The sequence below is a fragment of the Nipponia nippon genome, unplaced genomic scaffold (genome assembly GCF_047370975.1).
Source record: "Nipponia nippon isolate SJK-2023a ecotype South Korea unplaced genomic scaffold, ASM4737097v1 scaffold_4, whole genome shotgun sequence".
NCBI lineage: Eukaryota > Metazoa > Chordata > Aves > Pelecaniformes > Threskiornithidae > Nipponia > Nipponia nippon.
In genome coordinates this window covers 42435221-43475926 of record NW_028262358.1, presented here as the reverse complement: position 1 = coordinate 43475926, position 1040706 = coordinate 42435221, and the positions used below count along the sequence as shown (strand labels likewise).

Genomic DNA, 1040706 nt, shown 5'->3' with positions numbered 1-1040706 from the left:
CGGGGCACCGGCTCGGGGGGAACCTTCCCCCGTTAATCTTTCTGCGTGCAACGCGACGACGATCTGCTGAATGCCCCTTCTAAAAAGTCATCGTAGAGTAACAAAATAGCTTTCCAGAACAATCCTTTACTAATCCAATAAAGAGGAGAGAGCGCTTCGCTTTGGCAAAGAACTGCCACGGCATTACAGACTGTTCTGGAGTATTTTATGCCAGCAAGGAACATGTTATTGGACTGAAATTCCAGGGGGGGATTTTAGACAATCGGAGCGCCCTTAACTGCAACTGGATCGTGGCCAAGAATTGCCGGTAGCATTCTTGCTCTTGCAAAAGTATTTTATGGGATGTTAACAGTCCAAGCTCAGCTTCGCACCTTACCTGCAACCGCCACCGCGAGATGTGCCGAGAGGGCAACCGGCTGCAGAACAGCACACTGGCTGGGGAGCCTTACCGAGGGCTGGGCGGAGGAGAGCGTAGATTGTCAGCGCCTGGAGAAGTTACTTGTCTCTGGGCCCTCTGAACATGGATAACAAAGAGAAATGTTTCCTGGACCCCTGTAGGGTCAATCTACCTGAAAAAAAAAAAAAAAAAAAAAAAAGGATGTGGATAAATAAGCAGAGGCTTCTCAGAAGTTTATGTGGCAACTAGAAGTTTATGTGTAATAGCCCTAAGGCTTAAATGAACGCTTGCTGATGCTATTCTATCAGAAACACATAATTTAGTAAAAGAATATGTATGAAGTATAATTGAAAGAAAGCATTGAGTTTTTAGGAAAAGAAGATTAAAATCTGCTTTTGAAAACACCCAAGCCATGAAAAGTGTTTGGAAAATGCTTAAAGTCCTTTCAAACAGCTTAATTAAGATTCATTTTTCATCAAGTGGAGTGAGATACTAGAAGGAAAACAGATTACTTTAACCTTTATATATTGGGTTTAAACAGCAAAAGGAAAATGTTTTGGAAATACATGGACTTTAGTTTGTTTGCATACTTACACATATTTAATAGGCAATTGAGTGTGTACTCGTCAGCAAATAATAGTGCCAGGGAAAGTGCTATTGTTATTAATCACTCTTTACATTTGACTTGCCTTTCAGCAGGTTCAGCTGCAAAAATAAAAACTGGTCCAACTGCTAATATTATTCTATATTTGCCTATATTCCTTGTAGTCAATACGTTAGGTTCTCTCCCCAAGCCTTACCCCAGGCCAGGTGAACTGGTGGGCATCTTACAAACACGTCTGGGAGCGATTACTTCCTCGCAGACAAAACAGAGGACCCAGTTCCTTAATATCGTGCTTTCTATACAGCAGTATACTTACCATGCTCAAGAATAAAGGAATATATAACGTAAGAAACAGGAGAAATCTGTTCCTACTTTTATCTTCCACATTACAGAAACAGGGTATCCTGGTCAAAAGGATAACATATATGCATTCTTTGTTAGTCATGTAGAAAATGATTAAAAATACAGTTTAGTTGTAGAGGACTGGACTTTCTTACTCTGTTTTCTGTCAGATTCTCTGCAAGATTTTTAACGCCGAAGATGTAACCTAAGCCTCCCAACTTCATCATCTGTAGAAGATGCAAGCAGTGGTATTTCTCATGTTGTGTATTACATTGAAAGTGTGCACCTGTGTATAAAGCGTGAGATGATCAGACGCAACCATTAACCTGGTTTTCAGAAGTTCCCATTAGCAAAGCAGGTTCAGTTTGCATTCTTGAAGGATTTTATGAGGACCAGTATTTTGGGGAAGCAAGCTGATATCGGAGTGTCTAAACACGGATTCGAGGAACCGAGTTTTAGGCATACTTTTTGAAAAGTCTTGGCCCATATAAAAATGAGAATTTTCCTGAGATTTTAGAATCATGAATATATACATACTATGAAAAGACAAATGGATCTGGAATATAACTTACAGATAATGTCAAATTATTTTCCTGGAAGACAGCGAATTTTAGTTTGGGTTATGCCAATTCTTGGTACCATTTACCAAAATACACCGTTTTCATTCTGCACTTCCTGAGCAGATTTACTCTTCCGACATGACAGGCTCGGGCTGCACCTCTGGCACACAAAGTACAAGCACAACACGGTGGGCACAAGAGGTGGAGGTAGAAGAGACAGAAATGTTAGTCCCCAGGCTGCTTGCAAACTTAGGGTGCTTCTGTTAAATTTGCATAATGTCTCTGGATAAGCATCTCCTGTCTTGCGCCTTGATGGATACCAGAGCCGTAGCTATGTACCACAGCTAGCCAGTCGCTAGCATTCAAGTTTTTTAATGTTTCTTCACCTAATTATTGCCCCGAGTGGGTGACTGGGAGGTTTTTAGGAGACTAGCAGCAGACGAGAGGAGCGAGAAGCAGGGTAGAGCTGCCTGTGTTTTAGCAGAGTTTGTCCCCAGGGAGCTGTGCGTTTTATTGCTCTGTGTGCTCCATCTGCAAGCAGAGGAAGGGCTGGTGAGCGATTCTGTTTTGGGGATTTGGAGCCTAACTTTCTCCACACCTTGCAGTAATAGTGGTATATTACATTCCACAAAATCATTGTGCCTTCAGTTATTTAAAGAAAAAATACTAAAAGAGATTACAGATCGGGGTACGAAGGATTTTATTAGAGTTTAAAGGGTTGTAAAATTCCATCCCAAGAGTGTGTCTTTCTTACTTTTTTTCTAGTGCTCATAACCTAAACAGATTCACTGTCTGTATTGAGGAATTATCAATCCTTTCCTTACCTTCCTTAGGATCTTTAGAAGACATAGATTTTGTGTATTTTCCCAAACAGAAGAGATGTCTCCCTGCCTCCCCTTTCGGCTTTCCGATCCAGATGAAGTGCAGATGCAGAGGAGTTCCCAGACTCCTCAGCTTGGGCTATTAATGCCGTCAGTGTCGCTGGGGTCTCCTGAGGACAGACAAATGAATCCTGCGAAAACTGATCTCTGGCAAATAGGCACTCTTGCTGACGGGCCTGCCAGCTCATGTCATTAGCAGCAGCAAAGAAAAGACAATGGTATGTGACCAGCCAGCTCTAAGGGCCGTGATGGACAGGCATGAAGAGAGACGCTATTGGAAAGCTTTGGGCGGCACGCAGCGTGCAGCCGGTGTGGCACGAGGCCTGCGCTCATTTGTACACCGAATGGCGGCAAGAATCTAACAAGATTTTGCCCGTGGCTATCTTCCTCAATGGTCTCTTAAGGGAGACTTACTCGTCACTTGAAGAAAATCCAGATACAGTATGACTACCAATTCTACTCTACATTCTCCTTTATTAAGAGATTGAAGGCACTAAAAAGGTCAAGGAGGCAGTATTTCCTTTAGATAAGCCACATTGATTTGACTCTTTCCATCATAGTGGTTAAATGCTTCGGGGCATGCTTGCAACGGAACTTAATCTTGCAACCCTTTCATACCAGTTGATCATAAAATAGGCTGTAGCTGGGATCTGTAAGCAGCTCTGAACCTAGAGAACTATGGGGTGTCATAAATTGCACTGAATTTTTTTTTGTTAAGGCTGCCCAGTGCCTCCCAGTTGAAGAATGGACTCTTTTCAAGCTATTCCACACTTTAGTTCTTTGGCCTGAGGGCTGCAGTGACAACAATGTGTTTCACACTGCAACATTTGGTAAGTTCCAGCTAAAATAATTTAATAATTTCTGAAAAGTTAGAATACAATAGAACAGAACAGAACAGGCTATTTCAGTTGGAAGGGACCTACAACGATCACCTAGTCCAACTGCCTGGCCAATTCACGGCTGACCAATAGTTAAAGCATGTTACTAAGGGCATTGTCCAAATCCCTCTTAAACACTGACAGGCTTGGGGCATCGACCACCTCTCCAGGAAGCCTGTGGCAGTGTTTGACCACCCTCTCGGTAAAAAAAAATGCTTCCTCATGTGCAGTCTAAATCACCCCTGGTGCAGCTTTGAACAGTTCCCATGCATCCCATCACTGGGTACCAGGGAGAAGAGCTCAGCACCTCCCTCTCCACCTCCCCTCCTCAGGAAGCCGTAGAGAGCAATGAGGTGGCCCCTCAGCCTCCTCCTCTCCAAACTGGACAAGCCCAGAGTCCTCAGCCGCTCCTCACAGGCCAGGCCTTCCAGCCCTTTCACCAGCTTTGTTGCCCTCCTCGGGATGCATTCCAGGACCTTCACATCCCTCTTAACTTGTGGGGCCCAGACCTGCACACAGGACTTACTCCAGGTGAGGCCGCACCAACGCTGAATACAGCGGGACCATCACCTCTCCTGACCGGCTGGTTTTGCTGTGTTTGATGCACCCCAGGATGCGGTTTGCCCTCTTGGCTGCCAGGGCGCGCTGCTGACTCCTGTTGAGCCTGCTGTCGACCAGCACCCCCAGATCCCTTCCTGCAGGGCTGTTCTCCAGCCACTCCTCTCCCAATTTATACTTGTGCCTGGCGCTACTCTGTCCCAAGTGCAGAATCCGGCATTTGGACTTGTTAAATTTCATCCCATTAATCATAGCCCAATGCTCCAATCTATCTGGATCCCTCTGCAAGGCCTCCTGTCCCTGAAGAGAGTCAACAGCACCTCCCGGTTTGGTATCATCAGCAGACTGGCTAATGGTGCGTTCAATTCCTGCATCCAGATCATTGATAAACACATTGAACAGAACTGGCCCTAGAATTGGACCTTGAGGATCACCGCTGGTGACGGGTCGCCAGCCAGATGTAGCCCCACTCACTACCACCCTTTGAGCTCTGCCTTTCAGCCATTTCTTCACCCAGCGCACCGTGAACCCACTTATCCCACAGTCGAACACCTTGTCCAGAAGGATGCTGTGAGGGGCAGTATCAAAAGCCTTACTAAAATCCAGAAAAACTACATCCACCGCCTTCCCTTCATCCACTAGGTGGGTGACCTTATCATAGAAGGATATCAAATGAGTTAAACGGGACTTTCCTTTTGTGAACCCATGTTGATTTTGCGCAATAATTGCATTATTCTTTAAATGCTTTTCAGTAGTACCCACTATAATCTTCTCCATAATTTTTCCAGTTAATTTTTCCAAATTAACTTCCAGTTAAGGAAGTTAACAAGAATATTAAGAAAAAAATGTTCTTGTTTGGTCTAAAATTATTTGTCTATTATTTTGCTGACCCTTTTTTTTTAAATGAAGTTTTTGCCTCCTCATGTCCATTTGGAGCAGTGGCTTTAAGTTTTGCTGAATTAGGTCAGCAAAACAGTGTTGTAACTTGCTTTTCTTCCCTCATGTTTTCTGTGCAGAAGTTTTAACAGTTTTGGCACATGGCTCTGATTTGTGGCAGAAGCCACAGTTTAGACTGACTTCTCTGAGGTCCAGGAACATTCTGTAGGGTCTTCCTTTCACTGGCATTGCAAGAACCTAGCAACCAAAACAGCTCTGACATCGTATTCAGACAAAGGTAACCCAACTTTCCTCAGCTCCCTTTCCTTTACAGAAAGGTGGAGCTTCAAGTTTCATGTCCTCTCACAAAGTGGTCACTTGAGCATCTTGGTGGATGACCAAGTCACCATCCCTTATTCCAGAGAGGGGTAAATTAGAATATTCTTGTCATCTTCTGGGAAGAAGGTGTTGTTCAGTTGGATTTTTTTTTTTGATCAGACCCAGCCTAACCAGAACTAGAGGTGGTAAGTACCATACAAAATTGGCTTGTGGGACATCATAGTTATCCAAACATACCAATACAGCCATAATAAATGTCACAGTCTTAGTTGACTCCTTGTCATGTTCATGACAATCAAAAATAGAAATGGACTCAAAACTGCCTATATGGAGGCAGCTAAATCTTGACAGGCACATCTCAGAGAGTAAACAGGGATGTGGAACAATCCATGGGATGTGGATGCAGAAATGTGGAACACCACCAAATATCCAATAATCAGGCAACAGCCAGCTGGTCGGGTTAGCTACTTCATGTGCAGCTAATATACAGCTATTTTTAACACGTGGCACAAAGAGTTCAGGATGTGGGTACAGAAGAGAATAAGGTTTATAGGAAGTCCTGCTGAGACCTGCGACAGCAAATACGATTTTTAATCACACGCCTGGTAGAGAGTTAAACTGTTGGGGGGATTACAAAGCAGATTGGCCACATATTATTTATCATTTCATTATAATCTATCATTGGATAGATAATACTCAGGCTATGTTCATTTAAAAAAAATTACATGACTTGGCGCTGTTTTCCCCTCATGGTGCTTACCCTGCTTTAGGATGGATGTGCTCTGCTGGAGAATGCACCAGGTGGCTGCTTCATTTGTTGCAGAAGATGCGAGGTGAATGAGGTGGGACCACGAAATAGTGTTACAAGGCTAAGGGTCATTGCTGCCCAGGAGAACTGGGTTCTGTCATTGCCTCTGTATGATACCAGGAAAATCATGCAACTAAACATTTCACGTTGCTTTTTTCCCTTAGATTCTGGGTGTTTGACGTGCAAAGGTCACTCCAGATTGTAGAGCTGAGGATTCATAGCTGAAGCTTGAGCAAATGGGAACATTGTTTGAGATGTTGAAAGAGCTAAGTACTCTGGAGAGGCAGGTACTGACAATCCCACCCGTTCTGTTCAGGCTCTGCCTCAGCTTCCCACTGTAAGATGGGAATAGTTCCACCCTTGCGTTCCTCCAGGATACTGTGGAGATACTTTGTGAAGCGATCCGTGATGAGCACCACAGAGAAGCTCACCAGGGAATATTTCTACATTGAAAGCAGAAATTTGTGAGTAAATCAGGCCCGGGGCTACACAATGAATAAAGACACCAAAACAGTATTGGGTAACTGCTCATTAACTGAGCATTGCCTACACTGTGCCTTGTGGGAATTCCTGCAATGGCAATCTGGAATAGTAGTGCATACAAATGAGAGAGGCAAATGGACGATGCATAAGCAAATTCAACTCTGACATTTCTTAAATGAGTGCTTAACTTAGCTTCTTTAATGATCTTTTAATGTATTTTTTGCATTTATTCAGATTCTGTTTAAATATTCTCAAATGCGTTCCCATCCTTGTTGCAAGTATTCGCTTAGCTGGTATGGGCAGAACTGTGAAGAAATATAATCACTTTTACGGCCTTTTCATTTCTTATGAATAGATACTTCATAGTTGCCCTCTGTAGTTATTTTCCAGAGTCTGAAGCAAACTCCCAGAATAAAACACGCATGTGCTGTCTGAGACAGAAGAAAAAGCCTAAGAGAGGTTATTATTTACGACATTCCTTATATTCTCAAAGTTTCTGTTACGTATTTTTTCATGAGAATCTTAGCATCTCAAGTTTTTTCACTTCATCTTTTAAGGATATGACTAACATATTCGTATATCAGCACTGCAGATATATATATTGGAAATCTCTGTGTTGTGTTCTGATGAGTAGGATAAAAGCTGGTGTGCTCTCCAGGGGGAAACCTCTCAGGCAAGAAACAGTACAAGAGCCATGGTAGTGAACACTCTTTGCAACAAGAAAGCTAAGGATAATTTTACAGCCAAAAGTCATGTGAGCCACCCTTGCCAGAGAGGGGCTGTTACACTGTAAAGATCTTTTAAGTCACCGCTACCTGAGAGGTTTTTAAAAAGTCACAACGGTTCTTTTCTATAAAGTTTGGCTCATTCCTTCCTTTCACTGAAAAAAACTGCACATCTCTTTAGAGCAGGCTATGCAAAGAATACAGGACTCAAGTATGCAGCCTAAAGTTCAAAGGCATAGCGGGATATGGTACAGTGAGAGGCTACACAACAAATAGATTTTGTGGAACCGGTGGTCTTTCGAAACACGTCCTTATGCCATGCCTAGTGCATTTTCCGTAAAATGCTATTCTAAGCGTAAGCAGTGGCCTAAGCTCTGTTCTGGCCGTATACTTATGCTGTGGCATACAAGGAAGTATTTGGCCTAGACTCCAATAATTGGGGAAAAAAACCCACCCTGAAATAAAAAACCCAGCAGCCAGGAGCAAAGTTTGAGTGTGAAGGAATAGTGCAGCAGTCAGTCACATGGAAGCTGTTGCACAGTTCTGCAAAGAGGAAGGCAAACAGGAGAGATGATTTATTAGTGGCTCGCTGTGCCGGGGGCCCGCTCGGCCCTAAAGCCAGGCCTTGCTGCTGCTTGCGGTCACATCACCTGCTCGAGGGAGCAAAAGGCACAAGTGTAAGTGGTGGCACAACCGGTGGCACGGTAGCAATGAGGAACAGGTATCTGAGTTACACGTGAAACTGGAAAATGAAATTCAAGAAGGGAGCATACAACAACTCCAACTGATACACCCAAAGACTTCCACAACTTTTAAAGTGTTTTTTAGCTAGACACCTGACCTATTTAACCAAATCACATATCTGACTTTCATCTTTTCCTAAACTGAGAAGTCTGGAACTGAAGCGTGAGGTCGAATCGCACCCCAGCAGGACCACAGTGACAGGCCATACCTCACACAATGCAGCCCATGGAAACAGAAGTGCTGGCTCCCTGTTTCGGAGAGTACGCGTATTAATTTAAAATCCCCCTTTGAGGTCATTTCTAGTTGACGCTGATCTTTTTTCCTGTTTCAATCCGCTGTTTATCACTTTATCAGTAGGTGGCAGTAATAGACGATCCTGTGCAATTTGTAATAGTGCTTTGGGAAAGAAAAGACCCTATTTTAAGGTAAAGCTGCTTGTTTTGTTTGTTCACAAGTGTGAGTGGTGTAAATGTACTTGACAAACTCAGACATACATCTTCCTCTAACAGACAGAAAAGTTGTTCCCATACCAGTTCTGGTATTTATGGCTGTACTTAATTTAACAGTGCTATAAAGCTGAATTCAATTAGATGCAAATGTACAATATTTATTCCAAATATCATCCTCCCTAAAGATTAAATATGCAGGTGCCTGTAACATTTTATATAGCACTTATTCTGGTAATTTTGCCCACTATTTTTCACACATTTCAGTACTATCTAAGTCAGTCTAATGACTTTAAGTACTATTAGTTTTCAGTACAAGAAACCTCTATTCCTTAGGAACCACTCCTCCCCCAAGTTTTCTTTAGTCTCCCTGAAGAAACAAATCCAGATTCTGATGCAGACCCAAAGGAGAGCCATAACTATGGCATTCTCTAGGACAATTATGTATACAGATTTTTACCCCTATACAATGAAGACATAGGAAAAACTATATAATCAGCTCCTCCTAAAGTATATCTTTTGTTACTCCTTTGATATCAGAAATCCAACTGGATAAACGACTGCCATATTAAAGTTCCAGGCTTTAATAAGCACCTTTACAGACCGTTGTTCTTAAAGTGTTCTTTCCTTCTGCTGGAACTGATCCTAATGTAAGTCACTGCAAAAACGCTTTGTTATGATGCCCTTCCGAATCAGCTGGCAACACCTCCCGTATTTAATTTTTTGTGCCACTGACAGCAAACTTTGTTTTTATTTTAATCTATGGTGTGACCTAGAATAGCCTAATTTAAACTTTCTTCCATTTTTTCCCCTCCTTTGACCATAATTTTGTAGAGGCTAGCTTAAAAATCTTGCCTATTAGCACCAGCCAAGCACCCTGCTACTAATTTAATACATGGTATAGGAAGCAAAGAACGAGAATTTGGAACATAATAGAGAGGAGGGAAATAGTTTTCAGTATTGAAATGATAACATTTTAAATTCAAGGTAAACCAAGGAGATTAATCTGAGGAATGCAAAACAGCCGGCCGCACAAGTGCTACTGATACGTTATAATTTACCATTAATCCACCGTTGCGAAGTCTCATTTCATCAGAGCAGCAAGCACTAGGACATGAAGAAAGAATTGCTAATAACATGTCAAAAACGCCTTGAATCCAGCTTCTGTTCCAAAGTTCTCATTCCGTGAGATGACAGCACAAACTCACACTGCTAGCAGTGAGCATGCATTATTTGCTGGGCCTGAAATAAAAAGCGACAAGCTTAATGGCATATGAAATAAAACTGAGGGAGAGAAGAGTACGGTGCTAGGAGGGTAACAGGCCTGGTCTTGTTCTCATTGAATTTAGTGGGAATCAAATCAGGCAGTTTGATGAAAATCAAAACTCATTGCGTCAGCCTACAGGATACCTTACTGAGAGACAAAGCCACATTTTGGAGGGCATTTTTTTTTTTTTAATCATGCAATACTTCATGATATAAGGCACATTTATTTTTAGAAAAACGTCTAAGAATTTTCAGATCTTTTTGTGTAGAGTTTGAGGCAAGATGTTTGAGCATGAAACTCAACTACCAATAGCGGATTATCTAAACCACCTCAAAGGTCAAAGCAGCAAAAAATATAATAATGACAAAGACATTTTATGGTTTGGAGGGATTGGAGGAAAAGACTTTCTTTTAAATGTTGATTTGTGGATCAAGCTGGCATAAAAAACCCAGATGAGTCAGTATTTTGATGTGTTCTTGAATAAAGTCATATATTCTTATGTGATCCAAAGCTGTTCAATGATTTTTGAACTGCTGATCTTCCAGGTGTGCCCCCCTACCTTTTTTTCCCCCCCTTCAAATTAGTAATTGGCCAGTAGTATATATTCATTCAAGGAACTGGTAAATAAGGCCCAATGATATTAGAGAAAGCTGTCCTGTTTTCCACTAAGGAGTTATGCTTATACAGTTTAACCTCTTCAGATACATTATAGACATCTGCTAAAATCAATAGACAATTTACAGTACTCCATGTGTTTTCTTTTTTAAAACTAGAAGCGTGAAACCATCTTAATAGACACACATTTTATTTACCCGATTAAGTTATGAACTGATGAAAGAAACAAATATGGGAGCCAGCTATTAAAAACATAAGAGGTCCAACACCTTCACTACTTCACTACTTCAGGAAAAATTTTGGAGAAAATCCTTAAGTCCAAAGCGACGACATTCACCTCTTCCGAAAAATAATACTGGATTTTTGTAAATGCAGCTCTTCTAGCTAGCAATGCTCAAAACTACAGTGAAATGTTTCAATCGCAGGACCTCAGATGCTGAGGCTAATTGGAAACAGAAAGCAAGCTGTTTGCAGCACTGTAATAGGCTGTGGCAATTTTATTATTTTAGATGGGAATGCTAATGACGAGCCACAAATGCAAGTTGTTACAAAGCCTTTGAGAAGCAAGCTGTATGCCCTATATTCCCCTCCCTTGCTGTTCCAGTTAAAACCATACATGCAGAAGGACAAATGAAAATGTTGCCATGGTGATCAGAGCCGTTACCAAATCACGTACAGGGTAGGAAGGATTCCCTACAGAACCTTATTAAGCGTTTCGTTGCTCCTTTTTAACAAATATTTTCAGAAAGCGATTTTTACTTCACTGCCAATAGAATAGCTACTCAGTTAGCTAAAGCCTGTTTCTCTACTCCCCGAAATAAAGCTGAGCACACCGTGCATTAAGAAATATTCTTGTTAAAAGTTAGGAATGGGAATCTTAAGCTGAAAACTTTGAAATAGGAACCAAGGATGAACCCAGCCAAGACAAGACCTGGTCAAGATATTTGAATGTTTTTCAGAATAGGTACTGTGAAGCAGCTCTGTGCCTACTAGACTACAGATGTCTTCGGCTGCCAAATTAAAAACCAAACCTTTAATTGAAAGACATCCCAAAAGCCTATCGGTTAGAAGGAAGATCGGTTTTTCACAATAACATTACAGGCAGTAAATTAACCCGGAGGTTCCGTGTTAGGCAGGTGCGGTGAACGAGCTGGCCGGCAGCAGAACCGCAGTCCGAAGCTGCCTGCCTCCTGTGACGGGGCTGGCAGCTGACGGCGGCACGTTACCCAAGCTGGCTGGCCAAGAAAACAAAACTTGTGCAACGCCGACATCCTGCATTTCCGCGGCACAACGCAGTACAACGAACATGGATGGGAACTGCTAAAAATAAGCTGGAGCAAGTATACGTGCGCTTTGGGCTAAACGCAAACGGCTTTATTCACCAAACCGCCCTTTTTTAGCATCTCAGTTTAGCATTTAAGTATATCCCAAGGCCCTCAGCTCCTCAGCTAGTCTTTGCCTTGCAGGTAATTTAAGATGCTCATGGAACATAAGTTTGTGCGGAGGAAGCGTGCTCCGTTACGGGTGGCTCTTCAGAGCCTCGGCTCAGTCAGACCAGTGAAGCGCAGGTCTCCAACCAGGGCAGCGCCTCCCGCCTTACGTGTGGGGCTGACTCCACAGGCATCTCCAAGGGGTGACACTGCCAGTATATTGACACGCCGCACACAGGAAGTACTGCAGCGAGGGAACTCTCCCAATATATCAGACCAGAGAGGAGCTTTCACTTTTTTTTGAAGGAGAAGAATTTAAAAAAAAAAAAAAAAGTCAATAATGTAACAGTTGTTTCCATCAGATGCTTTGATTGAGCTTAATTTTACTTAATGAAGATGACAGATCAGTCATATTCCATACCTCATTCTTTTCCTCTCGCTGCACTTTAAACAAAGTCAAAACAAAAACCCGCCCAGAACCTCCACAAATGACTTGCTGATAACTTATCTCATGACTAATCTGTGGCTTCAAAATATACAAATTTAGTGGCCATCGGTGGCACGGTGGTCTCACTGCATATTCTAGAACAACACTCATTTACCATTCCTCTCCATCCCCATAAAGTCTTGCTCTCACGGGCAAAAGCATGTAGAGAGCTGCTCAGAAAATGTAATCCCCCTCCCTGTACTGATCAGGGCAGATTTACACCCTTCACTGAGACCCTCAGGAACAGCTGATATATGACAGTTCAGTTTACTTTCTAAAATAATCTAAATCACTATCATTCAAAATAAGATACAAGCAGCCACGTTTTTCTGCAGTTTTATTGATGCAGTCCTGGTGTGTAACTATACATCTTCATTTCGCTTGTAGTTACAATGTTGCTTTACTAAGATTGCTTTTGTAGTCAAGTTTATTACAGTCTTCACAAAACATATTTATACACACCACTCACTGTATAAGACTGATCCTTCCAAACATCATAAATCACTGCCATTTTTTCCTATAGTGATACTTGAGGAAAGGTCACACTACTCTTTCTAGATACAAATTTGTAAAGGCAAATGAATTAAATTCACCTTCCAAAGAAAATAAGAATGTTAAAAATAGCTTCAGAATTGGTATGACTCATTTAGGTCTCAGAAAAATCTATGACTGGCAAAGGTATCTACAATTTGATACTGTACTCAATACTTTCACTAAGACCAAAAGAATCTTTATGAAGAACTGAAATGAAACTTGTACATTGGTCTGAAAGATAAGGGTTACCTTGAATTTTTTTAGGATTTTTTTTTTAATTTTTATTTTTTACCAGAAAATGCACTACCTTCTAAAAATATTGTAGTTATAGGCTAAATATTGATACCTGAAGAAAAAAATGCTAAAACTGAACGCATGCAACACTGATACCAAATCATAGCAGAAGACATTTTTAATTGAAAACTGACTCAAAGGATAGTACAAAAGAGTTTCTTCTCCCTGAAGGGATTTTCAGATGCAGGCACTGGAATAATAAGGGGATCTTCTCCAATATGAGCATCACAATATGCCAATAAATCTGCTGCAGCCTTGGACACCTAGTAGAAGAGAAGAGAGAACTACTGTAACACTTAATTCTGAACCAATCAGCATTGCATAAATATTCTTCAGATGACATATGATAATGGAGGCTGTCATAAAACAGGAGTAGATTGGTTTATCGTTTAAATTACTAGAGACCACAACTCTGAACTTGCTCTTGCTAGGCCTAGTAATCCTTATATACATTCTATTTAACATAGTGACATGAGATGGTATCAATTGCTATGATTCGTGTTCAGCTGTTCCTCTCCATCAGACGGAAGGTCAGGAGCATATACTCATTAAAACATGTATATGCTAATGGCCCATAAGCAATAGGGATTCTCCTTGAAGCATACGTTTCTGTACAGGCTGCCTGCTTCAGCTCTTATTCCCAGTCATTAGAGCAGCGAGGTTGTAAGGTCTTCCTTACACTCCAAACACTCTCTCTACCCTTTGCTCCTCTGGAGGCAAAACAAACAAGTTCTTTAGGCACATGGTCATGTGCCTAAAAAGAAAGAATAAATCAGGAGCAAAACTTGATCATAGCTCTCATTTAAGCTAAATATTGCTCTTGTCAATGAAGTCAGACTAATATCTGCTGCTTAGTGAGTTCTTATAAGTAGTACTTTATTCATAGCATTAAACTTGAGCATTACCTTAATATTTTTTATCTTAATATTTTTATACTTCTAAAACGAACAATTCTAAAGTCTCCAAATTCAGAATGTTGGTTTATGCTTACTGAAAAGTCCTACAGAAACATAAGAGTGTGTTGGCATACAAGATATTTCGCATGACATGAAAAATGAAATATTAAACCATTTCAGCCGTAGCTGAAACCAGCTTTGTGCCATAAGAAATTAATAAGAATAGTGGTGACATTAGGCCACTGTGACTCATTCATTTTTTCCAGAATTTAGAATGTCTTTACGAAGTATTTTCGTTCTGCTCAGTTAGCGAGATATTTACAACTATCTTTATCTCTTTGCTTAATTACTGTGTTTTCAATATTATGATGGAGTTGAGAAAATGAGATAGGAAGTCTTTACAAAAAAGCCTTTTCTCTGAGCACCACGACAGCTTCTCCCAAGTCAAACACTGAGGTCAGTGTGTTTGCACAACTATAGTGAAGAGGAAAAACAAATCGGATTTCTGGTATTTTTCTAGCAGGCCTGTCATCACTGTTAGCTTTAGCTTCCTCACACCCTGCTTGCTTTGGCATGAGTCCAGCCTGTAGTAGGCTTCAGATTAGACCTACAAGTCAATGGGTGTTGGATCAGAATTTGCCTGAAATTTAAATTATCTTCTGGAAGAAAATGACTGACTTTTTATATTTTAAATATCCACTAAAACATGCCTTTGTAGAATGCTTAAACCCATAAAGTACTTATGGTTGGCATCCCAGTATTGACTATCCTCCTAGCAGAGGAAGCAAGGATGTTTAGGTTTCTTAAAATTAGCTTGCCTTCTAATTGGCCTGTAAGACAAAAGGGTGGGCAGAGACACTACACATGAACAACAGATTCCTGGGCCAATGCAAAGCAGAAGACTGAGCACTAAACTGAGCAAATCAGCAGTGATATTCAGAAGGACCAGTGCTTCTCAAAAGAGAAGCAAGTCAAACAAAAAATGTGTGGAAAACGACAGACTTCCAAGTAAAAAGAAAGGATTGTAATTCTTTTCAGACATACCTCAATTAGGTACTTGCTAAGCAATGACAAAAGAATGAGGCTTAGGATGTGAGGGCACTGTCTAGAATAGAGAGGTAGAACTGTAATGAACAAACAGAAAACTAGGAATCCTAGCCTATTCCCAATTTTCATTTAAATTTACTTGCAAATTTTTAAAAATGGCACAATGTAGACAGACTGTGAAATTCCTATGAAACCCAGGATTCCTATCAAGAAGGATCAAAAGACAGCAAACATATTTTCTTTGCTAATGACCTATGCTGTACCTCAGCAAAGAATAAACCAGCATAGAATGCATCCACTGAAGACGCAGATTTCCAGTAATGTTAGGAGCATTTTGGAGAAGTATTTTCAAGTAATGACAATCACCAGTACATTCATAATTACTTAACATACACATTTTCACTTTTCTATTGTCCTTCAAGCTCAGCTGCGTGTCTCAAATTAAGGCAGTTCTATGCTCGAATTAATTTATTAGCTGGTCCTGAACTCCTGCATTCAAACAGAGCAAGTCAAACTCAGTGAGCCACAGGTGCCCACAAAAAGCTCAATGACATTTTCAGTACTATGTCATAATAAACGTTACTGCCATAAAACCTAATGGAGAGCTAGTCTAATTGTCCGGGTCCCAGAGACAGGGTTTATTAAAGATGCCCAGCACATTTCCTCTTCAACTATTAAGCTACTGAATAAGTGATTTTATTCATGAAACCAACAATCTTTTAAAGTAGACTGATCCTACAGGAGCAGGGAATCAAGGCTGGACTTCAACAGACCGACCTTCCCGTAACTATCTTGTTTGTTGCAGGTATGGGTAAGCAGCATCAGCCCAAGTATATTGCTTTTCGTTCAGTGGAGGAGATATACAATTTCAATCATCATTCTTAGAAGCGATAAACCCAGTAATATAATTTTCTAACTGTTTCTCTACCTATTACTGTGCTTTGATATCATATATCAATAAAAAGGATTTTCACTAGCAAAAGCACAACATAATTTTTTCTATCTAACTTGTCCTCTAATGTGCTGGGAAGAATGCCAAACATCATGAAGCAGAGCAAGCACTTTATTCAACGTCACAGTGTTTAATTAAAAAATTAGTTTGCTTTTAGACAAACCATAATACATAGTATCATTTGGTAGAAAACAAACCTGCAACAAGGAACTGAAGAAAACGATCACATTACAGCACATTGTCACTAACTAAACTTCCCAGCCTGTACTAGGCCATGTATTTTCATCCTTTAAAAAAATAAAAGGTCTGGGGAGGAGAAAGCCTCCCATTGGGATTACAGTGGTTATAAAACTGAATTATGGCCCTTTCTTCACTTAAACTGGAGTAGTTCAGGCTTGTGCAGAGGAATGATGACCATTTACTAAGGGGAGTAAAGTTAATTGATCACGTTCCAGGAGCAATGAAAACATTGGCTCCTGTGGCTGGGAGCAGTCCTGGCAAAGTCAGAACTGTGGCCAAAAAAAGAGCAAAATACAATGTTGCCTCCAGCAAGTTTCCTGCTCAGTGTTGTTATTCAGAACAACAGTGGCGGAAGACCTCTGCATTGAGCATCGCATTAGGGCTACAGCAGAAACGGCTGCTTTAGCGTATGTCAGCATGCAGAGGCTGCCTAACGGCCAATACTGTGGTTTGTTACTATACAAAATAACATGCTGATCACCCTGTTTGTGTCACGGAGGAAGTGAAATGAAGGCCACTCTATCATAGCTTCTATTCACCTTTAGGTTTATTTATAGCTGAATGCTGCCAGACGGTTTCAGAATAGCTTTTATCAAGAATTAAAATAAACGCATGTAATTTGAATATTCAAATGAAGTTAACACGTTTACCATTTCAGCTCTCCTACGCAATACAGCTTGGTCTGCAGATTCAAAGTAATTTATACATATTGCAGAAGTGGCTAAAGAAAAAAAAAATCAGACTCTAGTTTGATTGATGAATTCTAACAGAAAGTTAACATTCCATGTTTTTTAATCTTTTAAAGTGCATAGATAGAGGGGATGGAGTATATATGTATCAGGCTGATCTCACATTTTATACAATTATTTTCATTTTGGGTAGTAAAAAAATACACCTGGTTGTCAAATTATCAAAACGAAAAAAAAAACACAACGAAACACTCAACCCTGATGCTTTAAAGAATTAGTCTCAGGAGGACTGTGGAATTTTACCATTATATTTCAGAATAACAGAGGTGATAAAAACAGCCACAGTTAGAACATAATCCTGTTAGCTGCACTAATAATTATAAGCTTCAATGACAGGGCAAAATGCTGCAATTACTATGTCATCTGTCTTGTCATGGATTGTGACTAATTACCATCCTTGCTATGACACCCACTCTGCTTATCCTTTACATCTAAAACAAAGAGATTCACACACAATTATTGGCAATCCCACTGCTTATCTCCCAACACTATTCAGAACCAGTTAGGAGTATTTTCTACCTTCTTAAGAAAAAAGAAAATGGAATAATAACTGATACACCACGATTCTTAAATGTCAGAGCACTCCTTGCTCTTCTGCTTGCAAAGCGAAGATTAAATAGTGCTTTATTCTGGGGACAACTGTGATAAAGCACCAATATTATCTTTGCTTTCTCAACTTCACTGCTAGTATCTTTGGAAGACGCATTATTCTACTCGTCATGAGGCCACTGTTCGTCTGATTTCATTTGATGCTTCCTAGCTTGAAATCTGCACCTCCTGCTTTCTACTGACTTCTCCATTGTAATTCTAGCCATTCCTTCTGCGGGGAAGTAAGACAGGTTCAATTTACAATCCTTCTGGGATTCTTACGGTTTACAAAAAACCCACCACAGTAATACTCCTTCCAGCTACCAAGCAATAACCAATAACTTCATACTCCCCTTTTAAGTTGTCCTGTTTCTTTCACACCTCAACAGCGAGTTGTCTTTGTGGAACCTCCAAACACCGCATTGCTTGCTGCCTCTGACTGGTTATAGGACTTGATTTTTAAATCAGTTGAAAAATCCAGAACACAGCAGGGAATGGGCAACTATCAGCATACTTCTAACTACAAGATTTTAATTGAGCAGATCAAACTCTTGCTGGTTACAGCAGCTACTATGCATGGAAAACAAAAACGCCTTTGTAGCAGAAAAATCAGCTGGAACTTCTGATTTCCCTAGTCAATAATGTGGGCACCTTGAAAATTCCCTTTTTAATGTTAACAGTGTGGTCTTTTCTACTATGGGAATAACCACTTGGTTACAGCTGCTTGCAAAACAGTGTTTAATTAAATTATTTGGACAGCACTGATCTTTTGTTAAATGTCTAACTAGCTTAAGCAGATGCAAAACACCAGAAAAAAGGAAGTAAGTTAATTTCTCTACCTTTACAGTTATGATCTGGGAACTCAAAATCTCCTGTTGAAACCACTGGAAAGTCTCTCGGTAAAATCTGGCTACACTGAAACATACACTTAACTGTTTCCAAGATTAAAAGGCAAAGCAGATCTTGAGGGAATAAAAAGCCAACCAATCTCTTCTGACAAGCCCCCATATAACTGTTCAAAGAAAATCTAGAAATTAAGACACCAACCTCTTGCAAATCATATTTGGTTTATGTTAATATTAGAACCCTCAGAATACTGAAACACATTAGATTCTCTTTGGTGCCCTTTTGATCTCAAGCTGTTTTGAAAGGTGAAATAATCGCACTTTCAAGCTATCTGGTCTTTAGGTCTACCACAGTTGCTAATAACTGTGTTCTTTTTAATTAAACTAACTGTAAAAATAACCTATGTCTTTCTTACATATGTAATTAAGAACTTCATACATCTAACTAATGAAGCTATCTGTATAACTGAGCTAACGATGTGGTATGTGACAGTTATCACTGATTATATACAAGCAAATTTAAGACAATCTAATAAGTATCAACAATTTCAAATTTCAATAAACTGGGCCATATTTTTCCAACCCTTTCCTCTGCTGCTCGTGCACACCCGCTCGTTGTCAGCTCTGTTGTTCATGCAGCTGCAATATGACCTGAATCAGGGGGCGAACCCCATTCAACACTGAAAAGGGCAGACATTCCCTTACTGAAGGAAACAGAAATACCTGTCCCTGTGAACAGGCATCTATTATGTGATGAATTTGTCAAGACAAGATAAGCCACTCACCATGATACTTGAAAAGTCATGGCAGTCAGGCAAAGTCCCTGAGGACTGGAAAAAGGGAAATATTGCAGCAATTTTTAAAAAGGGTAGAAAGGAGGACCCTGGCAACTACCGACCTGTCAGCCTCACCTCTGTGCCTGGGAAGATCGTGTAACAGACCCTCCTGGAATCTATGCTAAGGCACATGGAGGACAGGGAGGTGATTCAGGACAGCCAGCACGGCTCCACCAAGGGCAAGTCCTGCCTGACCAGCCTGGCCTTCTATGATGGAGTGACTACATCAGTGGACAAGGGAAGAGCTACAGATGTCATCTATCTGGACTTCTGTAAGGCCTTTGACACGGTCCCCCACAACATCCTCCTCTCTAAACTGGGAAGATATGGATTTGATGGGTGGACTGTTCGGTGGATAAGGAATTGGCTGGATGGTCACATCCAGAAGGTAGCGGTCAATGGCTCGATGTCCAGATGGAGAACAGTGACGAGTGGTGTCCCTCAGGGGTCCGTACTGGGGCCTGTGCTGTTCAATATCTTCATCAATGACACAGACAGCGGGATCGAGTGCACCCTCAGCAAGTTTGCAGATGACACCAAGCTGAGCAGTGCAGTCAACACACCTGAGGGACAGGATGCCATCCAGAGGGACCTGGACAAAGCTTGAGAAGTGGGCCTGTGTGAACCTCATGAGGTTCAACAAGGACAAGTGCAAGGTCCTGCACTTGGGTTGGGGTAATCCCCGGTATCAGTACAGGCTGGGGGATGAAGGGATTGAGAGCAGCCCTGAGGAGAAGGACTTGGGGGTACTGATAGCTGAAAAGCTGGACATGAGCTGGCAATGTGCACTCACAGCCCAGAAAGCCAACCGTATCCTGGGCTGCAACAAAAGAGGCGTAGCCAGCAGGTCGAGGGAGCTGATTCTGCCCCTCTACTCTGCTCTGGTGAGACCCCACCTGCAGCACTGCATCCAGCTCTGGGGTCCTCAGCACAGGAAAGACACGGACCTGTTGGAGAGGGTCCAGAGGAGGGCCACAAAAATGATCAGAGAGGTGGAACACCTCTCCTATGGAGAAGGGCTGAGAGAGTTGGGGTTGTTCAGCCTGGAGAAGAGAAGGCTGTGGGGAGAACTTACTGCTGCCTTTCAATACTTAAAGGGAGCCTATAAGAAAGATGAGGACAAACTTTTTAGCAGGGCCTGTTGTGACAGGTCAAGGGGTAATGGTTTTAAACTAAAAGAGGGTAGATTTAGACTGGATATAAGGAAGACATTTTTTATGATGAGGGTGGTGAAACACTGGAACTGGAACGGGTTGCCCAGAGAGGTGGTAGATGCCCCATCCCTGGAAACATTCAAGGACAGGCTGGACGGGACTCTGAGCAACCTGATGTAGTTGTTGATGTCCCTGCCAATTGCAGGGGGGATGGACTAGATGACCTCTCCATCCCAAAGCATTCTATGATTCTAAGACAGAAACTACAGTTTTGCAAATTCAATGGTCTTACAAGATATAAACTGCAACAAAATGGAGCAACTGGAATTTATATTTTCATATAAGCAAGATTGGCTAATCATGTGAATTGCACTAATATTTCTGAATCATAAATACTATCTTTCTAGTTAGTGAGTTTATGATCTGACACTATTTTAAAGTCGTAATTGTATACTATTGCCCCCATGCTGACTACATGCAGGATTTCAGCACGCAGGACGGATGGACAAACAAGAGTTAAGACTACATGAAGAATTTAACGTACAACATTTCTAAACTGTCTTACTGAGTTCGTAACCTCAGTTACAAACAGTTACAGTTTGTAACAACTCAGTTACAGTTGTTTGCAGAAAAACTGATTATTTAAATGCTTTTTCTAGTCTTTCCATCTCTAAACTCTTCTTACTTGTAGAGGCTGGATTTTTCATCCAAATCATTATTCCCTATTTTCAGAGGCAGAGAGAGAGAGCGCGTGCAAAAGAGGTGAGCATTGCTTTCTTAAAACTTTCTACGACATTATTAATTTTGAGGTGCTTGATTTACTCACAAAATTTTAGCCTAGTGAAAGGCAGAATGACAGGGAAGAATAATCCCACAGGCTTTTCTGGTTAAAAATGTTGAGAACCTCTGTTTAGTCGTGCCTTTAGCTAAAATATTTAATCCACATACATTTAGAGGCATGATAAAACCAAATCTTCACATACAACAGGCTATCAAGTGTGAAGAATCATAACTGAACATTGCAATCACACATATTTTTTGTGCAAGGATGTCTGTGCTAAAACAAAACAAATCAAAGCAATTCAGCTTGTCTCATCATTATTCTTAGTGCAATATCTTAAAGACTTATTCCAGTTCTTAAAGGACAGCTTACCCTACCACTGAGAAGCCTGAGCTGCACTTACATTCAGCTACAGGTGACAAAGAAGAGTACCTGTGCATCTGCCGGCTGATTTTAAATATTTCACAAAATACCACTTTTGACAGATGTAAAAGGCAGACTAGAAGCCAGTCTTTGAAAATTGCTTCGCTAGAGCCAAGCAGTTAGTACGTAAGTAATTCACAGTACTGAATACTGCTTCATAGCTGTCGTGATTTAACCCCAGCCAGCAACTATGCACCACACAGCCACTCACTCACTCACTCCCCCAGGGTGGGATGGGGGAGAGAATCGGAAGAGTAAAAGTGAGAAAACTCATGGGTTGAGATAAAGACAGTTTAACAGGTAAAGCAAAAGCCGCGTGCACAAGCAAAGCAAAGCAAGGAATTCATTCACTACTTCCCATAGGCAGGCAGGTGTTCAGCCATCCCTAGAAAAGCAGGGCTCCATCACGTGTAACGGTTACTTGGGAAGACAAACACCATCGCTCTGAATGTCCCCCCCTTCTTTCTTCTTCCCCCAGCTTATATACTGAGCATGACGTCATATGGTATGGAATAGCCCTTTGGCCAGTCTGGGTCAGCTGCCCTAGCTATGCCCCCTCCCAGCTTCTTATGCACCTGGCAGAGCACAAGAAGCTGAAAAGTCCTCGACTAGTGTAAACTCTGCTCAGCAAGAACCAAAACATCAGTGTGTTATCAACATTATTCTCATCCTAAATCCAAAACACAGCACTATACCAGCTACTAAGAAGAAAACTAACTCTATCCCAGCTGAAACCAGGACAATAGCTCAACACAGAATTTTGATTTCAGCTGATAGAATCTTTCTGCAATATTAAAGGGAGGCTGTACCACAAACTAGTGAGTGAATTAAAAATATCAACAATAAGTCTACGTTTACCTTCATCCTATCCATGTATGCTTCCATTTTTAATTGCTCCACAGCTTTCCTGGCTTGAGATATATTGGTTGTACTGTTTGACACTAGTTCCTTCATTTTGTTTTTCCTAGAAGAGACAAAGTTGAGACAATTTAAAAGTACAAGTAGCAAATACAGCAATTAGTGAGAAGACAGTTATCTGAAATCTAACCAGTCCTCGCCCACCACATTGACACTGCCAGGCTGTAGGTCACAAATATAAACCAGACACCATTTACTTCTCTTCTTCCGTAGTACCTTATTGCATTAGATATTTGCACCCTCAACTGCCAGCATTCAGTCTGAATTCTGCAAACAACATACAAATGCAGAGTACATGGCCATTATTCCAGTGTAGAAATGGTTCAAATTGCCAATGCAGAACAGCTGTTCACAAACAGAACTTGCAGCCATTACACAGTTTGGCTCCATACCCATTACACCTAGTAACACGAAAACAAGTTCAGAAACGTGCACAATGGAAACGAATGCCGCGCTGCTCCCACCAAGCATCAGAAAGACAGAAATTTTAAGACAGAGAATGAGTCAAAATTCTGACTATAGATTTAAGGAGTTTAGAAATGAAGTAAGAGATTAAGAAGAAATAATGCAGTGGTTTCCAACTTTTTGCTTACACAACCCCAGTGAAGTCTAAAGATGACTACAAACCAGTACAGTATACTATACAGTACAGGAATGCATTATTTTTTAAGAGATCTGCAACTCTTGGGAAGGGACATCTAATTAAGGTATGTCAGTGTTTGGTTTTCTTGCATTGCTACTCCCTGAAGGCTTGAGGGTAAGTCAACTTGTTATCATGCAGTCCTCAGCATTGTAACCCAATCAGTCAAGATGACTACATTTGAACCTTGACTAAACTTACAACATATATCCCCTAGGTGGTCTGCATGTTAGGAGACCTCGTGCTGACACCATTATGCAGCACTGGTCCTGCACAAGTCACAGTTACTGCTTTGAAGTCATTGGAAGTTGGGATAAGCCCGCATGGAAAAAAGATAAGATAGGATACAGACAACCTAGACAGGTCCTGAACTAGTTATACCACCTAGTAAGACTAGGTGCTGAGGTTTCGATTAGCCAAAACACTCGCCTATGGTCCTGTATATATTCTATGCCACAAGTGCCACCTGAAACAAGATTAATCTAGCACCGAGTGTTAGAAACCAATACAAAGTTAGGCAATGGAAAGGCCAGAGGGTGTGAGAAGCAGATGGGACGCAGGAGAAAACACACAGAAGGAGGCATTTTGTATTGCTGCCATAAGTTTTAGGCTCACGTCTTTCAAAATGAATACTTCCAGCTTATCTCTGGACAAGTGAACACCTAGAATTACACAAATGTCCCTTCTTGAACCTCAATAGCTTACCTGATCCAGTCACTGGGGTCTGAGATGCAAACAGGAAATTAAGTAGGACACAGGAAACGCTCTTGTAAAAAAAAAAATTTATATACAATGTCTTAAGCATGTTAGAGTCAATAAAAGTACACAATCCAGAGCACAAAAAGAATGGAGGAATAACTTTTTAACTGCTTTGATTTCGCAAAACACAGATGTTCAAAGACAAGGCAAAGATAGCTGTTTCTTCTCCTTTCTAAAATCAGTAACCTGTGCTGTAAAATTGGATGGTGGAATAGACACACAATGGTGAACCACGCTCAACGCTAATTTGAAGAAGCAAAACGATCTTTTTCAGCACTTGTATGAGTCTAGGCAGGGGAAATGCTACCTTAAAATACATCAATTGTGCCAAATAAAACAAGAGCTTTAATATATGCCAAGACAAAGAACAGGTTTTCTGTACATATGTGTGTCATTTGAATGGAACACAAGTTTCCTCCTTGCACGCACTCTGGCGAACTAAAATCGTGTTAGAACACAGTAGCTTTTTTCTTGTCTTGGTCTTTGTTTACAATCGCTAACTCATATTCCTCACAAGACACAGGATTAAACACATGTGGAGGAACTGGCTTTGCATAAAATGCCATGTACGGTACAAAACCCCACAACCAACCAACCAACAGCCTCCAAACTATTTTCAGATGTGTTTTGACTTGCAGTGGACAAGCGGAAAGGACACAAGACATTCACAAGAGCGAGAGGTTCTGAACTACAGCTCATCTCTGGACTTTGTGTTCGACTCAACCCCCTAGTTTTTAAGTCTTGACCTATCCATAAAGATAAGAATAAACACATTTATCTTTGTTTACAAAATGATACCCCCACAAGTATGAATTATTTAAATTTTGTTATCGTCTCCAGAGCTAGACTAATGATCACAGAGCCAAAAAAGTCAAAGCTAAATGAAGTCACAGAGTCATTTCTACATTTACCACAGCCCAAGTCCACAGGCAAATTAGAAATTTAATTTTCAATAACACATTTAAATTAAACTGACTTAACCAACTGAAACTCCATGAACAGTCCAGAGAATTCCAGATCTCCCAAGCTTTTCTGGCAATTCATTCACTCAAACTGTGAAAGTTATAAACATTAGAGCTAGACAATTTGAACACTCACTGGCTTCATCGAAGTTGGCAAGAACACTGTTTCTAGTATTTCCAGCTAGTTTTTAAGTATCTACTGAATAAGAGATTGAGTTAAGACCACAATGGAATTTTGAAAAGGCTATTAAGCACAAAAATGCTTTAAAAAATCCAAAACATGTTTCCAAAACAATGCCACAAACACAGTATGCCCTTACGTATATTCTGAAACAGCAAATGGTGAAAAATTTAAAAAAGAAAATATGTGTCTTCTCTGGCAAACTATTTAATGATATCAGAAAACAATCAGAATAAGAGGCTTCATAAAAATAACTTTAAAAAAGAAAAAAGTCTGGCACCAGGTTGTTCAGCCACTGGAGAAAATTTCCACTTATCCCAAGTAAAGAGGTTTGTTTATACTCTGAAGCACAAACATTTGTTCTGTTCTAAATCCTGCTCCTACCCTGGCCTTCACATGCACTTAAATATTTAATTACCATATTTCTGGAAGTGCTTAGCATCTATTTAAGTATCTAATCTCTTTTTTTCACACAGTTCTGGTTCCAGAACTTTGTAAGACAAATTTCTCCTGTTTCACATTTCACTTACCAAGCTCCATATACCTCTGCCTTCTCTCCATCTCTGCAAATACAGTACATATTTGTGCATCAATTAAAGCCCTATTACATATGAAGTGATGTTTACAATTAGAATTGTACTCACTTTCAAACGAGGCTGCAATGAACTGGTTCTCTTTGCAGACAAAGCTTTGCTGAGACCTCGTTCTGCTCTCCTTAGGACCTGTGATATTCTTTAATAACCTTAAGCTTAATATTCTTTAATGAAATAATATTGTTACTTAGAAATAAAGCTCCGGAGAAAAAAGAAATTTTAATAACAGGAGAGTCTATTACACATCCTCGTCCTGAATAACCATCCCCTGGAATGTGAGGAAGCCTCCTCCTTCAAACACCCTCTCATGGGATCTTCGAGGCTGCAGCGTGACAAATGGCTCCGACCCTCTCTCCTAAGGTAGCTTCTTTTTAACAGTCAAGTATTCTCGAGGCCTTTAGACCCCCATGATGGCACAATAAGCTTTGTATTGTACCTGGGAGGCAGCCTACAGGATCATAGGATAGTTTTGGTTGGAAGAGGCCTTTAACGGTCATCTAGTCCATCACCCCTGCAATTGGCAGGGACACCAACAACTACATCAGGTTGCTCAGAGTCCCGTCCAGCCTGTCCTTGAATGTTTCCAGGGATGGGGCATCTACCACCTCTCTGGGCAACCCGTTCCAGTTCCAGTGTTTCACCACCCTCATCATAAAAAATGTCTTCCTTATATCCAGTCTAAATCTACCCTCTTTTAGTTTAAAACCATTACCCCTTGACCTGTCACAACAGGCCCTGCTAAAAAGTTTGTCCTCATCTTTCTTATAGGCTCCCTTTAAGTATTGAAAGGCAGCAGTAAGTTCTCCCCACAGCCTTCTCTTCTCCAGGCTGAACAACCCCAACTCTCTCAGCCCTTCTCCATAGGAGAGGTGTTCCACCTCTCTGATCATTTTTGTGGCCCTCCTCTGGACCCTCTCCAACAGGTCCGTGTCTTTCCTGTGCTGAGGACCCCAGAGCTGGATGCAGTGCTGCAGGTGGGGTCTCACCAGAGCAGAGTAGAGGGGCAGAATCAGCTCCCTCGACCTGCTGGCCACGCTTCTTTTGACGCTCAAAAGGAATAACTTCTCTTCATCTTTTAAATTACCTAAAAAGCCTTGAACCAGAAATTACTCAGCTGGGTTCACTAATTTTCATTCCTGGTTGTTCTTCCAGCAGCCCCCTATTAAGTTAGATTGATACACACGTACACAGGTCCTGATAATCACTGTAGTTACAGTAACTATGTTAGTGATCAGACTACATGCAGTCTACATGTTACTGATGCATGCCAGCAGACCTAGATTATATACATGCTCATTTATCCACTATATTTTTATGCAGTGCACTGAGCTCATTAATCTAGTCCCTGTGACTCTCGTCTTTACAGGGAACGCTGATCATGTTAACAAAGAATAGTGACAGCAGCTACGCAGCCTTTTTCAGCCTTTTTCAGCCAAGTAGTTTCTGCTGACTGGCACACCACGCTAGCCAGCCGTTTCCTTGCCTCTGAAAGCTGCGTAGTGACAGCCTCCCAGCCAGCTGAATTTTCTGGGGTTTGAGGGTTTTTTCACCTCACATGAACTTCATCCTTTTTCTGGGTGCAGTTACCTCATTTGTGCCAAAGATCTTAATCTCCAGGGCTTATAAAAATGCTCTTGAAGAGCAACTTTTCTCTATTTGTTTTTAGAATAGACTAGATTGTACCCAACAGCACTTCAAAGCCAACTTATCTTATGATAACCCAGGAACTTGCATAAATATTTGCAGGTACAGCTTGACCTTGCATAGGGGTAAGGAGTACAACCTACATTTACCAAACTTTATAAACACTTGTTAGTAAAATGCAGAAAGAGTCTGAAAATTTGAGTAACATAGAAGCAAAATATAATTTTCAAGCCCTTCTGTACAGATTTCTAGAAGCAAGAGGGATGAAAAGCTGCACTGCAAATTTTCCCCCCTCCACTTCCACATACAACCTTAAAATGTCGTATTAAAAGAGTGATCTGTAGAATTCAATCTAAAAAGCCCTAAACCCAGTTGTTGCCTTCTATTTTCTTTCAGCAATCTAAAGTGAAATTACTAAACTAGAGCATTACAGAGTCGTGAACCCCAGGTTCTCTAGAAGAACACCTTCCACACAAGCTCTGTACCTCTTGGACCAAGCAGCGCAATAGAAAAGTTAACCCAACCACGCAACTAAGTCCCAGTGACATTAGCGGGAATCATCCCTGAATAAATAACGACCTGCAAATCACATTCTAAATTGCAGAAAGATCCCCACATTTCATTATCCACTTGCAAACACACCAGGAATATAAACAGCCAAATTTACTGCCTGACAGCTGTTTTATGTCAAACTGGCAAATCAAAGGAATTGGGGGGGGGGGGGAAGAGAGGGGAAAAAAAAAAGTAAAAAAAAAAAAAAGGAGTCCTACAGTTGCTATTTAGGTAAGAAAAACTTAAGAAATACCTCTACGCTAAGACCACTAGCTATCTGAGCTAGCATCACTGTCCACAGGACATAGGTAATTTCCCCTTCACCTGCAGGGCATAAAGGCAATAGGAATAACTGACCCTGCTATCTCAGTTCTTACTCCAAGGTTTCCTGCACCTGACGTAGCTCTGTAAAGAGAGAGAGAGGCTAAGGAATTCTTTTACTTTCTCTATTCCACAGCCGCACGAAGAAATAATAGAAAATTACTACAATTCCATACTCCATCCACTAAGGAGCAGCTTAGTAGTACTAGCAAAAATTATTAGATTAAAGGAAAGACCACTGTTCATGATAAGGAGAGAATATAATTTGCATTCCATAAATATGGTGACTTCAAAAATAACTGCTGATCATGTAACTGCAAAACAGCCAAACTTCAACAGCTCAGTTTTCATCTAACATAGGTACTATACCCAGTCCCACTGTCAAGTTCCAAAAATTCTTGCCACCATGGCCAAATCAAAAAATCATCTTGCTTCTCAACATGTCAAAATCTAAGGAAACAATGGCTGAACCAACGTGACATTTCATAAGGGCAACCCTTTTATGCAATATATTTATCATCAGCATACAGGTTATGTGCACATACAGTCCAGCAAACCATCAGAGAGTCAGAAAATCTGAGACAGAGGGATAAGACCTACCTACTATTTTACCTCTTCGTCTAACTTTAAAAGATAGTTGTGATATTTTAAAGAAACATATGGGGAAGTTTGATTATTCCACTCAAATCCTGTTTAAAATGTATTTGAACTGAATTGTAACATATAAGCAGAGAAAACACCTCCGAGAAGCTTGGCACTTTATTACCTGCAGGACAGAAACGTTTTTCGAGTTGCTATTCCGACTTTTCTGTCTCACTGCGCTACCTTAATCGTTTTGCTGTGCAGCAGTTTACAGCACCGCACATTAATAATCGCCGCCAGCAGCAGACGGGCACTAAGATTTATTCCTCCATCAGCGCGAACCAGTCAGCAGGGAAAGCAGCCGCTTTCTTGCGTCTTCACACCCGCCAGCTGAAGGAAGACGAATGAGCAGGCTGGGCGAGGACCCCAGATCACCGCCCGCGGGCGGGGGTACCTGGGGTCAGAGCGGGTTTTTCGGAGAAGGACGATCCCCCCCCTCCCCGAAGAGAACAACGGCAGAACCCAAAGCCCGGAGCTGACTTTTGCAGATAACCGTGTAACTCCACAACGCGCGGCCACCGGCGGCTGAGCGGGGCGTTGTTTACCAACAGCCGGCGGGACCAAGCGGGCTGCCGGGCGGCGCAGCGCGGCGCAGCCGGCGGCGGAGGCAGCCCTGGGCTTCCCAGGGCACCAGAGCCCTCGCAGCGACGGAGAAACCCCCGCGCGGAACTGCCGCTACCCGGCCGCTCGCCCGCCCGCCTGCGGGGCTAGCGCCCCGGCCAGGGCCGCCCCGACCCGCCCTGCCCTGCGGTGTGCGCCCCCCGCTTCAGCCGCCCTCATCCCGCCTCGCCCCTCCTGGCACCTTCTCCCGCCTCCCGCGCAGCGGCGGGGTCTGGCCCGGCGCCGCCGGGACACTCACCGTGCGGGGGCGGCGGCAGGCAGGGAGGGAGGCTGCTGGCAGCCCGGCTCGGCGCCCGGCGGCGGCACATGGCGCGGCCGGCGCTGACGGGCGGGGCGAGGCAGCCGCGGCCAACGGCTGCCAACGGCTGCCGCCGCCCTCGCGCCTCCCGCCTCCCGCGGCGCGGCCCCCGCCCCTCGGCGGCCGCCGGCAGGGCAGAGGGCGGGAAGCTGCCCCCGGCCCTCAGCGGGACCTGAGGCGCGGGCAGGGCCCGGGCCCCGCGGTCCCACCTCCGCAGCTTCACCTGCCTCCGCCCCGGGCGGCGGCAGCCCTCCTTTTACTGCTGCAGCCACCTACTGCTGCGGTTCCAGCAGGCGCTCGGGGTCAAACAGTCGTCCAGGTATTTCTAAAACATCGAATGGGCACAGCCCGTACGACACAGGCACTGTGGGCTCTTACCCAAAACACCCGTCCCTTCCTCAGGGCGAAGGGAAGGAAGGAGGAAAAAAAAAAAAAAAAAAATGAGCCCACCGTGAAAAAAGGAACCCCTGTGGAAAAGGGACCACCAGGACTCACTTTGTCAAAGCTAGTATGTTAGAATAAAACAATTCAGCTTTATAGATCGATTTTTATATACTTCTCCATTGCAGATTTGAGAGTCGACCATAAAGGTCAGTGGCAGTTAAACTGCCAATTAACATTTTTCACTGAAAAAACCCCTGCCCCAATAGTTAACACATTGGCAGGAGTACCTCACCGCGATCTCATTTATTTTGCTCCTCAGTAAGGTGGCTGCTCCCTCTGGAGAGACATACATCTGTCACCCTTTTCTCTTACCCCACTATCAGCACTTTTTCTCATTCCATCTTAACAGAGCAGAAGCACTTCCAAGTGTCATTTATCGTCTATACAAAAGCGAACAGGGAAGAGTCCCATATTTAAAGGTGCTTTGGAGCAAGGGCAGCCTCTCAAAGACTGAGTCAATGGCTTTTAGGGTGGTGGCTTAGGAGAAGGAAATAAGGAAATGCAGCAGGAAGGAGGTAAATATTCGTGAATATAAAAGGTAAGTTCTTAAGCTTACCTTAACTAGAGTTCCAGGAACTGACTGGAGACTTAACTGGCCCATGCTGCTGCTATTTCATCTACATTTAATTGCATCATTGTTATACAAAAGGCTCTATTTACCAAAGGATTTACATGCGATCAGACAAAAGAGTACTTGCTAGATGGTTCAAATAATCAGGCAGTGGTCACTAATTTACACAATATTTTTACCACTGGATTCTAAGATTATTATTTCAGCTAAAATACAAGGGGTGGAATGGCTGTTTTAAAATGTATTTTCATCATATATTATAGAGACGTGTTTTCTCTTTAATCTACAAACTCATGTGTTCCACCACAACCAGGAGTCTTCTACGAGAGTTGGCCTACAGGTTTTAAATGCAATACCTGTAAAAGCTAGCATGAATTTCTGTTCCTTGAATCTACATGAAATAGCACCGATGAGGCTTGTATCAATTGTGTTAGAGAATTTGGATTTTTAAATTTTTCTAGGAATGCTAGCTCAAAGCTGGAAACAGTGAGCAAGCTCATGTTTTTACTCAACTGCTTTCTGCTGGGTAGCCCAGGATAGTGCAAGAGTCTGATCAGACTAGTCACGTACAGTTCTTAATCCTCTTTCAAAAGTGACATGTCCAAATTGTGAAATACACAGCACAGCCTAGTACAGATGCAAAATCAGTGGCTTTATGACCCCACTCCAGAACAGTAATGGCAAGTAAATCTCTACCCCATCTTCGTATGGAGGTCATTTGTCAGTAGTTTGTAACTTACTACAGTAGCAAAGAAAACAGTGCTGTCTGTACCTCTAGAAGCTTAACTAATGATTCAATGGATATTTATCAAGGCAAGCAGAGCATTTAAATAGTATTTTATATTTTTTGTGGTAAAGTAGCAGCATATGGAAGTGTGACTTCTATTTGCACATGCAAAAAGAAAAAAAAAGCCAATACAGCTTTAAACAAAGCATGAAGAAAACTAAAAAGTAAACTGAAAGTTTGTTAGTAGCCAACCAGGTGATATTTTTCCCTACTGCTCTCTGGAGTTCTGTCCACAAAATGCATAGTAAATCCTGCAATCATAGCAAAATCAATAAATCGCTGGGGGCAGGGGACAGGACGACAGGACTCTTGCTCAGTATGATGTGGTTTAAATGCAAAGAAGATCCTTAAAGCTGATGTTTCAGAGTCAAAGTTGAGAGGTGTTCTTATTTTGTCACAGAAACCATTTTTCCTGCAGAAAATTTTATCATGTTTAATTCAGTTCACAGATACAGTTCTCTGATTTTTGTTTCTCCTATCCATTGTAATGGATTTGTCTAAACAGTGGATCTCAAACCTGAGATCACGGGTCCCTTTTTCAGTAATGGCTTGGAGACTCCCTTTCCTCTCCCCACCACAAGTGAATATCTGGCTATCGCCTCCCCTTCCCTTTCTTACCACCTGTCTCCACAATCGGAACATAATGACCTGAGTTTACCACAGAATCCCGCAAGCAGTATCAGACAGATAGGCCTTGGCACATGAACCTCTCCCTCCCCAAACCCTGGCTTCCAACAGGGAGAACCTTGCATCCTCTGTCAGAAGCCTCCCAGAGATCCCAGTCTTCGGTTTCCACCCAGCACCTTTTTCTTCCTTCCCTCAGAGAATACAGAGAAGAGCTGCTTTTCTGCCTTTCCTTAGCTCTGTCAAGGTTTTCAGGGAGGAGGCAGTTGGGAGGAAGGGAAATGTCTTCTGCTTTGAGAGCCATCACTTCATCCGAATTGTAGCCACACATCCTATGGGAAGGAAGGACACATGCACACATGTGCAAAGTGACAGGCCTAGGGTTTCCCACTTCCAGTCTTATACCCCGCCCCCAACCCCATTCAGTTTGGCAGCCACGTAATGTAGTTCATAAACGGAACTTCCCCACTTCACGATTTTTAAAATATGAAAGACATGAGAACCAGCAGAAATTGATCTGGAGCAAGGTGTGCAAAAGATCCCTAAAAAGACAGGTGAAACTAAGCCAAAAACATGTTTCTAATAATCTCAAACAATTTGGTACAAAGATCTGTTTATTACCCAACAATGTGACAGTGTATACAAAGACAGTGTGGAATGTGACATTTACAGGAAATTTCAGTACATCATGCACAGATACTATTGCAATGTTATTTTAATAGTTCCAGAATGTTAAGCTGAATAAATATTCCTTGCTTCAAAAAAATCATTTTTACTTTTACATAAAAATATATAATATTGCACTCTTTACAAGGCCAGCAATTTTGCATATCGATTTGTAACAAGTGGAATTCTACTTTATAAAAATAAGCCTTTGTGAGCAACACCCCAAACCAGGGAGCACAAAAGCACCCCAAAACCACAATATTTGTATTTTGTGTCTTAAATAAAGCACATCACTTCAACATGAGCCAGGAAGCTTTTCAGCCTGTATTTGGACCTTACATTAACATTTAGACAGTGAAAAACACGACTAAAGCCATCCCATACAATGCTGCTACAATATATGTGCTTCAAAATTCAATTCATACAGCACGTAGCCACTTGCTTAATTGAACCACAGATCAGCCTTTGTGTCATGGACTATGAGAATATTTTTCTTAAGTTTTTCTAGTTTGAAGAGTTCTTCAATCGGGAAGTTGCAAGAATTTCTGAAGACTGGAATTTTCAAAAGAAGTGTAAAGATTTCTTGTGTGTATGTCATCTTCATCACAACTTGACAATTTCATGTACAGTGTTTTGAAGGCAGATGAACCTTAAACATGAGAAGATATAGCAGTTCATCTGTATGGCAACAGCAGAACATGTTGATGAAAAAGCAAAGCAATTTAAAAGAAAAATGTAACTACATCAAACTTGCGTAGCATTCTTGTTTTACCATTTGCATGACTAGCAGGCACTCATTCATGGTGTCAGGTTTAGAGGTCTTCAAATCCATCAACTGAAATGTTAATTTTTGATCTGGCCTAAGAATTCAAATTTAAGCCTTTCAGAATGGAGGCTTAGTTTTTTTCCTCAAAAAATAGCACCTAGGAATAAATAACATATTTGCACAGTGTATCTGTGTAAACTCTTCCAAATCATCTGATGCTTATGAACATTGATTATTCAAGCAGTTAGATTCAAACATTTTACAGTGTATTGAACTTCAATGACACTAGAACAGGAGCACATCTGTGCCTTGCCTTCTTTAATACCTTTTTTTTTTAGAGCTCTGGAAGATAAGCTGTCTGTGTATATAATATTCTGCCACAGAATCGCAATAGCTAGGTCTTACAAAGTCAGGGAGTTAACACGACATTAAAAACCAAAACCAAAACGTGATCTAACTATTGCTTCATGATGCCATGAGGTATCCACCCATCACTAAGACAAATATTTTAGTTTTGTCCGTTGCAAAGACTATTATACTAACAGAGAAGATGGCAAAAATTACAAATATAAAGATAACAGAAGTTCAATTTTTAGCATTACAATACCATAAAATGGTGCAAAAAGCACCTACTAAGTTCTTTGCTTCTTAAAAAAAGCAATTTTAAGTGACCTTGGATTTTTAAGTTTTGGGTTGCTTATCCCAGAGCTAACTATACCACGCTCAACTAATCAGATATACATATGTTGACATTTTAATAGATATTTACAGAACTTTACGCTGCCAATATTTTACAACTTAAGAGGGGGAATAAGCACTATCGATCAATTTTTTAAATACTTCTGTCCAAGAAGTGATTTAGAAAGAATACCATTATGTTTTATATTGCAGCATTTTGACTTGTATGTTAGAGCATTTATGAGTCACTTTGCTGGTATTGGAGTACATGACCAGAGCTTCCTGGTGACCTGGATATGCTTCAAGTTTGTGCATGCACATATGCAATTTTACACCACCTTAGACAGCTCTTTTTTAAAATCTATTCAGTCATTCTGGAGACATTCAAACTACTTCAAAATCCAGTTAAATAAGAGATTCTATAATCTACTTCGGATTTAAAGTGCATCAGAGACATAAGTTAGCAGCAAATACAGTCATCACCCAGCCGCATAGCTGCTAAGGAATGAATAGAACATGGGTAACTTCAAGCGCTGCTGGTCCTTGCGACACCAAGCTATAACATTTCCATCACTATTAGCTGTGAACAAGTGATGACCATCACAGGAAAACGTAAGGCTGAAAAACAAGAAGACAATCTATTTTTATATCAGATTTGGCTATTTAAAATGCTAGAAGACATTAAAAAGCCTTAAGAGTATAGCCAACAAAGATTAGCTCTCGGGGAGACCCAGTGTGTGCATTAACATAGTAATAGGTCTGCATATACCTGCTTACTCATTTTTGTAACCAGACTGAACTCCAGCTTTGTCCAGCACTTCAACATGCCATGCAGTTTAGTACTCGTTTCTTTGCAGCATCAAAGAAAAGGGTAGCATCAGTAGCAGTACCCTACTCTTTCCCTGGGCTGCCCCTTCTACCTCTGAAAGCAAGGCTTTTCAGCAACAGAACTCATTGCCCTCTGAACTTGCTTGCTGACAAAGGCAGAAACTAAATCCATCAGATTTCATGGCACAGCACAGGACTTTTGTTCAGCCGGGCATTTCTTGAGCTATAACAGTAGGAAAGCCCTTCAGTCATGCCATGGGTAATGTTAGAGAGCATGAAGGTCAGCATCCATCTTCTGTCTCATTTAAGCAGGAAACTTTAAATTATTAAATAGCTAGTAAGTAATTATCAACAACCTTTGTGAAATATGCTTCTTAAAGGAGGTAACAGAAAGACAGTAACTGCTATCAGACAATGTTTCTCATTTCTAAAAAAAATGGTGATTAGTGGTTTGGGTTTTAAATGATATTTCAGCAATGGTCAAAACAAAATTTTTCAGAGTAATTTGTTACTATGCTAACATTAAGATGATAAAATTTTGGCATAACTCTAAGACCTCTGTGCAGGGTACTGTACCACCGGGGATATCAAAGACTCGATCCTTTGACTATGTTCTGAAAACACTTTGGCATGAGAATAATTCTGCTTATATAAATCATCAAGGGAACTCGAGAAAAAATTACACAAGCACTCTAAAATGGCAGCTTCCAGGCTCCTCTGAGTTTCCTTTACTCCCTTCTTCACCCTTTCCCTCCAACATCAGAAAAAAAATAGTCAGGGAAAATGCAGTGTTTTCATTTATTTCTGAGGGAGAAAAACCTCTGTCTATTTGAGTCTGACAAAGATTATCTCATGATTTTTACACAGTTTCTGGGGAAAAATAATAAACTTAAGAATAAGAAGAGTAGCTATTGTTCAGTTCTCAAGGGAATCCTGCTAATTTCTATCTGCCAGCAGCAGAACCTAGTTATTACTGTCATTACAAATACAGTACACTTGTGCTCATTTTGCTTTCATGAATAATTAGTAGGATTGCATTGCTCTTTTTAGACATGGGTGTTTACTTCCTGTCCTCACATCAAATCCACATTCAATACTCAAAGCTATTTTGTTGTGGTCTGTCACCATCCCCGCCCCGCCCCAAGAGAAAAATCCATTTATTGTATACTTAAGCTCTTTTTACCTTACAATAGGTTTGGCTGACTTCGAAAATGTTATTTCTCGTACTGGCTTCAAGTCCCATGTACTCCACAGTCTGAAAGAAAGAGTAATTTTTCTTCACATTTAATTTTACAAATATTTCAGTGATAAACATAACCTATTTAGCAAGTACTAGGATTGGAAACTGAACAACAGCTTGTCCACCTCCTTTAAAGCCAAATATCAGCGTGATGTTTGGCTACATGCTCTCAAACTGTGAGCCGAAGTTATAAAGCATTTTAATAAATAGAAGTTTCAAATGCTTACCTTACAACACCATTTTCAAGCCCCCCTGCAATCACGTTGACAGACACTCCTTCAGGCTGGTTAGAGAAAGCAACAGAGCAAATACTTTCCCTGCAGTGTACATGTCCCACGAGATCACCATTAACTGTCCAAAGTCTCAAATCACTGCCCCCTCCAACTGCAACAGAACATAGCATGGCAGTATTAAAAAAATAAATCTAGACTACAGCTAGGTCTATGCAACAGAATCTAAGTGTTAAAGAATTCAATTTCTTGAAAGATCAGGAGGTTTAAATGACTGAGTGATCCGTGCTGCAGTAAACAATTACCTCTTCCCTCCTTTTGTGACAGGGAACATGCAAACCACCAAGCCACTGCAGTGATTTAGGAGACGTCACTTCATATTTATGGAACATTGTACTTACAAAATGCTATATTAATTTACTTTTAATGACCAATTTTCATGCACTAAGAGGGAAGCACTAAGAGTGAATTCATACTATCTACTTTAAACAGCTAGTTCTTGTACCCTGGCTTGCATTTTAAGCAAAATACTTAAGTAGCATGCACAATTATCTTACCTGGTTATCTAGGATTATTTGATTCTACCAAAGAACTAAATAACCCAGCTACTGCTTTGTCTTAAAAGGGATTGAAACTCATGTCCCTTACCAATTAAAGAATACAATCTTTTCCAGAAAAAAAAGATTGGTTTGTGAGCTACAGAAATGGAGTTGAAAGCCTCCATGTCAGTTCAAAACCTAAATATTACGTTTCTGAAACTCCCAGAATCATTTCCCCTTGTCCTTTAATACTATAGACTGTGCTGTTTTGCCCCCCCCCCCCCCGATTTGGAGCAGTATTAGTTTCAGTTCAGCCTATGGAGGACTACAGTAAGAGAAGGTGGTTAAAAGATAGTTGATTATGTAAAACCTATCTTACTCAAGGCACGAGAGAAAGAAAATGGGCACAAACAAAGCTAGAATTGAGTCAATAACTGTCTTCTAACAATATGGATAGACAAAGTTAAGCTCTCTTCCTTCTTATTCTGTACCTCCTTGGACCAATGGAACAATATTCTGTCGTTTAGATGGAGCCTATTTCCCCCACAGTCTCAAGGTAACACAATACACACAGGTACCCTTATAGACAGCAAAATGGTGTAGAGGACACTGACTTGGGCCTGCTTTACCAATACACAGTCTTGTAGCACACAATCTTCAAGTCAATGAGCATCGCGATTTATGAAATACTCAAAACCCCACTGCTCAAATAGGTCTTGATGCTCTTGTCCAGAAACAGTACTATGTGGAAAACAAGACAGTACAAAAACCTGCTTTAAAATAAGATGGGTGATAATTATTTCCCTCTGTAGGAGCCCTAATACAAATATCTTATTTCTGCTTTAGTATAGCTGTTACTCCTCTTTGCTTTATACTAGTGAACAGCTAAGCAAATCTATGTTTGCTTCTGGGGATATGGAAGCATTTAAAGTGATAGAGCGAATAACAAAAATTCTGTTGCTCTGTAATATACCGTACTCCCCTGAAGAACTGTACCTTTGACAACAAATCTCTGTTAAAAATGAAAGCAGCCAACTCCACAGAATTTAGGTCTCCCAGGCATCTGGTGAAATTTCAAGTCTTTTTATAAAGAGATCAAGCTGCTAGCTTCTATATCTCTACATTTTACTGAAACACCTGCCTAGTAATTTCTGGAGAAATTTATATATTACTATATAAAAAAAAGAGCACTCCTATTTGACCAAATACATCCTCAGATGATTAAACACACACTCTGTAACTAATGTAATAGCAAGTCTCATGATTTATTTGGTCTGCAAGTCAAACCAGCTTTCTCAGCTGCCAAATATACCTGAATCACAAACCGTTGCAATATCACCAGTTGTTTCGCTAGCTGAAACTGCAGTCACAGGACTCTTGTGTCCAGCCAGACTCTGGACATAGCACAGCCTGAAGAAAATAAAGAGAACAAGCCTAAAGTTCAGCCTCAAACACAGAAAAAGTACTTAGAGGAAAATACTTAAGAGTTATATTAATGTCAATCAACATTTTGCACAATGATAGTATTTTTCATATTCATGCTACAATTCCAACACCTTTCATGGGGAAAAAAACCAGTAAGGGTTTGACTTCACATTAAGATATACATGGAACAAATTCAGTTAACTTTAAAAGGGTAAAGATACCCAAAAGCTGGAAAACAGGTATTTAAAAGAAAGCCATTGGAAAAAATTACATATGTACTTGTACCTGTTCAAATCCCATATGATGCAGGTTCCGTCTTTGCTGACACTTATCATTATACTGTATGGCTTGCACACAAACAAGCTTGTTATTTCTGCTGTGTGACCATACAGATGGACTTGTGACTCCATTTCTATCTCTGAAGACTGAAAAACAGCAAGATCAAACATGAACTCATGAAAAAAAAAATTCATCTCTTTTCTGAGAAGGATAAGCCTAGGGACAAGTTTAATTCTTCGATTTCAAAAAATGGCTCCCATTGCTTTTAATGTCATCAGTTTAGCAACACTGTTAATGCTTTATTACGTTTAATGCTTTATAATGTGATAAGCCACACATATTAATGTTCAACTTTTTGCCTCCAGTGCTTTAGTCTAAGCAAACATTTTGATGTAGTCCAATGAACTGAAATGAAGAACTATTGAACTTCTGTCTCAGTTACACACCTTGAAATCAGCTGATTTGTTTCCTGCAAGACTGCTGTTTCCACAGGACAGCAAAATGACTGTCCTCAATATTTTCGCATCTAGAGGAAGCACTTGGAAACAGAAGGAAAACCCAGCTCAGCAGTTATCATGCTGTGTACAGTAAATTACTGGGAATTCCTCAAGTTGGTGCCAAGTCCTTCAGTGATACCAAGTTGGAAAAACATGCAGGAAGTAAAGTGTAAATATAGAAACTGCTAGATAAAAAAAATAAAGCAGCAAATTTAACACCAAATAACACTTCTTATTCAAGTTATACCATTTGAAATGATCCAGACTTTCTGAAAACTGGCTTAAGTCGAAGGAGCTGCTTAATCAGAATACTAATGCTTTAATTAAGACAGCTTGCTGTACAGAGATTAGCATAATCTTTGTAAAACAAAGGAACATTTTTCTGCTTGTTTCCTCACGTGTCAGAGCACATTGTCTGCATTTTTGTGTGAGGGTACAGGATGCATATAGCAGGTCTACAAAAAGCTTGACAGTAGAAACATGTAAGATAAATATATATATATGGTTAGCTCCATTTGTAGAAAACATACGCTTTTCTGCACTGAAAGGGACAATATAATCTATGTAATATTGCAAAAAGTCAATACACTTTTTGACAACAGGAAGACCTGCTATTTTGCTCTTGCTGCTGAGCATCTCATCCAAGTTAGACACACTTATGAAAGTATCCAGTTGTCATTCTCAGAACAGTGTGGTATCTCACATATGCAGATCCTTCTTTAATCCTTGCTCAGTTTTGAGAAAACAATTATACCAATTTTTTCCATAACAGCAACAATCAAGACCTCTGATTTTCTGAAGAACAACCGATTTTGATAACCCTTTTATGGCGCTCCTCCCATCTCCTTTAAGTGTTTGCTGTTGATCTTCATTTCAACACCTGAAGTGAAAGCAGGATTCACCTTTAGCAGCTTCTCTCTATAGCACTGATATCAATGGCTTATTGATTCTTCACTGAGTTATCATAATAATATTGTAATGAGACAAGTTAGAATTTTAGCACCAACTGTATTAAGGTCTAATAAGTTATGAAATAATTACCTCATGCCTAAAATGCCATCCCCTTTTTACTTCCCACTTGCTTTTAGGATGACAACCAGTATCTAGATGTGGAAAAACAAGCAGATATGTATCTACCTTTAAATAGCAGTTCTTTCTGTTGGTTACCCCAAATGATCGCCTACAGCATTTGAGTGGAGAATTTAAATGACCACTGCCCAGTTTTACTCAGATTATTAAGGTGCTCTCTTTCTGTTTGCAAGACAACTCTAATAGTCAGCAAGTGAAGGCTGGACTATTTTGTAAAACCAGAAAACCTTGGCTGAGGTTTTCATGAAGGCATGACTTATTGTCAAGGTAGATCACAGTTTCAAAGCAGTACTTCATTAGTTTTTGACCATCTCAAACAAAGGCTAGGAAAAGCAGAGTATCTGAAGTACAACACTGAGGTATTTTTGAATTCTGACAGCATGCCTTTGAATTCCCATATCCAATTAACACGTATCTGTTTTATGCCTATACGTTGAATTTATATAAGTATGAAACAGGGCAAAATATTCATGTTTCAAGTACTGCATTATAACAGGCTGTTCACTTTAATCACCGGACAGCTGACAAGATGCATACAGAACAGATGCTAGGAAGCACATTTGCATTCCCTGCAGCCCTGACTTGGCTAACTGATTCAACAGCAGGAGCTACAAAATTGGCACAAGGTCAGTCTGCCTGGGGCATGTAAAACTGTCAGTGCTGAGAAATTCAGCAAAGATGGTCTCAAAGACAATATCTGTGCAGCTGAAGAAAAATCACTTGTTTCTAGGAAATGCAGGGAACTTAAGAATCATAACCCTACTATTAGAGTTTCTTTTTAGCATTGCAGAAGGCAAGTATATTGAATTTCTATTTTAGTATCTCAAACAACTTTAACTGGAGTCCATGTCTCAGCACAGGTTATTTACAAGCTCACTATTCTGGTGAGCAGTTAAGGTGCCTGACTTAAGATCCAACTGACTGAAGCTTGCAGGCTTCAAGCTCTACTTCGTTTTTTTAAAAACTAATTTCATTTTTTTTTTTTAAAGTGCTGCTGAGCTCAGGAAGTCTGAGTGGCAGATAACCAGAAACTGGAAGAAAGCCAAGGAAGAAATCACTGTATGTTTGTGCTCTTCCCAGTCTAAGCATCTGCTGTTTGCCACTGCTGAAAACAGGAAACTGGATAGGCATAGCAGATCAGACCAAGGTTCCCTCTAGCCCATGCTAATGTAGTAATTCAAGAGCATCAAGAGTGCAATACTACAAATGTGTTTGCCAATACCTGTATCTGTATCAAGCTAAATTTGAGAAATCAGCTTAGTTTAGTTGTTGCTATGGGTAATCCTGTAGACACACCTGAAATGACCTGTCAAGAAAGTTGCAAACTCTTTGTTAAAACAAAAGAAAGAGTAGAAATTACTGCTGGAGAGTCAGACAGAAGCTCAGAAACTCAGTCTGAACCAGAAGATGAATTTTGAGTTCTATTTGTGTTTTCATACTATGCTTATTACCACATAGTATCAGGGCGATTTCTACTAGCATCTCCGTATCTTCCACCAATGCATTAAGTAATGCAAGTTACTTTTCTCCCTTCCCTCCTCACAGCTTTTCCCCTTGGGGAATATGATATGAAGAGTCTTAGTGGTTAATATATACACTGTCAGAGATTTCATCCCGGCTCTCTGTAGTGTAAGTGCCTTCTGCATTTGAAATGTTGTTTACTTTGGGGAAATGCATTCCACAGTTTCAGTTAAGGCTTTGAAAGGCTCCGTCTCTTTCACAAAAGTTACTCCTTAACATAGGGAGCTTCACCGTGCCAGAGAGCTTCAGTTCCAAGCCCTAGCCTGAATACAGTCAGAGCCGTATGTGTAATCAGTTACACACCCAGACGATGAGGGCTGACTAAAGGCTAGCAGTACGTGAACTGCTATGCAGTGAAGTATATATACTTATTATACTTATGTACTTTATATATGTGAAGTACTTGTGGGTTTTTCTTAAGCTCACATAAACATGCTGAGATAAATCCATTTAACAATGTCAAAGAGGATCCTTCAAAAATAAATACTGAACAAGCACTTGATCTTTTTAGCAATTGTCTTGAATATTACATAATCCCCTTTTCTCACTTTTCCTGTTTAAAAAAAAGACTGTAACAATGAATACAGCTAAACCCTTAAATACAAATCCTGTCAAATGGAACTTACCGTATTGCTAGTGAATCTGTTCATATATGCTGTGATGACACCAGATTTACTACCTGTGAACAGCTGACAACTGTCTGGCACCCAAGCACAGCTTGTTACCTTGGAAAGACAAAACAAAGCCAGAAAAAATTAGAACAGAAGCTATTCTCACTGCAGTTTTCATTACACCATAGCATTTGGTCAAACTGATTCTTTATTGGTTAGCCTAAGAAAAGCTAGAGAAATCCAAGAGTTAAAATATACCTGCTCTAGGTCATATTTGCTATTACTTCAGAAACAAAGTAAAGAGGGAAATTCTGTGTAGCCCAGAATTCACAAAGAGCAGTGAACTACTGCAGACTCGTAGATCTACAGCCACATCATCAGCCAAAATCTTTTTGGTAGAATCTCACCAACCATTGGCGCATAAATGGAGATTATGCAGTGTTCCCTAACAATCTTTTAGACAATCTTTTTCAGAGGAATCCTAAACTATAGTGGAGTTCTGCTTCTAATGTGGAGCATCTATGATTCTTTCCTGTATTCATTTTTCTTGGCCCAGAACGTAAGCTTTTATAAATCCACATCAATATTCCATAGGAGGGAAAAAGCTACAAAAATCAGACGCATTCAGAAGGGATCTTTACCTAGTACAGGAACACATCCAGGAGCAAGATGCACTGGAGCAATGAGGGACACGTTCCAAAGGAGAATGAAACAGGTATTAAAAACAATTGTGTTTGGATGCTCATCTCCAAGAAAAATGAAAGCTAGAGTACCTACTGCCAAGTCAGGCCACCACTTAAACTAGCAATATTGAATTGAAGACCAAGCAACTGATTTTTTTACCTGATGGAACTGTGAACTCTGTATAAAATTTACTGGAGGTTCACTTTGCTTGCTTTTCAGTCGTAAAATGTTATCGGCATACCCCCAGCTCAGGATAGCTGACCACTGAATATCAGTGCTGTGCATGCTTCTCACACCTGATGGAATGCATATAATATTGTGTCACATATGCAACCAAAGAGCTGATCACTTTATCAACAATAAAGATCTCAGGCCCATGTTTTACCAGAAGCTAGAATATAAAAAAATTCCAAAGTTTCAAAATAAGATATTTTCTGTTAGGCTATGGCTTAATTTGTAATGTACTATAAACATACATAGTTTTCAGAGATTATGTAAACATTCAGTGTTCTCCAAAGACAGTTTGCAACCTGGACAAAACTTTTTTGCAGAAGTGTTGCATCTATGGGAGTGGAGAAGAGGGGAAGAGGCTGGCAATACTTCCCAGCTAGAGAAATGATTGTTCATAACTTCAAGGAGAATGCTACTTATTTTTGTGAAGCCATTTATTTTTAAAAACCCTTCACTAGTACATGTTACGAAGAAAACAAAAGAGTATGAGAACCTGTTTGTATCAATAAGATACAAATTATCAATAAGAATCCTGCCGAGAAGTTTATCCGAAAGCAGAAGATCCTTCACTTCTGCTTTTTACTGATAACTTTCCTCATTCTCTGCCTCTAAAAACCATTCCTTTAGTTCTCCTTTCTGTTGCCCCATGTTCTTTTCACCTGTTCTTCAGTTGTTCTTGGACTGAATCTGCTGGCAAGTTCTAAAGTTAAATCCTCATGCTTCAGTCTCTTTAATAAAAAAAATCAACTTAATTACAGGATGCCTCTATGTAGTTTTGAAAATTACAAGTAAAATCCACCCTGCAGGAAAGACAGCACAGATGTGGAAGCTGTTACTGGATTTATAAATCAATCTTTGGCAAAAGAGACTAAATTTGGGAAGTTTGCTGAAGAATAATAGTAGCATTAGATTTAAATTTTTTGTGGCTCATTTTCACATGTATTGTGCATGTAGAGAATAAGCACAAATTCATACCTTGCTCCTTGCTGTATATCATCAAAAGGCAAAACTTGCAGCACAAACCACAGATAGCTTTAGTTGGTAAAGCCTGGAGAGAGCCAAACCTTTCTCCATGTGGTTGGCTAAAGCAGACAACAGGATCTGGAGCACTTGGGGAACCAACATATTCTCCCCACTTCAAGCCTTTTATCCATGGTAATGGACTCTAAAACAAGCACAAATAAGATTCAAATTAAAAGGTGGTAAAAAGTTTTCAGAAAAGTATTATTCCTTTAGTAAGGGAGAATCACTCATATCACATTCCCGTAAGCAATCACATGGCAGGGACTGCTGAGGTATTCTAAAAATACTAGAAAGACAAGTGTGAAGCACTGTAGTATCATCAGCTCCATTAGCTTTAAGGGAGTTCTACCACTTCTTTAAGGGCTGAGATAGCAAGCTTGTAGCTCAGGTAGTTCACTGGAAAATACTGATTTCTTTAAATGCAAGGATTCAGTTTCTCACTGGACTTTAGGGAAAACAAGTGCTTGAAGTGAAGAAAGTTGAACTGTCCTACAGACAGTGAAAAAGCTGAGGATGGAGAAAAGCACAGTATGTGTTTACCTACTATAGGTTTGCACACAGATCCCAGAATTCATCACTGAAAGTATTAAACTGGTTAAGTGAAATGTTTTCCAACACCTATTTGCTATAACTAAGATAAATTCAGATCTTAGTTTGACACAAAATACATCACAAATGCATGAATATAATTTTCACTATCACTTTACTGATTTTGTGTATTTTCTTTACAGTACAATATGGGCAGTAAGTTGCAGTTTTAGGAAGAAAGCTGTAAACATATGGGTACAATAATTACAGCATATGAATGTTAATTAAACCATCTCGCAAATCAAAATGACGTACTGGATATACGATTTCTTTAGCGTGTTCTCTGGTTTCTCTGAAAGCAAACTGCACTAGCAATCCCATGGCAGCAGGAAGTTCTCCTTCCATGATAAGCCTGGATCCAGGTCTGCTAACATGTGCTGCGTGGAACAGCTGGCGAGGTGTTTGCCCATACGTTTTTATCATTGTTTCAAGGGCTCTTCTCTGAACAGGATCCTCAACAGCAGAAACATCCATCCCAAAATAGGTCTAGAGAGAAAAAAAAAGGAGGGGGAAGAATAAGCTTATCCAGTTTGTTTTTGGGAAAGACTTCAACACACACACACAAATTTAGAGGCAGACTCTGCAGTTCTTTGGTCAAGACTTGGACCAGAAGCAATCCCACAATGGCTGTGCTGACTAAAGAGCCAATGAGAACATTAACCTTGTCACCACTACTTTACTGGAGATAACTGCCACTTTCAGGTTTATCGTGTGAGCTGCTCCTACATATATTCCATGACTAACTTCTGTCAAAGAGGTTTTCTTAGTAGACCTTTACTAATCTGTGCAAAAACAGAAGGGTTGCTGACAATAAACAAAAAAAATTGAAAACGTTTCTTTTTAATTAACATATTAAAGTTCTGGTTTGGGGTGGGGAGGGAGGAAGAACCTTCATATTTCAGGAGAGTGGAAATTCTTTCCTTTCTCTATTTGTCTTTTTCATGTCTGCCTACTTGTATACCACATACCTCAGTCACACTGACAAAGGCCCTGACTTTTCACTTTAAAAAACAATGAACACACTCACACAAACTTAATATTTGAAAATTATGGTAATAATTAAATCAATACTTCAGCTCAGAAAAAAAAAAAAAAGGAAAAGGAATGAAAGCATTTGGGTGGCTACTTGAAAAGAAAAAGCTACCACTGCCAAACACTACTGTTCTATTAGCTCTCCCAGCTATAGAATAAACACTAAACACACAGAACACATTTGAATGCATTTGAAACCAGGACTGCCTGGCAGAGCAAACCTTGTGGTAGTAAGGATTGAAGCTAAGGAATGCAATCTGAGATACCCATGTTACAATTAAGCAGTGAAACTCGAAGTCTACATTAAATGAAGACTTATTTGAAATTAAATTTACTGGAGGGGAAAGCGCTCATTAGAGGAACAAAACACAAGATGTATATGAAGGGAAGAACACAAACCAGGAGCTCAGGACAAGCTGTACTATTTTAACGGTATCAAACGCTGTAGCACGATCTGCCTAAATGAAAGGCTTCTTTTGAATGAGATGGAAGCAGGTACACACAGGCACAATACCTCTATACCACTGCAAACAACTATCCAGAAAGTCTAAACCCCATACCTGATCATCCCCCATGCCCATCTCAAGGCAAGAAAGACAAACACAAATTCACAAAGTCTCACAACAGTCCCTGGGATCTTATCAGTTCCACACTGAAACAGTTAAGTCTTTTTCTTATTCTTCAACAGTTCAAGAGCAAGGGATCCTGCTTCATGCTGGATGCTTTCCAAGCAAGTCAGACCAAACCTTCCCCCGTTAAGTTATAAGTACTGTGAACAAACACACTGCTTAACAAATACTTACTGCAGGATGAAAGACATTAATAGCCTGAACAGAGGCCTTGCCTTTTTGCTTATAACCAAACACCAAGTCAATCCAGTGACAGATTGTCTGGGAAACATGGTCAGACTCCAAAGCCTGACGATGAATCAAGATGAATAGACGAGGATCGTTACGAGCCCAAGGTGGAAGATTGACATGGTTAACTCTGTCACCATTTTGACGTACTCCAAAATCAAACCCTAGAAACAGGGGAGTGAATGTTCCATTTTAGTTGACAGTAACTTCAAAAAGGTCTTTATAGGGTTCTATGAAAGCTAGCCATTAAGCATGCTGATTGCTGATCAACAAGGCAGCACCATTAACCAGTCCCCCCCAGCCACATTCAAGCTGCACGTACTCATTCAAACGGAAGAATCAGACAATAGAAAACTCCTTCGCACCTCTGACATAATTATGCAAAAACTTCCCGTAAGTCCTACATAACAGCTTTCGTAGCATAGCCCGCAAATCTGTGCCAGATTTCTCCCATGCATCTACTGCTTAGCATATTCAGTCAAGGGATACAAATGCCCTCAGTTTCAACCCACAGGCTCAACTGTACAGCTGGTTTGGGTATATAGTTTTGGTATCCTCTTAGTATACCTTCTCTGTTAACCAGGAAGTCAGGAAGGTAGAAGAATTCTGGGATGAGCTCCTTTACGTCCGTCATCGATTCATATGAAGAGAGTCGCCAGGTGGTATTGGTAGAGTGAAAAGTTCTGTCTGGGATGTCAAAACTTTGATCTGTAAAGAAATCCAAACCAAATTTGTTGCATCAATGATGGACACGATAACAGTTGCACATCTGCAACTTCAAGTAGTTAACTGCTCCCCGGTTAGCTTGAGAACATTTAGAATTCTTCTATCTCAATTACTATGTGTTACACATGGACTGCAAGTCAAATATAGGTCACCTTTTCATTCTTCATACAGTAAGGTGTAAATATAAGATGTACAGTTTTATGGTCTAGCTTGATCATTTCAGAATGGATCTATTGTGAAAGTATACCAGATTTAGTTTTACTGAACTCAGCTATTTGGAATTGATAAGCTACGCTAAACAGAGTAACATATAGCATTCTTGGGTCCCTGGGGCAAGGCCCAGATGTGAAAGGCAAGTGCAGGCAAAAGTAACCTTACCTTGATAAGCTAAAAACATTTTAGTGAAAGGCGGCAGCCGAACTAGGAAATGAAGCACAGTTCCACTGTTGGAATAATGAGATCCATAGTGATATGGTTGTACAGGGGGCATTGGATCATCTTCTCGTGCTCCTTTACGGTACTCTTCTTCCAGATACTAGAAAAGTAGTAGGAATAAGTCACAAGCCTCCTGCTTAGTCTGCATCCCAATATCAAAAATAAGAGCTTGCCTAAGTTGTTTAGGAATAAAACTTAAACTTTTACAGGAACATACATTTGAAAGTGATTTGGAATCAAATACATTTTCAGTGTCTAAAGATGTGATCACTTTTACAGTCCAGTTAGGTAAAGTCTTAAGCCCATTTAAATGACCTGTTTTCCATTATTTATTATTTTTGCCTTTTTTCCCCTCTCGTTGTTTTCTAACACTGCAGAGTCATTGTACATGCTTTTCAATGCTAAATGGAAAAAACAATATTTGCAAATAATACACTAGACCATGATGATATAGACATAAGTTTGAAGGTCCAGCTGCAGATGCCTTCCATCCCCAGCACATTGTTATTTCCCACAGTCTTTAAAACATTCTAAAGAGCAAAAATCCATGAGCACTGTAATCATAGTAGGGCATGTTAAAATAACAGAGTACTTGAGGGAAAACAGCTTTTCTGTTATCAAACAGAAAGAATAGCCACAAGTTCCACTAAAGTAATTTCAAATAAACAGCAATAAGTTAGCTTCCTGATCTTTAGGAATCCTTTAGGAATCTTTAAATATATGTATGCTCATCTGTAAGAAGCTATCAATTTAACCTCCTCAGCAGTATCACATGGGAAGACTAAATTGATTTATGATTTCAGGTACAGGAACAAACATGGGTTCCAAGCATGTTATAAAATAATTCCCAGGAAACACAGCATACTGAAATGAGAATTCTACAGACATAAAATACTGGATTTGTGGTTTCTTTTCCCCAATCAATACATGTTAAAAAAAAAATTAAAGCCTCTATATCATTTATACACAGGAAAAAGGCAAGAAGGAAAAGTTATCCAAATTACCTTATAAGTATCCACATAACGATCCTCTTTTTCTTTAGATTGCACAGCTATTGGTTTGACCAGATTTCTGTAACACAAGTAGTACTGATATCTTGTCATTTTTATAAAGATGTTGATTCACACCACTTAATAATGCATTATTAAGAATAACAAACACCTTTAGTATCATGGAAAGTACAAGCAAAACTTAATAGCACTTTACAAGAGAGTTCAGAAAATAAAAAGGCCACTTTCAGTTAGTGCTAAAGGCAAACTCAGATCCACAGGCTACCCCATAGCACAGTAACAGGCAAGCAAATGGTAAGTGCCTCTGTCAAATCAGAGGCATCATGTAAAGGCAAAGACTTTGTGAACACAGATGTTAAATCGGCTTAACAGAAATTTATTAGGGTGGGACAATTCACTTGGATCTATTCACAATTAAGACAATACGATTTTGTAACTGCCCAAATAATTTACAGCATTATTTCCTTTTCTATTTAATTTTTGCTCATGGACCTGGAAGTCTTTAGTCACATGAATTTAAACATATGGCTTTTATTTAAATCTGTGGACTATCCGTATCATATTAAGACAGTATACAAGTCCAATTCATGGCATCCTTTGAATATACACGCTTGTAATGCTATGCATTTTATTTAAATGTCTGAGGTGAAGCTGCCACTTATTGGAAAAAGCCCATGTTATTACAGATGAGGCTTGTCCCTGAATAGTTCCATGCATGTACGTGTGCAGTTTAGTACAATGAAGTTAAAAAGCTATACTGGACAATCAGTTCAAGTATTTGGAAATAACCAGTTCCAAAGATGTCATATTACCTATATACCGATGGATCATTTAGGTCCAGCGTTTCACTGGTGTAGTCAGAAAGTATAAAAGGAAATACTGGATATTGCATGAGATCATTGAAGGAACGGCCCGCATGTTTGTTTAAATGAGTCAGATATTCAAAGTTAGTAATCTGTCCTGTGCACCACAGGTGGGTCAAAGCAGTAATGTTTCCATATTCCAAAAGGTTAGGCAAATTGTTAGTTAAGATGTTGTGGTACACATCATCACGGACCTAGAAGAAAATACCATAGATTTAATCATATAATTTAAAAAGCTTCAAAGTACCAAGAGTTAGTAAGTTTCATTTTACAACATGATTGTGTTTGTCTAGAAGTTTAACTGAGCTAAATTTTTCCAAAAGGTACTAAGCAGGATTTAACTAGTCCGTGCAACAGTCTCCTTAAAAACTAATGCATGAATGTATATGTTCTGAAGACACAGCAAAATGCTTTGATATATTATTATCCATCAGTGCCACATTACCTTTGTATTATCAAAAGCCAAGAGTAAAGTTCTGCCATTTGTTAGAAATATTTCCACAGCATTGTCTCTTAACTGCCACCAGCGCTTATGAACTTCCTTGATTTCCTCATAGGTCCAAGAAAATGATGCTGGTTCAGTTTCTCCATGAAAACTCTGCAGAATTTGCAATTGAAAAAGTTATTTTAAATAGTAGATTTTTCCAAACAAGAAACCCTTCAATGGGGCCAGTTTATAACCATACATATATCATAAGGTAAACTTTAATTTTGCTGTGATGCTTTAAGGCATTGTTTTCTTCATTTATGTTTCCCATCCTCCACTCTCCTCAAGGCAGTGGGCAGAACATCATGCATGCTCCTCAGCTGCTCCACCTCCCTATCCAACACTAGCACACAACGCCATAGTTTCACTGGCTCTTAAGCTAAAATACTGAACAGCCAACTAGAGCAAGCAAAGCTTTGCCATGAATCTCAATTCTGACAGTTCTATGAAGGACAAAGCAACTGGCAACGTCTTAAACCACAGGAGCTGTGTGCTTAGTGGATGCAAGGAAGAGCTCCCTGAAAACAGTTCACGACTTTCAGGAGTATAACCCATATCTTGATTATTTTTTTAAATGTCTGTTGGATGTATAAACTTTAATACATCAGAGCCTTTGTATATCAGAAGGATTAGGTCAGTTCCAGTCTCCTCCATGAAAGAGTCCTCTCTTGTATAGGATAAGGGGGGAGCTAGAACATCCTATATAATGGAAAATTGTAGAGTACAGCACAAATCATACACTTGTGAGTTTCTGTACTTCCTAGTGCTCCAGCTTCCAGTAAGGCAAGTTATCTCAGGTGCAGACCAAAGCAAGCTCTGTGCACTTATGCTGATGAACTCAGAGCAATGGGCAGCATGGTGCAGAAGCCGCCCCACATCACCCCTCCTCATCCCCTCCCAGCCTCAGGCTCACATCTTTCCTGTTTTCTGCTATCGCCACCGGTTCCACAGCCGGGGCAACAGAAGCAACACTGAACCCAAACTAATCAGTTCGGCTGGCCTTGTCCGGAGACCTCTAACTCTAGCACTCCAGCAACCTCAGTGACAGCAGGCAAAAGCTACTCATGGTGATAGTTTAGAAAAATTAAAGCTGAACAATGTTCTAATACTTACTGAATTTTCAATTGTGTCTGAAGCATTGTCTTCAACAAAATACATGCCACATTTTCCTGCAGGAAAAAACAGTTGCAAAAAAGTGCATGATATTACTATTTGTATAATGCATCTTAATGTTACATAAACAGTGTCCAGGTGTTAAGAATACTAAGAATAGTACCTGGGCAAGACAGTACTTGACAGAAGTAGAATTTAGCATTCCACATCTTTGAGCAAGTGGTCTGCAACTTTAAAACTTAACTACAGTCCAAACAGCACTCATGCAAACAGTAGGGAAGAAAGGCAAAACTGATCTATAAAGTATATAAACCATAAGAAGTCAGGCAACAGCTCAATTACTTAAAAAAGTTAGCCAAGTTTATATATATATATATATATGTATATATCAGAATATATCAGATAGATAGATAGATATATCAGAATCTTAGACAAAAAGGATATTTATGAGGACTGAAAATTCTACTTACCTAGCAGCAGTTCACCAGCAGTCTCTCTAGAAGGTGCTACACTTATACATCTTCGATTAACTCTGAAATATTTAAAGTGTATCGTTGCTTACGGATTTATGTACCTTTCAGCACATACCTAAAACTAACAGCCTCAAAGGCTACAGTTGAAGAAAGACTTTAACGCTATGACTCTAATGGTTCAAATCCCAAGGAGGGAAAGAAAACAGAGCCTCAACTTTATAGACTTGCACATTAGTGTATTTGTGTTTATTTCTTTGTGTGTTCTCTGCAGTTATTTTAGGCAGTATTAGTGCCTGTAATAGGTGGTACATTGACACAACTGCAGAGTTCAGTAACACAATGGTAAAAGCAGAGAGGATGAAAACGCAATTTGCTTTTGAACACTGATGGAAAGACCTACCAGATCTAGTAGCACTGCCTGTCTTAGATATCTAAGTGACAAATAAGTAAAGAAATCCCATCAGGTTATCCCACAGAAATCCCATCCCCATATCACACCAGATGGTATTTGCTTTTACCAATTTTTGAAGTCATGGAGATAGACTGTTTTAAGCCTCAGAAAACGTACATGTTGGTAGCGCTAATCTTTTGCTTATGAGTATAGCAAAAAACCTATCATTTTTGACATTTGTCTCTTACCTCACTTGATGGTGGTTTTTTTTTAATGTTTAGACAAAAAACTTGAGGAGGACTGTTTCTTTGGAATGAGAGAAGGTGGGAAAGGGACATGTTACCCAAATCTTACCTTATGTGTTCACTTGCAGCTTTGTCCTTTACAGTAGAAGAGTGAGAAGAATGTGTTTTGTCTTCAAATAGATAAGATAACGGAGTTTTTATCACACCTATAAAAAAAACAAAAATAAGGCACTAGTAGTCATTACAATTCACATGTACTCCTAGAAGATGTTACAATTACCTTCCTGTTTCTGCCTGTCTGGGAGAAGGTACTTGTTTGGAATAGTTAGGTAGCACCTCTGCAAGCGGCGCCTCTCTCTGTTTGGGCCCTCCGTTGGATCCAGTTGCCAAGAAGTTGGGTAATAGACTGGGTCATACCAGAGTGCTCTAAAAAACCGAAACATGTTAGATTTTGGCAGCAGAGGGAGTATATATGCTTATTCGTTCTGTTTTTGTTTAAACTGTAGAAAGGCAGAAGTTTCACAGTAGCACACTGAGCAATTATTTCTGAAAAAGTATCAAAAGATTGAATTCTGTAGTTTATTTTCATGAGCTGTCCCACTGACTGGCTACTTATGAGCTACTACTGTAAAACTGCTCTTGAAGTTACCAATTCTGATGAAAACAGCAATACAATGTGTCCAATACTATATTTTGAAAACTCAGCTGCTGCAAACGTGATATAATACTAGTTCTGCAGTGGCAAAAATACCATTGTTTGGTTTCTTGTCAAGACTTAACATCTTTCGCTCTATGCAGATTAGCGAACGCAGTATCTGCATGCTAATGTGAATAACATTACCCTGTTTTGTTACTTCATCAATGTAATGCAAGATATTAAAACTTTACGACATTCTTCATTCTATTAGGCACAGCAAAATGTATCTGACAAAAAACCTGTCTAAATGGCATAGAAATACTACTTGGCTACTCACCCTAAAACAACAGGAGAAGAAATCAAGTATTTTGCAAGTCTTTAACCATCAGATGATTAGCAAAAGTAAGTAATCCTAATTTTAGTATCATCTACATTTCACACATCTCTAAGTAGAATGAAAAGCGCACGTCAGGCATCGAGTCTCTCTTGCTTTTTCCCCGAGATGAGAGAAAAACTTACCGATCATGGGTAAGCTGCTGAACAAGTTCCTGCCAATGTCTGCTGGCACTTAACTCTGCCTTATACATCCCTCTGATGTGCTGGATTACTTTCTTCCTTTCCATTCCTTGTGACAGAGACACAGCCTGTGTGATGTCTCCAGCTATTTTAGAAATGTCTTTAGATTTTGTATCCAGACGTTGAAAGAGACTGAGGAAAGAGTTGTGTTTTAACATGTCAAATAAACACACTGAAAAGGGAAGGCAAGACACCAAAAACCCTTATAAAGTACAGTTGGCAGTAGATATACATAGTTCTTGTTACAGCAGATGCAGACCAACTTAGCCTACATAATTTTCACGAGACTCATGAATACCTTCTGCTTCTTAGCCGTCAAAAAAGCCATTACTTGCAGCCAAAGACAAGACAAGCCAATCAGAGGATCAATGGCTATATACTAGCATGCTTCACTAATTAATGTATACTCATTACAATAAAAATGTGAAGCAAGAACAGTAACTTATCACCGCTCAAATCTCTGAAGTTATTCAACATAGTAAAGTCTTACGGCTTATCTGGACAGACTTGACTAAGCTGACCTTTACAGCTACTACAGTTGCCTGCACTGAAGTATGTTCTGTGTGCATCCCAGATCTGATTTTTATGGCAGAGCCTGAAATGTAAATTAATGGAAAGAACCTCAATCTACCACTAGATACCTAAATTTACATTATGCCAAGTAGCAGCAGTCTACAAAGCTCAGAAATGTGTTCAAATACTATGCTGAATATAATGATATTTTATTCATTGAAGATCAGGGTTAGTTGCAGGGCCTTACATTTAATTGCACAGATCACAGCAACAGGAGAGGTGACTGGACAGATACAACAGCTGTAAAACTAAGGGTGAAATGCCAAATATGCAAAAACAATTCAGTATTCTGAAGTTCACACAATGCCGTTTATTATACAACCTATCAAAATGCATATACCTACAATCAAGCTGGTTTTATAATGGTAAAATAAAAACCTGAAAGCCACAAGTGCTGTTAATTTGAAAAAACATCCATAATAATCATATAGGCAACTTTGCAATGGGGTGTGCTGAACAGAGAACATTCTTACAGAGTTCTTGCAGCCCCTTTTAGAAGACACTTACTTTTGCCGATTATTAGCCATTGTCTTCTCCCAAGCAGCTTTGTTTACACCTTCTTCCATCTCATATTTCTTCTGATCCTGAATGGAAGTTTTATACATTACTTTTTTTTTTTTTTCAGATGGACAAAATAAGGAAGCAGAGACTAAAGGACATGTCAATTTAAAAAAGGAAGACTGACAAAACTGTTCAACTGATATCTTCAGAGCATTTAAAACCATGAAGACTTCATGTAAGTTACTGCAGTTTTATTATATTTAGATATAATTTTATTTTTTTTGCAAGGAAACAGAAATTATTTTTTCCTGACAGTAAGAGATACTAGTAGTTTATTATGAACTCTCACTTTTGCCTGGGTTAAGTAACATGCTTAACCAAGACGCATTAACATGTGAGTGTGCTGTGAAGCACTGAGTATATGTGACAGAAATATGCAGAACCCAAAGAGAATTCCCAAAAGCATAAGCCATGCACCAAGCAAACAAAACAGCTGTCTGCAGTAAGACTCTGACCCCATATAACAATCGTCTCAAATATACCCAGTTTTTGAAGTAAAGTCTTTAATCACAAACCTCTTTCAAAGCTTTTATTAGATCTGGTTTTGGTCGTGGACTCAGGGGAATGCATTTATAGCCACAACATTTTAATGTATTCATAAAGTCTCCTGCTGCTCTTTTTTCTTCTTTGGTCATTTCATCGCTGTGATTGTGCATTAACTCATATAAATAGAGCACTAATTTAGGTCCATGCTAAAAGATGAAAAGAAGGGAAGAGCAGAAAAAAAGATGCATGGTCATTCTCATTTCCACGATACAACACTGAGCAGTTTTCTCCTCCAACTTTATTCCCTTCTCTAGTCAGCCTGGACAGGTTTCTTCTACTAATTTTTCTGTCATTTAACGAAAATGGCTGCTTTAATGTTTGAAGACAAAGTTTTATAAAAGTAGAAAAACATGCTGAATTTAATCTTCCACGTGATAAAACTTCTCCCAGCATCTTGTGACTTTTCAAATAGCTTACAGGAAAGCTAAGTTTCTTTTCCAAATACTCAGCTCCTGCAGCATTGTTTATACGTCAGGGAATATGTGCTAGAAACTCCTAATTTTTCATGCCAAGATTGCTACACCTTGTTTGATTAACCAAATCAGAGCTGACAGATAATGAAGTTAAGCAGACACAGGCCATAAATGCACTCAACATGACACTCCCCCAAAGAAGCCACTGCTAATGTATCAGCTCTTTTCTTTCTGGTGAAAGCGTTAACTTAATTGAATCATGTATATGTGATCAGAAATGCATAAGTGTGCATAGGGTCATCTAATAAGTACTTTCTCTCCTTAGTATACAGTGCTCAAACTGTGGCACGTCTACATCACTTATTTCATTCTTGCCATTCTTGAAGATCTCAAACAGCAATGTTCCTACCCAATTCCTGATCATGGTTCTAAGATATGCTTTCTCTCAAGCTTGCACTAACAGAGTAAAATCAAAAAAGCTTTTTTCTGACAAACCCAGAAAAGCAAGGAGCAAATCTTGCCTCTTATCTACCCTCAGGATAATACAGCAATTGCAGAGGTACACACAGGCATTTTATATAACATGACTTTGTCATTACACTAAACATCGCTAAAAAAAAGCACTGAACAACTTTAGCCACATACAGTTCTAAATGATGGTAAAATTTAAACAAAAAAATTGAACACAGGTTTTACAAACTTCTCTCAAACACTCTTGAGCTTACTTGCAAAGTTGGGCTAAGACAGTCACGCATAATCTCTTGATGGTTTACTTCATGTAACATCTCCAAAGTCTGCTTTCTCTCTTGCAGCGGCCTTGCCGGAGACAAGTTGTGCACAAGAAGCCTGCCAAGCTGCGTACGGAACGTGTCTTTACATGACAAGAGGATTCTCTTCCACTGCTGCTTTGGTGTGTTCATTCTGCTGGTGCCCTAAGTAAGAGAATTTTTTAATATTACAGGGTTAGGGCTTCCTTTTACCAAGTTTTTCACATTACAAAACAAACACAGTTAATATGATCAGTATGTAAGACAATAGATTTCTCTACCAAAATAGTGCTTAATTTTAGTTTACTGATTATTATTACGGGTTAAAAGGCATTCTACTAAAAGTGAAAGAAGTGTTTGTTCATTCTAATAAAATAAGCATTTTTCTCTCAGTCTGCCAATATTAGGAATGCAACTCCTAGCTAAACTGGATATTCTGTCAGAGGGGCTACACAACAATCCAAAAAGTGAGAAAACTGTGATGCAGAGGGTTTAAAAAAAAAATCAAAGGGGTTTTTTGTTTGCTTATTTTAACAAATAGCCCTTCTACGTTGATCACTAGTTTCTGAATGGATTACCTCAAAAGATGAGAAACCAGGCATTGGATTGAGGTGCTTGTGCTGCTTGCAAAGAAACCTGCCATCTTTGACAAGTACTACAAGTATGGCATGATGGAAACAGACCTAACAAACTTAATTTTCCAGAGCTAGAAAGCAAATTAGGTTGAGCTGCTTTTTATAAAGATGACCGAAGGGAAATAAAGAGGCAAGAAGCAGTAAGTTAAGTTTTCCAATAACACTATTTCAAATCACCCAAGCAAAATTTGATCACCTTGGAAAGGCTAACGAGTTAACACCTGTATGCTAGAAAAGAAAACTCAGCCCTTTGGCAACAACTGAAAAAAGAAAGTTCCCCTTCCTCCCCAGTTACATCACCAACTCGAAAATGTATTATAGACACAAATTGCTCAAACTCTACATCATCTGTGGATGCAGAGCAGATCTTGTTTTGTAGGCTCCAGCAAATGTAAACCTTGAGGTTTAAGAGACAAAGCAAAATTGTGGAGTACACAGACATCTATTTAACCTTCATGTGCTTGTTCAAGAAGCAGAATTTTGCTAAATGTTAAGGCAAAGATCAGAACAGATGCATTTATTATTTTACAATTGCAGAACAACTGGGAAGATGAACTGAGTTTTTAATGCCGCAGCTGAATTGAGAGAGGCAGTAAGAAAAGCATTTATAGACAGAAGACTGTGCATAAAAAGTTCCTAATAAAGGAACCTTATGAAATATGCTTTAATGTGGACAACATCTAATTACTTACAATGGATACTTTGATTCCTTCCACCAACATTTTGAACATTTCTTTAAGAAAAGGATTTGTTCTGTTAGGCAGTTCTTGCTGGCTTTCCTCCTCAGGAACTTCCAGCTGGGATGCTGGAAGTCTGCTTTGACTTGTGGTTTCCGTTATACCCAGTACATCAAGGCACTCTTCAGTAGATGCTTAAAATTCAAGAGGCACATATTGATCAGTACCATCTCAAGCAAGACAATCGTATGATCCTTTATTTGGCCTTAAATCAAACATTGCCTTTACCACTATACTTACTTATTTTAAATATCAAAAAGTATTCCTTATTTCAATTCCCTTATGCACCAGTTAATCAGAGCCATTCAATTATTTGTTCCACATGCTAAACCCTTTCTCTTGCTTCTGTGGAACTTGAACTAGCCCTCGAAGTCATCAAGTCTTGCTAATAAATGTGGCCATTTCATAGAAACATGCAAACTGCTGCATTTTAAGAGAGCAGATGCTCCCCTTTGGCAGAGTTAAATCTTCAGGTAATAATTCAGGCAGTTAACACATGAATGGACTAACACAGAATTAAAATAACTTGTTCAGTTCATTCAGATAAAAAACTGTATCCAGATTGTCAGTTACATAATACTGTGAGACAAATCACAGAGAATGATGTTTATGGTTAAATCCATTAATCTAGCATCAATGGTATTACTTTCCTCTCAAACACTTCAACACTCCAAAAGCAAGAATTCCTTTTTCATATAGCACTACATTGGCTCTGTCAAAACAGAAATGAACAAAAAGAAATCCTACCTAAATAAATGAGTCTGTTAACAGCTAGAACAGTTAGCCTCTGTAACCGTTGTACAAACTCAGTCTCAGTGGCTTGGATAGGGTTTTCTTGGCTCATTCTCCGCTGCATCATCATGTTGAATTCCTCGCTTGCTAGTGAACGCATTTTCATCAGCAGAGCATCAGACTGAGCAAGTGAAAACTTTCTGGAGCCTTTAAGTAGAGAAACATTAATAGTATCCTACTAAAATGCACAAAGAAGTTAATCACTCAGCAGCTGCTTTCATGCAAAGAGTTCACATCATTTAAGGAAACAAAACATTTGAAATACATGAAGATTGAAGGGAACGTAAATGTCATTTGGGTGTTTGTCTCTTTCTTTTAATAGCTTTCTATTTGAAAATAAATACATAAAATTCAAGAAGTGATACCATGAAATGAGTTAGTCTCAAGATCAGATTTATTGTACAACTTGCATATTTCTGTGTAAAGCAGATTCTAAAAAAGTTACTTTTATTCCTGTTTTTACTGTATAATTAGGATAAAGGATTAAAAATTAACAATACCAAAAAATTATTGCATATAGGAAACTAGCTTTATTAGCACAAATGAGGAGTCAGTTATATTAACAGCTTATAAACAAACACATTTTGTACCATACCCATTGCCACTAATTTTGATAGAAGAGCTTATAAGAATATTCCTTAAAATTTTCTTGAAATGAACTGGTGGGCCTTGATTGTACTTGCTTCTTTCAGAAATAACTACATTTTTAAAGTTATCTTTAGTGCCTTACCAGATTCACTAATATAAAAATATTTTCACTCTATTTACTAGGCTGATGAAGAGGGCCCTCGAAATCTGACCATATCAAGAGAAACATTCCCATAGTGAACATGGAATAATAGTGTTTTGTTGGTTTGTTTTTTGTTTGTTTGTTTTTTTTTTAAATCAAATACATATCAGGTTTTTAAATTATGTCTTCTACAAAGTCTTAAATGAAGCTTCATTTGTATGAGATATACAAAATCAATTTCCAGTCAGAAGACTCCAAAACCTTTACAGAATGATTCACAAGCTATCAAATACAGAGAAAGTATTACTGCTAGAGCTAGAACTGCACAAATGTTTTACAAGCACAACCACAGTGGAATCTAGGAATCTCACATTCCCAACTATTAATTTGGAATGCCAGGTATTTACTTCAGGATGATCACTAATTAAAAGTTGTGCAACAATGCAATCCCCACATCATAGCTGTGTTAAAGTTACAGGCACTAACTTTATTTTGGTATTTCCTTACTGTGAAGTTGGCTATTAGAACCACTATGAATTACTTTAAAAACATCTTTACTAAGCACCTTGTGAATTGAAGCAAATCCCAAAAGGCAATATCTGGCTTTAGACACTGCAGGGAGAACAAGGTGACTTGAGATTTCATTGTTGTACCCCACTCCCTCCTCCTAATACAAAAACGCCACAGGTTCAAAATGGGTACAGGCTACACTGTTCTAAAATATATATATATATATTGATTTATAAAGCCAATCCATAGAAAAAGCAAAGAAACAGGACTCATTTGTTGTATCACTGAAATTACAGTTTGAAAGTAATACATACAGAAGTACAAGAATACTTCGCTTTTGCTACTCACCAGCAATGCCTTTACGCTTTTGAAACATTGCGCAATGTGGTGCAGATGGTGATGGGACTGAACTGGCCTGCTCCTGAGCATCTCGGTTTGCTGTAGTTTTTATTAATTCAATAGCTGCTTGAAGAACTCTTAATTGCAGAACAACTGCCATATCTACAGAGAGGCATACAAAGGACACATGACATTCTTTACACATCTTCAAGAATTTTTACTAAGTGTTTGTAAAAAGTAAAAGCACAGCTCATGACACATTTTGCTGTGTAAAACCCCCAGTTCCATGGAAGTCACATAGAAAGTCACCTCACTATTCCACAAATACAGACAGTACACAAGTGAGTTCTCATGGAAAAGCCATTGAATTTGATTACCCTGAAATAAGCTAAATGAAACTGTATAGAACATTTCCATTTAAATAACTCATAATGAACTTTTACAGTCACTGTTCAGATTAGTGGTACACAATTCTTTACCATAAGGCAGGCTCTTGAGGAAAACTACTGCTTTGAGAACCACTTAGAAGAGAAAGAAGATCCACCACCAGAAAACTCCCCCTTCTCCCTTGGCAGGAATATTAATTTAAACAAAAATCAATGGGGAAGGGATTTCTCCAATCCAGTGACCCCAAAAATAAGCAGGTAACTTACTTTGCATCCTTGCATTTTTACTATTTTGAAGATGACCCAGCAGGACAATGAGGTCTTCAACAACACGAAAATACTGAGAACCTGAGGAGCTGCAGGCATGAATTGCAACTGCTACCAGCAGCTGTTGTATATCGCATGCAAGTAACTTGTAGTCATTCAAGGGAATGCTGCAAACAAAGTTGTAGTTACCAGAAACATGACAATTCCAGTAGATTGTAACCCATAACAAGATCCATTACTATTCCCCTTGCTACTTCTGCCAACGGTACCTAATATTACATTGTACTTCATATAAAAACGTTACTAGAAATTGTAACATGAAGGCTAGAAATTGTGAAATCAAAGACACCTCTTTAGTGTTAACTTTGACAGATTGGATGCCTGCAAATCTGAGACATTCTAACATTAAGATTGCAACAAAGTTTTATTGGAAAAGCGATGATGTATTATTATCAGATTTCTAAGTTAAAGAACAGGTCTGAAATCCTGTATTTCTCAAAAAAAATATTCAGGATAATATCTCATTTTGTATCCATGATGAACTAAAACTATGCTGGGGTAAAAAGGAATTTTTCTATTGCCTATTTCTTCAGGATACCAACTAATGAAATAAATTAACAAAACCCCACCTCTCCCTCCCTCACTGTATAACCTTTCTTAAAGTACAGGATGTTTGTAATTAATGAAGTCATTTAAGTTACTCAAAATCTCAAATATTAAATCACAGGCAGCACAGGAGAGACTGCAAAAAACTGCTCTTCCTGCAGTTTTGACATTGGCTATAGATACAGTAGAGTGCTACTGTCTCCTGGGCCTTTATCTTACTGTTCAGGTGAGTTTTCTTAGGAAAAGCATCCGAAGTGCCCACAGTGTGACAAACTTGCATTTTAAAAAGTCATTTCACTTGAAAGTTTAAGGTATGGAAAGAACATTTTATATTGCATTGTTTGAACTGAATATTAAACATTAACTTTCACTTACAGGTATAATTAAAGCTGAAAACCTCAAAAACAGTGTTATTTTGTACATGGTCTCTGATCATTTTAGAAAGTAGAACAAATACAAGACAGTAATTTTTGCTAGACTTAAGGTTGTGCCTGGACTATTTTATAGCAACTGATACAATACTCACTTTGTTTCCAGCCCATTGAGAGCAGCCAGCGTATTACACAACACGTACAGCAAACCATTATCAAGCAGTAGGTCTGCAACTTTTGAGCAGGAATTTATGATTTGCAGCAGGAGACAGAAGCAGTTATGCAGCAGAACATTATCATACAGAGAGTTCTCTATAAGACCCAGAACAGGAATGACACACCATTTTTGAAAGAGTCCAACATTCTTGACATCTTCCGGATCAAATCTATTAACATAAAGATAAGTGAGTGACACCCTTAAAGCTGCAATCCTTAAAGTATGCAACTAGTATATGCAACTGGAATACCAGTCTATGCCAGTATTTCGGCAAAGATGTAGATGGCAATTTCCTACATTTCATTGCAGTAACAATGCCTGTCTATTAAAGGAAATAAGAGCAAAACAAACACTTCAAAGAGCCACAAGGAGATGAAGTGCCTAAAAGGTATATCCGAAGCTTCAGCTAACTATCAGCTGTCTACAATATAGATTTCATGAAGACAGAGCGGGTTTTTTTAATCAATGTAGAAAAATATGACTCAGCATCTTTCCAGTAATAAGTATGACACTATCAAGAAAACAGATACAGCTTGGCATCAATATAATATACTGACTGACAGCAGGTTTGATATCCTATATCCATTACTGCTGAAGTTTAATTAGGTTTGGCAACTTCTGGCTTCTTGTGATTGTAGAACTCGGAACAGTGCTTCAGACCTTGTATTACTTGTGCGTTAATAAATTGGATTACTTTTCTAAGGTTATCAGCCCATCACATGACTATTATACACAATCCTAAAAGAATCTGAGCCATAAGAATGGCCCCATGATCAGCCCTGAGGAAATAACAGTTCTCCGCTTTGGGGCTAGTTAAGCAGCCAGGTTTAAGTCTTGCAGTTAAACAGGAAATTTTTTGGGGGGATGGGGGGTCGTGAATATCAGGCCAACAGGCAGAAGTAGTTTGGCTACAAATCCTGCAGAGGCAGCAACTGAGAAGGAGCTTTTTGCAAGATTTTTGCACTGCTGACTATACTTAGATGCATGTTCTGCCTGTAAAATCATTAAGCAGTCAGACTAATTCTAAAAAATATCATTTACTTAGATATTTTTCTACTTAAAGGTAATCTCCTTTCCTGTCAATATAAGGTGGCTCTTTGGTTCAAGGAAATGGTAGATCTATGGGATTTTCCCTAAAGGAAATAAGGGTTCAAACTCAGGGCCAAGCCAAGGAAGCAGCTGTGATATCAAGCTTTTATCTTAATCACCTACCAAAAATCCAGTAGCAGAAGTCTAGTGACTACTACTTAAAACTTCTAAGGATATAAATAAGAGTTTCATGTAGGATCATAAAGAACAGGGAGAGTTAAACTGATTACAGGACATTTGAAGTGCAAAGGCCTCTGAGGCCCTTAGAAGGGCTGAGAGTTTAGAAGATCCCAGCTGACAGCACCCATCAGATGAAGCTGCTTACAAAGAGCTTAAGGGCCATACGATAGTCATAAGAAGTTTAATACATTTAAATGTTAAAGCTACAAGCAAAACATTTCTGAACAGTTTTGACAGAACTTTTAATAGTCGTTGACTACTAGGAAGAGAATAGGAATTAGAAAGCTATCACATCCTTGCCTCCACAGCAAAGTGCGCTGCTTGTAGTTCAAATATTAAGTTACAGGACACAAAAGCAAAGCATTACTTACTCTTCATCCAAGCCAACCGAGCGGCCAAAGAGCATTTCCATAAAGCACTCTACAACTTCCTGAGTCCCCTGGTGAAGGTAGAGCTGGTTGGCTAGCAAGGAGAAGCCACGATTCTTTAAGAATTTCTCCTTCTGCTCCCTCCTTGCTCTGTTGAAATATGCATCCAACAACTAAAAATAAATGCATAATTATGATGTAAGAATTAAACGCTCAATATAACTCCCTTGAAAGTTAATTTGTTGTCTATGATTTGAACAGTTTGAAATGAAAATTTTGAAAAATTCCAGATTAAAAACCATCAACTACACTATTGCAACTGCAATCTACACTGCCCTTGTTACAACTGACAGCTGACTTTATCCTTTCCATCTGAAGACCCCTAGGTTTTTAGTCAAGTTTGAAGGAGATGAAATAAACACATGTACCAGTTACAGAATGCATACATAAATACATTCAAACTTCTTATACTTGTTAAATCCCACACTTCGGTGTGTATGCAAGTGCATGCACCATTTTCTTTACCATTTTGTTAATAAAGCCATATAATCTCATTCTTCTTCAAATCAAAATACAAATCTACTCGAAGTTTTTAATCTACATAATGTTATCATCCAGGAACATTGTCCTTGTTAATACTACAAAAATCTCTGAAAACATTTTGAGGCCACAAATGTGTGGCCCCAGAATAACTGAAAGTCAGCCATGTTAGAAGTCAAAACTTTGCTTGCACCTTAATTTAACATAGTGCATCGTGCATTTAATTTTGAAGAGATGGTCACCAACTTCTGCATTGTTGCTTCCATTTAAATCACTAATGCTGTCGTATGCTCCAAAGCCCTCTGGCTTAGATGACAGACTGTATTTATCTATTGAAAGATTCTATATTTGTGGTTTGCTTTGTTTTTTTAAATCTGTGGGGGTGGAACCATATCATAAAATTCAGAAGTAAACCTCGACAACTGAAGAAAGCAAAATAAAAAAAAATATTATCAAAACTTCATGTTTCCAACATGTTAACTACACTAGTTCACAACTTTTTAGCTGAAAACGTTTTATATAGGCCTACTTTAATGACGCCTTGTTGTATGAGAGGAGATGGGTGGTTCACAAGAACTATAAGATAATCAGGTTGGATAAGTTTGTCCATCACATCTTCTAGCATGATATCTGGTAGGATTAGGAGAACTCCACGCAAGAGGTCATATAATCCACAACAGATAAGCACAAGACAGTCTTCTGTACATCTGAAAGCAGAGCAATATGTTTTACCACAGTTTATTGTCTACAACAGGAAACATTAAAAAAATGCGTAATTGTTAGCTACTCTTGTGGGGGGAGGAGGAGGAAATCTGGCAAACATTTCTCCAATACTCCTATTACTACTCTTCATTACTCATTTTTGGATGGCAGATAGCAAAAAAATCTGACCAGAACTACTTGCTTAAGATCTTTTGTGAGCTAGCATAAAAAGTTCCCGCTCATACCATAGATAGCAAAATTCCTGATTTTTAAAGTTTGCTATGTAAATAACAAAAATTGAAACAACGCAGTTTTATAGACTAAAATCTTAATGAATTGGTTTCTGACAGCCATTGAAAACACTCAATTTTCAGGCTTCCCATTTTTGTAGAATAGTAATCAAGACCAAGAACTGTGAAATTAAAGCTCATATATTAAGCTACTGCTAATTTATTATTTTATTTATCTGCTTACCTGTCATCAGGGCTTTCAGACAGTTTTTGGGCATTCTCATTAGCTGAAGAAAAAGCAAGACTCTCCCAGTCTTCAGGAAGTACATTCTTGTCAGCAAAGCTTGGCCAGCGTCCAATAGCTGATGATCCTCCATGAACAGAAAATGCTAGGCCCAACCCTACAAAATTACCCTGACTCTTCTGAAATGAAGGAAGCCCTTTCAGATTGTCTGGACGACGTAACGATGGCTCAGCTGTAGCATCACCACCTTCATTACATTTCAGGTCTGCATCTGCTTCTTTACTCTCAAATGTATTTTCAGATAACTCCTCTTCTTTTGTGGTATCTTCAAACGTTTCGGCAGATGTTAACTCTGAGTCACAAACTGTTTTTGCAGACTCACAACTGCTAAGAAAGAGTTCTTCTTGTACTCTCTTTATGGTTTCAGAACTTCCTACAAAACCAGTTCTACCCTGGAGATCAATGTAGCCACGCTTGCCAATAACCTGCAGGTCATCAACGCTCCTTCCCATTCTTTCAGTTAGTCTTTTTCGATGAACTTGAGGTGAGGAAGTAGGAGATGCTGGTAAGCTTTTGCAAAGCCTTTTAGGTGCCTGAGAGCTTATCTTCTGCTGTACACTAGCGTTGGAAGTGTTCCCTGGAGAAATAAGGATATCTTTAGCATTCCTTTTACACTAGAAACAAGTTTTTCCCTCACTGCTACGCTCCACGTACATTTAACACAGCGATGACCCAAGCTAACTTTATGTGGCAAAACTGATTCAACATCTGGCATAGCTCAGATATGGCTGATCAAGTAGAGATAGTAAACTACTATGCAGCCATGTATTTAGCAAGTCACAAATCTGAAAGACACATAAAATGCAAAATAATTTTTGCATATATACTGGAGTTTCTGAATTTACATTATGATCCTTTCAACTAACCCTCAGCAGGAATTTGTACAGAATCACAGCATCATTGAGGGTGGAAGGTACCTCTGGAGATTGTCTCGCCCAACCTCCTTGCTCAAAGCAGCATCAAATAGAGCAGGTTACTCTATTTGGAGCTCTTGTGTAAGAGGTCCAGTTGACCAACATGTTTCAGTAGACACTGAAATACTATTCATCAACCCTTTTGTACTAAGGCTTTACGTGTACTTCAGATTTATACCAAATCACTGCCTATTTAACAGGGCTTCCTTTTAAGCACACATTTTGACCTGAACCACTCGCACATTCAGAACACGTTACAGATGTCTTTCATAAAATATATTTTTAAGAGGGAAAGAAGTCTGTATACCAGACTGGTAGAGGAAGCTTTCTGTTCATCTAGGAAAAGGAGATTTTGTTCATTCAGAAGTATTTTGAAAACTATGCACCCATTAGTATTAATGCAACGATGATGCATGAGGAATTTTTTTTTTTTAAACGAGTAAGATATTGTCCTGGTTTCAGCTGGGATAGAGTTAATTTTTTTCTTGGTAGCCAGTATGGGGCTGTGTTTTGGGTTTAGGACGAGAACAATGTCGATGATACGCTGATGTTTTGGTTCTTGCTAAGTAGTGCTAAGTAGTTGCTAAGTGGCGCTCACACTAGTCAAGGACTTTTCAGCTTCCCATGCTCTGCTGGGTGCACAAGAAGCTGGGAGGGGGCACAGCCAGGACAGCTGACCCAGACTGGCCAAAGGGCTGTTCCATACCACATGACATCATGCTCAGTATATGAGCCGGGGGAGTTGGCCGGGGGAGGGGCAACGATCGCTGCTTGGCGGATGGGCTGGCATCAGTCGGCAGGTGGTGAGCAATTGTACAGTGTATCGCTTGCTTTGTATTACTATTGTACTATTATTACTTGGTTTTATTATTATTGGTATTATTACTATTACTAGTGTTCTATTTTTATTTAGTTTAGTTAAACTGTTCTTATCTCAACCCATGAGTTTTCCCCTTTTGCCCTTCCGATTCTCTCCCCCATCCCACCAGTGGGGGAGTGAGCAAGCAGCTGCGTAGGTGCTTAGTTGCTAGCTGGGGTTAAACCACAACAGATATATATAAACAACTACATAAATATATTATACACACGTGCAAACATAGCCAGATCAAGCTGGCCTTCAGACAACAGGAAGGATCTACATAGCTGCAACAGTCTTACAGCCAAGCTTGCACACACATTAGCAAGTAGTGCAACAAACTGCAAACCCACATGCAGGTAGCAAGTTATCTAACGAACATACCATTTCAAGTATTTTACCTAAATTTAGAAATTCAAATTCAGAACCACAAACACTCAAACACCTATTTTCACAAAAATTTACGTTGAGTGTTCTTCTAGCACACATGAATAATCTTTCTTCAAGAACAACAGTTTGGTACTGTTGATGTAAAAAAGTACTCTGTTTACAAGAATAAGATTTCATATATAATCCATATGGGAGAATGACTAATTCCATACACAATTTAGTACTGTGGTCTGCTCTTCATATCACTGCTTTTAGTAAAAGACACTTGAACTAACACTGTTTCAACTGAAGTAGTGCTTGAAGACTCAATTTGCTTTTTCTAAGCAAAGTAGCAACAAGACACCAATTGTAAAAGGTATTACATCAGTGATGCACAGCATACAGCTAAGTCACACATGATCTGAAACATAGAGCAGCTAAGTTAGGAGTGGAAACAAGTTACTCTGATCTCTATTTTGTATATATTGGTAAACTTGCTTAGATTATGCATTTTTATTTAGAATTTATTTCTCATTGTCAATGAGCTTAAATAAAGGTTTAGGTATAAGTTAATATGTTTTAGCCTTTGTTTTACAGGTGATACTTGTTGATTGCCTACGCAAATCTGTAAGAAGTATGATTAAAGATCTAGTCCAATAATGAGGTAAAAAAAGGTCACACTGACAGCATGCAAACTGAAAAAAGCTACGAGCTTGAACTAATAACTTCACACTATTTCAGCATCTATAGCAGAGGAATTCAAAACTGACTGAAGCAGTTATCTTTATAGACCTCAACTTGTTTAGCATGCTATATAATGAGACTGTTTCTAGAAAACTATTCAATTTTAGTTTATATAATCAAGGTATCTAAGTTGTTCTTTATAAGATATACTTTCCCACCCTCTATCATGTAGAAACAGTGTATATACCTGCAGTATAACTAAATGCAAACACTTTAATACTGTATTTAGATCAATGTTAACAATCATGCACAAATAAAGAAAAGTATCAGCTTAACACTTTTTGCACAGATAGGATAGCTGCTTATGGCTCACTATTTCAACTATTGCCTGCTTAAGGCATTCTCATACATCTCTAGTAGGTTTGTTTAACAGAAGAAATTATTCAGCTATCTGGTCCACTTCACTGCCTGAGCCATCAATGTGGCAATTTGTCTCAACTTGAGAATGAAGAGCAGTTTAGGTAGCATGTTCAATTCCATCCTTCTTACTCTGCTGTTCAGTCATCAAGCTCCAAGGGGCAGGGGGAGCTTTGTAAAAAATATCTGTTGGACAGTAACACTTTAAGGCACTCTAGTCATCTGCCAAAGGACTGCGTCTTAATGCCCTTGTTTTTCCAGCATTATTTTACCTCCCAGTGGTAAAGCTGTAAATCCAGTTGGAGTTGTAATCACAAACGCAGAACTGTCTATTGACTTCCCACCACTGCTGGAATTTCTCAGGTACATAAGCGATTCAACTTTCTCCTGAAAAATTTTGCCATCTAGAAAGAAAAGATAAGGAGAAAAGTTACATAAAAGCTTTTTAAGTTTGCATTCTCGATATATTTAGGCTCATCATACCCAGGTTACATTTCAAGCTGATCACTGGAGGCTAATGAGAAATGCTCAACTGAGTGCATCTGAGAAAAAGCACTTGAGAACAATTTCTTGTTTTAGTGATACATCTTTAAAATTTACTTCAGAATACTGAAAATATTATGCTGTTCTAAAGTACTTGTATTTAAAGATGGTCCTTGCAGCCATATGAGAAGTAATAACTTTGCCTTTTTGCCATGTCAAAAAACAGGCGACTGTTCTCAAACAGGTTCACCTAATAAGGCTCAAAGTACCAAAAAGTGCATTCTACTCTTACTCAGAATTTTACATCTACTAGTATTAGAGGATAGATACAGATTAAAACAACTGTACTGCCTTTGAAACTGATTACTAAAAGTGGAGGTACACAGGTATCTGCAAAAGGAGAAAACATTTCAAACTTGGATGATGCTTTCCATGTTTACAGAAGTTATGGCTAAAGTTGTGCAATGCTAATATTAAAAGCATGAACTATACATCTACCAGTTTCTCATTTTTTTTTTAAAAGAACAAGAAAGAATTTTTAAAGCCCATATCACTCATTTTGCCAAAGTGATCATCTAATACAGATACATTACAGACAGCTTTTGTACTCTATCTGCACCCCGAAAAGCACATAGGTACTTTCAGTAACTTGTATGCAATGCACGGATGGTGCCTGCCAATGACGTCTTGCAACGCAACTGATCATTTGCTAAAAATGCTCCCCAGGCCTTTTCTTTTTCTAGGAATTCAGTAACAGGAAACAAGAAAGTAGAGATGGACACAGGACCATATACACATATTTCTGAAAAAGCTTCATTCACAGGTAAGTTAGATGTTTTTCTCTAAGATTCGCCCACAGGCAAACGTGTCTATACAGGCAGCTAATGTTCTGCATTCCATTTAGCAGCAAACTTTAAAGAAAGTTAAAGACATCACCAGAGGGATTATCTATGGCTGTAAACAGAAGACACCTCTGCAAGTAAGCCAAGCAAACAAAGTCTAACTATAATGTCTCTCAATACTGTAAACTACTTTTATTTTACTAAGACCCAATAGTTCGATAATCTTTTATATAATTATTACAATATAGCAATCAAAGAATATATTCATAGAATAGTAATTTATAAGAGTGAGAGAGGGGTTTTTAGATATTCATTTATGACTAGATTTTTATCTTATTGTTTATTTCTAGTTAAATGTGACATATCTACCTATGTGCAGGGAAAAGTAGAAGTTGGTAGGATTGTGACAAACATATGTATTAGTGGGAGGGTGAACTGCTAAGAGGAAATTGAAGACCAGTGTCAGCAACTCCAGGTCTGGGGGAGATCCAAGTACTTCTTCAATTATTTTCACAAATGACCTACAAACCTCCCGAGGCAGGGATGCAAGGTGTCCTTCTTTATGCTCCTAGAAAGGAAGAGCAGCACAACTATAAGTTCCTTATATTTTTAATTGGAAAGTTTTGTTGCCTTTTTTTTAAATTGTCATATTGTAGCAGAAGAACAGACAAGAAAAAAAGCTTAAGTAATAAAGCCTGTATTCTTTAATTTGAGAGGAACTACTGTACCTACTCAATGTTACCCAAGTGCAGCACACTCAAAACCTAGGCACAAACAAAATATTGCAGATGTTATGCAAGTTTATTTTTAGAAAATTATCATCTGCATGCTACACTACTCTGACTTGAAATGCTGGGGCCTTAGGACATGAATCACCATGGAAAGTGTAGTTTACTGTCCTTGTACTACATATTTATTTCATTGTATTACATATTTTACATAAAGCTGAAGATGGACTTTTTACAAGGGAGCATAGTGACAGGACAAGGGGTAATGGCTTTAAACTGAAAGAGGGTAGATTTAGATGAGATCTAAGGAAGAAGCCCTTCACTATGGGGGTGGTGAAGCACTGGAACAGGTTGCCCAGAGAAGTTGTAGATGACTCCTCCTTGGAAGTGTTCGAGGCCAGGCTGGCTGGGGCTTTGAGCAACCTGGGCTAGTGGAAGGTGTCTCTGCCCATGGCAGGGGGGGTTGGAACCAGGTGATCTTTAAGGTCCCTTCCAACCCAGCCCATTCTATGTTTCTATGATATTTGTATAGAAGTTAAAATAGTTGCTGATACTAACATTTCAAACATATTAAGAACTTTCTGAACAGTGCCACACTGGGTCTTCTGTACTTCCACTTCAATGGAATTTTTATAAACATACACATTTGAGATTTCATTGATAATTATATTTATAATTTCTGCTTGATCAAGCATTCTATATAGTTTGACAATGGCTATTTGAACAGGTCTGATAACTGAACAATGATTTTTAGAACAGGACTTCAAGAAACTTGTGGGAAGCCTCACTGTAACATGAGCATGGTGATTAACTTGTTTCTAACTTCTCTAAATTTCACTTCTTTTTTGGTACCCAAGCACCTTCACTGAGACTTAACTGAGGTTTTAGAAGAGAATGGTTTATATAGTTTTATCTTCCATTCCATCATTCCCAAAAGATTGCCAAATCATTGCTGACTGATTTGAGTAGTTTTTTTTAACTAAGAAATTTTTTTTTTCCCCAATAGGTATGTATATTAGTGTTTGTATTCACGTGTAAAAGCCAGGGAAAATACCATGCAACATTCTGTATCCATGCATTTGCATTAATATACAATTTTAAAAGTTAACTATACCACTAAAGTTCCAAAAGTAGGAAATACCACAAAAAAAAAAATTAAAATTCACAGCAATGAAAATAATTAAAAGACAAATTGAAATCATTAAAAGAGGGAAAAACCGTAAATGCATTTCATGTGGTAGAAACTCAGAATAAAAAGGAATGTATGATAGAAAATACAGTGTAAAAAAAGGGATTAGGATTACAATATGTATTTTCACAAACAGATATGTACGATAAGCAGGAAACCATTTCAAAAACATGTTTCTAAGAAGTGGCTATCAAATGGCTGAAGCACTTCCCCAAAGTCCTTTTCAGAACAGCTATCTCCATGCCATGGAGGAAGCTACTACTGGATCAAGATTTTGAGAGAAGTGCTCAGACTGAGCGCTACAGGCCAGTTGCCCTGTTAGCTCTGGTGAGATACAGGATGGACAGTTTCTGCAACTTGCACAGTATCTGCGTTTTTCAGTAATGAAGACCTGAACTAGTAACAGACATCTCGGGAACTAGTAAGAGACATTTCAGGTCTTTATAAAAGGGTCACAGTTTGTTTCAGCTCCTACTGGTATGGATTGTGCAAGTAACCTAGTGTCTAGGTTTTCAAATAGTACCAGATGGTTAAAATCTCTTGCCCTTTCTGTCCAGCAGTAAGTAGAGCACTCAGCAGGGAACTGTATCAGTTTACAGCAACAATGCCTGTTGAAGACGACGAAAGGGGTCTGGAAGCACATAGGACAGTCTACTGAAGTGGGTTTTTTTCTATAGCATTTAGTCTCTTTACTTGGCGGGGAGCAGGCAGGGAAAACTGAGTATTTGCCAAGCACAAAACAATTTCAGAGTGAAAGTACCTGCAGAACCTGACAAGTTAACAGGAAGTGATGTACCACTTGAGCTTTCAATAGCTGTTTAATGTTAAACATCTGTTGGTGATGGTTAGCTCTGATAAGGATTTCTAGAGCTGCTAACAGAGTTCCCCAAACACCTTGCTGAAAAACAAAACAGAACAGGAACATGGCTTCAAAAATATATTTCTGAGTCTATACACTGAGAATAAAAAAAACCCAAACAGTTTAGGAACATAACCGAGTCAACTTAGTTTTGCACCTAAGAAGAAAACTAAATGACTGCAAATGGTCAAGTCAGAACTAGAAACTATCAGAAAAGTTATGCTCATAGAAAATTAAGCATATTTTAATGATTAAGCTAGAAAAAAATTACTTCTTGTCCAAAACTAGTTTCGTATACTCTGCTATATTAACACTGGATGGTTATTTTCAACAACTTAACTCCAGAGAGAAGCAGGTCTTCCTCAGTCTTAACAAGTTTCCCTAAAAAATTAATCCATTCAACTAACAAGTCATTTACATATGACATTCACAGAATTTAATACACTAAGGCTACCTGCATCATTGATAATGGGAGCTTGATGCTACTACCAGCTATTCAAAGAAAAATAAGGGCCATTAATTTTAGAAAATGTTAGTAATTACTGACATCTAACTGGAGAAATTGATTTCAGACCTCGTAATACTTTATCACTTTTTTTTTTTTAAATATTGACTTTTAGACTTAAAATCTTTCCAAAATGAAAGTAATTACCTTTGCTTTAGACCATATCTTCCAGTCGAGCAGCAGCTTTTCTAACAATTGAACATCTTGGATAACTGCAGTAGAATCTGTGTCAAGCATGAATTGCCCATTTTCATTTACATAGAGAATCTCATCACTGCAGCATCCTTCAAGGAGCGTCTTGAAGAGAGGGAAATATTTGAATGTCATAAGCACAAAGAAGTACAGTTGTTCTACCCAATTTATAAAAAAAAAAATCTTTAAAGAGACATTAAACTCTTGATAGGGAAGGCATATATCTACCTGGTCAACTTTGAAAACAGTTAGTGAGTTCAGAAACTCCACTGGAGGCATTTAAGAGGCTTCATTCTTATAATACCAGTAAAAAAATTTAAAAGATTTTCAAGTGCACTCAAATATTTTTATTAATTGCTTATGAGTTTAAGCTTACTTGAAGATCTCTGCTCTCAGAGAAACAAAGTTGCTTTCTTCATCCCCCATCTCCTCTGAAGTCAGGGTCTTTCAGCACTTCCTTTTTCTCCCCTTACCTATCCGGAGTTTCTAGTTCAAGACAAAACACTCCTAGACCAAACTTGCTCCAAATCACTGCTCTGCCTTTGTGAAGACAGCTTCAAATGTGGAATTAAAATCAAAGTAGTTTCTAAATTGGTGCTAACATTGAACAAAACATCAGGTTTAAAGAGCACTCTACCTTCAGCATGCAAAATCCAACAATGCATTTTGGTTTGATCAATACTCGATGAATCATAGAATAACCATTACAATTGTCCATCTCCTGTATTCTCTGTTGATTGTATTTTGTTAAAGATAGTATAAGTTGTAGTGCTAAAGCTTGAGTGTCTTCACAGCTGCTAATCTCTACAACCTGAAGAAAAGGCAAATTTAATAAAACAGTTTAAATGAGAAACATTTAGAAAAAAAGCTTTAAAAATGCTTCGCTGCTGTCTTGAATCATAACTTCCGGATTAAATCTGTTTTAAAGATTTTGAGGTTATGTACATAACCTTCATTTTTGTCCACGTGTGTACATTCAGATATCATACCTGAAGTGATAATTCCTACTGTGGTAAATGATGATCTGCTAAGATCATGGAAGTCTCATTAAAAGAATCCCTTTTTAAGAAAAAAAATCTGTTCTAAATAAAATTTAAGTAGAAGGCACCAATTTATTCTTGCTATACTACAAAGTCACAAGGTCATGAAATATATAAGCCACTAATAAGAATAAACTCTGTTGTTTGCCCTGGAAAAGTATGTTTCAGAAATATTTAAGGAAAGCTTTAAATTAAGGTTCCTGAAGGTCTAGACTATCTCCACCTGGAAATGTCAAACATTAAATTTTATTTTGTCCATAAAGAAACAAGCAATTTGATAGATGAAAGACCATGGACCATTCTTCACTCTTTGCTTCCTACAATTCTTGAATCCCAAGAAAGAGCAAATAGTGTTTTTACCAAAAATGCCCAAGAAGGAAATCCCACATGAATGGAATTTCAGTTCCTATAGGTTCCCTGCTGTGTACCTGTTAATTCTGCTGCATTTACCGTTATACACATGTATACCTGGATTGTCTGACAGCTGACCTATTGTTTGCTTGCTTTACTGATGCAAATAAAGCCTACAGCAGGATTTGTAGCATGTACTTAGCATAAATTTACGTACATAACACAATAACATGAATAAGGATTTTCTTCTCACATTTCACTATCAATGTTAAAATTACAGCAGGCAATGTCTTCATAACCAGAAGCCTGAGCACCTGACTGTCGCTAGTCTAACGCACACTGGTAACTCTCCACATACCTTTCAGAACACTACCACTGCCAGAGGCATACAAACCAAACAAGTGTTAGGCCTACATTAGTATTTTGAATTAACTGTGGTACTCAGAGACTCTTAGCACAAATATTAGCCTCTCCATGCAAAGGTCACAGCTGAGTAGTAACTAAGTTAAGGCTCATAACCATAATACCTTTGAAATGACAATTCTCCTTAGACAGGATAAGCCTTTGAACATGGCTGAACAGTTCTCTCAAAAAAGCTCTCACTATTTATTAGATAAAATTAAAGCTCTGCGCACTATGTAATTTTACATTTATTTACATTTATTCATACTTGCATTGTAAATATCCTGTGTTTAAAGCGTTAAAGATATGCAATGAATTTAAGTGCCTTTACAAATCAGAGACCAAAAATATGATCAGTTTTACGACACTCCTAAAAAACAATCTTTTGACATTTAGAAGCCCCATCTCTAAATCAGAACGTAACACATCTTACATCCTAGAAATATTATAAAAAAATTACATAATAGAATTACAATTGTTTCCAAATTAAGACAACCTGTATGATGCAGTCTGTGTTATGCCACAGGTATTTTCCACAGATTTTCTTTAAGAAAAAAGAAGACACATACGTACTACAGCAAGGCAGCTACGATATGTGATTTGCTACCCAAGATACAAAGAAAAATATATATGGGAGAACACATACATGCAACCCCTCCTCCAGCCCCCTTACCCTAGCAAAGAGGAAAACAAATGCACCAGTCCCTCCAATTTCATGTAGTATACCCTGAAGAGTTTTATATTCAACAGGCTGAAGTGTTTTCAGGTGATGAGAGTCCAATACATTGCTCTGAACTTCTTTTGAACTGAAAGGTCTCTGAGAAGGTACAGTTTTCACTTGACCTTTTAGTCTAATAACAGGCTCATATATGGTATACTGACCAGGGCAGCACGTGGTATAAACAACAGCAAGACTCTCCTGAAACAAGAGAAATTTATAAATTTTTTCAAGAAAATTTAGTACAAAAACCCCAACCCTCAAAACACAAAAAGCCACACACACAAAAGCCACCTAACACCACATAGCAGCAACTTCGGCAGTTCATTTCTACTTTACCATTAGCATGCTCTTAAGTTTCGTGTGGATGCATGCGCACATAAATGCAACAGGATTCCTAAATTTTAGCAAGTGTATGCAACAGCTACAGCACAAAAAGTTAAGAAAGCACTAAAAAAATACCACCAAGGATACCCCTCTTATCACCTGAAGAGGTATTACAACTATTTGGCATAAAAATAAAGTTACTGACAAAGTTAAATGAAAATGAGCATACAGAGGTACTGGGCAAATTGATTCCCTTTTTAAAGTGGAGAGTTCAAAACAAAGTTAACTATTTTTTCCAAAATCTCTCCAATTTTTCATTTGAAGTCTATCCTTTAATCAGCTTTGCCATACAAAAAAGGATCTCAATAGAAGAAGTTTCCTTACTGATGAAGAGACTTAGAGCAAAACCAAAGCTCGTATGGAAAGTAACCAACTCATTTTCACAGAAAGTGAAAAATGATCATATCTGGGAAGTTATTTATTTAAAACAAAGAAATAATTACATTTAAGGCACCTGCATTCTATGCAAAAGCGCAGAGATTAATTCATCACTTGAGCACATAGTTCTTCTCTCTGGTTACTTGGTGTTTTGTAAGGCAAAATAAGCTTAAAAGTTGCATGACTGATTTGTTAGGCCTTTTACTTATTCCATTCATGCCTCCTTAACCTATTCAGAATTTAGTACCGTGGTTTACAAGGATCACATCCAGACAGAATGACCCTTTGCCTGCAGCTGCAGAGCTGCTGTAGAACAAGATCAGAAAAATCCCTCTAGCGGAAACAATTCATACAGCAGGAATTACCAGTACATGAAGACAATTCTCCAAATATGGCAGGCTCCACTGATAAGGAAGTTTTATTTTATTCTTTTTCTAGTGTAACTATACTTACACCTGCATCTGGCTGTTTCAGTCAGGGAACATGTGCAAAGCTAAGTTCTGCCAGCTGGAAAATGACTTTTCAGCCAAACTTGATGCAAACTTACTTCTTCTCAAAACCCTCAAAGAATTGGGATGAAGTCTTTTGCTTTCTGTTAAAGCCAGATAAATCCTCCTTTCTCTTCCCTCAGTTTTAATGTTAAAAGATTAACTAAGCTGTCCTTGGCTACCTTTACACTAATAGAGAGAAGAGCTACTATTCATCCTAGGGCAGGTGCTTAATACACCTTGGGAGATGGCTGCTTCTCTGATAGATGAAATAGGCAATATTATAGATGCTGGAACATCTAGAAGTTGTCAGAATCCAAACTACAGCAAGATGAAACAGTCACCCTATGTGGAGTTCAACTCCCATTGTAATAGATGGACAGAACCAGTACTTTTAATGAAAATTGGATTTGTTCCTGCCTGCTTTGAGAAAATGAAGCATTTTGGGAGACAGCAGGAAATGTGTTCCCAGTTTCTCAATCAGTTCTAAGAGATTAAGAACCACTTTTAAGTAGAAACTTACAATTAAAGGCCCAACATCCACTTCCTTTTTTGCCATGAAGAGCTCCTTAATTTGTTCACACTGCAGAATCTCTTTACTTATGTACTTCGAGCAATCAGTCCATGTTTTGCCATATTTACAAGGCATTACAGATGTGAAGTCCGGCCCACATGTGTATAAGTAAAATGCTTCCTCTGGTCCAATCTTTGCACCTAAAACCCAGAAGAGAAGCTGTTAGCTCTTTAGTGTACAATAAAGTAAAATTCATACAGTGGCTAGTAGACTGCATCAGAGACTTTACAAGGAAGATCGCTGGCTGGCTTTTGTAGGGCCTGCTGATGAGAAACAGCACAGTCCAATGCCTCCTATTAGCTACTGTAGATCAGTGACTTCTGACACATCACATGGGCCGGATCAATTCAGTGGCAAAGACAACTGAAACCAAATGTGGAAAATTATCTGCATGAACTGAAGACCAACAGCTCTGAATCATCAATTACACTTTTTAAAACTGAAAAGTCATCTATCCAAGCTTTCTCAAAGTTTTCAAAGCATAGCAAGATTACAGATAGCAACAATGTGCTACAACATCATGGAGAGTTGAGTAGAGTGACCAAGAAGGATGCAACAGCAATAAAAGATCACTACAACTAATAGGGAGGGAAAAAAATATGTAGGAAGTAGAAGGCCAAATGAACCTCCCTCCCCTTTCCCGACAGCACATCTCAGATCATCTGCTTGTGAGAAAGCAAATTCAAAAGAAGCATCCAGAAGGACCCAAGTCTGTGATGTATGGGTGGATGACAGCTGCATAGCAGTAAATCTAGTGCCCTCTGGATACATCAATTATGCTGGCTGTAGGCACGCAGCAATCGGACCACGTAGATTCACCAAGTGGAGCTTACATTTATGACGTGCAGGCCATAGGCGAGATGCTTAAAATATACTACACACACACACACGCACCACCCGCACACACCACACACCCCAGCAAACTGATTTCATTTGCGTAGTAGTCCTGACCGGGCCACCGTACATGACGAAATGCCAGATGATGACCAGCAGGGTTCCAGCCTTCAGCACTAAGCAAACACCCAGAAGCCCTGGACAAAACTTTCCAAGGAGGGAGGAGAATTATACATCTAAGAACACCCCAAAGTAACTTCAGCAGTTTCAGAAATAAGCATGCTTTACTCAGTATTTGGTGGTTCAGATTTTGTTTACTTTTTAATGTGCTTTAAGTAATCTGAAACTAGTAGTTTAGAAGCAGGTAAGTGAAATCAACTTCCCAGCTGGGAGAGACTGAGTCCTTTGAGAAAAAAAACCACAGCAAGTACCACCATCTCTCCACCCCCTACCCCCAAGGTATTATTTAAAGAAATTTAAAGAAACACTGAAGTAACTGGAATTGCCAATCATGCACTAAAAAGAAAGGGAGAGAATAGTGGCAGAACAACACATTAGGAAGTACCCAATACTGAAACATTTGCCTGCTTTCTCCCTGATGCTGATAATGCTGGTAAAGAATGTATTACTGCTTTTACTATAAAAGCTTGGCATGTTAAAAAAAAAAATCAAATTAAGCCTTGCATCTTGGAGGGGGAAGAGGAAATTAAGAGATATTCAAGAAAAAAGCATACAAAAGTACCATTAAATAGAAGCAGATTTCCAAGATCCCATCTACCCGACAATCGAAGCAATTCTTCTTGAGACGATGTACAATGGCCAATCATACAAAATGTTTTATTACTGTCAGATGATAAGCTTGATTTCCTTGGTAGTGCATAATCTAAATTAATCTCACATTTCCTAAAAATGCATATAAAGAAACAAGTTTAAATATTAAGTAGTGATCAAAATTGCTACCTAAGGTTTTCAGCTCAGGCTTAAAATTGATTTTAATATTTAGTAGATGAGAAGCTCTGCTGTTATCAACATTAAATTACTAAAGCCATCTTCAACTTCCAGGCACCTTAAAACTCAGTTACATAATGTATGTATTCAAATACTGCACAGAAGAGGAACAGAGTCCCAACTAGGGCTGCCATCCAGTCAAGATTTCCTAGATCTGAAATTCCTTCCTCCTTCCCTCTGACCTCAAAGAAGAAACTGTATATAACACTATACACACGTCTAAAATATCACCATTTTTCAAGAGTATCTACTATTCCTAAAAGTCAAAGGCCTTTGAATATGCTAATGCACATCACGAAAACTGTGGTTCACATATGCTGGAAAATATCATGTTGAGGATTTACTTATACCAGGGAATGTTGTCAGAGCTACTCTGCTGTACAGCCAGATGCTTTCAGAAAGCATCCAATTAACCGTATGTGCATTTACATAAGCAGACCAATTGGACTGTAAAGGTCATCTGAAGCTTCCTGGAAGAGCCTAACTATTAGAAAACTGACAACTAACTCTCTGTATAGAGGGGCCTCATTAACTGCACATGTGCAGAACATTGTAGTATTTTTAGTTTCCCCTGTATCTCCATATTTGCACTTTATTGCATATCACCATGCACTGACTGAACAATGGGGGGAGGAAATCAAGTTGCTTAAAAATTAACTCCATGTAGTTTCAAGAACAAAGTGAAACAAGTATTATACTTTACAATTCCAGGTTTAACTGCAGGAAGAAAAACTGTGCAACGGCTTTTTTCCTAGATAGAGTTTTAGGAATGTCTTTAACATTGCTTGTTTACTGACCAAGTTCTAGAGGAATAGTAAAGAGTTTTTGTGACCCATATAATTGTTTTAAAACATAGTATTTTGACCACCTGCTTCGTATTTGGGACACAAAGGAAGTCTTCATAGTCTGGACTTTAGGAAAAAAGGATTAAAAACTGTGGTATTTAATAAATTCTTTTTTCTCTAACCAGTGGATAGTTCATGCAGGGACAGGCCCACCCAACCTAGCATCAGGCACCTCATTTAGGAACACGGACCTTAAGTTTTCAGTGGAAGAAGCAGTACTTCCCACTGCTGGGTCAGATCTTGTCTGAAATATTTTTTTGGCTTCTCCTCTCTTCATTTCTGTCAGTGAAGCAAAATGACTGGCTTCTCTCCATCTCTTCATTCCTACTTTCAACAATATTGCCAGTACCTGAACTATACCTCCTTAATTCAGATTCTTAACTTAACCAGAGACATTATGCCTACTACTAACTTCATGCCATACCCTTTTTTCAGATCTTACTCAAAATCTTGTAGTACTTACCTTTTTCACTTATTTGTGATGAAGAAAAACATTGATGTCTGCATTGGTCCATGGTATGAACTGAAGATTCTCAAAGCAATCAAGACCATTCTGGACATTTCTGGGGAACTTCTAGCAGTGTAAGACACCCCTCTTCTACCCCCAGAAGACTACTCAACCATAACTTCAGCTTGCACCAAAATAGTGCAGATGTTTTCCTACCAAAGAACATCTTTTTAATAAGATAAATATCTAGGCGCAACTGATGTATACTTTACCTCTGACCAGAAACCCACAGCAACAGCTTTCCATGGATATTTTTCTTGCCTTCCGGCTGCTGCAGATATGTTATTGCTAAATGCTGCCACCTGCCCAGAAGGAAAGCATTCTGTGGAGACTCAGCCTGTGCCAGCAGACCAGCTTTCATCTCATCGTTTGGATCCATGCACATACTACGAAAACCACAGAAAAGGAAAAACAAGTGTGTCTGTGTGTGTTTTCAAATTTGTATTTTAAGCCCCAAATCCATAGTTTTTTGGCCTCAGTTACTTTGAGATTGCATTCCTTAACTTTCACAGGTAATTTTTTTGATCACGATGCTATATTTGGAGTGTGTAACATAAGCTAGGGAAATCCTCACATTATGGTTTCAACTTAGTTAAATAACTTGTTTGCATGAATCTGCTTACGTTTAAGGTAAGGATATTATCTCTGTTTTACAGAGAAGTTAAGTTCAGTTTATTGAAAAAATGCAGGTGCTTTGAACACTGAAAAAAAGTGTTCTAACATTGCAGCTTTAGACCCATTTTAAGGATACATTACTTATGAGAACTAACTTAGGGCTAGAATGTGTTCAGAAGATTAAAACCAAGATTGTCGTGGTAAGTATTAAATAACAGCAATTTTCATGCCTGAGGTGTGAAAACCTACAGCTACAAAAGCTTTTGCTTATCTTCACACATTTATTGTGTCATTTCATTAATACTTGAGTTGCTACCTTACATTACATTATGTTTATGACTGATCTTGCATCTTACTTTGGGCAAGTATTTATATATAACTATATGAAACATGAAAGACTAGAGACTAACATTTTAAGCAAGTAATCCTGTAGATCTGTATGCAATAAACTTCCTTGATGTTGCCATCAGTGTGCAACATGACTCTACAATGAAATTAGTTCTCTACTCTCCACCAGTATTCTCTGGAAGCTGCTACTGGAAGTAATAATACGTACGTTCACAAGACTGCTTTTGGACTATACACCATACCGAAATATGAATGCTCCAGTGTTCAAGTCTGCCCAGACTTGTATCATCAATGCTTTGGAACCCAGTGAAATTATATGAATACAGCCATCTTCAACAAGTTTATCTCCCAGGCTTAGGTATTCCATTCCTATAGACTTCATTTCTTCTAGAAATATAAATGTTTATACACAATTACAATACAATACAACAGCAATGCCTGTCCTACCAGCTGTCAAGTGTGAAAAGAAATAGTTGTGGTACTGCAGAGAATTGTTTTTTGTTTAGTTGGGTTTTTTTTGGTTGTGGTTTTGGTGGGGTTTTTTGGTGTCCACCCCCCCACCCCCCACCCCCAGTGAGCTAGTATGTGCAATTGTCTTCAGACATCTAGGTCTCATATACTGAAACAGAGGAGCTTGACATTAACTCAGCACTTCACATGTTTTTGTTTGTAATCATGTAAACCCACTAAGCTTGAATACACTCTAATTCAATGATGCTTTCAACAGGCCACATCGTATTACATTCCTATGCTGAACTGGCAGTCTTAGTGTGCACCAAGCGATCTTTAGATTTTTCTTCACAAATCATACTACCCTTTAAGCATGATCTTGCATTCAATATTTTTACTTTACTTTACCAAGCAAAAGCACAGGCCTAACAAAAGCAGCTCTAGTGAGTTCCAATATTCAGGGGTGGGGTTTCCCCTCTTTTATTCAAATACAGTCAAAAAAAGTACAGTGAAAGGCATTCCAAGTGTTGTGATTGGGTGGCATTTTAAATAAATTAAGGATTTTTTCCTCCTGCAAATTATAATTCAAAAGACTTTGAGAGCAGGTAGGTCTCTACAAAAGTAGAAACAGAGAAATGTACAGCTATTGACATTGACAACGGCACACACACAAGGAAAGTTAGAGGATTTATATTGAGTCAGCCTCAGGCTCTGACTTGATAAATTCAGAGCATCTTTTAGCTAAGAGTTCCAATATTTAAATCCTAAATCAAAGATCTGCTACCTCTCTATTAAAGAGAAAGAACACAAAAGCCACTTGCTTCACCAATACATGAGACCAAATAAACTTGAGAGCAGTCTTTTCCCATGACTTTTCAGCTGCAGCATTTAATATTTTCTTCAGCATAACATGAAATAAAGACATTTTACTGAAGTTACAAATTCAATGCGAATACTAAATTTCTAAGGAAGCAGGCATTAATCTAACTTAAGAACTAAGGCTGGAAATGTTTCATCTTTAAGTATATCACACAGTACTCAAAGAAAAGTCAACAAAGCCACCAGTCCTGTTTAATATCCACCATAAGAAAAAAATTCAACCTTTTTTATATGGCACATCGATTAGTAATACTTGTAACCAGAATCCTTCGGTGCTACCTAAATCGAAGCAGAAAGTACTATATCCTCACCTGCGCTGTCAAGGCTGTTCTCTCTTACAGCTGCCAGTCTGCTTCTTCTCTTCATTTTTTTCGCCCTTTCTGTTGAATTTTCTGCTTCATGAGCACACTCCAGATGAAACCACAGTGAGACACTGAAGCCATCAGACATGTGTGGCCAACAGTTTTGTCCAACTAAAGGCAAGTGAATTGGGGCTACATGCCAAGAAGAAAGCAGCTGGTGACTCAAATTTTCACCATCTGCCTCTTTCTTACTCTGTGAAAATTTTGCTTTTTTTAATAGTCCAGCAGTTTTGCTGTTGGAAGTGCTAGCAGACTTTTGTGAAGAACTACTACTCAAATTTGTGCCGTGTAGCAAAGGGAAGGCAAGGTACTGTAATGGGTTCATGTAAATATTAGTTTCTATAATCTTCAATACACCCTTGAGTAGTATCTCCTAGAAGAAATAAACCAAACAAATGAGGAGGGAAAAAAAAAAAAAATCAAACTGTTTACACCATGTAGTCAAGTGTCATCTAACTAAACAGAACCCCACTCTTCATTTAAATTTTGATTCATGTTTTCCCAGAGGTGGGCTTCCATATCGAAACTGACACATTTACGCAGCACCAAGTAGCAACTTCAACAAATTATGGCCCAATAGTTTCAGGGACTTAGTCAGGGAAGATCAGTCTTCAAGTTATCATGCTTAGGAATCAGCTGAACCACAGCAGGTGGTCACTGCACAACCTTATCTCGCATTTGTCATGTGCTAACAGATTAACTTATATCTCAACAAAAGACCACACCTTCTACCCCATGTTTGAGGCTGCTTAAGCATACACACATAGGCCATCACTTTGTCATTGCATAATCTGTAGCAAAACTAGCTGAGCCCTTAAGCCAAAAAGTTTCTCTAGTTACTTAGCCAATTACTGCAAGCTACCTTTGAAAAATTGATTTGTGTCTCCTTGTTTAGTTTGGTACTATTTCAGACTCCACAGTACTTTTTAATTCCTTCCACTTGTTTTTTTTCCCTAGACTCCCACACAAACCAACAGATAGGTATTTCGGCGGTATATCCCACACAAACAGTAGATTCCAGTGTTACACAAACCAACTTAAAGACAGTTTTGAAAGTAATTCCTGCTGCTAAAGCATTCCTGAAATAGTGAGATGCTTTATAACACTAAAGGAATGACTTCAAATTTTACAGTATTACAATGCCCTGTCATCCATAACCACAATGTCAGTCTCCTCAAGAGGAATCTTGTTTTCTTGTACTAAAGAGAGTTCCCAGAACTCTAATGCACACTTCAAAACCCTCTCTTTTCTTATCTCGTATTTCCTTTTCATGTTTTGAGAATGAATTATTTCAAATACCGAATTTTATTTGTTCTGATCAGTTAGAACATTGCCGTTACAGTCTCCTTATTTCCCAAAATAGTTGGGCACAAAAGGATTTTCTTTTTGCTTTATTTTTCTCATTAAGCCTCTGAATTTTGCTTATGTGTTACTCCATACATACCGTACAAGGTGTCTTCTCCAAAAATATCCTCAAAAGAAGAGTTAGCTCTTCTGAACATGTCTGTGAACTCATCAAGGAAACTAACAGGTCTACCAGCACCATCTGACATGCTAAAAATAAGACAACAAAATAATATTCTTGAAAAGAATTTTTTAAAAGCTTTAAAAATTCAAATTCCATACTATTACAAGAAAAGATTAACTTGGAATTCAGAGTGTTTTGCAAAAACATTTCAAATTCAGGAAGCAGTAAGGATTATAAGATGAAGTCTAGAGAGATCCAACAGTACTTCCTGACACTGTCATTCAAAATTTCATTGAACTAATCTAGACGGCTACAGCAAGTCTGGTTCCTAGGTTTGCAAAGTGGAGTCTGAAAGTCTGGGAACCTAGCATCTACTTTGCAAAGGCTCTCCCCACAAAGCCAGGGATCAAAGTCCTGGGATGGGTTTACATCATCTCCTGCTGTGGAGCAACCTCATTATGTGAAGCTACTTTAAGGAAAGCATTTAATTTGCTTCCACATTCTTGGATTAGCTAGCTGTTTTCTGATTAGAAATAAAACTCAAGACATCACTAAGACCCGTGTTACAAAGAAATTTGAAATTAAAACGTACATTGCGATGGAGTCAGATTCAATCGGTAAGACAACCGCTATTTTTCCAAGCAATGTTTGTTAACACTGGCACCTTAGGTTTATAATTTCAACCATCATTTTCAGATCTGCCAGCATATGTTTAAACAACAGATTTCCACTAGCTCAGAAATAATCCTGTATTTACACATAAATTAGATACTTGTCACATGTTAAAGCAGCTGCATCAATTCACACATGCCAATGAATTTGCTTTGTCAATTTTGCATTTGCATTGTGAACTAAAAATTTGAGTGTGTATACATTAAGTTATAAAAAGTAATATTTAAGTTACTTAGACCTTGAACTCACCATGAAAACTAGACTCCGTTTGTGTCAATATGTTCAGAAATCCTCCCAGAAGATGTTTAACAGCTCCCTGTTAAAAAAAATAGATATCTGGAGAATATACACCAGCTCAGAGAACTAAGAAATAAGTTCTTTCAATCAATTCTTGTCTACTATTGATTTTAAAGACAATTCCAGTTACTTTAAATTATGGAAATATCTTTTATATTTGCTAATGAACATTCTTTAATGTTCTGTACAGTTCAGTTGCAGAGGAGAGACTTTGAAATACAAATGATTCGAGAAAGAAACCTTTGAGTCATTATTAATTCAGTAGTGAGATGTCCCTTGTCTTCTCCTCTGTAACAGAATTACAGGATTTGACAGGTTCTGACAAAATATAGCATGTTGGTATTTAGTGATGCAATACTGAAAGCAAATTCAACCCTTCCTCAGCCTTTTTATGCAAGATTACTTTAAAGGAGTAATAAAAAAAATCAAAGCCGTTTACTTACGAGCATCCTTCACAAATGCATCTTAGATAAAGGTAATTTGAAAAATCTCTAATTAAAGATACTCAAAATCTCTAAATTGATTAGTTTGATAGAGTGCTCTTTCTAAACAATATTGAAGAGTAAAATGATATTTTGAATTATAAGTAATTTCATGTATTCAAGTTCAGAAAAATACATGTGCTAGTGATTTAAAGCTAATAATTCACACAAACAATTGGAGTATGAAATAAAACAATGTTTTCCTTTCCTTTTGGTTCACACTGTAAAGCACTAACTCAGCTTCTTAGTCAAATGATTATACAAACAAGCACTTTAAGCTTAGATTACTTAACCATATTTTCCTCCTGCAGAAGAGGCATACTCAGTTTATTTATTAAAAAGCAAAACAAAAAAAAACCCCACAAGCTAACCATCAGAAATTCCAAAGGATCATGAGGACATCAACATGTGCATAACTAGTTCCTAATATAAACTTAAGAATAAAAGCATGAAATATTTTTGAGGTACATCATTGAAAGTTTCTAAAAGTACATATTGAACACATATATTTGCTATGTTTACATATATACATATACAAGATGATATTTGCTGGTTTGGTTTTTTTTTTTTTCAATGGCCTGACAGTCATTAAAACTGTATCTATAGCTCTAGTGATTGAACAGTCTTGATAAAATAAGGCAATTGTGAAACTCAAAAGCTTTGTAGGTCAAATATCTTTCAATACATTAGTTCACTATAATTTCTATAGCTTCTGGTAACTTAAATGCAACGCAGCTGGCAATATCAGTCATTTACATTGTTTCAGGTCTTATCAAATGCTGTAACAAGTGAGAATACTTCTGAAATCACTCTGTTAGGTATACCGATACTATAAAACTGAAGAAAATAAGATACACAACTGCTAAGCTGTTGCCTTTGTTTAATAACATTTTTACCTGTTCTATAAGTACAGTGGCATTTCTCTCCTTCTGGCTGATGATTTTCAGGCAGCTTTGGAATACATGAGCAAGCACATCCAAACTGGCATTACCAGCTGAGAGCAAGTTTAATTCTAACATGCAGATTTCAGGATACATTAATTCTCCTTGACTGATGTTTTCAGCTAGGTCATCAAAATAACCTGAAGGACCAGTACATCCTGGTTCTGCCTTTGTGGCTGCTCCTGAAAGAAAACACTTGTCTTACTGAAACTTACTCAGCTGAATACAGTTTGCATGATTTAAACAGAACATCCAAGGACATACTTTCTCCAACCTTCTCATAGCTACAAAACAAAAATAGTCACTGCTTATAAGCAGTTTTCAGAAGTTAGTATAATCTTCTATTCTGCTTCAGATTTTCATATTTTCCCATCAATACAGAAGGGCAAGGATTAGTTTCTCCCATTGCATGCTCTTAAACTATGTGCCTTTATTTCCTGGGAACTGGACCCACATAATAATGATGAAATATGCAATTCATTAAACATGACAGTAAAATCATTGTAATAGAGCCTCAAGGTTCTATACAGAACTCTAAGCCTGCCAAGAAAGGAGATAAATTTAAATTATTTTATTTCAGGTTAAAAGGTTGGGGGAAGCAGTTGTTTATATTTAACTCAGAAAATGCACATGACAATATCTCCATGACAATCAAAAAAGCAGAAAACCCCCCACATTTAAGCTTCTCCTCTTACATCTTGAAGAGACTTTAAAACACGTTACTTAAAAAAATACTTAGTACAGACATATGTTTCATGCAAATGTTTCATGGAAATATTTCAGGTTAAATTGTTAATTCAAAAATGCTTTTAAAATGTTGTATAACTGTTGATAAAACCTAGTCACACAGGTAGACAGCAACAGTTGAATGCAGTTCTGTTAAAGGCTGTTACTGCTCGTGCTGACCTCATACAAGAATGGAACCATCCAGCTGTTCAGCACAAAGGAAAACATTAAAGCAAATTCATGTTCAAAATTAATTCCACAAACAGAATGCAGCAAGAGATGTGCACATCAGTCATTGAATGACTATAAAGAGATATAATTAGACTATCTAATTTTGACCAGATTGTTACAATACTAAATAAAAAATTGAGCACTGATTTTCAGACAAACTACTGATAAGCATCTCTGGAGAAAACTGCTTCTAGACCACAATAATATGTTTGAGCAACACGAATTTAGAGCAAGAGTCACATAAACCAAGAAAATCAAGACAGAACGGTTCCTGTAACACTCAGTAAGAATACTGATCACCTGCCCATCTGTAATGGCATCCTACTGGAAGTAAAAAAGTTAAACTATTTCTATCTCTTAAAGGTCTCTGATGCTCACCCTATTTTTGTACATCTCAAGAGACAAGCAAGCTTTGCTATGTCATAAAGACTGCTTTGTACAGTCAGAAAGTTCACACTTACCTTCATTCTTGGTTTCACTATCATCGGGGTTACTTTCACTATCTGCTTCATATCCTTCCTCTTCAGCAAAAAGTTTAAGACTACAGCACTGTGATTCTTCAGTTTCTTCAGAAATATCTCCAGGCTGTGGCGCAGGCTCCTTTTCAGTGTAATGGGCCTGTATACACAAACAAATTTACCACCTTCGGTCAGGAAAGCAAGTAATTTAGAACCTTCCAGATGCCTATTTTCTCCAAGCCCATTGGCAAAAGAAACAAACTAATCATACGCTATCAAGAAACATGAGATACTTTTTATGGATACTTCATTCTTACATAGAAAATGGATTCTGCAAAGACAGATTTTTCTTACTAATTACCTGACCAAAGCTTTAATAAGCAGGTGGCCAATGCATTAAGAATAACCATGTTTCCAAAATGACTACCACCATAAACGTGCACCTTGACATTCACTCTAAGGTGAAGATATGTCTGCAGCCACTAAGGTCAGTCAACATCCCTGTTTGAAGCTCTCCCTTTGAGAATTTGTCACACACTGTTGTGGGATGAAAGAGCGAAGAGAACATCATGTTTCAGGTATGTCCATAAAGCATAACACAACTTGCTCCTTTTTGGGGCATGACTTATTCCTGAGCAGTAAGTGTGGGGAGCATATCCATAACCAGCATTCAACTTACACACTTACATACAAGAATCAGAGACCTGATCTTCAACAGCCACAATAACCAAACACATTTAAACATATCCTACAGAGTTTAAAAATAGACTCAAACAACAAACCTAACTGAGCAAACCTTGCGGTATTTAGAATTAGACTACATAGTTGGTGTTTCATACCTTTTCAATTTTTTCTTCAGAATGATCCAGATCAGCGGAAAAAGTGCCCAACGCAACGCGAAGCAGTGAATCAAACAGAGGCTTTGCCAAGTCAGTTTCTATCACTTTTGATTGAGCAAGCTGCTCTCTTATTTGAAGTAAGATATCATCCACACACGTACTCTGTGTTTTGGGGGAGACAAACATTTTGATTCATGTTACTCTGTTTTGGCTAACAGAAATGGTCTAGTACTTTAAGAACATCCCCTTCCACCTACACTAATCTGACTTCTTGGCTAAAACCATCAGACTTCATCCAGTCTCTTGCAATAAGAAAGATTCATCCTGTTTGTCATGACAGAGATTTAGTTGGTTAAACAATCTGCACACCAAAAAAAATCTGGCAACATGCTGTTTCCCAAACATCACATGAAAGCACCGTTTCAAAAATAAACATCTCAAACAGTTTCAAGTACACAGTGCATTCAGATCATACCACAATATTACCAGAGGGGTTAACAAGACAGAGGGTGACATGTCCAAGTTCACAAAACCAGCACATGGCTCAGACAGAATTCCAGTTTCCAGTTCTCTCCTGTACCTAACGCCTCCTGCTTTTGTACCAAACTGCCAAGTAAAATTCAAGATAGCAATAAACCTTTAAAGCATGGTGAAGGCATCTTCTGTGAATTAACAACTTTGTGGAACACTGAATTAGTCCACCTCTAAGGCTTAAGTAATAGTTTTTTTCAGGTGTCCTTTCAGCACCTGTGCCCTCTAATATTCCTTTTTCTCAAGCGCCATGCCCTGCTCAAAACCATCATAAAAAACACCACATGCGAGTCATTATAACACCCACATCTTGCCTACGCAGCTCTCCTTCAATCCCACCTCCGTCACACACATTCTCCACTGAATACCCTTTCAAAAAAACCAAGTCTCTCCCACCATCCAAATCCCATCAGCTCAGAGCCTCCAGAGAATGTGAGGCTGGACGAAAGGACTACACAGGAAAAAAACAGAAAAAGCAGGCCATAACTGACTAGAAAAAAATACAGGCATAGTCAGCCAGTAATTAATAGTTGTTGGTATCTGCTACTGCCTTTGCAGTCAGAAGAAACCATCCCTTTCCTCTAGTCAGGACCATTTTATGTAGAAAAACAAAATTTTCATCTGCCAGGATCACAGTCTTCCCTGGGACTCAAGGTACATTAACTCAGACAACAGCATTTGATGTCAAGTTCAGCCCTTAGCCATATTGACCATGCTGGCCCAAACTATAAGAGATAGGTGAAAAATAAACCAGAAATACAGTTCAAAACAGTGAGCAAGGTAAAAATCTCATCCATCCTGGATCAACCTGCGATTCTGGAAGGTTCTCTCCCAGCCCCCAAGCAGCAGGCAATTAGCATGAACAGGGATCCAACCCAAAAGAGTGGAGGACAAAGACCATGCTGGAGAACAAGCAAAGGGGTGCAGGGTCCTTACCAGCATCTTACTGAATACAGAAAGAGACAAGCTGACATGTGGAAAGATGCCTCCTCAGAAACAGCAACTGCCAGTTGCTCATCCGCCCACTCCCATTCTTTCATGCCTGCTGACCACCACCCCTGACTACTAAGCACATCATTTAGCTGTATACTTTCAGTACTACATAAAAAATATGGTACCATAATAAGAGCATAAGCTTTTTTCATCTCTAAAAGAACTTTTGACTAAATTACTGGTAAAATAATATTGTATGTAACAAATATGAGTAAAGTAAGAAAGGGAAGTTGCACAGTACCTGGTGAAGCATCTCCACTTCCATCTTCTGCTGCATGGTGCTTGCACTGTGTAGACAGATTGTCAGCAGAGCTTCTAGAAGTCTGATACCTTGAAGTGCCCACTCAGTCTCTTCTCTTACAGAAGTCTTTATCCCTTCAAGATTGGCAACTGAAGTGTGCTCCCTACCCAAAGAGCTGTCACAGGAGATACATTCAGGCACCAGCTGTTGTGCACCAGCAAGACTGTCAGAACTATCAAGCTCCAGTTGCGTCATCTCTCTGCTTCTAGCCAACTGAAGAGAGTCATCCTTGTTGAGCAGCTCACCACGAGGACTCCCATGTGAACTTCTGCTGCTTTCACTCAATACTCTCTCCCTCTTTTCTTGCTCCTTTTCCCTATTTTTTGCAAGTTTCTGAATTATCAGGATTAATAACCTATGGCATGCTTCAAAGCCTCCAAGTCTATGGAACTGTCTCTGGAAAACCGAACTACACAAATATATGCAACGACACATGGACCAAATATCTGCAGCCCTGTGAATATGTTCCAGAGAGGGCAAAGTAAGGCTTTCCAGTGACAGATATGGTAATTTGTGGCCTAATGGCTCACTAGCTGTACTATCATACCCTGACGTATCTTCAGAGTCATTAGCTGAATCCAGATCCCCATCTGCTTCTTTACTTACACATAAAAAAGCAACACAGAGGAATAGGTTTATTGTGTTGACATAAATGTCTTGGCTCTCAAACTTCTTCTTTTTTGGGTAAGCCTCTTTCAAGCCAGCATAAAACTTGCTCAGGCTTTGAGGAACTTCTGAAACAGCATGCTGGCTACAAAGAGAAGCAGACAAGTCAGACGTAGACTCCTTTTGTTCACTGTTCAGGCCTTCCAGTTCTGGCATTGCTTGGTCTTTCTGCTGATCACCAAGGCAGAGTATCAAAGTCTCTAACACTTTCAAAGAATGGCTTCTTAAAGTATCTAAGTAATTTAACTCAGTCATTTGATTCACTCCGTTACAACTCAGAAACAAGTCTCTAATTACCCTACAAGAGAAAGCATAAGAGTTACTTTATAAATCAGCCACAAGTGCATGTAGTTCAGATGACACATCTTACCCAGAAATAACCCTCTGTTCTACACACCTGAGTAACACCAAGGACTGATCATGTTTACAGTAATTGCTATAAATTACCGTAAACTGTAAATTAAAGAGAGAAGAAACTTATTTGCAGTACTCTAGAAGCCCAAGTAAGCATCATCCATCTAGTAGTAGAAAATTCCATTTTTTTTGTATGATATAATGTAAGAAATATTGATTAACCTCTAAAATGTGGACCACAAAGATGTATGACGGTCAAAACATTAAAGGTGTTTATTTATGACATCTGCTTTTTGGTGGTACTTCCTCCCCCTAACTTTTTATTAGCAACCCGAGCTAGTAAATATCTTTCTCTCAGTTGTGTGACTTCACCAGAAAGCAGAGATTCCTTCTCAAACAAACCTGAAGTTTTAAGACATTTTACTAGCTATGTCTATTAGTTGCATGGACAATGTATTTCACATAGAATTCAGGAATACCTTTTCAAGCACAACTTTTTGTGCAATTGTTACGCCAGTATGTCCAATGTTAAAAAAACCTTTCAGTATATTTGTTTCCAAGTATAGTTTTCCCTTCTTTCTACTCCAAGTATTACCTTGAGTTCATACAGAACTTGGGGCACAGATCTGTAAGCTTCTTAGTGTACTATGTTTGCTTGTAGACATCTACCTTCCTTACTGTCCCATGTCATTCCCCCAGGGTCAGCTTTTACTGTAACAGAGCTACATGCTCTAAAATCAAATGAATCATGTACTTACTTGTACATTCCCATCTTTAAGCCAGTAGGAAATAGGATATACTAAACTTTTGTTAATCTAAACTTTACTTCCCTTGCCTCGTTGCCACTAAGTGCACTTTCAAAAATGAATAGCTTCTGATACACAGTTTAGGCTAGGATAAAAGCTAAAACTGTATTAAGACAATCCTTTACATAAACTGGAATACTAGTCTATTCTTTGTAATTGTCTCCGATAACCCTACTAAGTTCACTTCAGGCTATCAGGACTCCAACAGAAAAGATCAGAATCTTTCCTGGACAAAAAGACACATTCATATTCTGAATAAACTTCATATTGTATTAAACAACTATTTCATCAATTCAACGATAAATAGGGTAGTTTCTATTTCACACCTTGGAAGAATGTGCGGTGGGGTTTTTTTGGTTTTTTGGTTTTGTTTTTTCAAAACTATGTTTAAATGAACAGGATTTTGTAAATTAGGAAACAGTTATTTCAGGACAAGTAAACCCCTCAAGCCTTATTTCTGAAAGGTGGTTTCTATGAAGTCCATTCTAGAAGGAAAAGGGAAACAGATCAGAAGACCAAGCAGTCTCATCGCCACAGAAAAAGTGACATGTCAATCTGTTCAACATTCCTGACTCACTTTAGCATGAGGAATGAAGAGGCAAAGAGCATATCATACTGACAAAGGTTTTATTTGTTTCTACACACTTCAGCTTGTTGAAGACCATAACTCAGAGAGCCCTCACTTTCTATGGTTTATGAATCTAGGGTTAAATCTTATGTTATTCAAGCACTTATCTTGTTGCCACCCCTACAATATCCAAGTGCAGCCTACAGTCCAGATAAAGCTTACATTCTGATCAGTAACAAATATACAAAGCTCTGTATTAATAAGCATGCTTTCCATTAAGAAACAGAAAATCAACCAACCTGGATTTAAGCAACACAGGGAGTGTCTGCAAATAAATCTGAAGCACTTCAGAAGGCAAACACTGGCTACGGTAACTGCACGTGTGTTTATCAGCTGTAGTTAGTCCAAGTTGTTGAGCACGGGAAGCTAGCTCAACCCCTCTCTGAAGCACGGGATTACAAATACAATTATATAGTTTCCATTGCACCACTGCATTTCCCTTTTGAATTAAGTGGCAAATATGGCTTGCAATCTGCATGCCACGTAGTTGGTCTTCTTCAAAAACAACGTCCTGATAAGCCTCCAATGCATCCCATCTCAACAACATATCTTCAGATCCACTGCTAGGCAGAATTCCCTGAACTCTGCAAGAGGAACTAGATGCAAGACCAGCATCGCTAGAGTTGCCCTGCAAGGCATCTTCCAGCTGAGCAAGTTGATCACAGTCAACACTACATATATTGCATGATGCTTGTACAATTTTTGGAGAAACTTCTGCTCCACCCAGTTGATCCAATATAAACTTGTTAAGGATGTTCAATATGTGCTGTTGAAAGTTTTTTAATATTGGTAACTTGGAAGCATGAAGCAATGGGATGATCACAGACTTTGGATCCATACAACAACATATTCCTACATTATGTACACCCGAGAGAATCTGAACACAAGTACTGCTCAAAGAAACTTGTTGCAACAAGCGTAAGCACTGGTGTGCACAAACAGCAATGCAACAGCATCTGTCAGGATAATGAACTTCTCCATCAGCAGTTTCAAAGGGGTTTTTGGAAGCTTGGTTTTTAAAAGCAGCTACAGAGAGCCCAGAGAGATCTCTGTGGTGATGCATGAAGTGGGAGTACTCACATCGCCTGTGCCGCTTTCTTGTACACATTGATTGATGGAGCTGCTCTGATTTCACTTTTTTGACAGTGCTGATTATTTTCATGATGCTGTTGATCAGGGCTTTCAGATGCTCTGAGGCTTCCCCAGTTACTCCTTCGTTCTTCATACACAGCCATTCCATTTGAAGCACTGTTACTTCAAACAGCTTAAATCCCTGATGCTGTATGAACTCATGAACCAGATCGACAGCTTGGCTAAAGTAGAATGGATTGGACGCTGCACTTTGTAGGCAGCAGATCAAAATCTGCAAGACCCCTTCTATAACCTCAGGTAGAAGCAAGGCTCTGTGATGATATCTAGAAAACATGAAGTCATCCTGAACCGGTTGCTGTAGTGTTTTCTTGTATCCTGGATCAAAAGGATCAGGTTGCTTTTCCAAGCAACTTCTGATTTTTAATGCTGCTTTAAGTAAGTCTGTTACATTTCTTCGTAAATTGTCAGGCATTGTTTCCGTATTGCTAATGTCTAAAGACATAAGATACAGCACTGTTCGAAAGAGCATCCTTTGGATCAGAGCCACAGGTTCTTCTGTCCACCCTGCAGAAACTACTTCGTTTTCTGTGTTACTACTTACATTGCAACAGTCTCCAAATCCTGATAAGAACTCAGTCAATGTGGGCACCACACTAGCTGACAGAGCAGAACTGTGATTCAAAGTAATATCAAATCTGCACACTTTCTCTAGGAGTGACAGTAAGACACGGCATAAATCAAAAGGAGAGTTATCCATGTTACTCTCAGCAATTCCTGCAGCTGGCTCATTCAAAATCTCTGTGTTTAGCTCATGTGCTGGAATAATTTGGCTGGAATCTTCCAGATTAGGGGCATCAGGATTAGAATTTGGTACCGTGTCCGCAGGTAGGCAATCACTTCTACCTACAAGGTAGCTATCCCTAACTGGATATGTTAAAAAAGGCTGCAGTAACTGGGAGCGTCTGTGTTTCATTATCACAGTAGTCTTGTCATCAGAATTGCCTTCTGAATCTGAAGTGGACAGCTGAGATCTTCTTGCATCTCGCACAGAATAACGATGGGTTGTTTTGCGCAGACGGCCACTTTTTCGAGATCGAGGATTTAATTTTACTGAAGTCTGAAGAGACAAATGAGTGCTTCCAGCTAAGCCTAGTTTTTCCTGAGTAGATTTCACAGAACTTGAATTGTCTTTGGTCAGGCATATGTCTACTGTAAAGGGTATATTGAAATCTGTTGAAACAAAGATAACGAAGGAACATTAAAGGAACACTGTAATATGTAAAGCATTTTCTCCAATTTTATAGTTTAATACTTTCAGCTTAAAAATATGAAATAAACTTGTATCTTAATAGCTCATGGTCTTGCATATACCCATGTCTGACATTTTCAGTACAAAAAGTCAGCAACAATTCATGTTTAGGAACTACACTGGCTATTTTCAAAGCCTAGACAAATTAGTTCATTTTCTACGTAGGGTTAGACAAAAATGTGCTTGAGGGTTTCCTAAAACTTTTTTGTAGGCATCACTCTTCCATTCTCTTAAGAAAAGATGTTATGAAGGTAGATGAAAGGACTTTTTTGTAGACAAAAGGAAGAAAGCTTAGTCTGAAAATCTTTTGGCCTATTACAGACAGGATATAAAGGAACAATATAGCCACAAGCCTCTAGTTATAGTCAATTTAAATTTGGATAAGTTTTAGACATACTAATACAGTAGAAGTAAAATACTAATCAGCAAGATACCAACTCTGAGATCTCCTAGCTATGGAAGCAGTTTTACCCAGTTACTCAAGCAATATTTACTCTGTGTATACCATTTGATATATTCAAAGTCTCACTGTAAGTATTGCCAGGCAGCCCTATCCCACAACAAGTGAAGAAAAACTCTAAAGGGGAGGAAAAAAGTCTTTTTCAACTTGATGAATTATTGTCACTTTTTGCAACTGAGCTGCTACAGGAACTGGGTGCGTTAACTCTCAGTCCTCTTAGAATGCATGAAGAAGAAATTGTTAGCATACTAGTGGTAACACAAAAAAATTTCTCTACTCGGAAACACTGCAGATCTTCAAGTATACAGACCTAAGTGTTTACTTCAGCATTAATTGTTCCAACCACAAAAAGCAGAAATAAAAGTAGCGGCTTTTGAAATAGTTAGGGACAAGAAGGAGATAGAAAAGGATAATGGTTAGCATGCTGAATATTCCCACAAAAGCCAAGCCCCCCCCCCCCCAAACTTTCAAGTACCCAGTATAAAATACCAAATAAAAAATTTAAATCCGATTCAATGGGCAACAAGATTTTGAAGAATAAAATGCAAGTACCATGCGTTAATTTGTATTGGTAAACTCAGATCATAAACTGTCAAAAAAGCAGGCAGAGAAAAAAAGTCTGGATGTTCTCAGATAAAATCCATCATCATTAAGTAGTGACAGAACCGCATCTGGTTGCTTTGGCTAGTAAAATACCTAGCATAAAACAATTGCAAGTATCCACTATCCAAGTAAGTTTAGTATTTAGAAAAATGTGATAGTTAACAACAGCCCCCCCAAAACCCCACACAACATACACAATCATTAATCAAACTGAAAGAAGAGATGCTTCCATGTGCAAGCATGACTGTGCCTTGCTGTTTCATAAAGTCATAGCTGTGATGTGTAAGGAAGAAACATCATCTGCTTTGGAGGCAGGAAATTAACCAGGAGTACTTTATCAAACAAATTATACTTCCTGCACAGAAATAAAAAAGCTGCCTAATAGAGGTGGATATATTTCAGTCCAAGAAAGAGAGTTCTTAGTGCACAACTGGATACACATCATGTTTACTGCATCAGTATTATGAGAAGGAAATTTGTAGAAGCAAAACCTGTACATTATGCAGAGTACAAAACTAGAACATCTTAAAACATATTTATACAACAGCATTTTAAACTAACCCTGGAAAAGTCACTAAGCTCTCATAAGATAACCAAAATGGTTTTTTAATTCAATCGTGCTTACAGGAGCATGAAAGAATGATGCAACTGAGCAAGCAGGAAAGTTTATTATATCAAGTACCATGGAACTGGCACTTTAAATACTCCAAGTCTACAAACATTAACAAAAGCCTTCAATTTGCAGGAGTTTAAAATAGCAAAAAACATTAGGAGAGCTTCAGGTGAGAATCCTTAGGAACTCTCTCAAACAGACAGGTAACTTCATTTGTTTCATCCTCTTTGTTTTATCCTCTAATAGGGAAAAGAACGCATCAGACATATGCAAAAGCCCAAAACAAACAAATTGCTGCCATTTCCCAGTTCAGTTTTTGCACAGAATTTGTTTTTTTATCATCCCTTTCATTTCTTTAATTCACTTTAAACTGACTCTTTGTCAGTTGAACCCTTGTGATTTGATTCCTCAACTACCACGTCAGTTTGACACAGAACATCATATTTTCTAAGGAACGCAACCTGGTTCTGTTCATAATCATTCCAGTATTATCCTGTCTTTCAGGGCCTGTCTCCCTGATAACATTGCACTTTTCATACTCTGTTGTCCAGTGTTTGGCTTTAAGTTTATTCTCTACTTCCCATTTCTTCAATTTCAGAAGAAAAAGTCTGTCTCATTGTATCTCTAGTGTCAGCATGTATCACTTGTTCTTTGTTTTTAAAAAGAATCAGTATGTTTTCCCCTTCTACTCATCAGGAAACACTTCACATTAGCAAAAATGTCATATACTCTTTCAAATCTCTTTTCCCTCCAAATCACCTGAAAACAAGAAAAAAAAAATCTCACCACCATCAAGTTCAGCTACACAATAATGTGAGCATTGCCTTTCACACTGATCAAGAGCCTTCACCTTCTCTGTACAATTTCATTCCTCCTTGTATGCTGACAGAACACTGGTATTTTTGAGTTTAAATTCTCTGCAGAATCCACATCTTCATTCTATGTTAAGAGGATATGTATTACAATGAACTACTACTCTTTAGTCGGGAGTCCTAGGCTCTGTAGTAACACACAAACCGCTTCTTTTAGGTCCTTAATACTCTAAGTAATAAAACATACCTATTGCTTTTTCTTCTTGGACAGGGATTTTCCACACCAATGGCAGCAGTGAGAGGAGGAGGGTCAGAAGCTCTTCCCGACATGTCAGCTCCTATGTTGGAAACAAAAGTTTTTGTACTTTTAAAAAATAGATTAACCTTCTTTCTTTTACAAAGCTATCCAACATTCAGTTCCCTATGCCTTTCTGCTGTTTTATGCACTGAAAAAATGACCTATCTGCAAAGAGCACTAGAATCATTAACTAGAGCCCATCAGAAAGCATCCCAGATATTTATTACACCACTGCAACTGTTTCTATACAAAGCTCTCCTAATCCCTCTTGTTGAAGGAATTCCTCACTCAAAGAACAAAACCAGAAAAGCCCAAAGCAAATAACCTGTTGATTTAAACAAGGCCAACATGAAGCCCAAGACAAGTCTGAAGCTTCTATAGTTCCAAAAATGTAACTTCGAAGAACCTTATGCTTTCTACTTTCTCCAAAACGACACCTTTAAGCAAATGAAAAAAAGCTTACATTTATCAAGTGATGTTATTGACTCACAATAGAAAGGTGAAGTTTTATGGGAGGAAAGAGGGAAGGTTACTCTTAATTAAAAAAAACACCAAAAACAGAATAACCACTAAAAAAACCTCACTCCTACTGGGATTCTTAGACTTATACACTAAGAATTTCAATGCAGAGAGGAACAGGAGAAGGCACAGAATTCAAACACAATTCCTTTAGTGAGTGTCATGCAGCACTATCAGAATGGTTTCAGTCCTAAAGATCAAAAATTTCCAAACACAAAAAAGCTGACTTGAGCATTTTGGCAGTTAACATCATTCAGGTATATGCAGCTGAAGCAACATCCTTCTCCAAAAATTCAAGGTAGCAATGAAATTAACATGTATGGAGATAAGCAACTTAAACAGTTATTGTTATATATATATATATATATAACAAATATATACAGTTATATATGTGGTTATAGAGCTATTTGTCTGATGAGACTATCAATTTAAATGAAAATTAAAAAAACCCTGAAACTATTGATGCAATACAATTAGACCTGAAAACTAAGCTTTTTCAAAGTCATTCTCCCAACTCTCTTCTGCTACTAAAGGTATTCGCAGCAAGACAAGATAAATGAATTCGGAATGGGAATGAGCAATACAGCATTCAAAGCACAATAAGACTGGAAAAAGCAAAATATTAACTTTTCAAGTTTCAGTGGTACACTTCCAGAATTTGACGTTCCTCGTTAATCAAGTTCCTCTTCCCCCCCATCTTCTTAAAAAAGAGATTTCCTCAGGAAATAATTCCTGAATTACTGATGTTGCATGAAGAATGCCACAAACTTTTTTCCCCTTCTACTTCAGAAGTGGGTTTTTATTGGACGATAAGCACACGGAATTCTTACATGAAAGCCAGCTGTTTTTCCAGCAGCTCTAGTCTTGAAGCCTCTATTAGCAGTGACTACGCAGAACTCGACTGACATCTAAAAAAACCCATGGCTCTAGAAGAGGTAAGGATTCCTCCTAGTAATTACACATAATTGCAGTCTTGAGGATTTACTGTTTAGCCAGTGCACCTACTGGAATCCAGAATCAAACCAGCAGACCTGACTGGAGTCTTAGCACAAGTCACCTCATGAAGGAAAGGTAAATCTCCAAGATGAATTTGGCCAGCATTAACAGCTGACCTCACTTAAGACAAGGGCTGAATAAACTCAACCAGGATTCACTTGGTTCATTACTTTTAAACACAGGGATCTGCAGTTTCAAAGCACAAAGACTTAATGCACATCTCATCCTACCCATTGCTTAGTACATATCCAACAGCATTGAAGAGGAAGAAGAGAAGGAAATGGACACCTGCAAGCTACAGGGATGTGTGCTAGACTTTTATATAAAAAATAGTATAAACTGATCACCTCTTCTAAAATGCTTTCTCTTTTGAGCTGAAGTTACAAAATACTATTATGTTCAGGAGCAAGTTACTTTAAGAGCAAAAACTTATCTCATGGTTAATAAACAAAAACAATAAATTAAAAAATATTTTAATTTTACTGCCTTAAACCAGGAGGACCTTCTCAAATTAAAAACTGTCATTTTGTACTGCAGATTCAGTGAACACTCAGTTCTCTTGAGAATTCTAACCTATTGCCTCTTTCCACCCAGCTACTGCACTTGAGCTTCACACATGCCTTAACTAGTCAGAAGTTTAGCAACCATCACTACCAGCTGGCAAACAAACAGGTCTATGAGTGGCTATTTTTTTCTTTTTCCATTCTTGCTGAAGGACAGAATGCAACTGCAACATATCCTTTTGAACTTCTAGTCTTCACAATTAACTCATATACTCTACCATAAAAAGGCAAGAAAACCAGCACTAAGAAGAACACGAGCCAGACAAATCCACACAGTCAAAGCTCAATACAAAAATTATAACCAGGTAAGAAAAACTATTACCTGATCAATAGTCGAGTTCAGTGTGTTAAGCAAAATAAACCCACGGCCTTGAACCAAGTATTGTCCCAGTGCTGCCATATGAGTTTCTTCTTCTTCATCTTCCTTGGCCTCTGCCCTCTGTACCACTGCATTGCACAGTCTGTTGACATCCGTCAAGAATTCCCGTGCCAGTGAGTTACTGGCACTGCTCATGTCTGAGCTGCAAGTAGAGGAAAGTACAGAAGTTAACCCCATCAGAAAATACATTCCTTATGGAAAAGACTGGGGGAAGAAAGGACCGTTTCTTCCCTGTATCCAAACCCCCAAAGGATGGAGCACCTGTAGAACTGAGGAATCAATACAGCAATGTAGGGTGGAAGGGAATGGGAAGGATGAACTTCGAGAATTTAATTTATTTCAATGAAACTTTAGCTAACAGCCAACGACCCCTAACACTCATTTTATAAATCTATCAGGTAAAAGCCCAGGACACACAGCATTCCCTCCCATTGCATAAATGAAAGCTTGTTTCAGCTTTTCTTTGTAACCTAGATGTGAGCCTCAGCCTTCATCTGCTTCTGAAAGGTATTTGACCTGAAGCATAAGGGGAAAACAGGCAGCTCTTACACAGCATTGTACAGAAAACATACAATGATAGAATTGTTTAGGTTGGAAAAGACCTTCAAGATCACCAAGTCCAACTGTTAACCTAACACTACCAAGTCCACCACTAAACCATGTCCCTAAGCATCACATCTACACATCTTCTAAATACCTCCAGGGACGGAGACTCAACCACGTCCCTGGGCAGCCTGTTCCAGTGCCTGACCACCCTTTTGGTGAAGAAATTTCTCCTCGTATCCAACCTAAACATCCCCTGGCACAACTTGAGGCCATTTCCTCTTGTCCTATTGCTTGTTACTTGGGGGAAGAGACCAACCCCCACCTCGCTACAACCTCCTTTCCGGTGGTTGTACAGAGCAATAAGGTCTCCCCTCAGCCTCCTCTTCTCCAAACTAAACAACCCCAGCTCCCTCAGCCGCTCCTCGGAAGACTTGTGCTCTAAACCCTTCACCAGCCTTGTTGCCCTTCTTTGGACACACTCCAGCGCCTCGATGTCCTTCTTGTAGTGAGGGGCCCAAAACCAAACACAGTATTTGAGGTGCGACCTCACCAGTGCCAAGTACATGGGGACGATCACTTCCCTAGTCCTGCTGGCCACACTGTTTCTGATATAAGCCAGAATGCTACTGGCCTTCTTGGCCACCTGGGCACATTGCAGGTTCATATTCAGCCAGCTGTCGACCAAAGCCCCCAGGTCCTTTTCTGCCAGGCAGCTCTCCAGCCGCTCTTCCCCCAGCCTGTAGCATTGCGTGGGGTTGTTGTGACCAAGGTGCAGGACCCAGCACTGAGCCTTGTTGAACCTCATGCAGTTGGCCTCAGCCCATCGATCCAGCCTGTCCAGATCCCTCTGTAGGGCCTTCCTACCCTCCAGCAGATCAACACTCCCAACCAACTTGGTGTCATCTGCAAACTTACTGAGGGTGCACTCGGTCCCCTAGTCCAGATCATTGATAAAGTTATTGAACAGAACTGGCCCCAATACTGAGCCCTGGGGGATTTAACATGTTCTTTAATAGTTGATTTGACCACATTATCTCCTACCATGCTATGTATTCCAACAGTATGCAGATTGTTTCAAGGGGAAAAAAAGAAAAAATAATGAGTTAAGATAAATATGGGAGTTTCAGAAATATAGTGCTTTAGATTTACCAGCTCTCATGGTGTTTTCCTTCAAGCAAGACTGAGTGGGTGGCGGTTATTACTATAGTGTACTTAATTCAAGATACAATTCTACTGCACGTGTTCAGGAGAAAGTAACAAAAGCATTGGTACTGATTCCCAAACTGATTGATTTTACTTTAGATAATGCATACAAGGCACTCATACACTTCATCTATTCACTTTATCTTATAAAACCACTTTCTTTGTTTTCTCTTACGCCACAGCATTCTTTAGTTGGTCAGCACTAGTACATGTTGAAACATTTAAAACAAACATTCAATCCAACAAGACAAGAAATGCAAGACTCAGCTGTAGAAAACTCTCAAGAGGATCACCAAGGAAGGCAAAATAAAAACAAGAATCAGTGATGGCAGCTATAGAAATAAGAACATTTAATCCACATAAAACCCACTTAATGAGTAGTACGGCATATTTAACTCCTTTTATTTCTGCATAAACAGTTGAAGTAAAATCTTCAAAGTCAAATATTTTCATCACATCCAAGCACAGAACATGCAAAAAGAGAGCCAAATAACTTTTAATATAACATTTAAATGTAACAGGTGGATTAATACTGCTTGATCATGAAACATCTACATGCAATTATTAGGTAAAAAATAAGACCTTGTAAGAAAGAGCAAGTTTTTTAAGCATTAATGGTACAGAAAGCTCCTTTTAATGCCAAAACTGTGAATACTTATACATATAATGAAATTCACTGTAGAAGAAACAGGAAAATTCTTACCAGAATTACTTTGCCAGCTTAACACATTTATCTTCTGTCTGGAAGAAAAAGCAAATATATTCTAAAAATATCACCCCTGGTTCACCTGTTTTTAAAGACAGAAAAATACATCATGGTTAATATGCAATTTGTTTTTAGAACTCATTTTATGATAGCTATTTGAAGTTTATTGAGAGTCCTTGAGGGTTTTTTTGAGCTTTAAAGCTCGCTCTAGTTTTCACTTTGAGCTTATGACTCTGCACAACCAAAATCCTATTACAGAGAAAATAATTGGTGCATAAGGCAAGTTAACATAATAAAGTTTATTAGTTTTCAAAATGTAAAATGAGCTAGGTATGCAAGTTTAAACATTTCTCTCTAGAAACAGTATGAATTTTTAGCAAAGACTGCCTGCATACATAATATTTGAAGCACTTGCAGCTCTAGGCACAAGTGATGGATAGTACGAGAAACTGAATTGTGCAGTCAGGTGCTGACGTAAATGTATTTTAAACCTGTCCTATTTTGTCCTGACAGATAACCGATCTTTATTACATTTAGCACTGGGGAAAATGTAGTTAATAAAATTGGAAAGGGATGGTATTGTATCTGCTCTGTACAGTCCACGAAAGCAGTTTAAGAGTTACTTTTTCTCTCCTACTCCTTTAACCCCCTCCAGTCCTAACAGAGGATGAAAACAGGCAATGATTTTTTTTTCCCCCTAAGAGTACTTCAAACTACTCCTGTTTTAGCTGTAATTAGTCATGAAGAACAGACTAAGATAACAATAGGGAGAAGCAATCTCCCAATTGGCTCCAGAATGGCCAGAAATAGCAAGACAGTTACACCTAGTACATCCTTTAGCAAAAAAGTCAAAACAAAACAACACATACAACAGCTCCGCCTTTGTGAGCTCTGAACAAAGGGCAAAAAGATTCTGTAACAACTCAAGGAAAATGATGGCTATAGGCAGTATGCATTCATAAAGCCCCAACATCCCATATTCCTTGCTGTAAGCTAAACTGTCAAAGGGTTTATTAATTTTTCATTATAAGACTTCAAGTTTCTAGTTATCACACATCCCCTCACATCCTTAGAGTGTAATCAATCTAAGAAGAGGAAAAAAACTGTTTTAATCCTCCTGAAATACTCTTATTTAAACACAATTGAAAAGCTCCTTAAATATGCTTTAAATACTAATGTACGGTTTCATCTGACTGGCTGAATACTTTCTCTGCCATTTCCTAGAAGAGAGACCAATAATTGTAGTGGCAATGTTTATTTCTGCAACTTCTCAGCATTTTTTTGCTACCATTTTCAAATCTTGAACAAGCCGTAATTACTTAGCCAATAGTAACAGGACTCCTTACCAGTCTTGCTTATAGTTAACTCCATTTTTTTAAACTAGTGTTAGAATATTTGTGTTTGGTGCCATTGAGTACATTTTAACTGAGTCCAGTTTCTAACAAAGCCCTAAAATTCTCAGAAGTTGTATCCACTGGCACATCAGGTATATACAGAGATGAACTGTCCAAACCCTCGTTTACTGAAGTGTCCACAAACTGGGGTGCTCCAGTTGCAAGCTAGTCTAAATGTTAAAACTTCATACTCTAGACATGGTAACGAGCCAAAAATGCATTTGCTATCAACGGGAATGCAAAGCGTAGTAACCCAGAAAGGCCTCAAAAGCATTCAACTACAAAGGTCTCTAGGTGAGCGCTCAGAAGACATTTATTATATCCACAATTAACTGGGGGGGGGAAGAGATGGGGATAGAAAAAAAAGAAAGACTAAATTCATTATTTTGGTGTTCTCAGGTGGCAAGTAAATAAAAACTTCAACTTTAAACTTAAAATTGTGATGAGCATGAACATTACATGAAAGATCTCAAGGAAGAAGAGAAACACTGCAGGTTCCCCAGGCAAGCTCCTCATAATTGGCCCCTCTTTGAGTGCTTGGCAACTACATGTTTCATCCACAGCCTCACAGAAAACCAACTTATCCACACAGCTGACATTCACAATTCATTGCAACTGAATTCATATTGCAACAATTCATATTGCAACTGAATAGCTTAAGCAGCTAGTGGTTTTGCAGTTGTACCAGACTATTAGAAGACATAAAACTACGCTGTCTATCATGTTTTAATGTCCTTCTACCGGAAACTTCAATCTCCAGGTTTCCTGCATTGCTTGCACTGTTACATGGTTTTAACATATATTGCCATATTCTAGCAAAAGGGTGAATTCTCAGTGCCACTGGTAAGATAAAGTACTATTTTGTTGATGCTAATGCAACAAGACACCAAGCATGTCTTCTTAATGGAAGAATTTAATATATAATTGGTAAGGAATTAAGATGCTCTCATTCCACAGTGCAGAAAAAATTGTAAAGAGATATCATGCTGGATAATGAAGAACTACTTCTAGAAGGACTCGATCCAACAAGTGCTAGCTACTTCTCAGTTGTACCCATTTCTTTTTCCACAATGAAGCTCTGAAATGGACTGACAGCACAAACATGTCTTTGGAAACAGTTTCAGATATAACGTCATTATTCATCCATCTTGAAACTAGAGACAAAGAACAATACAAGGAGAACTAAGAAATAATTAAGAAGCTTCCAAAAAAAGCTGTATATGCACAGACAACCTTCTTCCCTTTCATATTTGTTTCCTAACAAGTGATTTGAGCACTTAAAGCACATTGTTCTTCAAAGAAGTCAGTGAACAACTTGCTCTGCTGATGCTTTAACAGAGCAAACACCCGCAGAGGTGGTTTTTGGGGGCTTGTTTTGTTTTTAAAAACAAAAAATCCATCCCCACTCTAAGGCTTCAGCTTGCTTGTCACCTTCTCTTTCTGCTGCAGATTGTGGTATGCTGATACTACACCCTACACAGCACAGCATTTCATCTTACTCCAAGAAAGTATGCCAGCCAATCTGCTTTAAGTAGGAACTACTCTACTGCGGAATTTTTCTTTTGTTTCAAGTGACACATCTTTAACTGCTGTGGTGCCTGGTAATATGGAAGCAGATGCTAGACAAAACACCAGTACTGAGGTAGAGTGCCTTCACTTCTCCTTAGACTTCAGAGATGTCACCTCAACTAGGGAAAAAAACCCAAAACCAAAAACATCACACATGAACTAAGCCGTAAGAGAGCAGAAAGAAACCTAACCAGAATCTCAGTTCACCACTGCTGTGTACAGTCCCAATAGGACACTCACAGTTTTGGAATACACCATGCGTCAGGGCTTCACATAGCTAGCCCCGAAAAAAAATAATCGCATTCTTAAAATTCCATTTCACCCCCTAGAATATGATTATCATATTTCATTAAAACTACCTCTACTAGATAGTATTTCTTTCTAAAAGGACAGAAATCCACAAGCTTTAAAAAAATAAATCACTTAACCATGAATGATCTGACATTCACATATAATCTGCCTTCTTCGTGCCCATCTTTGATCATCCTCATAACTCAACCCGTATCACATCTGCCCTCTGGCCCCTGTCTGCACCAGCTCTCGAGGGACTTATTTTCTATTTGCTGTTGTGGTATAAATTTATTTCCTGCACTTGAAACTTGTATTTTCTCTGAACTTTTTTCTATTTTTGTGAAGTTGCTCATCAGCTGAGCATCCTAAAGTATAGGAATGCCTTGTACTTACTTCAGTGGACTTTAAGCCTTTAAAAGAAAATACCAAAATCCTTCTTTAAATAATTTAAAGGATGGAATTAAAAATAAGACCAATTTAGCAGTCTTGAATACTGAATCATGAATATACTACCTTTATATAGTGCTAATGATTAGATGGTATTATCTCTAACATCAGTGCAACTTGGGGATCAAAGAAAATGCAACAAAAGCTTAGGGTCAGAGCTAGTACTCTGTACATGAGAGTGAACTGGGCCTTCTACTTGGTTATGTTTTCAGCAATGCATTGCCCAGAAAGGCCTGGAATGTCCAGTAATACAATAAAAAGTAGTGATCACTAAATTACTACAGCAGTATTGTAATGCAATACAGTACTAAGCCAAATGAAGTCAAAATCCCATAATACTAATTTAAATTAGTACTTTCTGTAACTGTTATCCAACAGCTACAGCAAGAGTAAAGGAGAGGCAGCAAGTCTGGTGGTGGTCTCCAGTTCATACCACAGCCCAAATTAGCACTCCAATAAACCTACCTCACCACAGCCTCTTTTTTCTTTTTAAAAAAGGGCTTTTTTAAAATGTTAATTTTCTAGTACTAGCAAAAAAGGAACTACTTAAATCACCTCTATTTGTTGTGAAGTAGATGCCAATATATTTCTTCAAATTGCTCATTAGTAAGTAGTTTTATCAGTCTAAAATGAACATGCTACTACTGAGTGCTGTTCATACAGCTGCGTAGTCAGGCTTGACCACCTGAGTAAAACAGTGATACTGTACCTAAGAAGGTATGCATGGTACATACGAGCCACCTGCAAGCTTTAATTTCCTGTAGCTCACTACGTTATCTTCAAGAAAAGCCATCTTGTCTGCCAAGTTATGAGTATCTTACTGCACTAAAGGAGCGACATCCAGTCTCACAAGAAAAATAAACTTACGAGACGCTATTTCACAGATCACGCAAAGAGGATACACACAGTAGTTATACGTTCCCTATTCTTCTGTTTTACGTAAGAGACAAACATTGACCAGGCATAGCATGGCTGCAAGTCCTTCTGAGTACAGAGTACAATGTAGTCGCATTTTTAGTAGGTATTAACACTTTGAAAAAAATGTACTTTCTATAAGCCATTGTACAGTCCAGTTATTTCTGGCCTCCCGTTCAAAACTTGTAGCCCTTTTATCGGTTCTCTAGAATAAAGTATATGGGGAAACATGAGTCACCACTGGCCAATAAACGCTACATTTACTTTATACAGTATTCATTCCATTTAGCAAATACTTGTCCCAGCCTCATTGCTTGTACTTAACATTTATGCTCTGGAAAACATGCCTGTGACCTCTTCAATGATTTTAACATTAGTATGATTATATCAACAGTGATTTTAATCAGATTTACTTTGGGGTTAAACTTTCAATTTAAACTCAAGCTTCTGTTAGCAGAGGACAACAAGCATAATGAAGAGCACTGGCATGTAATTAACACCAAGACACTCCATAACAGGCTTTTGCAATTGTAGCACAGATTGCCAGGTTTATTACAGAAACTAAGTTTATCTTGTTAGTAGCAGACACCAAATTTGACTGCCTTCTGCTTAAAGAAATGTGTTAACAATAAAACTAAGGGAATACTATGATTAATTCCTCTGTGCAAACTGGAAAAGGAAAAGAAAGAGCGTGAGAGAGTGCAATAGAGAAATACCTACGTAGCATGGCCTGGAACAAAACTGGAACACAGCCTACAGTGCTGCCTTGAGGTCTGTACTTAGTGATGAAATGCAAGTAAAGCTTCAAAGTAAGATCTCAAACTAACTTCGCTGAAATGAGCGTTCTTCCTTTTCTGTCCTTTTGATATCATTCAAAACTTTAAACAGGCTAGAAACAAATCCCCAGGTGACACTGCCAAAATAGGTTACAGAGCAGGAGCAACACACAACCCTTTAAGAAAACAAGAACCTGCAATTCAGGCAGAGCATCAATAGAAAGCCTGAGTTGCTTTGATGCTGTGTTTTACCAATGCAAGGCAATCAGCCAAAAGCTAGCTTACAAAAGGCAGTGAACATTTGCTAACCATCCAACAACTCTGATATTCAAAAACATGAGCAAACAAGAGCAAAAACAAGACACTTCAAGTTTGGTTCATTCTCAAAACAGACATACCAGAAAACACTCCAGCTCCGCAGAAGACCTCTTTCTTACTCTTCATTTCTAACCACTTTCTGCTCTGTCCTTTGCTATTATTTATTAACTAGTTGGGCTTACAGAAGCAGACAACCTATTAAAACACGTTAAGGCAGCATTGCTCCAGCCATTAGGCTGGAGCAAAAGCAACCTCTTAACATACAGAATTTATCACAAGACTGAAGGTAGATGCTAATTTTCTTGGCACAGTTCTACTTCTGACAGAGTCCTTAATGTCATCAAGGAGTTCAGTAACTAGCTTTTAGTCTTCTGTGTAATCCACTAGATCAATATTATTTCCAAACAAGTTATTCAGAGTCTCTCTCTCTCTCCAGAATAAAGAAAAAAGTGAAAAATAAAAATGCTTAGTACTTTTGGATAAAGTAACACATGCACTGTCCTTTTAACTAACCAGGGGAAAGTGTGTCAAGTTCACAAGGTGGTAAACGAGTATTATTTTAATGAACACTGAAAAGTATGTTGAGACCTTCAGAGCAATGTTGTTGCTGTATATACAAGTGTGTTTATGTATGTATAATCTTACTAATGCCACTTTTATGTAAAATCAAAATTACATTTAACTCCCACCTCACCGATGTGGGATGCTTGTCTTGCAACACCTGACGCCTGAGAGTCCTGCTTCTACAAGTACATTAAGCCTCCTATAAGGATGTACTCTACTTATGTTCTGCTGCCTAGGTATTAAAAACAAAATTTAATCCATGCAGCTCAGTGTTTATACAACCTGAGAATTAGAAAATTTCTACTTCTAAGTGGATGTGAAAGCATTATATCTTACACTGAAAAAAGACAGAATTTCAAATTATATTATCTGTGCTTTCTGAAAAAAAAAAAGTCCTTAAAAAAATAAAAATACTCATTTTTACATTGTGTATGGTCATGAAACACTGACACGGATGGCTGAACTAGCCATTCCTGTTGTAGAACAGGAACGCCAAGGCAAAAAGCAAACAAGATGAGACAAATGCTATGCTAGATTTGGCCAAATTAAAGAAACAGGCACTTTCCAAGGTACCTATCAGATACATATAAACAAGTCAAACCTATAATTAGCAAACATACCCAAGGCTACAGGCACCTAAAGATACACAAAGTGGCAGTACATGTACAGGCAGGTCAACTGCTCAGTTTCAGAGATGTCATTTTTCTCATAAAGACCTGTACCTGTGGTACACCACACTGAATGCCAGGTAAGTGAAGAAAAACCCAAATACTTCCTTAAACCTAACTGGTATACTTTGACAGGAGAGTAATTTTTAAGAATGTTTCATTAGGGTCAATTCAGTGACTTTTGATGCAGCTTTTGGTGCATCATAAGCTACTGAAACATTCACAGCAGTGAAACCCAAACAGCATTTAATCAACATTTAACTTAATCAAGTAGGATGAGAAGTTGTAGTTTGTGAAGTATTCACATGATGGTTTTTTTCTTCATCATTTTAAAGTCTACTTGCAAAAAACTAATTTGTATTACCTGTTTTAACTCATGACAGGGCTTCTACAAGTAGAGTTTATTATGTTGCTGTAATTTCAGGATGCTTAAAAAGTGAATTTGTTAACACATAGCACCAGCAAACCCTATTTGTGCTTAATATTTACTTCTTGGAAAGTGCTATTACCTTGGGGACTAGAATTAAATGCCAACTGTCTACTCGTACAACACACTATCAAAAACTTTGACTACATGTACAGTCATGTGGGGAAGGGAAAATCTGTTGGCAGAAAAATAGCACATTTTAATATTTTAGTTCTATGTCATTCTAGTTTTTCCACATATAAATACCTATTTGACATATCTGACCCTTATTTGGAAAAAATATTGGATTAGATTAAGATTTTTAGGAGTCTTTAGTGCAAAGTTTTAAGAAGTGTTAACTGTAATAATGACCAATGTAAGCTGTCGTAAAGGAACAGAGCAGTGCAATACCAACTGTGTACTAAGAAGGCACCAGAGATTAAGTGATCAACGGTAGGAAAGTTCTTCTTTCAAAAATTCAGCAGATTACCAGGTTCTGCCTTGAGCTATGAAGATCTGTATCCCCTTTATTATCAACAATTTCCTCCTTTTGAGTCTGGATGAAATATATTTGAGGTAGAGTTAATGGCAAAGAATCCCACGAGCTGCTGCACATTACACGAGTGCTTTAGGACAGCTTCTCAACTTAACATGGAATTTTATTTAGTCATCAAACAACATGAAACACCTGTGAATGCATTCTTGTTGAACCTGAAATCAAGTTAAAAGATGAGAGATGATTCATCTACAACAGTACAGCACTAATGAAAGACAGGCTCTCAAACAACCACCTCCACTCAAGTAATACATTATCCCTGTACATATGCTATACTCAAGTTTATGCTTAGCTTGTGGTCTTATACTATCCAAAGTCAGTACCTACAAAATAGGTGTTAGCCACATTAAATCCATTCCAGTTCATTTAAAATTCGCATATTCAGACCAGTGCATGCAGGCACAGAAAATAAACATTCCTTAGAATAGGCATGGGGAAAGCTGAGGGCCTTCAAAGATAATCATTGCCACATTAACTACGTTAGAAACAACTATGCTTGCTATCATGGAAACTGGCTAAAATGCACTGAAGAATACCAAGCTGTTACCAATACCACGAAAATGCTAGAGACAAGCTTCATTAGCAGAGTTGAAGACAAGGATCTGTTCCAGATCTTATCTGAAGTGCCAGAGGACAACACCTGTAAGAAACACGTGTCACAGAAAGGAACTGACAAATATTCCACAAGACAGAATCTATGTAGAAAATAAGCTACGAAAGATCAGTAAGTTCTTCCAAAAGAAAGCTGAAGGATGAAGATCTGTAAAACATGCAGCAGTGAAAAGGCGGAAACAGCATAGCTCCCAAGTGAGCCTTGTTCTGAACACCACTCAGAGTGCTAACAAGTTCGTCCCTAAATTAAAATATATACAGGTAATACCCCTAAATATCTTCTTCCAAGCTTTAGGTTTGATACTTACCCCAAAACAGACTACAAAGCAAGCCTTGACAGCCATGGTTGCGCAGTAATGACTAAATCTAAAGATCAAGACTAACCTCCACAGACTCTGCAGAGGGAAAGGAAAGAAGCAGTCTACCACAGAAAGCAAGTCAGAAGCTCAGGGCCTCTCCAGTCGTGAGCCTACAGAGACCAGCCCTGCAAGACCAGGCAGACTCTGTGAATACCCTCTCGCATTAATCTGCAGTAAGGCAGGCAGACAGTGTGGTCTTCGGTACAACTGGGAAAAACACTGTAGTTGTGACCACACTACAAGTATGCAGACCACACTGCATCCACCTGGAGATGATTTTAAACAACAAATGTACCACTCACATTGTGATCTGGAGGACCATACAAAAATCTTTTTGTAATTTATAAGATTATACATGTTGATTGCACCAATACTCAGAGAGATGGAAGAAGCCAAAAAAGTTGAGCAGTATCTTGAGGCACTCCTGCTGAAGGGAGATGAATGAGTAAAGGCTATTCCTGAAACTGAAAGCTTACTAGTCAGAGGATTAAAACTAGAAAGTAAAGTGCTTAAGATAAATTTTGGCATTGTGTCTAAAGTACCCACTAAAAGCAACCAAATAAGAGGGGAAGGTCAATGATCAGAGTTTAAAAAAAAAGGTCATTAATGGGCAGAAGACTAATTCTGGTTCTGGGGCTTTAAAACTGGTCAGTGACATCCATATTTTCTATTTGTAATTAGATGCAGACAAAACACCAGGTAGCAATTCTGAGGGTGGCATTAAAAATAATTTACCTAAATATCTGAGAGTTTCATACATTTATTCCTGTTAAGCTCAGTCTGACAGCTTCTCTACAAAGTGCAACCAGCTTTGGTTGCTTTAGGGAAGCAGACCCTGTCCTTCTCCCAGGCTTTACAGCAAAGAGGTGTTAGCACAGCTGGAGCAGACCCCTCTTGCACTGAACTGGCCCCAGAAGACCCAGTCAACAACCAAGAGAACTACAGGCAAAATGACTCGCATAACATCTCGCTTCAGGTAGCTTTTCTCCAGCAAGTAAGGAACAGCTAGGATTTTTATTTTATTCTTGAAGTTTAAACAGCACTCAAAATTAGTCCAGCAGTATAGACTCCAACAGACAAACTATAATCAATAACTATACTAAATTTCACATAATAATGACTATGAGTATGAAGTTCCCCAGTATACCTATTACTAGATATACCAATATTTAAGAAAATCCTGAACCACTGAAGAAAACCCTAAATCCATCCACGATGCAAAAAATAGCCAAACTTTATGTTTAAGAAGTCCCCAAACTATAGATGTCTATAACGCATGCACACCCAAACAAGATTTTACACTGCTGAGAGAGAGTTGGGGAGACGAATGAAGTGTGCCAGATGAAGGCTACATACACAGCCAAGTAGTATTTTCAGTAACCAAACATCATATGATAATTTTTTCTGCAAATGCTAAGGATTTAGCAGGACTCCAATTATCAAACTGACTTCGTAACTGAAGTCATTGAGGCTTCTAAAAATAGTTCTAGATTAATTAGGAGTACCTTCTGGAGTTGAAAAGTCCTCACACACAGCATTTCATCTCTATATCCAGACACATAAAGGAAATTCTGCTTTCATCTTTTGTTATTTGAAACATACAAATCAAGAATGAAACTATACTCTCTTCAGTGACTCAAATCTCCCCTTATTGAAAGATGCAAGTAATGCAAAGATAACCTCAGGTAGCACAGAAAGTTTTACAGTTTGGGGCTTTTGTTTTGTTTTCTCTACATCAAGTCATAAGAATGTTTGCTCTCGATTCTTTGAAATTAGCTTTGTTAAACTCTCTTGCCTTCCGATAGAAAGAGAACAGGAAGGTGAAAGACTTGCACTTTTTGGTTAACTTCAAGACTATTTCAGTGTCTGTTTGAATTACTGAATCGAAACTGGACAAACTTCAACTCCTGAAATATTATAGTGAAAGTATATTGCTGGACTTTTATCAGTTCCTGCAATACAATTATGAACTATCAGGAATATTTCCTTAAGTCTTACATATTTTCCTTACTAATCCACTCTTTTCCAGAATTAAGACATGGAGAACTATTCATCCCTTCAGATTGCTGTTTCTGTTACTCATTCCTCATCTTCTAGTTAATACACTAAAGCCTAACCAAATCCGCTGCTTACAGAGGTTAACAGATCTAGTTAGATGCTTTTTGCCACTTATCCCCCTCAAGAACACAAATCTTCAGTAAATGCCTCCACATTACTAAAGAGGAATAGCTGAAGTCAGGCATTTGCTGAAATAAAACTGAAGTTAACATCAGTTTTAATGCTTCCAATGAAGCCTCACATTTGGCACTACCTGACAGTATTCAGATATTTCATTTTCCCAATTTTCTCTTGGGAAAGCAAAAAGGTTTTTCTCTACTGTCAGAAGTTTGAAGAACCAGGAACTCTCTCCTCCCACCTCACATTTAGTACTTCATGGTCCCATACTTTTCCATGGAGCATGGTGATGCTTTTAACTGAAGTCAAGGAGCTCAACTTTCTGGGTGCAGGAAAAGAGGGCAAAGAATGCATAAACATGAGGATTAGCCGAGACTGTCAGATGCTTGCTCAACTACTCTAACACAGACACAGTCTAACGGGCACTAGCCTTCCACCATCTTTCGCAAACCACCATTCATCACTTTTGCCCTCCACTTCCCACCTTACAAATTAGCCAGGAAGCGCAGAAAAGCTCTTTCACAATGTAAGTAAGAGTAATTCTCGCAGTGCCTCAGCTCCACATGGCTCAAAACCCCATACAAACACAAGTGTCACAGGGCAAGCCCCAGATGCCTGCAGTGAACTACCCAAGCTCAGAAGTGCAGAAGACAACCCTTTCAGTGCTTATCCGCTGTGTGGCCACTGCAATATCCCATCCACAGCAACGGCAGGCAATAATGAGTTCCTACAGGGGAGAAGAGGGCTAGGAAAAAGTCAGAGAAGCAGAAGAGTGGAAGCTCTGCTCTTCTGTAAGACACCAAAACCACAAAATACCTGAGCTACAGAATATGAAAGATGAAATATGCAGCAGTGACTAAAAAAGCTAGTGGAACTTAAGAGAAATATCCAGAACAAAGATACAACAGAAGTTTTAGCACTTAGTGGTACCAAGATATAGCACTACTCCAGGACTCCACTACATTGATGACAGCATTACATACCTATCCCTTCTTCAATACACATAAGCTAATGAATTTTGCGTTTAATTTTGTTCTGTCTCGTGTCACACTCAGCATCAGATTTAAGCTGTATCTTCACACAGACCACAGCACTGTTACCTAAAAAAATCACACTAGCAAGACTCATACTTCTACTCTAATAGCTAGTACCAAAAAAACTGACTTCCCAGAAAAATGCGATTTTAATCAGACCCCAGGCTGCAAACATAAACCATAAAGAGCTAATAGCTTATAGCAAGAAAAACCTCAAGACTGCACATAGCATCTTTTTCTCCTTTCCTTTCCCCTTCACACGTTCCAGTATCACTTCTGTACAGAGTGCTTTATCTGGAGGCAAGACATTCTCATGCAGTAATTTTAACAAGTCTCTGAAAAAACATGTTCAAATGCAAGACCTGAATCTGAACAGAGGATCTAGTGCATACCATGCTGCTTTATTAGTTCTTCTCAAATGACCACAACAGCTGAAGCAGACACCCTGTTGAGTCTTAGCAGAAGCCCCCATCTCCTGAGGAGCAGCTGGGGTACAGTTAAACAAGACAGCTCAGCCCACCTGACAACTCATGACTAGCAAGAAGGTGTTTCTGTTCCTCCCCAGCAACTCTTCCCTTCCTCTTCCTCCAGCACTGCGCTCATCCAATTCCTTCCCGACGTGACGCATCTCCACAGGTTTGCGGAACACTAGGTTTTTTCAGCTGGATTTTTTTTGTTGAATTGCCATGTTGAGCGATCAGGCAGTTGTCACTGCCAGCAAAGGGAAGGCGGCAGGAGGGAAGGGAGATCTCCCCCTTCAGCAGTAACAAGCTGCTCAATCAGCTTAGCCAGCTCAGACAAATCAGTCCAGGTGACAGAACAGAAGCAACCACACATCTCTTCTACCTGATCTTGTACCAGTCTAAAACCAGGTGTATCATCTCCAGATCAGTGCCATCGCAGGAGCTGATAGCTCTGATGACACCAGCTCAATTACTTGATACTATCTAAAGGCCTATGAATCTTCGTCAAGCAATAATTTGCCAGAGTAACCAACATTCTCACAACCATCTCTGAACTGCAAAAGCAAGCAAGGGTCCAAGTAACCCCAAATATATATATATATATATATATATATATATATATATATATATATATATATATATATATATATATATATATACACACACACAGAGACGTCTCTCCACTGCATGTTACAATCCTTTTCCAACATTATAATACATATTTCCAACAAACACAAAAAAAGATGACCTTAAAGAACCAGCAAAATGAAGTAGTAACATCTCAGGCAACAGCTACTACAGTTCTTCACGAAGGAAGCCCACAGAGCCTGACATCTCCTCAAAAAGGAATAAAATAGGTATTAGTGAGGTCTTGACAACAGCTGTTCACCCCAGAGAACTTAAATTCGCCCACAGAGGACAAGCAAGCGTGTTCTGGACAGCAAGCGCTTCCTGGTGCGCCAGAATCCTCTTACAAAATAATCATTTCACCCTACGTTCCCTCTGCTCCCTCCTGCCCGCAGAACACAAGTATCAAAAACAGTGCAACGTTATCTTATTTGGAAAGAGACCACCATGACAATGGCAAAATTCTTCAAATACGAAGGAAATTATATCCCTGTACAAGCGGCAGAGGTATACAATTGTATATTAATAAGGATGCATGCGGCCTATTAAAGAAATCATTGACAATAAAAATACAGAACTGAGAGCCTCCTGAAGTGTTTGTTCATATTACATAGTATTTGCTTATGCTCTTTGAGTTTAACTGTAAAGAGGACTATATAAAAGCAGCAACTTTTAGTAAGTATTAAGAACGTAGTTTCTCTTTTCTAATGTTTACACATTGTCTTACTTTCCAACAGATCTTATGCTATTGTTCAAGGTGCTTACAGACTCTTTTACTTATTGTCTTAAACTGCAGTAAAAACTGATGTGGACACCCAAGAAAAACCTACCAGAGACTAAGAGAAAGGAGGAAGCAAAAGCAGCATTTAAGAAGAATCTTAATTAAATGGCTACTAACCTAACAAAGGAACTTCTTACAATTAATTAAACACTTTTAGTGGAAAGCTGTCTTTAAGTACAGTAAAAAAAGCTAATGGGGGAAGGAGAGAGGGAAAGCGGGAAGGGAGTGACATTAAAAAAAGCTCCTCTTAAGAAATCTGTATACAGTCCTACAAACCAAGTGACAACTGACTTCCTGAGATCTCATTTACTATTAACTTTGGGTTTAGAACTAAGGCATTGAAAGCTACTTGCTCTTAGCTTGCAAGATTCTCTGTGCAAAGCACAATGAGGAACAAAGAAGAGCAAAATTAAAATACCCTAGGAAAAGCTGATTTTTTTTTTCTTATCTATGACAACACGTGACAGCATTCTCATTCTTCATTCACTCTGTCTTTAATGTCCACCAGAAACTCTCAGAGGCACTAAACCACAGATTTTCTAAGGTACCTAAGAGGATACTTTCTTCTTTGCACTATTGGTCTGTGAGGCTACAGCTAAAGGCAAAAAGAAGACTCAAGAGTATTTTCCTAACTCCTTACCACACTGTAGACCTTTTATGATAAAAGCTCCATGCAGACATCGTCTCTTGTCCCAGCAAGCAAATTCAGATCCTTCCTTCAGGAACAGCTAAGCGTTCCAGACATCTCTTTTCTGCTACCTAGCATAAGATTATGATACAGATGACTAAAACAGATCTCTTTGCTGGTTTTTCTGCCAAAGGTTGTCCCACCACCTCATAAGCAACAGTACGATTCTGTTAGTGACACAAGCTTGTGTGACACAAACTCCGAGTTTCTCTAGATCCTTATACTGAAGTCTTGCTGATTCGTGTGGCACTACAACTAAAAGGGAAAAAAGTACCTCCCATCCAGATGTTCTTCTCTAGCCAGTTCCCATTTTTAACCACATTAGATGCTTTCCCAGCTCCTAGGCCACCACATTCAGTCATCTGATGCTCTTTCCAAATTTCTTCAATTGCTCTGCTTTCTCTTATACAAGAAATTTTATTCTCATTCCCAGTGATGCACTTGCTTTCCCTGCCTTCTCTCTCACTGTATAGGTAAGTAAAAGGCAGCTCCTTATTTCATTTGGGGATACCAGGTAACGTACAACTCTTACGATTTTTTTTTTTTTCCCCTCAGAAGAGTATCTTCACACGTTCTCCCCACGCTCAGAGAATACCTAGGAGAGTTCTCCTTGCTCCTCTGTCCACTCTTTTTAGTAGACAAAACAGAAAGGCGTAGTTCTGGTGCTGAAGTGCTGCGGCTGTTGTATTCCACGTCCATCACCGTTATCGCGTTTCCGCGAACGGCCCACATTTGCTTTCCTTCAGCTGCTATCGCCTGCCTCCAACAAACGCCTCGTTGGCAGCGAGGCTTTGCGCTCCCGCGTCGCACAAACGCCCCGCAAAGGCCCGCCGGCCGAGAGGCAGGGCCGGCGGCTCCCCGGTGCCACGGGAAGGGGCGGAAAACAGCCCGGTAGGCACCATCTGGAGGCGCACACCGGGCAGCAAACGTCGCCTTTCGGTAAAAGCGGAGGCCGCAAGTTCGGCAGGAGCGCCGCGGGCCGCGAGCCGCCTCACACAAAGCCGCCAAATGCACGCAGCCGGCCCCGGCTCCCGCCCCTCAGAAACAGGAGGGCGCTCAGCGCGCACTCACCCCTCCCGCCGCCGCCGCCGGCGGCCACCGCGGCCCGGCCCGGCCCCTGCCCCGGGGAGCCGCGGGGCGGGCAGGGCCCCGCCTGCGCCACCGGCGGCTGCTTCTTCCGCCTCGGACAGCGGCGGCCGCCAGGCTGCCCGGAGCCGCCAACGGCAGCCAGCGGGCATCTTCACGCCACCGAGGCGGCAGGCGCCGGGTGACAGCCCGCCCGGGCCCACGCACCGCGGCTCCCGGCGCCGGCCTCGGCCCGCGGCGGGGCGCCCCCTCGCCGGAGCCCGCAGCAGGGCCTGTGCCCGCCAAGCTAGCTAGCTGGCTGGCTGGCTGGCTGGCTGGCTGGCTGGCTGGCTGCCACCTGGCGCCGCGCCGCCAGGCGGGCCCCCCGCAACCGGAGGCGGCGGTGCCCTGCCCGCCCCGCCCTTACCCGCTCCTCGCCCCGCCGGAGCCGGCGCCCCCGGCCGCCCGCTCCGCTCTTATCCCGCTGACAGCGTCCCGGCAGCCCATGGCGGGAGGGCCCGGCCCGGCCCGGCCCCGCCGCGCCGCCCGCCCCCGTCGCCCGGGCAACGCAGCGCCCGCCCCGCCCCGCCCCGCCCCTCGCCCCACCTGGCTCCCCCGCTCCCGCCGCCGCCGCCGCTCCGCCAGCACCGGCGCGCGGGTGGGCGGCGGGCGGTATCACGCGCCCTCCCGCAGCCAATCGGCGCCGCCGCCCGGCCGCGCGGGGGGCGGGGGGATCCCTCCGGGCGGGGGCGTCCTTTCCCCCGGCGGCCTCTCACCCGCCCCTCCGCGCGCCGGCCCCGCCCACTCCCGCCCTGCTCCGCCCCCAGCGGCCCGGGCGGCGGCGGCGGCGGCGGCGGCGGCGGGGGCGGGCGGGCAGGCGGCGGGGCTGCTGCGGTGGGGCGGGAAGGGCGCTCCTGGAAGCGCCGCGGCGTGCCTGGGGCTGGCGGCTGCGCTCGCTCCCGGGGTCGGGTCGTGAGAGCGCGTGCGCCCGGCGGGTGCCACATGGGCAGGCAGCCTGCCTGCCTGCCTGCCTGCCTGCCTGCAGCTCCTGCTGCGGAGCCCCCGGGGAGGTGCTCCCCACCTACGGCTCGGCCGGTTCAGGGCACCGCCGCCCCCTCCCACCTTTAACGTCAGCATTTGAAATCGCTCTGGACATACGCGTCACGCACTCGCACCCCGCAGGCACGTCGGCATCGGCGCCAGCGCCGCCGGAGCACCGCTCTGGTGCTGCCCGGTTGCTGCAACCGGCTCGCCGAGCTCCGCTGTTGTGCGCTACCCGTTTCGCGCTGGGGGGCTCTGGGTACGCAGGGCTTTGCGGGCAGCGGCAGGGGTTGCACTCGGCTTTGGCGTTTGCTCTGAGTAAATTCTCGGAGCAGATTTAGGGCTGCGGAGCTGGGCTTTCGCGCTCGGCTGAGATGCCTGGAAGAAGGGATTGCACGGAGTGCTGCTCAGTCAACTCCCTGGTTCACATGGGCAAATAAGTCGATAATGTGCCCTGTCCCCCTGTCGCTGCTCTCGCCCTCTCCGGGAATTCACCTCACGCGGGCAGGGCACTTACTAATTTTTTGAAAGTGGCAGCAATACCTTACAGGCAACGTTAACAAGCACGCGCTGCGTGTATTCACACAGGCCTCGGTTTGGCGTAGCCTTCCTGATCTTGAAATCAGAAAAAGACATACAGGGCGCGCAAGTGTCCTTACCTCAGCGCATCCCTCTCGCATCCTTACGCCTCTCCCTGGCGCGTTGGCCTCCCACTCCCGGACCTCTGCTGCCTTTCCTGGAGAGGACTTGCGTCAGCTCTGTGATTGCATTTCAGGTACCGTCCCAGGGCCTGCTGGCCACCTCAGTGGCATATTGGGTTTGTAAAACTTAAGACAGGCTGCCTGCAAGGATTACACGGATGGGCAGAGCCAGATCCTGGGAACGCTTCAGACAGCAGGATCGCAGGACCCACCTGCCAAAGTAAGTTTATTTACAGACGAGGTAACTGCAGTTAAGTCTTTTGCAAATATGAACTTCAATCTGCCTGTACACCCTGCTTCTCCTGCTCTTTCCCATGGCATCTATTTATGGCCGTGTTTCTTACTTTTTTTCCTCAGCACCTGCTTTTGGCTGTTGTTCATGCGGGTCCTCATCTTACCAACAGGAAGCACCCTGTCCCCGTCAGATGGGTGCTGAGCTAAATGGACCTCTGGGCTGAGCCAAGAGAGCAACTTCCCTGCAAGGGCCAGCTGTGCAGACTCCAAGACAGCGCCTTTCTCTGGAAGTTAGGCACCTAGACGACACTTCTGCACTTGAAAATGTCTGAAATCCCTGAAAAAAAAAAGTCCTAGGCAAGTGACACCGGTATTTCACTAAAACCAGGAAGGGCAAGGAGCCTGACATGCCGCTCTGCTGCCGAGCGAGGTTACGCAGCACAGCCCCAGTGGCACCCCATGCCCCCAGTTAGGTGCCCACCCTTGGGAAGGTCAGATCTCAGCTCAGAGAGACAAGTGGCCTTCAAGGGCAGCCAGCTCTCTTCGGTGGCCACAGAGAACTTAGGGACTTTGGGAAAGCCGTTTCACTTGATGCCCTGGAGCTTAGATGCCAGTTGCCAATTCAGACAGACAGACTAAATCCTACTTTTAAGCTAGATTATTTTAAACTCCTGGAGAACGTGGTAGGATTTGGTCCAGCCTACCCCAGCTGGCACTTCAGCTACTGGAGGGGAAACTGAGCCAAGATTCCCAGCCCTGGGCTAGGGGAGACCTTGCCCCAAAGCAAACTCCCTAATGCTCACATGAAGCCACTCCGCTTCCTGCAGCGGAGAAGAACGAGAAGTCTCTTTTACCTCTGACCCAGGGCTTCCTGTTTACCAAAAAGAAGAGATAGTGCTATTTTATCTTTCTTTCAGATCTTCCAGCTGCCGAAGGAGGACTACACGTATATGTCCCTCCTCAGTGCTGACAGAGGCCGGAGGTTTCTACTGGCCTCTCCGCTGAAACTCCTGCCTGCCAATAACTCCAAGGCTCTTTGCTGGTACCTCTGCTGCTGCCCAGTTTTCCTCAGCAGCAGATGTAGGGCAGAGCCAACACGGTGCTTGACATTTACCCTTTGTCTATGGTTTTCTCAAGGACACCAGTGAAACTAAGCAGCCCATACATTTCCTTGCGTTGTTGTATGGCAGAACTGAAACAGCAGCAATGAAAATGAGGTCAACAGCCAACAGTATATCAGCTCACCCTTGGAATATTAGCTTTTAAAGTACAAAGAATAGGAGCATTTCAGATTGATAACATAATTTTTACTGAAGCTAAGAGTTTTCAGATGAGAATTGCCTACCACATACATACAAACATCTCAGTGAATTTTTGGAAAGTATCTATTAAAATCTTTGGAAGGGAAGTTAACCATAGCCTAAATTGAAATGCACTGAAGCAGTTGTCATGTGCGTGCTAAAAAAAGATTATAAACTGTTTGGATTAAAAAAATTGTTGAGAAAGGTAAGTAGATGCAATTAAAGATTTTATCAGAATGGTAATGTTCTTCTCACTTGAATGCTTCAAAGTGCAACCTATCTTTCAGCTCACGCAGATTTTCTTTAATTACAGTAATTAGCTCCTGCTACAGATATGACAGCATGCCTGTTGTTCAGTTTGAAATCTGAGTTTTTCAGTAGAGTACTATGCATTCTGAATTCATGTAAGTCAATATAAATTTGCAGCAGCTCCATGAAAGTGAGTAGAATGACACGGGTTCATCATGCCAGAATAACTTCAAACCAAATCTGGTTCTTCATAACAGCGTTGGTTCACTGATAACTCCCTCTGTCCTACAAACAGTATCTGAATCTCACTTGAAATCGATAAAGTTTTTCAGCAGAATTCTCCTTGAATTTCTACTATAATTCTATTTCTTCTGCATACATGCAGAAGGTAATAAGATGGAAAACAAGCAAGAAACGAATATGAATGGCATTTCCCTACTATTCTCCTGGACAGTAGAACAAACCCACAGCACTGAGACTCACACAGGTCACATTAGTATTCAAATTTTTCAGTATGTGGTATTAACGTTCACAGACAGTGGATTTAGATCAATGGTTCCAAAATTTTAGGGGTCAATGAGCCACTGTCCATTCCCAGAACTTCTTGAGTACCCACTACTCATTTTTCATAAGGCTCCATCTACTCTTATCAAAGTTTCATCTGGAAGCATTACAAAGATAATGTAAGGTCTAGATTTTGTGGGACATTTCTACAGTCTCATTCTCTCTCTTTCCTTTCCCATGAGTATTTACCTGTCTAGGAAAATTTACCTATGTTTTAATGGTATAATAAAGTCAATAATAAAAACTGTGGAATAATACATACAGTAAGTGAGCTGTCTTGAACCCACAATCTTAAATCAGAGAGGTTTGTGGAAAGGGCATCTTTTCTCAGCTGAGATGAGCAGTCTTTCAGCAGGGAATGAATAACGGTCTGTTTTCCCAAGGAAGCACATTACTCCGTTTTTTTCCTATGCTACTGTAAAAAAATCTGAAAGAGTGAATAAAATAGTGAAATAGTTTTGCACTTAGGGAATCGATGAATGGTCTGAGGGATTCATTAAAAAAACATACTAGTTTAGATGTGGGTCTGTATAGATCATGAGGAGAAACAGTCTGTGAGTAGATACACTTCCAGATCGATGTTGGAGGAGATAGCTGTTGCATAAATTCAAGGACAAACAAATCCATGCTGGTCACATTTCATCTCTACGTTCTTCATGTTTGACTAGTTGACTAGAGTGGCATAGAAAGACCAGAGAGAAAAGGAAAATGTCATTCAGTGGGTAGAAAGCAAAGGTGGAATTAAATGCTTCCAAAAGGAGCTTAAAGCACAGGAGTTGTGGGAAGCCTCCCTAGTTGTTTGTAATCCTTGTTTAGGCTTGCCTACTGCAAGCAGGGCTTGATTCCCGGTGACACTTGATTTTTCATTGCAGTAATTCTTGGTCAGCACACACTGGCGTAAGGATGTGTTTACTGATGGTTCTAGTTCCCATTTCCAGAATAGAAGAGCAGGTAACCAGATAGCTTCTCTGTGACACATTGTATGACCCCTAAATTTGTCCAATCTCTAATCTAGGTGAAAGAATTAAAAAAGACTTGCGTTATCAGTTTTGAATGAGTGAGTTTACTTTGACCAGCTTTGGCTTTCCCATTTAGGAGGACTTAATCCAGTTTAAAGTTTGCTCAAAAACAGTTGAGGTAAAGCACTAGTTGCAATGTATGCTGAACTAGAATTAAATTGCCTTTAGTGCAGTGAATTTGGATGATGTAACAAAACTTGACTGAAATCAACTTCTATAGAAATGATTGAAGCTAGAATAATTCCCACTACAAAGAATGAGAGAAGCCTAATGAGAAAGGCAAATGGTATAAAAACCTATATACAGGGCTTTGAGCTTTAATTTACACCTTCTCACGGCTCTCAAATGTATGCATTACACCCGATCATAGTCTCTTAAGTTACGCATTGTCATGTGTCTGTAACAATGTCTAAAGACTCGTCCCTGTTCTACAGTAAATAATCAGGCAAAGGAGGTGTTCTTGAACTGACTCAGTTCAAGAGGTGAAACTGAGGTGAAATCTCAATAAAGGCATGTCAGGCTGCAGTTTTCACATGTCCTTATTAGGTCCATCATTGTCTTTAGCTGGATCTACAACCCATGCGAAAATACTAGACCTCCTTATCTTCCTTATCCACTGCAAAAAGCATATCTGCAGTTCACAATAACAAATACTTTGTCTTTTCCTGATAAACACTATGAAATTAGCTAACTCATAGAAAGAATTATTATTTTTTTTTTATTTCTTGTTAGTACTGTTTCATAGGAAAAGTCCTAGTAGATTTTCATTTTCACCACTTATACACCATTTTTTAATTTTTGCCCTGCGCTTCTTAAAATGTTAAGTAAGATTGGACTGAAAAGTTTAGGGTGGGTGGATATTTTTGTTCCACTCTGAAGAGTTCTGGACTATTTAATCATTTGCTGTGTACCATTTGCTTCAGCTTTCTTGCCCCTCTTTGAACCTTTTCTTGTTCTTTTTAGCGTAAGAGAACTGGAGCTGCAGACGATATTCAAGATGTGAGTTCACCATAACTTTCCTGCATACTAAGCTTATGTTTTCCTCTCTATTCTTTCCTTAATAATTCCTAATGTTATCTTCCCTTTTCTCCTCCACCACTGAGCACTGGGCTGGCAACTTCATAAAACTGTGTGTCGTAACTCAGGGATCTCTTCTACCCAAGTACTAGGAGTTCTGTCTTCAGCACTTCTCCCTCTGCATGCAAAGTTAGGATTGTTTTGACTGCGGTGCATTCTTTTGCTCTTATCAGCGTTGATTTTTTTCTGCCATTTTAACTCAATAACTTATAGCTTGAAATCCTTTTCCCAGCTGACTTTCATTTTTGCTACCTTGAGTAACTTACCATCAGGAAACTCTCTCACCTCAAACTATGCTTCTTTTTCCAGGTAACTTCTATGTCAAACAACACAAGCCCAGGGGCAGATTTGTTGTTAGACTTCACTGGTGACTCCTGTCTCCTCCCTCCTCCCAAAAAACTCCAGTAGAGCTGTGAGATATTTTTTTCTACAAAAGCTATACTGATTTTTCCTCTTTATATCACATATGTTCGTGTACCTGCTAATTATGTTATGTATTATAGTTTCTACCAATTCGTTCAATATTTCTGAAACTTTTTATGGTCACTTCAGGTCAGATATCAAAATATAAACATAAAGCATCTGTTGTGATAATCTGTTTTTCTTTTTTTTTTTTTTTAAAGCTGGGCCTTTCTAAATTTCATGAGTTTCATTATAGTCAATGTAGCATTAGAAAGATTCTTCAGCAAAACTTTGTCTTTCACCAAAAAAAATTATGTCATTCTATATTGATTAGGTTTTTTTGGGTTTTTTTTAAAGGAAAACAGACAAGCCAGATCAACAACACAAAGTTGTTAATCACAAGACTCTGAATAAATTATGAGATAAACATAATAATTTTCTGGCAAACTGACCACGATTTTTACAAATATATTAACTCCACATAACAACAAACAAACCAACCTATTTAAAACATTTCTGCTCCTGCATGAGACTCATTGCATTTCTCCCTGTGATTTCTGATTAGCAATCTAATAGTTTTGTTTCCAGTCCAGCCATGACTTTCTTAGTGAATTATCTTTGCTGGAAAAGGAAAGGTAATTCCGCAAAGGTAAATGTTCAGTGTTTGCAAACACTTTTTTTCTGATTAGAGCATTGGATGTCTCCATCTTCAGAAGCAACAACCCACCTCCATGCATGGAATGCTAAGGAGCATTCAGGGTGCTCCTTTGCTGCCGGTAAAGCAGACACAGAGCAATCACGGGGCTGCTCTCAAATACTCCTCCGGCGCTGGGGGGCTCGTGGCTGCCTGTCCCCCCGTGCAGGAGGTACTGGCCTGGCATCAGGAGCAGATGAGGGGCTGGTTCAGTGCCTGTTCCCCACCTGTCACCGTGTTCGTGGGTGTTTCCTTAGGGCTGCTCTAATGGGGACAAACTGCTCCACCCAGCCTGGCAGCTCAGGAGGATGGACATTTAGAGGCATTTGGGTCCCTCTTGGGACGTATACCAGCTTCAGCTCTGGCACAGCGCGCGATCTGACAAGAAGAATGATGATGCTGAGCAAGCGAAAGGGTGCAAGAGAGCCAGCGTGGATGGTACGCAGGGTTTGCATTGCCTGCTTTGGAATAAGCCCAGGACGTGGAGTGGTCACTGTAACAACACTCAGCCTTTGTGCTTTTCTGCTTTTCTTTAGGAGGTGCTGTCTCCAGATTAGCATTTTTGGACAGGCACTAACCCTGAAGACACAACCAGGCACAAAGCATGCTCTATTTCAAACTCTCGCGTTTCCCCACGACCAGCAGCAGTCTGTGCTTCGGTCTGAACCTTTCTGACAGCGTTATGTCAGTTCCCCTCCATGCTCTTCCTACTATGTTTTCTGTTTTTTCTCCAAGTGTCGAGCATTGCTCCAAGCCACCCATTTGATGCTATAATGTAGCATTCAGAAAGAGAAAATAGCATTGATTCAAGGCAAGGGAGGGAGCCCATTTTGCAGTTTTACATAACTCGGTGGAGCTCTGTACTTATTTAGTTGCATTGAATAATTCAGTGGGGAGGCTCTCTGAAATGCAACAGCCTCTTTGTTTTCTGTGAAAGGTGATGCATGCTCGTAGGGCTTCAGACATCTATCCAGCAACCAGCACAGACTTTTTTAGAAGCACATGTGTTTATACATTCAGAGACCAGCTCCCAGCACCCCTCCAGGCCCTCTGCCAAATCTTCTCATTTTTGCATTATAAGGCCAAATCCCGTTCACAGTTTTTTCAGCATTACTCTACTGGTTTCAGCAGAGTCACCCCAGAGTCACACTGGTGCAAATGGGTTTGCCGTAATCTTCAGTGTTTCCCCAGCCCAGCACACGCCGTCCTAAACCTTCTCCCCTACCTGGCCAGTAGCGCTCCCCTGCCTACTGACCTGATACACAAGCTGACGCAGATACCAAAGCACAAATATCAGTCCCCAGTTCCAATCAGTCCCCAGACAAGCACCAAAAGGTGTGTGACAGCTGCTACTCACCCCTGAGCCCTCATGCCAGACCTCACCAGAAACCTCCCTGCCAACCTGCACCCCAGGCGAATGCCCCAGCGAATGCCCCAGCCACCTCTGCTCACACTCATTTTCCTGCACCTCCTCCTACAACAAACCTGACTGCCACCACTCCACGGTGAGGGGAATGACCTTCCTTGGGGACCTTTCGTTCTCTCATCCATCTTCCCCATTTCCATGCAGCTTACCCTTCCCTTGGAAACTAGGCATCATCCTAAGGAATAAAAAACTGTTTAAAAACCTGTAGAGCATACCTGGTTTCCTCAGAGAGTTGCAACTAAAAACCAAGGGGGCAGTGACACAGAATCACATGGGCATCCTCCTTCTGGGGACTCCTCTGCTGTCCATTTGACATGGACCCGGTCGGAGGGATGCTGCTGCATCTGCACAGGCTGCTGCAGTGAAGCCTCGGAGTTTCTGTCAGGCTGCTGGATGAAATCACAGCTTCCTTGCTGGTATGCTCTGGCTCCTTTTCAGCTTCACATAAGCAGCCTGTCCTGCAGAGGTTTGGAATTTGGAGGTTGCTTTGGTTTGTTTTCCTTTCAGTTGGTTGTGCTACTGTGTCTGCAGTGCTGCTGGAGGGAAAAAAAAAAAAAGGAAGGGAAAGAAAGAGACAAAAAGAAACTCGTGCAGGCTTTTACTCTCAGTGGTGCAGGAGGATGAGTAAACAATGCAGACAGCTAAAAAGATTGTGCTAAGCGGTGCAAGAGACTAAAAGCTTTCCAATACGCCATCCCATTGTGTTTGCTTGAGTATTGTATAAAGGCATATAAAAAGGGAACAGTTCAGCCTTAAGGGCACATTCATGAACTGAGACAACCGTGTGAAGAACTCAAAACTCTGTCCTGTTCTGCCAAAAAAACTTTCAATGGGCAAATCTGAGATGGTTTTCAAAAAAAAGTTTCTTGTCTTCAATTGATGTTATTTCTCTAAGCACAACATTAAAAAAAGAAAAGGGCGATCAAACCATGCAATTCCAAATCTGCACATACATCTCTGAGCCTGCAGTTTTAGATGTCTCCTATTGAATTTCCACCTGCAAGGACAGCAAAGCCAGGATCCCCTTATTCTAGTCACAATAAAGAAATTATATTTGTTCTAAAATACCAAATTACTTGATCTAAATGTGAGCGATCCCAACTGCATAGGCACCAACCCTCTTATGGCTAATGCTGATGTGCTGGTTTCAGCTAAATGGGAAGAGATCCAGAGCCACAAACCCTTTAAGACGGTGATCTGCCTTTGCACGGTGCACGGACTGGCAGCAGCCAGGTGCCGAAAGCACAGCTAGAACTGAGAGGTGACTAACTCTCGATGCAACTCCCTGAGCACTGAGCTGAGCTGTCAATGTAATATTTGTGTTTCTCATGAAGAACTGATGGTTTAGACTGCTTCTTTGAGCTTCCCTGCCATGTATCACCATGCCAATTTATGCATTAGTCTTAATATACCGCATTACCTTTACGGCTTCTCCTGTCAGTACAATATGGTCTTGGGATTTGCCTCAAATATTTGCTGGGCACATTCATTTTTTACTTTCTGCATAGTCACAGCTACATCTCAGGGCACAGTTTCACTAAGCCCAGGCGCTGGAAAGGGAATGCTCGTGCTTGTCTGATCTTGCAGCCAGCTGGATCAGCCCACTGACCCAGCTGAAAACCAATCTGCTATTTTTCTAGGACAAGTTTTCAACCAGATCAGCTTGCTGACCTGTTTGATGGAGTAGTCACGAGTACTGTGCTAACCCAAGGGAGGAGGGGGACATGCATCTGCAAGATGAAGGGCAGCGCCATCCATTTTCATTTCAGTCTGCATGTCAGTCTCTTAAGCCTCACCGCGAAGGCAAAGTTTACCACACATTCGCTGAACAACGCAGGTGCTGGTTAAGCACAGTTGTATTGTGCTTGAGTCTGCATTTATAGTCACCAGACCTACACCACCTTAACTTCAAAGCGTTTACTCCAAATTTATAGTTGTCTGGGTGGTAACTCAGGCAATCTCTGTGCAAGGAGAAGAAGATACAGATTGCCAATGCAATATTGCTGAAAATATGTCATCACTATTTAATTTGACTTCTCAATTTTGGCAAGCTCGTGGAAATTTTCCAGACGTGAAAGTCCTTCCTATTCTTACACCAAGAGAAAGCTACTTCTCAATTTCAAGGAGACAAAATCTGGCACAGGAGGCTATGAAATACTATAGTGGAATTTTCTGTCTGACACAGAAACCTAAAACAATTCCTGCATTGGTGCTGTAGTATCTCCGTGTCATCAGACGACAGGGAAATCTGTTTGTACATCTGCGTGCACATTTACAAAAATTTTGATGGCTCTTTAGAGTTTTGGTTGGAAGTTGGACATCTGCAATAGGCAGATGAGGCCGGAGGTTTGTCTCATCTAACTTTTCCCCTCAATAAATTAGACGTGCAGTCCGAAACAAAATTCTTATATGGTCAGTGGGGAGAGGTAGGAACCTCCAGAAGACAAATCAGTCCATCCTAACACAGGTATTCTGCATAAGTGGGGTGAACTGGCCCCTGAAAATGTCCCTCTCCCTCTTTCTCCACTGACGACAGAAGAAGCCAAGGCAACGGCCTTAAACTGAAGAAGGAAAGGAACTCCCCATGGCTCACTAAAGGACTGATATGAACCAAAGAAAACCCAGATTCATGAGGACGAAGTAGGCTGTGAGGGTAATCTAGAGCTGTGTGAGTCAGGTGCTGTCTAAGCTATGCACAGGTCTGTCAGAAACCTGGGCAAGCCTATTTTCTTCTAACTTCTTGAGCTATCATTTGCCTATGGAATGGGAAACCAGAGCGTCCGTAGGGTTGGAGGTCTAGTACAGGGTATACTTAGACCACCAGGAAATCCCAGGGCCCACGCAGTTGTACCGGGGTGGGAAGGGAGGTCTCCTCTCTCAGGTAGGTGAGTATTGTGGGCAGAGGAACGACACGCTGAGCAGGAGTGCAGAGGTCCAAAGCCAGGGTAGAGTTTAGATCCTGCTCACCCCGAGGGTGTGCCCAACATACTGGGAGACAAGCACGACCACCTGATGAAGGTCCAGAAGTCTGCAGCACCTTAAAGTCTGGAAATGCTCTTCTGGCAGAGAGTCAGAGCATCAGACTTTCAAGTTGATATGCATGTCGTACAAAGTCAATTTGTCACTTGCTGGCTCCAGTCCAGGTAGGACATAAATCTTACCATGAGCACAATTTTAAACAGACACTTCTGCTCAGACTAGATTGCAGGTGTGTGTAATCTGGGAACAGAAAAGCCTAAATGCTGCATGCGCTCAGCACTGAAACAGCACCATTTCCACGGCCTGCATGTGTCACAGTTGACGGCAATGGAGCCTGAGTGATGGAAATGGCTTCCTCCAGGCAGAGCAGGTTTGTTGCTGTGCTATTTCTGAGCCCTCTGCTTACTTCTGTTACTGGAAATGACTTAGGTTTGTTTCTAAATCTGTCTCTATTGATTAGCACTTAGTAAGTGGCTGCGTGGCTTAATACAATGATCATAGCTCTCACTCCTCTTGTTATTCCTGATGCGCAGAAGACGACTGTTCTTTCTTTTTTTAGTTGCAGGATGTTCTCATTAGCTCCGCTTAGCACTGTGCACATTTCACAGCCCAGGGTATTCGGGATTTTCTTTTGAAATATTTTACATTGGCAACAAATAGAAAACAAAGTGCATGTTATTCATTTGGAATTAATCTATGATTATCTACCAAAACATTAATGAGGTATAAAATATCACATAACTCATCAGCTTTTATTGCACTAGGTATTTTGTTGGCTCTCTTTATTACAGCAAATGCTTGGTTTTCCCACAAGTATATTAATTACACTTACAAATAGTTTTGGTTTACACTGCTTGTAAGTCTATGCTTTGACTGAAAAACAAAGTTGATCTTTTATCAGAGGAGTCCATTAATATTTGCCTTTAAATGCATTCATTGCAAATATCACATTATACAATTACCATTACCTGACAAGCTGCTGGATTCTCTCTGTACTGATTTCCTGACTGTGGTATTACACTTTTTGTGATTATATCTCTAAATACTTTTACTTAGCTCCTGCAGTCCAGCTCCTTTCCTGAGGAAAACTTGGTATCGGATGTCAATTATTGGTTACAGAAATTTATTCACCCATTTTCTTCAGCACTTTCTACTAATTTTCATCCTGGTAAGAGAGTTAATTAAAAACACAAGTAAAATTATACGCGGTTACACAAGCGATCAAAAGTCATTCTCATCAATGTTTGTTGTATATGTTCAGTCAGATGCTCAGCAAGACGGTAACAATAGCCCCAGTGTGGTTCAGTGGAAAGAGAGTACATGGACTATTATTGTATGCAGTGTGTCCAGTCATGTGATATTCACGTCCTAGCCCTTTCCACAACAGCCCTCTAACGTCTGCATCGCCACGGATTGGTGTAGGTTATGGTTCTCCAGGGTTTGTTGGGGAAGAGGATCAAACAGATGCTTTAAGTCCCTGTTGAGGTTTCTTGGGGAGCTCATCTACCTGCATTTCGCAGGAGCACTACTGTACCATTCGCCTCTGTCTCCAAACACTGCAGTGGTATCCACTGCAGGTCTCCCAGCCACAAGCCACTGTCTGAGCGATACTGCCAAGGGGAAGACAGACGTTTCCAGGTGGCCACCACTCTGCTCCTTTTCAAACCGGCAGAGCTGTGGTGCAGTAGTGCCAAGCTCCTCCTGGGGACACAGGTACACTCATTTCCCCATCTAGCAGTTCTGCAGTTGCTATTCCTCATTTTGGGACCCAGGCACATCAGTTTATGGTCAGAGTCTGGATTTTAGGTGCAGCATGGAGCCATCCTGTCAGGCTGCCACTCAAAGGTGTCTGACGACAACATCATGAATTTTGGGAGCCATCTTTTAGCCTCTGGCTCTCCCTACACAGTTCTGGCTTGTCCTGAAATCAACTCAGCTGTCTCTCAGCCATTCATGACCAGCAGGAAATGAAAGCTGACCATTCACCTTCATCTCTCTTCCGAGAAAAGGACTTTAAACTGGTGTTGGCACTGGGAGACTGAGAGGAGCAGCCCAGTGATTATAATAGTACTCCACCCTCTCCCATTGTACAACAGGGCTCCCGTTTGAAAACTTACAAGAAGCTACTGTTTCTGGTGTCTGTTTGAAAACTTACAAGAAGCTAGCTGGTCCTGGTGTCCAAGTCACTGTGACTATGGACAGAATTTATATGAACACCGTGGAGACCCAAGGAAGACCCTTGCACCTGGAATAATGTCTTTACAGTGCATAAGCGAGGTCAGTTTTGCTTACGCTGGTGCTGACTTACCAGGTCAGTTCTTGAACACGTATTTTTCACAAGGCAATACTGGGGACCAGAGCCTCTCTCCTGTGGCATGCACTCTGCGTACCAGCTGCTTTAACACATCCTACTCATACTGAACGCGCTCAGGAAATGATGCTCTAACACTTTGGATGTCACAAGAATGCACTAAGGATGTCACTCAGTAGCACTAATGCTGTCCCAGCCAGTGGCAGCAATGCTAGGCTCGTTAAGAAAGCTAGATGTCTGTTTCTGTTAACACAAAATCTCTAAGAGATGGAAGAGGAAGATTTCAAAAATTAGAAGATAATACTAACGTAGACAGCTGATGCTGATTTAGCTGCAACATGCGACAATTTTTAGTCATCCTTCAAAGGATGCTAATCTTTATCTTGGCAGGCTGATAAACAAAACCACAATCACAGGATACACAAATGACTCATCCCGGAGGGCTCTGCTTCTTCAGCGCCAGGGTGATATTCCACCTAAAACACATAATGCAAAACGTCATTTAAGAGTCAAGAAAGGCTGGGGGTGGTATCCTCGGCTGTGTGCTCCACTGCTCTCGCAACAGCCTCCCTCCCGACCCTGTGTGCAGTGGAACGGCTCCTATATTCTGCGCGTAGGACTGTGAGAGAAACGCAATGCAACTCAGCCACAGATGGAAGCTGTCGTTTTGATAAAATGGCCAGAATCAAAAATTGTGCACATACATTCAGGGAGATATCCATTTTGAAAGGAGATGCTAAGAAGGTTCCCTTCCTTAACTTTACCCTGACCTAAAATAAAAACAAGCAGCAACCCACATCCCTAATCTTAATATTTAAGCACTTTCTAATGAAAGAGAGATATTTTTTGTCTCATTTAATTCTGGTTTTGGCTGCTGCTTTTTATTATTAAAATGGGAGGAAAGATGGTCTTGTGATTATGGTCGCAGGCTACAAGTCAGGAGATCAGCATTCAGCTTTTCAAGATTTTCCTCAGTAGCTTTGGTCTCTGTTCAGCCTAGGAAAGAGTGACGTGTTTCCTTAGCTTACATGATTGTAAAGAACTTTTAAGATGCAAAAAAATGCTTTCAGGGTTTCTGTCCACGATGTCAAGTCTTTAATGTGGCAAGGCCCTTGATTTCACAAGGAAAGTTTTCAGAAACAAACCACTTTGGTCTGAAAAGGCAGGCCTATAACACAGAAATGAAAGGCAGAAACGTCTATGTTAGTGATCCAAGGGAAAGGGAAAGCTTGTTGTTCTTTGACTACAGCACCGATGTTCCAGGAGAGCTGGAAACGTCATCAGTGATTCTACCATCAAAATCGGTGTCAGAGGTGATGAAGACAGGCCATATTGCGATCAACGCTAGGGAAACGTAGTTTGTATACAGGACCTATCCAGAAGCCCCTTGGAGTCAGCATGCTGTAATGCCATTGCCTGTTATTAATCTGATCAGCCTGCCATGTGTTTGGAGACACGCATTTCCCATGGGAACATGGCATCGTGTCCTCTTCCCTGTCCTTCGTGCCTAAAAGAAGGCTGAATTGGGGTTAGTGCTCTGACTTCACTACATGCCCTTGCCCTCCAAGGTCTGGCTCACAGACTTAAAAAGAAATGTATACCATCACGCAGGATCCCCTCTTGTCCATCCCTGCCTGGCCACCACTGCATGTGCAGCAAGTCTGCCCTGTTATCAAACAGCAATTTCACATAAAAGGTGGGTCTGGTGCATAAACCTTAACTACAGCTGATGTGAAATAAGAAGTCACTGCACACTGTCCTACACAAAGCAAACATTTAAAATTAGGGACCCAACAACCTGTTTTTTTCCTGCTTTATGTAATATTCCTCCATTGTTGCCCAAATTGTTTTTGAACAGATCTTTGAATCGTTCTTTCAATAGAGCTGCAGAAGAGCAGGAGCACCTTTGATATAAAAAATGCTGGATTTAAAGTCTCATGATTGGATCAAATTTTGGGTAACTAGGTCTAGTTACATTTCCAGTAGAAAAGTTGACTAAATGAATGCTCTGTGTGCATCTAAATCACTGTGGCTGCTCATCTTGCAAGCGAGCTTGGGGTAAGCCTTCAGTGGCACATTGATTGACACAAGGCCATTTTCACGTCATGGCCATGTGAATACAAAAATGCCAGTTCCCAAATACATTACAGGCTGAGCTTTTCCGTAGGAATGTGATGTGGAAACACCAAGTAGTTTTACTCACGCGATCTTGTCAATGTATTAACATTTACACTGCGGTGCTGCCTAGAGGCGAGCCCGTTCGGGGTCCCGTTGTGCCAGGTGTGTGGTACAAACAGATGCCCTCCTTCCTTAAAGCAGGCCGCAATGTTTGGAGGCAGGGGAGATCTTGCTGCATTTATTGCGGAATTACATGCTCCGTCTGACAATGTTCACCGCTTTGTGGGAAGTTTGCAAGGAGAGAAACAAACACAGCAAGCTGAAGCAGAAAGGTCTGCTCCTTATAAAAGCATTGCCAGTCAGAAAGGAGACAGCCCCGAGAGTGAATTCCGGCTGCCTTGAGCGGTTGGAAACTTCTGAGAGGGCAGGTCGTGGCAGGAAATAAAAAAGCACATTGAATAAATCACTTGATGCTCTGATTAAGAGGCATGGGACTGTGTATCATGTGATAGTTAAAGCCGTAAGCTCCAGCCTTGAAGATATTATTTGGTGCGTGAGCAGTCTGAATGGGCAGATGGTATTCATGAGCAGGATTACTATTTCTAGCAAAACGGGTCAAACCAAGTCACTTAGAAACAGAATTAAAATTTAAAGATCGTAATCTCTGAAGGTGTATGACTTTTTAAAGAGAGCTAATGAATCGGGCTCATTATAATTGCGTTATTTTAAACATTTTAAACAATTTTGAGAAAAGCTTTGCCTTTGCTTCCTCTCTGTCGGCTAACTACACGCGCATTTTTCAGCATGAAATTTGCCTCCGAATAGGAATGCATCAGCTGGCTGGTACTGACCAAAAGTATTCATTTTCCTAAACCACCCAATAAGGCCACAGGCTGAGTGACATCGTGTCGTCAGTAAAAGCAAACGCTACAAATAAAGCGTGGCTCACTTGCAGCAACACCTGCCTTTCTGAACAGTACCCAGCCTCACTTTCCTGTGGCATTTCTGTAAGCAGGCTCCTTGATGGGTGGCTGACTGCTCTGAGCCAGGGGTTAAAGCAGGTTGCACAGGCAGCTCAGGGTCGAGACTCTCTGCCCCCCAAAGGTATGGAATTGTTAAAATCAACCATGCGGCATAGGTGCATGACTGGCATAGGGCTCACATTACTTCTTATGGCAACAGGGGGACAACTTTGGTGCCTCAGCTTGTTGGCTGTCTGGAGTGGGGGGTAGGAGGAGGCACTTTTGCAAACACAGGTTCCAGCAGCCCCTCAAAAACCCCTGATCTCCCCACATTGAGGGAGGGGAAGTGATGGACATCCCAGGGTAACAGCAAGAGCTGGGCAGCTGCTTACAGGGGCGGGATGACAAGCCGGTGCAAAGTCCCTGCAAAGGACTGGAAGGTGCTTTGGAAAGGGCCTCAGGGAGAGGCATAGAAGAGGCAGAAGGATGTGAGCATCAGCCCTCTGGGACCACTTCTCACAGACCCATCCCCAGCATTTTTCTTTGCCATACGACCCCCCAGCTGCAGCACGTTAGCAGAGTATTAGCAGGAAACCAGTATCTTGGTTGGTTTTAATGGACACCAGGCACCTGGGAATTTCAAGTGCTCTGCTTTGTCTTCCTGAGCCTGGGTGAATGAGACCCTGCTCTGCTCCCCACCGTACCTCTTCAGCCCTGGGGCAGCTTCCAAATCTCCTCGGCACCGGCTGACATCGGGCTCCCGAGGCAAGCCTGGGAAGCCTCACCAGAGCCCACGTCTTGCCCTAGAAGCCTGCAAACAGGTGATGAGCAGCAGCCAACGCCAGCACACAGTGCTGGGTGGTGAGAGGCAGAGCTGGCCCCGCAGCTCGCAGGTGCTGGGGACGGCGCTGCTGGCCATGTCTCCCAGCGCTGCTCCGGCAGGCTGGGCCAGCCGGGGCTGTTGAAGGAGGCAGGCAGCTCCCTCGCCTCGGGCAGGGGAGGAGGCAGCAGGCAACAGCCTCACAAGCCGGAGCAGAAAGATGCCACCAGCCTGGGACAGGTCTGCTCGCTTGTGAGAAATGGGGTGGCTCTTCCCTGCTCCTCCTGTGCCGCTTCTGCATCAGCAGTCCTAGGAGCGTGAGGAAATTACACCTGGGGCTGCCACTGAGCCCATAAAAGCTTGGGCAAGAAAACAGAGAGCGCCTTGCTCCACTGGCTGTTGGAGGCATGGCATGGAAAAGCCATGGAGCTGCAGGAAAGTAGAAGCAGGGTAAGAGAGAGAGGTGAAGACTTAAGGGAGTTGTCACAATTAATTACCGCTTGAAGAAGATGCTCATCATCAGGCAGCTCTTGTATGAGCTGTGATTTCAGCTGGGCCTTCAGAGACAGCGTCTGCAGCAGGGGCCAGAATCACCTTGTTGCATCCATGGGGCAGGGAGGGCAGTGCTGTCCCTACACAGGGGATGGGCTGGTCAAGCAACACCAAGGGGGCTCAGATTGCATTGGGACCTTTGTGTGGTGGGCGCTGCACAAACACACAGAAAGGCAGGCTTTGCTCCGAGGGGCTTGAGCTGCAGATAGGTCCACTGGTAAAAGTAGAAGGAGAGAGGAGACAACAGACCACTGCAGTTTTATCTGGGGAAGGAAAGGAAGTCCAGTGGGAAACAAAGGCTGAAGGTGGTAAACCATGGACAAAGGACAAATGGAAGAAAAGGCAGTGAAGCTGCCTGGAAGTGAAGGGACTGGGAGGAAGGGGTGACAAAGACTTTGGCTTGGTAGGATAGCCGATTTGCAGAGGAGGTAACCAGGGACACCGTACAGTCCAAGCACAATGTCAGCCTGTTTTATCTCCCTGCTTTTGCTTAAATGAACTCCCTGCATCAGCCAGCTCTGCCTCTGGTGCCAGAGAGACAGAGGCTGGTATGTGCAGAGCAGATGTTGAGCAGCATGACCCTGAAGAGAAAGATTGTGTTAGATCAATATCACACTGATTTCTGTGCCAGAAGGTGCAAAGCAAACAACTACGTATTTTGGCTGATTGCTATATATAAAAGATACAATCTTGGTCGCGAAGTGGGGGTATAACACATTCTGTGGTGATACTTTTATTCCAAGCCTCAAACTCTTCTGCAACTAATCAAAACGTGCTTTGTGTTTCTTCTATCCATGCCCACATATGAATTTAATATGTGTGATCATAACACTTGTAAGAAATACCAAACCAGGGCTTTTGGAAAGTAAAGCCGTGCATTTAACCACAAGACAGATACAGCATAAGCAGGGCCTTTAGTGCGCCTCATTCAGCTACGGGGGCCGCGGAGCATGGGGGCGGAGGCGCTGCAGCAGCGTGCCTCTCGCAGGCACGGGTTTCTGCTCTTTGCTGAGTCTTTTAGCAAACGTGGCAATTCCTGGCAGCTCTGGTGGCGCCTCTGCAGCGTGCATTGGCCAAAGGCTGCTCTTTTTAAAGTTTCAGCTAAAGGACATTTATTGATTCTTTGTCTCTTATGTCTTCCTACTTTTCTTTTTTTTCCTTTTTTTTAATAGGATGGAGAGCAAGAACTAGCAAAGGGAAATCAGTGACATTCCTTTCTGGCTCTTGGAAACCCGAAAGGTTGCCAATTTGTGGGCAAATATGCAAAGAACTAAATCTAAGTGACCTCATTTGAAGTTGTAAACAGGATTTAAATGCTGCATTGGCCTTGTGACTTCTGTTTTGATTTCTGCTATCCATAATTCATTATTTGTTGCATGTGACTCGTTGGTTAAATCATATGCATTATTTCTGCTATGCACTTGCCTGCCAGTGAGTTTATCTAAAATTGGTCTATGAAAAAAAGCTCCCTGAAATGTGAGTAAAAAGAAACCCCTTTTGCAAATGTTGGCAGAAAATAAAAGGAAAACAGAAGTAGGGTAAGTTTGAGCAAAGATGGCTCTTGGATGGGTAAAAGATTTGGAAATAGTTTATTTCCTTTTCCATTCATGTCCTGTCAAGCTATGCCAATTCATCCAGAGAGAGACTAGGCACAAAAGATGCAAAGGTTGTGTCTGACACAGATAAACTTCTCTTTTATCGCATTATGTGGTCAGTTTCTGAGCTGTAATTTGAACCGTGGATCAAGTAAATGTAACAAAGACACAAAGCATTAGTCAGACTTCAGTAGGCACAGGTCCCAAGATTCAGTTTCCAAACTTTCCAGTTTGTGGCGAGCATCAGATGTCATAAGCCTTACATCTATTCTTTGAACAAGGATTCAGTTGTCTGAAGGGAACACAAGAATGCCAGTGACCAATTACAATACGCAGGTAATTAGGTTTGCTTGCTCTTTTTTGCCTCCTTCCTCCATTTATCAGATTTTATTGTAAATTCCAGCTTGTGACTTCACGAGCACCTTTGTTTGACAGCCCCCAGCAAAGGCCCCAGCCTTTCAGGACAATAAAGAGTGATTTGGGTTTTGCAGACCATATGCCCCCTACACAAGTGCACCTTCATTTAGACTGAGGTGTCATCGCCACATGCTAATGCTGGAGTGATTCAGAGAGGCCTTAGTATAAGTAAGCACCAGGCTCCATTCAGCAAGATGGCCAACATGCAAATGAAAGATAAATAAATGACAAACTGCTACAGCTTCAGCTTGCAGAGTGTCAGGTAACTCTTGGAAAGTGTGTAGCACTTTCCACTTCAGTTAATTTCCATGGAAGCTGAGAGATTTCAGCATGGCCAGAGTTGCTCCGTCACTTTGTGATACCGAGCCTTAGAGAACAAGAGGAGCGAGGAGCTGCAGAGCCCCGGGACTGCAGGACCTTTGCCTGTGTGACAGCTACATGCTCAGCAAACGTGGCTCTGGCCGTGACTCCTGCAGCCCGTTGCTTTTCTATGGCAGATAAGCGGAGGTCCCAGGCGCCTCAGCCTCTGAAGAGTTACTGAATAAATCCAAGGCCATCGCTGTCTTGTTTAAGTCTTAAATTCTCATTTTTAAGTTTAACTGTCCTGAGGAAAACCCTCCTTTCCTCCATCTCCACAGTGCAGGCAGTGTGTTAGCCTAGAGACCGCTTATGGTATAGATATCACTAGCATGGCAAAGGTGACAAGTTTAAGGGCATCTACTGTACACACAAAAGGAGAAATTTCTACTTATTACCTCTGCTTTTAATATCTGTACTAATTTATGCTAGCTGGTCAGATTCTTTGAGAAGAGGTGCATTTATCAAAGCTGGTATATTTATTTTAGTGAATATTTACATATGTACTCCCATAGCAGCCGTGTACATGACAGACTAACTAGAATCAGCCTAACAAACAGCCTAAACAGAGCATGAGAGGCAGCAAAAATAATTCTCCAGGCTGTGCTGCCTTGCCCCAGCAGAACCCACATCAACTCCTTTAGTCACTCTAATACTCAGTAACTTTCTAACTGTGTTATGCAAATAATTTACAAAGAAGTTGGTGCTTTTGTGTTGCTTCTCTTCAAAAGGTTTATGCCAGTGTGTCTCTCAGGCTGGGGCTCACCCACGCACTGCCGTGCCCGCAGATCCCCTAGGGGTGTGCAAAGCCTCCAGTGGCCGGGATGGCTGTTTACCTGCATAGGAGCCACGGTGGGATCTGGACTCACGTATGAAAGTAGTGGGCTGTGGGGTCAACCTCTGACTAGGACATTCCTTTTCCCGGCACTATTGCATGTTGTAACACCGACTGTGTGCTACACTTCAGGCTGAGATGCTTGGGATTTCACCAAGTGGAATTGCACAGACAGGAGAAACTAGTCACGAAGCATGAGGAGCGCTGCTCAGGAGAGGCAGATGTAACAGCACCCAGTGGAGATGCCTCATTAAACTGATACAAACCTAATAAACAGTAGAGCTGCTAATTGTCAAAAGGAGTTAAGCAATGAAGAGTGGCAGAAAGCCAAGTAGCAATACTGAGTCTTCTTAATGCAAAGGGAAACTACCCAGCAGTTTGTAATACAAGAGGCAGGAAGAGACAGATACCTTTTAAGATGATGATTTGCACTGTATGAGTAATCCTTCGTGTATTTTTTTTACTGAAGCTATTTATATAAATCCAGTGGATGAAGGATAGTCACAGAAGACATGCTGTTTTAAAAATATACTTTGGAAGCCAAGTAATTCTCCTTTGGAAATAAAAAAGAGGCTCTAAAAGTATTTTAAAAATGACAAGGGGAACTACTTTCCATAAGTCTGCTGTACTCGATGGCTGTAGTATGAGGAAAACGTGCAGGTATTTTCAGGAAAGGGAGAAGATGCCACAGAAGAGAAACATTACACATGCACTTGCATTTCTAGCTGCTGGAAACCCGAAACACTGGGACCAAGCTGGTCACTATGGTTACAGACAGATGTGACAGCTCCCTTTGAACAGACCCTCAGCGGCCATGGCCAAGTGAGGCCCACAGACAGGAGGAGAAAGATGGGAGAGAGCAGCAGCCCTTCCTTCCCCAGCCTGCAGAAGAGGATGCCCATGGTGGTTCAGAGGTCTCCCAAAACCGGGCCCTGCTAAGATGGGGCTAGAATTAGCAGAAATACTGCTGTTGTGCACAGAGTGTGGCGGGGCTAGCACAAACGCGGCACAGAGAGTGGGATTGTCTCTGAGAAGTAGATCTGCCTCTCTGATGTAAAGGCAGGGAGCAAAGTGGGCATTAATATACAGCCACCGGCACTTAGGCAGTGGCCATAAGCAAAGCAGCCGTCTTCTTCAGAGGTGGGGCTGAAACGGAGATAACAACTGAACGCCACAGGGCCACATCCCAATGCAAACCAGTTCTCTTCTTTGCCTGTACTCCATATGATTTAGTGTTTGCATAACAAAAGTTTCCAGTCAACACAACAACATGCAGTGACCTGGATATTCCGGAGTCAAAGACTCTCTGGCACAAGTTATTGCTCTCACCCGAGGTGTGGACAGGCAAAGATGAAATCAAACCTACCAGGAATGGAGTGAACTTTGTCCTTACATAACACTGTTTTTTGGAAGCAATCATTCCAAGTGTTACTTCCCTGACTGTGTTATTTGTGCAGTGAGTCAGGAAGCCTTGCATGCTGCGGGGGATACTCTGCCCGCTTCTCCTTGGGATATGTCTGTGTATGCACGTGGATATCACGCATCGTTTTACAAATTGCTCTATCTGAACTCTTAGGGAAAGATATCATTAACAGTTTTCCCAGTCTTGTTATTGACTTGGTTAACCATTAACAGAATCACCCTTTTTACAAAGTCTTCGCAAAGTCCATAAAGCACGCGTAAGCACAAGGGGCAACGTTCTTCCCCTCAGCACACCAGGGTCTGGTCTTCAAGGATGCAGGTGATCAGTTGCAGACTACTGAAATGTTGTTGCATTTGCACATGTGAACTAGAAATATTTAACTCATTGCTTTATGCAAAACTTCAAGAGCCTTTGGGCAACTCATTTGTACCCCTACATAAATTCTCAGTGAAGAATGAGGGGCTTTGGGTACTATTTTTATGAACTACGTTTGTGCTTCTCCAGCTTCCCATGTGCTGCTGGGCAGGGGAGAGGTGGGAAAACAGTTAATCACTAGCCCTGACTGTAGAAAGCAAAATGTGGGCAAACAGTACCCAGGGCAGGCTGGTACAAAATGATCTGTCAGGAGCTGAATGAGCTGTTTTCCTGAGGGAAAAGCACCATGGTGGAGATAACAGAAGGTTCGATAACTGGAGTAATTTCAGTAATTAAAGTTTTAAAAGGACATAGCATAGTAGGCAAAGATGCATAAGAAGAGGCACATAAAGGGAGAGAAAGCAGCAAGATGTTTCCTGGGAAAAGCAAAGCCTGTTGCGTGGCTACTCCTGCATCTGTAGGCATAAGCTGAATTTTGACTCAGCCTTCTAATCAAAGGACACTGCCACCTATGTCCAGTGACCTAACAAATGCTGTCTTGTTTTGAAGAGAGAGCTGCATCACTACAATTATTTCTGATAGCACTACTTGCCTGGAAGGTAAAAACTTGCCTTAAAAAACAGACTCCTTTGGATGTCGGTGGAAATGAGTAAGAGCTTGACTCACAGACATTGTCTTGAGGGATCTGTTGGACTCACCCCATGAAGAAGCTACACTGTCTCTTGCTTTAGGGTATATTTGGGGACACTGTAAAAAAGGCTGGGATCTTGAGAAGAAACTGTGACAACTTCTTCCCTGAGGAGAAACCTATCATGTGCCTTCAAATCTCATTATCATCCAGTTGCATTTCCCACGTCTTCAAAAAATGTTTTTCTGTATTGTGTGGCAATGTGAAAGGCTCATCAATTAGCCACCCATGGGATGGGAAAAGTGAAACTTTGGGTGAAGCTACATGACTTTGGCATGAGCTGATCTCAGAACCATCAAAAGGAGATGGCATCTTCTCCCCTGCCCCAGCTTCTCCTTCCTTCCTCCTGTTCTGACCCTGTGCTGTCAAACCACCGGCTGGCCTTGGCTCTCTAACTGGTCCCATAAGTAGCAGGGCCAGAAGGGAACCAGGCAGTGGGAAGGACACAGAGAGGAAGGAAGACCTTCTGCTGGCAGGGAGGTGTTGTAACAGCTTAGTCACAACATGCAGCTTTGGGTGGGTGCTGAGAAATGTACAACCGCATTGGTAAATGTACGAAATAAATAGCAGGGGTCACGGGGAAATCACTTCTTCCTCTAGCTGCCTTCAGTTGCCACACTCCAAAGTAGCATACAAGTTGTTGTGAGAGAAGGTTGCCTTTTAAACTGCAAGCTGCATTACAAGCCCAATGTGATAAACCTCCATAAAATGACTTATCATTTGGAAACTGAAATTATGCCTTTGAGAGAGGAGGACATTCTGCCACCGAGAGACCATACCACATATGCTTCCTGGCCCCACTTCTGCTCTGACATGCTGCCAGCAGCAGCCGGATCCCCCCCCCGCCCCGACTCCAGGGGTGCTCTCCTGGCCTTGCAAGGTGCGAGCCACTCTGAGACCTGGTGAAAAATGCCAAGACAGACTCTCCTTGCGTTAAACATAATGTATATCGAAGCCATATTTACAACGTGCTCGGGAAAAAAAAAAGGGTGGGGTTTCACAGGTAGTGATGAGCAAATACAATTAAAAATGCAGACTAAACCCAGAGAGAAAGCAGATGCCTTTTTCATACAGTGTGTCTGCCTAGCCATAAAACAGACGAGGCATCTGTCATTCAGAACAGAATAAATAAGGTTGGAGGCAAAAAAAAAGAAGCCACAAAGATCCATTTTACATCTAGAAGATGCAGGCAATAAAGTCATGACTCACCCTTAACAAGTTCATCTGCTGTTTTGTGACTAATGCATTAAATTATATAATTCATGAATATCCTACTCTTTAGGATTTTACTAAAAGCTATTCGCTGAATTAGAGTTAGAGTTAGAGACAGCAAAATGAAGCAAAAAAGCAGGGCCTTTTAGAGAAAGGGAAGCAATCAGCACTAATGGATTTATTGTGCAAAAGCCCACGTGGTTGAAAAACCACGCACGTACACACACATCTGGCTCCTTCAGCTGTTGTTAGTCATGAATATAGCTTGCTGATGCCAAACAAAAATCCGTTATCAATACAATAATTTATTTGTTCATTTTTATAATGTAGATCTCAAGATATTAGCCACAATTGTAGCAACAACAGAAAACAAACAGCTAGGTTTTCCAAGAGAAAGTTAAATTTGAACGAAAGCTAATCAAAGTCCATGCTAAACAACTTAACTAGCAGACTGGCAGGGCTTACCTACTGACTTGCAGAGGCACCGCTCCAACATTTGCAATGACAACAGCTGGGGTATTACTTCCAAAATAAAGGAAAAGCTCTTTCACTTTCTGATCCATGACTAACCTTGCATATAGATCAGAAGCACGTGTTACTGCATATACTCAGCATATTGTCACACCACCAGCATATTTAAAGAAAATATCACCTTAAATTTAGAGACACGTAAGTACCAAATCTTCATCTAAAAGCTGATAAAAAGAAAAGTTTTGAGAAGGGTGCAGTTGGTAAGTGGCTAGAAATTTTCAGATAGACTCACCTTAGGTAAATAAGCTGAATCTCTGCCCAGCAATATAGACAAGCCAATCATGTTTAAAAGGGTGCACGCAGGAAAACACTTGCTTGGTGCCTGCAAGGAAAAGGAACAATTAAGCTGAACTCTGGATGCAGGTACTTGGCTGTCAAGATGCAATGCCAGAGCTCAGAATTATTTATCCTCCCTTCACTCGGTTCATTAGCACCTGGTACTTCTCATGCTCTAAAGCCGTCCTCTCAGCCACACCAATTCTGATGGGTTCATCACTAGTTTCATAATATTGGATTATCTTTCATAAAAGCCCAGCTCTTGCATTTATGTGGTCAACGAAGAAACTCCACTTCCCCTTTAAATGTTACTCATATCCTCAGAGTTGCAGATCAAAGCATGGAAAATGAAAGTGGTGAAGTCTCAGAAAACAGAAGGCAAAAAAAAAATTCCATATTTAGTATTTTCAGAAACATTATGAATTCTAAAGCTAATGTCATTATTTTCTATAGGGAGACTGATTCATGGCTTGTGGGGCCCTGGTATTATACTCAGAAGCTTAAGCAGCCTTCCTCCTCCAGCAGTAAACAGGAGCTAAATCGTTCTCTGTGTTCTGAGGCCGGTTAACATCACACAAAATCCAGCAGGACTTTTCCACCAGAAAGAGAGCTGATGACGCATGTCCGTTTGCTAAAAAATGAGAATTTACCATAAATATATATTTCCTTAGAACTTCCACGTTACTGAAGAAATTAGGTTCATTTACACTTCAAATTTAGTTGTGCTTTAAGAATCTGTAAGGTTTCCTTTTCTTGTTTGGACATTTCCCGCCCCCCCCAGCTTGCCTGCACTGCTTGGCAGAGGTGATCAGAGGAAGGCTTTCAGAAGAGTTCAGCCTCTGGTTAGTGCTTCTTAAATGTAACACTCTATCTTTCAAAGTCTCATTCTTAAAAATACCCCACAATTTTGGGGGAAAACCCTTGAAAAAATCAGTATGCTTCCAAAAGTAATGTTGAAAAGTGATCCTGAGTAATGATTTCCAACTAATTGTAAAAATTCCTGACAGATTGCACAGTTATTCCCTGGTTAACTGTGACCAGGAATAAACCAGGAAACCTTAAGGACAGAATAAGTAACAGATTGTCAACTTTAATGGGAAAATTGTGTTTTCAGTGGTTTCTTTGCAAGGAAATGGATTCGAAACCTGTTTTGAAAGGACAAGTAAGACCATTTTACACATTTCTTTTTCTTCAAACTAGAGGAGCTGCGTGGAGGCATGTCTTGCAAGCATGCAGCGTCTGGCTCTGATAACAACTCTGGGCACCCACAGAATTTGCCACTTTTAGATCAGCATGGTACATTTAACACAACAGGGCACATCAAATGAAAAGCAGGATATATTCATTTCAGCGCAGAGTGGGTAGGTTGAGATGAGTTAAATGAAGCTATGATTCTATCCATGGTACATTTTAATTGTGTGCTATGCTTTGAGTATAAAAGAAGACCTAGTTTACCCAACATTTATATAACATTCTTCCTCATTAAGAATTTATTAACAGTGTCATTGACTCTGAGATCACAAGAAGGGGGGGAAGGGGGGGGAGAAACGAAGTCCATTTAGAACCACTAATTAGCTGGGCAATCTAATTATACATTCACAACAGCTGTTGCCTTCTTGGGGCTTCAGTAATCAGCTGTGGAAACAAATGCACACTGGAATATATTAAAAGAAGGAAGAAGCTTTTTTGTGATTAAAAAAAGCCTCAAAGGTGGAAAAATTCTATGAGGACATGGAGTACATAAACCTGCACTGTCAAAATTGTATTTAGTTTTCCTGAGGAGCATTTAAAACACTGAAAATGTCTCCTGCTGCTACGTGATTTACTTCCCTGACAAAGAACGCTGAGTGCTTTTCTGAATCACAGCCATGCGGGGTTTTACTGCATACTGCAACTCTTTGTTTCATTTATAATTATCCAATAGGATTTGCAGCTTTGGCCTCTGTTCCCCCTGAAGACAGTGGGAGCCGTGTTATTGATTTCAAGCTGCAAGTGTCAGCAGCTTTTCCATCCATAGCAAATACATACATGCAGACACATGCCATCTTAGGCTCCAGTTACTTATTTAAAAGTTAAATGTACAGGAAAACAGTACATCTTTAACTACTCCTTAGTTCCTGCTCCCAGTGAAAGGACAGCTACTAATAACACTGATCGCAATTTCCCTCGTTGTCTGAAGATGTCGGCTCTTATGCCGCTACTACCTCTGCAGAGAGCCAGGTACTGTTACAGGTCCTGTGCTACTGCCTAGATCGGGAGGACTTTTTAACCAAGAAGGTTTCAAACCTGAGGTCCTCTGAAGGACAACGAACTCCATTCATTTTCCCTTGAATAGAGGGTGACTGATTCAATTCCTTTGTACACTGCGGTTGAGGAAAAGTCGTAACTTCAGCCAAAAAAAAAAATAGCCAGCTAGTATAAATCACCCAATGCCGATATCATAAGCTGCTTTTAATGTCATTTTAAAAGTGGTCTGCTCATGCTACACTAGTGTTCGTGTCTTAGCTGGTGCAGGAGGTAGTGCCTCATAGATTGTTTCATGTCTGTTCCAGAGGGAACATGAGTCACTATAATAAGATCCCAGTCTACCTTCCGTCCCTTCAGATGATCACAAGTTTCCAGGAAATCTTTCTCATGTCATCCCTTAGTAGTAACTGGAGATCAATCACTGAAAAGTTCTGAAATCCCATCTCTTCAGGCAAGACCATACAGCTGGTGAGTCACATTTAGTCCAAGCATCTCTAATTAATGAGCAGGGTTGGAATACAGTAAACATATTAGAAAGTAAACTAAGTTCCAAAATCACAACCCTAACCACTGACCTAACTTCTGTGACAACTTCCACTGGGAAGACGTGTCCACTCATTCCTCAGTCATCACAGAGAAAACAAAGAAAGAACTATGTTTTGGCATTCAAAAGAGCAATATTTTGTCCCCAAAGTTAGGAAATCCAGCTTTTAAAAGCAAGCTTGTGAAAGAGTTTGATGTTTACTGATATCATCTAATTTGTTATATACTAACATCAGAGGCTCAGAGAGCTTGTCAATCTGTGAGGTTTTTTTAAACTCTTAGTTGTAAATTACTCATTCTACAGGCCGAAAAATAGCTAAGTAGTAGTTTTTAATACAAAATTTTTCCTAATTATTTTTTGAAAGAAAGTATAAGAGCTGAGTATACCATTTGGTTTCCTTTCAAACAGAGAATAGAAATATCTGTGAGCACTGTTATACATTCTGTTCCTGACAGATTGAGCATCCCAGTCTAATAATGCAAATAAAGATTTGGCTTTGATCTCTTTTACCTTCTGTTGCTCTATAGGTAACAATGTTGGGTGTCTTCACTGATACTGTATGAAATCTGCAAGTCTGTTTTTGCAAAACAGAAAGTATCTAATTAGGATTTTGCTGCCTTTCATATTTGCTTGGAGTTTTCAATCCTGAATTTTCAATTTACTTGAAACCAAACACCCTGTGACATGTCTATTCTGTATGGGGAAAAGCCACAGACCGGCTGCCTGTAGATGACTGTCCTGATCCTGAGGCTTTCTAGAACAACTGCCGAACCTCCAGTCCCATTCTTTTTTGTTATTAGTGGAGAGGAAGGAGACTTACATTTTATTCAAAAGGGAAATAAACTAATCTAAAATGCTTCATAAACTGTTGCTACTTTTTCTCATGAAGAGCTCAAGGTTATTACAGTTGTTTCACATGCTCTGATAGAACTGCTTATGTTGGTACCATACTTCTGTTACAAACTCAGCAGATTTTAGGGTATGTTTTACAAACAAACACATTTGCTTCCAATTGCCAGCCTGGTCTGTGAAACAGGATATTCTGCAAGTACAACTTAAAAAAAAAAAAAAAAAAAAAAGAAAAAAGAAAAAGAAAGCAAAGAAAGATAGCATTTTGCAGTCCAAACCAGAAAACCAGTATGCGTTAACTGGTGTGAGAAATTTTGTCGTTTACAAATCAATTAGTGGTTTACAGTAAAAAAGAACAACATCTATTCACAGGAGGCATTAAAATTCTTTGAGACATTGAAGAGAAGAAATGAGACATCTTTTGTCAAGAAGACTGCCTCCTGGTTGTGCCCAGTAACTTCTTGCCAGTGGAGATGCCTTAGGACTGCTAAATGTGAATGCACAGGCAGGTGCACTAATAAGTCATTCTGTACTTCAACATGTTAGACTGAACTTTCAGCGCTTATCAATAATATGTGAACCCTGCCTGGGTCATCTGAGACCACCTTGGACCAATGAGACCACAGAAATTGCTCAGGCAGGCAGTTAATCTTGCCATCTAAGTCAAAATCCCCAAAGGTTTGAATCCAGGGCTGGCAGCTCTGAATCCAGCAGTGCTGAATCCAGCAGCTTGGAGTGAACTCCTAACTGAGGTCCCTAGGAGGAAGAATAAAGCAGCACTGAAGACAAAGAACCTGCTAAGATACTGAGAGGAAATCTAGGCAGTAGGAAAGCCATTCTGAAGTGCAAAGTTTTCTGTTCATTAAACCTTCTCTACAGTGAACATTTTGATATATCCCCTTGAACAATTTAATATATCCCCTAACAAGGAGAAATAAAAATCATAGTATTTTAGTAAAAAAAAAGACAATCACAGAGCAGTTTTCAATGAACGAAGCAATAAATAAACACCTGCTCCAGAGCTGCAAGCCTGTAATGGTGCAATCTCTATGTTACGCTGTATAAAGGAAAAAAAGAAAACAAGCAGGAAAGAGTGAGCACAAGATTTTATCAACTAGAGTTTCTAGAAGATTGTTGATGAGATATGAAGACCTTTGACTGTAAATTGTTCCTTTAAGCCCAGCGTGAATAATGGGCACAATTCTGCTTTTCTGTGTACCAGCTAAACAGGAAATCACTCACTTCATTTCACTTGACTGATTTAGACCATCTCTGCAGAGAGCAGGGGTTGATCAAATGTGAGTCACGGTGTTTGCCTGCTGCTGTCAGCCCCAGAAGGAAAGTCTCATAGATGCTGAACTACCTGGAGCTTCTGAAGAGCCATGGTGGGTAAAAAATGTTGAACCTTAGAGACACAAGATGGTTGATCCTGGGATTTCACACAAGACAGGGGAAGAGAGGGAGTACACTCCAGAAGGGCCTTTGAGAAGCAAAGATACAGATGTGCTGGTAATGGTTTTCCCACCAGGGTGGGGGCAGACTGACAGCATAGAGCATAGAAGCTCATTTTGCAATTATCTGTGAGCTCCCAGGCTTGTCCTCACTGACCCACCAGGCAGCGGTTCCATGGTACTACTCCATCACCAGAAGATCCAGCTGAAGAGGTTCCTACACCCAGACAGTCATCCCTTCCTCTTCTGTAGAAGGTGAAGCCGTGTCACCAGTACACGTTCTCTCAGACACAGTTCAGAGTCCAATCACACAAACAGTTGAATCACCTGCAGCAGGGAGAGAGAGAGGAATAATTTAAACCAGATTTGTCATCACGTTTGTAACTTGAGGGTACAATCTTAGCTACTCTGCAGTGTAACTCTGTGCAGCTCTAGAGTCTTATTGGGTTGACGCTCACACCTGACAAGCTATCTCAAGATGAGTTCGCTTGGATAGCAGTTTATTTGAATTAGTACTGCAATGAAAGCAAGCACTCCAGTGCTATCAACGAGCTTTCATTCTCCAGCACGAAGAGTACACTGTGAAGAGTACACATATTTTACTAAAGCTTAAGACTCCTTTCTCTTCCTGTATTCCATGGAAAGTATTTGCTTTATCCACAGGCTTTGGACTCCATTTTTATTTACTGTGGGCTACTAACTCTTCAGGTTATACTCATTGCACAACAGATGATACTATTAAATGTACTATGCCTAACAGCCTGAGCACTGTTAAATCAAATTACAAAGCTCTCAGAAAAAAACCACGGTTAAGTATTCATGGTAGCTAATGCTATTAAACTATTGGACAAATGGAGTTACGTAGTTACAACATTTAAGGAAGAAGAATAATAACGCTATTCTGCTAATCACTCAATTTCTGTTATGTATGAAGTGGCAGCAGTTTTGTACTCCTAGTCTATAAAAGAATCTCTTTGCAAGATGTACTGGAACTAAAAATATTATACATATTGTTGCAAAAGAGGAAAGTATCATGATATATGACCTATGGCACCATATATAACTTGTCATGCATTAGGAGAACACGACCTGCATCTAAAATGAATAGCTTCTACGCATGACTCGTGTGAACAGCACTTGAAATCATCATGCAGACTGCCTCAACACACATGAAATCCACCACCAGGTCCTAAGAGTTGCCTTCTGTCTCTTTTCAACCAGACAAATGTCAGGCCATTAGAAATCAGTGTTTCTCTATTCTGGTGAAAGCACACAAGGACCATGGCTCAAGCAAAGAACAGAAGAAAGCTTCTTCAAGCTCTCTGCCATACGTTACAACGTAGACAGAAAAAAAATATCAAAAATGCTGAAAAAATATGAACAAAGCCTTGAAATGTTCAGAAGACGCTGCTTCAACATGTGTGATGTGTTATACCTGTAAACATAACCCCAGAGTACTACTTAGCTGGACTTCTGTGAGAAGGTGTAGTGAAGCTGGAGAAGAAGTCTGAAGGGTCTGAACAGGTCACAAGGGCTAAAGAGGCCATTATTTGTCTGGTCTTAGATAGGGGTACCCAAACTGAGAAGCACAGCCAGAGGACAGTGCTCTGTCCCTGTCTGGATTCAATAAGTCTTTTAACCCATACAATGGAGACAGTGGATCTGTGAGCATGGCATGCAAGGGCACCTTCCAGGACACTTCAGGTTTCTGCATGCCAAAAGTCTTGCTGTGTTGCTCAGCAGTTGGGCCAGCTGACAGTCAGCCCGCTTCCAGCTACCTGTGAGACAGCCATGTGTGCAGAAACAGGTGGGGTGCAAAGGTCTCGGCTGCATTCGTGAGTCCCCTGCAAGAGCCACGGGACTTAATGATTTGGCAGGTGGAGCTTCACATGCCTTAATTACCGCTTAGATGTTGAATAAAATAAATACTTTTCAGCAAGGAAAAAAATATCACTTTTGTGTTTTTTCATACAGAGCTTGGCCCAGCTATCCTTGCTGAAGTTGGATACTGAAGTCCTTCTACAAATGCAGTCATAAGACAGCAAGAGAAAGGATGAGCAGTGTAGTGTCTCCTGCAGAGAGGAACGCTGCAGCAGAGCTCCCCTCGAGGGCTGCCAAGGGTTTGCTCTGCTGGCAAGTGACAAGCCTCCAACAGCTCAGTAGAGTTTATTACGTCATTCACTTCTGGCCATAATGTTTCTGTGGTGTGCACATTTGCACATTAACCACTAACTCGTTTTGTGTCATTGAACAGCAAGAAGTGGATAACAACCCTCCTCTTTCTCACTCTTTATCTCTACTAATGGGAATGCAGAGTTGGAGTATCTGTGAGCCAGCTTGTTCTCAGCCACAGGAGGAAGCAGAAGAAACTGCCTTACACTCCAAAGTAGGAACAGGGAACATATATATAGCCAACCTCCACCACCCGCTATAAGCAAACTGTGCCTTGAGATAAGAGTGTATTTGTGAAAAAAAAAAAAAATAAATTCTGAAATCCCCCAAGACCGTTTCTGAAATGAAGAGGTGTGAGTTCACAAAGTGTAACTCTTTTCTTCCTCTCTCCATTTGCCCTGTAACTGTGTATACCACCACTGACATTTCCTGACTGTATCTGCAAGTAGATTTGCATGCAGAGCACTTTTTAAATTGAGGTTTCAGATGAATATCACAGGAAATGTAATTTTTTGGATCAGAAGCAATAAATCAGATTTGAAGCAATGTATGAGAAATCCTAAAACTTCAGTAACTGGCAAAACACAATACTACTCAAGAAAGAAGGAAGTTTCCCCATAAGGCACTGAGCCAAATTTGTAATGACATACATAGATGAAGGGAAGAACCTGATGGAATTCAGTACATCATTGTCACATATATAATATATCCAACAGCATATATGCAGACAGACATGTTCTATGTATTGTTCAAAACCAATATTTTCTGTTCAATTTCTTTGCTTTTGCTAAGAAAAATAAACTTAAAAATATGTGACACTTGTTGCAAACTCCAATTCTAAATAATTCTAGTTAGTAATAATCATCCAAAGCCAATAAAAACCATTAAAGCTTTCCTCCCTAAAAATCATAAGCAATCTATTAATATTTGGGAGACTACAAGGTAAAAGTTATCTGATTTCTTTTAAATATTAGAAGTACATCAGAATCTCTGAAGACTTCTCTTTCTAAAGCTGGTGGCGACTTAAATCCTGAACTTTTTCATCACATCTCACAGTTTATTAAAGACTTACAAATAGTTTTCCCTCTTCTTTCATCATCAGCATGACAGTGGGCTGCAATATGAACAGTCCACACTCCCAGCTGCAGTGGAGGAGGCTGTAAACAGAGGAGAGGAAGCTGTTGACAGTGGCTGACCTGACCAGAGGAGAAAGCTCGTGAGTCATGGAGTCTTTGTTGATTTGGAGATCACGTTTGAACTCTCGACAAGAAGGATTCTCCCCCATTCTTTGCCCAAGGAGTAAAACTAAAACATGAACCTGGTGGAGCGTGAGCAGTAACAGAGTTCCTTGTGCGAGTCGTTTTAAGAAGAAAAGAAACTATGTGCAAGTGGTTGATCACAATGAACATTTCGTTAAACTAGAACTTACTTTTTCGTGCTCAGTACCATGGCCAGTTTTAGTTTGATACCTCTATTCGCTTTTAGAAACTTAAATATAGATATTTACGATTTCACTCTTGCATTCTACATCTTGACCAACATCTGCTTGTATTTTTTGGACTGAAAGCTCCCCAGTTTCACTATCACTGAAAATTACAAGCTCAATAAATTATTTACAACACCACAGTTTAGAAGGCAGAACAGAAGAGCTTTCCGATCCTTGCCGGATGGTAGGAATAAAGGTGTTCTGAGTTTTTCTTCCTGGGACTTTGCTATCATGTTGGCCTGGGGGTCAGTAGCTCCAGCAGACAAAGCAGACAAAGCCAGAACAAGAGGAACCCTCAACTATCCAGACTAAGAAGTGCTGGAATTTATCACCCTTTCCAGAATTTTACTGGAAAAGAAGCAATTAGAATAAGACAGGAAAAAAAGAAGTGATCATGGTAAGCCTCTTGAAAGACAATCAGCAACTGTATCTGTGGACTGCCTAGAGATATAGGTCTTTACAGGATGTACCCTTCCCTTCATGCTTCAGAGGTACAAAAGAGATGGCTGTGTGATTTACTTTCTGTCAGCTCTTAGGATGAGACCTTAATACCAGGAATCGTTTTACTTCTACACAGACAGGAAATATCTGGTGATATTTCCACAACTGTTAAAGGTTTTGCAGTACCCCAAAGCAAACATTTTAGGCTGCTGCCCTCTACCACAGGACAACTTCAGAAAGGCTGTGTTGTGGGTTAACAGACTTTTACTGTACTACCTTTGAAGCCAATGTTAGCATTTCCATTTCTCTCTGTAGAAATGACATATAGCCAATTTCTAGTAAAGCACTTCACCCCTCCAAGTTGGATTTTTTAAAAATAAATGCTAAAATGTGAAAAGGTCAAAAAGCTCCATGCTTTAGGGACTAAACCAAACCCAGTTCCCAATGCTTAAGAGAGAAAATTGTAGTAGAAATGGGTTACCTCACATCTATCTATTGCTTCTTCCCCACTCAAAGCCCCCACTGTCAGGGAGGGAACAACAGAATAAAGGGGCGACAGGACTGGACTTGGTATGGCAACTCTCAGGAAAGGCTTTTCAGGCATGTGAAGTATTGTTTCACGAACAACTGGCGTAAATCAGTGGCAATGACATCGTACAGCCGTAAACGATGTCCATCAGGCTGCCTGCTTTCCTGCAGACACACCATCTGTTTCAGCCAAGGGTGCTGGAGGCTTGAGTCAAAGCCCATTGAAGTTACTGGAAAGATTTCCATGAATCTTTGACTCCGTGACTCATCCATAGCTTATACAATGCATGAAATGTCAGGCTCACAAACTGCACTGTGCAAGCGTGACAGCTAAGGCTTAAACAAAACCCAAAGCAGCAGTCAGTTCTTTCTCACCAGCATATGCCAGGATTTGATCTGCTGAAACTATCGCAGCTGCAGTAATGTATAGCAGGGGTAGGCAAGAGGGGGAGAAAACTCTGAACTCTTTTATATTTCAAACCTTTTGCAGGGATAACTTTAGGAGATAAGAGGACTCTCTCAGAGCCAGAGTCAGAGCCAGTTCTGTTTTCATATCTCTGGGGTGATACTACCATCAGTGAGGATGATGTGCCTAAAAGGAAAAACATGGGCCACGATGCCTGGGGAAATCAAGCACCACAGGAGAGGTGGGAGGAAAGAATCTCTAGAAGAACATTAAGAGTAGGCAGAGTTCAATGGCAGTGAGTAAAATGGGAGGAAGACATAAAAATAGCCAGCTATATCTACAGATTCAGATTGCCTTCCTTAAGTAAATATGATGGCGCTTTTCTTTCCCGTGATTGTATAAAGGGACCCAGTTCCCTGCATGGAGCTCCCACTGAAGTCAGCGTGAGTCACTTGTGCAGGCTGCTGGGAAGTACATCCTCAGGAGAGCTCTTTATTACATATATCGTAACGAGCTTCCAGAAGACGTTTTATAAACACCTGCCACTGTTTCATTATCTCCAGTTCAGGAAACAGAACAATTCTCAGCCTAAATGACACGGTTTGGTATTTTCGGCTAATTCTGAAAATAAAGAAGTGAAGAACAAATACTGACAACACCTTCAGTTTCAAAGTTATTTTCAGGTAAAACGTGTATTTTTAAAAGTATGCTAATTTAATCTCCAGTCCCTCATAGGAAGATGCAGTAGTTAGGACCTCTTCCCTCACTTTATGAACAAGAAGAGAGAACCAAAAGGCCCGCAAGTGCCTAATTTCACTCCTGGACTTGCACAAAACAAAACACTCTGCCGGTGTTAATTGTTCAGCAGAACTCAGTCGGGTGAGAAATATAAAATTTGATTGTATAAAGCCAGCAGAACAGAAAGGAGGTTTTACTAAGGATAATGCTTATATGTTGCACTCCGTAGATTAAAAAGTCTATTGGCCTAAAACTGAACACAGCTGGAAAACAGGTTTATAACTACAACCTGTCCTGTCTGCAAAGACTTATTGATATTTTTATTTATATTTATGGACCTTTAAAGCACGAGTCTGCTTGTGATTTAATCAAGATCTTTGAGTGATCAAATCCTTTTATTGATCAAGTACTGAATGTGAGCCTCATATATGGCAACTGAGATCTCTGTCCCAGCATTAGCAACGGCAGAGGCTCTCTGACAATTAAGAGCATTTAGCTCTTTCCTCAATAAACTGCAGTGAAGGGCACCAACTCTTCTCTTGTTTTCCACTTTCTCCTCCTGAGAAGTAGAGACATAGAGTAGACATAAAAAGTTTGTTCTTACTTTCTTCTTCCAGGAGAAAGATTGAGAGGCTAGAGGCAGGCAAAAGGAAAAGGACTTCAGAAATCAGGGAGATGGAAAATGAGGGGGAAATCTCAAGCAGAACACCTAATCCCAAAACAAAACTGTGGGATTGGCAGCAGAATTTTTCAGGATTAGCGGTTATTTATGTGCCTCGTACTCGAGAAATCCCTTCTCTTGAGGGACTTTCCTTAGGTGGGGAAGTGAGAAGGTGTCACGTGAAACTGCTTATCTCCACATGGTCTGCCACATACTGAGGTAATCACATCTCCTACGAGGTACAGCCCACTGAAAAACATCTTTGTGATAAATACTTGCACTCATCTTCATTATCTTGTATCAGACAATGGGGGATAAAGAATAATAATAACTAATAGAAATATTAGACATAAAAAAGGGAATAGGGATCATGTGATTTTTCCCAGGCTAACAATGTTTCTCTGAGTCTGTCGCTTGTTCTGCGCAGACCCTCCTTTTATATACTTTCCTCAAAATGTGTCAGAGGAAGATGCAGCTATGTACCTGTCCCCTGTACAGCTTGCCTTTTAGGCAGCATAGCCTCACACATGCAAAGCGGTGCTCATTCAGCAGAGTAAGGCAACAGAACGATTGACTAGCTCAACACCTATTTAAAAAAAAAAAAAAAAGTCAAGCTCGTTTATTAAGTTGTCATGAGCTTCAACATCTGGACAGTTTTATCTTTTTAACACTTCACTGACTTTTATACAGTAGCAAAAAAATTCAGGAAAGAAATGCAGCAAAACTGGAACTTGGTACATAAATGGAACAGAAAATACAGTCAAGGACTAGGGTGGCTCTGGCTCCACCTTTTGCTGATCGTCGCTTTAGACTGAGCCACGTTAGCTTGAAAAAAAACACCGAACTGAACAAAATACACTATTTGCTTTTTGTTTTGTCCAAATGCTCTTTGGAGTCTTTCCTATATCGCTATATTCTGACCGTGTACTAGTGTAAATGAGAAATTACTCCAAAGAAATCAATGGATATTAACTGGAATAGGCAAAATGAGAATTAAGTTAAAAAAAGCAGTAGCTGTATATACCCTTAGAGCATCTGTAACACGGAAACCTATGGTGTCCTTCCAAACACCATTCATGGGCAAGTGTTCCACTCTACTTGCATTTTGTCACAGACTCAAAATAAAGCAAATACAGAAAAGCATTTTCCCAGTTCCAGGAAACGCACTGGTTAGAGCAGGTTTGGTTACAATTCACATCTGGCTTTCTCCTTTAAATAACATTAGTAGGCCTAAAATGTCCTAATTTAAAAAGATTCCAGAACAAGAGTTTCATTTTGCACTGGGTGGCAGGGATCTCAGACCCTTTGTTACATTTGTTACTGCTTACCCAATCCACCTGCCTCAAAATTACCTGGGAAAGCATTGGCATCAGACATTATCTGGCCAAACTGGAAGAACTCCAAGTCCTATCAAACATATAGCACTGGCCGCACCTAGTATTTTGTGACTGTATTTATAGAATAGGGATATGGAAACATTTAATAAAGGAAAACACACCCTCTTATTATGGCTTGACCAATTCGGAAATTATAGAGTCTATACTCACACTGCTCGAAGGATTGTCTGACGTGGCCTGTCTAAGGGAAGATGCCCGAGGCTGAATTTCCCCCTTAGTCCCAGTTCTTTTAAATTTTTTTTTTTTTTTTTTTTTTTCCCTCCAGCTTGCTTCCTCAGCGGAAGGGATGTAATGACATAGGCCACTCAGCTGAGCTGGGCTGGGCATGCCTGGGATGATGGATGATGGGACTCCTTGCCAAAAGCTCGCATGCACTGCAGCAATCTTGCAGAAAAGCCCTGTGCCTTAATGCCATGGTACGAGGCGTTGCCGGGATGAGGCTTTTCCAGAACAAAGCACTGTATCCTGGCCCTCCATGTTCAGGAAAAATGAATTCGTGTTGGAAGGGATGCAGAGAAAGATGCCGGGAATCTAAAACTATCTTATAAGAGGAGACTGAAACAGCTAAGCTTGTTTCTAACAAAGTGAATGTGATTGCTTTTTGTAAAAACGCTGGAAAGAAACACAAGGAAGGGGAAAGATCAGTTTAAGCAACAGGATAACGTTGGCACAAGAACACATGGCTGTGAACCAGCCACATAAAAATTTAGACTGGAATTAGATGATTATTTCTACCCATCAATAACGTAATGCTCTGGAACAGACTTCCAGGCAGGGACAGTGGCTGCAAGAGGCCTAATCAGTTTTAAGATGAAGCTTGATAAATCTAATAAAGGGATAATAGGACAAGGCTGCCTGCAACAGCAGACCACTGGACTCCCTGTTTTAGAAGATCCCTCCAAGCGCTAAGCTCCCAGACAAATGTGGCAGTAGTTTCTCATGCTACAAATACTTGCTAAAGAGTATACTAAGTCCAGTAAACTCTGTGCAGTATTTGGCCTAGAAATGTATACTTAATTCAGGTCTTGGCTTAAAAATATTGCTATTTCAAAGGGCCATATATAAAAGGCCTTTCGCACAGAGAAGAAAATTGAATGGCACATTACTGTTGAGACAGAACGATCTCAAGATTTTCTCCATTTGTATCATCCCTTATTTTCAGATATTTAGATGATCCTATTATTGTAGTTTATCCTTCCATTATGAATTTGCAAGGTGCTAGTAACCACCCTCCTGAGTTTGTGGCTTTAATACAAAACGTTTAAAAGCTTTTCTAGAAAGGGGTCAATTTATTCACTAATTAATAACGCACGCTGTAATGCCCAGAACTACTCCATACGAAAGATCTTTTAAATCAGGGGTAGAGTACTACACTCAGAATTTGGAACCTCTCCCTGAAACGCTGGAGTGGAAAAACAGCTAGGCCACCTATCTCAGCGTTGTTCAACCCCTGGTTCAAGGACCAGTGGTGATCCTCTAGAAGAAGGAGACATTTTTGAATTTTTATTTTTTTTAACTACATTCCCATTTAGTTGGCTTAGCTACTTCAGTAGCCTTACAATCCCTGCCTGATAGCGGAAGGCAACTGAAAATCTTGGGAGACTTGAAAAGCCAAGGTGATCTAAGGTGGGACAGTATTCATTACAACGGCTTCCTGATAAGCACGCTGGTCAGTCCTGAACGGGCACCACAATTCCTCTCCTAAGGAGGATTTTGGATATTTTTTATTTTTTTTTCCAGAACTGGAACAAACAATTGGAGATGGGAGGTTTAGCATGTGAAAAATATCTTCTGCGAAGATTCAATGTCAGATGAGTCGCAGATCTGGACCTTCTTGCGCAGTCTGTTCCAGTGGCTCCACTGGGCTCTGGGGTGGCCAGTGGCCAGGTACCCCCTGCTTGACCAAGGTTGTGGGGCATGTTGGTAAGCCGGGACACTGACTGCCTGGCATGGCAGCTGGTCCCAGCGGGCTGGCAGGCAGATGGTCTGACTGACAGGCAGGAGAGCGTGCTAGAAGAAAAAGCAACCTGTTTGGCTTTGTTGCGTGTTTTACTGGAATTAACATTTTTGCAACAGGTTGCTTTTTTGGAACTTTGTTTCCATCGGGAACTATTTAATGAGAAGATCACTGACTAGCCCCAACATAACTGCTGGCTGTTGCCAGTACAGAGCAGAACGAAGGTTATTTCACAGGGCTGAGCTTCTCTCTGCTGGCACTGTTTGAGTCTCTCAAACTGAACCTTAACATTGGCATTCATAATGCCTTTGTTCAAGAAAAATTATCAGTAATATACACCTCAGCAATTGCTGTAGAAATGAACTTAACTCTCTTTCAGTGCAGCTTTTTGGGAGATTTGCTGTGAAGCATAGTACTGTTCATAAACTAAAGATTGTGTAGGGCCTAGATGCCTTAAAGCAGAGTCATCTCAGTAGCATGATAGCAGCTAAGAGTTCTAAGATAATCTAATAAAATGATAGCAGCTTCCTTAGAATAGCTGTTTTCTAGTAACCCTGAAATCATGTTTGGCACAGTGCCATCCCAAGGGGTATGTCTCACCACGTTTGGCCAGAATTCAGCTCGTCTCTGTTTGTTCTGCTTTTATTTTTAATGGGTGGAAAAGGGTTCCACTCCCAGAGCTGGCCACTCGTCTTTTTTTTTTTTTTTTTTTTTTTTTTTTTACCATTTTCTACTAACATTTTACTTCTGAACCTTCTGTACTTCCAGGTGCTACTGTTCAAATCCCCAATCACCACAGGTTTTGCGGGGAACTTGCAAAGTTACATTCCTTTGTAGTGTAGGCACCACAGCAGAAGTCCTGCAGGTCTAAACCCTGCCCAACCTCTCCCTGCCCCAAGCCCATCCTGGCTGCCCTGCTTGAGGTTTTGGCAAGCTCACAGCTGGGGGAAAACCAAAAAGACATGCTGTGTTGATACACTCCCACCTAGTGGTAAGTATTGCTCCCACCCAGACTTCCATGGCACAATTCCCTACAGCATGCTCGGTTCTCAGACTCCTGAAATTTATCTTATGGTTTCAGGGTGAAGTCCTGAGAAACATCATTGCTCATGCAGCGCCCAGGCATTGCTCATGCAGCACCTTCGGGCTGCTGCTTTCTTGCTGATGCTGCTCCTTCACTAGGCCACCATGAACAACCGCATCGATTCTCACCATCGCTTTTTTGCAAATTGACGGTCCTCCCCAGAGAGCGCTCTGCCCAAACCATCAGTCCTTCCAGTACAGACCTGCAGCAGACAGGGCTAAACCTGTGTTTGAGCAGAGGTGTTTAAGTACAGCCTCAGTGGGAAGTGTTGCTGTCTGGAACTCAGTTCTCCCTTCCCAGGGTTAAGTGGGCAGCTGGGCTCTTGGTCTGCGAGATGGATCCAACCTTCCAAAGGGACTCTGGTTCTTTCGGGCAAACTCCAGCTGTGGCCACCGGCTTCCCAGGCAGACACCCTGTGCCTGCCCTCAGGAACAGGACCCTTCAGCCACTGGCTGAAAAACCACCACCACTCAGCTTCAGAAGCCAAAAGCAGACACTAGGAAACCCCTTCGGCTGAAGCAGGTCTCCTTACCTAACACAGTACTCTCAAAAGCAGTTCTATCTCTACTCTTCTTTTCAGGCCTTGCTCCAGAAGGTGTGGGAAACATATCAAGCTAAAAACGCTGTAACATTTTATCCATTACAGATTTTTGAGGATTTGAGAATGCTATGCCTTACTCTGATGCTATGCAGGCCCTTAGAAACCAGAGAACAGGGGGTGTGTGAAAATGCCCCCCCCCCAAATACAGAATTTAAGAACATCCCACAAAAAACAAGTGTCACAGGAGGACAAAACATGAGATCAGGTTCTGCTCCCCTGACTTATCAGCATGAACACACAGTTGCAGAGCACTCACATTTGCTACCGAGATGAGGCATGCAAGTACTGGCCTTAAATATTTCCTTTCTGACTAAAATTCACCCTCTTCGCTTTTTGTTTGCTAGTTAGCAGATTTTAAAACTGAAAGTGCAAAAGAAGTGTTAACTCTCCCACCAGCTAAAATATGTGGTGAAAACATGCAATAGCGCAGAGCTCTAACCTCAGCATTCCTTGGAAGGGAAGTAGAGAATTTTTTGCAAAAGCTCTTAGCATTTTGTTTCAGCTGATTTTGCAACTTGGCAATTTTTCTTCATCCTTCATCCAAGGATCACAGCCCAGTACTTGGGGATTGTAGTGAAGTATGGGACAATTATTGTTTAGCAGTTCTTCATGTAAAATATTTCTAAAACTGATGGACTGCCTTTTGCATACACCACATAGGAAGGTTTCCACTTGTGGAACCCTCTACAAAGGGAAATTTGAAAATGCTGTACTGACCTTAATTACAATGCATTCTAAACACATTAACAGATAGCTTTCTCTGTCACTTATACTGGATTGTGTCAAACAAATTATTTAAAATTCTACATTGAACCTATTATTTATGTCTTTGTCCCATGGCCACCACGTATGTTATGTTTTAAGCCTTTTGTTCCTCCTCTTGGAGGACTCTTCCTTTCACTTCCTTTAGTGATGCTTATGTGATTTCTACTGTTGCATTTAGGTAACCTCACAATGCTTAGCCTTGCCTGCTACAAAAACCATGTCCGCAGACCTTCACACAAAAAGCAAAACATCAGTTATGGAGATGTGTTGTTAAGCCCTTTCACTGTGACCCTACAGGCTCAGAACACAACACTCAACCTCTTTTCTGAAACCTCCCCTTTTTTCTGTCCAAACACTCCCTCCAGCCAGCAATATCACCATTCAAGTCCATAATTGGCATCCAAACTGCTTAACCCCATGCTTTGGCAACTCATCTACTCCTTGCTGATCCAGATGACTCTTCCTCTGGGTCTCCAAACTGTCATGGGTAGTGGTCTTGATTCTTCCTCTTATCATCCTCAACTTTAACCCTTTCCTGTTGTCTTTGGTACTGATTTCTTGTCCTTTCCTCAAAAGCTTTCACAGTCTAGTTCTGCCCTAGCAAAAGGCTGATTTTCTGCTTCTCTTCCTGCACTTTCACACTCCCATGTTACCCCAGAAAAACCTTCCTCTTGCAAGTCACTAAACCCACCACCAGTACACTACTGAGTTCCTCTTCAAAAAGCATGCCCTTCCCTAACGTATCCTGGTAACTCCAACCCAATAACAAAAGATAATCAGAGACGCCTATGGACACAATTTTTACCTGGCTGTTTCTGTTCATATGCCCCAGATCCAGCTTGCTCTTTGGGTTCACCTACCTATCACACATCTTGTTTCAGCCTGTAACCCTCCATAGATGGGGCTACCATTTTTCTGACATATTTGTTTTCTCTCACATGCATATACACACGAGGTGGAATTTACATCAAACCAAATCAGAAAAAGCTCCTCATCATTGCCTTAAGTTTGATACCATTTTAAAGGTAGCAAAGATATGCTGACAAAGAATTTTCCCAATCTTTACTTTAGAGAAGGGTTGTGAAGAGTTCTCCTTGTTTAAAAATGCAAAAGGGACCAAAATTTCCGTCATCTGCCCCTCCTTCACCTCCATGAATCTGCCCCTACCCCCACCAAAGACAACTTAGTGAACAGCTCACGCGCAGGAGTAAAGGTCTTGCACGGTGGTGTAAGTGAGGAACAGACAGACTTACTGAGCAGGCAGCGGAGCTGTGGCCCACTACTGTCACTGTCAGTGGAGCAGCAAACGTAGTCAGACCTACGCAGCCTTCCTCCTCATCCACCTCCCCACATTAGCCCACGGCTGCAGTTGCCCTGGTTCTGTCAAATGGCAATTCTGTAAAACTTCTCATACTCATGGTCTAAAGTTGATCCTGACAGCAAAACCATGAGGTGAGAAGCTATTATCAGCCCAATTTTAAAGCAAAAGAACTGAGCAAGTCATATCTTTCTGTCACAAAACTGCCAACAGAAAAGGTTTGAACACAAAGCCTCGTGTTCAAGCTTTGAACCTGGGATGCTCAGTGCTCTCTTCCACACTTGACTTACACAGGAACTAAGACACATAATATTTCTGAAATTGCCAATTATTTCTTCTCAGGCCTGTAAAAGTTCTACCACGCACAGCTTGCAATTCCGCACCCTGTTCAAGCAGAACATGCACCCACAGAAGACCACAGAGCAAAGCAGACAAATCAGACAGGCCCTTATGCCAACTGCCAGCAAATGCTACAAAACTTTAACCAACTCGATGACCCCCTGGCCTCTCACTCTAACAGGCACTAACCACTAAACCCCTCACCTTTCTCCTCTCCAAGAACCTCTGCTCAGTAGGTGCCAAATACTCTTTTAAATTCAGAGCGGTTGCTTGTAATCACTAAGTTGAAGTATGTTACCTCTATTTCACACCTGTGCCTTAAAACTATTTCCCCCCAGCTGTTTGCTCTAATAAATCACAGCTTCCCACTAATCTGACTTCTTTCAAACAACAGGGACGTCAGCGATTTAATTTCTGTATCAGATCACTCTGTTCATCAAGCTCCTCAGCTGAAAGCAGCATCAAAGACAACTTGCTGGAGCTGTGCAAAACCAGGCAGCTGCCAGGGAGATTATGAGGGGACGAGGGGTCTGGGGCAAGCTTCTCGACGTCGAGCAAGGGAGAGAGAGCTGATGGCTGCTGCGTGGGTGAAAACCTGCAGCCCTTGGCACTGTGTAAGGCTGACGGTGTACCGGTGCTCATTTCCTAAGGAGGTAGAAAAGGTGATTCAAAGTGCTGGCAGCAAGTCTGGGTGCAGTGTCGAAGTGGCTGCTGGGTGGTCCCACAAGGACTGGCTGAGGGTGGGCTTTCATGGGTGCCTCTTAAGAAAAAGTAAGGGAGTATGGTATCAGCATTGGGCACTTTGCTACTTGATGCTTCAGATATTTTTTTCTAGTGGTAATTGGACTGATTAATAACAGGATTTAAGCTAACTCATTTGTGTTTCCCATATCAAGGAATGTGGAAGCTATATTTTAAGAGCTTTTTAGTAAAGATGTGCTTGAGCTATACTAAATAAAGGTTTTAAATTTACTCCACTAGTTACATGGATCTCAACTTTTCATGTGGTTCATTAGAGACACTGGAAGAAGCAGGGCTACATCTACTGGGTTTTCTCATATATGACTGTTGATGCAAGATCACTTGTTTCTTCTGCTGTTATGTGTATGACCTGCCTAACACATTTACTTCAAGACAGAGGTTCATGTCTCAAGCTTTCTGTGCATAGCCTAAAGCTCTGGTAAAGTATAAGGGTCTTTTCATAAAAGAGAACAAGACCCAGCTGTGAAGTTTCAAATTTCAGTCCCTCTCCAAACTTGGAGTTTGGACTGGAGTTCACAGTTCCTAAACTCCACTCTCCTATTTGGATGCTGTAAATTAACAGCTGGTCTGTTCTGTGGGACAGCTTTTTTTTGTTGTCAGCAGCTAGCAGCTCTGATATTAGATGCCACTTGAAGACCATTGGGCTTCAAAACAGTGACCTTGTCTTTCACTTAGCTGTTGAAGAGTGAATGATTGTCATAAGACAAAAAAAAAAAAAAAAAAAAAGTTGTTCTTAAGCACTGCACTCAAATAGTTCGTGATTTTAAATCAGAACAGACAAAAAAACCCCAACCCACAACCCAAACAAAAAACCCATGCACGCCTAGGAACCAACGGGTTTCAAATACATTATGGAATTCTACACATCAGACTACTCCTAAACAAGATACTGATTCATCATACTCGTTGCAAAATCATTTCAAATGATAAATATGCTGGTGATGGTTGCAAACTATTAATAGATGATTTGACAAGAAGCTGACTTTTAATTTCCTGAGTTTGTGAAACATTACGACACATACATTTTTGGTCTGTGATCACAGAAAGATCTTCAGCAAGAAGATTCAACATATTGCCCACCGTAAGCATTTGAATAAACCCCAGCGAATGGATCAACACGTGACTGTAATCAGATTATTTTTGACCTTCTGCCCACTAGATGGTGTCCAGTTACATGAGCTGTAACCACACCTGCATTAATCAAAAAAACAACATTCAGAATTGCTGAATGCTCGCTTTTACAGCTTTTGCTGATATTTTGGGTAAGCTGTTTTCCAGGGAGATTTGGCTTTTCAAGTCTTACTTTTGATCTCTGTATGATCTTTTAAACAGGGAACGATAAAGTCTTTGATGTGGATTCTTGCATAAACAGAAGCAATGAACTACAGAGCACCTAACTGCAACCAAGGAAATGTGAGCCAGGGTTGAAATAATGCAAAAAACACTTTCTAAAAGTAGTGGGGAAACGGAAAGGAGCAATGCAAAGGGGAGTCCAGAGAGCAACCACCACCACCACTGTCCAACTGAGCAAGTAACAAAGATTATAAAAGCCAGTCTGAAAAAAATGAAACCCTTCCTGCGTGTTGTGGAGCTTGGTATGTGGTCTTTTACCTCTCGTTTGAGAGCTACTGTAGAGCCATGCTGTTGTGAGGAAAAATGCAAGAAAAAGAAAGGGTAGGAGAGCACTGAAGAAACGTGGGACCCAGAGGCAAATGTGTACTGGAAAACAGCATTTTCTCCTTCGCCTTCACTCCTCTTTTGCCCGTACAATTAAACACAAGGACAAACGGAAAACTCAGTTACTGCAACGCTTCATCCTGTTCCCCGGCTCCGCTAATAAATAAGGCACCAGGGGGCCTCAGTCATTCACTAGCAAGAAAACCAGGGCACGTTAACTCTTTACTTGCTGAATTAATACACTTCAAAGTCTTCATTTAGCAAGAGTAAAAACAATGTCTGCAAGTAAAAAGAGGAAGGAGCGATGGAAAAGGAGCATTAAAGCTCATCTATGCAGATATTAGCAGTATAGTGACTAGAAAATGTGACTCGAACTCAGTTTTACTGTTTGCATGACAAGTCTCCGAAAGCATGGTTGCATGGTGGGAAAATGACAAAACCCCCTTATTTGCCAGTGCCACAAGGGGAAAAGGAGTGATTTAAAACTGAATAAAAAAAGAATTCGTTTGACACCTTTTGATCAGCTCTAGCAAAAACAAGAGGTGTTTAGAGCTACCTACGCTGTTTGTGAAGGAAGCCCAAGTCAGAGATGAAACTCATGACTTTGGCGTTGTTTAGCTGTAATTTAAGAGAGTTCTCTCTTTCAGGTTTTCCTCAGAGTGATACCTGCACATACAAGCACAAATTAGACTCTTATTCTGTAAGAGTATTACAAATCAGTGTGCCCACCACAAGTAGACTTTGCTGATGTCTGTCAGGTTACATGTAGTCTTTCTCCTGCAGACCTTGGGCTTGTAACTGCCAGCATACTCTAAACCATTCAACAGCTGCCTGACAGATTAATTCAGAGTAACTCACATTTTCTACCGAATTACCTTGATTTTACTTCCCCCCCCCACTATACAACACTAGAATTACAGCCATATGAGTTGCTGTAAGGGGACTGCACAGCAAAAGTAACAGGGCTGTGGGATCCAGACAATTACGAGGAACCTAAAAAAACTTCCTCTGATGCCTAATCTGTTTTCCATTTCAGGCAGCTGCAGCTGGATGCATCTTGGAGCTCCAGGCAGCACACTGATCCAAAATACAAAGAACAAAAGATTGTTCTCTTGCACAACTCTGGGAAGCCTCTCAAACAATGAAAATGGACAAGCGCCTAAGGAAACTGTACTTGAAGCCTCTCCCTTTAGAATTAGTAATTTACCTAGCCACCTGAAACACTGAATCAGAAATTACTGTAACTTAAGTGATATCAGGCAATTTTGCATTAAGAAAATGATCCATATACAACACTATGGCTAACTTGAGGATGATAAACTGTGTAGTTAGGTGGCTATTTAATTTAATGACACTAATACAGTACTTAAAGTTTAAGACACTGTTTGTGCTATACAACTTGATGATATACCTTAACATCAAGCATTAAATTCTGTGACTTGCCTGAGGGCATATTGCACTCAGCTGTATTTTGCAGCTGAATGTTTTGATATCCTGTGACTGGACTGATCGTGTTTTAAACATCTCATGAGACCAATGGCAACTCAGTGGAACAAATGCAGAATCTGAAATACAGACAGATACAGAAAATAAGAGATCTCATTTCCAACATAGCCTTCTGCAACACATGACTATTTCCACATTCTCCAAGCCCGTTATTATATTTCAGATTGCTATATTAGAATAATTATTTTGTTTGTATTATGCCTTGTTAGTATTTGAAGTGACAGAATCTTTAATTTAAATGTGTTTCACAAGGCTCCCTTTCCTGTGACAGCACCAATCCTGACTTCACTTTAACATAATGTAAACCAGTTAGATGAAGGTCCTTCTTGGCCACTGATCTTTCGAGAAAATGCGTAGCCCACTCCCCTGCCATTTGCAGCATGCATATCTATGCAGAAAAGTCTGAGGGTTGTGCTCCTAACTTCACAGTTTAATACTACCTGACAGGTAGCAGAGCTGCTGACCTGATTCCTATGTTAATAATCTTATTTTTAACCACTTAATGTTTCAAAATTTTCACATCCCACTAGAGAGCTTGAAGCTGCTGCTATCACTTGACACCAAATATTTATAAGCAGACGGTAATTTGGCACAGAACATCCCTTGACACTGAACAACACCAGTAGCCATCATTGCTCAGTGAATCACATGAAAGGAATGAGGAGCAGACCCAGAAGGGGTCTTACTCATCATAGATATGGTGTTGAGACCCTCACATCCCCTTCTACACACTCAGTCACTGCAAGGTCTAAATTTCAGCTGGTGCATACCCAGCTCTATAGCTTGACCCTGCCCAATGCCTAGGCCCCAGCAGAACTTTAGATGAGAGATTTGCCTGTCTCACACCACCCTTCCCAGTGAAGCTCCTTCCAAGCACTGTGCTCCTTCCATACCGGAAAGAGTTTCAGCTGCATTTTGAAGGTAAGAAGCCTCCCGTGTTCACAACAGTCCTTCTAAAGTTGCAGTATGGTGGATTAATTCACCTCACATCACACGTGGAGAACGAATACAGCTCTCATATTTTCCAGGACTTAGGCCCACAGCTTTCAGTGGAGAGGGGTAGTGGTGCAGCCCCTACATGTTAGCTCTAAGAACTGAAAACAGGACCAACAAATGGCTAAATACCTATTTTGTGTGCTGGAATAGGGCTCCTATAAAACAGAAATGCAAAGACCCATGAAGAATAACGTGCTTTCGGAATGACCAGGAGAAAAAACACCACCACCCCCGCCTCAAAGGTAAGCTTAGTGTAAGAAACCAAACAGTCTCTATATAGACAGTTCTTCTTAAGAACTGTGAATAAACTCTTACTGTGTGTTCCTTAACTGTTGTACATTTGTTGCTCATTAAAACAATGTCTTAAGGAGTTTTTTATATAAGAACATGCTCATCCTCCCTTTGTGATTCTTCATTCAAGTAAAAGTCAAGCTGAAAATGAGAAAAAATAAAATTGCCTAATTGCAGGAACATAAGTTTGTCACAACACTAGAGAACAAAAATGAAGCTAAATTTCCTTGGTCTACTAGTAATAAAATACTGTATCAGAACAAATGTATAATTTACAGAGGTTTTCAGACCCTAATGTCATTTGTCACAGGGAGCCAATCTAGCAGACAAACTAGGAAATGATCAGATGAATATAAGTACTGCCAACTTGTACTTGAAAAGTTTGGATTCCAGGGAACACCCAGTGAGGACTGAGCTTTCACAGGGAGCACATAAATCTGTGGCAGCACCTCCCCTGAGAGAAACAATTTCCTCCTCTCTGTCTTAATCAATGGCTAACATTAAAAACATCTTTACTGGCGAAGTCCAGACTCTCAAGTTCATAAAATTAATCAGGAAAATCTACCAGATAAAGGAGTGTGTGTAAGTCACAGAGAGCTAGGGTAAAGCACATGAAGATCACAGCCATCTGTCATTGCTGAAAGTTGCTCCTGCCATGATAGAGCATGGACACGTCTATCTGGAGAAAATACATCATGCCAAATTTTTTTTTGGCCCAGGATCAAATACATTTTATTTAATTGGTACAGAGGCCGTATCAGACTTCATACTCTGCCTTATTAGTTGGGTGTAACACAGTACAGGATCTAGTAGGCATGCCAGGATTTAGGCTGAAACAACTGTAAAGCAAAACCCATTGGTCCTGCAGGTTAAGGTCAGCTAAAAAGGTCAGTGTGGCATGTCAGCATGACAGTTGAGTTACAAGGCATATAAGCACAGAAACTGATTGCAGCGCATCAGTCTTTTACTGTTTTGAAGAAACCAGTGTCATGGTTGCACTGCCACTTGGGAGCCAAGAGCCGAGAAGGATATTCTGCCTGGAAGAGAATGAAATTAGCCGTGTGGTTTGCCATTTCCCCATATGTGTATGTTTGAAAGGACAACAGGCCGCTAAGATAAATGATCAATTACAGTGTGATCACTTAAAAATACATGAGATACATCTGCTCAAAGGTTAATAACCAATAAGACAGCCTGTAATACAGTGCAATGGAAAAAAATCTCATGCATACAAATGCATCACCAGGGACCTTTGGATTCAAGCTCTTGGATAGGTTTAGCAGCTTGTTAGCAGACTAGTGGTTTGTCGCTGTTTATTATTAAAGAGACCCCTGTGACACACTTGGTGTGCAGTTAATGTGCACAGCAAGTCATAGCTAGAGCATCTAGTCCTGGAAGAGGTGGTACAGGTGGGGATTAGAAACCGTTTTGGAAGTACTAACTTGGGAGAGCAGCTGCGCCATGAAACGCCAGCAGTGGCTCACCAGGGTATCTGGGGCCGTCTCAGGAACGAGGGAAGTCATGCTTGGCAGCATGCCCTCCCTCTGTTAGGAAGCTGGATGGACTCTACTATTACCCTCTTCTTATCTGCTTAGGTTTCTTATCTGCAGGGAATAGAGGTGGGAAGAACAAAACCTTGTGCTCTTGGGTTTTGTCCTCAAACAGAATAGGATCTGGGATCCCAGAATTTATCCCACAGTGCCTTAAGAGAGTGCTGTGGTCAGTGGGATATTCTGGTTCTAGTGGGAAAGGAGGAGTCTGAAAAGTGTCCAAAATCCACTGTAACAACTCAGCAACTTTGCATCTTAGTCTCCCTCACCCTATCCCCAGCAGCATACTGCTGAACCCACTGAAGACCACAAAAGCACAGTACAACTACCATCATGCTAATTGCTCCCCCCACCTCCCAGACTTCACACACACCTGCATTCACTCCCATAAAATCTTGCTCTTCAGTCCCCCTCTGCCACATTTCCCCTTTCTCCATAACCCTACACTCAGCTCCTGGAAAGATTTCCACTGTCATCCCCAATGCTGCTGTACAAGTTACTGGGTCAGGTCCAGAGCTGTCACTTGGCATGCCCCACCATCACCTGTGCAGCAGGCCATTTTCCTCATGTGGAAGGCCCTGCATTACGCAGCTCCTCTGTGTGCTTCCTGTGTGTTCTAGACACCCCATCGGGTAGGAAACACTGCTTGCCCAGAGCGAGCAACACCACCACAAACTGAATGGACTTGGGTGAATACTTAAGACAAAGAAGCCAAAGGCTCAAATACACCATCCTGGCTACTTGTGGGAATGGCAGTCTGTCCCCATTCATCAGCTCCAGAACCCTTCCGGAAAAATGAGAAGAGCATTAAGTTACTGCAGCTCCATCCCCTTTGCCACAAAGCAGCAGGGAAGCCCACTCACTGCATTCCACTGGCCTAAGCCTTTTGTTAGTCAAGCAAAGCTCCAGAGTCATCAATATGTACATTTGCAGGAAGCAACATACTGACCTTTCACCTATTTTACTGACATGCTGTCCTAAACTTATTTATAAGATAAAGGACAAATTTCAAGTGGAGTAGAATTTAAACAAAGGAGGTGATTCAATCATTTAATGAACAAACTCCTGCCAGATCCCCAGCTGGGGACTCAGGTTCTGGAGGTAGTATTTCGTTCTTACGGACAGGCCAAGCAGGGGCTTCTCACAACTGCATTCTCTATAGCCATACATGTTTCACATCCTGCTTTTTTTGTTTTCTTTTCAGCAAGATCTCCAAGCAATACACTATGAAATACTACACAAAAAACAGCTTGCATTTAACCATAGGTTAAACTGATGCATTGTGACACTGCCATTGAGGGGCCATTAGCCGCCAGTAATCATCTGTCATTCTTAATTATATGCCTGCAAGTTAAAAATCTAGTATGTTGTAACAACAATGTGCAACTGGAGAACTGCAGAGTAAGCAGTTTGCCAACTTGGAACAACATTGGACAGGATGCTGGGTTTCAGAAAGCCACACTGGATTTTCACTATGAGGAGAGAGTTCTTTACAGGTTAAAAAGTGAGTAAAGTTGGGATTTTCAAACACCCTTCAGATGGAAAGGTGGCTGAACCACCCCAGTAAGTCATCAGGAAGCCAGTACTACTTTCAGTAGATTTCACTTTTTTGCAGCTTATTACATCATTGATAAACACCACTCATGGTCTTACCATTAAATATTTTCGTGTGTGCTGGAAGATCTGAATGGAAGCATTTAAGAAAACATTTAACTTACCTCTGGAATAAATCTAAGAAGTATTTTGTCTTTTGTTTAACCATTGAAGCAATTGTTGTCCTTTCCTGGAAAACATGGGAATCTACTATTTTTTGCTGCAAAAAAGGTGAACTGTAACACTGAATCTTTTCTTCAACCAGAGACTGACATGATTACCAGTCCTAGCCTATTATAATAATAAAAAATTAATGTTAATAATGAAATAAAACACATCAGATTTTCCATTACCTTTTTAACCCAAAACACAATGTAAAAATATATCTGAAATTTACTTGCTCCTGAGCAAGACTACAACAGTCAGACACTAATAAGCAACAGTCGGGAAAAGGACAGGGTAGATGAATTAGACCCAGGCCAGCATGAGAAAACCCTGTGTTATAAAAAAAGTGCCATCGACTCTCTAGGGTTAGAAGAAGGAGACAGAAAATTCACACTTTTATCATTCAAAATACTCATGAACATTTAACTGAAAAAATATGACAGGCACAGGACAGATAACCTGGAATGGCTAATGCCAAATCTCATCAAAGAATGAGATTCCTCCTCAGACTGTGATTAAAATAAGGAACTCCACACCACAGATCATTTTAGAGGCCACAGATTTAGCAAGATCCAATGAGAAAGCAAACAGGTATAGGAATAAAGAACTCCAGAGTGTCAGGTCCCAGAGCACACTCCAACCGCTAGTAGCTTAGCTGGCTGTTCAAGGCCAGCCAGTTGACAAAAGGTATGAAGAAAACCTGAAGGAACTTCAGCAGAGGCTCATCCTCAAACAGCTCTGTTGGGAGGCCTCAGTGAGGGCAACCCTCTTTCCCTTCAAGGCTGCTTTAAAGCTGAGGCTCTCACCCTGGTCCTTACCTGACATGTGCCACAGCCACACACCCCATTGATCCAGGTCCTGGGCAACTTCCCAGCTTGACTGCAGGCCTGCCTTACCACTATGGACTGGGCTGGCAATCACTGATCCTGGTCACTATGTCCAGACCTCATTGTGATCCTGACTTGATTTCCCAACTTGACTTTGGACTTACCCTGTCAACTACAGATTTGCTTGGTGGTGTGGCCCCTGGGCTGAACCCCACTACCCTCTTTGGCACTGTCTGCCTCACTTGGGGTACGGTGGGACTGGTCCCTTGCTGGTGAAGCCACTGCTTCTGCTGGCCTCCTTTCCCTGAGGGAACAGCTTTGCCCTTGCTGCACGCTGACATAGAGCTACAACAGCTGAAGCTCGCAACAAGTATTTGCTGAGAACCAAAACCTGATGTTTGAGCTCATTTTTAGAGACTCGAAGCAGCCTTCAGCATTCGAAGTTGTGCAAACTGCCATGTCTACACTGCTGGCATAGATCTGCTGAAGCTTCCCCTGATCTAGTGCTAGCTACTGTCAGGTGTGATACCAGAGTTAACAGAGAGTCACTCAGTCTAAAAACTCAGTCCACAGCAGTATTGTTTCTCTCTTTATCCTACAGACTACACAGGAGCTCACGCATTAACACCAGAAGTTCTGCTGAGGTGTATTTTCCTTGACATCTTTGTCATCGCTCATTGCTTAGCACAGAATTAGCTGACTGGGGTCTAGTAAATTAGTAATTGTCACAATGCATAAACAGGAATGTTGTGTTGGTCCAAATACAAAACAGGCAATCATCAATTTTAAAGGATCAGAATAAAAAAAATCAAAGCATACAGTAAAGAACAAACTAAAGACCCCGTTCCTTCCAATTCCGTGTATAGTCCCCAGCATGGATCAACACCAATCTCTTCCTGTGAACTCCACGCACCACCCTTTAGATCCCAGTAGGTCTCCTGGCTGCTTCACTGTCCACCTTTCCAATGGCTCACCTGACAGGCACACTGTCCTACAGCTGTCCATCTACACGGTACTACAGAGCCTTTTGCCACCCTCCCTGAGGCACTGACAGGCTGTAACCATAAAAGTTGAGTTTAAATCTCAGCATCACCACCTTCAACAGGCCATGTTTCACTTAGCTTGCAACTTGCCCTGCAGCCACAGTACACCTGCAGCCATGCAGAGAGTCTGTATGCCGTGGCACCAGGCAGCAAAGAATCCTGTCACCTAGAAACTTGGCACCAGGTCATCTGCAAGCAGAGGGATAAATTCTGTCCTCCATTTAATCTAGTCCTTGCCCTATATTTTCACTAACGTAGAAGTCTGAAGTATGGTATAACTGAATTATGCTTACTTGACAAAGTTAAACAAGTGTTAACAACCAGCAAAAAGCCGATGTCAAAGCAGAGGAAGCTGTATGTTCTTTCAGCGCTCTCCCATATTTGTTTTCAATAAAAGTATCCTACTGGTTTCAAAATACAAAAGCCCCAACAGCAGTTTTCCCCCCCCAGTGTTGCATCTTAGAAGAGAAGTACCATCACTAGACATAAGAGTTAGCGAAAACCCAGAACTCAACAGGAAAAGAGATTTGAGACACCACATATCACTTCCTTCTGCAGGCATGACTTTTTTTTTATAGAAAATAAAACCCCCAAAATTTTATTGACTGTACTGTAGACACCTGTACACAGTGTAAACTTTAATATTTCACCAGATACGTGAATAATTCTGGAGAAAGAGTTATCAAGCACCTTCATTTCACCACATTTTTGATATTTACAGTAAAACATACCTGATTAAGTGTATGAATAAAATGAATTAAAATTTATAAAAAGTTATAAAAAAATCTTTAAAATGTTTATATGGTTTGTTATTTTATGATAAATATACAATTAAAGAGGAAGATGTCACACAGTTAAGACTCAGAACTGGCTCTGTTTAAAACTGTTACTGTAGAATCTGAAGACAGAGTGAGGAAATGGGGATGTTAGCTTACTGCTCTGATCATGACATTGTGAAATGTGTTCTGGCAGAAGGCTCACTAGCCCTCTTTTTTCTGCTGCTGCAGGCTGGCTTGTGGGTAAGCTTCTTTCCCAACACGGTGTGGAAGCCAAACTTCACTCCCAGATTTGTACTGCTAACTCAACTTCAGAATATGCATTTTGATTTTGCCTCCCAACTCCAAACCTACTGCTTTGATTTTCAGCACACCTTTTTGCTGTTACTGAACATTGGCACACAAATGGGTCATCACCATCTTTTTTCTTTTAAGCACCAAGACACAGGTGACCTTTCTGGCAATCAGATTTTTAACTGCCATGGTTTCTCATGGTCTAAGAAAAGGCATGGCATGGTTCACTAAAGAAGAAAGATAGCTAGGACAGGATTCAAAGACCACTTTTGGGCTTTACAGAATCAAACACAGAGATATTATTTTAAAAGCTTTCAGGAAACAAATGTGACTGTGTGTCTCTTTAAAACCAAACACCTCCAAATGAATCGACATCCGTTCTTTGATGAACTATCAGCAATTGAGATCTATATCTAAAGTTTGTTTAGTGGATTTTAGGAAACTACTCAGGAATCCACCTCAGACAGCACAAAAATAAATCTCTTAAAATCCAACAAAAACTTAAATACATCCACTAAACAGTGCTGATTATCTATAAAGAATCACGTGCTGTGGGAAAGGATCACATGAGCCAGGGTGAGAACTACCCCCACAGCACATGGATAAAGTATTTCTGTAATACAAGAGTCAAAAGTTGAGATTCAAGTTTTGGAAGTAGAAGGACTGGTAGTGGGAAGGAATGCAGTTAGGCATTAAATCTGTGGTATCACTGGGTGTTCCCGCCCACATCTATTCATCCTTGGGACCCCCTGGTTGCTTCTCAGCTAGAGATATGGCTCAGCCACATACAAGATGGGCTAAGCATGCCACTATGCAGATAACTGCTGCATGCTCCGAGGTACAACCCAGTCTCAGGATTTGAGTCATGCCATCCTCTTTACTCTGTTCGGTATTTGTTACTTCAGTTTTGCCAAGAGACACTTCCTCCTAGCCCAGCGCAGGTGCAACTAAGGCCTCCACGTTTACCTTTAAAACTAAAGAGATAATATTGCAAGGAACAAGATGCAGTTGGACCCAACCTGGACAGCTCTGTCTTGCCTAACTGCTACAAAACAGTCATTGCCTCTGTGTGTGTGTATGTGTCTGCATATGCGCATTGTGGCTTGCTGTCAGCAGCATGGAGCACTTATCTTTAGGGCCCGATTGTGTTGATAGGAGTGAATTGTTTACAGCACATTTCCAACAGGTGTGTGCTGCTCTAAAGCTTATTTTAATGCTCAGTTTCTTTCTATACAATCCACTCCAACTGTGTTGTCAGGGCAGCGGCAAGAACGGCCTCCTGGGGTAGCCAAGCAGAGGTGAGTACAACCACCATTATTCACCGTACAGTAGTTATGCCCTGGAAAAGAACAGAGATGTAAAATGTTAAAGAAAAAAAAAAAAGCAAACCCACAATAAAATCCAAAACACATACATACAAAAAAAGTGCAGATTTCATGACCACACTAGAGAAACAAGCCCTAACAAGATTGAGAGTGAAACAAAACTATGCTTTGGGGAGATGAGAGTCATCATCTCCCTTGTGCCAGCTTCTGATATTCACCTCAAAGGAAGATCAAGATATCAGGACAGAGCAGGAGAGGCAACATGAAAAAACTGGTCTGTTCCTGAAATACCCTTCATAAATTGGCCAAGTGGTCACAGACATTAGGAATAAAGAGACAGTGAGTGAGGAAATACAGATAGTGCAACATGTGGGGACAAAGTCCAAAATACTACAGGATGTCATCCCTGCATAAGACCTGCTACAAATCACGGAGGAATGATCCATGAAAACAAAAAAATCAGGTAGGTGGGGAGGAGCACGTTAATGTTGAAGGGTAAAATGAAAGACAATACAGCGCCAGAAGCAGTGGATCTGAGGGGAAAGGCACCCGTCCAAGAAAAACACTTGAAACAGACATATGATGAGAAAGAAATGATACCAAGGTTCTGAATATTATAAACATAGGCATTTACTCAGAGCACACAATGTTGTTTTGTTTTACACTGCCTGCCACAATGGAACTGTGAATTAACTAGCAATAACAACATAACTGGATTCTTAATTATGACATTTATATGCATTTTTTAAGCTCTGAACCAAGCTTTCAATTAAATTAAATTATGTTTTTTACTATATACATTGAGTAATTTGAAGAGAAATTATCTTACGGGTTTTTTAGGCCTAAAGTAAAATGACTACAACTCCTATAGTTCCAGCCACATTGTAATAATAAAAAGCGAACTCTTCTCCTAACTGTGATTTGCTAAGAACAACATAACTGAACAGTGATATTGCTTCTCAAAGAACAAAGTGTTATTTCAAGGGTATCAACTTCCTCTCTTCTAAGCTTCACAAGGGGCTTTTCAATAATGTGTCTGAGAAACTTAACATTCAGCGGAGCAGAAAGACTAGCCCACCCACTCTACCACCTGCTGTTTTCTGAACATTCCTTTTTTAAAAACACTGGATCTCATTAAGGACATCTGGAAGACCATGATATTTCTGTAGTTTAAACTTAAGAATAAATAAGGGCCTAGCCATGAACATAGCATTCAATTTAGACGATGACAATATAGCAGCTTTTGCCATGTCAGATCCTCATCTTGATCATACACTTGTCCTTTCATAAAGGATAGAACAGGCCCCTTCTTCCCTCCCTACTCTGGTTTCATGCGGCAACCACAACAACTGCTTTCATGAAGAAGGAAAAAAAAAAAAAAAAAAAAAAAAGGTGGCCTTTAATTTCACAGTAAATGGAAATCTAAGCAATAACCAGTTCTTCACTAACTACCTAGATCAGTTGGCAGCCTGTCAATGGGAGCTGCTGATAAGTTCATTTATACGCTACAGTGTTGCACAGCTGTAAAGACTTGAGGATCATCTGGATTACCTCCTGGGCACTGAGCAAAGGCTGTAGTGATTCCATAGAGACGGGAGCGCTTGTGAGGCTGGAAGTTATCCTTTTCTGTTGAAATCGTGCGATCCACTGCTACAACAGCATCCCTGTTGTATGCAGAAGAGAATACACAGAAGTGAGATGAAGGTGCAAGTACATGGGAAAGCAAAACAAAACAAACAAACAAACAAAAAAAAAAAGGGAAGAAATCTGAAGTTGCTTCTTTTTTACAATTGGAAAGCAATGCCAGAAGCAAAATCCTCCAAGACCTCATCTTTCCTGGGCAACCCAAATATGTCATAACCCTCATTCTAGGCAGCTAAGAAATTTAGCAGGGAGCCACCTTACTAATTTTGAAGGTACTTCCAACACAGGACAATGTCCCTCTACAGGAACACATCCGTTAGTAGTTTTGACACATTCTCCATATTCTGCCCCTTTGACATTTTCTGTGGTATAGCTGACATCGCAGCTATTATGCATAATGATTATGGACAATGTTGTATTTCAGGTAGATCCTGGTATCTGGAAGGAATACAGCTAGTCATAAGCAACCTTTTCTTCCCTAAAAATAAAAGGGCAGTCAATTGACAGACCTGTAACACAGTTTCCCACTTACAGAAGCCTATTCTAGAATAGCATTTCCCAGCTGTTAGGTTCTAGCTTGGAAATCCTTACACACATTAATAGCCCTTCCTGCTTCAATTGATGCAGTCATTTGTGTAAGAGTTTGCAGATCCAGCCCACACAACCATTTGCCTCAAGTAAAAATAAATATTTAAAAATGCATAGAGTGGATTTTTTTCGGAAAATATAGTAAACTCTAAGGTCTTGATCATACGTCAATGTTTTAGGTCATCTGCAACAAAGAAAGTATCATCAAGACAGTAAAAATGTTTTTGTCTTATTTCTGGTTGAACATTCAGATAATATAGGGCAGAGAAAGCCGCAAATTACTAATTTCTGCCCTCTAAAATGCAGCAAGTACAGCCGTAAGGGAAACATGTTAGCTCCCACTCCTTTCCCAAAAATGTTCAGTGTTAAAAGCATTTTCTTAGAGGACAAATCACTATGCTGAAAATGAAAGCTCAGTTAACTGGCAACATCAATAGGTCAACTCTACAGCTCCACTCCACCCTGCATCAGCTATTGCCAGGAAAGCAAAATAACAGGAATGTGTGAGATGTCAGACATGAGAAACGCAGCATATACTTCAGTTCCTACCAGGGAGAAGAAGAGATTAAAGCACTCCGTAGTTTCTTTAGCAGGTAACATACCTTCTCCAGTCTGTGTAGTATAAATTCTTCCCATAGCTTGTAACACTAAAAGGATACTGAATTCCTTCAACGATCTTTCGTCGACCAAGCTGATTAGGGTTCATGCATTCCAGCCTCTTGGTACCTGGGTGTAGTGAAACAATTAAGCCTTTGAACCAGCTCAAGAGAGCTCTCATGAGGGATGAAAGACAAGCATAAAGCATGCAAGCGTGAACAGAGTAAAAACTTCCTGGAAGTCTTTCACTATGCTGCTTAGCCAAAGCTCTCCCCATTCCACATCTCTGCATGTGCCAAAGATTGGATGGGAAAGTACTTTGGTGCTTATGCTAATCAGCGCACCACCTAACTTACAGGAACGCAGATGTCCAGTGCAGCCATGGCCACTGCTCACAAGCTGAGACTCCTGGTACAGATATCAGCATCCTCAGGCTGGGGTGGAAGCCGACAGAAGGTCTCCTCCATTCTGGAGGGATGCTTCAACCACTAACCAGTTCCACCTCCTCTGGAAGGCATTTTTGCAAGGCTAGTTTCGTGACCACATTCCCAAAATGCTTGCTGGGTTGGGCCACGAAGGCAAGACTACAGGAAGAACATCTAACTCGTAGATGCAAATAGGGTGTAAAAAGGTCTAGCTGTAAAGCTACTACACACATTGGGAATGCTGCTAGTGAATGTAAACACCTGTAGGTTTCTCTTAAGTAGTGGGTTCCAAAATTAGGGAAAAAGGAAAAGAGACAAATGCAAGAACAAGAGAGGAAAAGAGAAAAAGAAAAGAAAGATAGCACAAGGAGATATATTTGAAGGCTGCAAAAAGTGCCTTACAGTGAAAAAGAGAGGTCAATCTTTTTAGTTTATCAAAAACTTGAAACTTGACTTGAAGTGTAAAAGCACCTCCACAGGAGGCGGAGATCTCTGGCAGAGTCTACAGTGAGACAGAGAGCAAGATGGGAATAAAAAAAAGTTCAAACAAGAATTAAAAGCTCACTTTTTTTTTTTTACTGGTAAGACACTGGCATAAAACTAACAATGGATCGGTGGCATAACCTTCATCTCTTGATCTTTAGATCTAGTGTGAATTGCTTTTTCAAGACTTGCTTCTGTCAAATATAAGCCAGGCTTTGCCTAGAGAGAGGTTACAGGTCTTGGAACAAGAGCGAAAGGATGATATCCTGTAGGGCCAGATTAGATGAATCAGTGTCTTTTCCTGGCCTTAAACTCACAACTTCTTCTACAAAGGCCTAAGCACCACCTAAAGAGATAGCCACATATAAGACACACAGATATAAACCTGTTGCATTCCAAGACAGTTTTCTGATCAGAATTAAAATCTTTCAGTTTGTGCCACAGTCTCATGTGAATGCTACAGTGGTAGTAACAACAAATAAAGTGAGAGATTATTAAAGCCCAAAAGAAAGGTATGAAGCCTAAGAAGCAGCCCAAAGAGCTGTAAACATTAGTCAGCTGTGCATCATTTCAGGATTGGACATACTTATTCTACTACTATTATGAAGGTAGATTTTAGCACCTCTTTACCTGCATCTACCCAGCACAGCATTGAGGAATAAGGATCAAACGTCAGCCCATTTGGTAACCCAAGATCATCTTTTACAAGGATTCTTCTGTTTGTGCCATCCATGTATGAGGTTTCAATTTTAGGAGCTTCTCTGTTCCAGTCAGTCCAGTACAAGTTTCTTAAGAGGAAGAAAAAGGCAAGAATTAAGACAGTGACTCATCTCAAAAGACCGTTGTAATTAAGGAAAATGCTAAGGACACAAAATTAACATGCACACCCCCCAAATCATTTAAATAAAAAAGAAAGACCACATTGCACTTGGATATAGCAGTAACAAAAGTATAGAAAAGATGTAGCAAATGTTATATTTCCATTAAAAACCAAAAAGAGTAAGCACACACTTGGGAAGAAATGCTTTCCCTACATTGTTTAGGTTATGTGCAAGATGCCACGGAAAAAGACCTCTATTTCAGTGGTTCTGAGGACCATTCAAAATGTACATCTACAGTCCTCCTCCCCATCACCCATCGTGTCTGCTCAGGCTAAGCAGCAGGAGCATTTGGCACACATTCATGGGACTCGTTCAAAATTACATTTTTCTTTTCAGTGCACCAAGTAACCAACATACAATGGAATCAACCAGAGTAGTTTATAGTCAGGGGAGAACCCCAAAGACGGCCATTAATTCACCGATGCTTTATTATTAGTGGCAGTTTCTTTCCTTGGATGCACTTTCTGCGGCTGAGAATTTACATGGCCCCCAACGCAAGCACCTTTGTTGTTTATTCCTTAACCCACACACACAAAATCTACTCGGAGACAGAAGTCTGTGCTGCTTGACCTGAACCCAGAGCCCCACTCTGTCAGCGGGGTTCTGCACAGAACAGAGGTCTCTCCTCAGTCTGATTACACTTGTGCCTCTCCCCTTCTCTCACACCATGAAATGCATTAATTTTTCCTTATTATGCTGTCACATGATGTACATCCACAGATGTTTTCACCCTGCTATTATGTGACTATTGTGTAAAAGTTTATTTTATGTTAAAGGAATGAGAGAAGTTTTATTACTTTTTCATTTCATTTTTTATCACTCAAACTTTCAGGGATCCCATGCATTCTTTTCTCGCTACAAACCTTGTTAGCAAACGTCTGGAATGAGGATACATCTTCCAAAAAACTCTCCCTGAGCCTACAGTACTTTTGTTCATATCAATTAAGCAATCATTTAGTAGAGCTTCCCAGTAATTCAAGACTGAAAAGAAAGACTCTCTGCTTCTGAGTATTTTGACTGAAATGTCTCTTCTCAGCAGCAGCCACGCTACAGAAAGTTGCAACAGGACAAAAGCAGTCAAGTTCAGACATTAATGAACAGACATGGAGTACTATCATGGGCTCTGTAGTAGTTTTAATTTTCCCTGTATTTCTTCCAATATTTAGGGGGAAAAAATGTCAACAGATCAAAGACACATAAGGTATGTATATAATTCTGTTTTTGCAGGCTGGAACCACAACTTGAAAACATTTACACTTTCCTACTGACACTCTGCTTGGCTATTTCTGTGACTGCAGCTTACAGGCTCAATTTTTAAAGTATGTAGTTATCTGCATCTTCAAATAGAAGCCTAATAGGACCTTCTCGGGCATCTGAATGACAGAAGTGAAAATGGTGACAGAAGAGACACCACAGGACTCTTCAAAGAGGGAACACTGTACAGGAAGAAGGGCTGTCATGATAGAAATGAAAATATCAAATTGCTTAATCTAGTATTTTGGTCCAGTAATCTTGCAAAAAAAATTTTTTTTTAGGTAAGTGCAACACTTGCCATCCTGCAAACAATGTACTGAAAGCAAGGTACAAACAAGTATTTGACAAATCTCTCAACAAAGTATCATGGCATTACCTAGCAGGCATTTTAGAAGAACTTTTATTTCCAGTGTACCACTCAGACACAGGATACATGTAGGTTGTTCCATTTTTGTCTGTTAGTTGTTTTAGGAAAAGATATTCCTATTATTGTCTATAGACAGCCTAAAAACATGGACACAGAGTATATGCTCCTGTTAAATAAATAAATAAAAATCAAGCTTTGTACACATATCTTGACAACATATCCATACCCTCTCATGGGATCTGCAACAATCGCTCTGGGGTTCACCAAGCCAGTGTCAAAAAGGATGCGACGCTGGCGCCCATCCAGCCTAGCCACTTCTATTCTATCCAGTTGAGAGTCAGTCCAGAAAATGTTGCGACCTAGATGATCTACAGCTATCCCTTCAGGGCTTCCCAAGTCTGCAAGAAAACAGGAAAAGACATGCCTAGACATAATATTTATTCCCAATACACAATGTCAGCCTCATAAGCATTCTCAACTCTTAACTAAGTTTTCTTTCAGCTTTCTGGCTATGGTCCAACAAAAGCTACTTCATGTCAGTTGGAAGAGAAATATGCATTTTGCCTTATGAAGTTTAAATACACAGAACTTTCACAAACACATAGAATGATAAATTTAGGAACCGACTCATCATGCATCCCAAATCTGCATGTAAACTTGCCTTGCAGGGTGGACACGGAAAAAGAGTTGATAGCAGAGAAATAAACAGTAGAGATTATCAGAATCTTATTCTACCCTCCTTAGCAGGTTGGGATCTAGAACAGATTTTATTATCCCTAATATCCCTCCTTTTCTGGTACTGGCATACCTGACATCCCTCTGAAAACTGGATTTATGCTAAATTTAGCCAATGCAATACTTAAAGATAATCAAGCTCCAAAGCACTAGAGAGAATTATATTAGCTAACTGATGGAATTTAGATCCAGTTCTTTGTTTTTGCAGACCAATCTTTTTTGGAACATGTTTTAGTACTGTATGTGCAGTTTTTCTTGGACAGTTAGTTGTTCCAAAAGCAACAGGAAATAGCAGATAATGACCTTATTGCTTTAGCATTAGTAATTTCTAACTCAGATGAAGAATGCAGAATACATATATAGCACTCCAAGGTTTAATTCAGCCACTGTGAAAAACTGCGCTATACTTTTCAAGGTTCATACATCCATTGAAAAAGAGCAGGCAGGCTGTGTGGCATGAAATGAAGCCAAAAGATGGGTACAAATCAATTTTAGTCCAATTTCAGTTCCAAAAGAAATAGAAAGATTCATACGTGGTCACTCCCAAAAAGAAGTGAAGTGAACCTTCATACCAACCAGTTGTTGAAAAAAACCCCATCTTTCAAATGCAGATCCACACATAATGTGAATGTCCAAAAATGACAGAATATGGCCCGTTAAGCCTGCTATTAATTCTCAAGTTTATTTACTGACAGCCATTAAACAAACAGTATGTGACACAAACAACCTTTCTGGAGAAAAGGCATTTGGTCCAAAGCACTGGATAGAGCTGTCTAAAATTCACTACTGTGACTTTGCTATGAATAATAGTTGCACAGTAGCCTAAACAGCCTCTGCTCTCTCACATGGGTGGATTAGAGTTACTGCACTTAACCTGGACACAGGACATTTTGGATGTATGTTCATTTCTGAAGAGGCAGAAGAGAAAAAATAAGATGTATCTCCCTGGTTTTGACTTGTAGCTCATATACAGGGGGGGACCAAGAAAGTAAATGTAAATCAGTTATCTCTTCACTCCTCCCAATGGCACTCAGGCATACTTTAACTTAGTTACACTAACTTCACATTACTACTTGTATTTCTCCAAGTGCCTCTGCGGAGCTAAACCTGTCATCTGCAAGAAACCACCTCACATATACTTCAGACCCTCAAATGTTCCTACTTCTTTTCTTGCTAATGGCAGAGGCTGCTGAGGGTGTCCTCATTTTGAGGCGATAGGGGCAACAATCCCCAGACAGTCTCTGGGATCAGAAGATGACTGACTAAATGGTGATGGAGGAGCTCCCAGCCTCTTTTACGAAAGAGAGGAAGGTAGCAGGCAAAAGATTTGCTGCCACTGATTCCCAGGAGCCGCTATTCCCTGACCAGTTTCCTTGCTTCAGCTATATGCCAGGAGCTTTAAAGAAGTCTAAAGTAAATGTCTTTCCTGTCTGGTTGACAGTGAGCCAGAAGAAACTATCCCCCATGGAGGGGTAAGGGAATACGTAGGCTTCATGTATCACCAGTCTTTCCAGAGGCACAAATGCGTTCCTGCTCTATTGTCATCAGGCCTGATACAGTCACAGACTCTGTCCCTGGGGACAGGCTTGTACAGACGTATAAGGCTGATATGACTTAAGCATCTACAACAAAGATTAAAAGCTCTCCTTCCCGACCTGCCTCCACAGCTGCAGAGCTCAGAAAGCCTCCACAGGCTATACAGCTGCAGGGACAGATGAGAACTGGATGGGCCTCCACTATAAAACATGTTTCTGCAAAGCAACCCAACTTGGATCACAAAAGCTTTAAAAAACAAAAAAAGGAACTGCATTCCACAAAAATACACGGGAACTGAAGAAACCAGCTGCAGTTCACAGGAGGAAAAAGGCAAAGATCAAAACAAAGAATTCTCATTAGTCTTCTGAGAGGAAGGCATTTTCCTATTTCCTGAAATTTTAAAGTTTCAGTTTTGGCCAGCATAGAAGACATCCGTTCAAACACTGAATATTCAACCTTATTTTGTTCCTTACTGAAGAGCCAGTTAACATACAGAAAGTAGAGTGCAACATCACTCAACATCTCTTCAGGAATGGCATTCACTTCCTATGCAAACAACAGGACAACAGAAATCATGAGATGTCTTTACAGATATAATGGTTTTTTGTAGCAGATGAAAACCATGAGGCTTCCATGTGGCATTGAAGCATCTTGAATTACCTAAAATAATAAAATGTAGTTGAAAGCCTTCACAAATATTTTATACACTGCAAGATTTTTAATGCGTGCACATGCACTCTCATTAGACAGACTAATTCATATCCATACAAAATTTTTAGCAGTAGTAATTTCCCTCACTTTTTAAAGTGTAGAATTTGAGAAAATACTTTAATAGGGGAAGTCTGAAATCCTTTCCCCACAGAATTAGTGGTTGTACAGGCACATGCTTGCACTACAGATTAGAGTCCCTTTCATATTAAATATGTTGGGAGGAAAAAGAAGTCTTACAAATATCTCAGCCATCAAGTTGTATAGAAATATGAAGCTCTGTAATTTCTGGAATGGTTAAGGTTGGCCTTAAGCTCTCCCTTTTCCCTTCCCAGGACAATGGTAGGATCCAAGCTGCCCCCATCTCTCCGCTGCCCTTAAGAAGCTGAATGGAGTCCCAGCAAACTGGCTATTCTGAAGTACAAACTCCACGTAGAGATACTCAATGCATCCAAAGAAAACTAAAGCAAGTTTATTGTAGAGTTTTAAAACTGGTTGATCATTTTGCTAAAATAATTTCCTAAATTTTTGTGACAATAGCTGCAAAGGATCCAAAGCAAGAGTGACCTCCTCCAGTATCTTGACTTCATAGGTATTCTAGGATCCTGAGGACACTAGTATTCAAAAAGTGTCTTCAGCTATTTTTGTTGCTGTTTTTTTAATGCCCTCACATTCACTTCGTTCTCTAAACCTGTCCTTCCCCTTAACCCTTTCCATTTAAAAAAGGTTTTCATATTTAAGATGCACGGGCTTACACTTACCCTTCTAATGAAAAATGAACATGGAGTGCAGTGAGCAGCAGAGTCTTGGGGGAAAGAGTATAAGAACAGGACATAAACTGTAAAAGCACTAACCCCACAACACCCTCTAGTCCAATTCTCGAATCCTTGAGCAACTCCAAGGGCAAAAACCGAACAAGGCTGCTTCGCTCACTTTTATTTTACAACTTGAGTGGGAGGCATAGAAAGTCACAGCCGAAGTTTCTAACGACCTTTCAGCTATTTGATCCCCAAGCCCAGGAAAAGAGAGCAGGGGTTTTCTTCTTCAACCTCCCTGCTCACCAGTCCTTTCTCAGCAGAGTGGGCAGCTAACAGGCAGAGAACAGGACTACACATAACCAAATCTCAGCTAGCCAGTGGATTACCTCCCTTGCTTGCCAGAACAAAAATCAAAGAGTGACACCCACAGATGATATTCCATGTGAACATATAAATGCAACTCAGCTTTAGTTTTGATTGTATTCAATACCCATTCAACAGCAAACTGACAATCCATCATCCCCTTTTCAGATCACAGATACATTGAACAACGATGGGTCTACCCCAGCACATAACCTAGGTTTTAATGATAAACTTCTTTCTTCACAGATTTACATCTTGTAGCCATTGCATCGTTGTAAGCATGATTAACATCTATCTACAGTAGTCTGAGCTTAGCTTACCTACGTGTTCCATTCCTCATGGCCAGGGACATGGGACCTTTTCAGGAAGGATGCTGGACCACCCTTTCTGATCAGCATAGTTGACAAGACATGACTATAAAAGAGGTGGGCTACACAAAGGCTTCCAGGCTGGGCACAACATAGCACAGCCAGTCCTCAACACAGGAAAGGGAGGTCTTGAGGGACCTTTAAAAATCTGGGATGTCATGACCTGGGGATTTACCCTGACAGTACCAGCTGTGCTGCCCCACTATAGTGGCAGCCCTAAGGATGCCACCACAGGTAGAGAGCAGTAAAGGCCTCAAGCCTACCTCAAGATTCCTCCCCAGAAGTGACAAAGCATCCAAAAGAGGGGGTTTTTTTGCTTTGTTAAACACAGCAAGAATATAAGCACAGCCTAGGACTGTAATTAGGCACAGAAATCCTCTAAACATTTCTGTGAGAAGCTGAGACACTGTCCAAAGCCCAGACTGTGACACTCTGAACGCTGCACCCATTAGTGCCTTGAGATACACTTTAAAAACCCACAGCAGCTGGATTCATCTTTCAAATTGCTCAGCCTTCAATTAAAACGTCCCCAGCGATGTTCACAAGACACTCGCTGGTTAGACAGATATGCTATCCTGCGACTGCAAGTAAGGACAGAAACATCTCGCTGACATGCTGCTTCTACTTCTGGCCTTAAAGCTAGTTTATGTAAAGAGAACTGACTTCTTGCCTATATTAGCAGTGGAAAGGCAGTGAAGGGCTATTCCATAGGGAACAGATCTTTTTTCATTTTATGTTGTCTGGACTTTTTGGTTATTGTTTACCCAAATAACACCAACTTGTAATGCTATGGCTCAGGCAACACCTGTGAAGTATACATTAATTCAAGTCTCTAATGCCATTCCTAGGGACTAGCAAGAGGAAGAATTTTGTGCTGTTACCTGTTTTGATGATGGTTGTTGGTTCCCCACCATGAAGGCTAGCCCTGCTGATCGAAGGGCCACTGATGTCTGTCCAATAAACCATCTTGTCCATGCAATCGTAAGCAACTCCAATAACAACTTTGTCCTGTTGGTTAACAAGCAAATTACATCAACTTATGCTAAACAACAATTATGTGCCAGCAGCACTAGCTTATGGATCTAAGTCTCAAGCCTGAAGAAACAAAATTCTTGAGGAAAGGTGGGAGATGGGGAGGGTAGGCAGAGCAAACGATTGGGTGGCAGTCATTGTAGAATAGAAAATAGAAAAATACTTTCAATTATAAGTCCCTTTTAACCAGCAGACAACATTTACAATTATCTTATTTCAAAGAAGCATTGTAGATATTAGTACTGAACAGTTGGTCTCACTTCTATATCTACCTCCTGCATATCCATTTAAAGAAAGTTCATGCTGTTATTTTACTGTGTTATTCCTCATGTGCGTTTTTCTCTCATTCTTTCCCTTCAAGGAGGAAAAGTGAATTCTATCAAATCTGACTTGTATTCTGCCAATTCATCAACCCCTGCATGATGGCTGCACTTCAGCAGTGCTACCTACATAGCACCATTTGACTCAAAAAAGTTCTAGCAAATTAAGTTTTTAAAATAAAAAATAGCCTAAACAAATACTCCATAAATCATTCTGCTGGAAAGAACACGCTCAGGGACAAGGAACATATATATGCAATTTTCCAGGCAGAAGATAGGACTAGAGTTTGAGTTTAGATTTGAAACTCTTTCCTCCAGGCAAATGAAAGAGACTTTCACAGTAAAACAATAATTTCACATGGATTCCCAAGTCTATCGCCTTTACTGCTTCTGTAACTTGCAACTTCTTAGAAAGATGGTCCAAAACCATGCATTGAAACAGATGCACTTATTCATCAGCGTACATTAATGCTGTAGGTTAACAAAACAATCTGAACACCTCTGTGCTGATAAACACTGTCACTTTGCAAATATACAACACTGAGACAACACAAACAGAGACAACACTGTTAGCAGAGACTGCAAGTTTCATTTTAATTGAAAGTTTTAGTGAAGAGTTCAATCTTATCTCTTGGAAGCTCCTTCCTGAAGATACTTCTAATTAATTCATTTAAGCAAGATCAGGTAAATAATGAGATTAGCTGACAAGGATTCAGAATCATGTCTCTATACCAGCCTAACTATCTCATTTTGCACACAGTGTTTTACTTTATTTTTACATTATTGCAGCAGCAGTTTAGACAAGAGACAAAAGCTTGATTTTGCCCTTACAGCACAGTTTGTGGTACTATTTACTGAACTGAATCTGTGTAATTTAGTCAGTATTTGGCCTACTAAATATTCACAGTAATGTAAAAAAAGAGGCCAGCACGCTACCTGGTATTGCTATAAATACTGTAACACTAGAATGAAAACAGAAATCTCAGGCTTTGGGCAAACCAAATGAATGTGATGAAACTGGAAGTGAGAAGAGCTGGCATGCGTCACAGGTGTTGGAAAAGATAGGTTCTCAGCATCAGGGATTAATTTTCAAGGAAAAAAGATTCTCAAGACAGTAGTAAGAAGTGTGGGAGAAAGATTTACCACCCACTGGGCCTGAACATGGAAAAGAAAGCAAAAAAGAAGAAGAAGAAAAAAGAATTGACTGAAAAACAGGAAGAGATTAAGACTTCAGAAAAAAACTTTGAGGGAGTAAGAGAGGGGAAAAAAAGGGCCTCTCCACATACTGCTCTCTTAAGTCTTTTACACCAAAGTCAGAAAGCCAATGGAAGTGTGAGTGTTGGAATGTTTATATGATGAGCTGTTGGAGGCATGTGAGATCACAAATATTAGATTTTTTTCCTATAAGCTGTATCTTTATAGCCAAATCATTTCTTTCTGTAGCTCAGTTTTAGGCTTTTTGACTAGTCAGGTCAGGAATTTTCAGTGACAAAGTGATGGGGGATACTGAAATGTTAATCAAGAGTAAAAATTGAGTTTGGAACTTAAATTACCAAATTACATAGACAAACACTCTCACTTTCATCTTTGTTGCAAGTCTTCTAAAACACATGTACTTAGTATAGTAGGTCACTTACCGGAATATGCAAGAGTGCTTTTGCACCGTTTTTCTTCATGTTGTTTCCCTCTAGTGGAACATGCTCAATTTTACCACTCTGGGCAAACAGCAAGTGCGTTCCTGGTGGCAGAGGTACTGTATCTGGTCGAACAGAGGGCCCAATAACAACAGGAGGAGCAGCTGTGCTCAGACCTTGTTAATAAAGAAGGAAACAGATGGGGAAAAAAATAGCTTGTACAGCATAACAAGGCTCCTTGTTCTTTACAGAGACACAATTACAGTCAGACTTCTTAGAAGGAAATAGCCCTATACACAGACACTAATAACTATAATGAGATGCAGAAAGCTTCTGAATTTTTCCCCTTGGCTGGCAGAGAAGGAGCAATTGACATAATAGGGCTTTTCATGTTCAGCTCTGTAATTGCTCTTTCCTTCAAATGTTTAGAAAAGCCTATCTTATTTTGCAGCTGAAGTGAGGAAGATGTAGGAAGGAACATCCTTCATTTCCTGAGGCAACAGTTACCACACATTCAGATTTGCCACAGCTCCCAGAGGGCAGAAACTATAGGGGCCCCTCACAGTTTTAAGGCAGGGAAGAAGTCAGAAAACCATCTTGTTATTCAGAGGCTCACCACAGTTGTCCAGATGCCCTGGCTGAAGGAAAAGCATATGCTGGAGTTACTGAAGGGCTGCAGCACGAGGCATATCATCACTGGGACAGCAAAGATCTGCATTGCTCCAAGTCAGTGCTGTATCTCAGGGGCATGACTAAGCCCCACATTTGGGAGACAGTGCACTTGGGTGGAGAGACACCCACAAGAAACAAGTGCTTCAGCCACTTACATGGTGGTCGAACTCCTGGGCCGCTTCTGGTGCCATCAATCTCATTTCCATCCCTATCCACACACCAACAATATCCAGTGCTAGAATGGCACTGAGTGGGTAGGTAATTCCCTTGCTCATCACACTGAGGAACGAAGTGACCAACTCTTATCTCCCTTGTGAAGAAAGGGCCTCCACTTCCAAGAGCTACTTCTCGTTCACGCTGGCATTTGGTCTTTTCAATTTCTGTGGAAAAAAAAAAAAAAAAAAAAAAAAACAGACCAGTGAATATTTCTGTTCTAACTAATAACTATGTTCCACTAACAGTTAATGTATGCTGAACACTTATAATGTGAGTATTCTTACTGCTGGAGGAACACAGCACTGTTACACACCTTGAAGGCATATGCCTTCAGTGCACCTTCAGGAACAGTCTGCCCTATGTAAATGTGACACGTTTGCCTTAAACTTATGTAATTTTATCTTTCACTGTCTAGTTTAAAACAGAACAAACAGCCCCCCTGCAGCTTCCTACATTGAAAGATCATAAACAGAAGCTGGAAAACACTGTCTTTCTCCTTGAGGCACATTAGCAAGAACATTTTGTCCAACTTGAGAACCCGAGCCCGATGTCTACTCATTTGGCATTTATCCATGGGCCTTAGAATGTGACTAATTAGCCAGACCATACAGTGGATAAAGGCTTTTTGTAATGCTTAAAGTCGAGTTCCCCTTCACAGCCAGGAGAGAAAACCACAACATGAGGCAGATACTGAGCTCTCTACAGAACCTAGGAATTGAAACAACTCATTGCTTTGATGTAGATTAGGTTTTTAGAGTTTGGTTATAAAGTTTGAGCACTCATTTGATTACTTTTGGACCTAAGAAAGGAATTGCGGGGACAGATTGTCCAGTCCCTGGTAAAGCGCATGAGTGAGGCTATACAGAAAACAGGAATACTACTACGTATGTAGAGAAACATATGATGCACAATGGCTACACCACATGGATATGTGTTACTGTACAGATTACAGAGGAAAGACTAACTTTCCAGATTATCAAGAGATTCAGGGATTTCATTCTTTTGGTTTCAATTTCACAAAACAGTCTAGACTAAAATATACATCTTATGGTATTACCTGTCATGCAATAGGGAATGTCATCTGCATCAATATATCCTTCTAGATGACAAACAACATAATGAAATTAAAAGAATACAATAAAAATAATATTCTTCCTTCTCTAGACAAAGAAATCTGGCTTAGTTTTACCTCACACTTGAGACTCCTGAATGGTTCTGTGCATTGGGAGAGAAAGAGCTCTAATTATGGGGGAGTATCGTTTCCTGTCAATGATTTCTACAGACAGTTACAACTACTTACCACAAACTGCCTGCTGAAGAGGCTTGAACATTACACTTCCATTTATTCCTTCCTTGTTTTTACACTGCTTGGTGGACAGCATTAGCTATGTGTGGCTAAGACTAGACCCAGCCCAACCCAGCTGAGCAAAAAGCTAATCCCATGGACTACTGTGGTGTAAATCACACAAATACAAAAAAGAAGGGTAGTTTTTTATTATTATTATTTAAACTAGTTTTGCAAGCAAAAGCTTTGGACATGTTTCATGCACCTGGACACAATTAGAGAAATATAAATGTCTGGAAAACAGCTCACTCTAAACAACTGAAATATTTGGCATCAGCTTTAATGTGGGTGGTGGAGAGCCTTGAATCAACCTACAAAACTAGACCCTGAAGGAAAGCCTCCATTATCTATCTCAAACTTTGTTTGCATGTATTCAATGCACTATGCAGTATGCAGGTAAAAGAAATGTTGATTCCAGTAACTGGATAGTTTTGCTACACTTTTTTTTTTTTTTTTAAGCTGTAATTATATGCACCGCTCATGAGAGAAAGCAGAGGGAATACAGAGTATTGGTAAACTGACCCACCCTGCTATTGTTCATTGAAGAACAAAATCTTCATTGCGTTCATGTCATCTTTGAGAGAGACTATTAGCTCCTGCTCAATGGGATATAAAAATGAATGTAGAAGCTGGTAGTTTCTCCTTCTTATCTGAAACTCCCAGAATTAGAGAATATCCAACAGCTTACAATTTTTTAAATCAAGAGACTAGATCAACTTTTATGAAAATGAGTTAGCAAATACGAATTATACAAAGGAGTGTGTATACACTCCCAGATTGGACCCAGCTGTTACACAAAAAATATACTAGTCTTACTGGTAACTTAAAATACCAACGTCCGTTCTAATTCAAGACAATGTTCACATTTGTATCTGCAGATTTTATACAGGAATACCGATGGAATTTTTGAAGAGTACTTATATTGCAATGATCAAGACCAATCTCACAAATGGCCTGCTTATGCAATCAGCCCAACTAAAGTCAAGAGACCGGTCAAGCAAATTAGTTTTCAAAATTAGTACTCAGTTTCTACAAGGCAGAGAATACAATTTGTTCTTTCTAAAAAAATCCCATCAACACTGATTTTTCAGCTGCATAAAAAGATGTCAAATACCCTACTGCCACTCACTTTGAGGAATAACTATGTATTTTACCACTTCTGTGCTCCTGAAAGTCTCTTATATTTGTGCTAAACTTTTTCCACAGTATCAAGTGCAATAAGTAATCTATGTTAAAGAAACATTCTGAAAAGAAATAAAACCAGTGTTACCATGTTACTGACTCAATCATTTTAACTTGTCTTTCAACATTAAACTCATTTCAACTCACTAACATGAATTTAGCCAATATTAAAATTCATAAACCAAGCCCCTAAACTAGTTATGACAGTCCAAACCAGGCACTTGGAATCCATACTGTATTTTTTCTCTCCTTATCTCTGAATCATGAGCAGGATTACTATGCTTACAGTTCAGAGACACCTAAAGAAAAGTGAGCTGAATCCCAGTCCACTGTTGTAGCCTATGCAGCAATGAAGGCACAATAATTTTAGATAGAGATGACAGCTGGTTGGGATAAATAGTCTGCTTATACTGTTTATACAGTCATACATTTACTCAGTGTGCTTAAGAAAAGATGCTCTGATTTTGCAAGCTTTCAATTGCATTAATTAACTGTCTGAAATGAGGCTAGCTATGACAGAGTTTGAAAGATGAGATTGACACAGTAAATAAAGCACATTCCCTGCCTTGATGAGCTAACAGCACAAGTTAGACAAAACATATAACAAGAATCAGCACATATTTAGGTAGTACAAGGGCTACTTTGTAAGTCAGCTTCCAGACACAAACCTTATGGCTAGAAACTTTCCTTCAGTACAGCAACCTAAACGAGGTTTCTTAGTGCTCTTCCTTTAATATAAATGCAGCAATATTTCATGCAGTCAAGACTCTTCAAAAATATAGCACAATTATCATTAGGAGAGTTCTCTGATCTCTTGACTGGCATGAATGTACTTCCATTAAGTACAACAGGTAGAGCTAAGAGCTAATGCCTACCTGGTGTAACGGTGCTGTTACATCTACTACTATACCTGATCATGGCACATGGAAAACAAGTCATGCCTATTTCAAGGCTCCATATCCACGGGTTACCAGCCTTGCTTTTCAGCGATTCTTACCGTTCTTGAAACCCACATTTGAAAGCCAAGCCAAATGATTGTGTCAATGATGAGAAAAATGGTACACGCTAGGGTGAGTTCATACTGCCAGAGATGAAACAAACAGTAAGAGCAAGACCTGGGTAATCTTCAGCGATGCAGGAAAGTGGGGCTGGCAACAGCCTTTTATTAACAGCCCGACCAAGTTTCAGTATTTTTTAGTAACTATGTTTAAACAGCACTGATTAGCCTTTGTTATAAAATTGAGTAAAAATCCATTCTCACTGCTTTTTGATGCAGTTGATGCTTGACTGATGAAGGTACACACTGACCCAATAGCTTTGTGTTTCCCTATGGCGCTCTCCTTATGCCCACAGGACTGTATCATTTTTTAAAAACAAAGCACGATACTGTGGGTTACCTTAATTTGATAAATGATTAAAAACTGAAAAATCACCTGAGTCAGTGGACAAATTCATGAAGTAGTGGTATTTCTAGTAAGTTCCCACATTACTTTAGTCTTGGTTTTAAATAACCATATTAAGAAATTTAATTTCTTCATTAGGAAGGAGGAAAATATACAACCATAAGTTGCATCATTTGTGGAAGAGAAATAGGCCACAAAACATGCAAAGGACAGGACCTCATCACTAGGTAAACTGAGCTCATTAAAATCAACAAGTAGATTCCCACAGTCAAATGGAAAGTTACACTTCTTGGAATACACTGTGTAGACCAGCCTCTAAAGATAGACTTATCTTGGAAACCACAGCCAAAAAAAGCTATCAGCAGATCACAGCTATCAGCAGATAACTGCAAGGAGATAAGCTGCCAGCACCCAGCTCAGTGCTGTAGGGATTGTGATAGGGTATAAATAAGAATTCAGCGTATACACGAGGAACACCGCACAAGTATAGAGAAGCAATGCGGGATAAGGGAGATGATTCAAGGAATATTGGGTCCAGCTTTGGTAACCACAGCTCAAAAGGACAGTGAAAAATTGAACAAGTGTACAGAAAAGAGCTCCTAAGAGAAAAGCCGTAGTGCAGAACAGAGATAAAGGCCTAATAAAGAATTTATGTTCCATGGACCACAGTACATACAAGTCAGACTAGATACGTAGAACGGTGCATCCTGAACTCAGGCTAAATGTATACCCTTTTTCAGAAAAATAAATCTGTATTTAATGTTTTAAACTTATTTTCTTCAGTTTTTTTATAAACTACCAACAGCAATCTGGAATTTAAAAGTCACTGAAATATACCACGGAACTTGAAAAAATGAAATGGAAATAGCATGGATATGGGAAGTGGGCTAGATTAAAAACATACATGTACACATTTCCCACATAGGTGAATAAACAAACAGAATGGCAGCGGGGGGGTGGGGGTGGGGGGAACCTAAAGCCATATACAAACATTCAAAGTCTTTTTTGGTCATAAAGCAAAGCTCTTGCAGCAGCACTGCAGAAAACGATTTATGGACTTTTCCAAAAAACGATGGAGGCTGAGAAAACAGGATGAGAAAGACTGATGTATGGGACTTCTTCCCTTCCATTTTGCAGGGGGGGATTACAGTTTGATACACTAAACAAAATTCAATTAGTTCTGCAACAGCATTCTAAAATTTTTAAAGATCCGATGTAACTACTCAAACAGGTTTTCATTCACAAGCTAAAGACCAAAGTGATTTAAAACTGTGTCCAGAATCAGTATGTAATCAAAGAGCACTTTTTAGTTCCCTATGTAGATCACTTTATTCCCCGCATATCACAAGGAGTTATACTGACATTTTTAATTGCTGTTCTCAGATGTTGCCAAAAAAAGAAGAGGAAAAAACCCAAAACAAAATAACACATTTCCCTTTGTCCTTTCATTTTCCTTTGTAATCCTTCACTTACAGTGTTGCCCTGTTAAGTGCATTTCCCATGTGAGACAGATTGTATACAGCAGACCAGGAATGGCTCTTAACAGTCAGACCCTTAGTTCCAAGAATCGAGATTTGTTTCTGTTTAGTAAACAGTGTCTAGGGTCTGCAGGGGTAGAAACACTTAGACATCTGGTTTTTTGAAATGGAAAAATGAAGCGTGAGGAAATAATGAAGTACAGACTTTCTTAATAGCTGTGAGCAGCAGGACATTCCAGCATCATTAACTCTTTCATTAACCTGCTGGTTCACTCCTACAGACATTCTCTTATGTGTGACTCAAATCCATTTTACTTGTTAGTCTACTTGTTTCAAAAGTTGCCGTTCAGCACTAGGTTTCATATAATAATAAAGACACCAGACAAGCAAGCAATTGTACACACAGATTGGAAAAGGGTACAGCAAAAAGAACTGAGTATTCGAATGAATGAAACTTTCCATGCTATTAACAACCAGTGAAGACTTCGGTGACTTGACTGAGGCTGATTAGATCAAAACCTTAGTGGGTAAAAAGGGGAAGAAATGGTCTCTAATTACAGCTGAATACAATACAGCCTCATCTGGAATCTCCACTCTGAAGCCACTTACTTTACAAATTGGGTGCTAAAGTAAACTAAGCTGCTTTTTGCTAGGCTTCAGAAAGTATATTTTGATTGTGTCTCCTGGCAGTGATTAACTGTTGGATATATCCATTTTAAAAGTACTAAAGGTTTAGCAACAGATGACATCCCAAGGGCAGCTATTGTTCTATTAACTCTCTACGAAGGGAGGAGTAGCTAAGTTTGTTGTAAACACTGCCATTGCTGCAGACTAGCAGAGCAATACAGATACTCTGTATTTCAGTCAGGATTCAGCAAAAGTGAGACTTCTTATCTACACAGATTTTTTTCTGCTCAGAGCATTTCATGAGCAGAGCCAATTAATACAAGTGTTTCTAAAGCATGTCTTCTACTGGTAGTACAAAACAGCATTAAAAAAACCCACAAATCAGAGAGGCATATATGAAGACTAACAAAACCTGGCAGATCCCCACCCACTAAAACAGTAGATACAACAAAACTCTCCAAAATATTTTGTTACTACCATTAAAGCTGTGACATGGAAAGATCCTCATTCAAGAGACAATTGTGTCGTCTATGGAAAGCCAAGAAGTGTACAGGATAAGCAGCATAAAAACCCATAAAGCTACTACAAAATAGTACACTGTGCTTAGCAGTTTAGTAGACACACTAACCACTGCATGTGAAAAGGTGCTGTTCTAAACAAGAAAAAAAAACCCCAAAGCACTCAAATATGCTATTGCATATACTCAGAAGAAATTAATTGTGTCCTGGTAACAAAGTTAATTGGTTGAATTCAAGTATTAGTCTACCAAACCACCTGTTTCAGCTACAAAGGAGGTGTGCCAGACATGAAAGCAATATTTCTGCCTCTACAATTCTGCCTGAAGCACTGGAAGCTTTAAGGTTTGATTTTGCTCCAAGTTATTCACATCAAGTTTCTCCTCTAGGAGGAATAATCCTGGTTTTATCAGCTGGTTGGTTAGCTAAATATTTTGACACAGGTCAGAAACACTAGGTAGTTCTTCATTCATCTGGCATTAAAATGAAAATACACATAGGCATTCATGCATGAAAAGTTAGTTAAAAGTAATATTGAAAGACTCACAAAGTGGCAAAAGCAAGAGCTTCAGAATTAAACAGTGCAAAACCTCCTACAACTTACCTATGACAGAAAAGTCTACAACCACTCGGTGATTTGATGTAACACATGTTGTTGAGCGTATGATGAAGAGTCATGTAAACATGATCTAAAACCAGAAACAACCTTGCGATTTTTTTAATGCCTTTCCTATAAATGATCCTTTGCCTTTTTGTTTTAAGACATGAGTATCCAATTGTGCAAAAAAAAAAAAAAGTCAGAACTTCAGAATTAGGGAATACAGTAGCAAAAGAAAAATATTAAGTTTCAGCAAGGTATCAGGTAGTAATATTATGCCATGCAGACAATCACTTTTAAGCCAGCACATCCACTATTAAAAGAAAAAAAACAGCTCAATTTTGAACCATCAAATACTTTGGACATCATTAAGACCACAGTGCAGAAGCCGAATTATAAAGACAGGCTCCTGCCTCAGTCACACTGCTTCTTGCTTTCTTTTCCTTTGGCCCTACACTTTTCTTACTCTTGGCTGCACAGTTTGAGTTTCAGTCTGTTGAGAGGTGCAGGGTCTTTTGCCCAACAGCAAGAATCTTATAAGCAGGAGAACTGGGATTGAATATACTCAGAAGTCAGGCTGTATTTCCTGGATGAAAGCATTCACCATTCTGCAAGACCTGAGTGCTGCCCTGTAGGTTTGCCGGACTTTTGAATTAAAGTAACCGTAACAACACTCCTTTGTGCTTCAGTGTTCCTTACTTTCTTTTTCTAAGCATACCTCCTAGATCAGGAATTTTATACTTCAAGGCCCAAACTATAATGCAAGAACAGAAGTATGGCAGGGTAAAGAACTTTTTGCTAAATAGAGAATAAGCTGGATAAATACAGAAACAACTAAGTGCTAGTTAGAAACTGGAGTTAGTCTTTCTGGACTCTTGCTGGCTATACGTGGCATGTAGGCATCTAGATCCCACTAAATCCAACAGTGCAGGTACTTTGGTCTCATCCTTCACTTTTCTCCTGTAATTGTTACATTTCATTTACATTGCCAACAGTTCCAGATGTTTTATGATAAGTGACTACTGTGTATGCAAAACAAATCAACCTGTGGTCAAACCTTTACATAAGGCAACTTCAAAAGATAGTATCAGCTTGGGGCTGAGAACTACTGAGGACAGAACAAACAAAACATAAAATGGGACACTGAACAGGATATCGTGGAGAAGTGATAATAGTCAAGGTACAGATTTTGACACAAGCTTGGTGAAGTTCAAAACTTGAAAGAATTGAGAAAGGATAAAGACCCCAACAAGACAATAAACAATTTGTTCCAGAAAGCAACCAAATTAACATATGTCCTCCAATTCCCAAATTATATTTCTGGTCCAACTTTCAAGAACTATAAAATTTTACCTCCTAACACACACCGGAAACCATCCCCACGATAACCTGCCTTACACTGGCAGCTGAAGGACCCAGGAGTGTTGTAGCAGAAAGCATCTGGATGACAGCGGCCCTGTTGACATTCATCTACATCTATAAAAGAAAAGATCAATATCAGATAACTGTTCCTCCTGATGGACAAATCAGCATGATGAATTAAAGTGCAAACCTGCCGCATTACTTTCAGGCTCCTATTTTAGGATATCTGGTTAGAATTATAGACCTTTGGAAGAACATCTATACAGAAATACAAAGGAGGGGAAAGAAAAAAAAAAAGCATGCATGTATTTTAGGTTCTGGCTCTCAGCAAATCCCTTCACTCTGCTATTCTGATGGGTAACTAGCACTGTTAACTCACACAGTATTTTAAAAATATATGCCCTTGTTTCTCAAGGAGAAGACTTAACACAGCAAGTGAAGTAAGATTTGGCCAGCAAGTTTTCCAACATGTAGTTAGGTAAAGCTGCTCCTCCACTGCACTCCAATTGCCGTGAAACAGAATATAACTTTTTTGCATAGTCTGAGCATCACGTGTCACTAGCTTAGTAATATAAACCAATACAGTGCAAACAGTTCCAGCAGATGAAGATCCGGTCTGCCAACTGCAACTACTGCAATTTTTGCACTTACCTCATCTTGGACCTTCTGTAGCTCAAATACTGAAGAGCGAATTCAAAAAGTGAGGGGAGGAAAGGATAAAAGCTTAATGCAATGTCTGCCTGAGGGACTTAAACTATGACATTTCCTACTTTAAATCACAAGTAACTACAGGGCATTGATACGACTAGCTAAGTTGTGCAATAAAAAGTATAAAAACACCACAACAAGTGATGTTACCCACCCTCACAGGCACGCCCGTCTCCAGAGAAGCCAGGGAGGCATGTGCAGATGTAGGCGGACCCGCCGGTGTACACACACTGGGCGCGCTGAGGAATGTCACAATTGTGTGTGCCTGTCTGGCAATGGTTCACGACGTATTCAACAGCTGCAGGTTAGATGTACAGGAGAGGAGATGAAAATTTGAATTTTCCTCTGCAAAGTCTGAAGTTCACAATAAGTTTATAGGGAGAGAAGAACAGCTGTGAAAGCATACAGAAGAGAAAGGAAACAAGGAAACCGAGGTTTTTTTGTTTTGGGGGTTGGGATTTTTTTTGCCAAGATCTCCCCTTTCACTAGTGCTAAATCTCATTAATGTTTTACAAGGAACTGATTGTCCTCAGCGCTTCACAGATATTTGTTAATATAGAACAGAGCAGAAAGGCTACCACAGTGACAGATCCTAATATCTGTGACAGTTTTGTTTATAAAAAGGAGCCCTGGATGAAAAAATGTAAGGCATCTCACAGAGATACCTCACATGTTAGCTAAGTGGCCAGTTCACTGCACTGGGAATTATTAGATATCCCGCTACACTAACCTAGCACTGACCCAGGGCTGTCGTCACTTGGCAACAGATAGGAGTTGTGACTCACTAGATAGGAGATAAACACATTTGTCAACTATTGGAGAGATTTTTGACCAACAGTGGAAGCTGGGGCCAGTCCTGCAGCTTTCCATAACTTTCTCATCGTTGACAGCAGTGACTCTGAAGGCATTACACTGCTTTACACACAAATTATTTCAGGAAGTCACTGGAGCCCTGCCTATGCTTACCTGCTAGGTCAGAGAAGAGGAGAGGAAACCATGGTATTTAAAATAGGAAAAGGCAAAATACTACAAAAATTTTGGGCCCAGAAATACATGAGTTTGTAGCGTGTACATCTAGAAACAGACTTCCAGCTGCTGTAGCAGAGAGTCCACTGAGGCTTTCTTTCCACAGTTCTTACGAGGAGTTGACAGGGGACCAAGATGAGACTCTACAATGCTCCTTTCATCACAGTACACAGATGGAAACTACCACGGTATCGGCAGGGAAATAACAAAAATCTGCCATCAGAGCCAGATCTGAAAACAATCGGTTTTTTTAAATTTCTCTGGAGGAGATGACATCATTGTTAGAATCATTTATATCTGTTCTGTTTGATGAAGTAAGTTTTAGATTACAAAAGAATCTATTCAGAACTGCATTATAAATGCGTAAGATTTGGAGCTGGAGCTCAAAGGGAGTCCCCAAGTCCTCCTATTCCTCAGCCTACAAATAGGAGAACAGCATTTATTTACAACTCTCTTCTAAAGCTATCCAGTGGGTCACAGAGCTGGTATGAAAAAGCTGCAGTTCCAGAAAAGCTGAGTCAGAGCTGGTATCCCAGAGCAAGCTGCAAAAGCACAAAGAGGGTAGCTATTGCTCCTTCTGGGGTTCAAGTTGTCTGTGGAAACAGGAACAAGATTACCATGACATTTATTTTCAATCTGTTGGGAAACTAGAGTTCATCTTCCTTCTCTTGAGTCTTACGGATGCAAAGTTTGTTTTTGAATGAAGGAAGGGATCAAACTGAAGTCCTTCACGCTGGACAAGGAATTACTTAGCACTTTTTTCAAAGTGTGACACATCAACTTCATGGGAAAGTGTTAGAGTGAAGCCAGTGAGTCATGGCTGGAGGGAAGAATGCTCCCTTTCAGATCCAAGTGACAAAAGAGCAGTGGTGGACATAATGGAAAGAACATAAAGCCACTCTTCCACATCTTGCCCTATCCCTTCCAGTGTCCTGGTAGAAGAAGTAGCTTTTTCTAACTGTTCTGCAACAAAGGGGAGACTTAGGGTGCACTGTGAGCAGACATGAATGATAATTCTTACTGGAGCAGAGAAATGGGGCTTGTGGTGGAATGTAATCCATGGCATGCAAAATCACACACTTAAGGGAAGTAATGCAACTTTCTGCTGTAAGATGAAGGCTTTTCAGTGTTAGCTGAAGAAGAGTCTCAGCTATAATGAGGAAAGACCTGAACGCATTAGCTGATCAAAGGGTAACTAAGCTTCCACCACAAAGCAGTCATGACAGAAGCATATGTAATCCTCAGCTGTCATCAGTTATTTCCAAAAGAAACAGGAACTGGTCCGACCATACTGGAAGAGCGTATACAGGTTTTGTCAGTATGGAATTACTGTCAGGTTGCAAACAAAGACAAAAATTCTAACCAAAAAAAAAATCTAATCTATATCCTATCCTGACAGTTGCAGCTTTACTGGTAGAGTCATTACCCCTCTTCTATCTGCCATTTGTAGTTTTTTTTATTTAGCTTTTGATATTTGCAATATAAATAACACCCAAAAGAATCAGCTTAATGTTCGCAAGGGTAAAGCTCATGGTTTTTCTTTCTATATGGAAAATTCAGTTTCAATACACATCCCATACAAATGGAATTTCTACAACTTTACTGAAAAACAGAGAAAACAGGAAAAAATATCCCTTGTTAGGACAACCTTAGTCCAGCAAATACAGATTAACTCAGGTTTCCTCCAGAAAAAAGTTTTAAAGCTAAATAAAAATAACTAATTCAGTGACAACTACTGAATTTGAAGTTTTAATCGTCCATTAACAAACCAGCTAGATTTCTTCCAAATCTCAAAGATTTTAACAGTGAAATGATCTGTAGTTATAATACCTTTCCAGCATGATTAACCACCACTTCAGAATAAGCCTGCAATAGCTGAGACACCCTGGTTTAGACCTATGCACTGCCTTGTTCAAGGGATGAATCTGTAACTAAAATCTAATCTGTTAAATCTAATTCTGGATTAGATATGAAGAAACAAAACCCAAAACTCCAAAAAGCCAAAGCGCAGGACTACAGAAAATGCAGGAAAAGCCCTACCTCATCTTGAAAGTGAGATGCCGTGAAATACCAGCAAATAAATAACGGCTCATTTTAATTTTTCTTCTTTTACAATTTGAATTTTACTTCCATGTGAAATCTACAGCTAAATAATGGTACAGAAAGGACAGAAGCATTCAATAATCATTTCCACTTTCTATTTGGAAACATTCTGAATGGGGAATTTTTATGAGATGAAAACAAAGTACTTCAGGCACCTTCTTTGGTTACCTAATGGATTGTAATCACTAACTGCAGCATGAACTCCTAAATTCAACTCACGTTAGAAGTCAGTGCAGATCCTAGAAGCTCTGTTTTCTGTCTCTGTGAGATGAATCACAGCCTGAAAGCCGGTGGGCGGTGCTTTTAAGAAATGTGAAACTCACCAACACAAGTCCGCCCATCTGCTGCAAACTGGTATCCTTCAACACACTCACAGCGGTAGGTTCCCGGCTGGTTATTGCAGACTGCATTGGTGCCACATAGAGCTGGTTGCTCTGAACATTCATCAACATCTAGAATATTATAAGGATTCCAGTTATTACAAAGATGCGTTTAATACTGATGCCAGAAAAGCAGAAAATATGCAACTGCCGAATAATAGCAGGCTTGCGTACTTAAACCACATCCTGGATAGATCATACCTCTTAAGAGATATTAGTAGCCTGAAAGTAAGTTTTCAGGTAACTCCGTCCTCAGCTAATCTGCACCAAAAAATCCCAGAGGAGGTTCTATAATGGAGTAACATGGGGAAGGGACAGGAAATCAGAGAGGAAGGAGGAGACACTAAGAAAGAAAATGCAGCCTACACAGTGATCAGAAACAGTGACGACTACTAGGGGAGCATGAACTTTAGGAAAGACTTCCCCTTTCATTATCCATATACATCTCTAATCCACTGCTGCTCAACTCACAGCACCAGAGGACTGGGAGGGATAGTGTGATGTTGTTTTCATTTCCAAGTTGATTTAAGGGTTGGAGTGTGGGGGAGGGTTGTGTTTTGGTTTTTTTTTATTAAAAAACAACTCCGTTAACTAATAGGGACAATGCGTATTTCATTAATACACACTTTCACCTCTTGAAAACAAGCATTTGTGCTATGATTTGATTATAAAACAAAACCCAAATACATTAAGAATGCAGAGCTCTACAGAGCTGGGAAATAAAAAGTCTCCTTGAACAGAAGTGATTTTCAAAGCAGATCTTGAAAAAGATTATTTCAATGGGTTCCACATATCTGTGCTCTGTACGCATGTGCATATGCCATTCCTCATCTCCTTCAAGAACTTTTAACCTAGCTGACTCATTTTAGCCAGAACTTGCATTACAGTAAATTTCTCACAGCTAAGTTCCCACAGGTTTTATGGAAAGATGAACTGGGTAGGAAAGATGCTTTGCAAGCTAACAAAACATACTCTTCAAAACAGTCAAACTTGCTTACGTTGATTATTGAGATACATCAGCTAACCCAGCATCCCTCTAACCCATCTTTCCTAAAACCAGCCTCTCGGGACAGTTCATTTTGCTGCAGTGGCTAGTCCTGAGGGTCAATGCATTCCAAGCAAAACAAATTCCACATTAGCTGCCATTTTGTAATGGAAGTTTTCTGATACCATAACAAACGTTTCCATCTCCACGGAAGCCAATCGAACATTCACAGAAGAAACGATTTCCAGTTCCTGGGCGACACATCGCATTGGTGTCGCAGTTATGGGTACCGGTGTAGCAAGGATTACGGTTAATATCAGCAGAACCATCTGAAAAGAGAGACCATATTTAGCCATGACGACTCATGGCTACACAAAAACCTCTCTAAAGAGCAAGACTGACAAAGCCATCTTCCAGCCACTGACATTAGACCCAAAATGCAATTCATAACAGCTTGGTTTGTTCATTTTAAGTAGAACTTTATCTTTCTTAGAAACAAGAGTGAGCACAGTCATTTCTTGTATTCATCAACAACTTGGCATGCATTTTCAAGTTCTCCCTTGCTTTTTTTCTGATTTTAGGGCAAACAGACAAACTTGCACAGCTCATCCAAAAAAATACACTTCATAGGCTGCCTACCTTCCAAAGGTAAAATGTCATGTTTCATGATAAATTATAGAAACTAGCTGTTTCAGTGGCAAATCTTATTCCCCCCTTTTGCCCTTTGCTCTGTCAATACAAAAAAATTCATTAATAGAAGAACTATAAATTAGGTAAAGATAAACAATACACTCCATGTATCTGAGCAGCAACAGATTCAATGTGGTATGCTGAAAGCACTTGAAGGAATTGGACACAAACTCCACTGAATTTCAAGAGGAGATAATCACTTAAATACTGTTCCCCAAGTGAAAATACAAACTTCCAGCAGTCCCATTTCTCTTCTTAGTTGATGGACCCGGACTTCTACTGACTAATGCAACAAATTAATATAACTCATTAATTTAACCTAGCTAAGGCAGGCTAAAAAATATAGAAGCCTGCTCTTAATTACTCACAAAAGAGAAAAAGAAAGATTTCCAATTCATACATACCACTGATGGGGCCGATGGAATTACTCATAGCATATCGCAGAATCTGCTCATCTCGGTTGTACAGGACAAACACACTGTCCACTGAGAGCTGCTGAGTAGCAGAAGCAGCATGGTGAGAGTCATCATGAATACATTCATCAAAGGAGATGGTCTGGCGCCACTGGTAGGCGCCTGTGTACGTGGAAGCAACCCCATCCCTTTCTGGCTCTGTCACTGTGTACTCCCTGGTGGACGACGAAGTGATCACTGCAACATGGCAACAAACAAGCTGATCAGAACAGAGAGCAAAAATACTCTGCCCAATGCTATCTGTAGACTTGGGATACAGACTGAATAGTGTAGGTACAAATTTCAAAGGCAAGAAGCTATGAAAGTGGATATATTTCCATGCAAAAGAATAGGCATATTGCTGTGTTCAAACACCCATAATTTTATCCAGGAAGAGGAAAGCAAAAGAAGGGAGATTCCCCTGTAAATAGTGAAATGAAGAATGGCTCTCTTACCAAATCTCAGAGTGTAAGACAAGGAAGAGAGAGAGAGAGGAGAGAAGTACTGAAGAGCCAATGGAGGAAACTGATACGGGAATTAGAAGCCTCTTAATTTTCTGGGCAGCTGTTCAAATTCAGCTCAAATAATACGGACAAATGTTTGTTACTAACACAAGGCATAGTCATTGCAATGAAGTTTACATGACACAAACTGGTAAATAACTGGTTTGCATAGTCTCATCGGGCAAGACCAAAGCCCACTTAATGACATTACCACAAAAAGGTTTACACCAGTACAGCTCCTACTGAAGAGCTGTGGACCCTACAAAAAGCTTTGCAACTTGTACGACTGCCATTAGCAGGGTAAAAATAAGGCCAATGAAAAGGGAAATCAAGAGTGTTTTGCAAACATCAGTTCAGAGAAAGTTAAACTCACTTTTCTTTCAATAAAAAGATAAGAAATATTTGCATTGTCCCATTCAAAATCCACCTTCTTTTGGGACCTGTTCCTAAGAGGCAAAAAGCAACTTTCTATAAATCGAAGGGTCCTAAGTATGCTCGCTAAGAAGGGAATAAAATAACGTTTTTCAGATTGTCTTACTCTGTGCTCTGAGAAATGCGCACTTTCTTATCATTTCATTCTCGGGCAACCTTACCAGAACTAGAAGTGTGATAGAGTTCAGTGTATGGTTCTATATGGACTGATGCGCCAGATGGGATCTCAGGTATCCTGCCCTCCATTTCTGTACTGATGGTAAGGTGTCCATGCTCATCAATTCCACTGAATTTCTGCTTTATAACCAGCTTCTCATTGTTGCCAAGAAAAGTTACTTCAGTTTGCCGTGTAAACTCGCCACCTAAAGAAACAGTATTAGTTAAACCACTTAACAGCGGTCTCGGAATCCTAATTGAAGTGTTGCTTCTAGCAGATGAAATATAAATTACCATTTTCTGCAAGCTTTGATGCAGCATAATTGCTAATGTTTTGGGTTTCTACAGAAATAACTTCCAGAGGTACACTGATAACAGCATTGGTTACTGCAAGGAAACTATCTTTTCTTAAGCACTGAACACACTAAATTGCAAGTAAGCCTGAAGAAGCAGGGGGTTTTTAATTAAAAAAAAGTTCCAACAAAGCTAATAATAGTAGGCTGTATCCTACCAGTTAAAATGGCAAAGGAGTTGTACATTTTAGAGAAAACGTCCATTAGGAATACAGTGAGTTAAAAAAAAAAAAATAAAAATCCAGTACTTCTGTTTCCAAATCAAAACCAAGTGAAATGTATGTTGTAAATTCCAGAACAAACACATCAAATCCAAGAAAACCCCAAAACAAAAAGTTATGTTCAACTAAATTCATAGTGCAGGGCTGTAAAGGATAAAATTTTAAAAAGAAACACATGTTCTCCTAGAACAGATTGGATCTACAGCTGGAATTCATGCGCACAACCGACCAGATTTGGCCTCAGACTCTCATGAAAAGCTGTAATTGTGAACTGGGGTTTCCCTCAAATAAGTTAACATAACCATTTGCATCTCATGCAAGAATTGCTTCTGTTAAGAATTTCAGACCTTCATGAGGTCAGATTTTCACTTCTCTTTTGCTCTTTTGGTACAATCAGGCAATTAACATGTTAGACCTCTTGTAGATGCAGGGGCAGCTTTTTTCAGTAGCTCTGTACACTCTAGTACCAAAAATCAGATCCTTTTTGATAATCTCTTTCTTGTTCAGGAACTGGCCAAGCCATTCTTCTTTCTAACAGACTTATGTGCTTCTGCACCGATGGTAAATTAAAAAGCCCAATATCTATACATTGTAAACAAGAAGAATGGTGAGAAGTTTGATTACAAAGCAATCCATTTGCAGCTCAGAATAAACATGTTTTCATCCTATATTGCTTCTAAATACATATCTTTTCTCCTAAGACAGAGGAAAGCACAGCACAGTTTTTGAACATTATTTTAATTTAGAAGTTACCAGTAATACTGAATCCATTTTTATATCCTTGCTGTTCCACAGCAAACATCCATCCTATGATACCTCCAATAGAGGCAAGAGGCAGTAATGAATACCCCAAAGTCTCTGGGATTGTGCTGATAGCAGTGTAGGCACGCCCTTGGTTCATCACAACATAGGAGTGGAGATCAGTGTTCTCGAATATAACTGGAACAGGGTTATTTCCTACAAAGATTCTTCCTTTGACCTTCCCATTGACTCTCTGAGGAGAACCTGGCAAATCAATACAATGCATCAGAACAAAATGACAGTTCTCACATACTCTCCAAGGAATGTGTTCAGAGCATTCACTATGCTCAAAGATATTAGTGTTGAAATAAATGGCAAACAAATGCTCACAGAATTCAACACACAGGAAACTGCCTATAAACAGTGTGTTAATTTGCTTACATAGGTACGTGCATGCATGTGTGTGTGTTGCCATTATACAGATGACTAAGTGGCCAAAACTGCCTGAAGAGATGCCCTTTATCCTAATTAACAATTTTGTCTGCAAGGATAACTCCATAAACAGGCTAAGCTGTTACAGTCTCTCTGACAGTAAGTGGCATACAGAAACTTCTTGAAGATCACACTTCACATCAATACCTACTGAATGCAAATTTGTTCATTCCCTATTAGAAGGCTCACACCACTAGGTGTTAGAATAATTGACCTATTATTCCAGCCTATTCTATGTCTTGACTCAAAACTATTGACCGTTTTAAGACTGTCCACGTTTTACAGAAGTAGCTACTTTGGATTCCTAGTTTTGTTCTGTATATAATTTCCTACGTGCAAATTCAAATTCCATTATCATCAGATCCTTCTTTTCTTTCTCTGGAAAATTCAATTTTATGAACTGAAAGCCAAGTAGTAGGTTTTGCGTTCCTGCCTCATAAAACGCAAAGTCTGCAGTCAGCTATTTTAGTTGTTGAAATGCATCTATACTTTTGAGTCAATCACTATGAGGATTACAAGTGTATACATAAGAAATTCCTTTATGGATTTTACACAGGAACAAAGTTTAAACGGGTATCTAACAAAAATCTGGCAGATTAGCCCTTTAGTAAAGAAGTTTAAGAGCCAGACAAAGAGGAGCCATGCTCTTTACTTTGATGATCAAAGTTAATTTGTTCGTCCCCTTTGAACTGTCTGTTTCTAGAGTGGTGACCAAATCAGATTATAACACGTTGGAACTTCACGACTAATTCTAGTAATAAACTCTGGATGTTACACTATCTATTAAATTATATCAGTTATATAAGTGTTCATTTTTCCTAAAAGTCATGTTAAAAATGCATAATGCATGTAATCGACCACCTAAAATAATTTGCTTCATTCAAAAAACCACACCATTTTAGAAAGCATAGCTCACTTCTTAAAATACCTTTCAATACATCTCAGTGATAAGTCTTTCAAGAAGTATTTAACCACGTCTTTTTTAGTATTGAAAACAGGTCGCCTCATTCAAGAATGCCGTGTGGAATTGCTGCATATGTACGTAATTTTCAAAAAAGTTACCTTCTGCTACACATTGTCTTCCATTTCCTTTGTAACCAGCAATACAACTGCAACAAAATCCATTGGGATAATCTTTGCAAATAGCATGAACAGAGCACTGGTGGCGGTTGTTAGCACAGGTCTGTTGTACATCTGTGTGGTAGCGAAACACTATAGAAAATAAGACCAGACACTTCATGTAATTACCATAGTATTCACATAGCCTTGCTTTAGTTTAAAAACATCTCTAGACTAACTTGATTAGGTTTTTTTTTTTTCATTTTCTTTTTAAGGAAAACAAACAATTGCAATTGATTTTTGCAAACCTTGCAATATACAAGTAACAGTCTACTATTTTGCGGAAAACATCAGGGCTTCAGATGTTAGAAAACCGTTTTAATTCTATTGAGTTCATATATTAATACAGATTACATATTAATACAGATCTGTTAAACTGTCTTGGCAAAACTAAATACACAGTAATTTTAACCTGTTCTTCTTTCCAAACCAAAGCAAAAAGGAGCCTTTCCAAGCTCAGAACAAAACACATCAGTATGGTACCCGGGACCACACACCAACTGATGCACCCTGTAATCCTAATTATTTTACCCTATTATGTCATGGAGATAGCAATTCTCACATCTGTTTCAGGAAACAATTAACATCTGGGCAGTCAGTCATGCTGTGTTGCATTCTCTACAAACAAGTCCTCAGAAGTTAGAATTGCTAATCCCACCCTTGTAAAACTTAAGGCGATGAAACCCTAGCCAACAATTCTTACAGCAGTTACTATTCCCAACATTTGTTAAATTACCTGTATTCAGTAACACATCTATGAAAGGAAATAAGCTAGGTTTCAGTAGAACTGATCATAAAATCCTTACCAGGAACAGCCATTTAATGCAGCTATTAAACTTAAGATCATACCTTTAACAACACTTCTGGGCTACAGAGAAGGGGAAATCAGTTGCCGCCAAGAATGCATCAGCTTTAGGAATACAATTATCCCTATAGGAAGCTTTCCTTAGGAGAGATTCATGTTCCACAGACACACTGCGAATGTGCTCTCCTGTGAGCTTGACTGGAGCACTAGTTTACTAGACTGGCGAGATCTGAATCTGAGGTGACATCCAAGTTAACTACCTCGATGAATAACACAAACTTACTAAATGTCTCTGGATTTTCAGATATGAAGGTAGTGAGAAGGAAACAGATTATTCCTTTAGTAGTTCAATTTCTTGCACACCTCTGTTTTTTGCAGCCTATCCATCTTAGAAGTACCCAAGCTGTACAAAAGACCTTACCTATACCAGTTTCATCAAATTCTTCCACATCTATGACTTGGGGTTGCTGTGGGGGGAACTGCTGGACCTGGAACTGGCGAGGTGGAGCTTTTGCTGTGGGGAAATCTTGATGACTGTAAAAAGACTCAGTCGAAGGTGTTCCTGTTACATCTTGGTATGAAGTCAGAAAGTCTTCTACAGCTAGCTGAGGAACGCTATACGTAACATGGTGCTGATCCTCTTCTGCGCTGTCTGTACTACTGGTGACATACTGCTGTCTTATTTCAGTGGAGCCATAGTCTGACATAAATGGTTTTGAAGTCATCTCCTGGTCTTGTTCACTGGACTCTAGGCTCTCCAAAACATTGCTGATCTTGGCAGGCACAATACTGTCAGATGAGCTACCAATCTCAAACACCCAGACACCTTGTTTCCCAGCATTGCTGCTTCTATCAAAGAGAAACATATGCCAAATCAAAATGATCAAGCACAAGTTGTGTGGTATTTCTAGCCTACACAAAATGTTATCCTGCACTGAGACATATCAGGACAACACTGTTGAATTATCTTATCTACATACTTCTCTATAGGTACAGTTTATTCAGCTATAAAACACCCCTGACAGTTTGGATAACATTTTTTCTCCACACCCAGAGCTCTCTTCTTGAGAATTTCTAGCCTTCTTGTCTCCAAAGTGATAGAACAGAAGGGGATATTTGGGCCATAAAGACCTTGCTAACACTTACTAGAACCTTCTAACTCATTCCCTTTCCTTCTTCCTCACTTCTTCTTTCAAAAAAAGACTGCCCAAGATAGACCATAAAGAGTTAAAGTCTTAAGTGGTCCTATTTTTACAAGGGCTAAGTACACAGCAGCTCTTACCAGTGACAATGAAGTATGGACTTTTGACAAATTAGACCAAAGTCCTTATATTCCTCAAGAGGGCAGATATTTGTAAGTGTCAGACTTTGCAGTTTCTCATATGCAATGGCTAATGAGATCTTATTATTTCTCACTGACTCATGCTACAATTAAGAAAAACACGGAAGTCCTTGATGTTTTTTTGAGGAGTTTAAACAAACAAAATAGCTTACTTGTGCAGGTTTCTAATGCTGTCTTCCTCATTAGCAATGACATTGTAGGATCCTGGCTTTTCCCAAAAGTAGTAGTTTGTAGAGGCTTGACTAAAGCCAACCATAGCAGGAACCTTTCCATCATCGTTCTTGGAGTATGTACTATAGAACTGCAAACTATCTTCTGGATAAAGGAAAATAGCATAGGAACTGGATTCAGAAGAGGCTAAAACAGCCTGGAATGTGTTTCTCTGTGGAAAAAATTTAACATCCATTTACTCATGGAAAAATAATCAAGATAGACAACAGAATAATGTTTTTTTAAACACAAAGTCAAAATCAGAATTTCCATCACACATAATGCATCATGTACTTCCTAGGAAAAATCAATATTATGCAAGCTTATGTTTTGCTAAGGCAGTTTTAGCATGCATAAACACTAAAAAGAAAGCATTATCAAAGGCAAGTCAATCTGTTAGGAACTAGCCAGAGAGGCTGCCTAAAACATTACAATTCTAAGTTCTGTAACATGCATAGGATGCTATATCAGCTCCTTAAAATAAAGAGGGTGATGTGCTAGAGTAAATAGAAAAATTCTGTAAACAGAATATTTAAAGAGTTCAAGTTTCATGTTGCTGCAAGTGTCTTTTCCTGCAGGAACACTCCTACATAATGTAGGAACCATCAAGACAGTACCTCAGACATCTGCTATTCGTTGCTACCAAAGTGCAGAACCGTTACTGTGAACACAATGGTCGTGTCAAGTTAGGCACAAAAAATTAATCTTTGATAAAATAAGACTTGATAAGTTGTGGTAATGTTCTTAACTTTATACATTGTGAGCAGGCTCATCAGCTGGGATAATTATGGTGCATAAAGTGACGTATTTTGCAGGATAGTACCTAACACAGTTTAAAAAGGGAAAATGGTTTGCAAGTACTACAAAAAATAACCTCTAACTGCTTCTTCATTCAATACTAGCTACAAAACATGACCTTTTTGTGAATGCAATGTCATCTGTCTGAAAGGGATTCACAGCCTGAAGTTCCTATTAGTCCATACACCTATCAGATTTTAGATAGCTTGATGTCAAAATGAGTCTGTTGAAAAACGCAAGCCAACTGGATTATATTGCACAGATGGAGGGCAGGATGTCCTATCATTTCAGTTGTTACCACATCACACTTAACATTCAAAGTAAAAGTTGTCAAGGAATACAAAGAAATCAGCTATGTAGATTCAAGCATTTTCTTTTGAATGAATAAAATAGTGTAAAATAAAAATCAAGTGAAAATCTGGAAACCCCTATTTTGCTACAGCCTTTTCAACAACAAAATACATTCTTAACTGTACAGGATTCATTTAAACACAAAGGAATTCAAGCCTTCAAAACAACTGGTTACAGTGTTACACTTCAGCTGAACATGTGTCCAACATGTCTTAAAGCTCTGATTAACATTCACCTTTTCTTCCAAAGCATGATCTTCTCCCAGCGCCTGGTAAGGAGCCACAAGCTTCCAGGTAACAATGACAACGCTGCTGGGATCAAAAGCAGTCTCAGGAAAACCTCTTTTGATATAATCTGATGCAAGTTGCAAGACATCTGAAGATGAATCTTCTCTGTAATACACATTTCCACGTCCATCTGTTGTGTCCAGGTCAGCCATAAAAGGAGCAATAGCCCCAAAACTGACTGGGAATTGGCCGAGATATTTTTCTTCACTTGAAGGTTCATTCACTGCAATAATCCCATTAGTGGTAACCTAATAAAGAGGTGGAAATTATAAGATAGATACTGTTCACATGGCTGTCTCCCACACCTATGTGTTCTAGATCACGATATTTTCACTGCATTTCCAAAAGAAATTGAGTCAAAAGTCAGTCTTGTACTTGTAAGATAACTGTTTTTTTCCAAGTTTTTGTTTTGTAGCCCATGTCAGGAGTCCTGGGATTTCAGTTGCCCGAAACCAGAGGTCTACTTTGCGGATAGACCAACCTTTTTTCCCTAAATAAAGATTTTAGCTATTCAAATTTCAGACACTTAGTACCTCTTCTAACAAAGATATACATAACCACCACACTTCACAAGTTTCCAAGTCTTTCTCAGACCAAGACCCAGTGCAATCCCTTCATGAGTCTCAAGAATTGTGTACAGACCCTCCCAGATGACCAAAAGCTCTTCTCAGTTTTAGCTGTTACTCTCCTGAAGAGCAGTTTTACAATAGCAAGACTGGGGATAGTAGGGATGAAGCAAGTACTCGCAACAGTTACTTTTTCGGTTAACCAGAGAGCTAGATTCTTACCTGACGTAAAGCAGAGTGGACTACGGAGAAGCTGTACCAAAGTCATAGCGTGCCCCTTGGGAATCTGGGCTTCTACCGTAAAGGCAGAGGAGAATGCTTAACCTGGACAGTTTAGAAAGCTGCCCATTCCTAAGAAAGTCTGCTGTCGACGAAAAAAAAAAGGGGGGAGGAAAGGAGAAACTGAACACCTCTGTCTTGTCCCACACACACGTGTAAGTCATGACACAACAGGCTCTGTCATTCCCATGAAAACCTGGTTAGGGAGTCAGGACGCAAGTGAGTCAGTTGAGCTTTCCTTGCTACTACAGCACCGCCTCAGAAGCTGACAGAACTTCTGAGCAAAGAACCAATCTACACACAGACGCCCACCCAAAAAACTGCTCCATGGCTAAATATTGTAACAGCTTGGGTGAAAGTCTTCTGGGAAAATGTACAGATTTCTCTTTGCCTGGCTAGGACTGCTCTAGTTTTCACTTCACGACAACCATCCTCCTAGGAGATTCTCTGCTACTGTGCAAGGTTGACTGCAACAAGCTGCTGCTCACTCTTAAGATACACTGTGAGCACACCTCCTATACCAGAGGCTATAGAGGCTTGGAGAGAGAATTTCTACAGCAGATACAGGCCACCCTGTAAATTCCCTTACAGCTGAGTGCCCCGACACAGTCTTATAGAAAACTGGCTCTATTACTTGGGGGGGGGGGGGGGAAGCATTAACACATATAACTGACACTCTTGGTCTGAAAATGCATACATACTGGCTCAGCGAGATTTAACTGGTCAGTGAGATGATGACTCCCGGTGAACCACCTCTGACTAAAGAGGAAATAAATACATACATACAGGCAGATGTTAGGGCATGACCAAGTGTGACAGCCAAACGCCCTTGGCAAACCAGGGCTGACTCACACACACACAGAAGCAGCAAGCAAGACTACAGGCGTCATGCCTTCAGGCAGTGCACAAACTGCTCAGACTCAGCTTTTTTTCCTGTGCCCTTCTTCCAGATGTGTATGGCACTGTATGCGTGAGACACATACAAATATATTTCCAAGTGTCTGACTACCTGATAACAGGACACGTCTGGCTACCTGCAGGCACTTACTTGCCACTCTAGAGCTGCTACCACAAACGCAGATGACTCAAAAAGGGACAGAGGTCTCAAAATTGGCACCACAAGCTGTGAAACTAAAACTACAATCTCTCACAGATTTATCTCACTCACAGGGATTCTTGTGAGTCCAAGAAGAACCAACTGCTGCCGGATCTTTTTACACAGTCAAGATGTTTACGTTACGCAATGTTTATGAATGCTTGGAAGAGGGTCAGAATGGCCACCGTGACTCAGATCGCAAGGCCATCTAGCCCAGTTGCCTGTCCCCAACCACACCTGGTAGCTTACGGATTCAGCAGAACAAGAGAAGGATGTGCACGTACTCCTCCAACCAGCCTCTGACCACATTCAGCTCAAGGGATTCCCTGTGGTTTGACCGTTTATTCATCCTCAGTGGATCTCCTTCATGTATTTGTTAAGTCTTCTCTTCAACACATACAAACTTTATGCATCCACAAAATCCCTTAAAAAGGATATCCACAGATCTGTGACTCATACCCTGAGGTCTCTCCTACTTTTGTTTGTTTTCAGCCTGGGTCCCAGCTTCATTTGATGGCCCCTAGTTTTTGTATTGGGACATACAGGCAAACCCTCCCCAGTCTCTCTCCCTATGTAATTCTTCTCCAGAATGAAGACCGCCAGCCTATTCTCTCACTCCCTATATAAGAGCTGTTCCCTGTCTCTGATCATTCTCATTGTCTCCAAATTTTTCTTCCCCTTTTCTACTATAGACATTTGGAAACAAGGAGACCAGCATGACATACATGTAGCCAACATCCCTGACAGGCTTGCACAGCCCACAATTTCTCTGTCTTGAAGAATATGTCTTGGCAACATCCTTTAAAATCTGGACCACCATTACTACTGCTACATATAGCAAATCAGAAAAAGTGTAGTATGGGAACTCGTGCTACAAATCACCCCTTCGTTTATAGCACACACACATATACCTTGAACCCTCCTTAGGCTACCCAGGGGGTCAGAGCATGCCCCTTGCCATAGGCTAGCGGTCAATCAGCTTAGTATATAACTGGATAATGGTTAGCACGAACCATTAGCTAAACTTAGCAAATAGTTCACATGGTATATCAGAATTTACTTTACAAATGGCTTGACATATGCCGACTGTATTGTCTGCAGATGTATAATTTCATTAGCTGCTACAGTGAAGAATACTAAAAAAGTTAAAATCCTGTAAAAAATGGGAAGTTGGTTTCATGCATGAACAGTATATCTAAGATACATAAGCAGTAAATAATCTGCACAAGCATGATGGGAATGCAGGTTGTGTTAGAAAGGGGGAGGAAAAGCTGAATATTGTGATCGTTTTTCCTCTAATCATTTGTGACTTAACAGTGGCCACAGATCCTAAGGTGAACTACAAATTTTAGGAATACGAAACGAAAAAGACAGCATGGGTTACCCTAGTCTAGACCGTGCAATTGCAGGCAGGCATGCAACAGAGATCTAGTCCGGAATGGTTCCCAGAACTTCTATAACATTTGTACACTAGAAAATGCCTCACATCCCTGTAAAGAAAAGCTAAAGCTTACCCTAAAAATTAAAAGCCACCAATTATACTGTACCTCTGGATTACAGTAGGGAAGATGGTGGGCATTAAGACATTTTAGCAAGGAGATGCACTCCACCTTTAAAGCACTAAATTTCAAGTAAATTAAAAGTTTTTCCCTTCCTTCTCCTTGCTTACGCTTTTTGTACACAAGCACCCCTAGTCCCACTCTAAATCCTCTTGTGAGAGATGACTGGTGTTTGAAGTATTTTAAACAAATTCCATGCTCTTCGTCAGATTTGGTGTGTGCAGACTTTGTGGCTGCACAGTCCCCCATTTATGGCAGAGACTAAAATAACATTAAGAGAAAATACAATCAGGACTAGTTAATACTACAGAACAAAGTAGAGACCAGAAGAAATGACCTGACATTTGGCCTTCCTCTTTTCACCTATTAGGGGCATGCTTCTGACTATTCATTTCCTATCTTGCTAAAAACTTAAATGCAACAAGTAATTTTATTAAGGAGATGCACAAATACCAACCCCATTGTCATTTGTTTGTAGTTTATAAATGAGACAGTTCAGTTTTAAATGTTAAGAGAATGTTTGGTTGCAAGTATCACCCAGAAAACATTTGCAAGCCATTAAATGAAAATAAATACACAAACTGCTCGCTTTGCAAAGAGAATTTTAGCGTAGAGAAAGAACATTCATCGTTACTGAAAAAATATTTTTAGTTTTCAGATTTAACAATACATTTATATTGACAATGATGGTGAATAGTATGATTTAACTTTACCCTGTTCCTTTAAGGTCACACAGATAGGTTAAAGTGTGAACCCCAAAATAAAGAGAAGTAATTCAGGGTAAGTACTGGGTTTCATTAAAGTATCATTGCTGTCAAAAGGAAAAGGGAAAACAAAAAAGGCCTCAGGTGGGCGTTGTCTAAAGACCAGCGGTACTGTACATCTTTCCTTTTAGGGTATAATACTATTTAACTTGACAGGAACTGACACAGATGTATTTTTAGCATGTTAAACTTCTGGATTACACACATAGTTAACATACATTCGTGGTTCGTAGCAGAACAAATCACACACGCTCTATTATAGGTCCACCCTGAAAAACCAAGTGAGGAGAAGGAAGTAGAAAGTAACAAAGTACTTCTATTGAAAGAAAAAGTGTATCTGTGTGCATATAACAAAAACTAAAGTTTCAAACAAAGGAAGTATTTTTCCCTGTTCAGTTACTAGGCATTTTGAGGACTTGAATACTTTTGAGTAAGAGAGTTTAGAAAAAATGAATTTATTTGTATAATGAAGCGCCAGTTGACTTAAAGCAGCAAAATTTTCTAATATAAACATGACCAACTATTAATTTAGGAAGTTAATAAAAGTACCGATTAACAAATTGATCCAAGCTTGCCTTAAAGGACTCTGATTCTTCCCTAAAAGGAAGTAATCCCTAATCCTTTAGCTTTTCCACATCAGTAAGCCCCAGCGTAAACTTTTTTACTTTAGGCTTTTTTAGCCTTAATAAGAGTGTGTTATTAAAACAAATAGATCAGTATGGGTTGGTGATAGGATTCAATGCTATAAACCTTGCATAGGAAAACACCATATTGAAGATTACAATACGTGAAAGTCTGTTTCCACTTGTAGTAAATAAAAGTTCTCTCTTCTGTCTATGAAAAGAAAAAAAGTTTTGTTGCCAGGGATTTTATGACAAGTTGATACTAAACAATCGTTCCTCAAAACTCCTTGCCATTTTATTTATGTAGAGCTAACTCAAACAACTCAGCTTCTCAAATGTTGGATAAAAATAGAGAACCCACGTAAATTTTCAACTGATGGAAGGCAAAACTTGCAAAAATCAAGCACTCAAAAATTAAGATAAGTTTATCACATTATCCTGATGAACCATACAGAAAGACATATTTCATCACAACTCAAAATCTGATCCAGGAATCCCTTTAAGTATTATAATGTATTTCTACTGATCCCACATGTTAATTGTATCAGCTTGATAATATTTACTATCAACTAGCAATACTTTGGTAAATTCTGCTTACTGAATAACATCATAGAGTTTAGTAAGTACTCACTGACAATATGCAATCATACTGTGGATTGTGAAGGTGCATTTAACAAGTATACTTCTCCTTTCCCGCTCCCATGCAGTTTGTTCTGTGCTTCTGTTTTGTAATACTTGTGATAGATTAAATGCAAGTTAAAAGCCTCTGCATATTATGTAGACTGATACTGAAATGGCATTCACTATCAGACTTTGCCTATATTAAAATCGCCCATCCTTAGTACTGAGTAATCATTCTGCAAGAGCTCTAAAAGTGATTCTGGAGTAGCCTCTACACAGGTACTCTTCCGGACAAAAACTAACTAGAACAATTCCTGTTTTATGGCATGGGCAAGTAACGAGATCATTAAACTAAAGAAACCTGGTGTTGTTAACAAATTTACTGCTCTTTGAAAACTCTGTCCCTTTTCTGTCACTTATCTGAGACGTTACTTGTTATCTTTGATTCTCAGTGATTGGATACACAGCCTGCTATCTTTAAAGAGTATGTCCGTGCTTCAAAAAGTGTATTTTTTACTTGGGTTGGCTAATCAGTGACTACACTTAGAGTATGGAAGACAAGACAATGAACTAAGGGTCAAACTGAAGTCTGAACTCCACTTCATACTTGTGAATTACTTCATCTTTACTGCGAGCTTCCATTAACAACACTCATTTTCCACACAGGCATAACTTGAACCCCTCAAAATTCTGGATTTCAGATGTGATTTCAGGATTTATCTAGATAGGGGCAACGCGGACAATGAAAACTTACGTGGCAGCACTAATATAATTTGCTGTAATGCAAGCATGTCACATCTTCAGTGAATACCCATAAAATGGACTCAAGTACATGGGAACTACATCAAATTTTGAAAGACTGCGGCCACAGGGAGGTCTAGTTTCCCAAGTGTCTCCATATAGATTACTCCCCAAAGTTGCATCTTTGACCCACGGTGCTAAAGCACGTTCGTTTATCTGGACAGGGAGGTGGGTTCTAACTTATCAGATTAATGCACTAAAGACACTGGGCCTTCCCTACTAAGACCTTTCTAAATATGCTAGTTAGCATCTTCAACTGCCAGCTTAGATGAGGCTTCAGGGGAAAAGAGGCAATGGTAAAACAGCCAGTACTCTTGCAGCGTCCTGAAGACATTTTTAACGTTCTTTTCTGGCTACTTTCGAGCAGCTCTGCTCCAGACAATCTGTTTTCAATCTCACCTTCATATACCAAATGTCCTCCACTAGCTATAAACATGCACACACAACTCTGGGATGCAGATTCTGCTATGAGGCAGGCACACATGGATGAGGTCTGCCTGCAGCCCAAAGCCTGCAATCGCTCTGGATGCATATTTCCCCCACCCAAGAGACCCTTGAGCACTGAACATCTGAGAACATCCAAGACATTAAGGAGCAGAACAGCACTCTCAGGGCTAAGAAGTGGAAGTCTTGGCCATGTCAGGCTGCTGGCTAGACAGTCATAGTTTCAGTTTTGTGCCTTTAGCATGCTGAAGCACACAAAACATAGACCACGACAAGGGTTGTTTCTTAACTGGACATACACCCTATGCGGGAGCACAGAAAACGCCTGGAGATGGTGCTCACTCTGGATAACCGATTACGTTCTCTTTACCCTCCTACTGCCTGTTGCATCGCCTCCCCAGACTCCGTGCCTCGCACAGAATCAGCATCAGCCACAGCGTGAGAAGGGAATTTACGCGGCCCGGTACCTGACTGAACACAACTGGAAGAGTCGAGCTCTTCGCACCGACCTCCGACCACGGCGCTCACACAACGACGCGAAACCCAACCTCACACAACTCGACCCGACCCTTCCACGCACCACCCAAAGCCAGGCGGCACCGCGGCGAGAGGCGACAAGCCCCCCGGGGAGCCTCCAACGGCCCTTCCGACCCTCGGGCAGCCGGAGCGGGGCCCCGCGCCCCCCCGGCCCCACACTCACGTAGAGGGAGCGGACGGCGGCGCCGTAGAAGCGCAGCGCCGTGCTCAGCTCCAGCGCCGCCGAGCGCGCATCGTCCCCGGGCTCCAGCGCGGCGTCGCCGCGCTCCTCGCCGTGCGGCAGCAGCGCCAGGCGCTCGGCGGGCAGCGCCAGCGGCAGCGCCAGGGCCAGCAGCGCCCAACGCGGGCAGCTCCGCGCCGCCCGCATCCCGCCGGCTCCCGGCACCCCGCCGCCCTCCCGCCGCTATAAGCGCGGGCGGCCGGGCCGGGCCGGGCCGGGCCGGGCCGGGCCGGGCCGGGCGGGGTCGCGGCGGCCAATGGCTGCGCGGGGGGCGAGGGGGCGGGCGGGACTCGCCGCCCCCCGGGGCGCTCCCGCCACGGCTCCGCCCGCCGGCGGGACCCCCTGGGGCCGCTCCCACAGCCCGGAGCCAGGGGTCAGAGCGAGGGGGGGTCGCTCCCGGCTCGGGGCTTCGCCCGCCGCCTCCCAGCCTGCGAGCGCAAAGCGGCCCTCGCTGCGGCGCGGCACGGCGGGGCGCGGGGGTCCCTCGGGAGCGCTGGGGACCGCTGTCGGGGTCAGACCGTGGCGCTTGCGGGGCGAGGAACTCGAGAAGGGAAATGGGTGCGGGGCTGTAGGCACCCGACAGAGGCTTTCACAGCGACGGCTCTCCCCCGGGACCGGTGGGGTTCCTGCGTTAGCTGGGGAAACGCGGACCCAAAGTCCCGGCAGCGGCTGCGGTGCCTCCACCAGCGCGCCAGCGGCTAACGACGCCCTGAGCCAGGCACCGAGCTCAGCGGGAGCCGAGAACCCGGCTCCCTGTGCCGCCTGCCGAAACCACTTTACACCAGGTGCTTATTATCGGGGGAAATGAAGAAATACACTGGAATGTGTTTCATAAATTACCACCACCAATGTCAAAGCTGGATTGGATCGTAAAATAAAACTAAAAAAAGAAAAAAATCTGTGAATGAAAACTCACTGATGGTATGAGAAAGACAGAAAAGAAATATGGGATATCTAAATACATTCTTTCTGACTATGTCTTCTTGTTTTATAGCCTAGTCCTGCTCCCAAAAAACACTCAGAAGCAACTGAAGAATGGATACATTTCACATATTTTTCCTAAAGCTTCCAAGTGAAGACAGCAGTGTTTAAGGATTAGATCTTGTCCAGTAAAGTGTATGCCGTGATATTTCCACAGAATGTTTACAGCAGAAAATCACCCGAGGAAAGGCAGCTGAAACACTAGCCACATGCTTTTTACATGGCTTGTTACTTTTCTTTAAACATCTCATTTTTTTTTGCTAAGAAAACATAATTTTGCGTTTGGCGAATTGCAAGAGCACAAGACGTTCCAGGGTAGAGCTATAACCATGCCTACCTAAAAGAGAGAAACACATCTGTGTATCTAATCACCGTTACTATCACTAGCAACTATTTACAATTGGCTTCTGTATTTCAGTGAAAACAGCCACCCAGAGAAGCGGCGTGGCGGTCCGGGAGGAAGACAAGTCTTCTCGCCACACAATTCAGCTCTTGCTGTACTTTCACCTGCCACTTCCCTCCACGTTTTCAGGCAGTAACTGGTGGGTTCAGGGATATCTGGCTAACCACTGCTACAAAAGTAGTCTCTTGGCTGGATCACCACCGTATCTCAGCATAGCCACATCCACAAAGATACCTGAGGTATCTTTCTCCTCATTTGACAAATGGGTACCTAGACTACAAGCAGTTAAGCAAACTGTAACTTCTTACCTACATTAAATGTGTACACTGGAAAATGACCAATTGCCTTCACCACAAAATCATCCTCCCATTACAACCTCCTCTCTCCAGCATAAGCCTACTTCCAAACCTGCAGAACCTAAAGGCAAGATGTGCTTGTGCAATGCAGATCCATAGCCAAGAGAAGCCTAAATTAAACCCCGTAACACCTCCAGAACCCCATATACCCATTTACAACATAAAATTGTCATTTCCGTTAGGCCTGAAGTTTTCCATAGCCACATTTTCTCTCAATACAAGAGTCAACGTCAACAAGAGGAAGATAGAAGCACAACAAGAAGAAAATTCTGAGAGGGTAACGTCTTCCTGTCAGATCCACATGATTTCATAGAATTACAGAATCATAGAATCGTCAAGGTTGGAAAAGACCCTTAAGATCATCGAGTCCAACCGTCAACATATCACTGCCAAGTCCATCTATACCATGTCTTCAAGCACCGTATCTATCCGTTCTTTAAATACCTCCAGGGATGGAGACTAAGCGGGTCACCTTGTCATAGAAGGAGACCAGGTTAGTGAAGCAGGACCTCCCTTTCCTAAACCCATGCTGGCTGGGCCTGATCCCCCCGGTTGTCCCACATGTGCTGTGTAATAGCACTCAAGATCACCTGCTCCATGACCTTCCCTGGCACTGAGGTCAGACTGACAGGCCTGTAGTTCCCGGGATCCTCCTTCCGACCCTTCTTGTAGAGGGGTGTCACATTTGCTAACTTCTGGTCATCCGGGACCTCCCCGGTTGAACAGGACTGCTGATAAATGATGGAGAGTGGCTTGGCAAGCTCCTCTGCCAGCTCCCTCAGTATCCTCGGGTGGATCCCGTCCAGCCCCATAGACTCGTGAGCATCCAGGTGGAGGAGCAGGTTGGTGACTGCCACCTCTTCGACAACTCGGGCTTCATTCTGCATCCTATCTCCATCTCCCACCTCAGGGGCCTGAAAACCCCGAGGATGACCAGTCTGACTATTAAAGACTGAGGCAAAGAAGGCATTAAGTACCTCAGCCTTCTCCTCATCCTTCGTGGCGATGTTTCCCTCCACATCCAACAAAGGATGGAGATTCTCCCTGGCCCTCTTTTTGTCGCTGATATATTTGTAAAAACATTTTTTGTTATCTTTAATGGCGGTGGCCAGTTTAAGTTCCAGCTGCGCCTTTGCCTTTCTAATCTTCTCCCTGCATAACCTCACAACATCCTTGTAGTCCCCCTGAGCCGCCTGCCCCTTTTTCCAAAGGTGGTAGGCTCTCCTTTTTTTCCTGAGTTCTAGCCAAAGCTCTCTGTTCAGCCAGGCCGGTCTTCTCCCCCGCCTGCTCGACTTGCGGCACATGGGGACGGCCTGCTCCTGTGCCTTTGAGACTTCCTCCTTGAATAATGTCCAGCCTTCCTGGACTCCTTTGCCCTTCAGGACTGCCTCCCAAGGGACTCTGTTAACCAGACTCCTAAACGATCCAGTCTGCCCTTCTGAAGTCCAGGGTAGCGGTCTTGCTGACCCCCTTCCTTAATCCTCCAAGAATTGAAAACTCTTATCATTTCATGGTCACTGAGCCCAAGGCAGCCTCCGACCACCACATCGCCCACCAGGCCCTCTCTGTTTGTGAACAGCAGGTCCAGCGGGGCACCTCCCCTGGTTGGCTCGCTTACCAGGTGTGTCAGGAAGTTATCTCCCACACACTCCAGGAGCCTCCGAGACTGCTTCCTCTCTGCTGTGTTGTATTTCCAGCAGATATCTGGTAAGTTGAAGTCTCCCACGAGAACAACGGGTAGGGATTGTGAGACTTCAGCCAACTGCTTGTAGAATACTTCTGTTTCCTCGTCCTGGTTGGGTGGTGTAGAACAGACTCCCACCAGGATATCTGCCTTGTTAGCCTTCCCTCTGATCTTTACCCATAAGCACTCAACCTTATCATTACCTTCGTTGAGCTCTAGACAATCAAAACACTCTCTAATGTACAAGGCTACCCCTCCCCCTCTCCTTCCTTGCCTATCCCTTCTAAAGAGCTTGTAGCCATCCATTGCAGCACTCCAGTTGCGTGAGTCATCCCACCACGTTTCCGTGACGGTGACCACATCATAGTTTTCCTGCCGCGCAACGGCTTCCAGCTCCTCCTGCTTGTTGCTCATGCTGCGTGCATTGGGGTAAATGCACTTCAGCTGGGCTATTGATCTCTTCTCTAACACAGGCACGCTACCCCTAGGCTCATCCCAAGCAAGCCTGGTTTTATCCCCTTCCCCCTTCGCATCCAGTTTAAAGCTCTCTCACCGAGGCCTGCTAACTCCTGAGCCAGAATCCTTTTCCCCCTTTGCAACAGGTGAACCCCATCTGTCTCCAGCAGGCCTGGTGCCATGTAAACTGTCCCATGACTGAAAAACCCAAAATTCCGTTGCTGGCACCAGCCTCTGAGCCATGTATTAATGAGATGGGTCTTCCTGTTCCTTTCCGTATGCCTCCCAGCTACTGACAGGATGGAGGAAAACACTACCTGCGCTCCTGATCCTTCAAGTAATCGCCCCAGTTCTCTAAAGTCCCTTTTGATCATCTCTGTGCCTCTATCAGCTACCTCATCACTGCCAACCTGAACAACCAATAGTGGATAATAATCGGACGATTTTACCAGCCTTCCTAGTAATGTCTCTTATCCTTGCCCCAGGGAGGCAGCAGACTTCCCTATGGGATGGGTCAGGTCGGCATATCGGGCCCTCTGTTCCCCTCAGAAGGGAGTCGCCTATGACAATTACCCTTCTTGTTTTCTTACCAGTGGCCATTGTAATGCGTGGGGATGACTGGTTCCCCCTAGTCAACCCCTTGGATGGATCCCTGTCTGTATCTTCATACTCCTGGCCCTCAAGCTCCAGAGCCTTGTACCTATTGTGTAAGGGCACCTAGGAGGGCGAGGTATGCCAGGAGAGGATTCGCCTCGAGGCACATAGTAACTAGGATTTCCTAGTATTATGTCCAGAATTTGGAGGATGAGGACCACTGGGAAGCCAGAAACTTACTGTAGTAAATTTGAAATTGATTTGAAGGCTGAAGAGTTAAATATCTACGTCTGCATGTTGAAAACACAGAGTAATAGCCATGTTATGGTAAATCCTTTGCCCTTTAGTAAGTACATTGTGATTGTTTAGTCTGTTTTTACCTTAAGAGGATTGCAGTGTTTCTGTTGTGGTTGAATAAGTTTACCCTGCATGCAGCTCCCACTGCAAGGAGGAATGAGAATTGTTAGTTCTAAGACTGAAAAAATATTTTCAGTTGTCCTTTCTAGCATCTTGAATAATGACCTGAAAAAGGGATGGAAAGGCATGCTTACATACAATGTAATTAATTGGGAGATATTAATTGCTAACATTACCCAGAATGGAGAACACAAAAGACTTTAGTGAGATTTAAGAAGGAAGAAATGTATTCAGATACAAACTGGAATATCACCGGCTAGCACACCATCGAGAAAAATCTTCCAGAACATAGCTAGTAAATGCCAAGAAGAACATCACATTTTCAATGGATCATAAATCAGATATGACAGCGGTTTACAAAGCAAGAGCACCCCCAGAGCAGCCACTGAGATCTTGTACAACAAATGAGCAGGCTTTATTGTGTTACGAGGAGGTAAGTGACATTTTCTAAAGGCATATAATGACACTGCTTTTCCAGAGATTACTTGTGAGATCAGAAATCTCACAGAAAATTCACCACTGGAGAGAATTCCAAGTGAAACAATAAAAAAGATCAGAGGACCAGCAGGAGTGACGTACAAGGAATTGTTAAAGAACCAAACGTGTACTTAGCTAAATGATAATGGGGAGGAGATTTGATTAACATCTTCCATCAAAGATATGGAGTGTCTTCAATTCAAATATCTGAAGAGTACTACCAAACAGATGGAGGAATTATATGGGTGAGTTTGAGGAGTACAGATAACTAGGAGATCAAAATAACTAAAAGAAGCCATGAAGCCAAGTGTCAGAAAATGCTTCCTTACCATGGCGTCTATTTTCAGAAAAATCACAGATTAGACATAATGGAAGCAGAATGACCAAAATCTTTGAGTAGTCCAACACTAGGCTGGTCGGATTACTAAACAACAGACCATAAGGAATAATTCCGCATTTGATCACGGGACGAGACAGCCCAACAGATTTTGGCCTGAGTTTCTCTGTTCATACGGGACCAAAATAGCTCACAGGTACACACACACATATCTTTGAAAACTTCCACTGCCTGCATGTGAGGAGATTTGGAAAAGGGGACTGCAGATATTGTGACTCTCCTGACCTTCTCAAGCTCCTCCCCAGGTTCTATTAACAGGGAGTTAATGTCCCTTTTGCTGCCATGACTGGAGGAAGGAAAAGTAATGCCCTGGGCCCCTCATGATGATCTTTTGCTGTCCAAAGATGACAAAGCATTCTAGTGAATGGATCATCAGAGGACAGAGTAACCATGTGGTAATAAACTGGAGAGAACTGAGCATTTGGGATAATGACAGGAAAGAATAGGACTGAGGTCTGCTGAGAAGGAGCATTTTTCAGAGAGACAAGGTCATGGGAATCAGAGGGTCACAAGCAAAGGCAAGGCTTGCAGGAAGATCATGGAGTGAGCATCATAAATTTAAATCACTCTGTCTTGGAACTTAATGTTCATTGTTCATTAGAGTGGAACATGATGAGATTCCTTCTGTAACTCTACATGAGCCTGTATCACTATGGAGGTCACAAGACTCATGAAAAACTTAAAAAAAAAAAGTGTATTTTGCAGCAGAACTCTCTACAGAAAGAGACTAATTTTGAAGCGCTGTTAGATGCTCTTGAGAAGAGATGCACATGAAGGGCAATACTGTATCTCACCCTCTGCACTAGTTCAGAGTACAGAAGATTGCAGAATCCCTTCTTTTCCTCTCATGCAGAGATCTTACAGGGCAACAAAAGGACAAGGTCCTTGGGAATTCATATCCTGTTCGGGAGAACAGCTGGGCAAGAATGGGGATGTGTTAACACTTGGCCAATGACCTGGTCAGTACAGAAGAGATATACTGCTGTGATATAATGGTACATAGCAGTAACAGATAAGTAACTGCCTGGAGCAGGGCAAGAAGCATGGGAGAAACAGTATCTCTCAGGCCCTTCCCAGATCCAGTGCTAACAGAGACTGTTTACATTTCTAGGGTTACCTTCATCTATTTCCTACATCTCGTTATTAGAACTGATAACTATATTAATAAGGGACAGAAAAAAATTATCACGGAGGAAGTTATGCAGTGAAGTTATGCTTATACAGAAGCATGAACACTTCTCTTCATCCCAGTTTATAACTTCGGGAAAATGAGATGGAAAATGGAACAGAAAAATATCAGCATCACAGAAACTGGCTAGATAGAAAAAGCAGCCTTACAATCCTCTCATCTGTCATGTAGCCACATGAAAAATATGATGCTTTTTATCTTTTTTTATATTTTATCAAAATATCCTTCTTACATCTTAATGCTTGTTGTCTTTCAAGAATGGAGTCTCTAGTCCAGTAAGACTACTAGGACTTCTCTGTAGTAAGAGAGAGTTGTAACAGGGCAAGAAGGTATATAATTAGTCTTCTACTTAAATATTCAGCATAGCACTAACTACTACACCTACTCCAAGTCTTACTGGTTTTTTATTATCTAAAAGCTTTGTGCAACAGAAGACTCCAAAGAGACAATACCTGACTTCAGACTTTCAAAAACCACACAGGAGACAGGAAGACAAAACGTATGACCAGTTTCTCAGATGTGCAAAAAACAATTACAATATGAAGGAACATTGTTTTTTTAAACAATGGGAATGGCATGTGGAAAAGCAATTTGAACGGGACAGGAAGACAGATATGGAAAACGTATCCTTTACCTCCTATGTACTCTGAGACTAAAGAACTACTCTGACCCACTGATATCTTACTGTGTCAGATTTCAGAACAGAGATAATACACACAGGGAAAATAAATCTCCTTGTAGTCTGGTGATGAGATGGTATGTCTCAAGTTAAACCATCGCTTCAGATTGAATATGCACCCAAATCAAAAGCATTGCTAAATTTTGTATTCTGTTTCACTTGAGATCCAGACTTTGACTGCAATGACTGTGAATTTCAGTTGTACACAGATCACACAAAAAAGATGTTGCATTGAGTCCCAGCAGCAAAGCTTCTAGATGACAATCAATAGGAAAAGAGAGGCCAAACACTGGTCTGATGCTAGTGGTGGCTAGAAATTCAGTAACAAATGATTACAAGAGAAGCTGAGCCTCAACTTTTCTACAAACATTCAAAAGGGCTAACAAAGTCTGAAACATCGGCACAACCTCTCTGTGACAGCCAAGGTACTACCTCACATCTGCTCCTTGTGTGCCTATAGAGCACCCAGCTTCATGGAGCCTGGCCCTGCCTAGATTCTCTGCCTGCTAGAATAATACACCTCGCAACAGTTGTCATTTAGAAAAAGCATAGATGGTTTCTCAAATGAGCCTAAATATCATGACAATTTAGAGAAGACACTTAACTCATTTGCCCTCATCATGATTGGATGACTTCTTTTACAAGGAAAAAGACTTATTTCTGAAACTGATTTTCTGAAGTGGAATCCATTGCCTAAGCTAGTGAAACTCACCCAGGAGAATACATCATTACCTTGAGCAGCTGAAAGTAAAACAGAGAAACTGATTTTCATTCAGGGTAGATGATGCTGTGGTGCAGCAAAGGCCAACAATTTTAATTACTGTTTTTTACAACAGGACTGGATAAGGGAAGAAATATTTAATAAAGATAACACGTATTCTTATTAACTGTATGGTCACAAAATTAGATTGTGGTTCATCTTTACATGTAGAGATAGTTGCAAAAGCCCTGCATAGAGGGAGAATAAAGTTCCCTATATAAGTCCATGCCTGGCCAGATTGAACACTAGGTATTAATATCTCCTTTAATGAGGTTGCTTGTAAATGTTTTCTTTGTTGGACAAGGTCTACTAAGAAAGAAAATTTCTCCATCCAAAAAAATATGATGTGTTTCCTGACCTCTCCTGGTTCAAAGTTAGCTACACCAAAGGCTTTCTGCCTTCAGGAACCCACTCAGCACACACCAAGGTTCCCTAAAAGTTACTGAAATCCATTTGATAATTTGCTGAGTGCGGTGGACGTGTGTGCTCAAAGTCTAAAATGTTTCTTCTCAAAAGCTTGCCTGAGGATGGCTGAATCATTATCTTAGACTCCAAGAACACTGCCAACAGGCAAAATTTTGGACTGACAATTCTACTGATCATTCCACACAAAATGCTAGTAAAAACTGGTGCGTAACAATTCAGTATTTTCACCATTTTTTAAATTTCTTTTTGTTTTTTTTCTTCATAAGATTTCGAGTACCTTGAGTTGAAATTGTAGCTATGAGGTGCTATAAATATAATCATTTATTCTTAGATTAGACATGTATAAGTTCAATGTACAGTACATTTTTAATCTGAAGGCCTAATTTGTGTGTTTTGAGATAAATTAGGTTTCAAATTAGTTTGACGTAATGCATATAGTTGGCTGTACCACACCATGCACCATATAATGTTGAAAGAAGATTTTTCTCTCCTCTTTTCTAAAAAAACGTGTAAAGACTGTGAACTTTCCCCTGGCTTGAAACAGTCCAGACCCAAAAATCCAGGAGTAATTCCATGAATTACAGCTATTTATTCTTCCTGACCCAAGGGCTTATATTGTTGTCCACTTCACTTGGAATCTGCAGACTAATATAAACAGTGGCCCACTCATTCCTTCCCAAACACAGTTTAGTGTTTTAGCCTAGGATGTAACACTGCAGTTTTGTTACAGAGCAACAATAAAACATGAGGACCTGCACTAAAGCAACTCTGCACAGAAACAATCGTGTTGCTCCTGGGAAAAAGATGAATTATTTGCAAACACTAGGATTGATGCAATGACTTATTCATTGGAGAAGTGACAGGGTAGGAGCAAGAAAAGCAGGAACTCTCTTTTTTTCTACAAGAGGCTGCTGAGAACAAACTCTGTGTGTAGTCTACACTCCCAATTAAAAGAGGGACAGGGTGTGAGCCCTGAGGCCAAGCAGCAAGGATGGGACTGTATCCAAACTGCTAAGCCCTAGATCTCACTGGCTGTGTCCACACCACACAGCATTTAGCCCATGATCTCCGCTGGGTTACTGTAGCCCTAGGACACTTCTTCCCCCCGCCCCCCGCAGTTCACAGTCTCTGAAATGAAGTGAACCCTTATGCAGTCCAGCAGCGGTTTAGTTACAGCACAAGACTCAGGGTACGTGTCACAAGCCACGGCCTGTGACACGAGGGTATGTGCAGGTATTCGAAGTCGCAAAGCCTTTGAGCTAGCTTTGGAAGATTAGATGGGGCCAAGAACAAGTCTGGTCCTGGCTTGTGACTGCCTTTTGAGCACGGTCCTTGGAGCAAACTCTCCCCAGACTGCTCCTGTGCTTTGTCTTGGGAATAGCTGTTTGGAGCAGGCAGGAAATCAGCAAACACTTAAGGAGTTTGGATATTCAGGGGTCCAGTGCATGACAGATCCCTGGCCCTCTCTCATTTACCAATACAGATGTACCTGTATATCTGCAGTCAGAGGCATATTTGTAAGTTTTTCAAGGGGGAGAGACAGCAAGACTGTTACAATTGAAAAAGTTACACTTGCAAATGAAAGGTTACCAAAACCCTTTTCAAGTAATTATTTGTTCTTGCTCTGCAGTCGCTATTGGACTTCTACCTGAATGATCTTTCTTGTCATGTCTTCTCTCCCTTGAGCTCTCTGAACCCACCATTAACATCCTCCTCCTTTATCTTTTCCCTGCAAGGGCCTTTAACTTTGTACCGGTTATGTTCTTCCTAGTTTCCTTCCTTGTCTTTCTCCAGAAGAGGTTTTTATTAACCTTTTGGGATCTTAGGGCTGACCCACTTTATGGCTCATTGAGCAGTTCTCATTCCTCAAGTTCTTTCTCAGAGAAACTCATGTCTGTTTTCCTTTAATTGCAAACCTTTTATGATTCTCTCAAACTTCCTGCATGAAAAACATTTGAATGTTTTCCAGCAGCACAGATCTTCCAAAGCACAGTTCTGCCAGCATGGGTTATTCTTATTTACAAGTAAGGCCACTAAACTTAAGGAAATGACTTAAGAAAGAAAAAGTATTAACCAAAATAAGACCATCTAAATCTGTTCCTTCTCTTTTTTTTCCCCTTGAAATATAGTAATTCTTATTTATGCAATTTATGTATTTAATATATTTGTCCCTTAAAACAATGATCCGATCCAGCAATCCCACCCACCTTTAGAGCGATTAACTACAATACGAAATTGCCATTTAGAGACCCCTATTCACCATGTGTACACAGCTTATATTGCCTGAAAATATTTGGAGATGCCATTATTGAAAACAAACAATGGGGAAAAATGTGTATTACATTGGATCTAAGTTTTAACAAAATGATTGCTTTTTGTGGATGTACTGATATTCACATTTTTATCATCTGAGGAGGGAATCTAACTTCTGAAGAATGAGCCACAGTGTTTGGACGAATGAGAGCATTGTGTTCTTCCTGAGGGAAATCTACTGCCCTCTGCTTCTTCCATATTAGTAAGTACAATTCAGTTATTTAAGTACTCAGCACAGGACTGTGCCTCATCCAAAATGTAATTATTTTCTGCAGCTTACTCCCTGCAGCAGTGCTAAAGCATAAAGCAGATTTTCATACAGCAATCACAGTATAATAGTCTCAACAGCACTTTCCATTACTACTCTGTCAAATCTCAAAACCTCTCCCAGTGATTTAGGAAACACTTAGTATTATTCCACTTTGCAAACAGAAAAATTAAGGCACCAAAGAAATGCAGCTTGTCCACCTGGCAAAACAGAAGACACACAGGAAACTCACTGGAGATTTCCTGACAATCAGAATTACCTTTCTGAAGTGGAGCAGATCATGTTTATTCCCAAGACAAATGCCAGTTTCAATTAATAACTGCCTATGTGGGTACCCAGAGTGTAAAGCTGTGTAGTTGTTCTTAATGCTCACAAGCCTCAGGAAAGCTCACCAACTTCAGATACTCAGTGGGCTACCACATGGCAGAAATGAATAAAAAAAATCACAAGGAAAAATCAAGAGTCAGTTTCTTAAGGTGAATATGTAACAAAGAATTCTGTTGCTGGCTGCCAAATTCAGCCTTATTGGGGGGGCATATGACTGACAAATTACAATTCAGTAAGCAGAGAAAGAAACAAAACTTTTGCAACAATTTCCATTCTGTGTGGTGGAGGAATTAAAAGGTTGGTCTTAAATATCTGCAAGCTGTTTCTGATCTCCATAAATTGTGCCATCACTTTGAAAACAGGGTGTATGCTTCAGAGTAAAGTAAACCAAACAGACTGATTTAACACAACAGCAGCAGCAAATCACCCCTGGCAGCGCAGTATTTTTCAAATAACGCTCTATCCAAAGACAGCAAAGTACAAAGACAGGAGAATGAGAGAGGAACTGCTTGCAATGATTCTTGCCTGAATAACACCTTACCTTTAACATTGGCACAGCATCATGTTCATATTACATGGCAAACTATGACCAAGAGTAACTTAATTCTCGTGTTTGCCGATACTCATTTCCACATATTCATCACCATGCCATGCCCTGCATGTTTCATGCATCTAAGTGTTCTCCAAAACTTGGGAACATTTCTGCCTGAGCATTTGCAACCTTGGGGCTTATATTTAGTATCATATATATTATATGTACAGAAGACCTTATAAGTACATTACCCTTATTATTTCACAGCCACTAACTCTGATAACTTTTTCTAGTTTCTACGATTTCTGAACATTCCCTACATTGTACTACAGTTTTCTCAGGCTTTTCAGGGTGACTTAAACAGAAATCCCCCCCAAATTGCTCAGCCTTGCCTAAGGACAAGACTTTTGTCACCTCCAAAGAGCCCATCTTCACTGAATGTGCTTTATCCCTCTTGGTGCTAGATACAAATATTTGTTGCACGTGCTGCTTCAGCAGAGTAACAACTCAGTTACTGTCCCAGCATCTGAAGCAGCTGCCTTCAACTGCTCCTGGCTGTGGCGGAGCCAGACCCAGAACCGAGAAGCAGCAGCCTGCTGGAATTCCACTGGCCTCAGTAACCTCACTCCTTCCTTTCAGGATGTATTTTTTCAGTTGAGAAGGAATAAACCAGGGAGGGGAAAAACTGTATTTCAAAAAGGAGTCAGATGAGAGAAGGATGATGGCAAAGAGAAAGAGAACCTGAGTCTTTTAAGCCAGAGCATACAAATATAAGCCCTGTCATTGCCAGCATTTCTGCAGGCGAATTGTCCCATTCACTTTAACAGGGGCTGATCACATCCTAACGGCAACCAGAAGAGAACAACTTGGGCTATCCAATCCTGCAGGCAAAAAAGCAAGAGGTGGACTGCTGCCTAACCATGCGTACACTCCCAGCCCTACCAAATGAAACCCAAGGTCTGCTGATCCTGCTGGTCTTGGCACTCTGCATGAAAAAAATGGATCTCTTCTTCGACTGAAGATCTCTCTTATCTTCTGTAAGCTCAGCTAAGATGAGTGAATTCCCTAAATGAGTGCCTGCTGTGTTTGAATAAAGGAGAAATGCTGCCACTCAATAATAAGGAAGGACGCTCAGAGAAAGGAAAGGAATAGGCACGCCTGACTCGCTAGGCACAAGAAAGGTATTGGCACTGCTCCAAAGAGCAAAAACTGGGTGAAGTTAGTGCCAACCAAAAAGGCAGAGAAGCACACAGGAGGCACTAAGAGGCTTAAACTGTGGATTTAGAAGTTATTTCTTGTTGAGATTGACTCCCGCTTCCTATGTCTAATAGTTTATTTCTGTCTTCAGATTCTATTCAGCGAGTGTTAAAGACTTCTTAGCATTTCAGGCTTTCTCTTCAGGATATCTAGCAAACTGCAGATGTAACGAAGCAGAAGCTGAAGGCTCCAGCAGGTTTTCCCCTGTCAGAGGTCCCATACCTGTGAAGTCAACCAGCAAAGATCCAAATGTATGCTATTTAACATGCATGGCCTACAATATGTGATACTTTTATTACTGCATACCTTGCAACCTCTAAAAGGTGACTTTTCAAAGTTGGCATCAGCATTGCTTGAAAGCAGCCAAGAAGTTACGATATCACAGAGGAAGCAAAAGCTTACCACAAAGGATGTATCGATGCAGCCAAAGCTTATGCTAAAGGAGGTAAACCCCTGTTGTGCAGCTCCACAGAGATATTTCAAAATAGAGCTCTGACAAACTCAAACACCTAGTATGACAGATTGAGTCCAGTGACTGACGAGAACCTCTTGCCTGCCAATGTGTCAAGCCTTACACATTGAAAGCGAGACAAACAACAGACTCCTACAACACAGCTTTTTGCAGCACTCTGCTGCAGACTCTTTCTCAAAGAAAGCTGTTCCCTTCCTGCTCCCCCACCTCTCCCCGTCACGCCGTAGCCAGCACACCCTGTCTTTCAGACTGGAGGTGGTGCTCGCTGTCAACCATTACTAACTCCTTCGTAGATTTTCGAGGCTGTGGTGGGTGGGGGTTTGCACAGGCCATGCTGGGAGGGGAACCGCAGGACCCCACGCTGGCACACTGTACTTCTCCCAGTACAACGTTACGCTCCCCTTTTTTTCCACCATGCTCTGGTACAGAGAAGTAGCAACAGCACCCTCCGCTGGCCCCTGCCATGAAGACACCTGCTGTAAAGGGGCTGATGGGGGCTGCTGCTAGATCTGTTCTGTTAAATCTACAGAAATACACCTTTTTACTAAACATGCTAATAGGTCAGGCTCTCTGTAAGTGGCCTCCAGCTGCCTCCAGTCACTGTACACATCCATATCTTAAAAGCAGGGGCAGTGACTTTAAAGCTTGTGCACAGAAAGAGCACTTAATTTTAGTGTTAATGACAAGATTCATAAATTATGTTGCCATACATGAGAAGATATATTTCCCAAACAGACTAATCTCAGTTAGCACTTTAGTTATAGTACCAACCTTATTTGGGAGCTTGTAATGAAAAGTTAAATTGGGTATTATCATCATCACCTTTCTTCCTCCAAGATTTCTGGCCATTGGATATGTGCAAAATTCAAACAAAAAAGGACAATGTAAGCCACTGTGTATGAGGAAGACAGGGTGTCTGTTTGCATGAGAGCTTGCAAAAAAAAAGGCTTTCATTTGATCCAGAAATAAATAGTGACTCTCTGTGATTAAGCACATTCAGCACATTTTAACTTGTTTTTTTTTTTCTTTAAGATCACCTGTAAATTATTGATCTAAAAATCTTTATTTTGTGTAGTTATAGAAAATCTTTAGCTGTATCGAGGTACCCAATAATAAAAACACATGCAGATAGGGAAAAAAACGATCAGGAAAGCTTTGTTGCTCTGTGTATGCTTGGAAGAGCTGTGCAATAGTAAATACCTACCCAAGCCTGCGTGTGTTCCCAAGTTAGGAAAAAGGATGCCAGTAAGGATGTGAAAAGATATAACTAGGTTCTTCTTTGACACATCTCACTCCACAGTCTGAGCATCTTTTAGAAATAAAGGCATTTGTCTTTCCCAGAGGATGCTTGCCAGAAGGGGACAAAGGTCCATACTAAAAGTAATGGTCTACCTAAACCAGTTCATGATCTGATGACATATTTATTGGGGGGGGGGGGGGGGGGGAATATTTTTCTTTCTTTTTAGTGTATGTGCATTCATGCAGGTTAATACAGTTTATTTTTATTTCAGTGGCTGCTCCTGAAGAGTAGCAGTGATTCCAAGAGCTGGCTGATATGTATATTTGATTCTGATTACTCTTACCAATTACATAACCAAAAATATCTACACTGAAACTGGGAAAGGTGATTTATAGCCATTACATTTGTTTACTGTAACTACATGGAGTTTGGATATTAATGTGGAATTTAAATGGATAGACTGCATTTGAAATATGCTCTCCAAGATCATGTGAGTGGAGAGACACAGAATACATATGCAGTGACTAGATTAATTCTTACCACAAATTCCTGGACACCCTGACCACGTGTAAGAATTCACATTGGATTAGATCTTCAGCCAGCGTATTACACAAACTTGAGTGAAATCCATATATACAGTGACCTCAACTAAGAAAGCAGTCATAGTTTCCAAGACAGAAATATGGCCCTGAGCTGGGGGATACAAATCCACATTATCTGTTCCTGCCCAAAAAGACAAGCGGTAGCCCTGTTAGTAAATTTACCTATTCCAATTCTGGTGATGCTCAAGCTTCTTTCTAACAATCTGGCAGCGCGTAGGTTCTTACGGAATTTAGAAACACTCAGATTTTGTGTTATCAAAGTGAATAAAAAAAAAATTCCTCATAAAATTGCTTAAATGTAAAAAACTATGAAAAATGAGGTTGAAGCTAATAAAAGCAAAAAGTACATAATGAATGCTAACACACTCAGTCAGACTGTTAAGTCTGTATCAGTGGAATCCCCCTGAAAGGATGCAATTTGTTACTGCTGAGTTTTCAGGATTTTTAACTGCTTTGCATACACAGGTATCTATCACAAAATGTGACAGAGACATTCGTATCTTCTCCTCACTAATCTCTGTATTTTACAGTGAATTAAAAAAGGTTGAGAATTTTCCAGGATTTCTGTCAGTCACTGTGTTTTCAATAGAAAGCAAAGAAGGAGAGGTAGTTGCTTTACTTTTTAATGAAAGGATTTCTTTTTCCAAAATATACCTCATGTCTTCTAACATTAAATTCACTTTTGATATACCACTGTAAGGCTTTTATAAAGAGGATATACTGTGCAAATAACTAGCTTTCATGTTTTCACTTTTCTTAAATAAAAATCACTTTCTTTTTACAAAGTCCTGCAAACTGAACAAATTAAAATAATTTACATTTAGCATGTCTCAATGAAAACATTTGGAAGACTGAATTTTTCTTGTGCAACTCATTTTTACAGAGCTCTATGGGGGAAACTGACCCTCCCACCTCCCAACTGACTTCTGACTACGAGATCACACTGGCTTTTTTATTGCAAGCTTTCTCTGACATGACTATTTTGCTTCTCTTAATTAAAAATTATTGATAGACATAAACACAATAGGCAGGCCATTAGAATAGATTTGGTAAGATCCTAACTAAATTATAACCAAAGCTGTCTGAAGGTACACACATATGCTTGCATATCCTACCTTTGAAGGTACAGTCCTGGAAATTGTTTCTTCTGCATACCTTTATACTCTTTTGCCATGTCGTTGAACAGAGGACACATGTTTAGCAAGATGCAATAAATGGCCTAGTGCCGTAGGCCTCGTAAGAGTACCAGTTTATACTTGTGGCTCTCTACAATTTGTATTCTCAAAAAATCCAATACTTAGCATGACATATGTAATGGACACCTGATGTCACCAACCTGAGAAACAATTGGGACAAGCAGTCCCAACATATGACAATCCCAAGAAGCATTGTCAATTAGTTAAAATCACTTCTGATTTTAGCTTTGTCATTGATGCCACTGACTGAGGTCTCTTTAGTACATCTCTCACATTTAAACCAACAAATCAGGTTACACGTATCTCAAAACATTTCATACTGATTAATCAGACTCAAATTCAGCTGGTCATTTTCTTTCATTAAGGTAGTTTGAAATTCTGTATATTTTTTCTATTCATTAATCAAGTGGCTGTACCAACTTTGCCTAGTTGAGATTTAGACATGCATTACTTTTTTAAAAAATCTGGGCCAACAAAATGTGAAAAATAAAACAGAAGACAGCAGCTTCTGATGAAACGTTCCCTGCAATGGCATAGTTAAGACGAAGCAAATACAGCTGCACACAGGAACACACCTCTTTTAAAATGTTTTAATAGCAAAAATGATTGAAGTCCTTTTACTGCAATGTTGTCTGTTCTGTAAGAGGACTGGAAATCTGCCATTGTATTGTACTGGATTTTGCTCCAAAATAAACTACAGACAGCACAGCTGGAGGTGTTAGAAGTATGTCCAGGATAAATACCTACTCCTGGCCCTCCATCCCAGCTGTTAAATCATTCTATCCTTTTTCCTTTCACAGCATGTAGCACTGGACAGTTTCTACCCTCTCCTCTCTGCAAAGCTCCTCAGCTCTCCTAATCCTGTAGTTATAAAGACCTGGTATGCCCTTACGCAAACCCTTATTCTACCAAACACCAAATTCACATATATCTTACACACTACAAACAACCGTATCACTGCCTTACAACTCTGGTTCCTCCTAGAACACCTGTTGCACTACCACTCTGTCCTCTGAATGAAGCAAGGATCCTGGGGAAAAAACAATCACTAAAGATAACGCCAAAAAGCACTTGCAAAGGGCTTCAAACAAAACTTGTACTGACAAGCTTAATTCCACCATTTCCTAATATTTAAATAGTTAATATCTTATTACTTAATAATTATACATTAGAATTTACTATCTAGTTACAATTTAAATTATATTCATATTTAATAACATATTAACTACTATTAATACAGCCACACAATATGCTTCTGTTTATTTTTATAATTATGATTTATTACAAAAGTATTATCAAATATGATTATTAAGGAATTATAATTGTAACGAAGATGCTTATTTAATATAATAAACTTACATAGACACAGGTTTATGAAAAGGAATGAGAAAGACAAAGTTTTTGCTATCCACATGATGACATCATCAAACAACTTGCTTGTGAGAATTTTACAAAAATCCCCCAAAGGTTAAGAGATCTGCACAGTACTTACTTTCTGCAAGCAGTTTCTCTTTCATGTAGTTCCTGTAACAACATCTGCAGCTCTGTTTCTTCAAACCCTCTCCTTTCCTCTTTTTTCACTATTTCCTTTTTTCACACTTTTACAGTTCTCTGCTCTGCTCCACCCACTAGGGCAATTTATTCAGCTGGGCCATTTGAAGCCTAATGCATTTAATGTTCTGTCATGGTATAAACAAACATAAATAGTTGGCATGATTATTAAATTCATGAAATGATCATCTTTTATTTTACTGTGTTAGAAGCAAAAGCAGTTCCATTTACAAACATACAATATATTTTTGGCACTTTTCCCCCGAATAAAACCAGTATTTTGTTAAGCCAGCTACTATTAACTTTGTTTTTCACACAAATATGTTTTAATAATGTTAAGAAGGAGGAGATAAAGCTCAATTGATTTCTGCCACTGAGACACAGCTCACGAACAAATAAAATCTTGCAGGAGCAATCAGAACAAGCGGGACGGTGCTTGTTCCTGCTTTGCAACAGGGGTTAATCGAAAAAGCTGCTGGTCGGGACAGGAAACCGCCTGGCCAAATGCAGCTGGCTGAAGGACGTGAACCTATGCAACAGCTTCTCTTGCTCTTCCAGGAGAGTTTTATGCAGAAAACAGGCATCTTCACAAGCAGGCATTACAGAAGAGCAAATGCCCTCAGGCCGCGCAGCGCTGGAGGGGAAAGCAAGGTGCTGCAATCCCTTCTCAGTGTGCCCTTGTCAGGCCGTCACCAGAAAGGAGCCAATGGCCTGCCGAGCCCCCGGCCTCCTATAGGATAGAACTCTGGATGCTGTACATACACGCCCGGCAGCCTTAACCAGTAACAGAAGAAACGACCCGCAGCACACGGGTTACAGCCCTCGCACCCTCCGGGGGGGGGGGGGGGGGGGGGCCAGAGGCGGCAGCCGCAGCGCGGCCTGAGGTAACGGCGCGGCACCGGCCCTCGCACCCCGGGCACCCGCCGGGCCGCCTCCTCCTGCACCCGGCCCGGCTCCGCCTCTGCCCTGAAGTGCGTAAGTGGAAGTTGCTGCGCTCGCCCTGCGAGCCCTAAAAATAATAATAACTTAAAAAAACCCAAAGACGGAATTTAAACCCATCAACAAGCAGCTGGTACAACGCTTCCCATTTCTCATCTTTTTTCCTCACGGAGCCGTGCCCAGCCGTCAGCACGCGAAGCGGGTACGCGTACGGAGCGGCAGGCCGGCAGTCAAGCCCCGCTACCCCGGCGGGCCCGCGTCGCCGCCACAGCCCGCCCGCCGCCGGCGGCCGGTTCCAGCCGGTCCCGGCCGGAGCTGCGGCCACGGCGCCGCGCCACTAGGGGGCGCGGTGGTGCCGAAGAGACGGCGCCGGGCCGGGGAGAGGGGAGGGGGCCGGGGCGGCGCTGCCCCCTGCCCGCGTTGTTTGAGGGGAAGGGCCGCGCAGAGCCCGCCTCTCTCCAGCTCACCGCTCCCTCTCACCCCTCTCGTCCTCCTCAGAGCCCGGGGCTGCTTTCGTGGCCCCGCCGCCGCCACCACCGTGGCCTTGCGCCTCGGGGCGAGAGGGGTGTCGGGTCGTGGCCGCTTCCAGAGCGGGGCGGCTGGGGGAGGCCATGATGAGCCCTACCTGGCCCTTGCTGTAGGTGGACAGGGATGGAGGGCCGGTGGCTCGAGGCGAGGGGTCCCAGACTGTCTTTGCCTCCTTTCTGCTGACGGAGAGGGACCGCGGAGGGGATGAGGACACAGCTCAGTCCGGGGGCTGTAGGTGATGCCCATCTGCCCCGCCAAGTAACGTGCCAGCTCTTTCCCGTTCCTCTGCTTGAACCTGGAGGAGCTACCAGAGTCCCTCACCCACAGGTGTGGGCTAACAGCTCCTAGAAGTCACGTGGCAGCAGGAAAGTAACAGCACAAATACACACGTAAAAACATAGGATACAACATACAAATGATACACACATCTAGGGCAAGGAAGGGTGCTGTTGGCTGAATCTTGTGTGTTAAATGTGGAACGCAAATTTGCTGTAAAGGTGTGTTTACTATTTGGTTTTGGCCCAGGAGTTATATTTGTCTCTCAAGTCTTTGCAGATGTCTTTAGTGGAGATTCACTAATGATCAAAGAAACCTCATCCTGTGGGAATTCATCCCTGAGCTGAAGGTTTGACGCGTAGCTCAGGTATTCGTTGTTCCTCTGCACAGCTACGTCACCTCACAGTCCCAGACTCAATCCTTTGCTTCCAGCCACACTGGCCACCCCTTTCCACCCTGCTTTTATATCCCAGTTCTGTGGGCCCCTCACCAACAAAAATGTCTTCATCACTACTCCAAGGACAGCCCTACAGCTGAAAAGTTTCTGCAGCGACCATTCAGAGGGCAGCCTTGCCAAATGCAGTTTAGGAAAGTGAGGAAATATCAAGCTGCTCAGACCATCTGTGAGCCCACTTCCTAACATGGCACAGTCCTCTGAGTCCTATGGATGTCAGCACTAACTGGAGTAGATTTAGGCTACTGGAGTTAAAAACCCTCCCCAGGCATTAACCTGAGAAGGATTCAGCAAGATTCAGGACTTTTTGCTTCCACAGCTGAATTCTCAGCTGCTTGAACAAGCAGATAATCAGGGCTGAAGCAGATGATTTCTAACATGTGGGGCTTTATTAGCTGTGAGCCAGATGCTTCATATTGTCTAAGTATCAGAAGCCAAGCGAAGAAAATGAATTAACTCCCTTTACTGGATGTGGCTAAACTCATACCTATGTAAATGGGCTTTTATTCTTTGCTCATCAAGGTTCTTGTGAAGGGAAGACACGTTGCCTGCCACCATGTGTCATAGATGATATGAAACCCCAGATGCTGGGCCAAGTGATCTTTAGCACTCAAATTCACCCCCCTCTGTTGTCAGTCCACATCTAGCCCACCTCCCTTTTCTGGTCAGCTCACACCCAGCTGACTGATATATCTAAGGGAATCCCCACTGAAGGGAAATACCTAACTGCTTTAGTTCCTCTTTTATGGGTTTTTCCAGAGGGGGGTGGGGAGGGGTGCAAAGAAGGGGATAAACCCTAAGTCAAAGAAAGCAGAGAAGGCTAGCAAAGGAGAGAATATATTCTACTTGAGCTAACATGGATTTAAAGTATTCTTCTGGATTATGGAGGCATCCAGGAAACTGAAGGCTGCAAAACATGATTTGAACAGTGAAAAGCAACAAATCCTTTTCAGTGCATTTTAATCTTAGATCTACAGATTGCTGAGTCTTGTTTTAAGCCCCAAGGAACGTGCAGCATGGACAGAAATTTCAGGGTGTTCAAGACTTTCTTACCAGGCTGGAATGCAGACTGCATCTCCAAGCTTGAGTCTGCTCCTATTGCATGTTGTGCAATGGGGAAGTCTGCAGAGGAGCCTGAGATCTATGTATAACCGTCCTAATAGAGACAAAACTCCAAAATGAAACAAAGGCACTGATGCTCTGATGCTTCTGTTTCACAGAATCTCTTTCCATCTTCTATTCACTGAGTAACATATTTAATTCTCCTAGAAAATATTCTTCTGGTTAAGTATTGGCTGAAATTATGAAACCACAGTTTTCTTGCTGTAAAGCTACTTGCATTACTCTGATTAGTTTGTGCGAGTGAGTTCCTGCCCTTGATGCATAGGCATTAATTTATTTGAAGCCAATGAAAGCTTTGGCTGCCTTAAGGATTATCAGTTAAGGCCGTACATTTGTACTGTTGTACGCCACTGTATGACCTAAATGAGATTAGAATAATAAATACTGATTTATTATGAGGGCTTTATTTAGACATGTTTTGAGTATGAGGTCTGTGTCAGGATTAATAGTGAAATCTAACATGCCCAGGCACAGAGAAAGCCCAACAATGAAAGGACATTTTTTCCCTTGAGAAAACTGGTTCCCAGCGCTCTGTTTGGCTTTTGCCAGAGTTGCTAAATGTTGAATGGCACAGAGACGCTGGATCCCAAAGATGGTGACGTAGTCCACGACTTGGAGATGAGCCCACACCGAGTGGAGGACGGAAGTATCCCATCAGCAGTATTTTCCAAGGCTAAGTACTCATGCTCTGCAATGCATTAGCATTCAAAAAGCTTCAAATACAAGTTTTTCAGAATCCAAAGACAAATGAGAAATTACAGTTTCAGGATTTACTGGTTAATTCATCCATGACATTGAGCAGGCACTAGTTTAGGTGCCTGCCCTGTAGTTAAATCAGATTCCTGAACCTGTTCCAAGGGAATGTCCATTCTTTTCAGCATCCCAGCCACTATCTCTCATCAGGAAACCTGACATCTTGTCATGTAATGTGCCAAATCGCAACGGCCTGAGTATTAGACGTAGAAGGTGTGTGCTTACACCACAGAGTTAAATTCCTGTATTCTAATAGCCACGTTACTGAAGGCTTCAGAGGAATTTGCCTTTCCAAAAAATTATTTAAATTTAAATGAGTGGACTGCAAGGATGTGAGCTGGTATTTCTGCAGGACACAAAATGAAGAAAGAGGAGGTCTAAGTGTTGTGACAAATTCATGTGAATTAAATAATCATGAATTCCACAGTATCTCTACCTTTTGTCTAATTCAAAGAGTCTTAATACTCCTGCTCTCCACTAGCTAGTTGACGGATCTTGTTCAACAGCAGATTTCTGTCCCACTTGTTTTTTGAGTAGAAATAGCAAGAATTATTTCCTTCAAAATGTTATTGTCGAGTTTTGTAATTGTAGGCCTCATAGAGTGCGGAGCAAAAGAAAATGTTGAACCAGAATACCATTTTCTTTTTCTTTGGTTTGGCAAGAGGCCTGCCTATCTGGCCACCTCTCCTGGTATGTCTCAGTTGGGGTGGAACTGGGTGGACTGGCCTCTCACAATTTTTCAGATAACTGTAGGGAAAAGCAACTTTTGAAGAAGGACAGACTTTAAGGTCCAGCTATGATACTTTACTCAGTACTTGAGGTTTAAACCATGAGAGCCAGGTATTTGTAAGAAACACAATCCAAGAATTCATGAAACCTCAAAAGAATGAACAACCTGCCAGTGTAACTGAGGACAAAGTCTCTGGACTGCCACAGTATAAAATCAAAGATGAAGATGGTCCAGTATCTAACAAAATCTTAAATTACTTTATCTTCTTCACTTCCTAGAAGTGCTCCTTTCTGCAAAACCCTTTCTAAAAAACTTTTTGAAGTGACTCTCTTCCCTAGTGAAAGCCATTAGGTGCAGAGTGCTTTAGCACACAGCGAGTCGCTAACAGCCTTGCCAGCAAATTCATTAACTGCAAGTGACATCAAAGATGAGAACTCTAAACCTCTCTGCTCAGGAGCAGAGCAGCAGTTCAACTTGCAGAATCCAGATACTTTATGCTATCTCCTTTTGTTCACTTCAAGTCAAATAGCAGTGGGACAGCCTAGCTAAGAAAATTTTTGAACTCTCAAGCTCCACTCAAGTTTATTCCTTTGGACAATGACCTTTAGAAAGAAAACAGTAACACAAACAAATGGCCTGGAATTGCCCAACATCCCCAGACAGCAACAGGAGTGTGCTGAAGACCAAGCAATGGCTGAACTTCTTAAGCACTGGAGAGCTGCGTGGGAAGTTTGGTCTGTTAAGAAGTTTCTTGTAATGCTGCAATGCAGAGTTTCCCAACCAACCTTTGCTCACCTACTGGCAAGGACACACGTCTGAGACGCAGTCTGTGTGACCACTGTTCTTTGCTGTCCCTTGGCAACACCTGACCGAGGGAGCAGCAGCTTTCTTTGGCTGTTTACAACACGCTGCCTACAAAATGTGAATTGGCAATCATCGTTTCCACAGGGGCACTAAGGGAAACCAGCAGTTTGTCGAGTGGAAATGGATTCCTGCTTCTCTGTGCATGTTATAGTGTACTTCAGGCATGTGGCAGTCTTAAAATCCTGGTGTTTTTGCTGGTGACATGCCATGGAAGCCTTTACCCTCATTTAGCAGGTTAAAGTCTTATAGCACAAGCCGTGAAGAGTTGTTATAGGTCACTGATAAAAAGCAATAGAGTGCTTATGGCCACCGTGGGTTAATGTTAGCCACAAGCATAATCAGAAAGTTTGTGCAGAGAGCAGAGAGGTGGTGTGTAACCCACTGAATTTATTATCACTGTACTCTGGCCTCTAGATAGTGCCTGTGTGCACTGGGGTTGTGGAGACCGAGGGATGTATAAGGCAGGCCTATTAGTGGAACTGGGAAAGGCTAGGTTTTCCTTGTACGCTAGAAGGAAGTGTGTATCAATCTAGGGGAGATGTTTTCCTCATCTGGAAGACGGAGCCTTCTGTAGTATGTATTGAAATATATTTTGTTGTATCTATTCTATTTGTTATACATATTGTCTAAACTCTTGTCCAGGCCCTTTATCTTCCCCATCTTTGCCTAATGAACAGGATGGTCTGAGTACAGAGAGCTTCTCTGACAAACTTGCTTCAGAAACTGCTCAGTTTTCCATGCTCTGCCCTGGTATCGAATCAATTTTACTTTTTTCCAAGAAATACACAGGGTCTAGGAGCAGGTGCTAATTTAAAACTAAGTCCAAGTTTATTTATGTTGAAGTCATAACATTCTCTTTTTGTGCAAGCTATAACATACCTCTGTACATGTACATGATTTTTAGTGCTTGGACATTTCTTATCCTCTCTCCTCTTTCCCATCATCCATTGTATGTTCTGTGTGTTTCTACATGTAGTCAAATTGACACAGCTACTCGGTGCTGTGTATCACCCTGCTTCTGTGAGCTGTTTATCCAGGATTTCCAAAGCTGACTGCTCCTGGTAAGGGTCTTAAAATCATATCTAGACACCTTAATAGAAGTGACGTGATTTACACGGAGAAGCCACAGATCCCTTTTCACAGATCCCTTTCCACAGATCCCTTTCCAGTCAATGGGAGCTGAGTTTGCTTAGCACCTTTAAAATCAAACAGCTTATGTTTCAGTACCTAAACATGGATTTTGGAACATAGCTTTAAGTGTTCAGTGTGGGTATTTTTCAGGCAGGATGGGCTTCACTTAGAGATCTTTTTAAAGAACTATCCAAACTTATATATGCTGCGTTTATATTAATAAGCACAATCATCATAATTGTCTTTTTCAACAAAATAGTAGTTCTGAACTCCTCTTGGGGTGAGGCATTAGTAATGGAAATCATTATTTTAGTTAGTGTCAGTATCTGCATACCCTGAACACTCTGTTAGTTCACTACATGGACTCTTTCACTAAAGGAATCTTTTTTCACTGCTCACCAGACATGTGGGGTCCTCCCTGGGGATTATTCCAGGTAACAAGCACGGCTCATAATCAGCTTGCTAAAAACCATAGAAAAAACCATGGCAGTGCTCCAGCCATAACAACGTATCTTCTAAAAAACTTGTTATTTGATTGTATATGACGCTATACATGACCTAGAGAGATATGAAGCATTTCCACCATGCTACAAGTGTCTAAACCACTCAGTTTCAGTTCTCGCTTCTCACCCCCGTGAGTCAAACCCAGCAGCCTGCCATAGCGCCTATTAATTTATAGATTTAATCCCAAGGGCACATATGCACGCTTGTGAGAAGGCGTGTCTGGTCAGCTGTTGCCCCAGCAATGGCACAAATAGACAACAACCAAGAAGAACAGAACCTGTAGCTGCATGTACGCTTTGGTGAATTTGGGTATTTGGCGGGGGGGGGGGGTGTCTTCCTGTATACACCAGGTTTGGAAGCCTTGATGTGCCTTTTCTCCCATTCTAATGAAACGTCTTATGTTAGAAGAAAAAGAAGATACGAAATGCATTAGATTTGCTGTGCAAATTGTGTATTTCCTTATAAACACAAAGGTTTCTGCAATGCAGAGCTGAACTGTTACAGCTTATTACCGTGGTTTGAATTTCATGAGTACTTTAAGGTGCTTAAAATTATTCCTAATGAAATGCAGCTAAATAAAGTACTTGCTAAATGGGAAACAAGACAAGAAAATCCTACAAAGATATGATGTGCCTGCCACTGGGAAAATGTCAGGTACCTGCTTCTTGTAGAAAATAGAGCATTACTTAGCTAATCTAAAATCCAGACAGTTTTCCTTAGGAAAAAAAATCAGCAGTAAACCATTCAGGCGCTGGTGGATTTCTTTGTTTGTTAAGGATGGTAAAGATTTGTGCACAAACATCAGCGAAGGGCAGCTTTCTGAGCTGTTCCCTGCCAATTGCTGACAAAGGCAGTCCTAATGAATCATTCTGAATTGTGATCATGTGCTACCAGCCCACAGTGAGCTGCCAAAGAGGAAGTGCAGCTTGTTTTCTTTCATTTTCTTGATTCCTATGCTGTAGGAAGATGAAAGGAGAAGGAGGAGGAGGCAACAGCGGCAGCCAAACTTAATAAATAATTCTGACGATTCCTGATATCAAATGGAGGCCCCTGAGTGGGACCCACTGAAAAATGACACCCTTCCACCGACCCTGACGCCAGCTGTCCCTCCGTATGTGAAGCTGGGCCTGACCATTGCATATACTGTTTTTTATTCACTGCTTTTTGTGTTCATCTACGTCCAGCTCTGGCTGGTCCTTCACTACAGGCACAAGAGGTTCAGTTACCAAACTGTCTTTCTGTTTCTGTGCCTGTTTTGGGCCTCTCTTAGGACTGTGCTCTTTTCATTTTACTTCAAAGACTTTGTCACAGCAAATTCGTTCAGCCCCTTCATCTTCTGGCTTCTCTATTGCTTCCCAGTCTGCCTCCAGTTTTTCACCCTGACCCTGATGAATCTTTACTTCACACAGGTAAGCAACAGATATTTGGTTGATTAAATCTGACAGAATAGGAAAGCATTACTTTGTAAGAATCGTGAGAAAAATGTAACTTCCTAATGTACCTTGGCAATGCAAAAAGCAAATTTCAGTTATTTGGTTGGGAATTTTAACTTTTGATCTATATGCAAGTGTTACAATGAAACTGGAGCCTGAAGTGATCATTTCAGGAATGGCAAATAATATATCTACTGTCTAGTAAATGGGTGTCGTTTAATTTAAAGGTTGGGGGAAAAAATGTATAGGAGAACTTGCAAGCTGGACATCCAAAATGGTGTTCTATTATTATTCTTTATTGTTGTTGCTAGTAGACTTCATAAACCTCCTGGCTTAGCAGACCTGATCCCTGTGTGCAGTCAGAACTGTAATTTCTAATTTTGCTGGCAACCCTCCACCCCAGTTTTTCATAAGTTGGCTAACATTTTCCTGAGTGTGATTTCTATTCTGTGTATCACAATCAAAACTGTTGATCGAGTCCTACTGCGGAACCAAATTGCTATAATGATCTGTATTACAAATAGCAGTGACTCTGGACCCCAGTAAGTGCTAAGTGCTGTACAGAGATACACCCTCTATTTCAAGGATGCTGTGATGTAAAGGTAAATTAGCTGTATGGTGGGGTAAAGAAAATAATATTTCCATTTCCAAAAGAGGTCTTGGGAGTGTATCTGTGCTACGGACAGCTAAGAAGCCAGGTGAGTTAGGCTGCACAGTGCTCCAGGTTGCTGCAGTTAGACTTGCTTGGAAGTATTTAGGGTGAGCTTGGGTATCTTGGCACTGGGCTGCAGGACGGGATATTGGCGTGCTGAGGCAAAGAAAGGCTGTCGGGCTTGCCTAAGATCTCACAGGAAGCTTGCGGGAGGGCAGGGACTGGATTCTCTATCTCCTCAATCCCACGACGGTGCCTGGAGCAGGAAGCCAAGCCTGCACTCAGATGACCCTTGTCAAAGTCCGCTTTCCCAGTGCAGGGGTAGCTGCCCAGGAGGGTACCAGCCAGTGCTGGAGCACCCCTGGCTGTGCTCAGGATGCTTTGGGTGTTGCTGTGTGCCCCACTTAGAACCAGCTGGGTGCCTGGGTCTGGGTGCTTCTGTAGTGCCCACTGTGTTTAACAGTGCTCTGTAGTGATTACAGGCCTGTCAATTCTGAACAGCCTGGCTGGAGAGATCAGGCTGCTTGTGAGAGCTGCCATCCCAGAGCTGAAAAAGCAGCGATGGTAAGCATGACAACTCTAAGAGGATCACTTGAGTTGTAGAGGGTATTAAAGACTTAGAACCACATACACAGTTTTGTGCCTAGGTTTATTTTTCTGGATTCAGTGTCTGAAACACCAGCTAACTCACCCCACTCTGCTCCCTGGGACTTGAGATATATTAAGGGATTACAGGAACCTTTCATCTACATGCTACTCAAATCCAGCTCAGGCATGTGGTGGCCTATGCTTTATCCCATAGCTATTGTGAGAGTCATTTGATAATGGTGCGGTTCCCCAGGGGCAAACGTCCATCATCACACAGTCCATCCCCATCACAGTGGCTGGGACTAAGTCATAGCCCTAGGTCAGATTCTTCCCTCAGACACACACAGAGGGCTGCTGTGGAAGTCTGGAGGCAGAATGCGGCATCCTCGCTCTTTGCCAAGAGAAGCCGAGGCTGGCATGAGCACAGAGGAGGCACGGCAGTCTGCAGTCTGTGCAGCAGAGTGCCAGCACTCAGGGGCTTAGCGTTGCAGGTAACCGATTCCCTTCGTCTAAGGAAGATCTAAAAAGAGAGCATACAGAATGCACACATATGTCCTTTTAACTTATTTTTGGCATTGCTGTCTGATATCATTCAGGAAGTACAAGTCAGCGGTTGGAAACAAAAAATGCTAAGGCTATTGGTTCTGCCTTTGAGACAATTTCTGCTTTGTCACCGTGAGTCCTCACGATCTTCCTCTGTAAAAGAGTGTAATAGTTACCTGTCTTGAAGAGCTCTTGTGAGGCTTTTGAAACAATATTTGCAAGAGACTTTCCGAGTTTGTGATGTGCATCATAATCTTTAAAGATCGTGGGCCACTGTAGACAGGCATATTATTTGTATTGTTGTTTGCTTTAGAGCCTGTTGCTCCCAGTGAAATCTCATCTCAAATATTTCCCCAGCCAAAACAAAGCCTTAAGAAATACAAGCACAGCCATTGTAGGAATATAATGTAAGACACAGAATAAGTGCACATATTTTTAATTCACTGTTATTAATTCTTTACTTCTAACCATTAAAAGGTGGTTTGGCTTGAAATTCAGCATCTTCTGGAGACAGTATATTTAAAGTGCATCTAGCTTTCCACAGTAGGCAAGCAAGAACTAGTGTGAAAGGGGTGGGGAGAGAGAATTTTGTTTTCAGTAATGGCTTATAACTTCACAGACAGAAAAAACTTTTACCTTTTTTTCTGTAGAAGGCAGGCAAGAAGGGTCTGCAGCTGTGTCTCGTTGCATGAAAACCATGCTATCTAACTGGTGCTTCACTAAAGAAGTGATCTATGTATAGTATAGAGACAGAGGACTGGAAGAGACCTCATCGGTCTCTGGAATTTTCAGGTGTTTATTATCTGCTGTACAGCACACAGACATGTGGCACTGCTAGGAAAACTTTTAGACATAGATGTGAGAAGAAAAAATGATTCCGAAAATATTGCAAATCCTCCCGGCCAAACAAAAAAACTCATTTGGCAAGTGCCTGAGGGCATTTTTCAGAATAATAAGCACCTTTGAACTTGACAGAAAGTTAGCCACAACTATTCTCTTTTCAATAGGTATCCCAAAGCAATGGGGATGCAAATTTAGACTGTATTTTATGTGTAGCAAGACAAGTAAGCCATGATGGCGTCAGCACAGCAGGGGTTGTTCCTGGACTTGAGCGTCACCACCAGCAGGTACAGCAGAAAGAGTTGTAATGCATTGGGGCAGCTTGCTAAAGCGGGGGACCAGTGGACGAAAGAGAAGTTACAATCAAACTAGTTTTGACTCAGAACAACTCCTGAGTGATCTTTGGATTAAGAGCCAAATTCAGGGTCCTTTGCTATGGTCTTGATGCCCTACTTATGGCAGAATAGAAGACAAGGCTGCTGCAGATAAGGCTTATATAATATTAGCTCCTCTCAGAAATCACATACTGCAGAAAATACATATGATTTCTAATAAGAGTGCTGAATTTATTAGAATTTATTAATCCTGTGTCTGTTTTCATTCTTTTCTAAAGAAAAAAAAATAAGATGACCTACCCTCTCAGGATAAGCCTCTGTCTACTTAGAAATCATTAAAATAAATCTCAGGTGAAGATGAGATCCAGTGGCACTTTCATAAAACTAGCCCAACATCAGCAAATAACTGCATTGTACCAAGCCAGAGCAGCTCCCTGATCCTGATCCATCAGCTAGGGAGCTGAAGCTTGTGTTTCCACCTACAGAGACCGAAAAGCCCATATATATGTTTGCTTCACACCTGCAGCTCCCACCGGTTTATTTTGCTGCTTGATAAAGCTAAGACTGTAAATCGGCAAATAACGTGTTTTCTACTTCAAGTGACTCCAGACAGTGAGGATCCCAGGATGCAGGCACTTTTATTTATGTCCTGCCTAGCCAAACCTTCCCTGCCCCTGACAAGGGGAGACTGAGATGAGTCTTCAGGCTTTACAGTCTTCAGGCTTTACAGTCTTCAGGCTTTACGGTCAGTGCTGTGGGCAAAAGTGTAAAGAGGCTCTGGGAAATAAAATAAGAAATTGCCTTTTTTGGTGTGTGTGAGGGGTGGGCAGAGAAGGGCTTGCTTTACTTTGTCCTGTTTGCTTCAGACTTCACATTTCCCCGAGGAACAGGATACAAATGAAGCTGGAGGGAGGCTAGGATGGAGGGTTACAGACTCAAAAAACAAGGCCAGGGCCAAAGACCGTGAGCCGCGGGGGATGCTGGAAATCCCAGGCCTCCCCTGTGGCCAGGCACAGCAAACCATTTGGTGGGCCGTAGGTTTAATCATCAGGTTGGGAACTTCTCTGGGACCCAAGGAACGTGGTGCTGAGCTAAAAAGAACTGTGGGGCTGTATGGGTGGAGAAGGGCTGGTAGGCAGATTTACCTCTCTTTCCTTCTCTCTAACCATCTTCCCTTTTCTCTGGCATCCAGATTGAGAAGCTTACCCTGCCTTCCAGGCAGGGCTGATAAAATCAGGGACTTTCAAATGAAGAGAAATTGTGCAGAGTAAGACAGCTTAGAGGGAAGCTGGCCATGCTGGAAGTGCCTGGCTGGGCGGGGTAAAACCCGCACAAGGCTTTCGGAGAGGTTATGTGTATCTCAGTGCAACTGAGGTACGTGTTAGCTCTGGGAAGAAAATTAAGAGAACTTCTCATCCTCTAATTACTGGGGATAGCATTTCAAAAGTAATACCACCAGTGAGAGAACAGAGAGGGCTTTTTATTTAGGAGAAATATTTATTTTTTAGTAGAAGTGAGTACACCATACTTTATAAAGCTTGTTATTAATTTAAAGCATGCTTTAGATGTACATAGAACTACACAGGAGTCTAACTACGGCTGGTAAAGCATCAGCAAATATGTTTGGCGTAAAATGTTGCCCTCAGTATTGGATCTATAGGAGACAAATTGCAACTGCAGACTGGCTGGCTGTCAGCATCTGACATGACGAATAAGGTCATTTGACTTACTTAGAAAATAATTTGATAGGAAAGCTACACATGCAAGTTTACTGTGGCTGCCAGCCCCACAATGGTCCCTGTCCTTTCGGGACTATTTTTACCAATTTACACAAGGCTGAGCATGGTAGTGAGTCACGTTGCCCATGTCTGTAGGCCCTACAAACTGTGTGGAGTTTCGAGAGTAGAGGGAACGCTTGCATATTTTGGGGAATCTGATCCAAATAAAAGAATGAACATGGAAGAAAGAGAGAAAGGGGAAGGTGGGCCTGGGACTGGAAGATACACAGCAGAGGAAAGGTGTATGTGCCGACGGTGAGGGACTCCGGGCCTACATGAGGCTGTGGCATATTTTCAGGGTGGAAAGAGACATTTGCATGGAGTGTGACAGAGGAAGAGAGGGGCTGTGGTGAAAGGAACTGGGAAGGAAAAGTACGCGCTATGCTCCTCATAGAGTTTTTGAAATGAGAACTGGTAAATAAAGCTGAACTTCATTCCTGCGCAGAGGGCCAGCTTGAGACATATGCAAGCACTTAACACATACCTGAGGCTTTTTGGTAACATGAGCTGCGGCTCCTGTAAAAGTGAATTAATCAGCTAGCACTAGAGGTACAGTGCAGATTTGTGCCAGCCATCATGTCAGTTCAGCTAAATCAGAGCATGGACTGAAAATTGCTCCAGTGAGATTTTCTTTTTCTTTTGCTCTGGGAATATGTGACTTGGCTTTGACACCTGTTTCATTGGTACTTACAGGGCCAGAGCAGCTCCTGATTTAACTTTCATAACCGTAGCTGGAAGCCCCTTAAGCTGCAGCAGCCTGGCCCTCTCTGCCTTCTCTGCTGCAGCAGCTCTGCAGAGCTCTCTGCGGCCGAGCTGCTGATGGACTCCCATGCCATCCCCACTGCTCCTCTGCTGCGGCCTGGTAAAATGTCTTTAAGGGCAGCTGTTTACATCAGTTCCTGCAACAGAAATTTTCCCTGGCTGTGTGAAGGGCTTTTTGGAGTCCTTTTGTACCGCTGCAGTTTTATAAGCCAGATGTATACCTCAGGGGAGTGGAGGAGGGAGTGTGAGAATCTCATTTGAGGTTTCCAGTCCTTCGGCAAAAACAAGGAGTCAAACCGGGATATTTCTCCTTTAGAGAACAAGTGAAAGGGGAAACACTTTTAAGAATAAAAAGAAACTCTTTAGACAGAAAATTAGCAAGGAATTTCACTGAGTTTGCCATGTTGCTGTTCATCTTGGGTCTCTCTGAAAGGTCTTTTTTAAAAAATCTGCCTTCTGCTTGCTGTTTAGTCTATTCTTAGGAATAGCCTGGTTTGCTCTGGTTTGCTGGAAGCCTTGCTTAGATGACTCAGATATTGACTGGAAGCTTTCTCAACACTGTTGCGGGGAGGGGCCATTGAGCAACACGTCTCTTGAGCTAAATGACTGTTAAAGGCAAAAAGCTGCACCCACGCATGTAAGGTATATGGAGATCAGCTTCTGACATCCGTACTCCCACTGAACAGCCCTTTATTCTGTGACAATCACATTGCTTCCAGCAAGGCTACTCATGAAATAAGGCCCCATCAGTGTTTAAGCAAAGGCGGCAGAACTTGGCCACCTGTGTTTCCGTCTAGCAGTGAATTCATAAGAGTGTCCGTGCCTTATACCGTATCTTTCATTCTATGTAGCATCCATTTTCTATGCAGTGTTCATTTTCTTTCTTAACGGTCATTTTGCTCTGATAAAATTCAGAAGCATTTATCGGCTGGGACAGGTCCGCCAAATGTAGAATCACAGTAACAGCTGTTTTGGTGATCTCGCATCTGGAGATCCTGCTGGATCTGCAGCAGGCATGTCATGTTTGGTTTTAGCTAAGTTATCCACAGAGTTTTTGCTGGGCAGGGCAGCCTTGAACTGGTTTATGTGACGGGACTACTCTGTGAAATTATAGGAACGAATGGATCATTTTTGGGGAACTACAGGAGATGGTGTTCAGGAACTTGTGAATTTTCTACATTTTGTGGACCCAGCACAACTGCTTGCCCACTGCAAATTGCTTGTCTTATGCAGTTCTTTGCACAGGCTCTAAACACTTCTGTTCAGTGCTACTCCTGAAAGCTGTCAAAATTAACGGTACGGTATCTGTAAGTGTTACTCAGAAGAGGTGAGGATTGTGGCATGGCCCTACAGACAAGTTTTACTTGCTTAGTTTCATTGAGGTCAGGAATCCCGCTGCCCACAGTGTCTTCCAGAATAAGCAGGGTAGGCAACAAGTCTTGTACAAAAAGAGTACGGGAAGTATTTTGAACCACATCTCTTCTCTAAAACCTGACAGCCCCTCTTTGTGCACCACAGAAATGCAGAACATTCACAAGCCTCTTGTACCTCTCCTTTCAGTAGCAAGTAAGTAAAACAACATAAAACTTCTTCCTGAACTCCTGTGAGAATTCACGATCCAGGAGTTTGGAGAATGAATCCCAAAAATCTTCTGTAAGGGATACTGCCAGAGATGTTAACTATTTGAAAACAGTATCAATGGTTGCAGAATATTTTTAGAGGTTTTTTTCCTCCAACTTTTCAATTCTATTCTCAGCTATTATTTTCCTAGGGCCTGCTGAAAAGCCATGTGTTCTCTGCTGGTTCAGCTAGTGCTAAGCAGGCTGATGCATCACAAAAATAATTTCCATGTCAAGGCAGCTGTTTATGGTGAATAGGAGTTAAATGACAAGTTGTTCCAGGAGCGCTGGAACAAGTGAAGCCTGATTTTCTCCAGATCTATGTCTCATGCTTGACTTTGAGCTATTTCCATAACTGGGGCACTTCTTACGATACTTTGCTATGCAGACTCTCTCATACTGGGTGATGTGTAGGATCATTATGCAGGGTTCTCCTCACAGAGGTCATATATCAGATGCATTTATAGGGTTCCTTACTAATTTTTTTTTTGAGTCATTGATTTTTAGGAGGGTGATAAAGAATCATGTCTTTGATGCTTCAAATATTTTTCTACCAGTTTTCTGACCAGAGTATTTTAAGATTAGTGGGGGGACAGATAAACAGATTGACAGGCAGACACATGCCTACACATACACAGCGATCGTGTAAGTCCTGTTTCCTTGGGAAAGCATGATAATCATAGCAAATATTATGCAAGCTATACTAACGGGCATGCAAAACCCAGTGAAATGGATAAGGCAGGATAACTTGAGGAGAAAACAATTAGGAAACAACCCAGAATAAGTCATACAGCATGGTTTTTTGTAATACTAGCCATCAGTGTGCTTCAGTGATGGTTTAAATGAACATTGGTAAACTGAGTGTGTTTGGAAACCATGTTAGCTTATGAAAAAGCTGTGATGCTTCCCTGTAATTTTTTTTAATATATAAGATATAAAATATGCTCATATGTTTTTGTATAATTTCTGATGGTGGTTAAACACCCGTGACTGATATTACCTAGCTACGTTGCAGAAAATATGTCAGTATTTTGTCTTTTCTGTTACAGCAAGGTAACTACCGGGCACGAGCTGTCTCTCTGTAAAAATACATGTTGTATAGTGAACAGACAGTCAGCAGAAGCCAAATATACCTCAGAGTAAAACAATGAGTTTAGTTCTCGATGGCATCCTTTTGGCAATGTAACACGGATATAAATGTATATATCCAATTTCAGGCCAGGCTACTATGACAGGCTCTTCATGTGAATAGAGCATCTGACCCAATATGCCGGTATGAGCTGGTCTACGTGAGAGACATGTACTGTTAGGTCATGTGAGAGCCCAATAATTACTTGCCTCTATGATTATGCTGGCACTGGTCCTCTTGTGAATACTGGTATAAAGGATCTTATTCACAAGCCAGAGTAAGTGAAAATAATGGTGTAGACAATTTGTATACAAGTACATCGTGATTGCCTGCTGAGTGGTTTTAATACTTTGCTTAGAGCGTGCCTGCCATGGATAAGCAATGAATGCAAATTTGTTATGTAGTGAAACCTATCATTACATTTCTTGTGACCTGTGAGACAGGATTTCTGTGGATCACAGTGTCTTTCTTTACTTACATGTATCCTATGTTTGATGCAATATTTTTCTGTTTTGCAGGTGATTTTCAAAGCTAAGTCAAAATATTCCCCAGAGCTACTGAAATACAGGTAAGAACTATGCAAACATTCAATGTGGTAAAGAAGAGTAGCCATGGTCTTTGAGAAACACTATGTCTTTGATAATGTGGTGCTCATATCTCAGCTATTCATATTTATATACCAGTGTTTTATGATGATGGTTCTGAGGCCAGCTTCTTCCTATGACATTTAGAAGTCTGTGTCATTTCCTGACACAAGCACCATTTTTAGACATTCAGATATTGCAAAGGCAAATATTTCAAATGGAAGCAGAAAGCACTCACCCTGGTGATTTATTTACAAGTTCTTAACAGTTGTATTGCCAGGTGAATTCAGATCCAGTACTTTGGTAAATGTAACAGAGTGGTATATTTATTGTGACAGGAATGAGTGGGACTGGGTGTGTATTAATCCATGACGTCCGTGGTAATAAAAGACTCAAAAGTTTTGGGAAGATAAGAGTTGTGAAGAGAAAGAGGTAGAGAGAATGGATTCAACTTGATGATGTGTTTGGGAGCTCACAGATGACCTCCCCCAACTCCATAAAGTTGAGGTTACGGTAGCTTTGCATTTAGGCGGAGAGATTTGTTTGGGATGTTGTTGAGCCGGAGGGATTGTCAGGAATTACTTGAAAGCTCCCCAAAGGGCAGTAATATCCAGAAAGCTGAGGAAGAGCTCAATAAATTAATGTTTATTGTGGCAATGCCTAAAAGCCTCAGTCAGGGACAATGTTGTTTAGACAGAGGAAGACAGAGAGGTTGTCTCCATTCTAAAGAAAAAATTTACAATCTGAAATGAGGATAGGAAAGCAGAGTAATTTGAAACTGAAATCTGTTATTTGCTGACTGTTCAGGAGAACACGGTACTGCATCAACGGGTCAAATATTAACATTGTCCTTGCTCTGGAAATTTTGTTATCAAATTGGATTTTGATACAGCTGGAGAGGCGATCATATGGAGCAAGTGCTTCAGAAATGGTGTCTGGTAGAATGGCAGCACAATGAGAGCAGGCTTGGAGCGGGCTGTGCTTGGGCTGGTGAGGGTAGGGGACACGTGGAGTGTGATGGCTGACTGAGGGATGCGGGCTCCATGCTGAATCGCAGCTGATGCAGAAATAGTCAGGATGGGAACAGAGAGGCTGCATCTATTTTGGTGGCCTCAGGAATGCTTTCAAGTTAGTGGGTCTGTGTGCATAATTGGCCACAGCCCAAACCACAAGGGGCAAGAGCTGGATGCTCCCTGGTAAACACCGTGGCATACAAATACGTTCACCCGCTTTGCACTCTGGTTTCTGTGGGAAGGAAATCCAGGAGTACGGGCTGGCAGACAAGCACAGCACACACCAGCCAGGTCCCCAGCCAGCCCCCAGTGCAAGCGTGCCTGCCCCTGATGGTACTCGTAGGCAAGAGGAACAAAGAGGACGGCTTTGCACAAAGCTTGAGCTGCAGGTCAGGGTGGTCTAGGGCAGGTCTGTGAACATGTTCCTGGCTGGCTTTAGAGGTGAGAGGTAGAAGCTTTGAACTTCATCTGTTACTGATGTTTGTGGCAAGGCTTTATTCCTGGAAACTGCTTGAAAATGTCTTTCTTCAAGCAAAGGGAGCTTGTGGTATTTAGTCAATGCCTATGAAGTGACTACATTAGCATCCTGCATGTAGCTCTTAGAGCGTTTCTGTGACGTGTATGTATTGTGATTGGAATTACTCATGCAGAGACTACGCTCCCCACAACAGCTCCACGTCCACCCTGACTCTTGCTTACTGCATTTCTAACACAGATCACTCTTGGATCTGGTCTAGCCTTTTCTCTCTTACTCAGCTCTGTTGGTAAAGGACTTCAGTAGTATTTTATTTTAATATCTAGATCTTTTAGCATGAATGTGGTTAGCCTGTGTGAAAGAGCCATATAAATAAAGCTGACCTTGTTTCCTATCTTATAGAGGGCAACTGTGATGGTGTCATACGTGCACACCCACAGTTGAGGTCCTGAGTCTTAATTGTAACAGGCTAGTGAAAAATCATAGAATCACAGAGTGGTTTGGGTTGGAAAGGACCTTTAAAGATCATCCAGTCCAACCCCTGTCCAATGGGCAGGGATATCTTTCATTAGATTAGGTTGCTCAAACCTGATGGAGAGATGGTTGATGGATGATAGAAAGATGGATGGCCTACAGAGAGGGGCTGGAGTCTGCACTTACTGAATTTGATTTTTCTTCATTGCTGAATGTTCACGTTTTGATTTTTTTTCCTCATTTTCTTTAATAAGTGTCAGTCCTTATTGCCTGCTATTGGCATTTCTGCAACAGATAATGGCAACATAAACAGGGCAACAGAGAAGTAGGACTGCGGTCTATGTATTAGCACAGGTCTCAGAAATCAGAATCATTTCAAATACGGAAAAAATTGATAAAATCCTATTAGAGATTCAGAATCTTAAGCAAACTTTACTCTGCACAGCCTTCATGATGTTAGTCACTGTGGCAAAAGAGCTCAAGGCGAAGCCTGTGCCAGCCTAACTTCATATTTAAACAGTCCTTCTGCACGTCTCCCTGGGCTTGGGGATTTCTTACAGTCACTGGGTTTGGATGAGGCTTGCTATGCTGTGTGTGCATGCCTTGTTACACACAAGCCTCAGACACTGTATGGTTTCTGAGGAAACCACATACAAAATGCAGTAGTTTCAAACAGATTTTCCGGTTAAACAAAGCAAAACTCACTGCATTCGTCTGAAGTCTGATTTTAAGCGCAAAGAAAAACTGAGGGGTGCATCCAGCAGAACAGAACACCCTGGCACGTGCCTTCCCCGACCAAGCCAGATTACACACAGCTCCTTTTAAGGGACTAGCCCCAAAATGGGGATTAGGCACAATAGGCTTTTGAACAGTCACTGGTGCGATATGGAAGCACCTCTCCTGCCCTGCTTTCTATTTTCTAAAAACATCCATATGCTTATTAATGCCTTGTAGGTGCCCTTGTAGTTGAGCTGTAAGGTTACATTCTGCCTTTAAGTGAGTTAGGAATGCTTTCTGCAGCTGCAGAGACCCTAAAACTGCCCTGAGAGACACAGACTGCATATCCATCAGTGCTTATTCAGAAGTTCAGCAACAATGCTTCTATTGTCAAAACAGGCGGCCGTTTCCCCAGCCCCATCATGTTAATAAGGGGGATGGAAGATCATTATGTGAAGAGCTGCACAACTGACTGGCCATGACAGCTCACCCTGGCACTTATGGGAGTGTGTAGGCATGAGAGCGTGACAGTGTTTTGTTTTTTTGCTGAACTTCATCAAGGAGGAGCCTGGCCTGGAAGCCTCTAAGCCTTGCTGGTTGCAAACCAGCAAGGACATGCAGACTGCGCTGAAGCAGCAGGTCCCTCTGACTAAGCTGAGCAAAAAGAGAGCATGTACTTACTGTCCTGCAAGCAGGCAGCATGTAAGAACATACCTTTCCTCGTAAGCCCAAACCCCACTGCAATATTTTACCTGCACGACAATGGGGGAGCAGAGATGAGACTATTAAATAGGCTTTGGGAGGGGAAGGAAAGGAAGACATATGACCCTCCATCACTTAAAGACTTTTGAGATATTAATAAAAGCTGTAAATGTCCCACCACCACAACTAGGAACTGCATTCTCCAGAGGAAGCTATGTGAGAGAGGAGGTTCAGGACTGCAGTGCTTCCAATATTAGACTGTGAGGTTTACAGAAACTACCTCTAGCTGCTTATCCTAAAAAGAGAGCCCTGCCCTGGAAGGTTAAAAATGAGCACAATCTTCCCCCTGAGAGGGAATCTCCATGACTGGCAAGGAAAAGACAGCATCCTTGCTCACTGCCAGATATAGCTGGAAAGAAGGCTCTGATTCACAGGCAGGGACTTTTAGACTTTCAGTTCTCCCTGTTACACGTTTTAAAAGTCTCAAAGGTATACCCCTTCCTTTCTTGTCCTCTGAAAAGAAGCCAGCTATGCTTCAGCTTTGTAGCTGGGCTGATGCTATCCCAAAAGGATTTGAATGTGTGAAAGAAAAAGATCACCATTGGGTAAAGTATTTTTAAACAATCAGAATTTGATTCCTCAGGGACAGTCTGGATGTTTGTTGTCAGCCAAATTCAAAGTTCCCAGCAGGCGTGAAAAGCTGTGGCCAAAACCTCTTGTTCAGTGACTGCAAATTATGACCCTTATCAGTAACTGCCTTGGTCAGCAATGATAATGAAGTAAGCAAACACCTGAAATGGAAACATGTCTTTTTTTTTTTTTTTTCAAGTGAAAAGCTCCACAGCTGTGTGTAGGAGTAAAGAGGAATTAGAAGCAGCTTTCCTTGAGTATGTGGTATACTTAAATTGCAGGTGTTGGTGCTGGGTAGGTGGGAAAAAACAGATGGAGAAAACCAGTCCAGCTTCTGGGCTTCTGTCTCTCACATTTCTGTTCCAGCTCTGCTCCTGTGCTTGTGCAAGTGAACCTTTTGCCTGGCATAGATGGCAAAATGCCAACCCAGAATCAATATGCATATTTAAATTTCTTGATGTTTCTTTCAAGAGGTTGCCCGTGACCAAGTTATTTAGGAAAAGAGACAGAGAAAGATGCTGGGGAACCTGTAGCTCAGAGATTTTTCCTACTGTTAGACACTTCCCTAATTTAATATGAAATCTGATGGCAAACATCAGCAGTCAGTGATGCTTCTCATGGCAGTGGTGGTGTAGTAAAACCAAAATCAAACCCAGTCCATTCCAGGCAAGTCAACCTTTTGCACGGTTTCTCCTGTCAGTGAGTAGTCAGAGGGTTTGTGCTGTATATGAAGTGCACGCTCTTAAGAAAGTAAGTAGTTTTTAAGAACTGTGCTGTTATATTTCTGCTGCAAACACTCCCCCATGTTTTGCTGCTTGACATTAGTTTCTTTACTTACAGCTTATTGTGTAACTGTAAAAACAGATTTGAAATAAGCTAAATTAATCTCTCCAGCAATCTGGAGCACTTTGATTTGGGCTTGGGTGGCCGGTCACTCTGTCAGCTGTGGCAGCCCAACACGTGCAGCTTCCATTGCTCAGAGTGTAACTTCCATCTCATGACTGACACTTGCTGAACAATGTCGCTAAAACTGTTTTCTCCTCACTCTCCCAGGTTGCCCCTCTACCTGGCTTCTCTTTTCATAAGTCTCCTCTTCCTCTTGGTGAATTTAACATGTGCAGTATTGGTGAGGACACAGAATTCAGAGAGAAAAGTCATTGTCTCTGTCCGGGTGGCAATTAATGACACGTTGTTTGTGCTGTGCGCTGTTTCACTCTCCATCTGCCTGTATAAGATTTCCAAGATGTCTTTAGCCAACATTTACTTGGAGTCCAAGGTAAGGTACATTTTCAGTTCTTTTCAAGTACCTTCTGAGAGACAAGGGCAGTGCGAGGCAAAGCCACACAGTCCTTTGGATCCCCTGAGAGCTGGAGGCCTTAAACTTCACAGCTTGTGCTTGGCTGGCCATCCTGCGCAATATATTAATTAAATACTAAGCGCTACCCAGGGTGCTTCTGGCTAACACCAATGACCCCAAAATACGTATTTTTGAGGCAGAGTTTATACAACGTAGTGGCTCACATCTGTTTTTCAAGTGGGTACTGCTTTCTCCAGATCACCGTCTGAAGACCACTTCATTTCAGTACTGCTGCATAGAAGTGATCTATACTTTGGGATCCTTCAGCTTGTCAAATTATTAACTGATTAAGTTAAATGTTTAAGGGAGCAGCATGCTGAAGATAAGCTAGACAGAGGAACAGGAATCTCCCTTTATACATTTGCATACTGTCCTATGAGAATGTGTTTTAAAAGACTTAATGCATTATAAATTCATCCAAGTGGGGAGAAGGGGAAAAAAGTCTCTCATATTACTCTACAAAATGTTCTTTAAAGAAATATTGTTAGGTTTACAGCTTTGGACACATGCAGTGGTCAAGGCGCTGGGTGGCATCACGTAAGCCTGCAGTGTTCATTATAAAATCAGTGAAGGTAGTTTGTACTTATAAATAATGAAACAGCGCTTTCAAAGCTCCTTGTGTTTGCATTAGATAGATAGTTAAATCTTAAAATAAATTATTAGTTTAGCCAATAGCACATTACCTTTACCACAACAAACCTTTCAAAAATGGAAGCTTCAGCCACTATTTAGAAGATCTTATAATAAAATTCCTCTCTCCATTTACTTAATCAGATGAAAGGAGTACTTTTCCTGTTTAATCAAATCTGGCCGTACTGCACAACAGCTGAAAGTTCAGGGCTGAATAGAAGATTTAAAAACACAGCTTTGTTTGTTGTGTTTCTTTCAAGTCTTGTCACTTGCTGACCAAAGGGCATGGGCAATGGATTATTTTTACTAGTAAGAAAAGTTTTTCTACTGCTGCAAATCACAGAAGTGTAAATCTCTGTAACAAAGCAGTGTTAACCTAAGGGAGGCTTTGGTAGATTACTTTGTTCCGTTTCCTCCTCCTGCAGGAAACTTGATCTTCTTTACTTCAAGCTATTTCACAAAACCCAAACAAATTCTAACATAATTGCAGACAGGAAAGGACAGAACGCTCAGCTGATGAAAGTTGGAATGTGGAAATGGGAATTAAAGAGCGCTTTGCTCCTTTCTGCCGACCTGAAATGGGAGTTCCTCTGGGGACTTCCAGTAGGATTTGACCACACATGCTTAGGGATACAGATGGCTGGAGCTGGCAGTTAAAAAAACATCCCGGTTTAATCTGCTACTGTTGTGCTGAAAAAACTAGCTAAAGAAGAAAAATCCATTCTCTGCAGTGATATGATAGAAGCAGCGTTGGAGATAACGCGTGCTGTGGGGTGCATGTAGATAGGCATCGGTGCTGGCAGCCTTTTATTTGCATCTCCCACCTGCTGGCCCGTATCTTCTGACCACATGTGAAAATGCCTTCACCTCCGTGACCTGGCGTGGGGGACCAGCCTGGTTCTCCGCACCGAGGCTACGACAGGACAAGGAGGTGCACGGCCCTGCCCTTAGGTGCCGACTTGGGCCAGTTCCGTGCTGGCCAGAAGCATCACCTAGTGGGACATGCTACAAACTCGGGGCTCCCCCTCTTTTCTGTAGGGGCCTGTGGCTGAAAAACGATTTCTCCGGCTTTACTTCTACTGCTGCGCTCTCCCTTCCCCAAGCCACTAAGTATATTTGACTGGCAGCAAAACCAGGACACTTTTACCCCCTTTTTTGTATTTGGTGGGATTGAAGTTTGTTAAATCTCTAGCATATTTAACTATTAACTATTAAAGAATGACAGCTATGTAGGGAAACCTATATAGGGAAATAACCAACCCCATCACTTCTGCTGTCCCCAGTCTGTAAATGCCACTGAGCTGGGACATGGTATGTGCCAGTCGGCAGCTTCTCTCCGCGCTCTCGCCCTCGGTTTCCATGACAGCGTCACTGACTCGCTGGTGCCGAAGGAGAACAGAGAAGTGCCTAGCGAACGCTTCCTCTTTGTGGCATTTCCTGCTTGCTGGTCTTGCCACAGCTTTCACCACAGCCTACGACGTACCTGGCTTCGGTTCCCATGGAGCAGCAGGCTCTTGGCTCGCTGCTGAGACGGCGGCAGGTTAAGGCCCGGTGGGCAGCGGTGGTTTCAGCGTGTTCCAAGCAGGCAGGCAGTCAGAGAGGCTGACTGCACGGGGGATTTTGTAGCTCTCCCGAGCCTGACTGTTCCCAGAGTCAATACTATTTTGCTGGGAAAACAGGCAAGCTAGTTTCCTGCAAGCTTTTCTGTCTACTCCCTGAGCTCCTCTTTCCGGACACCCACCAGGCAACACCAGCCTGAGGCGCTTGGCTGTCAGAGCCACAGGGACAATAGCCACCCGCGTGGGTGAGCAGCAGAGGGGCCCTGGTAGCCTCCTGAAGGCCAAGGATTCGGGACATGGTGACTTTCCCTGATATTGCAGTAGCCATTCTGTTATGTCTGTGCTCTGCCTGCCACAGCGCTTTGGACCCCTGCTCCTCGGCTGCCAGCCTGGCAGCAGAGCGTGTGAGCGCAGGGAAGGGGGTGCAGGCCTTCCTCTCTCCTGCGCTGGTATAAACGTTTGGCCCTGTGAGGGGAGGAGCAGCTTCCCTCTTGGCCTCTCTCTCTCACACGATGAGAGGAGCCCATCCTCCTGCTGTGGGTCTCTGCCAGGAGAGAGAGGGCAGGGCTCATGAAACAAATGACTGCAAGGTATTTTGCTCCCCTAAAACCGCACAGCGCTTTAACCCATCTTTCCTCCTTTGGCTGTGCAAAGCGCTGTTCCAGATGCAACTGCACAGAATTTACTTGGAGCTTCTTCCTTCCAAGCCAGTCCCAGTTTTGTACATCTGCCCGCCTCCGTGATCAGACTCACGCCGGCTCCTGGATTCCTTCCTTCCTTCCTTGCTGCCGCAACAACTCCTGTGCTGGAGTCCCAGCCCCCCGCAGTGACCTTCCCCACCTGACACGGTGGTCAGGTGTCTCACTTACTCCTCACACAGGATTAAGCTCTTTCCCCTGCTCTGTCCGTTTTTCTCTCCAGGGCTCAGGAACCGTTCTGATTTCACACTTTTTGCAGTCTCATTCCTCCCCTTGTGCCCAAGCTCCCGCTCACAGCCTGCCCTGCCACGGTCACTCTGCCCGTAGGCCGTGCTTCCACTTTGTCTCCTCGTTGTTGACATTAGGCAAGGCAGGATGTTCTGTTCCTGTCCAGGCTGTGTTTAACTGCTGACTGTTAACGATCTGCTCCGCACTTAGGAAATAGGTGCACAGCGAGCAGTTGTAAAAAGATGCAAGGTTGCATCATGCTAGCTAGCCAGCGTCTGATACAGGATGCTCTACAGCTAATGCACAGCCGAAGGCTGAATTCTTTTGCTCCGCCTGATACCAAGTGTAGTTCTTATGTGTTTTCATTGCTCTGAAAATAGTGCTTCTACAATAAGTTGTAGGAATTAGTGGCAGCCCATCTTGCTAAAGACTGGAACTGCTACCATTGCCTGGAAACAACTGTGCTGATAAAATACAGAAATACTGATCAAAGAAGTAAAGAGAAAGTCAGTCACATTAGGCAGAGTAGCATGACAGCCCTTGAAGTCCATGCAAAGCAATTTTCTTGTCGGCTGCCCTTATGAATAATAACCTGTGTTTAAATCTCTTCCAGGGCTCATCTGTCTGTCAGGTGACAAGTATAGGAGTGACTGTTATACTACTTTATACCTCACGAGCCTGTTACAACTTGTTCATCTTATCGTTTTCCCAAACCAAGAAAGTCAATTCCTTTGATTATGATTGGTACAACGTATCAGATCAGGTAAGTATGAAAATATTTGCTACTGGGAAAAATACATTCTGTATGTGATGGCTGATTTCCTAAATGCTACGACAAGAGGAATTAATATATTAAAATCCTATTATTTTTTTCTTTTATTCAATGCACTAGGATTGTTTTGCTCCAGGAATACAAATGTCTGGTAGTTTCAGCATAAGGAGGAAAAAAAAAAAATCCAGTGCTAAACAAAAGAAGTAACCACTAACCAAATAATTTAAAAAAAAAAAAATCTTTTATTTACCTTGATTTTATTGTTCAAAAAAATCCTTTTATTAAAAAAGACGGGTCTTCCGTTCATTAGAAAGAATGTACTGTAGTTGGAGAAGCAGAAAACCAGTACTTGGTTCTACTGAAATGCTGAGTTCTGAAGTCATAATCAAGTCTCCCATTGCCATCCAATCCATTGCTGTGGAGTTATTGACCTGAATTCTGTCATTAGCGTGGTACCTTCTGTAGTTTGAGGATAAGACTATGATTCTTCCCAACCTTTCATTGCAAGTGACAATTCTGATTGATTGATTGAAAACCAACAGTGATAAAAATACTAAAGGAAATAGCAGGGGATTCTTTGTTGAATGTTATGAAATTTGGGCACCCAGCTCCTTTCTCTGCTTTGAAGCACGTAGTTCGATCCCAGTAATTTTCCAGCTCTGTCAAGGCTGGGCAAAATGTCAGGCCTGGGTCTGGACCATGAGTACATTTTGTTTGGCCTCAGAATCCCAGGCACGTGACATCTCCCCACCCTCTCAGCAAGCACCTGCAGTCCAAAAGCAGTGTTCCCAGCCACGCAAGGGCCTTGTATTGCCAGGGTGGCCAAGCAAACCTGGAGCATTAACAATTTTCGGTTGAGCAGTAGATAAAACTGTAAATAAGAAGTAGGTAAACAGTAGGGTAGGCTTGCCCAGAGGACCTCATTACGAGTTAGTTGAGTAGGGTCTGTCAAGGGACCACTAATCAACCCTGCTGCGGTGCGGAGAAGAGGAGTGCAGCTAGGTGGTGCCACTCCGTGTAATTAGAAGACAGAGGTTTTAGGCAGAAGGGCACTAGGTTGTGATTCATCTCCCGAATCAAACATTTTCCCTCCTGTTGTTGGGGCCTGGAGTGTTGCTACTGCTGCTGACCCCTTGCAGGGGGCGCTTCTTGTGCTGACTCCTACAGCCTGGAGTAACAGGGGCTGGAAGTTTATGGCCAGAATATTTGGTCCTGTTTCCTCTGTGGAGCAGAGGCTGTTCATAGGGAGCTCAGTGGAATGCTTTAGGCCTTCGATCACTACGACTGATTTTTGAACATCTGATCTGACTTGTGACATTAGGGTTGCCTGGATTTTGGCGTAAATGATTTGAGCCATATGTAAAGGGCCTGGAACTAAGGAGGAGGTACTCAATTCGGTACCAGAATCAAGAGTCACTTTTAAAAGTACAGCCCAATGTTTGGACTGTGGTAGTGCCTCAGGTCACCTGTCAGAAACATTACCCTTTTCTCTTCTCTACGCAACGCATGAAAGGACAGAATTTGCCCTCTGCCACTATGGTGAATGGTGGAGGGGAACTCTAAAGAGGAGTTCAAAGCTAATGCTAGAGTAGCAGCATGGTTATTCAAGCTAACAATGTGCACCAATTTGAAGGGGTCCGAGCCTTAATTTTTAAAAGCCAGATTGCCAGCAATGCCCTCGAAGACCTGGGCATTGATTGTTCCTTCACATTTTATTCCCAGCTGGAAAAGGACTGAAAAACTAGTTTCTCATTACCTTGATTTGATCACTTGATCAAATGGTTGCTTGCCAGGCTCTTAGACTGGGAAGATCCTTGCATTAAACTTTGATTTTGCTGAAAGAAAGAGAGGAGGAGGAGAAGGAGGGAGGAAGAAGGGTAAAAGGGAGGTCATGTACCTAACAAGATAGACTATTGATTTTTTTTTTTTTAGTATGCCTTTAATCATTAGCCATGTTAATTTGGCTTTACTGGATGGAAATTCTGGCCATGTTGTCAAGCATTTCAGCCACTTAAATATAGGTCTTCATAAGAAGACATGTTGCCTCCTGCACCTTTTCAATGAGCTGCCATCTTTATTCTTAAAAACTTTTCTCTTTGACTTTTCAACAGGCAGATCTGAAATGCCAGTTGGGAGACGCAGGTTACATAGTGTTCGGTGTGATCCTCTTCGTCTGGGAGCTCTTGCCTACTTCCTTGGTTGTGTATTTCTTCCGTGTCCGAAACCCTACAAAAGATCTAGTAAGTGGACTTCGTTAGTGTATTTGGTAGTGTAGTGTCCAGGCAGGTCTGGAGGGCTCAGCTTCTGAGGGAGGTTTGCTTCTGTACATTTTGGCTTCTCTTTTTCAATGTGTCCTTGGCAGAAGAAAAGCAATGCATGTATGAAATAATAGATTGAATTCTTTCAGCCCTGTATCCACTGAATTGTTTCCGTGTCAAAGACCGATAGCCATAATAAACACTTGCTGATATTTTTGTTTGCAATTTCAGCAGAGCAGAGATTTAGATATGAGTCGTAAGGATAATTCCCTGTAAGTATCCTTAATGTCTAGGTAGTTAATAGATGGACAAGCATCTTTTTATAGCTGTAGGCTACGTCTGCGGGTTAGCATAGGGTATGCTGGTTGACAGGCACGTGGGGCATATCAGCCCTGCGCTGGGATTACTGAGGTAATGTCTCTGTTTCTGTAGGCCAAATCAAACCAAAGCGAATATTCCCCAAGAAGGATGTGAACAGTAAATTCACAAGTGAGAGAAGCAATTAATTAATAGAATAACTTTTTAGAGAAGGTGATAGTTTTTATTCTCACATGCAGATTTCAGAGACAATTATAAAGCCAAGCTGAACAAGGAAGTAACAAATCCCCACTTGTATAAAGCCCTTCTTCGTGTTCACCTGTGGTACCTGACATCACGCTAAGAAACCCCATGGACCCCAGTGCCCATCACAAAAAAAAAATCTCAGGCTTAGGAGTTAGCCAGGACAACCGCAAAGAGAAGAAATGTTTTAAAGTACAGTCCAGTGGTGCTGCTCATCTAAAAAGTGACCCCAGAGAGATCTCATTTTATGTAAAGTGAGTTTAGTAAGGCTAGGCCCGGTGGTCAAGTTTGGATAGTGCGGGAGACATTCACAAGAGAATGAAAATAAAGGTTGCGGTCTTTCAAAAAGCTGATCACATAAAGACTTGGACTCCTACTCAAACGAGAGCTCAAATGGAGTCAGACAGGCAGCATTCTCTCACAAGTCCAAGAGCACTGCAGTAACACATATAACAGTATGGTTTTGCAGTATGATTTGCAGACAGCCTTAAATCTCCAGTGTCTAAAGATACATTTCAGAAGAGCCAATCAGTGATACCACTTCTTTTATGGGTACCTTTTTTAGGACAGACATTATCTGTCATCGTGGCTAGGTCATATATGGATTTTTTCTACACGAGACAAATATTTATGCTAAACAATATCACGGTAAGAGGAAAATTGGAAACAACAGTGTTAGAAAGAAACAAAAATGAAGAGAGACTGTAGCAAGGCAAAACTGAACTTCAATGCAAGTATGCCACAAGAGGGAGACCAAGGGCCACAGGACTTCAGTCTAATGTAGGCTGACTGTTAACAGCGGTTAAGTATCCAGTTAAGTTAAGGTCCCAGTTAAGTATCCAGTTAAGTTAAGGTCCAGTGGCTGAAAATACTTGGCCAGAAAAGCATGGGGTTAGAATTAAAACACAGCCTCTCTTAGTTACAAAAGCTTAACAACAAGACCGATTTAGTAAAAATCCAAAACGTTCTTTATTTTTCATAAGGAGCAATCCCAAGAAATTGTTGTTCTTTGGTTTTATGTTTCATTCCGGACTTCAGAAACAAAAAGTCTGAGTCGAGGCAGCCTGCGTTCAGCACTGTCCAAACGTAAAGCTCTACTCCCCAGACGATGCTAGTCTGGAACGAGCTGGCTGTCTGCTCTGGTAGCTGCAGCCCGTGGTCCTTTGCCTTGCCGTACCTTCAGCCAGACAAATGTTGGAAATGAGGAGACAAGAGAGATGGACCTATTTTTAGTTCATCTTTGTCAAAGTTATTTAACATCTAAAAAATAGGGGGAGATTAAACTGCTCTCCTGCTTGAGGCCAAGGAGATGTCATCCTGGCTTATCCACAGGTGCAGGGAACCCCATTCCCTGGGGATGGAAGCAGTGCATCAGTGGCAGAGGCTCAGCTGTGCCCTAGGTGTCCCTCTGCGCTGTTTCCAGAATCAAACTGACCTTTTGAATCTTGTGTGTTTCTGTTTTGATTCATAGGGAAATAAAAGCAAAATGCTCTGTAAATGAAGGAGTTACACGTACACCCCTTTCCCTGTTTCATCAGAGGACCTTTCGTCGGGATTTGGCCCTCACAGCACTGTAGGGTAGATACTGAAATTGCTCAGAGAGGCCCTAAGGGGCTTTTCAGCTGCGGTTTCATTAAGCAGGGTGCCAAGGTTCAGCATGATCAGTTCCTGAGGCAAGGGAGGTAGCGCACCAGGAGGGAGGGTTACAAATGTGCGAGGTAAAACCAAATCTCTTTAGGTCATTCACATCCTTCAGCTCCTCAGCTGCTTCCCTACTGCTCACTTCAAGTCAGCTGGCTAAAAGCGCAAAGTGTCCAGGATGGACGGGAATTCAGCAGACAGGTTAAATGCGTGCTGAAAGGTGGTTTCAGAAATGGGTCATATCTGTTAGCTAGAAGGAAGGAAAAGGAAAAGCCGATAAGATCAGTGGACTCTCACTACGCTGGTGGAGAAAAACAGAAAATGCAAAAAGATTTTTGCTGTCTACAGCAAATGTAATATTGCCCGTTTTATTTTGGAAGCCAGGAGGTAAGTCTGCAGTGACTTCTTTTAGATAAACTACTTGGCGCCTGACTTCTACCTGTTGCAAGTACTGACTGAGGTTTCCCTTCCCTCAGGCCAACGCAGGAATGGTCCCAAGCCATGGCTTCAGTCCCAGATCGTATTTCTTTGACAACCCTCGCAGATACGACAGTGACGACGATCTAGCGTGGAACATTGCACCGCAGGGGGCACAGGGCAGGTGAGATCCAAGAGCGAACCGCTTGCTTCCCGTAACAGAAACTGGAGGAGGAAGAACTCTCACACACTGCCAAAGACTAATGTAAACTGTTTAGCTCCAGTCATTGCATAAATTCTAGGGGGTGAGGAGAAGCAAAGGGGGACGCAGGAGTGGAAAGGCAGCACCGAGTGACGGTAGGGATCCGAGGGCCCCACAGAGACTGCAAGGACACAAGAATCAAAACAGTTGCATAATTTCAGAATTGTAAGAGCATGTCACTCTTTGAACAACTCAGGTCAGATCTTTGGGTTGCATATTTCACCCTCTGTTTCTTCCAAGAGTGGCCTAAGAAGTGCCACTTACTAGTTTAAGTGTGTGAGCAAGGCAACCTAGAAAAACAGCTGTCTCCCTGTCTTCAGGGAGAGCAGGGAAAAGCTCGGCAGCGCAGGCAGCAGCTTACGACGTGGCAGTGAGAATCCTCTCAACTTAGGTTGCCCTGTAACGTGGCTAAATGTCTTGGGGTTTACCTGAAACACAGGCCACATTTGCTTTCCCACTTGCTGAAAGCTTATGGGAATCCACCTAACTGCCCAAATCCCACACAACCCGGAACTGGCAGGAAAAGCCTGTTTTCTCTGCGTGACTGTGAGCTTTAGGTAAGGATTCCCTTCCAGGAAGGAGCAGTTCACAGCAAGAACACTGGCACCCAGCGCGGAGAAGGAAAGGCGCTGCCAGGACACTATCCCGCCCGGAAAGGAGGCTCAGTCACGTGCAACTCATTCGCTTCGTCCTGTACCTGCAGTACGCTAGTAGTGGATGAGCGTCATCAGTCATCTTCAAATGCAGGCGCCCTCCCTGCCGCGCAGAGGCAGGAGGGAACCAGCCCCGCTGGCAACGCGGGCGCAAACCGGCCACGTGCGCTGACTCACACTGCTGGCGGGAGAAAAGCCAGCGCGCCGGAGCGGCCAACCGAGCACCGGGCCCTCGCGTACAAGGACGCGGGAGGTGCAGGGCTGTCACCGACAGGCCCTCGCAGTGCTCAGACTTGGCGTGGATTAGCAGCACCACCTCTAGGGTTTTCAGACACTTTCTAGATTAGGGAAGCAGAAAGGGGAGAGCCCTTAGTGACCTAGGAGAATCAGCAAACAGTGAGGCGAGAACACTTGGGCCAAAATAATTGACAGATCAGAAAAATAAACGGCTGCCTGAACCCCTGGTTGAGTTTTTAGTTTTGCACTTCAGTGTGAGAACTACATCTACGTGATTACATTTTGCCTGCATTCACTAACCAGGTATCCACAGAACCAACCGGCCAGTCACTAACTCTTCTGTTTTCTTTTTAAGTTTCTCTCCGGACTACTACGACTGGGGCCAGTCGAACAACAGCTTCATGGCTTACATAGGATCCCTCCAACAAGACCCAGCACTGGACACAGACCGGCCCAGCCCCATGTAACTTCGATCTACTACAGCCTTCTAGGACATTCCAATATTAAAACAAATGTACTCAAAAACAACGCTTAGCGATTTTTCTTCACCTTTTGGTTTTTAGAAGTGTTCCTGTGCACAGATAAATGAAGAACTTGTCTTTGCCATGAGCTTTTCGTAGTTCAAGGAGAAGTATAAGCTAATGATTTAAACTTTGAAGACTGTTCTAATTAATACCTTGCTCTAAGCCATGGAATTTTGGCTTTGAATAGAGTTGTTAGAGGGTATAATTTAATCATTTTATGCTCATTTTAAAAGAGCAAATCTCATGAAGTGAAACGGCATAATTATTTTCTAAGTATTTTTTATTTTTACACTGTGTATTTGGTTAGAAATACATGATTATGATGAATATACTGTAAACAGATGAATGGGTTGTTCAAACGCATGACAGTAGCGATCCTTACATGCACGTAAAAGCCCGTCAGGGAAAAATATCAACCCGATTAAATACTGTCTTTTCAAGTTATTGCTGCAGTCTTGGAGCACAATTTACTCTTTGGATCATTGCTGCTTACTCAACGTGGAGAGATGGTTGGAGGCTAAAAGTCATCTATACTCTATTTATGATCTCAAAACACACAACGTTCTTCTAAGGAAGTAAGGAAATTGTACCTTCTCAGCAGCTCTAGGGAGAGTCGCAGAACGGTAGAGATGGGCACCTGCTCTGGCTGGAGCATCGTGAACTCCAAAACAGGCCGAAAACTTCTAAGTTTGAAAAATTGAAGTTATGTGATCATCTTTGTCAATCAGTTTTACGTGTATTACACAGAAGAGTAAGTCAAATACCTAGCCAGGGAGATGGATACGTCTAACAGTACTTAGTTAGTTAATGAAAACCTAGGAAGTGCAGTCTGGGGACAGAACAAGAGCCAGAAATACATAAAGCACAAAAACCTCAAGCGGACCTAGAGGACAGATTCTGCGTAACTAGCAGAAGGTCAGCAAAAGCCGTGCCTTGTATGGTCAGGGATAAATCTGGTGGTTTGCGGTGAATAAATGTCGTTCTAGTATGTGCCATTTACACATTGAAAGCCTAAAAACAATTAATACTCGCCTACAGTCAGCAGGAACCCTAACTCTACTTCAGGTCTTTTTACTGTGCCCAGTACTGACTGGTGCGCTCTGCTGTGAAGAACTCTGCACCCCCAGCGTCTCCATCTCCTTCTCCTTCCCCACGTGAAACAAATACTGCAATTTAAGCCACATTTCCCTAAGAGAAAAACCTATTTCTCAGAGTAATCTTTACTCCTATAAAAGTAGTTCATTTTGAGGTATACTACAGCATCCCCAAATGGTGGGCAGGCTTGATGTTTTCCTCATATTCAGTTTCAGGAAGTACAAGAAGTATTCTTGTTTACATTTCCCAGAGGATGCACCGGAAAAAAAGAAGGGATGGGGAGTAGGTCTGATCAGGTCTGCTTGGAAGCCGAAAGCGTAGTATAGTAGTGCCACACTCATACGCCAAGTCTTCCACAGGGTCTTTGATTTTTGGGGCCTTTGCGGTAAAAATGAAAGCACGAGCCTCGCCCCTGGCAGAAGCACCCTGCCAATTGTTTGCCCTCCAGAGCTTCCGTTAGTTTCTTTGCTTCTTCCAATGTTCACTGAAGAAAAAAGCCAATTAAACTATCAGCCAGAGATTAAAAAAAGGTGCCACAGGGTTGGGAGAAGAACAGAAATTTTATTAAACCCTTCGGAGTTCTACAATCACGTTTGTACAAAACTGCCTGAAGACCCAGCGCAAGAAAAGTCTGCAGGAATTACATTTTCTTTATAGTATAGCTGCACAGCAAAACTTTAATTATGAGGATTCTGCGTTTAAAACAAGCTTAATCCCTGTGCCACGTTATGCATGCAAAAAAGTGGAATTACAAGTGACTATAACCAATCATAGGAATGAATTAAATACTCTCAAACACAGGAGATTTAAACAACAACATGAAAGGCAAGATCTTAAATTTAAATTAAGTCACTATAATTATAACCACCTGTGTAACAGGTACTTACCCACCTAAACAGAGGATGAAATTGGTGTATCAAATTTTTAGTAAGAGAATTCGTTAAAAATACATACATGGAATGAAACGGAAAGCTGCAGAAACCCTTTAGGGGGAATAATTTCACATGAAGAGCCCCACTGGGTCATCCGACCAGAAAAAAAAGAGATTTACAAAATCGATTTTATAAGCTATTCTGAGAAAGGGACACAGCGCAACAAACTTCATTTCAAAATAAGCCTTTCTGTCCAAAACAACTGGACTTAAGCAGTGGCTAAACTTGGCCATATTTATGCAGAAACATACTGTAATTCTGCCGCATGAATTTCTGCTGTGCTGACACACTACAACGGCCTGTGAACAGCAACAGGTACACCGGTTACATTCATCTTTTGAATGCAATTAAAGTGAGAAGGAAAGCCTGCTCATCATCTTGAGCTTAAATGACTGACTTGCGAATAAGTTAAGTTATGTAATTTCTACCAAGGGTAGTTGAAGGTAAAGGAAAAGTAAAAAAAGTTTCAAACGAAAACCCAAAAATTACATTCACAAAAAGACGTTGTAGCAGAAAATACTTTAATTCGCATTTTATAGATTCAAACATAGCAAAGATTCAGAAGTGTTTAGACCTCAGTAAGCAGTTCCAACGCCGACTTTGATTTTAATAAATATTACATTTTAATAGGCTAGCTACATGGAGGAATTGTAAAGTGATGACTTGCTGATTGCTACTTTATAAACGTAAGCATCTAGATTATTTACAACATATTACAGGTCATTTCCCAGAAGAGCACAAAGCAAGGTCAGATAAAGGCAACCCAACCATCAAAACACAACTCAAAGTGTGGCACGGTGTATGTATTTCATGCACATACAGTGACATGCAGCACAAATCACCAGCTGAAGTAGGAAAACAACACTTTTGTTATTCCAGCTTACGCAAGTCTCTACATTTCACTGTTTTAAATCTGTATTCTCACCTTCCTCCTCAGGGACTGAAGAGCAAGTTGTTCAGCAACAGTGCCCCCCATTTTACCTATCCAGTTTGCACCAAGTCTTTTTTACCATTTCACGTACGTCTTCATGACTTGGGAAAAAGGAAACATTCTTGTCTTTGTCTTCTCACTACCTCTGGGATTACAATCATTGTGTCATTTGTACACGGAAATGTACTTTTACTCTGAAATGAATGGCAGACAATGTTGACAAGCTGATCTCCAACAGGGAGCTGGAATTTAAAATAGTTCACAGGTCACGGACAGTGTCACTGACCTTATTCTTTAGTATAAAAATGGATCTGTAAATCTCTAAAATTTAATTTAACATATAAAGAACCAAGTCGTCTCACATGGTAAAACTTCATAGGCAGCATAGTCACAGAATGTACATCAAATACAGTAAAAAAGATGGTGACAGGAACATTGTTTCAACTAGATTTGTAACAGGAGAAATCTTGTGTCCCATTTCTACAATGACAGTGAAGTGAGATGCCTTCCATAGTTGATCACCAAGCGAGATGCACCTTCAAATGCAACAGAACTTCCCCGTACACAGAATTTGCTGTTCATTTGCATTCCTGTGTTTTCATGACACAAAGGAAAAGAAGAAAAGCTTCCCATCTCTTTATGTCCTTACCCAACGGTATTAACCTTGCCTGCATCGTGCCAATGAGGGTTGCAAGGAGCAGGTGTCCAAGATCTGCGCGCCTGAACCTCTCACCTGTCCCACGAGCAAGTGCGTGATGCCAGTATGTGATGCTGCTTCAGTGTCCGTAGATTTTAGCCAGGCACAGGCGGAAAAGAGAAAAATAGCAAGTTGCATCCCCAGAAGAAGGTTGGAAGCAATTCACTTTCCCCATAAAGCAAGAGGAAAAAGGGAAGAAACAATTCTGAGACTCTGATCCTTCCTGGGGCAGCACAGACACCACAATTTATTTTCAGCTAGAAAATCCTGCCTAAAGCTTTAGGCACTATAATATAGAATAATACAGATAAATCCCAGCTGTACAGCATTCTTCACGCAAGCGAGCCTACAAGTTCTAGCCCTTGCAGGTCAATCCAAAAGGCAAGGAATTAACGGCCAACTGAAAAACACACACTTCCAATATATACAATTACTCAGAAGAGTTAGATACTCCGGGTGTAACTCATTTACCAAACACAGCTGTTCACATCTGAGCTAGTTACCTAGATTCCCACCTTCAAGTTAATGGAGAAAAATGAACTCTAGGGTGCAAATCACTGCATCCTAGAGCCTGTCACACAGAGCTTGGAATAGGCCAGACGAATCCACCTAGAAATCATCTGCCCTTTTCCATTAACTAGAAAAAAAGAAGGCTGTGGTGACTTGCTCAGACACGGGTGCCCACAGGCAAGAGAGGCCGCTGGGTAAGAACGCAGCATCTCCAGACCGGCATCAGCTTTCTCTAACACCACGTTAAATTACCTACTGCCTTAAACAGGAACTTCCGACTGGATACCAGTTCATTGCCAATTTGTGCAACTACCACCAAAGCTTTGTGGGGGTGGTTTGGTTGGGGTTTTTTGTTGCTGTTTGGGTTTTTTTTCCCTTTCGTTTAGCTTATCCCTGTTTGACTCAAGAGAGTTGACTTTCTTGAGAAACAGTATTTTTTTATACTAGCAAGTGTCAGCAGGATAGTCTGTCTCATTTCCAGTCAGGTAGAAATTTGAGGCTAGTCTAGAAACAAAGGACATAGAGCGTATTCCAGCTTTCCAAAAATCTCAGCTGTAAAGGACCATATTGTGGAAGCCAATACAGTTACAATCAATTATATAAACAGGTCACTAAATATCTGGTAGGGTGAAAAATGTTTAAGAGCACTTTATTTTGTGAAGACTTATTTTTAAAAACAAGAGATATATCTACACTGTACCAGCACTTCCTACATTCATAACTCCTAACTTCACTTTGAAACATGCTGGTTTAAAAAAAATTATTACTTCATTTTAAATTTAAACCAATATTTGGTTGCTACCAATCAGTAGTGCTGTTTCTGAATTCTGTTTTGGACAATGGTAAGTTATCATTGACATTTGTGGACAATGATACATGAGTAATTTCTTATTTTATGAAGTTTTGTTATTAACATACCCGTTTTTTTTTTACGCTGAATATCCTTTTAAAGAAGATACAGTTAGGGATTGCATAGATAGAGTATGTGGTATTAAATGTCAGTGTGATTATGAATTTTAAAAAGCGTCTTTTTTTAAAAGTGACTACAAAAACAAGTTCTTACTTTTTGCACTGACCTTTTAACATAGCACTAAAACATAACCCATAAAGAGCAAATCTGCTTCCACGGCTCAAAGACTGAAGTGAGCTATTTTAACATATTAGACATTAAAAAGACAATTTCTGGAAACTGAACTTGTGATTACAATCTAGAAAATAAAATGGGGTAGATGTGGATTTGATTGACTGAGGCTTTTCAGCTAGCAGCACTCCACTAACCATCTCCCCCTGCCCTGGCCCCCACCCTCAAGCAAATGCAGGTAGCCAAGGGGCTGCAGAAAAGTCACTTCCAACTGTGCTGCATCAGAGCAAGGTAGTTATTTTAGAGAAAAAAAGGAAATTCTGAAAAGCAGCACATAAGGAAAAAATGTTGATATCGCCATGATGCAAAGGAGCTTGGTATGAAATAAAATTTTCTGATCAGTAAATTTCCTATTTTTAAGTAAGTTGCATTATTACAGTAAGAAGTCAGAACTCAACAAGAGCCCTATTTCCTTTTTTTTTTTTTTTTTCTTTTTTTTTTACCCTTCCTTCTTTTAGACAGCCAGAATTTGCATACCCAATCCTCAGAATATACTGAAGCTCAGTACTGGGGAGAGGCGAGAGGTGAACCACCTCTCTCAGGACAGGCCAAGTGAGGGTGGAGGTATTTATGTTTTCATATAAAACAACTGTCTCAGAAAGACAGGGAAATAAAGAAAATTTATGAAGTTTCAGAACAACAGAACTGTGAGCAGAGAACTTAAAAAATAAACAGATCAGCATAATTTACACATTTAAAAACTATATATTTCATCATAAATATCTTTTCTAATTAAGAACCATTCCTAGTTTAAACATAAATATTCAAGTTGGTATTTGATTTTACTTTTTATCAGTTCATGTGAGTCCTGTAAGGATCAGTTCCTTCTGCTCAATGCAGTCATGTAAATGGTCTTCGCTAATGGGTTGTGCAAAAGCCTTCATTACCTGGTTTGTTGTAATAAAACTTTAAAATTCTGCAACTCTCTTATACTTGTGGAAAGCCTGTAAAACAAAAAACCCTTAAGTGTTAGTAAGTCAACTGCAAAAGAGAAGTGCAAATCATCATCTTCCATGGGGGCTTTTTGTTTGGTTGGTTTTTTTGGTTTGTTTTGTTGTTGTTTTGGTTTTTTTTAAACACAACTCCTTTCCAAAGATGAACACGCTTAAGATACTACTTTCTCTCAAAAGATCTACTATCTGATTCTCCATTACATTTATATTATATATTACAGGGATTAAAGTTTATATGTATATGTTTAATTGTCCCACCTTCATTAAACATCTAAAAAAAACCTCTAACCAGAGGTAATAATGTTTAAAAGAATGTAATAACAGGAACAGATTGTTATATTCAAGATCTGAAGAACTAGCATGATGAACAAAGCAAGTTCTACACATCTTTTAAAGCTGTTAAAATGTTTTATTTCCTCATTTGAAAGGGGCAAATTTTCAAAAAATTAATCAAAACTAAAGTTTTAACAAAAATAATCACATCACACACAAAAATCCAAAAGCCTAAGGGCTGTCATGTTAGCGCTAAAAAAAAAGTCCAAGTATTTTTCTTCCTTTTCACTACTTTTTACATACACACATTTAAAACAGAAATGCAAAATGTAGAACAGCTGTCGTCAGTGTTCAAAAAGGAGGAGATCTACTCAAAGTCTAATGCTTACGACTGTATAAAAGACTTAAATCCAGCTTTCACAAGATGGAATTTATGAGATTTGAGATGAAGAGATGAATTAGATCCAAACACAGAATGATGACCAAGGCTAATAATCAACACTCCACATACTCAGTTCGATGGCATTAAGTTTATCAATATCACTAATAGTAATTTAGCCTTTAGAAAGCTACAGCTACATGTACAATACCATCTTTCCACAGAGCTCGAGTGTTGACACTGAAGTTTTATGGGTTTTTTTACTATACAAATGATAAAAACTTACCTTCCAAAGGCATTTACAAGAGCAACTATTTCTTGACGTGTGAGTTGAAAACCTTTTGATGGGCTATTCTCAGGAAGGCTCTGTATTTCTTTCTCAGAAAACAAGATCTTCAGAGCAGTTCCTAAGCCTTGAGTCTATAAAACAAGTCCAATGTTTTAACATCAATAAGATCACTCCTTTGAACGCTCAGAAAACAGTAAGAAAGTTAAAAAATTACTAATCCAGGCAAACTGTAGTAGCAATTCTTATACATTGACACTCCCTCAACCCAAATAACTGCACACAAACCAGGACACTAATGCAAACGCATGCCATCAATTGTGTACCGGGTTCAGTCGCTTATTTAAGAACATTTGTTTCCTCAGCAATACTTGCTTTTCATCCTCCTGTTTTCAATCTCTTCCTTTCCATCTCTTTTCTTCTCAACCACAGCAGGTGCATATGAAAATATGCCTGCCACCACACTTTCAGCTCCCTCCTGCCCCTTACCTTCAGATGCCCCACTGCTGCAGCAGCTATTGGATCTGATCTCCCCTTTTCCTCGCCCCTCCCCCTTCAAAGTCAAACTAGGTTTTATTACGAGATATCACAACACTTCTCCTTTTTCCACCTCGAGTCCCAGTGGCAGACATTGCGGTTTCAGTTTCATTCCCTATTTTGTACACAGAAATAGAACAGAAGAAGCTATTCTTATTTCCCCTTTTAATCAGGCTACAGAAACAACCACTGGATTTTGACAGAAAGTGGTTGAGGCTGGCTGCAAGATAATTTTATAGGTCAGGAAATCTGGCCCTATTTCATTTTGTGTGAGAAGGAAAAAACAATAATAGATCAGAAGCATTAACTAGGACAGGGTAGGCAGAACTCTGGAAATCCAGCAGGGACCTCAAAATTTTTGATGTTATAAATTTCTTTGAAAAATGAACTCTAATAAGCTTAATGCTATACAGCAGTATAGTACAGTAGGCAGCCCAAAGTAACAACTATTCTCAGTCTGGACTTAACATTAGTCTTGAGGTTTACAATCTTGTTCTCAATAAAATAAAAATAGTAATTGTCCAGAAACGGAAATTGTTTTTCAACTTCCAGCTTTACTGTGCACCTTTGCATTCATTTGCTGCCTTCTGCATAAACTGTGAAAATCCGAATTACTGTTTTCTTATGCCTCGATTTGTAGAGTTAAATCTCATGCTGGATTTTCTAACAATTAAGCAAATGCTGTATTTCCAGGAAGGCTTCCCACAGATGATTCTACAAGGCTCATCTGATCAGTGAATACAGATAAGATATTGACTGCCAGTAAGACTTTGCCACAAAGCATCTGCTTTAAATACATTTTTTTTGGAGAATACAAACTATACCTTTTAGTGAACTAAACAGCTATTGACTAAACAAAATAAAACATTAATACATAGGTAAGGATATCAAAGACCAAACACGTGCAGGAAGTCTGAATGCTAAGGTAAGAGGCATCCTGCCAAACTGAAATAGATGCTTATCTTCTAACCTCCCCCTCCGCCACGCACACACATAAAAAACTGTACCTGCAGTTTGCCCCACAGCCTGCATTTGTCACATCCAACACAATCCATTATGCGGGATATGTTCTTGAAATGCAACCTGAATTCTTCCTATCAGTTAAAAACAAAATAAAAAAGGTTAAGTTAAAGCACCCCTTAGCTTTAGAAAAACAGAAGGTTAACTAATCTAGTATCACTAGAATATCAATTCTCTATTACTAAAACAGAACAAAACCACTACCTTATGCAGTCAAGCCATAACAAAGGTCCATGTAAGCCCAGAATCTTGTTTCCAAGCCACTGCTAACAGTCAATTCCTCGAAACCCGCCCCCCCCCCCCCCCAATACAGGACATGCAGGGTAATGCTTGGATTCTGTACACTGACTTTCTACCAACTTCCTCAAAATTTTCGGTGTCCCTGCCCAATTTTTCTTCCATTATTTAAATCCCTTTTGAACCAACGTACCTTTTCAACAAACAGGCAAGCAAGTTACAATTCACAAAAGACATTTCCTGTACAAAGCTATGGGTAGATTGTTGCTTTGCAGCTTCAGTCAGAGTGAGAGCAAGCACAGCACAGAACTAATTAAGATGATCTCAATTAAATATTTAAGGTCAGAAAAACACTAGCTGGGCTGATAAACTACTGGCACTCTTTCTAATGCTGATGAAATTCCATACTACTACTGAAAGAAGTATTAAAAGTGTTAATAAGTATTAAAACAGACCTTTATCACTGAGCCACACTCCAACTGTGGAATTGTAGTGCATACCAATCCGAACACCAGCATGTCAACACTGGAAGTTGTTAGGTAGTAACAGCATTCTTGTTAGGTTCCCATGTCTAGGAACTATGCTTTTCTAAGATTAAGTATAATATTATATTACGTTGTATTATACTATATCAAATTCTACTATATAAGGCATCTGTTTTTTAAGCTTTTCTACTCTTAGCAGTATGCTTCCGGTAGGCAGAGAGGTTTTCTAAAATAATGCAACTGAATTCCAAAATGGATATTTTGGATGTCATTCAGAAAAGTAGCTTTACCTTTAATGACTTGGCTCCTTTTTTATCTCCGGCGAACATGGACTTTTCATCAAAGTGCATATGGAAGGACCTAATAAAGACAAAATGAAAACAGAAAAAAAAAAAACCAAAACACAAACTCAAAAACGCTGGCATACACTACAGCGTTCCATCAAGCTGGGTGAGCAGCTGATGCCATCAGTGTAAAACACTTTTCAGAGTTTCTAGTCTTTGCAGAATAGCTCTTAAAAAATTTACTGAATGGTATCAGTTTTACTATTCAATCACTGTAACTTGAAATCTGTTATTTACAGTTTTGTGGAGAATTTTCTTCACTCCATTTCCATTGATCAAGATTTCTTTCTAATATACACTGAAATTGTCTTAACGTTTGCCTTTCAGTTGACAGTTGTCTAACCACATCTCAAATACCCAGCAAGCTTATGATTAGGGACAGCAATGAAGCCACACAGCACATTACCGATCACAAAAATTAGCGAGAAGGTGAGCAAAGGAACTGGACTAAAGAACCTCACAGAGTAAACAGAAGGAAGAAGGGATGGCTAAAACCCCAGAAGTTAAGTCTATGATAAAAGCTGGATTACTCACTGAACCATTAAGTGACTACATGTACTATTTTCCTTTTCAAAATAAATAATGTGCATCTTACACTGAAGAATCAGAAAAAGCAACAAACAGGGAGTAGCCCAGGGTGTTGTGTGGGGTTTTTTCTTTGTTTGTGGTTTTTTGGTTTTTAAAGATTGGTATATTCAAACCTCAAAAATATTAATCTCTTCCTGTCAAATGTACAAACTCCTCTTGTTCTCTCACATTACTTAATTTTATTTCTTCATTCCACTCTCCTCCTTGTCCTATCCTATCAAGAAGTCATCTGTTCTCACTTGTGAATATAACTGAGAATTTCAAACTATTGATAAAAAAAATCCTATGCCTTACTTTGTATCCCTGAAGATATCTAGTAAGAGAGCTTTAGATTCAGCATCCTCATGGCCATTTCCAGTGTAAAGGTCAACAACTGAACGCTCAAAGTACGGGGCAACCTTTGACAAAGCACGCAGCTCTATCAAATATAAGAAATACAAATTTTTGAGCCTCCTTGGTCCTTCTCCTTTTGTTTCAACAGGGTCAAAGCGGCGAGTGAACTCTTTCACATTCGGTCCCCAGCGAGGCTTCCCCCAGGTTTCTACACAGAGAAAAAAAGAAAAGGGCAGGGGGAGTAAAACACACACATTTAGAAAAAGAAAGCAACTAGTATACATCAAAAATTTTCAGAAAAAACAAATACATGTTACAGATATTGTAGAATTCCATTCAGCAATTTTACTTAAATTACCTTCAAGAAGATAATTTGCACACAGATGCAAGTTGATGCTAGCATGAAGTCCAGAAATGAGCTTATAAAACACTCTTTTCTCAAGGCAAAGACCTGTCCAGGAAAAAAGACAAACAGATCCCAAACTAGATACTAGAAATAATGTATTAAAATGAATATACCTTGACATTTAAACGATGCAGACTTGCATCACTGAACTTTCAAGAGTTACAATTACAGTACTTCAGCGTTGTTAATAAGCCCTTATATCCATCATAGGAAAAGTTTACCTCTTATGTTTTATATAAAGAAGTACTAAGAATGACGTTTGACATTTCTTACTTGGTATTTTAGCGTTCTAATAAATACAGTCAAATAAGTATCTGGTCAATTAGTACAGATAAATTGCCACACAAAAATAAGATGCTTACTTTGTTTGAGCAATAAATTTGAAATAGCCTTGAATTTTGACAGTCTGGAAACCAGAACTATACTGTGACCCATCCTAACTAGAATTAAAGCTACCACTGAATTAGAGTGGTGACCTTACAGAAAAACATTAAAAATCCCAGAAAACCTTATGGCATTGGAAAACAGCAAAAATATTTCTTCCCAGCTCTACTGTAAATTCACTGAAGATTTAAATGCACAGAACAAAACCTTGAAAAATACTACTTTGATAGATACAGACTTCTACAGCGTAAACAAACGTAAAGGCATTGGGTGGCCAAAATATAATTTAAATGCAAAAATTACTTATAATACAACTTAGACCGAGAGATAGAGACTACACTTGGAATTCAGGAGTTTGTTCCTTTCTGAAAGATACGTTTGGGTGACTTCCCTGCCACTCCAATCTCCACAAGCGGCAGCAGGAAGAGCCGATGGTGAAGCCTATCTGTGAGGCTGAGACACGGCCTCGTTTACAGACATCACATTTTAAAAAGCATATAAATTTGTATGCTCTCCTACAATAGCACCAGAGATTTCCAACTAGACAAGCAAAGGCTTATGAAAGGCAGAATGAACTAAGTTTAAAATTAAGTACATTTAACTCATTTACTTTTCTGCACACCTCCAAAATGCGATTTTGATTGCTACCGCTGTGATGATAATTTCCATTTAAATATGAATGAAAAGCAAATTGCTTTGCCTTCTGAACACACATTATCCTTATGTTAGTTTATATACTGGGAACAGAACCATCAAAAACTTTAATGTTTTTTTAAAGCTGTTTTCAAATAAAAACACTTAGCAGTGTTACTAATAATAATGTCCCTGCCTAAATGCCTACAATGAGCAGAAGATTCAAAGTAACTGGTATTGAAGTGAACTCCCCCTTTCTAAAAGATGAAACACTGAAGGGTTTAAGGAGTACACCATCTAAGTGAATGAGAAGATTTTCAAAGACCCTCAAGAAAAAAAAAATTCTTTGAATGACACTCAAGTTCTGCACAATTTATTAAAAAGCCTACACTATGAAAAATATTTGGGGAGATGAAAAAAAATACTACAGTGTTTCTTCTAGTGAATTTAACATTATATTAACCCATCCAAGAGCCTTTACCTTCTAGCCATGTGTAGAAAGATTCTCCTGTAAATACAAAGTATATAGTTAAGTGAAGGGTATTCATTTTTAACATTACAGCATCTTTATATTACTATGCATACTAACGTTAGCTGCCATCTGGACGTAAAGCTATTAAAGTGAGAACACTGAAGCGAGGCACTGAAGTGGTTGAACTTTGAGGTTAGTTTAAATCTGTTGGGGTCAGAATAGGAGAAATAGAAGAATGAGCACGACTAAGCTACTGGTCAGGGCATTCAGAAGTGTATGGAAGCGCAAGTCTCATTATGTGCACTAGTGGTGAAAGACATGACGGAAGAGTGTAATCTGATAGCCTTTACCTCGACTGCTAACTGTCTGAAGGTTTCCTGTAGGCTTAGATCCTTTGCCTGAGAGCTTTCAGTTGACTGAAAAATCTTAAAGTCTGTCTCGGTGTAGACAGACCAAATGCTTTTTCTCCCCACTCTCTCCCCACCTTCCCAAAATCAAGGACATTCAAGAAAGTACACAAAAAACTGCCCCTCTTCTTTTAAGGGATCTGACATCAGTATCAATGGGGCTCTGGAGAAGATCCAAGAATCCTTTAATTTATGCATCTCCAGTTATCTCGTTAATGACATTATCACAACACATATTCTGTTACAAGGATAAGAACCAACAAAAGAACTGTATTTTGCTCTTACCCACTCCTTCCCCCTACTCCAAATGAAACAATTATCCCAACAAAAACATTTTCTGATCAGTCATCTGCACAAAAACATAACTTTCCTGCCCTCTAATGCAATAGCAATAAAATGAATAAATCAGATGTGCAAAACTCTTTAATGCTTACTTCATTTCTGCAAGTCAAGCAAAATAAGATGACTTACCATCATCTCCTCCTTAGGGGGGAAAAAAACAAAACAAAACAAAATAAAAAAATCCATAAGCATTAAAAAGATAATTTCCACAGCAAAGTAGTAACGAAACACAGGCTTTACTACAAACACTGAAAAAGTGCAAGAAACCTTATTTAATCTACAAAAAAATAGGCTACTTTCCATCCTCTTCCTCCTCCTCAAGACCACCTGAGACTAAACACATAATAATGAAAGTCACTAAGAATTTGAAATCTTAGTAGCAGCTGATTTACATATTCTTGAAAGCTATGTTTTAGCTTCAGAAAGATGGTTAGGAAGTCATCTTCTTCAGTCCACATTATTCAACAATCTGACCAGTGTTCCTTTCTGAAATTTTGATCCCTGAGTTAAACTGCTCTTACAATTCTTTTTATTTGTGTATATTAACAATATATTATCTCAATATTTATAATTATTAAAAGCTATCTTGATTTTCTAATGTGTTGTGGTGTTTCCTAACTCAATCTATTGGCTAATAGTTAATTTTTAAGGGAAATGAGACACACTGACAGGGGAAAGCTGATTCATTTGGAACACTGGGTTATAGTTTTCAATTTAAATTTGAAAACTTAGAACACAAGTCATTGGCATACTTTTTTAACATTCTTGCAGATAACTGAGCCTTCCTAAGTACGCAGTTTTTCTTCAAATAATGCAATTTTTTCTTCAAATAATGCAATTATCTGTACATTTGTAATACACTAAACATTATGGATGGAAAATGTACAGCTACATTACACTAGGATGACTATGAGCTAAAGTGATTAAATTAAATGCTCTAAGGAAAAAAACAAAACAAAACACAAACAAGGGAAGAATACAAGCGTGCTGAAATTTTTGTTGAACTTTAACTCCTCCCCATCCACATGGGAAAGTTACTGTGACACTTACTAAACAGTTTGAGACTTACTTTAGTTTTCACGTTGGCTTCCCTGACATTAATAAGCCTATTCATATGCATAAGATTAAGCACATATGTAACCAAGTATCACAAACCTTAGTCTAAATATTGAAAATGGACAGCTACTTCTACAGAGGAAATTAAAAAAGCAGAAAGCACACCTACAGACTGAAGATTACTATTTGTATCACTTGTGCTGCAATAGTGACTATGTTAAAAGAACTGCATTAGAAAATAAAACAGGGAAGACCCACCCCTACTAGGCGCCAGTGGATTTAAAGGACGATAGACAGATCGAGGCCTAGAAAGTAAGTTAGAAAACACAAAAATCAGTTTTAAGCTAAACTGAAGTGCAAGTATAAGAAATAGTCTTCCTCTCCCTCCCAATTACTTGAAGCAGTTTTCTTCATAGATGCTGTTCCACACTCTCCAAGCAGAAGGCCCCTTGTATCCAGTGTAACGTTCTGGATTCAGCAGCAAATCCACGTACTGTGCATCTGGAGATCTCTCATCTAAATAGGAAACCTTTTGTTACATATTCTAACTGATCAGTTAAAAAAGATTTAATTTTTAAAAAGTCACACAGAATTAAATACAAATAAGAAGTCTCATATAGTACTATTTTGTCTTCCAGTTGTATTATAAATGCCTTGTACATAAAAATACAGCAATATACACACTAAATAGGAAGCTCAAAAGTATACAATTTATTCCAAAGTCTCGTGTGTGGCCATAATTTCTACAACGTCTGAACACCTTCTATGTGACTTCTTCAACTCCACCATAAACGCTTGTCATGTAATGTGTTCTCTCACCCTATGCTAAGACATAAACAGTGTTTTGTTTTAAATGGCTTCAAATTCAGGGTTTATTTGTCTGGCAGTATTACGTTGGGGGGTTTGCTTTTTTGAAACGGGTATACTGCTACAGGGGCTTCTTAATAAAGACAAGGTCAAAGAAATGCATCTTGTAGTTGGTACATAGTGTATATTTATTAGCTAAATCCCCTTTTTCCCAGATACCCTTGTACGCTGGCAGAAAGTCTGGATCACATTGCTTAATTGAACAAACTTTCAGCATATTGCAGAACGCTCTGTTGGTTATGGCAAGAAACATGTTATTTAAGCAGCATTTCAACAAGTTATACCCTCATCTCTCAAGTTCACTACAAATTCAGGCAATGTATCCAACAATTGTCAAACAGTACTCTCTCTGCTTAAAAACCCCATATGAATAGAAACTTAAGTTTCAAGCTACAACCAGTAAAAAGCAGGAGGAATTCCCTCCTCTTTGAAATTCTAGGTCAAGAGCAACTCATACTTAAAAAAACCCCGCATACAATACAAGACAGTAGTCCAGAGACCTATTCATAGGAATAGGCCAAGCAGTGCCACTGAGTATTTCCTCAGGTGTTGAAAAAAGCCACAGAAACAGAGACTGAAAACTGCTCTAAAAAGAAGAGATGATTCTGCATGAGCAGCTAAGCATCACTTCAGTAGTAGCAGCAAAAACAAAGAAAAGAGACAGACACAAGACACACAACAACACAGTGAGTGCCAGATGAGACAAAGTCGAATTAGAGCTTTATTTATTTCTTTGACAGCATGGCTAACCTAAGCAGTTCCTACACTTCCTGGTCACTTCAGGTCTCCACTTTTTCTTCTTGTTATCCACATACACCTGAGTCTGTGGGGCAGTGCAACAGAAAGATGGAAAGCTGACCTGGGTTATGAAGTTTTTTTCAGCTAGATCAATTCCCTTATCTAGTTTATCATTAAGCCGAACAAAAAGCTAGTAAAAAGTAAAACTGATGATATGGGTTTGTGCTACAGTTGAGTGAATTAAGAGCTCTCTCACCACCAGGAAGAGAGGAGAGGAAGAAAACAAGATTTTCTACCTCCTCCCAGTCACTCCTAGTAGTTATTCTCTCTCACCTCTCCCTGTTCCAGCTCACAAACTCACCTGATAAGCCAGTTCATCACAACAATTTGGGAGATGGGAGGGCGATGTTCACTTACTTTCCTGCTATTCAAGTAAGCTGAAACAGCTTACCATGCAGAAAGATGCACACCAGAGCCAGTGCAAAAAAAGCACTGGAAGAACACAGCTGAGGGCAGTACATCCTCCTTCAGCAGGGCACGATGTAAGGAGAGATGGAGGTAGAATCAGGAACTACTTAAGTAGTTACTTCTAAAAGAAATGCTCCTAAACTATACCTTTCCCAACTGAGTCCTCTTAACGTAGGCAGCTTGAAGATAGGAGAGACAACAGCAGCTTATTGCATATAACAGTTCAGATCTACAGTAATGCTCACTGACTATTTATTAGAGAAACAGCTTGTATAGAAAATTTTCACAGATAAGATGCAGCAGAAGTGCTGAAAGAGAACCACAGCTGGTAAGTCCACTACAGCTGCTGCTTTCTCAGGTGACACCAAACATTAGCCTAAAGGTAGATTAAAACACCTTGCATTATGCCCTAAGACTTCCTAGCATAGAAAGCTTTCTAAGGTATTTATTAAAAAGGCCTTTAGCAGTCATTCCTGAATTTGGCAGTTCTCGTGTTTATCTGAAAAACATTCCTTTGAGCTTTGAACGTTACAAGCAAAAAGACTCACATATGTGGAGCAGAGGGAAGACACAATCTAGTATCCTAGTGTTTTAACAATAAGAAAGTCCTTACAAATAAGGGTGAATTTAGTGCAGAGATCATTTGGAAACATAGCAAGGCTGGAAGAGGAACAAACTCAGTCCAAGCATAGACAGTAGAATAGCAACAAAAATAACGTAGTAGAAAACTGAATCAGCTGCAAGAATTTGTCTTATATTTGTGCTAGATGCAACTCATTTGTGAGAAGCTTTTTAAAAAAATATATGCTAACCCCCTCCCCATTTACCTTTTTATTTCCATAAAAGTCTCCTGTTCACTATACTAACAGGAGGTAACAGTGAATGTGCACTGTGTAGACTACCAAACGCTCCTTGTAAAAAATTGCATTCTTTGCATGTAAGATGATATGAACTGTCACATCTCCATTTAGCACAAAATTAATACTTTTTAAAAATGGTTATTTGCAGAGAAACTATAATCTTTTGTGTTTTTAAGAGACAGAAAATAAAACAAACACTCTGAAAAAGCTTAAACATTTTACCATCAAGTTCACAAAAATGATCCTGTGAATCATCGTATCTTGCCCAGTCAATGAAAGCCTCCTTACTTTGGTTACTGAGGGGAAAAAAATACATTTGATTTTAAACTTTTAAATAAACAACATCAATAAGACCTACCGAAAGAAACACAATCCACATATAGTAGTTAACTTGGAACTGAATTCTGAATTACTATATCTGAAACTCGAGAATATATGGAGTTACCACTTGTTAGCTGCACAGAGATTCAAGCAGGCATCAATTGCGATACTTTAAAAAGTCATCTTAATGTTAGACAGCAAGAAAGATTTCACCATCCTTATTTGAACAAACTGTGCAGCAGCAGTGACTTCTCTTTCTTCAGTAAGAGCTTGGTAAAATACTGTCATGGCATACATTTTTTAACGCTTTTCAAAGTACTACTTTAGCAGCTGTCACTTCGAGGGTGAGGATCATCATAGTTTCGTAACCTGTACTTTCAATGAGATCTACAATAGTTAGCCTTGCTTTTTAGTGGGAGACTGGATGTCTAAACGCCCCTTCCAAGCTAAATTACTCTATGAATATGATTTGTCTTAAGTCTTCTAAATAATAATGGTATTCCTCTCACCCTAGCATTTTCAAAGGTGTACTGTACCAGAGAGACAAGTACTTTGAAGTTCCCACAGTATGAAACACAAACAGTGCCAAAAGCTAAATGCTTTCCTCTATGCATATGTGCGGCACAGAACTACTGATGCCACACTACTGACAGCAAAAAGTAAGCAAAATTAAGCTTGGGAACTCTGCTCCAGAGTGCAGTGAAGCACCTTGAAATAATGAAAACAACCTATTCCTTTTGATCGAATTAGTCCTAGCTCAATTCTACAAACAGAGGCAATTCTAGAACAAGACACATTTCTAACCTTCTGCCAAATCACAATAGGAGAATTTATACTTGGCATTAGGCGAGAAACTTCTCCAGTAATTACTAGCAGGCAAGATTTGATAATCACAAGACATACAGTTGATCAAGGACAATAACCCAAAACCATGAGCATGATGCACTGCCAGATAGAGAACGTGGAGGTTTGCCTACAAAGCACAAGCTCTTCCTGCACTTGCAGGATTCATTACCTGCCCTCTCCCAACTTTGATCATCTATCCTACTCTCACAAAAGGCATTCTCTTTAGCTCTCCATATGTGTACTCAATCTCATATTCTTTGCCCTTAAGAGAGGTAATAGTTTCTTATTTTCCCTAAAAAACCTTGGATAAGGGCTCTACCCAGTTCGGTTTAAAACACCACAAACCAGGCAGAAGCAGTCGCTTTTTCATGGCAGCCCCATTTTGTCAGATGACAGGAAAGAGTTTCAACATCTCTATCAGGTAGAACTGCTGAAATCTGTGGCCGAAGACACCACACCTCCCCATCAACAGTGAAGAACTGATTCTTCTATTTCAACTTTTTAAAGGCGGGGAATCTAGTAGAATGCAAGTTTTTTCTAAGTGCTGTTCCACAAACTTTCCTACTCAGGGGCAACACCATCCCGCGGAATTCCTCCCACCCAACCTTGACTATGCCATGCAATAAGCAAGATCAGGGAATTGATCCAAGCTAAAAATAACTTTGCCAACAACAAAAGTAACTCACAAGCTCCCTGATCTGGTTCACTGAATGATCACAAACAGGCACATCAGTGTAACAGAGGGACAGAGCAAGACAGAATCCCCTAATCCAGCACAGTCATCAAGAACAAAGACTGATACTGGTAAAAAGTAGGAAAAAGGTGGGTTTATTTGCAAGTTTCCTCTGACTCTTGATGCTGTAAGATACCTCTTTCAAATAATATCAAAGTGTACTTTTTTTTTAAAAAAAAAAAAAGTCTACTTATCACTTAATACCTTTACCTTCAGATGTTCTTGCATCATTTCACATTTACTTTCTAATGAGCTACGGAAAGTATGAAGAACAAAAAACAGCACATTGCAAAAACAAGACAGACGAAATGAAATGCTCCTTTGTTACTATTTTTGTACTATTGTTGTAAATCATAGCATACCTTAAGGTACTGTTAACTGCTCCCAGTTTGTTAGCTTGCTCACAGTCTTCCAATTCTTTGGAATTATTTGCTGCTTTTGAATACTGTAAGAAAGTTCATATTTAATACACAAATGAATTACCTAAAATTCTCTGAGAACAGGTGCTGTGACAGGTATTTCTATGTTTAGCAGTGAACTGGCTACTATCAGGGAAAATCCTCAGATTCTAGCAGCACTAATTCTGAAACATTTCTTATTTCTGTTTTTCTTCACTTAATTTCGTCAGGACAATTTTGCTCTGGGGATTCAACTACCACAGAAAATTCAGCTAAATATGTAAAAATTTTGTTTTGCCCCCCCCCTTTTTTAATTAAATGGAGTTCTGAAGCATTTCAGATACTTATTTACATTCTTGTAAAAGGACCTTGGAAGACAAGCAGTGTCATACCTATAAATATACCTTGTATTTTGCAAGCATAAGCATACCCCAAGTTTCATTGGTCATTTCAGTAGGAAAATGTATCAGTTTTGGCCGTTTTCCCCTCATGTTTCATTTAATCCTATTCATTGGCATGTTTTAGACGTGCACCTCAAATTTTGATTATTTTAAAGCCAGAATTGAAGTATTTAAGCTGAACTCTGATTCTATAGTATTTTTTAAAAAGTAATCCACTAAAACAGACTTACTATTAGAATACTTCTAAGGAAAACATTTGAAGAATTAAAGATTAAATTCCACTATTCTACAATAATATGGTTCTGTCAGCAGGGCACTGTTTGTGTGTCAGCTTAAAGCTAAAAAAATCCTTCTAACAGTTTTGGTACAGAATAGATAATATCAGTGCTCTCTTAAAAGATAAACAAACCCAATTTCCTCTTTTTTGGGGTTTTCGGGTTGGGGTTTTTTGTGTGTGTGTGTGTTTTCTTTTGCAGTCTGAGCCTGATGTTTACACAGATTTCTACCTTATCACAGTCCTTAAGAAATACAGAAAATGATTTAATGTTAAGTAACTGATAGCTTATATAAAGCTGAACTGCTGGCTTCCCTTCACTTCAGGGCACATACATATTGACATGAAGGATTACTATCCAACACCAGCTCAAAATAAAACCATAAGCTAAAGGCTTTGGTCAACCCTTCAGAAATAGCAAACAAAAATAATAATTTGATAAATTTTAAAAGAAAGCGAATAGTTCATTTCTGAGGACAACCTTGTGGTCAAGATGCCAGAGGCAAAGTACCAACACGACACATATCACAATACTTCTCAAAAAAGAAAGGATTTAATTAAAACTGTTCAGATGAGTAAGCAAGATGACTTGCTTTAAAAATGCATTTGCCAGAACCAATACAAGAAAAAACAGCAGAACCTACTGAAGACCAAGGAAGTGAAGGAGATTAAAAACACCAAATAATTTAAACCTTGTTAGAGGCCTTGCCCATAACAAATATTTACTCTAGAAGGAAATTCTCATTCAATTTCCTTGGATTTGCCATGTGTGGGGGCTCATTCTTTAGCATCATATTGTTGTTAAATGGAAAAATGTGAACATGGAATGGACCTGACCTAGAACGAAACAGATACTGCTGATGAAATAACATACTGAGATGCTGAAGTAAACATTCTGCATGTCTAGAGTTGCAAACCAATCCTTACCCTGAAGTGAAAAAAATTACTGCCAAGAATATAATCCTAAATTTAAGGTTTCAAACAGAATGAACATTCAAGTCTCAAAACATGGTTCCGGGCTTCACTATTCTCCAGTGTTCAACAGCAACTGCTATCAGATCAGTGCTCTGTGACCACTGACTAGATCAGGACAAAGTATCTGTTCCTGCCAAAGCAGGATCTCCTAAGAGCAGTTTCTGGAAGAAAACGGAAAAGTTAAATGTTGTAACCTTGAGTTGCTGCACCCTGTCCCTTGCTTCAAAGATTAATACAGCATCTGTCATGACAGTTCTCTAATGGCTAGCCCCCTGAAATGTGTTCACCCCTCAAATGAAAACAGGACTATATTTCTATATTTCCCTTTCGGGAAGCTACTTTGTGCCTCTCCAGCACCATTTCAAAAAGCTTATGTTGGTGCCAAGAATTAAAAAGAGATCCTCTATTGCTAACTGCACTTCTGTGGAGAAGCTGTGCAAGTGTAACCCTGTGGCTAGATGAGCTTTCAAAAGAACTGTTCTCTCTACGGTTCAGCAAACAAACAAAAAAATCCCCCATGAAAGCCTAAATAAAGCTAGAAGTTTACAAGGTCATCTACATTAGGAGAGAAGGGCAATAGGAAAGTGCACAGAAGCCAAGCACTTAGACCACAGAAAACTTCTCCACAGGATTCTACCCTGAGTATATATACTCAAGAGATTATAGCTCTCATTATTAAAAAGATGCCTTTGGTTGTTTTCACCTTTCCAAGGCAGAGACTATCAGGATGAAAGAGAGAAACTGGACATGTATATCCCCAGAGGAAACCCCCCCTTTTTTTTTTTTTTTTTTAAAACCAATACTTTAAGGATAATCCACAAGATGCAGGACTTTCCCAAATGGACCAAGCACAGGCTAATAGCACAGTACTCGCATAGTCCTTGAAACAAAACATTCATACTAAGATGAGTTTGATGTTTCCTTAAAAGGGTTATTAAATGAGATTGTTAATTTTTAATTGTTTCCAAGAAAGATCTTTAACTGAATCATAAGACGTAAGAAAATGGTGTAGGTAAGATTTATGTCAGTCCTAATGACATTTTTCCTGCAGAAATACTTCATTTTCTGACAGAGAAGCAGCAGATATTAGTATCTTTGTTCCACTACAGATTAAAGGTGCAGAATTGCCCAACTTTCAGCACTATAGCTGGTTGCAACAACCTACAAGGCAATTTAAAGGAAACAACTGTAGCAAATAAACCAGCAGATGACAGCTTCCCAAAGAAGCTATCCCAGTTTCTTTATTGCAGTGAAAGCAAAAAGTGGCTGATTTTTCACTTCCGAAGTCCAATTCAATATGCTCATGTGAAGTACCTTAAGAACAGCATACTCTTTGACTACTAATTAACATCTTACTTATGGCTCTCGAGATCAATCAATCAGGAAGCTCAAATGCCTACTAGAAGAATCCTTTCTAAAACAGTCTTTAAAGTCTTAAAATGTCTCTTTAGGAGGCATTACGGCATTTCAGGAGTCAGTTTCTCTACAGTCAAGCTTGGAAGAGAATAGAGTCAATGAAAAAGAGAACTAGCAACACATTATCCAGCTAAAACTCAAGATCTTCTGCACAGAGACAGTGCCAAAGTTTTCCCAGAATAAGTACTGCTGCTTGTGCTGAAATGGTGAATGACTGACATTTAAGCCATGTCAGTAACAAAGATGTTTCTTCTCTGATCACCAGAAACCTTTAAATGAAGAGGCACACTTTACTTCAGAGTGAGCTTAACAATGTATGTATAAACAGGAGATGAGACTTCCTCTTGAGCTGAAGCTTGGGCAGACTTGCCTGCACTGTTCATGACAGCAGGACACAGAAGTCATCCATTCACAATGAAGTATTCCTCTCAGCTATCTTTGGTAATCTTTCTTGGTATAAAGTCTAAACCTAATGCCAATGGTCATTTATGATATGGTGAACTACACTCAGGTGAGGCAAGCAGCAACTATGGTTGCCCAGTGAGGTGGAAAGTACTGGGGAGGATGGAGACACGATAGTTACGCAAGAGTAAGTATGAGTCTACAACACAGCCAAGGCACTCAACAGGAAGATCTCTCATTTGGGTACCATTATCCCATCAACTGCTAAAGTCCTTATTCTTGGGCACTGTGCTTGGGATTTGGGGGTGAGGGAGCGTTGTTTATCTTTCTGCTCTGACATCTTTTCTAGGCGTATATACCCTCTTTATATTTTTGGCTTTGCTAAGATCACTTGGTGATCTAGGAAGGATGGCTTGGAGAGAAGCAAGCAAAAGCCAATAGCATGGACTGACTACTTAAGCTTGCACTGACCGCTTTAGCCTCAATTGTCTTTAGATTAACGACCAAATCATCTTTCAACTAATGACCTGCTCAAGATTAGACATGGCAAAACTACATGTAATCATTCAGGTTCTTTTAATATTAGAGGTTGTGGTTATATATGATTCTTACAAAAGACTGCACTGCTACTGCATCTGTGCATCTTAGCCTATGGCTTTACGGAAGCTGGCCTGTACTCAGAAATGAACAAAAAATTTTACATCCGGCATCCTGTGGCCATCTACTGCTGTCCCTGGTCATTCATTGATGCAGTCTGCACCAGCTCTCAAGCTATGACAGACCCAGAATGACATGGCAGTACCAGCTATGTCAGAAACACTATTATACATAAAAGTAAAAATGTGAAGCTGAAGGTTTGTAATGAAAAGTCACTCAGATACTGTAACGTTAAGATTTAAACAAAAAAAATCAGAAATAACTTAGAAAATAAATGACTACTTACTTTATTAGAGCTCCCAGCCTTAATTCCAACAGGTATTTTGCTCTAAAAACAAAAAATAAATCACAGTTTTTACACTGTTCATAGAAACAATTATGCTTGATTAAAATCTACAAATTAAACATCATTCCTACAGAGGCCAAAGCAAACTTGTTTTTAAATAATTAACTTGCTCCTTTACCTTCTCAACACGTTATATCGAAAGCAGTGCTAGAGCTTAAAAGAGACTTATTCTTAAAGTTATTTGTTTTATTGGTAAAATGACTAAGACCTTAAAATACTTTGGCTGTAATTCTGCTTTTGAAATGGAAAATAATTTTATTGTCACTCTTTTATTTAAATTTAAGTTCTGATTAGTACATGTTGCTAGTATAGTATTAGTCACTGCAAACTAGCAAACTTTTTAACCAAATAACCTTTTTCTATTTTATATTATTTGATCCATACCTCAGGACAAGGCTCTACATGACAATCTTTGATAGAACAATGGCCATCATCAGCCCAAAATGGACATGGTCTCTTCAGGTTGACCTAAATATACAAAAACCAAGTTTACAATCGACACTTACATAAGGCAACTTTAAATGAAAGAGCTCTCAGTATCAGGAAATCCTTCCAAATTAAAGAAGAGGATACAAGGAAAAAGGGTTAAATTTAGTACTTTAAGTTTTGTGGGGGTTTGGTCCGTCAGTTGGTTTCTTTTAACTACTCTCCCTCTGAGTATATAAGCTGAAGCTTGCTGCAGTGGAATTGTTAGTGATAATGGTCTCCAGTGGACACAAAGACATAGCATATTAAAGCACAAACTAAATCTCCCACCACTAACATAACTTTAAAGCAGTACATGAACTACTAAAAAGAAGGCAAATCAGACATATGCAGCTCTAAAATGAGTGCACTTACAATCAATTGTACTTGTACTATAGTGATCAAGAAAATACATTTGATGGAGGACAGACAAGTGCACAAGTTTACTAATTCAAATAAGTGCTTGGATGATTTCAGATTTCAAGGCATAAAAAGAGGCAATCATTACTACACATTGTAGCTAGTCAAGGAAGAATGAGTATCATAATGGCCTCAAATTAGAGAGCTGATATACTACAAATATAAATAATGAAGAGAAACCACTTCAGAAACATTACCAGCCAATCCTGTGATGATTAGTGCTCCTATTTGTCATCAAATGGCACAATAAAGGCAGGGAGTACCACGTATATTAGTATATGCTACATGGCAAGAGATTCAAACACTTTACTACACTTGGATTAGCAATGTGGAAGTCAGTGAAGAAAAAAAAAAATCCCAGCTTTCCTTTACATTAGCCATATACATACTAACAAACATTAGTGATAAAAACCACTTTGACCTCATCACTCCTAAACTAGAGACTACAGACTAAAGGCTCTCCTGCATGATCAACCAGAAACACTGCAAAAGTACACCATCTTTGAAATCTAACATTACAAATAAAATACAAAGCATTATCCTCAGTAGCAACCACTATTTTCCAGATAAAAGGTCAGTTTTAAAACTTTCAAAGTAAAAAAAACCCACACAAAACAAAAATTACTTCTATTCCTTTACTTTATTTTCCTTTAGTGCAGCTTGTACTAGTTTTCTTCAGTTGATAAATACTATTCATGAAGATATTCAACTGAAGTCACTACTTATATCCAACAAACTACATCTTGAATGACTTGATGTATCACTTCTTATTTGAAACTGTTGAAGACATTGAATTTGATTCTGTAGTTGGACACAGCAAGAGTTCTATAAAACGCATTATAAAATTAAGCCGAATACTCCAAGGATGGCATCAGGCCCTAGAGCAGTTTCAACACAAATATTTAAGAAATATAAATGTGCTTATAAAAATTACTTACATCTATAAATCTTAAGTCAGAAAACTAATCCTTATGCTAGCTTATGGAAAAAAATACATACAAGCTGTACAGTAAATTAATAGTCACACACTATAAATAACAGTATTCTTGCTATACCTACTAGGTTAAAAGATTGAGACAAAACACTTCATCAATTTAGTCTTCAGAAAAATGTGTTTTCCCTTTACCTGTAGGAACATTTTTCTAATTAATGTAATGTATATCCTATACTTTCACTTTACATAAGGAGAAACATACACAGGAAACAAAGGTTAAACATCCAGTACAGCAATGCCAGAGCAGCCCCTTAGGCAAAGAATTGGCAACTGAATGTTGGTACCTGAAGGGTTCCTGCTACGATAAAACAAACACACTACGCAATCTTTTAATTTGGAGAAAAACTGAAATCACTGAGCTGTCTTGAACAATTATTCAATTAAAAAAAACCTTTATGCTCTGAACACCTTTCACTGGCAGGGTGCATTTATACTGGATCAGTGATTTGCTTTAAGTGGCTTGGTTTTGGGGGGAATACAGTAATAGAAGCCCAATGGCTATGTTCACTGAATTGTCAAACCAGAGCCTCAGCAATAAAAACAATTAATCAAATTCAGGGTTTTTTTCCCAGCATTATACATAATATACTAAGCATAGATCAATATGCCTCTGATACAAAGCAGGCACAATATGAAGAATCCAAGATGAATTATAGCCAGATTTTACCCTCCCTCCAGTCTATTCTCTTAATTTTGACAGCTAAGAAAAATCAAAACTATGTACCAGAAATAAACAACTTTTAATGCTTGAAAGATAAATTGTTCTGTGGCACTACATACTTAAAGCAAATCAATCAAAATTCCCTCTTCAAATGTTGTCAATACCACAAAAGATCCCCAAAGAAGAAAAAATGTTTGACTTGCTCAACTGCCCTTTATTATACTAAATTCCTCTACCAAACCTTTCAGCAAGTAAGTCCTTCCTATATTTTCAAAACACGCATACAAAGTTAACGCTATATAACATCTGAAGGAAAGACTGTTTTCCATGTTTCCATTTTGATGTACTTATTCAGCATGACTGGGAATTATAAATTCAGCTTTAAAATGTTAAAGAGATTCCTCAGTCAAAAAAACCTAACAAGACATTAAGCAGATGGTATGACTTCTTAAGAGTGATGACAACTATCTTCTAGTTACAGTTCAAGCCATGCTAGCACAGATACATTAAAAGCAGAGATTTTAGATTGCTCCCCCCCCATTTCCTCTATTCAATCCACAAACACCATCCCTAGAAACAAAATATGTAAAATTTTAGAATTTTATGTACTTGTTCCCCCATCTTTTTTTAAATAAAGCACAAAAAAGTGTTACATTTTACATCACCTTCACAATAAGACCTATTATATAAAAAAAATGCCCTTCCCACCAATTTCTACCAAAAAAAAGACCAGCTAACATAGTTAGTCTACAACCTTCTTCAAAGTAAACTCTAACAATAAAAAATGCTAACACACTTTGGAAGATACAAGTAACTAGGCAGCTGTTGTTCTTACACAGAGAAACACTGTAAATAAAAGAATACTGCTGTCTAAACTGCAGATTGATTCAGAAAGAACATCTGCAAATCAAGATATATTAGTCCTGAATGATTCAAGAGCACTAAAAACCAGCACACACACTTCTGAGACAAACTGAGGTTGTACAGCACTTGTACTTCAATCAACACTAATCATGCACTGACTACATAGAACATCCTTCTACTTTCTTCAGGGTCTGAAGTATTAGATTTCATTACTATCGTTTAGAGTATTATTCAATACTTGTCACAGATTAAAAGATTCCTTATCATGAGGCTCCCATAGTTTGTGTGTTTTGATGTATAAACTATAAAAATTTTTTATTCCTTTATTTCTTTCATTGAGAAGCGTTCCACTATCTATCTAGAAACCACCTAGCATAATTTCAGCAAGACTTTAAAAACAATGTTTTCTTCAGCCTTGAAATAAAAACTAGCTAGTCCACTCAGTATTATACATTAAAGTTTGAGTTCTTTTATGGCTGTTGAACCAGTAACACAATGGGAATACTGTGACTGTAGTTACAAAAGTTGATGATCCAAATTCCTATTACAAATTAAATTATGTCCGAGTAGGAGTGTTTTCACTCCCAGAACAAGTATACTCCCCCTATGCTTATTCAGTATTTAGCTACACTGTAGTTGACCTAGATGATCATTGCCTACCCTTCAAATCACAATTTCCACATCCATCTATGTGCTTAATAGCACTTCCGTGATTCTGTGCAGGGACATCAAAAAACTCTGTTGCTTATTCAGAGAAGAAAGGGTGAAAAACATTCTGACTTACTTATTCGGTTTGCTTGTTCAACACAAATTCTTCCCTGTCACAGCTGGAAGCACTAAATAATGTGTGGTGATGGGTGGACTGCACACTGGCCCTTATAATTGCCCATCTATTAGGAAGATCAGTATGAAAGATGAGGTAGGATTGCAATACATCATTAAAGTATGACCTGCAGAAGTGCTCTTGAAATGAAGATTAGTTCTAAATTTGCAGGATGAAATTACTGTTGTATACAACCTTGTATACCTGTTGCTCCTCTTCTTCAATTACTTTGTTTTGTATCTTTCTGTTGCCTCTGGAGAACCTAATTACCACTACTATGTGATGTATTATCACTGAAGTTGCACAGATCGTGTTTCTCCTGAAAAGTGAAGTTAGAACTGTATCACGTAGCAGGAGGAGATTCAGGGTGAAGTTACGCATTACTGCTTGCTCAGACTAGAAAGGGAAGATTCTAGCACTTTTTTCTCCTTCCTCACATTCATAACTCCATCTTGCATGAGTTTAATAATTGTCTGATTCCAGATCAGCCAGATAACTTGCTACATCCTGGGGGGGGGAGGGGGGGCAACCAAACCCAAACATCCAAACTAAAAATCTTCCAGGTTAAAGAGATGCACTGGCCTAATGCACAGTTAGATAAGCCCAAGAGCTAAAAGTAGGGAAGGGGCAGGGCGGTCTGCCCTCAAGGAGCGTAACCTCCTTTTTCCAGTGGCAGGTAACCATCTGATTAGCTCAGTCAAAATGCAACCTTATTTTCAAGTTAAGCATATCTGAAAACAGGAGTATTAGGCTTCAAAGTCTTATTTTGCTCATCAGATTCTAATACAGAGAAAAAAAAATGTTTAAAGTCATAAAAAAGTGATATTACACACTACTTGAAAATTGAATAGTTTTACCTGTTTTTCAAAGGAATAATGGTTCTCTAGGTAGCAAACACTAAAATCAGAACTAAGACAGCAACTTATAAAAAAAGGAAATCATGGCAATATTTCCATTTCAAAATACGCACATTTCTTAGAAGACAAGTACTGCATGCTGTCAGAGAGTTGCTAATATACAATCCTTTTCTAGATGCAGCAGATACGACCTTTAAAATTACCACTTATCAGTTGAATGAAAGCAGTCATGATTTACTGTCACTGACTCCAGGATTAACACAGAAAACATGACTTATTACCAACATAACTGTCAGGGACTGAAAACCTGCTACAACCAAATTAAAGAGCTGTGGGCTTCTAAAAGACAACTTAATATAGACAAGTTGATTTGATACGTAATCCTCCTTATATTTTCTGGATTTTATTTAAATTATTCAGGAAAATACCATTCTCATTGTACCTTGTAATATCTGAAGTAATCACGTTCTTGTAGTTTCTGTATTTTGGGGAAGATCTTGAAAGTATTGAAGTCATCGATGCTTTCTATGTCACATAAACAATCATCTAGGACTCCTGTGAGCTATTAAAAAACACATAAAAATTTATTTTTAATCAAGAAATGCAATAATAACTACAGAAAAATCCTCTAAAGAGAAAAGGATGGCAGTCAAAAGAAATACTAGTGAAATGCAGTTCCACAGCAAATAATATAGTTCTCATCATTAAAATACTCTACAACATACCTTACACACTCAGATTTAGAAAATAACAGATCTTAGCACTTTTTTTGAGCTTAAGTCCACCTCCAAATGCAATGCTGAATCAATGTTAGCCGGATCAACACTTTCAGCCCTGAAATTTGTTGACAGATTCAGCATATATAACTTTCTGCAGAATGAGCAGCAAGATTTTTCCAAACTACAAACACATAGTATACTAGCATATCAGAGTTGCATACCAAGTATTCTCCTACCAAATGCTCATTAGTTGAATTGCCTACAAAAAAACCACAATCATGCATTGTCATCTCATTTCTATAATTCTTCTCAAAGCATAAGAACACTCCAGCTAGTTTCTTTAGAGGCATGGGAGAAAGGTGAATACGTACTTTTGTGTCCAAGAAGTCAGTAACTTCACAGTTAAATTCTACAAATAAATACTAGGAAAACCAGGTGCAGGCACCCATGTTGTAAGGCTGTAAATCTATTGTGAAACTAAGTCTGAACTTTCCAGGTCCTATCCTTCTTGTGCCAGGACAGCGAGCTGGTTGAAGGTACTGCACTAGCTTAAGACCACCTCTACGAAAAGGAGCGCACACAAGTGCAGAAGCGCTACTGCCAGCAGAGGAGAGGAAGGCAGGACTGTGCAAGTAGTAGAGAGGACAGGCCCAACTAACTTAGTCGACTCAGCTACAGCAACACTTCTGCTGAGACCCTGACAGTGTCTTAGTGAAAGGCACAAACACTGAAAGCGTGGTTCTAAACTTTTGTATGATAAATATCATTAAATCTAAACTAACTACTACAAACATGTCTGAAAGGCCTTTCAAATATAAGTTTGAAGGCTTTAGACCATATCTAAGGGAATGGAACCAAACATTGCTGTTAACTAGTACTAATCTTCAGCTAGACAGGAAATTGATCAACATACATGACGGCCTACAAAGCATATAAAATAGGAAAGCCCACACATCTTATATCTTGCATGGGCTTAGCAGAACTTCTGACTATTAAAAGGTTATGTGCAAAAAGAGACAAAAAACATTTTGTGGCTTTTTTTTCCCCTCCACAGATTTCACATAGATGAGATTATGAAATCATCTAATCTGTTTTATGCACGATAAATCACTCCACTACTTTACAGAACAGATACCCTTATATAACCAAGCTTGATGTAAAAGAGTCACTAGAAACCAAACTGTAGGCTTCTGCTCTTTTATGAAGCATAAAGGAGGCCTGGAAAATGGATTTCCCCCAACCCCCTGTGAGAATAAAGAGGTGAGGGTACGGCAATAAAGCATTTAAGTAGAAAATTCACCTTGTGTAGATCCTACTTTTCCTGAGGCACTAAATACGCAGTCACAATTCTGCAGAGTAGATACGGTAATGAAGTAAAACTCATTTAAGGGAAGGGAAGTTGCTTTATCTAAGGTCTTCCATGCTGTTATGCTTGCCTTGTTAATGTTATCTAACTTCAAACCTGGGCAAAGAGCTATGAAAGAACGTATGTGCAATTACAGGTATTTCACAAAGCCGAGAAAGCTCACAGCCCACATGACTGCCAACTTCAAAGTCAGAAGACAAAACTTGTTATTATTATACTATTATACTTACAGAAGTAAAATCCCCATGCATTTTAATCTATAGTGATTTCATGAAAAATTTCAAATTTTCTTATTGGTCACACATAGGCAGAAATTATTTTTGCTGTCTTTACAAGTAATACCATAGCAGAAAATAAAGAGCAGTACATTTCATTATAGTATAAAAAGGCAAAAAGATAACTCTGAGCATTTTGCTCAAATATTATTGAACTGTATAAACAGGATAAACCTTACATGAAGAGCAATAATTTATTAAGCTGAAAGCAGTAGGAAAGATCCAAGAAATTTTCTTTGGACTCAGAAGATAAAGGATAGGAAACTATTTTGATGACCACCTCATGAAGCTATCCACTGCTTACAAAAATATTTTTACCATCTATGCAAAACTGAAAATGCTTTTTTAGGGGAAACTGTTCCAAACAAACATGCAGTAATTGCACTCAGTATCAAATCCCTATGGAAAAATAAAAAGCTGCAGTCTTTTTATTCAACTAAGATGGCAAACTAATGGAGGTCACACCTTTGCCAGATGCCTCTGATAAAAATCTCGATTCTAAGAACATCTTTCAAAACGCAGTACAGTTTACTTAGAACATTAGGAAGTTTCAGAAATAAACCCTCCCCCAAAACCAGAACTGGTCTAAGAAATTATTAAGAGAAAAATTAATTTCGAGTAACAAGAACAAGCAAACAAAAAAATTCTCCATTACTTTCTCACAACTTTTTCAAAACTGGAACAGTTAGCTCCCTGTATACATAAAATAGCAAAATCAATGTTTCCTTGGAAGGCATGCTCTAAAATTAAACTACGCTATATCTGTACCAAACCACAATTTATGAAATGGTTTGACAGCACATATGAAACACCAACACTGCATATCAGCGGAGTCAGTTCATAGCACACTAATACAACAGCAACACAGGCTTCAAGTACCCCAGTTAGGTTTTTTTTTTTATTAGTCCAGGTGTAGTCTTCAGTGCTCTCACTTGCATAATGATGGAACACTCTAAGAACATGCAGAAAATTGTTTCATTTTTGTTGACACCTGGATCTTCCAGTGAATTCTTTTTCAAACTGGAGACATCAAAACAAGAACAGTGTATTACACGGTTAAAATTACGTATTGTAAGACCTGCTTTGCTATTCGCACAATTGGTATTTTGCCTTTTTTTAATTGAACTGTACTAGTTAACTTAATCCACAAATATAGAGCCAAACTGTACTGTAAGTTATGACAATTTTTATTACAATGGCCAAGTATCAAGCTTTCTTTTAATCTGTTAATTACTTTGAACTCTACGATAAACTCTAAAAGCATTAGCCTACTATAATTTGTGATCAAGAAGTCATCTGACATTGAACAGTTGCTATTTCTTCTGTATTTCCAACATGCTTATCAAAGTATTTCCATGTATTGCCAAACCTAGTTTAGTTCTTGTACAGATATCAGAGCTGTACTGGAGATGTTAAAACTTCTAACTTATCTTCTCCAAGAGAAAACAACCTTTCAGAAGAAAAGGTCAACATCCAACCTGCATCAATTTCTCCTTATGAAATCTGGAAAGAGAAATGTATTCAGCACTTCAACATTAAGAAAAACCTGAATAAATGCACATACTAACAAGCAATCTATTCATACAAACAACCTTATTAGTGTTATCAGGTTGCTGTACTTTAATTGCTTCAACAATTAGAAGACCACCTGGGATGCCTTGTTTTGTTCCTTAATGTTTTACTTTGCCATAGCTGCAGAATGAGAGAAAAGCTACAGCTAACGTAACTCAAAGAACTAATGGCTCGCTTATCTTTTCCCTGTGCAAGTCAAACTCTAGGTATTTAAACTCTGAATAGAATATGGTAACAATTTTATGAAATAGCAACAACCAAGCTCTCTGCCAAGCATCATAAGAAAACCATGCCAGTTTGTTAACGGCTTCTTTTAAGAATCCCAATTCAATTAGCATTTAGTTACACTAAAATAAGGGATTTTTAAACCTGAGAAAACCTCAACTTACAACAACAAAAAAACTGCAATAAAAACTGTCTATGCCAGACGACTCTAGTCACTGCCTTGGATAGTCACTTACAATATAGTACGCTATACAGAGCGGAAATTTAGAAAAGGTAAGAAAAATAATAATTAGATGCAGAAGACAAAATTTTGCTCCACGTGGGCATCGTATTTCCATATAATCTCGCTCTAATGTCTTTGGTCCAGCTGAAATCCTTCCCTACTTGACACCAACTATTATTTCAGTCACAGTCATGCTGCTGATGAATAGCAAAATCCCAACTACAGGCACTTGTCCTTCTGAAGCTGTGAAGGCAGTTTACAGAAAGAAGAAGCATTCTCATCCTTCTCTGTAATGTGGGCAAACAGACGTGACCTAAAAACAAGCCAAGCCCGGGCACTGATATTACCATTTGAACACGTGGCTCCTCCTTGACTTCATAAGGACACCAAAGTTTCTGCCTAAAGCCAAGGATATGATCCAACCCAGAGCTCCTCAGCACAACACCCCACAGGCAGCAAGCAGCGTTACGTGGATTGAACAACTCCTCTGTGCAGCTGGACCGTTATATCAGGGTACTACCAGTGGTTCCCAGGCCAACCAACTTCTCCCCTCACGGTAGCAGCGGGGCTCCACAGCCCGGAGGCACCCAACCGCCCGGCCCCGGGCTGGATCCCAGCAAGCAGCAACCGCAGGGTCTCGAATAGGAAGGACGCGGGCTACAGACTTCAGCGAGGGAAGCCCAGACTCCGCCGCCGGGGAGGCTGCCCAAGACACGGCCCAAAGCTGCCCTCTGCCCCACGCCCCTGCGAAGCGCCCTCACCGCCGCCTCCAGCCCGCGACAGGAAGGACCGCTGCTCTCCTTCCCCTCCGGCAGGGGATCCGCAGCCCTGCCCACGGCCGGTGGGGCATCCCTGCCCGGCCGGGCTCTCCACCCTCCTTCCCGCCCCCGCCGTGAGGGCACCCTGCCGCATCGTCCCGTCCGCCCCTGGCTCCTACCTGGGCCTCCGCTGTCAGGACGCAGCTGAGCACCGCCAGCAGCCGCGCTGCCAGCCGTGCCCTCGCCGCTGTGCTCCGGACGGCACCGCCGCCGCTCATGCTGCTGCCGCCGCCGCTCCGCCCGCCGCGGCTGACGGGGGAGGGCGGCCCTCGCCCCGTCGCGCAGCAGCCGCCGCCACCACAGGAAGGAGACGGACGAACCGAGGGTCGGTGACGGTGGCAGCGTCTCCTCCCGGCGCGGCCGCTCCTGCCTGCGGCGGGAGCCGTCGGGCGGGGGCGCCGCGCTCACCTCAACCTGCCCGCGCGCTGCTGCCGCCGCCGCCGCCACAGCACCGACGCGCGCGCACGCTTCTCTCGCGCAGCCGCCGCCGCCCGCAAGGCCGCCCGCAAGGCCGCCCAACCGCTCCCTCCTCCGGCGGCCGCGCGGCGTCCCGGGAGCTGTAGTCCAGGCGCACGCGCAACCCCCGCCGCGGCAGGGCTGGGGCGGGGCGGGGCACGGCGCGGCGACCAATCGGAGAGGACCACGCGCGCCTCCAAAACAAGCGGCGAGGAACGGGGCTGCCGGGCGCGTGCGCGCGGCGGGGGGGCCGTGCCCGCGTACCGACGCGTGAGGGGAGGCACGAGCGGGGCGCCGTCCCGTGAGGCGGAGGCGGCGTCACCCGGGCGGCCGCTGCCGGTAACGTGCGGCGACGGGGCCAGGGGCCGCGCTAGTCCTAGCTACGTGGTGGCGTTAGGCAGGGGCGCACCCCGCCTGGGGGCGGGAGGTTGAAATGTCCGGTGCCTGCCGGCGCCCGCCTCCAGCCCTCGGCCGGGTGCCCACAGAGACAACAAAGCGCTTCGAGAGGCGTCTCGTCCTCCTGCCGGTGCGAAGCGCTGGGGAGCGCCCTGGAGGTGAATTGCGTTGAGTGTTTAGAAGCGGCTGTTTTCTTTCAGGTTAAACTGCCCTTTTCTCTCAGCACACCTTCTTTTAGGAGAAACTATTTACGTAAAGATGGGCGCGCAGAACTTTTTTTAACAGCAAGAAATACAGGGAGATAGGAAATACAGCTTTGCCTTGGCTGATTCTCTTACCTGTTCGCTTTGAGAGCAAAGCTGAAAGTTAATGGAAAAGCAATAGACTCTCCATCCACTGGCTTTTTTTTTTTTTTCTTTTTATTAGTTTTTTCAGTTGTAACCCCCCCCCCCCCCCCATGCTTTTTTCAGTGGAGGCACAGGCTACTGTGTAGCAAATTGAAGCCTACAAGACGGGAAGAAGGTGCTTTCAGGTGTGGTTTCACGTTACAGCTAAGATAATGAAATACTGAGTTGCGTGGAAAGAGGCAGCCCTATTTCAGGTTCCCTATCCCATACGTCTGAGCTCGCAGTCTGAAAGTTGCATGTTAAATCAATTCAGCTACTTGAGCATTTTTTTTTTTTTCCTAGGGATAATTTTCTGTCAGAGCAGCCAGCTGACCTGACTCACTGTATGTCTGCTTCATCACTCGACATGATCCAGGGGAAGAGGCAAAGGTACATATTCTGGTAGGAAGAAGAGAGGGTAGGACCATCTCTTCCAGTGGCTGCTTGCTGTTAGATCAGTTTAGCTACACCTAATTTTATTTTATTATTTATTAATTTTTTACTGCCCCCTTAGGGAGAGTGGTTGGCACTTCACAGGTTGAAAGTTACGGTATGACATCAGTTGAATTTGTCTAGCTGTGCTTTGCCAATAGCTATTGCAACTGGTCTAAGACTGTTACTGCTGCTTCTTTTCAGTTCCTTTCAAAATAAAAATAATAATAAAAAAAAACCAAACCACACAACAGCTCAGAAACAATCTTTTTGCTCCCAACAGTTAAAGGTATATATGTAATTCACTTCTGGAATTGCAAAAATTTGTATTCCTGTGGGAAAATATGAATGTTGTGCTGATTTCATGTGCAGGATTGCTGGAATTAGGATTTTATTTTATTTTCAATCTATCTGCTAGCCCAGGTTCTTCTTACACCCTTTCAGTTAGAGGAGAAGACTCCTTTACTGGAGTATGGAAACAAGCTTTAAGGTTGAGGAAACTATTTTGGAGAGCTTAAATGTTTTTAGATTGGCCATTGTTATTTACTTGAAAATTAATTCAAATTAGTTTTCCATCATATTTGTCCTTAAGTGCCAGTATGTCACAGATTTTGCATTGCTGAAAATGGCTTGAAAAGGTGAAGGATTGATAGCTACGAATTACAGAGACCATGAAATGGAGTAGGCAGTAGTTTTATAGTTTGGTCCCAGAGAGGTGATGTAATTGCTCCTATATCATTTGGGAAGGATTAAATGAGGATCTGTTCCTATTTTCAGCATCAGTGGCCCAATAAATTTGCTAGATATTTGAGAAGAAATGGCAGAACAGCTAATGTTTACATTGCCATGGTTTGCTTTCACTGTCAGTACTCCATACTTCATCACGAGTGGTTTGTACTTCTCACAAAGGAACTGCTTCTGTTTAACAGGTTCAGGTGAATTCATTGTATTCGTTTGCATTTTATAGCTTTGATTCTGGAGCAAATTTTCTGCCATGAGTATTTAAAAAAGCCCCAAAACCTTGGAAGAATCAAGCGCTTGCACTGCATAAAGGGCTATGCAAATTAGATGTAAACTATCATATTTTCGAAGTTGTCACTTTAGAACATTTTATGTTAGTTACAGAAAGTACTTTATTTCTTCACCTCTGACGGAGTCTTATCCTGCTTGCATCAAAAGTCTGTAGCAGTTTAGACTGCCATGTTAGAAGCATAAGGAATTGGCTGTAGAAAAGTATAATGAATAATGTTAAGAGGCAAAAAAAAGAAATTACTTCCTTGTATACATAGGTATTATTTGCTATACCAGAGCTGAATTTAGCTTAATGCGGTTTTCTAATCTCTAGGGTATTTTCAATCTTATTTTATGTTTTAGTGTTGATTTCAACCTATGAATGCTACTTTGATAGTGGTATGAAAATGTTTAAAAAATAAAGTAAAAATCCTAATATAGGATTTCTTTGTGAAATGAATTTCAGGAAATAGCGGCAGAAGAAACAGTCTTACAACTGCAAACGAAACCTAACAGCACGTTACAAAGCTGGGAGTACCTACTAAGCCTGTTTCTTTTAATGAAATTTGCCATGATGTTATATCTCAGCAAGGGCTGAGGACAAGCCTTTACTGGAGAGAGGGATAATCATAGTTTACAGCTTCCTGGGCTCATGAAAAGAGTCTGGCATATATATTTAGTTTTTCAGTGTACATGTACAATGTATGTGCTTGGCATAAGAACAAATATCTTCTGTGATTTCATAATATGCTTTGCTGTTAAAAATGTTGACAGTTTTATTTGCAAGCTCTAACGTTTTCTTTCTACGTGCAAGCAAAGAAAGCCTTGAACACAGGAACTAAGAACATTATTCTGTATTAGTAAATAAGAGTTAAATAATGCACATCACAGTCACCTCTTTCCCATCATAACGTTGTTCTCTAGAGTGGACGGAGATCTGGGTGCACCAGAGAGTGACAGTCTTTAGTGCACCAGAGAGACAGGTCTTTTAGTGGATACAAGAAGTCTGCAATTACCAAACTTGCCTCTGGCCTGCAGAGAGGGCACAGTGGGAACTGAAACTGATGAAGTCCTGCTACTTTTCTTGTATTAGCTCCATCGGTGCCTTTTAGTTAGCTCTTATTTGCCAGAATTGACCTTATGCACTCTGGTTGTACACAGAAATCATGATCTGTGGTCATCAACCATGTAAAAGTGTATCTCAGAAATTATCATGGACAAATTTAAGTGAACGAACAGGCGAAACAGGGTGGCTTCATTTTTCACGTTAGGAGAAGCTTGGTAAAGCCTAGCGGCTTTGCCAAGTTCATGAACTAGATTCCACTAATCTGAAACATGGACTTTGGGAAATTTTTTGCCCTTGAAACTTTTTTCCTTTATTTATTTTTCCAAATTAACATTTGAATGAGTCCTTTCTAAACTTAGGCGAGTAAACGAGAGGAATCAATACACCACAGAGTTCTGTTTAAGTCTGGCAAACAGCAGCAGTGGGAGTGCAGTGCCTGTTGAGCAATGGAACATCTTGTGGTAGCCTAGTTATGAAGCTTTGACGATACAGCAAGGCAAAGCTGTGGGTAAGAACTTTTAGTAAACCACCTGATGGAAGTACAAAAAGCAGACAAGTAGTGGAACACAGGAGTTCTGTGGTCTATCAGGCTTGCTACAACTGAAGAACTTGTGTGCCCAAAACCCGGTTTAATCCAGCTGTCGTTAGGCCTGATGCAAGTTATTATGTTTCCTTGCAAGTCATGCTTCACTGACATCCTGTTCTCACCTACTGATATCTGCCTTGAAACCACAATATATGCTCAAGTCTGAGGCAACTGTTGCAAATAACTTTTGAAAAGTACCCATGGACGTCTAGACAAATGAGAAATGTCAGGACTATGGCCTGTCCAGGGCAAAACAATAGGTCAAATTCAGTATAGTGAAAAAAAGCAAAATTTTTAATATAAAGATTTCATACAGCAATAGCTTCACAATGAGGAAAAAGAGGTGAAAGAAAGATTGAATGCAATAAAAATAAAGAATAGCAAAGTACAAAGAGGGAGTACATTTTTTTAAAAGATTTTGTAGGTGGTAAAAATTAACTACAAATCTTAGCGATACACCTGTATCCTTGTCCCTATGTTTCTTGTGTGTGTTATAGTTGAATGTTAACAAACTGCACCATGTAGTGTATGACTGCATCGTCTGAATCAAGAGTACAGAAGGAAAGTAATCTCTGGAGTCTTACTGTCATTTCTGTAGTAACTATCATTTTTGATGAAGGAATGCTAACAAAGAAATGAGCCTACTAACTCTGTCAAACTTCTGAATATAGCAGGTGCAGATGAACATAAGTAATCTTGTTTAAAAAAACATGCAAGATTAATGCACTTGCACTTTCTATGCGTGTGCTTATCTGTCAACAAATCAGACCATGAGGTAGAGATCTCAACTAAATTATTATACAATTTATGCAAACAAGCAGCCAGACAGGGTGACCCTGCTAATAATGCCCCTGCAGAGGGATAAGCTGCAGCCTGAAACCAATTGTATTAGGCTCAGTTTCAATATGTTAATCTAGAGAAAGCAAGGTTTCACTGTTTCTGTGCTGCATGTTTGACTTGGACACAGCACAGCTCCCAGAGTGGTGGGAACATTCCCATATCATGCAGCCCTGTAAGGCAAACAAATTATCCACAGGCTTACGTAAGATGGTCTAGGTATGTGTCATTTCTTATATTTTCTCCACATAATGTTGTTTCTGTCAAATGAATGTCAAAATTGTGTCATTCCTGTACAACTGTAAAAGAACAAACCGATATAATTACTGGCAAAGAAAATAGTTTTAACTTCTTAGCTGCTGGTTAATTATTCCTACTCCTAAACAGTCTCAGAATTTTAAAGAACTGGCCTAGCAACACGTTGTCAGCTGCCAACAGTTGAAAGCTATCTATAGGATATCTGGGAAAGAAAATGCAGGAAGGTATTTCCTAACTCTACTGAAATACATTAGAGGTGAAGAGCTTATGTTGAAACAGAAGTATTTTACTCAATATGAACTTCCTTAAGGAAGGATGTTTGAGATGTATACAGCAAATGAATAGGGAAGAATAAAGGTTGCCCTGCATACTGGCAGGCCCACAGTTACTGCGACTATTAGCAACCCCTGTCAGGGAGGGGAAGATTACTGTTCCACTGTGTTAATGGCATTTGTGATCCAGAATAGAAGTTCTTTATTCCATGGGGGAAAGCTGTAGAGGATCAGTCAGAAAAAGGTTTTATATCTTTTTGTGGGGAGATAGCAATAATATTTTGTTGGACAGGAATATATCGTCCATGGCAGGAAAAAGGTTTCATCTGCAGCCTTGTGCTTAGAAGGCGGGAAACCCCTTGACACTGGGGGTTAATTGCAATTTTAAACAATAAACTAACTGGCTATGTCTTAGCAGATAATTTCTAGATCTTTGGGAAAAGTCTCCGTCCTCATCAAAGATTGCTGGTTTTTTGATGGGGCCAGGAAAAGGGTGAGAAGAGGCATGTGTAGACTTGATTTGTAAAAACTATTTGAAAATATTAATTCTGTATTTGAGTGGAAATTTACAAAATCCTGAACTCTTCACATTATCATTAGCTACAGTGAATTTAGCAGCTTGCAGGGTTACAGCAAGATAAGATACAGATTGCACTTAAGTATAGAAATTTGATTAGAAAGTTAATCCACTGTTTTAGAGAATGCCGTTGCTTAAAGTTACCTTATTCTGGATTTAGTTTTTATGATACAGTTACATTTAGTTTTGCCAAAATAATTGCTGGCTTTCTGGACTGGTCAGTTAGTTAAGTGACAAACAAAGATTTCTATACCACTCATTAAAGAATGATACAAGAACAGGCATGCAACAACCAGATTAATCTGTGCTGCTGACAGTGCTCTAGAGATATTTATATGTAATTGCAGGCTTCTTCTTCAGTACCAGGAAAAAAATTGTTAAATTATGATGACTAAACTAAGTTTTGAGGCAGTAATGTTATCTAGACTATTGGCTTCTATTACTAAATTCCATTATTTTAAAGAGTATTTTATGAATAATTTGTTAAAAAAAACTATTTCAAATTGAAAAGCCAATGCAATTTACAGATACGCTTTTAAAAATACATGATTTTTAACAACATTAACCAGTTTTGGCTGTTCACACAAGTGTTGTTCCACTAAAATTATTTTGTTATTGTTGACTAAAATAATTTTTTAATCCTAATGTAGGAAGATTTCAGGTTGTAAATTATCAGAAGAGTAAATACCACATTGACAGTAAAACCTGGCTTAGCTCCCAACACCAATGCTTTGTATGTTTCTGCAGTTTACAGCCACCTGTGTAACAATAGTACCCTAATGATATTTTGAAGGATGTTAATGGATACATTTTTATATAGATTATACATATATTTATCCAAAGCTTTTGTAGTTGCTGACTATGTCTACTTCTGGGGTTAAAACCAGTAGTCTTCAAACAGCACGCAGAGGCAATACATACATGCAGGTCCTCAGGGCAGATACGGCATTCATTTTATTGAAGCATAAATTTGGCAGGTTTAAAATCCAGAAAATTCTTAGCTCCACTGTGGCTTTGTCATTCCTTACAGTTATTGGAGAGGATACAGTTATTGCTCTAGCATTTGTGCAGATCTGTGTTGGTAAGAATACACTTTCTCTGCCCTATAACTCTCAGCCTGATTATCCATCACCAAAAACATTGTGCCTCTAAGGAACTCTAAGGAAACATACAGAATCAGCAATTTTATTTCTAATTAGACTTGGTGTTACCCTTTTAAACTAAGAAATGCCTCTGTTCTTGAGAATGAGTTTCAATATTAACGTGGAAGCAATCAGAGTCAACCCATACCATCAATAGCTGGACTCCAATGATATGCCGAAAAAACCACTTCTTTGGTTTTTACACATCATGAATTACAGAAATGTTAGTGGTCTGTTAGCTCTACCTTGGAGATTTAGATATATAGAGATGTGTGTGTGTGTGTGTATAACCCAATGGCAAAACCTCCATTTATCCAGGTGAAATAAGGGTGATGCTCTGAATCTTCTAAATACCATGTCAGTACTCTCACTGGTAGGATGATTTAGGTGTACACCATAAGAGCTCTTCTCACAAAGACTTACTCTTTTACAAAAATTCACAAATTCAGTACCAGAACCATTGAAAAACATTAATATTATTGACTAGGATGAGAGGAAACGGCCTCAAGCTGCACCAGGGGAGGTTTAGGTTGGATATTAGAAAAAACTTCTTCACCGAGAGGGTGGTCAGGCACTGGAACAGGCTGCCCAGGGAAGTGGTTGAGTCTCCATCCCTGGAGGTATTTAAAGAACAGATAGATGTGGTGCTTGAAGACATGGTATAGATGGACTTGGCAGTGCTAGGCTGACGGTTGGACTCGATGATCTTAAGGGTCTTTTCCAACCTTGACGATTCTATGATTCTATGATATTAGGAAAAACTTCTTCACCGAAAGGGCAGTCAGGCACTGGAGCAGGCTGCCCAGGGACGTGGTTGAGTCTCCATCCCTGGAGGTATTTAAAAGACATGTAGACGTGGTGCTCGAGGACATGGTTTAGTGGTGGACTTGACAGTGATAGGTTAACAGTTGGACTCGATGATCTTAAGGGTCTTTTCCAGCCTTAAGGATTCTAGGATTCTATATTAATGAAAAGCCCAATAGCAGGATGAGCTACTGGATTCAGTCTAAGTTCTGAAAATAAGAGCAATTTAATCTTTATCACTTTTTTTTTTTTTTTTTAAGATTTGTAACATGCATGACAGATGGAAAATAATCTGTGGAAAAGCACTCAATTTTTAATGCTTTATGGAGCAAAGGCTACTTTTAGTTCCTCCAGTGTAAGCCAGCTGACTGACTTGGAGCGCTCTCGGTGCAAGGGTAGAACGCGGCTGTAAAGTTACCTTGTTAATAAACACGTAAGGTGGCTAACACACAAACGTAGTCTTTATAATGGCAAATTCAATTACGCTGGTTTCTTTTGTTTGTCTTGGACAATAAATAGCAATACAGGATATTTCTTATTTAGAAAGTGATCTCATGCACAGACCCCATTTAAGAAATCTGTATTACTTTAAGTATATTGAAACCTTAAGCGAGAGAATTTGCTGGAGATGACAATGGGGACCCAAAGCAATGACATACAAAGATCTGACATCACCACGGTATTGGAAGCGCCTGTAGCACAAGAGGATGAATTTTAAGCATTTGTGAAGAAGCAGCGCCGCTTGCGGTTGTTGCTCTGCAATACTCGGGTTCTTCAGCTCTGCCCTGCGCTGCCAGCCATCTGCAGGTGCAGCTCAGATCCCAGCGGCGACCACCCCTCCCTGCCTGAAGGCAGTCATTTAAGCGCCTAAGAGCTTAAATAACCCGTAGGGGCAGGACAGCGAGCGCTTGATTCTATAGCGCCGGAGTAACTTCGTTTAGGTCGGAACTAGCGCTACGTCACGAGCCGCAAGGCGCAGCCCGCGCCCGCGGCGTTGATGAAGCAGGGACTGCTGACACAGTGGAGCGCCGCCCGCCCGGGGGCGTCAGCCCTTACCTGCCGGCGGGAGCGCGGCGTCTCCCGGCGGCCGCCGCCCTCGTCGCCGGCGGACAGGCCTCGCGTCCTCGCCCGGCGGGAGCCGCGCCGCGGAGCGCCGCCCTGCCCGCGGAGGGCGAGGCCCTACCTGGGGCGGTGGCAGGAAGGGGGCGGGGCGGCGGGCGGCGGTTCCGGGCACGTCGGCGGGCGCCGCTCGTTCCTCGCGCTGGGACCCCGCCGCCGCCCGCCCCCCCATGGCCGCTCCGCAGGACCCGCTGCCCCCAGGTGAGGCCGCCGCGGGGAGCCGGGCGGGCGGGGTGCCCCGAGGGGCGGTGGGAGGGGCGGCGGCTCCGAGGCCCCCCCGCGGGTCCGGGGCAGGCGGGGCGCGGCCTCCGGCGCCCTGCCGCCCCGCGTCCCGTCCCCCCCCGGGCGGGGGTGACCCGCGGCCGTCGCTCACGGGAGCCAGGTGAGGAGCCTGGCCCCGGCCGAGGTTAAAAGGGTTTGTTAGTTGCTCCCTTCCCCCTCCGCACACGCTAATTAAGCATGGTAATACTTTATCATGTGCTCCGCTGCTGCGCTTCAGTGCAACTTGTCTTGTCAAGCCTGTGCCAGTGCTCAGCGTCTAAGTTAGCTTGTGCTTTCTAACAGCACATTTCAAAGCCATGTTGTTAAAATCGCAGACTCCGGGTGGTTAGGAAGCCCACACTCTAACTTACATGGCTAATGGCGCAAATGACTTTTGAGTACCTCATCTCAGGTGTGCCAGCATCACAGTTTTTCCCTACCTATCTGCTCAGACAGTGACAAAGTTTTGAGCAGTTAACAGTAAACAAAAATGCACAAGTGCTGATGTAAGTCCACCAGATTTTTCAGAGAACTGAATATTCTAATATAGTTTGCCGTATTCCCTTCTCTTATTCAAATCTGAAATTCATGTGTCTCTGGTCAAAGCACCATTGTTGATTTGGGTTTAATCAAAAGATTCATCTCTATGAACAACATTAGTATTAGGGTGATGCCTTTATTCAAGTTGTACTAAGTTGTCCTATTAATGTGTATGCCCTGCCTTGGCGTGAGAGAGGTTTTATATATGTGTGGTTGAACTACGTAACTACAGTGGACCCCTTACATGCTTCGCTCGCTACTGGTGGTGTCAAGGCTATGCTGCAGGGAAAAAACTGCAACAGAGGGGAATACCGACTCTGCTACATGGTGCTTTGTGAACCCCCTCCTGCTTAAAGGTCAAAATGCTGCAGTCTCCAAAACCCACCTTCAGACTTCCTTCCAATGCAAGGACAAAGAGCGGATGTAGGATTAGAAATTTGAATATGTACGTGTATACACATATGTACGCCTGCGTATGCATAAAATTGGCAAACTGTTCACACTGTTAAGTGCACAGCATTGCATCCCGTTAGAGTAGCAGTATTGAACAGAGAGAAATGGTGGTGATGGGTACAAGTCTGCTGCTCCCGTTGCAGACTGGTTATACTGGACAGGCTCAGGCAGGAGAGCCATGGCAGCTGCTGAGCAGTCAGTGTGCAGGTGCTGGGCGGCAGAAAGGAACCTTGGGAGCAACCATCGAACCTGACTTACGCCTGTCCGAGTCAATTTGCACGTGCTGATTTATGTCCGTCTGGCAGAAGTGTGGGGAAGTAAATGTAGGCCAGTGGCTGTATGCTGTCGGTGGGGAGTATGGGGATAGTGATTTTTTTGAGGGATCCCAGATAATGTTGTCATCAAGCTGTCTGTCAAAGTAACTATGAAATCAGATGGTCTGCACTGAATAGTCAGTCAGATGATACCTGTATTTCCTGTTGGCTTTTCAACATGCAAATGCTGAACATGTGGATGTTTTACATTTGAGATAAACAGAGAACTTTCCTCCCTGCTGTTTTGTGCACCTGCATCCAGCTGTATGAGATAAGCTGCAGAATGCTGTGGGAGGTACATGTGGGAAAGAGAGAGGGGACATGGCATTTTAATTGCCTTATTCACAATTAAATATTAAGTCTGTGGTTTTCAAATTATCTGCCAAGTATCAGTGATCAACAAGACCACGGTGAATCATTTGCAGCCAGTATGTGGAGCGTATATTCTTAGGTACAAATATTTATACACATGCATGCCACTTATAGAATGCCCGTATTCTTGGAACTTCTCGCATTTTTTCAGTGCTTCCCTCTGGATTGTGGAAAGTAAATAATTACTAGTGTTGCATTGTACCTTGGCCATATCTTGGAGATGTGACAGAAGATAGAGGATGAAGCCCTTACCATAGCTACAGTAGCCACCAAGGTACACCAGGGCATGGACATTTTGTGGGGTCTGCTTTCATCTACCTTAAGGCTCCTCTTATATTACAAGGGCAAACGAAAGATTTTTCTCTCTCTCTCTTTTTTTTTTTTTTTTTTTTTTTTTTTAACTCGGGCAAGAATCCATAAGGAGGAGCTGTAAGGCCTCCAGAATAAACTGACGATAAGTTGCATGCTTTGCCACTGGGTTTGCTGGGTCTTTGCTGGCAGTGGAGAAACAGTGAGCCCAGGGATGCCTGGGCTGGCCTTCTTCACTGCAGTCTTTCTTTGGCTCCCAGTACCAAGCCTGGTAGATCTGACCCCTCTGATCGTGTGCCACCTGCCTGGAGAATGCCTGTGGTCTTCCTGTGGGCACGAGCACGGAGAAAGGCTCCTCCTGGCATTGCAGAGAGGGGCTGGGCACCACACCGCACACCCAGGAACTGCTGCTGATGGGGCTGCCCCGCAGGAGGGAGAATAGCTCTGTCCTGGAGCCCCGGGGCTGCTCCTGTCCCACTGCTGCCGCTTTTTTTATTTTCAGGCCTGTTTATTGTACTGTCTTGTGTTGTCTTATGCTTTAGCTTGTTGTTCTATTGCATTGAGTAGATTTGTAGGAGCAGGCCCCGAAATAAACAATTATGCTAAATTTGAGTTGGTTAGAATAGTGTCTATGCAACTTCTGTGTTATTTTGGGGATCAGTGTTTATACTGGGTGTTTTGTAATTCATTTCTGGGACTAAGTTGTGTTCTAAACCGCACTGATTTCTATATTTGGGAGAAGGTAATCACCAAATATTGATTCCAACCACCTCTTTCTGGTTGCGGTTGAAAACACTTAACGTGGTCTTCTAGTAAGTATAAGGACTTTTAGAATAAGAGTGACAAGAATGGAGTGAGAATCCTACTACATAATTTAAAATGTTTTTCAGTTTTTGAAAACATGATATGTATCAACAGAAGAGATTCCTTGAGGAAATGGCATGACAACATTAAATTACAGGAGTGGTGTTGTGAATCCTGACTTCTATATGAAATTTTTTTCAGATTCTCTGTGCACTTTTGGTCAGTACCCCACTATTGTTTATCAATTTAGCCATCGGTGCAGAGGGGTTGACATTTAATGGTTCACCTGCAAATGCTTTGAAGATTTATTTTTGTATCCTTTTGATGCTAATATAATTGAAATTTCTTATTTTATTGTATACAAATAATTAATGCTTACGTCAAGCATATTTTTTATTAGGTTTTTTATTACAGTCTGCCGTTTATTATAGTATTTATTTTTGTTGTAGTGGGTATGTTTACTGTTTGAATTATTGCTCGAAGAAAAAAACAGAGTGCTGCCACTCAGAGAACAAAACTTAGCTTTTAGCAGATTTACTGGATTTTATTCTTTATTGCTGAATTGTTTTGTGATTTTTTTTTTTTACTAAAAATAATTTAGAATTTTTATTTAAGTCTATCTTATGTTAGCTTAGAGTTGGGTTTCCTTGTTGCATGTAGTTTCTCATCTATGTGCTAGTAGCTCTGACATTTTCTAGTTTGTCATGTTTTCTTGTGGAAATGTAATTTGACATAATGCATGTAATGGCTGCATAGTTGTGCTTTATCTCGGTCAGACAAAAAAGCAAAATATGAATTGCCAGACAGAAATATTTTGAAGATTATGCAGTGATGAAGCTTTCTTATCTCCAGCAGATCATGCAGCAAAAGAGCCGGTGGAAGATACGGATCCAAGCACTCTTTCCTTAACAATGGTATGTGTTTCTGGTCTAATACAGTTCAAATCATTACAGCTCTCTACAGTTACGTAATGCAGAAGTGAGGTAAAACATTCAAGGATGTTGACTCAAACTGTGAGTATATATAGGGTTTTGCTTATCTGTATGATTGTATAAACAGATTTTAATTTACTAACCTTGTACAATTAAAGTGTAAATAAAAATACCAATAGGTACATAAGCTGAATTGGATGGTATCAGCTGAGCTGTCCATGGGATAGCCTGTAGAGGCTATGACAGTACCATTTTTTTAATTTTAAAAACCCCAAAAACTGAGAAAGATTGGTGCTGACATTCTTCTGTCTATATGGCTTGGAGAGATAAGAAAGCCCACCTAGGGCCTAAAATTTCAATTGTACCGAGATATTAATCCTTCCTGTACCTATTTTGTTTGATGAGTTAAAGTCATGGAGAGGTAAGACCGAACAGCAGTGCCTTACAGCAGGCATGGGTGAACCTAGGGAGAGACGAACAGCGCTATCTAGTGCTTGCTGGTAGAGTAACACCGTTTATGACAAGTTTTTGTGTCTTAGGATATTAAACATGCCAGTCTTGTGCTGAGACAGGAGTATATCGGGTAAAAGCAATATGAAATTCTGTGAAGTCTTTTAAGAGTTTTTATTTCTAATGTTGCTATGGATTGTTTACTCTGGGGAAAAGTTACAGTGCCATGTAACCCAGAGAAGACTGTTGCCTAATGTACAAATGTAAACAGATTGAAATGCATTGGTTTATTTTATGGATGGCAAGTGAGCAAGCTATTGCTTTGTCTTGGTGTTTTCTTCCCATGTTGAAGCTTTGCAACAGGGAATCAGCAGGAAACTCTGCAAATTTCTTTAGTAGTTTAAATGCTGATCCTTCACTGGGATCCATTATTGCAGTCTGTGTACGTGCATTTGTGTTAGCAGGTTTTAATAAAAGATATAGACTTTGTGATTGTTTTTGTGGACTGACTAAATTAGATGCTGTTTTGCTAAGGGGAGTTTTTAAAAGGCGGGGAAAAGTTGCTATGTCTGAGACGAATGAAAGTTTGTTTATCCCCCCACTCCTTAAATTAAGATGTCTTTAATCTGTTTGCTTGGTTATGAGCTTCTATAAAAGCCACGCCTACTTTTACATAAGGGTAGGGGTCATAGGGAAGGAGGTGGATTTCAGGTATAATAGTAAGTTATAACATGCCTGGAAATGAGCAGCTATCCCCTTAAACTCAATAATAATAGTTTTCTATTGCATCTTAACCAGCTTTTTCATTTTAGAGCAGAAGGAAAAATATTTTTTTCTTTCAGTACAGTAACATTTTAGTAAAGCTTACATCTGCTAAAAGCACTTTTGAAGTCATCTCTATTCCTCCTGATATGCATTACCTTTTCTAGACTATCTTGCTCCTTAAATGCAAAATTTCTTTCCCGATCTCTGCTTTTTCACTAAAATGTACTACCTTTAAAATACTGCAGCAAAGCAGCAAGCTCTGTTACTTTTGCATGTGCTAATCAGTAGTGTTAGTAGCATCTCGATTCCCGCATAAGAGTGTTACTATGTCTGATTGTCCAGATAAACTAGTAACAATTTAAGAGATGCAACTATAGTTATGCAGTTTTATGTACTCTTTCTCCAGCACAATTACACTCAAAATAACAAACATCTGTGTCTCTTGCCTTTTTGTTACAGACTGAAAAATATCCTGTCCAAGACACAGGAGTACCTAAAGGTAAGTACTGTGAATTCTGTCTATTCAGGTGTCATAGATCTGTGTTGTTACGTGCAATAAAACCATTGGTGTTATCCAACAGATTGAAATACTCTTACTTTTTCCTAGATGCTTACGTTTTAAATGTAGTGTCGTCTTCCGTATTTTTAAGGTCAGTTTGGTGTGTATATATATAGCTTTCAAAATTTCCTTCCAAAGTTTAGTTTTGATCTAAAAGTCAGTCTCAAACTGCAGATCTTGGTTCTCAATCTGGAAAGAAAATACAGTGGTGCCATCAAAAACCAGTGTTCAGAGAACAGATGGTAGAGATGTGATAATGTTAGAAGGTGGCTTTGAAGAGATAACCAGTGCCTTGAGGTTATCAGAAATATAATCCAGAAATACCTTCCAGGTCTTTTGCCTCTGATTGCATTCTCAGCCCTATAACCAACTCACTCTTCATGCCATCTTTTACCTTCAGCAGGTATTAATACCATCTACTTGGGAACCTAATATAGGTCCACTCTGCACAAGTTCCTGCCTCTCCTCACTGAAAATAGAGCGAGGGAGTGCAGGTTCTGTATTGCGTGAAGTCGAATACTTGGATTACACAGTGTGAATATCCCCTTCTATGGTTTCCTTGGCATGTGGAGTGGGATTTTCTGTCGTTCCAGGCTTCACCACTGGCTTTTGTCCAGGGAATGCACTGGCAGGGGTTCAGCTGAGAAGTGCCCTGCAGGTAGTGTATTCTGCATCCTGTGTTGCACAGCAGTGGGGACAGACACAGGAAACTATGCAGAAGTTAGTCACAATGGAAACTTTTGCTAAGGACTGTGAACAATATACCACTGGGGTTAAAGAAAGGTTAGAGACTGTTTTGGGGGCTCAAGGGTGCCAGCCAGAGGAAATGAGCATCTTCTCAGAAGTGCTGCTCAGTAGGAAAGGACAACATGGGATGAAAACTACTTTGAAATCATAAACTACTTTCTATTTATTCGCAGTCAGATGGTTTGTTCCTTCAAAATTGATTATTAACACTAAAGCAATTTCTCTGTAACATTCTTTTCCATGTCCTGTTTTTTATTTCACCTGTGACATCAGGTGCCCCTCAAAATTAATTAGATAAATTCCTAAATTTCAAATTTGTTAAAGTTGTTTGAAATCTGAGATTGCATGTTTTAAAATGCATTTAATTTAAAAATGAAAGCTGAGAGGAAGTAGAAATTTCAGCAGTTTCTGTAGAAAGGAAATGAACTTAGTTTATTTTTAATTTTAGTTTCTGCTTCGTCTTGCTAAGTGTAAAAAGATATAAGTACTAATATAGCTTGACATCTCCCCTTTGGAGCTGAAAGTGGTACGAATACCTCTTAATATTATGTTCATTTCTGTGATTTACATTTTTTTCTAAGAATGACTTTTCATAACTATTTCTATAAAAATACAGACTTAGAAATATGAATCTGTGAGCTAAAAAGTGTTACAGATGTGCAGGTCTGATTCTGTGTAACACAAAACTATGTTTGCTTCAGACATAATGTTTGAATAGACAGTACATTGGCTGGGGGTGGGGTGGGAGCTCTTTTGTTGCTTTTATAGGTCAATTAATTAATGGACCATTTCAGGGCCATAATTTATTAAAGTTCTTAGCACCCTCTACCAATTATGAATTAAAGGTGAGTTAAGGGAACTTCTCATCTTGCAGGACTAGGCTTAATATTTACATCATGTTGTGATTATAATTCTACCTCCACTCAGACACAGAACAAATTTCACACATAATGTTTCCACACAAATGAAGTGGAATTTTGATGCCCATACTCTGCATTTTCAGCCAGACTTTTTTGGATTTTTGTTGTTGTTGTTGTTGTCTCTGAACCTACAGTCATAAAGAATAAAGATGATCTGTATTAAGCATTTGCCGTGCTGGGGGTGGAATATGATTTGGCTTTAAGTTTCAACAGTCTTATAAAAGCAGAAAAAGAGGAAAATCACAATTTTGTTTTTTTTTTTTTTTCTTGCAAGTGTAAGGATGAATTATTCGATTCAGATCAGTTTCTTGAGTGAGATAAAGAAATATATCTTCTTTCTGTTATCTGTCGATTCATAAAGATAATAGCTGTTCTTTAATGAGATCTTACCACTAAACAAACAGCAAATGGAAATGTATCAGTGCTACAAACATAGTCACCACCATGGAGAGTTCTTGTGTGTAAAAACGTGTAGAATATAACCTCTTTTAAGCTCGTGTTAATGGTTAGTCAGTACTTGGCCCAGGGAATTATGCAAATGGTTTGATGATGAGGACCTTATTAATCACGCAGAGTGAAATTTGTCTGTTTGCACAAGGTTCACAAAGGACTTGTGCATCCGTTGTACCCCATTTTGAGGGCTGAAGCGAAGCTTGAAAGGTAAATAGAGTTTGTGCTGTACTGGAGAATGTTGGGCTTTTCAGTATACTCCCAGGGCAGTTGATAAACACAGTTTGAAATGGATTATTTCAGTGCTGCAGAAAACTCCTGTGTAGTAGAGATAAGTAGGATAAGCCTAATTTGCAAACGGGCAGAATAAAAGGTAAATATTTGCGTAGCACATATTTCAGCAGCTATCATTGTGTGATGAGAAAAGCAAAGAAAAAAGGGGATCATATGGACTTGCGACAGTCATCTTCAGCCTACTTTGATGTATTAGTTTGATTAATATCCTCTGGTCAGCTTTCTGAAAATAGAACATGACTCTTGCTTCAAAAATAGTGTGGTGTTTGTTTAAAAAACAATTGCTACACTAATATCTGATCTCTGCAAGGATTATTTTTCTTTGCACAGTCATGCTCTGTATGATTGTTGTAGTCTCTGCCAATTTAACATTTTGGGCTTTTAATCCAGCATTTCCAAGTGAGTGATCATGATATAGAGTTAAATTTTGTATGCTAGACACCTATAATTTCTATTTGATAGTCTTACTATTTGAATTTGTATTTGAGTGGAAGACCAGTGTTTCACAGTCTTTGTCTTAGATGAGGAATACCTAACAGATCAAGTTACATTGGAAATTGCATCTGTGAACATCAAGACCCTTACGTCAGATTCTGGCCTAATCCAACAGGTAAGAAAAATGGTACCTGAATGTGAACTAAGTTATTGCTATTGATTAAATAAGTATGTTAACAAAGAAATATATTTTCAGACTATAACTGGAGAGCATGGAATTACTCAGTAAAACAGACCAGAAATAGGCTCTGTTTTCAAGAGTTCAATGAAGTGAGCTTTTGTGGAGAAGAGCAAAAGAAAGGTTATTTAATCATTAACATGTACTTTGTATCTTAAATAGGTTTTGATTAGTGTGTAGATGCTCTGAGGAAGCACTGACAAAGAGTTAAGGCTTTGTCATGCATGCTCTCCCTCTTCCCTGCTGAAAATAGAGCCAGGGCAGAGAATAAATGAAGAAGTAAGGAATCCTACATTTTGGACTCTTTGTGTTTTGCCCTCAGGGAGGCATTTGACTGTTCTGCTTTAACTTTGGGACACTGCTCTTCCCATAGTGGAAACACTCTCCACTGTTTGTGAAATCTTACATTGCCATAGGCTGGGCAATGCTGAGTGACCCCCATGCTCCATGGTTACCATCTTTCAAGAATGTTGTTTGCTGAATTTCAAATTGATTCTCTTTGGGTTGAGCAGAAAACTTGGAGAAGAGAAATGAATGAGCATTTTCCAGCAAGACGAAGAATTAGGAGTTCCTTATGCCAGTGTCCCAGCTGAATTTCATCAAAAACAAACATGAGTTTGGTATGCATTTCGCAGATGGTGGAGGTAACAGTCTCATTCCCATCATCAAGAAGAGAGCATTTATTGCCAGCTTAGAATCACTATAAAGATATTTCCGTGTACTAGGGTGTGAATGGTTCTGTAGAGCTGAAAAACTTTCTGCTTATCTTCAGACTGTGCCTAGGTTTATGGCTTTGATTAGACCTGTAGAGGTTGATTGGATTTTAGTTGTGGGCAAAAAATATTCTTGCTTAATACCTTAATTTCATGGGCAGCAGCACTACATTGTCTTATTGCAATTATATTACAAGAAAATGATCTTGAATAAACCTGAGTGCATCTGACTTGATAAAAGTAGATAATAACTGATCAGTAAAAATATGAATTTTGAAAACAGATGTATAGCACCGGTAAGTATCCCTGTTTTTCTCTGTACTTTTTGCAGTACTAGCCACTCGTTATTTTTTATCACAAGACATGAGTATAATGACATCTCTTAAAGGCATTTAGGTATTAGCTTGCACAATACGGTTTGAACTTCCATGAATTCATAAAGTCTGGGAAACGTTACTAAAGCTCAGGACAGCAACTTAGCTATTGCAAACTAAGTGAACAGTATCCACTTTTTTTTTTTCCTTTGGTTTTTATTTGCTTGCTTGTTTCTTTTGAAACAGATCTCTGGGGAGGCTGAGCTGTCATGGGCAGCTCCTCATTCTCCCAATGAGTTACCCTTCTGGGGTTTGCTCTTCAGGGCTCAGTAATAATGTTCTGCCTTAAATTTTTAAGGAATTTGTAGGAATGGAGACAATGACTATAATCAGGATCTCCAGATTTAATTTTTCTTAAACTTTGAGTGCTCACATGTTGCCATGAAGGCCAAGTTCATGTTTAAAAAGCTCTGTCCAGAGAAAGTTTATGTGGTGCCAGTGGAAAAGTAAACTACTAGAAGATAATGGCAAGAATTATTCTGTTGCAAGTGGCATGTGCAGTGTTAGATCTCTCTTGAGTGGAGAGCAGACATTCTGTGGTGTGAACTGATGTTGCATGTGTGATCTTGCAGTTTTCAGGGAATAAAGAAGTGCTGAATATAGCATGCAAATTTTTCCTTTTTAAATATTTTGGAGATTGTTTACCTTCTTTATAATTGGACTGTGAATGTATGTATGTTCACCACATCAACTGAAACTGCCTATATTCTATTTTTAGTTGATTTCTTAGTAAAGAAGGTGTAGCAGGTAGGAATAGAGTATCTTATTACACTATATTGTTACCCAGTTGACTTGAGTTTGCATGCACAGCCTGCAAAATGTGAAGAAGCCTGCCGTGACAGTTTCGGAAGAATGACACAATACAAAAAATCAACAATACTTTATTGCAGCTATGTAAGGGGAAAATCCCCTTCTGCTTTTATCTTTAAATCCTCAACAGAAGAAAGCTATTTCACCTGGCTCCACACCCGCGTAGTTAAAGTAAGGGCAGCCGCAGTTTCCCGCAGTTCTAGGATCAAGGTGCTGTCCTTCCAGTTTTTAGGTGTTGCTCTCTAAATAGAACTGAAATGTTACAATGTGTGTTGCAGTCTCAGGCTGCTAAGTAATTTCATTATGTTTAATTAGCAGGCAAAAAGCCACTGAGGGAATGCTTACTTCAAACAGGAGGAGGGTTAGACATGAAACAGCAGAAATGTTCAAGTCCACCTGTTGTCTAGAAAAGCTTCATATGTATGTAAAGAAATTTGTAAAAAAAGCTCCTCCACTTTTCCTAAATCAATGAAACCGTCCCTTACTCCTGCATGTTACAGGCAAAATTCACGTTTTTTTCATTACAAAGCATTTAAAAAATCTTTTTAATCAAGCAATATGAATTGTTGAACAGCTGTTGGGGGATTAAGAACAAATTATTCAAAAGATGTAACCCCATAGCATATCACTAATAAAGATGACATTGTTCAGTGGATACAACCAGGGCAGTTTTGTGAGCCAAAGCATGAAAATGCTGCCTGAAAAGACTGCAGATTGTCAGTAATTCCTCAAAAACAGATGTATTCCCTGTTTGACTTTACAAGCAGTTCGGGATTCTACTAAGTAATCTCCTGCCACTTGTAAATTAGCCAAATAGTTACTCTGGTGCTCAAATACATTGTTTTGATTTATATTTGTTTTCTGCTTTGTAGCCAGAAGACAAAGACACGCAAAACCATAGCGATGAATCACTTTCAGGTAATATGTCAGCTTTACTGTTCTACGTATTTTATTCCTAGAATTTCTTTGAAAGTACTTTTATTAAAAACTGCTATTTGTCATAACCAAGAACTGCCTGGGTAGTCAATGCTTGTGGAGCTCATTTCGTTACCAGTGTCATTTACAGCTTCCTCTTAGTTCTAAAGGGGGTGGTGATCAATAATGCGGACCATATGAAGTGGTTAAGTTGGGCTTTCCAAATACATCTAGTACATCCACCTTTGAAAGAAATTTGCAAACAGCTACCTGGAGAGAGCAGAAGCTGGCAGTGGGCTCTGGGGGCTTATCCCATAACTTTATGAGTTCAGCTGAGGGTGGGGGGATGTGCAGATGATACACAGTGTTAATCTAACAGTGAACAGAGTTCACTGTTAGTCTGTTAATCTAACAGTGAACAGAAAATTTCCTATTAGTAAAGAAGCTTGTCCTATCATGTAGCATCAGGATCATGCCATTAGGTGGATAGGTCATAATTTGCTCATCAGTATCTAACACAGGGCATCTTAGAAAAGCAGGATTCTTTATAATGCTTTTGATAGTCTGCACATGGTATCGCACAAGAAGCAGGTTGGTTTAGTTTTGTTTACCTATAACTATGCCCTGTGTTTTCTTTACCCCTTCTTCCTTGCTTCTATTGGAGGATAAAACTTACTCTGGCATCCTTGCAAAGCAAAATAAGATGAAATTCAGATAGGGTGTTCTCCTGCCCTTTGAGCTCAGCCAGAACTTTGATTGGATTACATTCATTTCGCCTTGTTTGTATAACTAAATCTTAGTATGAATGAAGCAAGCAAATTTTGTCTCACTTCAGCAAGAGTTTAGGGTGCACGAGAAGAACAGAATAGTTCATATTCGTATTTCTGTAGAGAGCAGCTGCAAGGCCTGTGGAATACCTGTGAGCAAAGATGTCGCCAGAATGTGTTTCCCCTTAACAGGGAATCTAAGCATTTGTATGAAGTTATGTGTCTGCAGCAGTGTTGTTGCTGCATGTCCTGACTTGTTGAAAACTTCAGAAGCTGTCTTTGGCCTGCTAAAAAGGCAAGCCAATGAGCAACGTTACAAAAATAACAATAGCCTGCTCTTCCCTTAAAACCAAAAAGCAAAGTGCATGCAGAAACTACATTCAACTGAGTTGCTTTTATCAGCACTAATATTCAGAATAAAAAAATCACAATTTGACAGTCTTTCTGGAATTTTCACACAATCTGACAGTAATTACTGCAAATGAAAAAACAAACAAACCAGCCTTAACAGATGCTGTTGTCTGTATGAGTAGGTGGCGCTGAGTACCAGATTTGCCCTTTGCCAGAGATACGGTTCAGGTCTCTTAGACCAGCACTGATCCAGCACTTGTAAATTGTGTGTCACTGTTTTCTGTTGTTGTTTTTAATCATTGTTTTGATTAATATCAGTTTTCTTATTGTAGTGTCCCTTTTTCAAAGAGGTTTATCCCAAATAGGACCAGTTACTTCCCTATTTCAAGCTGTACAATGAGGCTGGAGGGCAGAAGCTTTAGAAAGTGCTTCTAGGCTGTGTCCATTATCTACTACTCTTCGAACATACCAAATTCTCCCTGCCTTCAAAAAGGAGCAGGGAGAGTTAAGGTCATATCTGCAGCCAAAATGCTCAAGCAATGCCCTACACTACTGCAATGTTAAAGGTCTTAGTATTAGTATTTAACTAGAAGTATGACTAGAACTGGTTTCTACATGCTTTTATGGGTTATTAATATATAATATAGTCTGATAGCACCACTGTGATGGATGCTGGGGAGATATTGACTGTTGTGTGTGGGAGACCTCTAAATGGCAATTTTTAGTATTTGATACAGATTTTAGAATACATCGCCACCTACTTCCAGCAACTTGGTATTTTTATTTTTCTCACACATGGAGGAGTATGCACTTTATTCCTTCCCATAATGTACATTTAAAATAGGCTTGCTTGCTAGAACAGGGACAAATTTTATTGTAAGAGCCCTTACAAAGCAAAGGAACATTTCCACTTTTTCATTGTGTTAAAGTACTGGATGTTAGTTGTGTTTGCAGCTGTCAGCAGAGATTCTCCTGGTGCAAATATTTCATGTTGCTATGAAGGCAGTAGCTCAGAAGTGCAAAAGCTTTTCCTTCATCCTACAACACATGTATACAAGATGCACATAATCCTGTTGGTGATGTACGCAGGGGTTATGGCAGATTCAAGGAAGCGACGTAGTTCCCAAAACCAAAAAAGGCGATTATGCCAGCTCACACACTGGATCTAATTGCATGCCTTTTCTATAAATGTATAAATATGGTACTTTCAAAATTACTGCCCTTTTGATTATAGCCACTGAGCGTAGTGAAGAGAGAAGTCTGACAAAGTTAATTTCATGGGTACTTCCTAAGGAAAGGCATTACATGTCACTATTCTGACTTTTTCAGAAACGATTCACAGGAACATAATACTCTTCATCCCTTTGTGCTTTTAACTTTTTGTTCCCCGTGAAACCGTAGCAATAGATCCTAACTTCTCCCCATGTAATGGTTTTCACTGCAGATCTCAAGAAAACCTGCAAGGAAAATGGCACCTGCTCCTTGTGCTTATTCCGTGCACCGACCATCAGTGACATGCTCAATGATGAGGACTTGTTGTACACAGTGAGGCTAAAGCTGGATCCCTGCCACCCAACAGTGAAAAACTGGAGAAATTTAGCAAGCAAGTGGGGGATGACTTATGATGAATTGTGTTTCCTTGAACAGAAGCCCCAAAGTCCCACCTTGGAGTTCTTGCTACGGAATAGTGACAGGACTGTGGAGCAGCTGATTGATCTCTGTAAATTTTATAAGAGAATGGATGTTGTGAAAGTGCTGCTGAAATGGGTGGAAGAGGAATGGCCCAAGAGAGGGAACAGAACTTACCAGAATGACTTCTAGGCCAAAGAAACTTGTTAGTCCGTATGTGTTAAATGCTGGGACTAGCTGCCACTAGTACATGGGAGGTTTCCCTTGCAAGAGAGAGCAAGCCTGTACTGACGGTTTGTATACTGTGTAAGCTTTATGTACTGTATACACGTATATATGTTCTGTGCCCTCAGGGTTGCAAAGATAACCTTCCAAAAATGGATGGAATAATGCAGGTTGTGTTCTTGAGTCTACAAATGCCTTCAGTTTCTTTGCTGCTGTTCGTAGGCTTCCTAAGCAGAAGAGGAATGAAAAAGCCAGACCACTGGTTTTACTGCAGCAGTTGTGAACCATGTCAGTTGTGTGCTGTTGCTATTGGGAAAGCCACAATTAGAAGGCAAGTCTCTTGGCCTTTCTGGCAGCCCTTCCACAATTTTATGTGTTCTACTTAGTAGAAGATGAGGGGTTATTTTTTTTCTTCCTTTTTTAATATTTTTTAACCTTTATGACACTGGTTTTGGCACAGGAACACCTCAGTGTTCCAAGCAGCAGTTTGGATTTGCATGTTACAATTAATTCAATGCTTCAACGTCACATTCAGGCAAATTAAGCTTTAAATCTCTCTTGTAAACAAGAATAGATGTTAAACAAAATAATTATTTGCATACTTCTACATCATAGGGCATATATTTGCTGTAGAAGAAATCGTGCAATTCAGAGAGACTTTCCAGCCCATAACCACTAGGGACCAAAAAAACCCATTAAAATGCTTTACACTTAAAATTACTTTCCCAAGTTTTGAAGACAACGTGCACTCTGACTGTACTGATCTGTTTCTCTCAAATGCCTCTTGCATTGCAGTGTGAGGTGACAGCTAATGCCTCCACCCACCGTATATCCTTAGTATTGAGTATAACTTCCCTTTTCACAGGCTGTGGTTTTGTTTACAGTCCTGTGGGTTGACCTGCTTTCTGTCCCATGCCAAAGTAGTTGCACACTTGTGTGAAACTAGCACAAGTTTATGTATTGATTAAAGCCACTCTAATGGGAAATTAACAGCTGAATTCATCTACAGTCCAGGTAGATGGTTATTAAAGCACTTATGGTGGTTTAGACTGATGTTTCTCAAAGAATTTTGATACTCTGAATTACACTGTTTACATTTAAAATATTTTAGAAATTGGTCTTTTTCCTACCATTCTTCTGTGTTCTAATGTTTTAAAAAAACTCCTGAAAAATCAGTTATACAATACAATGTATAAAGTACTTATAGCTATAATGCCACACACAAAAATGTTGTGACTTAAAAATACTTCTAGTTGTTACACTTACTAAAGGCATCTCAGATAATACTAATATGTACATAGGTGTATATACCAAAGCACTGGTGAACAGTATGTCAAGATGTGGGGCAAAACTAGAATGGGGTAGAGGTTGATGCACTGTTTACTTTTCTCGAGTAGAAATGACTAAGAGTTAGTAGTAAAGCTGAGGGAAGTCTAATGCTGTATACTGAGTTTCTTACTGTAAGAGAATGAAAAGGGACCTCTGGTAATACTATACTATAGATAATAAGCGATATGGTTACAGAGGAGGTAGAAGTAAAGACTAACATTTTCAATGTCAGGCACTAGTTCTGGGGTGACATAAATTATCTTTATTTTAGTGACTTCAAGAAGCTGAAGGTCTAGTTTCAAGGTGAAAAGACTGACCTAAATTTGAGGTTTGAATTTTTTCTTTTTTTAAAAGCTTGTGGAAGACTGGCATTTTTAATAACTTTTTTTAACCATTCCTCAAAAAAGCTACTACTCTTTAGAACAGTAAGTTTTCTAGCCATACTTTAAAGAGGAAATTGTACTGCTGTATCTTGTTGGGGCTGCAGTTCAAATGTTTCATGTTCCTTCTCTAGGAGCAGGGGTTTCCAATAGATGTCTGTCAACTCGAACTTGTGCAAATAATCTTCTGTCTTTAGTTAGGAGCTCTAGAATCAGCTTTGAAGACTACTGCAGTGGCTGGGCTGCCTGCTACTTTCAGTTCCTACAGAGGCATCCACTGCTTACGTGTAAACAGCTCATGATGCAGCTTGTCCAACATAATCCCCATACCTTGGACCTACTATATGCATGATTTAGGATCATGTGTCTGTGTATTAGGTTGTTCTGAATGATGAGTGCTGGCACGTCTGCCAACAGCTTTTCTCTCCCAGAATATATTACAGCTATATGTGTGGTATTATAGTATGCTCTGCTTTGGTAGATCCAGTCCAGCAAAGAGCTGGACCCCTCACCTAAGACTCATAATGGGAACATGAAATGATGCAGCAGCATTTCTAAATCAAGATGTTCAACTGAAATCTACCCTTTTTCCTGTTTTCTGGCTAAAACTTGTAAAATTTTGAAGAAACACTGCTGTCTTGTGGAAATGAGTTCTGATCCCTTGAAGCTCTTGAAAAGTCACCATCAGCTGCAAGGATTCATGTCTGATGGAAATAAAACTGCTTCTGAGAGTTCATGTGTGAATTCTGTATAAATTCAACACTGAAGGTTGAAAATGTTAGCCTTAAACTTCATCACACACTGGATTACTCATTCGTATACTTGAAATATTTTTTTCCTCTTTGTATGGCATGAATTGAGATGTACACACTTTTTTAGTTTTATATCTGTTTACAAAATATTGGGTCTGAGTGTTCAGTTTATTCTTATATCTTCTGTTATAATGTATACTATTTTTAGAAGAAATATAGATTGTCAATGTTTGACTTTATCGTATTTGTTTTTATTACAGCTAGGAAAGCAGCTGTTTTCCTTCTCACCAGTCACCTTGGAACCACTGAACTATCAACTAGTTGTGCTGTGTAAAAAAAAAAAAACATCTTATATACAAGATTTGTGGCATCTTAAAGCACCTATGTTTGCAACAGATACTGCTGTTCAAGAAAGGAAGATGCACTTTTATCTTTTCCATATGAAAAATGAGTTAATTTTGATAAGGTGATGAACAAAGCTGTTTACCTAGAAACTTGCAGCGGAGTTACTAACTATAGAGAGGTATGAAACCTACACTGGGTGAACTTTTCCCAAATTAATAACCAATCTGATAATGAAGGTTAGAGAATCACATGGACACTGAAAAGGCTCTACTAGATTATCAGTTTTGTCCCGTTATATCTTTCTCCTGTTGCCGTACAAGACCTGCTCTCCCTTCAGGGATTTCCAGTTCTTTGGCTGCCATCTCTCTGCCTGCAGGATAATCAGTGGCACTTCCCACCCCCTTTAGCTTCTATGAAGATGTCCAAACCACTATATGCTTTCATTCCTGCAGCTTTATCTAAGACATGGTGAGCCTAAGAACTGTTCTTCAACAGTAAAGGATGAGTCCTGTGCTCCAGGAGCCCCTAGTTTTGCTGTGAGGTCCACTGTGGGGCATCCCCAACAAAACGGTGACAGTATCCAGTTGCCTTACTTGCTGCATGCACTTCTCTCTGATCTGTGGAGAGGAGTGCAAGATGAGCCCATGGGGCTGTCCTGTGGAAGCCTACCATAAAAGATACGGTAGTCAGCATGGCCCCAGGAGCTTGCTTGGAAGTAAGTTGTACAGAAACCGTAAACCATACTTCTTTCTGAATCACTACTGAATAATGGAGAGCTGCAGCTCAGTCTGGGCAACGCTTCATGCAAGAGACTGCATATTTTTCACTGTCTCAAACTGACTGCCTCCCACAGTTCCAAGTCAAGCTGTTAGCAAGTGGAAAAAAATGTAAATTCTGCCTTATGGTGGTTTAAGTTAGGGTAACACTGTTGCCTTGTAGCCAGAGGTATTTTTTTGTCAGACAGCAGAATTGTTTAAACAAGGTCAAAGAAAGTGCATGGCATAATAATTTAAGGAGCAGCCTACTCCTGCAATTTTTGCAGCATATTGTGTTCTCTGTCCATGAAGGAAAAGCAATTAGTTATTCATAACTAATTTCAATACATCTTGTAAGTCTTAAGTTTTGGGTCAGTTTTGGACAGTAGGGCAGAGCGCCATTAAATGAGGACTTGGGCTTGTTGCCTGTTTTGACAGAAAAGTGTTTTTCCTTGCCCCTGAGCTCGGCTAGTCCTGATTGCTTGGCTATGGTCAGCTGTTAGCCTTAGCTGGGTAGGGAAGGTACGGATCTACCGGTCACACAGGCAGAATACGAGCAGCACTAAGAAGAATTTATTTGGAAAGATGGATTCTGTAGTATTTGTAAGCCTGTACCTTGGCCAAGGACTGGAACTGACTCCATCTTACAAGAAACTGATTGCAAAGAGGAGTTGACTGACTTGGAAAAGGCCTGCCTGTACCCTCGGGGAGGGGCAGGGGCAATTAAACAGCCGGGCAGACTTACTAGTTGATTTGATCTCTGTACTTTACCTTTGTAAAACAGTGTTCTTGATTTCAAAGGCAGGTCATTGGGGTAAATGTATATTTGTTGCTGTGGTAATGAGAATCTTGAATGTGAGAAAGATAAAGCAGTGCAAGTCTTGTTAGGATGGGATCAGCAAGGTTGGCTTTGGCCTTTTTGAACTCCGACATGAAAGAGTATTGGTGTGTTGTGTTTGTTCAGGCTTTGTTTACTGGCCTTCACAGTGCTATGAAGATGAGGATTAAAATTGGAGAAGAGATGAGAAAGAAGTAGCTTCTGTCAGCAATAATTAGTGAGAAGTAATGTCTATGGTGTTAACTTCCTCTTTCCTCTGATATATGTACAGAAATCCTTTTCTTGACTGAAAATCTTAGTTATTTACAGGAGCATCTTTCAACTTTTTTTTTTGAAAACTCCAGGAACAAGACCAAATGCATTAGTAACTTGGAGAATAAATGTGTTCTGTGTATCTGTGTAGAGCATGAGATAGATACGCAATTTATGTGTCTGCATAAAGGTGCTTTTTTTTTTATTATGAATTTGCTTCAAAATTACCCAATATTTAGTTTGGGAATGCTTTTTGTCTCAAAAAATAACCGAAGTTTCATGTTGTTGATGACATAAAGCAAATTTACACAACTAAAAGTTTCTTAATAGGAAGAGCCAGGATAAGAACAAGAAAGGGGCACCCATATCCCTACACTAGAATAATATCTTGAGTCTAAGCTGTTTTTTTTTTTTTTTCATGTTTGTGCCCAATATATATGAGCTTCCCCCACTCCTCTCAAGCTCCAGTTCATTCATGATCCCGTAAATAGTTTATTAGATTTTTTTGTCCTAATTTACTTTTGTCTCTACTTTCTCTGAAGCTGAGGCGTTCACCAACTCAAATAGGTCTATTAAAAGCCTATTCCCCCCCTAACCACCAGAAAACACCTACCATCTCGTGGTGAGAAGTTATACTACAGCCCTCTCATTTCTCCTTTGAAAATGCACCAACGCTGAGGGCAAGTGAACCCATCTGTAACTGCAGAGACCCAACAGGGAGATCCAAAGGCAACTGCAGTGAGGATGATGGTATAGCTAAGGCGTGAAGGTGTAGTCCTAAGGATCTTGGGTTTGGTCACAGCCTCTAGTTTGGAGAACATTACAGCTTTTTGTTTTGCACAAATGCTTGGTGGTTCTTGTTTTTCATCTCCCCCGGTAGGTAGGGACTGAGGCGCTATGTTTGTGTAGACTGTAGCATGATCGTCTCTTGCAGAGGACAGGTAGGGCAGGCATAAGCACAGGTTTGCTCTGGCATCTGTCACAATGCAGACAAAGAAGTGATCCTGGCTACTAGAATCCTAGACCGTTGTGTCACTGATTTAAAGAAGAAGGGGCGGGTACGTTTTAAGGGTTATATGGCCTACAATTGGTTTTCAAAAGGACCAGTGACTTCTAACTCGCTTGTCCTTTGGCCCTCATACCTAATCTGTATCTTGTTTGCTCTTATGCTTCTCTTCAACCTTTTGCTTTAGAAAGCAGGTATTGGAACAAAAAATAGACTACTTACTAGTTTCTGAAGTAGCAGTAGCATTTTAAGCTTTTGAATGGGTAAGCCCATTAAAAAAAAAAAAAAGACTTTTTATTTTGTTCCCTGCGATTTGTAAGATTTGTGCATTTAGGCTTTAAACTGAAAACTGGAAGATCTGAATGATCACCGAAGCTAAATATTGACATATCAAGGAAGAGTTACTGAAGGCCACTGATTAACTTGTAACTAAACAACAGTTGAACCAGCTGGGCTGTCAACTGAAATTTTAATGTTGGTGCACCAATAAGTGGTAACTCATGTCCACTTTGACTCTAAAGCCTTTCAAAGAAGCTAGGGGAGTAATTTCCATCAGAAAATGCTATAATGCACAAACAGCTCCACTAAAGCTGTGGAAGACACAACAATGTCAGGCTTTTGAGATCATATGAAGTCCTTACACTTTCTGCTGAACAATACAGTGTGCTAGAGGCTTTACCCCTGTGGCCACACTGTAGTACTGTATTAACTAGGGGAAGAAATTACAGTTATTCTGGTACCACACAATATAAAAAAGATCAGCTGGGAGTGACTTCCACTGGGCAGGTTTCTTAATGGGGACTAGCAGCCTACTTTGATTGCCTCAGTGCAAAGGTAGATAACGTGTGTATCCATTAGCTTTGGGTGCGGACAAACAAACTTGTCATAACCCATATTTTTGATCTGTGACCAGCCTGTTAAGGACTCTTGATGAGATCTGCAGAGAGCCATTGAGGTTATTAATATTGAATGGTCATAGTGGTGCATTACCATATAAGCGATACGTTCAGTGCGGAGAAGCTTCTGGTTCTGGACAGGATTTTTCTTGCAGGATATTCAGACAGTGATTCATTAAATACACTACATGGTGCCATGGATCGTGTTGTGGAGACCCAAAAGTGGTGTCACTGACCTAAAAATTTGGCAAATTCATGGTCTGCTTATTCAGTAAGATGGTGCAATTGTAACCTCTGGCTCAGAAAGTCCTAAATGGCTGATGGCCAGAAGCTGAGTGTATTGTACTGTGTGCTTGCCTCTGTTCTCAGGCTGCTCCTCTAGGCAGCTCGTGATGACCCCTGTCTGTAATGGTCATGGGTACATGCCCCTTTGACTTGATGTGGTACAGCCAGTTTTGTCTCTACCAGACCACAGATGTCTTGTACCAACCTCAAGAGAACAGCGGTACTTAGGAAGCTGTTATGGTACTGTATGCATCAGAAAAAGGACAAATGTAGCCAGTGGGGCAGCCAACCTTACCCCTGGACTAAAGCCAGCATAACGTTGGGCTTTGGTGCATACGCTAGGAAGAAAAGTAAATCAGCATATCTTAACATTGAGAAACTGCAAATAACCTATTACAGAAAGTGCTGGATAGGCCTAAAAAGGAAAAGCAGCCTCTTACATAAAGGGAAGAACGGTGTTTTGAATTGTGGAGAGGAGGAGAGTTGAACAAAAAGGGCCCCGTGAGAGGTTTTGAAATGTGTTTGTTTGTGTCAAGTCTAGGGACTTCTCTTTTTTAATTACCTCACCGTTAATTGGTGGAAATTTTATAATTGGAACTGTGTATACAATATTGGGCCAAGTAAGTATGACTACCTATGTTGTTACCCTAACTTTGGGCAATGACTTGCTGCCCTGAGAGGTACAGGTTATAGGCTGGGAAGCAGGGGCAGGGGGTCTGCTTAAGAAGTCTCCTTTGAGGAAGCAGGATAGCGTGTAATCATGTACTTTGTGGCACTGCTGAGAAGTGGGAGGAACTGGAGAGCAGGAGCAGATAGCTGGATCCCAGCAGGTAGCTAGGGCAGCTGGCAGCGCCAGAGCACTGCTGGAGCGACTCACCAAGGACAGAGCAGCTTGTAATGCTGCTGGGTCTGGGGCGGTTTGGGTGCAGCTCTGCTGCCCAGCAGGGAAGGCACCAGCCTCTGCTTTGGAGAAGTGCGGGTGTCAGATGAGGTGTTTACTGCAGGAGGAAAGGAGCAAATGTAGCAGCTCCCTTACTAAGAGATTACAGGAGGGCTCAAAATAGTCTGTGGTTGCACTCTTCTTTTTCTATCCAATAAAGTGGTGTTTGTTAAGCCAGCTGACTGAATATGTGAGAAGTGGTTAAAAAAAGTGCCTGCTCATCAGTTTAGTTCAATTTTCGCAGATTTCTGAGCGGGCTTTAACTGTTACTAGCATGGCCTGTGTTGCTGTCAGAAGCTTACACTGAGGCATGCTACAATTATACAGGTGATTGTAACAAACTGTAACAAATCCAGTTTTGCTGACAACAGACTCGGCAAGCACAATATTTATCTAAACTAAAAATTTGTTGTCACTATTAGACTCAGTCACATAGATCCAGAAGCTCTGTACAAAATGGTGCTAGACACCATCAGTCTGTCCTAATTAGTGGCTTGTGGTCTGACACTGCTGCTCAGGTGTTACGCCCGTCTCTTCTCCAAAGTGAAAAGGGAAAACAGAATGGAAAGCTAAATCTGTAAAAGATAACGTTTCAGTTTTTAATGAGATGAATCAAAGCAGTTCTTGGTACCCAGAAGGGAATATGCAAGATTTGGAGATCACCTAATTATCACTGAAAATAAGCAGGAGGTTCCTCAAGGCTGTACTCAGTAGTGCTGGTTGGGCACGGTAGCAGCTGACGTGCAGCAGCAGCTCCTGCACTGCTGATGTCTTGTGATTATGTTCCTCTCCCAGTTCTTGTAGTTGGGGCAGGAAAGGCAGCTAAAATTTCTCAGGGGGAACAGGGTCCTCCCTCAAATGCTACCTTTTGGCCAAGAATAGCTGCTAAATTTCCTTCAGCTTAAATTGTCTGCCTCTGTCTTGACAAAGCACTTCTGTTTCTCCAGCAAGCAAAATTCTGCTGGAACATGGGAAGTCAGACTATGCTGACAGGATAACACACAGCCCCAGCAATGGTTGTGTGCACGCTGAGTTGTAGCTTTAAAAGCAAAAGCCTGAATTAGGACTTGGACCGTGGAAATAGGGGAAGATGTATTTATTTGCTGTCATGACTGCCAAATGGTGCTAAAATAGCAGTTACAAGAAATCACCAGGAAAATGACAGGCTGTGAACAAAACAACTGCAGCGTAGTGCAAGGCTGCTCAATCTGTAACCCAACTGACTCATTTACAGGCTGGATCGTTGGGCCGGGGCCAACTGTATGAGGTTCAACAAGGCTCAGTGCTGGGTCCTGCACTTCGGCCACAACAACCCCATGCAATGCTGCAGGCTTGGGGAGGAGTGGCTGGAGAGCTGCCTGGCAGAAAAGGACCTGGGGGTGTTGGTTGACAGCCGCCTGAACGTGAGCCAGCAGTGTGCCCAGGTGGCCAAGAGGGCCAATGGCATCCTGGCCTGTATCAAGAATAGTGTGGCCAGCAGGACCAGGGAGGTGATAGTGCCCCTGTACTCGGCACTGGTGAGGCCGCACCTCGAGTACTGGGTTCAGTTTTGGGTCCTTCACTACAAGAAGGACATCGAGGTGCTGGAGCGTGTCCAGAGGAGGGCAACGAAGCTGGTGAAGGGTCTGGAGCACAAGTCTTATGAGGAGCGGCTGAGGGAACTGGGGTTGTTTAGCCTGGAGAAGAGGAGGCTGAGGGGAGACCTTATCACTCTCTGCAACTACCTGAAAGGAGCCTGTAGCGAGGTGGGGGTCGGTCTCTTCTCCCTAGTAACGAGTGATAGGACAAGAGGAAATGGCCTCAAGCTGCGCCAGGGGAGGTTTAGGTTGGATATTAGGAAAAACTTCTTCACCGAGAGGGTGGTCAGGCACTGGAACAGCCTGCCCAGGGAAGTGGTTGAGTCTCCATCCCTGGAGGTATTTAAAGAACGGATAGATACGGTGCTTGAAGACATGGTATAGATGGACTTGGCAGTGCTAGGCTGACGGTTGGACTCAATGATCTTAAGGGTCTTTTCCAACCTTGATGATTCTATGATTCTATGATTGTCAGTGGTGCATTACGTTTGGGAGCTGAAATAGGGATTTTCCTGCAAATTTCATAAACTGCCTGTGACTCAGCCTCCAAAGAGGAGATCAGCATGTTAATCAAACGGTCGTTCTGCTTCAGTAAAGAACTGGTGCATACTTTAAATCACTGTATTTCCTTTGGATTGTTTCTTCCCAAAAGTAGAAGAGCTCTGAGCCAGAAGTAGTAGTAAAGCAGTAAAACTTTATTTTCTGTGGTTCCTCTAGAAACACTTCTACTTATGGCTCCTCCTTTCAGCATCGCTACTTTTTTATTCCAGCCCCTCAGCATCTTTTCTGTCCCTGTTGTTTGACCTGAACTTTCAAACCTGCTTTGAGGTCAAGGCGTTTCACATACTTCTGTCACTCTGGTTTTATCAAAACTTTGTACTCTTTAAACTAGAATGCCTGGAACAATAGCTTCGAAAGAAAACAAAGTGGTAGTTTGGGCTCTAGGACCTTTTCTTTATTCTCTTTTTAAAAAGTGCCGCGGAATTTTGTAGAACAATTGAATAGCAGGCTTTTTGCTACCACCCAACTACAGACAAGAGTTCTCGGTCCTCTCTCAAAACCGTGCATGATTCTAAGGTATCTTTCCCCAAGCGATCTGCTTTGCTGCTCTTTAATCTGAATAGCTCATTTCTGCAGTTCTCCTCCAAAGAAATGTTACCGTGCCTTTCTGTGAATGAATCCTTCAAATCTGATAGAGCTAAGCTGCTGTACCCTTTAAAGCAGCCATCCTACAACCATTAGCACAACTCTAGCAAGTAGATATGATTTGGTATGGGGTTTTTGTGCTGGTTAATTGTAGAAGACTTGATGTTATCTAGGTAAGATATTGAAATGGTCTTTGTGACAAGAGTGGCTGAATTCCATTCTAACTTTGCTGTATAGCCGTGTGCACTGCTTCCTGCAAAGAAGTACTGAATGCCTGTAACTGACTAGGATATGGTGACTGATTGAATTTTGTGGGCCTTTTCTATTGCTACCTTTATATTTGTGCCCATCCTTCCCCCATCCAGCGTATGAACAGGCAGAGCTTTAAGTAGTGCTTCTCCGAGCAGCTTGTTGCTAAGCAGGTGTAGAACTACTCGGGACTTCATTGCCCAATCTGCTTACTGGACCAAAATAGCCCAAACCACACTTAGTGAAGCCTCCGAGGGGACGGGAGGATAAAAGCACCGCCTGGGGGCTGTGGGTGTAAGATTGGGGGTGGGTGTAAGATTTCCAGGTTTCAGAAGCTCCACAGTCCCGGAGCAACAGATGACCCAGTGGGCTTTAACCGCACCCGGGTCCGGTCGCAGGAGGCGATGCGTCCTGCTCGGGGGCGATGGGGCCAGGCTGTAACGAGGCACCCACGGAGGAAACACAGAGGAAGCGAAGGGTTTGCAGGGGAAGCTTGCGGTAGCCTTGGGGAGCTGAATTAACTCCGCAACCGCGTGGTTACTGTGGCGCTGGCAAATCTCAGCCCGGAGGGCGCGCGCCGCAGCCGCGGGTCGGGGGCGCGTGGCGCGGCTTGCCCCGGGGCCAGCAGCGCTCTCCGAGCCCTGGGCGCGGTCCGGGAGCTGACGCAGGCCGAGAAACGGCGCGGTCGCCGCGCAGCCGGCCACGCCAACCGCGCCCGCGGCGCCAGGCGCCCTCCCGGGGTAGCGGAGCTCCCCCGGCCGAAGGCCTCTCTCCTCGGCCGGGGCCGCCCCCGCAATCGGGCCCCGGGGAGGCGCGCGGGGCCCGCCGTGCCCGGTGACGTTGGAGGCGGCCGGAAGCCGTTGGGAGGGGCCAGGACGGGCGCGGAGCGGGGACGGCTGGCGGCGGCGGCGGCGAGGGGTCTCCGGGCGCTGCTAGTCACGGAGGTGCGTTGCGCGGGTGAAGGAGGAGCTCCCGCTATGGGGGAGCCGGTGGGTAGCGGTAGCAGTAGCCCCCCCCGGCCCGCCTGTGGCTGCCTGCGGGGAGAAGGGGCCGCGGCGGGCCCGGCTGACGGAGCCGCTCTGTGGAGCCGGGGCTTCCTCGGAGCGCGTGAAGGCTGAAGCGGCCGAGGTTTCGTGGTGAAACGAGTCCTGTGCCCTTGTAGCGTACTGTAGCGTTGGGTTTGCGGCCCGGGGCGGGGGGACGCCACTGGTGTTCTGTGCTGTAATTGCGTGCAAATGTCCAGAAAGTATCTCGCTTATTCTCTTTGCAGAAGTCTTGCTTGCCTTGGTGTAAAATCTAGCTTTGATTGTAAAGTCTAACCTGAGTTACCCTCATGGAAGGTGTTTTCTGCGTGTCATAGAGAGACAGCGTAATAGTTGGTTGTTGGCCTTTCTGTTTTCCTGTTTTGTTATTGAAGAGGTTTTCAGCTGCTGCGCAATGTGTGAGATAACAGGAAAGCATGTGTATCTTTTTCAGTTCTGAAAGTATAGTCAGGAAACCTTGACTTACAGTGTTGCAGACTTAAGATTTGGTGTAACGTGTGCTGACAGTGGTTCCTCTGATAGAAGGTTACAGGAGAACCTTGCCGTTGCATGCCTATCTCCTGTTTTGTCAAACAGAGCCTGAATTGCCGATTTCCCTCATTATTGTGACCTTTTCAATAGAAAGACTAATAAACAAACAAAAAACCCCTCAACCCGTCTCTTTGCCGTAGTGCGGCCTGGTCTGCCAAGACTGACAGTCAGTTCTGCTCCAGGATCCTCTTTCAGCAGGATCTAGAGATTGCTCTTGCACACCCGGGGAAGTTCTGGTAGCAGGCTGCTGGACACTGAGTCGTAGGTGCGGGTTTCAGTTTTTTGGGTCTGCTATTGGACTTTCTAATGCTAACGGCAGAACTATTGTTTGCTTTGGTCTTGATTTCCTCCTTTTTAAAGTGAAAATAATGAGCTTTTCCTGCCTTTGTACAGTCCTGTTGTGAATTGGTGGTGGTATCCCATGAGAAGATCAAAGGGGCAAAACAGTTACGCAGCACAGGCACCTTACATTCTCTGAATTGCATTCTAGACACTGGTCTTAAGTAGGAGAATTAATACCTTTCTGGCCCAAATCTGCCACAAGATAAGCCAGATGTTGCAATGGACCACTCTGTTGTTAAATCATTGCGGAAGATTAACCCCAGGACACTGTGAAACAGATCGCAGAGGTTGGAGTTTTGATTTGATGGTGGTGCTTTCTTTTTTGTGTTCTTTTTTTTCTTTTAATGTTGTTAGCAGCTGTCACACAGTAACAATGCTAGAACCCTCATCTTTGACTTTTTCCCCATCTGTCTGTCATCACCACACAGTTTGCTTGCTACCTTGAGTTATTTCTCCAGAATGTGGAAGAAATAATTACCTAGTAGTTTCAGTTGGGCTCTGAATTTTTGTCACTTCATTAGAAGATTTGCTAAAGAAATTGCAGTGTAGCTGGGTATACTCACAAGCTGCTGTTTCACTTCTTATTAATGCTGTGCATTTAATGCAAGTTTTACAAACTCCTGTAGTTATTTGTGGAGTTCAGGGATTGTATGTGTCGGAGGAAGAAACGTAAAATATCCTTTGCTTCCCTGCTATGTCTTTGCCTAGTATCGTGTAACTTTATGTAAGATAAAAGTGGAAGAAGCAAGTTCAGCCCCTAGGGCTTGTCTGCCTTGGGAAGTCTGGGGTTGGCACAGAAAGTGTTAAAGGAAACAGAAATGGTTGTTTGTTTGTCTTCGAAAAACTGCTTTTGTACTGTGTATCTTCTCCCTGTCTGCAGGCAGGGGTCAGCTGCAAATGGAGAGCTATTAGGGCCCAGCTGAGGGGCACTGAGTTATCAGTGTTCCCCTGTACAATGAGGATTTTTATGTGGGATTCTGTCTCGGTATACATAATCTCAGGAAGCTGATGATGACATGGTCTACCTGTGTGCACTGTCCCTTGTTAGGGTGGCACCTTATTTCTTTAAGCAAGGCTTTAACTTTCATATTTCAAAACTCCAGCAAATTTATTGGAAAGGAAAGATGTTTGCATAATTTCTTGTGCTGTTTAAAGTATTACCTTGGAGGGTTTCACTTCATGTAGTGTCACTTTGTTTCCTTCTAATTAAAAGTTTTGGTTTTTCGAAGGGTTCCCTCTTGGTGCTGCCCAACCAGTGAGTCCTTTAAATACGTTCCAGCAGTGGTCACACAGAACCGACAAACTTGAACTGGAGGAGGGAAGATGACGTCCTTGGATGGAGGGCAGGAGACAGTCAGTAATCCGAAGAAGACAATCAGTAATCCGGTAACTCCCCTGTCATGTAAACAACTTCTTCCTTGGGAAATGGGACTTTGGTGTTTTATGTTAATAGTTAGTACTACAGTACTATACTTGTACTGTTCTGTACAGTGAGGGGTGTTGCTGCGAACTCTTTGCATTGCTCAGGTATTTGAGGAAGAATGTCACAGGCGACACTGGGAACAGATGGTGTTTAGAAATTGTGCTGTAGGCAAATGGACACTTAATGCACAGGACTTCCAAAACAGGAAGGAAGTTCTGTTGGCCTTGGAGGGTAATCCTTTTTCATACACAGCTTATTGGATATCTGGCATTTTTGCAGAATGTGCTGGATCGAAAGTGAAACTATGATAAACAGTGGTTTCACCCCTAATTTTCTGTAAACATGAGTGGTGCCTGGCAGCCCTGGTGAAAATTTTTTTTTTTGTGGTGCTTGTAACTTCAGTCTGAACAATTAAACTTGGCATCTTTTTTGATCCTGTTTTGTAAGGAAGACTTGAGCTAACACGATTCAGCCATTGCAGAGAGTGGATTTGACAGAATGTTGTTTGCCTAACTAAGAGTCTGGAGACTTTCTCTGAAAAGCTCTAGTATTCTCGTGATCTGGGACAGGGGCCTGGCACTGGCATGTGGCTAAAGGGGTGGGCTGGAGCTGTACTTTTCACTGTATCTTTAAAAAGGTCATTCCTTTGAGCCTGCAGGAAATCATAGAATCATAGAATCCTTAAGGTTGGAAAAGACCCTTAAGATCATCGAGTCCAACCGTCAGCCTAGCACTGCCAAGTCCATCTATACCATGTCTTCAAGCACCGTATCTATCCGTTCTCCAGGGATGGAGACTCAACCACTTCCCTGGGCAGCCTGTTCCAGTGCCTGACCACCCTCTCGGTGAAGAAGTTTTTCCTAATATCCAACCTAAACCTCCCCTGGCGCAGCTTGAGGCCGTTTCCTCTTGTCCTATCACTCGTTACTAGGGAGAAGAGACCGACCCCCACCTCGCTACAGGCTCCTTTCAGGTAGTTGCAGAGAGCGATAAGGTCTCCCCTCAGCCTCCTCTTCTGCAGGCTAAACAACCCCAGTTCCCTCAGCCGCTCCTCATAAGACTTGTGCTCTAGACCCTTCACCAACTTCGTTGCCCTCCTCTGGACACGCTCCAGCACCTCGATGTCCTTGTAGTGAGGGGCCCAAAACTGAACCCAGTACTCGAGGTGCGGCCTCACCAGTGCCGAGTACAGGGGCACTATCACCTCCCTGGTCCTGCTGGCCACACTATTCTTGATACAGGCCAGGATGCCATTGGCCCTCTTGGCCACCTGGGCACACTGCTGGCTCATGTTCAGGCGGCTGTCAACCAACACCCCCAGGTCCTTTTCTGCCAGGCAGCTCTCCAGCCACTCCTCCCCAAGCCTGCAGCGTTGCATGGGGTTGTTGTGGCCGAAGTGCAGGACCCAGCACTGAGCCTTGTTGAACCTCATACAGTTGGCCCCGGCCCAACGATCCAGCCTGTCCAGGTCCCTCTGCAGGGCCTTCCTACCCTCCAGCAGATCAACACTTCCACCCAACTTGGTGTCATCTGCGAACTTACTGAGGGTGTACTCAATCCCCTCATCCAGATCATCAATAAAGATATTGAACAGGACTGGCCCCAGTACTGAGCCCTGGGGAACACCACTCGTGACTGGCCGCCAACTGGATTTGACTCCATTCACCACCACTCTCTGGGCTCGGCCGCCCAGCCAGTTTTTAACCCAGTGTAGAGTGCACCCATCCAAGCCGTGAGCAGCCAGCTTCTCCAGGAGAATGCTGTGGGAGACTGTATCAAAGGCCTTACTAAAGTCCAAGTAGACAACATCCACAGCCTTCCCCTCATTCACTAAGCGGGTCACCTTGTCATAGAAGGAGACCAGGTTAGTGAAACAGGATCTCCCTTTCATAAACCCATTCTGGCTGAGCCTGATCCCTCGGTTGTCCCACACTTGCTGCATAATGGCACTCAAGATCACCTGCTCCATGACCTTCCCTGGCACCGAGGTCAGGCTGACAGGCCTGTAGTTCCCGGGATCCTCCTTCCGAGCCTTCATGTAGAGGGGCGTCATGTTTGCTAGCTTCCAGTCATCTGGGACCTCCCCGGTTGACCAGGACTGCTGATAAATAATGGAGAGTGGCTTGGCAAGCTCCTCTGCCAGCTCCCTCAGTATCCTCGGGTGGATCCCATCTGGGCCCATGGACTTGTGCGCATCCAGGTGGAGGAGCAGGTCAGTGGCTACCACCTCTTTGACAACTGGGACTTCACTCTGTGTCCTGTCTCTGTCTCCCAGCTCAGGGGCCTGAAAAACCTCAGGATGACTAGCTTGACTATTAAAGACTGAGGCAAAGAAGGTGTTAAGTACCATCCTTTGTGGCAAGGTTACCTTCTGTATCCAACAAAGGAGGGAGATTCTCCCTGGCCCTCATTTTGTCACTAACATATTTATAAAAACTTTTTTTGTTGTCTTTAATGGCGGTGGCCAGTTTAAGTTCCAGCTGCGCCTTTGCCTTTCTGATCTTCTCCCTGCATAACCTCACAACATCCTTGTAGTCCCCCTGAGCCGCCTGCCCCTTTTTCCAAAGGTGGTAGGCTCTCCTTTTTTTCCTGAGTTCTAGCCAAAGCTCTCTGTTCAGCCAGGCCGGTCTTCTCCCCCGCCTGCTCGACTTGCGGCACATGGGGACGGCCTGCTCCTGTGCCTTTGAGACTTCCTCCTTGAATAATGTCCAGCCTTCCTGGACTCCTTTGCCCTTCAGGACTGCCTCCCAAGGGACTCTGTTAACCAGACTCCTAAACGATCCAGTCTGCCCTTCTGAAGTCCAGGGTAGCGGTCTTGCTGACCCCCTTCCTTAATCCTCCAAGAATTGAAAACTCTTATCATTTCATGGTCACTGAGCCCAAGGCAGCCTCCGACCACCACATCGCCCACCAGGCCCTCTCTGTTTGTGAACAGCAGGTCCAGCGGGGCACCTCCCCTGGTTGGCTCGCTTACCAGGTGTGTCAGGAAGTTATCTCCCACACACTCCAGGAGCCTCCGAGACTGCTGCTTCTCTGCTGTGTTGTATTTCCAGCAGATATCTGGTAAGTTGAAGTCTCCCACGAGAACAACGGGTAGGGATTGTGAGACTTCAGCCAACCGTTTGTAGAATACTTCTTCTGTTTCCTCGTCCTGGTTGGGTGGTCTAGAACAGGCTCCCACCAGGATATCTGCCTTGTTAGCCTTCCCCCTGATCTTTACCCATAAGCACTCAACCTTATCATTACTGTCGTTAAGCTCTAGACAATCAAAACACTCCCTAACATACAGGGCTACCCCTCCCCCTCTCTTTCCTAGCCTGTCCCTTCTAAAGAGCTTGTAGCCATCCATTGCAGCACTCCAGTTGCGTGAGTCATCCCACCACGTTTCCGTGACGGTGACCACATCATAGTTTTCCTGCCGCGCAACGGCTTCCACCTCCTCCTGTTTATTGCCCATGCTGCGTGCATTGGGGTAAATGCACTTCAGCTGGGCTATAGATCTCTTCTCCAACACAGGCATGCTACCCCTAGGCTCATCCCAAGCAAGACTGGTTTTATCCCCTTCCCCCTTCGCATCTAGTTTAAAGCTCTCTCACCGAGGCCTGCTAACTCCTGAGCCAGAATCCTTTTCCCCCTTTGCAACAGGTGAACCCCATCTGTCTCCAGCAGGCCTGGTGCCATGTAAACTGTCCCATGGTTGAAAAACCCAAAATTCCGTTGCTGGCACCAGCCCCCGAGCCACGTGTTGATGAGGTGGGTCTTCCTTTTCCTTTCCATATGCGTCCCGGCTACTGATGGGATGGAGGAAAACACCACCTGTGCTCCTGATCCTTCAAGCAATCGCCCTAGCTCTCTAAAGTCCATTTTGATTGTCTTGATGCCCCTATCAGCTACCTCATCACTGCCGACTTGAACAACCACTAGTGGATAATAATCGGAAGCTTTCACCAGTCGGGGGAGGTTCCTGGTAACGTTTCTTATCCTTGCCCCAGGGAGGCAGCAGACTTCCCTATGGGATGGGTCCGGTCTGCAGATCAGGCCCTCTGTTCCCCTCAGAAGGGAGTCACCTACAACAATTACCCTTCTTTTTTTCTTGCCGATGGCCGTTGTAATGCGCGGGGCTGACTGCTTCCCCCCAGTAAACCCTTTGGATGGATCCCTGTCTGTATCTTCATCCTCCTGGCCCTCAGGTTCCAGAGCCTTGTACCTGTTGTGTAAGGGCACCTGGAGGGGTGAGGTGGGCCGGGAGAGGGTTCGCCTGCTGCGCCGAGCTGGGATCCGCATCCATCCTTCTCATTCTCTTGGGTCGCCTCCCTCTGCCTGACTGTACAAGGGCAGGGGAGCCTCTCCCTCACTTGATGCTTCCGTCTGGCATGCTCGTCTCAGGGATTGTAGGGACTGGCTCCACCAAAACAGTATTTTTAACATTCTGGCTAGTATTCTAGTATTCTAGTATTTTGGCTCCACCAAAATAGTATTTTTAACATTCTGTGCCAGAACTCTTAAAAAATATTAAAGACTGTAGAGTATCTGTGTGGGGTGTACAGTAGCACGAATCTACACAGGACTTCTTATCTATTGCAGCTTTGCACTGATACGCACCTGTGCCCTCAGTGAATCTGATTGTTCAGTCCCTCTATATGTTCACTACTTGCAAAGTGGATAGAGTTAGGGATGATGGGGAAGTAGCTTCAACCTTCTTCAAAGAACCGAGCTGGGAGAGGAAGGAAAGCTGTGTGGAGATTAACTAGAAGGTGGAAGGACTGAACTGCAAAAGGAAAGGGAGGATGAAAGTTGATAGATGGGGATTTTGGTGGGAGAGGAGGTGTGAAGGGGAGGATTAGGAGGTGTTTAGGACAAATAATCTGTGTAAGGGAGAGAGTAAGAGTTCAGCAAAACTGGATGCCTGCAAGGGGAGTGGTGAGTATGGTGGGTGACAAGACCAGGCTGGTGAATATAAAGGGGTAAACTAGGGTTTGTGGGCCAAGAGTCTAAGGTGGGAATAAGAGTATTTGGGATTGGTATATGGAGGTAGAGTTGGGAAAGATTGTGCCGATGATCTCAGGACAGCCTCCAGACAAGACCATGTGCAACCTGCTCTCTCTGACCTTGCTTTGAGCAAGGCGTTGACTCTGGAGGTGTCTTCCAACCTCAGCCCTTCTGTGATTCTATCACCTGTGTGATACCACAAGATGAACTTAGTAGGGATGGAGGAGCATAGGCTATGAAGATTTCACTGTTTCAGTGAATTGTTCCATGGGCAGCAAAACTTAAGAGCTTTATTGCAGGTTTGAGTCTGAATCTGATGGGGCAGCTCGCTGCTACCCAGCAAGCTGGATGAAAGCTGTGTTATCACAGTCCTTTCCTCTGTAAGACCATCATCTGTCCTCTTGTTTTATGAAAACTGGCAGATATGAGAAAGAACTTGATCTTCGAGACCTCTCAAACTCAGTTGACATTGACCAATTGGCTTCAGAGGTAATTTTTGGAGGTCTGGAAGAGAGCTGGGATGCTGGTAGATTATGTGATGTCATAAGCATTACTCTTAATAAATGAGGAAAAATTAGTAGAAGAACGTCTTGAGACGTGAGGAAATTACAGGCACATTCTGTGATGACAGAACCTCATTAAGTCTGTAGTATTGCACCCAGGAAATGCTCTGTTATGGCCTTGCAGGTTCCATGTTTGAGCTTCTGAAAAGTTGATGGGCCAACCTTCTTTTCTCTTAAATAAATGCATCCTTTTGAATGTAAGGAAGCTTTTTTTTTGCCACAGCTTCTCTTCTGGGGTAAATAACTTTGATCCACTAAAGTGGTTTAGTCCCAGCATCCCTGGCCTGTGTCTGTATGTTTCTCTGGTTCATCTTAGAGGCTGAACAAGTAATTTATTACTCTACTGCATTACTCAGAGCTGCTACCCCTCAGGAGCAGTGTGTTAAACCTAAAATAATCAAGATATGTTTTTTTCTTATTTGTTATTATTGTTCTTGTTCTTTGAATAAAAATGAGCCTCTTGTGTACAGCTTGTATATTAAGGAACCAAGCTACTACCATTAAGCAAAGGGATTTCAGCCTATTTATTTCACTTTTAACACTTTCACATTTTGGTTGTCCTCTACTACACCTGCTTAAGCCAATAAAAATACACGAGACTTAAGACAACTTGACTATTTGTGAGCTTATGCTTGAGAAGCAAGTTCTTGAAGTCTGTTCTGCCTGATGTAGAAGACGACTGCAAATTAGGTTTTGTGCAACGTGTGGGTAGCTGAGAAGGGAAGTGGAGAGAGGGCAGAAGAGGATATGTATCTACTGGCAGAAATGATCCATCACTCTGGATTTAGACAATTTTTGCTGTCATTCCCCCTTCCCTCCTCACAAATTGACAGGAACAGGTGTCAGCAATCGCATCCCCTTTTCATATCTTCCTGTTTTGCATGATGATAGATATGTATTTGAAAAATAAAAATCTCACCTTGTCCTTTTATGGTCCAATATTCCATTCAAGAGTAGTATTTCCAGTCTGTTCATTTTTTGTTGTTAATTACTGGAATTGTTTGCAATTGATGATTCATTTCAAAGATGTTCTAAAATCTTATACACTGTTCCATAGATGAGGGATTTTGGGAAAAAAAAAACCAACAACCGAAAAACAACCTTCGCAGAAATTTTTGTCTCTTAACCAGAGCAAATGCAACATTTGCTACCATTTACTTCCTTTTTCAAACAAAAGCACATGTGATAAGATGCAGACTTATAGTTTTGCTTTCAGATCAGTCTCCTGTGACCTTGCACAGTTTTCTGTTAAGGTGCTCCCCTTCCCTCCCTGAAATTCTGGGTGCACCAGCTGATGGTCAGGGTAGGGCTTCTGTCAACATGTCTGAGCCGTTGCCAGAGAGCTGTCCTGGGGTGTTTGGGGCTTGTATTTTAACTGACGTGTCCCCTCGTATGGCTTAACACCTCCTATCATGTTGCCATTCCGGTTTTGCATAACGTGTATGTGTTACCTTCTCCAGCTATTGATGTGGAAGAAAAAATAGTCAGGCTTTGAGCCAGACTGCATACCGTGGATACCATAAAGACTGAGACCCCTGAACAGGGCTATTTCAGTGCACCCTGCAGTTCTTAGCTCATTAGGGTGAGATATTTTGTTGTGTTTGTCGTGTAGTCTTTACTGAGAAGACACTCTGTGACATAGTCTCTTCTTTTCCCATCATCGTTTTCCAAAATGGAGCAAGAACAAGCAAAAAGGCAGCTGCTGTAGTCTGGGGTCAGAAGGGTTGTGAAAGTGAATCCTCTTTATGCTCTAATAAAAGTGAGGCAATAAAATATTACTGCTCTTCATTTGAGAGCTAGAAATGGAGGCTAGGAAATTTTAGTTTTAATTTTATCTGAGAAGCTTGGTTTTCATGGGTGAAAATCTGCTGGATTTTTCCTTCCCATTTTGGTGGGTATTTACTGATTTCCTACTGTTTCTTTTAAATGAAATGCTAGTTGTATTTCTTTTAATGTGCTAGAGCACCACATAAGTAAGTATTAGAATATTACTTTTAAAACTTATTGTGGGTTTTTTTTACCTCCCTCACAAAATGTTATTTGAATCTTTTTTTTTTTTTTTCTCCTTTCTTCCCTTCTTCTTCTAGATCATTCCATATGTTGGGACAATAGTTGGTGGCCTTGTTCCTGGACAGCTGATCGTGATACATGGGACTGTTCCTGATGATGCAGACAGGTAGTGGCTACGGTGTCACTTTTTGCAGTGGCATCATGTGAACAAGAATGTAATGGATAAAATGTCCCAGGGGTCCTACTTATGATGGCACACAAAGGCTTGATCTAAATCCTTGTGATAGCATCAGAGTGAATACAGGCTTAAGTGGTTAATGAAAGCTTTGTGATGAGAAGTGGAGGATGAACTGATATTTTGCTTTCTGCTGATCTTCTCTCTTTTGGCTTTGCCTGCTTTGGCAATTTTTTTCCCCTGTCGTAGCATACGTCTGCTTGTCTAAAGAGGTTATCCGAGACTAACAAAATTGATAACTGAATGTGTTGCGTGAAGGAATTAACTTTAAACTGGGATAAGGAGGTATGAACTAGTGCATGTGCCCAGTACGGGGGTTCTGTTCCCTGACTTTGCCCAAGGTTCATTTGGTTATTCTACTGAAGATGATGGGGGGGAAGGTGGTGAACACAGTAAGTGAGGAGCTTACGTGATATGAATGATGACCATTAAATAAATACTTAAATATTTTAATTCATTGCAATAAATCATGGGAGAACCTCTCACAAATGTGTGGGAGTTGGACAAATACGTGTTTGGGTTTTTTTCCTTATCCAGCAACACTATTTGTGTCTGCCTGTTCTGAGGCTCCACAGTAAAACACAAGCGTGTCGAACTTTTAGCTGATTTCTTGACAGACTGAGCTGAATGTGGTTTGTCTTGTTTTTATGGTTAGGTTCCAGGTGGATTTACAGTGTGGCAGCAGCATAAAGCCTCGAGCTGATGTGGCGTTTCATTTCAACCCCCGCTTCAGAAGATCTGGCTGCATTGTTTGCAACACACTGGAGAGGGAAAAATGGGGCTGGGAGGAGATCACTTACAAGACGCCCTTTCAAAAAGGGAAGTCATTTGAGATCGTCATTGTGATTTTAAAGGATAAATTTCAAGTGAGTCTGGGTCAATTCTTTATCTGTAGCCAGTTGTCAGGCCAATAAAAGAGAGGTATTTTGTATACTTCCAATAAATAGTTGGAAGTCTTGGTTTCTCTGTTACCTAGGTATAGTCTAACTACAGAAAAGTTTAGAAGCTTTTCTTTTATAAAGGGCGCTAAGGAAATCAGACCTTTAATTTTGTATTGCTTGCCTCTAAGTTGGATGAGTAGGCAAGTAACTTTCTGCCGTGGCTAATGGCTACTCCACACTTCCCTTCTTATGTGCAAAGGGCTGACCTTAGGATAAACCAGTTTTGTGACTGGTGTGGGACCGTCCTCTTGGAGGAAACACGTGAGGTGTGTTTGTCTTGCTCTATTAGACTACAATAATAGATTCTATTAGATTGGTAATAGCAACATTGGTAAATGATCAGGTGATAGAAACAAAAGGTGTGAAATGCGAATTTTAGTGTAGGCAAATAAATCTCCCTCATAGCGATGGAAAGAGAGACTGGATCATGGATGAGCTGAAATTTCTAGGACACTCTGAAATTTCTGAAATTTCTAGGACCTTGCCTGCTTCTGTACCAAACCAATGTAAAAAAGAGATACACGCATACAATTTGATACACAGCTGGTGTAATGTATGTTTAATACAAATTTCCTATTTTGTTTCCTGTCTCTTTAGGTGGCTGTAAACAAGAAGCACTTGCTGCTCTACAACCACAGAATTGGCCTTGAAAGAATAGATACTCTTGGAATATATGGCAAAGTGCAGATCAAAACTATAGCTTTTGTTTCTAATGTAAGTTTTGTAGACAGCTGACTTGTTCGATTCCTTTTCTCTGTCTTGCTAAACTACAGAGTAGGATTTATGGTAAAAAGGAAGTAAAGAAAAGCAGCTACACAGTCTAACATCAGTAACAAGATTTTTTTCCCCTGCATTTCAACACGCGAGTCTCATGTGAGGATCTCTGTCTTCCTGTTTTAGTCTTGAGGTTGAGGGCCAAAGGGTGTCAAAGTTTACAGCTTACAAAGTTAACAGGACAGATGATATAAGAACTGATTGGATACTGGATCTAGGAATGGATTAGACTTCTCAAATATTGCAGGAGCTGCAAAATGAACTCTCAGTATTCAGTGCTTCTAAGTGACAAGTTCAGCCATGGCTGTAACTTGTTGCTTGGCTTCCAAAATGCCAAGTTCAGCCACAGCTGGAACTGCTTGTGCACATAACTCTGTTTTTCCTGCTAAAATGACTGAATTGTTGAATGAAGTGGTGAGTAGGAGCGTACGTCTATTTCTGGTGGGTGAGATGTCCTTTCTCAAAGAGTTTGTGGCTTGACTTGCACTTCGACCAAACTGCAGAGAATTTAAAGTGAAGGCAGTACTGTGCTTCCTCTCAGCTGCCAGCCCTGCTAGAGAAAGTAAACCAACAGGGAAGAGTTGAACAATGTTTTTCCCTGTGCAGAAGGAGAGATCCTTCTGCTCTGGAAGGGTGAGACTTTTAGAGCAGAAATGGAAGTTGATAAATTCCAGGGAGATACAGAAGGTGAATGCCTTTTCCTTTTCTTCCTGCCACTCACTAAGGCAGCCTACCTACTTCTGTGTAATATTCTGGGTCTCTTCTGCCCCATCCTTACTACATGGTGGGCAAAGCTTGGGTCTTTTGCTGCCAAACATCAGGTCTAACTCAGGTCAGCAGACTAATAACTGTGTTGACAGAAGGTAGAGATTTGGGCCTGAACAAAATGGGGTCTAAGCTCTAAAGGTATGTTTATTCACTGATCATTTGCAAAGCCTATGTACAGACTTTTAAGGGGCCCATCACTTGGCCTTGGGCACGATGCCAGAATAATGTTACTTCAAAGCTGTCTGAGTCCTGGTCTTGGAGGACTGACACCGAAAAGAGCTTGGGGGCAAGCAGGTGCTGTAGGTTGGTTTCTGTCCCAAGCACAAAACAAAACAGTCGCTTTAGTCTGTGGCTGCTAATGCAGTATCCTTTGGGGAAGAAAGGAGTGGAGAAGGGCGATTGTTTCCTTTTTGTCTTTGCTTCTGATATACTCTTCTGAGGAGGAAGAGGGAGACTTGTATTGAAATAAATAAGCTGAAGGCACAGTCTGCCAGGGCTGGGCTGGAACTCTATCTCTGCATGGCCATGTTGTTCATCTGTCCTTCCCATGAGAAGGAATAGGGATGCAGGGGACTGCTTAGAATCCCAATGCTCCCTGCATGGACCTGCCTTGCTGGTGTTCCTACCCCAGTGAGGAAAGCTTAGTGGGTCCCCTCAGATGCTAAGGGGTTAACAGTGCCCTGACTATTAAATAAAGATTGAAACTGTACTGAGATGGTCTTTAGAAATCTTGACTTGGCTTCAGCAATTAATCTTCAGCACTTTTGCTTCGTTTGTAGGGGTTTAGCTGTCTTTTTCTTTACCATAGCCCTAGATTTCCATGTTAACAGTTCACCCCAAGCAGCACAGATTCTTACATGGTTCTAAACCAACTTTAAGTTAAAATTCTGTGATGTTAGCAGTGACATCTAAATATCTCTCTCTCTGCAGTCTTTACAAGGCTCTCAGCCATCATCTCTAGGAGTAACAAAGATAAACACAGAAAATGTATGTATGTTTGTAAAAGATTGTATGACTCTCCCTGTTGTCTGATAAGCCAGTTAATGTTGTTTGTTTTCTCTTGCAGGGGAAAATGCCAGAGGGTTCACAATTTGTAAGTGTCTTGTGTAGACTTGTGGCAAATGTGAAGAGTAAAAAAAAAACGAAATAAAAACATCTTGGTTATTCATGAAAAAACATGCACAGGACAAGGGAGTCGGGAATCTGCTGGGAGATAATCATCAGTGAGATTTTGTAGTGAGCAATCCTCTTTGCTGCTGCTAGTAAAAGTGAGGCTGTTTGTTAACTCATTTAGAAAACCCAAAAGATAAACACAGCGTCCACAGCCATAAACAGAGAAATAAAAAGTGAGGTACCTGAAGTTTTACAGGACCAAATCCCATTAAAAGCTTTTTTCAAATAAGCATACTTAGTTTTCTCCGCCTTAGGGAATACCTGCAAAACAAAAGTATTCTGCAGTCATATTACAGCAAACAGCCTTACGTTAATGTGCCTATCTCAGAACCTGTCTGGCTACATCTTTCCCTTGCTGACAGGTCCCTGCTTACCCTGCATACACTTCAGGCGGCTGGATGCCTTAGGGTTGGAACTTGCACCCAGCTAGCGTGGAGCACAGACAGAGTGAGTGCTCATCTTTTTGCAAAAAGCTGTACAGGTGGACAGTATGCAGACTGGAGTAAGGACCACACTCAAGCTGAAAAGAGGTTGGAAGCCAGGAATTTAGACAAATAGAATTTGTGGAGAAAGTGAAGTTGCAGTGAGTGCCATGATTTTAGTTGCCTTGTCACTTGACAGTCTGCTTTCTTCAGTCTTCTTTTCAAAACCAAATAACATGCAATATTGTCATTTGCAAGTGGTGGACTTCAACAAAAAAATAAAGGCGAAGTACTTCTCCCATTCACTCCTTTTCCCTGATCAAAATAACTTCTACCACCACGAAAAAGAAAGGCAAATAAAATACTTGCACTGTCTATCATTATGAACTGGTGCCAGGAGGACAGAATACTCAGTGACCATACTTCCAGTACTCAGGCAGGCTGAACACACCTAGCATGAGTCTTATTCTTTAAAGCGCAGCTGAAGCTTTCAGAGGGGAGAGGTCGGGATGTCTGTATCTGTATTATGTGATACAAATTTAAATTAGCGCAGGGAGTTTTGTGCTTACTTTTTTTTTTTTTCCTTTTCCCCCTCCTTCCATCATTAGTGGTGGCAGAAGTAGTTGTAAATAATGTTTATTTTGAACCCAAGGTGGCAATCCAAAGAAAACCCCAACACATTGATACAGTCATCTCAGTGTAACTTTGCCACTATCGTAGTAGTATCCCAGAACATGTTGGTAGGAATAACTTTAGCTATAAGTGCAGATTCACAATTGTAGGCCAAATTTCTTCCTGCCATAGTAAAGCTCAGCTTGTATAGTGAAAAAAGTAAGTCACAATCAAAATTTTTACTGGTGGTGTACTTCCAGGGAGTTCCTTACGTTGCGAAACTTGATACTGCACTTAGTCCAGGACGCACAGTTGCCATTAAAGGAGAAGTGAATAAAAACCCAAAAAGGTAAGTGTTACTGAATTTTTCTGCTATTTAACTGAGCTACTCTTGAGAATGAGTAGGCTTTTCCGTTGCCTCAGTATATCCTTACTCACTTGCAACTTTGTATCTGGAATCATCTGAGACTATAGTGCAGTTTTCTCAGGAACCTGCAGGATACTGCTTTAGGGAGGACTTAAAAGAGCAGCGCCATTGTGAAAAGTGAAAAGTGAAGGTAAAACCTACTAGATCTGCATCATTCACAAGATTGTGTGTCTGTTCGGGGTGTCCATTGTGCGAGGCATGTGAGCACACGTATCGTACAAAGGCGGCTTTTATTCTAAAGAGATCCAAGAGGAAGGGAACTGGCAGACGTAGATGGAAACTGAGTGAGTTAGATGAGTTGTTGGTGTGCTCACATGCTGCATGTTACAGTGTTTCTCTGAGTACTTCTCAGATGGCCTCCTCGAGGACTGTGTAAGCATGAAGGTGCCTAACTGACAACAACTGAGTGATGAAGGCTGGTAGGGGAGTATGAGCTATACTTCTGATAGCAAATTGGGAACAATGGGTTGCAAAGAAGACATTTTCCCAACATGACTTAAAGGGGTGGGGGGGGGAAGGGGAGTGCAACATGGTCAAAATGGAGCTGAGGAAATGTCTGTGCTTCAGCATGCCCTTTGCTTGAAGGGTGGTTTTGGCTCTGCCGAAACATGCCTAAAAATGAAGCAATTAGTGCAAATGATGAGAAGCGTGCTTTTTACACTGTGTGTACTCCTGCTTCCTCAGAGCTCATACGTTCCCTGCAGCTGAACAGCACTCAGAGTTCATATTAGTACTGGAACCCAAGGTCTAGAAATCGCATCAACAAAGTTTGAATGGACTGTAAACTGGAGAGCATAATTAATACTTAGTACCATTTCTTTTGCTTCTTTTGGCTTAAAAAGCTTATTACCACATTTTAAGTGCTGAATGTACTGCTTAGAAGTGTGAAGAGGCTTTTGGGTGTTAGTTAAAGCATTGCAGCTTGTCTGCTCTTTGTGCTTTTAAATGTATAGATTTTTATAGAGTTTGTAAGTAAGTTATTTAATGTCTTTCTCTCAGTCCACACAGTTGTAGATGTTCCTTCTCGGTGAAAAAGAGGACTTCATGGCTTAGAAGTGTGGCTGTTGCTATGTTTTGTATCTGCGCTAAGCAATTCTGGGCTTCTCAAAGGAGAGAAATAACCTGGCAGCTGGAGCTAATTTGAGGGGAGGAATATTTCTTCTTCAAATGCAGTGAGGTCTTTGCCACAGGTTGAAGCATTCATTTGAATTTGGATGACTCTTCCCTCTTCTCCAGAGCTCCTGTTTAGGAACCCTGTGTTGTGGACAGGTCTGAGATTGCAGAGTATTCATTCAGCCTCGGCAGAGCTACGCTGCCTACAAAGTAACACTTTGTATGCATGGTATCCCACCAATCTTAAATGTATGGAGAGAATCTCAAACTTTTCCTTAGAGTCTAACCAGTTTGTTGGCAGAAAGAATATAATGTTTTCGGGTAAAAGAAAGCCTCCTACTCTCCACTGCCTGGGTTAAGAGAAAGAGATGGTGGAGCAAGTAGCACTGCATGTTTCTGTGAGAACACTGTCTCCTAGTGCTGTAGGGGAGCAGCGCTTGGCCCAATACCTCCTTGTTGAGACATGAACAGAAAGCCGTGAGTGATGAATCAGATCTGGTAGGGTCATGTGCTACGTTTGCTGCCTCCAGCAAAGGTTTCTGTGCGAAGGAGACAAATGCATGTTAACTGCCTGCTTGGTTCTTCAGGTGAATCACAACCCTGGCTCCAGAACAGTTTGGAGTATTGGCTAAGGGCTTGGAAAGTAGCATAGACTACTGCATCATGTTTGTAAACCCTTTTGTATAGTAAACTTATAAAAAATATCTTCCAGCTTCGTCATAAATCTGAAACCAAATGACTCAAAGGACATTGCATTACATCTGCATCCCCGAGTGAAAAATAAAGTTTTTGTAAGAAACTCATACCTTCATGACAGCTGGGGAGAAGAAGAAAAGGAAGTTGACAACTTCCCTTTCAGTCCAGGGATGTACTTTGAGGTAAGATTAACTGAAACATTGCATCAGACTGGTAATACTGCCAACAGGACTAGCAGTGGTGCTTAAATGTCATGTGACTAATACAGATTTAAATAAAACTGCCATTCCTGCATTTCAATGTCTTGAGAATATTTAGGATTAAATGGGAGCATAGGGAGCAGAGATTTGACTTGGTTGTAATGACAGTTTTCTTTTTAAATAGTTGCAAGAATTCAGCCTGTGCTCAGAATGAATTTTAATTGAATTGAGTTGGACTCGATGATCCTTATGGGTCCCTTCCAACTTGAGTTACTCTGTGATTCTATGAATTTTATTGAAATTCCACTTTTTTGAATGTTTCTTTTGCATGAAACATTCTGTGTAACAGGAGCAGGGTTTGCCCAAGTCTAGGCTAGATCATCAGGTTGTTTTTCATGTCTTACCTGAGCTTAAAACTTAACTGTTTCTCTTCTTCGTTTTCAGCTGATCATTTTCTGTGAAGCCCACCAGTTCAAAGTTGCTGTTAATGGTGTTCACATGCTGGATTACAAGCATCGTTTTAAACAACTTGAAAAGATCAATGTAGTGGAAGTCACGGGAGATATTAAATTGTTAGATGTGAGGAGTGGGTAGTTCTTTTCAATCAGTACTAAAAGAATTAAACCTCTTCTAATGACAGTGCCTCCTTGTCAAGTACAAACAGGTGCTGACTCGTGCTGAGCCTGCCTTTATCTATCTAGGCTTCTGTGTCTGCCTCTCTGACTTAGGTGAGTACCAGAATTGCTAACTGTGAGATTAAATCCTCCTCTAGTTTACAGTATCCTGGCAAGCTAAATAAGTGTTTGCTCAAATGAATCTCCTGTATTACTTAACCTAGCAATATGAAAGTGCTGCATCATTCTCTGTGTAACAATTGCACTCGGTATGTTTAAGTTAAACTACTACTCAGCATTCCTTGATAGCACACTTCAATATTGTGAAGTAGAAACAAGACTGAAATAGGATCTGAAGATACCGTTATCCACCCCAAAAAGGGACATTGACAAGTCATTTAAAACAGAATTATGAAATACACACTTCTGCTTCTTAGTTTATATTGGCAACTGTAACCTTTATAGTGAGGCTGGATTAAGCAAACAGTTGACCCATCAGTTCGAGCAAAAGGCAAAGAGGAATTCGATCTTACTTCTTAGCCTGCTGCTGCAGCAGTACCTTTTCTGACGCTCATGGTTATGTCACCTCCTGCTTATAAGTGGCTTAAATCAAACATACAGCAGCATTTCTATCTTCTAGTTTTCTGAAGTGAAACAAATGAAAATGATTTAGCTGGTTCCAGTTTTGTGAACTTTTGAAAGTTTGTTTGATCTGAAATTGCTCCTGAGTTGATTGCTCAGGGACTGAAGTAGATGTTTGTGTTTTTAATTTCTTAAAGATCTGTGAACCCAGGTGCTCCAGCAAGGGCTTCAGCTGAGACTCGGATACCCATCAGTGGAATAGAGAATGAATCCTTTTTCAGTCTTGTATTACAGTATTATCTATCTGAAACAAACTCTCCCTATTCAGTCAGTTTTCTGCACAAATGTCAGTCTTAATTTTTATCCTTTTTTTAAAAATAAGTTGCTACTGGCTATCAATACAGGCCTGAGGGATGTTCCTATTTATCTTAACAGCTGCAAAAAGAGTGAAGCAATTTCAAGAGTAAGATGTACCCTAAAAGATTGTTTAAGATAAATTACCAGATTTAATGTAGAAAAAGCATAAATAAAAACATTTATGAACTCTGCTTTTCTTCAAGGTAGCTAAGTAGCTATGATCCCTTTTTGGTGTATATTTTGTCTTGCTTCGCTTGTTATCTTACCAGTATCTCCAAGGTGGCATGGTGTTCCTGACTGGAGGACCATTTCCACATCAAAGAGTTACGTGATCCACAGACCAGTCATCCTGAGTAGGCCTCGGCTGTGCTGGTGTGGCCTTCAGGACAGTGTTGTGCTGTACGTGCCCCTTGGCTGCAGGATAAACTGAGCTGGCTGATTGTAATGGAGGAGCTGGTAGGCAGCTCCCACTCAGTAACAGCAATTACACCACTTGTGTGTCCTTGCCTTTAAGAGTTCAGCAGGAAGTTCTCATGCGAACATTCTTTTTGGTTGACAACAGATATGATTAATAGTTGTTTTAAGAACATGCTGTAAGAGCACGATGGGGTAACCTTTCTGCAGACAGGATCTGCATGGCATGCTGCACCCTGAACAGACGCCCATTCCCAGCACCCGATGGGATGTAAGATTATCCTCTTTATAGTGTTAGTTCTAACCAGTTGCATTTTAAACCCTACTTTACACTGCTAGTAAGAAAGGCACTCAAACTCTGTAATGAACCAGCACCTCCTGGTGCAAAACAGGTGGTGAGTTTTTTGGTAAATTCATTAACATAGCAAGCAATTTATTCTCGCTCTTCAGATGAATAAGAAGCTAATCAGTGGCAGTCTTTAAAGACAAAAAATCAGCTTGTGCTCCTATATGAATCCTAGTGTCTTGTAACTTCCTTTTCAGTATCTTCAGTGGGTTCACTTTTTACTTCCCTAAAAATGACAGAAAAGCAGATTCTCAGGATTGCAATGCATGGATCCAGTGAGCGCCATGCTTACCTTGTAACATGACAGCCCCTCCACAGGGACAGTAACTGCATACCCTAAGCACAGTGGAATTCAGTGGGTCACACTGTCTGTGCCCAGCTATCAGCATTTGTCTAGAGCTTGCCTTAGTTTCCCACTGCTAAGAAAAGAGCAGTTAAGGAAAATTCATACGATCCATCCAGAAACGATAAAGCCAGATTCTTACAAATATTTTATTAAAAAGTTAAGATCTTAGCTCTGATAAAAATTAGTATGCAGTTTGCCTGTAACACTTGCATATGGGAAGCTAACACATATGCACATATGCTTGTTTGAAAACAAAGGGAATAAACTTAGAAGTAGCTTTGGAGTGGTTCTCCCAAAATGACTTCCAGTTGTTGAATTGTCTTCTGACACTGCTGTTCAACTTCTTCACATTCATCTAGAAAAAGAAATAAAGTAAGAATTAAGTAGAATAGTGATTACAAAGCTACCCTAGGAAGGCTTCATCGCTTGTCAAGAACTGTCTTCAAACACCGGGTATGAAATAAATATTCAAAAATATTTTGGCACTGACTCAACTTAGGCAAATTATTTCTACTGTAACACTGATCTAAAACATGCAACTGGTGAGATGTGCACAGGCTATAATACTGAATAAACTACCGTAATTTAACTGAACTTTAGGAGTGTGTTGGATATAACCCTTTTCAGTTTGCATCCTGCACAGTTTAAGCTATGGTATACCAATTCATAAGATTTATAGCCATTATAGCAATCATCCTGTCTGAATCTTTGAAATAAGTGGCCCTTATTCTTTTTTGGTCATAGGCCAGTTGTCTGCCTTCACTAAGGACACTTTAGAACATTACCTTCCATGAGCTCGGCTAAGAACGGAATAGATTCTGGTAGCAGGACCAGGTAGTTCTCCTTCAGTTTTTGTGCAACTTCCAGCAAAGCAAGCAGAGCAGCAAATCGGACCTAAAAGAAAACAATAATCTTTGTAAGGCAACAAACATTACAGTATAGTTCCCTGTTTTCTCCCCCCCTCCTTCTTTCTGTATAAGTTTGTAAACTAGCTTTCCCTACTGAAGGGAACTAGTTTTAAGCTAATATAAATCTCAACATCTGGGTTAAGATAATGTCAAAGGAAAAACAGGTTGCAAGAAGCAGGTATGTTGCTGAAAGTTATTTGATATAATGGTCCTTAACTTCCCGTTACAATGCCACTCTGTTCCACTGTATCAGAAGGACTTAGCTCAGTACAATGAAAACGCAAGTACTCCCCCTGAATACGTATAACCTGTCAAATAGGAGAGTCTTGACAAAACTCTGTAGGTCTGAAGGTTGATGAATAACTGTCTTCCAGTTCCCCCTCTAAAGTGCCCCTTTCATCATACACAAACAGGTTAGTGCTTATTCCAACAGCTTCCAATCTTTAAAAAATCCCAAATCACATCGTACGGAAGACATCCACATGTGGAATACTGACTGCTTACAGTAAGAGCAGAAGTAGTAGCACAGTACAATACCAGTATTTTAATTTAAGCTAGTATTTCAGCAATGATTTGGCTAATCCATTTCTGGTTTTTGGGCACTGTTCCCATTTTCTAAGGCAACAAAGAAAACCAGTTCAAATTCTGATAGCTCCCAACCTTAGGAGAGGTGTGCCTCATTTTCAGCAGGATGTGGTAGTTCAGTGGTTTCCAAAGAGAATCATCTGCCATTGCTACTGAAAACTGAGCTATGCAGGGTATCAGGTGCGCTGTCACTCTTTCCTGGAACTTCTCATCTCCACCAAGCATATTTTCTAGCTGTGGAAGTAAAAAGCTTGTCAAACAAATCAAGACTCAGATAAACCCAGCCAAAATCACTTCTTCTAGCTTTGGTTTTCAGGTACTCAGGAGTTACGTCAAAGAGCATCAGTGGGAGCGCACTGGTCTGCAAGAGCTCAACAACATGCATGAACCTTACAGAATGAAGATGTTTAGAAAGAGGATAAAAAAATTAGTAATTCAGAGCCTTAGGCAAAGCAGTTAATACTGTCTGTAGCTCAAAGACAATGAATTAATTCCTTCCTTTTTGTTAAGGGAAAGCCAGACAGTTAAAAAAAATAAATCTTTCAGTCAGGGGAAAAAAAAACAGCTATGAATTATTCTTCTGTGTCTGTCAATACCTGATCGACCAGGGGCATCATCAAGGTTTCCGCTCTTTCCTTAGTCAGGAACTTCTGGGTGTCAAACAGGAAGAGCTTGTGCAGACAGTCCATGGTGAACTGCAACAGTAGACAGCTCTTTTCCGTGCTATTCTCAGAGTCAAAGAAAGCTTCATCTACATATATTAGTCAAGGAGAAGAAAAAAAAAAAATCACCAAAAAAATAGAAAATACAAAACTTCCCCAGAAGACAGAAGCATTGTTAGTTTGTGAATATAGCTAAATGATGTACCACATAGCAATTACGTACTTATCACTCAGAACAATAAAGTGGATGCAATATGTTATCTAGCTTTTAGCTAATGCTCTAGCAGGTCTGCCACTGCTGTTCACAGTCAGCTGGGGATAAAAGAGAATAGCCACAGGCTATAGGAAAAGTGCTTGACCATACCTGTAGATATAGAGAATTTCTTCAGATCACTAAAAATGGGATGGGCAAATAGTTTCCCATACAAAAAAGTAATACCTATTTTTGCCAAGAAAGCAGAGGAGCCTGAATACACTAGGTAGCATATAAGAAAAGTCAATGAATGGGGAAAAAAAAAAAAAAAAAAAAAAAGGAAAAAATACCCAAACAGAAACAAGTCACCATCTTTCCACACAATTTCATTCTCATGGAACTCACTGGGACTGACATCATTGAAAATTTTCATGTGGTCTCAACTTTGTACTGGCAGCCCAGAGCCCATGGATGAAAAATGTTCTTTGGTTCCATCAGAATAAGAAAGATGCCTTATTTATGAGAGAAAGAAGAGAGAAATGAGAAGGACGTGCTGTGAAGTAAATCCTAGAAGATTAAACTTTCAGCAATTATAATTAACCTCTTTCAGCAATTAGAGTTAGCCCACCAATGCTTCTCTGTAGTTATTAACTGAAAACTTACCAGTTTTAGAAATGTTGACCTGGTTCAGTGTCTCAGCAAATGACTTCACTAAATGACCAGCAAACAGGGTGAAGAGACCCTTCAGCTTGTCTGCAATGCAGTCTGCTATTCGGTAGAATGTCAGCAGTCTGTCTTTTAGGGTAGACTCTGTTTTGGACCAATCAAAGAGCTGAAAGTGAAAGGCAGATTAGCTCTGTCCTATGTCTGTGCACTGGAAAATACAAATATGCTGATGTAGATGAACTCTATTTAAGCTTCCTACCTTGAAGAAGAGGGGTCTGAAAGAAGCCTCCGAAAGTTTCATAACCATACTTATTAGACAATCAATAACGTAAGCCTCTGTCTTACCAACTTCCTCCAAATCATCCTAGAAAAATTAAAAAACATAATTCCAAGTTTGAAATGTAAGAATTTCAGTTTTCAAAGCACATTTTGTCTGTTTCAGACTAAATACCTAACCATAATGTTTTCTACCCCAAGAACAATCCCACAACAGAACATTTGATACCCAGAATTTCAGAGCACATATGCAATGGAAACTACTAATATTTTTTAAAACCAACAGAATCAGCAGGTAGAGGTTGAGCTGCCTCTGTTCATCCCCCTGAACAAGGCACCTGGGCATGCTCCGTTCGGAAGTCCAGGGCTTTAATGAAAAATGCCGTCAGCTCAGCCTGGTGGGAGATCAGGTGCTCCTTCTCCATACCAACAATGTGCTCCTTCAAAATGTTCATAAGGGGAGCCAGGCAGTTCTGCCAAAACAAAAGCAAAGCAATGCAAAGGCAACTGTGATACTGACAGTAACTGAGAAACATAACAAGGAAATTGGATTTTTTCTCTTCATGCATTTACTCATTAAAATACTGTTGATAAAATAAACTTTTTCCTGTTCTTTTGGGGGGCTTAAGTTAGTAGGACTCCTGAAAGGAGTTTGTCCCCCCTCCTCCTCCAATCCTGGAGATACCAGTTAAGTCTGAAAGGTTTGCACCTATGAGACAGGAGCAAAGCCTCGAAGAAAATTATGACTCAAGTTCCTAGCAGATAAATTAAGGCCTTCATGACTGTGATGATCTCTCAAGCATTCATCACCTAACAGGCTAAGGATATTAAACTGGTGCATTTCTGCCAGGTCTAACTTTCCTGAATCACCATTGCGGTACAAAAGAAAACAGATGTGTAAGGACTGTGCTGAGTTTAGCTGGGATGGAGTTGTTAGTTTTCTTCGTAGCAGCTCATATGGTACTGTGTTTTAGATTTGTGACCAAAACAATGCTGGTAACACCCTGGTGTTTCAGCTATTGCTGAACAGTGCTTCCACAGTGTTAAGACTTTGTTTCTCACTCTGCTGCCCCAGTGAGTAGACTGGTGGTGGGCAAGAGGCTGGGAAGGGATACAGCTCAGACAGCTGAACTGAATTTTGCACAGCTTATTTCTTTTTCTTTCTTTTTAATCACAGTTCAAAAGAATGAAAAAGTCCTTACCTTCCGGGTATTTGCCACTTCACTGTAACACTTTGTAACTGCAGGCAAGAGTATTCGGGGGGCAAGCCTCGTAGCTAGGATAGTTTTCAATGATGTTACGCGTAAGCTTATCTGGGAAGAAGGACCAAACTCGACCACAATCTTTTCCAAGCGGACAATCTATCAGGAAATCCAACAAAAGTTAGGCATACTTAAAACAACTCAAGAACTTATTTTACAGTAGTTGGCTGTTGCAAGTGTCAGATGGGAATTTTGCTGTTTGCACCACTTGGAGCACCTTACATTAGGATGTCTGTGTACAGAGCTTCGCTGCCTGCAGAAGACAAACACTGAAAAACTGCGCATGTCGGCAGCAGGGGGTCAGAATTACCCTACTCGAGATGTTAGATACACACATTTGATGAGATCATGGATAATACAGAATGATCCTTCAGGATTCATCTCCCTTTCCAAAGAGGCAAACTACAACCTATCAGAGGGAGGAGGAGGAGATGCTGTTATATTCAGTATCTCAGTTATCTGCATAGGAAGATGAGTAGAAGAGTAATATGTTACAAGCTTCCACATAGTTGGCACACACTCCTACTTCAGTTTCAGAAAGAAAAAAGTCATCTCTCTAGCTTCTTCTAGGAACTGGGCAGAACCAGTCCCCTTTACACATCTGTAGGAGTGAGATGGCTCACCTGCAGCAAGCAATCCAAAAGATAAGGGCTAAGGAAGTGCGGTAATGTTTCTGCAACCTTCAACAGAGCAGTGACAGCACTCAGCAAGTAAATCTCATTGGAGACCAGCTCCTTCTTATTTTTTAAAGTCTTCAACAGTGCTGGCATCAGCCTGTGAATAACCAAGCATAAATACAGAAAGGTGAAACCACTGACAATCTGGAGGCACATTTCCAATCACACAAATCCATCTGTTAAGCCCGCAGGGACAATTTTCACATGAATTTTTACATCTGTATTTGAGAAAACTCAGTATTCTGCGTTCTTCTACCGTATTTCATTTTTTTGAAGCTAATGAAGGATATTACGTTTAGAATCACAAAATCATAGAACAGTTTGGTTCAGAAGGGATCTTTATAGATCATCTAGTCCAACCCTCCTGCCAGAGGCAGGGACCAAAGCCCCACCTTTAGTTTAAAGATCTAATGACAATAAGAAACTTACATTTGTAATGAGATAAAACAGCCTTAAAAGCAACAAGTCAGATGTTTGAATTCTTCTTGAATAGGGAGAATAAAATAATGTAACATGCAGGGTTTCCAACTGTACTGGTTCTCATGTTTTTAAATGCAATCTGTTCTACAGTAAAAATACAGAATATGGTCTGACTTTTCTAAAGCCATAAAGACTGCCTCTCCATAAGGAAGTCCACTAATTATAAAACTTACAATTTCCGCACTAGCTTCTTAGTTCTATGACCAGGAAGCACCTTCGTGCACTACAAATACCTTTATTCTTATCTACACAAAACACAGACTGCCACTTGGCCTTCATCACCATTTCTTCCGTAATGCATTTTAGCATAGCTAATTCCTGCTGCGGTTGGTTCTCTTAAAAAGAACCCAACAGTACCTTGGAAGCTGAGGTATCGCTTGGGCTTTCAGTGTACAGGTGACCTCAGCTATACAGAGCAAAGCACTTCCCATCACATTCTTTTCCTCCTTCTCCGAAGAAATTAGGTCAATGGCAGTTTTCAGAACAGGTACAAATGGCAGTGGATTTTCTGTGCCAAAACCTTTGCAGAGCAGCTTGAGGCTGAACAAAGCAGTCTGCCTGTTGATGGCTTGCTCCTCCTCTTCCTCTTTTCTTTTACACTGCACAATAGCAATGAGCTCAGGAACTAGCTCTAAGAGCTGCAGGATCTAAGAGGACAAGAGAACATATGCGTTAGACTTACAATTAGAAGCCCAGAACCTGCAAAGTAACTGTGGGCAGGTAGCCTACATCTCACTACTCAAGAGCTGCCTGCCAGACTTGGCACTGGTACTCAACATCTTTGCATAGAGCAAGCCACTTCTACATCAATCTCTCTCCGGGTACTTCTGCTAAAGGAACCGAGTTTAACCACTTCGCCTCACCTGGCTCTTCTGCCACCTTGTGCGCTGCTGCACCTTGTTGTTCAAAAGGTCCATGGCCTTACGTCTCACGGATGGGAGCTGATTTGTCATTAGTCCCCTAATTACAGGGATGAAGGTTTCTGTTGGCAATAAGGCATTGACCTACAAGAAAACATAAACAAAACAATACCATAAATGCTCTTCCACGCACTGTGACATAGTAGCCTCCAAATAAGACAGGCAAACTCTCTTCAGCTTCCCACATGGGCTTCAGGATCAAAGAAGAGAGGACAGGCTAGCAATGCTGTATCAGAGGCATGCAAAAGAACAAAGCAGGTTCCGGCTACAGTACTTCATGTATGTTCACTGGCTGCTAACCAGCCATTATCCACCAGCTCCGAGATTTCCTCAGCAATTCCTTTTGTCTACACTGGTGAGCTATCCCTCCTTACTCTAAAATATTTCTGGTAGTGCCCTGTGCATGTACATCATGAAAACTGGATTATGCTTCACAGGCAAAAAAAAAAATCCAAGCTGTGAAAAGACATATGCACAGCATGCAGCAAGACAGCTAGTCCAATTCTACTAATATACTTCTGATCAGAAAAAGATTAGAAAGAAAAGCATAAGGATTTTTTTCTCCATTTAAATTCCATGTGGAAATACACAACAGTTCCATTAGCATTAGCTAAAATCATTTTATGAGTTAGCAGTCAGAAATGCTGCCATTCTTCTCCACCAGAGAGACAGTGAAATGACTGCTTCCAGCCAGTGGAATACTAAGTAGAGGAAATAAGCATTCCTGACTTTTTTTTCTGGTTGTTCCATCTAAGCTGTTAGGTGTAGTTATTAAAGTTGTTAGATGAGTTTAAACAATGATGCACCAGGTTGCAGACCATCCAATAAAGATGGGTACTATTCCAACAAGAAATCCTACAAAGGCTATAATCATATTAATAAGCAAAAGCAGAAGTGTCCCACTGCTAACATGAGGGCTAATGAGACATACTTTATCCAGCATATCATAGGACTTGTTAAGCAGAACCCTCCAAAATTTGGCTGTTGGCTTGTCCACGTTTCCTTCCACTGAAGACGCCACAGTGTTTATATAGTGAAGAACTTCTTCTAATAGCCTAGATGGAAAGGAAGCATCTTTTAGTAAGTAACAAGGACACTAAAGTAGTCAATTTTATTACTGGAAAGCATAAAATTTTACGAAACAGCAACAATAAAAGAAAATGAAACACCGAATGGAGAGACTAGCAGATCACATCTACATATTAACAAAAAGCTATGGCAATAAGGACAATCATGTGCACATTAAAGAAGTCTACCTGGTACCCCCAAATTAGCATCTACATACAATAGTAGTTCTACTTAAGAGCTCTAAAACAAAAACAATCTGGGAGGATGTAGATGTTAAAAAATGAGCATTTAAGGAACACAGCATTTAAAATAACTCCTACGCCCTTTTTCACTTAGAACAAACATAAAAGTTAAGCCTCCGCAAAAGAAACCCTCAATTTTGCATCACTGGCTGTTATAGCCCAATGACTACAACTGTGATCTGTGATTACTGGTAATTTTCTGACACCAATATTGGGGCACCTGTGAACAACGATTTTTTTCCCTACGAATGAAGTAATATGTTTTGCTAAAAATCTGGAATTCTTTTAGAGACTCCATCATCAACAGCATAATAGGTATGGCCAAGTCTGTAAATAAGCACTATGGGAAATACAGAAAGAGTGGATATTGGGTGGAGCAATCTTTCAGAAATAAAAAACTCCATATCATATTAAAAAAAAAACCACAACAAACCAGACCAAAACAAAACCCAAATAACTTGCATATAATAAATACTGCTTGTTGCCAAGGACAACATTAAAAGTATCCCTGGGGAAAAAAATACTCTAATGGGACTACACTTAAAAAATATTCCCAGGTTGCAGTAAAAGCTAGAAATAGAAGGAGCGGAGCAGATTTAAAGCATACCTCTGTTCCAACTTCTGCAGCTCTTCCGTTTCTTCACATTCAACTATCTGGTTTAAAAAGGAAAAATGAAAACGCTAAGTGTGAAACTTACATCCCCTCATTAAGTTAACATCCCAGTATATACAAATTTGTTTCTTCTGAATGAAATGTCCACTGACATGGTAATTATGAGTTCCCCACATTTGCACTTAAGCCATCATTCTAGAAGCGAATCTGAGAATCTTAGGCAATGCAGTCACAGTAGCAAATACATTACTCCATAAAGCCAGCAGGAATCCACTGGGACCAGAATTTCACTTTGTTACCTATTCATCAATCACACAAATGGAGTCTATTTGGAAAAGCCTTATTAAAAAAATAATCAACGTTACTGAGAGGTTTCAAAACTGTGTCAATAAAGGTGTCGGCAAGATACACTGGACAGTGTATTCTTTCATCCCCTTTGAATATAAAGCCATATTAAAAAGCAAATTAATGGCATAATTACTTCACGTGATCAGTTTAAAAAGCAATCTGCTTATTACCTTTTTCACAAAACTCTGAGAGGATAAAAGCTGTGACATGAACGAGACTGACAAGAACTTGAAATGCCGAAGTTGTTTGTCTGAGTGAGACTCCACATTAAAGAGCTGCCCATCCTGACTTTTTAGCTTTGTCTTGCACGTTCTTGATTTTTTTGGCCCAGGATCGTCTGTTGAAAACATTCGCAAAACAAATTTGCAGGCAAGAGAAAAAGACATTTGATTTCTGATTACAGAAACAAAGTAAAATTACAGTCAGATGTCTATCAAGGATAGTCATTCTGCAGTATCCAAAATCATGTCAAAGTTCCAAAAAAGATGGTCTGAAATAGCACAGGAGATAAATTTTTCATTTCAACAGCCTCAAAAGAAGTAGTGCCATTTCACTGCCATTCCATCTGATCATTTTTACATGAAGAATCTTCTTTTTTTCTTGGTGCTAAAGCTATGGTACACTGGCTACAAACATGAGAGACTTTTGAGGCAGGACCACATACACTGTGCATCACGTATTTGGGAAAACTGCTTTCAGTGTCATCACCTGGTCCTTCTTGGCTGAGAAAATGTATTCAAACAAATACAGCAAGTCCTAACTTAACAAGAAACAAACAACCCTCACCCACCTTCCCCAATGCTCTTTGAAATAACAGACTGGAAAAGTATTAAAACAGATTTTTTAATTATTGCTCCACTATATTGTTGTAGAAAGAAATGAAACCCTACAAAAACCCAGAAATGACTGGTAGTCCCTGTGATTTTGTCTGCTATGAACAACAGCTTTTTATTTCCACTAAATGATTTACTGTATCTTCTAAGTGAGGACTACTGTTTGATTCTAAGCACTCAAATTAATCTATAGTTAAAAGGACTAAAAAAAAAAAAAGTAATCCCATATCTTAGCCATTTTATTAAAAGAAAAAAAGTCATTAGAGTAATTCTGTATCCCTTAGTCTTTTTTCTAGAGGAGTAATAGAATCATAGAATAGTTTTGGTTGGAAGGGGCCTTTAAAGGCCATCTAGTCCAACCCTGGTGCAATGAGCAGGGACATCTTCAACTGGATCAGATTGCTCAGAGCCCCGTCCAACCTGACCTTGAATGTTTCCAGGGATGGGGCATCTACCACCTCTCTGGGCACCACATTCCAGTGTTTGACCACCCTCATTGCAAAAAAAAGTCTTCCTTACATCTAGTCTAAATCTACCCCCTTTTGGTTTAAAACCATTACCCCTTGTAATAGGAAGGTTTATATGCATTTGCTGGCTCTGTTTTGTGGTTACCTTCTTTGTTCTCTGGCAGCTCTGTCAAGTACTGGATTATTTTCATCATGCTCTGGAACTGAGAACGTACATTAAATTCACAACAGATGGAAATCCAAAATTCAGTGTCTGCTTCCAGAACAGCATCCTGTTTATGGTTTAGAAAGAAAAAAAATTTCAAGAATTAAAAAAAATATTACTAATAATGATAAAAAGACACAAAAACTTCTCGATGAGTTTGTGAAAATGCCATGGTGAGCTGGATACTGCCAGGATTAACACCAAGGGTTATAGCAGCAAGCTCTTGGAGAGAACATAGTTCCAGAGGGTATAGAAAGAGATTAAATTGCTACAGCAAAGGCTGTATCTTCTCACCAATGTTTCTTTAATAATTCTTTTAGTTTTCCCCACAAACTATGCTTTCACCTAATCTGAGGGCATGCCTACACAAAAACACAATAGGGTTTTTATCTTGGTCTGTACAGGAAGACCAGTATCATGTTTCACAAACACAGTTAAAGGAAAAAAAAAACAAAACCAACTTTAAAAATATTGAAGCACTTCATAATTAGATTTTCAGCTCTTCAGGTCAAGGATTGCTGTACAATATGATCCGATTTATTGTTCAGGCTCCAAAACAATATTGTATCTGCAATATAAATCCTAGTCAACATCACCATCGGGTTCTGCTGTAGCACAAGCTTAGAGCTTACTACTTATTTTAGCATAACCTAGGGGCTTATCTTGTACCTTCTTAAAGGCAAGGCCATGAACAGAAAGGGGGAGATCAGTTTCTTGAGGAAAAAGTTGACTCTACTCATCTTCTAACCTTGTCCGTGCTTGATGTCGCAGCCACAGTTTTGGTCACGTACTGCTCGAACAGCAGCACCAGGAGAACCCAGAGGAACTTGTCTCCTCCCACTGTAGTGATCAGCTGGGCCAGGATCGGCAGGCGCCGGTGCTCCGGCACGTGGGGCAAGGCATCCACAAACACACGAATGATCTTTGTCACCACCTCTTCCACACTTCCCGAGGACTCTGACAAATCACTGTCTTCAGCCTATGGGCAAACAGGTACAGCAGTTCAAAAAGATTATTGCAGGTGGGTACGAGTTCTTTCTTGTAAATTCAGAAAATCAGCGAAAGCACTATGTGCCTGATAACAGCATTACCAAGAGCATAATCTCAAGAAAAAAGTAAATGCTCCAAAATAAATGGTTTTCAATCACACACAGTTCCTTTTCAGTGTTCAAGGAAGATGCCTCAAATAAAATTTAAGAGGAAAAAAAAATAACAAAAAAGGGAAAAAAAGAAGAAAGGAGGAAAGAAGATGGAAAGAAGACAGAAAGAAGACAAGAAAAAGATAAAAGGAAAATAAAAATAAAAAAGAAAAAGAAAGGAGAAAAAAGAAAAATTAAAAAAGGGGGAGGGAAAAGAAAAATTAAAAAAGGGGGAGGGAAAAGAAAAATTAAAAAAGGGGGAGGGAAAAGAAAAATTAAAAAAGGGGGAGGGAAAAGAAAAATTAAAAAAGGGGGAGGGAAAAGAAAAATTAAAAAAGGGGGAGGGAAAAGAAAAATTAAAAAAGGGGGAGGGAAAAGAAAAATTAAAAAAGGGGAGGGAAAAAGAGGGGGGGGGGCAGAACGTTGCTTGGCATCAGCTGAAACAAGCAGGATGTTTTCAAGGGAAAGCAATGCCACATCCTTTTGAAAACTTTGCCCGTAAACCTGATAGTTAGGGTCTTGGATTCAAGGGCCTAGTAAAAATAATACAAGTAGGTTACATGATCTCAGGTAAGTAACATTAGGCTCTCCTCACATGTAATAATTGTGTGTGCCATAAATAATTTGTCACAGAAACTTGTCATTCATGGCTGCTATGAAAGATTTTAAATAAAAAAATAAATAATAATAATAAAAAAAAAGAGATAGCAACTTGATTTCTCTAACAGAGATCTGCAAAAGGATGCTAAATGTGTATACATGTCATTAAAAAACACACCGAAAAAACCCCACCCTATTATTAGAAGATTTTTTTTTTCCAATTCATTTTTACATAAGAATGTAATATAGCATTTTTCATGTTTAAATCTATCAATGACTCTAGAATTAAGATTTATTAGGTGCAAGTGAAATCTGACTGAAGAAAAAAATGTCCTCTTTGAAAAACAATAATGTACTTTTGTTTTGGTTTATAACCATTTATCTAAGATGTCCAGACAAAACCAAGAAAACCCACAGAAACACCAGCTGGAAGAATAAAAGCATTTGTCAAGTATTTTACCTTTCCACTTCCTTCAGGTCACGTCTACTATTGATATGACCATGACATATTAGTACAGGACTAATAACCACCTTCTTATTTCCAATGGTTCCTCTACTGAACTTGCCTGCTATTTTTATGATGAAAAACTTGAACTTAAAGTATGTTTCAGGTCCTCTTTAGGTACAGTTGTGATACCGTTTTGGCTAAACCATTTACAAAGTGCAGGAGCTCATAAGGGTAAAAAGAAGCAGTAGTCTGATGAACTCAGAGTTGGTCAGACGAGGCATAGTCTGTTAATACAGTTATATATAATTTAATATCTATCTAAAAGTAATCCTAAAATAGGCTACAACTTATTCTACCACTGATATTCTAAACCATTTACTCTGCTTAATTAATGTTATTGTTCACTTTTTTCTACTCCTTTCCATTAAGTAGACAAATTTACCTGTATAAGAGCAGGAATAACCATCTGCACCGTCTTATTAATTACTTGGAACGTGTAAGTATCATCCAGACGCAAGACATTTGCTCCCATGAATGTAAAAATGGGCATAATGTTATGGAGAACTTTATCCTGGAAAAGACGACAGATGAGATTAGTTTATTTTTTGAACTGTGCTGCTCTGCCTATTATACCTTAAAGCATTTCTCCTTCACAAATGCCACTAGAATCCTATAAAAGAAAATGAGAATCATTGGTATCTTCCAGAATCTCCACTAAAATAATTTTAAATATATAGTGTCCCTTAAAACTACTTACTATGTGATTGTTAAGACTTCTAAATATTATTTAGAAACCAAGATACACTTCTAAGCAAGTAATTAAAGAGTGGAAATGGAGAGTTTAGTCTGATGAAGTACCTTGTACTTTTCAACTCAGTGCCATGGTAGTATGACAAGCAAAATCAGCTACGGGGAGATTTGCAGAAGCACAAATGTGAGTGTGGCACAGATTCCAGTGATTTTCATACCTTTCCCACCCACTCTTTATATATCTGCAATATCTACAATCATACAATGGAAACCAACTATGCTCATTTTAATTTTTGGCTTTTTGGGGCGCTAGACTGTAATCACAGTTATTAATTTTAAAAGGGTTGGATTAGAGGTGTCACCTAGCTCAAGAGTTAAGTTTCCTAGATTTTGCCAGAATTTAGAGCAAGAAGTTATGGGCACATTTTTCATTCAGCTTTAGTGAACTGAAGGAGTGTTTTAGATTTAAAGAGAGATGAGACTCATACAAAATATTTCCTTGTATTCTGACCTTGAAAATCTTGTAAGAACCAATATTAATGTAGAATACAAGCTCAGTTCTATAGCAGGTGATGGCAGTAAGATGGCGATAAAGAAAACCAGCTCCAGCAATAAAAAAGCCAAATCCTCCACTGATTTGTCAAAAACATTCCAGTTTTGCCTTTTGGGAAAAATGCCGTCTTTCCAAATGTGTGGTGAAAGTACGGAGGCAGAGATAAAGATGCAAACTGAGTTTGATACATTTGGATACATTTTGCTGCTTTTATAGTTTCAAAGCAAAAGAATCTTACTTAGAAGAGTGAGCGTACGGTTAAATTTCAATCCGTAGAAGAACAGGCCTGTTTCTCGGTCGATTAAAATCAGACCAACCTGGTTTTCTCATCAACTAGAACTACATTTCTCAGTGTTGTACAAGATAGGAACTTGTAAGAATACCTGTGCTATTGGGCTAGATGTTTTCTCTCTTGTTTATTAAAAAACAGGGGAAAGAAGAAACAGTCCGCGAGAACTTTGACCACAGTGGGAAGGTGAGGCAGGGGGTGTTGTCAAGAAGCTTCTTCCCTTTCTAATGCGCTTCATTGCAAGTCATAAGTAAGTGCCCAAAGCATCAAGACAGAGGTTTGTTTTCAAGTAAAATGGAATAGAAAGCCCTAAAAGAGCAGGGAATCTGTAAATTTTGCCTCTTGCTCCTTTCAGAAAGCTTCTCCCCATAGAACAGCTCTACGTGTTCTTCAGTCTTCCCAATGTTTGGAACCTGAAGAGAAGAGCTGACACATAGATTTCAGGTACTACTTACAGGAAACATGCCAGCAACAGCACCAAGGAGAAGCAGTGCATGGTGGTGCGTCTGGGGCATTTTAGAAATCCTGATGCACTGAACTATAACTTCCACGTTGAATTTTTCTTTGTCAAGGACATCTGCAAGTAAAAAATACTCACTGATTAACACTTTAATGGTCAACCATATAGGAATGAACAGTACCCTCAAGAGTGGTTTTAATTTGCAAACCATACCTAAGGGATCTACAAAAAATGATTATGAATGCAAACTTGTATACCCCATAGAGGAATCTTATCTCTCCTCAGCAATACAGTGTAGAGAAGAAAAAAGTTAGAGACCGTTGTTTTAGTGCTGTACTGGTGAGAGAAGTATCAAGAAATGAATCTGGCAATTTTTACCTGCTGGGATCTTGCTACCATCTGAAGACAATTTCTGACAGATGTTTAGCAGGCAGCTGAGGATTAGCTGCTTTGTATATTCCATATTTTCTTCTTCTGATGCCATAGGTTCCAGACACCTATATATTCAGGAAAAAAAGTAGAGATTGAAAAAGCAGACAGAAAAATAAGTGACCAAGCTGCATATTAAGATACAAATAAGCAACTGCAATCTTCATTCTACAGAAGTTCTAAAACTGAGGCTTCTAAAAAGCGTTTGCCAAAAAGTGTCTCTTCTTTTTTGTTTTCAAATACATCAATTGGTTTAACAAAAGACATTTATCAAAGCACTGTCAAGAGCATAAGATGATGACCTGAAATATGATTGCCCATCTATGTAAAGGCAAGTCATAAGGAAAAAAAGATAAATACCCAATCTATATGTAAACTTTCCTAAGTGCCTGGCGATAGGGCTGGCAGGAAAAGCGATAGTTTTCTTAGGTTGCACTGGATGAAGGCTGTTCCACAATGTTTTGGGAGGAATTTTAAAGCTTAGAGGAGCATAATAGCTCTGCAAAACACACAAGTCCTGTCAATTGTGCCAGTTTTAGCACAGGTATCACCCTTCTTAGCAATCCCAAGCCCTCCACCTGAAAAACAAAGTCTTCGCATAAGCAGCTGTGCATCAGGTAAAAATCTTAAAAAGCCCATCACATTGTTTAAAGGGCAAAAAAGTCGTAACAACTTCCCATTCCCCTCATCTGATTTACCTAAAAGAAGCTCAAGTAAAAAAGGCAAGCTAAGCTACAAAACATGGCAACAAAGCAAAGAGAAAGCAGCCCATATTTTAATGCTTTACAGCGTCTGCTGCAGAAGAGAAAGCTCACAGACTCGTGTTACGGAGGCACGATTACCGGCTCAGCAGGTTAAAAAGCGCAGGTACCAATGCCTGCGGACGTCTAAGTTTCTTCTTATGCTGCAGTAATTCCAGAATAAGCATAACCCTCTGCCAGCTGAATTGGCTTGTTTCTGGTGCCAGTTCTGCGTCTTGAGGCTTTCTAAAAAGATAAGACAAACAATCAGGATATACATTTGCAAAGAAAATAGTACAGTGTTTCAGGGAAAACACAAGCGTAAGTAAAAAAGACAAATTTTCTTTCACACAGTAATATCATTTACTGTTTCTCCTGGGAGAGGTGGCAATGTGTGGGCTTTTGACTGAATTAGCAACACATTTTAAACAATCAACAGAAAATCCAGACCAAACTTGAAAAAAAATGAACAAGTATAGCATGCCTTCTGTGTATACAAAAGTTCTATGCAATGAAGCAGACTTCTGTGGAAAAAAAAATAAAATCTATTACCAAATAACTGTCCAAATGCCGATCTGCTTGCCATCCAGGAACTTGCATCTTTGGAACTACTAGCTGTCTAACCACTGACTGTGCAGGCAATGGGTGTGTGTGCGCAAGCGGGCGTGTTCATAAACTCTGACAGACACGGTTTACAGGTAGATCAATCTAATGGGTGATGATTATTAAAAAAGGTCAAGTGAAGGAAAATAACAACAGCTATTCTAGGTCAAACCAAGAAAACCAACTCAACATCCTGTTTCAACAATGGCTGACAGCCAATGCTTAAAGAAGAGAATAAGTACAGTGGACAGAACAGCTCCTTCCTTATGGGAATGGAGAGAAGAAACAAGACGAAGAGATCTAAAAATTATTGATTATATTAATGTTTTAACTGAAAGAAAATACTGTTTTTTCAGTCAACTAACAGGAACATTTTGATGAGCATCTGTAGGCTTCAGCCATGTGTATGTAATTTGTCCATACATCTTAATTACTAACCAAGTTTAATACCTACAAAAATGAATCTTGTTCAATTGTGTCAAGCCAGATTCTACAACAGCAAGTGTCAACATTAAAACTACTGGATTGTTTTGGGGGTTTTTTTGGTTTTTTTTTTGTTTGGTTGGTTTTTTGTATTTTTTTGTTTGTTTGTTTGTTTTGTTTTTTTTTAATTTTGACGGCAGTTCCGTCAGTTCTCAAACAGCAACACGATTTAGTTTTCTCCTGCCAAAAGCAGGTGAGAGTTATTTTACTGTGCAGGGGAAAAGAAGAAATATATGCTTATGCTTTCAAAACAAACTGCCATGTTGTAAAACAAGTGGCGTTTTCAAGCTGTACAGATAATATTTTTGAGTTTCTAGTTATATTACCTCTGTTGCTGCATTTTCTGCCTTCTAGTTTGCTGAACAGTGGCCAGACTTTTGGTTTTCTCAGGAGGCTCCAGTTCTCTGACAATCTGCTCAGCACACACTGAAATCTGAAACAAAGAAAAATAATGCAAGTACCAATGAACAACGTGTCATATCACACATCTATGCCCCCTCCTTTTTTTTTAAAGTACATCCCTTTCATGCACATATGGGTATATAATCCACATATTCAAGTTGTATCCCAGAAAATGAAAATCAGTGCAGCAGAAAGACGTGACTTCTGCCGAACTCATTTGCATAGTATAGTAAATGACTGATGCATGGCTTTTAAAGAAATACCTTCTAAGTGCAGTCCTTTAACAAACTTTTCATGCCATTAACACAATTGTATTACGTGACAAACAGTTTCAGATTCCTTTCATGCTATGATTGATACAAACGACGAGTGTAGCAACACAGAACCACCGCAACAGGTTTGGTAATATTTCTATGTTCTGGAGTTTGCCACTTACCCCTTTAAACACACTGCTAATAGTCTGGGCACAAAGAGGGTTCTTGCAGTTTAACAGTAAGTCAAACAGTACTTTTAATAGCTTCTGTTGCACCATCCCATCTGACACAGCTGCAAAGAATGGTTTAGTAATCTGCAAAACGGAAAAAAGAAAGGATGCAGAGAGGTTTACTGTAAGAGGGTAACAAAATCACAAGCTATAGAACTTGGGCATGTTAGATTATGTACAACACACCCAATCCCACCCATGTATGATGTATGAACATATACTGTAAAAATTTGCATATTAACATATGCATTTGTTATATATCCAGGAATCCTTAGATGCAAAGCACGTACTTCTGAAATATCCATCAGACATACCAATTCCTGAAATTTTTCACACAGCTTGCCTCGTGGGGGGAACAGACTTGCTGTTGCCAGCCTTTGGTAAGTATACACTAATACCTGGCTACTAGAAGGCCTGAATTTGTAGCCTCCTTCAAGTGAGACTATTTCTCACCTACTGTATTTTCTTGACAATTTTTCCTCAGAAGAAAAACGTGAAGTAAAGCTCCTGCCTGACTGACAAAAACTAAGGAGAGTGGAACAGTAGTATCTGTAGGCAATGATAAAGGTATTCGTCTGCATGCAAAGACAATGATATTTCTATTCCGTACTTGCCAAAATGCAAAAATCAAGCAAGCAGCAATTTCTCCTTCTGGTAAGTTTAAGAGAGAAAGTTTTGCAGCCTGTTTAGATGTTTCAAAGACACTATGGAGACTTTGAAAACTTGTACTAAAAGAAAGACAGGTCAAAAGCTATGGACTCCTTAACGCATGGAGTCCTTGTAAATCCAATCCTAAACACTGCTATTTGCTTTAAGCATAAAAATAAATTAAAGATCTTTCATAAAGTCATACCTGCCCAAGTGCTGTGATCTGAAATGGTGGAATTTCTTCATAGATTTTCTTGGCAGCATGCAGACTTTTGATAAATAAATCCAGACTCTGCTGATTCTTGCACAAGAGGGCTGCTGAATATTCATTAAACTTTCCAAGGATGAGATGCAGGAGAACAACTTCATCTTTCAACATTGCCTCAGGTTTCTTAAAGACCTTCTCTAGCAACCGGTCTAGTGCAGGCAAGAGGTGAGAAAGAACCATCTGCAAACAGAGGAAATTCATAACCAAAGTTTTTATCCATTCTCATTTTAACAAACTTCCAATAGCACAGCTTCATTTTACTGCAACATCTCCCCTCTGCTAACACACTGCATATACTATTTTATGCAACAGCTATTCAAGACAAAGAATACAAGACTTATTGTGAGATTACCACGAGTACATGCTCATCTGCTACTTTGCTATTCTCCTTTGCGGAGTAGTATTTCATATTTTTTAAAATATAGAAACAAGGCAATTTTTTTCACCAACTTATGACTGCTGGCTCCTACAAAATCCAAATGTGAGGCAAGAATACTCATCCTCTCTGCAGTTCACAATCCTTTCAAGACACATACAACTGAACAGAGCACAAAAATTCATAATTTCATTCTTTTTTTTTGAACATTGAACTCATGTATTTTCCAGCACTTAGAAAATTCTGAATATACTAGATAAGAGGAGGTTAATACATACAAATGAAACTGATAGCACTACCTAATAGGTTACAATTCTGTACAGAAAACTCTATATTCACTGATAACTAACCAAGGTAATAAATTTCTTCTGGAAGATTCTTCTTCTGAAACAGTCTTTTTGCAAAATCAAGGGAGTTTCCTTAAGAACTCCAGTGTAAAATTCTGCAGCTGTTACATTCCTGAATGGAGCATGCAAATACTTTATGCTTCATTAAATCATACTTTGCAGCACTATTGCATATTGTTAGAGGCATCAACTTAATGCCTAATAGTCTAATACATTATGAAGTTATTTAACAGCATTATTACTAAATGGAATCTGATTTCAGCATTTCAATCAAGTGCAGAACCCATAAAACACTAGAAAGGTGCCACTTACCTCACCATGGACTTCATGAAGAATTTTCATTACGTTTCTGGCAATATATGATGGGAAAATAGGGTTCTGTACACAATCGAGTATGCTTTCCAAAGCTTCCAACAATTTTTTCTTCTGGGATTTCTGTTTTGGTTGTGCCTCAAGCTCCTCAAATAGAGCTTCCATAATCTAGTTCATTAACAAAGTAAAAATTAAGTTCTTTCCCTTCAATAAAAATGGCTTAGAACAATATTTATTCAATGCTTTCATAATGCAATCTAGATACAAACAGAATTCTTCATCTGTAAATAAACCACAAGTTAACACCTCTTATTTGACTGATATCCTCAATTCTCTGTATGTAATAAATCACTTGAATGTTTTTATAGTCCTCTAAAAAAAATCTGTATACTGTAATATACAAAGACAATGAACTTTCCCAGTTAACTTGATTTCTTTTAGAAAAGATGGGAGCTCAGAGCAGCAGACAAAACTTGTATTAATGTACACCTTAATAACAAAAATACCTGTGTTATGTATGTAGGGTCAGATATGATCTCTTCTGTCTTTTGCTCCAAATGCTGAAGAACAGGATGAAATAGAGACTCCTTTATCCCTCTCAAGGAATGGAGGCAGTTGAGAGCAGCCCTTCGAACTTCACTCACAGGACTACCCAAGTTAATTAGCAAAGATATCACCACTGCAACAGAGTAAGGGAAGGAAGGAGGAAAAGACAACAGAATAAAGTGAGAGGTCAGACTTTTACTGTATCTGTCCCTGAACAGGCATCAACATTACTTTGGAATTAAACAGTCATCTCTTTTCACTATAAACCTCTAGACTACACAAAACCTACAGGAATCTCACAGATCCATGGCTCTGAACTTCTTCATCACAGTCCTTATATTTGTGTTTAAGCTCAGGGAGTTCATATATTGCTACTGACTGCCACATCCTTGTACTGCACAGAAAGTAAGGTGCTGTAACTGACTTCTTCAGCACAGGAGCGTGTTTCTTCAACACTTTTAAGATTAAAAAAAAAGTGGTTTCACCTACTCCCAAGCTTGGGCTAGTATCTGCAGCAGTGAATCAGCAAGAAAGAGCTGTCTCAGCCTAGTGCAGCTGAACATAAATAACTATAGATACCCTTGATGGTATAAAATACAGTAAACTTGCACAAAATTAAAAAAAATACTGTGATTAAGTCTTCAGATGAGAGACAGATACTGTTTTACCTTACCTGGAGACGATGGCAACAGCAGCTGTTTCTTTATTTGGTATGTCTGCGATTCAAGCAGTGCATAGCCAATATATAGAGCCTGAGTCTGTAGCATTGCGTTGACTTCATAGTTCAGATGATTTGAAAGGTTATAATTGTAAGTCCATAAAATTGAAAGGAATTGAAAGAGAACCTCTGAATCTTTTAGATGTACCTTAAATTTAAAAAAAAAAAAAAAGGGAAAAAAGAAAAAAAGAGAAAAGCACTTGTTTAATAATTTTAACTTACTTGGCAAACTACTACTTACAACATCTGATAAATGACCCAAATCAAAGGGGTATACAGAAAGAGAACTAAAGAGTCAGAAACAGTGTCTTTTGGGAAGAAAAAGTTATTGAGTAGACACTTTTGGGTAAACACTACTTGCATGTGTATGCAAGTCCACATGTTGCTTAATGGCTGGCTTATTTAGTTTAACAGATAACCTGTAGTCTATAGGTATGTAAATACAAGGGATTTTTTCTTTTATCATAACAGACTGAAAACACACCCATATGAACATTTGTACAGTATGTCAACTGCGCAAAAAAAATTGTTATATGCAAAATAAGGTGAAATAAAGAATTTCTATTTCCTGTTTCATGCAGCAGTGATCTTTTAATATTAAAAGTGCTCTAAGTAATCCCTGACTTTTTCATCAGTCATACAAAATGATTTTCAGAAGTCTATAAACTAGCATCTCAGAAGCATACAATTTCCTTGTACAACACAGCTTCCTGTGCTGAATATTCACACTAAACTTAATTCTAAGAATCTGTCCTGGATTGGCTGTATAGGCTTTATAATAATGGAGCATGGACCAAAATTAACAAACTCTGAATCATAAATGTATCACTGACCATCACAGACACAGGTCAGAGTGCCTCCCCGCCCCCCCCCCCCAATAGTAATAGCTGCTCCAAGAAGATTCAATTCAGTTCTTTACACATCTACATCCCATTACCTTAACTTTGCTTTAGGACCTTTCTGTCAAAATTTAATGAGGATAGCTTCTGATTTTGAAGCCGTTACCTTGTCTCCTAATAGCATCCCAAATCAAGTTAAAGTTCTAGCTTACTACATGGTCTGGCAATAGCTAGCATGCTTTCTGTCTGCAAGATGCTCTCTGGAATTCTAAGAGCTCTTCATCCATCAGGAGTGGCCACTCAACATCCCGCAAACTGAACACGGCTTGCTAGAACAACTGAAACAGCTTCTGACATACTCTTGCCCATTCTCTTTTCCACAAGTCCACGAAGACCTATATTCTAGTTATATTAACTGTTCTAGAGTGGGCAAAAATATCTTTCTTGTCCCTTTCAAATTGAACACCCTGAAAATCAGCAGTACTCCACAAATGAAAGAAGCCAATTATTACTGCAGCTGTTGCCTTCACTAGCTCCTAGGACATTACTAACCCCATTCCACAAACCTTCTGTGGTCCCTTCTTCCTCCTTCTTCTCTTCTTCTGTGCAATATTACCCAGCTTGCTCAGCCAAAAATCCAACCAAAATAACGTCCTTGCTTCCCTGCTGACAGCCTTTAACTAGACAGGCACTGAATCAATCTCTCTAACAGCTCAGTGTCAGTACAATTTCACTAGATCTTGGAGTGACTGATAATTAGACAGTTACATACAAGAATTAACACCAGAAACAAGTTTTGTTACGAAATCGTTGCTATTCTTTCATTCCTCTGTTTGTGTTTGTCATGTGCTGTTCTTGATGAAACAGCATCAAATTCCAGTAACAGCAGCTTTGTGTCAATGACTTGCTTCTCTTTTTCCTCAGAATGTACAGTCATTACTCTCTGTCATCTAAAATCCAGACTACCATATCCCTTATTCTCTTCACAAAAATGTGTATCACTCAATGCAGGTGAGAAAGCATGAGATGTTGTTATAAGGAAACATGCAATGTCTTCTAAAACTTTTCCCTTCAATTTTTGTATTTAAAAACTAACAAATTTTACAAAGCAACTGTTTGCTTTGCTCCCAGATAGGGCCAAAACTTTTAGCTCAAACTTCAATTTCTTCACCTTGTCCTGCAAATCAGTGTTATGTTTTCACCTTTGCCTCAACTGGTCCCTTTACTGTTTTTTTACTTTACTTTTCTATTATTACATTTAATTAGGGTTAACTAACGAGCTGAAGCTTAGACTTTCACCTGCTCACAGTCCTAGCATGCCACAAGCAGTGGCATCAGTTCTCCGTTTTTCTCAGTTTTCCATAAAATCATGTAACGGCATAATAGTTGGAGACTAATAATTCAGAGCAACAAATGCAAAGTAATACCTTGAGTAAGAGATTCATCAATGCTCTGTACTGAACAGCATCACTTCCCTCACTAGCTCCACAGACAAGTAGATCAAATAGCCCCAACAGGAGGTGCAGGTAGTCTTGGCTATCTTGATTCACAGATTCAGGATTCCACCAAGCTTCCTCTAAAAAATACAGGTTATAAATAAGACACAGTGGACGCATATGAACACCTTCAGAAACCAAGAGAAAACAGACACCTCTAGTTAAAAGACGACAATACATTTGGCTGATTTCATGTTTACAAGTAAGTAATCTTTACAGATATCAGTAACAACAAATGGAGAAGGTTAGGGAAGCAAGGCTTGCTTGTTTCCAACAACTTCTGAAGACAAAAAAATTAACCTTCCTTCCTTCACTTTGTTGATATAAAAGACAGTCAAAACCTTAACACCTACCTTTTGAAAAGAAGGACAGAGGAGGTTTTAGGCCATTAATGAAGTTTTTCAATAAAAACAGGAACATAGCCGACTCCTCTGCATGAGCAGTCTGATCACTATTGAGCTTTTCTATATATGCAGTTAACAAGTCCTTAGGCACCAAAGTTTCCTCTGTTGTTTCAACAGGCCAATTTAGGGGAGTTTCCTGTGAATGAACATTCCTTTTAGTGTATACTGTCACAATTTCATCCAAAAGAAGACAGAAATTTAGCACTAAAATTCAGCAATATTTAATTTCCAACCTCAAAAGAGGTACCCTTATGAAGCAAATTACATTTCTGATTTTACATTTAAACTTGCCTCTGCAGTTTTAAAACCTATGCCAGCTCTTACTACCACAATTAACAGCATACGTAAGTGAGGTAACAAGAGTAAAATACCAGTCTCTCTAAAATATCTCCTCAAAGGCATTAGGAGTTACTCACAGCATTTTGTGGACATCAGTTTCATCCTTTCATCTATCTCTGTTCTAGCAAAATAATCCATATCCTTCAGATATTTGTATATACAAAAACTCTTTAATGGAATAATCTGAGGTCGGAATAACTAATTACCATGTATTGCTATGTGTGTGTGTGAGGGGGTGCACACACAGAAACGCAGCCCTGCTCACGTGGGTTTCTTACACACGAAAAAAGAACAAACTGTTTCAACAACAAAATAAATCAAGAAAACCCCAATGGGAAAGATGTGTAAAAATAAGGCAAAGAAAGGTAGCAGAAAGAAGCAGAAATACTCTTTCTGAACATTGTTCCTGCCCTTCTGATGGCTCCTCCTTTTGCCTCCAGGTTACCTCCCAACAAGTGTCAATGCAACTGCTTATGGAGCTGCACAATAAACCAAAACCCAACAAATTCAGGAACAACACTTTCAATATTGTTGCAAGGACTTGCTTGAGGTTGCAATTCACGGAATCACAGAATGGTTTGGGTTGGAAGGGATCTTCAAAGATAATTTAGTCCAACCCCCCCTCCCATGGGCAGGGACATCAGGTTGCTCAAAGCCCTGCTCAACCTGACCATGAACACTTCCAGGGATGGGGCACCCACAACTTCTCTGCGTAACCTATTCCAGTGCCTCACCACTCTCATAGTAAAGAATTTCTTCCTCATATCCAAGCTCAATCTACCCTCTTTTAGCTTAAAACCATTGGCCCTTGTCCTGTCCCTACAGGCCCAGGTAAAAAGTCTCTCTCCATCTTTCTTACACGCCACCTGTAAGTATCGAAAGGCTGCAAAATAAGGTCTCCCCAGAGCCTTCCCTTCTCCAGGCTGAACAACCCCAGCTCAGCCTTTCTTCACAGGAGAGGTGTTCCAGCCCTCTGATCATTTTCATAGCCCTCCTCTGGAACCGCTCTTAGCATAAGCTCTTTTTCATACTCAACTGCATTTCCTTCTTTCCCCTATTGAACAAGCCAGCAAAACCTTTACTCAATGACTAAAACCCCTGATATTCCTAAGCCAAACAATGACACCACATGATGCCACAGGGTAGCTGGCAGAAATGCCCCAAACTTTGTGCCAAGCCCACAGCACTGAAACACTGAATCAGCTGATGGGATGCCAGCCTAAAGGTCTGGAGTTCTTACTTTTTTAATGCAGACTCACTAGAGTGGCAAAATATAAGAGCAATTCTTAATGGCAGCTTCTAGTACTGCTGCCAAGTCTGCGGTTTTGCTTTGAAAAGAAATGAAGGCGAGATTTTCAGTCCTTCTCAAGGTTTCTGAACCTCCAATAAAAAAAGATCTCTCCATTACAAAGAAAATGCCCTCTCCAAACTGTTTCCATCTTACCTCTGCAGGATCACAAGCTCTGAGATTTTTAATTTTTTTATTCAAGAAACGGAAGACTCGGATAGCCACGGAAAAATAACTTTCCTTCATCTGTGTATTGCAGCAGCACTGAACAAGCACCGAACCAATTATATGAGTAGTTACTTTCTGTCTCACGCTGTCAGATTCCATTTCAGCAACAAGTATCAGATCATCAACCTTAGAAAAGGAAGTGGATGAAAAAACAACAACAAAAAGCCTGTAAGACAGCGGGACTTCACTATGACTTTACACCGTGTTTCATTTGCATGTCAAATTAAATCCTTGTTACCTTCCATCATCGGTAACAAATTACTGTCTGCTGTAATGGTACTCTTCGGAGTACACAAACATCTGTTTCTATGAACGACCCACAGGTATACTTGTTTATTCTCTAGTATTTTTTTTCAGGAAACTAAAAATTCCTGAAATTTAGTTACACTAATAATTTGTCAAATAGTTAATAGCTTTGCTTCTTCTTTTCCTTATGTTAGGGTAGAAATCTGTTTTATTTAGATTGTATTGGGGTTTGATATTTTTTACATATATATATATATATATATACACACGCGCACACACACACACACATATATATGTGTTTGCCTAGCAGCTTGATGATGGCATAATAACGCTAAGAAGCGCACATACAAAATTCTCCTATATCACATTTATTCTACTACAGTGATCACCTGGAAAGTAAGATCTCTTAAGATTAGGGTAACATGGTACACATACCATTTGCAATAGTAAGGAAGGATCCCCTGAAGTCATGTTTTTAGAAAACAGCAGAATCATTTTCGTGTTGGCCACTCCAATCAACTCTGCAGACTTGCTAGATTTAATTGCCTCTTCAAGAGCTATTCCAAGGAAAAAAAAAAAAAAAATAATCAGGCAATCTGGTATAAAAATCACATACTAAACCACTGGTGGCTCAATAATATTTAGAAACAGTCAGAAACATACTAGACAATTTCTTCATCTTTTCAAAGAGCTTTTTAAAGAACTCTGTTTGCACACATAGCATGATAGCTTATCAGTGACAGCCAGTCTCCTTCGATAAGTGCTTAGGTTCAATAAGCACGACGTCCTAAATTGTCACAATTTTTCTTTTACCGAGTTAGTTACAATTAGTGCTTTACCTTCTGGCCAGCCTTTCAGTAAAGGGTGTAAGCAGCAGAGATCAGATTCTGACAGACAAACAGCCATTTTCCAATCTGAAGATTTTGAATTCTCATTAGTGATTACCATAAAAGGTAACAACCGCATTACTGCTTCATCTAGTAGTTCTTTTTTCTCCTTCAAAATCTCCTCTTTGACTAAAATCTTTATTGCTCGCTCCAGAACCTTGTACCTAGAAGAGAACAAGTGATGTTCAAAACCCATTGCTCAATCATACTAGCAACATTTCTTTCATTTGTTCTCCATTTTCCATGGTGATTTTCTGAATCCAAATAGCAGTGCGAACAAATAAGGAACTCATGGGAAACGGTATGCAAATAATTGAACATTTCTCTTGTAACGCAGCATAGATATACCATAACAAAAAGTATTTGAAGTGAAAAATACGATTTAAAGTATTCTTTAGAGTTACATTTTTAAAATTTAATTTATACAGAAAGAATGTAGACTGAAAAAAGGCACAAACATACCACTTTCCATCCTTTGAAAGATCAGCTCTCTGGAAGATGTTCAAAAGACTTGATACTACTACTTCTGGATTGACTTGTTTCCTGAAAATCTGAAAAGCAATCAAGAAAAAGAAATGAAAGTATAATAAAATACAAAATAATTTACCATATCGTAATGGAAAATGCATCTGCTATACCAAGAGGAAACTGGGATCAAACATTACTAACTGCATTCCTATTGATGATCATGCAATAAAAATACTATCAGGGTAAACAGAAGTTATAAGGCTGCCCAGTATGCCCTCTTGATATGCTAAAGTACAGAGAATTTACTGAATGCAGAAATGTTTGGTAAAATTCATAAACAATAAGCAAAACACTTTATAATTAAAAAAGAATTGCTTTTACTTTACATAGCATCTGTATAACAAAAATACAAGATACATTAACAAAAAATACTAAAGTTTAAAGAAGCACTCGTGCTTCTATTCCTATTTTTTAGTGATTGAGAATGAATGAACACACAAGACCAATTATACTACTGCTAATAATATTCTCCACTACTACTAGCAGAAGCAATAAAGAAAGACTGTTACTCCAGCTGGAAACAATCAGTACAATGCATACCAGAGTCCTATCCAGTAAACCTGAGCTGGAGTTCAGTACTTTGCCACTATCAACTGATCAAATGACTCTCATGTGGAAAAACTCAACTGAGCGCTTCTCACTAGCGTAATGACTTGTCACTGCACCATTTTCCATCCAAAAGGCAGATGACATGGCTTGCGTTTTTATAGAAGAATGTACAGGATAAGTAGGAAGCACACTTCAAATAATAATCAATATTAAAATATGCTTTAGTAGCTACATAAAAAAACATCGGTAAATTCAGGTTAACTGCAAACACTTTGGGAAAGATCAGGAAGCAGAAATTTGGGGGGGGAATTGTGAGGAGGTAAACAACACAAGCCTCCTAAATTTGTGCTGCTTCATCCTGTTAAAGAATAAAAGCCTTACACTAAGGACATGAGCAGAAGAAGGGCAACCACAAAGAATAGGTTCCAGACACACATATTCAAGACCAGCTAAAATCTCACCTGACGTATCAAAAGATACACACTTACCTCCAAAGAACTGAGAGCAGACATTACAACATCTCTGTTGTCATCCTTGAGCCGGCCAAAAATTGCTTCTTCTATGAAAGATTGATCAAAGCCTTCCTGAAAAAATAAGGGAAAAAAAGAGCCAAAAGAAAAAAAATCATTTGTTGGTAGCACAATTTGCGGGCTTTTAATGAAATATCTGAATACTAGAACAAGAAAAGCAGTAACATCATGTAAATTAAATCTCAAATAACAGGCAGGCTAACTTTCAACAACGAAAGAAAGAAAAACAGAAGTACCCATTAACATAGATTCTATCTTAGACTACAAGCAGCTTAATAAACAAGAACTACATCCAGACTCCAGAATAGGGGGAAATGGTGAAACACCTACTGAAAACACTATGAAAAACAGCGAGGATGACATATGAATAGTTTAACCTACCACTCATCTTCAACTGGTATGTCTGGCAAACAGCTTTTTGAAGGCATTATATGTTAAGTCAGTTTTGTAAGCGAGAGATTCAGGACACAAACCTTTGATGTTTCAATAACATCTTTCAAATGCTGAAGAGCCAGGACCCGCACAGCTGGCTGAGGATGATTCAAACTAAGCAGAAGGGAGGTATCAGAGTCTTCCAGAAACTGAAATACAGATTTCAGAGTGACTCAACGCATGGTAAAAATACTTTAAGTATATACAAAGACAACGGCAGAAATTCTTTCAGCAAGTTTCTGTACCAGAAGAAAACCTGTATAATTCAGACCCAAAAAGCATCAATTACAGAACAATGACGTTGTATAACTGTTTCAACTTTGGTCTTCTTCAGTTTGGCAGCCAGTTTTTGGAATATAGCTTGAAAAGTACAGTAAGCCACAGACACCTTTTTGTCCTAGAAAAGCACTACACTTATCTAAGGATTCTGAGAAAGCTCTAGTGACAATGTCAGTGTGACAGAGCACAGATAGAAACTGTTAAAAAGGCATCCCTGCCAGTCCTGTTGTGGGCACTTATCTCAGGAACCTTAAAGGGTAGAAGAGAGTCATATGTCTTTGCTCTGCACGCCTTGTTTTTCTGTTAATCCACTTGTTATTCAGTCACAGAATCTGTGCCTTTGTTAGATCAGTACAAAAATACACGATGCACTTCTTTATGTAGTTTCTCATCTTCTCCTAAGTGCTTTCAGTCTTTCAATCGTTGCAAACAACAGTCATAATACTAACCATCTCTTAATAATAAATTCCTCGGACAGATCTGTTGCACTCATGGTTATTCTGTGTTAGGCTGAATTTCAATTGCTCTTCAGAAATGGCACAGGAAGAACTCTGTAGTCACTCTATTCTTCCATGTTACTGACTGTAAACATTCATAAAATCAATGCAACAAAAAGGACTGAGCCACCTCCTCTCAACAGCAATAAAGTTGTTTGTCAACTTTCCCAAAACGGACACCTCTGACACTGACAAAACCTTTAAGTAAGATGAGGCCTTGCTGGGCACCACCACGTTGTCATTATCGACCCCTACAGTATAGATAGTGGCTATGTTCCTAGGAAAAAAATCACTGACAGCAATCGGAGCAGGTGGAAATGTATAAATTTTAACCATTAAAAAAAGCTCACACTCATGACTGTTCATGATAAACACTAACTTAAAAGATCTGATAGCTTTTGATTTTACCACAGTTTTGATCAAGCCCCCCCAAAAAATTCACATTTAAGTTTTTTTGGTTTTTTTTTAAAGTGGGAATGGCAGAGATTTTGTTTAGAAAGAGGAAGAGTGAGCAGAACTTTGCCAAAATATCAGCCTTCTAACAGTAAAACCAGATAAGAGCTAGGAACACGAACTGAGCTTCTACCTACCCTGTATTTGCCGCAGCTTAATGAAAGAGAAATAAACTGGTGAAAAAGATTTTGGTCAGCCTCATCTGTACAATCTCCCAGATGCTTCTCCAAGACAGAGTCTAAGGCTTTAGGATACCTGCCAACAGACAAAACCTCCAACATTTTCCACAGAGCATTACAGAAGAACACACATTTACTAGAGAAATACAGGGAAATACAAGGAAGCTGAATGCACACGCACTCATCTGAACCAGCTATTTTAAGCAGTGTTGCAAAGGCAGTCAACCATTACGTCTTAACATGGTTGAACAATATGCAGACCACTAGGATAAAAAGTGAGCAGAAAAGGTCATGCTACACAGCAAACAGCTGTACAAAGCCAATAGGTCTGTGTCCATGTATTACAGTGATAACAAAACAAGTAAGAACAGATCAGTAAAATAAAATTTGGACAAAGATTAGGAAACAGTTATTTTTACTGTATTTATTTGGGCAAGAATACTGTGCTTACTACACCCAGTAAGCCAAGATCATAGCTGACATCACCACTCTACAGACTCTACAGGGTCCGTCACAGAAAAATGGAACTTACTTTCTCTCAAGAAGTCTGATAAGAGGAAGCATCTTTTGATTGAGTGCAGCCATTTTGGTGGGATTAGATTCAATATCTGTACCACAGGAGATAAACTCTTCAAGAAACTTGCTAAAGTTACAAATGAAAAGAAAAAGCCACCATTTTTGGATAGTACAGTTTTCATTAATATTATAAAGCACACTGCTAAACAGGTTAGGGTTAATACACATTACTTATTGCAAGTACAGACTTGCTCCTGGCCTGAAGTTTCCCTCTGTCCCACAAGTACTCCCACAAGTGCTAAAAGCATGGCTCTTCTGGATTACTGCATGTTTCAGTTTCGAAATCCAGGTTTGGAGTTAACTTATGAACTCAGAAAAACATGCTCCTATAATGCTAATGCCACTGTCAGGAATTAGTTGTTATTAAGCCAGAAATCACTGTAGTACAGCAGAAGAAAAATAATCGAAGTTAACTCACGAGGCCAACAGGTGATCTAAATCATTTTCCAGTGGTATACTCTGAAGAATAGCTTCAAGATGTCTGATGTAAATCTGATTCTCTGTCTCCTCAGATTCTTCTTCTTCCTCTAAGGACAACGTGTAATCATAACAGATGAACAATAGTCTGAGAATAACCCCCTCACACTGATTAAAGTTAATAGCTTGTATGGGCGTCATCATCTGGTAAACCAGGCACACAACTTGGAGACCACAATGTTCATTGATTACTAGCACTCTCCGTGTGCTGCTGGCAATGCTTTATATCAACGCCATTAAAATGCCAAAGGCTGTATTGCTATCAATAAATTCAAGTATGCTTTGGAATGCTCCAGACCTGCTACCACAACCTGTGCCAGCAACTCCCTACAGCATTCCCTGGCGTGAATCTGGCCCTTTTCAACAAAAGAGCTTTCCCAACCATGATTTGGCAGTTGCAAGTCCAAAGTGCAACAGACTTACTAGTGCAGACACAGGCTACTACTGCATGCCAGTCAGCCTCGCTGTCCTGGACCATTCCCAGGCACATTTAATTCACCAGATAAACACAGATCTCAAACTACATATGGACTGCATGTAATCTACCTAAAAATTATTTTGCAGTACTACAACACATCTCTAAGAGTCAGAAATTTCATACATCGAAATTAAGTTACGGCTAAAATACTACAAATCAACAGCTAAATAAAAGTGATACAGATATAACAATGCCTAAAATAGCCTTCTCAGTAGGACCTGGAAAAACCAAAAGCAACACACACACACCAAAGCTCAATCAGGTCTTCACATGTATTGGCGCTGTTTTAACGGCAGAAGTAACTAAAATTACACAGCTACGACACTGACCACAGCCATCTGTCCATAAGACTCAAGAAAATCGTAAAAATGTATGCTAACTTACCCGTATCACTTTTCATGACAGCGCAAACAAGGTGAGGCAACAGGTAACGCAGAAGAGGAGAGATATCATAGCCTGCTGAAAGGCCTTGCAAAAGTGTTACCAGTTCTGGGGTTTTGCACAGATAATTAAATGGCCTGCACAATGGAATGGGGAAATAAAAAAAAAAAAGAAGTATTATGCTTATCTGGGTTACCAACACTTTCAAACCATGCAGACTGCCTAAGGATTCAATTTTCAGCATCAGGTAACAGCCTCATTGTAAACAAACGCTGAAAAGATTCAAAGGGTTTCACTTCCTTATTGCCAGAGGTTTACTGGTGCATTTAATATCCGAGAAGAAAACAGGCTACTGCCAGTCATGTTGAGCACCGCTGCTGCGATAGCACAGCAAACATACCTATGTTTTTGTGAAGTTGGTAGTATAAGAAAAAAAAAAAGATACTTGTATGGATTGCATGAAGAGATATCCTCACATTGCAAGGAGCATATCTATTACCAGCAGAGCAAAAGAAAGGGAGGAGAAATAATAGCTCAATGACAGGAGATCCTCAGAGAGTAGAAGCAATTTCCCTTCCTGCTAATAAAAAGTTTTCTCTCATCTTGTCTCCTTTGATGCCCACCTGGCTGGATGCTGCATAATGCATCACGCATGACTCTCCTTAGCTCCCCACACCTTAGCTTTTAACCCATTTTCCCTATTCTATGACTGTATTCAAGTATCTGGAAGGCAATCACTGTATTTATCCCAGGAAAGATTTATTCTATTGGAATACCCACGCTAACCTCTCTGCCAGCAAGCAAACTCCCTGTAGCATACAGGACTTCCATCACTGTGTTCAACTGCAAGTTAACAGCGCTAGCTAACTGTACCAAGGCAGGGCAGAGAGATCGATGGGAATGAAATACTACACATACTTCCAGAAGAACACCTGACTTGTGGGACCAAAGAAGCGGTGGTATAGAAGCACTTATACTTCAGGCGTTATAAACTATATGAACTCAAAGCCCTTCCATTGAAGGGACAGAACTTCTTTTTTCCAAGCTCTTCAAATAACCTCACATTTGCCCTACCATTATTACGCTGGCTTCTCTTCCAGGACTCCCACTTTCAAGAAAACCTCTGACTGGCAGGGTTCAGTTTTGCACATTGACAGCAACCCTTTACTGAGGGAAGTGGCAGGAGAGGGATCACTCGCACCACTCTGACTCCTTAGCTGTAACGAGCATACAAATTTTCAAAGTAAGCCAAAGAAACTCCTGAGCCCTTTGAAATGTCAACTACCAAAATTTCTGATAGGAAAGTATCCATTTAATGAGGAGGATAAAAAAATTTAAGTTATCAAAGTGCAGTCTGAGCTTTTAAAAAGTGGGAAAACTCAATTCACGTAGACTTACTTTTTCCCAAGTTTGTCTCCTTTCTGAGTTTGTAGAAGTAGGTTCAAGCATGCCAACCCATCCTTGACTAATGAGGGCACTTTAGATAATGTCTTGCTTATCTGCAACATCAAGGAATGCACCAAGGAAGTCTCCACTGTCACTTTTACTGTGATCTGGCAGATTATCATGTATGTTGCAGCTCTGTAATCCTGTATAGAGGATTTCAAGCCCTAGGAAAAGAGATAAAGGTGGATTTTTAACACACACAAATTAAACAAAAGGTACATTAGCATAAAAATAATTTTCATTCTGACATCCATGGAATCACACTACATTCTTCTCCACATGTTAACTTTTGAGGGATCTATAAACTCAACTTTCAAGAAGAAAAAGCTGTCACGCAGGGTGTACACATACAGAAGACACATTCATTAACTGCTGCTCTGTTCGCTAAGAGAGCAACAGTCCTGGAGGAAAGAGGATATTAAAGCAGGCTGTCCACCCTGACTCCACTTCCTCATTGTTTAGCGCGATGAGTCTCTAAGGCAAAGAGGTTCATTCAAACTGTGTATCCGTTTCTCACAGCTCCATTCCTCATGCCGAGTAGGAAACAGAGTTCTTAAAGTGCTCATCTGAGGTGCGAAAAAAACGTTATTATTCGCAGACCTTCACCTGCCTGTTTCAAAGTAGGCTAAGAGTGGTACGATCCATTTCACATAGCATGTCCCTCTTAAATGTTATCTGCAGAAAGCATGTCGGCACAACACGGTACACTTCATTACACAGGGAGGAAAACAAAGCTTCATGTACCTTTTGGATGTAAGGAAGCAGCATAGAGACTATAGTGTCTGTTATCTTCTCTGCGGCTCCAAGAGCTGATACAATGGTGGAAGCATAAAACACAAGAAGAACTCTCAATTGAGCTGAGTTGCCAGGGCACTCTGAAAAGACCTGGACCACAGAAAAATCAGTTGTTCAGGCATCAGGAAAAGTGAAAATGCACATACAGCTTCCCTGAAAACCAGTAATACCTCAGAACTCCAGCATGTAAGCTCTACCGGCTCCTGCTGGCACGACTTAAGTCATCACCTCCTCCTAGCAGTAAGCCTCACCAGAGGTTACTGCTCCCCCTTGCAGACAAGGCAGAAGGAAATGGGTGCTATTCCTCGGCTACTGTAGTTAATCATAATAAGGTAACCTAAATCACTTGTGATTTTGGTGTAATGCTCAAGACTGAGAGCTGGACAGCCAAGAAGCTGACTGATATATGTTTAAGACCCTCTACTATATCTGTGAACAAACGCTGTTATTGTGTGTGCTTTGCTTAGTTTGACAGTACATGCATTCTAGTTCTCTAAATAATTGGACCTGTAGTACATCTTACCCTTCTGAGACTATAAGACTAGTTGTCTATTTGACGTTAACTGAAAAAAACAAATAAATCCGCTCACCTTCTAACATTCTCAATTTTAAGTTCTCATTAATATTTGAACACATATGTTTAAAACACCCATGACAACCGCCAAAAGAGATACCCAAAGTCAAAGCACAGTTACAAACTAATAGCAGGAATGACTTTCTAAAAGAAATTAAGACAATGAAGTACTTTGAAGCAATAAAGTATCTTTAAGTAATACAGTATTGCCAAATTGTTTTTGTCATGGCTCATTGGTTCTCAGCCAATTCTCCTTACAAGAATTTCTGATATATTGTCGTCTATACAAATAATAAGAAAAGAAATTTTTATATTGTTTACTAATAAATGACTCCTTTTACTACTTGAGATGTAATTAAAAATATCAGTAAATCACATGATACTACACAGATACAAAGATGGGGAAAACCAAGTGACAACGAACAAATAATGTTTTAGAATAAATGAACGACCTTCACAGATTTTGCCACCAGCCTGCAGATGAAATCCATGAAATCCAGGTCTTTGTAGCAGTGTGTAATGACAGTACCCCTTGCCAGTGGGACTCCAGGTTTCTTTACATGGTGAAAAAAGTAAAATTAGAACACTCAATGGTAAAGTGAAGCACGCAAAGTAAAAAATAATAAAATCTCTAAATGAATCCTACCAATCAGTTAACACCACTTAAACCGAAATAAGTAATGTAAACCCACACACCTTTCTGGAATTTTTTGTATCTACATTAAGACAGACAATGAAGAGCGTTACATATAATCTATATTCAAATAAACATATATTTTAGTGATTAACATATCTTCCTAAGCAGTAGCAAATACTTGCACCTTAAAAGCATACTTTAACCTTGCCAAAACAAAGAGTAATTACAATCAAAGCTTTTTATAATTAACTTTAAAAAAAGATAGCAGAAACAACAGGTGGGCATCCAGGCTCCATCCCTGCAATTAAATCTTTCAGTACAGTTCTACAACTAACGACATGAACAGGTGGACCATATTCATAAACCTAGCAACAGAGTCAAGATATTATTAATAAAGTCCCTCAAGTTTCTCCCAACTTGCATCTGTTAAATACTTTACCCTTATTGGATCCATCCAATGCCATTTATGAGTTGGGCTTTTTATATTTAAAAGTTGAATAACTCTCACAAATAGGTTAGTCTCATGATATGGCAGAACACAACCAATTAAACTATCTTGATTGTAGAGATGGATGTGAAATCTAAGGAAAAAAAAGCATATATATATACAGTTAAAAATTATCTGGAAGTCAAAAAAAAACCAGACCTAGCCACGTTCTTCTCAGAACACCTGGTTTACTCGCTTTTAAGCAAGACGAGAGAGGATTGTCGTACTGACTCAGACATATGGTCCACCTACAGTCCAGAATCCCAAGGTGGCCACTAGCCTGTATGTGCTAGAGGAAAGAAACAGTGCTAGCAATTTTTTTTCCTCACTCTCAATAAGTTTAGGTCCCTGTAGGACTTAAGATTCCCTTAGTTTCTTTTGCATAGATTTCAATATTCAACCAGATATTACAATAATCTAGTATGAATTTCAGTATAATACATATATTAAAAAAAACCTGTAATTCAAAGGTTGTATCAACAAAATTGCCCACTCTTTCATGACGTGAAATATTACACTTTCTGCACCTGGATAGGTTTATTTACATAAATAAATACAACGTCACCTCACAAAATACTTGGTTTGTTTTTTCTTCACACCCTTCTACATAACCTTGAATTAAGAATATGCAGCTCATGTTATAATACAAGGGCACGCTATTTATGGTTCACAGTTAATATTGAAAATCAGCTATTTTACACAGCCCATTTCTAAAAGCATATTACGTAAATGCCTCTCTAGATCCTCTGTAAGATGGCTAGAGCTGGGCAAATATGGTGAAAGCCAGGCAAGGAAATAATTGCTTTTATATAAAATATCACAACAGATGAAAATTTTCACAGAAATTTATCAAAAGACAAAAATCCACTTCACAAAGAACATCTGGCCCCATAAAGACTAAGCCCAAATGGATATTTTTAACATTTTAACCTGTATTTTCAGAAAACTGAAGTAAAATTATTCAAAATTTTTCTCATGGGGGAAAAAATATCTGGCATTTCTAGTAGTCTTATCTATTGACATGTAGGATATTCAGTGGATTACCTGTGAATCAGCCATTCAAGGCACTTCTGGGCTGGCTTAAGCATAAAGTAAGGGGACAGGTGAATCAGGAACAACGAAATATTCTTATTCAGCTGCTGATTTACTGCTTTAGACTGAACACTGCGTTCCAGGCCTTTGGACGTGGAACTAAACAAACTGGACTGGAACACTTCAAATGAAGGATCAATCCCCATCAGCTCTTCTAAGCCAGTGCATCCTGTGGAAAAAAATGGAAGAATGCTTGGAACTCAATAGTTTTATTCACCAGTCCTACCCACCTACCGCCCCACTGGCATATACAACTTCTTTGCTATACTGGTATGTGTCATCCTCACTAAGCAAACCAAACCAAATAGTAAACAGGTCTAAGACCAAAACTTTTGTTACGCTTGAAGTATTTCTTAGCTGATGAACAAAAAGAACATTGACAAGTATCAGCAGTGCACTCTGGCAGCGATGAAGGCCAGCAGCATCCTGGGCTGTATTAGTGAGAGCGTAGCCAGCAGGCTGAGGGAGGTGAACTGTCCCCTCCATTTGTGAGACTGCATCTGGGGTATTGGGTGCAATTTGGAGCTCATCAGTAGAAGGAAAACATTGCCGTGTGGGTGTGAGTCCAGCCGAGGAACACTAAGATGGTCAGGGGACTGGAAAATAACACACAAGGAAAAGGAGGAACTGGGTTTGTTCAGCCTGGAGAAGAGAGAGTCAAAAGGAAACCTTCCTGATGTCTGTGACTTTAATGGGATATAGTGTAGTTTATCAAGAAGATGGAGCCAGTCTCTTCTCAGAGATGCACAATGGAAGGACGGAAGGCAACAGACGCAAGCAGGAACATAGGAAATTCCAAGTCAATGTATGGATTATTTTACTTTTAAACACCGGGGTGATCAAACACTGGATCAGAGGCCCAATATTGCATCAGAGACCATAAAACCTCCATCCTCAAACTCAGCCGAACATAGGCCTTAGCAACCTGAGCTAACTAGCCCTGTACTCAGTTGGGCTAGTACTAAATGACCTTCAGAGGTCCCTTGCAGCCAAAATTATTCTATGATTTTACGTGGATGAAGCAAGCAAAAGTGCCTCTTTAAATAAATTAAAATACAATATTCCATGTACACCACTGGAGAACCATTGGAATTATTTCTTTATATTACACATGCTTGTAAATATCAATGGCTAAGCACAAAGCAGACAACTGCAGGCAGCTGGCTGAAATATGTAAGAAAGAAATGACTATATGCAGCAGTTCTATAGTAACTATTTAAGACACTAAAAAATACTGTGTTGCATCAAAGACATATATATCTACAGTCTTGTTACTTAAAATTGATACATGATATCAATCTTTCTGGTTTCAGAAAACAGCTTTCTTATTCAAGAAGTATCACATTCCTGGGTAAAGTTCTATACAAAAATGGAAAGAGATAAGCACAAAGGATTTGAAGTGTGCAAATACAGCAATGGCTTCTGCCACTTTACATTATTTGTGGCCATAATGTTACCAAAGAGCAGGGCGTCAGCATGTTTTCACGAAATCACAGAATTCAGGTTGGAAGGGTCCTTGGGAGACCTCTAGTCCAAGGCCCTGCTCAAAGCAGAGCTAGCTCTGAAATCAGACCAGGTTGCTCAGGGCATTATCCAGTTGGGATTTTCAAAAGGATGGAGAGCACAACCTCCCTGGACAACCGGTTCAACTGCTTGACCGTCCTCACGGGGAAAAAGCTTTTCCTTACATCCAGTTTGAACCTCTACTGTTTCAATGTATGCCCAGTATCTCCTGTCCTCCAGCCATGCATTCCTCTGGAAAGCCTGACCCATCTTGAAACCTCCTCATAGGCTTTGGCAGGCTGCTATTAGACTCCTCAAAGCCTTCTCTTCTCCAGACTGAATGAGACCAGAGACGTTCCTCCCACCAGCCTCTTCTTATAGAGCAAGTTCTCCAGCCCTTGACCACCTTGGGGCCCCCAACTCTTCCCAGTTACCTTACCCTTCACATGCCCAGAATGCGCTCCAAGAGGACCTGCTCCATGATTTTCCCGTGGACCGGAGCGATGCTGACTAGCCTGTAGTTTCCTAAATTATCCTTTTGGCCTTGTTTGAATATGGGTTTGCCCTTCCCGTTTACCTTTCCCCAGCTGTTTTTTGGATAGATGGGTTTTAAAATCACTGGCTCCTAAACAGCCAAACTCACCGATTGCAAAAAACGTGTCCCTGTCAATCCCAGCAGCTTCCTTGGGACTGAAGAGCAGCGATGCTACTTCGCTGCGGTTTAGGAGGCTGGGGTCGTTCTGGGGAAGCGCCAGCCGCTTCAGCTGCTCCGCCAGGGACGTCATAGCTCCGCGTTTCGAGGAAAGCAGCCTCCAAAGGAACCTAACGAGAGAAAGCCAAAGCAGGCCGGCGGATGAAGCGGTTGCACGGAGACGCGCCGTCTCTCTCCCCCCCGCCCGCCGCTGCAGGCCCCGCTGCCAGCCGCCCCTCGAGGGTGCGCACACGCGGGGATGGGCCGGGCCCAGCCAAGCCGGGGAAGATGAGAGGCAGCGGCAGGCGGTGACGCAGGTCCCGGTCCCCGACACCGACACCGACACCGACACCGACACCGACACCGACCTGGCTCTGCACCCCTCAGCGCCGCTCCGTGCGGGGCCCCACGTGGGGTGCGCGCGCCGCTGACCCGGAAGCAGCCGCTCCGGCGGAAGGGGAAGTTCCCGCCCCCCGCCGGCAGAGCGCCGCTGAGCATGCGCCGTTCCCGGGCGGGGCGCGGCGCTGGTGGCGCGTGGCTGGGCTGCGCGAGGGGGGTGGCCGTTGTGGGTGGTTTCGCGCGTCCGGCCGGGTGCCTGGGGAGCTCAGCGTCCGTGTGGAGGCTTCGTGCAGGTGTGGGGCGGGGGCCAGGCTGCCTGCGTTGGGGAAGCAGCCGGTCCGGGCCACCAGTCGAGGTGCGAAGGCCCGCAGCGCCGGCGCAGAGGGGGAGAAGCCTCAGCGAGGTGTCTGTGGCAAGGCGCGCTGCTGGCTTTGCGCTGAGCCCAGCAAGGCAACAGCCCGGGCTGTGGGTGGGGTTCACTAAACGGGGTGAGCCCTTAATAGTAAGGACGCACACACCTGGAGTTGTTTCACCATAGGATTTTTCCACATCTGGAGTGAGGGATGCTAGGGGAAGTGCAGAACTCCCATGAGCAAAAGGTCTTGAAAGCTACTGTAGTGTGTATGGGCTAGGTCCCGGTTGCGGAACCACAGAGCTATGTAGGTTGGAAGACGCCTCTAAAAGTTGTCTGATTTAGCCCCAGAGCAGGGCTGTCTCAGAGCAAGTTGCTCAGAGTTTTGTCCAGTTGTGTGTGGAGTATCTCCAACGATGGAAATCCCACAGCTTCATTGAGCCTTTCATCCAAGGTTTGGTTACTTTCAGATTAAAAAGAAATGCCTAATATTAAAAGCCATAATGTCTCCTACCAGTTTGCATTCAAGGCTGCAGGGTTCTGCACCTGAAAGTCGGTGCACAAAGCCAGAAAGGGAACATGGCTTGTGGCAAACCAGAAGCCTGGAAAAAAAAGCAGAAATAAAACTGATTTCAGTTGCTGTCAGTGGACGGACAAAATTACGCCAAATACAACAATTCCAACACCGGATCTGTAAAATTATTGCCGTATATTGTTGAGAAGCTGTGTAACTATGGCAGAAAGAACAAATTTGTTCGCGTAGTAAAGCTGCCTTATTTGGCAATCATTTAGCATACAGTAGAAATACAAATAGCTGATAAAAGTTCAGGGTTGCAGAGAATTGTTTAAATGCTTAATTTTATCTATTGGGAGTATCCACTGATTTCAACAAGACTCTTTGCTTGTATTAAGTTAAACCTTTGTAGGAGTGGGAGCAGAGAGAGGAAATGAAGCTGGATGTCTGACTTCATGCCTGATTATATTTGCTGGTGCCTTGTCAGAGAGCATATATTAACTATATATTGTGTTACTTCTGACATGGTATTATCTGGACGTAATGACAGCAATTGCTGAGCTGTTAAGGGTTGCTACCACTGCATTTATAACAGTACTAAGGTGTTTGAAGGATATTACTGATTTAACGGGATTGCTATTATTTTTCTGATTGTTCGAACACTGAGATGCTGATCATCTAGCAAATGAGATGGCTGGGGTGGTGCAAACCAAGAGGCCAATTTATTGCACTTGTTCCCATTCCCTGTGGCTTCTGTGCATCTTTTTCCTTTATGAAGCCTTCGTGTGGCCTTATTTTTAGCATAGTTTAAACCTGCATAAATATGCATGTTTCCGTGTCTAAAAATACCAAACATTAAAATATGTAGACTTTGCAAAGGACAAAAAACTGTTTCTAAAAAAGAAAACTAGTCATTTTTTAGCAATGTGGTTCATTATTTGAATACTCTAGCCAGGAAGATAAACTAGAAGTTGTAAATGCTGAAATGTGTTCAGGTTTTCCAGTACTCCTATGCCACTGTTTCCTGTGGAGAGCTGCAAGGCAGAGGTTTCCTACCTTTGTGCTTTCTGTTCTATCCTTGTCTGGTTGCAGAGTAAAGCTGGGATTCCCTTTGGAGATCAACTGGAGGAACAGAGATGCCTTCTGCAGAGGGAAAAAATATTTGTTCTTGATTTAATTCTGAAAAAGTGTTTCCTGGGAAAAATACAAAACCAGAAAGTCTATTAGGAAGTATGCTTAGTTGGGTTTGAAATTTCCCAGCGGTGAAGCTGAATATCACAGAGATTTGCTCTGTGCTAGGCTACAAAGAGATGATTTTCTGAACTTAAATCCAAGCTTCTTTCTACCGGTCCCTTTAGCTTCTAAGTGCCTGCATCATCACATAGCTAGTCTGTATGGGTGGAATTCTCGTAGCCGTACTACAGCTGAGATCACCTCTGCTGATGGCTGTTATTAAACTGCATTTGACAGATTAGATTGTCTGTTAAAAAATCTTGATGTCTTAGAGTATAAAATGTCATATGCTAATTTTTATTTGGAAAAAAGTGATCTGTTTCAAGCGTTTCCTGTAAGCATATTCACTCCTAAGTATCAGTGTGTTTGAAAAGATTTGATTGAGAAACGCAAACACTATTAAACTTTTAATGTTCTTTATGTCTGGGTAAATTTGTGCTACCGCTGGAGCAAATATAATTCATGTCTTTATATAGATAAAGATCTAGTCTTTATATTCCTTTCCTTCCAACTCACCTCACCAGCTGTGCGTATATAGAGCTATATCTACCTTGGTAAGATTGGAAATTCGTAGAATGAAGTGGTGCTGAGGAACCCTCCTCACACTGTATGCATTTCAGAGGTTTTATGCAGACTAGATCTTGTTCTGCCCTGTAGACCAAACTCGCATTAGATGCGCTCCTGGAATGCATCTTCTGGTTTGGTTTCATGTGTAGGCAACAGGTGGGGAGGAATTTCGTTTAAAGAGGAGAAGGGAATCACTTCTGATACAAAAAAGGAGTGTTCAGTAGCATTCAATTGTAATATATCAAAATGAAATTAAGGAATTGAGTACTACCTATACAATTTACTGTTTACATAAAAGTTAGAGAGAGTTTGTATTAAGTACTCTTAAGTACTCTCAAAAGCTGCTTAAGTCATTTGCTAAGATGTTTCTTCTTTTTCCTTCTTGCACCACCTCCTGTAATCTAGTGATGCACCATGATTTTGGATTGTTAAAACAGATGGAAGCGAACCACCTTCCGTGCGCTTCACCATCGCCTGCTGATAATCTTGGTATGTTCCCTGACATTTCCTCATGCCGTTGCTAATAGAGAATGTGACAGTGCCTGACATCTAAAATATGATCTGATTGCAGCATAATGAAGTAATATTAAAACTTTTCTAGGATATGCAAAGGAGGCTGTAACCTCCTTAGAGTGAATCAAGTTCTCTAACTTCTTAAGCAAAAGTAGGTGTTAACAGATATGTGCGTTTGATGTGGGTATATGTATGCTAAATGACCTGTAAACCGATCCGTGTTCTGGAGCAGCGGATTGAACATCTTGTAAGCCAAGGTAATCTTATTGTCAAGGGATATATTTTGTTTCGCTCTTGGTTGCAGGAGGCATGCCAATGTTTTGTAGTTTTGGAGGCTGTGCAGTTAAATCTGCTACTCTGAGCTAATCTGTGTCCTTTGTTCTTAATTCATGTACATCACTGCTCCCTATTGGAAGTTTATCATTCATAAGAAGACATCTGTGGTCTCTGAATTTATAGAATTACTGTAATTATCAGGAAGAACAGTGCTTTCTTGTGTACTTAAAGGCTGCAGTAATGTATTTTTCTGTGTTTTCAGTTCTTTCTGCTCTCTGTGACAATATAGCAGTCACCCTTCACCTCTGGACACTGTGAAATGATGAGACAGTACCCTTCTGCAGCGTATACATTGATAAGGCCTTGAGGCCATTATTCCCTTGGCTAAGCTTTTGTTAGAAGCAAAGAGATCGGAGTCATTGTATCATGTAGCAACGCAAATATGTAAAACGAGAGAGTTAAGATTTGTTTTTCCAATCAACCCTTCCTGCCCTAAGGGCTTGATCTTTTTATGCTTACATTAGTGAAACTCAGGAGTAATTCTGATGAGGTCAGTGAAGTTGTATGAGTATGCGGCTGATGTAACTGGAGGCAGAAACAATCAAGCGTAATTCGATGGTCATTGAGGTTACAGAGAATTGCAGTTTTCATTGCTGGAACAGGACTGAAGGGAGAATAATTCTTCAGTTGAACTGAAGGCTGGAAGAAGCTTCCTTGCTAGGCAGCATATCAAGCACATCATCGACTTAGTGACCACTGTGGCAGGCAGTATCATGTTTCCCTGGCTTTTCTTGGAAAATCTGTTGCAGCTTCCCCCAGCCATAAATTCTCATGTGTAGCAGCATTCCAAATCTAATAATAAATAGAAACACTCTGGGTGGGGTGGCGGGAAGCTATTTTGGGGATTTTACTGTATTAAAGGCTTTCTAATATGGTAATATAAACGGAGGGCTTTTGAATCAAAATTGTTGTAAAGGAAGCTTTTAAATATATATTCTAGATAAGGAGAAATAAACCCCAAATAAATAAACTAGCTCCAGCTAGGCACGTGCAGAGAAAGCATCGGCTTGAAAAGGATGGGCAATAGTTATCTTTGTAACTCTATTTGTATCCACTCGAGGTAGATCTAGTTTGTCCCAAAAGCATCAGGGAGAGTAAGGAAGACAAATGGAGATGGTGAAAAGTGGAAGAAAAAAAGCAGTCCTTTCAGTGCTGAGCTACTTGATGAATCGTGATTTTTTTTTTTGTTTATTGTATAAGAGTCAACTAGAATGTTGGATTTTAATGACTGCACAACTGTTGCAATGAAAAATAAGAAAGTGTCTCTTATGATTGCTGTGACTGTGGTAGTCCTTTGTCATGTTTTGATATTTATTAAGCTGGGAAATATGATACTGTGTGTATATGTTAGCTTTTTATTATTATGAAAAGATACCTCTGCCAGACAATCTACTGAGAGAGTAGGTGTCATAGATCTACTGTGTGGTAGTTGTGAGTCACATTGTTTAATGCATTGGGAGAACTTGGTAATCAGAGTGTAGCAACGTGGCCATTAGGGACTTGGCTGTAATAAGTAGTAAAGAGAGTGTTGTGTACTAGACATGTCTCATCTTTCATAGCAGGGCTGTAATCAGTAAAAGAGACAATAAACTGAAGGATGGGGAGAAGGAAAAAGTGATCAATAAGGAACATGCTTAACACAGTATGCTTTTCTTACTGCAGTATACAGTCTTGCTGTCGTCTCCCTCAATTGCCTGTTATTCTAGCAACTGACAGGCGTTGGAATAGCAGTGGAGCTCATATGGTGCAACTACCCATTCCTGACCTGCAGCTGTTCGAACCTCTATTTGCTTGTCAGCCAGCCATTTGCTGTTTTGTTGGTTTTTTTTTTTTTTTTTTTGAAATACTGAGATGAATCACAGCTCTTTCCCTGAAGAAGAAATAGTGTCATTCCTATCCATATGCACTAAATACAAATTTCAGCCTTTTCCCAGGCTGGCCATTGAAGCCAGTGCTGCTCTCATTTCTTCATTTGCCCCAGTCATTGCCAGTCCACGGGCCTTTTCCATACCTGGTGAATACGTGGTTTGAACTAGAATGAGCTCACAACTTTATATGATAATGCCTGAAAACAGTGTGATCCACATTCAGTAGCAGAGAGGATAATATATATCTGCTGGTTTTGCTGCTCAGTTATATTCAGTTACATATTTTTATTTATCCACTTTCTAAAGTTTATTTATTTTACATATTTTTGTATAAGAATGAGTTATTGGTTCATGTAATGCCGTGAACAGTGGCACTGTGAACAGTGGGAACAACCTAACATTTTTTAACGTGTATATATATACACATATATATATAAAAGAGACATTAATGCTATAACAAAAAGTATTAGAAAGTCAGAGAGTGCATTTCTGTGATACTGAATTATACAAAGTACCTGCAATCACAAAAATCCCCCAAACTTTTCTCTGCATTTCAGTGCCATTTTAAAAAATGATTGGCTTTTGCATTTGCTTTCACTGTGCATTGGAAACTGTTCATGCTGTTATGTCTCTTGGGAATTCTTAGGGAAAAAACCTGTTATTAGAAGAAATAGTGTGTTTGATTTAGATGGTGAAGGCATGCAACTGAGGTTTACTGATAAGCCTAGATCTCCAGATTTGCTGATTTACTAGAGGTGCCGTGTTTTCAGAGTTAAAATAGTGGCCCTGTTGTCTCGAGATGATGTAAAGACCTGTGCTGCCTTTCATAAAATAGTCTTGGCAACTGGAAATGTTCTTGAGAACAGCTAATAACTCTTACTGACAAAAGTATATGTCAATGTTTTCTCCCATGCATTTCTTACTCTCTGTCATTCTGCATCCATTGTGTATGCCAGTGATTTAAGAGAGTTCTCTGCAGAGAAACCACTTGAGAGAGACTTAGAGGCCCACTGACATCAGAGGCAATTCCTTGGACAGGCTGAGAGGAGGGTACTATTTCTGCAGAAGGTTTGACAGGGACTTAGTATAGTGAGTAGGAAGGCAGCCTGGCCTTGAACACATAGTAAAGGGGAGTGTGTGGCACTAAGAATCAGGTGATTCTGCCACTGATGCTGATACATCTCTTTTAAATAAGCCTGGTGGCCAGAGACAAAGCAGTTCGTGCTGTGATGGTCTCAAATACTGCACAGGAGAGGTTACACTTCAGAATCTTTCTCGCTTTACTTGTGGTAGGATCCCTTTGGTTTGCAGTACCTGCTGATTCTTAACAGTATGGTGATGTATGTGCCTTGTTATAGTCTGTAGAGGGGGAACAAAACGTTTTAAACAATTTATGACTCATTTAATCTTTAAAATGTGCCTGGTCTGTCTGTGTCACTGTAACACATTCAAAAAGACTCTTGTGTGTGAACTGCAGCAGACGGATCTGAGATGTGAAACATGATGTTCTTTCTTGAGCAGAAGCTGTAGAGGTTATGTGACTGTTAGGCTGCACTGGAAACCTTTAGTGCTTTCCTTAACGTTTTGTGTGAACTGTCTTCCAATTCAGAACTCATTTATAATTACTTAATTTATAACGTATTTATAATTAGTTGTAGAGCAGATAGCTTAGAAGGACATCAAGATCACAAGTCAATTAATGGTGGACTATGCCAGAGTTAAGTTTTCCAAGCAATCTTAATTCAGCTGCTTTGTATGTATCACAATGCAGACTTCAATTGCATAGTCACAAACTACTTTTTCTCCAGAAATCCTGCTTTGTTCAGTGTATTGCATAAGCAGTGCTTTACAGTATTATGATTTCTCTTTTTTATTCAATGAAGGCCTGTTGCACTCAGTTGAAGCATGTTCCCAAATACATAATTTATGATTTTCAGCTCTGGTCATCACAGTATTTGTACTTGTCTTTAAGTATTCCAAATCTATTGGGTATGTGATTTGCACATACGTCCTTATACTTCACAGCATTAGGATTATTCCTGGTCTACAGAAAGAAAACTGAGGCACATGCTCCAAACTGTCCACAGTTCCATTTCCTCATCCAGTGGATAGTTTTAGGACAATGAATGCTGGTACTATGGAATTTGTCTTTTCCCTAAAGTGCTTTACAGAGTACAATTACATACTGTCTTTTTGCACACTGAGTAGGCCTGGTGGTTTGAACCTTTAGGCCCAGCAGAATTCTATATTTGTGTGGTATTTCCATCATGCATTGTTTTAAACGTTCTCTCCCACAATTGAAAGTGCAGTCTATGACCCTTCTGACTTCCACCACTGGTACATTAACAGTAAAAAACCAGGCCCTACAAATTTAGGGCCTGATTGGCCTAATTTTCTATAGATCATCTGTGTGGCAGGGTTACTTATGAAGGAGATATAAGGGGGATTGTTGAGCCATGGGGACCAAATAAAAAGGTGTCTTGGTGTTCTAGAAGCGCATTCATAACTGAGTAGTCTCCCCTAGAGAAGTCCAAGATACATTTGAATCCATCCCTTTGCACTGCAAAATAAGCTTTCTGCTGAATGCTTTTATCATGGGAAAAGAGGCCAGGGGAAGATTTGTTCAGACTACCTCAACTAAAAAATGAATTCCAGAGTTTGCTATAAATACATGAGGAGCCTTACAGCCGACAAGGGTTGGTTCACATTTGTCCTAGTTGCTGACTCCACCTCCAGTAACTATTGTCCATATGAACTGAGGAAATACCTAGAACAGCATCTGGCTTGAAAAAAAAAAAAAAAAAAAAGTCTTGAATTCGGTTCCATTATGAAATTCTGGAAGATTACAGCTGTTCCAGATTTAACTATGGGACACAACAGAGATCTAGACTGCACATTAGCATAACTCCACTGCATTTATCCTATAGACAAACTGGTTTCAAAGTGAAGAAACATGCAAATACTCTCCTCTCCTCCTTTGCTTATGCTAAACTGGACTTAGGCAGGGAGAGAGGTGCGCCAGTTAAGAGACAGAGGACTTGTCCACATTCAGAGGGACTGAGAATATACCAGAGCCTCCACCATGAGTAGGTTATCGTTGGTAGATCTCAAGAGCAACCAGTCTCGTACTGGAAAGTATGTTGTGCAAAACTGATACCCATGGCTTCTGAGATGAGAATACAGCCAAAGTTAGTGAGAGAGATCATAGTTGGACAGGGAACAATTGTCTTCAGAACCGGAATTGGAAAATTCAGGCCTTGCTGCTTTCGTGTCAGGCATGGTAGGAGCATTGCTCATTTTCTCAGTGCTGATTCTTAGTACAGCTGAGTATCAGAGTAAAGCTGTGTTGGACAGGATGAAAGGACAACAGTTCTAGAAAAGGAAAACTTGCACTATACGTGTTGCAAAAAGAACATGTTATCCCCATTTGGCAGTAATTCAGGTTGCACCTAATGCGGCCTTTTACAGGGATGAATTTGCCCCTTTTACTAATCTTTGTATCGTTCCTGTGGAATGAATAATAAGTAGCTAGCATTCATTTTTACAGACTGGCAAAATTCGTTCAACCAGGTTGCCTTCTTGAGTGTGTAACGTTAATTTCATTGACGTTAGTGAAATTACATTGGTGTATCTGGAAAGAGAAATGAGGGCATTGAGACTGCAACTTGTCTAAGGTCATTCAGTCAATCTGTACAAATGCTGAGTTTAGAACACAGCAGTGTCTGATATCCAGTGCCCATATCCTGTGCCCATAATCTCTACCTCATACCTCAGTGATTTAAAACCTGCCAGGGTCTCATCTGTGCCCCTTAGATAATTATCGTCTGGAAACTCTGACTTAGTTGACGATGTTTGTTTTTAGATAAATAAAGGCGTGATGTCTGCATTCCTTATCTCACACACACATCTTTCTTCTCTTTTTCTCAGTGTGACCAAAAGTATTGCTGAATAATGTTGTGCTTTTCTAGACAAATAGTCTCAGGTAAATCAGTTATGGGTCACAGGCTGGCTCACTAAGGGTCTTTTTTAACTAGTTGTATTCATGAAGTACAAATTATATAGCCAGTTGCAGGCTTTCACATTGCCCTAGTCGCACAGTTTCTTCCTTGCTTAGTATCTGTGTGATAAGGCTAAGCCAACATGAAACAGGAACACAGCCAGGATTCTGAGAACACATGATGGTGTGAAGGTTTCTTCAGAAGGTTTGTAATAGGCTATGCTATACCCCTAGTCCTGCCCCTTGCATCCTCATCACTGAACCATTTTTAAAATCCTGGATCTGTCTCACCATTTTTTCCGATCTTATGCCAGCACTATTTGTAGTTTCCCCACCTGTTACTGTGTGTATTACGTTGTAACTGTCTGCATGTTGCTCTACAACTTCAGTGTGCTAACAGACTGACTGAAGTGTTGTATATAAATTACCATATACATTTCCCAGTTTTTCTTTTGATGTTACATTTCCAATCTGTGCAAAGCATCTATTGAAGATTCTGATATTATTTAGTTCATGATCTAATCTGTCTTTGTGAGTTGCATCTACCTAGACAAGAACCATTAAGCAAAAAAGGCACCCTCAAGAGGCTAGCTCAAGCGATAAGGGAGTTCAGGTATCATGGTTTCTTCTGAAATATTTGATAGAAATATGTTAGAATGTGAGGTCTGAGGGCTTTTCTCATTCATGAAAGGTATGATCTTTTGTAGTGCTGCCTGGCAGTTGCCATCGCTAGAGGATTTGCCCTCTGCTACATTACATCTTTCAGCACTCGCATTGCAGTTTGTGATTGTGATTATGTATCACAGTACTGCCTAGCAATACTGTGGCAGAGACCAGATGTTGAATGTTTCCTACTAATATCTGCCTTGAAGCCTCTCCGAGAACCAGGACCATCTGTTGTGCAGGCTAGAAGGCTGCAAGTGTGGCCCTACAAAGAGTAGGGACATCCCCTCCGGAGTATAAGGGACTCTGAATGCCTGAGCAAGCCTGACATACTAGAATAATGCTAGGCCTTTTTGGGTGCAGGCTACGCACAGACCTGAGAGACAAACGTGGAGGTGAAGAGTGTACAGTAGGTAAAGCACACTGTAATCATAATTGTTCTGTAGGCTCCTCAGGGCTTTTAGACAGAAAAAGCCTCTGCTCTGGAGAATTTCTGTCATAGGTGCACATTAAGGACTAAAGGAAGCATTGCTGACACTATTTTAGAGATGGGAGAGTGCAGCACAACAAGCTTGTTTCTCTCAGTGAGAGTAGTCTAATGGGCCAACACCTAGCTTTCTGGGAAAATTTTGTCTGGGTTGACTTGCTCAAGGTGACATAGGGCATCTTAAGCTGGTATGGATGACCCCATGTCTCAGCCCCGTGATTTTCCTTCCGCACAAAGGGTTGGCAAAAGCCAGTGATCTCAATGCAGTCAGCATTTTCTCCATACTCCTGAAGCCCAAGCTATGCTTTGGTAGTATTTGTCTGTCCTATAAATGTTTCTTGCTACACTTCATCCATGGCTGAATTTCAGGGACAGAGTAAGCTGTCTCTATATATAGCTGATGAAACACTTTGGGATCTTCTGACAATGTCAGTTGTTACTGTGAAGCCAGCAATGCATTTTTTTCAGCTTTTCTCCATTTTTATTTCCAAACCTGTCATTTGAAATAATATACTTTTAAAAAAAATTATAATGTGTACTTAGCTTCTGTATAGTTAATATTACCACACATGGGTAGCGTCGTGATTTTTCAGAGTCCAGGTTTGTGCCTCTTGGTGCTAGATGTGGGAGGGCTAATATGCTCATTGCCCACAGTGCTTTTTCTTAGCTCAGACAAAATCAGAATTTTGGTTCCCAGATGTCTGCTTCTCTTCTCTGCTCTCTTTCTGCCTTCCTTCTGGATGTGTTCATTTCAGGAATATGAAGCGAGTTTAAGGTTCATTCATATTATCTTTACATATTGAATTTAATTCCTTGTTTTTTTCCTGAACTTACTTACAAAATAGTGTGTCTCTTACGTTGAAGAAGGTGGGTTGTGTTTATTGTATTGGAAAAAAAAAAGGGTTATTTCTCCTGAACTCTAATAAAAAATAAATGCATTTTATAACACACCCCACCTTTCTGCTTAGCTTTGTTCGGGAAATTTATGCGTAATTTTTAACAGTATCCAACATTTTGGTGCAATCTAAGTTATTAATGTCGTCTTCAAATAATTCAAATTTTTGTTGGTTAAGCTTTAAACTAGTGGATATTTGCTACAAGCAAAAGTACATTTTAAGTGACGGTTATGACATGCTTTGAAAATAAAAGGGCTTTTTGACCCCTCTTTTAAGATTCTGTTAACAGTTTACACAGGAGAACAACCACTTTGAATTTATTTTATCTTTAAATGACTTCTTTCTTGAGAAACTATCCTACTGTTTTTCACAAAGAAGTAGGCTGTGCCTCTGGAAAGATGATTGCTTAAAAAATCACTGACTTATTGAGCTCTCATAAGGTTCTTTATCTTCAGGTGGCCTTTCTGAGACAGTTTTGGCAGATGTGAACTATTGTGTTCCTACACGGAAGTGTTACAGCTGAAAACTAACGGTGATCATTTTCACGTTGATTGTTTCACAGGCAATTATTTAGGTAGAGAAATCTGGCTCATTTGTTGTTCTAAATCTCACTAAATTCGAATAGAAGAATGACCTGGGGAAACATTGCTGCAGTGTTCAGCATTTTTGAAGTTTTATTAAAAAGTTGTGTTTTTATGCTCATTCTAAGATTTTGTGAGAGGGAAGAATAAGAAGCAGGTTGAAGGGATTGAAAGTCTGATGAACAGTGAAAATACGGCGGAGTGAATTCTTGAGAGGATGATGTGACGGCTTTTGGGGAGCAAATGGATGTTAAATATAAGCTGTGTGAAACAATTTCCTTTTCATTAAAAAATTATAAAGGTTGACACAGGAGGTGAAAACTGTGCTTCCTTTAGTTAGAAAAGCCCTTTAATTCTCAAGGAGCTTAATGCAAAGTGTGCCCGGAGGTTTTTGCTTAGGTGGTATTAGAGTCAAAGGTCCTTCCTAAGAGGGAACTGTGGTAAGAAACACTGAGCGAGTTCACCCACAGACCTGCTGCTCCCATTAGGAAAGTTCTGTGCATGGGAAATGATACCTTGTTGCCACAGTGTTCTCCTGGGTCGACCCTTACTAGCATTTATGTTAGTGTGAAATACAACGGCACACCTTTTGCCAAATAAAAGATAAAAATAGTTGACGATTCAGCTCTGCCATCTCCATTTCTGATCTCCCTGTGCCACCTTATTTCTTCTAATCTGTTTGGCAATCATGAGTATTCTTTTTGTCTTACCATGTTGTAAGCAATCTATGTAATTTCTACCTCAAATATACCTGCTGGCTCTCGGGTATTTTGCCATGTTGGCTTAAAATTCCGTATCTGTATGGTTCACTGTGTTTCTTCCCCTCTCTACTTGGGACTTCTGTCCTTCCTTTCCTGCTCAGCTTGCTTATTTCTGGTTTGATTTGATTTTCTTTCTCCTTAAGCACGCATAGTTTATAGCTGTGTAACTCTGACAGCTTTAGTGGGGATAGACCTAACCTACCTCTGATGTGGGAATAAGCTAACTGAAGCACACTGCTTTATTCATACTACTCTGCTGGGCACAGCTTTCCTTTTCTTTAGGTGAGCTGGAAGAGGCAGCTCCCTTCCCACTTCAAGTTTGGCGTCAGAGTTCCATTTTGGCTCTCTTTCCACTACGGACCTCCATTCATATGCTTCTCATTACCATCCGCACGCTTCGTTTATAAAATTAAATTAAAGTAGTAAACAAAATACCAGATACTCCTCCTAAAGCTCCATCTATAAATATCTTCCCTGCCTACTCATGCTGTCTGATTAAGGGGCAGTAAGCAGTTATTTAGAGAACGTAGAACAGGTCAGATTCCATCAAGATAGCCAGTTTTTTTAAAATGGGGATATTCCATTTAGCTTCCTGTTTCACAGGTAAAAAGCTCAACTCTGAAAATGCACACTGATGAAGTTGAAGCCCCCTCTTCTGACATTTTCGGAATTAAAAAGTTAGACTTTTCATTCTGAAATATTTTTTTTATCCAAACTGAACTAATATAACCTACCCAAAGTGGATTTTGAAATACTTGCCCCTTATATAAAAATGTGTGTTTATCCCTATTTGGAATTAACTTAAGTTTTTTTGATCTCTCAGATTAGCTGAGAGATACTAAGGTTCTAGCTGTTGGTTCCTTAGAACAATAATGACATTTTTGTTTTATTTGTTTTGTTATGAAAGTACTAAGTTTACCTATGTACCAAGTAAACATGAAAAAATGAGCAATACCTTTGCAGCAGTGGCTAGCTATGTTTTGAGCAAATCCAGTTATTTTATGAAAAAACTTAATAACCTTCTTTCAGAATTCTAGAAAATCTGGGTAGGTTTTTCGTTGATTTCCAGAAGTCTACGCAAGGATCTGACTCCAGTCCTAATCCGTGGTGTGATCAGATACTCTTTGTCATCGTAATGCCTCAGTTTTTATTTCACGACACAGCCACTCTGGCCTGTGTTATAGGATGAGGATCAACAAATAAAAGGTGGCTTTTAACTAGTACCTCCCTGTATGAAGCCATCCGTGCCTGTAAGGCTCACCTACACTGCGCGGTGGGGAGCGGTGTGGTACCGTCTGCCTTCATCCCCGTAGATCCCCAGGCAAGGCAGTGCCGGGGAAAGGCACGAAGCTGGTTGCAATGGCTCACCTCTAATGAGGTAGTGCATAAAAGGTCACAGGCCTTGTCAGTGCAGGAGAGCTCTTTGCACAGGAGGCAGCTCTGGTTCAGAGCATTACAGCTTTACACGCATACTTCTGGGACTTTCCTGACTTCTTCCTGCTTTTCCTGTATAAACTGCTGTGCTGTGTATAGTGAATAAGAAGAAATGGTTCTACTGACTTCAAAGGCTTAAACAGTCATTTAGGTGATTGAAATTGGACATGTATCACAATCCACAGATGACTACCCAGCTATAAAAATAAATGACACAAATTACACCAGCATACATATAATGTGTACATACATTAAATATTTTGTTTTGTAATTGCTATTTGATATGGTCTGAGAGTATCCTAAGAGAATGTTCATCTGCACTTGAACAAAAAAGCCTAGGCATAGCATGCATCAACATTTGCTTCATTATATAGATCAAAATGTAGCAAACTTGAGAATATTTGCATTGAGCAGGTGAAAAGCACGTGGTTTTCTGACCTTGCTGCTTAGATTTGGAATTTGAGTTTTAGACTGTTTAGCTTAGAGTATGTACATCAGTCTTTGGAAGTTCAGCTTTCTTTGCATGAAACACGTTGCAATCCTCTTCCGTTGCAATTCCAGTTTGCTACCTTAGTGTTGCATTTATGAAGGGGTTTTTTTTGAGCTGATGGGTAGGTATTAGCTGTGTATGTATGTGTGTTCTTCTAAATTGCATAGACTTATGGGGTAGAAGGTGACTTGGCAGAAAGCAGAGCTTTGGTTAGCAATACGAAGTGGAGGACATATGCTGCCTAGCTGTTAATTATTCTGGTTATTCGTTCACATTGGCTTAGAGACCTATGGTTGCCTTTACTGAACGTAGTTCTGCCTTGTATCTGACTCTGTCTTCTATGGCTTCTAAAAGCTTAGCTTTGGTGAGCATTTTCTTTTTCTAAGTAAGGTTCGAACTGTATCCAGTGGGGACACTGCTAGAGAGGATGACCTTGGCTGATGATAGGTGCAGGCATTAATGACAGGCTACACCAAGAACATAGTAAAATTGCCAATTCCCAGAAGAAACATTGTCACCAGGGCAACTGAAATGATACGGTAGGGGAGATACGGGACATGCTTGCCAAGATGCTTGATTTCAGTGCTATCTTTTCAGATTTTACCCTGTGGAAAGCACGGGTAAATAGTTCCTGTCACATATTTATGAAGTTCTTGGTATCACAGACCTTTGTACGTGCTTTTTGGTGCCTGCTTTTGGGATGAACTGAGCGTGTTTCCTGGACAAAAAAGATATATGTTGCTTTTCTAAGTTGTGCTTCCATACTTTCTGGTTTAACTGCAGACCTCATCTCCGCTGCAAATTGTTTCATCTCTCGGGTGTCCTTGTCTGGGCTCTTGCGATCCCTAATCTGAAAAGGGAAGTGTGAAGTGACTCAAGGGTCCGCACAGACTTCAGGCTCATGATAAACAATGGCAAACTACATTAGCAAATCATAGATGGGTCTTGAGACGTAGGAAAAAAAAAAAGAGGACGACAGGTATTTTATCAAATTGGAAAGACAGACCGGCAAACAGGCGAGCAGGCAGTAATTTTGGGCCGGAGCGCTTACGGGAGGTGAGTTCCCCCGGTCAGCCTTCCCCTCTTGCAGACCGTCTCGCTGCCCCGGGCAGAAAGGGCGCAGCGGCGGGCGCGGGGCCCCTGCCCGGCTCGGCCCCGCCCGCGGGGGCCCCGGCCCCGGTCCCGGCCCCGGCCGAGGGCGCCCCGCCGCCGCCCCACGTGACAGCCCGGCGGGGATAATAAGCCGCGGCGACGAGCCGCGCTGGGCTTCTCCGGAGGGTCAGCCGCAGGGACCTGCACCAGCAGCAGCAGCAGCAGCAGCAGCAGCAGAGAGAGAAAGGGAAGGAGGGCAGGAGAGAGAGGGAAGGAAGGTCACCATAGGTCAGCACCTACCTGGCAGTTTCAGCCTCTGCTCTCAGCAAGACTCATCAATATTCACTCCCTGTCACCTTGCAAAAAGAAAAAAAGAAAAAAGACACTGCTACCTACAACCCATCAGCAAGTAAACTAAGCTTAAACTACATATATATATATATATTTATATATATATTTAAACATAGTAGAAGCCACATCAGCTGAAGCTGATCCCCGGGTAGCATGAATAGCATGAACCAGATAGAAACAAACATGCAGTACACCTACAACTACGAAGAAGATGAGTACATGACCCAAGAAGAAGAATGGGACAGGGACCTGCTCCTGGACCCAGCATGGGAGAAACAGCAAAGGAAGGTCTGGAAATAAAGTAATGTGTGTCTGCCTATGTGCTTCTCTGTGGAATGATGTCCTCTCTTATTGCCACGCTGCATCTGCAATTGCCAGGGCTGTGCATTAAGGGGTTCTAATTTTGTAAGAGAATATATTTTACATCCTATAAAGCATGCATATAATATATATTAGCTATGCCGTATTTTGAGGATAAAGCATTCACCTTTTGGATTCTTAAGTGAAACCTATGTAAGATGAAACTAATTCATGAGAGTCAGGAGTTTCTTTTTTATTGCACTGGGAATATTCTGTCAGTACTTCTAGATTTATATATTAGTATTTCAGTAATTTTTAGCTTCACTTCCTGGGTCTTCCTTTCAGAAAGCAGACTGTGAATTGACATGTGTGCCTGAATGCTTTTCAAAAACAGTAAATTGCAATTATAAACAGGGACATGAATGAGATGGTTCAAAATTGGTGTGCAAAAAAGTTTGCAATATTTCTGAGAGCAGACCGAGAAATCACTTTTGAAATTGTGATCTTGCGAGTTGACTCTTATTAGAATTTACTCTTAATTCTGACTGAATGATCTGACAAGGAAAATATTGCCTAGAAATATATCCAGGCTAGATTTGGAAAACTGTATCTCATGATTAGGTTCCCACATGCCAATTCACTGTCTGGGAAAAAATGGGTTTGTAAACTCCTTGGAATATGCTATTGCAGAGAAAATGCTCCTTGCCTTTTAGGTGTAAGAAAGCTATTAAGCCAGCAAATACTGCTCATGCTCTTTTTGTGAACATAGGCAGAGTATATAATCTCATCAGCAGTCTTTGTCAATGGTTTGGTACTTCAGTAATATTTGCAGTATCTAATTTGAGAACACTGAGTTTTAAGCAGCATATGGAAAAGAGAGAGATGAAATATTATAAAGGATTTGTTACTTCCTAATGCAAAAGGTGATGTTGAAGTCATGGCTGACAGATCTGGGATTAAAAGGTTATCTGCTGGTTACAAGAATGAAAAAAAAAGGGGGGGGGAGAGAAAGAGAAATGGCACTCTAGACAATAAAGTTGAATATGCTTTTTGCTACAGGTGAGCAGCTCACTTCAAAAACTTAAGTAGAAGTTGCCAACTTATATCTGATGACAGAGTCTGGCCCGCTGTTACAGTCACAGCTTCTATAAAAGCTATGCTTTAAAAGTATAGCTATAAAAGTAAGACCTGCTAGAATCGTTGGGGCCAGTGGGTTTGCTTTTCCATTAAAATCAGTAGAGCCAATATTTTCCTCTCAGTTTTTACTTGTAGCCTTCCTCCTTCTGTCAGTTTTAGCTGGTTTTATTCATTTTCCTACACTCACACCTGTTCACATCCTGCTGTACGAGTACAGTGGGAGAAGTTCTGGGCCAAGCTGAAGTTCACTTTTCTTGATCTACCAGCTGCTGCAACTCCTAACCAATTATTAAGTTGTACTCACCAACACTGACATTTCGTTTTAATTTGACACTCTTTAGATGGTGAACTATTCTTTTATGTTTTATAATGAGAATGGAAATTATCTTAGTGCTTAAGTGCTTTAGTGATTTGAAACTGCTCAGCTGTAACAGGTCGTGGTTACAACTGATTCAGATTCAATTGTCCCACATTTCAGAGAATGCTGTTTTCAAAATAAAGAAATAATGAACAGGTTACTAGATAGTCAGCACTCTAATGCAGTTTTCCTACAATGCAGATAGATGATAAAAAATAAAGAGAATTTGGATTCTGTAGGCTTTCTTATGCTTACAGTAAGTCTCTGGACTTTTACAGAAGAGCAGGGAGTAGTGAGTATAAGACCCCATAGGAAAGTTTTTGTTTCCATTCCTTCAAACAGACAGCACTTCAGCAGAAAGCCAGGTTTCCACATTGATAGATTAAACCAGACTTGACTTTACTTCCATAGAGTAGAGAGATGGTGGCTTTGCTACTTTATGTTGCCAGTTCCCAAGGCTTAGTTTTAATATTAAAGTGATACTACATTTAAATAAAATTCAGGAGGCGAGATCCTCATTCCTTGTCTTGGAAAGGAGTCTTAATTTATTATTACATGAAAAATAAATACTCTCATGATAAAGGGCCTGATAAACTTTATAAAATTTCAAGGTTTCTCTCTTTTTCTAATTGGTGCCAACACAGTTGCAGAAAGTGCTTTCTTTATTTCCTTATTTATTATGAGAAGATTGCAGATACATGGCCACAGATCTTTGTTCTAACTGGTAATATAATATTGAAAAGTGATCTCAGTGGAGCCCTGGCAGTTGGCAGCATATATTTTCTATTAGACAGTCTTGGAACAAACCAAAAGTAAATGCCATTGTTTCTATTGTGGGCTGCCCTCTCCAGACTTGCCATTTCAGTGATATGCCTGGTATGAGATCTGTCAACAGATGCTGGTAACACATGATGACGTCCATAGGATTACAATGGATGTGACGCCTAATTATAACCACGGTTCATAGAGTATTATGGTCTGCTGTAATCCAGGCTCCTTGGTGGTTGCACATGTCAGAATAAGTATGAAGTACTCTATAGGAAAGGAAGCTGAGTTGTAGCTTAGCTCTGTGTCTCTGAATGTGAACAACAATTTAAACACTTTAGTTGGCGTAACATTTAGCCTGTGTCAAATCAAGAAATCAAGAAAATACAACAATTTGGCCATTTGCTGCATTAGACACTGTTGGTGCAAACTTAAAACAGTATCAGATGGTTGGAAATTTCAGGCGGCAACTTCAAAGAAAGACTAAATAACAAAAAAAAATTGTATTTTGGATGGACATGCTGTCTTCAGTAGGAACTAATTAGAGAACTACAGCCTTGGTGTCTTTTGAACATGTAGGTGGGAACCATGAGATCGGAAGCTTCTGAAATCTGCTTGAGGCAGTACGCTTCCACTTGCCACGTGCACTTCAACAGCAGTTGAAAGATCTATGAAAGTGGCCCCTTGCTTCTTCAGTACTACACAGAAATAGAAAAGTATTGGAAATCAAAAAGTCTGGGCAGAGGGGGTGGGATTCTCTTCTTCACTCTGCTCTCTAACCTTAGGCAAGGTCAGCTCACCTCAGACCTCGGTTTTCCCACTGGTAAAAAGAGGACAGCAGTGGTATTTGTAACAACTGAGAGAAGTGGTTGGTTCTATGGTATGTCAGACTAGTGATAAGCTGTCTTTCAGTCCCTACCCTGCTGGACTGGAGTGAAAGTAAAAATCATACTAGCTTAGAGTGGAAGACTTAAAACCTGATTTCTCTCCATGACGAACTTATTTCTTAAGTTTCCAGGAAAAAGTTCAATGAACTCCGCAACCCTTTTCATTTTTACTAGCCTGTATCTCAATATAACTAAAAGGAACATAGGAAAATGCAGTGTCCCTTAGCTTAAGAAACCAAGCACAACAATACTACTCAAAATGCAAACGTATTGTTTGCAACATGTTCGAACTGCCACCACTATTTAGTGAGCTGTGTGTTAAACGGTGCTCTTTCTTATTTGTAACTTTTGCTATAAATCCTTTATTGTAGGAGTGTGCTTTTTTAAACTTTGGCATGAAATGTGGTTTGTTAGTTTTTCAAGGAAGTCTTGAGCCTTCACGGTAAAGATCTGAAGGCTGTGAAACAGGTGTGATCCCTTCTTCAGGACAGTTGTATTGTAAAGCACTAAACTTGGCTCCACATACTTTGTATGTGTCTTCTCTAGACATTCAGACATGTCTCTGACACTGTTGCATTAACCCATGTAAGGAAAGAACTGGAAACATACCCCTTGCCTTGCTGATATTATTATAGATGAATGATCTTATTCTAGCTTGCTGTATGGCCCTGATACCCCTGCTTTTTTAATGCAGAAGGGTTTTAATGTAGGCGTCAATGCAATTTCTGACCATTTTGACAGTTTTTTACACTGTTATAGAATAAACAAGAAGACTCACAATATTTATTTACCTTGATATTGCACTCTTTGTGAATGCAAATCTTCCTGATGATCCTGAACGCTGTGCATGAGAGAGGACTTCGGAAAAGGTTCTTCAGGAAAGAAGCTGTGTCTTTCCAGTCTTCAGCAATACATATCAGATTACATTTTCAGTGTGACCTATAAGGATTTATCTGCATTACCTCCTTTGGCTCATAATACAACTCCTGTTGTCCTTGCAAATAAAAAAAATGCATTTGGAAGTCATATGTATGGCAAATTATTTGGAAGAAGCTACCAGGACTATGAATTATGGACAACATCCTTCTTTTTCTAGTGTTGCTGCAACTTTCATTAAGTTCAGCAGATTTGAGAGGTTCATTGCAGCCTGAAAGAGAAATTGACCTTGTGTTCAGTCTGAGTTCAGTGTCTATAAATAGAGTTACAGTTAGCGTCCTGGACTCACTCTGAAGTTTGCGTGGTCTTCTATGAATGGAATCTAAATTGATTTCTTATCAGAAACCTTTTCCTGGAAGAAGTCTACTGGTGTGTGAGAAGACAGATGAAGTAGTGGAAGGAAACAACTTCATTCTTCAACCAGGAAGAGGAGGAGAGAAATAGCCAAGCCTGAATGAATGAAAAAGAAATGTAAGACAGAAAAACATTGGCAGGAGAGGCTGGATGCCACCAGAAAATTTCAGTACTGTAGGACCACTCCTCATGGATTTACAGGCTCCAGATTGAAATCATTGTCATGAAGAATATAGCAATATCTACAGTGTGTACAGGGCATTCCAGCCTAGGTCTTGCTCTTCTACTGAGATTATCTGGAAATAATCAAAGTTGGGGTTTGGGGGGTGATGGTGTTTGGTGGGTTTTTTGGTTTTGGTTTTTGTTTGTTTGTTTGTTTGTTTGTTTTTTTTACCGTGCAAAATTCTTTCCTTGAATATTCATCCTTGGGGTTAAGTTGCCATAGCACACAGAGAAACCATACCTCTCTTGAGGGTTTTTCATGAGGTGACACTTTTTACCCACGTGGAATACCAGTGGGATTGTTGAGAAGGCACAGAGATTCCCCTCTGCAAGTGAGCAACATGAATAGGGTCTGGGTGAGAACCAGCAGTGAATGTAGGAGGTGTGAGGGAGGCAAAAGGTGAGAGAGTATCAGCCTTCTCGTTACTTATTCCTAATACTTACCTGTTAACAGTTGGATATTTCTTATAAAGGTGGGGGTCCTGGGTTGAGTAGCTTTAGGACTAATTTCAGGAGGGGATTTAACTTGTTAGGAGAAAAATCCTCCAGAGTCGAAAGCAGAATGGTAGTGGAAAAATCATGTGCTGTACTGAGTCCTACACTGTAATTCTTTGCCTCCCCCACCTTTTATGCACAGAATTAGGATGGTGTAGGTGTCTTGGGAATTCTGTAGGTTTGAAATGCAGGATTTTCTATTACTACCAATAGTTATAAAAGCAAACAATTTCACCTTTTTAGACTTATTTTTTCTAGTATTCAGCCAGTACTGTGACTGTCTTCTATAGAAGAACAAAGTCTTGCCAAATGATATATGCCACTATAGATGCAGAGTGTGCCTTATGAAGTTTCAGCACTCCAAGGCCAAATGCTTCTCCTCCAGGTGCATCAAGAATTTTCTTTTCAAACAGTGGATGTCAAAACCTCTAGTATCAAGAACACACACATAAAACACCTCTCATTTCCTTTTAAATCCTGGGTGCTCTTTAAGTGACCTTCTCAGTAGTAGGTGGCCCCATATCGGGTCTGACTCAGAACTTGGTAGTCAATAGATGGACTTCATTTGTTTTCTGCCACAGCATGGCTTGATTTTTCAGCATATACTATAACTGTCCTAAGTATTAGACACTGATGCAACAGAAGGACATGGAGTTGCAGTTTCTCTAGTCCTATGAAGAGTTGCCATGAGGGCAGAAGGTCTCTGTATAGAAATATGGGATGTGTTTATGGCTTGTTCTGTACGATTGGCCTCTTGGAGATTAGTGCTTGTTAAAATAGTAACATGTTAAATTCCTCTTGATGATGTCACTGGCATGGAATGGTGCTTGAGAGGAGCATGCTGAAAGGATAGTGGAATGATCGTATTTTGTCAGTGTGCTTCATATTCTGTCTTGGAAGCCGTCAATAACGTGTGTGGCTAAAGAGGGCCCTGAATACTGTGGTGCTGGGGTACGAAGGGAAATTCAAAGAAAGCTATTATGAAATTCACTTAACTAGAAATGTTTCTGGAGGTAGTTTTTTTCAATGGGAAGGTTTTATTTATCAATACTAAGTGCAAGAAATTATTACTCAATATTATATTTTCTATTTAAACTCAAACGGCCCTCTCAATGTTGACCCATTCCAGGCTCTGTATGCTTTTGTTAGTGTTGTCAAGTGGATAATTCCCACAGTCCCAATTCAGCTGTCAATTGCCATTCACCCCCAAATATCTGCCAGTAACAGAACTGTATGGTTATGAAAAGAAATTATAAGAACCAGTTTATAATGGGAAGCAAAGGCTACCTCCTACCTGCGCCCACAGATACACACCACAGCCTCCCCTGAAACTCATGTAGTAAAATGTCTGCAGATACACAGATCCAATCAGTAAGACAATAAGGACTGCAAGAAAGTATGGATCTAAGTGGGTTTCCATACGCTGCAACCAAGGTGCTTAAGAGCTAGAGAAAAGCTGTGTGTTACGTAGTGGACTTTGCTATAATCTCTTGGGGGTGGGAAGTCTGCATCTTGCTGTGGATCTGTGTTTGGGTCACTGGAGAGCTGAAGAGAGAGGCAGGGAGGTGTTTGCTTGGTAGAGCACTGAGGGTCTTCAGCCCTGAGACTGCAATAAATAGAGAATCCACACTCATACAATTTGTAGCCCTGTGCAAGCAAAAGCAGGGCTCAGGTATATTCTGTAAACTAATGAATCCCGGTAAGAAAATATCATGATTACATCACCAATTTCCAAATCTAACTAAGACAGCTCTGCAAGCTGAATTTTTACTTCTTTTTGCCAATGGGGTAACACAGTTCAAAATCTTCCACCAAAGCTCTTCCATCCCCAAGTAAGACAAAAGGGTTTCATCATTATGATGGAAAAATCAGATACCAAATACCTAACATAAATTTAATCACTGTTTCATGAATTCTGACCTGTTTAATGATGTTTAGTTTAGGTAGTAATTTCTGTATTGCACTGTACAGTTCTACTGAATTCATTTCAGTGAGACTGAGCATTAGGATTTTCTTTAGTTGTGAGTGGTGAATGCTACCTAGATATTGGTAGTATTTTAAAAGTTGTACTGCAGAGCCTGCTTACAGAAGAATGCTTTGGATTTGTATCTGGAATGCAGGTGGACATGATGCAGGAGGAAGCATGTCAGTGAAATAGAATTAGATTGGAATTGGTGCTGCTTAGCTTTGTCCCAAGTCAAAAGACGCCCCTCCTGCATGTTATTTTATATCCTTGCAAGCAAACACATATAAATGTGCTTACACAGTTGGCAAAGTTGAGTTGCTTCAGATGGCTTTACTGCCAAGCATAATTTCTTCTGAGCCCTAATTGTCGGGATGAACAATGTGTGACTGATGTAGTATTCCTCTACTGTGAGCAGTGAAAAGTTGCTGACTCGGAGTGAATATGTCTTATGGCTATGCATTCTTTACTCTCAGCTCATACCAGAAGGAGAATGTATTCACATCAAGCACTCCATTTCCTCCTAAATTAAATTTCATTCCTAGTAGTCTGGGGTGATTTTCAAGTCTTCCATGTTTGAAGAACATAATTTCATGAAATGCTGTGATAAGGGTGTGTGACATTTGTTCTTACAATATCACTGGATTTGTTGGGTTTAAATATGCCTCATGTTGAGAGACTTGATGCATAAAGCTGATCATAACTATACAGGTGCTATACAATGCTCTTTTTCTACCTGATAAAATTGGGCGTGTATTTAAAGATAGAAGTTACCTCCTTCCACAACATTTAACCAGCAAACACAATGTTACGATCACCCTCTGTAACCGTTTCCGTACATATTCTATAGTAGCTCTTCTTGCTGGCAGTACAAATAACTCTTCAATACAGATCAAGATAGCATGGTCCCAGTAATCCTCAAACTACTGGTGTGAAGGGATTACAGGGCAGGTGTTACTGCTCTGCAGGAACAGAGCATCTGCAGAGACAGAGGTAGAAGACTTTGAAATGCAATGTTCTCCTTTTAGGAAAGTGTCCCACTTGAAATGGTGGCTTGTAGAAATACACTTCATTCTTTAGAAGGCCTGTCCAGAGGGAAGCAGAAGCTGACAGTTGTCTGGCTAACGGTTAGGACCTTAAATTTCCATGTGTGCACACAGGTGAGAAAATTAGTCCTGAATTTATGTCCTAAGTGCAAAAATGGGCACTGCTGCTCCTGTGTCTGATCCCAGTTTTCCCTGCTTTTGAGTTACAAGGACATATCACTTTGTCCATGTCTTCAACTCCAAAATAGTGGTTGTAGTATCTATGTGCTGGCTTTACAGATGGAAGTGCCAAGTGTTTACTGTACTTGGTATGAGTAAGATTTTAGATTTACATCAAATGCTTCCTCCCAACTGCTCTTAACTGTCAGAATACCTTCAACTTGAAATCTGATGCTTGTTCTTATTTCTCTTCAAAAACCTGTAAGCAAAATCAGTCCAGCCATCCATTACTTTGATAACTAGCAGAACCTAATTTAGAGCAGATGGCTTCTACTCTGAACTGCCCCCTAGAAAAGCCTTGCTCACCTCCACTACCATAGCAGGAGTCTGCAGAAAGTGACTCCCCTAGTCTAAAATTAGCATCTGTGATTATTCCTTAAGCGTCTAAGGAAACGCTCATATTTTTTATAGGTGTTGAACACCCAGGCATTTCCACTGACGTCAGGAGGAACTTCTGTCTATTTTGCACCTCTGAAAATCAGCTTGCTATTTTGGCACTCACAGAAAGGCTTAACCATCTAGCATTAAGTGTTTTTTTTTTTTTTTTGAACTCCGTTTTATGTTTAATCTTGGCACCAGTGTAGCTTTTCACTGCTGCAAGACTTAAGACATTGCACTCTTTAATATGAAGAAAACTGGTACCCAGCTGCACTAAATACAAATAAAAAAAAAATACATAAATGATTGTGTAGCTCCGGGGTATTATTTCACCTGGAGGAGTTTCTTTAGGCTATGGAAAACCTCTGTAGTCCAAGTTCATCTCCAGCTGTACTCTGGAGCGTAGTTCCACCACACGTTTTCTTTGGCAGAGCAGCTGACCACCTTTGACTCTACTCCTATCCATAGACTTCCAGTCCCCTTCATTTGCTGGTACAATGATCTTTTGCTATATAGCAGATCATTGAAGAAATTTGAAGCAACCCTCCCTGTTCTTACCACTTCTTAATCCCAAATCATTTCAGTAATGTAGTTTGCAGTGCAGCCCCACGAGCAGCTATATCTGTACATGTACATATTATGTACAATGCACTTATCATCCATCTGGCATTAATATTAAAAGACAAACAAAACACCATACATGAGGCTGAAGTTTGCTTGCTTTCCTTTTGTCTATGGCCTTCATTTCCATGACCGAGCACAGGTCCCAGCATGGCTCCTGTTAAGAATAGATATGCTATAAACAAAGAACTGTGTGTTTAATTGACAAAGTTTGCTTATCACAAACACTGTACTGTCTAAAACACAGGTGTTTATGCTTCCAGCAGTTACAGTCATGGTTGTTTGTTATTTTCCCATCTGTTCTTAGCTAAGTGCTTGGGAACGGGTTACTTAGTTAAATTTCATATTCATATCTAATCAAGCCATCCAAAGATCCTGAGTAATATTTTACTTTTTATTCTGTTTTTAAGAAAAGCTCAGTAATTTAGGAACCTGAGCCTCACTAAAATTTATTTAGGAACTCCAGAATTTTTCAGAAAGTCTGCTGGCTTACAGGATATTTTAAATGTTTTAGAAAATGTTACTCTATAGCTAATGCCTCATTAGAAAAAAACATTAGAGCTTAAAAAAAACCAACCCAATATGTTTAAGTAGTATCTTTAACAGCAGAAGTTACCAAATTCTTTAAAAAAGAGATTCTTAAAAGAAGCATGAAATCAAAATGGAAATTTTTTTTAATCATCAGTTACAATAGTAAAGAAATTAACATGGACAGATTATATGCTTTGTGTCCTAAGAAATATTGCATTGAGTAACCTGGCATATATGCCATAGAAGCTTTTTGTTGCATAATTGGGAATTAATGCATGAGGTTTTCCTTTCTCTATAAGAATCTCAACTGAAACCTCAGTTTAGATTACAAGTGAAACTAGATTTGGTGATCTTCAAATGTACTACATAACAGAGTGCAAAGATGACATTTACTGTGTAAATATTTTGGGGTCTGATTAATGACATGCTTTTCCCATCGTTTATTGGTGTCAGGGACTTAAAGATATGTGTGTTGGTGTGTGTGGAATTGAAAAAACTTTCAAAATCTGTTTTAGCTTTATCAGTCAGAAGACATGCTTTTCTGATTATGGAAATGTTTTAAAGAATGTTGATAAATTGGATACGAACATACTTTTATCCCACTCTGATTGACTGTATTGACCAATTTATAATGGATTTACTTACTCACCTGGCAATGTAGTGTATAATTACTGGATAAAGATAGCATGGTGAAGAAAATCAACAGAGAAAGCAAGGGGAAGACATTTGGAAATCCAGTCAACTAAATCCTGGATTAGCCTACTTTAATTAATCCTTCTATTTCCAGAGGGCATACCTTTAGTTCCTTCCATTCTATAAGGTGTGAATATTTCGTGTCCTACCTGATCGGTTGGGGAGAGGTATCTTTTGGACAGCACTTCATGAGATATGAATATATATTTCTATATAAATATAAAGATGCAGTCTTTATTGTATGGGTGATAGAGTCCATTAAAGCTTTTATAAAAATGTGTACAACATTTCTTTGCTGCACTCAACTTTGTGCAGTGCAGTGGCAAATCTATTTTAATGCTCTGACAACTGGGCATGAACTGATTTATTTGTAGGTATGGGCTGTAAAGTTTTGTGGTGTAAAGTGATCAGGAATGCTGTGTAAGATCTTAGTTGCTGTAGTCATACTACTTCAGGTTGCAATGTCAGAATTACTTGTTTTTATAGTGTAAATTCAAGCTATGCAAAGTGCAGTGGAACAGAGAATATTTGGTTAGTATGCTCTGAAGTTACGTTGCCCTATTAGAGGAAAATGCTGTTGTGCCATGCAAACAGTTGGCAGTCCTCAGAGGTTCAGTCTGGATGCTGTACACTCCCAGTCATGCTGTGTGGGAGTACTGTGTCTCTATCAAAAAGGCACAGGTCCTTGTAGGCGATGCTTCTCTATTTCTGCAGATTTCAGTAGGAGACATTTTGAAGGGCAAAATTTGGCAGTGTTGCATGTAAAAAAAAAATAAAAGTCTACCATGATCTGTTAATTGTTAAATTATTAAATGCTAGAAACAATATGGCCTATTGAAAGAGATCAACATGTCCATAAACTTTTCCTTCAAGGGAAATACAAAACTAACATCTGAAAATAAAAGAAAACAAAAGCCATTGACCAAAAATAGATTATTCAAACCTTTCCATTTGTATTGTTCCATTAGTCCCTTTTTTGTTTGTTTTTGTTTTGTTTTTAAAGCTTTACTCCCATTTAAGAACTGTGGTCTGAATATGCTTGATTCACAGATACTTTTTTCACCGATACTTGTTTTTTGAGGCTTGCGAAATAAAAGTTCTTTCACTTGCTACAGCATTTTAAATTTGCAAAACATACATGAGACTATAAAATACTGCACAATCACTCAATTTTAGAGATGAACAGAGCCCTCCTAATTCTGCATTTAGAACTCTCAGTCCATGGGGCATATTTACGTTTCACCTCTACTGTGGGGTAAAGATTTTGGATAGACGTGTAAGGAGCTTTTACTACTTGAAAGAAATTGTACAAAAAGCTGTGGAAGAGCAAGGACTCAAATGTTAAGTCTTTACCCACTGTCTGTCTTTTCACTCTCATTAGAGAAAGCAATTTAATATGGGGGCTATTATAACTGGGAAATTTATTAGTAATTTGAGAACTTTGTTTACTTCACAGATTATACCATTTATTTACCATTCTGTAGTGCTAATCTTGTACCTTGATCATTTTAATGCATTGGATAATGGTATGTAATCCAAAAAATTCAGAGGTATTAATTCTGTTATGACAAGTTATTAACACATCTGTTGTTTTACATAAAAGGCAAAGAGAGTAGAGTCATCAGAAAGGTAGTTTATAACTGTAAATGACGTCATGCATATTGTTATTGAAGTAGGAGGGAAGGTGAAGAGGTAAGATCATTGCAAACAGCAAGGGATTGCTCCCCATTACTCCATCTAGCTAGAAGGAATTATCCCGGGCTGCTGCAAGACAGCCGGACATTGCCATTTGGACAAAGGGTGCTCAAAGAGTATTGCCTGGATGCTGTTTTTCAAGGATTCACGCATATGATGTGAATGAACAAACTATACTGCAAAAATAGTTGTTCACATCCAAGAGAAAGCTGACTTGCAAAACCCTGACCTTTGTCACTGCTTAGCAAGGTGGTGACAATATTAATGAAAAGTCTCAGTCTTGCAAAGCCTTCCGAGTGGAATATTCTAATAGCTCCTACACCCCAACTCATGATGAAAGATAACCTTGTGCTGAAGATGGACTTTTAATTTATTGGTTGGGAATGCATGGCTGGGGGGAACCTTTCACTTTTAGGTCAGTGTTTTGAACCCAGGCCAGATGAATAAGTGACAAGGTTGCTAACACATGCAGGCTGTTTGGTAATGTCTATGAGGTGAGTTGTACTCTCAGTTTAGCTCTCAGGGGGACAGGTGTCCCCATCACTTAAACCACCAGAAATGGCAGCTTCCTTGGAGGTGCCCAAAACTGACCTTATTAGTGAGAGTTAGGGACAGTGACTTTTCATCCTAGAGGTGAAAGCTAAAACAATTTCTGCCTGTGAAAATGCTTTCTCAGGTTGCAGCTGTGGGGTTATTCACAGTCATTGCTATTCTTAACAGTTCCCTGAGTAACTTCTTTCTCCATACCTAAGTGGCTGGCACATTTCATAATTCACTAGGAGTTTAAGGAGGGAAGGATAACTAGCATGCAACTAGATTTACAGTAGTAGATGACTGGTTTATGCTAAACAGCTAGCTTTGATTTTTAAATGTAGAATTAACTGGATGACTGAGAACAGATGCTGAAGATGTTGCTAATTGTTACGTGTTGTTTTGCATCTGTTCATAGTAGGTTCTTTTTGATTAATTTTACAGTTCTTTATTTACAAGATATTTATAATTTTGTCAACTTTCTAATCTTTCTTGCTACTATTTCTCTATTGGGCTTTTTTCAGGGTAGTGTTTCAGCACCTCACAAGCAACTGTGAATTTTCCCTCACAATAGTTCTGAGGGATATGGAGGGTTTATTATTCTCATCATCCTTGAATACACAAGTGGGACACTTAAAAGTACTCAGCTATGGCTAACATCTGCTCCCATTGTTGTTAAAAGGCTTATAGTCCCATATGAGGAATTAGGCGCCATAATATGCTCAGCGTTTAGGACAATAAAACATTTTTAGAATTCCTGTCTTAAATGACTTAAAGACTGTCACAAAGTTAGGGGGAAAACACAAGTGTCAGGATCTCTTCTCCAGGATCATAAAACAGACCTCGGGAAATGTATTTACCCATAGAACAGATCATTGAATCCACTTTCATTTTAATTTGGTTTGTTTCCCTTTCCGTGAACACTCTTCTGCCTATTGACTTGAATCTTCTTTCCCTCTATCCTGTTACATTTCTTCAGCTTTGTTTCTTTATTATTCTCTGTCTTCACCCTTCTACTTTTTTCTCCAATATCCCTGGCAGATCTCCTCCAATATTATATTTCTTTTTGCTAAGGGAAATTAGAGGGTCATATGAAAGTAGGAGAGGGAAATGGGGATCACCACAGAAAGAACACCCTGACAGAAACAAAATTTACAGCTATCTGTTGCATGCCAAGTGCTTGGATTCCTAAAAGGGAGTTGTTTTCTGCTGAATGACTTCTTATTTTGTAGTCTTTGGATAACATATACCTAAGTTTTAGGGCTTGTCAGCTACAGAATCTGGAAGGAAAAAGAGTCTTCTTGCCTGTTCTCCCTTTTCAAGGCTGCAGTGTAGATGTCTTCCATGAACATCGTAGCAAGTATGCCTGGGAGAATCTGGGAAAGCATTTAGTCCGTTCCCCTACTTTCAGGCAGAAGCAAATATGCTCGTGCTGTTCTTGACACATTTATCCAACTTGTTCTTGATGATGTCCAAGAAGAAGGATTCCACATTTACCCAGCCAATCTCTTCCACTGCTTCACTGCTTCTAGAGTTAAAAATTAATCTAAATCTTCCTCGTTGTTGTTTTAAGGTCATGACTGTCTATCTTAAGCTCTGTCTTCAGTGAACACAGAGAACTGTTTTGTTATCTGTTGTGACTTCTTAAATGGTTGAGATGAGTATTACTGTCTCTTCAGACTTCTCATGATTAAGCCCACCCAATGGTTCTATATTTTTCATAGATTAAGTTTTCTAGAATTTTATTCTTTTCACAGCTGTTTCATGGATTCTCTCCAACTGGTCCGTATTCTTGAATTTCGTGCCCAAAAGAGGGGACAGTATTACAGCTAATCCCTTGCCAGCACTGAGGAGATTGGAAGAAATACTTCAGATATTGATACACCATTCTTTTGCTTAGACATTCCAATATTGTATTTGCCTTTTATAACAGCATGACATTTTTTAATCAAGTTAGGTTGTGATCCACTGTAATTCCCAGATCCTCTTCTTCAGTGCTACTGCCCTGCCAGTAGTTCTCCATCCTGTGTTTTTGCAGTTATTTATTACTGGAGGGGCGCACTTCAGACTTCTTGCGGATCTGCATCCAGCTTTCTTCAAGTCATTTCACTGATTTGTCAGGATTAGTTTGAATTGTAGCTCTGTCATGAAACATGCTTACAGACCCATCATTTTGCTGTCATGTTCAAATGTTATAAGCATATACTCTGTTCTGTCATCTAAATGAGTAAGTAAAGTGTAGTATAGGAAGTGGTTCAGGGCAGATTCCTACACAAGTACACTTCTGTAAGCCCTTCCGCTTAATAGTGAGCATTACTCACCATTAGTAGGAATAAACTCTCTGACTTCCTAAACATTGTTGTTTTTTTTTTTTTCTCTGGTATGATTTGGGTTTAGTTTTCCTCTCAGATAAATAGCCCTCTGCTGTTGCAACCAGCTTAGGTACGTGACATAAAAGAGATCTGCTTGTGTAGAGTCCTGGTGGGGGGACCTCTAAAATACTCTACCTTAACTAGTGGAACTAGGATGAATGGCTAGAGTTCAGATAGGCAAAATCATAAGGGGAGGACATGTGTGTACCTAAATGCAGGCTTAGAAAGGTAGCACAACATAAGTTTTTGCTTGCTTGTCCTTGGAAATTTAATTTTTTAAATATAAGATTGGATTCTGCAAAAGTTGATGCTACTTGCCTAGCGAAGTTTCCCACTTCTGCATAAATAAAATATGCCAAACCTTTTGTCACCTACAGACTGCATTTCTCCCTTTATTATGAAATTTACCACATGTAAATTTACCACAGACTACTCTGGCCTGCTTAGTGATAGGAATGTAGTAAAAAAAAATTCAGAATTAAAAGAACACACTAGAATTAGACAACAGTTTGTTGTTTTGTTTTTGTTTTTTTTTTTTTTCCTGACAGTTCCTTTGTCCTTCTAATTCCTTCACCTTAACAAAATGAGTAGATTGCACTTATACTGCAAAGATAAGAATGGGTAAAGATATCTTGCAGTTTTTATAATGCAAGGTAAAACCATGCCCGTGCTTTCACTAAAGATTTTCATTGGATTCTTGCTTCTCTTATTTCTGCGTTATTTTTCTGAGCAGGGTTCTCTTATTTGAGTGATTCTTGAAATTCCAAAAATGAAAAGTAGATTTAGACCAGACTTGTCCTACAGATCCTGAGTACTTTTTAGTTTCGAATGGGATTTTAAACATTGCCTGTGCTCCTACTTCTAAAATACCAATGTTTCTGATTGAAAATACATTTAAAATAGGTAGGATTATTTTAAACTGATAAAAATACACAAGCAGTCAACCCTGTGGCACTGCATGTATTTTGAGAAGTCACACATTTGGATCATACAGATGCCTGCTGCTGTAAAACTTTCATAAATGGGTGTCATCAACAGTAATGAAAAAGGAAGGAGCTTCCTTCAGGGAATAGAGCTGTTGTAGCATTATACCAGTGGTCCATCGAAGTCCTACCTAAATTTTCATGCTTAAGACTGATGCTTCTCTCTCACATGTAAAGATGGGCTTATGTGCCTGAAAACTTCTGTCTTTTCCAGCTATCTCAGGTGATCCAGTAAAGATTATCTGCCTGCTCCTAATAAACCATGCAATATTTAACTGTTTTAGCCCCTCCAGAAACCTTGTGAAAACTCTTACCTTCCTTCCTTTCCTTCCTGTTCTTCCCTTAAGAAAAAAAGGCTGAGGTGAGGACAGTGCATGCAGTGACCCATACTGAATTTCCCATACATCTTGCTGCTTCATGAGTTTTCTTCCATTTTAGAGCAATGAGAGAACATAACCTTTCTCTGTTGTCTCTTCTGAAAGAAAGAACTAATGTCGCTCACTTTGTAACAAAAGGCTCAGTAATCTTAACATTTCTCAGGGTTCAGCCTTGCCAAATTATTCTTGAAGGGATATTTACATGCTCTGTTTTTTTTGTTAATAGTAAGCACTGTAAAACAGACGTGCAGTCATTCAGTGCTGGGAGGGGGTTGCATGTTTTACAGGAAACCCTAGACTCGCATAGGATTAGGCCACCTGCTTTGGAAGGACTGAGGTCTCCCCAGGCTCTTCCATGCAAGCAAAATGCAGAATGCTAGCAAGACATGTGCAATGTCCTGTGTGATGAATGCATCCCTTTGGCACGTCTCCTGTGAATGATAAAATCAAGGAACTGAGGTGAAGTTCCTGTAGATGCTAGAGCAGATCTGCTGATAGTGCAGAGTATGCTAGCATATCATCTCTGACACCGTCTGTTCAGCTATATGGATGGATGTGCTGGAGCAGGGAGGGCTTTCCCCAACTTTGGATTTGCGGACCTTGTGATGGAGCTTCTACTAACTTCCTGTGTGAGAGGGTTCTATGCTATCCTTTCTGCTGTTCCTGGGAATTTGGCTTTGACGTAGTGCCTATGATTTGAGGGTTTCCTTTTAATGACCTTTTGGAACATGCTAAGCATTTCCCCTACTTTAGCCTTTGCAGCATCCTTCACTATGCTTTCACTGTGCTTCATTTGAGTTGTTGCTGTGCTCTGGTGTGTTTAGTGTTAAAATCCCACTTTGCCTACCAAGTGTTTTGGTGTGATCGAGGTGTACTGGTGGACCACCTCTCCTGTTACAGTTACTCTAGTTATTTTACTAACGTGTACCAATGCATTTAGGCTTCCTCTGGAATGGGAAATAAGAGCAAGGGGACAGTTAATAATAATTCAAACCAACAAGTAAGATACAAGATTTTATTTAGTTTCCATTCGCAAAAATATACTCATGCACCTAATATACTAGAAGTACAGCGGATCTAGGTGTTCTAGGAACATCTAAAAGATGCCATGTGTAGTCATTGGTTCACATCAAGCTAGTTTATAAAGGCTGTGCAATTTTCTGCTGTGTTTCACCTTCATGCCCCTTCTTTTGGGGGCAGAATTAAATAGTTAAGAGAACGAGGGCCAACGCAGACTGTATCCCAAGGCCAGAGAAAAGCCCTCATCCTGCAGTCCTTAGAACACAGTGTGGACACAGGAGCTAGGAGATCACGTTGCAGGTTCACAACTTATATTTTAAAACATGGATAACAGACAGATGGGAAATTCTTCAAGGGGAAACCTCAGTCTGGCCTAGTGGGAATGTTCTGGCAGAGCTCTTTCTGTAACACCCTTGCCATGCGCTCAGAGCCCAGTAATGTCCCGTATAACTACAGAGTGAATCACTGCATCCCATTTAGCCTAGAAGTAATGAAGACCCTCAGCTAGCACAAGCAGAGAGGAAAAATACTTTGGAAGAAGGGCTATATAGCAGAGTTTTAAGAAACAACTCTATCAGACTGAGATAATTAGGGATAACACATATGTATATAAACAAATGTGTTGAATGTTTATATTTGAAGTTAATTTTCTTCAGGTGTGTTCTGCTCTGGGTATTAGAATTCAAGGTCCACTTAAAATGAATTGTGCTTCTGCTTTACTTAACAGACACAGGAAGTATTAAGTTTCCTATTACTGCAGTATTTTTTATAATTTTTTATAATTCATAGGTTTTTTATAATTCATAGGTTAAAATTTGATTTTGTGTATATTATGTGGATGTTACAGAAAGGCTAGAAACTCAAAAAACAGATGGCTTGTGGTCCAGTAGCCTTTCTGGTAGGGGTACAGACAAGCAGACACGTGCCTTTTAAAATCAATATTACTTTTAAAAATATTGTATTATTTAAAATATTAAATAAATGTTGTAACTATTATAGCAGACAGAAATTGATTTGAGTTGGAGAGAGTGAAAGGCAGCATTAATCTTTGTTACAAGATATATGTACTAAATAGGATATGGGTCTCCAATCCTTTATTGGGCTGGATCCACTTCTCAATTTAAATTCTGAGTGCAAGTAAATATATCTTCCTGAACTTGTGGAGTGTATCTCCTGTACATGTCCCCATGCAAGTTATGGTGCTGTTTTGGTGATGTGCATTTTGGACTCACTGTCAGTGCCAAGCTAGAAATTTACCCTGTGTCTTCAGCGGGTGGAACAAGTTGTCTTGTGACCCACCGATGGGTAACAGTATTGGAGAGGGTGGTAACTGGTGCTTTCTCAATTCTCTTTATCCCTATTATCGCGTGCACGTATGAAACTTGTTATTATAGCATCTTGTTTTCTAGCTTTGGAGCACTACCAGAAGTAAGTTATCATTACACTCACATAAAAGGGACGTGTGGGTTTTCTCAGGAGTATAGGACAATTCAGCTCTCGGAGTTATCACTTTTTCCATCCAAGCATGTCCTTCATTGTGCGTGTGTAAAAATATTTGCACAGAGCGGGCATACCCTATTATTTTTTGGCATTAGCTGCAGTTGATTGATAATTGATTAGGGATATCGCCTTTTTCTGTCCCTTGGTTGCAATTCTACTTGTCAAGAGCTTGTAAAACTAAGTGGCCTGAGTAAATTACCAGGTAAGGTTTTTTTTTTCCTCGGGTACACACTTTGCCATCACATATCAATGAATCCGAATTATGGAGAATACGCTATTGGCAGTCTTCACAATGAGGCTAAGTGGGCATAGAACATAAACTGTGCTCCCTTTTCTGCAGTTACCTTTTCCAAAATAGACCTGTGACAGCAGTAGACCATTAATAGTGCATTAAGAGAACATTTACCTGTGGGGCTGCAAATTGTTTGGCTTCCTGCCCTGCGTCCCCTGTTCTGTGGTCTCTTATCTAAGAATGTCAGCAAAGTTTCTTTTGTAGTAACAACTTTGGAAAGGATAATTTTTTTTTTTTAATTTATTTTTTAAAATTTGTAGAGCCACCTATGGCAAATAAATTCTAAAAAGAAATGTGTAGCTTTCTAGGCACTTATTTGTATCCCTCCTGGTATTCGGCTTGGTGCCTTCAGTCCTGCCTTGTTTCTCTGGGCAATCTGATACTCTGAAATGTGCTGTACAGCTCAGCAGAAAAAGGAATTTGCTTTGTCTAAGTCATTTAATAGCTTTTAAATCCCAGTGGATTACAAATTTGCAGGGTACTATATGCTGGCTGTATCTTGATCTCCAGGTCTTAAACGTGCTTTGAATTGTTTCTTAATAACTATGAATAGAACTGTTAGTTAAAGCCAAAGCAGTGAGAACAAGTGGTATCACAATAAGAATAGAAGGACGAGGATTAAATAAAATGTCGATTGTGGAAACTGTTAAAATTTGCAAGTTAAGTTTTACAGTAGCTTTAATACAGTCACTTATGGATTGCATCACTGAGACATAGTAAACACTTCCTTAAGTAGCATTCCTATAACCATGTTTAGTCCTAGGAAAATAAGCCAGTTTGGAAGGCACCAGGCTATGAAGCCACATGCTGAGAGTGTGCTGTAATGTACTGCAGTGACACTTTCCATGAGGCACAAGACAACTGTCATAAGGGGGTAGCACCATTTCGTGACCTGGTGCGCTGGTAAAACAGAAAGCTCTGAGAAACTGTCATTTAGATAAAAGATCTAAATCTCTTATTCTGGATATAGAAGATAATCTAAACTATCTAGATACAGATAGTGTAGATAAAGAATCCATGCACAGTAGAGTGCTTCAGCAGAACTTGTTATCTCATGAATGGAGGCTTTGTAAGTAATTCCAAGTTTATCCTTCAGAATGCTACAACATCAGTGAGAAACCCCAATACTACTGGAAAGAATCTTAAATAACCTGCAGGTTATTTATATATAAAAAGGCAGCCCATAAACCCAGTGACTGTCGTCAAACTATTTATTGAAAACAGCTTGACTCAGCAGTAGTAGCATCTTTTCCTTGTTTCTGTCATAGCAACATCGGCTGCTTAGTGTCTTCATAAAATGAGCAAGATTGAGAAGAGAGTGTCTCTGAGCAAATTCAGTGCCGTAAAAATGTTTGTTTTCAAGAGAAACTGTTTAAATTATTTGAAAACTTCGGGATCTTTGGATAAAATTTATGTTTTGTGTCTATCAGTGCAGCATCCAGTAAGTTGAATAAGGTGTTGTAAAGGCGAAGTAGAGGACCACAGTGAGATATTAGCAGTGGACAAAATTCTGATTTGCTTTATATATATATATATATATATATCTGTGCATATATGAGCTAAGAAGTGCCAGGTTCCATTTCTTCTTAAGAAACTAAATGAGAAGTAGCTTTCTTGACAGTAGGAATCAGATCTGTATTTTAAGACTGCTCAACTGGTGGGGTCATTGCTATTAAACTCTTAATTAAATGAAAAATGGGGAAAACCCATTTACTTGAGTGGTACAAGGTCAGAACATTCACCATAAATGTCTAAAAGAAGAGATGGAAATGGCTGAGGTTTTTCTCCAAATTCCTCTTTGAGTTTAGCATGGTGTGCTTGAAACAGTTCTACAAACTGCAATAACATCTGCAGATAAGCACATATCCATCACTGAAGCTTAATTCATGAGAGGCTCATTAATTTACTGGTTCAGCTTTCTAATATTTATTGCCAAATTGCCATGCAAGGTTCATGTGCATTTACCCTTGAGTGCTTTCAGTTGTTTTTTCTGTATTACCCTAATATTGTTCCTTCCAAGGATGCTTGTTATAATTTTTAGTATTTGCAAATGACTTAATGTGGTGCTAAGCCTTTTTAGATGCATATCACTAGAACAAGATACTGCTTGAGGCAGACAAATTAGTCTTATAAACTAGATCCTAACCCTGTAATGATCCAAACCAAATACCATCCTAAGACTCCATCATGTTGAGCCCTGAGGGTAGACGTGCCTAGTATCTCTGTTGTGGTTCTTGATACACTCTGGTTTCAGGTCTCCCATGAGCTCAGTAAAGCTAGTTACCTTAAAATGAGGAAAGTCTTACCTTCCTGAAAGACTGCTTCTCAAGCTAACATCCCTTTATTAAAACAAATGTGTTTGCAGAGATACTTCAGCTGCAGCCATACTTATCTCTATCTGCATACAGAATGACTTTCTTATGCCTCTACCTGCAACTCATCCGCTGCAGGTCAACAGGACCCCTGCCCAGAACCACTTCCAATACTGTCTTCTCTCTCCTCTTTTCTCTGGGTATCTAGAATTAGGGATTTCACTGCACAGCTCCCCCATATCCATAGCAGTTCTTGCTTCTTCCTTTCAATTGGAAAGGAGAAGTCGATAAAACTAAAGTTTAGCAAGCTGCTCCTTGTCACTGTAGGAGCTCTGAGAAGAGAGCCCAGCAAGCTGCACATAAATTCTTCAAATAAATTGAGTCAAACCCAACAATCAAAATGTTATTCTTTAACAGAAAGTTGCATTTTTAAGAATAGACCATTTTTGAAAATTCAATCCATATCTTCTCAAGGTATGAAATCTGTCTAGAATTTACAAGATTCAGTTCCAGGGAAATTTTTTGCCGTCATCTACTGGCCTTTCTTACTCTGTTTCTGAGACAGCAGAAATTAAAGAGTCTAAAAAATCAGGCAAGAAAAAAGAAGGCCAAAGGAAATTTCATACTGGCAATGGGGATTTAGGATATATTTTATCTTTTAAACTATTTACATTAAATGTTTTTAAAACTATGGTAATTTGAAATAGCAAAAGAAGGGAAATTCCAAATATCTGACAATTTTAAGTAGCTGAAGTCTAACTTAGCAAAATGTCTGGCCTTGTTATATACCCAGAGTTAAATACCTGGTGAGATACCTAGTAAATACACACTTGCTCTATATATCTTAACAGACACTGAAAAGCAAGGAGGATTTGTCAGAGGGCTGAGAAGTAGTGGATATTTGAAAACAGACTAATTTTAACTACTACATTTTATAGTAGCCTATGTTTTGATTTCATTCATACAAAAGGTAATGTGTATATGATGTCTGTAGATCAATGGAGTTAGTTAGTTCTGCTTTTCATCTCTGCAAGTAAAAGCAGACTTGGTTGTTCTCCATGGAGAGAGAAATGCTCATGGTTGCTTTTGTGACCATTTTTGCCCTGCAAACTTAAGTATCTGCATTTGTGTGTTTCACGAAGTTGTGGTAGTTTTCTGAAAATTATGTAACACAGTTTAAAAATAAAACCCTTGGTAAGGCAAGCCATATCTGCAGGGTCTGAATGTGAAACTTCTGCGCTTGAATTATTGTAAACTTTCAAAATCCATTCTAATTGTCGATGTTTTGAAAAGGCATTATGTTTCTCACTGTAGTTACAAGTAGGAGCAGCTGCAATTTTGCTGGTGTCTGTGCTGTATAAAGTCTCTCTTCAGTTGCTTCATCCTGAAGAGTGCTCTCACAACTTTCTGCCTGTGAGAAACGCATGTTACTTGTCCCTGGCATAGATGATCTGTATAAGGTTTGCCATGGCATGAATTCAAGTAGTAGGAGTTTTTGCTTCTGTGCTTTGTATTGCCTACATTTTACTGTCACACAGCTTCCTTTATACTATATCAATCTTTATTTTCAGGAAGAATATGTAACAGATAAGTCCCAACATAAAATTATGTGCTCATAAAATGTTAAGTGTAGTAATAACTATTAGACAAATTTTACCTTCACGAGTAGATCTGGTTTGGGGACGCATTGACAAGCAGAATCCAGCACAATGTTGCTTCTAATCAAGCAATTCTTTGCATCTTCATGAACATCTGGGGTAAGGATTTTGAACTTGGTGACATATATAAAATGAATGGGAGTTGGACATCCAAATTTCTAAGGCAATAGTGAAAATCTCAGGTGTAGTGTTTACTCAGATGGCTTAGTAGTTGTTTTGGGAAATGCCTTGTTGATAAATATTTTTTTTTTATTACTATTACAGACGTTTACAGCCTGGTGCAATTCCCACCTCAGGAAAGCAGGCACGCAGATTGAGAACATTGAGGAGGACTTCAGAAATGGCCTCAAACTGATGCTCCTCTTGGAAGTAATCTCAGGTTGGCTAAAATAAAGTTCGCTATATATTTACAGCATGCTCACTGAAACACTCTTAAAAGAACAAAAATTGTTAAAAATTCAAAACAGTGAACACAGACTCTAAGTAGGCTGAAAAGTGAGAGATGAAACACACTCTAAAACAAAAGGGAGGGGAAAAAAAGCTATGCTTTTTCCTTATCTCCAAAATCTTCTGGTTTGTGCTTGTATTCCAGGATATCACAGTGTATCAGGGACATCACAGTGTTGTTGGACAAACCACAAACATTGATAACCTGGTCTTAGCCCCTAACAATTAAGAAGCCTTTACACTTAGGTTACAAATTCATTTTATTCCACTTTTAGTATAAGAGTTTTGCTTTGCTTTGAATGACTTCATTGGGTGGACCAATGCTTTCAAAAGTGAGTGCCTAAATAAAACTAGATCAATATTTAGTCACAAGTAAAAGGTTTCATTTTGCAGAAGGGTAGAACATCCAAGAACTCTTTTTGACTAACTAATGTAAACTCACTATGTCACCCCTTTTTATGTGTTATTCAGAGGGGCAGTCCCCAAGGTACACTCAGAATGCTCCTGAATGGGAAAGAAATAGCTCCAGTTTCAGACACACAATAAAGGTGAAAAAGGGCAAGAAGATTTTTAAGACATCTTTACGGAAAAGACAGTTTACATTTTTGCTGGAGATTTCAGTGGGGAAAGAGGATCTTCAAATGCTCACTCTTCGTGCAATGGAGAGTCATATTTTCAGAAATTATTCTTCTTTGTGATAATTTGGAAGGATAAATTAATTCAAACACAACAGCCTATGCTCTGAAATTAGCTGCTCCTCTGTACTGGATGAGGCGGTTAAAAGCCATTGTTCTTGCTCAGATGTGGAAGGATGGTACGGCTAATCTGCTGGATAGAGTCCAGCCTCTCTTTACAGTCAAGCAGGTAAGGGTGATGAGCTCTGAGGACATCCTGCTGTCTTAATATTCAGCTACTCTAAACCAGACAGTAGCAATGAATGAGAAGTTGAGTAGCAGGAAGCAATCACATATCTTCCAGATGTTTAGGGCAACCGTAAAAATTTTACTCTGGTTTTACTGCTATATCAGAAAGATCTAAGTCAGATGTTTCAACATTTGAATTTTCTCTTCAGGGTTTTGTTCAAAGCCATTTGACATTCTTTCAGAAAAATACCTGTTAAAATAACTGCTAACTTTTAGACAGTGTTCAGGGCACATTCACTCTTGAGTTCTAATCAGTTGGGTCTCTGTAGCCAAGTGTATGTAACAATAAACGCATTAAATTTGTTATTCTGCAGGGGAAAGACTACCGAAACCAGACAGAGGGAAGATGCGCTTCCATAAAATTGCTAATGTCAACAAAGCTCTGGATTATATCGCCAGCAAAGGAGTGAAACTTGTGTCAATTGGTGCAGAAGGTATGTGGCAGAGTTTGACAATGCACCTTACTCAGATCCTAGGCATTCACATTGCAAAGAAGTCTGACAGAGACCCTTGGCCAAATTGTGCGGGCTGTTCTCTATATACGGGTGCCTCAAAAATCGCTTAATATTGATTGCTCACCTATATCTGTGAAAGGACAAGAGATAGAAATTTGTGGATGCCTGGAGAGTGATAGGGGTATAAATGGGCTCTAAGGTTAGTTTATCTCCAAGGTTAAATTGAATTATCTGTGTTTCAGTGGGTATTCAGATAATTTCTTCATTCAGAGCATTACGTTTTTCCTATACATTATTAAAAATAAGGAACTCCTGTAGAAATCAGGTTGGATTCTAGGGTGTGCTTTATCCAATCTGGGATCTTTTTTTATATTTATGAGATATTATTCAGACAAGACAAAGGCTGACATCACTACCAGGTGGCTGGGACCTACTCCCATTTTATTATAAGACTGACTGTGGATGGCAGCTGTGTTTCTAAAATTCAGATGTAGAGTTAAGGGAGTGATCAAAAGAAATTATGGTAGCTGGGGAGAGACTGAACATATGCAGAAAGTGGGATGATATTTGCTAAAGTTATTACTTTGTTATTGTTCTGTTGTTCAGGTAGTTAAATAAAAAAAAGCAGTTGGCTAGCTAAATGCTGATAGCTGTAAACTCTGAGCAAAAGAAGGCAGGCTCTCACTGCAAGTGAACCTATGCCTCCTATGAGATTCACTTAATTGTTTAAAAAGGGCAAAGGTCTGTCTAGAACTAACTGCTTCATGGAGGTATTTGCATAATGCTTTGCATAGCCATTACCATACAAAAGAGTGATGGGGCTAGCATGATATCCAACTACTTTTGATTCCATAGCCTCAATGATGTGCTGTCCATTCTGGGGGCAGCCTCTGATGTCCTTAGAGCAAAACTCTGGCTGTAATCTCAGTATCATGGTGAGAAGCTCTAGCTATATTCTAATCACATTGCTATGCCTTTTTAGATCTATTTATGAGCCTTCTCTTCCTGTTTTCTGATTTCTCCAGGGTTATATATGTCTTTATTCTGGCTTCCAAACCTAGATCTTGGGGAGCTTACTGTAACTCTGGCTGGAGCAGGAAGATTCATTAGGTGGGGCAGGGGCATCTGAAGAAGTAATGGAGAGATCTATCAGCATTCATTGATTCCACAACAGTTTGACCGAGCCTGCTTGGTTCCTCAAATATTGTTCACCAAATGTGTTCAGTTTCTACATCTAGGACTTGAAAATCCCAAGAAATGGGTGTTCTCTGGGAAGAGCGTTTGTTTGAACTCACCCTTTATTCATTTGAGACTGAACTGGGTGGGCCATCTGAGTCCCAATCCATACCATCTATCTTTAGGCACATAACAGAGACCTTTTTTGAGGAATATATCATCAGTGGGGAGAAATTGGCAATTCCCAAAGGCACTTCAGATCTCAGAAGAGCTCTACTGCATTTCAGAGGTGCCTGGCTCCCTCCACCAGTTGTACAGGCAGTCAGGGGCAGCTGGGCCCTTTGCTCAATTAAATGAAGTGGGATGGAAAAATATGCCAGTACCCTAAACCTCTGCAGTTAAGGTTATTCTGAGAGCAACATGGCATTGAACGGACAGCAGAGGGTACTGAAGAGACAATTTATGTGTGGAAATGAAAATTAAGAATACAGAAGCCTGTTTGATAGCTGGTGCAGAAATACTGAGAGTACAGAGTGTGGAGCAAATGAATGGTAGTTTCTGTCATGTCATGCTGGGACTCTGAGGCTTCCTGACCAAAACCAAGAGTGTACCGAAGGAGTATCTTGTGGGACAGAGTGTTCGTTCTCTCTGATCCCAGTTTGCACAATGTACTAATGTTTTCACACCTAGGTTCTTCAAGCAAGGCTGGAGTATTTAAACCAAGATACATCAGCTCATATCTGCTCCTGAAGAGAGCAGGCCAGTGCTCTGCACTCCCTCATTTTGCCCTGCTTATTGCTGCTCATTGCTGCCAGGGTGCTCAGACTAGGGAGCAGCACTTGAGCACTTTCTATATCACCTGAAGGCAAAGCATCTGGGATAACTTGGATCAGCCATTAAAACCATTTAAACTAACCGTGCTGTTCTCCTTGGCAGCAACTGGCATGAGGTTAGATGCTCTGTGATAACAGGTAATTCCCTCTGGGAGGGAGGCAGGAACAAGAGGCAGTAACCTCTTCCAGCTTCTCAGCCAGTTGCTGCAAGCTGATGTCTGTCCGTGCACTCAATATTTCTTCCTGCATGTAACAGCAAGCCATAGTTAGTAAACCAGGAGATTAAGGTGATGTTCTTGGCTGTGCTGCAGTCTTTTATTGCCTGTTTCTGGGATTCTCGATCTGTAAAATGGAGGGATTAGAAGCAAAAATTCATTTAGTAGCATTAAAAAAAAGGTTTTAAATTCTTGGGTGGAAGCAGAGGAGAAAAATCCACTGCTACTGTCACAGCTCAGATGCAGAGAGGATCCTGTCATTGTAAGACATTGCACTATGTCAAGTATGGCTACTAACACACATTAGATTGCATCCATGTGGGCAGGAGCAGATAGATTCGTGTGCCTGCCACTCCTACTCTAAACAGGCTGAACACAAAGCCAGCTCTGGCCCAGACGTGCTTAGTGCCCTGTTAAGTTTACCACATCCCCTCTACTAAATTTGTTACCTAAGGCACAGTGCTGTGCTGATGCAGCAATGCAGTATCACATCTGACTGGGTATAGTTTCACAGTGTGGGACCTCTGGCACCAGTATGTGTTTAAAGAGTCCCTGTGCCCCCTTGTCCTGCATACTTGCTCCCACACTTCACAGCCCTACCCTATCACTTGGGCTGACAACTGTTTCTGTAGCTATGCTGGAGACTGGATCAGCAATCTGATCTGGTTTTAAAACACATTTCGCCTCTTTTTTTTTTCTTTTGTTGCATTTTTCAGCATTGTCGACTGGGCAGTCATTATAGTGTGAAGATGGAATGAATGCCAGCAAGGAGGCAGAGCACAGGCTCCTTAAGCTTGTATTGTTATCGAAGTCCTTAACCCCTTAACTCACTGCCCCTATGTGTGAGCATGGGGCATATGGGCTTGTCTGCATCCATCTGTTTTGGCATTCTCTGAGTTACATGGATGCTTGGAATACTTTTTAATTTCCAAAGCATGAAAATTTTGTATCTAAATCTGCTGAGGATCATGTTTTATTACCTGACATGCTGAGTGGTGAAGAGCACGTAGGTCCAAGGGGACCAACTAGAATTTAAAATGGCGCCTCAAAACAAAGATTAAACTGCCATTCCTGTGGGACATCAGTACAAAGTGCAATTTAGTATTTTTAAGGAGCCAGGGATATTCTTTAAAGCCATCATTACTGTTCTGAGGCTGACTCCCTTGGGCTGTCTGTGGCGTGGAAAGAGAAAGGTGATCACCTTTAACTGTGATGCTGAGCAGAAGCCCAGTTTATCTACTCTAATCTACCTTGTGGAAGAGTCTGTCTCTCCACTGGTGATGAAATGAGACTAGAGAGTCAAGAAGCTAAAGCAAAAGCTGTGAAAGTAGTCCTTATGAGCCATTCACAGTCCAGGAGTTAGAAGTTTTCCCTTAAGTTTTAAAAATGTGCTGTAACTCCATTTGCAAGGTAATTGCATCCCGAATGAAATGAACTGAGATATGGAGAACCACAAAAGATAAGTATCCTATTAATAGGAAACACTTCTGTACTGCTTTTCGGGGGAGCGGGAGAAATATTAAAGGCCAAATGATCTGTGAATCTGCTACAAGAAGGTTAGAATAAAAAAAAAGAAATAAAGCCAAAGCAGAAAAAAACGAAATTAAAACCTTTGAGAACTTGCCACACTGCTTTGCTTAGCTTTTTCCCTGGGCAGTTTCCCCTTCCCTTTCTCTTTTCTCCTTTCCTGTCCTCATAGGTCAGCAAGACCTTTTTCCCCAGAAAGCTGTGGCTTTGCATATGTGAGGTGTGGGAACTGTATTCCTCCCAGAGCAAACGGGCCATATGAAGAAAATAATGAAGTCTTCTATTGACCTGTAGAGGAAAATGATAGGAATGAATCAGTATTTTTTCATCACTGATACTTTTCAACATTTAGCAACTTTGTTTTCCTTCTGTTCAGATATTTTTCCTTGTCTTTTACATGTCTTTTTTGTGTTTTATGCTAGCACTAGATAATGAGAAACCCAAGCTGGCAAATCACCTGAAAATTCTCCTGAGGGACAACGTAGAAAATTCCCTCTCTTGCTCTTTCATTCTGTCTGTGTGCACATATGGATATGTAAATCAAAACAATGATGTAGTGATTATGTAAATCCATGAATTGATTGCCTGACAATCAGCAATGCCTCCCGAGTATTTAAACTAATTTATTTTACATTTGAAGAAATTCTTCTTTACTGTATATACATATCAGACATCTGATCAAAATACAATGAAATACTTGACTGAGGAGGAGGGAGGACATAGAAGTAGCAGCACGTGCTAATTGCTATTTGGTCTTTTTTGGCTGAAAGAGTTTAGTTTTGAGATTTGAATAGATGAGTTCTTTTGGGACCAATAAGATAGTAATAATGCATGGAAGGCAGGCAAAGTGAGGTAAGAATTCTGGAAAATTAGTGTAGAACCCAAAGGGGAAAGCGGGGAAAAAAGCCATTCATATATAAACTTGGATTATCACACTAGCAAAGTAAGTATAGACTAGTGATGGGTGACACGTCTCCTACCACATTTGTTAATTCCATAGGTTCAAATGACAGCTTGTGTCACATACTACCGCAATTTAACATGTATCTTAAGTCTCAGAGCCAGCAGCTGCTTTGTTCTGTAAAAGTTGCCCCTGGATTCAGGCAACTTCTAAGTAGCAGAGCGACTCCATTTTCTGCTGGCACCTCTACTGGCATTTGACGTTAAATTGAGGAAATTCCTCCTGCTCCAAGTTCCTCCTGCTCCTTCCCCAGAACACTAGTGGGCCCCCAGGCAGCCACAGCTGCTCCACTTTTTGAGGAAGGCTGGAGGTGACTTTCAAGCAGGAGAGCAGCTGGTGCCTTCCCCGCTCCACTGCTCTTTTGGTGTGAGGTGACTGGAAAGGCAGTCTGCAGTTCCCCTCTCTCATTGTCCCACCTCCTCCCCTTCCAGTGCTGGACCCTCCTTATAGTCTCACTACGTTCTTCTGAGTCTCTTACCATTCTTGTCAGATTGATTTGACATTATCATCACACTTAAGTGATCTGGCAGTACATTTTTTGGTGTTCAGAAATTTAAGTGGCACTGTTCATATTACAATGTAGGAGCACTGGATTCTGACTTGGCTTGTGGAAGGGGCTCCCGTGTATGTGTGAGAAGGGTTGGAGAAAGCATCTTCCTAGTCCCTTGTGTTGTAGGTAGACTCAAGCAGTCTTGAAACAAGTTGAAACTCCAGAGGTAAAAAAATCCTATATTATATTAAAGATACATAAATGTGCATAGGCATCAGAGCTGTAAGACATTACAACCTCATGGCCTTGTTTCTGAACTGCTTGGCAGGAAGCTGTGTAGCATAGTGTCAGGAGGTACTGTGTCTCACGAGCTGTTCTTCGTATCTAGTCTGTACTGGCACTATAGGTAATATTCTCAAAAAGGTCTAAATAGCATAGGGGGATTTCTGAGTACCTTTTTATTAAAAAAATAATACTGTTAATGTCCTGTAGTTTCTTAAAATTTGGGGTAAGACCATATTTTCTTCAGTTCCTTTGTGTTTGAAAACAGTAAGGCTGATATTGTTGAAACTTTAAATAAGCATTTCCCCTCAGTCTCTCTCTAAAAAAGTCAGCCTAAAAGATGAAGATTTGAGACAGTTGCAACTACCTGGAGAGGAGCCTTTTAGCATGGAAGTGACTTTAACCTCAGTAATCTTCAGTCCTACTACCAGGGTAGCACAAGCATGAGTTTGTTGAAAAATGAACCCAGATGAACTCTGTGTAGATAAAGAGTTATGGTAGAAGTATAACAAATTTATTAAATACAACATATTATTTATAGAAGTATATGATTAAAATAATAGAAAACAGAAAACGCATTCTAAATACTACTATCTCTTTTTTTACCTTAGAAATTGTTGACGGCAATGTGAAAATGACTCTGGGTATGATCTGGACTATCATCCTTCGCTTTGCTATTCAGGATATTTCAGTGGAAGGTAATAGTAATGCAACTATGTAAAATAATCAGGAAATTTGTTTAAAGACATTTTTATATGAATTGTACACAAAGGAGATGAGTGTTTTAAAAATGAATTCTTTTTTCACGGAAAATGATACTGCAAGTTCCCTCCCTGGTGACAAAATTGATTTCTGGAGGGAAACAGTAATTACTCTCCTTATCCTGAGAGAGATCTTGAGCCAGCTTTCTAAATGCAGAAGTCCGGGGCATGTCTCTCAGTTATAGAGATTTGAAACATGCCTGTGTTTCTGAGCTTCAGTGGCCTGAAACTATGCTGTACCCTATATGGTGGTCCTATTTCCAACATACTTTTTCAGTCCTGTCCATTTCTCACATTCTTTGAAAATATTATCTGATTATACCCCTCTTTTTTCTATCACTTTTTTCCCCCCACTGCTTCAGAATTTTTTCTCTTAACTTTCACATGGTAACTGGCTCCAAAAAGTGTGTTGTAGTTACAGTACTCTTTAAATCAAGTCTATGCTGTGAAAAGTCTAGAATTCTAGAAACTAATCTCAATTTTCAACAAAAGTAGAGTCAATTCAAGCTCTGCATGCTGTCCTGCCCATAATTTGTGGGACATTAAATGTGGACCTAATGGTCTATTTGATCTTTTCTATCCTTTATTTATGCATTCAGATGCCCATAGGGTTCAGATAATGAAGGTATTTCTTCAGCACTTAACGCTTCCCCATAAGCAAATGGACTGACACTACATGCATATTTCATGTAGGCACCAACACAATCTTTTCTGTCTAGTTCTATTATATTTGTACTGGGTATTTTTCTCCAAATATACATTCTGCTGTCCAACCCATATAATTTCTTAAACTTCTGATATCCCAGAACTATTGTGCAGGCTGAGACTCTAGTCTGAGTTGTTCCAGTTGAGGTGACCTCTGTGTCCTAATGAAGCCCCATTAGTCCATTTGTATGAGTATCTTTTAGGATTACATGTTGGCTTGTGCCAACCAGTTTCAGGTGGCTGACCACGTTTAAGATGACAAGAAATTAATTGCTTGAGCACTTTTTACATTTTTCCTTTTTTTGCTCCCTGGTGTCCTTTACAGAGACCTCTGCCAAAGAAGGGCTGCTGCTGTGGTGTCAAAGAAAAACTGCTCCTTACAGAAATGTGAACATTCAGAACTTCCACCTGAGGTAAACTTCCATTATTTCAAGGGGTAGAAGCAGTCTAAAATATTTTAGGTCAAATTTTTCCCACAGTTGCGTAGATATATTTTTGACAGGAGGATTTCACTCTTCACTGTTAACTAGACTTTTTTCAAATTCAAATTCATGCTCCGTCTTCAGAGTCTTATTTTGGTTAGCATTTGGCTTATTTACCATGGCTTCCATAGTTACTGTTCAAAAGAAAAAAATCCATACTACATACAGAATGACCATATTACATTATTAGAGGTCCTTCGTATATGGGAATATCTGAGCACTGCAGCATAGTGACTTGGCAAATGAGAGCCACTGTAGGTATAGACTGTTCTTGGCAAAAATATCAATGTGCTGAGCATGCAAATATCTCATTATGATGAATCAGTCTTTATTATTTTGTAACGTAGCTGTAAATAAGGAGGCAAAAATGCACTCAGTACACAACAGCAGCACTTTAAACATGTTTGTTTTCAGAATCAGGATCATTACCTAAATTGGAAAATTTAGTGAAGCTCCAGCCTTGTAGTTCTGTGTTTTCATTAAGGGCTAGAAAGGGAGTTCCAGGCCATATGCAGGCTGCCTGGTTTGGGGATTTCACCGGGCTAGGTCCTGTAGCTCTGCCGGTGACCCACCTCATTCAACTACATGACTTGCCATTTGCACTGTTTAACCATGTGATCTTGCCTTCCCTGAAACCCTTTATAGTACTTACAACAAGAGCTCTGTATTACGGTGTTCCGGGGTTTTGAATTAATTCTCAATGTGCAGCACCTAAAGCACATGTAGTGATAGAGAAGATACAGTCCACACATGCATCCACAGAGAAAAAGAATTTGTTTGATTTACAGTCCCTGTACTGCCTTTAAGAGATCTGAAATTTGTTATGTGTTATTTTCCTTGAATATATAGAGGTATATTTCAGTAGAGCTTTATATGGATGCGGGGTATACTGTGAGTTACTTTATCAGAATCTTAGTGTGTATACATACATATTCTGCTCTGATACATGGTATGGGGAAAACATCTTGAATGGAAATACCTTGATTAATATTTGGGTTGATTGACTCTTACAGAACTACTTTACAATGGGCTGTCCAGACTGTTTTAGTCCATACCTTTTGGAAAAAAGCATTTTGTTAGTTTGGTGCTCATTTTGATTCAGTTTTACCTCCTGCATGTTTTTATATTATACAATGTATGTATATTCTGCTTAATTACATTTGTATTGGAGACGGTTCTGTTATTTGAAGGATCTACCCAGACATCTCAGTGACAGGGATTCTAACAGTAGTTAATACTGATTAGTATCACACAATTACTGCACAGGATAAGACCTCGAACCCGCAGTCCCAGTGATTGCATGACGTGTTTACATGAAGTATCTTTCAGAACAATTGCTTCTGGCTGAAATGAACCTCTCATAATCTTTCTAAATAGATGTTATTTGTAGCTCTGTTCATTGCCTATTCTTGCCTCGGAAGGTAGTGGGCCTGATGTCACACTGAAGTGTCAGAGCTCAGATAGAAGCTGTTGTATGTGTGAAGTGTTATAAATAAACTAAGCTGATTTATGACTTCATATTTCTATGAGCATAACATGGTTGTGCCATTAAAATTGTCTGAAATAACTGACACAGAAAAAGCCAATTGCTTCAGCAAATTCAAGTAATTGCAGGTTTGCTCTCCGTTTATTTCTTCGCAAACATGCTGTAAATGTAATAGGAGATTATGTACTTTCATTGATGAATGTGTACTCTGAGCTATCCTGGAACACTGCACAAATTAAGCAATTGAAATCAGGGACTATTGCACATGATGTACACTGCCTAGGAAGTATTATGGAGTCCTTAAGTGTGTATGGACTGTAGAGTAAGTTATGTACTACAGGAAAGTGTATAGTAACAGAAAAGCTCAGAGAGATGAGAGTTGACAGGACGCAAGTGTCAGCATTTGACAGGAGAGTTCCTGCTTGATTTTAAGCCTTAAGCAAGGATCAAACTGTAAAATACCATGACTTTATTAACTATTTTTTTCCATTCTATTTTTTGTTGTAAAGCTGGAAAGATGGCCTTGGATTATGTGCGCTTATCCACAGACACCGACCTGATCTTATTGACTACTCCAAGCTAAATAAGGTCATCAGTCTGGGTGGTACAGCATGCTGTCCTGCAGTGATTTGGCTCACTTCTGGTTTGCTTAGCATGTTTTCTAAGACACAAGCTGAGGAGTGCGTACTAACTCTGACTGGCTTTCTAAGCTCCCTCCAAACAAATGAGTGACATGGAGGAAAGGACCCCATGACTGTCCTGTGTCCTTCTTTCCTTCCCATTACAATGACTTCAGCATTTAATTGCAAGTAATCTGGTCCTCAGCTGCTAGGTAGTTGATGAAGTCTTTTATACTGCCCAATATGGATGTTAAATCAAATACACTGGAATTCACCATTCACCGCTGATAGTATTGTACAGTCCATCCTGTTTTGTATCTGGTGTAAATGACTAGATTGCAAAGCAGTAAACAATGAGATGATGATTAATCATAAAAGTCCTTGGAACAAACACTACCCTTGGCATTCAGAAGTATACAATAAGTTACTAGTCTTACATAGAAAATAATCACCAGTTCTTATATTATACTTCTACCTATACTTCCAGACAAGTGGAAACAAAACTGATATCCTGACTTCCTTAGGTAGTACCTCACGGGGATTACAAAACTATTTTATTACAGTGTGCTACTTACGGCAAATGCACATTTTCTAAAAGGTACCAGCCACTTTGGTTTGAGAGGTAGGAATGAGAAGCAAGTAATAATGTCAGAATTTCTGGGTGCCATTACTGAAGAATAAAACTTAGAAAGAAAGTGGAATGTTGTTTCACATTAGCTCTCAGTACATACGCACCATTTTCTGCTCTCTGGAATGAATGCATCTGGAGGTCTCACGTAAACACCAGTGAAACAGAGAAGTTAATCATGGTTTTAATTTGTTGAATGCAACTTTTCATTGATGAGAGAGACTGGTAGATCGTAGACTATATTTTCCATTTCATGCCATTCCATTACAAATTGGCTTTACTAGTGGAATCAACTGTTATCAGAAAGCCTTTGATGAGGGAAAAGATGAATGAATGAAATGAAATTATTGGAAAATTTAGTGTGCTTTATATATATGTTAAATGCATGCTGGGGTTCCCAGGGTATGCAGTGATGAAAATTAAATGAACTTATTCCTAAACACATAAGGTTTTAATTTAGGCAGTTGTTAAGATGACTGCAGATCTGAACCAAAGAGCAAAATATTAGCCATCAACACCAGCTTGTTCTCTAATCCTGTATATAACCTTTCCTACGGATAAACAGATTCATGGTATGACTAAGCTACCTGTCTCTGTGAACATGTGCTTAAGCATGGCACAAACAGAAGTTAGTTTGATTGAGTTCATGCTTTGAAAAGTGGTACACAGTACTAAAAAACTTCACAGTATAACCATCCTATATATGAGGGCTGAGAAAAGGGAATAGAACATCAGCAGATCTGCTTCAGCATTACTATTTCCCTCTGAGAGGTTTCCAAAATAGGAAAAGGTCAGGTTTCAAACTGAGGCTGAGCTGTGGCACGTAAAGCACATGCAGAAAAATCCTAAAATAGATCTTGCTTTTCTGGCCTGGCTGTGTTTGATTGACTGCTCATTTTGGTTACATTAACAGCTGTCTTGGTGTCTTGTTTCTTGGTTTCTTATCTCCTGCATGCTGTCCTTTCCTTTTCTCACCAATGTGTTTTGTGTGAACTTGTAGCTGGAAAGATGGCCTTGCTTTCAACGCCCTTATCCATAGACACAGGCCTGATCTTCTTGACTATGACAAGTTAGATGAGGTATTTCTTTAGCTGTAGCAGAGATTTTTAGTTACTGTGGCTTGTAGTTTTGTTTAAAAGGATGGGTGATGGAGATCTCCTCCAATTACTCAGAAGTTGCTGTGATTTTAAACAAATCCTTTACCAGTGGAGCACTGTTTACTCATGGACTTAGTACCAAGCACACAAATAGGAGGTGCTCATCATTCATCCATAAGCAAAGTGTTTTAACTTAGTCAATAGGTCTCACTTAGATTTAGTGTATTTTTCTCCAATTTAATTTCAGTAGGAGTTTTTGTATACACATTTAGTAAATGTTGTATTACACATGGTGTCTTGTGTAATAGTAAAAATAAGTTCATGGGTTTTAAATATTGTCCGCATTTTAAGTTCCTCTTAATGTCAATGATGCACAAAACTGCTAAATGATGATAGAGTGAGAACTTATGATTAGAGGCTTTGTATTCTATTATACCCAAATTGTTAGGTTTCAAAATGTAGACTCTTCTTCATAACATATTTTATTGAACATGCAGCTTTTAAAGGAAAGGCTATCTAGTATGATATGTTTATAGAAGGACGTGTCATGGGCATTACTACTTATGATACCTGGCATATGTATGTGCATGAGGAACAGACTTCTGTGAAACTCAAATAATTACTGTGATTCCATAGTAAGTAATCTTACTAATTTAATTTCAAAGTAACGAAAGAAATATGCTTGAGAGTAGATCCCTTTATAGGAAGTGTTTGTATTCAAATGGAAGCCCTGGAAATTCCCTACAGAAAACCTGTTAACGTTTTTTCAGTGCCCTCCAACATCTCTAGCTTTGCTCTTCTGTGTCCTATATTCCCAATCTCTCTCTGTAGACATTGGCATTGTTCAGAGTGGCTATGATCATTTAGCAGTTTGTGAATATGTGAAAATAATAATAGCATTAATAACATGAACTGCCATTTCACATAGGGTGTTTTCACTCCAAGCTGATACGGGAAGGCTGCCTTAAGAGCAGCCCTCATCTGACACGCTCTTCTGTTGTCAGCAGTAGCTGTCTGTAGTGTAAGACATGAAATACATGCTGTTTATCTGAACTGTGCTCACTGCTTCCTTTCTCTTTCCTTCAAAAACCAAAATCAAAATCTCAAACCCAGAGGAAGTTCTTGAATTTCCACAGCTCTAAAATTCGATTTATAGAGGCGTTACAGATTGCTCTGTCCAGGCCAAAACTGGAAAGATTTGCTCCTTCTGGAGAACTGATCTGTCTGTGCTTGCTTCTTCTCATGCGTGCACCTGACCAACAGAGACTCCATAGAATTCTTATCCCTGTAATATAATGTATAGTAGGTATAAAACATGCAAGACTAACTTTGTGATGAACAGTCTAGCATAGCCTACTGGACCAGTGGCCTTGACTGTACTTACTGCTGTATTTCATTCAGAATTAGCTCAGAATTATGAGTGTACATTATCTATGTTTCCCTGCAGAATACATTTGGAGCAGAGTCCTAGTGGTACATAACAGCTTATTAATGTTTTCTTTTGAAAGTATAGCAGTAGATAGACCAAAATTTCATATACCTATACTCTGCTTTTTGAAGAACAATAGTTATGACTCCAGTTTGCAGTTTGGAAAAACAGAATAAGTTTTAGTGTACCTCCTGTAGTCTTGCTTCAAGGAAAAACTTTTATCTTTGACTAGCTGTATTTTCTTCTTTAATGCAGGATGACCCCATAGGAAATATCAACCTTGCCATGGAAATTGCTGAAAAGCATTTGGATATCCCTAAGATGTTGGATGCAGAAGGTGAGAGTTATAGCTTACTGAAGTTTGTGTTACTTACACACAGGAGACAGTAACACTTCTTCTGTTTTGTACCTAGCAAATTTTCAACATTCCTTCCACGTGAATCATAACGGAGCAACCTGCTTTGTTTTCAAACAGTGTTTTCTTTCTTATTCCCCATGTACTAGATAATTTCACTTACTTTTTGCTTTATTCCTTATTGTTTGTTATTTATTATAGTTTGTTATTTATTATAGTACTTTGGACCCTAACCTCTGCACATGGCCCCACTGTGATAACTGAGGTGAAATGCAGGATCAAAAGATAATCCTTGCCTTTAAGAAATTAAAATCTAAATGTAATAAAGGGAAATACAACTGTTAGCAGCTTAAAGCATATTCACTTTTTAAAATGTTTAAGGGAAAGGGCCAGAAATGGAAATAGAAGTACAGAACTTTCAAAATATACTAACAACGTGCCTCCTATGAAAGAGAGCTAGGTTGAGGGAAGCATTTTTTTGGTTTATTTTAATCATAAACCTTTTGCAGTGATAGTTTTAACAAATAGTTTCACATTTGGTTTCTCCAATAATCTTTAGAGTTTGTTGACAAATAACAAGGAAATATTTATTAAAGTTTCCTGAATTTCTTCAAAGTAACCAAACTTTTGTACTCCAGGCATAAAATGGTGCCAAATTACTGGAATTTGCCCACACTTGTTCAAAGCATTCTTCTCCAAGTATGCAGAATCTGCTCTGGTGGCTTTTCTGTAGAGCAGTGATAACATGGGAGTTATCTAGAGAGCTCAAACTCAGTGTGTCTGCTCCCCTTGAAGTCTTTGGTAGGAAAGTTAGGCCAATACAGGATGATTTGGAAAATCCATGTTGTAACCTCTTCATTGAAGAGGTTTCTTGGTTTCACCTTCATGCTTCAAAACTAATTGGTTTCATTTTTTCAATTGCAATTCCCCTTTCAAGCACCACTTAATTATTTTACTCTGAAATACTGTGCAAGGAATAAACAGAAGTGCTACCTCCTTACCATTGAACAGATCCTACTATCATTCTCCTTTCCTCATTTTTTCTCTTCACATACGATGGAAGAAACGTCATTTTCCCCACCAGATTTTCTGCACATTCTAGCCCTTATCTTACTATTCTCCTTCTTGGCAGGGGAGGGGAATATGAAATCGTGCTTCTTGTAACACCCTCTAAGTATTCACCATCACTTTTTACTCTCTTTACTTTGCAAAGTTTTGTTCACAACTATGTGAAGTAGATGGAAAATCAGTAAATACATTGGTCCTGAACTTAGATATCTCGCTGTTAATATTAGAAATTGTCACCTCATTCCTGGGTCTTTTCACACCAGTATCTTCCCTCTCCTTATGTTGGCAGGAAACCTTGCAGCTTGCACTAGCATCATTCATCACTCAGCTGTAATTGGTGTAAACCCACCTTTTTCTGCCTTTCTCTGTTAAGTATTGAAAAGGTCCATTTTTACCAATGTACCCATGCCTTGATTGCACCCTTTCTATGCTTTTTCCTGCTCTAATAGGGACAAAGCTATCAGCCAAGCCAAACTCTTCTGTGATTTATGCTGTTAACTAAAAAGACTGACTGGCGCAGGGATTGCAAAACTGTTACCATCCAAGCTTTTCTTAGCACAAAATGTGTTTCTCGACTGCAGGAGTTCTACAGGTTTCCAATATATGTAAATACCCTGTCAGTCACAGGGATCCTGTGCTAATGTACACTGTATGCCCTCCTATTTTGTGGCTGTCAGTGGCTGTGTTTAACTCTGGAATAATTCTAGTCATGTAGATGAAGTTGCTTTGGAGCGAGAGTGAGGCTGAACCCAGTAGATCTGCCAGCCATGCCATCTGCTTGGAAGTTTCCGCAAACCAGAAGGTAGCAATACCCTTCTGTACAGTCTCAGCCTTCAGATGTTTTGCCATTTCAGGCAGAGTTGTATCTTTTCCATTTACTGATTCCTGAAGCTTATCTAGCTTTGCACTGATATCAGTAAATAGATGCAACCTGAATAATGATGTATTTATTTTGAATCCTTACAGCACTGAGGTGGCATCATCAGCATAATCTGATGGAAATACCTTGTGAGAATTTCTGAGCAGTTAACCCTCTTCTCTCTACACAGATGTAGTAAACACTGCCAGACCTGATGAAAGAGCCATTATGACTTATGTTTCCTGTTACTACCATGCATTTGCTGGTGCTCAGAAGGTGAGATTGTAGAAGATGGATCAGATCTCATCCTTCACCTTCTGTCTTGTTTCTTTCAGCAGTTTCTCCTCTTCTGATCTTTTCCTCACTAGTTACTAGGACAGCGTCTTAGAGCTGAGCTCATTTCCTGTTGCCTGATTCTCTCTGTGAGCCACTGTCTTGGTAGAGCCAGTAGTAGTCTATCCATTTGTTCCATAGAAACAAACCTTCCTGTCTCATCTTTCTGTATATTTACTGATAATATCCAGTAGGTTTTTGACAGCTTGTTACTGAATGGGATAGAGGACATTATTCTCTTTAACTGAGCTTGTGTGCATTCATTTGAAGCACTTTTAAAAATGCAAGAGGAAAATAAGCTCATAGTGAAAAAACAATTTCAATAGCAGAATGCCATCTTTTTTCTCCCTGCTGGATATTATTCCTGCTACAGATGTTAAAATCATCATAACAGATGCTCAGAAAATAAACCCTTCTCTTATGCTTTCAGGATTGTTTTTAAAATGTTAAATGCTTAATGGTAAGTACAAACAGCAACATAAAACGTTGCTACTATGCAAAATAGACACAAAAACATACATAGACATCTCAGAAGAGCTCTGGAATCATGTCCTAATGAAAAGAAGGAAAATTTTAAAAAGCAAGGCAGTTCAAAGTTGGACATATTTCAGGTATTAGTAATATAAAGAATACTGGTATATTCTGCTAAGGTTATAATTAATCCACATGCAACTTTAGAGAACATCTCCCTAGATCAAAATGTAGTCTGTCTTTCCTGTGTCTTAGTCAAAAAAACCCCACATTCTAAGTCACCAGACATATGCATGCCAGTTCTTAAGCAGATAGTCCTGGTAAAATTTTAATATGTATTGTCACTCCCACTGTGATAATACTGCAGGATCAAGCTTATTAAAAAAATTCCACCTCTTTGTAAGAGCTTATGTTGAATTTCTGGTGTATGTTTTATTCTGTCAGCACCCATCAATCTAACACTAAATTTTTTACAGCTTTGTAGAATTTCTGGAGTACAGAGCTATGGACAAGAAAACAGTCAGAATGACACTATGTTGTGCTTTTATTTATTCATCCTGTTTTCTACTCTTCGATTCTTTTTTTGTTTTGTTTTCATTTCTCACTGCCTCTTGTAGATATTGTGAACACTCCCAAACCTGATGAGAGAGCTATCATGACATATGTGTCCTGCTTCTACCATGCTTTTGCTGGAGCAGAGCAGGTATTAATCAACTGTCCCTTCAGGTTGCTGTGTTTTTGATTGGTTGTTTCACATTTCCACTAGTTTATTAAAAAAAAACTAATTTAGTACTTTGTGCTTTAATTAACAATTGCAAGTATTACTTGAGCACTAATACTTGTTTTTAACCAACGCTTGAACTTGTTTTAGTTAAATGTTGTGTAGCAAGTTGAACTTCTTTAATTCCAATGGACATTCCTGTTTCTAATTTTGGGTCTTTATGTGGTGATTCTGAAGACTATTTCAGAAAAACTGTATGTGAAGAAACTGTGAAATGGAGTTGTTGTTTGTTGCTACATCAACATCTTATGCGATTGCTGCATAAAAGAATGTTTGACTTTTGGAGATTGAGACTATTCTAGACTTACTCATGCTGAGTAGTAATTTAGGGCTAGATTTTCAAAAATGCCTAAAGATGCAGAAAGGCACAGAAGACATCCAACACAGTATTTGTGCCTGGTTCCCACTGAAGCCAATGGAATTATTTGCGGATCAAAGTACTAGTATAAGAGGCAAGAACATCAGCAGCAGATCTGTCATACAGGATGGGATTCTCACTTACAAATGTGGCATTTCCCGCTGTTCTGCTTCATACATTTCTAGCCTACAAATGGCCATAACCTAATTTATGTGAAAAAAAATAATAAAGAACTCTTAAAGTAGTTGTTATTTTTCCTTCATCCTGAGGATTTAAATTCCCTTGCTGTCTGGTAGGCCCCTGGCACTTTATCAGAGCACATCTATGCTGTTGCACCCTCTTGCTTCTAGGTATGAAGGGTTTGCTCTTCGTGCAAAAGGGAGATTACACATACTCTGTAACACAGGAGTCTATGCAGATATTCGTTTGATTAGATGTACTCCAGACTCACATTTGTTTGAAAGTATAGATCTGTTATGTCAAGCTATTAATGTAAATTTTAAATATGGCACAGCTACACAGTGCCTTCACAAATAACTTTGGCAGGAGGCATGAAAAGATTTGCTGTCAGTGGTTGAGCTGCTTATATTGTCAAGGCTGTATGTACATATGACAGATATAGAGTGGTCTTGGACTCCTGAATCACACGGGGTGTCTTTCCAGTGTGGCTAACAAATCTAATATTTTTTGGTGTGATTTAAAAAAATTAACCTAATGGGATAACTTTAAGAATGGCCTAAGTCATCTTTGAAAAGAAAAGATTTATTAGACAACTATAATGGCAGTGTGAAATTTCCCCTTGTATAATAAGGCTTCATTGTACAGCAAGGTGACTTCTGTGCTGATCTGTGCCTTATTTAGGCCATTGGAATCTGTGACTACAGAAGGAGGGTAAATATATATCTAAGTAACCTAGGAGGACAAATCAACAACTATAAAACAATGTGATTTTTATTTGCAGCAGCCACATTCTCTCTCTTTCTCCAAGCCTGTACCTTTCTCAAAATGTGCTTCTGAATATGTCCTGTTTATTTGCTGTGTTTTACAGGCTGAGACGGCAGCTAACCGGATCTGTAAGGTGCTTGCTGTGAATCAGGAAAATGAGAGGTTGATGGAAGAGTATGAGAGACTAGCAAGTGAGGTAAAGACAGCTGTATTTTTAACATGGTGATAATTACATTCATGAAATACCGAAAGCTGAGAGATTCGTGTGCTGTCCACAAGATAGCAAAGTAAAGACACTGTGAGGGTAAATCTCACAGTGGCAGGGTACAAAGCTCAGTTGCGCAAGATGTCAATGTTCAGGTGACTCCTTTGCCACAGACTTCCTGTGTGACCTCCAGTAAGTCACTCAGTCTCATTAATGTTCCAAAAAGGGTGTTTTGAGGACTGTCATCGGTCTGCCCCAAGACCAGGTTTGCTGTCTGTAATCTCCAAAGACAGCCATCCTTGACCACATGTGGTACATACATCCTGCAAGCCCGCTGGCTTTGTGTACTGCAAAGCACACCTGGACAGGGTTTCTCAGGGTGTTCACAATGCCCCTGGGAACACAGGCAGCAAATGAATGAAGAAGGGGGCACATTGTGCTCCTCCTGTCCTTTCTTGGTAAATGGCAAATTTGTTGAGTCAGGACTACAGGTGTGTAGTGCACAAGTGAGAGCTCCCTTGTCTTTACTGCATAACCTGCACAAACATTCTGAGATCATAGACACAAAGGCAGTAGTGCTACATTGGCACTAACGAACTTCTGAGTGAAGATTTTTATATTACTTCAGTTACTTGGCTGGTGTCTATCCTGATCTCATGCTTATGACTACCTGAGACATCAAGACCAATACTTTTGAAAGTGGCGAATGATTTTGGGTAACGCAGGTTTTGAGTAATTAGCTAGAGACACCTTATGTGTATGTGTGTTCATCTTTCTGAACATCAGGGTATTTCTAGAAATATGATGAAAAATTATTCTAGAAATCTGCGCAAATTAGTAAAAAAGTATTGATTAGCTTTGAAAATCTTGTGCTTACTTGCCATTAAGGCACTGATACCAACTGAAGTCAATAATATTAAAATGGAGCAAACTTGATTAGGATTTGTGCATTCAATCTGATCTTTTTTTGGTTGCTTTTTCATTGCCTTTATTTCAATTGTTTGTGTTGGTTTGAAAGCTTTTAGAATGGATTCGCCGGACAATTCCTTGGCTGGAAAACAGGACCCCAGAAAAAACAATGCAGGCTATGCAGAAGAAATTAGAGGATTTCCGGGACTACCGCCGGAAACACAAACCTCCCAAAGTCCAAGAGAAATGTCAACTGGAGATCAACTTCAACACCCTGCAGACAAAACTGAGAATCAGCAATCGGCCAGCTTTCATGCCATCAGAGGGAAAAATGGTTTCAGTGAGTAAAGGAGGCATCAATATTCCATTCTCTTTTTTATCAGTGTTCTCACAAAAATTTCGACGTGAAGGATTGAAATGCCATTTTAAGTCATCCTCAGAAACTTTAGTTTGTTGCACTTTATCAATATCAAACCGCTCTTTTTACAAGTTCCATTTCATTCTAGAATCTTGCTTTCTCTTAAGCATGGTTCTGCCTCTTTGAAGGCTTTCTCCAAGAGCAAATTGTCTTGAGACATAAGATGATACAGAGCTTCCTTTGGGAGTGTTATCAATGCTTTTCTATCAGTGAGGCCAAATATTGTTTATTTAAGTATAACTCACAGTGTTTTCACTGACATTTTGGTCATCAGACTTACAGACATTGCTCAATATATGTTTCTGCTTTTTTCTACTTTTGAAATTAAATTTTGGTTTTTCTTATGTCTGTGAAAATAATAGTCAGTACCAAGAATTCTCATCTGCTGATAAGTATTGTGAGTTGACTGTGGGTCAAAACATTTCCTGTGGAATATAGCAAACCTGTTGCTGTACTCCGTTCTATCATTGTGTTTTGGGTGCTCAAATTTGATAAACAGATGATTGCACTATCTGAAAAGGGCCATTGTCCACTCCCCATACACGGAAAATAAGGGGCCTGTCACTTCAGTTTCCTACTCATGCCTTTGAGTTTCTGAGGAAGCTCGCAAAACTTTGTGCACCACAGAAAGTGAAATGAGTTTGTATTCCAGATAAAATATGCGCCAAATCCTCTTGACACTAATAATTTTGCTATTGTCAACTTCCGAGAGCAAAGCACTTTTATTTTGATAAAAGATAGGTATGTCATAACAGAACATGCACATTGTAAAATGGGAGGTAAAAGCAGTATATTGTGAAGACACTGAACATATAGCTATGCTTGGAAGCTATTTGTATAGGGGTTTCTTTCATGGACCGACCTGAATAGGGCACGCTATTAAGAGCAGATGTCTGAACTACAAGACTTCCTGAGCTGCCTGACAACATTTTCTATGATTCTGTGATTTTACAAAAACTGGACATAAAAACTTCTTTTTGGAACAAAATTGTGAATGAATCAGACAGAAATCTGCAAATTTGGATAAAAAGAGATTATAGTTTCATCCCTTCTCTCCCATGTATTCTCTTCACAGGATATTGCCGGCGCTTGGCAGAGACTTGAACAAGCTGAGAAGGGCTATGAGGAGTGGCTGCTGAATGAAATACGAAGACTGGAAAGACTTGAACACTTGGCTGAGAAATTCAGGCAGAAGGCTTCCACTCATGAACAGTGGGCATATGGTGAGCAGAGATGGCTTTTAACATTTTTAATGTTTTAATGTTCAAGGTTGAACTGTCAGTGCTGAATATTTGCCAGCCAGAAACTGGCTCGTAAGTAGTTTGGACAGTTTTAGAAACCTAAAATAATAACAGATAAAATTGCAGGTTTTGTTAACTATAGTTGTGATCCTAATTTGTAGGCATGTTGCTAATGAAATGTAACTGTAAAAATCATACTCTTGAGGTAGTGAGTCAAACTCGATGGGAATATTCAGCATTTGAATACAGGCCATTACTGCTAATGCATTCCTATGTATTTGTACACCAGCAATCCAATGGGGAATGCAGTGACACCACTGGTTAAGTGTGAAATTGTTAACAGAGTTATTCTGAGTTGATTGTCCTTTGGCCATCGTGATGTTTTGAATAGTCCACATAAACTACATAAAAATGGACTCATTTCTGCTTTGCTCCATACCCTGGATTACACCCCATTTATAGTTCTGGTTTTTAATGGTAACCTAACCTTACGTGTAGTTGTAACAGCTATCGGATCATACACTGGCAAATGGTTTTGTTGCGGACCATTAAACATAGATCTCCTCTGTCATCCCATTGTTTGCTCTGACAACAGTCTTCCTGCTTCTGCCATGCTTCTGGCTTTTTCCAGCTAGAATCTTTTCACACTGTGAAAGTAGACGAGAGTCCATCCCGTAACACAGTTGCTGGAAGCATACAAGGCTGTAAATGGCTGCCAAGAGATACTAGAAGGGAAACTACAGTGTTTATCAGCCCTAAGAGCCCGTTTTCTGTGCATAAGCTACTCATGGTGACATGTTATGGCTGTTATGCAGGGAAAACTTCACATAAGCTGGTACATAGCAAGCAAAACAATAGGCCCTTCTCCGTCTAGAATTCAGAGCTGTGTAATGCCATGCAGTGAGCTGCAGTTGTAGGGGCTGTCTGTATGGATCCACTTGTCCAACATAGGGGCTACTGAGGAGTAACATTTCAGTTTCCGATTTCCTCTTTGCTTCTCTAGCCTTTCGTAAATAGGTTGGTATTTTCCACTTAAAATTCAGTGTTTGATACAAAAGGCAGCCACACATCTTTTTTTTTTTTTTTTTTGAAGTGCTGAAATGAATAATGAATTGTAGGCAGAACATGAAAAAGAATAACAGATCATTAGTAAGAATGAAGCTGAGCATGGCAGTGTGATTTCTAGTTTTGTAAGTTTACTCTACAAAAGACTTACCACAATCGTTTAGAGCCCCAGTTTTTGCCAACGTGCCATTTTTATGCCATTTTCTCAAGCAATGTAATAGTCGCTATTTTAGACCAGTATAAACAGCCTATGCAAAAACCAGGGAATTACTGAGAGATCTTTAGAAATATATATTTCTAATTAACACTGTTGTGCTGACAATTTGCTACTGATTTCAGTGGGGGTGGGACTTCATCTCATACATATGATTTTCACCATGCCTCAGTTTAAAAAGTTGACTAGATTTGCAATTGTTCTAACCAATAAATTAATAAAAATGACTAATATTTTAATTTCCTCTTCCAGGCAAAGAGCAGATCTTACTTCAGAAGGATTATGAATCTGCTTCTCTGACAGAAGTCCGCGCCATGTTAAGGAAACATGAAGCTTTTGAGAGCGATTTGGCTGCTCACCAGGACAGGGTGGAACAGATCGCTGCCATTGCCCAGGAGCTGAAGTATGTTCCATTTAAAGGCTTGCAGCTGCTGACATTTAACTTTGCGATAAACTCTTTCCAATGAATTTGATAGTGTCATAGGTACCAACGTAAGAATTCCAGAGATAGCTTCATAAGTATATTATCTGAGCTGGTCACTGAGACCTTTCCCTCATCTCCCCCTTACCCCCAACCAAATATAGCTATTCAACTGACCAAAATTATTTGAAAACAAACATTCTAAAATTGACTTAACAGTAATCTTTTAGCATTAGCTCTACTGATAAGTCCATTGTGTATTGATGGGAATGCTGGAGGTGTTATTTCTCAGTTCATATGGTCTGCTGAGAGATACTGCCTATGAGTTTTTTAACTTAGAAAATAATTTCACTTACACCGATTACAGATCAAGCATCTTCACTTTAAAATCAAGTATTTTCCCACAAGTATATTGGTCCTTCCAAAAGGCTTCACATCCCTATAGTATTGGGTAATGCACTGACTTTTCTGAAGATTTAACTGTCTCTAGTATACTTACTTTCACAATCTCTTCGTATTATATTTGGAAGTGCCATTGTCTCCATTTTACAGAAAGGGCAGTGGGGCATATGGGTCATGCAAGCAATCAAGCACAGAAGCTCTCCTATAGGAGAGCAGGAGTTTTCACCCTCATTTCCATCAGCTTAGCCACAGGACCAACACTTGCTCACTCAGCATACTATGCCCAGAGAAAACACAGCTGAAGCTGAGAACAATTCTACAACACATTTAGGCTGCATCTGTGCTGTTGACATCAGCTACATAGGTCAGGGAGGTGAAAAGTCAAGGCCCCTGACTGACAGACACCCTCGTGGCAGCAGAAGCCCTGAGTGTTGATACAGTTACTCTGGCTAAACCCTGTCTTTATCGGTGGAGCTTGCTTTTGTTTGTGGGAAGGTTGTTAATTCACCGGCGTGAAGCACAGTTTTGTCAGCAAAGCTCTGCCCACCCTGACAGGACTGTAGTGTTACACACCGACGTCCCTATTCTGGTAAAGTTGTCTTGGTGTGTACACCAAGCTAAGGACATTTGGTTTTATAATCTTATGCAGTTAATTGCAGTCGTTTTGTACTGTAAATCAGTGGTGCTACTCCTGAACTTAGCAATTTGGCACATACTTAAATTCATTGCTCACCTGCAGTATAAATCTGTAAAGCCAACAGGAACAAGTGTGCAGTAGTGGTCGAAACAGGAGCCAAGATCAAAATTCTCAGATTCCTGCCCTTGGCTTCAGCTCTCCAAGTTTCAGTTTCTCACCTTCTTGAATAGGCAAAAGAGTTACTACTCAAAAATCAAGTGTTAAAAACATGTCCTCTTTTCACTTTGTGAAGGACCATGGCTCATAAATGGCTCCACATCATTAAAAATTTAAAAATCAGAGTTGTCTAAAAATGTAGTTCATATCTGATAGCAGCAGCACTTACAGTAATTGTATAATTCAAATGGATTTAGAAGAAAAATTCTGTTTTTCAAGATTATTTAAAGGAGGAAAAGTAAAGCACAGTGGGCAGAGTAAGGACTGGTTTTCAGTCAGTGTGAAAGAAGTCTGAAAAACACAGAGAATGGAGATTTTACTGAGTATGGGAGCTTATGAAACACCTTCTGTCACACCTTGATCTCTGTTGTGGAGTTATTTGTTCCTCTTTATACTGAACAAAGTTTCTGAAACACCTAATAATTGCTAATTCAGCTTCAGCTTTACTAGCGATGAGAAACTTTGGGAATCTAGTATACATAGCACAGCATCTGCTTACCAGCGTTTTCAACCCTGTGTCCTTTACCTCTGGTGAGGCCAGTGAACACTGTATCCTGTCTATTTTAGGATTGTCTCTTCTCAGTTGTTTCAGTAATTTGCTGTGTGAAGTTAAACAAGTTATTTGTGGCCTGGGCTGCAAAGGTGCTGAAAACCCATTGCTTTTAGAGATGCTCTACTTTGACTTCTCTGCTTCTCCATACAATGGGGCTATCAGTGCCTGATTTTTCACTGAGACTCAGTAGCCCAGTTAGGCTTAATGCCCTTGGAGAACACTGAATGAAAGGTCATAAAGGTCAAGCTTTATTATTAGCTGCAAGCAAATGGGCAGCTTCTATTTAAATACTGATGTGAATTATTTATACATAATTCCTCACCAATGAAATTATGGAGGAAAATGCTGATTTCTTGCTCCATTCATATTTTTAAAGAAGGATTGACTAGTGTCTGAATGCTAAGGAATGTGCACTGGCACCTGATCCAACGCCTCTTGAAGTCAATGTGGGTATTTTTTTTTTTTTTTTTTTGTTGTTGTTTTATCACTGGATCAGGCTCTTACAGAAATCATCATCATCTGTGTCTAAACTCCAAGCCAGTACACCTCCATGTTTTGTTTTAGTCAATCTCTTGGCTGCCTAATGTTGCTGTTTTAAAGGAGAACAATTGCTGTGTTACCTTTAACTCTACCAGTTACAGTTTCCTGTCCTGATACTTTCTGCTGCCGCAGCTCAGCCCACTGTGTGCTTAAGGTTAAAGTTGCTAAAAGCTTGTTGATTGGTGCTGTTCAGATAAAGGATTTGTGTGTGTGTGCAAGCAGGTGATTCCAGCCAGGATGCTATAAGATTGTTGTGTTCCAGCCTGTGTAGACTTAGAAATCCTTGGCAATGAGGCATGACAAGGCTTGGACAGGGCTATGTACAAAGCTGGAAAAAGTCAGGAATTTCTAAAATGGGATTTGCCATTTATGACATAGCAAATGCTAAATAGAACTTGAGTGAGCTGTAATATGAAGTGCCATATTCATTTATGGTCTTGTGTGCTCATTTCGATGTTTTCAATCATCAGGATAAAATTTTTGGAATGTAGTTTCTTGCATATCCGTCACTTTTAGTATAGCAACTTATTTTCAACCAAGACGACCACTATCTGTAACGCTGATTTGGAGAGTCTTTTTGCTTCTGGAAACCTGGGCTCAAATTGTGCTTACGTGCATGATTAACATGAGCCTGGTTCTGAAGCAGTGCTAAAGCATGTTGCTCAGCAGGTTATTTTTGTGACACTATCACTGTTCCTAAAGTGATCTCATACTTCAGTGCTTCTCTGGATCAGGACAAAATTTGACTAAATTTGTAATTCTTTACAGATAAGATTGAACTACTTGTAAGACCAACAGGAACAGTTTAATGATTTTTAAATTCCAAACAGTGTAGATTTCAAATAACCAAACAAATAGAAATTACTATTCTCCTGGAAGCTCTGTAACACCTGTGCAGCAGTACTTTGTGTATGCATCATAAGCAAAACTTCTTTTTACAAAATGTGAAATCTAGTCTCTTCACAGCTTCAATGTTGAGAGAGGTACAAAAATTAATAGGATGAGGAATGTAAACCTGTGTTTTATTTCCAAGTAAATAATCTCCTATGAGTTGTTATTTCTTCCTCTTCTGCTTTGAGCAGAAAAATGTTCTTTCACACATATAATACACTTATTTGAATTAAACTATGGCAGGCCCAGAAAGGCAGTTGAGCACACTGTTTAATGCCACTTGATGATCTAACTTGTGAGTTTTGACCCACAGTTGCCCTTTTTAAAAGTTCTTTTGATAATATATTTCTCCTACCTATTTGTCCATGGCACATATCCCTGGAAGAAATAGGATAGCAGAGATCTTATGGGAAGTGACTGAACCTCCCTGGCAGAGCTGGTGGAGGAACGTTGCACATTACCTTCCAGGACTTTGACCAGAGCTGGTACAATTAGTCCCTCACTTTCATGGAAGGACACCTGCCCCTTATCCTGATCGACAAAAGGAGCTAAGCGATCCATTGAAGCAAAAATAAAATTTGCAGTACTCTCAGGGATGTGACCTGGAGTATCTGGAAAAATACCCTGTTCATATTCTGGTATATTAGATTTGGTATGTGAAAAGAGACCAGAATACAAATCTCCACATCCCATGCGCTTAGTGAGCTCACAGCTCACACAGGCGCATCATCTAATAATCTCCACATGCTATAATGAAAAAAACCAACTTTCAGAAAAGACTCATAGCAGCAAAATATATCTCAGCCTGTTTCATCCAAAACTCCATGCTTCTGAGTTAAAATTTCTTAACAAATAGATGACACTTGTTGCATCCATTGAAGGCTAACAAAAAGGCTTGCTCTAAAGGAGGAAGCAAGTTTTTGAGTTAAGGAGCCTTTGTATAGTATGGCTTGCTGGCAGCTTTCTCCTGACATATAATAGTTCTACTTTCACAATTTTGGGCTGCTTTTGTTATTTTGTAGAATTGTTATGGCATTTTATTTTTACCTGTTTTACCATTCTTCACTTCCAACAGTCGATTTATGGCAGCACACCTGAAGCCTCTTTTAAACAGAATGGTTCACATACTTCTCAAATTTATCCCAAACCAGATTGCTCTGACTGAGCTTAGAGGAGGAAGCATGAACTCTGTCCCTGGCCTACAGTGTAGCTTCATGGAGGAAAGCTGCCTCTGTTCTCATTTTGTCCTCTGTGAGTGACCTGTACATCCCTCTTGCCAATTGCCTAGAGAAGAATGCTCAAAAGAAGGGAACAAATTCTGTCTGCATTTAATGTCTTGTTCAAGCTTTAAAGTAAATCTTAGTTTCATATTGCCATGCTGTCACATAATCACAATCTCTGCAATGTTTAGTACTGGGCAAAGTGTCCTCAAGGAGCAGCCAAGAGCTAAATTCAGTGGATGATGATACACCAATAAAAGTGAGCTTCCAAAGTGCCAAACGCATGTATTTTATTATGGTCATCATGGCTGCAGCAGAACCAAGGGGATTATCTGCCACTGAGATCAAAAATTCAATTTGAGACAGACTCAGTGCAGAATCTCAGGACAGAGCCTTAAAAAGTTGTTCCAGTCTTAGGCAGAATAGTAAGTTGCTTTCTGTCAGGATAATATCAGCCTATTAAGCAGGTGAAAAAGCAATGCTAACTGCTACATCCTTTGTGGGTGCACTGATTCATGCTGGTGGCATACCTGGGTCTAGAGATGCCTGTTCTCTGAACCAGCCAGTTCTAGGGTGTAGCTCTGTGAGGAGTTCCTGGAGAGGAAGATGAAAATTGTTCTCTGTGCCCCAGATCTGGGCAGCCCCTATTAGTATTGCCAGGCCTGTGAGAGAGAGATTATGCTTTGAATGCAACCTGAGGTCTGTTTCTCAGTTAAATAATTTCAGAGCATATGAGGCTGGAAAGGATCATTGGATTATTTAAAACGAAACGTATATTTCAGGCCAATTAATTTAAAACTGTACCAATCTTCAGAAACTTGATAAAGCCTCAGACTGAAGCGTTCTGGTCTTCAGGAGATCAGATTGCTTGTGCCACAGGAATAGCTGAGACAAAGATGGTTAGACACCTTAATTTTCTTTAATACCTGGATGTCACAGATGGATACTTGATTTTTCTCACAACACAGGAGGTTGGTCCTGTTCCTGTGCTGTACTTCTTGAAATGCTGAATGTCTAGATCACACATGTCTATACTGCAACACTTGCTTACCTGGAGAACAAATATTGCAAAAAAGAGGGGAAGAATTACTGAGGGCCGGTGGAAGAGTGTGGGCCATGCAACTGCTCCTGTCTTTCAGAAAGTCACACAGATTTTTGTCTTCACTCTTTCTTAGTGAACTGGACTACCATGATGCTGCAAGTGTCAATGATAGATGCCAAAAGATATGTGACCAATGGGACAGCCTGGGAACACTTACTCAGAAAAGGAGAGAGGCACTGGAGGTAAACCGTATAACAATGATCAGCTGAAGCAGAGAGGCGGGAATAAACCATTTGTTTCAGATCCGGAAACAGTGCCATTGAGCATCCACTTTGGAATCCAAACAGCAGTAAACCCTTTCCTCAGATCTCCATCTCATTTTGCTGTGGTTTCATCTGCAAACAGTTTGAATTGCTCACAGCAGACTCGATAGTGCTCAGCTGCCAAGGACAGTTCTAAAGCAGCAACAAATGGCATGCAGTTTATAGCACCACTCTTTGGGAATTTCATGTCCAGCAAGGATAAGAAAAGCCATTAGGTGCTCACCTTTTTGTACTTGTCTGAGCTTAATCAGGTGAGGTACAGGATAATGGCCAGCACTGGGTTAATTTTTTTGGCAGCAAGTATTCCAAAGCACTGAGATACTCTCCAAAACCTTGTTCCTTAAGGAAAGAGGAAGTCACACACATGTATGCCAAGGTGGAAAACATATGTTTAACTCTTCCTTTTTATACTTACAATAAATTATTGAAGTGAGATTGGCAGATTTTAATTGATTTGCAGATAGATCACAACAACAAAAATACTTAAAATATCAGTAGTGAAAAAGTAATTTCACCTGTTATCCTTCAAAGGCATACACCCCTTTTAACATGCTGGATATGAGACTAACTTTACTGCAGTTAGTCCTATTGCCCTGAGTGAGAGTCCTTAAAGCAGGTGGTGAAATCATACAATCAATTGCTTTTGAAAAGATGAGGCATGGCTCTGTGCATGGGTGGGTATGTGTATGGAGTTAGGTCTTGCCCTAGTAACAAAGGAATGTACCTTTCCCAACCTGTACAGAGGACGGAGAAATTGCTCGAAACAATTGATCAGCTTCACCTGGAGTTTGCCAAAAGAGCTGCTCCTTTCAACAACTGGATGGAAGGTGCTATGGAAGACCTACAGGACATGTTTATTGTTCATAGCATAGAGGAAATTCAGGTAAATGGTTGTCTATTTTTTGGCTTACAGTCATAGGGAAAACAAGAGAGGAAGCTTTTCCTTATTGGAGAGTAGAACACATGTAAGAAAAAAAAACATATCTGTCTTGACATTTTCTTTGTGATAGGCAATGTCTGCTCTATTATAAATGGGGAATAAATATTCCAGAGATCATGGAAGAAGTGATGGTCCTGGTAATGTCAATGAGGGCTGTTCCATGAATGTATCTATATGTATTATTTCCTGTATCTACAGCTACATGTCGACAGGGTGTTTGAGAGGCTGAGAGAGGAGCTCTGCTTATTTACTGCAGATCTTCCAGATGTTGGAAGAAACATTAACGTTTTCATCATTTCCCTCTCTGTTTCTGATTTTAGAGTTTAATCTCTGCACATGATCAGTTTAAAGCTACTTTGCCAGAGGCAGATGGTGAAAGACAGGCCATATTGTCAATCCAGAACGAAGTTGAAAAAGTTATTCAGAGTTACAGCATGAGAATAAGCGCAAGCAATCCTTACAGCACTGTTACTGTGGAAGAGATTCGTAGCAAGTGGGAAAAGGTAATGTATGCTAAATACATAAAGGACATTGTAACATAGCATTCTAGTTCAGGAATACTGAGAATATTCAGAGAACTTTACAATAAATCTGTAAATTATTCTGGATCATCAGATGCCAGAATGAGCTTTCTACAGTATCTTATGCTCTCCCTTATGTTTGCTAGGCTCGCTTCACAATATCCCTTGCTCCCATCACTCAATATTACCTACATCCTTTTTGGCTTTTTGGCAGGGCAAGAGAAGCACGTGTTGGGGCTAGTGCGGAGCTAGTGGCTGACCAGCGAATGGGCCAGGGGGTGCTGTCAAAAGAACAGAAAATTACTGTATTCTTTCTCTCAGTATAAACAGTAGTTTGTGTGTCTCTTCTACCCAGCTGCTGCTTTTCACAAATGTTGTAAAAAACTAGCATCTTTGGGACCATTAATGTTCTGTCCAATTAGACTGAAATTGGCAATTACCTTAAGAAATTGCTGGGGAGGGATTAAAGAGAGACTCCTAGAGCAATCACACAAACTTTGTTTCATTAGGAACCAAGACAGATAATATGCTGAGGGTAAATGATTCTGTAGAATGTATGAATTTACCAAATACATAAACTTACATGGACAAGGACACACCCTCAGTGGGTTATAAATACCAAACAATAGGGACTAAATTCAGAATCTTCCAGGGCAATCCAGCAGGGTAAGCCAAAAAAAAGCATTTGCAATGTATTAAAGACCTCCAGATTTACACGATGGACAGAATGTGTCTCGTTATCCTATTGTAATGTCTGTGCTTGAATAAAATGTTTTGCACTGACTATTCTTAGAACAATTACTTAGAGACTAAAAAATCACCCGTGTTTCAAAAGAAAAAAAAAAAGTAACTGCTCTAGTAGCTGTGCAAATTAAATAATTGTCCTGAACTTTAATCCATCCAGAGGTGAGAATTTTTTTACTCTCCATGTCAGTCTCTCTGGTCAGGCTGCCCAAAACCATGTTAGCAATTTCTTATGTTAGCACAGTCTTGGTAAATAAAATAGTGATCATGTTTCTGGCTTGTCTTTCTGATATCAACCTTCAGACCAATAAGAAAAATTAGTAAGTGTAGACTTATTTGTATCATTTGTTTTTAAACTATTTAATTGTGTGTGCTCACACTTAGTGCTTTCCCACTGTAACAGGTGAAGCAGCTGGTGCCTCAGAGGGATCAATCCTTGCAGGAGGAACTAGCCCGCCAGCACGCCAATGAGCGCCTGCGTCGCCAGTTTGCTGCTCAGGCCAATGTCATTGGGCCATGGATCCAGACCAAGATGGAGGTTAGCGTCAGACCCTCACACGGAAGCTGACGAACAAAGTGGTTCATAATTTTTTATCTCTGCTTTATAGACAGGACAACAGCAATCTCCATGATAGTTCACCAGCTGTTTGATCCTGAAGTATTTAACACCTGTTAAGATGATTTTTAAAACTTAGGAAGCTTGCACAAGTGGTACCTTAGTGATGAACAGGAGATGTAGCTTTGAAAAATCAGTCACTCAACAATTACTGTTTAGCTTCTGCTTTCTGTAAAGGAAAGATACCAGGATCACTGGGGTCTCAATGCTAATTCCAGAAACACATGTGCCACATTTCTTTTGAAATGTGTTTTCTACACTAAGATTTATCGTCTCCACTGTATGGTTTTATTACTGTTGCTTCTTAGTATGAAAATATTACATATTTATGTGAACATTGGTCAGATTAGCAAATCTGAAGCTCAAATTTTGTGGGGTGGGGGGGTGTCTTTCTTTCTTTTGACAGGAAATTGCCCGCAGCTCTATTGAAATGACAGGGCCTTTGGAGGACCAGATGAATCAGCTGAAGCAATATGAGCACAATATAATTAATTATAAGCACAACATTGACAAACTGGAAGGAGATCATCAGCTTATACAAGAAGCCCTGGTGTTTGACAACAAGCACACCAACTATACTATGGAGGTAGCCATTTACTCCCTTTTGTACTTGTTAGTTTATTCTGCCCTCTTCTGCCACAGAACTACCTTCCCTGATCTGAAGAGACAGCAACAGAGGATGGAATTTGGCAGACTTTCTGATAATCTCATAAAACTTGTTTTACTTTCACTTATTTTTACTTTTAGTGAAGAAGTACCCATTTAGAAACCATTTCCGTATTTTTCTGAAGGCCATTTTTATTTTTAATGATCCTTGGTCATAGTATAGAGTTAGTGGTATGGAAAAGGTACCACATAAATATTTAGAGCTGATTTTTTGCTTACTGTACTTTTCATACTCTTAGAAGAATATATTTGATTCTTTAATAAATCAGTATTTTCTTTCTCATAGCACATCCGTGTTGGATGGGAGCTCCTACTTACCACCATTGCTCGAACTATCAATGAGGTTGAGACTCAGATCCTCACAAGAGATGCCAAGGGTATCACCCAGGAACAAATGAATGACTTCAGAGCATCATTCAATCACTTTGACAGGGTACAGTACTCCTGCTTTTTCTCAACTAGCAATATTTATTGTTCCCAAAAGCAAGTTTCTTTTCATTCCAAATGTAAGCCTTTTAAAAAACTGCAAATGCAGTAGCAACAGGCTCTTTTTAAAACACCAAAAAGAGCAGTTAACAAAGAATTTACAGCCTTATGAAATCATATCATTGTATAGATATGTTAAAGATTAATTTTTGCTCTTTAAATGTAATGCAAAATTATATTTCTGCTAATATGGTTGAGTATTTGTTCAAATAATGGCAGAACTGGTTAAATCTGTGTGTTTTGGAAAATAATGTGCCCTTTTATTTTAAGGCAGTGCATCATGTTCTATGTACTTGCCGGCAGCTTCCATCTCATTAAATTTAGCTGTACAGTTTTTTTTTCTTTTAATCACAACTTGTCCCCCTAGAAATACATTTGTAGGAAATATAGTTGGGGCACTGATAGCTGTCAGGGAAAATCCTTTGTTTTTCTGGCTGTATATGGGAAATAAGAGGCTGTTTTTCCAGTTATCTAATCATGAATGAATAAAAAAGTAGGAATGAAAATACTATTGTAAAGAAACTTAACTCACTCCTGTGAGTTACGCAGTATTCATGGATAGAGGGTTAAAAAGATAGCTATTAATAGACACAATAGCAAAATACGTGTGGACAGGGATCTGACATTCCGAGTTGGAGAACAATCTGTACATGAGTTAGCTCTGCTGGCTCTGTGCTCATATGAACCCATCTTCAAAACCAAGTTCACATTTCAAATACTGAAAAAAAGATTATCATAATGCAGCACCAGGCTGTGTCCTTTTTCCCAGTACAGATTCCTGTAGTTAGCAGACTGTGCTTAACCCCCGACTTATGTTCTGTTATCACACAAGTCAGCTCCTTCAAATCATTTCAGGCTATAGCAAAATGCCACTTTCTTTTCACTGACATCCTGTTTGTCCAGCTCTACTCAAAATGGTTACCCATACCTGGACTTATACTTGATTTGCATTGGATGCTGACAGTCATAGTTTGCTAAATATTCTTTAGAATATCCTTAATTGTTCAGAAAGAAAAGCAGAATTGCCAAAACTCTGCTTTCTGAAGAAACACACAAGCACAGGAAAGGTTAGCTACACAGGAATCAGGAACAGATTTTTTGGAAAATCTTAATGTGATTCTAGTGCAGCATAATTCCTTTTTGTATTTTCTAAGGAAGCAGAAGATAACATCACAGAAACAGACATAAATTTCCTGGGGTGGAAGGTAGTAGCATACTAAATGGCTTTCCCAATGGACTGGAGCAGATAACTGAGCAATTAGAGCTATTAAAAGCAGACAGAGTACCAGGCCTGGATAAATTACATGCCAGTATTTGAGAGACCATACTAAGGGAAACCAGGGACTTTGCACAAAGATTTGACAGCTCCCTAAAGATAAAGAGGCAAGGTAACTGAATCCTAGTATATCTTACACTAGATGGCCATTTCTAGCATCCCCGTATCTTTGTAGTTCACAGATGGGATCTCTGCCACGCTCACGGCAGGGCTGGTTCAGTGGCTGAGGAGATATCATGGGCATCTCTTGGTGCCTCAGAAGGTCTTGAAGGGAGAGGCTAAATCCTACACCAACCAGCCCTATTGTTATGGATCTTTAGGCTTTGCAGATATAGTAAGACTTTGAGATACCGAAGGACACAACAGAGCAAGGTCTTAGGAAAGGTTGTATGGCCTGGAAGAGGGCGCTCGTGTCACATAGATGCAGGCGGGTTGGAGATGGGCTGTGACATGTGCAATGTGCAACACAGAAGTGCTTCCCAGCTCCTAGATCCTTGCCTATCCCTGGCTGTCTCCTTTCTTCAGACTGTAATGAGTCATGGCTTCAGGCAGTGCCCCTTCTGCCCTTGCTTCTGTTGCAGGAAGCCCAAGTGGCCAGGTCAGAAGCAGAAGGAGATAGATGCTTCATCAGTTTCTATGGCCGCAACAACCTGGGCCTGGACTGCAAGTTTAGCTGCAGTCCTTACCTTCCCTCATGACAGATATAATCCAAAGGCCTTAAAAAAGAGGCCTGGAAGGATCACGTTGAGGGAAGGACCATTGTGCATATGCCCCCTTTAGTATACTCCTTCCCTTAGCATCAGACATAGGAAATTGGCCGGGGAGGACTTTTGTACTGACACAGTGCAACAATTACCTTCTTAGTAGCGTAATGCAAGTTAAAGAAAGGAAGAAAGTAAGATCTAAAACCACTCAGCCATCAAGCCAGGCTTTCTGCAGGGGACAGATAGTAGAAACACTGATAAAAGAGAAGCTTATACTGATTAAATTACACTGTAATTTAATGGGGAGATGCGACTCAATCTATGCAGGCTAGAAGGAAACATTGAACAAACATGTTTGAGAGAGGCAGGCTTGTTTTTCATTGTTATATCCTTCCTTGCACACTCGAATATTTAGTGTTGGTGAATAAAGGAAACCCAGGGTGCTTCAGAGTTACTTCAGGGTACACAAAATAATGAAGACTCTAAACTTGGAATTTGGATAGAGAAGGCAGTAATGGATTCTTTTGTGGTCTTGATTACCTTAAATAGAAATGAAGATGAAACTGGATCATCTGAATGTAAGCACTAACATGAAAAATACTGGCTCTCCATGTCAGACGGAATTAGCAGTATATGTAATAATTTCGTTGCACTTGGCAGCATTTCTGAATGCCTGACATGGTTTAAAAAATACACTGAAAGAACTGGACTGCTGTTCACAATGATGAAGAGCCAGAAAAGATCCCAAAAATTAATGCTGTCACTGACGAGTAGGCTTTAAATACCAAAGCACAACAGAATCACTTAGGCATGCTGTAGCTCTGACTTCTGTGGCATTTCTCCAATTTAAGACATATCTTAATGTTTGACTCTTAGTTTGTGTTGAGGATGTCAGCAAAGTACTAATATGCAGAGTAGCTCCCTTCCCCATTTTAAAGAATGTATTTTGGTACACATAAACCTAACAACTTCTTATACAGTGCTTCCAGAAACAACTTCCTTTGTTTATAAATCTGAGGAAGGAGCCCCTATCTTCCTCCCCAGGAAGAATATATAAAAAATAAAACTCTTACAGTTCATGATGCATTATGGAGCTTAATTCTGCAGTTGTTAATCCTTTGAAAGAGAGCTAAATAATTGTGTGAATTGTTTTAAATGGCTTCTATATCTTGAATATTTGAAAGAAAACTCTTTGGTATTTTACAAGGGGTTTTTTGGGGGGGCTACATGACCCTGACTCTCAAACTGTGGTGAGTAAGTGGGCACCATGCATATAAGAATTACAAGGGCAGGAAGAGTTGTGTTTCTTTCAGTGCATCCACCAGCAGAGATGTGCTAGCACAGAAAGCTTTACAAGTCGCCCTTGTTAAAGGCAAGTGGTAAATACGCCACCTCCCTTGCGGCAAGGGGGCAGCCCTCTAGGCTCTTGTGTTTCCGACAGGCACGTACACACGCTGGTACCCCAGAGTTTATTCCTGAGGATGCTGCTGCTTACCCACTACTCCTTGCTGGAGGCTGTGCCTGAAGGCACAGTCTAGTTGTAGGTATAAATATAAATCTTTAGCAACGCTTCCTTAATGTGACTGCATAGAGAAAAAAAGAGAAAGTGGGACACAATATCTGAATCACAGAAGCAGTTTAGAAGTGTTCAAAATGGTGCATAGCTGAATTACGGTATGCAGACAAATCGGGACACCAACACAGATACGTTGTCAGTCGCTGGTTTTGAAGTCTTTTTATGCAGGGATTCCTTTTTCAGATTCAGTATATTTAGTGAATTCTAAATAAGATTGCGAAGTATGTGATAAAATATCTGCAGCTGCTCTGCATGTCATATCTTAATGGCTGTTAACATATTCTACTGTTGATTTTTGTGCAAACTACAGATTTTAAGTAGGAGCTCTGCACGCAGAACAATAGCATCATGCCAGCCTATATTTTACTAACAGAAAACCAACGGCTCCCTATTAAAGGAACCACATGATCAGGCTTATGGAGGTCAGTTAGCATTCAGGAAACTGAAGGACATATTTAAGAATAGATGACTTTGACTCAAAAGCTCACTTGTTTTATAAGGCCACACATAAATCACAAAGGGGAAGAAAAAGATTTCTGGGGACTAATAGTGAAACATGGAGGGGGATTTCAGTGTTTTACTTTGTATTGGCCGGAAAAGATGAATAAGGCAAAATTATTTATATGCTTTAAAAAACTAATTTCAGTGCTTAATGTTGATCTGCAAACAATAAAAATAAATACAAAGAACCATTTCCCAATGAGAAAGCCTTTGCATGGGCTTGATCTATGCATTAATTGCAAAATACCATTGTATCCCATGAAACTCTGATATACTGCGAAGGCAAAGATGCCTTTTTAGGCCATATATGATGCAGATTAAAAAAATTCACTACAAGAATGTGAGAACCTGCTATAGTACACGGCACAACTACCTGGACCCTCACTGGGGAGTCCCATTTAACCGGATGACAGGTGTGAGCTCCAGCACAACCGTTGCGCTCCTCTCCTAAAGAAAATGTTTTCCTGGTAGACGTGCTGGCCTCTCTCACTCCCGTCTGCCCTTTGCTACCTGCTGCACGACTACTGCTGCCATGTGTGCCTGGTTAGGGAGCTCATGCACATACTGACCGCCCACCCCCCGGTGTAGTCAGGTAGCCAATAGTCCTCTACCAACACCTAGCAGAGGAGGTGGAGGGACAGGATTTGACTCTTAGCTCCCATTTTTATACCATTTTGTTTGCAGTCACACAGTAATACCTTCGGCTTTAGAAATAAGATAAAATATGCTGACTTCACTCCTGGTGTGACCTGCCATAGCCTGTCTCCAGGATGGTTTTGGAGAGTTTCCAGCTGGCCTCGATTAACATTTTCAGAATGATAAATAAACCATTTTGAATGCTTTACAGCAGAAATTATCCTATAAAATAGAACTGTTAAAGGAAAAAGCTTCACTGTGATTATGGCTTTTAACTAAATGCTGCTCCAGATTTGCAGCTTTGCTTTATCTCTTGTCATTGACTTCCCACTGTTATTTTTCATCTTCCCTTTATGGAGCTGGTGGAGGCTGATGCAGAGGGAGTCAATATAATAACAGCATGATATGTCAAAAATGCATGGTGTTATGAACTTAATAAAGCACCGCTTTATCCTGTTAGTATATTAAATAAACCCAGTGCATTTGTTAAAACTCCTATAATTTTAGTTATGCATAACTACATAGAAATTTTCAAAAATAAATTATTCATCCAGCAGGCAAATATGTAGCAGACAGAAAACCTTGGATCGTCTCCAAACTGTCAGTCTGTAAAATCAATAAGGGTAATAATTTTTCATCTTAGAACGTCTCTTCAATTGTATACATGCTAACTCAATCTGAAGTACACCTCTGATAAGACACATTTTGTATGAACAGGAAGAAAAAGATAAGCCAGTCTGTTTTTAAGAAGTTAGTGTGAATTTCTTGATCTGCAAAATGGAAAAAAATATTGGTTCAAAACAATGATCCAGTTCGATGTGGTGTTACTAGGAGCCATTTAACCAGGAATTCAATGGGGCTTTTTTAAAGTCAGTTTTCGTAGCAAAAGTTTACCGTATAGATTATTAAAGAAGACAGATAACTGAAAATAAGTTATGTCAGTTATAAATTTATTTTAAAATTATTATTGTCAGTTATAAATTTATTTAGACAAGAAATCAATTTTTTGTACTTCTACTCTCTTTTGAGATATGCATTTAACAGTTGTTAAGTAATATTATCAGATCAAGAGTGAAGTAACAGTAATGGAGTGGGGAAAAAATGTTGTGCCCAGGTTCAGTGATCTTTTTACTGCATCTCACATACACCGTATGACAAGAGAAAATGAAAGAAGCAAACGGCAGTTCAATAGAATAAAAACTGCCTTATCAGCAAAAAACTCCACCTGAAGAGGAAGCACAGTTTTAACACTGTAGCTGAAGTAAGGACCCTCTTCCACTAACAAAAAACCTAAAGCATGAAACTGCAAAAGTTGTACACTTTTTAGGTAATTCGTTGCCATATGTTGACATTATGTTTCCATGAAGTTCTGTAAAAACATGGTTGTTAATACAAGAGTAGAATGTTCTTTACTAACCAACTAACCTGATCTGTGATTTTTCTTTCTTTCCTTTTTACCTTCCCAAATGCATGACCTGTGATGGGATGCTAGGATGAATCTGACAATCTACATTCTGATGAATTTAAAGCCTGCCTCATCAGTCTAGGACAGGTTGGAAATGACCTGCAGGTAGAGGAAACTGATATTGTTCTGTTTTCAGATAGGCCAATATAATAACAGCCAAAGAGACTGTGGGTTTAAACTCCAATGTATTGGTCATAATGCTTTGAAAAGATCCTGCCTCTGGAAAGCCAACAGGATTAGATGGACTGTCAGCATCACTTGGAGCCATATTTTTCTATGCATTTTTCAAAGATTTTTCAGGTTGTTTCTTTTATTTGGTTTGAGATGTTTTATTTGGACTCTACTAGATAGCCGTGGGGAGCTCCTATGCTTCTTGCACTTGGACTTTTGCTAATTTTCCTTTCCTGGAACTCAGCACAAGCTCTCTACTGCTCTCTCCTGATTTAGGATGACATAATGCTCTCCAAACCGCTACACTGTATCACAACACAGAGGAAATGTTTATTTACCTTCTTATTATCATGCCATTTAATGTTTGCTCAGCTCTGAGCCAGGAATGCCACAGATATGTTATTGCCTGGAAAATGAGCAACCTCCTTTTATACAAGGTCTTCAGCTGACCTCCTGCTAAGTCTTGCAAGTCTCATCCTTTAAGCCAGGGTGCACATCTCTCTGATGTAGTTCAGGTCTTGATAGCCTGCAGTCAGAAGGCAAATCCCTGTACTTATTTCCCATGTATCAGCAGACAGCTCTCATAGTGTACCTACCTTAGCCTTGGAGTGGAGTATTTGAAATAGTCAGTGATACACTATTTTCAGACTGTTTTTAACTATAGTTTTAGTCATTACAGCATCCCATGCAGAACTGTTCAAAGACATTTCATATCAGGGAGGCAGCTTGAGCATCTCCTGAGTTTGACTCGTTTAGTAACAAATTTTTCTCCTTGCCCTTCTCTTTGTCTTCTCTGGTTGTGTCCTCTGTTTTCTTGTCTCGTTCACCTCCTCTTCTCCCTTATCTCTCCCCTGACCTTTCCTGATGTTACTTCTTGTGGTAAAAATGTTTGTTTCCTGTGTGTAATATGTTAGTTGCTTCTTCCTCCTTTAAAACTGGTGATGATTCTGGTGACCTGCTTGGGCAATATCAATGAATACTGTTCATACACTGGATCCAATACGCCAATGGTCTAAACTCGTCATCTCTCTGGAAATTACCTTGGATTCTTCAAACCTTCCCTTCTATATTCCTTACATTGTTTTGGTCAATAGAGGAAGAATGGATTGATGGACCACGATGATTTCAGAGCTTGCTTAATTTCAATGGGTTATGATTTGGTATGAATTTTAAGAAACAATGGCAACTGATTCTGCTTACAGCTTATGACATTAACCACAGCAACACTGAAGCTTATTTAAATTGCCAGAATACTAATAATATAGTTTACACTAGAGATGCTAGTTTCTTGTTTCTTTGCTTTTTCTCTATTTTCAAATGGTTTAAAAGGAAGTTAAAAGTAAAACTAGACACTTGAAAACCATACTCTATGGTCCACTGCATTACTCTTTGAATTAAGGAGACTTTAAAAGTTGAAATTAACTGTTATTAAATGATTATTTTTTTTTTTTCTTTCTCCTTTCTTATCTGCATGAGCAAGAATGAGTTTGATGCTGTTTAATTCTCATAAACTAGCTTTGGATGTTGCATCTGCTTTCCTTCACTTATTTATTTTAAAAATTTCCCCCCAAATTCACCCTTTTTTAGTGGAAAAAAGGATTAGCCTTAGTTGAACTGTCCTGTATTTGGCATGAAATTTTGAGAATTGTTTCCCTTACTTCTTAGTTCAGTCGGTCTGCAAGTACACTGCTTCTTGGGCTATTGTTTCACCTCCCTGTGCGGTACCTAAATTACAGTGACTTTAGGATGGGGTGGACAATGAAGTGTTAAATATAAAACAAGTTAAACAGGCATTGAGGGAGGGTAGAAGGGGGGAGAAGTTGCAGAAAGTTAATTGAAAAGTACATACTACGTCTTTAGGACAAAGAATACATTTTTCAAAAGCATGGAGTCCTTTTTACAAAAGATGGGTGGGCAGTTAAGATCCCAGATTTCATCGATTCTGACAGTTATGTTGCTAAGTCAGGAGGATGCTTTAAAGACTTTGTAACGACTGGTCCCTACTGGTTCATGAGCGATGCGGGCTGTTGGCAATTGATATTACAGTGACCACTTTTTTTTCTTTTGGATTCTGTGAAAGGGTGAAGCTGAGTTTGCCCGAATCATGTCTCTGGTTGACCCCAATGGGCAAGGAACCGTCACTTTCCAGTCCTTCATTGACTTCATGACCAGAGAAACGGCAGACACAGACACGGCTGAGCAAGTGATAGCTTCCTTCAGAATCCTGGCTTCAGATAAGGTCAGTCATGCATGGTGCTGCTGGCTGTAAGGATTCAGTAGCTCTCCTATTTAGCCCTTCTTTGCTGAAAGTCTTATAGAAGCCTTTTAGTAATACTGAAGCTTTGGTTTCAGTTTGTAAGACTTCAGAGAAAGTACTTGCCTTTTCTTCTTGTTTGGAACCAAGACTCTTAGCTGAAATGGGTGCAGAATTCAAGGCTTGATCTGTGTCCCCGTGTATCACAAAGCGCCAACATAAAATTAGACAACTTAGACAAGACTTAGACAGTTTGTCTGTCTAATGGATATATTGTACATCAGGTTATTTCCACACAACAGCCTTGATTAGCGGGGAACTCATTCTGCCTTTCCTGCTGTTGTCCGGATATTTCAATGCAGAGTTTGGCCCTCTGGAACATAGCCTGGGTCAATTGCACAAGCCTGTACCTAATTGTGAGCCATGTTATGACCTGACAGCTCGTTCAACAGGGCGATGCAATGTGAGGTACCCCTGTCCTTGGAGGAGCAGGAGGAGGAGGCCTCCTCTAGTTACTGGGTACGTGGAGGAAGCTCCTGAATTTGGCATACTTTCCTTCCCACAGCCAGATCCTCTGGCGAGTAAGTGGTGTATGAAGATGAAAGGGAGGATAATGGCAACACAAGAGCTTCTGGAGGAGTCAGGGCCATAAACAGTGCTGCCAGGAAACCAATCTTGTGCTATGGAGAAAGATGAGATCACAGCAGTATTTGCCCAAGCTCGCTCTATTGATTTTCTCATTCTGGCTGTTTGTATTGATTTTGTGATCTCAGTTACTGTGGACCATATTTTGAATTCCAGACATGTTCTCAGCAGGAATTCATGTGGAAGATGAAAGCCAAGGTCTCGGGAAAAAATGGTTTTCATTACGTTGCTATTTTAAATAATGTCAAGTCTGTTAACAGAGGGTATCCTTCATATCATAAATGCAAACCATTAAAAGCAATAATGCATCTTTCATTACAAATATATTAGGACCTTGAAACTAACAGGATCTAACTGAAAATGTGTCTGTCCTGTCACTGCGGAAGGGGCAGTTGTGCACTTTAGAGATACTGACTACCTGTCCACGGATGAGCTGTATAAGTAGCAGCCTACCCATGGCTGCACAGTGCTCGGTAGCTAACATACGCAGTCGCATATCCTGAGACTGGATTTTGACCTAATCAGTTTGTTGGTAGGATTGTCCCCTTCAGCTCATCACTAGGGGTGGAATTTACCGAGGCAAATATTTGGTCTCAGGAAAATAAGCAGGATGTCTGAGTTTATTAGTCACAGCTACAGAAAATAAATACGTTTTGTGTCTTTGAAGCATACATACTGAATTTGTCAATCCTTTCCCCCCTCCCAGCCTTATATCCTGGCAGACGAGTTACGTCGAGAGCTGCCTCCTGAGCAGGCTCAGTACTGCATCAAGAGAATGCCTCCGTACACCGGCCCAGGTTCTGTTCCTGGGGCTCTGGATTACACCTCTTTTTCATCAGCACTGTATGGAGAGAGCGACCTCTGATTCTGTAATTGGCCGTATTCATGGTAGACCCTAAAAATACCCACCTGATTGCCCAGATTGCTTCTCAAAAGCTTTGACGAGCTGATTTAAAAACGAGTTTTACAAATACAGTAGGTACCGTCAGTGTAAAGTGCTAGTAACTAAGGTAACTAGTGTATATTAAAGTGTGCAGCACGCTAGATTTCTGCATTGTTGGTTTTAGGTTGTCTGTCCTGTACAATGCTAGGAAATATAAAAAAAAAAAACCCGCAAGATACTAACTTTGGAAATATCCATTCAGAAAATAGAATGTAAAACCGAAGAACATTGAAACTCACAAAACATTTCTCCATTTTCAAAATATTTCAATGCCATATGTGCTTCTTTTATGATGTTCATAAAACTATGTTAGAAGTCATGCTTTTTTCTTTCGTAGAGCAATATTATTTTCCTCTAATGATTTCTGATTTTGTATGCTTCTACCGGTGGAATTTAATAAAATACTAAAATGCAGTTTTTCAGGGAAGAAATAGATCAACCAAGTAAACTACTTAATTACAAAAATAATCCAGAATGCTATGGTTTTGTCTCTTGAAGATGGTTTTCTCATATCACAAAGAATTGTAATATAGGGGAGAAAAGCTGATTCAATTGCAGGTTTAGAGTTCTGTAAGCAGTACTTTTCTTTTAAGCCTTTGACTTTTACAGCTGAGGGAGTACACCTTTTATAATCAGAAATAATAAGGAAGCTAATTTCATGTCAGCTGTTTTGTTTCAAACCCCTCATTCTTGTCTGTGTTGGACAGTCTTTGTTTCTCAGGATAAGACAGCCGGTCCCTTGTTGTATTAGTGGGCAACAGTCGTCTCTACCCTGCATAATGCAAAATCCCATCTGAGCAAACGTGGCGGGGTTGTCCTGCAGCTTTAACTGTTCAGTGCTCAAATTAGAGTTTGTCTTGACTTCTACTGGATCGCAGGCAGTTCTGTCTGCATTACGCTCCTGTGCGCTAGTTGTTGTACTGTTTTTTTTCCATCTTGAGAAATGATAGAGAAGTAAAAGCAGTAACTTTTTTACTTGAATCCTACCGACACTGAGGAAATGCAATGTAATCAAACAAAACCATTTACGAATGGTGAAGTGAGCTGTGCAGCCCAGTGCTATTAAAGCAATGATGTGCCTATTAAATAAAGTCTGCTTTTCAAAACCTTATGCGACTCTGTCGTTGGCAATCATCTAGTGGCTCTCTCTAAGAGCGGGAAATATTTCTGAACATTAAAGGAGGTTTCAGTCTGCTAAAAGTAAAGGTTTAAAAAGTATGTCATGCGTTTCTATACGCCGCGTTTGCATGAACAACAGTCGCTGTGTGCTGGAGGGACAGGAATGGCCTCACGAAGTGAGGCCGAGCTCAGAATGAGCGGGACAGAGTTTCCATTTAAGTCTGCTGAGCACAGAGGTCCATAGCTTGTTAGACTCCTCGCTTAGATTGATTTCAGTGAGACTAAGGCACTAATGCTTTTGAAGATGTTGGCCTTAACTGCTTTGTATCTCTCTTTTTCCTCATGTGCAGATGTTAAGTATGTAATGATGCTTTCACTGGCCTTTGCTTTCAAATCTGTGAATGATTCAAATCCAGTCCTAGCAGGCACCCTGCAGGTAAGGTGCATGTGGCGGGAGCAATTTCAAAACCATCCCAGAGGAGATCAGCAATGACCAAATACCTCTTCTCCTCCGCCTTGTGTGCAAAGGCCGGCAGAGGACTTAGAGGAATGCTACGGCGAGAATCGCATCTCCTGCAGTGCCTGTCCAGCCTTGCACACAGCCAGAAGCTGCTACTGCCACTGCTGATACTGACATGGCGCAGTGCCATCTCTTTTTGTGATGACAATGCCTGTACAAATTAAGTCGGGAAGCTCTGATTTAAAGCAATGGCATTTCCAGCTAAATGACTGCTGGGCAGGCTGAATCCTATTAAAAAATAAATCTGTATATCTCTCATTGTCACAGTTTAATGCAACTGGAAGAATAAAACATTGAGCTTCCAGACATGGCACAAAAGCAAAATCTCAGTGCTACAGGCAGGATTATGCTAAAAATTGGCACAGTTTCTATCTGTTGGTGTCATTCATGTTCTCTACCTGCTCATTTTTATATTGTGATATTCTTCCTATTTTAATAGTATGGAAGAGACTTCTAAGCTCCTCCTTAGCTAAATGTTCTGTTGATCAAAGCATGTGAGAGATAACGTTATCAGCGGCAAGAGAAAAAAAACTTTTGCAAAGTAATTTTTTCATTCCCATATCAGGTTTCTAATTTCTAAAGTAGAGTGAACAGAACCAGTGGCAGGGAGCTGCAGGGATTAACCACCTATCCGTACTTGCCTAAAAATGTTATACTCTATCTATTACTTTAATATCTATGTCTTTCACGTAAAAAAAAGATGTATCATAAAGTTGTTTCTCCCAGCATCAATTATTTTTAGGGTAACTAGATTAAATAAGTAAGATGCATTATTTTACCCTGAAGTGGCTAAAATTCAAGATTTTTTAAAATATTCTGTGGTCAAGTTCCAGGGCAATGGGTTTAACAGAGAGATTTCCTTTTCCTCTAATGCTCCATTTTCAGTAGGTAGCATTTGTATTTTTCTGTAGAATCACTCGGGGGATCAATGGCTTCAGTAGCATTTTCTGTCTATGCAGTTTGGGCGGGAAACTAGTTTTACAATAAAAGAAGCACAGTAACTGAGCCCAAGGTAAGGAATGTACCAATCACAGGGGCCAAATCAAGGTTCAGCAGGTGAAGGTGCAGCATTATTTTGATGACCATGTTGAATGAAGGTTATAGAATAAATTGAAATTCAAAGAAGTCAGTAGGGTTTTAAGTTGCTTTGATGACTGCAATACAGATGTCTTCTGTGACTTTACATGGATACACCAATTCTTTGAAAAACTTCCTGCCAAGATAATCTTGATTTTGTAGTAATCATTTTCAGTCACTGATCTTCAGAAAGGTGCCAATACGGGTAGAAAACGGTGCTTCATACCTCCTTTCTTCATATATAGAGTTTCCAGCACTTCTTTTCTTACCTACTGGCCACAAAAGGCTTGGATCAGAGCTGCTCCTGGCAGCTTGTGTTTTCATCAGAACATCCTGTAGTTCCGTTTGCCCACTTCTTGGAGGAGACCATGCTCTTTACTTTTCAGGTAGTTCCTGGTGTCCGTAGAGGTTATCCCAGACACAGGTGGGCTCAATGAAGGAGGAGAATAGTTGCTGTTAGCAGATGGATTTGGACAGTTAGCAGTTTCCTTTTTTGATTTAAATGGCTCGTGGTTGAGAGTAATTCTGTAAGGAAGTAATTGTTTGATCGGTACTAGTATATGAACAGGCCCTTAGGAGCATGCCTCCGGCATTGCTAATGGGGTCAGTATTTTTTGGTGTGCTTCTACAAACAGCTCCAGTAATGTTTAGGTGAGAAAATAATCTTTAGATAAGAGGTGATACTTCTTTGAAGAACATTCATCACTTAATTTTGCCAAATCCAAGTCCTTGGTCCTCATCTTCTTCAGTGGGACTGTGCCTCTTGGTGTCATATGCAGTTCTAGACTTTTAAGAGAGGAACAAGCCTGAGGTCATTCTTGAAAAGAAATAAGGAACAAAGCCAGTGAAAGTCTGATATAAACAAAGCAAGCAAGGAATAATCTGTATGAAAATTACTTACTTACAAAGCTCAGTCAAACAAGAAAGCATGTGCATCATTTCCATATCTTCAGCACAAAGCAAAAATCATTAGATCTGGCTCTCCGCCTGCGTTACGTTAGAAAATGACATTAAAGCAGCTGTGAGTTTAGCACAGTGAAAGTTTAACACAATATGCCTGTGCTTTGGATTCCTGACGAACTTATTTCTTTCCAGGGAAAACTGCTCAGCTGTCTTTGAATTATTGTGTTATGTCAGGATTTATGTCTGAGAAATCCTCCCTGCTTCTGGAGACAGCACTAGGGGAGGTGGTGCTGTTGTGGTGGGAACATTTCAGTGCGTTACACAAAAAGCACCCCAAAGGCTCTTTTTAGAATCAGAAAAACACCCCAACGTTCCCTGAGAGGCCCAAAATGCTCAAATGTCAAATATGCAATACCTACTATAATTATACAGTATGACCATTGCTAGTGTTGCTTCAACCTGACGGGTCACGAAGGGTCTTCTCTCTTGGTAAATATTAACAAGGTTTCGGAAGAACTGAAATACCTGTTCATTCCCCATGTCCCTCTTTCCCAAGTCTTACGGTTAACAACCTCTGCGCCTGTTTGCCTGTGCATCAGTCCACCTTCTGGTGGTGTTCAGAGGGCGTTTTATCTAAGGAGCTGCTTCACCACGGCAAAGCCGGCCCTACAGAGAGCTGTTAGTATGTTCTGGTGAGATTCTGCTTGTTTCAGACTAAATATTTTTATATAGGAAAACTGACTGTTCTAAACTGGATTTTATTTTATAGTAGCCTCTTTTTAAAATTTGTGATTCTTTTCTAATTTTAAGCCAAGGCGTGGGCTGCCACCACAAAGGACAAGTCTATCTCCAGTTTTTCCATGATCTCGTTTATTTATAAATAGAACAGTTCCCTGGTCTGGTTACCGTGCCGGCTGGGAATACATATCCAGGGTGCTAAGAACAGCAGGTTGTCTCTTCCAACAGCAGCCTGTCTTTACATCGCCTTAAAGTGATTGTATACCTGTGGAATTAGGGACGCAACCACGCGCTTTCACTGGAAGTCCTTTATTATTCACAACAAAAGAACGTTTAGGTGTAGACAACCAGCCTTGAGTCAGCCCTAGGAATACCACTCATTTCCCTCAGAAAGTAAGAGCGCTACATTACACGACAACCCCAGTCTCTTCCGTATGCGAGCTTGACTAGGATTTCATATTCTAAGCTTCAAAAGAAATTCCTCTTCCAATTCGCTAGGGTTTGGGAAATTTCATTAGCATTTGTAATACTCCTTTGCACAAATTTGATTATCAGCATATTGTTTTAATTACTTGGAAATCAAATATATTGGATGCATGTCCTGAGGGGATAAATGTCCTGAGGCCATTTTAATACCCATCCATCCCTCGTCTCCTTGCTCCTCGCTGTTCCGTTTCAAAACCTGGCTGGTTTATTTGGCGCCAATTCAGGGAAGCTTTCTTCCCTTCAAGATACCTGCTAATGCTCTAAGTGAAAAACGCCCTTGAGCGCTGTCCTCGGGAGGAGTGGGTATCACATGTGCTCTCCTGAGCTGGAGCCTTCCAGCTGCGTAATGGCTCCCTGCGTGAGACGCGCAGGGACAGACGAGGTCTGGTGGCAGACCACAAGCAGAGCGTCCTGTTTCAGGCTTAGCCAGTCTGCTGTCAAGAGTGAAGGAAAAGAAACGTTTGCGTAAGTTGCCGGCAAATCGTGCCTTGGTTGGGACTGAACTGTCAATATAGGGACGCCAACTTAATATAATTTAAAAAAAAACCACCACAGAAGAACACAGAACGGCTGTACCAAACACCTCGTTCAGCCTCGTATCCTGGCTCTGACAGTTACCAATAGCAGGCACAATGGGAAAGTGTAAAAGGGCGGCAGCACACGGCCGTCTGTGCCCCGAAGAGCCTCTGAGCCGCCGGTAATTTGTGGGTCAGGAACTTATGGAACGCTGTGCACCGATGCCAAAAATTTATTCTGTTTTCCTGCTAAAGCAATATTTTCTCTGAGAGCTCTTTTTGTATTCCTCTCAGTGGGACCTACTGTTCCCATAAATTCTCCAGCAGGCTATTGGATATGCTTGAAAAAAAGGTCTGCTGTTTGTCCTTTTATCTTTTGCAAACTGTTCCTCAAAGTCTTTTTGGTTTCCCTTATTATCTGTGTACACTTAACCTGCCAGAATTTATAATCCTCTTTTCCTCATATGGACATGATGCCAGCTTTCTGAAGAATGCTTGCAAACTGCAGGCCATCCAAGAGAGAGGAAAGCCTGGGAGATAAAAAACCAAAAAATCCAGTCACAATTCCAACAAACTCTTTAGCAAGCCTGATTACTTAAATGAAAATCAGACACCCAGCAATGTTTGGTGGATGCCCAGGTGAGCGTGATGGATACGTATGGCAGATACGATGCTGTCAGACACTACATCCCTGAGGCCCTATCTACCGATGTCGTGATTAAACCAAAGACACAGAATTTAATATCGCGCAGCACATTCGATAGCAGTCTTGCTGATCTGTGCGTCGTTCAGGGGCAACACGCCACGACAGTTCTAACTTTGAGCTTTGTTATTTGCTGAGTGAAGGTGACAAAGCCTGATTTCCCACAGCAAGCTGGCAAGCAACCGCACTGCCCAGCAAACACTTCTGCCACTCGGAAATAATAACTGACTTTATCTGAAGTGACTTGTGGAAGAAGGGGCTGAAATGTTAATATTTTGATATGTAAATAAAAATGTACAGGTGTCATTACATTCTTTAGCCATTGTATTAAATTTCATTTTTTCCCATTTTTCATTTGAATATAGTTGCATATGCACATATAAGAAGCTGAAATGATGCTTGTGGCAAAACCACAAACGTAAACTTTATAAAAAAAAAAAAAGAGAACACATTTTTCGATACTTTTCATTCTTCTCCTTAACAATCAATACATTTCTATCAGCCACCTAAACTTAAGAAGACTAGCCTCAATACACTCCAAATTAAATATTTTGATAATGCGTTGTGTGTGCAAAACCCTGCCTTCCATCAAAAATGAATAACAGGCTTTTTCATTTTATTTCAGCAAGAAAGAAGGAAAACATTCATCTATGATTGACCCCAGCTGACGGCCCTGCCACTCTCCCTCTTCTGGGAGCTTGGGCAGATTTTGTGTAAGACTCGTTGCTTCCTCAGGCCAGACCAAGAACCCAGACGGCCCAGTTGGCCTTATTTGCAGAGGACAATTGACTGGAAGAGCTATAGGGGAATAAACATTCTGCCAAAGTCCTTTCGGAATAGCTCCTTATGGCCACACCTAGCTCCGAGTCACTCCCCTTTTTACGGTAGTGGCATTGAACTGAAGTGTTCCTCTGCAGACAGGGCTGGCCTCAGCAGTGGCGTGGCCACCCACCCATTTGCCTCTTCCGAGGCTCCCTGCGAGCGTTACCGTCTCTTCTCGGGCCACCTTCCCTTCTAATGCAGTCGCCAACCTCTTTCTCCAACTGCCCTCTTCCCATTTCTAACAGCTGTCCTCAGAGCTTAAATGTTCCTGACTGGCGATGTTAACTTAAATCTAGTTTAATGATCTCAAGGCTCCCTTGAATCGGATTTTGAAGGGAGACACTTCATTTCTACGTGTTGAGAATGCAGTTATTTTTGATTTGTACTAAGGCAATAAATAAAGTATTATTACCTTTGTTTTTATTTAATATCTAGCTTTACCTGCCACTTCTGGAGTACTTATTAGACCCTTCAATAGACATGAATAACAGTATGCCTCTCCAGCCACCAGCTGTATCTGGAAAGACATTTGTGTACCACGTGGAAGATGAAGATGTAAACCACAGATTATTCCCCCATCAAAATCCAGGTGCCTGCAGTGAGTTTAGCTCTACACAGCGAAGAGGGGGGGAGGAGAGTTAAGCCTGTTTAACCCACCCCCCAGCTCGTACCCTCTTCATACCCTCCGGGTAGCTTTGCCAGCTCCCAGCGTACCTGCCCTGCATGCATGTAGAAGTGCAAATAGAGGCGAAGGAAAGCGGAGGGTAATACGGAGTATTGTCGTGTGCCAGAATATACAGGGAGACCGTGGGCACTCTCAGGTCCACTTGCTCTTGCAGCCCTCTGATGGCACCGGGACCTCAAGTCACTGAGAGAGGCTGTGTTAGATGAGGGGCTGGACAGTGCATAAAGACTGCTCCTAAGCCAAGGAACAGCTGGGAAACGTACTCAGAAAATGCTAGATGGGATGTAGTGATGCTAACAGAGATCCTGAGGACTTGTCGGCAGACCTGAGACTGCTCAATACATTTTAGGCTTTACAAGTGTTAAGGTCCAAGAGTAAGTCTTTTAGTTTGACAAGACAAAAAGAGATGTCACGAAAAAAACCAAATCAAAGGGAATTATTGCAGCTATGGGCTACAGAAGAAACTTTTCACTTCCATGTTGAAAACTACCCACAGAATAAGACCTGACTGGTGTCTGTTTCCACAGAGTGGAAATATTAGGCCTTTAGGGTGGCAAAGGACACTCTAGGCATGTTTGGTTTAATGTAAATTTATATTACTGATAACAAAAGAAGGCCTCTGCCCTAGAGCCGTGTTCCCTGTCAGTGTCTCTCGTTCATGCTGTGGTTACTGCTTGCAGATGCAAGGGGCTGCTTCTTCCTCACAATTTAATTTCTGAAGCTTGGGCAAGATTTAGAACCAACACCACCTGTGAGTATTTCTTCATATCTTAAGATATACAAGACTTTCAGCATTAAGGTTCTTTTCTGTCTGGTAAATTTATATCGTTATACCACTTGCATATTTCTTTCACTTAATATTTTGATTTGAAAACAATTTTCTTTATTCACAGGGAATATTTCCAGCAAAAGCAGTTCTCTAGAAGGGTTCAGATTTCCAGAACTGGTTCCTTAAACTTGTTTTCTAGCTCACGTCTGGGACGCAAATCCTTGCCCCCGTCTCCTTGCTCCTGACCTCATCAGTTTCCTGCTCCCCTCTCTGTTTCTGCTCTTCTACCTAGAATGAATTGAACACGAGAGGGGATAGCATTGCTCAAACCACTCTGAAGAAAGAGGAGATTGTGACTGCCTGTAGAAAGATGTCACTGCTGTGTCTGCGATCATATTTTACACAGAAGGATTCCCTCTGCCCTTGCAGAAAATCTTAAAAGGTTCGCTGTTCAATGAAAGCAAGCTATATGAATAGAGGCTGTTCACTCCCTGGAATGGAGTCACGGCCGACAGCCGGGAGCACTGCTTGAAGCTCTCCAGTGCCACTCACACGTTGTACAGCCTGCGCGTGTCCCTCTTCTCTGCCCCGTTGTGCTACGTCTGCACTGCCAGGATGCAGATGGCTGCACTACTTGGCTATGCCTGTACTTGTCATGTTGTCCACCTTTCCAAGTTGGCCAAACCTTTTTACAGTCCTCCTTACGAGACACATTTTCATAGATCCCAAGCTGTGTTGAACAGAAACTGATGCGCTTGCCAGGTGGAGTGTGATTGTGATCCCATTTACAGCGCACAGGCAGCAAAAGTACGCCTAGGGCTTGTGCTCTGATAGTCCCCCTCAACTCCCCGTGCCTGTATCTCCGAGCTAGTCTGTCTACTGGGAAGGCCCTAAGAACACCTGCAGGCTCCCACTGCCCTGAACAGCTACGTATCAGACCTCCACCCCTGCACCTCCCGCCCATTAGCCACTGAGACGCATTTAGCTCAGGCCCTCACCCTTGCTCCCTGCTTGAGCTGTGTTGTACGTACACCATGTCTCGTCTAGTCTATGAGACCTTCTGGCTTGCCCTTGGCCCTGTCTCACAGCTAGGGATTGTCCAGTGATCACTGGACCGTGGGCTGAAGCCAGCAGCATCGCCAGACCTGCTCTTCTTGTTTGGGTACTGCGGGACTGCCTCCTTGCCTGTGCAGTTACTGCTCCCGCCTGCCTTGCCGTCACCCGCACGCCTACCCTGTCACCAAGACCTTCCCGCTCTCCTTCGCAGGGTGAGCCCTGCAGCCTCGACTGGTTTTTGAGGCACTGTCTGTTGAACGGAGAACTGCATAAATGGCTTGCTCTAGCCCCTCGGCTTGTGGATATCTGGCCACGCGGGCAGGAAGCTCTGCCAGCAAGTAAGAGACCAGAAGGCACCTTGAGAAACTTGTTTCCGTAACCAGCCCGGGCTGATCCAGGGCAGGTGTCGTCCTGCCCCGGGCAGGGGCAGTGCAGCTCAGACTTCACTCGGCCGGCCGTGCTAACGGGGAGAAAGAAGCTGAGAATCTCATGCACATCCACGGCAAAATGTTTTCTAACTCTCTGAGCTCAATGGTGAGCAGGTTTCCCTCGGCACACACGTTTAGCTGCATGTGACCTGGCCCTCCTTCCCCATGGGCAGCTGGCAAGCTTGCAGTGGTTCTCCCTCTCGCTTCTATGAATTTGACGTGGATGCCTGAAAGGTGCATACTGAAGGTTTTAAAAATGCTGCAAAATTTCATAACCATATGAAGCCTGTAATACATTGAAAGCAGTTGACACAGTTTGCCTTGCACGGATAAACGGTAAGACGACACCCCCTATTGAATTCCCACTCCTCTTCATGCCCGCGTTTCAGCCCTCCTAGGCATTTCTACACTTTTTGATCAACACGGATTCTCTCAAGAGGTGCAAAAGGTTATATTCACTTCACTTTAGTGCGTTTGTTCTTACTGTGATGACTGGGCTTTTTTTTGAAGTAGTGAAGTCCAAAATCTGTTCTATGATAAGCAGAATAAATTTGTTGATACTCCTCTAAGCTGCGTACGTTTAATAGGCTGTTTTGACATTTGGCGTGTGCTTAGAATTGATCTTGAAACAATCGGCTTTCTTTTGGTTTCTGGTAATATTTTGATCCTGGAATAGAAATGTTAACATCATAATTTGACTTAAATGGAACAAATAATTTGTATTTGGATCACAAAAAATCACCCCCTAAGTTGTGGGGCTAGAAAATTAATTATTAAATAGAAATTGTAATTCTTAAGCACAGAGGGAATTCTGGAAATAAAAAACAAGTAGCGTAACTTAGTCATCCGAAATAGGGCAAGAATCCAGCTGCAGGAAAATAGCACAAGTGGTAAGTAACCTTACAGAACAGAGTGCCAAGAGCTGTGCTCTGAAATCAGATTAATCTGTTTCCTCTTTCAGATTTCTGCATGGTGCTGTGAACGCTTCACTGGGATATAATCCTCTGAAATACGACTGTTCTTTAGCAACATGAATAATCCCACTGTTCTTGTTTAAATAAGGATTACTTACGTGAATAGCCCATTGGGAACTGCATCCTCAGGGATAAAGGCAGATAATATGGGAATGAAAGGCATAGTTTTGTAAGGAATATTAGGGAGGTATCTAAAACACATACCCAAAAGCTGAAAGAATGTGCTAAACCCCCGTGTTTGATCTTACGCACACCTAAGGTGAGTGTGTCATTTGAATACACGGGCGTGCAAGTTGAGTAACGAACTGGTGAACCAGATCCTTGGCACAGGAAAAAATATCAAAATATAAAGATGGCTTTGTTTGCTTCAAACGCTACCTGGTCTTAAAAGATCTGTGAGAGTTTAGCTGTGTGTGGGAGGAGCTGGGGACAGCGGTAGTTTGAAAAGACCTCCAAATATACTTGAAGTACCAGAACTCGATCTGACTTAAAGATTTTTTTTTTTTTTTGCTAAGGATATTAATTTGGATTTCTAGTTTAATCCTGCTGCAGCTAGGAAGATGTTAGCTTCACTGAAGCACCACTTACAACCACCTTCAGAAACCCGGATTCTCAGCATGATGACAGATGTTTGCAGGAATGATACTATGTCTGCAGCTGCTGTTTAAATAGGACTAATTCCCAACAGTGTTAAGGTCAGGTTTCTCAGACGTGGGAATGATGGCACCTTTGTGTTCTCCCTTCCTTTACGCCATTGCTCCAGCCACTCTAAGCTGCTCCTGGTGTTACTCTAAACATATGAAAGAGAACAGTATTTTGACAGCCTAGTTTAGTAAAATAGCAACAACACTCTAAGACAAAGAAAAAACACTTTTCAAGCTTAAGGGCATGCTCACCGCAAATCCTTGAAGGTTTCCTGCAAACACACTATGTATTAGAGCTTCTCAAAGAAATAGTTCAAAAATTTGGTAACTGCAGGTGCGTGACAGCCTTGGGACAGGGACACGCACTGGGACTCAGCACGGCGCAGCGCTGTCATCATCGTTGAAACTAAACCAAGAAAAGGGACCAGAGATCCTCTAAGACTGCAAAACATATTAGGGCTGAAGTTCTATGTTGAGATTCCTTTGCTGGATGATCTGCTTTGATAATCGCTACCCTTAACCACCCACTCCTCTTCCCTTCACCCTCTGGAGTGTATCTTGCTTCAGCTGTGCTCATTCCGTTGTCTGTATGACTCCGGTTTTGCAAGCAGGTGAAACACAGTCTGAGGCTGGGTGGCTGCTGCCCTCTCTTCCTGCTGCTGCTCCTACGTCAGCTCTGGAGACCGTTCAGCTGCAGACAAATTGGATCAGAGACCTGTTCTCACTGAAAATTGACCTTCAAGGAAGAATCGTGTTCGAGGGCTAGCACCCACACAAGGAACGGTGTGGAAATACGAGGATGGGGCAGGGTGGAATTTGGGACTGCCTTTTCACAGCACCACACGGTCAAAGTGGTTGTGAAACTGCAGAGAAAATGGGATATGTGAAATCATCCTTTTCAAAAGCACCTTCCATTTTCAGTTTGTTTTTTTTTTTTTTTTTTTCCACTGACCTACTTTGCAGCAGTTACACAAACAACTGCATCAGCACACACAAGGACGTGCTGAGCTGTGGTACAAAGATCTGTCGCCACAAAGCAACTGTGGAGACAGTGAGCTTTTTAACCTGAATTGCTGCCAGGGAAAATTTTCGTAGTGTTATGTGGCATGACAAAAAGGTTGGAAGTTGTCCAAAAGTCAAGCAAGGAAATATGCACCTTAAAATCTCTTAATGAACGGTTCTCAAAGCATTGCTCATCTCTATAATATACGCAAATTATGTGTAAAAGTGATAAAATTAAGCAGTCTCTAGGAGTAACTGACTTTGCCTCTGTTTAGTGTATTCCACGTCTGTTGTTAGGCTTTTAAAGTTTATGGGTTTCCAGACCATCGCATCTTACACCAGAATTTTGGGACACATTTTGGCAGTGGGAGCTTGGGCTGACCACTGGAATGGTTTCCTGAGAGGCAAGGTCCGCTCTCCAGCCATGTCTCCTGGCATTCAAAACTGCAGCACAGCCTCTACAACTGAAGTTGGACTACTATCTAGTTGATTTGTAAGCTGCCTGTGTTTCTTCTGAAGCTGAATTAGACATATATATTATTTGAACATAAAGCTACATTTTTTTATATGTACTTGCATCACCATTGACCAAAGTGACAGCTGATTATAAAAGTTCCTAGATTGCATTAGACTCAAAGGGTTTGGTTCTGTGTCTCAAAAGAAAATTCAAGGGTAAATATTTAGTCTCCAGGAATTGTAGAATCATAGAATGGGCTGGCTTGGAAGGGACCTTAAAGATCACCTGGTTCCAACCCCCCTGTCATGGGCAGAGACACCTTCCACTAGACCAGGTTGCTCAAAGCCCCAGCCAGCCTGGCCTCGAACACTTCCAAGGAGGAGTCATCCACAACTTCCCTGGGCAACCTGTTCCAGTGCCTCACCACCCCCATAGTGAAGGGCTTCTTCCTTAGATCTCATCTAAATCTACCCTCTTTCAGTTTAAAGCCATTACCCCTTGTCCTGTCACTATGCTCCCTTGTAAAAAGTCCCTCTCCAGCCTTCTTGCAGGCCCCCTTCAGGTACCAGAAGGCTGCTATAAGCTCTCCCCAAGCCTTCTCTTCTCCAGGCTGAACAACCCCAACTCTCTCAGCCTGCCTTCATAGGAGAGGTGCTCCAGCCCTCTGATCATCTTCGTGGCCCTCCTCTGCACTCACCCCAGCAGGCCCATGTCCTTCTTATGTTGGGGTCCCCAGAGCTGGACACAGTACTGCAGGTGGGGTCTCATGAGAGTGGAGTAGAGGGGGACAATCCCCTCCCTCAACCTGCTGGCCACGCTTCTTTTGATGCGGCCCAGGATACAGTTGGCTTTCTGGGCTGCAAGCGCACGTTGCCGGCTCACGTTGAGTTTCTCATCAACCAACACCCCCAAGTCCTTCTCCTCAGGGCTGCTCTCAATCCATTCTCCGCCCAGCCTCTATTTGTGCTTGGGATTGCCCCGATCCACGTGCAGGACCTTGCACTTGGCCTTGTTGAAAATCGTGAGGTTCGCACAGGCCCACCTCTCCAGCTTGTCAAGGTCCCTCTGGATGGGATCCCTTCCCTCCAGCGTGTCGACCGCACCACACAACTTGGTGTCGTCAGCAAACTTGCTGAGGGTGCACTCAATCCCACTGTCCATGTCGCCAACAAAGATATTAAACGGTACGGGTCCCAATACCGACCCCTGAGGAACGCCACTTGTCACTGGTCTCCACTTGGACATCGAGCTGTTGACCACAACTCTTTGAGTGTGATCATCCAGCCAATTCCTTATCCACCCGAGTGGTCCATCCGTCAAATCCATGTCTCTCCAATTTAGAGACAAGGATGTTGTGTAGGACAGTGTCAAATGCTTTCCACAAGTCCAGGTAGATGACATCTGTTGCTTATCTACACTAATAACTTTTAACTAATTTTAAGTTTCCTAAAAATTTTCCAGGGAAAACGCGGAAGCCGTTACTACGTGTGGTACATGTAGCAACACATGCTCTTATCCGATAAAAGGCTTCACCATTGCTGCACAGAGCTGAGGCCGAGGCGCCTGAAGGAGGGAAGCAAACTCAGTTCATTCCTATCGCACACAACCAGCAGCCGCTGCATCTTCACCTGCGGTACTGGCTTTGCTTGCTTAAGTTACTGAACCAGCCCAGGAAAACAGGCAAGGCTGCTCAATAACCCATTTTACGGACTCCCTTCTTTTCATATTTTGAACAATGGACTAGTTTAAAATGACAATGCCGTTCATGTTTATTACTGACATTTGTATTACTGACACTTTAAATGAGCGCAGACGTTATTCCCTTGAGCTATTCTGACTCTTGGCAAGCAAGCACTCGGTGTAATGTTTGCGAGGCTGCTCTGCAGCTGTAACAGGCAGGTATTTCTTTCTTTTAAAGTGTGAGTCCTTAGGTAAGTTGAAAGGACATATCATCATGCACTGTGGAAAAGAAGTAAAACTCTTGTGTCAAAATAAGACACGTTTTATTTCTTTTGTTCGTCAAGCAAACCGTGCCTTAATTTGCTCGATTCCTTTAGTATGAACTTGTTTCCAGGTTTACATGCCAGCAACATGCACCCACACGTCACTGGCAAGTCCGAGTTCCACTTTATATAAGGTGTATTTGCATTTGTTTCCTCTCAGCACTAAGTTAGTCTTTAATCGCAATACAAGTGTTTTTAGCATTTGAAAGACTTACTTTCCCCGTCATCTTCTCCCCATCGAGGGGTCAACTCATTTTGTTTAGCCCTGCCTGGCAGCACAGTAACTACAAGGGTATCTAAAGCTATCGGCATTTAACGTTAGGAGAGTTAGTCAGAAGACGAGGCTTTGCTTTCCCCATCCGGCCCCAAGTTTAAGAGCTGGCACAGGAAAAGAAATCAAAATACAAAGATGGCTTTGTTTGCTTCTGCCGTCCTCAGGCTGCGTGAGGAAAGCAACCCAGCTCCTCGGGCGCGTTTCCAGTCTGCTACTGCGGCTGCCGACCCACTCCCAACAGCTCCCGCGGGCACTGCCGCTGTCCAGCCGCGCCGGCCCCGGGGCAGAGGGACGCCGGGCAGCGGCCGGCCAGGCCGACGGCGTACCTAAGCGGTGGCTGCCCGCCGCTGAGGGGCACCTCCCTCAGCCACGCAGCTTTCCCCTGAGGCTCTCTGCGTGGGGGGTGCGAGCGTGTGAGAGGCGGGGACACCTCCCACCCCCCCCCCGTCCTCCGTTGCCCCTCGGGCCAACGGCTGCAACGGCCGCCCCACGCGCGGCCAGCCCGCGCTTTCTGCCCGCGCTCTGGGCGGAGCTCGCGCGTCAGGGGGTGACGCGGCGGCCCCGCCGCGTGTGCTCGCCTGGCGGCTTGCGCGCGGCCCCCCCGGCCCCTCGCCCCCGCGGCAGGGCGCGCAGCGGCGGCGGTGACGTCTCGGCAGCATGGCGCCCACGGGGCCGGCGGGCGCCCACCCCCCAGGTAACGGGCACGGGCGCGGGGGGCGGTGGCGCGTGCGCGCGCGCACCAGGTGCGCGGGGGAGATGGCGGCCCCCCCTCCCCCGGCGGCGGGCCGGGACTCGCCACGTGCCGCTGTTGTGGCGCCGGGCCGGGGCGGGGCCTTCCCGGCTGAGGGCCGGGGGACGCGGGGAGCCGCTCAGCCGCGCAGGGCGGCCTGCGAGGGTGCGGCCGGCGCTGCGGTCCTGCCGCAGCAGACGGGGAGCTCGCCCTCCCCTCGGCTTCTGGCGTTCGCCCGCGGCTCGGCAGCGCTGCGGTCGCCGCCTGGGGCGGTGCTGGCGGCGGGAGCCCGTTGTTCGCAGCCTTTAACTTTTGTAAAAGGCGCGTGTGGCGGCTCGGCCTGCACTGGAACGGGTCGCGCCGCCCCGAAGGCGCCGTGTTGATGGCGGCGGTGGATGCGGGCGCTTGTCGCGGGAGCCCCCGGCCGTGCCGGTGCAGAGCAGGTCCCTCGCGGTAGGCTTCGCTCTACCTGGCAGGGGTCCGGAGGGTGCTGGGGCAGCCGCAGCGCCCCGTCGGGCACAGTTAAGCCGGAAAAATAATAAAAAAAGCCAAACCCAACTGTGTGAGAGGCTGCAGCCTGATGGTGGGGACTGCATGTGCTCCAGCTGCTCCGGGGCTCTAAGGCAAAAACGCTGTTTCGCGGGTTAAACAGAAGTCGTTGGAAGGGGAGGAGAAGTAAAATTAGCTGCTAATTGGCATTGTCGGTATTTTAAAATGGACAGTTCTGTCAGTGGCTGATTTCAGTGGTGCTGCTACCTGCAGAGATCCCAGGCACTTTCCTTTTTAATATTTCTGAGGGAATACCTGCTGCTGAGCCCATACTTCAGCCCGGGCTTACGTCCCTCAGCTTGTTAAACAGGCCTGCAGTCCTCCTCGCTGCAGAGCTGTGTGCAGCACCGACTCTGTAATCGGATTCTACGGTCTAAGGTTTTTCCAGGTTCCTCTGGCAAAGATGACACTGCCCTGCCCTGCCCTTTCTCCTGGGATGTCTGAGGTCAAGCCGTGGCTAGCGACTGTCCTGCTGCTGCAGAACTGAATGGGTTTGGCTGAAATGGGAGACGTGGGAGGGTGTTTCAGCAGCAGCTTGAGAAGTGGTGGCAGTTGGAGAAAAGTTCTCCTCAGATGAGAGCAAAAATTGCCTGCCAAGGGCGTTCGTGGAGCCCCAGCGAGCAGGAGATGATGGTGTGTACATCTGGCGGTGGTGCGAAGGACCTGCGTTCAGGGGCAGGCCATCAGGAAGCAGAGCGAAGTGCTCCTCCCTAGCCTTTCAGCGGCAGGGTATGGCACAAAGCGAGACCGTGCTGGTCTGGAGGCTGGTTTGTTTCCCCATGGTTCCTGCCTGTAATGAATATCTAATAATCTGTTGTGAACAGTTTAATGTTGGGAGATGGACAGTTGTGGTTATAACGCTGGACGCTTTCTCAGCCTGGGATTCTTGTGTTTAGCTAGAGACAGTGGACACAACTAACAGGCCTCCTCTGTTATTCCGGGACTTCAGTGACTTTTGTGGTTGTCGTTTGCCTTTCAAGCTAGCTTTGTAAATGCATCAGCTACACAAGCGTCTGTCTGTCTATTACGGAAGACCTGAATGGTTTGTAAGACAAGTGCCAAAATGGAAGATGTCAGCAAGGTGCACACAGGTACACAAGGTGAAGTGGTAAGATCCAGTGCTTCTCTCTTTTGATAGGCAGGGTAACAAATAACTGAGCAATAGGGTGCTGTTGCCCACTGTTGTAGAGGACCCATCTGCCATCTGTTGGTACAGTTCATGAAACTGTTAATGTTGCCAGAGGAGATCCAGTTGAAGATTTAATTAATTAAACAGCAAGTAATGTTAAGGTTGTCACGAGATGTCTGTGGCAAGCTGATAGCAGGAGCATTCTTTCTAGCTACTATTGTTGTAATTTCTGTGTGCTGCACAATAATTTTTTGAATGACGGAGAAACTTGGCCTTGGAGCTGGTGTGGGGCAATGCTGGTTTTCTGAATTAGGATGCGCAAATGTGGAGTGGCCCTGTTGCCTGTTAGGACAGGACCTGGTCAGCCTAGGAAATAGGGGCTACTGTAAGTGCCTATAGCTCCTTGTAGTTCTTCAATTTCTGTTCTTTCACATTAACGTGATGAAAATACTGTAATACTGCTACAGCCGGGTTGATCCTTTATTAAAAGCTTTGGAAGCAACTTGTAATCCTTTATTCCTTTCCGAGTACTTGTATGTCAGACTATTTTATACTAAGAATAAATTTTTAATAGAAGTGCATAAATAATAAAAAAAACACCTTTTGAGAATCATTGCAGGCATCAGAAAAATGTGTTTTTAAGCAAATTGCAAGCTTTGAAGTCCTGTTTCTTGTGGAGAACATGTGTTTATCCCTTCAGTTCTGCATATATGCCCTGTATGTGGGTTGGGTTCGGATAAGGAGATGAAGAAGTATCATCTTGCCTTATCCGCTGAGCTGTTTAGTTGCTGCATTGTGAAAATGTTAGGTTACAGTTGGGCAAAGTTTATAATTGTTAGTGGTAGAATGACTGTAGGGGTGAACAGCTGTACCAGAGGGACACCTTGTGTGCTATGCAGACTTACTTGGAAACATCTGCAAGGGGTAACAGTTGTTGTAGCTGATTTCATTTCTCCTTTCCAGACTAGTAATTCCCTTGTTCAAGTGATCTCAAGCCAGAGTGTTTACCTTGGGGAAGTGAAGTAGGATATGAGGATTTTTTTATTCTGCATTCTGTATTCCTTTGGCTTTTAAGCCAGTGCTGTTGGGTCACTTTTGTTCTGTCTTGGTATGGTCTGCTAAACTAGTTTCAGCCCTAGACCACTCTGTGGTAATGTGCTTTCTATTTTAAATTTCAGTAGAATGTAAAATCAAGGTAATTGGTCCTAGGTCCTGTTACCACTGCTGGTTTGCTACTATTTCTAGCTATAGAGGCAGTTTTTCTCCTGGACACTTCTGAATGGAACAGGGAATCTGTTTCCCAAAGCTCACCAGTGATCTTTATAAAATAAATTTGTCATCAACTTCTGGCTGAGCAGAGGTAGGAGCAGGGTTTGTAAATATTAAAAAAAAAAAAAAAAGAAAAGAAAAGCTGACCTGATTTTTTTCCTGCTTCAGAATTTCTCCAAACATTTTTTCATTTATTCTATAGCAAACTCATGTGCCCGGTCTGTGCTGGGGAGGGGAGTTATGTGAGTTGAATGCTAAAGTAAGATGATGGTACTTGTTTAGCAGACTTGACTCCCAGCCTCTTCCCTGCTTTTCTCCCCATGGCAGAGTTCAGCACTTTCTAGCATGCCTTTATGAATTGATCCTCTGTGATTTCTGGGGTCTTTTTGGACCTGTCTGCAGACTTTGTTTCCAACTTGAAAATTGCATCGTCAGTGTGCCAGAGCACGGCTTCAAGTAGTGCAGGCTCCTAATGGAAGAAGAGTCAAGTGTTATCCATAGCAAGGACAGGTAAATTGGGTTTTGGTAGGCTTGGAGCTATGCCATCCATTTGTAAAACACAGAGTCTGTGTACCTCTGGCACTGACAGCCACCTTCGTGATTCCCACGGTATTTCCTGCAGCTTTTTGAGATGCTGCTGAAGAACCACAGATTTTGAAAGCTTCTTTGGAATAAGGCTCTCCACAGAGCTGGGAGCAGAGATGAAGCAGAAATCTGTGCTCCTGTGAGCAGAAAACGATGCACTGAAGTGGCATCTGTTCAGCGAGGCAAGCTGTAGAGAAAGCAAAACAGACCACATGAGGTGCAGGATTTAAAACCAAGCAGACGACTGTAAATCTTTGTTTGCTTCCCAGCATGTATGAGAAGATAGTTGGGAAGCACGTAGGTAAAAGGGACAGAAGCCTATAGAAAAGAAGACTGGTTCTGGGAGGGCTCCAACGGCCCGGCTCAGCTGTCTGGGTTACAGTGCTCTCGGCGTCAAGGAGTTGACTTAGAGGCTGCATTAAAGCAAAAGCAAGCTCTAATGCGTTTGTCCAATTGGATTGTAGCTCTTGTAAAGCACATGAGTTATGCTCATGGGAGTCTACATTGCAGTCCTACTTTCAGATACAATTTTTTGTGTCTTGCCTCTGAAAGCCTTTAGCTCAAGGACTGATTTTATTTTCATGAATAATTTGATGGTTTAACGTGAGTAGGTTTAAGCTCTTGTGTAAGAACCTGCTGAGCCTGCCTGTGTGGTGTTAAAACTTTCAACTTGAAATGAGGGTGGCTTTATTTTTTGTATTTTAATCTTCCCTCAAATGCTTCATCCTTGTTATAGAACAAGTTTTATTTGACTTCTCTTCTTGCTGGGACTACATCTGATTTAGAGCTGTTTTTCCAGTGTGTTGGTGTAAATGTAACCTTGTAATACTTCACTCTTGGCCTCATCTTCTCTCCAGCATATTCTTTTTTAACAGTACTGATGTCTAAACAGAAGTTGCATTGCAAGAATGCGGAAGGAAAAAAAAGGCAAATCAGTTAGCTGCCAGTGATTTTTAAGTACTACTATGTGTAAGTTGTAATGAGACGTAAGGATGTTTTTGTGCTTCAGAAATCATCTTTTTTACAGGTGCTTTGACGATAGTGCATAACTAAAATGCAGAACAGGTGTTTACTCAAAGTGAGTAGTAAGTCCAAGCTGAATGAAGGAGAGAGAATGAAGAATAACACATCATTCAGCTACATGGTTGTGAGAGATAAGTGGGGTCCCACTCTTGTAAGTTGGGTTTTTGGTAGAGGCTGTTTGATTATTTTGCTATATGCATGTCTTGGTTCTGAAATGATTCTGTGTATCTTCTAAAGAGGAAAAGTAGGATTACTTTTGTTGGGGCTTGGGGGGTTTTATGGTGCGTTTTGTTTGTTTATTTTTTTAAAGTCTCAGATTATAGTTTTGGCTTTTTGTTTAATGTTTGGGATGGGCTTTGTTTGGGATCTTACAGCATTACAATACTGCATCTTCCTTCCTAATGATAGCTCTGAAATTTCTACAGTTTTCTGTTTCAGTCATTGTTAGACTTACCGTGTCCAATATCTTATAATTAGCATGTGATTTGCCTGATTTGTTTTCTTCTGGCTTTGTTGCGCAGCAGGAGAAGATCTTGTGTTTGTGCAAAAGAAAATAAAACGTGGCTCTTATCTGTCGGTGTATCTTGGTGTTTGCTCACCAAGAGAAGTGCAAAATTGTTATTTACTATTCTAATCCTAGAAAGAGGTGAATTTGGGACTCAGCTGAAGAGCTGTTTTTGCTTGCTCAGTTTCTTTCTTTCTCTGTTATTACGGTATAGGCGATTAAAGTAGAATTTTTTTTTTTTAAAATTAAGTTTACTGGTTTCTGGTTTGCACTTGTGTACCACTTACAGTACGGTGTCTGGTACTAAAAGGCAGCTCTGCATTGCTCTTCAAAGGTTGCTGTAGAGGAAACAATCACACTTTTCAGTGTTGGAGACTAGTTTATATAGAGAGTTTGATGTATGCCCTTGTGAACTTTTGATACTCTTGTTTCTGCAGCTGACTGTATGCAGGTGGCTGTACTTAGGTGAAGGACCAATTGAGTCTAATTCTATTTAGATAGATACAGCTGTTACCTGACATCATGTGATTGGAGCTGTAGGTGAAGGAAACCAATTACTGTTTGATTTCAGTAGAGGATTAGTTATTTTAGTCTGTTTCTTAAATGGGAAGAGCTCAGGTTGCACAAGCGTGTAGCTAGGGAATTTCAAAGCTGCTTAAATATTGGATTTATTTTCTTGCAGCAGATCCCCAGAAAAGCATGGAAGATGAAATTGAATCAGTTTTGCAGGAGCGGATAATGGTTTTGGATGGAGGCATGGGTACCATGATCCAGCAACGTGCTCTGTCAGAAGAGGATTTCCGAGGGCATGAATTTAAAGATCATTCCAGGCCTTTGAAAGGCAATAATGACCTTCTCAGTATAACTCAACCTGATATAATCTGTGACATACACAAGGTACGTGGTTCTGATTTCTTTCTCTTGACAAGAGAAGGAAGCAGAAGTTGGCCTCTGTGCTCCCCTTTTCCATGCCACAGGCTACTGGCTCTCCTGTGTCTTCTGGGGATAGGGAAGAGAGTGCTAGGTAACCATGCGAAAAAGAATGAGCAGATTTCACTGTTCTGGTTGTGTGAGCACAGCATTTGTGTCTTGGTTCCTGATGTCACACAGGCAGTGTTGTTTTTAAATCCCTTTTTGACTTATGTCCCTGATGCATTTCTGCTAATTGTAGATTCTGATTTATATCATTTTTCTTTCCTTTTCTCCTCCCCAACCAGCACTTGAAATACATCTAAGTAGGACACAACTGAAGTCTAGATGCATGTTTCTATAATTCTATACTAAAGAGCTGTTAAATGTTGCAGCCTGAAGCAGACTTCTCCATAGTTAATGAGTATATGGGCTTCCTAATGAGTGTATGTGCTTCCATATTCTTGTTTTTTCTCTAGAATATTAATGTGTGGCCCAGAGAATAAAACAGTCTAGGGTTGATTCTTAGGAATTTGCAAACAGATTTTATTATTTTCTTATCTTCAATTAGACTTTATAAAACAACTTCCTAAGTCTTGTATTTCCTGAGTTGCAGGTATTTGTAGGTCTTACTGTAATAACTGGAATGTTTGAATAGCATTGCAACTAGCTGATATTCAGTTGAAGCCTCACATCTGTTTTTTTAATTATTTATTAAAAACATCTGTATTTAATTGATTAGAATCATAATTGGCTTACAATTGTTAAACATGGTATGTAATCTGTATTTTTATATTTACTTTCTAAATGTCATTCTTTGGATTTTAAGAATGACAAGTTGAAGGGAATCGGAGTCTTTGATATATAAACATTTCAGGAGGAAATATTTGTAGATTGAGTTCAGTCCTTAGACTGTCAATTCAGCTGTAGTGGTTGTGAACCTTGGAATTTATAATAGCTTGTAGTTTTAATTAGGTAAGCTGGTTTAACAGTTGAATTTTGCAGGTTTAGCAGAGCAATAGTGATGTGACTTGAGAATGAATGCGTTGAGTCAAACCAACGGCAGCCTGCTATCATCCTCTCAATGACCAGTTGTAGGTGCTTAAGGAAGAGTGTAAGAAAAGAACAAGTCTGTGGTGGTCCCCATACCTGCAGCAACCTTTGGGTCAGGTGCTTTCTGAGCCATGGGTAGTGACTTCATATTTCATAGCTGCCAATGGCTATTTCTTCTGAGAATTGGACAGAACTTGAAATAATAGATGAAAGTATTTATTTCTACAAAGTGACTATAATCCCACTATATGTATGGTGGTTGGGTTTTTTTTTTTAATGGCCCAGTGAGTCAGACCTCACGAATATCATTAATTTGAAAAGTAAACGTTAGCCGTACCTTGTCTGGCAAAGTAAGATTCAGTGGTAAGAGAGGGAATGTGTTTTCAAAGGCAAAAATGACCTTCCTGCTTTGAGCATATTATTTCCTTCTATGGTGGTAGACAGTAAAGTTGAAGGGCTTTTGCTAAAATGACAGATCTGAACTAAACAAAAGCTAGTATAAAGCTCTACACATTTAACATCTTTGTTTAGTCTAGATGATTTTCAGAAACTTCAGTACTTGGTTAGTAGCGTACATGTGAGAACTTGTGTATTTTCATGTAGCTATTTGTAGGTATTTCCATATGTATCCAGGAGGAGTTGAGAGAAAGCATATTAGTTGCAGCAAAATATGTTTTGATGCAAATTTAATTCTTTTCTGCTGTTGTTTGGATCAAGACTTTGTTTGCCCTCTTGAAGCCACTGAACTTATCTACTTCTTAGAGGAAAATCTGAGTGGTTTATGTTTAATGGCCACACCAATATTTTTGACTTACTAGCACTTGAAATGTCTTGATTTCCTTGAATATGCAGTGGTCACCCAAGGGTTAACCTGATCAAAAAGAGGCGTTAGGGATGAAGGAGGGCAACTGATAGAGGTTATCAGAACACAGACTAGACTCTACAAAAATATTTCAGCTTGCATTGATTGCAGTTTACTTCAGTGGGAATTAGACAACCAAACTGGAGCAGAAGGCTTAATTGTTTTGTGAATCTGGGACATTAGTTAAACTTTCAATGTGATCTGCATGAAACATAATTCTCCTAAGCTTGTATTCTGTCCCAGTATGCTCTTCCGCTGTACAGCTCCCTTCAGAATGTTTAAATTTTCTAATCTTCTGTTGTTGTTTAACTGGTGTCTTTTCCGAGTCTGCCCACAGCAGCCCTCGCTTGCTGATGGCAATTGGACTGTGTCCCACCATGTCCCTGTGCAGAAATCTAGAATATGCTCCAGGTGCTGGACTCAATGGTGGAGGTGACTAATTAAATGTCACCTGTTAATAGCAAGTGTGGCTGACACTAAATCTCTGAAAACTGGTTACGTGGAACACTTCTGTTGCTTTGGCCCTGTGCCTTTGAGTAAGGCCTTCAGAGTTTGATCTACTTTGAATTAGGAGATGATTTCTGACTCTTTGTCAACTGAATGAGACAAAATAGTTGGGTTGCTTTCATTCCAGATCTCAGTTCTGGAGATCTTAGAGATTTTTTTTTTATTCTTTCATGTCTTGCAGGAATACTTGCTGTCAGGTGCTGACATCATTGAAACGAACACTTTCAGCAGTACTCGAGTTGCACAAGCTGACTATGGCCTTGAGCATTTGGTAAGAATGCTAAAGTATTTAAACATTAAAATGTTAATCAAGATTTTTGTCTTAGCAGCCAAGATTAGTTTAGTCCCAGAGCCCATTGGTATTGTGTTTATTGACTGCATGCTGTCTCTAGAGCTGTGTGATGGTGTTGTAGCTCACTTCCACTGCTGTAGACAATTGTACTTGCTGTGTGTGACAGTCATAGTGTGTCCCTTGTTCATGAAGGCACAGGCAATAATAATTTGTCCTAGATTTTGTTTCAGCGTTCCCAGAATGTCTCAATTCTGTGAACGGGGATGCTTTGCTTCAGTCCTACCAACTTACCAAATGCCACAATGGAACCGCTTTTTTCCTTGATATTATTTGTGTGTTGTTTGTGCTGGTGTATGTAGAAGTCCTTTCAAGCTTGCATTTGTCATAGCTCTTCTGTGTCATGTGTTGTTTTGAGAATTTGAGAAATATATGAAAGAAAATACTTGGAAATATGCTACTTGAATAAAAAGTGAATTTAAAAGTAGGTTAATTTTGTCCTCAAAGTCCTGTTCTCGAGCTTCTGTTGACTTCAGTAGGATTTAATTAGTACCTTACAGAATGAAATTTTATGATTAGCAGCTGTAGGCTGGGGCATACGTGGGATGAGACCTGCCATGTAACTCTGTTGCTGAGATGTATAGAGCCATTCCTTCTGAAGTTTTGTAACAGTGCTCATGTGTATTTGTGTGGTTTAGGGAGCCTTCAGAGTTTACTGCAAGCCACTGAATGGAAGTGTGTTTCTTTGAGGAGGAGTTATGCGGTACTAAAGGTTACTTGGTAATTTTCTGTAATTGTTCCAGGCATATCGGTTAAACAAAGTGTCTGCACAGGTGGCCAGAAAAGCAGCAGATGATGTAACTGCTCAGACAGGTACATGATATTTATTTTAATCTCTTAGTCATTTGTTGTTTTGACTGTCTTGCTACAGTCTTTGAAATGTTGCTAACTAGAGGATAGCTTGATGGCTTACATCACAGGGACATAAGTTGCAGACATGCACACTCTTCATTTTAGGCACAGTAGCAATTTTGCATCTCTATTCACATCACGCTCATTTCAGCATGTGTCCAGGATCTGGTCCTCAGTGTGTTCTGCAGGATGGCTGGCCTGTGCCTGCCTGCTTTAGACTGCAGGCAATACATATCTTCCAGGTGTGTTTTGGAGAAAACAAATTCAGCAGGGACTGTTATAAGTTACTTAGGTTTGTACAGCACAAGTCTTTGTACTACAGAATTAGGATAGCTTATTGTAGGTAAATGTGGATTACCAGTTACTCCTAGTGTGAATCTCCTGGTTTGACTTTACTGAGCAACTACTGGAATGTGCTTAGTATGTGACCATCATCTGTAAATGTGCAGTCTTTTACCTTCAGGGCATTACGTGAGAGGGTTATAGCTCATTTCCACTGCTGTAGACAATGCTGTCTTTCAACGACAAGTTATTTCCTCTTGTATTCTGGCATCAAACTGTGTTTCAAGCTAACAGTGCTGCTGCTGCTGTCCAAATAACACCTTACTGATGTGATTCCTGGTATGCAATAAAAATGTAAGATTTGAAATATGCTACAAAAGAATGTGGAGTTTTTTTATGAACACATGCCAGAATATTCAAATTAGGTTATCTAGTGAAAAATGCCAGGACAGGTCTATGCTGTGCTTTTAAAGTAATTGAATGAAGCTTCCTGTGTCAGAGACAAATCATAGAATCATGGAGTGCTTTGGGATGGAAGGGACCTTTAAAGGTCATCTAGTCCGTCCCCCCTGCAATGGGCAGGGACGATGCTTAGAAGAAAAACTAATTGAGCCAATTGCCTTTTTTATAGATGTTCTTCTGTCTCGTGTGTATACACTGAACCAGATAGGATTAAAACAAAAAAGTCAATTGTGCTGGGTAATCTTGTGCTGATCAAATTCTTGATTTGAGACAGGAGTTTCCTGTTTTATAGTTCTTCATCCCTGAAGGATATGCATGTCTTGGTGTCCTAGGAGGTTTTTTTACATTGGCATGGCTGTCATTGTAAAACGGAGGTAAATTGTTTTGTGGGTTTTTCATTTGGGTTTTTTATTGGTTGGTTTTCTTCTTTCCCCCCGCCCCGTGTCTTGGTTTAGGCATTAGGAGATATGTTGCTGGAGCCATGGGTCCAACAAACAGGACGCTCTCTGTGTCACCGTCTGTGGAGAGACCAGATTACAGGAACATAAGTAAGTATTTATAACCATCAAGTTATTTAACTTAGGTGATGGTCCTGAAAGAGATACCTCCAGATGAAATTACATCATTCTTGTTTTACAGCTTTTGATGAACTGGTTGAAGCCTATAAGGAACAAGCCAAAGGACTTTTGGATGGAGGAGTTGATATCTTATTAGTGGAAACCATATTTGATACAGCCAATGCCAAGGTGAGACTCCTGGAAAAAAATACTCGCTAATATAAGTATTTGGTGCACTACCTAAGGAAATTCAACATGGTACTTTTAAGAGCTATCAGATGCTGCTTACTAAATATGAGAAGACTTGTCAGTCAACAGCAAACAGGTAGAATGTAAGGAGATGGTTTTTAATGATAAAACAGCCTTTTCCAGAGTTTTTACTTTGCCTTTTAGTATGTGCCATTAGCATCTTTCTGGCTGTCTGTGCCAGCTGTCCTTTTATTCCCAGAAGCTCTGTTACATTGCAAAACATCTCCAAATGCATCTGATGTCTTTATTTTTCAGCATAAGCATGTCTGTCCAAAGGATGCTTGTGATGCACACGGGAGAGGGAATATCCAGTGTATCTGACTGCAGGTGTGGGAGGGCTTGTGAGACAGTCCTGTTAAAATGTGGGGTTTTTGGGAACTCTGACACTCTGCCATCAGCTTTAAAAAAGAAAAATTGGGAGCAGAGGATTGGAAGGGTAAAATAGGAGGAATAAAATGTTGAAATATGCCACAATTCATATGACTTTGACACCTCCTTCTTTGTGTAATAACTGCTCAATGCAGGTGATAGCGTTGTTAGGGCGCTTAGAACTCTCTTGCAATTTTATGTGAAAAAGTCTGGCTGGATATGCACAATGGATAAGCATTTCTTATGCTTTTGCCACAGGCTGATTAACGTGTGCATGACTTGTCCTTTGCAGATTTGACCAGTCATCATGGAGGTTTGGCTAGGATCCTGTAGGCTTAACATTGTGCTGAGCTCATGTTCACATGCAACTTTCTTACCCTAAGGAGGCAGGAAATTTTCAGGACCTTCCAAGGGGTCACTGCAGTCCTTACTGTTGAAATTTGTGGTGATTAGAATCCTTTGCAAACTGCATGTCTAAACAGATTCAAGGGCAGTGAATGTGTACTGAGAATACTACATACAACCATGTTTGGGGTGGGGGTTGTGCTGCAGACATGAGGGAGAAGCACATGCCGATGTGATTTGGGTTTCAGAATAGTCTTGGTCTTATTTGGTTACCCCATGGTACTTCCTTTCTACTCGTTACCAAAATGTGTTTTGGAACGTCTGGAAGATGTTAGGGGTAAGGGTAAAATCTCTTGAGTGTAGTAGGTTCTCGCAGGCAATATGAGGTAGCAAGTTGCATAAACAGCCATAAAAAATATTTAAAAAAGAAAAAAAAAACCCAAACAAACCTACACAAACAAAAAACCCAACAAACTGAAGAACTCTTGAAACATCCATTAATATTTTGCAACTTATTCTTCTATAGGCAGCTATTTTTGCGCTCCAGATGTTGTTTGAGGAAGAGTATGCTCCCCGACCCATATTTGTAAGTATATATTATTTAATATTTTACATATACTTAAGCTTGATTGGTGAACTAGCTGAGATTGCACTTGATTAAAGTGTTTTGAAATGAAGGAAAGAAGTGTCTTGGAAACGTACTTTTTTCATGTGATTGTGAAAGGAGAAACTTTTATGTGAAGAGCTTTATGAAATCAGCCGTGGGTAGCTCTGTCCAGCTTATCAACCTGAAGAGTAAGGAATGACTTCATTCCAGCATGTATTCATTCTGTGTATTTCCACAGGAAAAGGTCTGATCATAATTTTTTTTAGGCTTGCTCTCTTAAGGGTCATAAGAACCAGTGCTTCAAGGATGAAATTAAGCAAGTTCTGCCATATTTTCAAGTAGAACATGAGTGGCCATTTGAAGTCAGAGAAGGTCTAACTCCATGTTCTTTCTCTGACATCTTTTTCTGACAGCAGGCAGTCATGAATATGTAGGAACGAATACAGACAAAGAATAAGCTTGTTTTGAAAGTTCTGATGCATTCTTCTGGTTTTCTGCAGTTTGCAGGCCAGGCTTTCTGATCAGCAGTTTGTATCTGTTTGTACCCTTTTGCTGTGAATGTGTTTACTCCTTGCTTGAATCTATGTTTAAACCTGTGTGGGACCCAGGCATTCCCAAAAATAATCTGTCAGTAACTTTCACAGCTTACGAACGCACTGGTTTGAAAGCTTGCTTACTTCTGGACATTCCACCTGATAACTTCTTTTGTGTCTTGCAGTTTGTCTCTGAAAGTGACAGTGAGCAGCAGTTCCACGTTCCCTTTGCTGCATAGTCATGGCATTTATAGTCCTTTGTGAGAGGCTCCTGTAGTCATCTTTTGTCATCCTGAAGTCCTTGTCTATTTAGCTGCTCCATTCATTCATTATTCCTGTCACTTCTTTGTTTTCCACTTACTCGAGTCAGAGGGGAATTAGAATAGCATACAGCAGTCAAAGTGCAGACATCAGGGATTTGTATGACAGCCTAGTGATGTTCTCTGCCTTGTCCATTTCTTTCTTTGTAGTTCCTGATGTTTTACTTCACTGCTAGTGAGCTTTGAAATTGCATTCATAAAACTTTCTGTTGTTACTCAGATTAATTTCTTGAGCAGTAAAGACTAGTTTGGAGATGTCATTATGTAGAATTTTTCCCGTGTTCACAGCTTTGTACTTTATCAGCAATAAGTTTCCACTTTTTTATCATTCAAGTCAATTAGCATTGAGAGTTCTCGGATTATGTAGAGTTGACTTCTTGTCTTCATTTTCCTGAAGAGTTGTCAGTGAGCTTGATTGCCTCATTCTCTGCTCCCTTTCCAGTTCAGTTATGTTGAGAAGTACAACCCTTAGCACAGCTCTTTCTAGGATTCCACCGGTGACCTCCAGTAGTATCAATATTAAAGCATGTTTTGGAGTAAATTATGCATTTACCTTTGTATGGAGTCTTCTAAACTCATTCCGTCTTCTAAACATATTCCGTCTTCTGGAAAAACGATTTGTAGGCTTGGGAAGGCTTTCCTGTCTCATTCAAACGTCTCCTGAATTCTGAACTTTGTGGTTGTTAGTTGGGGTTAAGACATTATTTATTATTTGCATATCTCTCTCTGTACAGTACTTAAGAGGTATGCTTATACAGGTTAAGACTTCTGTCTCCACTATGAAGTTGCAACATCTGATGTTCCCTTGTGGCAAAAGGAGTAACTTGTTTTTAAGGCCAGCCCTGCCTCTCCCATCCCCCCACCAAGCACCACCAAACAACCTAATAGCAGTCCTGAGACCTGCAATAACATAAAGGGGGAGGTAGGGAGGATGAGGAGGACAGGAGAGGAGCTGTGACTGCTGATAGCTGCCTAAACAGGTAACCACTGCAGATTGTTTCAGAGGCTGTCGTCAGAATGATATCGGGGTACTAACACTACCTTGCTGCTGAATGGTTCATGGTAGTTTTCTCTCTTCTTTTTTTTCCCCCCTTTCTTTTCTTTTTCTCCCCCCCAAGGCAGGGAGAGGGAGAGAAAGAAGACTGGTCAAATGTTTGCCTTTCCCCTAGCTGAAATATTTAAATGTTTATAGGGAGGAAATGGTTTAATTTTTCTGTTTGGGTTGTACCTCATTGCTTTGAGTGGAGCACAGGTCTCTACTTTGACTTTTAGCAGTTGAGCCATTTGGATTCTTGGATTTATTGTTAATTTAATTCTTTTCCTTTCTCTATGTTGAATTGATATTTAGGTTTCTGGAACCATTGTGGATAAAAGTGGACGTACCCTCTCAGGCCAGACAGGAGAGGCATTTGTCATTAGTGTTTCCCATAGTAAGCCACTTTGGTAAGGAAATGTATCTTTCTCTTAGTAGGTTATCTGTAGATTGTGATTCTTTTCTATTTTAACTACTTGCTTGCAGATAAATGGAAGCTATACTAACTGTGATCCTGTTTAATCACATGTATTGCTAATGTGTTCTGCTATCGTTCCCTCAGCAGAAATTATGTTTCCAAAGAATGCTGAATTTTTAAAACATTGCTCTAAATAGTCTGGAGTTTTGTGTTTGCAACAGCCACTGAAATCGCAATTAGGTCAAAGCATTAAAAAAAAAATAATTCTGAAACTGTAGTTTGCCATCTCCTACTGTCTCAGACTGTGCAAGGAGCTAATTCCTGGTATGGCCAGGGCTTACATCTCTTTCCTAGAGAGAAGCAGTGCCAGCTCAGAATGTTTCAGAATGGCTTGAAAGAGCAAATCATAAGATTTCATTCCGGTGTTCTTTTTACTGAACTCTTATAAAAATGTATATATTACCTAAGTGTTTTTCTCAAGGATGTGCATTGTTGTTTTGAGAGCTCCTGATGCCTCCATTTACTTGCATTCTTTTCTGTTCAGACAGAAAAATTGAAATAAGTATGAGATTAAGATCTGGGAAAATGCAAAATGTAGCAGACTTTAGTCATTGTGCAAGGTTTTGCCTGTTAATTTGAATAGCATTCCCTGTTTCTCTCTTCTTCTGTGTTTCTATGCCCTATTCTACCTCCTCCTTGCCTTCTCTTCCCTCTTTACCATTTCTTCTCTCGGATTGGTTCTTCACACAAAAACTTACACTGGAAATAGATGTTTTTTTCCTAGAATATTCTAACTTAAACCATTTAATTCAGTGTTAGCAGTGCATGCCACGCACATTGTGATGAGCCATTGTTTGTTTTTACAACAAAATTCCAGCTAAAATGCGCAATCTGTCATCTCAGTGATACAAAAGCAGAAGACTGCATTCACAGCTTTCCTGACTGCCCTCGAGGCTCCACTTTCCCAGACCAGACGGTGCTCCAGAAGTAACATATGGAGCCTCTTGGAACAGGGTGGTAGTTGACTCCTTCTCTCAGCATCACAGCCTAGTGATCCATATTTGGCACGAGTCTGTCTCAGATAATCTTGCTCATAAGTCTCTTGCCTCTGAAGAGGAGAGAAGGGCACTGGAGCAGAAATCAAGAATTTATTAAACCATATTTCATAAAAGCTATCTTATGGGTCTGAATGCTTAGAGCCTGTTTCCCATTTATGCGAAGGTTACTACACACCGCAGAAGGGTTTTAGTTGTGGGAGCAGATTGCACTTAATGCTGTTTCTGTTGCCAGATTGGTAGAGTGGCTTTAGGGTTGTGAAAAAGCTGATTAGTAGTTATATCCATTCTGTATGTATGTCCTGTTTTGGGTGATGCGTTGTCCTTAAGTCAGTTTGGTTTGGAGCCCCCCTAAAAAGTGTGTGCTTTGTGGCTGGTTGGTATGGACAATAGTTGAGAAACATGTGAACTGTGCTTAGTAAGTGCTGAAAGATGTGTGGCAAGCTGCTTGCTATGGAAGGTGCTCAGATGTGGCATGAGTTCCCTTCGTGTTATTTTGGCTCCTGTGATTCTACCGTGGTAGCATTAAGAAGACGTATGCTGAGTTCAGGGCCCTCGTGTGGTGTTTGTTCTGGTCCCAAGGGCGCTCTGCAGTCTTAGTTTTCACAGGAGCTGATGCGTGACTGCTGTAAAGAATTGAGCAAGGGAGGGAGGTGATGTTTAAGACGAGGGTGTGATGGTTATCACACTAGGGTAGCAGCGAGAGCATACCAGCAATCAGGTTCAAGTCTGCTGGCTTTTAAGATGCGGTTAACGGTTTGCTTTTTCTGAAATGTTTTCTTTCTTGGTGCTGTTGAGTGCCATGGGGAGATGATACTGGCCATGGAAGCTGCTCTTTGTTTCTGAATGAATGTGCCTGTCTGTGCTTAGTTTGACTTGGCAGTTTTGAAACAGGTAATGCTTGCATGGTGTCGTGCTCATAGGTGTATTTGTCGGCTGCTTTTACAGTATCTCTCTGGTAAGGTGAGGTAAAGAGAGTGACAGGTGAGTTTGAACTGAGAACCAGAGACAGATGGATATTAAATGTGGAAGGGAGACATGAGGCTGCCTAATACAGGAGAGAGCTTAAAAAGAGGGGGTGGTGAGTGTGAGCTGGAAGCCTGTAAATTGAATGACTTAACAGTAGTAAATACCTTGCATTCATCTGCATTTGATAAAGCCAGTTTTGTTAACAGCTCTTACCTTGCTTTGCTTTGAAAATCTTGAGGGATAAGCCCCCGCTTTGAAATAAATTCCAGAACCTCATTGCTGTAATTGTGCATTCATATCCAGGAGATCTGTATGAAGGATTTAAATTAAATACTGCATAGGGAAATGAGAATAAAACGGTTCTTTTTAAAGTTTTCCTGTTTAAATAGAATGGCCCATATGAGATGCATGCGAAAAAGCACTTCAAAGGTAGAGCTGGCTGTCTGAAAAAAACAAAAATACATGCGCCCCGCCCTGCCCCCCCCCCCAAAAAAAACCCCCCCAAACCCAAGCCTAAGCTATTGGAAGAAGTGGTTTGTGTATTGTTTGGTCTGGGTATGTGACTGTGTGATATTCAAGGCCCTGGTATTGGATGTTGCTGTGAGCCCCTTGGATCTCAAGGATCTGTGATTCTGTCCAACAAGTGAATCGGGCTGCAAGCATTTACGGCTACTACCTGTGTAGTTACCAAGCCCCTGCCTACTCCTTGGAAACAAGAGAAAAGTCGAAAACCATTTTGTGCTCCCAGTCCTGTGCAGGGCTTCATTGCTTTTGACCTCTGGGAAACTAAGTGGGCATATGTGCGCTTGATTAACTTAGCTACCTCTGAGGCAGCCTCTGTGGCTCAGTTAGCTGGGAGATGTGGCTATTAGCCATTCCTGTTTCAGTGGGTTAGCTTGCATCCTCTCTGAGACCGTTATTCCAGGAAGGGAGAAAGCTTTTTTTATATTTTCATCTTAGAGCAGCACCTTTTGAGTTTTGCAGTGCTCATAAGGTTGTTTCTAGAATGGTGCAGAGAGATCAGGAAACATATGAAAAAGATATTTTATATACTTTCTGAAAGAGAAATTTCCATTTTTAATATTGGTGTAGACCTTTTGAGTGCAAGTCACATTTATGTATCTGTCACTGAATGAAAGAAAACATGATTGTACTTCATATACTGGTAAAATTGGCTGAGAAGCTTATTCATGCAAAAATACTTCTGCTGTAATGCTGTCTAGGTTACTAAGATGTAGCAGATTCAGTTGCCTGAGCTTAGTGTTGCCGTGAGATATCTTGGGGGAGGCACTTGGTTTCTTCCAAGGTTGACATAATTTATGTATAACTTTAAAAGAAAATGATGAGTTAGCAGCTTGAGGCAGGTCTTACTCTTTCAACCTCTTTCATGCTTCTTCCTGTAGCACAAGGCTCCTTTCCAGTCTGTCATTCTCATTCCACTTGTTCTCTCTCTCACCTAGACAATACAGAGCCATCGTGTTGCTGCAGTTGCTGTCAAAACGCTGCCACTTTCCTCCTGGATTTTGAAATGGAATCTTGATTTACTGTTCCCAGTTCCATTCAGTCCAGTCCCCCCCGCCCCTTGTGCTTTTCTTCCACCCGAGGGTTCTCCTTTTGCAGTCTTGCTGTATTGATGATGATGATGATTAAAAGAAATTGGAGATCAGGTTGGTTTTGTTGTAGATGATTGTGGGAGTTAGCAGTTGCCAGCGCTAACATGTGCCTTTTTTGTGTGTAAAAGGTGTTTTTACCTCAAAATAATTTTTGAAAATTTATTTTCCAGTATCGGCTTAAATTGTGCTTTAGGGGCAGTTGAAATGCGACCATTCATTGAAACAATTGGAAAATGTACAACAGCCTACATCATCTGTTACCCCAATGCAGGTGTGTTGGTGCACATGTTCCTATGCTTACAGGCAGATGAAATATAACTAAACCATTCTATCTTGTTAGCAAGAATAGAGTTGAATTAGCTTGAAAAGATGATTAGTTTTACTATTAAAAAGAAAATAAGCATATTTTACAATGCTGAAAGTAACTGTTGTTAGTTCTGTGACAGTGAACCCAGAATGCTCTCTTGCATGATTAATAATCCATTGAGTAATGATTGCAAGGGTGATGAGGTGTTTTAGTCCTCATACAAGTGTAGCTACTTTAAATATGTCTTTTATGGAATTTAATTCTGTTCTTGTGGGCTTCAAACAAATTGTGATACTAGAAAAATTGTTTCAAGGTCTTCCCAATACTTTTGGTGGTTATGATGAAACTCCAGAAGTGACTGCCAAGCATATAAAGGTATGAAATACTTCTCGTGAATGTGTCATATCTGACATACTAGTAGACAAGAATTCTTTGCTTGTGTTTTATGTGTATTTGTTACAGTACTGTGGTGTGAGTTTTTTTTCCTCAGATGGCTCTATGTCATTTGGATTGTTTATAGACAATTTGCTGAATGACAGTGCTTTTGAGATGCAAGGTTACGAGAAACTACTTAGGAAACTGAAAACCTGAATTACTTGCATGTCCTACACCAAGTAGCTTTCCTGCAGCTTGATCTGTGGATGTTACTCATTTGCACTCCAGTGTTCTTACTTTTACATTTGGGAATAGTTGAAAAAACTGAGTGGGTTTTATGAATTGGCAGAACTTTACAGAGCTGTGTGTATAGAAACCCCTGATGTTGGTGGTGTTGCAGTGCAGGGTGTCCTTCCACGTGCCACTTGATCTGTGCAAGATGGAACTGTGTGGCTGGAGCTGCAGTGTGTCAGCAAGAACACAGTACCTGCTGCATGTTAATTCCCTTTTATAATACAATATGTCTAGTCTTTGATACTCATCCAAGTTTTCATCTGGGGCTTCAGTATAAAATAGGCCAGTTTCAAATGCAGTTTCCTAAAATTAAGTGTTGAAATTGCTGGTTAGCTTTGGGAATCCACATCTGAAAACAAATCCTAAAGAGAAGAAATAGTACTGGTAGTTTTTAATGTGTGGGTTTTTTTTTTTTCCTTGTGATCCCCCTGAATTGCTTAACCTATATAGAAAAAAATGTATATAAATATACCTTTATTTAACTTAAACCAAAATTCTCTTTCCTTCCCTTTTACAGAATTTTGCTTTGGATGGTTTGGTCAACATAGTTGGAGGTTGCTGTGGTACTACACCAGCACATATCAGGTACCTCATGAGCTACAACTTCAGGTGCTGCTTTTGTGGAGCAGTATTCCATGGATTGTCTTAGAGTGTCCTAAAAAGATGGATCACTTGAATACCAATAACAGCAATATATGGAGGAGAAATAACCTGGCTTTCCTAGCCATGTGTATCGTGAAGAATGAGTGGAGGCGTGGTTCAAACAAGGATTATACTTCTGCTGTTTTGTCATATAAATAGTTTCAGAATTACTCCTCCCTCTTTACCGTTGGATAGAATAGACTTCCCATCCCTGCTCCCTTACGCCATACATTCTTTCTCTTTCCTAGCCCTCTTCGCCACAAGGTGAAACTTAAGGTTTCCTTTGATGGTAGAAGGAAGGCAAGTGTGTGGGTGTGGGGGAGAAATGTCTGCACAGGAGATCTGGGAACATTGTACAGCTGGGGCTAGTCCTGGCCAGTCAGAAGGAGTGTTTCGTATCTTTCTCGCTGGAAGTCAGTCAGTTGGAAAACCTCCCTTTTTCACGTGGGCTTGAAAGAGAAGTGGACCTTGTGATTCATTTTTACCCTGTTACAAACTGGGAGGAGGTGGTATGTGAACATGTAGAGGACACAGTGTGTCGCTTCTGACTGGAGCAAAGAGAAAGGGAACGTGAGCACCATGAGTCATTCTGGCATCTGAGAAAAATGTCTCAGCGCTGAACAATGTTTGTCCCTTGGTTTTGTTGCTGCAATCAGCAATTCCTCAGCTCAGCAAATCGTGAATACGATAAGAGTCAGTGTGGTTGAGGACTGGTTCTGATATCCGTGAAGTATCCCATTGGCATAGTATCTCAGATTCTTTATTTGATAAATCTTCAGCTTTGTACGTTCCCTGCAAATAGCTACAATAGGATCTTACGGGAGTATGTTTTTGCCTTTGGCCACACAAAGCGAAACAGCTAATTAGTCTTGTCCGCTACAGGGCTAAATGGGAGATGTAGGTATATGTCTAGTATGGTCTGTTTGAGTCTTGTCTGGAGTAGTTTAATTTTAATCAAAAACTTTACTCTTTACTTTCCTCTTTCTGTAACTCAGGAGAATTGCCGAAGCTGTGAAATTCTGTCAGCCTCGCGTTCCACCTTCTCTCTCTCAAGGATACATGCTGCTGTCAGGTAAAATGGAGTGTCACAGTTTGAGCTTTATAACTCATGCAGCCTTCCTTCATAAATTTATTTGCTGCTTTCTGCTGATCAGAATGGCACTATGAGTTTCTGGTTCTACTGAATCTAGCAAGCTTATGGATGTGTAACCAGATCTAAATCTTTACTGCTTTGGCCAAAAGATTAATGGAACGTTTTATTACAATCTTGTATAAGAAAGCCAGCATATTTTACTCGGCAAGTCTCAGGCACTCTTTAATGGTGAATGAGTATCTTTACCCTCACTTTGCAACAGGAAAGGGTTGAGCACAGAGAGATCGGGTAATTAATTTGACTGCAGTTGATGGCAGAGCTGGGAGGAGATCCTTGTTCAGCTGCTGTGAGACAGCTGCCCTGTGTTGCCTCAGATGTTGATCCAGTTGTACTGGGACAGTGTCCCAGCAATACATCTAGGTCTAGAATGTCTTTTGGTTTAGCAAAGCGTAGATCTGTATGTTCCTCAGCTAGGCCTTCTTTTAAGCCTTTGGGATGTGTATCCAAGTAAAATAGTACCTTCTTTTTGGGCTGGTATTGTAATCTCAAAGTCAAATCAGTTTAACATAAGTTAAATAAATCATGTTTGGCCTGTGGTTTCATGCAGCAGCTTACTCTGTTCTGCTGTAAGGTTTGTTTGCCTCTGAGTTGTCTGCTACCCAAGTGTCCCACTTGGCTCGTTTCTCTGAACGTGGGTATGTGGTTAAGAGCTGACCTTGTTTGTCAGTCAGTTCAGTGGGCTCCTTCTCTGGTGGTGGTAGAGTCATGAGATAACATAGTTGGAAGTTGAGAGAAGGTGTGTATGTGCATACACATAGATGCCCAAAGAATTGTACCTTCATGTCATTTTATATTGAACAAATTGGCTGTTATTTTTTGTGGGTCAGGTAAATTATTGACTGTCATTGAGGAAGGATAGAAACCTTTGGCATATGTGTTGGAAGTTGTTTCATTGCATTTCTTTGCTAGTTACTCATTAGATTTGTGCACATCCTGATGTGCTGAGAAATCACTATTCTTAAAGAGAGAGACATCTCTATTTCACAGTTTAGAAAAGGGCTTTTGTTTTTATTTTACAGTTTTTTTCTTTTCTGTTTTTACATATATGTTCAAAAATGTCTTTTTAAGGTCTGGAGCCATTCAGGATTGGGCCGTACACCAACTTCGTTAATATTGGCGAACGCTGCAATGTTGCAGGATCACGGAAGTTTGCTAAGCTCATCACGGCAGGCAACTATGAAGTATACATTCTAACAATAATCTTTATAGCTAATGCTCTGGTTTTTCATTGCTCCATTGCGCTGTGTTATTAGTTGTTTTGCTGGCACAAAGCACTATTCTACACCAGTTACAAGAGTAAGAAAACAAGGAGAGTGTACTTTCTCACTGTCCTTTGTTTCTGTGCTTACCAGCTCCTAATTTGTGAGAAGGGTTTTACAAGGGCTTTTTTTTGACAAGTGTTACAGGAGACATGACTTTCCATGTTGAATTAAGTTACGCAGCTGATGATGGTTTAGAAAAATGTCCTGGCCTGTGCTGTATCTAGGGCTGGATTTACAGAGGAGGGAGGAAGGAAAGGGGCTGTAATCCCTCCTTCCACCTTGTGGGGTACATCTGACTTGGGATAGATTGTGCCACTGCACAGCCCTCACTTTCTTTCCCTGCCTTCTCCAGTCCTGGTCAGCATTATGGTTGCACCTAATCTTTATATACTTTGATCACTGGCTCCGGCATACTGCATGAGAGTTGCTACAGAAAAGGTTGCTTAGAAAGTAATTGCTTTCTTGAAACAGCTGCAGGGCAGAAATGAAAAGGCTGGAGTGCTCATTCTTTACTGGTGTAAATTGTAACGGTAACATTCAAACAAATAGTAAAGTGACAGTTCTTGAGAGCTGAGACTCTGCACCAGAGAGTGCTCTGCTGTTCTAGTTGATGCAATCAAAATTAAAGCCTTAGTTTTGGTTTTGTTTTGTTGGGTGTTTTGTTTTTTTTTTTTTTTTTTAAGGAAATCTGACTTTTAAGCTCTTAGAAGTCATGAAGCAGGTTAGACCTATTAAATAAAGAGAGCTTTAAACATGGGTTGTTAGGGACTGTGAGCAACTAAAACCCTTTTTCTTTTTTGTCTCCTCGGTCTGCAGTGTGACAAAAAAGACAAGGGTGTTCAGGTAATTATGTGGGCTGGAGGTAAAACTTCAGTATTTCTTTCTTAGTGCTTGGTGATTGTTCTGTAGCTGGAAAAAATGCCAAACAACCTCCAGAAATTAAGTACTCTGTGTTATGAAACAGCTGAGCTTATGATGCAAGACACTTATTTCATACCATCACAGAGACTGTTTTCCTGTAATCTTGAGCAGTCAGAAGTCCTCATTACCATGCAAATCTTAAATCATTCAATTAAGCATATGACCAACGGTCTAAAATCAATGTCACTACCACCACATGAGGGCTCTGATGTCGTGTTTTTGTGAACAAATTAGTTATCAGTTGTGGCATACTGACAACTGTTGTATGTTGATGTGCATCACAGACTATTTCCTTACTCTCTTATGGAAGGTCTTATAAATTTTTAAGTTTTTGGCTGCATGCTTATTTTGGAGAAGTGAAATGTTATCCTGAGAATGACTAGGCTTTTTTCTACTGACTGTTGTTTTGTTTTTTTTACTTTCTCCTTTAGGAAGCCCTGAGTGTAGCCAAATTGCAAGTTGAGATGGGGGCCCAGGTTCTTGACATCAATATGGATGATGGGATGCTGGATGGCCCTGCTGCAATGACCAGATTTTGTAACTTGATTTCTTCAGAACCTGATATTGCAAAGGTTGTAATTGAGTCACTCCAAAGCACAATAAAGAGCATTTTATTGAGTTGGAAGTGGCCTTTCAGAAAATTTTGATATTGATTTATTTAGTAACCAGTTTAGGTGCTTAATAAGCAGGTGTAGGTGTCCCCCAAGAGGAAAAGGTACTGTAAAAGGGAAGGCCTTTGGGGGAAACAAAGGTTTTAACATTCTCTATCTGTTTTCAGCTAAATATATGCTAGTCCTTTTCATTGGTTAGAAAAGCCGAATGCAGGTTCCTTTTGCAGCAGTTATAGCCATAATGTATATATTGGCAGTGCATAACGGTATTGCTTTCCACAAAACTTAAAACTGGTATGGACATAGGATGGTTTTAAAAGATACCTTTGCAAAGTGCGTTCTCTAAAAGTGAGTATCTAATTCAGAAATACAAGACAATACAGGGAGAAATAGAGGTCACTATATGATATGTGATGGAGTTGCCGTAGAAGCTCTTGAGTTAAATTTGCTCTGAATTTTGCATGTAAAGCAAAGAAAAATCTACAAATACCATCTGGAAACTTTTTATTCATAAATGCCGATTAATGTCATGTGCATTTCTATGCCCAAATGGGCAAACAGCATGTGGAACTCTAATTCATGACTTGTATGTATTCCCCTGGCTTACTTCTGTTATTTACAGGTGCCGTTATGCATTGACTCCTCAAATTTTTCAGTGATTGAAGCAGGTTTGAAATGTTGCCAAGGGAAATGCATTGTAAACAGCATCAGTCTGAAGGAAGGTGAGGAAGACTTTTTGGAGAAAGCAAGGAAAATTAAGTTGTATGGAGCAGCTGTAGTTGTCATGGCTTTTGATGAAATGGGGCAGGTGAGTGTCACTTTAAAGGAGAGCTATTTTTCTTCTGGAGTGCAAGGCTTTCACTCTTGTGCAAGATGAAGTTGTTCTGTTTCATTGACATAGGTGATTCAAAGAGGTCTACATAGTCTTAGCAATAGTTTTGACTCTGATACGTAAGCATTTCTTACGGCGCTCACGTGTTTGAGGAATCCAAGTACTGCTCTAAGTGTAGCTTTGCTAGCACAAGAGCGTGTCTCTTGCTGTTCAGCCATTCTGGACTCTTCCTTCCTTCATAGAAGATTCTTTTAGTTCAGAAACTGAGTTTTGCATGAGAGTGGAATCTTTGTGAATTAACATGTCAAAAACCACATATTAAACTTTGCACAGGATGATGAAATGTTGGGGAACAAAATTGTTTTTAATGAGTTGAGTCAAAACTCCAGGTCCAGGTGTGGTGATATTTTTAATCCAAAATTCTTATATATATAATCCTTTTCCAGTATTTGTGATGTTCAGATTCTCAGTCTTGAGTCACTGGAACTGTAAATGATTTCTGGAGGGTTTATTTTTTGTGTTGTTTATAAGTTTTTCATGTCAGAATTCTTTTTCTCCCCTAGGCAACAGAAACAGAAACCAAGATTGCAATCTGTTCCAGAGCTTATCACCTCCTTGTGGAAAAAGTGCACTTCAATCCAAATGATATAATATTTGATCCTAATATTTTGACCATAGGAACTGGAATGGAAGAACATAACCTGTATGCCATTAATTTTATCAATGCTACTAAAACCATAAAAGTGAGTTGTAAGCTTATTTTAACTTGCAGTATTTTGCTGAGATTACTTAAAAACCCAAACCACCGCAAACCAGAAACACACTCCCCGCTCCCAAACAACAACAACAACAACAACAAAACACTGCTGCAAAATGATACCCATTTTAAATTAGCAAGGGGGACTGTTCCTCTGAAGTGCAGCCATTCCCCAATATTGCTGTATTTCAAGTAGAACTTCAAATAGTTCTATAAATATATTTCAATCCATTATCTCTACTGTATATATACTACATTAATTAAATGAGGTAACAATCACATTCATGTTCTAGCTAAAAGGACCTCTTTGAAGGTATGTGAAAGCTGCTTCTTAAAATGAATAAAATTTCCTCTACTGTGGAAGGAATTTATGCAGTGAGCTGACTTTTTCTTTAGCCAAAGTGTGTGTAAGGAAGTACAGCAGTGAAGAGCATCACCTGAATACAGCCAAGGCAGCTGCACTGTTGTGTTTCACAAGGCAACTTGATTGGTCTCGAGGTGCTCTGTCAGTAGCAGTCTGGGGCTTGAACACCCCACAGGCTCTTTTGTCACCACAGGGCTTCTGGAAGGGAGGGTGCACCCGTGAGGTTAGCTGCTCAGCTACAGCCTCCTCCTCAGGCAGGCAGGCAGGTTGGCTGCTCCTGTTTCCAGAGGAGTGGGGGATGGAAGAGCCATAAGTAGGTCTGCATGGGGAAAATCTGGAATGCTGCTGTGGGAGGACTGATACGTTCAGAATAGCACCTATGACTATGGAAACCGTGGTAGTTGCTTACACATAACTAGGCTGGCTCTTTCCTTTTACTTGTATCTTTTTCTACAGAGATTTGAATTGCTTTTTATGAATTTCAGTAACTAGAAGGATCTGGAACAGGGAAGAGAGAAAGGGTGCATAGCTAATGCACCACAGCTCAGGGGATAACCGTTTTATGGACTGAATGCTTTGCTTAGGTTTCCTTTTTGGAAAGCACTTCTCAAAATCTGTGTGCAATTCCTATAGGAAACACTGCCGGGAGCCAGGATAAGTGGAGGTCTTTCCAATCTGTCTTTCTCCTTTCGAGGAATGGATGCTATTCGAGAAGCAATGCATGGGGTGTTCCTTTACCACGCAATTAAGGTATGATGTGCTTTTGGCTTCCATATGTTTGCACTTGGCAAATGTGCAGTGCTATGTCTGACAGCCCTGGCTGGGGGATTCTGTATGATTTTTTTCAGTATGGCATGGACATGGGAATTGTGAATGCTGGGAATCTGCCAGTGTATGATGATATCCAGAAGGAATTGCTACAGCTGTGTGAGAATCTAATCTGGAACAAAGATCCTGATGCGACAGAGAAACTTTTACATTATGCTCAAGTAAGTTCCAATTTTAGGCTTTGAATAGTAGTTAGGTTAGCACCTGGGCTTTAACACTTCCCTGCTGATGAGAGGTAGAACAGCATATAAACTGCTCATGTCAATCTAACAGTGGGCGTTAGAAGTTACTAATGATACTACAAGTGGTTCAGTTATTAATGTAGAATAAAATATGACCTCTGTGATAGATTGAGCCTCTCCAATTTCATAGGTGCCTTGAAAGATCCTGCACCAGAGTTCTTCATATGCTTCAGGAGACCAAGCTGCATAGGCATTCTTTTAAAGAAAAAAAACCAAACCCAAAGCACTAAGAAGCAAAAAATCCTAACCAAACTCCCCACCCCCCCCAACAACAAAAAAAACCCACCACCAAACCTCACAAACAAAAACCAAACAACCACCAGAAAAAGCCAACCCACAACCAAAGCACATCTTGGTGCTGGAGCTTAATTGACAAGTGCCCTGTGGGAGACAAAGAGTAAACCTGTCTCTCTGGTGGTAATGGTTTGCTTGGAATATATGTAAAAGGTGAAGTAGTTGCTTGCGGTTCCTGGCTGTGCCATAGACTTCCAGTTCATGTAACTCATGTGAAGAGTGAGGATCAGCTATTTAGTGTTTTTAAGATGCTGTAATGACAGTGGTGATAAAAGACAAAGATTACACACCTGAAGGTTTCCAGATTATCAGCCATAAGATGACTGGTGAAATCCTGTTCTGAACAGAACATACAGCAAAAATCTGTCTGGGTTAGGTGGCTCTTAGATTTAAGCACACAAGAAGGTTTGCGTGACCATTTTGTAGCTCCTGGAGGTATTATTTCTGTGCACAGCTTCATTTGGTTTGTAGTTTGCCCTGTGGTGGTGCATGCTTTTTAGGAACAATGGCAACATGTTGAAAACCAGTACAGGAGGACTCTCCCTATGCCTTGTGCTTAGGCTATTTTAGATGGTGCTTGTAGTGTCTAAGCAATTCACCTGGGAGTCATCTTGTCTGCATAAGCAAAGTTTTACCATTAGGGTATTCAGGGTTGCATAAAGAAGAAGGGGAAAAAAAAAAAGGGGGGGGGAATTAGAAAGGGATTGCTTAAGCAGTGTTTCTGCAAAAGGTAGAATGTGAGTTTAAATGGAGCGTGAAAAGTAGAAATGGAAGTGGATGACGACTCCTTCTAGGTCTAGAAGTTTGGGAAGCCATGGTTGGAATCTCTGCTCTTATTCATGGTGATAGTTTTATTGTGGGAGTAAAGCAGCCCCCAGTTGCAAAAAAGAGAGACAGTCTTGATTCAAAACATCTTTAAAAGCTCTGTTAAAATATAACATAAAATATTCAACTTTCAGGTTTTCACTACAGGTGAGCATCCTGATTTGGGTTTCCTCTTGGCCCTGGACAAATGTGAGAGTCCAAATAGACAGTCGCTTACAGCCAATGAGAAGGATTATTACAGGTGTTGGAGTTTGAGGCTTACTTCAAAATATTTATTCAGACCTTTCTCTGATATAGTGGAATTGAATGGCTCTAAGTTGTTTTGTCTAATGGCTTTTTTTTAAACACAAGAGTGTATTCATTAGTCAGTAAGTGCATATGTTCTTTTTATTTCCAGTTACTGTAGTTTATTCTGCACAAGGAACATAGAACGTACGGTCCCATTGCAAGTGTCACACCTCTAATAGAGTGCCAGTGAAGTTTCCTCCCTTGCCAGTTGTTTGACTGCTAGACCTGTGGGGAAAAAATGAGGAACTTAATCCTTGCAGATTTAGGACATCAGCCTTCATTTGAAGTTTGAGGTTAAAAAAACGTTTTCCATAAAGCGTATAGCTACCGACATTCTCAAACTGAAACTTTTCCTATTTGTGGCAATGGGAGTTGTGCTTCCAAAGGCGGGCTTTTTCATCCTCAGGATGCAGTATGATCACTCTGTTTTTAAAGATCTGCATGTAGTGTTTGCTGCTGTGGTCTCTGCGTGCCCACCCTACAGTTTCATGGGTTATTTTTAGGTTGGAATGGTTCCCTTGCTAAAGTGTCTGGCCAGAGGTTGAGGAGCACTTCATACCTTCTCATTCAATCACAGAAGGGCTGAGGTGGGAAGGAACCTCTGGAGATCATCTAGTACAACCCCGCTGCTCAGAGCAGGGTCAGAAAGAGCAGGTTGCTCAGCGCCGTGTCCAGCTGGGTTTTTAATGTAACTAAGGATGAAGACTACAACCTCTCTGGGCAACATTGTCCTCCTTCTTTCATTCTCTCTGTACAAACTAGACCTATGAGAGGAATAAGGTTTGGCAACGAGAAGCTGTGGAGTTAGCTAACATTCATATAAACATGAATGAAAACTTGTTCTGGTTTCTGTTCTCATAAGTGAGGTCTTGTTTCCCTGACTTTTCCCATGGCTCTATCTTTAAAAACTTGCTGATGAGCACTCAAAAGTATAGAAGGTTCATAAGGACTGAAAGATGTCAGATTAATAGAATAGCCAACAGAGGAAAAGAAATGACTTGGCTGAAGTGTGGTGGTTCAAGTAATGGATAGCATGCTCTTCCACGAGCCTTCCTGGGGTGGGTGCTTATGAGCTTTCTTGCACTGTGAAGCCCTTTTGGCCTTTGCATTCATAGCAAAGGGGAGTGTGAGTGTGAGGCAGAGAGTATGCGAGGGCTTGGGATGGTCTGTGTGCATGAGAAACAGTAGTTCTGTAGGCTGCCTGATTGAAAACATCTGTGATACAGAATAACATAACCTATTCCAGCAGAAACTGAATTAGTGCCAAATTAATTAGAATTTTAAAATGAAGTTTAGTGTGTGGGCCAGGAATCAATTTAAATTATGTTCCCAGAAGTAAAACCCTTAGGATTAGTCATTTCATCATTTTTAAGAGCACGAAAATTATTAAACTGCTCCCTCTTTGCTTTGTGTTGTGGTTTTGGTTTTTTGTTTTTTTTTTTTTTCTTTGGGATTTTTACATCTTCACTGAGGTATATGCTCTGCGGGACGTAGACTCCCTAAGTGTCTGTAGTACATCACAGGTGTTTGCAATATGATTTGCATGTATATAAAAAGTCTTTTGAATAATCTAAAATTATTTTATCTGTCAGTACTTGAAATTGTCCTCACTTTTAGAAAAGTAAAGTCTGTAGTTGTACTTTTTATGCTTGCAAGCTCCTATGGATGTCTTTCCTCTTCAGAATCATGCCCAAGGAGGAAGAAAAGTTGTACAGACCGATGAGTGGCGGAAAAGCTCTGTGGAGGAAAGGCTGGAATATGCTCTCACAAAGGTGAATCTGTGCAGAAAATTGTCCTACCCATCAGGTCTGAGACATGATCTCAGCTCAGACTTTAAGGGATACCTTTGGCTTTAAAAGTTCTTCAACTGTCATTCTTTTAAAAGCTATTAATTAATAATGAATAAGGTATTTAATTAATATCTTTAATAACAGAGAAAATTGTGGTGATTTGTCTTCAAACTTTACAATTTGAAGTCTTTTGGCCCTTAATATTTTATTCCGCTAGTATTGCTAGTAACATACTGCTTTTACTTTCTAACATATTGCTTTTACTTTCTAGGGGTTTTTTTGGTCCTTTAACGGTATCGCACTGAGTGGCACTTGTGCTGAGGAAGCAATCTTTGAATGTTTGTTTTTTCTTATGACATGGTTAAAAAAAAAAACCAACCAAACCTGTTAATACTGGAGACTCTTGCTTTTAATAACTTTATATGCCTAAGAAGTACAGTGTTTTGTTTCCTAAAAAAACCTGTTTTAAATACACATTTGAGGTATTCTTAAAGACTAGCAGTATCTAAAGTATCTGGTTGTACTTTCATCGTGATTTTTTGGGGGGAGAAGGCAACAAAATAAAAGCTGTATTTCTAGCAAGATAAAAGCTTCTTTTTTTTTTTTTTTTTTTTTTTCCCCAGGGCATTGAGAAGTATGTCACTGCAGATACAGAAGAAGCAAGATTAAATCAGCAAAAATATCCTAGACCTCTAAATGTAATTGAAGGGCCTTTGATGAATGGCATGAAAATCGTTGGTGATCTTTTTGGTGCTGGAAAGATGTTTCTGCCTCAGGTAATGAGAAAATGATTTCACGTATTTTCCTATTTTTCAAAACCTAGCATTGTAAACTGTAGCGAAAACATTCTATGCTGGCTATTTTTTTTTCAGATATAGCACGTGAATTGTGAAGATGCAGGTGCTACTAAGAAGCAGCCCTATTTTTTTCTTTACTTTGGAACTTGACTTTCTTTACTGAATTTTACATGTTTGTTTCCTTCCTTCCTGAGTGTTTTTGCTTTATTTGAAATGCAGTTTTAAGTTTGGGCCTGTGAAAAAGAGCAAGAGAGAAAAAAGATGCAAATAAAAATTGCTGTGTTTAGCACCTTCCAAGTCTGGGCCTGTTGGTGGCTTCGAGTTCTGTTGTGAGTGGTCCGAGAGGTTGCTCTGTGAAAGCAAGTGTCATCTGTAGACCCTTAGTCCAGTAGGGCCAGCAGCCTGCTACCACAGAATACTCTGCAAAGCTGGAATCTGGGTTTGCAAATGAAGTTGTTTATTGTTTGAATGGGTATAAAAGAAAGCTATGAGAAATCTGAGGCTATTCCTATACCTGATCTTTATTGTTTGTTTCCCTGCCCCCCCCTGTTTATCTATGCAGGTGATAAAGTCTGCTCGAGTTATGAAGAAAGCAGTTGGCCACCTTATTCCCTACATGGAAAAAGAAAGAGAGGAAAGGAGAGCCAAACAGGGCAGCATAGAGGAAGAGGCAAGACACAGTCCTTTGTGCTGTAACTCTTTCATAGCATGCCCTGACAAAAATGGAAATTATTTTTTGCTAATGACATTTATTCAGCTTTCATGCTGGAGAGTTGATGCAGTCTTGTGGAAACTGACAATTTTGGCATAATTTGAAGTAGGTCTGAAATTCATAAAGTGCAGATTTTGTGGAGCTCTGCTTGGTATGTGCCTGAGCTGTTGTCACAAGTTTCCTGAAGGATGCCATAAGCCTTTGTAGGCCCTTTATACCAGTGTTACGTATTTCTTGTATTTTTGTAGGCATTTAATTCTAGTATTATTTATTTATGGTACTTGTAACTTTATGGCAAATTTTGCTGTTTTTGCTTCTACTACTTCTGCCCTCAGTGAACTATGGAACTCCCTTTTGCATGTTCAAAGCCTGTTACCATGTTTTTCTTCATTCAACTCTTCGCTTCCCCCTAGCCCTGACCATTCTCCCAGCTAAACAAACCAAACCAAACTTTTCCATCCTTTTTCTTCATAGATTGTGACTTCAAGACCTCTTGTTATGATAGAATAGTATGCTCATTGTGTGTGTAGCCATAACCAAGTTGCAGGAGACAAGTGTGTCTGAAAACAGGGTCTGATATAGTTGTCTTTTCATATGTGTGTTTTTCCACCAGTTTTTGAAGACTACTTTTTATGTAATATATAAAATACATATAATTGAAAATCCCCAATGATTTTTCAGAGCCTTGTGGGCCTTTCCTTTGTAGCATTTCCCGTTTCACAGCCAACAGCGCGTGATGCCTGAGAATAGTTTTATCAACTACCTGTGCATATGCTTGAAGTAATTTCTTCCAAATTTGGTTAATGGAATATGTGATAGGAGCACTAAGATATACGATGTCCCTTATTTCTCCATACTGACAAAATTCTATTCAGTTGAAAAGAGAGTTCAGATGAATTGGACAAAATCCCCTTTCACGTACTTACGTCTGCTGTTTTCTACTATATTTATAATGTGATAGGTGCTTACAGTTTTGGTTGTTAAATATTTTTCTTCTTCTCTTGTCTTTGACTATCAAATTTAGGTTTGATGTGTATTTACTTTTCTTTAGTCATGTGGAACCTTACCTTGTCTTCATGAGCTCTCAGAGACAATAGCTATTATCAGAATCTGGTATTTAACACCAAAAAAAGAAAAGAAAAAAAAAAAAGGAAGAACAGCAGAATTTCTGTAAACTGTGATATTTATGTATTTCCTTTGCTTTCCCTTCTATGGATTTTTGAATGGTTCTTAATTCTTCCCTTGAAATCTTACGCTGTATCTTTCCATTTGCTGTGGACCTGTTGTGTGATTGCCCAGCAGAAATGTAGTGAATACAGCAAGTAATTTAGAAAGAAAAATGACCTGGTAGTCAAACCTGACTAATCTGAATGGAAGAAGGAAAATGCCTAGTTTCTTTTCCTGTGCTCTTTCTGGATGTGAAGAAGGTGTCTTCTCTCCAGTATCTCAAGCAGATCTGTTCTCTGGCTGTCATGAGTCACCTTTCTATGTGTCATCTCTCTCCTGCTCATGCTGTTCTCTTTGATTTTAATTCAGATGACAATGCCGGTATTTGGCACCTTCTGGTTTGTTCTGATGCTATTTGAAGTCAGTGAAAATCATTACCCCACTGCTTCCATGAGCACTGGATTAGGACCTACTGTGAACCCTCTGGCACTTCACTTCTTTGTAGGCAGAGTGTTAAGTGAATTTGAGACATTCTTAGAAATACAGCAAGCACTCTGAAGAGACTGTGAGATTTCTGTGTGGCTGAGGCGAGCAGGAGGGAAAAAGTAGGGCTTCTGTCCTCCTGCTTCCTCTGCCTTCTGCTGGGCAAGGGATGGATTGCCTTCCTCTTCAAAAAAATGTTGTCACTGTATAGAGAATTGGTGAGAGGAAAAAACAGCTTCGTCTGTCTCAGAAGTTAGATGTTGACTTGAAGGAAAATGATTTGCAGACTCTGGTAGCTGATCTGTCTGATGTTACCCAGGCTACTGTAACCTCCAGGACAGTTTTAGTCACAGACTGCCAGGAAATGCAAAGCGTTGATAGTTACGTTTGAGGACAAATAGCTGTGGCTGTGGATCTCTATCAAGATTTAAAAAAAAGAAGCCCTTTGGATGTGTGCCCAGAACTTGAGGACCTCCTTGCTTGAGACAATTGAAATCACAGTGTGCCCTAAATAGGGCTTATTTAAAATAGTGTGTGCTCTCGCCCATGTTGTTTGCCGCTTAGCACAGATTTTCCTTCTTATGTGCAAATCCAATTTTTTTTTTTTCTTGGATATCAATCACTAGTTAAATAGTCAGTAGTTACTGGGTATGATACATGTGGGCAGCACTTCTTGTTCTTCCCCCAGTCCTTGATTAATCTCTTTTTCCAGTTTTCTCTTACATTCCAGCAGTATATTTTCAGCTGCAAATTTTTTTATTGATGTACTGAGATGGCTGACTTACAGACCTCCATTTTGCTTTCTTTGTTTCCCAGTCTTCTGTAAAACAGGAGCACTGGTGAGAATAGATTTTAGTAAACAGCGGCATTGGTGGGGATCCAGGGATTTTATTCAACAAATGTGTTAGGAGCATGGGAAATGCTAGTATCGCTCTTGGTAATGTATAAAGTTTTTTTTCCCCCAGAAAATTACAAGTACAGAAGGCAGTGTAGGTTCATGAAGTAGAAAGCTACTCGATACTGTCCAGAAACATAACATGCTTCATAGAAGGATCTAATCCTCCAGTTCTGCCATCAGCAAAGGAGATGAGATACTGGCCAGAAAAGTATTTTGTAGCTTCACATAGAATATGCTCGGGTTTCTACTTTAGTTAAATTCTGTGCAATTTAAGTAGTCTGTTACTGGCATCTGATCCTGCACCAACTCAGACATGGCACTGTGATAGCCTGGAGCTGCTCCAAATGACAACACTGATTATACAACTAAAAATGTGTCGCAAAGGTCTGTGTCCTGGTGGAGAACTGCTATAGGAAGTTCCACTCCTGCCCTGCTGGCAGGACCCCTTTGTCAGGGCTGAATGCCGTCTAGCCTAGGACCAGTTTGCCACAGTACAGCTTCCCTTCTTCAAGGAGATCCTTTTTCCAGCCTGTTTGTTCAGCTTGGGTAGTCTGAAGTGGCCTGATCACTGCACTGAAATGTCTCCCTTGCTATTCATGTTGCATAAAAAATCAGTCTCTTCTGCTTTTGCTAATTCCTCTCAGTCTTCTCAGCATTGCATTGGAAGATTGTTGTTGATGCACAAACGGGTGTGTAATTATAAGTGTTCATACCCTTTTGTTCTAAATATTTAATCTATTTAAACTCTTTATTGGTGAGGTTTATATTTGGAGCAGAGGTACCTTAGGAGCTCAGTTATCGCACTGCACGAAATGCTATTCAGATCTGAAATTTTTTATCTGCTATTTTGGGTTTTTTTAACAAAGATTTTTGAATAACATATATAAAATTTGCAAGAATAATTCTTGTGCAAGTTTTTATTACCTGGATCTTTTAAAATAGTTTTTAATATTGACTCTATTACCTCTACTACACTTTGCAATTGCTTGTACTACAATAGGAGTCTTGGTCATGGATTAGGATTGCACTGTTGAAGGATCTGTGCAAGCGTACTGAGGCTTCTGCGTAATTTAACTCTTGTGTTATTTGTTCAACTTTCAGGATCCTTATCATGGCACAATAGTACTAGCAACTGTGAAAGGAGATGTACATGATATCGGCAAGAACATTGTGGGAGTCGTTCTGGGCTGCAACAACTTCAGGTAAAGAGTCTAACATTAGGTAGCTGGGAACACAACTGTGTAAGGCTAGCTAATTAATATATTAGGCTAGCTGCAGCTGTGGTGATAAGAGGTGAGCATTTCTTGGGAACTGTACTCTGTTTCCCAAGTTGTGGTTGGGAACACAGACCGTCCCAGCTGTTACTAATGGGGAGGCATGAAGGAGTGTAGCTGCCTCCTTCAATACTTTTTTTTCCTAATAAATTGGCATCTGAGGTGAATACAGTTTAACATCAACTGAAACGTAGATGAGAGCATCAATCTTTGTATTTGTTTTCTATGAGTTAAATATAATGAGTATAATGTCTTAAACATATAAGTACAATGTCCGAAGAAATCGGATACGACAATTGTAGTAGGCAAGACTATGTGTGGGTTGTGTGTTGTGTTGGGGAAAAAGGAAGTCTTGTAAGATTCGAGTGAACCTTTTAGTATGTTTTTCAACCTGTTTGTTAACTGTGAGGTTTTAAAAACTCACTGGGGTATGTTTTTATTAAATAACAGATGAGATTCTCATCCTGTTTCTGAGATTCAAAAGACAGAATTTAAAAGTCAGCTCTTTCAAGGCCTGTGTGCATGCAGCAGGGTTGGCAACAGTGTTGGAATGAATGGTCATGTTTCCATCAGAGCCCTTTGTCAAGTGTCTGTCAAATGTTGTGCAAAGCTGAATCTGCTTTGGAACTCTGTCTTGCTGTTCATTCCTTTAGTTTTGTTTTTGACTTGGGGATATAATTTGCTCTAAAAAGAGCCAAAACGATCTCTTTATTTTAAAACGCAAAGATTTGAAGGCAGTAGCAGTGCTGTGTATATGCAGTATATTCCATTTCATTATCTCTTGAAATTATGTTGATTTGGTTTCAGGCTTTTTTGAGCTTTACTTAGACGTACTGAACTGAAGCCATAGTGTTTTCTGCCACCATGAGTATGAGTGAGGCTGAACGAAGCTAGCAGGCTGGGGTGGTTTACTTGGAAAAAATAAAAACCTTGGCAATGGCTAGGGTTAACAGGAATAAAATGCTAGCAAGGGAAGTGCAGTGTCTCATTTCATAAAATGTATGCTTTAATAAGACAAAAATACCCTTGATGTGAATCATCTTACGTTCCTGACATAAGAGATGATGTCCACAAACCTTTTTGTATTGTCCAAATAACTTCAGAAATGCCACTGCTGTTGCTTAAGCCAGGTAGGCAGCTAAGCACCACGCAGCCAGTCACTCCCTTCTGCCCAGCCAACCTCAGTGGGATGCGGAAAGAGGAAAGGAAGAATAAAAGCAAGAAAAATTGTGGGTGGAGATAAAAAGTGTTCAATAAGTGAAGGAGAAGTGGAAGAAGAGAGAAAGAAAAAACAAAAAAAAGTGAGGCAAAGGCAATCACTCACCACCTCCCACGGGTAGACTGATGCCTAGCCAGTTCCTGAGCAAAAGACAGCTAACCCCCGCTAAACTCCTTCCTCTCCCTTTTTATTGCTGAGTATGACATCATATGCCGTGGAATATTTCTTTGGTTAGTTTGGGTCATCTGCCTGGTTGTGTCTACTCCCAACATCTCGTGCACCCCCCAATCTATTCCCTGCGGGGTTAGAGTGACAAACAGAGAAGGCCTTGATGCTGGACAAACACTGTTCATCAGTAGTTAAAACATTAGTGTTACCAGCATTGTTTTGGTCACAAATCTAAAACACAGCACCATACCAGCTGCTATGAAGAAAATTAACTCCCTCTCAGCCAGACTCAGTACATCCGCAAAAAAATTCTTTAAAAAAAAAAAAAAAAAAGCCTCTTACACTTGAATTTTCTTGTCTACTGTATCATCTGGAACTCCGATGTATTGAAAATTTTGCCAGACCCAGAGGTACTTCCTATATTAAAATTCCCAATAGAGGTCTTAAGAGAAAAAAACAAATAAAAAATCTCAATTTTAACTTCAATTTTAGGTCAATCATTTACAGTAAGAACAATGTATTTGCTCTTTAGTGGAAATTTGACCTGTTTTTTTAAAAAAATCTTATGTCATCTCACTTCTTTTCACAGAGTTATTGATTTAGGAGTCATGACTCCATGTGATAAGATATTGAGAGCTGCTGTTGAGAACAAAGCAGGTATAGAGAGATTTCATTAGTACTCTTGAATTGTTTGATGTTAAACCCCACTTGCATTTTTTTTATTGCTGCTCATTGCATTCCTATGCTGTCTATGATTTGGTCAGACTATCTTCAGATAAATCAGAACTTTTGTGTTAATAATAGTAATTATTTAGTAATTCCCTGAAACCTAGCCCGAGGAACGGAAAACCTGTATCAAAAGGACAACTCCAAGAGAGATGTTTTAGTATTTGTTTTACAGATGGATAAATGGAGACTTCGGAAGATTAAATAACTTTGTGTTGGGTCTTAAATCTGTAAAAGAACTTGGCATTCAGCCTGCCAGATCAGTGAGTGTGAAATCAGGAATGAATTGTTCTAATAAATAATGAACTTTCTGAAACAAGTTACAGTTGCTTTGCAACAGTCTATTGCGTCTTGGAAAAGATGAATTGTGTGGAACATTGGTGGTGAAGTTCGAAAGCATTTGCTGTTTCTAAGAGCAGAGCTTGTATTTATTTTGTCTTATTTCCCTCCTCAGTGCTGCACTTCTGAGGTTTGAAGCTTGCTAATCAGAAGTGTGTATATTTATTGCTGAAACTAGAGGAGTAGGTGTTCAGCAGCTGTGAAGACTGAGAAATATCCTAAACTGGGGATTTGGAATCACTTTTTTGTTCTTGGAATGCTTTCACTTTCTAATTAGGTCAAACCTCGCTTCTAGACTAGCAACTACCCTGCTTTTTATCTCACTATTTTCTATCTGATGTGTTAAGCTATCTGATGTATGAAAGAAATGCTTTCTGTAATTTTTGTGTCTTTCTAGAATGGATTTGCTAAACCTTTTGCGTATGTGTGTTTGTAAATTTGCAATAGATATAATTGGCCTATCTGGTCTCATCACCCCTTCTTTGGATGAAATGATTTTTGTCGCCAAGGAAATGGAGAGATTGGCAATAAAGATTCCTTTGCTGATTGGAGGAGCAACTACTTCTAAGTAAGATATCTCAGTTGGGAAGATGGGGAATGTGTATGGAAATAGTTTTAACCAGGGAAAAAGAAAACTTATAGCCCTTTCTTTTTCCCTTTCCCTCATTTTCCCCCAACACACATACTGGTAGGTATATACTTAAGACTGAATGTTATTTCTTATATCAGAAGTCCTAATATATAGAGGTAAAATGTAATTGGGACACAACAAATAATGGACGTCTTAAACATTTCATTTTTGCGAGTGTTATGTATTTTGCAAGTGTATATTGTATTGTATATTGTGTTATAAAAGTTCATGCACATATGCTTATGAATACAGTTCTGTTCTTCTTAGGGGTTGAATGATCTGTTTCGATTCACCAAAGCATTCTGAAAATGCAGGATTTCGAGACTAGAAATGGTCGTGTTGACATCAGGGAGTTGTTATCTTTAAGAAAGTTAATGTATTTTCCTGCGTCGCTGTTCAGCACTGTGCTCGTTGGGTTGAGACCCCAGTCGTGTTCAAGCAGGCTGATAGGGGATAAATTCTAGTTGCTTGCCTTGAAGTAGTTACCATTTTGGTTTTGATAGACTGAGCTTTTCTGCTGAGATCTTGTTCTCTCAGATCCATTCAAGTGGAATAATACAGCTGCTATGATGTCCTGAAGACCAGTGTTGGCAGCCCACTGACACCTAGTATTAACATTACCACAAATGTGTTTTATGCACGTGTAACGGCCTTGGCTCGTGCTTTGCTAACTGGTTTATGTACAATATGCTTGAGTAGATGACAGCTCAGAAGACTGCAGAGTTCATTTCTTGCATAACCAGAAGCTGTTAGCAGTGTCGCTTTCTTTATCAGAGCAGCACATATTCCAGCAGAACCATTAACTCAATGCATTCTGTATTTTTGGCCTTAGCAAATTGTCCCATAATTTGACAGACAGTGAAGAGTAGGATCACTACCTGTCTTTATTGGTCCTGTAGTTATAATGCAAGGTTAAGTGTATCCTTTTTCTCTTCCTCCATAGGAGTCTCTTTTCCTGTGGCTTTGATACTGAGAACAAACTTGGAGGTTTTTTTCTTAGAAAAAGAAAGTGTGTGGGGGGAAAGGCTTTATTCTAAGTGGAGGTTTTAGGAGAGCCCTTTCTTCAGATCTTCTTAGCGTTTGTACGCAGGGCATTGTGGCCTAGTAATTGATGTCAAATAACCAGCATCAAACAATTTTGTAGAATTTATTCACAGAGATGAATGTAACCAACAGCAAGGCAGCACTAGTTTTATCCTTGAATATGGAAATTATTGAAGAATATATGCATAATTTTGTATACATAAATAAAAATTTTATTCATGTGAACTGTATATAAATATATACTTATCCACATGCCCAGACACATACAATTTGTATAAAATATACGTCAAGTAAACATTCTTTATGGAAGACTGGATTGGTAATATGTAGTCTTAAGTTTTAACCTCATGTCTGCATTCTGGAAGGTTGCGTACATGTCAGGGGTTGCTAATGAAGAACCATCAGCACTTTTTCTCTGTAATAAGGAGGCATCGTTACTTGGAATAAGGAGGCATCGTTATTTGGAATAAGGAGACCATAAGTATTTGGAAGGGTGGAAAGTGAGGTTAGTTTGAAAGAGAGAGAGGCTGGATTTTGCCTACAGAATCTACATAATAGAGTTTCTTCATAACTTACAATAATGATGATGTTTGCATTCTTACTATACTGCTTTGGTAAATTCAGAGGCTGCCAAATAATGGTGACAGTTTTGTTGTGGTAATGTTTATTTAAAAAAAAAAAATCTAGAAATTAGTATGTACTAGAAGGTACAATATCTTTTTCTAAAAGATAGAGCTCCAAGATCAAAAGTGCATCGCCTAGAAGCAAATTAAGGAGATCCTGTGCAGTTGGTTTCACAACTGTGTCGCACAGTCATCAGTAACCTCTCCATGGCCAAGTGCTTTAAATATTTGACAGAACCTGAAGAAAAAGGAGATCTTATCTTTGCTGTGGAAGATCACTTCCTGGGTTCTGATTTAAATTAATTTAAAAAAATTATGTTTGACCTTAGCGTCCAAGAAAACAAACTGAGCTTTGGCCTGCAAGGGCTTCGTTCCTGCACAGTTTGCCAGGACTCTGAGCAATGGGGGTAGCCAGGTGCATTTCATGGGATAGCTTAGGGCTCAGTTTAGGACTCCAAACTTCTATTTGATCAATATACTATAATATAGGAGTGATTCTTCATTATATGCTGAACTATTTCCATGAGGACTAGAATATGAGTAAATGCTAAATAATCGCATGAATTGGGAGGTTTTTATGTGAAAGACTTTACTGACCAAGCAGGTGCAAGTTTGTAATATTTGTTGACCACTGGCAGAATTCCTTTGTCAGGTGGGTAGAGAACTTGTGCCTCTGGTTTTGAAGTAGAGCATCGTAGAAGTGGAATAATCATCACTGAAATATGTTAATGCTAATCCACAGACCCAGAAACTAGCATGTGGGATGGAAAAAATATAAGATGAGCAAAAAAGATTGAGAAAAATATTGTTAGTTTTTGGTAGGCTCAGTTTGGAACATTCTCACTGAAATTTTCTGAGACTCAAACTAATGAGTTGCTGATTTTCACTCAGCTGGTAAGACAGTGAGGGAATGTGAGTTGGCACATTATTTATGAAGCATTCTGATACTCTTTGAGGAAAAGTGTTTATGTACCTATTATTAAAATCTGTGTTTAATCATCCATGCATAGCAGATGGATGAATTGCTTGCTTCTTCAGAAGTTCTGGTCTATGCATTAAGTCAGGATTTATTTCGCTGGGGGTTTTGTCTGGGTGTTTTTTTGTGGGTGTGTGGGTTTTTGGTTTGTTTTTTTTTTTTTTTTCTTCCCAGTTGTGAAATGAAATGCTCACTCTTTTTCTTTTCCATTTAAGAACACACACAGCTGTTAAAATTGCCCCACGATATAGCGCACCTGTAATTCATGTCCTGGATGCATCCAAGAGTGTTGTGGTTGTAAGTTCTAAATTATAGTTTCTCATCCATGCAAAAATAGATGCCCTGTTTTTCTGTTGTGCCTCCCATCCTTTCCTCTAAGCCTCAATGTTATGGCAGAAAATTGAAGATCCACAACAGAGATCAGTTTCTAAACTATTATTGCTTCAGTTGTTATTTTTTTGCTGCCACGTGGTTGTCTCATCTGACTTGTGTCAATTGTTGTCACTAGATACTTTTATTTAAATACCCATTTCTCTAGTGAGGGTGACATCACTAATTCTGAGTCCTTGACTGTAGTTTTGAGATGTTTTATAGTGAAGAGCGCTGGGGTTAGATGTGATCTGCTAGTCTCTCTATTTTGGATATATTTCTGATGTTAGTGATAACGGCAACATTAGTACTATGAAATGTCTGGCTGAGGTTTTCTGGGATGGATGCTCTCTCTATCAGACAAATGGGTAGTCATAGCTGGCCAATACCTGCTGGAAAGAAGTAGGCCAAGCTGTGTGGTGTTTCTGTGACTATTCAGTCTCTGAAGTCTTGGACTATTCTTCTCTCGGGTCTTTCCAGAGCCAGACTTGGCTCTGCTAATATTACCTGTGTTGTGGAGCAGTACTCTCAGTAATAATCACATTCTTAAATATGTTTTGAACCTAGCCTGCAAATTAGTTGTAAGGCTTAGCTTAGTGTTGCCAAGCGTAATTGGAAACAAGAGTTTGAAAGACAGACAGCTTATGCTCTTAAGTTCATACTCTGTCCTTTCTATAGTATGCTACAGTATGTACTTAGTGCTTTCTCTTTACTTTTTTTTCAGTGCTCCCAGCTCTTAGACGAAAGTGTAAAGGATGATTTCTTTGAAGAAATATTAGAGGAATATGAAGAAATTAGACAAGAACACTATGAGTCTCTCAAGGTACAAATGTAATTGCTTTAGCTTCTTTTCTTGTTTGGAGTGGTTAGTACTTGCCTCATTACTAACTCTGTTTCAGCTCCTTCTGAAGACCTTCAGGTATATTTGTGCTCATTTAAAACATGCAGTAGAATTGATGGAAAACTTCCAGAAGTACTTATGAAATCAGATTCTCGAACCTATAAGGGAAAATTCTGCATGAGTCTAACACATGCTTGGCAAATTCTTGATTGTCCTCAATGGGCAATCAGTGGTATCTAGGACATCTCCATGGAGCTGGCAGACATGTCAGCTTAACTCAACCTACAGGAGACCAGTGCTCTGCTGGAGCAGTAGCTGGAAACAGGGACCTACACTGGGGTAACTAAAATGGCACTGGTTGCTTTTGCTGGTACTAAGCCACACTCTATTAAGTATTCTACAACACCGTGCTTTCCTGATGTGTTCATATTGTTTAGGTTAGGGATCCGAGCAGTCTCACAGTAGAGAGCTGAGGCTGCCGTTTTAGGCAAGTGAAGAGAAGGAAGCAATGAAATGTGGAGATGGACTGTGCAAATTAACAATAGGAAACAAATAACATATGACTCCTCTGAGGCCGTCTTTGTAAATAAACACAGAAGGAAGCTCAAAGTCATCTGGCTCTTGCCTGGTCTCTTGATAAAGAAAGATAAAGCTTGAGGCCTCCTGCTGAGGACATTTGGCTTGACCAAGTTTAAGACTGTCTTTGCACAGGGAACCAGTCCGCTAAGCTGAGATCAGTGCAGCACTCTCCTTTAAGCAGAGGTCAGCAGTGAATTCATGGGCCTTACTGAAGTTGCTGTAAATTTCCTGTGCCTTTCAGAAGAGTCAGTAATTTGCCCAGAGGCCTGCTGCAGTCACTGGTAGTGGTGTCACTGTAATACTAAGCTTTTTGCAGGCAGTAGGAGAATACCTTGCTGTACTTGTATTTTCATGTAATTTGAAGTAATAAAGGAACTTCTGGTGTAGTTCAGAGGAACTAGAAATCTTGTAGGCCAGTTTCATTAGAAGTATACAGGAAAAAATAATGGTATGGTTGTGGTGTAATCTTACTTTACACTTGTGAACTGCAAGTTGTTGGAACTGAAGTTGTCTGTTGTCAGATTTGTCCCAAAGACCATTTTGAGTAAAACTCTACCACCAAGTCAACAGTTAGAGTTTATCTGTCTGAGACGTGGCTGGCTTTGTGAAATTAACCCTTATGTCTGTACAGGAAAGAAGATACTTGCCTCTACAGCAAGCTAGAAGAAAAGGTTTCCATAATGACTGGTTATCAGGCCATAAACCAGGTCAGTTTAAATGTTGTTGTTTGTTGTTGCTGTGCCTTTTCTCTTTCCTTTATTTTATTTTATGTATTTTATATACATTTTTAATTAGATTATGCTTCATTAAACTTCAGGTTATAGTAGTGTAACAGCTTCAGTAAATCGGTGTCTGTCTGACCAGAGATGTTTTTTTGCATACATTTGAGCATCCTGTTTCTGCTTTGTATTTTTCACAGTATGTTTAAAAAATAAATTAATAGTTGGAAGAAAAATCCTAAAACAACGAGTTACCCATAACACCATATAATCAAATATAAGTCTAATGCCTGCTTTGCAAAATAATGTTGGACTGACTCATTATATTGCAAAGCTCACTATACCATATTTAGGGAACACAGGTTGTGACATGGCATTTATATCAAATTCTTCTGTGTACTTTTTCCTGCCCTTCCCCCATCAGTTTCTGTACCAGTTTGTTTTGATTTTTTTTTTTTTAAATTGGAGACTAGAAGTATAAACAGTATTCCACAAGAAGTTGCATCCTGCAGTGACATTAACGCTTCACTGCTTTCTGTCATTTCATTTACAAGACTCAACAAGATGCTAATTTTCAATAGCTCATCTTAATGAAGGTTGTATTATAAAGTGTTGAACAGCACAGACAAAACAAGTGAAAGCTGGTGGCTACATCATAAGATAGATCATCTCGCTTTTTTCACTTGTGCACATGCATCTGAACAAGTATGTGGTGGTTGCAAAAGTTCTTATAAATTACACATTAATTTATGGAACTATTCTACAGTACCATAGCACCTAATATGACTGTGTTTAGAAAGCGGGATTTGTAAACATGAAAGGTATATGCCCAAAAAAATATGTTAGGTATTGATAAGTTGTGTAGGGTTTTTTAATCTTCTGTTTTGGCCAATATTTTCGCCAATGAAATATAAGTTCAGAAGTCCAATAGCTAGTAAGTGTTGATTTATATGAAAGAACAAAAGGCCTTAAATTTTCTATTTCAACTTTATATGCCTTTTATGCTTTTTTTTTTTTTAATCACATTGTAATTAGAGTATGGTATGACCTGGGAACACTATGACAGTAAGAATTCTAAAACAGTTCCTCTGGAAGAGGTCATTTGCAGTGGTGGAGGCTGTGAGCATCAGTTATGTTCAACATATATGGGCAATATTAAATTATTCTCATCGTGTCAGATTATACTTCTGATTCCTACAGTTAAACCGAAATTCATCGGCACAAAAGTCTTTGAAGATTATGACCTGAAGAGGCTGGTAGAATACATTGACTGGAAGCCTTTCTTTGATGTCTGGCAGCTTAGGGGAAAGTATCCCAACCGGGGTTTCCCTAAAGTCTTTAATGATAAAACTGTAGGTGAGTATTGAAATTGCATTTACTTCATGTAAATAATCCTAACAGACCTGCTGTGCTGCATTAAGATTCTCAATGTTTTGAAATAGTGAAAATACGTGGAAGCCTAGCGTCACTGAAATAACTTGTTTAAAGCAACACTTAGTGAACCAAGTGTTGGCATGTGAGGCTGAAAAACAAATGGGGGAAAAATGCTCAATCATCTTATTTAGAATTCACCTGCCAAAACACAGGGAGGTATTTTAATGACAGAAAATGGCAGCAGAGCACTTAATAGATCTGTGTCCCTGTTGTCAGTGAAGATGGCAAGAGGGCCCTGTCTCCTTTTGAAACTAATCAGTAGGCCTTGAAATACATGATGAAACTGCAAGGGTGACACTGAAATCGGTGTTCTGGATCTGCTGCAGTGTGGTAACGTAGCTGCACGCAGGTATTCTCTGTTGCTCATCTTACTCTGCAGCTTCTGCCTCTACTAGAATGGTGCTGGCTGAAACGTTGTTTTCTCTCCCCCCCCCCCCATATATGCTGTTACAACTGTAGAGACATAATCACACTGCTATCTCTGTTTGCTGTAGCTGACAGATTGCTGCAGTCATCAGAGAATTATGTGGAAAATGAACCAATCTTCAGCAATTCTTAAACCCATGTAGCCAGTTGTGAAAACATGCCTTTTCTAAAGGGTTCTCTTTTTTTTCTTTTTCTTTTTTTTTTATTGATAGGTGAAGAAGCAAAGAGAGTTTATAATGATGCTCAAAATCTACTGAAAATGTTGATTAATCAAAAGAAATTACAAGCCAGAGGTGTGGTTGGGTTCTGGCCAGCTCAAAGTGTTCAAGATGATATCCACTTATATGCTGTAGAAGAGGCAGTGGGATCTTCAGAACCAATAGCAAAATTTTATGGCTTGAGGCAACAGGTACAATGACAGAACATTTGTTAATGTGATTTTTTTTTTCCTTGAATTGCAAGAATGTAACAGAAGTGCCCTATTAAAATCTGTGCAGAAAATGGTGGTTGTAATCTGTCTGCAGCCGTTGTCTTGCCATTTCTTTCAGTAATAACAAGATCTTGTTAGTGATAGCCCAGGTATTTGTATTGTAGTATTTGTAGCATTTTGCATCGTACTAGTTGTACAAAATGCTTTATAGATCTGGCATCTTCAGATATGATGTGCATTTTCTGTCTTTATTTTAATATTTAAGATGTCCTAAACCACCATGCTCTATAAATTCATCACATGGATCCTGTGTGCTAAATTAGAATCTAATGAACCTTAATTCTCTAATATCCCTGGATTCTGCCTGAGATGAGAGATTCTGCTTGAATGTGTTAAAGGTTAAAAACACTTACAATTAAAATTCCTGGAAAAAATAAAGCTCAATGGAGAGAAGTGTTTTTGATAGTCTTAATTTTTATGTAAAATTCCCCATATGAAGAGGCAGTTTAGAATTAGTTAGTTGGCTGCTAATTCTGATTGAGAGAATCATCATTTTCTAGAATCATAGAACACCAGGTTGGAAGGGACCTCGAGGATCATCTGGTCCAACCTTTCTAGCACAATCTAGACGAGATGGCCCAGCACCATGTCCAGCTGAGTCTTAAATGTGTTCAGCGTAGCGGAGTCAACCACTTCCCTGGGGAGATTATTCCAATGATCGACTGTTCTCATTGTGAAAAATCTACTTCTCGTGTCCAATCGGAATCTCCCTGGGAGTAACTTGTACCCGTTACCCCTTGTCCTCACCATGTGACTCCTTGTAAAAAGGGAGTCTCTGTCTTCTTTGTAGCTCCCCTTTAAGTACTGGTACATGGTGATGAGATCACCTCTAAGCCTCCTTTTCTGAAGGCTGAACAAGCGCAGCTCTCTCGGCCTGTCCTCACACGGCAGGCTTCCCAGGCCCTTGATCATCTTGGTGGCCCTTCTCTGGACGCCCTCCAGCCTGTCCATATCTCTTTTGTACAACGGGGACTAGAACTGTACACAGTATTCCAGGTGTGGCCTGACAAGCGCTGAGTAGAGTGGGACAATGATTTCTTTATCTCTGCTGGTGATGCCCTTTTTGATGCAACCCAGCATCCTGTTGGCCGCCTTGGCCGCAGCAGCACACTGTTCACTCGTGTTGAGCTTCCTGTCCACCTGGACCCCCAGGTCCCTTTCCACAGAGCTGCTCTCCAGCCAGGGGGATCCCAGCCTGTGCTGCACTCCTGAATTATGTTTTCCCAGGTATAAGACCTTACGCTTGTCTTTGCTAAACTTCATAAGGTTCTTGTTAGCCCACTCTTCCAGCCTATCCAGATCTTCCTACAGGGTGGCTCTCCCTTCCAGAGTGTCTACTTCCCCACTCAATTTGGTGTCATCTGCGACCTTCATCAGGCTACACTTGATCCCATTATCCAGATTGCTCATGAAGATACGGAATAGTGTTGGGCCCAACATTGATCCCTGGGGGACCCCACTTGTGACAGGTTGCCAGTTTGAAAAAGAGCCATTTACCACCACCCTTTGGGTGTGGCCTGTCAGCATTCCAGGAACTTGAGGGATGACGTGCGAGCTGCTGTATTGATCTTCCAGCAAATGTCTAGATAGTTGAAGTCACCCATGAGAACCAGGTTCTGTTGACCAGAAGCTTGCCTTAGTGTCCCAAATATTGCTTCATCGGCTTTATTGTTGTGGTTTGGGGGTCATGAATTTTAAGTATTCATGCTTAATCATACTTACATAGATTTCCTTTTATTTTGATAGGTCAAACATTTTCAGGATATTCTGCCTCTCCTTCCCTACCTTCTGACTTGGCTTCTTCATAGTTCACACATTCAGAGTCATCAAACGTGGCAGAAACATTTTTTAACAACTACCTAAATTTCTGGAGTACAGGATTCTGTGAGGACAGTCCTGTGCCAATATTGCAGAACTGTACTAAGAAATAACGTGACTTTAAGTTTATCTGTTCCAGTTCCCTGGAACAGATTATCTGTTGCATGGAGATGGATCTAGTGTATCTTGACAATCCATGGCAGATGTTTATATAAACTGTTCTCACCAGCATTCAGGCAGGGCTGTTCCAGGGCCTTACTACCTAGTTAAACATTTTGGTATCCCATGTAAATCAAGCTTACTACAGTTTCTTTTCCTCGCCTTTTCCCAGGATTCTCCCAAGGAGAATATCTGATTTGATGTTGCTCTTGTAATGGTTTTTACTATTGGAATATTGTTCTTTTCCTTAGTCTTTTTATCTTGTATATTCCTAACTTATTCAGGCTTTTCTCAAAGGTTAAGGCTATGGAACTCCGTGCTACTGTGGCTACTGTTCTTCTGGACTCTACGTATTTTAGCTGCATCTCTTTCAATCTGGTGTACATAGTAATTCAGCAGAGGCTTCAGTAGGGCAAAGTAGAAGAGAATAATTGTCTCCTGTTTCTTATATAAAATGTTCTGTTCAGTACAGAGTTTTCTCCCTGACATTGACACTGTTAAGGATGTGACGTAAACCTACAAGTTGGAGATGCATTATTTTCCTTAACTGTAGTCATTACAAAAGAACCTTAAAATTCACACAGATTTCACCTGTGTGGAAGAAGGATATTTATTCATTTTTATGGTACTTTCTGTAATCTAGTAGGTTATAGAAACTAGGGAAATGACCATTTTCCTTCTTTTTTTTTTTTTTTTTTTTGGGGGGTGGTGTTTTGTAAGTTTTTTTTAAGCTGCAGTTGGGAGTGGATGGAAAGCATTGTTAAAATATTGTCATAGAATAATAAAACTTGAAGAGGAATCTTCAGATAAGTGATAGCCGTGAAATAACTTTTATCTCTAAGTTGGGTAGATTTACAAGTGCCGTGCCACTTTTTAAATAGCAGTCATATTCCCACAATGAACACACTGATATGATCCTCAACTGTAAAACTTCTTGTTAGGTGCTATGGCCAGCATTGTCACCTCTTTCTATTCCCTTTTTTCAATTTTGGAAAAAGATCCAGTGAGACAGATATTTCCTGTTTGTGTAAACCCACTTGAACTTTGCTTGGGATTCAACTTTTCAGTATTGATAGATGCATTTTGTTTGTATTTGCTTGTGGCTAGGGTAAACCTACATCCTGGGGCGCTGTTTGGTCTGGATTACTGAGACCATGGTTTGCAGCATAAGAAACTAGGAGTATTTATAAACTCTCACAGCCGTTCTAAAATGGGAGTTGCCAGAGAGTTCTGCGGTTGGCATAACTGAGATGCGAACTATCAGCCATCAGTTTTGCTAACAAATGTGGAATCTGTGAGTGCTAGAGATGGAAAATTCCTCCTCTTACCCAGTGGCTGGCACAAGAGTGTTCCTTATTTTGTAACAATTGGTCTGCAGAATAAGCTGTTAAATCTTACTAGCTGTAAATGGAAGCAAAACATCTCTCTATGTGTTTAGCACAGCATCTCTCTTCTTTGACATTTTGTTCTTCAGTGATCCAAACGCCCTCAGAGTAAGAGAGGTGTTTTTCTTCTAATTCAAGTAAAAGAAAGCCGTCATGGCTCAAAGACTAGTTAGGTGTTTGTCAGGAATCCCTTAAGCCCTTCAATCTGAAAAATACTGGTCTTCAGATTAATAGCGCACTAATACTTAATATATTTTTAAATGTTCTGATTCATTGCATTCTTTTTGTGACTTTAGGCTGAAAAGGACTCTGCCTGTACAGATCCATATTACTGCCTCTCTGACTTCATAGCACCACTGGATTCTGGCATTTGTGACTACTTAGGCCTGTTTGCTGTGGCCTGCTTTGGTGTAGATGAGTTATGCAATGAATTCAGGAAACAGGATGATGAATACAACATCATAATGGTAAAGGCTCTTGGCGATCGGTTGGCAGAGGTATGAGGTTTTATCATGTGTTTCCTTGCGAATTTTCTGACTGTGTACTAGATTTGCTTGACAGGTTGTTGTTTCAAGTTCTAGCGTAAACGTAGACTGTTGCCTGTAACGTATGCCCTGCATTAAATCTGAAAGTGAACTGGTTCTACTGAAATTGTCTTGAGAGGTGAGTCCTCTTCTGAGCCAGTGGGGACTCTGCTGTCCATATCTTCCAGCTGCAAAAGCATCTCTGAGTTCTTTGAGGGTTTTGGTGATTGATAGAATTTAGTAGATCTTAAAACAAGACTGTTTAGAAAGATCTATCTTTAAATCTTGTTTTATCATCATGAGAACGTGTTTGGAACCAGGTGTGACCCACCAGTTATATTCTTGAACTGCAGACATGCCTTCTGCTTTTAATGGTGACCATGCAGATGTATCCAGGGCACAAGTCTTCTGACTTAACATGTCTTAGGCTTAGACAGACATGCTCTTCAAGCTCTAACGGAAGTGGTTTAGAAAATGCCATCCCTTCCCTCCTACCCCTCTATCCCCATCAGCCTGCCCCCATGCTTACACCTAAGTAACCTTGGTAAAACTTACAGCAACTTCAGTGCAGTGCAAACGGGGTTAGCTCTAGTTGTGTACTTCAAGCTCTAACAGAGTTTCAGAAATTATTATTAGATGCCATCTAAAGATATTTACTGAAGCGGAAATGTCTCCTGAACGCAACCATTGCTGGCAAAACAGTGTAAGCTGGAAGAGCGGTTAAGAAAAGCTGTTGCCCACTTTCAGCTAGAGGAAAGGTCCTCTGCTGAAAAGAGCAGTGGCACTTACTTACATCCGATACTAGCACGGATGCAAGAATGACGTGGCCTTCTGTAGCTGGACCTGGACGAGCTACCCAGGTAGTCAAGACCTAATGGCTTCAGTGCTATAATGATGTATCGCTACTGTAGACTAACGAACTTCATCTTTTCTGGTTACTTGTCCACATCTTTACCTCTTTGAGTATGTAGGATTTTAAAGCAGGACAACCAAAAAAACCACTGTCTACCAGTAAGAGAAAAAACTAAAATACTTCAATTAGCAAAATAAGTATTGTATATGAATGTTAACGCTATTAAATTTCTCACCTATGATAAGAGCTCCCTTAAAAATTAAAATGGGAATGGGGAGAAAGTCTCTATCATTGTTTGTCTTCATCAAATAGCTACTGTATCAGTCTGCACAAATGAAGAAAAAAAAAAAAAAAAAAAGAAACCCAAAAAAACCACCACCAAACAACCAAAACCAAAAAACTTTGCATTCTGTTCCAAGGCATTTGCTGAGGAGCTCCATGAAAGGGTTCGAAGGGAATTCTGGGCTTACTGTAGTACTGAGCAGCTAGATCTCTCTGACCTACGCAGAATTAAATATGAGGGAATTCGCCCTGCCCCTGGATATCCAAGCCAGCCTGACCATACAGAAAAACTCACCATGTGGAAACTTGCAAACATTGAGGAAACAACAGGTACCTCTGTCTGCTTTACTAAGATTCTTAAACTGTTTTTACACGAATGAAAGATTGAAATGCCAACAAAACAGCGAATTGGGTGATGCAAGGCTACATAAAAAGCACAAACTGATGCAGTTCTGGGAGTTGCTGTCTTCCCCTTTTCATTGCCATCTTTATTTTGCTTCATTCAAGGAAGAATTTGCAAAATACTGCCAGTGCTGTTGGTGAAGGAGTTATGTCCCTAATTAGCAGATTGCATGCAAACAGGGTTCTGCTGCACAGAGAAAAATTCTAGCATCCTTATGGTTGCAAGAAGTCATTCCAGATATAAATAGGAAAAAAGCCAATTCAGCAGTGTATTTCCTGGTCCACAGAAACCTTGAGATGGTAACTCTTAGAAAAAGAATGAATTCCTTTTGTTTTCCTCTGATATTTTACATGTCAGACATCTCACTGCTACTTCCACAATTCCAAAAATACCTTCCTGCGTTTCAAAACCTCTAGTTACTCTTTTCACTTGCCAAAATGTCCAAGTTTTTTGCCTTCAAACTGTACAGTTACTCTACCGTAGTACTGTAATGATAAGTCTGCAATATATTTAAAGCTATGTGTGTATTTTTAACAGTTAACAAGTGGAAAATGGTTTTGGTTTTAGTTCATCTGAAAGCTCCTTGGTTTTTGAGTTTGCTTGAAGCTGCCCAACAAAAAATGGTTCTGAATTCATGCTTATTATCAATTAATTCAGAGAATAAGAAAATTCTCATTCTCTTTTGCAGGAATTGGTTTAACTGAATCACTAGCAATGATACCTGCTTCTGCAGTTTCTGGCCTCTACTTTTCCAGTCCCAAATCCAAATATTTTGCTGTTGGCAAGATATGTAAAGATCAGGTAACTTGCACTGTCCATTGTGGTAGTGTTATAGCATTCAAAACACCTTGTGAGCAGATGTTCCAAAAAATTTTGTAAGCAGTAAAAGCTGGAGTTTCCAAATAATCATTTTTTGTGGTCCCTTTGCAGGTTGAAGATTATGCACTGAGAAAAAATTTGTCTGTGGCAGAGGTGGAGAAGTGGCTGGGACCCATTTTGGGATATGATACTGAGTAACTGTGACACTTGTGGGCGAACATTTTTTTTTTTTTTTGATGATCTATTCACCAGAAGGAACAAGAAAATCCTTCCCACTGAAAACAGCTTTCTTCCATCCATCCTAGTAGTTTGTCTGATTTGTTTTTAACTTTTGATCAAGGAACTTAATATTTTAAAGCTGCCCTGTGCTCTTGGCTTGGGAGCATGAATGCATTGCAGATCTCTTAGTCATAGCAATATACTTTTATTTATTTCTTGCACAAATACTGTAGCTGAGCAGCTAGATGTAGGGTGAGATGTGGAAGCTGAAAAGCTCTCCTGTCCTCAGGAAGGCTTTGAAATCAGGGGCAAGAATTTCTGTCCCATTGGCTGTGGATGTACGTAGAACAGAATTTGACTTCTGTTGTTTTAATGTGTTTGGGCAAGTCCAGGTACAGAAATATGATGTGTTTTTTCTGTAAAGTCAGCAAAGGTTTTATACTGAGTGATCAAGAACAACTGAAGTACAACAGAGCTCCTTTTTGGAGCAGATCTGTCTGCTCCATGTTTAGGTCTTGTGATTGGGCACATATGTTGTTCTCCCTGAATAATATCAGGATTTTAAATTACTTTGTGATTATGATTGTAGATAGAACTATCAAAATAATACAATCTACTGGAGCAACATCAGAGATGCTGTATTATGACAGAACATGATATGGGATGACTGAGCCCATGGAGTTGTCCACCTCATGCTTCCCCTTCCTTTCAGCAAGCTACAGTCTGTTTCTATGCTGTATAAAGGGTAATGGCATTTCCTACCTTACAGTTATGTTGTGAGGCTTAATTCATATTTAAACAATCTTTTGTATGTGAAAAATGTGAGAGAAGCATAATTGTTACTACAGGCAGACAGAAAGCTTGGAGCTGACTTCAGTGTTTTACAAACTCTTTAAGCTTCCGGGTACCTGGATTTTGGAAGCAAATAGTAGCAATACTATCGTAAGTAACAGTTAATACCGTAGGCTTATTCCTCAGATTTAACTCTAAATGAGCTAATTGTTCATAGCTTTTAATAATCTCTGAAAAGTGCCTCAGGTATTATTTAAATGCTAATTTAGTAAAATATTATGACAGAACCCCCTCATTTTTCTGGTCTCTAATTGTAAAGAAAAGACCAATATTATAAAGAGAATGTTCCTTGAAATAGTTTATCTGTAATCTGTTAATAGCTATATAATTTTTGTAATGTCTTCATCTGACTTTATACTAAAAGAATCCTCTTGTATCAGCAGTTTAATAAAGGTTAAGCTGTCAATGGTGTTATCCTATTAGCATCCTTTAAATGGCAACAATAAAATGTGTGCAATAGTCTGAACAGATAATGTCGAAATTAATATGCACATTGTACCACGAATCTGAAATTATAAAGGCTGCTATGGGGTTTTTAAAGTAGTTGACTAAGTGTGTTCTTAACTGAATGTTTTAGAATGTCTCATCCTTTAATGACTTACAAAAATAACTTCTAAATGGATCTCTACCCCCAACCCATATCAAGGGACTTGAGACACGTCCTTGTTGATCAGCTGATTCTTGTTGCTGGAACAGTTCCTCAGTGGAACGCTCCTTTAGGTTGCCAGAAATACAGCAAAAAATGCTTAATATAAAGGAAAATTTGTTCCTGAAACATGTAGCCTGTAAAAATTGAAATCCTCTTTGCTTGCTTTTTGGTATTTGCACTTTTGCAAATCAATTTAATGCTTGGAATATCTCCTCTCCACCACTCTTCCAACTTCTTATATTTGGAAGCAGAGTGCCTTGTTAGTCTGAAGTTTTGATCATGTGAACGCGGTCAAAGTTTGACTTGTACAGCTTGGTTTATTTATTTACTTATTTTCCTGAAATCAGTAGCACATAGTTCAGTGAGCACAGCTTTAGCAGAATCAGACGGACAGAGCAGTAGATGCACCGCTGTATAACGGTGGTGGTGTTACCTTGTGTACAGGCAAAGGGGTCTAAATGGTGTGCAATTACTTTAACCCTTCACACGTGGCATCATACACTGAGAACAACCTTCATCTTTGCCTGCAAAACTTGTCTTTCTGAGAACCTGTTTGGAAGAATTACTCCTTGTTATTATGCAAATGTTTTTACCACGGACAATTTCTTTAGAAGTTTGTTACTTTAAATTGTCATTTGGCACTTTGAATAAGACAAATCTTCATTCTTCTCTCCAGAACAAAGGTAAATTGTGAAGGAAAAGGGTCTCATAGTTCTACCAGGTAAGACTATTTACTTCCATGAAATTATATGGAAAAGCCACGGGAAGAATATACCTGTTTTGAAGTAATGAAATGGAGTGGATGCTGCCCAGGAAAGAACGACAATTTTGGAATGCATAAAAGATATTTTTTTTTTTTTTTTGTGGTGCTTTTTGAAGTACTGCTAACAAAGGTACAAGATGTAAGATATGATGAAAAATTAAGAATGCTTTGTAAACAAGTCTGGTTTAATTCTTGTGAATAATTTACTTTGGATACAGATCTTCGCCCCCCCCCCCCCCCCGCCCCCGCCCCATAAGTCAGGCCAGCAGCCCAGAGATTAAGTTTTGAGGCACATATCTTAATTTACGAGTGTCAGGAGGGAATGCTATCCCTAAACCTGCCCCTTCATTATGAGGTCTGTTTCGGTGCTGCTTTTACTCCTGGGAAGATGGTAGTGCAGTTTATTTTGGGGTGAGGTTGCTACCATAGGTCAGGCCGTTCCTCAAAAAAAACCCTCAAAACTCATATTTCTTTTTTTTGTGTGAATATTTGAGCATTTTTTTTTGAGAATCTTCTGCTTCCTTGTTTAACAACATGAACCTCAGCACACCCTTTCTGTTAATTCCTGCTTGCTAAAACACAAGGGATGTCCAGAAACTGAGGGGAATAGTGAGAGGCCTTTGAGGGTCTTGCTTTTTAGAAAGGGGCTAGTTTACTAGTAACTGTGACTGGGTTTCATGAAATGCACTTTGAAATCTTTGGCTGATTTACCTGAGCATGCCATGAAAAAGTGGATTCAGTATCTTAAGAGTTTGAAAAACAAGAAACGGAATAACTTCATTAATTAGTTCAGGAGGATGGTTCCATACAGAAACAGCAGGACATGTTCTCAGTCACTGGAGAAATAATTCCTGTGCCCTCAATTACCGTGGTCTTGTCACGGCAGAGCCTGTTCAGCCCCTCTACAAAGTCATTTTGTTTGATTATCAGGTTTCTGTAGGTGCCGTTTTTCAAATGAAGATACACTGTGAACAGAACAGAAACACGTTTATCCTGCTTTCACACATCGCTTGTACGCTGTCCAGCTAAAGGCAGAACAGAAAAACCAATCCAGTGAGCCTCCATGTTTGTTTGGTCTGTTAATACCACCGTGGCTGAATGTCCTGAGATTTCTGCCCATGCCGCATGCCTGATATAAACAGCTGTGCAAAGCAGAACTCTGCTGAGATTACCAAACTTGGCGTTTTGGATTTGTGATTCAACTTGAACCAGGATGGCCAAAGCGAGCTGGTAATTATCCTTGCTGGCCTGAAGCTGCCATGACAACCGAGAAATGAAAGGCCCTGTTTTCTGCCTGGCTGCCGTAACGCCAGTGTGGCCTGTGCCTAAAGCTCCTGACCAGGCTTACGGGGAGTGTTCTCACGCCAGGGTGGTCCCCGCCATTCCTTCCTACAGAAAGAGCATGAAATACGTGGAGGGAGTGTGGAAAGTCAGGCTTACCCCATCTTAGTTCTTAGCTCATGGACTTTTCTACCCCATCTCCTGGTCAAAATAGCCTCCGCTTCCTCCTTGTCCCTCCAGCAGTGCCCCCTTAGCTGCACGTCAGGGTCCTCTGTAGGTTCTGCCAAAGCAGAACTGTAGAAGGTTTTAAGTAAGTCTCTTTTAAAGTCTGAATCAGTTAGCTGTTCCAGGAAGAGGAATTTTTGCCTGGCAAGTGTTGGACAACATTAATAACAAATGGTGCTAATAGCTCTGCCTGTAGGAGCCTTATACTATGTACGTTAGGCATTCATAACAGCTGAGGAGAAGGTGAAACAATGCCCTATGTCTTAACTGCATTTTTAGTTATGTGGTTGTTTTCATCTAGATAGCAAAACCAAAATGGATTAGTTGCATCCTTTGTCAGTGTACTGTTTTAAGCCCACAATTAATAATAAGCGAATAATAATAAAACTATATAAAACTAATGTCATTTTCAACTGAAGTATTTTATCGGTATGAATTGTTAAGATGAAGTAGAGAATTTATCTGTGCCTTGCTGTTAGAACAAATGCTTTTAAAATGCTTTAGGTAGTTGATGATTTAAATTTTTCATCATAAAATAATTATCTTGAGTACAAACTCAGGTTACAAAAAACTAATCATTTGATTTAAAAGGCTTTACCGCTGCTGTCTAGAAATAGCTGATAAAATGATTTAGTTAGGAGACTGGAAAGTTCTCCGCACTACTTGGAGAAATTTCTGCGCATGTAGGATTACCTACATCCAACAAAAGAAGGTAGAGTGGCGTGGGATTCACAGAGAGTAACTTAATTTCAGAAGAACAGGCAGTACTTTAGAGAGGAGCTGGAGGATTAAGTAAGAGTTATGGCAAACATCTCTCTCTTAAAAAAAACAGGTATTCTCAATATTAGTCTTGCAGTAAATGAAAATAAATGCTGTAGCCTCTACCTTATGTATACGATCAGAGTATAAGAAATGCAATTTGAGAACAATTTTTAAGGCGCTTTCATAAATCTCATGCATGCTTGGGATTAATGAGTTATATTTGCATGTTTATGAGTGAGAGAAGGAGGAGGAAATACTAATTAGGTTGTGAACTTGTTCTAGGGTTAAGTAACAAGCTGTTGAAAAAAGGGGGAAAAAAAAAAAACCACCTCTTAGGAGTTGTTGGGATCATTACTTAGATGACATTTTGGACAGAATTTCCAGTTGACAGTTGCGTTCCCTGACTCTGGCAGAATGTTGTGATGCATAAAAATAAAACATCCTGCTTTTTCCAGGACTCTCAAAGATGTTAAAACTCTGCATCAGCTCTGTATCCGCATATAGGCGTTAGGGCAATTTTGACCTGAGAATTACTTCAGTCTAGTAGATAAAATAGCACTCGGTGTGTAGATGTAATGGATTTTTTTTTTCCTTACTCAAGGTGTTTAAAAGATCTTTTTTTTTTTTTTTTTTTTTTTTTTTTCTGTATGTGGGAGTGCAACTTCCACTGGATGTTTTGTTCTTACTTTAAATTTTTTCATGATGAGGGTGGTGAAACACTGGAACAGATTGCCCAGAGAGGTGGTAGATGCCCCATCCCTGGAAACCTTCAAGGTCAGGTTGGACGGGGCTCTGAGCAACCTGATCTAGTTGAAGATGTCCCTGCTCATTGCAGCGGGGTTGGACTAGATGGCCTTTAAAGGTCCCTTCCAACCCAAACTATTCTATGATTCTGTGATTCTACTCTTTCCTATACTTGGTCTGTACTCTTTTCCCCTCCTCCTGCTCCACAATACAGGTGTGGAGATGTAACTCAGAGTTCTCTAATGGCCTGTGAGTGCCGCATGTTGTTTGGTATTTTTAATTTAAAAATACATAGTATTTTGGTTTTTGTTGAATTTCAGCAAGGTTCTTGCCAAATATCCTCTTCCCAGGAAGGGGACAACTTTATTCCTTTTAATCTGGCCGTTGATTTGAAATCTAGGTTGAGGTTCAGAAGTGGAGTGCAAACATGAAGTCTAAAAAGGTGTCAGTTCTCTGTGGTTGGTGGACTCCTTCCACGCTTCTGTTCCTGTTGCGACCTTGTGCGAACAAATACGTACGTATCTTTCTGTAGATTAGAGCAGCAGTGGTACAGGAGGTAAGAGATAAAAAGCGGCACTGTAGGGCCAAAAGACTTATTTAGCAAGCTGTTCTTTAGAGATGCATTGGTACAACGTGTACTCCAGCTGCTGTCGTTGATCAGGATGCATTTTCAACTGCTGTCTCAATCTTGTCTGTACTCAGCTGCTTTTATTTCAGGAAATCTCCACTCGTGAGATCTCATGCTTTGCTAAATACTGTACAAGGTCCTCTTCGCTTAATCAGACATTGATAATGAATGACTTTGCAGTAACTATCTACTGTTACGTTTTTGACTTTTGTAAACCTTGCCGTAACCAAACAGATGGCTTTCTTCAGAATACCATTATAGAGTAAATAAATACATTGTTTCTCTAAGGCCCCTAATTTCAGATTTTATTGTCAACACCTGATCTAACAAGTTTACTCATGTGGTCAGGGGTTTGCAGACCACTCTTGTTAGTCAAGAAGTTTGCTACTTACAAAAACATGACCATGTTTATGTGCTTTATTTAGGAAATAAATGTAAGCACTGAATTTTTTTTACTTCTACTTTCTTCCAAATATTGTTCCTCTGGGCGGCTGAACGAATAAAAGTTTTGATTCAACTGTTATAATACCATCTATACACGTATGGTGAGAAGCACTAAAGCAAGAGATTCAAAACTTAATATGATGTACAAGTGTATAAGGTACTTACTGAATATCATCTTGTCTCTTCAGATAAACATTAGGTGAAGGTGCTGTAAGACAGGAGTCAGCAGTCAGCTAAGTGAAGGCTAAGTGAAGATTTTAGATTTTCAGATGTTGAATCAGCAGCATTTCATGTCATTTTAGGCATTATACTGCATGCTTTGCCTCCTCCTTTTGTGTCAGTTTCTCCCACAACTGAGTCCTGTTGCTGCATCCAAATTTCTGGGTATTCCACAAGAAGTGTCTGACGTGGATTTTGTTGAAGATTTTGATGTGCATTTCCAGGACTAATTTCCAAAAGAGTTTCAAGCACCACATTGCAGATGAACATTTCAAGTTCTTGAACTGTAAAATACTTGGTTTTCCTCAAAAAGTCTCTAGGTACTGATGCATTTTTTACCACTCAGTGAACCGAATCAAACAGCCTGCATTTCCTCACTGCTCCCAAGTGTGTTGGAGGAGGGAGTGAAGAGTGAAAGGAGTTTTTATGGTACTTTTTTATTCTCAGTTCTTGATTAGCCTAACTGTCTGCTGTCATATTTATTGCTTGGGAGCTGAAGTGAGCTAGAACACCTCTTAGCAGGTGTTCTAGTGTCTGATCCAGCTGCTATTAAAGTCTATGGAAAAATTACTACTTACTCAAAACACAATTTTGATCAGTCCTAAGCAATAATCTGGAAAGAAAATTCAATATTAAAGTGCTGTCAAAAACACTTGAGGACTAACAGGTTGCGCTGTTAAAACCTCCTTCAGTGGCTCAGCTTTATTGAAATAGATGGCTGGGACTATGAAAGTAATTCCTCCTCTCATTCTGAAACACTTACCTGACAGAAACAGATAGCCTGTCACGCCAGGAACAGATGAACTTTCCAGCTGTGGGTCCAGTGCGATCAATTGTAACCATCCATCTCGGGGACGGTTGAGGGAGATTGCCGAACAGAACCAGCAGCACGGGTATGGATTCTGTTTTGCAGTCTGGATGATGGAAGGTGTAAAGGTGCCTGGATTCAGCAGATAAGGATGGGCAAATGCTCTGAAAACATTTTCATGATTTCAAGCCTCTTGTGATTTTAAAACAGGGACTGTTTAATGAGATTTTGAGCTTTATAGTCCTTGACAGTCATGTGAATATACATTGTGCTAACTTTCTATAGACTGTTGGAGTTTCATTTGACTGTTTTTAAAGAAGAGCTACCTTTTAGATACATTTCCTCCTTCAATATATGTTTCATGTTATGTAATTCTACAAATATCAGCAAAATCGCAGTACTGTCACATCTTTCATGCTGTTTGTGCACACAAAGTGCTGAGCAACGTCGAGGCAGCTGCTGCAGTATGGCTATTGCTAATCAATCTGAATAAATCTGAGAATTGCGTTATGGTTTACCTCCAGAAATGTCAGTAAGAAGTATACAAAAATCTCTTGCTTTTGTAGCTCAGATGAGGTCTGTAACGATGTGAAATTCTTAGAATTGTAGAATGTTTGGGGATGGAAGGGACCTTTTAAGGTCATCTAGTCCAGCCCCCCTGCAATTGGCAGGGACATCTTCAACTAGATCAGGGACATCTCCAACTAGATCCTTGATGTTACGTAAAACATCTTATCATGTGATCTCTTGATCTGTCAGTAAAATATGCCTTGATTATAAGTAAACTGATAGTTTTTTCATTTTCTCATGGTACTTTTAATGGCTTACTTCTTTGGAACTGGCAGGTTCATTCATCATTTTTTGCTGCTGCTGCTTCCATTCTTGCCACTGGATTTTTTTTTACTTAGCTTCCAGACTGTTACAGTTCTCTTCCAGTCATGCTTATTTGCCAAGTAGCTTGGAAGTCAGACTTACTGTTTTGATATCTTCTGTTGCAAATGCCACCGGTTGGGCAACCGTGCAAAGCCGTGCTTTGCACTCAGCTTTATTGTTGGTGGGAATCTTTCTAAGCCAGCTGCCCACAGTATATCTTGGCCTTTATTGGCAGCTGCTTTTCTTCGTGAAGTGTGAAGGTAAAGGATGGTAAAATGAATTCCTGTCTCTGGGCTACAGGTTGGTTTCACAGTTCAAATTTGTAGATTTGGGACTCTACAAGAAACAACAATGCATTCCCCTGCCCCCACCAGCAATTTTAAGGCAGCCACGGCACTTACCACTTCATCTCTGTAGCCTTTGGAGCAGTGGTATGAAAAGCAGCGGTGCCCATGGAGCTTTTGCTGGAGCAGACCGAAAAGTGACCTCTTGCACAGCGCTGGTATCCTCCCCTCCCCTGGCTGAGGAGTTGAGGGTGCTGGAAAATGAAAGAGACCAGGTAAGTGTGTGAAGGATGTAAATATTTATCTCTATTCGGCTGAGTTACAGGGGTCTCTTTCCAAAAGGAGTCTTAATATATCAAAGCTTGTAACAGTGCATTCGCTGATTGCTAAAAATGCATGGACTGTTTTTCTGTCCCTTTCCCAGGTAATAACTACTTCAGTTACTACAAAGCTAATGACGATTACAGGATTGGAGGAAATCGAACGTGAGACTGCTGCTGAATTTAAATGTAGCTCTTTACATTAATAAGTTTGAAAAGCCAGAACAGTTAGCTTAAGAAGAAACGTGGTTTTGTTTTTGTCTCTGAAGTAAGTTTCCCATGGGATGGTTTGTGGGTGCAGCAGCATGGCTGTCTCCTCTGAAGCAGAAACGGAAGCGCTTCATATGTCTCTGTCACAACCATCACAAGCTTTTTAGTATTTGTGATGGAGGATTTTTTCCTTGCTGTAAAGCGTATGCCTATTGCATTGATGCGTATTGGGCAAAAGCCATTATTTAATATTTGATATTTCATTGTAAATATTACAATTCCAGCTGTGAGGGGAATGCTGCCTCCTCATTGTATTCCGCCCCACTCCCTCCCCTTGGTGGCAGGCAGCGTGCCTTTGCTGGAGGTTTGCTTGGAGGTCGGTATGAGCTGAGGAGAGAGAATTTTCACTACCCCTCCTTCCCCACCTTTGATACAAGCAAAATCATAAGGCACGTGCCTTGCAGTAGCCCCAGGCAACACTGACATTAACTCCTGTGGTTTGGGAAGAGGCGTGCGGCTTTTCAGGACTCTTTCTCAGCTGTGACTGAAGAGCAGGAGGTACCTGCCCACAGATTGCTGTTCAAGGGCTCCAAGTCCCACGTTATCAAAAGCGAGATTTGTCCAAAACTGATATTGAACTTTCAGGCACTTCATTCAAGTATGCTCATTTTGGTCATCTGCTAGCTCTCCCCAGGACAGCTGACTGGTCCTCCAGTCATAATCTGCTTTGTCAGTCCCTGGAAATAGCCACATAAGTAGGGGAATGGTTCAGATTAAGAACAGTAATCTGCCACTGGATTCATGACGGGCAGATACATTTCCATATTTCAAAGACTGAATACCTGTAGCCACAATGGCCGCTTTCTGGGTCCATTTCTGGCACAACGTGGTGGAGAGTTCTGATTTTTTTTTGGAAGACAACTGCAGTCATTAGGGCCTCTACTTCTACATATTTAAATGGTTGTGAGTCTTGGATTTAAAAGAAAAACCAACAGAAACCAAGCAAACCAACAGCAAACAATCATAACTTTAAATGCTAATTTCCAGGCTAGTCTGCAGTAGTTGAGTCCAGTTAGTATTGCCATGAACTGTTACACTCTTCACCTGCAGCTATGTAATACACATGAAGCTGTAACAGTTCTCTTTGCATGGGAATATTTTAAAGAAATTATTCCTAGTCTGCTACTGGTAACGATAAGCCAGTATTTATATATATGAAGCACCTATCACCATATTGATAAACATTCTTTGGAACCACTCTGAGGGCAGAGGTAAGAACAGGAGTCAGCCTGTTAGTACCTCAGCACTTCTGTTTCCAACCAGTTTTAAAAAAAAAGAAAAAGAAAAAAAAAAAAGCCACAAGACTTTGCTGCCAGCCTGCCTGGCTGGTGTTTAATACTGGTACTCCATCAGGGTTGGAGGGAGACCTATTGTGAATGGTAATAGTTTGCACCGTGACTTCTCCCGGCTGTGCCGCAGAACAGCGCGGGTGTTGCAGAAGGGCAGTGGGACAGGGAGGCTCAGCCCCATTACCTGTCACGGTAACGGTGTTTAAAGCACACCCACAGCCCCGCTGCAGAACTTGGCTGGTTCAATAGTGCAATGTTAGGTGCAGGCCAAGAGGCGGGTAAAAGCCTGCGACACCTGCTGAGCAAGGGCCATCGTTGCTGGCTGCAGCGTGCGCGATGCCCGCGTGGCCATGCAGCAGAGCCAGCTGAAGCCCAGGCTGCCGTGCCTGAATAGGTGAGCGTTTGCTGTGCAATACTGCTGCAAGGGGAAATGGGCTGTGTGTTGACTGCAGGATGCACAGAGTTTCTGGTCCACTCGGCTTCAGCATGGCTGTGTGCCCAAGCAGGGGGAGGAGAGCCAAGTTTGCGCTTGGAGTATGATGTAACTTGTCCTGTCTGATGGCTAGAGATCAGTGAAATCCAGTTCCCGTATGACCCCTCTTTTGATTTACTGTGAAGCTACCATGCAAAATTGTCAGCACAAAAAGCAGATTGTTTTCTTCTAATAGCTTGCATGAATTTTATTCGTGCTTCTTGGGATTCCTGACCAGTAGCTGCAACAGTCATGAAAGTTTGGCCTGCAGAAGCAACTAGTGTGGCACAGTCTGGAGAGACACCACTACTTAAAGGACTGGGGAATCGGCAGCTGGATAACCATGCGACAGAGCACTTGAGAGATGTCCTACCAGCCTGCAGTTTGTGCTCCAATTTGAGCCCCGAAAAGGGCCTTTTAAAACCAATGACTATGACTCGTTAATGAAATACTCATAGGCAATGTAGTCTCTGTAATCTTTTGATCCTTTAATCAAAACTCGCATGTTGGCTGAACTCCAGTTTATAATATAAACCTGATCCATCTTAGAATGCAGTTGGCCTGGCTTTAAAATATATTCTGTTGGTAGAGAGTAACCACACTGCCTTGTCACAGTAAAAGGAAACATTACTTACTACAGGTACCCACTTATTCTGCAGAAGCCAGATACGCTGTACTGTAGGTTGTGTTTTATTAGCCAGAGAAATTCCTACTGATCCCAAAATTGGAAATCTGCTACCTACTTTTTTGAATTCTAGAATGCATGAACAGTGGATGTTAGATTACTGGAGACAAAGCATAGCCAAGCGTGTTATATTTCCAAAGGCATGATAATTTTAAGAAGTAACTTCTTGATGGAAAAAATGATGTATAAGCATAAAATATGTCCTGCTTTCAGAAAGATAACTGGACGGTATTTATGTGAGCAGATGAGGTAAGTACTGTGTATGCACAGATTGGATTTTGTTCCGTAAATGTGTATTTAGCAGGTGTGCCGTTCTACAAGCACGGCCTTATGCTCCATAAAGGAGGGCTAGAGGAGCACAGCGTAGTTAATCACCATGCTTGTGTGGATCAGCATGAACTTTAGCATGAACTTTCTTTAGAAAGAGTGAGAATTCTGTATTCAGCTTGAGAGTTTACAGCTTTTATATGCTATGCCTTTAGAGTACAGCTAAGCACAGTTTGTAAGTCTTCGCGTGCTTTGTGGGGGATTGTACTCTTTGTTGCTTGTGAAATAGAGAATACCCGCCTCTCCGGCAACAGAAATGTTAATTAGGATGATTTATTTTTCTACTGGAGTGTGAACTTAGTCTTATGACATTTGATTGTGTAAAGATCCAAGTGCCATATAAGGAATGGATAATTAACAAGAGATGTCATTCGTATGGGAAGAACAACATAACTTTGTCAACACTTTAATTATCAGGGTCCTTAATGAGGAATTCTTATCATCCATCAACCAAAATACTTGGTTTCCACCGACAGCAACGGTGTTTTGTTTCCTTCATCACCTTGATGTTGCAATAAGTACCGCAAATTTATAGGATGCACTGCACTGTCGGGTACACATTTGAGAAACTGCTTAGCATCAGAGGGCAAGCAGACAAATAAATGCACATACCACGCATGTGGAAGTTGGATAAGCAGTTTGAATCTTTTTGTAGCTGAATAGAAATAAACGTTTTGAGATATCCATAGACAACCTGTGAAAAGAGGCATCTCTTTAACATGTTTCCACAGATATCCTCTGAACGGTGTTATCTGCACCCCTTTACCTTTAGATTATTTTAGTAGTTATTTCAGAAAAATGCAATTTGAGTTCCTTTGTTTCCAAACCTTCTCTTTTTGAGTTTGCATATTTTAATTTCCATGTGTGTCATTATCATAATAGTTCAGTAGGTTCTTTGCATACAGTTTAAAATTGCTTGTATTTTCTGTGTTTCTTAAAATTGGGTATGTCTACTGCAACACTATGGCTTATAGTGGAATTATGTGAAAGATTGCCCTGCAGTTTTATTGTTCAGTAATGAAGACAAAACTCCTAGGAGGTTCAAGATTAATTGATTTACTTCTAATACCTAACACGGTACTGAGTTAGCTCAGATCATGTTCACATTTATATTCTTTTTTGACTACTTCTAATCCAAGTTTTCTGATTTTCTGATTTTCACTGCATTGTGGTAATCCTGTTGAAAGCACTGGAATGTGGTTGGGAAGGTCTGTCCACTGGAAGCACAACTCTTGAGGGTTCTCTGCACCATTGCCTCCAGAATTCTGCCTGCCTTTTTTGTTTCCTACTTGAAATGAGATGTGTTTAGTACAGAATTAATGATGACATTAAGGAGGGAGATGCTCTTGTATGAGGTGATGGGAGGCTTGCCAAATGCCTATTTAGACTGCACTAATGCACAGCAGGTTGTGCAAAGTGGAAGCCTGCCAGTGACCTACTGGTGGTGTTCGTGCCTGGAAGCTGGTGCTGTCGTTGCCTGGCTCTGTCCCCAGCCTCAGCGCTCATCCCTGCTGGCACCAGTGCTTGTGGCTGCGGGGAGGTGCCTCAGCGAACTAATGTGCCTGCAGAACTCACCCTCGCCCCACCCTGCCTGGGAAGCCAAAGCAGCTGAAAAGTAACCTCATCTTTTTTTACTATGCAGCTGCTTACTGTGAATTAAGAATGTCCAAGAGACATGCAGAGAGAAAGGGGGGCAAGGTGTGAGGACTACTTTTATTTGGTGGGAGTGAGTGTCAGCTTAAATATATGTTAAAGCATAGCTCAAGTCATTTGTTAAGTGTCAGTCCTGACTCCACGGTAGTTGAGGTTATGAATGTGGGAGAGGGCAAAAGTGGCAGTCATCTTTTAAGCCGGAAGGTTTAATGCTACTGGCAGGACACCTAACTTAGCCTGCAAATGTTCGTATTCCTGGTTTGCTGGTGATGTTTAACATATTCAGAAATGCTTGCTTGAAAGGTGTGGTAATGAGATCTGGCTGAGAAGTCCACAGTTCAGATGTATGCTTTTCTTTGACTAAATGGGTAATTGACTTAAACTGATTTTTAGCGCTTGAGTTTGTTTATTCAGTATTGAACCACTGACGTCCAAGGACTGTGTTTCAAGTTATGGCATTGCAGTGAATTAAAAAGCATAGTAAAAATACCTGTGGGAGATACAAAATATAACAGCAAGAAGTACTACGTAAACAAATATTTTAGGTTCTCAAAGCTTTGTTGGGTTCTGCTTATTCTAAGCACTGAAAATTAAAGGCTTCAGAATCGCTGAACTATTTGAAGGAGTAAATGCAGAAAAAAAAGACTTGACAGTTTTGCAAAAGCTTTTCTTGTGGGAAGAAAGACTTCTTGATAAGACCTAAAATGAAGTCCTGCTCCAAGGTGATCACGGAAGAGTGCATGACCATAGTGATTTTCACAAGAGCGGAAATGTCAACAGCAGCCGTATTTCAATGAGGACAGCTACAGCCTTCCTGTATTCAGCACCCTACTCCATAGCCCTGGTCTTAAATAGCTGCATCATGGTTTTGTGAGCAATCGAACACCTGCCACCCTGCTCAGCTGCGGAGGGGCTCTGCTTTACACAACAGTATAATAAAATTGCTCTGTACAGTACAGAGAAGCTACACCAAGACCAGTGCTACTTTCCTGGGGCAACTGTGGCTGCACTCGGGGCTTTGTCTCCCAGGCTGTGTCAAGGAGGAACTCACCTCCTCCTGTCCATCTTGCAGAACTAGGCCTGCAGGAGCCTGTAGATCAAATGGGAAATGAAAGACATATACCTTTATTTTTTTACAGTCAGGGTAACTACCTGATGAACAAATCACCAAGTGCTAAAATAGTAAGGATTTTCTAACATATAACTAGTTTACTGAAAGATATCAATCTTTTCATCTGCAATTACTGTGCCAGAATCACGTAGTGAAATCTCTGTTGTGCTATAGAGAAGTCAGATAATACAGTCAAAATCTGAAACTTTTAACCGGGATGGTAGATTGCGGTGGCTCTGTCAACACTTTGCCTAATTTCAGGCAAGAACTTGTTCCCTTTTTTGCTTATTTTATCTTAATAGTACTTATCGTTGGCCAGGTTAAAGGATTACTATCCCAAAATGTATCTCTGCTCGCTTACATAAGGGAACCAAAAGCTCTCTACTGTGGAGACAAATCTCATGAAGTTTAAGCTGCAGAATAACTTGCTAGAAACAATGAGAATGAGCCCTAAATCATGCACTCCGGAGTGTACAAAGCCAGTCATTTCACGCAGCTTCTCCCCACCCTTTCCCCCAGCAGCAGGAAAGGAAGACGGGTACAAATGGTTTAAAAAAAAAAAAAAAAAAAAAAAAGTTGAACTAACTAAACCTCATGCAAGTCCAGGTCACTGACATTTGAATTTATTCATGCCTAAATGTTACTCTATTAGGGTCCTATTAGCGTATGTCAGAAAGGGTCCATCAATGTTACCTACTGTGTAGGAAGGAAGGAAATTCTTAGAGGGTTAAAAGGACAGGGAGGGCCGGATCTAGTTTGAATTTGCACCTGGACAGTGGAGGAAATCCGTGGTGTTGCAAGGGGCCTCCTTCCCCAAGCCAGCATTTGCTGCCCTTCCTGATGCTGTTGAGGGCTAGAAGGATGGTTCTCAGTGGGTTTGTGTCCTTACTCCCTGGGTCCTGCGAGGAGCAAGGCTTCCTCCCCCTCCTCCTTGCACAGAGGGCCACATAGGGGATAACTGAGGAGGTGAGACTGAAGGCAGGCTCAGGGGAAGAGGGAGGTGACAGAGGGGCTGTACCCAGACTGATCACCTTGCCCTGCACCCCATCATCCTGCTCTTCTCCTAGCCTCAGGGGGCTGGCTGGAGCATGGGGTGTCTCCCTTTCAGCCGTTTCCTTGCCACAGAAACGCACCAAAGGAGGACTGTGGGGCTGAAGTTGGAATATAGACAGAGCCTAGAGTGAAGCTCTACAATTGCTCCCAGGTCTACTGCCTAAAATACAGCCCCGCACAACAGACCCCTGGAGCCTCCTACACCCCTTGTGAAACATCAGTCCTCAGCCCTGAATCCTACTGTCCCCTTTCCTGTATTTTCACCTTCATCCTGCTGTCGGGTCTGAGCTCTTTCTTCCCCCAGCCTAAGGCTTCCCCTGGCATGTCGTCGTGTGCTGCAGGCAGAGCTGAGAGCTTGGGCAGCTCTGCTGAGAGAAGGTGGTTTTACAGCACAGCAACCTTACCCCAGACATACTCTGTTCTTCTGGAGCTGCGTGCATTAGCATAAATGGGTAAGTGCAGGTGCCTGCCTTTGATGCTCCCCACTGCTGCTGCAGCACCTGGGCATTGTATTAGCATGAGACAGAGCACGATTTTTTTTGGCCTCCCAGCTGGCCATGTAAGGCAACAGCCATGGAGCTCTTTCTGGCAGATCCATGTTGTTCACACAGGTTTCAACTGAATGTAAAACACTGCCACTGCGTGAAACAAGTCTGCCTGGGAGAGAGCACTCTGCTGTTTGCTTCAAATGGCAAAAAGGCTGCCTTGGTTGTGGGTGTAAGTGCATGCTGTTCTGTGCACAAGAGTAGTCACGTTGCGTAAGTTCGGGCACCTAATTTAGGAACGTAGCTGTGCTAGGTTCCCTGTATGGGCTGTGGAAAGAAAAATCCTTCCTCAGAGAGAGATTCAGGGCAGCAGCTGAACTGCTCTTCCATTCAGCATAATAAAAATGACACACTAAAAGCCCTAAGCAAATAATTGTTATAAAAGGTTTACACAACATTAACTGGTCTGGTAAATGCCTACGTTTGCTCTCTTATACACACAGCTGTAAGGTCTGTGTTCCTTTACAGCTTCTTCAGTCTGTTTTGAATCTTCTAGCGGACTGTGGCGTATGGAATGGAAAATTAAAACTTTTGATTTATGTGTTGCTGCTTTGCCACTTTTGGCCACAGTAGAGTACTTACCAATGTAAGATGACAACAAATATTTAGTCATACAAGTAACTGAGATGGTTATATTTGGGAGCAGAGGGAGAGGACAATTCATCATTCTAATAGTTTCTGTGTGCTGGAAGAGACTCCATGGTTTTGTAGCAGAGAAGTAAATAGAGAAGCACTCCCAGTCCCCCAAGCTGTAAAGACCAGACAAAAACTGAGCTGCTGCAAAACAAGTTTACATGAGCATTGCCAGTGTGATGGACACACTAGGAGTTAGCAAAATAGCCAGTGCAGTAAGAACAGACAAACCCGTGTGCATGAAAAATCTTAGTAATACACACATCCCTTTCCACACAAATTTTGCGTGGGGCCGCTTTTTCAACATTTTCTTTTTTCAAAAGTTTTAGCAAATGTTCTAAGTTTTGAAAATCTGTGCGGTATCTATGTCATCTCGGGACTCGTCCAAAACTATCAAAAGGCACTGCAGTCTTGATGATCAACTTTGGAAAAAAAGCAGAGCAAGGCTTTCATGATTTTTAAGCTCAGAAGAGACTATTAAAATCATCACCTACTCTAATCTCTTCTACAGGCTGTAGAACCTTATCAGTTAATTCTGCATAATACCTTTACCTCCTATTTAAATTATAACACCTTTCTTAGAAAGCCATGTAGGCTGTAGGATTAAAATCTGTCTTTAGTTGGTGCTTGATTTTGTTTCAGAAAGACAGAGAGCTATAGATAATATGATTCCTCTTACGTGCTTGCAGACAACACCACAGCTGAAAAGCTTTGGCTAAACTTTTCCCCTCCTTGAATCTTGCAATTCAGTTCTGTAATTTATTCTCTGTGAGCTGTGCTCTGATAGCAAGGCAGGACCAGAGAAAAACACTAGGGGCATTTCTTGCTAGCTTTCTCAGCCATCAGAATCTGTTCAGGGTCACTCTGAGACCTCTGAATAATATTTATAAAGACATTAAGAGGAGAAAAAGCAGTTATAAGGAGACTTCACTTAAATAAGTTTACTGGGAGGGAAAACTTAATATGCTTAAGTTAACTTTTGAGAACTAAAGTAATCAGATTTTTCTTTAAGAATTTAGATTCGCAGGGGCTTTCCACTATACAATTATTCATCAGCAGTTGGAAAGGCAAAGCCATGGTATAAAATCCGAGCAAATCTAAAGTCCTGTCTTGGTGAGCGCATTGCCGTAATTGTGTTGTCTTTAGCAAATTTTGAAGGCTAGGCATCTTTAGTGTTCAAGCCTGTTTCTATAGTACTATATACTTAAACTGGCTAACAGTAACTCAAACACAGAGCCCTCACTTTGGCCAGTCATTTGCGAAAAAATAATCTCGTAAAAATCACTAGTTTGCTTCTACCTGTACTGTCAGAACAGAATAAAGTTGTAATATTCTGTCTGCAGCTTTATTATCTTAAAAATATATTATTCATCTGTTTTATTTACTTGCCTGTAGTACAGTAGGTTTTCTGGCTCCTATGATGTTTCTGATTGTACTGTTTGGTTGTTTTTGGTTTTTGTTTTTTCGTTTGTGTTTTTTTTTTAATGCAGAAAATGAGAGGCTAAAAGTGCTGGATATTCAGGGAACCTTGGCATCCCTTTTCTCATATACCCCTTTGGAAAGCTTGTGGAGTATGATTTTGCAATTGATCAAACTTCACTTTCTGTGGTATTCAAGTGGTTTAGGAAAATTACTCTGAAGGCTAACTAGAGAGGATTTAATATCAAAGTTGGATGTATAGCCAGCCACCTTCACAATTTTAGAGAAATATGGTGTCTCTAATCAGCTAGTTGATTCAGTACGTGACAAGTTACTATTTCTAATCAAAATGGTATCTAGTATGATTTTGAAACCAGTCATCAAAAATACCTGTTCAACTAGAAGCGATTCTTACTGTAAGCAAAGTATAATAATGGATTTTTCAGCATGTAGTAATACAAACGTGTACAGCTCACCATTCAGAAACAAAATTAAAGATTGTAAAAGCTAAAAATCAATAGGCTTTGCAGGTAGAATTTAAACTGGGATAATGAATAAGTATTTATACTGAGTGGGAGAACAAAATAGGCAATCCGAAACAGTAATTGGTATAAAAATACTAAAGATATGTAAGCAAAAAGTGGTATATGAAATTTCAGAGTGACATCCCTAGAAGGTACATTTTGAAAGTGGAAAGGTACACTTTGAAAGTCCTATTACCTAGATAGGATCACTGAGATATTATGGGGCTAGTAAAAAGTCCAAGAAGGAAAGAAACAGGACAGTCAAACATCTTAATCACAACAGTCATTTAAATAGGATCAGACTTTAATTCCCTTTAGGCTGTTAATTGCATATCCACCAGATACCCAGTTCTGAAATTAGGCCTTTGTGTTCTTGATAAACTGGTTATTCAAATACTGAATAATATTACTGAAGGAACTAGGGCTGCTTTGCATCCAAAGGTTTCTTTAAACTGGATTAAATTTTCTTCCGTTAAAGTGAAAGAAAAGAGTACATCTCCAATAGATGAAAATTTTCTCTTTGTCAGTGTGCATCCTTTCTCAGGCTAGAAACAAAAGACCAAAGAATGTTGTCATTCACCTGATTCTGGGGAGCTCTTACAAAACGAGGATCTTTTTATCTCCTGCAGCTTGTTCTCAGGGTGCTGCTCTGCCCCGGGCGGCTGCAGAACTCCCTCTAAGCCCTGCACTGGTGAGGCGGCAGGCACAGCCAGTGCTGTGAGGGGCGACGTAGAATTAAGGTTGGCTTTTTACATGGCTTAAATTTTAGCACAAATTCAAGTGTTTGTGTAGGCATCACTGTTACAAAGGATGTAGTTATCTGCGTTCCAGCATCTTCATAAAGATTGCCAGAAGTCTAAATAGCATTAGGGTATTTATTGTGATTCTTTTAAACGTGCCTTTCCATTGATATAGGGTCAATGTGAAATAATGTATTTTCTTTTAACGGAAGTTAGCAAATTGCATGTGAACATGAGAAAAAGAAGAATGCCACTTGAGACAAACACAGAAGCAGTCATGGACAAGGACATAATTTAGTGGATCCGTTTCCAAGTCTGGATTTCTTAAAAATGTTTAAGAAACCTGTCATCTGTCATCTTCTCTACAGTGGATTCTGTTCTCTGATAATTACCCAGGGACAGTATTTGTATACTCAAAGATGTTTACTGAATTTCTTTCCTCTTGAAAGTTTTAGTTTGAAAACATAGATATAGCATGAGAGATTACTAGTTTCAGTATCTATATTGTTTAGAAAAATAGGGTCAAGTTACACTTGTTCATATCACTGTCTGTCCTTAGCTTAACACTGTTTCAAGATAGTGTTGAAATTTCTGGACTAAAAATATCCACTAGAGCTGACAACTAAATGGAATCAAACCTATAAGATTTTTTTATGTAACACTGAAAGGGAAAGAAAAGCCAACAGACCCAGACCAAGAAGGAAACTTTCCATTAGTCAGCATAGCAGATTCTTAGATTTCAGCTCTTGAGTTTTATGTTTACTGCTACCCCTAAGTACATTCATGAGTGTCTGAAGAATATTGCCAGTCAGGAGGCACACAAACATACAAGCCTTCTGGTTACCTAAAGGGAATTTTATAGCTCGTTACCTAGCCAGAGGTCTCTCTGGGGGAAGGCCAGAGCACAGCTCAGAGCTACATTTCAGCTGTAGTTTTTGGATCTGTGACTGGGCTATGCAAGCTCAAATGTCTTAAAACTCATATTAAAGAAAAGTGGCATATTCATGGGGGTAGGAAAGAAACAGAACATATTTGTTGAGCAGAAGCCAGCGTGTACAGTGTAATGGTCTTTATTTTGAGACAAAAAAGTAGTAACCATCTGTACAATGAAACTCATTCTGCAAGCAAAATGTGTGTTCAGATCTAAGTTTCTGTGATTTCTTGGTCTATTGATATAACCTAACATTGTTTTATGCACATTTATTTCTCCTACCATTTTGGTGTCTCTCTAGCCCTGCTGTTCCTCACTGTTTTGGTACGTGGTGTAGGACTCAATGGTCAAACAGGACACAGTATCATGCTTTCCAATTGTCAAATTCCTTTTGCTTCAAGGACTACTTAAGCATCAAGCTCTACCATTGCTTCTTATGATGCAAACTCTAAAAGCATGAGAGTTTGTTGGGGAAGGAACTTTCTCCTGGTTTGGCTGTCAGGCATTACATAGTTTCATCGCCTATATAAACTGTTTTTTCAAATCTGAAAATCTTACCTAACTCATACAAATGTTTTGTTCTTTGCAGTGGTTTTCCCTAGGATATCACCTTAAGAGATTCTTGTTATTTTCAAATGCTTTGAATTTCTGGGCTCTCATCTCATCCTCTGAAATGAATTTTTCAGGAGGCAGTGACTGATATAAAAGGAAAAATTTCTCACTCCAAGTGCATGGCACACTCACTCCCTTAAATCAATGCTTGTGTTTAAAAAATGTCAAACCCATTCAGAGCAATTGCATGTTCTACTCATCCTACAGAGAGAGAAGAAGAGTTAATTCTCTCAAATGAATTGAAGATGACAAATATTAGTCAGGAGCTTATTGCTTATCTCGGAGATGCTTGGATACTAGTCTTGAGACGAAATACTATGTAAAATAGGAGAGGTTACTCAGAACTTGCAAGGCAGCACTGCAGTATCTGAATTAACTCTTCCTAGAATCAGGCCTCGGTGTTAGATTCTGTAACACACAAAGCTAAGGCATTTACTCCTGTGCCTACTGTTATTAAATATGACGACATGATAATATTGATACGTTGCTTTCAATTGGCACTCATGCGTAAGAACGTAAGCACAAGGCACAAACATGAAGTGATTTCTTACAATGTTTTCTTATATGTGGTTTCTTACAAAGATTTTCTTGTTACAAGGCAGCTTTTCCTCGCTGGCAAATCAAGGGATGAGAGAACATGATGGCTGACACCAAGAGGATTTACTGTTTATATTCCAGCCCATGGATATACTCTAGAAACTGTAAGTTGAACAGCAAATCACAGCTTACAATGAAAACTGTACTGCAAACCCATGGAACACAAACCTCTTTTTTGTGTGGTTTTCTTGAAAGGTTTTGTTTGTCTTTCTACAAAACAGTATAATAGAAAGTGTGATAATTTTTCTGCATTCTAAGGAAAATCAAAGATAGAATAAACAGTAAATGGGGCTAAGATGACAGTTCACTGGCCAAGACGAGCAGTTTGCTCCAGATGAAATAACAATCATAGTGGGAGCACATATCTCACTATGGCATCTCAGGAGACATTTATTCTATCAGAATTATGCCATAATGGTATAACAGGGATGTGCCTGATCTTGCTTGGAGCTATTGCTCCCCACTGGAAATGCATGTGGTGCTGTACAAACCTCGGGATCGGTACTTTCCTGATACATGTTCCTGGATGTTGCACTGATGTCCCTTTCCTATAATGAGGAAAACATTTCCGTCTCACTCTCCTACTTTAATCCTAGAATTTCCTTCCTCTACAGCATTGTTAGATAAATGAGAGATGTGTAGCTGGCCAAGGCTGAATTGCTACCCATGGTGATATCAAGAAACATCAGATGTTTGGACAGTGAGTTTTCTACGACTGTTCAGGATCAAACTGATAAAAACTCAGGGTATTGATAAGAAAGGAAATCTCAATCTCCTCTCACCTTCCCAGGGCCTGATTGGGAAGGAGATGGGGATTTTTATTTTTTTTACTGTTCTTGAAAGTCTGAGGTGCATCTCATTTTCTTCAGTCCTGTGAGCATTTTCATTAATAAACTCCTTGGTTTTTTAAGGGAGTAATGCATTGCTGATACCTTCTTGGGTCTCTTGGTCTTCCCCCCGTCACAGTGCAATGTCTGAAATTCTCATCTTGTACTAAAAGTCTTGTTTGTTATAATGGGCTTAAATATGTTTATGCAACAGTGTTCTCACGGATGCTCCTGTACTAACTGTTCCCCTTCTGGCACTGGCTATCTTCAGTGACAATGGCTCCGTTACAGTCCTGTGTATCTATATACTTGCAACTTACGCTCAACGTGTAATTAAATTACCTGTAACATAATTTTGCAGTCTGAGCACTGTATGTTTGGGATGGTACGCAAAAAAAAATCCCAGGCATACTGGGTATCCAGGGCCGATATTGCTTTCCTTGTCACTGTATGTTTCTCTGTGAAAAGCACCTCTGTGAAAGCACTGTTGCAGAAACTTCTTGCTGCCACGCTGTGCGCCTGAGGAGACACAGACCTGGCAGATGCGGTGCTGCTGGCTGGTGTGGTTCCCAAGTGGCTCAGTACGGGCCCCATTGCTCCACTTCCCCACAGAGCACATCGCTTCGCCCCATAGATGTGACCTGCTGCTCCACACCCGCGGGTAGCTGTTGCATTGCCTTTCTGCTAGTTGCCTTGCTTTTCTTTTCCTGGTCATGCACTAAGTTTTGTTTCATTTTAGAAAATGGGCAGCAAGCATATGAAGAGGCATTGTTTTACTGCTAACTTCACCACAGATGGGAGCACAGTCTCCCTGAGAAATCTACTTTCGATGTATTCCACTAAATGTAGTGAGAGAGGGATTTTCAGGAGTATGTAGTTTGTGTGATTCATACTACAGTCAAAAAGATGGGGATCATGTACTTACATAGTTTTTTTAAAGGAAAATGACTAGTCTGCTCTAGACATGTGCTCAGTGAGGCCACCCAGTTGCTGGGCCATGGTCTGTGCACATGAATTGATCCTCATCTATTTTGCCAGTTGCATATGAGTCAAAAACTTGTCCACAAATCTTTTGATTTGTCACATTACAGAAGTCCCACTTTTGCAGCCTTATCAGAACAAAGCCACCCAGAAGAATAAGAGTTGTAGGAGCAGGCCCTTTGTATGAAACAAAATTCTAATATGTATTCTGCAAAATCTTTAGTAATAATATCCTGAATTATGCTTGCTTAAAAGGAATTTTTTTAGCATACTAAGAAGAACTAATAGCAAGAAATTAATAAAATCATTTCAGCTTGATAACCAGTTTTAAAAATTTGCAAGATACACGGTTTCTGTGTCATGAAGTAATATCCCGAAGGAAGCTGACAGATACAAATAAATCTCAGCAAAATAATAAGGAAGCTGTAACTGGTAATAATACTAGGGTGACTGAAAATCTTTATTATCTCTAGATCTAATCTTTATTATGTCAAGATTCTGTGGGATCAAGAACAAATCAAGGGTAAATCCAAATGGACTTCAAATTACTGGCTTTTGTATGCTACAGGGAAAATCTGATCATCTAAGAAAACTGAGAGAAACAGGCTTTTTGTACTTTGAAAAATGCAGTTATTGACTGTTGCAAGGTTTAAGGAAATGACATGGTTATCTCTGCTTGTGCTGAAATCTTTCCTCTAGTACGATTCCAACGATCTTCTTGCTTTTGCCGTGTCTGAATAAGACCAACTTTTTTTTCTTTTTAATAATGAAGAAGCAGAATATGTAAAATACTCCATTGTGTAAAAACAAATCAAAATATGTGACTGTTTGATCTTTCTAAAATAATTAAACGTGGTGAGTAAATCCGCTGTCTTTCCCCCGGCATTGATTCTTTGGGCCTACAAATGTTGAAATGAAGGGAAGGCACGGATGAGGCTGATGGACAGTTATCATCTGTCCTGTCCAAGCTCCACTGAGGAGAGACTGAAGGGTGTTATCATTCCCCTTAGTTAAGCTAAATCCATGACACCAAATGGAATATATATAATGTACAACAGTTGGGTTTCACCATCACCTCCTATCTCATATGTCCATTTTCTTTCCTACTCTCTTCTTTGAGGTCTTTTTCTGACCTTTGTGTGTGTGTGTTTTCCTAGGAGGTGTGACTTGGCTGATTAAGGCTGTGGCATGTCTTGTTTCACTGCTAGGAACCCATGACTAAAGGGCAGCTAAAAGCAGCATTGTAATCATCAGACGCTGCTAGGAGTTTGCCAGGTTTTTGGAGTGGTTGATAAGACCATGTGCTGGATCTGTCTTTTTCCAGGTGCAAGTGAGTTGAAAGTAAGAGATGCACCAGAATAGCAGCTCTTTTTCTTCCTAATTTCTGTTCTTTTCTCCCCTTTGCTGTGAGCTTGGTTTGCTTTAAAGAAGTAGTACTGATTTCAGCTAACTATAGCTTTTTGTCCCAAAGGGACACTTATCGCCCTCTTTAACACAAAATAGAAGGGGCTTTCCCTTATGAAAACTTTCTCTAAAGGCTGTAGGTAAAGGCAATGGAAAATGAAAATGGTTTACTGTTCTGCTTAATGTGATTTATTTTTTTCCCTTTTTTGCTAGTTATTTAAGAAAAGAGTCAAAGAATTTTAATTTTCACTGTGAAACAAAATGGACATTTTGAAACGCTTAATCCAGGTGTTATACACTGTCGTACTCAAATAAACACTTTTGACTCACTTTCCCTACCAAAATTAATACACTTCCCTGGTCATTTGACAGAAAAAATTCTCTTGAGCGTTCGGGGAATGACCCAACCACTTGGACCTTTGCCTGATTGGCGTGCTACCCTGGATTCTTCATAAAACTTACTATGAAGAGCAGCCATTAACAATATTGTACCTCTGACTAGCAAGAACAATTTTCTTGAATACCAGCAAATGTTACATAAACTCAGACAGAAGTCAATTGAACAACTTTCTCCCAGCCCTAATCAGAGACCAAGGTGTCCTCCATCTGCGGGAAGCTCCTCTAATATGTGTTTTTTTAAACGGAGCAGACATAAAGCATGATCGAAGACTTTGCTCTCCACTATTTGGAGCATGGCCCTAAGCATGCTACATAAATTTAGGGGATTCTGCTTTCAGTTTGGCAAAAATTAAAGCTGTGCATCATGCCATATGTGATGAAACAAACTCGGCTCTGTGGATAAAGCTAGTTTGCTGTGCCACTTCAAGTGGACTAAATAGTACTTTTCAGCTGCACTTGCACTTAAAATGGGCAGAGCTCAGAGGGGGTGGTTATGCAAGCACTGCAACGGAAAATAAATGCATGGAAATATCACTACAAATAGCAACCTCCTTGAAATTCAGTATATATTTAGTTCCTAGGTTGTTTCTTTCTTTCACCAGTAGTGAAGGATAATGAGCTTCAAGGACTGTAGGAACCTGCAGTTGAAGCAGAACTGAGGTATCTTGCAAAAACAACATTAAAAGGACAATGGGGGATCACACTTGAGGGGAGACGAAGTGCAGAACTACCACTGTGACTACTTGAATGACAAGGCTTTATGTCAAGACTCATTAAATGCCCTCCGTTGTGCTTCTTTTCCTTGGCTAGGACTAATGTGTCATCTGACTGTTTTATCTTGCCTGTGAACAATTATATTTACGAATTCTGAGAGCAGATCCAAAGTGCAGGAGCCACTGCAAGTAAAAGTCACAGTTGTTCCCCCTGTAGCTGAATGACATTGAAATACAGCTGAAGATCCAACAACCAACCATTACTCATACAAGCTAGGGCAGGGGGAGGATAAGCAATAGCAATATCACTGCAGAGAAGAGTTATCCCACAGCTCATATTACTTGATGTGGGCAAAAGCTGTTAAACAGTTCCCCCCCTTAGGGTCTTGCTTGGCTTTAACTAAAAAGAAACTCAGCTGTCAGTAGAAAAGATCTGCTATGAGGCCTAAATGAGAGCTTGTCTTCTTGACCAGTAATAAAAGCACATTTCTGTAACAGGAGAAAAGTGGTCTTAGTTCTGTAATTCTTAAAGTCTAATTCAGAGCTGATATTGCAGTTGGTGCTGCCATATTTGCACTGACAGTTCCATCCTCACCTAATGCTAGCATATATATGTATAGTCTCATCTATGTGTATTCGTATAATCTCATTATACCTATTCTCTGTGGTAAGACAGGTGAAGAATGTTAACATTATGCTTTAGGATCACTAGGTAGGGACCAAAATGCATTAGAAAATTATACATTCTTATTAGCAGGATCAGCAATGAGTCACAAACAAATTGTTGCCTTCTGCTAAATCAGTACAAACCTGAATGTCCCACTGTTAATTGTTTATGAGCTCATTTTAATACTTTCCTGTAGCAGTCAGCTCAAAATCTACTAATATTGTTCCAAAACATAAAATCCTTACTCTCTGCTGTTTTGTAGTGATATACATCTGGGTAATGTGGGTGTAAAATGTTATCGTTCTGTTGTGGGAGAGCTTTATGCCTACTTTTTGATGGTGTCAATGACTACACACGCTAAGAGGCAAGCATGGAATCAAGCCTTTAAAATAAACTTCGATAAGCAGATTAGGCAGAGTTGTCAGAGAAATCTGAGCTGCAGAGCTGCTATTAATGAAAGAAATCATGACATATTGTTAAATAAGCAAATGTTAATTGGACAATTAAAATCCCCATTTACAATATGCAGAAAAGCCTGGGGGTTCTGCTTTAATGTAAAGCTGAGTGTTTCAACTGAAACCATGCCTGCCTTGAAATGTAGTGTGGAAATTTTACAAATCTCTGATTTCTAAGTGGGTGACACTGCAGTGCAGTTTCCCTTCCTTGCTTGGGAATATGTTGGCCTGTTAGAAATGCTGAAGCTGGATGGTGCTTCAGTCTTCCCATGGTTTGAGAACATTTGCTCTACTCAGACTGAAACATTCTACCCTGAGCTGGCCTTTTCACGCTGTGATTACTACAAGGTTAGCCCTACTGAATTAGAGTAATAAAATCTCCAAAGCTATTGAAATGACCTTGGTAACCTTGAAGAGAAGATGGTCTTAAATGGAGTAGGTGTGATTCTCTTGCTTTTAATGAAGTAAAACCATTCTGCTCAGAGTGACTCACTGACAACACTTTTCAATAGTTACTTCATGTGATATGGTTTTTATGTGATTATTTTGCTGTATCATAAGGCATACAATGCCGTGTCATATAAACATAGTTAACAGGCTGCACAATGTTTACTTATTAGAAAAAGAGCTGTGCACTAAAAGGAGTGAAAAGAAAGACACTGCAATATTATGATTGGTTTTAAAGATCGAATAAAGCAAAGCAAAAATAAAGATGGGAAATACCTGATATATTAACTGATATTCACTTACTGTTTCAGTGACTATAAATTAGTCTCTCCTGTCAGATGAGCCTGGAAAGCAGGAGCACCTTAGTTAAGGATCTTGGATGATGCAAAGGGAAAACAGTTCGGCTTGTCTGCACTGATCACTTGTTGAAATGCCCCTGCATGTGAGAAGAATGGATCAGAATGTTAGAACTGTTTTTTAACATCCCATATTATGGAAAATGTAAAGGAACTTTGCCTATGGAATCAGTCTGAGCTACATGAACTAGAGCAGAATCCATGAATGGGAGGGAGAAATGAACAGGAAGAATAAGGTCTGGAGGGAACTAGTACTTCTGAAAATTATGTGAACAGTTCTACAAAATACTGAATAGACACATCTAAATTCTTAGAGATGGTACAAAACAATCCAATTAAGAGGTGTAAAATATTTTTGAAACAATGACTGATTAGTATATTGTTGAACCCAACAAGAGTCATTGGGTTTTAAGCAAGATTAAAATAGAATTTTGTACATAATAGGAATACCCATTGTTATTACAAATCAACTATAACAAAGATTTTGAAACAGATATTCAACCAAGATCAAATATTTATGACTGGAAAGGAGAGGAGAACTAGATAGTTCCTGTTTGCATCACTTCTTCGCTTGCCACAGAAGGTGACCAGAAACTGGACTTCACAGATTTTAGGTCCAGTTTAGCATAGCAAACTGTATGTGTCTTTAAAATAACAACAGAAACCCCCGAATCCCTCCTTTTCAAAATTCAAAGTATTATGCTTTATAAATTTTGATTCAGATGCATTCCAGCATTTCTCCTTATTTTGTTCAGTAAGCAGTCACAAAAAGATGCATTTTCCAGTTTCTAGAGGTGAGGTGTTTTATTAGTGCTACTGGATGACATACTAAGTGCCTAAACAAATTATTTATGTAATATAGTTTCCTCATAGAGCTTCAGAAAAGTTTTCTTTTTAATTATAGAAGTAACTGAACCATAGTAAATATAAATCTTGTGCTTAAGTAAGAATGTCCTAAGTACTGCTAACGTCTCGCTTTATTCTTAGCGTACGATACAAGACTCCAATGAAGGAATTCTGCTACTCCTTTATATTAACTATTGTTTTTCAATAAATGAATCTATTTGTTTCTGTTTTACAATTGCATTAATGAATATTTTCTTAAAATCATATTAGTGAAATGGACAATTGAATGTTCGTTATTTACTATATATCATTGTCCAGATACTGTATCTACAACAGTTAAGTGCTTGTTGTGACTGGAATGTAATCTCAGTGGTTTTGGTTCTGTTACCTCCATGGAGCTTTCACTTCTTAATGGCTACAGAGACTAATCTTGAGTTACGAGCCAAACATTTTTTTCCTCTGCATTACTGCAGTGGTGTTTAGATTTGTGGCTTTTAATGTCAAAAGGAAATTATAGCTCGTGCATGCCTTTCCAGGCAGAGTAGCGCATGTAGAGGACATTAGAATGACTTAGAGGAAGTCTGGAATCAACTCATCATAATTACAAAGAAAAACAAATCCTTTACCCTGTGTAATTATCCTATATTTAAGAAATTAATAATTAACTGTGAAATCAGGGCGCCTGTGTTCTTACTGGTCTGTGAAATAATGGTGGGGAAAAAGTAGCCTCATCAGAGATTTTTCCTATGAGTATGTCTATTTTTTTCCCCCAGTTATCTGCACTGGCATGTGCACAAGGTTATTTGTGCTTGTACAGTATTTAATGCTCATCCTTCTGACTTCGTCAGCCAGTGAAGGAGCAGAAACAATACTGCATCACTTATGTGACACCATAGACATCAGAAAAGCTAGTAAGAAGTATTCTAAGGTAAAAGCCAAGTGTATGACTCAAAACTATGGCCTGAAATTTTTTTTACAATTATGAATAACAAATACATTAGTAAACCAGTTTCACACAATTTTTGACTCAAAAAATCTAAATTAATCATTTGTTCACAGTGAACAGTTTGCCTACTAACACTTTTAATCCTCTACTTGTGCTGACATAGTCACAATTCAAATGAGATGTCTGCATTATGGCTAGCTATGGATCCAAGTTTTAAGTTTCAATTCCTGGTAGTGTTTTGTGTCTTGTGTGAATATTCAAGTCTTGGACTTTACATTATGATACACTTGAAAAAGTGTCCTAGAAATGGCAGATGAAAGGTAAAAATTAGGATATTAATCTAATGATATTGTGGTTAACAGGTTTAATGTTTACAATTGAAAGACCTTAAAAGTTTCCTCCTTCCCTTCTTCCACTTCCCCCTTTTTCTTTCCTTTTATTCTGGCAGCTTCTTCAGGCTACTACATCATCACCTCACATAGCATCTGTCAGAAAAATCCATTTCAACTCCTGGCATAAAGGATATTAAATTGGAGAATGGTCAATCCAACTGAGTTTTGCGTTGATTACCAATTTCTTTTATCACTAATTTATAATCATTTTAAGTAATGTAAATATTTCCCCCTGGAAGTAATATTCTCTGAAGGCACAAGAATTATTGGTTACTTCTCTAGAACTTGCCAACAACTTTCACCTTTGCTAGCTAGTATCTGATTAATACCTGTAATGCAGAGAGTTAATTTTCTCCTAGCAGAAATGCCATGCTGTTCCCAGTATTTGTGCTGTCTAACCTCGTCCTTCTTCCTCCTGCGTACAACTGGTCATCTCAGCAGCCATGAAAAAACTGTTCTTTGTCCCCCCAGAACAAAATGCAAGTCTGCTGTATCACTGAAATTTCATTTTTTGAAAATGAAAGTGTGAAAAAACTGCCTTTCCAAACAAGTTTCTTTTGAGATAGACAAATCTCTTAAAAATTATTTGCATTCTTCAAGTTACAGAGTAGCCCTATGGCTACTAAAATTTCTCCCAGAAAACTGCCTGTTTGTTTAGAAACACAGACTAGAGTTGTTAAATATCACACAACTGGACTTCATAGCAAAGATTGTCATCTTAGGGACAGGGCATGAAGTTTTCCTGGTTTTATACGTTATGTAGGGCTTTACTGGAAAACTATGCAGCAGATTGCTGGATATTAATAATATGAAGGAGGGATTTCCCCTTCTTTGTTCCAGAGAGTTAATTAGCTACTCAGATATTAACTCATTCAGAATAAATCAGGAACACTGAATATCTAGATGCTTACTTGAAAAGATTTTGAAACACCTTTGAAACCTGATTATCTCCAACTATTTGCAACTGCATTGATTTTTGAGATTGACATATGGTTAATATAAATTATTAATAAAATTAGAATTACCTTCCTATTGCTTCCTTATCATTGGCTAAACGCAGATGGAATTTCAATTTCAAGGATGCCAGCTGAAGAAAGCACCAACACATCTCTATTTGTCAATAAAAGCGAGAGAGCTGGATATATCCTCATATACATCATAACCATACAGTACTAATATACAGTTACACAACAACATAACCTGTTACAAGACCTAGGAAACCAGGAAAGTCTGTTTTGAGGATGGTATTTCATGTGCTTTTTTACTGTATTCCAACAACATTTAGAAACATAATACATTAATGCCCCTAAACAGATGAAAGCAAAAAAAAAAATCAAAACAAAAGACATCCCTCCAAAAAACTATTTCTTCTGGGTTTAGTGCCTCCCAACAGCTTTGAGTGAATTTAACAGAAAGTACATTAGAAAAAGATTAAAAGAGCAATAAAAACTCCAAGGAGACAGGAATATGAAAACCCAAGCAAACTATTATTCCTCAAAATCTAAAACACAAGATCCATAGCTCCTCATTAACGTTAATAATCCCACACACAATAATGAAAAGAAAAATGAAAAGCTTTGAGCTTTGCCAGGAAGGATGCTTCAGATAGTGACAGTTTCTTGGTCTAGGGTAAGAAGTGTGGATTTTCAGACTTTGCCACAGCTATGTTCCAGACTATACTTAGGCATGAGCTCACTAGCTGCAGCTGACAACAGAAGGCAAAGTAACAGAAAAGGTCTTAGAAAATGACTGTACATGTCCAAATGCAAAATGCAATTTTTTGGAAGACTTTTCCTGTAATTAAGAAAGATTTAATGGGCTTGCCTTTGCTTTTGCTTAAAACCAAAGTTCTCATAAAAGAGGGAAAGCTTCACTGTCTGAATTTTATTGTAACACTGTATTGCTATGTAAATTCTTGCATACAGGCTATATATAGAGTACAGAACATATACTTAATGACAGACACGCAATGAACATTTATACTGTATTTTATGTGTTCAGGATAAGCACTAACTAAAGAAAATGCAGTACATTATTGAACTCTGGGGTGATCATGACAAGCATATAACTATGTGGTCTTAGATATAATTATGCTTCCTTAAACTCTGCTAATCTGCAATAAAAACTCATTTTAAATTCAATGTGGAATTGGGTCTATTACTTTTATTCTTGTTTCCAAGTCACAGTTGGGACCTAAACCGGCATAGATTTTACACTGCTTCCATTTCATTGACCACAGTGGTCTTGATTTATGACATGTGATCGGAGATGCAATCTCTCTAGTTTTACACCATTTGGAATAACATGTTTTCAAGATTGATATCTGGCTGGGAAGTCCGACATGCTGTAAGAAAGAACAATGCGAGGAAGAAAGGATAGTGTCTGTCCCATTTCATTCCTATGGGCATTATCTTATTCTGTGCTTCTAAGAAGAACAAAACAGTGTGGTAGTATATTCTGCTAGATGAAAACAAAGACACATCTGGGAGTTCCCTTCATGTTACTGAATACTAAACGTTCACAATACTTATTATAGACAGCAGACATCATTTGTTTTACATAGATTATTACTTTGAGTGTGTGCATACAAACATATCTGTGCATCTTCTCCTAACATCATAAAAGTTTCCTAATTTAGGTGATTAAAATTTATGAAATTAAAGTGCTAAAAATCATATAATAGTGTCAATTTATGTTCAGTTCAGAATCCTGCTGGGGTACCTCAGCAGCACTGTTGCACTGGTGCTGCTGTATTGCCTCTGCATCATACCAAGAAACCTGTTTTTAATGAAAATTACTAAGGACATATTACAGATCCTCACAGTGCTCCTGCCTTGATAAACTAGGGTTGCAGGAGGAAGAAGCCCTTGCAAAATCCAAAGGCAAAATGCACTAAGTAAACAATCTATCACAGTGACAATCACAAATGTGCATGGAGACGGGCAGATTTCAAATGGGATTTTAAGAAGAACATAGCAAGAACGAGGCAACAAAAGGAACAGGACATGGTAAGCAGCAGGTCACACAATGTGGGAGAACTTCTGGACTGAAAATTCGAAAGACTGCTTCTAGGTCAGATGAAAAAGGAGCAGACGTACTACATGCATGTCATAAGACAACTAGTTAGCTACCAAAACATAAATTAGAGCTGCAAGGGAACGACAATTTTCTTACTAAAACTTTTTGTTAATTTTCAGAGGCTGTGTTAAAAACTTTAACTTCCCAAATCAGTATGGGATTATTTTGGCAGAAGGAGAAACTGTTTTTTTCTGCATTTTTCTGTGGAAGGCACAGTTGTTGGTGATAAAAATTTTCAGACTTGTGGAAAACAGTGGGCATAATCAGATGTAATGTAAACTGAAAATGAGCAAATAAGAGTGGGAAACACGAAGTTAAGTGCTACAGGGTTGACTGGCATCTTGAACTTTGGGACTGGCAGTCCTGTAGCAAAGTGCCCTGTTCTTCGACACCCACACAAAAAAAAGCAATTCCACTGAATGCCACCTGCAAATACCAGTCACGGAGGATGTTTATTCCTCTAGTTTTCCCACTAGTCCATCTAAGAAACAATTCTGCGAACTTTACATTACTACCTGTTATGACAGAAACTATGATGCTATTTCCACTTAAAAACTATCAGTTGTTTTTAATTATTCAATGCAATTAAGCATAGCTACTGATTAAAACCTCATATCAGCCAAAGTGCATTCCTTTTAAAACACAACACCAGTCCAATATCCTGAACGTTTTGAAAACATTCCTGATCTTTTCATGCAGGTAGAGTAAGCCTGTGTGTTTTGAGCGGAAAGGGGAGCGGCACATGCATTGTAGCTGATTGGTGTGGGCAGGTAATGTAGAGGGAGTCAAAGCTATGTCCATCAGGAATTTACTTAGCTTGTTCAGGCATTTTTGTGCATGTGCTGACTTTGTATTCTATGTATATTTTAGAACTATATTTAATATGTATTTTGCACATGTGTACATCTAATATTCTACGTGTATGGTGTATGCACATGTGAGTATTTATCCTTGATGAATACTTTAACAGGAAGCTGTGCTTCCAACTACATTTGATCTTTATCACCCTGTTCAAAAAAGTTTCCAGAAGAATCTTTTACCTTTACTACTTTTAACTTTGCTCCCTAAGCAAATTATGTAGCCATACTGTTACTCTGTTATTATAACATCTCTGTTACTGCACAATATCTTTCAAACTAACTGGGAAATTCCAACAGTTGAACAGAAGGCTAAGAGTAGCATATATGCTTCTAGCCATTTCATGAAAACAGATGTATGGGTAAAGAAGACACCAGAGTGTATTAGCTGCTGTCTGAAAAACTGCAGCATACCTGTCACTCATATTAGACATCAACAAATCTGCATGTTAGAGAAATATTACTGCCCTAGCATGGAGAAGCTTCAGCTGGAATTTGCATCTTGCTAAACACCAAAGAGTCTAATTATGAGCTTCAAATCTATAAGAAACCAGGCATCACCAGTTCCACACTTCTTGGAACGACTTTGATTATGTCATAATGTTGTACTGAAAACTGTACAAAATGTTTCAGCCACTGATGTTATAGTGGACTATTTATAGGTTTTTTTCTTTCTTTTCTTTATAATGTCCTTGCCTTACATGCAGCAAATAAAGCAGGCATCTAATCTACTACTCACCTTCAAAGCATGATGGAAAGTATCCTGGATGTTCTATGATCTAACCAAGACCTTGGTCCTGTAAACCCATGTGAACTGAGCTTTACATCCATACGAAATACATTTGCAAATTGTTGTGTTGGAACTGACTTGTTTTGTAAAAGTGGGATAAAGTGCAATTATATTTGTTCAGTGCACCTTCATGAAACCTAAGTTTGTAAAGTTATTCAAATTTGGGACTTTTCCTCATAATAGGGGTCTGTTTTAAGAAATATCTCTCAACTGAAATAATTTGGAGGAAGGGATATTTAAGAGGTTTGAATATTGCAACAATATGAAAAAATGTCTTTCACTATTTTATCATACTTAGAAAAAAATTTTCAGTCAGGAGTAAGTTTGAGAGCTAAAAATCTCTTGAAGTCAGCAGAGTAACTGAAAACTGGAAAAAAAAAAAGGAAATTCTAAAGGAAATGCTTAAGCTGTCATAACTCTGGAGTTCATCTGTAGAACCTCTGTATTAAATACCCATACATCACTTGCTCCAGAGACCTTATGGGTCTTGGCTGCTCTTGCAATTTCCAATCTGTCAGAAGAACAGGTTTTGTACTGCTGGAAATAATGATAAAATCTCAGTAGAAGCGTTTAATAGTACTTTTTCATGATGTCCTTGAACAGTGTAAAGTTACAGATTATGGGTATGGCTTCTCAAGAAACACTTACTATGTCTTCCGTTATGCTAGCCATATACTCTGTTTACCAAAATTATTGTGATTTCATTATGTTTACTGGTTTTGCTCCTTCAAAAGCCTTCTGCAGTCACACATCCCTTGCACATTCCGCTCTGTCAACGATCCAATGTTCATTTTACAATTTTTTAAATATTCTACTGTCTTCACCTCATAACCATTGCATCCCATTAGCAGAGCCTTTCCGCTATATATTTATTCCAGAGTGCTGTTGATGTTAAAAGTCCTGCAGCTCTTGTGGGTTGCCAAACTTCTTTCTGCTGGAGGCCTAGCTCCCTCACTGCTAGAACTAACGGGTCCTTTGTATGGTACGGACTGCGCGAACTCTGATGGAAGATGATGCTATTCCATGTCAACCCTCTGCTTTACCCCATGGTAAACACACGGTTGCTATCCTTCAAGGAAATTGGATTTTAAAGCCTTTCATTTGCCCTGGATGAAGCTCACTCACACGATCGTTGGAGGCCGACAGCCGGTGGAGCCACGTTGCACCTTCCACCTCTTCTCCCCGAGGGCACTGGCAGCAAACTGGTGCAAACCCGCTTAAATTCTCCCTCTCCCGAGGCACGGCTCACGCAGCCCATCACGCCGAACTCCGGAGGGACAGGCTTGCCCCGGCGGACACGGCGCTCGCACCCGCCGGCCTACCGGGGAGCTCCCGCAGGAGCTGAGGCGGCCGCAGGCCCCGAGCCGTGTGAGGCAGGTGTGACACGGCCGCCCGTCTCGGGCCGGTGGGTCGGGCAGCAGCCCCCGAGGCGGGCCGCTGAGGCGAGCCCCTGAGGTGAGCCCCCCCGGCGGCGGCGGCAGGCGGGCGAGCCGTCAGCCGCCTCTCCGCGGAGCAGCCAGTAAGGGGCGCTGGGCGGCGGGTTTGGAGTGCGGAGGGAGCGGGCTGCGGATCACCTGCAGCGGCGGGGGGGCCGGGGAGCTCCGCCTCCCCCTCCTCCCCCGGTTAATCGCAACCCCCTCCCCCGTGGCAGGCACTGGCGGCGAGGCGGCTGGGCAGAGCTGTCAACCCGCTGCAGGCGCACGGCCACCCGCACCCCGCTGGCAGCGAGGGCCGGGCTGGGGCTGCCGGCTCCGCCGCCCTCGCACTTGCCCCAGCCCAGCCCGGTGCGGCGCGGCCGTGAGCCTCCTGCCGCCGCCGCCTCCCCGCAGGGAGCGACCGCCGCCGCCCGCCCGGGCACCGGGAGCAGCACCCGGGAGAAGGAGAGAGAGGGGGAGCCATGGCCGAGGGGGGCGAGGGCGAGGACGAGATCCAGTTCCTGCGAACTGTAAGCGCCGGGCGTGGGGCAGGGGGCCGGGGCTGCGCGGGCGAGGGGCTGCGGGGGGGGGCGCCGCCCGGCCCTTGCCCTGAGGAGGGCTGCGGGGCGGGGGGCACCGAGGCTCCGTGTGCGGGGGAGGGCGGGCTCCTGCCCGCGCCTGGGTGGGAGCCGGGAGGGGGCAGCGGGAGGCGGCTGCGCTCTGCCCCCGCCGCCCCGGGGGAGCCCTGTCAGGGAGGGCTCCGGAGCCCCGGCCCCTTCCCTCTCCGCCTGGCAGCCTGTGCGCCCGTACCCGCGGGCGGAGGGGCGATAACTAACCGCTCGCTCCGTTGGCGATGCCGGGATAAGCGGGAGGGGGGAGGCGGCGGTGCCTGCCCCGGGAGCGGGGCGGCGGGGAGACCCCGGGCGGGGTGAGGTGAGGTGCGGGCGGCGGGGAGACCCCGGGCGGGGTGAGGTGAGGTGCGGGCGGCCGGGCGGAGGGCGAGCGGCGCGGCAGGGCGCCCCCGCCGCCTCCCCACGGGAGCCTCTCCGCGCTGCCTTCCCACCCGCCGATGGGTTCGCGTACTGCAGATACTAACCAGGCAGCCCTCCCCAGCTTAAAAGCTGCAATCGCACTCCTTTGGCAAAAATAGAATTGAAAAAAAATCACCTCTCCCACCCCACCCCCTCTCCACCAAGGCTCCCACTAACTTGCAGGCGTTCTCCTCGCCGAGCGCAGACTAATACGTTTTTGGTTTTTTTTTTTTTTTTTTTTTTTTGGTGAGCATCCTTTCTTTACTTCTGCTTTCTTCGGTCCACAGCATGTTAAGGCGCTAGAGCATTTCTTCCCTCGGTTTAATTAATACATCAGGACTGCTGCATTTTATGCTTATCTGGATTATTTTTCTTCAAGCAGTGCTTTTATTTACCTTCTGGGCCATCTCCCAAGTGCTGTTTATATGCACAATCCTAGCAAGTTTTGCAGATGGGCATATTTGAATGGTGGTGTACACAAACCCTGTCACAGTTTGAGGAAAAATTGCTGAGACATTTGATAAGTAGAGCTAAAAACACTGAGGCTGTAGGGTAAAGCGTAGCTTCCTTTTTATTTAGTACAGTCTGATTCAGAAATGTTCAAGATCAATGTCTTCTAAGAAAATACATTAAAAAAGGAGGGGAAAGCAAGCCACCTAATCTATGGGAAGCATATTCATATGCTGTTTTCAGCATTATGAATCCTGGATCTCAGTCATCTTGTGTTTGTTTCAATCAGAAACTGTAAAATAATAGACATACAGCCTGTTCTTTTTGTTTGTTTGTTTGTTTGTTTGAGAATTCTTAGAAAATCTGGTTTTACAGGGAATACAGCGGTTATGCAACACTGGCATGAAGACTGTCAACTTTTTTTCCTCTCGGCGTTATGTGACTTCTATTGTAGTGTTGTCTAACACCTAAAGACAAAACAGAAAAATACTTCTTTGAAAGATAACTTGTCATCTCAATTTATGAGAGTTTTATTATTAGTACTTCTCACTGGTAAACATTTTTGGAAGACTTGCACAATGACGGTCTTACTGCAGGTTTGGATGTTAAGCTTAGCTCATGGAAGGGCTGTTATCTGAATGCTTAATAGGGAAAGAGAAGCAGTGAGCATGCTAATACTGCTCTGCACATATACAGTAATGTTAAACTACAGCACCTGACAGCAGCAGCATGTTACGTAAAACAGCACTCCTGATAATGTGCATCAGGCTTAATACAGATTTGGCAAACCCAGCCTCAGACAATACTTGAAAAATTTTTAGAATGTTGTACTGGTGGTAAAATGACCTTGAATATGGTAAACTGAGGCATGGGGGAGGCTTTTTGTGTAGTGAAATAAAAAAGGCCTGAGAAATATCCTTTCATGTGAAGTTTTGAATCTCTAATCTGTAGTTGTATCTAAGTAGTGATTTTTATTCCTCTTTTCCTTCCACTTTGTCAAAGTTATGAACATTACTTGGAAAAGTCAGTTGCTTTAAGACATATTCGCGATGTAGTCTTCCTGCTATCTTTTCTTAGAAAGTTTGGATTCGTATTCTCTAAAGCTATTAGATGTGCGTAACTTTCTGGGTGGCATTGATAGAAAGCACTGGAAATTGGATATTACCTGGTAATTGCTGCAGTTTCTCTTTTTAGTTATTTATTTTTAAAACAGTAATTAGACAGATGGATTCGTAACTGGTTGGTAGATAAAACAGAACATTTCAAAGAACACCTTATGCAAGCAAAAAAGCTTTCTGTGCTTTGAATACCTTAATGATGACATCTGTAGGCCTACTACATGTAAACGGTGCTTTTCATATTTTCTTCTTTTGATAGGACCTGATAAACTTTCTAAAATTATGTATTCTCTTTCCGATGTTTCAAAATTACTGTAGCATCTTTAGAGTTTACCCTGGAATGTAAACACAATATATTATTTTTAATGTTTAAAGAGAAATATGAGATTTTATTAAATGAAAAAAATTCCTTTATTTGCATTAAGCTACTAAACTGAGTTTTTATTTGCCATCTATGTGTTGATTTGTAATTTCTTTTTCCTTTCCTCTTCACATATTCCTGCTTACCTAATGATTCCTCTTCTTCGTTTGCTGCTTTTATTTTATTCTTATTTTTTTATAAGGTGGCATGATGCATTTCCTCCTGCAAATTTGCTGCTAGGGTGGATTTCTGTTTCTTTTGGGAACAATTGGAGTTTAATACGTCACTTCTGAGAAGTGAATGTAACCTGTTAACGCCCTGGATTTCTGGAAGCATCAGTCCTTAATGTTTGAAATAACTTTGGACAGATTGGAATTCAGCTCTGTGCTGTTCAGTTCTCCTCAAGGAAATCTTCTATGGTTCTGTGAATTACATGCTTCTCCACAGACAGGGGTCTCCCTCATTACTTCACTGAATACTCCAGGTGGAGATGACCTTGTATTATGTGTAGCCTTTATTAGGCTAGGATGTACATTCTCCTGACTTCTCACACCGAATGCACGTGTGCTGTGCAAGAGGAGTGAAGAGGAGCAAGTATCCTGCTCTTGCTTTTATTAGTTGTGTGTCTGGGGAGGACTTCTTCCCTGTAGAGGATTTGTTTTTTAAATACTAGAAAGATGTGTACAAAAAAACCTTCCATTTGTTAGTATTTACATTCAAGAATCTAAAATATTTATGGTTAATACTGAAATGACCTGTTTTTCCGCGCGTTTGTGTTTTTTTTTTTGTTTTTTTTTGATATGTAATTGACCAGGGTGGAAAATAATTCAGAGTTCCAGGAGAGAACAGAAAATGTTTTTGCCTAAATGCATAGGCTCCTTCCATAAGGCACACGTGCAAGGACTATTTTTTGTGGTGCAGAACCCCCATAAGGGAAGGCCTTTGTGTGGAGGTGGAGTGAGGTGGTAAGCTGATGATAGGATTAAAACAATGGCAGTATTTCACCAGAATATTGCCTATGAGTATCCCTTTTATTGGTTAAAAGTGTCCTGAATTTTGGGAGCAATATGTACCTAGGAGTGATGAGAAATGTGTAATTTAGCTATTTGATCTTGGGCTGTTCCTGATGCCAGTATGTATGGTTTTCTGGAGTTGTGGAGTTTCTTAAATTAGAGGCAGGTCTTCCTTTAGATGTTTATGGTAGGAGACACTGCCAGGACACACTAAAGTAAGGCTGACAGGGTTATGGTCTTTCTCACTGTCCTCTGAGACAGTGAAGACTAGCACGCCTGTCAGAAATCAGAAGCATAATCAGCGTGAGCAGCACATTGTCCCAGGTCTGCTGGAGTTGTTGTCTCCTTTTCATCTCTTCCCTTTTTTTAAAGATTGGAATGCCAGTGTTCCACTCTGTGCTCTCTTCTAATGCTTTTTTTCATTTGTTTAATTAGCAACTTGCAGTAAAATAGGATCTTTTGCTTGTGTGAACATATTCTGTGCTGCTGTGTTTTCTACATGGACTTCATTTTTCTGAGCATGACTGTCAAGTGTAAGGGCACTTTCCAACTTTTAGTTTAGTTAAACATTATTTTTTGCATATTTGACATGCAAAAGATTTTATTCGCTCAGTGCTGGGATTTAATACTTCAAATAATAAAAGAATGGAGTTGACGGCAGAGAATTTTTCTTCATTCTGAAATTAAGAATCTAATGTGGTCACATTTCAAGGACAGGAATTCTGTGATTCCAGCATCACTTGTGTTCCAGATATTCCTCATTACAGCAGCATTTAAACAATGAACGTCACTTTAAATCTGACTAAAAATCATTCAGGATGGCATCTAAGCATATGAAGATTCTGTGGAATTAGAGGATGCAAAAGGAACCTGGAGAAACAAGATCTGAAGATTATTGTAAAATAAGTAGCTAAACATAAGAAGAATTGTGAATCTCAGTGAAATAGAATAGATTTTTTTTTTTTTAATCCCTTGATGTTTTTCATATGCTGTTTGTCTTTAAAGGGGTTTATCAAAATATGTTAGATTCTGGCAGCTGCAATCGTCAAACATACAAACGCAGCTGCCAGAATGCACTGAAGAAAATGCTCAAAAGCAACCTTGGATATTAGGAGCAATTTTAGAAGGAAAGAACACTGAAAAACACTTTGGCTAGCCTTTGTTTATTTTAAAAAGTATTTCTGGTACCTGCCAGTATGTGACTTCTGAAGATTCACCAGGGACTGGCACAAGAGACCACTGTTGAACAGCTCGTGTGAGGGCTGGCGTGGCTGAGATTGCAGCATTTGTACCTTCCTCTCTAAGGCACTGCACTGCAGTACAGATACTGAATATGATCTCAAATTCTATTTTGGAATTGAGCCGGACAGGCTGTTTGTAATGAACGGGTTTTAGCTAGGACACATAGTCCATTTCTTATTTGGGAATTACTTGTGAACATTTTTTTATATATACATTTTTTGATTCCAGAATTGTTTGACAGTCACTTTATACCACCATTAAAATGATATTACTGGAAAAAATCAGTTGTCTAGTCTGTGTGCTATCCTGTCCAGTGTTCTGCATCTGAAAGGTGTCTTTATCAGATGTGTGAGAAGGAGGCTGAGGAAGCGCTGTAGCAAATAGTTGGTCCACCAGGGAAGTTTCTTGCTGTCCCTGTGCGTTGGTTGGCTAATGTGCTGAGAGGCAGAGCTGCTCTTCCTTCCTTCCAGTGCCTGAAGATATTTTGATGCATGGTGCTCTTTAGCGTTGTGAAGGCCTGAGGAAAATCTATTGCAGGAACTTAAGCTGTGGACAGACTATAAAGAGGGAATTCCAATTAATTTCTGACCTAAGGTTTAGCATGGTCTCCAGGGCTATGTCTGCCTTTGACTTCTCTATTTGAATGCTATATTATTACAGGCATATTGTAAAGGTGGTTTTCCTCTCATATAGCTGTGTGGAAAGTGCACAGGATGATTCTAATTCAGGAAAGTACACCATTCTTTCTTGCGCAGGGATAGGGATGTACTGAAGTATTTCTCTAAATCGAGGTAAAAGATTGGAAACTGTGAGGAAATACTGACGGTGGGCTGCATCCAGGAAGTATATGAATTAAACGGAAAATACAGAGATCTTTTTCTTATGACTTTTATACTTATGGATGCTTCATGTTAAAAATCTGAGTTAGTTTTGGTTTTGTTTTCTGAATTACACCTAGGCTTTTGTTTAAATTTCCTGAATGGACTGAAAAAGTAGACTTGGCTTTGTGTGGATGACAAAAGAAAAGTCAGAAACTGCGTATGTATTCCTATCCTTCCTAATAAAACTTAAGTGACATAAATTTGTTTTGTCATGGTACTAGTATATAACTAACCTTTGTTGAACTGTAAAACGAACACATTTTATCAGGGTGAATGAGAGAATTTTAACTTTCTCTTACTGTGGTGGTTGTGATTTTAATGGTGATTGATGGAAGAAGTCAGCAATGTATTTTCTATATTGTGTCTCAATCTTTTTTTCTTAATTTGCGCACAAAAGGAGTAATATCTCTTTACTTATTAGCAAATACTTACTCGCAAATGCTGTACAGAAGTCTCATAGACTGGAGCTCTGCTTGATTGTCATAAATAAGTACCACACATTTACTGCTACATATTAAGTGTTGATAAGAATAGCTAAAATAAATATATTAGTGAAATGAACAAAGTATTTTTAGAGTACCACTTTAAGAAAATATTTGTTTTTTGCATATGTTAATTTTAATGGGTCTCGTGGTCACTGCTGTGAAGTGCTGTTCCAAGTCTCAAGAGTGAAACTGTAATCCCTATGAAGGTAGAGCTGTTGATTTCAGCATAACCAGGATTTCATATGCAGACGTTGTTTGCAGGCAGAATGGCTAGAAATGTGCACGTAATAGTTGTTCCTGTGTAAATGCAGGTTTGTTTTTGAAAAATACTGCAAAACTCTATGGGAGATTCAGTCTTCTGGTCAGAATTGCTCCTAGCTATGATGCTGTTCGGAGATTTTCTTTATGGCTTATGTGATGAATCCCTTAGTGCATCACTTCTGGGAAATTAAGCTCTATGAATTTCTGGAGATGGCTGTCCCTTTCATGGTACTAATGTACAAATAAATTCACAGCAATTTTCTGTTTGTATTTTATATTGGTGAGGGGCTTGCTCTTTTATCCATCATCAACAAGAATTTTGCTATTGATTGCAAGTGGACAGTTCCTCAAAAGAATAAATTCTCAAAACAAGTAATTTCTAAGGTTGAATGGGTAATGTTTTCCTGTTAATACCATTCTAGACTTCATCTCTGAACAAAAATGGTCTCCTCTTTTGCGAGGAAAGTTCTATATCTCTTTTGTGGGAACTTCTTATTGATATATAAAACTACCAGAAGCTGAGTTCTGCCTTGATCGAGCTACTTGGTTTGAAATTTCTGCTAGAGCATTGAGCATAGGGGAATAGAGGCAGTAGCTAATGAAGTACATAATCTGAGCACCCTAATTTTCTTATATTTTGTCCAAATTCATGCATATGCATTATACAGATAGCTATTTCATTTGGTCTAACTTTTCCTTTGTTGGTCTGTACTTGTATTCATAACATGAATTCTTGAAGTAATATTAATGTTGTTCTGAAGTAGGAGGAAGAGAGTATGGTTTTTCTGAAGAACAAGAAGTAAAAAAAAAAACAAACACAAAAACAAAAAAACCAACAACAACAAAACCAAACCAAAACAAAAACAAACAAAAAACCCCCCAAACCCAAACAAACTAGTAAATTGACCGGAAAAGTAAAAGCCAGGGCAAACTTTTAGTCCTAGTATCTTGTCAGTGCTTTTTCTTATTTAGATTAAAAAGCTTTACTAGACACTTCTATAAAATGTGGCAAATAAAATGATAAAAACTTAAGAGTAATGCATTTTCTTTTAATGAAAGCTGAAATGTGAATCCTGTTTCTTTGTCCTTCAGACAGCTTGAAAACACCCATTTTAAACCTTAACTGTGGTCAGGTGGAAGTGAGAACAGAGCACTTTAATTATTGTCACAGTTATACCTTGGAATTTCTCCCAATAGCAAAGTATGAATAGCCTGCCATAACTTTTTGTCTCTAGTCTATATTCTGCTTAAGACCTATGCTATGTTTTGCAAGTGTGTGACATTTAAGCCATGCCTGGCTGTGTTGTGGATACCACGCTGGGAATGGAAGGCCTCTTAAAGAGGTTGCCTGTTGCCTGATGCATCTCGGTAAATGAGAAAAGGCACGAAGGAACTAGTTTAGATAACAGTTTAAGCCTTTTAAAGGCAACCACAGCAGTGTGGAGCTTACTACAATATTCCGTGCCCATCAGGTGCACAGCAGTGGCATTTCTTTGTTCTCATCGTAACAAATAGAGCAACTTAAGGGCACCGCTGCCTGCAACATCATCACAGGAAAGGTCACCCCAGTTTCCTAGCAAGGACTAGCAGGAACTCCCACCGGCTTTCACTGCAGTGCTAGTTTTATGCTGTGCTCCCTTGTTAGTAAGTGTGAGATTCATTAACTAATTGTGTATTCACTTACGAAAGAACTCTCGCTTTTCTTGTAATTTTTTACATAATAACAGTGTTGTAACTTGTCAGGTGAAGGGTTTAAACTCTTCAAATATGTTGCTACTTCTAGAGTCCAATGATACATTACTCGGCTATAGATTTGAACAGATGTATGTTTGAGGCATGCACTGTAATTTAGTAGAAGCTTTGCTTAGCTTCTCAGAATTGCTTAATAAAAACAAACTAGTATCTATGCACCTACTGTTTGGAAAGTGAAAGATATGACAGGTAAGGTCTCTTAACATGAGCTGTATTAACTTATTCAACAGTTGCAATTTCTGTTTAAATGTAATGCTATAAGGGTCAGTTTTACAGTAATATTAATGTGTTTATAGGAGCATTCACACTAGCAGCTACATTAAATTTTAAATAAAAAGGAGGGTTCACTCTTTCAGTGTTGTGGTATACTTTAATGTTTATCATAGTCAGGAATGACTTCCTTATAATTACCATGCGCTTGAAGAAATTGGAAATATAATAGGTTACCTAGTAATGCAATAGACTTCCCAGAGGGACTTTGGCAAAAGTTGACAAGGTATCCTTCCATAAGATGTATGGATCAGTTAATTTTGAACATGCAAGACATTTTAGTGCAGGACAACTTTTTTGTTTTGTTCGGTTTGGTTTTGTTCATACTCTGAACACTGTAGGACCACAGAGAAGGAGTAACAAGATCATTATGTTTTGTGAGGCAGTTTCCCAGAGATTTTCTGAGTAATTAATGCTGTATAACAACATACTTCTATTATCTGATTGTTTTTTACTTGACTGTGGGAAATAATATCTGATGGATATTAGCTGGCAGAACCAAATGCTGAAAACTGGCATGTCCTGTCTCTCTACCTCTGTGAAAACTTCTCTGGAATCCTGCTGTGAAAACTGAGTGCACTGGATTTGAAGACTGTCCCTGCTTCAGTCCTTCTTTCAAAGGAACGGTGGAAAGAAGCAACACACAATTTGCATTGGCTGGCTGTGAGTTTTCCTGGGGATTGCCAGAAAGTGGAGTTGTATTAGCTGTAAGAGACAGCCATTTCTGGCTTGATTCCACTATATTTCTTCCTTCCAAACCAGGCAAAGCTGGAAAAAATGACTGCCTGGGCTTTGTGTGGGATGCATTCTTTGCTTTCATAAAAGGAAAAAGGGGAAAGAGGAAAGTATCTTCCTTTGCTGAATATGCTAGATAATTTCCCTTGGTGTATGAGCATCTTCCCTTCCTGTGATGACCAAGTAGAATTCCTTATATAGGAATTTAGGTGGAGGAATGAAAGTGTTCAAAGTAAGCCTAGGTAATTGGATAGATCTCCTTAAGACTCCGTGAACTACTGGATAGATGGGTTTGTTCACTGATAACTGACCCTCATTGTACACCAGGAATGTAGCCATTCTGATAAACATTTGAAAATCACCTATGGTGTGCTTATTTTATAGTTGCAAAGTGGAATAGTTTCATTAGAACTAGTGGACGTATGCTAAGCACAAGCTAGATGATTAAACCTCTCTGTACGGATACATGACCTTCATCCTGAAGCAGTCTTTGATAAAGCATTTGGTTCCAATGGTGATAGCAGCCACCTAAATACCTATACAGATGGATAAGAAGCCTTTACCCCTACAAAAGTCATGAGAACACTGTGTGGTTCTAACACTGAGGGTTAGACTGAAAATAAGCATCAGTCAGGTGACTCCATTTTTTTACTATTTTCTGCATGTTTATGAAGTAGATTTTGCAATGCTAATGCATAGACAGTTATGTGCATTTACGCAGTCTTGTTGCGCGTTCTAGGGAGATGGAACGCATATGCCCTTTTCCATGCAACAGAAAAGTAAAAAAAATTCACAATATGTGGTGCAGCGAAATACTCAATAAGAATGAAAAGGGGATGGAGAGAATCTTTCTTCTGGTGTTACAGGCAATATAATAGTCCTTCCTTGCTAAAGAGTTGGATTAATCTCCTTTTAAAAGCTTGCATTAAATAAATGTGGGTTTTGGTTGGTTTGTTTTTTTTCTGCCCCAGCTGACACTTAGAAAGCAAAGACTTGTCTCATGATCTGACACATACTAGCCAGTCCAGCAGACAGCTGAAGGAACTGCAGTATTGCATTCATGCAGACATGAAACGATTAATTCATGAGAACTATCATAGCAAGTGTGGCTGAAGAGATCTAACTCTCCTAATGAAGGAACTGATAGAGGTCAAAGTCTGTGCAAATAACACTGTATGAATTTTCAGGGCCAGAAATGCTAGGTAACGTTGCTGAAGTGTGATTCTTGAGGCAAAGAATCCATGAAGCAGTACCATCAGAGATCTAAACACGATGCTGGAATAGTAAGGATAACATGGATAAGACTTGTATTTATTGGTGCATACATAAGAAGCCTGCCTAATTTCTTGTAGACTTTAAATTATGTAGCAAGTCCTTTAGAAAAGCTTGTAAGCAAAACAGCACTAGTCTAGGATTTAGTAATTGCAGGAGGGTGATAGCTATGTAGGTAAGCCCAGAAAACTTCTCAAATGCCGTAGGTGTTCCATCACTGACTGAATTTCTGTAGGGTAAGCTTGTGAATTAATGGTTCACATACGAAGATGTTTTTGAATAGGTCTTAGCGTGATAGCCTGACTGCTTTGTCAGGTATATGTCAGCCATTATTTACTCTTTAATCACTTTTAATATGTCTAATGTAGTGAATATACATTTTAAAAGTTACTACTTTTGATACTGGTATTTTGATGGAAGAAGAACCTTAAAGCTTACAAAAAGAACGGATTGCAAAACAAGTAATCAGTGAAGGCCTAATCTCCATTTTGAGCTGACCAGGGTTTTTGTAGAAACATCCTGTAAATTTTGTTTTGATATGAGAAGGTTCTTGAAATGCTGTAGAAGAAACGCTGTTGCATGTTGGATAGTTTCAGAATATCACTTGCAATGTTATGCCTCCAAGTCCATTTCTGAAATCTGTTAGCAGTATCTCATACAAGGGTACTCTGTTCTGTATGCTATCTGCTGGTTCATTTGAAGTTGCTTTTCTTTGGTCTTTCAACCTCTGAGTCCAACTTTTTGTTTAATCTCTCTCGCTTCTCACTCTTCCTTTTTATTGTCACAGCCACTGGGATCTCTGTCTTTTGGTATTGGGTTTGATTGCTCTTCCTGATTTAAAGTTTGACACAGGTTCAACCTAAGCCTGTGGCAGAACTTGCTGTTGTCTTTAGTTATGAATTTAAGCATTCATTCAAATTGGTAGAAGGATATTTTCCTGAAGGGGGCTCTTAAATTTGGAATGTCTTTCTTTCTTTCTTCTTTTTAATTGCTCTCTTGATCTGACAAAAGGCAAGGTCAAGGTCTTTTTCTTTTTTCTTCTCTCAGAACAAGAAAATAAGTGTATTAGAAGTGTCACATCAAGTTTGCCGAGTAGGAGAGAGGTTATCATGAGAACTTCAGGAATACGTATTTCTCCACATTGTTTGTATTTATGTAGGATTAGTCTGCATTTTTTTTTCTCCTTTTCCTTTGCATGCTTGACCTCTGCAAAGCTTCAGCTCATCGAGCTGAAGGACTCCCAGATCCTTAATTTCAAATGAACAGAATTTGTCTAGAAAGGGAAAGGGATGGAATGTAGGAGGAAGGGATGTCAAATCTCATAGGTGAGCTTTGTCATCCTCTTGAGAGGCATAGCTTGTTGCCTGGCTTTTCTCCAAAACAAAATAGATGTTTTTGCATAGGAAATGTAATGTAATGTAACTCTGAGTTTAGACCCAAAATGCCTTCATTTTCCATGGAGAGGGAGGAGAAAAATGAGTAATTAGGTAGTGAAAGTTAATTTTCATGTTCCTAAAGGTGAATGGAGGTATCTTTTTTTTCTAGGTGAAATGTGTGGCTCAATGTCATAGAAACTGTATACCTACATTTTTAAATAGTGAAATATTTATGCCCATTTATTGACAACAGCCAACTGAGAATGGAGGTATTATTTTTTTTTTTTCTGAGTTAGGAATTTCCATACCTGTTTTAATCTACTGAAAATTAAATTAATGTCGTTTAAAGATATATCAAGCTGCAATGTTGATGTATTTTATCGATAATGTTACAGGCATCACTTTATTCTGATTATGTCAGAAGTAATGTAATGTTCTTTTTTTATTTTGAGATTTCTAGTTGAATTCTAGCTTATAATTTGTATGTCAGCTGCAATTGCAGCTGAAGTCTCTGAATTTCTTCTTTCTTTATACTATAAATCTGTTAGTGAAGCAGAATTATACACTTTCTGTTTTATCCCCTTTTTTATTCTGCTTTCTGTTCTACAGTTTGTTTTTTTTTTTTTTTGACAGCTGCAAAGTTAAAAGAGCATCAGTGACAATATTCTTCCCTTCCAAACTGATTTGTTTCTGGGGTTGCCCCTCAGGCTTGGTAAATCACCTCTCTGCAGAAGTCCTGTGCCTGGCTTAAGGCACTGTTTACTCAGGCCCTCTGCACAGAGGTACGTTCTGCTGACTCTGAGAAAACCTCTAGGTGAGAGTTACTGTATGAGTTTTGTGAAGCTGTAATCCTGTAAAGTAATCCAATTAATATAGTGTGTGAGAAATGCTCAACCTTCAGAACTTGATGGGGAGATTTGTTTCCATGCATGGCATTTGCATTTCTGTTTACATAGGAAGGCCTTGCTGCACTTTTTGATTTACTAACAGAATAAACTAACATGGGTCAGAACAAACATTCAATGAAGGAATGAGTTTAATTGGGTAGTGAACTGTGTGGGAGCGTGAATGCTAACAAAATGACTTCTTTATGTACCTATGTGACTTCCTATTGATGAGTGAGGTTTTTTATGATGATTTATGTCTGTTACAGAATTACAGTTTGACAATTGGAACCACATCTAGAGCTTGGGAAGCGCACTTTGTTGTAGTAAGTTCTTACTCAAAAGTTACGGTTTGCTTAGTTGTACCATAGTAATTCGTTTGATTGGGAGGGGCAGAGAAATGAGGAGTTCTGTGAATGAAATGGGTTTGTAGCCTTACTGTATACCTTTAAACAGAGTAATCAGCTGAAGAAAATCCTTATATTCCTTTCAGAATTTCTAGTTGGATCTCATTTTCCCTGCCTGAGGAATAAATCGTTTAAATGAAAAATACATAAAACAGGCAGGTTGGTATAACAGGTTGTTAAGGGTTATTTTATTAGCAAAAGGCTAGAAGAAAATACTTATGGTATGAATATATCTATATCTATATATAGGGTGTGTGTTTTTTTTTTTTTTTTTTTTTTTTGCCAGGAGCCTAAAACCAAATCCTGTATTACAAAGGCTGCTTCAAGTAAAAACCTGGCTCTCTTACCTATTGCTTAAATTATATTGCAATCTGAATGTAAATTAATTGATTTTAGTATAATATCTAGCAGAATAATCTACTCTGCATTCGTTAAACATTTTATGAATCGATTTGCTGCTCCGTGACTGCAAGGGTCTCCATATGGCTATGTATGTGTTTTGTAAGTCTGGTTCTGTTCTCACTGATGTTAATGTCAAACCTCCTGTAGATTTTAACCAGAGCTGAATCCTACACTAATAGCATTGTGCACTGTTGTATATAACAGCCTAAATGTGTTGAATGCATATTGTTTTCTGTGCTCTTTGTCTACCATTTTAAGCCCAATTAATATTTATCTTGCTTATGCACCAAAAGTGTGTGACCTGGCTTTTACACAATCAGTTTAAAAATGTGCATGCATTGCTAACTGTCCTTCAAAATATTTACATCTAATTATTGGTAAACTGTTCCAACTTTGCCACACAAATGTACCATCTTGTCCAATTCGGCAAAGGTAATAATCTGTTGTATGTTCCTCTTTTCTGAGAAGAAAGCTAGATTTTTCTTTTTCTACAAATCTCCCTGAAGTCTTTGTTAAGAAGCTAAATGTCATTCTTGCAGAGTAGCATTTGTAATTTGTGTTAACAGTGTGCTTTTGCTGTGTCCAGCATAAATTTTATGTCAACCATAGAACTCAGCTCTAATTTGAATTTGAGATTATGTATACTGTTTAATTTACTCCGGAAGTTGTGTATGCTGTGGGGGAGTCCTGCTTTTTAGGTGCTTGATATATACAAACCACTTATTTTTCCTGTTTATTTCTTTTACTCTTTTAGTGTCATATTTTTCTTTATATCTTTTAAAAAAAAAAAAAAATATCTTTTTTCCTGATCTGTGTTACAAGATTGGAGATCTATCTTGTCTTGAAGCTTTCACTTTTAGGTGAGTACAATTGCTTTTGTTTAGTTATTAAGGAAAATTTCAATTATACTTCAAGGTAAGAAACTGTCTTGTCACAAAGTTTCTGAAACATCTTCAGCTCTCCTGTGATTTTTATTTGGTATCTCCAAGCCTAAGTAAAGCCTGTTTCAGGAATATCAGCGCTTCATGGAACTGAGCTCTCATTGTGCAGTGTTGCTCTTTCGGTTTCCTGTGTTAACTGTGGCAATGGTGAAATAGTGAAAATTGTGCACACTTTCAGGCTCATTGTAGAGAGCAGGTAAGTAGTAAAATAGGTGTGCTAGTTTTCTGAGTTTATCAGAATAATTTACCTTGTACTTGGAATGCAGCAGAATATATAATGAGAAAATATACAGGCATAGGAATATTCAGGTCTTTACCTTCTACTCACATTTTTCTCCTCTGCCTAGTCTAGCACTTCAACTCCTGGCTTACAGTAAAACTGAAAGGCTTAAATGGAAAGATCTTCAACCAGTTTTTGGTTACATGTGATTTGCATGGCAGTATCTGGTAACAGTCCTTTTCCAGCTTATTTCCTGCTGAAATTGTCTATAAGTTTCTCTCTGTACTTACTGAATTTTTCATACACGGCACCAAACCTTCTGTGCACCCTTGCATATGTTTTATTCTACAGTAGTCATTGTTTTCCAGTTGTCTTGTCCAGAGACTTCCCTATTATCGGAAATGAATGATTTCAAATGATGGCATGGTCTCATGACTACGTTTACTTAAAATGTTGTATAGCACTTGCTTTTTTTCCCCTTAAACAAAGGAGTTAATTTTGATCAGGGTGAAGAAAGAAAACCACAGATATTGATACTTGTCTGAAAATGCACATTATTTGCTTTTCTTTCTGGTTTTCTTGTTGCTGATCCATGGTTGTTCTTGACCTCATAGGGGTTTATGTGTGGGGTGTTTTTGTGTCTAAACTAACCCATATCTGGAATTGAAACAATTTTTCAAACTTTATATTGTTTCAAAAACACATCTCTCTTTCTTTATGAAGAGCTGGAGGGGTGAGTCCTAAATGGTAGTCTTTTGTCTTGAAGAAGGTGATGTTGAGAAAAATGGAAGAATGTATAAAAGACCTCTTGCCCTCTTTTAAAACTGACCTACTGGTATACATTGTTTTGTTCTCTTGGTCCAACTCTTGCTGAGGTAAAGGTTAATATATTTCTTGATTTAGTTTTAGTATTCTTTTAAAATGGAATATATTTCCATATTTAAGATTTTATACCCTAAGGAGAGAAGAGTGTTGTAAAAATCTTAAACTCATTGTAGTTTTATGATATAAAAAAAATAGTTTATCACACTTTTTTCCTTTGGCTACAGATAAAGAATTATTTTGAAATATTTTAACATTGTAGTATTTATTATAGGGGACATGGAAACTGCTTTTACGTATTACTTAACACTTTCTGTTTTCTAAGATTCTTGTGACTTTTTGGTTTGTTTTTTTTGCAGTCAACCTTTGCTTTTTTTAGTCAGGCAGGCAGGAACCATACCTTTTCTTTTGTCCTGTGAAATTCTGTTGTTTTTTTTTTTTTGTTTTGTTTTTTCCCCTCAAGGTGGAAAGCAATCTCTAGTCTGTAATTTGTGTTCCTCAGTGAGGAGGTACAGTATAGTAAAATCATAAATAAATACATTTTTTAGGACTGGACATGTGTTGCTGAAAGCTGTAGTAATGTTTGGGTCAGAGAACAGAAAAGAATTTGGTTGAACTTGGATACTTCTGATCTGGAAGGTAGCCCAAACCACCTATTTCTTTCATTCCTTATGAGGCGAAGGAAGCCATGTTGCAGAAGAGATTTCCGTCACTCCACTCTATCTTGCAAGATAGAAGATACATCAGAATCAGGCTACCCAGGTTTGGTGCTGACTTTCAAGAGGAATTCATTCTCCATTGGCTTTTCATTGTACTAGCTTCAAATTTCTCAGCCGCAAGAGAAAGCTGCTCTGGAATGGGTTGTGTTTCTCCCATCAAACCCTCTGGTCTATGGAAGGCAGTTCTCTCATTGTACCTGACAAATTTTAGCAGGTTCAGCTGGAAATGTGAACCTTTTACTTCAGTGCTACCAGAAGATTCTGAGTTCACACCTCCTGGTGGCCAAGGACTATCTCGTTCATTGGACGTGTAAGAGAATTCAAATGAGAAAGTGTGGTCAGTCAGCAACGTTAGAATTTACTAGGTTTTGGTTGTGTAAGTTCTGTATTTTAAATAGTGTTCTAATATCCTATCTAGAGATGACAGCTAGCTCTCTTAGCTGTTGTTTGCATGTTGTATTTTCAGATCCAGTAATTTGTGCTAAGGACTGGATTTTTACATGCTGTATGTCCAGACAGTATTTAACAAGTAGTAGAGGCAAACAGAATTCAAAAACCAGGGCATTGTGATTAGCCCAATGCTGCAGAACATTAATAATTGCAGAGAGGAAGTCTCTGTAGCTGAAATGTTCACAAAGTCCATCATGATCTTTTGAAATTCAGGGATGTGTCAATTGAAAGTATCATTGTAATTGATGAATCACAATGTGATGCTCATGAACTGACTCTGGAGGTTGAGAGAAGCAGCTGTTACAAGATTTGGAGATGATCCAGGGGACAAATGGAGTATTATTAAAGATTAGCTGATAGAAGTATCATTCCAACCTGATTAGTCAACATGACATCTACGAAACTGTGGTACAGCTTGCAGTGTGGAACTCTCCTCTCCAGTATTGTTTTAAATTGAAGACTTTTCTTACGGAGAAGGGTTATTTTTGGGTGTGTGTTTTTTGTTTTGGCTTTTTTTTTTTTTTTTTTCTTAACTAACGGCATGTTAGGTTACTAAGGTTGCTTAAGGGAACTATCAAACCACTGAGCCTCTTGAAGGGTTTTCATGAACTCTTCCCCCCCCCCCCCCCTTTTCTTTTTTCCCATTCTTCAGACTTTGGGCATTAGGAATTCTGTTGTGTTTTTCTGATACATTTCAGTGCATTAGCTGCACAGCTCAGCTGGCATGGTTTTCTTGGCAAACCAGGCTAAACAGAGGAGATGAATCATGCAATTTTTTAGTCTTGGAGCTTGCAAGATCAAGAATGAGAAGATGATTTTTTTTTTAATTTTATTTTTTTTCTGGAAGAGAATTGTAAAACATGAGAAATGTAATGATTTATGACTGCTCTGAACTGTTTCACTTGAATGTGGATTGATTTTTAAACAACGAATATTCCAGTATTCATTCTTCTCTCTGGTTTAGCTTTTTCTTTGGATCAGGTGGAGGGAAATCTGATGGGAGGGCTTGCAAGATAGTGGAGTCCGGGCAACTGTGAATAATGAAGTGCCACTTTGTTTAGCTACAGGGAGGTTGTAAAGATCAGCCGTGGAACAAGTATTATGGATTCAGGCTATTTGTTGCTTAAGAAATTTGGGATCTTTGAAATATTTAATCAGTTTAATCTTTGATTAAGTTTTGCCCCTCTGTCCTGATCTTTGGTTAAGAATCTCTGTAGAAAGCACCTCCACAAGTACGGGTGACTATGAGTGAAGATAATGAGGGTCCTATCATAAAATATGTTTTTATTACTAGGGAGAGAGTGTGGTCTAGTTGACAGCACATTGGCTAAGGAGATGTGGCTTCTGATTTCTGGAAGTTCATCCTCTGAAGAGGAAGCTGAAGTACAATGCTGTTGGAAAATAAAACAACCCTCAGATCCCTCTTTAGGTACGAAAAAAACCTCAGCTAAACTGAAGACACATAATCACTGTATCTTCTGCTGCTAAAACTGGATTTGTTAAAATGTGAATCAGTATGTGTATTCATACCCAGATTTCTGTCTATAATGTGAAGATGAAGTTGCATTCCTCTCACCGTAAATTGCCTGGAGACTGACGGATCAAAAACACAAAGTCTAAATTAATTATAACTGTCATTGTTTTCCTGCTGATTTTGGCTACTCCTGGGCTTTGAGCAGGTGTTTTAATTGAAGCAGGGTTTTTTTGGTGATGTAATGCAGTCTGTATAGTTAAAATTGTTAATGCAAAACTTAGCACTTTTTTGGATTTCTCACAAAATCATTGAGGTTGGAAGGGACCTCTCGAGATCATCTAGTCCATCTAGCTTTTGAACATCTCCACAGATGCAGATTCCACAGTGTCTCAGGGCAATTTATTCCAGTGTTTGCCCACCTAGAGAGAAAAAAAAAAAAGTGATTTCTTGATTTCAGCCTGTCTCACCTCAGGGCATGTCAATAGGTTTAGAACCTGTATTGGTCCAAGCAAGACAGCATGAACCGTCTATGATAGCAGGAACTGAACTATATACCGTGACTGCAGGATTTTGCCATAATGAATAAAAGTACCCTTTTAGAAGAACTTTATTAAGTTGTTCACATTCAGATTTAAAATGGTCAATGATTAGAGTACTCTTGCAGGATCTGAATTAAAATTCAGTCAGTCAGTCTTCCTTATTCCAACTCTGGACATTGGGCAGTGAATTACAAGACCTTTTGATACATGCTTTTTTTACTCTCCAGAAACAACATGAGAAAGAAATACAAAAATTTATTTCTCATTAGGAAGCTACCTTCAAACCTCTTTGGGAACTCTAATGTTAAAGGATACTTTTTTCATTAATGTAGTGGGGTTTTTTTGTTGTTGTTGTGGTGGTGTGGGGTTTTTGTTGTTTTTCGGTTTGTGGTTTCTTTTGGTTTTGTCTCTTCTAGTCTGGTTGTGCTCATTCTTCATAGGGAATGTAAAGCTGAATTATGCTCTTTTAAATTTAAAGAAAATAATTTTTTAAGAACAGTAACTGCTATGAGAGGAGAGTTCAACGCGAGGGGAAAAATATTATATGAAAGATCCTTTAGATTGTATTGTATGTAAAATCTTTTATCACTGTCCAAGTGATTAAAAAGCACAATTAATTTGATGGCCACAACTGACAAGAATTCCTGCAAATCTCTGCAAATAAGAAGATATAAAACTTGAAATGTTAAGGTCAGCTTTGATTTGGGAGAAATAAATGTTGAAGGGCTTTTTGCAAATAAATATTTGGAGTCTTTAGATAGTTGCACAGAAATGTTGCATCGCTTTGCGTTTGCAAAGCTGAATTTTCCTCCACTACGGGAATGGTGTAAGTCCAGCTCATCAGCTGTCAGGAAAGTTTTGCAGTTCGTTCTCTAAACCAAAGCCAATGTCCCACTCAATTATTTCATCAGTGTCTCCTGATTAAGGATGGGGTCCCTAAACTGTCAGACAAGTTATACAAATCTGGCAAATTTGGTACTGTTTCAGTGCTAGATGTGATACTCAGACATTAACATCTTGATAAGATGTTTTAATGTTTCTTATGTGGTGCTCCCTTTGTGACAGCAACCAAGTGGTAGTGATGTGATGCGCTAGTGTAGATAACCTGCCTGTGGTTTAACCCAAATTTTGCTTAGTTTTGCTCAAAGTGTAGTGTCTGTACTCAAAATGGCACAACTTGCCTGTGATTTCTCCACCTTCATATCTCAGCTCTGTGAGAAGCATCCATAATGAGAGCTCTTAAAAAATCATGTTAGGGCTGGTTAAACGGTAGAGACTTGTATTTTCTGTCTAGCAATAGATGCTGCAGTATTTAAGTGACTGACACAAAGAAACTGTTGACTGATGCTGGCAGAAAACACTAATTTTGATTTGAGGTCTATCTCGCCAAAAGAGCTCTGGCTTTGTTGGACTCTTGACTGCTTGTGTGGGTGTGTGTGTACGAGTATGGATGAAAGTACATGAATGTTTTTTCTGAGCATTTTCCTGTGTTTCATGCCAATAGGAATCTACTGAAATAATTTAAACCATTGTCAGAGGTACCAATCTGTAGTGAAGGATCTGCCCTATGTACAAATTGGTACTTCTTGTCGCTCTTTAGTTCGATAAGAGATAACATATGCATATGGAAAATACAATTGTCCATGTAACATTTGTATTTTAAGTCTGAAATGCTTGTGTTTTACCTCTTACCTCCTTAACCTATGGCTTTGAAATAGCATAAGGTGCCTTAGATTAATAGTGAAAATATATCTGAAGGAAATGAATTTTGGGATAGAATTTGAAGAAAGAAAAACCAATTACTGTGTCTTTCTTGAAGAACTGGGTAAGATATTCTAGGTAGGTCTGAGGAGAGGGGAAGAATGGATGTCTTTGCTAGTGAGACAAAACCTGAGGGACTACAATGTGTGTTCAGCTATCAGAGGAAAGATCACAGCTGTTGGATACAAGAGGAAACAAGGGACAAAATTAATTATTATTATCGATTGGATTACATAGTGCCCAGAGGGCTCAGCTGAGGCGAGGGTGCCACTATGCTGCTGTACAAAAGCACAGTCAGCCACAGTTCCTGCCTGAAAGGGCGTACACTCCCCATAGGCAAGATGGAGAAACACTGAGATGAGATGAAGGGACAGGGAAATGAAATCGTGTGCCCAGGGACACAGAGGATGTCTTGGGGTCCGTTCTGGGCTCCTCTGGACTCATGATGACTTTGGATATAGAGACTTGGAGAGCTATGCCATTGAAGACAAGGACATATAATACGGACATTATGTGGGAGGATACTGGAAGTCAGTGCATAGATTCCAGGCCTAATGGACAGAAGACTGGACAAAAAAAGGTGACTTTATTTGCAAATTTATTCAATGGTTGTTATTAGAAATATGTGGAAAAGTCTCTGTACAAAATGTATAGTACTGCTAATAATAGCATAGTTGGAAAAAACCATCGCAGTTATTGAATTAGAAGTTCTAAATTGTGGTTGCCTGGTTGATTTGAAATAGTGCCTGGTCTGCACTGGTAATATTTAATTTAAAGTAGTATACATTATGGTTCCTGTGTTCATGGCATATCAGAATAAGAAGAGTGGGAAGAAGATCTTTTTGAGAAGCCATTCTTAAAGGAGAAAATGGCAGGGGAGACACACAAATTATTCTGAGTAACTATAGCCAAGTAATAACTATAAAACATACATCCTGGAGACTTGAAAGGGTTGAGTCTTCTTTTATTGAGTGGTGTGGGAGCATATACATCCTCACATAAAATAATATTTGAGTGGAATGTTTCATTAAAAGTGAGCAGAAACAGCAATCAATTTGTCCATTGAACTGTCCCAAGTTTCAGGTGTTAATGGATAAACTATATGTCTGCTCCAGCCATATATTGCAAAATCTGAAGGAAAGTTTGGCATCTGTATAATCTTTATGGTTCTTTGTGCCATACATTATTTGTTTTGATTCCAAATAGTTCTCCATGTCAATTAGAAGAAGGAAGCTAGGCTAATAAGAGGGGAAGTGTGTTTTTTTTGGGTCTGCTCTGATTAAGGTAGTGGTTGGCCTAGGTTAGAATTTCCTGAAGTGCCTAAAAAAAAGTTGGAATTAGAGTTGAATAAATGTAAGAGTTCTCAGAGAATGTTTCCAAAGAGATGCAAGTTGACTTCAGAGGTAATTTTTAACTCTTATGTTTGGTTCTTCTGTGCACCTACAAAATGTGTTTTGTTTCATGTACATTAATTTGTTTTGTCATTCTGTGTTGCATATATACTGATATTATAGGTAGTCAGTGTGGCTTTTATTTGTGCTTAAAAGTGGGCTTATTTAAATGTTATTTCTTTGCAGCTGTATTATGTAAATACAAGATAGCTTCTGGATGAGGAGTCAAAGGACACTGCAATTTGCTGTGACAGTATGACCATCCTTAGTCATGAAGATGTATGCAATGAGAAAGAAGAGTCCTTAATACTAGCATAATTTAAATTCTTAATTTGCACTCTAAAATCCTAAATTGTAGTTAGCTATTGGATTCTCTCCCTGAACTTCAGTATATTATCATTAATGTAGGAAATTCTGGATGAAATGTTTTGAGTGAGGGTAATTCATTCTTAGAATCTGTTTATTTTGTTAAAACGTTTATTCTGTGGAAACAGTGAGAATTCAGTTTGATTTTTTTTTTTTAATTTTTTTTTGTTACTTATTGTGATTTGTTTCTACAGGTGAAAATAATGAAAGAGCAATGAATTAATAAGACCTTACGGGTTTTTTGTTTTATGTTCTGGTAAAGCAGTGAATATGTGGTTGGAAACTTGAATAAAAAAAACATTTGATGGTTTCACACAATGGGACTTTTTCTTTGTGGAACTTACCTTTAGAAAACTTTGCATAGGTCAAGGTTTTTGGTTTTTGTTTCAGTACAGTGAAGGAATGCTTTTCTAGCTACATCTTCTGTCTTCCTAGTCAAGTTACTACACAGATGTCTTGTCAGGTATTACTAGGTTGGAAGAAGAATTAAAGTTTACTTTATGGTTGTGGTTAAGTCCCAGTGAGAACAAAGACTGGCATTTTCCCTGGATTTAATGACTCACCTGAAATTTGAATGCAGATCGGTACTGATGAATAAAAAAGGCAAACAGAAGCAAAGATATGCAACCTGTAATACACTGTTTCTAAAATGAGCAGAAATACCATGTGAAGATGGAATCTGAAGATTTAAGCAAAACAGGGATGTCGCTCAGCATGAAGTACCAACTGTTTTCAGCTTATTTAGTATGCAAGAGCATACTTACAGATGACTCACAGTTAAAATGCCTTACATAAGATTTTTCCAAGTATTTAATTCACTTCAGGTGATGGAAAGACACTGTAAAAATAGTAATAAAAACTGTATCCAGTTGCTCTTACTGGTTTATAGATTTTTTTTTTTTATTTATTTTTTTTTTTTGGTCAGGCCCTGTATTACATTCATGGATCTATATCCCGCCCCCCCCCCCCCCGCCGTGGTCTTAAAATATGCAAATAATGCCTTAAAAGTAATAGTTAAAAGAAATTATGCGAGACTACACTTTAAATCTTATGATTTAATGTCAGAGGTTTACTTTACTCAGGAAATACAAATTCTAGGCTGAAGGAGTGCTTGCTGTCTCAAAAGAAAGGCTATTCTAAGACTTCAGCTCTTGCTAACGTAATGTGTTTTAAAAATATGTGTATCTTCTACTGTATTCTGCATCAGTGCTCCCAGTGAAGTAAGCTAGACTGCTTTTATCCTTAATTGCAGTGCTTTTATGTGTTGTATTTATTTATTTACTATAGATTACATAAGAACATAAAAATAACTGAAGGAATAACGGAAGACCAAGGGGTCTATTTAGCTCAGTATTGTATCTCCAGTAGCAGTCAATAACAGTAAGGGAAGAGGACAAGAATAGACTTTCTCTGTCTCTGCTGTGCGCTGCCAGCCTCTAGCGGTTTGTGACCTGGGGGAATTAGACTCAGGCCTGGTGACACTGAATTTGGTAGCCAATTGAGTTCCGCAGCTGAGGTGGATGTTGCGTGGGGAAGTGTCACCTCCTCTTTGTTTTGAAGCTGCTGTGTGCAACTTTTAATTGATAATCCCTAGTTCTGGTACTGGAAAGGGCAGTGAATCGTAACCGAAAATATTACTGCATGTATTTTCAACTATGGTAACAATTTTTGTTTTGTAGTCTTATGCAAAATCTTCAGTATTTAAAAAAAAGAGTTTTGGATTAAATTTTTTTCTTTTCTTTTTTTTTTCTTTTTTTAAATCTGTTACCCAGCTTTACAACAGAGGCAACTTTTGAAAAAAAGGTTTTTGAGAAGCGGCTAGGGTTCTTTTTTGTATTTTTCTACAATTTCAGATTCCTCATCCACTTTTCCCTTTTTGTGGTTTTTAATTTGCGCTTTTGCCGCTTCATAATGTTGCTGTTCTCATATACTTGAGAGCGAGATGTGGTTGAGTTGTAGCTAAAGAAACCTCCTGGAGTTGCGGTGCGCAGCTCTCTTTGGCAGGACAGCCTAAGCAGTCAACAGCAGCTGTGATCAGATAGTCATGGGCAACACTGTAGCCTGACGGACGTCCAAGGTGTGATCTTCCATGGTTGCACAGGCTGCCTTTTTTCCAGTGCAGGAAAAGAGATCTGTCCCCTGTCATACCTGTATTGTGAGGACTGGCAGGATGAGAAGCGATTCAAACCCTGGCCTTCGTGCGCATGTAGGTGAGCAGAGCAAATAGGGAACAGGCGGTGGGCTGTGCAGTGCTGTCAGGGCACAGGCAGTCTGTGGTAGGCTGCGGCTCAGTGCTCACCCTTTAATCAGGGTGGAGGAAAAACTTAGTCTAAACATTTTATTGGTAAGGCAGTAAAATCTCTTATGCATCCTGTCTAGATTTGTTTTGCAGTAATGGTGCTTAGCAATTACAGGCATCTTGTCTTTGAGAGCTGGAAAGTATTAACTATAAGTGCCAGTGTTCAAACAGTAAATCTTAGAGGTGGAAATCTTTTTTTTTTTTTTTTTTTTTTAAATTCTAGGAGTTGCAATTTGTTTTAAAAAAAGAAAAAAGCAGTATGGATATTTTTAATTTGATTCTTATTGTAACGAATAGGTTGGACTGTAAAGTGGATTTCTTTACCTATGAAAGGCTGCTGAGTTGATCAATACTAAAGGTGGGCTTCTGTCTTGAATTTGACAATAATAAGAAATAAGAATTCCATTAAAACTAAAAAATAATAGTTGTTGCCACTCCATGTGCTTAAAATTGATTATGATAATAAGCTAACTACCTCCCAGTCAAATATTCAAATGCAGGATCTTCTTGAAGCTCCCAGTCAGGTTAGAAAGACAATGAGATGAAGGGAATTCCCTCAGGCAGCGACGAAGCCAGTGTTGCACCTGGTACTGCTCACTTTCCAACCAGGCAGCAGACATGGTTTGTAACACCCCCTGTAAAGATTTAAGGAAGAGAGAAAACAACAGCTGCTTTTGTTGGTAGCTGTGCACTGCAAATGAGAGTGTCTGTAAGTATGAGGATGCACTGTGTGGTAGCCAAGCGGTGAGCATCTCTGGGCTTCTGATGTTCCAAAATGGAGGTCACCAATTCCCGCCTTTCAGTGGTGGCACTTAATGCTTGGAGATCCTGAGGGAGAGAATTGAAAAATGCAAGGTTGGCTAAAAGTACTGTTAATTTCAGGTGGAAAAATAGTAACCTTTTAGATTTCCTTTTAGTTGTGACTTTAAGAAAGGCGTGTTTTTAAAGTTTGGTAATAGATCCTTTTTCTTATATAAGATTTAAGATTAAAATTCTTCAGAGCACCTCCATTCCATACTCAGAAGCAGTATGTACTAAAAAGAACATACTTCACTGAAATTTAGGGGCTAGGAGAAGCATACGTTCTTTTTAATTATTAAGATATAAGTATGTGAGCAGAAAAGTGGTCAGCTTTGGCCTTGAGGGTGATATTGCCATTTTGAGCTTCTGAGTTTAAAAAAAAAAAAAAAAAAAGAAAAAAATAATTGAACACTTCTTCCTGCCCTGACAACAAAATGGAGAATTATCATTATCTTTGTCATTATTATATGTGGAAGTTCACACCACAAATAGCTCAAATAATAACATTTACACACACATATTTGAGAATGTCCCCCCCCCCTTTTTTTTTTTTTTTTTGAGCCACTGGGCTGTGTAATTGTTTTAAATGGGATGCAAGTGTCCCTGAGGGATCATGAATACTCCCCTCCCCCCGCTAGCTGTACTTCTTGCATCCTTAGGCTAATAGGGAGAATGATGCATTTACATTACTGCTCCATTTAAACAATAACTGTTGATAAGAAATAAATACTTCATTCCCAAATGGTGTCTGCAGTATTTAAAGGTTTGGCAGGTTTTCAAGAGGATAGGCGTGAATTCAACATTAAATTGCTGCTGCTTCTGTGGAAAATAATGAGCTGTGTCATTTGATCAGGGACAAAGTGACTATTGAGCAGGGGTGGCTTCGAGGAAGTAGCTTTTAATAATAAAGAAAAAATACCATTTCTCATGTGAAACGTGCCCATAGCTTGTGTATAAAGTAAATAATGTAGTTCACATAGTAGGGTGAACCTATAGAAATGTGGGTTTAAACAAACTCAGTCACTGTTTCCCTAGAAATCCTCATTAGTTTGTCTTGTGGAAACACCTCCCTGTGTTCCCTTGCAGTGCCCCTTGCGTAAGAAGCAGAGAAACAACCTTTCTGATGGGTTCGCTGGCTTTTCCCCCTCCCCGCACCCTTGAAGAAGCCACAAAGCATTGATTGTATTGTCCGTATTGGACTGATGGGAAGATTGTTGCATGAATGAATGGAGGTCAGTTGTTACTCTACAAAATTAAAATCTTTAATGATCTGTTGTTTTGGTTTGATCAGGCTTGTACTATTCAGTACAGTTCAGGAGTTTTACTTTATACTAGCACAATATAATAGCTCAGGCAGATTTTGACATGCTACTCTGAACTGAGCTCAGTACCTCCAGATTGCTTAACTAGAAGCCTGTGAGACTTGCATTTTGTACCTTTGACGGAAACAGTTTTGCACTGAGAAGGCTTTTGCTGTGGTATCTGCTCTATGACGAAGATATTCTCAGAACTGCCTGATAGTTAAGGCTCTCACTGATTTTTACTGGCAGCTGTACCTACCATTTTTTTAAAGTCAAATCCTGAATATGTAAGAGCTGTCTAAAAGTGGTGATGGTAGACACAGTTTGCCATTTCTGTACTCCCTAAACTGCACATATTGTCTCTTGACATGAGCATTCCCCGTCTTATTTTTCACTCCTTCTGAAAGTGCCATAGCACCTGTCTTTGAACTGAGACGCATCACAGGTTTAGCTGTGGTTGCTGAGGCTTAAAGAGCCCACTGCTGCTCTTTGGTCTCACTTCCCATGTTACCCCAAGCAAAGTTCTGCCCAGTAATTCCACTCTTCCATGAGAGATCGTCTTGCGTGTCTAAGGTCGAATAGTTGGTGACTACACCAAGCCCACTAATGTACAGTTAAGCTAAGTCGTGTCTCTTTGAAGGCAAAGCCAAAACCCCTAAGCAGCTAATATTCTGTTATGAATTAGTAATTTCCTTTGACAATATATTCCTGTGGCTATTTACCCTCACAGTTAAAACCCATGCTTTCTTTTCCTATGACTTTTTTCCCTAATTCTTCCTCTAGTGATGTCTAATTGCCAAAAGATAAATTTAGAATGAATTCATAACTTACAGTAGTATAAATGCTTGCAGTCCTTTTGTGAGATAGGACTGCAGTCTAGTTTGTACCTTTCTCAGGTTTAATTTTGTGTCTGTGTGCAGGTGATTTTTCTTATGCAGTGGCTTCACCATAGGTTACATTCAAATAGACACAGTCATTTCCCGTATCCTTTATTGTATGTATATCTCTGCTGCTTTCAGTAAATGTTTTCTACCTCAGGATTTTATTGTGGAGGTAGTTTCTCCTTTATAATCATCTCTGGTTTTGATCTAGTTATAAATCATGTTTTGGGTTTGGGGCATGTTTTTTTTTTTTTTTTTTTTTCTGTAATTTCTTCTCTTATTGTGTCAATTAGCTTTCAAGTTTCCTCAGATAATTCAGTAATGATATATTTCTGATTTTATTGCTTTTTTCATTTTTTTTTCTCAAATAATGATCGCTGATGTATTCTTTTAATTTGTTTTAGATGTTTAATTACTGACAAGTGATTAAATACCAAATCCATTTCAACTTGTAGTCAGTGGGAATATTGTTACGTTTCTTTTTTTTCTGGTTTATATCTCTCAGCTTATTTACATTTTCTATTTACCTGAAATGAGTAAGTTATTGTTTATGCATTTCAGAAGAAATCCAGTATGTGCTTTTTAACTTAATAAAGTCATGTGATCTTTCCAGGGTAGAGTGTGTGAGTAATTTTGCAGGTGTCTGGATCTTTAAACACAGCAGCTTGGGTTATGTAGCATAATAAAAAAATAAACTGTAGATTTTTTAATTAATTAATTTTAATTTAATTAATTTTAATTAATTTTTCGTTGCGTGACTAGATGAATTTTGTTCACATGATTTTGCAGTGCACTGGGACAAACAAGTCAAAAGGTACTTGTCCTAGAAATCAGTGCAACAATAGGTATCTACTGTAAAAGCCTGTGGTATCGATCTTGATTTGTAGTATCACAAGCAAGCCTGGATGCAGTCTGATGGTTATGTGACATGCAGAATGTCCCACAGCAGTGCCTGTTAATGGGGGAAAGCACAGAAGAAGAGTGGAAACTGGTTCAATTTTTAGGGGAGCAAATAGAAAGTGAGTGTGCTCATGAGAGTCTGTCTTGCACTGTATATTTGGATTGTTATTAAATATTAAGACTTTTCTTATATGAATGATTCCATAAATTAAATTCCATTGGAGATTTGTCTCCTGCTGTTGCTTACGTAATGGTTATCTCACATAGTTTGTCTCAATATGAAGATACCTGGAGTGCGTGAGTAATTCTTGCTTGTGTCAGCTGGGAAGAAAAATATATAGAAAAATATATAGATATTGGGATGGGGCGTATATGCAATATTTCTTTATGGACTAACTTAAAATAAGGTGCCTGCATATGCAATGTGAAATTGTTGTGATTTAAAATATGCATATCAATACAGTCTTTGGGTTTTCATTTGTCAATTATGCTAAGCTAGAGCTCGAGAAGTGGGTTGAAATTACAGTAACGTAAAGGCATCTCTTCTTAGAAATTGTAGCCGTTGCTCTGGTCATTTTCATGGGTGTACTGTGCTTGGTTTATCCTTAATTTTTCAATTTCTTTCATTTTTGTGTGTGATCAGGACACACGGTGGAGCTTCAGAGCATAGTGCCAACGGTATTCCATAGTCGTAGACGGTACCAATAACTCGGTGATTTATGCTTTGTATAGCCCTACAAAGGAGAGATTGAAGTAGAGAAATTCTTAGTCTGTTAGTTATGTTTTAAAACCAACAATACATTCATAAACAACTTCAAATTATAGTAAGTGTTAGCATTATCACAGCACCTCTTTGCTGTTTCTCAAGATGCTGTCTTCACCATGCTTGAAGTGATTTGTATCTCTTTGCTGTCGGTATTGTCAACAACCGTTGTACTGAGGCTTCTAGGTTAAACTTAAATGTGCTATGGTAAGTGCTTCTTCTGTCTGAGGAAACAAAGACGTGTCTCTTCATTGGAAAGAGCCTTTGTTTGCTTGAGTGACAAGCCAGTGCTGTCTAGCACTGTTTGCAGAGGGTTTCTGTGAAGGATATGCTTGGTGTGGCTTCTTCCCACCCAGGCTGGATAAAAATCTAGACCTATTTTCCTTCTGAATTCAGGTCTTTGTTTTCAGTGCAGTTAGCCATATTATGGTTCGCCAGGTCAGGTATTGACATAAATGAGGATGGTGGTTTTTCTCCCTCTGTCAATAAATATTAAACCAAGAACACTGAGGTTACACTCCAAGCATATGTGTGTGCACCTTGGGCTGCCTTTGCTTTGGTTCCAGGTGTTATTGTTGGGTATTTTTAAAAAGGGAAAAAAGGAAGATGCAGGGAGCTCCAGGCCATTCAGCCTCACTCCTGCGCCTGGCAAGATCATGGGGCAGATTCTCCTGGAAGCTATGCTAAGGCATATGGAAAATAAGGAGGTGATTGGTGACATGGCTTCACTAAGGGAAAATTGTTTCTGACAAATTTGATGGCCTTCTATGGCAGGGTTACAGTGTTGGTGGATAAGGAAAGAGCAACAGATGTCATCTACCTGGACTTGTGGAAAGCATTTGACTCTGTCCTACACAACATCCTTGTCTCTAAATCGGAGAGACATGGATTTGACGGATGGACCACTTGGTGGATAAGGAATTGGCTGGATGATCACACTCAAAGAGTTGTGGTCAACAGCTCAATGTCCAAGTGGAGACCAGTGACAAGTGGCGTTCCTCAGGGGTCGGTATTGGGACCCGTACCGTTTAATATCTTTGTTGGCGACATGGACAGTGGGATTGAGTGCACCCTCAGCAAGTTTGCTGACGACACCAAGTTGTGTGGTGCGGTCGACACGCTGGAGGGAAGGGATCCCATCCAGAGGGACCTTGACAAGCTGGAGAGGTGGGCCTGTGCGAACCTCACGATTTTCAACAAGGCCAAGTGCAAGGTCCTGCACGTGGATCGGGGCAATCCCAAGCACAAATAGAGGCTGGGCGGAGAATGGATTGAGAGCAGCCCTGAGGAGAAGGACTTGGGGGTGTTGGTTGATGAGAAACTCAACGTGAGCCGGCAACGTGCGCTTGCAGCCCAGAAAGCCAACTGTATCCTGGGCCGCATCAAAAGAAGCGTGGCCAGCAGGTTGAGGGAGGGGATTGTCCCCCTCTACTCCACTCTCATGAGACCCCACCTGCAGTACTGTGTCCAGCTCTGGGGACCCCAACATAAGAAGGACATGGGCCTGCTGGGGCGAGTGCAGAGGAGGGCCACGAAGATGATCAGAGGGCTGGAGCACCTCTCCTATGAAGGCAGGCTGAGAGAGTTGGGGTTGTTCAGCCTGGAGAAGAGAAGGCTTGGGGAGAGCTTATAGCAGCCTTCTGGTACCTGAAGGGGGCCTGCAAGAAGGCTGGAGAGGGACTTTTTACAAGAGAGCATAGTGACAGGACAAGGGGTAATGGCTTTAAACTGAAAGAGGGTAGATTTAGATGAGATCTAAGGAAGAAGCCCTTCACTATGGGGGTGGTGAGGCACTGGAACAGGTTGCCCAGGGAAGTTGTGGATGACTCCTCCTTGGAAGTGTTCGAGGCCAGGTTGGCTGGGGCTTTGAGCAACCTGGTCTAGTGGAAGGTGTCTCTGCCCATGGCAGGGGGGGTTGGAACCAGGTGATCTTTAAGGTCCCTTCCAAGCCAGCCAATTCTATGATTCTATGAAATACTCTGTATAAATTAGTATGGGTGCCACTGATAATTTCAGTTGCACTTTGAGAGATTTGTTCTTCTCTTCATAATGAAAACCATTATCTGTTTAGATAAATGTTAGGTGCTTATTATGGTTTTTTATGTCTTCTTAATACCTGGCTGTAAGAAATGAAGAATAATAAAATGAAGAAATTTTTATTAATTTCTGACCAACCATGATTAGAGGCCCTCAGTTGACCACTTTTCTTTTAATTTTCTGTTTTCAGTTTGACTTCAAGTCTGACTGAGTAATTGAAAAGGAAGATTTAAAAATATTTAATTTCAGGACCCTGAATCTATTTGTGAAGTTTATTGATGTTCTCAGTTGTGACCGCTGTGGGAGGAGTACCAACATGTAGGCTATGTTGTCTGGACTCGGCCTCTGTAGTATTTGAGCATGCTGTGTTTGCTAAGGCACCACAGAATTCAAAAGCAGCAATATTGATTTGAGTTCTCTCTGCCTTTAAACTCACAACTTCAAAAGTTGTAAATTTCTATTTATCAGCCCTCAGCTGTTCCAAATCCATGGTGTAAACAAGACAAATTCAGTGTTCCCATCCTGCACAAAATTGATGCATGGTGATTTTTGTTCAGTTTTAAAACCGTCAGTGAATGCATGAACAAGGACACTGGTAAACTTGGCTTTCTGTCTGCATGTCTATGAAGCTTGCCTGGGAGCTCTTATAATTTGTCTTTTAAGTCCTTCTGTCAGTGTTAGAATAGATTGATCCGTAATTCAGATTATTTTAAAAATGAAGTAAGCATGTATAAAAATTTGTAAGTAAATGATTTCCCCGCCCCCCCCCCCCCCGCCTCATATAGCCAAAATGAAAATGTGTGGTAGATTTATAACTTAAACTTCACATCCCTGGTAGCAGAAGCGACATTTACATATATGCTCAAAAAACAAAAGAAAATGACTTACATAAGCAAAATCAAATAGTTTGCTTTGCCATGAGACCAACTCATAGCCTGCTTGGTAAATTAAATTTATTGCTAGCCTTTTTCTCAAAAACAAAAATTTGGACTAAATCTTTTCAACTTGGAATTCTAGGTTTTATTCTTTGCATTTAAAAATCAGATTGTACCAGATATTGTACCAGATTGTGTCTTACGTAGCTGTCTCTAGGATGTCCAAGTGCTTGACTGTTTGCTCTGATTAGGGGGCTGGCCTGGATAGTGGAAATTTCAAAACTCGGCACCCGTAGGGCTTGGTGTCTGTAGCTGCTGCTCTTTCACCACTTCTGTGTAACAGTGAGCAACTTTGGACCAACTTTTCATAGATGGTTGTGTTTTCTTGACTAACCAATGTGAAATACCTGGACCTGATTTGGAGAAGGGCCGAGTGCTCACAGGTGCATCAGAAACCAGTATTGGATGTGTTTCCAACATGTAAATTGTTATTTAATTGTAAGTATTCTGGAAGCACTGCTCCCAGGCAGTGCGTGTTGGGCATTCAAAATTAGCTGGTCCTTTTTACCTTCAGTTGATCTTGAGTACTTTTCCCTGTTTGTAAATTAAGGTGATGACATTTTACCTCGGAGGGCTTCTGCATGGGATTCTTCAATGCCTGTGAAGCTGTGAGGTGCTGGAGTGCTGTGTCCTATAAAGAGAGCACCTAGCAGGGTATGAAATCTGCTGGTGGATGGAATGAAGTGGTATGCAATAAAGACGACAAGACGTCGGGGCATGTACTGAACACCAGAGGTGAAACAAACTATTGAACATCTTTCATTCTGTGCACTGTTACAGGGCTGTTACATTCTGTGGGGGGAAGAAGATATATGCTCATAAAATTATTAACAGTTACTTTGTAATCCATGTCTATATGAGACAAAGGATGCAATGATATTAATTAGATAATTCCCTCTGGATTTACTCCAATGCTATGATAACTGTACACATATAGAGTAGTCCATTGGCGCAATTACAGCTATTATGCACAGCTTGGCCCTCTGAGAGGTCTATGTTTCCTGAATAAGATCGGAAGGTATTTGCCCGTTCTCTTTTCCTTCAGTTAATTCAGTGCTAATGCATTGGTCTAGTGCTTTCCTTCTTGCTGGCTTATCTGCAGTCTTTTCCTTCATGCCTTTTTAAGCTGTGTATTCAACTGAAGGTAGGTTCCACATCTTCTTCTTTACAAAGGCTAAAATATAAAGTGTACAGTAGCTCTAGTTAACTTTGAGAAATAAAGAAACTTAAAGGAATTGCATCTCCATGTACATTTGGCAATGTAAATGTGATTTTTATTTCTTTCACTCCCTTTCACCTTTCTGCAGGTGTTAGCGCATACAGAAAGTAAGTAGAATAAGTGTAGTGTAGAGTGCAAAATAAGCAGAAAGAAGTGTAAATTAAGTAATACAGGGTGCAAGAAAACAGAGATTCAAGATTTGTATCTCTTTTTATACAAGTAGCCATGCTTTCTTACATCTGGTCAGGAAAGCGTGCCCTGTAATTCACATTCCCTGGACTAGAAAATCATGGAGTAACTTGTCTAATGTTTTCTAATATTATTGGGTATGCATCCGGCAGTTAGGTTTATAGCCCTCACAGAAAGCAAAAAGTTCCAATATGTTATACCTATGCTATGACAGAGAAGATAAACTTTTTTGCATTCTTAAATTGTGGTGAGTTTTGTACTAACTAAAGCAAGTTATACATTTGCTGCAAATAAATATGCAAGCCCTCTGCCATTTTCAGAAGGAGACTTTGTTCTAATGTTTTCTAAGAAATGGTATAATGCATGAATCAAATGAACATTTCAAAACTTTTTGTTAGTATCTGGCATTACTAACATACATAAAGAAAATGATCAATTTTATTTCTAACACAGATTGGGATTAAAAACCTACGTAAAGGATATAGAAGAGTATAATACATTTGCTGGTTTATGGAGCAACAGACCTCCAGAGATAGATGCAAATCTGTAACATGTGCCAAGTTGGATTTTAGGTGTGGAAAAATAGAAACATTAGGTGAACTCTTCAAGCTTTTGGGTAGGGCTCCTCTGCATTGTCTCTTCTAACCGTCTTTATCTTCAGGAACATGTGGCCCAGGTTTGTGTAAGGGGAAGCTGGGCAAGCGAGATGGAATTGAAAGTTTTACCTCTTGGGTCCATGATGTACTTTTTTCTCTTCTAGATGACTGCCTAAGAAATTTTTGTTTTGTTTTGTTTTTTTTGTTTTTTTTTGTTGTTTTTTTTTAAGAATAGTTTCTCTGTTTTCTATTCCCAACATCCTAGTGCAGGCAAGTATCTTTTTATATTGTAGCAACATTGATGCTGAATGACAGATTGATAGGTTAAACAGTAAGTCTTAGAGGCATTCTTTCTGTACAGTTACCTTAGGTCTTCCTCCTAGGTGTGTAAAATAACTCTTAAATTTAAAAATCGTTGTTCTGCTTACCCTGTAACAGTACCAGGGGAGGAAAAAAAACAAACAAAAAAAAAACCAAACCAAAAAAAAAAACCAAACCAAAAAACCCCCAAAACAGGGCAATGTAGGAAAAGGTACAGATTCAATGAATTTTTTTCCACAGATTCTTGGCCATTTTGACTGTCTCTTGGAAGAGGTCTTTAGAAATTCTCTGCCTCCAGAGAGCTTGCTTTCATAGCAGCTATAAGTCTTCCAAAGTGACTCATGGCAAAAAGTTAGTCTTAAAATCTTCTGTCCCATCTGCCAACTTCTCGATGTTTTACAGGAAGCTCTTCCCAGGAGTGTCATTATATTCACCCTAGTGTGCTGGTTAAAAGGACTCTGGCTGTCATTGGGACACTTGCCATCTGGAATGTGGAGCGAATTACTGTCTCTAATATGGTAACTGCTGGGAACCTCAGTGGAAGATGTGGGCCCCCTTTGTGCTCAGTGATTCATTTAAAAGAAAAGGAAAAAAAAAAAAAAGCCTAGTTTGTGGTCTTTAGAGCATGCAATTCACATTTTAAACAGAATAAAAATGGATTAAAGATATTAAAGGTAAGGATGAGATAATAATAATAAAGCAGAACTAAGGAAAAGTTACAGTTTACCGCAGAGTAAGCTGGAGTAAGAGTAGTGAAATTACTTGTGAGATTGACAGCTGAGGTAGGTTTCTTTGTTCAAGAAATAATGGGGGAGAACCCCTCCAAGTCAAGTAGCTTTTGAATTAAGTGTTATTTTACTTGTTCAGATGGTGTTTTTACACTGTAAAAAAAAAAAAAAAAAAAAAAAAGCTTAGTTTCTGGTCAACCCTGGAGGAATTGTACAAGCAAAACTCCCTTCCTGTGATCTGTGATAGTGTTTTATGGAGAGAACTAGATTCTGTACTTTCCATCTGTTCTTTAGCACGGTCAACTGCTAGACACTAATTCATGCTCCTGCTGAGAATAGGAAGTCCCTTTATTTACTGCCCATTTCTGTCCTGGGTTTGAGTCTGGCTGGCTACCCAGGCTGCAAGAAAGGACTGAAGGAGCAAAGCTGCCGCTGCTGCTAGCAGCGGAAAGATCTGCAGGACATCTTGTGAGAATGGGTACTTAAACAAGCTGGTGTTATTTTTCTGGGCAGAATTTTCAGATAGCTTCTACTTCACCTGATTTCTGTGCTGCTGAAGTTGTAAAAAAAGTAGGTAATTGTGTGATTTATCTTATTAAACTAGAACTTGAATTCTATCCTATATGCAGGATGGTTAGGATTAATATTAATTCAGATATCATCCCTATCAAAATTTTTTCAGAATATATAGGAAATCGTTATTCTAGTATGTTTTTCCTAGACAATATTATATTTCCAGGTTTAGAATGATCGAGCAGACGAACAGACTGCTGGGACAATATGACAGTCTTCTCATTGTTACTGAACTTTTGTGTTGCCTGGATACTGATTTCAACTAAATACATTTGGTTTGTATTTATGATTTTTAAAGAGATTTAATCAGAAACAAAGACACTTGTATAACATTCCTTGGCATTGCACCCAAAAATGGTCACAAACTTTAAATGATAAACTGGATGTTGAATTTTTCCTGTTTGTTAAAACTAGTTCTGAGATTTTCACAGTAGAAATAATTATCTTTTTACTTAGGAATAAATACTTTGACAAATTGTAACAAACTTTTTGTTTGAAAATTGTTTCAGAGTGAGAAAGCTGACTTAGCTGATGTCTGTGGCTCTCTGAAATGATTTTACTTACCATTATTTTGGTTTTGATGCAGAAACATGAGTAAGGTTTCTTCCAGCCATCTGGTGACCTCTCAAAGTATTTGTACCATAAATTAGGAAATACAGCTGAGTTTGTGTTTCGATTGCATGACTGGATTGGGGCGAACCTTACCACGTATCCATGGTATCTGATACATGGGTTTGTCAGCAGTCTGTTCACTGATGCAGCTATTCAGTGGAGAGAATTATCATATGATGCCTTTTCCTTTCCATAGTTAATTTTCTAGGCATTGTGGCAAACTAATATAATTCATTACTGGTGAACATTCTGGAAAATAATATTCCTTACAAAACTTGAGTAACCTCTTCATTTGCTTGTATGGATTTCCTCTCTTTTAAAAAAGGACAGAAAGGAGGAGAAATGCTGCTACTTTCAGTACTGTGGAGGAAATGTATAACATAAATAGTGAATGTGTATTGACAGCAGAAGCTCAGATGTATATCATAGTGGGTGCTGAGAGGAAGACTGAAGCAGCTCTTATATGTTGGCAGTCAGATAGTATATTACTTGCCTCCATTCTACTTCACCTGGAGGACGTAAGTTTTCATCCCAGTTTCTTCCACGTCTTTTCCAAATCTGTGCAGCAACACTGAATAAAATCATTGTCCAGAAAGAGGACTTCATATGAGAATAAGTACGAGGTGGAAAGAAGCAAAATCTCCTTTATATTTAAAATCATTCGGAAGGTATAGATGAGAATAGGTACAGATTTAAAATCTGCAAAATGTCAAAATATCAGAATTTCTCAGACGATACTGTTGTTACGGTGGTGGGTTGAAGTATTTATTTGCATAGTGATGTGAAAGTCAATCTTACATCTAGTAATTTACTTCTTTAAAAATTTTATCTCGCCCATCGCATCACATTATTTTTGAAGCATGTTAGTCTAAAATTGTGTACCACTTGAAAAGTAAGTAGCAGGAACATGAACAGATCTGAAGAGCTGGGAATGGAAGCCTAGAATTAATATTGATCATTCTAATGTCTGCCATGTCTCCAAAATGAATTGACTAAAAACATACTTTTGCCCCCATACCTTGCTTGCTGGTGGGATGATGATTTTAATTTTATACAATGTTGCCATTTTTTCCATGCTGTATTTGCCTGATGTAACAGATGAGGCTTATAATGAATTACTTTCTCTGTGGTATGTTCCCAAAGAAATTTAACATCCCAGGCGCATCAGTAAGTTGTATCTGGGATGTGCAGTATTTGGAATTGGTGTTTATAACAAGTAACAGTTTACTGGAGAATAGTATTAGCAAAAAAAAAAAAATTGATTTCTTAATGTTCGTTTAGTAATGACAAGTGGATTATGAAGATGTGAAGGACCAATGGAATGCCATACCAGTTATTTAATTCAGCTGTAATAACTTTTAGTGTGTCTTTGTACACGGAAGGTAAATCATGCTTTCTAATTTACTAATCCTCCTTGTTTAGTAACTTGTTGCACGACTTATGTTGTGCAAAGTAGTGTTCTTGTGAAATATTTATTTCATGAGAAAAATGTGACAGTGCATGTATATAGCTTCTGTAGACTTCAGAAGTTCATGGACATGCAGACTATACGTCATCTCTTCTTAGGGGAAAATCTCTTTCATCTCTTTTGAAAAGGTTTTCATTGTAAGAGTACATTTCCAATAATGTCAATAACATTCTGAAAGCTACCCACAAAATAGCGTTACAGATAGTCTACACAAACTGATATAAGACTCTTTAGATTGGTGAAGCCACCCAGGATGAATAAACATAAAATGTTCCATGTGCTCATGTGAGAGTTTCATCAGAGGGTTGTGTCAAGATGACTGTGGATCAACTAATATTACTTCTTAATCACCTGGAAGCATTAATTCCACTACTCAAGGTATTAAGAAAGGCTGTTATAGCAATTTCTTATGCCATACATGCAGCTTCTTGCTTAAATTATATTTAAATTCTGATAATTAACTGATTTTTTTAAAAACAAGCATATATTAAATGAAGAGAATCAAATGAATGTTACGTGTTAATTGTGTTAATAAACAGAAATCTAATGCATTATTTATTAAGAGATAAGAAGGTGTATTTTATGTGTCTAAATCTTCTTTCTCTGAGAACTTTTTCTTCATCATTCCTTTATTAAAGCTTCACTTGGCATGTAAGTTCCAGTAGTGCTTTGACAAAACTGGATTACAGAAGTTGGTATATGTTAGAAGAACTGCACTGTTTTTCTGTCAATTTGCAGGGGTTGAGGATGAAGAGATCATTATATTCTCATTAAATTACTTATTTTCCAAGTTCCAGGTTTAACTTAATATTAGATGTCTTAAAAGCAAATTACTGGTCAGTGTGTTACACTGTTAGCATTAAATGAAATGAGACAATGTGGCCGGAGGTGAATTTCTTTCCTAAGTGCCCTACAAGAAAATGTAGCAAAAAACCAAAACCAAAACAAAACAAACCCCAAGTTAATAAAAAAAGCTGTGGCAGAGCTTTGATGAAAGCCTATAAAACCAGATAGTCATGAGGAAAAAAACAGGAGAGCTGCAGGTAAGATCTTTATTTGGCTTTGGAAGCTTTGCTTTACTGAATATTTGATGAAACAGACTGCAGATCTCTGCAGTACAAGTCTAGTCAAATCCCTGTTAGCAGCTGAGTTAGTTGTCCTTTCTGGGATTTGCAGTGATTGAATCTCACTGACATCCCTGTCTGATAGAGAGAAGAGGGGGAAGCAGAGACAGCAGCGAACATAACGAGCAATTAACTTAAACAGCACTGTTTGGGTGCTTTCAGAATGCTGATACTCTACCGGCAAAGTAACCCAAGACAAAGTTCTGCCAGTAAAACAAGACATTTTAATCAACCTTCACTTAGGAAGAGTAGCATGGTATATAAAAATATGACTCAAACTTTACACGCAATAAAACCCCCTTTTAAACTACTATTGGATCATAAGGGAGTAAGGTCTAAAGTATAACATCATTACATCTGTGCCCTTGCTGTTTGGAATAACTTAATGTTAAAAAGGATTTGATAACGTTAGCCTCCTCGCACTTCTTACAAGGGATACAGTTAACCTGTGGATGAGATTTTAACTACCACTGTTATCTGCAGAGAAGAAAATACAAGCACGTATGGCCTAAATTTTGGGAACAATAGAAAACGCTAAGGACTTAAAGGCCACTTGAAAATCGTGCATGTTTTCATATTGCATATAACAGCAAACTGAGATAGAGGGAAAAAATGTGGAAGAAGAATCCACAGTTCTGTTTACGCACCAAGGATTTTGTACAGGGCTGGCTGATGGGTGCAGGGTTGGAAGAAATGGAAAGGATGAAAAAATAGTGACTAAGAAAGCAGATGGGTGCTGGGGCAGGAAGGGGAATGAGAATTAGATTAGACAGGAATGACAGAGTTTAGAGATAGAAGAGGGCAAAAGGAATGAAGAGAGAACTGTGCGAAAGGAGCAGGGAAGAGCTAAGGCAACTTTTGGAAACAAAAATAGGAGGACAAAGATGTAAGCAGAGACAGGAAAAATAAAAAGGGACGGAGAGGGAGGAACAAAAGAATAAATATAAGGAGGAAGGTTGAATAAAATCTATCTTGCCAAAACCAGCAGAATCTATATCTCTTTCTTTTTTTTTTTTAATGCATTTTTTAATGCCTATAAAAGCGTATTTCTAGATGTATGCTAACTGTGTAGCTCCCATCCTGTCCATTGATCTGAGGGAAGGATGGTAGGGCTGTCAAACAATAGTGCATGCAAAGTTACTTATAAAAATGGAGAAATATCACCCTAACGATAATAGGAAAAAAGTCAACTTGTGCATATTTCTTGGTAAAATCAGCATATTATTTTGATGACATTATGAATTGCATTTATAATGGTCATACCTAATGTGAGATATTGCTCCTATTCTTTCTTTGGCAGGTTTAGAATGTACACTTTGTATAAGTGCATGAAGAGACCACGTGCATGTATAATAATTATATGTGGTAGAGATGCAAAGATTTCTCTATTTTGAGAAGTGATTCTAGAAACTGGGAAATTCTGTAGCCAATCATTACTTGAGAATAAGAGCGGCTGAATAAAGCATAAATTTTATATAAAATACAAACTTGCAGGAACTTTACAGGCTTACCTTTAAGTTCTTAGGAATACAGCTATATACAAGTTGCCATAATTCTCTTAAGTATTTTATTTCAAGCTGCAAGTAGTGTTTTAAAACATATATTTGTGCATAAACTTGTGCAAAGTGTTAATGTCAGAGTTATTAGTCTAATAATAATGATTGGGATAGAAACATGATTTAGTTTGCCTTTTCTGCTCTGTATTTTCCCACTCTCCTGGAAAAATTGATACTAAACAGATCTGCACTTTTGCGTGTGGAACTGTCCAACAAAAAAGAAACCATTGGAAGGTTTCTTAATTCTTAATCAAGCATATGTATTTTGATCTTCCAAAGTACTATGGCAAGAAGATGCACTTGAACTTGAAAAGTTTTGTGTGGTGGGTTTTTTTGTGCATGGGTGTGGGGGTGTGTGTGGGGCGGTGTGTGTGTGTCAATACCCTGGGTGTTAAACAGCAAGTTAAGCTTAAATATGAAGACTTCCTTCATCCTTTACAAGTGTGGCAATGTGGGCTGGAAGAGACCTCAAAGGGTCATCTCATACAAATACTCTGAGCAAGAATGAGACCATGGCAAACAGCTGTTACTTCTGGGCATTCTAGCACATATATAAAATATTTCAGATCATGTATGTTTCTGAGACAAGGAAAATACTTGTGGTATTACCTGGTAACAGATTTATCTCCTCTTTCTCTGCTGTTTTGAAAATTTAAGAAAACCAGGTGGCCTTCCATTGCTATAATAAAATTTAGTTGGTCTTTCAGATCTAAGGATTAGTTACATGTTTTGGTTTTCTTTTTTTTGCCATTTAAAAAAAAATTGTTCTTGCATCTGGTCAAATTGGAAGAAAAATATGAAAAATATTATACAACATTGCTAGTTCATTTATTTAGATACATAGTCCCAGGACATGAGCTTGATTTTTATAATAATGGATACGTTGCTATCTAGTACACTGAGAACAATACCAAACAATTATTGAAATGGTCTTCAAATTAATGTGTAATTGTGGTATCTATTAAAAAAACCCCTGATTTCATTTATTGTGCAAGAGTAGTTTTGGAATCCAAAGCACTCTGGTCTATTCACCATTGATATTGATGCATCTTATAATTTAACACTGTCAACCAAAATTTTCCAAAATGGGATATGGAGATAAAATTCCTAGCTTCATACTTTGGTGTCTGATTTTCAAAAGAACTTGAGTAGGCCAACGGTTCTCTGAAGGATTTACAGAAGATAGTGTGCATTTTCTGTCATTCAAATCTGTTTTATAAACTGATTCTTTCTTTATGAACCTTGGTTCTTAATTCAGAAAAACACTTAGAATCTTACTCAAGGGCCAGTAGATTTAAGGTATATGCTTCAAGCCAGGATGCGCTTCAGTGCTTTCTTGAATTGATGTATTAAGAAAGTAGTGTTCTTCGCCTTAAAAATCTCATTGTAACAGCAAAAGAACATCTTTGCAAAGACTAAAAGACAGCTCTATTGCTGATTTGCAAAAGGCAAATGTTAATGGATTTACACCCTTAATGACTGATGTACAATAGGGATAAAAAAACGAAAAGAGAAATGCTGAAGTGATTCCAGTGTGATTACATCCAAATTATATTGCTCATTTCTTTCAGAACAGAAAACAATGGCAGGCTAATGAGAGCTCTACTTTTTCTTAATACAATAAAGCTATTAACGAACTGGATCTGCAAACTTTTGTTTCTGCAGTTTGCATCTGTTCAAATAGCATTCTAGAGATAAACCAGTTAATTTCTATTAGCTCCTGAAGTCACATAAAAGCCTAGAAAACTACTGTGGATGCAGTTATAGTTTCAGTGATGCATTACTTCATCCAGCCTTAGGTCTAAAATAATAGCGTAAAGTCACTATCTGGCCATTATCTCCTTTCAGTAATATGCTGCTTTTTCAAATCCCATCATAAAATTATTTATGGATTATTTGCAGAATTCATTCCCTTCTTTATATCAGGTTTCAATAAAGATAATAGCAGTCAGGGACAAGACGACACTAAATGTCTTCGTGCAACACTGCTTTTGTGCAGTAAAATAATCTTATCACTTCTGGGAATGACACTGAGCAGGTTAAATTGTGGGCAGGCAAGCTCGAAGCAGAATGCAGGGTTTTATGTGTGTAAGCTTAGTGGTGATTAAAATATTTAAGTCAGCCAGTGCTGTAATCTGAGACTGGTATTTTCTGATTAATATTTGCTGGGGTTGGGAGCGGGGGCTAGGGACAGGGACCAGGAGGTATCTTTTTTCCCCCAAGCTGGCAAATGTCAGCATCCCATTTTGAAAAGTTTAATTTTTGTGTTTCTTCTTTTGTTACATTAAACTATTTCAACGGCCTGCAAAATTAGAAGATAGCTTTTGACAGAGGCAAAGACTGCATCTTCAGGTGTCTTCCTTTAAATACAGCTCTGACTATGTAGTGCTGTCCTGCAAATCCCAGTGAAACCCAAATTCAGTACCTCACCTCTTCTGTCAATTTTTACATAGTTGTGCTGGCCACTTCTGGTGTGTGTGTGTCTTGTACTGATGAGAGGTTTAGGAAGCAGATTTAATGCAGTGCTCATGACACTGTTGTAGTGTGGCCAGATCAGTCAGTAAAAGTGCTGCGTGTTGGGTGAGACAGGCATGCAGATGAGAGCGAGTTGGATCAAAGCTGAGAAACTCAGGGAAGATGTTAGTTGGCAGAGGGAATCAGCCGAGATCTGTCAGGCATAATATCAGATGCTGTGGCCAAGTACTGAGTGCCCTCTTGTCAACTGTGGTCTGAATCTGGGCATGTGGTGACTCCTAACTGCTACTAGATTGCAGCAGTAGCAGCCACCACTGTTTTTATTTCTGTTTGGCCAACTGGCCTGTGTTACTGTACTCTGTCAGAGCTTCAGCTTTTCAAGAGGGTACAAGATCTTGCAGTTCTTTTTTCTTTTTTTTTTTTTTAATGTGGTTTGCTTTTCCATGAGTTCATTAGGTTTAACCTACAATGTAATTACTCTTTTTCAAATGGGCTGGATCTACAACCTGAGTACTGATCCTATGGGAGCTAAAAGAATATGAATCACTCATTGTTATATGAATACCTATAAAGTAGCTATAGGCAAGAACAAATGCTGGTTGTGTGTGAGTCTATTCAGGGTTCGATGTTAAAGTTCTCATTAGTTTTTCTCCTAAGCGTACACTGTGTTGGGTTTGTTCAGTCATTCTCCCTAGCCTTTCTCCAAGAGCTATATATAACCTAGCAATATGTACACTATATTCCATGACCGCATTGTCACAAAGGAACAATTCTTGTGTGTTCATGACAGTCAGAATGTGTTGGATACTGCCCTTCCGTAGGGAAAAAATTACAGCATGCCAGTACTTTCCATCTAAAGAATGTGTTTAAAAATAGAAAGTGGTTCTAGAGAATTTCCAGGCTCACAAATAGCAGGCATGCTACAGTTTATCTCCATTTCCTAAAGGAACACCATCTGAGTGGTGAAGTGAGCTTTGGTCAAGATAGTAGGGTGTTAGGATTCAGAATAACTAATGATGAGCCATGAGAAACACCAGGAAAGGTTATGATTATTTTGTGTTAAGGATCTTCCCGAATGCATTGGCAGGATTTGATTTGTTTGTTTTAAAGACCATCATTGCCATTACAGTAAGTCAAAAGCAGTATTCGAGTATTCCTGAACTTACTCTAAGCCATGAAATATCTTAGTGATACAAGCATTGTAAAATAGGAGTGGTTTGTTTTCCAGCCCTAGTCAGTAATTCAGACCTTGATTGTAGTTCTTTTAGTCTTTGTGTAAGAAACTGGGAAGAGGTATAGAGATTAAGAGTAGTTCTTTCATTTTTATTGATTAATTTTAAACTGTTAGGTAATATTTTGATTTCAAAATTTCACTGATTTCTTCCATTTTTATAGATGATGCAAATTGAAAATGTTAGATCCTCACAACAAATATACTGAGTCAATACGAGTATTTGGTGAGTGTGATATGTCAGAACTTTATTACTTTAGTGATATAAAGGCAGCGCGTATTTTCTTTTGAATTGCATCCATTGCAATCATGGTGATGGCAGACTGATATATTGTTAGCTGTTTGGTGGTGGTAAGCACAAGATGGTAGAAAAGTGGAAGAAAGCATTTGTCTTAGAAACGTATCAGTTGAGTAGTTCAGACTCTGGTGCATTGTACTTCCACTGTCCTTTGCAGTCTGATGTAAGCATTTCTCGTAACAGTTTTTTCTCTGGTGGCAGCTAAGACGTCATGCATCTGGTAACACGAGAACAGGTATATATGATCAGGAGGTCACAAGGTCTGAAGCACTGGGCTACATTATTAGGCTAGGAAATGTGTTAAATGCCTTGGCTTCTGTAAATGCAAGTCCCCTAGCAGGTAGCATATTCTTTAGCTGCAGTGCAGCAGCCATTCCACTGCTTTATAGTTCTCTTGATAGATCTGTATCCCACTTTAATTTGATAAATATAAATTGATCTTAATGGTAAGATTTATCTGATATTTGTGCCAGCATGCTTCCGTGGCAGTGTCATGTTTTCTGGTCAGACAGGCAGTAGAAATGGAAAGCGGGGCCTATGTGAAACCAGTGGAAGAATAACTATGGCTAGTGGTGGCAGAGAGGGAGGTACGTGGCCTTGGCGCAGCTCTGGGACGTGCCCAGCCATTGGGATGTTTTGTGAAGCTTTTTGTCGTGAAGCTACTCAGCCCTAGGAGGTATCTCAAAAGGGAAAAGCTGCCGTGACAGTACCCACACTCTCTGCTCCCTCTCTGGGCATATGAAGGCTTAAATTATTCCTTCTTTTATCTGTTTCTGTGGATTCAGCAATTGTACCAGAGATTTATTCTATGCAATTTCTGTTCATATGGATTATTCTACTGTTATTCAAAGTTTCCTGAAAGTTGTTTTTTTTTTTTCTCCTGTCACTTTTGTGTATAAACTTTGTATTGCATTAAAACCTTGCTGATGGACATGCACAATTGCACATATTAATAATTACATCTGTCAGCTAGGTTGTATATAGTCTTAATTAAGGCAATTTCATCTGCCAGAGGGCCTTGTCCATCTTTATTATTCTCAGGCAGATTGAATTTGCATTCAGGTGACTACAATCAAAGATTTCTAATGAAAATGAAAGTCCCACAACAGAATCTTCTCTGTCCTGTTAATTAAACATGAAACTAGCTGTTTCTGCTCCCTCCATGTTGACTTAAGATATATAGGCAAGAACATTGTAACTTGAAAGCCTCACGAGCAACATTTTACTCTGTCATTCAGTGTACGCTGGGTCTCTGAAGCCTAAGAATGTCCAAGAAGCAAAGTGTTGCTTTTGAAAAAGGCAAAATCATCCGTTGGAATTAGGTATATGGTATTTCTGGGATGAGAAATCTTGACAGATACGTTTATACTTAGTAGTCAAAGTATTTGTTCAGTTAAACAGTTTCATATTCTGCACAGTGTATGGTAGGTTCACATATATCTGCCACATAAATATGGCATATATTTACATATTAGATTTCCTAGGCTTAGATGTTTTAAGTGCCTTAATGTGGTGGAGGAATCATCGTCTTGCCTCTCTCCTTTTCTCCACTTCCTGTGGTTAAAACTTGCCTTCTGGCATGAGTTTTACTTCTTGGTGCTATTGTACCACAGGCACTGTTCTCTCGAGCAGGGAGAGCCACTCCATGACCTGAAGAGTCTAAACCTGAAAAGAGAATCAAGCTCAGAACTTGATCAGCATCGTGTTCACTGGACCAGTCTGATTCTTTTTCTTTCCAACCTACCTGTTTTTCCATTTCAGACAAAAAGACTGTTGACCTAGAAGATCACATACCTTCCTTGCTCCCCTCTTTTAAATTGCCACATAGGACTAAGTTCATTGCTGTCTCTCCTTGCAGCTATATTGGCAAGTGCTGTCAGCGTCTTCCGTCTTCCTGCATTCCTGCTGGGAGAGGCAAGGCTCCTCAAGAGAGCGACACAGGCTAGTTCAGGATTGTCTCCCTTAGGAGTACTCCCAGTCACTCTTTACCCTCATCAGAGACCGCTGCTTCTCTTTTACTGGTAATATTCAAGAGCTCTGCTGAAAGCAGACAGTGATGCTAATGCACAGATGAATGTATACCATCTGCTTTGTGAAGTTGTTAGCATGGAGGGCCTTTGCTCAGCTTTAGCCACATTCTTGACACTCTAAAAATCAGTACAGCTAAATGGAAAAGGACATTTGCATTTTCCTTTTTAAAAATTTTGCATGAGTATATTCCAGTTTCTCAGAAGATATTAAACAGTGGCTAGCAAAAGACGTTAGAGAAAAGAGATGAATCTCTTTAAATGATACATTGGAAGGTTGTTTAAAAATACTCAAGCTATAGCATGTGCTTTAGCTAACAAGTATAGGAAATTGAGAAGTCTCATTTGTACAGAGCCTACTTCTCTAGGCTCAGTGGATTGTGTCCAAGATCCTTCAAAGAAGAGTTTCATTTTGTATTAAAAAAATCTCTGTAAAATAATCTAATCAGAATACATTGTGTTTCTACTTTCTTTGCTCTAAAGAATGAGCAGTAGGGGATTTGACATTCATGGCTTCTATAGCTTTGGAAAACTGTGTAACATTCTACATAACACGCCTTCTGTAAATGTGTTACAAAACTTTAACAGAAAGATATTTGCATAGCATACATTTGGCAAATTAGGATCTTGTAGTTTGTCACCATTAATTAGAGGCATGTTTACATTAAAAAATTATAAGAAGCAGCTTAACCCTTTGTCATTGAGTGCTTGACTCACAAGGAATTTTTTTCCTCCAAGACCAGAATGATGCAACTGTTTCCAAGATCTTACTGAGAGTGATTTCTTACCCTAAATTACCATTGAAATTGCTGTATCTTCCAGACAGAAGTTGCTTAACTTTACTGTGGGACATTAGGAGAAGTTTGGCTCAGTGTAATGTCACATGGTGCTTGAAAAGTGTGACCGGTGAAGCTGTAAAGCTGTCAGGTCATTTGAGGATTATGAAATTACTACTTGATTAAGAGAGAGCCTTGGATTAGTCCCTTTAAAATATAAAGGGAGAAGTAAGCATCCCCTTGGCCACATTTCCTGGCTGCCAGACCTAGCCCCAACAGCCCTCATGGGGAGCTCCCACCGCTCCTGGTGCCTGGCCCCCATGGAGCTGTGCCTTGACACGCACATGGCCAGCCCTTGATTGCCTACTAACTTTTTTCTTCTACTTTGAAACACTGGGAGGTCAAGCAATGCTGATGTCAGCATTCGTGAATTATTGGGAAAATGCTGATTGAGTTGCATGGAGCATGCAAGCTAGAGGAGCAGTTTGCAGGGCATAGTACCGTGGTTTTATTAGACTAACTAAAAATCCCAAACGTTTGGATATACAGTAGCTTTCCTGGGTCTGACCCTGTCTCTCAATGTCTGTAAGACTGTTCTTGTGGTCCCAAAACTACCGTATATCCTAGCAGGAGAATACAGTCTACTAAACAGATGAAGGTATTTTGTTTTTTTGTGTGGTTTTTTTGGTTTGGTGGTTGTTTTTTTTTCCCCTGGAGGGTTACTGAAAGCAGTGTTGCTTATTCCTGTGCTAGTGAGTTGGAGGGAGAAAGTGGAAGGTTTGCTGATCGTGCTGAGTTGCTTTAGTTTGTAGACTAGAAATGTGAAATTTAAATGCATGACTGAAATGAGTGGAAAAATGCATAAGAAATATGTTTTGGATGAATGTGATGTTATCCAAAACAGCTTAATACTCTTTTCTCAGATTGCAGGCTTTGAAAAAATGAGAGAGGAATATTTGTCCTATTAGGGAAAAGGAAATAGGCTAGTGAAGATGCTTGACTAGGGCATAGTAGAATGTAAAGCCTCTTTGTTTAATAGCAGTCCTCCCATAACTGTGTACTCTTTCTTGCCTTGCCTGCAGAAGCATTAATCAAAACTTGAAACTGGCTAGAGAAGAACAGTAAAAAGAATGAAAAGTAGGAATGGCAATACAACGCTAACAGATATAGATTTTCTTTTTGCAGGCTTGGAGGAGTCAAAATCCTAAAGATAACAGTGAAAACTGGGTACGATAACGTGAGGAAAAAAGTGCACCAGAAAGGCAGTAACGCTTCAGTGAAGTTCACAGTTTCATTAATACCAACTTCAAGGAACTGAGTTTGAAATCACTGCACAGATCATACAAGGGAATTCTCAAGAGCGGGCTGTTCCCCAGGCTCCCATTTGCCTTGCTGAGCATTCTAGTTGAGGTAATGATAAAAACAATAATTAAAAAGTCATTTGTTCTGTAGGATTGGGAGGATTGAGTTGATCCCTTGCGGGGTCAGGAGGATTGTTTTTCCTCAATATATAATTTTGCACAATTGATTTAAGTCCATAGTTGTTATTACTTTTTGGTTACGTTTCATTCTAAAGCTGTTAATGAGCGTGGTTGCTCTAATGCAATAAAAATTGACTTACATGATAGATGTTAGCTTTCATTTAATTCCTGTTTTTTCCTTTTTTTCCTTTTTTCTTTTTTACCCTCCAGATAGTTCATTTGTTTGAAACTTTTGATCTTGAAGTTACTGCTTGCTAGTTGATCTGGCAATTTTGTAACTGCACTTCTAGTAATATTCAATTTATTGGTGTATTCAAGATGATAACTCCAATTATTTTCCTTTTGCTCCTGATCAGAGTGTAAATGGTGTCGCACAGTTGAAAGTTTCGTAGTTGGAGAAGATAGAAGTACTTACTTGAAGTGGGGAAAAATACTGTGCTGCATATACAGAGAAAATTGCATCTCTTTTTTTAGTAATGATAAAAATAACAAGAATAAATCTTGAACTACATTCACACACTTGGACATGCAGCATAGATACAGAAGAAATATTTCAAAATGTAGGATATGTCAGGCAAGGTATTTCCAGTAGATATAGGATTATTAATACCATTGTATTATGTCACTGATGAGAATTCTTCTATAGTTTTGCCTATAGTTCTTGCCCCTGTTGTACAAGAAATGTGAATTTAAACTGGCGTAGGTAGAAGTAAAGGCTATGGGCTGATTATAGCTAAGGAGAGACTGTTCTAGGAGAGATTTGGAAGAGCTTGGCTTGTTTAGCCTAGGACAATAAAAACTTAGATTGCTTTAGAATGTCAAGGGGGTAAACATCAGGGAAGAATAAGAATTAGTTAAGCCTAAAGACAATGTTGGCACTAAAACAAAACGGTATAAACTGACCCTGAATAAGCTTAGCCTGGAAATTAGGAGAGGGTTTCTAATTCTCGGAGGAGTAGGACTTCAGGCTGCTACTGGGTACAAAGATGAAGGACAAAAGAGAACTATGGTAAAACTGGACCTTAGTAGGTTGGTGGGTACTCTTGGATGATGTCTGTGATGATAGAAGCAAGGATGGAAGCAAAGGCCCAGGAGCTTTCCTGCAGTTTGGGGTTTTTTTCCTGTCCACATATTCAGATCGTTATTTCACTGGAGAGAACCAAAAGGGTTATCTGGAGTACTTTGCTTATCATCCCGGAGACTGTTTTCATATAAGATCCCTATTTGTTGTATTTCTATTCCAAACCATTGAGGAAATGAGTTCATAGCTCCTTTTCTTAAATGACTACGATCAATATTTTTTCAGTTGGTGAGGTATGCCTTGTTGGTGTGCCAACATTTAAAGTGAACTTTAGCAAGCTGAAATACTCAAGCTAGTACAGGCTTTTCCAGACTTGGGAGTTGTGACTCTGCTCTGGCATTGCCACTGACAGTGGTGACAGTAAGGAGGTATGGGAAGATGCAAGAAGCAGTACCAGTCTAGGAGGAGAGGCAAGGATGCAGCACTAAGAAAGTGATGTTAGGGAGGTGAGGCATCCCTAGCCATTCTGGGCAAGGACAGATGAGGTGGGCAGCATCAGCAGGCGAAGATGCAGCTTTATGTGGCCAGGAGGGGCAACAGAGAAGGTCAAGGGTGGGAGGTGAGAACAAAGGGAAGATAAAAGCTGAGAACCCAGGGCTGGTAGGACAGTCCTGTGAAAGGTATAAAGAAGTACACAGTAAGAGGAGAAAGCAGCAGCAGTGAGTTGTATCACAAAGAGCAAGGTGAACGGTAAGATGCATTTCCTTCACATTTGCTTCCTAGCACACTTGAAGTTGACTCTGCAGAGAAGGATTTTGAGAGGATAATATTGCAGGTAACAGAAAAGTTGTTCTGTGCTGGTGTAGTGATTTGTTCTGTCTTTGCTGAAAAGGTGGGAAGTACGTGTGGCTTTCTGACTTTTAAACTCTCTTTCTGCAATGCTTTCTTCTCTAGATCATTTTTTCTAAGCTTTTTTTCTTATTGGGTTCTACCTCATGTCTTGGTTGGGCTCCCTCATTTAGCAGGGCATTAGTTGACTTGCTTATCATGCGAACCCTATAATAAGAAACTCTTTGCTATAAGCTGTGCAGGGCAGGCAGGAAGTTCTCTCTGTAATCTCGTGTTCTTTAGGAAATCTCTATTTAATCTGCATTTTGTTCTTCTTAAGTTGTACGTCTGTGCTATGAACACAGTGCTCATGCATTCATAGTTGTTTGAGGTGGCTGTGCTGTGGGCAGTAGAAACTTCACATGGGCACATGCAGGCCCAAAATGACACAAGTTGCCTCTGGGCAGTCTGGGAAGCCCACCCCAAGTTGCCGTGAGCTCCAAACCTCTCTAAAAACCACCAGATATGGCTGGCTCTGACAGTTGTAATATATTGATTACTTCCAGCAAGTTGTTATATCAAGGAAAAAAGAAAAAACCAGACTGGCTGGTATATGCAGTCGAAAACAAATCCACAGTTTTAAGTAGTATAGTCACACCTTTCCCTTTTTTCTGTTCTTAAACACCTTGCCTGATTTGCCTTAGCATCTCTAGGAAAAAAACTTTTGTATAAGATAGTGACAGCCACTGAGCAAACAAGAACCGTTTAAGCCTTTCCTTTTTTTTGGGCTCCCCAGTTGTGTTCTTCCCCTCTTACCCCAATGTTGAGAGTTTGAGAAACCAGAATATAATGCAGAATTCATAGCAACTCTGTTTCTTATCAGGGAATAGCTCCAGAAAAACAGCACATTGTGCCATGGCTCCTTATGGATGCTGTAAAGTCCTTGAAGAAATCCCATAGATTATGAGGAAGTATATATACATATATCTATCTATATGGAAAACTTCTGAAAGGGACCAACTGAAAAGGAATGTTGATTTTCAATCCACCCTTACACCTTTAGGTGTAAGGTCCTGTGCATCTTTAATAGAATTTGCTAAATTAGTTTTTGGAGGTTCCTGTGTATTAATTGTTCTTTCTCTCACTCATGAGTAATGATCTTCCTTTTAATAATAATAAAAAAGTGACAACAGTTGGCAAAGGATTTGCTACATTTATGAAAGTACTATGCTAGTCTTTCAGACACTGATGTATAAATTAGGATGTGTCCTGATTATTATTGACAAAATGCCGGAAAGATTCAACTGCTTTTAAATGTACGAAAGTGAAGACGAAAGTAGAAACAGAGTGATAGTCCATACCAAACTTCTTTTGAATAGATGAGGTTAAATCAATAGTAAATATTATGTTCTGTCTTCTTTTACAGACCAATTGAGCAATGTGATGCTTTATCTGTGGAAGTACACAGATTGTATTGTCAGCATTATGCGTGTGAGCTTTTTATAAGGATGAGGTTATCTAAGGTTATTGCCTTATTTAAACAGAGAAACTCAAGTTTGAAGATAGGAGTATTTTTTTTTTTTTTTTAAATTCTGTGACACTTTCAAATCACTTTGATTAACAACTGATTACTTAAGCTTATATAAGAATGCGAATGAATTATGTAATACAATGATTTTCCAGCTTTACAATGGTTATTACTCTTCCTACCAAAACTATTCCTCTGCCATATTGCTCTTCAGGAGTTACATTAGAGTGAGTCTTTAGGACAGACTCCAGAAAATAACAGAACAATAATTGACTCTCAGTATGTTGGAAGCAATTGATAGCTGAATGCAACTCTTCTCAGCCTATTAACAAGGATGCCATTTAGTAGTCCTTAAAAGGTGACAGAATTTTGTTTGCTGCTGCCTTTCTATGTGTAACTATTAGCTGTGGCTAGAGGATTACCTAGCCATATGAGTTAAAAAATTGCTACATAAATATCTGTTGAATAGTGTACAGTTATGTAACTTGGCGCTTAAGGGTTGTGATAGAGGAAAGTGGTGATAACCTAAGGAATTTGTGAAGGGGGAGTTTAACATTACCCAAATGTTATTTAAGACTGGCACTTCTCTGGTGAAGGGTGACATATGATGCCTATCAAGAGTAGGTGGAACTCTTTTTATGTTTCATTAAAAAAATGACACTGCTGATAAGAGCTCAGAAAGTTTATTCTGGGGCATTATGTCTGTGTGGATTCAGGGAGAAGGGTGCCATCTGCAGAATCCTTAATCTTGCCTGGTACACCAGCTCCCCCGTTTCCGTCATGCCAGCAGTGCTCAGATGTTGGTGGACAGGCTTTACTCTTAGCTTGTGAGATCTGATGTGCTCAGTCTTTTCTAAGGAAATTGCCTAAAACCTGCTTCAGAGCAGACTGCTTTTCCGCTGTACTAAGGAAACTTAATCTATAAGCTCCTTTTCCCAGTATTGTCCAGAAAAGGATTAAGATGCACAACCTTGTCTTTATGTTGCTTTTATAATCTTCTCTAGATTAACTATAAGAGAGTGAGGGGAAAAAAGAAATAAAAAGGATGTAGCGTGGAGATGAGTATTAGGTCAAAGCGTTGTAGAGGGGATCAAAAGAACAGCTGTTGCAAGGCAAAAAAAGCACACACTCCTGCCCAAACAACCAACAACCAACCGAAAAACCTCACCAAAAAAAAAAAAAAGGCATTTTATTTCTTTGTTTTTTTTCCGGGAGTTTGAACTCAGTTATACTACACTCTGTGTACTGACTGTGGCTCTCATCACTGCTTCTTAGGCAGGGAGGGAGAGGTTCTTTTTGCTTCCATGAATAATGGATACCGAAAGTCTCCTTTTGAAGATGCTTCGTTTAGCATTCTTTCCTCCATGTGGGACAATCATCTAGATGTGTGGGCAGGTTCTAACAAATTTCTGTAGGCTTGTATTTAATGTCTAAGCTTCCACTGATGAGCTGTGTTTCCAGAATGCAATTAAAAAAGTTAAATGAAAGAATGGAAGAGATGCTAAATAAAATAGAAGTAGGCAACTTTGAAGTAGTAAATCAAAACAGAAAAACTCTTTTTCACTAGAAAAACAGACAGAATCAAGATACAGCGAAGGAGAAGGATCAGGGATGCCAGGAAACAAGACTATTTCTGACCACAGCGGCCAGTAATGTAACGCAAGATAGCTCTTCACCTAACATAAGGTCACACTGGCAAGATGCAGAGACCCTGTGCATCTTGCCAACGCTCACATGATGCTCACAGGCACACTGCAGACTGGCAGATAGCAGTGACTATCAGTGGCAGATGCCTGGAACCTGGGGTTAGAGCACTATTTCTGTATTTATATAAATGTTTCTCCTCCAGTGTTTCTGAAGCATGTAAAAAAGGAGAAGTGTCTGAACATTGTCTTTACTTCACATCTCAGCAAGAGGGCCAGAGCCATGTAGGAACTGGGATTTTACTTCATGAGAAAAAGAGATATTGCTGAAATTTTGTAGCTTTCATTGTGACTTGAAATTGGACTGCTTGTTGGATTCAGAGGAACCGAGGACAGAATCCCAGAGTCTGCGTGCCTTGCCGTAAAGCCAGGCAGCCTGCAGCACAAGCCCACGTGGCACCACACTTGGTTGGTGGTCTGGCGAATCTGGCAGCCCAGTAGACAAAAAAAAGGCAGAGAATGCCAGGAAGCAGGAAGGCTGCCAGCCTGGCAGCTTAGCCTGCAAGGGGCTCAGAAAGTCTGGGAGTCCATTAGGTCTGGTGAAGGAATGGGGCAGTTCAGCTGGCATGCAGTTGGGAACCAAGCCCCCTGAGTGTCTCTAGGCAGAGAGGGTGGGAAGTGTCTTCAGGTTTCCCAAGGGAAATGCGGAGTTTTTCAAGTAAAATCGAAGTTTTCATGTGCTGTGATTTATTTTTTGTTATTAAGGCAAGAAGGAAGAAATTTTTTGTGATGAGGGTGGTGAAACACTGGAACAGGTTGCCCAGAGAGGTGGTAGATGCCCCATCCCTGGAAACATTCAAGGTCAGGTTGGACGGGGCTCTGAGCAACCTGATCTAGTTGAAGATGTCCCTGCTCATTGCAGCAGGGTTGGACTAGATGATCTTTAAAGGTCCCTTCCAACCCAAACTATTCTATGATTCTATGATGATGATTATTTTAGGACCCCATTTACCCCCAAACAAAAATAAAATTGGATTTTAGTGGAAAAATTCTGACCTGGTAGTTGCATGTTTTGAGAGTTTGAAAACCAGTTGTGAGTGTTTATCCTTAAGCTTTGGGAGAGGGTGGATATGCAATGAAAGTGTTTTTCTTTTATGCATCCCTTTGATCTGTTCATCTTTCCGGCCCACCTCACCTCCATCTGTATGTTTGTTCCATCTGATATGCAGATTTGAGCCTTCTGGGATTGAGTTGCTTTTCTGTTGTGCCTAGTGCAGTGAGATTTTGAGTGAGAATCCCTAATTATTGAACAATGTCATCTTTGACAGTATTTCAGGTAACCTCTGAAACGTAAATGCGTGAGGGGCTTTTTAAATTTTTAGGAAACATCAGAGAACTTGATCACAGGATGCAATGTATTGAGGCTTTTCTTTTTTCATCATAGGAAAAACTTTTCAATGATTTCAGGAGATTTCAGTGGTCACTTAAAAAAAAACAACCCAAAAGGCAGTTTTCTGAGCTGACCTTTGCTGCTTTATCAGAAGTAGTTTCAGTAGTTCCAGTGATGTATTGGTGAGAACATGGGGGAGGCAGAAGCATAATGATGAGACAGGACTTTTTCAGAATATTATTAAAACTAGATATGAATTCTGGAGCAAAATCGTCTAGGAAGTCAGAGGTTAAGTAAAAACTGTATGTGTAAAGAGATTCCTATTAAAGCATAAAAGATCTGGTTTGTATGCTCAGGTGTGCATTTGACTTGTGTCAGTTTTGTGCCTTTTAAATTCACAATTAAAATAAGGAATACCTTAGGAGTGGCATGATTCTCCAACAAATAGCTGCCAAATCTTGGGCCTAGAGATTTTTACTACCTGAGCTCACTTGGATGAGAAGTCTGTATCCTTTAAATACTTCATGTGCTGCACATTGTCCATTAAGTGATTTTATTTATGCTTTTTAAAAAAAAATAAAAATTGGGTGTACAACACAGTGAATGCATGTGCATGAGAATTAGGGCATGTGTAAATAAGAATGCATCTGATCTAACTGGCAAGACTCTACCTAATGAGTCTCCATAGTGCAAGAGACATTTCCAAGTGGTCAAATTAACCTCTAACAATTTTTGAAATAAGGATTGATGGATTCCTGGAAAGAACTCTGTTGCTAGATTATTTTTTAACATAGCTTTTCTTACAGTTATGCAGCTTAATTTAGCCAGTAGAAGAAGATTTTTCAGTTATTTCTTAAGTGTAATTTTGTTTTCTGTGAAAGTATAATTGGAAATGGGTGATTTTTGCAGAGTTGTTGACAAAGTAAATGATGCTTTAGCAAAGTATGCAGAAGATGTTCCTGTTCTCACTATAAAATATAAAGGCCTGGCTACCCTGTAGTAAACAAAATAAATAAACATTAACTACAGCTTTAGACAGAAAAATATTGTATAATGTAAAAAAAAATTATACGCAGTGTGCGAATATTTTATATGGCATGTATGTTCATCAAGGTAGAGAGGAGATACGAAGTCCTATATTAGCCCTACTAAAGTAAATGGGGGTGGGGAAGATGAGATTTTGTGTATGCAAGGCCTTCTTTGCCCCTTTTCTTTCATCCTATATGTGCACCTGGCCTTATGTTCTTAGCCAATCATAGCTACGTCAGAGTACAGTTGTGTAATGTGTATGTATATTGGTCAGTTTTTTTCAGGGTGTTCAGCTGCCAGCAAATGCTCCTTCAGGTGTATTTAAAAACATATTTCCTAAAATACTTAAACTATATTGGTTAATCATTTTGCAGAGTTGGTTTGTTTGTGGGTTTTTTTTGTTTGTTTGTTTTTTTTAATTCTTCTCTTTATGTTTGTGCAGGAGCTAAGCTCTTCTGGAGATCTGTTAAAATGATGAGTTCTGAGTCTTCTTTAAGACTCTGTCCCATTTCAGTTTGAAAGCTCAGACACCATGACCACCCTAAAAAAGTTGTCCTTTGCATAAATTAACAAGGTTAAGGAGTGAATAGTAGAAATAATTTTTTATGTGTCTTCTTTCACAACCTATGTAATAATCCAGAAATAAAACTTAAATGCTCTTAAAATCCTTTAAGAGAGTTTCCCTCAGCATTATTTTGGCTCTTACTTTAATTGGAATAATAGGGTAGGATTTTTAGTCTGTAATTTTGGTGGTACCTTTCAAAATACTACATTTATTTTCATTTTGGTAGTCAGCACTTGGCAAAACCTTTTCAGTCCTCATCACTAAAAAATAAACAAATAATCGAGGCATTCAGCAGGAAACAAATGTTCAAAGAGCTGTACATCTTGTTTCATACTTTATAGGTTCTGAAACTTTATATGAATGTGCTAATTGGGAAGGAAGTTTGCCTGTGACCTTTGGTTTTCAGATGATAACACAGGGATTTAAGTGAACTTCTTTTTCCATAAGCGTGAGAATTTTACTTTTGCTAGTTCTTATTTCTCTTTATTTAGACTTGTTACCATTATCACCATCATCACGCTCAAATGCTTAGCTCAGCATACAGCAGATATGAAGTCAGCTGTACTACAACTGCCGCCTTGACGTGAAATCACCATATCAATGGCAGTGCACACTCCAGAGCGGCTGTGAGTCGAGCCTAGGATATTGATCTGGCAGACCTCTGGAACTCCTTGGCTCTTCTGTCATATTATGTGGATCTCATCCAGTTCAAATGCTACGTATTTATGATGATGACAACTTTTACAGTACAGTTATTTTCTGAATGTAGCTCTATGACCACAGTATGACTATACCATTTTTTTGTATTTTAATGAATTAGAGTGTAGTCCACTGAAGTTTGTAGTATTCGAGGACAATCTTTGACTTACTTTAAAGGTACTTTTTAAAATGACTGTACTACTATTGCAAAACTTTATAATGTAATTAATAAAGACTTTAACGTAAAACTATGAAAGCCCATAAATCCCTGTAGGGTTCAAACTGAAAATCTAGGGAATTTTGCTTCTCTTGGCAATTGTTTTCTGCTCATCTGTCAGTAGCAGATGTTAAGTCTGGATGGAGCTGGCCATTTTTAGCCTTAGCTCTAAATTTGTGGTAGAGATTTTTAGTATTATTTGCTTAGAATGATACTCTAAAATTGGTATGTATTTTTAATATGCCTGGTCATGAAACTTCCTCTTGTAGCATTATTTCATAAGACGAATGATATTTCTAAACCAAAATAATTCAATATGAATTTCAATTCACTCTTTATATATATAACCAAGTCAAAACTTTAATACAGCCTTGTGTGTCATTTGTCTTTTCCAGTATTTTATTACATTCCATATTTTTAAGAGTACTCACCTTGAGAAAGAAACAATCTTTTTTGTTGGAAGTTAAGTAGTCATTAAATATATGCTCCTTAATTTTCCTGTGTTGTATGCATGCCTTTCTGGGTGTACAATTATGCTGATAATAAGGTGCTTATTGCAGTAAATTTATTCCTAAAGTAGATAAAGATAAAGATAAATGGCATTTTTATAATTTTATGTAATTTTCTTATTGTAGATAATTCCATTAAAGTAACTACATTACCTTAATGATGTGAGTAGAGTTGTACTATTTCACATGAAAGCCACAACCCTTATGGCAGCTGTGTAAGTTATGTATAATTATGTATGATTAATCAGGATAAAAGGAGTAAGTTTGTCATACAAAATAAACAGTCATTCTAATCTCCAATCCTTTAATTTTGTACTTCATGACCCTCTGGTTACTTCATTCCTACATCCTTGCCTAGGACCGTCTTGATCCTGCAGAGATTTAAGTGTGCCTAACTGTAGGCACTAGGGACTTCTGTGGTGCTGCTCAAACTTCGTACATGTAAGTGCCTTTGTAAACCTTTGCAGGAATCTTTATTGGAAGCTGCTGCAGGACTCCTTTCTCTTCTTTTTAGCATTCCTGATTAAAGCCATACACTTCCACTTACCGCAAGGTGCAAATCATTAGAAGTTAATAATTAAAATAGCTTTTTAATGAGCCATCTGAATTATGCAGGCCTAATAGGAGTAACCATGTGATTGTCAATCTTGTTTTTGCCCTGAATCATGGTATATAATCTGCTTACTGTTTTGTGCACAATTGTGGAATGGTACCTAAGTTAGACGACCAGCCCTGCTAAGAGGGAATCTTGTTCTGTTTGACCGTCAGAAGGAAATGTGTTGCTCAGCACTATACATACTGCTGCTGTACTGAAGGTCTTTGTTTAGGTGGAAAAAGTATTCCTAAACTAAAGATGTGTTTGTAATATATGTTTGGGATGCCTGGGATATTAGCATTATCTGATAGTGACTTCTTCCAGTATGTGAATCTGATTCTGTGACATAAAATTATATTAGTATTACATAATTCTCGTTTCCCCCCCCGTCCTCTTTCCTTCCTTTAAAGTGACTGATAACTTCAAATTCCTATTCTAAAATTCGTTGCAGTTCATGGGAGATCTTTCAGCTGACTTCTAAGCAAAAAGGGTTTTGGCAAGTAGTGTTTGACAGGATCAGATATCTGTAGCATTTAATAATGTTTGCTGAAAGAATTTTTAATTGTTCAGAGGAAAAATAATGCCACACAACTGTAATCTGAGTGCAAATACAGTGGAAAAACTAGTTATCTTAAATTCTTCACATATACCAAGTTACTAATTGCATTATTGCTTTTAATTGCAGCTTGGGTCCAGTTTAATTCCTAGAAATTACTTTTCTTGTCCAAGTCTGCAGACGAGCAGCAGAGGTAGTGAGGGTAATGCTTAAATGTTTTTCTTAACTATATCTAATTGCAATAGGGCTGCACCGACATAATTTTTCTGTTCATCAATATTCAGTTATAACATTTTGCAATCAGTATGTGAATGTTTTTATCACCGGAAGCTGTCTACCTTTCCTTTATTCTTAAGGTGAATGACTAAGGAAAGGCCGTGTTTTGTCTTGTTTTCTTCCCATTTTGCTGTGTAGAGGGCATATGATCGTATCCAAAGGCTGCAGTGAGTGTTCACTATCTGAATGTATTTGTGTCAAACGGCTGCTGTGATAATAGGCTGCGGATGATGCAGTCTGCATTGTTAAGGTCTTCTGGGAGCCTTGCTCTGATAAACCGAGCTTCATTCCACTGCCGCATTTCAAAGAATAAAGGCAGCAGAAATGAGCAATGTTGTAAGTCCCAGATTAAGTTAGAGAGATGCACAACGTACGAAAGAGCGTTTTGCTCCATGACTAAATACGCAATTTTTCACGCATGTTGCCTGTGTAAGAAAATAAATGTTAATATTTTGGAAAGTCTCTTACTGCCCCCAACTCCTTGCAACTTTAATCTGGGTTCAGTAGCAAGGCTGTCAACCAAACCTGTGCATTTTCATAGTGCTTCCCACCTTTACAAAATATTTGTTGCCATGAAATAATTAACATTTTTACAGTCTTGCACCTGTCTGGAAAGATGCAAGACTGTACAAGGAAGAAATCCAATTAAGTAGATTCTTATGCGATGGTTTTCAGCACTGTTTTAATAGCCCAATTACTATTACAAGGCTTGACAAATAGTTTTAGCAGTAGTTATTTAAGTAAACTAAAAGATAGCCTGCAATCTTTGAAATATTCAAGTGATCTCATACAATTTCAACCTGTACAATATGATACTTAACTCTTTCCTTACTGCACTGGAATTAACAATGTTACTGGCATGAGTGTCAGGGCTGAGGGCATTAAAGATGTAGTGTTGCTACAGGATTACTTTATTTGTTTATGAAACTGAAATAAGTGAAGCCTTTATCCTGCTTCCCTTTTCTTGTGTTTTGAATGTGCTATGAATTCCCATTGCTTGTTGTCATTTTCTACCAAGAAGCTGATATAACTTTTATTATAAAGAAACATAATGCAAATCTCTTTAACTTTCAATAACTAGCTACTAGAATACGGATAGCATTGGATCTGGAGTTAATTTGTTTGTTTGTTCCTTTGCTTCTCTGCTGAGTAATTGTTTAGAATTGCTGCCACCGAAGCTTTGGCTTAGCTTCTGGCTATAGCCCTGTAGGATATGTAGTTTGTTAGAGTACAAGTACAGTTGGTGTGTTAAGCGTTATGAGACTTTGACCTTTTCTGGACGTTCCCTATTTCAGTAAAGTTTGACGGTGTGCAGACAGAGAGGTATTTTCTTTGCTCAGTCTTATTTATAAAAACTGCGTCTTGGTTTCTGAATGAGGATTGGTAACGCAAAGCACTAATTGGCACTGCTACAAACTTTGCCTCAACACTTCTATCCTTCTCCAAAGAAGTATCTCTTCTTATCTATCTCTTCCTCTTCTAGCTCTCCCAAAAGATGCAGACAGGTTTAGAGCCCAAAACTTCCTGCTTGCAACTTAGTGTAACGTATAGCTTGTTGTCAGGAGCTGGGTGCGGGTACCTTAGTGTACTTTTAACAAATACAGTCTTGTTTCAGCCTGAGCTCCTTGACCGTGTGGTTTGCTACAGTGTATGGAGACATCAGCATTCCTTTTATGTAGTTCTAGGTAGCATGAAGAAGCTTGGAGCTGCATAAGAACCTTTGTGGATTTAGCCCTTTGTTAGAAGGTTGTTATGTTGCTTCAGCAGAAAATATGAATTTAAAAGACTAATTTCTGAACAGGTATTAAGAAAATACAATTTTTGGAAACCTTGCTCCTAGTGCTTTTGTTGGAATAAGTAGAGAAGTGAAACTTAGCAAAAAAGATTTTTTTTTCTTTTTTTTTTCCTTCTTTGTCTCATCATGTTGTAAACATTTGTATTTTGCTAGCAGAATCAGATAAAGCAAACTACACCTGTGGTAAAAGCTGTAGCAACCATAGACTTTGAGAGATCTATTTCAATTTCAAGAAATTAATCTTGAAACAGTAGCTATAAAACTCCTTGCTGAATATTTGGGTTTTTCATGGTTGCCCTTGAACATGGCCCAATTGCTGTTTTTATTATAAGTCTGAATTTTTTTGCTTGTGATTTTCTTTATATGAAGACTATGGAAATTATGAATAGAATTTATATAAATTTAAAAAGCATTGTTTTTCATGTGTATAATATTTAGAAACTGATTTTGTTTAATATAATTATGTCTACCAGCCTTTTACCTTGATTATGCCTAGACTGGTATATCAACTTAGCAAACTAGCAAACTTAGAAAAATCTACTTTCAGGTTGATTTATGTTGTTGCAACTAGTAGGAATTTATCCCACGGCTATTCCTTAGCAAAAATGTTACACAAACACTTGTTGCTATTAAACTGATGGAGGTGCAGAGTTCTATTAAATACTTGATAAAGTTCTGTTGTATGGTCAAAAATGTAGCATAGATAATGAACAGATGACTCTTTTGATAGACTTTATACTCTTTAAAGATCTCTCCATAACTTTAATTGAGATCAAATTTTGTTGCAAACTTCACTCTGTCATCTCCTAATGACAATCCGAAGTGTCAACATGACCAGCTATATGCTTACAGCATATTTCTTGCATAAGAAACACGTGAGTTCTGTTCTTGTACTATTTTTGTGAAATTGCCAAGATAATACAATGGAGGTGGAAAAGAGCAATGGAATCCAAACACATTTGTATACATATGTATTGGGAAAAAGGAGTATGTGGGCTGTTAGTCATCCAGTCTGTGAATACATGTTCACAATAATCAACACAACACAGTAACAGCGTGTTAGCTTGAGGTCCTGGATGGTAGTTTTCATTGCTAACAGATCAAATCTGTTACATGTAGGTCTATGTTTCTTGAAGAAATAAAGAATGTGGCCAGTAAATGGCTTAACTTGTTTTGTTCAGTGTGCCAGTGGGTGGAGCATGGAAAGTCTATAGGGTTACATTCATCTAGGTGAAACTTCAAAAAATTGATGAGAACTTGATAGCTTTCAAAAAAAAAAAAGGTATAATAAGATGCAGGTGCCCTGGGTACATCCCTTTTTGCAATACTTATCTTCAAAAAGAATACAATTTCTTTCTAAAGAAATATTAATACAAATTCTTATTAGGGTATTTGATCAAAAGTGCAATATATGAAAAAAAAAGCAGAGATCAGTAATCATCTCAAATTATGCAGTAAGTAAAAGTCAGAGGGTTTTTTGTCACAGTTTTTAAAGAAAGTTAGCAATGTAACAGATACCTGGTTGCCACTTCAGGGGATATATTTTTCGTTATTAGCTGAGACTGTTCAATTGCTCTTTCTCTGCTTTCCGGCTTCTGATGTTTGTTGCTTTCAAAAGCCTGTATCCAGGGGGCATGACAGCATCGTAATGAGCAATAATAGAGCAAAAGGTAGTATAACATATTTTCGGGTGTCATGGACTATATGGCCAGGAGAAACTGTTGTAATTTTTTTGTCTGACCTTCAGGTTAGCACAGAACATAAAACATCACTGACTAAACTCCATCCCAGACTGCCTCTAATCCTTGAAGGGAACAGAAACAAAATCTCTGATCTGAGTATTTTGTCCTAATTCTGATAATTGAGCCTATATAAGGTAATATATACATATCAAATATGGATAAACATTTAGAGTGAAATTGTTCTTAATAGTATTTAATATATGTGCTCTTTAACTTCAGAAGCTCTGAACAATGAAGCCCTGTGGTAGTAATTTGCACATTAATGAACCGTGTTTTTCCTTTCTTTGTATTTAATCTGAACAGCTTTTTTGATTGCTTACTGCTTTTAGTGGCTTTGTGTTTCGTGTTTGGGTTTTGTTTGTTTTTTTGTTTTTTTTAAGGCATGGTATGCTGTTCTGAGAGCCATCTGATTGCATAGCGTAGGAGATTAGAAACTTTCAGCGGGTATTTTGGACTGTTATGATATACTATTTTTCTAATGATAAGGAAACTGGAAGGGTGGAATTGTTTTGATTCTTGAACGTAGCTGTAATCTTCTCACCTTTCCTTGTAAGCAACATCTCTGTTGCGGAGAAAGTGAAATTCAGAGCAGTGGAGAAGTGGTGACAATATGGATTTGAGTGAATTGGGCTTTGAATGATGGGAGGCGCTAAGGATCAATGCAGAGGGGGAAGAGCCGAGATCTGAATTCTCTGTGGATTGTTGGTCCTGCATGTTATATAGCATGTTTTTCCTGTTTCTTAGTGCTGCCAAATGCTTTTTGCCTTCTCTTTCTAATCCAGAATTCTCTCAAGTAAAGCTCAGGCTTTTTGAGTGGTATGTGTTCTGCACATTGTTTAGCCAAACTGTAAAGGCACTACTGATGTGTTCCCAGATTAAACAATGGATGAAGTGTAAGAATACGTCTAGGATCTTAAATTAGATATGACTTTGTATTAGGCATAAAATATTTAATTTATATTTCATATTTAAATCCTATACATCAAGTCACTTAGAAATTCAGAAGTGAAGAAGAGAGAATTAGTCAAGTACTCAGTATGATGTCTTTCAAATTAGAAGTGGTAGAATCCATATTAGAAACATTTCATTAATAAGCTTTAAAGGCATGCTAATAATTGCTTCTGTGCCAATTCATATGAGCAAGAGTTGTTTAAAATTGATTGCAGTGGATTCAATGTTTACTCATGATTTGATGAAGGTTACTCCGCAAGAAGGTTCTATCTTCTGCAACAAAATCTAATCTTTATTAAAAATAAATTAGCTGTCATATGGCTAACACTTTAAAATGAAGGATAAATGCAAACTGGATGTAGCATTTCCTTTGCTACCTGTTGTGAATCATCTGTGAAAAGTACATTATGTTCAAGTATGAAGATGGTTGTCTTATGGCCATCTTGATTCCCCCCCCCCCCCTCCCCTTTCCCCTTGGAATGAGGTAAATGCATAAACTCTATGGGAAGACAAACAGAATAAGATGCTGTGTATCATTTACGAATGGCCACATATATCAGATTTCAGTTTAATTTAGATGAATCAAAACAGAGCTTGTGTGGATCTCCAGACAAGTTAAACCAGTCTGAGGGACTTAGTAGTGTAAAGGCAGATGAAAGTTAACAAAAACACAAGTGAGAGGCTGTTTATGATTCAGAGCATGTACTTTTATGTGCAAGGACTCCTAATTGGGGAGGTTTTGTCAGGAAACATTTGTTAGATTTTCCTAGTTAGTTTAGTAAAGATTATCTAGTACGCAGAAACCAATAAAAGAACAAATAAGAAATATTAGAAAAGGAGTGGAAAACTGTATAGAAAAACAGTTATTGTAGTAAGACTGATTAGCTGTTATTGCCAATTCAGTACAGTGTTAGTGAAAGAAGTTCATGTAAGGATACAAAACAACTGTTGTAATGACAGAACTTCAAATGCAGACAAAAAATGCCTGATATATAAAAGGTAATTTGGCAAGGTTTTAAGGACCTTTCTCTCTTGATAACTGTAATATTGAAGTTAAAATGCTTTCCATGAACATCCCTCAGCACGACTGCATTCTAGAAAGGGGCTCGGGTGAATTATGCAAAATAATGAAACATATGGTGAAGGCTGGTCAGCTACTATCCTTGATATGTTGGTTAATGTAAGGTGAAGATGCATGGAATGTTACTGCATTGTAAATTTTAAAATAGTAATCCTTGGTGCAGATGCAATAGAACTGGAGGTGTCTGGAATGTAAAGAAAAATTAGACAGTTTCATGAACCCCAGATCTCACTGTGGTGGCTTACTTGCTGGCCAGCACCAACCCAGTCGCTTGCTCCCTCCCCACCCTGAATGGGATGGGGGAGAGAGTTGGAAAAGCAAAACCAAGAAAACACTTGTGAGTCAAAATAAACAGAGTTTAATTAAAGTGAAGGATGGAGGTGAGACACACACCCCCCACACCCCCCCCCCAAGTGATGCAAAGGCAATCACACCACCTCCCAGAAGCAGACTGATGCCCAGCGAGTCTCCAGGCAATGGCCACTTCGGAAAGGCTGTCCCTCAGTTTTTATTGCTGAGCCGGATGTTACATGGTATGGAATATTCCCGTGGTCAGTTCAGTTCAGCTGTCTTGGCTGTGTCCTCTCCCAACCTCTTGGCCATCCCTAGCTCACTTGCTGGGATGTCAGAGTGAGAAACACAGACACAGTGCCACTTCGCAAGCACTGTTCAGCAATAACTAAAACACTGGTGTATTATCCACACTGTTTTAGTCACAGATCCAGAACAGAGCACCTAGTGGGTTACTATGAGAAGAATTAACTCTGGCCCAGCGAGACCAGTATACTCATTGATTCATCTTAGACACTTCTGCAGCATGCTCTCTGTGGTACATAAATGCTGGTAGTAGTGTGTATAGACTTAACTAAGGTCTCATTTCTTTATCTGTGTTCATGAGGAGTAGCACATTCATCTTACTTGTGCAGGTTCTGCATAGGTTGGGAAAAGTCTCAGAATCAGCTTTACACTATAAAATCAGTGATAATCAGTATCTCTTGTTTCCTTTTCTGCTGCATTGCTGTCTACAAGATGGTGTGAGTGGACAGATGTCGTTGTTATATAAGCTTCAAAGCACTTATTTTACTAAGTATTTTGAAATTGAAATGATTCTTGGAAGAAAAAAGTTTTACAATTAATTTGAGAAACTGTGAACGCCAAGCAAACTGTCTGAAGTTTTATTTCATATATGTTCAAGTTCTGTCATATGTTTTGAAAATCTACAAGAGGCTGAATTATCTGAGGAAGTAAAATTTTATAGTTAAACCATTACAGTCAAACCTATTGCAAATCTCTGCTAGGGGTTAATTGTCCCTTGTTTCTAATTCCATTTCTCAAATGTTTTGATCTTGTTTGGAAAAGACATAATGGAATAATGCCTTGTCTCTTAATACTGTTTTCCAATTTTTTTTACCCTCTTAGGATGGCATTTTTATCTATCGAGTTCTCACCTTCTGAAACTTGGAATAGATATATGTGAAATGAACCTGATCTTCCTTTGCATCAAACTAGTTCCAAATGAACATACCTCCAACTGCAATAATATGATGGTAAATCAAGTTGGTTGTCTGCAGTGTTCAGGTTAATACAAGAGCAATTTGGAGTCCTTCTCCTAAATCTGAACTTGCCTTTTGATTTCCTGCATATTTCTCTTCCAGTATTAGTGATATCTAATCAATCTAATTAAGTTGAGTTTTGTGGTAAAAGAGGATAAAATGAGAATTTTTTTAAAAGGTTACCATTCCTTGTCACACTTGAGTTTTACTTTTGACATGCTTAAGGTTAACTTATACCTAGATGTGAAATTTCCAATGCTAAGACCTTCAGAAGTTAAAAATTGGTTTGGGTTCAACGTCTTGATTAAGCAAAGCTTTAGACAGTAACTGAGGTTTTTGCTCCAGCTGTCATGGGCCTGAGTGAACCTTTGATTGCAGTGCTGTAAGAAGGATGCCTGGTGGCACAATATGTTTGTGAATTTCCTCCTGAGCCTGGGAAAGATTCTCTAGGGAGATAGCATGTCCTGCTAAAGACTTTTTTGGCTTTTTAGCAGACATAGCTGGTTAGAGAGGTGATTGCTGACTGGAAGGGACATGACATTTCACAGTGAGCAGTTACGCATGCCCAGCTGCTTGGAGTAAAATTTAGCTTCCTCTTATTGGACTGTGACTTATCCAGAAATGACTAGACAAAAGAAGTTTCCCCCCTTTTTAACTGTTTATGACAGAGTAGATAGAGCATAGTAAGATGATACGTGGCAGTTGTAAAGACAGTGAAAATCCCCTTTATTTAATGCTATTATCTCTGGAATTTGCAGGAAGTACAGTCAAGAACAAACTTTAAACCTTATTTTTCTTCTTCTTTTAAAAAAAACCAAACAAAACCAAAGTCATGTTGTTAGACTTTCTTGAACTTCCCTTTCTCATTTTTGATTGTGATTTGCAAGCCTGGCTTGGAACCACCATTTTATGCTAGGTTACCCTGGCATGATGCTCTATATTCTTAATATCTTTTCTTCATTACCTATTTCTCAAATGATTATGAGACAAAGTAATCTTTGCAGAAAGACATACTATTTTGTATTTGAAAAGCTATTATGAGTAGCTGCTAATGTAAACATTGACAATGTTTAGGAGAAAAAAATTGCTTCCCGTATCCTGAATTCTGGCTGCTACCCACATGTCTTTTGTCAAGGGACATGGTGTCCGATTAAAACAAAAGAGGTTTTCTCTTCTCTTTGGAGATTTACTAAGAGCCACAGATGAAATATCTGAAAGGATTTTCCAGGGCTAGATTTCTTATTCATGTTTTAAACTTAGTTGTTGTGTAAGACTTTTATAATAAAACATAATTATTAAATAAGTATGGTTTAGATATGCTAAAAATACTTAGATATACTTAGAATATCCATTAGATATATCTTAAAGGACATCAGAAAGGATTTCATTTATGAGAATGAAATGATTATGTGGAAGAAATGCTGTTTTTTCATGAGTCAGCATATCAGTTTCTAGGCTTGTTTGTAATAGTAATAGCTTCCACTTGGAGACTATGATTTGTGGAATTATACAAATGTGCTGAACATGACCCTCTTAAAAGTCACATTCTTTGTCAAATGATGAGAAGTAAAGCAACTGATTTAATTCATACCTTAATTTTATGAAGTTTTCACTGAAACAGATTCTTGATTACTCCTAGATCTAGGAGGCTCTCCAATAACAGCTGAGGATATAGTGTGCATTTGGCATGTATGTGTATGACTTCTGTGCAGCTACCTGAATAGAAAATACATAATCTTTTGAGGGGGAGGGCAGTAGGAGACAAGGGATTTTTCCAAAATGACTGGTGGACTTAGGAGCACAAAATCAAGTCATTTAGGTGCTTATGAAAATCCTACTCTTCAGTGCCAATGCCAGACTTTGGTTGGAAATAATCATTTCTTGTGGTAATCATAGGGGAAAGGAGAGGAAAGAAACTGTAAATCCCTTACAACTGCTGATCCTATAATTGTTAAACTTATATTAAATGCCTATGGAATCTTAACATGGAGTTTTACTCTGTGCCATTTGGAAGACCACATGTTAATTCCAATCGGTACTTTTTAGGGAGAGACATATATATTAATGTTAAGGCAAATGACGTTCAATGCGTAGCCACTTCCGTTTAGTCAAAATGCTTTGGCAGAGTCAGCCTGAAATTCCTAATTGTCTTTGTGCTGGTAAAGAACAATTGCTTTTGTTGTCTCTTGTATAGGTAGGTCCTTGTGCCTGTTTGCGCTGGAGAAAGGAGGCCAAAAGTAAGGGACAGTGAACATCAATCATCTACACAAATTCTTATTTATTTTAGAGAGAAGAGCGAGCCTTAATAAAATGTATTTGTTACTGTTATTCTAATATTTAGACCAGATAGCACACTAATTCAGCTTTAATTACAGTTGATTAATTTCTTCAGTCTTGAGCACATGGAATGTTAGGAAAATTGTTTGCCTGAAGCACCTTTGTTAAATAAGCAGAGACATACATATCGACCTTAATCTTGACCTTAACTGAAGGTAATAGCATTTTCCCCTGTTTTGGGGCCAGTTTGTGGTAGTATTGGAGGATGCAGGCTACAAAGGAATTAGATTCTTTTTTTTTGTTGTTTAGTCACTTTAATGAGAAACCAAAATTCTTCTTAGCTTGCTAACTACTTTTTAGCTATTTTTATTAAGATTTCCCCTTTGCATGTGTCAATAGTACCTTTAAGTCCTCTAAGTCCCAAAGAGCTTTACAGATTTCTATTTCTAATATACGTTACAAATGAAAAATGGATTGTTTTAAATTTTAACAAGTGCACGCTGCTCTTTAGGGAGAGTTTACATGCTAAAATGAAATTTTGTAGTCTACTTACTAAATGTTGCTATCGTTTCCCTGAAAAGTTGCCAGTCACACTGGGTGGAATTAATCTTATCTTGATGTACGCGTTGAAAATAGATCAGATAAATTGCACCCTACAAGGGTCTGTTTTTCTTGTTCTAATCGGAAGATGAGCTGCATGTAACTAACTCAGATGTCAGTATCTACACCACGGTTGTCTGCAAGATGAAATTCATACATTTTGATTAAGTTGTGGTAGGGGAGATATCTTTCCCGGTTCTTATCCCAACGTTCGTTGTTTTTTATTTAAAACCCTCAATCTTCTTTTTAGAGGGGACCATTTATGTAAAGTTTTACTGCAAGATGTGTGTGCTCTTGTCCTACCACTTCCTGTATTAAGTCTTTTTATTGTAGCTGCTCTTGTTATGAGCCAGGACTATAATGTTTCAGGAGTAATACATACAGAGAACATGAAGATGGTCCCTGCACCAAAGAGGTCTAAGCTTAAAAACAGGAAAAGAAACAATGGAAAAATAAAGATGGAGAAGTTCTTGTTGAACAATGTGAGCATGATAATGATCTCATTGCACCAACAGCCTAATATTGTTAAATTTTGTTACAGACTTTTACGTTTTATGTAGAAAAGAGATTTTGCTGAAAGCTGGGCTGAATGCCTGATTGTAACATAGCAGTTATTACCAGGTGACAAAAAAAAATTAATCTAGGTCAAAAAACTGTAGCTTTGGAGTGGAAAGCCTGGAGTTTCGGAGTGGAAAGCCTGGTGGTTGTGTGAGTAGTGGTGTTGAGTCTTATCTCAAAAGGCCAGTTTTGGGTGATCTGATGGGGTGCCTTGTTGAATACTTGCCTGAATACTGTCTTGTTGGAAGTCAAGCCAAAGGATGTACTGTTTGACACTTTTTTTCAATAATTGTCATGAAACGGCATGGAGAGCAAAGCAAGCATGTTACAGATTAGATGATTTTCTAAGGTCATAACATGCTTTCAGGGATAGTTCAGAGGTGTGCCAAAGGGCTAGCAAAAGTCTAATGCAGCAGAAAGTAGGTAGTTATAGCTTTTTAGCATGCTATTTCTTCTTGAGCTTTCATCAGGAGTCCTTTATTTCAAGCTGTCATTGCATGAAGAAGCAAATAAGATGTGTTTTGTGGAAGCCTCTGTATTTAGGTTTCAGAGAGAGCTACCTGCCTACAACTTCCACTGACATTAGTTGCATCTACAGGTGCACAGTACTTCTGAAAACCAGACCTTATGTCTTCTTTTTTCAGAGTTTCTCTTAATCTAACTTAAAGAGTAACCATGTGCTGTGAATCTGACTTCTGCCTTGCTGAAAACAAACAAAGCTTAAGACAGAAAAATACAAAGTTGCCTTTAGACTGGGCAAGGGGGAAGAGTTGGTGGACAGTGGTTTTATGCTGATTTTGTATCTCTATGATAGCAGACGCTAGAAACTCTACCTAAAGTGGGGAGATCTGGAAACACGCATGTGGGTGTCTTGGGGTTCAATGGACTAGCATAAAAAAAACAGAGGAAAAAAGCCCGCCTACCTGCAGTAGTGTCCCCTGAATACAGGCTTCACTGATGTTGGAGGGCATTAATAGACTTGTGTCATTCTGACTTGGGGCAGAAAAAATGTTGACTTTACGTCAGTACTCCCTACCTGAACAGAGCACACCTCAAAAGCCAGTGCAGGCCCTGAAGGCGACAGTCCTGCTCTCCCTTCTGCCCTCACTGCTGCCTTCTGCTCTCCTGCCGGGTGCTGCTGCAAGGATTCAGGTGCCCATGTTGTGAGGCAGATTAAAGTAACTGCTGTCCCTTAAAACTGGCCATCGTTTTCCTTTTGTCAGTGGGTTATTTCCAGCCTGATGCTCTGCTGCCCCGTGGCTGTGCTGTTTGGAGGGGCAGCATGGGTGGGGGTGAGGAGGAGTGGCTGGGGAGCCGGAGGAAGGGGTGCCAAGGGATGGGATGAAGAGGAGGGAGAGCCCAAGGGGAGGAATTGGGCTGCTGGAGGAATTGGGCTGCTGGAGGAATTGATGCCCCTGCTTCTTTTAGTGGCACCAGTTTAATGTGAAATCACGTCTTTTCATGCCTGTTCTAACAGACAGGTCTGCTTCTGATATGACCTCTTAATCCTCAATCATACCACCACTGCTTGAAGAATCATGTGAAAGATACTCTGATATTATGTTACTTTCCAGTAAACTGTTTATCTTGCTATTAAAATTAAGGGGAAAAGTCAGAGCATGGCTATGGCCCTGCCCTGCCAGCGGGGTTGGTTACCCTCTGGTCCTAGCGTACTATGTAGATTTACTCCCACAGGTATAGAAGCACTCAGGTAATTGAATGTTGCAGCATTCACGTCCTGCGTGTGATTACAATCTGATTATTTCATTATTTGTTAATATGATCTATGCTATTCCATTGCAGTTTTCATATTAAAAATAACAAAGTCAGCCATGAAATATTAGAACAGCTCTATGGTTGATATTTTAGCTAGGCAAAGGGCATTTCTTTAACATTTGAAAATTAAAGTTATTTCATGTGTAACCCTATCAAAGTCAATGCAGGATATATTTCAGATAAATTTATCTCAGTTTTGCAACATCCCTATCCTTGGTAGTTTGCAGAAGTATAATAATAAAATATTACCACAGCTCAACCTGTTTGTAAGTATATGCGAGGACTCCAATTTCAAGCTTTTAAATTTATTTTTAAGTTTTCATCAATAATTAAACAAATGGAAGTGGCACTCTTGGAATTCAGTTAAACTGTTGGTCCCTTTATTTTTGCATCAGCTACCTCACTTTTCTTTTTCTGCTGAGTGTGGGCATGTATTTGCAAAGTAATATACATTTTGCTGTGTCATCTTGTTTTGAAGAGCAAGATTGGTAATATAAAAAGAGTAGATTTTCTGTCTGCCTTGGTCTTGAAGAGGAAAGAATCCTGATTCTTTTCCTTCCTGGCCTCATATGATAAGCTCAAAGAACTGCAGTGTATACTTGCTAGTATAAGGTGAGTTCAAAATGCACAGCACTGCATATTAGTATCACAATTTTATAATATATTTTCAGTAGCTGTTCAGTCATGGCCTTTTATGGAAGGCATTTAGGTTTTTTAATTGCATAGCTTACATTTCAGCAGTTTATGTTGTGGGACCACTGCCCTTCCCTTTCAGTTGCATACAAGACTTCTGGCAATTCTAGCAATTGGGTACATGAGAAATTTATATGCAATTTAAAAAAGCTTTTAACTACTTTGGAAGGAGTCATTGCAGAGGCATAAAGTGATTCGCAGGGGTACTAGCTGAGGTTCTCCAGTGGTCCCTTTGTGGTCCCTAGGAACATGTGGTTAAGGCTGTTAGAGAGTAACTAGGGAGTAAGAGAATAATAATGTAGGGTTACAGCACTTGGCAAAAGATCATGGATTGATTATTGAGTATTTCTAATTTTCTACTAAAACCTGGCCATTTCTCAGAACTTGGACAAATTGACCTTCTTCCTCAGTTTCTCCATTTTGTAGCTGTACATAATGGTATTGCCTTTAACTATAAAGCCAATTCTAAGAATTGTATTTTCTTTTTGAAGTGCCTGGCAAGTTAGAAAATGTATGCAAGTGCTAGTTATTTAATATTAGAGCATTAATTTTAGATTGTTTTTAATGGGGAACACTTTGCATATAAATTATCAGCGCAATTCTCCACTCTGCTGTTTGGGGTGAACAGCAAAAAGACCAATCTTTTAGATTAAGATGGTGAAATGTATTTGATAGAGATGTGATACACTTCCATCCATTGTGGCTTTTTCTCTTTTAGTATATGAATGATATATGAATGAATGAATTTGACTTGACACTTGTTCACTACCTCTGTCTATTAGCTTTGTTTTTTAAGGTCTTGACACTGCTTTTATGCAGGTTTTCCTTCAGCAGAGCTGAACAGTGGCATCTCTCTGTTTTGTTGTTAAAAATAATTTTGGATTGATGCTTTTTCCTGGAAAAAAAGGCAATGCATGGTGTTGGGTACCATGGAAGGAAAATCTAATAGCTAGTAGTTATTATTTCTTGATTAGTATTCTCTTTTTTCACTGTACTCTGCAAGCTAGTCTGTCATGCATTTATTGGTACAGATAGAATTTCCATGATCATCTACTTGTTTTGCTTTTAAAGTGGCTTTTTATGGAAGTCCTCAGGAAGATATCCTTATTGACAGAAGTCTGTCTGAGTACGCTACAGTGTGCATGGAATTTTTTTTTGTCTCTTTCACATGCCACAGCTCTTCCACTGAGGAACTGCATGTAAGAATGAGAAATATTTTTCTTGGTGGTTTGTGTTTTTGGTTTGTTTTTTTTTTCTGTTGTTATATCTTGTTATTTGTTTTGGTGGGGGGGGGGGGGGTGTGGGATTTTTTTTTTTTTTTCCCTCCCCTCCCCCCCTCCCCCGTTTGTTTTTTGTCCACTTGAAGACATTGGCATCTCAGTTAAGGTTACTATCAGGAGTACTAATTTAATTTAACTATAGCAGTTATTTTTAGATTGTCCCCAGCTTTGAGAAGGAATAAAGGCAAGATTTCATCAGAGTCCTTCCTTGGATTTGTTCGCTGAACCCAGGTTTTAAATGAAACGTTTTAGCCTTAATGAACCCACTTCTAAAGAAACCTGTTCTATCAGGAAGTGTAAACCTTACAAGGTCCTTGTGGTGCTTAGACCTTCTAACAGTCAAATAACAACTCAAACCAGAATAAATCCATCAACGTTATGTTGATGCTTTAGGTAAATACTTGGTATGTTTTACAGCCCTGAAGTGTGCCTTGCAGAGCTAGAATACCCTCTGAGAAAAGGATGCTGAGGGCATCATGCCCAGAGGCAGGATGGCAGCCTCCAGAAGGAAGCGGAGGGAGGCGGCAGTGCTGTCCTCTGAAAAGGGACTGCTGTTGTCTGTCCGGATGTTGCGTGGCTGTTCCATCACAGCCTTCCTTGGGATAGCCAAATGCAGCTGTCGCACGTAGAGGTGCTTTTCTTTACATTTAGTGGCATATGTTTAATCTAATGGGGTAAGTACTATATAAACTGATTTAGTCAATCAGTAACCCAGGGTGAGGCCTATTTAAGATGCCCTGAAGATAAAATCTATAGAGACATTTGGATATTTGGGATTACATTCTCAAAAATCTGTATTCACCTAGCTCCTGTGCATCTCAGGTAGCTGGGTTTGCTCTTGTCTGTGGAAGGAACCCTAAAGGTTTCCTAGAGAATAAGATAGATTAACGCTTTTCAGCTCAGATTGGAGGTCTAATCCCCCATTTCGCTGCTACGCAAAGAGAGAGTGTTTTAAAATTGTACTCTCAAATTTTTGCTCTATTTTGTGTGCTCGATTGTACTTTACACTTATCTTCAAAAGTATTGAATGTATGCACTACCAGTGGGTGTCATTTTGTAGCTGCTATCATGGACAGCCGCGATGTCTGAAGTTGTTGTGCTGTTCTACCTCCCCATATGGAGTAATACATCCATAACTCTACTGGAGTTAGACATCTGAAAATATTAAAAAAAATACGAGCTTTCATTTCTGACTGATATTCATCACATGAACATAGCTATAATACCTAAGCATAGAAATAGAACAATTTCATTATTTGCATGTACATTCATGCAACAACATACACAGTTACTTTTTTAAATATTAGCTGTTTAAAATTATTGTATTAACAACAGTTTTCTAGGTATCCGTTGGAATCTCAGTTATCCCTGTTGTTGCGTTTGTCTATTTACAAAAAGACAGGAACTTTTATAACTATGGCCAAGTACATAACAATGTTCCTTCATTTTAAAAACAGAACAACCCTTCCCCCTCCCAGCTGAAACTTATTACAGCATATTTTTATGTGCTGTTGTATGCTACTGTTTACTGTTGATAACTATGATTACTTTGAATCTTCTTGGAAGACACTGTGAGTTCCTTGCAGTCAACACACATCGTTACCAAATAGAAGATCACATTTTGATTTGCTAAGTAAAGCCCAGATAGTGTTAGTTTTCCTTGTAATGTCTAGGCAAAGGAAAGCTTTGCACTCTCTCTCACAGTTCAGCACTGAAATTAAATACGTAATTTATGAACTGACAAACAAGCTTATAATGTCTAATAGAATTTTACTTCTTATTTGTATGCCTTATGCATGTCTAGCTACAGAGGACAGAGAATGTACTATTTGTTTGCATTTTATGTAGATGCTGCTTTGCCATGAGATTAATAACAATTTTGTATGTCAGCATTCTGGCATCATCTTTGAAATCTTTTATGCATATTAATTAAGTAAAGATTCCTGTGAAGAATCGTAATATTTAGAAAGAAATTGGATATTTTGAATCTAGCTTTTATCCTGCATTTTTTTTCAGTGAATTAGTTTTGTTTCTATAGAGCCATAATATATGTCATACTTGCTGATATTATCTGTTCCCCCCACTGCTTAAAAAAATGACTGTGGGGAACATTAAGCAAATGCTGTTCTGTGGTCACTGCTCTGTTTAGATTGAATGTGCAGGATTTATGCATTATGCTCTCAAGGTTTATTTGTATATAATACTGTATGAGTGTCTCTTACGTAGTGTTGGAAAACATGTAATAATATTAGGCCAAGGTAGGGAGCCAAAAACATGAATGATAAGGGTTCATGGAGCCTTTCATGCCAGACAGAAGAGATTGAGGATTTTTTCCCTAGGTAAGGTGAAAAAATATTGCTGTAATATAGTCAACTCTGGTTTCCTCTAAAAGCTTGTACATCAGTATCATGTTATATGAGATAACCTTTAGTATAAACTGAGATGATGTCAGAGGACCATTTATTGAAAAATACACTGCTCAGTGTTGTTACTGATGCTAGAAACTGTGTTAAGGAGGTAATTTTTTTCCAGAAATACTGGGAAGGAGGAGTTGAAGAAATGAAGCATCCTGTGAGCTGAGCTTCTGCATTTTTTTTATATGTGGTGAAGAAATAGACAAAAATAAAATGTTCAAGCTAGCAATCAAGCAGTTTGAAGCCTCTAAGAAAAAGTTTGATGTGATGAAAAGTGTTATTTCTTGGGATTTTGATATTCTTAGAAAAAATATTTTTCATGTTATTGATATGTGAGTAGTGCTGAAAGAACTTTTTCTGATTGCAGTTTGTAGCAGAGGAAGAGCAGCACTTGCAGTTATTCAGTAAACAAATTCAGGGATTTGAGAAGAGAAGGACAAAAGCTATGCTAAATACTTCTACCTCAAAACAGTGAGTGTACTGTTTTGTCACCAGTCTTGCTGCAGAAGTTGATCTCTTACCTCACGTTTGCAAACCTGATTACAGATTCAGCCAAGCATCCCAAAACAGAAAAGTGCTAATTGTGACATTAAAGTTATTCATGCAGCTTTTTAATTGTAGAATAATATTAAATATTAAGACACGGATTTCATTTCTGCATGAAATAAGAAGATAGAAATCTCAAAGATCATTTGCAATTAAAACTGATTTATTTTGTAGTTTTTAATTTGTAAATCATGTGTTGTATATGTTCCATTCAGACTACTAATATCCCAACAGAGGAATGTTAATACTGTTGTGCAGATTGCTACCAAAACTCAATCTGTTCAGGGAAACTGAAACCAAAATGAAGCAGAAGCAGAGGAAAGTATGATAGAGAACTTATTTTATGAGGTAAATGAGATGTTAGTGGCTTCTTAGTGTGCGAAAGTTAAAGGCCAAAAGGAAATTTAATTGCTCTGAGGGGAATAATACATCAGGGAGGGAAAAAATAGAATTATACAAGCTCAGGAACTTTTTGTTGTGTGAACATATATATTGGATAAAAATAAAATATAGGGTGGAAATAAATAAATTTCCTAACCATCATAATGATTAGCCTCCCTGCTGAGATCTGTGTAAGAAAGGTACATTTAAGATGGAGGGAATTTGAGGGAATAATATGATGTGATATCTGCAATAGCAGGGGTTTTATTCATTGACCTAGGAAATCCCTTGTAGCGTCTCTTCCTATAACATAAAATTCTCCATTCTAGGACCTACATTTTTTTCTTTTAATGTTGCGTGGTAGAAAGTATAGTTTAGGCACTAGACATGATTTCTGAAAAACTTTTATTAGATTATTGGCTTTGTCATAGGTTGTCAATGCTTCATGCAGGTCTTCTGATTCCCCATGCTGAATACTACTACTACTAGTTTTGCTTCACAACTGTGTTTTAAAGGTGGTATTTCAACTGTAGTTGTGAGGCACTTGGGTAATTAATCATTTAGGAACTTAATGTCACGGAATATTTTGCTACCCAGCTGTCTCTTTGAGGCAATGACTTTTGCTCTGACAAAAAAGTTGATGGGTGACTTCTGAGTGGCACTGACCAATGCTTCTCTGCAAGTTCCAGAGGAGAAGGGATTTAGGATTCTCTCTATAAAACCCAAGAGACAGGTCTTGGTGCTTCTGCTGTCAGGTAGGCAATCCATGTGGGGACTTTGACAAATCTAGGGCAACTCTGCTCTGCACTAGATTGTCACTGAAAGCTGCCAGAACAGCTGGAAAGCCTCTGATAAAAGCATAAAATAGCACCAATAAAAGCAATGGAACCTGTTCGGAGATGGCTCCCTGGGTCTGAGCCAAGCAGGGTTCTATGGATAGTCTTAGTTCCTGGAATTTGCAAATAGATCCAGCATTGACTGGTGACCAAAACCTGACAGATTTACATGCTTCTAAACAGATTTAGTAATAGATCTGCAATCAAGTGTCATTATTTTAATGCAATTCCCTGTACAGAATGATTGAGAGCCTTTATTAGCTTTGTATCACAAAGTCCCAAAGCTAAAGATTGTCAGAATGAAGGAAAAGAATGAGTTTAATTATGCTATATCCTTTGTATACCTCATTGTGCTTTCTTCTGTTGCTCATTTGTCCATGAGAGGTGTGAAACATAATCCTGACTTTTGAGGTATGGTGAGTTATGGATAGCCTTGTTGGCCCTGTTGTGGCCTTGTTTACAGTAGCGTTGTCTCTTTAAAAATGTTTTATGAATTTACACAGACAGCAGTGTTACAATGTGTGGAAGTACCATATTCCTGTCCCCATGTTAGGAATAAGGAACTTAGAGTATTTGCTGTCATCAGAAAGGAGAAAATATGTAGTCTGTTGCCTTAGCCAGAAAGGCATCACTTCTTTGTATCTGCATTTCCTGGTTCAGCTAATTGTAATAGTTGAAGAGTTGATGGGCATTCACTCCCTTTTCCTCTGATACAGCATTTGTAAAATAGAACAAATTCCATTTTTCCTGTTACTTTATCTCAGTAGTGAATGAAAACAGCATCAAGCTGATTAAAGATAGATGTTGCTTCCATAGGGATGGCAGCTGTGCTTCTTGTCTGCTGGAGAAGTTGTTTGTTGCTTGGTCGGGACTGAAAGGCAGCTTTTAGCTTGTCATGGGGAAGGGGCCTTGTGCAGCCAAGTGACAACTTCTTTTTGCTCCCTTCTGGCTGAAGGACATATTTATACTGTGAGCTTATACTGCATGCTTCATTTCAAGGAGTAGAGTGAGTGGAATTACTGTTCTGATTTTCCACCAATTTGCTCACAGAGGGAAGAAAAGTTAGGGTGGGAAATAGGAGAAGCTAGACTGAATCTCTGTTTCTTATTTTTGGGTGAATAAGGGCTGTGATAATTTAGTCCTAAAAATAAAGACCTTTTTTCTCCTCCCAGTATCATGAGACATTTCAATTACTATTAGTGTTATAAAAGCTCTTAGTGTACATGCATGTGTATTTGTACACAGTGTGTTTATAGAGTGGTAGCCCTTAAGAGACATTTATCATACTTCACATCCCCATTATGTTACACACTGCACAGATGCATAACAAAAATCCAGCTCTTGCTGTGTGTTTGTCTCAAGCATAAGGCAAGATGGATTTTAGAGGCAGATGAGATGCAGACAAGCACACAGCAAGGGGAGGCACACCCACACCCCCCGCCCTTGTGATCCCCTCTCTGATTGCTATGGCTGTCCAAAGAAGGAGCAAACACTACAGTGGGAGATTAGTTTTTTCATCATGAGCGTCTGTCATCTTTCAAGAGCAGTATGATCAAAGCTAATTTTGAAGCAATGCAGCACTTAGAGGAGTCTGTTTTCATTTAACGGGGCCATCTGATTTTGTATTTGGTACATAAGGATAACGTTAACTTTATGAGAATAATTCTAATGCTTGTCGCTGAAATAATTATTTGCTCTCTGGGAGAAATCCTTTATGTATGGGAACACCACTGCCCTTCGAAGAGAAACTGTCAATTTGAAAATCACGTATAATACAAGCAAACAAATGTCATTAGTTTTATCACTAATGATGACTTAGCCTTCAAATGTGTTCCTAGTGTCAGATCACTCTCTATTTAGAAGTTGCCTCAGGGACTACTTTTCTTTCCCCAAACACAATTGCATAGCAAACCTCTAGCAATGACAGCTGCATACTCACAGAAAAATTAATGTTAAGTAATGCATCTATTCATTTCTAGTTGTATGTAATGTTTTTGAAAATGTAAATTGTATTGCTTTTATTTTTCATTATATCATTTCCCTGTTCAGCTTATTCTGTTCTTTAAATTAAATTTGAGCTAACAATAATCTCCCACAGTTTGTCTGCCACCTTAGAGTAGAAGAGTATGTGCAGCTTTCCTTTTCGTTCAGTCATCTAGCCCCCCCAAAAAACTGAGAAAGAAACATTGCTGGAGCCATTTCCAAAAGCTAGGTGATAAAGGGAAGCCCTTTATACCAGGGACTGGCTTCTGGTTAACATTATACCCTGGTAAACATTATACTCTGAACATAGTAACTATGTCCTCTTAACTTTCACTCTCCTGTTTTTATAATTTGCTTAGATTTTTTTTTTAATTTTATTTGTTAGGTGTTCATAAAAATATAATAAGGTAAGAAATGCCCTACTGCGTCAGACCACTGGTCCATCTAGCTCTGTATTCTGACAGTGGTAGTAGAAGGTGCTATTTCAGGATGGTCCGTGAGCCTAGAGTCTTTCCACAGTCTGTTCCCCTCATGTCTCCAGCATCCCCAGCATGTCTCCAGCTGTTGCACTGGGGCTGTTAGAGGGGGCATCAGTGCACATTCTCTTTAGTGTCTGTCCATGGAGAAATTATTGACCACCAGTTCTTCTAATCCTCTTTTGTTCCTGCTGATACTATCTTGCTATACAACGACCTGTGAGAAATTCCAGAAGTTAACTATAGACTCTGTGTTTAAAAACAAACAACCCCCCCTCTCCCAAACCAATGAGAAAACCCTACAAAACAAACAAAACCCCAAAATGGTGGTGGGAGAATTTCCTTCTGTCTGTTGTAAACTTTGCAAGGATTTCTTCAAATTCTTCCCCCTCTTCCCCTTATTTCCAATAAATTTGATCTGTCATGGTTTATGTGCTTTACTTTCCCCGTTTGGACAAGCTTCTGTTTTTTTTTTTTTTAACAGTTGACCTTTTATCTGAGATTCTCCTTTACTTTTCTGTTGAGCTAAGAAGGTCTCTATCTGTTTTTGGTTTTCTTTTAGAACTGTGGTAGGCAGTTTTATCTGGTCATCTAGTACAGTGTTTTCTGAACAGCCTGTGGGCAGTTTGCAATCTTACTTGTTTTTTGGACTACTCCTTTTGGGTTTTTGTTTATTTTGACTACCTGTAGCATTTCTACATCGTATCCTTTCTTAAAATTCAGTATCATCATGCTGGATTTATTGGCATTCTTCATCATTTTTTTCAGTGTTTGTTCTAGTTGTGTTGTGATTACTCTTAAAGATCAGTCTTTCCACTTAAAACTTGATCCAAGTCCTCTGCTCCACCAAAAGCCTGAAGACTATCTCTTCTTGGGGGTTCCAAGTTTAGTTTTTTAGGAACCAGTCACTGCATCCAAAAATTGTATTTCTGTGTCTTGTCCTGATGTGACGTTAGTCCAGACTGCAAATGGGTAGTTGAAATTTGCTGCTTCTGCATGTCTTGAGTTTCTTGTGTCTCATATAATATCTCCTGATGAAAATCATTGTTCTTGTCAGAGAGTTTGTATTACAGTCCCAGTACTGCGTTTTCATAACTTGCATATGGAATTGGCAAGGTTTTGGTTCTGTGCCCCCCTCCCCTGCAAGATATTTTTAACTATTTGCATTTTTATTATCCTTTATGTACAGTCTCACTCCTCCATCTGCAGATACTGTTCTGTCATCCCTGAAAGGTTGGTAGATGGTCAATCTTGTATCCCACTGTTTATATGCCTTTCACCATGTTTCTTTGGCAGCTGCTGTGTTGGGGTTGTCATTTGATGCCTGGCATTCCAGTTCTCCTATCTAACATATTTTTAGGCTTCCGATAGTGTTGTAGAAGCATTTATAAGTTCTGCCCATGCTTTGTTGTTCACTATTGCAGGCACTAGTCAGCTGGCATTGCAGGTGGTCTGACTTGTCTTTCCTGTTTATTCCTTATTTCCCCAGTTTCCAACATAACTCCTCTCATCACCATTGTCTCATGGTTGCATTGAGACTCAGCCCGTTTCTTGTGCTTTGCACGTGGATTTGGAAGTGTTTCAGTTTCCTACCTAAGAAACTGAATGTAGCCTTCAGAACATCTTTCCCACACTCCCTTTCTTCCTAGAGTACCAACAAGGATGGTGACCATGAACACCTCTTCTTCAAGCCCAATTATAACTCATCTAACTTTCTGGCAAGTTCTGCAGTCTTTGGATTTGGTAGATGAGTTACGGGCCAGTCCCCCTGGACTTTGCAAACTCTCTCACTGAATCTCTCATTGCCACCGCTGGCTTTTGCCTATTGTGGCAAATTCCCACAGCTGCAGGACCCTCCTCAGTACAAGGGGGTGGTGCAATACTGGCTCTCAGTCCAACATGAGCACCGCTGCTGCCGCAGCATTCTGCTATATCTCATATATGGACTTCTTTATGAAGGGTGCTAAAGTAAAACACAGAAGAGACAGGACAGGTACCACTTATTAGTTCAAAATGTGATCAATGTTTCTTTCAGTGAACCTATACGAACACAATATTTTTGTTGTTTCACAATAAACAGTGGAACAATGACAAATGAAAGTGATCATAGTGTAAAAGATGCCCGTGCTCTGAGAATCTTTCTCACATTATTCTTTTGCATTAACTATTCATACAAAATAAGATGAGGTAGCTCTGTGATTGTGCTGAAGGATAGGTTTGGCCTCATATTAACAGTTTGTCATAAATCTGAACTTTTGAATATTTAAAACGTATTCTTTTTTAATAATTCTTGAAACTTTGATGAATTCAAGTAGTATCTTTTAACCTATGCCAACATCACTTGTTCTGATTCAATATATTTGCGTTTTTTAAAAACCCACATAGTTGCTTCTATTTATTGCTGCCATATGCTGATATCTTCTGATATTGAAATAGTGATTGTTTCTTTTCCATATCACTAATTCCAGCATTTGAGTTAATGCTTTGTATTATTAGTGGAAATAGGAAGGGAATATAACTTTTTTGTGTTTGTTCTAAGTTGTATAATGAAATGGTTGTATATTTCTATTAAGCTGTCATTATTGTTCTTAAGCAGAAAAATCAGCCAGAAGACGAGGGAAGTATCCCTCAGAAAGTACTATTCATTCTGAGCATACATTAGGGTTAAATCTAAAAATGAGAAATGTGAATGTGTTAGAAATATAAGTATTAAAATATTTGTCCTTTTCAAGTTAGGTAAGGGGTGAGTGAGTTAAATATGTCTTCTGTATAGTTTTCATTTTAACTCATAATGGTTATGAGTTGCTTGTGGTTTCTTGAGGAGACTAGAGAAAAAATAACTTGAGTTTTTACAGGAAAAATAGATTGCCTTTTTTCCTTCATTTCCTAGGAAAAAAATCTTACACAGTTCAGAATATTTAAAACTGTGAGATATTTTTTTTTTGTCTATAGTCAATAATACAAATAATTGAATTAAGCACTGTCCTGTTTTACAAGTTAGCTCTAACTGTATTTCAATATATCTGTGCTTCACAGTATTTAGGATACAGCTTTAAATTTTAGTTCAGTGTGTTTATTACTTGGAAATTATACTTACAACTGAGCTATCTTGAAGAGTGAAAATTTTATTTCGAGTAATAGTGCCTTGGAAATTACATTATGAATCAGAGCATTTTATTAAGATGGGTTTGCCAGCTTGAATAAGAGATTTGGGTTTGCTATGCTGTGTCTGAAATCACATATGGAAACCACTTAAGGCCTAGATTAAATCTGTTCATAGAACACTGCTGTCATATTAAATGTTTCTTATTTATTTGTTGATCTCAAATTGCTTCGCAGAAGAGAGAAAGAACACCTGTAATGCGAATGGGAAAACAGAGATGCAGAAAAGTGGCATGATCTTGTGAGGATATAGGACTGAGTGCATATTTTAAGAGAGTTAAAGTTTATGTATTGACTTGTCTATTCATTGTCTCCCATCGGACCTGTTCTGTTTCCATCTGTGACTAGACACAGCTCAGACTCAGCAAAACTTTTTGGCTAACTTCCCATTTACTTGATGTAATGTAAACACTGAAGAGCTAAATGCTTTTTTGAATCCAGGCCTCTGGAGGTAGCTTCTTCTCTTTATTTCAGAGTTCTTCAAAAGAACTCTGTATATTACAAGCAGATTACTCTCTGGAATGATCTGTTGAATTGCTGAAGAGAAATTAGCTGTCTGGGTTACTGGCTGTGCTATTTGGTTGGCATATCGGATGCCTGCAGATTGTCACACATGTATTAGAAGAGAGAAATTATTTTTGTGTTGCTGTTATCGCTCGCTTTGTTGCTGAACTAACAGACATTTGCCTAAACAATTATTTTTAATAGATTTTAACAATGTCCAATTATGCAAGCATAGTCTACATAGTTCCACAGACATTCCACTGTCTTGTAAGGAGCAGGGACCACGTAAAGGAGGTTTTAGTCTCTTAACAACTTTTAAATTAATGAATCTGCTAATTTAATCAAGAGAAGAGAGGTTCCCACATTTTAGTGTTGAAGTCCAGGACCCAGCCATCAGCCATCCTCCATCCAGGTGACACATGATGATTTTCTTGTAAGGTGGTCTGCTGGATGTCAGAGCTTTTGCCCTTGGACCTGTAGATGAGGAACCACTGTTGTGCTGCCTTCTGAAGAACCAGAATTATTTCCTCTCTGAGTCTGCCTCAGTTTTCATCTGTACTGTTTTAAAAATCATGTTTATAATACTCTTCATTTTTCAGAGATACTTGCAGTTTTAATCCATACTTGGCCTCTGTGTTTAAATGTTCTCATTTCTCATTGCCAGTTTTTTGGCTTGTGAATACTGTTTTGATTTCCAAGGGTTGTCTGTTGTTTGGCAGTTAAGTATTAACAGTTTAATGTTAAATTTGCATAATAGCAAGAATGACTTAAGCACTTTCATTTCAAGCAGGAGAAGATCTGATTTTTTTTCTGTGAGTGGAGGGATGGAAAAGGAAATAGTCTAGCATGCTTATATTGGTTCAGTGTCATTTTTTCGCCATTAATAAGAGTATGCCTATAATTGTGCATTTTCTATAATAGAAAACAAAGCTTTCCATTAAAATATAACAATGCTTACAAGTCCGTAGGCATTACTCTAATCTCCTTTTTGCTGCAAGAGGGCAATGATTGGAAAAAAAAAAAAAAAAGGAACAAAAAACCCAACCAAACCAAAACCCTTTCAAAATTAAAATTTTATCTTAGTAACTTGAGGTTTTTTTGCCCTAACAAATCAATAAGCCTTTTCTTGAGTTTCAGCAACTTTCAAGTGCTAAATTTATCAAAATACTGTTCAGATAATTTCCCACTTTTGTAGCTTTCTGCAAAGAATGTATAAATTATTTCTCCATAATCTTTTATTATGCTGAGCCTTAGGAGTTGTTACTAAGCATGCTTGAAAGTCTTCCGTAACTTGCTTAATTCTGTGTATCCCCTATTTTGTGCCTGGATTGAACAAGACTAGACAGCAAACACAAAAATATTCTCTCCCACCTGTATTTTCTTGTTCTGCTGCCCTCGATGCAGGTATTCTTAGTATTTCAGTGTTTTCTTCCTTCCATGCTTTGTAACACTATCAAGAGGCTTTTATCTTGGAGGATCCTTGATTGTAGGTGAGTCTATAGCATCCTTCAGTTAGGGGCCTGGGATATATGATGTGCTTAGTTTGCTAAACTGTGTTTGTGAGAGATTGCTGTAGTTGTGGGATAGTGGTCATGTGGCCACATATTGTAAAGCTTCCAGCTATTGCGGCTATTTTGTGCCACTGGGTTATACTGCACTTCTGTTTCTTTCTGCTGTAGCCTTTGTCTCATAGTCCTCTACTTTTAAGAATATTTTTCTCCTTTATATCCTCTTTAATCAGTAAACAGTTTGTTAATCTTGCACCTGTGTTTCCCATGTTAGTGAGTCAACAAGGGAAGTTTTGTGGATTTTCCTTTAAACATTTTTTCCTCATGGACTACTTTGCTTTGGTTAAAATAGAAAAGGGATTTTTTGAACTAGGGCAGTCTGAAATGTAAAAAAGTCCAAGGAAAGTACCATGACTGATGAATTGCTGTCGGTTTTGTGACCATTTTGGCTTCTGTCTAAATAAGTGGTTGTAGATGCAGATTTGTAAAGGGGCAATTTTGGAACTTGCAGATACTTTATGAGCTTTAAATAGCATGTTCTGTAGGACGTGAGTTGGAAGGATGTGGGAACAGTACTTTCTGTATGTCTGGATGTTAGTTCCTTTCATCTTAAAAACCCATCCATTATTCTAGCAGTATACAACAAAAAAAGGAGAACTGGAAAATTAATGTTGAGTAATTGTTCTTAATGTGGATTATTTGTCATAATAATATAGCTGATGTTCGCATTAGAACTAATGTGTAACATTCTAGAGAGAGACAATCGACTTACCCACAGAACCAGGACTGGAAAAACTGGAGATGTTTGTGCCAGCTTTGCCACAGCGTTCCTGCCCACCCAGAGCCTCAGCCCTGACTGACAATGCCTGTTCTGCAGCTATCAGAGGAACTGAGTGTCAGTGTGAATTTGGTCACTGGCCTGACTGTAGGGCCTTGCCAATAACGTAGACAGCTGTAGTACCATTGTTTTGAGATGTGTTTTGAGATGTTTTGAGATGGTTGGTTTTGGGTTGGTTTTTTTTTTTTTTTTTTGGTGGCCCATAAGACAGCCATCAGAAGGCAAGCATCAATTACTGTCCCTGGTGACTGGTTTAGATAGGACAGAACATCTACGGTTTTATTTCTCCCAAAACATTCTGTATTCTTAATGCCTTCTCTTTTGGTCAGGAAGAAAGGAGGTCTGTCATTGATGCATTGTTACTGTGAAGCTGGCTACAGGAATGATTGTCACCAGGCTGGTCTCTGATGCGCTGTGGCAGAGAGGCATGTGTATCTTAATGAAATGGAAATGAGGACTTGGCTTTGTGCTCTTTGTAAAGAGTATCTTTGGGATGACCTAGGGATTTTGTTAAAAGAGAGAGGAAGGTACATCAATAGATTAAGTGGCCCTTTGGGACTTGTATCTCACTGTTTTTCATTCATTGTGGAAGGGTCTCCCCACCTCTGACTTTATCTCAGCTGGTCCGTGTCTCTTCAGGCAGTTACAAAAAAAAAAAAAAAAAAAAAAAAGAAAAAGGCTCATCTGTACTTGCCTTGCAATGTTTACAGCAGTTTATAACACAATATGAAGGAAAACATTTGCAAAGCTGGATTTTGAAGTCCAGTGGTATTCATAAGATTTGAGTTTTTGAAATACACACAGTAAGAGGCAGGCAACCGTAAGCTGGGATGTTTGGAGGTGAAGAGTGCAAGCATGCCGTGGTACTTGCCCAGAAGATTCTTTCAGCCTGCAGTGGTTTGCAGCTCGTGGAGTCAGAGGTGATGTCCTTCCATTTAATACGGCATGTGTAACCGTGTAAGCCGTGCAGCTGTCTGCTGGAAGTAGTGTCAGTGTGTGGAAGGACAAGCCCATTAGCATTTTGCAGTAGATGGAGCTGCTGACAGAGTTGAAGTCCAATGTCTGTTCACAGAATTGACTTGCCACTCAGCTAAATACTGTACACAGCAATAGTGAGATTCAATGTCTTCCCCTTCTGAAAATGCTGCATTTCCACTTTTGAAGTGGTCACGTGAAGATGATGGTCCCCCTTTAACTTACTGATGGACTGCTGCTGTGAAAGGTAGTCCATTATTTTTGCTAATATCAGCTCAAGTCTTTTTCTTGGGCTTCTTTTCCGATGTGGTTTCATTACATCCCTGCATAGTTACAGCACATTGCCAACCCAGATGCAGGGTTCTTGGATGGGGTTTCCTAACAGTTGGTAAAGTCAATTCTAGTAATTACCTGATCTCTTTTTAGACAGACTTTTGAAAAGACACAAGCTATATAACTGCTGATTTTCATTATTGCCTCCATTTATGTACAAGCTTAAAGTATAGACAATTTGCTTCAAACTCATGGGCAGACTCAACACAACACTAAGGATCTTGTTACTGTGCAATGATTTAAGTGATTTAATTATAGTTTGCCACATTCTTTATTACTGATGGAAGCAAATTTCTCAGGGGCCAGACTTTGAGAGCTGCATGGTTATGGATCAATTATATTTTTACTTTCCTTAGAGTCTGTGCATCTTTCTTGTTCACTCCATTAATTCCTTTATTCCAGTAATTTTACTAATTGTTTATGTACTGTTTCAGATTTCAGCTGTCATATTAAAGCATTAACTTCGTTAATATGATAAAGTGCTTTCTTTCATGTCATAGCTCACCACTGATGTAGCTTTTCTCTATATTCCCATTTTTAATGACTTGGAATAAAAGCAAATAAACTTACCCTAGTTTGGTAACGTAAGAAATCTGACATCTCAGCAGATCCTCTATGCCAATAAGAAAGGACTTTAAGTTTTACACCAAAATCACTTTATGCCATAGAAGTTTGCGGTTGTTTTAGTTAGAGATTCAAATACAAATGGAAGTAGCTATTTGATGTATATGATCATAACATATAGGCCATATTGCCATTAGCAGCATCTAGTATGTAGCTTAATTAAGGTAAATTTTTTTTGATACACAGATAAGGGACAAGGTGATTGGCTTGAGTTCACCTTCCTGTAGCTCTGAGCAGAGATGCCCACTGCAGCCCCTTGCAGTCAGTGTGGTTGTTTCTCCGAGATCTGTCAGGTGCGTTTAACTGTGTGCTTGCCGGCAGTGCTGTTCTGAACTGAAGCGTCCTCACTGTGCTGGAGAAAGACCTATGTTTGAATAACTGCTGGCAGAGCTGTCTGTTGCATGCAGGGGTCTTCATGTGCTCAATCCATAAAGGTTGAAGAAGTGAGGCATTGAACGTACTTGTATTCACACTTAACCTGGCATGAACTGAAACTCAGATTGAAGTGGTTTACAGATTTAACTGTGAATAAGGGAAACCTGGTACTTTCTCCAATTATTATTTGATAATGCAAAGATATACGATAACGTATAGTCCACTAAGGGTGTTTGAGAGGGCTGCCTGATCCGCAGCAAGGAAGAGGTTCCCCCATCTTGGTTAACAGTGTGAACAGTGTGGGATTCGGATCTTGAATTTAAACCTGACCTTACATGGCAATGTGATGGATTCGGTGTCCCCATATGAGTAGAAACATAGAGAAGGAAGGTGGAACTTAAAACAGCTTGTCTGTCTTCTCTGGTATGTGATGGCTATTCATCCTGTCAAGGGTTGCCATAGTTAATAGAGCTCCTGGAAATGTTTTCTTTAAAAAAAAAAAAAAAAAAAAAAAAAAAAAAAGGCAATATCTACAAAGTGTATTTGCAGGACAGTCAGCCAATGGACCACAGCAATGGTAAAAATGATATTCTTGTGTTGTTTGCAGCTATGAATTAAACACTCCAATTCATTAAATACACTTTTACTAAATGGCTGTATTCTACAAGTTAAAAAACCGAAGCAGGTAGAAGTTCGGCAAAACCTGAACATCTAAACACAGAGTCATTTTCTATAGCTGGAGATCAGAGAAATTTGCTAAATTTGGCACATGTATAGGAAAATATGCCAAAAGATAGCAGCAGTGGTGAGGCAAAAATGAGTCATCTCCAGTTCTTGAGAACCAGATGGAAATTTTTTTTTCTTTTAACTGGAGGTCAATTTTATAGCTACAATAATCAGAGCTCATTGAAAATATCTGTAAAGACTTTTTTTTTACCCCAAAATGGTTTCTGCTAAAAAGATTTTTTTTTTTATCAAATGTTTCTATTTCCATTAAAAATTATAACTTTTATGCAAGGCAGAAAATGATGTATAGGTTTTTGAAAGGCAAGTATTTTTTTAATAGATGCAGATTGCAAAAACAAGGAATGATCGACCAGATTTTAATATCAGTTTCTCTTAATGACCTTCAGAAAATGTTACCCCCCAATTAGTTCATTTCCATGGAATTTTGTAAATTTGTTTTAGGGAACTCTAGGATTAAAACTAAGCAAAACAAGCTCAACAATGCAATTACTGAAAAGAACAGAAGGAGAACGCTCTCTTTGCCCTACAAGGAAGAAATTTGTGGTTTTACGGTTACTTTTATGTACTCTATGGAGGAGGTTTTGTGGTAATTACACTTTTGAGAGCTTCTGGCTGTGGCATTCAGCAGAAGATAAAGCTCTCTTATTTTCAGAATAAACAGTGTGTCCTGTTTTTGTGTATAATTTTAAAAAGTAATTATTTATAGATTACTAAAGGAATTTTGCATAACAATAGGTGAATCATCTATGATTTATCCTGGGAACGTCAGCTTGTTAAAAATGGGAAAATAAGATCCTAAGTAAATTGTATGAAATCAGAGATAGCACTTAGGCAATTATCTTAAAAACAAACAAAGCAATCAAACAAAAAGCCGTACAGAACAAAACAAACATCCCTTTCCCTCCAAACCTGTCTTAAGACAGGGAATGGTACACACACTCGTTAAATTCAAATTAAATCTGCTCTCCATCTATGTCAGTTTGTCTCCCATTCCAGGAATACCTGGCCAAAGTGGTTACTTTGTTTTTGACTGAGAAACCTTTTACAGTCATAAATTGTTAACAAGATTCCAATATCACATTATATTCATTACATGGGAAAAATAAATGTAGTTCATTAGCCAGGCTTCCAGCTGACTTTCTCTCACACTTGGTGTGGAAGCCACAAGGATCTTCCTAAGTTCTGTTGCTGGCGCTTTGCAATGCAGCACGTCTTCCTCCCTCCTTTCGTACTTGCATATGCTCGCTGCCTTCAAGAGATGAGAGAAGCAATCTGAGCTGAAAGGAGAATTTGGAGCAAGGCATGTCTCTGAAGCTGAGAGCTGCAGGCATAGCACTCATGTAGCTTCCTTGTGTACTTTAGAAATATCTGAGGGCTTGCCTAGGTTTAAATACTAGTGGCATGTACTCTTTTATTGGCCCAAGTTCTTTAACAACTGACTGGGAATCACCTTCCACTTCTGAGTACATGCTGTGTGCAAGTGCTTGTGTGCAAGAAGGTGATGACTATGTGTGGAAAGGACTACCAAAATACCTCAGCAAATTAGAGTTTTAGGTTGCCCCCCCCCCCCCCCCCATTTTTGGATCTGTTTCTCTATGTTTGGTTAGAGGTTTAATAGGAATTTCTCATAAGCACAAACCACCCTCTTTTATGTAAATATTTACTTTCACATTCAAATATCTGTTTAAAACTTGCATGATTCTTAAGGATCTTAATCCCCTGAAAGGCATCTCACTTGCACATAATGGTTCTTGGAGAAGTAGCTTGTTTTCTGGCTTTGCCAGGGAGATTGCTTAAACACTCTTAGAAAATTGGTATAAACGTTCTAAACTGTAAAAGCTTTTTAGGCAGCAACCAGCAATAACATCAAATAAAATGCTTGTGCTGTATTTGCACATAAATTCTTTTTTTTTTTTTTATATAGGAATTAGGCATTTATATTTGCTTTTTACAAAATACAAAATGTTTCTGATAAATGTTAAAGATGTGAGTAACAGATAAAGCTTTTCTACAAGGGATTTTTGAACTGTATGGAGTTTTCCTAAAAATTACATGAAGGCAGTAAAGTATGAAATTACATGAAATTTCTTTGAATATAGAAGTGATTTTCTTGTTATTTGCTGTTCAGCCCTTCTTAGAGCCCCCCCCATGTCCCCAATAATTTTCTTTTTTAACCAGGTACTACATTTCTTGGCCATCTCTAATTAATAAGAGAATTAGGATATCCATACAAATTGGCATTATGTGGAGTCTTCCTCCTCATCTCTCTGTTCCTAAGTATGTTACTGGTGCTAGATAAGGAGCTACCAGTTGTTGCGTATCTCAAGTGGCACACGCTGAGCAGCTGTGTGACAAATTTTCCATCATCTATCAGCAGTCCTGGCTAACCGGGGAGGTCCCAGTTGACTGGAAGTTAGCAGATGTGATGCCCATCTACAAGAAGGGCTGGAAGGAGAATCTGGGGAAGTACAGGCCTGTCAGCCTGACCTCGGTGACGGGGAAGGTTATGGAGCAGATCATCCTGAGTGCCATCACGCAGCACGTACAGGATCAGGGATCAGGCCCAGCCAGCATGGGTTTAGGAAAGGCAGGTCCTGCTTGACTAACCTGGTCTCCTTCTATGACAAGGTGACCCGCTCAGTGGATGAGGGAAAGGCTGTGGATGTTATCTGCCAAGACTTTAGTAAGGCCTTTGACACCGTTTCCCACAGCATTCTGCTGTAGAAACTGGCTGCTCTTGGCTTGGACGAGTATACTCTTCGCTGAGTAAAAAACTGTCTGGATGGCTGGGCCCGAAGAGTTGTGGTAAATGGAGTTAAATCCAGTTGGTGGCCGGTCACAAGTGGTGTTCCCCAGGGCTCAGTACCAGGGCCAATTCTGTTTAATATCTTTATTAACGATCTTGATGAGGGGATTGAGTGCACCCTAGTAAGTTTGCAGACGACACCAAGTTGGGCGGGAGTGTTGATCTGCTGGAGGGTAGGAAGGCCCTACAGAGGGATCTGGACAGGCTGGATCAATGGGCCAAGGCCAATTGTATGAGGTTCAACAAGGCTCAGTGCCGAGTCCTGCACTTGGGTCACAACAACCCCATGCAACACTACAGGCTTGGGGAAGAGTGGCTGGAGAGCTGCCTGGCAGAAAAGGATCTGGGGGTGCTGGTCAACAACTGGCTAACAGTGTGCCCAGGTGGCCAAGAAGGCCAATGGCATCCTGGCTTGTATCAGCAATAGTGTGGCCAGCAGGACCAGGGAAGTGATCGTCCCCTTGTAGTCAGCGCTTGTGAGGCCGCACCTTGAATACTGTGTTCAGTTTTGGGCCCCTCACTACAAGAAGGACATTAAGATGCTGGAGCGTGTCCAAGGAAGGGCAACGAAGCTGGTGAAGGGTCTAGAGCACAAGTCTTATGAGGAGCGGCTGAGGGAACTGGGGTTGTTTAGTTTGGAGAAGAGGAGGCTGAGGGGAGACCTAATTGCTCTCTGAAAGGAATTGCAACTACCTGAAAGGAGGTTGTAGCGAGGTGGGGGTTGATCTCTTCTCCCAGCTAACAAGCGATAGGACAAGAGGAAATGGCCTCAAGTTGTGCCAGGGGAGGTTTAGGTTGGATATTAGGAAAAATTTCTTCACTGAAAAGGTTGTCAAGCATTGGAACAGACTGCCAAGGGAAGTGGTTGAGTCCCCATCCCTGGAGGTATTTGAAAGACGGGTAGATGTGGTGGTTAGGGGCATGGTTTAGTGGTGGACCTGGCAGTGCTAGGTTAACGGTTGGACTTGATGATCTTAAAGGTCTTTTCCAACCTAAACGATTCTATGATTCTACGATTCTATTCTATAAATTTAGGTGAGGATTTGACACATCTGGTGAAACTGTATGGCAGGGTTGCCTGTTGACTGTGTCTGGCCACTTTGGGTCACTTGCTCATGTATGGAGCAAACAGCTAGGCAGTTTCTCTGTCTCTGCTCCATGAGCTGTGTCCAAAGGCAAGGGGGAGTAAGTGATATTTGCAATGTCTGGGGAAGTGTGAGAAAAAGCAAGATAGCAGTGAGGAAGGTGACAGTAGGTTCCAAGCAAAAGTTAAGGGAAATTGTTCTCATCTTTGCATTTTAACAAGATAGGAGTTGGAGGAGAACATATTGGTTAAGGCAAGAGAAGTGAGTGATTTGATAATTAAGATGCAAAGGAACAAGAGCTTGGAGAAACTGGTGCAGAAGAAGTGCAGCGGGAGAGAGATGTTACTTGGAAAGAGTCAGGACGGAGCGTCAGTTGGGATGTCTGAGGAGCAAGTGAGAGGTCCAAGCCTGACACACAAGTTGTAAGCCAAAGAGAATTGTGGCATTGCCTGCTTTGACTGTGCTGAAAACATGAAGATTTTGGCATTTTCTTGCATGGATTGTAAGCATGAGCAGATGTCTTATTTTAGAGAGAGGAACACATCTGATGCAGTGAGATCAGTCCAGGTGTTATCTGTTTTGAAATGTCAATTGAGTTGATGCTTATAGACAGCTTCTTAACAATTACAAAAGCGTATCAATCAAATAAACAGAGGACAAAACAAAAGCTTATATTTAACATCATTAAGCTTTGCAGCAAGTGCTGTTTGGTGCCAGTCCATTTCAGGCAAGAGTGTTCAGCACTGGTTTATTGTGTTATTTTTTAGCATATGCTTTACAGGAACCTTTATTCTTATTGCCCTTGTGCTTCTGAGTGGGTTTGTAAGATCTATTTTCTTTTACACCTGTTTCTGGGAAATATTGCTGATGTGATTATATTTGTCTTAAAAACTCTAGACTTAGCATATGTCCCATATTGTTTCATGACTTGGGAATAAAAGGGGAAGGAACATGAGAGAAGGGGTTGAAAAAAAAGGTGGTTTAGGTCTTTGGAGATAAGGCCAAGAACATTGAATGGTATGTTTTCGAGGAGAGCACTATAAAGCCTAAAAAAATTTTTTTTTTTTTTTTTAAGAAAATATTTTGCCTATGGTGAAGTCACATAGGTATACACTTAAGGATTTTTGAAAGCATTCTGTATTTGCATAAATATTATTAGAAGAATAATACTTTGAGAAGCTGCATTCCTATAATGAAGGTCTAGATAGCATATCTAATTGCAAAAAGTAAAGGGAGTTGAATGTTGAAGGACAATCCTCCCCCCTAAACCTAACTTAACTGGAACATGTCAAAACCCACCCAAATCAAATCAATGCTCTGTCTCCTTTGTAGTAATTTAAAAAGCTGTGCTGTTTGTGCGCAATTTTATTTTGTTTTGATAGAACTAGCTTTTAGCCACAAATAATAAACAGTTCTACATGCACAAAACCCCAATCAATTTCTGGTGCAGATTTGATACCTCCAATGTATGTAGGCATTTCCTTCAGGCATGCTTGTATTTTATTTGGCAAAACAAAGTCTACCACTGAAAAGCAAACTAATATAGTTTGGCTGTGTACAGGCCATAAGTCACAGAAAGACCCCAGAAACTCTTCAGATTTTGCTTTTATTGTTGACTTAGCTCCCTTTTTTTCCAGCCTGCTAAATGGAACTGAATAGATATGTAAGCCCATCTGGGTAAATGGAACAGATGCAGTCACTAGAAGAGATTTTCTAGGCTGCTAAAATAAACATATTATTATAAATTTTTTTTTTTTTTTAGTAAAATGCCTTGTTAAGACACACCTGGATTACTTTCAATTCGGTATTACCTATTTTAGTAATGATTTAAGTCTGGTTTTGCTAGGTTCTGCCTACCATTAGCAATATGATATAGTGCTATGTGTTTCTGCCAAAAGCAGCACCTTCCAGAAAGCTCTCAGCATGTCATAAAGTAAATATAATCAGTCTTACAATGATATGTTATTAATGTAAGTATTTCTTCAGAAAGACAAAATTGAGAGCTGGAACATCTGTGCACTTTTTATTTTTGCAGTCTGTGCTTCTGCCTCAGTGTTCCTATCACTGCATCTATATATGCTTTAATTTCCTAGTAAAGTGTGTGTGAAAGATTTTAGGCTTTCAGGTCTTAAAAAGCCATCTTAAAAACATCCTTACAAGTGTGTCTTTGAGTAAAGACTGAGCCTGAGCATTTCAGCTCAAAATTGAGTGGTTTCAGAACAATTCAAATGCAAATACTGCAGGTTTGCATCCTCAACTGCAATAATCAATGTGAAAAGATATACAAACTTTTAATTCAGTTTATTATTATTATTATTATTATTATTATTATTATTATTATTATTATTATTATTATTATTATTATTATTATTATTATTATTATTATTGAAACGGTGAAGTGACCGTCCAGGAATCTATGATGATTTCAGGGAGGCAGGTACAGAAAGATTTACTCTTTCAAAGTTGCAGAAGTTGAAGTAGAGGGGACAACAGGACAGCAAGTGTTCCAGTGTTGTAGATCCCTTTTTGTTTCATTTGGCAGTTATCCCTTAAAGATCCCCTTGGGATTGTTAAAAAGACTTTATTCTTAGCAGGTAATCTGGTCTTCCACTATGTACTTAACTGAATAAGTGTTAAGTGTCTGCTGTGCTGAACTCTCTACTAGCGTTTTTACTACCAGGCATTCCTACTGATGGCAATGGCTAAACTTCTGACTTCTGTAGTGGTGCCCTGCACATAAATCTTTCTGGTTTTCTTTGCTTATTTTAGCAGAGATTTTTATAACAGATAAATGTTTATCTCGGAAGAAAAACAAAAGTTATTCTTAACAGGTGATGTCAAATTTTCCTTCCATACTTCATGGATTTGTGTTACCCATAGCAGGGAAGTATCTTGTCAATTAACTTGCAGTTTCTCACACAACCATTGCAGCATTTCCATTCTGAAGCCCTAAGGCCAGCGGTTGTTCATCACGGTTGTCTATGCTGTGCTAGTGACCTGCTTTAAACAGGTTTAACTCCAGTGTGTTGTAGTGTTTTCAAGTGGTAAGGCACAAAAAGGCCTGTATCATTTCATTCTGTAGGCTTCACTCTCTTTAATTTTCACTATCTTTCTAGTTTAGTAGTAAATACAGGCTTTAGGATGAGCCTAAAATGACATCAGTATTGAATTAGAGAATATGCTATGCTTATGTAAGCTGAGTTCATGGTTAAAGTTACCTGCCCTTATCTATATATCTTGCTTTCCAAAGATTTTTTTTCATTTTATTTTACATCTACAGTATTGAGATCAATGGCCTGCTCAACAAGGGTCATGAAAATCTCTACCTAGCTGTAAATATTCTTAAAATTTATGATAGCATGTGAGGAAAAGATAAAAGTTTTATGTCTGATTGCTACATAAGATGAATTATTGGGGGCTGGAGGCCAAGTAAAACCAGAATCCTTGAATTTTAACTTTTAGCTACCCATAATACTGATTTGATACTGATACATGTGTATGTTTGTGTGTATATGTGTGTATATGTATGTATGCATAAGTCTTGTTCAATGGTCTGTATGCTGTAATGCTAACGGTATGCTCTATCATGCCTCGGGCTTACCAGCTTCTTCTTTTATTAAATATCCTTTTCTGCTCTGGTAGTTACTGTAAGAATTAGTGATTTCTGACCTGTGCTTTGATTCTGTTATCTCAGGTCTATTGTCTTATGCCTGCCCACAAAAATTGAACATGAAGACAACTAATAATGCTGACCTAAAACTAGAAGTATAGCAGGATTTATGCCAGCTACTCTGTTATTTTTTTTCTCTTCTTGATATTAGTCTGTTGCTTAGGATATGATTCATCTGATCTGGAAGTCTGCATCTGATGTACTCATCTAGTTTTCCTTTTTAGTCAAGAGACTACGTGAAAACAAAACACCCTTTTCCCTTTTTTTTTTTCTTTTTTTTTTTTTTTTTGACCATTAAACAGAGCCTAATGGCACTAGCTTGGACATAGATACCTAAAGCTTGACTGCAGCAATTCCACTCCCCTCCCTGGGACAGCCAGCCTTGTGGAAGCTGGAATGCCAAAGCCTCACCAATTTACGCTTTCTTCCCAGAATTCTCGTTAGCTTTTCCTGTTCCATCTAACTGTTTTGGAGCAGCTGGCAGAGCAGCGGAGAGATGGCTGGCTCAGGACTCACGCTAGCCGAGGTCTCTATAAATCCTGGGTTGCCTCAGGATTTGTTCGTGTTGTGATCACGATGACTGCTACCCCTCAGCCGTTTGGGGGCTGAAGGTGCTGCATGCACACTCTTGTAAATTAATACAGAAACCGGGAAGCAACTGATCTTGTGACTGAGGAGTCAGGGGTTATAAGTAAAGCTGGAATGACCGGTTAGCGGTTTGTTTTGAACATCGAGCTTCGCACGTGATTTGGGTTTAAATTAACATGCTGAAGTGTTCTCGTTTCCTCAGTTTTTATGTAGTTCGGCTAAGGCAATGGGCAGTGAAAGAATGTGAAGCCCCAGTCCACAGTGTGCTATTTGTTTGTTGTTACTTAGGATATAGCTGTAATTTCAATAGTCATGCAAAGCTTGCCTAAATTTCTTTAAATTTGATGCCTCGAGCTATTGTGAGTTAGTTTTCATACTGCCACTTCACTGAAAACACAAGACTGTTCTGCAGAGAATGAAAGTTTCTCTCTTGCCTCTTTACCATCGGACAAGCTGCTATGAACATGCTGAGGTTGGGGTTCATCTCGCCTAAACTGGGAGGCTGGTCACCCCAGCCTCAGCTGATTATTGCAGAGTCCAAGGAGAGGAGGAGATGCCTGCAGAGGGCAGTTCATCACGGCTGTCTTACATTCTGGTTTCACAAGAAGGTGCTTCGCGTTCTGGAAAACCAATCTCCTGCCATCAGCTGTAAAGGGAGCTGAGGCTGAGTAGATGTAAATAGCTAAAGGATAGATAGTAGCTAAATAGACTTAAGTGAGTGAATTTTAGATGCCTTAAGTTAGGTGTGATGCATCCTAGTCTAAATGGTTTGCAGGAGCTCAGTGAGCCGAAGGGACTCAGTAGCGCCAAAAGAAACATATAAGAGCTCATGGTTCTTAGCCCCTTTGATACACACATGGTTATCGGCCTAGCTTTGCTGCTGTACTTAAAAGTTGTTTAAATTAACGCTGAAATTAGTGAATTTAGAGGGCAAGCACTGAAATATAATCGTGACCCAAAATGAAGTTATGTGCTTTCATGAGACTGTGAATTACACCTGTATTTAACAGTAGATGTTAACAATCAGTTGACATGCATGAAGGAATGAAAAATGGTCATGCAAAGTGATATTCTCTGTAATAAGTAGGCAAGTTAATATATTAAGTTCTGTAATTTAGACATATCTTACATTAAGTATTAAATTTAAAAGGTATTGTGAAAATACAGCTCTTAGGTCATGTAACATATGCAGAAAAACAGCAAACTCCCCCCTGCCCCTGCCCAGCATTAAAAATTCCAGCCTTGATTTTCTTTGGCTCAGACGAAACCATTATTCTGAATCCACTTTCCTGGTTAAAATGTTCTTTTCTTTTTCTCAGACTTCTCTGATTTACAATTAATGCAATAGTACAATTTTTGTCGAGGGTGGCGCTTGATAAATAGCAGCCTGTGAAAAACAGGCTATACATATAGCTTCATACTGGAAATAAAAATGTTAATTTTGCGCTCTCCTTTAGTAGCAATTTCTGACAGATTTCTGGGAGACCTTCTAGTATCAGATGCAGCTCATATGATAACATGATGCTTTTTACTGTTTTGGTATTCTCAAAGTACAGTGGAAGCAATGACAGAATTTCGTACTCTAAATGAGTGGGGAAAAATGGAGTTCAGCATATGATCATGAAATCAGTATTTGAGAATTCGTATTTTCAGCTGTGATGAATCTACTTTCAACATTTGTTTGTTTGAGAAAATGTACTTATTTAATATAATACAGAATTAATTCCACTGTATAAACAAACATGGCAAGATTTTGTTCATGTTTGGTTTTTTGCCCCTTTTCTTAGTTGGGAGTAGAGTGAAGCATGCCTGTTACCCCATGTCATGTAAAATATATATATGGAAGAACAAAAAATGAGTATACAAATGTAAATATGTGGTTTATAATGTTTAAGTTTGTGCTTGTGCATAATATTTTGTGTTGAAACATTTGCTGGTGAAAGTTAGAGTAGAAGCAGTTGAAAGATACTCCTGCTGTTTCAATATTCTTAGTGATAATTTTGCATTTCACTGGCTCATTTATGATAGCTGGTGAGTTTGTTCAGGGGAAGAAACAGGAAACAAAAATTGGACTGTGTCTGAGTGTTACGTTGCAACAGGTACATAAGCTTGAAAGATATTTTTGCACCTGCTTAATAACATATTTTTGGGACTTGCAGTTCACTGCAGCCGTCTGTCATTGCACCTGATTAAAATCTGTGAAGAATTACCTGCTGGCATGAGAACCTGGTGATGGAAAGCCATTTTCCTGCGTATCGGAAGATTCCTTAATTTTTCTTGGTTAGCAGTTGCTGCAATATACAGTGTGCTAGTTGAATCTCACAGCTTTTCCATGAACTGTTCAGCTCTGCAATAAGGTTATGAAGGACTTGAGAGAAATGATTAAAAACGAAGAGTGCCCTGCAAGCTGGGGTGAAGAGAAATTCTTTTAGGAACCCATACTTTTTTATTATTTCAAAAGGCAGGCTTAGCACAGAATGCATCGGGATCTACTTACTGTTCTGTTAATACCTGCAGAGAGTCTTTAATAACCAAATCTACTGTGGTGTGCTTTGATTTCTTATGCAGAATTTGTCAATCCAACATATACTGCTATTGTGCTGAATATGTCACTCTTTTCATACTAATATTGTTTTGCAGTCTCTGAAAAAGAATGCAAATGGTATGACAGGACAATTGCTAGAAAATTTATAGTATATTTTTCTCTGGAGGAGACGTTCTTTGGTATTGTCAAGTACTGATTGAGTAGTAGCAAGCTGCAGCACTTGGTAAAGTACAGAGGAGTAGCCCATGCTCACTCAAACCCATGGATATGTGGCTGCTCAATGATCTGGACCTAAATTCTGCAGCACAAATATGGCTGTTGGCAGAGCCTGCATGGCAGCTTCAGTGTGAAACACAAAATTCAGTGTTTCATAGGTTCTGTTTGAGGAGGAAATAACGCAGTCAGGATAAGAACCGTTCAGGTGTTTTGATAGTAAGTGTACCGATACTTGTTTTGAGATGGGTCTGTATTTCAGGATGCCACAGCTTTCTCCCCCGCCCCACCCATTCACCATTCAACAGTGTTTTAGGAGTTGCCAAGAAGTAACCTATTAATTTCAGAAGCAGCAAGCACAGGGGCCAGCTAGAACGCTTGACTCCTGGCAAAATATTTTGGGATTATTGTAGCACCTTGCCTAGATGCACCTACTACATTTGGGAAAGACTTCTGCCACTTTACACCCTCTATACATGTTCTTTTTTAAATTATACAAAGTAAATGACACTTCGTTAGTTTAGGCAGTGCTTCCGGGAGGCAGCTGTTGCCAAGTAAGCCCTGTGATCATGGTACGTCTTGTGATGTATCAAATGAAATTAAGATTTGTTAGTGAATAGCATTATACTTTTCCTAGGACGTATCAGGGAAATTTTATGGGTTACATAACAATGGTTTGAAATCTAATTTTAAAAACAGAAGAATATTTTTTCAAGTTTTCTTTTATCGTAAAAGTGAGGTAAAAGTAGAGCTGGCAAGCTAAATAAAATGCACAATTACTATTGTCTAGAACATCTTTCTCAGGAAGCAGGATTCACTAAAAAAAGGACTCTAATATTTGTCATACTATGACTCAAAGTTGTAGAATAAATATGGCTTAACTGCTATCATTCTAAATTTGGGTAAAGTTAACAAGAATTGTCAATGCAATCTGTGGTTCCTTACTTCAGAAATGTGTTCCTCATAACACTTGTAAAGCTGAGTCCTATTACTAGGGCTGAAAATGTCTGGCAACAAAAAAATGACCCTCGGCCTCCCCAGGATTAGCTGAGGCTTAACATCCTTGGCTATCCCACTGCTGCTGCCTTGACTGGCAGCCGGTAGTATGGGTAGAACACCCTCCTCTCCCCCCAAATTATTTTATTTTTGTCACACAATATGCATATAAATTGCAACGTGCTAGTATAATGATTCATTCTTCAATGTGATCAAGATCAGGCCGCTTCTCATCTTCCGTTTGGTATTTTGACTTTCTTGTGGTGGTAGTACACTAAAGTCTGGTACTACAGCTTAATGGGAAAGGACCCTTGATCTTTCTTTTTTTATTTTTTTTCTTTCTTTTTCTTTCTTGAATGCTGTGGGGTTTTTTTGAGGATACCCTTGCAAAAATCATCAAATGTCTGTTTCCCTGACATCCCTGGGTATGTGGAAAGGACTACCAAGCCTCCCTTCCTTTCTTCCCACTGCTCAGTGTGGCCATCTATTTGCATTGTTAGAACTGAGGTAGAGGAGAGATCAGAGAGGCTTTTTAAACTGAAGAAGTGTGTCTAAATATTTTCTCTGTAAAGACTGTTACTTGTTAGTCCCAACTGCTCCATTGCAGCTCTTCAGCCAGAATGCTTGGGTTCCTTTTACCCGTCATGAGGTACGGAGCTCAATCCCAGTTGGCACAAGGTGGGTGCAGAAGCAGATCAGCCAGAGAAGGGGGGGGAATTCTTGCCCTTGGGCGGGCTGCGGCTCTCCTAGGACACTTGCCGTGGCCTGCATCCCCTTGCCTGCTCTGGGGGAACCACTGCTCCTGTAGGTCTGTAGCAGAAAGGCTGAAAGCTCTCATGAATGTGGAGCTGGTAGCATCCCTCAAGGAAGTACTTGGGCTCACTAAACAGAGGGGAAGGAGGAGGGTAAATAATACATCTTGCTAGGGAGGCTCATGCTGAGACCTTTTCAAGGGTTATTCTGATGGCCAAGGAGGAGGCCTGGGAGCAGGTAGTGGGTATGAGAGGAGGGCAGAGAGGTACAGGAAGAGGCGGCAGCTTGGACGTGTCTGGGTACAGTGTAACAGTGTCAGGGCTGGAAGCTGGGATGTGAACAAAGGATCATAGGATGGGGAATGGAGAGCTGAAAGCAGGAGATACGGTCAATGGAAGAAAGATTATAAGGGGAAAAAGAACGAGAAGAGTGTAAAGTGTTGTGTGAGATAGGAAGAACAGATCATCATGGGAACAGTGGGATTAGAAAAGTGAGGGAATAACAGAGAATACAGCTGAGAGGATTAATTTCCCAAGATGTGTCTGAAAATCCAGAGGCAAATGCCATGGATTTTTTTTTTTTTCAGAGCTGGATAGATAAGAAATTAAAAAATCAGGCCATAAAAAGTGTTTCATATTCAGGGGAGAGTGGTGGTCTGTACCAGGCGTTCTCCTGCTGTATGTAGCTCTGGCTTGGATCACTGGGAGTAGTCAAAATCACTAATCATTGCTCTTTGAATATCTCAGTCCCCATTTGTCCTGATGCTTCTTTTTATCTTCTTTACTTGTTGAAGAGAAGAGCAGTAAGTTTCCAATATTATGATTTTGCAAAATATGATTACTGTTCAAACCTGATGACGTTTCGGCTAAGCGGAGAAAAGATATCTCAGCTCCGGGACAGCCTACTGAACCAAGTACCTGACCTATTCATTGCTGCCTATTCCCAGGGCCTGGCAGGTAAAGCCACCAAGCAGACTTCCAGCTGGTTTATTTTATTGCATATTTTTTCTAGCACTGTGCTTATAGAGGCTTGTTTTTGAGTAAAACTTGGATTGTGCAAGTTTTCAATGACTTGGGAGGCTATGTGGCTGGGCTACTGGATAGTTCTCCTGCCATGGTCTTTAGCTGCTGCTTAAACTCAGTCTTGATGGAGAAGAAAAAACAACAAACAAAACATTTCATGCTATGTGTAAGTTTTTGTTTCTTTCATGTTACAGAATGTATGTAATCTTGCACTTATTAATGGTATGATTTCTCTCAAAACTGAATTTGGAATAGTCTTGCCTGGGAGAATTTGGAGTCTAAACAAATACAGCCAAAAAGGTGTGGAAAAGGGGCTTAAGCATAGGGGAATAACTTGACTAATAAATTAGAAAAGCTTGGTGGGAGATCTGGGAATAAAATCCATCTGCCACTTCTCTCAATTTGGTGTTCTTCCCCTCAACTGCACTGTCGCAATAGAATGCAATTGTTGCCTGATATCTAGGTACAGTGGTTGTTTGTATCTAAAGTTTGCAGTTTCGTGTGTTAAGACTGCTGCAGTCTTTGTTTTGTACACTGATGTTTTGAGAAATAGGTATGTTGGAGTGGGTTAAGAAGAGATAAATGTAGAACAGCAGCATTGTTTGGAGGCAGTGGGGTAGGTTGGATATTGGTCCCTTTTTTGAATGGACAACAAATCTCTTTAATGGGAGACTGAAAATCTCCTTTATGCTTGCTTATGTAGTGAAGGTATCTAGGAATTGGATTTTCAGTGTTGTGATTGCTTGGAGTTTCATAATATGATACAGCTCCAGCTGTACGATGGCCCTTTTGTGGCATTTTAAGCTAGGTAGAAATTGAATGTTGGTAATAGCCCTTTTGGAGTTGTTCATGGGAAGATACCACATCTTGTCTTAATTTCATTACTAGTCTGCGGGAAAGAATAGATCATAAATCAAAGATGCTCAGAAGAGAAGTTGTGAACAGCAGTCTGAAGGAATTTTTCAAAATGGAGTTAGTCTAAGAAGGAAGAATTCAGAAAGGTGGTAGACTTCTCATGGTGACGAGAAAGCATCACATGGGAAATGTGTCAAGTGAAAGGGTGAATCTTATATGTTAGAGCAGCTTCAGAATGAAAGCAGGGAGAAATATATTGACAGCACTACATGGCTGAAACAGATGAAGATTAGAATGAATCTTTAACCTTGTTCCAAAAATAAAAAAAACCACAGTGGCAGGTAAGTCTTTGGGAATTAGAGAGGAAAGGTTGCATGATTGATCAGGCAGCTGCGAAATATCAGTCTGTCAGAGCGCTGAAGTGGAATGATTCAAGAAATACTGCTGAAAAAAGATTAAGGGAAGAGAAAGTGATCTAGGATTGAATGTGCAAACTCAAGCAGATGGTCATATTACTGACTTAGCCTCCTGAGTCTTCTTGCAAGGTTCAAGACTGAGGGCTGGTGAACTTTTCTCATGTATTCTTGCAGGAAAGGGACGATGCAGAGGAGAGGTTTTCACAGTCTGAGTTGGAGTGAGGGGGCCTTGTCCACAAGAGAGGCATTTTGTCACAGCCTCCTTGTTCTGTGGAACCTGTTAGTAGGGTAGGAGGAATACACAAAAAAGGACGTGTTCTATTTGAGTCTAAGTATTGTGTGACCTTGGACAAATTATTTGTTTTAACATGTGCTTCTGTTCTCCAGCTAAGGTTAATGAACTCTTTCTCAGAAAAGTGTTGTAAAACTAAAACCCTTCAGTGATTATTTCCAGATACAGCATTTTCAGATACTGGTGAGAGTCTGGATTTATTAGCTTGGACTGAGCACTATCCCGTTATAAAATACTTGGCATTTGTTTAGAGGCGGCTTGTTAACTGCCTGACTTAGATTATAGATCTAATCTTGTGTTTGCCTGCAGAATCTTGTGGACACCTTTTCTAGCATGCTCTCACCTCTGTCTTTACTGGTACTGTTATTCACACAGCAAGATCAAATATAGCATAGATATGTCCCATGCTGTAATCACACCTTTGATTGCAGAAGAGACATAGCCTGGAACTAGTGAGTGAGGGTGTAATGCAATAGAATTCTTATCAAATTCCTAAAATAAGTGAATTACATCAGGGATAAATTTGGCGCACTGGGGCTGTTAAGAAGCTGAAATGAGCCCACTAACAGTTTTCTGTTTAATTTGGTATTCATACTTTATTGCAGATGTTTTTAACCACTCCTCTGTCAACTGTGTCAGATGCAGAGTTAGCCATTACTAACTATGGTTGCAGAGACAGATAAATTTATTATTAGACACTGACAGCTGAACATGGCATTTTTTTAGGATTGTAGGACCACAGAAGCCAATTGGTAAGAAATAATAAAATGAGTCATCTCAATTGGAAATATGTTCATTTGCAGACATATTTTTAGTAGAACTCAATCAAGAGCATACTAGCACATGCGTACACAAGGCCATCGAGTGCTGAAACCAAATTTGACATCGTTTTGTGCTGGCTCAGTGGAATAAAGAGCCAGAAGAGGAAGCTTTGAGATTACACGTAGACAGTACATCTGTTTTCAGGGTTGTGTGCATGTTTGATATCATTAGTGAGTGGTATATTTGAGGAGGTGGTTAGCATGTGCAACTGAAGGGTACAGACACCTACAATATCACTGCAGTGCCCAGTCAGATCAAACTCAGTAGTACGTTTGTTTCTCCATGAAGCACTTTGCAGAGCGCAGGAGGCGCTCTTGTTACCTGGGTGTGCTGGAGCCACTCGCTCAGGTTTGTTTGTTGCCTTCTGATTGCGTGCTTCATTTCCCTCTGGTGGCTGTGGAACCCGTAGGCTGGGATGTGCAGTGTGCCTGAGACGTTCTGCTTGGTGTTGATGCGCAAGTCCTAGATAAACTCCGCTCTGCCATATAGCACCACTCTGTTCAAGTGGTGTGTAACAAGTTTTTTGCCTTGTACATAGTGATTGCTTTCTGACAGGCTCTTTCTATCATTGTTCTTTAGTGAAGACTTTTTCTGACAACTGCTTAATATGAATCTACGTGACTCAAGATGGGCTATTTATTTTTTCTTTTTTTTTTTTTTACTGCCACGTGTCTTTAGTACTGCAGATCGCCATGACTGTGCTGTAATCTTGCAAAATTATTTTGATGACTAAGTTAGAGCTTTCTGGGGAAGGAGGAGGAGATAACGTCATAGTAATATTCACTAAATTATAGTAAATCATTGTAATAGCAGCTTTCTTCATAGTATTGTATCAAGCACTACCAGCTAGTCTGCTCTGCTATCCTCAGAAAACTCTTCCCCGACTGTCTAATACTAATTTTCTTAATGCAATCAGCAACAGTATTACTTATCCTCTATGCCATGTTTTAATGACAACAATATCATATACTTGACATTGTTGCCATGTTTTCCCACAGTCTAAGCAGACTGCATCCCAACAGTTTTTCTTGATCTTTGCTGTTTTTCCCTAGGTATCATCGTTCTTGTTGCTCTCTGTTCTCTCTCTTTTTGAAACAAAGGGTCAAAATGGCCATTTCACTTCAGCTGAAGCCTTACCAGCGTTGACTGTAAAGTCAAAGGATCACTACTCTTGTAGTCGCATGCACTTCTTTCCTGATTAGCCCAGCTTTTTGGCTTCTGTACAGCTGCCTGGTGTTGTTGACTCATAATCAGCATTTGATTTACCGTAACCAGCAGATCCTTCTCTACAGCACCGTTGTCTCTTCGTTGCTTTTTATTCTGCGTCCCTACATAAGGGATGTACACTCGTGGTTCAAGCTCAGATACAGTAATCAGAAGTTTGGTTCCTTTTCTTACCTCTGTCACAGGCTTCCTTTGTGTTCAGATGGCAGAAGCACTAGAGTCATCTCCCTAATAGGGTGGTATTTCAAAATAGAGTTTGGTAGTTTGTTGAAGACACTGGTTGATCCGTCAAGAATAGAATTAGCAGTTAAAGTAAGTAATGCTATGCTCTGAGCATTTGTTTTGTTGGTATCACCGGTAGGATTGTTGAAAAGATGTTTAATTGCTGTTGATCATAGTTCTTACATGTAATGTACATGGTGTTTAATAAATCCTATGTGTCAAGGCTTCTGTTTGTTGTCAGTAGGGATTTGGAGAAGGAAAAACACCATCTTAATTTGTTACTTGACTTCTGCAGTATTGCTTTTTACCTTCTTCCAAAGCACAGAAAGGAAGAGGCTCTGGGGCAACTAGCAGTAGAGCTTCCATCAACGCTGAAACCTGTCTTGCATGCCACTTGGTGTGTGATATTCAGATGCCTAGCATAAAAATAAGGCCACATTCAAATTTTTTTTTGTTTGTTTGTTTTTTTTGGCAGGTCAGATCACTAGGGTCATCTTAGGGGATTGATTTGTGGATCCTATTATCCTATTAGCATATGGTTGCCAGTAATTGTGGAAGTATTGTACTTGATGGCCCATAGGACTTACAAACTTTTATTCTACACTTTAATCTAGTGCTTATCCCAACAAGGCAAAGGGAAGCTGAAGTAAAGTTTGTAAGTCAAGAAGTATTCTACAGTTTCCTTAGGCAGAAAGCAGTTTGTACAGGCTAAGTTTCTATTTGTAAATCTACTTTTAAAGTATGTGTGGCACCTATACTCATTGTACAGTTCAGTTGCACAGCTGAACAGTAAATGGGATGCAGTGAAGCAGAACTGTGCATATGTGCAGTTTGAGGAAGCTATTAAAGATTGAGCTATTAAAGTCTGTGCTGAGATCCTGATTTATAGCATATGGAAGTTGATGGAAACATTCCGCTCACTACAGTATTTGCCATATAAAACAGCAGACGTGAGTTTGAATGTACAAGCATAACTTATCAGTTTTAACCTTTGAATGCTTAATTTTGCAAATGTGACATTCTCTGTTCCGTATGCAGTTTCAGAATTGGTATACTGTCATGGAGCAGTAGAAACACAGAGTCAGCATTACATCTTTAAGGGTGGTAATTATGTATAATGGGTCAGATTAGGAAGAGTACAGCAAATTATTTATATTAGTAATGGTTCATGCTTTATTTGCTGCATTCTCTGCAAAGGAGTAAAATACAAAGGAAAGTAAAAAAAAAAAAAAAAATCAAGGAAAATACCTGAAAAATGTGACCTATTTTTGTCCTGAAATGGGAGCAAAATATGGATGTCAAGGTCATGACATAATGGGTTGAAACACCTTGGGCTGAAGCACATACAGTGTTTGTAAATAAATGTATTACTTGTAGTGTATTGCTACTTTATTTATCATCAACTTTTCCTGCAGAGATTTGTAGCAATACTAGAAGCTCCAATATTGTGCTTTTCTTGCATGGTTAAAATAAAAGACTTGGAGGTAGTAATGGCATAGAAGGTAGAACAGGGAAAGGCATACAGTAGGAAGTTATATTTTGCATTCTCAAAGAATCCAAATAAAGACGTTATTCAATCTTGTTCTATCCTTTGACTCCCTACTAAACCAGTACTAGATATGAATTCAGAAGTTTTAAAAGTATGTGTAATTATTAAAAGTTTAAGGTACTACAGTGTGGAGAATAAAAAAAACCAAAACCCCAAAAAACAACCCATGAATAATATTAAAAAAAACGAAACAAACCACCAACTATCAGATTTCCAGAAAAATGCCACAATGCAGATATTCCACCCTCAAAATCACAGTGATGTCCATATTGAAGAGGTGCTAACAGCTATAGCACTGTAGATGCTGGCTGAATTGCCGCAGGTAGGCATCCAGTTTTAGTCCTTTAATAGAATTAACATATTGAGAAGGTTAAGGATTAGGCAAAACTGACTTCACAGTTAAGGTATCAGTTTTTAGGGTTTAATAGGACAGAGTAACACTTGTCTATTACAAGGAAATATATATATGTGTGTGTGTGTGTGTATAGGTTTTGTTCAGTCATAATTTGAAATTGCTGATCTTGGAAAAATATACCTAGTCAAAACATTCATGTTGGAACATAACACGCCCACATCTTTACATGAGAAACTAACCTTTTTCTTGATTGGGTAGTATGTATTTCATGTAGTCGTAGGAGATTCGAGTGGATTTCACAGAAAAGTCATAATCAGTGCAGATGAAAGTAAATGCTATTAAGAAGCTTTAAGGACTCGCTATTTTAATATTGTATCTTCACAGCAAACCTGTGCTCTTCCTTCATTAATCTGGTCTTCTGGAATGCAGTTCTGAGCATGCGGTTTGCCAGTTTATGGCTATTGCTGGCATCATTTTGGTTTTAGGAGTAATTTTTAGCTGTAGAAACTGTTACGGTGCTGTTAAAGGCCTGGGTTTGGGTTTTTTTTGTTTGGTTTTTTTTGTGGTTTTTTTTTTTTTTAGTTACTGGGTCCTCTGCTAAGTCATGTAGTTATTTGTTTAGCTTCTGTGAGTATAAAGATTTCATGAAAGTAGTTAAGTAGCCCATAAAGAATAGATATAATTAAGAATCTGCTGTGTGCTGCTCTTTCTTCAATAACTGTCCTTGCTTTTCAAAATTGGATGTTTAAAAAATAAATAGGGCTTTGTGGCATAGGTAACATCTGCCTGTTTTTTTCAGAATGCTTCTTGAAGAATCAAAATGATAAATGCAGTAGCGTGTTTATCAAAAGCTCGTGCTGTTTGAGTCAGTGCAGGTATCTGATACAGCACAAAGCAGAATGTCTTTTTGCTGGAAGATATGGTATCTTTAAAACTATGAACTGGTGTACTGGCTGACATATAAGGATTTATTGGGATTAATGGATTATTCCAAGATCGTACTTGGTCATAATCTCAAAGCACTATATATGGCTAGTTACATTAGCCGTAGCTGCACATTGCCTTCAGCAAGTTCATTTGCAGACTTGGGAAGGAGAATAGCTTTCTGACTCGGGTTATCAGTTTAGGAATCTGAGTGCCATTTCTGCTATCCCGTAGGCATGCTCTGTTATTGTAGGTAGGCAGTATCATCTTTGCTCCTTACCTCCCCATTTGTGGGATGGAGATAACCACACTTCTAAATGCCCCAGAGTGTTGTGAAGCAGATCAGACTGTGAACTGAAGGATGAATGAGAATGGATGGAAGAATCATCCATTAAAGTATCTAAACTAAATGGACAGCTTCTCAAGTTGGATTCACTCTTACTTGCAGTAAGTGCGGATATGTCTGAGACCGTGCTCCGTTGTTGTTATGGTGACTGCTTGCCTTGTGCATTTGATAAAAAGCTGCAGCACCACTGTGTGCACAGAATTTGTGTGTTTATTGGCACCTACCTTCCCTTACTCTCTTGATACCTTTTTTCTGTACCCCAAAACTGGAAAAATAGAAGACAAAGCAGCATCTTTGGGCTTACTAATGAAGGCTGCTATGGTGATAGCGAATTGGGATTGAAATACTAAAATTTTCCAATTTCCATAGAGGGAACTGGCAGATGTGTGTCAAAGTGATGATTATTCAGCAAAACAAGAATAACAGAAATATCTGGCAGCAGAAATGTCTGCGGGGATTTTAGGTCTGTGCTACTGCCCTTTCTTTCCAACTGTGCTGGAGTTTTTTCAAGACTATACTATATCCTGTATAATCTGTGTCCGGTGTGGTTGTTTGGAATATGAAGTTTAAATCAAATACTTTTGTTAGTTATGGTAGAATAGAGATATTGGGGTTTTTATCAGATTTTAATTAAATCAAGTATATGCTAAATTAATTTCATTGAATTTGACAGACACACTATTGTTTATTAACATGTGTTACTCTGATCAATTACAAAGACCTATAACAGTGCTGTGGAAGACTAAGTTTTCTTCTTTTGGCTATGCACTTAATATTGGTGATGCATAGACAAGTACTTCTATATGTTTTAAAACACACTTTGTCCAAGAGTTTAGAGTCTAAGTGGATCAAAAGTTCTTAAAAAAGATTACATTTTAGCATTAAAGATCTGTGCTTGAAGTTGGCTTCTTGGAATCTCTTTAATTTTCGTCTCTGTTTAGTTTACTGTGATATTAAGTAACTCAGCATTTGGCAGAGATGTTTAAAAGAGACTCATATTCTTGTCAGCACCTTTCTGTTGCCTCTACCCCTGAATTTTCAGTCTCGGATGAGAAGAGTTAAGAAATTGGTGGATAGAAGTGTATCTGGATACATAATGATGTATTTGCTTAACTTTTGAAGGCTACAGTTACAGCCCTTTGAAATATAAATTACTTTCATCAGTTCTAATCTGACAGTGAGTGACAGAAAAAATTATGATCTAAAACCTCGTCTGAATAACATATGGATGTGAAAATGCTCAGAAGGTAATAGGAGGAAATGAACCAGTTTGAGACATCTCATAACTCAAGATTTAAGAATATTTGGAAAATATTTTTCTTTAATAGACACTTAATATGATGCACACTGTAGCTTTCTTCATGCAAGAGCAAAGTGACCTTCAGTGAAGGTCTCTTTGGAGGTGTGACTTCAAATAACGAAATTATGCATTTTTAGCTCTCCCGATCCTGGAACTGGATAGCATTTGCTGATTTGAAAACAGGTTTAGAAAGACAGTGAGATGCTTACCCACTTACCAGTCTTCTCTGAAGAAATGGAATGGAATTATGTATCTTAACGTATTTCTGTAACACAATCAAAGTGTATCTATAGGAATCTTCTGAACATGCAGTCAGTAAATGTTGGAAGACTGAATCCAGGGTAGAGTTTATATTAGACTCTTCTCTAATGACGTGCACAGAAATGCAAAGTAACTTAGAGCTGGGTGTATATAATACATCATTACCTGTAATCACCTTTTACTTGATCTGACAATGGCATTTCCTAACCTTCCGTGCTAATTTGCTAACCCCACCTTGAGTAGAGTGAGAAGTTCCACAACGCTATGACTCTGTGGCCTGAATTAAGAGAACGTTTATTGTAACTATCTACACACAAAACAAATAAAATGTAGCAAAACAGAGTTGTGATTTGCTTTGTTGTTTTAATGAGCATGTCCTGCCAACCCACGAGTTAACTTTTGAAAAGGGCATTGGAGGGTGATTGTTTTTCATTAATTAGTAAGCATTTTTTAAGAAATCAGTCTTTATTTGTGAGCTATGTATTTAACAAAATAACCCATGTACTGTGTACACTGTACAGCAAAAGAAGAGAAAATGTTTGCAAAATGAATTGAGAAAGTTTGTGTGTCAGGAAACTTAGCAGTGGCTATATTCCTGTTCTTAATCCTCCAGCAGTCAGGATCTGCGTTATACATGTATGCTTGGTGATTGTGCATAATCGGTTTGCAGGGAAGGATATGATGCATGAGATCATTACCTAAAGTTAAGTTAATTAATACCAACTGATATTTTTGCTGCTGTCAGCATGAAGTCATTTTTGTAGATGGGCTATGTAGAACACTTTTCAGACTTTCTCTAAAAGCACAGCGTACAATGGTAGAGAATGGGGCAGTACAAAATTAAACTGGTGGTTCATTTCAGTAGAAAGTAGCCTTACTATGTTGTCTGCCTCTGGCTATGGAGGTATGATGTTGGCATCTCCTCTAATGGCCCTTTTTGGAGAAAACTCTAGCACGATGTATGATGGCAACATGGTTATTGGAGTTGCCATTCTGCTGGTGTGGTTATTTAGGAAGAAGGGCTAGGAAGAGAAAGAGGAAGGAGAACGTGTTTATATAGCTGCAATCTAACACCACTATTTTTAACCTGAAAATAAACTTTTATTTGAATCAAATGTAATTAAGATTAGGAAATACTAATTTTGCACTTTAAAAAACAAAACCAACCAAGCCCCCCCCCCACCCCCCCCCCCCCCAAACCCCACCAAAAAATGCTCTGGGTTTTAATAGATGCTACTTTTACAAAGAGTACACAGCAAAGCTCTTAGCTCTGTATATTTGGTCTTCTAGATCCTTGACTTTGCCTTTAGGGATTTTTCTTTATTAATTACAATTGTACATTGTGAACTGCACATATAACATATCTGTGTATTACATTTTCTGGATTTAATGTCTGACTGGAAGCGGTTACTACTTCTTGCCTCTACAACTGACTGTGGATCATAAGCGATACGCAGCTTTGGCACTGTTGCTGGTATACAATGGTTTACCTGCACTTAGGGCTAGGGTTTGCTGCATGGGGACAATTAGAAAAAAGTAACATGAATTAATTTTTAAAGTGTCTGATAAAACTCTATTTAATCTTCTGTTCTTTTCAGAATTAAATAAGCCTTAATTTAGTTTAGTTTAATTACTAGGGTGAAGTGAATTAAACCAAATAAAAGGCCACCTTAATTCAGCATGGGTGTTTACAAGTGGCTTCAAATTACTCAGTTCAATTTAAATGCAGGCATTTATTTAATTTGATGAACTTTTCTGAATGTCCCTGTGCAAAAAAATGCCTGTAAGAACAACTTTTTTGGTGAACATGTCTGTCTTGACGTGTGCATTTTTGTAGTCTCATCCTGTACTGCTTCCAGTTGCATGCTTCATCCTATAGTTTTATTGTTGTATTACATTTTATTTACAGTGTTAAATAGGACCTCTTCATAATCATTCATGTGAAATTTATTATTGGAAACTCTAATTTTGCTTCATAAATTAATGGGCAGAATGCACAGTGTGATACTGTTTTTTCTGTTCTTAAACAGAAAACCTTTGCTGGAAAGTAGACTCATTGCAACAAAGTTTTCTTTCTTTTTAACTTAAACCATATCTCTGCAAAGGGGTTCTCCAGCTCATGGTTATGTTACTTTGGAGAACTGGGATTTAAATAGGGTCTGCTTCTGTTCTTTCAGGTTTGTTGACAAGATCTCCTTCGACTATATTACTACAAGGATTTAGTCCCATAACATTTGTATTTCATACATACTCACTTTTGTTGCAAGGATAGGCAAACAGGAAAAGTGCATCTGTAGTTATAATTATTTTAGTTGGTTTGCTCATGTTCACGACTCTGAAAAATAAAAATAATGCTGAGATTTGATTCTGCTTGTGTTCAGGGATAACTCTTTCTGAGTTTGGCAATGATTTGTAAATGCTTCTCCAGATCTTGTTGGGTCAGAAGCATAACCACTGTTCTCTTTTTGTTTGTTTTTTTGGTAGGATGATGAAGTGGTTCTGCAGTGCACTGCAACTGTTCACAAGGAGCAACAGAAATTGTGTCTTGCTGCAGAAGGATTTGGCAACAGGCTTTGCTTTTTGGAATCCACATCAAATTCTAAGGTACTGCAGAGTGTTTTGTGTCATGTATGAAGCAAGGATATAGTTATAATATTGCTCGCTTTGATGTGCTATACATAGATCTGTCTAGGAGAATGGACGACTCAAATCTATCAATAATACAAGGGATATTTAATCTCCCTTCAAAGTTTAATTGTTCCTTTGTCATTGCCCTTTAGCTGGACTCTAACGCTGTGCTTTCTGTTTGGGGCTCACTTTAAAAATAGCTAGCTGCAGAAGTCCGTCTCAGTACTGCGCTTGTTATTTTGGTTGTCCAAACTCAGCTGTAGTAAGCCGCAGTGCAATTCTTGTGTACTGCAACTCAAAGACACATTTGATTACTCTGCTTTCTGATTTCAAGGACACAGGAAAGAGAGTGGTTATTCTATTTGTGATAAGTTTTTATTCTGTGACATTTATGTTGACATGATTATTACGTTTAAGTCCTTTTAATTCCCTAACTGAGCAGAGTAATAGTGCAAGTATCAAAATTATCTCGTCTAATCAGTTTGTTATCTAAGCCTACAATAACTCTGCTATATATGCAGTAGATACAGTAGTTTGAAAAATTAACTTTGCTATTTGTTGCAAAGGAGGGGTTTTGTTTCACAATCACGTATGCTCAAATAAACGTGTGCCTTCCGAGGGCAGAACTGGTTTTGTGACCAAAGTAACGGGTATACTTGGGCATTTTATTTATACAAAGAGAAGAATGTTGCTTAACATCTGTTTTTTCTTCAGCTAAAATATAATGTGTTTGATGAGAAAATAAAATAAAGGTAAAGCATCTGGAAACACATTTAGAAAGATTTAGAATAAAAAATGATGGTTTTTATCTTGCCAACTTCTATAACATCACTTTTGATTCTCTCTGATACATTGCAGAGTAATGCTTCATTTTTTTGTCTCATCATTTTGAATGTATTATTCATAATAATAAATTTTTCACTAGGATATTAATGATTCATTATAATAGCAGTGATCTTGATGAATTCATTTGTGCTGCTCTGTTTTAAGTGAATCTTTTTAACAATAAAAATGTGCTGGGATGGAAGTGGTTGCAGTGCTAGTTGCCTGTAAGGCCAGAAAAATCTATTTAATGAATTTATTATCATTCAGTAAGTTTGGATATTAAATCTACAGTCTCTCTCACTATATAAAACTCTCGTCTTTAAGGAATACGGTGTAAATTTCCTATCAGTTTCCTATGCTTTCCTGTTGATGCTGCTTTTTCTCCATGTTTTGTGAAGCAGTATTTATTCTGCTCATTCTGCATGAGCTTGGGGGGGAAAAAAGCAAACAAAAGGAAACCCGTGCTGCACATCCTTGTTTTAATTTTTAAGGGCTGACAGTTTCTAGGATGAGCTCATTTGAAGTCATTTGGAGGTATAAATACTGAAGGAGCCATAAAATTACCAAATCCTTAAAGCAAAGTCACGTGTAAATAAGAGGAAATAAAAATGTTTTTCTTCCTGATGTCTGTGTCTATACAATGTTACTATTGCATTATATAAGCAAGAGCATAGAAAATATTACAAGAGGCATATGATAATTTGAAACAGGTTCCAGCAGAGTTCTTGAGCCAGTTAAAAAATTTTCCTGCATATCTTTGAGACTGTTTTCCAGTTGTAATTGGATTGTGATGCACTTTAATGCAAACAGCATTGTGGCATCTGAATTACAGCCAGGTATCAAGGACGAGGTACCAAACCAAACACCAGTAACAGGCCAAACACAAGTAACAGACGTCAACTATCACCCTGGACTCGCATCCTTGAGAATGCCTGATACAATCTTCTGCTTTTCTTTAATATCCTTCAAGATGTGGCTCCTGGTGGTGTAGCTGATGTTTTATTAGCATAGCTTATTCGCATGCACTTTCTTGCCCTAGAGTCATTGAATAACTCACACTACAAAAATAATGGTCAAATTGAAGTTATATATTGATAGAATACTACTATCTGGCAACTACTGACTATTAATACTTATCCCATTACGACAGTAACACTGGCAGGCCCATTATGAAAATTACTTAATGAATTTTATTTTCTTCTCTTCAAGTTTATAACACAGGTGTTTCTTTGGAGGGTTGTGTAGATTCCCTCAGCATTGGAGAACAGCAGATTTTGAAAACATCATACTTACAAAAGATGGATGATGATAGATGGGCTAAATTAGCAAACACTTTAATAAGCATTATCAGTTCACATGTGTTCACATTTCAAAACTGTTTCCAAATTCCACTTTCTTCACTTGTTTTGGAAGCAAGTGCTTGTCAAGTCACTTTACTGAGCAAAAATTCCCTCTTTATTTCTTAGCTCTGCAAATCTATTGTTTTCTGTATATCTTGTAGGGTGTTTGAATTTTAAATAAGGAATTCAATCATGTTTGGAGCTACATCACAGCTTGTTTTTAGGCTTGAGGTTGGTTTCTTTGTGGCAAATGGAGAGACATCCTTTGCTATTAAATTTGATCTGGGACTCTTTCTAAGAAATGCATCTTATCAGAAAATGGCATTTTATGGAATCAAATTTTGAAGTACAGTTATATTTCTAAGTTTGTGAATGTTTTTGTGCATTGATTTGGTCATTCTTACAGGAAGAGAGTTGAGTTGGGAGTTGGGTTGTTTAGCCTAGAGAAGAGAAGACTCCAGGGAGACCTTTTAGTGGCCTTCCAGTACTTAAAGAGGGCCTACAGGAAAGACAGGGAAGGACTCTTTATCAGGGAGTGTAGTGATAGGACAAGGGGTAATGGTTTTAGCAGCCTTCCAGTACCTGAAGGGGGCCTACAAGAAAGGTGGAGAGGGACTTTTTACAAGGGAGCATAGTGACAGGACAAGGGGTAATGGCTTTAAACTGAAAGAGGGTAGATTTAGATGAGATCTAAGGAAGAAGTTCTTTACTATGGGGGTGGTGCGGCACTGGAACAGGTTGCCCAGAGAAGTTGTGGATGCGCCCTCCCTGGAGGTGTTCAAGGCCAGGTTGTCTGGGGCTTTGAGCAACCTGGTCTAGTGGAAGGTGTCTCTGCCCATGGCAGAGGGGTTGGAACCAGGTGACCTTTAAGGTCCCTTCCAACCCAAACCATTCTATGATTCTCTGTGGTCTAGCAAGTGCTGAGTAAAGGGGAAAAACAATAACGCCAGTCTATGCAACTTTTAGTACAGCACGGGAGGCTATTGCCCTTCTTCGCTGCCAGGGCATTCTGTGGGCTCATGCCCACCTTACTGCCCTCAGGCCCTTTTCTGCAAAGCTGCCTCCAGGGTGGTCAGGCCCTAGACTGGGTCAGAGGGTACTGGGTCTTTGTACAGCAAATATATTCTTGATTTGAAATGAATTATTTGAGCCAATGGATTGGATTGCAGTCATGAGGGACACGCAGGGGGACTAGATTCTGTATTAGCGATAGCAATAGCCTTGGAGAAATCAGGGATGTGTCTTTGTAACAGCTTTTGAGTACTACCAGAGAGTATTCTCTAGCTTTGACTGATAATGGGATAAAAGTTATTTTGCACTTTATGCTATCTTTATTTCATTTGTTATTTTAACTTGGGAAGACAAGTAAGATTAGTTGCTACACTTACTCTGTAAATGCAGTTTATCTGCTACTTTCAGGAGTATAGCAGCTTCCTGATTGTTGCTTGAAGCATGTTACCAAGTTCCTCAAAATGATGCCCTATCAAAATGATGCCGTTCCTCAAAACGATGCAAAATCATAGATAAACAAGATGTCAGGTCTAAGTTACGTGTAATTTTATTAATAGGAGAGAGTTCTGAGTATAAAACAGGTTGGTACCAGATAAATGCACAACTACCTCATCTATAGAGGTGTATTAGCACAAGTGAAAAATAATTATGTTTCAATCTTTACCAGTTTCAAAGCAGAACTATCTCAAAATAGACGTTGTTCTAGGGATAGGTTACACATTCCAAATGTATGAGAATATCAGATATATAAACCATCAAAAATTTTTAACATTCAGTAAGTTGCAACAGCAAGAATAACAAAAGCCAAAGAAGACATGCTGAAGACAAAATTTAAAATGCTTAGTTTTCTTATTTCATCCCATTATTCCTCCAGCAGGTTAAATCTGTAGCATAAATGTTAATTTTTTAAATAAAAAGAAGAACATAAATGATAGGTGTCAGGAAAAAAAAAAAGCAAAAAAGAATATAAACTTTTTTGACAGTGGTCTATAGGTAATCTTGTTTCATCACTGTTTGCTGTACTTTTAAATCTATTCCTTGTGTGGAAGACCATCCCTTTTATTAAAACAACAATTATGAATAGTTAACTTATCTCAATGATTATTATTGCTTTTTATATATAAATAGATTGCTAATATGAGGAAGTCCATTCATTAAAAAGATTATGCTTTCTTCTATTGAAGTAATTTTTCTTTAGACCTAAATAATGCATGGAGTGTTGAAAAGGAAACAAGCTGGAGCTGTGGTTTAACAGCTCCTGAAAACTGTACTGGTCCGTGGTGCAGAATGAAAAATACTCAGCTCTGTGCCAGTAACAAATGTGGTTTTGATCCCTTGTGAACCACTGCACAGCAGAATACTGAGAGTGAGTTACACTTTTCTAGTGGCATAAGGTGTTTTGTTGTTTTTTGGTTTTTTTTTCTTGTTTTTATGGCAGGTGGTAAACTCACATACTTTAATTCCATGGTGCTCTGAGGTATAGAAGAACTGCTTTACATCATTAAAAACGACCAATAAAAATTATGTCTTTTTTTTTCCTCTTGAGCTCTCAGCAGTTTGGACTTTAGAGAGGGAAGGATAACAAAGGGAGGGTTTTTGAAGATCTAAAAAAACTTCCCAATTTTTAAAAAAATTTTTTCGTCTTTTTTTTTTTTTTAAGAAGGCGGTGCAATGTGTGATCCTATGCTTTGAATTTTCCACTGAGCTGTGAATTACATTAGATATAAATAAGTTACAGTGCTGAGACAAAATTCCAAAATCTTATTATACACTTGTCATGGTTTAACCCCAGTTGGCAACTAAGCACCACGCAGCTGCTTGCTCACCCTCCCCCCTGGTGAGATGGGGGAGGGAGTTGGAAAAAAAAAAAAAAAAGGATAAACTCACGAGTTGAGGTAAAGACGGTTTAATAGCAGGAGCTGGATAGGTGGCTGTGCTGGAAGGGAAGAGGAGAATGGGGGGAGGGAGGGAGGATAGAGAAGGATGGTCACCTGGCACAGACAAGGTTACAAGAAAGTATGATTCTCTTGTATTTACACAAGCAATTTCCATGCCAGCAGTCAAATTCTATATGAATGTGTCTAGAGGAAGGTGTCATCCTAAACAGTGGGCAGGGACACTGGCCTGAACTCCTTTACTCTGATTGCTTCTGGGAGAAAAACTCTTTTCTCCATTTGTCTTCCAGAGTGTAAGATCTGAAGGCAAGGATTGCTTTCTTTTTTTGTCTTGTACAGCAAACACTTGAGCATGTTCTCAGTGGCCAAGGAAAATAGTCTTTCTGACTCCAGAGAAACTGAGTCTGAAACTCTGACAGCTGAGAAACAGTACCTGTGCTGTGCACAGTTTTGATTGCATAAATCCAAATGTATAAAAAAAGCACATGGTGTCCATTAATGTATGGATGCAAGTAGATGCTTTTTGAGCAGTTACTGACATAATGAAATACTAAGTTTTTTAAAAATATGATTCACACTGACAAATCAGTGTTGTCTGCTTGTGTTTACAGTGGATCATTCTAGGAATTTGCCATATGGTAAGATTTTTTTATTTTTTTAATTTTTGATAGTTGCTGTGGTTCCTTTCTGTGCTTATGTTTCCATTGCATCCTTCTAAAGAAGTCAAAAAAGACTGTCAGGGCTTTGTCAAGGCTTTGTAGTTGCACCTCGAAAGCCATTTTAATTGCCTTTATGTCATGTTGCCAAAATGAATGTTCATATTTAATGGCAAAGACAACAATTAATCTTATGTAATCCCATGCTCAGAGGACTCCATTTAGCAGACGTTCACTAAGATCATTGATTTTAATAATTTAAATGAAAAGTTGGTAACAAGTTTATGCATACTTACACATTACTTGCCCTACTTTACATACATAATTTAGACATAGGTAGAGGAAGTCTTCATAGGTGTAGATCAGACAGGATTTTGTTCAATGAATCATTCTTTCACGGTAAAATGCTTCTCTATAGAAGCAACATAAGAACATAGTATCTTTCACTACATTTGTATGTAGTTTTATATAATACATAATTTATATAATTGTAACTATTATATTTATTATTTATGTATATTGATTCAGTTTTTATTCCTTTTAAATCTTGTATAAATCCTGAGCCTAAATGCAGATGTGTAGCCATATCTGTCAGACCTGATTGTGATCTGTGCACTTAATCCCTCAAACCAACAGAATTATTTCTTGAGATGGAAAGTGAATAATTTTAAATGAATGTGAAACATTCAGACTATGAAAGACACTGGGCCAGATTTCCATGGATGTAAAGCAGCAACAGAAATATGGCTTTATATCAGCTGAAAATTGTGTGCAGTATTAGTAGGCATAATCATACAACTTAGCATGTTTGTATTGTCATCTGCAATGCGGTTAGTTTTCAAAAAGTAAGCAAAATATGTGTGATATCTTGCAAGGCATCACAGACTAAATAGCGTAATCATAATATATCCAATCTAGGAAATCTTATTTTTCTCATTTTTCAGATTGTTTCTCCTGTTGAAGCAGATATTTGGAATTTGAAATACATACAGGAATGGATTATTCTGATGTTACAGAAATGTTCATTATCAAATCTAGTGTTATTAGAGATATACATTGAGTTTTAGCTTAATGAGGCACTATTTACTACCAGAAAGGAATTAAAAGCTCCTCCTATCTACAAAATGTACCTTCCTAAATGTGAAAGGTTGGTTTGTGTTTTTTTTTTTTTTTTTTTTTTTCTTTCAATCACACCCACTTATTTAATATTTTTAAAGTATGATATTTACTATAGGCTAGTTCTCTGGATACATCTACTTTGTTTGTTGGGGATAACTCTGCATGCTTGATATTAGTGATTTAGAATCCACAGGGTTTTATTATAAGACTTAAAATGTATTGTGTACTTGGGATTTTTTTTGTCAAAATATATTTTAGAAATATTAAAGACTGTTATCAATAAGGCACTTAAAGAACCTCCAAAGGAAAGTACTGAATACCTAAATATATATAAATATATAAATACTCATGTAGAGTACATGACAGGTAACCTGAAATTTAGCAATAAAAGCTGAAAGATAGAATCAAAATAATTTTGTAGTTAAGGGGAATTAATTAGGTAATGATAATACTCCAAGTGACGGTACTGAATGGAAGAGTAGTAGATATGATATGTATGCATACATTATGTCTGTTATCAACTAACCAATGCAAGACAAATTTCAAAATGCTAATTATATTTTTAATATTAATGGCTTGTTTCATACTGTTTGTAACATAGGCCATCCAATCAAGAAACTTAACCCAAAGCTGTATAATTTGTGTAATTTAACAAACAAAACATGAACTGTAATTTCTCCAGTCAAATATGTAGTTTGCAACTTTCTTCATTATCTAAATGTCTGCTAAAAGCAAACAAACACACCCTAAATGCTTACAAAACCACATACGATGGTGGTTGGTGGTGGGGTTATTTTTGTTTGTTTGAGTTTGGTTTGGTTTTTTTTTTACTATACTGAAACAGATGTAGGAATTCAACTTCTGGTATAAAATAAGTGAAGACGACCTGAAAAATCCCGTTAAATCAGTTTTCCTTTATAACTATTAAAATATATATAAAATATATAATATAGCTATCAAAATTCCAAGTAACTGTTTAGGCCTCTCGTTATTTAAAGATTAAGGTATAAAAAGAAGCAGATATTATGCTAGAAAATCTTGTCTGAGATACAGCTGTGACGCGAGCACCATGATGTAAGAAGGTCAGATACGCAGTGTACAATCCTATGATTGGTTTGGCGAGTATTCTGCAGGCTTCCGAAAACCTGGAGTTTGCTGTGATTTAGCTTCTGAGTCCTACCCTTTTTAGTACTGTTCCTATTAAAAAGGAGAGTTGCTATTATTGCACGATGGCTTTACCTATTTGCATTTTGAACAGTCTGTTCAAAGCAATGCCCTCACACAATTGCATAGGTGATGGGTTTTGGTGATTGTTTGTTTGTTTTTGGGTTTTTTTTTCCCCATTTAGTATAAAAGTCTTCAGACTCTTAATACTTGGGACTAGGTGTTAAGGACTGGAAACGGATTATTTGACTTCACTAAATACACTAACTGTGCTAAAATACCATAAAGAAGTCCTTGAAAGATAAATAAAGTGATACACAAAGCAAAGCCAGAATATTTTGAGGTGAGAGTTCTTATTCGCTGTACATTCATGTCTGCTGAAAGTTACAACCGATAGCTGTTCAATGCAAGCTCAGCCCCGGCAGCTTCAGGCTTGCTGCCTTACCCTGGGTAGCTGAATATCACAAGGTTACACAGTGTCATATTCTGCTAAGTCCTCTAGAGCTCAGCATTTTAAATATTTTCTCTGATGGGTTTATAGCAGAATGTATTTTATTAGTATACGTAGAGTAGTTACAAAGCAGTCATTTGAATTTTAATTAGGCTGATATGTAGCTGCGAATCTGAAAAACTGAAAAAAGAGACAGACTCACAAATCTGCGTTTTTCTTAGCGTGTTTCAAGCTAAGAATAGATGAAAGTGCAAATGCTTACTTTAAGCCCTTTAGACAAACGTTGTATAAAGTAGCAGCGTCAAATTGTCTATGCAGCCCTGCTCAACGCTTGAAGTCATGGTGTTGTTACTTTGTATTTTGAAGTATTTTTAAGCACTGTTGGTCTAAATTTGGCTCAGCAGACTCCTATGAATAAGCCAAGCCCCATGGGCTCTCAGAAATTATGATGAAGAAATGCAGCCTATTAGTGAGTGAATCTATGTGTTTCTTTGAGGTAAGGAATATCAATTATATCTGAAATGAAACACAAAAAAAGAATATCAAAGAACTTTTTTTATCATTGTTGTTTCTTAAGACTTTTTGAAACTTTTATCTTTTGGGTGGTGATTTTCAAGATTCTAGGCTTCTCCTCCTGGTTACTTACTCATGAAAAATGGAGAAGATGATTTGTGGCTTTTTCAACAACAGAGGGCATACCTTAGCTTGCTATCATAACAAGAGCAATTACAACATTAAATTGAGGGTCTTAGTTTATAAATAGTCTGGATTGGAAGGGGGAAATTGGGCAAGTGGAAATAGTTTGGAGGTTGAAGGTGTATGTTTTGTGTCCTTGTGCTTGAAACCCAAATGCAAGTTGTTTTTAGTAACTTTCCTAATGCTGGCAAGGGGGTTGCCATATACAAATACAAACATAACTTTTTTTTTTTTGTTTGTTTCACAAGCAAAAGAACAGTTGTTTTGCATTAAAAAACAGAGACCAGATGGTAAAAAAAGTGGTTATGTTCTTAAAAAGTATGCATAAATGCAGAAGGTCAGAGTTCAGGCTGCTTTTCCTGAGTATTTAATTATTTTTGAATAATTGCTGAAAGTTTGCTGTTTATTTGAAAACCTGGAGATAGGAGCGATGGACACGCAGCTGATACGTGAACCACACTGACACCTCCAATTCATTTTTTCTTGCCGAACCAGTGTGTTGGTAATAGCTGAAGGATGGGAATAATACTGTGGTTTCCACGATATGATTAGTAGCTTAAGATGTCCCTTCTCTCTGTCTTTTTTGGCTTGGCCTTTTCAAATACCATTTGTAAGCCAAAAGGAGTTTTACAGTTCTCTGTGCCTCAGTGCAAGGACCTTGTAAAGCAGTGATTGCATGCAGTCTGATTTTGTTCTGCCTTCAATCTGCTAGGTGGGGAGTTGTGTGAGCTGGAAGGGGTTGAAGCTAATGTTCTGCTTAACTGAGTGTGAGACAGTGTTCTTGTCTTAAAGAAGGCAATATTCTTGTAAATATAGTGAGTCCCTGCAAATAATATTAATCAATGTTTTTGAGCTTTAACTCCTTAGAATTTCTTTCTTCCATCCCTATTGGATATAAAGAATGTATTTAGGAGTGGGAGGCTTGTTCCGTCTTCCAGGTATTTGTACTCTTTTCTTGACATATTTACAAAGATATCATCCACAAAAATGTTGCCTCTTCATGAGAACTGACTTTTTACGTGCCATTAAAAAAACACAGGCAACTAATGTCACTGGGCTGATTTCAAAAGACTGATACAGTCTTCCCTTAACAGTCCTGTTAACTCTACTTCTATCCCACATGTAAATGGCTTTTAATAGTAACAGGGAGTTAGGAATTTCAGGTTTTCTTCATGTTTCTCTGAGTATTGATCAGTTCTAGTTGCACAGTACAATGTTTACAGCTGGTGATAAGGCAATTATCGAGGGAAATGTGAATCAAAATCAGTAATGGCCATCATTCAAATGGCTTTAGATAATATAGGATGAATTAGTTTAGAATGCTTGAAATGGCTAAGGTTTGTGTTGATCATTCAAAGACACAGCAGGGACAAGTTATTTCTCTATGAAGGAAAATCCAAAACTCTGTGACCTTTTGAGTACTGTGCAAGAAAAAGAAACAGGCATAGCACAGGACTTGCATGAGAAGGTTGGACAGAGGTCCTAGAAAGCAAACGAATATTCCACTCAGTGCAATATGAACGTACTTGCCAAGAAACCATTTGAGTGCCCATTATTCAATAAATTGGAAAGTCAGAATTTCTTTCTCCACTGTGTATATATTAAGTATTAGCCAGTACAAAAAGGTCCATAGAAATGAAGTACAATTGCAATGAGATCTTATTTTAAATAAGAAACATGCCTAGTGTGTAAGAATAAAGCTTAATATGCTTTGAGTGCACATTTGATATGTGATTTGGTCAGCAGTACACTAAAAATGAATTTGACCTCTTTTGGCCGATACAGTTGCAAGTATGTGTATAGGTTAGTGACTATAAAAGTCTCACTTTATAAACTCAAAATGGCAAAAGAATTATTTCCCATTGTGTACGTTTCCAGATCATTTATCATGGAGGTTAGCTGTATCTATCGTTTTCATTAAAGCTCTTATTTTCACATACACATAACTGTCCATATAATTCTTATTAGAATTGTTTTATTTCTATAGAAAAGGTGGATTCAATTAAGAAGAGTTCTGGTTATTTTGGAAAACTTGCTATGTGGAAGTTTTTTTTAATTTTTTTGTTTTTTAGAAAATAAACAATACCAAACAAAGGCATTTGAAAGGTTATGTTAAATCCCCAGCATAGACGTGCATCTTAGTGAAGTGGAACATCCTTGCTTGGTGAGGTGAAAGTTGAGATATTGGGAAAATAAAATTAAAAGCACCTAGAAAATAATATGTGCTTGTGCATAATAGGTATCTGCAAAGGTCTTGATACTGTAGTTAACATGATGTCAAAATCTGAAATTTTGAAAAGGAGGAACTTGAATACAGTCAAGGAGGAAACTCAGGTTGGTGAATGATTTAAACGAATGCGATAGTCGCACGTAGGGGTGATGATACCTGTAAACTTCTTGTTATACTCCCTCCTTGAACGTGCATTCAAGAGTAGCAGGAAAAGAGTAAAAGTCCACATATTTTGCCAGCTCCTTGAGACTGTCTTTACTGTCTCTGAATTTTTAATCCTCTTGCTTCATTACCTCTTCAGTAATTCACCTCCGAAGCAGATGGGTTGTTTGCTGGGAAACGCATATGGGTATTTCTGCCTAGACGGTACTTTGTGGCAGCTTTTTGTGCTAGTATGTTACTGAGTGATACGCAGAGAGTCCTTTAAAGCAGCAGTTGTTTGCTTAATGGCTTAGTAACAATATTTTGGCACCTTAAACCAAAAAAGGACAGAATTTGAATCTTTAAGAAGCTGAACAAATAATCATTAATTAGTCTTCCAAGCTTTTTGATTTTATAGTTATTAAAGGCGCACAGTAAAATAAGTGGTTTTTTGTTTGTTTGGTTTTTTTTTTTACATCGTGCATTGTATGCTCAAATGCAGTGCCATGCACAGTCAAGCAGGGGCTTTACACATTTCTTTACACATTTACACATTTACACATTTACAGATAAACCACAAGTATGTATGAGTATATATGGTGAGATTTTTTTAAATAGATATTTATGCTTGAAAGTATTATTGCACTTTTCGAGTAGTGAAACTCTGACAGTGTATGTCCCTAAATCCATGAAGAATTTCCTGGCAGATAGTCCTTACTCTCAGGGCTCCTCAAGTCTTTCTGTCCCTGACCCAAATATCTGCTGGAGTTTCTCTAAGACTACAGGAATTTCATGATTAAAGATGTATTTTTTTGAGTGAACAATTTTCAGTATGTCATTCTAATCGATTTGCTTTGCATTACAGAGGTGAATGTGTATACCTTTTAAGATAAATTGTATAGTTTTTGATATAATTATTATTTTATATCAAGTAAATCAGATCAAAAGAGTCTGGGATGAAAAATAATCTGGGGAACATTACACCCAGCCTGAATCAGAATGGACGTATTACCTTTAAAAGACATATAACAAGAGGGACAAAAGGAATTAAAGAACTGAGGTATGGTACACTATTCATCTTCATAAACTGGATTTATAATTTATTAATTTTTTGCCTGCCAGTAGGGGCTGGCACACCTAAATTTGAATGAAGCACGTACAGCTTCTGTAATGCTGGTGGGACAGACTGAAAATTCTGTGGGTGGTTGCATTTCATTTGTTTTGAATAATTTTTTTTTAATTGAATTAAGCACATGAATGAGTATTCACTCAAAACAGAACGTATGCATTATTCATGTTAGTTATAAAAACTGATGTAGTTTACATATGTATAAAGAAAATATTGACTGTTAATAGGCAATTTAGTACTCTACGTGCTTAAGTGCATTGTTGAATCTTGCCACAAAGGATTTTGATAGCTGTGTATGCTTTGCTACTTTGAAACTGTGTTGCCCAGGAGAGAGCTGATGATGCATCTCCTTTCCTTCATTTAAGGACAAGTCAGAGGTGACTCAGAGCATAAATTCCCAGTCCCCCATTCCAGCAAGATTTGATAGGCACCAATTTTCCTAGTTACACAGGTTGACTATTGATTTCAGCAACATAAAAAGGAAAGTGTAAGAGTTGAAAACTTATAATAAAATCCTTAGAAATTAAAATTTGGTGTCTGTTATTATGTTTTATAGTTGACAGCTTATGAGATAAATAAGCAGGTTTTGCTTGTCTTAGACATATTGCTTCACGTTCACTGCAAAGTGAATTAATTGCTCATTAGAGTTGATGTAGGGTATTCTGGAAGGGTCAGTATTTATATTTATTTGGAATTCATTTTTACATGCTATAATTCCACTGTGAAGATTTCAGCGATGGGATAAATTTATAACAGTAAGAGAATCTCTGCAAATAATATCCTATTGTTTTTTACGTGGAGGTAAGATTTCTACTGAGACAGGTCAGGCCATGTCAGTTAGTACAGCCACACAAGATGTGCACATTTGCCCTACTTGTTTGATCCTGAAAGATTATAGGATTCCTGCTTTGAAATATGATTGTTGTAATGTGCATGGTTTGTGATAAATCTGGTCAGAGATTAGGAAGATTTTCCTATTGGGTGTCTGCTATGCTTTCCAGAAGGGGGCAAAATAGTATTTTATAAAGGTCATCTTTCTGATGCTGCAAGAATCAAAGGGTAGCTGCTTCCTTCCAGGTTCTACAGCAATAGTACCCTCCCAACTGATAATATCCTAGATTCTTCCATTACTTGTTGCAGTAGCTACAAATATAACATAATCTGTAGGAATAAAAGGGAACTGTAAAGTTTTGAATAGTACACATAAGATTAGCATAATAAGGTAGAATTCGCGGGATCAGCGTGAAGTTAAACAAAAAATTTTTTGTTAATTTGGATGTGTGCCTAGAACCTCTGTAGCACTGTTGATCCTATGAGATTTTTTTGTTTTATTAATTAGCATGGAATTTTCCTAATTACCTTAAAAATGAACACATTTACCCTGCATTAGGGTGATAAACTACTAGCTAATGTTCATCTAAGCTTCTGGCTACAGCAGTGTGTGTTGTAATGGCTGTTGAGTTGATTGACCTGGTTTATCCATCGAGGCTGAAATGTAGTTGTATGGCTCCTTACCCAATGTCACTTTTATCTGTTGCTAAGAGTTTTAAATTTTCAGAGCACAGATAAAAAAGAGAAACAGCTGTCAGTAATGTAGATATGTTGGACTTATGTGTAGTTAGAAGGGAGACCAGAGGGAGAGATGGAGGATAAGAGGGAAAAAAAAAAAAATCTGTTTTTTTAAGAGATGGAATGTTTGAGGTCCTAAATCTGTTAAGAAAGGAAATACCATGCCGGGAAGCACAACTTCCAAGCAGTTAAGACAGTCCGCTCTGTTAATAATAGCCTCGTGACCCTTGACAGCTCTCAGGATCAAAGTTGTTTCCAAAGAGCAACAGCTGGAAAATGGTAACATAAAACTTTGATGCTGTTTGCAAGCATAAAAGAAAAGAATATAATTGTACTTCTGTAACAACAGCCTAAGTAGAAATAGATTTCTTATGGATTTCTAGAAATGATTGTGAGAGGAGAAAAATCAAAGAAGCAGTATCCTTCTGAATGTTGTTATACCTTCAGTTCGTACAGCTTAAGTTCCAGGTAATGCATTTTTCTTTGCCAATGAACTTTTCCACTGTGGCCAGCAGATGACATTCACTATCTGGAAATAAGAGTAGGAAAGGATTTTGGTCTTCATTGTTGTGCTAACTCATATGGCGATTAAAAACTAGTAACTCCTTGTGATAAGACATAGACTACTATAGATGAGTGTTTATCTTTGATCTATCAACAGAAAGGATGCTTAGTGTATCAAGATCTTTTTCACTGCTGGGTTTGCCAAATATAACACTTCATTTATGAGAGAATTCTGCACTCGGAAATGTGGATAACATAGGGAAACTTGACCACAAGAAGAGAATCTTTTTAAAAAATTAAACTGATGAGTTGTTTAGGTCAGATTAACACGATATGTAAAAATACGGGTGATCAGCATGGCGTCGCATAGGCAACCAACATTATTCAAAGGAATCACTGAGGACTTGGAGCTGGCTTGTGTTCTAGACTTTGAAAATGAATTGATTGCAGCGTATTTGGATCTGACCTCAGTTCCACCACTAGCTGTTATTCCCTGTGTTGGTCTCCTTCTCCCTTGCTTTTTTATTTCGGACCCTATTCTGGTTTCATCCTCCTGGTATTCCTGTGAGTTTTCCAGTTTTATCCCCTGAAGCAGCTGTCCTTTGGACAAGGAATCTTTAGAGCTTTCAATTGTTAACAAGAACCTTTTAACTATGTGAAAAGTGACATTTTTCAGGGAAGTAGAACTTGACCAGATTTTCAAAGTGTTTCCTAGAAAAAGTGAGAAGCGTACTTGTGACAAAAGGCCACTCCCTTGTCAAACCACACTTCCAAAAACATGAGGGCATTACAGTTTTTAGCTATAGTATCATAAAAAGTTTTGAATGTTGAAAACTTCTCCGCTTTTGATGGAAACAACTGTTTTGGATGGAATATCCTATAAATGTTCAGTCTTTTGCAGATGCGTCGTACAGAAAGTGATGGTTTCAGACTGAAATAGTCATAAGCAACTGAAAGCAAGTTTTCGTCGGAGGTGGCCAGGCAACCTTCACGGTCTGCTAATGATAAACATGCAGGAGCTTGACACTGTTATTGAAAGGTCCCCTCTTCTAGAATTGAAACTTTAAGACCCGTAATTCATTCTTTGTCTTTCCTGTTTTGGGATTTGGTGAATATGATTCATCCTGTTTGGCTAATAGGACTTGTCGTCGGAGCCATGTATTTCTGTACTGGGTCCATCTTTTTGCTGACAAGCTTGAAAACATGGAAAGCTATGGCTTCTATTTAGAGTCCTAGAAATGATTGGTTTTACTTGGTGATATTGAGTGTGTTTCATCACTGTCACCAGACAGAATCTCATTTAAGTAGAAAGGACTGCCAAAGAGACTGAGAGGTACAAATTTAAATGTAACTTGAAAATAGATGATGGGTTCAGTTTCTTTCAGACTACTCCCACAAATAGGGGTACAGATGTTTTGCTTAAATTCTGTACTAAAATTAATTTGTGAGTCCTCCTACCTGGATTCTCAAAGTTAGGCATCTAATAAATGTGCTACTTTTAGAAAAGTTATGAACACCCACGTCTTATTTTTTGACAATGTTACAAACTGTGGATGCTGTGTAAATCAGGCTGCTTAGTTAGATGTTTTTTTAGGCACAGGTGTATGAATATTTAGTATACAGTTAGAGATGAAATCTTGCAAGTCCATTTCATTGGGAATTTGGTTAGAAGAGAAATAAAAATACCATGAGCCTAGGAAAACAACTAGAAAGCTTGCAAATAATTAGGAAGAGAAATAAAGCTGAGGTAAAGCTGCTTACTCTCAGAGAAAGAATTGTGTTTGCTGATGTGATTTATTATTCCTTAGTCTTGTACTAATATTTATGAGAGGCAGAAGTTCAGTTTACATTCACAGGATTATATGCATCATATTATATGAGCAGGTCATATGTTATTGTGGCTTGTTAGCACTGTAATGGCAGCGGGACTGAGTTTTGCATCTCAACATCTTGCTTTCATTGTCATCACACTGGAGTATGGTATGCTCGTAAATAATAATTCACTGAAAACTGAAATAGTGCATAATGAATGCATCCAGTATCCACGATTCAGTTGTGGGTTGGACTAGAGTTAGAGATATTTTTAAATAGCATTTCAAAAGCTTTGCTCAAAACACCTTTTTAATAAAGGGTATGATTATCTAATTTGCAAATCTGCCACCTACAGAGTAAAGCATAATTTACTATGCAAATATTACTACAGAAAATTAGTGTACACAATAAACACAGTTTAAAATGGCAGGAAGAATAAAGAATTCTCAAATTTTCTAAATAATCCAGCAATTAAAAAACATTACAATATTTTGCAAATGTGTGAAAAATAAATTGAAAAGAAATTGTTTTGAATACTGCCATTGTTTAACAGAATTTTCCAGTGATGGTAAGTGGTACAAATTCCCTGGACTATCCAAGGACCTCATTACATATTCTGTTGCAAAACAAAACAAAAAAACCCTTTTGGAATATGAACTATTTTTCTATGCCTTCATTTAGAAAGCTACTGCAGCAAAGATGAATACAATAAAAATTGGTGGAAATGAGGATTGAGAATTACCAACATGGTTATTTAGATCTCTTGAGACATCTGCTTTCAAGCACTGATCATTTTTTGAGGGGGTATAAATTGTGTTCTGCTCTTGAATTAAGGATTTATTATTACCATTAAAGTGTTGAAAATTTCCAGCAAGTTACAAATTGTTACAATATTTATTAAAAATGCATTGGTGGGTGGTTGTTACGCACGTAGCAAAATATTTTCTTTAAAATTCTTTATTATTTAATAGTGTATTCATAGTCTAGGAAAGCAATCACTAAAATATCTGTCTATACATTTGACCTGTCCTCAAAAAAACCCGATACTGCAAACTGCTGCAGATTCTCATTGCAGCCCCTAGAATGCGCAGCCTTTTTCCAGACTGGGCACTAAAAACTGCTATGTAATTTGTGTGAAGATACCTTTCGACAGGGAATATTAAGCTGCCGTATAACACGGAATACCTTTATTTTTCATATTCCTTCCTCCATCTGTACGTGAGGTAATAGGAGAGAGAAGAGGACTGGCAAAGACTCTGTGTTTTTTCCTTCCTCATTTTTACTTTATGCTTTGAAGAGATGGAAAACGCACTGTTGTTGTGGTTTAACCCCAGCCAGCAACTAAGCACCACACAGCCGCTCGCTCACTACCCCCTGGTGGGATGGGGGAGAGAATCAGAAGAGTAAAAGTGAGAAAACTTGTGGATTGAGATAAGAACAGTTTAATAATTGAAATAAAATAAAGAAAAATCAGTCCCCGAGCAGTGGTCCCCTTGCTCCCAGCTAACTCCTTCCAGCTTATATACTGAGCATGACGTCATACGGTATGGAACAGCCCTTTGGCCAGTCTGGGTCAGCTGTCCTGGCTGTGCCCCCTCCCAGCTTCTTGTGCACCTGGCAGAGCGTGGGAAATTGAAAAGTCCTTGACTGGTGGTAAGCACTGCTTAGCAACAACTAAAACATCAGTGTGTTATCAACATTATTCTCATACTAAATTCAAACCACAGCACTATACCAGCTACTAGGAAGAAAAGTAACTCTATCCCAGCTGAAACCAGGATAATAAATAAAATTTTTAATAATTTTTAGTATAAATAATTTTAAATAAATTTTTAATAAATTTTAATGAGGGTTTAAAAATTACCTGGAATTATTATTTTTTTGAGGGGTCTATTCAGAATAGAAACCTTCAACCTGTGTCTGGTATGCCAGCCTGAAGCCTTGTCTTCTAAATCCAGAGCTTTAAAAGCATCAGCATTAAAATGGACTGTATAGGGTTGAGCAGAGCTGTAAGTGTCTGAGCTAATTATGTTGGCAGTTCTGCATCTGTCCCATATATGTCCATGCCGTGATTGTTGTACACTATATGTAGACATTCCTGTTGGATCTTCAGTAGAGGAGATTTGGGTGAGAAACTGCCAGAGAGGAAGAGTCCGATTCACACACTCATTGCAAGCATCAGTAGATGCAGCTTCCTTCAGCTCTTAAGGGAGAAACATTGCTCTCCGAGGCCACCGAGTGTCTGGGCATTCATGCAACAGAGATGTGGCGGGGTAACGTGCTCTCCCTTTTGTCTTGAGAAAAAGAAACTGGTTCTAACGTTTTGCTAGACTGTAAGAAGGTGCCTCTTTCACTTAATTAAAGCAAGATGATCTCATACACTTCTCCTTTATTACACTCTGGCTGCTCGAAGTGTGCCTTACTCACCTGCTATGAGAATAGCTGAAAAATGTTCATTGGGACTTCATTCCTCAGTTGTAATGGGGAGAGATGAAAATGCTCATGGCTGTCTTGAACATAAAGGAGAATGGAATTGATGAAGGAGGAGTATCCTCGTTATGTTGGCTTGATCGCTGTGTGCAATGATGCAGGATTTTCCATATTTTACAGTGTATAACCTGTAGGGTAGGTTTAGTAGTAAAAAATTTTGATAGGTCACAAAATTGTATGTGTGAGACATATTCTGCCACCAAAAATCTTGCTTTAAATAACAGTAATAACAGTAGGAACATTGTTATGGAGACTTTGTTTGCTTATATATGTTTGCTTATAACCAAACAGATCTAGAAGGTGTAGCCTTGGCTCATTCCTGAGCACAGTGTAAGGAGCATCCTTCTGTTTTGTTGAGACTCTTGTTTGTCAGCCAGTCTTCACTGGAGAGAATTGAGGGCGAGCTGGACTGCCAGGCCATTCATTTCTGTGAGGCTTTCTAGAATGGAAAATTGTACATGTGTTTACTGAGCAGAAACAACACCTCGCAACCCGCGATCTTTGAGTGCTCTCTTTCCTGCTTTGTAAAATAAGAGCTTATGATAGTACTTACATTACAAGGATGTTTTGCAGAGAATCTAATTAGTTGTCTGTTGGCCTAATACCAGCATGAATAGGACTGCTGTACTGTCTGAGTAACTACAAAAGAAAAATGATAATGAGAACACTGAAAAGTAAGTAGAGGCCTGATTCTAAAAGAGTTGGCTTAAAAATATTTCATGCCAAAGTATCATTGCATAAGTCAGTCAAAATCCCATGCAAAAGAGGATGCTATTTAGTGCTATTTAATCTGGCTAAAACTTTAATTTAAAATACCATTTTACATTAATTTTATTGAAATACAAATCTGGGAAGGTAATGAAAGATCTGTTAGTTAATAAATGGTCTTGAATTACTGTAGTTAGGAGTGATGAACAGCAGTTTAATAGGCTATTAAGAGTGTGAGGTATACTGAGTAAACTAACTTTTGAAAAAGAAGGGAGCGAAATGGTTTTGCAACTACCTTTTACAATTTAATGTTTGAGGCCTTGGAAGAGGTCTCTTCAAACTGTACACAGTTTGAATAAATGTGCAGTTTTACAGCTTTAGCAGTAAAAGCATTCATGGTGTAAAAAAACTATTTCCAATAGTCAGGAAAAGTAGTCATAAACTAAAATATGCAACTAACATGAAAAGAAAAAGAGAAGGGACATGAAAGAACTTCTGGAGGCAAGAAAAGGTCTGTAGGAGTTGCGTATTCTTCTATTAACAGAAGAAAAGATCCCCACATAAAATCTGATTTTACTTGGCTACTTTGTAACTTAGACATTGCTGTTATAAACCTGTTTCAATTTTATTACAAATTTTTATGACAGTTTGGAAAATTAGCTTTTCAATAGCTCAATGAATTTTTTTTCAATCATGACAAGTTAAATATTTATTTTAAGACTCTCTAGTTTTATCCCACTTAGAACAGAATATGGTGAAGCATACGGCCCTGCAAGGCTGAGAAGCTACTGGCTTGGCCTTAATACTCAGTGTCTAATATTTCTGCTACAGAAAATTCATCTTGATCTGGAGACCATCATAAGGATGAGGTCTGGCCACTACCAGTAGCCTGAAGACTGAATTTTGTTTCCCCCACAATCTGAGCATAATGTCCAGGACATATGTTCCATATGCTAATGTCCAAGCAGAGATTTCACGGCTTTCTTTGGCAGCCCTTGACAATGTCTTCTCCTTCCAGGGTGAATTTTTCTCCCTAATATTTAATTGTAATTTTCTTTGGTACAACTTGTGTTGCTGCTCCTGTTCCTTTCAAGGAGCACCTCCAAGAAGAGTCTGCCTCCATTTTCCCTGTAGTCACCACTAGATTTGTAAAGTGAACTGTAAGATCCCCTTCTCCTCTCTCTCTTCCATCCAGGCTAATCGAGCTCAGCTCCCCCAGCCACCCAAGGTGAGTACACCAGCCCCGACAATCATGGTGATCCTCTGCTGAACTTGATGCAGTTTATTGGTTTCTTTCTTTTATTGCAAGTGGGACCCAGTACCCCAGGTGTCAGCTTGCAGTTGCTCAGCAGAGGGGAAGAATCGCTTCCCTGTGCTTGCTGGCTAAGCCTTAACTCTTGCAGCCCAGTATGTGGCTGGCTTTCGTAGCCTCAAGGATATAGTAGATCTTTCAGATTGGTGGAAAGCGTGGGAAAATAGAAGCATTGGAAATTGCCATTCAGCAAATCTGTCACTAATGTGAACTCATGTTTTTCCTTCACCTAGAATGTTCCACCGGATTTGTCCATCTGTACCTTTGTGCTGGAGCAGTCTCTGTCAGTACGGGCCCTCCAGGAAATGCTGGCTAACACAGAAGAAAAGGCAGAAGGGGTAAGTTATTGAATATTCACTTTTTTCATCTTGCAAAATACAACAATTTTTTTCCCACTGTACCACGGATTTTATGACTGGCACAAGCTTATAACATCCTGAATTCCTTATGTTTAATTTTTTTCCTTTTGCTACAGGAATGGTCTGATTTTTGAGAAATTCTAAACACTTGCAGCTTTCACCGAAGCTTGCCAGAGTTGTAAATTCCCAACAGTTTCAATGTGCTGCAGGTCAGCATAGAGCTACAGGAATGTTTTAATTTGAGATCTCACTGTGAAATATAAAGCTTGATCACTTCTTCAGAACAGCTAAGCTTTCTGAGGATTTCTGACTGTATCAAGTGAGACTGTCAGATTTGGATGTGTGCTGTTTTTCTCTGGAAATAATGAAATTGTTCTGTGTGGCCTGAGCTAAAATGTCCTATAACTCACCTTTAGAGCTGGAAATAGAATGTTATTGAGTCTCGATGGACAAGAAATATGGAAACTAACACATTTTTGCAGTCTGGAGGACGAAGGATGTAGGAATAATGTTAATTGTTTGACTAGCAAGTAGGTATTTACAAATAAATCATAGTGTAATTAATGTTCTCTGCTGTGTAATTAGATTTGTTATGATGTAGTTGAGTGTTCCATATACACCCTGTAGGGTTAATTTGAATGCCATGCTCCAGCTCAAATCCTATAAACCGTAAGTGAGGAAAAGTGACTGTAGGCCCAGGAGTTATACAGATAAAAGAGAGGTAGGGGTTAACCATAGGTCTGTCACTCAAGAAAGCTGGCAGGAGAGAAGCATGCCTCTGATATTTCTGGGAATGCCTCGAGAAAGCAAACTTTAAACTAACAGAGTAGTCAGTCCCATAAAAGGCCAGGCACTGAGACTGAAAATGGTATTTGGGAAATGAAGTCCAAGAGCAGTCCCATGGATGATCCAAACTGTGTGCTGTCAGTGAGAATTTGTTCCAAAGACTACCTCCAACAGCAAGAGAATGGAAAGCACATCTGAGAGAAGAGGTGGTACCAGAGTAGGCAGATCCATGCTTCTTAACGGGGACCCCTCTTCCCTTAGTTTGTAAATACTGAAGCCAAGAGCAAGCAAATCCACAGGAAAAAATAAATTCCAAAAAGTAGGCACATACAGGCATAACGTCAAAAATCACAGTCCAAACCCAAGGCTGTGCAGTGATAACTGTGTACAGCCATATGTGTGAAGTAGAGCAATGGTTTTCTTGCCGTTTATTCCCACCAGATGTGGGCAGGAGCTGAAACTAAAAGTGTAGGGGAGTGCCTGTTAAAGTAGTGCTATAGGGCGGAATAGAGTGAATGAAAAAAACATTTAACTTTCAAATGTGAAGTATTGAAACTTTTTTAGAAATCATAACATTAATTGGCAGATTTCCTGTTGGGCTGTCTGTAGCAGAGTCTTGGGGCCAGCTATTAAGTGAATATTTACTCTTAATACATAGATCACATGCAGAGAACATGGGATAAAGAACCAAGTTGTCTGCGGAATGGTTAGAAAATGGGAGCTTGGTGATTCTGCTGGGAAGAGGGCAGACTAAAGAGAGCTTTGTAGAGGTCTCAGGCAGAACATTTGCACTAGTTCTGGGCTATTTTCTGCACTAGATGTGAGCAGAAAACAGAAGGACTTTTGTAGGGCACACTGACTGATGGGACCTACATACTCCAAGCTGGAAGAACCTTGTTTGATAGTAATCTGGTATTACCTGGAAACAATTATTGATGTTTTCTGTGCATAACCATGAAGGTCAGTGTTCTGGGCAATCGTATCCATCCATAAAGAAAAGTGATGGCAGTTGTACTGACGTACAGTGCTCTGTACTCACAGGTCTTCTGAGATGCACGCAAGAAAGATAAAGCGAAGTATCTGAGTGTGGTCATTATGTGGTTGTTACCTGTTTATAGAGTAGTTTACTGTGCTCTCAATACCTATTAAATTCCAACACTAGCAGAAGATACAGAAGTGCAGCTACACCAACCCATATAGCTGGTGTTTACTGAATAATGAATATATTTCTACTGCAAATTTTGCCTGGCTTCTGTGCAAATGCATTAGGAATTTGCCTGTGTGTCTCTTGCATACTGATATTAGAAGAGAATAATCTTGAAAATAACTTGTAGATGAAGAAAGTCATATTATTGTCAGTGTCATCATTTTTCTTTCTAATAGGTCTCTGGAAGCCAAGAATAATGATAATACTAAAATGACTGAATGTGTACTTGCTGATACATTAATAGAACTGATATTTGGTTTCTGTATGTTGTTTCCATGAAAAATATATAATGTGTTCCTTTGCGTTTATAGGTATTTATCATAGGGTAGGTACTTATGTAGGCAGCTTCATGTTTGTCTGAAGTAACTGTTAGAACATGTGAGTTTTGCATTTAATGACTGATGTGGTTACTTTAAGTTTTATGAGAAGAGGTAATTTTGTGCATACATCTGAAGCATTATTATCTTCCTGGAGCAGCATCAATTTTTTGTTTAGAATAACTGTTTTCTTTCATTTAGGAGAAGAAAGCATAGCAATTTTTTGAGAGATTGTTACTATGAACTGGATTCAGTATGACCTCAGTTTTCTAATAGAAAGAATCCTGCAAAGGGAGGTCTTTGCAGTCCTCAGTTACTTTTCATTACATTAGAAATCATTAAGGCTGCTGTGTTTAAAAGTGGTCTCCTTGAGTGTCTTTGCTTTTTGTGGTGTGTAATCTCTTGAATGCTATGTTTATATAATAGGTATTCTTATTATATAACAGTTAAGTCAGCAGTAATGAAATGGTTGAGTAATATGAACAAAACCTCATGCTGACTTGAGTCAGAACAATAAACAGCTTTCCCTGTGCTTAAGAAAGAATAACTATGTGCACTAGCTGGATTTAATTTTAATTCTCAATTAGTGTGTATTAAATGTTCAAGATTACCTCTGCAATAAATACCTACCTTTTTAGTGCAAGAATCCCCAAATGAGAATTCCCGTACTTCATGAGATTAGTGATTCATCGATCTCAGTATACCTACGTCTCTCTCCTGAATCCGCTAAATACTAGTATCAAAGGAAAATGAGTGAAATTTCATAGGAGAGAATGTGTGTAGACCTCTATTTCTTGTAGCCCTAGGGACTGAGCAGTTACTTTTTGCTCTGAGGTTTTATCTTTCCCCTTCCTTCATTATCATACTATGCTTAGCTCTGGCAGTTTATGAAAACATTGACATTCATAGCTTTTTGTTTAAAAAATAAAACCGCAACCTGTTTTGTTTGCTCAGGCAGCATTTTTTACACTTTTCATTTTAAACAAGATACATTTTTGATTTTGCTGGGGACTTGAGTGCTATATGCATGTACTACTTTTATTGTTAGTTCATCCACAGAAAAGAACCAGAAAAAGGGAAGGAAAAAGGAAGGAACACTGTGGAAAGGGAATAGTAAATAATCATATAAAAGGAAACTATCATTACATGTGTCCCCAGAGTCTGGGCTCTGGTCTCGTAGGCAAGCAGAATTATAGCTGCTCTGTCCTATGGCCTAGGTATTATTTTGTAATTATTTTGACTTGTTTTTTGAGTGTGACTTTTTATTATTAGAAAAGCAGGTGAAATACAAAAATGGAAATCCTTAGGTTTTTATAAAGCATTTAAGACCAGAAAAAAACCTTCAGGTCATCTATTCCTAGCCTGATCATTAAATTTTTCCGGTGACCCCTCTTCAGAGCCCAGTGCCTTGTTTTTCACTGCAGCTTATCAGACTGAATGATCCTGAGAAAGTGAATACACAGCTTTCCGGAATAATTTAGAAGTGGTCACCACAAGATGTTGTAATTGTGTTTTGCTTCTGATTCTTTTTACTCTGCTTATTTGTTTTTTGTCTTTTTGGTTTTGTTTTTTGTTTTTGTTTTTTTCCTTAATCAAATCTTCCTTTACTAGATTCAAGAGCTCTAACATTTAGTACTTTCTCCTTGTGAAAGTGCTGAAATGCCATAATCAAATCAGTTCCTGGAAATTTTCCTTAATTTTCTTAGTAAATGAAGCCTGGCCATCCATCCATTAATACTCTTATACTCAGTAACTTCTGAGATTTCTGGACAATATAAAAAATATTAGAAACAGGCGTAGATAGTTATGTTCTTCCAGATGTGATGGATATTGGGTAGGAGAAAGGGATCTAACTTTACATTCCTGTAAGAGGAAAGGAAGGCTAAGTTGGCTGGTTTACACTACCGTCACCTGCTCTTGTGCTGGTGTACCTTCTGTGCTGCTGTCTTTTGCTCAGAAGAGGTGCCACAGGTACCTGGGAAGGAAGTTGCCAGGTTTCAGGTGTGAGGAAGGGATTTATAATTTTGTGACTTCTTTCAGTTTTGAGTTTTAAACATCTTTTTCATAAAAGTTAGACAACAAACCTGTACATAGTATGCTACTACCAGTCTCACCTTTTAGGAGAAGGAAAATGATTTCTCTGTGTCCTACTTGGACTCTCCTGCCTGTATATCCAGGGATTGCCCTAATTCTTAGTTTCAATATGTTGTGTCTTGCTGATACTGACGATTCATAAAAGATATTACAATGACTGGTACCTTTAGATGCAGCATGCAGATTTCAGCCATGATATATAGCAGGCAGAGTAGGTGATGACGCTGATTATTATCAGTTTCATGGCCAAAATCAGGGCCAGAATGCATACTCTTGAGCAAGCTTACCTGCTTTAAGTCTCTATTGATGACATACAGGTGAATTTTCCAGATTCTACAAAATTCTCCACCAAGTCGCTTTTCTATTGTGTGACAGTTCTAGAGCTGCTGAAAGAAAAGGTATCCAAACATATTTGACATGGAAAAACATCAGGTATGTTCTTAGCCGAGTTGCCTCAGCCAATGATTTAGATTTTTGTCTGAAAGCTTTTTGAAATCATCCTCATGCAAACATGCTGCCTAAAAAATAGCTATTAAAATAAAAATGTGCCAAGAGGGTATGCAGATTAAAATGAAGTGTAAGGTAACCTTCATAAAGGCCATTGCTACTAACTCTTGCTTGAAATATATTTCAAAGGGTTTGGGGTTTTTTTTTTCATATACCTCAATATAAATGATTTTTTTCTAAAGGGAGAGTTTGAGGATTCAAAACACTGCTACTATCTGTATTTATATAACAAGTGGCTAGTTTGAACTTTCATTCTATTCTAATGCATTTATTACTTCAGAGATCAAAAAAAGTTTTGGGTACAGTGAATAGATACAGGAAATTAAATTAGCTTAGCATTTAAAGGACATTTCACCATAAGTGAACGAGCACAAAGTCACGTATTTTTTATCTTGACCAGAACAAAAACCTGCTTTTCTTTTGAAACCAATAAGAGCTTGTGATTCCTCAAGTTACACTTGCTTTGCTTGGATTTTCTGATATATATCCAGCAGTCTCATGATATAGATAACATACTACTCTTTTGCCTTGTGATGTCTTTTATAGTCCTCCATAATAATTATCATAAATGAGGCCATTGAAATTTGAAGACTCCAGATTGTATGTTACATGCCATACCCTGGTGAATAGATGAGAGAGAGGTGTATGACATATATAAATAGATGTGGTATGTGACTTGCTTTCACCTGCCAGTATGGTGTGCATCTTTGTGTGGATGAGAGATGTTGTATCCCATGCAGAGGATTGTTGTTAACTGCACCTTTTCATTGGAGTGATTGAGAACTCTTGGTAAACTCTCTTTCACAGGAGCTTTAATTATTTCTGTCAGCAGTGGTAAAGCATTCTTTTCACTCTGGTCTACCAGAAGACAAGTGGGTGCCAAGCCATCCCAATTTTATTGTCATACCATCCATCCACAGCAAAATCTCATTTCATGAGGAGCCTGTAGAGTAAGAGGTGCCTGTTCTGGTGAGAGCTTCTGGAGTTCTGGAGCTCCTGTTTGCTGCTCTGTGCTTTTTTTGGTTTTGGTTTTTTTTTGTTTGGGTTTTTTTTGTGTTGGTTTTCCCCCCCCCCCCCCCCAAGTATATATATGAGTATGAGACTGCTATGAGGTTTGTTTTTTTTTTTTTGCAATTATATCAACAAAGTGGGTGGAAAGTTCAGTTCCTCTGCTAATGGCTAGCCTTCATGCTACATGAATTGCTCGCTAGTAAAAGCAGCTGCACTTGGAGTGTAATGTGCTTCTATTGGAATTGTGTTTTAATGACTCTTGCAGGACAGATGCACTAAACTCACCTACCCTGTATAGAACCAGATGGATTTCACTCAGTTGCTTCTGTGTCCTTTCACATCAAGTGTCAGCTTTTTGATTGCTTACTAGAAAAAATGTACTACTGAAATAAGTAAGGATTTCTTTTTGTGTTATCTGTGGCAAGAAAGTAAGTCTATATGTAGTTACAATTATATTTTGAATGACACCATATACTATGTACTAGAATACGTCCGGATAGTGTAGGGTTCTCTAGCATTTATACTGAGATGATTTTAAGTGCTTATTCAGGAAATCACCCTGTATTTGTTCTTTACTTTCTGAATGAAAAACTCTGAGTAAACCTGAAGTCTTTTTTGCTATTTGTCTTCCTAGACTTCATTAAGTAGAAAAAAATGCCTCCTGTTTGCCCTAATATGCTTGAAATTTGTTTACTTTTATGCAAAATCAAATGTAGGGTTAAATCCCTTGCTAGTTTCCTGCAAATTGATCTTAGTTGCCATATTGTCTACTGAACACTTCTACGTGTGGTTTTCTGCATTTTTTTCCTAGTATTTGCACAGCAGCTGTGCAAAAGGACCTTTGAATCTTTAGTTCTGAGCATTTGAGCTGCCACTCTGCAGGCAGGGCCTTGCCCCAGCAAGGGGCAGGACTGCAGGCTCCTGGGCAGCCCTGGCTGGTAGGGGAGCCCGTGCTGCCAGCCTGCTGAGCCGCGTTTTGTCTCTGTGATGGGTAGCAGGTCCTGGCCAGCAGGCTCCATTTTGGAGTGTCTGCAGGATCTCAGCTGCAGTAAAGGCTCCTGCTGAGTTCCTCTAGGTGGTCTGGCCTGAGTCCTTCCCCTTCAAAAGCATGCCTGTAAAATATACATATATATATATATATATACACACATACATACATTTAGGTTAAAAAAGGGGAGTATGCTCTTTTTGACTCTTATTGAGCTCTTTGTTAGGTATCTGTCCTTTAGTTTTCAAATTAAAATTGAAACCTATGCTTTTAGAATACTGTCAACATGGTAAGTGAGAAGAGGAGGTATTATCCTTTCATTCTTTGCTTTTGTAAGGCCTTTGATCTTGATCCATAAATGGCTTTTTGATAAACGCGTGCTAGTTGCTGAGCTCTGAAGATGGTCCTCTCTTTCTGCCTAGGCTGCAGCCTTTTCCAGTGTTTGTTGTTTAGGCAGTTAGCTGCCCTTCAGTCCTCCAAATAATTGTCATTTTCTTTGTGCATAAATAGATAAGACTGTTTTCCTTTTCCATGTGATGGTAGTAAAAGCTCACTCCTTACTTTTCTTTATGGAAACAGCATACTTTGAAATAGGCAGAGCAAAGCAGCGAGACTTGAAAAGAACAGGGGGCAGTCAGGCTGCTAGCAGTAAACCCGACGTCTGTTTGATTGGGTGTTGTCATCTGCTTTAGACCGAATTCATTTGGGCTATGAAGTCCTGTGTATGATTTTTGTAGTTAATACTTGCTTGTGCAGATACTGCTGATGCGTTGGAATGTGCTTGTAATTATGGCAGTACATGCAGCTTCCACTCCTGAAGCAGCCTTTGGTAGCCGACAGTCTGTTGATAAATATGCAGAACACTTACTTTCCTTGAAAGAAGTTTCTATTTAAAAAATATTGGGATGACTCACAGATATAACGGTACATACAGAGCAGAAGGAAAGGGACAAATTTGGAAATCCTATCTTTTCACAATTTTTTTAGTGGCAATTCTTTAATGTGGTAAATTCACATAATGTAGTGTATATGTAGGTCATTTAGCAGCAGACCATTTTAGTTAACCGGGTATTTGTGCTATTCTGCTCTTTTTGTAAAATTCCATTTCCAGGTGTTGTTCGTTTGTTGGCTTATGAGCAGTTTACTCTGTATAGCTCTACTTCTTCAAAACAACTTGTGCATTTGTCCAAATTGTAATAAGGTCAGTAACTGATAAATCCTTTGGCTGTTCCAAAGAATTTCAGGTGAGGTTTCTTATTCTCTCTCCTCAGCCACGTGTCACTACTTTTTAGGTACATTACTTAGTGAAATACAAAGCCTTCATTTTACAGAAAGAACTTGTTGATGGTTTTGGAGGTCTTCAGCGGAACATATTAGGTAGGCAGCATTTGCCTCTACCTAGAAGAAAGACCACAGTTCTCTTTCTCTAGTGATCCCACAGGGTGCAAAATGCTGGGTCCTTTCCGAGTTTGGCTTGAAACTGGAGTCAACAACTCTTGAACTGAATATTTAGCAAATAATTTTTCCTAAATCCTGGAACTATCTAAAGTACATAAGTGAGAGACTTTACTGTTTGTTATTCTTCTAGGAATGGTGTTTGGTAGGTTTTTGAAATTCTGCCATTCAAGTTTCCCAGTGAAAATTTGAGGCAACTTGACTTCATGTTTAAATGCTTCACCCACAGTGAATTTACCCCCCCATCCTCCCACCCCCCCAACTCCCTTGTAAATGCAGTGTTTTGGATAGCTTAATAAATGCTAAAGTATTTTTAGAGCTTTTTACATAGAAATCAAGAATTTAAACACAATAATCTAAGTATCTTGGTATTGAGAATCATTCATTTCAGATCAGAGGTATTCTTGTCTCTGATTACTTTGGTAACTCGCTAAATTTTGTGAAATATTATGTTGCACTTATTCTGTTGTTGGGGAGTGATGAACATTCTGTAGTTTCATTCAAATTTTGTAAAGTCAAGGAAAAAGTTCTCAATGTTTCTGTTAATTTGGCAGGAATATGCCATGAACCAAACTTACAGAACTTGGTGTGAACTCTTTTTATTTGCACCTATGTTTGGATAGGAAAAATAGCCTTGTTGTTTCACAGCTAAGCGTTCTAAGACCTGTAAATTCATTATATCATACTCGCATACAGGAAAGTGCTAACACATTTCTTTGAATCTTTTGGTACATATTTCAGAGAGTGAATGCTACAACTAACCCGCTCAGTTGACTTGACGTTGTAGCCCTACATTCTCTATATCCAGACTTGACATTGCACAGCCTTTTTATAGTGTTTCTCCACTGAGGAAAACAACATATAGGAAACATCCTTATATGCTCTTACTGCAGGGAATATGAGACTCCAGTGCTTCTTGTGACTCTCCGAGTATTGCAAGAAGCTGCAAAGCAGAAAATAAAACTTTATTAAGGAACTGAGACCTTTGTGTGGAAATGACAGTTAAAAACACAGACGTGCTGCAATTCACTATTGCACACTCTTTAGCATTTTTGTAGCTCAGATGTCTGCACCTACTCAGCTTGCCTAGTCCATTTTCAACTCATTAATACCATGGCATGGGTTGAGAGGAGAAAGAGCTCACGCGATAGACATTCTACTGAGATTTCTTCTGAAATCCCAGTGACTTTCTACTTTTTCTGTGAAATCCTAATCACTTTCATAAATGATTTCAGGATTTTTCTGGCTTGATGTAAAACAGTAGAGAAAATAACACCTTAACAGAGAGATCTCTTTAGGACATTTACAAGCTCAAGCAAGGGATTAATGGAATAAACTGATTTGTTGATCTTCACAGTAAAATTTGATCATTTCTGCTTGATACAGTTTATCAGTGAAGTACAAAAGTTCTCTTGTTATATGTTAAAACACTTAGGAAACCATTTCTGACCTTTTTTATTGTTGTTGTTGTTGGTTTTGTTTTTCTTCTTCTCCTTTCTTTTTTTCCCTCTAGCATCGATTGTCTTGTTCCGAATGTCTTTTACCATAGGCCACCCTTTGAAACCTTTTGTGAATAAGACAGTATTTAGGGTTTTTTTTGTAACTTGAAATGCAAATCTCCCAAGGATTTGGAGGCAACAAACATGGCTGGTGATTTGAGTACAATACAGTAGGAAACATTTTCTAAATTTTTTATCTCATACTTATTCTGCATGTGTTTAAAGCAGTTAGGAATTTTTGGTTCATAGCCATCTCCTTTTTATAGGCTAACTGCATTTCATGAAGGGAACTTGCAGCACTTTTACTTCTTAATTGTGGGTGGATTTTCCATTTCCATGAGTTTCCTGTTTTTCTTTTGGCATATTGGATCAATTCAGACTGCGGGCAAGATGAGACTAATCAAGAAGTCAGATTCAGAGAGCCAAGTATGAAGGAACCCTACTGTAGTTGGGATTTGGAAAGAGCTTCCTGAAAATGAGATCAGGAAGGTGATGATTAAAGGGAGTGATATAGACATGTAACAGTCACGCTTGTCTAAGTGAAGACTTCAATTCTGTGAGGAAATGCTTAGCTAGAAGTTTCATTTCTTTTGCAGCTTGGTGTAACCAACTTCTGTTGCCCCTGTGCATAGTTCAGTGGATTTTTAATGAATAGTGGTATGCATTGAATTAATTATCTTTCTAATATAAACCTGACACTGATTTTTTGCATTGATTTCAAAGTACAGCAGTAAAAGACAGGTATCTGTTTCTTTTGCATTGGAATAACTTTTTTCCTAATTTTTTTTCCTTAAATTTCTTTTGATAGCCTTTATTTCCTTCATTTATGCTGTTAGTTTTGATCTGCTGCATATTTTTCCGCATCTGTGGGACTGATAGATTTTATACATTGTTGTCTCATTCCTGTTACTGACAGAAGATCTTAACTTTGGAGCAGAACTGATTGATCAGTATACAGCTTGGTTACTGACACTAATATCTGACTTTTCTTTCCTCCATTAGTAACATTGGTTCCACAATGTCCTTGTTTTCCTTTAGATGTCAGACCCCCCCCCAATCCCCCCCGATCCAATTACATTAGAAAAGCACCAAAATACGGACAGAAGGAATTCCTGGACAACGTGAGAAAATAGCCATAAAACAAATATCTCCATTAACTTTTAAATAAAAGTCTCAGTTATATCATAGTAAAGCATTGTAATTAATGCTAGGAGTTTTTCAGATTTGGGCACTCATAAATCCATGTCAGACCTTATTAACAGAATGAAAGCATTTGATTGCACACATTGTGTGTGCATCCTAAGCTAAACTGTTTCTGTAATATGAAAAATTTTAATTTCACAACCTTTACTCCAATATTTGACAGCTTTATTTTTCAGGAAAATGCTGTCTGCGGATACCCATCAGTTAGGCAGAGTTCCTGCTAAATTGCATCATGAGCTTATTAACTCCCATCTAATCATCCAGTCATGGCTGATTAATCACTTCTCCTGGTGCCTTGTTTTAATAAAATCTGTTTTCTGTGCCACTGACCAGCAACCTGCTGTCTAATTTTATGTGTGGGGTAGTCTTTGCTGAAGGGAGCAAAATACAGCCCTTCTCCACTGATCCGAAGGGCCTTGTGTGAAGGAATCATCACATGCAAGTGTCTGGCATGTACAATTCTTCTTCTGTGGTTAAGGGATGGGGAAAACGTGTGTTTCCTCACAGAGCTTAAAAGGTTTCCCATGCTGCAGGGAAGGAATGGAGGCATTTTGGGACAAGAATGCAACTGTAGCTGGTGGATTTTTGAATATTCAAATCATCTATCTCCAACTGCGGAACTCTGAATTCAGTAATTACTTTTTATTAGTAAGCAGCAAGATAACAAGGAGAACTGGCAGCTTTGTCATTTTCTCAGCATGGGGAGAGGGGGAAAGTAATTTCATCCCTCATGCAAATGTAAAAAGGTAACACTCCTTATTTCTTTGAATAAGTGTTCTGTATATTAATGAATAAGCCAAGTTATCAAGATACTTCCTTAAAAAAATATGAAGATTGACAGTTAAATGCACTCTTGACAATTTAACTTCTCTGATTTACACTACAGTAGCCCGGTTAATAATGTATCTGAAAGCTAACAGCAGTTGTTTTAAATATGATGGGCTGAAAACGTTTTCAGGTTTGCTAGCAGAACCCCGCACATGTAGGAAGAGTCAGAAATGAACCAGAGGTCTCCTAATATAACAAACCAGAGCTTAAAAGAGCTAGCACTAAAATTTCCTGGCACTGTCCAGAAAGTTTTCTCTTTTGACAAGTCAGTGCGGTAAGGCAAGAATTACTTCTTAAATCAAACTTTTGAGCAAAAAGTCCAAACTACAGCTTCTTATTTCTGTAGTTTATTTGAGTGTTTTCATTAATTTAAGGGTTGTCTACAGGTGCCAGGCATAACTCAACGAAGTAACAAAATATTGCAGCAGTAATTTTCTTCAGAAATTCTTTGGATAAGTCTTCATCAGGTAGTGGTGTGTCATGAAGACAGACAGAGCTGTTATGTCCAGCAGTGTTAGCTTCTACTTGTTGCAAGGCCTGCCCTTCCTAACTATGAATTAGTATAACCTAAGTGCTTCTTACTGCAAAGAAAGAAAGAAGGGAAAGGAGTAGAGAAAGGAGAGAAAGAAGTGGAGCTCAAAGCATTTCCTGCAGCATGGGCCTTTGTATTATGCAGATGGACTTATCAGCAACCAGTGGAACGCTTTATGAAAAGATGAGGTAGTTCAGAGGCTTATTCTACTTAAAATCCTGACTATTCTCAGCTATTTTAGAGATGCCACACTGCTGACAGGAGAACAGGAAATGCAACAGGGGGAAAAAAAAATGCAAAACTTTTGCAGATAGAGCAAATACCATCATTTTCTCCTCAGTGCACCTTATTTAGCATCAGAAGGGATTGTTAGCAGGCCATTTCAAGTAAGGCACAAAACGAATAAGACTTGGCTTTGATCAACTGTACTTTGATCAAATGTAAGTACTGGAAAAAATCAAGAAGTGCAGGCGCAGTATTTTTGCATTCTGCTTATCCTCACGGAGAGGCAAGGACAGGAATAAAATCATTATCTATTTCAAATCACAGAATCGTGACAAGATAATATTTCTAGCCTGGCACATGGGCTCTTCTTTTGAGTGTGCCATATTGGGAATGAGGATGTATGATGACGTGCGGCATAAAAGCAAACATTTTTATCATCCCAGACAAGTTTCCTATTTTGGAGGTAGCTGGCAGGCCTTTTTCCAGCCTTACCATGACCACTGGATCTCTAATGTGCTCAAAGTTTTCTTTCCAGGATGGTGGTCAGTAAAAACTGAGTTTGGGGGAAAGATAAATGAATTTATTTCTTCTCAGTTAAGTTTTCTGATCTAGGTTGCATACAGAGAAGGAGCTTAACCAAATAGACATGGAAGCACAGCTCTTGAAGCTGAAGCACAGCAGCTTGAGGATAAAAGTCTGCAGTGGAAGACAACCCTGGGCTGGAAGAGAAGACATATCATCAATTAACTTCTTGAATATTAAATTCAGGAAATCAAGGTGTCTATGAAGATAATCAAGTGTTGTAACAGAAACAAAAATACAATTCCATTTGCAATCTTACCTAGTTCAATTATGGTTATTCTCATCTTGCTTATTTCTATTAGAGAGTTTTAGACAGAGGCTTTGCTCTGTGTTCTCAGTTTCCTCAACTGAGAAATGGAAAAAAACTTATTTTACTAATAAGATTTTCCTGCTTCAGTTCAGAAAAATGGTTCTAAGCTACTGGTTCTAAGACAGAACATCCACTAGCTGGAATGCATTACTTTGAGATTTCAAGTCGCAGTCCTGTCTGTGGGTCATGGCAGTATATCTGTTGCAGTTTTCACAAATAGTTGTAGAGAATGTGATTAGCCATAGTCAGCTAAGATTCTCCTGTACTATGCGGAATAAAGTTCATTAGTGTTTTTGTATGCTGCTCTGTATAGCTTACTTTCCAGCTTTGTGCACTGGTGATTCATGTTGCTGTATTAGTGGATGTTCAGCACATGTTCTGTGAGCTTGCTTTATGTCAAGGTTTAAAAAGTGAGTTTGTGAATGACTCCTCATAATGGTGAAAAGGTCCCTCTTTATTTCTCTTCATCTAGTTTATGACTCTTTATCACAAGAGAAAATAGGAGTAACAGAACTACATTCCTGCTGTTTTAACTGGCTTTTATGTCTGGTTAATGTAGTGCTGGATATCTGCGGCGCTCAGAAAAAAATGTTGGAAAACCAGCTGTCCAGTTTGGATTAAATGCATTTAAAATGAAAGCCTGGCTCCTGAGTGGAGCTCTTACGTGCCTCTGAAGAGAAGTCAGCAAATGCAGATCACTCTGAAGTTTCTGGATTAGCATTGCAGTAAATGATTAAATCATAGCTCTATGTTCTTCGTGGAGGACTTCTTACTGCAGCTCTATGAAATTCTAAGGGAAGTATTAAGACTCTGTAGTGTCATGTTCTCATCTAGTTCGAGAAGAGAAATTATTTTGTAATTCTAAATGCCATCTTTGATCCTTTGCTTGATTCTTAGAATACAATTTTGCATCCTTGTTTTTTCTCCTTGTAGCGCTACCTGTATTCCTTAGACATATAAATGTATGGGTGCCATACCATTTTAGTATCTATAAAGCACTACTCTCTAGTTTGAAGTGTCATATTTTCTACTCATGAAATTAGTTATGTTGATGGCTACTTGCTAGCAGTAGGCAGTGAAATAATTCTTTTAAGTTGAAGGTAGTAGCTTTCTGTAAAATGATTAATGTAGGATAAGCAGCCCACAATCACTAAGTAAGTTCTAGAGACACTGTATCCTTCACCCTTTTGGTCACTCTGGTGTTTCCATGGCAAGATAAGAATTTCCCATATTCAGAACTGTCAGATGGCAATGAACCCACTAAATTTTGATATCTAATGTTAGCCAGTGCCATGTTCTTTTCTTCTGGAAAGGTCTTCCGAGTACCCAGATACATGTGGAAGGAATATTTCTAAGTAGCATACTGCATTTGAGGTATATATGTTTTAAGATGGATTCTGCTTCCTGTACTGGAGGCAATATTGCAAAGGTAGATAAGAAGTAGATAAGAAAAAGAGAAGAATTAGTATATACCTACCTAACCATTTTCTTTTTCCAAACAATATGACTTCGCGATCAGGAGAGAAGATGAGCAAGAAGAGGAATAGTTATTGAATTCCACGGATTTGAATTTATTATGACAAGGCAAAATTTACTGTGCTTTATAAAATAAATGATTGTACTGTTCTTTCAGATCATGGTTAACCTAATGTATGATTGCAATAAAGTCGTTTACAGTGTAAGATACCACAGTGAGAGGGAACTTACAGAAGTGACTGTCAATCCCTGCCTGCCATCCCCCCAACCCTTCCTGAACTTTAAACCTTCCTAGAGCAGGTGGAAGATCTATACCTCCTAACAGGTCAACAGCTCAGCAAAACTTAAGTAGAGTAATTTATGGCAAGAACAGGTAATTCCAAGTCCAAGGAGCATTAAGTGCTACAAAGAGGGAGGCGATAAGATGTGGTCTGGTAGAAGGGAAGGTTAGACTTCTGGGTTTTTTTGTTTGTTTGTTTGTGAGATTTTTTTTTTCATTTATTTGGGGTTTTTTTTGGTGCTTTTTTTGGGGGGTGGGGGTGGGGGTCATGTTGTTTGGATTTTTTGTTTGTTCTCCCCCTGAATTAATGACTAATGCATACATAACAAAAGGACCTTTGAATCTTAGTGTTTCCTGAATTTGGATGCGTACTGGGAAATCCATGGGAAAAGGGGTTCTCATGGATTCTAGTCTGTGAAGGCAGACACAAGATGGAGTTGTCAGTGTGAAGCAGAATCTGTATTTAGGTGTGCTGTGAAGAATCTCCTTGCTTGTTATCTGGATCATAGCTTACATCTTAAAAGCGCTAGGCTGATATCTCCATTGTTTCCTTTCATTTCTGCTTATGTGAGCTCTACATCTATTTTGTCTACATTAGGACAATTACTCTTAGATATGAATAGTCTTATTTACTTTAAGGTTTACCTAATATGCATTACTAGTAATTTCCAGGCAAGTAAATATGTTATTAGGTCATGCTTATACCTTTTTTTGCCCCAAAATGAGATACTAAATGTCTTGAAGGTCACAAGTCTTCCGGGATAAATTCCACAGGGTAACAGCTAACAAAATTTTATCTCCCTATGTTGCACAGGCAGGTTTTAGAACTTGAGACAAAGTGGTCTGTAAGAAAGGGATGTCTTCTTGCGACTTCAGTAGCTGGAAAAGCTCTCCCACAGATGACTAGAGAAAAGGGAGCACACCAGATCTGGGAGGGCTCTGAAGAGGCACCCAGCAGAAGGCCTATAGAATATGGCTATAATTAAAAATGCAAGATTTTATCATGGTGTGTACTGTACCATGCTTCCAGAAGCGGATCTCTTTGGATCCATTCATAGTCTTTCCTGTATGACCATCATGTAGGTGTCAAACTGTAGGGTTTGGCAAGTGTACATGCACAGTTCAAGTGGTTGTCCTGAGAGACTACTGAATAAAGGCGCCTTTGGCATATGCCAAAGCCTGTTCACAGTTCTATTTAAAGATGGGTATACCAATGCCGATTTAGTGTGTACAGTTTATAAATACTTGGCAAATACTGCACTTGACTCTTGAAGCTAACTGGTGCCCATTAAAATAAAGTAAATGGACAATTCAGCAATTATAAGGCAATTGATTGTATAACTGATAATGTATGTTGAGCTTTGAGCGGATTCTTTCTGATACCAACTGTGGCTGCCCTGTTCACTTGAATTTTGGGACAGCAAGAACTCACAGCAAGGCAATAAAACATGAATCAATTCACCTCTTTCTAGCGTTGTCACACAATCAAATTGCTTGTAATGCTATGTTCTCAGTGCACATACAATTTTAAAAACCCAAAAGATGTATCAAAAGCAAGGTAATAAATTAAAGACTTGCACATGAATCTAACTTGGCTATTCCTTACTCCTTTTTAAGACATTGTAGTTGTATTGTTTGCATTTAGATTTAAATCATTGCTAGTTTTTCTAACTTGTCAACATCTTATTATATCTTTTCTTAGATTGCGTCTATTTTAGAACACTAGATGGTTTTTAGGAGGGATTTCTGCAGCTGTGGTTGATAACAAAAGTCACAGTAAAGTTATAAATTAAATACAGGCAAATCACAGACTTTCTATTATAAATCTAAATGCAGTCCAAATTTCAGAAGAGAGGTAGCAATTGTCAAATTAACAAATGCTTATAAGTTGTTTATAATGTTAATTAGTTGACAGGTCAGATGGTGTTTTCTAACCTTTGTGTGCTAGAGGGACCGAACAATATTGAAAATATGAAACTCCATTTTAATTGAAAGGTATATTAAAAAAAAGTGAGAAAATTTACTTTGGATAAAACTATTTTAATAGATGAGAACTAAATACATTGCCTTTTATTACAGTAATTTAACAAGAAAGCTGGAATCCAAATACTACTGGTTTTGAAAATTGCTCATGGTTTGCACTAATCTGTCTTAAATTATTGCTAAACTTTTATGTGACATCTGCTCAAAAAGGTCAATGTGTACCTGCAGTAAAACCACAAAAGGCTTGATATGCTGCAGTGTTTTCTGTGCTAAGTCCAGAGACAAATCTACTTCAGATATACTGCTGTTGGTGCCAACTAAGTTTTTAATAGGTTGTGCCATACTAACCTTTCTAGTAGCTGAAATGTATTCTAGCAGATAGTCTCAATCCTTTCTGAGACTGTAAGATGGTCCAAAGACTTTTTAGAGAGAGTAATTTAAAATCTGTTTCCTTAATGAACCTTGAAACAGTTTTGTTAATACAAAACCTTAAGCTTTCAGAGTGATTCTCTCATTCCCCATAGGAAAAATGAATGACATTTTGGTGTGCTTTTCTCTGTTCTTATGCAAGATATTCTCTTATGCTGCAGGTTGTAGGGCCAGGGTTTGGCAGGTACCCCCTAATTTTACCTTTCAGACTTATGGCATTCATTAAAATGGCAAACCTTGAATACCAGCCACTAAATCTTTTCAAGTGAATAATGTTCACTTATGACAGAGCTTTACTCCAGAGAAAATGGAGATATGGGAAACCATGTTCTGTATTTTTGACTGGTTGGTACTGAATACAATGTGGAATTAATTCAGCATCCGTCTTCGTTTGCTGCCTATTATCTGATATTTAGATGGACATTTTGGTCTTCCAGAATTTGAAGTGCTTCCCATAAAATAAAGTGAGGAATTGCCATTTGAAAGAGGAGATGCCAGGAGAATAGCTTCTACTCATACATTTTCTTTCATACTAGATACATTTCCGAAACTGTGAAATGTTAACTTCAAAATAGACTTTGATATGCTTTATTTAAGGAAAGAGATTTACTGATTTCTTGCTTTTTCTTTCTACAGCTAGTTGATGTGGAAAAATGGGTATGTGATTCTGTCTTTTATTCACTTGATCCCAAATGTTTCATGTTGCCACTGCGTCTAACCTGTCTGTTTTGATACCCTCTGTGTTCATGACCCTTCAACTCGCATGGCTCAAAAAAAGAGGCAAATACATGGTCATGTAGGATCTGGTCATTCCTGAATTGTCATACCAAATTTCATGCTACCACAATGACTTTTCCCTCTTTTAATTTGTTTGTAGAATTGTGTAATATAAATGTACGATTATTGCCTGTCAGTTTTGAGCCTTGCTGTCTAATGTTATAACTTCATTCTGTAACCCACCCTGTCTTTTCCAGTATAAACACTGTAATCCTAAAATGCATGACAGTAAGATAATTAATACTGATAAATAATGCGTGACGCTGTATCTAGCTGCAAATCATATATATATGAAATATTTAATGATGGAGAACAGCTGCTACAGAATAAAAAAATCATTCATAGATCTTAGCATATAAAGTCAAAGCACAGTTCTCTGCTGAATGTGTTGTTAAGGCCTTTCCTAATGTGTCTGTGTATACCATGCATATGTGTTTGGGCATCTGATATAACTCCCCTATATGGGACATATTTACGTATGTTTTTCTCAATGTAATCTCTAACATCTGCATATGTACGAGTTAATGGTCCTGAAAATGTGTGTAGAATTGTTTGTTCACATGTAAAATGTTAGAAGCCTCTCTGAAAGCTTAGACCATCATAGGCCTCCTTGATTTCTTAATAATTTGAGCTGCACGTGACCAGAAACAACCTCAGGCATCCTTTGGTATACGGCCAATAACAGCTAGAACACTGGTCTCACTTTATTTCAGCCAGACATTATAGAATTTTAATCTGTGATTATTACATGTTTATAGTAAGTAGTGATTCAAGTTATAGCTTGTTTGAGAGTCCTGTAGGTAAGTACATTGTTTAAATGGTGGCTTAGGCTTTTCAACACCCTTTCTACTCATGTATTCCCAACTATCTGTCATGTGACGTATATATGTAGATGTTTATAATATTTATTAAACAATAACTGTAGTTAAGTGCTAATTTTAGCTAAATGTATCAGTATGACAGCATTATCCATATTCTGTGCATCTGATATTTATGACAACCAGCAAATTTTTATATGGATTTATTTGGAATATTTTTCAGCCATAATTATGGTCAGGTTATCTTGTCATTTTGTCCACCTTTTTAATTACAAGTGAGAGGGCTTGGTTCTAAATCTTTAGATTCTGTGTTTTTATTCCTATGAAGAATTTTGCTGTAAAGAGAAAAACAGCAATAAAAAAGAAGTTCAGTAGTACAGGCACCTGGCCTCATACTTCATGATGCATAAAAGTTTGTAAGCCAGAAGTTTATTGGTTACACTCTGACATTGCTCGGTTTTGACTGAAGTATTCAAAGAAAGTGTTCTTAGAAAATATAGTATTACCTCCATAAATAAAAGTGAGATGTGGTGGTTGTTTGGGGTTTTTTTTCTTGTTTTTTTTTTAATTCAGAATTTAGTAATGTCAAAATCTTATGCTTTGGAAAGACTGCTTCACAGAAATGTGTCCTTAAACCATTTTAAAAAGAAATGATTCCCATCACAGCAAAGCTAAATGTTTCATTCCAAGTTACATCGGCTAAAGACTTTATCTAACAGACCCATTCTGTAATCCAGACAATCTCCTATCTGACGGTGATGGAGTGGGCACTGGCTTCACGTTAACTATGAAATTACTCTATCTTAGATGAGCCCAGTTTGCCCTGTAAAGCAGCTTTTAACGCCGTCTATAATTCCAGAGTGTTACCAGAGGTCTTATGGTGGATTGCAGATGTACATAGTGAATTAATGCAGCAGAATGCTGGCTTTTGCACAGCTGCATTGTCACTGAGGCCAGAGACCTCCTTCTAATACATATACTTCTTCATAAGCCATTTTCCAGTGTAGAACACCCAAGATTAATGCAGGTGTGTTCAGTTATGTCTATGTATCTGTGGTCGCCTTGAAGCCCAAGCCCAGAGCCTAAGTTAGACAAGCTTCATGTCAAATTAATGACCAAATTAGTAACTGAACCTTGCTGCAAGCAGTTTTGTGCCGTTCAAAGGATAAGCTCAAGTCATCCACTTCTGATCTGTTCCAGCCTGTGAAGTGTGCTAATGAAAATTTTGGAAGGAATTACTCCAGTTCTGCTGTGTTTCTCCTGTTGAATCACTGTAATTTTTCTGGTAATTTTGTTCCAAAATCTTTATTCTACTGTAAGGCATGTGCTGGCAGTTGAAGCTAAGTAAGAATTAAATGGGTTTGAGATACTCCTTGAACCTTTGGCTTTTTCCTTTTGTCTCTCAGCAGGTGTGACTGAGGGCTTGTAGGTCTGCTTCAGTGCAGAACCAAAGTTTAGTTTAAGACATCTCGCCAAATGTAAAAACTAATGGAAGTAAGGCGTACCTTTTCCATCCCAGCCCCCGTTTCATATTTGAAAATGGCTTTTCTGCTTTTAATGAAACTACCAAGGCGGGGAAAACCTAACATTTGATCGGAGGGATTTACTAAATTTTATCTGAAAGTTAGAAGACACTGAATAGATCTTATTTACAGAGAAAATAACAGTAATGAAATAAGCTGAAATTGAATAATGCATAGTGAAAGGAATTCCTTTCAACCTGCCTGTCATTTTTTCTCTTTTAATATATTTATGAAAGAAGGGAAATAATTTTAAAGTGTCTGTTGCTGTGAATTAGCAACTATTGGTGTTTATTTGCAAATTTGAGATTTCAAGGTGGGTGCTGTATACTTTAAGACTTCGATTTTTAAAGGAATTCTGTTCTCATAAAAGCACCTGAATATCTGTCTTGACTTTCAAAACAAATGCTTAGCACTGTAACGGAATTCACTGTAAGGAGTGGGAATTTTCTAGGGCATCTATGGGTTCCAAAACCTAGCCTTTTTTACATGCTTGCCTACATATGGTCGGTGAGTGATTTTGAAAATCTGACATTAAAAGCCATCAAGAATGATTGTTTTCAAGACAGATTACTCTGAAGAGCTTTTTACCTGAAGGGAAACCAAGTGTATTGGTTCTTAAATTTAGAGTGCAAGAGACAAGGATTTTCATCCTTACACTGACTAATGGCAAAGCTGTGCTAACTGTAACGTTGTAGGATTGTCTGCAACTTTTAAATAGGCAGAGGAACCTCTTCTGCTGAAGGTAATGGTAAATCTTTTTCTCTTCCCCTCAAATAGTTATTGTGTTAGCTCAGTTTTATGCCACTAGTAAAACTAATTTTTAGTTTCTTTGGAGAAAAGAAACTTGCAGAGTAAGGAAACACACTTCAGACACTTTTCAAAAGAATTGCTTTCATTACAGAGACTTCCGAGTTGAGAAGTGAATAAGTTAGAGCTTTGAGGATAGTGTGGACTGGATAAATGTCACAAGAACTTCTAAGTGGATTTTGACTAGAGGAAACAAGGTAGGGTTGCTGTAGAGTTTGGAGTGAGCCGCAAAACAAAGCTTCATCAGAGAGAAATGGTTGCAGTACTATGTCTTCAGTGCCATTAAAGTAACTAATTGCACATCCATGCTTTATAATCAGTGTGTTTTTCAGTCATTAAATGAATTATTTAATGACTTGATTTTTTTTTTTTGAGGATTTTTTGTTCACACTAAGTTTGGTTACTTAAATATAGATTTCTTTGTCAGATTACTGTGGTGGGAAAATATGCTAACTGTGCACAAATATTTGATCCTCCAGCTTAAAGAATTTGCATTCAAATTTTAGATATAACGTAGACTGCAGAGGTGACTCAATGTAGGGAGTAATATCAGCAGTGTTAACATAGGTTCACTCAGTTATTCTCATATAAATCTTGAGGGAAATGGGAGGAGATAGCACTGTATGATGTTAAAATGAACAGGCGTATCGAAATGGAGTGACTATGGAAATACTGCTTAAAATGTCACACCTATGGCTATAGTTTCAACCACATCTGCAGTTCCATCCTTAGTGTCCTGTATATTGTAGCACATGCTAATTGCAGCCCAAGTCTAATTCACATCATCAAGAGAAAGTAATACAAACATTTTCTAAGTACACTTTTTCTTTCCAGAAGAAATCTGTGTGGAAATCTGACTGAAACTTATTTTTATAGAATAGTAGCATTTCCAACTGTGTACTAGGATTCCTTTGGTATTTCTCCTTCAGTCTGTATTATAGATCTGAGAATTTCAAGCTGTGTTCCATGTATCAATAGTAATTACTGTGAAATGCAGCAAACTGTCTACTTTCAGTTTACTTGTTTTCAATATTTCTTGATTAGGTTAGTGTAAAGATCTGATATTTCTATGTCAGCAAATACAATACTACAAGGATAGTATGAAAGATATAGTCAGGAGATAATCTCTACATTAAAAGGATTTTAAAACTAATCTTGGAAATTTTTCTATCAAAAATTCCAAATAAAACAGCGTTACTATTTTGTTCTTTTCATCTAGCCAGACAGCCCAAGAATTAAGGTGAGATTATGATAAGTTAGAAGATGTTTTAACAATCATAGTAAGTGATATGCTACCCAAAAGCTGTCCAAGGAACCACATAATATAATAGCCCCAAACAGCTGTAAATATTTACATTAACAACACATCCTTAATGTCCGTAGGTAAAGCTTCAACAGGTTTTAAATTCTATTTATTTATTTAATTTTGAGAGAGAGAGAACAGTTAGGATGATGGATAGAATGATGGGTGTTATGTGCCTCAAATCTAGTAATTGGAGATCCTATATAAAATCGATTTTTTTTTTTTTTTTTTTTTTTTTTTAAAGTCATGTTTCAAGCCGTACAGGTAATCTGGCTGCTGAGTGCTGAGTTTAGTTTCTCCGCAAGAATGATATTCATGTGATGCTAAGCACTCACATAGACATTTGTCCCCAAAAGATCAGATGGCATATGCAGCTGAAGACTTAAGTCAGTGGAATATGATTATCCAGTTGTTGGTTACATTTAATTACCAGTGCTACCTCTCAGGATAACTTTTGAGAAAATTGGATGCTAGAGAAACAGGTGCGTGTAAAACACAGCACATTTGAATTTCTTGAACAAGTGATTTCTAAAGGTGAAATGATCTTCAATGCATTTAGTCGTTAAATTTGCATTGATTTCAGTAGGACAGGATTTAAGAGAGACACTTACTTGTAGTCCAGAAGTATGTCAGAAGTCCAGTTATTACCTTGCTTCTGGCTTCTGAATGTTCAGTAGATAACCTCCAGTGGATTCTTGAATTTCAGTATCTGATACAACGTAGGTGTTCTGTACTTAGTTCATAACTGGTCACCTGTTCAGATATTGAAAGCACTTCAGGTGTTTACACTGTAGACAGTGTAGGGTTAGCAAATTATTTAGACTCCTAATTGTAGTCAAGACAGAGAATCAAACACTTCTAGTGCATAGTTGGTCCCATCCTACAGAAAATGTCAGCTTAATCAGATTAATCACATTCTAGAAGTGACTGTTTCTTCCTCGACTGTAAAATAAGTCTACACAACTAGCTGAGATCTACATAGTGCAGATAAATCTCATCCTTAATAACTCTTAAGACTGACCTTGTTTTTAATAGTGTTTCATACTGGATATTGCATACATCTATATGGTTTGTTAGAGTGTGTGGAATGCCACATTTCAAATGTAAACGTGACCAAGCTCTGCTATCATCAGTGCAGCTCCACTGATGGAGTAGGAGCTTTGTGTATAACTAAAATAACACGTCATCACGATTTGATCTCTTCTTTTACTTTTAGCTGAGTTAGTGTTGAAGTGTACAACAATGCTTTGTTGTACTTAGTGACAGTATCGGTCTGTCTTTTTATTATTTTAACACTTCGGTGTTACTGTTTGGCAAACAATATCTTTCAAGAGCAATGGACGTTAGAATGACATTAAGAACAGACCTATAACTTCAAATTTCTGTCTCTTTAATTTTCAAATATACGTTCTGAATTGCTAATGTTAGTCTTGAAACTCACGTGCACTGTCGTTCTGAGGTACAGAGAGTAAGTGTGAAGGAGCAGAAAGTTCTCCCCTCTGCAGAGGATGAGTTGGCGAAATTTCTTGTGTAACAGCCTGTTGCCTACCTGAAGTGTGTAATTTCTGTTGTTTTGCTTCAGGGTTTTTTGTTTGTTTGTTTGTTTTCCAAGATGAAAGTGAATGTTTTTCAAAGTAAGCATTCTCCTTTAGCTAAGAAGGGATTTGGTCTAAAAACTTTGGAGAACCCTCTTGCAGAAGGGTGTGGCAGGAGTAACTGGAACCCTCTGCCCTGTCCATTTGCCAGTAGCTGGGCAGCTGAGGCCGTCACAGTTCATGGCAGGTAACTTCTCAGGCTTGACCTGAAGTTTCACAGGGCCATTCTCTTCACATTCGTGGACATAACGTGCATTTAAGTGTTTGCCATGAAGAGAAAGCATTTTTACAAGTAAGTTTCAGAGTATTTCTTCCCTGGTGGTTTTGAAGCAGTAGGTGGATGTCTGTGTTCAGACTTCCCTCACCCACTGTCATCTTTCAGGTTTTCTAGCTTGAGGGGGACTGTTCGTGGCACTCCCTGTCTCTAAGAATAACATGTAAATCGTCCTCAAAATTATTGAGGAACCAGAGTAACTCTAAAGAATGCGATATGACAGATGCAAACAGATGACAACTGTTTCTCTCTCATTTGTTACAGTTCATTTAATATGTCTACTGAAGAGAATGAATTGTTAAATCTGGTCTTCCAAAAAATCCAGCACAAGAAGCTGTAGTAATCAAAGGAAGAGACAAACTATTCACTTTAATTTGAAGCTAGTTAGGGGATTACAGTCAAGCAGTTGAAATAAATTATCAAAAAGAGAACCAGAAGGTTTCACAAAAGGACTGTTGTTTAATGTACTTGTAATATGGAAAAAGCAGTGGGGTTGTGTAGTTCTCAGAATAAAATTTCATAGATTAATGACAGCTGGAAGAGACTGAGGTCTTTGGATCTAATCTCCTTGATAAACAGACAGCATAATGGCAAATGAAATTCAGTATTGACAAATATAGGAAAGATTATATTAGAATTAATTATGTAATTAACTGGTTTCTATATTAATGAATTTACACACACACCCCGCTGTAGACAGCTCTGCAAAGACTTATGAGTAGTTTCTGGAGCCACCCGGTAAAAGCAAACAAAATATTGGGGTGACAAGAAATGGGATGAATAGTAATGCTAAAATGATCATACTGCATTTTAAATCCTTGTTTTATGGGGATGGTAGACAGGGTTTATGATCTTTAGTTTTGGTCCATTTGTTTCCAAATATCTAACTACCAAATAGACCTAGAAGACTTCTAAGGAGAGAGGTCTATGAACATTTTGAGATCATTGGATTATACTTTTTTCTTTTCTTTTTAGCTAGAACATCTTGTACATCTTTGAGAACAGATACTTCTGTTTTAAAAGCATGTATGAAATGGAAGCACCCAGTCTTGCTTGGAAGCTCTCCAGTTAGACTCTCTTTTCGTGTGGAGTAGAGATTTGCTGCCGATCTTTAGTCCTCAGCTTTAAACTTTGTGATATCAAAACATGAACTGATGAGGTCAAAAGAGGAAAAGGTGGCCATAGAACTCTCACAAAGAAAACCAAATCACTGCATGTAACATAACATATCACTCCCTTTTTATTCTTGAGCACCTCCGTGAAAATGAACCTAAAAATTTCCATAATCTTCTCACATCAGTCAAGTGGCACTGATTTTTTTTTTTAACCACAGCATGAAATATTAGTAAAGTTTTAATTTTATTAATTTATTGTGCTTTTACATATGATACATTACTGCAATAGTGGTGTTGCTCTCCAGCACTGCACTTTGAATGCAGGACTTTACAACTCGCATTGTCCTTAGGTAGAAACTATCTGCAGAGCAAGTTGTTTGAGATGATCAGGCATGGTACCTGCTTTACCTGTACTGTGTTTTATCTTTAAGCAATAAGTATTTAATGTGCTATATTATTTAAAGTAAAAAAAAAACCAAACCTGAGAAAACTATTGCATAAAAAAATGATGAAGCCTTGTTCTGAGCAGCTGTTTTGCTTTTTAGCACGAGCTATAATTATGCTAATTGCAATGATAAATGTTCCTTTTAAATGTGGTTTGTAGTTCTGTGTATCCCACTCACTTTTTCAGGGAAAACAAATTCCATTTTTAAGCACCTGAAAGCAAATATTCATTTCACATTTTCTCTTTTTTTCTCCTCATGGCTCTACAGAAATTTATGATGAAGGTAAGCAAGTTAAACATTTAGTATTATACTTTCTGTGAATTCCTACAATTTAATTTAATTCATTATTTTTCTTTATTTTTAACATCAGCATCAAACTTGCCTTCACTAAAATAGCACATACTGAATTTTGTAAAAATTTGGTTTTAGAAACCACACCGACTCTAGTTTGGATTGGGGTTACAGTTTATTTAGATCATGAAGGACCAAAGGCAGGCACCTTTGTGGAGAGAGGACTCTGGGCCGGCTTCTCTAATTCTCAATTCATCCTTACCCTTTCAGTGACGATGCAACATTATCTGGTAAATAAAAAATCTTGAGACAATGAATAAATAACAAAAGTCCCAGTAAAACATTTGGGCATTTTGGAAAGTGGGGACAGCGCACTGTTTCTTATGTTGCAAGAATGCTGTTGCAATGGTATGGTGTCTCAGTGGGGTGAGTGGGGAGCCCTTGGGCTTGGGGTCACTGGCCCTTCACTGCCTCAGGTCAGTAAGCATGTGCAGGAGCTCTGCTTCTCAGGGCTTTTTTTTTTTTTCTTTCCCTTTTTTTTTTTTTTTTTTAATTAAGACTATGACAAGGCACTTAGTGAACCTCCAAACATTTTGAATAACTGACATTTGAATAATTGGCTATGATTTTAGCCAAGATATGTTGGATATCAGTTTTCTACTTTTTCCTTTCATTATCAACATCTATTCTGAATCCATCTTTTAAAATTTGTTTGTTGATTTTCATCCCCTAAGAGTTTACTGTTCTATGGTATCGTCTTGCTTCATTGTCACTCTCCAAAAGGGAGGAATTCTGGGCTAGATAAGCAGTGCTATTTTAAGGGCTAGATTTAATGATGTCAGAGGAATTTTCTTAGCATGACTCCTCTGCTGATCCACCTTTTCTTCCCTCTTGGCTGTCTGTCTTATTCTTTATCTGTGAGTTTCCTTCTCAAGTGACAAGGATGATTCACATTCCTTGTATCATACAGCAACAGAAAAAGCTTAGGCACAATCCTTAACCTGTGAAAAATGCCTTCCTCCTCCACTTACTTAGCTCTAAAAAAATCAGGAAGGTTTTTATTAATTCCTTCTATCTTCTGTGCAGTGAAGGAGGAGGAGTACGGGGGAAGAGAAATCTTCCCTAGGCTAAATCAATAAATTTTATCCTTGTGGGCAATTTTTTTCCAAACCAATGAAAGTGCTTGAAAGTAGGAGTTTGTAATGGAAGTATTGCCTCAGCCATAAATATAAATGTTTGTTTTACATAGAAGGCTGGAAACAGATGATCAATACTATTTATTTTTGATTTTTTTTCACTGCTGTATCTGCTTTTCATTGATGTGAAGTTTCCCATTCCTGGGAACGTGATAACATACATGTAATGTTGTAAATAATAATCATGAAGTATATTTGAAGTGTTTCTAATTATGTGGCTGTTTATTCTGCTTTCTGACAGGTCAATATTAGCAAAATTGGGATCATTTAGCATGGTGCTGGCACAAATGTCTATCATCATTGCCAATGCTTCCAATCTTTTTAATACAGATAGTAAAATATCTCTGTGTTCTTAACCGAATAAAACATGCTCATGGTTTTTATTGGCCAGTTGATTTATTTAGGTTCAGATTTTTATGTAACATTTATATAAAGCATAATTACACATTGAAATGCAGCTTTTAAAGCAAGCCATCCTTAGGAAACCTGTAGTTTAGCTAAACTCTCTTTCTGTTCTTTGGCTTGGCGTGATACATGAAATAGGAGGTAAGTGCAGATTATGTCAATGAAAGAGGTTTGGGTTTTTTCTTTTTTTTTTTCTTTTTTTTTTTTTTTTTCTTCAGTCACAGTGGCCAGCATTATCTAAGAGTGGGTACCAGCAGTGTCATCAGTCATACTAATCTCCATACCTGAATTTTTGCAGCACTTACTGTTTTGTAGTGAATTCCATGAAAAGTCCACCAACTAAACAGTGATTTAAAACTATGGTGTAAAGACTTGGATATGTGTAGTATATATAAAGTCTTGATAGGTTCAACTTCCCGTTTGTTATTCCATTGTAACATGGCATATAGGCTACAGTGAGACAAAGAGGTTTTAGACTGGTTTGAATTTGCCCTTTGGTGTTGCTGTTATTTGATAGGAGCGGGGTGAAGGAATACATGACCATAGTGCCACATGTCAGTGAATTGATTTACTTTGCATCTTTGAATTCTAAGCAACTAAATGCTGGGGGTTTGGTGCCAACCACTGGAAATGGCAGCCCAAGAGCACAGTAATTGTAGAAGGGTTTCATTAGCATTTTTGCTTTTTGTAGAAGAATTCAAGGCTTCTGGGCCTGGATGCTCTTACTTTGGAAAGGAAATTCTGTCTTTTTTTGTGTCAAGATTTTTAAAGAAAATGGATACTTCTATGAGCAAGAAGAACATTTAGAACTCCTTGGCTCACACTCTGTAGCTTTGTAGTCTTTACTGCTTGCAGCATTTTCAAGTTCTCTGATGCTGCTGGAGATGTAATTTCCCAGCGTTGCTATTCCAAGTGTGAATTGTTTAGTTTTGCCTGACTAATCTTGTCTCACAAGCCTTCTAGCTCTGTTCTAGGGTTACTTCACAAGTTCTGCAGTGACTCAGCCTGTTTCCACACATTCTGTTTTCACCACTGCTTGGGGTTTTCTGGACTCTGACCGGCATTCATCCCAGAAAACTGAAATGCCTGATTTAGAGCCACGGATATCCTAAGCTCCCTGTGTAACCACAAGCAGAAGCATAGGTATCATCAAAGAGTTGCTGAGATTTTAGGTGGGCTGAATTACTGTCCAAAAGTGCCTTTTTCTCTCCACTGGCTGTTTAGCTCCCTGAGGCTGAATTAATCTGAGTTTGTGTTTTGTCATCAAGAAATTTTTAGCTTTTCATAAGCTGTTACTGCTTAGGCTGGTATTAAGAGAACGAGCCTTCCTGTGTTTTCCAGGTCCAGTTGCCTAGTATTAGAAAGAAGCTCTCGTTAGTCATCTGAAGTTGTGTTCAGTGTGAAAAAATTTAGACAGTGATATAATTGTGGGGAGTAAGAGGTGTCATGGAACACTTAACCTGTGGTGGTTTCCAATTCTAGTCAGCTTGCAGGATTGCATCATCACTGCTGTTTTTAGATAAATACTGGCCTCCATCAGCATTAGTCTAGAACAGATTAAAAAAATGCATCTTAATAATGAAATGAATAGATGAGTAGTTTTTACATTGCTATAGAAATGTCATTTTGAGCATCCTCTCCTCTGCAGAAATGGTTGTAGCATCATGCAAATATTTATGTGTAGAACCATAGTGAGATGGTTGTAGACTGTGGGACATCCTTCCCTCCTATTCCTCCCAGTTCCTTTTAGTCTTTTCCCAGTTTCTTTCACTACATTGCTAATTCTGCCATCATGAAGTTTTCCTTCTCCTAAGTGAAGACTAAAAAGCTTTCAAGACTTACATTTATTCCGCACCCTTTCAGTACTTTTCTTTGTATCTTGCAGATTACTAAATGGGAGCCTTTAATTTGCTTAAATGCAGGAAGCCTGAAAGAATTATATATAAACAAAGCACATGTTCCTCCTTGTGCACTCACAGTTTTCTTTCTAAAGAACCAGTTCAGGTTAAATATTTGTATTAGCCTGCTGGTTTAAAAACTTTCATTGGCTTCTTGGAAAAAGGCATTGATGCCAGCAGCCTTACATCTCTGGTCTTGACACAGGTGGTTTCTGACTGGGAACAGCATAGTCCAGGGCCTAAATATAGTTTTACTCAGAATGCATGGTAGTTGATTTTTTTTTTCAAGCCAATACTTATGATCAGACCCATGTTTCCTATTTGATTTCTCTTTCTAACGGATCAAAACACAATTTCAGAATGTAATGACTGCTCCTGAATGGGAAATTTGACAGCCCCAATGTGAGTCCCAGGGAAGGGACCTTGAGAAGGTTCCATCACTGGCGGGTGCATTTTCCTGTCTGGCTTATTTTTGTGATGGTGATGGTTTTTAATTTAAAAGGGTTCAAAACAGGTAACTGTAGGATATTCTGTGATTAATTGTATACTTCTGCTTATACATTTGAACTAAGTGTCTAGATTTAGAGATAGGATCTTTTTTTTTTCCTCATTCTGTACTGTTCTAGCACTGTAAGTGTTAGAAATAAATTACGGAGCTTCATGAAATTTAGAACACACTCGTGATGGAGAAAATAATGCTTTCACATTTATATTTCCGAGTGTTTATATGGAAGCGTAGCTGTTCTCTGTTTGACATGCCGTTGTCTCCAGCATCTGCTTTAAATGTAAGATGGCTGTCATTAGTAGAAACAATTAGCTTTTCCCCTCATCCAAAGATGTCACATTGATGTTTAATTATGAAAGTGGGCAATATTTTTATTTCAAATACCAAGCTGGTGTGTTTTGAAATCACTGTTCCATTATTACATGTTGCAGTTTTAAGCTGCTGTTAGCATTCTAAGTCTGTGACAACAATAAATTCAGTAAGCATTGATTTCCCAATTGGCCTTGGCAATAAAGTGTTAACTTAGGCTTTGTTTCAGAGGCTTGCGACATTTTAATGAAGTGTAAGTACTCAGTGCTTTAAAGGACATTGTTTTACTCCAGTGTACATATGAAATAGCCACTAAAAGCCATATTTGAAACTTTTAATGTTATCTTGCAGTATTTGCCTTGGAAAACATTTGTGAAGAAAAAACAGGGAGCACATTGCTTCTTTTACTGTACAGCTGCTCTCACATGTTAAAAATTTTCAGTGCCATGAAAATAGTTGTGTAGTATTTTTTAGAAACCCATTCAGAGCAATATTGAGTGGTCCTAAGTTCCATGTAGACCATTTGGGCTGGTGTTTCCTATGACTGGGTCTGGGGCACAGAGGAAATACCAGGCTAAGCAGCTGGTTGCAATTAGGTTGTAATTTACCATTACTGTAAAATACATGAATTGCATTTTTGAAGGATTTACTACTGATACCTTGTAGCTTATTGTTTCACTTGATTTTTTACTTTTATTTTTAAGTCCATCAGAACTATGCTGCCTTACAATCTAGTCTTTATACTGTCGTTTACCTTATAGAATGTGCTGCTAATTCTATTCTGCTGTTATGGGCTCATCATGGAATGAGACAGGAAAAGCCATTACATCGTTCTTAAAAACTCACTGTGTTATCCTGTATGATTTTTCTAGAGAGTGTGCTCTCCTGTGTTCTTGTGACACATTCAGTATTTTTAAATTGCTTTCATGGGTGACTAGAATTGTCTGAATAGCCACGTGCTAAATGCAATTGCTGTCAGGCTTTCTCAAGCATTAGATTTCTGAATAATGTCAATGTTACGAAAGCTTTGTCTGTACACGAACAAAACACTGAAATAACTATCCTGTTCAATTACATGTTTTCACATGTTTGTCTTTCTCTGGTACCTCCCTGAAGCTCATAGCTTTTTCCCTTTTCATACATTTGGAGTTTGTGTAGACCTCTGAAGAGAAGTCAGCAAAGAAATGTCAGCATTTGCTTGCAGTAGAGTACTCATTGGTCTAAGAAATGTTTTCTCTAGTAGAAATAAGGCTGTTCTCTTGAAAAGAATGGAAAGGTGATGGATATTTGACTCAAAATCTCGTGGATGCCACAGGGTATTCACTAGTCTCTAAAAATTCTCATTGTAAGTGAGGTTCCCAGAAGCACAAACGGCTCCAAAACACTTGATCACCATGGTTAATTTCCTGCAGCTTTTCATGTATGGCCACAAATGTAGCAATGCAGCTGTAGGCACAGTGGTGCAAGTGCTCCTGTGTGAATTAATGTCAATGAAATACCTCTTTTAATCTTCAGGTGATTGCATATCTGTACATATGACAGTTGTGTATGTACAAAATTGTGCAGATACAACAGGTACATGTTGGCTCATGTATAACATATCTTACTGTAGGATTGGTATTTGCAGTAAAATATACAAATTTTTGTTCTATCTAATTATAAATATTTCATGTTATGCTACTTCCATCATTTGAACATCTTACTAGATATTTGTAGGTTGTAATTTTTAAGTTTTTTTGGCATTTAAATCCTATTTCTATTAAGAAAACAAGGAAAAGAAATATTTCCCAATTTTAACTTACTTTCCATCTTTATTTTTGTTTCAGGATAACACTCTACATCAAATTAAGCAGCTCAGATCTTAGTAGTCTATTCTTATTGCCTGGTCTAACAATGCATTGAACTTGAAAGCTGTTTATATATTTTGAATGCTAATTTCTTCAGCTTTAATTATTGTTGTTGTATTCTAAATTGCCTTTACTTCGGCAATAGCTTTTGGGTAATGAGATGACTCCAAATTAATCTTGTATTCCAGCTGCAGAAATATTAGGCTAGAGATGGGCAGTTTATATGAAGTTTTCAGAAGCAGTGTGAATTTGCCCTATATGCTTTCAGTCTCAATTTATTGACCGTAGTGTTTACCACTTGTGAAGGCTTTTCAAGTCTTATTCTAAGTCTCAAATTCTTGGAGGACGAAATGAGAAGAGTTTTACATTCATATAATGGATACTCTTGAATGTCATAGCTTGTAGAACTTTAATGGATAAATTCTTCTTTGAACACAAATGTATTTTTCTCCAGCCTGGTTTTATTCAGGGAATGTATTGTCCAACTTAGAAATTACTCTGAAAATTGGAAATTAAAAACATAAAGCAAATAAGACTCATGATAAATAACGTGGTTGCTAGAAACTTGCTTGCATTATAATGCCATTCATATGCCAGTTGTGCAAAACTCTGTGGGCATTATGGATTGATTTAGTCAGGATTGTGGCTTCCAAGAAGTCTTACTGGCAGTGTCTTCTGAAAAATTATTATTTGAATATTATTAGAAACTTGGTAAAACTTCAGTGGCACATCCCATCTTGGAATGTTGCATCTTTGCCATAGAATTCTGATTCTTAACTTTTAAATTTATTTTATTTTATCTTTTTTTAAAGTGAAAAATTCACAGTTCTCTGAAACATTCTAGGTAGGAATGGATTATTTTGAAAATCAAAGATTTTTTCAGTAGGCAATCATGGCCCAACAGCTACTTACTATGCAGTTTCTGGCATAAAGATAAATTGTGAGTATTTAGTTATGAAATGAGCCTTTAAAATATGAAATTAACTTACAGGTATGTACATATCCTGGAACACAGGCTCCAAAATGGAAGGCAGTTTCATAGTACCGGCTTTCTCTTCCAGTCTCTCCTGTATTTTTCTGTGTTTCGTCTCTTCACTTGCCCTCCATGTGGATGGCTTCATTATAATTGCCTCTCAGAACCCTTTAAGTAGAAAATGCTTGAAATGTTTTTTGCAAGCCTTTGTTTTCTTTCTAAGAAACAGAAACAGAAAACTTGCTTGCATTTTTTTAATGGGCAAAATAGTTTTGGTTAAAAAGAATTTCTTTAATCCTCTTGGGAAAAATTATCTAAAAAAACATTCTCCTATTTTTCACAAAAGTGATTTGAAATTTTTTTGAGCCAACCTTTTTCCTGTTCGGCTGCAAATGGGCATTTAATAAAATAACTGCTAGACAGACAAATCAATATGGCCAAAGCAAGGGCAAGCTAACATAGCTGTGATTTTGTTGATCACACTATTCCTCTTATGTACAACAGGCACTCAAATCCGTATGTTAGATATCAAATTTATGGCTAATAACACAGAATAATTTTGATAAAAATACCAGTGACATTTCAAACTTGTGTCCATATTAGTGACTGTTGTTTGGGTAGCTGTGCCTGCTGTTGATAAAGATTCTGGGCAAATCTGAAATGTTGGTAAGGCAGTATGTTCACGGCAGTTTTTCCTGGTTTTCCCAATATGATGAGCAGCGGACATTCAGCATTCATCTTTGGCACAATGGGCCTGACATTGTCAAATGTCTCATTCTTTCCTTGTGCCTTTGGAAAAAGTGGTGGTAGTAATGGTAGTTCAAAGCTAAATCTTCATGTCTTGCTGTCAAGACTGTGTCTGTGACAAAGACCATGACTTCTTTCTTAATAAAAATTCATGTAATTCACTCTTCCAGAGAGATCCCTGAATGAGCCTCCCTGTGTTTTGACTGCTACGCAGTTTGTTGAAAGTCAAAATATACCTCATGTCCATCAAGATGCTCTCTTCTCAATAGAGATAAAAGCCAGAAATTCCTGGCAGTTTCTTAAAAGTGCTAAAATTATTTTTTGAAGTGCTTGCTTTTTCACCACCTGTTCCTCTTTTGTTTTTTTCCTTGACCGAGTAACTCAAAGATCAACAAGTATTATGCTAATGGATAAAAGATAAGGAAGGACAACCAGTAAACGAGGAGGGGAAATAATTGTGTGTTGCCGCTGTAGCCATTCAGTTAAATTGATCTTCAGCACTGAAATGAAGCTGCCAGAGAGATAACATAGTACGATTGTTTCCAATTTATTCTGTAATGAATCTGATGATCCAGTCAAACAGAAGGTCAGTCTACTGTAATAAAAGAAAGGGTATAAATGCTGTATATAAGAAATTAAATTAGGAGTCATATATGAAAGAATAACGCTGCTTATGGAGTTGTCATATTTATAAACTCAAAAATATGTATTTGTCGATATTGCTTGAAGAGTGCATAATGTTATGTGAGATGTTCTGTCAGAGGAATATGGACTTACGCTCTTGACAGTGTCTTGTCTGACAGTCTCTGCTCCTGACCAATGTCAGTCAGCTGCATCTCAGCTCAGAATTCATAAATCTTCAGCAGAAGTTGAAAGGTTGCTCATGCTTTAACAAGATTTATTTTTTCTTTCATGAGTGGTTAAACTGATTATAGATAAATAGAAACTGTAATGAAAATACTGTGGAAAAAAATAATTGCAGTTTCTTGGGGTAAAAGTGAATCTTATTACTTTAATTTTCTTTCACTCAAGATTTATGCTGCATTTCTGAAGAGGAACATTTAGTCGGACATGATTTCTCAATTTTCAGAACCCCAAATCCTGTTAAGTTAGCTTGGATGTCTTTGAGCTCTTACTTGGCCTAGCAGATAAAGAATTCTGTCGGATAGTATTTAAACACTGTGGGGCAAGCAGCCTGGAGGTTGATGATCTTCAATGTGGTAGATATATCATTAATGCTTTCTGGTAAAACAGGGACAATACTCCAGAAGCTCCCTCTGCATACCTTCTGTATAGAAAAGTATATCATTTGGAGGGAAAATGGGTGAATATGGAGAGATTTAACAATACCTAAGGGTGTAGAGGGTAGTGTGACACGCATCAAAGCTGCTCTTCTCTAGAGGCCAGCTGCTTTCAGCCCAAGGAAGAAGGATTCAAGCTTCTAGAATGGTATTTTTTACCAAATCGGTGACGGTACAAAGTATACCATTTTCCCTCATCAGTGAATTGAGCACTTCTAATAGAAAAAGTCAGTAGCTTCAAGTTTCGCCTGTCCAATTTCTACCTTAGATCTGCCCCAAGGACTTAAAAGGCCAATATATCCTAAAACTACCTTCTTGAACTAATCCCTGAATAGCGTTTTGTAGAGAATTAGACTTCTCTGTGACAGGGGAAATACAGTTTGTCCACAGATCGATGAGGATTTTTTTTTCTTTTTTTTTTTTTTCCCCCTCAGAAGGCCTGATTTTATTACAACATACCACTATATCACTTCTCTTTATCTTTCAGTCTGCACAAGGTGGTGGTCATCGAACACTGCTCTATGGGCATGCAATCCTGCTGCGCCATTCCTACAGTGGCATGGTATGTAACAGGAGTTCATAGCAGCAATGATTTCTTTTTTGTATGAAAGTTATGTTTATAAACGGGCCCAGACTATTGCCATTTACTGATATCTGGAGAATTATTCACATCAAAGAGGCATTTTACCCATGGTTAATGGAAACCTTTGTGAAGGGTAGATGCTTGGAAACACAAAACCGAGCTGGTCGTATCTGGGTAAGTGCTAAAACTAAGTCTGGCTCCATAGAGATGAGTTCTCTGTTTGTCAGTTTATTTTGAGTTGGTGATTTCTCATTTCTTTTCCCTTGGATATTGCATATTGCATAAGCTGTGACTGAATCCACAGCTGGCATCTGGCTGGCAACCTGAACATATGTTGGAGACTGAGTGGAAAAGGAAATTCCATCTTGCACATATTTTGGACAGAAGCCTTACTCTTCAATTTGCTGATGAATTATACGGGTTCCAGACTCCTTAAGTGAGGCTTCATGGAGCTGAGCTTTGATGCAACCAGCTCATTTATTTCCAGTCTCACTATTCCAGCCTCAATGGAAAGATGCGTGTATAGACAAAGAGGTTATTTTAGACCATATATCTTTGTCAAGTCTCCTTGAGTGCCATTCAGTTTATCAGGTGTATATCTTCTTGATAGTAACTAGAAGGGATAATTTAAGACTAGTTAATCCTGTGTTAGTAGATTGATGGCTTTTTATATTTCAGTGGATTATCAGATGTGAGCAAAACTAGTAATGCACACTTTTTTTCTTTTGATAGTATCTATGCTGCCTCTCTACATCTCGATCTTCAATGGATAAGCTGGCATTTGATGTAGGATTGCAAGAGGACACAACAGGTAAACACTAGCTTAAAAGACTATGCAATGAAGAATACTTTCAGTCTAAAAATCAGAAGAGAGACCTATAAATACATACAAATCATGTAAAAATTAAGACTATTTTAAGGGCTAAAGAAAGAAAACTTAATATTTATGTGTTTTGCACATTCAGTATCTTATCTGTACATTTTCTAATAGATTATGTAATTTCTTTTCTATGAGATATAAACATGTCTATTGATATTTAAATATAAATTTATAATATTGAATATAAGTAAAGGAATATTGCTAAGTTATTATTCCTGTAGAAGCCTTTTGCTGAATTTTTTTTAAACTTGTATTATTTTAAACAAAGATTCTATTAAAGTTTTAGAACTAGCTGGTGACTTGGATTTGTTTGTATTTTTAAGACTGATATAGCTTCTTACAATGCCATCAGCTTGGTGTAATTGTTTAATTAGAAATAATAAGTTTGCTTTTTTTTAAAGCCTTCCTCTAGCTAGGAGTAATACCTGTGATAACAGCAACAATTGAAGAGTTTCAAGATCAAAGAGATTTTTTTTCTGAAAAGCATGCTTTTCGTTCATCTGAAAGCAAGGTCTATCATGGGAACAAAATTTGTGACTTTAATACTTAGGAATATGCTGGGGAATTAGAAACACCCCCTTCTTTGTCCTAATTCTCAGTGGAATATTCTTCAAAGTCTTTCTCATAACCTTCAACAAAGGTGACGGGAAAGCCCTTTCGCAAAAGCAGCCTGGGCCAGGTTGCCTAGAGAACACAGAGAGTCGCCTCCTTACTCAACTCTGGAATCACTGTTCCAGAGGTCTTGCTGTGTTCTGCGTATGTGTGTTATTTCCAGCTGAGTTTCTGACAAGGTAGTGCAGGAATGATATTAGTTATGGAAAACACATGGATGCTTGGTTTACCCAACTGAAAACTGGGTCAGAACTTTGGGACTGAGATAAATGCGACTGTAATGGCAATAATGTTGGGCATTTTCTTTCTAATTTCTTTCTCTGGTATTACTCAATAATGATATAGGTGAGGCATGCTGGTGGACCATCCATCCTGCTTCCAAGCAACGATCAGAAGGAGAAAAAGTGCGTGTTGGAGATGATCTCATTTTAGTCAGTGTCTCTTCAGAAAGATATTTGGTAAGTTCTGTAAGAATATCTGTACAGTGCTTCCTCTACAGAAAAAATAGTTAATGAAAGCGTTATGTTAATGTCTGGTTTACATTTCCACCTCCACAAAAGTATAGCTTAAGGTGTTTAAACTAGTATTTGATACTATTTTGCAAACCGAGACAATGAAGGTCTGGAAAGCATGTCATTGATATGTGATTAATCTGATTTGTGTTCATTTCAATAATAGAATGGAAATTGAAAAAATTATTAATGAAGAAAAACAGAAAATACAGAAAAAAGAAATCTGTTCAAATTGCATAATTGAGGTGTTTAGAGTCCCTGTGAGTGTTCAGAGGTTAACAGCACTATCATATATCAATTAAAACTTTATACCAAAATTTTGGACTGTTTAACCTAGGTACATAGCATTTTGTGGGCCTTAAAAGGTCCATGTTTTCTTAGGATTGTGTAGAGTGTAATATAATTAAAATACTTAATAATTAACTATAATTGAAATATTTTAAAACTTTCTGTGGTAGCTGCTTTTTATCACTGGTTTAAATAACTTTCTTCTTCATCAAAATAGCTCCCATTTGTTCTGTGATGAAATTCTTTGACACTTTAAGGTTAATTTCTTTTTTGTATTCTTGGTGTTGCAAGCACCTGAACTATTCTATCTGGAAAAAAAAAGATGGAAATAAGAAGAAAATTAAGCTGTTGGAAGCTTCTGTAAAATCAGTGATTTGGCAAATGTAGCTACAGCTAAAAAGAGGATCTTTAAAGAGGAAGTGTTTTTAGCTTTGTCAAGAGGACTGTCTCAGATCGGTGTATAGCATTAAAGTTTATTCTATATCATTCACTTTTTTTATGCTACGAAACACTATTTCTGGAAGTTTTTTATGGTATTTAGAAAAAGAAGTGAGGAGCTTAATAAAACTTAAAAATAATGCTTTTTTCTTTTTGACAAAATTGAAAACGTTCTCCCTTCTTTTGGAAACACTTAAGAAAATGAGAATATAATTATTAGAATATAATTGTGACTTCTAATTAGAAGCTCAGTAACTCATTGAATTAGTTATTTTTGTAAGTACACATTCTGACAACTTTCCGATCATCTTTACATTTTAAAATTATTTTTAATAACTACTTTTATGAAAATTGTAATTAGACTTACTGGAGAAGCAACTTATTGTGGACAAAATTAATGAGAAATCTAATTAATGAAAAGGTTTTATTTAAAGACAGTGAATTTCTTTGCAATTCATTGAATTGCTGAGTTGGGTTGCTGGAGTTGAATAGTGCTCCAGATTGTGTTTCTGTATAGGTATATGCCTGAATTCATACTTTCTGCCCTCTAATTAGTAAATCAGCTCAGCCTTTTATATTATTTAGGGTTTGTGCCTCAACTGTTGATTCTCAAGGCTGTCATATGTACTTTTATACAGCCAGAGACGTGATGCTGACTGCAGAGACTGATTTTCCTCCACATGCGGTGTTAATGCGTATACTGCGTCTTCCATACAAAATAGCAATACGCTAAAAATAAATTATATTTTCAGTGTAGAGAGAAACAACACAAATCTATGTTCTTGATGTTTTAATCTGTCTATTATAGTCTTAAAATGGTTTAGAGCTAGATTTTAATGAATAGTTATTAAACGTATTTCAGTTATTCAAGCTCTGGTTTGATAGTAAGAAGGAGCAAGGATTCAGCAAAAGAATTTTGCTCTTACATGCACTCACCCCCACATTTTTATGAACAGATGTTTTCCAGACTAAATTAAGGGCTGGTGAACTACGTAGTTTCAGAATCACAAAAATATTTGTGGTTTTGCTACCTACTCAGTAGTTATATTAGCACTGCAAATAAAGCAGTGATACTTTTATGAAAATCCAAACAGTTGATAAAGACTGAATTAGCCAGCTACCAATGAGTAAATATTTTTCATGAAAGCTGCCTCTCCATCTTAAACTGTTAGTCTTAATCCATTAGGCCATCTACAAAGTAACTTCAAAGGATGTACCTTTGAAAATAATCACAGTATTTTCATTTTGAGTGCAGTGTCACGTTATAGTCCCTATTTTCTAGAACACTTAAAGGAACGTAGCAACTGATACCTTTTATAATAGTTAGGACTGTGGAGAGATGAAGTTATTTTTATGAATCCACTTGGATAGTGAGACCAAATAGGTTCCATTGAATCCAGTCGAGGAACGCTTTTTCTAAGGGTGAGAAGTTCCTCAGATAGATCCCTTGACAGAGAGTGATGTTCAGCAGGATGCTGAGAGTTAGGTTTATGACCATTATGTGCTTACAGTTAGGACCTTAAGAAAAGGTAAGTTTTCTATCAAATGTTCTATGTCGGTGTACTGTTAGGAATAAAGTTGGAATTTCACCTTTTTATATTGCAATATTGCTCTATGTTTTCAAGCAACTTGCTAATTATCTCCAAATTAAGACAAACAAGTTAACAATCCTGGGGCAAAGATGTGTATGTAAAAATAACAGATGAGTAGAGTTCATTTACAGGGTATGGCTTTTGCTAAACGTGGTCAGAACTTAGTTTAATTTGTACAATACAAGGGGAGAGCAGAACTACGTCAGCTTCCTAGGTTAGTCTTCCACTTGAGTGCTATACTGATAGGAAGATTAGCGTTCAAATAGTAAGCTAAAGGTCCAGAGATGTGGATTTTGGCTGTTTGTTGACTCACAGCAGTGTCCCTGGGCAAGTCATTCGGTTGCTCTGACTCTCGCTATCCCTACCTATGCAGTAGGATTTTAGATGCTTATTTTTCTGTGCAGCCTTTCTGAGGAAAGGCACTTACATAAGTGCTTGTGGCATTATATAACGCGTGAGCTGCGCTCTTGCCAGATCCTTCAGAGAGGAGACTTGGCTCTGCTGAACCCTCTTAGCACAGAGCAAAAACCTGTAAAAATTGCCACCATTTAAGTTCAAGCCAGAGTTGCTCTGTTCCCTTTCTCGAGGCAGTGCAGGCTGATGAACCGATGTAACATTTCCAGCATGTTTCTCCATCTTGTACATATTAGCATGCACCCCGTGCTGAGCTTTGCCTGTGCCTATAGTTAATTATATACCACGATTGCTTTCAAAATTTCCAATTTTGAATAGTTTAGAAATTCAGTTAATTGTAATTTCTTTCAAATTCATGAAGCCTCTGGATAACTTAGTCTTTTAAACGTAATTCAAGAAAAAGTCCTTAGACATGAAGTTGAAAGACAAAATGCATAAATGAAGATAAAAATGAACATTAGTATCAATGAGGTCAGTGTTATTCTGGCTAAGAAGTCAGGAAAGAGGAAAAAAACCCCAACTTTGAATCTACAGTGCACAGATTTCAGTATAATGCAACAATTTCTGCACTGTGACACATACGTAGCTGCTGAGTTGCTGTCCTGACTGTAATGCTGATCTGCAGCTGCTTTATGCAAATCTGTGAACAAACCTTAATGTTTATTTCTTTGACTTAAATGATCATTTGGTTTTGGTTTTTTTGAATACTGGAAACTAATATGAAACTAATTGGAAACTTTCCTTTGAAGTGTAAGCTTTTCCTTGAAGATTTTCCCTTTCAAAAATAATATCATCCAAATTAGATCAAATTATTTGAAAGGTGGAGCTGATATCTCTCATTTGCCCTGGATAGGAGGACAGGTTCCTGAGTATTGGAAAGGCACTCCCTCTGCATCCTCTTGCATCGAATACATTGTTTATTTTCAGCTCTTAGTTTTAGTTCTCTTATTTATTATCAGATACTTGGGATAGCTTCTAAATATCTGTAGCATTTGTTGGTGCAGTAGTACCAGAGAACATAGCAGGTGTGATTTTTTTTTTTTTTTTTTTTTACATTTAAAAAAATTTTTTTAAATTTTATTCTCCCCCCTTTCATTTTTTTCCTAATAGTATGAAACTCAGTATTACACTTTGCTTTCTTCTGTGTAAGTTCACAATTCCATCATTTATTTTTTTGTTGAAAAATAGTAAAAAACATTTTTCTTAGAAATAATTTGAATCTGCATAAACAAACCTGAAATTAGTTGAAGCAAGGTAGTGTTGAGCTGCTCTGTTGCACTGATCATAATGCAGTTCCCACAGAGTCTTTATACAATTTGAAATGTTATTGTGGAGGCTGGTAGATCTTCCCGATAATTAAGGCTGTCAAGCTGCTCTGCCTTACAAAATCCTGCTTCCAAGTGCTTGTAATGTAAAAAATTACTTATAAGAAATAGTAGCATCTATTTCTGTTTTGTTTTGTTTTATTGTTTTGTTTTGGTTTGGTTTTTTTTGTTTTTATCAGTCTGAGATAATTTTTTTTTAGTTCATCCAGAAGAGGTCAGACGTCATTAAGCTTGAAGACAGGGAAGAAAAAAATTCACATCATTAAGAAAATTAATTTCATTTTCTTGAAAATGCTGAGCATCCCGTGCTTTATAACAAACATGGGAAATTAGAAGGAGTGTTCTTGACATCACAGGTGTACTTTTCACTAACTTGAAAAGAAAAAGGGGAAAAAGGTAACAAGCCTCTCCTTGCTTAAACTTAGTAAAGGAACATTCTCCTGAAATAATGCAGCTTGGTCATGCCCAGGGAAGATTTTTTAAAATTTTCTCTTAGTAGCTAAATTGATGACTTTGTCTATTTTGCATAAACTAGACCTCTTCAACCTCCTCTGTGTTAAAGAACTGTTCATACTCCCTCTACGGCAAATGATTAAATACACCCCAACCCTGGTGGAACCAGGTATGCCTTGTAATGGGTGGCTCAAGGCAGGGATGAAGTCAGGCACTGTATTGACAGCTGAGAACTCAGTGTTTTATGTGCTGTCGGCGATCTGCTGTCATTTAAGATATGCGGAGGAGGAAGCTACGAGAAAGTAGAAGGAACAAAAGGCAGGTGATGTAGCAGGGACAGGAGCCTGGGACTGAAGTGGGAAGGAGGGAAACTGAGTGGGACTTGATGACTGGCTGAAAAGATTGGCAGCTGAAAGCAGGCAGGCACTAACAAATCTTCTGGGACAAGAAGCTGGTGACAAGGGAGGAGTGGGCACCTGCTGATTAAATTTGTGTTAGAAATTTGGGGCAGAAAACCTGTGCCGTTTTGGCAAGGAAAAAATGAAAGAAGAACCAGTGGAGTAGGACTGGGAATGAAGGATGACAAGAGAGATCTGTAAGAGGAGTGGGCTAGATGGGGAGAACCAAACTGCTGGACAAAGATCCAGAGAGGGGAAAGTCTGGGGCCAAGAAATAAGAAAAGAATTGAGGGGCAGGAGTTGTAGTGAGTTTCTGGAGAGAAGTCTTATGCTGGCTGACATGGGAAGGAAGAGGCTGACCAAGAAAAAAGCCAAAAGGCCATGCTGAGGCTTTGTAGGTCTGATGAGAACCTTTTGAAGCAGAAGGAGATCATAATTCTGGGTGATAAGGTAGGCTGTAACTGGGTTGGGAAGCTGGATTGGCTAGGTTAGAGATATCAGCAACTATCTAGGAAACCCGTTGTATTAAGGCACAGCAGTCACCCCTGCTATGCTGACAGCCTACTCCTGTTGGTGATTTTGTGTTAGTTTAGGTGGCAGATGTCTGAAAAATGGTTTTAAAGTTTCCTTCTCTACCTGTGCTTCATGTGGGTGTCAGTATGATGCCACCTACTGTAACTGTGGGGGTTTTTTTGCTTTTTTTAAAAAAAATTATTTATATATAATATATATATTTAATAATAAAAATATAATAAAAATTTTATATAACAAAATATATAAAGCTTTTTTAAAATATAGGAAAATCATATAGAAATTATACCACAGAAAATAAGTTTCTTAGATTTTTGAAAAAACACAGGCATTAGAAAATGCAAAAATTATGGCACTGATATGTTTTATGAATTCTTTTAAATACACAATCACACTGGCTTTTTATTGAATGCTATCTCAGTGCAGTTAAAAGTTTGATGGATGTGTCAGGGCTGAGTAGCAGAGAGGCTGTGGAATGAGGCAACTTTGAAGATGAAATTTCAAGCTGGGAATTGCAGGTGGAGGACTGGTGGTACGATGCTTAGTTATTTATTTTCCTGGAGAATTAGATTCTGTACCAGACTCTCCTTTGGAATTTGCTGAGCAGATCATCTTTTATGCCAGGCTTGCTTTCAAGAGGTCACTAAGTCTTCATCCCTTACCAGGAATATTCCTTACCTGAGTTGTGGCTCTGAGGTCTCCTCCTTCTGCTAGAGGTTGAGGTCCCAGAGTTGCTCAGTCTTGATACCTGCAACTGAGGTGAATGGAAGATGTGCCTCGAATATTAAAACTGCATATAATGCAGGCTACAGTGGGAATTAAACAGGTCCTTGTCACCTCAACTTGGGCATCCTAGATTAATGAAAATTTCTTAGTGTAATCTATATACCTCCACTCCCCATTGGAAAATGGGCTATACTGCTACTCCTTTGGGGTTTTGAGAAACTGAATTCATTAATATTTGTTGTGTTTTGTGAAATGCTGTAACTGTTGGTAGCAATAGAAAAGCCTATGAGGAAATTAATAATTCTTTTTTCAAAGCTTTGAAGAATTGACTGTATTGAATAAAGCATGAGGCTGCAGACTGAAGATTTAGGAGAAAACAAAGCACTGAGCAGCTGTTCATGAAGTGATCTCCTTTGTCCTGTATATACAATGAGGCAGCACTGGTAGAAAAAATTGTACGGGATCATGCCATTGAAGACAGTAATATGATGCATTCACCAGAAGCCATTATTTTTCCATAGGCTACTTTGGCATTTCCTAGTTTTTGAATACTTGCTTCTGTAAAATTAATATTTTGTTAATGAAAGCTCTTGTATCTTTTCATACTAAATGATAATCGTTTGGAAGCATAGTAGCTGATGTGCTTCAGGCTTTTCGTGGTTATAGTGCAGAAGGAGAGCTAATATTAAGAGGGGGAATGCAGGCTTCTCCCATCCACCCTTTGTGGGATCCTTATGCTATCCTGCCATGCGTATGCGTTGTCATTTTTTTGATGAAAAATGTTTTTTCCTTCCTAATTAAAAAAAAAAAAAAAGGAGTATAGTTTTGTGGTTTGGTGGGGTTTTTTTGTTTGTTTGTTTTTTGTTTTGGTAAGTTCTTTCCCAAGATAGATGTCCACACTGGAGATATTTCTTCCAGTTTTGCTTTGCCTGGTCTCAGACTGACTAAGTAAAAGTAGAGAAATGTATGAAGTGCTCTGCCTCACTCTGACGCATGCATTCTCACTTGTGTACCTGTCGTGGGAATGGTGTCTATTCAAGGCTTGGAACATTTCAGAGGTTCTTGGGTCATTGAGGATAGGTACCTAAATGGTTTGAAACTGATTCTCTGTGCTGATCATTGTAGTAATTTTAAGACAGTTAGAAATGGGAAATAGCAAGGGCTGTCAGAGTCTCCATGTAGAAAAGAGAAATAGATTGAATTCGATCATGTCTGTGGCCTCCATCTCTGCACCAGCCGGTACTAACTTTTGAAGCAGTGTGGTTGATGCTGCCGTTGTGTTCAGTACTTAAGCATTCTGGGAATTGGCTCTGCCTTGTATGCAGTTCTCAAAATATACCAGAAAATAAGTTTTCTTTATTATTTTTCTTTTGCTATTCTCACTATTTGGAATGGCTGGAGATTGAGGGCAAAGACATCATAATGTAAAGTGCAGATAGAAACAGAGACTGCTAGATGAGATGTCAGTATTGACACACCTTAGCCAAGAGAAAACCTGAAGGAAAGGTTTTGCTTTCTTTATGTTTTTTTCTTTGCACACAGGCACGTTTTAGAGAACAGAAACTTTGATGCATACTGACTGTAAAATTTAAAATACACCATCTAGTTATTTAGAGCTATTGTAAATGCAGCTATGCTGCTGCAATCACTGCTGAAGGGTTCTTGTGGAAATTACCATCTGATTCCTAAGCTCTCCAGTCAGCTTGAATACACTGTGTTCTTCTTGAAGACCTAGGAACAGAGATGTGATTGTGTTACTTTTCTGCAGAGCAGTACAGAGTTTATAACATGATGGTAGGTTCAGTTGGGAAACCTGTAGTATTCTGGGAGATTTGAGTCTTGGAGTTTATCCTTGAGAAGCTGCCTCTAGACTATAGTGTTAACCTGTATTCTTAAATACCATAATTTAATTCTGAAAAGTGATTAAAAACCTATGGCAGGTTAAATGCTGGTTTAGGAGATTATTAGTCTATCAGTAGGGAAGACAAATCTAGCTTTTTGGTTGAGCCTGGACACGAGTGCAGAAAAGATATTATTTGGGTGAGACAGAAGGCTGAAGGACCTGCCTGTAACGCTGAAGTCCCATACCAGGATTAGAATAGACAGCAGGGTGCCTGAACCTAACATATTCCTCCTTTGCAAATGTTGTTACTGCATACCTGAAAGGCATGTGCTGCACATGTGGTCCTCATCGATGATGGCAACCTGCTACTTCTGCCACATACTCTACCAGCTAGCAAAGATCTGTGTAGTAGGTACAAAGGCTGCTCAGCATCAGTGTGAGTGTCATGTCCACATCCTGGGCATTGTGTTATGGAATTTGTGTTTCATTTTGATAGTGTTATTGTGCTGAAAGTACCAAGCCAAGCAGATAAGCTCCAAATAAGTTACAAACAGGCAGCAGATTGCTTTAAAACAACATTGAGATTGTAGAGTATAGCACTGAAAAGTTAAGCAATGCTAGGATTAAGACAGGCATCTCTGATCTGTCGGTTTTTTTCCTATACATTTGATGTAATTGAATCCTTCTATATCCACTGACAGGCTACCTCCTCTACATGGTCAAAGCTTCATTTTATTGCTTGCTATGGATGGTGTCCAGGGGATGAACACCATGGAATTGTAGTTGCCAAGACTCCTGCCTTCAATTGTAAATTGAAGGATGCAGCAAGCAATTTAGGGAAGTGAGGGAAAGAAGAGATTTGCAGAGATACACTCTCTATTTCTCTGCTTTGGTAGTCATGTGTTGTATTAGGTCATTTAAACCATACTTTTTAAAGATAGAATTCTCTGATGACTCAGCTTGAGACATCTGGGTTATAATCAGAGCTGCAACTGGAGTCGAATCACTGGATAAAAATAACAGGTGTTCTGAAGAGCGATGTCAGCGATGTATTTTTGTTCAGTGTCCTATCTATAAAATGGAATGCTAATTCAGTTGATACCATTGTGTGTGAAAATCAGTTCATTAACATGGACAAAGCACACAGTTACAAGAAGTGTTCTGGCCATGGCAGATCTAAATGGCAGAGTTGTTATCCTCTTCCTCCTTTGCCCACCCTGAATGATGTGTTTTCCACAAAAAGTAATATTCCTGCTTCATTGTGCTGGTTGAATTGCTCATTGTCTGTAACTGGAATCTGTGTAGAGATCTCAGAGAAAACCTAACAATATAATTAAGGCCAAGAGGGCAGGAATGGGACTGCAGGTCGGCTGGGGATTGTAATCTCTCAGCCTGCTCTGTCATTGACTAAGTTAATGCAGTAAGGGGTGAAGTGGTGGTTTGTTCATTGAACATCTTTCATTACGTGTGCTGAACGATGCTGGTGTGGTGGAAAAAAATGGCTTTTGTGAGATTTCTTACTTTGTATGTCACTAGCTATTACGGGAGCCATCTGAATGAGCTGATGTGCTATTTCTTGTACCGCTGTACAGCTGGAAGAGGTGCAGGCAGGAAGACAGAAGGACTCTGCACATGTCATTGGGAATCTACCCCCTTCTAACCTCCATTGCCATTTTTGTCCTCTGTATGGTTAATAATTTTACCTAAAAGATGTTAATGTTGGTCACAACATACAGAAACAGAGACCAATACTACTCTGTAAACACAGTTACTGTCCAGTAGTTTAAAATAAAGTTTTGATAAAAGTGTCTAAATATTACTGCACTTGAAAAGCTATTGCCTGGTAGGATAAACAGTATACTTCAAAGCAGCTGCTTATTTATAGAATGCTTGGTTCTATAACCTTATAATTGTATAATCTTATGTTGTTTGGCACTTAATAGTACATCAATGAAACTGACTGATGGTGGTGAGGCTTTTGCATGGATATGATATATAATACGCCTTGAGATTAGAATTTCTGAGACAATAATGTCACCGAACTAGTTGGAAAACAGATGTGTGCATGCACACACACATACACAAAGAATTCAAAGAAGACCAAGCATCTGTGGCACTCACTGGAAAGACCTGCCACTTCAGCAGAAGATAGGCAATAACTCAGTAAAAGGAGAGCACCCATTGAATGCTTAGGCAGGAGATGAGCCTTTCAGGGAAAGACAGTTTCAGGTCTGCTTGGATCACGAAAACTTTGCACAAGAATATATTTTGGCAACTCCCTTACATGCCTTACAAAGTTGATTACTTGATTTCTTTGATCTGATGGCAGTTTTAGGAAGCCAGTGGTCCACAAGAAATAGTTAAATGGTGAGTTACACCTGAAACACAGATTAATGTCCCATCCCAGTATTCAAACTTTGTGGAACATCCCGTTGCGTACAGAAGGAAGAACACCAGTGTAAGACCTCCACAGCATTTAATAATCAGTTCTTCAGAGTGTTTGCTGTCGTCTAAGACCCCAAACAGGTGATCATTCTGTGCCGTTTAGGTATGTCTCTTTGAGGCAAATATGCTGTTATTATTCTAGCTTTATTTCTAATGTCCCTCAAAGAGTACCCAGGTCTGATTTTGTGTTTAATCATACAGTCAATATGAACAATTCATGTACGATAGAACCAAGAGAATGTTCGATATTATTATTGTATACTGTAATGAGATTTTTAATTAATCCCAAATAAAAGCCTTTCTCTTTCCTGATTTTAGCATCTCTCTTATGGCAATGGTAGCTTACATGTTGATGCAGCCTTCCAGCAGACGCTCTGGAGTGTAGCACCAATCAGTTCAGGAAGTGAAGTTGCCCAAGGTAAGATTGACTCAACTTTAATTATTGAAAGACTGATTGTAAATGAAATATCTGAAAAATCAAATTATTCTGCCAAGTGTGGCTGAAGCATGAAAGTGGGTTTCTTTTATGTAAACATTCAATCCAGTAAATAAATATATAAATGTTCTGAAAAACGAGAGGGAAAATTATGCTGAAAGGGACACTGATGATTTTCTACATGTTTTTTCCTCTAAATACTGAGCAGCTAATTCAAATCTCATTTTTCTAAAGGTATGATAATGTCCATAACATTTTTTTAAATGGCTTTTGGTCCTGGTTTACATTATCTCAGATTATTCTGACATATGTAGTCATGGTTACATGTTCCTGAGACTGAGTCAAAAATGCTGTGCAAGAGGACTGGAAGCAGGATGTGAAATCCAAGGAGCTAAGAGTGGGAATGGTTTTGTTGGGAGTATATAGTTGGGAAGAAAAACAAAAGGAGGGGAAAGACAGAAAGAGACAGGCGAGAACAACTTTCAAATTTTATTTATTTTCTTTAGGAATTAGGAAAGTTTTTTTTAATGCAAATTCTGACATGAAGGTACAAGGATCCCTGAATGTATGCCATGATGATTCCACAGAGAAGAAAAAAAGTCGTCTTTTCCAAAAAGTTTGTCAGCATGTAAAGACTTAATGATTTCTAGTTTCTTACAGAATCGCTGTTTTGAGTAGATTTTGTAATAGAACCATAAGAAGGTTAAAGCTACAGGTTCTTTCTTACTCCCTGGGGTTTTTGGGGACTGTTTTTTGAAAAGGCAGTACATTGAAATTTCACATCAGTTCTTTTTATCTGGCATATTTTAAAACACGGTTGTGGAATGCTTGCAGCTTTGCTCATTCAGCTTTCAGGGACAGCATTGCCAAGATCTCCTTTCTAGGTACGCACTGTGTTTTTAGACTATGAGAATCATTCTGCACGTTCATATTGTCTGACATGGTTGCTATTGCAATCTGTTACTAAAAAAATGCTAGTGCATCGCTTAACAATGTCCTAGACTTTATGGATAAAACCTTTCTGTTGATGAGAGGAGAAAACTTTCTCCTCTCCAACCTGTTGCCCTTTCCTATAAACTCCATTTTCCTTGTCCTCCCATTGCTGGCAGCTCTGGTGTGGCGTTCATGTTAGTAACCCTAGTACACCTTATTAGCTGAGACCCAGATTTGTGCTGTGCCACATCTCTTTGCTTGGTGAACCTCACTAGTGAGACCTGCCTGGCTGTTTGGGAAGAAGTCCACAATGACAGACTATAGTGTCATGTTATGCACTCATACCCACAGGAAGTAATGTGAAAATGATGTAATACGATTTTAGCAGCTGTGTATTTCTCTGCGTATTTGTTTGTTCTTTCTTGCTATGCCTTTCTGTTTTCACTTTTCTCAGGTATAGACATTATCTTTGTTAAGCAGTATCTTTTCTAGAGAAGATCAGCTAGCTGGTGTCAGAAAGAATTAGGGCAAAGGCCTTATTCTAGCAAAACCGGCAAATACTCCTGTAATCAAAGTTGTCTTGTTGTGAAAGGAGAGTGAACCTGACACTTAGCATGTAAGACCTTACTCTATATGCCTCAGTAAAACTGTAGCCGAACTGGAGAAAATTACCTCAAAAAGGGGGAAGAGGAAATAAAGAGTAATATAAGACTAAATAAGAGAAATAAAGCCAATTTTGTTAGTATCTGCAGAATGCTTTGTCATCTTCATAAACAAAATGTTAGTGTATGGGAATAACTACACTATAATACCCTCTTTTAATCAAAACTTCCCATTAAAAATAGATTAAGAAATGAAACACTTCAGTTAAATGAAATTACTTTGAAGTGAAAATAATGGATAAATAGCCTGTAAAACGAACTGGGATATTGGAGGCCGTTAGTTTAAAGAAAATGATTTCTTTTTACATGCATTTCTGCAAAACTGGCTTATGTAGAAGTCAGTTCATTGTTTAAGTCAAAACAGATCTTTAGAGTCAGATCAAGTAATTCTGCTAGTTCTGTACTGTGACGTGGATGGGGAGCACTTTAAAAACAAAGCAAAACAGAAAAGCTACTCAGGGCAGAACATCTCCAGGATTATATTGACACAGGTCCATGTAAAAATTAATATATATAACTACTGTTACCTGGATGTACCCCTCTGTGTCAAAATCAAGAATTTAAAAATTCAATGCTAAAATTGGCCACATAAATACTAATTTGCTACTGATTTCAAAGGTTTAAAAAATATATCCTGAAATATTCCCTGGCAGATATTCAGGAAAAAGATTTCCTGTAGCTTCAAAATAAACCTGTGAAATGTGTCCTGTGTGACTGTTGGGTCTTCAACACCATTTCCCTGTACAGATCTGTCTTACTGCGCAGCATTATTTGTTAGTATAGACACAGCTTCAAAATATTATTCCAATTTATTTTTTAAAAAAATCTTTTTGTTATAACACTAAGCCCAAGGAATTGTGTTCCTGCATCCTGCTGGAATGCAGAATTTGATACCGACTAGTTCTAGCAAGAAGGGAAGATGAGTTTAGGAAACAAATGTAAACACTTGTTTAGCTTGTCAAACTGAAAAAATGCCATTGAATTGCACTTAAAATCTACTAAACCTTAGCATTTTTCAGTTACTAGATTATAACACAATATTTGTAGGATAACATAAAATTATATTTCTTTTTAATGTCACATCTCTGATGGAAAAAGACTGATGAAAAAGCATCTATTTTATTAATATCTTTACTGGTGAGAATTATGGCCTTATTTTCAGCTTCTGGCTGCAGTGTCCTGAGTCTTCAAATATTGTGATGCTACGTGTATGCTCTGTGCCTTAGTTTGTGAACACACATATCTGTACTTGAACCAAGTGTTTGGCTTTGAATCTGCATGTGCAGTGGTAGTATAGGCAGTATAGGGGTTTCCCTTGCGAGTCCAAATAAATTGTGGTTGTAGGTTGGGAATCTTAAGTCAAGCAGAACTTTGAGTGGACCTTCCCAGAAGTTTTTCTCACAGAAAACTTCCAAAGACACCAAAAAGGATTTTAAAGTTAACTAACTAAATCAATCAATCTTTGTTTTGTTAGTGTATAAACTGGAATCCTTCACTTAAATCAAACCCAAAAGTGAGCAGGTAAAATGGGAGAGAAGAGTCTCCCACTTTACCTGTTGTAATCTGGGAGGGAAACACTTGTTTTTTGCTGGATCAGTCTTTTTCTGAGTTGCACTGACTGCTCAGTCCCCTGTCTGTGAGACTCTTTCTCCTGATCCACCCTTTCCTACTTGCTGACTTGGAGTTTTTCTCACTTGGCAATGTTCAGCTGGCTCCCCAGGGTAGGAGGTATCTTCCCCTTCTGACTCTCTTTTTAAAGTAACATAAAATACCAACAGGAAAAAAAAAAAAAACAAACCTGATAGTATTTATTACAGTTTGAACTATAGTTTTAAGTGTTGCTGTGTTCAGACAAATACACTTGATTTTCTCCCTTTATTCAAGGATATCTGATAGGAGGGGATGTTCTGAGGTTATTGCATGGTCACATGGATGAATGTTTGACAGTCCCTTCGGGTGAACACGGAGAAGAACAAAGAAGGTAGGTTTCCAGCTTATAATAGAATAATAACGAATGTTGCTGAATCAATATTAAGTGTCACTGATAGTACAGATTTTTGAAGGATATTGTGATGAGTTGTATTACTCATAAGAAGGAATATTGTTGATATGGACAGGAGCCTCTTGCATTTTCTTTTCAGTATTGTTCAAGTCTGATTTCACTTACCAGGTGTAAAAGCAATAGTGATTTTTGATAACTTATTGTCATCTTTACTGACTTAAAAACACTGCGAATGCTATTTCTTTACTGCTGTTTTTTTCTGTAATCACAAAAAATTCCTCAGGACAGGGTATGTTAAGATTACTGCCCAATCCTTCAAGGCTACTAATCTGTGTATTGATCTCAGGTGTACCTCTCATAGTAGCCTAGAACTTAATTTATGGTTATTTTCTTGACTAAAGGAATCCTAGAATGGAAGTAGAGAAGTGATGACAGCTCAGTATGTGTCTCTCTCGGTTAACTAATAAATCCAAATAGTGAGAAGACTAGCACTGAAAGTGGCATGTCTCAGTGGAGTGCTTACATGGGTGAATCAAAGTCCTGTTTATTTGCTTTAATAAAATATACCCTAAGCTTCTTTTTAGTAAGGCAGTGTCATATGATTTATTCCTGCCTTCAGCCTGAAGATTGCTAAATGATAATGTTGATTTTGGAATAGTTTGTTTAATGCAGCATATTGGGTAGCTTCATTTCCATGACAAAGAAAGTGCTATTCATTCATTTCCAAATGAGTTTTCTGGGTTTGCAAATAGAAATGTATTTTTTTATTCAATTTTGTTCTTATTTGTAAAGATAAGAAAAAGACACTGGGAGGTCTCATAAAATATAGCAAAAATCTTCTATGAATTTTTAATATTAATGAGAAAAACTTCAGAGTTTTCTTATACAGCTGCTAACCAACCCTTCCTGGCTACTTCTCATTTTTAGACAAGGGAATAATTTTTGAACGCAGAAGATATTTCAAAATGCTGACTTAAAATGTGATCAGTTCATGTTTTAATTTTAGTTACTGTGTAATAGATCCATTACAGCTTGGAGTTTATTGCTGCTATTATTACCCTTGCTCTGACAGTGATGAAAAGATAAGATTATAGATAAATAGGATCCTATAGTGTTTTCTCTTACTTCAGTTTAAGTCCTGCAAAATTCCTTTTAAAAACTGTAGTTGCCGTGTGATTGCAGATTTATAGGATGATCAAGCACTTCAGTAATGAACTTTAAGGCTTAAGAACACACTTAAACTCTGTCTCTGTACAACAACAGTAACATTATATATAGGAACGCGAAGTTGCAAGTTAAGAAAAAATTCATTTGATCTGCTTGTGTGTTCACATAATGCATCTTTGTGCCCTATAGCATGGGAAGCATAGGGTTCATTTCTTAAGCTGCAGCCCAGTGCTGTAAACAGACCAGGCCGTTATTCTTCTTTCTACAGTGTCTACCTTTTCCCCTGTCCATCTACTACCCCAAAAGAAGCAGAGCTAGTAGGCAACAAATAGTACCTCTGTCTTTGTCTTTCTATTTCCTGATAGCAATACTGAGAAACACTACTTCTCAGGGCTTCATAAAAACCAGATTTGATCTTCTGAAATTTTCTTGTTGTTCAGGAGCTTTCTTTAATAAACAAAGAGAGTAAAAGTAAGTTTAGTTTTTTTCATGTTCTCCTTTTCTGAAGTTCTTCTATTGCTTTTCTGAAATTTTTTAGATTATTTTTACTTATAAACCTAGAATATGATCTATGATTACTTTGTATTTTATGGAGTTAGGTATAATCGGTCTGTGTCCCATGCTTTCTCCTCTTAAATTATTAATAAATTTAGTTATTGCCTAAAACCTCTATATGTCTATCTCTAATCAGGACTCGTGCCTATTCAAAATAATACCTAAAAGGATAATTTGTGGCTCCTTTCAGTTTTCAGTTTGTGTGCATGCTGTATTTTGATGGATGGTATTTAACTGCTGGTAGAATTATATTTAAAAATATTGGTAACTTTGGCAGATAGGAAATTGTAAGATAAATTATTTTATCTTTCACTTCAATTTAAGTTCCGTAACTTTTGCACATAATACATGGGAAAGGATGATACATTTGGAGCAGCCTTTCATTGCCTTTTGAAATAGTCTGGTGGTGGATTATTGTGGTTGTGCTTGGTTTGTTTTGTTCCAGCATATTCCTGGAGAGCAGCTCTGCTCTGCAGAACGGCAATGCGAAGGAGCACTGAGAAGTTGCATCTCACTTGTGACTCACTAACTCCTCTATCTCATTGTTATTTTTCTGCAAAGGCCTCCTCTTTATGCCTTTTCAAATAAATAAAAGATCAGACAGTCCTAAAATAACAGTTTTATTCTATAATGTCACCTGGTATCTAATCCTGGGAATGAATAAATTGTTTTGATGTGAAGGATCCTCCTAGGCACTTTCTAAAAATAACTGCTGTTTTTCTCTATTCTTAGAGTATTGATACAGTTACATAAATTTGAGTATAGAAGTGTTTCAAAGATTACCAGAAGCCCAAAATAAAACACACATTCTCGAGCTGTTTTTACTTTTGTGGAACAGCATTTAGCATGGTGGAGACCTACAATACGGTGACAGTGCAGATACTGTATTCATGATTACGGTAACTAACAAAGCTTCTTCCGAGGCAAGGTCATCCAAATCTGCACTGGAAGAGGCCTAGTACAGTGGCAGAAATAATCATATAAAAAGCTTATAAAATTCTCTCCTGTGTCTCACAATTTGTTCTGAATGTATGCTGTATTTCCTCACTTAATTGTTGAGCTCATGTGTCCCTCCACATGGTCCTTAAATTGTGCTACAGTGATCACTGGAACGTGGGGTGGAATCACTGTGTTTCTGGACAAGGGACTTTGGTATTGAGTGGTGAGATGCAATTGCACAGTGAGCAGTGGAAAAAGAGCAATGTTCAGGGGCAATTTTTGACACAGGCAAAGCAGGTATTTGCCCAAGGTGAGAGACTGGTTAGGAGGATGATTTTATTCCCTCCCTCAAAGAACTGAGATCCAGAAAGCTCCTTTGGCAAATAATGGATAGCCATAGCATTGGTTCTTGCATGCACAGCCCACTCTGTGCTGTCTTCTGGCCATGGCCCCTCAGTTTGGAAGGAGGGGGAGCTGCCATGGGGCTGCAGGCTGCTACAGCAGTGGCTCCTCCCTTGTCTTCTTCCTCCTGCAGGCAGTGGCACTGTGATCTCAGTAGTACATACCTCCTGCCTTGGCAGCCCCAGATACGGGCGTACGATGGGGGTAAGCACAGAGGCAAAGTGCCTGGGCTACCTATTGCCAAGGCTGTTGCGTCTTGGTGCATTTAAATTCCCAGTGAAAGTCGTACCTGGAAGAACGGGTCTGCTGCTGCTGTCCAGCTGAATTCGGTTAAAATTGCTGAGAAATCTTGAGTTATCTCTGATAATGCTGCCTTTTGTGTAGTGATACCTGGCTCTTGATAAACAGCAGTGAGACATCATTCAAAGATTACATCTCTGAACTACGAATAGTTTAAGACTACTTTGAGTATTTGTGTAGTGGGAGACTCAGAGAACTGATTTAAACAGATTCTTCCAGTGGTAACTCAAGAAAAATAGTAAAATGGGATTTTATTGCCTGAACTATTTTTTTTGTCTCCAAAAAATCTAGCTGGAATAAGAAACCTCAAAACAAGTTTTAATAATTGTAGTGGCTTATTCACCACAGTAGGTCCCTAGGCTGGGACCTTATTGTGTTATGCGAGTCACTTTTATTTTCCTGCAAAAATGTCAGCCAGTTATTAATACAGTACGTTGCATGACTGTAGATTACTGTGGATTACTTTTTTTTTTGTACTTGGAAGTCCCCAAAAACTAGTGGCAGATAGCAGTGGAAGTATGTAATCAAAATTATTTGGTTTTTATTTTTATTTTTTTTTATTGGGTTGTGATGCTTGCTCTTTATTATACCACCATCATTCATATTCTTTTAGAACTTAAAGTCCACACAGGAGTAGGGCTGTGAGTATTCATATTTCTCACTGTAGAAGGGGGCCATGAATGTTCCCATTGCAACTAATTTGCATTTTGATTTGCAATATGTATTTTAAAGTGATGACCGCAGTGCAGTTTGGACCCTTCAGGAATATGTTGTTACAGAAAGAAATTACCTGTGAGAGAGAACAAAGTGCTCCTGGCTTTTGCAAAGTATCACTTGAGGTGGAACAGACTCCCAGTTTCTCACACCATCCAGTCAGATTAGGCCTTCAGGAGGGAATGTGTACGCGTAGCCTAATTCCAGAAGCAGTTCTGTCATTCCTGCCTTTGAGACTTTCTTTGGGTTAAACATATTACATTAAGTCTTTTGTAAAATGTATTGAACGTTTTGTATTAGTCTCAGAAATGGATAGACAGGGTTGTAAAGCGATGAAAGTAAAAAATCAATGTGACTTAGCCAATGCCAGCTCTTTTTCACTTTCCTTTCCATGCTATTTTCTTTACCCAGGTAAAATACACTCTTTGACGTGGCATTACAAACTAATGAGGTCTTTTGTACCCCAGAAAGGCTGGGATGTGGCGTATGTGAAGGATGGTTTATGACGGAAATGTGAAGTCAGAAAGTTTTCACCAGCATGAATCAATAACTTTTCCCCATGCCCAAAACAACCCACGAGCATTGAATAGTAATGGTTGCGCTTTTATAAATTAATACGAAAAAAATCCATAGAGCTCTTTAGTGATTAATTTTTCAAATTAAAAACAGAAGTGCCTTGCCTGTCATTGAAGGGAGAGGAACAATTTCTTTAACTTGAACTTTGACATCTTATTTGGATTTATTAATTTGTGTATAATCCAGGTACAACATTGTTATGTTATTTATGCCATATTTATGGTGCCCCGATTCATTCCAAGTTACTGAGTTACTCCATTATTTCCTTGCTATGGAACTTAGGATTTACAAGTTCTTGAACCAAGGCTACTTCAGCAGTATCAAAACACTGTCATTTAATGTAATTTATTTTAACCTCATTTAATGCCCATTTGTAGTCAGTGAATTTCACTGAAATGATTGCCCTCTCTCCGCTCAACAACAATTCTTTAATAAGAATATGAATTCAGTAATGATTCTCCGGGGGTTTTGCTACGTGGCTGGCTATTTTAGACCTGTATAATTAATTCATGATTGTAGTTGGAGATGAGAGATTCGGATATCAAGCTTTCTTCCTGATGCTTACCGTTGCTTTGCCTCTACATCGCATCTTGGAAAGCTGGAGGAGAGTGCTGGGAATAAGCAAGCAGAGAGCACGATCGATTCCCAGCCCGCCGGTGCTGCCGGGGTGCTGCAGTTACAGCCCCAGCCCTGCCGGACAAACTGGATGCAAGCTCCAGCTCTAGCAGCTGTTTAAATTAAGGGGAATTAAATAGATTAACGACATAGGAAACAAATTATGTTTTAAATTTAACTTACAGTTATGGATCAGACAAAAAATGACTTCATTACACCAACTAATTAACTAGATGAAGTTTTGTAGTAAAGATGAACTGAAAATTCTCAAAGGTTCTGAATTCCTGATAGATATTTTCATTTGAAATAAAAGTGGTTAATATCCTTACTCCATAAATGTAGAATATGCAAGTGAAGTGTTTTGGAAAGAATAGGAAAAAAAATGTCAGGAATTAGTGTTATGGCTCAGAAGGTACAAGGTATCCTGAGCTTTCCTAGGGGAAGACCAACACTCATTGTAGCTCTTGTTGCCTTCTCTTTTTCTGCTGCTGTTTGTACTTTCCTCATGCATCTACATTATTTATAATTTCACAGTAATTTTTTTGTAATTCGCAGGTTTTCTCTACAGTTTGGCAAATGCATCTTCCATGCACTTTGCAACTTGAAATTTTATTTTTCCGTCCTATCAGTGTAAATCTTTGATAATAGTAACTCTGATAGTCAGAGAATTTTTGTAGATTATTCACACATCATTAAAAGCAATGTTTCGTTTGACCTAGTAATATCAGTATCTGCTATGGCTTACCAGTGGCAGTTTCAGGAAGGATTAAAATGCTACGAATCATACTTCCTTTTCAGCACTGAACAGTTGTCAAGAGTGCATAAAAAGAAATGAGGTGCATCCTATCAAATAATGTTTTTATACAGAGCAAGTTCTAAGGAAGTTGCTTTGAGCAATCTCAGAGCAGTTTACTACATTTATGTTAATGAAAAGAGTTAAAAATTAACTTTGGATTTCTTAGACAGAATAAAAAAGTATGAGATGGTCTAGGTTATGAATTTATTCAGCTGCTCTGGGGCAGCGGCTAGTATGCATGCTGTTGTGGTAAAGGCAAAGTGTATTGGGTTTGTGTGGCAAGGTTTTGGTAGCATGGGGGCTACAGGGGTGGCTTCTGTGAGAAGCTACTAGAGGCTTCCCTTGTGTCCGATAGAGCCAATGCCAGCCGGCTCCAAGATGGATCCGCCGCTGGCCAAGGTGGTAGAACCTCTGGGATAACATATTTAAGAAGAGGGGAAAAAAAACCCCAACCAACAAACAGCTGTGCAACTGCAGCTGGAGAGAGGAGTGAGAATATGTGAGAGGACCAACCCTGCAGACACCAAGGTCAGTGAAGAAGGGGGAGGAGGTGCTCAGGCGCCAGAGCAGAGATTTCCCTGCAGCCCCTGGTGAAGACCATGGTGAGACAGACTGTCCCCCTGCAGCCCATGGAGGTTAATGGTGGAGCAGGTATCCACCTGCAGCCCATGGCGGACTGCTCACCAGAGCAGGTGGATACCCAGAGGAGGCTGTGACCCCATGGGAAGCCCATGCTGGAGCAGGTTGCTGGCAGGACCTGTGGCCCTGCGGGGGACCCACGCTGGAGCAGTCTGTTTCTGAAAGACTGCACCCCATGGAAAGGACCCATTCTGGAGCAGTTCATGAAGAACTGCAGCCTGTGGGAAGGACTCACATTAATGGAGAACTGTCTCCCGTGGGAGGGACCCCACGCTGGAGCAGGGGAAGAGTGTGAGGAGTCCTCCCCCTGAGGAGGAAGGAGTGGCAGAGACCACGTGTGATGAACTGACCGCAACCCCCATTCCCCGTCCCCCTGCGCCACTGTGGGGGGGGAGGAGGTAGAGAAATCGGGAGTAAAGTTAAGCCTGGGAAGAAGGGAGGGGTGGGGGAAAGGTATTCTAAGATTTAGTTTTTATATTCTCATTATCCTACTCTGATTTTGATTGGCAATAAATTAAACTGATTTCCCCAAGCTGAGTCTGTTTTGCCTGTGACAGTAGTTGCTGAGTGATCTCTCCCTGTCCTTATCTCAACCCACGAGCCTTTCATTATATTTTCTCCCCCCTGTACAGCTGGGGAGGGGAGTGACAGAGCGGCTTTGGTGGGCACCTGGCATTCAGCCAGGGTCAACCCACAGACAAAGTGCTTGCCCTTCAATGAAGAAGAGAGACCTTTTATTCAAAGCCACCTTTTCTTCACCATCTTTTTGGTAGAGAGGACAATATCTAGCTAAAGATGCAAGAGCTTACACCCTATTCTAGTGCTTTGTGCCAGCTTGGTTTTTTGTAGCGTGTATCTTCTTTCTTGCCCCCAAAGTCTTACTGCTCCATCATTGACCCCAATCTCTGGGTTTCTCCTTTTGCTTCCTTGTAGGGATCCTTGATTCCTAGCCCTCCCATCCCCAGCTCTTTCTCAGTCCCCCTCCCGATTGCTGTTGCTTATTCTTTTGCTGAGGCTTTGCTGCTGCCTTGTTGACTTTTATCCCTCAAGTGCTATCACTGTCTTTCTGCCTTCACTCCTTCTGTTGCTACTGTACCCATTCATTCTTATGGAAATAATAGAAAATCCCAGGATCCTTTGTATTACCTTTGGTAAACAAATTGCACATTTTTATTAAGGATTTCTTCCCTTCTATTTCTTTCCCATTTTCTCGTCTTACGTGACCATTCCAAGACTGATAGCTCCCCTTTGAAAGAACAGAGAAAGGAAATAATGGAAGGACAGTCGCATAACAAAAAACTACTTCACCCATGAGAAGCCATTCTTTTAAGTTCACAATGGGAGGCTTTTTAGATGTTTAAAATTACACTGATCCAATTGCTATGTGTAATCCAAAGCTAGCTTCAAAAGAGTAGTCAGACTGAGAAACAGGTGACAGCTTCTGTGTTACCAATGTGAGAAAGAACTTCATCCCTGAAAAGTAATAAGGTACCAACTTAAAAATCAAATATTCTGATTAATTTCAGCCTTTGCTTTGACCTGATTTCTTGTATATTTAATGACTTGAAAACTGCTGAATCAAATTGTTAAATTTTGTATTATGCGAGTGCAAGAATTCCAGATGCATTTTTGTCAGTGAAATAAGCCAGAATGTAATCAGAATGTTTTGACTTAAAACACCAAAACCAAAAAAAACCCCAAACAAGCAACCCACGGCCACTCCAACCCAAACAAACCAACCAAGGTGACATCTGATGTGGTATTGTTTAGATGTTACAACATAAACCCAGTCTGTTAGTTGCAGAACAAAAATTTGAACAAATGCCTGAAGAGAGGAGAGGGTGTCTGAACAGCGAAGCAGCTGGATACAAGCTTGTTTAGCATTTGCATTTTACTGTACTAATGAAGGTCAATTTCAATAAAAAGTTAAGATTGAATTTCATTCCCTTCTGTGAGAGACATATGAGACACTAATACCTGTCAGCTGCTCCTAGCACCACAACCACTGCAGCAAATGACTAAGATAATATGTGGAGAAAATACTGGATAGAAGGTCAAGGGAGGGACTTCGTACATGTTTATATACGCACCTGTAACTTCATTTTGGTACATGCAGCACGTGCCAGAGTTTCTATTTGTACATGGGTCACCAATATTCAGCTTGAGTGGTTCTGCAATTGTAGTGAGGAGTATTTATTTTCTATTTTGACTCATTTTTTTCCCCTGTATAATTTGTTTTCACTCATCCAATGTCTGGAAGTGTATATTTCCTTAATACTTTTTAGCATATTCCAAGATGAATTTTAGCACACCTGTAGTTTCATGTATTGTTAACAGTACTGAGAAGTATATTCTGACTCACTATTTCTTTTGGTTTTGAACCATCTCTTTCAATGCTGGGTTTTTCTCTGTGCTAAGCATTCAGTCCCTCTGTATTCTATCCGCAGGAGGACTTTGGAAGCTAAAGCCTAGTAAGTACTGGGTACCTGATTCCAAAATTGCAGTCCTCAAAAAATTGTGTCTAACAAACAATGGGAAATGCCTGCAATTTCAGTATTAATCTTCCTTAATGTTATGCCTCTGGCTATTTTTGACAGTGCCTGATCTTGGCTGAAGATCACAATATTTACTCAATCCGTAAGCTCTTCCAGGATCCATAAAACTAGGCCATTCTTTGGCAGTGTTCCCTGACATGCTTGATCTGATAAGCACAGTGACAGCCCTCCTTTGCATAAGTGACTCTCTTACTCACTTTCCCAAAGGAAAGGTTTTTAAGTTCTGGCAGTGTCTTAGGGCAGAAATAAATGTGCAGGCAGGAAGCAGTCCAAAGAATGGCTGCCTAAATCTAGAGTGGCAGTGCTTAATACTCACCACACTCAGTGTTTGCTTTGAAGAGAAGCCAGGTTACCTAACTCGGGGCTTTTGGTAACTATAAAATCTAAACTGTTTTGTGGATCCAATATATATCACTTACCTGTGCTTAGAATAATGGAGGAAAAAAAAACCAACCTTTTTTTAGGCTCAGTTGATTGGTTTTTAGAAGCACTCAGGTATCTGGATATATGCAGGAACTAGAGGGGTCACTACATGTTAAAATTTGGAAATAGGAAGCTGTTAACATCTGAGCTGTGTGAAGACTGTATCAGTGTGGTTGTGAAACTTCAGGTGCTATGCTAATAACATAGAATGCCAAATAGGTGACTTTTCATAATTCAGTGTGATAAGTTTCATGGTTATTTTAATAGTATAAGCTCCGAGAAAACACTGCCTTTCTTGTGAAATGTTGCAGTGATGATGAATCTTTATCATCATTTGATATTTGCTTTCTGTTAGAACCTAGAAATATTGTAATTATCAGGTTATTGCCCTCCCCCCAATTCTCTATCCTTAAAACACTAAGCAAATACTGTATAAATCTCGTTATGAATATAACAATAATGGATGCTAAAGACCATGAAAATAAAATTCGTTTGAGTAACCAGATCTGAGGGTTTAATTGATAAGAGCTGGTTTTGAATATGATAACCTTTGAATCTGACAGTTGCAATAATTGTTTTGTCAGTCTTAAAATGAGAGATGTAGTTAAATGAAGAAATAAATATTATGAATTCTTACAACAGAGCTGAGCATTTAGTCTGTACCTTTGCTTGGTTTTCAGAACCGTCCACTATGAAGGTGGTGCTGTGTCAATTCATGCGCGTTCCCTTTGGCGACTAGAGACTCTAAGAGTTGCGTAAGTAAAATCTCTGTCAGAAAAAGAAGTCAGTTTGGCAGGGCGCTTTTCCTATAGTAAGAGTATTCCTATAAAAACAGATTGATAACTGTAAACCAGACAGACAATACTAAAATAATCTTCAAAAAGTGCTCTATAACACTTTCATGAAAAATTAAACAACTTCTCGTAGAGAGTGCATGTTAGCACACATGCTGTGCGTGTTTTGATTATTTTTTGAAGTTGTTACAGATGTCAGTGAATTCATAATTTACCTTTTTTTACACATATATGTGACATTTTTAAGGAAAACAGTTCTGATTATAATAATTCATGAGTGCCACCCCCTAACTTGTTTAAGTCATTTGGATGTCCTTAAAGGCAAAAATTTACAGAAAAAAAGCTACCTTGCATGAGTGTTGGAATGACAGTAAGGAATTGTGCCCTTGTTTGTTAAGGTAATTGCACTGTAAAATTTCACTTAAATTGTATTACAATATATGTTTGTGATAAAACTTCTAGTGACTAATCAATGATTGCTTTTTAGACATGAAATCAGGGCAGCTTAGGGAAAGGTTACACTGTAATGATGCTGTTTTCTGTTTGTGCATTTTAATAGGATGATGTTAAATGTCATTGATAGGGCAGTGAGGTTTTTGCTTTGGACTAACATTGACCTTGAGAGTGCTTAAGTCACAACAGTGAAACTGTGGACGGATCTCTGGATTTTTATTTTCCTCATTGCATGCACTTCCCTAATAAGCAGTGGCACTGGAGCAACGTAGGGATTTGAGAAATTACAGGTTTCTGTTACGACTGTCATGTATCTCATTTTGACAGGCATTGTATACAAACTTTTGAAGTGTAAACATTTGAACATACATGACTGAGGGAAATTGTGAGAACTGTCAAAACAACTAAGCAAAGGCAGCGGTAATCTTTCTATTTAAGGAACTTGACTTTCTTATCAGGAAAAAAACCCCAAATAAAATCCCAAGAATAACACTCTCCCATACAAGTCCCTCACCTCCCTATTTTCCTGTATGATATTCTAATAGCTATATACATTCATTGTTGAATTGCAGGCACATTGCTATTCATGCAAATGCTTCAATTTGTAACTTAGCGTATGCATGCCTGAAATCCTCCATCAGTTCTAGTCCTTCCCAGAATGACTGCAGATATAGTATTAATTCTGTTAATTTTATATGATTCTGAAGGAATCATTGCTTCTGAACTCTTCTCATTAGTGGAGAACTCTCATAAAAATTGCCTGGGCAGTCTGCGTGTGCAGACTGCCTCTTGGGATGCCCTGCCATAGGATGCCAAATACTATTGCTCAGCATTGCTTTCTTTCCCAAAAGGTGACAGGGATCATATTCTCGCATTGCAGAAAATAATTTTTAGTAGACAGAAATAGCTTCACAAGATACTTTCTCCTCAAAAGGCTTTTCTTGTACGTGCACATGAATTGTGCTTTTTCGTATCCTGCAGGCATGAACTAGGGGCATGGCTCAGTTGCATTACATTTATTATTTTCTTTTTCTTATGGGCCATAGCTATTGGGTCCAAGATAAAATTGAATCAGACTAGAGAAAAGGCAGCTCCCCAGCATCGCCCATAATATGAAAGGTGCAGAGCTGATGTGTTTTACCAGACCCAGCAATACAATAGCTGAGATTCATGACCTGACATTTTACTTCATTGAGAAGCAGAAGTTGTGCTAGAACACTGATACTTAGATGTGCCTTTGTGGAGTATACCGACTTTGCTGTGTAGAAGACAGAAAAAAAGAAATGCATTTCTAAGAAATAAAGCTTCCATATTTCCTTCCTCCCCAAAGTCCTCTCCCCTCGACTTAAACAGAAGAGACTATTTAGTTTACAAAAAAAATAGTTGAAGGGAAAACCTCTTCATTCTTTTGGCCTCTTTAAGACCAATAACTAAAAAGCTTTAAATGTTTAATTAGTGACGTGTAATAAATCCTGTTACAAAGCAGAAGCCAGGTATTGCTCTGGGATTTTAAAAACTCCTGCACTTTAAAAATCAGCCAAATCAGTTTTGCGTACTTTGCATACAGTATGGCCAACCCTTATGAAGATGAGCTTAAACAAATGGATATTTGTCTTGAATAGGTAAGTGCTTTAATCTGCTACATGTATGTGTCAGGGAAAATGAAAATGACTTAAATCTGTGTAAGTGCTAGCTAAAGGGATTTTCAGACTAGTACGTGAATATATATTCAAAAAATACAAAACATATGCATAAAAACTTTTTATGTTTTTAAATGCTGTACCTGGAATTACTTTAAATGCAAGTGAGAAGATGCAGTAATACAAAATTCTGATAAGGGATTAAGTTTATAATCAGTTTAAGTTCATAAGGATGTGTTTGTATATTTCATTGGTACTATATGAACATTGGTTGATAATTTTAAGCTATTTCAAGCCACAATAAGCATAGACAATTGCTAGTATTTATGGAAGCACATCAGAACCTTGGCATTATAAGACTGGAGAAAGTTTTGTGAAGATCCAGGAAAACATCCTAGCTGTGGCAATTTTCCGGTCTAAGGAATATTCGAGAAGCCTTCTGAAAAGGTTTTGTGAAATGCATCCTCCCTAGTAACACCTACACAAGTTTGTCTTCAGGAGTTAATCAGGCAGAAGAGAGGAGCTGACTTTTCAGTTTAAGGCAAGAAGTTAGAAACCTGCAACCTATATTTCAACTTGAGGAGTTCTTGGGGAGTTTATGTAGAAAATCTTTCACTTCCTTCTTTCATTTCCTCCTATAGAATATGAAGAATCTGGGCCAGTCTTTGCTTAATAGTTTTTAAAATTTATTTTATGAGGATTTTTATTTATTTTTTTATTTTTTTATTTATTTTGCTATGTTATTTTTTGCACACTGTTCAAAGTGCCTAAATTGTGCTGACTGCTGAAAGGCGAGTGCTCTGGGAGAGCGAACAAACCCAGCTGCTGGTAGATGAAACGTTGGAGAGGGAACTGGCAAATCTAAGCTCTTTGTGTACAGCAGAAGCCTGCTTTTCTGTAGGCGGTCCGTATCTTCTCTCAAGAGGAATTCAGTCTGAACCAAGGCAGCCTGTGCAAAGGAAGAGGTTAAGATTATTTTTTAGAATGGTTTTATAGGAGATAACCACAAAGTAGCCATTTTCATGCTGATAATCCAACATTTAGAATTTCATCCTTATGCCAACTAGTTGGCAATATAATATACTTTAAAATATTTTTGCCAGTAGTTAAACTCTATGTTTTATTTTAAAAAAACAAACGTTTCCTATGAACTTTCTTAGGTGGAGTGGCAGCCACATTAGATGGGGACAGCCATTCAGACTAAGACATATAACAACAGGAAAATATTTAAGTCTCCTGGATGACAAGAGTCTTCTTCTTACAGACAAAGAGAAAGCGGATGTAAAATCTACGGCATTCTGTTTTCGGTCTTCCAAGGTATGGAATTAGTGCAGTATTAATATAATTAGTAGTAATTCCAATCTTTTTAGTAAGCAAGATTTAGATATTTCCTATTGCATGTATTATTGGAGCCTTCTACCTGTTCACTGATCAAAAAAACCCCAAACCCTCAGTACGGTTAATATCTTGAAAGCTTCTTTTATCATACTTTCATTGGGTAATGCTGCTGGGCTGTTTGTGTGTTTTTTTCTTTTATTTTACTGCTTGCCCACTTTTGAACAGTTTCCTCATTTCTTATTTGTTTTTCTGATGAACTTCACTGGTACTTCACTGCTTATATCTACTGGCTGACATAAGAAAAATTTATAGTATTGTGGGTTATTTAAATTAAACTGGAAAATCAGGATTTCTTTCATCAGATACTTTACAGTAGTCTAATTTAAAGTTACCATAGTTTGAATTTTCATTTGATACCTTCAATAAGCATTTCAAGTTCAGAATAGTACTTTGTATAGTGAGTAAACAGTTTAAAATGATACTATGATAAATTCTTTAATATCCTTTGATTTCTCATACTTTTCACCTGCAGCATGATGTTGCTGAAAATTTTCCAAGAATGTTGGGTTTTTTTAAATTTTTCTTCTAAAATACATAGTAATCTTAAAAAGAATTATTCAATAACTTCTCTGTAGCAATTACTTTATATATTTTTTAATTATTTGTCTGCTTGGAAAGATAAGAAAGGAATATATACCTGAAAGCAGGTATCTAGACTTTTGCACTCTGATAACAAAGACTTTAGTTCAGGTGATTGTTTTGAGACCCAGACAATGTGTTGGGTTTTTTTTTTAAGCAGTTAGAAAAGCCATAGATATACTTAAATATTTTAGGACAATGCAGTGCAACTATATTGGGGAGTTCCTGTTACAGTTAGTATAGATCTCAACAGTTACTCTCCATTGAAGCAAGAGGAATAAAATAATTCATTCACTGATCCTCAAAACAGTCTTCGGTTGAGATTCCTCCAAAAAGAGTGGAACAATATACTGGGCTCTACTGCTACATGGATTATTCAGTCCAAAAAATACTTGAGGGCAAGAATTATTAGCAATACAGAGAGTATCTTTTGTTGATATGGAGAAAGTGGTTTGTCTCTATTTCCTAAGTAGCATATGCACGTGTGAGATTAGACAATGTTGTATTTGAAGTTTCTTCACTTGTGTTTTTCAACCTGAGTTTGGAAGTCTTATTTGGAACTATTTTGAAGATTTATATTTTGAAGTGGTTTTGTTTTACCATGTTCAAACAAAAAAGTTAATATTTTTTTATTTGGTTGCTTTTAGTGACCAAACCTATTCTACGCTGAGCAGAGCAGAGATAAAAGGCTTTGGGGCATGCAGAAACATGTTGTGGTAGTCAGTTCTTGAAGTAACATGAGAGTATTTTAAGAGGGGTCTATATGCTAATCAGCACATGACAGACATAATCTTCCTAATATTTAAATACGGATTTGCAAAGAAATTGGAAGTTTGGAAGATCATATTTGATGTTAATTTTGTGGATAGCAACATTCACTTTAAATACAGACTGACTTGGAAAGAATTATGGAGATATGACAGGGGAGGAGTATATGGTTTGCTCTTCATTGCTGAGGATGAATTCAATCTCCTGCTTAGGACTTCTTAAAGGAGTGGCATGTTTCACTTTATTAGGATGCAGACATTATAAATTTTTTTAGGTGCCTTCCCTCTCTGGAAAAGAGTGTTAAATAAATATTTCAAAATTATAGCAGTCCTAGAAAGGCTTCTGTAGAGAAGATAAACAGTTTTAGGGGTCTCTTTTCCTCCGAGCATGTATGGACACCAACCTTTCACTTGTGTTGTTGCATGCAGTTAGCCCAAAATAATTATTCCTGGATAAGAGGCAGCCCCTAATCTTCTCTGTTGAATACAGAGCATTAATACTGGGAGTACGTCAAGCGGCTAGATCTTTCTTATACCAGTTCCAGTCCTTTTTTGCCACTACTTTTCAGGTAGGAAATGGAAGTGGAACATTCTGGTACAGAAATTGAAAAATTAGATCAGAATCCTCTTACATGCTAAAATTAATTAAACATCTCAGCAAAACAAAGAAATGTGAAAGCTTAAAAACATCACAAGCCAAACAACACTCAGAAGATATGGACATTCTGAAGAGCTAACAGTCTCTTCATTTCCCCCCCGCCCCGCCCCGGGAATTGGGCTTTATGTTCTGGTTATTATATATTACCCTAATAATTATCATTAAATGAGAAATATATTAGCCTTTCAAGCATTTGAAATTCAGAAAACTCTTTTTTTCTCTCTTGTAGTCTTGCTTCACTCAGCCCAGGATGTCCACAGATATCTACAATTTATTCCCCAAATATATGGCTCTTTTTATAGGCTTTGTAGTGATTAAGTTTTATGGATTTGTTTTTCTCTCATGTTTGCTAAATATTGATTCTTTTTGATAAAAAGTATTAGCTTAGTATCACTTTTCCACTGCAATAAGGTAATTTTCTTAATTTAGAAATGTTTATACATTCTATATAAAGTCTGCTTTTTCTGTCCTCAGTCTTTTCCAATGGACAGAAATACATCAATTTAAATAAAATTTTATGGCGTGTATTTTTTATATCTTCACCTGTTTCTTAATAAAGTTTAATAGGAAATATATTAATGTCAGCTTAGAAAGCAGTCATGAATTAGCTTCTTCCAGTCAGTGAGATCTGCTACAATGTCAGTCCTGAAAGTGTGCCACAAGAGGTGTAGGCTGGGTCAGATGACAAGAGATAAAATTGAAAGGACAAGCCTTAATCATGGGAATCCTTTCAGAATGTTATAAGGAACTAAACAGAAGCATTAGAGTGAAATATCACATTTAAGGCTAGGGTTCGTAGAATCATTTTTTTTCAACATTAAGATAAAACCATTTAAAATCATGTTGTCCACTTAGCCCACAAAAAATGTGGGAAGACTGGCTTGTGTTCTTGTATGCATGGAATAAAAACTGTTTCTAAAGAGCACGTCCTTCTGGAGAACATCTGGCATATTTTACAATAAACCTGTTCATTTCCTGTGCATTCTTGTTGCTTTGCATTACTGAGGTGGTTTACAGGCTGTTGCAAAACCCAGTTGTTTCTGTTTCTTCCAGTGTAATGAATCAAGACTTTTGATCTTTCTTTAGAAAAAGTTGATGGTCTGAGAACGGGCCTAGACTGCAAATAAAACTGAAGCTTTTCTTTGTAAATATGCTGTAGGAAGAAGTAGCAGATGGTTATGTAATGCCAGGGTTTGGTAAGAGTGTAGCGGGCTGGAAACTTGCATCACGTAATGTCTATACCAATATGCAATTATTAAATGGTGTCATGGTGATTTCTGATGTTTTTCAGGTCCTGATTTTCACTGATGAACTATTTTGCAGCAGATAATGAGATTGATTCATTATATGTACTTTCTCAACTCCCTGCTGTTTATTGGCATGAGTCCAGCACTCTGTTCAAATCTACCCCTTTATGAACAATTTGTGGTTCCTGTTCACTCCCCAAAAAAGCTCGATGTCTTGAAGTTCCCAAATGAATGCTCTAATGCCTGCTGCCCCCACACCGTCCCCTAGCTTTCCATCTTCTCTCCTGTATTCAATCCAGCTTTCACTGTATGCTTTCCTGGCTGCTATGTTTATTTGCAGGAAAGAGCTCAACTGAATGTGATTGAATTCAGTCTGGGCTCTAAACTTACACGCGGGGTTGTCAGTGTACTTCCATAGGTGAGGACAGAGATCTTATTTGGCAAATTGTTGGCACTGCGATTTTTATGCTAAGTAAATTTAATGTTAATTCTAATTGGAATGAAGATTGCAATATTAAACCCCTTCAATTTCTGTTATAGTCAGTCGATTTTAAAGAAAGTATGGAATAATATTTTAAATTAATAATCCCTTATTTTATTGACAGCGCTTTATGAGAAAATTTGTGAATTCATATATTCATATCTTAAGAAGTTGGTTGTGAGGAGGAAGCCTTGGAAAAAAAGAAAATCTTACAATGTAGAAGCACAGTGTGTTCACACAGGTTCATACTGTCTTCTAGTTATGAATCTAATTCAAAAGACTAGAGCTTGAAATCAGGCTGTCATTTCTTCCTATGGTAGCAGGACCTAATTTATTTTTCCCTGTATCATCATTTGTGTGCAATATCCTACTATAAGTAGCTTTTCAGTTTCCAGCTGTTATTACATTCAGGTTATTTGTGCTAGCTTTTGAATTGAATACAAGAATTGAATACAGCATTTAGAGAAATGATATGAAAAATTAATGAATTAATAATGAAATAGAAGCACACAATGACTCACTAATTGGCATCAGATGTATTAATAAATCAATTATTACCATGTATCAATGGACAAGATTTTAATAAGAATTTCAGCACTTAAGGAATCAGACATTTACAAGATAGTGAAATTAATATCTGTATCCAGAAACAGTTTAGTAGTCTGAATTGATGAATATATTATCTCTGGAAGCTTAATGTTATGAAAAGTAATAATAAGAATTTCACCTGAGTATTAATTTATCTTTTTTTTTTTTTTAAGTGCTTCAAAATGCATTCATAATTGTAGGGTGAAAATCTAGTTCCATGACATCTCCCTTTACTTAATACATGCTTTTTAAAGTCCTTTAATAAATCAGAGATTGTTTTCTGTTCATTTCAAAACCCAGTCTTTGTCATCTTTTACTATGAAGCTGTCTCCCCAAATTGTCAAGGCAGTTGTGTGTGGTGTAATCATCCTAATCTTTTCTGGTTGTAGTAGAATAGAACATTTTGAAGTTTTTGTCTCACAATTTGTAACACTACTCTGAGGAACTGAAGGAAGTGGCTCTACTGCTGATCAGGAGAAGCAGAGAAGGTTGAAGCTGGTTTACACAGATGATTTTTTGAACAGTGGTGAAAATTAAGCAGCTTCTTCTCTGGGCATGTGTGAGCGTATATAGAAGCAGAATACAGGGAGTTACTGTGCTGGTGAACCTGCCTGCACTGTTGAGGTTGTGAAAGGGAGATCAAAACAACAACTGCAGTATTATAGTAGTCTCAGTTTCAACTGCAACAATTGTGATGCATTCCCTCTCCTCCCAGAAGAATGATGAATAGTTTCTGTATCAATAACTTGATCACATGAGTCAGAACTAATGAGTCAAAGTGGTTTTGGTTACTCTCAATGGAGATTTTTGCCTGAAATGGAGCTAGTGGTGAAAGCCTCAGGAACTTGCAGTCAAGAAGGTCAAAGTCCCCTGAGAAGTTTTGAGCATAACTACATTAACATCCTTCCTACAGTTAACAAGATAGATACTGATCCTTTGTAACATGGTTTTTTTCCATACTTACCTTTGGATTTAACAACTAGCACAGACAGACAAGAGATATATCAGTCAGTTGAACCATATGCTTTTGGAGAGATTAAATGGATGATGTGCTGTCACAAAGCAGGGTGCATAGGCTGTTTGTCTTACAAACTGATGTCTGTGGGGAAGGAGTTGTTTCTTAGAGGAGCTAAATATTGGCGAACACCTCAAATTAGTTACAAACTATAGTCTTGGGATACTAAATTTCCTCTCCTGAAACGACTGCTGTCCATATAGGACACCAGCTGGACTGATGCATGGTCATGCCATTCTTCTGCTACTGCATGTCGACAGGCCCGTCACAAGCACACGGAAATGGATTTCTTTTCTCAGGAAATACCGAGCCCATTGTTGGGCAGTAACGGGCAGTGACAGGTTAAAGACCGTCTCTCTGAGACAGTCGGAAATAAATTGTAGGGAGGTGCTCATCTTTTCCAGGCTGGAAAAAAAAAAAGGAAAAGCTTTCCCCAAGGAAAAGCTTCTGGAGGTTAATGTCTGGTTCAGCTAGGGGTTTCAGTGTATTTGGTCTTGTTTTGTAAGCTTTTATGTTTCAATAATGAAGTGTACGGTCAATTATGATCCTCGTTCTTTCCTAGGCAGGTGAAATGAATACACCTGGCTTTCCTAGTGTAATAAGCTAGATTTTTGTGTGGATGGGATCTCTCCCTCCATCTTTTGCCTAAATATTTAACTAGAAGTTACACTTTTGCCAGTTTTTAATCATTTTATTAAAGAAGGATCTCAAATATTCTTTTAGGTCCTGTTCTGGACAATTGCCTAGTCTGCAATATTTTATGCAAATATTAACATGTTGGTTATTGTTCTTGTATACATTTTTTTTTTCTTCTTCAGGAAAAGTTGGACATAGGGACAAGAAAAGAGGTGGATGGAATGGGAGCACCTGAAATAAAATACGGGGATTCAATATGCTTCATACAACATGTAGATACAGGCTTATGGCTCACGTACCAGTCTGCGGATGCAAAGTCTGTAAGAATGGGTTCCGTGCAGCGGAAGGTAAGGCTGTAAATAGGAATGCATTTCATTTGGTCACAGTCTGGTGTGGCGGGGCGGGAGGGAGAATGAAGGGAACTACGGGAGACAGTTAATTTCTGGGTTTCAAATATTTGAAGCATGTCTTTGTTTCATTGTGAAAGCTTTCTTTTTAGTCACATATTGAAAAGTTACGTGATGTACTGAATTCTTAAACTGAAGGCCAAAGAAAGTGCATGTGTTAGCCTATAGACGTTAACCCAAAACCATTGATAAATCTGGATATACTTGATGTCAAACTAAAATATTAGTAGTAGCCCGTAGAATATGCTAAAATTCCTTTCTTCAATGTGTTGTAGTTTGGATTGAAGAGGCTTTTAGTTCAAAGTCTTTTCTTTCCACTTTTGGACTGGAATGTTCAAGTATTGAGCCCTGAGGTGTTTCTTCTTTTAAAGAATAACCATGGCCAAGCAGAATGCTAGCTCAGCATAATAAAGTAGGAAAAAGATTCTTTTACAACTTAACACGTCTTCCAGAAGCCACGTTTGTGTTCGTGTTTATTGTAAATGTATAACTTTGCAGGAAATTATTTGTCAGCAAGGAAAAAATGTTTTAGCCTTCTTAAAAAAAAAAAAAAAGTGATGTTTATCCACATTGTGATATTTTCTATGACTGTTTTACATGCCAGAACTACAAAGCTAGAGCAATACCTGGTATACTTGGAAGGTCATGCCTTATAATTTTATATATATATATTTATATATGAAATTTGTCTGTATTGTATATGTGTATATACACACACACACATATTCTATAAATATTTTATATAAAAATAATATGTACTTAGGAAACAGTGTTTATATACGTGTAAAATTTTAGTGATTATAATAGTAATAAAATTAATGATTGTAATAATCGTAATACTTAATTCTAAAATAATTAAAAATAAGATACATTATTGAATAATTTAGTAATGTAAGTAGTATAAATACTTTGTGTGTGTGTGCACGTATACATGTGTGTGTATGAAAAAACCATTTTTACCTAAAATAATTTAAAACATTTATGTAGATTGGATTGAATACATTCAGAGCTATGATAACTAAACATGAAAAACTGTAAGTTGTTGGTAGTTACTCAAGACATAGTCAGAAAAGAAGGCCAGTAACATCCTTGGAAATCAGGACTAGTAAAGAATACCAGTTTAGGCCTTGTCTGTACTTTAGGGACCCGCTGCTGTATAAGGGAACTATTTTTAAGGTTGTCAAAACCAAACAAGAAACAAAAACCCTTAGACTTTTGATTTTTTTAAATTATTTTTTCATAAAGTATAGTGTTTACAGAAGCTGTGGCTTTGAGATTATTATGGCACTGAACCTGCTGGCTCAGTACAAGTGTGTCCTTGGACACGAGGAAGTAAAACGTGGGATTATCTGTTTTTCATTAAATTCTTTTTTTTGTATGTGACTTCATAACTTCCTAGCTGGCCTTACTATGTGAGTTTTCATACCTCTTATTTGTGAATAATGTTTCATTTTGCAGTGACTGCTTTTTATTTTTGTATTGCAGGCAATAATGCACCATGAAGGTCACATGGATGATGGTTTAACATTGTCCAGATCTCAGAATGAAGAATCCCGTACAGCACGTGTCATCCGTAGTACAGTCTTCCTTTTCAACAGGTTTATAAGGTGTGCTTTTAGAATGATCTTTTCATCCCTTTTCTTTTTTTTTCCTCTTTTATTTTACTCAAAGTGGCCATTAACACAACAGTGCACAGCTTAGCTCTCAGAAAAAACAGATTAATACTTCTCAAAACAGACTTTATGCCAATTCTTTATGTTATCAGCAGAGCTGTACCTTGAGAGGTATTGGCCAGTTTCTTTTCTCTGTCTTCTAATATTACTTTGTTCAACCTTGATTTGAATGCATAAACATACTGAAAAGGCAAACAAACCATAAAAGAGAGATTCTTCTTTGCCAAAATTTGATGTAAGTCATGCAGTGCATCATTTAGGTCTCTCTTTTCTAAGTATGGTTTTTAAAAGTGCTCTTCCTTGGACAACCTGGAAGGACATAACTATATAACTACAAACTTGTACAAGACACAAATATGCTGAAGAAGTTAATAGTCTCAAGAAAAAGTTTTTCTTAGAAGTATGAAATTACACCTTCTTTCTACCCTCCTATTACACTTTCTTTATTTGTTCCCTTTTAATGCTACTTGTTTCTTTAATATTTTTGCAATATATAAAATGTTTTATTTTATAGTACTTTAGCCATTTAAAAATGCTGCCAGATCTACTCCAAATGTCCTCCTAAATAACACTGATAAAATGCTAATTCTCAAGTGTTTGTGACTTCAGTAATTGATGAAAGGCCCCTCTCGTCATGGCAGCTGGCATTAGAAAAATGATGGTATGCAGTAAGACTATATAGAATGATAAGAATTTCATAGGAACTCATTTGTCACAAGAGAAGACAATGTGGGAGATGGTGACCTGAAGCAACTAGTCCTAAATCAGTGCACAGCTGAAGACACAGACATGTCAATTTGTTGAAAAACATTTACCCGGGTACTTAATAACAGAGAAAAACGCCTGTCAGGAGAATTGCCTACTGTATGAAATTTAAAATACAAAAGAAATGCAAGCCCTAGGTCACTTTGTAAATAACACATTTTCTTCAAAGCTTCTAAGAATTCCATAAAAGATAAGGACAGAGAAAGGCAATTTAATGATAAGGTTTCAGAAATCAAGGTACTACTAAATTACAGTGGAGATTTTTGCAGAGTGCACAGGGAGTCCAAGGTAGTGTTTAACAATTTAGTTTTGTCAGGATGTTACTCCAACAAGAAAAAGCTGAATTGGAGAGGATAAAAATTATTCTCGTGTGTGCCCCAGTTCTTTCCCACGGAGTCAGTAGAAAAATTGCACTTCAGATAACGTGATCGCAATAAAAATTACGTTTTAAAGATAACTTTTGTAGCTATCTTTTTGAAACGTTGCCTTATTTATGCTAAGAGATTTTTATTCTTCAGCAGTAAATAGTCCTACTAAATTCATAGTGTTTCCTAAATTTAGAAGTTTTGCAGGCCTAATTCACCATTTGAGATGAAAGTAGAGTGACATGCCAGTTGAAAAACAAGCAAACAAACAGACAAAAAAAACCCCCAACCAACCAACCAACGAACAACCATCTCCCCCCCACCACCACCTTATCAGTGTTGTCTTAATCCAGCAAAAAGCAGAGTATAAAATGGGGCTTCTGCTCCATATCATGGCCTGGAGGGGAAATCCTGGGAGCAAGCAGGGTGCTGTGTAGCTCGGGAGAGAGGACTGGCGAGGATGGTCATGGATTGGGTTGCCGGGGACCTTTGGTGCCTCTAATGAAAGAAAAGAGGGAGATGCGCACAGGGCTGGGAGGGTGCCTGTGTGGACATGGCGGGCTCCTCTGCCAGCTGAAGCTCAGTGGTCTTCAAGTCAGCATAAATGGAGCACTGGTGAAAACAAAAAGGACGTTTTTGCTATGTAGCTGGGTTTTACTCAAAAATGTGCTAGCAAAAAACCCCTCTTTACAATGGCAGAATTGGGAGTGAGTCAAAAGAGAAATCATGAGTGTCAAATAAACCCCCTCTTCCCCTGCTGTGTGCCACCAGGGTGGGCCCTTCCCTTCAGGGCTGCTTCTCTCCCAGTGCCTCAGGGCCCTGGCTGGCTCCTGCAGAGTTTCAGGATCCTCTGGATCTTTCCCTCCTCCCTGAGGGCTATGTTTGCAGGCCCTCAGCACCCCTGGTTTCTCTGCCCCTCATGGCCCCTCTTGCTCCTTCCAGAAGGTTCTGGTGGGCCTCCTGCAGGCCCTGGCTGGGGCAGCCCCCCTGCCCAGCACCTGCCCACCACCGCCTTCCTGAGGGGAGCCAGGGAGGTGCAAGGGAAAGCACTCGCCTTCCACTTGCTGTGTGGCGCTGGTGAGGTCTCAGCTGCAACAGCCGTATTTCAAGAAGGATGAGGTTTAAATGGAGGAGAAAGGTGTATCAGGGGGTCGGAGAGCACAGCACTGAGGAAAAATTGGATTGTGGGGTTGTTTGGGGATTGAGCTAAGCAAGGGGCAGGTGCAACATGGATGAGAACAGCCTGCCCCCCACTTCTAGGTGACAATGGTCACAGACTACAGCAAGGCCACGCTTGAATTGAAACAAAAAGGCTAATGAAGTGCTGAGGCAGAGCGTGTGGAAGAGCTGCATCTTCCAGCACCGAAGATGGCTTAAGAATGGGCTAGAGACATGCTTGAGAGCCTGTATGGACTAGCTGGGCCCTCTTCAGCACCATAGGATTGATCATTTGGCTTCTGTCCATTCCAGCCTCGTGATGCTTTGAACAGGTTTACAATATCATGTCTTTATCTTTCAGTCTGTCTCTGATACTGCTAAATGTGGAGGTAGAATATTAAAATGTGTTTTCTGAATTTCAAAAGTATTTAAGGGAAACAACATTTTTGATGCTTCTGTTTGGGAAGGGAGGGGTTGATCATTAAGTGGAGAGCGGGGCAGACATAAATCATTGTTGAGAAGTTAACGTACCTGTTAGAAAATGAATTGAGATTTGACATCTAAACAAACATAGCTTTTAAACCAATAAATTGTTTAAATGATAAAATAAATTCGTTCCTAATACTCAGGAGACTTTGCATCTTATTGTAGGGGCCTTGATGCTCTCAGCAAGAAAGTGAAGTCTTCCACCGTCGATTTGCCTATTGAGTCAGTCAGTCTGAGCCTTCAGGACTTGATTGGCTACTTTCACCCCCCCGATGAACATTTGGAGCATGAAGACAAACAAAACAGGCTCCGAGCGCTGAAGAATCGCCAGAACCTCTTCCAGGAAGAGGTACGTCTCTCAGTTTTACTCCTGATTTTCCACCATGTTTGCAAGTATTCTCTCACAGTGTCTGTAGCGTTTGATGTCTAATCTGGAGTATGTTTGCAGTGGTTTTTTTTTTTTGTCCTGTAAGATTCAAACTATTTGCTACATTTGTAATCGCTTTAGATCTGTTGATTTCTCGTACATTTAAAGAAATACATTTAAGGCCTTACTTCCTTTTTTTTATTTAAAAAAGATTAGATATTAGTATGACCTTGTGCCCTGAATTCTGACCATAATTTACTCCTTATGTGTGAATTAGTTTCTTCTGTTATAGCTTAATCTCTTGATGCAGAAGGATATTTTGGTTTAATAAGTGTGCTTTAAGTATTTTGTTTAATATTGTCATTTTCCTGGTAGTGATAGGTGCCTATAATTAGTCAGATGCCTAAATGCCTTCTAGAATAGAAACTTGCCTAAAATTAAGTCTGGAATACTGTTTATTTTTTGTTTTATTTTGACCATCCTAAATGGTAAATTTTTATTATCACAGTCAAAGAAGACTTTTCTATAGGGATTGCTTGTTTGACTCCACTTGTCAGACTCCATGTGTATATTCTTGTGTTTTGCATATCCTGCCTTTCATGTTTTGTTTTTCTTAGATTTCTGAAAACCTTATGTGTTTGCACCTAAACAATATTTTTTTTTTCTGTAACAATCTGAGCCTTTTCATTTTTTAGGGTATGATCAACCTTGTTCTTGAATGTATTGATCGCTTGAATGTATACAGCAGTGCAGCTCATTTTGCAGATGTAGCTGGGAAGGAAGCTGGAGAAGCATGGAAATCTATTCTGAATTCTTTGTATGAATTACTAGGTAAGACATATTATGGGTTACTTGGATTGTTTTAGCTCAAAATAATACTCAGATTAAAAAAACATGTACCTGTTTTAGTGTAGAAGACTTTCCACTGTGTAGAAATTTAGGATACAAATTAAACAAGATTTTTGCATTTCCAGGTCCTTGCATGTGGTTAAGAATAAAATAGACTGAAAATATTGAAATAATGTGATTTTTCTAATAATAGTTATTATGATAAATACCATGTTTCTGACTTCAATTAAATGAATGAATGCTTTTTCATATCATCGTATTGCTGGTATATCTTGTATACTGTCCAAAAATGTGTGAAAAAAGTATATGTGAATATGTCATTGCTGTGTTAAGGAGCCGTGACATTGTGGTCAGTTTTGTAGAAGTCTATGATTTTTCACGTCTGGCTGCAGAACTGCAACGTAAATCTAAAGCTTCTATAGCCAAGACCTCTCTTATTAGTCAGTAATGACCAGTGACTCCAGCATTATACGAGGATACAGTGTGCCATGGAAAGGTACAGTGTTTTCGATGCAGTATATCATGAAGCTCTTGTCCACCTGCAGTCACTGAAAATCTCATAGTATCTGCTGTAAGTACTTAAGTGTTGGTGTCTGTTTAGGTAGTAGTATTAGTCGCCTGATTTGTTTGCTCACCAATTTGAATTGCATTTGTTATTTATGTTGTATTGTGACTCATTGTATAGGGTTATTAATCCACTACTATAACTGCCTGCATATTCACTCCTGCCGAGTTGTTAATTGTCTACAAAAGGAAACTTTACTGCCTAAGAGACCAATTCCTTGCTCCTCTGTCATCAGGTTTTCTCAGTGCCGTAAGTCAGCCTAAACAATAACATTAATATTAGACCTTAAGTGGCTGAGGACAGTAATGTGTCCCTGTCATTAAGCAGTCCTTTGTGCAGGCTGCATACGTGTGCCTATGCTGCTTTTTTTCTGTCACACACCAGCTCTAATGTGAGGGCCTGCTTGACTTTGAACTTTGCGCATGTTTTGGCAAAAGCTTGAGTTTGCCATAATCCTCATGCAGGATTATCATCTTACTTTCCAGTAAAACATAAAACACTTTATGTATCATTTATACTCATAAAATCTCACTCCTGAGGAATCTGGTATTGAAAAGGCATACAAGTAATGTTGTTATACATCAGTTCCATTAAAAACTCCACAACTGAATACTGAGTTTGTAAAATGAAGTGAGTCAAGTGGTTAGGAAGTGCCCAGTTGAACATAGTGTGTATAGTATGGCTGTTTTGTGGGTAGGTATTGTGAAACATGATCACATACTAGTTTTTCTATAGGACCCGTTCCTTATGTAGTGCTCATTTATTACTGGTATTTGTAATAATTAATTTTCTCTTTGCTGCTCAGTGTGTGGCATTGAACCTTATTTATTGTGAGCCTTTTAATTCATGTTTGGAAAACAGAGCTATTGTCTTGGAGTTCTTTTGTGCCATTTATGATTAGTGATCTGAATAATTAGAAATATTTATAAGTGTTCAGTTGGAAACTTCTGTAATAAGGCAAACAGAAGGTATTATCTCCCGTTCACTCGGAGAAACTGATACAGAGAGAAATTTAGGTAAAAAGGCTCTACTAATGCTAGTTCCCAAATTAAGAGCTGTGGGATCTGACCTTTTCAGAATATTCAGCAGTATTTCATGTGTGTAAGGCATACTGAAAACTTGCATTCCTCCGAATTCAGAGGCACAGAAAATGAAATTTTAATGGCATGCCTCACTTCACGTAAACTCTCCTTAGTACCCAACAGCAAAGTGAGGCAATTGAGACAGGAGTTCTGTATATAGTACTGTTACAAAGCTTTTCCATAGTCAAAGTAGGTCCATCATCTTGTGCTCTTGAAGAGGAAAATAATCGGGGGGGATGGGGGGGGAGGGGTGGATAACAAGCATATGGTGCGCAGCCCTTGATAAAACCAATGAGATGCTTCTGTCTGGCTCACTACCTTTTTTTTGTCAGAGGAAATAGAAGCTGACACAGTAAATATCATAGAGAAAACCAGAAACCCTCTCCTTTGTTCCGAGGAATCATGGAAAGAGCTAGCTGAACACTGGCTGCTGTCACCATTCTTGCCACAGGCTGTTAGAGTACAAGGTGGTTGCTGTGGCTGTGGTTCTGGTTGAGGAGCTGCTGAGATCTACCACCTCTATGTAGTTGAAGATTGTAGCATGATGCATATGCACAGGTTGGAAGGGTGACCAAAAGTGGCATTTCCTAATATTGGATTGCTACATTTTTATGAACGTTATAGGGTAATTTTAATGCATTTGATTTCCATGGTTTTTATACCTGTAATCTAAATACACCTTCTATACCCTCTCTCCAGTTCTGTAACTTGCAGCATAGCGACAAGTGAGTCGGACAGCATGTGGGTCAAAAGCAGGACTGGAACTTCAGATACGTCAGACTGCTTTGGTTTCAGCTAAGAGTAATTTGTAACAATGGTACACTGTTGTCCTTTGTATTGTAATTCTATATGAAGAGCTGCTTCAGAGGCAGATGGGAATTTTTGCTGGTGGAGTTATGATGAAGAAATTTTGTGACTTGGGAAAGTGAATTATATTGTAGGTTCTTGAGTGGAGTGTCCAGATCCTTTCCCTCTTTTTTTGCTCCTATCTTATGTTTTTCAAACTGGTATAGGCCTTTCTCATGTTTGTTTGCATGTTACAGCTCCATTCTTCACTTATCTTTGCCAATGTCTGTCTTCCTTCAGAACACTATGGGCTGTTATAGAAAATGAAGAAAATATTTCTTGCTGTTTTAAGTATATTTCAAAAAACAACCCATATAGCTTTGGCTATTCACACTTGCTAGCAACCAGATTGTTTGGTCTGAATTTTTTGAAGGTAGCTCAACCATTGGCAGGCAGAAAGGGTAGCAAATTTTATCTTTAACAATTAAAATTTGGAAAAGATGCATGAAACTAAACTAAGCTTTGACAGTGAAAATGATACTAAATCTTAGTGTGAGCTTCTCATCACACCAGTATTACTGTTATGTTTTCCCTCCCTCTGCTTCACTCTTTACTCACCCTAATGCGTGAATGAATCCTTGAAAATGTGATATTATGTAATGTGATTTTTAGGGATGTCTGCTTTTCCAACCCTGAGATAAAAAAATCATCTAGAAGGAACACCGGTAAAATTTTTACATCTTAATCTATCTTTCAGCTCATATATGCCCACTAAGTAAAATGAATCTACTTCAGGCTTTTTTTTAAAGGTGATTATTTCATGTATACTAATGGTAGTTGAGTTATTAAGAATCAATTAAAGAAGTTATGTCAGGAACTATAAACATTTAAAAGTATCTAGACTAGGTCCAGAGAGTTACTGTCTCAATGAAATCAACTGATGACCTTTTAGAGAATTGATGATGGAGTATAAAAGTCTGTGGTTGGGTAATTCATAGATGTAGGGGAGTGTTGAAGGTTTTTTTAACAGTTTAGTTTGTTTTATCTCTTGTTACATTAAGCACAGCTCAGATAGACTGGAGAAAGTAGTGGCTTCGTTGCTGAATCATTTCAGTAGAAGTCTGAAATTTCCAACTGACAAGGCCAGAAAATACCTTCTGAAAGAGCCTACTTGTCCTGTACCAAGTATTGTTTCCATGGACTTGTAGTGAGAACAGTGCGCAAGCTTTTTTTGAATTCCCAGTGTACGTGCCCCTCCACCCCCTTACATTACTTCCCTAACTGCATTATCTTCTCGCGCCTAATGCATAAGAAGCCAGGCTTTGATCTGGCTATAATGAATTTGTACGTTGCTCTGTGAATAATGCTGGAGCTGTACAGTAATTGCATGGATGACAAATGGATGTTGCTTGCTCAGTCTTGCTTCAGCAAATAGTACTTTGGTTTTGAGTCTGCACATAAATAAAAGTAAACTGTGATGCCACAATTCATGGCTTTTGTCATATCATTGACTCTATTATGTATTTCACTGTGATGAGAATGGAGGCATTTACAGACTTTGAGTTGAGACTGGATACTATCCCATATAAAAATTGTGGAATCAGAATGGTTTGGGTCGCAAGGGACTTTTAAAGATCATCTAGTCCAGCCACCCTCATCATAAAAAAAATTCCTTCCTTATATCTGATCTCTTTCAATTTAAAATGATTGCCATAGATCTACTAAGGCATCTGTCCTTCCTCTATTACAAATACATACAATCACTCTGAACTTGTATTTGATCCTTTTGTATCAGCAAAGATGTGCAGGAGTGTATGTAATGATGTGACTTTAATAGCTGACTGACCACATCGTGGTGGGTTTTTTTTGTTTTTTTTTTTTTTTATTTCTTTAAAACTGGATGCTAGTCTTGTTCAGAGTAGTGGGCAATAAAAGAAGCAACTGTTGAATATTATTTTTTGTTTTCGATGTTAAGTGGCTGTGTGTATCATTTAATGCACAGCTTTAACCACTGAATACTAACCTTTCACAAACTTCTCCTTAGCTGCATTTATGAATCCATCTGTTTTATTACTGTTAATGAAGTTATATTTATTGATGTCATGTTAAGCAGTGAACTATTACTGCCTTCATTTTATGTTCGTACCTGAAACACAGTGAGATTATGTGGCTTGCCTATAATGAATTAAAAAAATCACTTACAGAAATAGGTGCTCCTTAGTTCTAATTCATGTCTTTTAACAAGACGGTCCTTCTCTTACAATTCCCAAGTATTTTGAAATAACTATGGTCATGATTAATTAACTGTGTAAGAATTCAGGGTATAGATTTGATATTATATAATACAGCAACAGAAATTTTTTTGTTTGTTTTGCTTGTTAGGGGTTGGGTTTTGGTTTGGTTTTTTTGTTGGGTGGTTTGGTTTTTTTTTTTTTTTTGGTTTGTTGGTTTGGAGTTTTTTGGGTTTGGTTTGGTTTTGGCTATGAAGCAATTGGATTTTGGTCTCTTTCCTCATGATACAAAACTGTCAGTGCAGTGACTTCTTTGCAGCTAACTTCAAGATTGCTTTTCCCCTCTGCAGATACAGTTTCATATCATATTTATCTCACATGTCTGTAAGTTTAACCTTTTATAAATGAAACAGCATGAAAACATAGTTGCAATATAATAGAAGGAATTTCTCCAGCAATGAAACATAGGTTTTAAGGGGCCATTGCTTCTTAGCAGGACCAACAGTCTCTGTTGCTGAAAATAACCATAGAAATTTCAGGTTGAAATATTTGTTGGCAGAATTGGAAAACAATCTTAAGAATAGCAGTTTGCACTGTTCCACACACCAAACAGGAATGTAAGTGCCTCACTCTTTTTTGGAGTGGAACAGATGCTTCTCTGAGAGCTCATGTGTATGCACATACATGCAAATGCACGTACTCCAGGACAGGGCAGGCTTGTGGGTGCCTACAGTGTTCAGTGAGATTTCCAGTCAGTTATACCCGCCAAGTCAGTGCACGCATTCAGTCTACTTCAATCTTCAGCGTAAAGCATGAGGCTGAAACAGTTTCAAAACAGTTACTTCCTCCCTATAGCCCTGTCACAAGTATGACAAACAGTTCCTGGACATCTATCTTGTTTTAGTTTCTATTATTCTTGAACAAAGGTATTGGATCAATAGAAAATAATTTACATTCATCACCTATGTTGTTGGCTTTACGTTCTGCTCTTCCAAAGTTTCCTGTCATTACAAGAACACTGTTTTACAGAAATTTGTTTCTACAGTAGCAGCTGACTTTTGTGGTGTCAATACTGGCTACTTCATGTGGAGCATTTTGCAGGGATTATTGAAGTGATTGTAAAGCCCAAATAATTCCAATACCTTAGAGGTCAATTTGATGCCAAGGGTATTTCTTATGCTTAAATCTAACCATCGTTCATGTTATTTAAATTTAAATCAAGAACATCAATAATTAAAGATTAAGAATCTATCTTAATGGATCCTTCCTGGAAAGACAAGACAGGGATTCTTTTAATTTAAACGGACTTATAATTGTGACTGTTTTTTTTCCTCTCTCTTTTTCCAACAGCGGCTCTGATTCGAGGGAATCGTAAAAACTGTGCTCAATTTTCTGGATCTCTTGATTGGTTGATCAGCAGATTAGAAAGACTGGAAGCTTCTTCTGGTATGTTTTTTAGTATTTTAACTTCCTTATTTGACCAGTTTTTCATTCTTTAAAAATGGCAATATACTTGTTCAGCCTAATAATCATGAAGTTCTTCCTATGAGAGAGTAAATTATATTAATAAAGTGAGATTTATATTTGTAACATTTTTACATATTGATTTCAGTTGTAGTTCTACCTTAAGTTCTGGCAGTCTTTCCTTTTCCTTAGCCAATTGGTTGTAATGTTACCTTTTAATTCAGGCAAACAAACCATTTGGCGAAGCAGTTGTTCCACAGTTTCGGTTGTATTAAGTTGCTTTCTCTCTAATTCTAGTTCTTTCTCTTGCCTTCTCTTTGGAAGTCCGCATGTTTTTCAGGTTTTGCATCAAACTAAATATAATTATAAACCATATGAATGGCTATAATTTGTTTGTTCTTGAAGGAGTATAGTGGTAATATAGGGAAGTTCATGTATTCTACTTGAGTACGTGTAATAGATGGGTCTTCAGAAAATACCTATATGTTTGCACGTAACGGTGTTACCTCCTTAATACATAGACATTTCCTTCTTAATCACCTCTCTCTCTCCTAAGGTCTGAACTTCTGTTTGAAGTTAACAAGAAGGAGCATGCCTAAAACACATTTATGATTTAAGAATCTGGGAATTCTGTCTCACTTTAGACACAAATTCTTTAAGCTAGCTTATTTATTTTCTTTGTCATTACTTAATGTCTTATCTTCCTCCTGAACCACTATGTTAACACCTTAGTGTCCATGAGATGCAATTAGTCTCTGTGTTGCTCAAAGTAAAAGTAAATTATGTTATGCTGAGCTGTACTGTACGTCTCACTGAAATGGTGATCCTGAATTGTTTCCTTGGAAGCAATCTGTTCTCCGTAAACCTACTCTACCAACCAAATACATTGTATTTTTAAGTTTCCAGTAGACTTTAAAAAGAATATTGCAACTGAACTTGATCAAAAAACCTCTTTGGACTATATTGGAAAAACATATTTTTTGAGCAGAATTAAGAAACAAGTAGTGTGAACACTGCACATTAGGTGAATGTAAATAATATCTTAAGAATTTCTCTTGGTGATATATGATTCTATTGGCATTGACAGCTTGCTACTGTGTGCCTCTTTACTGTCTTAAATGTAGTTATTAATATGATTGTAGTCTATAATAGGACCTTAAAGGTGGTTATCTGATTACCACATTTGGAATATGCTTATTTAAAAGAATAGTCTTCAGTACTTATTAGAATAATTATTTTGTGTTTGTTTGTTTAACAATACCACCCTATTTTCTTTAAAAGCGTGTGTTTGAAACATGCCACTGTAGTTTGATTTTGTAACCAGATGGTAGACAAATATCATTGCATTAAAGAACCTCTGCTAAGTGTATCTTGAGGTTACTGAAGAGATACCAGGACTGTATTTCTGCAATTAATAGTGTTGATTTCATGGGTGATACTTGAGTCTCTTGCCCCATTTTACTGATATAAATACAAACTTTTTCTTTTTTTCTTAAATGAAGATTTAATTAGTGTCTTTTTCAACATAAAAATACGCCAGAATTATGTCATCTAGGCATCTGAACAGTAGACAGTAATCAAATTTGGACCCAGCAGCTAAGAAATTATATTCAAATAGAGTGATTAGTTCTGAACTCTTAAGACTGATTTTTGACTCTTTTCAAGCATGCTTTTCATGATGGTTGATTACATAAAGATCAAAACCCAAAGTAATACTGTTGGTAAGAAATGTCACTGCAGCCTGATCCCTGCCCCGCCCCCACCCCCCGTCTTGTTTTTCAAGATTAGTAAAAGTATTTATTGGAATAAAAAAAAAACAAAAACAAAAAAACAAACAAAAAACCCCAACATGCATAGTGTAAGGCCAGTTTCTAAATTTTATTCTTACCAATGTAATACTTCTTGGAGTTCCACAGGTTACAGCAGTAACTGAAAACATGGTGATATCTTTTAGTATCTGATTTGCCAATTAAGTGAATCATAGGACATGAGAATAAAGAAATCATGAAAAAGGTGAAATAAGAAAAATGTTAACAGCTCCTTACAGAAAGCTTTATTTCTCATATGCACTAGACAGAAAAGTTAAACAAGAAGCAGGAGCTCAAAGTCTAAATTAAGCTCTTATATCTGATAAGGAATTTGCCTTGCAAATTATTCCTCCCTGTAACTAAAAGTGAAGAGGGAATTATAGAAAAATAAATAATACAAATTGGAGAAGTTGTACATGTAATGCTCAGTAATGTTAACATATGAAATAATGTACACAGTAAAAGCAATTTTGGTTTGAGACATTTCAACTTCTTATATAGGTCATTAACATAATCTAGCAATTTTTTTTTGCCATTATACAAATCTTAAGTTGCACTACTAGAAGAAACCACTAAATATTTGTAAGAAATGTATTTGGAATACACCTTCTAGTATAGAAGTTGAGAAAATTCTATGTTTTAAGTCAATAATGAGTAAAAAATAGTCCTCTGGAGAGAATTGTAAGCAACCAAGAAGCTAAAGACAATTTTGTAATGCTTGTGCTGCCACAGGCAATCTCAGTTTCAATAGTTTCATTTGCTTAATGAATGTTAATGTTAATATACTTCTAATTTATTTTTTCTTTGTAATTTGAATATAAGAGCATTGCAGTATATTTTTTTGATGTCCTGTATAATTTGTATTAATCTTCAATGCTCAGAATTGTAGTCCAACCAATTTAATAGAACTTCTTGTATTAAATGTAATAATAGTTTTACTGTAATTCCAGATAGAGACTTGTCTTAACCTGTCTTTTTTTTATTGCCTGATTCTAGCTACTGTAACTGATATTCCTTGTCAGATATTCTTTGATCTTCTGTTTCTTGTTCATGTTTATCTTTTCACAGTAAGTGTAGGTATCAAGGTGGATTTCAGGAGCTAATTATTAGTAGCACACAGAAGGTATTTTGAATCCACTGCAGGAAGAGCAACAGATTTGAAAAATATGCAATGTGTAGTGGTTGCTGTGTCTTACATTTTTGTTGTCTGTTTTTTCATCTCTCTGTAGTTCATGTGTGCTTTGCTTTGTCATTACAGTTAATACATATCATTTCCCCTCCCTCCCCTCTTCTGTTCTCTGCTCTCACCCAGCTGGAGCGTTTTCAGAGTTGTAGGCTAAGAAATGTTTTCCAGCTGCAGTTGTGACTGTTTTGTGTTATATATAATACCTGTTACTGTTTTGTTGGAAGATGGCCTCTTGAGAGTCTTTCAAGCCTTATTTTCTGTAATTATGCTACACAAAGTTCAAAAGGCAGGAAGGTTTGTAGTGAGACCGATAAGCAGGACAGTTAAAACAGTGAGAACACTGTAACACACCTTTCTGGTTACATATTTGTAGTTTATTCCCATCATCTTGTTGCTTTAGCGTTGTGTGTTGTTTCATGAGCTGGAAGGAGCATAATAATCTTCCTTTCAATAATAATTTTTCATTGATTACAGAGTTGTCCTCAGGAAGTAAAATTTCCTTTCCCATCCTGTTCTTCCCACTCCTGAATCATGTTTCTGCCATAGACAGATGTGTCCTTGGATTCATTGACATCTTAAGGGAGGAATGCCAGGAAGGGAAGATGTCCCCCATTGTAAAAGTCCTTTGTTTTATATTAGACTGGTAGACATTTGAAAAGAAATGTCACAGGCATAACACAGTTGTTCTCATGAGCCTTTTGCTGTGGCATTAATACATGAGAAATATCCCACTGTCGCTGAGTATCCCAAGTAAAAATTGCAGTTGTCTCAGCCACAGATCACCATTTGGTGATCTATATAGTATATATCTTTATATTAATAATTGATAATTAATGTATTATCAAATTTCTTACCTCGGTAGTCTTCAAAGGATCAGCAGCAGCCATGAGAACAGATGTGTCCTATAGTAAACAAGGCGAATATGGTGTTTGTGTTCCCCTCAGCTTTGTCATTAAACATTCACTTACATTTTGTTTATTTGCCATAAATCTGTTCCCAAGATGAACTGACCAACAGCACTGGAAAATATTGTCAAATGTCAGTGGTAGGAGTGTTCTCCTTCTCAGAGCCAAGGGTGAACTGCCGTGGCGTTCACTAGCTGATTGGCAAGATCTGCAGTGGGTAATTGCGGTTGCAAAGAGCAGTTATACATTGATGCTTCTCCTCTTGGAAGTTTTTTCCTTTGTCAACTCTTGGGGCAAGCAGAGAGTTTAGAAGTCAGTTATTCTTCTCTTGGGGTGGAGGCTGGTATAGAGACTTTGAGGCATTTGCCTGCGTAAGCCCCTCTAGTCAGCAATGTTTCATAGAAGTATTTTTTGCAGCATTTTGTTTCATGTTTTTGCTGCAGAACTATGGCTTTAGGCTGGGGGACCTGTTCTACTATGCTATTTCTTCCTACTCCTGGCATGTACCTAATCTGTTTCAGCTGTGGTATGTTTATGCTGTGAATCCTTCAGCTGCTCAAGATATGAGGAAACAGGAGCATACGAGGCTAAATCTGTATCACTACTAGAGTTCTCAGCTGGTGTTACAGACAGTTAGCTGCTTATAGCACCGGTGTCTAGTTAGAGATTTGCTGATCATCCTATCGCTGTAGCTAGTATATTAGGTGTAGAGATCCTAACCAAATAGATGTCATACCTGAACATTCCTGTTGGTTTACATTATTGTTAGGGAAACCTGCTCTGCAGATGCCGTGATCTTCTTCCTTTCGTGAACATTTGAGTAACAGAGAATTTAAACTGAAACAAGCATTTAAAAAAATGACAAAATCACAGGCTAAATCTTTCCTCCACTACAGTCCACCTTTGGTGTGAGAGCATTCATCTAAGGAGAATGTTCTCGCAATTATGCAGTTGCATGGGATTTGGCTGCAACTTTCTTAATCTCAGCATATTTCCCCAGTTGTTCACGGTGAAATTATTTCCTAAGAGACCTAAGTTGACATCTGAAACTCTCAGGGCTAGGATTTTTAGAAAACTCAACTTTTGGAGGTTCAATATGAAATTCATTACAACAGCTCTAAAAATGCTGTATTACATGGTTTCTGTTACGTATGTATGTTTAGAAATTAATCTCAAAGTGAAAATAAGGTTTGAAAATTAAAACCTAAATGTTTATGTTATTATAGTAAGGTATGAGATGAATTCTGTAAACTGCAAAGTAATCTGGCATTGTAGTTGTACTGCATAATGAACCTCATGGCATGCTGCAAAAATTCTGAAGGTACTAATATTTGCAGTGCTCGTTTGTCCTGAGTTTTCTTCTAGGAACTAGGCCACTTGAACTGCTTCTCCATGTGTTCTGGTAACATAACTTCCATGTTGCTTCCAAAACTGATTTTATAATTAAGGCTTTTTCTGGTTTTGAGGGAGTCAGTTATACAAGATGCTAATTATGCCGTGCTTTAGTTATCTCGAGAGGCACGGTAGGTTCAGCTTTTAGTATGTAAATGTGCTCTTGTGATTTTACCTGGGATGCTTGCTTGCCAGATTTTAAGCTTTCTATGGCTTGATTGGGGTGAGGATATTCACTGTTTTAATTTACAGTGGTAGATCTACAATAGGGAGAAATACTGGATTATATTAAACCTTTTAAATAAGAATACCTGGCTGTGTATATTCACCTAAAATAATTAATTAATTTTCTAAGGTAGAGTGTTTGTGAGGAAGAAACTTCACGCTCTGTCAATCACACCAAAATTATGTTCATCTTCAACACTGAAGTTGTTAGCTACATCTCTTGCAGGTGTTTTCTTGAATGTGTTGTGATAGAGATTTGATGCCTGTTGTGGTTTAACCCCAGCCGGCAACTAAGCATCACACAGCCGCTTGCTCGCTCTCCCCCAGGGTGGGATGGGGGAGAGAATCGGAAGGGTAAAAGTGAGAAAACTTGTGGGTTGAGATAAGAACAGTTTAATAATTGAAATAAAATAATAATAATGATGATGGTGATACTACTACTACTACTACTACTACTACTACTACTACTAAATTGTAATGAAAAGGAAAACAACAAGAGAGAGAGAGAGGAACAAAGCTCAGGAAAAACAAGTGACGCAACTGCTTACCACCTGCCGACCGATGCCTAGCCAGTCCCCAGGCAGTGGTCACTGCCCCCTGGCCAACTCCAACAGTTTATATACTGAGCATGACATCATATGGTATGGAATATCCCTTTGGCCAGTTTGGGTCAGCTCTCCTGGCTATACTCCCTCCCAGCTTCTTGTGCACCTTCTTGCTGGCAGAGTATGGGAAGCTGAAAAGTCCTTGACTTAGTATAAACACTACTTCGTAACAACGTCAGTGTGTTATCAACATTATTCTCATGCTAAATCCAAAACACAGCACTATACCAGCTACTAGGAAGAAAAGTAATTCTATCCCAGCTGAAACCAGGAAAATGCCATAAACTATTATCAATAAAATTCCTCTTTTCACTTTTTTCTTATCCTTGAACTAAAGATGTCATGAAAACAGAATAAAGGCATTAAATATATAAACAGAAATTGTGAGCTGATTGTACAAATTAGATTAGAAATTGATTCAGTTCCTGATCTTCACTGAAGCAAAAGAAAGAAAATGAAGGTTTATCCAAGTATAAATGTGCCTGAGAGTAGACCATGTTAGAAGTGAGATATCACAGGAGCTGAGTGAATAATGCAATGCAAATGCTTCAGCTGTCTCTTCAATGCATAAATTAAGATTAGATTAGTCTTTCACTCTGAAATATATTCCAGATGGGATTAACTAGTCTTCCTAGAATTTTAAAGGCATTAAAACATAGGTAATAAAAAATAGAATAGGGCAAGTTAGTAATCTAATATCCTCCAAGTGAAGATTTTTGGAACCAGATAATATGCTTTTGAGTATTTTTTTAAGGGCATGCATTTTATTCTAGTATTTTACATTATGACATTAGAGGAGTCAACATGTTGTCCTGAAAATATATGCTTCCTTTCATCTGTTAGTCATTAAGAAAGAATTTTCACTCATCCTTATCATAAACTCTGCATATCATACTGTTTGTGATATTTGTATTAAATTTGAACACTTCCTGGTTTACTGCCTTGAGCAGCTCCAATGAAACTCGAACAGGTCCAGTTGTCTTTAATGTAGACAGTCTAAAAGTGGATCAGTCCAAACAGACATTGTACATTCATATGCAGTTTTTTCTGAAATAGAGGGAATTTGCCCTTAGAACAAAATGTGTTTGATAATTAGCATTCAGATGCTGCAATAATTGAAGAAGTTGCTGTGGCAGCTGGGTCTTACTGATAACATACATTTGTTATTGAATGTTTACATCTTCAAAGTATTTTTACTTCTGTTATTGAAAAGGTTAAGACTAGAAAATGAACCCTCTATACTATTTTAAGACAAAATTAAGATTATGAATCTACCTACACAAATCTGAAAATGCCAGGGTTATAGTTACCACCCTTTTACATTATGTGGTATCATTTCATGACTACTATTTATATTGTTAAAAGTATATTTCAGTGCTACAATGAGAGGTGGTAATTTTAAATTACCAAGTTTTGAATGTAGTGATTTCCCTTCATTCCCAGATCACTGTGGCACACAGTAAAGTTGTTGATCTTGTTACAGATTACCCCTCTAGATGGAGGATCCTTTTATAACACTTTTCTTGCCTCCCTAGGTACTATTACCATGTTCAAGTGACACTTGCCTGTCCAGGTGGCAGGCTGGGTGGATTGTACTCCTGCTATGTTGCCACAGGGCATCTACTCCTTTAGCTTGCTCTTGCGACTCTTAGGTTTTTATCCTTTTTATCAATATTGTTACTGTCAATATTGGAAGCGTACATCTATTGCAGCCCAGATCATACCACTGCCAAATTCAGTTTTAATATGTTCTCTTATTTGTAGTTGAGATTTTCTGCTTATACCTTCAAGGGCTACAGAATCACTTTGGGAGTTCATGTCTAGTTCATTATATCATGGTTGTGACTTTTTTTTGGAGCCACTGAACAGAACAGGAAAATTGTTTACAATATCTGTACCGGGTCACCTGCATTTTCTGTTTACATATGTATGACTCCGTCTTCAAACATATTAAAACACACTTTGTGTGAAACCTTTTTACCAGATAAACCAAATTGTCACTGCATCTGTTGCTTTCATAGAATCACAGAATCGTTAAGGTTGGAAAAGACCCTTAAGATCATCAAGTCCAACTGTTAACCTATCACTGCCAAGTCCACCACTAAACCATGTCCCTACGCACCACATCTACCCGTCTTTTAAATACCTCCAGGGATGGAGACTCAACCACTTCCCTGGGCAGCCTGTTCCAATGCCTGACTGCCCTTTTGGTGAAGAAGTTTTTCCTAATATCCAACCTAAACTTCCCCTGGTGCAGCTTGAGGCCATTTCCTCTCATCCTCTCACTTGTTACTTGTTACCCCCACCTCACTACAGCCTCCCTTCAGGTAGTTGTAGAGAGCAATAAGGTCTCCCCTCAGCCTCCTCTTCTCCAGACTAAACAACCCCAGTTCCCTCAGCTGCTCCTTGGAAGACTTGTGCTCCAGACCCTTCACCAGCTTCGTTGCCCTCCTCTGGACACGCTCCAGCACCTCGATGTCTTTCTTGTAGTGAGGGGCCCAAAACTGAACCCAGTACTCGAGGTGCGGCCTCACCAGTGCTGAGTACAAGGGCACCATCACCTCCCTGGTCCTGCTGGCCACACTATTCCTGATACAAGCCAGGATGCCACTGGCCTTCTTGGCCACCTGAGCACACTGCTGGATCATGTTCAGGTGGCTGTCAACCAATGGCTTTCCACCATCACTACATTTCAGTCCTTGAGTAATCTGTACACTTTATTAGTGATGACAGCATATCTTCCTCCAGATCCCTGTAAATAGTATTGGGATAAAAGGCGATGGTGCTGTGGGTTGTCTGATATTAAAACAAGAGAACTGAATGAAGTCAGATGACTGCAGCCATGACCGAAGTCACTGGGGAATTCCAGTCCTCATTTTAATTCAGATTTTCTTGGGAAATAAAAAATAAAACTACCTTTCAAATAGCAAGTAAATTAAAAGTAACCGTTGTCTCTTCTGGCAGAGTAACTTGGTCTTAACAAGGATGGGAATCTAAAGAAAAAATTTAAAAATCTTTGTTGACATATGACTGTTCATATTCTTCATGTCTTTTTATCCCTCTGTAAGAAGTCTTCACAGCCCAATTTCTGTCCTTTATAATTTTTTGTTGGTTTTTCTTTATGAGGAGGTCTACAGTTTATTTGGTTGCGTTGGTCTTTTTACTTTTGTTTTTAATAGAGCTATACCTTGATCCAAATGCAAGTAAATATAATACAAGTTGGTCTGAAATTAACAATTTAAAAAAAAAATTGATGAACCGAAGGTATTTTAGTCTTTGCTGGTGCATAACAATGGAACATGTCCTAAGTCTATGAATGCATATCTTTGCATAGGTAGGTTATTTCTATAAGTTGTTAAAGGAGTTTGATATTCCTTTCCTCAATAAGATACTTGGGAAATTCTCCAGATGGGGTTTTCTGCTGAAAAGACAATAGATTAGACTTGGAACTCCTGGCCATTTATATTCCTCATAAATAATGGTTTTAATACCAGTCTGTAATTGTTTCATAGTTATTACTTATTTCATTGCGTTTCATTATTCACATGCATAAGCATGCATTTCATACTTAGCAGAAACAGATATATTGTGTCCAACAATTTTTTTATACTCATTATGTTGAATTCTGTTCAGAGTTTCTGGTTTCAGCTTTTCTTTTAATTTTTGCTTGGTTGTCTCTCAAATGTTTGCTCAATTAACTTTTAATTTTCGATTTTTGGTTTGTGATAGGCTTTATGATCTGTTATAATGTTCCAGACTATATTGTATTGTTACCTAGGAATTATTTTAAAAAAGGAAAGGGGATGTGTAAACATTCCCCCAATAAATCAAAATACATATTATTTTTCCTTAAATTTGCGTTTTTAATTTTTTTCATTGCTTACAAATTGAAAAGCTTGTTTTTATTGTTTTCAAATTCAGAAAACCTCAGATGCATACTGAGGACAGTTACGTGGATGAACCACAATCTTTAAATTCTTAAATATTAGCTGTCATTTATTTATGATACACATTTTTTTTCAGTGATTTATTCAAAACCAGTGGAAATCTAACAGAAAAGCACTTGCTCTCCTGTGTAAGCTTTAGATCCAATCTGGAACGTTAAGGTGAGAGGGAGACAGCTAATCAGCATAAAGACTGTTTCAAATCTAATATTTCTGTGTCATAGAATCATAGAATCATTTAGGTTGGAAAAGACCTTTAAGATCATCGAGTCCAACTGTAAACCTAACACTGCCAAGTCGACCACTAAACCATGTCCCTAAGCACCACATCTGTGCATCTTTTAAATACCTCCAGGGATGGAGACTCAACCACTTCCCTGGGCAGCCTGTTCCAATGAAATCTCAGTTCAGTTAGTAGCTTTTTGGAAGTTTTTTTCTTAGCTGACCCTAGTCTTACTCAGCTGTAGTGGCTGATGATCTCTTCCTCACTAGGATCAAAGAAAGACCAGAGTACTCTTACTGAGACAGCATTTTTGTTGATCTTTTTTTTTTTTTTCCCCCACACCAAAGGGAGTTTACCTTGCTACATTTTTCTTTCAGAGGAAGAAAAGAACAGAAGACTCATGCTATGGATCGTGCTTTGCAAGGGTTAAGCTGAGTGTTTGGAGCCATGGCTTGAATGCAGGGATGAAGACAGAATGATGAGAGATATATAGGGCAAATAGGAATTGCGTATCTCTAGGTTTAAGACTGCTTCTCAGCTTTCCCTTAGTGCTCTGACTTTTCTCATTGTGGCAACAACTGTAGCAACTGATAATGATGAACCACAGGCATAATATTTGTCTTTGCCAAATGTGGAAGATCCCAAAGCAAGCGATGACTTGATCCAGTACACATGGGAGCCTGTTTTACTGCCCCGTTGGAGGGAACCATTTTAAGGCTAATGATTCTTGATGGCAGTGACTGCTGCCTTATTGGTGTTGGAATTGCATTTTATTGAGGGGCCACTGGAGATTTAGTGGCTCTTTACTTCCTTGCACATCTTAGTTTCATGCTAGTTTCTACTTGTTCGCTCTTTTAAGAACATCACTGTGGCTCTCAGTATAGCTGTTACATACACAAAGAAGACTATGAACAGTGGGGGTGTAGACTGGGAATTTACCTCTGCTCTCTAATTCAGAGGTATATGATTCTGTTAGTGGTTCATATGGTTTCCTAAGGGAAGAAATGGAAAACTGTAAATATGGAGGGCATATTTTATGTATATAATACGTATGTAGTGTGAAGTCTTCACCTTTTGAAGCCACTGAAAATCAGTATTTTACCCAGTTTGTTTGAATTTGTGAGTGTTGATCATTGCATTTATTACTTAAAATTTCAAATTAATTTACAGAGTTTTTTGTGTCCTTTCTGATTTTTTACTACATTCACTTATTTTAGGAAATCTGGAAATACATCAATCCTGTTTTGGTTTTGTTCATCATATACAACGATTTTTGAAGCTATTCCATGATGCTGAGCAATGTATTAGGAAGTATTATATGCAGTTATGATTTTATATGCACTTTGAATAAACAATTTTTCTCTTTTTTCACAGGAATTCTAGAGGTTTTACACTGTGTGCTGGTAGAAAGCCCGGAAGCTCTAAACATTATTAAGGAAGGACATATTAAATCTATCATCTGTCTTTTGGACAAACATGGAAGAAACCATAAGGTAGGCAAAGAAGAGACAAGTATATTTAGGTGAACATTTGTGAACAAAGCAAGCATGTTGTTCTGTGTAGAAGTTAGATTTCAAATACTTTAATACTGTATTCATAATTAGGAATGAAGCTTTTCCTAAAAGGCATATGAGCAGTTTGAAGAAGCAAGGGAAACGTTATCTTCTTTTTGATGAAAACATTGATACACACTAAATATCAAGGGAAGCAGGAAGAATATATCTTAATATTGTTAGGAGAATTTCAGAATTGTTGTAAAATAAAACTACTATGTTGGATGAATTACATACCCTTATATGTCTTCCAGTAACAAGGTATATAGCATTATATCGCCTGAAGTAACTCACAGTGATTATGAACTCTTTAGCATGAAAAAATATTTAAGATGAAAAGAATTATTTTTTTTTTCAGGTTTTGGATGTTTTGTGTTCTCTCTGTGTTTGTCATGGAGTAGCTGTGCGGTCTAATCAACATCTAATCTGTGATAATCTCCTGCCAGGAAGAGATCTGCTCTTACAGACACGGCTTGTCAACCATGTGAGCAGGTAAAAAGAAAAAGAAAAAAATCTGTATCTATGAACAAAGCAGAATAAAACTTGTGGTTAAAAGAAACAGTCACTACAGAAAACCTGTTTTACTTCCAAAAATTTTGTTAAGATATTTTATTCTTACTAGGATTTTAAATACTCTTTGCAATATTGATTAGAATCAAAACATGGGTCAGAGAAAGCTGCTGCGAGCTACAGCTGCTCTAAACTGCTTTAAGTCTGTGAAACTGTAGAGTCTCTTCTAAAGATTCTTGTCTAGATCTAGCTGTGCTTTCAAAGTATTGTCAGCCAGTGTCCTCTGATTGCCTTTGTTTGTGATCTTGGGAGGATTTCCTAATCACCTTTGGTCAAAATCAAGACCTTAGTGCCAAACACCTTCACCAGTTTCTTAAAATAATATTGTTGATTTTGCCTCGGATATTTAGGGAGTGCCCTCACCCTTCCTTCCACTGGCAGAGTTGTAGAAGTGACTTGCCAGCAGACATTAATAACAAGATGAAGCTAGTAACATCTTAAACTGGCAAAGTAACATTTACAAAGTAAATGTTCATCCAGAGTTTCGATTTATGCTGAGGCAGAAGAATCTGGCTTTAAGTGAAGATCCATGGGATCTTCCTCTGTCTCAAACTTATGTCTATTTTAAAAAGTCTCAATCATTAAGTGAGAGTGAAAGTTGAAATGGAGAAATAGTACTTATAATTCAGAGTTCATAGGATTCATTAGATGCTGAAAAACATAAAAACATAAAAATTCCACAACTGTATATTATAAGGAGGCCTTTTCAAGTAAAAATAAATTCAAGTCTAAAGGTGAAACGAACTTGACAATTCTGTAGCTAATACATTCACTTATATTTTTCATAACCACATGTGACTTGACTTGCCCCAACACATCCAATAACACGCCAACATATATAACACATGGAAAGATTGTGTAATGGGAATCATTCCACGTCAGCAATAAATTTGAATGATTGATAAGCTAAAATCACTATTGAAAACTTCTGTTGTTAATGCATGAAAAGAAATTTTAAATGTATGGGTACTGACTGAGCTTCTGAGCTGACTTTGGATCTCATACAGGGAAGGTAGAGCTGTCTTTCCCAAATATGGCTGTAGACAAAGTAAATGTAGTTAGTACATATTTTTGCTCTGCATTAGAATGTTGTGAATGAGAATATTCATATTCTTGCAGTTATAAGGAAAAAAAAATTTTTTTCAAAAGTCAGAAAGACCAATGAAACATTTAGTGATAGACTGAGACTTGCATACCTTGCACCAAAAATAATTGGCAAAGGCACTTTCTAGGATATTGCTGTTGAACATACTTTTCCGGGGGACTGGAAAATTCTATTCACAAACCTCTATTTAAAAAGAGTAAGTTGGATGATTAGGTTGATTAAATTGTGGAGTCTGGAGAAAGGCATACTAAAGCTGATACTGTGTTCAGGCAGAAAAGACTAAATTGGTAATCTTACCAATAACTTACAAATTATTTGACTTTTCTGGAATATAGCTTTTGTCAAACAGGTTTTGTTTATGTTTTTAAGCAGATTAAGGAGATGACTTGTAACAAAGTGAAGAGTACCTATACTTAAAACTTTTGGCAAAAGAAACTGCATATAATTCTAGAAGCGTATTAGTCTTATGTGATAAAACAGATTATTTTATAAGCAATCGGATCAGTAAAGTCTCTTTTTACAATGACTTGTATTTAACAGTCCGTATCAACCCTTCTTCCTCCCCCTGCATTCCCTACACCAGAAGGCATACTGTGAGCTGGGGCTGGCTTAGAGCTGTATTTTTGTTAATTAGGCAGCTCATATGTAGAAAGAAAATATTTATAGAAGTTATAACCCAATCCAGCGGAGGCATGTGGAAACTAGATAGAAGTCTAGAAGATTAGCCTAGAAGTCTAGAAGATTAACCTAGAAGTCTAAAAAGATTTTTCTCAATACGGGTAACCAACCATTGAGGAAATATACCTAGAATTGATTTTGGATACTTCTGTACTCTACAGCTTTAACTCAAGTTTGGATGGCTTTCTTAATACAAAGCTGACACTGTAATGATTGTCTGGAGACAGATTTTTTGGGATGAGAGTCCAGATTCAGTATTATCCCAAAAATCAGATTAGAAAAGCGTAGTTTTCTTTCCTTTTTTTCCCTCATGACCTTTAGATGTATGACTCTACCTACTGCTATTTAACTAGATATTGAATAGGCACAGTAATAGTTTTACCTTTCAAGTATACTTGTGAAGTACTTTAAAATCATAGAATAGAATCATAGAATCATTTAGTTTGGAAAAGACCTTTAAGATTATCACGTCCAACCGTTAACCTAACTCTGCCAACTCCATCACTGAACCATGTCCCTAGCAACGGAGTACTAGTAGGAACATAAAATTGATATTAAGGATTGGCACAACCACTGCAAATTACTGAGCTACACAAAACTTGGAATAAAGAAGGAAGAGGTAGAAGAGAATTTTGAAATAGATTGACACTTTACTTTTGTATCTTTGTAAATGTTATTCTCTTGAATGGATTATCAGCATTATAGGATGCAGTTTGCTATATAAAATTAAACCTGCAGTGTGTGCTTACTACCTTTTTATTGGTAACTGGTGAATAGCTGTCATTTTTCTAGGATTTAACATCTATTAAGTGTTCAAACACATAAAATATTATTATTGCTATCTGAGTGAGGATACTGTTTCAGTTACTGAAACACTTTTTTACTTTAACTGTGTAGAGCACTTTTCACTAGAATAAATAAATAAATAAATAACTTCTATTGTTTTAATCACACAAAACAACAAAGAAATTTGAGTTTAATGAAAAGTCTGCAGTAGTTCTTCATGCTCTTGAGTTAAGTTTTTAATAACCACTTTTATTCTTTCTGGTTTAGCATGCGACCCAACATCTTCTTGGGGATTAGTGAAGGCTCTGCCCAATACAGAAAGTGGTACTATGAACTTATGGTGGACCATCTAGAGCCCTTCGTGACCGCAGAATCAACTCATCTACGAGTGGGCTGGGCTTCAACAGAGGGCTACTCACCGTATCCAGGAGGAGGAGCAGAATGGGGAGGAAATGGTGTTGGTGATGATTTGTATTCCTATGGCTTTGATGGTCTCCATCTGTGGTCAGGTATTCTCCGTTTTTTGTTTGCTTGGGGTTTTCCTTGTTGGTTTTTTTGGTTTGTTTGGTTTGTTTGTTTTTGGTTTTGTTTTTTTTTAAATACTAGAACATGGTTTGCAGTTCCAGTGGATTTGTTTTCAACAGCAGCAAAGTGAATCAGATGTTTCAGTTGATACTAGGAATATACAGAAACAGTACCCTATATCAGAATATGTTTTAAGTTGACATTGTGTATTGAAAGTAATCCAGATAGAATAATAATTTATGTTTCAGCCTGGGAATTATTTTTGCATTTTTTTTCATAGTAACTATAAAGATTTTATTTAAAACTTCGAAGGTGCAAAAAATGAAGTCCAACAAACAGTCTGAATTTGTAATTCCTGAATTCCTGTGTGATAGGGTAAGAACAGCCTGAGAGATTTAATTCACAGGACACTCTTTTTTTGTTTCTTTTTTTTTTTTTAACAGATTTTTAATATGGATTTTTAGTTTAGAAGTTTAGAAATACTTTAGAGGTGAAGATTTTTAAGTATGCTTTTTCCCATACATTTTAAAACCAGATATTTTTCTGTAGTGATGATTTATTTACATACATTGTGACTGACTGTTATTGCAAGACTTGCAGAATCACATTCCTAGCTTGCATATGGTGTGTTTGGTCAGGTATTCATCTTTAAAATGTTATTGGCCCAGCTTGGATCTATTCGTTAATAGTAATTTCTGTATGCAAATTCTAGCGTTAAAGGAAGCTGAACTGACTATCTAAAGTACTTGTATTTACTGTTGATTCTGCAAATATCTTGTTCTCTCTTCAAACTGGGTTAACTCAGCAAAATCAGAATAATAATAAAGAAAGCTTGTTCTCTTTTTCTTAATCTTTGTCACATAAATTAACTTTGTGAAAAGATTCCCAGATATCATTTGTAATGTGTAGTCCTACACACGGACAGTCCTAAACTTCTTGAAAAAAGTTTCTATTGTGGTTTCACCTTGTTGAGGAAAAATTTTTTCCTTTGATTTTGAGAGATTATTGGGCAGTGATGAACTGTAGAACTGACTGGAAACTGGGTTAGTCTCATTGGATTGGCAATTCTTGCCACTGCGAAGATATGAACCAGTTTTCTAAAGCTCCTTATCAGACAAGAGAGACATTTTAATGAGTCAGCTGTATGTGTCATTCAAGGTCTTTGAAGTTTTGAAGCATTGTGGCTTGGTACTTGGAAAAGAATACAGCTTTACATTTCAAAAGACTTCTCCAATCAAAACAGCAATGGATTGTATTAAGTAATAACATAACGACTGGAGTGGCATCTTAGGATAGTACCTGCCACTTTGCCTCTCATGTATAGTGAGAATTACTTTGGAACAATGATGCATAATTAATGGTGTCATTAAAGCTGTGTCATTACTGAATTTGTTAAATAAAGTATTATTACAGAAGAACCAGAAAATAATGAGCCAACCAAAATAATTTTTGTAGTTAGGGTCCCTTTTAGGGAGGAAACAAAAGATTACTGAAAAATAAAATTATTTTTTCTACCCACCAGAAACTTTTTAATCAGAAATGTCACAAAAGAATAAATGAACGTGAAATGTTTGTGGTTCTCAAGTCAATAATCCAGCCCAGTTAAAAAAGTCAGACCACCTTTGTATATGCAATTTTTGTATATCAGTCTCTCTTGTGGATGTGGCTGGTAGATTTGAAAAGATTTCTGTCTTCATTGACATTGTCACGTAACACATACCTCTGAAACTTGGAAGGACTTTAAGTAGTCGAATGTTGAAAATCATGGCCTTTCTTCCTCTTCCACAATCCCAGGCTGCCTCTTGGTAAGTCTCTGCAATGACATTTTGAAATAATCTTCTCAGCATGAAGCATTTACTGCATTAATGGATAGCAACAATAATTGCTACCCCTGAGTCTCTGTTCTGGACCAAGCCTTTACCAGAATCACATTTAATTTACATTTGTTTCTTCAGTCCTGCAATTACTTATCTAATATGGAGAAATGGAACTCATAGATTTTTAAAGCCTAATGTCAGAAAAGTCACTTCAGATCACTTGGTCTGAGTGTGTTCATCAAAGACCAGTACATATTTCTGTTAACAGTCAGCCTTGCATTGATCCCAATAAACCTATATTTGGCTAAATTTTAACATCTAAAAAGGCATCTAGTCTCACGTAGTATGCCTTAAGGAGATCAAGCATCCACTCTTCATTGGTAGCTCTTCTAGAGTTTAGTTATCCCTGCCATTAAATAATTGTCCCTTTCTGTGATTTATTTGAAACTAACTCTCAGCTGTTGTGATGTTTTTCTCTGCTGTGCTCTGTGAGTTTTGGGATGTAGAGCTGGCAGAAGGTAGTTTCCTTCCAGGCCATTCCATACACTGTGACTACTACTCTGTTTCTCAGCAGTGTTTCCTATAGATTTCTTGATTTGTGAGGGGCCCTTAGGATTGCTCCATGTCATTCCCCTGTCTTTGCTCATGGAACTGACTATTCTTACAGCAACTGAGCTAAGGACATCCTGTCTTGAGAGGGTGTCGGGGAGCAGCGAGAGGAGCATCTGAAAACTTCCACCCCCCCACTGCTGACTGCCCTATCAAGAGGGGCAGATTGCACAAGAGCATCTGTCCTACAGTCTGCAGATTACGTGGCAGTATCAGGAAGTCATTTTCCATACGTAGAGTATCGGAAGCATTGTTTTCTGTTTTTCCTTGGGGGGTGGTGGTGGTGTGTGCATGAAAATTTATCTGCAGAAGAATTACTGAGATTTTCTTTTATTATTTTTGCTGCTGTTAAGAACATACGACATCTTCATCTTCTTGGAAATATAGTGCTTTTAGTTAAGTCCTTCATGTTTACAGAAGTTGGACAGCATAGTTAAAAAGTTAGTGCTCTGTTCTTAATATGCATTAGGGTTTATCTCTTGCAGACATTGCAGATCTAATTTTTGGAAAACGTGTCTAGACATATTTTCATACAACTGCCATGCTTTTCCGTAAGTTTTCTGTTGTAGATGGCAGTAAATTTCAGAAACAGTCATTTCCTATTTCTGTATTCTATAGGTTATTTCTCTAGGGAAGCAGGTGTGCTTGTGTAAATGTAATTTGATGAAGAATGATCCTTTAGAATTCATACAAAACTTATTAAAGAAAAAAACATATATTACTGAATATATATGCCTCAAAATTGCTGGTGTATTTGTATATGCCAGAAAAATGCTGGCTTGTGGTTTGATTATGAAACCCAGTAGTATCACCTTATACAAGTTTGCAAGGGCACCATGATGTGGCCCTTATAACAGGAAGTACCTTACTTTTTGTAAATAATTTAAAAGTATGATACTTGTCCTTATCTTGAATAATGAAGCATTCTTTAGTAAAGTATACTAGGTTTCATATTAGATATTAATGGTTGTTTTTCAATTTGCACTTCTACTACTGTGAGGAATAAAATTTAGTTTTCTTCATTTTGACTGTTTATATGGGTATCAGTAATTACTTTCACTTAGATTAAATGTAATTTAATTGTATTATTTATGATAAAAATAGCTTTATAGATACAATTGTATGCTTCTATTCATATATTGCAAGCTTAAAATCAGGTCTTGGATGACCTGATTATAGGTTAGATATTTGTGTATTAATGTGTTTGTGCTCTATTGCTATGTTTTCTTTCTCTTTTTTTAGGCTGCTGTGAAAACCTGCACAATTTTCAGAAGTTTTGTTAAATGTGTCTCCTTTACTTGTATAGGTTGTGTAGCACGAACAGTAAATTCTCCCAACCAACATCTCTTAAGAACCGATGATGTTATTAGCTGCTGTTTGGACCTGAGTGCCCCCAGCATCTCCTTCCGGATAAATGGTCAGCCAGTTCAAGGAATGTTTGAGAATTTCAACATAGATGGCCTCTTCTTCCCAGTTGTCAGCTTCTCTGCAGGAATAAAGTTAGCATCCCGTGTAGTTTGGTTTTGGTTTTGGTTTTTTTGGTTTTTTTTCGGGTTTTTTTCCCAGTCTGTTTTTGTTTGTTTTTTGGGGTTTTTTTGTTTGTTTATTTGGGTTTTTTTGGTTTTTTTGGGGGTTTTTTTTTTGTTTTTTTCCTGTGTTTGTGAATATGCTGAATATTTCCCTGGCTGTCTTTGCTCTCATTTCCCTTTCTGCTGACATCTGCTTCTTTGGCACAGTTCCAGTTCTTGGATAGTGAAAGCTACAAAGGAGTCCTGAAGAGATAGTGCACCTGTTGTTTGTCAGCACACCAGTGTATTCAGGTGGTTTGCAGATAGACCTTAGAAACAGCTTCTTCATCGTTTCTTAGCTGACACATTGCTACACATTCACTCCAGGACAGCATTTTACCTACATCAGTCTTTGATACTAAAAATATATTTGCACTAACTCACTTGTTATGAGGTAGCAACTATTATTTGAAGATGCATTATCTACACTTACCTTAAGAAATGGTGGTGGTACACTTTCTTTTCAGCAGGATGAGTTAATATGAATTCAGTTGATCTGTATTCTGGTTGCTGTACTGGTTTTCTATAAAATTTCAAGTCACACTTGAGGTGCCAGACTTCTGCTTCCATGTATTGAATAGTTTGAGACTATAATATTAAAAAGGATTGTGTGATGTTCCAGCAGGGAGAATAACTTTAGCAGGACGGGCAAAGGTAAAGGCTGAAAGCTGATTTCTGTTGGAGACAGAGCAATGCTCTGTGAGGGATCATTCAAAGACTGTGGTGAATACTACAGAAGCTAAGAGCTATCATACAGTGGGCATACCAGCCTCTCATTCCAGATGCAAAATGCAGTTCTTTAGACTTTGCCTTGGGTAATAAGGGAGATATAATGTGGTAAAACTGTAGACTTGCATGCTATCAAGTGCAAAACTATAAACCTGCATGCTTTATCTCCATCATGAGAGAAATACTTGGCAGATATTTGCGTGCTGAGTGTGTTTTTGGAGAGTCTTCTGGTGTAGCATTGACAAAAATCTTGTAAAATACTCAGTAAATAGAAAAGAGACAAAATGATTCTGTTGTAAGGCTAGTTTTTTGGGTGTTTTTTGATTCGTTCTGGATGGCAATGTTCTGGGAAGATTTTTCAGTATTATGTCATTGCTACTTTATGATCACCTCATTCACTGAATTTTTCAGTAACAAAAAACCATGACAAATTCACCAGTCTGTAATAAATAAAAGAATGCTTTCCCCTAGGTTTCTACTAACATGACACGTATATGTTTTAGGGAAGAAAATATGGGAGGTTTTTTTTACTCTGTCCTAAGGATTTAATGTTCTGTGAGAGAAAAGAACTAACTGTATTCCATGGAGTTTTCAGGCTCATTTCTCAAATGAGAGAGAATGGAGAACTCCTCAGTGGAGAGAGTTCAGACATGGTTGATTGATTAGTCTGGGTTATAATCTCTGCCTTCTGAGACTCAAAAGGCTGCTGCTTACTTCATAGGTGTGCTAAGTAAACTGATTATTCTATCTCTCTCTCCATGTCTTCTGTTTTAGAACATGATTTAGGATACTTTTATGGAAGTGGAAGTTAACTAAAAGAAAGAATTGTTTACTTTTCCTCATATTTTTTGCACCTCCTACTTTATAAACTCCAATATTAGTTAGAGAAAGTTGAACTGTAAACAATGAAAATAAGCTGCAACATTGATTTCTTTTTTATTTCCTTTTTTTAAAAATGGCATTCAATAGTTGCTAGGCTTGCAAATTGATTAGGTTTGACACCAGAGGTGTCTCAGTTATCTAAAGTAACTCTGATGTTTACAGGGTACGTTTCTTGCTTGGAGGTCGCCATGGGGAGTTCAAGTTCCTTCCCCCACCTGGATATGCCCCTTGCTTTGAAGCTGTCCTACCGAAAGAGAAGCTTAAAGTGGAGCATAGCCGAGAGTACAAGCAGGATCGTAGCTATACAAGAGACCTACTGGGTCCCACTATCTCTCTGTCACAAGCAGCTTTCACTCCAGTTCCTGTAGATACTAGTCAGGTATGGAAACTGAAAGATTGCATTTTCATTTTTAAACACACATATTATAGGCCTATGTTATTTCACATTTGATTGAATTTGTAGCTTGTCTCAAACCTGTTTTTTCCTGGGATTTGGTTGGTACATTCCATTGTGAGAAGCTGAAAAATGGTGCGTAAAGTCCTGATAGTGCTCACTAGAAATTTCGTATATTTCAGTTCAGAAACACTATAATAAAGAATGTTTTACCCTTTACATAAGAGTAGGCAAAAAAAGAATATTTGAACTTCCTGTTCTGTTACTAGACATTTTTATTACTGTTTAATTAAAACCTTTGAAGACTTTGTGTTATCATAAGACTTTTAGACCAGCTTCAACCCTAATTCTTTACTGGACTTTCAGGTTACTGAGAGTGGCATTTGACGACACACTGTGGAGAGTAAATGGCAGGCATCAAAGTTATAATTTTCTATTTTTTTTTTATTTTTTTTTTTTTTACATAGTTGCAAAGAGCAGTAATTCTTTGATACCAAAGAGCTCCATCTCTGATCACAGGTAACAAGAGTTCATTCTACACTGGACCAGAATTTGAGATGATACAAATTTTTGTAGACTATGTGCTCAGATTTTACCACATTTAGGAACTTGTTCCTGAAAAAAACACATAAAAAAAGAACAAACCTGCTAGTTTTTTGCCATTATGTGCTAAATACAACATTCTACATGTGTCATGTAATTATTGTTTTGTAACACCAACAATTAGGATAACATCATCATGATTCACAGCACTATCGTGCTGGTTTTGGCTGGGATAGAGTTAACTTTCTTCATAGCAGCTAGTATGGGGCTATGTTTTGGATTTGTGCTGAAAATAGCATTGATAATACAGGGATGATTTAGTTATTGCTGAGCAGTGCTTGCACAGAGTCAAGGCCTTTCCTGCTTCTCACACCACCCCACCAGCGAGCAGGCTGGGGGTGCACAAGAAGCTGGGAGGGGACACGGCCGGGACAGCTGACCCCAGCTGACCAAAGGGCTATTCCATGCCATATGACGTCATGTTCAGCATATAAAACTGGGGGAAGAAGAAGGAAGGGGGGGACGTTTGGAGTGATGGCGTTTGTCTTCCCAAGTAACCATTGCACATGATGGAGCCCTGCTTTCCTGGAGATGGCTGAACACCTGCCTGCCCATGGGAAGCAGTGAATGAATTCCTTGGTTTGCTTCGCTTGCATGCGTGGCTTTTGCTTTACCTATTAAACTGTCTTTATCTCAACCCATGAGTTTTCTCACTTGTACTCTCCTGATTCTCTCCCCCATCCCACCGGGGATGAGTGGTGTGTGGCTGTGTGGTGCTTAGTTGCCGGCTGGGATTAAAGTATGACAACTGTATATTTGAGGTCCCTGGTTTTTGAGGTAAAGCAGACTTGATTTCAAATTTTGGAGGTAGAGTGACGTGCTGTCCTGATTTCACTTGTCGCCTGTCATCTACTTTTTTTTGTTTGTTTGTTTTCGGGGTTCAGTTCTCAAATGTTTATACTTGTCTGAAGTGTTTTTCACAACGTTACCTTGATTGTTGAGATTTTTAGCATATTTTAAGCTAAGAAATAGTATTGGTTTGAGTAGTTTCTAGCCAGCTGCCAGGAATGTATTCCATGCCATGTGGAGCTGTTGGATTTAAAATTGTTTTCGCCTGCTGGTCAAACTCTGGAACTTGTAAGTGCATAGGTTACAGTATGTCTGTAGACCTAAGAATTCTCGCTCACTTTGGTCAGTAAGAACTGAGTGATGATTTAGGTTTAGTTGGGAGACCTAGTTTGTACAAAGTTTGTCTGTTATGAAAGTTTGGGTGGTACTGTCAAGCAACTTATTTGTAACAGCCTTTTTCTCTCTTCTCTCTGTAGATTGTTTTGCCTCCCCACCTGGAAAGGATTAGAGAAAAATTAGCAGAGAACATCCATGAACTATGGGTTATGAATAAGATTGAACTTGGCTGGCAGTATGGACCAGTACGTACCTTCCAACTTAATTTTCTGTTAATTACGTAGCATTATTCAGCACATTAGTTTCAATATGCTAATGGGACGGCATTTTATTTCCATCCTTCCAAAATTACTAAGGTTTTAGACCCTTTCCAACAGAAGCAGGTGAAAACCAAAAGTGCTTGTATATTTCTGAACCAAAATTCTGGTATTAAAGCTGTTTGGTGCTGAAATTTTCAGCCAGTCTAACTGCCAGCACAGAAAGCACATAGTGGGTTTTTCACCTTCTATTTGTTCTAGGGGCAAGAAGTTCAGTTGCCTGGTAGAGTAGGCAATAAATGCAGTTATTCTTGGTTCACTTGTACTGACTGACATAACTCTTTCAGAAGTCCCAAACTTATTTTTCATGAAAAATAAGTATTGCTTATAGGAAATTCCATTAAATCTGACTTGCTTCTTCCTTCTGTCCCCTTCTTCAGGCTCATGTCTGTATTAGGTGCTCCACATAGCTATTTCCGTATCTCTTTCTTACTTTTCATGGAATATGATAGAAAAAAAATACATGGCTTCTGGCTTTGATACAAAATGCAGTCTATTTCATTGATTAGATTTTTTTTTTAAATCAATCATAAAAAAAGCATACAAGCTAGTTATTTGGATCCGAAGTGGTGGTGTTTATGAAGAACTATTGCTGTGAAGAGTTTATAGAAATATACAGTAGATACTAAATGTAAATGTAAAAACATGTACATATGTATAGAAACATATATATATTCTATTTTTGTTAATAAAAAGATTTTGTTCTTTTGAGGAGTTCAGATTACGGATTTGATGTAACCGGGCATAGATATTACATTTGGTGTAACATACAGCAGCACTTAAAAAGATTTGATTAACAGAGAAGATCTCTAGATTGTTGTTGCTGCTGTTGTTGCTTCCCCCACCAAATCAAACACAAAACCCCAGTTAAATTAATGTGTTGAAACATTTTAATTGTGGTATAATCATACCAGCTGTGAAGCAATCTGCAGAAACTCTTAGTGTACCATTACTTACCATCAAGAGTCTAATTGTACATTTGAAAACTATTTTAATTTAAACAATATATAGTAAGAATCAAGTTAAGCAGCGACAAATGTTGTAGTTATATTCAGAATGAAACCAGGTGCTAAATCTTTTAAGTTATTCAGCTTTCTCTCTCTAGCTTTAGTTGGATGTGCTCACTTTGGGAATGTGGCAAAGTGTATGCTGATCATCTTCTGGAGACTGACACCTTTATCATACTGGTTTCTCACAAATGATTTAATCAGTTTGAGCCACTGTTGCCAATTCTAGTTATCTGAATTGATGCACTGCAGTTACTGAATACTAGGGGAAGGCATGAAACAGAAATTAGCTGCTTTAGATGCACACATATGAATACTCTAACCTTAGTTAGATTTGGTCTTTTTAATTCAGAGCAAGATGCATTATATATAGTAGCTAGCTTTTCTGAAAAAGTGCTGTTTTTTCACCAAGTCAAAAAGTTTAAAGACTAAAAGACAGAGAATTTGTAGATTTAAATGTCTACAGATTATTCAAAAAACTGCTGTAAATTGCATTTTATATTCACTTCTACATACCTGTTTCATCAGATCTGTGTGTAGCGTCAACAAAGTGATACCCAGTATTGCATGTGATACTACTACTGCATTGTATAAATGTAACAAAGTAAAATAACAAGCTAATGTAGCAAAATTAAGGACTTTTGTTAACTGGCTTCATTATAAGTCTGAGTATTAGTGGTATTTAGGTGTCCAACTTGAAATCATGAGATGCATCTGCATATCTTTGTTTCTGTTAAACTTCACTGTACATTTAAAACCAGCCACAAAAATTAAGAATTGATAGGTGTCACGAGTTCTGCCACTTACATAAGGTATTTGCAAGGCAGTAGATTTTTATATGGTGCTCAGAAAAAAAAAAAAGGGGGGCAGGAAGGCAACCTACAAAATATGTTGAATATATAATAGAAGTATTATACATTGTAGCTGTAGAGTGAAAAGAGTGTCATAAGGGGAAATTCAATTAATGTTGGAATTCTGAGGAAAACACCTGATGTCCAAGATTTAAATTAGCTGTACACAGATCTAAAGTAGTCCTTCTTATTGGAGAGTATACTGAATCTTTATTAATGCAGATTACCATAGGTCTTAGAAAGATATCTGCAAATAAACATTTTCAGTGTCCGCTAAAAAATGTTTCTCATTTTAGCTGCTAATGATTTTGATCAAGTAGCTTGACAGTTGAATTGCTTGTATTGCCTGTCCAAAGAACATTAATCCCATCAAATGAAGATAAATATCCCCTGGAGATTGTAAATATTTTTCAATCCAAAACATAAACAAATGACTGCTGTTCAATTCGATAATTATTATGTGCTTAGATCAAAATGCAAAAATATGTTACTCGGAAATGTTATAGAGAAATATGGGATTTTTTTCATGAGATTACACTACTACTCAATCATCTAGTTTATTTACAGTTTAGTTATTGTTATAGAAAAACACAGAACTGGCAAAAATAGATGATAGATAAAAAATAAATTTCAGCTATCGGTGATCCATGTTCATATTCACTCTGTGGGTACTCATGTATAATTAACACTCAGGACTTGAAATTAGAGAAACTATAAATAGGTTACGGTTTGCAGATGACTGTTTCCTTCCCCTGCTCTAACACACAATGTTCATGTCCCAATATTATGATTTTATTTAAGTGTAATCTTAGATACTGCATACGGATTTATTGCCATGATGCTAGAGCTTTTTCATTTTAAGACATTTTTGTTAAAATATCCAAAGTAAAGCTATTCTATTTGATGCAGTATGCAGGGCAAGCAATCAGTTTGTGTGCGATAGATTATTTTTCTGAAAGTCAGAAATTTCATGCCAGTTTATATGCTACTGACTTTCTTATCCTTTTTAGACATTAAATCTGATTCTGTGTATGAGCAACAGATCAAGCTGTTGAGAACAGATTATACCCAGTTCAATGGTACCAATTCACTAAGAATTCCTGCCTTGGTCTTTTTTCAGCTAAACTAATTTAAAAGCCATCCTATATTCACCAAATGAGTAAAGATCAGTTTGGAAAAAGTATAACAATTAGGCTTCTTAACTTCAACTGTTAACATTCAATTTTCCAGCAGAGTTATCTGATTAATCAAAAGTTGTCAATAATGTTATTTTTCAATAACTTTCACTTTGCAGCTTTAAAGATTAATATAAATGGTGAGCTTATGGTCCATGAAAGATGGAGACAAAAGTGTTTTACTATATGCGTAAAAATGTAGTCTCAACTGAGCACATGTTAACACTTTCCTTGGGATCTTTTGGTTAATATTTGCAAACTAATATTTTTTATCAAGCCTTCTAGCAAGATACAATCTTTGTAGATTTTGTTGACTGAGCTCTAGCACGATAAAGATGCAAAGCTGAGAGAAGTAGAATGCTCAGTTATCCCAGCCTCTCAGGTTGCCCTTCCTAGTTATGGCCAGTATTAGACTACACCTGTATAGAAGTAGTGCAGGTTAAAAATGTTTTTGGATCAAATCTTTAAGTTTATAAAATGTAGGATTTTGTAAATGATAGTCTTCATGACTCTGCTGTCACTACAGTAAAAGTAAATTAATGTTCCAGTCATTTGTGCCTGCTGAACAGTTGCATTCTGCTTGTATGCTACTGGACATAATTAAGAAACAAGCACTCTCTTAATTAAGAGATGGGGTAGATTTATCCTTTCTATCGTTACTTTTGTAGGCTAAGAACTTCAGTACCATTCATATCAACATATTTATACAAACTGGATGCATAATTTTTTCAAACATGGTCCTGAAGATGAGTTGTTATTTTATGGCTGTATGTCAAAACATAACATAGATTGCATTATTCTTGAACTTTGCATATTTGTTGTGAACATCTGTATAATGAAATGTACAAATTAGCATTTATTCCACTTGAGATCTCCAAATCTGAAGTTTATTTGCAAATGCAAGTTCTGCCTTACTTGAACAGAATGATCTTGCTCTGAGAATATAGAATACTTTCTGTTTTGAAGTGTTGTTCAGTTTCAGTAATTCTGACAGGATCAGCTTGAAGTACTTTGTGTTTTGGAGTGTTTTTAAATTTCTTCTGGTTTTTAAGAATGTTAAACTTATTTCTTTCCTGTCTTTTCAGGTTAGAGATGACAACAAAAGACAACACCCGTGCTTAGTGGAGTTCTCAAAATTGCCAGAGCAGGAAAGAAATTATAACTTGCAAATGTCACTTGAAACACTGAAGTAAGTTGCTAGAACTTTTGAAGCTTATAGTGAGAGTTTCCTAAGAAGTTGCAGTTTGCAGAATTATAATTTGATGTGTGAATTACCATTTGATGTGTAGGTGAGGGTAATAATATGAAAATGAGGGAGTGAGATACATTAATGAATGATGTATTTGGCCTTGAAAATGGCTTTGGTAGTCTTTCTTTTTAATATCTATGGAATTTTAGAATTATTGTGGTAATGCTGATTATGAAATGGCAACTCAGGCAGTTTTCATCTAGTTTGGAGGAAAGAAATAGATCCAAGATTTGAAAACACCTCTTCCCTTCCTGTTTGGTTTAATGCAATTTAGTTTAATTACTTTTAATTGTCTTTATTGATAAAGCACGCTTTGACAATCAATAGTTATTTTTTGGATGTGACTAACGATGAGCTTTGCTTCAGGACCCCTTGCTGCTATTTCTGTGTCATCTGTGCATATTGCCACAAAACAGTAGTAGGCATTCCCTCCTTTTGTGGATGAGTGGTTAGATGTGTGAATGTTGTGGAAGAACTCCAGTTGGAATGCTAGAAAATTTCAGTGGGATGTTAATGGGTTTGTTCAAGTAATCTAGTTATTTGGCTCACAAAGATACAATTCCTTATCTCAGTTTTGTCAATCAAGCAGGTGTGAGTTCTAACTTTGCTGTGAATGCATTGCAAATCTATTAGTGTGAGTAATTTCTTCCATATGTAGCATTGCATGTAGCCAACATGTTAAAATATTTCTCAAACTGATAAATGCCCAGTGGTATATGTGGTTCTCCAGTCACTCCTCTTTACAATCCATTGAAACCTAATCTTTTTTTTTTCTTGTTAAAATACAGTTGCTTTTCCCTGTTCAGAGTGTTAACAAAGGATGACTATCTGCATGTGATACTACTTTTCTGGGAATATTTGTACTATATTATTAAAAATTTTGCCATGTAAACTGATAGTGCAATATAGTGTTTACACTCATAATATAAGGACTTTATGTCCTCATAGTAGAAAGCTAGGTAGAACACTCCTCCTAGAATTTCTTGTAGTGTCTTTCTCTGGTCAGCTTCTCTGCACTATTTACTGATCCATCATTCCCACAGTAAGTAAATTACTCAATAAAAACCATATTTACGACCCTAAGTGTTAAACAGTTTCTGGAGGGATATTGTGGCATTATTTAGAGATAAAACATTTAGAGATAAATGGAACTCCATTGGAGGCAAGAAAATAAGTTCATATTTGTCTTCAGCTAGATACTAGAATTTCAAGGAAAGCTTTTGAGACCACTGTCAACACAACAATGTGCTAAGAATCCAGAATAGCTTCTTCCTTTCCATTTTACGAAACTACAAAAGATGATGTCATTAACTTTCCCTGCAGTTGGATCTTATGCTGGAATAATCTATGTAATAAGGCTCAGGCATCATAAAAATCACGCACTCAGAATTAAATGCACGCTCCTAATGTTTCAGTAAATAGGAAACAAATTTTAGTTGTCCTTATATGATTACTGGTTCAGGACCCAAAGCTTTTCTCAATCTAACCCTGACCAAAAAAAAAAAAAAAATTGGTTTTATAAACATATAAATTATGGATTACTTTTATTTTAGTAATTTTATTACTTACTCCAGAGCAAGCCTTTTCATTAAATGGATAGTATCCAAAACATAAAGTATTCAGTCTTTCTATGGATTTCAAAATTTGTATGCTTACTGAGCTCAGTCTTCATTTCATTTTTGTATTAGTCCTTGTTTTCTGAAGTATACAGTTCTAATTTTGCAATATCATGTTGTATTTACCACGTAGACATCTATTGTTCAGGGATTAGAATATGCACGTCTCGCTCAGTTCATTTCTGCAAACTTGCAAAGGTGGAAAAATTAGTGCACTAATCCATTCTAGATGATCCATACTGTGATGACTTGAATTGTAAGCCACTTTGACTAGTTCTTTACTACATGTTTCTAGTCTACTAGCAGTCAACTGCAATGGGAGACAACAGGGAAGAGGGAAAGAAAATGCCCTTTTAAAACTTCCTCTAGTCAGCTATATACTATATTCTTTAAAATTTGCATTAAACTGTGTACTGCATACTTGAAGTAGTTGCAAGACATGAAGAATATCTCTTACTGCAATTGTTTGTTTTATTTTTTTTTTTGGTTGGCTTGTTGCCAGGTTTGCTGCCAGCTCTAGTAGATGAGAGAGACAGAATGCAAGGAAGCTCTGAGTCATATTATCTGACACAACATTTCTTTTCAATGTATTGCGATCTCTGTGTATTTTTCAGTATGATTGAATACTTTTATGAACTATAAAAATGATTTACTACATGAAATGTCAAGATTCAGGCATGAGTTACCTCTGGAAATGTCATGGGATTAAAATATGCTTGCTCATACTGTTTCTGCACATTCTTATGTATATTTTGTAGTTTGATCTTGTGGTTTTTTGGTTGGGTTTTTTTTTGATGCTTCCTATTTTGTGACTGACTTTCCCGTTCCTACCTATTTATCAGTTGTGTGTGATAATTGCATGTATTAATATCATGCTGAGGGTTGCATTCAGCCACTTCTAGTTTTCTTGTTTAGCTTTGAAGTGCTTTAGGGGTCTTTCAGGTTCTACCAGTATGGATGAGTCTGCCTGAAAAGTAAATGGAAGTGTAACTAAAATCTAACTCTTGGTCCACAGTTGCCTTTTTATCATGCTGTGACTCTTTGATTTGAATTTGCTGTGTCTGGGTGGAGATAATGTAGGGTTCAAATTCCTGTCTTACAAGAAAATTAGGGTTAGCAGGGGTTAGCTCCTCTGTACTGCTTCCCACTGTTCGATAATGTTCTCTTATTTATGCTGGTGATAGCTGCGTAGGAATCAGGTACAATTTATGCCAACTGAAATTTAGCTGCATGGAGTATTCCTAGCAGATAGTGTGTTTTGCAGGAGGTGGACACTGCATGTTGATTTTCTCATATCTGATTTTACCATCTAATTTTAAATCAGGGTTCACAGACCATAACAGTAGGATTTACTTCATGTAGCTGGCACTAAAAATATGCTGTAAGAATCTCCTTGAAACATACGACTCATCTGCCAAGAGAAATACTGCTAGAGCAATATTTATGCTCTTTTTTCCCCCAGTCAGTTCAAGAGTAATAAATATAGTTAAAGCAAGGCTGGAAAATACTGTTTTGACTAGAGACAAGAACAAATAAAAACCTTTTTTCCCAGCTTTCTTCCACATTGGGAAAATTGGGAATGGAGCCCAAGGTTTACACTTGTGATTTCTTTTGTGTAATCAAAGATACGGGTGTCGCCTTCAGATTTTGAGAACCTTCTGATCTGACTCCAAAGTGGCCTCTGACTTTCATCCAGGATTTCTTTTCATTTCAATGTCAATAGTTTAGTAATGCACCTAGGCTAAAGAAACTAAGACTTGATAACCCAGTATTGAATGTAAGTGCAGGAACAAATAATTGATGAGTTACAGATCAAATCCTGGAGGTGAATGAGACTAAAGATTTATACTGCTGGATAGTGTGACTGTAAGGACAGGAAGAGGTCTGAAGTAATCACAAACCTGATTAATACTGTTGACCCTGTTGTAAGGTTCTGTAGAGAGTGTTAGTTTTCTGAAATGAGCTGCATCTTGCAGAGTCAGGCCAGAATGCACTGCCTGGGTCAGTGGCTCTGTGGTAGAAGTCCTGTGGTACACGACACACCCTGTCTAGCTTGAATCCTTTTCTCTGAAGTGGATTAATGTGCAACATCTGTACTGAGCATTAAGACGGCAGTTTTGGCCTAATGCTCATCATGCGTTCTGCTGTCAGTCCTCTCTTCAGTAGCATGTCCTAACAAAATCCAGATCCAATTAAAATCTCTGAATAACAGCCTCTCTTTGTAAAGAAGACACATTCTAAGGATAACAAGTAACATTTCCTGTCTTTTCTCCTTTCATCAGCTTTGAAGTAAATAACATAACATTAAAATTTTTTTATAGAAAACAGTATGAATGAGTATATAAAGCAGAAATATATATTTCAAGGCCAGGGAATCTTTCAACTGATGCCTCATATAGATGAAATAGACTGTATGATAGTTCCATTGTGAAGTAGTGCACTCATGTTTTTACTAAAATTTTTAGGAACATCTTGTGGCATTTTCTTAACACTATCAGAAAGCTTATTACATATACAAAAAGGCTGGTGTCGATCTTCCCATATTATATTGTTTTCATTCCCATAGGTCTCATTTGTTGTATAGTGCCATTTCTGTACCCAGCAGCAGCTCTGAATATAAAAACACTGACAGTAATTTATCTCTGATTTCTGTGTCCTAGAACCCTGCTGGCATTAGGCTGCCATGTTGGAATTGCTGATGAACATGCTGAAGAAAAAGTGAAAAAAATGAAACTTCCAAAGAAGTAAGTTGAAATTCAAATGCATCTTTTTGTTAGGTAGTGTGAATTAAGCGAACTGTATTTTAACAATTTGATATTTCTATTGCTAGTTTTATTGGTACTTGGGTATGCATGTATGCATATAAATTTTCAGAAGGTTACACACACCTTCATCCGCACCTTTTCTTTTAGGTGTTTACAGTCTGATGTGTAGGCAAAGTTTAGTTTTTCCATGATTCATTGAAATGTCTGGCATTCATTGTTACATAGTTCTTTTATATGTGGAGCGAACTGCAGAAACTTGATAAAGAATTTTTACAGCAAACTTGTCAATAAATGTTGCTCTGCTGCAAATATTTAAAGGTAGCCCTTTTGAAAGTCCCTAGAATGGCCATCTAGTGACTTGAAGTGGAGAGAACTGGTATAGCTGCCCGACTTTTCCTGGAGTGATTGATTGGCAACAGCATTGGTAGAGCTGGGCTGAAGCTGGTATGGTATAGTGGCCTCCACTACCGCAGCTCTGAAACCAGGTATCATGGCCCAGCCAAGGTGCCCTGGCTTCTTCCTTAGCACCAGTGTGCCTCCCAGTTTGGGAATGAAGAATTTGGGAACTTAAACACAGTTGAAAGTAATGGAACTGCACTTGGTGATAAGCATATGACAGCCCTACGGCCCAACATACATTTCAGCTGATGGTTTATAAGTTTGTCTAGACTGGTATAAAATTCAGTGGGATCAAGGGGGATTATGATGTGTATAAAATCAGAAAGGTAAAGGTCATAGTTTCAGCATGAGAAAATTTCTGTGTGTTCTGTTATTCCTGAATTTAAATTAGTAATTTAGTTTCCTTGGCTATGACTAAAAGAGCAATGGTAACTGCTAGTTGCTAAGTTGTTACCACCAGTAGCAACTCATAGCTCTTCACAGGGATGTGTTCTGTGCAGAAACAAATGTTCCTCTGCTATTGCATATCTCCATTATTCACCGTAGCCTTTCACTGACCCGTACCTTCAAATTCTATACACTGCATCCCTAAGGCCCATATAATACCCCCAAGCCCATGTTTAACTAAAGCATGCCTTCCTTCTTCCTTTTGTGAGCCAAAAGCACGTGCCCCATTCTGGCAAGGTTCCTGTAGGATTCTGGGTAATACTTTACTTGTGAGGTAGCTATAAGAACCTGGACCCTCAAGTCTTTGATATATACCACACTGCACAGATTTACATACCACTGGTATCACAGTTTCAGAATCCCCGATGTGGTCGCTTCACAAGAATAAATGAGAATAAAAGTAAGGGATTAGTTTAAATTTCCCAAAACTGTTCTTCAGTTTTGGTATCCCAAAATAACTGCGTGTAAGACTAAAAAGAAGAGATATCTAGAGCCTTCTGTATTTTTGTTCTGAATTTCCTGGGCAGAAATGTATATGCATCTGCAAGATTGTTCAAGTGAACTAGATTTGATGCTTTTGAAAAACTGCAGCTAAATCACAAGTCTGAAGAAATTATACTTCCTAATTTAAGAAGAGTGATAATGCTGAGTCTTTTTAATGTCACTGAGAGTCATAACTTCAGAAACCTGAGGTCCCACTATACATACCAAGTCAGAATTTTGATACCTCACATACAATGGATAGAAAAAATGAGTAAAAAGGAAAGAAAAAAATTGTGGCTACTTTCTCAATAGCATCTGATGTTTGTTGAGCAAAACGAGCAAAAATTTCATGATCTAGATACAGTTGTGCACGTTTTTTGTGGGATACAGTCCTGGAGAGAAGAACGGTTCCTCTTTCACAATTAGACTAGGCTTAACCAAACAAAAAACCAAAACGAAACCAAAAAGTTACAGGAGGTAGTGTGTGAAAAGCTGAATTTTTGATGGGAGATGTCACTTCCTGTGTTTGCTAGTTCTTTCTCTTCCTGTCGGTGATACAAATGTGTTATCCCAACACTTTGTCAATTTTCCCATGATAACTTATTAAGTTCTCGTATCTGCCTGACACAAAAACTTTATTCTATTATGAAAAACAAAAGCAACAGACATCACTTGAATGAAATTAGCTCATCTGCTCTACTGTTTAATAAATTTTTCAACCTTACTTTGTACATTCTTGTCTGTCTTCTTAACCCTTTGCTTTATCGTTTCTGCCATCCTGTTGTAACAATGAAGACTGTAAAATGCTAAGAACAATTTATATTTGTGTCAGTCCTACAGAATTTTGGCATCACAGCCACACTGGTTACAAGTTGGGGAAAATCGCATTTTTAACTGACAGTTGTGCCAGAATTTTGCCTTTTCTAATGCAGCATCACTCCACAAAAGAGTTTTTTTGGACCATTTTGAACAACTAGCTGAAGTGTACTGCAAACACAGCTTTTGCTGATGGAATTTCTCTTTCTATTAGGAAGTTTTTTCCTGTTATAACTTTACTTTAGGTTTTTGAATAAACCATCCTTCAATAACCTTTTATTTTAAAATATCTCCTGGAAATATTCGAAGTCTTTATTTTAATAAATTCTAAATACTTAGTGTTTCTATGAGTTAAAAAAAAAAGTCTAAATGAAATGGGAAAAGAAAAAAGAATTGTCAGAATGAAAAGAAAAAAGTTTTAAAAAAAATTTCACTGTGTTTAATTTTCTCTTGTAAAACAACTCACGTAGACTGCTGAAAATCTTTACTCAAGAGTGCAGAGTATGGACTAAGATCACTTGAAAACATATCTACCGCTTTTTCGGTAACTTCAGGTGGTAGCGCAAATAAAAGTTCCATTATACTTGTTATAAATCAGTGGCAGATCAATATGGTAGTGATAATGTCCTGTTGAAGCAGTTAAATTTTCAGCTTGAAAATTATTGCACATTACTTTACCTACTTCTGAAAACAGTTGTTAATATAAGGCCAGCAGAGACACTGAGCAAGATAAGACCAGTAAGATACTGATGAGCAGACTACTGGGCAGGAGCTGGGATTTTAGCTACCCGTTTCAACTAGTATCAGGCTGCAGCTAAAGACAATTCTCCAACATGAATTTGTACACACAATATGCTTTTGTTATTTTCCTTAGTATCCATTGATACTTATCCTTGATGAGTACTCATTTGCATCCTGAAATAAGGTATACACATCCTCTGTGACAAAATAATGAGGCCCCTGGTTCTTTGACCCTGCTCTTATACCGAAGTAGCTGTGGCTATCGTAGCTTTTATATTCAGAACATAACAATTGCGCAGGGGAGCGTGACAGGAACGAACACAGTCATTGCCAGCCTGACAAACGTGTTAATTCTGTATGATTCACTATTCCCATTACTGACTGGTTTTACTCATCTCACTGACGCGACTTCACAGCCACCTGAGGAGACGCAACCGTTGAGGGCAGTTAGCGAGCGCGTGGGGGATCGAAGCACAACTGCCAACTGCTCGCTTAATGCTGTAACAGACAGTTGCTGGTTGGTAGCTGTATGAATGGCTGATTTGGATTGACGTTCTTCAGTTGTTGTTTTCAGACTGAAACTTTTTTCAGACTGAAACTTGAAAATACAAGAAAATGCCAAAGTTATTTAGAAAATAATTAGACAAGTATTTAAACTAGCCATTCTTTAAACACCCCAGCACGTACAATTTCAGTCAGAGAATGTTGTTGCTTGTTTTCCGCAGACCCCTTTCGTTATGACCGAAATGTCAGTATGCTCGGGGAGAAACGCTCGGGGATGCTCAGGGCAGGGCCACCAGCTGCGGCCTGGGGCCGCGGGGGAGCACCAGCTCTGGCACCTGCGGCGCCTCTGCGCTCTCCCCCCCCGCCCTGTTTTCTCCAAGGCTGTTTTTCACGCTTTTTTCCTCACTCCTCTCAGCCCGTGCAGCGTTTTGGCCTGCCTTAAAATTGTTTTCCCAGAGGCGCCAGCAGCGTGGCTGAGGGGCTCAGCTGCACCCTGCGGCGGGTCCCTTTGGGAGCCGGCCGTGTCCGGCACGGGGCAGCCCGGCCTCTCCTCACAGAGGCCGCCCTGCAGCTCCCCCACTGGCACCTGGGCACGGACACCCAGTGCAGCCCCTGCCTGTCTGCCCCCTGCTCTGCTCTTCCTGCTCCCCTTCCCCTGCACGTTCCCTCATCGGCTGAGTTAAGGGAGGCAAGGTCTACCACCATGGTGATGCCGCATAGTGTCGTAGGTTTTCCTTGTAAATTTATTAAGTCCTGGTGTGCTGCATCCATCACCGTGTGCATTACGTCCTTAGTGAAGAAGGTTTGGTCTTGAGTCAAGTGGGAGATGACTGTAATTAATTCTATGGGAACAACTTCATAAAAGTAAACAACAATTCGTTCTTAGGAGCACTAAAAATAGCGAGGAAGCTGTTTCTCTGTTCTGAAGTCATGCTTAAATTTTAAACATTTGCTCCTCTGATTTGAAGAATAGTTAAGGGATGAAGTATTATAAAGACAAACTTTCATTAGACAGACTTCATATGTGATCTTGAGTAAGCCATTTGACCTGTTCTGTCTCTCACATACCTATATGTAATAGGAAGAATGTATTTTCTTGCTTCAATAGGAGGTAGATAGAATTTCATAAGAATTGTGAAGTGCTCAGAAGTAACAATAATAGTGTTCATATAAGTATTTACATAAGCAATATCTTAATCTACTACTTCAAATATGTGAAAGTACTGAAACATTTTTAAAACATTTTTAGTTCAGATCATTTTGAGTAGCTTTCATTAAGCTACTTCATCCCATCAAGATGCAATTAGATTGAAACAAAATCTAGTGTCAATGCATTATTATTCTTTATGTTCAAAGACATTATTTATATAGATATATTGCATACATGTCACTCCTTTGCGATTTCTATTATTTTTTTCTTACTGAAAAGTGACTGCAAGTTCTGTGTTTTTTGACAGCTACCAGTTGTTGAGTGGATATAAGCCTGCTCCTATGGATCTGAGTTTTATCAAACTGACCCCGTCTCAAGAAGCTATGGTGGATAAACTAGCAGAGAATGCTCACAATGTGTGGGCAAGGGACCGTATAAGGCAAGGCTGGACATATGGTATCCAGCAGGTAAGTGCTAACTTCAGTCACTTGAAAAAGCACTTATCTAGTGAGATATTTCACAGTTAAATGGGAATAATGGGGATACAAAAGCAGGAAGAGGCAGCTAATGAATGCGAGTCTGTCAGTCAAAGAAAACAAAAATACATAATTAAAGCAATACTGCTAAATATTCCAGCAGTATGAGACTCTTCTTTTACAAGCAGTATTAAAAAATTGATGGTATATTCTTGTATGCTAGCTAGATCTCGGGGTGAGAAAATTGCATGCAGGAAGCTAATATGCTCTAGTATTTTAGGAAATGTAAACATTGAATTTCAGTAGGGGAATAATTTAAATGTTTGCAGTCCTGGGAATTGAATAATTTTGTTTATCCGGGAAAATCAAAATGTAAACTTCTAGTAATCGCTTTGCTAATATGTTGTATTTCTGGCAGAGGCCATGTTTAACTGAGAATAGTTAAGTCAGTCTCCAAGTTTCAATCTTGCTTTAGCGGTTTTGTTTCAGTGAATAGGAATGCTATGTGACAGGTATCACAATGTGTTATAAGGGAGGGGAATAAAAATTAAGCATGGTGGATTGCTAACAGCAAAACTCAGGGTCTCTGTTTTCTTTAAAAAAAATATCAACCGGGCATACAGTGAGCCTAATTTATTATTTTTCAAGACAGCTACTATATCAATTTTCCTTTAGGAGTCGTATTTTCTATTCTTTTTGTGATTATTTGTGAATTTTATATAGAGAAAGGTGTCTTCACTCCTGTTAATAAATATGTGGTAGCATATCACAGTGAAATTTTAGGAAAATTCACCCCTTGTGAAAAAAAAAAAGTTTTCATCGTTTTGCACTGGGCATAAAAAAAATCATTATTTTTGCAAAAATGAGAAAGAGCTGTTTTGTAGGTACACACTCTTTCCTGCCTACAAACAGTGTTTTTGTTTTTGACAAAAATTCAAGTTATACATTTCAGTTCAGCACATTTCAAATTTTATTTTTCTACAAGACCAGCACTCATTCTATTTGCAAAGCTTTTGTATTAAAAAAAAAAAAAAATCTGGTTTTAGATATATTAAGTTAGGCACTTAAATTCACCTCATCACATACTGACAAAGTGCATTTAAGTGGTAAAATATATGCTGCATAGCATTTCAGCATTGTCTGCTATAGTGTCTTACTATAAAGCTCTCATTTTGGTACTTTGTAAACTATTTAGGAAATCTATGTTCTGTATTTGGGTCTAGGCAGACAAGGAGCCAATTCTTGTGTTTGCAGATGGGAATGTATGTAATATCCCCTACTAGACAGACACTGAAGATAGTTCAGTGTTGGTGCAACTCCCCTGCTTACAACAGGATTAATTTTCTCCTAATACTGCGTCTTTGAGTAAGTGGAGGTGGCCCTTTGAAGTGCTGTTAACGTTTGTGTGTTGGAAGTGATGATTCTCTGTTGTAGGGGGAGCAGATTAATTCGTTTATAACCCGCTATTTCAATCCTGTGTTTATGGAGGCAGTGCTCAATTAATTTCTACAATGAGAGTCTGTATGTCTCTAGATGCTCAAAAGAAGTATTGCTGATATATTAAAGAATGCACTCAATAATTTACACCGTGCCTCCCATATTTTTTGTTCTCCCAGAAGCCAAGTATTTTCAATACAGGGCCTTTCCAATCAGGAGATTTGAAATGAATGAAATTTGGGGAATAGTTACAGCTCTGATAGAACCCTGACATATCCCAAAATTAAATTTAGTTTTGCAACAGAATTTATTGGTTAAGACGAAGTTAAGAAGTCTCTGAAATCAAACGCATCTCTTTAGCTAATTATGTTTCTAACTAGCCTTGGGAAAATTTAAACCCACAACTTATATGTAGTAACTAAAGTTTTTTAAGTCTTTAAGACAATTTAACCTACCCTGTGTATATGTATATCTTTGAAAAAAACCACAAATAATTTTGCCATATTTACTGGACTGAATTTGCAGTTAAATTATCTGTTTTCCGAATTAGTGAGGTATTAAGTAAGAAAGGCAGTCAAAGACTTTTTCAGTGTTACTGGGTTGGGAATCATAAGCAAAAGATGTAGTGGGAGTGGGTGGCAATAAAAAAAAAGTTTCTCCTTTACAGCTATACAATGTGTTTATAAACTGTCTTTAGGTGTGTTTTGATGTGCATGTTGATTTAGAACGTTCTGCTTTTGAAGACGCGTGATGTGATAATAATCAATCATTAGTTTTATTATGGTTCCCAAAAGGCAGTGGAGTTGCCCCAGGCCACAACTTCAGTTTAAAAATACAAAATTTATTAGACAAATCTAGTACAGGATGTAACCTAAAATTAAACGCTGCAACTTAATGTCAGAAGAATCATGAAGTCTGTCTTATGTTCTCAGCTCTGTGCCCAGGGAAAGAGACTGACACTACTGTTGAATCTAAAACATTGTGGCCCTGGAAGAGACATTTTTGAGGCTCACCAGGAGAGAGCAGAGGGAAAGAGGAGGACTCTGTGATCTACTCACTGAACAGCTCTCTGTATTTTATCTGCTGACTCTTAAAATACTGTCCTGAGGGCCAGCCTTGGAACTCAGGCCTTCCTTAGACTCCCTTCCTAATAAATTCCCTGCTTGCTGAATGACAAAGCTCAACATGCAAATTAAATCTGTGCTTACTTATCACAATTTATAGTCTGGTGTGAGAAAACTTGTGGAAGATAGAGGTATAGTTTTGAACCCCTTAGTCTTGTAATTGCTGAACTGTGCATTACCCATTTTCCACGAGTGCTTTAAAAATTGACACCTATATCCTCAAAGATATCTGTTGGGAATTAAGTATCTAAATCCATTTTGATGGCCAAGGACAAGTTGTTATATAAAGAGGCTATCATTATCACTTACACCTGCTAAGTTTTAAAATAAAATGGTAGTCCCTAGTTAGGTTTTCGGAGAAGTTTTAAGCAGTCGGTGTGAATTGGGTGTTGATTTTGACTACCAGGTTGTGCTCTGAAGGAGACTTAGACAAATGCTTCTGCTCTAAATCTTGACTGGGCTTAGGTATGATCAGTATTGAACTGTTTTTCCTTACCAAGACAAAGACAATCATGGTCATGCAAAGAAGAACCTAGAGAATTTAAAAGTAAAAAGCTTAAGTGCCTATGAAGCTGATCATATTTGGAGTTGGAAAGCCACTTAATTGGGGTTTTGCAGTCTTGGGTGCTTCTGCTTTAAACATCCAAGTATTTTGTTGGGTCTGATTCATTCAGACTTACTGAAGACTTTTGTGTGCTGAGTGGGGCACTGTTGTTGAGGAAGTAACACAATGATGCAGTGAACAGTGTCATAGTTATGCTTTCAACAGAGGATGGTTGTTTCTGTTTCAACAGAGATCACCAAGAGCATAGGAATATTCATGACCTTCAGGAAACAGATCAGCAAGATCAGCAGTATACTTTACTCTCTTATTCTTGGCAGACAAATTACAGTAGTATCGCGTATGGTTAAACAGGTGGATGGTGTCCTTGAAAACTTACCCACCAATAGCATGTCCTGTAGAAGCTGCCGTGCTTGGGATGTTGATTTCCTCTTAATTCATTATTTTTCTCTTTTCAAATAATTAAATGTATTTTCTTCTGGAGAGAAGACAGACAACTGAGTTCCAAGAGTGCTTACAATGTGCAGATAATACATACCCTTCATTAAAAGTCAAGAGAGCAGAATAGCAAGGTGCTCCTTTCTGGGTGCAGTGCAAAGATGCTTCCCATTTAGCTGGCCTGCATATCACATGGCAAGCTGCTAGCTGTTGTCCATGCTGCTATGTGCTTCTGCTTGATTCCAACAATGAGTTTTTCATGGGCTACATTTTGTCATCCCATTATATTACTGTGACATGTTACAGTACCGTAGTAAAGTGATATGACGTTATGCTGTATAATACTATAAACAGATCTTGCAGAGCTATGAAATAGTTTCCTAAGGAAAAGCAGCTTACCGATGTTTGAAAGCAGATGAACTAATCATTGGGGAATATGTCATAAACGGCAATTGTGCTGTGGCTGTAGGGTGGATTAGATGATCTAGTAGGTCTGTTCCATCGTGAGTACTTCATCATTTTGGGATTATATAATATGAAAAAATTAAAGGGATGCTGTCAAGTAGTTCAGGTATAAACCATTTCTTTCGTGTTATAATCTGGTGGGAAAAATGCCTTCCAAGTTCCAGATTTTTTTTCTTCTTCAAAATCCACCATTGCTTGTCAGGATTTTTTTCTTAACAAGAGATAGCTTGTTCCTGCATGACTATACACAGTATTTTTGTTCTGCTGCTGCAGAGCCAACCAGCCAGCCAGCAGAGGGAGCACAAGTTAACTAATAAATCCTGTTCCCAGAACTGTGCTGACAGCTGTGATGACACTGATCACAAACAAGTAAGTATTTTTTAGTAGGACAGACTCACAGTAGCTTATTGCTCCGTGAAAGGAGCAGAAAGAACAAAACAGGTAGGAAAAATGCATATTTCTGCTTAAAAGAACGTATTAAATAACAAGGGTAAGTGGAAAGGCAAACATAAAATCAGTATGAAAATACTTGACAGTGTCCCTTTAAGGGTGAACGTGGTTGCCTGCAGGTTGGTCTTTTCTGACCCGGAGAAATGGTATATGATCAAAGACAGATAAGGGAGGTAGATCCAGGCAAAGGAGCAATATTAGCCTTGGTGTAAGTCAAAATAATCACATAAATAAAATAAAATAATCACATTTGTGCTATAAGAGAGGGCTTTTTTTTTTACAAGTATGGATTTTGACATTATGTCCTACAATAATTACCTGAGTTTTTTGTTTAGGCATTTTTAAGGAATTTTTCATAACAAACTGATTGAAAAATAGCATCGAAGTATAAAAGGATGCATTTGTGACTAAATCTTCACAATCAAATGGAAAATACTCAGAACTCACATAAGTTTATTCATGAACTTACAATATTGGTTGGCATTCATAAAACTGTCATGTCATGTATACAGGAGAATCCCAACTTTTATGTAAGTAAGGAGAAGACAGAAAGGGAGAGAAAAGAGTCAAGCTTAGACATCAGAAAGCAAATGAAAATAATTTCAAGTACATTAACCACTCCCTCCTCCTTCCTGAAAACATGACTTTTAGGTCTCCCCACTGATTGTGGGGGTCACAGCCAAAATTCTGACTTTCAAATTTTGCTTATATGCATTATCACCTATGCAGATAGCTTAGTCAAAGGGTGTCTTGCTTTTTCTTCATGTTGTATTGTGTGTTGGGGCTAAAGAACTTAACAATCAGAAACCTCATTTATATTGAGAAAAAAATATTTTAAAAACCCACAGCTTTAACAACTGGGTATAAAAATCAGCAACCTAAAAAGGTCTTCCCACTGTGTGAAGAGCATCTTAAAAAAGATGCTCTGCACTTCCTGTCCTAGGATAACTAGTCAGGACTGTGAAGCAGTTATCAAGTCTGATTACTCTTTGGCCCCAAATACAAGACAGTTTGGCCTTTTTAAGTCAGGATCTTACTTTTTTCAGATTCTTGTAGAAAGCACATGAAATCACTATTTGATCAGGGGCTGGTCTTCTCAGACTGTCTAGTGCTGCAACGCAAGAGAGGCACTGTTCTGGGAATTCAGACTGAGGAACTATGGATGTATGGGAGAAATCACAAGCTGAAAGCTTGTCACTTATTTTGTCATTAAATATATATAAAAAGGCATCTTGTCCTTGTAAAAAATACTTATGTTACCTCACTTTCACATTTTGTATTATTTATACTGATATATTCCTTCCGTTTATGGTCAGGGCACATTCTGCATTCCATATGGGTATGGTCCTCAGTGAAGATGGTAGAAGCTGTACATATATTTCTAAGGATACGCACTTCTAAAGACAGAACTCAGCTGCTAGCATGCCAGGTTAGGAACACAACTTCGCTTTGGGTGGATATATTTAGGGTATTTCTTAACATTGCCAAGAATGTGGCTTCATGAGGACCTTATTGTGCTTTCCAGTTCTAATGACTCTGGAATCTTGAAATGACTTACTTAGTAAATACCAATTTAGAATTACATTTTTCCTTTTTCCCCTACAAAGTAAGTTTTAATTTTAATGGTTTATGGTTAAACATGAGCTGCCATGATAAACATAGAAAAGCTAGACCTCTGAATAACAAGATATGAAATGTATGGTGTAGGTAAACGATCCTGTTCACAGTGTATATGCTGCACACTCACACAGTGGCTCACTGAGCTGGGTTTCTGGCGGCATTGCTGGCAAGCTCACCAGTAGTATTTGTTGTGGCAATTGCTCAGAAATCTTTGTGGAAGTGCAAGATCCACAGACATGGCAGCAAGCAAAATCAATTCACAGCTGTGGAATGAGTGTTTTCTAATGGTGCAAATGAAGCCAGGAAAGCAACAGCACCTCTGTCTCACTGAATATGTGCTGAAATACATTTGCTTTGTGCTTGTCATTTAACAGCCTTGATTACGAGAACAAAATCATTTCAGTACCACACAGAATATGTATCTGTAGAGCTCTAACACTAAATCACAAAACTTATGATCCCGCTAACTTATTATGATGTTTTTCCTGCACTCTTCCTGGTCTGTGTTTCATTTTTCCGTCTTTTCCTGTCTTTCTTTTTGATAGGCACTTATTTATATATGTTTCTGGTGTCTTTTTGTTCCTTTTAGTCTAGTGATCTGTGCTGTTCCTGAACTTCTCAGAGCTTTGGGAAGGCCCAGGAGTGCGCAGGTTTGCGGTATCACGTTTATAGCTCTGAAAACTGTATTATTCTTTATCATTTTGGATGTCTTTTAGAGGTTTATATGAGGCTATGGTTTTTGTTACTGAATTATTTCTGAAGAGTACAACCTTATTACACGCACTGTATCTCTTAGTAGGTTCTTCTTCTAGAGCTGCTTATAGAATTTGACTATGGTTTTCTATGCTGCTGTAGACAGTATGGACACTCTTGTTTCGTTCTTACTCTTACGTGACATCTGCCTATGCAAGTTGCAAGACCAGTTGCTAGATTCAGTGTGCTAGATCGGTTATCTACACGTCTCATACTCACTGAATGAATGAATGCAGTTCTGCACTTCTCAGCTCCCAGTGTGTTTCCTTTGTGAATTATTTTGCAGCAGTGTTCATTACCTGTAATGGAAGTTTTAAAAGGCTTGTTGATATTCGTTGGTGTATGTGTTTAGGTATTTTTTCTGTAGTTCTTTTCTATTACTCTTAAGAGCTATATTCAGTTAGTGCCATTGTTGACCAATTATTGCCTATTTCAAATCCATTTATACCCTACAAATAACTATATGTGTGCTGATTCAAATAATTCTTTGTCTATCATTTGCTGTATATAGTAAAATCTGTAGTGTACACTGTATAAAGTAATACTGACTTTTCATGGTCAGTGTTACATCACTCAAGCTTAACATTATTTATTATTAGTTCCTTCCATTTATGGTCAGGATCCATTCTGCAAAGCATTCCAACTTTTCATGGTTGCAATGCTTTCTTTACTTCAGTAACTCCAAATTAAATTCTAAATTACTAATGCAATGTTTGTGTTACATTAAAGGAAGGCAAAGCTGTATAATAAAATATATTGTCTCTTTTTTTTTCTGTTATATGATAGGTTCTGAATTCAAAACCAAAGAATTACGTATATTTCATGTGTGCTACCCAGCTCAAACTATTTGAAACAGAATCTTGTCAACAAGCTTAAGTTTTGGGTTTTTTTTTATCTTCCGGAGGAGATTTGCTTTTCTTTTCCTTTCAAATGACTCAGTGAACAAGTAGTTGCCAGACAAACTTTGTACAAAACAGTCTTCTGATGAAGCATTAGACTGTCAAATCTGGAAAATTCTGGCAAAAAAAATTAAAAATTTAGGCTGAGTTTTCCTTGTTTTAACAGTCTACAATATAAACCAGTAAGTTTTCTGTAGTGAATAGGAAGAATTAAGTCTATGTACGAATTGCAAATGTACTCAATAAAAATTACCACTCTTGACTAATCAGTTTTCTTGTTGACTTGATTGTGACTGTGCAAAGCTCAATCACTGTGTAAGATCATTCTCTTGATTAGCTACACTTAAACCACAGAGGTGCAGAAGATCGTTAGTACAAAAACTTATGATGAGGATAACAATAACAGTTCCTAATTCAGCAATAAGTAAAACATTCAAAATTTAGATAGACATATCACAGGAAAAAAAATAACAAAATTATTAAAAGAAAAAACCCTTCTCATATTCCTGTTTAAAGTAGCCACCAAAGTCTTGAATGGGTAAAAGAGGTCACCATATTAAATAAAATTAGACCCAAGGAAAAAAAAACCTGTAAAATCAAGTTCGTTTAATAATTATGATTTCTTTCTGCTTTTTTTTTTTTTTCCACTCACTCTGATTTTGTGCTTAGACATTTTTAAAAGCACTTATGGTATATTTCATTATCCTACATTGTTATCAGCTAATTGCCGGTATGTTAATGTGTGTTAGTGGTTGCTATGGCAATGACCAGTGCATTAGTCTAACTGTATATCATGGATAAGAAGTTACATAATTGTTCTTCCAAACTTCTGATTCATATTTTTAAAGACAGTACTTCATGATATCTTTTGGACATACAGTGTTTCAGAGGAAACTATTTCTCTTTCTGTGTCTTTTCCAAGACAAATAATTAACCCGATGGTGTTTCATCTCTGATGTTAATGTGAATATTCTCATATCAAATAATAATTCGTTATAACATTTACTTCAACATTTATTTGGTCCATTCTGTTCCAGAAGCAGTCCTTTTCCACATCTACCAAATTAAATATGGGAAAAAAGGGGATGTCAACTGAAGTGTTTGGAATAAATATGGAAAGTAGTCCCCTCAAATGGTCCTTGTGTTGGCCCTGTCACTGTCCTTCCCACTGAATATAACTACAGCTGATATGGTGTAGTAATTTGCGTCCCCAGCAATGCATTATCTTTGTCTTTCTGTTAGCCCTTTTAGCATATAGGTAATATTTCTGTAATATTTCTTCTCCTAGAAGGATCACTGGTAGGACCAGATTTCATCAACCAGTGGTTAGTAACTGCACTTTAATATTTACTCACCATGATAAGGCAAAAGGCAGATAGCCTTGTATCTAAGCATTTAAAGGACAACAAAAGATACCTGCAAGTATTTGTCAGAATGGATGTGCCATTTCTTTTCTGCCTGCAAAGGCAGAAGGAAAACCACATACATTCTTAAAAGTAGAACTAATGCTATAAAAGAAGTAAGATGCTTTCACTGCAGACACTGTTTTCTAAAATAATAGGCACTATTTTTGCACTTCTGAATAAGTCTGACCAATCATAAAAGCCTCTCAATGTCTTTGGTATTTGTATCCAATAGAACAAACAGCAAGTATTTTTTAATATGTCCAGTATTTATTTATTTATTTTATTTTAGATAAGATATTAAGGAAGAACATGGAGAGTTCTTTGTATGGTTTCTCTCACTGCCAACAAATGCTGACAGGATGTGAGAACAAAATATAGATAAGAAAACAATTCTGTTAGTCACTAAAAATTATGTTAGTCAATTAAATAATCCAGTTAAACAATGCTTTCAAATAAGATAATTTTGCACTAGAGGAAAACCTAATCAATGTTGTGTTAATAAACCTAAAATGCAAAGATTAAACCTAATCAATACATTAATTTCAGCTGGCGGAGAGGTTACATTAAATTACCTATTACAAAAATTCTGCACATTAAGCACATTAATCATATTCTTATAAGACCCTTTATTTTGGAAAAACACGTTTTGAGTATTTAATATAGTAAGGCACAGGTTTGTTATCCATTTTATTATTTATTAATTAGTATTGCACATATTTATTAATATTCTTTTATTAGTAGTGTTTTATCTTGTCCATCTTTTGTTTATATCTTGTTTATTCTTTGGGGTTTTATATATCTTGTATAGTGCTATAATTAAAAAAAAACACTATATATTTGTGGTACAGTAATGTCTCTGAGCTTTAGTTATGTACTGGCTTCTTGTTATGGTAGCTGCTTCATAAACAATGTACAAAATAGAATCCCTTTGACTTTTCAGTCAAACTCTTTGCATTTATCCTTGTTCGTGTTGTTCGTATTGTTGTCCCGTTAAGTAAATTTGATGGAAAATGAAAGCAGGTATAAGCCACGCAGTTTCGTTTATTTGTGTATTAATTGTCTTTTTAGTAAATTCAGTGTTGTTACTAGTTTCTAGACTATTGCAGCTTCTTTGAATCCTTGCTGTATTTGCAGTTCCATGTTCTCAGTTGGTATAAATAGTAATTTTTATACTGCTGCTATAGCACAATTTTGTCTTTAAGACAAAGCACAGTTTCTGAAATTGAATTGATTTTTCATACTTCTGCAGGATGTGAAAAATCGACGAAATCCTCGCCTCGTACCTTATGCTCTTTTGGATGATCGGACAAAGAAGTCAAACAAAGACAGTCTTCGAGAAGCAGTCCGCACACTGCTAGGCTATGGTTACAACCTGGAAGCTCCCGATCAAGATCATGGTAATTAATTTTGTTGTTTTGTTCTTTTCTCTCACTCTCTCAAAAAAAGAATATTTCACTCCAGTGCTGGATTTATTGGTCCAATAAAACAATCTTAACAGGTACAGTGTCCTCAAAGCTAATAGGTGCTTTTCTCTATCTCCTGTTACTTATATTTCCCTTTGATCTTACTTTTCTTACTGTTTCCCTTTCTTGTCCTGTGGCCTCAAATGAAGAATTACAAAATGAAAGATTTTAAATCAGTGGTACAGTTTCTCTGGATTTCATACACTTCCTTTCACTGTTCGTTTTGTAGATTTGATAGGTCAGATGAATCAAAATTAAAAGCTTAAGCAATTTAAATCAGGATTGTGAATACTACAAGACACAACCCTAAAATACAGACAATAAAGAAAACATGTTTATCATCTTGCTCAATATATGGCCTTGTGCCAGGGAGAAAAATATATGGTTACATTTAAATATGTGCATAAATACCCTAAGTTCCCCAATCTAAAATTAAGGTTTTAATTAAGAGCTTTTTAGTTAGTACTATATTTATTATTTCAAGACAGAATAGCAAAATTGCTAAGAAAAAGATCATATGTAAATGCAGCAGATGTGAATCTTGTATTCCTACAATTTTAAATCTAAATAATGAAGAATTCTACAGTTCATGCACAATCTTGTATTTAAACACTTAAAGGTACAAGGTGAAATTTTTGAAGACAAATGCCTACAAACCAAATTTCTATGAATGTCAAACTGCAAGTCTAGAATGAGATACTCTGTTACAGCATTTGAGCTTCCTGGACGTTCTCAGCTCTTTGAAGTTGAATAGAATATAAGTAAATTTTAACTCACTTCCTTCAAATGTTTTCTTTGAATTTGCATAATTGCCAGATCGAATATTTTATTGATACTGCGGGCAGTATTTTCAGCATGTATAGTTTGAGTTAGAGACGTCCTAAACAGAGAAAACATCAAAAACTATATAAAATTTTAATAAACAAGTTTTAAAGAAACAATACACAACATTTACCTCAGTAACTGCAGAATATAAAATGTTAAGAAAGGAGAAGAAATAGGGAAACATAATGTACAAATAAAATCTCTTCTAGATTTTGGCTTTTAAAGCAACAGTTTTCTGTCATGCTGAGATCAAGTTGTAAGATGGAACACAAGAGAGGGATACTCTTGGTACTGTACTGTCATTCTGGAACACTAACTGCACATATAGAAAGGAAGTGGTAACATAATAGATATAACCCCTCAGCAACCATATTCTAGAAGTTCACTTGGAGATATGGAAATATGGAATAATCAAATCAAAATTGAAACCTACATCGTTATAATCTCAGCAAAGTGTAGGAGATTTGAGAAATGTGTCTAAACCTTATCCTATCAAGATATTGATTAATAAATGATTATTTTTTCTGCTTTATATAGTGATAGTATTGTTAAATTTGGACCTATTGAGGCCACAGACCTTCAGTAAAGCATTTCTGCAAAAGATCTAACTCATACCCAAAACGTACACAGGGAACCTGCCATTTTCAATTTCTTTTCAAAAGCACATACGTGCTCTGATTCTCAGCTTTTATGAGAGGCTGCTATTAACTTACACTTTTAAATATGAGGCATCACTGATACCGTAAGTGTGTAACAAGGCTGGATAGCTGAATGGACAAAACAATCTATTTCCTAGTGGAGCAGATTGTGTTGGTGGCAAAACACCATGGCCTCACTGTTAAATCCACCTGTGCATAGTCTGGAGAGTTGAAGGCTGCAGCATAATCTTATAATTTCTTCTCCTGCCACTGTGGGAAGGAGATGCTATGTAGAGAGAGTGAGCATGGCTTCTTCTTGGTTCTAAGAAAGTGGGTTGGCTTTTGCCTCTTGTGAAGATAAAGGGGCTGTCTAGTGGTGTAGGGTGAGAGGGAGAGAGAGCATGCTCATTTTCCACAATTTCCTCCAAATCCCACTGAACAATATTAATCCCCTTTCCTCATTTACAGCTCTGAAAACCATGTGCCTCTGCCTTTCTGTGGTAATGGACTGCTGGAAAATTTTACTTTTTTCCTTACGATGCAGAGATCCTTGAGCTAGTTCTGTGTATGGAGTTACTAATGAAATGTAAAGAACACAGTTGCAATCCTTGCGTCTGAAAGGTGTCATCAATCCTGTTGCAAAATTCCCAGAGGAAAGGAACTGCAGAACAGTGTCCCACAAACTGGTCGGTCTTAAACAAGACTGGAACTGCAGTCAGCAAAAGATTTTTATACTCATTTGGGGGATTCAGATTTTACAGTTTATGATCCTCTCAAGTTTTTGAGATGCATAAAACATGTCACAGGGATCCCCTTTCATCAGCCCAAATCCATACTGTTATTAAAGGATTTAGAGCCCTCTAGCGGTGTTCTGCATCTCTGTTCATTATTTTTTTTTTTTAAACATTGATTTACAAAGCTCTATAGCATCATTTTTTATGCTTTATTATTATTATTACTTACTGGTTTCCCCCAGTAGCTCTATTTTTTGGATTGCTTAGAATCTAGAAAGCATTAGGTTACTTAGAATCTAAAAAGACAACAAATTCTCAGTTCCTATGCTTTCTGGTGGTTCATCGCCTGTATAGGTGAGGTACTGAGGGTCTTCAAAAGTGTTTTCAAGGCATTAATTGTGTAGACTATCAAAGAGAAAATTTTACTGGTAAAGAAATTATGTGGCAGAGAGTTCAGAGTTGCTTACAGGAAACTTAATGAGCCTGACCTAGCTGAAGTCAGGCATTTGATGGCATGAGAAGTGATAGTAAGTTCTGAGGGATGTGATTTTATAGGCTATTCAGGATAATGTTGGAAATGTAAGCCGTGATGTGGCTGAGAAAACAGAAGAGAAAGGAGAGGTTCTTAACATGGTCTAACAAGCAAACACGTAGGTGCAGACATATTTGAGCTTGTAAGAAGTTTAGGAAGAGGAGGAATTACAGTGATCAGACTGGAATATTGAATTTTCAAATGCTGTGCAGGCTTCAATACCTTGGAAATTTGTGGAAGAAGATCCAGAATGCTTTAGGCATTCTTTTTCCTAATCTGAGAAAAAGAGTGAGAGTGATCCCTGAGTCATGTGATTTGATTAATGGAAAGAAAACCGTACAAAATACCAGAGAACAGAGTAGTTGAGAAAACTTAAGGAAGAAAGATCAAAGGTGTGATTCAGCATTACTTCTTGTGCTTTGTGAAATTGTTTTCATGTTTTTAAGTGTGATTTTTGTCATTTAAAGCTACCTTATGGTTTGAATTGATAGTAAGGTCTTGGAAAGAAATGTCAGAAACAGACTGTAGGACTGTGTAATAAGTACAGAACAGTGAAAGAGGTTTCTATGTACTCACCATACAAGGTTGTACTTGAATCTATTTTAGCAGAAGATACTACTTAAAGAAAACGTGTAGGGTAGTGAAAGGCAGCTCAGGGAGGGAAAACTCACTATATACTGGTAGAAAATATTGAAGGAAAGCAGAAAGAAGATAGGGTTAAAACTGTTTAAAAGGATGTTAGGTATGGCCATCTCCAAGGCCCCAAGTAAGCTCATGAATAGTAGTATTCAAGTAATATTCATGAATAAATGTTCTCAGGCAATTTTTGAGAACATTTTCCATAGGTAGTAGGTGGATGCCACATAGCTGTAGATGAATCAATAAAGGCATTTTTTCAAGACAGTATGTTCAGTGCAGTGAGGGAAAGAAGAAAATTAGAGAAGTAGGTGAGTCTAAGATTTGTAGTTTTGCAAATGACGGAAACAAAAGTACATTTCTATTGGAACAGATTGATCTGGAATGGATGGTGGGATAACACAGGAATAGAGTGGAAGTGGGAGCAAAGGAGTGGGATAACCCACAAGAGAATGGGCATGAATAGATGGAGAATTGGATCACAGCTTAGACCTCCAAGTCCAAAGCTTTATTGTTTGTTAGTTGCCAAGAAAAAAAGAGAAAATAGATTTATTTATATGTCTCAAAGCAGTACATGTACCAGCATATTTTTTCTCCCTTTAAAAATCTTTGCTTATACATTCCACAAATGTTATAAAGCAGAAATGTGAAGCACAAGCTAAGTTTGTTTCTACTGCTGTTACAGAGCAGACAGAATAATGTTTACGTTTTTACCCTTCCCTTGAGGTTTCTTTTCTCCTCTTCCTCTGAAGCAGCCCAATAACAACCTAGCTTACATTTTTTTAGTATTTGTATGCCATTATTCTTCCATGGAGTAAGAGAATCAGTGAATACATTTAGGAGGAATAAGTTGAATGTGTCAAAGTTTAACTTAAGCCTCCTTTGAAACTCTTCATGTAGCCATTTTGGTCTTTCAGGAAGGATACTTATAATTATCTGACAAAGAGTGAATTTTAACTTAAACACTCTTAAACTAGCTTGTTATGAATCACTTGCAATTAAGAGAATTTTGGAATGAAGCATAGTAAGCTATGATAAGATAAGCACGTGTGATCATGTTACAGATACTTAACCAAATGAATCAGTGCCTGTGAAAGCTTTTGATTTCACACAGCTGTTAATTTCTTTTACACTCCATTGCACTAGACAAGAAATGTGAACAAGCTCTTTTTCTTCATCTCAGGTTGACATTTGACAAACAGTAACTTTGAAGTAACAAGTGGCAGTTTTTAAGGCACTCTATGAATTCTTGTAGTTATCTGACCATCTCTTCAGCAGTTCGAGAGAGAATAAAGGAGAATAGCCAACACAGTTCAAACTTGGCATCTTGTTATTTCTGTTATTTCATGAGCTAAATAATATTTTCTAAATAGTATCTTGGCTGTGACTAGGTTTTCCTTTGTTCTTGAACAGTAACTTGCCTTGCCTTGAACAAGAGTTGCCTTTAACACTACTTTTATGCCCTGCTTAAGGGCATCTTTATTCTTTCCAGACTTGCTGCCCTTTATCTTGACAGAAGTTAATATATTTTTCCCTCAAGCAGGAGTATAATCACTTCAGGATTTTTGTTGTTGTTGCTGTTAAAACTTCATGCAAGACTTCTTTTATGATTCTGATCCACCATTTTCCATTGCTTCAGCAAAATTTTTTTTTATTTTTTTTATTTTTTATTTTTTATTTTTTTAATTTTATTTTATTTTTTATTTTTTAATTTTTTTTAATTTATTTTTTAAACATTACAGCGACGAGACTGGACGTGTGCAGTGGGATAATGGAAAAATTCAGGATCTTCCGCACAGAAAAGACTTATGCAGTGAAGGCTGGGAAGTGGTACTTTGAGTTTGAGGCAGTTACTGCAGGAGACATGAGAGTTGGCTGGACCAGGCCGGGTTGTCTGCCAGATCAGGAACTTGGCTCAGATGAAGAAGCTTTTGTTTTTGATGGCTTTAAGGTTTGTATATGTTTATCCCTTATAATATGAGTGATTGCAAAACTTTTAATTTTATGTCTTATTCCATGTGTCACTGCCTCAACTTAATTGCCTTCTCTTCTTTCATTTGTGTTTTATGAAATTATTTCTCTCTCTCTTTGAGTGCCTAGGTGGAATAAGGAGGATCAATGTCACCTGAAAAATTAATGAGCAGGGTTTGGCATTTCAAGAATTTTTTTCACAGCACTTGTACAGTATACATAAAGCATTGAAAATCTGACTTACTCAAATTCAAAATACTGGCAGAGCTGTAATCAACTATGAATCATTTTTTTGAATTTTTACTCTCTTGTTCTCTCTAAAAGAAGTGCCATTAGGAAATAAGTATGATTAAGATTATTAGTGGTAAGTGTTTGAGGCAAACTTTGATACAAGTTTTTTATAGGAATGTAAAAATTATACAGCGTAGGCCTCGGTTTTCATGGAAGTCCTTAGGGTTTAAAGTAAATGAAGTATGATAGAACCAGTAATTTTTGCTCAAATTTAACTCTGAATAAGAAAATGACAGATTGAAATCTAGTAGTAAAAATATATAGGAAAAGAAACTATTTTATATGTTGCTGACTTTCATCAGAATAGATTAAATGACTCATTAGAACTTTTCATTTCAGTATGAAGGCAAGTGCAACTGCTATCCAAACCATAATTGCTATTAAGGCTACTGACGACTCATGTCAAAATGTTTCTTGTATCTGATGTCGGAATGATTTTTCTTTATTACTATTACAATACGTAACGGAAAGCAACAGTATTCCTGGCTGTTCCTGGTCAGATCAAGCTCTCAAGCTGTATTTTATTCATGTTGTTGGATTTTAATTTTTTTCCCAGTCTTTTATTACATGAGGAGATGCCTTAAAAAGAGAACTGAAAAGTTGGTTTTGTAAAATATTTGATTGGCTTAAGTAAACTATTCAAGTCTTGTGTCCTTACTAGAATAGCTGTGTAGTAGTTTGTCTTCTGAATCTTAGGTTTTGACCTTTAGCTCTCAATCCACAAAGCTATTTTGTTGTCTTTGATTTTGATGGGTTCTCTCCTTGGTTGGAGAAAACTTTTGACCTTCAGGATACACAGAAAGGCTCATTTGTTTTGTAGGATTTTGAGGATGGATACAGGGGATAAAAATCTACTTGTGATGGAATATATGAATAGGGAACCTATTTGTTATTAACGCTGCTTTGTTTTATGCATGTTAGAATAGTTCTTAATAGATGTTAATTTCTTTGAATTCCAATCCAAGACCCCATCCAAAGCCCTTACAGTCTTTGACTTGAAGGTCAGTCATACAAATCATTAACCATGCCCTCAGCTACTCTGGAATCTATCAAGAAGCTCAGAGTGCTCATCCCATCCACAGACAATTCTATTCCTTCCAAAATTTCGTATGGCAGGAAGCTTAATTTATTTTGTACACAACATTTTTAGAATTATACTTAAGGAAACAATAAAGTTTGTTTGGAAGCAATGAATTTATAAGCTACTAGATTAAATAAAAGCAATTGCTTAAAAAAAGTTTGAGAAGCAGTTACTTGACATTGTAATTGATAGCGTATTATTTTCATTACAAGTCTTTCATGGAGCTTCTGCAGAAAATTAAGCCATGCTCTTACTTGTTACTAAAATGTTGAAATAGCAATTTTCCCTGTCAGCTCACTTAGCAACGTTTTACAATACTGATGTGAAGGGTGCTTGCAGGAAGTTAATTGTTGGATTTCTGTTTTCAAAGTCAACTTGGAGTACTTACAGGCATTGTTTTGGAATGATATGCTGTAAAAGTGTTAATTTTAGTGCTGTCTTAATTGAGGGGGCTAATTATTAGTTGTACCACTAAGGGAGAGAGGAACACATACACTGTCACTATTACTCCTTGAAATTCTTTTAAATCCTTTTCAGGCACAGCGGTGGCATCAGGGTAATGAGCATTTTGGCCGCTCTTGGTTGGCAGGAGATGTTGTTGGATGTATGGTTGACATGAATGAGCACACTATGATGTTCACCTTAAATGGTGAAATCCTGCTTGATGACTCAGGTTCAGAACTTGCATTCAAGGACTTTGAGGTTGGTGATGGTAAGTGCTGTAATACATTGTGCTGTTAACTTGCTGTTGTTGCCCAGTTTTTGCTCTGGCTTCCCTTTAATGTGGTGTGCTTCTTGTTCCACACCCCCCACCCCACCCCCCGCGCGCGAACTATCACTTGTCCTTTTCTCTATTTCATTAGTATTAAGCCTTTGGAAAGGAGGCATGCTGGGTGTGAGGATGAAGCAAGGCCTTTTTCTGTGGTGAACTTTGGAGCCATCTTTTGTGATCAGTCCTTTTGACTATTTTGCGGGGATGTGTCTGAGGTTGCAAATTCATCACCTTTAACATTTCATCTGCGCTGCAGCACCATATGATATAATAGAATCGTAGAATGAATCATAGAATGGTTTGGGTTGGAAGGAACCTTTGAAGATCATCTAGTCCAACCCCCCTCCCATGGGCAGGCACCTCAAATATTATGTAGATCAAGTACTGAAATACTACCAAATTTCTGTCAAATTAGTGACAACATATGGCAGGGAGTTCAAGCTAGCTTTAAGGTTTTGTTTTAGCTCCAGGAGGAGAAATGACACCTGATCCAGGATAAAACCAACTGGTACAAAGTTAGCCTCCAAATTTTTTTACTTAATTCTAAACCAGCAGATTAAGTTTTGTGCCTGTTGTTGTGTTCTTGGTACAGGTTTCAGAGTCTACAAGCAGGTTTTAGTTTACCATGAAGCCGTAGTTTATGAGATTGCAAAAGATGGCAAAGATTATGAGGTTTTGTTAGGTTCCAGATTGATTCTATACCACAAAAGTATTTTTGTTTATAAATTTAATTACATACTTGTGTGTGAATAGGTACATAAAAGTGTAAGAAATCATACATTAATGTAGATAAGTGCCTAAAATTTCTGAACTATGCTAACATAAAAAAAATTATTTTAAGCTATAATCTTTCCCTTTCATTTGTAGTAGGTAGATGTATTCTGTCATATATATTATACATCTGTTAAATAATAAATCTGTGTCTGAGAGCTAAAGTTAAATTTTTTGAGCAGTAAAAGCTGCAAATGATACTTTTGGGTTACTGATCCCTATTCCCAGGGGAAATGTGAACCTTATACCTATTAATTAGGTAGTTCCCTGCTTGAATTTTAACCACTTTACTTTCATCTGGATTTCAGCGTATTTTACTTTCAGGAGTGCTTTGGGAGAAGAATTTTTTTTCCCTTCTTCTGCCCTACCATGGGAATTAGGAATAACTCGATTTGATTTAAAATGAGATAACTGCCACCTACTTTCTAGACTCATGCCAGTTACTTTACTGCCTTCAGATTTCCTCAGATACTGTGATAACGTGATGAGGGAAAGGGACGTGTGAATTGGCTTACTGTTAGTAGTATAGGCATAAAATTGTCCTGGTGCCATTAAATTATAATGGTTTTCCAGTTACTAGGCAGTATAATCCCATTGAGGAGTGAGGGATTCTGAGAGAAACTGGAATTCCATGAAATTCTGAGGACAGCCTGCTTAACCACTATTTTAATTTCAAAGTTGATGAAATCACAGTGGTGTAGTTTTCGTGGTAGTTGTTTCTAGCTGCAGGTTCAGATTTAAACAGATCTCTGTTGAGTCTGAAACTGCTGAAGTAGCTCCTGGTTTGACCTGGAGCCTGAAGGCCTTGGTAACCATGTCAAATCCTTAATGTCCGTGTCAAGCCTCTCAGATTTTTCACAATATCCCTTTAATTCATATTAAGTTCCTCTAGTGTCATGTTTGTAGAAAAGGGCTTGACTTTGAAATAAGATCTCCTATTCTGTTATCAATCTGCTGATTGATATCAGATTTAATAACTCCAGATCAATATTTTTAAATATTATAAGTATTTCGTAAACAATTCATGGGGGGGGGGGGAGGGGGGGCATCGATATGTGTGTGTATATACAAACATACATATGAAATACCCAAATTAAATATGACATTTATAGAGCTTTCATTTTTTTTTCTAGGCTGGCTTTAGTTTGGTTTTGTTAATGGCTCTTGCTTAAGAGCATTGAGACCTTTCCGCAGGTCGCTTCTACCAGTGAATCGTGTGCATGCCATGTGCTGCTGCAGAAAGAGACCTTTCACTTTAGGGAAAAGATAAAATTTCTGGTCAGAGCCCAGTGTGCTGCTTTGAAGGATGCAGTCTGACTGTAAATCAGTCCTGTAGTTTTAATTTACTTAGGAACAGTGAAAAGGGAATGTGGTGCTCTGCCAGCTTACTAATAAGGCTCATGCACTGCGTCTTAGGTTGTACCGCCAACAAAAGGAGCTCCTTGAGATTATGGCAGGCTACTTTGTGAGACACCATCTCAGTAGTAAAATGGTTAAACATAATTGCATATTATTATGCATTTGTGTAAGAGAAATTTCACACTGTAGATACGAACAAGTATGCTGTGCAAACGAAATTTTGTTTTGTCAACTCATGATCTCTGTGAGCATGAACTGTTAGTAGTGAGTGTTTGACAAATTGGGTCAGGAGGTTCTTCTTTCTTGAAAGTAGGGAACATTATAAAAAGTGTTGCTGTCCCATGCTTTTGACACACATGACAGACAATGCTAGAGGGTTACTTTTCTGCTGGTAGTGTTAAAGTCTTTCTACTTGTTTTGCCGTTTCATAAAAGTTTTGCTCCATAGCCCAGTTAAGCACATGGAGATTAAGGCCATGGGTAAATCACCTTTTTATGTAGCCTCCAGCATGCAAGTGCTACACGGGATCTCTGAAGCATCACATCTAACATGGCTGGATACACATTTGGAGAAAGGTACTGAAAGTTAATTTGTATTCCATAGTAAGACACATAACTGCCTTACCAGCACACAAGATGAGATGCCATATCTTTACCAGATACGGAAGAGCCCTGAAACACCTTAATGACAGGTATACCTTTGGCAAATCAGTGCAGAATTTCACCAGGGACCGAAATAGTGCTTCCATGATTATGACTGGCACTGGTATTTATATTCCATTCATACAGAGCAACAGTTACTGTATAGTTATGATTACTTGCAGCAGTTAGCTACATGTACAGTACCCTTCTGGCATCAGTCAAATTTGTATTGGTGAGAGACGTTGTCATCTTGATTCCATATTGGCTACAGTTACAGAGTTGATGGAAAACACTAGATTGAGTAATAACATCAATGAGAGTTTTACCTGTGTAGGAATTTTGTTCTGGGTTTCTTTGTTTTCTTTCAGGGAATCTTGCAAATACCCATTTACACTTTATTTGTGTGTGTGTAAAATATTTGCTTCATGTCTAAGAATGAACCTATCTTGAAATCTTTTTTCCTCAGCCCACAGGAGAATGCATAGGTGGAAGAGTTAACAGTTTATGTGCATCCTATTTAGGAAGGGGAAATATTAGTAATATTTTAAATATTCCCGTTTGATTCAGTTTTGCGTTACTTATTCATCTCAGTCTGCATGAATAGAGTTGATAATCTTTTCTTGGATTTTGGACTGCATCTAATTATCTAATCAGCTTTTTGTATAATGTATGCTTACTGAATTCTGCTGATAATGTCAGCTGCTACTGCTTTTTTTGTTTTGTAAAAAAATTGTTTCCCATTTGATTTGAGGGTTGTAATAAAGATAAATTGGCTATGTGTTAATTCTCAAGGTGCTGGAGGTAGAGCTTGCTACTTCCTTTCATGAAATACTTGACCTGTGCAGAAACATAAAACAATTATAAAGAAAAAAATAAATAAATACATATAGACATAATAATAGATATGGCATGTTCACAACTGATCAGTTTACACCTCCTTGTCTTTGAACATTTTTTTTAAGCTTTTGTTCCTCTGTGTTTTGTATAAAAATATAACAATGTTTGTACCAAAAGTCTAGTTAGGTCACTATCTTGTGCTCAACAGTGGTGGATAGCAAGTGTCTGTGGATACATATTAGAACCGGACAAGCAGATGGTGATACAGTCACCCAGCCTCCAGTGATTTCTGGTTCAGGAGCTTTCTGAGGCAAATATGATATGTTTGTGTTGAATAGCCCTGATGTTTTTGTTGTTGTTTTTTTTTTTCTTTCCCACATGAAGGTCTCTAAACACTTTTTGAATCAATGTGAGCTTTTAGCATCCATGATGCTATGTGACAGAGAATTCCACAGCATTACTGTGAGGTGTATAAGGAAGTTCCTCCCTTTGTTTTGAAGCTTGCTACCAAACAGTTTCTTTGATCATAATTTTTGTTATGAAAGACATTGAAAAATCATTTACTGTTCATCTTCTCTATGCCACTCATAATGGGGGTATATATCATACACCCTTAATAATTTTTTTTTTTTTGAGGCTGAAGTACCCTAATTTCTTCAATTGTTGCTGATAAGAAAGCAGTTTAATTCATGTTGGCCATTTTCAGATCCATTATATCCTTTTTGAGATGTGGAAAGCAAAACTCTTCATAAGATTCTAAATGTGGGTGCCATACGTAGTGGAAACACGTGAAAATGTTTTACACCTATAAGAATCAGAAATTAAATGGTGAGGTGATTCAGACAGACCAAGCACATGCTTTAGGCTACATATAACTATGTGGTTTTTTAGCAAATCTTATGTCATTTTTGGTTAATATTGTGAGGATTCATGCTGTCTCAACTGTTTCTGTGAAAACCCATTCTCAAACAACTTGATATCCCTAGAAGGTCGTTACTGTTATTGAGTGATGAGCTGAGTTTTATGAGGTTACTGAATAGAATTTTGATTTTTGGCTTTGCTTAAAAACTTTTGCAGCGGCTTATGGATTCCTTTAACTCAACAGGGAGCCTAGTGAATTCTCCCTACTAGAGCTGCTGGGCTTTACCACAGCATATATCTATATATGCAAATATAACTTTCCTAGTTATGTGTTGTATAATATGACTTTGTTTCATTTAGTGCTGGAAAATGCTCTTTATTATTGTCTGTCATTGGATTTGCATCAGCAGAATAGACATAAATCATGTTGTCTAAATCATCTATGTTATCTGAGAAGTTGATGCATTGTGATTTAAGAGCCTTGCTGTGAAGATAAAAATCTGGACTTGAACTTATGACTAATAGTGTATGTCCTTAAATTTATCGTGCCTAATATGCATACACGTGATAACCAGTCTTGTGTATCTGTAATAAAATCTTCAAAAGGTGGTACTGAAGGCTCATCTTTTATCTGGTGAGCAGTCATTCCTGTAGATGGTGCTCTGGAGTTTGCTTTTGTCTCTAAAGAATAGATTACGAACAGCTATTCTGCCCTTTTTTTATCTGGGCAGCCTAAAGAAAAGTGAGGAACTAGTTGTATTTTGTCCTTATACCCTTCAATACCTGGTACATTGACTTGAACCAGAATCATTGAAGAGAGCTTCATGTTTCTTTTTGATACGAAAGAAAACATTTTATTAATAGCTAGATCAAATGGATCTACAAAGCAGTTTGTAGCTGTGGAAATTCAAAGTCAGGATGAAAATGAACAGATGAAATAAGAGATTTTCTTAGGTTTTTAGACTGTGATGCTGAACCTGAGGAAAAAAAGCCAAATGTTTTTTTTAAAAAGTGCAAAGGAGACACAAGTGAGTTCTCTGGGCTAGTGAAACAGTAAGAGAGCAGATGTATACAAATGTGAAGCTGATTCAAAACTAAAAACAAAAAACCCAGCCCAAAACCAAAAACAAACTACCGTAAATTTCATGAAGCTACTGTATCATATTGTCAGTTCTCATTATCCACAGTCTCAAAGTACTATGGATTTTTAAATTTTTTTTTAATTTACAGCATGCACTTGGTGCATATTTGTATTTTTTTTTTTTTCAGTACTATAGCTGTATGGGCAAGCACTATATTACTTTTAAAGTAATTTTTGAGGTTCTCTCACACCATGACCAATGGAATTTTAGGAGCAATATCAAAAATAGTAAGACTCCAAAATAGTGGGAGTAAAATTGGCAACAGTCTAGCAGCTTAGCAGAGAGTTTAACCAAGAGCTGGTTGTCAGTCTCCTTGAAGTACTCTTAAATTTCTGTGAAGTACATTCTGTGTAAATTCTTCTGTGTTGCATGAAGAGATCTGTGGCTATTAGAGAGCTTTTTTTTTTTTTTCAGAATGATGTTTGAGATACAGTACTTGGCGACATGCAAGAGGTGATGTGCTATCAATGACTGCTTGCATTTATACTGTTTGTTTTTTGGAAGGTTTTTTTTCCAAATGATTTTTGATTGGGTTACGGAAGAGAGCAGTCTGCTGATGTTCGTGATGTACAACCCATGTGTTCTTTCATCTTGTTTTAAGGATTTCTACCTGTGTGCAGCCTGGGCCCATGTCAAGTGGGAAGAATGAATTTTGGAAAAGATGTCAGCACTCTAAAATATTTCACTATCTGTGGCCTACAGGAAGGGTATGAACCCTTTGCTGTTAATACAAACAGAGATATCACCATTTGGCTGAGTAAAAGGCTCCCTCAGTTTCTGCCAGTGCCACAAAATCATGAACATATTGAGGTTTGTGATCCTATTAAAATGTTTCTAGACACGTCTTCAATGAATATGTATCAATTATGTTTCTACTTTTGCACTTCTAGACAAGATTTTTAATGTGATATGTTGACCCAATTCTGGACAAACCTTGAACCTGTTATAAATTTCTTACATTCAGTGGAGTTGCAAATAATGTAATTATTTGGTTGATAGTATTTCTTTATCCGTGAAATCTGTTATGTGTGTAAACCTGAGATTCTCAGAGACAAATTCTACAAGATGTCCTCATTAAGAGCTCTTTGTGCAGTGAGAGCTATGTTTGTAAACAACTTCCAGAAACTGGGCATTTCTACATAACAGATACCATGTGTTCTGGTGCACACACTTTGTGAAGTAATTTTTCCAGAACTAATTGGTTTTGATTTTAATAAATATTTATTAGCCAATTGTGTCAACACTTATGTCCCAATCAGTTGTGCATCTTGGTGGAACTGAATTAATGCCTTGTAAGTCTACCATGAAATCCATCTGAAACTGATGAAACAAGAACTCTTTTTCAGCTGATGTGTATCACACTGTAGTATTTAAGAAATAATTACTGTTCTTGCATATGTACATGTATGATTTATATTAGTTGATTTGTGTTGTTCTGGGCAGGGTTGGATTTATATTGCAAGGAGTTATGATGAGAAAGGTCATTCCTCTGTGAGTGTTTTTTTTTTTATTTAACAATGGAACAACAAAACCCTCTACTCTTTATAGTATTTATTTCCCCTTAAAATCGCAGCACATGATTACAATACATTTGACTGTTGACAGCATACTGTTGCAAGTTTTGCAAGTCATGGATGCTTATTCTAGAAATATAAGTTGAATATTTACAAGGGGGGAAAAATCATCAGCTTCAAAACAACTACATCTTTACATTTGATAGGTGATGAGAATCGATGGCACCATAGACAGCTGTCCCTGCCTGAAGGTCACACAGAAGTCCTTTGGTTCACAGAACAGTAAAACAGACGTCATGTTTTTTCGATTAAGCATGCCCATTGAATGTGCTGAGGTGTTCTCCAGATCAGCTGCAGGAGGGTTACCAGGCTCTGGTCTTTTTGGCCCGAAGAATGACTTGGAGGATTATGATGCTGATTCTGATTTTGAGGTTCTAATGAAAACTGCTCATGGTCATCTAGTTCCTGACCGGACAGAAAGAGAAAAAGATGCCACAAAACCAGAGTTAAACAACCATAAAGATTATATTCAAGAAAAGCCTTCACGTCTTAAACAAAGGTTAGCAGCGCTTTTTTTTTCTTTTTTCTTTCTTTTCTTTCTCTTCCCCCCCCCCCCCCCCCCATTTCTTGAATAGTAGAAAATGCCAGTCAGATCTGCAGAGATTTTTCCCTAATTCTGCGCTAAATTTGGATATAACACAGTAGGTGGGACAGTTAACCTTCATGTGATTAAATTACATAATATGCAATATATAGATTAAAATTAAGCAGAAAACTAAAAACATTTTTCAAGTTATTAGAAACCTATAATTTGATTTATTGTGAAGGCTTTTGTGATCATCACGTGAAGTGCACTCTAAAACCATGGAGATCCATTCTGACAGAACTAGGAGGTCTTCAAAGTGACATGGAATGTTTTTTCACGTGGCTTCCAAAAAGCTGAAGGTGTTAGATAATCTTTATCTAGAAATGTACACTAGCTTCTTATCTCACTCAATGAACCAAATAATCATAAGAATATTCTCTAGTTGACATGTTCATTCTCCCTAATTTTTCTTATGGAATCAGGAGCTGAACACCTAACTTGATGATGCTGTGGAGATGCAAACACTGGGCAGTAACCCAGTCAATATTACTGCAGCTTTCCATTCCTTTTCTGCTCTTCTTTACCAAACTTGGTTTGTTAAATATTTCAATTGCAGAATAAATCAGGGCATATGGATGGTGTTTTTAAATGCATGAAGGTTATTTAAGGTTCCACATTCTTCTGAAGTGACACAGGTGTTTAATAGCCTGATAATTTTTTCAGTTACATGAATTTAGATTCCAAGTAACTTTTAGATATATAGTTTAAGATCATAGTTCATTTAAAATGAATGCTTTTAAAAATGAGCTTGTCTTTCTCGTTTCTGAAGAATTTATTTTGCTTTAATCTACATGGAAGTAATAAACTAACTAGTGTTATGTATTAATAATGTAATAAATACTATGAATTTAGGGCTAGCATAATAAATATCATGTATTTAGGGGTAATGTATCAATGTAAAATTCCTTTGTGTATATATATTGATATATTGAGCTTTTCATGTAGATTTTGATTTTACTTATTTTATTACAGATTTATGCTCAGGAGGACAAAGCCAGATTATAGCTCGAGTCACTCTGCACGACTTACTGAGGATGTGCTAGCAGATGATAGGGATGACTATGATTATTTGATGCAAACTTCCACGGTATTGTAACATAGGATCGGTATTTCAGCTGTTGGCTTTTTCTATTTTTTTAATAGCTACATGTTTTTGCTTGTAAGAGTTTCAGAAACAGTGTACTTTTCAGGGAAAATTTTTAATTTAAATATCTGTGCTAGTCCTGTACTACTGAAGTTGAGACCACTATGTTCCTTTTGTTTTGACTTGATTGTCATTCTAAAACCATTTCCACATGGAAAGTCATAAATTAATTGAATCCATTTTTGAAACTACTATTCATAACACCAAGTACAAAAGAGGAAGAATAATGGAGTAAACAGGAAAAAGTTCACTAAACTAATAGGTCAATGTTCAGGACCATTTGAAAACATCTATACTAATTTTACTCAGCATTTATTTCATGGAATTCCCAGCAAAAGTTTTGTGCATCTGTCTCTGACAGGATCAGCTCCATAAGCACTCACTCTTCAATATTCAAAGGAAAAAATACTTCTCTTTTGGATGTATTCTCCTCTTTCTAAAAGATATTAAATACTAGAAACTGAGTAACCTACAGGATAAAAATTTTAGCTGCAGTACAAAAATAGCCTACAATGCTGTGATGCAGAAGCCTACAGTACAAGTGTATAAGCTGCATCTTTAATCTTTTCCATGTTTTGCTTTAACATGCATTTTTTGCTGGCTGTATTTTGATTTGTGTTTATATTCTTTCGTTGCTTTGCTTATGAATTGCGCTTGAACAAGCCTATGCTACTTTTGAAGAGATGACATATTTTCAGATTTTAGAGCAACAAATTAATTCTGAATCAAACTTACACACTGGAAACCAAATATTAACATTTACTGACATTATTTTTTTATTGACAGTACTATTATTCAGTGAGAATATTTCCTGGTCAAGAACCTGCTAATGTCTGGGTGGGCTGGATTACATCTGACTTTCACCAGTATGACACAAGCTTTGACTTGGACAGAGTGCGTACTGTCACAGTTACACTGGGAGATGAAAAAGGGAAGGTTCATGAGAGGTTGGTTACAATTTTCTTAAAAAAATACATATTTTATACCCATAAAAGCAACTAACAATTTATAAACTGTAAGTCAACCCCATTTAATGTAATTGGGTTGATGTAAAAAAAAAAAAAAAAAAAAAGGTGTAAGTTTACTTGTTCTCTTCTCTTGCTTGTGAAGAAACAGTGGGGTAATGATCCAATCAAATCAATAGGCAGCGAAAAGTAAAATAGTGCAGCTTTTCTATGTAATTTCAGACCATGATCCTGTACATAGTGACTTCTGAACTGGTACAAAGTAGAGCAAAAAAACTTGTAGTATTTTTGGAACTTTTTGGTTTTGAGCAGGCCAACATTAGTGCAACAACAGCTCCTCTCAGCATTTCAGCTTGTGATCCTTCAGCTTGTGATCCATGCCAGAAAATTTGTGTTATGCTTAACGTCATTAAATGATTTAAAATGTTAACTTGCAAAGTCAGTTCTTTCTCTTAGAATTTTACAAAACATTGGAGCTTGTTCATATTTTCTCATCTTCAGTTTTTATTTTTTCAATTATGAAGTCTAGGTTTCATTGAATTTTGGCATTGGTTATGGTGGGATCCACTGTTTTCAGCCACAAGGCCCTGTTGGTTGCAGCCATACAAAGTTGTTCTTAGTCCACTACATAAAGTTTACACACCATCCATAAATAAATTTGTCTTTTGACATTCAGTATAAAACGCAGCAACTGCTATATGGTGTGCGCAGGAGAGAGCATGAGCCCTGGACAAGGACGTAATAATAATGGTCTGGAGATTGGTTGCTTGGTTGACGCTGCCAGTGGCCTGCTGACCTTCACAGCTAATGGCAAGGAACTAGGCACATACTATCAGGTGAGTATTTTTTGATGATGTCTTCGAGTAGGAAAGGGGAAAACCAAATCCTCAGACTGCATCTTATTGGAAGCTTTTGTACAAGATTGGAAGAAAAAGTAACTGCCTCTGTTATGACAGTGATTTTTTCCCTCCTATTTGGATTTTCTGGGGCTTCATTCAAAGGCTTGCACTTACTGACTGTCAATACAGATATTAAGGGTTTTTTTAATATTTAATAGTGTTTTGTTGTCTTCAGTGGTTATATATTTGTGCATCTTTGATTTAGGTTGAACCAAGTACAAAGTTATTTCCTGCTGTATTTGCTCAAGCTACAAGCCCCAATGTTTTCCAGTTTGAATTGGGAAGAATAAAGGTAAATAATGCTTGGTTTTTTGCAGGTTTAGGACTTATCTATCATATCAAATATTTTTTTTTTTTTTTTTGGCCATTTGTTGCCTGCAATGTGTTCTTGGTATTGGGTACATTTTTATGATTCCAAGTGTTTGCATTATTGACATTTTTATTCTGAACTTAGTTTTAAATACTTCGAATACATTGGATGAGAAGAGTTGTAACTGATTAGAATTGGCAGAGGATATTGCAAAGTCCTGTTGAATTTTCTGAATCTCACCCTTCATGATGAAATGAAATCACTGCGGTCAGTAAAGCAAATCTCTTATTCTACAATCAGGGCATGGATGACCGGTGTATCTGCAGATTGGGTTAGGGTTTTAAAATAGTTTTAAAGTACATTCAAACAGTACACTCAAGAAAACTGAGCTGAAATTTACTTCTATGCTTTGGATACATGGATATCTAAGACATCAGAAGAGCTAAAAGAAGAGTGGAGTTCAGACCTCTGGTCCAAGGAAGTGACCACAAATTCCACTGAAGTTTCTATTTCAAATATAGCTATTTTAAAAAATTTGTTATGGACAATGCTCTCTTGCTGCTAATGTGCCAACATTTCCAAGTGGTTTTACAACCTACTGAAAATGTTAATTTCCTGTTGCACTGAACTTTACTGTACTATATGTTGAATATATTTCTTGAAAAATATCATATATTCATTGTTTCGTAACGATGATGAAACTGATTGTCTCTTCTGTTGGAATTTTCCAGAATGTAATGCCATTATCTGCTGGCTTATTCAAAAGTGAACACAAAAACCCAGTCTCTCAATGTCCTCCACGTCTCCATGTCCAGTTTCTGACTCATGTGCTTTGGAGCAGAGTGCCAAACCACTTCTTGAAGGTTGATGTCTCTCGGATTAGTGAACGTCAAGGCTGGATGATACAGTGCCTGAATCCTTTGCAGTTCATGGCCCTTCATATTCCCGAAGAAAACAGGTTGATGTTTGTGTGTTGAAGTATATCAAAGCTAGGCTGGGATTATGAAGCTAGATATGTAATAAAATTTCTATAAGAAAAACCCAAGGTCTTCTCTGTATTTATAACACATGTGAATAAAGGCAGTGTGTTTTGATTTATTATTAAAAATTAATCTTATTTTTCAGTGTTTTAAAATCTGCCTCCTTTTGTTGTGTTTCCAACCGCTCCTAGTTTCTCTCCAAATTCTTTAATAGTATATATAGGTTTTGAATGAAAATGAAAGGAACTCTCTTTATAAATTATTAAAGATAATCTGTAAGATAGGCAAAGATCTATTTTTGTAGAGATTTTTTTAAGATTTGTGACCCATTCAATTATTCCATTACTTCAATTTTCCTAAATCTAGTTTAAACAAGTGAAGAAATTTAACTTTGTGATTTCTTTGTTACCCAAATGTCTCAGCATTTTGCCAGTGCCAAAACTGAAAATAAAATCACTAAGAGATTAAGTAAGAATTCTAAACAAAACAACTCCACCCTCAGACCCTCTGCAAATGAACTGATTAGTCTGTTGTCATTTTGCAACCCCAGATCTAAAAACAATAAATGATATAAATACCTCAACCTGTACTAGTTTTAGAACCTTTGTTTTCAGTTATCCAAATTCTTGTCTGTAGTATGAAGAAGTATTCTGTGTCAAAGTAAATCATTTTGATCTTTCCGCACGGAAAGTAAATGAAGTTGTACTTCAGGAGCAACTTGAATAAATTCCTGATAGAACTTTGTTATTAGTCCTTGATTCTTAGGTTGACAGTGTTTCTCACATGAAAGCTGAAACACAGAAAAAGTCCATGCCTAGAACTGATATTGTGCCAATGTTATCCTTAGGGAGAATTTTGAATTCCTTCACTTACAAGTAAGTTTTTGCACTGATATGGAATTTACGGTATTTTTTTTTTTCTCTGCAGAACAATTGATATTTTAGAGTTGACAGAACAAGAAGAATTGCTGAAATTTCACTACCATACCCTCCGATTATATTCAGCTGTTTGTGCTTTAGGCAACAACCGAGTGGCCCATGCTATGTGTAGCCACGTGGATGAATCTCAGCTCTTGTATGCTATTGAGAATAAATATATGCCGGGATTATTACGTGCAGGATATTATGACTTACTCATTGACATCCATCTCAATACCTATGCAACTGCCAGGTTAATGATGAATAATGAATTTATAGTTCCAATGACAGATGAGACCAAGAGTATTACTTTGTTTCCTGATGAAAACAAAAAACATGGCCTCCCTGGTATAGGACTTAGCACTTCATTAAGGCCAAGAATGCAGTTCTCCTCTCCAAGTTTTGTAAGCATTAGCAGTGAGTGCTTTCAGTTCAGCCCTGAATTCCCTCTGGAAATTTTGAAGGCCAAAACCATAGAGATGCTGACTGAAGCTGTTCAGGAAGGCAGCCTCCATGTCAGAGATCCAGTTGGAGGTTCTACAGAATTTCTCTTTGTCCCTCTCATCAAGCTCTTTTATACCCTTCTAATTATGGGAATCTTCCACAATGGGGATCTGAAACACATCTTGCAATTGATTGAGCCCCGGGTTTTCAAAGAAGCAATGAGCCAGGAGGATGAAATTGAATTCTCAGAGAAGGAGCTGAGTTCAGATGAGCTCAAGTCAGAAGAGGGAGAGGAAGAAACCAGAGGGGAGCAAGTGCCAAAGGAAGGACTCCTTCAGATGAAACTTCCAGAACCTGTTAAATTACAGGTAACAATACTGCTGTGATAGTGGTTGTTCCCATTTCTTCATAGATCCTTTTTTCTTCATTTGGTAATTTCTCTTTCAAGGAATACAGCATTTTGATGTTAGTTAAATAGAGAAGTAATTTCCTTGCAGGAAACAACAAGATTTAGTATCTTTCTGATGATATAAAATTGTTCACCATAGATCAAACAACTGTTGTTTCATTAAATAGAATTACTTTCTCAATGATATTAACAGGGAATTCTTCATTTTTATGGATCCAAACAGAAAAGAAATTCCCTAGAAGCAAGGAGAAAATCCATTCTCTTATAACTTCTATTAAAGTCTTACATTTTATACATCTGAGGTACATAAATCTCTTGCAGATGCCAGATATTCCTGGTGTAGGATTACTTCACATGTAGTAAATGACAGCATTAAAGATTTCAGTCACTTTATTTGATAGTAAGTGCTGCTGTAAGGAATCCATCCATATTTGCATAATATACAGAAGGTACTTCTTAGCTTGCCAACTCTTCTTTCTCTTACGATACTGTTTTCTCAGATGTGTCATCTACTCCAGTACCTGTGTGATTGCCAAGTACGACACCGAATAGAAGCCATTGTAGCATTTTCGGATGATTTTGTGGCCAAGCTTCAAGAGAATCAGCGCTTCCGGTACAATGAAGTGATGCAGGCCTTGAACATGTCTGCTGCCCTGACAGCTAGAAAAACAAAAGAATTTCGATCCCCACCTCAGGAGCAGGTACAGCTTACAATGGACAATTTATTTTTTGTTGTGCTCTATGTATGGCAGAGTTCTGTTTGATTTCAAAGTTTTTGCCTTTGGAGATTGGTGTCATTTGCCTTTCCTTTGTATTCTTTAAGATTAACATGCTGCTGAACTTTAAAGATGATAAAAATGATTGTCCTTGCCCTGAAGAAATTCGGGATCAACTCCTGGATTTCCATGAAGACCTAATGACACACTGTGGTAAGTCTTGTTACTGAATATTTTTACTTTTTTAATTATATTAGCTTTAGAAACAATTTTTCTAAATAATTTCACATAAGAAACACCAACTAAGTACTCTGTAAGTTACACTATATCCATTATAAATACTATCAAATAAAGATACTCAGTTTGTAGTCAAAACCAAGGAAATGTTCTTATCCTCATATCTGGTCAAACTAGAAGGGAATGCAGTATGTTTTTCTTCATCAGGGAAAAGTTGTGGGGTTTTTTTCACCCCTACAACTCTGAGAATTTCTCTGGGCGTAATGTATTGGTTAATGCTGTAGCTCACTTGTTATTTGAGGTTCCTCTGCCCTATTCCCTCTCCCTTGCACTCCCTTGCATAGGTTCGTATAGGTCATCTTTGCTGTATCAAGTTGACTATGGCCATGTTAACCACAATATAACATAATGTTAGTGGCCGATTCTTCTCAGACATGAATGAAGATATAAAAGTTTATTATCTATTGAAATAGACTAATAATTAAAAGGAGCAGTTAAATTTATGTAGTTTTGATTTATTCACTTTAGTTCATAAAAAACAACTAAATTCTATGTCATATTAAAATGTGAAGTATAGTTACAATATAAATAGAAAAATACCGATATAAAAATGAAGCGCCAAAATGTGTATTTTAAATGTCAGGCTCATATCCATGAATATTGCAAATTCAGTTATAGAGTAGTTTTGTTCGGAATGCATGCTTACCTAACATTTTGCGTTGAGGGCTTTGTTGTTTTGCTGTTTGAAGGATGCTCATCCCTTCATTTTACTTCAGTGCACTATTTTTAAAAAATAAGTAAAAGAGCCACTTAGGAGACAGTGTGAGCAAACAAACAGCTGAACTTTCACATCATGTCCCATTAGCTAGAAGAAGCTAATGCAGGGATGTGTGATAATATTTTTTAAACTAATGCTCTGGTCAAGGAAGGAGCTTTGGACAGGAGGACCTCTGTGCTTTTCCTCCTGAATTGCATTCTTTATTGATCCCAGTTTAACTGGAAATAACATGTTTAATTATTTAATTCACTACCTTAAAATATTCAAATAAATAAAAACATGCCATCAATATCTGACTTCATAATACATGAATTTTCTTTCTTGGTAGAGCAAGCACAGTTGATATCCTTGTGTATCATAAGACAATTTGGTTAGATTGGTCCATCTCAAAGATATTTCTGTTACTAAAATAAAAATTCCTGCCCTTGAGTGTGTTTTCTGCTCCCCCCATTTTTTATCACCCACAAACTTGATAAAGGTGCATTATGAAACTTCAAATGAAATATTTTTATTTTAAATGAAAAAATTTATAAAAGGAAAATTCAAAGTAAACTGTCAGTTGACAGAAAACAAAGATGAAATAAAGAATTTAGAAATAACATTTGAAAAGAGAAGAGGCTTTATATGTCTGATTTTTCCATTTTTCTTCAGTTGTTTACTATCATTCTACTCTGTTCAAATTACTTGGTCTAGTTTTGTCATTATTTTTCTTTTCTTTATGGGAAAATAGTAATTCGCAACATCTACAAGTTGAAAATTAATTTTGTGGGTCAGAGGACGCATTACAGTAGAACAGAATTAATTATTCTGTGTATTCAAAACATGGCTATTGCAAAATAGGTAAAACAATTACACATCCTGAGTCCTATGTTTAGTTGATTAGCCAGCCACTGTGTGGGGATTCACATCTTGTGAAATGGTTGAGAGACAATTATACTGACAGTTTGCAAATCAGAAAAATACAATGAGAGCTCAGAGAACTGCATAACTGTGGGAAAACAGACATTTCATTTGAGTAATTTCAGAGCATCTCTATGTTCTAATTGATAAGACATTTCAGTGTCTTTACGCAGTATCTTCAGTGTTAGTTTTGTTGAAAAGACTGCCATCCAAACCATTTTGTAATATGATTTAGTGTAAAATATGAAGTTACTGGTGATCCTTATTTAGTTTAGTGTTAACTACTCTCTTAGGACAAAATATAACAAAATACCTTTTAATGGAAATGGAACTGTACTTCATGCAAAAAAAATCAGACAATTAAAAACAGATGCAATAAATTGAGAAGAATGATGTAATGTCATGAAGAAACATCCTATAAAATTCAAGACTGCTAAAGAACTCTCCACAAAACCCTTAACTTTAGAAGTTACATTGGAAACTAAAAAACATAGAAGAAAAAAACTGATGACCTTTTTACTTTAAGCTTATTTTAACATGAGTAATAGATATAGGTCAAGATTTTTAATTCCTTTACAATGTATGCATGAGTGAGTAAAGTTAAAAACATGAGAGAAATGAACTGACGGGAATCCTATGAAGTTCAGCAATGGGAAATGCAAAGTCCTGCATCTGGGGAGGAATAATCCCATGCAGCAAGGACAGGCTAGGGACCAAACTGGAAAGTAGCTTTGCAGAAAAGGACCTGGGGATCCTGGTGAGCATGAGCAGCAATGGGCCCTTGTGGCAAAGAAAGCCAACAGCTGGGCTCCCGAGTACAAGACAGACATGGACACACTGGAGTGAGTCCAGGGAGGGGCCATCAAAAATGATCAAATTCTTGGAGCATCTTTTGTACGAGGAGAGACTGAGAGGACTGAGGTTGTTTAACTTGAAGAGAAAGCTCACGGGGGGATTGTATCAATGCATATAAATACTTGTTGGGCAGGGGGAGTAAAGAAGGCTGAGCCAGACTTTCCTCAGTGGTGCCTAGTGACAGCACAAGAGACAAAGGGCACAAATTGAAATACAGGAAATTCTACTTAATTTTTTTTTTTACTATAGGGGTGATGGAACTCAAGAGCAGGTTGCCCTGAGAGGTTGAGGAGTCTCCGCCTTAGGAGATATTCAAAGCCTGACTGGATGTGGTCCTGAGCAACCTGCTCTAGTTGAATCTGCTTTGAGCAGGGAGGCCGAACTAGATGATCTCTAAAGGCTCATTCCAACCTCAGCTGTTCTGTGATTCTGCAAAGCCTCACATGCTTTTTTTTTTTTGCATTTTTATAGCTTGTTATAGGAATATCATGAAAGAACCGCTGTATTGTGAAGGTGGCTACTTTCTTCTGACTGGTCCCTAGAAAGTATATTTATTGTAGCTTTAATTCTTTCACTTCTATGATATGTTTTACCTAAAAAAAATCTCCTAGTCTTTACTAGTATCAGTTGAACCATCCTGTGTCAGTAGGGACTGTATCTACACTTCTGAGCTGCATATGTCCAAAACACAGGCATCAGCGTTAGCATGGAAACATGCATACTGGGGGAGTTGAGTATAGAAATATATTTACTATATATTTTATGTATAATAACACACAATTTATACAATAAATTAATAAGATTACATGATCCTTATCTGCAGTTTCCTGCCTTGCACATGTACCTGATCTGTACTTGTTCCAAACTGCTGGTTAAGCATATCCCATATCAAACTTTTTTCTAGTTCTAACAGAGCTGAACAACGTAGTTCAGTTTGATTATGTTTGTACACACAAGATACAAAACATGTCTGTAACTTGTTTAATTTTATTCTTTTGCTATTTAGTGTATATTTTTTATTTCAGGAATTGAACTAGATGAAGATGGAACCTTGGATGGAAACAGTGATTTAACCATTAGGGGTCGCCTCCTATACCTTATGGAAAAAGTTACATATCTGAAGAAGAAGCAAGCTGAGAAGCCAGTTGATGATGATGCTAAGACATCCTGTAAGCAAAATTAAATCAGTTTATTGTAACCTAATTCCAAAAGGCAAAAGAAGCAGCGGAGGAAGTTCTTCATATATTTTCAGCAAAAACAAGGTGGATTTTTAGTGAAACATCTGTGCACCTTGAAGTTTGTAGCTCTGACTCAAAACAAGCTCAAATGGAATTTTTACAATAGGCAGATTTGTTTCCCAATGGCATGTAGTTGGAAAATTTCTTCTACTGGCTTTTTCACCCTTGATCCTTTTTCAAGTCATAATTCTTCCAGAATGTATCTTGCTTTTTTGTAGAAGTAGTGCAGGCTTAATAACTGTAGCAAGGTCCTAATTATGAGAACTTGCTCATAAAATCAGCTGCAGCAGCTTCAAGTCAGTATTTGCATGAAGATTACCAAATTAAAGAAGACTGTGCAATTAGACTGTAATTTGCAAAGCTGTACTTAGGAGAAGCCTCCCCACCCGAGCTAAAATTCAAGATTTCCTGATTGTGATTGTTGCTCTGTCATTTTTCTGGCACTTTCTGTCTTTCCATCTTGATAAGAATCATTGCCAGTGGCATCCAAGTTCTGCACTTGGTACCAACTGATTATGGAATTTTATTTATTTTTTACTTGTTAATGCTGATTTTATTTTTATAATTTTTTTTTGCCTTTGTTATGGTGGGTGGCACTTTCAAGCGTCCTCATTTTTTATGCTGCTGCCCTACTAGCAGGAATGAATTTCTGGGCACACAGTTTAGGTATTCTGACTTTGGTAAAAAAACTTGGTTTCCATCATTGACTACACAGAATTCCTAGGGAGACTGGCCTTTTAACTTGGTTGCTTAATGTTAAGTGCCTAACGTTGTGGGATGAGAAGATTTCTCCAGGGTACTTATAATGAGATGGTTTCTTAGCTGGCAGTTATTAGTGTTAGCTTAGTGTTCTTTAAGTAGAAATATTTTTGTCCTCCTGAGAGTGTGCCTTCTAGCTTTGCAGTTTATAACTGTTATTTCAGATATCAGGCAGTAATAATTAGAGGCTAGGTCTATGCAGAATGTGGTGATGAATCCTATGGTTTCCTAATTTTTTTTCTTGTAGTAAGCTTAAAGCTCTACAAAATCTAATTCTCTCTCTCTCATGTTAGTAGAAAGACATTATTGTATTAAACTAATTAAACAGTATTGTGGTGGCTAGGCTGCTTGGGTTCTTCATTGTAAGCAAGATAACAGCCAGACCCACAGGTAGGTGGGATGCAGTATTGCAGTTATCAAAACAGGAGCTCATGCAATTCTTCACAAAAAGCAAAGGAAACTTACTATTGTGTCCCTTCTTGTTATTATTTATTTCAATCCTTCTGAAATATCAGCTCAAACACATTTCATCCTTTTACTTATTTTTAACGTGTTTTTATTCTAAAAAATGCTATGCTGTGTGACAATGGAAACACCTATAGTACAATGTTTGGACAGTAACAATAAAATACAGTACTATTGTTTTTTTCTTCTCCTTACCCTGTATTAGCACATCTTAGCACAAATTCTTTTCTTTTTTAAACATTCTCTTTTCTGTAAACTCCTGTCCATTCAATATCTTTCTTTAAGTACCCCTGTACTCAGCACTGGTGAGGCCGCACCTCGAATACTGGGTTCAGTTTTGGGCCCCTCACTACAAGAAGGACATCGAGGTGCTGGAGCGTGTCCAAAGAAGGGCAACGAAGTTGGTGAAGGGTCTAGAGCACAAGTCTTATGAGGAGCGGCTGAGGGAGCTGGGGTTGTTTAGTCTGGAGAAGAGGAGGCTGAGGGGAGACCTTATCGCTCTCTACAACTACCTGAAGGGAGGTTGTAGTGAGGTGGGGGTTGGTCTCTCCTCCCTTGTAACAAGCAATAGGATGAGAGGAAATGGCCTCAAGCTGCTCCAGGGGAAGTTTAGGTTGGATATTAGGAAAAAACTTCTTCACCGAAAGGATAGTCAGGCATTGGAACAGGCTGCCCAGGGAAGTGGTTGAGTCTCCATCCCTGGAGGTATTTAAAAGACGAGTAGACGTGGTGCTTGAGGACACGATTTAGTGGTGGACTTGGCAGTGCTAGGTTAACGATTGGACTTGATGATCTCAAGGGTCTTTTCCAACCTTAACGATTCTATGATTCTATGATACTTTTTTTTTCATTTAAGTTTAGCCTGAAATTGCATCTGGTTTACTCCAAAATCATGTTACTGTCCTAACACATAGATTTCTAATTTGAAAATATTTTTGATGTTTGGTCTGCATGAGCCAGCTTCTTCAACATCAGGATATTTATTAGGTAGTTTATTGAACTTAAGGAGGGATCATCAAATTTCCCTTGTCAAACTCACTGTTACCCGCTTGACATGGAAATAAATCGATCAGTTAGGTAACTACTAAAGGTGAAATTCTCTAGTGTATAACTGTCAGGATATCTCAAGAGGATCCTGAATTGATCTGACAAAGTCTTGCAAACCTGAATGGAAATTTCCAGAGATGGGAAAAAGAACATTATTCAATTGTCTTTATCAAATACTTTGTCTTGACTGTTAGTTCATGAGTAATTTTTCTAAACAGTAGACTCAAATCTTAACTGGCATTTTATAGCTTGTCTATTTTAACATATGACTTTCCCAAATATTTCTATGTCTATATATCTATATCCCAACTAATAAAGGTTGTCAGTGAGAATACCAGATATGGCTTTCTTGCTTCATTAGAGACTGAATTAAAAATATGCTAATGATGATTTGCCATTTATTTGATTGGAGTCTCTTAATTTCTATTTCTTTTGAAGGGCCTTTGGTTTTGGCAAAGGACTAAGTTAAAGTATTCTGTTTTGTACATCATAAAATTTTGAGTGGATACAGAGCTTAGACATATACATAAATAATACAGCGTTTACATTCACTACCAGTGTATTTTTCTAGTCTTACTTCATAATATGTAAGGAAAACCCTCAGACCTGAATTCCTGGAAAAATCTTGAAAGCAGTATGTAGAGATAAATCTGGTGACTTTGTGAGCATCTTGTATGTCTTCATAATTTTTTATGTTATCAGATTTTTTTCTCTGTGTTTTAATTTTAAATATAGGCTTTTGGTTTTGAGATGTTTCTGCTTCTCTTGTGTGATTTTATTTTCCTTTGATAGTCTGCTAAAGAAATACCAAGAAAAAGGTGCTTAAGAGTTGAATTCATTCCAATTCATGTTGCATGATGGGTTCTGAGGGACTACCAGTAGAGAGATGAGCAATTAATGGTAATTAATGGTAATTTTGTGATTTTCTTCACAGCTACTCTTCAGCAGTTGATTTCAGACACAATGGTACGCTGGGCCCAGGAATCAGTGATAGAAGACCCGGAGTTAGTGAGGGCCATGTTTGTATTGCTGCATCGCCAATATGATGGTGTTGGTGGCCTGGTTCGAGCCCTACCAAAGACCTACACCATAAATAGTGTGTCTGTGGAAGACACAATCAATCTTCTGGCATCCCTTGGTCAAATCCGTTCCTTGCTTAGTGTCAGAATGGGGAAGGAGGAAGAGAAACTTATGATTCGTGGATTAGGGTAAATAACTGGAGTGTAACATCTCTTTATTTACAGATATTTGTTGTTATTTGCTGTATGGTTATGGCCAAGGTTATATATGAAGTTTGAATGTGAATAGTCTGCTAGGGTGTAAATGCAGACACCGGTATCAGTTGTGTGGTATCTTCAGCTGTAAGATACAGCCTTTGCAGCATTATATGTATCATTTTTGGACAGAAGCAAATGACATCTGTAAGACTGCTTGTGAGAAAAGGTGAAAACATATATATGTAATGTTTTATGATATTAGATAATATATCTTGTTACCATAATTTAAATGGTATGGCTGTGAAGAACCCTATCAAGAACACTGTCCATTTTATATGAATCCAGTGACTGGTAGCTGTTGACACATACAATTCACCTCAGCAATCAGCTAATGGAGTTGTGTCTACATGCGTCTCTACATATAGCATCTGTTTATTGCACTGAATGTGGTTGGTACTATTTGAACTATGAAGTAGTTCACCCAGTCTTATTTTTCTTAATTATATGATTAATAATAGTGAAATATAGCCTAATAAAGAGTACAATTGGAGAAAACAGTAAAGAAAACATGATCATCTCTACTAGCAAAGAGTTTGTTTATTTCTCTCACTTTTTTTCAAAGAAATGTTACCATCTGAGAGATGTATGGTGAGATTAAACATCAGCTGTGATCTATTAGAAATCCCCAATCAGCAAGAGCAATGACAACCAAAGATAGTATGATATAAAGAATGCCAGGAATGCAAGGAGAAGAGAAGCTTTTGTTGTGCAAAATACCTTTTTCTTTTTTTTTTTTTTGAGCTTACTGAAAAACTCAAATATCCAAATAATGTCTACACATAATGTTGTAGTGTCGTCTTGAACAATGCCTACTTCTTAGCTTGCCAGTGGGTCCCATCAACGTTCCCTGGTTGTTGCAGTGTTCAGTGTACTCATACTAAGGCTTTGGCAAAGGGAAAAGTCTATCACCTGTCAAGACATGCAAAATACTGGTATTTCTAAATCCACCTTTGTACTTCAGATTTGAGTTGTTACATTTCACTTAAGCTAATGAAGTCTAAAATGAGTGAGTGATTACTAGATTCCGGCATTGTTGTGCTTGGAAAAAAAAAACAATCGCAGAGGGGTTTTCGTTTCATGTTCTGCTTTCTTTTTGTTCTTTTTAATTTTTGTCCTCAACATTTTCTGCTACGAATTAAAAGCTAAGATTTTGTGAATCTGATTTAATTTTAACAACATTTTTGATGATACGTCAAAGTCTGGTGTAAGGAAGAAAGAGTACTTTCTGTTAAGCTAGTGTTCTCACTGCCTGTTCCTATCACCCTTCTTGGTAGCCTCTATCGTGGTCTTGTTTATCTTGTAGGTTACCCAGCTGTGCCATTTGTACCTCTTATAGCCTAACCTGGGCTGCAGCACCTATTTAGAAATGCCAAGTTTTTTTCTGTGAGTGGAAAGTATTCCTTTCTTCCAGCTGAGAAATGGAAGTGTCACCTATTCCTGCTTAAAAACTCAGTTTCCTCAGAAATGCTGTTAAGATTTTTTTTCTTAAGTGTGACATTTCATAGTGCAGTCCACAGTTAAACAGAACACTGAAAATGGATATACTTTCCAAAGTAGCGTAATATTGCTGGCCAGTCCCTGAGGTGACGTTTTGACTTTCTGTACTGTATTTCTGTAAAAGAAAGCTACTGTAGACAAGTAAGAGTTTAGAATGACTTGGCAGATTGATACCATCAAGGTATTTTTTCACAGCATGAAGTATTAGTGAAGAAAGGAGATGTGGTATGAATCGCTTCTCATAGGCAGGGCCTATCCTCTGTCATCTTTGATACAAAGTCTGGTTGTAGGCTTTGGGGGGAAAAAATCAGCTAATCTTTCTGGGAGTTATTGGGAGTCAAAAACTCTGATAGTGCCACCTACATCAGACATACTGCATGCATTCTGTTGAATGACTGATAGTTGTGGATTTGTAGCTTTTAGAGTGATGGAACAGTCCTCTTCACATCTCATCTTTTATAAGGCTGAAATTTTCCTTGCCTGATTGCAGGAGTTTTAGGTCAGGAGAAAAAGACTGCTATAAAATGTACAATGAAATTTGAACAGTTATCAACAGTATTTTCTACAGTGACTTGCTAGTCCTTTTCTCCCATGATGTGATTCCTTTCACATTTGTTTATGGGTTGTGTGTGATTTCAGGACTAATTACAGTTTTTAGAAATTTAATTACTTTTTAAACCAGACATTTTTATTGGACATAACATGTCTGCATGAAATATTTACATTATAATCTTCAGGACTGATTTTAAAGTGTGTAAATCTGTTCTGCTGAAATATGTAGGCGAGAAGAGTTCTTTTGAGCAATAACTCATGAACTAAGGTTAATACTTATGCAGCTTCTGTTTCTGATGCTTAGAGGATAGCTGGATATACACTCTCTTTCCCCTACAATTTTTTTCTTGGGTTTGATGGCAGATGTCAAATGTCTCAAGGTTGAAATATTCTGAAAAGAATGCTTTGTCAAAAATATTGATTAGTTGAATTTGAAGTTCAAGCTAATAGAGCAGTTTTGATCATGCTCTCGCCAGAAAATGATTTCAGATCTGGAATGGGATTTCTAATGAAAATAAAAGAGCATCCTACTCCGGTGTAATCAAGTGGTGATTAGGGCAATAACTATAACATGGGAAAAAAAAGGTCAGGTTCTTCCACAACGTGCATAGAAAAATAGAATATCAGGAGAGATCGAGACTCAACCTGAAAAACTCCCTGAGGTAATTTTTTACCTCAGGCGGTGAAGAATTGCACAGTAAATCAGCTTTGCAAATAACGTAATAAGTAAACTATTGGGCCATAACATTTTAATCCAATTTTTTTATTTTGTTTTCCTGTAGAGACATCATGAATAATAAAGTATTTTACCAACATCCAAATCTCATGAGAGCTTTAGGCATGCATGAAACTGTCATGGAAGTGATGGTAAATGTGCTTGGTGGAGGAGAATCCAAGGTAAAGCAATTCACTGTTAGAAGACAGAGATTTTAGAATATAGCTGTTCAAAGCTTTATCCTGTAAGGCGCTGAGCAGTGACTGGGGGTACTGAGACCGTAAGCTCTTATTAATTTCCATTAGCACAATAATTGACTAAGTTTTTAGAAGAATCTATCCTTCCATTCTGGAGGAAGATATAATTAGCATTGTCATTTCAGATGCTTTAAAGAAAAAACTGCAAATAGCACTTTATATGCTTACTGGACTTTAAAGCAGACATCTTTTTAGAAACTAATTAAAAATCAATGCAGTGTTACTCTGTGAATCTGAGCATTCACATTTTTCATGTTTGAATCTAGAATTTATGGGTGATCCCAGCTCTTGTTTTTCAAGCTTATACCTTGATCTTTGGGGCTTAAGGAGTTATTTGCTTGCTGAGAAAGCCCTGTTGATTCCAGGGTGAAACCTAAACAGTTAACTTCACTGAGGTGCAGTGAATACAATGCATAAATGTTAGTGTGTTAAAAGGCTATTAGATAAATGATCTTTTGCAAGTTTTATGTCTGTCTTAGAGTTTGAGCTTCAGTCTGTTTTTATTTGCTTCTTAGGAAATCACTTTCCCAAAGATGGTGGCAAACTGCTGTCGTTTTCTATGTTATTTTTGCCGCATCAGCAGACAGAATCAAAAAGCTATGTTTGATCATCTTAGCTATTTATTGGAAAACAGCAGTGTTGGCCTTGGTAAGTAGTAAGTACGTGGCTTTTGAGATTCTAAACCAAAACCAAAATCTTAAAACTTTCTGCTGATTTTTTAATATATATATGTGTGTGTGTTTGTATATATATATAATACCACCTGTGTTTTTCTGCATCCCTCTGCGTCCTCTGTTAGTGTCGAAGTTTCTCCTCTACCCAGTGCAAAAGTATCTTCATTCACTGTATTGCTAACTCCAAACAAACCCCTGACAGTAGCATTAAGTTGAGGTAATTTAGTATACAGTTTTTAATATGTGCCTGGACATTAAGAGAGAGTCGGTGTTTAGTTGCACATTTTGAGGAACAGAATAAAATCTTGATTTTGAGGAAGAGAATCATAAATAAGTGTTGGCAGCATTTCATTAGGGCTTACTTCTCACTGCTCAAGCTTGCTCCCCTGCACTTTCTTCTGTAGACTGTTCAGTATGCACCTATGGCAGTGGGAGAAATACAGAGCTCATTTGCTTGGGTATGCATGTATAGATGCCCAGAAATGAACCTTGAAATTTTCTTAAAATGTTAGCCTTTCGTTTCTAGACTGAAGTGTTAAAGAGGAGATACATTTATCCTTTATTTAATTTAGTACTTGTAACTGAGAATATATAATTATTTAGAATCATCATAGTAATTTTTTTAAATGATCACAAATTTTTTATTGATGTATAGGTACAGGACAGAATCATAAACTAAAAATCTTTTTGAAGATAAAGTGCCCAAATCAAAAACATTTGGAGTGTTAATATGAAAACGTTAGCGTTTTCTAATGCTATAATGACTGCCATTTTTCAAAGAAATAGAAAACATATAATCTTGTATTTTAAAGCTTAAAGATATTTTCTATTTCAATATGTTTGATAAAATATCAGTGTTTTAGATATGAAATCCCTGCTACCTTTTCCTCAAAACGAAGTTCAGTCAGGAAAATTAGAAAGAATGAGATCTTAAAACAAAGTATGTGATGAGAACAGGAATGTGTAAGAAAAGTCTTTTCTAGCTTGAACATGTATATTGTGTTTTGATTTCATATCCATGTCAAATTTCATGTGAGTGCATGATTTTATTATAAACTGAGTGGTATAAATGATATACTTATAATCATGTGCTAACTAATGACAAAATGTAATATTTTATTAAGAAATTTTGTTAATATATTTCCTATGGATTTGTTGTTTTTTATTCAGTTTGTGTTGAAACTAAATGTTATTTTAACAGCCTCTCCTTCCATGCGAGGATCAACTCCTTTAGATGTTGCAGCAGCCTCTGTGATGGATAACAATGAACTTGCACTAGCTTTAAGGGAGCCTGATCTGGAGAAGGTTGGTAGCTTCTTTATCAAGCATTTTTTTCCCCTGTAGAGAGGGGAAGATTCCTGTTTCCTGGAGTAATCAAAATCCAAAATTATAAGAATTATATGGGAGTTTTAGGTACCTTTCAGAGGAAGACTATCAGGATCTGATTGTTTTTTCTTTCTGCTGGTGGTCTGGATAGTTGAACTGAGTTTATGGTTATTACATACACAGGCATAACCAAAAGGAATTGCCTCAAGGGCAGCTCTTACTTTGGGAACAGTGGAGTCCATACCCAACAAAACTTCATTGCTAAAATCTTTCTTTGTTGTTCTGTCTTGCTGGTGACATGCAGTGGTGGCATAATGCAATAGGGGTTACTAGAAGCCTTGTGACAACTTGTTACAATATACGACAAATTTTCATAGACATATCTGTATCTATCTGTATTTTTTCCTAACATTTAAACCTGCTTCAGGAAAGACTGAAGGAATTGGGATTAATTAGACTAAAGAATAAAAAACTCAAGAGAGCATGTGACAATTGTGTAGAATATGTAAATTGCTGCTGCAAGATGTAATAGAATAATGGTTACTATGTCAGTAGTGGATAAGAAAAGTGGCTTAAATTATGGAAAGACAGATTCAAGATAGACATTAAAAAACACTTTCTAATAGAAAGTAAGACAGTGGAATGCATTGTCCAATTTGTTCTTGAAGACCTGCAGTTCTGGAGATGCTGTAACCTTTGTAGGAAAGCATCTGTCAGGAATAATATAAGCGTAGATGATCCTTTCTTGGAAAAGGAAGATGGACCATGTGTGTTTAAAAAGACATTTTCAGACTCACCATTCTTATAAATGGTCAGCAAAAAGAAGCTGTTTGAACTGGTTAAAGGCTATGCTTACAGTTTTTACAATTCAGAAAGGAGAGAGCCAACTGAAAACTACTACTGAGACTATAGGTCTGAATTACAGGGAGTGTTACTGCTGTGTGTTTAAAAAGAAAGGAAGAAAAAAGGCAAGTGAAAAGGAAAGGTTAAAATAAAAGAGTAGACCTGTGAGTTATATTAGAAGATGTGTTTTCAAATGTGGGTAGTGTGTAGTTGGGGAATATTACAGAATTGACTAATTTGTAATGCTCAGGATTGCAAGAGGAATGAGATATAGATAACAAAGCAGTGATTTAGAGAGAGGAAGAATGGAATTGACATAAGTAAGGTCTTGCAGTTCATGGCAGAAGTAGGAAAAGATTGGGAAAGTGAGCTAAGAAGGAGGCTGCTCTTCTGATTTGCCCAAAATATGCTATGGTTTTGTTGGGGATAATAGAATATGGACACCATATCCAAGACAACATATGAGGGCGCTTCCCGTTGAAACTGCACTTCTTTTTCACAATTAATATCTTTTTCATCTTACCTTGCTTTTAGGTTGTTCGCTACTTGGCTGGATGTGGATTGCAGAGTTGTCCTTTGTTGATTTCTAAAGGCTACCCAGACATTGGATGGAATCCAGTTGAAGGAGAGCGATATTTGGATTTTCTTCGGTTTGCTGTTTTTTGCAACGGTAGAGTAGAAGCCTATAAATTTTATAACTTCCTCTAATGTTCAGATAAGTTTGTCATTTAAAATAGTAATACAAGCCAACTTGATAAGTTACCATAAATTTAAAGGACGATTTGCAGAAAGAGCAGAATTATGCAAGACACACAGTAACTTAGATGCCCATTTCACAAGTCATGTAGGGTCCTACGAGCCTATGCCCCATTTTTTAGATCCATCTTTAGTCTTTGAAATGCCCACATCCCCTTTGAAAGTAGAGCAGAGAGTCCCAAATCTTTTTATGATAAAACTCATGCTAGAGCCAAACACCCATCTTTTGATGAAGATTTAGATAGTCCAATTTTAGTGTTTAGCAGCTATATTGGTCCCCTCATTAACTTTCTCACTTGACTGTGAGTCTTTACTACAAGTCAGTAGCTTCAGTGATGTTTTAAACATCCTTTATTACATAGTTACTTCTTTGGCTCTATTTAATTTTGAATTAAATCACATGTTGTATTTCATAGCTTCTGTTACAATAATAGAGGAGTATGTTTGTGCGTTTATGTAACTTTGCAATGATATTTAAACTGTTTTGTAGTTAAAAGTATCTACTGATGCATACATTCTGCACTTTTGTGTACCTTTTTCTGATTGTATTTCAGAAGTCTTTTTGATATAATCTTAAATCTTGATATTTGTTCTATGTGGTAGGAGAGAGTGTGGAGGAGAATGCTAATGTTGTAGTCAGACTGCTTATCCGTCGACCTGAATGTTTCGGTCCAGCTCTAAGAGGAGAAGGAGGCAATGGGTTACTTGCTGCCATGGAGGAAGCAATACAAATATCAGAAGATCCAACAAGAGATGGACCTTCCCCAAGTAATGGATCTAGTAAAGCCCTGTAGGTGCAGTGGAATTGCTTACATTGCTATCATTTTTGTTTATTTGTTTTATAATCTTAGTCATGACATGATTTGTTTGTTTTAACATGTGAATTATCAGCTGGATTCTTCCTTGGATTCTATGGAGGGTAGAGATTTATCTTCTGCTAAATAGTGCTTGCTCTGCACTGTTAATTTAAGTATCTCTAAATATTAAATCCTCTTGAGAATTCTGTTTGTTCATTGTCAGTCACTTAAAAATCAATCCCCTGATGCAAAATGAGACAGAGAAATGGTAACAATGCAGATGTCACTACAATCTTTTAGGGACAAATTCCATTCTGTGTTAGCTAGAAGTCCGCTAGTTAACAGGAAGCCACTATATGTAAGCTGTTACACTTATGAGCAGATTTCCTTTATTTATTGCTGATGTAAAAACTTTATTGTATTTTTTTTTTTCATCTTTTAATTGTTTTCACATTTAACTAATTACAGTGAAATGGAAGAACAAGAAGATGACACTATTCATATGGGAAATGCAATCATGACCTTTTATGCTGCTTTGATTGATCTCTTAGGACGTTGTGCCCCCGAAATGCATGTAAGTTTTATGTCTTCATGCATTGGACAGTAAAGGCATAGTTTTTTTACTGGTTGTTCAGTGGTTTGCTGTTTGGCTTTTTCACAGTAACACGTTACCAGGTATGGCTACATAGTATCTTAATGTAGATAATGTGTTCATCTGCTGATTTGCAAGGAATTTCTGTAAACTATTCAGAAGCTGTTCTTTTTAAAGGAATTATTCCATTGCTTTTCTTATTACTGTTCCCTGTGGTTGGTCTTCAATAACATTCTGTCATGAATATTGTTTGGTTGTCCATTGTGACCATCAAACTCCTCAAATTTCCCTATTTATTGTGATGGTGTAGAGCGATTTTTTTTTTTTTTTTTAACCATGGTTTTACTCTCTTCATATACTTATTTAAACAGACTGTTTAAATTGCATATAAAAGAGTAAATACTTTTAAAAATGTAGGAATAAGCATTGTCCTTGGACATATATATCAGTATCTCAAAGTCTTTATTTTACACTGACAAACCTTCTCAAAGCTAAGATGTCACTATTTCAGCCATTAGATACAAAGAATTAGACACTCACACTATAAAAATCAAGCCCTTACCTCTTAGTTCCTAAGAGCTTGAAACTATTTGAAAATATTTGTTGTTTACAATTCAAAATACCTTCCTGTTCTCCAGAAATTCTACTTATTTATGCATAGTTTCTCATTTCACCCTGAAACGTGCCCTAACTCATATAGATCAGTATAGATCAGTATCAGATTTGTGCAGAGATTGATAACTTGAGAAAGAAGAGAGATATCCATATAATGTCAGTGTATGAATATCTGTTTTGTTTGATTAAAAAAAATTGTCTTATTTTCTCCCTGTCTCGCTGCCTTTTTTAAAACAAAACTAAAACAACCGGGATACCTGAAAGTGTTGTTATTTGGCCAGGAGAGAAAAACTGGCTTTTTTAATCTGAAAATCTGCTTTTGCTCCCCCCCTCCCCTCCTGCCATGTGCTACATTTTAATGCTTTGTTCACCTATTTTACCTAACATTTCATTCTGAAAATGGGCTTAGTCTTATTTAATAACCAAACATCTAGATTTCTAGACTTTGCACATTTGCATCCAAAATACAGCAAATGAACACAGATTATGTGAAACCTACATTATTAATTATAATGTGATTTTGAGAGCAGTGGTTCGTGTGTGTCTATGGTTCAGGAAGTTTTCAGAACATGAACGCATATAGAAGATGAAAAGAAGACCTTGTTAATTTTTTATTTGTCTTTTCCTTAGCTAATCCATGCTGGTAAAGGGGAAGCCATTAGAATCAGATCAATTCTGCGGTCTTTAATTCCACTGGAAGATTTGGTGGGAGTAATTAGTATTCCTTTCCACATGCCAACCATAGCTAAAGGTAAGATGATTATGCTACCCTTTTTTCTCCCATCCCATTCTTATGTTTTGTAATTTAATGACATATTGATACTCATCCTTCTCTCAGTATTTAAAAATGTTATAGAAATTAAACTATTATTATGTGAATTAGAAGAGAAATCATGTGGATTTCAGATGTTTCAAAAATTTTTCTGCATGCTATAGGCAATTATTCTGTGTACACTTAAATCACTGATGTAAATCCCATTCATGTAAATTGAATCATGAAAATCTATTACAACTTTTAAAAGAAATTTAAAAATGCATACTTTCTGTTTTTCTAAAATATTTTTTAAAAATTGCAGTCTCTTTTCTTGATAACATAATCCTTAAGTTTTTGCCATTGTAACCCTATCAATTGTTTCTAGCAGATCTTGCTAAGACACCAGAGTTGTTCTTCAGCAACTATGGTGAAGTTATAGGTGTGGCATACATACGCAAATGCATTTCTTTGTGTTTTCTACCTACATAGAATTGATTGCAATAGTGGGAGTTATGTGAGCATTAGTCTAAAAGAGAAAGGAATTACATCTTCTTTTTTGGGCATCTGGAGATAGAACATTATAACTGCAACATGGATTGTCTAGGGACTTAGAGCACAAGAATGCCCAATAGGTTACAGTAGAAGAGATAAAAAGATCAATCATTCTATTACACCATTATTTATTTATATTCTAAATAGTGATAGATCTATAGGTGATATCTCAGTAGCATAGAGTACGGCTCATAGATACAGAATTGTTTATTTGGTTTTGAAAATGAAACTATCAAAATTGAAAAATATTTCAATTAATTCCTTTCAGATATTTCAGAAGTTTTCAGATACAGAGGACTTTTCAGCACAATCTTAATTCATTGTCACACATTACAGATATGCTCACCAGTGCTGCATTCCTGGGGTGTTTGATGTAGAATTATTGTATTTTTTACTTTCTGTCTGCTTCTTGTAAGAGCTAGGTAGTTCTGTAGATGAATTAGTATGTTTTGGTACCTAATCGTATTAGAATATCAACTGATAAGAATCCCTTAATACACAAAGCATGAACAGAAAAGCATGTATGGACTTTGAGGTCTATCTGGGTAGAATTTGCCTTTTGCTTTCTTTTTCAGTTAACTACAAATACGTTGCCTTTGTCTAACAAAACCATGGGGAAGATGCTTAGATATGAACAGAGACTCAAAACCTCTGACAAGTAGTAGCATGACTGCCTAGTCTGCTGGTGAAGAATGATCCTTGTCATTGAAGTCTTATTTCTTCCTTTTAGATGGTACTGTGGTGGAACCTGACATGTCTGCGGGGTTTTGCCCAGATCACAAGGCAGCCATGGTTTTGTTCCTTGACAGGGTCTATGGAATTGAGGACCAAGATTTTCTTCTACACCTTCTTGAAGTTGGCTTTCTGCCAGATCTTCGTGCTGCTGCTTCTTTAGATACGGTAAGGGTTTAAGTCTTATTATTTCGGTTCTGTTATCTTACTGAACACTGCCGTGTTTTTCATCCCTCAAAAAAGCATTTTTTATTTCTTCATGTTGTCTTCTGCATTTCTCAAATGCTGGATGAGTTGCCTGTTGCTGCTGAGCTTTGAGAATACTTGAAGAACAGTGAAGAAGCATTCTCCAGAATGATGCTCACTTTATAAGAGCTCCCATTGATATCCAAGAGATGCAATGCCTTTCCCCAGGAGACTTTCTGAGCTTGTTCTATGGAATCAAAACCAGATAAGCTGCCAATGAAGCATGTGCTTGAGAGCCTCTTTCCAGAGATATATGGAAAATGTTCATCTCTGTGCACTTGTTAGGGACACCTACCTTGTTATTTAGGAAATCACTAAATGTTTGTTTTAGTTCCTCCACAAAATTGGTGCCTTTTTTTCTGTAAGTCTTATTTCCATCTAAGTTTTCTTAGCTGGATTGGTCCAGAAAGTTCAGATTTAGAGAGCTCATGTGAGGGCTAAGACATGGACTTTGAATTCCTTATTTGACCTTTTATGTCAACATTTTTCTGAAAATAATTATGTTGTTATTTAAGAAAGAGCAGGTGAGGATTCTTTCCTCACTTGGAACTTGGACTTGATCATAATACAGAAACGTACTGAGTTTTGTAAATGCAGACTTGACTGGTATTACCTGGTTTTGGAGTGTTCTGTTAAGCAATTATGACATTCTTTAATATAGTCTTGAAACTTGTTTTGTGTTAGAATGGCTACCTTTAGTGTTTATGTTTTCATTCATTAAAAACAAAACAAAAGCCATCTTTATAACTACTCTCTCATCTTTATAACCCTCTTTATAACTACTACAAAAGAAAACCAAACAAGTTCTTTTCATTTGTAACAACATTGTTGAGACAAATCTAATTTCTGTCCCATTTAATTCATAGGCTGCTTTAAGTGCTACGGATATGGCTTTGGCTCTGAATCGATACCTTTGCACAGCAGTCTTGCCTCTGTTGACCAGATGTGCTCCTCTTTTTGCTGGCACAGAGCACCATGCTTCCCTCATCGATTCCTTATTACATACTGTGTACAGACTCTCAAAGGGATGCTCTCTTACCAAAGCTCAGCGAGATTCTATTGAAGAGTGTTTGCTGTCTATCTGTGGGTAAGAAAATACTCCTGGCTGTACAGCAATGCTAATTGATAAAGTAACCTATGATATTTGTGATACAGCAATGCAGAACTATGCCACCAGTAGCATAATTAAGATACTTTTTTTCTGGCAGATGATTGTGATATTTTTAAATACGCTGTATTCAATTTGCAACTTTATTAATCACTCCCATGCAGTCCTCAGTTATTTTGCTATTAGCGAGTTTCTAAAATTAAAACCTTGGCGATTAACTAAGAGGACGTACTGCAAAAGGACAAAGCTCTAGAAATGTGGAATTGTGCATACACTGAAGTGCCATTTAAATACTTTTAGCTGTACAGATTGGCAGTATCGTTGATACTGCAGTATCAATGCAGTATTGATCAGTAGATTATACAGTTCTATGGAGAGGTTTATTTATGTTGTGTTACATTTGAAATCCTAATCAATGACTAGTATTGTTATACCTCATTATTGACACCTATGGGACAAATTTTGTCTGGGTATCTGCAGTCTCAAAACCAGTTGATTATTATCCAATTTTTTTATAAGCCTACAGGCTCAATTATCAGAAGTTGACTAGGCACTTATGAATTCAATTTCTAATTAAAGTTAGCAATGTTTAGGCTTTCCAAGCACCAGAGTTTTTTTTTAATATTTCACCATAATTTTTTTTTGCATAATATGGAAGTGTGTTCAGAAATGACAGACAGTTATAGTACTTTAAAAAAGTACTGTATAGCATTTCTTTGTAAAATATATCACATTGACCATTTGTATGTATATTACCTTCATAAGAACCAATAAAATAGACCAGCGTTTGCTATTTATCTGGAAAGGTTTAATGTCCATGCCATTCTAACATACATGCTATACCTATTTCTTCTGTCCTTCCAGTTGGTGCCCGCTGCTGTGTGTCTTGTTTAGTACATCTAAAGAGTTTGTGCTTTTATATCTCTATTAGTTTCTAGGGTACTTTTAAGAGCCATTGAGATATATTACAAGAAATTAACGTTACAGCCTTTTCTCATGGGCATGGTGATCATAATACATAATATCAAAATTCAGTATTTTTTTCCTGATCTTCTCTGTTTATAGATCAGATATTTTCTCTTCTTCTTTAAAGCAGTTGATTTGCAGCTTGTTCAGAAGGTTTTCTTTGGTATGCACTTGTTTGCTTTCTTTTGGACACATTTTTTAGCGCCACAAGCAAAATCCTATTACTTTATGAATTTGAAGAATTTTAATGGCCTAGAACTGACAGGTTGCTTTAATCTGATTATTAATTATTTACATGAAACTATGCTGGTACACCCTTTTGAAATGGTTTGTCTGCGTTTAGGCAGTTGCGGCCTTCCATGATGCAGCATTTGCTGAGAAGATTAGTATTTGATGTTCCTCTCTTAAATGAACATGCAAAGATGCCTCTCAAGGTAAGAGTATATTTTAATATTCAACAGCATTCCTTGTAACAAAATACGACAGAAAATACTTGCATGGAGTATATTCTCTATCTTTTTTGTTACCTTATCTTCACTCTGCAATAATCTAAGACTATAGTTCTTAAAGATAAATTGCTGCTTCAGCAGGAATTCAGTCTAATTTACATCCATCCATATGAAATTAAGTCTGTGTCTGATGTCCGCTTCTCCTTTAATTATCTCTCTTTTTTTAAGCCCGTGTGGAAACAGAATAGAAAAACGCCTGGGGGCAGGGGGCAGAATCCAGCGCACAAAGGAAGATAGCAATTGCTAATCTGTGTGCAGCCTTACTTCTGTCCTCTGTGTTGGTTTTCCCTGCTCTTGGAAAACGAACTCTTTTTCTGTGGTTTGTGCTTGGAAATCTAAGCAATACGCGGTTTTTAATGATATTCCATTTTGTTTTCAGCCCCCAAAGGTTTCTCCATATCTTTTGATTCCGATTCCTGATGCACAAGAAAAATGTGTTTTTTCCTTTCTGAGATGACACATTCCTTAAAGATTCCTCAGATTTCATTGGCAGTTCTAAGAAATGTATCATTTCCTGCCTTACCTGCTGCTGTTTTTCAGCAGTCCATTTTAATGCTTTCTCACCACAACTTTGAACAAGATGTTTAATCTTTTCTTATTTAATATTTTTTTATGCATTAAAAGCCATATATCAGGATTAATTGCATTTTACATCTTATTTCTTTGCCAAAATACTCCTCAGAATTATGCATGCTTCTACTAGCCAGGTTATGGTCTCTGACCTCAGATGAGGAATTTAAATCATTAGTCTCAGAGTCAGGACCCACTGCCAGGTACAGAGTCCTTTCGCCTACCAAGGACTTCATAATTTGGTTGTGTCCCCCAAGAAGTGCTCAATCAAACTAAAGATGCTGGAGCAGCCATTCTTTAGTGCCTATGTGTAAGAAAAGCAGTTGATAATTTAGTATACTGCCCTGAAGGGGGCCTTTCTAATGTATTATGACATTTTATGTGCTGCAAAAACCAAATAGTAACTTGGTGCTCCCTGCTTAGCTATGGTGTTTTTTTTTGGGGGGGGGGGGGGGGGGGGGGGGGGGGGGGAACAACCCCAGCTCCCTGAGATCTAGGACAGCAGGTTTTTTGATCCTGAGAGTCCTGACTACAGTGACTTTCCCGTATTGCTGAACTGAACGGTAAGGAAATAACTAGATCCTTCTGGCAAGTCAGGCTTTGGGAGAATACAGATATGAAGAGAACCATAGTATTGACATGGGCAAGTGATTTGTTCATTGATACCTAAAGAAGTAACAGGAGTTTCTGAGGAAAGTGAACTCTCTATCTGAAGATAGAACTAGAACTTTTCAAAGGTTTCACCAACAGTAAACTGCTTTTCAGTGATTTAACAAAGGACTCCTACTTATATCTACTAATGTGTTTCTGATTTGGAAGTACCATACATATTCCTTATGGGCTTGTGCTAGCAAACAAGTTACAGTAGTCTAAAGAGACAGCTCCAAGTTAATCATGCATCTGAAAATGTAATTTTGAATGGGAAGAGAGGAGGAAATCATGAAGGCTAAATCAGAATAGAGTGCTATCTACTGTGAATACTTTCGCTGGTTTCTACAATTAAAAATTACCTCAGTTTAGGCAGCATGTGAATTCAAATTGTGATGTTTTTCCTGTATAATTCGGTGTGAACTTCCTCGAACAGGGCTGCCTTGTTTTTATTTCCTCTTAAATCATATTAAGTGCCTTATCAAGGACTTCTTTAAGAGTAAGCCTGCCTTTACTCTTGGCTAGATTTAAGAATATATACATATATATTAGCACTCAATGTTGTCCAAAAGCAAACCTGAAGTCTGGCCATTGTGTAATAGAATTTATTTTGAAAAAAGTATTTTCAAATACATCTTAAACTCTTAGTCTAAATTTCTGAGACTCCTGTTGTTCTACATGAATGATAAAACTTCTGTCTTTTTATATTATATATGCATGTAAGTTATTCTCTCCTTTTTTTCTTTAATCATCTGCTGTACTGAGATTATATTTTGGGTTATCAAAATATACTTCTACACATCAGGGCTGGTTTTTTTTTAAAAAAAAAAACCTGTCTTTATTTCTGCAAATTTAATTTATGAATATCTGCATTTTTCCATCTTGGCATTTGTTCTGACTGGAAAAAAAGGAAGCCTGTCAACTCTTTACTGACTGTGACTTGTAATATTTTGCCAACATGCTTTGCAAAATGATGTTGAAACAATTTTCTTTTTCTCTGAGGAACTGTTAAAATAAATTCTGAATTAAAATTCCAGCTAAATTTTTTTAGATCATTCTGTTCCTTAGGGAAGTCTGTCCCCGAGTAGGACTAGGTTTTCATACTTTGCCATTGCCAGAAGTATTTTGTTTGGGATTGCCTTTACTGACAGATGTACAACTAATTTTTCCTCTCCTTGTCTGTGACTCAGGGACATAGAGGACACATTAAGCACAAAATTTGTGATGTTTTAGTTTGGCAAATACCCAGTAGCAGGTCCTTACACCATTTGAGTCCCAGATAATCTGCAGTCTTCTAACCACATAAGAGGAAAGCATCCCTGAAATAAGTATTTAATGAAAGAGAGGGAGAGAGGACAAAGCTCCTCTGCCAATTGTAATAGAGGGCAGGACGGTAGACTGATAGCTGGTTTTACAACTCACAGAAGCGATGAGTCACACTGGGAGTTATTGGTGAATAGCTCTGAGACATATAAATAATAATTGGGAACTAGGTGAAATCGTGGTTCTACTATTGTATCCACCAAGCAGCAGTGTTTGGAATAGAGGCACACAGATGGAGGTGAATTCTTGTCTTCAGCTGAGCTGTCAGAGTTCCTATGGTGTTGGGGAAAATTATCCTCTGTCACATGCTTTTTGCATGTGCCACTAAGATTAAAAGAAAGAACTGCTCATTCTGTGTGTATATCCACCAATGATTTAAGGAATAGATACACAACATGGCTTCTTGATAAAAGTTAGAAGTTTTTCTGGCAGTGTCTGTGTAATGGTCGCGTGCCAGAATGGAAGAACATCAACAGTTCTATTTTATTGGCTTTCAAAATATGTTCTGTTTTAGTTGCTGACAAATCATTATGAAAGATGCTGGAAGTACTATTGTTTGCCAGGTGGATGGGGTAACTTTGGTGCTGCCTCAGAAGAAGAACTTCATTTATCCAGAAAGTTGTTCTGGGGTATTTTTGATGCTTTGTCTCAAAAGGTAAATCATTTTAATATCAATCTACTACTGTAAAAGCCTTACTGTGTAACCTTTTTTCTTTAATCTGTCATTTTACCCAGCGTTTAGCAACACTGTATTATCCACTTTAAAGGGGAAAATATAGGCTTTAGTAAATTTAAATCTTACTCTTATAGCTTCTGATTTAACATAGATATACTATTTTGTCTGCTCATAAAAAAATATATATATATATAGCTAATGAAGTAATCTTGAGGTGTATCTGTACAGGTCAACTACACTTCAGAGCCCTAAAAGCAAATTCAAGCATTTGCAGGTGACTGAAAGCTGCACTTTTCTACCTCACACACTATCCTTCCTTAAACCAAGAGCATAGACCTTTGCTTAGTAGTTGTAGTTTCATCACCCTTGAATCAATTTTATGTTGGACAAAAGTTTAATAATACACCTTGGTATGTATTTATTGTTCATTCTGTGAGTATTGTTAATCAACCTGCTTAAAATTTCATAAGTTTCGTTTCATTTCAAATCTAGGTATTTAGAAATGCTATGCATATTCCTGTGCTATGTTCTCTTCCCAGACATCTGAAAAATGCCTAGTGTTGCTCCCAGGGAAGTCAATACTTTTCCAGTTTACTTCAGCAAGAGCAAGACTTGATCCTAGCTTTATCTATAGTGTATAATATGCTTTAGACAGTTTCCTTTATTTTCAGAACAAAAACTCAATTTCACATTGAGTAAGAAAGCCATTCTGTGGCTGCTTGGTTTCACATACAGCTATATCAGTTTCAGCAGTGATGTTGATAGCTTCCATTCACTACTCGCTTTGTATCCCCTGTGTGTTCCACAGAAGTATGAACAAGAACTGTTCAAATTGGCTTTGCCTTGTTTGAGTGCAGTTGCAGGGGCCTTACCTCCAGACTATATGGAATCAAATTATGTCAATATGATGGAAAAACAGTCTTCAATGGATTCAGATGGGAACTTTAATCCTCAACCTGTTGATACATCAAAGTAAGGAATTATTTTGTTGCGACTATTTTTTTTTATCATGAATGTGTGAAAGAGGGATGGAGTCTGTTGTTGGGTATGGTGTGAACTTACAGCCTTTATTCTCTTCTGGACGCTTATCTTCTAGATAAAATGGAGACCTTAATTTTATATTACTTTTTTATTTATGTATTTATTTTAAATCATATAAAGCAATAAATATCCAGTTACATAACTATTTTCTTGGTCAACCTAGAACATTTTTAATGCATTTTCAGAGTGAAGATAGAACTGTCCCGTTACCTTTGTATGTCTGCTGCAAACAAACGAGCATGTTTTTAGGAGCAGAAAATGTAGACTAGCCTACATATCCCTGTCATTATTAACATATGCCAAAACACTGATTCCATTGTGTGTGAATGACAGTGAACCTATAGAAAATGACGATGATCATGCATTCCTGTAATCTCTTTTTACTATGAATAATGGGGAATTGGGCAGAAAGATCTTCATTCTCTCTAGGCTGTCAGACTCTGACATGCTCTTTTAAGTACATTAGCCAGACAAAACACATATCCGAATGGAATTTTTGTGCCCTGATTTTTGACTACAGCCAATTCTTCTTTGTATAGAATAGTCTTATAGCAGTGTGGTTATGCACTATGTCTTGAAAAATGCCACTTCTAAGACATTTGCTTCAACTGCCTTTGTGAGCTTTCTGTCTGTATTAACACTGAGAACACAGAATGCTGTCAGTAGATTGATACCTTTGTTACAGCATACTTGTACATGTATGCACATCGAAATATGGTAGTAAAAGCCATAATCTAGACTGGAATATAGAAATCACATTAGTGACCATTAAAATTCATTTGTCTAAGGTGTATTTAAGATATATGAAAATTTAACAAAATTTAGTAAGGATATTATACTATCATTTAGCTAATCGAAGATGACTTTATCTGATGTCATTTCAGAGGAAAATTGTAGCTAGCCAGAATATATTTGAAAAACTCAGAAAATGTTACTTAACATTACCTAAATCATCAGTCACCTTATTGCCATAGGAGTCAACAGTTCTGCAATGATTCAAGACAAAGAAAGCACTACTTTTGTCAGTGTCACTTCCAACCTATCCTATATTATTTTAACATGCAAATCCTGCATCGCATTGCTTGTTAGTCCTAGACCTGTTTATATGAAGCTATAGATAATATGACCTTATTATACTTGTCAGTTTATTGCATTTCTGAAATTATTCAAAGTAGTATACCATTAGCAGAGTTCCCCTCAAAATACAGGCTTCCAAACAATAAAAAAACTGATGACCATGCTGGATGAATATTTTCTGACCTTTGTGTGTGGTTAGGCTCTTGCAAACTGTAACTCTGACATAATTTTGGTTTACATTTCTGCTTTTACCCACTCTATGACGGAAGATTAAAAACCAGACTCTTCTACTTTGCAGTAGATGGCACTGTAACACTTTTGCTGCCAAAATTCTTTGTCTTAGGAGGGAAGATTTTGCTATTTCATAAGTGATCAAGAAGCAATTATTTCCTTTCATTCATAGGAATGCAGATGCAGAAAAATACTGGTATTTGATAAATTATTTTTGGAAGAGGATTCTGTCTCTAGTGCTTGTTTGACAGTTAAGGATAGCTGCTTTTCCTTTACTGCTTAAGAAACCTTAACCGCTGCACTGTCTTGTACACCTGTTGAAGGGCTAGTGTGTTTATTTGCGTTTTATTCTATTTTTAATAAGGATTTTAATATTTTTAATATTCACTGGGGTGTTGGAAAATAAAGCCTTGAGCATATAACTTTTGAGTTGTCATAAGTTATAGTGCTTCAAGCATATAAAAAAATTTATAGGAATATCTAAAATAGAGTACGTGTTTCAAAAAGGACTGTTAGTACACTTACTTTATAATGGACATGTGCAATAAGTTGCCACCGTATTTCTGAAACCATGGGTCATAGTTATGTCTTCAATCATAAGAAAATGAATGTTAGTAATAGAAATATTGGACAAAAAGCATGAGTGCTCGGTATCATTATTGATTTTTCCCTGCACGTGTGTGTTGAAGAAGTAAAATTCCTATAGCAGCTGTGGTTCTCATTCAGTGCCCATTAAACAACTCAGATTTTTTTTCCTTGATTTAACTGGGGCTTGCAGCAAACTGTATGTGAGGAAGCAGAGCACAGTAAGATGCTTTGAATGGATGTATGCACTACTAATTATTTATTTGGAAGTTTTCTTCAAAACAAAAGCATTCATGTTTTAACATGTGTGATGTAATGTCTGTTTTTCTCTTGACTTTCAGCATTACAATCCCTGAAAAGCTAGAATATTTCATTAACAAATATGCAGAGCACTCTCATGACAAATGGTCAATGGAAAAGGTAAAATCTATATTCCTGTTAAAACAAAATCAGAATTTTTATTTGAATCCATTTCATCTTTAAATATTTTACTCTGAATATTATTATTTTTCATAACACTACAAGTTGGTACCTAGGTAAGATACAAACCTATATATTCTTGAAATGCATTTGGGTGAAAGGTTCTGTAAGTGCACCTGAGTATTTCAAAATGGTGTTTCATCATTTCATTATTTTTATTGTTGACTTTTGAGTAAATATACTTGCTAATTGTTTAAGAGTTTTATTGACTTGAAATTTCAATTTTTTAACCAAAAAACCTCTTTAGGTTTTTTTATTCCTTTGTGCAGTTTGTGTGGCCAGTATTAAAACTAGTTTCTCAACTGTAGCACAGTATTCTACTCTATATAAATATTTAAAAGAAAAATTAATTGAAACGTTAGCTTTGTGTAATCATTAATTTTCAAAAAGATGGCATGCTACATAATTCATTTCATTATGTGTAGATAATATAAATGTTGGTTGAGAAAATGTTGAGAAAATAGTAGAAAGGAAATTCTGAGAGAACAGCTCTGCAGAAGCATTGTTCAGTTCCTTTGTACCAATAAAAATAGGATTTTTCATAATTTTTTGTTTTTCCCCATTTTTTCCTCTCTTATTATTACTGTTCTCAGTTTGCCAATGGATGGACATACGGTGAAACATATTCTGAATCTGCAAAAGTGCAACCATTAATGAAACAATATAAGTTACTATCTGAAAAGGTAAGGAATTTGTTCATTCTTGATCCAAGGTGACTGAAAGATTGCTTCATTCACTGTAAAAATATCACCTTGTCTTTACATCGCTTTTCAAAACTTTATTTACAGTACATCAGCTAATGTGTGATTGTTGCCTTTCTCAAAATCTCAAGAAGAGATAGAAGGGTTTTATTGTACAATAAATAGGCCACTCAACCCATTTTCTCTCATGGCTGAATTTACGTGGCATAACTTATGGTGAAGCTGAAGTGTCATATAGCCAGTATATTTTTACAGTAAGGTCACACAGGAATGCCTACTTGCTTAGTGAAGACATAGGTTTAGGCTTTGTCTGGTCTCCAGCAGAGGGCCACGAAGATTATTAGAAGGCTGGCGAACTTGATAAATGAAGCAAGGCTGAAGGAACAGGGTTTGTTTCAGCTTAAAGAAGAGAAAGCTGATGGGGATGTAGTCTCGGTTTCCCAGTACCTAAATGCTAGTTATGGAGAAGATGGATGTATTCTCTTCACAGGGCTGCACAGTGACAGGACAAGAGGCAATGGGTGTAAGTTGCTTTGGCAGAAATGCTTTCTGGAAGTCCTTCTTATCTTGACAACTTAAACATTGGAATAGGTTGTCCAGAGAAGTGGTGAAATCACCTGCACTGCAAATATTCAAGACATGATATCGCAAGCCCTAGATGATAACCTAATCTTGACAACCGTTGATAACCCAATTAGGTTACCTTATCTGACCTCAACAGAAGGTTGAGCCAGATAGTGTCCAGAGGTCCATTCCAACATAGACTTTTTTTATGATTCTATGATTATGTCTTTTTGTTTCATGTAGCAGACAAAACACTGCATTACTCCTGGTAATTACTGCTCCACCTTTGAGTTCATATCTGAGCATGCGATTAACACGGTTATCACTGTGATCATCAGCTTCCTGCAGGGCCAGAATTCTTCTGCCCACCTCTGAAATGATAAACTTTTTAAAGTCTTACATGATTTGTTTGCTTCTTTGCAGTATCCCTGGGCCATAAGGGCCGATTTCAGTACATTTCTTTGCATCTCAGTATAACCAGGCGAAAGCCCAATAGTTATTTTTTGCTTTGTACAGCTATGTAATAAACACAGCAATTATTGCATGTGTGTTCTTCTAGGAGAAAGAAATTTATCGATGGCCAATCAAAGAATCACTGAAAACTATGCTGGCATGGGGATGGCGAATTGAAAGAACGCGGGAGGGAGATTCCATGGCCCTGTATAATCGGACACGTCGCATATCTCAAACCAGTCAAGTGAGCTGTTTTATTAAAAACTTATTTAAAAAAAAGGCATGCAAAATCTGCTCTACAATCTTTGATTTTACAAGCGATGAAATAAACCCATAGCATAAAAATATGTGAAAGCATTTTTCACAAGCAATTGTACAACTCTGAAGATTAGTTTGGATTTCTGTTCACTGAAGCTGGAGCTTTCCCTGTTCCAAACTAATATGTTAATAAACATTTTCAAAAAAACTGAACAAAACTGAAATAGGAATGTATTTCTTCACTCGATTTAAAGTTAACTACATTATTTAGGGGAATTATTTACCTCAGTAGGTATTACGCATTAATAGCAAGTATTAATATGATATTAGTCTGCTGGTTTTGGAATTTGGTGGCTATGGATGGCTTTAAGTGGGTAAAGAAATGAATAAAGGTACATATATAAATTATTTTTATTTCTTTTTTTAAGGAAAATTAATACAAACATTAATGTTAATGCAGCATAAAGTTTATATCTATAGACAACCAAAATTCTGAAAAATGTTGAAGATATGTTTTTTTCCTTTAGAATAGCCTTCTTAAATCAAAATACTGTAAGGATAAAATGGAGAAGTACTGGCACTATATTCTCTTAGAGCTCCATATGCTTTGCAATTAAACTGGGGAGGGGAAAAAATTACTTTCTCTCTAATTCATATAGACACACATGGAGCCAAACCAATGGGGGAAATAAAATGTAGGGGAAAAATCTTTCCCTCTTCTCTCCACTCAGCTCTGCATTATTTACATGTGTGAGTGGTGATATGCCTGTGAAAAATGAGCAGTTGAACCTGCCTCTCCACTCTCTATAGACACTAGAAAGTGTATATCAAGTGATTTGATTTAGCACTTGGGCTGAACTACACATTACGACTTTGGGGTGTTTATAATACCAGCCCCAGAGACTATACTGACAGAGATATTTATATATAATTTAAGCATAAGGAGCTCATTAGAATGGATAACTTTACAGTTGAGATACAAATTCTATCAACATATAAAAACAGCTTTTGTAGTCTTCCTTACTATGATGAAATTACCTAACTTTTCTAGGAGGGTTTCTGAAGCCTAAAATATTTCTGTATTTCATACTGTGTTTAAAATGTGTTGTGCTGTCATCACACACACACACACAAAATAGCATTTTCCTGTGTTCAACTGAGAAATTTTAAGTATATTTAATCAGTACCTTCATGTTAATGTAACAATGCTTGCATTGTTTGCTTTAGAAAATGATATTTTATCAGTATTTATTTACTGTGTGCTGCTTGTATGTCCTTTGTGTTATTCTGTGTTAAAAATACCTGGCTTTTGAAAGGATGCCTTTGAACTTCTAGGCCTTGTACATGCTCATATACATGCATATGAAAATAATATCAGACATAGGAACAAAATTCTAGACACTATTCTTTCTAAAGGAAGATGTACCTGTGAGGGACGTGTATCTGCTACAGCAGAATCCGTAGAGAAAAGCCCAGCAATGCCCCTTTTCTAGCCACATTTCTTGTATCAGTGGCTTGCCATCCAGGGAATCTCTGTCATTGTTTATCCTTCTTCAAATATTTGTGTCAATGTAACGAGCAAACCTGTGACAAATTTAGGCAGTAGAAAGAAACAATGACAAAACGGTCATATTTTCTGAGTGGAGAGGAGGGACAGAAGGAAAAAGATATGTATTTAGTAGATTCTATTCCTACAAGTAGAAATAGGGTTGAAAAGCCAAATCGAAAGTTTGATTTTTGCTTGAATTCACCTTAAACTAGATTGTCTGAGATTTTGCCTGCCAAGAAAAAAAATATCTAGAAAATGCGGAGACTTAATCATAACTTTAGTACAGCATTATGCACAATGAGTTCAAATCTTAAACGAGTTCAAGTGAAATTTGCATTTGAATGAGGGGGATTTGAGTCTGATGGCTGTCTGTTTTGGGGAACAAAATATGTAGACCTTTGCCTAAATCTCACTTAAGTTTACCGCCCTTGATGTATTTTCAGTTGGGCTACATAGGATCCTTTTGCTCTCTAGAGATATACAAGTGACGTTTTCTTCAAGTTTTTTGATTACTTCAGTATCTTGTTACTGTTAACTTCTTCATATCAAATGCTTGTATAACTCCACTGTTTTGCACGTTTGTCATTCAGATCTCGGTAGATACAGCCCATGGTTACACTCCTCGAGCAATTGACATGAGCAATGTCACCCTCTCCAGAGACTTACATGTAAGTCAGAAACACTTAATATGCCTACCCGTTTTTTTACAATTTAATTTTTTCTTTTCTCCTAGTTTATTTTAAACAAATTTGGTGCCTTGTGTTACTTTCTTTGATAGGCTTTCATTTTGGTTTGTGGTTTTTTGGGTTTTGGTTTGGGTTTTTTTTTGGTTTTTTGGTCTTTTTCATCATTGCTCTTTGATCCTCTGTTGCTTTAAAAGACATGACTCATGTTGAAAAGCTTCAGAGTTTATTTTAGTCCTGGATTGATTTACCCAGCTCTCTTTGTGAACATGTGTAGTTTTGAAGAGAATCCTGTTTAGAAGAGCTTGCAGCATCAGCTTTTTTCTGTTTATCATTCATTTCTCCACCATCTTCCCAAAACATTTTGCCATTGCTCTTTTTTCTAAACTGAAGAAATAAGAATCAGGAACCATTGTTACAACAAATATTATGAGAACAGAGTATGAAGAAGTTGGGGGTAGGATTTTGACAGATCTATCAGTAGATTGCTGTTATTTGAAACAGTATTTTTTAGTTAATAAACGAATGCAGTTAGAAAGTTAGGGTTTTTTTCATGATGTTTGATGGAATATGGTGCTAGTTTTTACAGTCTACTAATTTACTGTGAGTATGGTTACACTATTATGTAGACATACACTAGATGATAGTTTTAAATTAGTTAGCATGAGTGTTTGTACCAGTCTAGTGATGGCAACATGGCTACAGAAACCTCCTGAAATACAGGATTAAGTTTGCCCATACTGAGCTCTGTCATAGTCCAGTGAAACAAGCAGCAGTAGTAAAGTAATTGGCTAACTTTACAGTATATACTATACTGTGCCTCTGATCACATTCTAGCACTAGATTTCCCCTCAATTCCTATCTCGTAGTTTCTAGTTTTGTATTTCTAACCATTGTAGATTGCTGACTAGCTTTCCAATAGTAAGAATTTGCTGCCAATTAACTGTCATACATGGGTTAAAACATTCAGGAGTTTGCTGATCATTCCAAAGAGTTAATAAAATTGATAACTGAATAACACCACTTCTGTCATCACAGTCTTGTCTTAAACTGATGGAACAGCTTCATTATAATTGCATTGAATCATAGAGTCATTGAATCGTTAAGGTTGGAAAAAACCCTTAAGATCATCGAGTCCAACCATTAACCTAGCACTGCCAAGTCCACCACTAAACCATGTCCCTAAGCATCACATCTACACATGTACATCATTTAACATTCGTATAGACTCAGTGTAGTCAAAAGACTGCAGACTTTGTTTAATGCACATGAAACAACTCTTGATGTGAACATCATCATAGTATTATGATGCAGTAAACCAAACCCAGAGAAGAGTAACCATCCTGTCACAAACCACAAAAGAAATGGCATTAGAACTTCTATTACTCCCTTTTTTACTCTTTTATGCTATACCCTCTAACATTTGTCATAATTTTATTTCCTTTGTAGCCCTCAGCTATAAAGCAGAGCTGGTTGGCCTTATGATTCATTTGTTCTTAATTATGAAGAGAAGTCTTCTTTGAAACCAGCTTCAAAACCTATTATTTAAAAGCTAAGCAAATTTAATTAAAATGCAATTTCAGGTATTAATTGGCCTGATACTGTCATTCAGGAAATATCCAAATATGTTAGGTATTAATGAGATCTGAGTTTTAAAAATGAGCTGTATGTAGTTTTGAACCTTTTTTAATGTTTAATATCTTTAAAGTTGTAGTTCAGGGTTAGATTCTTCAACCTTGTTTTAAATTGCTGGGAAAAGTTAGTAATTTTGAAAAAAGTTATTTGTTTTTTTTAACTAGTACATAAGAATTGGTGCTATTTAATGTTTGCATCATCCTGTGCATATACTGTGCTAGCAGGGATCATGACCATATCTAAAACTGTAAGTCTGGGAAATACTTCTCATTTTGGCTGTAAGTGAGCACCTGGTCATGAGTAGCAAGGTCTTGCTCTGAGACCGTCTTCATAGCACCCTGCTTTCCAAGGAAAGAAAACCCAGACTACACTACATTCTTCTAAGGGCCTAATCTGGGTTATCGAAACACCAGCACCAGAATGTGCATGATAGAAGGCATCTACCATACAGGAGAGAGATGTGTAATAATGTATCCACTGAAGAAAAGTTTATGAAACAAATTGTCCTATAGACAAAAAAGAGCTGTTATGTGAATTCATGAGTATTCTCCCAAGTAAAGAAGCTGGTATTCAGAAATACTGGTTACTCAAAACTCTTATTGAAGATGAGAAGAATGTTTCTGTAGGTCCATGAAAGAAGTGAAAAATGAAATCTACAGAAAATTCCACCACTGTATACAACTAGAGGGTATACAATCAGGAGGACAGGAGAGGTGGGTTTAAAAACTTGTTTCATGTTGAAATAGTAGTTCCTACTAGGTAGAGACTGGAGAACTTGTCTGTGTTATGCTTAGTTTGGGGTCTAGCTTCTAGTTTACCAGTCTGAAAGAGTTTGCTTTATAGGAAGAATTTACTATATGTTGTGCACACTGGAGGAGGATTTCATGCTGAATAAAAAACTGTGGCTGCATCTATGGAGTCCCTGGTAAAATGGTTGGTGCTTTTAACAGTGTGCTCACACAAATGAGTATCCACCTCGACCAGGCTATATCCATGGGTTTATAGCCAGTCTGCCGGAGCCAGCAGGAACAAGCTTGATTCAGTCCTCTGGCTTGCTGTTCTTTGTTTCTCTTACCAGGGCCTTCAGGGGGTTCTTGCTGGCATCGTTTTGAGAATCAAGTCTCTGTCTGACACGCCAGTACTCTTTCCAGATTATACTCCTCTTTGTGGTTCCTCCTTTTTGTATTAACAGTTTTCTCTTCAGCACTAGGTTCCTAATTCCTATACATATACCTGTCCTACCCAAATTTCGTATCATAATTTTTCAATAAAAACTCTTGCTTTCAGTGAGCCATTATAGTGTAATTCTATCGAACAGCCCAGAGAACAAAATTTGTTGTTTAATATCAACCAGAAAATTGTCCTTCTTGGGGGCTAACCATTGCGACACATATCACTAAGCTCTCCGTTTTCCTAAGGCTATGGCTGAGATGATGGCCGAAAACTACCATAACATATGGGCAAAGAAAAAGAAAATGGAGCTTGAAGCAAAAGGTAATATTAACTATAGGTATTTACGGTATTTTAAGTTCTTCATGATTAGCTTAGGTCATGTATTTGAGAAAAGAGATTGGGGAAAAAAAAGGAATAGAAAATTTAAATTGACAAAGAAGAAACAACAAGTAGCCACAGGATGGGCTAAGTCCAGGAAATTGTAGGCTACAGGAAGACTAGATATTTGAATGAATCAACTGTATTTAGCAGCTTCGAAAGCAGATTTTTGTCTCTGAGCAGCACTTCAATGAGAAAACTGTATAGTATTCATAGTGTTGTGCAAAGGAGCATAGTACTGAGAAGGCTAGAGGTGGCTACAGTGAACAGATTCAGGCAGGACTAATGGAAAATCTTAGAATATGTGGCTTAGAAAATCACCTGAGGATATGTCTCCAATATTTTTTAGAGGGAATTTGTCCCTTTTTTTAAAAATATTATTACTAGAGAATTGCTGTAGTATTTTTTCTGGGATAAGTCTGATCATTACCCTCACAATTTCCTGGGGTTTCATAGCAATTATCATAGGAATTTATTGTGTTCTGCTATATGATGGTGATTTTAGAAGGTGAAATCCTAAGAATGTTGCTTTTTATGCAGCTGTTTATATTAATAATAGCAACTTTATTTTCCTGCCAGATTAACTATCTACATTCAGAGAGGTATCAATACATCAGCTATTTGTAAGCAATACAAATGCAGTTTATTCTGTTTACTTCTCTGTTTTGGCAGCATTCTTTTGATCAGATTGGACAGTTGTCTGAACCACATTTGAATAATGCACTCTAGTTTTCTGTCTTTAATTTATTACTATAAAGTAGAACTGTATCACTTTCATATTTTTTTAGATATGCGTATACCTTGCTAAATTCCATGAACCCTTTTTGCTGTCATCAGAATGTTTAAACGCAGGACTCTGTTTGTATATGTTTATATATTTGTTTATATCTTGGTTTTCTTATGAAATAATGTGTTATTTATTGAAATATTTTCAATTTCATTAAATGAAGTTGCAATTATAATACACATTCGTAACAGTTAAGCACTTTTTTGTTCTTCAAGAGTTTTTGCAATAGGTTCAACATATTTACCTGGTACTTGCAGCAATTGGTTATGTTAGAACTATATTTGCAGCCACATCTATCTGAATATTTTTTAGGTTTGTGTAGAGAAACAGAAAAGTGCGTTGTTGTTTTTATTTCAGACTAGATTTTACTGTAACGTGCTATGTATTATTATGATAGTGCTTTTACATACTGGTACTTGCCATGTCAACAGAGAACTCTAGCTGCTTTCTAATTCTCTTGATTTTCTATAGTAGGAGGAGGCAACCATCCTCTTCTTGTTCCTTATGATACACTCACGGCCAAAGAAAAAGCCAAGGACAGAGAAAAAGCCCAGGATATTCTGAAATTTCTACAGATTAATGGCTATGTTGTCTCCAGGTAATTCTCTGTTCAGTATTAATGTCACAGAAGGTTTCTAATACTCCTCAGTAGCTTTTTTTTTTTTTTTTTTGTATTAAAAGAAAAATCTATGGTCATTTTTAGGTTTCAGTACCTGGGATTAAGGATGAGCTCCTTCATATAGAACATTGTAAGGAAGAAATGGATTATGGAGTTAGTAGCAGGGTTTTTGGAAGGCACAAGCAGAGTTCTCCAGAATCTCTGCATGTCTTCTGCCTCTACTCTCAACATTGCAGCATGCTTTTTCTTTCTGGTGTGTCTCCATACGTCCAACTGTTAGTAAACTTGTTAATTTTCTACAAGTGACAGAATTATTAAGTCTTCATTACAGGTCAGGCACATGTACCTCTCTATAGGAATTTCTCGGCAATTGCTTTGATAAGACAGTTTTCTTTCTGAAATCTACTACTCATTTCTATCAAGTGAGTTAATTTGTACTGTTACTAAAATATTTTAAAAGTGAAAAGTGATGTTTTTAAAAAGTTTTTTTTTAAACAATCCATAGTGTAAATGTAGTAATAGTGAAAAAATGTGGTAATCAATGGAACATTCATAATTCAGTACGTATACATGCTATTCTCTGCACAATAACATGTATAATTCCCTTTGGTTTTAATATGACATATTTACCTACTAAATGCAGTGTGAATAACATTTTCATTAAATTGGAGGCTTGTCTGCCTCATCAGCATGGCTTAGGAAATGTGAGTCACTAGGAAAGGCCGAAAGCATACCTGAGATTTGTATGACTTGAACATTAGTAAGTGAATGAAACAGTCACAGAGATGGATTTATGTAATCATTGTGAGATAATTAGCCTAGCACATCTACTTAAAATCTGCCTACTTCCTTTCTTTTATATCAAATATGAAATTCAGCCCATTTATAGAGTCCCACAGCTAAACTAATAATTCCAGGTAAGATCTTTCAGGGTATCTGGAATAATTCAATTTACTTCCCTTCAATGGAGTAGGATGTACAAAGAAGGATGTCAGTCAGCAAAGGTTTCTTTTCTCATCCCCTGTCAAAATGACAAAAGACTCCTCGTCTGTATTCAAGGTTACACATTCCTTTTTGACTAATCCTTTTTATTTCTGTCTAACTTAAACACAAGTGAAAAGTGGCTTTTGGTTTTTGGAGGAATGGAAGGCTAAGAGGGATGGTAAGATAATTGTTAACTTGGACAGACCTGTCATCTAGTAAATAGTTCCTGCTGCATCTACATCCTCCTGTGCTAGTCAAATGCAGGTTTTTCTATCAAGTTGAACTTAATGTACCTGCTGCTCCTGTGACCACTGTGCTGTCTAAACAAACAAGCATCTGATTCATGTTTTTCTTTGGTCTGCTTACCACTTGACTTTCTGCTACATAGGCCTTGCACACATTTCTTTCCAGTCTCTTATTTGACAGTGATCATTCTAGTCTAGTGCACCCCCATGCAGACTGGGTTTAGGGAAGATAGAAACACTTGCCCCCTGCCAAGCACATAGCACTCAGGCACATGGCCTGTGACCCATGGTCCCACTCAGCTGCTGGTGCTGAGCCCCTCACTTGCCTTAACTGACACTGCCCCCCCCCATTAGCTGTTTTTTGGGACTTACAGCATTTCCACTCCAGTGGCTGGCAACTGGGACTCCCACTTGCTCCAGTTGCAGACACCACAGACCAGGGTTGCCTTATCCCCCCTGCTCCCCGCATCTGAGTGCAGTTGCTAGCACCAAATCCACTCACGCCAGTCCCCTGCAGTAGCTTGCACTATGGGCTCAAAGTCTGTAGGACCCATAGAGACATTCTCAAAAGCTATGGCCTCTCCAACTACTGATGCTGAGATCCTCATTCACTCCTGTTGCTGTCACCACAGGCCTGGGGGCACCTACACCCCAAGTCTGACTCCAGTTGCTGGGCCAGTATCCACTCACACTAGTCTTGCCAGTAGCTGGCACTTACTCCTCACAGCACACACATACACATGGGATAGTGAGTGAGGTTACACAGAGAAATACTTAAGAAAGGATTTAATAAGAGGATAGGACAGACTCTAGTGATGAAGAGCAGGGCTCAGTCAGACAACTGTATTGACAGGCCACAGTTTACATGTGACTGGCCCCTTTTATACCCCTTTTTGTCTTTTCTCCCCTTTGCTCTTCCTCGATCCTCCTCCCTTGCACATTCTGTCGTTAGTTTGTGTAGTTCCACTGACCTGCCTCGAATGTTTCAAATCCTCATGTTTTTCACGTCCCCTCCTTTTAGGAGTTACAAAATCCAGGTGGCCCTCTCCAAAGCTGTGTCTGAAGTTTCTTAATGGCCCATTAATTAGTAACTGGAGACTTTTGGTCTCTGGCATTGTCTCCTTTATCCCTTGTCTACCAGGTTTGTGTCTCTATGTGTTCTTGTTTATGGCTTCCCTCTTATTACCCCCTTTTGCATTGAGAAGGTCCTTGATCAGATAACCTTAATGAAGCAGACACTATTGTACCCTTCCAAGTATCAGCTGACAAAGCTGTTTTAGTTCCAGAATCTCTTTTTCTGAAACTGAACCTACTATCATCAATGTTCTACTTTAAAGCAGAAATGTGCCCTACACAGGCAGTTATATTCAGTAGGCATACTTTTTAAACTTGCAAAGTAATATTATTAATGTACTTGGTGCCTCTGACAGTGGGGTGACTGACTCCCTTGCTGGTTAAGCATAGCTTCTTTAATGCCATCATTAAAGTCCCCATCCTGCAGAATCAAGGCTTATGTCATTGCCAACTTGTTGCTAGCAGACATCAGCCCACATCATGGAACCACTCTCTGCAGATTCAAACTTGTTGAAAGAAGATACGTTTTTCACATCAGACTAGTAACTGTGATGGAACATACTGCAAAAGGTAAACTGCAGTTCCATCACTTTGTTTTGGTTTTCCCCTGATTTTTCACAAATGCCACTTAGCTATTCGAAGTTTTTCCATTACAAACAGACTTTTGGGGAAAAGTCATGATGAGGGAGACTAGATTTACTTCTGGTTTGATTGTTTAAATCAAAGTATTTTGGCAGTTTCAAAACTCCCTCACCCAAAAATCGGTCCCTGGAGGGAAATATAAGACAGTAATGCCTTACAAGTAAGGGAAAGAAATTACAGTGATACTGGATTAATCTGATTGACTAGTCTCATTTTTCTGTAACCTTCTTGGGAAATCTGAGTTGTGTCATAACAAATTGCTCAAAACCTAAATAAGCATAAGACTACTGTTTACTTCAAAAACAGAACAATTCTTATGTTAATAAGCAGTTAACCATTACTAGAGAAAATGGTTTCAGACTACATGGAGAGGTAAGACTGCTTTGAGTCCTTCTGCATGTGTGAAAATTGACTTGCTTCTTTTTACAGAGGACTTAAGGACCTGGAGTTAGACACACCCTCCATTGAGAAACGCTTTGCCTACAGTTTCCTTCAGCAACTTATAAGATACGTGGATGAAGCCCATCAGTACATTCTGGAGTTTGGTATAGTACTCCTTGTGCATTTTCTTAAGAATTATTAGCTAAGATGCTTGATATTATAAGAGCAACTAGAAGAGCATTTAAAAGAATGACACATTCTTGGACGAGGAGTTTTCCCTCTAGTTTCCTATAGTTGATGAAGATGATGAATTTTGGAAAGTTATGTAGTTCACATATTCATTCCAGTTTCTCATATTCATTCATCAGATGAAAAGTGTTCAGCCAAAATTTATAATGACTTTCTTTGAAAAAGAAAACTAGCTGCCCTCTTGTATTTATGCACTAACTGGTAATCTCTCACATGTGCACATGAATATTTACTATATACATGTAATCCTTTTTCACAGAGCAAATTAAACCAGCCATTTGTACTGTTCTGAAATTTTCTCTGGAGGAGGAAGTTGAGTAGAGAAACCTCTTTAACAAACTCCCACAAGGGGAATGTTCTTTCACAAACACCCAGCATTTGTTTCATCAACAGTGCTATGAAGGAAAGGATTTAACTTGATCTACTTTTGTTAAAGATAAAAAAATTAAAAGTTTGGTGACCCAAGTCAGCTTTTTACCTGAGCAGTAAAAGGCAAAAAACCTGGACAGATGCAGCTTCTGTGTGACCATGGGAGTTGCAATGCCACATAACATATACTGTGCCTCATGTCTAGGCATAGATGCTGTAATTGACAGTATTAATGGCAGAAATAGCATGGAGATTGAATAAATCGACGCTCATCCAAAAGCCTATCTAGTTTTAAAGTGGAAATTATCAAGTTTATGAATTATTATATCCCATTGTTACTTACAGTAGCAAAAGTCTGGCCTTGATAACTCATTGGGTTACTTCTGCTGCTAATGCCTGATTATCATGGCTTCATTCTGCTTAATTATATAGATTTGGCATTACTGCAAGAATGATAATGAATAAATACTGAAACGCTAGAAACACTGGTGGAACAAATACCATTCATGTCCCTCGATGGGTTAGTAAAAAGAAGATAATAAATAAAGGATAAATAGTCTGGGAGCTGTACCAGCTTATGTCTGTAAAGAGTATTTGATTTTTATAGTAATGGGGAAGTGAAGCAATTTTAATTTCAGTTGGGTAGCTCTAACCATTAATTTTGTTCTTTAGACAATAAGTAGTAAAAATTTGGTAATTCTGTTTCTCCTGGGAATGACTGGAGAAAGGTGTTCCATTAGAATCTGAGTTCAGGCTTCCAAATTGTCCCCAGTAACTAGAAAAATACAAACATAGGACTAGAGTTTAATCTCATAAAAATATCCATGTCTCTTTGGACTATGAGATGTCTACACTTTTATGAAGATTTAGACAATTATTCTTTACATATTTTATTTGCTGTAACATTTCTCCTCATGAAGTAGTCATAAAATGCCACTTTGACTAGTATGTATACTGTTTATGGTATCTTAAATCTACATCTAAATATGACCAGTACTATTTGTTTATAGTATACACTTTCTAAAAAAAATGCACAGTAGACTGTAATTAGGATATATGACAGGGAGCTTAATTTTCTTCTCTCTGCAGATGGTGGCAGCAGAGGCAAAGGAGAGCACTTCCCATATGAACAAGAAATCAAGTTTTTTGCCAAAGTACAGTATATCTTTGCTTATTCTTTGTCAATGTAGTAAGTAGTTGAAGTGAGAAAGTATTTGTTAGTGAACATGATTTTTGTTGTTATAGTTGCACTTTTCTGTGTTAAATTCATTATTTTATTAATTAAAAACAGTAGTAATAAAAATAGCTTGAAAATACTGTAGGATGAAGTATAGATGTGAAAAAATTACAGGACTATATTCTTAGTCTCATTATTTCCTTGCTCCATGATATGCAACTACTCATATGATGTTATTCATAACCTCCCTACATTTTCTGTTTACCAGCTTAGTATAATTCTGAAGATTTTTCTCTTTTACAGTCTTCAGGCAGGTAAATATGAGCAACAGTTATTGGAATTAACACAGCTATGTATCTGTCACTGTCACCTTCCTTATTTCTTTCCTTGTTTTAAAACTGATGTCTCCATCATAGAATCAAAGAATGGCTAAGGTTGGAAAGGTCCTCTGGAGGTCATCTAGTCCAACTTCACTGCTCAAGCAGCATCACCTAGAGCAGGTTGCCCAGCACCATGTCCGGACGGCTTTTGAATATCTCCAAGGGTGGAGACTCCACAGTCTCTCTGGGCAACCTGCGCCAGTGCTCAGTCACCCTCACAGTAAAAAAGTGTTTGCTGATGCTCAGAGGGAACCTACTGTGTTTCAGTTTGTGCCCATTGCCTCTGGTCCTGTCATGGGACAGAACTGAAAAGAGCCTGGCTCCATCTTCTTTACACCCTCCCTGCAGATATTTATACACTTTGATGAGATCCTCCCCGAGCCTTCTCTTCTCCAGGCTAGAGAGTCCCAGCTCCCTCAATCTCTCCTCACTTGAAAGATCCTCTAGTTTCTTCATCATCTTTGTGGCCCTTCACTGGACTCCCTCTCCAGTATGCCCATGTTTCTCTTGTACTGGGGAGCCCAGAACCAGACACAGCACTTCAGGTGGCCTCACCAGTGCTCACCAGAAAGGAAGAATCACCTACCTGGACCTGCTGACAACGCTCTGTCTGATGCAACCCAGGATGCTGTTGGCCACTGTTGCAGTGAGGGTGCGTTGTTGGCTCATGGTCAGTTTGCTGTCCACTGAGACCCCATGGTCCTTCTCTGCAAAGCTGCTTTCCAGCTGGTCAGCCCTCAGCATGTACTGGTACCTGGGGTTATTCCTCCCCAGGTGCAGGACTTTGCACTTCCCCTTGCTGAAATTCACGAGATTCCTGTCAGCCCAGTTCTCCTTTTTGTGTCAAAAGATTTTACGCTTTATAAATTAAGAAAATCTGCTTATGCCTTTTGCACATAAAAGCTTGTATGATGTTTGCATATTCAAAGTGCCTTTTGAATTCATTAGTGAATAAGCAGAGGCAGCTGTTTGCAGCATTTTCTAACCCTGATATCCTTGCAGTAAATTGTAATCTTGATACCTTAAAATATTTCCATGTGGTACTGTTTGCCAAGTTCATTGACTCAGAAGCTAGCATTTCACCTTCTTTTGAACCATGCTCCAAAAAGGAAGCAATTTCAGATTTTCTTATTGGCTGTTTATTTTGGATCTCCTCTTGGCTGACACGTGCAGTGGGCACTGAGTAATGGTCACCACATGAAGTAAACAGGAAAACTTCTGTGGACAAGCCCTTAATGAGTGAGGCTGTTTTGGGAGTTTTATTTGATAGCATCTAGAATTAAGTTCTGTTAGTGTGCTGACAGTTGTAGGTGAATTTTTCTTAAGCCTACCTTAAAAGGCATGAACAGCAATAGTTGTGTCTGGATATGTGGTACTGGAAAAATCTTGAATTGTGAGATAAAATGAAATTATACTTTCTGCTTTGTACTCCTCCTAAAAAACACACAGATCGAGTCCCAGAGATAATGTAAATTTTTTTCTGTTGCTTTTCCTGATGACATTTTGAAGTGCCTTGAATACTAAATAAATTCAAAGAGGAATAGACATTAAAGAAAAAATACGTAGAGATTTTAGAACAGAGAACAATCTCCTGTCTTTAGTTGTGCCTTACAAAGAGTAATAAAGAACATAGTAAAGAAAGCCCTGAGATAACCACTTCTTTCTGATGTAATTTCAGGTTGTGCTCCCTTTGATTGATCAGTATTTTAAAAATCATCGCCTGTATTTCTTATCTGCAGCAAGTAGGCCTCTCAGCAGTGGAGGTCATGCCTCTAATAAAGAGAAAGAAATGGTGACAAGGTAAAACTTAAAATAATATTAATGCATATGCATGTGTGTGTTTGTCTTTAAACAGCAGTGGTTGATTGTGGGAGAGTGAGAAGTGGGAGGCAAAGAAATATTTTTACGAACACGCAAATTAAACTTTTTTCACTTTCTTTTCCTGTTAGGAAAATTCATTGTATAAAATGAAGAGAGGAGTACAGAGCTATGATTATATGCTGTTTTAAAGGTAGTGGTGATGATTTTAGCATGCAGGGAACTTAAATATAGCATTACATCCAACAATACATCAGTTGCACAGTCTGTGGCACAGGCTATACAATTGTTTATCAGTTTTCGCATTTGGAAATAGGTATATAGTGAAATCATTATTCCTGAAAAATTTTGTGGTAGATTTAAAAGGCAAACTTACTTATAGCTGTGTTTCAATAAGTATCATTATTACTATCCACCATAAATAGTAAAAATGGAAGAGTTGCATTCTTTCTGCTCTTTGGTTTTCTAAATAGTAATAACGGTAGTAATATGACAGAAATATCCACTTGATCCTTTCTCTGAAGTTATCCATTTTTTAGACCATCTCTCTAAGACAGGCTTTCACTTCACTTCTGATTGAATTGAAACCCATATTTCCCATTTAGTGAAGTAGACTACAAGCTTCGCACAGGACCTACTGCATACCCATAATGTACAGGTATCATGGTTGCCTTCCTGGCTGTTATTGGGTACTGAAGCATGCAAAACTAAATTGCTGTTCTTTGAGGCTGACAGCCAATTGATGGTCATATAGACGTGCAGGGTTTGCAAGATCGTGTGAAGTTTCTAGCAACAATACCAAGCATAAGTAAGTAATGGCTGTCTTGACCCTGTGTCATCTCATGGACTAATTTGATCTGGCAGCTTGGCTGAATGGCATTATTCAAAGAATTAAAAAACTCTATCAAATTGCATGCATCTAGATGCTTTTCCACTCTCTGCGGTGCTGTTTTTCTCTCTGTAATGTCCTGGATAACAATATTTTCACAGTTGTTAAGTCATGTCAATAAACCCCATACTTCTGGAATATGTCAAACATGGATATATCAGCATACATGCTGCAATAGATTCAGGACTTTTGCACATATGCTGTCTAGCTGCATGAGATTCCTGAACATGTAGCCCAGCAAAAGGATCAGAGCTGCTGCCATACTTAATTGAGTTACCTGCCATCCAGAAGTGTCAGCCAAAGAGAAGAAAACACGTGCAAGGAAACCTTGGATGAATGACAGCTATAAGCAGTGCTATTGAGCAGTTCATTTCTTGATTATCAAGACACAAAGATTACAGAAACTACATTATATGATCCATTTCCTGAAGGGTTGTTCTGGGCCATTTTAATAGATTCCCAACATTTTTTGTGTTTTTGGGGTTTTTTTTGTTTTTGTTGTTGTTGTTGTTTTGGTTTTGTTCCCCCCCCCCCCCCCCATTGCAGGGAGTTTGCCAAAGCTGAATTTTGGATTTCTGATGAGTTTTCCCTTTAGATTTGTTGGAGTGCAACTCATATGTAGGATTTTCTTAAAGCTAAGGGCCATTCCTGGCTGCTTTCTTTGCCCAATTAAGATAAGCTTGCATTCATTAAGCTATGGAAGAGTATATTTTTGGGTATTGATAATGCAGTGACAGTGTTAACAAATGCAATAACCATTCCGTGTTCAGCAAACACATTAGATCCAGATCTATTTTGTCGGCAAATACGGATCAGACCTCTTCCTGAAATATGGTGGCATTATATTCCATCTTATTTGTAACCAGCCTCTTCAGGATTGGGCTTTTTGCATTACTCATCCATTAGACCATCTTACAAGTCCTTGTACTACTGCAGTTGTATAAAATTAGTTGTGGACATCAATCTAAGTACTGGCCATTTGGATGTTTTAATTTATTTGTTTATTTAACCTAAACTAATTACACTGGAGACAATAGGTTCAGTCTGACTTTGTGAAAACATATCATCTGCTGAATGCTACAGTCAGTTGAGTAACATTTGTATGCTAGAAAATAAGATAGATGATTGTGAGCTATTTAATGTCTTTGTTAGAATGGACACAAGATTTATATGATGCTAACATGCTTCTGTACAGCTTTTCCTGTTGGACTGGGTGAACCAGGATCCTCATAAAAGAATATATAGTGTATGTCTGCCTCATGGAATAAAAAGTGAACAGAGATCCCTGAACATGCACCAACCAGACTAATTTCTAAAATAGAGCAGTTGTTGTTGCTATTGTGGATCACTGTGCACTGGCTAATTAGCTGAATTCAACACCACATTAACCTGGCTGTTCTGATTCTGGACATAAATGTTTCCATTTGGCACCATGCTCTTGTTTGTCAATGGAACAACATGTTCAGATCTTACCCATAAACTGTGCGGACATGCTTATGGTGTCTTTTGCTTTTAAATCAGAGGTTGATAATTAGCCCGTGTACCTAATAATTAAATAGCTTAATAAAATGCCATGATATTGTTCATGTCATTTATGGGAGATGAGGGGTTTTGCAGCATAAAAAATAACACCAAAATTGATGTTGTTCTCGGAGAAAATTCTCAGGCTGAACTGCATCATGAAGATTGAGCTAACCCTTCCTAAATCTGAAGGCCAGGTCAATTTGGGTAGGGCAGTGTGCTCCTACTTCTGTGAATTAACACAAAACTTCATTCTTCATTGTTCTGAACAGGGCACTGCTCATCAGCACAGAAGTAATTCAAACGTGAAATTAAATCATTGATCATATCCATTTTTATTGGTTTTTTTAACCATTTAAGAGGCTATTTCTCATGTTAAATGTGTTTAAAAAGCAATGTATTTGAAAAGAAATTCTCACTGTGTTCAAGATCACAAGATCCGAATCGGACTAGTTAAAACATTTGCCATCAAACACTTCAATTAATCTGATTTCCTTACCTTTTGTTTTCAAATTGTCAGTGGTATCCTGAGTAGCACACTGACCACATTTTACTTCTTAAAGCTTTGATGGTTATTTCCTTGTGGGTTATTGTATAGGACGCTTTTATATTAATTAGCTTTGCTTTTAATTTTTTTTTGTTTCTTTAATTATAATATGTGCTTATTTAACCATGTTTGTTAAGGATATGCACTTAAAAACTCTTTCTTTAGTACTCTGTCCCACATTCTGCTCAGATAATTGATTCTTTCTGCGTGACATCATGTTGCTTTTCCTGCTCATATATCAGCTGTTATTTTTTCTTTCTTCTCCTCCCCCCCCCCTTATTTTTTTCCTTTTCCCTTCTCTTCTCTTTTATTTTTCTTTTGTCTTCAGCCTGTTCTGCAAACTTGGAGTTCTTGTCAGGCATAGGATTTCACTGTTTGGTAAGGAGACCCTTGACAAATACTAGCATGGCCATCACTTGGTTTTCTTTGCCATTTTTGCGTTGTGTTACGTGCTGCTTTGTTGCATGCTGCATGGCTGAAATGCATGGTCTTCACAGACCACTAATGATTTAGGCTGGTAGATCACAGAATTTATTAGATGGAATAAAAAGCTTTTGTAGTTATCAGTTTGGGGTTTTTCGTTTAGTTTTCCATGTGTCTTAACTAATATCTGGATTTCATTATCCTACCAAAGAATTTTGCTGAGTTAATTATAATTACTAGTTTGTTATTTTATTCTAAATCGTTTGGGAAAAACAGAGCATCAGAACTCCACATTTATATTGGAAAGTCATTAAGGAAAATTTGTAGTGGGCTGAAATGCTTAGTTATGTTCTGTGGAATTCTTAGATATTCCCAGATGTGCTTAACTCCACATACGCATGTGTACTATCTTTCTGGTATTACGTGGATCTAGCAGGAGCTCGGTGTTTGTCTTATGCCATGTGAAAATCACTTAATTGAAGTCAATTTGAAGTCTGTATCAAATGTATACATTATATGCAATGTGTGGCACAGTCATTTACTCTGCAATTTTTTCTTATGCCATGATGATAGGATAGTTGAAATAGTACATCCTATGCATATATAGCTTCTATGATGGATGTGTTGCAAACTTCAGCATACATGAACATACCTAATTGGGTAATGATCTAGTGAATTAGAATTTGATTAAGATAACATGCATCTAACTCAATTCCTACATATTTCATTCAATTTGAAGGGAAGGAACTCACTTGCTGCAGCAGTGTGGTGTTTAAAAAGCTTACAGACCGTTATGAAAATGATTAAACTGAGAAGAAAGATCGGAAGTTATTTTGGGATATCGCTTTTAAATATGTTTTGGGATGAGCTGAGTGGATTTGCCTGTAAAGCCAAAAGATCATAGGAGGAATGGAGTTATTTCTGCAGCTGTGTGACATTGTTGCAGCTTTTTCTGAAGGGTGGAGTATGTCACAAACGTACACATAAGCTCTGGTTTATACCCTAGGGTGTTTCTTCAAAGAATGAACTAGCTCAGGTATACTATTAAAGTTTTGCAAATTTTTTCGTTATTGTGTGAATTTGTTTTTCTGACTTTTTTTCTAAAATGAGTAACAGTTGAAGTTAAAAATCTAAGTGAATGTAACTTTCTTCAGTGGTAAAGAAAAGATCTTTTCCATTCCACATCTCAGCTTGCTTATTTCCTGTTGTTTGGCTGGGTTCAAGTGGTAGAAGGAGATAAGTCGGATGAGATCAGATGAGTATTCGCTATGGCTACAGTTTGGTTTTTAACTCTTTTCCTAGTGTGCAGTAACTAACAGAATACAGAATCTTTATGCCAACAGAGAAGTATACTGTAGTTTTTCCATGAGTTATGACAAGGTCACCATAAGACTCTGGAGCATGGTCGTTTGCTGTGGACCTGCTAACTCAAGTCAGTCACCTTACAGTTTGCCTTACCTTGACAGTGGATTACATCATGTTCAAAAGCCTGATAAAAAGAATTGCACTTACTCCAGCACAGACAAGACCTGTGTAGAAGAGGGGAAAATGCTCACAAGGACAGCCTCTGAGCACAGCTGGGACCTAGAAAGTTATTTGTGAGTTTTGGAGGCATCTTGAATGAGCAAGAGTTGCTCGATAATAACCTTTACAGATAGCAGGGAGTTTGCTATAACAAATAGCAAAACGCTGTATAGTTTTCCTATATAGGCATTTTATGTTATTGTCAATTTGAATGGTACTTCTGAAGATACAGCTGCATGTATGAAAGTCATTACTAAAAGTCATATAGCTTAAGCTGTATACACAAGTCTTGATAAAATGGGAAATTAAGCATGCAAGTCTTCCAGACTAAATTTAAATAGTTAATTGTATTTGATATCTTAAGTGTCACTGAGATTATGGAATTGTAATTCAGCATGGAGTTATTATTTCTTTACACCGTGAAAGTAGATTTTGACCCCAATAATTTACTGTTTGAGAGCTGTAACTGTGCATCAGTAAGACTGTATTGATTTACTTTTATTATTATTAGTGGGCTGAATTTGAAAGTTTTTAGTGAATAATTTTGGTGAATTGAGCATTTGAATTTATATTTTCTCAATTTAAAACCCAAATTTATATGACTAGTTTGATTCACTTTTTATATTGTTTAAGTCTCCAGGAAGGCATTCTTTCTAGATAAGTATGTAAGTAATTTTAAAGAAAAAATCTTCATATCGATAATACAGACTCATGTAATCTGAAACAAAAATTAGCTGGGTAAAACATCAGATAAGAAAGGCCTGGTTTTGCTCACTCATTTTTGGGAGCTTAGAGAAATTAAAGGAGTTCCTAAAAAGAAACAGAAGGCTTTCTCTGCCTAATGACATCCTGAATTTATGTGTCCTTCCAGTCAGGCATCCTGGAATCAATATCCATAGCACTTTTGCAATACAGCAACAGTTCTTCCCTCCTGATATAATAATACAGCTTTCTAAAATATGTAGGACTGCCCCTCAGATTATTAAAGAAGCTCAGTTGTGCAGTTCATGGGATCAACTGCATTTGTAATACATGCTGAATGGTGATCCAGCCATCAACCTAATATTTATAGTAGCTCCTGGGATACTTTTAGCCTTAAATCCTCTTGAACTCTTGTGGTTTAGTATTTGCGTATGTCCAGCCTCTATTGTTTTGAGTTGTGTGAAGAGTTCCTTTAAGGAATAGAACTTGTTTCAGTTTTTATCCTATTGAATTGTACTTATCACCTGCGCCCCTTTCATGGTGTGATGGAATTTTATATACTGCACGTTCATTTCTACATCAGAGTGGTTTGTATCTAGTTTTCAGGCTTCTGAAAGCCAAGAACATTTTTAATTAATAAAAAAAAGAATATTTTTAATTTAATGAAGGTACATACATACACTGTGAAATATTGGCAATAGTAATAAAACTAGTTTCATTAGAAAACCCCTCATTTTAGGTTTCATAACTTAGTTTAAAAAAAAGATGGCTTTCTGAAATTGACTTCTGACCTCAGGTTGGAAGCAAACTGATTCCTGAAATGCTCCATTTAAAAGGATTTTTTTGAGTTTTAACTGTGGCGTTTTAAGGTAACATATTAAAAAATACTCTTTTTTTCTGTGGGTTTTTTAGAAACACAGTGAAAACAACTAAATTCATGACATTGAACAAAAGCAAGACACACAATTTCCACTGAACCTAAACCTGTCTTTCGTACCAAATTGCATCTTCTAAGATTCTGTAACAAATCCTGCCTGAAGGACACATTCCAGAAAAGAAATTTCATTATAATTTTGAAAGTCTGTTTTTAGCGTTACATGGATAAAACTGGCCAAACTCTAAGTAAGTCAATGAGTTTAGATTGAAGGGGGCTGCATTTATCATGGCCACTGAATTCTGCTCTGATATCCCAGTCTGTGGAACCAACCACACTGCAATATCTGCTACAGGGATATGCCTAAAGCTTGTCTGGTTTTCAGAATAACTAGATGAATTTCTGACCCTTCGATCTGGTTGCAGCATACGAAGTACCTGATTCCTGATAAATATATCGCCCTTGAAATGTGTCTACATGGTATAAATAAATTGCCAATGTAAATTTTCAGGGAACTGGAGTGAGCATCTCTATACTGCCCTGTAGCATGCAGCGTATACACACCTGCACGATGAATGTTAAGTTACTATTTCATGACAGTCTAATCCACAGTCTAAGTCTGGGTTGCTTTGAGTACTTCCCTCCATCCCTGCTCAGTCCTGCACTCTCTTCTTCATCAGCACTGGCATTCGTATCACCAGAGCAGTAAAATAGTAAGGAAAAAAAATAGGAGCTGACAAAAAAAAAAATCTTTTGGGGTGTTATTTTTGGTGGGATTTATGTAGACCACCTCAGCTTTCTCATCTGCTCGCTTATGTCATTGCATGACCGCCAGTGCAAAGAGAGTGGGGCTGCCTGGCTAGGGGCAGCCATGGAAGCTGTGGTTCAGGTTTGTTTAATCTACTGTGGATGAACAACACAACAATACCTCCTAATTTGAGAGCATAGAACAACATTCTCACTGCTGCGATAAACCTCCCACTCCTTTCTTTTAATTTATGTTTTTAAATCTCTGTTTCACTGAAACAGTTACTAATTTTAGTTGTATGTTTGCCTGTATTTTCAAGTGAAATAACCACCAGTGAGAAACTATAGTACACTGTATGCAGATGACTGTTTTCAGAAATCTATCTTAAACATTCAATGTTTCTTCTTTTTTTTTTTTTTTTTAACTTGAGAAACTTTAAATATAGGGAGAAGCCAGAAAAGGCATTTTCATTTTTGCAGAGTTTTAGATTTAAAAAAAAACAACCAACCAACCAAACAAACAAAAAAAAACCCAAACAAAAACCTGTGGGTCAAATTTCTGTAGCCTAAATCTGCCCTGGATTTAAAAAGTGAACTTAGAGGTGGTTTGTACATGGCAACATCTTGGGATGTACATATGCTTACAAGGCATGTTGTGTGTAAGTTCTCTTTTTACATACATAAGTGTGAAAACAAAAAAATTATTATGGGAGGTGCATATTATGTCAGAGACTATTACTCATGTGGGCCACACCTGATCCTGCTATAAATGGCTGCAGCCTATTGGTAACAACAGGGAGCTAACATTTTTGATGACATTTTATAGAAATGTTCTCTTCCTGCAATAGCAGCTTGTGAAAGTTAACAGCTTTTATGTTCCTGAGAGGGGGGAAGATAAATGTTTAGATAAACTTGAATCAATTAAAGTAAAATTTATAGAACTTAAATGAAAACCAGACAATACACTGCAGCTCTAATTAACCCCACATTTAAGTGCTTCCATCTTGACTGCCTCAGCTATTTGATGAGAGATGCTTTACTGCCTCTAGTTACTGCATTTGTGTAAACAAGGCTAAGACAACAAACTGCATGTTTTTTAACTTGAATGTTAAAATTATGCAGAAGTTCTGTTGCTCTTCTGCTATGTCATTTACTCTTTCATTGAAACCAGAGATACAGTTAGCAGAGTGTAGGTATGCTATACAGTATGCTCAGATTAATTGGTGGATAATTTTCCTCCCTGTTTAGGAAATGATGCAACATCAATAGTCAACTGTCTTCACATACTGGGCCAGACCTTGGATGCGAGGTAATACTGAATATATTTTCTAAAGTGCGAAGAAAATCACTTAAGAAAATAATGTGCAGTCAAATTTGGACTACTTGTGTAAGGCTACAGAATTTCAAAACTCAAGGAGTTACAGTACTGAAAAGAGTTCCCATTGCAAAGTAGGTTAATTACTACTAGTTAATTACTAGGGGTTGGCAGGACAATATTTGTAGGTTACACTTTCAAATTCAGTTCAGATCAATGGTGTCCAGGAACTGCTGGTTTAGTTCATCTGGTTTTAATCATGTGACTATCCCCAAAACACAATAACATTAGAAATATTTTATTCTTTTGCTTACACTGTCTAATCAAAAAAATCAGGAGTTAAATGCACATGGAGTGCAGTAAATGTGTCTCATGCATTGCAAAGTTAGTTCAGGTTCTAATTTGAACAAAAAGCAACCCCTTTACATTGAATTCGGTGGTACTTTTAAGTTAAATTAGCTGCTTGAGCCATTGTGACGTTTATGGATGAGACAGTCTTGAAATACTGGAGGGTAATGTGTCGCTTTTCACTAACTATACAGTCAACTATCTGTGCTGATAGTTGACTTTTAGATCTTTGCAGTTGTGAAAGAAAACATGATAGTTTACCTCCGTGGTGATTTAAGATAACTTTTTTTACTTTGCATTTACGCTCATAGAATTGACTGGATTATACACAGAGAGCTCTTTTTCTCAGTATCTTCACAGTAGCTTAAATGAACAAATTTTACTTTCCATTTGCTATGGGGTAGAGTCATGATCATGGTCAATTAATATGGCTCAGCTGTTGCATGTAATCCTTTAGGTAGCAATATCTTGGGTTTTTTGTCATAAATTGTCCATGCTCTATGCAATCATACAGATAGAATACAGATACAGGTAGAGGTCACCAGTTCACCTTTTGGTAGAGATGTAAAACTAGCTCCAGATGGGGATTAAGGGATTCATGGAGGTCACGTGAAAGTTTGAAAATATTGCCACTGAAACTGTATATATTCACTCTGTAAAACAAACAAACAAACAAACAAACAAACAAAAAAACTGGACTGTTATTCAGTTTGCAAAAGAATTTCACCTGGATTTATTTCACGCATGCCTAAATGGATACTTTCCTTAAACAAAGGATCTCTGTAATGGAGCTAGTTAAAACAAATAAGGTAATAATTCTCCTAGATTATGTCACTACATAACTGATTATGGTGTTATAGTTACATAATCAATGCATTTATTTATTTATTTATTTATTTATTTATTTATTTATTTATTTATTAAACAGATTTGGTTGTTTTTACTCATTCCTTTCTGATGCCCTTATCTGGAGGCAGAAATATGATTGTCATGGTTGGGGAGAATTTCTGAGTTCTAGCCTAAGATAGCTCTCCTCTTCCTAGAGTCATAAATTGCAGACTTATTCACTCTTCTTTTTTGTTAGGTGGTTTTTTTCCCCCTAAAGGTAAATGAATCACTTAATATATAAACTTAAAAGGACTTTATTTTCTCAATGGGAAACCAGATAAAATATCCTTGTGTTCTGCAGGATACCTATGAAATGTTTTTTGACTAGGTTGTTCTGCTATGAGAAGATTTTACAGTATTCAAAAGATGAAAGATTTTTCTTCAGATCTTATCTATTTCATATAAACCAAGACTAGACTTTACTCCATGCTTGTCTAATAGAATGTTCTTTTTGATTCTTTTTGCATCCTATATACAGGACTGTGATGAAAACTGGTCTGGAATGTGTTAAGATGGCATTGAGAGCATTTTTGGACAATGCTGCTGAGGATCTGGAGAAAACAATGGAAAATCTTAAGCAAGGCCAGTTTACACACAGCAGAAACCAGCCAAAGGGAGTTACACAAATCATTAATTATACCACAGTTGCTCTCCTGCCAGTGCTATCTTCGTTATTTGAGCATATTGGACAGCACCAGTTTGGGGAAGATTTGATATGTATGTATTATTTAAAAGTGCTATGCCACTAAAATATCTGTAGTGTCATGTAGTAAGCATTACTAGACTCTCAGTTCTATTACAGAAGGGCAAATCCTATGTCATTCTGACAACATTGTTATTGATTTAATCAAACATTTTCTGTAATTCACCTAGAACAGTCTGCAGGTTTTAGTGCACTTTGTGTAAATATTAAAGCAGATGTGGCTGTGATTAGACAGTCAGAAGGCTTGGTTTTGTTTATAACTTTACCATAGATTTACTGTGACTTTATTCTTGTGTGAAAAGTTACTTTGTATAAGTTAATTTGTCTTTGCTCTGTCTATAAATGAGGTTATACTATGAAAATGATGTTATTCCATCCTACTGGCACCTTGACTCAGCTTCAGTTAGTGGGAATTTTGGGTGGGTGCGTCTTAGATCCTAAGGAAAAGAGGAAAGAGCTCCTGAAGAATTCAGGGACCGTAGCAGGGAATGTGTATGAGACTCTGTATATGAGAAATCTATAGAGATTCTGATTATGGCAGATTCAGTGTGCTTTATTTTCCCAAGCCCAGTCTCTGCAAGACAAAATTTTGCAGTCTGCAACACAAAACTTTAATTTTATACATTTTAGGAACTCCACAGGAATTCTGCTGTCCAGACTGCACTAAAGGACGCAATTCTGCTATGCATAGCTAACTGAGTTATGGAAATAACTGAGCGAAGGACCTGGAATAAAAGAATATCAAATTATATTTTTTCTCTTCTTACAATCTGGAAACGTAGTATTTAAAATAGCATTAAGAGAACTGTTTTTGAAAATTTGGAGTTGTATTGATGGATTTAATGTGATGGGATGTAAACATCCACATTTCTCATTAAATTGTTTCTATGAAATTCAAGAGTCTGTGACAGTATCCAGAAGAATTCATCTGTGGGGTTCAGATACATCACTTGGTCATCATAAACCACTTTTTCAGACATCAACATGTTCATGCCTTGTATAATTTTTATCTCTCATATTCCATGTTTTGGAACATAATAATTAGCCTTTGATACTTTATTACTTAAGTTGGTATTCTTAATCAGCTATTCTATGTACCTCACACTGGTGTCAAACACCCAATTTAGAATTCATAAACTGAGAAAGAGTAATTAATTTAAATTGTGCCTACTTATTTTGTCTAGAGCATAGTTGCAAAGGCTAATTTTTCTTACACACGACTTCTCTTTACATCTTGTTAAGAATAAGATTATCTTATTTGTACTACTCTGATGACAAGCATCTTAACCTGGTGCTTGTACCTAAGAGTATGTACAGTGTACTCCATGGTGTGATCATGTGCAAAGGTGGGTCAGTGTACCTGAGGTTACTTTTATTATGTAAAAATACTCAACTCCAAGGTGATCCGAACTAAAATCACAGTATAGTAAAAAGCCAGGCTATGTAGCTTTGATGCACTATCTTGCAAGCTCTCCCAGCCCATAAAGTCTTAGTTCTATTTTAGTCCCAACATTTCATTGCATATAGGGGAAAGATATTAGCACTGTGGGAGAGACTAGAAAAAGATACATGGAAAGAATGGGAGTGTTGTCCTTCTTGATGATACTTAAACTGTTGTTACGCTATTACTGCAGATTACATTGGAAAAGCATTTTTTCAAATAGATGTTAAGATTATTCTCACATTTTCAAGACTGAACATTTGATAATTTCAACACATGCTTTGGTGAAGTATTCATAAGGACTAAAGGATTATTTACTTTTTTAATCCTTTGTCAGTCTGAAGTGTAAATTTAGTACATGCTATAAACTGTTACCTGTGTCTAAATTTAAAAAAAAAATGAACTGTGATTAAAAGATTTAAATATCTATTTAACGGGTTTGCCTTTCTTTTGTAATGTGTTTTATATAGTGGTGTTACATTTGTAAGTCGATTTTTCCCTAATAATTTTTTTTACTTTCAGCAATTTATTTGATCTGCCATGAAAATTTCTTAAGTGCTACAGACAAACTAGAAAAGGTTAATTGACGCTTTTTTTTGTAGCTATTAAATTAATAAATTGTCAGATTATGCAATTAGATGTTATCCATAAAGAGTTGGTATGCCATTAATTTCAGAAAGTTAATGCACTAGTGAAATAGGTTTACTGTCTTAGCTGGTAGCTTGGTATTGAAGTAAATGGAAATTTTGAGTAAAAACTATGGCACTCAATGGTCCGAAGACTTTTTGCATTTAGAGAGTGATTTCTGTGGATTGCCTTTGATGGCTTAATATTATTAATTCAGTTATTGTCAAAAGAAATGTATTTTAATTCTACAGGAATACATTGCAAAGAAAAATTTCTTTATAATTTTCTTCTTCTCTTTAGTGGAAGATGTTCAGGTCTCTTGTTACAGAATATTGGCGAGTTTATATGCTCTGGGAACCAGCAAGAGTATCTATGTAGAGCGGTAAGAAGAAAGTGTTCCTCTTTTTTTAATATTTGTGTTTATATTTAGCTTCCTGAATATACAGTCCAGAAATGAATATAGGAAGAAATGTTGTTGGAAAGACATCTTGAGAGAAAAAAGGTGCTCAGATGTTAAGTGGAATGCTGCTGCATTTATTATAATACACTTAAAATGTTGCATTATATGTTTGTCAAAATATATTTCTTAATTAAAACAAAAATAACAAAATTATCTGACTTTACAATTAATATCACTTGATTTAAGGTTTGATAGGGGAATTGTAAAAATATGTCATTCAGCTCAGCTATTGTTATAATTCTTCATTTATATATTGTTTAATTGTGATGTATGTGTCTTTCTCATTACCTTAAGTTTAATTTAATTTGTCACTCATACAACGCTACTTCTTTTCTAGCTCAATTACACAGGGAAATGAGGCTTTATAATTGCTTTTTTGTGCATCTGCTAACCTCCCTCCAAGTTACATTTGGTCAGCGTAAACCATATTCAGCCGAAAAATAGAGGTACCTAGATAGCTCAGTTCTTAAAACTGAATAGTTGCCCTATAGTGACTAGCACTGTTCTGAAGGAAGGCTAAACAGAACTCATACACTTCAGATATTGGCAGCAGTAATCTAGGAAGTTCATATATCTGTACTCTGTCTAGCAATTCAACCTATGCATAACTCCAGACCAGCCCCATGACACACCCTTGCTTACTTGGTGGCAGTATGATAGGAAACATTATGAAGGGATATAAAATTAATTGGTTTTGGTATTTGGCAAATAAATGATGTGGGGTTTGTAGTTAAGATGAAATATGTCAGTGTAAGTGATAATTTTTGTGTATGGTTGTCTACAACCATTATTGCAACTGAAAAGCACATAGCATGCTCTTTGTAGGTGTATGTGATGGATATACGTTTTGCTTATGAAGACCTAATGAAAAGGAAAAAAAGGAAGGAGCAAACAGGATAAATAGTGATGGGAATGAAGTTAGATGTAACAAAATCAAGTTTAATGAGTTAGATCTAGAAAGAATATAAGTTCTTAAAATGAGATAAACTATAGACTGAAGATGAATCTTGTTAAGTCACAAGATCAGTTCGGAGGCCTTTTTTTTTTTTACTTGGAAGTTCATGGGACTCCTGGATTTCTGTCATTTGTGTGGCTCAGCTTCAGCAGCTAAGGATTTCTCACGTATCTAAGATCTGCTCTGATCAACTGAATTGGAAATCAAAAAGAATAGTTTTAAATGTCCCCTGAAGGACCCAAGTGACGTGACAGGGGATCACTTCTTCCTAGAGACAGGCTTTTTACAATTTTGACGTGCTTAAGGAATTTTGATTATCAAATAAATGTTGTCATATATTTGAAGAGATTAGAGCACTGGGTTTGTGCAAAACTGTCAGAGTTATTGATCAGTAGAAGTAATTTGCCACTCTTTGAAGAACTTGACTTTCATGCTAGACCAAGGTCTGATTATTACTGTTTCTCAGAAGGAAATTATATCACTCAAATAAAATGATAGTTGTATTTGGTCTCTTGGTCTATTCATTAGCTTTTTCTTAATAGCAGAGGTTATAAACTCAGTAAGGCTGAAAAGAAAGTAATAGAACAGAAGGCATTGTTATGATGACTTTGGGTTTTCCCCTGCGTGTTCTTCATTTGATCTCAGCTAAGTAGTCCGCCTTTGACATTTTATGTCCTAACATTTCATTCACATCTTAGCAGAGGGTTGCTGGACTTCAGTTTCTATTAGCTGTTCTTGTGTTGATGATCCTAATAATGTAGTGGCTTATCTCTTTGAGATGAGTTCATCTTGGAATAAAAATAAGGCTGGTATACGACTGCCCTAATATAGTCAGTCATCAAAGATGTGTATACTTAATGATGTTTGTTAATTCGCAGGCAACGATCAGCACTAGGAGAATGCTTGGCCGCTTTCTCAGGTGCCTTTCCAGTGGCCTTTTTGGAAACTCATTTAAACAAACATAATATCTACTCAATTTACAATACCAAGAATGCGAGAGACAGAGCAGGTATTTCCAGAAACTCACATGATGGTTATGAAAACACAATTTTACTGTAAATGCTGCTTGCCTTAATACATGTATTTTTGCATGCGTTTTATAGTGCAAGAATTTTCTTGTAATCTCTTGGTTGTATTTCTTTACTAGATCGATGGGCTAAGTCTGGTAAAACTGATTATTTTATGTTTCTAAAGATACCGATGTTTTCCTTTTGAGATGCCATTCTCAAAATATCACTTTGGAAGCAATTTACTGCAGGGACTTCACACATTTTTAGGATCTCAGATATTATATATTTGATGAAGAAGTTATTTATTCTAATCAGTAACTTTAGTTCCTCAGTTTGCGTATGCAATATTGGGTCCCTAAAACATACATACTTGCAATTGAAGCAAAATACCTTTGCCTGTATTAAGTACACAATAGACCCTCAGAAAGTAAATACACTGCAGGGTAGTATGTAAATTGGTTTTTCTTTGTTTGAAATACAAGACAGTACAGATACTTTACAATTACGTTATGTATGTTTATTTTACATATACCTTTTTGTTCCATTCTGAAACTTTTGATTTTTCTTACGCTAAAACATAGTTGTTGAATAAGGTCATACACACTACTTGTTCCTACAGTAAATAGAAGTTAGAGTAGAACTGTACAAATTCTGCATGTATGCTGAGTGTGAATTATATCACAGATATGTACAGATGACAGTGTATAAGATGCCAGTTTATAATGGCATCCACTTTATAACTTCACCTTTTTTTTTAAAAAAGGGAGCATACCAGATTTATTCTTCAAAGAGCTGTAGTGTCTTATCTTGAAAATATCAACAGCCACGCTTACTTACCATATCTATTCTAGCTATTTTAGTACATCCAGAAAGACAATCAGTTGTATTTTCATTGATTTTTAACAGAAATTAGAATTTATTTTCCAAAATTTCATTAAGCTTTAAGGAGACTCTGCGATGCCTTTGTAAAATGTATTTGGGTCTAAATAGGAGAAGAGACTGTTTTTTGGAAAAAGACTAGCCTTAGACTATGTTGGTACAAACATTTGGGTTCACAAGTTGCACGCTAAATTTTCAATATATAGATATCTGTATATCTCATTGTATGTGTACATCAGGATGTTAGACATTCAAGAGCTAATAGTTGTGCTTACAGATATTTATTTGTAGATGAAAGAAACTGCCTCCAAAAATAAAGGCAACTGCAGTGCCTTTTCAGAGAAAGGAACTGATAGTTCAAATAATTTGAGAAGTAAACATTTACCATCAGAAATTCACCTCCAGAAGTCAGTTTCTCAGAATCTGCTCTACTCATTATGTCAGGCAATGATTTTTTTTTTCTTCTATTAACATTCCAGCTCTCATCTGGTGTGTTGTGGAGAGATGTTTTCATTGTATTAATTTGTTTCCTCAACTGCAAAGCTTATCTTGGAAGAAATTCTGAAATTTAAGCTTTATTTTGAATATAGCAAACTGCATCTGATTTCTCTGAATTAATTCTGTAATAATTACATTGTTGAAGCTTCCATATAGGAATTATTTTTATTATAGAAAGTTTTATTATTGAAGCTTATATATAAACAGTTTATTGTTCAATGGTATGAAAGTACCTGGTTTTTATTGTTGTGTTTGGTTTTTTCTCCTTGGATCACAAGGGCATAAATGTAAATAGAAAAGAAAAGTTGTACGGAATAACAATTGAAAAGAATTATTTTCTATCTGTGACTTAGTTTATTCATTTTTGGTTGTTTGTTTGTTTGTTTGTTTTTTTTCCCCCCCAATAGTTCTCAATTTGCCTACTAGTGTAGAAGAGGTTTGCCCAAATATTCCTTCCTTGGTGAAGCTAATGGAGGAAATTGTGGAACTGGCAGAGTCTGGTATTCGTTACACACAAATGCCACATATCATGGAAGTAGTACTGCCTATGTTATGTAGTTACATGTCACACTGGTGGGAGCATGGGCCAGAAAACAACCCTGACAAGGCTGAAATGTGTTGCACAGCCTTGACCTCAGAGCACATGAACACTCTGTTGGGTAACATACTGAAAATCATCTATAATAACCTTGGTATTGATGAAGGAGCCTGGATGAAGAGATTAGCAGGTAAGATGTAGAAATAAATAAATAAATAAATAAACAAATGTGTGTGTATATTCAGAATGCATATATATATATATCCACACTCTGAATTACTCTGTATTTACCCTGTTAAAGCTGGAGTAGAACAACACTCATATTTTTTATGTTTTTAAACAATACAGATCTTGAGGAACCAGAAATAGTAAGTATAAAGAAAGAGCAGTGTAAGCAGTATGTTTTAATCCGTTAATAAGTAATATAGGAAGTACGTTATACTATTTCTTTTTCCCCAGAATATGCACATATGCATTTTGCAGTATATTGAATTAAAGGACTAGAGTTATTTAGCCCATTTTCATTATATAGCAAGTTTCCATTATGAAGTTTCCATTACACAGTTCCTTGCTATTCTGTATGAGTGCTGGATCCTTAAAATATTGTTTTGAAGCTGTATATCTAACATATCTATTACAATGAAATGTGGAAATGCATACGTCATTTCAGTAATCCTTATATTAACTTCATTGTGGTAACACCTTAAAATTAATTTAAAAACAGTTTATTTCTCAATGTTACAATCTGTAAGGAAAAGTCACTTCAATGTTGTGAATTCAGTTTTTCAATTAGGCTTTCTAATGACTTTTCAGTACGTATTGTAGTAGTAATGTAATTCATGGTAGCAGTCTGGATTCCTAGTTTTTTGAGGGTTAGTAACATAATGCACTCTAAGGATAAGTGGTAACTGCCTAAAATTCTTTGTAGTCAATGGATATGTTACAACGGTTTTGCATTAATGGGCCCAGATGAAGTGCTAATTTCCATATTCATTTTTATGAGTAGATTTGCAAAAAGCTTGTGCTAACAAGTCTCAAATGGCTGGTTGATGGATGGTTGAATCAGTCTCATTTCTGTCTACATGCAAGCCTTCCAGTGTCCTAATGTGTATAAGAAATACAGGCAGCCTGTTCCAGTAGGTTTGCAAATAACTAGAGCATGCTTTCCAGTTCTACTTTGCTCAAGCTGAAAAGCAAGGTTCAAAAGAAGAGCCGGTGGCTGAGAAAACTTGTGTGTGCGCTGTGTAGCTATATATGTATCTACCTATACATACCATTAAGCAAGTTCTGCATTACTCAATAAAATTATGCAGGCAAACGCCAATATGTTGACAGAATGCCAGTAAAGAGGCATTTCAAATTTTATGATCTTGCAAGTGAAGTTGTAATTTCTGCCCTCATAGTGACAAAGTGAATTGACTATGTGAAATCCTGACCACATTTAATTCTTGGCAAAACTTCTGCTGATTTCAATGGGGGCAGGATTTTACTCTGTAGCCTAGAAATAAGATCCAAGAAAGAGGAGAAAGGTAAAAATTTTTATTTATATTTTGTGGCCAGGTATATATTATAATATTCATTGCCTTAAATAGTGTTTTCCCAGCCCATCATAAGCAAAGCGAAGCCACAGCTGTTAAAGACACACTTCCTGCCACTGATGGATAAGCTAAAGAAAAAAGCAGCAGTGGTTGTATCGGATGAAGAACACCTAAGAGCAGAAGGCAGAGGTGACATGTCGGAGGCTGAACTGCTCATCCTAGATGAGTTCACCACTTTGGCACGGGACCTCTATGCCTTCTACCCTTTATTGATTAGATTTGTGGACTATAACAGGTATGTGGAGAGGAATAGGTCAATGAATCTCGTAAAATCTTCCTGTTTATTGATACCGTCTCTTATCCCTTGATATGCCTAGCACTGAATTAAAGTAGCTTTTACTCAGCCTGCCAATCTTGAAGTTGCTCAAGCTGATGCTCTGTGACTTTTAGGAGGAGCTGGGGTCTTTTTCAGAAGAAAACTGAAAAGAAAAGTGCAATCCAAATCTGTTGGATTAGACCTAGGATTAATGTAAAAGGATTTTAAACATTTTGAAATAGGACATCAAAAAGCCACTGCTACCAGAAAGGATTAAAAGCATGCATGCTTGGTTTTGTTGGCTTGTATCCCTGTAAAACCTTGAAAACTGATTTCAAAGGCTAAAGCCAGTGAGGATCATCCACTTTTCCACCCTTTTACCAAATTTTAGGGCAAAATGGCTGAAAGAGCCAAACCCTGAAGCAGAAGAATTGTTCCGCATGGTGGCTGAGGTCTTCATTTACTGGTCAAAGTCTCATGTAAGTAATTCCCTGGAAAATACTTGTTTTAATTAGGTTTCTTAGTAGGCAGATCAATTATTTAGTGGTTGTGTTTGGGAAAACACATTTAATGACAGAAGTGAAACTGCAGAGGGGAAGGTATTAATGACTTCCAGTTTTCTGACATTTTTGAAGTGCCTGAGTAGCTAGGGGAGTTGATGGGTGTTTGGTAGCATAGTAACACTGATTGTAGACATTTTTTGCATAAAATCTCATTTGTTTGTTGTGGGTTTTGTTTTTGGTTTGGAGTTTTTTTAATATATATTGAGCTCATTGAGGTCTGTGTCCTTTCTCTCTTTATTTTTTTTTTTTTTCAGTCAGTTATTTTCACCCTCAAAGTCTTTTTATAACCAGGATGTATGGCTACTAAATTAGTAGTAGTTGTGTCATTAAAGTCCATTTTCCTAAATTGTACAATCTGTCTGCTTGAGCCTCTTGCAGAGTTAGAATAAAAATCATGTGGAAAGGTCTTCAACACGACTAGTGGAACAAGGGTTTCTTGAAGGAAATGTGCAGCTCTATTTACAGTCACTTAATTTGCATTGCAGTGTAGATTTGTATTTCTTTAATAAAACTTAAAGGTATATAATTCAATTATTAAGCCTAGGTCTGTAGCTGGACCGAATGAAGGAAAGTCAGTAAGTGTTCTAAGAGCAAGGAAGTAGCAAATACATCTTAGCAGTAATTCTCAGAATAAAATATTTTTTTTCCTAGATGATACTATTTCATATTTCATAAATTTTACCAGTTAAGGACTTCTTCTTAATTCCACTTCTACAAAATTTACCCTTGGTTCTCAAGTCTGATTCCTCTGGTTCATATGCGAGAACCAAGGGGTCTGCATTAAGACCTAATCAGCCACCATCACTGATAGTGCTTAAATAAAAACAAAATATGATTCATGTGAATACTGGAACAAAAAGAAGAAAAATAACAAACGTGACTAAATACTTTCAGGTATTGGATCTCTGTATGGACTGTTGTCTATAGTAAATTTCTTTTCTCCCATAACTTCAATTCTGTCAAGTTTGGGAAACAAGATGCCTTATTATTTGTGTGCTTGTGTCTAAATTTGACTGTGAGATTTATAATAAACATCGCTGTGTGCAGAAGCTGGTTGCACAGTAGATAGATACTGGATCATCAAATTACATGTGTGTTCATAAGTTCAGTCTTTTATTTAAAGTTTCTTATGTGTCTGAATATAGTGGGATTTATAATGGAGGAAAAAATGGAATGGATGATTTACTAGTAAGGAAAACCCAGACAATATTTTTATATTGAATTAGAGGAGGAGTGAGATTTTTGTCATAGCTGTTTCATAGCCAGAGAAACTTCTTTTCTCTAACATAGGAAAAAACCTAAAACACGCAACCCCCTGAGCTATGTCATGTAAATAAAGCTGGAATTCAAAGCCATTGTTGATCAGCCATTAATTTTTTCTGTCCTTGTGTTATCATCTTGTGGATTTTACAAATTTCCAGTTAATTTATGTTTTTATTTAAGGTTTGTTTAGATAGACTCCTCATATGACATAAGTGCTTCTAACTGAGATCTTGTATATATTTCCAGAATTTCAAAAGGGAAGAGCAGAACTTTGTGGTACAAAATGAAATCAACAACATGTCTTTCCTTATCAGTGACACCAAATCTAAGATGTCCAAGGTAGTGTAAAGGTTTTTATATTTTTCTCTTTGCAGAGGGGAAGGAGACAGGAGGACTCCAGAGAATCACTTTTTTTTTTTTTTTTTTTTTTTTTGTAACAATATCTGTTGAAAACACTGGGTTGAGAATCAAAACATAGTCATTTGAGAAACACAGTGGACTTTCAAGATACTGGTGCAAAATATTGGCAATGATATAATGGCAGTTCCACTGGATAGGGTTGCAGCTGTATAGGCAGTAAGGAAACTGTCAAACCGGAGGCAAGTACAAAGTTGCTAGCACAGTTCTTTTCTTTAATATTGGATTTTTTTTTTTCATCTTTGCTTTATGCTGTAGGCAGCAGTTTCTGACCAGGAGAGGAAGAAGATGAAGAGAAAAGGTGACCGGTACTCTATGCAGACCTCTCTCATTGTGGCAGCACTGAAGAGATTACTTCCCATTGGCCTAAACATTTGTGCTCCTGGAGACCAAGAGCTAATTGCACTGGCCAAAAATCGATTCAGTATGGTAAGTGCTTTTTATGCACTTCTAAAAGGTTGAAATATTTTACTAATGAAATCTTTGAGTATTTTCCCCATGCTCATTCTTACAGCACGGCACAAATAATCAAGACTATAATTCTGTTATATAAAGGCACAATGGGTGACTATGGTAGATAGTAATCTACATATTTTTCTCATTTTCAGGGCATAAAACATTTCAGTTTGGACATACTAAATGATCACTATGTGAATAGAGATAACATTCTTAAATTAAAACAGTTATTTCTCTCTTAATTTTTAAAGCTAAATTGTGAGTTTTATATTTTATGAAGCTTGAATTTGGAAATGCAAATAAGAACTGGATGTTTCCTAAGTTCTGGGCCCAATATCATAACTAATCCCTTTTGATCACTCTCATGTGAATGCAAGAATTTCTCTAGGAATAGACTGTTTTAAAAGTGATTCTTCTAGCAGTAAACTCACAGTGCAATAATGTGATTGTCATTTGGAATACACTCTTTTTCTCAAGCTGTGATACTTCATACACCCTAGCAGGTTATATGACCTTTAGACAGTCGAACTGAATGTTTATGAAGGATAAAAGATCTCCAAAAGAAACAGAAATCAAATCAGAGAAGGCTGTGTTCATTATTTTGGTTTCATTTGGTCAAACTTTGGTTAAAGTATGTAGATATGTATATACTAGTAATTTTAATTCAGACTTGCATTTAGTGTGTTACAGTGGACAAATATGAATGATGCCATCCAGAACTTGCTCCTGTGAGCTTGGATATGGCTAGCTCTGGCCTGATACAAAAAGACTTACTGCCATTGAGATTTTCCTCAGTCTTCCACATTGTCAGTTTTATTCATCATCTGAACTAAGCCCAAGATTGACATTTATATGAACAATATCATTTCTTAATTACCTTCTATTCCTAGTTTATATGATTTATAATTTATTGACAGAAAGATACTGAAGATGAAGTACGAGATATCATCCGCAGTAATCTTCATCTCCAGGGCAAGGTAATCTATATGCAGTTTTTAAATATTATTTTTCTTCCTTTGAATTTATTTGTTGGTGCCATATAATGACAACCTGCCTTTGTTCATTAGGATAACTTGTGAAGTACCTTTTTTCTCTTCCGTCAAGTAACTTGTTGCTGTCAATTGCTATATGTTAGGTTTTTAATGTATTTATATATTCATTATATACAATAACATGTGGCCCTTCAAATCCCTGCCTATGCACACCATTAATATGAAATTGGAGACGGCAGCAAGGTCTATCACTGTTTAAACTCTACCTTCTATTATTTGGGAATCTGCAGAATGCTCAAAGTTACTTTGTATAAGTTTGAAGTGTAAAGGAAAAGGAAGCTGCACTTTGCCATACTCTGTGAATGGAAAAATCTCCACTTTGCTCAGTTTTGTTCCTGCTTTTTCGCCCATGGAAAGGAAAGTATTTTGGAAAAAGTGTAGATTTTTTTTACCAAATTCCAGTTAGTGCCAGATGCAAAAAAGTCCTGAACAGGCCCAGTGTAGTTGAACTCCTTTATTAATGCTTCAAATAATGGCCAAGAAGAAGCCATAATATGGAAGTGTAATAAAATGATGCATGTTTCTTCTCTACTGAAAGAATTGGACCTATGGATGGTGCTTTATTTAGGATTGTCCTTTACCTCCTCCCCCCGCCCCAGGTTTCATTCACCTCAGGGAGAAAACTAACTAGTATTTTGCTGTGCTCATTAAGTGGTGACAAGAGAATAAACATGTGAGTTGGAAATACGGCTTTTTTTTTTCTGAAAGTGTATTTAAGAATCATCCAGAAGTCTAGATTCCACTGCAGTTCAGTGCATGGCAATAAATGGTTTGGTTTTTTTAAATTACTTGGTAATGGGATGGTTCTTCTTGAATAATACCTGAAGATTAATTTTTTCCCATCTTATGTTTTCTGTATATCGCTGCAATGTCAAGCAAGATTATGTGGAGGTTGGGGTTTCTGGGAGCTCACAAGAAGATACATAATTTTGCAAAGCTAACAATTAGCGTTTTTCATAAAAGTATTACGAATAAATGTCCAATAGCTTTAAATTATAGGGATTGCATATAGAAAAGTTTACCACTGAAAACAAAAGATTTGGTTAAATCCTAAAAAAAGCTTGAAATACTTATCCTTATGTAGCAAATAGTTATATACTGAGAAGCAGAAGAAACCACACAGGCAAAGTACTAGGAAGAAAAGAGCATTTATGAAGATCATGAGCAACAGTACTTAAGCAATGTGCATGCCATGAATATACAAACCTTAAATGTGTTGTGATTTTGTCTGTGGACTTCAGTAATGTTTTCTTCATGATGAAGATAGGTATTTCTGTTCTGACATTTTCACTATGTGTATATTGTCATTTTGTGAGCCATGCAGTTGTAAGTCTTGCCTGGCATTTCATGCTGCTTCTTAGCACTTGTCCTCCTGTTTTAAATACTTCAGTTTCTATTTTATTTCTTTAGGGTTACATTCTGCATACTCCTGTTAAGAAATTTCTGTCCATTAGTGCTTTGTTGCCTTGGAGTAATGATACTTCTTAATACCTTGATCTGTGCTTTTTCTTCAGAAACTTCCTTTGCTTCAATTAAAAGTTTACTGTTGTTCAGCAACATATTACCTCCTCTGCTTATAACACATGAGAATAAAAGTACTTTTAAATTTTTTATATTGATGAAATTTCACGGTGCCTTGGTAATTCAGAAGGAAGTAATCTTAGCTAATCCAAAGTACACATCGATGGATTTTCCAGTTGTAAACTTTTCAGCAGTGACTTTGGATTTTCCTAATTGTAAAATGAATTCCCAGTGGAAGATAACATTCTGAAAGGGAACCACATCATACATAGCTAACAAAGCTAAATAGCTGTTGTAGCTGGCTTTATTTTATAGCTATCTACCTATTACTTTACTAGCTTGGAAAAGCTCTGGTTTTGACCTGTACATGAAAAGTAGTCAGCTCAACTATGGACAATATACGGCATTTCTAGGACTTCAAAACTTCCATTTATTATTGCATTTATTATCTTTATTATTATTTGTTATCTATTCCTAAGTAGTTTGTTCTCAGTGGCTTGAAATATATCTTTTCATGAATCATTTAGCACTGACACATTCTAGAGTTTACATTAAACCTAAGTGTATAAATTATTTAAAAGTATAATGTATAAAGTTAAATTCAGTAGTTATTTACAAAGTATAATATAATTCATTCCATAATTCTCTGATGTCATTAGTATTCAGTCACTATCATGACTGAATCAAGTACATGTCAGATACAGTGAAGTATGATGTTTCTTGTTAAGAAAAATGATGCTACTGTGCTATATGCATGCACTACCCTTTTGCTGTCTGATTGAGTCAGACATAAAAGGAATGTAGGCCAAATGGTCTTATAAATTTAAATTATTATTTAATGTTATGAATTTATATGTAACTTAGCTGTGATGGTGTTTGTGTAAGGTGGCTTTCAAAACAGGAAAAATACCACTTTTTGGAAAGGCTGGTTTTCTTCCAACCATAGCAATATTCTTTCTTCAAATGGTCTTTTCTGTTAACCACTTTTGCTTCTCACAGACACCACGTTCTGTCATTTATGCTAGAGCTAAAATGTAATTTATCTTGATTTCTTTTTGGAAAACTGCACTGTTTGAGAATCATCCTTCTAAATCTTTAGCTATTAATGTTGTGGCGTCTATTTCATGCATTTGTCAACCTTTGTCTACATTTGTCTTCACCCTTTTTCTGTCTTTCCTTTCCTTGCATGCCTGCATGCTGTTACTCAGTACCGAGCCTTTTATTTCAAGAAATTGATGACGAAACTTGCATTCATTTTGACATGGATGAAGCTCAAGTCACCAAAATCTTCTTCCAGCCATTCTAATTCACACCTTGAAATGTCAACTACTCAAACCCTTAGAAAACTACCTATACAAAAAAGCTGTACCTTGATAGAATGTGAGGAGTCCTCAGATCAAAAGACATCTCCACCTGTGATTAAAAGGTCTTTTGTGGACTACCCATTCATGATGATCCAGTCAAATGCTCACACAAAGACTGTGGATGTGACAGTTGTTAAGAAATGGAAAAGCCGAAAGGTGGAAGAAATGCCTGCCAATTGTGGCTTTCTAGGTTGTAATAAGCTATTATTGAGCGACTGTGTAAGTTTATAATCATTCCTGGAACTTCAGTAAACTGTATCATAAGATGTTTTGTGGAGGTGAATTAGCATTATTGTCCCATCTTAGGCACAAATTGAAAACTGGATCCACAAAGATGTTTTAGAAAAGTACGTGTTGAGTTTAAGCCCTATTTGAATCTGTAGGGTTTAGGCTCCTAAATGCTCTAGGAATCCAGGCTAGTGTGACTTAAACCTAAATTGCACATTCAGGAATGATCACTGGCCACAGCTCTCAGTAAAATGGGTTACGCATTGCATTTGTCTTCAGTGTCATTGGCACAAAAAATGGTTGCAAGATGTGTTGCATCAGCGTTGATTAGCAGAAGCACTAGGGAGACAAAATGGACCAAAAAAGAGATTGCTAATGGTAAAACAGAATCATAGATCACTGAAATGGAAAAAATGAAATGTAGAGAGAAAAATAAGAAAAAACATTTTGCTTCATACAGTTCTTTGTAATTTGTAGGCTAATAAGCAAATGCATCTTGAATTAATTTTTCACAAATTAACTTTTCATTTTTTATCTAGTAATCAGTAAAATTAGGATTTTGTAACAATTGAAAAAAATTAAAAGGAAAAAAATTAGACATAAATAAGACTAATATTACTAATTTCCATGACTGAAAACTAAGTAATCCCAACTAGTAGAGCAACAATTTCGTTGTTGTTTGGTTCAATAACTGGAAAGTCAGTGTACAAAGTTATGTCTGTCTACCTCCTATTCATTACTTTTCCTCAAATAATGTATTCATTGCTGGTGCCAGTGTTATTTGTTGGCCCGTGATCATTTGCTCTTTGTCTGATTATTAGATTTCTAGTCCTCTGGAAGCTCTCAAGAAACATTGCACAAATCAGTCTTTAGTTTTGTTCTCCCCGTCAGTGTAGTGGACACTGTATGGGTTAGCCATGGAAAGGTGTGGGTTAGCCATATAAAGTGCTTCTGTTGTCCTTTAAAGCAGTTTCTGTACTAAGTGAACTGTTTGACCCTACGTTTGGAACATTTTGCCTTGGTGACATCTGAAATCTTTCTCCTGCAGCTTGAGGATCCCGCCATTAGGTGGCAGATGGCACTTTACAAAGATTTACCAAACAGGACTGAAGATTCCTCAGATCCAGAGAAGACTGTGGAAAGGGTCCTTGATATAGCTAATGTACTGTTTCACCTGGAACAGGTTAGACACATTTTCCCAATTCCATTGCTTCTTAATCTAAACAGAAGTATTCAGCCTTTCATTTATACTTTCTCCTGCTGTATTTAATGTTATATTCTTTTTTCTTTCTTTTGATGGCTACTGTTTACGTGCTTTGCCTTGTGTTTTATAAGCCAATATTGTGGTCATATCGATCACACAGTGTGTTTGCAACAGCTCCCACAATCATTTATTTGGAAAAGGACTCAGAAAGTGATATGTTTTAGCTTCCTTCTGGTGCATTTCAGCTAGCAGGAAGTAATTATGCAACTGTCCATGGATCATGAAATGTGAGTAAAAAACAACTCAATTATTGAAAAAATGCCTTTTTCCAAGGTATTTTTCCTCAGTTGAGATTCTTGAATTATTGCAGTAGCAAGAAACTTAAAGCTACCTACATAAATATCTGTCAGAAGATACATATTATAGCTGTATGGAGTAAGACAGTCAGATGATTTGATACACAACTTCTCTAGTGATGGTTTTAGAAAGCTATTTACTATGTACTTGTTAAAAAAATTGTAAGAAGAATGCTCGCTTGACAAAATCTGTATGGAAGTTCGTGTGAATGTGGGCAAGAATATATGCATTTAGAAAATGACATTGAAATTCAGAAAATTCTTGATAATCTGGAAGTTTTAGCAAGACTGCTCTTTGGTGGTCCAGCAAACTGCTTGCATATGTGAACTCAGACTTGTTCGTGCTGGTGCAACAGTGAATACAAACCAAGTTTAATCTGGCCAGCTCAAATATTACTTGCTGCATTGAAGAAATAGTAGAAGCAGGGTGGAGGAATGATTTTTTTGAGAAAGTTCTGGCAGAATCTGTAACTTGTTTCAGAATCTGGCATGAAGTTCTGTTGTTTTATCTAGTATTTTTTGCATAAATATATGAGCTTCCTATGTGATCTGGACTACAGTAACTTTCATCAAAAAAATTCTGTAATTTATTTTGTGTCCTTCTTCCCACTAGCACTGATAGAATTTTGTCTTCTGTCTCTCTGATTAAACTTGTCCCCAGAAATATGTTAACCAAGAATAAATGTTGGGAGTTAGGTGTTTGTTGGTTGGGTTTGATTTTGGTTTTTTCCTCCCCTTGGGATAAGAGTCTATTACTTATCTTTAAGTTTTTAATTCTTTAAATTTTGAAATAAAAAATCCCCTATGTTGGTACATTTTACAAGTCAAAGATTACTTTATAAATTTAGTTTTCCCATTTTACTTACTGAATTGTTAGCTATTTTGCACTTTAGATTTTTTTTCTGTATTTTCTAGGCTTTCTTTTTTAAAATGTACTGAAGAAACAGCATGTTAACTTGAAGAGTATTCCTAGTGGCAGAGGTGAATGCTTCCGGTTACACCATATAGACTATAAACTGACTGCATATAAAATTTGCTCAGAGGTTGTTTTTTTTTTTTCCTCTTCAAAAAACATTTGAGAATTCAAGGCTCTCTTGCCCTCTCACTAGATTAGTTGGTTTCACTCAGAAGCTTGGCACAGGTTTTCAGACCCCATGTCAGGAAGTTTCCATATTGTGATGAGATCGCTGGTTCAGTCAAGTAGGAATCTGAGACATATGTGAAAGTGCTTGTATATACACTGTGCAGCACTTGATTGCTAAAAGTTACTTTCAGAGATCTTGGAATGCGCAAAGTGTGTTGATGTGAATACCTGTGTCCCGGCTGTTGCATCACACAACTTCTTCATGTAGTTTGCCAGCCTTAAATTGGACTTGCTTCAAGTTCAGCAGCCTTACACAGTTTAATAGAAGAGGATGAAGAGGAGTCACAAAATTTTACCTGTTACTGAGTATGTGTGGAGCAAGCAAAAAGTGATAGAATGTGGAAGTAAATCAGTGGCAATCATAGTTAGCCTACTAGAGAGAGAGAGACAGGAGAATAAGTGTTGATTTGAAAGGATATAGGGTGGCTGTGAGGAAGAAGGAAGAGTAAAGGAAAGCTAGAAACATGAGGGCAAAAGGTCTTGTCTTTTATCCTGGTTTTATCAAAGTTAACCAAGCTGAAAGGAAATTGATTAGCATGTAGAGAGTTGCATAATTCAGCATTAGACTCCTGTATTTCAGTTCAAACGGCATATACAATCTCTTGATTTCTGGCATTTTAGCTATACCATCATGTATACAAATTGGTTAAGCTTGCGTAGTTCAGAGAAATTGTTCAAGGGAGTGAAACCTAAGGTATGATCCTTGTGTTTTCCATGTTCTGTCATAGGATCAATCTCACAGTGTATAGAATCCAGCAGGAGTACAGAACAGGATGGATTCCCATTGTAATACCAGATCGACATTTCAGATCAATCCTTCTGATCACACTTAAACAATGACTTGTAGTGAAGTAAACCCTGGCTGCTTTTATTCTGGGTACTTTGCACCTATTTGTTTAAAGATTTGGCCCCACAGCTTTAATTACCTTCTGTAGACAAGTGCTCAGGTGCTTTAGTTGCTGAAATGGGTAATTCAGTGTCTTTGAAAATAATGAATATGTGAGCATTGCGTCTGTTTTTATGATAGTTTTGAGTAATGCTTTGCTCTCCATAAACAAATACTCTGTTCCCCATATATACATACTCTGAATGCTTTCCTTATAGCACTGGCAAAGATCGTTCTTTGTGTTTTCTTTCCATGCACAGCTAACTTCTTTGTTTTTATTATTTTCAGAGATCTGCTTGCGTAGGCCGAGGCTATTTCTTTTGGGAAAGTATAGAGAGTTTTATAGTTGTTTGTGAAGATATTACTAATTACCTAACTTACACATTTGGGTTTGTCTGACTTCTAAATTGTTAGTGCTGACTTTGTTTTGTGACTGTAAATGTGTTTGCAGTGAACAGTTTTCTATCCTTTCTCTTAACAAATATTTTTCATTTGTATTTTATGTTTTGGAAGGAACTTGTTTTAGAATGTCACCATTTAATCTTACAAGTGTGATTATCCATTTCAGTGAATACTTGGCAGTATTTTAGTCTGTTTAATTAAATGTTTATCATTTAACTATGAATAATTTTACATATTTCACTAAGCTAGAAAGTCCTCTTGGATAACTATGTTTGGATTGAATATTGAGTCTACATAAACATCATCATCACTACATATTTTAAATAAAATGCTTTATTTTATTATGAGGAAGAACCACAAAGTCTTTCAGAGTAGAGATGCTAGCTTCCATTGACTCCTTTGATGATGTTGGGAGACGGAGGAGGTGCTTATTCCACTAGCACGGTTGTCTGTAAAAGAAACAAACAAAGCCCCCACAAACAAGCAAACAACCCCACACAAAAGGTATCCCCCCTTAACTCTACAAGAGTTGTGTAGGTTAAATCAAAAGATATAATCTTTATGGAGCAGTTGTGAAGTAAATCACAAAAATTGTGAATAGGTTGTGGGAAAGGAGTGTTCTGTAGCACAGCCTGCAGTCATAGTTCCCAGTTACCCAGGCAGGCTATATGCTGTTGCATGCAGTTGCTTTTCTGGACCACAGTAGTCATTTTCTTCTGATGGAAACAAGGATGGAAGGTGGAACAAAAGAAACTGAAAGAGCAAAAGATGAGTATAGAGCGCACCCAATTTCATCTCATGTTACTGCAGAGCCAGGATGCAGAAAGACAATATATCTGAAGACAGAGCTGTAATATTATGAAATGTAGCTGACGTGCTTTGGAATATCTTATGTTCATTCTAGCTATGCAGATTCATAGAAGGGATTTAGTCCTAACTAAGTCTTTGTGTCTGTCTCTCATTTTTAAAGTTAATTCCTTTCCATTGTAGCTGGTCATGGAAAATATTACAAATAAAAGATTCATTGTATTTAAGGCAATTCATTTAAAAGTATTGTCTGAGACAATGTGAAGGTGTACAATTTACCTGTACATATGTAAAGAGTTACATATAAAAGATAGAGTGAAGATTCTCTGTATTAAAAGTTAAGGTTTCCTGAGTGACGACCTCAATGATGATAATATTCTATCTAAAAGATATAAGAAGTGGGATGAAGTAAAAAGAAGAATATCTATATCATACAAGGAAAGGGAGATTTTTGCTTTTTAAGTTTATTTTCTAAATTCTGATCCTGCAATTTGGCTGATCACTTGAACCCTGTCTAGAACACTTTTTCCCGTCTATTATTCTTCTGTCATCTTTTCACTTGATTTATCTGTTTTCTCACATTTTTATTATTATTACTATGCCCAGACAGTAGGGATATTGCCACATTGTTTATTTTTCCATGTGTATTTTATGTAACAGGTTGAGCATCCTCAGCGGTCCAAAAAAGCAGTGTGGCATAAGCTCCTGTCTAAACAGAGGAAAAGAGCAGTAGTTGCCTGCTTTAGAATGGCACCATTGTATAATCTGCCAAGGTAAGAGCTATATTTGTTCTGTCTTTCACAAATACATTTATGTTCATACAGCAGTATTTAGCGACATGAAAAAGAAGAACAATGTGTAAACCAGTGATTGATAAAATGCATGGTAATGTACTTTGTATATTACTGTCTTTTAACAGATCTAATTACTTTTTTTCTAATATAGCTTCTGAAAAGAATAACAAAAAGTATAATTTTAAATTTCTAATTCTCTCCCTTCTGCTGTTATTCCACCTGTTCCTTCTGGTATGTTTTCTTTTCTGAAAAGTAGACACCTTTCACAGCAGATAAATGCAGAAACAGACATATTGGTGTCACTAATATCATCTTGGGAGATAAATTTCCTCCTAAGCCATGGTATAGCTCTGGAAATATGAAGTTACCTTCATTATTAGATGCTAAATGTTCCATATGCAGGAAATAAACTGATACTATTTATCTGAAAACTTGTCTATTTATTGTGCACTTTTGGGAAGAGCATTCTACTAGATATGAAATATATGCACGTACTCTAGGCATTTCACACCTTTTCCTGTGGCTCCTTTTCCTCTTCGTTCGTGTTCAATAGAGAATGGGATCTATAGTCAAGCAAGTTTCAGAATCCTGAGATTCTGGAAGGAATAAACGTTCAGAAAAAGTGAAGACATCTGTTTTTTCATGCAATTGCTAAAAATAATTTCCAGACCACCTGTATCTGATCTTTTCAACATAATAATGTTCTCATTTTTTCCCAAAAGTATGCATATTATTACTATTACCATAGTTAGTAGGATGAATCTTAAAGTCTGGCCCAGGAAGCACAAGGGCATGAGAATCACACTAGCTTGAAATGAGGCTGCCATGACAGTTGAAAATAGAAAAAAGATATTTCCATCTGTAGCTGTTCTTACTTCAACAAGTAATAGGTCACCTGCACATAACTAGCATTCCTGTATATTTTAATTCTACTTCTTCCTTTTCAGTATATGAGACTTTTTAAACTTTTCAGTTGTTTAAAAAAATTATGATGATTGATAAAATTCTTCTTGGGGAATTGGTTGTCACACAGTCCATTTTGCATTGAATCCTCAAGAAAAAAATCAACAAAACAAAAACCAGTAAACATCATCATTAGCTTACCCTCTTTCCCCTAGCCTCATCATCCATTTAATTTCATGGAGTTTGGAAAAAAAAAATGGTTTATTATTTTAGATATGCAAGTCTAATCCTGAATATTAAAAATATACAATTATTTGAGCACAATCCAAAGTTATCTGTGTCTGTTATCTTAATATTTAAATTAAAATAATACGAACATATTTTATATTAAAACCAAAACTCACTAGTGTGGCAAAGTAATTGATTTTATTTCTCACTTGTGTTTAAATTTCTTTAGAGGTCTATTTATTATCTGTTCCTAAAATCATCATCATGACATTTTAATATCAGTTTTACAAGTTAATGGGACACAGTTTTGAATAGAGCATTTTAATGTAAATTTAATTTTTAAAAAGGTGCTTTCGGCAGGTTTTACCATAGAAATTTTGCTTTCATTTTAAATGGTACTTGTAATGACTGGACAATTCTTCAAGCTAAATGAAATTCATATTGACCAAAGCTTCTCTTTAAAAGTTTACAGCTTTTGTTTTAAATGCCCCTTTTTAGGCACCGAGCCGTCAATCTCTTTCTTCAAGGCTATGATAAATCTTGGATTGAAATGGAAGAACACTATTTTGAAGACAAACTGATAGAAGATTTAGCAGTACGTCTGGGTGAAAAGGGTTCTGGGAATGTATTCTGGATTAACATTAATCTTGCATAATAATAATCATAAATCTGTGAGGTACATAAGATATCCTCTAAGCTATCTCTACCCAAAAGGGCAAGGTATAACCAAGTCACTCTGAAAGGTGTTAAAAATTACAAGTGATGGAGATTCCCAAATCCCCTCAGGCAGTCTGCTTCAGGGCTTCAGTAACCTTTTATAAAGCTCTTTAAACTTTTGTCTAAATTATGTGCCAGTTGCTGTCATTCCCCTGTCTCTTATCTTCTGCCCTGTGGAGAAGCGGAACGGCCTATTCCCTTCTTTCTTTGCAGTTAACCTTTATGTATTTGAAGACTTCATAACCCACATTAAAGCCATTTAAGTCAAAAGGTTAAAATATGAAACTAGAGGAATTCTAGTCTTAGATTAATCAGTCCCTCAGAAGCAAACAGAGTCTGCTGCTGCTTCGCAGAAGAATCCTCTTGTTAGGGAGGTGAGTATTTTTCCCAACAGTAAAGTGCTAGAGCCCTGTCTTTAGCCTGGTAAATCCCAGGAGTGATTTTCAGTAAAGCCTTGTGTCCTCATCCCTTACAATTTTATCTCAGAAAGGTAGTTCTTTTGAGAGTTGCGCAAGAACTAGTACTAGGAAATGATTCAGTCCCTGGAAGATCCAACAAAACACAGTCTGAGATCAATCTTTTTATTGTAAGGAGAGTTTGCTCTCTGCAATAGAGAGAGGAAGCTAACTGGAAAATTGCTATTAGAAAAAAACAATAATTTGCTTTTACTGTGTAAAGCTTATGCTTAAAACCAGCTACCCAAGTTGTGAACAATTTTTAATATAAGGATCACAATAGTGAAAGGAAGATCAGCAGCAATGAGCTTCAACACAGGCAGACTATGGAAGTTCATTTTTGCCTGCACACATGCAGAATTCATTCCTTGTGGCATCCTTATTGTATGATCAAGCATTGTGAAAAAGCAAGAGACTTCTGCAAATACTTACTTTGTAGACAGTCTTCTAAACTGATATCTTCATGTGTCCCAACACACTACAGATGTTTTAAATAATGCAGGCTCATTGTCAAAAATAATTGTTTTAGCAGTTGAGAGTTTGTGTGTGTAGATATGGAATGTGGAACAACATAGCTATTTGCATGTGTGTAGGTATGTGCAGGTATGTATGTGTGAAAAAATAATCCAACGTGGTCATTTGGTTACACTCTGACGTAAAGGGTTGTCTCCTTACCTCTTCTATGAAACCATATCTTTGCTAAGTTTATGAAGAACTTGCCCGCAGGAAGCTTATGTGAAAAACTGTCTTTGAGAAGACAAACAGACTGGATTGGTTGCTATATCGTCCTTTAGTAAAGGACTACAGGCATTCGCTTGTAATTCTTCAAGCATACAGATAAGTGTGTCTCCAGCACTCTCTTAAGCAGAGATCCATTACACCTTTCATTCAAAAAAGCAAACAAAACTCTATCTGTGTCTTAAATAAATTTCTATTACGTTCTTGCTGCTTTAGGGCACTCTCCTGGAGGGTGAGAGTTTGAGGTTCTACTGTTCAGCTCTGTGGAGCTGATCCAGACTGTTGTGTGGACTTCAGGAAAGATGTGGTTGTGATGCAGGTGAAGGTTCTCTGTCCCTCTTAGAGAAACTGTTCCCTGATGTAGCAAGGAATTAAAGATTTATTGGAGTGTCAAGATGGAATCACAGCCCAGGCTGTGGTGGCAGAACTCCTCTGGAGGGGGAGAAAGGAGGAGCCTTGGGTTCTCTAATGTATGCTTGAAGGATAGTCTGAAGTTTCTGAACTGTTCACATATTAGGTAGAAAACTGGAAAAAGCCAGGGCCCAGAAACTATAGCCAAGACTTCCTGTCCTTTAACTCTGTAGTCAGTAAACTACAATGTTGTATGTCGTAGTACATTCTTTCTCAATACTGACAATCTTGAACTCTCTTTTCTGCTAAGTAAAAATAATTTAAAGGGAGAAATGCAGTAAAAATTAACTCCGTCCTGACTTTGCCAGATCCAGGCAATTTAGCTTTTTCTGGCATGTGGGAGATGAGTGTTTGCATGCCCTAAAGCAGAGGAGTGGACTAAACTTGCAGTTTTGTTCCCTGAATCTTCTGTCCTTAAGTCTGTTATATGAAAGTGGCACTACTTCTTCCGCCTCTGTATATTAAAAGAAAAAAGTATACACAAGTCCTCTATTGGAGAAGCTTAATTCTTCTGATTCTTAATTCTGATTCAACAGATCAAGTCTGTAAGGGAACTAGATTTTTAATATTTGATATTAAAATCACAGGATATTCAACACTCTCTTTATTACTAGTTAAAATGCTTCTGCTTTAATTAAATAGCTTATATGAACACTTAAGCTTATGTGATAAAATTATTGATTAATTTTGTTGGTAGGCATTACTGGACATAATAATTTATAAGAACAATATGTTTAATGGATGTTTAATAATTAGATGATATAAAAATGAAATCTTTTAAATCTTCAACATTTAGAAATTACAACTAAAACTTACCCAACTTATTTTTTTATCCTTTTCTGTTACATTCAGTTAAAGCTTTTTATCTTACATTTAAATAACTATAGGGCCAATGTTTCAAAACATTGAAAATTAAGAACACTTATCTCCCAGAAATGTCAGAAAATCATTTGGTGATAGTGTTCATGCTATGCTTATTAATGAGTTCTGCTTAACTCAGTCATTGGTGAATTTGATCCTCCATTTAATTTGAATTAAATCTATGAAAACTAATAACATGTATTAAACATTAACACAACTTCTGCCCTTTTGCTTCATCAGTTTTGATAACATTAGAGAGGTATTCTGGTTGATAACATTACCAAGTATAGAATGCTGCCATTTAATTAAAGAGAAAGGTCAGCATCCTAAATGAGATGGAAATAAAGAGCAGGGGAAGACCTCCATAATGGTGAGATATAACTAGAGTTATAATTCGCGTTGTTCAGATCTTGTTATTGATACTGAAAATATTGTCACATATTCCAAAATGTGAAATTAACTTCGTATAGCCATCATAGACTAGCATGTGAAACAATCATTGTACATATATGTCAACTAAAGTGAATCCTCAGCTGCAACCAGTCATGTTTGGTATTGCTGAGTGGAAAAGGTGGACTTCACAGGCACATATGAAGGTGTAGTACATAGAGATGTATAAGCATTCCCATAGGAATGTATTTGACACTAGCACATACAATTTTTTTTCTTAATAAGCAAAAAATCCATTTTCCTTTTATCTGTCATGTGACCAACCCTTCCTTATCGCTGACAGTTAACATCTGACATTATAATAATTTCTTACTTGCACAGTCTTATCAATGCATGGAATTCTTTTTATCTGTGTTTTAGTGTATACTGCTAGGTGAAAACAAGGAGGAAGAGTGGGCATAATTTATGCAACCAATTTTCTTTGAGCTACCAGATGCTTTGTAGAAAAGTGTGTCTGGACAAAGCAGTTTTGTTAATAAGTTGATATGCAAAATTTACTTTCTAAAATGTCTTTTGACAAAAGACAAGAAGTCAGAGGACAGATTTTGTATAGATTTTTTCAAAACACTGCTTTGGTCGTTGCCATTATAGTATTTAGGACGACGTTTTTCTTTTAGAGTGATCTAACTAGAGCTGTCTAAACCTGAAAGCAAAATACCCACATGAAAAAAACTATTTATGTGTGTGTATATATATTATTGAATGATATATAATATTTTTTAGACATTATTGATTTGTCATTTTCTAAAATTCTACATCCTGCCAGCATTACTGTTTTTGATAGATAAGGCTCCTTCTCTCTAAAACTACTGGTGAGCTTCAAGTTTGGATTTCACCTCCCTCAAAGTCTCTCAGAGTTCCTCAGCAAACATTCTACCTGACACAAGACTTGGAACAGAGGGTTCTAATTTTTAGCTGATGAAGCTTGTTAACATAGAGAGGAACAGACAATATAATATTAATATAAAATATTAATATAAAAAGTTATTTTTAAAATCTAGGGAAGAGGGTTAATTTTTATGACGAGAGGAAATCCAAAGCTTTGTAAATGGTATCATCTTTGTAAGTCTTCATGGTCATAAACACGGTCAGGATTCAGGTTTTTCCTACTTGGAACTTATTTCCTCCTGGTTTTCCAAATCAAAATCACATACGTGAGTATTTAATGTTTAAAAAATTGCACAGAGTAAAACACTGAATATACTCTTTAAATCTTTTTTTCTCTAAAGAAACCTGGGGAGGAACCACCAGAAGAAGATGAAAGCCTTAAAAGAGTTGATCCTTTACATCAACTTATTCTGCTATTCAGTCGAACAGCCTTGACTGAAAAATGGTAGGGATGGTGTGAGAGACCGCAGAGTGTATGCAGATTTTCAGATTACTCCTGTATTTGAATGTATACATGTCTCTGTTCAAGTGAGATTGCATAGGCTAGGTCAAAATGTGCGTATGTACATATGGTGAGTTTGAGTTACACTCAAACCTCTCCAGTCTGTGGCATGTAAAGAGATTTTAACATGACTGATAAGGAGACGTAAGGAGTTTTCTAGAGACAAATAGGTGCCCCTATACACATTTTCACAGTTACGGTTGCTGTGTTCAGGACTTACTACACCTCTCTCTTCTGTCTGTGTACCCCATTGACAGTTATATTTTGAATGGGAAATATAAGTATATTCTAGGTATAATTGAAAAATTATCTATGTTCTCTTCATTGGAAGGTATTTATGAATTTCTGAGCACTGTTTGTAGCTGGCTTTACTTTTCAGTTTGTATTAGTTAATCAAGTCCTCATTTTCCAAAAAGACTTTTGTAATGAATTATGAACATGGAAATCCTTTAAAAAGATTTTTAAGGTGCTTAAAAATAATTTGGTGCTCCAGTTCTACTATAATGGCTCTAATCTTCCTCATTTTCCCTTTCCTCTCTCTATTAACCAGCAAATTGGAAGAAGATTTCCTGTATATGGCTTATGCTGACATTATGGCAAAGGTAACTTTTTTGCTATTTTTTGCATCTTTCCTGTTTTAATAAAGTTAATGAAGACGATCAAGAGAAATTGTATGTAAAGTTAAGGAAGGCTTAGCCCCCCCCTGCCCTGACTTATCAGTAAATGTTTTCTTTCTACATGGTATCAGAGCTGCCATGATGAAGAAGATGATGATGGTGAAGAAGAAGTGAAGAGTTTTGAAGTAAGATTATACTTCTGTTTTGTTTTTCTTGTCATGTTAGACATTATTTCATAGCTTCCAAATGACATTTATGTTTCTTGGTTCATGGCTTACTGCAGCTTATTATGCCAGTGAACTGCATGTCAGAAGGTGGAGTGGCAGATATGAATCACCAGATTCATAGTAGTAAAACAAAAACATATGTAGTATCACATAATATAAGATTATATAGAGTAATTTAACGGATCTTACATGTTTATCTGATTGACTTTAACTTTTTAGTTGTCGAAGAGAAATATTATGGGTAGTAACTTATTCTGGAAGTCTGATAATAACAGGCTGTATCTTGTAAAGTATCACATCTTACCTTTAGTTTGGATGGTTAAAATACTGAAATAATACTGCTTTTTGCAGTAGTCATTTACATTCAGTACCAGTAATTTATACAGTATTTTTATGTTCACATATATATATTAGTGCTTCTTAGTAAAAGGTGAGCTTTTATTCATCAATATTGCCAAGCTTTTTCTTATGTTGAGAATAGGAAATATGTATTTATTGTTGTTTAACATTGAGTTTTTAGTGATCATCACTGTATAAGGAAACACACTTACATGAGCTGATTACAAGAGTAAGAGATGAGTCCTTGTCATCTCTTTGCTCTGGGATCTGTCTCTCTTTTTCCATTAATAAAATGGAGTTTACAAGAAATTTGTCCGTTCTGAGGGGCACTGAGGGAATTAGCTTGTTAATATTTTAATATATTTTAGCATATTCTAATTCTGACATTAAAAGTTGTCTTATATCTTTCAAAACAATTAATACTTCCATTTAATATCTTTACTAAAACACAGAAACATGAAATACATGCTTTTATTATTTCTTAAAAATATTTCTAAATATACTGATTGATTTGATATTAAACTGCCTGTGTTGTTTTGATGTTTGAGGAGTGGTTTGAGGCATGTTTACTTTTACTCCCATTGTACACATCAGATGTTTTGTATGTTTTCTACATGATGCTGCATGAGATAGCACTGAATTATTTAAGTACATATTCCCTATTTGGCTGTATACAGAAATCAGAAATAATACCAATACCAATACCAAATTCTTTTCAGTTACTCAGAAGTTCTAGTCCACTTGAGTTACAACTAACGTACTCCATATATAAATTTCTGTTTCTTGGTATGAATCCAAATTTCAGTGCTTTTTTGTTTTGGTTTTGTTTTGTTGTTTTTTTTCCCCTGGAAATACAATGTATGTCATATCATTGACTAAACAAAGAACATTTATTTCTGTAAGCTTTTTTCAGTTAGTCCATGCATGCTTGTTAGATATCAAATATCTTGTGCTTATAAATGTGAAAATTTATAAATAGAAAGTCATTGAGGTGAATGAACAAATTTATCAGTAAAGAATTTATTAGTGCTCCTTACCTAAATTATAATGGATTCCTTGTTCAGCATTGAACTTTATCTTTTGAGAGAAGATCCTATTCATTTGTTTCTCATTATTATTTTTTCTGTAGCTATGAAACATGTTCAAATAATGTATTAATCTGTTCAAAAGACAATTTTGTGTATGTATTTGGTCAGTCACCTGCAGAAAAAAAATTTTGGACTTCTTTTTCTTATTACTATTTCGCTTCTTGTCCTTGCCCTTCCTTAAGGTGACAGGATCACAACGCAGCAAGGTAAAACAAAAAAATATGTGTGTATTTGTCTGGGTCTAATTTTGTGATTTTTTTAGGCCCAACATCTTGGATAAGTTCTACTAAAGGGTCTTGAAAACATTTTTAACATTTCAGTTTCAGCATGACATCTCTACAAACCCTTCCTGTGCACAAACTCTTTTTAAAGACTCCAGGAATTATGTATGCAAAATATGTCATATAAAATTACGTTGCCATTCTGGGGAAAACAGAGTGTTATTTGGCTTGTTCATATTGTTTTGCTGTTCTTGCCTTTTGTGCATCAGTTATCTTCTTTCTGGTTATAATTTAATTTGAATGATTAAAATAATTCATTTGGCTCTTAATGGAAAGCAGTTGGACTTTAGCAGACATGCATTTCTGATGCAATAGTAGAATTCTGTTTCCAGTGTTTGTCACAGAGAGAGCATCAATTGTATTACAGTTTATCTATGATTCAGATCCTTTGGAATAGGCTGAGTCCTTAGCCTTCATTGTGATAGTATTTGATAAAAACTCCATAACTACTCCGTACATGAAGGGATTCCTAGTTGTTCCATGTTTTCTCTAAAAACATAGAGGCAATAGCTCTGAAATTTCAGTGTTAATTTTTTCTATTGACTCAATTTCTTACGCAGTCTTTTCTGTGTCATCGTGAAAGTCTCACCATTTGTTTCTAAAAAGTGGCCCATGGCTTAAGCACCAGCCTACTTGCCTACTTCATGCAAGTAGAAGTCTCAGTTTCCATTGTTGACTCAGGCTGCTTGTTGATAGTGCTGCAAGGTTGATGTTCTGAGAGGAGGTATGGTGTGTGGGGTAGCCAATTTTTGTTTCTGAGGTGTTTAAATATAGTTATTTGTGCTGTGGCTAATGGCACCTAGGCTAAGTAGAGATGACTTGCTTGAGATTGGGAATGCACAGATTTAGCTGATCGTCAGGCTCCAGTTAGTAGCTCCAAAGTTCATTGCCTATGGCAATATGGGGAACAATTATAACCTTCTCCATTGAAAAGAGCAATTTTGGTGTTTTGTTTGCTAGCACTTCTATTAACATTCAATTCACAAAAGAAAAAGGTTCCCATACAGCTGTGGAAAGAGAAGATGTGTTCCAGGATCAACTTCACTCTTACTCTTTCAAAAGTTTGCAAAATCGGTTCCACCTTCATACGATAAAGGCATTATCCTGGAAGATGAATGTGCTCACACAGACTCACAAAAAGTTGTTTAAAAGGTATTGTAATTGCCACAAACACAAAGTACATATTACAAAACCCCAAAGGAAGTATATAAGCAATTTAATAGTATAATTTCTTCTTTGTTTATTCCATTAATTCAGCTATTCAAATACTACATGTCTATCACTCTGCCTACCTGGTTACCATACACTAAATGCTATATTCTGCATAGAAAATTTTCTGTCTTGCTGATTAAGAAGTATTTTAAAAGGGTAAAAACACAACAATAAATAATCCTTCCTTCCTTCATAGATGACAGGGAACAGTTGTAAAGATATGAGACCATATATTCCAGCTGTGTGTCTGCGTGTGTGCATTTGTGTGTTTCTTTCTGTCTGTCTCATGTTGAAGGCAGTTCTTTTATTCAATATCTGTGTGCATGTGAAAAGACCGACTGTTCAATTTGTATGGCAATAAAACTCTACTACTCCTCTAGACTTTAAAAGTGTGTGATGTTTGCAGTCCTGAATCTTTTCACAGTCAGAGCAACAGAGACCTTTGGGCAAGCTTAGAATGCGATAAAACCGACAAGTGTATTTTATCGGCAATTTTCATGCCCATGTCTCATGCAGTGTAGTCTTATTTTTGCACAAATAATCTGTATTGGGATCACTGTGTGGGCAGTAGGGAGGTCACAATATAAACCCACAATAAAGTTGTCTGTGCCTGTCTGCATTTGCCTGCTAGTATTTGCTTTGAATTATTATGATTATCTTTGCTCCTTTCCCTTTGTCTCTAAGTTAACTTTCTATCATATTGAACAGATGCTCAACTGACTCTGTGTAGAGTTGGCGTCACTGTCCCCCTTGATTCTATCTGAAAGGAAATTCTTTCCAATCAAAGTGTTTCACTAGCTGAATGCAACTAGGTTTCTGCATTTAAGTCACTGACTCTACTAGTTTGTTACATACTAATGCGCTCTAAATACATGTAGGATGGGAACTTAAAAAAAGGAATCAAAATCTAGCTCATCTTTTTAAAATCTGTTGCTTTAAATTGGCACTTCACAGAAAGACAAGAAATGAGGGAGACAGAGCTTCCTATTTCAGTTTTCTTCATCTCTGTTACTGGTAGCAACTTTTTTGATAGACTTTTGTATTCACTAGATTTTTGTCAAAATGATAAATTGTGCTGTCATTTACCTCAGGCACAGGAAGACTGGCAAGTCTCAGTGCGTACAAATAATGCAAGCTCTTGAGGCTCTAGCCCATTGGAGATGGTCACTGTTATCTCTCACTGTCACAAAGCCTGCATAAATGGAGTGACCATATACGATGTATTTACAATAAGTAACTGTTCTTGTTAAAGAATGATAGGAATTAAGGTCAGACTCCGTGATCAATATATCAATTCTTAGGAATTAAACATTCCAATTAGTATACAAAAATGTGTTTCTCATTAGTTTTTCCTACCCATAATGGAATGGATACAACATAATTTTTTTATTATTTTATTATTATTATTATTATTTTGTCACCCAACTTTAAATAAGAAAGGGTGACACAGTTTGAAAGTAATGTGTAGTTTTATAGTTATGTACCATTGGAGAAAAAAATTCGAAACTGAGAATACATAGATTTGAAAGTCACCCGATACAGTATTTTTCCTTTTAGAGACTCAATACTTTGTCATTTCCTATTGACTTGAATGGGAATGAATATGTGGAGTGATCTCATCAGCATGGCAAGAATATGGAGGCAGTATGTAGGAAACAAAACTAACTTCCTTGCCAGAGAGGAAGATAGAAATGAATGACAGTATAAACATGATGACATCACTAAAGATATTGCCGCAGGCTGAAATGGAGGCATTTTAACCAAAACAAAATGTGTAGTGAAGGTTTTATTTCAGGATATCTTTATTCCTGTGCATTTGTAGCTCAAATTTAATGCTATTTTAACACAGAGTAGTATTCTGTTTAGTTTAGTATATGGGTTTTTTTGTTTCTTTTATAATTATGGATTGTATGAACAAAATCTATTTGTAATATAACATTAAAGTTTTTAATACAGATTATTCAAATGCTAGGAAATGTGAAATATAATGTTGATAAAACAATCCTTACTTTGTGCCCATGTGGATTATCGTGCTGACTATTGGTGTTGAGTAACATAGTTATGTCATAAAATATAATGATATGACATGATAAATTCTTTTCCTCCCAAGCGTTTATTACTGGGGAGAGTTAGCAGAACACCAGTACTTCTTTCTCTGAATATTGGTGTGAATACAAGAAATAATTTTGATGAAAGATTGCTATAATTCTTGTGTCTTTTCAGCTGTTATATTGTGAAGCATATAACAGCTTTTTGCTATCTTGTATGAAATTTGTTCAAAATTCATTAATGAGATGGTTTGTTCCTCTTAAATTGTCTTTTTTTCCTTGATACTTTTTAGATCAATGCTACTTCCTTTTCTCTCATCTCACTATATTACAAAGTACTTACGTTAATGCCCAAGAAAGCTGAATGTTGTTTACAGCCAATCAAATCAGAACAGCCTTTTTTGCATACGTGTTTTTCCTAGCTACATCTTATTTTTATTGTTATTATTTGTTTAGCACCAACAGTGATAAAGGTGAACGCAGGGAATATTTTCAGATTTTATGAAGTCATTGAGTTAAGGTAGAGTAGATAAAAGCATTTGTTTACTTAATAATATTTAATAAATCCTGTACTACAGGAAGTCTACCAGTGTTCTAAAGTCTCGTAAAGAATTATTACATTCAAAATAAATAGCTGTAGTTTTGAGGAAAAGAAAAAATTGCTAACAGACTGCCACTGACTGCATATATCTAAGGATGTGGTGGTTAATTTATGAACCTATTTATCATTTTTAGTGATGATACTTAGACACCACTTTCAAGCATTTTCAGAACTATTTACTGTATCATGGAAGTAATATCAAATGATAGAAGGCTTATAGATGCCTGGCATTGAGACATGTCAGTATTCCTAAACTAGGGAAGAGTACACAGAACAAGAAAGCACAGCAGGTGGCGGAGAAATGGCTTTAGAATTTCAGTGGTGCAATTGTCAGTAAAAGCTCCTATTTAGTTTTTTCAAGTTTGTTGCCTACAAATTCAAGCTAAAACTTGTGGTTTTGCCCAATGTGTGGTTTTTTGGCATATGGTTGCTTGTAATGATTTAAAAAACAAAGAAATACAATGAAGTAGAAAATGTTTGAGTCTCTGATTTCAAAGAGTATGATGAAATGAGTTTCCTTGGTTTGGTAGGTTGCTGGAGAAAGTCTATAATGTGGGAATACATGTATGTACATTTCTAAGTGGTCAGCTTTTTTCCCATATGAATGGCAAACACCCAAGATAAAACAGACTTGGTTTTCTTTGAGTTTGTTTTTTTGTTTTGTTTTGTTTTAATTCTGGTAAATAACTTTAAATGTTTCATTTAACATGAAGCATTTTTGCTATTGTGATGGCTTTGTGAACAATAGAAAATTCAAACCACTAGCTAATTGTTTTGGTAGTTTTCTTGACAGCAACTGTGTCAAGCACAATAAAGAGCAAAAAACTGTGCTGGTAGCACAGATAGGTAGCAGTGTTAGCAGTAAGCACGTCTTAGAGAAATGGGGATACCTTGACCCGCCAGCGGCTCTATTAATTTAGTATACTTTGTATGCAATGGGTGGCCCATTTCATACCAGCTCTGCCATCACATATTTTTATATATATGTATTAACATTGCATGGAGAAAGCAACAGTGAAAAAGCATTGTCAAGCTGAAGAAGGAACCATGATCTTAGGGGTTTATCAACAAAGGAATGATTGCTTTTAGAAGAAATGTTTGTGGTGTGTTTTTGTTCGTGGATTTTTTTTTTTTGGTCTGCTTTGTTACTAGTTACCTAGACAGTTTGATTTCCATGGAAAATGTCACTCTTCTCACTTTAAGCTGCTTGGCAATGCCTGTTTCTACTGTTCTTCTATAGTGCCATTGCAAGAAGGCTGTATACCCTTCTTTTAGTCTGTAGATATGCAGATACATGCTCACTATAAGCATTCTTGTAAACTTCTCAAAAAAATATTGTATAATGAAAGTAGTATAGCATAGTATATGTTAGGCTTGTGAAGAAAAGTGAATAATAAATCTTGCAATAGAAGAATGAAAGATTGTTGGGTCTAAAACTAAAAGTAACTAGAAATAGGAAATAGTTTTTTAAAAAAAAAGAAACTGATCAATTTTCAGTGGCATTTGAAGCAAATGAAAATATTTTATTGTAGCTGTATTCAACCTGTGATGTCATGATTTTCTGGTGGTTTGTGCGTGGGGGTGTGTGTGTGTGTGTGTGTGTGTATGTGTGTATGCTTCTGTTTTGTTTTTGTTGAAGTCCCAGGAAGAGGTTTAAACATGAAGGCAAAACTTTCAAACCTTAGCATGGCTAAATATGAAGCAAAGCTGCCATATTTTTTTTTCCTTTTTGTGCCTCCATCTAGATCTGTCACATAATTTAAAGAAAAAAGAAAGATACAATTTAACCACAGGAGAGCTAATAGTGTGAAAAAAAAAACCCTGATGAATTTTGTTTCCGCAGCACGATATTATCAAAGATTTAAGAAACAAATTTGCCAGCCTCGGCGAGAACTCTCTGGTAACAGCATAAATGTCTGTGTTGGTTTGCTTTTGAGTTAAAGGTTTCTTTCTCATTCATTTGAACATATTTCTCTTTTTTACCTCTTCTTTTTTAATTTATTATTCATACCCTCTATTTAGCAAGCCTTCATTTTTTAAACCTCTTCCATCTTCCAATGTCTTTTTTCCGTAACTTGGATGGAAAGTTTATGGCAGCAAAGCTGTCATTCTGGCTACTTCTGCTGCAGCTGTTCCTGCTTTTAGGTCATACATGTTTTGGGCGTTGTGTTTTTGGACATGATACTAACTGATTGTGTCATGTTCCTTTTGAGTAAGCTTTTTACCACGCCATCTGATGGACTTACTGTCATAGGGCTCTATGCAACTTCCATTTTGCAACTTATACTGCTTAGTCATCCTCAATTCTCCAGCAAACTTCAATTAACTTGGTGAAAGATCAAACTCCATCTGGAATTAACTGTGCCTTTATGTTTGCTCTTTATGTTCTTCTTTATGTTTTCGGTAGTAGTTTAAATTATAAAGAACAAACTTCACCATTGCTCAAGCAACGCCATGCAGTATTGTTTGTTGCCGCTAGAGAATGCAAAATATAAAAGCACAGTGTATTCTATCAAATATTCTGTTGGTAGGGTGGGCAATCTATACTGTAATATAATGATATGTTTTGAAAAAAATTCTGAGATGCTTCTGGTACTCTGGTATTCATCAACAACTTGCAACTCAAGAGCCGCATACTGAGCAGTATGAAGTTATGGTCATGCTATAGAAGATTATTAAGAGTATGAACTGTTACACAGAAACATGGCACAAAAGTGCAAGTTTGTTATACGCAGTATATATATAACGAACATGGGCTTTGAACTAACCTAATGATTTACAATTGAGATGACTCTTTTCAGATAAACTGCTAAAAGCATATTAAAGAAAAATACCAAGGGGAGAATATTACTTGAACATGTTAAATATCTGTTCAGTAGCACTGTATGTATTAAAATGGTCCATGATGTTGCCATAGAGCCCATATACTAAGAGAAAACCAAAAACCTTTGGAGAACTGATAGTAACTGAAGTCCTCATCTTAAATGACTGGAATTTTTATTCAGGAAAAAGAAATGGAAAAGCAAAAACTTCTGTATCAACAAGCCAGACTGCATGACCGGGGTGCTGCTGAGATGGTTCTGCAGACCATCAGTGCTAGTAAAGGTAATGTTTTGTTGTACAGATTACATATTAAACCTTATTTCCAATGATCTTTGAAATGACTGTAATTCCTATTGGGCAAAACATGCAGATGTCTGGCACTAAATTTTACTTTCAAAATGCACACAAAGTTTCAAAAATTATTGGCAGCTAATCTAGAAAAGTGTAATGAATAATTCTCATGAGGTTATTGTTGTTGTTGTTATTAATTTTTCTAGTGATGATTGAGAGGAAGTGTGAAAAAGTTCATAGCTTTAGCAGTATGCAATGACAAAAAGGTCCCCAGATTCTGGGATGTGTATGGTTTTGAAGTAGGTGTAGACTTTGGTGCTTTTTTTTCCCCCACTCCCGAAATACCTACTGATTGGTGTACTTTGATAAAACATTTCAGAAGTGTAAATGATGCTTTTGTCCCTTAGCACTATCTCACTCTAAGGTTTGATGCTTTCATTGTCTGCTCTGTGATTTGTTTCTACAGTACTGATATTTTAAAAATTCCTGTTCACAAATTTCATTTACTGTAACTAAATGCTTTGGATCATTGTCATTTTCTGAAGAAAGTGGGGAAAAAAAATCTAGACTGGCATGCAGAGGAGACACACTGTTAAACTGTAAAGCTAGCTTAAAATTGTGCACCCAGCTTTAAATCAACTCTTGGATGCTCTAACAAATGAAACATCATTTATATTCATTGAGTTCAGTTCTTCCTGTCTTGTATCTTCTTTTGTGTGCTGTGTATACTTTACCTCTGTAGGCACTCAGGAGGATATTAAGTCACACCTAGAGATTATGAAAAAAAAGTAGATCTGTTTTACAAGAGAAACAAAAAGTCCTCTCCTGATAAATTGCCATTTAAGTCATTGTATGTATAAGTTAATAGAACATTCTTTTTTTTATATATGATCTAAAAGTATATTTTAAAATAATTTTAAGGTGAGATGGGGCCAATGGTTGCAGCTACCCTAAAGCTAGGGATTGCTATCTTAAATGGAGGAAATTCTACCGTTCAACAGGTAAGGTACTAATTTATTTTCACCCATTCTAGTCAGTATAGATCTTTATACCATGGTTGTTATTGTTGTAGTAGTGCGTTATGTAATGTGACTATTTGTCAGATGCTGTTTATCCTCTTACTCTCATTCACAGAAGAAAAGAGTGTACAAAAGTACCTTGTTTGCTAGGTGTATATTTCTTATTTGTATACATATAATTAATCTACAGAATACAAGGCTAAAAGAAATTTGTTTTGCACTTCAGCTGAAAGAGGGAAATTTTACGTTAAATCATTAACTTCTAGAGGAATTCTGTGGGAGGGAAGGATTTCTTGGGAGATTGCCACTGTCCTGTAGCCAGTCAAGCAAAATTGCTGACCCCAGTCTTCACCAAAAAAAAATCTTACACAACTTCAGAAGTCCTTAGCTTATGCCATGAAGAGTCTTGGTGATAAAAGCAGAGAACTCAAACTTGATTTACTAATCTATAGTAAGATAATGTGGTGAGCAGTGGACAAGTCTGATATGTTAACAGTATTCCGCACTGTTGAAGAGAAGTGACTGATAGAGAGTACATTCAGTGTTCTGTACTAGTTGAAGATTCCTGAGTCCAGAAGGCTTCATACCTGCCATTACTACATTGCTGTAGGACAGTTTGAAGAATACAGACAACTGGGAACAGTTAAGGTCCCAAGTTAAACAACCACTGAAGCAGCTGAATGCAGTCAAAAATAATGTTCTTTTCAGGTCCTATCGTTAACAGGAATTGACCAGAAAGACCACAAATTGTGCAGAAAAATATCTGCTTGAACCATTGCCAGTTCTTTGTGATGTCATGATATTAAATTCATTAGGAAAATCATTATATTTGTACACAGTTATTTAATCTGAATTTGTAATGCTACAATCTAAATTTTTTAAAATTATTTGATAAACTCTTAACTAATCAGAATGCAGGAAATAGTTATTAGTACAGTTACAATAATACTAATACTACGAGTCTAAATTACATACTTATAAAAGCATCAGTAATACAGTTAGAATTGCTATTTTTTTCAGTTGCCTCATTTCTACCCATTTTCTCTGGTGTTATGCTCACCTTTCCAATTTTCCTTTAGGTTCTAGGAACAACTCTTCAGTCTTCCTTGAGAAGAATGGTATGGGTGGGGGGAGAAGTACAGAAGTGGTTTTGAATAGTCGTCGTCCTCCTCCTCTGGAGTTCTTTGCTTTGATTAGTACAGCATTGTTGATGACGGTGTTCTTTTTCTGTGATCTTGGGTCTACTTAGGGTTATGCTGATACAGTTTGTTAACACTGCTTATGTGCTCTTTCGTTTTGGAGGTTACTTATTATCCATTTTTCCTATTATTTTTGTTATTTGCAAGAAGAGTTTGATCTCATTCACAACATGAATTCTTGTAGCATTCCTACTAAGACTGATCTTTGAACGTTCTGATTTTTGTGCACAACTGGGACCTCTGGTGTCACCCGATATCTTCACTCAACAACACATTGCGTTCTAGAATCAGAGTTCACTCCACTGAATAGCTTCTTGTTATTGCAATCTATTATCAGATAGGTATTACACATTACAATAAAGCTAAAACAAATTTTAAAAAATACTCCCATGACTACTAACAAGCTGTTGCAGCTAAAATAATCTAAACCAAACTGATGTTATGACAAGCCCAGTCTGGTGCTGAAACAGTAGTGTCAATACAAATTTGTGGCCTAGTAGTGGCAAGATTGTATTTATATTAAACACTAAATTCTGCTGGCTTTGTTGACGTTAGTTACTATCTTTATTTTCCATGTTTTAGGAAGGAATATCCAAAATGGATGACATGAGCATTAAATGTTTTTTATTTTTGACAGCTGGATTTTTCTCTGCAAGACTCTTTTATCTAATTTGTAAATATTAGAGATATTTCAAAACACTAGCATCACTAGTAATCTAGAATCCATATAGCATTAAGTTGACTAGATTAACACACAGTAGAAATACTGATTCTCTGCATTGATTATTTGTGTTTACTACAGAAAATGCTTGACTACCTCAAGGATAAAAAGGATGTGGGATTCTTTCAGAGCCTTGCTGGTCTTATGCAGTCCTGTAGGTAAGAAAATACCTACTTTAAAAATTCATTATTTTGCATTTAGGTTTTATTCCACAGGATTTATAGTTTTGGAAAGATCCTTTACATACTTTTTGCAAACAGCACCAGGGAACTGTAACGTGCTAGATTTGGGGTAAAGGACAAGGTGGTGCTCATGGTATGAAAATCTTCATCGATCTACCTTGGTAAAAGAGCTCTTTTCACAAATGTTCATGGCATTTGTGTCTACTTGAGATATACCAGAAAACAACTCCGGAGTTAGGAGCATTCCTCAGGGGCAAATTCTTAACTCTGGAGGTATCCTGTAATCCTGCAGAGACCAGGTTAATGATCAATGTTAAGTAATCACAAAGATTTTGGGAAAACCCAACTTTGTTAGAAATCATAATAGGACTTTTTAGAAGGCAGAAAAAGGAATGGAATATTCTCTTTTAATAAACTGTGGAGGTACTGTGACTTTTTTGTCTGTTCATGCTTCTTGACAGTTTATATTGATTTTATATATATGAATATGTATATGTATTTAAATGTTTTATATAAAATTCCGAAGAATGAACCATATCAATAAATAAAGTATTAATGAACATAGAACATAGGACTAAAAGTGGCTTCCTGGGTCAAGCAGTTCAGTCTTCTGTTATGTCAAGGGTACCATGTTATATCCTTTTTTCTTAATGCTGTCTTTGCCCGAGTTTCATTTTGAAATCAGTGAGGTTTCTTGCCAGCAGAACTACTGGTGTAGTTCATCTACATTCATCTGACTTTGATAAACATTCTTGCTTATGAACAGCAGTTATCCATGGCTAGCTGACATGCTGAGCTATGACAGGCAGAACTTTGCAGATTCACAAATGGAAATATATAAGAGTATATGTTCCTTAAATCTGGTTAGTTGAATACGTATTCCCCTTTGCCAGCTTCAGTTTTTCAGAACGGGGAAGGAGAGGATCACTGGATGGAACTAATAATGACATAGTTTAATGGACCTTGCTGCTTGGGATCAACTGGGCTATAATATAAAAGTAGTCAATTATATGGCTTCTTTGTAACCCCTAAAATGAGTATGTATATCATAAACACATACACTCCCTTTTTTTCGTCAGTCATAAAGAGCTAAATTCTATTGTCATTTGCAAGACAAAAGCAGGTTAAGTCTGTAGAGCTGAGTTTTGTAATCTTCTAGCAGACACATATATTAAGCCACTGAAACGTATCTTCTTGACACTAGTATGATTATATACTTAAATGAAATCACAAATCCTTCTCTGTCTTTCACAAAATGAAATATCACATATATTTAATTAATCACAGGACAAATGTAATTTTTCTCATTGCAGTGTTCTTGACCTAAATGCATTTGAACGTCAGAACAAAGCAGAAGGCCTTGGCATGGTGACTGAAGAGGGATCAGGTACTATTGATTTAACAGAAATAATCTGTGAACTTTTCTCTTCTACATTTGAAGAAGCAAGCTGAATTTGAAAGAACCCTGTAAATATATATCTAGAGGCTGAAGCTAAAATATGATTCCTAAGAGTGGTTTATATTTAATTGGCCTATCCAAGCCCATGCTTGTCAATAGTAAATCACTAGCATGTGTTGAGTTTCAGAACTGTCTCAGAGGACTCTTGTGCATCATTCTGAAGAAGCGAAGACATTATGTGTAAAATTGAAAGCAGATTCTAGTTACAAATGGCAGTGTTTATGCATGTAAAACATTTCAGAAGTCCCTAACCAGTTTCAGCATAAAATGAAATTAGGAGTTCCCACCTGATTTCTTAAACTGTCTTGGCTGGAATCAAAAACCGACCATTTAGTTAAGCTGTAAGTTAAATATTAGCGGTCAAGGGAACTGTATCTGCTGTTTGGAAAAAAGTCTGCTGGGAAAGCTTTTTCTTTGAAATAATTCTTCTCTGTTTGTCTTTGGGGAAATATTACAAAATTTTTGCTTTACTTTTGACTTTGAACCAATTTGGCTTTTTACCCTCTGTGTTGTCAGTTCACTGTCAATTTCTTTCTTCTGTCTGACAGTAAGTTCTACTACTCCCTTACTGTGATTGGAAACATTAGGTTCATTCTTATGTGACTTAATAGAGCTACCAAATCACATTTTCTCCCCTTCAGTATTTTTCATGCTGCATTTTTATGTTTAAATACTACAGTGACCTAATCTTTTAACATGTTTTTATCTTAAAAAAAAAAAAAAGGTAAAAAAGCTTGACTGTATAATCATTATTACATTTGGGGGTTCATAATTCATACCTGCAACACTGCATATCTCATTGGCTATTGTGCCTGTAGCTCTTTTATGTGGCATATTTCTTGAATATTCAACTGCTTGTCTCAAATCAAAATCATGAACTATTAAATTTGACTGAATTACTTCAAAACTGATCATAAATGCTGCTTCTCTGAAAGTGCTCCCACAGTTTAAATTATAGATCAAATTCTGCCAGACTTATATGAGTAAATAAAATAAAGTGGACCCGTGTGGATAAAATTTGGTCACAAGATTGTGGATTGAGCACTGATGCAGCTATCTGGCATATAAAGTTTTGGCTGTTACTTTCATGTTTTACTGAAGATTATTCTGCACAACGTTTTGCTCTTTTGGACAACATTTCTACTACTAAATAATTAAATTTATTATTTATAATGTTGGATTTTGAAATGGACTGTCAAGATATTGGCTCATTTTCCTTTTGACCACTGTCTCTATTTCTAGAAATGACTGATTTTGCATGCAAATATAAATAAATCTTTAAACGCTGCATAATTGACTCTACCTATGTTAGAGTATTTTTGTGCTTCCTCATTTGAGGGATTTTTTTAATTTTCTGTTTATTTGATCTTTCTCTTTTAGTACAAAACTAATTTTGCCAAAACCAATATTAACTATATTTTGTATTTGCTAAAAACAATTTCTCAACTTTTTTTTTCTTTTTTTCCCTGTTTCTTTTTCTTTGAACTAATTGTCCTGTCCTCCCTTCCTCAGTCATCACTCATGAGCGTGGTAATTATTAAAAACAACTGCCTATTCTTTATTTTTCCTGCTCTTAGCTTTGTGTCAGCACTGTACAGCTCCTGAACACCATTAGACTTTTTGTTCCTGTAAGACTGTTGTACTAGTGGGTTCTTTCCTATTATTATTACAATTGTGTATTCCAAAATTCTTGGTTTTTGTGTCAACTCTCCCTGCTTTGTTCTTCCTCCCTTTCTCAGGATTTGCACAGTAACTGGCACACTAGATGTAAGAGCAGCAAGCTTTTTTAAAATCTTTTTTTTTCTGTTCTTTTTTTATTTCTTTTCATTTTAGTGAGCCCAGTATTTGCAATGGATGAATGTTTAAAAAAAAAAAAAAAAAAAAGTATACCTATACATACACAAAGCCTTGTGCTATAGTCCTCCCGTAGTATTTATGTTGTGGATTGAATGTGGCTTTATCGCTGCATTGATTTGTGCAAGCACAGGAAATCAGTGGTGGATCCAGTGAGGATTTGAGGGTGGTTAGTAAGGAGAGGACTTGCCACTGGCTGGGTTTATCTAATGCGGTCAGCAGTTGATACAAGAAAGAGGTTGTGCATCACTGATTTAGAGGAATCAACAATTTTTACAGGTGGTTCTTCCTTGCTCTGAAAGCTACATGATGTGTTAAGGTTCCGATATCTCAAAGCTTCCTTACTTCAAATAAAGGAAGAGCTTTGTAGGAGCAGTTGCCATGAGATGTTCCTGTCACCATGAGAAATGAGAATTTAAAATACAAAATGTGTATACCATTCAACAGAAACAATAAGCTCAAACACAGCAGATGTCTTTTCATTAGCCAAATGTTGTGGAGGGGGGTGGTCTGGATTTTCATTTGTTTTCCCAGTGGAAATTTTTTATTTGGCAGATTAACAAGATTCTGCACTTAGGATCATGTGTTTTTGTTTTCTTTTTTACTGAGCAGCAGCAATGTCAAGATATGGTAATCACACTGTGTCAAAGATTTCTTGGCACAAAGGAATAATATTTGCTAACAGCACCTTTTTTATGTATTAATATGCAGATATTGAAGATTCAAGAAAACAGAACAAAACAAAGCCAAACCAAAAAGAACAGTACTTTTCCTTTTCAGGGTTACACTATTCTTGATATTATGCTACCTTCAAATAATAATTTTTTTTTATATTACAAAGCACACTTTTTTCAATTCATTGAAAAGTAGTTTACATAAGAGCTGTACAGGTACTGGTATTAATACCTGATAGCATTACAAAAGCCCAGCCAGTGTGTCTGTGGGGAAACTCCTGTAGTGAACAGTTTCGAAGTATCCTAGATTTTATGGGATACCTGAGATCATATGTCTGTTTGCAATCCTATGAATAACCATCTGTAAATACTACAAAGGAAGTACCAAAGATGTGGAAATGTTTTCTCCCATTCCTTTTTTCGAGGGAGATACTTAGTCTATGAGTAATTAATTACTCCTCAATTAGAGATAATTTTATTGATTCCCAAGGGAACGATGGGACGTAAAATGTGCACTGTAGCCTGTTTCTCATGTCATCTGAATCTGATGCAGAAGCATATTAATGAGAAATTGTCATTGAGTTTACAGCCTATAAGCTTGAAACTATTCTTGCCAAAGTCAAAGAAAAACTACTGTTGATACTTATGGGAACAGAGTCAACTTTTCCTCAAGGGCAATGCTTGTTTCTGGTCCCATGTCAACCTTGGCAATAGGCAGAAAGCCCTGTACTGAGTCAACATGGATGTGAGATTTATTGCTCTATTCCAACTGTTTCTTTGTGCTGTCCGCATCGTAAGCTCCTTGTCCTGATATTCCTCTGACTGATACTACCTTCCCTTTCCAAACCCTGGAACCCCCACTGGTAACAACATTGATGGTTCTTTAGCAAATGTGTTTCTTACTTGTTTTTGTGATGTACTCAATGTTGTTTCTCCTGTATGTATTTTGTTTTGATCGTTCTGTTTCCTTTTCAAGAAAGGGGGGCTCAAAACCAAAGACGTAGAAATGCTTATTATCTTGCAATGGTTTTTCATTTTTCATTTAACACTCATACTCTATGCTATTTCACTGTAAGTCACAAAAATCTTGAAAGTGCAATGTTTTTCTCCTTTGGAGAGACTTGTTTTACTTATCATATGAAGTAAAAAATTTAAGATGTTAAGTTTACACTTAGATTATTTTACCTTTTTTTTTCCCTGTTCATCAGGAAAGCTCTATTTTCATTTTTAATCTTTTGATATTGTATCATGGCATTATTTTGTTTCTCCATAAGTTCTCAAAAGGCTTATTTTAATAAAATACAATTTTAGAATGAAATTTGATCTGATAGTAGGTCTTAAAAGACTTTCTATTAAACTGACTGAGGGTGGTACACATGCCATATAATAAAGAGCTATAATGAGGGTACACGAGGGCTATTTTCAGCCATTAATAATGTGAAATCAATACATATGCTTTTGTCCTTCACCAACCTAGTCACACTTAAAGTGGATGTTTAAATTCTGCGTGATCCACTGTAGCCTATATTGGAGGGGTGTTTTCCACCTTTATATCACTGTATTTGAATCAGTGTTTGCATTTAAAAGGGAACTTAAGTAGCTTCAGTTCAGAGAAATTGTTATGCGTCACTCGGTGAGAAACAAGTGCTTTTCTTATTTGAATCAGATTATTGCGAAGTCAAAGGCATGCAGCACTCACAATCCGACCCAATATTGCCCAGGTCTTGTGATAAAAATAAATTCACTTGGTTTATCATAGGAGAGCTTTGCTTTTGCTTAACAGCCATCAAAAAGGAGCCCTGTTCCTTTTTGAAAGCTGAAAGTATTTCTATATTTCTGTAATATGTAGCATCAGACCAATGTTTCTGAGTAGTAACAGAAGTCAGATCTTTTCCGTTGAGGATTAAAAAAAAAAAAGAAGAGAGAGAGAGAATTACTAAACTTGGACACTTGTACTTTCAAGGAAAAAAACCCATATATTTCATTTTTCATTGAATCTTATTTTCATTTCCTACACGATACCTCTGTTCCTATATATTTCAAACACAAGCTACCAGTTTTGCGAAATCTACAGGCTTAAAGCCTTTATGTGTGTAGTCATATCATTTACATACAGCATGAGCAATGGCAGCATTTTAACATCTAAGCAAATATATGCCAGAATATACATCATATCAACAGATATTAAAGAACATGGTTTCATGACAATCTAAGTCATGCTATATGCAGCGTGTATGTTTGTAAGTACGCAATCTATGCATAACTTCGTGTGTACTGGCATGAATTTGTGTGCACAGCAGCAAAGGTTGTTCTCTTAGATTTTATAGAAAGAAATGGATCTGCACTTCAGTTCTTAAGTTGCCAGTGAGACACCTCTTGCAGTCAGTAATTAACATCTAAAAATTAAAATTCTTGTCAATACCAACACTGGTTTTAGTCAGATTTTGATCAGCTGTAGAAATTGAAAACCAGGATTATTTTAAATTTTATTGTGGCCAAGGTGTTTGAAACAGGGGTTTTTTGCTTCATCTTGAAATATGTAAAAATATTTCCAAAAGGAACGGACCTTTCAGTTTATGTGAAATGATGTACCTAGACACCTTCTGATTTTGCAGAATTTTGCAATAACTTGTGTTCATTTTGTGATTTCTTTACAGTGGAGCTAATTAAAAGAGCCTTCCAATATTAAAATTGGAATTTATTTTATAAAAATTCCTAAATTCCAGTGGGTATACTAAAAGCCAGAAGATTACTACATAAATTAATCTGCATAATCATTTTAACTTGAGACTTGTTTTCCTTCTTGGTCTGAAAAATCTTACTTGATAAGAGGGCAAGAAAAATAGAGGTGGAAAAATATTAAACTGTAACTTATTCTGTAGTCTTATTCATACAAATGGCTTCAATTCAGTGTTTCTTGATATGCAAGAAATATGTGGTTGGGCCCTTTATAGGCTTGATTTTTCCAACCGTAATACATCAGCAATTTTCCTTGTGAGTTATTTTTTAAAATCATTGCCATCCCAGCAGTCAAGCTACAGGCATTGCATGTGTGAAGGTACAGTCTCCATCAAATATTTGGCTTTCTGTAATGCTTATTTTTGCAAAATATAAATATTCATCTAGATCAACAAAGCATGTGACCCCAAGTGTAACTTTAAGCATGACAGGAGTTCAGTTAAATTAAAAAAAAGAAAGTGACTAATCCTGCAGGATATTCTATGCTCTGGCCTTTGGCCAGCCACATATGAAACTATCTTGTAGGGCTGAACCTGCATATAAGGTTGAATAATACACTTTTAAGTGCACAGGCACCTCTTGATTTTGCCTTCTTGCCTTCTCAGGCATGTATTGGATGTATACATCAATCAGCACTGACAGAAACAGTAATTTATTTCTCATTGTTTGATTAGCTGAAAGGGTTTTCAGTCTTCTGTGACTGAAAAACTATATATCTGGTATTTATAGCTGGGATGGAGAAAAATGTCATAGAATGTCATTTATAGTATTTGGCTCATTCTTGGAGAAAGAATTGTGTGCCTCTGCCATAAGTACACATCTGGAATTAGGAGGAAGAGCATTTTATCTTTCCCTATGTTACAAGAAGCTGTGTTGGCATGTTCTTTGGTGATACGTGCTCTTAATACCAAACATTATGTCTTGATGGCAACAGGAAAAAGTGAAATTCTGTACTGTTAAAATATTCATATTAGTTTTCAAAATGCTTTTGGTTCCTAATCGTACCATTGTAGTGAAACTTCTCACTTTAAAATTCACAAGCTGTGGATTGATAAGTCCATTAGCTTGAACTTTTCATTGTTCATGACTTTATGTAAAGTTAAACTTCTTATCATGTTTGTGTTTATGTATATTCCAAACTGTACTAAATACTGTTTACAATTCAGCTGTAGTAATGTAATTATAATAATATAATAATTTATAAATGTAGTCATTATAATCAGTTATCCACCAATGTAACAGTATATCAGTAATTGTTAATGTAATTATTATTGTCTATAACCTTTCTGAAAAAAGCTTTTTTTTATTTTAAATTTTAATTAATTTACTTACGCTTCTGGTTTCCTTCTGTTCACACACTGAAAATACTGTCTTTGTAGACATGGGACTTTAAAGTTCAGATAAAAGCCTAAAATATCTCTCCATTAAAAAAAATATCTTCCAAATTCTTTTGCAGTTTACTTACATTTTTATCTCCTTTCTTTTTGTTGTCTACAAATAGCACTTGGCCACATATTCGAATGATGTATATTCTTAAAAAGCAGACTTTTTTATGGCTTCCATTTTTGTTGCCATACACATTCCAAATACTTTTCCAAAGTCCTAAATGGGAATTTCCTTACTTTCAATAGGTGGCCTTTATTCTTTTGAACACCTATGTTGTTGTCCTCCTGTGTCATTTTATTAGCTGTTCTACATTTTCCTCAGTCGTGATTGTTTTCCTGGGTGAACGGTTGTTTCTCCTCTTCACATGTCAGTGTACAGAGTTAACTGTATGTATTGATGTAATTGAAATAATGGTGTGTTAATTGAGGGCTTTTTAGTATACTGTTTCCTGTGAAGAATCAAGAAAATAATTTGAAGCTTTATACATTTGGATATTAGCTATTTACCAAAAAAATGAACTGAAGGGCCTAATTCAGTAAAGCACATTGGCATTTGTTCTAGTTCATCATAACTTTATTGCTTTATTTTGTCAAGGGAGACAAATGCCCAATATCCATTTTGTGTCAGCAACAGACAGGTACTAAATCCTCAAATATTTCAGCCTAAATGATTCTTGAGAATGCACACAGCTGTAAATTTCATGGGTTATTATAGAGTATTTTAAAATCTAATAGTTTATTTGAGGAATGATTTTCATTACTGTTTGATTAAATCTCTTTCTGTATTTTTAAGTACCTTGTTTTGTGATGAATGGGAACCAAATTAATCCAGTCCTAACCTTTGTATGTAATGCAGCATTCATGCCCAGCAAAGTCAAACAAGAATGTAAATCCTGGATTATTTGTTAAATGTTGCCAAGCTCATGCTTCCATATTTATAAATCCAAAGTTAAGTTTCATAATTTTTTTTTTAACCAAATAACTATCTGCCAAGCACAAATCATATGTGCTTCAGATAGATTGGTGGTTATAAATTTTCTCTTCCCTTCTCTCTTTCTTAAAATTAAATATGGAGATTTTTGTCAGGGGCTGTGGGGTTTTACTTGGCAGCCTGTGATAATCTGCTCCCATCTGGCCTTTCTACAGGGGAAAAGGTGATGCAGGATGATGAGTTCACCTGTGACCTCTTCCGCTTCCTTCAGTTGCTTTGTGAAGGACATAATTCAGGTTTGTGGGCAGGCTGCCAGTCAGCTAAGCCAAGGTGATGGTAACTAAAGATAAAAGCTCTTCATCGCTGAAGGTTTGGCAGCCTTCATAAAATATTATGAAAGGTGGAGTAGCTGCTAGACTGTACATGAAAGGAAAATATTTATGTGGAATTAAATTGCCAATTTTTTTAATCAGCTTTAACTTCGTAGAAAAGATAATGGTTTCCAAAATGATGAGTTTTTGATCTTGACCTACTAGGAAAGGTAAATTTATATATGAAAATGTACATGGTTTATAACTTCTAGTCAGTGGAGATTCAGAGGAAAAATATAACAGGAAGGTATATTTATTGTTCTTTGGCATTTGTATGCTTTCTGGTGTACACTATTTGGCACTAATGTCAGTTAGAATTGAAATTATGTGAAATTACAACAACGTACTCAATACCTTTCTTGAAGAAGTAGCATCTATTTTAAAAATACAAAAAAATTAAACAAATACATGATATTAAATGTATTTTTATTATTAAGTACATTTCCCTGTGTTCTCTGTGTCATCATGAGGGCAGAAAAAGAAAAAAAAAGATAATTTTTTTTTTTTTAGCCATTGGACATGTTTATGAGTTTGTAATCAGAAGTTGTATCATTATGTGATTTAATTTTGCTTTTGCTTAACAAAATATATACTAGGTGTAATTATGTTGATATTGATGGAGTTCTAGAGATGTAAATTAGTCATAAATGAGATGGAAAATAAAACCAAGTTAAAGTTCTACAGATGAAACAGATAATCAAGCTTCTGGCTTCAGAAGTTCACTGGTATGTGATCTCTGCAGTAAAACACTGAAACTCTTAAACCGGTTTGTTGCCAAAAAAAAAAAAAGAGTTAAAAAAAAAAATCATTCCTTTAAGCTATACTTTCCTAGATCATGTTAAATCAGAATTAATTTGAAGGAGTAGTTTTGTAAGTCTTTAACAATTAAATAAATATAAATTAAACTTTTATTTGAAATTTTAGATTTTCAGAATTACCTGAGAACTCAGACTGGTAACAACACAACTGTTAATATTATCATTTCCACTGTGGATTACCTATTAAGAGTTCAGGTAGGTTAACTTAAATACTGATTAATTAGATGACAATAATGACTTGCATCTATACGATATTTTCCTTTTTTTTTAAATTTATTTAATTTATTTTGATCATAAGGCAGAAATTTGTATGTGGAGACTCCAAATTTCTTAATTTCTCCGTCATTTCCTCCAGCAATACACGGTTTGCTGCTGCAAAAGTTCTGTTTACAGCAAAATCAAACTTCATCCTTATCACAAAATGTTCAGTTTTATGAGAGGAGCAGATTTATTTGTCATGACATTTATTCTGGTCACTGTAGCCCATGTTGATGAGAAAGGCTGTAATTCTCCACTGGTTACAGTTCTTTAAGAGTTGGTATTTATACTGTGAGAGTCAAAGGTGAGAAAAGAGATCAGGCAGAAGGTAGATACATGCTTAGTGTATCAGTGAGTACCATTAGCCAGTTGTTGACTGAGACTACCCTGTGACTGAAAAGTTTTTTGTATTGTTCAAGTTAAGCTTCAACCAGCTGCTTTTTCATCCATGTTCTGATTTAGTCTGAACACTGGTCTGCTGTATGGATAGTCATGGGATGGCATGGAGTGAAGCATGAGAACAGCGCATCATTTTCTAAGGAGACAAAAAAAACACAGAAAGAAAAAAACAAAAGCAGATGGCTAGATTAAAAACCCTTCAACCCTCTAATTTGAATTATCTCCCTAATCTTTAAATATGAAAACATTACATTGTCACAACCCAGTAGAAAGTAATGAAAAAAAATCTAATTTGTTTCCAGACTGGAGCATGTGAAAGACATGAAAATATATTTTGTGATAAATGTTAATCATTTTTACCTATTATTCTCATCTTTCTGAAAATCACTGCACATAATAATATATTTTGTTGTGTTTTTTTAATTTATCCAGTTAAGTTTTCCCTTTAGCCATTTATTTATTGGGTCTGAGAATTCCAAGCTTTGAAAATTGGTGGATTTTAAGTTGCTGCTGTTATCAATGTTGCTTTTTATCCTTATGCATCCTGTAGAAGTTGTAGGGACAATACAATGTTTTTCATTCCGTTGCTTACTTGGTTGAAACTTTAATAAGGTCGCCTTTGGGGAGGATGGAAAGAGGACAAATGTTGCGCACAAAGCAACATTTGCTCCCACTATTGACTAGATGTCAAGCACGCAGTATGGAGAGAGATTGTTTCATGAACAGCATGCAGGATGGTAGTACTACTGAGTACTCCTTTTCAGAATGCAGGCGGTTTTATTTCTAAAAGCAGACACAAACAGATCTAAATGTTTGTGTTTTGGGGTGTTTTTTTATTTATTTATTTTGTGGTTTGCTGTGGGTGTTTTTAGTTATATGTTTCAGTTTATTTATTTTCCTATTGATTCCCTTGAGATGAAACTACAGTTCCTGAAGTAATACTTGAGAATCGTTGGGGGGTCATTTAAAACCTTTATAAAGTAAATACTTTTCAGAACTAGAATGCTATCTAATGTTATTTTTCTTATCTTGATGAATAACTGCTTAGAGGCAGTTTGATTACATAACCTCTTTGTGCTTCTTACAATTGTTTTTTAGGAATCCATTAGTGATTTCTATTGGTATTATTCTGGAAAGGATGTTATTGATGAGCAAGGACAACGAAATTTTTCCAAAGCCATCCAGGTTGCAAAACAAGTTTTCAATACTCTTACGGAGTATATACAGGTAAATTAGTTTAATTGGAATTTTATGGATTTGAAAGAAAATTAATCATACTTTTGGCATGAAGACATAAAGTAGCTAGATATAACATAGATAGAAATATAATCTAGATGCATTTATGCTTCAACATTATTTTAGTCCATTTATTTAAGTAGGAAGTAAAGTTTTGAAATACATATATAGCTGTCACTACTCTTTTAGGAATCTTAGCAATTTAATCAAATTTACAGTTATTAGTAAATAATTGTCCTTTGGTTGTTTGCAAGATGGTAGTTGTTTGGTTTGGTTTGTTTTTTTTTTTTAATTTGGCCTAGACGGCAGCAATGTTATCCACTTTAAAAAGTCTTCACTTTTAATACACTGAGAAACTAAGGTCTATGCAAACCATAGTTTCTATTTAGTCAACAGAACATTGGATTGTACTTTCTGTCAGGAATAAGGCTATTTTAAGGCATCAGTGCTGTGTTTGAAATACTGAAGTCACACACTACATTTCAGAATTGTAGAGATGTACTTGAGGTGGACTTCGCCATAAATGAGGTTGGGATCAATTCTGTCAAAATAAAAATACAGCAGTTCTTCCATGATATGTTAGGAATTCAGTGGAATTGAGTTCTGAATTAATTCCTCTTGTAAATCAGTCAACAATATTACAGTTTGTTTCTGCATATAATAAGCAGGTTAGAGAGAATCTCATTACTGTTAGGTGTCAATTGTTTTAATTCAAATGAAAATCATTATTACAAAAATAGTATTTTTATAGTTCATGAGGATGAAATGTGATAAGACTGAATAAATGTCAGTAGAGGCAGCTTATATATGTATGTGTGCATGTATTTAGTGTATACATATTTGGCAAATCACAGCATTGTTATCTGGCAAAGATCTTATTTGTTATCGTTTGAGGCCTCAAAAGATTTTTGTATTCCTGGTTTTCAGGAGTTGGAATTTTCGGAAGAATATTCTTTAGCACTGTGGTCTACAACAGCTAGAATATGCTGAGGAAAAAAGAAATCAGGATTCTGATTCTCTAATCCCTTATGCCAATTTCGCATTAACCTTCTATAAAATTATTCCTGATTTACAGAACTGCATAGGGAAGAACCAGCTTGAAGATTTGTACCCCTTTAGCATTTGCAGTTTAAAGTTGCAAGCAGATATATTTTTTTGTGGTTCTGAATTAGTAAATTGGGACTTGGCTAAAACAGGCAGAATGGTTATTAAGTATAGGCTTTGTTTACAGTCAGTGGTGTTATTAAATAGCTAATTCTATATATGTTTAATTTTTCATAGCAGTTTCTAAAGGACAGCCCTGAGTTATGCACTGCCTGTATATCTTCCTTTTTGTTTTTTGTTGAGTTTCTTGCAAATAAACTCTGCTTTGCTTTTTTTTTTTTTTTTTTTTTTTTTTGTTGCCTGAACAATAGGGCCCATGTACTGGGAATCAGCAAAGTCTGGCACACAGCAGGCTATGGGATGCTGTAGTTGGTTTTCTTCATGTGTTTGCCCACATGCAGATGAAGCTGTCTCAGGTATCTTTTTGTTTCACTTTAAGTTACTAACTTTTTTGTAAAAGATAAACAGACTTGTTAACATGTTTGAGTCATTAATAACAACAATTTATAGGGGAAATATGAGGAAAAATAAGAAACATAGGTGATAGAACACAATAGTGTTGAGGGAGTAAATTACAAAATTGTAGTGGGTGTCAATAGCAGGCCTGTAATTGGAATACTGGCCACAGGCACAAAGCTGATTAGATCAAGCTGCAGATGAAGTGTATGACTGATATTCAGAAAGAACTAGCTAGTTCCTGTCTTTCATACCAAAGTTCTGTCACAGTGTTTTCTGCAATTTTGCACAAGCCTTTTACGCAGGACCCATCTTCATTGATACGTCCTGGATTGAACCCTAGTTCATCCTTATTGAACCCTCGTTCAAAATGTGTCTGCATCTAAGCCTTTTCTACTCCTAGTACAGAAAGAGAGTAATCAGACCTTAGAATGGGTGAATTGCTTTTGGATGCGAGTACTCATTTTATAAACTATAGAAATAGTGTAGGGGACTGGCATAGGCAGCTCTATAGGGGGTTAAAATTAGGTGAGAAGAATCCTACCCTTAAGCAGTGCATTTTTCAACTTCTTACCTTTTTAAAAGAATTAGGCATCTTAATTGAATATAGTGATTCTAAAATTTTACATAATTTGACATTCTCAGAGAAAAGTGTCATAAACTTGTAAAGGTTTTAGTTGTTGTTAAGGAATACAGCTCTGAAGGCTCTGAGGTTTTTAGATTTTATTATTTGGCTCCAAATGTATCCAAGCAAGTATTCCTCACATAAATTAAAGTAGTCTTCCTCAAATGATTTTCCTCCCTGCCCTTGGGATTTTGTGGCTGAAAGTAGGCTGATTGCTTAGATTTGTAGATTGTGCTACAGGTATGCTTCTCATTCTTTATGGCTAAATAGATGTAGTCTTCCAGGAAATAGCATCACAGTGAAACCTGGTTTTCAAGAGCAATGCATTGAATTTCTACTGAAGTGTATTTATAAGTGCCTGTAGGTACTGTCCTGGTTTTGGAACATCTTTATTATTTTAAGAATTGAAAAAATAGTCAATGTTTGGGTAGGCCACTCTGGTGGCTATTGTGCTTTCTTCCGTACCACTAAAGCAACATGAAAAGCGGTATCTAAGTAGTTATTGGCAGTAAGTCAAACACATGGTAGCTATGTGCTGATTGAGAAATATGATGTGGCTTTTGGTAAGATTTGTTTTTACAGTAATGACAAGTTTATAGTCTCAGCTTTTCCCAGAGTGGCTTCATAGCACCATTTGATTACTGCATCTAGAAAATAATGATACTCATCCTGCCAGTTTAGAGAGAGCCAAGAAGCTTTGCACAACAAGATCCATTGTAGTGTGTGGAATTACTCATGCTGTTCTGTGGGATTACAGAAACACAGTCTACTCCAAATGTATGATAGTGATGGTGTCTTTCTCTTGTGTGGAGCTCAAGCTCTTGGTTTTTGGGACCTCCTTTAGGGGGCCAGCAGAGCCTTGGGAAACACCAGAATAGGCATGGGCTCTTTTGTTCATTTATATTTATTGCAATATTTTAATAAGCTTTTCAGATTCTATTGAAATACCAGTTTTCAAAGGTGTAGAGTGTGGCTAAATGTATTTATAAGGAGTTGCCATATGGCTTTTGTCTGTAACAGGCGCCTGCCTAGGCTAAGTATTTGGTTTTTGTTTTAGATCAGGAATTCCCAGAGCACTTTTGGAGAATATTTGAAACAAGATGTAAATAGGAACAACACTAAATCACTGTTTTGTTTGGTGTTTCGTTTTTGGGTTGGGGGTTTTTTGTTGGGTTTTTTTTTTTCCTTCTCTAGTCTTGTACTAGGAAGCAACAAGGTGATATTGGCAATACTTCTTCAGAAATCTCGGTAAGGCAGAAAATGAAAGTAAAATTTTCAATCTAAATGACAAAGATCATCCAGGTTGTAAGCACTTTTGAAGTAAGAAGATTTATAATGAAAACTTACAAGACAAATCAATTAGAAATCTTCATTATTTTCAACTTGTACTGTTTTCAATCCAAGATCTAAATTGCCATAAAGTACCTTGAGTTTGTTGTACTAATCACTGAAGTCCAGCAGTGCTCAAGTATGCCTTATCAACGGCATGATGCAACAATGTATCTCTGAGGAAGAAATAAGTGGTTGAATAAATCTATCCAGATAGACTCCAGGTTGAAATCATTGGCAAGTGAAACAGTAAACTTGATAAGCTGAATGAGATAAAAGATGGCTAAAAGAATCAATATCATGCCTATTTAAGGACATACTAATGGAAGTTTATTAATAAATATTTTGAAATTTTATTTCTACTTTTCTTTCTCCCAAAAAAAGTTCAGTGGCCTATAATGGAATCACTCACTTTGAATCATGTTACACTTTGAGCTCTATGTGCTGCTGCCATTGTTTTTACAAGTCTTCATAGCTGTAAACTTGATTACACCAACAGTGACAATATTTTAGCTGACATAAAACATTACAAAGGCATCATCTATGAGCTTGACATGTCCAGTTATTGCTTTAGGTTTTTTCTTCACCTTCAGTTTTCACTTTGTCTTTATTAAATTACTGTCTTCTAAAAAGATGATCATGTAAATATTTGATCCTGCAAATGTACTGTAAGGAATCAAGCAATTAAATGTATTTTCACTGTATTACTAGCTTCTTAATTTCGAAGTCTCGTTTTTACAGGGTGAACTATGCATGCACATATATAAATGTCAAAGAAGTTAATAGATATCTTATTATATGCATTGTGTTCATTATTTAGGATTCCAGTCAAATTGAATTACTGAAGGAATTAATGGATCTTCAGAAGGATATGGTTGTCATGTTGCTGTCTATGCTGGAAGGTAGTCAAAATTTAGTTTGAAATCCTCTTTCACAGTTGTTCTAACAAAGTTTTACCTTTGTGATTTTCTTCATGTGAGAAATAATGCTCCATTTTACTTTGGGTTTTTAATTTTCATGTCTCAATTGTGAGAAGAGTTGTTAAGTCTTACAGTGAATGCGAGATTTATATAGTGTAGTTGATATAGTTTATATTAATTCTGAATGTCAGAATTGTATAAAATCCAGCTCTGGCAGAAGTTTTACTTTGTTTCCATGAGCTTGGCTTCTCTTTTGACTTAGGTGAAAAGTTTTTTTTAGTATTAAAATTGGAATCCTGAGTTATAGGAACTGAACCATTTATCAGTCATTTTATTAACACCTTTACTCTATTGCATTTATTTTGGTAGTGATCTTAGGCATAAAGAACAGGCTTTGATTCATCTAGTGACTAGGTTCAAGGTCTTTTATAGCCAGTCCCTGAAATTATGATTCCCCAGAGAATGTGATCATTGTCAAGAAATGCTACTATTTCTTTAGCTCATTTATGGTATTCTATTAGTGCTTCCAATACTAGACTAACCAGACATACACATAGATGATCCAAAGATCTGTTTTTCCTTTTTGCTTCCTACATGTATCCTATCACATTTATTTTCTTGAGAGAACTGGGAGGGCAGTAAATGCAGCATAGATTGCAGCGTAGTATGCATTGCTACTGCTTTGCTTATAGAAGGTCACTGAGAAGCAAAGTAAATTCTTAGTATAGTAGGCTGCACTTCATGAGTAACCTACTGAGCTATTCATCCTAACTAATGTGACACTAGTTCTGTCTGTGTTGCACTATAGTAAAATTCATAGTACGCTGCCTCATGTTTAGTACTATATTAAATGTAACAGATGTTTCTCTGTAGGGCTTGTTAGTTCTTCCTTTCTTTAATGGCAAATATTTAGTCACTTATGTTTTTTTCAAGTCTTAGGCTAGTGTTATTAGCAAAAGATTTCTGATTTTACAGCTATCTCTCTCATGTCAGTGTGTTAGCCAACAGTTTATCATTCGTACTGTTTCACTAGTCATTATTATACACTTTTCTTTGCGAAAACATTTGCTCCCATCAGTATCTCTAACTTCATGTCATCGCATCTAGGTAATGTTGTGAATGGAACTATTGGCAAGCAGATGGTCGATATGCTTGTGGAATCGTCCAACAATGTGGAGATGATTCTGAAGTTTTTTGATATGTTCTTGAAATTGAAGGATTTGACTTCCTCTGATGCATTCAAAGAATACGACCCTGATGGTAAAGGGATAATTTCAAAGAGGGATTTTCACAAGGCAATGGAAAGCCATAAGCATTACACCCAGTCTGAAACTGAGTTTCTGCTGTCATGTGCTGAAACAGATGAGAATGAGACTCTGGACTATGAGGAGTTTGTGAAACGATTCCATGAACCTGCCAAAGACATTGGTTTCAATGTCGCTGTTCTCCTGACCAACCTGTCAGAACACATGCCCCATGATACCCGCTTGCAAACTTTTCTTGAACTGTCAGAGAGTGTGCTGAATTACTTTCAACCTTTCCTCGGACGCATAGAAATCATGGGCAGCGCGAAGCGCATTGAACGAGTTTATTTTGAAATAAGTGAGTCAAGTCGGACTCAGTGGGAGAAACCTCAGGTAAAAGAGTCAAAGAGACAATTTATATTTGATGTTGTAAATGAAGGCGGGGAGAAAGAAAAGATGGAGCTTTTTGTTAATTTCTGTGAGGATACCATCTTTGAAATGCAACTGGCTGCCCAGATCTCTGAGTCAGATCTGAATGAAAGGTCAGCAAATAAAGAGGAGAATGAGAAAGATAAGCCTGAAGAACAGGATCCTAGAATGGGTTTCTTCTCTCTCGTGACCATGAAGTCAGCATTAGTAGCTCTCAAGTATAATTTAATGACTCTTATGAAAATGCTTAGCATGAAGAGCCTAAAGAAACAGATGAAAAAAGTGAAGAAAATGACCATGAAGGACATGGTCATGGCTTTGTTTTATTCCTATTGGAGCATTTTGATGGGCTTACTACATTTTGCTTGTAGTGTCGTTCGGGGCTTCTTTCGCATCATATGCAGTTTGCTGCTTGGGGGAAGCCTCGTAGAAGGAGCAAAGAAAATCAAAGTGGCTGAACTGTTAGCTAATATGCCAGATCCCACTCAGGATGAGGTGCGTGGGGAAGGAGAAGAAGGGGAGAGGAAGCCAACAGAAGCTGCATTGCCTACAGAAGACTTGACAGATCTGAGAACTTTATCAGATGAGAGTGATCTACTCTCAGATATATTTGGTTTGGATTTGAAACGAGAAGGTGGACAGTATAAATTGATCCCTCACAATCCAAATGCTGGTTTGAGTGATTTACTGAGCACCCCCTCCTTAGCTCCAATGCCTGAGGTGCAGGAAAAAATCCAGGTAACTATCTTTTATTTCTGCTGTGTGTTTCTCTCTTTCATATGTTAAGTATAGTCTTGAAACAAAACTTGAATCTCTGTTTGTCTCAGTTTTGTGACATGTTTTTTAAGGAATCGCATATAATTACTGGTGTTTACCCTCTCTGACATCATAAACTTGAATTCCCACAGCCCTCTCTAAGTACATGGTGGTTTGATTTGCTTTTAATTCAGTGTCTAATTCTCTTCACTAATTGAAGGATCAGCTCTCAGTGTTTCAATTGTTGGTTTTTTTTTTTTTTTTTTTAAAAAGCCTAACATTCTGCACTCTGTGTATCCCTTTAACTAACTCTGTACTGTATAATAGTGGTTAGACACTTTTTTTAATCTGACTTTCTGTAGGAGCAGGTGAAAGAAGACGAAAAGGAAGAGAAGGAGGAAACAAAATCTGAACCTGAGAAAGCAGAGTATGTATTAATTTAACCTCTGATCCTATGAAACGTGGTTTCTTTCACTGAAAAAACAGCTTGGTTTGTACTTATTTATTTGCCTTAAATTTTGTGTCCGTTCACATTCCACAGTTAGGATTTTTTTTTAACCATCCTCCACATTTGCAAAGAAATGCCATGTAAATAGCATCACTCAGAGATTTTGTATATTTCCCTCTTCCAGCAGCATCCTTTGTAATGTCGATTTAGTTTCTTTTAAAATGTGTTTGATTGGTTAAGTTTTTCTTGGCAAGTCTGAAAGGTAGAAGAGAATCTCTTGGAAAAATTGTAAGAGCACCTGAGTTCGAGAGACTTGTTATCCATCAGTGGTAGAGACTGAATCTGTCTTGCCCCTCCCATTTGCTATGACCTGTTTTGAGTTATTTGGATTTTGCAAAACCTTAATATTCCAATGTAATTTTCACGAACTACTGAGTACTCTCACATCTTTATAAAGAACAAGTGTTAGCATTTGATAAATGAGAACTTTAATCTTTTTAGGATGTGTTAAAATCTAATGTTAATGAGATTAGCTCAGAATAAAAATAGTGGAAAGCAAAACATAGTGCTTAGTTTTAACCAGTAAAAAGTATGGCACTCCATCCCTGTATTTTATGGTTCCTGATACATTTACAATTCTGATATATGCAGAGTTTCTGTAGCTGATATGTCACTGTCAAAATTCTAAGTGGGTCCCTTAGTCTCAAGCTGTATCCTTTTTGCTCTCCTGGGATGACACACTTGCCCGTAACAAAAACTCTTCTTTCTAATCAGTACAGCAAATTTCTAACTCAGTATGACTTTGTGAAGGAGAGTCTTGCTGACTTTTGAAGGTCACTTCAATGTTGATTGCTCCACTCGACTGTGTGAGTTGCAGTGATACCTGTATTCTCTGTGAGGAGTGCGGTGCCTGGCACTATCAGCTGTCCTGAAGCCACTCCTAACATAAGACAAGCCTTCAAGTGAACTTTCAAGTGAAAGTTTGTTGAGTGTATTCTAGTAAGAGAAGCAGCTTAGGACATTAGTTATTCTGTTTGTAGATAGGTACAGAGAAATTAATAATGTAACTTATAAGTTGCCTCTCACTCTGGTTTGGCTTCACATGGACTTCTGTGATCCTTTCATCTATCATGCTGTCAGGTCAAATTAACTTCTAAGATTCACAGTTCTAAGTTCACAGTTCCTCAGATCATGTGTTTGGAGAAGGCCCGCTAACCATGACTCTGTAATCAGGCAGCGTGGCAATAATCACACATCGAATGCTGTCGAGCTTTCTTATTCCTGTCTCCTCCTGGAGTGGGTACTCAGGTGGGCAGAAATGCAGAATTTAAAACTTGAGGTTTAGCTTGTAAATGCAAGAAGAACCAAAGTTTTCTGCAACCTTTGTGGGAACCAGATAGTTCAAGTGCATGAAGTTGGAGGGGAGCACTTAGACATATAGGCACTCATACAGTCATACTGATGTCAGCTTACAGGCGTTTGTCAGCGCAAGTATTAGCTGCACAATTATGAAGCAGACCCTCAGGTAATAAGGTTGTCAGATTCTTGATTAGCTGCCTCTACCAGTTAGCATCCTCACTTCAAGGTGCCAAACCAGTAAGTTTAATTATCTGTAGACTTAACCAGACTGTCACCCTTGCCAGTGCTTTGGGCTGAAGAGGGATATGTCTGCTTGTTATTCATGTGTGTGAACTGCATGAGTCATGACTACTTGAGCCTCATGAAAAGACTCAATGGCCTCTTTCAGGATGTGGTTTTAATTTTTTGTTTAGCAATTTTATTAACTTGACATACTATTTTGGCTTCATTTGTGTCCTAAGAGGAGAAGATGGAGAAAAAGAAGAGAAAGCCAAGGAAGACAAAGGGAAACAGAAATTAAGACAACTTCATACTCACAGATATGGGGAACCAGAAGTTCAGGAATCAGCTTTCTGGAAGAAAATCATTGCATACCAACAGAAGCTTCTTGTAAGCTGTTCTTTAGACTACGTGTTTAGCTGTTGGCAGGGATGTGTACCACCATATTATTCTACCAATGTAAAGACAAATTTGCATCTGATGAACCTCATTTTTCCATTCACCATCATCTAAAAAGGACATAAAGGCAAAGATTTAATTTGAATGTTAGAGAAAATAAACACACAAATAACTTAGTAGACAAGATATTAATTCTTAGGAAGACAACTATTGTCCAAAACCCAGACCTTCATAGATGCCTGTCCATCACTGGAAAACAGCCATGCATTTTTATGTGAATAAAATGTCCTGAATTTTCACAGCAGCTTGTGAGTCTTGTAGGATTTGTCTTTCCCTGAGAGACAGCTTTGGGAAATGACAAGCTCTCCTATAAAAAGAATTTATTAAGATACAATCCTTAGCCTAAAACTCATCAGAAAAGATGTTACAGATTTTTTTTTTTGTGAATTAGCAAGTTATTATTTGAGAAACTTCTCAAAACCTGTGGAAAATAAGACTAATTCAAATAGTATAACTGTATCTGGGAGTGTCTCAATAAAATATGATATCCCTGAGTTTGCTGTAGAACTATTTAATATCTGTGCTTTTATTAGTTAGGAGATTCCACACATATTCTGTGAGGCTAGTGTGAAATGCAAAGCAAAAATACACTTTTGCTATATATCTAGTAGATCCAATTGTATAGGGACAGCCTACTTCTAACATGAGTAACATAGCAAAACTACAAAACTGTAGTCACAATCTTAATAAGGAATTAGGTGTTTAAGTTTTGGTTTTGAACTCAGTTTCATTTTTTAGGCTAATCATGTAGCAGTCATATGAATTTCATTTAATTTTTCTAATAGCCTCATTTAATAATTCACTAATAGTCATCTATGGTTAGTGCTGAAAAATGGAGGAATTCCCATGTGAGAGTTAAAGCATTCAAAATGTGTGCTAGAAAGGTTTGTGAATTGTCAGGAAGGGAAAAGGTACCTTTCTGCAATCCTTTTGATAGTATCATAATGTGAGAGAAGCTTTCTACTCATGGTACTTAGGTCACAGATGAACTTCTTGCTGATCTGGTAAAAACGCAGTTGATTTTGGAATAGAAAAAAATTTAAAATATAGTTATAAGCAGACATTTTTGTTCCTTGGTAAAAGTAACAATTTGCCATATGCAAGAATATTGAGGTACAGGGAAAACAGAGATTTCTGTATTACTATTACATTACTATTACATTGTGATGTCTCTGTGTTGTCTCTAAGTGTATTGAGAGGATAATGAAAAAAGTGTAAGAGGCAATTAGAAATCCTTCATCCCTTTCTACATGGAGTGAAACAAAAGGTCCTTTATCCATTATTGCACATATGCAGTAGGAGAGAATTTGTACAATACATCACTCAAAATGTTTGGGTTTTTTCCTTATTTTTTTTTTCTATTTATAATTGTATTAAAAAGCTCCATAGGGGAAACAAACAAAAAAACCCCATGCAACAACCTAATAATGATTGTGGTATCATTATTAGGCAAAGTGTATTTATATTCTGTTTCTGTTTTCAGAATTATTTTGCGCGAAACTTTTACAACATGAGGATGTTGGCGTTGTTTGTTGCTTTTGCCATCAACTTCATCCTGCTTTTCTATAAGGTAAACTTGTCAAAATATTACTTTTCCAGTGGTATACTGAAAAACATTCAGGTTTTGTAGACAGTAAACTATGGTAAAACTGCCTAGCCTAACAGATTAAACACCTGCTTCATATTGCCACTTCAGGAATCTAACACAGTGAGAGCTGAAGTGTTTGTGTGAAGTAATAATAGACTTCCAGTACACAAATAGCTATTTACAAAGTTCTGTGCTGCGACAGAAGCGGCAGACTGAAAGGCATACCCATACCTCAGATGCTCCATTTCACAGTACAGTGACCTAGCCAAGCCCAGCCTTCACTGGCCACTTAAATTAATACATGTCAGCTAAGATGTTTTCTCATGCCATTATGCTCCCCTGAGAGGGTGTGTACAGCAAGAAGTCACATCATCTTAAGCTGCCTAGAATATCTCTGATCTTTGTCAAGACTTTGGGTGTCATTAATACAATATAGAGTCTTCAGACTTGAATCAGTTTCTGATCAGCCCTCCTGATAAAGACTACATGTGGGAATGTCAGGAGTTGACTGGGTTTCTTCCGAGGGGGCTATGCCCTTTCTTGAATTTAAGGTGATAAAATTCAGCATGGACCAAATTTGCTGCCGTGGACAGAGTGATAAAAACCCCAAAACTGCACACTATCACAGATTGGTGTAACAAGACAGAAGGATCTCTGTGAGGTATTCTCTGTGGACATTTTTATGCAAAAAATTCTTTCTTCACAATTATATTGTCCTTGGTATCGTTGTTTTCAGTTATACTACTTAGCGTGAAGTAGTGTAAAACTCCTGTCAAAGGAATACAGCTGCAATATTAAGATTAAGTGGTTTAAACAGGTCTCCACCTCTGCTGTGACAGAAGAAAAGGAAGTTCCTGCGGTATCTGCTGGTGAAAGTACCAAGTTGAACAGCCTGGAAAGCGACAACCAGAGGGTCATTGCAGTGCATTACGTCCTGGAAGAAAGCAGTGGCTACATGGAGCCCACACTGCGGATTTTGGCCATCCTACACACAGTCATCTCATTCTTCTGCATCATAGGGTATTACTGTTTGAAAGTAAGAAAAACTGAACATTGTTTTTTCTTCTAGCTCCCAACTTTTTTATCCAATGAGTGGTATAAATTGGAACAAAGTCATAGCAAGTTTGCTTAAGCAGGTTGAGGGACCGTGTAAAGAAATACTATTCTGCTAGTGTAACCTACACAGAAATTGTGCATTAGGTGATGTGTGACTTCAGGAAGTTACAGGCCAGAGCCTGATTTGCTGGTCTGACACTGGATCATAGGATCAGCATTTGCACCATTTCCATGTCAGCCAGACAATTACAGCAGTAACCTGTATCAGAAGCTGCTTGTGACTGCCAAAGACAAGCTGTGAACACGTGGCCAGAAGAAGCTAGATGACACTGTCTGCGTTACTAGTCTGTCAACTGGGTCATTTGAAAAGCATGCAGCATTTTGGACTACCGCTACTGCATGTTGTGGCTATAGACAATGCCTACTTTTCATACACACTCTGGTGTCAGTGTTTTGGCAGGAACTTAAGCATCTTTTGAAGGAATATCTTGCAGAAGATCTCTGTTAGGGATGTAAGAAATAAAGATGCCACCTTTGTTGGCAAAATGCTGCTTCTGGTTTAGGAAGGCCAAATGCCATAAATCGCTGGATCTGGGAGGAGTATATCTGAGATGCGCTTCCCTCATTTTTACACTCTTCCTGAGGCAAAAAATATAGGTCAAAGTGCAAGATAGTACTAAATTAAATGAACCTTTGCTATGACCCAGTATGGCTGCTCATTTGTCCTTACAATTGTAATTTCTTTATTAAGCTTTTATGTGATCCTTGATGTTTTTCTTTTCCTCTTTTAATGGATAATACTTTTTGTATGCTAAAAAGACACTGCATCTGCATTTGTAGTTGAGGCAAATGGTCATCATACTGCTGCATTAAGTGGTTGATTTTCATCTCTACCTTAAGTGTCTCTGCAGGTCAATAAATATTGAAACACATTTTCCTGTTTCACTGGTTGGCATGCAGCATGAAAGCTTAGATTTCTGGCTTTTGAGATGTCCTCTTTTCCCACCTCATAGCTTTTGTTTTTCCTCTATGAGTTTTTATGCTACTTACTCACGTTGTTTTTTTGAACTACGTTTATTCTTTGACTAGAAGGGAAAGGCATTATTATCATTATTTGCCATAACAAATTGCCTTCTTTCCAATTCTGAAACCCTGAAGTAAAGACCAAATATGGTTTCAGTCTCTGTCTTTAGAGATATACTGCTTTCAAAATTAAAAATCTTCATAACTGCAGGTCTGTGTATGATATGTTTGATTCTGGAGATTGCTCTGCATGAAATCCACTAAATTTTTCTCAATTAGCTGTCTGAAGATAAGATTGGAACTATTGTTATTGTATCTAATGCAATCACCATGTTGCTTTGAGTAGTCTAATTTTTATTATTGCTATTTCAGTGTACTCATGTCCAGTCTTGACTAGTAATACAGTCAAGGTGGGTAATGCAGGGTGGGTGAATTTTGGGGACCTGTAAAATATAAAATTCTTTGAATGCCATCCAGCTGATGAAAGAGAGTTGTAGGTAAAGCCTGATCCTTATTGCTCAGGTGTCTCAGCTGCTGGCAAAGAATTACAGAGCACAAATCAAGTATATGGAATATGAATGTGATTTAAGGATTTTTCGGTTTACTGCTTCCAGTCCTTCTTTGCTCTATGCTGTGAAACTACTTTGCTTCCCACTGTGAAACCTCAATAATTCTTTAAAAAATGAAAGGCAACCTCTAACACCTCTGGGTGTCAAAATGCAATCCAAAAGTGTAATCCCAAATTAATATTTTGGAACCAGAATTTCTAAGCATTTAAAAATTGTTTTTATTTTAGCTGTCTTTCACTTGACTAGCTCTAATAGCCCCATAGCACTGAAGAACTATTTTTATTTGAAGGATCCCTTTTCAGGGTTTTTGGCCATCTTTTACAACTGTGTGGTACACTGTAGTTATACGATGCTGAATGACCTGGTCCTTCTGTATCTATACCTTTGCAATGTTCTGGGCAATTGTCAAGTCTTTTAATTTTTTTAAATACTATTTTTGCTTTGTTCAGTTTTCATCCTTAATTTTTCATAACAACCAGGTTGTCTTAAAAATTTGCAGACATGTCAGTGCATTTTAAATAATTCCTGGTATTTTTTTCAACTGCAGGTTCCACTGGTTATTTTTAAGAGAGAAAAGGAAGTGGCAAGGAAATTGGAATTTGATGGGCTGTATATAACTGAACAGCCATCAGAAGATGATATTAAGGGACAGTGGGATAGACTTGTAATCAACACACAGTGAGTTTTTACCTACTCTATCTCTTTATAGTTTTGGAAGAAATTGTTCTTCAATCTCCACAATTATATTGTTGATCATCCAGCTTGTCCGAAATAAACAATTGTGAGGGATGTATTTCTAGCAAGGATATAAAAAATATTTCAGGCACCTGTTGTGCTAATGTTTACTATTACTTTTTAATTTTATTCATTCCCAGGTTTTTGCTTTAAAATTATTTCTGTTCCATAAAAGAAAAAAAATGGCGATTCATTTCTTTTGGCAAGCACAGTAATGGTTGTGTATTGCTGTCAGTTCAAGAGTGAACTGTGCTTTGCATCCTTTTAGCATCTCTTGAAGGCTCTCCTTTAGGAACATATTTAAAGTCCCAACTCTCTGCCTGGTGGGACTGTGTGATCCAGCTGCTTTAGAACCCTGTCTGCAGGCATTGGCTCTGCCGCTCTTTCCGAGCCACACTGACATGGCAGGCTGAATGCCATTTGGCAACTTTCATTCCAGTGACTTCACAAATGACTAGCTGGTGATAACAACAACAAAGAGTCTCTTAGAAACAAAATCAGTATGTAATTTTTATGATGTCTTAGTAAGTACTGCATCTTCTCATGATTGTCTAAAATATAATCTCGTTTATCTGTGTTTTTCAGGTCTTTTCCAAATAACTATTGGGACAAATTTGTGAAAAGAAAGGTAAGGCTTATTTTTAAAAATATATATGACATTAAAATAAAGTTTTAATGCATGTTTATTTTCATGTTTGAAGAAATGTGGACTACACTTCTTTGAAATATAACTTTGATTCAGTGTAGATTTCTGTATTTACCATTTTAAAATACACAGAATTCCTTACTCACGTCATGCTTACAACTACTTTTGTGTGGTTTGGATAGTTATTCTTTCAAACTTTTTCTACATACAGCTTGTTGTATAAAACAGGAATTCAAATACATTCATGAAATTCTGTGGAGAATTTCTGTGCACACTTGTATGTATATTGCAACATATGTAAATTGTTTTGTCTGTGTATATTTATGTATTCACCTCCATGCACACAGAATAGAGCCCCTCACCCAGGAGAGGGTTAGAAAGGAATTTAATAAGAAGATAGGACAGACTGAGAGGGCATAGTCAGACAACTGTACTGACCAGCAAACTATATACATGCATCTGGCTCTTTTTGTTCCTTACTATTCTATTTTCCCACACTTGTTCCTCCCCAAATCACCTAAATCCATCCCTTTTCCCACCTTTGCTTCCTCTGTATAACATCCAGTAATGTTCTGTGCAATCTCCAAATACTCTTCCTTCACCATCCCATAATGTATCCCACATCCCTTGGCAGTAACCCTTAGTCTGAAAGGTGGTCTGGAGAGCTACTCCCAGTGACTCATCTTGATGGGTTTCACACCTGGACACTGGAGCTGAGGCTCTCCTGGGACAGCCCTGGGAGGGACCAGGCAGGGTGTCCATTCATTGGGAGTCTGTAATTTGTGTTTCTGCCTGCCATTGTGCCCTGTGCTCCTTTATGCTTGAGGAGATGGGCCTTTAATGGGCTGATGGCTCCTGTGATGGGCCTGGGAGTAGCTGGGCAGGGTATTCTTTGGACTCTCCCCCAACCATTGTCTCTCTGTGGTCCTTTGTGGGTGTGCAGATGAGCTTTTATCACGTAACCTAACAACGTCTGTCTCTCAAAATAGTCCTCCATAAGCAGAGACTGTTGAAGTTCATTTCTTATGAACGTTACGTCAACTGTTTTCTCAGCTCGCTCTTAGAAAAGAAATGTTATGTGTGTACCATAGCTTACAAGAATAATCTTCCTAGTGCGTTTTGTCACAATTGAAAAAGAGGGTGTTTATGTTGTTGGATCAGATTTACCCCTCCTTCACACCATTTAATGCCAATCTTGAATCACACTTTTGGAAATATGTCTTTTTAAATACTAGTAGCTCTTCTGCTTCATAACAGTTTTAGGTCAACCTGTCTAAAAATGCTTTGACTTGTGTATTTACTTTGCTGTTGAAAGTATTTTTTTGCATATTTGAAGTTGTTAGATACATATTTCTATCTGTCTATCTAAGCAAAGAGGAGGGAGCTTGCACAGAGTACTCAAGAAAGAAAATAAAATTCTATGTTGCTCCTGTCAATGTAGTAGGTCACGGAAGGTTCCTGTTAAAATGAAAGGAGCATGGTCTTAAATTGTGTGGAAGGTTTGGTACTTTATCTTTGGATGAGGAACTGCTCTGCATAGATTACGTGCCTTCAGATAAAGTATTTTGCAAAGAATGTTTTCTCTATATATATTTATATATAAACATATTTAAATCCCCAGCCTAGTGAATGATCCACAGTCATGAAGCACTGTTTTCAGGCATGGGACAAAGAAGGCTTGTCTCTCAAAATCTGCAAAAATATCAATAAAAATTTAAAGCATTGCTTATTAGAAAGCTGGTAAAATACCACTTCACGTGCAGGAGTCATTCAGTTATGATCTTGTTATCCAAAATTTTGTATTTCTTTGAGTATTCTTTTGAAAATTAAAAGAGACAGATAATATTTAGAAAGCAACTGTGTGTTCAGTGAGAATGAGAGCAAGTAAATGTTCATTTCCAGAAAAGTTTCATATGAAACATGTTAAATTTTGTAAGAAAAAGATGGGGGATAGTTTGAACTCACAAAAAAACATTTTTAGCTGTAACTCTCTGTTCAAGATCTTTTGATTCCTACATAGTCTATGTGTATTATAGTTTCATTGCATTATTAACTAACAAAAATAAGATCATAAAATTATGCAATGGAGCTAGTTAATAAGTGAGAACATTTTTCATTACTATTTCAATGTGAAATACTTCCCCTTAAAAGAAAAAAAAAAATCCAAAATTCCCAATCAAGACGTTCAGGTTACTTAAAAAAACTTTTTAAACAGAACAAATGTGTATTTTTTTTCTTAAAAGGAATAACTAGTAAGGCTGAAATACTGTCTTTGAGAATCTTATTTTAATCAGAGCTTTTCCTGTAGATCGGATATTCAAAACATCTCTTTCCTGTCTGACCTCACAGTGTATTTTTTATCTGTCAGTGATGATATTGATGTAGTTGTTCTCCTTCTGCTGGGTTGCTTTCCTCTTCCTGTTTCGATTAAATGAGTAGGAACATCTTATCTTTGACACCCACCTCCTGCCTCTATTGAATTGATTGCAATTGAGCAGGGAAAAAAAAATATTACTGACTCATATGATAGTTGGAAACAGATGAAAAAGATCGTGTATGTTAAACCTCTTGTCCTCAGAAACAGCTGGCCTACCCAACTGATTCTCTTGTCTGTTCCTCCTAATTTTAGGTCATGGATAAATATGGTGAGTTCTATGGCCGTGACAGGATCAGTGAATTACTAGGAATGGACAAAGCCGCTCTCGATTTTAGTGATGCTCGAGAAAAGAAGAAACCAAAGAAGGATAGCTCCTTGTCTGCTGTGTAAGCATTTGCTTCTGGTTTGTTTGTGTGATTGTTGGGGTTTTTTTTTGGTTGGTTGGGTTTTTTTTAGTTTTGGGGGTTTTTGTAAGTTAAAATCAAGCATTCAAGGTTTGTTATTCAGCTTTGAATTTTCTTGTTGCACTTTTATGTATAGCTGTATAAGATAAATCAATTCCTAAGTCGAATGATATAGTGAATTTATTTCATTATAGACAACATATATGCAGGACTCCAATGTTTTTTATGTATGAAGATTTAATTTAGTGCACAGCTGCTTGAATGCATCACATTCCTACTGTTTTGATAGTGTCATTACAATGGGGTTGAAAACTCCTTTTCATAGTTCTCTCAGTTCAGCTCAGCTGGAAAGAATGGGCAAAATTGGCACTGCGTGTTCTGATTATAAAGTAATGATGGAATAAATTTAAGTGATAGCGACCAGCAAAATCTAGTAAATTGGATGATTAATCTTCATATCTTTTTATAATTTGTTTCCTCTAGACTGTGTATTTGCCTATCATCTGAGAGACAGACTTGAAAGAAAGTCCCTAGACATTCAGAGTAATTTCATTCATTTTCCTTCTTAGGGAAGGGACATCCTCAGGTTTTGTAAAGCACTGCAAAAATGTTTTTTCCAGTTCTATGTTATAAAAAAAAGATACTCGAATAGATAGAATACATTTTAACAGATGGACTTTTAATGCTACAGAGATTCTAGTGTAAGGGTTTATTTATAGCTTTCTTTAAAAGCAACATTTTATCAATGGGTGTGCAAGGATTATATGAGGTAGACAGTGGGACCACTAGTAGATTAGAATTGCATTGAAGCAAGGGCTGATTTTGTAAAGATGGATCTTTAATATCCATCTTTCGTAAAGTTGGATAAATAAACCTGGAGTCCATTTAAACAATTAATCAGGTGCAGTGTTAAGGCCCAAGGACTCTGTGACATTGCAATACTAAATAAAATTTAATATTGTGGCAGAAGTACTTTCCAGAATACTTTCTTACCTGCTGTTTTGCTGCTGGATTATAGTAGGACCCATGCTTGAGTTTAGAAAAAAAAAATTGATTTTTATTACTTTTATTATTGGTATAAAAAGAAAATGAAACTACTTTCCCTTCCCTTTGTGCTCATGAATCATATTTGGGAAGAAATTTGAAATAATGTTTCTGTGAATACTCTTGAAAAAACAGACCAGAATGAAGCAGTTGGAGAAGGCTGATGAAATACTCAATTTCAGAATCCGACCTGAAGGATGCCAGTTTTTTGTTACATGTCTAACATCTACTCCATGTTATATACGTTAAAAAAAAAAAAAAAAAAATTACAACCTCATCAGTCTTTCATGTTCTCCCTGCAGAAATCATTCCATACTTATGACAGGTGAATATGCTGTGGGAAAATAAACAACTATGACAGAAATTTACAGAACCATTTACATAAAATTCCTATGCTTCAGAAAGGTACATGTATCCACTTTTTACCAGTTTCAAAAATGAACACTAATGAAGCTACTAAAACTTAGGCATATTCCAGATTCAACATTTGAAATATATTTACAGTGCAATGAAGAGAGAGGTGGGAAAAGCACTGGAGTTGAACCCTTACTGCACCACTTCAGGGCAAAAAAAAATAAAAAATGAAGAATGGTATGACCTGGTGCGGATCCCAGCTCTAGTGCCTCTGCTTCTGCATGTGCCAGCAGGAGGTGGCCCAGACTGAGGGCAGACCACATACCCACGTCTCTCTCAACAGAGAAGGGAAATGCAGCATGTAGCATTTCCATTCCCATTCCCAATGCAAATGAACCAGGTTTTTCTTCTGTCTCCTTGACCCCTAGCTCCTACTGTTTCTTCCCCTTTCCTGTGGGCAAATAACCTGGGATTCCCTTCCATCTGTCTTTCTGCAAGGGACTCAGAGCACTGTACTTGCAAGTGACCATGCTCCTTCAGAAGCTCCTGCCTGTCCCACTGATATACTGCATAAAAAAATCCTCAGTGTACAGTTACATTTTAACTACGGAAGAGCCATTCAGCTTATGGATGCAGTCTTGAGTATTTTTTAAGTATATATATTTAAATTTATAAATATGTATTTAAATGTTTAAATGATTATTTAAATATAGTGCCTGCAGAGACTTTGTGTAGGATACCTTAAAGTAGTAATCTGTTCTATGTGCTGTATCTCCAAGGCAGACCGGTAACTTAAAGACACCGAGTAACTCATTGTTTTGTTTTGGTTTTTGTTTCGGTTCAATGCTTTCTTTTTGTAATGGTCAGCTGGCACCATTCTCTAGAACATATCACCTGCTGATGTTGTTCTGTGCCTAGCGCAAAAGGAGCACTATTTTGACACAGTGCAATAAAAATGATAATATTTCCTACCGAGTTGACCAATTAATAAATAATGAATATTTCTAATCTGATGGGATGCTTTCTGTTGTACAAATAGTAACATTAACAAATCTTCCTAAACACCATCATTGAAACTCCATTAATTGGTAAGAATGATCATTTTTTCATTAATGATTTTCCTTACAGCTGTAGAAAGATGGGTCGTGTTTCTGAACTGTTATCTCTGTTAGATTAGGCTCCTGAAAGAAGCTGAAAGAACCTTTAACAGAAAATTTCAGTGTCTGCTAAGAAAATTAATCTGAAGAGCTAACTAATTAAAACTAACTCTTCCCAGTTTTAGTGTGTCTGTCATTTTGGAAAAAGGTTACATGCTGCTGCAAGGCTATTTTTCAGTTTGAAGTTAAAGTAATGATAGTGGTTCCTCAGCTGGCAATGCCCTGTAACTGCTCTGAACAGCTCTGATGTATGAACATTAAAATGATTCAGGCTGAAAAGTTCAGAATTTTCTGATTCCAGTTAACATTAGTACCATTTGATTGTCTGAGTGTTGGTTGTTTTTTTTTTTTTTATAAGGGAACTGTTGAAAACCTACTATGTTCTACCTGGAACAGCTGACTGCAGTATGCCTTAAGAAGCTGTAAAAAGTCTGGGTGTTGTTGAAGGTGATGAAATACTAGTGCAGGGTGCAGCCAAACGTAATACAGGCAATTTCTCACAATTTTCCTGTCATTTATTCACATTGTGCATTCTCACATTGTGCCGTTGTTCACCATCACTAAACTCGGCTACTACAACTACAGCGCTACAGTGTATAACAACCTGTTCAATGGTGCAGAAAGAAGTCAAATAAAAATTCATTCAGACTAGGAAATTAATCCAATATAAAACTAACTAATGATAGTCCAAGGGAAATTTGAAACCATACTGTTACTTTTTGATTCACAGCTGTAGCGCTTAATTTTTGTATGACCTCATATTCTTTTAAGTCTTTGAGCTGCTTGACAAGGTAGTGAGCAGAAATAAACAGGAGAATGCAGTATTATGCATGTTGTTATTCCTTTGCTATCCATATCAGACTTTAAAAAATGAAGATACAGAAAAATGAACAGTTCCTTTTTCCATATAGGTCAACATTTACACTATTTTTAGGAGCTCTACAGCTATTGCTGTTTGTAAAATACAAACTCATCAAAGTAAATCAACTAGAGATGAGTTCCTCTGGTGCTGGTTTTTTTTTGCCATTTCATGAGAGTGTGTCCTGCCTGTCCATAAGCAGTTCTCTCCATGGTGTTTCATACGTAAGACAATTATAGTTATGACTAGGTGGAATGTATTGACAAGAATATGCCTGACACTCGAAGTGAGTGGTGTTGGGTCAGAATAAAGTTAGAAATCAACTTGCTACAATAATATTTCCAGAAATAAATTGCAAAAGGTTTTGGTTCATTTTACCGCCTGAATATGTTATTGAACAATATTTGAATGAGAAACTGTTCTTAACATTTTTGACCTTTTTCTCCCCCTTTTCTTTCTAGGACAGAGTTTTCTATAGACTTTTATTTCTTCAGTAACTCAAATTTGGGGCTAGAAAATTTGCTTATAGCTTGAAGTTTATGAAAATAGTATCAGCAGCTCTTAGCTGTGCTGGACTGTTATTGGAGAAGTCATTTGATTGTTCAAGAAGCATTCCTAGCTTTGGTGAAATGACAGAATTCTAGATTTATCTTTGAGTACTCTATGGTATCTGGAGCATAGCACAGTGTGGGGACCTTTGAGACTAGCATGATTCTAATAATTTCTTTCAAGATATAATGTGAATTCTGTTATGGATGCATCTTTCCATCCTTGTAAACTTGAAAGCCTGTTAGAAAAAAAACTTGCAGATTTTATTTTTCTAGTGTATGTAGTTTGTTTATTATGCAAATATCATCCCTGCTATTCTAATCAGACAGTAAATGTCACCCAGTGACTATGACCTGAGTCACCACGAAACAAACTGAGGTGAAACCTTAGGCTTTAGTTTCTACAGAGTTGCTGTCTACCATGAAGGGAATAATGAAGCAAACCCAATTGCTGACTGTGCCATCAATGTGCCCAGTAAACTGTGAGTTTCATGCCACCGTATGAGAAGTTTTAGATTTAACCTAGTAATTTGCATTTGCCAATTTTAGAATTTAGAAGTTTTAGATTTAACCTGGTAAATTGCCTTTGCATATGTAAAAAAAAAAAAAAGGCAAATGAAATGATAAAAAAGAAAACTAAGGTCTGTTGAATCTTGTTTAACTAGATAATAGACTCTAGAATTCACTATTAGTCTCTGTGCTTATGTTATTTTTGTCTTTATAGAGCATTAATAATATAATTGTGCTCTTTTACCTGCTCTCAGCTAAATGTATGGTCCTGTGGAAGTTCAGTGAAGGCAGAAAAGTATAATTCACTGTGAATAAAGGGTAAAAAAATTAACCCTAAATGAGTCACTGTATCATCTAAACGTTTTCTGCATAGAAGTAAAATGTATGTATGAAAGATGTGCTGTGTGTAAATTTGAGAGCAAGGGTCAAATCTTTTGTAAATTAGAGAACTTCTACTACATTTCTTCTGCTTTTCCCTTTTTGTTCAAGTAGACTAATACACTTCAGAAGGAAAAATGAATTCTTAATTAAAATAGGCTGTAGACTATTTGGAGTAGAGGTCTTGATCTAAGTTTGATTTAATGCTGTTTTTCAATTGTAGTAGCTCCACTTATATCTATGTAGTGTTTATACTATTATACAGGAGGTTCAACTTGAGTCTTTTGCCTTTTAGCTTTATGTGTAAAAATGGTGTTAATTTTTGGTTGTATTAAAGAGTAAATACTGTTGTGTTTAATACAAGTAGAAGTTTGGTATTTTGATGGCAAAGTATTCCTTGGGAGTGTAATATTCAAATAAAACTATTACTTCTATGTGGTTAGTGGCTCTGGCTATACAAGTAAGAATTTTGGAAATCAGACCTTGATAGACCAGGGTTTAACTCTTGGTATTCTATCTAAGGCCTCAGGTAATTCCATATAAACATCTGGCACAGAAGTACCACATGCTTTCATATATGGCAGGTGTGTGACATCTGTCAGCATTATTTCTACTTCTACTTGTTTAGTCATTGCCAGCAGGTCTTCTCTTTCAGGAACACTGAATTCACTCACATTTTAAGGAGAAAAGTAGGACAGATGACATTTTTCATTCTATTATTTATATTTGTTGCTGAATTGTGATCCAGGTTTAGAATTTTTTTTGAAAATATAATACAGATGATCCAAACCTTTCCAAAAAAGAAAAAGTCAAAAACTAGAGAGGATGAGGTACAGTTACAAGGAAAGATGGTATACCTCTTTTTTGGTAAGTTAGTTGTATCACTTCTCTATAGAGGAAAAAAAAAGTGCTTCAAGCAAATTAATGGGTTTAATTCTAGTGCAAAAAATGTAGCTTAATGTTGAGACATTTATTTGTGTTGATAGAGTAAGACGAGAATTAATACCTAAAGATAGTAATTAAGGAAATACAAGGAAAAAAAATGGAGAGAATGGTTTACAGTATCAGTCTGTATAACATAAAAGTTTGTTGAAGAGAGGAGAGGAAAAGAGGCTAACTGGCTGATATAACAAAGCAACAAAAACTGTGGAAGAAACTGGGAGCCCACACCTGGACCCAGCACTCCAGGTGTGGCCCTACTAGTGCTGAGTTAGACGGGAAGGATCACCTCCCTCGACCTGCTGGCAATGCTCCTCCTCATGGAGCGCAGGGTAACATTAGCCTTCTCTGCAGTGAGGGTGCATTGCTGGCTTATGTTCAACTTGCAGTCCACCAAGAACCCCAGGTCCTTTTCTGCAAAAGCTTTTAATATACATTTCTCTTTCATTCACATTTATTCCTGGTATTAGTGGGAAAAGCAAAGGACACAAGCTTTGAGATTCATTTCGCCTCACTTTGTCTGTCTTTAATTTAGTCATCTAATTGTATCACACAAGGTATGCTATCATAACTAATGGTAAAGAACTGGCATTTTGGGGTGCAAATTCTCTGGCCTTTTTTGACAGCTACTTCAGGCTTAGATGGGTCACATCATTAAAAAAAACATCTCTTTTTCTTCATGGATTATAAGGACAGTTCACTTCACTTGTATGTATATAACATTGTAGACATCGATCAGCATTAGGTCTGCTGAATCCAAACCAGTATTTATTTGTTTTTCTGCCTTTTTTTTTTTTTTTTTTTTGGACAGGTCCATTCCAGAGTAAAAGTGTGAATTAGAATAAGGTTCTGATGTATTTCACCTTTTGAAGAAATAGATCAGCTGTTGTCTCCTGTGTTTATGTGGCAATACACTTCCTACAGATTGTATTGCGTATTTTCCTGTTGTGTTTTGATATAAAATGCAATTTATTTATTTATTTTTACAGGCTAAATTCCATTGATGTTAAGTATCAGATGTGGAAATTAGGAGTTGTTTTCACTGATAATGTAAGTTTATCAGTATATATATAAATATTTATACACACTGTATATATTCACCTTCTAAAAAGTAAAAAATAAGTCTCTAGGCCTACAGACATCATGATCTGTAAAGAGTTAGAACTTGTTCAGGATTAGGTTTATTTCTAAGGGAAGGACTGTAATATCTCTTATAAATATGTACTTGTCTTTAAGTCCAATAAAAATTAAATGATAGAGGAAAAGATGAAATTAACATTTGTAGTAATAGTTAGTAAACTATTTAAATAATACTTATGTTTAAGTAGTAGTTTTAGTAGTTTGAATTAATTATAAAATTCCTTTTGTTGCTTGCAGAGTCCTTTAATTTGTCATTAACCACCTTAAGGCTTTAATATTTTGATGTATTATTATTTAGAAATTCATAAACAAAAGATCATTCAAATGAGAAAAACTGTTTACATTAGAAACATTAACAAATAAGTTTTTAGCAATTTCAAAATTGGTTTTTACAAATTAAAATCTACAATATGTCAATTTTGACCATGTCTTGTGAACTCTGTATTTGCTGATTTAATATTTTTTCACAAAGAGAAAATTCTCAAAGATCTCTAGCAAATTCTATGTAAAAAAAGAATCATTGTTTTCTATTTAAAGAAAAACACATTCAAGCAATTTCTACCTTTCCTTAGTGTTTTGAATTAAGTTAAAGATAATAGCCATGAGTTTTATTTTGTGATGTACTTGTTTTTTCTGTTAGTCTTTCCTTTACCTAGCGTGGTACATGACCATGTCAGTCCTTGGCCATTACAACAATTTTTTCTTTGCTGCTCATCTCCTTGACATTGCAATGGGATTCAAGACATTGCGAACTATCCTGTCATCAGTGACCCACAATGGCAAACAGGTATCAACTGTCATCCCTTTTCAGCTTTTTTACTTAAGGAGTACACAGGAAAGATCTCTTCACGACTTAATTCAGCTGCTCTGCAGATTGACAACAGAATTGTTCTTTCATCATGAAGTTTAGAACTTGAGTCAGTGGGGAAACTAGCCAATGTAATTTATAAGTATAAGAAAAAGGGGCTAGGATGTGTGACAGTCTCTAGCTGTTATAAGCAACTGTGTCATAAAGTTGCTATTTAAAATTTTTTCAAGATTCATCTAAGGAAAGGTCCAGTTGAGACCCATTTCTTCTTTCTGTTAGAGGGCTGTTTGAGAAACTCAGGTCTTTGATAATAAGAAATCTTTTCTCAAAGAAGCTACAAAATCAGAAATTGCATTTCTGATTTAAGTAAAGAAAATAGCTAAGGCTTTTCATCTACTGAGATCTGTTGTAGGAATGGCATTTAATGTAACCTGAGACTTAGTGTTCCTCAAGTCTGATGGCCTTCCTAGTTCAAAGGACCTTTGTAAACAATTTTTAATGATAAAGAAGCCACCCTTGGTCTGCTTAGAAAACCTTCCAGCAAGGCAGCTAATGTAATTCTTATTCAAGTGGGCTGGGAATGGTAACATAAAGGTCTTCTCTGTTGTGTATGCTTATGTGCTGTTGTAGTAAGATGGAACTTGAGTTCTGACTTTATACAGTGTGGGTGCTTTAGAAGTCTGGTGGCAAGTGCCATTTCGAAATTTATCGAAAGTTATTTTTTAGGGGTTTTTGTTTTTATTCTCTTTTGTTTTAAGCAAGTTTAATACTAGAGAAACGTAAAGTCATTAGCAATGTTTTTTTTATAAATGCAAAAGGTGATTGATTTAATTTAATTCTACCTCCAAATGCGCTGTCCTTGTCAACATTTTTTAAGAGGTAATACACATTTAAATGTACACAGTTTATATTTCAAAATAGCTAGTGAAGCACATGACATGTAGAAGACTCTTAAGTATGAACTCACCTTGACAAACTGTTATTTGTTTTAATTTATGTGGCAAACTTAAGTTTCATTTGTGGAACAAAAATTGTGTCTTGAAAAGCTACAGAAATCAACATACTGCATTCTTTGCCCTTTAAAGAACGGAATTTCTTAAATTCTTAATTCTGATTTCTTAAAAGAACACAAAAGCAAAAAAAAAATCAGTCTGCATCTGAAAAAAAGTGAAGTATTCTACCTTTTAAAAATAGTCCTGAAGTTTTAGCCAATTATCTATGAAGTAAGGGGGCATTATTTATGATAAGGAACTTTTTAGGTCTGGCAGCTATGCAAGCAAAATATGAATTTGCAGGATATTGCAGTTCACTTCCAGCTGCTTTCCATAAAGCTCAAGGCAAAATTTTAATGATGCAGCAGTTGAGCAGTGGGGTATTTGTTGCTGCTTCTCTGAGGTAGATATTAGAATATTAGGAACAGTTTGTTTTATATGAGATTTCATAGATGTAAATAAAATTGTTTCAGTATTAAAGTAGTAGAAATACTATATTGCAGTTATATAATAGGTGATATTTAATGGTAGTACTATTAGGTAATAAATTTTCAGATATTTTTGTCTGATTGTGTGGGTTTTATAGGATTCTAATGGATTGTTTGATTGTGTATGTATGCACTAGATTTTGCAAGATTTGTCTTTGTAATCATGTTTCTGAAGCGTACTTTTCCGTCAAAATAAAACAGCTGAAATGCTCAATCTTTGCATGAAAATATGCAGATATATTACCAAATATTACAAAGATATGCAAAGAGACAGAGAAAAAGTAAAGAAAGTTTTCCTTCTGCTAGTACGTATAGATTATTGTTACTTTCCTTCTCTTTCTGCAAAGAAAATTGTATAGCATAATTCCATGGTGGTGGTATATACACTCTATAATTTTGTCTTTCAGCTTGTCCTAACAGTGGGATTACTGGCAGTAGTAGTATACTTGTATACAGTAGTGGCATTCAATTTTTTCCGCAAGTTCTACAACAAGAGTGAAGATGGTGATATGCCAGACATGAAATGTGATGATATGCTAACAGTAAGTCTTATTTTGCTTTCTGGATTTTTTCTTAAACTGTTATGTTTTTGCCCTGACCTTCTTGTAATTCCTATTCATACAGTCGTATCATTAGCCAGCAACAGGAAAAACTGTAATTGAAGGCGAAGGAACAAATATAATGAATCTCCCTAACAACTAGAAATACCCTGTGTATGTTAAACAATCACATCTATAAATTAATAGAAGAAATGTGATGGTATTCTCAAAAGACGAAAAGCAACTACAAGCTGTGAAGCTGAGCTGAGTCAGTTAAAGGGCAGTACTTCTGAATCTTGAGGTTCTACAGGCCATTCAGGAGGAGGGTCAGTTACAGGCAAAGACATAAATAATTTAGGTACTGAAATGCTTTTTTAAGCTTGGAAATCCATCAGTTTCCCTTAGCATGAATTGCCATGATTATCTTCAATTGGCAATTTTGTTACTGAAATCTCTCCTGTGCTCAGAACTACTGAAAATTATTTTGTACTTACTGAGACAGAGCCAGGCTTTGCAGTTGTGAATGGTAGGTAGAGCTTAAACATGAAGAATTTCTAAGATGTGTTGCTGTTAATATCCTTCTAAAAGCAATCACGTAAAACAAAGTTAAATATATTTCAGTATGTTATGCGACAGAATAATTTCCAGGGAATTGACACCATTAAAAAGCCCAATAATAAGGTAAACTGTGGAAGCAGACTAGTATGTCTATGTTTTTGTCCAGTTTGGGACATTCAGTACAAGACAGACATAGATAAACTGGAGCATAAACCAGTGGAGGGCCACTAAATTGTCAGGTGCTGGAGCACTTGCCCTGGGAGGAGAGGCTGAGGGAATTGGGCTTGTTTGGCCTGGAGAAGAGAAAGCTGGGGGGGGGGGGGGGGGGGGGGGGAAGAGTGTAAGAGCATCTCCCCAGTGCCTGCAGAGAGGTTATTGGGAAGACAAATCCAGGCTTTTTACAGCAGTGCATGGCAGGAGACCATGGACATAAAGCGGAAAAAGGTGTTCCGACTGAGGAGAGCAGTGGATCAGGTTGCTGGGAGGTTGTGTAGTCTCCATCCTTAGGAGGTTGTAATGACCTGACTGGATAAAGCCCAGAGCAATTTTGTCTGAGCTTATAGTGGACTCTGCTTGGAGCAGGATTTGGACCAGAGACCTCCCGAAGTCCCTTCTGACCTGACCTGCTCTGTAATTCTCTGAAAGTACACTTACAAAAAGGCTATAATAGAGTACACGAATGAGTTAGAATAACATGCGATGTCCTATAAAATCAAGGTTATCTTTTGTAAAAGTGGTAAGACTTGCAACGGGATGTTAAAAAAAAGAAAACTAAAGTACAGAGAATGTATTTCTATTTTTAGAAACAGAAAAATAACTTAAAACTTTTTAGATAACTAACACTGCATTCACTCATTAAGTTAATGATCGACTTTCAATGGTGAAATAAAAACTGTCTCTAAAAATTGTTGCATTTTTCAGCCATTGGTCACTCAGCATTGTATGTTACTATATCAATTTCTTATATAAGGGGTTTTGGGGGTAAGTGTGGCATAGAAATAAAAGAATGGATTTTTTGTATGGTTTTGTTAGTTATTGTTATCACTACTTTTTGATAGGGAGTGAGAACCCTGGACCTGTAGTTTGCAAAGCTACTTGAAGAAAAAGAACCAATCCCCTGCTCCAGGCCTCTGAGAGTGATATCATAATTTTCTATTAAATTATAGCATGATAAACTGGAAATTTTGCACTGTCAGCATCCCACACAACTATACCAAGAGACCTATTATACCACTTTTCAGATTGTAGTTTCACAGTATTAGTCTCATTTTTCCATCATTACCCTGTCCTCTGCACAAACATTCTCAAAGGTTTTTTGTTTGGTTTGGTTTGTTTTTTTTTAATTTTTGTTTGAAACACCAAAGATGGGGAAAGTCATTCACTTTTGAGCTAGGAAAATGGAAAAGGAGATGGCTGTAGTGGTAATGGTATTTCCTATTTGCACATTACTGAAATGATTGTATGTGAATCATGGTGCGCTGCTGGGCTTAAGGTAGTTGAACCTTTAATCTTTTAGAACTGCTACATAATGACAGAACACGAAATACTGCAGCTTCAGCTGTACAGCAGCATTTCACCTCCTTCAGGAATGTACATAACCTCAAAGGGGAGAAAAAAATGACTTGACATAGTATAGTTGCTAGACCATAGACCAGTTCTGCCAGTTACTGAATTTGCAACAATGGGTATTTTTACTTTTAGCTGCAGACAAACTTTGTATCCCTTTGTGTTGTGTTTTCTAGTGCTACATGTTTCACATGTACGTTGGAGTACGTGCGGGTGGAGGCATTGGTGACGAAATAGAGGATCCAGCAGGAGATGAATATGAAATCTATCGGATTATCTTTGACATCACTTTTTTCTTCTTTGTGATTGTCATCCTGCTTGCAATTATTCAAGGTATATGTTTGTAACCCATGGTGAGACTGAAAGTGTTCTTTAGCAGAACAGAGGTCTTAGTGCTATGGTAATCACACACCTAAGATTCAACCAGGACATGAGGGCAGATCATGAAGCACAGATTTATATAGTAAATCACACACAGCTGGCTTTTATCCATATGCTGTTCTTCGTAGTCTGTAAAATCAACAGTCTCTAACTGCATCAGTGGAAACAAAAAAAGCTCTTTGCTGTGAGAATAGTGGTGTCACTACAGTTTCTATCTTCTCATTGCCCTTTCTAAAAGCCTCCTGTAAATGATCAGCAAGAGAAGTGATTAGAAAGTGATTAGAAATCTTGTGGCATACCTTAAAATTATCTTTCAGCATAACCCATCCTTTGTGAGCTTATGTGGACAAAATCAGTAGCGGGTGCTGTCAGTATTCCCCCTGCCAGCATCTAATGTTCTTGGCTGTCTGACAAACCTTGAGATTGGTGGTAGTGGTGTGAAAATTGGAACATAGCTTTAAGAGGTTTAATCTTTTCTTACATAAAAACCTCTGTTTGGTATGATGCCTGCTTACTTGAAAAAATGTCAAAGAGTAAAGAAAGGTGCTTGATAAGAAACAGCTTTAGTATATCCTGGTTAATGACAATGGAAAGTCAGTTGCCATCAGGTTAGCATCTGAATTTGAGTGAAACTATTTGACTCATAGTGTGGCTCACTGTTGTAATCCGGATAGTGGATACTGAATTTTGGGAAGTCAGGATTTTTTCTATTATGTTTGTATTAAGGATGTTTAATGTTATTACCTAAAGTACTTAAAAGCCCTATCTGTTTACATATAATACCTTCAAAAGATTGTCAAGAATGCCCAGAAGATCATGTTTTATTAAAGTTTGCACAAATTAACAGAAGTATATTCTTGATTTTGGAAAAACATGTAATGATTTTTGCTAGGTCCAGTTGCTGTTATAAATAGTGATACCTTATTGCTTTCTGTCAGCTAACAGCTAACTTATGATTTTGACAGCAGTAAGGATGCTTTCTCACTTCCTACAGGGAAGTTTAGAAGGCGACTCTGAGCTTGTGGTACATTATTTATAACTCTTATTCAAGCAATAAGTTTTTTGGCTTGGGGAGGGTGCAAATTTTTTTATAGCCTGAAGTGGCATATCTCCTACTGTTTGTTTTCTCATTTTTTGAGTGGCTGAAGAGTAGAGGCCTTAGCTGTCAAGCTTTGAGTATAATTCTCATCTGGTATTCATCAGTTTTACAGCACAGTAATGTCAATAATGTTTGTGGAGTTAGTCCTTATTTGTATTGGTGTAAGTGAAGGAAGAATCATAAAGAATTTATAATCTGAGCCATAGAGTCTGTGGTGGTTTTTGTTCTTTCTGTATCTCCTTGAAATGACCCCTTACATCTGTAGAGCTCTGACAGTGGAATCTTGTACTACATGACAACCATAATGAGAGAGGATGCACAGAGCTCTGGGCCTCTCTGCATCTGCCATGTAATAAGCCCCTGAACTCTGTTAAACATACAGTAAAGCCTCTATAGTAAAGCCTCCGTCACTGTAAAACCACATGCATCTTCATGTACTGAGTCAAGATTAGAGCACTGTGAATACAACAGAAGTCTGCTTGTCCCATTTTATAATTCCAAATGTACTCCCAGCCATGTTACTGTAGCCATATTCTTTGACTTGCTCATTTTTCTTCACATATTGAGTTGGTTTTGTGGTCTTTGGAATGTATATTGGCTTCTATTATTTCTGCACGGGATTCTTGTTTAATATTCTTTGTCAGAGTTATCCCTGGATTTCCAAATATCCTTTGTTACAGTTCTGTTCTTGAACATTAACTATTATTTTAACTTAAACCCTAGGTTTAATTATTGATGCTTTTGGTGAGTTAAGAGATCAGCAAGAGCAAGTTAAGGAAGACATGGAGGTAAGAACATCCAATTGCTGTTTTCAGGTTTCATGAATATCTGTTTCCAATCAAAATGTGGTCTAGCTAGTGGATAGTTCTTTAAACTAAGAGGAAAATACAGTTCTGTACACGGTCTAATATCATACAATGTCCTGGATGAGATTCTACTCTCCCATCTCAGTTCGTTAGATGGAAATAATAAATAGGATTTTTTTTTTACTGACTTTTTTTGTATCTATTAAAATATAAGAACTTACATAAGTAGTTAGTACCCAATAAAATTCTTTCTAGACAATTTCATGAAGACAAAACTCTGCTGGCATCCAGGTTCTGAATAGCATTTACCATTCTTTGCTGCCTCTTGTGAAAGAGGTATGCTGTTCTTTGACAGGTGCTAGCTGCTACTTTGCATGTCTCTTTGCATGGGACACAAATCCAGGTTGTCTAAACTGATATTCTATTCTAAGCATATTTTGGATTTGTTTGCCAATTACGAGTATGGATTTTTTTTAATACCTCCAGATCAAGTGTGGCCAGTTTTTTGCTGTCAGTGATAAGCGAACAAAAATTCAGACAAAAAGCCTAACAGGTTATTTTCTCATGACTTTTTAAAGTTTAGACTAATCCCTGTATCTTCATTTTTGTAAACAAGAAAAATCTTTGTGCATTGCTGTATATTATAATGAATTACATGTCTGTAGCTATTTAAGTCTTTTGGATCTTCAGACTAGAGGTTTCTAACACAGGGTGTTAACACTGTCATGTTACAGTTCATGTCAGATATAATTTTCTTTGGGTAATCTATGTGTATAAGTATCCTGTACTTGGTGGTTTTCTATTCTGTCATTTAACTATGACTATAAGAACTCAGAAAACTGTTGCAAACCTACTCTGTTTTGTAATCTAAACTTTGAGCATATTCAGTTTCAGCTGGACAAGGACAATAGGCATTGAGGTAAATATTGCCATATATTACAGTGAGTGCTACTTACAGTGAGTTCTACTTACAGTGTTAAAGGAAAATAAAAAATCAGCTTTGACTGTTGTATGCCATTCTTTCTCTTGATACCTGTTCACTTACAGCTGCCAAAGCTTTTTATTTTTTTTTTAAACAGTAAGAATCTATTCTGGTGGCAGTTAATCTTCTATTCAAGTGTTTTGGCTGAGGTATCCAGACCCAATCATTAAAAGAAAAGCCTTTTTGTTCAGCACATATTATACATGATACATTGCCATTTTCAAGAAAATTGTTACATTTTTATTGTCCGTTTCTCAAAGGGGGGCAGGGTTATATATAATGTTGAAGTGCTCTGTATTCTTTCTTTTAGACAAAGTGCTTTATCTGTGGAATAGGAAATGACTACTTTGATACAGTGCCCCATGGCTTTGAAACACACACACTACAGGAGCACAACTTGGCCAATTATTTGTGAGTACAGTAAAAAATTAACGCCTCACTAACTCATGACCCTTGCAGCCTCTGCAAGTACCTGATCAGCTCTCTTGCCTAAGTAAGAGTCAGTACTGTTTGGCTTTGATGTGCATTCATGCTGTCTGAATATATGATTCTGTGACAATGGGAGCAAGGAATGAACAAACTTCATTACCTTGTTTCCAGCTTGGTTGTGACACACCAAGTTTGTCTGAGCTAGGAGATGGAAAGCGGGAACTTAGTATGTGGCTGTGGAGGCATTGTAAAATTGAATGTGTTGTGTAAGGTACAGAGGAACAGTATGACCTGTCCTGGAGACTGATGGAGAGAGTGCACAAGCAAAGCAATAAGGCAAAAGAGGGAAGACTTACATTGGACAAAATATTCTGAGTGGAGTGCTGAGGCTGACTAAGAGAACCCGGGACAAAGGGAGGAAGGGGAACTGGAACGAGGAGCTAGAGAGGGGAGGGATCAGACCAAGGGCATCAGGTCCACCTTTGGAAAATCCAAGCAGAGCATCAGTGACTGCTAAACTTGGTCTTTTTAAATCTGGAAATAAAATTATTTATCAGGTCCACAATCACTGTGTTATACTGTTCTTCTCCTGTCAAATAGATCTGAAAATCCAGTGCCAAAGTGTGTTTTATACTAGTGCTGTCAGTATGAAACAATGGATAGATTGTGACTTTGTGTCTATAAACTAGCACTGTATGCGCACAAAATAATGAGACTTTAAAGTCAAACATCCCTATAAAGAACTTCCACCTGAAAAACAGGTTGTGGAAACAAAATACGTTAAAAGTACCATCATGTGGAATTTTGTTCCTGCTTACAAAGTACTACACAAATAACGTAGTATGGCATACTTACTCTAAGTGCATCATCCTAAGGAAATGTTTTTTGATATTTTTGTGCATGATGGTATTTTATATTTTTACATATGTTTGGAGAGAATGTCTATTATGAGTGAAATTTTGAAATCATCACCTAGTGTCTGTCAGATATCTCAAAACCCCAAGACTAATGTATTTTTTAAATTACAAGTTCTTTTCTGCTCATGTTGATCTTGAGTTACATACACTAGTAAAATATCCCCAACCTATAATTTCAATAAGAGAAATCTTTTAATCATCAGCAGCATTTCTTATTCATTGTGGGGAGAGGGAAAAAAAAGTTCCAATGACTATTCTCTGTCTAATTCCAAGCTGGTGTTCATGGGCAAGAAAATGTCTACTATAATTTCCAGATTAGAAATCTTAGAAAAATCTTCACTGAAATGGAGTTGCTATTTACTGTAAATCAAACTGAATCTCTTGCATTTGAGCATACTATTAATTGAACGAGTAAATGTCAACAGTGTCAGGAAAGTATATTTAATGCATCTGGGAATATTATCATAAATAGAACTCTGGATTTTGTAAGTCCATGAACAGCATTATCACTGTACATGCTGAAAAATATCCATCCCTCTGTGGGTTGCCTAATGTTTCCAAATATTGTATTCATAATAGGTGTTTCTTTGCTTGTAGGTTTTTTCTGATGTATCTTATTAATAAAGATGAAACAGAGCATACAGGACAGGTAGGTTGAACAACTCTATGAATGTCAACAGTTATTAAATAAGACTGATTCTGAAATAAAAATCATTCAGGTTTGGGAAAACTATGAGTATTCTAATTAATAGCTCCCTATATGGTATGTAACATAATTCTCATTCTTCTAAACAGCTCTTAGGGCTTTGGTTGCTTAATGTTAGATTGAGTATCAATTCTGTAGTAGTTTCTATTCCTGTTTTGTTATCTGACCTTTTATTCTTAAATTGTTACTTCCACAAAATATAAATGCAGACTATAAACAAAAATGAGAAACAGAACATTTTAGCATCCTGTGAAAGCAGCACTCTTCATTTCTCCCTGTTGATTCTTTTTTAATAGTCTTCGTCCTTTATTATTATGCATATGTGATCTTCTATGTCTACATTCCTGGATAAATCCATGTGAAAGAGCTTGTGCATATATTTAAAATGAAACCTGTGAGAGGCATTTTCCCTGAAGGTTTCTTCTTTGCTGTTGTTCTTTCAAACTTCTGGTGCTTCCTTCAACTTCTTTAAGTATACTTAAAGTCAGTAAAAAATGTATCAGATTTACAGACTACTGTTTTTTCCTAGTGACAGTCTTGCAGCTGACTAAGCAAATGTTCCCATGTTGCAGATCAGAAAACAAAAAACCTGAGGAGCACCATATACGTAGCCCTACAGATTTGGGTCAGAAAGATGATTTGCTATAAATCTATGCAGCTTACTCTTTCTGAACTCTGATGTATGTACTGGGCAATTATAATCATCTTCTTTGCATAAATCTTCTCAGCCCTGTCCCGTATCAGATTTTATGTATTTGCTTTGCTATTTTTGAACATCCAGTTGTCATTTGAGAACTTCATATTAAATCAGATGTTTAAAAAAGTCTTTTTTATTTGTGTTTTCTTTTTTTTTTGGCATACAGTGTATCCTACTATATTCACTGAAGCCCGATTTCTACTAACCATTCAGTTTTGATACTGTTAGTTGATAATTTGAAAATTGAGAGTACTTCATACTACATAACTTCTAGGGACATGGTTTAGTGGTGGACTTGGCAGTGTTAGGTTTGCAGTTGGACTCAATGATCTTAAAGGTCTTATCCAACCTAAATGATTCTATGATTCTATAACTTATGTAACACATGTCCTTTCTACCATGGAATTTGTATAATAAAAAGCATATTTAAACGGTGTGATTAAATTGGAAATAAACTGACATATCCTTTACTGTTCTCTGGACTGCCTGGAAACAGAGCCTTACCTGAACAAGTAATCAGAAAGAAAACAAACAAACAAACAAAAAACAAAAAACCACCACCACTGATGCAGAAAATGTTGCTCTTCTAAGAAATACCTTTAAAGGCCATTTTGGTTTATGTATTGTGTGTAGGCATGTTTTGAAATGACTGATGCAGAAATTCAGTCAAATTTCTATGACAGAAAATATTCTGCTTACCCTGGTATTTGTCTTGTGACCAGCTTTAACTGAGCTTTACAGTGCTCCTGGATGTGCAATAAGAACTAAACTACCTGGTCCTCTTCTATGTGTTTCTCTAGCGCTTTTTGACTAGGTGACAAAAATCTAAAACCTACTCTAAACTGATCAAAATCATTAACGTGATTTTGTAGATTGATATACAACGACCTGATATGCACAGAATCAAAAAAATGAAGCAGTATATAAATAAAAGAGAATGAAAAAAGTCATGGCTGGTGCTTTCTCATTGAATGAAGTTAAATTATGTAAATTGTGTTTCTTTCAGGAATCCTATGTATGGAAAATGTACCAAGAACGGTGCTGGGAGTTTTTCCCTGCCGGTGATTGCTTCCGAAAACAATATGAAGACCAGCTCAACTAAGCAGAGATGAGGATTTCCAGACGAAAATATGTCCATGTATTTCCCAACTCTTTTGGGAATGTCTAACAGATTTCTTAAATCCCCAAAGCTATGTGCTTTTTGGAGCACCAAAGCTCTGTTTTTAATGACCCAACTGCGCTTTTATTTTCTTGTGTATTTGCTTTGAGAACACTGGAGTGGAGAACAATGAGAAATAACAGCAACTCTGGAAAACAAACCAACCACTTGCACACACAAAAGATATCCCTATAGATAACATGCACACATAAGAAGAGACTTGAGACAGCTTATTTCTGAAACTGCCAGATGATGCTCTTGTCTATAAGATCACACATGGGGTGACATGGTAGCAACACTCATTCAATCTGTTTATTTCATCATCCTGGAAGGAACTATATGTAGTTCACAGAGCACTGTAAAAGATTGTTGTGGACACTAAGTTGTGGGGAAATAGTGCCTTACTATATGTGGGTTGAGCTATGCAGAAGATGAGTGCATGATGACATCATTTTTTTTTTCTTTATGTCTTCCCTTTCTTCCAAGTTAATATTTATTTTGTGGCTTTGGTGGGTTTGGGAGGAAGGGATTTGATTGTGCACATCTTTTTAATAAGACTGGAGTGTCTCAGGACAAGATTAGGTTATTCTCATAAAAATCATTTCACATTTACCTTCCTCTTTAGCTTTTGCTCTTATTTTGGTAATGCTCTGATACAACACTGCAACTTTATGAAATCTTTGTATGAAAACAAGACGACTGCAAAAAACACTTTAACAAGAAATGTTTCATTGCATGTTTATTATGCAAGTTTAAAACAATCAAAAAACAACCTTCAGAAGCAAGTTGATCAACATGAAAAAAACATTCACAATAATTATATCCATAGTAATAAAGTGTTGTGGGCTTTATTGTACATCTGGAACAAGTGTCATCAGCCAACAATGTATATGTTATGAATTTGACAGTAGTTTTGGTTTCTTTTCTTTTTCTTTCTTTCATTTCTGCCACCTGTGATCGATAGTGGAGTTGAAGATTTTCTTGTTAAATTATTTTTTAAAAGCAAAGCTGAAGCAATATCCATTCAGGGATTCATCAGTTGCATCATGAAACACCAATGATGTGTACATCACTCCATTTTGAGTCCTTTTCAATTGTAATGCCAGTCTTTACAAATAAAAAGAGAGATTCAGAATGGACACAAGCTGGTTTTGGTAGCATTTGAGGTCTTTGTTATGGAGTCTTTTTATTAATCTCTGAATTAATTGCATCACTTCAAAACAGGGTTAAGCTGCTGTTTCCTTAATGAGAGCTTTTTGGCTTGTTTTTGTTTTTTCTCCTGGACTTCTTGCTGTTCTGGTGCTCCACCTCATTTCTTTACAGGCCACAATTTTGTCATAAAATAAATTGGCTGTATCAATAGTCAGTTATAACAAAGAAAAATTATAACTAAAGAAATAATCCTTTAAAAATACTAATGCTGTATTCTTAAAAGCCAGGCTTTCAGTTTAGCAGACTGTGAATATTGCTGCTCTGAAAATGGGATCCTGATGAGGATTCCGGTAAAATTCTCTCAAATTCTACAATATCTGAGGCCAGAGGCTGGGCAGGCTGGTGATGGTGGGAGGGGCAGGTACAGCAGCTACAAGTTGTGTTCAGGTTTTTAACCACCCCTACCCAGTTTGGAGTATTCATTCCAGCTTTGTTTCCTCCCTATTTGGCACAACTCCATAAAGCACTTTTAATCAGCCTTTCTAGGATTTACATATAAGATTGGGGATTGCAATGATGTTCCTTTTTTGGTGTACAACGTGAGAATAGTTGTTGTTTGACACACAGGCACACACACGATTTTGGTTTTGCACATTTTGTTGAGAAATATGTAGCTAATGATTCTGACCGATATTTCCAGGTCCCTTTGTCTTGAAAAAAAAATTCAAATGGACTTTGTAGGCAAATACTGGAATAAAAGTGCGTCTTTCAGGATGAGATCTACGGATTATATGGTGATGTAAAAAGTTTCTTTTTAAGTATGAAAAGTCTTCATGTATTAAATTAACTATAGTTTTCACAGAAGCAAATTCCTACAGCTAAGAACTAGTTCATAAGAGTTTGCAAGATTAATGTTTGCTGCTGAAAAAGGACGGGAGCTGGCTTTGGCAGACCTTCAGAGCCTGGTTCATGCTGTGCCCTCTGCAATGGCTGTAGACTTCTGTGAGTCCCTGCAACTTGGCATTTCCTGTTCCTTCCGGTGCACAAAACTTGCAAATGAGAGCCTGTTTCTTAACACATCTAATTCAAGAAACTCACTTTGAAATTAAAAATAAGAGTACATGTCACAGGAGACTGGTTTATTTTAAAAATATGTGTTTCCTGTGACTCACTGTTTCTGACACTAATGTGCACTTTTAAAAGGCTAATATTATTCAGGCAGGCCACATACTACATGATACAGACTGTGGTGTCCAAGTTAATACTGTTTAATTTGGTTTAGACTTAGACAAAGTTGATGTGAATTCTTAGATTTTATTAAAAATTACTGAACTTACTGTGACAAATGCAACTTCTTCAAATTTTTGTGTTGTAAAAGAATCAGTAAAATAAGCAATATGGTCATATGAACACAGCCTACCAATACACACAGTTCACTGCTTTAATAGTTGTATCAAAAGAAATTAACATTGCCACATGTGTCCTATATACTAGCACAATATACAAGAGCAGGTAATAATATGTCACTTGAAAACTGCAGTTTTAAATCTAAAAAATTCAATTATAGTACTTTTGAATGTGATAGATAAGATTATACTTACACGCATATTTGTGTCTGCTAATGTTTTTTTCAGCTGTTAGCTGAATTAACTGATTGTGTCAGTAAAACTGTAATTTTCAGGAGGAACTCTTGCCCTTTATTGAAGATAGCAGAGAGAGAATTATTGCTGTTTACCCTTGAATGCCCAGAGAATTGAGAAGAGCTCTAGATGATCCTAGTGCATACATGATGATTTCAGCAAAGAAACAAAGGAATGAATGGCATGGAAAAGCTAAGTAAAGTGGGAGAGTAGCTGAGATATGATTCATTTGTGGAAGTTGTTACCTGTTCATGTATTGTTCCACTTAACATTGAGTTACCCGACATTTGTTACATCTTCTTCCAATACTCTCTTCCTATGTCTTTCCTTTCCCTAAAACTTTGAAGCTTAAGTCTGTGTTTTTTACTGAGACAATCACAGAAAATAGAAGACAAGAAAAGGACGTTGTAATATCCTTGACCCATGCTTTACTACAAGACTAATCCCTTCACCTTGGCCACTAATGTGCTATTTAAGTAGTTGTTGAATATTTTCATTTGCAGTATCTTCCTACTGTTACAGGACCCTTACTAATGAATAATAGCATTTTGCTTATGAATTGCGTTAATGTTTCTTTCTATAACTCCTTTGATAACATTCCTACCATCTTCAGAGGCACTGAATAACTCCCTTTGCTTACACAATCACCTGTAAAGTATTCATAGGGTATAATATTTTCCAGATTTTTTTAGTTTCTAAAGTAGAGTGTGTATTAAATTTTTGTTCGTTAGCCAAAACAAATATAACTGTGCTGTCCAGAACAGTCTCTGTCAAAGGGTAAGACATCTGTCACAGAGACCATGAGTGGGTATGTTCTTTGATTAAATCTGTCTAATATTTATGCTTGTAAATGTAGCTCCTTCAATCTCTCTTCTTAAGTCATAGCCACTTTTATTTGTATATTTATTTGCTTCTTTTTCAGTTTTCTTCAGCTTTTCTAGAGTGATGCTAAACCATAGTCTAGGTTGCAAATGGAATTTCAAATTATATCATCTTACAATCACTTCTTACTCAAGATTTACAAGATATTTAAGCACAAATATCCATTTATAGGGAAGCTTTTTTTTGCAACTGCCTCAATTATTTTTCTTTTTTTTGAAGGCCCTTTTTATTTGTTTTCTGGATTAGGGTTTTCTCTGTCATCTGCATAGTGTTTTAACTATGTATGCAATTTCTTCTATCTAGTTTTCTTCACAGTTATCTTTTGGGGTTTTTTTTGATATTTGTTTAGGCAAAAGGATGTGTCTCTCTTAGGCGGTAAAGATGATCCTTCTCAGCAGCTGTTGAAGATCTCTGGCAGCCAAACAGCATCATTCTGCCATGCCAATGGAGGTCAAGAGTTGAGGCAATTTTTTATATGAACAGCTTGCTTTTGTAATAACATAGCTTTGGGCTGATCTGCAGTTACAAAGATTTGACCTATACATTTTGGTGCTGGATGGGAAGATGGGAGCTAAAGTTCTCCTGAAAAAAGTTTTGAAATTACTGAAATCTAAGGGGAAAAAGCTCAAAAATCCACAGTTACAACAAACTGAAGGACTTTGCTATCGATCCATTGTGTAAGTGCTCCAAGTTTGCATACAAGATATAGTTGCTGTGTTGCTTAGTAGAAATTGCAGTTATATAGACTAAATACCTCTCTCAGGCATATGTTAAATAAAGACCTTTGGAACACTGGAAGGTGGCTAAATGATGCTGGATCATGCAGTTTGAGATTTGAAATAAATCAAAAGGTTTTGATTAATTGTTCTTTACGTGGTGCTAGTAGGATAGAAGGAAACCGCATGAGTTGAATGCATTGAAAAAAAATAGAACCACCTAGGGAGAATTAGAGCATGGAAAGTCCTGAAGTAAAAGAAAAAATGACTAGATGAAAAAAAAAAAAAAAAAGGCATGAGAAATAAAGAATGCAAAAGAAAGGTATTTCTTTCATCTGTTGAGAAGTGGGATTTCATCATGAAACCTTCGGCGAGCTCTGCTTCTGCACTTATTGTTGTGATGGAACTTCTGTGTTTCCTGTTAAACTCTTAAGAATTGTAAGTATTTTTCTGCGATACTAGATGATGTCTAGAAAATACACAGATAAAAAGCTTTTCTAAAAATAGCTTTATAAATTAGAAAGGTTGAAACCCAGAATTTTTATGAAACATTTTGCTTGTTTGTTTTAGGTAGATATAGATTAATTTTTAAGGTTTTCATGATTTATTTAAAAACTTTTTTGTGCTATAAGCGAGCTTCAGGTTCCAAACCAAGAATTAAGGTCTTATGCTGTCAGCTGTCATACCTATTTGCAACAAAACTATAGTCTCTAGCCTTAAAGATCTGAAAGCCTCAGCAAAGGACAAGAAACAATACATAAATTCAGTATATGGACAGGAAAGGTCACGTTTACAGTAGGATAATATCAGGAAAAGAATAGATAATGGTGAAAAATTCATTCAGCTCCCTACTTACTAGGTTATCTGCAAGCAACATAACGGAGAAGAAAAAAAAATTGTAGGTGGAGAAGTCAGTTGGCCTTATGCATAGCAAGCTTTTTTGAAGCATATTCTTTTTTCTGTTTTGTTGTTTTGTTTTTTTTTTCCCTCCAGTAAATTACTGCTGCATAAAATCCCTCCAGCTCCATTTCATTACAAATAGTTTTTTCATTTTTAATCAATATTCACTTAGTGTATGAGATTTAGAAAATATGCTTGGTTTTAATCCTTGGCAAACATTAGCATTTTTATAGCTTGCTGTGTTTGAATTTCAGACGAAGATGCATGTTTCCACTGTTTCTCCACTCTGTGTCTTTGAAGGAAAAATATCCTGCTATTTAACCACTGTGCATTCATGAGCAAGAGAAGTTCCTGAGTAGTGCTAGCATCTTTTCTCCTTCCTGCTAGCTTTTGAGATATGTTAGAACAATGCTATGAATTGCTTTAAAATTAGGTATTGGGCATTAACCCAGATCTGTCACACTCCCTTTTCTCTCAGCAATTACTATGCTAAAGTCTTACGATCCTGCAGCTTCATCTTCTGTAACACATGGTGGCAGAAGGAGAATTCAGCAAAGTATGAGGGTTTTTTTACTTTAGCATGTGATAATTATGTCAATGGGCTTGAAGGTTTTGTAAAGAAATGGCAGCAATGTGAAAGTAATTTGAATTGACTGGGAAAGCTGCTAAGAACTGACTTCACTGTGTTACAGTTAAGTATGCATTGTAATGAAAGGTGGATAATTTGATTTTTGAGTGTTTATAAAATGTTACTGTGATAAAGTAGATAGTGAAGTTAGGTAATATCCAGGAATATCAAACTCCTTAAGGAGTTCCTAGTAAGTGGACACCCTGTATCCTATGAAGACATCACAGTTGTTTTGCTTCCTGCAGTTTAAGGAATGGAAAAATAAAATGAAAAGGCTTGAAATTATTTTAAATCTTGCAAAAACTACTAGTGAATAAAACATGATGTGAGCAAAATGGAAGAAGTAAAGGTTCATGAACTGTTGTATTTCTTTGGAGATTAATACATTGCAGTAATTGTGAAGAAGGTGTTCTTCTCAGCTTTGAGCCACGCTGTGCCCGTCATGCAGATCAGCAGGAAGGTAGCAGAATGGATGATATCTGGCTTAAAGAGTGGCTGCTGCTCGTCCTGTGGTAGCATGCCCAAGCTAGGCTAAGCACATCCGATTCTGAAGGAGTCCCCTCCCGGTCTACCTCGGTGCCAGGGAAAGGACGACGACTGACCATCTGTGTTTTCTCAATTGCGTTATTGGCTCTGTCCTCTGGCAGTGGACTGCATACTGCTGTAACTGCTGATACACAGACACTTGCAGACACTTCCTCATAAGAAGAAATTAAAGTTAAATTAATTAGGCAGCTGCTCAGTGCTGACAACAAGGCATATCTTTTTATCATGTGGTCCACCCTAATGGAAGGAAAGAAGTATATCCACTGACTAGGAAATAAACTAGTAGTATGACTGGACCATATAGCAGGCAGTTGAGTTTTGGCTCTGTCCAAAGAAGATAAAATTTCAGGCACTAAGTAAAATATTGTAGACATTTTAGGTATCTACAATCTATATTAGAATAAGTGGCCTCATAGATTTGATGTAACTACTGAGCTGTTTTTAAATGCTTCATAATGTTACCCTAAGGTGTTTAATAAACCAAGTTGTTGCTATTGAATATTAATATAATGTTAAAACCCAGAACTTGGTATAGTTCCTAGCTACTTAAAAACATTATTATCCTTGAAGCTCATCTATGTGCCCTGCTTTAAGCTGATTCAAGTGATAGGTAAAATGATTATCTTTCTCTGGAGCACAATGTTTTAAAAAATAGTGTTTTATAGTGTTCTGTGCACATCTGGAAAACTGTTCAGTGTTTAAATAGAAGTGGCAGAATGGAATGAGCTTGGGACAGGAAATATAGACACTGAATTTCTTTTCTTCATTGGTTCTTTATGTTTGGACAAGTGCAGAATTAATAATAATTTAAATATAAGAAGGTAAAGATAGACCTATCATCTCAGAATTTGCCTATCCCTGGCTCAGCCTTCATTATTCTTGACTGTAATGTGGCAAGTTTGCTTTCTATTTGCTCAGACTTCTGCCCCATATCAGGATGTTAATATCGCATACTTTACAGTACTTGGAAGTGATTATATAAAAAAGCCAAAATAATCCTGGATTATTTCAGAGAAAAATATAATTTTCTTAACTGTTAATCTTTTGCAATTTAAGAAGCCTATGTCTTGTTTAGATTTTGCTTGTACAAATGATTTCAGATTCCCTCTGGAGAGTCACAGACTGTTATGGTTAATATCCAGATGGAAATAATTCCTTTTATCTTTTTCCAAATCTTTACTTGTCTGGATGACCCTTAGCATCTAAATAGTATGTAAATATAGGATAGTTAGAGACTTTCCAGTACTGAGTGCTCATGGCAATCGCCAAAGTATATATTTTATGGTCTATAAAAATGTTGCTAGTATATGCTTCATGGAACCAATGTATAATTAATTACTTTTTTGTCATAAATATAAAGTTTTTGTAAGGAATCCTTGTGCAGTCTGCAGTTGCAGTAGCCTCATATCTGGAGTTATTTGATTTTAAAAAAAATCAAGGTAATTATTATGCTTGCAAGACTAATATGCGCATTTCACCCAGATCATTTTTATGCAGTCTATGAATTCCTTGCCACAGGAATCCAACAAAGTTAAAAAAGGCTGGCTGAAATAAGCTTCTGAGGGGCAAATCTGAGTAATACTGCTCAAAATGTGCTTCTGCCTGGAAGAACTGTTAGAAAATAATTCACATTAAGTTTTCCTCCTATTGTTTGCTGCTTAATTTGTGAACTGGGGCAATGTAAGCTACAAAAACTAGAGCTATGGAAGGAACTTACTGTACAAGGTTGTTTTATAGTTAATATTTTGCATATATGATCAACTCTTGATGAACTATGGTCCAATTATCCAGCTTGCAGATTAACCATGATTTGCATGTAGAAACATCTATTCTGGCTTTGTTTTGACCAATTTGGACCTAGAACCAGTAGACAAACTTATTTGTTGTGCTTGTGGTCTTACTACTGTAGACTGATGAAACTCAGATGTCCCTGAGCCCTAGTCACAGTATCTGATTGCTGGTTTTGCCTTTGCATGTTCATTGTATCTTTTTGTGGCTTAATTTGCATTCCCAGGATTTGGATTATTTTGGTTACCTTAGATCCCTGTTTCTTTACTATATGTAAATTTTTATATGCTCCAGAAATGCACAAGACTGTAGCCAGCGGGGCCTAAGTGATGCACTAGAATTAACCTGATGTGGAGAACTTGTTGGGGCAAGATGAGTTCTGGCTCAGGCAGCTGGGTCTAGGGTGCCATATTTCTAGTTACAAGTTCCCTTTTCCTCTGTGGATGTGACATGCATAGAGAGATGATACATACCTGTCCAGTTGCATGGGAGCAGTGAAGGGTTCCAAACAGTATAGCAGGCAGGAGGTGGCAATCCTGAACAAATAAATGAACCAACCTACAAAACTTTTATGGAATCCTGAATGGCCCCTGAGGAAGTAAATGGCCAGGAGTGGGAAAAATGAATTTTTTTGGCAAAATGAGCGTTATTCCAGTTACATGCTTAGCCAAGGACAACTGAGAAACATGTAAGAAGTAATGTGTGTGATGAGGTTTAGGGAAATCTCAAACCTACTGTATGTATTCTGACTGTCTCTACTATGCATATATGGTGGAGTTGGTTACATGGCAGTGAAAACACTCCTACCTGTAAAATAGTCTCTGGCCTGTCCAGCTGGAAAAGGGAAATTCTGGCATAAATGCTAATTAGAGAAGAATTAACGCTTTTTCTAATGGAAAAGGAGCCTGTTTGATGTATACAGTTACCATTAGATACTTTATTAATGCTATTACATGGTGAAATTATACAGTACCCTCTTAAATGAATATTCAAAATGAAATTAACTTACTCAAAATTGGACCTGAAAAGGTTGATGTTTCTGTATATTGCTTTTGCAATTTGCCTGTATTCTTAATATGATACAAATTAATCAAGCTGGTCTACTTTGGAGGCATAAAATATGCTTAAGAATAACGTTAGGAAGAAAGGTTTATTTTATTTGGAGTCTTGTAAAACCCATACCTGTTTACAGTTTAAGTGAAACTGACTCTCCCAGGTTTTCTTACGAGTAATGGTTACAATAATGCATTACAGCCCCAAAAGTTAATCCATTTCTAAGGAAAACAGTGTCTTCATTTCTAAAAATTCATGAGGACAGTATTGGTCTGATAAATATTTCTGCTCTTCTCCAAAGAGAATAGCCTTTGAAAAATGTCAATATTGTGTTTTTAAAGATAATTTGGGGGTGGGGGGGGAAGTAAACAGTACAAAATAGAAAGCTTAATTTCATTACAGAGAGAATAATATAATTGTAAATAGTAATCCCTTTTCATACTTAGTTTTGTTAAAGGTTTGATTAACCATCTTCTAATGTGAAAATTCATTTACTATTTGGAGTTTTGTATTTGTTGTAACTGCTCATCATTTATTCGCCTTTCCTATATAAGGTGGGTTTATTTCTTGTTTTGCTTCAGCAGATTAGCATTTGAAGCATTTAGAAGAAAGTGTGTCCATGACTGGCTTTCTTATTTTGAAAATGCATTTTCTGAAGGGAAGATTGTTTAATTTCTCCTAATGAAGTTCAGATTCTGTATCTGGTTGAACCTCTGTGGAAGCTTGTTCTGCAGTCATAGTTTGTGTGATAGAAACATCTTTACAGTTCTCCATGTTTTTATGTAGGTTACTGATGCTGGCTCCCATTCTGTGGGAGGTATTCAATGGAGTTTCTCTAAACATATACCTCATTTTTGGAAGGTGTTAGTGGTTTTTAAGTGTTGGTTTTTTTAGTGATTACTTTTCCTGGTAAAAATTCTATATTCCAGTAAGACCAAAGGAATTTCTTTCTCCTACAAAAGTGGAAATAAAATAGAGAACACAACAGAGAACATTGTTATGCCACTGTATAAATCCATAGTTTGTCTACATCTTGAATGCTGCGTGCAGTTCTGGTCCTCTCCTCTTGGAGAGAATGTAATAGAATTAGAAAAGGTTCACAAAAGAGCAACAAGGGTGACCAAAGGTATGAAATATCTTCTGAGCCATTTACAATAGCTTTGTAGAAAGGACAGTTGCATTGGATGGGATTCTTCAGTCTATAAAAGATATTACTTGGGAAGAATATGATACAGATATAACAGAAGTCTAGAAAATCATGAGAGTCCTGGTGAGGGTGGATGGGGTTTGGTTGTGCTAGACTATGTACAAGGGACAAAGGGACTAAATAGTGGGTTTTGAGGTTTAGTCTGAACATTAGGAAAAACCTTTTCACTGGGAGGGGAGTGCAGCACTGGAACAGGTTGTCCAGGAACCCTCATCATTGGAGATTTTCAAAGTTCATCTCTGAGTGGGAGGCTGGACTGAAATGACACCCAAAAGTCCTATCCAAGCAAGATTTCTTTGATTCTGTTAGAGGGAGACATCAAATGTGTTCTTATTCTTCCCTAAGCATCCAGTTATGGAGACAATTCATTCTGGATACAGAGTGCTGGGCTTCGTGTCTATTTAGTGAGATACAGTACAGCCACTCCACTGTTGTATGTTAATATCTGTCCTAAAAGTCTCTATAGGGCTTTAGATCACACTGTGATTTAGAAAGGTAATGGAAATTACACACTGGAGTAACATATTTTAATTTTTTTTACCTGGAATCAATTCATAAGTTCTCAAAAAGTTTGAAAATAAGTCTAAGATTTAAATTTTACTACTATTATTCATTTAGAGGAATGGGACAACTCCCCTTGAAAGGTAATAATCTGAGTATATACTTTCTACATCACAAAGCCATAGTTGTGGTTCTGTGACCGTTTTAAAGAGATTGAAGTGCTGTCTAACAGAAGTGTTAGTGATTCTAACAGAAAGCTGTTATGAAACAAATTTGACAATCTGCTTTCATTTCTGTTTTCTTCTGCTCCCTGTCAGCTGTCTGCTCCCTTTACCTTTCTGTTTCCCAAAAGATCCTTCTGTAACCTATCACATTACTATCACAGTATAACCCTGTTTATACTTATATCTGGAAAGAACAGCCAGCTAAAATGTCCAGTATTCTTTTAACAAATGCAAATTGTCACCTTGTCAAGATTCATTGCAAAGAACACCGTCACACATTGATCTTGCAAAGTACATTTATAAGAGTCCTACAGTGAAGACAAGTTTTATGGGATAGAAAACCTTTGTTTTAGACAAGAATTAATTTCAAAATTAGACAAGAATTAATTTCAAAATTTATTGTTAGTATTTCCTGAAGGCATAAGACCAGAAAATAAATAAATTGAATTTCACTATAATTTGACATCAGTACATATTTATTCTCAGTATTTTTAAGCTACTCTTAATTAGGCAACTCAGAATCAGAATCGCATCATGTATTTCCTTAAATTAATTAAATGTGTACACTAATAGAAAGTATAGCTTCCATATTAAAACCAGGGAGAAATAATTAATTTTTCTGTCTAATTCCGAGGATGAACCCTTATTCTGACAAAAATATCAGAGAAATTGGCATTTTAATGTTAAGCAATTTAGATGTGCTTTTCTTTTCCTATCTGCATTCTCCCTTTGCTTATTAGGACAGCAATTTTGGTTTTCATTTTCCTCATTAATGAAAAGCATGTTACTCAAAAGATCAGTGAGGGCTGCCAAGTATGTACACAATTTTCTAAATTACTTCAGTGCCCTCACTCTTTTCCTCTTTCCTGTTTAATGTTTGTAGATGACACATTAAAAAAAAAAAGCTAATAAGGCCATCGTGTCTGTAAGCTGCCAAGTGATTCTGTGATGGAAGATTAGAAAACATGTTCATACAAAAAATCCACTTAAAATTATTTTTACATATTTAAAACACTAATTTATTTTATATTAACTTGTATTGTACCTCCAGTAAAACTAACTTTTATAAGAAGATCAAAAAATATTTTGAGAAGTGGCAGGCTTTCTGCATGGGGAAGGACATATGGAGACACTGGCAGCACAGTCCTCAAGCAACACTGAGGACTTTGTTGAGTCCTGGACAGATTCTGTTAAATCAGCCCTTGGACTCTCATGAGGTCGCTCTGGAAATGTCTGGGATGTGACAAAGCTGCTATAAGGGCTGTAACACCACTCCTTAGAGAGCAGATGTGCAGTTTATTGTGCCTTATGCATATCTCTCACGTGTCATGGAATGAAAGAGCAGAACCAATACTACTCCAGTATAACAACTTTATTGGCATGCAGCAAAGTGCTATGGGTATATTCTGCAGGAATTTAACATAAGACGAATGCTTATCCTCATCTGAGTGGAAATCTCTGGTATACAGGGTTCTAATAAAAAAAACCCCAAAACACAACTGCTTTTATTCTGGTTTTGCTGATCTCCTTAGCTTAAGCTGTGGTCCTATAAACATGCCCCTTTCCTCAGAAGGAAATATGTGTGGGCACCATGGCACAAAAAGCAACCCAACTTGTGTCTTTCATCATGTGACTCACAGCTGGCTCTTGCATCTCTTTAGAAACCAAAGATCTCATCGCCTTATTAATAAATTAAATATAAACTTTGCAATTGTAAATACCAGTCTCAGAATCTCTTCTCAGTCAGTCAGTGCTGTGGATACTTCAGCATTCAGCGTTCTTTGGTTTGAGAACTTGTGAAAGATGCAAGTGCCTCCAGTATTGAGACTGTGAGCATTAGATGTAAGGTACTGTCAGGACCACTGATGGTCAGTAAGCGGAGAGAGAAAATGCCTGGAAACACTGAAGCTGTTGAAGCCCAGGTAACTCGTGTTGCCTTGAGCCGTGGTGTCCCTGCCTATGGTGCTAAGGCGAGAACACCTGGGCTGTGGGATACCCCTGAAACTTCCCTAACACAAATGGAAGCAAATACATTTAACACTGCTCATTTTCTGTTG

General features: G+C 38.8%; 12 protein-coding genes and 3 long non-coding RNA genes across 88 annotated transcripts; 7 read left to right on the top strand and 8 right to left on the bottom strand.

Annotated features, from left to right (window-relative positions):
- Positions 1-12760: 12760 nt before the first annotated feature.
- On the bottom strand, positions 12761-29979 carry GNG4 (G protein subunit gamma 4). 4 transcript variants are annotated; one of them, XM_087775520.1, is made up of 4 exons: positions 29851-29965; positions 24043-24103; positions 22638-22743; positions 12761-13531 (listed from the first exon to the last, which is right to left on the bottom strand). In XM_087775520.1, the coding sequence occupies exons 3-4, from the start codon at positions 22731-22733 to the stop codon at positions 13403-13405; spliced, it is 225 nt and encodes a 74-aa protein (XP_087631646.1). In that variant the 5' UTR covers positions 22734-22743; positions 24043-24103; positions 29851-29965; the 3' UTR covers positions 12761-13402. The 4 variants fall into 4 exon arrangements, with proteins under 4 accessions (XP_087631646.1, XP_087631647.1, XP_087631645.1 ...); XM_087775521.1 differs by lacking the exon at positions 29851-29965 and adding an exon at positions 29116-29637; XM_087775519.1 differs by lacking the exon at positions 24043-24103 and having other exon boundaries at positions 29851-29979.
- A 2938-nt stretch (positions 29980-32917) lies between these two features.
- LYST (lysosomal trafficking regulator) lies at positions 32918-120893 on the bottom strand. 5 transcript variants are annotated; one of them, XM_087774509.1, is made up of 53 exons: positions 120793-120893; positions 104654-104738; positions 102145-102343; positions 99694-99784; positions 94797-96879; positions 92044-93067; positions 90279-90440; positions 89443-89599; positions 87980-88206; positions 86554-86620; positions 85609-85718; positions 84114-84537; positions 82716-82860; positions 81723-81896; positions 79892-80052; positions 78265-78455; positions 76444-76689; positions 74615-74788; positions 73933-74082; positions 73182-73319; positions 70874-71072; positions 69452-69583; positions 65880-66516; positions 65233-65410; positions 64167-64336; positions 62465-62695; positions 61333-61499; positions 60689-60841; positions 59056-59247; positions 58264-58442; positions 56895-57101; positions 55726-55902; positions 55157-55233; positions 54020-54208; positions 53144-53289; positions 52973-53069; positions 52225-52286; positions 51755-51810; positions 50600-50752; positions 50104-50348; positions 49286-49352; positions 48225-48381; positions 47688-47828; positions 47067-47284; positions 45487-45717; positions 44596-44785; positions 43549-43685; positions 42721-42819; positions 38994-39133; positions 38596-38693; positions 36742-36898; positions 36458-36529; positions 32918-35064 (listed from the first exon to the last, which is right to left on the bottom strand). In XM_087774509.1, the coding sequence occupies exons 3-53, from the start codon at positions 102334-102336 to the stop codon at positions 34926-34928; spliced, it is 11409 nt and encodes a 3802-aa protein (XP_087630635.1). In that variant the 5' UTR covers positions 102337-102343; positions 104654-104738; positions 120793-120893; the 3' UTR covers positions 32918-34925. The 5 variants fall into 5 exon arrangements, 4 of the variants coding, with proteins under 4 accessions (XP_087630635.1, XP_087630637.1, XP_087630636.1 ...); XM_087774511.1 differs by having other exon boundaries at positions 104654-104691; positions 120793-120879; XM_087774510.1 differs by lacking the exon at positions 120793-120893 and adding an exon at positions 119896-120626.
- Positions 120894-121382: 489 nt separating this feature from the next.
- Positions 121383-122692, top strand: LOC148053272 (uncharacterized). The gene is made up of 3 exons (XR_015708626.1): positions 121383-121665; positions 122182-122327; positions 122465-122692. It is a non-coding gene; the product is annotated as an uncharacterized LOC148053272 (long non-coding RNA).
- A 590-nt stretch (positions 122693-123282) lies between these two features.
- Positions 123283-129548, bottom strand: LOC148053271 (uncharacterized). The gene is made up of 3 exons (XR_015708624.1): positions 129289-129548; positions 124966-125127; positions 123283-124882 (listed from the first exon to the last, which is right to left on the bottom strand). It is a non-coding gene; the product is annotated as an uncharacterized LOC148053271 (long non-coding RNA).
- A 3237-nt stretch (positions 129549-132785) lies between these two features.
- Positions 132786-156185, bottom strand: LOC148053270 (uncharacterized). Of its 3 annotated transcripts, XR_015708559.1 has the most exons (5): positions 154860-156185; positions 151777-151942; positions 146481-146570; positions 134672-134839; positions 132786-133217 (listed from the first exon to the last, which is right to left on the bottom strand). It is a non-coding gene; the product is annotated as an uncharacterized LOC148053270 (long non-coding RNA). The 3 variants fall into 3 exon arrangements; XR_015708560.1 differs by having other exon boundaries at positions 132786-134839; positions 151773-151942; XR_015708558.1 differs by having other exon boundaries at positions 132786-134839.
- Positions 156186-176372: 20187 nt separating this feature from the next.
- NID1 (nidogen 1) lies at positions 176373-223236 on the bottom strand. Its single transcript, XM_009473218.2, has 20 exons — positions 223012-223236; positions 215507-215806; positions 214065-214294; positions 212992-213419; positions 211709-211858; positions 210167-210418; positions 208845-209045; positions 207701-207946; positions 206792-206935; positions 205565-205693; positions 202267-202410; positions 201396-201518; positions 192834-193058; positions 192010-192182; positions 189902-190028; positions 184779-184950; positions 182681-182838; positions 181148-181271; positions 179865-179977; positions 176373-178327 (listed from the first exon to the last, which is right to left on the bottom strand). Exons 1-20 carry the CDS (start codon positions 223213-223215, stop codon positions 178206-178208), a joined length of 3765 nt encoding a protein of 1254 aa, XP_009471493.2. The 5' UTR covers positions 223216-223236; the 3' UTR covers positions 176373-178205.
- A 26629-nt stretch (positions 223237-249865) lies between these two features.
- On the top strand, positions 249866-275461 carry GPR137B (G protein-coupled receptor 137B). The gene is made up of 7 exons (XM_009463674.2): positions 249866-250355; positions 259144-259193; positions 264274-264496; positions 268306-268455; positions 270576-270704; positions 273401-273525; positions 274849-275461. Exons 1-7 carry the CDS (start codon positions 249987-249989, stop codon positions 274958-274960), a joined length of 1158 nt encoding a protein of 385 aa, XP_009461949.1. The 5' UTR covers positions 249866-249986; the 3' UTR covers positions 274961-275461.
- A 2087-nt stretch (positions 275462-277548) lies between these two features.
- Positions 277549-309978, bottom strand: ERO1B (endoplasmic reticulum oxidoreductase 1 beta). Of its 2 annotated transcripts, XM_087774473.1 has the most exons (16): positions 309562-309978; positions 304687-304806; positions 299545-299628; positions 299101-299142; positions 294654-294736; positions 292614-292687; positions 289854-289974; positions 289717-289763; positions 288532-288543; positions 287663-287689; positions 286117-286209; positions 285720-285966; positions 284784-284853; positions 283759-283845; positions 282215-282348; positions 277549-281267 (listed from the first exon to the last, which is right to left on the bottom strand). In XM_087774473.1, the coding sequence occupies exons 1-16, from the start codon at positions 309658-309660 to the stop codon at positions 281207-281209; spliced, it is 1401 nt and encodes a 466-aa protein (XP_087630599.1). In that variant the 5' UTR covers positions 309661-309978; the 3' UTR covers positions 277549-281206. The 2 variants fall into 2 exon arrangements, with proteins under 2 accessions (XP_087630599.1, XP_087630600.1); XM_087774474.1 differs by lacking the exon at positions 288532-288543.
- A 157-nt stretch (positions 309979-310135) lies between these two features.
- EDARADD (EDAR associated via death domain) lies at positions 310136-338095 on the top strand. 17 transcript variants are annotated; one of them, XM_087776331.1, is made up of 7 exons: positions 310136-310237; positions 310984-311070; positions 322693-322751; positions 324444-324483; positions 327443-327564; positions 330397-330442; positions 333002-336106. In XM_087776331.1, the coding sequence occupies exons 3-7, from the start codon at positions 322749-322751 to the stop codon at positions 333376-333378; spliced, it is 588 nt and encodes a 195-aa protein (XP_087632457.1). In that variant the 5' UTR covers positions 310136-310237; positions 310984-311070; positions 322693-322748; the 3' UTR covers positions 333379-336106. The 17 variants fall into 17 exon arrangements, 15 of the variants coding, with proteins under 15 accessions (XP_087632457.1, XP_087632456.1, XP_087632460.1 ...); XM_087776330.1 differs by having other exon boundaries at positions 322690-322751; XM_087776334.1 differs by having other exon boundaries at positions 310156-310452; positions 327476-327564.
- Positions 338096-344853: 6758 nt separating this feature from the next.
- Positions 344854-383247, top strand: LGALS8 (galectin 8). 9 transcript variants are annotated; one of them, XR_015707991.1, is made up of 14 exons: positions 344854-345105; positions 347307-347463; positions 355140-355228; positions 355953-356163; positions 356836-356952; positions 358711-358767; positions 358847-358873; positions 360248-360336; positions 362240-362405; positions 362868-363151; positions 376259-376508; positions 379408-379452; positions 379622-379710; positions 383133-383247. XR_015707991.1 is itself a non-coding variant. In XM_087773527.1 (10 exons), exons 2-10 carry the CDS (start codon positions 347401-347403, stop codon positions 363015-363017), a joined length of 969 nt encoding a protein of 322 aa, XP_087629653.1. In that variant the 5' UTR covers positions 344854-345105; positions 347307-347400; the 3' UTR covers positions 363018-364166. The 9 variants fall into 9 exon arrangements, 3 of the variants coding, with proteins under 3 accessions (XP_087629653.1, XP_087629656.1, XP_087629654.1); XR_015707989.1 differs by having other exon boundaries at positions 379408-379516; XR_015707988.1 differs by having other exon boundaries at positions 379408-379710.
- Positions 364316-404850, bottom strand: HEATR1 (HEAT repeat containing 1). 5 transcript variants are annotated; one of them, XM_087773523.1, is made up of 45 exons: positions 404762-404850; positions 404346-404524; positions 402152-402368; positions 401060-401201; positions 400436-400537; positions 399359-399499; positions 398567-398778; positions 397172-397305; positions 396251-396359; positions 395789-395899; positions 395215-395332; positions 393890-393997; positions 393375-393470; positions 392272-392360; positions 391762-391973; positions 391358-391479; positions 390605-390802; positions 388771-388957; positions 388349-388497; positions 386038-386230; positions 385325-385497; positions 384819-384986; positions 383721-383963; positions 382820-382951; positions 382308-382414; positions 380998-381141; positions 380105-380223; positions 379722-379843; positions 378117-378245; positions 376236-376466; positions 375428-375554; positions 374153-374319; positions 373629-373675; positions 372643-372766; positions 371655-371795; positions 371149-371438; positions 370258-370408; positions 369575-369733; positions 368711-368845; positions 368356-368460; positions 368094-368262; positions 367172-367326; positions 366651-366809; positions 365868-365976; positions 364316-365437 (listed from the first exon to the last, which is right to left on the bottom strand). In XM_087773523.1, the coding sequence occupies exons 2-45, from the start codon at positions 404485-404487 to the stop codon at positions 365349-365351; spliced, it is 6477 nt and encodes a 2158-aa protein (XP_087629649.1). In that variant the 5' UTR covers positions 404488-404524; positions 404762-404850; the 3' UTR covers positions 364316-365348. The 5 variants fall into 5 exon arrangements, 4 of the variants coding, with proteins under 4 accessions (XP_087629649.1, XP_087629652.1, XP_087629650.1 ...); XR_015707987.1 differs by lacking the exons at positions 364316-365437; positions 365868-365976; positions 366651-366809 and adding an exon at positions 367781-367942 and having other exon boundaries at positions 367190-367326; XM_087773524.1 differs by lacking the exons at positions 364316-365437; positions 365868-365976; positions 366651-366809 and adding an exon at positions 367836-367942 and having other exon boundaries at positions 367190-367326.
- A 15836-nt stretch (positions 404851-420686) lies between these two features.
- ACTN2 (actinin alpha 2) lies at positions 420687-489751 on the top strand. The gene is made up of 21 exons (XM_009463639.2): positions 420687-421155; positions 444777-444891; positions 446197-446316; positions 452433-452519; positions 453613-453700; positions 455765-455843; positions 459285-459366; positions 462733-462818; positions 464303-464395; positions 465423-465653; positions 466807-466954; positions 468504-468654; positions 474307-474415; positions 475239-475379; positions 475757-475939; positions 477105-477239; positions 477724-477903; positions 478270-478416; positions 485893-485958; positions 486879-487037; positions 488404-489751. The coding sequence occupies exons 1-21, from the start codon at positions 421021-421023 to the stop codon at positions 488560-488562; spliced, it is 2694 nt and encodes an 897-aa protein (XP_009461914.1). The 5' UTR covers positions 420687-421020; the 3' UTR covers positions 488563-489751.
- A 13417-nt stretch (positions 489752-503168) lies between these two features.
- On the top strand, positions 503169-559578 carry MTR (5-methyltetrahydrofolate-homocysteine methyltransferase). Of its 7 annotated transcripts, XR_015708000.1 has the most exons (34): positions 506052-506185; positions 510288-510502; positions 513118-513207; positions 514029-514098; positions 515337-515429; positions 515521-515627; positions 516928-516987; positions 519210-519304; positions 523120-523220; positions 523570-523631; positions 524443-524510; positions 525563-525639; positions 526789-526901; positions 528335-528475; positions 529137-529322; positions 529910-530089; positions 531101-531217; positions 531316-531456; positions 534627-534716; positions 535358-535510; positions 536094-536201; positions 539893-539993; positions 542042-542109; positions 542965-543085; positions 546007-546088; positions 546885-546983; positions 548212-548287; positions 549500-549655; positions 550372-550568; positions 554308-554508; positions 555808-556000; positions 556762-556874; positions 557004-557856; positions 559289-559578. XR_015708000.1 is itself a non-coding variant. In XM_087773592.1 (33 exons), exons 1-33 carry the CDS (start codon positions 504473-504475, stop codon positions 557088-557090), a joined length of 3798 nt encoding a protein of 1265 aa, XP_087629718.1. In that variant the 5' UTR covers positions 503169-504472; the 3' UTR covers positions 557091-558369. The 7 variants fall into 7 exon arrangements, 5 of the variants coding, with proteins under 5 accessions (XP_087629718.1, XP_087629720.1, XP_087629719.1 ...); XM_087773592.1 differs by lacking the exons at positions 506052-506185; positions 559289-559578 and adding an exon at positions 503169-504509 and having other exon boundaries at positions 557004-558369; XM_087773591.1 differs by lacking the exon at positions 559289-559578 and having other exon boundaries at positions 557004-558369.
- LOC148053269 (uncharacterized) lies at positions 506182-593515 on the bottom strand. Of its 23 annotated transcripts, none has more exons than XM_087773598.1 (7): positions 593108-593515; positions 565761-565897; positions 564442-564592; positions 563625-563667; positions 533115-533169; positions 508067-508264; positions 506182-507961 (listed from the first exon to the last, which is right to left on the bottom strand). In XM_087773598.1, the coding sequence occupies exons 1-7, from the start codon at positions 593238-593240 to the stop codon at positions 507833-507835; spliced, it is 846 nt and encodes a 281-aa protein (XP_087629724.1). In that variant the 5' UTR covers positions 593241-593515; the 3' UTR covers positions 506182-507832. The 23 variants fall into 23 exon arrangements, 11 of the variants coding, with proteins under 11 accessions (XP_087629724.1, XP_087629722.1, XP_087629727.1 ...); XM_087773607.1 differs by lacking the exons at positions 506182-507961; positions 533115-533169 and adding exons at positions 519776-519848; positions 521550-521644 and having other exon boundaries at positions 508113-508264; XM_087773604.1 differs by lacking the exons at positions 506182-507961; positions 508067-508264 and adding exons at positions 529388-529905; positions 530541-530665.
- A 138-nt stretch (positions 593516-593653) lies between these two features.
- RYR2 (ryanodine receptor 2) lies at positions 593654-1028556 on the top strand. 8 transcript variants are annotated; one of them, XM_087777044.1, is made up of 107 exons: positions 593654-593927; positions 606798-606854; positions 708204-708323; positions 729633-729737; positions 748107-748127; positions 756396-756410; positions 766088-766162; positions 766916-766994; positions 768021-768133; positions 778959-779058; positions 782556-782652; positions 793035-793109; positions 796402-796558; positions 802793-802957; positions 804503-804624; positions 807630-807813; positions 808527-808662; positions 814695-814790; positions 826471-826589; positions 827008-827141; positions 830056-830297; positions 834046-834238; positions 836081-836297; positions 838181-838285; positions 842476-842579; positions 846916-846999; positions 851868-852027; positions 862440-862587; positions 867761-867969; positions 869899-870073; positions 876346-876554; positions 877465-877817; positions 878877-878991; positions 879835-879995; positions 880690-880849; positions 881118-881204; positions 881954-882180; positions 883130-883931; positions 884473-884673; positions 884796-884901; positions 888484-888627; positions 891902-892175; positions 895076-895190; positions 895781-895913; positions 897141-897244; positions 898643-898778; positions 899468-899654; positions 900130-900235; positions 901499-901619; positions 902905-903074; positions 904019-904239; positions 905570-905660; positions 908791-908931; positions 909761-909924; positions 912228-912306; positions 912960-913049; positions 914191-914328; positions 916482-916559; positions 919628-919703; positions 921019-921145; positions 924541-924656; positions 926200-926264; positions 928346-928467; positions 931771-931820; positions 936961-937021; positions 938742-938980; positions 941335-941416; positions 943328-943458; positions 945244-945564; positions 946967-947207; positions 947620-947707; positions 949301-949393; positions 949730-949900; positions 950845-950904; positions 955141-955275; positions 957971-958007; positions 959553-959664; positions 961315-961411; positions 965678-965781; positions 966389-966440; positions 966587-966640; positions 968292-968315; positions 975257-975356; positions 976287-976366; positions 978386-978462; positions 979800-979873; positions 987744-987824; positions 988824-988912; positions 990473-990601; positions 992026-992130; positions 994945-995026; positions 996152-997455; positions 997836-997900; positions 999742-999889; positions 1001442-1001528; positions 1002364-1002582; positions 1004742-1004872; positions 1005515-1005557; positions 1008205-1008338; positions 1015135-1015195; positions 1015926-1016072; positions 1017981-1018115; positions 1020413-1020569; positions 1022440-1022504; positions 1023815-1023915; positions 1025448-1025499; positions 1027260-1028556. In XM_087777044.1, exons 1-107 carry the CDS (start codon positions 593880-593882, stop codon positions 1027353-1027355), a joined length of 14988 nt encoding a protein of 4995 aa, XP_087633170.1. In that variant the 5' UTR covers positions 593654-593879; the 3' UTR covers positions 1027356-1028556. The 8 variants fall into 8 exon arrangements, with proteins under 8 accessions (XP_087633170.1, XP_087633175.1, XP_087633171.1 ...); XM_087777049.1 differs by lacking the exon at positions 606798-606854; XM_087777045.1 differs by lacking the exon at positions 756396-756410.
- Positions 1028557-1040706: the final 12150 nt, after the last annotated feature.

Bases quoted from the DNA above. Each gene is read 5' to 3' on its own strand.
- LYST (XM_087774509.1), bottom strand. From the start codon at position 102,336: ATGAGCAGTGCCAGTAACTCACTGGCACGGGAATTCTTGACGGATGTC. The intron at 84,538-85,608 runs GTATGTATGGAG...TATTTCTTCTAG, and splicing joins TGGAGAAGACACCTTGTACG to GAGATACTACTCAAGGGTGT. The intron at 57,102-58,263 runs GTAAGTAATTAG...TCTCTTACTTAG, and splicing joins AAGGAATCAAAGTATCCATT to GGCACCAGCAGAATGAACAC.
- HEATR1 (XM_087773523.1), bottom strand. From the start codon at position 404,487: ATGACGTCCCTGGCGGAGCAGCTGAAGCGGCTGGCGCTTCCCCAGAAC. The intron at 391,480-391,761 runs GTAAAGCACTAA...TCCTTGGAATAG, and splicing joins ACTGAAAGGCTGGCCAGAAG to CTCTTGAAGAGGCAATTAAA. The intron at 366,810-367,171 runs GTATTGACAGAC...TTACTTCCACAG, and splicing joins TGATGCCCCTGGTCGATCAG to CTAGAAAATATGCTTGGTGG.
- NID1 (XM_009473218.2), bottom strand. From the start codon at position 223,215: ATGCGGGCGGCGCGGAGCTGCCCGCGTTGGGCGCTGCTGGCCCTGGCG. The intron at 213,420-214,064 runs GTAAGCTATTTT...TCTCTTTGATAG, and splicing joins AGCATTAGAAACCTGCACAA to AAGCAGCAATGCTGGGAAAC. The intron at 178,328-179,864 runs GTAATCCAGATG...GTTCTTTTCCAG, and splicing joins CTTTGCTCAGTGCCCAGGAG to GGCATAACTACTGTACGGTG.
- GNG4 (XM_087775519.1), bottom strand. From the start codon at position 22,733: ATGAAGGAACTAGTGTCAAACAGTACAACCAATATATCTCAAGCCAGG. The intron at 13,532-22,637 runs GTAAACGTAGAC...CTCTTCTACTAG, and splicing joins CATACATGGATAGGATGAAG to GTGTCCAAGGCTGCAGCAGA.
- LOC148053269 (XM_087773596.1), bottom strand. From the start codon at position 593,240: ATGGGCTGCGTGAGCCGTGCCTCGGGAGAGGGAGAATTTAAGCGGGTT. The intron at 564,651-565,760 runs GTAAGTGCCGTG...AAATGTTTTCAG, and splicing joins AAGGCTACAGAGATGAAGTG to AGCATTTGCCCATCCTTATC. The intron at 507,962-508,066 runs GTACACAGACTC...TTCTTCCATTAG, and splicing joins GGTGGCTGTCAGTGCCAGAG to GAGCCTGCACTACTTGAAGC.
- GPR137B (XM_009463674.2), top strand. From the start codon at position 249,987: ATGGAGGCCCCTGAGTGGGACCCACTGAAAAATGACACCCTTCCACCG. The intron at 250,356-259,143 runs GTAAGCAACAGA...TCTGTTTTGCAG, and splicing joins TGAATCTTTACTTCACACAG to GTGATTTTCAAAGCTAAGTC. The intron at 268,456-270,575 runs GTAAGTATGAAA...ACTTTTCAACAG, and splicing joins GGTACAACGTATCAGATCAG to GCAGATCTGAAATGCCAGTT.
- MTR (XM_087773591.1), top strand. From the start codon at position 506,134: ATGGTTTGTAAGACAAGTGCCAAAATGGAAGATGTCAGCAAGGTGCAC. The intron at 513,208-514,028 runs GTAAGAATGCTA...TAATTGTTCCAG, and splicing joins ACTATGGCCTTGAGCATTTG to GCATATCGGTTAAACAAAGT. The intron at 534,717-535,357 runs GTGAATCTGTGC...TTTTTTCCCCAG, and splicing joins TGGAATATGCTCTCACAAAG to GGCATTGAGAAGTATGTCAC.
- RYR2 (XM_087777044.1), top strand. From the start codon at position 593,880: ATGGCCGAGGGGGGCGAGGGCGAGGACGAGATCCAGTTCCTGCGAACT. The intron at 847,000-851,867 runs GTAAGTTGAAAT...GTTTTTTGACAG, and splicing joins AAAATGAAACTTCCAAAGAA to CTACCAGTTGTTGAGTGGAT. The intron at 1,016,073-1,017,980 runs GTATCAACTGTC...TTTGTCTTTCAG, and splicing joins TGACCCACAATGGCAAACAG to CTTGTCCTAACAGTGGGATT.
- ERO1B (XM_087774473.1), bottom strand. From the start codon at position 309,660: ATGAGCGGCGGCGGTGCCGTCCGGAGCACAGCGGCGAGGGCACGGCTG. The intron at 283,846-284,783 runs GTAAAGCTACTT...TTTAACTGATAG, and splicing joins AAGGAGCCAAGTCATTAAAG to GAAGAATTCAGGTTGCATTT. The intron at 282,349-283,758 runs GTACAGTTTTTT...CTTGTTTTATAG, and splicing joins GGCTGTGGGGCAAACTGCAG to ACTCAAGGCTTAGGAACTGC.
- EDARADD (XM_087776320.1), top strand. From the start codon at position 318,955: ATGGCCGCTCCGCAGGACCCGCTGCCCCCAG. The intron at 327,565-330,396 runs GTAAGAAAAATG...TCTGCTTTGTAG, and splicing joins ATTCTGGCCTAATCCAACAG to CCAGAAGACAAAGACACGCA. The intron at 330,443-333,001 runs GTAATATGTCAG...TTTTCACTGCAG, and splicing joins TAGCGATGAATCACTTTCAG to ATCTCAAGAAAACCTGCAAG.
- ACTN2 (XM_009463639.2), top strand. From the start codon at position 421,021: ATGAATAGCATGAACCAGATAGAAACAAACATGCAGTACACCTACAAC. The intron at 446,317-452,432 runs GTATGTGGCAGA...TTTTTACCTTAG, and splicing joins TGTGTCAATTGGTGCAGAAG to AAATTGTTGACGGCAATGTG. The intron at 477,904-478,269 runs GTAGCCATTTAC...TCTTTCTCATAG, and splicing joins ACACCAACTATACTATGGAG to CACATCCGTGTTGGATGGGA.
- LGALS8 (XM_087773527.1), top strand. From the start codon at position 347,401: ATGACGTCCTTGGATGGAGGGCAGGAGACAGTCAGTAATCCGAAGAAG. The intron at 358,768-358,846 runs GTATGTATGTTT...TTTCTCTTGCAG, and splicing joins CAAAGATAAACACAGAAAAT to GGGAAAATGCCAGAGGGTTC. The intron at 360,337-362,239 runs GTAAGTGTTACT...AATATCTTCCAG, and splicing joins GTGAATAAAAACCCAAAAAG to CTTCGTCATAAATCTGAAAC.